This window comes from Ambystoma mexicanum, chromosome 6p (assembly GCF_040938575.1).
Source record: "Ambystoma mexicanum isolate Mex_15411 chromosome 6p, UKY_AmexF1_1, whole genome shotgun sequence".
Classification (NCBI taxonomy): Eukaryota; Metazoa; Chordata; class Amphibia; order Caudata; family Ambystomatidae; genus Ambystoma; species Ambystoma mexicanum.
In genome coordinates this window covers 696,744,489-697,897,921 of record NC_090935.1, presented here as the reverse complement: position 1 = coordinate 697,897,921, position 1,153,433 = coordinate 696,744,489, and positions in this window count along the sequence as shown.

Genomic DNA, 1,153,433 nt, shown 5'->3' with positions numbered 1-1,153,433 from the left:
GGCGGGTGGGGGTGCAAGGGGACATGAGTGGGGGCCTGCTGGCAGGTGTCCCTCAGTGCTGGTGGGTGGGGGTGTAAGGGGACATGAGTGGGGCATGAGTGGGGGCCTGCTGGCAGGTGCCCTGCACTGCTGGGGGTGGGGGTGCAAGGGGACATGAGTGGGGCCCTGATGGCAAGTGCCCTGCACTGCTGGTGGGTGGGGGTGTAATGGGACATGAGTGGGGGCCTGCTGGCAGGTGCCCTGTACTGCTGGGGAGTGGGTGTGCAAGGGGACATGAGTGGGGGCCTGATGGCAGGTGACCCTCAGTGCTGGGGGGTGGGTGTGCAAGGGGACATGAGTGGGACATGAGTGGGGCCAGCTGGCAGGTGCCCTGCACTGCTGGATGGTGGGGGTGCAAGGGGACATGAGTGGGGGCCTGTTGGCAGGTGCCCCTCAGTGCTGGGGGGTGGGTGTGCATGGATACATGAGTGGGACATGAGTGGGGGCCTGCTGGCAGGTGCCCTGCACTGCTGGGGGGTGGGGGTGCAAGGAGACATGAGTGGGGGCCTGTTGGTAGGTGCCCCTCAGTGCTGGGGGTTGGGTGTGCAAGGAGACATGAGTGGGGGGCCTGCAGGCAGGTGCCCTGCACTGCTGGGGGTTGGGGGTGAAAGGGGACATGAGTGGGGGCCTGTTGGCAGGTGCCCCTCAGTGCTGGGGGGTGGGTGTGCAAGGGGACATGAGTGGGGGGCCTGCGGGCAGGTGCCCTGCACTGCTGGGGGGTGGGGGTGCAAGGGGACATGAGTAGGGGCCTGCTGGCAGGTGCCCTGCACTGCTGGGGGGTGGGGGTGCAATGGGACATGAGTGGGGGGGCTGCTGGCAGGTGCCCTGCACTGCTGGGGGGTGGGGGTGCAAGGGGACATGAGTGGGGGCCTGCTGGCAGGTGCTCTGCACTGCTGGTGGGTGGGGGTGCAATGGGACATAAGTGGGGGCCTGCTGGCAGGTGCCCTGCACTGCTGGGGGGTGGGTGTGCAAGGGGACATGAGTGGGGGCCTGATGGCAGGTGCCCTTCAGTGCTGGGGGGTGGGGGTGCAAGGGGACATGAATGGGACATGAGTGGGGGCCTGCTGGCAGGTGCCCTGCACTGCTGGGGTTGGGGGTGCAAGGGGACATGAGTGGGGGCCTGCTGGCAGGTGCCCTGCACTGTTGGGGGTGGCGGTGCAAGGGGACATGAGTGGGGGCCTGCTGGCAGGTACCTTGCACTGCTGGCGGGTGGGGGTGCAAGGGGACATGAGTGGGGGCCTGCTGGCAGGTGTCCCTGAGTGCTGGGGGGTGGGGGTTCAAGGGGACATGAGTGGGGCATGAGTGGGGGCCTGCTGGCAGGTGCCCTACACTGCTGGGGGTGGGGGTGCAAGGGGACATGAGTGGGGCCCTGTTGGCAGGTGCCCTGCACTGCTGGTGGATGGGGGTGCAATGGGACATGAGTGGGGGCCTGCTGGCAGGTGCCCTGTACTGCTGGGGAGTGGGTGTGCAAGGGGACATGAGTGGGGGCCTGATGGCAGGTGACCCTCAGTGCTGGGGGGTGGGGGTGCAAGGGGACATGAGTGGGACATGAGTGGGGCCAGCTGGCAGGTGCCCTGCACTGCTGGAGGGTGGGGGTGCAAGGGGACATGAGTGGGGGCCTGTTGGCAGGTGCCCCTCAGTGCTGGGGTTGGGTGTGCATGGAGACATGAGTGGGACATGAGTGGGGGCCTGCTGGCAGGTGCCCTGCACTGCTGGGGGGTAGGGGTGCAAGGAGACATGAGTGGGGGCCTGTTGGTAGGTGCCCCTCAGTGCTGGGGGTTGGGTGTGCAAGGGGACATGAGTGGGGGGCCTGCAGGAAGGTGCCCTGCACTGCTGGGGGTTGGGGGTACAAGGGGACATGAGTGGGGGCCTGTTGGCAGGTGCCCCTCAGTGCTGGGGGGTGGGTGTGCAAGGGGACATGAGTGGGGGGCCTGCGGGCAGGTGCCCTGCACTGCTGGGGGCTGGGGGTGCAAGGGGACATGAGTTGGGGCCTGCTGGCAGGTGCCCTGCACTGCTGGGGGGTGGGGGTGCAATGGGACATGAGTGGGGGGCCTGCTGGCAGGTGCTCTGCACTGCTGGGGGGTGGGGGTGCAAGGGGACATGAGTGGGGGCCTGCTGGCAGGTGCTCTGCACTGCTGGTGGGTGGGGGTGCAATGGTACATGAGTGGGGGCCTGCTGGCAGGTGCCCTGCACTGCTGGGGGGTGGGTGTGCAAGGGGACATGAGTGTGGGCCTGATGGCAGGTGCCCCTCAGTGCTGAGGGGTGGGGGTGCAAGGGGACATGAGTGGGACATGAGTGGGGGGCCTGCTGGCAGGTGCCCTGCACTGCTGGGGGTTGTGGGTCAAGGGGACATGAGTGGGGGCCTGTTGGCAGGTGCCCCTCAGCGCTGGGGGGTGGGTGTGCAAGGGGACATGATTTCGGGGCCTGCGGGAAGGTGCACTGTACTGCTGGGGGTTGGGGGTGCAAGGGGACATGGGTGGGGGCCTGTTGGCAGGTGCCCTGCACTGCTGGGGGGTGGGGATGCAATGAGACATGAGTGGGGGCCTGCTGGCAGGTGCCCTGCACTGCTGGGGGGTGGGTGTGCAAGGGGACATGAGTGGGAGCCTGCTGGCAGGTGCCTCTCAGTGCTGGGGGATGGGGTGCAAGGGGACATGAGTGGGGGCCTGCTGGCAGGTGCCCCTCAGTGCTGGGGAGTGGGGGTGCAAGGGGACATGAGTGGGACATGAGTGGGACCGTGCTGGCTGGTGTTCTGCACTGCTGGGGGTGGGGGTGCAAGGGGACATGAGTGGGGGCCTGTTGGCAGGTGCCCCTCAGTGCTGGGGGTGGGTGTGCAAGGGGACATGAGTGGGGGGCCTGCTGGCAGGTGCCCTGCACTGCTGGGGGTTGGGGTGCAAGGGGACATCAGTGGGGGCCTGTTGGCAGGTGCCCTGCACTGCTGGTGGGTGGGGGTGCAATGGGACATGAGTGGGGGCCTGCTGGCAGGTGCCCTGCACTGCTGGGGGGTGGGTGTGCAAGGGGACATGAGTGGGGGCCTGATGGCAGGTGCCCTTCAGTGCTGGGGGGTGGGGGTGCAAGGGGATATGAGTGGGACATGAGTGGGGGCCTGCTGGCAGGTGCCCTGCACTGCTGGGGGGTGGGGGTGCAAGGGGACATGAGTGGGGGGCCTGCTGGCAGGTGCCCTGCACTGCTGGGGGTTGGGGTGCAAGGGACATCAGTGGGGGCCTGTTGGCAGGTGCCCTGCACTGCTGGTGGGTGGGGGTGCAATGGGACATGAGTGGGGGCCTGCTGGCAGGTGCCCTGTACTGCTGGGGAGTGGGTGTGCAAGGGGACATGAGGGGGGCCTGATGGCAGGTGACCCTCAGTGCTGGGGGGTGGGGGTGCAAGGGGACATGAGTGGGCCATGAGTGGGGCCAGCTGGCAGGTGCCCGGCACTGTTGGAGGGTGGGGGTGCAAGGGGACATGAGTGGGGGCCTGTGCTGGGGGGTGGGTGTGCAAGGGGACATGAGTGGGGGGCCTGCAGGCAGGTGCCCTGCACTGCTGGGGGTTGGGGGTGCAAGGGGACATGAGTGGGGGTCTGTTGGCAGGTGCCCCTCAGTGCTGGGGGGTGGGTGTGCAAGGGTACATGAGTGGGGGCCTACTGGCAGGTGTCCCTCAGTGCTGGGGGGTGGGGGGCAAGGGGACATGAGTGGGACACGAGTGGGGGCCTGCTGGCAGGTGCCCTGCACTGCTGGTGGGTGGGGGTGCAATGGGACATGAGTGGGGGCCTGATGGCAGGTGCCCCTCGGTGCTGGGGGGTGGGGGTGCAAGGGGATATGAGTGGGACATGAGTGGGGGCCTGCTGGCAGGTGCCCTGCACTGCTGGGGGCTGGGGGTCAAGGGGACATGGGTGGGGGCCTGTTGGCAGGTGCCCCTCAGTGCTGGGGGGTGGGTGTGCAAGGGGACATGAGTGGGGGGCCTGCTGGCAGGTGCCCTGCACTGCTGGGGGCTGGGGGTCAAGGGGACATGGGTGGGGGCCTGTTGGCAGGTGCCCCTCAGTGCTGGGGGGTGGGTGTGCAAGGGGACATGAGTGGGGGGCCTGCGGGCAGGTGCACTGCACTGCTGGGGGGTGGGGGTGCAAGGGGACATGAGTGGGGGCCTGTTGGCAGGTGCCCTGCACTGCTGGGGGGTGGGGTGCAATGGGACATGAGTGGGGGCCTGCTGGCAGGTGCCCTGCACTGCTGGGGGGTGGAGTGCAGGGGACATGAGTGGGAGCCTGCTGGCAGGTGCCTCTCAGTGCTGGGGGTGGGGGTGCAAGAGGACATGAGTGGGAGATGAGTGGGGGCCTGCTGGCAGGAGCCCTGCACTGCTGGGGGTGGGTTTGCAAGGGGACATGAGTGGGGGCCTGCTGGCAGGTACCTTGCACTGCTGGGGGGTGGGGGTGCAAGGGGACATTAGTGGGGGCCTGCTGGCAGGTGCCCCTCAGTGCTGGGGAGTGGGGGTGCAAGGGGCCATGAGTGGGACATGAGTGGGGCCCTGCTGGCAGGCGTCCTGCACTGCTGGGGGGTGGAGGTGCAAGGGGACATGAGTGGGGGGCCTGTTGGCAGGTGCCCTGCACTGCTGGGGGTTGGGGGTGCAAGGGGACATGAGTGGGGGCCTGTTGGCAGGTGCCCTGCACTGCTGGTGGGTGGGGGTGCAATGGGAAATGAGTGGGGGCCTGCTGGCAGGTGCCCTGCACTGCTGGGGGGTGGGTGTGCAAGGGGACATGAGTGGGGGCCTGATGGCAGGTGCCCTTCAGTGCTGGGGGGTGGGGGTGTAAGGGGACATGAATGGGACATGAGTGGGGGCCTGCTGGCAGGTGCCCTGCACTCTTGGGGGTGGCGGTGCAAGGGGACATGAGTGGGGGCCTGCTGGCAGGTGCCTTGCACTGCTGGCGGGTGGGGGTGCAAGGGGACATGAGTGGGGGCCTGCTGGCAGGTGTCCCTCAGTGCTGGGGGGTGGGGGTGCAAGGGGACATGAGTGGGGCATGAGTGGGGGCCTGCTGGCAGGTGCCCTGCACTGCTGGGGGTGGGGGTGCAAGGGGACATGAGTGGGGCCCTGTTGGCAAGTGCCCTGCACTGCTGGTGGGTGGGGGTGCAATGGGACATGAGTGGGGGCCTGCTGGAAGGTGCCCTGTACTGCTGGGGAGTGGGTGTGCAAGGGGACATGAGTGGGGGCCTGATGGCAGGTGACCCTCAGTGCTGGGGGGTGGGTGTGCAAGGGGACATGAGTGGGACATGAGTGGGGCCAGCTGGCAGGTGCCCTGGACTGCTGGAGGGTGGGGGTGCAAGGGGACATGAGTGGGGGCCTGTTGGCAGGTGCCCCTCAGTGCTGGGGGGTGGGTGTGCATGGAGACATGAGTGGGACATGAGTGGGGGCCTGCTGGCAGGTGCCCTGCACTGCTGGGGGGTGGGGGTGCAAGGAGACATGAGTGGGGGCCTGTTGGTAGGTGCCCCTCAGTGCTGGGGGTTGGGTGTGCAAGGAGACATGAGTGGGGGGCCTGCAGGCAGGTGCCCTGCACTGCTGGGGGTTGGGGGTGAAAGGGGACATGAGTGGGGGCCTGTTGGCAGGTGCCCCTCAGTGCTGGGGGGTGGGTGTGCAAGGGGACATGAGTGGGGGGCCTGCGGGCAGGTGCCCTGCATTGCTGGGGGGTGGGGGTGCAAGGGGACATGAGTTGGGGCCTGCTGGCAGGTGCCCTGCACTGCTGGGGGGTGGGGGTGCAATGGGACATGAGTGGGGGGGCTGCTGGCAGGTGCCCTGCACTGCTGGGGGGTGGGGGTGCAAGGGGACATGAGTGGGGGCCTGCTGGCAGGTGCTCTGCACTGCTGGTGGGTGGGGGTGCAATGGTACATGAGTGGGGGCCTGCTGGCAGGTGCCCTGCACTGCTGGGGGGTGGGTGTGCAAGGGGATATGAGTGTGGGCCTGATGGCAGGTGCCCCTCAGTGCTGAGGGGTGGGGGTGCAAGGGGACATGAGTGGGACATGAGTGGGGGGCATGCTGGCAGGTGCCCTGCACTGCTGGGGGTTGTGGGTCAAGGGGACATGAGTGGGGGCCTGTTGGCAGGTGCCCCTCAGCGCTGGGGGGTGGGTGTGCAAGGGGACATGAGTGGGGGGCCTGCGGGAAGGTGCACTGCACTGCTGGGGGTTGGGGGTGCAAGGGGACATGGGTGGGGGCCTGTTGGCAGGTGCCCTGCACTGCTGGGGGGTGGGGATGCAATGAGACATGAGTGGGGGCCTGCTGGCAGGTGCCCTGCACTTCTGGGGGGTGGGTGTGCAAGGGGACATGAGTGGGGGCCTGCTGGCAGGTGCCCCTCAATGCTGGGGAGTGGGGGTGCAAGGGGACATGAGTGGGACATGAGTGGGACCCTGCTGGCAGGTGTTCTGCACTGCTGGGGGTGGGGGTGCAAGGGGACATGAGTGGGGGCCTGTTGGCAGGTGCCCTGCACTGCTGGGGGTTGGGGGTGCAAGGGGACATGAGTGGGGGCCTGTTGGCAGGTGCCCTGCACTGCTGGTGGGTGGGGGTGCAATGGGAAATGAGTGGGGGCCTGCTGGCAGGTGCCCTGCACTGCTGGGGGGTGGGTGTGCAAGGGGACATGAGTGGGGGCCTGATGGCAGGTGCCCTTCAGTGCTGGGGGGTGGGGGTGCAAGGGGACATGAATGGGACATGAGTGGGGGCCTGCTGGCAGGTGCCCTGCACTCTTGGGGGTGGCGGTGCAAGGGGACATGAGTGGGGGCCTGCTGGCAGGTGCCTTGCACTGCTGGCGGGTGGGGGTGCAAGGGGACATGAGTGGGGGCCTGCTGGCAGGTGTCCCTCAGTGCTGGGGGGTGGGGGTGCAAGGGGACATGAGTGGGGCATGAGTGGGGGCCTGCTGGCAGGTGCCCTGCACTGCTGGGGGTGGGGGTGCAAGGGGACATGAGTGGGGCCCTGTTGGCAAGTGCCCTGCACTGCTGGTGGGTGGGGGTGCAATGGGACATGAGTGGGGGCCTGCTGGAAGGTGCCCTGTACTGCTGGGGAGTGGGTGTGCAAGGGGACATGAGTGGGGGCCTGATGGCAGGTGACCCTCAGTGCTGGGGGGTGGGTGTGCAAGGGGACATGAGTGGGACATGAGTGGGGCCAGCTGGCAGGTGCCCTGCACTGCTGGAGGGTGGGGGTGCAAGGGGACATGAGTGGGGGCCTGTTGGCAGGTGCCCCTCAGTGCTGGGGGGTGGGTGTGCATGGAGACATGAGTGGGACATGAGTGGGGGCCTGCTGGCAGGTGCCCTGCACTGCTGGGGGGTGGGGGTGCAAGGAGACATGAGTGGGGGCCTGTTGGTAGGTGCCCCTCAGTGCTGGGGGTTGGGTGTGCAAGGAGACATGAGTGGGGGGCCTGCAGGCAGGTGCCCTGCACTGCTGGGGGTTGGGGGTGAAAGGGGACATGAGTGGGGGCCTGTTGGCAGGTGCCCCTCAGTGCTGGGGGGTGGGTGTGCAAGGGGACATGAGTGGGGGGCCTGCGGGCAGGTGCCCTGCATTGCTGGGGGGTGGGGGTGCAAGGGGACATGAGTTGGGGCCTGCTGGCAGGTGCCCTGCACTGCTGGGGGGTGGGGGTGCAATGGGACATGAGTGGGGGGGCTGCTGGCAGGTGCCCTGCACTGCTGGGGGGTGGGGGTGCAAGGGGACATGAGTGGGGGCCTGCTGGCAGGTGCTCTGCACTGCTGGTGGGTGGGGGTGCAATGGTACATGAGTGGGGGCCTGCTGGCAGGTGCCCTGCACTGCTGGGGGGTGGGTGTGCAAGGGGACATGAGTGTGGGCCTGATGGCAGGTGCCCCTCAGTGCTGAGGGGTGGGGTGCAAGGGGACATGAGTGGGACATGAGTGGGGGGCCTGCTGGCAGGTGCCCTGCACTGCTGGGGGTTGTGGGTCAAGGGGACATGAGTGGGGGCCTGTTGGCAGGTGCCCCTCAGCGCTGGGGGGTGGGTGTGCAAGGGGACATGAGTGGGGGGCCTGCGGGAAGGTGCACTGCACTGCTGGGGGTTGGGGGTGCAAGGGGACATGGGTGGGGGCCTGTTGGCAGGTGCCCTGCACTGCTGGGGGGTGGGGATGCAATGAGACATGAGTGGGGGCCTGCTGGCAGGTGCCCTGCACTGCTGGGGGGTGGGTGTGCAAGGGGACATGAGTGGGGGCCTGCTGGCAGGTGCCCCTCAGTGCTGGGGAGTGGGGGTGCAAGGGGACATGAGTGGGACATGAGTGGGACCCTGCTGGCAGGTGTTCTGCACTGCTGGGGGTGGGGGTGCAAGGGGACATGAGTGGGGGCCTGTTGGCAGGTGCCCCTCAGTGCTGGGGGTGGGTGTGCAAGGGGACATGAGTGGGGGGCCTGCTGGCAGGTGCCCTGCACTGCTGGGGGTTGGGGTGCAAGTGGACATCAGTGGGGGCCTGTTGGCAGGTGCCCTGCACTGCTGGTGGGTGGGGGTGCAATGGGACATGAGTGGGGGCCTGCTGGCAGGTGCCCTGCACTGCTGGGGGGTGGGTGTGCAAGGGGACATGTGTGGGGGCCTAATGGCAGGTGCCCTTCAGTGCTGGGGGGTGGGGGTGCAAGGGGACATGAGTGGGACATGAGTGGGGGCCTGCTGGCAGGTGCCCTGCACTGCTGGGGGGTGGGGGTGCAAGGGGACATGAGTGGGGGCCTGCTGGCAGGTGACCTGCACTGTTGGGGGGTGGCGGTGCAAGGGGACATGAGTGGGGGCCTGCTGGCAGGTGCCTTGCACTGCTGGGGGGTGGGGGTGCAAGGGGACATGAGTGGGGTCCTGCTGGCAGGTGTCCCTCAGTGCTGGGGGTGTGGGGGTGCAAGGGGACATGAGTGGGGGTCTGCTGGCAGGTGCCCCTCAGTGCTGGGGGGTGGGTGTGCAAGGGGACATGGGTGGGGGCCTGTTGGCAGGTGCCCCTCAGTGCTGGGGGGTGGGTGTGCAAGGGGACATGAGTGGGTGGCCTGCGGGCAGGTGCACTGCACTGCTGGGGGGTGGGGGTGCAAGGGGACATGAGTGGGGGCCTGTTGGCAGGTGCCCTGCACTGCTGGTGGGTGGGGGTGCAATGGGACATGAGTGGGGGCCTACTGGCAGATGCCCTGTACTGCTGGGGAGTGGATGTGCAAGGGGACATGAGTGGGGGCCTGATGGCAGGTGCCCTGCACTGCTGGAGGGTGGAGGTGCAAGGGGACATGAATGGGGGCCTGTGCTGGGGGGTGGGTGTGCATGGAGACATGAGTGGGACAAGAGTGGGGGTCTGCTGGCAGGTGCCCTGCACTGCTGGGGGGTGGGGGTGCAAGGGGACATGAGTGGGGGCCTGATGGCAGGTGCCCCTCAGTGCTGAGGGGTGGGGGTGCAAGGGGACATGAGTGGGACATGAGTGGGGGGCATGCTGGCAGGTGCCCTGCACTGCTGGGGGTTGTGGGTCAAGGAGACATGAGTGGGGGCCTGTTGGCAGGTGCCCCTCAGCGCTGGGGGGTGGGTGTGCAAGGGGACATGAGTGGGGGGCCTGCGGGAAGGTGCACTGCACTGCTGGGGGTTGGGGGTGCAAGGGGACATGGGTGGGGGCCTGTTGGCAGGTGCCCTGCACTGCTGGGGGGTGGGGATGCAATGAGACATGAGTGGGGGCCTGCTGGCAGGTGCCCTGCACTGCTGGGGGGTGGGTGTGCAAGGGGACATGAGTGGGGGCCTGCTGGCAGGTGCCCCTCAATGCTGGGGAGTGGGGGTGCAAGGGGACATGAGTGGGACATGAGTGGGACCCTGCTGGCAGGTGTTCTGCACTGCTGGGGGTGGGGGTGCAAGGGGACATGAGTGGGGGCCTGTTGGCAGGTGCCCTGCACTGCTGGGGGTTGGGGGTGCAAGGGGACATGAGTGGGGGCCTGTTGGCAGGTGCCCTGCACTGCTGGTGGGTGGGGGTGCAATGGGAAATGAGTGGGGGCCTGCTGGCAGGTGCCCTGCACTGCTGGGGGGTGGGTGTGCAAGGGGACATGAGTGGGGGCCTGATGGCAGGTGCCCTTCAGTGCTGGGGGGTGGGGGTGCAAGGGGACATGAATGGGACATGAGTGGGGGCCTGCTGGCAGGTGCCCTGCACTCTTGGGGGTGGCGGTGCAAGGGGACATGAGTGGGGGCCTGCTGGCAGGTGCCTTGCACTGCTGGCGGGTGGGGGTGCAAGGGGACATGAGTGGGGGCCTGCTGGCAGGTGTCCCTCAGTGCTGGGGGTGGGGGTGCAAGGGGACATGAGTGGGGCATGAGTGGGGGCCTGCTGGCAGGTGCCCTGCACTGCTGGGGTTGGGGGTGCAAGGGGACATGAGTGGGGCCCTGTTGGCAAGTGCCCTGCACTGCTGGTGGGTGGGGGTGCAATGGGACATGAGTGGGGGCCTGCTGGAAGGTGCCCTGTACTGCTGGGGAGTGGGTGTGCAAGGGGACATGAGTGGGGGCCTGATGGCAGGTGACCCTCAGTGCTGGGGGGTGGGTGTGCAAGGGGACATGAGTGGGACATGAGTGGGGCCAGCTGGCAGGTGCCCTGCACTGCTGGAGGGTGGGGGTGCAAGGGGACATGAGTGGGGGCCTGTTGGCAGGTGCCCCTCAGTGCTGGGGGGTGGGTGTGCATGGAGACATGAGTGGGACATGAGTGGGGGCCTGCTGGCAGGTGCCCTGCACTGCTGGGGGGTGGGGGTGCAAGGAGACATGAGTGGGGGCCTGTTGGTAGGTGCCCCTCAGTGCTGGGGGTTGGGTGTGCAAGGAGACATGAGTGGGGGGCCTGCAGGCAGGTGCCCTGCACTGCTGGGGGTTGGGGGTGAAAGGGGACATGAGTGGGGGCCTGTTGGCAGGTGCCCCTCAGTGCTGGGGGGTGGGTGTGCAAGGGGACATGAGTGGGGGGCCTGCGGGCAGGTGCCCTGCATTGCTGGGGGGTGGGGGTGCAAGGGGACATGAGTTGGGGCCTGCTGGCAGGTGCCCTGCACTGCTGGGGGGTGGGGGTGCAATGGGACATGAGTGGGGGGGCTGCTGGCAGGTGCCCTGCACTGCTGGGGGGTGGGGGTGCAAGGGGACATGAGTGGGGGCCTGCTGGCAGGTGCTCTGCACTGCTGGTGGGTGGGGGTGCAATGGTACATGAGTGGGGGCCTGCTGGCAGGTGCCCTGCACTGCTGGGGGGTGGGTGTGCAAGGGGACATGAGTGTGGGCCTGATGGCAGGTGCCCCTCAGTGCTGAGGGGTGGGGTGCAAGGGGACATGAGTGGGACATGAGTGGGGGGCCTGCTGGCAGGTGCCCTGCACTGCTGGGGGTTGTGGGTCAAGGGGACATGAGTGGGGGCCTGTTGGCAGGTGCCCCTCAGCGCTGGGGGGTGGGTGTGCAAGGGGACATGAGTGGGGGGCCTGCGGGAAGGTGCACTGCACTGCTGGGGGTTGGGGGTGCAAGGGGACATGGGTGGGGGCCTGTTGGCAGGTGCCCTGCACTGCTGGGGGGTGGGGATGCAATGAGACATGAGTGGGGGCCTGCTGGCAGGTGCCCTGCACTGCTGGGGGGTGGGTGTGCAAGGGGACATGAGTGGGGGCCTGCTGGCAGGTGCCCCTCAGTGCTGGGGGGTGGGGTGCAAGGGGACATGAGTGGGACACAAGTGGGGGCCTGCTGCCAGGTGCCCTGCACTGCTGGTGGGTGGGGTGCAATGGGACATGAGTGGGGGCCTGCTGGCAGGTGCCCTGCACTGCTTGGGGGTGGGTGTGCAAGGGGACATGAGTGGGGGCCTGATGGCAGGTGCCCTTCAGTGCTGGGGGGTGGGGGTGCAAGGGGACATGAATGGGACATGAGTGGGGGCCTGCTGGCAGGTGCCCTGCACTGCTGGGGGGTGGGGGTGCAAGGGGACATGAGTGGGGGCCTGCTGGCAGGTGCCCTGCACTGTTGGGGGGTGGCGGTGCAAGGGGACATGAGTGGGGGCCTGCTGGCAGGTGCCTTGCACTGCTGGCGGGTGGGGGTGCAAGGGGACATGAGTGAAGGCCTGCTGGCAGGTGTCCCTCAGTGCTGGGAGGTGGGGGTGCAAGGGGACATGAGTGGGGCATGAGTGGGGGCCTGCTGGCAGGTGCCCTGCACTGCTGGTGGGTGGGGGTGCAAGGGGACATGAGTGGGGGCCTGTTGGTAGGTGCCCCTCAGTGCTGGGGGGTGGGTGTGCAAGGGGACATGAGTGGGGGGCCTGCAGGCAGGTGCCCTGCACTGCTGGGGGTTGGGGGTGCAAGGGGACATGAGTGGGGGCCTGTTGGCAGGTGCCCCTCAGTGCTGGGGGGGTGGGTGTGCAAGGGGACATGAGTGGGGGGCCTGCGGGCAGGTGCCCTGCACTGCTGGGGGGTGGGGGTGCAAGGGGACATGAGTGGGGGCCTGTTGGCAGGTGCCCTGCACTGCTGGGGGGTGGGGGTGTAATGGGACATGAGTGGGGGGCCTGCTGGCAGGTGCCCTGCACTGCTGGGGGGTGGGGGTACAAGGGGACATGAGTGGGGGCCTGATGGCAGGTGCCCTTCAGTGCTGGGGGGTGGGGGTGCAAGGGGACATGAATGGGACATGAGTGGGGGCCTGCTGGCAGGTGCCCTGCACTGCTGGGGGGTGGGGGTGCAAGGGGACATGAGTGGGGGCCTGCTGGCACGTGCCCTGCACTGTTGGGGGGTGGCGGTGCAAGAGGACATGAGTGGGGGCCTGCTGGCAGGTGCCTTGCACTGCTGCCGGGTGGGGGTGCAAGGGGACATGAGTGAAGGCCTGCTGGCAGGTGTCCCTCAGTGCTGGGAGGTGGGGGTGCAAGGGGACATGAGTGGGGCATGAGTGGGGGCCTGCTGGCAGGTGCCCTGCACTGCTGGGGGGTGGGGGTGCAAGGGGACATGAGTGGGGGCCTGTTTGCAGGTGCCCTGCACTGCTGGTGGGTGGGGGTGCAATGGGACATGTGTGGGGGCCTGCTGGCAGGTGCCCTGTACTGCTGGGGAGTGGGTGTGCAAGGGGACATGAGTGGGGGCCTGTTGGCAGGTGCCCCTCAGTGCTGGGGGGTGGGTGTGCATGGAGACATGAGTGGGACATGAGTGGGGGCCTGCTGGCAGGTGCCCTGCACTGCTGGGGGGTGGGGGTGCAATGGGACATGAGTGGGGGGCCTGCTGGCAGGTGCCCTGCACTGCTGGGGGGTGGGGGTGCAAGGGGACATGAGTGGGGGTCTGATGGCAGGTGCCCTTCAGTGCTGGGGGGTGGGGGTGCAAGGGGACATGAATGGGACATGAGTGGGGGCCTGCTGGCAGGTGCCCTGCATCTGCTGGGGGGTGGGGGTGCAAGGGGACATGAGTGGGGGCCTGCTGGCAGGTGCCCTGCACTGTTGGGGGGTGGCGGTGCAAGGGGACATGAGTGGGGGCCTGCTGGCAGGTGCCTTCCACTGCTGGCGGGTGGGGGTGCAAGGGGACATGAGTGAAGGCCTGCTGGCAGGTGTCCCTCAGTGCTGGGAGGTGGGGGTGCAAGGGGACATGAGTGGGGCATGAGTGGGGGCCTGCTGGCAGGTGCCCTGCACTGCTGGGGGTGCAAGGGGACATGAGTGGGGGCCTCTTCGCAGGTGCCCTGCACTGCTGGTGGGTGGGGGTGCAATGGGACATGTGTGGGGGCCTGCTGGCAGGTGCCCTGTACTGCTGGGGAGTGGGTGTGCAAGGGGACATGAGTGGGGGCCTGTTGGCAGGTGCCCCTCCGTGCTGGGGGGTGGGTGTGCATGGAGACATGAGTGGGACATGAGTGGGGGCCTGCTGGCAGGTGCCCTGCACTGCTGGGGTGTGGGGGTGCAAGGGGACATGAGTGGGGGCCTGTTGGTAGGTGCCCCTCAGTGCTGGGGGGTGGGTGTGCAAGGGGACATGAGTGGGGGGCCTGCAGGCAGGTGCCCTGCACTGCTGGGGGTTGGGGGTGCAAGGGGACATGAGTGGGGGCCTGTTGGCAGGTGCCCCTCAGTGCTGGGGGGTGGGTGTGCAAGGGGACATGAGTGGGGGGCCTGCGGGCAGGTGCCCTGCACTGCTGGGGGGTGGGGGTGCAAGGGGACATGAGTGGGGGCCTGTTGGCAGGTGCCCTGCACTGCTGGGGGGTGGGGGTGCAATGGGACATGAGTGGGGGGCCTGCTGGCAGGTGCCCTGCACTGCTGGGGGGTGGGGGTGCAATGGTACATGAGTGGGGGCCTGCTGGCAGGTGCCCTGCACTGCTGGGGGGTGGGTGTGCAAGGGGACATGAGTGTGGGCCTGATGGCAGGTGCCCCTCAGTGCTGAGGGGTGGGGGTGCAAGGGGACATGAGTGGGACATGAGTGGGGGCCAGCTGGCAGGTGCCCTGCACTGCCTGGGGGTGGGGGTGCAAGGAGACATGAGTGGGGGCCTGTTGGCAGGTGCCCCTCAGTGCTGGGGGGTGGGTGTGCAAGGAGACATGAGTGAGACATGAGTGGGAGCCTGCTGGCAGGTGCCCTGCACTTCTGGGTGGTGAGGGTGCAAGGGGACATGAGTGGGGGCCTGTTGGCAGGTGCCCCTCAGTGCTGGGGGGTGGGTGTGCAAGGGGACATGAGTGGGGGGCCTGCTGGCAGGTGCCCTGCACTGCTGGGGGTTGGGAGTCAAGGGAACATGAGTGGGGGCCTGTTGGCAGGTGCCCCTCAGTGCTGGGGGGTGGGTGTGCAAGGAGACATGAGTGGGGGGCCTGCGGGCAGGTGCACTGCACTGCTGGGGTTTGGGGGTGCAAGGGGACATGAGTGGGGGCCTGTTGGCAGGTGCCCTGGACTGCTGGGCGATGGGGGTGCAATGGGACATGAGTGGGGGCCTGTTGGCAGGTGCCCTGCACTGCTGGGGGGTGGGTGTGCAAGGGGACATGAGTGGGAGCCTGCTGGAAGTCGCCTCTCAGTGATGGGGGTGGGGGTGCAAGGTGACATGAGTGGGAGATGAGTGGGGGCCTGCTGACAGGAGCCCTGCACTGCTGGGGGGTGGGTGTGCAAGGGGACATGAGTGGGGGCCTGCTGGCAGGTACCTTGCACTGCTGGGGGTGCGGGTGCAAGGGGACATGATGGGGGCCTGCTGGCAGGCGCCCCTCAGTGCTGGGGAGTGGGGGTGCAAGGGGACATGAGTGGGACATGTGTGGGGGTCCTGCTGGCAGGTGCCCTGCACTGCTGGGGGTTGGGGGTGCAAGGGGACATGAGTGGGGGCCTGTTGGCAGGTGCCCTGCACTGCTGGTGGGTGGGGGTGCAACGGGACATGAGTGGGGGCCTGTTGGCAGGTGCCCCTCAGTGCTGGGAGATGGGTGTGCAAAGAGACATGAGTGGGACATGAGTGGGGGCCTGCTGGCAGATGCCCTGCACTGCTGGGGGTGGGGGTGCAAGGGGACATGAGTGGGGGCATGCTGGCAGGTGCCCTGCACTGCTGGGGGGTGGGGGTGCAAGGGGTCATGAGTGGGGACCTGCTGACAGGTGCCCCTCAGTGCTGGGGGGTGGGGGTACAAGGGGAAATGAGTGGGGGCCTACTGGCAGGTGCCCTGCACTGCTGGGGGGTGGGGGTGCAAGGGGACATGAGTGGGGGCCTGCTCCCAAGTTCCTCCTCAGTGCCTGGGGGGTGGGGATGCAAGGGGACATGAGTCGGACATGAGTGGGGGCCTGCTGGCAGGTGCCCTGCACTGCTGGGGGGTGGGTGTGCAAGGGGACATGAGTGGGGGGCCTGCTGGCAGGTGCCCTGCACTGCTGGGGGTTCGGAGTCAAGGGAACATGAGTGGGGGTCTGTTGGCAGGTGCCCCTCAGTGCTGGGGGGTGGGTGTGCAAGGGGACATGAGTGGGGGGCCTGCGGGCAGGTGCACTGCACTGCTGGGGTTTGGGGGTGCAAGGGGACATGAGTGGGGGCCTGTTGGCAGGTGCCCTGGACTGCTGGGGGATGGGGGTGCAATGGGACATGAGTGGGGGCCTGCTGGCAGGTGCCCTGGACTGCTGGGGGATGTGGGTGCAATGGGACATGATTGGGGGCCTGCTGGCAGGTGCCCTGCACTGCTGGGGGGTGGGTGTGCAAGGGGACTTGAGTGGGAGCCTGCTGGAAGTCGCCTCTCAGTGATGGGGGTGGGGGTGCAAGGGGACATGAGTGGGAGATGAGTGGGGGCCTGCTGGCAGGAGCCCTGCACTGCTGGGGGGTGGGTGTGCAAGGGGACATGAGTGGGGGCCTGCTGGCAGGTACCTTGCACTGCTGGGGGTGGGGGTAAAAGGGGACATGAGTGGGGGCCTGCTGGCAGGCGCCCCTCAGTGCTGGGGAGTGGGGGTGCAAGGGGACATGAGTGGGACATGTGTGGGGGTCCTGCTGGCAGGTGCCCTGCACTGCTGGGGGTTAGGGGTGCAAGGGGACATGAGTGGGGGCCTGTTGGCAGGTGCCCTGCACTGCTGGTGGGTGGGGGTGCAACGGGACATGAGTGGGGGCCTGTTGGCAGGTGCCCCTCAGTGCTGGGAGATGGGTGTGCAAGGAGACATGAGTGGGACATGAGTGGGGGCCTGCTGGCAGATGCCCTGCACTGCTGGGGGGTGGGGGTGCAAGGGGACATGAGTGGGGGCATGCTGGCAGGTGCCCTGCACTGCTGGGGGGTGGGGGTGCAAGGGGTCATGAGTGGGGGCCTGCTGACAGGTGCCCCTCAGTGCTGGGGGGTGGGGGTACAAGGGGAAATGAGTGGGGGCCTACTGGCAGGTGCCCTGCACTGCTGGGGGGTGGGGGTGCAAGGGGACATGAGTGGGGGCCTGCTGCCAAGTTCCCCCTCAGTGCCTGGGGGGTGGGGATGCAAGGGGACATGAGTCGGACATGAGTGGGGGCCTGCTGGCAGATGCCCTGCACTGCTGGGGGGTGGGGGTGCAAGGGGACATGAGTGGGGGCATGCTGGCAGGTGCCCTGCACTGCTGGGGGGTGGGGGTGCAAGGGGACATGAGTGGGGGCCTGTTGGCTGGTGCCCCTCAGTGCTGGGGGGTGGGTGTGCAAGGGACATGAATGGGACATGAGTGGGGGCCTGCTGGCAGGTGCCTGCACTGCTGGGGGGTGGGGGTGCAAGGGGACATGAGTGGGGGCCTGTTAGCAGGTTCCTCTCAGAACTGGGGGGTGGGTGTGCAAGGGGACATGAGTGGGGGACCTGCTGGCAGGTGCCCTGCACTGCTGGGGGGTGGGTGTGCAAGGGGACATGAGTGGGGGCCTGTTGGCAGGTGCCCTTCACTGCTGGGGGGGTGGGGGTGCAAAGGGGACATGAGTGGGGGCCTGCTGGCAGGTGCCCTGCACTGCTGGGGGTGGGGGTACAAGGAGACATGAGTGGGGGCCTGTTGGCAGATGCCCCGCAGAGCTGGGGGATGAGTGTGCAAGGGGACATGAGTGGGACATGAGTGGGGGCCTGCTGGCAGGTGCCCTGCACTGCTGGGGGGTGGGTGTAGAAGGGGACATAAATAGGGGACTGTTTGCAGGTACCCTGCACTACTGGGGGGTGGGGGTGCAAGGGGACATGAGTGGGGGCCTGCTGGCAGGTGCCCTGCACTGTTGGGGGGTGGGGGTGCAAGGGGACATGAGTGAGACATGAGTTGGGGCCTGCTGGCAGGTGCCCTGCACTGCTGGGGGTGGGGGTGCAAGGGGTCATGAGTGGGGGCTTGCTGGCAGGTGCCCCTCAGTGCTGGGGGGTGGGGGTGCAAGGGGAAATGAGTGGGGGCCTTCTGGCAGGTGCCTTGCACTGCTGGGGGGTGGGGGTGCAAGGGGACATGAGTGGGGGCCTGCTGGCAGGTGTCCTTCAGTGCAGGGGGTGGGGTGCAAGGGGACATGAGTGGGACATGAGTGGGAGCCTGCTGGCAGGTGCCCTGCACTGCTGGTGCGTGGGGGTGCAATGGGACATGAGTGGGGGCCTGCTGGCAGGTGCCCTGCACTGCTTTGGGGGGTGTGCAAGGGGACATGAGTGGGGGCCTGATGGCAGGTGCCCCTCAGTGCCTGGGGGTGGGGGTGCAAGGGGACATGAGTGGGACATGAGTGGGGGCCATCTGGCAGGTGCCCTGCATTGCTTGGGGGTGGGGGTGCAACGGGACATGAGTGGGGGCCTGTTGGCAGGTGCCCCTCAGTGCTGGGGGTGGGTGTGCAAGGAGATATGAGTGGGACATGAGTGGGGGCCTGCTGGCAGGTGCCCTGCACTGCTGGGGGGTGGGGGTGCAAGGGGACATGAGTGGCGGCCTGTTGGCAGGTGCCCCTCATTGCTGGGGGGTGGGTGTGCAAGGGGACATGAGTGTTGGGCCTGCGGGCAGGTGCACTGCACTGCTGGGGGGGTGCAAGGGGACATGAGTGGGGGCCTGTTGGCAGGTGCCCTGCACTGCTGGGGGGTGGGGGTGCAATGAGACATGAGTGGGGGCCTGCTGGCAGGTGCCCTGCACTGCTGGGGGGTGGGTGTGCAAGGGGACATGAGTGGGAGCTTGCTGGCAGGTGCCTCTCAGTGCTGGGGGTGGGGGTGCAAGAGGACATGAGTGGGAGATGAGTGGGGGCCTGCTGGCAGGAGCCCTGCACTGCTGGGGGGTGGGTGTGCAAGGGGACATGAGTGGGGGCCTGCTGGCAGGTACCTTGCACTGCTGGGGGGTGGGGGTCCAAGGGGACATGAGTGGGACATGAGTGGGGGCCATCTGGCAGGTGCCCTGCAATGCTTGGGGGTGGGGGTGCAACGGGACATGAGTGGGGGCCTGTTGGCAGGTGCCCCTCAGTGCTGGGGGTGGGTGTGCAAGGAGACATGAGTGGGACATGAGTCGGGGCCTGCTGGCAGCTGCCCTGCACTGCTGGGGGGTGGGGGTGCAAGGGGACATGAGTGGGGGCCTGTTGGCAGGTGCCCCTCAGTGCTGGGGGTGGGTGTGCAAGGGGACATGAGTGGGGGGCCTGCTGGCAGGTGCCCTGCACTGCTGGGGGTTGGGGGTCAAGGGGACATGAGTGGGGGCCTGTTGGCAGGTGCCCCTCAGTGCTGGGTGTGGGTGTCAAGGGGACATGAGTGGGGGGCCTGCGGGAAGGTGCACTGCACTGCTGGGGGGTGGGGGTGCAAGGGGACATAAGTGGGGGCCTGTTGGCAGGTGCCCTGTACTGCTGGGGGTGGGGATGCAATGAGACATGAGTGGGGGCCTGCTGGCAGGTGCCCTGCACTGCTGGGGGGTGGGTGTGCAAGGGGACATGAGTGGGAGCCTGCTGGCAGGTGCCTCTCAGTGCTGGGGGTTGGGGTGCAAGAGGACATGAGTGGGAGATGAGTGGGGGCCTGCTGGCAGGTGCCCTGCACTGCTGGGGGGTGGGTGTGCAAGGGGACATGAGTGGGGGCTGCTGGCAGGTACCTTGCACTGCTGGGGGGTGGGGGTGCAAGGGGACATGAGTGGGGGCCTGCTGGCAGGTGCCCCTCAGTGCTGGGGAGTGGGGGTGCAAGGGGACATGAGTGGGACAAGAGTGGGGCCCTGCTGGCAGGTGTTCTGCACTGCTGGGGGTGGGGGTGCAAGGGGACATGAGTGGGGGCCTGTTGGCAGGTGCCCCTCAGTGCTGGGGGTGGGTGTGCAAGGGGACATGAGTGGGGGGCCTGCTGGCAGGTGCCCTGCACTGCTGGGGGCTGGGGTGCAAGGGGACATCAGTGGGGGCCTGTTGGCAGGTGCCCTGCACTGCTGGTGGGTGGGGGTGCAATGGGACATGAGTGGGGGCCTGCTGGCAGGTGCCCTGCACTGCTGGGGGGTGGGTGTGCAAGGGGACATGAGTGGGGGCCTGATGGCAGGTGCCCTTCAGTGCTGGGGGTGGGGGTGCAAGGGGACATGAGTGGGACATGAGTGGGTGCCTGCTGGCAGGTGCCCTGCTCTGCTGGGGGGTGGGGGTGCAAGGGGATATGAGTGGGGGCCTGCTGGCAGGTGCCCTGCACTGTTGGGGGGTGGCGGTGCAAGGGGACATGAGTGGGGGCCTACTGGCAGGTGCCTTGCACTGTTGGGGGGTGGGGGTGCAAGGGGACATGAGTGGGGACCTGCTGGCAGGTGTCCCTCAGTGCTGGGGGGTGGGGGTGCAAGAGGACATGAGTGGGGGACTGCTGGCAGGTGCCCTGCACTGCTGGGGGGTGGGGGTGCAAGGGGACATGAGTGGGGGCCTGTTGGCAGGTGCCCTGCACTGCTGGTGGGTGGGGGTGCAATGGGACATGAGTGGGGGCCTGCTGGCAGATGCCCTGTACTGCTGGGGAGTGGGTGTGCAAGGGGACATGAGTGGGGGCCTGATGGCAGGTGCCCTGCACTGCTGGAGGGTGGGGGTGCAAGGGGACATGAGTGGGGGCCTGTGTTGGGGGGTGGGTGTGCATGGAGACATGAGTGGGACATGAGTGGGGGTCTGCTGGCAGGTGCCCCTCAGTGCTGGGGGGTGGGTGTGCAAGGGGACATGAGTGGGGACCTGCTGGCAGGTGTCCCTCAGTGCTGGGGGGTGGGGTGCAAGAGGACATGAGTGGGGCATGAGTGGGGGCCTGCTGGCAGGTGCCCTGCACTGCTGGGGGGTGGGGGTGCAAGGGGACATGAGTGGGGGCCTGTTGGCAGGTGCCCTGCACTGCTGGTGAGTGGGGGTGCAATGGGACATGAGTGGGGGCCTGCTGGCAGGTGCCCTGTACTGCTGGGGAGTGGGTGTGCAAGGGGACATGAGGGGGGGGCCTGATGGCAGGTGACCCTCAGTGCTGGGGGTGGGTGTGCAAGGAGACATGAGTGGGACATGAGTCGGGGCCATCTGGCAGGTGCCCTGCAATGCTTGGGGGTGGGGGTGCAACGGGACATGAGTGGGGGCCTGTTGGCAGGTGCCCCTCAGTGCTGGGGGTGGGTGTGCAAGGAGACATGAGTGGGACATGAGTCGGGGCCTGCTGGCAGCTGCCCTGCACTGCTGGGGGGTGGGGGTGCAAGGGGACATGAGTGGGGGCCTGTTGGCAGGTGCCCCTCAGTGCTGGGGGGTGGGGTGCAAGAGGACATGAGTGGGGCATGAGTGGGGGCCTGCTGGCAGGTGCCCTGCACTGCTGGGGGGTGGGGGTGCAAGGGGACATGAGTGGGGGCCTGTTGGCAGGTGCCCTGCACTGCTGGTGAGTGGGGGTGCAATGGGACATGAGTGGGGGCCTGCTGGCAGGTGCCCTGTACTGCTGGGGAGTGGGTGTGCAAGGGGACATGAGGGGGGGGCCTGATGGCAGGTGACCCTCAGTGCTGGGGGTGGGTGTGCAAGGAGACATGAGTGGGACATGAGTCGGGGCCATCTGGCAGGTGCCCTGCAATGCTTGGGGGTGGGGGTGCAACGGGACATGAGTGGGGGCCTGTTGGCAGGTGCCCCTCAGTGCTGGGGGTGGGTGTGCAAGGAGACATGAGTGGGACATGAGTCGGGGCCTGCTGGCAGCTGCCCTGCACTGCTGGGGGTTGGGGGTCAAGGGGACATGAGTGGGGGCCTGTTGGCAGGTGCCCCTCAGTGCTGGGGGTGGGTGTCAAGGGGACATGAGTGGGGGGCCTGCGGGAAGGTGCACTGCACTGCTGGGGGTTGGGGGTGCAAGGGGACATAAGTGGGGGCCTGTTGGCAGGTGCCCTGTACTGCTGGGGGTGGGGATGCAATGAGACATGAGTGGGGGCCTGCTGGCAGGTGCCCTGCACTGCTGGGGGGTGGGTGTGCAAGGGGACATGAGTGGGAGCCTGCTGGCAGGTGCCTCTCAGTGCTGGGGGTTGGGGTGCAAGAGGACATGAGTGGGAGATGAGTGGGGGCCTGCTGGCAGGAGCCCTGCACTGCTGGGGGGTGGGTGTGCAAGGGGACATGAGTGGGGGCTGCTGGCAGGTACCTTGCACTGCTGGGGGGTGGGGGTGCAAGGGGACATGAGTGGGGGCCTGCTGGCAGGTGCCCCTCAGTGCTGGGGAGTGGGGGTGCAAGGGGACATGAGTGGGACAAGAGTGGGGCCCTGCTGGCAGGTGTTCTGCACTGCTGGGGGTGGGGGTGCAAGGGGACATGAGTGGGGGCCTGTTGGCAGGTGCCCCTCAGTGCTGGGGGTGGGTGTGCAAGGGGACATGAGTGGGGGGCCTGCTGGCAGGTGCCCTGCACTGCTGGGGGCTGGGGTGCAAGGGGACATCAGTGGGGGCCTGTTGGCAGGTGCCCTGCACTGCTGGTGGGTGGGGGTGCAATGGGACATGAGTGGGGGCCTGCTGGCAGGTGCCCTGCACTGCTGGGGGGTGGGTGTGCAAGGGGACATGAGTGGGGGCCTGATGGCAGGTGCCCTTCAGTGCTGGGGGTGGGGGTGCAAGGGGACATGAGTGGGACATGAGTGGGTGCCTGCTGGCAGATGCCCTGCTCTGCTGGGGGGTGGGGGTGCAAGGGGATATGAGTGGGGGCCTGCTGGCAGGTGCCCTGCACTGTTGGGGGGTGGCGGTGCAAGGGGACATGAGTGGGGGCCTGCTGGCAGGTGCCTTGCACTGTTGGGGGGTGGGGGTGCAAGGGGACATGAGTGGGGACCTGCTGGCAGGTGTCCCTCAGTGCTGGGGGGTGGGGGTGCAAGAGGACATGAGTGGGGGACTGCTGGCAGGTGCCCTGCACTGCTGGGGGGTGGGGGTGCAAGGGGACATGAGTGGGGGCCTGTTGGCAGGTGCCCTGCACTGCTGGTGGGTGGGGGTGCAATGGGACATGAGTGGGGGCCTGCTGGCAGATGCCCTGTACTGCTGGGGAGTGGGTGTGCAAGGGGACATGAGTGGGGGCCTGATGGCAGGTGCCCTGCACTGCTGGAGGGTGGGGGTGCAAGGGGACATGAGTGGGGGCCTGTGTTGGGGGGTGGGTGTGCATGGAGACATGAGTGGGACATGAGTGGGGGTCTGCTGGCAGGTGCCCCTCAGTGCTGGGGGGTGGGTGTGCAAGGGGACATGAGTGGGGACCTGCTGGCAGGTGTCCCTCAGTGCTGGGGGGTGGGGTGCAAGAGGACATGAGTGGGGCATGAGTGGGGGCCTGCTGGCAGGTGCCCTGCACTGCTGGGGGGTGGGGGTGCAAGGGGACATGAGTGGGGGCCTGTTGGCAGGTGCCCTGCACTGCTGGTGAGTGGGGGTGCAATGGGACATGAGTGGGGGCCTGCTGGCAGGTGCCCTGTACTGCTGGGGAGTGGGTGTGCAAGGGGACATGAGGGGGGGGGCCTGATGGCAGGTGACCCTCAGTGCTGGGGGGAGGGGGTGCAAGGGGACATGAGTGGGCCATGAGTGGGGCCAGCTGGCAGGTGCCCGGCACTGTTGGAGGGTGGGGGTGCAAGGGGACATGAGTGGGGGCCTGTGCTGGGGGGTGGGTGTGCAAGGGGACATGAGTGGGGGGCCTGCAGGCAGGTGCCCTGCACTGCTGGGGGTTGGGGGTGCAAGGGGACATGAGTGGGGGTCTGTTGGCAGGTGCCCCTCAGTGCTGGGGGGTGGGTGTGCAATGGGACATGAGTGGGGGCCTACTGGCAGGTGTCCCTCAGTGCTGGGGGGTGGGGGGCAAGGGGACATGAGTGGGACACGAGTGGGGGCCTGCTGGCAGGTGCCCTGCACTGCTGGTGGGTGGGGGTGCAATGGGAAATGAGTGGGGGCCTGATGGCAGGTGCCCCTCAGTGCTGGGGGGTGGGGGTGCAAGGGGACATGAGTGGGACATGAGTGGGGGCCTGCTGGCAGGTGCCCTGCACTGCTGGGGGCTGGGGGTCAAGAGGACATGGGTGGGGGCCTGTTGGCAGGTGCCCCTCAGTGCTGGGGGTGGGTGTGCAAGGGGAAATGAGTGGGGGGCCTGCTGGCAGGTGCCCTGCACTGCTGGGGGCTGGGGGTCAAGGGGACATGGGTGGGGGCCTGTTGGCAGGTGCCCCTCAGTGCTGGGGGGTGGGTGTGCAAGGGGACATGAGTGGGGGGCCTGCGGGCAGGTGCACTGCACTGCTGGGGGGTGGGGGTGCAAGGGGACATGAGTGGGGGCCTGTTGGCAGGTGCCCTGCACTGCTGGGGGGTGGGGTGCAATGGGACATGAGTGGGGGCCTGCTGGCAGGTGCCCTGCACTGCTGGGGGGTGGAGTGCAAGGGGACATGAGTGGGAGCCTGCTGGCAGGTGCCTCTCAGTGCTGGGGGTGGGGGTGCAAGAGGACATGAGTCGGAGATGAGTGGGGGCCTGCTGGCAGGAGCCCTGCACTGCTGGGGGTGGGTGTGCAAGGGGACATGAGTGGGGGCCTGCTGGCAGGTACCTTGCACTGCTGGGGGGTGGGGGTGCAAGGGGACATTAGTGGGGGCCTGCTGGCAGGTGCCCCTCAGTGCTGGGGAGTGGGGGTGCAAGGGGCCATGGTTGGGACATGAGTGGGGCCCTGCTGGCAGGTGTCCTGCACTGCTGGGGGGTAGAGGTGCAAGGGGACATGAGTGGGGGCCTGTTGGCAGGTGCCCCTCAGTGCTGGGGGTGGGTGTGCAAGGGCACATGAGTGGGGGGCCTGTTGGCAGGTGCCCTGCACTGCTGGGGTTTGGGGGTGCAAGGGGACATGAGTGGGGGCCTGTTGGCAGGTGCCCTGCACTGCTGGTGGCTGGGGGTGCAATGGGACATGAGTGGGGGCCTGCTGGCAGGTGCCCTCTACTGCTGGGGGGTGGGTGTGCAAGGGGACATGAGTGGGGGCCTGATGGCAGGTGCCCTTCAGTGCTGGGGGGTGGGGGTGCAAGGGGAAATGAATGGGACATGAGTGGGGGCCTGCTGGCAGGTGCCCTGCACTGCTGGGGGGTGGGGGTGCAAGGGGACATGAGTGGGGGCCTGCTGGCAGGTGCCCTGCACTGTTGGGGGTGGCGGTGCAAGGGGACATGAGTGGGGGCCTGCTGGCAGGTACCTTGCACTGCTGGCGGGTGGGGGTGCAAGGGGACATGAGTGGGGGCCTGCTGGCAGGTGTCCCTGAGTGCTGGGTGGTGGGGGTGCAAGGGGACATGAGTGGGGCATGAGTGGGGGCCTGCTGGCAGGTGCCCTACACTGCTGGGGGTGGGGGTGCAAGGGGACATGAGTGGGGCCCTGTTGGCAGGTGCCCTGCACTGCTGGTGGGTGGGGGTGCAATGGGACATGAGTGGGGGCCTGCTGGCAGGTGCCCTGTACTGCTGGGGAGTGGGTGTGCAAGGGGACATGAGTGGGGGCCTGATGGCAGGTGACCCTCAGTGCTGGGGGGTGGGGGTGCAAGGGGACATGAGTGGGACATGAGTGGGGCCAGCTGGCAGGTGCCCTGCACTGCTGGAGGGTGGGGGTGCAAGGGGACATGAGTGGGGGCCTGTTGGCAGGTGCCCCTCAGTGCTGGGGGGTGGGTGTGCATGGAGACATGAGTGGGACATGAGTGGGGGCCTGCTGGCAGGTGCCCTGCACTGCTGGGGGGTGGGGGTGCAAGGAGACATGAGTGGGGGCCTGTTGGTAGGTGCCCCTCAGTGCTGGGGGTTGGGTGTGCAAGGGGACATGAGTGGGGGGCCTGCAGGCAGGTGCCCTGCACTGCTGGGGGTTGGGGGTGCAAGGGGACATGAGTGGGGGCCTGTTGGCAGGTGCCCCTCAGTGCTGGGGGGTGGGTGTGCAAGGGGACATGAGTGGGGGGCCTGCGGGCAGGTGCCCTGCACTGCTGGGGGCTGGGGGTGCAAGGGGACATGAGTTGGGGCCTGCTGGCAGGTGCCCTGCACTGCTGGGGGTGGGGGTGCAATGGGACATGAGTGGGGGGCCTGCTGGCAGGTGCTCTGCACTGCTGGGGGGTGGGGGTGCAAGGGGACATGAGTGGGGGCCTGCTGGCAGGTGCTCTGCACTGCTGGTGGGTGGGGGTGCAATGGTACATGAGTGGGGGCCTGCTGGCAGGTGCCCTGCACTGCTGGGGGGTGGGTGTGCAAGGGGACATGAGTGTGGGCCTGATGGCAGGTGCCCCTCAGTGCTGAGGGGTGGGGTGCAAGGGGACATGAGTGGGGGGCCTGCTGGCAGGTGCCCTGCACTGCTGGGGGTTGTGGGTCAAGGGGACATGAGTGGGGGCCTGTTGGCAGGTGCCCCTCAGCGCTGGGGGGTGGGTGTGCAAGGGGACATGATTTCGGGGCCTGCGGGAAGGTGCACTGTACTGCTGGGGGTTGGGGGTGCAAGGGGACATGGGTGGGGGCCTGTTGGCAGGTGCCCTGCACTGCTGGGGGGTGGGGATGCAATGAGACATGAGTGGGGGCCTTCTGGCAGGTGCCCTGCACTGCTGGGGGGTGGGTGTGCAAGGGGACATGAGTGGGAGCCTGCTGGCAGGTGCCTCTCAGTGCTGGGGGATGGGGTGCAAGGGGACATGAGTGGGGGCCTGCTGGCAGGTGCCCCTCAGTGCTGGGGAGTGGGGGTGCAAGGGGACATGAGTGGGACATGAGTGGGACCCTGCTGGCAGGTGTTCTGCACTGCTGGGGGTGGGGGTGCAAGGGGACATGAGTGGGGGCCTGTTGGCAGGTGCCCCTCAGTGCTGGGGGTGGGTGTGCAAGGGGACATGAGTGGGGGGCCTGCTGGCAGGTGCCCTGCACTGCTGGGGCTGGGTGTGCAAGGGGACATGAGTGGGGGCCTGATGGCAGGTGCCCTTCAGTGCTGGGGGGTGGGGGTGCAAGGGGACATGAGTGGGACATGAGTGGGGGCCTGCTGGCAGGTGCCCTGCACTGCTGGGGGGTGGGGGTGCAAGGGGACATGAGTGGGGGGCCTGCTGGCAGGTGCCCTGCACTGCTGGGGGTTGGGGTGCAAGGGACATCAGTGGGGGCCTGTTGGCAGGTGCCCTGCACTGCTGGTGGGTGGGGGTGCAATGGGACATGAGTGGGGGCCTGCTGGCAGGTGCCCTGCACTGCTGGTGAGTGGGGGTGCAATGGGACATGAGTGGGGGCCTGCTGGCAGGTGCCCTGTACTGCTGGGGAGTGGGTGTGCAAGGGGACATGAGGGGGGGCCTGATGGCAGGTGACCCTCAGTGCTGGGGGGTGGGGGTGCAAGGGGACATGAGTGGGCCATGAGTGGGGCCAGCTCGCAGGTGCCCGGCACTGTTGGAGGGTGGGGGTGCAAGGGGACATGAGTGGGGGCCTGTGCTGGGGGGTGGGTGTGCAAGGGGACATGAGTGGGGGGCCTGCAGGCAGGTGCCCTGCACTGCTGGGGGTTGGGGGTGCAAGGGGACATGAGTGGGGATCTGTTGGCAGGTGCCCCTCAGTGCTGGGGGGTGGGTGTGCAAGGGGACATGAGTGGGGGCCTACTGGCAGGTGTCCCTCAGTGCTGGGGGGTGGGGGGCAAGGGGACATGAGTGGGACACGAGTGGGGGCCTGCTGGCAGGTGCCCTGCACTGCTGGTGGGTGGGGGTGCAATGGGACATGAGTGGGGGCCTGATGGCAGGTGCCCCTCGGTGCTGGGGGGTGGGGGTGCAAGGGGACATGAGTGGGACATGAGTGGGGGCCTGCTGGCGGGTGCCCTGCACTGCTGGGGGCTGGGGGTCAAGGGGACATGGGTGGGGGCCTGTTGGCAGGTGCCCCTCAGTGCTGGGGGGTGGGTGTGCAAGGGGACATGAGTGGGGGGCCTTCTGGCAGGTGCCCTGCACTGCTGGGGGCTGGGGGTCAAGGGGACATGGGTGGGGGCCTGTTGGCAGGTGCCCCTCAGTGCTGGGGGGTGGGTGTGCAAGGGGACATGAGTGGGGGGCCTGCGGGCAGGTGCACTGCACTGCTGGGGGGTGGGGGTGCAAGGGGACATGAGTGGGGGCCTGTTGGCAGGTGCCCTGCACTGCTGGGGGGTGGGGTGCAATGGGACATGAGTGGGGGCCTGCTGGCAGGTGCCCTGCACTGCTGGGGGGTGGAGTGCAGGGGACATGAGTGGGAGCCTGCTGGCAGGTGCCTCTCAGTGCTGGGGGTGGGGGTGCAAGAGGACATGAGTGGGAGATGAGTGGGGGCCTGCTGGCAGGAGCCCTGCACTGCTGGGGGTGGGTGTGCAAGGGGACATAAGTGAGGGCCTGCTGGCAGGTACCTTGCACTGCTGGGGGGTGGGGGTGCAAGGGGACATTAGTGGGGGCCTGCTGGCAGGTGCCCCTCAGTGCTGGGGAGTGGGGGTGCAAGGGGCCATGAGTGGGACATGAGTGGGGCCCTGCTGGCAGGCGTCCTGCACTGCTGGGGGGTGGAGGTGCAAGGGGACATGAGTGGGGGGCCTGTTGGCAGGTGCCCTGCACTGCTGGGGGTTGGGGGTGCAAGGGGACATGAGTGGGGGCCTGTTGGCAGGTGCCCTGCACTGCTGGTGGGTGGGGGTGCAATGGGAAATGAGTGGGGGCCTGCTGGCAGGTGCCCTGCACTGCTGGGGGGTGGGTGTGCAAGGGGACATGAGTGGGGGCCTGATGGCAGGTGCCCTTCAGTGCTGGGGGGTGGGGGTGCAAGGGGACATGAATGGGACATGAGTGGGGGCCTGCTGGAAGGTGCCCTGCACTCTTGGGGGTGGCGGTGCAAGGGGACATGAGTGGGGGCCTGCTGGCAGGTGCCTTGCACTGCTGGCGGGTGGGGGTGCAAGGGGACATGAGTGGGGGCCTGCTGGCAGGTGTCCCTCAGTGCTGGTGGGTGGGGGTGTAAGGGGACATGAGTGGGGCATGAGTGGGGGCCTGCTGGCAGGTGCCCTGCACTGCTGGGGGTGGGGGTGCAAGGGGACATGAGTGGGGCCCTGATGGCAAGTGCCCTGCACTGCTGGTGGGTGGGGGTGTAATGGGACATGAGTGGGGGCCTGCTGGCAGGTGCCCTGTACTGCTGGGGAGTGGGTGTGCAAGGGGACATGAGTGGGGGCCTGATGGCAGGTGACCCTCAGTGCTGGGGGGTGGGTGTGCAAGGGGACATGAGTGGGACATGAGTGGGGCCAGCTGGCAGGTGCCCTGCACTGCTGGATGGTGGGGGTGCAAGGGGACATGAGTGGGGGCCTGTTGGCAGGTGCCCCTCAGTGCTGGGGGGTGGGTGTGCATGGATACATGAGTGGGACATGAGTGGGGGCCTGCTGGCAGGTGCCCTGCACTGCTGGGGGGTGGGGGTGCAAGGAGACATGAGTGGGGGCCTGTTGGTAGGTGCCCCTCAGTGCTGGGGGTTGGGTGTGCAAGGAGACATGAGTGGGGGGCCTGCAGGCAGGTGCCCTGCACTGCTGGGGGTTGGGGGTGAAAGGGGACATGAGTGGGGGCCTGTTGGCAGGTGCCCCTCAGTGCTGGGGGGTGGGTGTGCAAGGGGACATGAGTGGGGGGCCTGCGGGCAGGTGCCCTGCACTGCTGGGGGGTGGGGGTGCAAGGGGACATGAGTAGGGGCCTGCTGGCAGGTGCCCTGCACTGCTGGGGGGTGGGGGTGCAATGGGACATGAGTGGGGGGGCTGCTGGCAGGTGCCCTGCACTGCTGGGGGGTGGGGGTGCAAGGGGACATGAGTGGGGGCCTGCTGGCAGGTGCTCTGCACTGCTGGTGGGTGGGGGTGCAATGGGACATAAGTGGGGGCCTGCTGGCAGGTGCCCTGCACTGCTGGGGGGTGGGTGTGCAAGGGGACATGAGTGGGGGCCTGATGGCAGGTGCCCTTCAGTGCTGGGGGGTGGGGGTGCAAGGGGACATGAATGGGACATGAGTGGGGGCCTGCTGGCAGGTGCCCTGCACTGCTGGGGTTGGGGGTGCAAGGGGACATGAGTGGGGGCCTGCTGGCAGGTGCCCTGCACTGTTGGGGGTGGCGGTGCAAGGGGACATGAGTGGGGGCCTGCTGGCAGGTACCTTGCACTGCTGGCGGGTGGGGGTGCAAGGGGACATGAGTGGGGGCCTGCTGGCAGGTGTCCCTGAGTGCTGGGGGGTGGGGGTTCAAGGGGACATGAGTGGGGCATGAGTGGGGGCCTGCTGGCAGGTGCCCTACACTGCTGGGGGTGGGGGTGCAAGGGGACATGAGTGGGGCCCTGTTGGCAGGTGCCCTGCACTGCTGGTGGATGGGGGTGCAATGGGACATGAGTGGGGGCCTGCTGGCAGGTGCCCTGTACTGCTGGGGAGTGGGTGTGCAAGGGGACATGAGTGGGGGCCTGATGGCAGGTGACCCTCAGTGCTGGGGGGTGGGGGTGCAAGGGGACATGAGTGGGACATGAGTGGGGCCAGCTGGCAGGTGCCCTGCACTGCTGGAGGGTGGGGGTGCAAGGGGACATGAGTGGGGGCCTGTTGGCAGGTGCCCCTCAGTGCTGGGGTTGGGTGTGCATGGAGACATGAGTGGGACATGAGTGGGGGCCTGCTGGCAGGTGCCCTGCACTGCTGGGGGGTAGGGGTGCAAGGAGACATGAGTGGGGGCCTGTTGGTAGGTGCCCCTCAGTGCTGGGGGTTGGGTGTGCAAGGGGACATGAGTGGGGGGCCTGCAGGAAGGTGCCCTGCACTGCTGGGGGTTGGGGGTACAAGGGGACATGAGTGGGGGCCTGTTGGCAGGTGCCCCTCAGTGCTGGGGGGTGGGTGTGCAAGGGGACATGAGTGGGGGGCCTGCGGGCAGGTGCCCTGCACTGCTGGGGGCTGGGGGTGCAAGGGGACATGAGTTGGGGCCTGCTGGCAGGTGCCCTGCACTGCTGGGGGGTGGGGGTGCAATGGGACATGAGTGGGGGGCCTGCTGGCAGGTGCTCTGCACTGCTGGGGGGTGGGGGTGCAAGGGGACATGAGTGGGGGCCTGCTGGCAGGTGCTCTGCACTGCTGGTGGGTGGGGGTGCAATGGTACATGAGTGGGGGCCTGCTGGCAGGTGCCCTGCACTGCTGGGGGGTGGGTGTGCAAGGGGACATGAGTGTGGGCCTGATGGCAGGTGCCCCTCAGTGCTGAGGGGTGGGGGTGCAAGGGGACATGAGTGGGACATGAGTGGGGGGCCTGCTGGCAGGTGCCCTGCACTGCTGGGGGTTGTGGGTCAAGGGGACATGAGTGGGGGCCTGTTGGCAGGTGCCCCTCAGCGCTGGGGGGTGGGTGTGCAAGGGGACATGATTTCGGGGCCTGCGGGAAGGTGCACTGTACTGCTGGGGGTTGGGGGTGCAAGGGGACATGGGTGGGGGCCTGTTGGCAGGTGCCCTGCACTGCTGGGGGGTGGGGATGCAATGAGACATGAGTGGGGGCCTGCTGGCAGGTGCCCTGCACTGCTGGGGGGTGGGTGTGCAAGGGGACATGAGTGGGAGCCTGCTGGCAGGTGCCTCTCAGTGCTGGGGGATGGGGTGCAAGGGGACATGAGTGGGGGCCTGCTGGCAGGTGCCCCTCAGTGCTGGGGAGTGGGGGTGCAAGGGGACATGAGTGGGACATGAGTGGGACCGTGCTGGCTGGTGTTCTGCACTGCTGGGGGTGGGGGTGCAAGGGGACATGAGTGGGGGCCTGTTGGCAGGTGCCCCTCAGTGCTGGGGGTGGGTGTGCAAGGGGACATGAGTGGGGGGCCTGCTGGCAGGTGCCCTGCACTGCTGGGGGTTGGGGTGCAAGGGGACATCAGTGGGGGCCTGTTGGCAGGTGCCCTGCACTGCTGGTGGGTGGGGGTGCAATGGGACATGAGTGGGGGCCTGCTGGCAGGTGCCCTGCACTGCTGGGGGGTGGGTGTGCAAGGGGACATGAGTGGGGGCCTGATGGCAGGTGCCCTTCAGTGCTGGGGGGTGGGGGTGCAAGGGGATATGAGTGGGACATGAGTGGGGGCCTGCTGGCAGGTGCCCTGCACTGCTGGGGGGTGGGGGTGCAAGGGGACATGAGTGGGGGGCCTGCTGGCAGGTGCCCTGCACTGCTGGGGGTTGGGGTGCAAGGGACATCAGTGGGGGCCTGTTGGCAGGTGCCCTGCACTGCTGGTGGGTGGGGGTGCAATGGGACATGAGTGGGGGCCTGCTGGCAGGTGCCCTGTACTGCTGGGGAGTGGGTGTGCAAGGGGACATGAGGGGGGCCTGATGGCAGGTGACCCTCAGTGCTGGGGGGTGGGGGTGCAAGGGGACATGAGTGGGCCATGAGTGGGGCCAGCTGGCAGGTGCCCGGCACTGTTGGAGGGTGGGGGTGCAAGGGGACATGAGTGGGGGCCTGTGCTGGGGGGTGGGTGTGCAAGGGGACATGAGTGGGGGGCCTGCAGGCAGGTGCCCTGCACTGCTGGGGGTTGGGGGTGCAAGGGGACATGAGTGGGGGTCTGTTGGCAGGTGCCCCTCAGTGCTGGGGGGTGGGTGTGCAAGGGTACATGAGTGGGGGCCTACTGGCAGGTGTCCCTCAGTGCTGGGGGGTGGGGGGCAAGGGGACATGAGTGGGACACGAGTGGGGGCCTGCTGGCAGGTGCCCTGCACTGCTGGTGGGTGGGGGTGCAATGGGACATGAGTGGGGGCCTGATGGCAGGTGCCCCTCGGTGCTGGGGGGTGGGGGTGCAAGGGGATATGAGTGGGACATGAGTGGGGGCCTGCTGGCAGGTGCCCTGCACTGCTGGGGGCTGGGGGTCAAGGGGACATGGGTGGGGGCCTGTTGGCAGGTGCCCCTCAGTGCTGGGGGGTGGGTGTGCAAGGGGACATGAGTGGGGGGCCTGCTGGCAGGTGCCCTGCACTGCTGGGGGCTGGGGGTCAAGGGGACATGGGTGGGGGCCTGTTGGCAGGTGCCCCTCAGTGCTGGGGGGTGGGTGTGCAAGGGGACATGAGTGGGGGGCCTGCGGGCAGGTGCACTGCACTGCTGGGGGGTGGGGGTGCAAGGGGACATGAGTGGGGGCCTGTTGGCAGGTGCCCTGCACTGCTGGGGGGTGGGGTGCAATGGGACATGAGTGGGGGCCTGCTGGCAGGTGCCCTGCACTGCTGGGGGGTGGAGTGCAGGGGACATGAGTGGGAGCCTGCTGGCAGGTGCCTCTCAGTGCTGGGGGTGGGGGTGCAAGAGGACATGAGTGGGAGATGAGTGGGGGCCTGCTGGCAGGAGCCCTGCACTGCTGGGGGTGGGTTTGCAAGGGGACATGTGTGGGGGCCTGCTGGCAGGTACCTTGCACTGCTGGGGGGTGGGGGTGCAAGGGGACATTAGTGGGGGCCTGCTGGCAGGTGCCCCTCAGTGCTGGGGAGTGGGGGTGCAAGGGGCCATGAGTGGGACATGAGTGGGGCCCTGCTGGCAGGCGTCCTGCACTGCTGGGGGGTGGAGGTGCAAGGGGACATGAGTGGGGGGCCTGTTGGCAGGTGCCCTGCACTGCTGGGGGTTGGGGGTGCAAGGGGACATGAGTGGGGGCCTGTTGGCAGGTGCCCTGCACTGCTGGTGGGTGGGGGTGCAATGGGAAATGAGTGGGGGCCTGCTGGCAGGTGCCCTGCACTGCTGGGGGGTGGGTGTGCAAGGGGACATGAGTGGGGGCCTGATGGCAGGTGCCCTTCAGTGCTGGGGGGTGGGGGTGTAAGGGGACATGAATGGGACATGAGTGGGGGCCTGCTGGCAGGTGCCCTGCACTCTTGGGGGTGGCGGTGCAAGGGGACATGAGTGGGGGCCTGCTGGCAGGTGCCTTGCACTGCTGGCGGGTGGGGGTGCAAGGGGACATGAGTGGGGGCCTGCTGGCAGGTGTCCCTCAGTGCTGGGGGGTGGGGGTGCAAGGGGACATGAGTGGGGCATGAGTGGGGGCCTGCTGGCAGGTGCCCTGCACTGCTGGGGGTGGGGGTGCAAGGGGACATGAGTGGGGCCCTGTTGGCAAGTGCCCTGCACTGCTGGTGGGTGGGGGTGCAATGGGACATGAGTGGGGGCCTGCTGGAAGGTGCCCTGTACTGCTGGGGAGTGGGTGTGCAAGGGGACATGAGTGGGGGCCTGATGGCAGGTGACCCTCAGTGCTGGGGGGTGGGTGTGCAAGGGGACATGAGTGGGACATGAGTGGGGCCAGCTGGCAGGTGCCCTGGACTGCTGGAGGGTGGGGGTGCAAGGGGACATGAGTGGGGGCCTGTTGGCAGGTGCCCCTCAGTGCTGGGGGGTGGGTGTGCATGGAGACATGAGTGGGACATGAGTGGGGGCCTGCTGGCAGGTGCCCTGCACTGCTGGGGGGTGGGGGTGCAAGGAGACATGAGTGGGGGCCTGTTGGTAGGTGCCCCTCAGTGCTGGGGGTTGGGTGTGCAAGGAGACATGAGTGGGGGGCCTGCAGGCAGGTGCCCTGCACTGCTGGGGGTTGGGGGTGAAAGGGGACATGAGTGGGGGCCTGTTGGCAGGTGCCCCTCAGTGCTGGGGGGTGGGTGTGCAAGGGGACATGAGTGGGGGGCCTGCGGGCAGGTGCCCTGCATTGCTGGGGGGTGGGGGTGCAAGGGGACATGAGTTGGGGCCTGCTGGCAGGTGCCCTGCACTGCTGGGGGGTGGGGGTGCAATGGGACATGAGTGGGGGGGCTGCTGGCAGGTGCCCTGCACTGCTGGGGGGTGGGGGTGCAAGGGGACATGAGTGGGGGCCTGCTGGCAGGTGCTCTGCACTGCTGGTGGGTGGGGGTGCAATGGTACATGAGTGGGGGCCTGCTGGCAGGTGCCCTGCACTGCTGGGGGGTGGGTGTGCAAGGGGATATGAGTGTGGGCCTGATGGCAGGTGCCCCTCAGTGCTGAGGGGTGGGGGTGCAAGGGGACATGAGTGGGACATGAGTGGGGGGCATGCTGGCAGGTGCCCTGCACTGCTGGGGGTTGTGGGTCAAGGGGACATGAGTGGGGGCCTGTTGGCAGGTGCCCCTCAGCGCTGGGGGGTGGGTGTGCAAGGGGACATGAGTGGGGGGCCTGCGGGAAGGTGCACTGCACTGCTGGGGGTTGGGGGTGCAAGGGGACATGGGTGGGGGCCTGTTGGCAGGTGCCCTGCACTGCTGGGGGGTGGGGATGCAATGAGACATGAGTGGGGGCCTGCTGGCAGGTGCCCTGCACTTCTGGGGGGTGGGTGTGCAAGGGGACATGAGTGGGGGCCTGCTGGCAGGTGCCCCTCAATGCTGGGGAGTGGGGGTGCAAGGGGACATGAGTGGGACATGAGTGGGACCCTGCTGGCAGGTGTTCTGCACTGCTGGGGGTGGGGGTGCAAGGGGACATGAGTGGGGGCCTGTTGGCAGGTGCCCTGCACTGCTGGGGGTTGGGGGTGCAAGGGGACATGAGTGGGGGCCTGTTGGCAGGTGCCCTGCACTGCTGGTGGGTGGGGGTGCAATGGGAAATGAGTGGGGGCCTGCTGGCAGGTGCCCTGCACTGCTGGGGGGTGGGTGTGCAAGGGGACATGAGTGGGGGCCTGATGGCAGGTGCCCTTCAGTGCTGGGGGGTGGGGGTGCAAGGGGACATGAATGGGACATGAGTGGGGGCCTGCTGGCAGGTGCCCTGCACTCTTGGGGGTGGCGGTGCAAGGGGACATGAGTGGGGGCCTGCTGGCAGGTGCCTTGCACTGCTGGCGGGTGGGGGTGCAAGGGGACATGAGTGGGGGCCTGCTGGCAGGTGTCCCTCAGTGCTGGGGGGTGGGGGTGCAAGGGGACATGAGTGGGGCATGAGTGGGGGCCTGCTGGCAGGTGCCCTGCACTGCTGGGGGTGGGGGTGCAAGGGGACATGAGTGGGGCCCTGTTGGCAAGTGCCCTGCACTGCTGGTGGGTGGGGGTGCAATGGGACATGAGTGGGGGCCTGCTGGAAGGTGCCCTGTACTGCTGGGGAGTGGGTGTGCAAGGGGACATGAGTGGGGGCCTGATGGCAGGTGACCCTCAGTGCTGGGGGGTGGGTGTGCAAGGGGACATGAGTGGGACATGAGTGGGGCCAGCTGGCAGGTGCCCTGCACTGCTGGAGGGTGGGGGTGCAAGGGGACATGAGTGGGGGCCTGTTGGCAGGTGCCCCTCAGTGCTGGGGGGTGGGTGTGCATGGAGACATGAGTGGGACATGAGTGGGGGCCTGCTGGCAGGTGCCCTGCACTGCTGGGGGGTGGGGGTGCAAGGAGACATGAGTGGGGGCCTGTTGGTAGGTGCCCCTCAGTGCTGGGGGTTGGGTGTGCAAGGAGACATGAGTGGGGGGCCTGCAGGCAGGTGCCCTGCACTGCTGGGGGTTGGGGGTGAAAGGGGACATGAGTGGGGGCCTGTTGGCAGGTGCCCCTCAGTGCTGGGGGGTGGGTGTGCAAGGGGACATGAGTGGGGGGCCTGCGGGCAGGTGCCCTGCATTGCTGGGGGGTGGGGGTGCAAGGGGACATGAGTTGGGGCCTGCTGGCAGGTGCCCTGCACTGCTGGGGGGTGGGGGTGCAATGGGACATGAGTGGGGGGGCTGCTGGCAGGTGCCCTGCACTGCTGGGGGGTGGGGGTGCAAGGGGACATGAGTGGGGGCCTGCTGGCAGGTGCTCTGCACTGCTGGTGGGTGGGGGTGCAATGGTACATGAGTGGGGGCCTGCTGGCAGGTGCCCTGCACTGCTGGGGGGTGGGTGTGCAAGGGGACATGAGTGTGGGCCTGATGGCAGGTGCCCCTCAGTGCTGAGGGGTGGGGTGCAAGGGGACATGAGTGGGACATGAGTGGGGGGCCTGCTGGCAGGTGCCCTGCACTGCTGGGGGTTGTGGGTCAAGGGGACATGAGTGGGGGCCTGTTGGCAGGTGCCCCTCAGCGCTGGGGGGTGGGTGTGCAAGGGGACATGAGTGGGGGGCCTGCGGGAAGGTGCACTGCACTGCTGGGGGTTGGGGGTGCAAGGGGACATGGGTGGGGGCCTGTTGGCAGGTGCCCTGCACTGCTGGGGGGTGGGGATGCAATGAGACATGAGTGGGGGCCTGCTGGCAGGTGCCCTGCACTGCTGGGGGGTGGGTGTGCAAGGGGACATGAGTGGGGGCCTGCTGGCAGGTGCCCCTCAGTGCTGGGGAGTGGGGGTGCAAGGGGACATGAGTGGGACATGAGTGGGACCCTGCTGGCAGGTGTTCTGCACTGCTGGGGGTGGGGGTGCAAGGGGACATGAGTGGGGGCCTGTTGGCAGGTGCCCCTCAGTGCTGGGGGTGGGTGTGCAAGGGGACATGAGTGGGGGGCCTGCTGGCAGGTGCCCTGCACTGCTGGGGGTTGGGGTGCAAGTGGACATCAGTGGGGGCCTGTTGGCAGGTGCCCTGCACTGCTGGTGGGTGGGGGTGCAATGGGACATGAGTGGGGGCCTGCTGGCAGGTGCCCTGCACTGCTGGGGGGTGGGTGTGCAAGGGGACATGTGTGGGGGCCTAATGGCAGGTGCCCTTCAGTGCTGGGGGGTGGGGGTGCAAGGGGACATGAGTGGGACATGAGTGGGGGCCTGCTGGCAGGTGCCCTGCACTGCTGGGGGGTGGGGGTGCAAGGGGACATGAGTGGGGGCCTGCTGGCAGGTGACCTGCACTGTTGGGGGGTGGCGGTGCAAGGGGACATGAGTGGGGGCCTGCTGGCAGGTGCCTTGCACTGCTGGGGGGTGGGGGTGCAAGGGGACATGAGTGGGGTCCTGCTGGCAGGTGTCCCTCAGTGCTGGGGGTGTGGGGGTGCAAGGGGACATGAGTGGGGGTCTGCTGGCAGGTGCCCCTCAGTGCTGGGGGGTGGGTGTGCAAGGGGACATGGGTGGGGGCCTGTTGGCAGGTGCCCCTCAGTGCTGGGGGGTGGGTGTGCAAGGGGACATGAGTGGGTGGCCTGCGGGCAGGTGCACTGCACTGCTGGGGGGTGGGGGTGCAAGGGGACATGAGTGGGGGCCTGTTGGCAGGTGCCCTGCACTGCTGGTGGGTGGGGGTGCAATGGGACATGAGTGGGGGCCTACTGGCAGATGCCCTGTACTGCTGGGGAGTGGATGTGCAAGGGGACATGAGTGGGGGCCTGATGGCAGGTGCCCTGCACTGCTGGAGGGTGGAGGTGCAAGGGGACATGAATGGGGGCCTGTGCTGGGGGGTGGGTGTGCATGGAGACATGAGTGGGACAAGAGTGGGGGTCTGCTGGCAGGTGCCCTGCACTGCTGGGGGGTGGGGGTGCAAGGGGACATGAGTGGGGGCCTGATGGCAGGTGCCCCTCAGTGCTGAGGGGTGGGGGTGCAAGGGGACATGAGTGGGACATGAGTGGGGGGCATGCTGGCAGGTGCCCTGCACTGCTGGGGGTTGTGGGTCAAGGAGACATGAGTGGGGGCCTGTTGGCAGGTGCCCCTCAGCGCTGGGGGGTGGGTGTGCAAGGGGACATGAGTGGGGGGCCTGCGGGAAGGTGCACTGCACTGCTGGGGGTTGGGGGTGCAAGGGGACATGGGTGGGGGCCTGTTGGCAGGTGCCCTGCACTGCTGGGGGGTGGGGATGCAATGAGACATGAGTGGGGGCCTGCTGGCAGGTGCCCTGCACTGCTGGGGGGTGGGTGTGCAAGGGGACATGAGTGGGGGCCTGCTGGCAGGTGCCCCTCAATGCTGGGGAGTGGGGGTGCAAGGGGACATGAGTGGGACATGAGTGGGACCCTGCTGGCAGGTGTTCTGCACTGCTGGGGGTGGGGGTGCAAGGGGACATGAGTGGGGGCCTGTTGGCAGGTGCCCTGCACTGCTGGGGGTTGGGGGTGCAAGGGGACATGAGTGGGGGCCTGTTGGCAGGTGCCCTGCACTGCTGGTGGGTGGGGGTGCAATGGGAAATGAGTGGGGGCCTGCTGGCAGGTGCCCTGCACTGCTGGGGGGTGGGTGTGCAAGGGGACATGAGTGGGGGCCTGATGGCAGGTGCCCTTCAGTGCTGGGGGGTGGGGGTGCAAGGGGACATGAATGGGACATGAGTGGGGGCCTGCTGGCAGGTGCCCTGCACTCTTGGGGGTGGCGGTGCAAGGGGACATGAGTGGGGGCCTGCTGGCAGGTGCCTTGCACTGCTGGCGGGTGGGGGTGCAAGGGGACATGAGTGGGGGCCTGCTGGCAGGTGTCCCTCAGTGCTGGGGGTGGGGGTGCAAGGGGACATGAGTGGGGCATGAGTGGGGGCCTGCTGGCAGGTGCCCTGCACTGCTGGGGTTGGGGGTGCAAGGGGACATGAGTGGGGCCCTGTTGGCAAGTGCCCTGCACTGCTGGTGGGTGGGGGTGCAATGGGACATGAGTGGGGGCCTGCTGGAAGGTGCCCTGTACTGCTGGGGAGTGGGTGTGCAAGGGGACATGAGTGGGGGCCTGATGGCAGGTGACCCTCAGTGCTGGGGGGTGGGTGTGCAAGGGGACATGAGTGGGACATGAGTGGGGCCAGCTGGCAGGTGCCCTGCACTGCTGGAGGGTGGGGGTGCAAGGGGACATGAGTGGGGGCCTGTTGGCAGGTGCCCCTCAGTGCTGGGGGGTGGGTGTGCATGGAGACATGAGTGGGACATGAGTGGGGGCCTGCTGGCAGGTGCCCTGCACTGCTGGGGGGTGGGGGTGCAAGGAGACATGAGTGGGGGCCTGTTGGTAGGTGCCCCTCAGTGCTGGGGGTTGGGTGTGCAAGGAGACATGAGTGGGGGGCCTGCAGGCAGGTGCCCTGCACTGCTGGGGGTTGGGGGTGAAAGGGGACATGAGTGGGGGCCTGTTGGCAGGTGCCCCTCAGTGCTGGGGGGTGGGTGTGCAAGGGGACATGAGTGGGGGGCCTGCGGGCAGGTGCCCTGCATTGCTGGGGGGTGGGGGTGCAAGGGGACATGAGTTGGGGCCTGCTGGCAGGTGCCCTGCACTGCTGGGGGGTGGGGGTGCAATGGGACATGAGTGGGGGGCTGCTGGCAGGTGCCCTGCACTGCTGGGGGGTGGGGGTGCAAGGGGACATGAGTGGGGGCCTGCTGGCAGGTGCTCTGCACTGCTGGTGGGTGGGGGTGCAATGGTACATGAGTGGGGGCCTGCTGGCAGGTGCCCTGCACTGCTGGGGGGTGGGTGTGCAAGGGGACATGAGTGTGGGCCTGATGGCAGGTGCCCCTCAGTGCTGAGGGGTGGGGTGCAAGGGGACATGAGTGGGACATGAGTGGGGGGCCTGCTGGCAGGTGCCCTGCACTGCTGGGGGTTGTGGGTCAAGGGGACATGAGTGGGGGCCTGTTGGCAGGTGCCCCTCAGCGCTGGGGGGTGGGTGTGCAAGGGGACATGAGTGGGGGGCCTGCGGGAAGGTGCACTGCACTGCTGGGGGTTGGGGGTGCAAGGGGACATGGGTGGGGGCCTGTTGGCAGGTGCCCTGCACTGCTGGGGGGTGGGGATGCAATGAGACATGAGTGGGGGCCTGCTGGCAGGTGCCCTGCACTGCTGGGGGGTGGGTGTGCAAGGGGACATGAGTGGGGGCCTGCTGGCAGGTGCCCCTCAGTGCTGGGGAGTGGGGGTGCAAGGGGACATGAGTGGGACATGAGTGGGACCCTGCTGGCAGGTGTTCTGCACTGCTGGGGGTGGGGGTGCAAGGGGACATGAGTGGGGGCCTGTTGGCAGGTGCCCCTCAGTGCTGGGGGTGGGTGTGCAAGGGGACATGAGTGGGGGGCCTGCTGGCAGGTGCCCTGCACTGCTGGGGGTTGGGGTGCAAGGGGACATCAGTGGGGGCCTGTTGGCAGGTGCCCTGCACTGCTGGTGGGTGGGGGTGCAATGGGACATGAGTGGGGGCCTGCTGGCAGGTGCCCTGCACTGCTGGGGGGTGGGTGTGCAAGGGGACATGAGTGGGGGCCTAATGGCAGGTGCCCTTCAGTGCTGGGGGGTGGGGGTGCAAGGGGACATGAGTGGGACATGAGTGGGGGCCTGCTGGCAGGTGCCCTGCACTGCTGGGGGGTGGGGGTGCAAGGGGACATGAGTGGGGGCCTGCTGGCAGGTGACCTGCACTGTTGGGGGGTGGCGGTGCAAGGGGACATGAGTGGGGGCCTGCTGGCAGGTGCCTTGCACTGCTGGGGGGTGGGGGTGCAAGGGGACATGAGTGGAGTCCTGCTGGCAGGTGTCCCTCAGTGCTGGGGGTGTGGGGGTGCAAGGGGACATGAGTGGGGGTCTGCTGGCAGGTGCCCCTCAGTGCTGGGGGGTGGGTGTGCAAGGGGACATGGGTGGGGGCCTGTTGGCAGGTGCCCCTCAGTGCTGGGGGGTGGGTGTGCAAGGGGACATGAGTGGGTGGCCTGCGGGCAGGTGCACTGCACTGCTGGGGGGTGGGGGTGCAAGGGGACATGAGTGGGGGCCTGTTGGCAGGTGCCCTGCACTGCTGGTGGGTGGGGGTGCAATGGGACATGAGTGGGGGCCTACTGGCAGATGCCCTGTACTGCTGGGGAGTGGATGTGCAAGGGGACATGAGTGGGGGCCTGATGGCAGGTGCCCTGCACTGCTGGAGGGTGGAGGTGCAAGGGGACATGAGTGGGGGCCTGTGCTGGGGGGTGGGTGTGCATGGAGACATGAGTGGGACAAGAGTGGGGGTCTGCTGGCAGGTTCCCTGCACTGCTGGGGGGTGGGGGTGCAAGGGGACATGAGTGGGGGCCTGTTGGCAGGTGCCCCTCAGTGCTGGGGGGTGGGTGTGCAAGGGGACATGAGTGGGGGCCTGCTGGCAGGTGTCCCTCAGTGCTGGGGGTGGGGTGCAAGGGGACATGAGTGGGGCATGAGTGGGGGCCTGCTGGCAGGTGCCCTGCACTGCTGAGGGGTGGGGGTGCAAGGGGACATGAGTGGGGGCCTGTTGGCAGGTGCCCTGCACTGCTGGTGGGTGGGGGTGCAATGGGACATGTTGGGGGCCTGCTGGCAGGTGCCCTGTACTGCTGGGGAGTGGGTGTGCAAGGGGACATGAGGGGGGCCTGATGGCAGGTGACCCTCAGTGCTGGGGAGTGGGGGTGCAAGGGGACATGAGTGGGACATGAGTGGGGCCAGCTGGCAGGTGCCCTGCACTGTTGGAGGGTGGGGGTGCAAGGGGACATGAGTGGGGGCCTGTGCTGGGTGGTGGGTGTGCAAGGGGACATGAGTGGGGGGCCTGCAGGCAGGTGCCCTGCACTGCTGGGGGTTGGGGGGTGCAAGGGGACATGAGTGGGGGCCTGTTGGCAGGTGCCCCTCAGTGGTGGGGGTGGGTGTGCAAGGGGACATGAGTGGGGCCTATTGGCAGGTGTCCCTCAGTGCTGGGGGGTGGGGTGCAAGGGGAAATGAGTGGGACACGAGTGGGGGCCTGCTGGCAGGTGCCCTGCACTGCTGGTGGGTGGGGGTGCAATGGGACATGAGTGGGGGCCTGCTGGCAGGTACCCTGCACTGCTTGGGGGTGGGTGTGCAAGGGGACATGAGTGGGGGCCTGATGGCAGGTGCCCCTCAGTGCTGGGGGGTGGGGGTGCAAGGGGACATGAGTGGGACATGAGTGGGGGCCATCTGGCAGGTGCCCTGTACTGCTTGGGGGTGGGGGTGCAACGGGACATGAGTGGGGGCCTGTTGGCAGGTGCCCCTCAGTGCTGGGGGGTGGGTGTGCAAGGAGACATGAGTGGGACATGAGTGGGGGCCTGCTGGCAGGTGCCCTGCACTGCTGGGGGGTGGGGGTGCAAAGGGACATGAGTGGGGGCCTGCTGGCAGGTGTCCCTCAGTACTGGGGGCTGTGGTGCAAGGGGACATGAGTGGGACATGAGTGGGAGCCTGCTGGCAGGTGCCCTGCACTGCTGGTGGGTGGGGGTGCAATGGGACATGAGTGGGGGCCTGTTGGCAGGTGCCTTGCACTGCTTGGGGTGGGTGTGCAAGGGAACATGAGTGGGGACCTGATGGCAGGTGCCCCTCAGTGCTGGGGGGTGGGGGTACAAGGGGACATGAGTGGGACATGAGTGGGGGCCATCTGGCAGGTGCCCTGCACTGCTTGGGGGAGGGGTGCAAGGGGACATGAGTGGGGGCCTGTTGGCAGCTGCCCCTCAGTGCTGGGGGGGCCCTGCACTACTGGGGGGTGGATGTGCAAGGGGACATGAGTGGGGGGCCTGCTGGCAGGTGCCCTGCACTGCTGGGGGTTGGAGGTCAAGGGGACATGGGTGGGGGCTTGTTGGCAGGTGCCCCTCAGTGCTGGGGGGTGGGTGTGCAAGGGGACATGAGTGGGGGGCCTGCGGGCAGGTGCACTGCACTGCTGGGGGGTGGGGGTGCAAGGGGACATGAGTGGGGGCCTTTTGGAAGGTGCCCTGCACTGCTGGGGGGTGGGGTGCAATGGGACATGAGTGGGGGCCTGCTGTCAGGTGCCCTGCACTGCTGGGGGATGGAGTGCAGGGGACATGAGTGGGAGCCTGCTGGCAGGTGCCTCTCAGTGCTGGGGGTGGGGGTGCAAGAGGACATGAGTGGGAGATGAGTGGGGGCCTGCTGGCAGGAGCCCTGCACTGCTGGGGGTGGGTGTGCAAGGGGACATGAGTGGGGGCCTGCTGGCAGGTACCTTGCACTGCTGGAGGGTGGGGGTGCAAGGGGACATTAGTGGGGGCCTGCTGGCAGGTGCCCCTCAGTGCTGGGGAGTGGGGGTGCAAGGGGCCATGAGTGGGACATGAGTGGGGCCCTGCTGGCAGGCGTCCTGCACTGCTGGGGGGTGGAGGTGCAAGGGGACATGAGTGGGGGCCTGTTGGCAGGTGCCCTGCACTGCTGGGGGTTGGGGGTGCAAGGGGACATGAGTGGGGGCCTGTTGGCAGGTGCCCTGCACTGCTGGTGGGAGGGGGTGCAATGGAAAATGAGTGGGGGCCTGCTGGCAGGTGCCCTGCACTGCTGGGGGGTGGGTGTGCAAGGGGACATGAGTGGGGGCCTGATGGCAGGTGCCCTTCAGTGCTGGGGGGTGGGGGTGCAAGGGGACATGAATGGGACATGAGTGGGGGCCTGCTGGCAGGTGCCCTGCACTCTTGGGGGTGGCGGTGCAAGGGGACATGAGTGGGGGCCTGCTGGCAGGTGCCTTGCACTGCTGGCGGGTGGGGGTGCAAGGGGACATGAGTGGGGGCCTGCTGGCAGGTGTCCCTCAGTGCTGGGGGGTGGGGGTGCAAGGGGACATGAGTGGGGCATGAGTGGGGGCCTGCTGGCAGGTGCCCTGCACTGCTGGGGGTGGGGGTGCAAGGGGACATGAGTGGGGCCCTGTTGGCAAGTGCCCTGCACTGCTGGTGGGTGGGGGTGCAATGGACATGAGTGGGGGCCTGCTGGAAGGTGCCCTGTACTGCTGGGGAGTGGTTGTGCAAGAGGACATGAGTGGGGGCCTGATGGCAGGTGACCCTCAGTGCTGGGGGGTGGGTGTGCAAGGGGACATGAGTGGGACATGAGTGGGGCCAGCTGGCAGGTGCCCTGCACTGCTGGAGGTTGGGGGTGCAAGGGGACATGAGTGGGGGCCTGTTGGCAGGTGCCCCTCAGTGCTGGGGGGTGGGTGTGCATGGAGACATGAGTGGGACATGAGTGGGGGCCTGCTGGCAGGTGCCCTGCACTGCTGGGGGGTGGGGGTGCAAGGAGACATGAGTGGGGGCCTGTTGGTAGGTGCCCCTCAGTGCTGGGGGTTTGGTGTGCAAGGAGACATGAGTGGGGGGCCTGCAGGCAGGTGCCCTGCACTGCTGGGATTTGGGGGTGAAAGGGGACATGAGTGGGGGCCTGTTGGCAGGTGCCCCTCAGTGCTGGGGGGTGGGTGTGCAAGGGGACATGAGTGGGGGGCCTGCGGGCAGGTGCCCTGCACTGCTGGGGGGTGGGCGTGCAAGGGGACATGAGTTGGGGCCTGCTGGCAGGTGCCCTGCACTGCTGGGGGGTGGGGGTGCAATGCGACATGAGTGGGGGGGCTGCTGGCAGGTGCCCTGCACTGCTGGGGGGTGGGGGTGCAAGGGGACATGAGTGGGGGCCTGCTGGCAGGTGCTCTGCACTGCTGGTGGGTGGGGGTGCAATGGTACATGAGTGGGGGCCTGCTGGCAGGTGCCCTGCACTGCTGGGGGGTGGGTGTGCAAGGGGACATGAGTGTGGGCCTGATGGCAGGTGCCCCTCAGTGCTGAGGGGTGGGGGTGCAAGGGGACATGAGTGGGACATGAGTGGGGGGCCTGCTGGCAGGTGCCCTGCACTGCTGGGGGTTGTGGGTCAAGGGGACATGAGTGGGGGCCTGTTGGCAGGTGCCCCTCAGCGCTGGGGGGTGGGTGTGCAAGGGGACATGAGTGGGGGGCCTGCGGGAAGGTACACTGCACTGCTGGGGGTTGGGGGTGCAAGGGGACATGGGTGGGGGCCTGTTGGCAGGTGCCCTGCACTGCTGGGGGGTGGGGATGCAATGAGACATGAGTGGGGGCCTGCTGGCAGGTGCCCTGCACTGCTGGGGGGTGGGTGTGCAAGGGGACATGAGTGGGGGCCTGCTGGCAGGTGCCCCTCAGTGCTGGGGAGTGGGGGTGCAAGGGGGCATGAGTGGGACATGAGTGGGACCCTGCTGGCAGGTGTTCTGCACTGCTGGGGGTGGGGGTGCAAGGGGACATGAGTGGGGGCCTGTTGGCAGGTGCCCCTCAGTGCTGGGGGTGGGTGTGCAAGGGGACATGAGTGGGGGGCCTGCTGGCAGGTGCCCTGCACTGCTGGGGGTTGGGGTGCAAGGGGACATCAGTGGGGGCCTGTTGGCAGGTGCCCTGCACTGCTGGTGGGTGGGGGTGCAATGGGACATGAGTGGGGGCCTGCTGGCAGGTGCCCTGCACTGCTGGGGGGTGGGTGTGCAAGGGGACATGAGTGGGGGCCTAATGGCAGGTGCCCTTCAGTGCTGGGGGGTGGGGGTGCAAGGGGACATGAGTGGGACATGAGTGGGGGCCTGCTGGCAGGTGCCCTTCAGTGCTGGGGGGTGGGGGTGCAAGGGGACATGAGTGGGGGCCTGCTGGCAGGCGACCTGCACTGTTGGGGGGTGGCGGTGCAAGGGGACATGAGTGGGGGCCTGCTGGCAGGTGCCTTGCACTGCTGGGGGGTGGGGGTGCAAGGGGACATGAGTGGGGTCCTGCTGGCAGGTGTCCCTCAGTGCTGGGGGGGTGGGGGTGCAAGGGGACATGAGTGGGGGTCTGCTGGCAGGTGCCCCTCAGTGCTGGGGGGTGGGTGTGCAAGGGGACATGGGTGGGGGCCTGTTGGCAGGTGCCCCTCAGTGCTGGGGGGTGGGTGTGCAAGGGGACATGAGTGGGGGGCCTGCGGGCAGGTGCACTGCACTGCTGGGGGGTGGGGGTGCAAGGGGACATGAGTGGGGGCCTGTTGGCAGGTGCCCTGCACTGCTGGTGGGTGGGGGTGCAATGGGACATGAGTGGGGGCCTACTGGCAGATGCCCTGTACTGCTGGGGAGTGGATGTGCAAGGGGACATGAGTGGGGGCCTGATGGCAGGTGCCCTGCACTGCTGGAGGGTGGAGGTGCAAGGGGACATGAGTGGGGGCCTGTGCTGGGGGGTGGGTGTGCATGGAGACATGAGTGGGACATGAGTGGGGGTCTGCTGGCAGGTGCCCTGCACTGCTGGGGGGTGGGGGTGCAAGGGGACATGAGTGGGGGCCTGTTGGCAGGTGCCCCTCAGTGCTGGGGGGTGGGTGTGCAAGGGGACATGAGTGGGGGCCTGCTGGCAGGTGTCCCTCAGTGCTGGGGGGTGGGGGGCAAGGGGACATGAGTGGGACACGAGTGGGGGCCTGCTGGCAGGTGCCCTGCACTGCTGGTGGGTGGGGGTGCAATGGGACATGAGTGGGGGCCTGATGGCAGGTGCCCCTCGGTGCTGGGGGGTGGGGGTGCAAGGGGACATGAGTGGGACATGAGTGGGGGCCTGCTGGCAGGTGCCCTGCACTGCTGGGGGCTGGGGGTCAAGGGGACATGGGTGGGGGCCTGTTGGCAGGTGCCCCTCAGTGCTGGGGGGTGGGTGTGCAAGGGGACATGAGTGGGGGGCCTGCTGGCTGGTGCCCTGCACTGCTGGGGGCTGGGGGTCAAGGGGACATGGGTGGGGGCCTGTTGGCAGGTGCCCCTCAGTGCTGGGGGGTGGGTGTGCAAGGGGACATGAGTGGGGGGCCTGCGGGCAGGTGCACTGCACTGCTGGGGGGTGGGGGTGCAAGGGGACATGAGTGGGGGCCTGTTGGCAGGTGCCCTGCACTGCTGGGGGGTGGGGTGCAATGGGACATGAGTGGGGGCCTGCTGGCAGGTGCCCTGCGCTGCTGGGGGGTGGAGTGCAGGGGACATGAGTGGGAGCCTGCTGGCAGGTGCCTCTCAGTGCTGGGGGTGGGGGTGCAAGAGGACATGAGTGGGAGATGAGTGGGGGCCTGCTGGCAGGAGCCCTGCACTGCTGGGGGTGGGTGTGCAAGGGGACATGAGTGGGGGCCTGCTGGCAGGTACATAACACTGCTGGGGGGTGGGGGTGCAAGGGGACATTAGTGGGGGCCTGCTGGCAGGTGCCCCTCAGTGCTGGGGAGTGGGGGTGCAAGGGGCCATGAGTGGGACATGAGTGGGGCCCTGCTGGCAGGCGTCCTGCACTGCTGGGGGGTGGAGGTGCAAGGGGACATGAGTGGGGGGCCTGTTGGCAGGTGCCCTGCACTGCTGGGGGTTGGGGGTGCAAGGGGACATGAGTGGGGGCCTGTTGGCAGGTGCCCTGCACTGCTGGTGGGTGGGGGTGCAATGGGAAATGAGTGGGGGCCTGCTGGCAGGTGCCCTGCACTGCTGGGGGGTGGGTGTGCAAGGGGACATGAGTGGGGGCCTGATGGCAGGTGCCCTTCAGTGCTGGGGGGTGGGGGTGCAAGGGGACATGAATGGGACATGAGTGGGGGCCTGCCTGCAGGTGCCCTGCACTCTTGGGGGTGGCGGTGCAAGGGGACATGAGTGGGGGCCTGCTGGCAGGTGCCTTGCACTGCTGGCGGGTGGGGGTGCAAGGGGACATGAGTGGGGGCCTGCTGGCAGGTGTCCCTCAGTGCTGGGGGGTGGGGGTGCAAGGGGACATGAGTGGGGCATGAGTGGGGGCCTGCTGGCAGGTGCCCTGCACTGCTGGGGGTGGGGGTGCAAGGGGACATGAGTGGGGCCCTGTTGGCAAGTGCCCTGCACTGCTGGTGGGTGGGGGTGCAATGGGACATGAGTGGGGGCCTGCTGGCAGGTGCCCTGTACTGCTGGGGAGTGGGTGTGCAAGGGGACATGAGTGGGGGCCTGATGGCAGGTGACCCTCAGTGCTGGGGGGTGGGTGTGCAAGGGGACATGAGTGGGACATGAGTGGGGCCAGCTGGCAGGTGCCCTGCACTGCTGGAGGGTGGGGGTGCAAGGGGACATGAGTGGGGGCCTGTTGGCAGGTGCCCCTCAGTGCTGGGGGGTGGGTGTGCATGGAGACATGAGTGGGACATGAGTGGGGGCCTGCTGGCAGGTGCCCTGCACTGCTGGGGGGTGGGGGTGCAAGGAGACATGAGTGGGGGCCTGTTGGTAGGTGCCCCTCAGTGCTGGGGGTTGGTTGTGCAAGGAGACATGAGTGGGGGGCCTGGAGGCAGGTGCCCTGCACTGCTGGGGGTTGGGGGTGAAAGGGGACATGAGTGGGGGCCTGTTGGCAGGTGCCCCTCAGTGCTGGGGGGTGGGTGTGCAAGGGGACATGAGTGGGGGGCCTGCGGGCAGGTGCCCTGTACTGCTGGGGGGTGGGGGTGCAAGGGGACATGAGTTGGGGCCTGCTGGCAGGTGCCCTGCACTGCTGGGGGGTGGGGGTGCAATGGGACATGAGTGGGGGGGCTGCTGGCAGGTGCCCTGCACTGCTGGGGGGTGGGGGTGCAAGGGGACATGAGTGGGGGCCTGCTGGCAGGTGCTCTGCACTGCTGGTGGGTGGGGGTGCACTGGGACATGAGTGGGGGCCTGCTGGCAGGTGCCCTGCACTGCTGGGGGGTGGGTGTGCAAGGGGACATGAGTGGGGGCCTGATGGCAGGTGCCCTTCAGTGCTGGGGGGTGGGGGTGCAAGGGGACATGAGTGGGGGCCTGCTGGCAGGTGCCCTGCACTGCTGGGGGCTGGGGGTCAAGGGGACATGGGTGGGGGCCTGTTGGCAGGTGCCCCTCAGTGCTGGGGGGTGGGTGTGCAAGGGGACATGAGTGGGGGGCCTGCTGGCAGGTGCCCTGCACTGCTGGGGGCTGGGGGTCAAGGGGACATGGGTGGGGGCCTGTTGGCAGGTGCCCCTCAGTGCTGGGGGGTGGGTGTGCAAGGGGACATGAGTGGGGGGCCTGCGGGCAGGTGCACTGCACTGCTGGGGGGTGGGGGTGCAAGGGGACATGAGTGGGGGCCTGTTGGCAGGTGCCCTGCACTGCTGGGGGGTGGGGTGCAATGGGACATGAGTGGGGGCCTGCTGGCAGGTGCCCTGCGCTGCTGGGGGGTGGAGTGCAGGGGACATGAGTGGGAGCCTGCTGGCAGGTGCCTCTCAGTGCTGGGGGTGGGGGTGCAAGAGGACATGAGTGGGAGATGAGTGGGGGCCTGCTGGCAGGAGCCCTGCACTGCTGGGGGTGGGTGTGCAAGGGGACATGAGTGGGGGCCTGCTGGCAGGTACCTTACACTGCTGGGGGGTGGGGGTGCAAGGGGACATTAGTGGGGGCCTGCTGGCAGGTGCCCCTCAGTGCTGGGGAGTGGGGGTGCAAGGGGCCATGAGTGGGACATGAGTGGGGCCCTGCTGGCAGGCGTCCTGCACTGCTGGGGGGTGGAGGTGCAAGGGGACATGAGTGGGGGGCCTGTTGGCAGGTGCCCTGCACTGCTGGGGGTTGGGGGTGCAAGGGGACATGAGTGGGGGCCTGTTGGCAGGTGCCCTGCACTGCTGGTGGGTGGGGGTGCAATGGGAAATGAGTGGGGGCCTGCTGGCAGGTGCCCTGCACTGCTGGGGGGTGGGTGTGCAAGGGGACATGAGTGGGGGCCTGATGGCAGGTGCCCTTCAGTGCTGGGGGGTGGGGGTGCAAGGGGACATGAATGGGACATGAGTGGGGGCCTGCTGGCAGGTGCCCTGCACTCTTGGGGGTGGCGGTGCAAGGGGACATGAGTGGGGGCCTGCTGGCAGGTGCCTTGCACTGCTGGCGGGTGGGGGTGCAAGGGGACATGAGTGGGGGCCTGCTGGCAGGTGTCCCTCAGTGCTGGGGGGTGGGGGTGCAAGGGGACATGAGTGGGGCATGAGTGGGGGCCTGCTGGCAGGTGCCCTGCACTGCTGGGGGTGGGGGTGCAAGGGGACATGAGTGGGGCCCTGTTGGCAAGTGCCCTGCACTGCTGGTGGGTGGGGGTGCAATGGGACATGAGTGGGGGCCTGCTGGCAGGTGCCCTGTACTGCTGGGGAGTGGGTGTGCAAGGGGACATGAGTGGGGGCCTGATGGCAGGTGACCCTCAGTGCTGGGGGGTGGGTGTGCAAGGGGACATGAGTGGGACATGAGTGGGGCCAGCTGGCAGGTGCCCTGCACTGCTGGAGGGTGGGGGTGCAAGGGGACATGAGTGGGGGCCTGTTGGCAGGTGCCCCTCAGTGCTGGGGGGTGGGTGTGCATGGAGACATGAGTGGGACATGAGTGGGGGCCTGCTGGCAGGTGCCCTGCACTGCTGGGGGGTGGGGGTGCAAGGAGACATGAGTGGGGGCCTGTTGGTAGGTGCCCCTCAGTGCTGGGGGTTGGTTGTGCAAGGAGACATGAGTGGGGGGCCTGGATCAGGTGCCCTGCACTGCTGGGGGTTGGGGGTGAAAGGGGACATGAGTGGGGGCCTGTTGGCAGGTGCCCCTCAGTGCTGGGGGGTGGGTGTGCAAGGGGACATGAGTGGGGGCCTGCGGGCAGGTGCCCTGTACTGCTGGGGGGTGGGGGTGCAAGGGGACATGAGTTGGGGCCTGCTGGCAGGTGCCCTGCACTGCTGGGGGGTGGGGGTGCAATGGGACATGAGTGGGGGGGGCTGCTGGCAGGTGCCCTGCACTGCTGGGGGGTGGGGGTGCAAGGGGACATGAGTGGGGCCTGCTGGCAGGTGCTCTGCACTGCTGGTGGGTGGGGGTGCACTGGGACATGAGTGGGGGCCTGCTGGCAGGTGCCCTGCACTGCTGGGGGGTGGGTGTGCAAGGGGACATGAGTGGGGGCCTGATGGCAGGTGCCCTTCAGTGCTGGGGGGTGGGGGTGCAAGGGGACATGAATGGGACATGAGTGGGGGCCTGCTGGCAGGTGCCCTGCACTGCTGGGGGGTGGGGGTGCAAGGGGACATGAGTGGGGGCCTGCTGGCAGGTGCCCTGCACTGTTGGGGGTGGCGGTGCAAGGGGACATAAGTGGGGGCCTGCTGGCAGGTACCTTGCACTGCTGGCGGGTGGGGGTGCAAGGGGACATGAGTGGGGGCCTGCTGGCAGGTGTCCCTGAGTGCTGGGGGGTGGGGGTGCAAGGGGACATGAGTGGGGCATGAGTGGGGGCCTGCTGGCAGGTGCCCTACACTGCTGGGGGTGGGGGTGCAAGGGGACATGAGTGGGGCCCTGTTGGCAGGTGCCCTGCACTGCTGGTGGGTGGGGGTGAAATGGGACATGAGTGGGGGCCTGCTGGCAGGTGCCCTGTACTGCTGGGGAGTGGGTGTGCAAGGGGACATGAGTGGGGGCCTGATGGCAGGTGACCCATAGTGCTGGGGGGTGGGGTGCAAGGGGACATGAGTGGGACATGAGTGGGGCCAGCTGGCAGGTGCCCTGCACTGCTGGAGGGTGGGGGTGCAAGGGGACATGAGTGGGGGCCTGTTGGCAGGTGCCCCTCAGTGCTGGGGGGTGGGTGTGCATGGAGACATGAGTGGGACATGAGTGGGGGCCTGCTGGCAGGTGCCCTGCACTGCTGGGGGGTGGGGGTGCAAGGAGACATGGGTGGGGGCCTGTTGGTAGGTGCCCCTCAGTGCTGGGGGTTGGGTGTGCAAGGGGACATGAGTGGGCGGCCTGCAGGCAGGTGCCCTGCACTGCTGGGGGTTGGGGGTGCAAGGGGACATGAGTGGGGGCCTGTTGGCAGGTGCCCCTCAGTGCTGGGGGGTGGGTGTGCAAGGGGACATGAGTGGGGGGCCTGCGGGCAGGTGCCCTGCACTGCTGGGGGCTGGGGGTGCAAGGGGACATGAGTTGGGGCCTGCTGGCAGGTGCCCTGCACTGCTGGGGGGTGGGGGTGCAATGGGACATGAGTGGGGGCCTGCTGGCAGGTGCTCTGCACTGCTGGGGGGTGGGGGTGCAAGGGGACATGAGTGGGGGCCTGCTGGCAGGTGCTCTGCACTGCTGGTGGGTGGGGGTGCAATGGTACATGAGTGGGGGCCTGCTGGCAGGTGCCCTGCACTGCTGGGGGGTGGGTGTGCAAGGGGACATGAGTGTGGGCCTGATGGCAGGTGCCCTCAGTGCTGAGGGGTGGGGGTGCAAGGGGACATGAGTGGGACATGAGTGGGGGGCCTGCTGGCAGGTGCCCTGCACTGCTGGGGGTTGTGGGTCAAGGGGACATGAGTGGGGCCTGTTGGCAGGTGCCCCTCAGCGCTGGGGGGTGGGTGTGCAAGGGGACATGATTTCGGGGCCTGCGGGAAGGTGCACTGTACTGCTGGGGGTTGGGGGTGCAAGGGGACATGGGTGGGGGCCTGTTGGCAGGTGCCCTGCACTGCTGGGGGGTGGGGATGCAATGAGACATGAGTGGGGGCCTGCTGGCAGGTGCCCTGCACTGCTGGGGGGTGGGTGTGCAAGGGGACATGAGTGGGAGCCTGCTGGCAGGTGCCTCTCAGTGCTGGGGGATGGGGTGCAAGGGGACATGAGTGGGGGCCTGCGGGCAGGTGCCCCTCAGTGCTGGGGAGTGGGGGTGCAAGGGGACATGAGTGGGACATGAGTGGGACCGTGCTGGCTGGTGTTCTGCACTGCTGGGGGTGGGGGTGCAAGGGGACATGAGTGGGGGCCTGTTGGCAGGTGCCCCTCAGTGCTGGGGGTGGGTGTGCAAGGGGACATGAGTGGGGGGCCTGCTGGCAGGTGCCCTGCACTGCTGGGGGTTGGGGTGCAAGGGGACATCAGTGGGGGCCTGTTGGCAGGTGCCCTGCACTGCTGGTGGGTGGGAGTGCAATGGGACATGAGTGGGGGCCTGCTGGCAGGTGCCCTGCACTGCTGGGGGGTGGGTGTGCAAGGGGACATGAGTGGGGGCCTGATGGCAGGTGCCCTTCAGTGCTGGGGGGTGGGGGTGCAAGGGGACATGAGTGGGACATGAGTGGGGGCCTGCTGGCAGGTGCCCTGCACTGCTGGGGGGTGGGGGTGCAAGGGGACATGAGTGGGGGGCCTGCTGGTCGGTGCCCTGCACTGCTGGGGGTTGGGGTGCAAGGGACATCAGTGGGGGCCTGTTGGCAGGTGTCCTGCACTGCTGGTGGGTGGGGGTGCAATGGGACATGAGTGGGGGCCTGCTGGCAGGTGCCCTGCACTGCTGGTGAGTGGGGGTGCAATGGGACATGAGTGGGGGCCTGCTGGCAGGTGCCCTGTACTGCTGGGGAGTGGGTGTGCAAGGGGACATGAGGGGGGCCTGATGGCAGGTGACCCTCAGTGCTGGGGGGTGGGGGTGCAAGGGGACATGAGTGGGCCATGAGTGGGGCCAGCTGGCAGGTGCCCGGCACTGTTGGAGGGTGGGGGTGCAAGGGGACATGAGTGGGGGCCTGTGCTGGGCGGTGGGTGTGCAAGGGGACATGAGTGGGGGGCCTGCAGGCAGGTGCCCTGCACTGCTGGGGGTTGGGGGTGCAAGGGGACATGAGTGGGGGTCTGTTGGCAGGTGCCCCTCAGTGCTGGGGGGTGGGTGTGCAAGGGTACATGAGTGGGGGCCTACTGGCAGGTGTCCCTCAGTGCTGGGGGGTGGGGGGCAAGGGGACATGAGTGGGACACGAGTGGGGGCCTGCTGGCAGGTGCCCTGCACTGCTGGTGGGTGGGGGTGCAATGGGACATGAGTGGGGGCCTGATGGCAGGTGCCCCTCGGTGCTGGGGGGTGGGGGTGAAAGGGGACATGAGTGGGACATGAGTGGGGGCCTGCTGGCAGGTGCCCTGCACTGCTGGGGGCTGGGGGTCAAGGGGACATGGGTGGGGGCCTGTTGGCAGGTGCCCCTCAGTGCTGGGGGGTGGGTGTGCAAGGGGACATGAGTGGGGGGCCTGCTGGCAGGTGCCCTGCACTGCTGGGGGCTGGGGGTCAAGGGGACATGGGTGGGGGCCTGTTGGCAGGTGCCCCTCAGTGCTGGGGGGTGGGTGTGCAAGGGGACATGAGTGGGGGGCCTGCGGGCAGGTGCACTGCACTGCTGGGGGTGGGGGTGCAAGGGGACATGAGTGGGGGCCTGTTGGCAGGTGCCCTGCACTGCTGGGGGGTGGGGTGCAATGGGACATGAGTGGGGGCCTGCTGGCAGGTGCCCTGCACTGCTGGGGGGTGGAGTGCAGGGGACATGAGTGGGAGCCTGCTGGCAGGTGCCTCTCAGTGCTGGGGGTGGGGGTGCAAGAGGACATGAGTGGGAGATGAGTGGGAGCCTGCTGGCAGGAGCCCTGCACTGCTGGGGGTGGGTGTGCAAGGGGACATGAGTGGGGGCCTGCTGGCAGGTACCTTGCACTGCTGGGGGGTGGGGGTGCAAGGGGACATTAGTGGGGGCCTGCTGGCAGGTGCCCCTCAGTGCTGGGGAGTGGGGGTGCAAGGGGCCATGAGTGGGACATGAGTGGGGCCCTGCTGGCAGGCGTCCTGCACTGCTGGGGGGTGGAGGTGCAAGGGGACATGAGTGGGGGGCCTGTTGGCAGGTGCCCTGCACTGCTGGGGGTTGGGGGTGCAAGGGGACATGAGTGGGGGCCTGTTGGCAGGTGCCCTGCACTGCTGGTGGGTGGGGGTGCAATGGGAAATGAGTGGGGGCCTGCTGGCAGGTGCCCTGCACTGCTGGGGGGTGGGTGTGCAAGGGGACATGAGTGGGGGCCTGATGGCAGGTGCCCTTCAGTGCTGGGGGGTGGGGGTGCAAGGGGACATGAATGGGACATGAGTGGGGGCCTGCTGGCAGGTGCCCTGCACTCTTGGGGGTGGCGGTGCAAGGGGACATGAGTGGGGGCCTGCTGGCAGGTGCCTTGCACTGCTGGCGGGTGGGGGTGCAAGGGGACATGAGTGGGGGCCTGCTGGCAGGTGTCCCTCAGTGCTGGGGGGTGGGGGTGCAAGGGGACATGAGTGGGGCATGAGTGGGGGCCTGCTGGCAGGTGCCCTGCACTGCTGGGGGTGGGGGTGCAAGGGGACATGAGTGGGGCCCTGTTGGCAAGTGCCCTGCACTGCTGGTGGGTGGGGGTGCAATGGGACATGAGTGGGGGCCTGCTGGAAGGTGCCCTGTACTGCTGGGGAGTGGGTGTGCAAGGGGACATGAGTGGGGGCCTGATGGCAGGTGACCCTCAGTGCTGGGGGGTGGGTGTGCAAGGGGACATGAGTGGGACATGAGTGGGGCCAGCTGGCAGGTGCCCTGCACTGCTGGAGGGTGGGGGTGCAAGGGGACATGAGTGGGGGCCTGTTGGCAGGTGCCCCTCAGTGCTGGGGGGTGGGTGTGCATGGAGACATGAGTGGGACATGAGTGGGGGCCTGCTGGCAGGTGCCCTGCACTGCTGGGGGGTGGGGGTGCAAGGGGACATGAGTGGGGGCCTGTTGGTAGGTGCCCCTCAGTGCTGGGGGTTGGGTGTGCAAGGAGACATGAGTGGGGGGCCTGCAGGCAGGTGCCCTGCACTGCTGGGGGTTGGGGGTGAAAGGGGACATGAGTGGGGGCCTGTTGGCAGGTGCTCTCAGTGCTGGGGGGTGGGTGTGCAAGGGGACATGAGTGGGGGGCCTGCGGGCAGGTGCCCTGCACTGCTGGGGGGTGGGTGTGCAAGGGGACATGAGTGGGGGGCCTGCGGGCAGGTGCCCTGCACTGCTGGGGGGTGTGGGTGCAAGGGGACATGAGTTGGGGCCTGCTGGCAGGTGCCCTGCACTGCTGGGGGGTGGGGGTGCAATGGGACATGAGTGGGGGCCTGCTGGCAGGTGCCCTGCACTGCTGGGGGGTGGGTGTGCAAGGGGACATGAGTGTGGGCCTGATGGCAGGTGCCCCTCAGTGCTGAGGGGTGGGGGTGCAAGGGGACATGAGTGGGACATGAGTGGGGGGCCTGCTGGCAGGTGCCCTGCACTGCTGGGGGTTGTGGGTCAAGGGGACATGAGTGGGGGCCTGTTGGCAGGTGCCCCTCAGCGCTGGGGGGTGGGTGTGCAAGGGGACATGAGTGGGGGGCCTGCGGGAAGGTGCACTGCACTGCTGGGGGTTGGGGGTGCAAGGGGACATGGGTGGGGGCCTGTTGGCAGGTGCCCTGCACTGCTGGGGGGTGGGGATGCAATGAGACATGAGTGGGGGCCTGCTGGCAGGTGCCCTGCACTGCTGGGGGGTGGGTGTGCAAGGGGACATGAGTGGGGGCCTGCTGGCAGGTGCCCCTCAGTGCTGGGGAGTGGGGGTGCAAGGGGACATGAGTGGGACATGATTGGGACCCTGCTGGCAGGTGTTCTGCACTGCTGGGGGTGGGGGTGCAAGGGGACATGAGTGGGGGCCTGTTGGCAGGTGCCCCTCAGTGCTGGGGGTGGGTGTGCAAGGGGACATGAGTGGGGGGCCTGCTGGCAGGTGCCCTGCACTGCTGGGGGTTGGGGTGCAAGGGGACATCAGTGGGGGCCTGTTGGCAGGTGCCCTGCACTGCTGGTGGGTGGGTCGTGCAATGGGACATGAGTGGGGGCCTGCTGGCAGGTGCCCTGCACTGCTGGGGGGTGGGTGTGCAAGGGGACATGAGTGGGGGCCTAATGGCAGGTGCCCTTCAGTGCTGGGGGGTGGGGGTGCAAGGGGACATGAGTGGGACATGAGTGGGGGCCTGCTGGCAGGTGCCCTGCACTGCTGGGGGGTGGGGGTGCAAGGGGACATGAGTGGGGGCCTGCTGGCAGGTGACCTGCACTGTTGGGGGTCGGCGGTGCAAGGGGACATGAGTGGGGGCCTGCTGGCAGGTGCCTTGCACTGCTGGGGGGTGGGGGTGCAAGGGGACATGAGTGGGGTCCTGCTGGCAGGTGTCCCTCAGTGCTGGGGGGGTGGGGGTGCAAGGGGACATGAGTGGGGGTCTGCTGGCAGGTGCCCCTCAGTGCTGGGGGGTGGGTGTGCAAGGGGACATGGGTGGGGGCCTGTTGGCAGGTGCCCCTCAGTGCTGGGGGGTGGGTGTGCAAGGGGACATGAGTGGGGGGCCTGCGGGCAGGTGCACTGCACTGCTGGGGGGTGGGGGTGCAAGGGGACATGATTGGGGGCCTGTTGGCAGGTGCCCTGCACTGCTGGTGGGTGGGGGTGCAATGGGACATGAGTGGGGGCCTACTGGCAGATGCCCTGTACTGCTGGGGAGTGGATGTGCAAGGGGACATGAGTGGGGGCCTGATGGCAGGTGCCCTGCACTGCTGGAGGTGGAGGTGCAAGAGGACATGAGTGGGGGCCTGTGCTGGGGGGTGGGTGTGCATGGAGACATGAGTGGGACATGAGTGGGGGTCTGCTGGCAGGTGCCCTGCACTGCTGGGGGGTGGGGGTGCAAGGGGACATGAGTGGGGGCCTGTTGGCAGGTGCCCCTCAGTGCTGGGGGGTGGGTGTGCAAGGGGACATGAGTGGGGGCCTGCTGGCAGGTGTCCCTCAGTGCTGGGGGTGGGGTGCAAGGGGACATGAGTGGGGCATGAGTGGGGGCCTGCTGGCAGGTGCCCTGCACTGCTGAGGGGTGGGGGTGCAAGGGGACATGAGTGGGGGCCTGTTGGCAGGTGCCCTGCACTGCTGGTGGGTGGGGGTGCAATGGGACATGTGTGGGGGCCTGCTGGCAGGTGCCCTGTACTGCTGGGGAGTGGGTGTGCAAGGGGACATGAGGGGGGGCCTGATGGCAGGTGACCCTCAGTGCTGGGGGGTGGGGGTGCAAGGGGACATGAGTGGGGGCCTGTTGGCAGGTGCCCTGCACTGCTGGTGGGTGGGGGTGCAATGGGACATGTGTGGGGGCCTGCTGGCAGGTGCCCTGCACTGTTGGAGGGTGGGGGTGCAAGGGGACATGAGTGGGGGCCTGTGCTGGGTGGTGGGTGTGCAAGGGGACATGAGTGGGGGGCCTGCAGGCAGGTGCCCTGCACTGCTGGGGGTTGGGGGTGCAAGGGGACATGAGTGGGGGCCTGTTGGCAGGTGCCCCTCAGTGCTGGGGGTGGGTGTGCAAGGGGACATGAGTGGGGCCTATTGGCAGGTGTCCCTCAGTGCTGGGGGGTGGGGTGCAAGGGGACATGAGTGGGACACGAGTGGGGGCCTGCTGGCAGGTGCCCTGCACTGCTGGTGGGTGGGGGTGCAATGGGACATGAGTGGGGGCCTGCTGGCAGGTACCCTGCACTGCTTGGGGGTGGGTGTGCAAGGGGACATGAGTGGGGGCCTGATGGCAGGTGCCCCTCAGTGCTGGGGGGTGGGGGTGCAAGGGGACATGAGTGGGACATGAGTGGGGGCCATCTGGCAGGTGCCCTGTACTGCTTGGGGGTGGGGGTGCAACGGGACATGAGTGGTGGCCTGTTGGCAGGTGCCCCTCAGTGCTGGGGGGTGGGTGTGCAAGGAGACATGAGTGGGACATGAGTGGGGGCCTGCTGGCAGGTGCCCTGCACTGCTGGGGGGTGGGGTTGCAAAGGGACATGAGTGGGGGCCTGCTGGCAGGTGTCCCTCAGTACTGGGGGCTGTGGTGCAAGGGGACATGAGTGGGACATGAGTGGGAGCCTGCTGGCAGGTGCCCTGCACTGCTGGTGGGTGGGGGTGCAATGGGACATGAGTGGGGGCCTGTTGGCAGGTGCCTTGCACTGCTTGGGGGTGGGTGTGCAAGGGAACATGAGTGGGACGTGATGGCAGGTGCCCCTCAGTGCTGGGGGGTGGGGGTACAAGGGGACATGAGTGGGACATGAGTGGGGGCCATCTGGCAGGTGTCCTGCACTGCTTGGGGGAGGGGTGCAACGGGACATGAGTGGGGGCCTGTTGGCAGGTGCCCCTCAGTGCTGGGGGGTGGGTGTGCAAGGAGACATGAGTGGGACATGAGTAGGGGGCCTGCTGGCATGTGCCCTGAACTGCTGGGGGGTGGGGGTGCAAGGGGACATGAGTGGGGGCCTGTTGGCAGCTGCCCCTCAGTGCTGGGGGGAGCCCTGCACTACTGGGGGGTGGGTGTGCAAGGGGACATGAGTGGGGGGCCTGCTGGCAGGTGCCCTGCACTGCTGGGGGTTGGAGGTCAAGGGGACATGGGTGGGGGCCTGTTGGCAGGTGCCCCTCAGTGCTGGGGGGTGGGTGTGCAAGGGGACATGAGTGGGGGGCCTGCGGGCAGGTGCACTGCACTGCTGGGGGGTGGGGGTGCAAGGGGACATGAGTGGGGGCCTTTTGGAAGGTGCCCTGCACTGCTGGGGGGTGGGGTGCAATGGGACATGAGTGGGGGCCTGCTGGCAGGTGCCCTGCACTGCTGGGGGGTGGAGTGCAAGGGGACATGAGTGGGAGCCTGCTGGCAGGTGCCTCTCAGTGCTGGGGGTGCAAGAGGACATGAGTGGGAGATGAGTGGGGGCCTGCTGGCAGGAGCCCTGCACTGCTGGGGGTGGGTGTGCAAGGGGACATGAGTGGGGGCCTGCTGGCAGGTACCTTGCACTGCTGGGGGGTGGGGGTGCAAGGGGACATTAGTGGGGGCCTGCTGGCAGGTGCCCCTCAGTGCTGGGGAGTGGGGGTGCAAGGGGCCATGAGTGGGACATGAGTGGGGCCCTGCTGGCAGGCGTCCTGCACTGCTGGGGGGTGGAGGTGCAAGGGGACATGAGTGGGGGGCCTGTTGGCAGGTGCCCTGCACTGCTGGGGGTTGGGGGTGCAAGGGGACATGAGTGGGGGCCTGTTGGCAGGTGCCCTGCACTGCTGGTGGGTGGGGGTGCAATGGAAAATGAGTGGGGGCCTGCTGGCAGGTGCCCTGCACTGCTGGGGGGTGGGTGTGCAAGGGGACATGAGTGGGGGCCTGATGGCAGGTGCCCTTCAGTGCTGGGGGGTGGGGGTGCAAGGGGACATGAATGGGACATGAGTGGGGGCCTGCTGGCAGGTGCCCTGCACTCTTGGGGGTGGCGGTGCAAGGGGACATGAGTGGGGGCCTGCTGGCAGGTGCCTTGCACTGCTGGCGGGTGGGGGTGCAAGGGGACATGAGTGGGGGCCTGCTGGTAGGTGTCCCTCAGTGCTGGGGGGTGGGGGTGCAAGGGGACATGAGTGGGGCATGAGTGGGGGCCTGCTGGCAGGTGCCCTGCACTGCTGGGGGTGGGGGTGCAAGGGGACATGAGTGGGGCCCTGTTGGCAAGTGCCCTGCACTGCTGGTGGGTGGGGGTGCAATGGGACATGAGTGGGGGCCTGCTGGAAGGTGCCCTGTACTGCTGGGGAGTGGGTGTGCAAGGGGACATGAGTGGGGGCCTGATGGCAGGTGACCCTCAGTGCTGGGGGGTGGGTGTGCAAGGGGACATGAGTGGGACATGAGTGGGGCCAGCTGGCAGGTGCCCTGCACTGCTGGAGGGTGGGGGTGCAAGGGGACATGAGTGGGGGCCTGTTGGCAGGTGCCCCTCAGTGCTGGGGGGTGGGTGTGCATGGAGACATGAGTGGGACATGAGTGGGGGCCTGTTGGCAGGTGCCCTGCACTGCTGGGGGTGGGGGTGCAAGGAGACATGAGTGGGGGCCTGTTGGTAGGTGCCCCTCAGTGCTGGGGGTTGGGTGTGCAAGGAGACATGAGTGGGGGGCCTGCAGGCAGGTGCCCTGCACTGCTGGGGGATGGGGGTGAAAAGGGACATGAGTGGGGGCCTGTTGGCAGGTGCCCCTCAGTGCTGGGGGGTGGGTGTGCAAGGGGACATGAGTGGGGGGCCTGCGGGCAGGTGCCCTGCACTGCTGGGGGGTGGGGGTGCAAGGGGACATGAGTTGGGGCCTGCTGGCAGGTGCCCTGCACTGCTGGGGGGTGGAGGTGCAATGCGACATGAGTGGGGGGGCTGCTGGCAGGTGCCCTGCACTGCTGGGGGGTGGGGGTGCAAGGGGACATGAGTGGGGGCCTGCTGGCAGGTGCTCTGCACTGCTGGTGGGTGGGGGTGCAATGGTACATGAGTGGGGGCCTGCTGGCAGGTGCCCTGCACTGCTGGGGGGTGGGTGTGCAAGGGGACATGAGTGTGGGCCTGATGGCAGGTGCCCCTCAGTGCTGAGGGGTGGGGGTGCAAGGGGACATGAGTGGGACATGAGTGGGGGGCCTGCTGGCAGGTGCCCTGCACTGCTGGGGGTTGTGGGTCAAGGGGACATGAGTGGGGGCCTGTTGGCAGGTGCCCCTCAGCGCTGGGGGGTGGGTGTGCAAGGGGACATGAGTGGGGGGCCTGCGGGAAGGTGCACTGCACTGCTGGGGGTTGGGGGTGCAAGGGGACATGGGTGGGGGCCTGTTGGCAGGTGCCCTGCACTGCTGGGGGGTGGGGATGCAATGAGACATGAGTGGGGGCCTGCTGGCAGGTGCCCTGCACTGCTGGGGGGTGGGTGTGCAAGGGGACATGAGTGGGGGCCTGCTGGCAGGTGCCCCTCAGTGCTGGGGAGTGGGGGTGCAAGGGGACATGAGTGGGACATGAGTGGGACCCTGCTGGCAGGTGTTCTGCACTGCTGGGGGTGGGGGTGCAAGGGGACATGAGTGGGGGCCTGTTGGCAGGTGCCCCTCAGTGCTGGGGGTGGGTGTGCAAGGGGACATGAGTGGGGGGGCCTGCTGGCAGGTGCCCTGCACTGCTGGGGGTTGGGGTGCAAGGGGACATCAGTGGGGGCCTGTTGGCAGGTGCCCTGCACTGCTGGTGGGTGGGGGTGCAATGGGACATGAGAGGGGGCCTGCTGGCAGGTGCCCTGCACTGCTGGGGGGTGGGTGTGCAAGGGGACATGAGTGGGGGCCTAATGGCAGGTGCCCTTCAGTGCTGGGGGGTGGGGGTGCAAGGGGACATGAGTGGGACATGAGTGGGGGCCTGCTGGCAGGTGCCCTGCACTGCTGGGGGGTGGGGGTGCAAGGGGACATGAGTGGGGGCCTGCTGGCAGGTGACCTGCACTGTTGGGGGGTGGCGGTGCAAGGGGACATGAGTGGGGGCCTGCTGGCAGGTGCCTTGCACTGCTGGGGGGTGGGGGTGCAAGGGGACATGAGTGGGGTCCTGCTGGCAGGTGTCCCTCAGTGCTGGGGGGGTGGGGGTGCAAGGGGACATGAGTGGGGGTCTGCTGGCAGGTGCCCCTCAGTGCTGGGGGGTGGGTGTGCAAGGGGACATGGGTGGGGGCCTGTTGGCAGGTGCCCCTCAGTGCTGGGGGGTGGGTGTGCAAGGGGACATGAGTGGGGGGCCTGCGGGCAGGTGCACTGCACTGCTGGGGGGTGGGGGTGCAAGGGGACATGAGTGGGGGCCTGTTGGCAGGTGCCCTGCACTGCTGGTGGGTGGGGGTGCAATGGGACATGAGTGGGGGCCTACTGGCAGATGCCCTGTACTGCTGGGGAGTGGATGTGCAAGGGGACATGAGTGGGGGCCTGATGGCAGGTGCCCTGCACTGCTGGAGGGTGGAGGTGCAAGGGGACATGAGTGGGGGCCTGTGCTGGGGGGTGGGTGTGCATGGAGACATGAGTGGGACATGAGTGGGGGTCTGCTGGCAGGTGCCCTGCACTGCTGGGGGGTGGGGGTGCAAGGGGACATGAGTGGGGGCCGGTTGGCAGGTGCCCCTCAGTGCTGGGGGGTGGGTGTGCAAGGGGACATGAGTGGGGGCCTGCTGGCAGGTGTCCCTCAGTGCTGGGGGTGGGGTGCAAGGGGACATGAGTGGGGCATGAGTGGGGGCCTGCTGGCAGGAGCCCTGCACTGCTGAGGGGTGGGGGTGCAAGGGGACATGAGTGGGGGCCTGTTGGCAGGTGCCCTGCACTGCTGGTGGGTGGGGGTGCAAAGGGACATGAGTGGGGGGCCTGCGGGCAGGTGCCCTGCACTGCTGGGGGGTGGGGGTGCAAGGGGACATGAGTTGGGGCCTGCTGGCAGGTGCCCTGCACTGCTGGGGGGTGGGGGTGCAAGGGGACATGAGTGGGGGCCTGCAGGCAGGTGCTCTGCACTGCTGGTGGGTGGGGGTGCAATGGTACATGAGTGGGGGCCTGCTGGCAGGAGCCCTGCACTGCTGGGGGGTGGGTGTGCAAGGGGACATGAGTGTGGGCCTGATGGCAGGTGCCCCTCAGTGCTGAGGGGTGGGGGTGCAAGGGGACATGAGTGGGACATGAGTGGGGGGCCTGCTGGCAGGTGCCCTGCACTGCTGGGGGTTGTGGGTCAAGGGGACATGAGTGGGGGCCTGTTGGCAGGTGCCCCTCAGCGCTGGGGGGGTGGGTGTGCAAGGGGACATGAGTGGGGGGCCTGCGGGAAGGTGCACTGCACTGCTGGGGGTTGGGGGTGCAAGGGGACATGGGTGGGGGCCTGTTGGCAGGTGCCCTGCACTGCTGGGGGATGGGGATGCAATGAGACATGAGTGGGGGCCTGCTGGCAGGTGCCCGGCACTGCTGGGGGGTGGGTGTGCAAGGGGACATGAGTGGGGGCCTGCTGGCAGGTGCCCCTCAGTGCTGGGGAGTGGGGGTGCAAGGGGACATGAGTGGGACATGAGTGGGACCTGCTGGCAGGTGTTCTGCACTGCTGGGGGTGGGGGTGCAAGGGGACATGAGTGGGGGCCTGTTGGCAGGTGCCCCTCAGTGCTGGGGGTGGGTGTGCATGGGGACATGAGTGGGGGGCCTGCTGGCAGGTGCCCTGCACTGCTGGGGGTTGGGGTGCAAGGGGACATCAGTGGGGGCCTGTTGGCAGGTGCCCTGCACTGCTGGTGGGTGGGGGTGCAATGGGACATGAGAGGGGGCCTGCTGGCAGGTGCCCTGCACTGCTGGGGGGTGGGTGTGCAAGGGGACATGAGTGGGGGCCTAATGGCAGGTGCCCTTCAGTGCTGGGGGGTGGGGGTGCAAGGGGACATGAGTGGGACATGAGTGGGGGCCTGCTGTGCAGGTGCCCTGCACTGCTGGGGGGTGGGGGTGCAAGGGGACATGAGTGGGGGCCTGCTGGCAAGTGACCTGCACTGTTGGGGGGTGGCGGTGCAAGGGGACATGAGTGGGGGCCTGCTGGCAGGTGCCTTGCACTGCTGGGGGGTGGGGGTGCAAGGGGACATGAGTGGGGTCCTGCTGGCAGGTGTCCCTCAGTGCTGGGGGGGTGGGGGTGCAAGGGGACATGAGTGGGGGTCTGCTGGCAGGTGCCCCTCAGTGCTGGGGGGTGGGTGTGCAAGGGGACATGGGTGGGGGCCTGTTGGCAGGTGCCCCTCAGTGCTGGGGGGTGGGAGTGCAAGGGGACATGAGTGGGGGGCCTGCGGGCAGGTGCACTGCACTGCTGGGGGGTGGGGGTGCAAGGGGACATGAGTGGGGGCCTGTTGGCAGGTGCCCTGCACTGCTGGTGGGTGGGGGTGCAATGGGACATGAGTGGGGGCTTACTGGCAGATGCCCTGTACTGCTGGGGAGTGGATGTGCAAGGGGACATGAGTGGGGGCCTGATGGCAGGTGCCCTGCACTGCTGGCGGGTGGAGGTGCAAGGGGACATGAGTGGGGGCCTGTGCTGGGGGGTGGGTGTGCATGGAGACATGAGTGGGACATGACTGGGGGTCTGCTGGCAGGTGCCCTGCACTGCTGGGGGGTGGGGGTGCAAGGGGACATGAGTGGGGGCCTGCTGGCAGGTGCTCTGCACTGCTGGTGGGTGGGGGTGCAATGGTACATGAGTGGGGGCCTGCTGGCAGGTGCCCTGCACTGCTGGGGGGTGGGTGTGCAAGGGGACATGAGTGTGGGCCTGATGGCAGGTGCCCCTCAGTGCTGAGGGGTGGGGGTGCAAGGGGACATGAGTGGGACATGAGTGGGGGGCCTGCTGGCAGGTGCCCTGCACTGCTGGGGGTTGTGGGTCAAGGGGACATGAGTGGGGGCCTGTTGGCAGGTGCCCCTCAGCGCTGGGGGGTGGGTGTGCAAGGGGACATGAGTGGGGGGCCTGCGGGAAGGTGCACTGCACTGCTGGGGGTTGGGGGTGCAAGGGGACATGGGTGGGGGCCTGTTGGCAGGTGCCCTGCACTGCTGGGGGGTGGGGATGCAATGAGACATGAGTGGGGGCCTGCTGGCAGGTGCCCTGCACTGCTGGGGGGTGGGTGTGCAAGGGGACATGAGTGGGGGCCTGCTGGCAGGTGCCCCTCAGTGCTGGGGAGTGGGGGTGCAAGGGGACATGAGTGGGACATGAGTGGGACCCTGCTGGCAGGTGTTCTGCACTGCTGGGGGTGGGGGTGCAAGGGGACATGAGTGGGGGCCTGTTGGCAGGTGCCCCTCAGTGCTGGGGGTGGGTGTGCAAGGGGACATGAGTGGGGGGGCCTGCTGGCAGGTGCCCTGCACTGCTGGGGGTTGGGGTGCAAGGGGACATCAGTGGGGGCCTGTTGGCAGGTGCCCTGCACTGCTGGTGGGTGGGGGTGCAATGGGACATGAGAGGGGGCCTGCTGGCAGGTGCCCTGCACTGCTGGGGGGTGGGTGTGCAAGGGGACATGAGTGGGGGCCTAATGGCAGGTGCCCTTCAGTGCTGGGGGGTGGGGGTGCAAGTGGACATGAGTGGGACATGAGTGGGGGCCTGCTGGCAGGTGCCCTGCACTGCTGGGGGGTGGGGGTGCAAGGGGACATGAGTGGGGGCCTGCTGGCAGGTGACCTGCACTGTTGGGGGGTGGCGGTGCAAGGGGACATGAGTGGGGGCCTGCTGGCAGGTGCCTTGCACTGCTGGGGGGTGGGGGTGCAAGGGGACATGAGTGGGGTCCTGCTGGCAGGTGTCCCTCAGTGCTGGGGGGGTGGGGGTGCAAGGGGACATGAGTGGGGGTCTGCTGGCAGGTGCCCCTCAGTGCTGGGGGGTGGGTGTGCAAGGGGACATGGGTGGGGGCCTGTTGGCAGGTGCCCCTCAGTGCTGGGGGGTGGGTGTGCAAGGGGACATGAGTGGGGGGCCTGCGGGCAGGTGCACTGCACTGCTGGGGGGTGGGGGTGCAAGGGGACATGAGTGGGGGCCTGTTGGCAGGTGCCCTGCACTGCTGGTGGGTGGGGGTGCAATGGGACATGAGTGGGGGCCTACTGGCAGATGCCCTGTACTGCTGGGGAGTGGATGTGCAAGGGGACATGAGTGGGGGCCTGATGGCAGGTGCCCTGCACTGCTGGAGGGTGGAGGTGCAAGGGGACATGAGTGGGGGCCTGTGCTGGGGGGTGGGTGTGCATGGAGACATGAGTGGGACATGAGTGGGGGTCTGCTGGCAGGTGCCCTGCACTGCTGGGGGGTGGGGGTGCAAGGGGACATGAGTGGGGGCCGGTTGGCAGGTGCCCCTCAGTGCTGGGGGGTGGGTGTGCAAGGGGACATGAGTGGGGGCCTGCTGGCAGGTGTCCCTCAGTGCTGGGGGTGGGGTGCAAGGGGACATGAGTGGGGCATGAGTGGGGGCCTGCTGGCAGGAGCCCTGCACTGCTGAGGGGTGGGGGTGCAAGGGGACATGAGTGGGGGCCTGTTGGCAGGTGCCCTGCACTGCTGGTGGGTGGGGGTGCAAAGGGACATGAGTGGGGGGCCTGCGGGCAGGTGCCCTGCACTGCTGGGGGGTGGGGGTGCAAGGGGACATGAGTTGGGGCCTGCTGGCAGGTGCCCTGCACTGCTGGGGGGTGGGGGTGTAAGGGGACATGAGTGGGGGCCTGCAGGCAGGTGCTCTGCACTGCTGGTGTGTGGGGGTGCAATGGTACATGAGTGGGGGCCTGCTGGCAGGAGCCCTGCACTGCTGGGGGGTGGGTGTGCAAGGGGACATGAGTGTGGGCCTGATGGCAGGTGCCCCTCAGTGCTGAGGGGTGGGGGTGCAAGGGGACATGAGTGGGACATGAGTGGGGGGCCTGCTGGCAGGTGCCCTGCACTGCTGGGGGTTGTGGGTCAAGGGGACATGAGTGGGGGCCTGTTGGCAGGTGCCCCTCAGCGCTGGGGGGGTGGGTGTGCAAGGGGACATGAGTGGGGGGCCTGCGGGAAGGTGCACTGCACTGCTGGGGGTTGGGGGTGCAAGGGGACATGGGTGGGGGCCTGTTGGCAGGTGCCCTGCACTGCTGGGGGATGGGGATGCAATGAGACATGAGTGGGGGCCTGCTGGCAGGTGCCCTGCACTGCTGGGGGGTGGGTGTGCAAGGGGACATGAGTGGGGGCCTGCTGGCAGGTGCCCCTCAGTGCTGGGGAGTGGGGGTGCAAGGGGACATGAGTGGGACATGAGTGGGACCTGCTGGCAGGTGTTCTGCACTGCTGGGGGTGGGGGTGCAAGGGGACATGAGTGGGGGCCTGTTGGCAGGTGCCCCTCAGTGCTGGGGGTGGGTGTGCATGGGGACATGAGTGGGGGGCCTGCTGGCAGGTGCCCTGCACTGCTGGGGGTTGGGGTGCAAGGGGACATAAGTGGGGGCCTGTTGGCAGGTGCCCTGCACTGCTGGTGGGTGGGGGTGCAATGGGACATGAGAGGGGGCCTGCTGGCAGGTGCCCTGCACTGCTGGGGGGTGGGTGTGCAAGGGGACATGAGTGGGGGCCTAATGGCAGGTGCCCTTCAGTGCTGGGGGGTGGGGGTGCAAGGGGACATGAGTGGGACATGAGTGGGGGCCTGCTGGCAGGTGCCCTGCACTGCTGGGGGGTGGGGGTGCAAGGGGACATGAGTGGGGGCCTGCTGGCAAGTGACCTGCACTGTTGGGGGGTGGCGGTGCAAGGGGACATGAGTGGGGGCCTGCTGGCAGGTGCCTTGCACTGCTGGGGGGTGGGGGTGCAAGGGGACATGAGTGGGGTCCTGCTGGCAGGTGTCCCTCAGTGCTGGGGGGGTGGGGGTGCAAGGGGACATGAGTGGGGGTCTGCTGGCAGGTGCCCCTCAGTGCTGGGGGGTGGGTGTGCAAGGGGACATGGGTGGGGGCCTGTTGGCAGGTGCCCCTCAGTGCTGGGGGGTGGGTGTGCAAGGGGACATGAGTGGGGGGCCTGCGGGCAGGTGCACTGCACTGCTGGGGGGTGGGGGTGCAAGGGGACATGAGTGGGGGCCTGTTGGCAGGTGCCCTGCACTGCTGGTGGGTGGGGGTGCAATGGGACATGAGTGGGGGCCTACTGGCAGATGCCCTGTACTGCTGGGGAGTGGATGTGCAAGGGGACATGAGTGGGGGCCTGATGGCAGGTGCCCTGCACTGCTGGCGGGTGGAGGTGCAAGGGGACATGAGTGGGGGCCTGTGCTGGGGGGTGGGTGTGCATGGAGACATGAGTGGGACATGACTGGGGGTCTGCTGGCAGGTGCCCTGCACTGCTGGGGGGTGGGGGTGCAAGGGGACATGAGTGCGGGCCTGTTGGCAGGTGCCCCTCAGTGCTGGGGGGTGGGTGTGCAAGGGGACATGAGTGGGGGCCTGCTGGCAGGTGTCCCTCAGTGCTGGGGGTGGGGTGCAAGGGGACATGAGTGGGGCATGAGTGGGGGCCTGCTGGCAGGTGCCCTGCACTGCTGAGGGGTGGGGGTGCAAGGGGACATGAGTGGGGGCCTGTTGGCAGGTGCCCTGCACTGCTGGTGGGTGGGGGTGCAATGGGACATGTGTGGGGGCCTGCTGGCAGGTGCCCTGTACTGCTGGGGAGTGGGTGTGCAAGGGGACATGAGGGGGGGCCTGATGGCAGGTGACCCTCAGTGCTGGGGGGTGGGGGTGCAAGGGGACATGAGTGGGACATGAGTGGGGCCAGCTGGCAGGTGCCCTGCACTGTTGGAGGGTGGGGGTGCAAGGGGACATGAGTGGGGGCCTGTGCTGGGTGGTGGGTGTGCAAGGGGACATGAGTGGGGGGCCTGCAGGCAGGTGCCCTGCACTGCTGGGGGTTGGGGGTGCAAGGGGACATGAGTGGGGGCCTGTTGGCAGGTGCCCCTCAGTGCTGGGGGTGGGTGTGCAAGGGGACATGAGTGGGGCCTATTGGCAGGTGTCCCTCAGTGCTGGGGGGTGGGGGTGCAAGGGGACATGAGTGGGACACGAGTGGGGGCCTGCTGGCAGGTGCCCTGCACTGCTGGTGGGTGGGGGTGCAATGGGACATAAGTGGGGGCCTGCTGGCAGGTACCCTGCACTGCTTGGGGGTGGGTGTGCAAGGGGACATGAGTGGGGGCCTGATGGCAGGTGCCCCTCAGTGCTGGGGGGTGGGGGTGCAAGGGGACATGAGTGGGACATGAGTGGGGCCATCTGGCAGGTGCCCTGTACTGCTTGGGGGTGGGGGTGCAACGGGACATGAGTGGGGGCCTGTTGGCAGGAGCCCCTCAGTGCTGGGGGGTGGGTGTGCAAGGAGACATGAGTGGGACATGAGTGGGGGCCTGCTGGCAGGTGCCCTGCACTGCTGGGGGGTGGGGGTGCAAAGGGACATGAGTGGGGGCCTGCTGGCAGGTGTCCCTCAGTACTGGGGGCTGTGGTGCAAGGGACATGAGTGGGACATGAGTGGGAGCCTGCTGGCAGGTGCCCTGCACTGCTGGTGGGTGGGGTGCAATGGGACATGAGTGGGGGCCTGTTGGCAGGTGCCTTGCACTGCTTGGGGGTGGGTGTGCAAGGGAACATGAGTGGGACCTGATGGCAGGTGCCCCTCAGTGCTGGGGGGTGGGGGTACAAGGGGACATGAGTGGGACATGAGTGGGGGCCATCTGGCAGGTGCCCTGCACTGCTTGGGGAGGGGTGCAACGGGACATGAGTGGGGGCCTGTTGGCAGGTGCCCCTCAGTGCTGGGGGGTGGGTGTGCAAGGAGACATCAGTGGGACATGAGTAGGGGGCCTGCTGGCATGTGCCCTGAACTGCTGGGGGGTGGGGGTGCAAGGGGACATGAGTGGGGGCCTGTTGGCAGCTGCCCCTCAGTGCTGGGGGGAGCCCTGCACTACTGGGGGGTGGGTGTGCAAGGGGACATGAGTGGGGGGCCTGCTGGCAGGTGCCCTGCACTGCTGGGGGTTGGGGGTCAAGGGGACATGGGTGGGGGCCTGTTGGCAGGTGCCCCTCAGTGCTGGGGGGTGCGTGTGCAAGGGAAGATGAGTGGGGGCCTGCGGGCAGGTGCACTGCACTGCTGGGGGGTGGGGGTGCAAGGGGACATGAGTGGGGGGCTTTTGGAAGGTGCCCTGCACTGCTGGGGGGTGGGGTGCAATGGGACATGAGTGGGGGCCTGCTGGCATGTGCCCTGCACTGCTGGGGGGTGGAGTGCAAGGGGACATGAGTGGGAGCCTGCTGGCAGGTGCCTCCCAGTGCTGGGGAGTGGGGGTGCAAGGGGACATGAGTGGGACATGAGTGGGGCACTGCTGCAGGTGTCCTGCACTGCTGGGGGGTGGAGGTGCAAGGGGACATGAGTGGGGGCCTGTTGGCAGGTGCCCTGCACTGCTGGGGGGTGGGGTGCAATGGGACATGAGTGGGGGTGCTGGGGGGTGGGGGTGCAAGGGGACATGAGTGGGGCATGAGTGGGGGCCTGCTGGCAGGTGCCCTGCACTGCTGGGGGGTGGGTGTGCAATGGGACATGAGTGGGGGCCTGATGGCAGGTGACCCTCAGTGCTGGGGGGTGGGGGTGCAAGGGGACATGAGTGGGACATGAGTGGGGCCAGCTGGCAGGTGCCCTGCACTGCTGGGGGGTGGGTGTGCAATGGGACATGAGTGGGGGCCTGATGGCAGGTGACCCTCAGTGCTGGGGGGTGGCTGTGCAAGGGGACATGAGTGGGACATGAGTGGGGCCAGCTGGCAGGTGCCCTGTACTGCTGGAGGGTGGGGGTGCAAGGGGACATGAGTGGGGGCCTGTTGGCAGGTGCCCCTCAGTGCTGGGGGGTGGGTGTGCATGGAGACATGAGTGGGACATGAGTGGGGGCCTTTTGGCAGGTGCCCTGCACTGCTGGGGGGTGGGGTGCAATGGGACATGAGTGGGGGCCTGCTGGCAGGTGCCCTGCACTGCTGGGGGGTGGAGTGCAAGGAGACATGAGTGGGAGCCTGCTGGCAGGTGCCTCTCAGTGCTGGGGGTGGGGGTGCAAGAGGACATGAGTGGGAGATGAGCGGGGGCCTGCTGGCAGGAGCCCTGCACTACTGGGGGGTGGGTGTGCAAGGGGACATGAGTGGGGGCCTGCTGGCAGGTACCTTGCACTGCTGGGGGGTAGGGGTGCAAGGGGACATTAGTGGGGGCCTGCTGGCAGGTGCCCCTCAGTGCTGGGGAGTGGGGGTGCAAGGGGACATGAGTGGGACATGAGTGGGGCCCTGCTGGCAGGTGTCCTGCACTGCTGGGGGGTGGAGGTGCAAGGAGACATGAGTGGGGGGCCTGTTGGCAGGTGCCCTGCACTGCTGGGGGTTGGAGGTGAAAGGGGACATGAGTGGGGGCCTGTTGGCAGGTGCCCCTCAGTGCTGGGGGTGGGTGTGCAAGGGGACATGAGTGGGGGGCCTGTTGGCAGGTGCCCTGCACTGCTGGGGGTTGGGGGTGCAAGGGGACATGAGTGGGGGCCTGTTGGCAGGTGCCCTGCACTGCTGGTGGGTGGGGGTGCAATGGGACATGAGTGGGGGCCTGCTGGCAGGTGCCCTGCACTGCTGGGGGGTGGGTGTGCAAGGGGAAATGAGTGGGGGCCTGATGGCAGGTGCCCTTCAGTGCTGGGGGGTGGGGGTGCAAGGGGACATGAATGGGACATGAATGGGGGCCTGCTGGCAGGTGCCCTGCACTGTTGGGGGGTGGCGGTGCAAGGGGACATGAGTGGGGGCCTGCTGGCAGGTGCCTTGCACTGCAGGCGGGTGGGGGTGCAAGGGGACATGGTTGGGGGCCTGCTGGCAGGTGTCCCTCAGTGCTGGGGGGTGGGGGTGCAAGGGGACATGAGTGGGGCATGAGTGGGGGCCTGCTGGCAGGTGCCCTGCACTGCTGGGGGGGGTGTGCAATGGGACATGAGTGGGGGCCTGATGGCAGGTGACCCACAGTGCTGGGGGGTGGGGGTGCAAGGGGACATGAGTGGGACATGAGTGGGGTCATCTGGCAGGTGCCCTGTACTGCTGGAGGGTGGGGGTGCAAGGGGACATGAGTGGGGGCCTGTTGGCAGGTGCCCCTCAGTGCTGGGGGGTGGGTGTGCATGGAGACATGAGTGGGACATGAGTGGGGGCCTGCTGGCAGGTGCCCTGCACTGCTGGGGGGTGGGGGTGCAAGGAGACATGAGTGGGGGCCTGTTGATAGGTGCCCCTCGGTGCTGGGGGGTGGGTGTGCAAGGGGACATGAGTGGGGGGCCTGCAGGCAGGTGCCCTGCACTGTTGGGGGTTGGGGGCGCAAGGGGACATGAATGGGGGCCTGTTGGCAGGTGCCCCTCAGTGCTGGGGGGTGGGTGTGCAAGGGGACATGAGTGGGGGGCCTGCGGGCAGGTGCCCTGCAATGCTGGGGGGTGGGGGTGCAAGGGGACATGAGTGGGGGCCTGTTGGCAGGTGCCCTGCACTGCTGGGGGGTGGTGGTGCAATGGGACATGAGTGGGGGGCCTGCTGGCAGGTGCCCTGCACTGCGGGGGGTGGGGGTGCAAGGGGACATGAGTGGGGGCCTGCTGGCAGGTGCCCTGCACTGCTGGTGGGTGGGAGTGCAATGGTACATGAGTGGGGGCCTGCTGGCAGGTGCCCTGCACTGCTGGGGGGTGGGTGTGCAAGGGGACTTGAGTGTGGGCCTGATGGAAGGTGCCCCTCAGTGCTGAGGGGTGGGGGTGCAAGGGGACATGAGTGGGACATGAGTGGGGGCCAGCTAGCAGGTGCCCTGCACTGCTTGGGGTGGAGGTACAAGGGGACATGAGTGGGGGCCTGTTGGCAGGTGCCCCTCAGTGCTGGGGGGTGGGTGTGCAAGGAGACATGAGTGAGACATGAGTGGGGGCCTGCTGGCAGGTGCCCTGCACTGCTGGGGGGTGGGGGTGCAAGGGGACATGAGTGGGGGCCTGTTGGCAGGTGCCCCTCAGTGCTGGGGGGTGGGTGTGCAAGGGGACATGAGTGGGGGGCCTGCTGGCAGGTGCCCTGCACTGCTGGGGGTTGGGAGTCAAGGGAACATGTGTGGGGGCCTGTTGGCAGGTGCCCCTCAGTGCTGGGGGTGGGTGTGCAAGGGGACATGAGTGGGGGGCCTGCGGGCAGGTGCACTGCACTGCTGGGATTTGGGGGTGCAAGGGGACATGAGTGGGGGCCTGTTGGCAGGTGCCCTGGACTGCTGGGGCATGGGGGTGCAATGGGACATGAGTGGGGGCCTGCTGGCAGGTGCCCTGCACTGCTGGGGGGTGGGTGTGCAAGGGGACATGAGTGGGGGCCTGCTGGCAGGTACCTTGCACTGCTGGGGGTGGGGGTACAAGGGGACATGAGTGGGGGCCTGCTGGCAGGTGCCCCTCAGTGCTGGGGAGTGGGGGTGCAAGGGGACATGAGTGGGACATGCGTGGGGGTCCTGCTGGTAGGTGCCCTGCACTGCTGGGGGTTGGGGGTGCAAGGGGACATGAGTGGGGGCCTGTTGGCAGGTGCCCTGCACTGCTGGTGGGTGGGGGTGCAACGGGACATGAGTGGGGGCCTGTTGGCAGGTGCCCCTCAGTGCTGGGAGATGGGTGTGCAAGGAGACATGAGTGGGACATGAGTGGGGGCCTGCTGGCAGATGCCCTGCACTGCTGGGAGGTGGGGGTGCAAGGGGACATGAGTGGGGGCATGCTGGCAGGTGCCCAGCACTGCTGGGGGTGGGGGTGCAAGGGGGAATGAGTGGGCGCCTGCTGACAGGTGCCCCTCAGTGCTGGGGGGTGGGGATACAAGGGGAAATGAGTGGGGGCCTACTGGCAGGTGCCCTGCACTGCTGGGGGGTGGGTGTGCAAGGGGACATGAGTTGGGGCCTGCTGCCAAGTTCCCCGACAGTGCCTGGGGGGTGGGGATGCAAGGGGACATGAATCGGACATGAGTGGGGGCCTGCTGGCAGGTGCCCTGCACTGCTGGGGGGTGGGGGTGCAAGGGGACATGAGTGGGGGCCTGTTGGCAGGTGCCCCTCAGTGCTGGGGGGTCGGTGTGCAAGGGACATGAATGGGACATGAGTGGGGGCCTGCTGGCAGGTGCCTGCACTGCTGGGGGGTGGGGGTGCAAGGGGACATGAGTGGGGGCCTGTTAGCAGGTGCCCCTCAGAACTGGGAAGTGGGTGTGCAAGGGGACATGAGTGGGGGACCTGCTGGCAGGTGCCCTGCACTGCTGGGGGGTTGGTGTGCAAGGGGTCATGAGTGGGCGCCTGCTGACAGGTGCCCCTCAGTGCTGGGGGGTGGGGATACAAGGGGAAATGAGTGGGGGCCTACTGGCAGGTGCCCTGCACTGCTGGGGGGTGGGTGTGCAAGGGGACATGAGTTGGGGCCTGCTGCCAAGTTCCCCGACAGTGCCTGGGGGGTGGGTGTGCAAGGGACATGAATGGGACATGAGTGGGGGCCTGCTGGCAGGTGCCGTGCACTGCTGGGGGTGGGTGTAGAAGGGGACATGAGTAGGGGCCTGTTTGCAGGTACCCTGCACTACTGGGGGGTGGGGGTGCAAGGGGACATGAGTGAGACATGAGTGGGGGACTGCTGGCAGGTGCCCTGCACTGCTGGGGGTGGGGGTGCAAGGGGTCATGAGTGGGGGCTTGCTGGCAGGTGCCCCTCAGTGCTGGGGGGTGGGGGTGCAAGGGGAAATGAGTGGGGGCCTTCTGGCAGGTGCCTTGCACTGCTGGGGGGTGGGGGTGCAAGGGGACATGAGTGGGGGCCTGCTGGCAGGTGCCCCTCAGTGCCTGGGGGGTGGGGGTGCAAGGGGACATGAGTCGGACATGAGTGGGGCCTGGTGGCAGGTGCCCTGCACTGCTGGGGTTTGGGGGTGCAAAGGGACATGAGTGGGGGCCTGTTGGCAGGTGCCCCTCAGTGCTGGGGGGTGGGTGTGCAAGGGGACATGAGTGGGGGGCCTGCTGCCAGGTGCCCTGCACTGCTGGGGGTGGGGGTGCAATGGGACATGAGTGGGGGCCTGCTGGCAGGTGCCCCTCAGTGCTGGGGGTGGGGGTGCAAGGGGACATGAGTGGGGGCCATCTGGCAGGTGCCCTGCACTGCTGGGGGGTGGGGGTGCAAGGGGACATGAGTGGGGGCCTGCTGGCAGGTGCCCCTCAGTGCTGGGGGGTGGGGGTGCAAGGGGACATGAGTGGGACATGAGTGGGGGCCTGCTGGAAGGTGCCCTGCACTGCTGGGGGGTGGGGGTGCAAGGGGACATGAGTGGGGGCCTGTTGGCAGGTGCCCCTCAGTGCTGGGGGGTGGGGGTGCAAGGGGACATGAGTAGGGGCCTGTTGGCAGGTGCCCCTCAGTGCTGGGGGGTGGGTGTGCAAGGGGACATGAGTGGGGGACCTGCTGGCAGGTGCCCTGCACTGCTGGGGTGTGGGTGTGCAAGGGGACATGAGTGGTGGCCTGTTAGTAGGTGCCCTGCACTGCTGGGGGGTGGGGGTGCAAGGGGACATGAGTGGGGGCCTGCTGGCAGATGCCCTTCACTGCTGGGGGTGGGAGTGCAAGGGGACATGAGTGGGGGCCTGTTGGCAGGTGCCCACAGAGCTGGGGGGTGAGTGTGCAAGGGGACATGAGTGGGACATGAGTGGGTGCCTGCTGGCAGGTGCCCTGCACTGCTGGGGGGTTGGTTGCAAGGGGACATGAGTAGGGGCCTGTTGGCAGGTGTCCTGCACTGCTGGGGGTGAGGGTGCAAGGGGACATGAGTGGGGTCCTGTTGGCAGGTGCCCTTCAGTGCTGGGGGGTGGGGGTGCAAGGGGACATGAGTGAGACATGAGTGGGGCCTGTTGGCAGGTGCCCTGCACTGCTGGGCCACGGGGGTGCAAGGGGACATGAGTGGGGGCCTGCTGGCAGGTGCCCTGCACTGCTGGGGGGTGGGGATGAAAGGGGTCATGAGTGGGGGCCTACTGGCAGGTGCCCCTCAGTGCTGGGGGGTGGGGTGCAAGGGGAAATGAGTGGGGTCCTGCTGGCAGGTGCCCTGCACTGCTGGGGGGTGGGGGTGCAAGGGGACATGAGTGGGGGCCTGCTAGCAGGTGCCCCTCAGTGCCTGGGGGTGCAAGGGGACATGAGTCGGACATGAGTGGGGGCCTTCTGGCAGGAGCCCTGCACTGCTGGGGGGTCGGAGTGCAAGGGGACATGAGAGGGGACATGTTGGCAGGTGCCCCTCAGTGCTGGGGGGTGGGTGTGCAAGGGGACATGAGTGGGGGGCCTGCTGCCAGATGCCCTGCACTGCTGGGGGGTGGGGGTGCAAGGGGTCATGAGTGGGGGCCTGTTGGCAGGTGCCCTGCACTTCTGGGGCATGGGCGTGCAAGGGGACACGAGTGGAGGCCTGCTGGCAGGTGCCCCTCTGTGCTGGGGGGTGAGGGTGCAAGGGGACATGAGTGGGGGGCCTGCTGCCAGATGCCCTGCACTGCTGGGGGGTGGGGGTGCAAGGGGTCATGAGTGGGAGCCTGCTGGAAGTTGCCTCTCAGTGATGGGGGTGGGGGTGCAAGGGGACATGAGTGGGAGATGAGTGGGGGCCTGCTGGCAGGAGCCCTGCACTACTGGGGGGTGGGTGTGCAAGGGGACATGAGTGGGGGCCTGCTGGCAGGTACCTTGCACTGCTAGGTGTGGGGGTGCAAGGGGACATGAGTGGGGGCCTGCTGGCAGGTGCCCCTCAGTGCTGGGGGGTGGGGGTGCAAGGGGAAATGAGTGGGGGCCTTCTGGCAGGTGCCTTGCACTGCTGGGGGGTGGGGGTGCAAGTGGACATGAGTGGGGGCCTGCTGGCAGGTGCCCCTCAGTGCCTGGGGGTGGGGGTGCAAGTGGACATGAGTGGGGGGCCTGCTGCCAGATGCCCTGCACTGCTGGGGGGTGGGGGTGCAAGGGGTCATGAGTGGGGGCCTGCTGGCAGGTGCCCTGCACCTCTGGGGCATGGGGGTGCAATGGGACATGAGTGGGGGCCTCCTGGCAGGTGCCCTGCACTGCTGGGGGTGGGTGTGCAAGGGGACATGAGTGGGAGCCTGCTGGAAGTTGCCTCTCAGTGATGGGGGTGGGGGTGCAAGGGGACATGAGTGGGAGATGAGTGGGGGCCTGCTGGCAGGAGCCCTGCACTGCTGGGGGGTGGGTGTGCAAGGGGACATGAGTGGGGGCCTGCTGGCAGGTACCTTGCACTGCTGGGTGTGGGGGTGCAAGGGGACATGAGTGGGGGCCTGCTGGCAGGTGCCCCTCAGTGCTGGGGAGTGGGGGTGCAAGGGGACATGAGTGGGACATGCGTGGGGGTCCTGCTGGCAGGTGCCCTGCACTGCTGGGGGTTGGGGGTGCAAGGGGACATGAGTGGGGGCCTGTTGGCAGGTGCCCTGCACTGCTGGTGGGTGGGGGTGCAACGGGACATGAATGGGGGCCTGTTGGCAGGTGCCCCTCAGTGCTGGGAGATGGGTGTGCAAGGAGACATGAGTGGGACATGAGTGGGGGCCTGCTGGCAGATGCCCTGCACTGCTGGGAGGTGGGTGTGCAAGGGGACATGAGTGGGGCCATGCTGGCAGGTGCCCAGCACTGCTGGGGGGTGGGGGTGCAAGGGGTCATGAGTGGGGGCCTGCTGACAGGTGCCCCTCAGTGCTGGGGGGTGGGGGTACAAGGGGAAATGAGTGGGGGCCTACTGGCAGGTGCCCTGCACTGCTGGGGATTGGGTGTGCAAGGGGACATGAGTTGGGGCATGCTCCCAAGTTCCCCGACAGTGCCTGGGGGGTGGGGATGCAAGGGGACATGAGTCGGACATGAGTTGGGGCCTGCTGGCAGGTGCCCCGCACTGCTGGGGGGTGGGGGTGCAAGGGGACATGAGTGGGGGCCTGTTGGCAGGTGCCCCTCAGTGCTGGGGGGTGGGTGTGCAAGGGACATGAATGGGACATGAGTGGGGGCCTGCTGGCAGGTGCCTGCACTGCTGGGGGGTGGGGGTGCAAGGGGACATGAGTGGGGGCCTGTTAGCAGGTGCCCCTCAGAACTGGGGGTGGGTGTGCAAGGGGACATGAGTGGGGGACCTGCTGGCAGGTGCCCTGCACTGCTGGGGGGTGGGTGTGCAAGGGGACATGAGTGGGGGCCTGTTGGCAGGTGCCCTGCACTGCTGGGGGGTGGGGGTGCAAAGGGGACATGAGTGGGGGCCTGCTGGCAGGTGCCCTGCACTGCTGGGGGTGGGGGTGCAAGGGGACATGAGTGGGGGCCTGTTGGCAGGTGCCCCGCAGAGCTGGGGGATGACTGTGCAAGGGGACATGAGTGGGACATGAGTGGGGGCCTGCTGGCAGGTGCCCTGCACTGCTGGGGGGTGGGTGTAGAAGGGGACATGAGTAGGGGCCTGTTTGCAGGTACCCTGCACTACTGGGGGGTGGGGGTGCAAGGGGACATGAGTGGGGGCCTGCTGGCAGGTGCCCTGCACTGCTGGGGGGTGGGGGTGCAAGGGGACATGAGTGAGTCATGAGTGGGGGACTGCTGGCAGGTGCCCTGCACTGCTGGGGGTGGGGGTGCAAGGGGTCATGAGTGGGGGCTTGCTGGCAGGTGCCCCTCAGTGCTGGGGGGTGGGGGTGCAAGGGGAAATGAGTGGGGGCCTTCTGGCAGGTGCCTTGCACTGCTGGGGGGTGGGGGTGCAAGGGGACATGAGTGGGGGCCTGCTGGCAGGTGCCCCTCAGTGCCTGGGGGTGGGGGTGCAAGTGGACATGAGTCGGACATGAGTGGGGCCTGCTGGCAGGTGCCCTGCACTGCTGGGGTGTGGGGGTGCAATGGGACATGAGTGGGGGCCTGTTGGCAGGTGCCCCTCAGTGCTGGGGGGGTGGGTGTGCAAGGGGACATGAGTGGGGGGCCTGCTGCCAGGTGCCCTGCACTGCTGGAGGGTGGGGTTGCAATGGGACATGTGTGGGGGCCTGCTGGCAAGTGCCCTGCACTGCTGGGGGGTGTGTGTGCAAGGGGACATGAGTGGGGGCCTGCTGGCAGGTGCCCCTCAGTGCTGGGAGTGGGGGTTCAAGGGGACATGAGTGGGGGCCATCTGGCAGGTGCCCTGCACTGCTGGGGGGTGGGGGTGCAAGGGGACATGAGTGGGGGCCTGCTGGCAGGTGCCCCTCAGTGCTGGGGTGTGGGGGTGCAAGGGGACATGAGTGGGACATGAGTGGGGGCCTGCTGGAAGGTGCTCTGCACGGCTGGGGGGTGGGGGTGCAAGGGGACATGAGTGGGGGCCTGTTGGCAGGTGCCCCTCAGTGCTGGGGGGTTGGGGTGCAAGGGGACATGAGTAGGGGCCTGTTGGCAGGTGCCCCTCAGTGCTGGGGGGTGGGTTTGCAAGGGGACATGAGTGGGGGACCTGCTGGCAGGTGCCCTGCACTGCTGGGGTGTGGGTGTGCAAGGGGACATGAGTGGTGGCCTGTTGGTAGGTGCCCTGCACTGCTGGGGGGTGGGGGTGCAAGGGGACATGAGAGGGGGCCTGCTGGCAGGTGCCCTTCACTGCTGGGGGTGGGAGTGCAAGGGGACATGAGTGGGGGCCTGTTGGCAGGTGCCCACAGAGCTGGGGGGTGAGTGTGCAAGGGGACATGAGTGGGACATGAGTGGGTGCCTGCTGGCAGGTGCCCTGCACTGCTGGGGGGTTGGTGTGCAAGGGGACATGAGTAGGGGCCTGTTGGCAGGTGCCCTGCACTGCTGGGGGTGAGGGTGCAAGGGGACATGAGTGGGGTCCTGTTGGTAGGTGCCCCTCAGTGCTGGGGGTGGGGGTGCAAGGGGACATGAGTGAGACATGAGTGAGGCCTGTTGGCGGTGCCCTGCACTGCTGGGCCGCGGAGGTGCAAGGGGACATGAGTGGGGGCCTGCTGGCAGGTGCCCTGCACTGCTGGGGGGTGGGGGTGAAAGGGGTCATGAGTGGGGGCCTACTCGCAGGTGCCCCTCAGTGCTGGGGGGTGGGGGTGCAAGGGGAAATGAGTGGGGTCCTGCTGGCAGGTGCCCTGCACTGCTGGGGGGTGGGGGTGCAAGGGGACATGAGTGGGGGCCTGCTAGCAGGTGCCCCTCAGTGCCTGGGGGTGCAAGGGGACATGAGTCGGACATGAGTGGGGGCCTTCTGGCAGGAGCCCTGCACTGCTGGGGGGTCGGAGTGCAAGGGGACATGAGAGGGGACATGTTGGGTGGTGCCCCTCAGTGCTGGGGGGTGGGTGTGCAAGGGGACATGAGTGGGGGCCTGCTGCCAGATGCCCTGCACTGCTGGGGTGTGGGGGTGCAAGTGGTCATGAGTGGGGGCCTGTTGGCAGGTGCCCTGCACTTCCGGGGCATGGGTGTGCAAGGGGACACGAGTGGGGGCCTGCTGGCAGGTGCCCCTCAGTGCTGGGGATGAGGGTGCAGGAGGACATGAGTGGGACATGAGTGGTGGCCTGCTGGCAGGTGCCGTGCACTGCTGTGGGGTGGGGGTGCAAGGGGACATGAGTGGGGGCCTGCTGACAGGTGCCCCTCAGTGCTGGGGTTGGGGGTGCAAGGGGACATGAGTGGGACATGAGTGGGGGCCTGCTGGCAGGTGCCTTGCACTGCTGGGGGGTGGGGGTGCAAGGGGACATGAGAGGGGGCCTGCTGGCAGGTGCCCCTCAGTGCTGGGGAGTGGGGGTGCAAGGGGACATGAGTGGGACATGCGTGGGGGTCCTGCTGGCAGGTGCCCTGCACTGCTGGGGGTTGGGGGTGCAAGGGGACATGAGTGGGGGCCTGTTGGCAGGTGCCCTGCACTGCTGGTGGGTGGGGGTGCAACGGGACATGAGTGGGGGCCTGTTGGCAGGTGCCCCTCAGTGCTGGGAGATGGGTGTGCAAGGAGACATGAGTGGGACATGAGTGGGGGCCTGCTGGCAGATGCCCTGCACTGCTGGGAGGTGGGGGTGCAAGGGGACATGAGTGGGGCCATGCTGGCAGGTGCCCAGCACTGCTGGGGGGTGGGGGTGCAAGGGGTCATGAGTGGGGGCCTGCTGACAGGTGCCCCTCAGTGCTGGGGGGTGGGGGTACAAGGGGAAATGAGTGGGGGCCTACTGGCAGGTGCCCTGCACTGCTGGGGATTGGGTGTGCAAGGGGACATGAGTTGGGGCCTGCTCCCAAGTTCCCCGACAGTGCCTGGGGGGTGGGGATGCAAGGGGACATGAGTCGGACATGAGTGGGGGCCTGCTGGCAGGTGCCCCGCACTGCTGGGGGGTGGGGGTGCAAGGGGACATGAGTGGGGGCCTGTTGGCAGGTGCCCCTCAGTGCTGGGGGGTGGGTGTGCAAGGGACATGAATGGGACATGAGTGGGGGCCTGCTGGCAGGTGCCTGCACTGCTGGGGGGTGGGGGTGCAAGGGGACATGAGTGGGGGCCTGTTGGCAGGTGCCCTGCACTGCTGGGGGGTGGGGGTGCAAAGGGGACATGAGTGGGGGCCTGCTGGCAGGTGCCCTGCACTGCTGGGGGTGGGGGTGCAAGGGGACATGAGTGGGGGCCTGTTGGCAGGTGCCCCGCAGAACTGGGGGTGGGTGTGCAAGGGGACATGAGTGGGGGCCTGTTGGCAGGTGCCCTGCACTGCTGGGGGGTGGGGGTGCAAAGGGGACATGAGTGGGGGCCTGCTGGCAGGTGCCCTGCACTGCTGGGGGTGGGGGTGCAAGGGGACATGAGTGGGGGCCTGTTGGCAGGTGCCCCGCAGAGCTGGGGGATGACTGTGCAAGGGGACATGAGTGGGGGCCTGCTGGCAGGTGCCCTGCACTGCTGGGGGGTGGGTGTAGAAGGGGACATGAGTAGGGGCCTGTTTGCAGGTACCCTGCACTACTGGGGGGTGGGGGTGCAAGGGGACATGAGTGGGGGCCTGCTGGCAGGTGCCCTGCACTGCTGGGGGGGGGGATGGGGGTGCAAGGGGACATGAGTGAGACATGAGTGGGGGACTGCTGGCAGGTGCCCTGCACTGCTGGGGGTGGGGGTGCAAGGGGTCATGAGTGGGGGCTTGCTGGCAGGTGCCCCTCAGTGCTGGGGGGTGGGGGTGCAAGAGGAAATGAGAGGGGGCCTTCTGGCAGGTGCCTTGCACTGCTGGGGGGGGGGATGGGGGTGCAAGGGGACATGAGTGAGACATGAGTGGGGGACTGCTGGCAGGTGCCCTGCACTGCTGGGGGTGGGGGTGCAAGGGGACATGAGTGGGGGCCTGCTGGCAAGTGCCCCTCAGTGCCTGGGGGTGGGGGTGCAAGTGGACATGAGTCGGACATGAGTGGGGCCTGCTGGCAGGTGCCCTGCACTGCTGGGGTGTGGGGGTGCAATGGGACATGAGTGGGGGCCTGTTGGCAGGTGCCCCTCAGTGCTGGGGGGGTGGGTGTGCAAGGGGACATGAGTGGGGGGCCTGCTGCCAGGTGCCCTGCACTGCTGGAGGGTGGGGTTGCAATGGGACATGTGTGGGGGCCTGCTGGCAAGTGCCCTGCACTGCTGGGGGGTGTGTGTGCAAGGGGACATGAGTGGGGGCCTGCTGGCAGGTGCCCCTTAGTGCTGGGAGTGGGGGTGCAAGGGGACATGAGTGGGGGCCATCTGGCAGGTGCCCTGCACTGCTGGGGGGTGGGGGTGCAAGGGGACATGAGTGGGGGCCTGCTGGCAGGTGCCCCTCAGTGCTGGGGGGTGGGGGTGCAAGGGGACATGAGTGGGACATGAGTGGGGGCCTGCTGGAAGGTGCCCTGCACTGCTGGGGGGTGGGGGTGCAAGGGGACATGAGTGGGGGCCTGTTGGCAGGTGCCCCTCAGTGCTGGGGGGTTGGGGTGCAAGGGGACATGAGTAGGGGCCTGTTGGCAGGTGCCCCTCAGTGCTGGGGGGTGGGTTTGCAAGGCGACATGAGTGGCGGACCTGCTGGCAGGTGCCCTGCACTGCTGGGGTGTGGGTGTGCAAGGGGACATGAGTGGTAGGCCTGTTGGTAGGTGCCCTGCACTGCTGGGGGGTGGGGGTGCAAGGGGACATGAGTGGGGGCCTGCTGGCAGGTGCCCTTCACTGCTGGGGGTGGGAGTGCAAGGGGACATGAGTGGGGGCCTGTTAGCAGGTGCCCACAGAGCTGGGGGGTGAGTGTGCAAGGGGACATGAGTGGGACATGAGTGGGGGCCTGCTGGCAGGTGCCTTGCACTGCTGGGGGGTGGGGGTGCAAGGGGACATGAGTGGGGGCATGCTGGCAGGTGTCCCTCAGTGCAGGGGGTGGGGTGCAAGGGGACATGAGTGGGACATGAGTATGAGCCTGCTGGCAGGTGCCCTGCACTGCTGGTGCGTGGGGGTGCAATGGGACATAAGTGGGGGCCTGCTGGCAGGTGCCCTGCACTGCTTGGGGGGTGGTGTGCAAGGGGACATGAGTGGGGGCCTGAATGGCAGGTGCCCCTCAGTGCTGGGCGGTCAGGGTGCAAGGGGACATGTGTGGGACATGAGTGGGGGCCATCTGGCAGGTGCCCTGCATTGCTTGGGGGTGGGGGTGCAACGGGACATGAGTGGGGGCCTGTTGGCAGGTGCCCCTCAGTGCTGGGTGTGGGTGTGCAAGGAGAAATGAGTGGGACATGAGTGGGGGCCTGCTGGCAGGTGCCCTGCACTGCTGGGGGGTGGGGGTGCAAGGGGACATGAGTGGGGTCCTGTTGGCAGGTGCCCCTCAGTGCTGGGGGGTGGGTGTGCAAGGGGACATGAGTGGGGGGCCTGCTGGCAGGTGCCCTGCACTGCTGGGGGTTGGGGTCAAGGGGACATGAGTGGGGGCCTGTTGGCAGGTGCCCCTCAGTGCTGGGGGGTGGGTGTGCAAGGGGACATGAGTGGGGGGCCTGTTGGCAGGTGCCCTGCCCTGCTGGGGGGTGGGGGTGCAATGAGACATGAGTGGGGGCCTGCTGGCAGGTGCCCTGCACTGCTGGGGGGTGGGTGTGCAAGGGGACATGAGTGGGAGCCTGCTGGCAGGTGCCTCTCAGTGCTGGGGGTGGGGGTGCAAGAGGACATGAGTGGGAGATGAGTGGGGGCCTGCTGGCAGGAGCCCTGCACTTCTGGGGGGTGGGTGTGCAAGGGGACATGAGTGGGGGCCTGCTGGCAGGTACCTTGCACTGCTGGGGGGTGGGGGTGCAAGGGGACATGAGTGGGACATGAGTGGGGGCCATCTGGCAGGTGCCCTGCATTGCTTGGGGGTGGGGGTGCAACGGGACATGAGTGGGGGCCTGTTGGCAGGTGCCCCTCAGTGCTGGGGGTGGGTGTGCAAGGAGACATGAGTGGGATATGAGTGGGGGCCTGCTGGCAGGTGCCCTGCACTGCTGGGGGGTGGGGGTGCAAGGGGACATGAGTGGGGGCCTGTTGGCAGGTGCCCCTCAGTGCTGGGGGGTGGGTGTGCAATGGGACATGAGTGGGGGACCTGCTGGCATGTGCCCTGCACTGCTGGGGTTTGGGGGTCAAGGGGACATAAGTGGGGGCCTGTTGGCAGGTGCCCCTCAGTGCTGGGGGGTGGGTGTGCAAGGGGACATGAGTGGGGGGCCTGCGGGCAGGTGCACTGCACTCCTGGGGGGTGGGGATGCAAGGGGACATGAGTGGGGGCCTGTTGGCAGGTGCCCTGCACTGCTGGGGGGTGGGGGTGCAATGAGACATGAGTGGGGGCCTGCTGGCAGGTGCCCTGCACTGCTGGGGGGTGGGTGTGCAAGGGGACATGAGTGGGAGCCTGCTGGCAGGTGCCTCTCAGTGATGGGGGTGGGGGTGCAAGAGGACATGAGTGGGAGATGAGTGGGGGCCTGCTGGCAGGAGCCCTGCACTGCTGGGGGGTGGGTGTGCAAGGGGACATGAGTGGGGGCCTGCTGGCAGGTACCTTGCACTGCTGGGGGGTGGGGGTGCAAGGGGACATGAGTGGGGGCCTGCAGGCAGGTGCCCCTCAGTGCTGGGGAGTGGGGGTGCAAGGGGACATGAGTGGGACATGAGTAGGGCCCTGCTGGCAGGTGTTCTGCACTGCTGGGGGGTGGGGGTGCAAGGGGTCATGAGTGGGGGCCTGTTGGCAGGTGCCCTGCACTTCTGGGGCATGGGCGTGCAAGGGGACACGAGTGGGGGCCTGCTGGTAGGTGCCCCTCTGTGCTGGGGGGTGAGGGTGCAAGGGGACATGAGTGGGGGGCCTGCTGCCAGATGCCCTGCACTGCTGGGGGGTGGGGGTGCAAGGGGTCATGAGTGGGGGCCTGCTGGCAGGTGCCCTGCACCTCTGGGGCATGGGGGTGCAATGGGACATGAGTGGGGGCCTCCTGGCAGGTGCCCTGCACTGCTGGGGGTGGGTGTGCAAGGGGACATGAGTGGGAGCCTGCTGGAAGTCGCCTCTCAGTGATGGGGGTGGGGGTGCAAGGGGACATGAGTGGGAGATGAGTGGGGGCCTGCTGGCAGGAGCCCTGCACTGCTGGGGGGTGGGTGTGCAAGGGGACATGAGTGGGGGCCTGCTGGCAGGTACCTTGCACTGCTGGGTGTGGGGGTGCAAGGGGACATGAGTGGGGGCCTGCTGGCAGGTGCCCCTCAGTGCTGGGGAGTGGGGGTGCAAGGGAACATGAGTGGGACATGCGTGGGGGTCGTGCTGGCAGGTGCCCTGCACTGCTGGGGGTTGGGGGTGCAAGGGGACATGAGTGGGGGCCTGTTGGCAGGTGCCCTGCACTGCTGGTGGGTGGGGGTGCAACGGGACATGAGTGGGGGCCTGCTGGCAGGTGCCCTGCACTGCTGGTGGGTGGGAGTGCAATGGTACATGAGTGGGGGCCTGCTGGCAGGTGCCCTGCACTGCTGGGGGGTGGGTGTGCAAGGGGACTTGAGTGTGGGCCTGATGGAAGGTGCCCCTCAGTGCTGAGGGGTGGGGGTGCAAGGGGACATGAGTGGGACATGAGTGGGGGCCAGCTAGCAGGTGCCCTGCACTGCTTGGGGTGGGGGTACAAGGGGACATGAGTGGGGGCCTGTTGGCAGGTGCCCCTCAGTGCTGGGGGGTGGGTGTGCAAGGAGACATGAGTGAGACATGAGTGGGGGCCTGCTGGCAGGTGCCCTGCACTGCTGGGGGGTGGGGGTGCAAGGGGACATGAGTGGGGGCCTGTTGGCAGGTGCCCCTCAGTGCTGGGGGGTGGGTGTGCAAGGGGACATGAGTGGGGGGCCTGCTGGCAGGTGCCCTGCACTGCTGGGGGTTGGGAGTCAAGGGAACATGTGTGGGGGCCTGTTGGCCGGTGCCCCTCAGTGCTGGGGGTGGGTGTGCAAGGGGACATGAGTGGGGGGCCTGCGGGCAGGTGCACTGCACTGCTGGGATTTGGGGGTGCAAGGGGACATGAGTGGGGGCCTGTTGGCAGGTGCCCTGGACTGCTGGGGCATGGGGGTGCAATGGGACATGAGTGGGGGCCTGCTGGCAGGTGCCCTGCACTGCTGGGGGGTGTGTGTGCAAGGGGACATGAGTGGGGGCCTGCTGGCAGGTACCTTGCACTGCTGGGGGTGGGGGTACAAGGGGACATGAGTGGGGGCCTGCTGGCAGGTGCCCCTCAGTGCTGGGGAGTGGGGGTGCAAGGGGACATGAGTGGGACATGCGTGGGGGTCCTGCTGGTAGGTGCCCTGCACTGCTGGGGGTGGGGGGTGCAAGGGGACATGAGTGGGGGCCTGTTGGCAGGTGCCCTGCACTGCTGGTGGGTGGGGGTGCAACGGGACATGAGTGGGGGCCTGTTGGCAGGTGCCCCTCAGTGCTGGGAGATGGGTGTGCAAGGAGACATGAGTGGGACATGAGTGGGGGCCTGCTGGCAGATGCCCTGCACTGCTGGGAGGTGGGGGTGCAAGGGGACATGAGTGGGGGCATGCTGGCAGGTGCCCAGCACTGCTGGGGGTGGGGGTGCAAGGGGGCATGAGTGGGCGCCTGCTGACAGGTGCCCCTCAGTGCTGGGGGGTGGGGATACAAGGGGAAATGAGTGGGGGCCTACTGGCAGGTGCCCTGCACTGCTGGGGGGTGGGTGTGCAAGGGGACATGAGTTGGGGCCTGCTGCCAAGTTCCCCGACAGTGCCTGGGGGGTGGGGATGCAAGGGGACATGAATCGGACATGAGTGGGGGCCTGCTAGCAGGTGCCCTGCACTGCTGGGGGGTGGGGGTGCAAGGGGACATGAGTGGGGGCCTGTTGGCAGGTGCCCCTCAGTGCTGGGGGGTCGGTGTGCAAGGGACATGAATGGGACATGAGTGGGGGCCTGCTGGCAGGTTCCTGCACTGCTGGGGGGTGGGGGTGCAAGGGGACATGAGTGGGGGCCTGTTAGCAGGTGCCCCTCAGAACTGGGGAGTGGGTGTGCAAGGGGACATGAGTGGGGGACCTGCTGGCAGGTGCCCTGCACTGCTGGGGGGTTGGTGTGCAAGGGGTCATGAGTGGGCGCCTGCTGACAGGTGCCCCTCAGTGCTGGGGGGTGGGGATACAAGGGGAAATGAGTGGGGGCCTACTGGCAGGTGCCCTGCACTGCTGGGGGGTGGGTGTGCAAGGGGACATGAGTTGGGGCCTGCTGCCAAGTTCCCCGACAGTGCCTGGGGGGTGGGTGTGCAAGGGACATGAATGGGACATGAGTGGGGGCCTGCTGGCAGGTGCCGTGCACTGCTGGGGGTGGGTGTAGAAGGGGACATGAGTAGGGGCCTGTTTGCAGGTACCCTGCACTACTGGGGGGTGGGGGTGCAAGGGGACATGAGTGAGACATGAGTGGGGGACTGCTGGCAGGTGCCCTGCACTGCTGGGGGTGGGGGTGCAAGGGGTCATGAGTGGGGGCTTGCTGGCAGGTGCCCCTCAGTGCTGGGGGGTGGGGGTGCAAGGGGAAATGAGTGGGGGCCTTCTGGCAGGTGCCTTGCACTGCTGGGGGGTGGGGGTGCAAGGGGACATGAGTGGGGGCCTGCTGGCAGGTGCCCCTCAGTGCCTGGGGGGTGGGGGTGCAAGGGGACATGAGTCGGACATGAGTGGGGCCTGGTGGCAGGTGCCCTGCACTGCTGGGGTTTGGGGGTGCAAAGGGACATGAGTGGGGGCCTGTTGGCAGGTGCCCCTCAGTGCTGGGGGGTGGGTGTGCAAGGGGACATGAGTGGGGGGCCTGCTGCCAGGTGCCCTGCACTGCTGGGGGTGGGGGTGCAATGGGACATGAGTGGGGGCCTGCTGGCAGGTGCCCCTCAGTGCTGGGGGTGGGGGTGCAAGGGGACATGAGTGGGGGCCATCTGGCAGGTGCCCTGCACTGCTGGGGGGTGGGGGTGCAAGGGGACATGAGTGGGGGCCTGCTGGCAGGTGCCCCTCAGTGCTGGGGGGTGGGGGTGCAAGGGGACATGAGTGGGACATGAGTGGGGGCCTGCTGGAAGGTGCCCTGCACTGCTGGGGGGTGGGTGTGCAAGGGGACATGAGTTGGGGCCTGCTGCCAAGTTCCCCGACAGTGCCTGGGGGGTGGGTGTGCAAGGGACATGAATGGGACATGAGTGGGGGCCTGCTGGCAGGTGCCGTGCACTGCTGGGGGTGGGTGTAGAAGGGGACATGAGTAGGGGCCTGTTTGCAGGTACCCTGCACTACTGGGGGGTGGGGGTGCAAGGGGACATGAGTGAGACATGAGTGGGGGACTGCTGGCAGGTGCCCTGCACTGCTGGGGGTGGGGGTGCAAGGGGTCATGAGTGGGGGCTTGCTGGCAGGTGCCCCTCAGTGCTGGGGGGTGGGGGTGCAAGGGGAAATGAGTGGGGGCCTTCTGGCAGGTGCCTTGCACTGCTGGGGGGTGGGGGTGCAAGGGGACATGAGTGGGGGCCTGCTGGCAGGTGCCCCTCAGTGCCTGGGGGGTGGGGGTGCAAGGGGACATGAGTCGGACATGAGTGGGGCCTGGTGGCAGGTGCCCTGCACTGCTGGGGTTTGGGGGTGCAAAGGGACATGAGTGGGGGCCTGTTGGCAGGTGCCCCTCAGTGCTGGGGGGTGGGTGTGCAAGGGGACATGAGTGGGGGGCCTGCTGCCAGGTGCCCTGCACTGCTGGGGGTGGGGGTGCAATGGGACATGAGTGGGGGCCTGCTGGCAGGTGCCCCTCAGTGCTGGGGGTGGGGGTGCAAGGGGACATGAGTGGGGGCCATCTGTCAGGTGCCCTGCACTGCTGGGGGGTGGGGGTGCAAGGGGACATGAGTGGGGGCCTGCTGGCAGGTGCCCCTCAGTGCTGGGGGGTGGGGGTGCAAGGGGACATGAGTGGGACATGAGTGGGGGCCTGCTGGAAGGTGCCCTGCACTGCTGGGGGGTGGGGGTGCAAGGGGACATGAGTGGGGGCCTGTTGGCAGGTGCCCCTCAGTGCTGGGGGGTGGGGGTGCAAGGGGACATGAGTAGGGGCCTGTTGGCAGGTGCCCCTCAGTGCTGGGGGGTGGGTGTGCAAGGGGACATGAGTGGGGGACCTGCTGGCAGGTGCCCTGCACTGCTGGGGTGTGGGTGTGCAAGGGGACATGAGTGGTGGCCTGTTAGTAGGTGCCCTGCACTGCTGGGGGGTGGGGGTGCAAGGGGACATGAGTGGGGGCCTGCTGGCAGATGCCCTTCACTGCTGGGGGTGGGAGTGCAAGGGGACATGAGTGGGGGCCTGTTGGCAGGTGCCCACAGAGCTGGGGGGTGAGTGTGCAAGGGGACATGAGTGGGACATGAGTGGGTGCCTGCTGGCAGGTGCCCTGCACTGCTGGGGGGTTGGTTGCAAGGGGGCATGAGTAGGGGCCTGTTGGCAGGTGTCCTGCACTGCTGGGGGTGAGGGTGCAAGGGGACATGAGTGGGGTCCTGTTGGCAGGTGCCCTTCAGTGCTGGGGGGTGGGGGTGCAAGGGGACATGAGTGAGACATGAGTGGGGCCTGTTGGCAGGTGCCCTGCACTGCTGGGCCACGGGGGTGCAAGGGGACATGAGTGGGGGCCTGCTGGCAGGTGCCCTGCACTGCTGGGGGGTGGGGATGAAAGGGGTCATGAGTGGGGGCCTACTGGCAGGTGCCCCTCAGTGCTGGGGGGTGGGGGTGCAAGGGGAAATGAGTGGGGTCCTGCTTGCAGGTGCCCTGCACTGCTGGGGGGTGGGGGTGCAAGGGGACATGAGTGGGGGCCTGCTAGCAGGTGCCCCTCAGTGCCTGGGGGTGCAAGGGGACATGAGTCGGACATGAGTGGGGGCCTTCTGGCAGGAGCCCTGCACTGCTGGGGGGTCGGAGTGCAAGGGGACATGAGAGGGGACATGTTGGCAGGTGCCCCTCAGTGCTGGGGGGTGGGTGTGCAAGGGGACATGAGTGGGGGGCCTGCTGCCAGATGCCCTGCACTGCTGGGGGGTGGGGGTGCAAGGGGTCATGAGTGGGGGCCTGTTGGCAGGTGCCCTGCACTTCTGGGGCATGGGCGTGCAAGGGGACACGAGTGGGGGCCTGCTGGCAGGTGCCCCTCTGTGCTGGGGGGTGAGGGTGCAAGGGGACATGAGTGGGGGGCCTGCTGCCAGATGCCCTGCACTGCTGGGGGGTGGGGGTGCAAGGGGTCATGAGTGGGAGCCTGCTGGAAGTTGCCTCTCAGTGATGGGGGTGGGGGTGCAAGGGGACATGAGTGGGAGATGAGTGGGGGCCTGCTGGCAGGAGCCCTGCACTGCTGGGGGGTGGGTGTGCAAGGGGACATGAGTGGGGGCCTGCTGGCAGGTACCTTGCACTGCTGGGTGTGGGGGTGCAAGGGGACATGAGTGGGGGCCTGCTGGCAGGTGCCCCTCAGTGCTGGGGGGTGGGGGTGCAAGGGGAAATGAGTGGGGGCCTTCTGGCAGGTGCCTTGCACTGCTGGGGGGTGGGGGTGCAAGTGGACATGAGTGGGGGCCTGCTGGCAGGTGCCCCTCAGTGCCTGGGGGTGGGGGTGCAAGTGGACATGAGTGGGGGGCCTGCTGCCAGATGCCCTGCACTGCTGGGGGGTGGGGGTGCAAGGGGTCATGAGTGGGGGCCTGCTGGCAGGTGCCCTGCACCTCTGGGGCATGGGGGTGCAATGGGACATGAGTGGGGGCCTCCTGGCAGGTGCCCTGCACTGCTGGGGGTGGGTGTGCAAGGGGACATGAGTGGGAGCCTGCTGGAAGTTGCCTCTCAGTGATGGGGGTGGGGGTGCAAGGGGACATGAGTGGGAGATGAGTGGGGGCCTGCTGGCAGGAGCCCTGCACTGCTGGGGGGTGGGTGTGCAAGGGGACATGAGTGGGGGCCTGCTGGCAGGTACCTTGCACTGCTGGGTGTGGGGGTGCAAGGGGACATGAGTGGGGGCCTGCTGGCAGGTGCCCCTCAGTGCTGGGGAGTGGGGGTGCAAGGGGACATGAGTGGGACATGCGTGGGGGTCCTGCTGGCAGGTGCCCTGCACTGCTGGGGGTTGGGGGTGCAAGGGGACATGAGTGGGGGCCTGTTGGCAGGTGCCCTGCACTGCTGGTGGGTGGGGGTGCAACGGGACATGAATGGGGGCCTGTTGGCAGGTGCCCCTCAGTGCTGGGAGATGGGTGTGCAAGGAGACATGAGTGGGACATGAGTGGGGGCCTGCTGGCAGATGCCCTGCACTGCTGGGAGGTGGGGGTGCAAGGGGACATGAGTGGGGCCATGCTGGCAGGTGCCCAGCACTGCTGGGGGGTGGGGGTGCAAGGGGTCATGAGTGGGGGCCTGCTGACAGGTGCCCCTCAGTGCTGGGGGGTGGGGGTACAAGGGGAAATGAGTGGGGGCCTACTGGCAGGTGCCCTGCACTGCTGGGGATTGGGTGTGCAAGGGGACATGAGTTGGGGCATGCTCCCAAGTTCCCCGACAGTGCCTGGGGGGTGGGGATGCAAGGGGACATGAGTCGGACATGAGTGGGGGCCTGCTGGCAGGTGCCCCGCACTGCTGGGGGGTGGGGGTGCAAGGGGACATGAGTGGGGGCCTGTTGGCAGGTGCCCCTCAGTGCTGGGGGGTGGGTGTGCAAGGGACATGAATGGGACATGAGTGGGGGCCTGCTGGCAGGTGCCCCGCACTGCTGGGGGGTGGGGGTGCAAGGGGACATGAGTGGGGGCCTGTTAGCAGGTGCCCCTCAGAACTGGGGGTGGGTGTGCAAGGGGACATGAGTGGGGGACCTGCTGGCAGGTGCCCTGCACTGCTGGGGGGTGGGTGTGCAAGGGGACATGAGTGGGGGCCTGTTGGCAGGTGCCCTGCACTGCTGGGGGGTGGGGGTGCAAAGGGGACATGAGTGGGGGCCTGCTGGCAGGTGCCCTGCACTGCTGGGGGTGGGGGTGCAAGGGGACATGAGTGGGGGCCTGTTGGCAGGTGCCCCGCAGAGCTGGGGGATGACTGTGCAAGGGGACATGAGTGGGACATGAGTGGGGGCCTGCTGGCAGGTGCCCTACACTGCTGGGGGGTGGGTGTAGAAGGGGACATGAGTAGGGGCCTGTTTGCAGGTACCCTGCACTACTGGGGGGTGGGGGTGCAAGGGGACATGAGTGGGGGGCTGCTGGCAGGTGCCCTGCACTGCTGGGGGGTGGGGGTGCAAGGGGACATGAGTGAGTCATGAGTGGGGGACTGCTGGCAGGTGCCCTGCACTGCTGGGGGTGGGGGTGCAAGGGGTCATGAGTGGGGGCTTGCTGGCAGGTGCCCCTCAGTGCTGGGGGGTGGGGGTGCAAGGGGAAATGAGTGGGGGCCTTCTGGCAGGTGCCTTGCACTGCTGGGGGGTGGGGGTGCAAGGGGACATGAGTGGGGGCCTGCTGGCAGGTGCCCCTCAGTGCCTGGGGATGGGGGTGCAAGTGGACATGAGTCGGACATGAGTGGGGCCTGCTGGCAGGTGCCCTGCACTGCTGGGGTGTGGGGGTGCAATGGGACATGAGTGGGGGCCTGTTGGCAGGTGCCCCTCAGTGCTGGGGGGGTGGGTGTGCAAGGGGACATGAGTGGGGGGCCTGCTGCCAGGTGCCCTGCACTGCTGGAGGGTGGGGTTGCAATGGGACATGTGTGGGGGCCTGCTGGCAAGTGCCCTGCACTGCTGGGGGGTGTGTGTGCAAGGGGACATGAGTGGGGGCCTGCTGGCAGGTGCCCCTCAGTGCTGGGAGTGGGGGTGCAAGGGGACATGAGTGGGGGCCATCTGGCAGGTGCCCTGCACTGCTGGGGGGTGGGGGTGCAAGGGGACATGAGTGGGGGCCTGCTGGCAGGTGCCCCTCAGTGCTGGGGGGTGGGGGTGCAAGGGGACATGAGTGGGACATGAGTGGGGGCCTGCTGGAAGGTGCTCTGCACGGCTGGGGGGTGGGGGTGCAAGGGGACATGAGTGGGGGCCTGTTGGCAGGTGCCCCTCAGTGCTGGGGGGTTGGGGTGCAAGGGGACATGAGTAGGGGCCTGTTGGCAGGTGCCCCTCAGTGCTGGGGGGTGGGTTTGCAAGGGGACATGAGTGGGGGACCTGCTGGCAGGTGCCCTGCACTGCTGGGGTGTGGGTGTGCAAGGGGACATGAGTGGTGGCCTGTTGGTAGGTGCCCTGCACTGCTGGGGGGTGGGGGTGCAAGGGGACATGAGAGGGGGCCTGCTGGCAGGTGCCCTTCACTGCTGGTGGTGGGAGTGCAAGGGGACATGAGTGGGGGCCTGTTGGCAGGTGCCCACAGAGCTGGGGGGTGAGTGTGCAAGGGGACATGAGTGGGACATGAGTGGGTGCCTGCTGGCAGGTGCCCTGCACTGCTGGGGGGTTGGTGTGCAAGGGGACATGAGTAGGGGCCTGTTGGCAGGTGCCCTGCACTGCTGGGGGTGAGGGTGCAAGGGGACATGAGTGGGGTCCTGTTGGTAGGTGCCCCTCAGTGCTGGGGGTGGGGGTGCAAGGGGACATGAGTGAGACATGAGTGAGGCCTGTTGGCGGTGCCCTGCACTGCTGGGCCGCGGAGGTGCAAGGGGACATGAGTGGGGGCCTGCTGGCAGGTGCCCTGCACTGCTGGGGGGTGGGGGTGAAAGGGGTCATGAGTGGGGGCCTACTCGCAGGTGCCCCTCAGTGCTGGGGGGTGGGGGTGCAAGGGGAAATGAGTGGGGTCCTGCTGGCAGGTGCCCTGCACTGCTGGGGGGTGGGGGTGCAAGGGGACATGAGTGGGGGCCTGCTAGCAGGTGCCCCTCAGTGCCTGGGGGTGCAAGGGGACATGAGTCGGACATGAGTGGGGGCCTTCTGGCAGGAGCCCTGCACTGCTGGGGGGTCGGAGTGCAAGGGGACATGAGAGGGGACATGTTGGGTGGTGCCCCTCAGTGCTGGGGGGTGGGTGTGCAAGGGGACATGAGTGGGGGCCTGCTGCCAGATGCCCTGCACTGCTGGGGTGTGGGGGTGCAAGTGGTCATGAGTGGGGGCCTGTTGGCAGGTGCCCTGCACTTCCGGGGCATGGGTGTGCAAGGGGACACGAGTGGGGGCCTGCTGGCAGGTGCCCCTCAGTGCTGGGGGTGAGGGTGCAGGAGGACATGAGTGGGACATGAGTGGTGGCCTGCTGGCAGGTGCCGTGCACTGCTGTGGGGTGGGGGTGCAAGGGGACATGAGTGGGGGCCTGCTGACAGGTGCCCCTCAGTGCTGGGGTTGGGGGTGCAAGGGGACATGAGTGGGACATGAGTGGGGGCCTGCTGGCAGGTGCCTTGCACTGCTGGGGGGTGGGGGTGCAAGGGGACATGAGTGGGGGCCTGCTGGCAGGTGCCCCTCAGTGCTGGGGAGTGGGGGTGCAAGGGGACATGAGTGGGACATGCGTGGGGGTCCTGCTGGCAGGTGCCCTGCACTGCTGGGGGTTGGGGGTGCAAGGGGACATGAGTGGGGGCCTGTTGGCAGGTGCCCTGCACTGCTGGTGGGTGGGGGTGCAACGGGACATGAGTGGGGGCCTGTTGGCAGGTGCCCCTCAGTGCTGGGAGATGGGTGTGCAAGGAGACATGAGTGGGACATGAGTGGGGGCCTGCTGGCAGATGCCCTGCACTGCTGGGAGGTGGGGGTGCAAGGGGACATGAGTGGGGCCATGCTGGCAGGTGCCCAGCACTGCTGGGGGGTGGGGGTGCAAGGGGTCATGAGTGGGGGCCTGCTGACAGGTGCCCCTCAGTGCTGGGGGGTGGGGGTACAAGGGGAAATGAGTGGGGGCCTACTGGCAGGTGCCCTGCACTGCTGGGGATTGGGTGTGCAAGGGGACATGAGTTGGGGCCTGCTCCCAAGTTCCCCGACAGTGCCTGGGGGGTGGGGATGCAAGGGGACATGAGTCGGACATGAGTGGGGGCCTGCTGGCAGGTGCCCCGCACTGCTGGGGGGTGGGGGTGCAAGGGGACATGAGTGGGGGCCTGTTGGCAGGTGCCCCTCAGAACTGGGGGTGGGTGTGCAAGGGGACATGAGTGGGGGCCTGTTAGCAGGTGCCCCTCAGAACTGGGGGTGGGTGTGCAAGGGGACATGAGTGGGGGCCTGTTGGCAGGTGCCCTGCACTGCTGGGGGGTGGGGGTGCAAAGGGGACATGAGTGGGGGCCTGCTGGCAGGTGCCCTGCACTGCTGGGGGTGGGGGTGCAAGGGGACATGAGTGGGGGCCTGTTGGCAGGTGCCCCGCAGAACTGGGGGTGGGTGTGCAAGGGGACATGAGTGGGGGCCTGTTGGCAGGTGCCCTGCACTGCTGGAGGGTGGGGGTGCAAAGGGGACATGAGTGGGGGCCTGCTGGCAGGTGCCCTGCACTGCTGGGGGTGGGGGTGCAAGGGGACATGAGTGGGGGCCTGTTGGCAGGTGCCCCGCAGAGCTGGGGGATGACTGTGCAAGGGGACATGAGTGGGACATGAGTGGGGGCCTGCTGGCAGGTGCCCTGCACTGCTGGGGGGTGGGTGTAGAAGGGGACATGAGTAGGGGCCTGTTTGCAGGTACCCTGCACTACTGGGGGGTGGGGGTGCAAGGGGACATGAGTGGGGGCCTGCTGGCAGGTGCCCTGCACTGCTGGGGGGGGGGTGGGGGTGCAAGGGGACATGAGTGAGACATGAGTGGGGGACTGCTGGCAGGTGCCCTGCACTGCTGGGGGTGGGGGTGCAAGGGGTCATGAGTGGGGGCTTGCTGGCAGGTGCCCCTCAGTGCTGGGGGGTGGGGGTGCAAGAGGAAATGAGAGGGGGCCTTCTGGCAGGTGCCTTGCACTGCTGGGGGGTGGGGGTGCAAGGGGACATGAGTGGGGGCCTGCTGGCAAGTGCCCCTCAGTGCCTGGGGGTGGGGGTGCAAGTGGACATGAGTCGGACATGAGTGGGGCCTGCTGGCAGGTGCCCTGCACTGCTGGGGTGTGGGGGTGCAATGGGACATGAGTGGGGGCCTGTTGGCAGGTGCCCCTCAGTGCTGGGGGGGTGGGTGTGCAAGGGGACATGAGTGGGGGGCCTGCTGCCAGGTGCCCTGCACTGCTGGAGGGTGGGGTTGCAATGGGACATGTGTGGGGGCCTGCTGGCAAGTGCCCTGCACTGCTGGGGGGTGTGTGTGCAAGGGGACATGAGTGGGGGCCTGCTGGCAGGTGCCCCTCAGTGCTGGGAGTGGGGGTGCAAGGGGACATGAGTGGGGGCCATCTGGCAGGTGCCCTGCACTGCTGGGGGGTGGGGGTGCAAGGGGACATGAGTGGGGGCCTGCTGGCAGGTGCCCCTCAGTGCTGGGGGGTGGGGGTGCAAGGGGACATGAGTGGGACATGAGTGGGGGCCTGCTGGAAGGTGCCCTGCACTGCTGGGGGGTGGGGGTGCAAGAGGACATGAGTGGGGGCCTGTTGGCAGGTGCCCCTCAGTGCTGGGGGGTTGGGGTGCAAGGGGACATGAGTAGGGGCCTGTTGGCAGGTGCCCCTCAGTGCTGGGGGGTGGGTTTGCAAGGCGACATGAGTGGCGGACCTGCTGGCAGGTGCCCTGCACTGCTGGGGTGTGGGTGTGCAAGGGGACATGAGTGGTAGGCCTGTTGGTAGGTGCCCTGCACTGCTGGGGGGTGGGGGTGCAAGGGGACATGAGTGGGGGCCTGCTGACAGGTGCCCTTCACTGCTGGGGGTGGGAGTGCAAGGGGACATGAGTGGGGGCCTGTTAGCAGGTGCCCACAGAGCTGGGGGGTGAGTGTGCAAGGGGACATGAGTGGGACATGAGTGGGGGCCTGCTGGCAGGTGCCTTGCACTGCTGGGGGGTGGGGGTGCAAGGGGACATGAGTGGGGGCATGCTGGCAGGTGTCCCTCAGTGCAGGGGGTGGGGTGCAAGGGGACATGAGTGGGACATGAGTATGAGCCTGCTGGCAGGTGCCCTGCACTGCTGGTGCGTGGGGGTGCAATGGGACATAAGTGGGGGCCTGCTGGCAGGTGCCCTGCACTGCTTGGGGGGTGGTGTGCAAGGGGACATGAGTGGGGGCCTGAATGGCAGGTGCCCCTCAGTGCTGGGGGGTCAGGGTGCAAGGGGACATGTGTGGGACATGAGTGGGGGCCATCTGGCAGGTGCCCTGCATTGCTTGGGGGTGGGGGTGCAACGGGACATGAGTGGGGGCCTGTTGGCAGGTGCCCCTCAGTGCTGGGTGTGGGTGTGCAAGGAGAAATGAGTGGGACATGAGTGGGGGCCTGCTGGCAGGTGCCCTGCACTGCTGGGGGGTGGGTGTGCAAGGGGACATGAGTGGGGGGCCTGCTGGCAGGTGCCCTGCACTGCTGGGGGTTGGGGTCAAGGGGACATGAGTGGGGGCCTGTTGGCAGGTGCCCCTCAGTGCTGGGGGGTGGGTGTGCAAGGGGACATGAGTGGGGGGCCTGTTGGCAGGTGCCCTGCCCTGCTGGGGGGTGGGGGTGCAATGAGACATGAGTGGGGGCCTGCTGGCAGGTGCCCTGCACTGCTGGGGGGTGGGTGTGCAAGGGGACATGAGTGGGAGCCTGCTGGCAGGTGCCTCTCAGTGCTGGGGGTGGGGGTGCAAGAGGACATGAGTGGGAGATGAGTGGGGGCCTGCTGGCAGGAGCCCTGCACTTCTGGGGGGTGGGTGTGCAAGGGGACATGAGTGGGGGCCTGCTGGCAGGTACCTTGCACTGCTGGGGGGTGGGGGTGCAAGGGGACATGAGTGGGACATGAGTGGGGGCCATCTGGCAGGTGCCCTGCATTGCTTGGGGGTGGGGGTGCAACGGGACATGAGTGGGGGCCTGTTGGCAGGTGCCCCTCAGTGCTGGGGGTGGGTGTGCAAGGAGACATGAGTGGGATATGAGTGGGGGCCTGCTGGCAGGTGCCCTGCACTGCTGGGGGGTGGGGGTGCAAGGGGACATGAGTGGGGGCCTGTTGGCAGGTGCCCCTCAGTGCTGGGGGGTGGGTGTGCAATGGGACATGAGTGGGGGACCTGCTGGCATGTGCCCTGCACTGCTGGGGTTTGGGGGTCAAGGGGACATGAGTGGGGGCCTGTTGGCAGGTGCCCCTCAGTGCTGGGGGGTGGGTGTGCAAGGGGACATGAGTGGGGGGCCTGCGGGCAGGTGCACTGCACTCCTGGGGGGTGGGGATGCAAGGGGACATGAGTGGGGGCCTGTTGGCAGGTGCCCTGCACTGCTGGGGGGTGGGGGTGCAATGAGACATGAGTGGGGGCCTGCTGGCAGGTGCCCTGCACTGCTGGGGGGTGGGTGTGCAAGGGGACATGAGTGGGAGCCTGCTGGCAGGTGCCTCTCAGTGCTGGGGGTGGGGGTGCAAGAGGACATGAGTGGGAGATGAGTGGGGGCCTGCTGGCAGGAGCCCTGCACTGCTGGGGGGTGGGTGTGCAAGGGGACATGAGTGGGGGCCTGCTGGCAGGTACCTTGCACTGCTGGGGGGTGGGGGTGCAAGGGGACATGAGTGGGGGCCTGCAGGCAGGTGCCCCTCAGTGCTGGGGAGTGGGGGTGCAAGGGGACATGAGTGGGACATGAGTAGGGCCCTGCTGGCAGGTGTTCTGCACTGCTGGGGGGTGGGGGTGCAAGGGGTCATGAGTGGGGGCCTGTTGGCAGGTGCCCTGCACTTCTGGGGCATGGGCGTGCAAGGGGACACGAGTGGGGGCCTGCTGGTAGGTGCCCCTCTGTGCTGGGGGGTGAGGGTGCAAGGGGACATGAGTGGGGGGCCTGCTGCCAGATGCCCTGCACTGCTGGGGGGTGGGGGTGCAAGGGGTCATGAGTGGGGGCCTGCTGGCAGGTGCCCTGCACCTCTGGGGCATGGGGGTGCAATGGGACATGAGTGGGGGCCTCCTGGCAGGTGCCCTGCACTGCTGGGGGTGGGTGTGCAAGGGGACATGAGTGGGAGCCTGCTGGAAGTCGCCTCTCAGTGATGGGGGTGGGGGTGCAAGGGGACATGAGTGGGAGATGAGTGGGGGCCTGCTGGCAGGAGCCCTGCACTGCTGGGGGGGGGGTGTGCAAGGGGACATGAGTGGGGGCCTGCTGGCAGGTACCTTGCACTGCTGGGTGTGGGGGTGCAAGGGGACATGAGTGGGGGCCTGCTGGCAGGTGCCCCTCAGTGCTGGGGAGTGGGGGTGCAAGGGAACATGAGTGGGACATGCGTGGGGGTCGTGCTGGCAGGTGCCCTGCACTGCTGGGGGTTGGGGGTGCAAGGGGACATGAGTGGGGGCCTGTTGGCAGGTGCCCTGCACTGCTGGTGGGTGGGGGTGCAACGGGACATGAGTGGGGGCCTGTTGGCAGGTGCCCCTCAGTGCTGGGAGATGGGTGTGCAAGGAGACATGAGTGGGACATGAGTGGGGGCCTGCTGGCAGATGCCCTGCACTGCTGGGGGTGGGGGTGCAAGGGGACATGAGTGGGGGCCTGTTGGCAGGTGCCCCGCAGAGCTGGGGGATGACTGTGCAAGGGATCATGAGTGGGACATGAGTGGGGGCCTGCTGGCAGGTGCCCTGCACTGCTGGGGGGTGGGTGTAGAAGGGGACATGAGTAGGGGCCTGTTTGCAGGTACCCTGCACTACTGGGGGGTGGGGGTGCAAGGGGACATGAGTGGGGGCCTGCTGGCAGGTGCCCTGCACTGCTGGGGGGTGGGGGTGCAAGGGGACATGAGTGAGACATGAGTGGAGGACTGCTGGCAGGTGCCCTGCACTGCTGGGGGTGGGGGTGCAAGGGGTCATGAGTGGGGGCTTGCTGGCAGGTGCCCCTCAGTGCTGGGGGGTGGGGGTGCAAGTGGACATGAGTCGGACATGAGTGGGGCCTGCTGGCAGGTGCCCTGCACTGCTGGGGTGTGGGGGTGCAATGGGACATGAGTGGGGGCCTGTTGGCAGGTGCCCCTCAGTGCTGGGGGGTTGGGTGTGCAAGGGGACATGAGTGGGGGGCCTGCTGCCAGGTGCCCTGCACTGCTGGAGGGTGGGGTTGCAATGGGACATGTGTGGGGGCCTGCTGGCAAGTGCCCTGCACTGCTGGGGGGTGTGTGTGCAAGGGGACATGAGTGGGGGCCTGCTGGCAGGTGCCCCTCAGTGCTGGGAGTGGGGGTGCAAGGGGACATGAGTGGGGGCCATCTGGCAGGGGCCCTGCACTGCTGGGGGGTGGGGGTGCAAGGGGACATGAGTGGGGGCCTGCTGGCAGGTGCCCCTCAGTGCTGGGGGGTGGGGGTGCAAGGGGACATGAGTGGGACATGAGTGGGGGCCTGCTGGAAGGTGCCCTGCACTGCTGGGGGGTGGGGGTGCAAGGGGACATGAGTGGGGGCCTGTTGGCAGGTGCCCCTCAGTGCTGGGGGGTTGGGGTGCAAGGGGACATGAGTAGGGGCCTGTTGGCAGGTGCCCCTCAGTGCTGGGGGGTGGGTTTGCAAGGGGACATGAGTGGGGGACCTGCTGGCAGGTGCCCTGCACTGCTGGGGTGTGGGTGTGCAAGGGGACATGAGTGGTGGCCTGTTGGTAGGTGCCCTGCACTGCTGGGGGGTGGGGGTGAAGGGGACATGAGAGGGGGCCTGCTGGCAGGTGCCCTTCACTGCTGGGGGTGGGAGTGCAAGGGGACATGAGTGGGGGCCTGTTGGCAGGTGCCCACAGAGCTGGGGGGTGAGTGTGCAAGGGGACATGAGTGGGACATGAGTGGGTGCCTGCTGGCAGGTGCCCTGCACTGCTGGGGGGTTGGTGTGCAAGGGGACATGAGTAGGGGCCTGTTGGCAGGTGCCCTGCACTGCTGGGGGTGAGGGTGCAAGGGGACATGAGTGGGGTCCTGTTGGTAGGTGCCCCTCAGTGCTGGGGGGTGGGGGTGCAAGGGGACATGAGTGAGACATGAGTGAGGCCTGTTGGCGGTGCCCTGCACTGCTGGGCCGCGGGGGTGCAAGGGGACATGAGTGGGGGCCTGCTGGCAGGTGCCCTGCACTGCTGGGGGGTGGGGGTGAAAGGGGTCATGAGTGGGGGCCTACTCGCAGGTGCCCCTCAGTGCTGGGGGGTGGGGGTGCAAGGGGAAATGAGTGGGGTCCTGCTGGCAGGTGCCCTGCACTGCTGGGGGGTGGGGGTGCAAGGGGACATGAGTGGGGGCCTGCTAGCAGGTGCCCCTCAGTGCCTGGGGGTGCAAGGGGACATGAGTCGGACATGAGTGGGGGCCTTCTGGCAGGAGCCCTGCACTGCTGGGGGGTCGGAGTGCAAGGGGACATGAGAGGGGACATGTTGGGTGGTGCCCCTCAGTGCTGGGGGGTGGGTGTGCAAGGGGACATGAGTGGGGGCCTGCTGCCAGATGCCCTGCACTGCTGGGGTGTGGGGGTGCAAGTGGTCATGAGTGGGGGCCTGTTGGCAGGTGCCCTGCACTTCCGGGGCATGGGTGTGCAAGGGGACACGAGTGGGGGCCTGCTGGCAGGTGCCCCTCAGTGTTGGGGGTGAGGGTGCAGGAGGACATGAGTGGGACATGAGTGGTGGCCTGCTGGCAGGTGCCGTGCACTGCTGTGGGGTGGGGGTGCAAGGGGACATGAGTGGGGGCCTGCTGACAGGTGCCCCTCAGTGCTGGGGTTGGGGGTGCAAGGGGACATGAGTGGGACATGAGTGGGGGCCTGCTGGCAGGTGCCTTGCACTGCTGGGGGGTGGGGGTGCAAGGGGACATGAGTGGGACATGCGTGGGGGTCCTGCTGGCAGGTGCCCTGCACTGCTGGGTGTTGGGGGTGCAAGGGGACATGAGTGGGGGCCTGTTGGCAGGTGCCCTGCACTGCTGGTGGGTGGGGGTGCAACGGGACATGAGTGGGGGCCTGTTGGCAGGTGCCCCTCAGTGCTGGGAGATGGGTGTGCAAGGAGACATGAGTGGGACATGAGTGGGGGCCTGCTGGCAGATGCCCTGCACTGCTGGGAGGTGGGGGTGCAAGGGGACATGAGTGGGGCCATGCTGGCAGGTGCCCAGCACTGCTGGGGGGTGGGGGTGCAAGGGGTCATGAGTGGGGGCCTGCTGACAGGTGCCCCTCAGTGCTGGGGGTGGGGGTACAAGGGGAAATGAGTGGGGGCCTACTGGCAGGTGCCCTGCACTGCTGGGGATTGGGTGTGCAAGGGGACATGAGTTGGGGCCTGCTCCCAAGTTCCCCGACAGTGCCTGGGGGGTGGGGATGCAAGGGGACATGAGTCGGACATGAGTGGGGGCCTGTTGGCAGGTGCCCCTCAGTGCTGGGGGGTGGGTGTGCAAGGGACATGAATGGGACATGAGTGGGGGCCTGCTGGCAGGTGCCTGCACTGCTGGGGGGTGGGGGTGCAAGGGGACATGAGTGGGGCCTGTTAGCAGGTGCCCCTCAGAACTGGGGGTGGGTGTGCAAGGGGACATGAGTGGGGGACCTGCTGGCAGGTGCCCTGCACTGCTGGGGGGTGGGTGTGCAAGGGGACATGAGTGGGGGCCTGTTGGCAGGTGCCCTGCACTGCTGGGGGGTGGGGGTGCAAAGGGGACATGAGTGGGGGCCTGCTGGCAGGTGCCCTGCACTGCTGGGGGTGGGGGTGCAAGGGGACATGAGTGGGGGCCTGTTGACAGGTGCCCCGCAGAGCTGGGGGATGACTGTGCAAGGGGACATGAGTGGGACATGAGTGGGGGCCTGCTGGCAGGTGCCCTGCACTGCTGCGAGTGGGTGTAGAAGGGGACATGAGTAGGGGCCTGTTTGCAGGTACCCTGCACTACTGGGGGGTGGGGGTGCAAGGGGACATGAGTGGGGGCCTGCTGGCAGGTGCCCTGCACTGCTGGGGGGGTGGGGGTGCAAGGGGACATGAGTGAGACATGAGTGGGGGACTGCTGGCAGATGCCCTGCACTGCTGGGGGTGGGGGTGCAAGGGGTCATGAGTGGGGGCTTGCTGACAGGTGCCCCTCAGTGCTGGGGGGTGGGGGTGCAATGGGAAATGAGTGGGGGCCTTCTGGCAGGTGCCTTGCACTGCTGGGGGGTGGGGGTGCAAGGGGACATGAGTGGGGGACTGCTGGCAGGTGCCCCTCAGTGCCTGGGGGTGGGGGTGCAAGTGGACATGAGTCGGACATGAGTGGGGCCTGCTGGCAGGTGCCCTGTACTGCTGGGGTGTGGGGGTGCAATGGGACATGAGTGGGGGCCGGCCTGTTGGCAGGTGCCCCTCAGTGCTGGGGGGGTGGGTGTGCAAGGGGACATGAGTGGGGGGCCTGCTGCCAGGTGCCCTGCACTGCTGGAGGGTGGGGTTGCAATGGGACATGTGTGGGGGCCTGCTGGCAAGTGCCCTGCACTGCTGGGGGGTGTGTGTGCAAGGGGACATGAGTGGGGGCCTGCTGGCAGGTGCCCCTCAGTGCTGGGGGGTGGGGGTGCAAGGGGACATGAGTGGGACATGAGTGGGGGCCTGCTGGAAGGTGCCCTGCACTGCTGGGGGGTGGGGGTGCAAGGGGACATGAGTGGGGGCCTGTTGGCAGGTGCCCCTCAGTCCTGGGGGGTTGGGGTGCAAGGGGACATGAGTAGGGGCCTGTTGGCAGGTGCCCCTCAGTGCTGGGGGGTGGGTTTGCAAGGGGACATGAGTGGGGGACCTGCTGGCAGGTGCCCTGCACTGCTGGGGTGTGGGTGTGCAAGGGGACATGAGTGGTGGCCTGTTGGTAGGTGCCCTGCACTGCTGGGGGGTGGGGGTGCAAGGGGACATGAGAGGGGGCCTGCTGGCAGGTGCCCTTCACTGCTGGGGGTGGGAGTGCAAGGGGACATGAGTGGGGGCCTGTTGGCAGGTGCCCACAGAGCTGGGGGGTGAGTGTGCAAGGGGACATGAGTGGGACATGAGTGGGTGCCTGCTGGCAGGTGCCCTGCACTGCTGGGGGGTTGGTGTGCAAGGGGACATGAGTAGGGGCCTGTTGGCAGGTGCCCTGCACTGCTGGGGGTGAGGGTGCAAGGGGACATGAGTGGGGTCCTGTTGGTAGGTGACCCTCAGTGCTGGGGGGTGGGGGTGCAAGGGGACATGAGTGAGACATGAGTGAGGCCTGTTGGCGGTGCCCTGCACTGCTGGGCCGCGGGGGTGCAAGGGGACATGAGTGGGGGCCTGCTGGCAGGTGCCCTGCACTGCTGGGGGGTGGGGGTGAAAGGGGTCATGAGTGGGGGCGTACTCGCAGGTGCCCCTCAGTGCTGGGGGGTGGGGGTGCAAGGGGAAATGAGTGGGGTCCTGCTGGCAGGTGCCCTGCACTGCTGGGGGGTGGGGGTGCAAGGGGACATGAGTGGGGGCCTGCTAGCAGGTGCCCCTCAGTGCCTGGGGGTGCAAGGGGACATGAGTCGGACATGAGTGGGGGCCTTCTGGCAGGAGCCCTGCACTGCTGGGGGGTCGGAGTGCAAGGGGACATGAGAGGGGACATGTTGGGTGGTGCCCCTCAGTGCTGGGGGGTGGGTGTGCAAGGGGACATGAGTGGGGGCCTGCTGCCAGATGCCCTGCACTGCTGGGGTGTGGGGGTGCAAGTGGTCATGAGTGGGGGCCTGTTGGCAGGTGCCCTGCACTTCCGGGGCATGGGTGTGCAAGGGGACACGAGTGGGGGCCTGCTGGCAGGTGCCCCTCAGTGCTGGGGGTGAGGGTGCAGGAGGACATGAGTGGGACATGAGTGGTGGCCTGCTGGCAGGTGCCGTGCACTGCTGTGGGGTGTGGGTGCAAGGGGACATGAGTGGGGGCCTGCAGACAGGTGCCCCTCAGTGCTGGGGTTGGGGGTGCAAGGGGGACATGAGTGGGACATGAGTGGGGGCCTGCTGGCAGGTGCCTTGCACTGCTGGGGGGTGGGGGTGCAAGGGGACATGAGTGGGGGCCTGCTGGCAGGTGCCCCTCAGTGCTGGGGAGTGGGGGTGCAAGGGGACATGAGTGGGACATGCGTGGGGGTCCTGCTGGCAGGTGCCCTGCACTGCTGGGGGTTGGGGGTGCAAGGGGACATGAGTGGGGGCCTGTTGGCAGGTGCCCTGCACTGCTGGTGGGTGGGGGTGCAACGGGACATGAGTGGGGGCCTGTTGGCAGGTGCCCCTCAGTGCTGGGAGATGGGTGTGCAAGGAGACATGAGTGGGACATGAGTGGGGGCCTGCTGGCAGATGCCCTGCACTGCTGGGAGGTGGGGGTGCAAGGGGACATGAGTGGGGCCATGCTGGCAGGTGCCCAGCACTGCTGGGGGGTGGGGGTGCAAGGGGCCATGAGTGGGGGCCTGCTGACAGGTGCCCCTCAGTGCTGGGGGGTGGGGGTACAAGGGGAAATGAGTGGGGGCCTACTGGCAGGTGCCCTGCACTGCTGGGGATTGGGTGTGCAAGGGGACATGAGTTGGGGCCTGCTCCCAAGTTCCCTGACAGTGCCTGGGGGGTGGGGATGCAAGGGGACATGAGTCGGACATGAGTGGGGGCCTGCCGGCAGGTGCCCCGCACTGCTGGGGGGTGGGGGTGCAAGGGGACATGAGTGGGGGCCTGTTGGCAGGTGCCCCTCAGTGCTGGGGGTGGGTGTGCAAGGGACATGAATGGGACATGAGTGGGGGCCTGCTGGCAGGTGCCTGCACTGCTGGGGGGTGGGGGTGCAAGGGGACATGAGTGGGGGCCTGTTAGCAGGTGCCCCTCAGAACTGGGGGTGGGTGTGCAAGGGGACATGAGTGGGGGACCTGCTGGCAGGTGCCCTGCACTGCTGGGGGGTGGGTGTGCAAGGGGACATGAGTGGGGGCCTGTTGGCAGGTGCCCTGCACTGCTGGGGGTGGGGGTGCAAAGGGGACATGAGTGGGGGCCTGCTGGCAGGTGCCCTGCACTGCTGGGGGTGGGGGTGCAAGGGGACATGAGTGGGGGCCTGTTGGCAGGTGCCCCGCAGAGCTGGGGGATGACTGTGCAAGGGGACATGAGTGGGGCATGAGTGGGGGCCTGCTGGCAGGTGCCCTGCACTGCTGGGGGTGGGTGTAGAAGGGGACATGAGTAGGGGCCTGTTTGCAGGTACCCTGCACTACTGGGGGGTGGGGGTGCAAGGGGACATGAGTGAGACATGAATGGGGGACTGCTGGCAGGTGCCCTGCACTGCTGGGGGTGGGGGTGCAAGGGGTCATGAGTGGGGGCTTGCTGGCAGGTGCCCCTCAGTGCTGGGGGGTGGGGGTGCAAGGGGAAATGAGTGGGGGCCTTCTGGCAGGTGCCTTGCACTGCTGGGGGGTGGGGGTGCAAGGGGACATGAGTGGGGGCCTGCTGGCAGGTGCCCCTCAGTGCCTGGGGGTGGGGGTGCAAGTGGACATGAGTCGGACATGAGTGGGGCCTGCTGGCAGGTGCCCTGCACTGCTGGGGTGTGGGGGTGCAATGGGACATGAGTGGGGGCCTGTTGGCAGGTGCCCCTCAGTGCTGGGGGGGTGGGTGTGCAAGGGGACATGAGTGGGGGGCCTGCTGCCAGGTGCCCTGCACTGCTGGAGGGTGGGGTTGCAATGGGACATGTGTGGGGGCCTGCTGGCAAGTGCCCTGCACTGCTGGGGGGTGTGTGTGCAAGGGGACATGAGTGGGGCCTGCTGGCAGGTGCCCCTCAGTGCTGGGAGTGGGGGTGCAAGGGGACATGAGTGGGGGCCATCTGGCAGGTGCCCTGCACTGCTGGGGGGTGGGTGTGCAAGGGGACATGAGTGGGGGCCTGCTGGCAGGTGCCCCTCAGTGCTGGGGGGTGGGGGTGCAAGGGGACATGAGTGGGACATGAGTGGGGGCCTGCTGGAAGGTGCCCTGCACTGCTGGGGGGTGGGGGTGCAAGGGGACATGAGTGGGGGCCTATTGGCAGGTGCCCCTCAGTGCTGGGGGGTTGGGGTGCAAGGGGACATGAGTAGGGGCCTGTTGGCAGGTGCCCCTCAGTGCTGGGGGGTGGGTTTGCAAGGGGACATGAGTGGGGGACCTGCTGGCAGGTGCCCTGCACTGCTGGGGTGTGGGTGTGCAAGGGGACATGAGTGGTAGGCCTGTTGGTAGGTGCCCTGCACTGCTGGGGGGTGGGGGTGCAAGGGGACATGAGTGGGGGCCTGCTGGCAGGTGCCCTTCACTGCTGGGGGTGGGAGTGCAAGGGGACATGAGTGGGGGCCTGTTGGCAGGTGCCCACAGAGCTGGGGGGTGAGTGTGCAAGGGGACATGAGTGGGACATGAGTGGGTGCCTGCTGGCAGGTGCCCTGCACTGCTGGGGGGTTGGTGTGCAAGGGGTCATGAGTAGGGGCCTGTTGGCAGGTGCCCTGCACTGCTGGGGGTGAGGGTGCAAGGGGACATGAGTGGGGTCCTGTTGGTAGGTGCCCCTCAGTGCTGGGGGGTGGGGGTGCAAGGGGACATGAGTGAGACATGAGTGAGGCCTGTTGGCGGTGCCCTGCACTGCTGGGCCGCGGGGGTGCAAGGGGACATGAGTGGGGGCCTGCTGGCAGGTGCCCTGCACTGCTGGGGGGTGGGGGTGAAAGGGGTCATGAGTGGGGGCCTACTCGCAGGTGCCCCTCAGTGCTGGGGGGTGGGGGTGCAAGGGGAAATGAGTGGGGTCCTGCTGGCAGGTGCCCTGCACTGCTGGGGGGTGGGGGTGCAAGGGGACATGAGTGGGGGCCTGCTAGCAGGTGCCCCTCAGTGCCTGGGGGTGCAAGGGGACATGAGTCGGACATGAGTGGGGGTCTTCTGACAGGAGCCCTGCACTGCTGGGGGGTCGGAGTGCAAGGGGACATGAGAGGGGACATGTTGGGTGGTACCCCTCAGTGCTGGGGGGTGGGTGTGCAAGGGGACATGAGTGGGGGCCTGCTGCCAGATGCCCTGCACTGCTGGGGTGTGGGGGTGCAAGTGGTCATGAGTGGGGGCCTGTTGGCAGGTGCCCTGCACTTCCGGGGCATGGGTGTGCAAGGGGACACGAGTGGGGGCCTGCTGGCAGGTGCCCCTCAGTGCTGGGGGTGAGGGTGCAGGAGGACATGAGTGGGACATGAGTGGTGGCCTGCTGGCAGGTGCCGTGCACTGCTGTGGGGTGGGGGTGCAAGGGGACATGAGTGGGGGCCTGCTGACAGGTGCCCCTCAGTGCTGGGGTTGGGGGTGCAAGGGGACATGAGTGGGACATGAGTGGGGGCCTGCTGGCAGGTGCCTTGCACTGCTGGGGGGTGGGGGTGCAAGGGGACATGAGTGGGGGCATGCTGGCAGGTGTCCCTCAGTGCAGGGGGTGGGGTGCAAGGGGACATGAGTGGGACATGAGTGGGAGCCTGCTGGCAGGTGCCCTGCACTGCTGGTGCGTGGGGGTGCAATGGGACATAAGTGGGGGCCTGCTGGCAGGTGCCCTGCACTGCTTGGGGGGTGGTGTGCAAGGGGACATGAGTGGGGGCCTGAATGGCAGGTGCCCCTCAGTGCTGGGGGGTTGGGGTGCAAGGGGACATGAGTGGGACATGAGTGGGGGCCATCTGGCAGGTGCCCTGCATTGCTTGGGGGTGGGGGTGCAACGGGACATGAGTGGGGGCCTGTTGGCAGGTGCCCCTCAGTGCTGGGTGTGGGTGTGCAAGGAGACATGAGTGGGACATGAGTGGGGGCCTGCTGGCAGGTGCCCTGCACGGCTGGGGGGTGGGGGTGCAAGGGGACATGAGTGGGGTCCTGTTGGCAGGTGCCCCTCAGTGCTGGGGGGTGGGTGTGCAAGGGGACATGAGTGGGGGGCCTGCTGGCAGGTGCCCTGCACTGCTGGGGGTTGGGGTCAAGGGGACATGAGTGGGGGCCTGTTGGCAGGTGCCCCTCAGTGCTGGGGGGTGGGTGTGCAAGGGGACATGAGTGGGGGCCTGTTGGCAGGTGCCCTGCCCTGCTGGGGGGTGGGGGTGCAATGAGACATGAGTGGGGGCCTGCTGGCAGGTGCCCTGCACTGCTGGGGGGTGGGTGTGCAAGGGGACATGAGTGGGAGCCTGCTGGCAGGTGCCTCTCAGTGCTGGGGGTGGGGGTGCAAGAGGACATGAGTGGGAGATGAGTGGGGGCCTGCTGGCAGGAGCCCTGCACTTCTGGGGGGTGGGTGTGCAAGGGGACTTGAGTGGGGGCCTGCTGGCAGGTACCTTGCACTGCTGGGGGGTGGGGGTGCAAGGGGACATGAGTGGGACATGAGTGGGGGCCACCTGGCAGGTGCCCTGCATTGCTTGGGGGTGGGGGTGCAACGGGACATGAGTGGGGGCCTGTTGGCAGTTGCCCCTCAGTGCTGGGGGTGGGTGTGCAAGGAGACATGAGTGGGACATGAGTGGGGGCCTGCTGGCAGGAGCCTTGCACTTCTGGGGGGTGGGTGTGCAAGGGGACATGAGTGGGGGCCTGCTGGCAGGTACCTTGCACTGCTGGGGGGTGGGGGTGCAAGGGGACATGAGTGGGACATGAGTGGGGACCATCTGGCAGGTGCCCTGTACTGCTGGGGGGTGGGGGTGCAAGGGGACATGAGTGGGGGCCTGTTGGCAGGTGCCCCTCAGTGCTGGGGAGTGGGTGTGCAAGGGGACATGAGTGGGGGACCTGCTGGCATGTGCCCTGCACTGCTGGGGGTTGGGGGTCAAGGGGATATGAGTGGGGGCCTGTTGGCAGGTGCCCCTCAGTGCTGGGGGGTGGGTGTGCAAGGGGACATGAGTGGGGGGCCTGCGGGCAGGTTCACTGCACTCCTGGGGGGTGGGGATGCAAGGGGACATGAGTGGGGGCCTGTTGGCAGGTGCCCTGCACTGCTGGTGGGTGGGGGTGCAATGAGACATGAGTGGGGGCCTGCTGGCAGGTGCCCTACACTGCTGGGGGGTGGGTGTGCAAGGGGACATGAGTGGGAGCCTGCTGGCAGGTGCCTCTCAGTGCTGGGGGTGGGGGTGCAAGAGGACATGAGTGGGAGATGAGTGGGGGCCTTCTGGCAGGAGCCCTGCACTGCTGGGGGGTGGGTGTGCAAGGGGACAATAGTGGGGGCCTGCTGGCAGGTACCTTGCACTGCTGGGGGGTGGGGGTGCAAGGGGACATGAGTGGGGGCCTGCAGGCAGGTGCCCCTCAGTGCTGGGGAGTGGGGGTGCAAGGGGACATGAGTGGGACATGAGTAGGGCCCTGCTGGCAGGTGTTCTGCACTGCTGGGGGGTGGGGGTGCAAGGGGTCATGAGTGGGGGCCTGTTGGCAGGTGCCATGCACTTCTGGGGCATGGGCGTGCAAGGGGACACGAGTGGGGGCCTGCTGGCAGGTGCCCCTCTGTGCTGGGGGGTGAGGGTGCAAGGGGACATGAGTGGGGGGCCTGCTGCCAGATGCCCTGCACTGCTGGGGGGTGGGGGTGCAAGGGGTCATGAGTGGGGGCCTGCTGGCAGGTGCCCTGCACCTCTGGGGCATGGGGGTGCAATGGGACATGAGTGGGGGCCTCCTGGCAGGTGCCCTGCACTGCTGGGGGTGGGTGTGCAAGGGGACATGAGTGGGAGCCTGCTGGAAGTCGCCTCTCAGTGATGGGGGTGGGGGTGCAAGGGGACATGAGTGGGAGATGAGTGGGGGCCTGCTGGCAGGAGCCCTGCACTGCTGGGGGCTGGGTGTGCAAGGGGACATGAGTGGGGGCCTGCTGGCAGGTACCTTGCACTGCTGGGTGTGGGGGTGCAAGGGGACATGAGTGGGGGCCTGCTGGCAGGTGCCCCTCAGTGCTGGGGAGTGGGGGTGCAAGGGGACATGAGTGGGACATGCGTGGGGGTCCTGCTGGCAGGTGCCCTGCACTGCTGGGGGTTGGGGGTGCAAGGGGACATGAGTGGGGGCCTGTTGGCAGGTGCCCTGCACTGCTGGTGGGTGGGGGTGCAACGGGACATGAGTGGGGGCCTGTTGGCAGGTGCCCCTCAGTGCTGGGAGATGGGTGTGCAAGGAGACATGAGTGGGACATGAGTGGGGGCCTGCTGGCAGATGCCCTGCACTGCTGGGAGGTGGGGGTGCAAGGGGACATGAGTGGGGCCATGCTGGCAGGTGCCCAGCACTGCTAGGGGGTGGGGGTGCAAGGGGTCATGAGTGGGGGCCTGCTGACAGGTGCCCCTCAGTGCTGGGGGGTGGGGGTACAAGGGGAAATGAGTGGGGGCCTACTGGCAGGTGCCCTGCACTGCTGGGGATTGGGTGTGCAAGGGGACATGAGTTGGGGCCTGCTCCCAAGTTCCCCAACAGTGCCTGGGGGGTGGGGATGCAAGGGGACATGAGTCGGACATGAGTGGGGGCCTGCTGGCAGGTGCCCCGCACTGCTGGGGGGTGGGGGTGCAAGGGGACATGAGTGGGGGCCTGTTGGCAGGTGCCCCTCAGTGCTGGGGGGTGGGTGTGCAAGGGACATGAATGGGACATGAGTGGGGGCCTGCTGGCAGGTGCCTGCACTGCTGGGGGGTGGGGGTGCAAGGGGACATGAGTGGGGGCCTGTTAGCAGGTGCCCCTCAGAACTGGGGGTGGGTGTGCAAGGGGACATGAGTGGCGGACCTGCTGGCAGGTGCCCTGCACTGCTGGGGGGTGGGTGTGCAAGGGGACATGAGTGGGGGCCTGTTGGCAGGTGCCCTGCACTGCTGGGGGGTGGGGGTGCAAAGGGGACATGAGTGGGGGCCTGCTGGCAGGTGCCCTGCACTGCTGGGGGTGGGGGTGCAAGGGGACATGAGTGGGGGCCTGTTGGCAGGTGCCCCGCAGAGCTGGGGGATGACTGTGCAAGGGGACATGAGTGGGACATGAGTGGGGGCCTGCTGGCAGGTGCCCTGCACTGCTGGGGGGTGTGTGTAGAAGGGGACATGAGTAGGGGCCTGTTTGCAGGTACCCTGCACTACTGGGGGTGGGGGTGCAAAGGGACATGAGTGGGGGCCTGCTGGCAGGTGCCCTGCACTGCTGGGGGGTGGGAGTGCAAGGGGACATGAGTGAGACATGAGTGGGGGACTGCTGGCAGGTGCCCTGCACTGCTGGGGGTGGGGGTGCAAGGGGTCATGAGTGATGGCTTGCTGGCAGGTGCCCCTCAGTGCTGGGGGGTGGGGGTGCAAGGGGAAATGAGTGGGGGCCTTCTGGCAGGTGCCTTGCACTGCTGGGGGGTGGGGGTGCAAGGGGACATGAGTGGGGGCCTGCTGGCAGGTGCCCCTCAGTGCCTGGGGGGTGGGGGTGCAAGTGGACATGAGTCGGACATGAGTGGGGCCTGCTGGCAGGTGCCCTGCACTGCTAGGGTGTGGGGGTGCAATGGGACATGAGTGGGGGCCTGCTGGCAAGTGCCCTGCACTGCTGGGGGGTGTGTGTGCAAGGGGACATGAGTGGGGGCCTGCTGGCAGGTGCCCCTCAGTGCTGGGAGTGGGGGTGCAAGGGGACATGAGTGGGGGCCATCTGGCAGGTGCCCTGCACTGCTGGGGGGTGGGGGTGCAAGGGGACATGAGTGGGGGCCTGCTGGCAGGTGCCCCTCAGTGCTGGGGGGTGGGGGTGCAAGGGGACATGAGTGGGACATGAGTGGGGGCCTGCTGGAAGGTGCCCTGCACTGCTGGGGGGTGGGGGTGCAAGGGGACATGAGTGGGGGCCTGTTGGCAGGTGCCCCTCAGTGCTGGGGGGTTGGGGTGCAAGGGGACATGAGTAGGGGCCTGTTGGCAGGTGCCCCTCAGTGCTGGGGGGTGGGTTTGCAAGGGGACATGAGTGTGGGACCTGCTGGCAGGTGCCCTGCACTGCTGGGGTGTGGGTGTGCAAGGGGACATGAGTGGTGGCCTGTTGGTAGGTGCCCTGCACTCCTGGGGGGTGGGGGTGCAAGGGGACATGAGTGGGGGCCTGCTGGCAGGTGCCCTTCACTGCTGGGGGTGGGAGTGCAAGGGGACATGAGTGGGGGCCTGTTGGCAGGTGCCCACAGAGCTGGGGGGTGAGTGTGCAAGGGGACATGAGTGGGACATGAGTGGGTGCCTGCTGGCAGGTGCCCTGCACTGCTGGGGGGTTGGTGTGCAAGGGGACATGAGTAGGGGCCTGTTGGCAGGTGCCCTGCACTGCTGGGGGTGAGGGTGCAAGGGGACATGAGTGGGGTCCTGTTGGTAGGTGCCTCTCAGTGCTGGGGGGTGGGGTGCAAGGGGACATGAGTGAGACATGAGTGAGGCCTGTTGGCGGTGCCCTGCACTGCTGGGCCGCGGGGGTGCAAGGGGACATGAGTGGGGGCCTGCTGGCAGGTGCCCTGCACTGCTGGGGGGTGGGGGTGAAAGGGGTCATGAGTGGGGGCCTACTCGCAGGTGCCCCTCAGTGCTGGGGGGTGGGGTGCAAGGGGAAATGAGTGGGGTCCTGCTGGCAGGTGCCCTGCACTGCTGGGGGGTGGGGGTGCAAGGGGACATGAGTGGGGGCCTGCTAGCAGGTGCCCCTCAGTGCCTGGGGGTACAAGGGGACATGAGTCGGACATGAGTGGGGGCCTTCTGGCAGGAGCCCTGCACTGCTGGGGGGTCGGAGTGCAAGGGGACATGAGAGGGGACATGTTGGGTGGTGCCCCTCAGTGCTGGGGGGTGGGTGTGCAAGGGGACATGAGTGGGGGCCTGCTGCCAGATGCCCTGCACTGCTGGGGTGTGGGGGTGCAAGTGGTCATGAGTGGGGGCCTGTTGGCAGGTGCCCTGCACTTCCGGGGCATGGGTGTGCAAGGGGACACGAGTGGGGGCCTGCTGGCAGGTGTCCCTCAGTGCTGGGGGTGAGGGTGCAGGAGGACATGAGTGGGACATGAGTGGTGGCCTGCTGGCAGGTGCCGTGCACTGCTGTGGGGTGGGGGTGCAAAGGGACATGAGTGGGGGCCTGCTGACAGGTGCCCCTCAGTGCTGGGGTTGGGGGTGCAAGGGGACATGAGTGGGACATGAGTGGGGGCCTACTGGCAGGTGCCTTGCACTGCTGGGGGGTGGGGGTGCAAGGGGACATGAGTGGGGGCATGCTGGCAGGTGTCCCTCAGTGCAGGGGGTGGGGTACAAGGGGACATGAGTGGGACATGAGTGGGAGCCTGCTGGCAGGTGCCCTGCACTGCTGGTGCGTGGGGGTGCAATGGGACATAAGTGGGGGCCTGCTGGCAGGTGCCCTGCACAGCTTGGGGGGTGGTGTGCAAGGGGACATGAGTGGGGGCCTGAATGGCAGGTGCCCCTCAGTGCTGGGGGGTCGGGGTGCAAGGGGACATGAGTGGGACATGAGTGGGGGCCATCTGGCAGGTGCCCTGCATTGCTTGGGGGTGGGGGTGCAACGGGACATGAGTGGGGGCCTGTTGGCAGGTGCCCCTCAGTGCTGGGTGTGGGGGTGCAAGGAGACATGAGTGGGACATGAGTGGGGGCCTGCTGGCAGGTGCCCTGCACTGCTGGGGGGTGGGGGTGCAAGGGGACATGAGTGGGGTCCTGTTGGCAGGTGCCCCTCAGTGCTGGGGGGTGGGTGTGCAAGGGGACATGAGTGGGAGGCCTGCTGGCAGGTGCCCTGCACTGCTGGGGGTTGGGGTCAAGGGGACATGAGTGGGGGCCTGTTGGCAGGTGCCCCTCAGTGCTGGGGGGTGGGTGTGCAAGGGGACATGAGTGGGGGGCCTGTTGGCAGGTGCCCTGTCCTGCTGGGGGGTGGGGGTGCAATGAGACATGAGTGGGGGCCTGCTGGCAGGTGCCCTGCACTGCTGGGGGGTGGGTGTGCAAGGGGACATGAGTGGGAGCCTGCTGGCAGGTGCCTCTCAGTGCTGGGGGTGGGGGTGCGAGATGACATGAGTGGGAGATGAGTGGGGGCCTGCTGGCAGGAGCCCTGCACTTCTGGGGGGCGGGTGTGCAAGGGGACATGAGTGGGGGCCTGCTGGCAGGTACCTTGCACTGCTGGGGGGTGGGGGTGCAAGGGGACATGAGTGGGACATGGTTGGGGCCATCTGGCAGGTGCCCTGCATTGCTTGGGGGTGGGGGTGCAACGGGACATGAGTGGGGGCCTGTTGGCAGGTGCCCCTCAGTGCTGGGGGTGGGTGTGCAAGGAGACATGAGTGGGACATGAGTGGGGGCCTGCTGGCAGGTGCCCTGCACTGCTGGGGGGTGGGGGTGCAAGGAGACATGAGTGGGGGCCTGTAGGCAGGTGCCCCTCAGTGCTGGGGGGTGGGTGTGCAAGGGGACATGAGTGGGGGACCTGCTGGCATGTGCCCTGCACTGCTGGGGGTTGGGGGTCAAGGGGACATGAGTGGGGGCCTGTTGGCAGGTGCCCCTCAGTGCTGGGGGGTGGGTGGGCAAGGGGACATGAGTGGGGGGCCTGCGGGCAGGTGCACTGCACTCCTGGGGGGTGAGGATGCAAGGGGACATGAGTGGGGGCCTGTTGGCAGGTGCCCTGCACTCCTGGGGGGTGGGGGTGCAATGAGACATGAGTGGGGGCCTGCTGGCAGGTGCCCTGCACTGCTAGGGGGTGGGTGTGCAAGGGGACATGAGTGGGAGCCTGCTGGCAGGTGCCTCTCAGTGCTGGGGGTGGGGGTGCAAGAGGACATGAGTGGGAGATGAGTGGGGGCCTGCTGGCAGGAGCCCTGCACTGCTGGGGGGTGGGTGTGCAAGGGGACATGAGTGGGGGCCTGCTGGCAGGTACCTTGCACTGCTGGGGGGTGGGGGTGCAAGGGGACATGAGTGGGGGCCTGCAGGCAGGTGCCCCTCAGTGCTGGGGGTGGGTGTGCAAGGGGACATGAGTGGGGGGCCTGCTGGCAGGTGCCCTGCACTGCTGGGGGTTGGGGTGCAAGGGGACATCAGTTGGGGCCTGTCGGCAGGTGCCCTGCACTGCTGGTGGGTGGGGGTGCAATGGGACATGAGTGGGGGCCTGCTGACAGGTGCCCTGCACTGCTGGGGGGTGGGTGTGCAAGGGGACATGAGTGGGGGCCTGATGGCAGGTGCCCTGCACTGCTGGTGGGTGGGGGTGCAATGGGACATGAGTGGGGGCCTGCTGACAGGTGCCCTGCACTGCTGGGGAGTGGGGGTGCAAGGGGACATGAGTGGGACATGAGTAGGGCCCTGCTGGCAGGTGTTCTGCACTGCTGGGGGGTGGGGGTGCAAGGGGACATGAGTGGGGGCCTGTTGGCAGGTGCCCCTCAGTGCTGGGGGTGGGTGTGCAAGGGGACATGAGTGGGGGGCCTGCTGGCAGGTGCCCTGCACTGCTGGGGGTTGGGGTGCAAGGGGACATCAGTTGGGGCCTGTTGGCAGGTGCCCTGCACTCCTGGGGGGTGGGGGTGCAAGGGGACATGAGTGGGGGCCTGCTGGCAGGTGCCCTTCACTGCTGGGGGTGGGAGTGCAAGGGGACATGAGTGGGGGCCTGTTGGCAGGTGCCCACAGAGCTGGGGGGTGAGTGTGCAAGGGGACATGAGTGGGACATGAGTGGGTGCCTGCTGGCAGGTGCCCTGCACTGCTGGGGGGTTGGTGTGCAAGGGGACATGAGTAGGGGCCTGTTGGCAGGTGCCCTGCACTGCTGGGGGTGAGGGTGCAAGGGGACATGAGTGGGGTCCTGTTGGTAGGTGCCCCTCAGTGCTGGGGGGTGGGGTGCAAGGGGACATGAGTGAGACATGAGTGAGGCCTGTTGGCGGTGCCCTGCACTGCTGGGCCGCGGGGGTGCAAGGGGACATGAGTGGGGGCCTGCTGGCAGGTGCCCTGCACTGCTGGGGGGTGGGGGTGAAAGGGGTCATGAGTGGGGGCCTACTCGCAGGTGCCCCTCAGTGCTGGGGGGTGGGGTGCAAGGGGAAATGAGTGGGGTCCTGCTGGCAGGTGCCCTGCACTGCTGGGGGGTGGGGGTGCAAGGGGACATGAGTGGGGGCCTGCTAGCAGGTGCCCCTCAGTGCCTGGGGGTACAAGGGGACATGAGTCGGACATGAGTGGGGGCCTTCTGGCAGGAGCCCTGCACTGCTGGGGGGTCGGAGTGCAAGGGGACATGAGAGGGGACATGTTGGGTGGTGCCCCTCAGTGCTGGGGGGTGGGTGTGCAAGGGGACATGAGTGGGGGCCTGCTGCCAGATGCCCTGCACTGCTAGGGTGTGGGGGTGCAAGTGGTCATGAGTGGGGGCCTGTTGGCAGGTGCCCTGCACTTCCGGGGCATGGGTGTGCAAGGGGACACGAGTGGGGGCCTGCTGGCAGGTGTCCCTCAGTGCTGGGGGTGAGGGTGCAAGGGGACATGAGTGGGACATGAGTGGGGGCTGGCCTGCTGGCAGGTGCCGTGCACTGCTGTGGGGTGGGGGTGCAAGGGGACATGAGTGGGGGCCTGCTGACAGGTGCCCCTCAGTGCTGGGGTTGGGGGTGCAAGGGGACATGAGTGGGACATGAGTGGGGGCCTACTGGCAGGTGCCTTGCACTGCTGGGGGGTGGGGGTGCAAGGGGACATGAGTGGGGGCATGCTGGCAGGTGTCCCTCAGTGCAGGGGGTGGGGTGCAAGGGGACATGAGTGGGACATGAGTGGGAGCCTGCTGGCAGGTGCCCTGCACTGCTGGTGCGTGGGGGTGCAATGGGACATAAGTGGGGGCCTGCTGGCAGGTGCCCTGCACAGCTTGGGGGGTGGTGTGCAAGGGGACATGAGTGGGGGCCTGAATGGCAGGTGCCCCTCAGTGCTGGGGGGTCGGGGTGCAAGGGGACATGAGTGGGACATGAGTGGGGGCCATCTGGCAGGTGCCCTGCATTGCTTGGGGGTGGGGGTGCAACGGGACATGAGTGGGGGCCTGTTGGCAGGTGCCCCTCAGTGCTGGGTGTGGGGGTGCAAGGAGACATGAGTGGGACATGAGTGGGGGCCTGCTGGCATGTGCCCTGCACTGCTGGGGGGTGGGGGTGCAAGGGGACATGAGTGGGGTCCTGTTGGCAGGTGCCCCTCAGTGCTGGGGGGTGGGTGTGCAAGGGGACATGAGTGGGAGGCCTGCTGGCAGGTGCCCTGCACTGCTGGGGGTTGGGGTCAAGGGGACATGAGTGGGGGCCTGTTGGCAGGTGCCCCTCAGTGCTGGGGGGTGGGTGTGCAAGGGGACATGAGTGGGGGGCCTGTTGGCAGGTGCCCTGTCCTGCTGGGGGGTGGGGGTGCAATGAGACATGAGTGGGGGCCTGCTGGCAGGTGCCCTGCACTGCTGGGGGGTGGGTGTGCAAGGGGACATGAGTGGGAGCCTGCTGGCAGGTGCCTCTCAGTGCTGGGGGTGGGGGTGCAAGAGGACATGAGTGGGAGATGAGTGGGGGCCTGCTGGCAGGAGCCCTGCACTTCTGGGGGGCGGGTGTGCAAGGGGACATGAGTGGGGGCCTGCTGGCAGGTACCTTGCACTGCTGGGGGGTGGGGGTGCAAGGGGACATGAGTGGGACATGGTTGGGGCCATCTGGCAGGTGCCCTGCATTGCTTGGGGGTGGGGGTGCAACGGGACATGAGTGGGGGCCTGTTGGCAGGTGCCCCTCAGTGCTGGGGGTGGGTGTGCAAGGAGACATGAGTGGGACATGAGTGGGGGCCTGCTGGCAGGTGCCCTGCACTGCTGGGGGGTGGGGGTGCAAGGAGACATGAGTGGGGGCCTGTAGGCAGGTGCCCCTCAGTGCTGGGGGGTGGGTGTGCAAGGGGACATGAGTGGGGGACCTGCTGGCATGTGCCCTGCACTGCTGGGGGTTGGGGGTCAAGGGGACATGAGTGGGGGCCTGTTGGCAGGTGCCCCTCAGTGCTGGGGGGTGGGTGTGCAAGGGGACATGAGTGGGGGGCCTGCGGGCAGGTGCACTGCACTCCTGGGGGGTGGGGATGCAAGGGGACATGAGTGGGGGCCTGTTGGCAGGTGCCCTGCACTGCTGGGGGGTGGGGGTGCAATGAGACATGAGTGGGGGCCTGCTGGCAGGTGCCCTGCACTGCTAGGGGGTGGGTGTGCAAGGGGACATGAGTGGGAGCCTGCTGGCAGGTGCCTCTCAGTGCTGGGGGTGGGGGTGCAAGAGGACATGAGTGGGAGATGAGTGGGGGCCTGCTGGCAGGAGCCCTGCACTGCTGGGGGGTGGGTGTGCAAGGGGACATGAGTGGGGGCCTGCTGGCAGGTACCTTGCACTGCTGGGGGGTGGGGGTGCAAGGGGACATGAGTGGGGGCCTGCAGGCAGGTGCCCCTCAGTGCTGGGGGTGGGTGTGCAAGGGGACATGAGTGGGGGGCCTGCTGGCAGGTGCCCTGCACTGCTGGGGGTTGGGGTGCAAGGGGACATCAGTTGGGGCCTGTTGGCAGGTGCCCTGCACTGCTGGTGGGTGGGGGTGCAATGGGACATGAGTGGGGGCCTGCTGACAGGTGCCCTGCACTGCTGGGGGGTGGGTGTGCAAGGGGACATGAGTGGGGGCCTGATGGCAGGTGCCCTGCACTGCTGGTGGGTGGGGGTGCAATGGGACATGAGTGGGGGCCTGCTGACAGGTGCCCTGCACTGCTGGGGAGTGGGGGTGCAAGGGGACATGAGTGGGACATGAGTAGGGCCCTGCTGGCAGGTGTTCTGCACTGCTGGGGGGTGGGGGTGCAAGGGGACATGAGTGGGGGCCTGTTGGCAGGTGCCCCTCAGTGCTGGGGGTGGGTGTGCAAGGGGACATGAGTGGGGGGCCTGCTGGCAGGTGCCCTGCACTGCTGGGGGTTGGGGTGCAAGGGGACATCAGTTGGGGCCTGTTGGCAGGTGCCCTGCACTGCTGGTGGGTGGGGGTGCAATGGGACATGAGTGGGGGCCTGCTGACAGGTGCCCTGCACTGCTGGGGGGTGGGTGTGCAAGGGGACATGAGTGGGGGCCTGATGGCAGGTGCCCTTCAGTGCTGGGGGGTGGGGGTGCAAGGGGACATGAGTGGGACATGAGTGGGGGCCTGCTGGCAGGTGCCCTGCACTGCTGGGGGGTGGGGGTGCAAGGGGACATGAGTGGGGGCCTGCTGGCAGGTGCCCTGCACTGTTGGGGGGTGGCAATGCAAGGGGACATGAGTGGGGGCCTGCTGGCAGGTGCCTTGCACTGCTGGGGGGTGGGGGTGCAAAGGGACATGAGCGGGGGCCTGCTGGCAGGTGTCCCTCAGTGCTGGGGGGTGGGGGTGCAAGGGGACATGAGTGGGGGCCTGCTGGCAGGTGCCCTGCACTGCTGGGGGGTGGGGTGCAAGGGAACATGAGTGGGGGCCTGTTGGCAGGTGCCCTGCACTGCTGGTGGGTGGGGGTGCAATGGGACATGAGTGGGGGCCTGCTGGCAGATGCCCTGTACTGCTGGGGAGTGGGTGTGCAAGGGGACATGAGTGGGGGCCTGATGGCAGGTGCCCTGCACTGCTGGAGGGTGGGGGTGCAAGGGGACATGAGTGGGGGCCTGTGCTGGGGGGTGGGTGTGCATGGAGACATGAGTGGGACATGAGTGGGGGCCTGTTGGCAGATGCCCTGCACTGCTGGTGGGTGGGGGTGCAATGGGACATGAGTGGGGGCCTGCTGACAGGTGCCCTGCACTGCTGGGGATGGGGGTGCAAGGGGACATGAGTGGGGGCATGCTGGCAGGTGTCCCTCAGTGCAGGGGGTGGGGTGCAAGGGGACATGAGTGGGACATGAGTGGGAGCCTGCTGGCAGGTGCCCTGCACTGCTGGTGCGTGGGGGTGCAATGGGACATGAGTGGGGGCCTGCTGGCAGGTGCCCTGCACTGCTTGGGGGGTGGTGTGCAAGGGGACATGAGTGGGGGCCTGATGGCAGGTGCCCCTCAGTGCTGGGGGGTCGGGGTGCAAGGGGACATGAGTGGGACATGAGTGGGGGCCATCTGGCAGGTGCCCTGCATTGCTTGGGGGTGGGGGTGCAACGGGACATGAGTGGGGGCCTGTTGGCAGGTGCCCCTCAGTGCTTGGTGTGGGTGTGCAAGGAGACATGAGTGGGATATGGTTGGGGGCCTGCTGGCGGGTGCCCTGCACTGCTGGGGGTGGGGGTGCAAGGGGACATGAGTGGGGGCCTGTTGGCAGGTGCCCCTCAGTGCTGGGGGGTGGGTGTGCAAGGGGACATGAGTGGGGGGCCTGCTGGCAGGTGCCTTGCACTGCTGGGGGGTGGGGGTGCAAAGGGACATGAGTGGGGGCCTGCTGGCAGGTGTCCCTCAGTGCTGGGGGGTGGGGGTGCAAGGGGACATGAGTGGGGGCCTGCTGGCAGGTGCCCTGCACTGCTGGTGGGTGGGGGTGCAATGGGACATGAGTGGGGGCCTGCTGGCAGATGCCCTGTACTGCTGGGGAGTGGGTGTGCAAGGGGACATGAGTGGGGGCCTGATGGCAGGTGCCCTGCACTGCTGGAGGGTGGGGGTGCAAGGGGACATGAGTGGGGGCCTGTGCTGGGGGGTGGGTGTGCATGGAGACATGAGTGGGACATGAGTGGGGGCCTGTTGGCAGGTGCCCTGCACTGCTGGTGGGTGGGGGTGCAATGGGACATGAGTGGGGGCCTGCTGACAGATGCCCTGCACTGCTGGGGGGTGGGGGTGCAAGGGGACATGAGTGGGGGCATGCTGGCAGGTGTCCCTCAGTGCAGGGGGTGGGGTGCAAGGGGACATGAGTGGGACATGAGTGGGAGCCTGCTGGCAGGTGCCCTGGACTGCTGGTGCGTGGGGGTGCAATGGGACATGAGTGGGGGCCTGCTGGCAGGTGCCCTGCACTGCTTGGGGGGTGGTGTGCAAGGGGACATGAGTGGGGGCCTGATGGCAGGTGCCCCTCAGTGCTGGGGGGTCGGGGTGCAAGGGGACATGAGTGGGACATGAGTGGGGGCCATCTGGCAGGTGCCCTGCATTGCTTGGGGGTGGGGGTGCAACGGGACATGAGTGGGGGCCTGTTGGCAGGTGCCCCTCAGTGCTTGGTGTGGGTGCGCAAGGAGACATGAGTGGGACATTAGTGGGGGCCTGCTGGCGGGTGCCCTGCACTGCTGGGGGTGGGGGTGCAAGGGGACATGAGTGGGGGAGTGGGAGCCTGTTGGCAGGTGCCCCTCAGTGCTGGGGGGTGGGTGTGCAAGGGGACATGAGTGGGGGGCCTGCTGGCAGGTGCCCTGCACTGCTGGGGGTTGTGGGTCAAGGGGACATGAGTGGGGGCCTTTTGGCAGGTGCCCCTCAGTGCTGGGGGGTGGGTGTGCAAGGGGACATGAGTGGGGGGCCTGCGGGCAGGTGCACTGCACTGCTGGGGGTGGGGGTGCAAGGGGACATGAGTGGGGGCCTGTTGGCAGGTGCCCTGCACTGCTGGGGGGTGGGGGTGCAATGAGACATGAGTGGGGGCCTGCTGGCAGGTGCCCTGCACTGCTGGGGGGTGGGTGTGCAAGGGGACATGAGTGTGAGCCTGCTGGCAGGTGCCTCTCAGTGCTGGGGGTGGGGGTGCAAGAGGACATGAGTGGGAGATGAGTGGGGGCCTGCTGGCAGGAGCCCTGCACTGCTGGGGGGTGGGTGTGCAAGGGGACATGAGTGGGGGGCCAGCACTGCTGGGGGGTGGGAGTGCAAGGGGACATGAGTGGGACATGAGTGGGGGCCATCTGGCAGGTGCCCTGCATTGCTTGGGGGTGGGGGTGCAACAGGACATGAGTGGGGGCCTGTTGGCAGGTGCCCCTCAGTGCTGGGGGTGGGTGTGCAAGGAGACATGAGTGGGACATGAGTGGGGGCCTGCTGGCAGGTGCCCTGCACTGCTGGGGGGTGGGGGTGCAAGGGGACATGAGTGGGGGCCTGTTGGCAGGTGCCCCTCAGTGCTGGGGGGTGGGTGTGCAAGGGGACATGAGTGGGGGACCTGCTGGCAGGTGCCCTGCACTGCTGGGGGTCAAGGGGACATGAGTGGGGGCCTGTTGGCAGGTGCACTGCACTGCTGGGGGGTGGGGGTGCAAGGGGACATGAGTGGGGGCCTGTTGGCAGGTGCCCTGCACTGCTGGGGGGGTGGGGGTGCAAGGAGACATGAGTGGGGGCCTGCTGGCAGGTGCCCTGCACTGCTGGGGGGTGGGTGTGCAAGGGGACATGAGTGGGAGCCTGCTGGCAGGTGCCTCTCAGTGCTGGGGGTGGGGGTGCAAGAGGACATGAGTGGGAGATGAGTGGGGGCCTGCTGGCAGGAGCCCTGCACTGCTGGGGGGTGGGTGTGCAAGGGGACATGAGTGGGGGCCTGCAGGCAGGTGCCCCTCAGTGCTGGGGAGTGGGGGTGCAAGGGGACATGAGTGGGACATGAGTGGGGCCCTGCTGGCAGGTGTTCTGCACTGCTGGGGGGTGGGGGTGCAAGAGGACATGAGTGGGGGCCTGTTGGCAGGTGCCCCTCAGTGCTGGGGGTGGGTGTGCAAGGGGACATGCGTGGGGGGGCCTGCTGGCAGGTGCCCTGCACTGCTGGGGGTTGGGGTGCAAGGGGACATCAGTGGGGGCCTGTTGGCAGGTGCCCTGCACTGCTGGTGGGTGGGGGTGCAATGGGACATGAGTGGGGGCCTGCTGACAGGTGCCCTGCACTGCTGGGGGTTGGGTGTGCAAGGGGACATGAGTGGGGACCTGATGGCAGGTGCCCTTCAGTGCTGGGGGTGCAAGGGGACATGAGTGGGACATGAGTGGGGGCCTGCTGGCAGGTGCCCTGCACTGCTGGGGGGTGGGGGTGCAAGGGGACATGAGTGGGGGCCTGCTGGCAGGTGCCCTGCACTGTTGGGGGGTGGCGATGCAAGGGGACATGAGTGATGGCCTGCTGGCAGGTGCCTTGCACTGCTGGGGGGTGGGGGTGCAAGGGGACATGAGTGGGGGCCTGCTGGCAGGTGTCCCTCAGTGCTGGGGGGTGGGGGTGCAAGAGGACATGAGTGGGGGCATGCTGGCAGGTGCCCTGCTCTGCTGGGGGGTGGGGGTGCAAGGGGACATGAGTGGGGGCCTATTGGCAGGTGCCCTGCACTGCTGGTGGGTGGGGGTGCAATGGGACATGAGTGGGGGCCTGCTGGCAGATGCCCTGTACTGCTGGGGAGTGGGTGTGCAAGGAGACATGAGTGGGGGCCTGATGGCAGGTGCCCTGCACTGCTGGAGGGTGGGGGTGCAAGGGGACATGAGTGGGGGCCTGTACTGGGGGGTGGGTGTGCATGGAGACATGAGTGGGACATGAGTGGGGGCCTGCTGGCAGGTGCCCTGCACTGCTGGGGGGTGGGGGTGCAAGGGGACATGAGTGGGGGCCTGTTGGCAGGTACCACTCAGTGCTGGGGGGTGGGTGTGCAAGGGGACATGAGTGGGGGCCTGCTGGCAGGTGTCCCTCAGTGCTGGGGGGTGGGGTGCAAGGGGACATGAGTGGGGCATGAGTGGGGGCCTGCTGGCAGGTACCCTGCACTGCTGGGGGGTGGGGGTGCAAGGGGACATGAGTGGGGGCCTGTTGGCAGGTGCCCTGCACTGCTGGTGGGTGGGGGTGCAATGGGACATGAGTGGGGGCCTGCTGGCAGGTGCCCTGTACTGCTGGGGAGTGGGTGTGCAAGGGGACATGAGTTGGGGCCTGCTCCCAAGTTCCCCAACAGTGCCTGGGGGGTGGGGATGCAAGGGGACATGAGTCGGACATGAGTGGGGGCCTGCTGGCAGGTGCCCCGCACTGCTGGGGGGTGGGGGTGCAAGGGGACATGAGTGGGGGCCTGTTGGCAGGTGCCCCTCAGTGCTGGGGGGTGGGTGTGCAAGGGACATGAATGGGACATGAGTGGGGGCCTGCTGGCAGGTGCCTGCACTGCTGGGGGGTGGGGGTGCAAGGGGACATGAGTGGGGGCCTGTTAGCAGGTGCCCCTCAGAACTGGGGGTGGGTGTGCAAGGGGACATGAGTGGCGGACCTGCTGGCAGGTGCCCTGCACTGCTGGGGGGTGGGTGTGCAAGGGGACATGAGTGGGGGCCTGTTGGCAGGTGCCCTGCACTGCTGGGGGGTGGGGGTGCAAAGGGGACATGAGTGGGGGCCTGCTGGCAGGTGCCCTGCACTGCTGGGGGTGGGGGTGCAAGGGGACATGAGTGGGGGCCTGTTGGCAGGTGCCCCGCAGAGCTGGGGGATGTCTGTGCAAGGGGACATGAGTGGGACATGAGTGGGGGCCTGCTGGCAGGTGCCCTGCACTGCTGGGGGGTGTGTGTAGAAGGGGACATGAGTAGGGGCCTGTTTGCAGGTACCCTGCACTACTGGGGGGTGGGGGTGCAAGGGGACATGAGTGGGGGCCTGCTGGCAGGTGCCCTGCACTGCTGGGGGGTGGGAGTGCAAGGGGACATGAGTGAGACATGAGTGGGGGACTGCTGGCAGGTGCCCTGCACTGCTGGGGGTGGGGGTGCAAGGGGTCATGAGTGGGGGCTTGCTGGCAGGTGCCCCTCAGTGCTGGGGGGTGGGGGTGCAAGGGGAAATGAGTGGGGGCCTTCTGGCAGGTGCCTTGCACTGCTGGGGGGTGGGGGTGCAAGGGGACATGAGTGGGGGCCTGCTGGCAGGTGCCCCTCAGTGCCTGGGGGGTGGGGGTGCAAGTGGACATGAGTCGGACATGAGTGGGGCCTGCTGGCAGGTGCCCTGCACTGCTGGGGTGTGGGGGTGCAATGGGACATGAGTGGGGGCCTGTTGGCAGGTGCCCCTCAGTGCTGAGGGGGTGGGTGTGCAAGGGGACATGTGTGGGGGGCCTGCTGCCAGGTGCCCTGCACTGCTGGAGGGTGGGGTTGCAATGGGACATGTGTGGGGGCCTGCTGGCAAGTGCCCTGCACTGCTGGGGGGTGTGTGTGCAAGGGGACATGAGTGGGGGCCTGCTGGCAGGTGCCCCTCAGTGCTGGGAGTGGGGGTGCAAGGGGACATGAGTGGGGGCCATCTGGCAGGTGCCCTGCACTGCTGGGGGGTGGGGGTGCAATGGGACATGAGTGGGGGCCTGCTGGCAGGTGCCCCTCAGTGCTGGGGGGTGGGGGTGCAAGGGGACATGAGTGGGACATGAGTGGGGGCCTGCTGGAAGGTGCCCTGCACTGCTGGGGGGTGGGGGTGCAAGGGGACATGAGTGGGGGCCTGTTGGCAGGTGCCCCTCAGTGCTGGGGGGTTGGGGTGCAAGGGGACATGAGTAGGGGCCTGTTGGCAGGTGCCCCTCAGTGCTGGGGGGTGGGTTTGCAAGGGGACATGAGTGGAGGACCTGCTGGCAGGTGCCCTGCACTGCTGGGGTGTGGGTGTGCAAGGGGACATGAGTGGTGGCCTGTTGGTAGGTGCCCTGCACTCCTGGGGGGTGGGGGTGCAAGGGGACATGAGTGGGGGCCTGCTGGCAGGTGCCCTTCACTGCTGGGGGTGGGAGTGCAAGGGGACATGAGTGGGGGCCTGTTGGCAGGTGCCCACAGAGCTCGGGGGTGAGTGTGCAAGGGGACATGAGTGGGACATGAGTGGGTGCCTGCTGGCAGGTGCCCTGCACTGCTGGGGGGTTGGTGTGCAAGGGGACATGAGTAGGGGCCTGTTGGCAGGTGTCCTGCACTGCTGGGGGTGAGGGTGCAAGGGGACATGAGTGGGGTCCTGTTGGTAGGTGCCCCTCAGTGCTGGGGGGTGGGGTGCAAAGGGACATGAGTGAGACATGAGTGAGGCCTGTTGGCGGTGCCCTGCACTGCTGGGCCGCGGGGGTGCAAGGGGACATGAGTGGGGGCCTGCTGGCAGGTGCCCTGCACTGCTGGGGGGTGGGGGTGAAAGGGGTCATGAGTGGGGGCCTACTCGCAGGTGCCCCTCAGTGCTGGGGGGTGGGGGTGCAAGGGGAAATGAGTGGGGTCCTGCTGGCAGGTGCCCTGCACTGCTGGGGGGTGGGGGTGCAAGGGGACATGAGTGGGGGCCTGCTAGCAGGTGCCCCTCAGTGCCTGGGGGTGCAAGGGGACATGAGTCGGACATGAGTGGGGGCCTTCTGGCAGGAGCCCTGCACTGCTGGGGGGTCGGAGTGCAAGGGGACATGAGAGGGGACATGTTGGGTGGTGCCCCTCAGTGCTGGGGGGTGGGTGTGCAAGGGGACATGAGTGGGGGCCTGCTGCCAGATGCCCTGCACTGCTGGGGTGTGGGGGTGCAAGTGGTCATGAGTGGGGGCCTGTTGGCAGGTGCCCTGCACTTCCGGGGCATGGGTGTGCAAGGGGACACGAGTGGGGGCCTGCTGGCAGGTGTCCCTCAGTGCTGGGGGTGAGGGTGCAGGAGGACATGAGTGGGACATGAGTGGTGGCCTGCTGGCAGGTGCCGTGCACTGCTGTGGGGTGGGGGTGCAAGGGGACATGAGTGGGGGCCTGCTGACAGGTGCCCCTCAGTGCTGGGGTTGGGGGTGCAAGGGGACATGAGTGGGACATGAGTGGGGGCCTACTGGCAGGTGCCTTGCACTGCTGGGGGGTGGGGGTGCAAGGGGACATGAGTGGGGGCATGCTGGCAGGTGTCCCTCAGTGCAGGGGGTGGGGTGCAAGGGGACATGAGTGGGACATGAGTGGGAGCCTGCTGGCAGGTGCCCTGCACTGCTGGTGCGTGGGGGTGCAATGGGACATAAGTGGGGGCCTGCTGGCAGGTGCCCTGCACAGCTTGGGGGGTGGTGTGCAAGGGGACATGAGTGGGGGCCTGAATGGCAGGTGCCCCTCAGTGCTGGGGGGTCGGGGTGCAAGGGGACATGAGTGGGACATGAGTGGGGGCCATCTGGCAGGTGCCCTGCATTGCTTGGGGTTGGGGGTGCAACGGGACATGAGTGGGGGCCTGTTGGCAGGTGCCCCTCAGTGCTGGGTGTGGGGGTGCAAGGAGACATGAGTGGGACATGAGTGGGGGCCTGCTGGCAGGTGCCCTGCACTGCTGGGGGGTGGGGGTGCAAGGGGACATGAGTGGGGTCCTGTTGGCAGGTGCCCCTCAGTGCTGGGGGGTGGGTGTGCAAGGGGACATGAGTGGGAGGCCTGCTGGCAGGTGCCCTGCACTGCTGGGGGTTGGGGTCAAGGGGACATGAGTGGGGGCCTGTTGGCAGGTGCCCCTCAGTGCTGGGGGGTGGGTGTGCAAGGGGACATGAGTGGGGGCCTGTTGGCAGGTGCCCTGTCCTGCTGGGGGGTGGGGGTGCAATGAGACATGAGTGGGGGCCTGCTGGCAGGTGCCCTGCACTGCTGGGGGGTGGGTGTGCAAGGGGACATGAGTGGGAGCCTGCTGGCAGGTGCCTCTCAGTGCTGGGGGTGGGGGTGCAAGAGGACATGAGTGGGAGATGAGTGGGGGCCTGCTGGCAGGAGCCCTGCACTTCTGGGGGGCGGGTGTGCAAGGGGACATGAGTGGGGGCCTGCTGGCAGGTACCTTGCACTGCTGGGGGGTGGGGGTGCAAGGGGACATGAGTGGGACATGGTTGGGGCCATCTGGCAGGTGCCCTGCATTGCTTGGGGGTGGGGGTGCAACGGGACATGAGTGGGGGCCTGTTGGCAGGTGCCCCTCAGTGCTGGGGGTGGGTGTGCAAGGAGACATGAGTGGGACATGAGTGGGGGCCTGCTGGCAGGTGCCCTGCACTGCTGGGGGGTGGGGGTGCAAGGAGACATGAGTGGGGGCCTGTAGGCAGGTGCCCCTCAGTGCTGGGGGGTGGGTGTGCAAGGGGACATGAGTGGGGGACCTGCTGGCATGTGCCCTGCACTGCTGGGGGTTGGGGGTCAAGGGGACATGAGTGGGGGCCTGTTGGCAGGTGCCCCTCAGTGCTGGGGGGTGGGTGTGCAAGGGGACATGAGTGGGGGGCCTGCCGGCAGGTGCACTGCACTCCTGGGGGGTGGGGATGCAAGGGGACATGAGTGGGGGCCTGTTGGCAGGTGCCCTGCACTGCTGGGGGGTGGGGGTGCAATGAGACATGAGTGGGGGCCTGCTGGCAGGTGCCCTGCACTGCTAGGGGGTGGGTGTGCAAGGGGACATGAGTGGGAGCCTGCTGGCAGGTGCCTCTCAGTGCTGGGGGTGGGGGTGCAAGAGGACATGAGTGGGAAATGAGTGGGGGCCTGCTGGCAGGAGCCCTGCACTGCTGGGGGGTGGGTGTGCAAGGGGACATGAGTGGGGGCCTGCTGGCAGGTACCTTGCACTGCTGGGGGGTGGGGGTGCAAGGGGACATGAGTGGGGGCCTGCAGGCAGGTGCCCCTCAGTGCTGGGGGTGGGTGTGCAAGGGGACATGAGTGGGGGGCCTGCTGGCAGGTACCCTGCACTGCTGGGGGTTGGGGTGCAAGGGGACATCAGTTGGGGCCTGTTGGCAGGTGCCCTGCACTGCTGGTGGGTGGGGGTGCAATGGGACATGAGTGGGGGCCTGCTGACAGGTGCCCTGCACTGCTGGGGGGTGGGTGTGCAAGGGGACATGAGTGGGGGCCTGATGGCAGGTGCCCTGCACTGCTGGTGGGTGGGGGTGCAATGGGACATGAGTGGGGGCCTGCTGACAGGTGCCCTGCACTGCTGGGGAGTGGGGGTGCAAGGGGACATGAGTGGGACATGAGTAGGGCCCTGCTGGCAGGTGTTCTGCACTGCTGGGGGGTGGGGGTGCAAGGGGACATGAGTGGGGGCCTGTTGGCAGGTGCCCCTCAGTGCTGGGGGTGGGTGTGCAAGGGGACATGAGTGGGGGGCCTGCTGGCAGGTGCCCTGCACTGCTGGGGGTTGGGGTGCAAGGGGACATCAGTTGGGGCCTGTTGGCAGGTGCCCTGCACTGCTGGTGGGTGGGGGTGCAATGGGACATGAGTGGGGGCCTGCTGACAGGTGCCCTGCACTGCTGGGGGGTGGGTGTGCAAGGGGACATGAGTGGGGGCCTGATGGCAGGTGCCCTTCAGTGCTGGGGGGTGGGGGTGCAAGGGGACATGAGTGGGACATGAGTGGGGGCCTGCTGGCAGGTGCCCTGCACTGCTGGGGGGTGGGGGTGCAAGGGGACATGAGTGGGGGCCTGCTGGCAGGTGCCCTGCACTGTTGGGGGGTGGCGTTGCAAGGGGACATGAGTGGGGGCCTGCTGGCAGGTGCCTTGCACTGCTGGGGGGTGGGGGTGCAAAGGGACATGAGCGGGGGCCTGCTGGCAGGTGTCCCTCAGTGCTGGGGGGTGGGGGTGCAAGGGGACATGAGTGGGGGCCTGCTGGCAGGTGCCCTGCACTGCTGGGGGGTGGGGTGCAAGGGAACATGAGTGGGGGCCTGTTGGCAGGTGCCCTGCACTGCTGGTGGGTGGGGGTGCAATGGGACATGAGTGGGGGCCTGCTGGCAGATGCCCTGTACTGCTGGGGAGTGGGTGTGCAAGGGGACATGAGTGGGGGCCTGATGGCAGGTTCCCTGCACTGCTGGAGGGTGGGGGTGCAAGGGGACATGAGTGGGGGCCTGTGCTGGGGGGTGGGTGTGCATGGAGACATGAGTGGGACATGAGTGGGGGCCTGTTGGCAGGTGCCCTGCACTGCTGGTGGGTGGGGGTGCAATGGGACATGAGTGGGGGCCTGCTGACAGGTGCCCTGCACTGCTGGGGATGGGGGTGCAAGGGGACATGAGTGGGGGCATGCTGGCAGGTGTCCCTCAGTGCAGGAGGTGGGGTGCAAGGGGACATGAGTGGGACATGAGTGGGAGCCTGCTGGCAGGTGCCCTGCACTGCTGGTGCGTGGGGGTGCAATGGGACATGAGTGGGGGCCTGCTGGCAGGTGCCCTGCACTGCTTGGGGGGTGGTGTGCAAGGGGACATGAGTGGGGGCCTGATGGCAGGTGCCCCTCAGTGCTGGGGGGTCGGGGTGCAAGGGGACATGAGTGGGACATGAGTGGGGGCCATCTGGCAGGTGCCCTGCATTGCTTGGGGGTGGGGGTGCAACGGGACATGAGTGGGGGCCTGTTGGCAGGTGCCCCTCAGTGCTTGGTGTGGGTGTGCAAGGAGACATGAGTGGGACATGAGTGGGGGCCTGCTGGCGGGTGCCCTGCACTGCTGGGGGTGGGGGTGCAAGGGGACATGAGTGGGGGCCTGTTGGCAGGTGCCCCTCAGTGCTGGGGGGTGGGTGTGCAAGGGGACATGAGTGGGGGGCCTGCTGGCAGGTGCCCTGCACTGTTGGGGGGTGGCGATGCAAGGGGACATGAGTGGGGGCCTGCTGGCAGGTGCCTTGCACTGCTGGGGGGTGGGGGTGCAAAGGGACATGAGTGGGGGCCTGCTGGCAGGTGTCCCTCAGTGCTGGGGGGTGGGGGTGCAAGGGGACATGAGTGGGGGCCTGCTGGCAGGTGCCCTGTACTGCTGGGGAGTGGGTGTGCAAGGGGACATGAGTGGGGGCCTGATGGCAGGTGCCCTGCACTGCTGGGGAGTGGGTGTGCAAGGGGACATGAGTGGGGGCCTGATGGCAGGTGCCCTGCACTGCTGGAGGGTGGGGGTGCAAGGGGACATGAGTGGGGGCCTGTGCTGGGGGGTGGGTGTGCATGGAGACATGAGTGGGGGCCTGCTGACAGGTGCCCTGCACTGCTGGGGGGTGGGGGTGCAAGGGGACATGAGTGGGGGCATGCTGGCAGGTGTCCCTCAGTGCAGGGGGTGGGGTGCAAGGGGACATGAGTGGGACATGAGTGGGAGCCTGCTGGCAGGTGCCCTGGACTGCTGGTGCGTGGGGGTGCAATGGGACATGAGTGGGGGCCTGCTGGCAGGTGCCCTGCACTGCTTGGGGGGTGGTGTGCAAGGGGACATGAGTGGGGGCCTGATGGCAGGTGCCCCTCAGTGCTGGGGGGTCGGGGTGCAAGGGGACATGAGTGGGACATGAGTGGGGGCCATCTGGCAGGTGCCCTGCATTGCTTGGGGGTGGGGGTGCAACGGGACATGAGTGGGGGCCTGTTGGCAGGTGCCCCTCAGTGCTTGGTGTGGGTGCGCAAGGAGACATGAGTGGGACATTAGTGGGGGCCTGCTGGCGGGTGCCCTGCACTGCTGGGGGTGGGGGTGCAAGGGGACATGAGTGGGGGAGTGGGGGCCTGTTGGCAGGTGCCCCTCAGTGCTGGGGGGTGGGTGTGCAAGGGGACATGAGTGGGGGGCCTGCTGGCAGGTGCCCTGCACTGCTGGGGGTTGTGGGTCAAGGGGACATGAGTGGGGGCCTTTTGGCAGGTGCCCCTCAGTGCTGGGGGGTGGGTGTGCAAGGGGACATGAGTGGGGGGCCTGCGGGCAGGTGCACTGCACTGCTGGGGGTGGGGGTGCAAGGGGACATGAGTGGGGGCCTGTTGGCAGGTGCCCTGCACTGCTGGGGGGTGGGGGTGCAATGAGACATGAGTGGGGGCCTGCTGGCAGGTGCCCTGCACTGCTGGGGGGTGGGTGTGCAAGGGGACATGAGTGTGAGCCTGCTGGCAGGTGCCTCTCAGTGCTGGGGGTGGGGGTGCAAGAGGACATGAGTGGGAGATGAGTGGGGGCCTGCTGGCAGGAGCCCTGCACTGCTGGGGGGTGGGTGTGCAAGGGGACATGAGTGGGGGGCCAGCACTGCTGGGGGGTAGGAGTGCAAGGGGACATGAGTGGGACATGAGTGGGGGCCATCTGGCAGGTGCCCTGCATTGCTTGGGGGTGGGGGTGCAACAGGACATGAGTGGGGGCCTGTTGGCAGGTGCCCCTCAGTGCTGGGGGTGGGTGTGCAAGGAGACATGAGTGGGACATGAGTGGGGGCCTGCTGGCAGGTGCCCTGCACTGCTGGGGGGTGGGGGTGCAAGGGGACATGAGTGGGGGCCTGTTGGCAGGTGCCCCTCAGTGCTGGGGGGTGGGTGTGCAAGGGGACATGAGTGGGGGACCTGCTGGCAGGTGCCCTGCACTGCTGGGGGTCAAGGGGACATGAGTGGGGGCCTGTTGGCAGGTGCACTGCACTGCTGGGGGGTGGGGGTGCAAGGGGACATGAGTGGGGGCCTGTTGGCAGGTGCCCTGCACTGCTGGGGGGGTGGGGGTGCAAGGAGACATGAGTGGGGGCCTGCTGGCAGGTGCCCTGCACTGCTGGGGGGTGGGTGTGCAAGGGGACATGAGTGGGAGCCTGCTGGCAGGTGCCTCTCAGTGCTGGGGGTGGGGGTGCAAGAGGACATGAGTGGGAGATGAGTGGGGGCCTGCTGGCAGGAGCCCTGCACTGCTGGGGGGTGGGTGTGCAAGGGGACATGAGTGGGGGCGTGCTGGGGAGTGGGGGTGCAAGGGGACATGAGTGGGACATGAGTGGGGCCCTGCTGGCAGGTGTTCTGCACTGCTGGGGGGTGGGGGTGCAAGGGGACATGAGTGGGGCCTGTTGGCAGGTGCCCCTCAGTGCTGGGGGTGGGTGTGCAAGGGGACATGCGTGGGGGGCCTGCTGGCAGGTGCCCTGCACTGCTGGGGGTTGGGGTGCAAGGGGACATCAGTGGGGGCCTGTTGGCAGGTGCCCTGCACTGCTGGTGGGTGGGGGTGCAATGGGACATGAGTGGGGGCCTGCTGACAGGTGCCCTGCACTGCTGGGGGGTGGGTGTGCAAGGGGACATGAGTGGGGGCCTGATGGCAGGTGCCCTTCAGTGCTGGGGGTGCAAGGGGACATGAGTGGGACATGAGTGGGGGCCTGCTGGCAGGTGCCCTGCACTGCTGGGGGGTGGGGGTGCAAGGGGACATGAGTGGGGGCCTGCTGGCAGGTGCCCTGCACTGTTGGGGTGTGGCGATGCAAGGGGACATGAGTGGGGGCCTGCTGGCAGGTGCCTTGCACTGCTGGGGGGTGGGGGTGCAAGGGGACATGAGTGGGGGCCTGCTGGCAGGTGTCCCTCAGTGCTGGGGGGTGGGGGTGCAAGGGGACATGAGTGGGGGCATGCTGGCAGGTGCCCTGCTCTGCTGGGGGGTGGGGGTGCAAGGGGACATGAGTGGGGGCCTGTTGGCAGGTACCCTGCACTGCTGGTGGGTGGGGGTTCAATGGGACATGAGTGGGGGCCTGCTGGCAGATGCCCTGTACTGCTGGGGAGTGGGTGTGCAAGGAGACATGAGTGGGGGCCTGATGGCAGGTGCCCTGCACTGCTGGAGGGTGGGGGTGCAAGGGGACATGAGTGGGGGCCTGTACTGGGGGGTGGGTGTGCATGGAGACATGAGTGGGACATGAGTGGGGGCCTGCTGGCAGGTGCCCTGCACTGCTGGGGGGTGGGGGTGCAAGGGGACATGAGTGGGGGCCTGTTGGCAGGTACCACTCAGTGCTGGGGGGTGGGTGTGCAAGGGGACATGAGTGGGGGCCTGCTGGCAGGTGTCCCTCAGTGCTGGGGGGTGGGGTGCAAGGGGACATGAGTGGGGCATGAGTGGGGGCCTGCTGGCAGGTACCCTGCACTGCTGGGGGGTGGGGGTGCAAGGGGACATGAGTGGGGGCCTGTTGGCAGGTGCCCTGCACTGCTGGTGGGTGGGGGTGCAATGGGACATGAGTGGGGGCCTGCTGGCAGGTGCCCTGTACTGCTGGGGAGTGGGTGTGCAAGGGGACATGAGTGGGGGCCTGATGGCAGGAGTCCCTCAGTGCTGGGGGGTGGGGGAGCAAGGGGACATGAGTGGGGGCCTGCTGGCAGGTGCCTTGCACTGCTGGGGGGTGTGGGTGCAAGGGGACATGAGTGGGGGCCTGCTGGCAGGTGTCCCTCAGTGCTGGGGGGTGGGGGCGCAAGGGGACATGAGTGGGGGCATGCTGGCAGGTGCCCTGCTCTGCTGGGGGGTGGGGGTGCAAGGGGACATGAGTGGGGGCCTGTTGGCAGGTGCCCTGCACTGCTGGTGGGTGGGGGTGCAATGGGACATGAGTGGGGGCCTGCTGGCAGATGCCCTGTACTGCTGGGGAGTGGGTGTGCAAGGAGACATGAGTGGGGGCCTGATGGCAGGTGCCCTGCACTGCTGGAGGGTGGGGGTGCAAGGGGACATGAGTGGGGGCCTGTGCTGGGGGGTGGGTGTGCATGGAGACATGAGTGGGACATGAGTGGGGGCCTGCTGGCAGGTGCCCTGCACTGCTGGGGGGTGGGGGTGCAAGGGGACATGAGTGGGGGCCTGTTGGCAGGTGCCACTCAGTGCTGGGGGGTGGGTGTGCAAGGGGACATGAGTGGGGGCCTGCTGGCAGGTGTCCCTCAGTGCTGGGGGGTGGGGTGCAAGGGGACATGAGTGGGGCATGAGTGGGGGCCTGCTGGCAGGTGCCCTGCACTGCTGGGGGGTGGGGGTGCAAGGGGACATGAGTGGGGCCTGTTGGCAGGTGCCCTGCACTGCTGGTGGGTGGGGGTGCAATGGGACATGAGTGGGGGCCTGCTGGCCGGTGCCCTGTACTGCTGGGGAGTGGGTGTGCAAGGGGACATGAGTGGGGGCCTGATGGCAGGAGTCCCTCAGTGCTGGGGGGTGGGGGTGCAAGGGGACATGAGTGGGACATGAGTGGGGCAAGCTGGCAGGTGCCCTGCACTGCTGGAGGGTGGGGGTGCAAGGGGACATGAGTGGGGGCCTGTGCTGGGGGTGGGTGTGCAAGGGGACATGAGTGGGTGACTGCAGGCAGGTGCCCTGCACTGCTGGGGGTTGGGGGTGCAAGGGGACATGAGTGGGGGCCTGTTGGCAGGTGCCCCTCAGTGCTGGGGGGTGGGTGTGCAAGGGGAAATGAGTGGGGGCCTGCTGGCAGGTGTCCCTCAGTGCTGGGGGTGGGGTGCAAGGGGACATGAGTGGGACATGAGTGGGGGCCTGCTGGCAGGTGCCCTGCACTGCTGGTGGGTGGGGGTGCAATGGGACATGAGTGGGGGCCTGCTGGCAGGTGCCCTGCTCTGCTTGGGGTGGGTGTGCAAGGGGACATGAGTGGGGCCAGTTGGCAGGTGCCCTGCACTGCTGGGCCGCGGGGGTGCAAGGGGACATGAGTGGGGGCCTGCTGGCAGGTGCCCTGCACTGCTGGGGGGTGGGGGTGAAAGGGGTCATGAGTGGGGGCCTACTGGCAGGTGCCCCTCAGTGCTGGGGGGTGGGGGTGCAAGGGGAAATGAGTGGGGTCCTGCTGGCAGGTGCCCTGCACTGCTGGGGGGTGGGGGTGCAAGGGGACATGAGTGGGGGCCTGCTAGCAGGTGCCCCTCAGTGCCTGGGGGTGCAAGGGGACATGAGTCGGACATGAGTGGGGGCCTTCTGGCGGGAGCCCTGCACTGCTAGGGGGTCGGAGTGCAAGGGGACATGAGAGGGGACATGTTGGCAGGTGCCCCTCAGTGGTGGGGGGTGGGTGTGCAAGGGGACATGAGTGGGGGGCCTGCTGCCAGATGCCCTGCACTGCTGGGGTGTGGGGGTGCAAGGGGTCATGAGTGGCGGCCTGTTGGCAGGTGCCCTGCACTTCTGGGGAATGGGTGTGCAAGGGGACACGAGTGGGGGCCTGCTGGCAGGTGCCCCTCAGTGCTGGGGGTGAGGGTGCAAGAGGACATGAGTGGGACATGAGTGGTGGCCTGCTGGCAGGTGCCTTGCACTGCTGTGGGGTGGGGGTGCAAGGGGACATGAGTGGGGGCCTGCTGACAGGTGCCCCTAAGTGCTGGGGTTGGGGGTGCAAGGTGACATGAGTGGGACATGAGTGGGGGCCTGCTGGCAGGTGCCTTGCACTGCTGGGGGGTGGGGGTGCAAGGGGACATGAGTGGGGGCCTGCTGGCAGGTGCCCTGCACTGCTTGGGGGGTGGTGTGCAAGGGGACATGAGTGGGGGCCTGATGGCAGGAGTCCCTCAGTGCTGGGGGGTGGGGGTGCAAGGGGACATGAGTGGGACATGAGTGGGGCAAGCTGGCAGGTGCCCTGCACTGCTGGAGGGTGGGGGTGCAAGGGGACATGAGTGGGGGCCTGTGCTGGGGGTGGGTGTGCAAGGGGACATGAGTGGGTGACTGCAGGCAGGTGCCCTGCACTGCTGGGGGTTGGGGGTGCAAGGGGACATGAGTGGGGGCCTGTTGGCAGGTGCCCCTCAGTGCTGGGGGGTGGGTGTGCAAGGGGAAATGAGTGGGGGCCTGCTGGCAGGTGTCCCTCAGTGCTGGGGGTGGGGTGCAAGGGGACATGAGTGGGACATGAGTGGGGGCCTGCTGGCAGGTGCCCTGCACTGCTGGTGGGTGGGGGTGCAATGGGACATGAGTGGGGGCCTGCTGGCAGGTGCCCTGCTCTGCTTGGGGTGGGTGTGCAAGGGGACATGAGTGGGGCCAGTTGGCAGGTGCCCTGCACTGCTGGGCCGCGGGGGTGCAAGGGGACATGAGTGGGGGCCTGCTGGCAGGTGCCCTGCACTGCTGGGGGGTGGGGGTGAAAGGGGTCATGAGTGGGGGCCTACTGGCAGGTGCCCCTCAGTGCTGGGGGGTGGGGGTGCAAGGGGAAATGAGTGGGGTCCTGCTGGCAGGTGCCCTGCACTGCTGGGGGGTGGGGGTGCAAGGGGACATGAGTGGGGGCCTGCTAGCAGGTGCCCCTCAGTGCCTGGGGGTGCAAGGGGACATGAGTCGGACATGAGTGGGGGCCTTCTGGCGGGAGCCCTGCACTGCTAGGGGGTCGGAGTGCAAGGGGACATGAGAGGGGACATGTTGGCAGGTGCCCCTCAGTGGTGGGGGGTGGGTGTGCAAGGGGACATGAGTGGGGGGCCTGCTGCCAGATGCCCTGCACTGCTGGGGTGTGGGGGTGCAAGGGGTCATGAGTGGCGGCCTGTTGGCAGGTGCCCTGCACTTCTGGGGAATGGGTGTGCAAGGGGACACGAGTGGGGGCCTGCTGGCAGGTGCCCCTCAGTGCTGGGGGTGAGGGTGCAAGAGGACATGAGTGGGACATGAGTGGTGGCCTGCTGGCAGGTGCCTTGCACTGCTGTGGGGTGGGGGTGCAAGGGGACATGAGTGGGGGCCTGCTGACAGGTGCCCCTAAGTGCTGGGGTTGGGGGTGCAAGGTGACATGAGTGGGACATGAGTGGGGGCCTGCTGGCAGGTGCCTTGCACTGCTGGGGGGTGGGGGTGCAAGGGGACATGAGTGGGGGCCTGCTGGCAGGTGCCCTGCACTGCTTGGGGGGTGGTGTGCAAGGGGACATGAGTGGGGGCCTGATGGCAGGTGCCCCTCAGTGCTGGGGGGTCGGGGTGCAAGGGGACATGAGTGTGGGCCATCTGGCAGGTGCCCTGCATTGCTTGGGGGTGGGGGTGCAACGGGACATGAGTGGGGGCCTGTTGGCAGGTGCCCCTCTGTGCTGGGGGTGAGGGTGCAAGAGGACATGAGTGGTGGACTGCTGGCAGGTGCCTTGCACTGCTGTGGGGTGGGGGTGCAAGGGGACATGAGTGGGGGCCTGCTGGCAGGTGCCCCTCAGTGCTGGGGTTGGGGGTGCAAGGGGACATGAGTGGGACATGAGTGGGGGCCTGCTGGCAGGTGCCTTGCACTGCTGGGGGGTGGGGGTGCAACGGGACATGAGTGGGGGCATGCTGGCAGGTGTCCCTCAGTGCAGGGGGTGGGGTGCAAGGGGACATGAGTGGGACATGAGTGGGAGCCTGCTGGCAGGTGCCCTGCACTGCTTGGGGGGTGGTGTGCAAGGGGACATGAGTGGGGGCCTGATGGCAGGTGCCCCTCAGTGCTGGGGGGTCGGGGTGCAAGGGGACATGAGTGGGACATGAGTGGGGGCCATCTGGCAGGTGCCCTGCATTGCTTGGGGGTGGGGGTGCAACGGGACATGAGTGGGGGCCTGTTGGCAGGTGCCCCTCAGTGCTGGGTGTGGGTGTGCAAGGAGACAGAGTGGGACATGAGTGGGGGCCGGGGGCCTGCTGGCAGGTGCCCTGCACTGCTGGGGGGTGGGGGTGCAAGGGAACATGAGTGGGGGCCTGTTGGCAGGTGCCCCTCAGTGCTGGGGGGTGGGTGTGCAAGGGGAAATGAGTGGGGGACCTGCTGGCAGGTGCCCTGCACTGCTGGGGGTTGGGGGTCAAGGGGACATGAGTGGGGGCCTGTTGGCAGGTGCCCCTCAGTGCTGGGGGGTGGGTGTGCAAGGGGACATGAGTGGGCGCCTGTTGGCAGGTGCACTGCACTGCTGGGGGTGGGCGTGCAAGGGGACATGAGTGGGGGCCTGTTGGCAGGTGCCCTGCACTGCTGGGGGGTGGGGGTGCAATGAGACATGAGTGGGGGCCTGCTGGCAGGTGCCCTGCACTGCTGGGGGGTGGGTGTGCAAGGGGACATGAGTGGGAGCCTGCTGGCAGGTGCCTCTCAGTGCTGGGGGTGGGGGTGCAAGAGGACATGAGTGGGAGGTGAGTGGGGTCCTGCTGGCAGGAGCCCTGCACTGCTGGGGGGTGGGTGTGCAAGGGGACATGAGTGGGGGCCTGCTGGCAGGTACCTTGCACTGCTGGGGGGTGGGGGTGCAAGGGGACATGAGTGGGACATGAGTGGGGGCCATCTAGCAGGTGCCCTGAATTGCTTGGGGGTGGGGGTGCAACGGGACATGAGTGGAGGCCTGTTGGCAGGTGCCCCTCAGTGCTGGGGGTGGGTGTGCAAGGAGACATGAGTGGGACATGAGTGGGGGCCTGCTGGCAGGTGCCCTGCACTGCTGGGGGTGGGGGTGCAAGGGGACATGAGTGGGGGCCTGTTGGCAGGTGTCCCTCAGTGCTGGGGGGTGGGTGTGCAAGGGGACATGAGTGGGGGACCTGCTGGCAGGTGCCCTGCACTGCTGGGGGTTGGGGGTCAAGGGGACATGAGTGGGGGCCTGTTGGCAGGTGCCCCTCAGTCCTGGGGGGTGGGTGTGCAAGGGGACATGAGTGGGGGGCCTGCAGGCAGGTGCACTGCACTGCTGGGGGGTGGGGGTGCAAGGGGACATGAGTGGGCGCCTGTTGGCAGGTGCGCTGCACTGCTGGGGGTTGGGGGTGCAATGAGACATGAGTGGGGGCCGGCTGGAAGGTACCCTGCACTGCTGGGGGGTGGGTGTGCAAGGGGACATGAGTGGGAGCCTGCTGGCAGGTGCCTCTCAGTGCTGGGGGTGGGGGTGCAAGAAGACATGAGTGGGAGATGAGTGGGGGCCTGTTGGCAGGTGCCCTGCACTGCTGGTGGGTGGGGGTGCAATGGGACATGAGTGGGGGCCTGTTGGCAGGTGCCGTGTACTGCTGGGGAGTGGGTGTGCAGGGGGACATGAGTTGGGGCCTGATGGCAGGTGACCCTCAGTGCTGGGGGTGGGGGTGCAAGGGGACATGAGTGGGACATGAGTGGGGCCAGCTGGCAGGTGCCCTGCACTGCTGGAGGGTGGGGGTGCAAGGGGACATGAGTGGGGGCCTGTTGGCAGGTACCCCTCAGTGCTGGGGGGTGGGTGTGCATGGAGACATGAGTGGGCCATGAGTGGGGGCCTGCTGGCAGGTGCCCTGCACTGCTGGGGGGTGGGGGTGCAAGGGGACATGAGTGGGGGCCGGTTGGCAGGTGGCCCTCAGTGCTGGGGGGTGGGTGTGCAAGGGGACATGAGTGGGGGGCCTGCAGGCAGGTGCCCTGCACTGCTGGGGGTTGGGGGTGCAAGGGGACATGAGTGGGGGCCTGTTGGCAGGTGCCCCTCAGTGCTGGGGGGTGGGTGTGCAAGGGGACATGAGTGGGGGGGCTGCGGGCAGGTACCCTGCACTGCTGGGGGGTGGGAGTGCAAGGGGACATGAGTGGGGGCCTGTTGGCAGGTGCCCTGCACTGCTGAGGGGTGGGGGTGCAATGGGACATGAGTGGGGGCCTGCTGGCTGGTGCTCCTCAGTGCTGGGGTTGGGGGGTGCAAGGGGACATGAGTGGGACATGAGTGGGGGCCTGCTGGCAGGTGCCCTGCACTGCTGGGGGGTGGGGGTGCTAGGGGACATGAGTGGGGGCCTGCTGGCAGGTGCCCTGCACTGCTGGTGGGTGGGGGTGCAATGGTACATGAGTGGGGGCCTGGTGGCAGGTGCCCTGCACTGCTGGGGGGTGGGGTTGCAAGGGGACATGAGTGTGGGCCTGATGGCAGGTGCCCCTCAGTGCTGGGGGTGGGTGTGCAAGGGGACATGAGTGGGGGGCCTGCTGGCAGGTGCCCTGCACTGCTGGGGGTTGGGGGTGCAGGTGCAAGGGGACATGAGTGGGGGCCTGTTGGCAGGTGCCCTGCACTGCTGGTGGGTGGGGGTGCAATGGGACATGAGTGGGGGCCTGCTGGCAGGTGCCCTGCACTGCTGGGGGGTGGGTGTGCAAGGGACATGAGTGGGGGCCTTATGGCAGGCACCCTTCATTGCTGGGGGTTGGGGGTGCAAGGGGACATGAGTGGGACATGAGTGGGGGCCTGATGGCAGGTTCCCCTGCACTGCTGGGGGGTGGGGGTGCAAGGGGATATGAGTGGGGGCCTGCTGGCAGGTGCCCTGCACTGTTGGGGGGTGGCGGTGCAAGGGGACATGAGTGGGGGCCTGCTGGCAGGTGCCTTGCACTGCTGGGGGGTGGGGGTGCAAGGGGACATGAGTGGGGGCCTGCTGGCAGGTGTCCCTCAGTGCTGGGGGATGGGGGTGCAAGGGGACATGAGTGGGGCATGAGTGGGGGCATGCTGGCAGGTGCCCTGCACTGCTGGGGGTTGGGGGTGCAAGGGGACATGAGTGGGGGCCTGTTGGCAGGTGCCCCTCAGTGCTGGGGGGTGGGTGTGCAGGGGGACATGAGTGGGGGGGCTGCGGGCAGGTGCCCTGCACTGCTGGGGGGTGGGAGTGCAAGGGGACATGAGTGGGGGCCTGTTGGCAGGTGCCCTGCACTGCTGGGGGGTGGGGGTGCAATGGGACATGAGTGGGGGCCTGCTGGCAGGTGCCCCTCAGTGCTGGGGTTGGGGGTGCAAGGGGACATGAGTGGGACATGAGTGGGGGCCTGCTGGCAGGTGCCCTGCACTGCTGGGGGGTGGGGGTGCTAGGGGACATGAGTGGGGGCCTGCTGGCAGGTGCCCTGCACTGCTGGTGGGTGGGGGTGCAATGGTAGATGAGTGGGGGCCTGCTGGCAGGTGCCCTGCACTGCTGGGGGGTGGGGGTGCAAGGGGACATGAGTGGGGGCCTGCTGGCAGGTACCTTGCACTGCTGGGGTGTGGGGGTGCAAGGGGACATGAGTGGGGGCCTGCCGGCAGGTGCCTCTCAGTGCTGGGGGTGGGGGTGCAAGAGGACATGAGTGGGAGATCAGTGGGGGCCTGCTGGCAGGAGCCCTGCACTGCTGGGGGTGGGTGTGCAAGGGGACATGAGTGGGGGCCTGCTGGCAGGTGCCTTGCACTGCTGGGGTGTGGGGGTGCAAGGGGACATGAGTGGGGGCCTGCTGGCAGGTGCCCCTCAGTGCTGGGGAGTTGGGGTTCAAGGGGACATGAGTGCGACATGAGTGGGGCCCTGCTGGCAGGTGTCCTGCACTGCTGGGGGGTGGGGGTACAAGGGGACATGAGTGGGGGCCTGTTGGCAAGTGTCCCTCAGTGCTGGGGGTGGGTGTGCAAGGGGACATGAGTGGGGGGCCTGCTGGCAGGTGCCCTGCACTGCTGGGGGTTGGGGGTGCAGGTGCAAGGGGACATGAGTGGGGGCCTGTTGGCAGGTGCCCTGCACTGCTGGTGGGTGGGGGTGCAATGGGACATGAGTGGGGGCCTGCTGGCAGGTGCCCTGCACTGCTGGGGGGTGGGTGTGCAAGGGACATGAGTGGGGGCCTTATGGCAGGCGCCCTTCAGTGCTGGGGGGTGGGGGTGCAAGGGGACATGAGTGGGACATGAGTGGGGGCCTGCTGGCAGGTTCCCCTGCACTGCTGGGGGGTGGGGGTGCAAGGGGATATGAATGGGGGCCTGCTGGCAGGTGCCCTGCACTGTTGGGAGGTGGCGGTGCAAGGGGACATGAGTGGGGGCCTGCTGGCAGGTGCCTTGCACTGCTGGGGGGTGGGGGTGCAAGGGGACATGAGTGGGGGCCTGCTGGCAGGTGTCCCTCAGTGCTGGGGGGTGGGGATGCAAGGGGACATGAGTGGGGCATGAGTGGGGGCATGCTGGCAGGTGCCCTGGACTGCTGGGGGGTAGGGGTACAAGGGGACATGAGTGGGGGCCTGTTGGCAGGTGCCCTGCACTGCTGGTGGGTGGGGGTGCAATGGGACATGAGTGGGGGCCTGTTGGCAGATGCCCTGTACTGCTGGGGAGTGGGTGTGCAAGGGGACATGAGTTGGGGCCTGATGGCAGGTGACCCTCAGTGCTGGGGGGTGGGGGTGCAAGGGGACATGAGTGGGACATGAGTGGGGCCAGCTGGCAGGTGCCCTGCACTGCTGGAGGGTGGGGGTGCAAGGGGACATGAGTGGGGGCCTGTTGGCAGGTGCCCCTCAGTGCTGGGGGTTGGGTGTGCATGGAGACATGAGTGGGCCATGAGTGGGGGCCTGCGGGCAGGTGCCCTGCACTGCTGGGGGGTGGGGGTGCAAGGGGACATGAGTGGGGGACTGTTGGCAGGTGCCCCTCAGTGCTGGGGGGTGGGTGTGCAAGGGGACATGAGTGGGGGGCCTGCAGGCAGGTGCCCTGCACTGCTGGGGGTTGGGGGTGCAAGGGGACATGAGTGGGGGCCAGTTGGCAGGTGCCCCTCAGTGCTGGGGGGTGGGTGTGCAAGGGGACATGAGTGGGGGGGCTGCGGGCAGGTGCCCTGCACTGCTGGGGGGTAGGAGTGCAAGGGGACATGAGTGGGGGCCTGTTGGCAGGTGCCCTGCACTGCTGGGGGGTGGGGGTGCAATGGGACATGAGTGGGGGCCTGCTGGCAGGTGCCCCTCAGTGCTGGGGTTGGGGGTGCAAGGGGACATGAGTGGGACATGAGTGGGGGCCTGCTGGCAGGTGTCCTGCACTGCTGGGGGGTGGGGGTGCTAGGGGACATGAGTGGGGGCCTGCTGGCAGGTGCCCTGCACTGCTGGTGGGTGGGGGTGCAATGGTACATGAGTGGGGGCCTGCTGGCAGGTGCCCTGCACTGCTGGGGGTTGGGGTTGCAAGGGGACATGAGTGTGGGCCTGATGGCAGGTGCCCCTCAGTGCTGGGGGGTGGGGGTGCAAGGGGACATGAGTGGGACATGAGTGGGGGCCAGCTGGCAGGTGCCCTGCACTGCTTGGGGGTGGGGGTGCAAGGGGATATGAGTGGGGGCCTGTTGGCAGGTGCCCCTCAGTGCTGGGGGGTGTGTGTGCAAGGAGACATGAGTGAGACATGAGTGGGGGCCTGCTGGCAGGTGCCCTGCACTGCTCGGGGGTGGGGGTGCAAGGGGACATGAGTTGGGGCCTGTTGGCAGGTGCCCCTCAGTGCTGTGGGTGGATGTGCAAGGAGACATGAGTGGGGGGCCTGCTGGCAGGTGCCCTGCACTGCTGGGGGTTGGGAGTCAAGGGAACATGAGTGGGGGCCTGTTGGCAGGTGCCCCTCAGTGCTGGGGGGTGGGTGTGCAAGGGGACATGAGTGGGGGGCCTGCGGGCAGGTGCACTGCACTGCTGGGGTGTGGGGGTGCAAGGGGACATGAGTGGGGGCCTGTTGGCAGTTGCCCTGGACTGCTTGGGGGTGGGGGTGCAATGGGACATGAGTGGGGGCCTGCTGGCAGGTGCCCTGCACTGCTGAGGGGTGGGTGTGCAAGGGGACATGAGTGGGAGCCTGCTGTAAGGTGCCTCTCAGTGATGGGGGTGGGGGTGCAAGGGGACATGAGTGGGACATGAGTGGGGGGCCTGCTGGCAGGTGCCCTGCACTGCTGGGGGTTGGGGGTGCAAGGAGACATGAGTGGGGGCCTGTTGGCAGATGCCCTGCACTGCTGGTGGGTGGGGGTGCAATGGGACATGAGTGGGGGCCTGCTGGCAGGTGCCCTGCACTGCTGGGGGGTGGGTGTGCAAGGGGACATGAGTGGGGGCCTGATGGCAGGTGCCATTCAGTGCTGGGGGGTGGGGGTGCAAGGGGACATGAGTGGGACATGAGTGGGGGCCTGCTGGCAGGTGCCCTGCACTGCTGGGGGGTGGGGGTGCAAGGGGACATGAGTGGGGGCCTGCTGGCAGGAGCCCTGCACTGTTGTGGGGTGGCGGTGCAAGGGGACATGAGTGGGGGCCTGCTGGCAGGTGCCTTGCACTGCTGGGGGGTGGGGGTGTAAGGGGACATGAGTGGGGGCCTGCTGGCAGGTGTCCCTCAGTGCTGGGGGTGGGGGTGCAAGGGGACATGCGTGGGGGCCTGCTGGCAGGTGTCCCTCAGTGCTGGGGGTGGGTGTGCAAGGGGACATGAGTGGGGGCCTGCTGGCAGGTACCTTGCACTGCTGGGGGGTGGGGGTGCACGGGGACATGAGTGGGGGCCTGCTGGCAGGTGCCCCTCAGTGCTGGGTAGTGGGGGTGCAAGGTGACATGAGTGCGACATGAGTGGGGCCCTGCTGGCAGGTGTCCTGCACTGCTGGGGGGTGGGGGTACAAGGGGACCTGCCAACAGGCCCCCACTCATGTCCCCTTGCACCTTGAGGGTCACCTGCCATCAGGCACTGCTGGGGGGTGGGGCTGCAAGGGGACATGAGTGGGGGCATGTTGGCAGGTGCCCTGCACTGCTGGGGGGTGGGGGGTGCAATGGGACATGAGTGGGGACCTGCTGGCAAGTGCCCTGCACTGCTGGGGGATGGGTGTGCAAGGGGACATGAGTGGGAGCCTGCTGGCAGGTGCCTCTCTGTGCTGGGGGTGGGGGTGCCAGGGGACCTGAGTGGGACATGAGTGGGGGCCTGTTGGCAGGAGCCCTGCACTGCTGGGGGGTGGGGGTGCAAGGGGACATGAGTGGGGGCCTGCTGGCAGGTACCTTGCACTGCTGGGGATGGGGGTGCAAGGGGACATGAGTGGGGGCCCGTTGGCAGGTGCCCCTCAGTGCTGGGGGTGGGTGTGCAAGGGGACATGAGTGGGGGGTCTGCTGGCAGGTGCCCTGCACTGCTGGGGGTTGGGTGTGCAAGGGGACATGAGTGGGGGCCTGTTGGCAGGTGCCCTGCACTGCTGGTGGGTGGGGGTGCAATGGGACATGAGTGGGGGGCTGCTGGCAGGTGCTCCTCAGTGCTGGGGGGTGGGTGTGCAAGGGGACATGAGTGGGACATGAGTGGGGGCCTGCTTGCAGCTGCCCTGCACTGCTGGGGGGTGGGGGAGCAAGGGAACATGAGTGAGGGCCTGTTGGCAGGTGCCCCTCAGTGCTGTGGGGTGATTGTGCAAGAGGACATGAGTGGGGGGCCTGCTAGCAGGTGCCCTGCACTGCTGGGGGGTGGGGGTGCAAGGGACATGTGTGGGGGCCTGTTGGCAGGTGCCCTGCACTGCTGGGGGGTGGGGGTGCAATGGGACATGAGTGGGGGGCTGCTGGCAGGTGCCCTGCACTGCCGGGGGGTGGGTGTGCAAGGGGACATGAGTGGGGGCCTGCTGGCAGGTGCCCTGCACTGCTGGGGGTTGGGTGTGCAAGGGGACATGAGTGGGAGCCTGTTGGCAGGTGCCCTGCACTGCTCGGCGTGGGGTGCAAGGGGACATGATTGGGGGCCTGCTGGCAGGTGCCCTCCACTGCTGGGGGGGTAGGGGTGCAAGGGGACATGAGTGGGACATAAGTGGGAGCCTGTTGGCAGGTGCCCTGCACTGCTGGGTGGTGGGGGTGCAAGGGGACATGAGTGGGGGCCTGCTGGCAGGTGCCCTTCACTGCTGGGGGGTGGGAGTGCAAGGGGACATGAGTGGGGTCCTGCTGGCAGGTGCCCCTCAGTTCTGAGGGTTGGGGGTCCAAGGGGACATGAGTGGGACATGAGTGGGGGCCTGCTGGCAGGTGCCCTGCACTGCTAGGGGGTGGGGGTCCAAGAGGACATGAGTGGGACATAAGTGGGGGCCTGTTGGCAGGTGCCCTGCACTGCTGGGGGGTGGGGGTGCAAGGGGACATGAGTGGGGGCCTGCTGACAGGTGCCCTGCACTGCTGGGGTTGGGGGTGCAAGGGGACATGAGTGGGGGCCTGCTGGCAGGTACCCTGCACTGCTGGGGTTGGGGTGCAAGGGGACATGAGTGGGGTCCTGATGGCAGGTGACACTCAGTGCTGGGGGGTGGGAGTGGAGGGGGTCATGCATTGGTGATCAGTAGTGCAAGGTGACATGTGGCTTGGCTGGGGGGCATGCCCATGGTGGATGGGCTGCCTGCGGTACATGACCAGGGGTGCAGGGTAGTCCCCTGTGGTGTGGTCTGCCTGCAGGGGCCATGGAGGGTGGAGAGCAAACACCCGCAATACATGTACCCCGCTCGCCCAAGGCCAATCGCGTGTGAAACTTCACGCGAACCACACGAATACACACACCCCACTCGCACAGGGCCTATCACGTGTGAAACTTCCCGCAACCCCAGATTTACACGCACCCCGCTCGCCCAAGGCCAATCGCGTGTGAAACTTCCTGCGCGCCCCCGAAATACACGCACATGCTATTTTTGACACAGCGGGTGTTCGTGTTTCTCATGTACCCCTTTGTAAGTCATTTGTCCTAGAGGGCCACAGTATGGGACAATCATCAGAGCTGTATAAACGTGCTTTTTGTTAGCGCACATTTTGGCGCACATTTTTTTCATGTGCAGGGACGCTACCGCCTGCCTTCGTGTGGCGTACGTGTTTAGGCCTGTGCACGTCTTCGCCGGTGCGCTGGTTTGCCCTATTCGATTCCATGAATACGTGTTGTAGGTGAGCATGTGGGCGTTCCGCGCACTTGCCTCCTGTACTTCCCCCGAGACGTCCACATTTTCAAGCGTTGTTCCCCATTCCGCGTGTCACGCCCTGTGGTACGCCTACTTTTGTTATGTGCGCCGTGCTATGTGTGCTTTCGCTGTGGCCGTAGCGCACGCCGTTAGATGACCTGTGCGCCGGCGTGCGCCACGCAGATTTTCAGCGCACATCCCACATTTTACTCGCATGAATCGATGTGCGCGGGTTTGCTGCTATTTTCGCACTTGCACTGCGATTCGCACGGTTTCGCACGCTTGAGCGGGAATTTTCAGCACACATTAATTCCATGAATCAAGTCATTTGTATTGTGGTGTATGGTTAGATATTTGCTTCAATGGTTGTGTTATGGAGCCGTATTTATGAGTTGTATTTATTATAATATATTTACTGTTTGATTTTTTGTGATTGGATATATTTTTTTCATGACGTGGGTAATTGGAGCAGATATTCGTTTTCAATTTTTGTTATAAAAGAAAAGATCATGTTAGTATAGGTAGTTTATAAAGACATATTACATTGCATAATAGACATTTCTGCTTTATTTCGACCCTGATATTTAGTAGTTTAAAAGCCAGTGTACTGTGCAATTTGCTCAGTTTCTGTGTTTGTTGCTTAAATCATTGGGTCTGTGGGAAAAATAAAATCCATGTTGGATTAAAAAAAAACTTTTCTTCTTATGGTATAGTACATTTTTTTTGTTTGTTTTTAGTGTTTACTTGTTGTTTTTGGCTAATGTTCTATCTGTTGGTTGTAGCAGTTTGTTAGATACATGATGTCGAATTGTAACTGATTATAGTTTTTTATTTATATTATTAACTTTGCTAATATACCAGTGGGTTGTTGCAGATTCTTGGGGCAGTTAGATACATGTTGGCGTATTCTAACTGTTTATTTCTTCTTATAATTTAGTGGTGTGGATTTATCTGTTTGGTTGTTGCAGAATTTTGGGGCAGTTAGACACCTGTTGGCGTTTTCTAACTGCTTATTATTTTGTTATATTTTAGTGGTGTTGATTTATTTGTTTGGATGTTGTAAAATCTTGGGGCAGTTAGATACCTATTGGCGTATGCTAACTGTTTATTTCTTTTTATAATTTAGTGGTGTTGATTTATCTGTTTGGTTGTTGCAGAATTTTGAGGCAGTTAGGTTCCTGTTGGCGTATTGTAACTGTTTATAGTTTTCTAATTGAAGTTTTATTAATGTTTATGCACAGATTAGTTATTAAATTTTGGTTTTAAGAATATTAAATAAGAGTTTATAAGATGTGCTGGTAATCTTTGCTTTAGAGTAATGGTATTCTCATTGCATTCAAACCACCCAGAATTCTTTTTTATATATGCAGTGTAGTGACCTGCATTGGTTGTGGCTCCTGCATGGTAGATTATACCTACTGCTGTGAAGGTTTTCTTAACAAGTGATACTTGACCATGTGTGAATCCAGTCAGCTTGAAGTTGTTTTTGGTGCCATCTGCATTGTAACATAGAAGCATTAGTATTAAGTATTTACTATGTGTTTGTATTTGTAAGGTGGAGCGATTCTCTGAATTGCAGGTAGTACATAATCTGCCATGGTTTGCATTTTGTACAAGTTGCTGAAATGGAACAAATTCACAGTTAGGTATGGATACATACACACAGTGTTAATTAGGGATTTGTTCCTGTGCCACATTGTTGCAGAGAGTGCATGTATGTTTCCACATGTATGATGAAAGATTTCATTTATAGGTATATTTTTGTTTTCCAGTACTTGTAGTAAGTACATTCGAAATTCTTGGGGATCTTCTTGTGAGTTTATAGTGAATTTCACCATTCCAGCACAGTAGTCCAATTCTTGTCTTATTCCATGAACACTGTAAGTGTTGTGAGGATTGTTGGTTGCATTTCTATGAAGGATTAACATTTACAAATACAATTGGTCAGTATTGTGCAAGTACATTTTGTAAATAATTGGTGGAAATTTAATTAAAATATGTATTGCTATATTTGCGTAGCAATTTACACCAGTTACATTTGAAAATTTGAATGAACCAGATAGTTCTGTGTCCAAGTCATTTCTTCGGAATGTGTGTTGCTTCTTTGAAGAAGTATCTGAGTTACTCTGAGTGGTACATTCTTCTTTGGTTGTAGTAATTGATGAAGTATTAGGTTCTTTTACTCTCTTTGGAGGATTTGCAGTGAGATGCTGTTGCATTTCTGTTTGAAGTAGTTTTGTTTTATAACGTTTTGCTTTTTGTGGAACAGTATAGGTTTTTAGATGGGGTGTACAGTGAACATAGACTATTGTATTCTAAAATACAAGGAATATCAGCGTTTAATTTACTTGCATCAAAGTTGACTAGAAATAGACCGTAAAGTGTACTTAAGCATGATAGTGCTACATAGCTCATGCCTTCTTTAAAGACTGTGTTCCCAATATCTATCAATGCTTTATCTATGGTAAGACCGTGTGATATGTGATTGGTGACTGCGTATGCTAGAGTTAGAGAAAATTGCTTTCTCCGTACATACATGTCTTTGAAAAGAAGGAATCGAGCTGTTGAGCGTCCTATTCTTTTTACTTCTGATAGTTTGTCAAAGAGAATATTTACAAACTGAATGTTGTTGTCACGTGGGTATGTTTGAAAGCCAACAACTGTACCAGGTGTTCCATTAACTAGTCCTTGCTCCACGTCAAGGTTACGTTTAAGCATTACTCTACAGTTTAAAGATAATTTTAATATTTTCTCCAAACCAACTCTGTTGGAGATAGAGTTTTCTAAGGCATGTAATCTTGTTGTGGCTTGTTGACACATGCGTATAGTCAAGCCAGGTCATACCACGTACGTCGATTTTGTCTGTGGAGCAAATTTCAATTATTGGTTGCATTTCTTTTTTCAACATTGTTTCATTCAATTTTGAACAACTTTGAAGAGTTGCCATCAAGGACATACAAGTGACATATTTGTGTGCTAATTGTTCCATGACATCAGTAGCACATGATTTATGGCCATAAAGTGCATGGATGTGCAGGGTTTTTAATATTGCTTGTGCTTCTTGAGATAGTACACCAACTCTAATACTTTTTAAAATGTTGGCGTAGGTGAGGTCTGCAGACTGGCACATGTTTTCTGTTAATTCTCTGTATTGAAAATGTTGCCAAAGGTTAAAATTTCCTATGCTGCCAACAGTTTTACGGCAAAGTTTGTTTCCTAAGGTTGACCTTTCACTGGTGTCAATTGAAGAAGATCTCCGAAAACAATAATGTGTTTTCCTCCAAAGAGCTCTTTGTAATTTGTTTTGAGTACTTCTTGTGATATGAGGTGAATCAAAGCCAATATGAGATTGGAGACCATGCTCACCTCATCTATTAGCAGCATTGTCATTTGTTTTAACATTCTGCGTAACACCTTTGCAGCTTCTGTAGAAAGTTTGTAATATTCTAATTTGTTTTGGTGTTCTACTGGAAGGAGTAGTAATCAGTGTAAAGTGACACTGCCTATGTTGTACGTAGCTAAACCTGTGGGGCAGTTACAACAGCTAACAGTTTGTTGTTTTTCAATTGTTGAAAGAATTTACTGATGATTTTGATTAAGAATGTTTTGCCTGAACCAGCTTCACCACTGACATATAGTAGTATATGTTTGTAATTTTAGCAGGTACATTCTTTATTTTCATGTTGTACACCACGTGCAATTTCTTTTGTTACTTCTTGAAAAATTGTATGCTGCTCTTTGTTTAGTTTTGAGAGTAGTACAATTAAGTCTTTTGTATCTTCTTCATAGTGACACATTGTGTTTTCTACTTCTGTCATAGCTAATTCTGCCTCATTTGCTATTAGTGGCTGTCCTTGGTTCTTGGCTTCCTGTTTCAGAAAGTTGACTACTATCAGGAGTGTCTTTATCTAGTTGAGCCTGGAGTTCTTCTTCGTGTTGCTGTTCATTGTGCAACATTGTTTTGTACTGTGTAAAGTTTACATTGGTTATATTGCTTTCATTTGCTTTGAAAGCATCTTCATAAGAGTCATAGAGGCCTAGTATCTCTTCTTCTTTTCTCCATGGTTTAAAAAGTCTTAGCAGGGACATGTAATATAGTGCTTTATGTTGGGGAGTTTTTAATGACAATTTTATATGATTAATTATGTTTCTTTTGGTAAGTTTCACTAAGCTGCCTTCACAATTTGTCACTCTGTATCTAACTTTGTTTTCATCGGGTTTCATATTATTTTTGTATGTGAAGTTTTGGCTATGTGGTATAGACACATGGTTTCCAAAGTGCTACTTCTGTTTGGGTAGTACGTGTCCAGTGAATTATTTTTCAAAATGTCTTGGCTATTGGGATCATTTTTGGCTATTGTGCCTATGTCATTGTATGATTCGAGAACTCTTTTTCTAGATTTAGCAGGACCAAGACTTAGCCATAATATATTTTCAGATTTTCCATATAAAGCAGTACTGGTTAAACGATCTGCAGCTTCATAGCAGCAACATTCTCAATGGGAGAGCATTTTTATACCTAAGCTGTACAATTTCTGAGACAGTGTTTTGTCCAATGATAGGTCATTCCAGAGGTCTTGCAGCTCTGTTTTTTCTGCTTTGGTTAAGTAGGCTGTAACATACTGTGCAACTGCAGTGTATCTGTCTGCAATGTATTGCACATCTATGTTTGCATTCCATAAGAGGGCAATGATTGCATTGTAATCATTGATATATTTAGCTTCTTCTGTTCTTTTTATGTAATATGTGTTCTTAGGTGATTTACCTTTAACATTATGTCTAACTGAAGACATGAAGTTGTTCACCTCAACTGTTTCTGTAACTGGTCTAGGGAAACCAAAGCGTAATTTGGTGTAGTATTTCCCTTTGTTTTTGTATTTGCGACGACAATATTTCCCACATTTGTGTCTTTGAAATTGTACAATTTGTGCATGAAGATCACTATTTGTTGCTTCTGATGGAATTTCACAAGTGACATATTTTTCAATAAACTGTAAAACGGTGGAATCATTGTCTTGACCACATTTAGGAGCATCTTTAATCCATAAAAGCGTGTGGATCTGTGGTGCTCCTCTGTCTTGGTATTCTTTTCTCCAAAAGAAGTTTTGCACTTCTCCAAGGGGTAGAACAGTTTTATTACAAATAAAGTGTGGCATAGCAATGAAGCGATGATGGAAATATCTTGAAACATTAACAGGATCTAGAGAGCAAAGTTCTCAAGGTGTTAGTATATCTATGTTTGTTTTGTTTTTGTTTGTTATGCGTAGGAAATCATGTAAATCTTCCCATGCATATTGTGCACAACTTAATGTAACAAACCAAGTGGGCGGGCCAAGGTTTCTTATCATACAACGTACATCTCTTTGACGTCTGAACTAGTACTCTTTAGTACCACGCATGTTTGCTAGCAGATTTGTTATGCTTGATTGTAGAACCTCATCTATTTCTTGTCCTTTTTGTAGTAATTGCATACCTAACATATTTTGAAATTGGCTACCTGATTTTAATGTGTGTGTAACTCTGTAGCATAGAGTTGCTAGTTCACTTTCAAAGAGTAGGTGGAATATGTATTCCACATTTTGTCTAAATCTGGGATCTTCAGAATACATTCATAACGAGTGGTATTCTGATGCTGTTATCTGAATGGGTCTATCATTGTACCTTCCTCCTTTTCCAGTAGGAAAGAGTAGAGGAAAAGCATGTGCTTCTATAGTTTTTTCCCAAATGCTGATTAGTGATCCTTTGGTTTGTCGCATATGGTCCGTTTCTGGTGCATCATCTATGGTGTCACTAGAGTGTAATGGATGAATTGTATAATGATCTAAAATATTGGATAGTGTAGCAGGATCTAGAAGTTCAAATTGACCCCTTTCTGGTGACTCTTGAATTATTTTAGTGTTTTCCTTCAAGTTTTCTTCAATATTAATTTCTTTGTAGTATTCATTATTGTCTCTTAGATATTTCAAGGCTTGTCTAACTTTATGTAAGTCTATGAGTTTTTGCCAAATTCCTTTGTAGGTACACCATTTACTAAGACAATTGAAGATTGCTCTATTTGACGTTATAGTCCCAGAGTGTTCACATTTTCTTTCAGATATGATATGATATGAAATGGCATCTATAACGCGCCTATTCAGAAGTGTTTCAAGGCGCGACGAGGCAAGGGAGTGGGAATACAGTGGAAGACAGACAACGATCCTACTAGGCCAGGTGTCATTCAGATCACGCAAGTGCAAGGGTAGGGAGAAAGGGAAGAGTGCCAGGGCGGAGGGAAATGGGGAAAGTGCAGTACATGGGAAAGAAGAATAAATATGATAAATAAAAACGGCCTGATGGTGGCAAGTGCAAGGTAAGAGCAGACATAAGTGCTGGTAGGGGGACTGTAGGGATACAGAACCAGTCCCTAAGTGCAGGGGTTTGCCAGGGAGGCAGGGCAGGTGTGCAAAAGGCGGGACCTGGCCCCAAGATCAGAAAGGTTGGCCAGGTAACCAGAGCAGATTCGGCAGGGAATTTCAGCAGGGGAGAGAGGCAGAGAAAGCAGAAGCAAAGAGGAAGGTTTTGAGGTGTTTCCGGAACCAGAGATGGTTTTCCTCAAGTTTCAGGGAGGCAGGAAGGCTGTTCCAGAGGGAGGCCCCTGCCGAAGAGAAAGATCGTCCACCAACTCGTTGGAGGCAGATGAGTGAAGAGTCTGAGAAGGAAGGTATTTAGGAAGAGAGAGTTGAAGGCAATGCGTCCCCAGGCCCCAGAAGGCCTTGTGGATAATGCAGAGGGGTTTGAACTTAATCCTTGCAGCCACTGGGAGCCAGTGTAGAGATTTCAGTCCTGGAGAAATACAATCCCTGGGCTTGAGGCCAAGGACAAGTCTCGCAGTCCTGTTTTGGATAAGTTGTAGAGGGCGGAGAGTAGAGGCAGGCAGATTTAGATAGAGGCTGTTGCAATAGTCCATCTTAGAGAGAACCAGGGCTCTGGAGACGGTGAGCTTCTGGGGGAAGGAGAGGAGAGGAGAGGAAGAATACCTCTGAGGAGGTGCAGCTGGTAGTGTGACTTCTTAGAGACGTCGGAGATATGATATTATATGATATGGCATTTGTAACGCGCCTATACACAAGTGTTTCAAGGCGCGACGAGGCAGGGAGGGGTAACAAGGGGAAGACAGACAACGATCCTACTAGGCCAGGTGTCATTTAGATTGTGCAAGTGCAGGGGTAGGGGGAGGGAAAAGTGCAAGGGGAAGGGGAGGGGGGAAGTGCAATACAGGGTAAGTAGAATAAAAAATAAATATTAGGGCCAGCTGGTGGCAAGTGCAAGGTAAGTGCAGACAAGTGCTGGGGAGGGGGGCTGTAGGGATACAGAGACAATCCCGCAGTGCAGGGGTTGCCAGGGAGGCAGTGCAAGTGGAGAGTGGCTGGGCCAAGGACCGAGGTCGGAGAGAGTGGGCCAGTTGCAGATTCAGTGCAGTTTCAGTGAAGAATTTAGCAGGGGAGAGGGACAGAGAAAGCAGAAGCAAAGAGGAAGGTTTTGAGGTGCTTCCGGAACCGGAGATGGTTCTCCTCAACTTTCAGGGAGGCAGGAAGGCTGTTCCAGAGGGAGGCACCTGCCGCGGAGAGAGATCTACCCCCCAGCTCGTTGCTTCAAGAAGCGGCTGACCCTGAGGGAGTTGGAGACAGATGAGCGAAGGGCTCAGGAAGGAAGATATTTAGGAAGAGAGATTTGAAGGTATTTAGGCCCCAGGCACCAGAAGTCCTTGTGGACAATGCAGAGGGTTTTGAACTTAATCCTCGCAGCCACTGGGAGCCAGTGTAGAGATTTCAGTCCTGGAGAGATACGGTCCATGGGTTTGAGGCCAAGGACAAGTCTCGCAGTCCTGTTCTGGATGAGTTGCAGAGGGCGGAGAGTGGAGGCAGGCAGGTTAAGATAGAGGCTGTTACAGTAGTCCAGCTTTGAGAGAACCACTGCTCGGGAGACAGTGAGCTTCTGGGGTAAGAAGAGGAAGGGAAGAATACCTCTGAGGAGGTGCAGCTGGTAGTGTGACTTCTTAGAGACATCAGATACATGAGGAGAGAAGGAGAGTGTGGAGTCGAAGATGACCCCAAGGTTTTTTGCCTTGCAGGTAGGAGCAGGAAGAGGGCCGAGAGAGGCTGGCCAGAGAGCTGCAGGGAAGGAGGGAGTGGGTGTGCCAATGAGTAGAATCTCAGTCTTACTGGCATTAAGGCAGAGGTCATTGGCGGCAGACCATTCCTGGAAAGCAGACAGACCGTCAGAGATGAGGGAAGGAGAGGAGGAGGCCGAGGGTAGCCTGAAAATGAGCTGGGTATCATCCACATAGCACTGAAAGTTGGGGCAGAGAGCGACGATGCGGGTGGCAAGGAGTGCCAGATACTGGTTGAAAAACCAGGGAGAGAGATTAGATCCCTGGGGGACACCACAGGTAGAGAAAAAGATGTCAGAGAGGACGGACCCGAGTTGGACCTGGGAGGGTCGATTGGAAAGGAAAGAGGTCAGCCATGCCAGAGCCTGACCAGTGATACCCAGGTTATCACGGAGACGGTTGAGCAGGATGGCATGGTTGACAGTGTCAAAGGCTGAAGAGATATCGAGCAGAATGAGAACACATGGAGTGTTGGAGTCGAGGTTCAAGAGCAGGTCCTCACGGATGTTTAGGAGAGCAGTTTCCATGCTTCTGGCAGCTCTGAAGCCAGATTGATGGTCCTGAAGACTACCAACAGATTCAGCATGGAGGTTAAGCTGGGAGATGGCCAGTTTCTCCAGGAGCTTGCCCAGGAAGGGAGTGATGGAGATTGGGCGATAGTTAGTCAGACAGGAGGGGTCAGAAGAGGGTTTCTTAAGAAGAGGGTGCACAAGGGAGTGCTTAAGGGGGGATGGGAAGACTCCAGAGGCAAAGGAGTGGTTGCAAAAGTCAGCCAGGGCAGGAGCCAGGGAGTCGATTTGGTCCTTGATAGTTTTGGAGGAACAGGGGTGAACCTGTTTAGGCGAGACATTCATTGATCGGACTTGTCTGGAAACCTAGTCAGCAGAGAAAAGGGGAAAGGCAGAGAAGGATGGAGGAGGGGTGGCTGCAGAAGGGCCGGAGGAAGAGCCGGGAAGAGAGGGAGGGAGGTGATAGGAGGAGAGTGAGGACAGGATGTCCTGAGTTTTAGAGATGAAGTGAGAGGCCAGTGCAGTGCAGAGGGCCTGGGAGGGGACAGGAGAGGTGGAGACTGCAGCAGGGTTGGCAAGCTCCTTGCAGATTTTAAAGAGTTCGGCCAAATTGTTAGAAGCCACAGAGATGCGGACTTGGATAAGGGCTCTCTTCTTGGTGAGAACGGAGAGACGGTATTGCCTTTGGAGCAGGCGGCAGGCCAGTTTGTCAGAGGATGAACATGAAGCACGCCATTTCCTCTCTGCCACCCTGCACTTGCGTTTTAGGGTGACGAGATCCGAGTCATACCAGGAGTTACATTTGGCTTTGGGCTTCAGGCGGATTCTCATGACAGGGGCAAGGATATCAAGTGTATCAGATATAGCAGAGTGGAGCGTGGAGAGGGCTGTGTCAGGATGGGAGTCAGCTGAAGGGGGAGGGGGGCGAGAAGGTGGCAGCGAAAGCCTCAACTGACACGCGCTTCATGGGTCGGATGACCGAGAAGGTGGGTGGCAGTGATGAGTGTGGCTTTTCCTGTGGGGTAGGGAGGGTGAGGTGTGAGGATAGGAGAAAGTGATCACTCCAGGAGAGAGGAGTGGAGAGAGGGACGGAGAGGGGAAGGTCAGAAGAGATCAGAGCATCAAGAGTGTGCCCTGCAGAATGAGTAGGCCCAGATGGGAGAATAGAGAGTAAGAGAGAGTCACAGAGGTCACGAAAGAGTCCAGAGGGGGGACATGAGGCATCCAGGTGGATGTTGAAGTCATCAATAAAGAGGAGTTGAGTGGTTGAGGACAGGAGTGAGGAGGAGAGGTCAGCCCACTCAGAGAGGAAGGAGGAAATTTGACCAGGTGGCCGATAGATGTGAGGAGAGAAGGAGAGTGTGGAGTCGAAGATGACCCCAAGGTTTTTAGTCTTGCAGGTTGGAACAGCAAGAGGGCCAAGAGAGGCCGGCCAGAGAGCTGAAGGGAATTAGGGAGAGGGTGTGCTGATGAGTAGAATCTCAGTCTTACTGGCATTAAGTCAGAGGTAATTGGTGGCACACCACTCCTGGATAGCAGACAGACAGTCAGAGATGAGGGAAGGAGAGGAGGAGGCAGAGGGTAGCCTGAAAATGAGCTTGGTATCATCTGCATAGCACTGAAAATTGGGGCAGAGAGCGGCGATGCAGTGGGCAAGGAGTGCCAGGTATTGGTTGAACAGCCAAGGAGAAAGGTTAGAACCCTGGGGGACGCCACAGGTAGAGAAAAAGATATCGGAGAGGAAGGACCCAAGTTGGACCTGGGAGGGTCAGTCAGAGAGGAAAGAAGTCAGCCACGCCAGAGCCTGTTCAGTGATACCCAGGTTATCACAGAGACGGTTGAGCAGGATTGCGTGGTTGACAGTGTCAAAGGCAGAAGAGAGATCAAGCAAGATAAGGACACACAGGGTGTTTGAGTGAAGGTTGGAGAGAAGGTCTTCACGGATGTTCAGGAGAGCAGTTTCCGTGCTTCTGGCAGCCCTGAAGCCAGACTGATGGTCATGAAGACAACCAACACATTTGGTGTGGAGATTAAGATGGGAGATGGCCAGTTTCTCCAGGAGCATGCCCAGGAAGGGAGTGATGGAGATTGGGCGATAGTTAGCCGGGCAGGAGGGGTCAGAAGAGGGTTTCTTAAGAAGAGGGTGCACAAGGGAGTGCTTCAGGGGGGATGGGAAGACTCCAGTGGCGAAGGAGTGATTGCTTAAATCAGCCAGGGCAGGAGCCAGGGAGTCAATGTGGTCCTTGATAGTTTTGGAGGAACAGGGGTGAACCTGTTTTGACGAGACTTTCATAGATCGGACTAGTCGAGAAACCTTGTCTGCAGAAAAAGGAAGAGAGGGAGGGGGGGTGGCAGCAGAAGGGCCAGAGGAAGAGCAGGGAATAGAGGGAGGGAGTTGAGAGGAGGAGAGTGTGGACAGGATGTCCTGAGTTTTGTAAATGAACTGAGAAGCCAGTGGCGTGCAGAAGGCCTGGGAAGGGACATGAGAGGTAGAGACTGCAGCAGGATTGTCCAGTTGCTTGCAGATTTTAAAGAGTTCAGCCGAGTTGTTAGATGCCACAGAGATCCGGGCTTGGATATGGGCTATCTTCTTGGTGAGAGCGGAGAGCGGTTGCAGCAGGCAGAAGGCCATTTTGTCAGAGGATGAACATGAAGCACGCCATTTCCTCTCGGCCACCCTGCACTTGCGTTTTAGGGTGACGAGATTGGAGTCATACCAGGATTTACACTTGGCTTTGGGCTTCAGGCGGATTCTCGTGACAGGGGCAAGGATATCAAGAGTATCAGATATAGCAGAGTGGAGCATGGAGAAGGCTCTGTAAGGGTGGGAGTCAGCCAAAGGAGGAGGGGGTGAGAAGGTGGCGGCAAAAGCCTCAACTGACATGTGCTTCATGGGTCGGATGACCACGAAGGTGGGTGGCAGTGATGAAGGTGGCTTGGCCTGAGGGGTAGGAAGGGTGAGGTGGGAGGATAGGGGAAAGTGATCACTCCAGGAGAGAGGAGTGGAGAGGGGGACAGAGAGGGGAAGGTCAGAGGAGATCAGAGCATCAAGAGTGTGCCCTGCAGAATGAGTCAGTCCGGAAGGGAGAATGGTTAGTGAAAGAGAGTCCCAGAGGTCACAAAAGTGTCCAGAGGGGGGACAGGAGGCATCCAAGTGGATGCTGAAGTCTGCAAGAAGGAGGAGTTGAGTGGTTGAGGCCAAGAGAGAGGAGGAGAGGTCCTCCCACTCGGAGAGGAAGTAGGAAATCTGACCAGGTGGTCAATAGATAGTAGCCTCGGTAAGGGAATGGCTAGGAGAGAGAGAGGGCCGGCAGTCAAGTCATTCAAAAGAGGAGTAGGTCTGCATAGGAGTGACAGAGGCAGGAATCACTCAGGGAAGATAAGGGCAACACCCCCACCAGAGCGGTTGGGCCTGGGCACAGAGAGGATCTTGTAGCCGTCAGGTAGAAGCATGTCAAAACTGTTGACAGAGCTGGTCGTGAACCATGTCTCAGTGAGACCGAGGACATCGAGGTCAAGTTCTTCAAGAAGGCGGCAGATATCAGGGGAATGTTTGACAGCAGAACGATAGTTGAGAGTAGCAATGTGGAGAAGGTTACCATGCTTGAAGGACTTCCGGGGAGGGGTACAGATCAGGGGTATGCCCTGCGGAGGTGTAGAAGGAGCCTGAGAGGGGCAGAGAGGGAGGGGAAAGGCAAGGTAGCCGAGGAAAGGGGAGGGGGGAGAGCAGGAGAAGAAAGGAAGTTGATGAGGTGTGGGAAGCATCTATCAAAGAGGTGAAGGTTGGCCTGGGGACCTTGGACCAAGTCGGTCCCATTAGAGTAAACATTAATGATGACCTTGGAGGAGTGGAAGGAGGCCAAGAGGACATTCCAATGGGTGCCACCATTAATGGGAGAAGAGGAGAAAGGAGCGAGCACAGAGACCATATGAAGGGTCCATAGGTCAGGTGAAGGCATGACAAAGAGGATGTCGGTGAGAGTTTCCTTGGAGGAGACACTGGTGTAGGTGTCAGCGATAGGGAGGCCTGGATTGGAGAACAGGATGTCCTTTTTAAACTTTTTCCTACCAGATTTAGTGAGGAGAGCAGGATAGGCAATATAGAAGCAATTAGAGAAGATAGGAGAGATAGAGAGCACCGTAGAGTAGGGAGAGGAGAGGCGGGGGGAGAGATTGGAAGACACAGGTGAAAGCAGGCGACAAGATAGTGAATGGCAATCAAGTAGCGCAGTAGGACAGACTCTCAGGGTTAAAGAGCTCCAATGCTCAAACTAATCTAATGGTAAATAAACAACTTTGCCACAAATGCCTTTCACTAATTCAGAGGGAGGTAATTTTGCTGTTTTTGGTTGAAGGCGTATTATTGCTTGACATGGGTGCACTGTTTGAATTATAATGCTCTCATATAAATTGAGTTGTTGCAGGGGTTTTGGTGGTGGGAATAATTCCAAGTTATTTGTGATAGCACGTGAAGGAGTTTGGTTGTTGTTAAGTTTTGTAGTGCAGTAAGTGCAAAGTATTAAGGGGTCATTTATCTCATATTTGTTTTCTGCTATACGGTACAGAGCTAATTCAAACCATTTGGACTCTTCATTGTCTTTTATTTTGTATGTTACGTCTACAGTTTTTGTACTACTTCTATAAAAAGTTCTTCCGGCAACACACACACACATGGTTTGGTATTTGAGCGGATGTACTTTTAAATTTTAGTATTTCTTTTTTGTATGTGTGTAGTAGAAGTCTGCCATTTGTACAATTGTTGCTAGTTTGTTGTAAAGCTATTGCATTTTGTAAGTGCCTTTCACTTCCAAATTATTTTCTCTGGCTATGCTCTATTTCTTCAAGTAGATCTTTGGCTGTACCATGTAGAAGATTGTATTTAAATTGGCTAGTGCTAAAGCAGGACTTTTAGCATAGCACAGTTTATATACTAGATTTCTTATAGTTGAATGATGTGTTGGTATCATTTTGATATGATGGAAGGTGCTTTTGCAAATAGGTCCTGAAATGCATGCTAATGAATGTCCTTGTAGTCCTGTGTGTTTGCGCACTGGACAGGTATCCATATTTTGTAGTAGTTTCATTTTGATTTTGTCTTTGCCCCTCACATACTGATTGAGGAACTGGCGTAAACATTTGAAAGAATTTTTGGCAATGTTACACATTGACATGCACAGCCATTTGTATACTGGACATTTTGGTTCAGTTGAATGGAGAGGTGATACTGAATTTTCTGCGGACATTTTGTAAGCAGTATTTCTTGTTCCATAATGGTATTATTACGTTTGCATAGCCTCTTCCACTGCTATGTATGGCAATTATGTTTGTTTGCTTTTGTTTGTATTCTTCTTCATTGAAATATGGTTCTGTGCTGGTGGTGTGACTCCATTCACCTCCACAGATATTTAAGAAGTTATTTTTGTTGACATTCCGTTTATTTAGAGTCTTTTTTGTAATTTAGTAGTTAGTTATGTTAGTGGTTTCATTCTGTTTAACACTAAAATAAATAACTTCCTTTTGAAAAGGATTGCACTGTCTATCAAAGCTTCTAAATTTATTTTTCTACGGTAATTTTAAGGGTTGTGCATGATTTCTGTCCTGTTTTTATAAGATTTTGAAGGACTCTGTGGCGGAACTTTTTTTTCCAATATACTTTTTTTGGTATGGTTACTTGCCACTACATCAAGATTTATAGGAGCAGTGTTAGCAGTAGTGGTAGCTGAATTGTTGTAAATTACTTTTTGTTTTGTTTTACATTTTGAAAGAGGAGAGAAAGTTTTTGTACTGGAAGCTTGTTTTGTTTTGCTTAATGACGCTATTAGATCTTTTGTTTTAACTTTTTGTACACTTTTTTTTTAGATGGATGCTTATTTTGGACACTTTTATTTCCATTTGCTCTACTTCTGCGTTGCTTTCTACTGACTTGGTTCTTGGTAGGCATTCTTTGGGGTCTGTTGAAAAAAAAAAGAAGGTATGGATTGGGCTGTTCTGCAATGTATGTGTGCTGTGTGCATGAGTGCGTGAGTGTGAAGGTAAAGATGTATGTGGTGGTGTGTGATTGTGCATTGGGCAGCTACAACTAGTTGGGAAGGCTATTCTTGTATTTGTGTGTTACTATACTTGGGTTCAGATGACAGTGCAAAGTAAGCTAGTGGTGAGCAGAAGTACTAATACTAAATCTAATGGTATAGAATTAAAACAGTTTTTGTTCTGTAATACTAACATTCTAGATGCTGAGTTATGTTATTTGTGTATCGAAAAACAGGGATTTGTGTGCTATTCTTCCTGTTAATCCCTGTTTAACAAATGGGATTTGTGGGCAGAATGGTGTACACATCTCTCTTTTTTGGCACACAAATTCAATGAATCAACTGCACAGAGAGTTTGAGTAACAGTAAGAATATTATGGTAGTATTGTACTTACTTTTTTTGTTTGGAATGAGCAGGTTTCTTCTGAGTTGTTGTTTGTACTTCAGATGTTGCTGTTTTTCAGGAGAGTGGTCTTCACTGCAATTGTAAAAGAAAGAAGTTAGTAATTTTGTGTGTTTATAGCATTGATGTTAATTTAGATGTTTATTTGCATGTTTTTGTAGTAGTATTCTTGTTTGATGTGTGAATGCAGTTTCCTTTGACTATGTGCAGGCTTTATATTTAACTTACAATATGTTACTTCAATATGAAACTCACTTGGTTTTTTAAGTCTGTGTTATTGAATGTTAGGAGATAGAAGAAATAATTATGTACTTATTTTGCAATTTTTGTAAGGTAAATGGTAGAAATTGAATAGAGAAGCATGGTATGTATGCATTTGTGAAGGTATGGGTAATAAAGTAGAAGAATTTGATTTATAGGCTGTGGTGTTATTTCAGCTGGGAGCTTTTCAATGATACTGTCTATCTGTGTGAGTGTATGAAGATGCATAATCTTATTCTGAATGTGTGTAATTTTATAATGCACTACTAAGTGTTTTTCTATAATTATACTGTTATTTCTCCCATCTTTTAATATTATAATTTTTTAGATAGCTGTGTGTGTAACAAAAAATAGATAGCAGACAGGTTTGGAAGTGAGAGTTGATTATAGCAGATGGGAAAAATGACAATAAGTTTGTTTATATGTTATACAGGTTAAGTGGCAGTTACTCTGTTTATATGCATTCATAAGAGTTGTTCATGTACTGTGCAGAAAATATGCATACCTGTAGTTTGTATTCTTGCATGTGGATGAGTGATCAACAGTACATTTGAAGTGCTGAACTCTGATGATGGAGTTAGATGTAGAGGTATTGGATGTTATTGGTGGATGGTTGTGTGACTGCTTAGCTGTATCCAATGAAGGAATGGCACAGAGAAGGAAGTGGAAAGGGTAAAAGGGCTGTCCAAGGTGTCTGTCAAGCATCTGCAAAAAAAACCCCCAAAAAACTGCTCTTTTCAGAGCCAACCATAAAGGGGAAATGGGGCACGCTATTTAAATTTAAATACACCACACTCAGATTTTCGATATGTCCTCGGACATGGCGGTAGTCCACGAACATCGCATATTACATACAGGGATTTTGGGGTGGAAAGGCATGCAAATGAGAATGAGTAAAGCAAGGGATTGGTCCGTAAAGTTTACTGGGTGTGTTGTGTAAGGAGAGAGCTTGTCAGAAAGTAATTTCTCTGAGAGAAGAACAGATGGCCATGGCTGTGTATTTCAGAAATCAGATTATATGGATTTTGGGAGACTCATGGATACATTGGTTGGAGGTGCATTTCTGGACACTGTGGAGTAGCTTCAGATCTTGGATTCCCTCATGTGGAAGTGCACTGGCATGGAGTGCGTGGAATGAAGTGGCATGACTTGGTACCTCTCTGTGCTAGTTTGGAGACAAATCATCATCCAGACATAATTATAATTCATTGTGGAGGGAGCAGTTTAGGATATGTGTCTGGAATTTATTTGCAATTTGCAATGAAAGAAGGACTTGGGAAGGTCATGGACATGTTTCCGAATTCCCAAGTAATTTTTTCTCGTATTGTGCAGAGACAAATGGGCTGCGTTCTTCTTCATTTGGTCCACAAATGGGAAAAGCGAGGCGCAATGTAAATAAGGCTGTTTGTGCCTTCCTAAGAGATGTTGCCATGTCCTCTTTTCACAATGAAAATATTATGTTTCGTATCACATACATTTTTCGCAGAGATGGAGTTCATCTTACTTATGCTGGCAATCAGCTATTTCTGCGTAATGTGCAAAATGCATTATGACCTTTTATGGAATTACAGCCATCCATTTTGCAGTAGGAGTTGACCGTTTGAAGTTTTTCAAACACAAACACCACCAAACGGCTCTTTTCAGAGCCACCACTTCCTCCCAGAGAAAAGTGCAATGGTTATGATAGGGCAGCACCGCAAAATTTTAGATGTCCGCAAACTGTCTGCGGACTTCTAAAAAATGCACAGGGCCCTGCACTATTTATTTCTCACTTCTATTTTTAGACTGTGAAAGGCGGCTCTGAAAAGAGCCTTATTTTGTGTTGGATTTTTGCTGTTTTATATATTTTCTGTTTTTTACACACAATACACTAGGAGAGGAGGGGAATGGAGGGTAAGTAAGGGTCACCAACTACGGGGATAAGAAAGGGCAGGTGGAGAGATGAGGATGTATGGTGGGCCTTATTTAGGTATTGGGGAGACCTTCTCATGCTCCCTGACCGTAGTCTCGAAAGCACTCCGAAGACTCTCCCCCCTGCAGAGTACTGCGTTGCAGTACATACACATTATTGTGACCCTCGAAAATTAAGGGTCAAAAGAATCATGAATGGACTGTGAGGCAGCTGGAGGGATGCGTTGTCCCACAGGAGTGTCTCTTGTGGTGACAGGAGTGGAAACGGAGGATGTGGTAGAGGAACTCAACCTACTACATTGATCACAAGGTACAACCTTTTGAACGGCCCCACCGTGGAACGACCTTAGGTGTCACTTCATAGATGTCGTACCAAAGCTGTACGAACCAGGCCTCCCACTACTCAGCACCCTGTGGCACTGATTGCAGGTGACCTTGTTTGCATGCGCTTTTGGCACTCCACCCTGAATGGTAAACAATTGTCACACCCAAGACTCACGGCGAGTGCTGGTAGTAGGGACTTCCACTACCTCATCATCTTCATCCTCTTCATCCTCCTCTACATCCTCATGCCTGTTCCACTCTTCAGGCCTTTGGGGAGGTGGTGGTGGTGGAGGGGTTGGTGGGGTGGCGCTGAGGCAGATGTAGCACCAGGTGGAACAACAGCAGCCATGGATGCCATTAGGTTTTAGCAAAGGCAGCACAGCAAAAGCAGGTAATCTCAATAGTAGGAAGACAGAAAAAAGATCAGCTCTGGGTTGGGGCCTTTTATAGGGGTTTTGGTGCACGCTGCGTGGACAGCCCTGCTGTCCGTGGACAGATCAAACACCCCAAAAAGGCTTAAAAAGTTCCAAAAGTATGTAGAAAGTCAGGGTCATTGTCCGGGACATGTGCTATGGTGAATATTTACTGTAAAATACTTTGGATTGCCCAAAAAAGTACTTTTAAAATGTTTGCGTTTCAGAACACTGTCCGCAATTTAGGACACATGCTCAGTGTGGGTGCGGTCACATGATGATGATGCGAACACGTCTGCGAAGGGAACCTGTGTCCACAGGACACCAAATGCACATGAACGGTCGTGCGTATGCGTGCGGATGTCCTACGGTCAGTGTTCGGGTCCTCAAACTAATTAAAAGTGCGACACAAGTAATACAGACAGTTATGGACAGGTGCAATGTTCATAGGACTTAAGGGTGTGGTGCGCATGTGCGTAGATTTTCTACAGACAGTACGGACAGGTATAGTGTCCTTAGGACACCTCCATTTTGGGTTAATTGCAAACACTTCGGACACCCAATGTGTTCTAAGAACAGTTCCATGTTGCTTGCAGACTGTACGGACAGATAAATTGTCCTTAGGACACCTCCATTTTGGTTAATTACAGACATTCCGGACACCGATTGTGTTCTAAGAACAGTTCCATGTTGCTTGTGGACATTACGGACAGGTATGGTGTCCTTAGGACACCTCCATTTTGGTTACTTGCGGACATTCCGGACACCAAAAGTGTTCTAAGAACAGTTCTATCTTGCTTGCGGACAGTGCAGACAGGTATAGTGTCCTTAGGACAGCTCCATTTGGGTTAAATGCAGAGATTCCGAACACCTAGTGTGTTCTAAGAATAGTTTCATCTTGCCTGCGGACAGTACGGACAGCTATAGTGTCCTCAGGACATCCCCATTTTGGTTAATTACGGATATTCCGGACACCCACGCTGTCGGCAGACACTCCGACTACCTTCTAAAAAAAAATAAGACACAAAGGACTAAATTAAAACACACATTTGTTTTTCTTATATACAGATATAAAATTTATGAAAGAGACTGGGAAGCAGAAACTGACACAAACATAGGAATTAGGGATTTCGAGAGGATGGATGGGAGGGGATGAAGGGATGTATCTCTCATCAAAACGTTTTTCTTGGTGTTGAGGGTTTGGGGATAGTTGACTTGGACATGGAGAGGGGAAACAGCTGCATGTGGGACAATGATATTTAATTTTATTCTTTTATATAGTCCTCCATAAAATGGTTCAAAATATTTAAATTTTCCATAAGCATGTCCATTTTTTGTTGCATACGCTGCAGAGTATTTTCTAATGTCTCTTTTGGTGTATTATTTTCAATGTTTCTATGGTCTGTTAAAAATATATATATATATATGTTAAGTACACATAAAGTAATGGTTATTAATTTTCTTATATAAGAAGTGTCTACCATTAGTATCACTGTCTTCAGACATTTCCTCACGTGGGAAATGTTCCTCAAGCCATTCCAAAGTACTGGACATTTCTGTGTAAAAAATAATATATTACTTTTAGTGTACCAAATACAGAAAGTTTAGAAAAATATAAGAAACATGAAGTGTACTTACTAGTTTCTGGTAAGTTGTGTTCTTACTGTTGTGTAGGTCTGCTGTTGCTCTTAGCTGTGCAGTTTCTGTCAGGTAATTATGTTGGAGGCATATCTTTTTTGTTTTGGTATATTGCATTTTAGTACATATGGTATTTAAATGGATGGTTGATGTGTTACATATATAGGTTCCATTTCTTATTTATTATTACATATAATGTGTTTATGTGCTGTCAATGTTTATATAGCATAATAGAACAATCTAAGAAACCCCCTGAGTTTTTGGGTAGTGTTGATGTTGTCCGCGTCCGTCCGATGTCATTCCCACAGTCTGCGGACATCAAAATCACTAGCAGGGGGTTAAGCATGTTGTATGTATATAAAGTAAGGGAATCCTAGTAAACGTCTATCAAATTCACACTATGTATATGTGTATTCAGGAAAAAAAACTTTGATAAAGTGATGTCATCAATGACTTTTGTGATGTCATCTTTGATGTCCTGGGTGTTAGTCTTAGCAATACACGGTGGTGGCGCGAGTTATGGTTACATAGCTTACCATAACTGGCGAATTTCATCGGTTTTTCGGTTTTACTTGGAACCATAGCGCCCCTTTAAAAAAGTTTTTTTACTGAAGTTCATAGGTTTTTAGTAGCGCAACTTTTTACTGAATATATATATATATATATATATATATATATATATATATATATACATATATATATTACACGGCTCACGGTAGTGGCTGTGTAGTTATGGTTAAGTTGCTAAACCCATAGGAAGAACACTTTTTGGGAGGCTTATAACTTCGCTCCCCCTTGAAGAATGAACACCTAACTTTGCAAAGAGAGTATATGTCCCACTCTGAATTCTTTGCAAAGTTTGGTGAGGTTTGGTCTGGGGGGGCAAAGTTATAGGGGGGGCCCAAAATGTCTTTTTATCCCATAGACTGAATGGGGAAACAACTTTGCTCACGCCTACAGCCCAAACCGTTGGACGGATTTTCACTAAATTTGCAGCAGGAGCAGCAGCTTAGTCCCGAAAACGTTCTTTTGTAAATTTTGTGAAAATCCGTCCAGTATTTTTTTTTAAACTATCAAAAAGTAGGTCACAAAAAATGTGTGATATCTATGTCCGCTCCATGGTCGCACTTCCCTGTTCACTCCGTGGACAGGACACTGATTGGTTAATTGGCTTGCGTCATGTCCATGGACATGCAACGTGTTCACTGATTGGATGGTGAGGAGCGTGAAGTGCATCACATTTTTGGAAACACCCCCCATCTTGGATTTGCGGACAGCTGCCAGTGTCCGCGGACATCGCAGTAAAAACATATTAAAAAACACAACATTGCACTTGCCAAACTTATCAAATAATCTCTGGGGAGGTGAGGGGTGATGAGGATGGGATGGGATATGGCTGCAAGAAGCAAAATAAATGGGTGTTTTTGGCGCGAAAGTCCGCAAAAAGTTTGGATATTTGCGAACAGTCCTGTAAAGTTCGCAAACACCTCAGCATTACAGGGTTGGTGAAATGCAGTTCTTGGTTGGCTTATAACTTTGGCACCACTTAATGGAACTGCATGTATATGTCTGACCTGATTCTGAGTGAGTAGGCAAAGTTTGGAGGGATTCTGTCATGAGTGGGCAAAATTAGAGGGGGGGTCCCAAAATAATGTAAAGGCTTATAAATGGGGTGCCATTTGACGAATCTACACTTAATTTGGGAAACTGATAATACATTTAGATATTAATGTTTTTGCGAAGTTGGTGGGATTTTGTGAAGCGGGGAACAATTAGAGGGGGTCCCAAAATATTGTAAAGGCTTATAAATGTGGTGCCATTTGACAAATCTACACAAAGATCTGCAAAAAGATTATAGATCTAGATATGGATGTTTTCGTAAAGTCTGAATGGATTTTGTCAAGTGGGGGCTAGGTTACATGATGATTATATGTGCATACATTTGACACTTTTGAAAAAAATAAAACATGGGTGGATTTCCAGGAAACTTGCATTGACAAGGACCTACAAGCATGGTTTTGCAAATGTGCCAGTGTTTTATTATTTGACAAGTGTCATTATGTAGCTACAAAAAATAGCGGTATGCCTTTAGTGACTGAAGGGTAGCCTGTGGCCATGGGCAGTGGCCAGATTGTCTGGGTCATGGAATAAGGTCATGATCCAGACAATCTGGCTACTGGCCATGACCACAAGGGACAAAACATAGGATTAAACTGGCCATGTCCACCTGGGACTGGCTTTGTGGTAAAGTTATTCGAAATTAGGATAGATCTGAAAGGGAAGAAAAATGTGCTCGTGGTAATATGGTCATAGGGTTCTCTTTTTGCCTTCTGCAGGCTGCCATGGAAAGTGAAGAGGGGCCCTGTATGGAACCCTTGCCTTCCCTTTCCATGGTGGCCATCTTGGAAAATGATTTTCCTTCCTAAACCTTTTTTAGCACCCCGGGTTCCCGCTTTGGGAACCTAAGGTGCAAATGGCCTTCATCCCCCATTTCAGGGGATGGAATGGGGGGATAATGGTCCAGAGACCTCGCTATCCACCCTCACTTTGCTTGGGCTGATAACTTGTGCTGCTAGGCCGGTATCCACCATTCCTGTCCCTAGAACAGAGGATGAATGCCACACTATTCCCATTAGCAAAGCACAAAATGCAAATGGAAATGTTGGAAAATCTTATTGAGTCTATGTACCTTACTGAGAAATATTAAGTAGATGGAGTCTATACATGTTTTTTTAGTTCTATTTTTTAACTGTGAAAAGTGGTTCCTAAAGGAATATGTCTTTTGTTGTTTTTGGATGTATTTTTATTGGCAGGAGAGCTGAGACGAAAGGTGGGGAGGGAAATGAGGGAAGAGGAACCAAACACTAATATGGAGGGATAGGTGGGCAAGGTAAAATGGTGCGCGTGTGTTATTTCTAAGGTAGGGGGCAGTGTTTCTCATGCTCCTTGATTACAGCAGTGGTGGTGGCTCTGGGAGAGGAGGGATTGCATTAGCTGATGCCATTTTAAGATACATAGCAGTTTTGCTAAAAGTATGTTCTGTTTACTTGATTGATAATGGATAATGAGTAGGAATAGGTGTTGGAGCTGTACAAAGGAAATTTTGAAGTTGAAAGTTCCTAGATCAGTAGAAAATGCAGTTCTGAACTGTCCGCAAATCAGAGATCTTATCGTGAAGTGCAGACTGGTTCTCGGACACGTTATCATGCCGCGCGCCAGAGTATGGTCATGTGGCACTGTCTGTAAGGTCCGCTATGAAATCAAATGTACATCGACGTCTACGGCTGCAAAACTAGTTGAAATAGTTGCAAACAGTGTATGGAAGTGTTAAGAATGATTCCAGAAGGTGGGAAATGAGTTTTAAGGTGACACTTTGTAAATTGGAAACAAATATTGCTATATTGGGTAAGTATGATATTAGTACGTTGAAATAGCATGCACTGGTAAAAACCTATGAAATTCACTGAAAAAACTTTGTTAAAGGGGCATTATGGTTAAGTTGCACTAATAAAAACCTATGAAATTCAATTTGTATTTGTATTTGTTTATTTATAACGCGCAAGCCATCAGGCCCGGGGGCATCAGGGTGCAATTTGTACAGGGTTGCAAGAAAAGAACATACATACAGGAGAATAGATTGCATTCAGAGGTTTAACAATACTAGCATAATAACAAACTTACTAATTACATATATTACAATATATATATTACTATGCATATATATTACATGGTTACAGTGCCCCTAGGATCCGCAGAGGATGTATCCCAGGGTGAGCTAAAATAGTTGGCATAGGTAGCAGGCCGGAAATGGCGTCGGGGGACAAGCGGGCTGAGTAAGTAGGACATATGGCTGTCTATTGCTGGCCAAAGAGCAGATGTCGAACATGTCTATTGCTGGCCAAAGAGCCAAGATTTGGTTTTAGTCTTGAAGGTGTTGAAGGAGTCTTCGGCTCTGATAATAGCGGGGAGGGTTTTCCATAGTTTAGAGGCTAGGACAGGGAAGCTAATGCCTCCAGCTTTTTGCAGCTTAAACCTAGGGATTGTTAGACAATGATTCTGTGCAGTTCTTAGTGATCGGGCAGTGGAGTGGCCCGAAAGCCGACTGCAGAGATAGATCGGGGCCTTGTTGGCTAGGCATTTGTGCGTGAGGGCAAGGGTTTTAAGGGAAATTCTCTGCTTCACAGGTAACCACTAAAGGCTAGTTCTGGCTTCTGAGATGTGGTGGTTGCGAGGGATGTTCATGGCCGCTCGAATTGCATTGTTCCGGGTGGTTTGGAGTTTGGATAGGTTCTCTTGGCTGGTGCCTAGGTATAGAGCACTGCAGTAATCAATTTTAGCCATGATAAGTGTTCTCGTAAGTGTGACGCTATTGTGGGTGGTGAGGAATGGTCTGCTAGCTGAGATGAGTTTGCACGTGTAGGCAGAGGCAGACCTGACTGCATTCGTTTGTCTCGACAAGGATAGGGTGGAGTCCAGGTAGAAGCCTAGTGTTTTGGTGTCTTTCGAGTTGCTGTCTATGGTGAATGACTGATAAGAAGGCCCGAGTTTGCTCAGGCATTGTGAGGTACCCAGGATAAGGAGCTCCGTCTTATCGTCGTTCAGACATAGCTGGTGCTGGGCCATCCAAGCTTGGATGACCAGGTAGACGTCATTGAGGGCCTTGGTGTCAGCAAGATAGTCACCTGAAATGGGAATGAGTATCTGGGTGTCGTCCGCATAGTTGGTGTAGGAGACACCCCGATAATCAAGCACATCAAAGAGTGGTTTCGTAAAGATATTGTAAAGTGTAGGTGACACGCAAGAACCCTGAGGTATGCCGCAATGAATAGGGGTAGGGATCTGCGGCAGCGGAAGGTGCAAATACCCTCATGGACCTGTTGCTCAAGAAGGATTTGATCCAGGCCGCTGCTGAGGGTGAGAAGTTGGCAGCAGAGTGGAAGTGCCTGCAAAGGATCTGGTGGTTAACCAAATCAAATGCGGCGGAAAGGTTGAGGAGTAATAGCATTGCTAGTTTGCCCTTGTCCTTCAGTACTTCGATCTGAGTTTTTAGGTCTAGTAGAGCCGTTTCGGTCCCATGTCTGGGCCGAAATCCGGATTGTCGGAGACCTAACAGATTGTTTGATTCAAGGTAGTTTTGGATCTGCAGGTAAGCTGCACGGTCCAGTATCTTAAGCAGAAATGGTACTGCAGTAATAGGTCAGAAGTTCGTAGGTATGCTTTAGTCTAGAGACGTTTTTTTTAGTAGCGGGATCACCCAAGCGTCCTTAAGGTTGCCCGGGACAATACCTGTTTTAAAGGAGGAGTTAATGAAGGCTGTAATGAATGGGGCTAAGTCATGGGCGGAGTCCTTAATGATGGGAGCTGGGCACGGGTCACCTTGGCAGTTGGATGGTTTCATCCTGAGGATGATGTTTTCAACCTCGGTGACAGAGAGTGGTGCGAAGGTGAAGGGTTTAATGTTGGCAGTGTTGTAAAGTTTGGGTCTGGTAGGGGAGAGTGAGCGGTTGTCGCACTTCAGACAGTCCTGCTTTTCTTTAATTTTAGATTGAAGCATATAGATTTTGTTTAGGAGGGCTGCTTGGATGTTAGCACACCATTTGCTGTCTTTTGTGCAAGTGTCTGGCGGGGAGACTGGGGTTTCGAGCTCTTTTAGGACTTTGGAGTTCCTTGGAGTTAGAATCGGCTTGCATGATACGATTGTTCAGCGATTCTTTTGTAGCAGTGTTGATGGTGTCTTTATAAGTGAGGGATGCGAGGAGGAAGCCATCTTTATGCTCATCAGATGGGTGGCTTTTCCAACTGTTTTCCGCACAGCGTTTGGCTTTGCGGAGGATTCTTAGCTGTGGAGTGAACCAGGAGTTATGATGTGCTCGTGGTTTCGCCTTCCTAGGTTTGATTGGTGCTATCGAGTCAATAGCCGTGAGCATCGTTTGGTTGTAAGTGTCTGCTAGGGAGGTGGTATCATAGCAAGAGTTGGTCGCCGCATTAAGAGAGGGGAGTAACAGTGGGAGGAGTTGTTCTCTTGTTATATTTTTTTTGTTGCGGTGGGGAGTGCTAGGGCTATTGGTGTTGGGGCTCGCGGGGTAGCTTCAATGTTAAATGTAATGATGTGATGGTCAGACCATAAGCATGGGGAGTTATTGAGGACCTGGATGTTGCAATTGGAGCCGGCTAACCAATCGATGGTCCTGCCTTTGATATGGGTCAGTTCTTGGATGTACAAGGTGACGCCAAGGTCTATAAGAGCATTCTCCAGATCAGTTGCTACAGGATCTTTTGGGTCACCACGACCTAGATTAAGATCGCCTAAGATTATTGTTTCGGAGTTGTTTTTTGTTTTGTCAAGAAGGAGAGTGGAAATTTCACTGACAAAGGTGGGTGCCGGACCTGGGGGCCTGTAGATAAGGTGAAGGGTGGCCGTTTGGTTAGGTGTTAGTAGTAATTTGATTGTCAGCAGTTCAGCTGATTCGAGTTTGGAGTCGGATACCACTTTTAGGTCAAGGGAGTTTTTATGTATGAAGGCCATGCCGCCACCTCTAGTATGTGCAGAGGAGCGGTCACAGCGTGTAAGGCAATAGTCAGGCAGTAAGGCCAGGCATAGAGAAGGGCCAGAGGAGGCATGTAGCCAGGTTTCGGATATGGCAATGAAGTCAAGGTCGGCAGTGGTGATAAGGTCGGCTATGTCGAGAGCGTGTGCTGTAAGAGATCTAGCATTGATAAGGGCACCCTTGAACACAGGCAGTTTGACCCCTGTGGTCTTAGTAGTTTTGCCATTGGCGGTGGGCGAAGGTGGGCTAGGTAGTGTGTGTATGGTATGCTTAGTGGTGTTGGTGCGGGAAGGACGAATGCAGAATCTGGTGCCTAGTCTCTTATTCCTGAGAATAAGGGGGCAGGGTTGGTTGGGCGTTGGTTTTGTGGCAAAATGTTTAAGCCAATGAGCTGGGTCATTAAGGTAACGGTTGATCTGGTTGCTAGGGTGGTGAGCGCCACCGGTAGTTGCTGAGGGGGTCGTTAAAGGTGTCATAGTCGTGGTGGGTGACGCTGGGTCAAGTAGGTTTGGGCAGGCCAGGTTATTAACCTCAAGGGTAGGAGTGGTTGACCTGGGTGGTTGAATGAATAGGACAGTGTGTGTGGCTAGCTTGTAGTGCAGTAGAAGGCGCACGCTGACGTGCATGATGGTGGTGCAAGCTGCCTTTATAGGTTCCCTAAGAGCTTGTTGACAGGGACAAGATAGGGTCTCCTGAATGGGACTGGTATGACAATGGCAGTGAGTGAAAATGCTAAAGTATGGCTAGAAGCCTGGGCACCTAGATAGGGTTAACACAATAGCTGGAATGCACAGGTCTGGGTAGCCCTAGAATTGAGTAATCACAGGCTGAAGCTCTAGGCGGTGGCACACTCCTAGATTTGATGTGACCCAAATCAGGCACGGCACAATACAATTTGAAATGGTCAGTATACGACCTTGAGGCACAACACAAATTGAAATGGTCTGTAAGCGACCTTAAGGCACAACACAATTAGAACTGGTCTGTAAGCGACCTTAAGGCACAACACAAATTGAGGTGGTCTGTAAGGGACCTTAAGGCACAACACAAATTGAGGTGGTCTGCAAGCGACCTTACGGCACAACACAATTTGAAATGGTCTGTAAGCGACCTTGAGGCACAACACAATTGAGATGGTGTGTAGGCGACCTTAAGGCACAACACAGTTAGAGTGTAGACTCCCGCAGCCTGGACATGTGCTGATTCGGGTTGAGGACGTGAGCTTGTTAAGCAAGGTAAGCAAGCAAATGTGCAGAGAGCGCAAGTTAGAGTGGTCAGTGGGCTAAATAGTGTGCAAAAGCGGTTACAGCACCAGGAGGCAGGACTGCAATCAAGGTATGGTGACTGTATAGAGTGCCGTAGCAATTGTAAGGAGTTCAATATGTATAGCATGCTAAGACTACCAGAGGACAGGCACAATAGCAAGGTCCACATATATAAATGCAGATGGCACTAGTCTAGAATCTATATTCTCGGGCAGCAGCACAGGGCATTAACCATGGAAGAACACAGCATGGCATGGTAGCAACTGCTGCAGCCACCTAAGTTCGAGAGACAGACATGGAGATGGTTTCGAGAGTCAAACATTGGATGCAGTGCCCCGTAGCGGGAGGTGCTAGGTGCAATCAAGTGATCAGATGATCATAGGAATGAGCAATCAAGTACAAACAGGTTGACGAGCAGCATAAAGTCACGGTTAGTGAAATAGACTGTGGCAAGTCTAAAGTACAAATGATGGGTTTGATGTATGGGACGGTGATAGTCAGCGTAATGATAGTGGAATGCGGGAGGAATACTGAAGGCTGGCTAACCTGTTGAATTCAGGGCGAAGGTGCACGAGGAGTGCTGTGCTAGAGCTTGCATGTGAGGGCAGGGGGACAATGAAACAACTTTGTTAAGGGGACGTTATGGTTAAGTTGCACTAATAAAATCTTTGAAATTCACTGAAAAACTTTGTTAAAGGGATGTTATTGTTATGTTTGACTAATAAAAACCTATGAAATTCAAAGAAAAAATGTTGTTAAAGGGACGTTGTGGTTTCAAGTAAAATCGAAAAACCCCAGAAATTTGCCAGTTATGGGCCCTCATTACAACCTTGGCGGAGGACCATGGTGCTATTAGCACCATGGTCCATGCCGCTAAGGTTGCAATTCCGCCATGGTAGATGGCGGAATTACCGCCCCATTCCAAGGTGAGTGGGGCGGTAATTCCCCATTCACCAATGGCCCCTTCCCCATTCCCATTTTTGCCCCATAGGGCATAATGGGAATGGGGAAAGGCGATAATTACGGCACCGTAAATTACGGTGCCGTAATTATCGCCAAGGTCCCTTTGCGGCATGGCTTTTAACGGCTGCAAAAAGCAGCCGTTAAAAGCCACCCCGCAAAGGGAACCTTGTAATCAGGCGTTAAGGGTCGGCGCCGTTTACGGCGCCGTAAACCCCTTAACGCCTGAGTCGGAATGAGGGCCATGGTTAGCTAAGCAACCATAACTCGTGCCAGCACCATGCACTGCTAAGACTAACACCCAGGAAATCAAAGACACAGTGTGTAAGAGTTTTTGGGGAGGGTGGGAGAGTATGAGATAGTTTAAATGTTGTATTTTTTTATGTGCTAGACCCTCTTGTTGTGTTCGATTTGTCTGCGGACAACATGGCTGTTCTGAAATGTTCTAAATAAACTAAATGAGGGGGTGTTCTGAGGACGCAATATGTGTCCATTTTGTTCACAAGCAAGCTGAAACTCTTCTAAGAACACTCATGGTGTCCTGAAATGTACGTAAATAAAGAAAATGGGGGTGTCCTGAGGACGCTGTCCGTATTGTTCGCTGGCAAGTTGAATGCATTCTAAAAACACTTGCGGTGTCCTGAAATGTTCGTAAATAAACAAAATGGGGTGTCCTGAGGACGCTCTCCGTATTGTTCGCTGGCAAGTTGAATGTGTTTTAAGAACACGCGCGGTGTCCTGAAATGTTCGCAAATAAACAAAATGGGAGTGTCCTGAGGACGTTGTCCGTATTGTTCTCTGGCAAGTTGAATGTGTTCTAAGAACACTCGCGGTGTCCTGAAATGTTCGTAAATTAACAAAATGGGGGTGTCCTGAGGACGTTGTCCGTATTGTTCACTGGCAAGTTGAATGTGTTCTAAGAACACTTGCAGTGTCCTGAAATGTTCGTAAATAAACAAAATGGGTGTGTTCGGAGGACGCTGTCTGTATTGTTTGCTGTCAAGTTGAATGTGTTCTAAGAACACTCCCGGTGTCCTGAAATGTTCGTAAATAAACAAAATGGGTGTGTCCCGAGGACACTGTCAGTATTGTTCGCTGGCAAGTTGAAAGTGTTCTGAGAACACTTGCGGTATCCTGAAATATTTGTAAATAAACAAAATGGGGGTGTCCTGAGGACGCTGTCAGTATTGTTCGCTGGCAAGCTGAATGTGTTCTAAGAACCCTTGCGGTGTCCTGAAATGTTCGTAAATAAACAAAATGGGGGTGTCCTGAGGACGGTGTCTGTATTGTTCGCTGGCAAGTTGAAAGTGTTCTAAGAACACTCATTATGTCCGCGGACATTAAATGTTCCCATAAGCCATAGTTAAAATGTTTGACTCTATGGGTGTGATATGCTACAGTGGGTGTGGCCAGGGCATAGAGTCATGGGTGCATGGCCATGGCCATGCACCCAAGACTCTATGCCCTGGCCACACCCACCGCAGTATATCACACTCATAGTGGCTTATAACTTTGGGATCCAAAAACAAATTTATAAGGAACAAAGTTATAAGCCTCTATGGGTGTGTTATGCTGCGATGGCTGTACTTATAATATACTTACTGTTTGGTTTAGTAACTGGAGTACATGTATTTTTTGTTCATTTCTGTGATCAAAGAAAAGATCATGTTAGTATTGGTATTTTGTAATGACTTAATAATCAACATTTTATTTACCCTCATATTTAGTAGATTACAAACCAGACCACTGTGCAATTTGCTCAATTACTTTGTTTGTTGCTAAAATCATTGGGTCTGTGGGAGAAAAAAAATCCATGTTGGATTAAAAAAAAAAAACGTTTTCAGTTATGCTACAGTTTATTTGTTTGTTTGTTTTCAGTGGTCACTTGTTTCTGGCTAATGCTGTATACATTGGCTTGTTGCAGTTTTATGGAGCAGTAACATATTTATTTGTTTGGATATTGTAAAATTTTTGAGCAGTTAGATACCAGTAGGAGTATTCTAACTGTCTATTTGTTGATATATTTTAGTGGTATTGATTTATCTGTTTGGATATTGTTAAATTTTGGGACAGTTAGATACCAATTGGCGTATTCTAACTGTCTATTTTTGATATAATTTAGTGGTATTGATTTATCAGTTTGGATATTGTTAAATTTTGGGTTAGTTAGATACCAGTTGGTGTATTCTAACTATCTATTTTTTGCTCTGATTTAGTGGTATTCATTTATCTGATTAGTTGTTGTAGAATCTTTGGGCAGTTAGATACCTTTTGGAATATTCCAACAGTTTATATTGTTTTACTACAAGTTTACATGAGGTTTAAGTACAGTTTAGTTAATACATTTTGGTTTTAAGAACATTAAATAAGCGTTTGAAAGATTTTCTGGTAATCTCTGCTTTAGAGTAATGGTACTATCATTACATTCAAACCATCTACATGTCTTTTTTCTATATGCGGTGTAGTGACCTGAATTGGTTGTGGCGCCTGCGTTTTAGATTATACCTATTGTTGTGAAGGTTTTCTTACCAAGTGATACGTGACCATGTGTGAATCCAGTCAGCTTGCAGTTGTTTTTGGTACCATCTGCATTGTAACATAGAAGCATTAGTATTACGTATTTGCTATGTGTTTGTATTAGTAAGGTGGAGCGATTATCCGAATTGCAGGTAGTACATAATCTACCATGGTTTGCATTTTGCACAAGATGCTGAAATGGAATTAATTCACAATTAGGTATTGATATATATACAAAGCGTTCATTGGGGATTTGCTCTTGTGTCACATTGTTGCAGAGAGTGCATGTATGTTTCCACATGTATGAAATCTGGAAGATTTCATTTATAGGTATGTTTTTATTTTCCAGAACTTGTAGTAAGTACATTAGAAATTCTTGTGGATCTTCCTGTGAGTTTATAGTGAATTTCACCATTCCAGCACAGTAGTCCAATTGTTGTCTTATTCCATAAACACTATACGTGTTATCAGGATTGTTTGTTGCATTTCTGTGAAGTACTAACATTTGCAAACACAATTGTTCTGTACTGTGTAAGTAAATGTTGTCAACTATTGGTGGCAATTGAAATAGAATATTCATTGCTACATGTGCGTAGCAACTTACTCCAACTATATTTGAGAGTTTAAATGGACCAGATAGTTCTGTATCTGATTGATTTTTTTTTTTAGTTTATCTTCCTTCTTTGACAAAGTACCTGGTTTACTTTCCCTAATGGGTTCTTTTATGTTTGTGGTACTTGATGAAGTTTTAGTTTATTTTACTTTCTTTCGAGGATTTGCAGTGACATCCTGATGCATTTCTGTTTGATTTAGTTTTCTTTTACAACGTTTTACTTTTTGTGGTAAAGAATATGTGTTTAGATGGGAGGTGTATAGTGAGCGAAATCTATTGTATTCTAAAATGCAAGGAATATCAGCGTTTACTTTACTTGCATCAAAGTTGATTAGAAATAGACTAACTGAAGACATGAGGTTGTTCACTTGACTTGTATTTGTAACTGGTCTAGGGAAACCAAATCGGCATTTGGTGTAGTATTTCCCTTTGTTTTTGTATTTGCGACGACAATATTTGCAACATTTGTGTCTTTAAAATTGTAAAATTTGTGCATGAAGTTCACTATTTGTGGATTCTGATGGAATTTCACAAGTGACATATTTTTCAATAAACTGTAAAACAGTGGCATCACTGTCTTGACCAAATTTAGGAGCATTCATAATCCATAAAGGCATGTGGATATGTGGTGCTCCTCTGGCTTGGTATTCTTTTCTCCAAAAGAAGTGTTGCACTTCTCCAAGGGGAGGAACAGTTTTATTACAAATTAAATGTAGCATAGCATTGAAGCGATGGGTGAAAATATCTTGAAACATTAACAGGATCCAGAGAACAAAGTTCTCCAGGTGTTAGTATATCTATGTTTGTTTTGTTTTTGTTTGATATGCATAGGAAATCATGTAAATCTTCCCATGCATATTCTGCACAACTTACTGTAACAAACCAAGTGGGTGGGCCAAGGTTTCTGATCATACAACGTACATCTCCATGACATTGAAACCAGTACTCTTTAGTACCACGCATATTTGCTAATAGATTTGTAATATTTGATTGTAAAACCTCATCTTTTTGTTGCACTTTTTGTAATAATTGTGTAGCTGTCATATTTTGAAAGTGTGCTCCTGATTTTAATATGTGTGCAACTCCGTAACATAAAGTTGCTAGTTCACTTTCAAAGAGTAGGTGGAATATGTATTCCACATTTTGTCTAAATCTGGGATCTTCAGAATACATCCGTAGTGAGCGGTATTCTGATGCTGATATTTGAATAGGTCTATCATCGTACCTTCCTCCTTTGCCAGTAGGAAAGACTAGAGGAAAAGCACATTCTTCTATACTTTTCTCCCATATGCTGATTGGTGATCCTTTTGTTTGACGCATTTGGTACGTTTCCAGTGCATCTTCTATGGTGTCATTAGAGGGCAATGGATGAATTGTATAATGGTCTAAAGTATTTGATATTGTAGCAGGATCTAGGAGCTCAAATTGACCAGCATCTTGTGTCTCTTGAATTATTTCAGTTGTATCCTTCAAGTTTTCTTCAATATTAATTTCTTTGTAATATTCATTATTCTCTTTAAGATATTGCAATGCTTCTCTAACTGTATGTAAATCTACCAGCTGTTGCCAATTTTTTTTGTCTTTTGTAGGTACTCCATTTACTAAGATAATTAAAGATTGCTGCATTGGTTGTTGCACTCCTAGAGTATGCACATTTTCTTTTAGATCTAATGGTAAATACACTACTTTTCCACGAATACCTTTCACTAATTCAGAGGGAGGTAATTTTGCCATTTTTGGTTGAAATGGGTGCACTGTTTGAATTATGATGCTCTCATATAAATTAAGTTGTTGTAGGGGTTTTGGTAGTGGATATAATTCCAAATTATTTGTGAGAGCATGTGAAGGAGTTTGATTGTTGTCAAGTTTTGTAATACAGTAACTGCAAAGTATTAAGGGGGCAGTTATTTCGTATTTGTTTTCTGCTATAGGGTAGAGAGCTAATTCAAACCATTTAGAATCTTCATTGTCTTCTATTTTGTATGATAGGTCTACAGTTTTTGTGTTACTTTTAACAAATGTTCTGCGGCAATATGCACACACATGATTTGGTACTTCAGCTGATGTACTTTTAAATTTTAGTATTTATTTTTTGTATGTGTGTAGTAAAAGGTTGCATTGTGTAGAATTGTTGCTAATTTGGTTTACAGATATTTCATTCTCATTCTGTAAGTGGCTTTCACGTCCAAAATATGTTTTCTGGATATAATCGATTTCTTCAAGTAGATCTTTTGCTGTACCATGTAGAATGTTATTTAAATTGGCTAGTGCTAAAGCAGGACTTTTAGCAGAGTACAGTTTATAAACTAGATTTCTTATAGTTGAATGATGTGTGGATATCCTTTTGATATCATGGAAGGTGGTTTTGCAAGTAGGTCCTGTAATGCAGGCCAATGAATGTCCTTGTAGTCCTGTGTACTTGAGCACTGGACAGGTATCCATATTTTGCAGTAGTTTAATTTTGATTTTGTCTTTGCTTTTCAAGTATTGATTGAGGAATTGGCGTAAAGACTTGAAACATTTTTGGGGAATGTTACACATTGACGTGCATGGCCATTTGTACACTAGACGTTCTGTCTCAATTGAATGGAGAGGTAATTCAAATTTTTCAGGGCATATTTTTGTAAGGAGTACTTCTTGTTCCATTATGGTATTATTAACTTTTTCATAACCTCGACCACTGATATGTACGGCAGTTGTATTTGTTTGCTTTTGTTTGTATGCTTCTTCATTAAAGTATGGTTCTGTGCTTGCAGTGTGACTCCATTCCCCTCCGCAGCTACTTAAGAAGTTCTTTCTGTTGACATTTCATTTATTGAGAAGTCTTTTTTGTAATTTAGTCATTAGTTTTGTTAGTGGTTTCATTTTGTTTAACACTAAAATAAATAACTTTCTTTTGAGAAGAACTGCACTGTCTATCAACACTTCTTAGATTGATTTCCTACGATAGGTTTTAAGAGTTGAACCTGGTTTCTCCCCCGTTTTTATAAGATTTTGAAGGACTCTTTGGGGCCAATTCATGGAACAAATGTGCGCCGAAAATCCCAGCACAAGCAGGCGCAAGGAGGCACAAGCGGGAGAAAGCAAGTGCACGCGCACGCGTGCGATTCAAGGAAGGCACTGCATGTGTATACCACTGGTTGTGCGCCAAATCCGTGCATGGCGCATGCTGGCGCACACGTCTCCAAACAGCGTGCGCTAAGCGCACAGCGAAAGCGCACATAGCGAAGTGCACACAACAAAAGTGGGCGGAACAGTGATCGTAACACGCAGAATGGGAAATAACACGTGAAAAAGAAGGCGTAACTCGGGAAGTACTGCAAGGAACTAAACGGAACGCCCACACGCACGCGAACAACCCGTATTCATGGATTCAAATACGGGAAACCCGCACACGGCAAAAGACGGGCACAGGCGTCAATGCGAACGCACACGAAGGCAGGCGGAAGCGTCCCTGCGCACAGCATAAAAGTGCACGCAAACAACAAACACGTACATACAGCTACGATGAATGCCCCATTTGTCGCAGCACTGATTGTGGGACACCGCAGGAGGAGGAGAATAACCAAGGCACGCTTTTTTTCACCACGGACAAGCCTTTTTGGGATGCCTGATGACCAGGGCTATGGCAGGTATAGGTTTCCACCCCATATCATCCTAGACCAGGTCAGGGATTGGGAAGATGATGTAACATCCCCCACCCTCTGCTCCCAAGCATTGAGCCCCTTGGAGAAGGTGCTCAATGTCCTGCATTTTTTGGCCACTGGGTCTTTTCAGCGGGCTAATGCTATAGTGGGGGGGGTCTCACAGGCCACGCAGTCACGCTGCCTACACAAGGTATTGGTAAACCACAAGCACTGGCATTCCATCAATGTACAGGTGGAATGCGATGCAAAGGGAATCATCACCTCTGTCTATACAAACTTCCCTGGCTCAACCCATGACAGTTTCATATACAGAATGTCCGCCCTGAGCCGGGCCCTGGAAGCTGGGCAGAATGGCGACACATGGCTCCTAGGTGAGTACAAATGCCCGTGCACATGCATGCATGTCACACACACACACAAATACACAAACCCCAATAATCACAACCATTATCACCTCTCCAGGGGACAGTGCCTACCCTCTGAGCAACCACATGATGACGCCAATCCGGAACCCCACCACACCACTCCAGGTAAGATACAATGCGGCCCATATTGCAAACAGGGCCATAGTGGAGCGCACATTCGGAGTGCTCAAGTCACGCTTCCGCTCCCTTGACCGCTCTGGTGGGCAGCTACTCTATGCACCCCCAGTAGTGTGCAGGATCATTGTGGCAGCATGTGTCCTGCACAATGTTGCAACACGGCAGGGCGTACCGGTGGACATGGTGGTGCCCCCACATCCCCAACCACAGGCGCAGGCGCTGCCCATGGGAGGGGATAGGGCACGTGGCGAGGAAGCCCGGACCCAGCTTGTGGCCAGATTTTTCACCTAAACTCCCAACCCTGCGGAGTGCACACAGGTCTGGCACATACCAGTTGACAATCGATGATGACAAAGAGACAGTCAACTGTCATAACCTTACCATCCTGAGATTGTTGCCATGGAATTGCCACATTGTGTGCATCCCTAGCTACTTAAACACAAGCATTCCTGTGTGACCAAAAGGCACACATGGAATGTGTGCATCACACAGACCTGTAAAACAGGACATTACTATCACTGGTATGTCACTCAAACCCTCCCAAACCACAACATGACATGGCAAGCAATAGCCATACACCAACACAGTACCAAAAAGGTACACATTGCCATGTGAAAAATGTAAATGGGCATCAGACAATGATGCCTGACATGGAATCAGATGAAATGACTGACCAACAACCTCCCACCAAAAATAAGTTATACCCAAATGCATTCCAAAAGTTGTATTTTAAACATAACAATGAATGCCTGTCCACATGCACAATGTGCATTGCAAAATCAACACTGCAGCTACTGTGTGCCGTGTCCACCTCCTGCAACACACTGTTCAGCGCACAGCACAGTGAACAGCCATTGTGTGTGATGCACACCCTGAGCATCACTTCTAAGCGACAAACTACATAAAAAAACAAAAATAGGCATGTACAGGATCCACAAATGGTCATAGAACATGTGCTGCAGGGACACAGTGGGCACCAGAAGGCAAACAGAGTGTACACATGGACATGGAAGGGTGGTTGTACATGTAGTGGATCATAGTGCGAGTGTGTGGGTCAGTAGGGACATGCACTCAACATATGCATGTGAAATGAAGTGACCATCAGTGTCCTCTACACATCACATGTGAACATTCACCATGTGTATACCCCAGCATGTAAAATCCCAACTATCCTCTCACACCTGACAGGTAAACGCAACACATGAACAGGCATTGATCAGCAGAATACATCATGTAAATAGGAAAGCACAATTACAATTTCAGGGTGCCCATCACACTGCAGGCAAGGCAACTATCAACAACAAAACACCCCCCCTCCCTCACAAATCACCACGACCCACTGAACAACTGCATCTGGGTTATTCATCCGACATCCTTGAATTCCACCTGGCCACAGGATCACCCTTCCCCTTTGTCACCATCTTCCACCTTGTGTGTAAAATGTTGCCAGCACCATCAGAGTCCACCTAGATTTTCAAAAGCACAAAATCCAACAGAACTCAAAGCAGGACAACACAGAAGCCAAGCAAATAGCCTGCAGGCAGTAAAACAAACCAGAACAGCCTCCAGTAGATGACTTGAAGTAGCAGTACACCACAAAGGCCAAGTACTACCACAATGATGTTAACAACCGAGGTAGCACAGTAAAACAATGTCACAACAGGATCTGAACCATGTGTAGCACATAACATAGAATGATGCACACAAACGGATGTCTACTGTCACAGCTCCCATGTACAGGTACAGGAGTGGCACGAAACAACCACCCCCATCGTGGTCTGGGTGCCTGCAAGGTCTAACTCACACAGGCCTCTGAGACCCTGGTGGAAAAGGAGGGTCAGGGATATGCAGTCGGGACAGGCATTGGCATACTGGATAACCGGAATGAGGGGCAGGAGAGGGGAGTAGGATTGACACAGGAAAGTAGGAAATGCACCAAAATGTAGCACACACATTAACACTGTATGGGAGCGAGGGGTCCTCAGGCCCCCTCGCATTGTACGTTCCTCAGTACAAGGCTTGGACCACGTGCCTCCGGTAGTGGGATTGCCCCTTGCCCTTATGTAAAGTTAACCACGGTTGACTGCTACATAGATGGGACTACTGAGCAAGACACAGGGCATCCATCTTTTGTGCCCCTTTTCGACTCCATCTTGGGTAAACAGACCTCACTGCGATAGTACAGCAATGCTCAGCTCCCCTTCCACCGCAGCAGCCAAGGACAGAGACACACACAAGGCGCTCAGGCAGCTGGCTGGCCCCCACCCTTGCACTCCCCCTGCAAAGGGAAGCTCTGCGCTTCCATTCTCACGCTGAAGCTGGAGAAAGTTGCAACAATCAATATGCTACAGTTTTCTTCCTCTGAGATCACTGTTCGTCTGAGAACCGGAATGTGAACCAGGATGAGCTAAGCACATTCTCCTCGATTCGTCCTCATAAACGTGCAAGCCACTCACCCCCATTAGAACCATTTATTGCCACCCTGACCCTGCACCCCCTGTAAGGTATTTCTTTCAAGTGCCAGACCCTCGCCTGTGCTGCGAAATCCACCCAATACACTCCTTACTAACCGTAAGCATTTTTACTACTATGTATGCTTTTACTTGCACTAATGAGTTTGAAACCTAGGAGAAGATGCGAAACACAGCCTGATTCTTCTACATGCACAATAAGGTCAAAGCCTTCAATTAAAGCCACGAATGACCCAATTATACTGACAATAATCATTGTGTGTGACTTATGTAGAAATGTGACAAGTAGCATAAAATGTTTTAAATTATTTGTTATTTAGTGTGTAACATATTAGCTTAGGTAGTGACCACAGTGACCAGACCCTGACCTGCATGGAGCACAAGATGTTTGACGTCCGTCAGCTACTCAGCCAACCAGGGGGAAGAGATGCTACCCACACCTACAGCACCACACCATCTGGCCAATCGGGTCCATTTAGCATTTTTTGTTAGAGTTACTTTAACTAATATAAATACAAGTATGATGTAATGAGATTTGGGAGAGTTTTTTGGGTTATTTCCTAGCTGGAGAAATAAACCTTCCTTTGAACTCTTGCAGCCAGGTCTCAGTGCCTCTTTCCCAGACAAGTGGTTGTGTCTGCTATTTTATTTTTTCTCTCACACGTAGTAAGCTGGGGAAAGGCACCTACATTTTTGGTGACCCCGGCTGCGAGATCCAGGGTGTCCCCAAGCAGAACCATCGCCTCCGTGGTTGACCAGACTGTGCACACCAAGAAGAAAGGGTCAAGGGTTCCCGGTTGACCCGATCGAAAAAGCTGCTTGTCAAGGCAGGCCACGGCTTGGTTGGGGGACAGACCTGAGCGAGTACCTGACTGAACACGTGGAGTCCCAGTTGCAAAGACCCCAAAGGAAGGTAAGGGGAAATACGGGAAGAAGGGAATTAGCAACAAAGGAAAGGTAGCGAAGAATAGGGTCTGTGTGAGTGACAGTGAGGCTTTTCTGATCTATCCTTTATATGGCCATTAGGTGTTGTAAGAAGTGAGAAGAAGAAGAAAAGTGGTATCCTAGCCTGTAGGGGTAGAAAGCGGCGCCGCGTAGCATTTGTCCCGACCAAGTGCAGAATAGAGATAAAGAGAAAAATAGTAGGCATCTCGTGTAGGCTCGGAGTAGTTTTTAGAATATTCTTTTTCCGTGGAAGTAAGAAATCTTGAGACATAATAAAGGTGAAAGAGGTGGGGAGTGAATGCGAAATAGTAGGTAGAATAGGTAAGAAGAAAAAACAGGGACAGTAACGGGAATAGGGAAAGAACAAACGCGCGCAGGCAGTGCATGTGTATGTTGCATGATTATATGTTTGTTGGTCTGCTTTTATGTATATGTCTTGTTGAACACGCTAAAGTATTTTAATACAAGTAATTTGTGATTGATATAAGGTAAAGCAGAAGAAATAAACTGTGAGAGGTGATCAGGTAACACCTCTCAGGAAACTAATGTGACATATGGTAATTATGAGCATTGATAAAGAACGTATTATTTTCACATATTGTAACTGACATACCAAGTTAGAGGTGGGAAGAGATTCAAAGGTACTAGAATACACAAGACAGGAAAAGAAACATTGCCATGGGGGGAGTAACACCACTAGCACATATTTGCCAGCACCTTCCACTTTATAGCGACAGGATACAGAAGTATCAAGATCAGTGGATCACTGAGATAAAGGGACACAGGATCACACCAATTTTTCCAGAAGGAGGAACATTTGACAAAAGAGTGTTGGACCTAGTATCAACACATTTGTTAGCGCGATATAAAGGGAAACAATTACGGAATCGGAGAGAAGTGTGAGATTTATGGCGAATGTTTGAGGAAGTTGCCCCCACGGCAGAGGTAGGTACAAGCCGAATGACAGAAAAGCAGAAAACCTGAAGAAGTAGGCGGGACACCAAAAGGGGAATGCTCAACAACTACAACCGAAAACGAAGTAACAAAAATCTATCCCTTAATGACTAGGCAAGTGGTAGGGTTTAGTGAACCCCTGTATATACCACCCACCGCCACTGCCCAAGGCGGGGCAACAGCCCCCGAACCTCCACCATATGACAAAGGAGGCCTGTATGGCCCCACGAGTGCGCCTCCTGTGGACATAGCATGTTTAACAGGTGATTTGAACCGTCAGCTAGCACACGCACAAATGGAAATAACACGGTTAAGAGCTTTATGTGACAAAGGGCAAATGCTGCCAGGGGGAGGGGAGGTACCCCTGCTGTCACTGGCAGATCTCACACCTCCGATCGGGGCAGCAAGCAATGCAACCCCAGCAGCCTCGGTATCAGGGCAGTCTATAGTATTGCAAGGGACGTCATCGCAGCAGAGGCAAGAACAAGAGTGGCAGTCAGGACAGTTCCTGTTCCAATTGAATAACAAGCCAGTGAGGATTATACGCCCAAATACACCGGAGAGTCAACAAAGTGGAGATCAGGGTGAAAGACAAGGAAGTGAACCCAAAGAAAACTGGGAGGATAATAACGAGCTAGAGTCAGAAATAGAAGAAATATGGGACGATTTAGATGAATACGAAGAGGCAGCTGTCGCAGAGGGTTCCCCACTGCCAAACCGCCATTACCCAGACACATTATCACCACCATTATGGCAAGGTAGATTAAGACAACGAACAGGGAGGATAGTAAACAAACTGGTAAGTAAAACGAAAAATGGGAAGACAAGCAGAACGGGAAAGAAACAGAAACTACAAATGCCACTGATACATAAAGGAGCAGGTAGGCCAAACTACATTCCGTGGGCCCAAATGGACAAAACCAACTTGTTAAAACTCCTCCCCCCGCTGATGGGAGGGGCAGGTAAGTGGATACATGTATTTGAGAAAAACACGGCAGGTGTGACGTTAGCTATAGGTGATGTAAAAAGTGTATTAGTTTCAGCAATCAGGGATCAAGCAGACACAATCTGGGAAAGGGCAGGGTTCCCGGGAGTAACGATGAGCTGTGACCGACACGATGGATCACCATTTAACAATGTTCGAGCACAAGTGTGGGATGCATTGCGGCGTGCATTTCCAGACGTTCCAGATTTACATGCAGTGATGCAGTGCACGATGGAGGAGAACGAGGATCCTGCGAAATTCATTTTGCGAGTGCAAGACTTATGGAGAAGCGAAACTGGTACGGCATGGAATCAATCAACAGCTTTATTCTATTTTATCATTAAAAAGGGGTTGCTGAAAGAGGTACAGAAGGCCTTGGACAAAATAGCTGGGATCGAAGCCAAAGGGTGGCCTGAAATTCAGAGCATAATTGTACACCACTGGAGGAGGATCAAAGAGAAGGAAAAGGAGGTCACGCAAAAGAGGCTGGCTGACGAAGCAAAATTAGTACAGACGAAATTAGTGAAGGTCGCCGCCATTACTGCCAGTGCAACAGCAGACAGAGGAAATGGAGGAGAGGAAAACGCAGGAGGAAGGCCCGTTGGGATAGCAGCGCAGTGGGTTGGAGAGGACCAAGGACAGTGGAACGGAGAGGAACGGTCATGCCAAGAATCGCAGTGGCAGAACAGGCCGGCCCAAGGAAGAGGTGCGTACCGCGGGCAAAGGGGAGGATACGGAGGAATGGGAAACAGAGGGTATGGTGGGCAAGGACCAAGGGGAGGACAACAGGGGTCGTGTTGGAATTGTGGAAGGGGGACATTATTCACGAGATTGTAGAAAGCGACCATCAGGGTATATTCAACAGCAACAACAACAGCCCATGAACAATGAACAGGGGTGGGGCTGCCCACACCCAGGTAGCCCTTGTGGAGCTCTAATGGGGCGGGGGGGACAACAGGATCAATACCGCTATGACCCCCAAATGCAACAGAGACAGCCAGCCCCACAACAGCAGCAACTGCAGCAGCAGCCACAACAGCAAAAAGCACTGCAGCCCATGGCGAGACAAAACACAGTAGGGAACATAAACAATAACCCTTTTGCAGCGGCCGCAAACGGTGCCCCTGCACCATTCCGCGGCGTAACGGTTGTGGGTGACAATGTTTTTTCAATGCCAGGTCAGCAAAGATACCAACACTAGGACAGCCCACAGGGAGCACTTGCGTGTCCAGTCCTATCCACCACACAAAGTGCAAATGAGGAACCACTAGTGGCGGCAGAGATAGGAAACAAGCAGTTTATCTTTATGGTAGACTCTGGAGCAGAAAAATCATGCCTCACAGAAGGGTGGTTTCAGCTCTCGGGAAGAAATTTGGAGACGCAGGGGTTCTCTGGGGCTATTTTAAAAGTTCCTTATACAAAAGATCTTGATGTAACAGTGGGGGGAAAAACAGTGCGTGCACCCTTATTGTATTACCAAGACGCGCCAATCAATTTGATGGGAAAAGACTTGCTCAGTAAGTTAAACATGACCATAGCCTTTACTGAAAGAGGAATAGTGTGCTCGACGCCAGGGGTATGCCCCGTTTGGGCACTCTTGATAATAAGCACGATTACAAAGGAAGTTGCAGTAAGAGGGATTCCCATTGACATGGACATGTTCGTCTATGGAATACAGGTATTAGCCTGAAATAACACAAAAAGAGTGGGGAATACCATCCGACTTTATATTCCGCCCAATCACACCAACAGATGTAGTGCCAGGCACAATTATGTCTATAGACATTGAGGCAGTTCAAGTTTCCAACAAACGCATTGTGGTCATAGGCCTGGACACGCAAAGATGCGAGTGGAGAAGTGTGCTATGTATAAAGCCAAACATAATGCTAAAAGATGTAACTGATGAAGAATTGTTTACTGATTACGAAAGGGATGGAGAAATAATAATGGAAATAAGCATACCATGTGACATTATGATCCAATACAGAGAAATACACAACCCACTCATGGCTAACATAAAGCCCCCACCGACAATATTTGAAGAAGACATGGCCAGGGTAGTACCTGAAATTTGGACTACAGGGCCACACGATGTGGGATTGTTGCATGAGGTGATTCCCATAAAGATAAAACTGAAGCCAGGTGCCCTCCCACCCAAAGGGAAACAAAACCCAATAACCAAAGAAGCAGATGAAGGTATTAGAGAAACATTGAATGCACTCCTAAGCCAAGGTATTTTAGTGTCATCAACTTCCCCATGCAATACAGGGATTTTTCTGATTAAGAAAGCAAAAGGAGGGGCGTGGAGAATGGTCCAGGACCTCCGCCCACTCAATGACGTCATCCAAAAAGATTTCCCTTTAGTGCCTAAACCGTCATCAATATTGTGCTGTATACCAAAAGAGGCAACTTGCTTCACTGTCATTGATCTGAAAAATGCCTTTTTCTCTGTGCCACTCGCACCAGAGTCGCAGTACCTTACAGCTTTTACATTAGGAAACAGCAGATATGAACATCGCAGACTCCCACAGGGGTATTGCGAGAGCCCAAGCATTTTTAACAGAGTACTACGAGAAGACATTGGCAACATAGATGTAGGGAGCACCATTATACAGTACGTAGACGATTTACTCGTCTGCAGCAAAACAGAAGAAGAGTGTAGAGAAGACTTGATAACACTGCTTAACGTATTGGCTAACAAGGGATACAAGGTGGACAAAGGAAAGTTACAATACTGCCTTGCGGACGTTGTGTATCTTGGCCAGCAGATATCTAAAGATGGAAAAAGAATACTACCAGACAGAGCAGCGGCCATTCCACACATTATTTTACCAAAAACGGTGAAGGACATGCAGAAATTTCTTGGCATATGTAACTGCTGCTGAGCGTGGATCCTCGATTATGCAGCATACACACGGCCAATGCTACAAGCACTGAAAGAAGCACAAAAGAACAGAGCCCCAATAAAATGGAAACAGGAGACAATTGCCCAATTCTCTCGATTAAAATACCTTATTTCAGACGCCCCAGTCCTTGCAAATCCAGATTATGAAAGGGAATTTTTCCTGTTTTCACACATCAATGGAACATTAATGACAGCAGTATTGACACAAAAGACATCGCTAGGCCACAAACCATTGGCCTACTACAGTGGAATATTAGACCCAGTAATGCAGGGACATTTCACTTGCGAGCAGACCCTTGCTGCAGCGGCCTTCGCCATTGAGAAAAGTGCCAAAATCGTAATGGGATGTTCAGTGACGCTATATGCGGAACACTCGTTATTTGCTATCTTGGAAAGATCAAAATCTACCCTCACAACACAGAGAGCCTCTGCTTATCAAATAATAATATCAAGTCCAAATACACATGTGGTCAGATGCAAGACAGTGAACCCAGCCACATTCATTGCAACTGAGGATTTACAGGAACACGATTGTAGCACATATGAGGGAGAGGGCGATGACATTCCCAAAGCAAGCGAAAACGCCCTTACAGAAGGAGAAATTTATTTTATAGACGGGTCAACATCCATAAACTCAGAGACAGGAGAGAAACATGTGGGGATGGCGGTAGTGCGCATGGAAGAAGACACATGTGAAGTGATTGTTCAAAAACGCCTCCCCTCACACTACTCTGCACAAGCAGCCGAACTGACTGCACTAATCAGCGTGTTACACACAGTCAATGATAGTGCCAATAAAATATATTCAGACTCAGCTTATGTCACCACCACAGTTCACTCAGGGCTATCACGTTAGCGAAGGAGAGGGTTCAGAAGAGCAGACTGTACAACATGCCACATTGCTAAATGAACTAATAGAAGCTTTAGCAGAACCATCGGTAGTAGCAGTGGTTAAATGCCAAGCCCATACCAATAACACAGACGCCGTCTCATTGGGGAGCGCGGCAGCCGACGCAGCAGCAAAGGAGGCCTCCTACTTCAATAACACACCAACATTAGAGTACATTGTAAAAACAACCACAGCAGAACAACCAGCAGAAGCATACAATAACACGCCCATAGCACAGTTGATAGAACTCCAGAGAAGGGCCCCACCAGAAGAGCAGGAGTTGTGGGGCAAACGAGGGTTTAAGCAATCAGCCACAGATCTCATTTGGAGACAGGAAACGACAGGCAAGGTAGTGATGCCCGTAGAATTATTAGAAGCAGCATTCCAACAACTGCATTTCTCAGCTCATGTTGCAAATCAACACATTGCCTCAGATATTGGACCATGTCAGAGCCGTACATCAGAAATCACACCATCATTCCGTCTTTCACAGCAACAGTGTGGAAAACACTATCTACGGTATGATTTGCAACAAGCACATGTTCATTAATGATTAGAAACATAGTACACAATGCATAGCAATGAATGTACACATGAATCATTAAACACCCCATCTAGCAAAAGAAGAACAGTGGACAATTACACCCCAATCATCCCCACTAGAGGTGTTAACACAAGTTCCACAGCAGCAGACATGCCACAGATATAACAGTCCATTGCCCTTGTGTAATAGGCTGTTACACCGAACCATCCTTGCGAGCCCATGGATAAGGGAAGCAGGAGTGGCATATGCAAGTCAATTTCCCAAGCAGCAAACACATACACAAGACAAGCTTGAAGGGCCTAGCTGGAACAGAGAGTGGATGCTTCCAAAAGCCACAAAGCACCACACTGTCACATGAAAGCACAATAAACAAGCAATTTTAAACTATATTAACTAATAACACTAACTATGAAAAACCTACATTACCTATTTAAACTAACTATCAAACAGAAACTTAACTAACTAAACTAAAATAAAAATAAAAAATGGCCAAATACGATCTGGGGGTGGGAGGCACCCAGGAGGGGGGAGGTACAGGGTGCTGCTCAAGACCCACATGCGATGAAGCTGAGGAAACAAAAAACTCCATGGGCTCAACGCCTGCACAGCCCGACCTATGTGGGAGATAGATTGTCGTTCGAGTCTGGCTCTTTGTCATGATGCCTACCCCCGGAGCACCAGGCCAGGCCCAGCACCCCCGGGAGCAGGCATCACGTCCCCGGGTAAAAGCCCAGTGGCCCTTTATAGGGGCTCTTTGGACTCTGTCCTGGCGCCGTTGGCGCCAGGCTCATGTTGGACTTCAGTCCTGGCGCCATAGGCGCCATGCTCATAAAGGGAAGTGTTTGGTGCACTTACCTGAAGCAGACCATGCTGCACACTCACCTGATGCAGACCATGCTGCATGAAGTACCAAGACAAATGAGGCTTAGGAGGGACTATTTTTCTAAAGGAACTATTTTGTTACTTGGGTGGGGCTGTGGAAGAATACTCACCTGGAACTTCTTCCAAGGCTATTTAAGCCACACCCGGACAGCCACACGTGCTTTGTGTTGTTCTGCATCCCAGCAGCTGAACGCTCACCGTGTCTGCTCCTGCACCTGGACTCCAGCCACCCCGGCCTCGAACCTGGAACACCTGTAAGGGAATAAGAGAAGAGAAAGGTGAAAACCAAGAACTATTTCAACCTTCTTACCTGCATCCGGAATCTTCACGCCAGCATTCCTGAAGGAAGACTTCCATTTAAAAGCACTGCGTTGCTCGCTGCAGCACCGCGCTTCACTCACCTGTTCCCGAGACGCCGCCTGGCTCCATCGCGGCTCTCAGTGCCGGTCGCCACATCTCTGCACCGCACCTAAGGGAGAGAAGAAGAGACAAAAGGTGAGCAAGGGAACACAAGAGGAAAGCCGGATTTTCAGCCATATTACTTACCGGCTATTCTTGGTGAGCCATTCCACATCTCGGGTCGGCGCCACATCTCTGGCAGGTACCGCACCCCGGCCCCTACGGGGAAAGGACAAAAGACATTACTGGGGAATTATAAAGACATTTAGAGGGGTCGCCCTCATCACTGACTCACCTGATTTTACCCCGGCAATTTAACCCCTCAACGCATCGCCTTTGTTCTGTACCTGAAATAAAGGACAGAAAAAGACAACATAAAAGGAGGCTCACACTTGAACTTTTGCATCTTCATACTTACGGCGTATCGCTCAGTAAAGTCAAGTGGATTTGCCAGCGCCATTCTGAAAACCAGTGAAGTAACTCGACGAACGCGCGCTCCTGCACCAGAAGCAGGATGGAGAGTTCATCCTTCCAAACCATAAGGTGAGCTTAAACCGGGGGTTTTGGAGGAGGTCAGAGGAGAACGAAGGGGTAAAGGGGGGAGCAAGCACATTATTCAGCAGACAGTTAATCCCCTTTCTCATCTGCAGAAGGATATTCCTACGGGCCAGAAAAGCAAGATTTGGGGGGTCCAGTTCAATCGGTGGTCCGAATTCTGCGCATCACGCTTGAAGAGGCCACAGCAACCCAGACCAGACCAGCGCCTCCGTGGGAGCCAGGTGAGCGTTACAGAACGCAAAGCCTTCCTACAAATTCCCACCCAGGCGCTATGGAAACTTCCGAGACTGACCAGTTGGCCCAACTACTGGGGGAATTACGGGCCGAAGTACACGCCGCTCGTCAAGAGACTAATGCTCTTAGGAGGGAAGTGATTGTAACAAAGGAAAGAGCTGATGACCTGGCTAGACAGCTTTTGCAAGGTCAAGCTGGACAAACTCCTTTACCCGGTTCCGGAGGGAACCCCGCTCCTGTGCCTTCCAGTAACACGGTGCAGATTAATCTACCTGGAAACATGCCGCTGGCCCCACCCGAACACTTTGCTGGGGACCCCAAACGATTCGCCGTATTCATGAATCAGTGTCGTTTGCATTTCCTGTGCAGACCTGGGGCCTTCCCTAATGACCAGACCAAGGTAGCCTTTGTATTGTCATATCTCAGCGGCAGTGCTGCCGATTGGTCAGTTCCAATGGTAACTCAAGATGACCCGATTCTTCGTGATTTTCAAAGACTTCGAGCAAGCATGGAAAGGTTATTTGCTCGTCACTCCCAGGGGCAGGCTCTAGATGACAAACTTCGATCTCTGCGACAGGGCAATCAAGACCTCCTTTCCTACATTGCAACCTTTAATAGACTAATTGTTGAAACTGGGTGGCCACAGGATAAAAGAGTCACGTTATTTTATCGAGGTCTACGCGGAGAACTTAAAGATGTCCTGGCCCAAGTTGTAAATCTGCCCCAAGAGTGCTCTGAATATATAGACTTAATGGTCCAATTGGATCACAGACTGCAAAACAGAAAAGCAGATCGGTCCAAGTTTGAGACCCGGGTATTAGTCAAGACCCACGCTAACCTCAAGGGGGCTGAAGCCTCAGAGCCAATGCAAATCGGAGGAGTTAAAGGACCTTTAACGCAAAAGGGAACGTGAAAGAAGATGACAGATGCACTTATGACTTTATTGTGGATCCTCTGGACACTTTCTACGAGATTGCCCGGCAAGGCCGCCCAGGAAGGTGGTAGGAGCCACTGAAAAAATCCATGAAACCTCTGTATCGGGAAACGACCCTGCCCGACAAGCGTAGGGGTCTGCTTGCCGAGCTTGAAAACGAACTCTCAGACCTCGCATTTCTCTGTGCCAATGGTCCTCGCAGATCCGGAACAGCCTAAGCGGTTGCATGCAATAAAGGCATACATCGATAGTGGGGCTATAGGAAACTACGTGGATCGTGATTTGGTCTCCAGGATTAATCTCCCCCTGCGTCCTAAAACCAGCAAAGATGTCATCACCACAGTCGATGGAACCGAAATTGCCTCGGGACCGGGAACACATTCCACAGCTGAGGTAACACTTGTAGGTCCGGACGGCCATCGGGAGGCAGTTGTGTTTGATGTAATCAAGGCTCCACAGTTTCAGGTTATACTCAGAATCCCTTGATTAGAGACACATAATCCTCGAATTGATTGGCGAGCGAAGAGAATAACCTTTCCAGAGTGTGCACGAACCTGCTACCCAGAAAATCTGAAGGTCAGTCTAGCATCAGTAACCTCTGTCTCCATGCAACTATCTCCGGAATACCAAGACTTCCAGGACGTCTTCCAAAAGGAACAGGCCAACACGTTACCTCCTCACAGATCGTACGGTTGCCAAATCGATCTGGTGCCCGGTGCACAACTCCCTTGTAGCAGGATTTATGCCCTTATTGAGCCGGAGAATCTGCATTTGAGACAATATTTCGATCAATACCTAGCCAATGGTTTCATTCGCCCGTCAGAGTCTCCAGCATCCTCGGCTTTGTTCTTCATGCCAAAAAAAGAAGGCGACCTTAGAACTTGTATCGATTACCGCGCATTGAACCAGATAACTGTTAAAAATCGTTACACTCTGCATTTGATCCCTGAACTCCTTGACCAGGTGAAGGACGCTTGCATATACACCAAGTTAGATCTCCGGGGGGCTTATCATCTGGTACGAGTTAAAGAAGGCGACGAATGGAAAACGGCCTTCCGTACAAAATATGGACTATTCAAATACCAAGTGATGCCTTTCGGGTTGTGCAACGCGCCTGCTGCTTTCCAATTCTTCATGAACGATGTCCTTCGGGAACTCATCGACGTCTGTGTTGTCGTGTATATCGATGACATTCTGGTGTACTCCTCTTCGGAATTTGATCACAGAAAACATGTCAGGGCCGTCCTTGAGAAATTGCGCCAGCACAAACTGTTTGCAAAGCTAGAAAAATGCGTTTTCCATACCACCGAGGTTGAATTTCTTGGATTCATCCTGACACCTAAAGGGGTCTGAATGGACTCACGGAAAGTGGATGCCATCCTCAAATGGCCATCACCTAGTTCGGTGAAAGGTGTCAAAAGCATGCTTGGTTTTGCCAATTTTTATTGCAGGTTTATCCCAGAATTTTCACGGGTGGTGCAACCCATCACTGCACTCTTGCGGAAGAATAAACATTTTGAATGGACCGAGGAAGCTGAACAGGCCTTTCAGGAATTAAAAGATAAATTTACGTCCGCACCTATTTTGAAACATCCGCGTCCTGATCTCCCATATATAGTCGAAACCAATGCATCCAGCTTAGCCATGGGAGCTGTCCTGTCTCAGAGAGACCCCGAAACCAACCAACTGCACCCCGTAGCATTTTGGTCCAGAAAGTTCTCGCCGCCGGAGATAAATTATGCAATCACTGATAAGGAATTATTAGCCATTAAGTCCGCCTTTAAGGCTTGGAGGCATTATCTTCTTGGCACCAGGCATACCATCACCGTGATCACTGATCACCGAAATTTACAATATTTAAAAACTGCCAAGGCTCAGTCTTCACGACAGCTCCAATGGGCTTTATTCTTTGCTGAGTTTGATTTTGTAATCACCTACCGTCCTGGCTGTAAGAATGGCAAAGCGGACGCGCTATCCGAATTGGAATGGGAGAAATTGACACAAACTCAGAACCTGTGCCGATAATTCCTGAACAAAGAATCTTGGGGATAACCACTTTATAAACCCTTGAAGACATTCAAGCACGGGTAAAACTATTCCTGGACTCTTTAGCCTTGCAGGATTGGATCAAAAGGGGGTCTGCCTTTTCAATCAACGATGGCTTACCTTACTTCCAAGGACGTTTATTTTTGCCAGAAAAGGAATTGCAAGAACTGGTTATTTCCCGTCATCACGATACTCTGATGGAAGAACATCCTGGTATTGCCAAAACAGAGGAAAAAATTAAACTACAATTCTGGTGGCCGTCCTGGCGAAAGGATGTTAAATCTTTCGTGATGTCCTGTGGAGTTTGCGCCCAAAGCAAAGGTCAAAAAACAAAATCCGCCGGTCTTCTTCAACCCTTAGACATTCCACCAGCACCTTGGCACACCTTGTCACTAGATTTTATCACGGACCTGCCCTCTTGTAATGGATACGATAGTATTCTGGTTGTGGTGGATTTATTTTCCAAGATGGCCCATTTTATTCCGTTGAAAGGATTACCTTCAGCTTTTGTTCTTGCCAAGGAATTCCTCGAAAATGTCATCCGTCTGCATGGATTCCCATCCATACTAATCTCCGATCGGGGAAGCCAGTTCATTTCTCGTTTTTGGAAAATTTGTTGTCAACTGGCACAAATCGACGTAAGACTCTCAACCAGTCACCGCCCACAGACCGATGGTCAGACGGAGAGAACGAACCAGACCCTTGAACAATAACTTCGATGTATGTTGCACCAATCGGAGGGTAATTGGAAGGACATTTATGGGTGGCTGAATATGCATACAATAACTCGATACACTCTGGAACTGGTCAGAGCCCCTTTTATACCCTATATGGACATCACCCTCGTACTTCAGACCTGGACTCACCCTTGAGCCTCGAAATGCCCGCAGTCGACCATTTGCATTCTACGATTACTCAAGCCTTCAAGTATGCAACTGCACACTTACAACATGCGAAAGAGAAATACAAAAAGAATGCGGATCTGCATCGCAAGGAGGCGCCTCATGCCAAATAGGGGATCAAGTATGGTTGGCTACCAAACACTTATCACTCAAGGGACCTCAGACTTTTAATCCAAGGTATTTAGGCCCTTACTCGATCAAAGCTATAATTAACCCAGTGGCAATCAAGCTAGATCTACCAGCTAACATGCGGATTCATCCCGTCTTTCATGTGTCGCCTTTGAAACCAGTGCAACCAGGAACCAGATTAGTAAAGCCACCAGAACCAATCCAGATAGATGGGGAGCCTGAATTCGAGGTGAAGAACATTTTGGACTCTAAGATCTCAAAATCAAAACTTTTCTATCTAATTGATTTGAAGGGGTACGGGCCTCAGGAAAGATCTTGGGAACCCAGCGTCCACGTACATGCACCTCGGGTAGTAAAAAGGTTCCATCGGAATTTCCCAAACAAACCGAAACCTCCTGGGGAAAAGGCCTTGGGAGGGGCCTTGGGGGGGAGTGCTGTCATGATGCCTACCCCCGGAGCACCAGGCCAGGCCCAGCACCCCCGGGAGCAGGCATCACGCCCCCGGGTAAAAGCCCAGCGGCCCTTTATAGGGGCTCTTTGGACTCTGTCCTGGCGCCGTTGGCGCCAGGCTCATGTTGGACTTCAGTCCTGGCGACATAGGCGCCAGGCTCATAAAGGGAAGTGTTTGGTGCACTTACCTGAAGCAGACCATGCTGCACACTCACCTGATGCAGACCATGCTGCATGAAGAACCAAGCCAAATGAGGCTTAGGAGGGACTATTTTTCTAAAGGAACTATTTTGTTACTTGGGTGGGGCTGTGGAAGAATACCCACCTGGAACTTCTTCCAAGGCTATTTAAGCCACACCCGGACTGCCACACGTGCTTTGCGTTGTTCTGCATCCCAGCAGCTGAACGCTCACCGTGTCTGCTCCTGCACCTGGACTCCAGCCACGCCGGCCTCGAACCTGGAACACCTGTAAGGGAATAAGAGAAGAGAAAGGTGAAAACCAAGAACTATTTCAACCTTCTTACCTGCATCCGGAATCTTCACGCCAGCATTCCTGAAGGAAGACTTCCATTTAAAAGCACCGCGTTGCTCGCTGCAGCACCGCGCTTCACTCACCTGTTCCCGAGACGCCGCCTGGCTCCATCGCGGCTCTCAGTGCCGGTCGCCACATCTCTGCACCCCACCTAAGGGAGAGAAGAAGAGACAAAAGGTGAGCAAGGGAACACAAGAGGAAAGCCGGATTTTCAGCCATATTACTTACCGGCTATTCTTGGTGAGCCATTCCACATCTCGGGTCGGCGCCACATCTCTGGCAGGTACCGCACCCCGGCCCCTATGGGCAAAGGACAAAAGACATTACTGGGGAATTATAAAGACATTTAGAGGGGACGCCCTCATCACTGACTCACCTGATTTTACCCCGGCAATTTAACCCCTCAACGCATCGCCTTTGTTCTGTACCTGAAATAAAGGACAGAAAAAGACAACATAAAAGGAGGCTCACACTTGAACTTTTGCATCTTCATACTTACGGCGTATCGCTCAGTAAAGTCAAGTGGATTTGCCAGCGCCATTCTGAAAACCAGTGAAGTAACTGGACAAACGCGCGCCCCTGCACCAGAAGCAGGATGGAGAGTTCATCCTTCCAAACCATAAGGTGAGCTTAAACCGGGGGTTTTGGAGGAGGTCAGAGGAGAACGAAGAAGGATAGGGGGGAGCAAGCACATTATTCAGCAGACAGTTAATCCCCTTTCTCATCTGCAGAAGGATATTCCTACGGGCCAGACAAGCAAGATTTGGGGGGTCCAGTTCAATCGGTGGTCCGAATTCTGCGCATCACGCTTGAAGAGGCCACAGCAACCCAGACCAGACCAGCGCCTCCGTGGGAGCCAGGTGAGCATTACAGAACGCGAAGCCTTCCTACAAATTCCCACCCAGGCGCTATGGAAACTTCCGAGACTGACCAGTTGGCCCAACTACTGGGGGAATTACGGGCCGAAGTACACGCCGCTCGTCAAGAGACTAATGCTCTCAGGAGGGAAGTGATTGTAACAAAGGAAAGAGCTGATGACCTGGCTAGACAGCTTTTGCAAGGTCAAGCTGGACAAACTCCTTTACCCGGTTCTGGAAGGAACCCCGCTCCTGTGCCTTCCAGTAACCCGGTGCAGATTAATCTACCTGGAAACATGCCGCTGGCCCCACCAGAACGCTGTGCTGGGGACCCCAAACGATTCGCCGTATTCATGAATCAGTGTCGTTTGCATTTCCTGTGCAGACCTGGGGCCTTCCCTAATGACCAGACCAAGGTAGCCTTTGTATTGACAAATCTCAGCAGCAGTGCTGCCGATTGGTCAGTTCCACTGGTAACTCAAGATGACCCGATTCTTCGTGATTTTCAAAGATTTCAAGCAAGCATGGAAAGGTTATTTGCTTGTCACTCCCAGGGGCAGGCTCTAGATGACGAACCTCTATCTCTGCGACAGGGCAATCAAGACCTCCTTTCCTACATTGCAACCTTTAATAAACTAATTGTGGAAACTGGGTGGCCACAGGATAAAAGAATCATGTTATTTTATCAAGGTCTACGTGGAGAACTTAAAGATGTCCTGGCCCAAGTTGTAAATCCGGCCCAAGAGCGCTCTGAATATATAGACTTAGTGGTCCAATTGGATCACAGAATGCAAAACAGAAAAGCAGATCGGTCCAAGTTTGAGACCCGGGTGTTAGTAAAGACCCACGCTAACCTCAAGGGGGCTGAAGCCTCAGAGCCAATGCAAATCAGAGGAGTTAAAGGACCTTTAACGCAAAAGGGAACGTGAAAGAAGACGACAGATGCACTTATGTCTTTATTGTGGATCCTCTGGACACTTTCTACGAGATTGCCCAGCAAGGCCGCCCAGGAAGGTGGTAGGAGCCGCTGAAAAAATACATTAAACCTCTGTATCGGGAAACGACCCTGCCCGACAAGCGTAGGGGTCCGCTTGCCGAGCTTGAAAACGAACTCTCAGACCTCGCATTTCTCTGTGCCAATGGTCCTCGTAGATCCGCAACAGCCTAAGCGGTTGCATGCAATAAAGGCATACATCGATAGTGGGGCTATAGGAAACTACGTGGATCGTGATTTGGTCTCCAGGATTAATCTCCCCCTGCGTCCTAAAACCAGCAAAGTTGTCATCACCACAGTCGATGGAACCGAAATTGCCTCGGGACCGGGAACACATTCCACAGCTGAGGTAACACTTGTAGGTCCGGACGTCCATCGGGAGGCAGTTGTGTTTGATGTAATCAATGCTCCACAGTTTCAGGTTATACTTGGAATCCCTTGGTTAGAGACACATAATCCTCGAATTGATTGGCGAGCGAAGAGAATAACCTTTCCAGAGTGTGCACGAACCTGCTACCCAGAAAATCTGAAGGTCAGTCTAGCATCAGTAACCTCTGTCTCCATGCAACTATCTCCGGAATACCAAGACTTCCAGGACGCCTTCCAAAAGGAACAGGCCAACACGTTACCTCCTCACAGATCGTACGATTGCCAAATCGATCTGGTGCCCGGTGCACAACTCCCTTGTAGCAGGATTTATGCCCTTACTGTGCCGGAGAATCTGCATTTGAGACAATATTTAGATCAGTACCTATCCAATGGTTTCATTCGCCCGTCACAGTCTCCGGCATCCTCGGCTTTGTTCTTCGTGCCAAAAAAAGAAGGCGACCTTAGAACTTGTATCGATTACCGCGCATTGAACCAGATAACTGTTAAAAATCGTTACCCTCTGCCTTTGATCCCTGAACTCCTTGACCAGGTGAAGGACGCTTGCATATACACCAAGTTAGATCTCCGGGGGCTTATCATCTGGTATGAGTTAAAGAAGGCGACGAATGGAAAACGGCCTTCCGTACAAAATATGGACTATTCGAATACCAGGTGATGCCTTTCGGGTTGTGCAACGCGCCTGCTGCCTTCCAATTCTTCATGAACGATGTCCTTCGGGAACTCATCGACGTCTGTGTTGTCGTGTATATCGATGACATTCTGGTGTACTCCTCTTCGGAATTTGATCACACAAAACATGTCAGGGCCGTCCTTGAGAAATTGCGCCAACACAAACTGTTTGCAAAGCTGGAAAAATGCGTTTTCCATACCACCGAGGTTGAATTTCTTGGATTCATCCTGACACCTAAAGGGGTCCGAATGGACTCACGGAAAGTGGATGCCATCCTCAAATGGCCATCACCTAGTTCGGTGAAAGGTGTCAAAAGCATGCTTGGTTTTGCCAATTTTTATCGCAGGTTTATCCCAGAATTTTCACGGGTGGTGAAACCCATCACTGCACTCTTGCGGAAGAATAAACATTTTGAATGGACCGAGGAAGCTGAACAGGCCTTTCAGGAATTAAAAGATAAATTTACGTCCGCACCTATTTTGAAACATCCGCGTCCTGATCTCCCATGTATAGTCGAAACCGATGCATCCAGCTTAGTCATGGGAGCTGTCCTGTCTCAGAGAGACCCCGAAACCAACCAACTGCACCCCGTAGCATTTTGGTCCAGAAAGTTCTCGCCGCCGGAGATAAATTATGCAATCACTGATAAGGAATTATTAGCCATTAAGTCCGCCTTTAAGGCTTGGCGGCATTATCTTCTTGGCGCCAGGCATACCATCACCGTGATCACTGATCACCGAAATTTACAATATTTAAAAACTGCCAAGGCTCGGTCCTCACGACAGCTCCAATGGGTTTTATTCTTTGCTGAGTTCGATTTTGTAATCACCTACCGTCCTGGCTGTAAGAATGGCAAAGCGGACGCGCTATCCGAATTGGAATGGGAGAAATGGACACAAACTCAGAACCTGTGCCGATAATTCCCGAACAAAGAATCTTGGGGATAACCACTTTACAAACCCTTGAAGACATTCAAGCACGGGTAAAACTATTCCTGGACTTTTCAGCCTTGCAGGATTGGATCAAAAGGGGGTCTGCCTTTTCAATCAACGATGGCTTACCTTACTTCCAAGGACGTTTATTTTTGCCAGAAAAGGAATTGCAAGAACTGGTTATTTCCCGTCATCACGATACTCTGATGGAAGGACATCCTGGCATTGCCAAAACAGAGGAAAAAATTAAACTACAATTCTGGTGGCCGTCCTGGCGAAAGGATATTAAATCTTTCGTGATGTCCTGTGGAGTTTGCACCCAAAACAAAGGTCAAAAAACAAAATCCGCCGGTCTTCTTCAATCCTTAGACATTCCACCAGCACCTTGGCACACCTTGTCACTAGATTTTATCACGGACCTGCCCTCTTGTAATGGATATGATACTATTCTGGTTGTGGTGGATTTATTTTCCAAGATGGCCCATTTTATTCCGTTGAAAGGATTACCTTCAGCTTTTGTTCTTGCCAAGGAATTCCTCGAAAATGTCATCCGTCTGCATAGATTCCCATCCATACTAATCTCCGATCGGGGAAGCCAGTTCATTTCTCGTTTTTGGAAAAAGTGTTGTCAACTGGCACAAATCGGCGTAAGACTCTCAACCAGTCACCACCCACAGACCGATGGTCAGACAGAGAGAACGAACCAGACCCTTGAACAATATCTTCGATGTATGTTGCACCAATCGGAGGGTACTTGGAAGGACATTTATGGGTGGCTGAATATGCATACAATAACTCGATACACTCTGGAACTGGTCAGAGCCCCTTTTATACCCTATATGGACATCACCCTCGTACTTCAGACCTGGACTCACCTTTGAGCCTCGAAATGCCCGCAGTCGACCATTTGCATTCTACGATTACTCAAGGCTTCAAGGATGCTACTGCACACTTACAACATGCGAAAGAGAAATACAAAAAGAATGCGGATCTGCATCGCAAGGAGGCGCCTCCATACCAAATAGGGGATCAAGTATGGTTGGCTACCAAACATTTATCACTCAAGGGACCTTGGACTTTTAATCCAAGGTATTTAGGCCCTTACTCGATCAAAGCTATAATTAACCCAGTGGCAGTCAAGCTAGATCTACCAGCTAACATGCGGATTCATCCCGTCTTTCATGTGTCGCTTTTGAAACCAGTGCAACCAGGAACCAGATTAGTAAAGCCACCAGAACCAATCCAGATAGATGGGGAGCCTGAATTCGAGGTGAAGAACATTTTGGACTCTAAGATCTCAAAATCAAAACTTTTCTATCTAATTGATTGGAAGGGGTACGGGCCTCAGGAAAGATCTTGGGAACCCAGCGACCACGTACATGCACCTCGGCTAGTAAAAAGGTTCCATCGGAACTTCCCAAACAAACCGAAACCTCCCTCGGAAAAGGCCTTGGGAGGGGCCTTGGGGGGGAGTGCTGTCATGATGCCTACCCCCGGAGCACCAGGCCAGGCCCAGCACCCCCGGAAGCAGGCATCACGCCCCCGGGTAAAAGCCCAGCAGCCCTTTATAGGGACTCTTTGGACTCTGCCCTGGCGCCGTTGGTGCCAGGCTCATGTTGGACTTCAGTCCTGGCGCCATAGGCGCCAGGCTCATAAAGGGAAGTGTTTGGTGCACTTACCTGAAGCAGACCATGCTGCACACTCACCTGATGCAGACCATGCTGCATGAAGAACCAAGCCAAATGAGGCTTAGGAGGGACTATTTTTCTAAAGGAACTATTTTGTTACTTGGGTGGGGCTGTGGAAGAATATTCACCTGGAACTTCTTCCAAGGCTATTTAAGCCACACCCGGACAGCCACACGTGCTTCGCGTTGTTCTGCATCCCAGCAGCTGAACGCTCACTGTGTCTGCTCCTGCACCTGGACTCCAGCCACGCCCGCCTCAAACTTGGAACACCTGTAAGGCAATAAGAGAAGAGAAAGGTGAAAACCAAGAACTATTTCAACCTTGTTACCTGCATCCGGAATCTTCACGCCAGCATTCCTGAAGGAAGACTTCCATTTAAAAGCACCGCATTGCTCGCTGCAGCACCATGCTTCACTCACCTGTTCCCGAGACGCCGCCCGGCTCCATCGCGGCTCTCAGTGCCGGTCGCCACATCTCTGCACCGCACCTAAGGGAGAGAAGAAGAGACAAAAGGTGAGCAAGGGAACACAAGAGGAAAGCCGGATTTTCAGCCATATTACTTACCGGCAATTCTTGGTGAGCCATTCCACATCTCAGGTCGGCGCCACATCTCGGGCAGGTACCGCACCCCAGCCCCTATGGGGAAAGGACAAAAGACATTACTGGGGAATTATAAAGACATTTAGAGGGGTCGCCCTCATCACTGACTCACCTGATTTTACCCCGGCAATTTAACCCCTCAACGCATCGCCTTTGTTCTGTACCTGAAATAAAGGACAGAAAAAGACAACATAAAAGGAGGCTCACACTTGAACTTTTGCCTCTTCATACTTACGGCGTATCGCTCAGTAAAGTCAAGTGGATTTGCCAGCGCCATTCTGAAAACCAGTGGAGTAACTGGACGAACGCGCGCCCCTGCACCAGAAGCAGGATGGAGAGTTCATCCTTCCAAACCATAAGGTGAGCTTAAACCGGGGGTTTTGGAGGAGGTAAGAGGAGAAGGAAGGGGGAAAAGGGGGAGCAAGCACATTATTCAGCAGACAGTTAATCCCCTTTCTCATCTGCAGAAGGATATTCCTACGGGCCAGACAAGCAAGATTTGGGGGGTCAAGTTCAATCGGTGGTCCGAATTCTGCGCATCACGCTTGAAGAGGCCACAGAAACCCAGACCAGCGCCTCCATGGGAGCCAGGTGAGCGTTACACTCTTCCTGTAAAGGACGACGTGGCACAGGAACATGACCAGGCCTAGCTGCAGCTTAGCCCTCGCGGGCAGCAAGTCTGCCGGACGGGTGAGCCTGGTTCTGTGTGGCGATGACACGTAGGTCTGCATGCAGAACCTCCCGTGATACACCTGCTTCCTCTTGCAAGGTAGCATGCATAACACAGAGTTCCTCCTGCAAGGCCTGGCTAGACAACCGCTGCACCTCCCGACAAGCATGTAGCTCAGCCGAGATGGTATGTTCAAGCTGTGCAAACCTCTCCTCTCCCCACTCCCTCTGGGACATCAGAAGGACACCCAGAGTGGATTTGAGGGAAGCATACTCCTCCCTCAGGGCCTCCATGTGTGCCTCTGCATGAGCAGCAATTGATTCACGCAGAGACAACATTTCAGCCTGGCGTGCCCTGTCTGAGGCCGCCATGCCCAGCCTGAGTGAGTGGGCCATGGACCGTGCCGCCTGCTGCTGGAGATGCACCTGCCTAGCATGGGAGAGCACAGATCAGGCCACACGCTCCATGCTCTCAGCGATGTTCTCCATTGCTGCCCCCTGGCGTTCGGAATTGGCAGTCATGTCTTGCTCCCACTCAGTATACAGTGGTTGCGCGCAGCGACCGCGTTGCTGGGCTTGACCCCTGCGGGACCCAAGGACCGGGTTAACTTGTTGTGTTGGCACCGCCTGCGGCTGCACAACTACATGCCCCCATCGACGTGATTTTCCCAGTCACATCAGTGACTGGTGTGGAGGGTGACCCTGCGTCCCAATCCACCACAAGCGGAGGTTCCAAGACTGTCTAACCCCCCAGTGCAGGTGTCGCGGACAGAGGAGTGTCCACATCAGAATCACTCACCCCTGACATATGGACCTGATGCTCATCCAACTCGACATGGTCGTCAGAGTGTTCATCAGGGCTGGATTCATAGGCAGCCAGAGACAAGATGGACTGTAGCACTTGGGGGTTTTCGTGGCCTACCACCCCACAACCCCCACTTGTGCTGGGTTGATGTAGTGATAACAACCCTGTGCCTGGCATGACAACACCATCCTCTGGCTCCATTGCGTCATCACCTGAAAAATAGAGAGGAAAAAGGTCACTACACATGTTAGAAGCACACTACACACACACACACACTGACACCAAACACATCAGGCAGGCATGTGACACACAAAATAGAACCTGGCATGCATGCTGAGTAAACTTGAAATTGCTTCTGTAATTAGACCTGTGGAAAGGTGGCAGATTGCACTGAAGTGGGTCTATGCAGTGCAGCAAATATGTATGTTACTCACTATCTACATGTACAAGGACTTCATGATGTGTGTCAGAAAATGTGAAGGCAGTGCCAGGTCAACTTCAGGTATCACGTGCAATGTGCATTCAATGGGTAGCATATCTAGAAGCAAACCACCCCTCCCCCCAAGTGCAAAAGCAGGGATGCCTAACATGGTGTCAAAAGGCTGACCATAGAACTGTGTATTGACAGTAAGCAGGACACATGATCAAACCTTTGGAGTACACCCACGTGTGAAGAAGACACTACACCAGTTGGACAGAGTCATTGGCCATTAAACAGGCTGAGGCCTGTGACCCACACAGATTGTCAGACCCTAAACATGTGTGCAATGCAGTACTGAGCCACAGTTGACATGGGAAGGCAGATGAAATGCTTGCAATTTGGGTCATCATGGACTTCTGTAACAGTGATCATCCAGTCATGGACACATATGGGCATGCGTGAAATGCACATGGAGCATGAATGGGCACTCATGTCCCTGCAGGGCATCTGTCCTCTGCAGTCTAAGCGAGACACCCTGCACCAAGTACTAAGGATGTACCTCAATGGATATGTCTGGCAGATTGGCCGCTGGATGTTAAAATGTACACAGGAGGCATGACCAGGGAAGTAACCAAGGGCAATATTGTAGCAGACCAGTGCTAAAATGGAATTGGGGTGCAGAGCAGGGGGTCGAGGGGCAAGGGAGCATGCCTTCATTGGCTACCCCCTTGCAGGCAGAGGACACATGCACGTCAGTCATGCTATGCATAGTTCCTGGGCTGAGAGGAAGGTCACCCCACGCTAAATGCAGAATTGCCAGTGAGCTGGAACATGGACCAGAGGGGCATACTGGTAACCAGCATGTGACTAGGGTGCAAAAGTGGTGATGTGGACAGTCCCCGTCTGCTCCACATGTCCACCATCCAGCAGAGTAGACATGCATCAGGGAAGCATTGCATTACTCACACATCATAACCATGTACACGTGACATGTAGTGGCAGTCATGCACAAGACATCACCCAAGTAAAACACACACGTCCTCGACAAACACGCATCAGCACTCACTGGACTGGGCATCAAAGTCCGGCATCTCTCCCACTCCTTTGACCAATTCAGATGGTATGAACTCCGCAACGAGTGACTCATGCGGAGTGAGGTCTTCCTCCTCCGGTGCAGGCCCACCGCCAGTCAACCAGAGTCAAGTTGTAATTTGAGGCACGCTTAGCCTTAGTGCTGCATTTGAGGTCATTCCAATGCTTTTTGCACTCTTGCGCCGTGCGCACCTCATGGCCAAATGCACTCACATGTTCCGCAACTTGCTTCCAGTGGGTATCACGGTGGGCAGCCGTAGTCTGACAATTAGCACCCACTAGCATGTCACGGCGGTGTTTCTGCACGTATTCCATGAGGAAGTCCAGTTCCTGTTTGCAGAAAGGCTTCTTCCTCAACGTGCAGGAGGTCGTGGCTGTGTGTGGGGCCCCAGCCTGTGCTGCAGGTGCAACCTTCCTGCTCTTGGATTGTGGCACAGACCCTGGCTGGCTAATGCCGCCCTGACCAGTATTGCCAGTGGGTTCGGTGGATTGAGCCAAGGGAGTGGCAGGTGGAGGGACGACCAAAGGCCTGACTTGTGTCAGTGGCATCTGGGTGCCCTCTAATGGACCCTGCACAGCAACATCCGCTGTGTTAGGGTCATTGACCGCAACTGTCCTGGTTGGCAGACTCACAACCGGGGTGTTGTTGGGTGCATCTGCCCTTGCACTTGCCAACACCCAGCTGTTCGGGGCAGCATATGACATAACTGCCCCAGGGGCACATGTCTTGGTCAGGGCAGCCCTGCGTGCCCCTACGGTTTCCCTCCTGGCCTGTTGGAAATCTTCCAAGGGCTCTTCAAGTGCCAACGTAGCCTGTGCTGGCAGACCCTGAGCCTGGGTGTTGGTGCCCACAGCTGCAGCTACCACTACCCTTGGGCCTGTGGCAGTCGATGAAACGGACTGCCAGGTCACACGGGCACCAGTGCCAGATGCAGAAGCTGCATCTCCCGGAACCACAGGGGGTGGTGGCATGACTGCACCGGTACATGGCACAACATTGTGCTCAAGTGGCGCAACCCTGCCTCTTCTCCCTCTGCGGCCACCCTGGACACCCTGGAGTCCCCCTACTCCCTGGCCAACCCGGCCATGTCCCCGACCACGCCCGCCATGAGCAGTACGCCCAGCTGAGGCGTCCCTACATTTGGTGGCCTCCCAACCATGGCACAGATGTAGTAGTGCCGGCACAGATGGAGTAGTGCCAATGGGAGGTGTACACCACAATTGACCTGGGCAATTGGGGTGAAGGGGGTGGGATGCAAGATGTTAACAGCCCCCCTGCACCTGCAAGGCTGTATGTGACCCCGGTGATGTAGTGACAGGTCACGCTATGCTCAGGCACCCCAAAACTGCAGTAAAACTGTGCACGCAACCGTGCAGCCTACGTGCGTGGAATCAACCTCCCGCAGTACGCAGTGGCACCCAGTAACACGAAAAATGCGTACGATACACAAGGGCACCCGCAGTGGGAAAAATAGCGTGCGCTACTCACCGTCTGACTAGCGCGATGCAGAAAAACACGCGTAGCCAATACCCCCGCCAAAAGAAGAGATACATCCTTGATAGCTGTGAAGTCGTGATGGCGCGCAAAACAACCCGAAGCAGGAACACACGTCAGTCTCCACGAAAGGCACGTACAGTGAACTGCTGGCCCTGCTCACCTTTAACCCATGCTGAGGGAAACGCCCGCATGCGTCACTTACGTGGCTGTGCCCTTTCCTCGGATTACACGCATTCACACACGGACGTGCAGTTTTTTCACGCGTGCTGAACCACTATGCCCACGTCACAAGGGAAACGTCCGCGCGCGTAACGTCAGAGAAGCGCTTACGCACTAAGGGCCTTTGGTCCAATGAAAACGCGTATGTGTGCTGACGCGCTTACACCCTAAGGGCCTTTTCTCCAATTACACACGGACGTGCAATTTTTTACGTGCCAAATCACCCCGTATCAAGCTGGCCACATGAAAACACACGGAAGAGCATGCTCCTGCCCAGAAGGCCGAAATACTGCCCCCCAGGGCCCCGAGCATGCTCCCACCTGCAATCTGCTGCTGCCTGACTGCCTGCTGCCCACGTGCCCTGCCATTTGCTGCCTGCAGGTCAGCCAGATGCGCAGTTGCTTTGACCACCCCTGCTGGAACCGAAGACTCCCGACTGGGATTCCATCGCTCCACAGCCCAGCCCCAGGACCCAGTTTCCCACCCATTCCTGCCTCTGGGGTTGCCAGGTCCAGCACAACATCATCTGGCAGCACTGGAAACCCCCAGCCATAGAGGCAGAGGGCCACCAGCTTCAGTGACAGGGAAGTTGGTGTCCTGGTGGAGCAAGTCCTGGGTCAGTATGATGCCCTCTTTGGAAGTTTGCGCACCGACACTGAAGGACGGATCAGGATCTGGATGGACATCGTGACTGCCATCAACGCGGAGGGGGTGGCAGTACGCGACTTACATCATGTCAAGAAGCGCTGGGAGAACTGTATAAGGAGCTGTGCGAGGAACTCGCCCCGATACTGCTGTCCATGTGGGAAGAGGCTACTGAAAAAGGAACACTACCACCATCCATGAGAGAGGTTATAATAACGGTACTCCCCAAGCCTAGACGTCCCCCCAACGAAATGTCCTCATACAGACCCCTATCCCTTATCAATTGTGATGCAAAAATATTCGCCAAGATCCTGGCCAACAGACTTCTGCCGCACATGCCAGTATTGGTCCATCCTGACCAATGCGGGTTCATCCCCACCAGATCCACAGCACTAAACTTGCGCAGGCTGTTTGGGGTGATGGCCCAAATCAAACCAGAGGCCCAGGCGGTAGCCGTGTCACTAGATGCCGAAAAGGCGTTTGATTCCGTGTCATGGACATACCTATTCAAGGTGCTTGGTAAATTCGGATTGGGCCCTGGCTATGTGAACTATGTCAGGGTACTATACACTAACTCGGGGGCCAGGGTGTTGACTAACCACACGTTGTCGGAATGGTTTGAGTTGAAGAGGGGCACTAGGCAGGGCTGCCCGTTCTCCCCTATATTGTTTGCTCTCACCATGGAACCAGCTGCGGCGGCAATCAGGGAACATCAGGAACAGAGGGGCATACGGATGGCGGGCCTTGTTCAATCTATATCCCTATATGCCGATGACACCCTATTGTATGTTAGAGAGCCTGACACACACCTTGGCCCAGTGATGGAGGAAATACATAAATTTGCATTACATTCAGGATACAAGACTAACCGAGCTAAATCTGAGATCTTCCCCCTTACCCCTGCCACCAAATGCCCGAATAACACACTAGGACTAAAGTGGTCCCCGGATAAGATCAGATACTTAGGGGTTATGGTGTCTGGAGATAGGACATCATTATACCTGAACAACCATGAACCTCTGCTGACTGCTATAGCCACTAAGCTCCGCTTCTGGGCCAAACTCCCCATATCCCTAATAGGCCGGGTAGCCATATTGAAAATGATCGTTCTCCCCAAGCTATTATATGTCTTCGCTAACATCCCGATCTGGCCTGGGAGGAAATTTTTCGATACCCTTAGGTCACTTGTGGTGGAGTTTGTGTGGAGTGGAGGGACGCCTAGAATGAAGTGGGAAAAAATGGTAGAGCCGTACAGTAGGGGGGGCATTGCGGCACCCGATTTTGAACTATATTATTTGGTTGCACAGGCCCAATTTGTTAAGCATTGGTTTGACGAGCACGACACCTCACCCCACATATGCCTTGAGAAACATGCTGCGCGCCCGACCGACATAAGGTCAGTCATCTTTAAAACTAAACACAGGGACAACTGCCCGTTTGATCCTGTCAGCACGACAGCTCAGGCGTGGTTCAAAATTTTCCGTAGACTTGGGGTGGAGACGCCTTATTATGCTGAGGCCCCCTTCTGGAATTTCCCGGGCATAACACCCACATACGACCCGGGTATACAGAACAAATGGGACCCGGATAAAGAATTTAAAATCAGGGACATATTCCCCAACGGGAAGTTTATAACACTGGAGGAATTCAGGACAGGGATGGGGAGAGATCAGCTGATGATCCTACAGTTTCACAGAATGAGATTGGCCTTTAAGACCCGTTGGCCGACGTTTCCAGATGAGCCCCCCCCACACCCATGTCTGTTGGCCCTTTCAACCCAGGCTGAAACTAGCGTGTCGGGGTTGTATGGGGCCGTACAGTCCAACGCCCCGATATCGAATGCGACAAAAGCCTCCTGGGAGACAGATCTGGGTGAGGATATAACGGACAGACAGTGGGAAAGATACTGTGAAATGACCAAGAAAGTGTCAATGAATGCCGGCCTCCGACAGATTCAATTTAAGATGTTGAACAAATTACACTACACCCCTCAGAAGGTGGCGAGATTCACGAATAATGGGGCGGGTACGTGTCCAAAATGTGGGACAGACCAAGCCGATTCAATACATATGTACTGGAACTGTCCCTATGTGCTTGCTTTTTGGGGAGAGGTTGCACATATCCTTGAGGAGGTGACTCAGATACCGGCAGACCTCACTCCGCGGAAATATTTGTTTGGGGACATTGGCAAACAAACGGAGGTGACAAGGAGACTCTTCAATATAACATGTGCAGTGGCCAAGAAGTGTATATTGAAAAAATGGAAGAGTAAACAGGCACCGGTTGTGGGCCACTTCCTCAGGGAACTGATGTATGTGAATGAATGCGAAGAATATTACATATTAACCACCCCGAATCCAAGCAAACCAAAGGACATATGGGCCCTGTTCAGAATATATCTGAGTGAGGTCAACTCGGACAGTGACAGCCTGGCAGGGCCGAGCGCTCCACATAATCAGTAATATGCTGCTCATGTTGTACGGTAACCCAATAGTCTGTTGATGTTTTCATCTATGTGTAATATCAGTTGTTGTTGCAATGTCATGTACCACAATCATTAAATAAAGTTTTAAAAAAAAAAAAAGAAGCGCTGGGAGGACTTCAGGTCCAGGACCCTAAACAAGGCCCGGCGCCTCGCGAAGGCAGCGGATGCCGAGGGGCGCCGCGGCCAGCTGTCGGACCACCAAATGAGGGTCCTGGAACGCATATGCCCAGCGCTCTACGTCCAGACCCTTGAGAGGCAGACCTGTCTGGAGTCTAGTGGTAAGTGTACATGCAGAGTGATTGGACGCTGTGCGCGTCGTGGTGTGCCAGTAGTGTGCAGGTCGCATATGTGTTTTTGTAGGGCCATGTAGGGATGTGTATGAACATGGGTGTGAGGCTGCCACATGTGTGTCCTCTCATGTGTGAGACACATTGATGGTGTATGTGTTGGTAAGCATGATGGACAAATGCAGGTGTGGGAGCACACATGTTTGAATTTCTGTGTATGTGTATTGGCATGGTTGTGGCATGGATGGTGGTTCCTAATGCATGTATCTGCACTGTGTACATGTGCATGTGTGTGTATTTGACAAGTGTGCAACTGTGATGCAACATGGATGCATGTGACACTGAAGAAGGCTGAATGGCAGATCTGACATGTATGGCGATCTCATCACTGCAACGGTTGGAGGAGATGTAGACATGTATGTAAGTGTGGTGGCGTGTGTGCATGTCTACTGCACTCCCTGTGTTTCATGTGATGTCTGGCTCACCTTTGGATGCTCATGCTGTTGTATGTGTATGGATGGTGCTGTCTGTTGTGATGTTGTGATATGGCTGTGGAATTGCTAATGTGTGTGAGTTGAAATGACATGTGTGTTGGGGATTGTGATGCCATGTCTGAAGTTTGACACTGCCACTCATGTGCAACTGTCATGTGTGTATCAATCCATTGTACAGTGCCCTGATGCCTGTGTCCTATCTCTCCCTGTCTGCAGCGTCAACTGATGAAGAGGGCGGAGAGGTTGCTGTGGAGCACAGCGGCAGGGATCGCACCGCCAGCCGGAGACGCAAGGCCCGGCTCCCCTCCCAGGTGTCATCTCGTCAGGGAGTGAGGAGTCCGCTGCCGTGTCCCAGGCCACAGCTGCCGAGGGTAGGTCCAAGAGGCGGAGGTCGGAGTTGGACTCCTCGGCAGCAGAAGGGGCAGCCGAGACCCCACAGGGTCCGATGGAGGAAGATGGCACAGAGTCTGATGCAGGGTTTGGTGGAGGAGGAGGCCGTGCAAGGGGCAGACACAGGGTCTGGAGGTGGGGATTTCACTGGTGCTAGTGGTGCAGTGCAGGGGCAGGGTCAGGAGGCAGCACAGGCCACCGCGGAGGTGCCTGAGTGTAATCCTGTCCCCGATCCTGTGACTGCATCATCCTGCACCAGCAGGGATGCCTACGTCCAGACCCGTTTTCAGGGAGGGGATCCGCTTACAACAACTGGCCTTCCTCTCCCTGCGGACGTGGCTATCCGGGACCGGGTTGAGCCTGTCCTGAGTGGGATGGCGTTGCGTCAACGGGGCATGCGAGGTGACCTGCAGTGTTTTCTTGAGGACACTGCATGTCATCTCGAATGCCTCGTTGACCGCGTTGACCTACTGGGACGGGTCACCAGGGCCGGATTCTTCTGTTTGCTGGACCTTGTCCTGACCCCCTCCTCACCTGAACCCCCTATGCGCCAGTCGTCCTCCATGCCATCTTCCCACCCATGTATCACCTGGGTACCCTGTGGAGCTGCCTCTGACCCTGCGGCCAGGCTGGTGGAGGACACATCCCTGCCACAGTCGGGAGTCGGACGTCCAGCAGGGGTGGCCACCTCAACAACTGCATCCCAGCCGGAGGAGAATGTGCAGGCAGCAAGAGCCAGGGCACAGGCAGAGGCACAGCAGCAGCAGCAACAAGGTGGGAGCCATGATGGCTCGGGGCCTTCAGCATCGGAGGGGCAGGCATCGGCCAGAGGGCAGGAGGACCTAGGACTGGAAGTGTCTTCCATGTGGCAGCGGTTAAGCCATGCTATAGATGTGGATTGACAGCGGGCAGAAGAGGCACGGCTCACAATGGTCAGGGTGGAAAACTCCATGCGTAGGGCTCTGAGGCGGGCCGAGTGCCTCGAGGCAATTCGCAGGGACCTGGAGGTCCACATGTCATCGTCCCTGCGAACCCTCGGGCCATGGAAGAGGACTGCCTCCGGGACATCGAGCAGGAGTTCGATGATGCCCTGGCCCGGGAAATCGGGACGTGAGCCGTCGGACTAGCCCGCTGCCATTGTAAATAGTTTTTAGAGTTAGGTTTCCTTTTCCTTTTATTTGTGGTCAATGGACAATGCCACACACATTTGTATATAGTTTTATTTGTATCTAGTTTGTTAGGTAGGTTTCATTTGTTTGGTTGGGCTCATGGACCCTTTACATAGTTGGACAATGGATTGATTTGATTTATTTTTTGGATTTTGCACATGGATTCATGGATTTTTCTTTTGGACAATGGATTGTGAATAGTTTGATCCTGGATTAATTAGAATATGTTTTTTCATCATGGACATGGAGTAATGGATTTTTTTGGGAACAATGTATTGTAAATAGTTGGACTATGGAATAATTTGAATTTTTGTCTTCATTATGAACATGAAGAAATTGATTTTTTACCTTTCCTTTAGATTTGCGTTTGGATTGGTTATAATTTTCATTCACTCATCTTTTGCACATGCTTTTCTTTTCATGTTTGCTATTTTTGTATGATTTCATTTCATTTATTTATGTTTGTACATAATACATATTCATATTTTATTTCCATGTGTGGGATTCACTCATTGGGTTGATGCATGTGAAAATGTGTGTTTACACAATCAATGCCAACCAGTGTATCTGTGTGACGGACATGTGTTGATGTACATAGCTGACTTTAGGTTTGTGTCTTGAGATAGGCATGTCAGTGTGGGGTGGATTCGGAAATCATTGCGTCTCAAGAATGGGGTGGCGTGATGTGGTTTTTTGGTGTAGAAGCGGCCCATGATTGTGCTTCTTTATTTTGTGTAGGGGGGATAAGAGTGGGGGCCTGCTGGCAGGTGCCCCTCACTGCTGGGGGGGGTACAGGGGGACATGAGTGGGACATGAGTGGGTGCCTGCTGGAAGGTGCCCCTCACTGCTGAGGGGTGGGGGTGCAGGGGGACATGAGTGGGACATGAGTGGGGGCCTGCTGGCAGGTGCCCCTCACTGCTGGGGGGTGGGGGTGCAGGAGGGCATGAGTGGGACATGAATGGAGGCCTGCTGGCAGGTGCCCGTCACTGCTGAGGGGTGGGGGTGCAGGGGGACATGAGTGGGACATGAGCTGGTGATCACTAATAGAAGGTGACATGTGTGCTGGCTGGGGGGCATGCCCAGGGGTGCAGGGTAGTCCCCTGTGTTGTGGGTTGCCTGCAGGGGCCGTGGATGGGGTAGAGGGCACACCTGGGAGGACCCACACTGCCAATTCACATGTGGGACTCCCCGTGCACCCCACTAGATACACGTACCCGCTCTGACAGCGAAATCGTTTGTGAAACTTCACACGAACCCCAGTAATACAAGTACCCCACTCGCACAGGGCCAATCGCGTGTGAAACTTCCCGCGAACCCCAGTAATACACGTACCCCACTCGCACAGGGCCAATCGCATGTGAAAATTCCAGCGAACCCCAGTAATACACGTACCCCACTCGCACAGGCCCTTTCGTGTATGAAACTTCCAGCGAACCCCAGTAATACACGTACCCCACTCGCACAGGCCCTTTCGCTTGTCAAACTTCCCGCAAACCCCAGTAATACATGTACCCCACCCTCATAGGGCCAATCGCGTGTGAAAATTCCTGAGAACCCCAGTAATACACATACCCCACTCGCACAGGGCCAATTGCATGTGAAACTTCCTGCGAACCCCAGTAATACACATACCCCACTCGCACAGGGCCAATCGCGTGTGAAACTTCCCGCGAACCCCAGTGATACACATACCCCACTCACACAGGCCCTTTCGCATGTGAAACTTCCCGCGAACCCCAGTAATACACGTACCCCACTCACACAGGACCAATCGCGTGTGAAACTTCCTGCGAACCCCAGTGATACACGTACCCCACTTGCACAGGCCCTTTCGTGTGTGAAACTTCCAGCGAACCCCAGTAACACACGTACCCCACTCGCACAGGCCCTTTCGCGTGTGAAACTTCCCGTGAACCCCAGTAATACACGTACCCCACTCCCACAGGGCCAATCTCTTGTGAAACTTCCCGCGAACCCCAGTAATACATGTACCCCACTCGCAAAGGCCCTTTCACGTGTGAAACTTCCCATGAACCCCTGTAATACACGTACCCCACGCGCACAGGCCCTTTCGCGTGTGAAACTTCCAGCGAACCCCAGTAATACACGTACCCCACACGCACAGGGCCAATTGCGTGCAAAACTTCCCACGAATCCCAGTAATACACATACCCCACTCGCACAGGGCCAATCGCGTGTGAAAATTCCCGCGAACCCCAGTAATACATGTACCCCAATCACACAGGCCCAATCGTGTGTGAAACTTCCCGCAAACCCCAGTAATACACATACCCCGCTTGCTGTGTGCTGTGTGGCAGCCATGTATACTGGTACAGGGTTAGCGCAGCCCTTTGCGCTTGATTGGGGATTTTGATGGCTTTTCCCTGCGTGAGGGGTGTTTTTGGGGGCGTAACTGGCGCTGCTGCAGGGTCGCTGCGCCACTGTGTGCCACGGCTGGATTTGGTAGCTAAAATCCATGAATACGCTGTGCGCGGAAATGGATTTTAGTGCACGCGGCTGGCACAGAGATTCGCACGTGCACACTGTACGCCAGCCGTGTGCACCACTTGTGCGCTAAATTCTATGAATTACCACCTTTGACGGAACATTTTGGCTAAAATACTCTTCATGGTATGCTTACTTTGCACTATATCAAGATTTATAGAAACAGTTTTATCTGTAGTGATAGCTGATTTTTTGTTAATTTTTTCTGGTTTGTTTTACATTTTGATAGAGGAGGCAAAGTTTTTGTACTTGAAACTTCTTTTGTTTCACTAAATGACTCTATTAGCTGTTTTGTTTCAACTTTTTTTTAACAAATTCTGCTAGAGATGGATGCTCATGTTGGACACTTTTTTTTCATTTGCTCTACTTCTGCGTTGCTTTCCACGGACTTGATTTTTGGTAGGCATTCTTTGGGGTCTGTTGAAAAAAATAAACAAGGTATGGGTTGGGGTGTTCTGCAATGTATGTGTGCTGTGTGTATGAGTGTATGAGTAAGATGATGAAGATGTATGTAATGGTGTGTAATTGTGCATTGGGCAACTACAACTAGTAGGGATGGGTATTCTTGAATTAATGTGCTACTGAACTTGGGATCAGATGACAAAAAAAAGTAAGCTAGTGGTGTGGGGAAGTTTAAATAGTAAATCTAATGCTATACAATTAAAACAGTTGTTTGTTCTATAATATCAAAATTCTAGCAGCTGAGTTGGGTCATTTGTGTGTCGAAAAATAGGAATTTGTGGGCCATTCTGGATGCAAATCGCTGTTTAAGAAATGGGGATTTTTGGAGAGAATGGTGCACAATTTCAATTTTTAGGCACAGAAATAGCATGCATTAACTTTGCAGTTTGTTTGAGTAATAATACAAATATTATGGTGTATTCAACTTACTTTTTTTCTATAATGAGCAGGTTACTTCTTAGTTGTTCTTTGTACTTCAAAATCGGCTGTTTCTTTTCAGGAGAATGGTCTTCACTGCAATTGTAAAAGAAATATATTAGTAATTTTGTTTATATATACCACTGTTTTTAATGTAGTCATTGACACAGAAAGCTGTGGAGTAGCTGTAGATCTTGGATTCCCACATGTGAAAGTGGACTGGCATGGAGTACGTGGAATGAAGTGGTTGGACTTGCTACCTCTCTGTGCTACTTTGGAGACAGAGCAACATCCAGACATAATTGTAATTCATTGTGGAGGGAACAGTTTAGGACATGTGTCTGGAATTTCTTTGCAATTTGCAATGAAAGAAGGACTTGGAAAGGTCATGGACATGTTCCCAAATTCTCAAGTCATTTTTTCATGGATTGCGCAGAGAAAAATGTGGCTTTGTTCTTCTTCATTTGGCCCACAAATGGAGAAAGCAAGGCACAATGTCAATAAGGCTGTTTGTGCCTTTCTAAGAGATTTTGGCATGTCCTCTTTTCACAATGAAAATATTATGTTTCGTAGTACATACATGTTTCGCAGAGATGGAGTACATCTAACTTATGCTGGCAATCAAATTTTTCTAAGAAATATACAAAATGCATTGCGACCTATTTTAGAATTACAGCATCCATTTTGAAGTAGGTGTTGTGTATTTATAATTTTTCAAACACAAGCACCACCAAAAGGCTCTTTTCTGAGCCACCACTTCTTCCCAGAGAAAATTGCAATGGTTATGAAACGGCAGCACCCATTAGAATTACAGCATCCATTTTGAAGGAGGTGTTGTGTATTTATAATTTTTCAAACACAAACACCACCAAAAGGCTCTTTTCTGAGCCACCACTTCTTCCCAGAGAAAATTGCAATGGTTATGAAACGGCAGCACCCCAAGATTTTAGATGTCCGCGGACTGTCCTAAGGACCATTCTCATGAATGGTTAATAACTGCCACACCCAAGATTCACGCCGAGTGTGGGTAGTAGGGATTTCCACTACCTCATTCTCATCATCCTCTTCTTCCTCCTCTGCATCCTCACTCCTGTTCCCCTCTTCAGACCTTTGGGGAGGTGGTGGTGGTGGAGGGGGTGGGGGTGGTGCTGAAGCAGGTGCAGCACCAGGTGGCAGTAGTGCAGCCATGGATGCCATCAGGATGAAGATGTCAATCTGCAGGTGGCAGTAAAAATCGCTGTGCTCTGAAGAATAGCCAGAAACACAAAGAGAATAAGCTCTAGGGCGTGGTCTTTTATAGGGTGCTTGTACGCAGTTCACGGACAGGCACGTTGTACGTGGACAGATCAAACACAAAAAAAGGTTTAAAAAGTTTCAGAAAGTATGTAGAAACTCATGATTAGTATGTGGGACTTGTGCAATGCTGAGTTTTTATTGAAAAATATTGTGGATTGCTTGAAAATGTACTTTTAACTTGTTTGGGGACACGAACAGTGTCCGCATTTTAGAACACGGGATCAGCATGGGCCGCAGTCACATGATCGATTCGCGAACATGTCCGCGAAGGGAGTGGCTGTCCGCAGGACACCAAATGCACGGACATTGGTTTGCACATATGCGTTGATGTTCTACAAACAATGTTCGGGTCCTGAATTAATTGAAAGTGCGTCACATGTCAAACGAACAGTTACAGTTTCAACTTGCTTGCGAACAATACGGACAGACATAGCGTCCTCAGAACACCTCCATTTTGTTTATTTATGCACATTTAAGGACACCACATGTGTTCTTAGAACAGTTTCAACTTGATTGCGAATAATACGGACGGGCATAGCATCCTCAGGACACCCCTATTTTGTTTATTTACGAATATTTCAGGACACCGCGTGTGTTCTTAGAACAGCTTCAACTTACTTGCGAATAGTACGGACAGGTATAGTGTTCTTCAGGACACCTCCATTTTCGTTTCTTTACAAACATTTCAGGACACCGCGTGTGTTCTTAGAACAGTTTCATCTTGCTAGCGAACAGTACAGACAGGTATAGTGTTCTTCAGGGCATCTCCATTTTTGTTTCTTTACGGACATTCAGGACACCCACGCTGTCCGCGGACGCCTAAATTGCTTTTTTTTTAAAACATGAAATTAGTTACAACACAATATAAACATTTAACTTTATTTGACATATATTAACAATTTATGACAGAGAAGGTGAGGCAGAAACGGAGAAAAAAAACAGGAGAATCAGGGGTATCAACAGGATTTGTATCAGGTGAAGAAGGCATGGAAGTCTCATCAAAACGTTTTGGTTCATGGAGAGGGCTTGGGGATAATTGACTTGGATATGGTGAGGGGGGACAGGTACATGTGGGACAATGGTACAAGGTTTTTGGTTTAAAATAATCTTCCACAAAAGTTTTTAAATTATTAAAATTGGTCAACAATAAATCCATTTTTTCTTGTATGCTGTGAAGAGTGTTATCCATAACAGCTTCTACTGAAGTATGTTCTATTTTGGTATGCTCTGTACAAAAGAAAATATATATGTTAAATGTATATAAAATAATAATAATTAAATGGTTTATATTGTAAAGTGTCTACCATTAGTTTCACTATCTTCTGACATTTCCTCATGTGGGAAATGCTAATCTAGCCACTCCAGAGTACTAGACATTTCTGTGAGAAAAAGAAAAAACATAATATCATTTTTTTTAAATCTAAAACAGAAAGTTTATACATATATGAGTAAAATGCAGTACACTTACTATTTCAGGTAAGGTATGTTCTGAGTAGTCTGTAGGTGTACTATTGTTCTTGGTTGGAGCGTTACATATATGGGTTACACTTTTTATGTATTACTTCATATAATGTGCATGTGTGCTGGTTTGTGAATTTGTAAAATGTTCATATGTTATGGTATAACAATCAAACATACCCCTCAGAGTTTTTAGGTAGTGGTACTGTTGTCCGAACATCTCTGCGGACATAAAAACAGTTTGCGGACATCAAAATAAGTAGAGAAGGTTCAGTATGTTCAATTTTACATGTTATTATTATTAAGTTGTGCTACTAAATACCTATGAAATTCAGTGAAAAAACTTTGTTAAAGATACATTATGGTTAAGTTGCGCTACTAAAAACCTATGAAATTCAGTGAAAAAAAATCAGTGATGTCATCAATGACATTTGTGATGTCATCTTTGATGTTGTGGGTGTTAGTCTTAGTAGTGCACGTGGTGGCACGAGTTACGGTTGCTTAGCTTACCATAACTGGCAAATTTCAGGGGTTTTTCGGTTTTACTTGGAACCATAACATCCCTTTATCAAAGTTTTTTCACTGAATTTCGTAGGTTTTTAGTAGCGCAACTTAACCATAACGTCCCGTTAACAAAGTTTTTTTCACTGAATATATATATACCCATAGGAAGAGCACTTTTTGGGTGGCTTATAACTTCACTCCCCCTGACGAATCATCACTACACTTTGCAAAAAAAGTATATGGCTCTAAATTATTTTGCAAAGTTTAGTGAGGTTTGGTGCAGGGGGGACAAAGTTATAAGGGGGTCCCAAAATTTTTTTTTTTTCCCATAGAGTGAATGGGGAAAACACTTTGCTCATGCCTACAGCTCAAACCACTGGACGGATTTTCACCAAATTTGTGGCAGGAGCAGTGGCTTGGTCCCAAAAGCGTGCTTTTGTAAATTTGGTGGAAATCTGTCCAGTTGTTTTTTTAAAACGACTAAAAAGTAGGTCTCAAAAAATGAGTGATATCTATGTCTATGCGGACACATTTCCCTGTTCGTTCTCGGACAGGACACTGATTGGCTAATCGGCTTGCATCATGTCCATGGACATACCACATGTGCACTGATTGGCTGGAATGAAGCGTGAGGTGCGTCATATTGTTTTAATACGCCCACCATCTTGGATCCGCGGACAGTTCCGGCGACGAATGGGGAAAAAATATAACTTTGGGGAGTGTGTTGGTGTGTAAGAGTGCTTGGGGAGGGTGGAGGGGTAAGAGATGGGTCAAATGCTGTATTTGTTTAGGTGGCAGGCGCCCCGATGTGTTCGTCATGTCCACGGACACTGCAGCTGTCCACGGACATAAAAAATGCAGTAGTCCATATAGCACAGTTAAAATGTTTGATTCTATGGGTGTGATATGCTGTGGTGGTTGTGGCCAGGGCCTAGAGTCTTGGGTGCATGGCCGAAGGCAGTAGGCTGTAGGCCATGCACCCAAGACTCTAGGCCCTGGCCATAACCACTGCAGCATAACACACCCATAGAATCAAACATCTATCAAATATCCGCAAATCTACAGTTTGTGTACTGTTTGATTTGTATAGTTTGTATGTGAATTGGCTACATCATGTAATTAAGATTGTAGCATTTGGTAACAAGCACAGCAGTATAACATATCCATGGAAGTAAACATTTTGGATTGTGGTGCATGGTTAGATGTTTGCTTCAATGGTTGTGTTATGGAGCAGTATTTGTGAGTTGAATTATAATATACTTACTGTTTGATTTTTTGTGATTGGATATATTTTTTTCATGACTTGGGTAACTGGAGCAGATATTCTTTTTCAATGTCTGTGATAAAAGAAAAGATCATGTTAGCATAGGTAGTTTATAAAGAGTTATTGCATTGCATAATAGACATTTCTGCATTATTTCGACCCTCATATTTAGTAAATTACAAACCAGTGTACTGTGCAATTTGCTCAGTTTCTGTGTATGTTTATTAAATCATTGGGTCTGTGGGAAAAAATCCATGTTGGATTAAAAAAAACGTTTTTTGTTACGGTACAGTACATTCTTTTTTTGTTTTCAGTGTTTATTTGATGTTAATGGCTTATGTTCTATCTGTTGGCTTGTTGCAGATTGTTAGATACCTGTTGGCCAATTCCAACTGGTTATAGTTTTATATTTATATTTTCAAGTTGCTGATCTATCTTTTTGGATGTTGCAGATTTATGGGGCAGTTAGATACCTGTTGGCGTATTCTAACTGTTTATTTCATCTTGTATTTTAGTGGTATTGATATATCTGTTTGGTTGTTGCAGAATCATGGGGCAGTTAGATATCTGTTGGCGTATTCTAACTGTTTATTTCTTCTTATAATTTAGTGGTATTGATTTATCTGTTTTGTTGTTGCAGAATCTTGGGGAAGTTGGATACCTATTGGTGTATTCTAACTGTTTATAGTTTTTTAATTGAAGTTTTATTAATGTTTATGCACAGATCAGTTATAAAATTTTGGTTTTAAAAATATTAAATAAGCGTTTATAAGATATGCTGGTCATCTCTGCTTTAGATTAATGGTACTATCATTACATTCAAACCATAAACAATTCTTTTTTATATATGCAGTGTAGAGACCTGCATTGGTTGTGGCTCCTGCGTGGTAGATTATACCGATTGTTGTGAAGGTTTTCTTACCAAGTTTCTTTACTTGACCATGTGTGAATCCAGTCAGCTTGCAGTTGTTTTTGGTAGCATCTGCATTGTTACGGCAAAGCATTAGTATTACGTATTTACTATGTGTTTGTATTTGTAAGGTGGAGCGATTATCTGAATTGCAGGTAGTACATAATCTGCAATGGTTTGCATTTTGTACAAGTTGCTGAAATGGAATGGATTCACAGTTAGTTATGGATACATACACAGAGCATTCTTTAGGGATTTATTCCTGTGCCACATTGTGGCAAAGAGTGCATGTATGTTTCCACATGTATGAAATCTGGAAGATTTCATTTATAAGTATATTTTTGTTCTCCAGTACTTGTAGTACATACATTAGAAATTATTGTGGATCTTCTTGTGAGTTTATAGTGAATGTCACCATTCCAGCACATTAGTCCAATTCTTGTCTTATTCCATGAACAGTGTATGCGTTGTCAGGATTGTTGCTTGCATTTCTATGAAGGACTAACATTTGCAAACATAATTGGTCTGTATTGTGTAGGTAAATGTTGTTAACAATTGGTGGCAATTGGAATAGAATATTTATTTCTACATTTGCATAGCAATTTACACCAGTTATATTTGAAAATTTGAATGGACCAGATGGTTCTGTGTCCAAGTCATTTCTTCAGAATGTGTGTTGCTTCTTTAAAGAAGTACCTGAGTTACTTTGAGTAGTAGATTCTTCTTTGGTTGTAGTAATTGATGAAGTATTAGTTCTTTTACTCTATTTGGAGGAGTTGCAGTGAGATCTTGTTGCATTTCTGTTTGAAGTGGTTTTCTTTTACAACGCTCTGCTTTTTGAGGAACATTATAGGTTTTAAGATGGAGGTGTACAGTTAACATAGTCTATTCTATTATAAAATGCAAGGAATATCAGCGTTTACTTTACTTGCATCAAAGTTGATTAGAAATAGACCGTCGAGTGTACGTAAGGGTGATAGTGCTATGTAGCTCATGCCTTCTTTAAAGACTGTGTTCCCAATATCTATCAATGCTTTATCTAGGGTAAGTCCTTGAGATTTTTGAATGGTGACTGCATATGCTAGAGTTAGAGAACATTGCTCTTTGCGTACATACATGTCTTTGAAAAGAAGGAATCAAGCTGTTGAGTGCCCTATCCTTTTTACTTCTGATAGTTTGTCAAAGAGAATATTGACGAACTGAATGTTGTTGTCACGTGGGCATGTTTGAACGTCAAGAACTATACCAAGTGCTCCATTAACGAGTCCTTGCTCCACATCAAGTTTACACAACAAGCTGTGTCAGAGATAGAGTTTTCTAAGGTATTTAGTCTTGTTGTGGCTTGTTGACACATGGGTAGTGTCATACTATGTACGTCCAGGTTGTCTGTGGAGCAAATTTCAATTATTGGTTGCATTTCCTTTTTCAACATTGTTGCATTGAATGTTGAACAGCTTGCAAGAGTTGGCATCAAGGACATACAATTGACATTTTTTTGTGCTAATTTTTCCATGACATCAGTAGCACATGGTTTATGGCCATACAGTGCATGGATGTGCTGGGTTTTTAATATTGATTGTGCTTCTTGAGGTAGTACACCAACTCTAATACTTTTTAAAAAGGTTGGTGTATGTGAGGTCTGCAGACTGGCACATGTTTTTCTTTAATTCTCTGTATTGGAAATGTTGCCAAAGGGTGACATTTCCTATGCTGCCAACAGTTTTACGGCAGAGTTTGTGTCCTAAGGTTTTAAAAATAGGTTCACCTTTCACTGGTGTCAATTGAAGAAGATCTCTGAAAACAATAGTGTGTTTTCCTCCAAAGAGCTCTGTAGTTTGTTTTGAGCATTTTTTGTAATCTGAGGTGAATCAAAGCCAACATTAGGTTGGAGACCATGCTCACTTCATCTGTTAGTAGCATTTTCATTTGTTTTAACACTCTGCGTAGTTCCATTGCAGCTTCTGTAGAAAGTTTGTAATATTCTAATTTGTTTTGATGTTCTACTGGAAGGAGTAGTATTTGGTGTAAAGTGGCACTGCCTATGTTGTAGGCAGCTAAACCTGTGGGGGCAGTTACAAAAGCTGGCAGTTTGTTGTTTGTCAATTGTTGAAGGAACTTGATTTTGATTTAGAATGTTTTGCCTGACCAGCTTAACCACTGATGTATAGTAATATAGGTTTGAAATTTTGGCAGGTACATTCTTTATTTTCATGTTGTACACCATGTGCAATTTCTTTTGTTACTTATTGATAAATGCTACCCTGCTCATTGTTCAGTTGTGATTGCAGTACAGTTAAGACTTCTGTATCTTCTTCATAGTGACACATGGTGTTTTCTACTTCTGTCATAGCTAATTCTGCCTCATTTGCTATTAGTGGCTGTCCCAGTGGTTCTTGGCTTCCAGTTATAGAAGGTTGCCAACTGTCAGGAGTGCTTTTATCTAGTTGAGCCTGGAGTTCTTCTTTGTGTTGCTGTTCAGTGTGCCACATTGTTTTGTACGGTGTAAAGTTTACATTGATTATAGTGCTTTAATTTGCTTTGAAGGCTTCTTCACAGGCGTCATAGATATCAAGTAACTCTTCTACTTTTCTCCATGGTTTAAAAAGTTGTAGCAGGGACATGTAATATAGTTCTTTATGTTGAGGAGTTTTTAATGACAATTTGATATGATTAATTAAGCTTTGTTTGGTACGTTTCACTTAGCTGCCTTCACAATTTGACACTCTATATCTACCTTTATTTTCATCTGGTTTTATATTATTTTTGTATGTGAAGTTTTGGGCTATGTGTTATAGACACATGGTTTCCAAAGTGGTACTCCTGTTTGTGTAGTATGTGTCTAGTAAATTGTTTTTACAAAATGTCTTGGCTGTTGGGATCATTTTTGGCTATTGTTTCTATGTTGTCGTATGATTTGAGAACTATTTTTCTAGATTTAGCAGCACCAAGACTTAGCTATACTATATTTTCAGATTTTCCATACAAAGCAGTACCGGTTAAATGATCTGCAGCTTCATAGTAGCCACTTTCACTATGAGAGAGCATTTTTATGCCTAAGCTGTACAATTTCTGAGACAGTCTTTTGTCTGATGATAGGTCATCCCAGAGGTCTTGAAGCTCTGTTTTTTCTGCTTTGGTTAAGTAGGCTGTAACATATCGTGCAACTGCAGTGCAATTGTCTGCAATGTATTGCACATCTTTGTTTGAATTCCATAAGAGGGCAATGATTGCATTGCAATCATTGATATATTTTGCTTCTTCTGTTCTTTTTATGTAATATGTGTTCTTAGGTGATTTACCTTTAACACTATGTCTAACTGAAGACATGAAGTTGTTTACTTGACCTGTTGCTGTTTCTGGTCTAGGGAAACAAAAGCGGCATTTGGTGTAGTATTTCCCTTAGTTTTTGTATTTGCGACGACAATTTTTCCCACATGTGTGTCTTTGAAATTGTAAAATGTGTGCATGAAGATCGCTATTTTTTGCTTCTGATGGAATTTCACAAGTGGCATATTTATCGATAAACTGTAAAACAGTGGCATCACTGTCTTGACCAAATTTAGGAGCATCTTTAATCCATAAAAGCATGTGGATATGTGGTGCTCCTCTGGCTACGTATTCTTTTCTCCAAAAGAAGTGTTGCTCTTCTCAGAGTGGAGGAACAGTTTTATTCCAAATAAAGTGTAGCATAGCAATGAAACGATGATGGAAATATCTTGAAACATTAACAGGATCTAGAGAGCAAAGTTCTCCAGGTGTTGGTATATCTGTGTTTTTTTTTGTTTGTTTTTGTTTGATAGGCATAGGAAACCATGTAAATCTTCCCATGCATATTCTGCACAACTTAACGTAACAAACCAAGTGGGTGAGCCAAGGTTTCTTATGATACAACGTACATTTCTGTCATGTCAGAATCAGTACTCTTTAGTACCATGCATGTTTGCTAACAGATTTGTAATGCTTGATTGTAAAGCCTCATCTTTTTCTTGCACTTTTTGTAATAATTGCGTACCTGAAATATTCTGAAAATGGGTACCTGATTTCAATGTGTGTGCAACTCCGTAGCTAGTTCACTTTCAAAGAGTAGGTGGAATATGTATTCCACATTTTGTCTAAATCTGGGATCTTCATAATACATTCATAACAAGCGTTATTCTGAAGCTTTTATCTGAGTGGGTCTATCATCGTACCTTCCTCCTTTACCAGTAGGAAAGAGTAGAGGAAAAGCATGTGGTTCTATTCTTTTTTCCCATATGCTTATTGGTGATCCTTTGGTTTGTCGCATTTGGTATGTTTCTAGTGAATCATCTATGGTTACTTTAGAGTGTAATGGATTAATTGTATAATGGGCTAAAATATTGGATACTGTAGCAGGATCTAGAAGTTCAAATTGACCAGTGTCTGGTGACTCTTGAATTATTTCAGTTGTTTCCCTTAGGTTTTCTTCAATATTCATTTCTTTGTAGTATTCATTGCTGTCGTTTAGGTATTGCGAGGCTTGTCTAACTTTATGTAAGTCTACGAGTTGTTGCCAAAATGTTTTGTCTTTTGTAGTACACCACTTACTAAGACAATTAAAGATTGCTCTATTGGAGGTTACACTCCTAGAGTGTGTACAATTTCTTTCAGATCTAATGGTAAATAAACTACTTTGCCACAAATGCCTTTCACTAATTCTGAAGGATGTCATTTTGCTGTTTTTGGTTGAAGGCGTATTATTGCTTGAAATTGATGCACTGTTTGAATAATGATGCTTGTTGCAAGGGTTTTGGTAGTGGGTATAATTCTCAGTTATTTGTGATAGCACGTGAAGGAGTTTGGTTATTGTCAAGTTTTGCAGTGCAGTAAGTGCAAAGTATTAAGGTGTCATTTATTTCGTTTTGTTTATGTCTACAGTTTTTGTGATACTTTTATAAAAAGTTATGCAGCAACACACACACACATGGTTTGGTATTTCAGCGGATGTACTTTTAAATTTTAGTATTTCTTTTTTGTATGTGTGTAGTAGAAGGTTGCCATTTGTAGAATTGTTCCTAGTCTGTTGTAAAGCTATTGAATTTGTAATTGTCTTTCAGTTCCAAAATATTTTTTCTGGATATGCTCTATTTCTTCGAGTAGATCTTTGGCTGTACCATGTAGCAGATTGTTATTTAAATTGTCTAATGCTAAAGCCGGACTTTTAGCATACTACAGTTTATGGACTACATTTCTTATAGTTGAATGATGTGTTGATATCAATTTGATATAAAAAGGAGGTGCTTTTGCAATTTGGTCCTGAAAGGCAGGCTAATGAATGTCCTTGTCGTCCTGTGTGTTTGCGCACTGGACAGGTTTACATATTTTGTAGAAGTTTCATTTTGAATTTGTCTTTGCCTTTTACATATTGAATGAGGATCTGGCATAAAGATTTGAAAGATTTTTTGTCAATGTTACATATTTGGCCATTTGTACACTGGACCTTTTGGTTCAGTCTAATGGAGAGGTGATACTGAGATTTCTGGGGATATTTTTGTGAGCAGCATTTCTTGTTCCATAATGGTATTATTACGTCATTCATACCCTCGTTCGCTGCTATGTATGGCAATTGTGTTTGTTTGCTTTTGTGTGTATGCTTCTTCATTGAAATATGGTTCTGTGCTCGTGGTGTGACTCGATTCACCTCCACAGATATTTAAGAGGTTATTTTAATTGACATTCCATTTTTTGAGAAGTCTTTTTTGTAATTTAGTAGTTAGTTTTGTTAGTGGTTTCATTCAGTTTAACACTAACATAAATAACTTCCTTTTGAGAAGGATTGCACTGTCTATGAGAGCTTCTAAGATTCATTTTCTACGGTAAGGGTTGTGCATGATTTCTCTCCTGTTTTTATACGATTCTGAAGGACACTGTGGCAGAACATGTTTTTGTAAAATACTTTTTTTGGTATGGTTACTTGCCACCACATCAGGATTTATAGGAGCAGTGTTAGTTAGCAGTAGTGGTAGCTGAATTCTTGTTAATCACTTTCTATTTCGTTTTACATTTTGAAAGAGGAGACAACGTTTTTGTACTGGAAGCTTTTTTTTGTTTCGCTTAATGACTCTATTAGATCTTTTGTTTGAGCTTTTTGTACAAATTCTGCTAGAGATGGATTCTTATTTTGGACACTTTTATTTTCATTTGCTCTACTTCTGCGTTGATTTCTACGGACTTGCTTTTTGGTAGGCATTTTTTGGGGTTGGTTGAGCTGTTCTGCAATGTATGTGTGCTGTGTTCATGAGTGTCTGAGTATGATGGTAAGGATTTATGTGGTGGTGTGTGATTGTGCATTGGGCAGCTACAACTAGTTGGGAAGTCTATTCTTGTTTTTGTGTGTTACCATACTGGGGTTCAAATGACAGTAGAAAGTAAGCTAGTGGTGAGTAGAAGCACTAATACTAAATCTAATGGTATAGGATTAAAACAGTTCTTTGTTCTGCAATACTAACATTCTAGGGACTGATTTATGGAATTTGTGCACTGAATAACAGGGATTTGTGTGCCAATCTGCCTACAAATCCCTGTTTAACAAATGGGGATTTGTGGGCAGAATGGTGCACAAATCCCCATTTTTCGGTGCACAAATTCCATGAATCAACCCCAGTAACAGTAAGAATATATTGGTAGTATTGTACTTACTTTATTCGTTTGGAATGAGCAGGATTTTTTTGAGTTGTTGTTTGTACTTCAGATGCTGTTGCTTTTCAGGAGAATGGTTTTCACTGCAATTGTAAAAGAAAGAAAGTTAGTAATTTTGTGTGTTTATAGCACTGATGTTAATTTAGATGTTGATTTTTATGTTTTTGTGGTATTATTGGTGTTTGATAACTGAACACAGTGTGTGCATGCAGTTTCCGTTGATTATGTGCAGCCTTTATATTTTACTGACAATATGTTAGTTCAACATGCTTTGCAAATGAGTAGAATACTAAGTGTATGAAACTCACTTGGTTTCTTAAGGCTGTGTTATTGCATATTAGGAGATAGAAGAAATGATGATATGCTTGTTTTACAATTTTTGTAAGGTAAATTGCAGAAACTGTAGAGAAAAGCATAGAATGTATGCGTTTGTGAAGGTGTGGGTAATAAAGCAGAAGAAAGTGATGTACAGACAGTGGTGTTATTTCCGCTGGGAGCTTTTCAATGATAGTGTCTATCTGTGTGAGTGTATATAGATGCATGAGCTTATCCTGGCTGTGTGTAATTTTATAATACACTACTAAGTGTTTTTCTACAATTATACTGTTATTTCTCCCAACGTTTAATATTATAATTTTTTAGATAGTTATGTGTGTGAAAAAATAATTTAGATAGCAGACAGGTTTGGAAGTGACAGTTGATTATAGCAGATGGGAAACATAATAGTAAGTTAATTGTATATGTTATACAGGTTAAGTGGCAGTTACTCTGTGTATATGCATTTATAAGAGTTGTACATGTACTCTGCATAAAATATGAATACCTGTGGTTTGTATTCATGCATTTGGATATGCATGCAGCTGTAAGTAGAAATATTGGAGACTTGTACAGTAGTTTTTGTAGTAGGAGCTTTCCAATGATATGAGACGTGTACTCAGAGTGATAAACAGTACATTTGAAGTGCTGAACTCTGATGATGGATTTAGATGTAGAGGTCTTGGATGTGATTGGTGGATGGTTGTGTGACTGCTTAGCAGTATCCAATGAGGGAATGGCACAGAGAGTGCAGTGGAAAGGGTAGAAGGGCTGTCTAAGAGTTACGTGCTCCACGGACACCGCGGCTGTCCGCAGACTGGACGTGCCACACCCGGGGTTTTCCATCAAATCCAGCATGAAAAGGGGACTGTGGCATGTGGCAAACAATTTTGATGTTAAAGGAGTGGAGGTGGTGTGGAGCACTGTGCCTGATTGCAATGTACAGGAAATTGTACAAGTTTGTGAAGATATGGGCAGGATGAACAGTCCCCATGTGGTAGTTTTGCACTGTGGTACTTTCTATTTGGGCTATGTCAGTGCCCCTACTTTGTTGGCAGAATTGGAACACTTGGTTCAAGCAGTAATGAACATCCTTCCAAATGCCAAAGTTATTTTTTTCTGGATTAGTACCTAGGGCAATATGGGACAATAGTTCTGTTTTTTGTCTACAGAAAAAAAATGCTGGGTGTGCAATCAACCGAGGCATGTGTGCTTTCATGCTTAGAGCTGGTATGTTCTTCTGTAATAATGAGAATACTGAGGGCATACCTCAGTATTAGGGAGTTGCACATAGTACAGATGATTGTATAGTGTCGTTAAATATGGGAGACATGAGTAATTGTATATTTTAGTGTCAAATTATATTTTAAAGGGGTAGGGAGGAATGCGCGCATGGTGATTTGTGTTGTTTGTCTTGTCTGAGGGTTGTTTACCAAGGTCGAAGGTTCAGCACTAACGGGTACCTTGTGTATAATAGTGCACTTGGCAGTATTGTGTATAGGTGTAAGCAAAAGGGGCGGAAGAGAATCAGCTCCTACCTTTACTAACATAGGGAGGTGAGCCCATGGAGAGTGCCATTGTCTACTAACCTGGAGTGAGTGGTCAGGCCTGAGGAGAGGGCCAGTGTGTTGAGTGAGAGTGTATTGGTGGGCCTATGGAGAAGGCCAGAGTGAATGGGAAAAATAAAAGGGAGATGAGTGATTGAGGATGAGTGTGTGTATTACAGAGAGAAGCGCATATAAATAAGCGAGGGAGGCGTAGTCTGGAGAGTTAAGGAGATACGGGGAGGGTGACCAAAAGACAGGAAATAATGGCCTATCTAGATAGCGTCCTTAACCACACGTGTAAGAAATGACCCCAGTATTGCAATAAAGTATTGAAGTATAATTTTCTGTGGGACCAGGATACTTCAGGTCAGTGCTTCCATATGTGGCCCGGGGAAGGAATGTACAACAGCACAATGATAGAAAACATGTTTTCATTCTTGTTAACAAAATACAAGGACACAAAGTTAAAAAGTAGGTGGAATATATTGGGATTCTGGAAGCTATACGAGGAAACAAATGGGGAACAGATGAAGAAGGAGGTTGAAGGGACGAAGGAGGAGAACAGACTAAGTTCTCTGCCTCCATCCTATGGTGTCTATCCGACATTACGTTCCGTGACGGGATATGCAAACCTGCAGCAGGAAAGCCCAGAGGAAGAGAAAGAGACAATAGAGAAAAAGAAGGATAGGGACACTTGGTGGGATGAGGAACACAGAAGGTGGAGAGAAAATACTTAGCAGACATTGGGAAAAACACACATCAACTTGTGGGCAAATTATTCAATGAAGCAGAGAGGGCAATAGAAGATGAGGTACGGAGAAAAAATAAACAGGACAAAGTGGAATGGTTGTCGGGGAGAAAACAATTCAGACTGGACGATGAGGAAGAAGAAGGGGGAGAGGAGCTGGCAGCAGGAGGAGACAGGTGTAGTGCAGCCACTGAACAGGAAGAGATAGGGGGCGATTGTAGAAATGGTGAGGGTGATGAATGGACACCCGAAGAGGACAGGAGAAAGGGGAGAATGCAAAGAAGGTGGCATGACAGCATGGATCATGGGAGGGACTGGTCAATCTCCTTTCGTAGTAGGGAGTGGAATGTGAAAATAGGGCTGGCTCAGGCCACAAAAGGGTGACGGGGATAGGGCCCAGGGCAAAACAAATGCGCTGTTACAAAAGGGAAAGAAGACACACATTACATGCCATGGCAGACTATGGATCGAGAAAACCTCATAGGCGGTCTAACCTCCCTCATAGCAGGAGCCAGCAAATGGATACCGGCGCTCGAGATAAACACATTTCTGGTGACATTGGCAATAGGGGATATGAAACGTTTATTCCCTGCCATAAGAGGAGAGCGAGGACACAATATGGGAACAGGTGGGGTGCAGGGGGGTGGAATTAAGCACTAATGCATACTATGAGGCTCTGTTCAACAACTGTCGAGCACATGTGTGGAAGGTCCTGAGAAGCATGTACCTAGATAGTTATGACTTGTGAACAGTGATGACATGTAAGGTAAAAGCATACCAGGACCCCTCAGGATATATAAAACAGGTTCTGGATCTCTGGATGCAAGAAACACAAAGGAACTTGGATGAGTGCCTACCCTTGTTCTACCACATATTGGTCAAGAGATTGCCGGCCCAGGTTCAGACATCACTAGACAAGATTGTGGGAATAGAACAAAGGGATGGCCAGAAATACAGGCAACAATAGTACACTACAGTAAGCAAAAGCAGAACAAATGTCAGGCGGCAGAGAATGCTGCAAAGGCAGAAAACAAACCAGGACAAAGGGAATTGGCATGATATACAATGGAAGGGGCAATGCTTGTGCTTGACGCTGCTGCAGTAGCACCTGCCCAACAGGGAGGGTTCCCCACAGGGAACGAACTACAGCAGGAGAGTTATGTGTGGCCACAGTATATCCCATAATGGGGATCATCGCAGCAGGGGAATTACATGCATTGGTGGAAGAGGAGGAGGAAACAGGGGGCCAGCATATGGGGGTTTCGGACCATGATTTATATGAAGGAACATGGGGCACTTTGTACGCACATGCCTATTCAGACAACAAGCTCAGCCACAAGCTACACATTTTCCGCAATAGCACTTGTCTTGGCACCCCAGAATATGTATTGTATAGGTAGCTGCATTCTAAACTACACATGTTTTGTATTTGATTGTGTGTTTGTGTGTATGCTCATCTCTGTGTTTACATTATACTTAAGTATGATGGTTTATGTCTTATTTGCAACACTTCATTCTACACTCTGCAAAACAGTTATTTCTACCTTTCATATTCAGTGTGTATCAATGAGTGTAGATAGCTCAGAGAAATACGTGTTTACCACTAGTTATTGTGTTCCTTCTGTTCCCAACACATTCAATTATATGTGTTTACCCAGCAGTTTTCAACTAAGATTTCTTTTGTATATTTGATTCGTTTAGAATGTGTTTTGGTTCTTTGTCATGTAGGTTGTATTAAAATATGTCTGCTATAAAAGACCACGATATAAGCCTATGTGTAGGTTGGTGGACATTTGAAGATGGCATGGTAGTAGATGTAGTCTACTCTGTATAATGATCACAGTGTATCAGGCACACATTTTGTTTCTTTTACCTGAGCATGTGTGTTCCTGGTCAAATCACTTTTCTGCATAGGGTTCAACTTCCCATATTGAGGTAATCAAAAGTGATTCTCTTAAGTTGGCAACACAAAACAAACACACTCAATCATGCATCTAGGCTTTACCTGGCGATTGGGTCAGCACTTACCAATGATCACAGCGCTTTTGAGGCTGCCGCTGCCATATGATGACTGAACACGGTGTATGAGACTTAACTTGCTATAACATGAGATTACGTGGGATATGATATTGCACAGTCACTATTTAGCATACAATGGCTTTACCTGGCATGTGAGGTTTTAATACATATAAAATGGCAGTGGCTGGCCAGAAGTGGTAGCATTGGCGTAAGAAATCAGTGCACCCAATGTGTAATGCTTCTGCTGGATGTCTCCCTGGCATATCACTTCTGCACCAAATACATATTGGAACTGCACCATAGTTAACACGTGGCTGAAGAATACATTCTTTTGTGTTTGTTTTAGTACCATTGGTTATTTTATTAATCATGCACTTATTGTAGGGTTTTTAATACCTTTTGCAACGTCACTTCCTCTGATCTTGCCAGGGCACGAGGCCAGGTGACATCACTACCTGTGGTGCTGTGAGGGTCAAAGGTCATGTGATAACACTTTCTGCGGTGGCATGGAATAATTGATGTCCCTTCCGCTATACTTGGCGTTTTGTTAAATTTACATCCCTGAGAATAATACACCAATATGGCTGTATGTATCTGCTCTTATTATTTCTTTGAGAAGTGAGAGTTTCCTGGCAGAGGAGGCGAGTCAATTCATACTAATATCAATGCACAATACTGCATCCATCTAGCAAATGTGATTTCTTCCGGGGAATCTGAGCAACACCAGAAACACATAGGCAGATTATTGGGCAAGGCAGTGGTTTGGTTATTCTGTTTGCCATTCAAATCAAAAGTATTAAAATTGGTTTATTCTACTCACAAATGGAGTTGGACATTGAATAATACTCATCAAACAATGGAGGGAATCTTTCCAGGTAAGCTCATTTTTAGGTTCTGTGGACTTTGCGCAAAGGGGACCTTTTACCTTTGTACTTTTGCGGAGCCAGGTCCCCTTTTCATAATTTTCCATATTTACTTACATAGGTTTTGTGTAAAAAGGTGACATACTCACTTTTATGTCACCCTTTTGCACTCTGCCACAGGAATCCACAGCATTTGCACCAGCATAAAAATACATGTTGGCTCAGATGCTGGCGTATGTGCATGGCAGAGAGGAAGCGTGAGGTGAAATTGAAACCTACGATCTGCCCTTCCTCTCTGAAATTAAAATAACTTCAAATGAGCCATAATGTAAATTCCATGCGTAAAAAAAAGTCATGCAGTAGAATTAAATATATGTTATGGCGCATTGAAAATGAGCACCCAGGTGTCTTAAGAAGTTGACAGAAAGCTATCCCTCTACCATGATAAACCTCCAAACCTCAGTGTGCAGTCAACACAACAGAGCAATGTATTGATCCAAGGCTACACCAACTCCCTTCAATTATGATGTCATACTTCGATAGCTAGCTTAATGGCATTTCTAAAATATATTTTCTATCTGGAGCCAATGCTATTCATGCAAGTAAAGATGAGATAATATAGTGTGTATAGTTATTTTAGTAAGCATCAACTTTTTCCCCAACTTTCTTTGACTAGTCAAATTAAGACCTCTCGAGGCAGCTTTCAATGTATCCTATAATTGGATTTGATATGTTTATATGTAATTCAATGGACATTACTTTAATTACCTTCCTTAAAAAGGTTCTGAAATTTATCACTCTATACATAAAATGTAAGAACAGAATACATGCGGAATACCTTTCATTACATTTTGTAAGAAATAGTTTTTGAAGGTCATCAGCAAACTTGCAAATTAGAAAATCGCAGATAAGCGGTGTTCACACGTACCTTCGCCTGTTGGCATAAATAGCTCAGACTAAATGTTACATCCAGTTGTCAGATAAATCTGTTAAAATGCCTTTTCTTGAAATCCACTTTTTCATGTACAGCTGGAAGTAAAGCTGCATTTTATTAACATTTTCTCATTTCAACTGACTGCATGATTCTGTGTGAGGTGCAAAAATGGGGAGCTCAAATTAAGCCCCGAAGATAGAGCCGAGGAAATTTAGTATGGTGCACACTTCAGGCTCCCTCCATTAGCCTCGCAGATCGTTTGAAAAAAAATACCATTGAAGACACTGGTGAATTAATCTGGCCCGTGGTAAATCAAGACCCGTGTTTGAAACAGACAGGGCAAGCTGGATGACATTGGGAGGCCATTCTGGATTCTTGAACCCTGTAAAGGCAAACCTACACATATGTACGTGCTATTGTTTGAAACAGAACCCCTTTATTTTCCACACTACCTCTATCTAGATAACTGTGCATTGTTTGGCTGGAACTGGCTCCAGTATTTACCAATTAAAACGCAAGGCACTCAGTTGAATAGCATCATCAAGTACTGACATTCAAAGCTACATTTAAGCTGATGTTAAGCTTCAGGAATGCCCCTCGCTATAAGAGTAGCAGTTACCCTCTCCCTTGCCATGCATAAAGCTGTGAGCGTTGAAGACAGATCATGTCATTATTAAATACCACCTGCCACCTAAACAATACATGTCCTTGTTGATTTTGCAAAATCTTAGATGAAGCATCATCCTACATTAAGCAAATGCAAGCTATCGCTCCACTCATCAATTATTGTCGATGCAGTTGAAAATCAGAGGATGATTGTAGCTTCACCTATCTGCTCTGTTATATATATAGTATATCACTGAAAACACTTTGTTAAAGGAATGTTATGTTTAAGTTGCGCTAACAGAAACCCATGAAATTCAGAGAAAAAAACGTTGTTAAAGGGACATTTGTGATGTCATATTGGATTTCCTGGGTGTTAGTTAGTCTTAGCAGTGCATGGTGGCGGCGTGAGTTATGGTTGCTTAGCTTACCATAACTGGCGAATGTCAACTTTATTTCTCCGTTTTACTTCTAACCACAAAGTCCCTTTAACACAGTTATTTCCCTGAATTCAAAGGGTTCTTGTTAGTTTAACCAAAACGTCTCTATAACAAAGTTTTTTCAGTGAATTTCATGGGTTTTTGTAAGTACAATTAAACCATAACATCCCATTAACAAAGTTTTTTCAGTGAATTTCATAGGTTTTTGCTAGTGCACGTTTACTCTGCTACAAGTCCCTTATAATTTACCCCCCCCCCCCAATGTGGCAGTTATGCAGTCCGTGAACAGCGCATAGGTCTGCGGACGTCGTCGGCATTTGCAAGGCTCAAAATCACAGGGGAGACCCAATTTATACCTATCAACCAACAAACAGATGTACCTAAAATAACAACAAATGTTTACAACATTCAAGTATATCTTTTTGTACAAATGCTCATATTTAAAATACGTTTTTTAAAATGATATGAAACACATTGCAGTGGAATGCCCACATCACAAATCATAAATGTACACATTATATAATCTCCTCAGTACATCTCTGGATACAGATTAAGAAACAGCAGATACTTACTGAACAAGACATTCTCACTTAATAGTAAGTTTGGCAAGCCCACTAGCATGGTTGAAAGAGAACTTCCCAAGAGATGAACTGAGCGACGATAACATCTAAAATGGTATGCAATACATATTTTACTGTCAACAAATAATACACTTTGTATACACCGTACTAAAATAAGTATTTCTATTTCTCTTACAGTTCATAGTGTTCATGATGAAAGCAAGCCTGTTTCATCATTTACAGTCCCTAGAATCAGAAAGAGAAGTTATATCCCTAAATGTAAATACTCAAATCAAGAACTTGTCAACACAATTGCATAAAGTATGTAATGATATCAATGAACTTGTGCAATATGTCAAAAACCACCTGATAAAAAATGTTCCCTATCTCTGTCCCACTTGCACCTGTACCCCTTGTCCCCAGCAATCATCCCATCCAATTCTGAATATTTTATTCGAAGACGATTTGATGAAACCTCAGTCCCTTCTTCCCCTCATGATTTTTCAACACAGTTTCCTAATTCTCCCATTTATGTTTCACATTCCGATACCCATCCCTTTCATAAATAAATATATTTTTGTACTATAAATGTTTTCTTTATTGTTGTGTGCTATTCCCTTGATTTTAAAAAAGTCTCATCATAAGTCCGTGGACCATGCGCCTGTACGGGTGTCTGCACAGGCGTGATGTCCGGACATGTACGTTTTGATGTGGTGCACTTTTAATTAATCTGCGAACACTGCGTCTGTTCTATGGACATCCAGCACTGAAATGTCCCTCCTGTAGGGTGTCCGGGGACATACGTCAGGGCTGCGGATGACCAGGGACATCATCATGTTACCACGCCCGTGCGGAGTGACGGTGCAATCCACAGACGTTCAGATTATCCAACAGCAACCGGCCGGTAGCACTGGCAGGGTTACCGCTAGGCAAGTAATGAGGCCCATTGTCTTTTCACGCCAGCAAATTTCATGCAGTGCAGCATTCATCACCTGCTCATGTACATCAGCACTGTGTCACTTTTCCATAAAATAGACCTGTACAGCATTTTGAAATGACACTTAGTGTTTCACAGTTTAATATCTTCGCAACTCATGAATACTTCCCAACATTACCCATTACAATGTATAGATGTTTCTTAAGTCTTTCTTTATTCCTTTGCATTATGTCAGTTCCAATTGACTTCACTCATTATAAAATTGTAAGACAAGTCCCAGAATGCAAAGCAAAAATCACAAGTAAAGTTCACAATTCGAAACTTTGACATGTATTCCAAATAAACATATGAAATGTTTTGCTTTTCTAAATAGTTTTTGGAAGCCTTTTTAAGAAAGGTAAAAAATGCTTATCTGCATTTCCAGCTGCAGTGTGTCACTTTTTCATAAAACAAAGCAAATGCACGGAAATGTGATTTGTACACCATGTATAATTAGTTCTCATTATGCACCAGTGTAATATATTTACAGTACAGGCATACTTCCTAACAGAACCCATTCCAATCCTCAGCTCCTTATGCAGTCCTACTTTTTTCTCTACATTCTGAGGCTTGTACTCCAACATTTATAATGGTAAACGTAGAACTACAAGTCCCATAATGCAAACAAAAACTCTTTGACTATATAATGCATCATGTTGGCAAGTATTCATTTACTCCAAAAGCATGCAACTTATACACCCCAATTGCCATTTAAAGTGTACTACACATTTTTTCCATTAACTTTTCTTTGCTTTTACAAATTGTTACAGAGCTTCTGCAAATGCACATACACATTTATCAATGCTCCTACATGCAACCATGTTTAACCATCCACCAATTTTGTTAACTTTTTCCCCACCACTCCTTCCATTACAAATATAACCCTTACTTCCTAAAAAGTATTTCACCATTACCACATAGGGCCACTAACTTTCTTTTAAAATTACAGGAAAGAAACACATCACTGCAATCAATAACTGAAAAACGAATACTCTTCGCATCTGCCAAAGTAAGTACATAAATGGATCAGATATATTTATGCTAATATAGCAGCACAGTGCCAATACATATATTACTCCGGACTACTTTTTTCAAATCAACATTTCTTTCACTCTAGCTAAGTATATTCCACCATGCACACTCCTACTATTCCCATCTACATACCACCATTGCAACACCCACTGTGATCCTCAAAACAGCACAATAACCTTATAGATTCCATCGCACTACCACAACCTACATCACCACATAGTCCTCCACCTATAAAACAATTTATAGAAATCCTTAAAAAAAAGAGCTAGTAACCCCATTCAACAAAACTAATCCAACCATGAGTAAAGAAGGTAAGTCTCCTCTTGCAAAAACAAAAAGTTAAAAATGATGTACAAAGAAAAGCGCACCTACTAACAAATGTAATCCTCTATCTGCCAGTGTTAACTTTCTCTTCCTCACCCATCATGGGTGGCACCCGCTGGGAGGTCCTTCTTCATCATCAATGTCTACCACAATGGTACCATCATGGTACAGGGTCCTCAGGGTCCTCAACCCAACATTCTACTATTCAATAGGCTCCTCCCCTGCCTTATCAACCACCATTCTGCTTCTGCACCAGCTTCATCATCCCTGGCTCCCTTTGCCTGCTGTGCCCATCTTGGCTCCCTTGCCGCCTCCTAACCACCCGTCTACGCTCACCATAGCCTCATTGCCATCACCTCCCACACTGACAAGCCCATCAGCCACTTCCTCCTTGGTGAACCTGCCACCCACTAATACCATATGTGGGGCTCCCTTGCCTCCTGCGGCGCCTGTCGAACTGGCTCCCTTCTCAACCACGGGACCATAGTGGCTGAGAAGGGAGCCGGCTCCCTTGCCGGCCTTGACTCTTCTGCTCCTTTTCACCTCTCTCCTTCAGGCACTCTTGCCACTTATGTGTGGGACCATTGTCATCTGCCCCCCTCATAGGTCTTTCACAATTGACACGCTTAATACTCGCTCAATTGTCAAACACTCCTCCGACATCTGCAAACTCCTTGAGCTCCTGGATCTTGATTTTCTTGCCCTCACTGAAGCCTGGTTCAAGGATAGCTCTGTCACAGGTTTTAATACATTTCTCCCAGAAGGCTACAAGATACTCTCTCTGCCTAGACCAAACAGACAAAGTGGGGGAGAGGCAATTATCTTCTCTGAGTGGATCCCTGTGTCTGTCATTCCCACTCAGGCCTACTCATCCTTTGAGTGCCTGGTCTGCAAGCTCTCCCTCTCTCCTAGCTCTTAACTCCTGCTGGCCACCTTCCATCGGTCACCTGGTCAGACCTACCCCTTCCTTTCAGAATGGGCTGACCTGGACTCCTATCTTCTCTCCTCTTCTCAACTCCTCCTACTGGGTGATATCAACATCCATCTCGACTCACCTGACTCCTCAGGACCTTTCTGCACTATTTTCCTCTCTCTCTCTCTCTCTCTTTCTATCTTACCTTCTGGACCAATGCACATCGCTGGCCACCTCTTGGATGCTTTCATCTCAACTGACCTCCCTCTATCTATCCATCTCACTACTTCTCTCTCCTGTGCTGATCACTCTCTTCTCTCTTCTCACTTGAAGCTCTCGTCTCCTCCTGCATTGGAAGCCTAGCACTGCCCCCCATCTACAAGGTCATCCAACCCATGAAAAGAGTGTCATTAGTTGCCTTTGCCTCTACCTACTCTGCTCCTTCTACTCCTGCAGCAGACTCCCACCCTGGCACAGCCCTCCCTAACCTTAATTTCTCAGTTTCCAACACACTTGATATTCTTGCCCCTGTCATGAGGGTACAATTGAAGCCTACCAAAAGTGACTCCGAACTGGCTGCCCTTAAACAGAAGTGCAGGTCATCCAAACGGAAATGGGATTCCTTGGGTGCACACTCTAACAAACTGGCCTGCCGCCTAGACTCTGCATCTGCTCCAATAAAAGCGTCTTTATTCAAGCCTGCATCTCTGCAGCATCCAATAAAACGGCCAAACTTGTCAAAGTCTGCAAGGAACTAGCCAACCCTACCGCAGCTCCCACCACCATTGCATACACTGATGCCCTCTGATCGGCCCTGCCTGCACACTTCACCTCAAAAACACAGACTATCCTAGCCGCTCTCTCTTCTGCACCAACATATCTTGTACCACCCTTGGCCACCCCCGCCCCTCCCCTTCTTCTCTTTCCTCTCTCCGCTGTCACACCTGAGGAGATCACTAGACAAGTCCGGTCTCTGAAAGCCTCCTCCAAACAGGTGGACCCCTACCCCTCCAAAACCATCAAGGACAACATTGACTTTCTCTCCCAAGCCTTGGCTGACCTCTGCAACCTCTCCTTCACCACTGGAGTTTTCCACACTTCTTTTAAGCACTCCTTTGTGCATCCTTTCCTCAAAAAACCTTCTGCTGACTCTTCCATTCTGGCAAACTATCACCCAATCTCTACCACTTCTTTCCTGGGCAAACTCCCGTAGATTTTGGTTCTTTCTAAGCTTACCCTCCATACTGGATCGGTTGGTTGCTTCCGTGACTTTAGAGCATCCAGAGGTACGGAAACTGCTCTTCTGAGCACCTGTCAAGATCTCTCAAATCTTTATTCTAATTCAACCTCTGTCCTCATTCTAGTCAACCTCTCCTCTGCTTTCGATACAGTGAACCACAACACCCTGATTGAACGTCACTCTGATACCCTGGGCATCACTGATCAGGCCTTGGCGTGGCTAACCTCCTTTCTCTATGACCGCCCATCCCAGGTGGAATTGGGGTCCTTCCTCTTCCCTATAACTCTTTCTACGTGCTTTGTCACGCAGGGATCTAATCTATTGCCCTGGTTTTTCAAAGGCTACATGGCCCCCTGACCCGTATAATAGCCACCTACACCCCCAACTTTCAGTGTTATGTGGATGACACCCAGCTCTCCTTAAGCCTATCCTCGGCCTCCACCCCTTCCTCACTCATACCTTATTGTCCGCAATTCAGTCGTGGTGTGCTGAGAATTACCTCTGCCTCAATCCCAGTAAGACAGAGATTTCCTCATTAAGACCACTGCTCCTGCTTTCCCTCTTCCTCTCTGGCCGGCCCCCATTGGCCCTGAGTCTCCACCAACTAACAAGGCAAAAATTCTGGGGGTCGTCTTCGACTCCACTCTCTACTTCTCGTCTCACTTCGTGGACATCTCTAAAAAATCCCATTAACAACTGCACCTCCTCAAAGGTATTGTACCTTTTCTCATCCTTCCCCAGAGGCTCACCATCTCCAGAGCCCTGGTCCTCTCTAGGCTGGACTATTGCAACAGCCTCTTTCTCAGCCTGCCCTCTTCTACCATCTGTCCTCTTCACTCATCCAGACCAGAACCGCAAGACTTATCCTTGGCCTCAAGTCCAGGGACTGCATCTCTGCAGCACTGAAATCCTTTGACTGGCTCCCTGTGGCCACAAGGATTAAGTTCAAGGCCCTTTGCATTGTCCACAAGGCTTTGTGGCACCTGGGCACACCCTATCTGCAATGCTCTCTTCCTAAATCTCACCTGCCCGAGCCACCTGCTCATCTTCCTCCAAACTCTCTGTGGGTGAGTCACTTCTCTAAGCAGAGATTTCAGGGGACATCTCTATCCACTGCAGGTGCCTCTCTCTGGAACAGCCTTCCTGCCTCCCTCTGTCTTGAGCCGGATCTCCTTCAGTTTTGGAGACTTTCCTCTTCTCCTCCTCCTTCTCTCTCCCTCTCTCCTGCTAACCATCTCTTTCTCTTCTCTCACTCTCTCTGCTCAGTTTCGCTGACTGGCTGCATGGTGTACCCTCAGAGCCTCACATATCCCAAGCTCTCCTCGCCAGTCTCCTGCACATGTCCCCAGGCCTTGCACTTGCCGCAGCACTACTGCACTTTTGATTTTGACCCGTGAGAATCATGAGTATGGTATTTAACCTATGTTCTGACAGGACTGGGCACACTTGGCCCCAATTGCCCCCCGGCCCCCAAGCACCTCCTTTCTGTTTGCCTGCATAATCTGAATGTGCCATGCCTAGTAAGATCATTGCTCTTGTCTTCCCTATGAATTCCCCTCCCTTGCATAGTTGCTCTTCGAAACACTTGTGTATAAGCACATAGTAAATAAACTATCAATCAATCAGCCAATGTCTGGAAAATGCTGTGTTAGAGACTCTTCTAAGATTATAGAATAGTTGGGTGTTATTACGGAAACTTTACTTTCAATGCATTTTACCACCTGGTTCATGTTTTCTATAGTCCTAGCATAAGTGCAAAGTTAGCACTAGAGCAAAAATGTATTCAAAGAATATTGTTGTTTGTCTGCATTAGGGCAATATTTGCTTTAGTGCTAATTGTACTTGCACCAATGCAACGGTTCTGCAATATGTTATACCACCATAGGAGCAAATTCAGAAAATAAAAGTAGACATGCATAAGTGTGTATGCCGATGGGTACACCTTAACAGCAGCCAAATCACAAAAATGCATGTTCAAAAATATTCTGGAGCTCAGTCACTTAACATTATCCTTGACAACGTTTGATGGTTGTGCTTAAAATGGTGCAACTTCCCCCTGTGAAAGTTATGCTGATTCAACAAAAAGCACAAATCCTATTCATGAAAATATGTATGTTTGTCTGATGAGTTTACGACTAGGCACATTTGTTGCCATGCCGTGATACATCAGCCAACACGTTCACAAAAAAAAAATGCTTTAAAGTAGGGGAAAAGAACACAATTGATAAATATGACAAAACTAGCACCAAACAATCAAAACAAAATATTCAATAAGTACATTGCAGAAAGCACGGCACGCGTTAAGCGCAGTTGTTGAATAAGTAAATCCTGCCTTGTGGCCATTGCACTGCAACAGACGAACACCATGTTCCTGCACAAAGCACCCTGGCACAGAATACATGTGGGGGTTTCTCACAATGAAGAGTCTGGTCAGAAAAACAGATTCAGCATGCACACCTTCTAGAGAAACACACAGACACACATCCACAGGTGAATTGTAACAACCACACAGTAAATAGTAAGAACATTGCTTCAAACAAACACACTGCTTGGCCCAGAAAAGGTTCCATTGTGAGTTGCTCCCATAGCCCAGGAATTGAAGGCTGCAATAATAGCAGCAGCATCTGGACCCCTGAAGAGGAGGCCACCCAGAGGGAAGGCATCTCAACCCAGGGCCTTTCACATTGGTGTGCCAGACCTGAAGATTTCAAAGAGATATTGCTTCCCTCCCCATGTCATACTTTACATGTTGCAGGATCTTGAACAAGACCTGTATGCCACCACAGGTCATTCGCACGGCATCAAGGCAATGCCACAATACTAGCAGCCTTGCATCTCTTGACCACTGGGATTTCTAGGGAACGACTGGAATAACATCATCCATTTCACAAACCAGCCTGTTGCCCTGCTTCCACCGGGTTGTTTAATGCATCACCGTTTGCCTCCAGCAGCATATCACTATGCCAAAATAAGTGAAGGAAATGACGCAGGTGGCACAGGATGTCTATGCTCTGTGAGGTTTCCCTGGGTGTTGGGTGTGGTGAACTACAGCTACATTGCACACATGAAGACCACAGGTTCTTAATAATGTGCACCACATCAGGCACCATTACACTCCGTCAGTGTTGATCTTACATGTGATGCCCAGGGACAGATTACAAATATCCGTGACAACATTTCATGGCATTTACCAGTGTCAGCACAGTTGCAGGTGTGTGATTACCTTGACAAGTGGCATGTTAGGCGTGGTATGTTAGTGAGTAATGAAACATCTTCTCATCAACAAAAACACACATCAATTCCTAATGCATGTGGATGTTCTGCCAAACCACAGGCCGCTTGGGAAGAAGCCTCAGTGTGCAAACACACACACACCCACCATTATGCTTGGTACACTAATCTACCTGTTTAAGTTCTAATGTGAGGGTGAATGAGCCAACCTCATAACAAACCAAGCAAGGTTGCCCATTTCCCCACAGGTGATGTTGGGTGACTTTTCCGTCCATCGCCACCCTCTGATGGCCTTCGCCCATGTCCCTGCAGTGGGTTATACCAGCACACAGAGCAAGCAGGAGCATCATCATGCAGAGTTTGGCACCCTGAAGTCGCGCGCCAGGTGCCTTGACCCCTTGGGTTGGTGTTTTGTACAAGCCAGAAGTGTGAAACCTATTCTGGTCTGTTTTGTTTTGCATTACACTGCAATGTTCAGGGCCAAATGCACTGACCCGTTTCCTAATCTCAGGCCCCGACGACCTGTACATTCACTAGCAGCAATAGCACATGGTGGCATTACATTGATGCTACGCTAGTCAGTGTTCAGATTTCACAACCTACTCTGGTGAGAGGTTCTGAGAAACCAATCTAAACGTGCAACCAGATTCCACTTAAATCGTTGACCAAACCATACAAGAAGTGGTTTACAGTTAAAAAGTATGTTAAAACAGAGCTTCACACAAGTAAGTACACAAATATAGTCTTTATTAAACCAAGACATCTTCACCGGTCTCAAACATGTGCACATCCAAAGTTTGGTAACACTAAAATGGTTTACCTACATCTTTAACAATCAACATACTTAGATATACGTATATTCATTGTAAGGGGCAACGGTGAGGGGGAAAGAGTTAGAAGTCAATCCACCGACCTCAAAATGGCTAATAAACGCTAACATGCAAAATACACGTTTCTGAAGTCTGTCCCCACCTTTTTCAGAGATTTGTTCTGTCACAGACAGTTGGCCTAATGATGCAGATTTCTCCGGCTATAGGGAATGTATACTATCAGTCCCCAGGCGACCATACAGATGGCTTTCGGACCCGTCCCCTTCACCTATGTTACTATAGGTTAGCTACTTTTGATGTAAGTTCGGACTCACTGTCAAATATAAGTGAATAGGGATATTATTATGATTATTATAACTGGTTTTTTAGAATGCACTTAATACCCAGAGGTTTTGAAGCGTGACTCGGCGATGGAACCTGTGTTGGTCCGCTTCCTGTTGCTTCCAAGGCGAGGACATTGCCCCTGAGCTAGTCCCCCGAAGATAAAGGTGCTTAAAGAGATATAATAATTCTAGACTCCCAGACTTGGATGTGCGATCGGAACAGAACGGTGGTGGGGGGATTGGAAAAGGATGGAGTCTAGGGCCTGGCCCCAGAAAAAGGTGGAGGTGTGTAAAAGAAAACAACAAAAAAACAGGCGTTTGAGTGTGGGAACCCAAAAAACAAAGCACATGAAGCTGAGTGGGCAGCATGAGGAGAGAGCATGTGGTGAGTGACATTGAGGAAGAGCAGGCGACATAAACATGTGCTTTAATGTCTATGATCGGCTACATCAGTGACTAGATTATCAATGGTTGACATGCAAACTGAAACTGGACAATAGTATCGAGCAACTACACTCAGGGATTATTTCAAGCACCTTTACCTCCAACCATCTCACCACTCCTCACCTTGCAGCATATCTTGCTGCGTTCTAGAGTTTATTTTCAAACAGGAAGGTGTGGTGCAGCATCAGCCAGAAGGTTCAAGCAGGCAACCAAATCTCCTCTTGTATATTGGAAGCACTATTCCATGTTCTGTAATGCTCCTCAATGACATTTTAATGTATGAAGGCTAGCATGGGTAGGGGTCAACTGAGTTGTTGCCACTAAAGAAAGCAAACACAAAAGCACTTTAATATTATAAAATCTGTACTGCAGCTGTTACAGTATACTGATTATAAATGTTGCAGTGGGTTTAGAAAATACAAGCAACCCCATCAACATTTGATGTAAGAGTTCAATAGGACTTTTTTGTTAAGAACAACACCTGCCAGAGTACCATCAAGTAGCTATCACACGAAGTTCATCTCCATGCTCGGTATGCACATTAAGATAATGAAAATGATTTTATATTGTGTAAGCACATGAACTGAAACAACATGCATATTTAGTTCCATGTGAGATCATTGCTATTATCTTAATTTGCATCTCGACACTGCATTGGTTTATGGCTCTGTACTTGAGGTGAACATCAGGGGATGCATACTAGTTGGCGCTGTGGCATGCATCACGTGTTATCTGAAATGGTCTATTCTACAGTGCAAAGCTTAAGAGAAGAAGATGAAGTCAAATGGCTGTCCATAGGAAAATATTTGAATCAATGGAAATTAACATTTCTTTGGAGGTTAATGAAGGCTTTCTGAGTCTCCATTTGCACTGAAAGAGTGGAACTGAGACCAAAGCAGTGACACAATGAAAATGAATGCACATTTTAAGTATGTCCCTTCATATGTCCCTGGCATCCAACAACTCGGCCGAACTCGTTAAAATCTTTTTAGGAGCTGGCCAACCCTGCTGCAGTCTCTACCTCTCCTGTCCCCTCCCAGGCCCTCTGCACTGCACTGGCCTCTCACTTCATCTCTAAAACTCAGGACATACTGTCCTCACTCTCCTCCTATCAACTCCCTCCCTCTCTTCCCGGCTCTTCCTCTGGCCCTGCTGCAGCCACCCCTCCTCCCTCCTTCTCTGCCTTTCCCCTTTTTTCTGCTGACGAGGTTTCTATACAAGTCCGATCTATGAAAGTCTCTTCTAAACAGGTTCACCCCTGTTCCTCCAAAACTATCAAGGACCACAGCGACTCCCTGGCTCCTGCCCTGGCTGACTTTTGCAACCACTCCTTCGCCTCTGGAGTCTTCCCATCCCCCCTCAAGCACTCCCTTGTGCACCCTCTCCTCAAGAAACCCTGTTCCGACCCCTCCTGCCCGACTAACTATCGCCCAATCTCCATCACTCCCTTCCTGGGCAAGCTCCTGGAGAAACTGGCCATCTCCCAGCTTAACCTCCATGCTGAATCTGTTGGTAGTCTTCATGACCATCAATCTGGCTTCAGAGCTGCGAGAAGCATGGAAACTGCTCTCCTGAACATCCGTGAGGACCTGCTCTTGAACCTCGACTCCAACACTCGGTGTGTTCTCATTCTGCTTGATCTCTCTTCTGCCTTTGACACTGTCAACCATGCCATCCTGCTCAACCGTCTCCGTGATAACCTGGGTATCACTGGTCAGGCGCTGGTGTGGCTGACCTCTTTCCTTTCAAATCGACCCTCCCAGGTCCAACTGGGGTCCTTCCTCTCTGACATCTTTTTCTCCACCTGTGGTGTCCCCCAGGGATCTAATCTCTCTCCCTGGCTGTTTAACCAGTATCTGGGACTCCTCGCCCACCGCATCGCCGCTCTCTGCCCCAACTTCCAGTGCTATGCGGACGATACCCAGCTCATTTTCAGGCTACCCTCGGCCTCCTCCTCTCCTTCCCTCATCTCTGTCTGTCTGTCTGCTATCCAGGAATGGTGTGCCGCCAATGACCTTTGCCTTAATGCCAGTAAGACTCAGATCCTACTCATCGGCACACCCACTCCCTCCTTCCCTGCAGCTCTCTGGCCAGCCTCCCTTGGCCCCCCTCCTGCTCCTACCTGCAAGGCAAAAACCCTCGGGGTCATCTTCGACTCCACACTCTCCTTCTCTCCTCATATATCTGACGTCTCCAAGAAGTCACACTACCAGCTGCACTTCCTCAGAGGTATTCTTCCCTTCCTCTGCTTCCCCCAGAAGCTCACTGTCTCCTGAGCCCTGGTTCTCTCAAAGCTGGACTACTGTAACAGCCTCTATCTTAATCTGCCTGCCTCCACTCTCCGCCCTCTGCAACTCATCCAGAACAGAACTGCGAGACTTGTCCTTGGCCTCAAGCCCAGGGACCGTATCTCTCCAGGACTGAAATCTCTACACTGGCTCCCAGTGGCTGCGAGGATTAAGTTCAAAACCCTCTGCATTGTCCACAAGGCCTTCTGGGGCCTGGGGCCTAAATACCTTCAACTCTCTCTTCCTAAATATCTTCCTTCCCGAGACCTTCGCTCATCCGTCTCCAACTCCCTCAGGGTCAGCTGCTTCTCGAAGCAACGAGCTGGGGGTAGATCTCTCTCCGTGGCAGGGGCCTCCCTCTGGAACAGCCTTCCTGCCTCCCTGAAACTTGAGGAGAACCATCTCCGGTTCCGGAAGCACCTCAAAACCTTCCTCTTTGCTTCTGCTTTCTCGCTCCCTCTCCCCTGCTAGATTCTTCGCTGAAACTGCACTAAATCTGCAACTGGGCCACTCTCAGCGACCTCGGTCCTGGGCCCAGCCACTCTCCACTTGCACTGCCTCCCTGGCAACCCCTGCACTGCGGGACTGTCTCTGTATCCCTACAGCACCCCCTCCCAGCACTTGACTGCACTTACCTTGCACTTGCCACCAGCTGGCCCTATTTATTTATTTTTATTCTACTTACTTTGTACTGCACTTCCCCCCTCCCCTTCCCCTTGCACTTCTTCCCTTCCCCCTACCCCTGCACTTGCGCGATCTGAATGACTCCTGGCCTAGTAGGATCGTTGTCTGTCTTCCCCTTGTTCCCCCCTCCCTGCCTCGTCGCGCCTTGAAACACTTGTGTATCGGCGCGTTACAAATGCCATATCATATCATATCATATCATATCATATCATATCATATCATGAATAATCTTGGATAAGGATCAAACAAAATGGATCCAATACAATCTCACTAGCCATTTTAAATGGCTCAGTTTTCTCCTTTTGTTTGAAAAATATCTCTATGCAATTAATACATTCACAGACCCATATCAAACTGCCCCAAGACACAGAGAAAATTAACTCTTCTTGAGTATGGGACGAAACAGTAAAGAGACAGTCTGTATGGTGCAGAAACGTAACGTCAACATAGAAGAAGACGTTTTTAGGACACTGAGAAAGTGCTCCTTCTTCAAGCTTTTTTCTTATTCAAGATCGGTGCCTCATGATTGTGGAGATTTCCCTGAGAAGACCTTCTTTGCTTTCAGACAACCAGACAATCTGAAAGAAATGATATCTAGCAATCTACATAGAAATTGGACAGAAAATGGAACCATGTCATGTGAAAACAAAAGATGACTAACCTCTCTGCATATTGACATTTCAGATGAAACCAAGATACACCTCAAGGGGTAGGACTACCAAATTCTGAGGAATTTCACATTTTATTCAAGCAAAATTGTATGTTTGGTTATGGGCACAAAATGCCCCGAATGCGGCTTTAATGTAAGCGAAATTGGTCAACAACTGCATGCGTGCATGAACTGTGAGTATCAAAGGACAGCCAAGTTGGTGAGAATTCTTCCGATGCAAATCATAGACTTGAGGCTCTTAAAATTGCTACAATCTGGGCTAATATCAGGACTGGCAAAGCCAGGAAGACAGATACATTCAAACATATGCACATTTTCGATTTACAAACTTCCCCTCTTCCTCCCCTTAGAACTGCAGCTATTATAACATTCAGACCTGGCACTTTCTATCAATTTTCAAAAACCATTCAATGACATTTCATTGCCCTGCATCGGCCCTCAAGCCTGTGTGAGGCAATTACCCATTACCAGTCTCATTCCAGCCGAGCTCTATCAGGCATACAAAATACCCAGTCTCACAAGCTTCCCAGAAGTCTGTAGAGCAAATTGGGATGCACATGCAGTGTTACAGCCAGGCAAAAGGGTAGAGGTTGAGAAAAACCTATTAGCACACATTATTTTGAGAGCAGATTGAAGTTTGCACAGCAGAAGGAGCATATATTGTTTTTCGATATGTTTGACACATATAGGATAATCACATATAGCAACACAGAAAGAGAAACACATGTATTACTGTTGTGGTTGCAGTAGGTATAGATAAGGCAATATTATAGGCCCTGTGGTTAGTCGTTGTATTCAAAGGTATGTTCCGAAGTAAGGCGTGAGGGAAGAGATGAGTCAGGTGGAAGAAGGAGTGAGAAAGTTGCTGTGGTGGAAGTGAGGTTAGTGTGTTACGATGGCAAAAATGTCAATATTTGATGTTGAGGACTAGTACATTATGGGATTTACACCCGTTTTATTCTAATCTATAGAGACCATACACAATTTACAATAAAGTATCCGTTGACTTTTTGGGCAATGACTAATTCCATGTATAGTTCGGGAATAATACAAATTTCACAATTGTATTAAAAAATCTATCAAACACATTAAAATACAAGTCCAATTGCTCATACAGTTCTTAGTAGTGCCAATTTCACATACCTTCTAAAAACAAACACTTGAAAAAATGTATACAAGTGACTTATTCCATAGTCTAACCAACCTAGTACACAGTTTCGAAGGGGCGGTAAGGGGGGACTTTAAATTAATAAATGATCCTCCCTCTTCTCATGCTCAACATGTTTCAGTTCTTCAGCCCAGTAGTGGCAAACTTTCTTAAGGAGTTTTTTCTTTGCGTCACTTCTAACCATGTTTCTGCTAACTTGATACCATTAAGGACTCCTCCTCTTTAACTCTAAGCCAACAAAAAAGGATATTATTAGCATCAAATGCTACTCTGTATAGTAGGAGGGGTTGTAAAATTCCTTCCACTTGCCTCATTGCCCTCACTCGTTGTAATTACCTGTGAGGGGGTCTCTGGCATATACTGTGGATCCAGACTTCAACAGCTATAATCTCACATCATATCTCCACCTAATATACACAATGGGGAAATTAAGCTAATAAGTAGGTGACTCTACTAGCAGTAGTACAGTCTACAGGCCCCAGCTACAATCCCTCAGTCAGTGTACCTGTGGGGGCATGTAGCGGTGCCTCAAATGTGAGTGGTATATCTCCTTTTCTATCAGTCTCCTTTGGAGCAGGTATATCTCCTCTTTGCTGGTACTTTAGCCTTTTGTGGATTCTAGACAGAGAGGGCTCGTGTGAGTAAACATATCTAGTGGTACTGAAGAAAACGGGTGAAAAATGAAATAGAGGGAGACCCCCTAGTGAAATGCTTCATCATGAAAAAGCATAAGCTCGATGATTTTTGGCGGACTGTTTTACAACAAATCCATGGAATTAATACAAGAGCCAGAGAGAAGATGCTGATTCCAAGATAACAAGAACTCATCCTTAGTACTAAAAGTGACAGCAGAGGCCTCAATGAAGAGAATGAGTGGAACAAAATTTTAAAAACTTGTGTATCTATAACCAAAACTATTAGCCGGGGACGATGGATGATTCACCTAGTAGAAGCGAGACTGCTACGTTTGGGGATGGCATATCCACTATACGTGGCCTCCATCATGACCATCTTTATTAGACATTGTACAGTATAACTCAGACATGACAATGAATCCAGCAGGGAGTAGGTGTGTCCCACCCCTCACTAAGTCTAGTCCTCACAGGTTTCCCACTTCCGCGATCAAGCAATATTTTTAGTGACGCCCATATTAAGAACCCAGGGTTGGCATAGGATACAGGTATCTTGCATACATTAACTGTGGGATAGAATAGAAATTGACCGCAGGCATAGAAACAAGATCTCAGAGTCTGCAGAGGACTCAGCTATCCAGCATGCATGAGAGTGGGCCATGAGAGAATGACCATGGGCATAGGAACTAGATCTCAGAGTCTGCAGAGGACTCAGTTATCCAGCATGCATAAAAGCAGGCCATGATAGCTGGACCTACTCAAAGAAGGCCGCAGCACCTGCCTTAAGACCATAGAGAACTGTTTGAAATAGAACATGTACCACCAGCTAGAAGTAGTGTACCTCCAACACAGCAGAGCACAAGAACTCTGTGTTAGGAGCGAGGCGAGCGAAATGTAAAAGCTAGCGGGATTCAACACCGCCAGTTATTTTTATTTTATCTTTTTATAATGCGCTGGAGCCTGCGGGCATAAGGGCGTAAAAAGATTAACTAGTGTAAACAGATTGTAGAGAAGAGAGCAATCTATTTGAACAGAATCATCTTTAAAGGCTTCCTGAAAATATGCAGATCTGGAATCATTGTCAATTCTACTGGTAGTTTATTCCACATCACTGCAGTCACTACAGGAAATAAGCAGCCATTACCCCTAGCTGTTTTAGCATGGGGACAGCTGAGAAGAATCATATCGTTTTATCTGTTAGTCCTCGCCGAATACTTCAAGTGAATGCTGTCTTGAATATAGACTGGGGCTGAGCCGTACAAGCATTTATGGGTGATAGTACTAAACTTATAAGCGATTCTCACATCAATGGCTAACCAATGGAGCCCTCTTCTGTGCTCATTGACAGAGGTGTTTCTAGGAATGTCTTTAACAATGTGAACTGCATCGTTTTGCAGCACCTGCATCCTATGGATGCTTCTTTTATTAGCCCCTGCTGGAATGGCATTTCAGTAGTCCATCTTAGGCATAAGTAGTCCACGCTCAGTTTTGCTCTTGATTGACTAGATCCGAATACGAGGAACCCGGTCTTAGAACCATTTATACATAAGCCATTTTCCAGCATTCATGCACTAATTGACTTGTACACGTGGGAGATCTCCTCTGCGTCTCCACTGTAGTCACACCTAATTCCATGACGAGCTGGGTATCATCAGCATAGTTGGTAAAGAGGATGCCCAGCTCGTCTAGGAGTTTGCATAACGGGCGACAAAACACATTAAACAATGCAGGGGACAAGCAGGCCCCCTCAGGAATGCCCTACTTTGTATATATTGTGGTTCAGAGCGTTCCCCTCCCCAGTGGACTTTCAACTTCCTATTTTCAAGGAATGAGTTAATCCATTGAATAACTGGCTTTGAGCAATGTCCCACTTCTCCAAGCCTTTTTAGTAAGAGATCGTGGTTCACCAAGTCAAAGGCTGCTGATAAATCTGAAAGAATCAGCAGCCCCCCACTTGCTGTTATCCACAATGTCCAGCATCCCTCTCTAGATGTCCAACAAGGCACTTTCAGATGTGATAGGCTCTGAACCCCAATTTTTTACCATGGAGTACCTTATTCTTCTCCAAATAATCCTGTAACTGCCTGGTTCCTACTTTATCAATGATCTTGAGCAAAATTGGTATGTTAGTGGTTGGTCTCAGGCTGTCATAATTTCGAGGGTCTTGCCCTGGCTTTTTTACTAATCGGCTAAACACCACCCCTTTGCAACATTCACGAACCTCCCTATGCTTGAAAGTCGCTTTCGTAAAATGTACCAGGAAAGGCGCAAAGATTTCCATTTTTTCCAGTATAATCTTAACTGGAAAGATATCTCCTGGGCTGGGCAAGTTGTAGGCCTCATTCTCTTTAGTATAAGAACCATACCAGGATAATCTATTTTCTGGAATACAAAGTCTGGTCCAGCAGTGTTTTCAATGTGCCTCTTTTCTCCTTGCTGATGAAGCCCCTCAGTTGTAACATAATTTTCTGAAATTCTGGCTTGTGCCAGCTGTATCGTTGTTGCAAATGCTTTGTGCACCGCAGAACAGTCTTCTTGGTTGGAACAAAAGGATTGAGTTGAGCTTTTGGCTTTTCCAGTCCCCTAAATAATTCAAAAAGTTTTTTGTGCAATTTATTTATTCACTATCTTAGTGTCATAATAGTTTAACTTGGATTCACACATTTCTTTCCTAAATATCTTATCCAAGGCTTTCCAGGAGACTTTAATATCTGTAGTTTGGAGTGATAATGGTATTTTAACAGCCACCTTTAAGTCAAACTATCTTAACAGGACACTGCAGACTCCGATAGAGGTTATACCTAATTCATCTGGTACCGCTGTTCGTTGGACACCAAATCATATTGAAGCCCTTAACCTTAATCTATGGTCAAAGCTCACTCAAACCACATATGATTGGAAAATTGCCACCTTTAATACAGTGGCTGTCATGTCCCTTGTAAGGTCAGTGGTAGATAAATCGGGGAAACGGTCTGCCAGTTATGTCACTGTTGTTCGGCATACTCATTGCTATAACTTAGATTTGGCATTGGCCAAAACTATCATGAATAAAGACTTTAAGAGACTCAGATTATCTAATCTTGATGTGACTACCAAATCCGGTCTCATTAGAAAGACCAAACAAGTGTACAAAAATCTATGTACATCAGTTAAGCATCGGCTTTTACAACAGGATGCCGAACTAATGCTTCAGGTCCTCATTAAGTCGAATGTGGGTGCATTTTGGTCCATTGTCAATGGACAAGGCATTTACCCGACTGCTGCCCTATGAAATCCGATCTTGGAACAAGTCTTGTTGGACTTTTATACCAATAGATTTGCCCTTAAACCATCTCAGGGGGATGATAACTTCACAGACTCTATACCAAAATGCCCACCCTTAATTGGGTGCCCTCCATTGAGATTGATATTGTCTTGGGCCTAATTAAAAAATGTAAAAGATCTAGAGCACCAGGCCGTAATGTGCTAACCAATAACACATTCAAGTCTGACCCAAATTTATGTGCCAATCTCTTGTGTCTTGAGTTTAGAGACATTCTTCAATCTGGAATCTGCCCAAATTCATGGTCATTAGCAAATGTCATACCGATCTTTAAATGTGGAAGTAGGTCAGATCCAAAAAATGATCGCCCAATTGCCTTAATAGACGCAGAATGCATAATCTTTTCTGCCCTACTTCTTTCTCATCTCAAGGATTGGGAAATAAATGGTCATCCTTTGTGCCCTTTTCAAACTGGTTTACACAAATTCCATTCCACTAACATCAACGGAATTGTGGTCAAATGCATTCAGGATGCCACCTGGAGTAGGGACAGGGGCCCTATTTTCGTGGCCTCTGTGAACCTCTCAGCAGCCTTTGATTGCGTTGAGCGCGAAAGGCTGCGGCACAAGCTAGCATTTTGGGGCCTACCAAGGGGCCTACTAAGGGCCTCACCACAAGTCTGGCGGTAACCCTTAAATGCGGCGGTAGCGCTATTACTGCCACATTTAAGGGTCCACCAGATCATGGGCTTGGGGTATTTGCCCCTAGCTCTGAGCTGGAGGCAAATCCAGTGCAATTTTGCTGATTTTAGGTGCTATTACCACACCACTGGCGCTAATACCGCCAGGTGGTAATAGCGTGAAACTTCCCCATTGGGCCCAATGGGGAATGGGGAATTCCTGAATGGGCCCAATGAAGAATGGGAACCAATCTTTCCGCCAAACCCGTGATCCGGCGCTAATAGTGCCAGGGGGTTTTGCGGTAGGCTAATAGCCCCAGCGGTAATACCGCCGGGGTTGGCAGCCAACTCGTGATGAGGCCCTGTCTTTTGGAGGGGATTTACAATAATTCTGGTGTTAGAATACACTTAAACCAAAAGGGCAATATGTCAGCTATTGTTCGTACTTACTGTGGGGTTAGACAGGGGTGTGTCTTAGCTCCGTGGGTGTTCAATCAGCACTTCTCTGATGCAGCTGAACATTTTCATAAGGAGGGCTTATTAGCTCCAAGACTGGGCTCCGCTAAGATTGTATGGTTGGCTTATGCGGATGACTTTTTGCTATTTGACTCAACTAAGGTGGGGCTCCAGCGCCTCTTGGATGTCTTTGCCATCTATGCCAATATAAATAGCTTGACTATCAATCCCTCCAAAACCAAAATCTTTGCACTATCTAAAGGATTTCATAAGAAAATAAGCCTTTCTTGGAATCTGTAGGGAGCCAGGGTGCCCACTGCTAACAGCTTTATCTATCTGGGCTACTATGTTGGTGCAAGTAGGAGCTCAAGAGGGCAGTTGGATGTGCTTCTGAACAAAGCTAAGGCACTGGAAAATCAGATCTTTAAAATCGACCGCAAATTCGGCCGATTTTCTATTAAACTAGCCCTCCTCTTCTTTGAAGGAAAAATAGCTCCCAACTTGACATACGGCTTGGAATTATGTACGGTGCTAACTGTCTCTAAACTTGATACAATCGAAGGTGCCATTTGGAGACAGGTCCTTTTCCTACCGAATTTGGTCCCTTTGGCTGCAATTCGGTATGAATTGGGTTATGTCTCCTTAAAGTCTCTTGTTCATTGGAGGATGCTTATGCTTTATGCAAAACCTAAGGTCCCACTACCTAACACCTTATATGAACTTGTTGGAAAGAATATTGAATATTCTGGTTTTCTAACCAATTTCTGCAACTCGTGTGACACTATTCTCCATAACACTGACTGCGATCTAGAAAAACTAAACACCAACCCAATGCAAACTAAAAAGAAATCACTGGACTATGATTGGTGCCTCACCATTGACTGTTTTCATTCATATAATTCCATGAACCATTTATGATATGATATGATATGATATGATATGATAGTTTATTTATATAGCGCCTATACACAATGTGTTTCAAAGCGCTTCAAGGAGGGAGGGGACATAGGAAAATACAGTTACATTCAGCAAGAGTCCTTGAAACAATACAGAATGTGAAAATAACTATCATAATAGGCCTGTCGACATTTCTGATTGTGCACGTGCATAGACAAGTAAGGCAAGAGGTAATGGATAGGAAGAAGAACAAAGCAAGCAGTAACATTACTATGTCTGACGACAATTTACGCAGTGCAGGTGGTAACAAGGGGCGGGGTGGGAGGGGGGGCAAGGGGAAGGAGGGGGGAAGGAGAACAAGGCACGCTACTGAGCAAAAATGTCGGTGACAAATTTGAAAAGCAGGGGACGGGGAGGAGGGAGAGAACAAGGGGGAGGAGGGGAGACAGACAAGCTGCTATCAAGAGTCACGGAACAAATGATAGGAGTAAGTGCTAGGAGGGGGAAGTCGGAGAGGAGGGAGAATAAGAAGGGGGGGAGTAGGAAGGTAATGGAAGAGGATGGAAGTGAGGAGGAGGGAAGGAGGCAGGAAGGGGGGGTGGAGCGCAGAGCAAAAGAGGGGGGAGAAGCAGGGTGGGGGCACACAGACACTCAGGGGGGGCAGTGGGGCACACAGACACTCAGGGGGGACAGGGGGGGCACATAGACACTCAGGGGGGGCAGGGGGGCACACAGACTCACGGGGAGGCACACAGACACTCACGGGGAGGGAGGGGGGCACACAGACACTCACAGGGGGGCACACAGACACTCACGGGGAGGCAGGGGGCACATAGACACTCACGGGGGGCAGGGGGGGCACACAGACACTCAGGGGGGGCACACAGACACTCAGGGGGGGCAGGGGGGCACACAGACACTCGCGGGGAGGCACACAGACAACTCACGGGGAGGCAGGGGGCACACAGACACTCAGGGGGGGTCATGGGGGCACACAGACACTCAAGGGGGGGCAGGGGGGCACACAGACACTCAGGGGGGGCAGGGGGGCACACAGACACTCAGGGGGGCAGGGGGGCACACAGAAACTCACGGGGAGGCACACAGACACTCACGGGGAGGCAGGGGGCACACAGACACTCAGGGGGGTAGGGGGGGCACACAGACACTCAGGGGGGCAGGGGGGCACACAGACACTCAGGGGGGAAGGGGGGCACACAGACACTCACGGGGGGCCCTGCGATCCAGCGTACCGCGGTGGACAGCAGTAGACAGGGCCTTTGTTGTGGGCCTTCGGTAGTGTGGCTGGCTCCCGCCTCCCGGTTGCTGCCATTGGCTAAAGGGGGCCAAGGCAACCAATGGGAGAGGGAGGCAGGAGCTGGCCCAGAAAAAGAAAGCACAAAAGACAAATACAGCATCAACAACGTGCAAACGGCCATCTTGGAAAGGCCTTCTGGCAGCAGGCACGAATAGGGCATAGCACATATGAATCCCAAGTGGGATGTGCCCTGAGCGCAACAAGCAGATGGAAGAAAGCAGTGTGCACGCACGGCCGAAAAGTGCATTTCCAGTCATTTTAGACGGTCGCTCGCAGCATCAGCAATAAATGTCAAAGTGTCTTTTTCCATACACCCAGCCATGCGCAGCAATGATTGCAGTCCGGCGCAGGTGGAAAAAGCTGGGGAGCAGAGGGAAAGGGGCTCCATCCGGGTCAGGAGATAGGCAGAGATTGGAAGTGGATGGTGGAAGGGCCTCGTTCTGAGGCTTCGGTAGTGTGGCCGGCTCCACACTACCGAAGGCTCAGAACGAGGCCCTTCCACCATTTATCACATGAACATAAGAAAAGAGGGGCTCTCTCTCAGATTCTCACCATTTTCCCAAACAGAATCCATCGATCCTCACTGTTAACATTGCGCTGGAACATCCTTCCTACTTTGGAAATTAAACTGCGTAGAAAACAAATCAAGGTGGAAGATAGTCTTTGTAGATTTTGCCAGTCAGTCCCTGAAACGACCAAACACCTTGTGCTATTCTGTATACAACTTAACATTCTAAGAGGGTCTTGTCTGAGTGCACTGAAGGCTTTGTATTTGGGTCTACATGTTGATCTGGTATGGCAACGTTGTCTATGTATTTAAAATACGCGAGAGGGATTGGCATTGTCCGGCTTCATTCGAAATCTTCAATTGGATTGCTCTAGATAAACAGGGTAATTCATAGAATTTCGCAGAAAAGTGTTGCAAGCGGCTGGCGCAGAGTGTCCGCGTGCGATTGTCTGCGCCTGGCTCGTGCGCCAAAACCGATTTCCGCGCACAGCGTATTCATGGATTTTAGGCTCCCAAACCAGCCGTGGCGCAGAGTATCGCAGCGACCCTGCAGCAGCGCCAGTAACGCCCCCAAGAACGCCCTCGCGCAAGGAAAAGCCATCAAAATCGCTAAATCATCGCAAAGGGCTGCGCTAACCCTGGACCAGTTGATAGGGCTGCCAAACAAGGAACGCAAAGCGGGTAACGTGCATATCAGGTGTACGCGGGAAGTTTTACATGCGATTAGCCAGGGTACGTGTATGACAGGGGTACGCGTGAAGTTAAACACGCGATTAGCCAGGGTACGTGTATTACAGAGGTGCGCTGGGAATAATCACTCGCGATTTGGCTGGGTACGTGTATTACAGGGGTGCGCGGGAATTATCACACGCGATTTGGCTGGGTACGTGTATTACAGGGGTGCGCAGGAATAATCACACGCGATTAGGCTGGGTGGGTCCTCACAGGTGTACCCTGTACACCCTCCACGGCCCCTGCAGGCAGCCCACAAAACAGGGGACTACCCTGCACACCTGCTCATGTCTCCCACCACCCCCACCCCCCCAGCAGTGTGGGGCACCCTCCACCAGGCCCCCACCCATGTCTCCCATCACCCCCACCCCCCAGCCACCATGGGCAGCCTCCACCAGGCCCCCACTCATGTCTCCCACCACCCCCACCCCCCCAGCAGTGCAGGGGCAGCCTCCACCAGCCCCCCACCCATGTCTACCACCACCCCCACCCCCCAGCCACCATGGGCATCCCCCACCAGGCCCCCACCCATGTCTCCCATCACCCCCACCCCCCAGCCACCATGGGCAGCCTCCACCAGGCCCCCACTCATGTCTCCCACCACCCCCACCCCCCCAGCAGTGTGGGGCATCCCCCACCAGGCCCCCACCCATGTCTCCCACCACCCCCACCCCCCAGCCACCATGGGTAGCCTCCACCAGGCCCTCACTCATGTCTCCCACCTCCCCCACCCCCCCAGCAGTGCAGGGGCAGCCTCCACCAGGCCCCCACCCATGTCTCCCACCACTCCCACCCCCAGCCGCCACCATGGGCAGCCTCCACCAGGCCCCCACTAATGTCTCCCACCACCCCCACCCCCCAGCAGTGCAGGGGCAGCACCACCAGGCCCCCACTCATGTCCAACTCATTTCTCCCACCACCCCCACCCCGCCAGCCACCATGGGCATCCCCCACCGGGCCCCCACTCATGTCTCCCACCACCCCCACCCCCAGCCACCATGGGCAGCCTCCAGCAGGCCCCCACTCATGTCTCACAACACCCCCACCCCCCCAGCAGTGCAGGGGCATCCCCCACCAGGCCACCACCCATGTCTACCCAGCCACCATGGGCAGCCTCCACCAGGCCCCCACTCATGTCTCCCACCACAAACACCCCCCCAGCCACCATGGGCATCCCCCACCAGGCCCCCACTCATGTCTCCCACCCACCCCCACCCCCCAGCCACCATGGGCAGCCCCCACCAGGCCCCCACTCATGTCTCCCACCACCCCCACTCCCCAGCCACCATGGGCATCCCCCACCAGGCCCCCACTCATGTCTCCCACCACCCCCACCCCCCAGCCACCATGGGCAGCCCCCACCAGGCCCCCACCCATGTCTCCCACCACCCCCACCCCCCAGCCACCATGGGCAGCCTCCACCAGGCCCCCACTCATGTCTCCCACCACCCTCACCCCCCAGCAGTGCAGGGGCAGCACCACCAGGCCCCCACTCATGTCCAACTCATGTCTCCCACCACCCCCAACCCCCCAGCCACCATGGGCATCCCCCACCAGGCCCCCACTCATGTCTCCCACCACCCCCACCCCCCAGCAGTGCAGGGGCATCCCCCACCAGGCCCCCACCCATGTCTCCCACCCCCACCCCCCCAGCAGTGCAGGGGCAGCCTCCACCAGGCCCCCACCCATGCCTCCCACCACCCCCACCCCCCAGCCACCATGGGCATCCCCCACCAGGCCCCCACTCATGTCTCCCACCACCCCCACCCACCAGCCACCATGGGCATCCCTACTGGGGCCCCCACTCATGTCTCCCACCACCCCCACCCCCCAAACACCATGGGCAGCCTCCACCAGACCCCCACTCATGTCTCCCACCACCCCCACCCCCCAGCCACCATGGGCATCCCCCACCAGGCCCCCACCCATGTCTCCCACCACCCCCACCCCCCAGCCACCATGGGCAGCCTCCACCAGGCCCCCACTCATGTCTCCCACCACCACCCCCACCCCCCCAGCAGTGCAGGGGCATCCCGCACCAGGCCCCCACCCATGTCTCCCATCCCCCCACCCCCCCAGCAGTGCAGGGGCTGCCTCCACCAGGCCCCCACCCATGTCTACCACAACCCCCACCCCCCAGCCACCATGGGCAGCCTCCACCAGGCCCCCACTCATGTCTCCCACCACCCCCACCCCCCAGCAGTGCAGGGGCATCCCCCACCAGGCCCCCAGCCATGTCTCCCTCCCCCCACCCCTCCAGCAGTGCAGGGGCAGCCTCCACCAGACCCCACCCACGTCTCCCACCACCCCCACCCCCAGCCACCATGGGCAGCCTCCACCAGGCCCCCACTCATGTCTCCCACCACCCCCACCCCCCAGCCACCATTGGCATCCCCCACCAGGCCCCCACCCATGTCTCCCACCACCCCCACCCCCCAGCCACCATGGGCAGCCTCCACCAGGCCCCCACTCATGTCTCCCACCCCCCACCCCCCCAGCAGTGCAGGGGCATCCCCCACCAGGCCCCCACCCATGTCTCCCACACCCCCCAAACCCCCAGCAGTGCAGGGGCAGCCTCCACCAGGCCCCCACCCATGTCTCCCACCACCCCCACCCCCCAGCCACCATGGGCAGCCTCCACCAGGCCCCCATTCATGTCTCCCACCACCCCCACCCCCCAGCCACCATGGGCATCCCCCACCAGGCCCCCACCCATGTCTCCCACCACCCCCACCCCCCAGCCAGCCACCATGGGCAGCCTACACCAGGCCCCCACTCATGTCTCCCACCACCCCCACCCCCCCAGCAGTGCAGGGCCATCCCCCACCAGGCCCACACCCATGTCTCCCAATCCCCCCCCACCCCCCCAGCAGTGCAGGGGCAGCCTCCACCAGGCCCCCACCCATGTCTCCCACCACCCCCACCCCCCAGCCACCATGGGCAGCCTCCACCAGGCCCCCACTCATGTTTCGAACCACCCCCACCCCCCAGCAGTGCAGGGGCAGCCTCCATCAGGCCCCCACCCATGTCTCCCATCACCCCCACCCCCCAGCCACCATGGGCAGCCCACACCAGGCCCCCACTCATGCCTCCCACCACCCCCACCTCCCCAGCCACCATGGGCATCCCCCACCAGGACCCCACGCATGTCTCCCACCACCCCCACCCCCCAGCCACCATGGGCAGCCTCCACCAGGCCCCCACTCATGTCTCCCACCACCCCCACCCCCCAGCAGTGCAGGGGCATCCCCCACCAGGCCCCTACCCATGTCTCCCACCACCCCCACCCCCCAGCCACCATGGGCAGCCTCCACCAGGCCCCCACTCATGTCTCCCACCACCCCCAACCCCCAGCCACCATGGGCATCCCCCACCAGGCCCCCACCCATGTCTCCCACCACCCCCACCCCCCCCCAGCCACCATGGGCAGCCTCCACCAGGCCCCCACTCATGTCTCCCCCCACCCCCACTCCCCCAGCAGTGCAGGGGCAGCCTCCACCAGGCCCCCATCCATGTCTTCCACCACCCCCACCCCCCAGCCACCATGGGCAGCCTCCACCAGGCCCCCACTCATGTCTCCCACCACCCCCACCCCCCAGCAGTGCAGGGGCAGCACCACCAGGCCCCCACTCATGTCCAACTCATGTCGCCCACCACCCCCACCCCCCAGCCACCATGGGCAGCCTCCACCAGGCCCCCACTCATGTCTCCCACCACCACCCCCCCAGCAGTGCAGGGGCATCCCCCACCAGGTCCCCACCAATGTCTCCCAGCCCCCACCCCCCCAGCAGTGCAGGGGCAGCCTCCACCAGGCCCCCACCCATGTCTCCCACCACCCCACCCCCCAGCCACCATGGGCAGCCTCCATCAGGCCCCCACTCATGTCTCCCACCACCCCCACCCCCCCCAGCAGTGCAGGGGCATCCCCCACCAGGCCCCCACCCATGTCTCCCACCACCCCCACCCCCCAGCCACCATGGGCAGCCTCCACCAGGCCCCCACTCATGTCTCCAACCCCCCACCCCCCAGCAGTGCAGGGGCTGCCTCCACCAGGCCCCCACCCATGTCTCCCACCACCCCCACCCCCCAGCCACCATGGGCAGCCTCCACCAGGCCCCCACTCATGTCTCCCACCACCCCCACCCCCCCAGCCACCATGGGCATCCCCCACCAGGCCCCCACTCATGTCTCCCACCACCCCCACCCCCCAGCCACTATGGGCAGCCTCCACCAGGCCCCCACTCATGTCTCCCACTACCCCCACCCCCCCCAGCAGTGCAGGGGCATCCCCCACCAGGCCACCACCCATGTCTCCCACCACCCCCACCCCCCAGCCACCATGGGCAGCCTCCACCAGGCCCCCACTCATGTCTCCCACCACCCCCACCCCCCCAGCCACCATGGGCATCCCCCACCAGGCCCCCACTCATGTCTCCCACCCACCCCCACCCCCAGCCACCATGGGCAGCCCCCACTAGGCCCCCACTCATGTCTCCCACCACCCCCACCCCCCAGCCACCATGGGCATCCCCCACCAGGCACCCACTCATGTCGTCCACCACCCCCACCCCCCAGCCACCATGGGCAGCCCCCACCAGGCCCCCACCCATGTCTCCCACCACCCCCACCCCCCAGCCACCATGGGCAGCATCCACCAGGCCCCCACTCATGTCTCCCACCACCCTCACCCCCCAGCAGTGCAGGGGCAGCCTCCACCAGGCCCCCACCAATGTCTCCCACCACCCCCACCCCCCAGCCACCATGGGCAGCCCCCACCAGGCCCTCACTCATGTCTCCCACCCCCACCCACCCAGCCACCATGGGCATCCCCCACCAGGCCCCCACTCATGTCTCCCACCACCCCCACCCCCCAGCAGTGCAGGGGCATCCCCCACCAGGCCCCCACCCATGTCGATCCACCACCCCCACCCCCCAGCCACCATGGGCAGCCTCCACCAGGCCCCCACTCATGTCTCCCACCACCCCCACCCCCCAGCCACCATGGGCATCCCCCACCAGGCCCCCACCCATGTCTCCCACCACCCCCACCCCCCCAACCACCATGGGCAGCCTCCACCAGGCCCCCACTCATGTCTGCCACCACCCCCACCCCCCCAGCAGTGCAGGGGCATCCCCCACCAGGCCCCCACCTATGTCAAGAAACCCCCCCACCCCCCCAGCAGTGCAGGGGCAGCACCACCAGGCCCCCACTCATGTCCAAGTCATGTCTCCCACCACCCCCACCCCCCAGCCACCATGGGCAGCCTCCACCAGGCCCCCACTCATGTCTCCCACCACCCCCACCCCCCCAGTAATGCAGGGGCATCCCCCACCCATGTCTCCCACCCCCCACCCCGCCAGCAGTGCAGGGGCAGCCTCCACCAGGCCCCCACCCATGTCTCCCACCACCCCCACCCCCCAGCCACCATATGCAGCCTCCACCAGGCCCCCACTCATGTCTCCCACCACCCCCAACCCCCAGCAGTGCAGGGGCAGCACCACCAGGCCCCCACTCATGTCCAACTCATGTCTCCCACCACCCCCACCCCCCAGCCACCATGGGCAGCCTCCACCAGGCCCCCACTCATGTCTCCCTCCCCCCTACACCCCCAGCAGTGCAGGGGCATCCCCCACCAGGCCACCACCCATGTCTCCCACGACCCCCACCCCCCAGCCACCATGGGCAGCCTCCACCAGGCCCCCACTCATATCTCCCACCACCCCCACCCCCCCAGCAGTGCAGGGGCATCCCCCACCAGGCCCCCACCCATGTCTCCCACCACCCCCACCCCTCCAGCAGTGCAGGGGCAGCCTCCACCAGGCCCCCACCCATGTCTCCCACCACCCCCACCCCCCAGCCACCATGGGCATCCCCCACCAGGCCCCCACTCATGTCTCCCACCACCCCCACCCCCCAGCAGTGCAGGGGCAGCACCACCAGGCCCCCACCCATGTCTCCCACCACCCCCACCCCCCAGCCACCATGGGCAGCCCCCACCAGGCTCCCACCCATGTCCCCCTGCCCACAGGCCCTGACAATCCTCAAGCATGGGCCTCATGGCCAGCCACCACAGCCCAAAGACACAACCAAGTATTACATGCACCCATGATACTACTCCAATGGAAACAATGTAAATCAACACATGTGTCTCACACACACACAATGGTTGCAAGTGAACCTGAAAACCCATATCATGACATGCATGAAAACAATGAGATGAAACCACACATTGAAGAATTCAAAAATCCAAATAATGTATTAATAACAACAGTAATGGCAATCAAAATGGAAACAAAATACACAAGTAAACAAAAAACTAAATTAAGCTGGCTGTCCCTTTTCAAATTAAAATCAATAAATGATAATCCTAAAAAATGTCTTCCAAAGTTCAAGTCCATAAAAAGGAAATGAAGGGAAAAAAGAAAATGAAAACCATTGCTCCATGGAAAAAAATATCCATAGTAAAAAAAATATCCAAATCCAAAGTCCAACTATGTACAAAGTATTCAGGGTCCATCATCCCAACAGAAGAAATGAAACCTACCAAAAAACCTATCTAAAATGGAAATATATACAAAAGGTGGAGCAGTGTCCGTCGACTCCAAATAAAAATAAACTATAAAGGAAACCTATCACTAAATAACTATATACAATGGCGGCGGGCCAGTCCAGCGGCTCACTTAGTGGTGTTCCGGGCCAGGGCATCATCGAACTCCTCGTCTATGTCCCGGAGGCGGTCCTGTTCCATGGCCCCGAGCGTCCGCAGAGACGCCGACATGTTCACCTCCAACTCCCTGCGGATTGCCTCGAGGCACTCGGCCCACCTCAGGGCCCTCCGCATGGAGTTCTCCGCCCTGACCATCGTGAACCCCGCCTCTTCCGCCCGCTGCCGCTCCGCATCTATGGCGTGGCCCAACCGCTGCCACACGGAAGACAATTCCCGTCCAGGGTCCTCCTGCCTTCCGGCCGATGCCTGCCCCTCCGATGTTGAAGGCCCCGAGCTATCATGGCTCCCACCTACAGCCTCCTGCTGCTGCAGCTGCTGCCGTCCATGTGCCCTGTCCGATGATGCCTGCACATCCTCCTCCAGCTGGGGTGCAGTTGTTGATGTGGCCACCCCTGCTGGACGTCCGACTCCCGACTGTGGCAGGGATCTGTTGTCCACCAGCCTGGCCGCACGGTCGGAGGCAGCTCCACAGGGCACCCAGGTGACACATGGGTGGGAAGATGGCATGGAGGATGACTAGGGCATAGGGGGTTCCGTGGAGGAGGGGGTCGGAACAAGGTCCAGGAAACAGAGGAATCCAGCCCTGGTGAGCTGTCCCAGTGGGTCAACACAGTCAAAGAGCCATGCAAGAAGACGTGCAGACTCATCATGAAAAGACTGCAGGTCAGCTCGCATGGCCCGTTGACGCAACGCCACCCCACCCTGGACAGGCTCAACCTGGTGCAGGATAGCCACATCCGCAGGGAGAGGAAGGCCAGGTGTTGTAAGCCAATCCCCTCCCTGAGAACGGGTCTGGAGGTAGGCATCCCCGCTGGTGCAAGATGATGCAGTGACAGGAGCAGGGACAGGATTGCACACAGGCACCTCCGCGGTGGTCTGTGCTGCCTCCTGTCCCAGATCCTGCACTGCACCACTAGCACCAGTGGAATCCCCACCTCCAGACTCCGCCTCTGTCGCTTGCACAGCCTCCTCCTCCTCCAAACCCCCCACCAACCTGGATGACTCTGTGCCATCTTCCTCCGTTGGGCCCTGTGGGGTCCCAGCTGCCCCTTCTGCTGCCGAGGAGTCCAACTCCAACCTCCACCTCTTGGACCTCCCCTCGGCACCTGCGGCCTGGGACACGGCACCGGACTCCTCACTCCCCGACGAGATCAGAACCTGGGAGGGGATCCGGGCCTTGCGTCTCCGGCTGGTGGTGCTCCACAGCACCTTCTCCGCCCTCTTCATCAGTTGACGCTGCAGACAGGGAGAAAGAAAACACAGGCATCAGGGCACTGTCCAATGGACTCATACACACATGACAGTCATACATGAGTGGCATTGGTAAACCTCAGACATGGCATCACAATCCCCAACACACATGTCATTTCAACTTGCACACATGAGCCATACCACAGGCATATTGCAACAGTCAGCACCATCCATTCACATACAACAGCATGAGCAGCCAAAGGTCCTCCACACATCACATGCAACATAGGGAGTACACTACACATGCACACACACCACCAAACTTGCATGCATGTGTACACCTCCGCCAACTGTCGCAGTGTTCCGATCGACATCCATGTCACACCTGACAATCATTCCTCCACATCCTGTGCCATGCAAGCCCACACACACAAGCACCATCCATGTGTCACACATGAGACCCCTCGCATGTGTCACCCTCACGGCCCTGTACACCCCCCCATACTTGCCCACATAAAAATACATGTTCAAACTGCACACTCCTGACACACCATACGCACAGCTTACAATCAGTATGCATGTACACTTACCGCTCGACTCCAGACGGGTCTGCCTCTCAAGGACCTGGACGTGGAGCGCTGGGGATATGCGTTCCAGGACCCTCACCTGATCTTCCGACAAGTGGCCCCGGCGCCCCTTAGCATCCGATGCCTTCAGGAGGTGCCGGGCCTTGTTGAGGGTCCTGGACCTGAAGCCCTCCCAGCGCTTCCTGACACTTTCGTAGTCGCGGACTGCCACCTCCTCCGCGTTGATGGCAGTCACGATGTCCATCCAGATCCGAGTCCGTCCTTCCTTGGCGCGCAACCTTCCAAAGAGGGCATCATACTGCCCCAGGAAATGCTCCACCAGGACACCAACTTCGGTGGCAGTGAAGCTGGTGACCCTCTGCCTCCTTGGCCGGGGGTTGCCACTGGTGCCAGATGTTGCAGTGCCCGACATGGCAACCCCAGAAGCAGGAGTGGGTGGGCAACTGGGTCCTGGGGCTGGGCTGTGGGGCGATGGAAAAGCAGTCGGGAGTCTTCGGTTCCAGCAGGGGTGGTCACAGCAACAGCACCCCTGGCTGATGTGCAGGCAGCAAATGGCAGGGCACGTGGGCAGCAGGCAGTCAGGCAGCAGCAGATGGCAGGTGGGAGCGTGCTCAGGGCTCTGGAGGGCAGTAATTCGGCCTTCTGGGCAGGAGCGTGGTCTTCCGTTGTGAACGCGTGGCCAGCTTGATACGGAGTGATTTTGCACGTGAAAATCCAGCACATCTGCGTGTAATTCGAGGAAAGGCCCTTAGCGCGTAAGCGCGTCAGCACACGTCTGTACATTCATTGGCCCAAAGGCCACCAGCGTATGCAGGTCTATGAAGTCACGTGCACGTTGAATATGGCACACGTTTGAAATGTTGCGTGTTAAAAAAATGAAAGACACGTCCGAGTGTCAAATTGTGTAATTGGTGGAAATAGCGCGTACACGCGGAAGTGACAAAGCGTGTAATTGGTGGAAAGAGCGCGTACACGCGGAAGAGACAAAGCGTGTAAATGGTGGAAATAGCGCGTACACGCGGAAGTGACAAAGCGTGTAATTGGTGGAAATAGCGCGTACTCGCGGAAGTGACAAAGTGTGTAATTGGTGGAAATGGCCCTAGCGCGTACACGCGGAAGTGACGCTGGACGTGTGGGCCTGCATAAAAGGTACGTGTAGAACACCATTTCCTTGTACGTGCTTTTCGTGGAGAGCGAGTGGGTGAAATCTGTACTTCTTGTCGGTTCACACGCGATTTACTTTATGGCGTTTCAAGTTCGTACTCCCTGTTACCTCTGACAGCTTTTTCTCTTTTTCTGGTTTTCCTGGGCCTGTTCCCTCAAACAGTGTTCCCTTCTACTGTTGTCCTGTCTCCTCAGACAGCGTACAATTCTTCTTTTGGCGGGGGTGTTGCCAACCAAACGTGCTTCTTTTTCACGCTCTTTTTCCTGGCAGACGGTGAGTCACGCACGTATCTAACATCTGTGCTTGCCCCGTGTGTAGCCTACCCCTTCAGAGGTCATTCTAGGCTGCGTGTGACACGCATACGTTCATTCTTGTGTTACTGGGTGCCACAGCGTAGTGCAGGTTTTTTTTCCGCACACGTAGTCTAGGAGGGGTTGCATGCACGTCATCTCCCTTTTTTGGGCTTCTTGTGCGTTGCGTGACCCGTCATCTTTCCCCAGGGGTCACATTCAGCCTTGCTAGAGCACTAGGGTACAATTACCATCTGGTACCCAACCCCTTTGACCCCCAATTGCCCAGGACAATAGTTTACAGCCACTCCCATACGCACATTAACATCAGTGCCATGGTTGGGAGGCGAGGAATCCATAAGGGTGGCAAAGGTGGACGAGCCACAAGTGGTGGCCGTGGTGGATCCGGTAGGGGACGTGGTCGTTACTTGCAGGGTGACCCTGTCCCCCCATGTGTGGAGGACCAGTCAAGGGCACCCATAATTCCCCCCCCCCGGTTGAGGCTGATGTGGCTGACACCATCCATGCTCAGCCCTTGTTGGACCAGCCCATTGTGGCACCAGACCTGGCTGACTCCATGGCTGACTTCCAGGTCAGCAGGCCTATGACACGTGCACTGGTGCACGTTGATGTCATCAGGCCACGTGGATCAGGGGCAGCAAGGTCATCTGCTGCCCCAAGTAGGCAGGGTGGAGAGGCTGCAGGGGCAGCTGCGGCTCCATCCACCCCAGCTCTCACACACCCAGCCAGGACAGTGTCGGTCCTAGTCCATCCTACTGACTTTCCCCCTGACACCATTACACTTCAGCCAATGCCTGCACCAACTCCCATGCTGAGTGTGCAATCCCACACTCCTGATACAGAGTCCACCAGGGCTCCTGCCCCTAGTGTCCAGAGCGGCGCAGGACACTCAGGATCACCACCACCTTCCAAGCGGAAGAGGAAGAGTGCTCGTCCGGCACAGGCTGATGCCCCAGACACGGCTACACAGTTCGGGCCGTCGAGGAAGCCCAGCTTCACGGATGCCGAACTGAATGCACTTGTCGAGTATGTGTCCGCACATGATAATGAGATGGTCATTGTTGCAGGATCCAAGACCACACCTGCACAACGCCAGGCACACTGGCAGACCGTTGCAGACATCGTAAGTGCCCTTGGAATTGTGAAGCGCACAGCCAATGATTGCTATAAGCGCTGGAATGACCTAAAGCGCAGGGAAAAGAATAAGCTGGCCTCAAGTCATGCCGCAACTCTAGTGACTGGAGGTGGGTCTCCAGTAGAAGACATGGAACTCACTCCACATGAGTCAGTCGCTGGGACCTACGTCACGGAGGAACAGCTCCAAGGCGTGGGAGATCTGCCTGATGATGAGGCATTGTCCGGTGAGTGCACATGCATGTGTGTGTCATCCATGTGCATGGTGTGTGTGTGAGGGCTTCTGTTTGTGTGCCAGGTGAGGGTGTGTGCGCCTGAGTCGTTTGGGTCACCCATGTGCTTCATGCAATACATTCTGCGCAGCAGCATTTGGCCATAGCAGTATCCCTTCTGCCAACAGTAGACATCTAGCCCAACAGCACGCCAGTTGCCCTTGAAGTGTCACCTTGCCACAACATTGTTGCTTATTTTTCTCTGTTCATTCAGGCAGATTGTTTGCATTCCACCACTTTTACTAGGGATTTCTCAGTCCTCTAGTCACATGTCTGACATGGCTATGGTAAAGTGGAGTGACTTTGTTACCTGGATATAATTTGTTCACACATGTCCCTGTGCAATCGGACCATTTTGGACTGGCAGCTCCAGGTGAAAAATCAGACCTGTTTGAATTAGAAAAGCTATTACATGAGGGAACTGGACTGAATGAATAAGTGCTGCCCTCCTCTCCATCTTCACTCAATAGCAATGGTACATGCCATCTGTGTGATGGCATGTGTATTTCACCTGGCAATCACAGGCATGTGTGATGCCACTGCCAGGCAGCATGCAGAAAATGTGTTCATCTTCCATCTTGGTGTCATCAGTGTGTGCCATTTGCCTGCCCTTCATACGCAGTGAGGGTGCATGCATGGGAGGGTTTTAGTCATGTGGGACATGTGTCAATCAAGTACTGGTTCTGTTGCTTCTCAGCCCTCATTGTGTGCCATGGTGCTAATGCCTGTTTCCATTTGTTTGCTTTTATGTCTTTGCAGGGGAAGACGCACCTGATACTGCTGGGGTTGTGGAGATGGTGCAGACCCAGGAGGGGTCCGAGGGCCGACCGACCACCAGTGAGAGACGTGGTGTGGTGGTTGGTGAGAACCCACAACTGCTGCAGGTCGTGCTCTCAAGGGGTGTCTCTGGCTGCACCTCCCCCGAGCTGTACTCAGGTGTTGATTCGGATGATGAGGTCTACGTGCCGTCGCAGGTGAGTGTTCCTGGGAGGGATTCTGTTCTGTCCCACCCACCTGCACCAGGGTCAGAACCCTCAATGGGGATGTCAGTGTTGGCAGCTACGCCTTTGGTGGTTACGGATGCAGGGTCACACTCCGCGACATCTGATCCTGTTCCTGGGCCAGCAGATCAGAGGGGGAATGCAGTCCTGCAGCCTCAGGCAGTGCCGGCACAGCAAGGCGCAGTTCGCCTTGCCCCAGACAGGTGTGGTGCCCACCGACGTGGTGGTCATACGCCACCTGGCAATAACGCATGGGAGCAATCCATTTACGGTATGGCAACCCAACAGGCAGCATCATCAGAGATGATGGCTCAGGCCATGGATAGGGTGGCCACTTCCATTGTCCCCCCCGAAAGGCTGATGGAGTGACTACAGCAGGCAACCGACTCCATCTGCCAGTCACACAGGGTGGACATGTTGGCGTCCAACAGGGACAGGCGGGCGACACTGGCGACTCTGCAGGAAGCCATCTCCATAGAGTCCCAGGGCCACAGGGAAGCCCTGAGGCTGGAGCTCCTTCACCTCAGGACGACTCTTGTTGAGCTTGAGGCTTCAACAAACCGAAGGACAGAACAGCAGCTGGAGCGTCTCACCCGTACGCTCACAGCTGAGATGCAGGCAACTAGGGCGGAGGTCCGGGCATCCCGTGAGTTGTTGCATGGGGACCTCCGCACACTCATCCTCCAGAACCAGACCTACCACACCCGCATGCATGCAGCCATGGAGAAACAGACTAGGGCCTTGCGTGGGGTGCCTCCCATAGTGCAACCACCTCCGGATGCAGCTGCACAGGTTGATAATAGCGACAGCAGTGATACTCCCACAATAGGGTAGCCGTGTGGGCCATGAGCCCATGGAGGTGTTTTTTTTTCGCAAGATCCACACAGGTGGGTTTTGGTGTGCACCCTGTCCTCGGACCTCCTGGGTGGCCTTCCCAACCCCCCCGGGTCCATTAATGGCCATTTTTGATTTTTTTTCTTTTTTTTTATCTTTATTTTTATTTTTTTTGGGACAATGTGTTGCCTTCTGTGGCTCCTGTGGGCATACGCTGCATTGTGGCTGGGCACATGCAGGCTTGTCATGTATTTGGTTCAGATGCTTGGGTTTTTGTCATACACACCCCTCCTGCTTCCCGTTTCCATGGGCTTGCAAAGGGTGTGCCCAAGTGACATTGACGTACATGGTGACATTGGACTCCCACTACATGTGTGGGTAGTCTAGTCAATACTGTGTATACATTCCTAGTGCATATTGCTGTTGTGTTGTACACTGCATGTTGCATTGATGTGTAACTCATCATCCGTGTCTACCTCCTAATTTGCAGGTCCTTTCCTCATGTCTACACAAGGCCCTCTACTTTGGAGATGGGGTCCATGTTGGCAGCAGTGCACCTACAACTCTACATGGCGGCAACACTGTACAGTTGGAAGTGGTGGGAGTGCAGGCATTTCCAGGTGGTGAGACTACTAATTCCTTACATTCGTAATGTCATGTTAATGGTAGTTTTGAGGGTCAGTAGCTGATAAGTGTTATTGCTAAATACCTGCTCAAGTATGTTGTTGGTCCCGCATTACTGTGAGCATTTCAGGTGTCGCGAGTTTCAATTAGGGACACTGTACATTGTGACACTTGTGTCATGTTGTGGGGATTACTTTGTTTACCTGCACATAGCATGACATGGCACGGTGTGTCGTGTGGCGGTGCTGGGGATGGGTTGGGTGACATGGCACTGTCCTCATGTTGCATTTTGCAAGTGGGTATTCATTTTAGCTGCATGAATGTGTTTTTTCACGAAACTGCATTGGTGGTGTCTGTGTAGGTAGGGATGCACACATTGTAACACTTCCAGGTGAACAATCTCAGGCTAATATGGTTTTGACGGTCGATTCTCCAGACATTCAGGATCAGTGTCAGGTTGAGTCATCATTGATTGTCAGATGGTATGTGCCAGGGTAGTGTGCACTCCACAGGGGTGTGATTTCTATGTGAAGTAATTAGCCACTAGCTGTGTACGGGCTGCCTCCCCCTGTGCCCTTTCCCCTCCCATGCGCAGCAGCCGTGCATGTGGTTGGGGATGTGGGGCCACCACCATGTCCACGGCCAGGCCCCGGCGTGTTGCAATGTTGTGCAGGACACATGCTGCCACTATGAATCTGCACACTACTGGGGGAGCGTATAACAGCTGCCCGCCAGAACGGTCAAGGGAGCGAAAGCGTGACTTAAGCACTCCGAATGTGCGCTCCACTATGCCCCGGGTTGCAATGTGGGCTGTGTTATATCTTACCTTGGGTGGCGTGGTGGGGTTCCGAATTGGCGTCATCATGTGGGGGCTGAGAGGGTAGGCACTGTCCCCTGTGGAGGTGGTGATTGGTATCATTGGTGGGGTTGTGACCTTGCTCAGTATCTGACATGCATGCATGTGCATTGGCATTCATACTCACCAAGCAGCCATGTATCGCCATGCCGCCCAGCTTCTAGGTCTCGGCTTAGGGTGGACATTCGGTAAATGAAGCTGTCGTGGGTGGACCCGGGATAGTTGGCATATACTGAGGTGATGATTCCCTTGGCATTACATACTACCTGCACGTTGATGGAATGCCAGTGCTTGCGGTTCCTATAGATGTGCTCAGATGCCCTGGGGGGACGTAGAACCACATGGGTGCAGTCGATGGCACTTAGCACTTTGGGGAATCGTGCCACACCGTAAAAATCCAGGGCGGCAGCATGCCTTTCTGCAGGTGTTCTGGGCAGGTATATGTGCCTGCGGACTGATGGGCGTGCAGTCATGATGTTCAAGACCTGGTGTAGGCAGCGTGACTGCATGGCCTGTGACACCCCACCCACTATGGCACTTGTCCGCTGAAATGATCCAGTGGCTAAGAAGTGCAGTGCATTGAGGACCTTCTCCAGGGGGCTGAGTGCTTGGGAGCACAGGGTGGGTGATGTGAGGTCATCCTCCCACTCACTCACCAGGTCCAGTATTATGTGTGGTGGAAACCTGTACCTCCCATACACCTGGTCATCAGGCATCCCGAAAAGGCTGGTTCTGGGTATGAATATTCTGGCCCTGACTATCCTCCTCCTCCTCCTTTGGTAGCCCACGGCCACTGCTGCTAGGAACTGTATATTCATCCTGGCGTCTGAGCTTGTTATTTTTTTTGCGCGCAAATGTATGCGTCGCGGGTCGACGTATGCCTGCTTCCTACTGGTGTAAGTGTTTCTTTGCGCGTGTTGTAGGCGAGCGTGTGAAACTTCCCGCGCACCCCTGAAATCCAGTACCCAGGACAATAGCGTGTGGAAATTCCCGCGCACCCCGGTATACACGTGCGCTGATGTACTCGCGTGTGAAACTTCCCGCGCACGCCTGAAATCCAGTACCCAGCCCAATAGTGCGTGGAAATTCCCGCGCACCCCGGTATACACGTGCGCTGATGTACTCGCGTGTGAAACTTCCAGCGCACCCCTGAAATCCAGTACCCAGGCCAATAGCGTGTGGAAATTCCCGCGCACCCCGGTATACACGTGCGCTGATGTACTCGCGTGTGAAACTTCCCGCGCACCCCTGAAATCCAGTACCCAGCCCAATAGCGTGTGGAAATTCCCACGCAACCAGGTATACACGTGCGCTGATGTACTCGCGTGTGAAACTTCCCGCGCACACCTGAAATCCAGTACCCAGCCCAATAGCGTGTGGAAATTCCCGCGCACCCCGGTATACATGTGCGCTGATGTACTCGCATGTGTAAGTGCCCGCGCACCCCTGAAATACACGTACATAGGCCAAATGCGTGTACGCGCACTTTTGTCCAATTACACGCGATGACACTCTGACGTGCAGTCTTTCCACGTGTGCTCCGTCATCACGTGCTGTGAGGGAAACACCCGTGCGGGTCACGTCACAGACCCGCTTACGCGCTGAAGGCCTTTGGTTCAATAGAATCACGTATGCGTGCTGACGCGCTTACGCGCTAAGGGCCTTTCCTCGAATTTCACGCTGACGTGCAGGATTTTCACGTGCCAAATCACTCCGTATCAAGCTGGCCACGCGAAAACACACGGAAGACCACGCTCCTGCCCAGACGGCCGAATTACTGCCCCTTAGTGCCCCGAGCAGCCTCCCACGTGCCATCTGCTGCTGCTGCCTGCCTGCTGCCACCGTGCCCTGCCATTTGGTGCCTGCACATCAGCCATCTGCAGGGGTCCAGTTGCTGTGTCCACCCCTGCTGGAACAGAAGACTCCCGACTGGGATAACATCGCTCCACAGCCCAGCCCCAGGACCCAGTTGCCCACCCACTCCTGCCTCTGGGGTTGCCATGTCGGGCACTTCCACATCTGGCACCAGTGGCAACCCCAGGCCAGAGGGGCAGAGGGGCACCAGCTTCACTGCCACCGAAGTTGGTGTCCAGGTGGAGCATGTCCTGGGGCAGTATGATGCCCTCTTTGGATCGTCCTGCGCCAGCAAGGAAGGACGGGAGAGGATCTGGGCTGACTGTGTGGTTATCATCAACGCGGAGGGGGTGGCAACCCACGACGTCCAGAAGATCAAGAAGCGCTGGGAGGACTTGAGGTCCAGGACCCTCGTGAAGGCCCGGCGCCTCGTGGAGGGGGGCCGGGGCTGCATGAGTTCCATCCAGATGAGGGTCCTGGAACGCGTACGCCCAGCGCTCCACGGCCAGATCCTTGAGAGGGAGACCCGTCTGGAGTTGAGCGGTAAGTGTCCAAGCATTGCTGTGTGAGACAGGGCATGTTGCGGTGTGCTGGTTGTCTGATACTTGCCTGTATGTGTGACATAGGCCATGTATGCATGTATGTGTGCAGGGGCATCATGGTAATGCATGTGCGACCAGTGATGTGTGAACCACATGGTTGTTGCATGTGTTTAAATGCGAAATGGGGAGCCCTATGCAGATTTTACACATGAGAGCATGCTAGTCTCTATTGCTGGACATGGGTGGGGGTGAGGGATGGGTGCTGATGCCAGGTACATATATGGTAGCCATGTCTGTGTGCCTGACCTGCGTGTCTGTGACTTGTGAATGCCATGGATGCATGACACATGTGTGTGACAATGCACAGATTCACTGATGCAGCCTAGTTACCCTTGTATCGGCTGTGTTTGGGGTGTATGAGGCCAGATGGATGTGACTGAGGTGAAGTGTGTGCATGTGATAGGCATGACCCATGATGCATGTGAGTTCCATATCATTGTATGTTTCAAGAGTCCATTGGACATGTATGGAAATGTCCATGGCATGCACCATGCCTGTTACTGTGTGTGTTTTGCCTGGACTGACCCATGTGTTGTGGAGGGACATGATGGAAGTGTACTTTGACAGTGGTACTCATCTGCTATTGCTTCCTGTCTAGGGGACCATTGAACAGTACCCTGATGCTTGTGTTCTATGTTTCCCTCTATGCAGCGGCTAGTGAAGAAGTGGGCGGAGATAGCGCTGTGGAGCAAGGCGGCGGGGATGCCCCCACGGCTGCAGCGGAAGGGGTGGGTGAGCCCCCACAGGGGCCTGCTACGGCGGAAGACGGTGAGGAGCCATCCAGGTTGGTGGTTTCCAAAGAGGAGGAGGAGGCCGCCACTGAGGCACACATGGGGCCGGGTGGGGGCATCCCTGCTGGTGCAAGTGGTGCAGTCCAGGGGCAGGGGCAGGAGGCAGCACAGGTCGCCGTGGAGGGGCCTGTGCATGTCGCTGTCCCTGACCCTGTGAGTGCACCACCATGCACCAGCAGGGATGCCCCATCCCAGGCCCGTCCGCAGGTAGAGGGGATGTCCATGTCACCTGACTCCCCTCCACCTGCGGACGAGGGGACCCGTGTCCGTATGGAGAAGGTCCTGATTGGGGTCGCGATGCGCGCGGGTGCAATTCGTGATGATGTGCGTGCTTCCCGGGAGGAGCACGCACATCATCACGAAGAGCACCGTGCCGACGTGGCCCAATTGGGATCTTCCATGTTCGGGGGTTTCCTGCATGTGTCGGCCAATCTGGCGGCCCTCTCCTCCTCTGTGGAGGCTATACGCCGGTCGTTCTCCTTGCCATCTTCCGGCCCAGATGCCAACAGGGCCCCCTGTGGACCTGCCCTGACCAATGCAGCCAGCTCGGTGGGGATCCCATCCCTGCCACAGTCGGGAGTCGGAGGTCCAGCAGGGGTGGACACCACAGCAACTGTACCCCAGCAGATGGAGGATGTGCCGGCATCATCAGGCAGGGCACGTGCACAACGGCGTCGGTGGATTCCATCAGCCTGGATGCCGTCGTGCTGGCAGAGGCAGTTGCGTCGGAGGCAGCAGCAGAGTCAACGTGGGAGGCATCATGGCTCGGGGCCATCAACATCGGAGGGACAGGCATCGGCCGGAGGGCAGGAGGACCCAGGACAGGAAGTGTCTTCCGTGTGGCTGCGGTTGGGCCAGCAGATAGGTGCGGAGCGGCGGCGGGAGGAAGAGGCATGGCTCACGATGGTCAGAGTGGAGAACTCCATGCGGAGGGCCCTGAGGCGGGCTGAGTGCCTCGAGGCAATCCGCAGGGGGTTGGAGGAGCAGATGGCGTCGTCCCTGTGGACCCTCGGGCCATGGAACAGGACCGCCTCCGGGACATAGACGAGGAGTTTGATGATGCCCTGGCCTGGAACACCACGGAGTGAGCCGCTGGACTTGCCCACCGCCTTTGTATATAGTTCTTTAGTTTTAGGTTTCCTTTGTTTCTTCTTATGATTTGGAGTCGACGGACACTGCTCTACTTTTTGTATATAGTTGGATTTTAGTTAGGGTATTTTGTAGGTTTCCTTTGTTCAGTTGTGCTCATGGACCCTTGGATGTTTTGTACATAGTTCTTCATTGGATTGTTTTATTTTTTTATTTTTGATTTATTCTCCATGGAGCAATGGTCTTTGCATTTATTTTTCTCTTTCGGATTGATTTTATTTTTAATGTGACTTTGAACAACATTTTTTTGGATTTGTAGTTTTGATTTTTTTGGACGGACATGCAGTTTATCTTTTTTTCATTGCCATTGTAGTTTGTTTCATTTCATTTGCATTCAATTTTTTTTAATATAATTTTGTTTTCATACTTCACTGTGTGGTATCATCTCAATGGTTTTATGCATGTCATGTTGGGTGTTTTCCCATTCATTTGCAACCATTGTGTGTGACGGACATGGGTTCATTTGCTTTATGAACATTGGGGGTGTCACATGTAATTTCCATTTCCATGTGGGTGAATGGGTTACTTGGTAGGGTCTTTTGGCTGTGGAGGCTGACCATAACGCACATGATTGGGGATTGTGAGGACCTGGGTGCAGGGGAACATGAGTGGGGGCCTGGTGGGGGATGCCCATGGTGGCTGGGGGGTGGGGGTGTTGGGAGACATGAGTGGGGCCTGGTGGAGGGTGCCCCTGGATGCTGGGGGTGGGGGTGGGTGGGAGACATGAGTGGGGGCCTGGTGGGGGCTGCCCATGGTGGCTGGGGGTGGGGGTGGGTGGGAGACATGAGTGGGGGCCTGGTGGGGGCTGCCCATGGTGGCTGGGGGGTGGGGGTGGGTGGGAGACATGAGTGGGGGCCTGGTGGGGGATGCCCATGGTGGCTGGGGGGGTGGGGGTGGTGGGAGACATGAGTTGGACATGAGTGGGGGCCTGGTGGTGCTGCCCCTGCACTGCTGGGGGGTGGGGGTGGTGGGAGACATGAGTGGGGGCCTGGTGGGGGCTGCCCATGGTGGCTGGGGGTGGGGGTGGTGGTGGGAGACATGGGTGGGGGCCTTATGGTGCTGCCCCTGCACTGATGAGGGGTGGGGGTGGTGGGAGACATGAGTGGGGGCCTGGTGGGGGCTGCCCATGGTGGCTGGGGGGGTGGGGGTGGTGGGAGACATGGGTGGTGGCCTGGTGGGGGATGCCCATGGTGGCTGGGGGGTGGGGTGGTTTTTGACATGAGTGGGGGCCTGGTGGAGGGTGCCCCTGGATGCTGGGGGGTGGGGGTGGTGGGAGATATGAGTGGGGGCCTGGTGGGGGCTGCCCATGGTGGCTGGGAGGGTGGGGGTGGTGGGAGACATGAGTGGGGGCCTGGTGGGGGATGCCCATGGTGGCTGGGGGGTGGGGGTGGTGGGAGACATGAGTGGGGGCCTGGTGGGGGATGCCCATGGTGGCTGGGGGGATGGGGGTGGTGGGAGACATGAGTTGGACATGAGTGGGGGCCTGGTGGTGCTGCCCCTGCACTGCTGGGGGGTGGGGTGGTGGGAGACATGAGTGGGGGCCTGGTGGGGGATGCCCCTGATGGCTGGGGGGTGGGGGTGGTGGGAGACATGAGTGGGGGCCTGGTGGTGCTGCCCCTGCACTGCTGGGGGGTGGGGGTGGTGGGAGACATGAGTGGGGGCCTGGTGGGGGCTGCCCATGGTGGCTGGGGGCTGGGGGTGGTGGGAGACATGGGTGGGGGCCTGGTGGTGCTGCCCCTGCACTGCTGGGGGGTGGGGGTTGTGGGAGACATGAGTGGGTGCCTGATGGTGCTGCCCCTGCACTGCTGGGGGGTGGGGGTGGTGGGAGACATGAGTGGGGGCCTGGTGGGGGATTCCCATGGTGGCTGGGGGGGTGGGGGGTGGTGGGAGACATGAGTTGGACATGAGTGGGGGCCTGGTGGTGCTGCCCCTGCACTGCTGGGGGGTGGGGGTGGTGGGAGACATGAGTGGGGGCCTGGTGGGGGATGCCCATGGGGGGTGGGGGTGGTGGGAGACATGAGTTGGACATGAGTGGGGGCCTGATGGTGCTGCCCCTACACTGCTGGGGGGTGGGGGTGGTGGGAGACATGAGTGGGGGCCTGGTGGGGGCTGCCCATGGTGGCTGGGGGGTGGGGGTGGGTGGGAGACATGAGTGGGGGCCTGGTGGGGGATGCCCATGGTGGCTGGGGGGGTGGGGGTGGTGGAAGACATGAGTTGGACATGAGTGGGGGCCTGGTGGTGCTGCCCCTGCACTGCTGGGGGGTGGGGGTGGTGGGAGACATGAGTGGGGGCCTGATGGTGCTGCCCCTGCACTGCTGGGGGGTGGGGGTGGTGGGAGACATGATTGGGGGCCTGGTGGGGGATGCCCATGGTGGCTGGGGGGGTTGGGGGTGGTGGGAGACATGATTGGACATGAGTGGGGGCCTGGTGGTGCTGCCCCTGCACTGCTGGGGGGTGGGGGTGATGGGAGACATGAGTGGGGGCCTGGTGGGGGATGCCCATGGTGGCTGGGGGGTGGGGGTGGTGGGAGACATGAGTGGGGGCCTGGTGGAGGGTGCCCCTGGATGCTGGGGGGTGGGGGTGGGTGGGAGACATGAGTGGGGGCCTGGTGGGGGCTGCCCATGGTGGCTGGGGGGGTGGGGGTGGTGGGAGACATGAGTGGGGGCCTGGTGGGGGATGCCCATGGTGGCTGGGGGGTGGGGGTGGTGGGAGTCATGAGTGGGGGCCTGGTGGGGGATGCCCATGGTGGCTGGGGGGTGGGGGTGGTGGGAGACATGGGTGGGGGCCTGGTGGTGCTGCCCCTGCACTGCTGGGGGGTGGGAGACATGAGTGGGGGCCTGGTGGGGGATGCCCATGGTGGCTGGGCGGGTGGGGGTGGTGGGAGACCTGAGTTGGACATGAGTGGGGGCCTGGTGGTGCTGCCCCTGCACTGCTGGGGGGTGGGGGTGGTGGGAGACATGAGTGGGGGCCTGGTGGGGGATGCCCATGGTGGCTGGGGGGGTGGTGGTGGTGGGAGACATGAGTTGGACATGAGTCGAGGCCTGGTGGTGCTGCCCCTGCACTGCTGGGGGGTGGGGGTGGTGGGAGACATGAATGGGGGCCTGGTGGGGGATGCCCATGGTGGCATGGGCGGTGGGGGTGGCTTTAGACATGGGTGGGGGCCTGGTGGTGCTGCCCCTGCACTCCTGGGGGGTGGGGTGGTGGGAGACATGAGTGGGGGCCTGATGGGGGATGCCCATGGTGGCTGGGGGGTGGGGGAGGTGGGAGACATGGGTGGGGGCCTGGTGGTGCTGCCCCTGCACTGCTGGGGGGTGGGGGTGGTGGTCAACATGAGTGGGGGCCTGGCGGGGGCTGCCCATGGTGGCTGGGGGGTGGGGGTGGTGGGAGACATGGGTGGGGGCCTGGTGGTGCTGCCCCTGCACTGCTGGGGGGAGGGGGTGGTGGGAGACATGAGTGGAGGCCTGGTGGGGGATGCCAATGGTGGATGGGGGGTGGGGGTGGTGGGAGACATGAGTTGGACATGAGTGGGGGCCTGGTGGTGCTGCCTCTGCACTGCTGGGGGGTGTGGGTGGTGGGGGACATGAGTGGGTGCCTGGTGGGGGATGCCCATGGTGGCTGGGTGGTGGGGGTGATAGGGGCCATATGTGGGGGCCTGGTGGTGCTGCCCCTGCACTGCTGGGGGGTGGGAGACATGAGTGGGGGCCTGGTGGGGGGTGCCCATGGTGGCTGGGGGGGGGTGGGGGTGGTGGGAGACATGAGTTGGACATGAGTGGGGGCCTGGTGGTGCTGCCCTGCACTGCTGGGGTTGGGGGTGGTGGGAGACATGAGTGGGGGCCTGGTGGGGGATGCCCATGGTGGCTGGGGGTGTGGGGGTGGTGGGAGACATGAGTTGGACATGAGTGGGGGCCTGGTGGTGCTGCCCCTGCACTGCTGGGGGGTGGGGGTGATAGGGGCCATAAGTGGGGGCCTGGTGGTGCTGCCCCTGCACTGCTGGGGGGTGGGAGACATGAGTGGGGGCCTGGTGGGGGATGCGCATGGTGGCTGGGGGGTGATGGTGGTGGGAGACATGAGTTGGACATGAGTGGGGGCCTGGTGGTGCTGCCCCTGCACTGCTGGGGGGTGGGGGTGGTGGGAGACATGAGTGGGGGCCTGGTGGGGGATGCCCATGGTGGCTGGGGGGGTGGGGGCGGTGGGAGACATGGGTGGTGGCCTGGTGGAGGGTGCCCCACACTGCTGGGGGGGTGGGGGTGGTGGGAGACATGAGTGGGGGCCTGGTGGGGGCTGCCCATGGTGGCTGGGGGGTGGGGGTGGGTGGGAGACATGAGTGGGGGTCTGGTGGGGGATGCCCATGGTGGCTGGGGGGGAGGGGGTGGTGGGAGACATGAGTTGGACATGAGTGGGGGCCTGATGGTGCTGCCCCTGCACTGCTGGGGTGTGGGGGTGGTGGGAGACATGAGTGGGGGCCTGGTTTGGGATGCCCATGGTGGCTGGGGGGTGGGGGTGGTGGGAGACATGAGTGGGGGCTGCCCATGGTGGCTGGGGGCTGGGGGTGGGTGGGAGACATGAGTGGGGGCCTGGTGGGGGATGCCCATGGTGGCTGGGGGGTGGGGGTGGTGGGAGACATGAGTTGGACATGAGTGGGGGCCTGGTGGTGGTGCCCCTGCACTGCTGGGGGGTGGGGGTGGTGGGAGACATGAGTGGGGGCCTGGTGAGGGATGCCCATGGTGGCTGGGGGGGGGTGGCGTGGTGCGAGACATGAGTTGGACATGAGTGGGGGCCTGGTGGTGCTGCCCCTGCACTGCTGGGGGGTGGGGGTGGTGGGAGACATGAGTTGGACATGAGTGGGGGCCTGGTGGTGCTGCCCCTGCACTGCTGTGGGGTGGGGGTGGTGGGAGACATGAGTGGGGGCCTGGTGGGGGATGCCCATGGTGGCTGGGGGGTGGGGGTGATAGGGGCCATAAGTGGGGGCCTGGTGGAGGCTGCCCCTGCAATGCTGGGGGGTGGGGGTGGTGGGAGACATGAGTGGGGGCCTGGTGGAGGCTGCCCATGGTGGCTGGGGGGTGGGGTGGTGGGAGACATGGGTGGGGGCCTGGTGGAGGCTGCCCCTGCACTGCTGGGGGGTGGGGGCTGGGAGACATTGGTGGGGGCCTGGTGGGGGATGCCCCTGCACTGCTGGGGGGGTGGTGGTAGTGGGAGACATGAGTGGGGGCCTGGTGGAGGCTGCCCATGGTGGCTGGGGGGTGGGGGTGGTGGGAGACATGAGTTGGACATGAGTGGGGGCCTGGTGGTGCTGCCCCTGCACTGCTGGGGGGTGGGGGTGGTGGGAGACATAAGTGGGGGCCTGGTGGAGGCTGCCCTTGGTGGCTGGGGGGTGGGGGTGGTGGGAGACATGGGTGGGGGCCTGGTGGAGGCTGCCCCTGCACTGCTGGGGGAGTGGGGGTGGTGGGAGACATGAGTGGGGGCCTGGTGGGGGATGCCCATGGTGGCTGGGGGGTGGGGTGGTGGGAGACATGAGTGGGGGCCTGGTGGAGGGTGCCCCTGGATGCTGGGGGGGGTGGGGGTGGTGGGAGACATGAGTTGGACATGAGTGGGGGCCTGGTGGTGCTGCCCCTGCACTGCTGGGGGGTGGGGGTGGTGGGAGACATGAGTGGGGGCCTGGTGGGATCTTCACTCTGTGCTCTCCTACCTTGGAATTTACCTGCATGTGCGAGCAATCTTATATAGTAAATAGTATTTGTCATGGCGTTGTGTGTGCAGGAATCTGCAAAAAGCAGATTCTTTGATAAATAAGCAGTGTCTATCTTACAGCTCTGTTTTTCTTAGAATTTAGCTACTGCGCTTTATTAGTGCTTACCTTTCCCTTCATGTAGGGGTGGCTATAGTCATGTTGTCAGGACAAACAGTATGGGCAGACTCCAAGGTCGGGTGTAGTCATTATTGCTGCTCTTACCACCATGCCATTGCTGTGGGGCCTGCTCAAGGCAATCAAGCTCCCTATCCTCTCGATGACCTCCATGTGGACCTCAATCACTGCATCTGTCACAGGAGTTAGCTTTGCCACTGTAAATGTTGGCTTCCAGAGCCGGAGATCTGGCAGACAGGGTTTTTTTTTTCCTGTGCCATTATGTTGGCACAACTTTTGGGACTGTTTGCCAGCAGGAAATGGGTGATTTAGGGTGCATTCAGTTTTTAAAGATGGCCACTGTCAAGCTTCCCATTCGGGCAATGATGCTGTTTCCGTATTTACGCAATACTGGCACCAGTAACACACGGCTGGTATGGTAGTGAAAATGGCATTACCACCATTAGTTTGCTGTTATTACCGCATGATGGCCATTGAGGCCGGTAATACTACCAACCGGTATTACTGTTTCCGGTATGAGTGAGTGCGTTCACCTGATGATTCGAAATACAGCAATAAATGCAGTCACCCTGCTGGTAAGGGTAGTACTGCCAGACCGGTACTACCGTCGTTTTACCAGCAACCTCATAATGAGGCCCAATGTTTCATCAGTTTCCAACAAGACATCGTTTTTCATCAACATTGTTGTATTTCTTTCCTGTCTTCCTCCCTGACAAGGTATGCTGAGTGCTTATCCATTACTGATCTGCAGCTCCTGTCTTCATTTACAGTGGTGGATTATAGTTAGTTATATAATTGATTTGTTTATTTATTTGAAGTATCTATTTGTTATAGAACCTGGATTGGATATTTTTTTTGGGAATGGTTGAGATATTGCTGTTTGGGTTGCTACTGCCTCACATTCATACCCCTTCTGAGAGTTTAGCCTATCCTTGGCCGCCATTACCACGCCATTACCACAAAAGGCGTACGAGGTATATATTTAAGCCCTGCCTATTTTGCCATCATGGTGGGGGTCATTGTTGGTTTGTAGAAGTGTGGAGGCTGAGTAAGCAGTTTAGCCGTAGCTCATCCTTATACTCCTGCAGAGAAGAAGTCATGTTGTCCCAATCTCTGATGTGGTCAGTGTTGATTCAAAATATACAGGCTTAGGAAACCATTGGGCCTGATTTACAAAAGAGTTCAAAAACTCTTTGTGAATCAGGTCCTATGTTTTTTCATATGGGTGGAAGTGTACGGCAATTTTTTAAGACAGGAAATCACCCAGGTCACATTAAACCTAAATGGCTCAGTGGGAGTCAAGCTAACAGATATTTGCCCTGGTCTGCTTGGCACTAGAAAGAAACACCGCTTTAAAAGCATGCGCAGCAACATTCTGCTTCGTGGTACATTTAAGGGTTCAACATAAATTGATATTCAGAACTAGATGACCCTTAATTCCATGCGCAGAATCCACTGGGAAGCCCTTGGGAGAAAGCAAGCTAGGTTATTGATTAAAGCATAGTCATGGGAACCCGAGGCGAAGACTTTTTACTTCTCGCTGAATGACTGTTAAACACATTAACTAGCACATTTCAGAGGTTGAACTGAAGATGAACTCTACCAGAAGAGCAGTTATATTCATAAAGTGATTAAACATGACCATAAGCCAGCGTGCTGTTATTAAGTATTGCAAATTACAGGCACGACACACATTGTGTTTCAATACGGCACTGAATTAATTTGCGCCTGATGCCTAGAACTTGTTCGCTCAACATTTTGCAAACCACACGCCTGAGGGCCATCGTGTTAGCAGCCTGTGCTAATGCTGGTTGTGCTGGCGTCGGCCACCTCTGAATCAACTAGCGTCCAAGCAGGAGCCTTCGCAGCATACTGGAAATGCTGCGAAGAATAACACATCTGTCAGGCTCGTAGCATTGCAGTGCTGGCTACATTCTGTAATACGTTGCCACTGTATGTCGAATATCAGCCCACTTATCAATTCTGAGATAGCGAGTTTTATTTTCAATGGATGAGCCGCCCGTGATAGATGAGCATCTTACCGCTGGCCCCTTTTTCACCACAATACATTCATAATGAAAACATTAAGATAAATACGCAGAATGGTCAACCCTACTTAAAGGTAATCTTTGAAGGGGCTGTATTGGGTTACCCAAATCAACCCGGAAGGAAGCCATACGAATGGTGCTAGGCTTGATCTCTCTTAGTACTTTAGCCAAAAACTAAGAGATCCATGTTCCATGTGAAAATCATGGAGGCCAAGGGACCTACTACTAAGTAGTAGTTTGTATCTTAAAGATAAGTGCTTAAAGCGAACACACGCAATTAGGGAGATGGAAGATGGCAGCAATTAGACTGAAATAGGCTGGGAACAGCGAATGCGAATCGGTGGCTATGGCAATAAAGACATTGCTGGACAAGGCTAATACATGGGACAGGATTAAAACAATAGACTATCTGAGTGGGAAAACCACATTGAATATACTAGTCAGCACTTTCCTACAAAGATACCTGGTGCATACATAAAATATACTATGGATCTGCTCCCCTCGTATATGATTACAGGGGCTTGGGATAAAGTACCAGTACAGGATACGCTAGCCAGAATGTGTCAAGGTAGTATAGAAACTACTAGACACTTACTTGTGTAGTGGAATTAAAAGACACGGCACACTCCAGACCAGGCCTCTTTTCACTGGTAAGGGATGTGGCTCACAATAAAATGCTAATAAGACAGCCAACCCGTCTCACACCCCCCTTAACGTACACCATGTGTCACAATGGACCATGACCCAGGCCGGTGTGTGATAATAGAATATTTATTTATTTTTAAATTCAAATGAAATTCAAACAGACTTAATATCGGGCAGCAATCACTAATGATGTGATAATTTACATAGAAAAAGCATAGGGTACACTTAATTTACTTTCTAACATCAGACACATCAATGCAGAATTGAATAAAAGCAAGATTACTTTTCGGATAGTATTTTCAAATAGCACCACAGTTAGGCATTCCCCCTGCAACGCTCCATCAAACCCCTGTTAACCAGGTTTTGTGTGGGTGGAGAGGAGTCAGGTATACTAGGCAAAAATCAGAATGAAAATCCGACCTACCACCCCTGAATGTGAGGCAAAAATCGGATTGATCTCCCTTGAAAAATTAGCAAAATGGCACTCGGAATTACTGAATGGTTAGTTTCCATGTGCATTTGAATGGATAAGACAAGAATGTGTGTGGCTGTACTTAAGAAGCACGAAAACTGACAAGCTACAAGGCAAAGTACTGACCAACAGGCATACAGTTTAGAAAATCGACTTTGAGAAGGAAAAACAGTGCAGCAAGCATCACACGTGGCAAAATTGCAATTTCTCAGTTTTTACGTGTTTAAAATAGGCTATCAAGTTCAGAAATGTACTAAAAAGAATTGCAAATCGGCTTTTAGTGAAGAGGTACAAAGGCACATAACAGGTATGATACTAAGTGAAAGGATGACTCTGGATGGGTGACAGTATGGGATTCTTGATAGGGGGAGAAAGTCGGATTGTATAATGAAATCAGTTACACAGGCAAAATCGGTTATAAAAAGAAAATGACAGGTTCTGTTAAGACTATATTTTAGTGGCTAGATTATTGAAGAAAGACACTGCCCGCTAGAGGGTGAATTTGCAATGTTAACCCATTCACGCCATTTGCCTCTTTATATGGGAATTAATTAGTTTATTCCAAATAGTACTTAGGACTTATACAACAGACTGAAAGGATTTGGAAAGAATTGTGCTAACACATGGAGATTAACACAGATTTTCCTAAGGACAGGATACACAGAGGATTCTGACAATTGAAGAATTTACTAGAGTATTTATAGGATTTCTATGGGATTGGACATAATACAAGCTAACAAAGCACTGGATGTTGCTTTTTGGTTACTGGAGAAGGGCGATACTTACATAAAGCATTTGAATGGATAGTTTTGACAGCCAGCCGGGCCACTGGATGACGGGACAAGGATCTGGTCACTTGGGCAACAGCTGGTCTCTCCTGTAGGGACACAGTGGGGGCAACCGGGGTCTGGTCACAGTAGACCGCTGGGTGCATCAGCTGGGCAAAGCAGGTTGGGTCACTGGATCATCCCAAAAGGGGTCCACAGTCTTTCCCCCTTTTTCCCTGAATTATTGGGATTTTTGTAGGGTTTAATTCTGGATAAGTGGTTCTGCCTGGATTGGAGGTTCTGCCTGCATAAGAGGTTCTGCCTGGCTCTGGAGTCTGGAATCTTGCAGGGTGAATGTTGAATGTCTGGATCTCTGGATTTTGTGGGTTGGATTTTTGAATGTCCTGAATTTTGAATGTCCTCACTTTCTTTGAGCTTCCTCCTCTTATAGGCACGTTGACATCAGAGGATTTTTACTATGTGGACAGAACTAGGATGGACATACCTCTAGAATGGGATAGGTCTGTCTGTGGATGTTGCTGCCTCCCTGTAAGCAGATTGGACTCAGGGAAGTGACATCAGCTTTAGGGTGTGTGTTTTATGATGTGCATTGTTATACCACAGTTACTTTTGCCAAAACCAGTTATGAAACAAAACATACATATTTACAATTGTTACCCTCCTGGAAATTATATAGGCAGATTCCATATTTTACGAGGAATCTACCATTCCAACTCCCAAGTTTGTACGATGCATTTTTATCCTTCTGACAATCTTTTGCAATTTCTATGAAAAATGTTTCCTCTAAAAATCTACAAATGGAGACACAGAAGCTTATCAATGTCAGACTTGCATTTAAGTTTCATAACGGTACCATGTATGCTTTCCCCAGGAATGCCATTTTAATGTGGTTTGCATTCTCCACATGCTAGGAAGATCCACATCATCTTATTTCAATGGTGCTAAAATTACATGGGAACTGTCAAAATTTCACATTACTGAGTTATCAGATTACGGAAATAAATGTCTTAATATAAAAGTCTTTTGAATGAAGTGGGCTGGCCTGGTTCCCAAAGGTGGGCAGTCTTTTCAACCCCCCAGCCACATGTCCTTCAATAGTCAACCTTGCACAGAGGTTGCCATGGATTTTCCTTTGAAGTCCTTAGTTTGAATACAGAGGATTTTCATGCTTCTGAGGGAAACACATGGGTTGGAGTCCCCCTTTGATCTTAAGAGCATCCCTTCCATGCAGTCTGAGGCACCCTGTAATTATCACACTTGGCAGTCCACAGAACCGGGTCCCTGCCCAGACAATAGGAAATCACAGGGAGGTGCGAGATTTGGGCCTTTGAGCCAAACTGATCTAACAGGAATGCCGGCCTCAGTAAGGCTTAAGTCTTTTTATGAATAAAATAAAATGCACAGAGTGAAATATACTTATATTATTGGAGCCTTTCTTCCCCCAAAGTACAGTCATCTTTCTGTGCATTCTACAGTATTCTTTCCCATTTAGCTTCAGCCATGTCCTTTTATTTCTCTGCAAGGCAAAGTAACACAGATTCATTTTATTTTTATCCATTTAACAACATGCGATTTTCCTTGCATTTTACTGTCTGAAAGCTTCCAGAGATCTAGGTTCTTTGAAACTGACATAAGCAAAGGGAGAGAGAGAGCTTCTTGTGAAGAGTTGTGCCTGTGTTAAATTGTTGCAACAAAAAAAAGCTTGCTGTATGGTCTGAAACAAATTTCTCCGCTCTTTCACAGATTTTGCTTCACACACAATGCCTTTTAGGTAGGAATGACCCTCATCTGATGGGGTTCATTCTGAAGATAGATGGGCATGGCTGTGTTTAACTGGAACCAAACTGTGTAATGTTGAAAAATGAAAATATCACCAGTGCAATGGCCTTTTAAACACTGAACATTTTATTTTTTTTTGTTGGAAGATTTGAGCTTGCAGCATAGCAGTGCTGAGTCACGCTGCCTTTGAATTCTTTTTTTGGTGCACATTAAGAAAATAAATGCAGCCCTTCTCGGGGTGTTCTGTGTTCCATCTCACCCCATATGTGCTCAGCAGAGCTAGCATAGCCATAATTTTTGTAACTGCTAAAAACGCAGTTTTGATGCAAGGGAATATCTGCTCAGCAGACGCAGCGCAGCCATTATTCTTGTAACTGCTGAAAATGCAGTTTGGTGATGCAGGGGAGTTCTGCTGGGCTGGGCTGGTAGATGTACTCCACAGAATTCCCCCACCTGCTTTCCCAGGACTTCTTGTTGAGGGAGAGTAGGGCAAAGTGGGGTTCATCGAGTGGAGTTCTTCTTTCATCGGGGAGCGGCACGTCAAGATCTTCCTTTTGTCTTTCATTGGAGAGTGTGGAGCGACACCCCCTTTCCTTCCTTCCCTTTCCAGGTCCCCAGGGATGTCATCATCAGACTAGGAGGGAATGGGATTAGTACTCTAATAGGAGATAGATAAAAACAGGTTTTGAATCTTTCACTGACAGTCTTCCCAGAAGTTTGACATCAATGGGACATAGCATATCTCTAGATTTATCAGGGTACTTGAATAATATAAGCAAACAAATCACTTATATATGCAAAGACAGGATTTAACTTTTACACCATAGTTTTATTACATATTTCCGCAATAACAGTGAAGAAAAGTACCCCCTGTTAGATAGATATACCTATGGACCTTCCTTTTCCCCTTCTGCCTTTTCTTTTTTTTTTTTCATTCTCCAGATGTCTCCTCTATTTGATTGTCCTTTGGCTCCTCACTCAGTTGCAAAGTGTGTCTGGGGTGACAACTTTTTAACTGATTAATGTGGACCCCTTTCTCTTCTGACAGCTCTCCTTTGAGGATGCGGATTTTGTAGGTGACAGGTGAAATTTCAAAGGGACCGTGCCAGGAAGGAAGAAATGTCCGCTCCTTAGTCTGGTTCCACTGAAAATTGTACAAGTAGACTCTGTCTCCTACTTGGTATTCCTTTTTGGTTGTTTTTAAATCATCTTGGGTTTGCATCCTCTCTGCCGATTTCTCCAGATTCCGCTGAGCATGCGCAAAGGCATCCTGAAGGTGTTTTTTGAGATTCTCAACATATTCATGTGTTGTGGAGGTGTTTATCAGTGTCTGCTCTTGTGTTCTATAGAGCAGATGCTGAGGTAGCACCATCATTCGTCCAGTCATTAGCTCAAATGGAGACATTTTGGTCGCATAAGAAAATATAGATCTGATGGCCATCAGGACAAGCGTAATCAGATGTCCCAACTGGGCCCAGAATCTGCCACAAACCTTTTTAGAATGCTCACAATGGTTTCATTGCACCTCTCAACTCCCCCACTAGAGGTTTGGCGGTAGACAATATGAACTTTCCTTTTTACCCCATGTATCTCCCACATCTTAGTCATCACTTTGCTGTTGTGAAAGACCAAAGAAATATCGAGACTTAGTACCACAAAATGAAATACAACAATCACGGGTCGAAAAGATACAGGTATATTTTATTCTGTACAGTTACAAAGCAAATAGATAGCTACCTTGCTCCCACAACCTCACAGTGTGTACCAGCAGACGCAGTGGGGCTCATCACGAGTTTGGCAGTAACCCTTAAATCCGGCAGTCACGCTATTACTGCCGGATTTAAGGGTCCACCAAATCAGGGCTTTGGCGGATTTCTCCCCAGCGCTGAGCTGCCGGGAAATCCGCTGAAAATTCCCGCTATTACCACCGGCAGCAAATCCGCCGGTGGTAACAGCGTGAAAATTCCCCATTAAGCCCAATGGGGAATGGGGCATTCCCGAATGGGCTCAGTGGGGAATGGGGAATTCCATTACCGCCAAACCCGTGATCCGGCACTAATGGCACCGGGGTTTTGGTGATAGGGCTAATGCCGCTGGCGTTACCGCCCAACTCGTGATGAGGCCCAGTTAGCGGTGAGAGTGCTGGACATCTTAACACAGGTTCTATTATACAGTTCCAAATCATTTTCCATTCCCTCTCCAAACTAATAATATACATGCTAGGTTTCGTGCCCAGTTCACACAACAAAATAATACAATATTGTACACCGGATTTTGCATGTCCACGATGTTACAATGATGGCGTTGATTCTCTGATCCATGGTAAGCCTTATTTCAAGAATCGCCACAATGCAGTTCAGCAAAAGCACACGATGTGGGTTTGTTCTACATTCTCTCGTTGTTTATATGAGGATGAGGCTTGTGAGAGCAGACGACACTTGGATTGCAGTTCATACGAGTCAAAAGGTATCTTTGAATAGGACAAACAGTCTGCTCTCGGTCAGCCTAAACATTAACAAAACTAAAAGGTTGTTTGGCTCAGCTGCAAGTTGAAAACACAGTCCACCATGTTAGAACACAAAACAAGAGTTGAAATCAAAATGGTGGATGATTCTTAACTAAGCGGCGAAGTAGATCAAATAGCAAAAACTTTCAGGCGCGGTTTTCCGTGTAACGCGAATGGGCTTAGGCGAATATTCATAACAAAGCGGTATTATAGAAATACACTTTAACAGTTGAAGTGACTTCCTTGGTCTGACTCAATCCTTTAGGGAAGGCCAAATCGCGAGAAGATGTGGATGATCATCATGTCAGCTGCTGTTTCTGCCTTGCAATTTGGGGCCGGGAGACATTCCACCCATTTGGTGAACATGCATGTTACTGTTAACATGTATTTGTTCCCACTAGAGGAGTGAATCACGGGCCTGATGAAATCTACTTGTAAATCTGACCATGGCAGTGTCATCCCCCTCTTCTGGAGGGGAGCGCAGTGTGTGAGTGAACTTGGCTGAAATTGTGCACACAAGACACCCCTTCAAATATTGGTCGAGGTCCTGCCCCATCTGTGGCCAGTATGCAACCTCCCACAAGATTTCTAGAGTAGTATGAAACCTCCAATGACCGGCTGTGGCCGCGTCATGGCTGTGCCTCGGCATCAGGCTCCTGAATGACATAGGAACCACCCACTGGTCACATCCAGAGATGGATCTTCTTACCAACAAACCTTCTTGGATTCAGAATATTTTGGGACACTTCATCAACATCCTTAGATCCTCTTCCCCAATGTAATTGGTTTCAGTCAGAGGAAAGTACTCTGGGTCCTCAATGTGTTGGTAACATTTCCCAAAAATCATATCCCCTTTTTGTTCCATGTTTAAATCAGCATCTGGGGTCTCCTTACTCCACAGGGCAGTTGAGAGTTAATTGTGAGCATTTGTCTGGGACCTGGTGACAGCAGTGACCTGGATTTCCCACAACAGGGACTAGATCTCAAGGAGAGCCTCCTGGATGGCTCAGTTTTGTCCAACTGATCAGCCAGGTCGTTTCCAGTTTTGACTGGCCCCTCTATTCTGGAATGACCCTTAATCTTTTTCCAATAGATGGTCATCCCATTAGAGGTGACCAGATCATCAATACTTTATGAGATCTTTCCATGTTTAAGTGGTTTGTTATTAGCACACAGCATGCCTCTAGTTCCCCAGTTGATCATGTGCTCCACGAACCCGTTCCGGACATAATCTGAATCAGAGATTATGACCAGTTTGGGGAGTCGGTGTTGCATGGCAATGAGGATAGTCTGGTAAACTGCCATCAACTCCGCTACCTGACTACTGCGGGGATCGATTTTGTACCCAGCAGAGGGTTCAAGGCATCATTCACCCAGGCATTCCCAACGCCGGCCATCAGTTCCTTTTCCCCATTGTTGTCAACATGGTAGGAGCACCCATCCACATAAATTGTGGGCATCCCCTCGCACTTGTCTTCTTTATAGACATTGGTACGCCTCTATGTTGTCCTGGGTTTTGAGACTTTCATACTCGAGACAGTTTTCTCTGGCACAATCATGCAAGACAGCCAGATCTTGAGCGAAGGGTCTCTTCTTGTTTTGGTCATATCTTACCTCCACAGGAAAGCCTTGTATAATTCTGAAATTACTTACATTTCCTGACTGCATTCTGTCCCTTTTAAGGTATTGCAAAGGCTGGTGTGGAGTCTCCCCTATGATGTGCTCCCCCTGGATGAACGGGCAGTCATTTTTCAATGTCCACACCATTGCCAGGAGTGCCTTCTCACAATCATTGAATTCTTCCTCCACAGAGGATAAAGTCTTACTTGCATAGGAGATGACCTTATTGATGTTGTCATGCATTTGGTATAATACTGCTGTCAAGCATGTATTCGAGAGCCCCAGTCTCCAAGAAAAACTCCTTTTTTTTGACAGGGTAAGCTAGACAAGGTGCTTGTGAAAGACTTCTTTTGAGTTGTTTTTCTGCCTCAGCTTGTTCGGGACCCCACTACCACTTGGCCACCCCTTCAACAGATGGACCGGGGTTCTTGTGACCTCTGCGTAATCCTCAATGAACTTCCTACAATAATTAGTTAGTCCAAGGAGGCTTCCTAACTCATACAGAGTTGTGGGGTCTTTCAGTTTTAGTACTGCTTCCACTTTCTTCACCAGGTGACAGAGACCCTCATGTCCCAAGAAGTTGACATGGGTCATACACCACTGTGCCTTCTGGAAGGACAGTTTTTCTCTGACAACCCTTAATTGGGTCATAACATAGCAAATTTCTGCTATGTGTTCCTCCACAGTTGAGCTTTTAATCAAGAAATCATCCACATAGGCCAGATTACCCCTTTTCACCCAAGTCCGGTAGGGACTTTTGCAGGAAGATGTTGAATTTGTTGCGAGAGTTTACGTATCCAAATGGAATCTGGGTCCATGTGTACTGCTGCCCCACAAAGGTAAAGACCAGCTTGTATTGGTCTTCCCTACTGATGGGCACGGTCCAGTATCAATTTGTCAGGTTAATGGCGGTGTACACCTTTGGCCCCTGGATCTGTGCCAGCCTTTGGGCACTGTAGGGAAGTGTCATGGGTATCAGGCAGGTAGTTGGGGCAAGCTGGGTGGAGGCTTGGTAGTCCTGGCATAGGCACACAAAGAACCCATAACAAATCCCTCCTTTCATTCCTTCCTAATGTTTGTAGTAACTTCCTGGTCACCCCTTCCTTTTGCCAAACAGGAAGTGCATGATAACTCATGAGCTCTCTAGTGTTTGGGTGTGGCTGGCTATATAAGCCACACCCAAGATTCCTCCAGTGCTTCGTGTTGCTTACTGTGAGCTGTATCAGCAACACACTTGTCATGCCCTGGATTAGCCATCATCTGCTTACCTGCTCCGGATCATCCTGCTTCTGCTTACCTGCTCCGGATCATACTTCTTCTGCTTACCTGCTCTGGATCATTCAGCTTCAGCTTAACTGGTTCTTACTCCATGCCGCAGCTATCTCCAGTCAAGCGGGGACTTCTACACCGGCACCTTTAAGAACAAAGAAGAACAGCGTTTAACACGCGCACATCAGTAATGCTGCGCCAACTCACAAATCTTCCCGCAACGCTGCAATCAGGTTAGTTGCACGAGCGTACAAACCCCTGTAAGAAAGAAGAGACATTATTCATTGCGCTCGCTCCAATAATGCGGACACTTATTTCACTGCGCTCTCTCTCTCTCTATGCGGTGCATAATTACCAAAAGCCTCCGTGCAAATTTACCTAACCACCAAGTCTCCAGTAGCCCTGAACCCATATTCGAGGCGCTAATACCACATAATTGCTCCTGCAAGGGAAAGGGAGAGACATTACCAGGCGTGCTCGAATTGAAGGTGCTGCGCAAACCTACCAGCAGCTAGCTTCTACACGCAGCGCTACTCACCTACAAAAATACCGGTAAAGACAATACAGACAATTTTGGACACTCAACATTCTCCGCGCAACGTTCACTTGTGGGAAGGACTTTCTAGCCAGTGAAGAAACTGGCGCCTTGAACTCTCTGCCTTGCTTTTTGGCATCTGGACTCAGCCTACAGACATTGACACCAATCACATGAGTGAATTGCGCCCCTGCAAATGCAGGATGGAGTGCACACCCTATGAAAGATCAAGGTAAGCCCATAGGGGGACATCACAGCACACAGTAAAGAGAAGGAAAGGGCCCAGGGGAATCGGCTGAAGTCAGGTCTGAGTGTACACCTTGTATTTGACAGGTATTCCTCCGGGTGAAACAAGGGAAGTGAAGACTCAGGATCAAGGGAGGCTCGTCTGTCGCTCCTGCAGAGACACAGGTGAGTGTGACAGGAAGAGGCCAGCAGGACATGTGGACCTGTTTCATCAGCTCTGTAGTGTCAGCGCTAAGTCTCCATTGGCCATTTAGTTTTAAAATCCCCAGCACCGGATTATTAGCGGTGCTGTGGACTGGCCAAATTATCCTACGGGACTCTAGGTTTTTGATAATTTCTGTCAGGGACTCCATAGACGCGACAGGCAAACAATATTGCTTCACGAATACAGGAGTCATCCCAGGGTCCATGGGAATTGAGGGAGTATGTATCTCAGTGTGACCACAGTCATATGAGCCACAGCAAAGATATCTTGAAAATCTAAGAACACCTGTTTCAACTTTTGCTCCTCAGTCTCACAGGCATCAGCGAGGTTGACCTGCTCTTAAACCATCTGCTTGAAGCCTGGCAAGACTTTGGGTTTTGCGATCTCAGCGGCCTCCTCCAGTTGTTTGGAGAGGTCTCTGGTTATGGTGTTGATCTGGATAAAGGGTTTCAGGGAGGAGAGACAGGGAGGAGGAGAGACAGTCATTGCGGACCTTGAAGATCACCTCATCCTTCCTGATGTCACAGGTCACCTCTTCGCCCCCGTAAGGGCAGGAAGAGTACACCAGGATATTCCCCCCTTGCCGGGTGAAGATCTTTTCTGGCGGTATGTCATTGTCATTGTCATATTGGGGATTGGTTAAATCAGTTCATTTCCTAGATCCATGGAAAAATGCTGGTCCTCAACCACCATTCCTATAATGGTGCCAGCACCCAGAGTGTTACTCGTAAGGTTGCTGTTATCCACCACTATTGGAATGGTTTTGTTTTCTACATTAACTAATGGTGTTGGGTTTACCCCCAACCCCTGCTGATGGACATGGGCATTGGGGTGTACATATGCGTCTGCTTTTTGCAGTTTCTGTCCTCTTTTAATTTTTAAGTCAAGTGGGAATTGTCGGGTCCGTCCTTGGAGGATGACCTCCTCTCCAATTTGAACTTCAACCGCATAAGTCAGCAATAGAGCTAACCGAAATGCCTTTTCAGAATTATCAAATCCCATTGGATTGCTCCCCAGTCGGGACCAGGCCTTGTAATTTATAAGGTCCAAATTAATTGCAAACCGATTGAGAATGTCACTGCCTAAATAGAAAGCAGCAGGGTCATCTCACACAACCCAACTATTATGCACTATCTTTTATCGCCTATGGACATTTTGAGCATGCACCTGCAAGGAAGGTGATGTTTGGAAAAATGATGGTCATCAACCGCCATTCCAATAATGATGCCAGCATCCAGAGCGATACTCCTGAGGTTTCTGTTATCCACCACTATTGGAATGGTGTTGTTTTCTACATTAACAAATGGTGTTGTGTTTAACCCCAACCCCTGCTGTTGGAGATGGGCATTGAGGTGTGCATATGGGTCTGGATTTTGCAGTTTCTGTCTTCTTTTCATTTTTAAGCTAAGTGTGAATTGTCGGGTCCGTCCTGGGATGATGACCTTCTCTCCAATTTGAACTTCAACCACATACAGCAGCATTTGAGCAGACCGAAATGCCTTTTCAGAATCATCAAATCCCATTGGATTGCTCCCCAGTCGGGACCAGGCCTTGTATTTTATAATGCCCAAATTAATTGCATACCGATTGAGAATGTCACTGCCCAAATAGAATGCAGCAAGGACATCTCGCACGACCCACCAATTATGCACTATGCTTTTATTACCTATGGACATTTTGAGCATATATCTGCAAGGCAGGAGATGTTTGGAATTGGGAGTTTCCGGGCCCATTTTCCACTTATCAATCAATTAAAATGTAGGAATGGTTGGATCTTTTGGGAGTTTCCTGAACATGGCTTCGTTGATAAAGCTCTTTCTGTTGTTCAAGCACACACTGGCGAGAACAGGTTCCTTCCCCTCATTTAACTGAATAGGGAGGAACAACTGTTCTCTTCTTTTCTGAATGTCAGCCAAGCTTTGAGCTGTGTTTTCATCACTTTTGACTATAGAATTTGCATTTTCCGATTTAGAATTGGTATACAATTGCAAAGTATTTCCTTACAGTGTGGAAAGCCACTTGAAACTGGAAGGAAAGTTGATTTTCAGGAATGGGGAGGAGTTCCCATCACCAGTTTGGTGTCCTACACCAATGATTGTAATGTCATGTATTTTATTATTTCGGAAATAAAAATAAATTTGATAACATTTTTGTTCAACTATGTGGCATGTGCCATTTAAACTAACGTTTTTGACACTTTGTTTTAATTTTATTGGTCGCTTAGTCTGTGTCCAGAGGACCTTATTTACACAGTCTATAAGGGGAGACAACCTCCGGGGGAGGTCATTACCTAATAGACATGGGGTCCCCTGTGAAGTCACGACTATGACTGGGTGCTTCACCTTATGTTTTTATTTCCATATCTGCAGTCCCCTCGACAGGAATTTCATTCCGGTTGAAGTTCTGGAGTTTTTACAGGAAGAGGGGTGAGAGGGCTCTGGTGTCTCTCCCCCTTCCTAAATTTTGCTGCTCAAAGGCCCTTTTTGACAGAAGAGTGGCTTCAGATCCAGTGTCCACTAGTGCTGAAAATGCACATTGCCCTTGCACTCAGACGGGGGCATAGAATATACCTTCTTTCTCCTCCAATGGGCAAAGGTAATTGGCATTTTGGGCAAGCTAGGTGCTCAATTTCTTTATTTTGGCCTCTGAAATTGTGGAATTTTTGACAGTTTTCTGTGCCAGAGAATGGGAATCTGTAACAAAAATTTGTAATCCTGAAATATCATTGTTCCGGGGTGTCAGACCCTTGGTTTGCAGGGTTCTGAGCTGCCATGTTCATCTGAGGGTTCTGCGGAGCCCTCAACATACAAAGTGCTGTGGACTGGACACATTATCCCGCAGGGTTTTGATAATTTCTGTCAGGGACACCATAGACGCGAGAAGCAAGCGATATTCCTTCATGAATACATGAGCCATCCCAAGGTCTATGGGAATTGAGGTAGTGTATGTATCTCGGTGCATCTACAGTCATACGAGTCCACACCAAAGATAACTTGAAAATCCAAGAACACCTATGTCAACTTTTGCTTTTGTTCCTTAGTCTCACAGGCATCAGCGAATTTGACCCGCTCATCAACCATCTGCCTGAAGCCTGGAAAGACTTCGGGTTTCACAATCTCAGTGGCCTCTTCCGGTTGTGAGGAGAGGCCTCTGGATAGGGTGTTGACCTAGACAGAGGGTTTCAGGGAGGAGAGACAGTCATTGCAGACCTGGAAGATCACCTCATCCTTCCTGATGTCACAGGTCACCTCTTCGCCGTCGTAAGGGCAGAAAGAGTTACACCAGGAAATTCCCCCCTTGCCGGGTGAAGAGCCTTTCTGGTGGTATGTCATCGTCATTGTCATAGCAGTCATTGGGGATTGGTCCTATTGGTTAATTTCCCAAATCCATGGAAAAATGATGGTCATCAACCGCCATTCCAATAATGGTGCCTGCACCCAGAGTGATACTCCTAAGGTTGCTGTTATCCACCACTATTGGAATGGTGTTGTTTTCTACATTAACTAATGGTGTTGGGTTTACCCCAACCCCTGCTGTTGGAGATGGGCATCGGGGTGTACATATGTGTCTGGATTTTGCAGTTTCTGTCCTCTTTTAATTTTTAAGTCAAATGGGAATTGTCGGGTCCATCCTGGGATTGTGACCTCCTCTCCAATTTGAAATTCTTCTGCATACGGCAGCAATTGAGCTGACCGAAATGCCATTTCAGAATCATCAAATCCCATTGGATTGCCCCGCAGTCATGACCAGGCCTTGTAATTTATAATGTTCACATTAATTGCATACCGATTGAGAATGTCACTGCCTAAATAGAATGCAGCAGGGATATCTCTCACAACCCAACAATTATGCACTATGCTTTTATCACCTATGGAAATTTTGAGCATGCACCTGCTAGGCAGGAGATGTTTGCAATTGGGAGTTTCCAAGTCCATTTCCCACTTATCAATCAATTTAAATGTAGCAATGGTTGGATCTTTTGGAAGTTTCATGAACATGGCTTCGTTGATGATGCTCTTTCCGTTGTTCAAGCACACTCTGGCGAGAATAGGCTCCTTCCCCTCATTAAACTGAATAGGGGGGAACAACTGTTATCTTCTTTTCTGAATGTCAGCTATGCTTTGAGCTGGTTTTTCATCACTTTTGACTATAGAATTTGGATTTTCAGATTGGGAATTGGTATAAAATGTCAAAGTATTTCCTTCAAGTGTGCATTGCCACTTGAAACTGGAAGGAAGGTGGATTTTCAGGAATGGCAAGGAGTTCCAATCACCAGTTTTGTGTCCTACAGCCATGACTGTAATGTCAGGAATTTGATTATTTGATTATTTTGGAAATTAAATGTGATCAGATTTGTGTTCAACTATGTGGTATGTGCCATTTAAACTAAAATGTTTGACACTTTGTTTTAATTTTATTGGTCGGTTAGTTTGAGTCCAGAGGACCTTATTTACACTGTCTATCAGGGGGGACAACCTCCAGAGGAGATCATTACCTAATAGACATGGGGTCCCCTCTGGAGTCACGACTATGATCAGGTGCTTCACCTTATGTCGCCCAATTTAAATTTCCTGATCTGCAGTCCCCTTGATGGGACATTCATTCCTGTCAAAGTTCTGGAGTTGTCCATGAAGAGGGATGAGAGGGATCTGTTGTCTTTTCTGCTTCCTGAATTTAGCTGCTCAAAGGCCCTTTTTGACAGAAGACTGTCTTGGGATCCAGTGTCCACCAGTGCTGAAAATGCACATTGCCCTGGCACTCGGATGAGGGTGTAGAATCTACCCTCTTTCTCCTCCAATGAGCAAAGGTAATGGGCATTTTAAGTAAACTGGGTGCTCAATTTCTTTATTTTGGACTCTGACACTGTGGAATTTTGGACAGTTTTCTGTCCCGGAGTCTTGGAATCTGTAACAAAAATTGAGCATCCTGAAATAGGTTGCATTTCAGATTCTCATTTTTTCCCTTTGCTCTGTGCTGTTCCATTTTACCTGGTGGCAGTCACAAGAACGAGTTTGTGGGGAGGATCCCTCCATCAATATTTTGTTCTCTGGATGACAATTCTGGGGTTCAAGGATGGGTGATTCTGAATCAGTCCCCACCCCTAACCAGTCTAAGTACTGGTCTCTTGGGACCCATTTTTGTTTGGGAGGAATTCCCCCGTCACTGAAGGATAATATTTTCTTCCCAAACTGGAGGACACTGAGCTCCTCCACAAAATGGGTCTTTTTGGTTTCTTTGTTTCTCCTACCTATCCTCTGTTCCCAGGGTTTCACATTTTTGGGGGTAAGAGATTTGAGTTCCGGTTCTGGGGTGTCCAGGGGCATTTCAAGGGGGAGGAAGAAAGCTTCCTATAGGGCCTTGCAGCCCCCTTCCTCCCGTGCCTCCTCCTCTGGAACCAGTGGGATGTCAAGGTTCTCTCCCCATCATTGTTCCAGGGTGCCAGACACATGGTTTGCAGGGTTCTGAGCCACCATGTTCATCTGAGGGTTCTGCTGAGCCCTCAACATGCGACTCAGATGCTGAGTGAGGTTCTGGACCTGGCGCTCCAGTTGGGATCAAGGACGTCATTTCACCAAGATGCCAGGGTTAGCGGAAGTGACATCACATGGCCCTTGACCTCTGATGATATCACAGGAAGTGATGTCATGTGACTCCACCCCGAAGTGATATCGCGGGAAGAGATGGAACACGACCGGTCACCCCTTGACAAAACAGGATGTGGCGTCACATAGCATTGTTCCTAAGTACACTACGAAAAATATGGCTACAAAATCACTATAATGTGATTTACATTTCATACAAGAATGGATTGCCATATGTATCGTGAGGATCAGTGTGCATAGACCCATATCACCAAATTACTGTGCATGCAAGCAGACGTCCATGGCCAAATGATAATGATGTGTTATCATATAGCACTTACGCTTAACCGCTTTATATAGAAAGAATACACATCCAATATCACCGAACCTGTGTTGGTACTCATTTATCGACCTCAGAAGGTTGAAAGACTGAGTTGAGGTGTTTAAGAACACACTAAACCAGCAACTCACCCCCTGAAGTGTGCCTTAAATAAACCTTTAAATAGTCTAGCAATTATTGTATAGAATTCCAGAAAGACACATTATTTGGTATTCCTATTCTTTCTTATTTACGGTCAGTGATGAAAGTGTTAGACTTGTGGCACCCCTGTTCTTTTTTTCATTTTTTTAAGATGCTTGAAGAAGAAAGCCAGTCACCAATTAAGTAAAGAGCCAAATGGTGCTGGCCAAAGCCCAGGAACTTGCACTACAAAAATAAAAAAAACCTTTAAATGATGTCCCTGGTTGGGCTATCTGCTCCGGCTGGTACAGGGGTCTTTGCTCAAACCTAGGTTGATCTCGGATGGGTAACTATCCCTTCTCCCAGAATACCCTTGGTACTGGGAATTCCCTTAGTAACCCTCCACCCTTAGCATCTCCTCTCCTGGATTGGGTTGTCTGGACTCCTGAAAGAGGGGAGAGAAAGGAATGTCGTCCTGGAGGTTGGGGTTTGAAAGGTACCGTGAGAAGAAACTTAACCCAGGATTTCGAGGATCACTGCCCTCCGGAGGGAAGTTGGGAGGTAAGTTTCCAGTGGCAGTACTCACCTGGTTGGTTCCCCCCCCTTGGGCCGGGGAGAGTCCACACGTACTCCAAGATAGGTCTATTGCCCTTATATCTAGGACAGATATAATTTGCAGAGTTAGAGGTCTCATTGGTGGGGTTACCTGCCTGACTACAACCTGCTGCTGATTGATCAGTGGGCCTTCTTTGCCTCTGATTGGGCTGGTTTTAGGAAGGTGTGTTTTTAGGACTCCCCATTCCTAGGCCAAAATGGGGGCAACCTTCAGCACTTCCACTTTAGCAGTGGCGGGGTTGTTGGTTGGTTTGGGGTTTTTAGTTGGGTTTTTGCTTTCTGCAGGTTTTTGGACCTCATAGATCTGGATAGCCTGCTCTATTGCCCTGTCCTTGGTCCTGTTGTCAATTTGGGAGCACATAACGTAGGTGGTTATAATTTCTCGAGTGTTCGTGCGCACCCGCCTGGTAGTTTGCGCTAAGGTGCGTTTTAGCTACTACACAAATTATATTGGGGCCTGATCCTCTCCTCACTGCAGATTGTAGGCCGCATTGCGAGCCTCCTGGGAGTTTCTGTGGGCAGAAAAGTGCTTCAAGATGGACACCTTATGGGTGGACCACCTTGAATGGTTTTGGTCTTCCAGTCCAGCAAAGAAACTGGAGTACTCCGGAGAGAACATCCATTTGGCATAGTCTATGTAATTCTGGCTATTTTTGATGTTAAAAGAGTCCATCATCTGTTCATATAACTCCAGATGCTCCCAGACAGAATATTTTTTTTTGTGATATAGGGTCATGAAATTCCTAATAGCCTTAATCTGCCTAATGGGGTCTTTCACCAGAGATCTCTTTTGTTCATAAGCCTTCTTTTGCCGCTTCACCTGAGTCCATTCGCCCTCAGACTCAGAGCCGCTACTATTTGAGGTCCCCTTGTTATATCCTATGCACTTCCTGATTCTTTGAGCTTGTGAGTTTGTGAGTTGCTCTCAGAATGGTGGGACCTAGTTCCTTCTCCCCTATTGTACCTTGGCCTCTCTGGGTTACTCCCCTTGGACTTTCTCTTTCGCACATGAGTTGCTCCTCATAGCAGTCTTCCTGACCAGATATTTTGGCCATAACATTTTGAAATCGGTATGTTGGGCGGTGAAATCTCTGATGGGCAGTGGCCTGCCTGTTCAATCATGCTGGTCCTACTAGAGTTTGGCTGCCCATGATCCCCGTTTCTTGTGAACAGCAGTACCTGGTGTATACAAGGCAGTAAATGGCTTGGAGGTCCCTAGTACAGAGGGCATCACGCTGTGATCAGGTGTGGACCTGTCCCTCACTACTTGTTCAGGGTACCTCAAGTTTTGATTTCTCCTAGCATACCCTTTTTCTAACAGCTCCAGTTGCTCCCTCTCAGCCCCTATTTCCTGACAATAGGCTAAGGACTGAGCCTTTTGCTCTGCTATCAGGGCTTGACTTACGTCTATTACCTGCTCCTGAACTGCCACCCAGCTCTGAAGTCCCCTGTTCTCATCACAGAGGGCCTCATTGTCTTTTTGTGCTGCGTGTGTGGCCTGGGAATACTAAGGCAATTTCTGTTGCAGGAGTTGAACCTCCATTTTCTGCTCATTTTGAGCCTATAAGGCCTGCTCTGAATCAAGTTCCCTTTGTCTCCTATGTTCCATTCATTTTTTGTATTCTTCTTTTATGTCAGTCAGTCCCTGAAGGTCTGACTGCCTTCTTTGCAGATCGGTTTTTAATTTGCATACTTCCTGGTGTAGGGCATCTTTTTCCTGATACAGGGTGCCAACCTGTTCGGTCAGATCATCCCGTTGTTGCCTTATGGCACCTAGCTTCTGGCGCTCTTCATCAAATGTTGATTGAAAGTGGAGTTCTTTAATAATTAATGTATTACTTTCCTCTTCCAACTCTTTGATCTGATTTTGTAACATGACTATTTGTTGTGAGCAGGCCCTGCTGTATTTTAGTTGTTGATTCAGTTTCTGTTGACTCTCTTCTAGAGTCAAACTATTTCTGACACTCCACTTTTAATGCATCTAATTTGGCCTCTTGGGCTGAATAGTTTTATTGTTGTTCAGCCAAGTCCTCTTTTAACTTTTTGATAGTAGTATTCTACCTCAGAATCTTGGCTCTTTTGCAACTTCCCTTCTACTAGTTTTAGTTCGGTCTGGATTTGGTTTAAGAGCTCAATTGGCTTCGCGCAAGAGTTCTATTTTCTTCATATTTTTCCACAATAACCCCCACGTGGAGATATATGTAGGCTGTGAGTCGGACCATTTTAATCTGCTCCTCTTTAATACTCAGAGTCATGCAGAACTCCATCAAGGCTTGATGCAACAGGCCATCGACCTGCCACACATCCATGTTCAGAACCAAGTACATCAACAGCCCCTTTTTTAGATATAGGGCAAGGAGAACGAGGAGGGGGAAGAGGAAGACAAACAGAAGAACCATTGAAGAGACAGAAACAGAGAAGAGTCTAGTTCTTAACCTATCCTCAAGAACACTGACAGAGAAAAAGATCAACACCCTACACAAGGGACTGAGTTGTGTGCCCACCTATAGTAGCACCCTCTTCGACATCAGGATAGAGTTATTCAAACTGGCAAGAAAAATGAAGTTGAAAGTGTTTTTCAATGAATTAGATGAATCTGATACAACACACAGAAAGGAAGATGGACTAAAGGAATTTAGGGGCAAAAGTGGGTTCCTTCCACCTATCAGGGTTACCTTTATTAAGATTTTTTTAAAAAAAACAGTTAAAGATCTAGAGAGAGTGAACCTTAAGAAAAAGGGATACAATAACATGAAACCCCACGAGTAAGAACTCATGAAGAAGCTATATGGAGATGAAAGTCTAAGTATAGTTCAGCAGACAAAGGAGGAGCTTTGGTCATATTGGACACAAAGGATTACGATGAGCAATGTATGAGACAGTTGAGTGACACTAACGTGTATGTCAAATTGGACTTAGATCCAACTTCCACAATTAAACAAAATTTAGAGGAGTTACTCATGAAAGCCGAAGACTTCAGCTGGATCAACCATCATACACGCAAATTTCTAACTAACAATTATCCCTGCATTTCACATTTTTATACTCTGCCTAAAGTACATAAAGACCTGCCGTAATACAGCACGTCCTCCACTGATGGTCTGATGCACCACTAACTCTTCTTCATCCTCCTACTCCTCTGCATCTGGTGCATCCTCACCTGTACATGGACAGAAAAATACATATTGAGCCATGTGCAACTAGACACAAATGCACATTTATATCAAAGTGCACTAAACAACCAATGGCAGGGCACGCAGGCATCACACATTGTGAATTCACACACATTGAGCTGTAAGCAACAGATGCATGACATTTGCTGACCAGTGTTCCCCTACACCTCACTCTCCCGGTCATGTCCATGCCATCAGTGGACACGTTGACATACCAAAGCAGCTTAAACGCACTATGATGGGTCAATGCAACTGTCATGTCACCACACATACCAGGAAAAAGAACCACACATGTGACATTTCAATGCTGAAGGACATTAAATGACAACAGTCATCCACCAAATTGAACTCATGACACACAAACAAGGATTGGGAGAGAAAACTGGAGACATTGCGGTCCTGGGGGAAGGTAAGGAAAGGGAAAATGCCTCAGAGTAGGTGCAGTTGAAACTGGGCCTTCTAGGCAAGGTCTGTAACGTGAAGAGAGGATTTGATGAAGACTACAAGGTCCATTGACCCAGAAGAGGGTGAGGGAAGTGTGCCCATGGACTGTGGCCAGTGTGTGGGAGGGAAACAATGAGCAGGGGTCACAATGAGTAGGTTCTCTGTGTCACTGGCATTAAGGCAGGGACTGGAACCAGTAAACCGTGCCTGGATAGTAAATTGGCAGTAATGCATGAGAGGGGTTGAGGGGGAGGCAAGGTGTGAGGCTTCTTTGAGAGCTGAGTGTCATCTGCATTCCAGTGGCATGTCCCTGCTGTGTAGCACCTGCTACAACCATGGTGGGGGGGATGCTGTGTATGTACAAATGTCGAACATATACAACATATCCTGAGACACGGTATTTGGACATGGTGATGAAGGTCATTCAATGTCCATGAGAGGCATGTAAGTGCAACAATCAATCCCCACAGCATTGTCTCCGGCATAGATGTTCTTGTTTGCAATGCAATCCTGTATATGCACATCATAACAACAATGCTGGGCGAAAACCTCATGCACATGCATGGTCAGACTGTGAAACAGCACTGCCACAGATACCTATCACAAACACATGTTGCAACAAAGCCATCGTGCCACATCTGGGTGTGCGATGCAGCTGGCACGTCTCACCTTACCAGTTGAAGGTGCCTATTCCCCGATACAATATCCAAAACTCAGAGAAATTGACAAACCCCAGTACGGAATGAGACCAGGAGATAGATTGCAAGTAGAACAAAGTTTATGCAAGATAAATTGTGCAAGCAGAGAACTCTGCTGCCCAGAGAGCGCTCTGCCAAACATTACACAGGCAGCACATTATAAGGGACAAAATCATCATTGATGACATCATGTTACAAGCAGACATTTCTACAATATAATTGGGTTGAGTCAGCAGTACTGTATGGAAGTGTAGGCACAGACCACGTAAGATTGGTTGTTGCTTGGGTGTCACTCCCGCAGCACATGGGTCAGCTGGGCTCATCTCTGTGAGGTGAAGGTCAGGCCAACAAAAATTACACTTTCCCTGGCTAACTGATCTACACAAACAGGATCTGAGAACATGAGACAAATGACTATCATAAAGTCTGGTAGCAATGCAGGTGCTTCCCAGAGTTCATAGACAGACAAGTTATAGTTATACATTCTACCCTCTGCATCCCGGTACCCATAAACCTAGAGTCTCTGACCCAGGTGCCCATCTTGTTGGTTTTGATCTACCTAATGCCTCATGATACAAATAGACAAGTGTTAAGATTAGAAGGAATATATGGGTGTCTGGGGTTGCGGCTCTTGGGGGGTGTTTATTGTTTGGCAACTATGGGAGGTCAGATGTGTATTTGTGTCAAAGAAAAGAGGGGAATGGCCCTGGAGGACTGCAGCTTGGCAGGGTGGGGTCAGAAGGGGCCCTGACCCCTTAGTTGAAATGGATGGGCACTCAGACCGGTGCCTGTTCTGGTCTGGGACGGCGCTTAAGGTTGCAACAATGAAATGGCCGAACTTCTATGAGAACAGGGTTTGTGCGTAGCTGGCAGGAGGCAGTGAGGTGGGTGCCTGGACCGTTGGTGGGCTGTGCAGGGCAGAGGGAGAGACAAGGTTTTGGAGATCAATTTCAGGCCTAGTAAAAGATGGTGTCTGGCGGGTTACCTAAAATGGAGTCTTTGCTCTTCAATAAGGCTTGGTTACATGCTTTCCTTGTTACTAATTAGTAGATGATTAACACAGATTACAGTTGGGGAAGAAGGGAGGTCTCACCCTTCAGCACAATTGAGATTCATACACACGGGAGTGGTGAGAAGGCCAAAAAAGACCACCTCTCCCCTACACTCCCCCCTTTCGTTACTCCTAATGTAGTGAATACCCTCCTCCAGCAGATCTACATTGTCCTGCCCTTTTTACCGCTTCATCACATGTGGGTGTACCTTTTATTGGCATCAATGCGTGGCACTCATTTCTTAAACTTTCCCCATGCCATGCATATTCTTCAGTAGAACATATCATATAAATGCAAACTCCATCCCTGCTAGGTCAGCCCACACCTCCTCGTGGTTTTCTAAATCTTGGGGCTGTTTGATGATTGTAAGCCATAAAGTATCCACTGTATCCACTGTGTTGTAGATGGCCACCATGCGATATTTATGTTCATCCCTTTCGCCTGTTTGTACTTGGGCTTTCCAAGTATCATGAGGTATTTTCCCATTTCTATTTGGATTGCCCACAGTCACCATCATCATTGCACTATTATGAATCGCCTCTACACAGCATCGTACTCCCAGCTGGTAGACACAGAAGATCAACAGGAGGAAGACGCTAAGGGGGACCAGTAACTTCATTGCAGTCCCGAGACATGATGGTACCCAGTCGAATGCTGCACTGAACCAGTCACTAGATTGAACCCCACCTTCTTCTTTCATCCGCACTCCGAGTTCATGCACTGCTGAGATTACATGAGAGAGTGTTCCATTTTCAGCACCCGGACAAGGCACAAATGTGCAACATGCACTCCCGATTTTTCAGCAAACACCAACTTCCATAGCCGTGAGAAGTTCGAGCATGTAAAGATTTTGCATCGTAATTTGTCGAAGTGCTCTTAGTTCTACCTTAATGACATTGAATGCTTCTTCTGTGTCATTGGCTAATTGGATCACCTCCCAGAGGATAATCTGCAGCCGTTTGGTGCTTGCTCGTGCCTGGATGCTGGGGATAAGTGAGGCAAAAAATGTCTCTGCTAAGTTGAAGAGTTTATAGTGATCAGGTATTTGTGACAAGAGGTTTGAAGTGTCTTTTGAGAGGTAATTGGATGCTCTCTTTCTGCGGGACACTTGATCTTGCAGCTTGTCTTCTGATAACACGTCAAAGTTCGGGGGCTCTTCACTTAAAGGTTTGGGTGCCAGTTGCCGTGGATTGGGCATCCCTTCCCGATTGATTTGCTTCTCTGGAATCACCAGTAGTGCAGAGTGCATCGTTGCCAGAGCACATTGGCCCCTCCATGATGATGGGAGGTGCAAGTTAGCCTGTTTGTCACACACCCAATAGTGGTCCAACAAAGCTGCAGTTCCTTTTCGCATGTCAGGTATTATGAGAGTTCTGTTGCAGCATATATTGGAACCAATGGCTACTCTCCCTTGCCCCTGGAAGCACAGTTTATATTTTTCTTTATGCTGGATCTTGATTGGTTTTTAGAGAGCTGTGACCCATGTTAGTTTAGTGATGTGTTGAGATCATACGTGGGCACATGTTTCCTCCATCCATTGCATTCTTTTTCCGATAGGCCATGTAGCGATTCTGCCTTGTAGGCGTCCCTGACGCATGAGGTATCAGTGAACACACATAACAGCTACCGTTTGTGGCCTGTTGCCCTGTGGCACTCATATCAGATTACCACTTGTTAGACTGGTCCGGATGACAAAGATCCTCTACCTTATGCAACCCCAACCCGTGATATGCATTGTATTTGTATTGCTTTGTTTGCTGCTTCCGTCTGTGTATTAACTTATTTTTACCATTAGTTAGTGACCTTTTGTACCATTTACCATCAACACTCAGGGTTTGGTGTGCACTGAAAGCATGTGAGCTATACATCAGAAAAAGACCCATATCTGATATCACATTGGTACCATTACCAAGCTCCTAGTATTGAGGGCTGTGAAGTGCTTCTGAAGTGTCATTAGGAGACATAGTATACATATTTTTAACATTTGAGGTAGGATATCTGGTTGTATATCAGTCACTTGGTGGTACTGTAAACATTACTGGAGTGTATAAAGAATCATCATATACATAATTACATTTTCACTTTCATTCATTACAAGTGGGCCAGAATCTGTTGGCATCTTTGTACGTTTTTTTTGTTATCTACTAATGTTTAAGGATTAATTATGGTCCCCTATTAGTTTCACACAATCCCATATTAGTTTGCTCCCTTCTTCTATTAGTTCCCCCCAAACCCTCTTCTTTTATTTCTCCCACAATAAAAGAAATACTCAAGTAAAGATCCAAAACAGTAATATTGTAGAGAACACAATGGCCATAAAATAAAGGCCACAGTCATATGATTCTGCCCTAGTGGCACTTATATTAGAGACAGTGAGAGAGAGAGAGAGAGAGAGAGAGAGAGAGAGAGAAGAGAGAGAGAGAGAGAGAGAGAGAGAGAGAGAGAGAGAGAGAGAGAGAGAGAGAGAGAGAGAGAGAGAGAGAGATGAGTTGAGGTAAGAAAGAAGCATCATAAGTAATACATTATTTTTTACACAGTACATTTGAACACATATATTTCTCTTAATCACTATATCACTGTTTCTCAGGTATCTCTATGCCACTATGCCTTTTTATCAAGTATTTATTAAGGAGTTGCTGCCTCACGTTCATTTTGCTCAAGTGTTCCTGGTGCTACACTGTCATGGGATTTTCTTACAGGTGGATCCAGTATTTCAGGCCCTTTACCTTCTCTGCCAAAGTTGTGCAATATATTAACTCATAAGGGCCATTAAATCTTGGACTGTTCCACCTGCATACAAAGCTGCGGACATATACTAGTTCTCCAGACATTAAAAGACTTGTTGGGCTTTCTGCTGAGGGCGTTGAACTATCTGTTTCAATTTCTCTAGTGAATGGTGGGCTGTTTGCTTTGAAATCACTGGTACTGCCCTTGTGAGCTGTGTGAGGTATTCCTTGAATTCATCTCCCAGCACTGTGGAATTTCTATGGGCATCAGACATTCTTCTTACCGGGGACAAGGGCATTTGCATTCGTCGCCCAGTTACTATTTCATGGGGGGACAAATGGTGGTCCTTACTGGGTTGAGTACGCAGTTGGAATAAGGCCAGTGGGAGGCAATACACCCAATTCTTTTTGAGAGTGTAGCAAAGTTTTGATAACCTACTTTTAAGGAGGCTGTTTATTTTATCTACAACCCTATTTGCTTGCAGGTGATAAATCAAACACATTTTATGCTTTATACCCAATAATGTAGTCACTTCTTCGAAAAGATCATTCACAAAAGGTGTCCCATTGTTGGAGTGTATGACATTGCATATGCTCCACCGTGGGAACGCTTCTCTTACTAAAAACATAGCTGTGGAGACCACCAGGGGGCACAGGCAAGATAGAAGCCTGATCGCTTGCCTCCCCTTGGACCTGCATATAATGGCAGATTCATAGTACATTGCCCAACTCGCAAGCAGACCCAAAGCGCCAAAATGCAGCAGTCCGGGACTAGCTTTCATCCGATTCGTTCATGAAGGAAATCAGAGCCATATTCCCAAAGAATGAGAAGCAAGTCGACCGGTTCTCGAGGCTCGAGCGCCATTGCATGGTGTAACCACGCGTCCTCTCCAAATCACACATGGCCACTTAACGGTAGCAGTGACAGTGGAGTGTGTGGCACCATTATCCGTCAGCCCTGAACTGTATATCGACCCAGCTGTGTGGGGTCACAATTACCCACCCCTAAGGAAGAAGACAATGGTCAGCTGTCGGATTCCTGTAATGCCAAGTGGGTCGGACTCAAGAGCGAGCCCGCACCGTTGCTTGACTAAGTAAGGAGGCGCGCAGTGAGATACTGAGAAACGGCTCCGGTGACAACAGTCTAGACAACAGCAACAGTACACCGTTAAGGAGCGGGAAGGAGGGGGGAACACTGTTTAGTGCAACCAAAGTGCTTGGGGTGCTCCCCACTCCACCCCCCTGCTACAAACTAAAAATAGACTGTAACAGGCGGCCCAGATAACACCTGAGAGGGCACACTCGCACGCGAGGGGTAAGCAAGGTTTTTTTCACTGCCCACATCCACGCAGAGGACACTGCTCATGGCCGCAACTCAAAGGGAACCCAGACCACAGCATGATTGAAGCAGTGCACCATAAGAGCATGGAGCAGAGCTCCTGAACATTTCAGTTGGTTCGCACAACCTCCCTAAAAATTACAGGACTGGTGGTTCAGAACGAGGAGACAGCATTGCCAGGAAAGCTCTAAAACATGATATCAAAGGCACAATATCACTGCAGCAGCTAAAGAGGGATCCCCCTCCCTGCAAATGGCCTTCCCTAGCATAAACGCGATGCAGAAGCAGCACCTCTAGCAATTTGAGAGTAGCCTGGAGGACCTGTTTACCCCCTGGGAATATTCCAACTACAGAGAAACTTGAACTTGCCAAGACAAAAGCATAGGAGAATCTTGCACATTCTTTCCACAGAAGGTAAACAGCGCCAGAGACACAAGCTACCAGATACTTAGATCTAATACAGCACAGTCTTGCGCACTAAAGGAGGGGTCCTGCCAGAGAAAAGATAATTGTTATATCATCCCTGTAGAGGGGTCTGCTTGGAAGCCAGAGGACTCCCCCATAAGCAGCCCCAGCAGGGGGAGAACAGTACTCTCTGTCCCCCCCTGCCCCTGTTGCACAACTCACAAACAAAGACTGGGGCACGCCGACTCCCCCTCCACCTGCACAAACAGAATAAAACAAAGCACTGAACTGTCAGCATTCAGGAACTGGGCCCCCAACAGCCCTTGAAATTATCAATGGTGACCAGAAAGCTACTGTTAAGGTTCCTCCTGGTTCCACAGTGAAACGGCACCCACACAGCCACTCCACCTACCACCCTACTGAAGAAAGTCAAACATAAAAGACCACAGAAAGGATACAAACGCAACCTAGTGCATATGCAGATAGAATTAGACCACACCACTGCCTCAAGATTACAAAAGTTCCATAGAGGAAGCATCAATATGGCAACGTCCCAATCTCAAGAGGTATCACCCACTCCAGGCACAGACCACGAAGCCTCCACGAAAGCGGACATACGCCTCCTACTTGACGAAATCCGCTCTCTCAGCAACAATATGACGTCCACAGTCAATGTTCTCCAAGAGAGAGTACACAAAATAGAAGACAAAGTGGAAGCCCTGGAGAACAACCAGCAGTCCTCAGACATTATGGAAATGAAACTAGAAGGCCGGCTGCAAGACCTGGAGCAAAGGAATTTTGACCTAGAAGCAAAGGTCAATGACCTAGAATACAGAGAGAGAAGGACAAACATTTGTAGTCAAGGCCTTAAAGAGATCCCAAATGAGACCCAGGCAAACATTGAAAGAAGGTTGAATGCATTGGTAAATTCACTCTTCTCATCACCTCCAAGCCCCAAGCTCGAATTTGACTGGATGCACCGCGTAGGCGGCCTATGATCAAGACTGTCAAAGTGCCATTACAACAGGCACAAAGCAGAAATTGTGGGGCTGGCAAGAGAGTGTGATGTCATAGAGTTTGAAGACTGCAGGGCCAAGATATTCTATGATCTGTCAGCCACCACATTAGCTCAAAGACGAGCCTGCCGCCCCCTAACATCATGGCTGAGTGAACACAACACCAGATACAGATGGCGCTATACCTTTGTGCTCACGTTCAACTATGCCAATGAAGAATACAGAGTCGTCTCAGGGCTAAGAAGCGGCTAATATCCTGCGTACACTGAGATGGAAGGAGGGCTCAGTGGATGCAGAAGGAATGCCATCCTCATCAGAACCAGTGCGAAGACCATTAGGACCCTGGCCACAGAGGGCCAGATCCAAGGGTACGAGGACATTCAAGAGATTGCACCTCGCCTAAAGAGCAATGATGATGCCATGGAAGGAACCTGGACAAAAAAAAAGTGCCAGAGATACTGGCAAAGTTTGCATGGAGGTTGGGAAGACATGGATACAAATTCCAAATATGGAAGAGTGACAAAGTAACACCTTAACTCAGTGATGTCCCTCTCTGGGCACCAACATGCGCTACCTGCTGGGCAGTAACCAGTGTGGTCATGATGTATTCCGACCTGTTATTAGTTGCACAGTTTCACGGTTGACATTACTGGGTTCAAAGGGAGACTCATGTTGTGTGGCCCTATGTTACATACTAGGGCATCTCCGAAGATGAAGAAATGTTTTCTTTTTCTTGCTCTACTTTAACAAGGGGAGGGGGGTTGCCGAGACTCAAGCATTAATGAGGGAATAGAGGACAAGAAGCTGATGGAGGGTGGCACCTTTCAATGAACACACATCGGCAACCGAGCTCCAAACCCAAACTATGTAGAATCAGACATACACTATCTGGCAGGGTGGGCTCGCCAAAAACACAAAACCCAACAAGAGCCGATTGCGGTTTGGCACACCCAACCGAACATGTAGCTTGGCACACCCAACCAAACACAATAGACAGCGCGCATGACACAACATTACAATGGCAGTTGATACTATACGCATGGGTTCTCTGAACCCACAGAAAAGGTTGATGTTGGTGAAAATATTCCAACAATCTAAGTTGGACTTGTTGTTCATACAGGAAACCGAGCACAAGAGTAAAGGGGAATTCCTGCTGCGGGTAGTCAAGTGGGAAGAGCACTATGGGCCTCAGGACCAGACAAAAGGGTGGAGTCGGGATCATGTACAACAGCTTCCTTGACCTAAGAGTGTCCCAGACTCATAGAGATCCGACGGGGAGATTCATAATCATCCATGGGACCATTAGAATAAAGGAAATCACACTATGCTCTGCATACGCCCCCAAAACACAACAACTAGCCTTTTGCAGATACCTCTTCACACAATTAGACAACTAAAGGTCGGCCTACTAATCTGTGGCAGTGACTTCAAGTTAGTCATGAACCCAACACTGTACTAGAAATCCTACAGAGGGGGCAGTTCCTCCCCGGGACAGAGTGTCCTTCCGAAATCTGATTAGGGAATGTTTGTTTATAGATGCTTGGAGAGTTCAACACTCACAGATAAAATCACACACATTTTTCTCCCCCCCCCACACAACACTTTCTCCCACATAGATAATGTTTTTCTGGAGGGAGACCTTGAACAGCACCTGAAGAGCGCCATAATAAAGCCATTAGGGTGGTCGGACCACAACAAGTTTGTGGTGGGACTGGACCTGGGACCCAGCCAGCAGATAGACAGGCGCTGGATATCTAATGACACACTCTTCAGAGATAGGCACTTTAGATAATCCCTAGATACAGAAATAAGGGAATTCCGTAAAAGAAATGATGCAGGAGATCTCCCTCGCTCCATCATATGAGAAGCAGCAAAGGCCACGATAAGAGGACTCATAATAGCTGAAGGGGTATCAGTCAAACGAGTCAGGCAGCTTAGAGAAGCCCATCTGAAAAAAACAATACGTGTAAAAGAATTGGCCCAAGTAAACGACACGGAAAACGCCACCGAAACTCTGGCAGAAATAAGGGTACTCAGGCAGGAGCTCAAAGAAATTTGGCAAGGGAAAGCATTGGTACATCTATGGTTTGTTAAGCAAATATTTTATGAGAAAGGAGACAAGGCTCACACATTACTAGCCACCAGATTAAGAAAACAAAGAGCGAAAGGGCAGTATACAAGATAAACTCCTCATCAGGGACTCCCGTTACCAACCCTAAATAGATAACAGCCAGTTTCACCTAATTCTATATACAACCATGCACCTTAGACTGCAGTCCCTTCCCTCAGAGTATAATGGAATTCATGGCCCCAAGTTACATTCCCTTCGATTCAACCCTCAGATTGCAACAAGCTCAATGCACCCATCACAGCGGAAGAAGTAGACCACGTGATCTCCAACCTAAAAGCAGGCTTTGCGCCGGGTAAGAATGGCTTCACCCCGACTTACTATAAAAGGCTGAAAGGTGCTCTTGCCCTGTTCCTAGCCATTCTGTTTAATGAGATTTTGCCAATGGGACAAGCCCCTCCCTCTTTCATCAAAGCCAGAATAATTGCAATACCTAAAGAAGGGAGAGACAAACTAGAATGTGGCTCATACAGGCCCATTTCACTTCTGAACGTAGATGCAAAAATATATGCAAGTATTCTGGCCAACAGAATGAGCGTAGTTCTGCCTCACCTGATCCATAGTGATCAGGTGGGATACGTGAAGGATGGACAGGGCACAGACAATATCCGCAAAATTCTTGACCTAATGGCATCAATCGAACCAGGGGATGTCGCTCCTACACTCGTCCCGGTTGATGCAGAAAAAAGGCTTGGGCGAGTGGAGTGGCACTTTATGACCCAGGTCCTAGAAAAGGCGGGCCTCGGAACCGGGTGGATTCAAGGGGCACAAGCATTGTACAAAAAAACCAGTCCAAGAATAGTGGTCAATGGCATAGCATCCCCTCCAGTTCGAGCTATCAAGAGGAACCAGGCAGGGTTGCCCCCTTTCACCACTGATTTTCGTCCTAGTTATGGAATCCCTGGCCCAGATTATTCAAAATGAAACAACAATACACGGCCTTCGAAAGGTTGGGAAAGAATACAAACTAGCCTTGTTTGCGGACGATGTCCTGGTTTCCATAACTCACCCCTCACAGTCCATCTCAGAACTCCTGGCCAGAATGGCGGAATATGGCACACTCTCAGGTTTCAGCATTAATCAAAGAAAAACTGTTGGCTGGCCATTAAAAGAAGGGGGTGTTCCTTTAGAATCGGACCTGGAGAACTGGGGCCTAAAGGTAGCAAGCATTCACATTAAATACCCTGGTATAACCATAACAAAACATCTGAATGATTTGTAACTGACAAATTACAAACCGCTTTGGTCAAAAATCAAACGTGACACAGAGAACTGGATGAGATTAAATCTTTCATGGGCAGGCAGGTTCACTGCTGTAAAGATGAAGGTGTTGCCCCATCTCCTATTTTTGTTCCAGTCACTCCCAACCACCCTGCCAGACTTATTCTTTTCTGAAGTCAAGAGTACCTTGCTCGCATTCTTGTGGGAAAAAAAACGGCTGTGGATCACATATAGCATGCTTATTCTCACTAGAGTGAAAGGCAGCCTGGCATGCCATGACTTCCAGGAATACTACAGAGCAGCTCAGCTCTGAGTACTCGTGTATCATATTCTAGAAGCCAAAAACAAACAATGGCTCCACCTGGAAAATGGGTATTTCACCTCAGTCACCCTGGAAGAATGGCTCTGGGCCCCCCAAAAATCAATCCTGCGCAAAGCACTGGAACACCCAGTCCTGGGAGTTCTGTGGTCAATATGGAAGAAAGGTAACCCAAGCTTGTCTGGAATCACAATCTGACTGTCACCCCATAGTTGTATCTTGGCTCCCCGATTAGAGACCTTGTCATAGACCCAATTCGCTTTCAAGCTCAATACGAAGAAGAGCGTTTCAGAGCGGTCCAGATGTGGAAAGAGGGAGTCCTCCTTTCCAGGGAGGAACTGGAGGAGGTGCAGCAGGGCCTCAAAATTAAACAACTTCCCTACTTACAACTGAAAGGGGTCCTTACAGACCCATGATGGAGAACCCAACTACAGCACCCCCTGACCCCTCTTGAGAACATACTAAACACACAGCCAGGAACGAAGGGCTGATCACCAGAATGTACCGAGCCTTAATAGAGAGAGGTCACCTGCCAATCCCCTGCAACCAAGTACAATGGGAAAAAGCTCTGGGATGGGAAAGCAATCAAGAAGGGTGGGCAGCGATATACAGAGCGGTATGAAAATCGTCCATAGTGGTCCAATATAAAATGCATAATTGTAGGATACTCACACAATGGTACCTCACTCTGCATCACCTAGCCAAAATGTACATCGGTTTCAGTCCATATTGTTGGAGGGGGTGCACTAAAGTCAGTACATACTGGCACCAGTGGTGGGACTTCCCCAGTGCAAAGACCTACTGGAAAGAGATATTATGTTGGATAAGGGAAATAGAAGGCATTAATAGGGAAATTACCCCACTCCTGGTCCTGTGCGGTGTGGAGAAGATTGAAGAACCATACCTGGTGCTCCCCAATATGCCCAGAAACCTGCTCCTAGCAGCACAAGCCTGCATGACCATAAAATGGAAAGGAGAAACATTGCCCTCAAAAAAGGACTGGCTGCACAAGGTCAAAGACATTTATGAGATGGAGAGCCTGACAGCAGCCCTTATGGAAATTCAAATGCACATTGACATGCAATAGCTCCCCTTCTTAGAATACTGGGAATCAAACGGTACAGCTTCATCTACCCACCTACCGAGCAAACTCTCACAGAGTTAAGTACGAACGTCCACCATGAAAGTGGGACATACCCACACTACGCCTTTGACACCACAGAACCCCTGCAAACGAACTTACGTACTAAGCTAGAGACGAAAGCGATCTGTGTGTGAGAAAGGCATGCGGCAATGACCTGATGCCACTCCATCGTTGAAAAATCAGTAACTGTTTAGATATCCTCATCATTGGATGGATTTCTTGAGTCATGAGGGGTGGGGGGAAGGGTTTTTATTGTTTTGCTTTGAAGAACAAAAATGCAAAACTGTTTTAATTGTGTGTGTGCCTTACCTCGTGTGAGAACGTATTGTTTGTCAATTGTTTACCTTCAATCTCAATAAAAAATATATTTTAAAAAAAAGAAAACGTAGCTGCACGTTTCTCGTCTGTGTGGGCACAGGGTCCAGTCTCCACCCAGCAGGAAAAGGGGCAAATCACTACGATCAAGTATTTAGCCCCATTGCACCTTTCTCCCATGTCTGCGTAATCAATGAAAGGTCTGATGGGGCGGGGCAATGTCCTGAGAGTCATACCAGAACTGAATGTTTGACATGTTATACACTCAATTGCTAATTTATTAAGGTTTTCTTGGAGGTTCGGGATGAACCAATCCTCCTGGATGTCTGCCACAATGTGTTGTTTTGATCGGTGAGTGGGAAGGTGTAAATGTTGGAATGCTATTTGCAATATTTCTACTGGCATTACTACTTTTCCTGTTGTGTCCTGTCTCCATAGGAGGTCTGTGGGTGAGTGGGTGCAGCCCCGTTTTGCCCATAGTTCTTATTCTGACTGGGGTGCTTTCTTTTGTAGCTCTATTATTTGCGCTGTTGGTAGAGAGTTATATCCACTGTCTTTAGGCTCTTCCGTTCATTCTTTTATTACACATTCTGTTCCTAAGTCTTTCTGGCAGTATGCTGCTTGTTTTTCAGCGTTTTGCCCATAGTTCTTATTCTGACTGGGGTGATTTCTTTTGGAGCTCTATTATTTGCGCTGTTGGGAGAGAGTTATACCCACTGTCGTAAGGCTCTTCCCTTCATTCTTTTATTACACATTCTGTTCCTAAGTCTTTCTGGCAGTATCCTGCTTGTTTTTCAGCAGCATTTGCTGCCGCTTTTTCTAGTAATACTTCGTCTTTGTTATTAGTATGGGCTTGGAATTGTACTATGCTACTATTGACGGCTCAGCAAGTGCTTCGATTAATTCATTTAGCAATCCTGCATGTTGCACTGTTGACCCATCTGCTCTACTGAACCTCTTCTCCTCCGTCTGGATAGTCCAGCATGTACTGTGGTGGTTACATATGCTGAATTTGTGTATATCGTCACTGCACATCCTTTTGCTGCATGGAGTGCTTCAATTAATGCTACCAATTCTGCTTCTTGAGCTGAATAATGCATGGGCAATCTATTCTGGATCAACACCTCATACTCTCCTTCCTCCAATCTTTCTTCTAATGCACCAACATGCTTTTTACCACTTTTTGGACAAATAGACGCTGAACCATCTACAAAATATATTTCTCCTTCACTCAAGGGAATTACACTTGCTTTGTGAATGTCGTCTCCTTCTCCCTCATAAGTGACACGATCATGCATTTGCATATCCTCCAATGTACATGGCTCTGTGAGGAATATGGCTGGGTTCACTGTTTTCCAGCGTATCACATGAACGTTTGGGCTTGAGACGATAATCTCATAGGTAGTGGCCCTTTATGTGGTGAGTGTGGACTTCGATCGTTCAAGTATGGCAAACAGAGAATGTTCAACAAATCATATGATACAGCATCCCATCACAATTGTGGAACTTATTTCAATTGCGAAGGCAGCTGCTACAAGAGCCTGTTCGCAAGTGAAATGGCCCTGAATCGAGGGTGCCGCTGTTGTAAGCTAGTGGTTTATGCCCCAATGATGTCTTTTGCATCTGTACTGCGGTCATGAGTGTTCAGTTTGAATGTGAGAACAAGAACAAACTTCTTCTTTTTTATTTTTTATTTTTATTTAAGGTGAATCATATTGGTTATACATTTTTGACAACCTTTGATCACCATAATCTCCATATTTACAAACTAATACAAAACATATATAAAATATCCGAATAAAACAGGGAGAAGACATTATTTTAGTTCTTCTTTTACTCTTCAAGTTGTTTTTTTATAATTATTAAAAGTTTGACCAAGGCCAAGGTTATAGTTGTCTTCTCTCCCGCTAACAGAATTTTCCACCAGTCTTCTCTGGTTCTATGACCGTACTTGGTAATCACTTCCTGCATTAATTTTCTTCTTTGTTTGTCCAAGGTCTTACAGTCCATTACTAGATGTTCTGTTGTTTCCTGTGAGTCTTCAGCCTTGCACAATCGACAAATCAATGAGTTACCATCTAATTTGCCCCAGTTTTTTGTCGTCTTATTCTCAAACAAGTTCAAACGAAAACGAAAAAAATGATCTCTAAAGAAGAAATGTGGGAAGATCAACGGATATTTTGGTAGAGTGTTCAATTTCCTGCACTCATCTATTGGTCTTCCGTAGGTTTTATATTTCTGTCTTTCGGCCTGTGTCTGGATCCAATCCTGGATAAACAGTTTCTTCTTGGTTTTGTCTGGATTTTCGACCAGGGATTGCGGCGATTCTTCAATGTTAGCCAGGAGCGACTTGCATTTCATCTCCCATTTTAGTAAGGCAGGCTCGTTTTGTTCCTTTAAGGCTTTTTTTAGGCATACAAAGCCCCCTTTTACTTCCTCCTGGATGCATTTCCTAAAGAAGGACAGTGTTTTCCATTCTGCTATTGCCTTTAGTGAAGTAAGGCCAAGTTCCATCCTTACTGCCTGGATTGGGGTACTTGCAGGTATGTTCAATGTTCGTTTCCAGAAGGCACCTTCTATTTTTGTCCAATTTGCTGGATCAAAATTAAGGTATCTTTCCGCTCCATAGGTTATAATAGCTGAAACTTTGGCACGGTAAAATATAATCAATGGAAGCATCGAAAAACCTCCATACTTGTTAAGTAGAATCTTTGCTTGGCCTGCCAGGGACCGTGCTTTCCTTACGAGACTCTCCTGCCTTGGTGTTTCTACAATACTTGTCTTAAGACAGACTCCCAAGTAAGTTATAGCTGCCACCACTGCAATCTTTGTACCATTCAAGTTCCAGGCATATTGTTTTGTTTTTCCTTGCCGACATCCTAATGGGAGAACGAATGATTTTTTCGGGTTGATGACTAATCTGTTTTTCTCAATGTATGTTTGTAGAGCAGCCAATTGTCTTTGAAGCCCAATCGGGGTTTGATCAATGAGCAGCAAATCATCAGCGTATAACAATCTCTTAATAATTTGGTGTGGCAAGGACGGGTGCTGTGCATATCAGTTCTTCTAATGTTGTAAAAGCAGTATGCATTTCAGGTGGCCATGTTATTGTTGTGTTTAATTCAGGTGCTTTCTATAATCCTTTTAATAGGGGTCGTGTGTAAGCAGCATAATCTAAGATCCATGCTCTGCAATAATTACATATGCCAAGGAACCTTTGCATGTCTTTCACTGTGTGATGTCTGGCTGTTGCCCGTACCCAGGCTGCTCTTTCAGGAATTATCCTCTTACCATCTTTGGATATTAATTTGCCCAGATACAACACCTTAGACAAACAGCATTGAAGTTTGTTCTTATCTACCTTGTACCCCTTGTGGGCCAGTAATGTTAACAAGGTAACTGAGTCTTTCCTGTCTGTTTCCTCCCCTTCACTCCACACCAGGAGGTCATCAACATATTGAATGATGGTGCTTTGAACATGAATATTTCCGAGGTCTTGCAATATTCTATTGAAAATAATTGAAGAAGCTCGAGAACTTTTTGTGCAGTCACTCTTGGACCTCTGCGACTTGATAGAGCATAAAAGTGTTACAGTGTTTCACCGGTGGGAGCAGAGAACGGAGACATAGAGTTCCCCCACCCTGTTTGCAAAAAGTGAAAAAGGGTCTCTGCGCCCATCTATTACTGCGCCACAGTGAAGTTCAGGTATCAACCAAAAACAGTTTTTCTTAAATCATTTTATATTTATTGATAGCCCATAAGGATGACACGTGTTTCGGCACCCTAAGTGTGCCTTTTTCAAATCTGGGCATTAAGGGTCGCTTGATAAACTATATACAAGATAGCAGAATTTAAATAAAATTACAAAGCAATTTTTGTGATGTATGGATGAAACAGATTCCCCGGGGTTCCCAAAAGACCAAATGTATATCAATCATATTATCCAGCATATGACCAGAACAGATCAGCATTATGATTCCGAGAAAGCATGTGTAAATCCATCAAAACACAAAAACATAGAATATACCATCATGGTGCCCAAACGTAGTGACGGGACATGAGCAATCACCGTAGGAGAGGAAGGGGAGGGAGGGAAACATCATTGGTAGAACAGGGAAAAAATAACACAAAAGGCCTAAAGATTAGTTTATATTTCACTTGCTAGTTAAATTTAAAATAAATCTGTCTCCAGATAGGGCTTACCTATCGTGGGAAATGCATGCACTGGTCTCGTATTATTAGCGAGAGTCCCATCAGCCTCATAAGCGCTGCGAGCACTTCAACAAGAAAAAAAGAACACAGTGGGGGAATATGTTAATTTCCCCTGCTTGATACCGTATCAAAGTTTTACTTTTTATGTTAGAGTTTTATTTCTATCAGGATTTGGGTATCTGACAATCCTCCTGTTTTTAAATTTTTTTTTAAATTAATTGTTCATACTAAAGTGCCCGACCTGGAGATGTTGTATTTAAATCTTAACTAGGTTATGTTTTGTCCAGGTTGCTAATAGCAGCAGAAACTCCAGAATAAGGATTAAACTTGGTCATTAAAAGAGACGTATATTCATAAAGCATGCATGTCCTGTATTCCTCATTCAGGTGGATGAGCGTTCATGTAGTAAATGAACACCAGGACTTTGAATGAGTGTTCCATGCGTATGTATATCACAGCGTCCACAAAACAAAGCGGCATGTGTAACCCCACCTGTTTAGCTGCGGACCTGTTTGTGATTGGGAGGCTATTTGGGTGGGCTTCCGCTGCCTATCAGTGCTTTCCTTAACAATCTGGTTTCCTGCTTCACGCGTCGGGTTCTACTAAGAGCCCTTTACGGCAGCCGCGGAGCGTATATGTAGTGTTGCCTAAGCAACTGCGTTGTCCTTCTTTCACCTTTGTCTCAATAAGTCTGTCGGCCATGTTTTGGGATAAAAGCTCAGTGAGAGTTTAAATTGCGTTAAGTCACAATCTTTTCTTTACCATTTGAGCATACACTTGTCTATTTGGTATTTAAAGGAAAAAAGGGGGGCGGGTGAACCATTGGTGCACGGGTGAGAAGAGGGCTCCTGTAATTTTACTGCCAGTGCCACATGTATTTAGGAAGACATACTCCCAGGGATACATGGGAAGTGTAGTTTTCCACCGAGGGGGAGACAAATCAAGCCGATATCAAACCGTGTATCTGATTCTAGATATGTACTCTAAGTCTAGTTAACATTTATTTGTGCTCCTTTCTGAGGTTTATTATCCCCTTATTTCATAGCTAATTTATTTAATTATGGACATTATGTTTGTTGTCCTACTAGTCATTGCTCCATGCCTTGTGGGAGATGTAGTGTCATATATATAAATACAGGCAAGGTTAATACCCTATTTTAAGTAAAAAAATCTTGAGATGCAGGTCATGTGTATGTATATTAATGCAACTATAACCATGGGGTAGTTGTATTCTCATATGTACATTACAGTTGGTGCAAAATCAGTTAGAAAATTCCATTTCACAGTTCAAAAAATGTTTACAGAAAATTGGACATTTCATTGTCCGTGTTCAAACCAGTTTCTCTACATCTAAAATAGTTCATGAGTTTAGCTTCTTCCTGACAAAGTCGCAATCCTTGATTTCCCCCCCTGCGTCCCAGGGTCACCTTCTTGAGTCCAATAAAATTAACATTTTGCTTGAGTTCCATCTGATGATTCCTCTACCAGTGTTCAGCTAGTGGCATATTTCTGTCTTGGCTTCCGATAGCGGCTAAGTGTTCCCGAATCCTGGTACGGAGTTCTCGAATTGTACTTCCAATGTACATTTTCCCGCAGGTGCATATGATAGCATATATCATGTATGACAATTGATCTGTTCTCTTATTTGCATCTGAATTCCATTCTTGTTTTTGAAGTTATCTGTCATAGTAACTGCATGTTTACACATGGAGCACATTCCACATTTCCTGAAACCTGGTTGAGATTCCTGAAGCCAGGTACCTGGCGTTTCTTTGTTGTCATCAGGTAATAATGAAGGGCTAAGGCTCCGCTTCAGAGTTCTTGCCCTTCTGTAAACTAATTAAGGATAGTCATTGATAAATGGTCCTAGATGAGGATCCAGTTTAAACAGATCCCAATGTCTTTTAGGGGTTTTCCTAATCACATGGTTGTTAGCACAGTAGGTTGTAATAAAATGGACCTTATTTTCTAGGGTTGGTCTGTCTTGCTGGCTAAGTGTTTGTAACCTAGGTGTCTGTTTCGCTTTATTGTAGGCTGTTAGAATGCTTGTTCTAGAGTAGCCTCTGGCTTCAAATATTGTAGACAAAGTTTCACCTTCTTTCTTGAAACTCCTTTGATCGTAACAGTTCCTCCTTGCTCTAATATACTCCCCTTTGGGGATGTTCCGAATCATGGGTTCATAGTGGCAACTGGTGGCATGTAATGTTGAATTTACTTCTGTACTCTTCCAGTAAGTTCTGGTTTCGAGATGGTCTCCTGATACATAGATTGTCAAATCCAAAAAGTTAATCTCTGTACTGCTGCATTCTCCTGAAAATTCAATACCTATGTCATTATTGTTGATTTCTTGCCTGAACAGTTCCAGTTCTTGTGGTGTGCCTTTCCATATGAACAGGACATCGTCAATATAACGGGTCCATTTTACAACATGTTGACTGTATGTTTCCTTAGTATAAATTTGTAAGTCCTCGAACATGCCCATCACCAGGTTTGCTAAGGCTGGTGCATACTTCACACCCATGGCTACTCCACCTTTTTGCTTGAAGAAGGTGTTATTAAACGTAAAAATACTGTTGTCCAATGTAGCCATGAGCATTTTTTTAAGCATACAAGATGATTTAAGAAAAACTGGTTTTGGTTGATACCTGAACTTCACTGTGGCGCAGTAATAGATGGGCACAGAAACCCTTTTTCTTTTGAAAATACTCTGGCCTTTGCAATACCTCTGGGGCAATCGACAATGTTTGTATCTTTTCCCCCCTAGGATGAAGGCTGTCAGGTATTGAGTGTCCGGATCGAGGGGCACTGAGAAAAAGGCATTTTTCAGGTCCACCACGGTAAAGAATGTGGTCTGTTTTGGGATGCTACACAAGATGGACGCCGGGTTTGCGAGGGCGCAGGTCCTGCACCATACGCCACAACCCCTTTCGTTTTTTTTTTAATTGGGTAAATCGTGGTACTGCATGGGGAATCTGAGGGGACAATGATGCCCTGGTGTAATAGTGCATATATAGTGTCTTTTATGCCCCCTTCTGCTTCTCTTGATAGGGGATACTGTCTGATCCTGGGCAACACTGCTCATGTTTTAATCTTTATTTTTATTAGGGTCACTTCCTTCAATAACTCTACATCATGGGGGTTTGCCCCCTGCAGATCCAGAGACAAAATGTTGGCAGGCAATATCTCGGGGGTCGCTACTGGCCGGAACACAAAATCACAGGGCACTCTCCAATCCTTAGGTTTAATCTCTGGCACCACATTTGCTAACACCTGTATGCCATTAACAAACATTTCTGCATTGGTTGGTACCCCTCGGACAGCTGTCTTGTTTGCTATTGTTTGTATGAGAAGCATCACTCGCATGGAGCACATGCCTGGGGGGGAGCATGCTGCCCATCGGTCTGTAATTCGTTGGTCATGTTTAGTCTGCTTAGTAAGTCTCATCCCAGTAAATTCACAGGTGAGTTCTCATGATACATTAGGGGTGCTCGTTCTGTCCTTCCTCCTATTTTGACATCTATCTCTTCTGTGTAAGGAACCGTGACCAAAGCCCCAGAGAATCCCTGCGTTTTGAGATTTTTGCCAGATAACAGAAAATCACCGTAACATAAACATGATTTCGCTGCCCCTGAGTCTATCATAAAGATGAACTGTTTGTTTCCTATCTCTGCCCCCACCAGTAGTTCCTTGTCTGGACGTAAGGTAGTGGTTACGACGGGACACGCAATTGCTCTCTGCAGGCTGTCCTAATCTTTTTGGTTGTTCGTTCCTGGACAGGATAAAACATTTTCACTTAGCACACATGTTCCTTGATAAGGGGCTGGGCCGCCGTTAGCTGGGGTGGCAAATGGATGTGCATATATGTGTGCAAAGCGATTTTGCTGAGTTGGATGGGTCTGTAAGCAATGCGGTGGGTGTCTGGGTGTAGTGTACCCCGATGTGGGCCTATTGTCGGGCTCACCATCCTGTTCAAAAAGGGCCCATGGGGAGTCCATACATGCTACCTGACTGTGGGTGCCCATACTGCTGTTCGCTGCTGTACCTCTGAGTGTTTTCGTAAGCGGTTACAGGTCAGATACGACATTCCCTTGCAAAGTGTCCCCACATCCCACATGACCAGCATGGACCAGGTCCACCCCGCCTTGGTCCTTGCCCTCCATATGCAGATCCACCCCCTCCTCCTTGCTGTGCTCGATACACACCTCTTCCTCTTTTTGTTCTTCCCTGCCATTGAGGTCCCATGCACCTTCCTCGCCACCCCATTTCTCCTGACTGTTGTCTGCCCATGTAGCTGCCATCCTAGCCTGTAGTACTAGTGGTCCCTCCTCTTCTTCTCCCTGCTGTTTTAAGGGCAGTGCAGCAGTTACCGCCGTGACCTACACTAACTTACTATGTACCAGCTTTGCTTCATCAGCTAATCTCAGCTGAGCTATTTCTTTTTCCCTTTCTTTGATCCTCCTGCAGTGGTGTACTATAATGCTTTATATTTCTGACCACCCCTCGGCTTCTATCCGAGAAATGTTATCAAGGGCCTACGGTACCTCCTTTGGGAGGCCTCTCTTAATGATAAAATAGAAGAAGGAGGTGGACCGGTGCCAGGCTGTGCCCGTCTCCGCCTGCTACAGCTCCTGCACCTGAAGAATGAACTGCACAGCATCTTCCTCATACCCCCTGGTACTTTGTATTATCAAGTGTAAATCTGGGGTGTTAGGGAAGTGCCTCTGCAGTACATCCCATACTCGTGTCCACAAATGGTTGAAGGACGCCCCATCAAGCATGTAATTTCCCATAGTCACTGCTGGAAACCCCACCTTCATCCACACTGCATCTGCTTGATTTCCCACCGCAGAAATTTATGTCCCCAGTTGCTAATGGCACTCCCACTGTATTCTTTTCAAATGCATACATCCATTTTCCCGCGCCCCCTGAAAGTGGTGGAAGTGCTTTGACGGGATTGCTCTTGTCCATCAGTGGCCAAGGTATATAATGATGTCGTCCCACTCCCTTGTGGATGAGGGTCATCTGTAATTTTGATCTCACCTTCCCCTTACTCACCTTTACTCCTTTCTTCATTGCCAATGGCATTCTTCCTAACCCGTTTCGGAGCCATCCCTCCCATCCTTCCTCTGTTGCGTTATTTGTGGAGTAGCCCATTGTATTTTCTGCACACCTCCCACTGCCCCTTCATCGGCCTCTTCAAAGTCACTCCAGCATTCCTGATCCCTTTCATATCATATCCTACACTTTCTACTTCACCTTCTCATTCCACCCATGCTGCTTTTATTGGGGTGCTCTCTATTCTAAAAAGGAAATCCCTGGATTTCCATTCATCTTCTGGTACTGCAACGGTGCTTGTTGTACTTGACAGAACATATGGAGGCGGTGGTACAGTGACCAGAGTTACGGGGCACACTGGCCCCAGGTACATACACTGGTTCCACGTACCACTCTGCGGGTCTTGTAAGCAATGGGCATATTTTCTTTGGTTCTTCCCTTTCCTTCCCATTATCACCTCCATCATTTGGTACGTCTGAGTGCTCTATTCCTTTTTCTTGTTTATTTGTAAGGGGTGTTTCCTCAAACATCCTCCACAAATCTAGCACCTCTCGTCAACTTTGAAGCTATTTCCCTCTGTACTTTGCCATAAAATATGTCGCAACATGGTCCAATATCCTTTTATCAAAAGACCTTCCTTCTGGCCAGGTATGAGGTGACCCTCCCCCCTTTATTTCAGCTTCCCACTGCCCATGATATTTCTTTATTCAATCACTATACAAGGAGAGATGCTTGCAAATGTGTGTAAGCGCTGTATCAAGGGCCATATTTGTCCAAAGACCTTTTTCCCTCTGTTTTATCTCCTCTCTACCATGACACTTCAACCTTTAATGTATCAATCACAGTTTTCAATCGTTTACTTAATAACATTACTTATGCATTTTCATGTCAGTTACAAAAAACATAAACCAGGGAACATTTCCACAGGACAAACCAACTATGTCATCGGTAACACAAAACAAATAACATGAAACACCCTAAAATAACCCCATATGCCCCATAATCCCCTTTTTACACAACCTTGGTTTTCTTTTCCCACACTCAACACTCACATCACCCATGCCCCTCCTGGGCCTACCTCCACAAAAGTTATAGAACAGTAGAGAAAATAAAATAATTTCTGAGCCTACTGAATATACGAGGCTCCTACTTTGTTCCTTTTCCTCACTTATTTCCAGCACTGGTCGGGAAAGTGCTTCGCAGCGCCGCCTTCCATAGCCTTTCGGAGCTAGGTTCCTGTATCTCCTCTTATTTCCTCACTTTACTCCTTTGTATAAAAACCTAATGGCCGTGAAAAGAGAACAAGTGTTTCGTTTTGAACAATCACTTTATCCAGTCACACTCAACCCAATCCTTGCGAGTTCCCATTAAACCATCTGCTTCACACCTTCCCTTTCCCCTCCTTTACTCCCACTTGCAATTAATACTCACATGCCTGTGGTATTTTGAGAGTCTCCGTTCGCGGTCTATCCACAAGTGGGGGCCTCCCCGTCGTGGCCCCGCCCGGCGAGCAGTTTGGTATTTGGAAAGCCGGGACCCACAAAATGATATTCGCTGCGTACACATTTTTGTTTGAGTCTGGTCACCCGTAGGTGGGGGTCGGCCTTTCGGGGAAGCCCTGGATCTCGCTGCAGTACGGGGACATCAATGAATATCACGTTGGATGGTTACCAAATGAAGGTGTCCATTCCCCGACATGATATCCAAAACTCTGAAAAATGAACACACCCCAGTAGGGAATGAGACCAGGAGATAGATTGAAAGTAGAACAAAGTTTATATAAGATAAATTGTGCACACAGAGAACTCTGCTGCCCACATAGTGCTCTGCCAACCATTACACAGGCAGCACATTAAAGGGAAAACAACACCACTGATGACATCTTGTTACAAGTTGTTAGGGAGAATTCTCTGTTCAGGCTGAATTTCCTAACCTAGTGAGTCCCCCAGCAGCTTTGCTGGATTTTTGGGGTTTATTTTTTCTCCTGCCAGGAGTGAGACTCTTTTACCCTCACTCCTGGACATGATTTGAGAGTGTTTTCTGTGACTTGTTATGTGCTTATGGGCTAGGGGGTAATTTCCCCCATAGGCCATCATTGGTTTTTGGAATGTGTGTTACACAGCACCCTCAGTGCAGTAACACAGGGGTGTCAGAGAGACCCCCAAACATAGACTCCACACCCTGGGACTGACTACTGTCTCCCTGGGTCAGTAAAGTTACCATTAACTTTACTAGTCTAAACTTAGGAACTTAACCAGTACAAACCATCTTACTGTGGAAGTACTGGTAGGGGCAATTAGATTGCCCCTGGGTCTGTTGTCGAGGGGGTACTGTCCCGTCCCCCCTCGCCGAGTTCTGGCTGGTGGCAGTGGATACCACGGAAATATTCCACCGGAATATTTCCCAATGGGATTTCCCATTGTTTTTAATGCACCACTTTTTGGTGCAATGTTAAAGATACCGCCGGGTTATTTAATTAATATAAATTCACCGGTTGGGATTTTTCGCCAGAACTCGCCACCAAAATGGCGTCTAGGTTCACTTCAGTAACCCTGAACCCGAGTCGAGCCTTTGTTCCACTTTTGGCGGGCTTCTGCACAGAAGCCCTCCAAAGTGGTGCCATTCTGTCTGGGTAGCACAGAGGGTGTGGGAGGGGGTTTAGGCACCCTGGACTGAGTTGCCTTGCCAACTCATGTCGCACTCTAGTGTGATTGGCCCAAGTGGTGAGCCACCCCGCTCACCACTTAGCATGTTTGAGTGACAGCTAGGCTGCATGAATGGGGGTTTGCTGCATAAAAGCAGGGTTTTTGGGACAGGTTCTTCAGAAGTCGCCACAGGACCTAAGAAGCCGAAGAGGGAGAAGCTGAGCCGACCTGCCAAGACGACACCACCGGTGGAGCCCTGCGGAACCGTCTCACCACTTTTCCCGACGACAGAGGAGATCTCCCGCCGGAGAGTCTTCTTCCCTTAACTGGTGGGGACAACCAGTTGCTGCCTTCTTTTCGCCGTCCCGAAGCATCTCGTGGCCGCCTTGCCTGTGCCAAGCACTCCGGCAATCGGGATACCACTTTTTACCTCAACCGCGAAAGAGGGGTAAAATCCTTTGTGTGCGGAAAACTCCACGGCTGGCCTCATCCCTGGTAGTGCAACGACCTTCAGCTTTCCTCCACGTCGAGATCACCTCTTCCTCTGGACGACGCCGCGACTTGCACCCACTACCAGGAACGACTACCACCGCTGGAGGATCCTTTCCACTTTTAAAGGTACTGTGTTCCGCCTGGCCTCCCTTGCCACCGATTGTACGGGGTAGATTTAGTCCTCGGCTCTCGACCCTGGGTAGGCCTGGGACACCCTAACTAAACTTTTCGGAAACGTAGTAAAACCTTTTCTACTCACCTGTAAAGACTTGAGACAGTGTGTGATCTTGGGCATATTTTCGCCTGGCTCCCTCTAAAGCGGCCCAAACTAATTTTCCTTGTTCCACCATTGTCTGCCTTTGCTAACCTTATGTGAAAAGTGTTTTATCTTACTGCTCTATTTATTTCTGCCTTTTCCCTCCCTTTTTTAATAACTTGTTGGAGTACCATCTAACGTTAAGCGCTCACCTCTGGTTGGAAATAAGTGGTGTTAACTTAGAACTGTCCAACAAATGATTAGGGATGTACATATGAGTAATAGTAACTGTGTTTTGACTTTCTTACCTTTTCTCTGTGCTAGTTTAATTTATGAGTGTGTCTTTAATAAATAAGTTTATACTTTTACACCTAGCTCTGGTCAGTGTTTGTTTGTACTACTGTGCCTCTGTACCTATTGCGTATCCTCTGTATACTGCCTAACTCTTCTTGAGGGAAGTCTGACTGCTCAGCCACAGCTACCACAGTGAATCTGTGTGGTGCAGACTGCTATCAAGTGGGTTTACTGCCAACACCTGTAGTCTTAAATCTTTTGCAGTGGTCCCAGAGGGAACTGCACAGGTTTCTGCCTAACACTGGTGTACAGCGGTGGGATTTGTATTGAGTATACACTTTAGAGTACTTTTGAGATACCTTAGTGCAACTAACCACAAAGCTTAAGCACAAGAAAGAAAGAGTCATTTTTAACCTGTCTACTATGGAAAGTTATAGTCAAGAGTCCCTTGCTACAAAAACTGCTGATTGTCTAAGACTTCTCTGTAAGCATAAGAATCTCATGACTAAAGGAAAGAAAATGGAGCTAATAGAAAGGTTGTTAGAAAACCAAAGTCTGGATGATGGTTCAGAGGAACCTATCACTCCAGCAAATGTAGAGAACAGCAATGAAATTGATATTGAACAAAATATTGATGATCTTGGGTCAGAACCAGAAGAGGAGGATGAAACTGTTGTAGATAGTCCCTCTAGGCCTCTGTCTGCTCTACCAGCTGTACCTACTGGACCTTTGCCAGGTCCCACATTTAGTCCTCAATACTTTGAACTAGAGAAAATGAAACTTGAATTAGAGTACAAGAAACTTAATTCTCAAACTGACAAGGAACTAAGGCTGAGGGAAATGGAGCTCAAGTATGAGCTAGAAATGAAGAAATTGTCTGTTGAGAATGCTTCTCTCTCTGGCTCCTCTAGAAGTTCCAGTCCTAAAAGACCCCGGATGCCTAAGGAATTGATTGGTATGTATGAGCCTAAATTGGATGTGTTGGATTGGTTGTCTCAGTTTGAATATAATCATGGGCTCCAGAATATCACAGGAAATGCTTTACTTACCTGGTTGTTCTCTAGGCTTCCCCCTGTTGCGACTGAGGTGGTAATGGAGTTGGGGGAGGAGGATAGGCAAGAGTATGAAAGTGTGAAACTAGCTTTAATAGCTAGGTTTGGGAAGACCCCTTCCCAGTATCTTAGGAGGTTTAGAAGCCTCAAAAAGCATGATGGTACCCCTTGGGCTACCTGGGTGTGTGAAGGGTTGAAAAACTTAGAGGGATGGATTAAGGGTTACAAAGTGAACACTTATGAAGGAATGAGGAATCTTGTAATGTTGGAGTCAATCTATGATGCCTGCTCTCCTGAGCTCAGACAGCACTTGGCTGATTCACAGGAATTAGATCCTAGGAAACTAGCTAAGGCTGCTGACTTGTGGGTTGCCAACAGGGCTACTCACAAGGATTCTGGGGCAACTCAGAAGAAGGATGAGGGAAGACAGCCTAGGAAAGACTCCAAAGAGAATTCTAATAATTCTAATTCCAAAGAGGGCCCCAAACCAAACCATAAGGGTAAGCCACCTGGAAAACCACAGCAGAGTAGTATACCTTCTGGTGCTAAACCAGAAGGAGGTCAGACCAAGCCTCCATTCCAAAGGACCTTTGGGGCCTGTTATGTTTGTAAGGCTGCTGACCATGTGAAAGGAGATCCCAGATGTAAGGGTAAACCTTCAGGGGTCCAGCTTGTCTCCTTAGCCTTCGCTCCAGAGGAGGAAGTCACTATGGCAAGTGGAAACTTTCTACTACTGGCTGATGAACCCACTGAAATCTCAGCCAGTGTTTCTTTAGTCTCTCTGGGGTTGTGGGAACAACATAATTTAGATGTGTATAATTCTATCCCAGATAATACTAAATAGTATTATAAGGACAGTGTCCATGTGAATAGTCAGGAAACTCCTGCCATCAGGGACACTGGGGCCAGCATAACTGTGGTGGATGAATCATTTTTCAAGTCAGAGGATGTTGCTAAGGCACCCAAATGCCTCACCAAGTTAGCTGGAGGGCCTGTGCAGATGTGTCCCCAGTTACCAGTTCTCATCCAGTGTAATGATATGGCTGTAAAAATACCTGTCAGTATACAATGTGAGGTGCCAGGAAGGGTTCTGTTGGGAAATGACCTGAAAGCTCTTGGAGTTGTGTCACATACCCCCAGACCTCCTAGTAAAAGGTTACAGGAGCTCACCAAACCTGCAAGAGAGAAAACCCTGCGAGGTTTATCTCAGGAGATGATGACAGAAATCACTCCTCTCCCACTGGAGCAACTTACTGCAGTAACTACCAGATCAGGAGCAAAGGGGCAACCCAAGACTCCTAGAAGAAAACCTACAGCAAGCACTCCAGTGCTTCCAACAAGGACTTCCCCGAGGTTGTCCAAAGTTACACCTGTAACTCCACCTCCAGCTGAGGCTGAGAGGGAGGTACAACCCTGTGTGGTTGAACTAGACTCTGAAGAAGAGCTAGTAGGAGGCCCAGAACTTATTGGAGACCTGGACCCGGCTGACCATCCTGAACTGCAGTCTTTACTGGCAGAAGGTGGACCCAGCAGGACAGCTTTCCGTAAGGGACAACGAGAATGTCCAACTCTGGAGGGTCTCCGCCAGCAGGCAGCTTCTCAGGCTGATGGGCAAGAGCCTGGGAAGTATAGGTTACACTGGGAAGATGGCCTCTTCTACAGTGAACCAACTGAATATGAACCTGGAGCCTACCAACGCCTGGTAGTGCCCCAAGAGAACAGACAACAGTTCTTGCAACTAGCCCACGAGATTCCTTTGGCTGGTCACTTGAGTTTCAAGAAGACCAAGGAAAGGCTCTCCCTCTACTTTTATTGGCCAAAGATGGGGGCTGAAGTGGATAGATATTGCAGGAGCTGCCATACCTGCCAGACTTCTGGTAAGGTTGGTTCCAAGAATGTGGCACCTTTAGTGCCCCTCCCAGTTGTGGGAGTCCCATTTGAGAGGGTAGGGATTGACATTGTTGGTCCCCTTGATCCCCCAACCTCCTCGGGCAACAGGTTTATCCTTGTTGTAGTAGACCATGCTACTAGGTACCCTGAGGCAATTCCTATGAGGACTGTTACAGCTCAGGCTGTGGCTAAGGCTCTCCTTGGTATCTTTACCAGGGTTGGGTTTCCTAAGGAGGTGATCTCTGACAGGGGATCAAACTTTATGTCCAACTACATGAAAGCCATGTGGAAAACCTGCGGAGTCACCTACAAGTTCTCAACCGCCTACCACCCTCAGACAAACGGGTTGGTAGAAAGGTTTAACAGAACCATGAAGAGCATGATAGGTGCTTTAGAGGAACCCCTTAAGAAGAAGTGGGACCTTCTACTGCCATGCCTTCTCTTTGCTTATAGAGAAGTCCCTCAGGAGGGAGTAGGTTATTCTCCCTTTGAACTTCTCTATGGCCATCCAGTCAGAGGCCCTTTGGCCCTAATTAAGGAGGGGCTGGAGAGTGCTCCTTCACCCAAGCCAGTCAGAGTGACTGACTATGTGATAGGTCTCCGTAGGAGAATGTCACAAATGATGGCAGAAGCAAGTGACAACTTGAAAGCTGGCCAAGCTCTGATCAAACATTGGCATGATCAGAAGGCTAACCTGGTTGAGTTCACTCAAGACCAGCTAGTTCTAGTTATGCTTCCAACAAGGCAGAGGGCCTTGCAAGACAAATGGATGGGACCCTTCAAGGTTGTGGGAAAACTTGGAGAGGTCAACTATCTGGTGGATCTGGGCAACCCCAGGGAAGCTCCCAGAGTCTTCCACACCAACCGCCTCAAAGCCTATGTCTCTAGACCAGAAGTAGGAGCATTGCTTCTAGCTTCATCAGAAGAGGAGGAGGAGAGTGAAGCTCTACCTGACCTCCTGAGAGGCTTACCTTTGGACGAAAAGGTTGAAGGAGTTAATCTCTCTTCAGATCTGACCCCTGAGCAACAGGAAGAGTGCAAAGCTATGTTAAATCAGTTTGCCTCCCTGTTCTCACTTTCACCAGGCTTGACCCCTTGGGGACAGCATGAGATACTCACTGGTGACTGTCTGCCAGTCAAAAGCAGAGGGTATAGAATGTCAGAACATGTCAGAACCCACATCAAAGGTGAGGTCAAGAAGATGCTTGATCTCGGGGTAATAGAGCCCTCTACTAGTCCATGGTCCAGCCCAGTGGTGTTAGTACCAAAGGCAGGATCCAAAGAGTTGAGATTCTGTGTGGACTATAGAGCTCTTAATGCAGTCACCAAGACTGATGCCCACCCTTTGCCAAGGACAGATGAGTTGGTGGATAAACTTGGTGCAGCCAAGTACCTCAGCACACTGGACCTTACGTCAGGCTATTGGCAAATAGCCCTGACCGACCATGCCAAGGAGAAAACTGCATTTTCTACCCCAGTTGGCCTATACCAATTCAAGGTTATGCCTTTTGGACTGAAAAATGCACCTGCAACATTCCAAAGGATGGTGAACCAAGTTCTAGCTGGGATGGAGGACTTCTGCATGGCATACTTGGATGACATTGCAGTCTTCAGCCACTCCTGGGAGGAACATGTGACCCACTTAGGACATGTTTTGCAGGCTCTTGAGCAGGCCAATCTAACCATAAAGGCAAGCAAATGCCAAATTGGTCAGAGTAAAGTGGTCTACCTTGGGCATGAGGTAGGAGGTGGAGAAATAAGGCCTTTGCTCAGCAAGATTGAAGCTGTGCAAAATTGGACAACACCTACTACTCAGACCCAGGTGAGAGCCTTCTTAGGCCTCACTGGGTACTACAGGAATTTCATTGAGAACTATGGGGCCATAGCTTCTCCTCTGAATGTGATCTCCTCTCCAAAATTCCCTAAGAAGGTCATATGGAATGAGGAATGCAATCAGGCCTTTGAAAACCTGAAGAAAGATCTCTGCCAAGCTCCAGTACTCAGAGCTCCTGACTACCACCAAACTTTCACTGTACAAACTGATGCTTCCAATGTCGGTATAGGTGCAGTTCTTAGCCAACTGGATGAGAAGGGTAGGGAACACCCCATTTGCTTCATCAGTAGAAAACTGAAGGATCCTGAAACAAGGTGGGCAACAATCGAAAGAGAATGCTTTGCTATTGTGTGGGCACTGAAGAAGTTTAGACCATACTTGTATGGATCTACTTTTGTCATTCAGACTGACCACCAACCCTTGACATGGTTAATGCAAATGAAAGGGGAAAATCCAAAACTATTGAGATGGTCAATCTGCCTCCAAGGGTTTGATTTCACCATTGAGCACAGGTCAGGGTGTCACCATCAAAATGCTGATGGACTCTCTAGGATGTATGTCATGGACTAGAGGTATGAGGTTCATCCAGGAGTGGATTAAATCCTCCTGTCCCTTAGTCTGGGGGGGGGCGAGTGTTAGGGAGAATTCTCTGTTCAGGCTGAATTTCCTAACCTAGTGAGTCCCCCAGCAGCTTTGCTGGATTTTTGGGGTTTATTTTTTCTCCTGCCAGGAGTGAGACTCTTTTACCCTCACTCCTGGACATGATTTGAGAGTGTTTTCTGTGACTTGTTATGTGCTTATGTGCTAGGGGGTAATTTTCCCCATAGGCCATCATTGGTTTTTGGAATGTGTGTTACACAGCACCCTCAGTGCAGTAACACAGGGGTGTCATAGAGACCCCCAAACATAGACTCCACACCCTGGGACTGACTACTGTCTCCCTGGGTCAGTAAAGTTACCATTAACTTTACTAGTCTAAACTTAGGAACTTAACCAGTACAAACCATCTTACTGTGGAAGTACTGGTAGGGGCAATTAGATTGCCCCTGGGTCTGTTGGCGAGGGGGTACTGTCCCGTCCCCCCTCGCCGAGTTCTGGCTGGTGGCAGTGGATACCACGGAAATATTCCACCGGAATATTTCCCAATGGGATTTCCCATTGTTTTTAATGCACCACTTTTTGGTGCAATGTTAAAGATCCCGCCGGGTTATTTAATTAATATAAATTCACCGGTTGGGATTTTTCGCCAGAACTCGCCACCAAAATGGCGTCTAGGTTCACTTCAGTAACCCTGAACCCGAGTCGAGCCTTTGTTCCACTTTTGGCGGGCTTCTGCACAGAAGCCCTCCAAAGTGGTGCCATACTGTCTGGGTGGTGTGGGAGGGGGTTTAGGCACCCTGGACTGAGTTGCCTTGCCAACTCATGTCGCACTCTAGTGTGATTGGCCCAAGTGGTGAGCCACCCCGCTCACCACTTAGCATATTTGAGTGACAGCTAGGCTGCATGAATGGGGGTTTGCTGCATAAAAGCAGGGTTTTTGGGACTGGTTCTTCAGAAGTCGCCACAGGACCTAAGAAGCCGAAGAGGGAGAAGCTGAGCCGACCTGCCAAGACGACACCACCGGTGGAGCCCTGCGGAACCGTCTCACCACTTTTCCCGACGACAGAGGAGATCTCCCGCCGGAGAGTCTTCTTCCCTTAACTGGTGGGGACAACCAGTTGCTGCCTTCTTTTCGCCGTCCCGAAGCATCACGTGGCCGCCTTGCCTGTGCCAAGCACTCCGGCAATCGGGATACCACTTTTTACCTCAACCGCGAAAGAGGGGTAAAATCCTTTGTGTGCGGAAAACTCCACGGCTGGCCTCATCCCTGGTAGTGCAACGACCTTCAGCTTTCCTCCACGTCAAGATCACCTCTTCCTCTGGATGACGCCGCGACTTGCACCCACTACCAGGAACGACTACCACCGCTGGAGGATCCTTTCCACTTTTAAAGGTACTGTGTTCCGCCTGGCCTCCCTTGCCACCGATTGTACGGGGTAGATTTAGTCCTCGGCTCTCGACCCTGGGTAGGCCTGGGACACCCTAACTAAACTTTTCGGAAACGTAGTAAAACCTTTTCTACTCACCTGTAAAGACTTGAGACAGTGTGTGATCTTGGGCATATTTTTGCCTGGCTCCCTCTAAAGCGGCCCGAACTAATTTTCCTTGTTCCACCATTGTCTGCCTTTGCTAACCTTATGTGAAAAGTGTTTTATCTTACTGCTCTCTTTATTTCTGCCTTTTCCCTCCCTTTTTTCATAACTTGTTGGAGTACCATCTAACGTTAAGCGCTCACCTCTGGTTGGAAATAAGTGGTGTTAACTTAGAACTGTCCAACAAATGATTAGGGATGTACATATGAGTAATAGTAACTGTGTTTTGACTTTCTTACCTTTTCTCTGTGCTAGTGTAATTTATGAGTGTGTCTTTAATAAATAAGTTTATACTTTTACACCTAGCTCTGGTCAGTGTTTGTTTGTACTACTGTGCCTCTGTACCTATTGCGTATCCTCTGTATACTGCCTAACTCTTCTTGAGGGAAGTCTGACTGCTCAGCCACAGCTACCACAGTGAATCTGTGTGGTGCAGACTGCTACCAAGTGGGTTTACTGCCAACACCTGTAGTCTTAAATCTTTTGCAGTGGTCCCAGAGGGAACTGCACAGGTTTCTGCCTAACACAAGTACATAAATCTACAATATAATTGGATTGCGTCGGCAGTACTGTATGGAAGCTTAGGCGCCGACCATATAAGATTGGTTGTTGCTTGGGTGTCACTCCCGCAGCATGTGGGTCAGCTAGGCTCATCTCCATGAGGCGAAGGTCAGGCCAGCAAAAATGACACTTTCCCTGGCTAATGGATCTTCACAAACAGGATCTGAGAACATGAGACAAATGACGATCATAAAGTCTGGCAGGAATGTGGGTGCTTCCCAGAGTTTATAGACAAGTTATAGGCATACATTCTAACCTCTGCACCCCGTTACCCATCAACCTAGATTCCCCGACCCAGGTGCCCACCTTGTGGGTTTTGATCTACCTAATGCCTCATAATACGAATAGATTAGAAGAAATATATGAGTGTCTGCGGTTGGGGCACTTGGGGGTGTTTTTCGTTGGCCCACTACGGGAGATCAGATGTGTATCTGTATCAAAGAGCAGAGGGGCATGGATCTGGTGGACTACAGCTTGGCAGTGTGGGCGTCACAAGGGGCATGAGCAGGTTAGTGGAGATGGATGGGCACTCAGGCGGGGGTATGTTCTGGTCTCACATGGCACAGTGAGCTCATCTGTTCTGGGATGGCGGTAAAGGTTTCAACAATGAATTGCTGAACTTCCGGGAGAACATGGTTTGTGCGAAGCTGGCAGGAGGCAGTGGGGTGGGGCCCTGGTCCGGTGCTGTGAGGCGCAGGGCAGAGGGAGAGACAAGCTTTTAGAGATCATTTTCAGGTCTAGTAAAAGATGGTGTCTGGCGGATTACCTGAAATTGAGTCTCTGCTCTTCAGTAAGGCTTGTTTACATGCTTCCCAGAGAACTGGATAGTCCCAGCCCCTATGATGAGTAGCAACTACCCTGGAGATGGATGGGGATGCAGATTTGTATTAATACATCCATAATCAAAATGACTCAGGTAGTTGGCAAAAGGAAGACTGTTTTAATATCAATTATCTAAGACAGGGAGCATAACGAACATCAACAAACTCACTTGATCCTCTTACTCAAACATTATTAGTAAAAACTGAGATCTTATAAGAAAGACTTGTCATCAATGATTTTAACTTATGTATATACTAACGTCATCCTACGTGGCAAACTACAAAAAACTACGAGTATGGGCGATTGGCTCTGAGTGAACATCTAAGTATACAATCCATACTAGTCTAAAAAGTGTGACTATGTGATTGATTACTTAACATCAGGTGGGGCAACCAAGCTTTCCCCTAAAAATGACCACTATGAATGTCACTAAATACACAACATCCCATTGGTTTACACAAATATAGGACCCCTAATTACATTGGTTTACACAAATATAGGACCCCTAATTACATGGTTATCTACAATTGGTTGATACTCTGACCTTCGTCATTACTTTTACATCTACATCTAGCAGCATGCAGGTTGGCCATCCAGGTGCTGGTGAGCTTGCCTTAGCTATTGCTTCCCACCAATTACCTTATCAATCCATCATCACCTCAGTGGTCTGCTGTCAATTAAGCTTTGAAGCTCGGCCTTGAGCTTGCTCTTAGCTCTGAGAAATGTAGGGAGTGAGAAGCACAGTCTGTCCTTGTGCGTAGGTGTGACCATTTCGTTCATCAAATTTCATACTTCCAAGTGACTAGACACCAAGGAATCAAGCCTTTTGGTGCATTTAATACTATTATTTTTAATAGACTTCTGATGCCTTCCTTGTGTTCATGCCTTCTGAACAGGAGTTTTGTTCTTTCACACCATTTTGTATCCAATGTCAGTTTACTCCAGTTTGATAAGACCTTGGCTTCTTGGCTCACCTAGCCTTGTCTGCTGAGATTCACTTTGTAATTCAATTAGCTTTTTAACTGTGACACATGAAACATGAGGCCTTCTTGCTACTGTCCAGCACTGTTGTAATGCGTAGTGGAAACATCCACCCTTCACTTGTCCATATGCATATATATATATCTATTCACTATAAAGCCAGCCTTAAGATTACTTTGTCTGATTGTGTTTCTTTTGCATCTGTACACGTGTAAAATGACTCAATGTCTTCATCTGTTTCTGTGGCATATGCTTCTTCACCTTGATCCCAAGATGTCACTTATCCTTGATACTTTCTTGATGCCTTATAGAATATCTGCATCCGCTGGTTTCTGCAACTCTTCTGAGTATGTTATCTCAGGTCTGCATGACGTATACTGGCGTTTGTTAGCGATGTTACCAATCGTCCTTGCCATTTATTGGTTCTGCTTCTTCATGGATTTCATTCAAATGGTCATCATATTTTCTTGTATGTAGGTATGGTTTTCTCAAAGGGTACCTTGCCTTGCAGATTCTCTTAGGTATTGGTACTTTCACTGGTACTAGACAAAGTCCATACCGTGCCCTTTGTTGATTCAAATGTTCTGTACATGTCACATACTTTGGTTTCCAGCATACAGGTAAAAGGGGCAGAACGGTTGAGGTAGGGGTACTTGGCTCCTCCTCTACACTCCTCCTCTGGGCGATTTATGTACCACTCTCCCATCATCCTTCACATCCAGGCATCCTCTTCTGAAGAAATGCTTCTTTGAAATCCATATCTTTATGCCTCCCTTCAAGCATCTAGCTGATTTAACATGCTCATCTTTGTTCTATTTCATAAGACTACATTCTCCGCTTGGACTGTAATTAATCCATCTTCCCACATACTTCTTGTGATTCTTTGAATACAGGAACTTCGTCACCTCAGGTGCATGGATACTGGCCTTCACAAAGTCTCTGATTTCCTCATCTGTCAAGTCTCCAGCTTTCCATCCTGATTCAACATTGATCATGATCTTCATCCCTATGGCTTTCTTTGCTGTCTTCTTGCATTGTGAGATTATTATCTTGGTCACACAGAATCCAAGCAACACCAACATGATCAAGGCTCCAAGAAACTTGAACATGTCTGCCATCCATTGTGGATCCTAAGAAAAGAGCGATCCAAACCAGCTGTCATCAGCAATGTCTTCTACTTCCACTATCATCTGACCATGGAGTTTCGTCAGCTTGTCTATGGCCTCTGTCAAGGTGCTATTCTCTTCATCATGAGAAGATATAAATGTACAATATGATTCACCGATTTTTGTGCAAACACTTACATCCATTGCTGTAATCATGTCCAAAGAATATCTGTTCTGAAGAGTCATCAGTCTTATGGCTCTCATCTCTTCTCTGATAGCATTGAATCTCTTTGTAGTTGTGTTAATTGTCTGCAGCAATTCCCATCTGGTGATTTGAAGCCATTTTGTATTTGCTCCAACCTGGATTCTCGGCATGAAGATCAACATGAACACTGACGAGGTCTGAATGAACAGCCTGTGTTCGTGAGGATTAGAGTCAAAAGCTTCTATTGATTTGGCTGAGAAATAGTTCTCTCTCTTCATCCTCTTTATTAGTTCCACAAATCTCTTCATCCTCAGGTGAGCATTTGCCTATGTAAAACTGTCGAGGCTCAGATCACTCTTTGGAATAACCCATGCTGGAACATGGACATTTACCAATGTGCATATCCCGCCCCAATCCTTGGGTAACTTCATGTATGCCTTGGATTTACAAGCCCAATAATGATCCATGATCACTGCTGTCCCAATGTTCATTCCTGGCGCTTTGGACATTCTCCCACAGTTCTGTTTCTCTTCAACTTTTCTTGTGCCATTGTTTCTGAAACACAGTTTTGCACTCTCCAAAGGCAATATCTGCAAGGGTCGTCCTCTGTCTTTGACCCATGTCAGTAGCTTAGCAAGTTTGACCATAGAGGCTTCCACAACATCCGTAAAAACTCAATAGTTGGTTGATAGTCATCCATTTTCACCCAGTCTCTGCAGATCACTACACCTTCTTCCCAGCCATCTGGTGATAGCACAGTTCCCCAAATCTGCATCTGGCCTCTATTCTTCCATCAACTAATATCTTCTGCAATTTTTACAGGAACTTCCAGTTTTTTATTTACTTCCTATCTGATTCCAGTTCCTTTTACCCAAGGGTTTTTGTATCTGATCACATGATTCTTAGCATGGGCTCTGTTTCTTGTCTTTGTGTCTTGAATATAGATATCTTCATGGGATCTGTCCAGTTAGTTGCCCATTTGAGGTAGGCTGTTCGACCCATGAACTGGCCTATCGTACTGCAGAATGCTAGATGTAATATCCAGTGTGCAGTCAGAACATATATTTCAATGGCTATAAAGATCTTAAATGTCCCCATACTATATGGCAGGAGTGAACATACAAATCGTTCCTCCTTCAAAGTACTTCTTCCTACTTCTTTCAATTGCAGAGCACCATATGTTATTTCCCAGGTGAACTGTGCTGTCCAGGTAATCATTTAATTCAAAATCATCATATTTAGTGCTTCTTTTAGGTATCATCTTATTCATATGACCTTCTATGATCATAACATTAAGTATGTTATCATAGCTCCTTCTGACTGGGTCAATTACAGAAACATCGATCAGTGCTCCCTGAGTAGCAGAAAGTTTGGCAAGTTTCATCCTCTCAACATACATTTAGGCATGAAAATGTCTCGAAAAATATCTATGTGTGGCTGTCTTTTATGGATCATCTTTGGGTCTTTTATCACAGGAACAGGTGTGCTTTCATGCATTACTTGTATAGGCTCACCATCTAACAACCTCTTGTCCTGCCTGTCTTGCCAAGCCTGTTTCTTGTGTCCAAACAGAGTTTCTAAGGCACTTTTTGCATGTTAATGATTATTAGTGACACTTATCTCAAGCGCAGGCAATTTGTCATCTTTCTTTGGGAAAGGAATGACTACATTGGGTCTTGCCTGCCTAGCAGTTGCCACGATTACACCTTCCTTCTGTTCTGGAAGATTCACAGGCGTCCTAGCTTCATGTACATCAAGGTAGTACGATGTCTGTACTGTAAGTGAAAGCAATATGATTATGAACACAATGCAAGCGTAAATAACACAAAGGTATGTCAATTTACAGCATCTAATGTGTAGACAAAGTGGACATCTTTCTGCATCTGGCATTATTATATTACTACTGATACTACCCATTTTTATTGCCTAAGGAAGGAAAAAGTAATCTTTAATGCATCAGCATTATGTACTGATTCTGGAAGCTGCTGTCTTGACTCAGCAATTTTCGTCCTTGATCTGGTGTCTGCTTTCTGGATGACAAGAACAAACTCTTGATGTCTTCCTGCGACCAGTATTTAACCAGATGAAATGTGAATGCCTCTCCAGCAGGAAGAAAACAGCTCTCAGTTTGGCTAGACAAGTTCAACAACACACACTAGTAACCAGTCTACTCCTCGAATCTGCTGTAAACCAGACAACATGACAAATTTCTTTCAGCATGAAACAAAAGTTTTGTCTGACCTGTAACCTCTCGATTTGTCCTTTGAAGGAAAGTTTCACTCTGATCTCAGTTCTTGCAGAATAGGCATTCACTTGCAGTATGATGCCTCTCAAGATTTCATTTAGGGCTGCACTGTCTCTCGGATCCCTTAGGAACGTGGGCACATCAGTGTGTCTTCCAACAAGATGTGGGTACTCCTCAATCAGACGATGGACACACCTACTAGTCTATGAGCAACATCAGCGGCTAGGGGCATTCGTCCTTTCCCCACTATACTCTGGCAATTGCAGAATCTGTTCGATAATTGCTGTGAGAAACCTTCTTACTATTGGACCATTCTTAGGATCTTGCAGAAAAGTATAAATACTAGTAGTTCTCCCCACAATAGCCTGATACGTACGCAGAATTCAGAGAAAAACTTCAAATATGATTCTTGAGACGTTGTCATTGGGAATCACCATGGGCAGATCCAAACAGGAACTCAGTAAGGAATGAATCGGGGTATTGCACCCACTTCCAATTATCAAAAATGAACTCAGAATTTGGCATATTACTCTTCTTATCAAGGCTTAGAGCATGCCTCAGTCCAAAGTTAATAATGCGCTTGTGGCTTTTAAGAACAAAAGGTTTTTCTTTCACCCTGAAAGGACAGCACAGAGGGTTTGCATCAGCTTCCCTTAACCCTTTCAGAGATGGCTAAAAGAGTGTCCCGAACCAAGTCTCAGTCCAATGAAATCTTTTCTTTTTACTCGACATCCTCTGCGTCCTTCTTCCTCATCATAAACCTTGTCTGCATTTGCTGAGGTTCTTCCCCTATGCTTGGTTCTGTAGGGTGTATGGGCAGAGGGGTTTATCCAGTATAAACTTTGATGTTGCCTGGGAAAGTCCAAGCCTTTCACTCTGACTGCAGATGGTGTGCCTTCTTCCACAATGAAAGGGCAGTTATATCTTGGCTCATGCCAGTTCCTTGTGAAGTTACGGATTAGGACTGCATCTCCAGGGAATAATTTGGGTAATATAGTTTTTGAACACTACTTGTTGAATCATCTCCTTCTGGGTTCTGAACTGCCCCACACCTTTTTCGCCGTAGCTGACCTGACATGACAGAGATGCTTGAAGTCATGCACATAAGATACTCATGTAGCTCCATTCCTAAATGTTCTGCAGTTGGCTGAGCATCACTTCTAACTCTAGATGGAGGCGTGAGGGGTGTCCTCATCTGTCTCTCTGTCACTATCTCATGGGGGGGTGAGATGGAGGACTTCTGCATGGCATACTTGGATGACATTGCAGTCTTCAGCCACTCCTGGGAGGAACATGTGACCCACTTAGGACATGTTTTGCAGGCTCTTGAGCAGGCCAATCTAACCATAAAGGCAAGCAAATGCCAAATTGGACAGAGTAAAGTGGTCTACCTTGGGCATGAGGTAGGAGGTGGAGAAATAAGGCCTTTGCTCAGCAAGATTGAAGCTGTGCAAAATTGGACAACACCTACTACTCAGACCCAGGTGAGAGCCTTCTTAGGCCTCACTGGGTACTACAGGAATTTCATTGAGAACTATGGGGCCATAGCTTCTCCTCTGAATGTGATCTCCTCTCCAAAATTCCCTAAGAAGGTCAAATGGAATGAGGAATGCAATCAGGCCTTTGAAAACCTGAAGAAAGATCTCTGCCAAGCTCCAGTACTCAGAGCTCCTGACTACCACCAAACTTTCACTGTACAAACTGATGCTTCCAATGTCGGTATAGGTGCAGTTCTTAGCCAACTGGATGAGAAGGGTAGGGAACACCCCATTTGCTTCATCAGTAGAAAACTGAAGGATCCTGAAACAAGGTGGGCAACAATCGAAAGAGAATGCTTTGCTATTGTGTGGGCACTGAAGAAGTTTAGACCATACTTGTATGGATCTACTTTTGTCATTCAGACTGACCACCAACCCTTGACATGGTTAATGCAAATGAAAGGGGAAAATCCAAAACTATTGAGATGGTCAATCTGCCTCCAAGGGTTTGATTTCACCATTGAGCACAGGTCAGGGTGTCACCATCAAAATGCTGATGGACTCTCTAGGATGTATGTCATGGACTAGAGGTATGAGGTTCATCCAGGAGTGGATTAAATCCTCCTGTCCCTTAGTCTGGGGGGGGTGAGTGTTAGGGAGAATTCTCTGTTCAGGCTGAATTTCCTAACCTAGTGAGTCCCCCAGCAGCTTTGCTGGATTTTTGGGGTTTATTTTTTCTCCTGCCAGGAGTGAGACTCTTTTACCCTCACTCCTGGACATGATTTGAGAGTGTTTTCTGTGACTTGTTATGTGCTTATGGGCTAGGGGGTAATTTTCCCCATAGGCCATCATTGGTTTTTGGAATGTGTGTTACACAGCACCCTCAGTGCAGTAACACAGGGGTGTCATAGAGACCCCCAAACATAGACTCCACACCCTGGGACTGACTACTGTCTCCCTGGGTCAGTAAAGTTACCATTAACTTTACTAGTCTAAACTTAGGAACTTAACCAGTACAAACCATCTTACTGTGGAAGTACTGGTAGGGGCAATTAGATTGCCCCTGGGTCTGTTGTCGAGGGGGTACTGTCCCGTCCCCCCTCGCCGAGTTCTGGCTGGTGGCAGTGGATACCACGGAAATATTCCACCGGAATATTTCCCAATGGGATTTCCCATTGTTTTTAATGCACCACTTTTTGGTGCAATGTTAAAGATACCGCCGGGTTATTTAATTAATATAAATTCACCGGTTGGGATTTTTCGCCAGAACTCGCCACCAAAATGGCGTCTAGGTTCACTTCAGTAACCCTGAACCCGAGTCGAGCCTTTGTTCCACTTTTGGCGGGCTTCTGCACAGAAGCCCTCCAAAGTGGTGCCATTCTGTCTGGGTGGTGTGGGAGGGGGTTTAGGCACCCTGGACTGAGTTGCCTTGCCAACTCATGTCGCACTCTAGTGTGATTGGCCAAAGTGGTGAGCCACCCCGCTCACCACTTAGCATATTTGAGTGACAGCTAGGCTGCATGAATGGGGGTTTGCTGCATAAAAGCAGGGTTTTTGGGACTGGTTCTTCAGAAGTCGCCACAGGACCTAAGAAGCCGAAGAGGGAGAAGCTGAGCCGACCTGCCAAGACGACACCACCGGTGGAGCCCTGCGGAACCGTCTCACCACTTTTCCCGACGACAGAGGAGATCTCCCGCCGGAGAGTCTTCTTCCCTTAACTGGTGGGGACAACCAGTTGCTGCCTTCTTTTCGCCGTCCCGAAGCATCTCGTGGCCGCCTTGCCTGTGCCAAGCACTCCGGCAATCGGGATACCACTTTTTACCTCAACCGCGAAAGAGGGGTAAAATCCTTTGTGTGCGGAAAACTCCACGGCTGGCCTCATCCCTGGTAGTGCAACGACCTTCAGCTTTCCTCCACGTCAAGATCACCTCTTCCTCTGGACGACGCCGCGACTTGCACCCACTACCAGGAACGACTACCACCGCTGGAGGATCCTTTCCACTTTTAAAGGTACTGTGTTCCGCCTGGCCTCCCTTGCCACCGATTGTACGGGGTAGATTTAGTCCTCGGCTCTCGACCCTGGGTAGGCCTGGGACACCCTAACTAAACTTTTCGGAAACGTAGTAAAACCTTTTCTACTCACCTGTAAAGACTTGAGACAGTGTGTGATCTTGGGCATATTTTTGCCTGGCTCCCTCTAAAGCGGCCCGAACTAATTTTCCTTGTTCCACCATTGTCTGCCTTTGCTAACCTTATGTGAAAAGTGTTTTATCTTACTGCTCTCTTTATTTCTGCCTTTTCCCTCCCTTTTTTCATAACTTGTTGGAGTACCATCTAGCGTTAAGCGCTCACCTCTGGTTGGAAATAAGTGGTGTTAACTTAGAACTGTCCAACAAATGATTAGGGATGTACATATGAGTAATAGTAACTGTGTTTTGACTTTCTTACCTTTTCTCTGTGCTAGTGTAATTTATGAGTGTGTCTTTAATAAATAAGTTTATACTTTTACACCTAGCTCTGGTCAGTGTTTGTTTGTACTACTGTGCCTCTGTACCTATTGCGTATCCTCTGTATACTGCCTAACTCTTCTTGAGGGAAGTCTGACTGCTCAGCCACAGCTACCACAGTGAATCTGTGTGGTGCAGACTGCTACCAAGTGGGTTTACTGCCAACACCTGTAGTCTTAAATCTTTTGCAGTGGTCCCAGAGGGAACTGCACAGGTTTCTGCCTAACACAAGTACATAAATCTACAATATAATTGGATTGCGTCGGCAGTACTGTATGGAAGCTTAGGCGCCGACCATATAAGATTGGTTGTTGCTTGGGTGTCACTCCCGCAGCATGTGGGTCAGCTAGGCTCATCTCCATGAGGCGAAGGTCAGGCCAGCAAAAATGACACTTTCCCTGGCTAATGGATCTTCACAAACAGGATCTGAGAACATGAGACAAATGACGATCATAAAGTCTGGCAGGAATGTGGGTGCTTCCCAGAGTTTATAGACAAGTTATAGGCATACATTCTAACCTCTGCACCCCGTTACCCATCAACCTAGATTCCCCGACCCAGGTGCCCACCTTGTGGGTTTTGATCTACCTAATGCCTCATAATACGAATAGATTAGAAGAAATATATGAGTGTCTGCGGTTGGGGCACTTGGGGGTGTTTTTCGTTGGCCCACTACGGGAGATCAGATGTGTATCTGTATCAAAGAGCAGAGGGGCATGGATCTGGTGGACTACAGCTTGGCAGTGTGGGCGTCACAAGGGGCATGAGCAGGTTAGTGGAGATGGATGGGCACTCAGGCGGGGGTATGTTCTGGTCTCACATGGCACAGTGAGCTCATCTGTTCTGGGATGGCGCTAAAGGTTTCAACAATGAATTGCTGAACTTCCGGGAGAACATGGTTTGTGCGAAGCTGGCAGGAGGCAGTGGGGTGGGGCCCTGGTCCGGTGCTGTGAGGCGCAGGGCAGAGGGAGAGACAAGCTTTTAGAGATCATTTTCAGGTCTAGTAAAAGATGGTGTCTGGCGGATTACCTGAAATTGAGTCTCTGCTCTTCAGTAAGGCTTGTTTACATGCTTCCCAGAGAACTGGATAGTCCCAGCCCCTATGATGAGTAGCAACTACCCTGGAGATGGATGGGGATGCAGATTTGTATTAATACATCCATAATCAAAATGGCTCAGGTAGTTGGCAAAAGGAAGACTGTTTTAATATCAATTATCTAAGACAGGGAGCATAACGAACATCAACAAACTCACTTGATCCTCTTACTCAAACATTATTAGTAAAAACTGAGATCTTATAAGAAAAACTTGTCATCAATGATTTTAACTTATGTATATACTAACGTCATCCTACGTGGCAAACTACAAAAAACTACGAGTATGGGCGATTGGCTCTGAGTGAACATCTAAGTATACAATCCATACCAGTCTAAAAAGTGTGACTATGTGATTGATTACTTAACATCAGGTGGGGCAACCAAGCTTTCCCCTAAAAATGACCACTATGAATGTCACTAAATACACAACATCCCATTGGTTTACACAAATATAGGACCCCTAATTACATTGGTTTACACAAATATAGGACCCCTAATTACATGGTTATCTACAATTGGTTGATACTCTGACCTTCGTCATTACTTTTACATCTACATCTAGCAGCATGCAGGTTGGCCATCCAGGTGCTGGTGAGCTTGCCTTAGCTATTGCTTCCCACCAATTACCTTATCAATCCATCATCACCTCAGTGGTCTGCTGTCAATTAAGCTTTGAAGCTCGGCCTTGAGCTTGCTCTTAGCTCTGAGAAATGTAGGGAGTGAGAAGCACAGTCTGTCCTTGTGCGTAGGTGTGACCATTTCGTTCATCAAATTTCATACTTCCATGTGACTAGACACCAAGGAATCAAGCCTTTTGGTGCATTTAATACTATTATTTTTAATAGACTTCTGATGCCTTCCTTGTGTTCATGCCTTCTGAACAGGAGTTTTGTTCTTTCACACCATTTTGTATCCAATGTCAGTTTACTCCAGTTTGATAAGACCTTGGCTTCTTGGCTCACCTAGCCTTGTCTGCTGAGATTCACTTTGTAATTCAATTAGCTTTTTAACTGTGACACATGAAACATGAGGCCTTCTTGCTACTGTCCAGCACTGTTGTAATGCGTAGTGGAAACATCCACCCTTCACTTGTCCATATGCATATATATATATCTATTCACTATAAAGCCAGCCTTAAGATTACTTTGTCTGATTGTGTTTCTTTTGCATCTGTACACGTGTAAAATGACTCAATGTCTTCATCTGTTTCTGTGGCATATGCTTCTTCACCTTGATCCCAAGATGTCACTTATCCTTGATACTTTCTTGATGCCTTATAGAATATCTGCATCCGCTGGTTTCTGCAACTCTTCTGAGTATGTTATCTCAGCTCTGCATGACGTATACTGGCGTTTGTTAGCGATGTTACCAATCGTCCTTGCCATTTATTGGTTCTGCTTCTTCATGGATTTCATTCAAATGGTCATCATATTTTCTTGTATGTAGGTATGGTTTTCTCAAAGGGTACCTTGCCTTGCAGATTCTCTTAGGTATTGGTACTTTCACTGGTACTAGACAAAGTCCATACCGTGCCCTTTGTTGATTCAAATGTTCTGTACATGTCACATACTTTGGTTTCCAGCATACAGGTAAAAGGGGCAGAACGGTTGAGGTAGGGGTACTTGGCTCCTCCTCTACACTCCTCCTCTGGGCGATTTATGTACCACTCTCCCATCATCCTTCACATCCAGGCATCCTCTTCTGAAGAAATGCTTCTTTGAAATCCATATCTTTATGCCTCCCTTCAAGCATCTAGCTGATTTAACATGCTCATCTTTGTTCTATTTCATAAGACTACATTCTCCGCTTGGACTGTAATTAATCCATCTTCCCACATACTTCTTGTGATTCTTTGAATACAGGAACTTCGTCACCTCAGGTGCATGGATACTGGCCTTCACAAAGTCTCTGATTTCCTCATCTGTCAAGTCTCCAGCTTTCCATCCTGATTCAACATTGATCATGATCTTCATCCCTATGGCTTTCTTTGCTGTCTTCTTGCATTGTGAGATTATTATCTTGGTCACACAGAATCCAAGCAACACCAACATGATCAAGGCTCCAAGAAACTTGAACATGTCTGCCATCCATTGTGGATCCTAAGAAAAGAGCGATCCAAACCAGCTGTCATCAGCAATGTCTTCTACTTCCACTATCATCTGACCATGGAGTTTCGTCAGCTTGTCTATGGCCTCTGTCAAGGTGCTATTCTCTTCATCATGAGAAGATATAAATGTACAATATGATTCACCGATTTTTGTGCAAACACTTACATCCATTGCTGTAATCATGTCCAAAGAATATCTGTTCTGAAGAGTCATCAGTCTTATGGCTCTCATCTCTTCTCTGATAGCATTGAATCTCTTTGTAGTTGTGTTAATTGTCTGCAGCAATTCCCATCTGGTGATTTGAAGCCATTTTGTATTTGCTCCAACCTGGATTCTCGGCATGAAGATCAACATGAACACTGACGAGGTCTGAATGAACAGCCTGTGTTCGTGAGGATTAGAGTCAAAAGCTTCTATTGATTTGGCTGAGAAATAGTTCTCTCTCTTCATCCTCTTTATTAGTTCCACAAATCTCTTCATCCTCAGGTGAGCATTTGCCTATGTAAAACTGTCGAGGCTCAGATCACTCTTTGGAATAACCCATGCTGGAACATGGACATTTACCAATGTGCATATCCCACCCCAATCCTTGGGTAACTTCATGTATGCCTTGGATATACAAGCCCAATAATGATCCATGATCACTGCTGTCCCAATGTTCATTCCTGGCGCTTTGGACATTCTCCCACAGTTCTGTTTCTCTTCAACTTTTCTTGTGCCATTGTTTCTGAAACACAGTTTTGCACTCTCCAAAGGCAATATCTGCAAGGGTCGTCCTCTGTCTTTGACCCATGTCAGTAGCTTAGCAAGTTTGACCATAGAGGCTTCCACAACATCCGTAAAAACTCAATAGTTGGTTGATAGTCATCCATTTTCACCCAGTCTCTGCAGATCACTACACCTTCTTCCCAGCCATCTGGTGATAGCACAGTTCCCCAAATCTGCATCTGGCCTCTATTCTTCCATCAACTAATATCTTCTGCAATTTTTACAGGAACTTCCAGTTTTTTATTTACTTCCTATCTGATTCCAGTTCCTTTTACCCAAGGGTTTTTGTATCTGATCACATGATTCTTAGCATGGGCTCTGTTTCTTGTCTTTGTGTCTTGAATATAGATATCTTCATGGGATCTGTCCAGTTAGTTGCCCATTTGAGGTAGGCTGTTCGACCCATGAACTGGCCTATCGTACTGCAGAATGCTAGATGTAATATCCAGTGTGCAGTCAGAACATATATTTCAATGGCTATAAAGATCTTAAATGTCCCCATATTATATGGCAGGAGTGAACATACAAATCGTTCCTCCTTCAAAGTACTTCTTCCTACTTCTTTCAATTGCAGAGCACCATATGTTATTTCCCAGGTGAACTGTGCTGTCCAGGTAATCATTTAATTCAAAATCATCATATTTAGTGCTTCTTTTAGGTATCATCTTATTCATATGACCTTCTATGATCATAACATTAAGTATGTTATCATAGCTCCTTCTGACTGGGTCAATTACAGAAACATCGATCAGTGCTCCCTGAGTAGCAGAAAGTTTGGCAAGTTTCATCCTCTCAAAATACATTTAGGCATGAAAATGTCTCGAAAAATATCTATGTGTGGCTGTCTTTTATGGATCATCTTTGGGTCTTTTATCACAGGAACAGGTGTGCTTTCATGCATTACTTGTATAGGCTCACCATCTAACAACCTCTTGTCCTGCCTGTCTTGCCAAGCCTGTTTCTTGTGTCCAAACAGAGTTTCTAAGGCACTTTTTGCATGTTAATGATTATTAGTGACACTTATCTCAAGCGCAGGCAATTTGTCATCTTTCTTTGGGAAAGGAATGACTACATTGGGTCTTGGCTGCCTAGCAGTTGCCACGATTACACCTTCCTTCTGTTCTGGAAGATTCACAGGCGTCCTAGCTTCATGTACATCAAGGTAGTACGATGTCCGTACTGTAAGTGAAAGCAATATGATTATGAACACAATGCAAGCGTAAATAACACAAAGGTATGTCAATTTACAGCATCTAATTTGTAGACAAAGTGGACATCTTTCTGCATCTGGCATTATTATATTACTACTGATACTACCCATTTTTATTGCCTAAGGAAGGAAAAAGTAATCTTTAATGCATCAGCATTATGTACTGATTCTGGAAGCTGCTGTCTTGACTCAGCAATTTTCGTCCTTGATCTGGTGTCTGCTTTCTGGATGACAAGAACAAACTCTTGATGTCTTCCTGCGACCAGTATTTAACCAGATGAAATGTGAATGCCTCTCCAGCAGGAAGAAAACAGCTCTCAGTTTGGCTAGACAAGTTCAACAACACACACTAGTAACCAGTCTACTCCTCGAATCTGCTTTAAACCAGACAACATGACAAATTTCTTTCAGCATGAAACAAAAGTTTTGTCTGACCTGTAACCTCTCGATTTGTCCTTTGAAGGAAAGTTTCACTCTGATCTCAGTTCTTGCAGAATAGGCATTCACTTGCAGTATGATGCCTCTCAAGATTTCATTTAGGGCTGCACTGTCTCTCGGATCCCTTAGGAACGTGGGCACATCAGTGTGTCTTCCAACAAGATGTGGGTACTCCTCAATCAGACGATGGACACACCTACTAGTCTATGAGCAACATCAGCGGCTAGGGGCATTCGTCCTTTCCCCACTATACTCTGGCAATTGCAGAATCTGTTCGATAATTGCTGTGAGAAACCTTCTTACTATTGGACCATTCTTAGGATCTTGCAGAAAAGTATAAATACTAGTAGTTCTCCCCACAATAGCCTGATATGTACGCAGAATTCAGAGAAAAACTTCAAATATGATTCTTGAGACGTTGTCATTGGGAATCACCATGGGCAGATCCAAACAGGAACTCAGTAAGGAATGAATCGGGGTATTGCACCCACTTCCAATTATCAAAAATGAACTCAGAATTTGGCATATTACTCTTCTTATCAAGGCTTAGAGCATGCCTCAGTCCAAAGTTAATAATGCGCTTGTGGCTTTTAAGAACAAAAGGTTTTTCTTTCACCCTGAAAGGACAGCACAGAGGATTTGCATCAGCTTCCCTTAACCCTTTCAGAGATGGCTAAAAGAGTGTCCCGAACCAAGTCTCAGTCCAATGAAATCTTTTCCTTTTATCGACATCCTCTGCGTCCTTCTTCCTCATCATAAACCTTGTCTGCATTTGCTGAGGTTCTTCCCCTATGCTTGGTTCTGTAGGGTGTATGGGCAGAGGGGTTTATCCAGTATAAACTTTGATGTTGCCTGGGAAAGTCCAAGCCTTTCACTCTGACTGCAGATGGTGTGCCTTCTTCCACAATGAAAGGGCAGTTATATCTTGGCTCATGCCAGTTCCTTGTGAAGTTACGGATTAGGACTGCATCTCCAGGGAATAATTTGGGTAATATAGTTTTTGAACACTACTTGTTGAATCATCTCCTTCTGGGTTCTGAACTGCCCCACACCTTTTTCGCCGTAGCTGACCTGACATGACAGAGATGCTTGAAGTCATGCACATAAGATACTCATGTAGCTCCATTCCTAAATGTTCTGCAGTTGGCTGAGCATCACTTCTAACTCTAGATGGAGGCGTGAGGGGTGTCCTCATCTGTCTCTCTGTCACTATCTCATGGGGGGGTGAGATGGAGGACTTCTGCATGGCATACTTGGATGACATTGCAGTCTTCAGCCACTCCTGGGAGGAACATGTGACCCACTTAGGACATGTTTTGCAGGCTCTTGAGCAGGCCAATCTAACCATAAAGGCAAGCAAATGCCAAATTGGTCAGAGTAAAGTGGTCTACCTTGGGCATGAGGTAGGAGGTGGAGAAATAAGGCCTTTGCTCAGCAAGATTGAAGCTGTGCAAAATTGGACAACACCTACTACTCAGACCCAGGTGAGAGCCTTCTTAGGCCTCACTGGGTACTACAGGAATTTCATTGAGAACTATGGGGCCATAGCTTCTCCTCTGAATGTGATCTCCTCTCCAAAATTCCCTAAGAAGGTCAAATGGAATGAGGGATGCAATCAGGCCTTTGAAAACCCGAAGAAAGATCTCTGCCAAGCTCCAGTACTCAGAGCTCCTGACTACCACCAAACTTTCACTGTACAAACTGATGCTTCCAATGTCGGTATAGGTGCAGTTCTTAGCCAACTGGATGAGAAGGGTAGGGAACACCCCATTTGCTTCATCAGTAGAAAACTGAAGGATCCTGAAACAAGGTGGGCAACAATCGAAAGAGAATGCTTTGCTATTGTGTGGGCACTGAAGAAGTTTAGACCATACTTGTATGGATCTACTTTTGTCATTCAGACTGACCACCAACCCTTGACATGGTTAATGCAAATGAAAGGGGAAAATCCAAAACTATTGAGATGGTCAATCTGCCTCCAAGGGTTTGATTTCACCATTGAGCACAGGTCAGGGTGTCACCATCAAAATGCTGATGGACTCTCTAGGATGTATGTCATGGACTAGAGGTATGAGGTTCATCCAGGAGTGGATTAAATCCTCCTGTCCCTTAGTCTGGGGGGGGGCGAGTGTTAGGGAGAATTCTCTGTTCAGGCTGAATTTCCTAACCTAGTGAGTCCTCCAGCAGCTTTGCTGGATTTTTGGGGTTTATTTTTTCTCCTGCCAGGAGTGAGACTCTTTTACCCTCACTCCTGGACATGATTTGAGAGTGTTTTCTGTGACTTGTTATGTGCTTATGGGCTAGGGGGTAATTTTCCCCATAGGCCATCATTGGTTTTTGGAATGTGTGTTACACAGCACCCTCAGTGCAGTAACACAGGGGTGTCATAGAGACCCCCAAACATAGACTCCACACCCTGGGACTGACTACTGTCTCCCTGGGTCAGTAAAGTTACCCTTAACTTTACTAGTCTAAACTTAGGAACTTAACCAGTACAAACCATCTTACTGTGGAAGTACTGGTAGGGGCAATTAGATTGCCCCTGGGTCTGTTGTCGAGGGGGTACTGTCCCGTCCCCCCTCGCCGAGTTCTGGATGGTGGCAGTGGATACCACGGAAATATTCCACCGGAATATTTCCCAATGGGATTTCCCATTGTTTTTAATGCACCACTTTTTGGTGCAATGTTAAAGATACCGCCGGGTTATTTAATTAATATAAATTCACCGGTTGGGATTTTTCGCCAGAACTCGCCACCAAAATGGCGTCTAGGTTCACTTCAGTAACCCTGAACCCGAGTCGAGCCTTTGTTCCACTTTTGGCGGGCTTCTGCACAGAAGCCCTCCAAAGTGGTGCCATTCTGTCTGGGTGGTGTGGGAGGGGGTTTAGGCACCCTGGACTGAGTTGCCTTGCCAACTCATGTCGCACTCTAGTGTGATTGGCCCAAGTGGTGAGCCACCCCGCTCACCACTTAGCATATTTGAGTGACAGCTAGGCTGCATGAATGGGGGTTTGCTGCATAAAAGCAGGGTTTTTGGGACTGGTTCTTCAGAAGTCGCCACAGGACCTAAGAAGCCGAAGAGGGAGAAGCTGAGCCGACCTGCCAAGACGACACCACCGGTGGAGCCCTGCGGAACGGTCTCACCACTTTTCCCGACGACAGAGGAGATCTCCCGCCGGAGAGTCTTCTTCCCTTAACTGGTGGGGACAACCAGTTGCTGCCTTCTTTTCGCCGTCCCGAAGCATCTCGTGGCCGCCTTGCCTGTGCCAAGCACTCCGGCAATCGGGATACCACTTTTTACCTCAACCGCGAAAGAGGGGTAAAATCCTTTGTGTGCGGAAAACTCCACGGCTGGCCTCATCCCTGGTAGTGCAACGACCTTCAGCTTTCCTCCACGTCAAGATCACCTCTTCCTCTGGACGACGCCGCGACTTGCACCCACTACCAGGAACGACTACCACCGCTGGAGGATCCTTTCCACTTTTAAAGGTACTGTGTTCCGCCTGGCCTCCCTTGCCACCGATTGTACGGGGTAGATTTAGTCCTCGGCTCTCGACCCTGGGTAGGCCTGGGACACCCTAACTAAACTTTTCGGAAACGTAGTAAAACCTTTTCTACTCACCTGTAAAGACTTGAGACAGTGTGTGATCTTGGGCATATTTTTGCCTGGCTCCCTCTAAAGCGGCCCGAACTAATTTTCCTTGTTCCACCATTGTCTGCCTTTGCTAACCTTATGTGAAAAGTGTTTTACTTACTGCTCTCTTTATTTCTGCCTTTTCCCTCCCTTTTTTCATAACTTGTTGGAGTACCATCTAACGTTAAGCGCTCACCTCTGGTTGGAAATAAGTGGTGTTAACTTAGAACTGTCCAACAAATGATTAGGGATGTACATATGAGTAATAGTAACTGTGTTTTGACTTTCTTACCTTTTCTCTGTGCTAGTGTAATTTATGAGTGTGTCTTTAATAAATAAGTTTATACTTTTACACCTAGCTCTGGTCAGTGTTTGTTTGTACTACTGTGCCTCTGTACCTATTGCGTATCCTCTGTATACTGCCTAACTCTTCTTGAGGGAAGTCTGACTGCTCAGCCACAGCTACCACAGTGAATCTGTGTGGTGCAGACTGCTACCAAGTGGGTTTACTGCCAACACCTGTAGTCTTAAATCTTTTGCAGTGGTCCCAGAGGGAACTGCACAGGTTTCTGCCTAACACAAGTACATAAATCTACAATATAATTGGATTGCGTCGGCAGTACTGTATGGAAGCTTAGGCGCCGACCATATAAGATTGGTTGTTGCTTGGGTGTCACTCCCGCAGCATGTGGGTCAGCTAGGCTCATCTCCATGAGGCGAAGGTCAGGCCAGCAAAAATGACACTTTCCCTGGCTAATGGATCTTCACAAACAGGATCTGAGAACATGAGACAAATGACGATCATAAAGTCTGGCAGGAATGTGGGTGCTTCCCAGAGTTTATAGACAAGTTATAGGCATACATTCTAACCTCTGCACCCCGTTACCCATCAACCTAGATTCCCCGACCCAGGTGCCCACCTTGTGGGTTTTGATCTACCTAATGCCTCATAATACGAATAGATTAGAAGAAATATATGAGTGTCTGCGGTTGGGGCACTTGGGGGTGTTTTTCGTTGGCCCACTACGGGAGATCAGATGTGTATCTGTATCAAAGAGCAGAGGGGCATGGATCTGGTGGACTACAGCTTGGCAGTGTGGGCGTCACAAGGGGCATGAGCAGGTTAGTGGAGATGGATGGGCACTCAGGCGGGGGTATGTTCTGGTCTCACATGGCACAGTGAGCTCATCTGTTCTGGGATGGCGCTAAAGGTTTCAACAATGAATTGCTGAACTTCCGGGAGAACATGGTTTGTGCGAAGCTGGCAGGAGGCAGTGGGGTGGGGCCCTGGTCCGGTGCTGTGAGGCGCAGGGCAGAGGGAGAGACAAGCTTTTAGAGATCATTTTCAGGTCTAGTAAAAGATGGTGTCTGGCGGATTACCTGAAATTGAGTCTCTGCTCTTCAGTAAGGCTTGTTTACATGCTTCCCAGAGAACTGGATAGTCCCAGCCCCTATGATGAGTAGCAACTACCCTGGAGATGGATGGGGATGCAGATTTGTATTAATACATCCATAATCAAAATGACTCAGGTAGTTGGCAAAAGGAAGACTGTTTTAATATCAATTATCTAAGACAGGGAGCATAACGAACATCAACAAACTCACTTGATCCTCTTACTCAAAAACTGAGATCTTATAAGAAAAACTTGTCATCAATGATTTTAACTTATGTATATACTAATGTCATCCTACGTGGCAAACTACAAAAAACTACGAGTATGGGCGATTGGCTCTGAGTGAACATCTAAGTATACAATCCATACTAGTCTAAAAAGTGTGACTATGTGATTGATTACTTAACATCAGGTGGGGCAACCAAGCTTTCCCCTAAAAATGACCACTATGAATGTCACTAAATACACAACATCCCATTGGTTTACACAAATATAGGACCCCTAATTACATTGGTTTACACAAATATAGGACCCCTAATTACATGGTTATCTACAATTGGTTGATACTCTGACCTTCGTCATTACTTTTACATCTACATCTAGCAGCATGCAGGTTGGCCATCCAGGTGCTGGTGAGCTTGCCTTAGCTATTGCTTCCCACCAATTACCTTATCAATCCATCATCACCTCAGTGGTCTGCTGTCAATTAAGCTTTGAAGCTCGGCCTTGAGCTTGCTCTTAGCTCTGAGAAATGTAGGGAGTGAGAAGCACAGTCTGTCCTTGTGCGTAGGTGTGACCATTTCGTTCATCAAATTTCATACTTCCATGTGACTAGACACCAAGGAATCAAGCCTTTTGGTGCATTTAATACTATTATTTTTAATAGACTTCTGATGCCTTCCTTGTGTTCATGCCTTCTGAACAGGAGTTTTGTTCTTTCACACCATTTTGTATCCAATGTCAGTTTACTCCAGTTTGATAAGACCTTGGCTTCTTGGCTCACCTAGCCTTGTCTGCTGAGATTCAATTTGTAATTCAATTAGCTTTTTAACTGTGACACATGAAACATGAGGCCTTCTTGCTACTGTCCAGCACTGTTGTAATGCGTAGTGGAAACATCCACCCTTCACTTGTCCATATGCATATATATATATATCTATTCACTATAAAGCCAGCCTTAAGATTACTTTGTCTGATTGTGTTTCTTTTGCATCTGTACACGTGTAAAATGACTCAATGTCTTCATCTGTTTCTGTGGCATATGCTTCTTCACCTTGATCCCAAGATGTCACTTATCCTTGATACTTTCTTGATGCCTTATAGAATATCTGCATCCGCTGGTTTCTGCAACTCTTCTGAGTATGTTATCTCAGCTCTGCATGACGTATACTGGCGTTTGTTAGCGATGTTACCAATCGTCCTTGCCATTTATTGGTTCTGCTTCTTCATGGATTTCATTCAAATGGTCATCATATTTTCTTGTATGTAGGTATGGTTTTCTCAAAGGGTACCTTGCCTTGCAGATTCTCTTAGGTATTGGTACTTTCACTGGTACTAGACAAAGTCCATACCGTGCCCTTTGTTGATTCAAATGTTCTGTACATGTCACATACTTTGGTTTCCAGCATACAGGTAAAAGGGGCAGAACGGTTGAGGTAGGGGTACTTGGCTCCTCCTCTACACTCCTCCTCTGGGCGATTTATGTACCACTCTCCCATCATCCTTCACATCCAGGCATCCTCTTCTGAAGAAATGCTTCTTTGAAATCCATATCTTTATGCCTCCCTTCAAGCATCTAGCTGATTTAACATGCTCATCTTTGTTCTATTTCATAAGACTACATTCTCCGCTTGGACTGTAATTAATCCATCTTCCCACATACTTCTTGTGATTCTTTGAATACAGGAACTTCGTCACCTCAGGTGCATGGATACTGGCCTTCACAAAGTCTCTGATTTCCTCATCTGTCAAGTCTCCAGCTTTCCATCCTGATTCAACATTGATCATGATCTTCATCCCTATGGCTTTCTTTGCTGTCTTCTTGCATTGTGAGATTATTATCTTGGTCACACAGAATCCAAGCAACACCAACATGATCAAGGCTCCAAGAAACTTGAACATGTCTGCCATCCATTGTGGATCCTAAGAAAAGAGCGATCCAAACCAGCTGTCATCAGCAATGTCTTCTACTTCCACTATCATCTGACCATGGAGTTTCGTCAGCTTGTCTATGGCCTCTGTCAAGGTGCTATTCTCTTCATCATGAGAAGATATAAATGTACAATATGATTCACCGATTTTTGTGCAAACACTTACATCCATTGCTGTAATCATGTCCAAAGAATATCTGTTCTGAAGAGTCATCAGTCTTATGGCTCTCATCTCTTCTCTGATAGCATTGAATCTCTTTGTAGTTGTGTTAATTGTCTGCAGCAATTCCCATCTGGTGATTTGAAGCCATTTTGTATTTGCTCCAACCTGGATTCTCGGCATGAAGATCAACATGAACACTGACGAGGTCTGAATGAACAGCCTGTGTTCGTGAGGATTAGAGTCAAAAGCTTCTATTGATTTGGCTGAGAAATAGTTCTCTCTCTTCATCCTCTTTATTAGTTCCACAAATCTCTTCATCCTCAGGTGAGCATTTGCCTATGTAAAACTGTCGAGGCTCAGATCACTCTTTGGAATAACCCATGCTGGAACATGGACATTTACCAATGTGCATATCCCGCCCCAATCCTTGGGTAACTTCATGTATGCCTTGGATTTACAAGCCCAATAATGATCCATGATCACTGCTGTCCCAATGTTCATTCCTGGCGCTTTGGACATTCTCCCACAGTTCTGTTTCTCTTCAACTTTTCTTGTGCCATTGTTTCTGAAACACAGTTTTGCACTCTCCAAAGGCAATATCTGCAAGGGTCGTCCTCTGTCTTTGACCCATGTCAGTAGCTTAGCAAGTTTGACCATAGAGGCTTCCACAACATCCGTAAAAACTCAATAGTTGGTTGATAGTCATCCATTTTCACCCAGTCTCTGCAGATCACTACACCTTCTTCCCAGCCATCTGGTGATAGCACAGTTCCCCAAATCTGCATCTGGCCTCTATTCTTCCATCAACTAATATCTTCTGCAATTTTTACAGGAACTTCCAGTTTTTTATTTACTTCCTATCTGATTCCAGTTCCTTTTACCCAAGGGTTTTTGTATCTGATCACATGATTCTTAGCATGGGCTCTGTTTCTTGTCTTTGTGTCTTGAATATAGATATCTTCATGGGATCTGTCCAGTTAGTTGCCCATTTGAGGTAGGCTGTTCGACCCATGAACTGGCCTATCGTACTGCAGAATGCTAGATGTAATATCCAGTGTGCAGTCAGAACATATATTTCAATGGCTATAAAGATCTTAAATGTCCCCATACTATATGGCAGAAGTGAACATACAAATCGTTCCTCCTTCATAATGTACTTCTTCCTACTTCTTTCAATTGCAGAGCACCATATGTTATTTCCCAGGTGAACTGTGCTGTCCAGGTAATCATTTAATTCAAAATCATCATATTTAGTGCTTCTTTTAGGTATCATCTTATTCATATGACCTTCTATGATCATAACATTAAGTATGTTATCATAGCTCCTTCTGACTGGGTCAATTACAGAAACATCGATCAGTGCTCCCTGAGTAGCAGAAAGTTTGGCAAGTTTCATCCTCTCAAAATACATTTAGGCATGAAAATGTCTCGAAAAATATCTATGTGTGGCTGTCTTTTATGGATCATCTTTGGGTCTTTTATCACAGGAACAGGTGTGCTTTCATGCATTACTTGTATAGGCTCACCATCTAACAACCTCTTGTCCTGCCTGTCTTGCCAAGCCTGTTTCTTGTGTCCAAACAGAGTTTCTAAGGCACTTTTTGCATGTTAATGATTTTTAGTGACACTTATCTCAAGCGCAGGCAATTTGTCATCTTTCTTTGGGAAAGGAATGACTACATTGGGTCTTGGCTGCCTAGCAGTTGCCACGATTACACCTTCCTTCTGTTCTGGAAGATTCACAGGCGTCCTAGCTTCATGTACATCAAGGTAGTACGATGTCCGTACTGTAAGTGAAAGCAATATGATTATGAACACAATGCAAGCGTAAATAACACAAAGGTATGTCAATTTACAGCATCTAATTTGTAGACAAAGTGGACATCTTTCTGCATCTGACATTATTATATTACTACTGATACTACCCATTTGTATTGCCTAAGGAAGGAAAAAGTAATCTTTAATGCATCAGCATTATGTACTGATTCTGGAAGCTGCTGTCTTGACTCAGCAATTTTCGTCCTTGATCTGGTGTCTGCTTTCTGGATGACAAGAACAAACTCTTGATGTCTTCCTGCGACCAGTATTTAACCAGATGAAATGTGAATGCCTCTCCAGCAGGAAGAAAACAGCTCTCAGTTTGGCTAGACAAGTTCAACAACACACACTAGTAACCAGTCTACTCCTCGAATCTGCTTTAAACCAGACAACATGACAAATTTCTTTCAGCATGAAACAAAAGTTTTGTCTGACCTGTAACCTCTCGATTTGTCCTTTGAAGGAAAGTTTCACTCTGATCTCAGTTCTTGCAGAATAGGCATTCACTTGCAGTATGATGCCTCTCAAGATTTCATTTAGGGCTGCACTGTCTCTCGGATCCCTTAGGAACGTGGGCACATCAGTGTGTCTTCCAACAAGATGTGGGTACTCCTCAATCAGACGATGGACACACCTACTAGTCTATGAGCAACATCAGCGGCTAGGGGCATTCGTCCTTTCCCCACTATACTCTGGCAATTGCAGAATCTGTTCGATAATTGCTGTGAGAAACCTTCTTACTATTGGACCATTCTTAGGATCTTGCAGAAAAGTATAAATACTAGTAGTTCTCCCCACAATAGCCTGATACGTACGCAGAATTCAGAGAAAAACTTCAAATATGATTCTTGAGACGTTGTCATTGGGAATCACCATGGGCAGATCCAAACAGGAACTCAGTAAGGAATGAATCGGGGTATTGCACCCACTTCCAATTATCAAAAATGAACTCAGAATTTGGCATATTACTCTTCTTATCAAGGCTTAGAGCATGCCTCAGTCCAAAGTTAATAATGCGCTTGTGGCTTTTAAGAACAAAAGGTTTTTCTTTCACCCTGAAAGGACAGCACAGAGGGTTTGCATCAGCTTCCCTTAACCCTTTCAGAGATGGCTAAAAGAGTGTCCCGAACCAAGTCTCAGTCCAATGAAATCTTTTCTTTTTACTCGACATCCTCTGCGTCCTTCTTCCTCATCATAAACCTTGTCTGCATTTGCTGAGGTTCTTCCCCTATGCTTGGTTCTGTAGGGTGTATGGGCAGAGGGGTTTATCCAGTATAAACTTTGATGTTGCCTGGGAAAGTCCAAGCCTTTCACTCTGACTGCAGATGGTGTGCCTTCTTCCACAATGAAAGGGCAGTTATATCTTGGCTCATGCCAGTTCCTTGTGAAGTTACGGATTAGGACTGCATCTCCAGGGAATAATTTGGGTAATATAGTTTTTGAACACTACTTGTTGAATCATCTCCTTCTGGGTTCTGAACTGCCCCACACCTTTTTCGCCGTAGCTGACCTGACATGACAGAGATGCTTGAAGTCATGCACATAAGATACTCATGTAGCTTTCCTAAATGTTCTGCAGTTGGCTGAGCATCACTTCTAACTCTAGATGGAGGCGTGAGGGGTGTCCTCATCTGTCTCTCTGTCACTATCTCATGGGGGGGTGAGATGGTGGTCTGAACCTGGTTGGTTCCTCAATGCATATAATGCCAGTTGTAGTCAATGCAACCACCCTTTCGTCAAGGTAAGCATCAACTTGGCAATTCTTTCTTTAAGCAAGCCGTTGAGCCGTTCACAGATCCTATTTCCTTGTTGATGACAGGCCGAAGAGAACTTGTGCTTTATATCAAGCAACAAGCTAATCTGTTCAAATGTTTGATTCTAAAATGCGGTCCATTGTCTCATCTCATTACTTCACATACTCCCCATCTGGGAATTACTTCCTACACTAAGAATTTGGCTGCACAGGTAGAGTCTGGGTGTGTACACGGACCAGCCTCAATCCATCTTGATACAGGCCAAACTACAACAATCATGTATCTATACCCATACATACTTGCAGCATGCCAACATAATCGATAGGCAAATGCTGAAAGGGGCTAGTAGGTCTCGGAATAACTCCCTTAACTGTGCGCAGTGTATGCCCAGCCATATATTTTTGACAAACAATGCAGTTCATTACATATAATGCAACATGATCTAACAAAATTGGTACAAACCAATCCACTGCAATAGTTGCAGCGAGGTTCTCTCTAGTTGTGTGCGCAGGTTAGTGTAGTTGTTCCAGTGCCACCCTTAATAAGGCTACAGGCATTACCTGTTTACCAGTTGCCACATTCAGGTGAGCTTAAAGAACACCCTCTTCATGTCGACAAATCATTTTCATCTTGAGGTTCTTCCCCCTGAATTTCCATCAACTGCATTCTAGACGAATCACTATATTTTTCAGTCACATTCATCATTATAACCATTTTCTCATTTACATTAGGCGTTTCAAAGGTCATCACATTTTCTGAACGTGCAGCGAGTTTTGCTTCATCTTCTGCTGCTTGGTTTATGCGTGAGATAATGTCTGCCCTTTTAGTATGTGCTGCGCATTTAACATCTGTGTTGGCTACTGGCAGTGCAGTGCCTTAATAAGCCTGTCCAATAAGGCAGTGTGCTGCACTGGCATACCATCCGCTCAGTGGAAGCCCCTCCTTTTCCAACGTGCTAACCCTGCGTGCACCGTTGACGTCACATAGGCAGATTCCCTGTACATTATTACTTCCTGGTCTGCATGATTCTCGATTGCGAAAATCAGCACCACTAGCTCTGCAGCCTGTGCTGAATAATGAGACGGGAGTCGTGCACTTACCAATATTTGGAACTCCCCATTTGCTGTGTGTTTTACCACAGCGGCACCTGTGTATCTCTGTCCATCATTTTGATCGATTCTTGATGAACCGTCATTAAAAACAATTTCTCCACCTGTGAAGGCATTTTCTTTTATCGTTGGGATTTCTTCATAAAACTATTTATAATTTGCACAGTCATGCACAGACTCATCTTCTGCCAGAGGTTCAGCTACAAACATGGCAGGATTCACTACTATTTCATAGGCAGAAGTCCTTTGAGGAGTCAATGTGCCTTTGGGTGTCTCTAGAATGGCAAATAGTGCATGCTCAACAAACAAGTTAAGAAAGCATCCCATCACTATGCTTACAGCTCTCTCTATGGCGAACGTGGTAGCTGCCAGCGATTTTTTTGCACGGAAAGTGACCTCTCATTACTGGGTCTAAAATCCCGCTGTAAAATGCAAGGGGCCTGTACCCCAATGTGGCTTTCTTTGTAAGGATTGCTATCATAACGGTGCCATCTATATGCGAAAATAAAAAGAATTCCTCAGCATAATTAGGAATCCCTAAAACTGGAGTTGTGAAAACTGCTTTTTTAAACTTGTCAAACCCTTCTTCCATTTCCTCAGTCCAGACAATTTATTCCTGCATTACCTGTGCTTTCGTCAAAGCCTTTAATAAAGGCCTTATATATGAACTGTAGTGAAAGACCCATGCTCTGACATAATTACACAATCCCAGAAATCTCTGTATGTGCTTTATCGTGTGTGGCTTTTTAGTTTTCAAAATAGCCTCAGCTCTCTCAGAGGTAACCTTCTTTCCTTCATCTGAAATCAATTGGCCTATATATAACACTATGGTTGACAATACTGTAACTTCTCTTTGTCAACCTTATATCCTTTGCCAGCAAGTGTAATCATTAGCTGAACAGAATCGTGTGTGCATACTTCCTCTGAAGTGCCGCATACTAAAAGGTCATCTGTGTATTGCAACACAACACTTCCTAAATTGATTTTGCTTAAGTCCATCTGAAGGACTCTATTGGAAATCGATGGAGACTCGCAATACCCTTGAGGCAATCTCATACTTTTGTACTTAGTCTGTCTGAACATGAATGACATCAGATCCTGCAAATCTTTGTGCAATGGGATTGATAAAAACACATTTTTCTAATCAATAACAGTGAAATATCATGCTTCAACAAGTATACTACATAAGATTGTAGCTGGATTACAATCTGGTTTATCAGCCTAAAATCTTGAATTAATCTCCAAGACCCCCCTTATATTTTTTGATAGGGTACACTGTGGTATTACACAGTGACTCTGATGTCACTAAAATACCCCGATTCATCATGGCGGAAAACTTCTTAAAAATACCTTTATCTTCCTCTCGAGACATGGGATACTGTCGTACTTGAGGTAAAATTGCTCCTGGTTCCAATTTAATCTTCACCTCTCCAACCCCCTTTAACAGGCCTACGTCACAGGGACCTGTGGTACATAATGAAACTAGCACTTTTGCCATGTCTTCATCAAAATACTCAGGACGTTTTTATGCCTCCATCATTTTCTGAGGAACCTCTCATTTGATTGCTCTCACCCAATAAGTAATACTCATATCAAATATCACTTTGTCATCAGAATGATGATCTCCAAATAGTTTGTCATCAGTCAATCTGTAACCTTCCCTGATGGCAATTACTGCACACCATGGTCTGCCTATATCATTATTTCCATCAAGCAAAGCCATTTCACCTCACACTATGGCTACTTGCAGCTCTAAGGGAAAAACATGTCCCTCTTCTTCATGCATAGGTATTTTTGGTTTAAACAGAGATTCATCAGGTATTCTCATTGTTCTGCCTACTAGGCCTGGTAGCCATGTTAATAAAATGTGTACTCCAAATTGAAAAAAACTTTGGTTCTATAGGTATTGCTCTCATGGCTATCTGTACTGAAAATACCATAATAAATTTGCTCACGTTTAAATAATGCATTCCTGGTGTTGAACACACTATGCGTTCATCAGTAAATGAGATTTTCATATTCAACTTCGTCATTAGATCTCAACCCAATATATTGACATGTGTATGCCTTGAATATAGCAAAGGCACCTTCCTGTCACATTCTCCTATAGAGACTGGTAATTCTTCAGTAAAAGGTGCTCTAGTTGTAGCTCCTGAAAAACCTTGAGTATTCAAGGCATTGCCAGACATTGAAAGCTTTCCCTCTCATATACATGAGCGCATTGCAATCGTGTCTACTAAAAATGAAAAACCTTTTCCTCCTATATTGACATCTACCGTCGGTTTCTCATGAGGTTTGGTTTCACAGATAGTACTGAACACATCAAGGCTCCCAGTGAGCTGTCCTAGTGTGGGTACAGCCTCATTCCATTACCTGTAAAACAATTCCCTTCATCGACAGTGACACCCCCTACTCTAGGAGTCATTAACTGTCCTGTACTTATACTCGGCTGAATCTGCATGGGCGAATGCTGTGACTGCCCTTGTGGCAGATTGACTGCTACCTGCTGTGTTTGCAAGCCTTGCTGCACTCTCGGCGCTTGCTGTTGCTGCATCGTTTGATTCTGAGCAGTGCCATCACCACTCTGCTGTGAATACGCAGGTGGGTTTGAAGTTCACCCTCTTAAAAACTGCCAGTTTTGCCCCGAACCCTTGACTTCTGCACATACGAGAAAAATGCCCTGTCATTCTACATGTCCAACATATAGGTGGTCTCCTAATATGTCCATCCTGCATGTTTTGACCATCATTCTGCATATTTTGAAACCCACCTTGATTGTTCTGGAAGTTTCCCTGATTATTCTGCAATTCCCTTGATTGCTCTGAAAACCTCTTCCTCGAAATCCTCCCCTTCCTTGCGGAGTGAATCCTTTATTACCCTGATGAAACTGCCTTTGGTTATTCAGCTGCAGCATATTCGTCATCTGTTGTGAATTCAATCCGTCTGCACTAGTCAACATCGCTCCTTCAATGGCATATTTAGACAGTTTCTTCTGTACTAATTTTGCCTCTTCGCTTTTCCTAGCATCATCTTGCGTCTCTTTTCCTGTAAGAGTCTATAAAATAATATGCAATGATCAGCTGAATCTCCGACCATGGTTTGGATTCTATACCCACTAATTTCTTGAGCTGCTTCGGTACAGGGTCTGACAGCCCTTGGCACAATATATGATAGAACACAAGCATAGATTTTCACCAAGATTTGCGTGTCTCCAAGGGCCAATGTTCCTGAAAATTCTGAATGTAAACAAGCGGATCATCTCTGTCCTGCATCTTTTTCATCATTATAGCTCCCTTATCGGAAGTGTCTGGATACAGTACTCTAAATGCTTTCCAGACTGCCGCCCTGCAAATATTGAATCCAACGTGAGCAGTGTTAAATGTAGTAACGCCAGCATATTTCTAACTCGTGTATCCACTTCCCAGAGCCAGAAGTTAAACTCGGTAGTTTACACCTTAAGTTATCCTTATCCATATGGGGCCACGGTATATACTGTGATCTGGCCCCTCCTTTTTCCAATAAGGGAAACTGTAAAGCCCCAAACTTATTCTCATCTGTCATCATTTGTCTGTCCACCGCAGGGACAATATTCCCACATCACCTTTTCCTTGCTCGCGATCTTGATCTGCTCACATAAGCAGCGACTCCCCCCTCTCACCATGGAATTGGCCTTTAGGTTGGTCAGATTGTGCCAATGGTTCTGACCCCCTAGATACAGGTGTGTTTAAATCTGACCTTCTGACTTCTTTCTCCATTGAGAAACATCCCTCAGGACAACATACGTTCCCTCTCTCTTCCACATCTATGTCTTTGTCTCATATCTCTTGTGCCAAATCGTGCAACTTCTCTCCTCCTCATCTCTTTACAGAGTCAGTCTGTCTAAAGACAGCTCCTTATGCTTTGTACTACATGAGGTTCCCTCAGTGTCATACAAATGAGTGCTGTCAAGTCGATCATTTTTTTCCCCTTCCCCTTTGACTCTTTCCAAGCTCTCATTTCATGATATACTTTATTGATCACTTCGCCAATGCACCTAGAGTCAAACTCAACTTCTAAATTTACTCTAGATGGGCCTGGTAATGACTCATATTCTCTGAAGAACTCCTCTATGTCCTTCTATGCTACTTCTGTTTCAGGATCCCTTATCTCTTTTTCCAGGCGATCGAGATCACGTGCTTTCTGCTTTCTTTTACTTGCCATACTGTCGTCAAACTCTCTTTGTTTTCTTGCTTCATATCCCTTCTCTAGTTTGTCCTGCGTATCTCCTCATCCTTTCATCTCTGTATTCTCTTATCACTTAACTTCTGTTCCTCCTCTTCTAGTCTTTTTCATTCTATCCTTTCCTGCTCATCGACTGCTCTCTGTCTGTTATCACGTTTTCTTTGCTCTTCTGCTCTCTCTTGTTTTCTTGACTGCTCCTCTTGATATAACTGCTCTCGTCCTGACGATCCTTTCTCTTTGCTCCTTCGTCTTTCAATTGTTCCTCTCTTTCTTTAACTTTTTTGTCTTGCTCATCTTGATCATCCCTTTGAAATATGTCGTCATATGCTGCAGGACTGCCTTTGATAGTGATCCTTCTTGGGGCCACGGCATAAACATTTTGTCGGCGGTTCCTTTAACCCATTCTGCACTGTACTGTCTAAGCTCGGATGCATGTTTCGGCAACTGCTTGCAGAGATGCATAAGTGGAGTAATATCCTCCATTGTCGACTTGTCGATTGTTAACCTGTTTGACACTCGCTTGATTTTAATTACAGATTTAAAAGTACGTTCCAGAAAAATAACACAATATGAGTGAGCACCAATCGTCGCAAGCTCCAAACCCATTAATCACAATTTTTACTTTAATCTTGCTAAAAAAACAACCATCAGGTTTAATTTACAAATGATACATTTTTTCCGTTTATGATGTCATCATCTTCAAAACCACATAAAACAGACAAACTCGACCAGTCACATAAACCTTCTACGATTTTCTCTTTAAGACTCGTCTTGCCCTCTAAAGTACTTTATACAGAGTGTAGATTAACCTCTTTAGATTCGTCTTTAATCAAATCCGTTTTCTACGTCATCCGCTACGGGAGTCTAAGTTCAAATTTCTTCTGTTACGTTTGTAAAAAAAAGCAGACCAGGGCGTATTCTCCTATAGTGGGCTCTGTCACGATATTCTATTGCTTAGCCACACTCAAGTCAATATCTCATTCCTCATATATATAACACTCCTTATTCTTAAGTTATGTTTCATCGTGCCACCCTCCGTTACTCGCTTCTTTCTTTACTCATCACCCATACTTTTGCCAACTCACTCAGTTTTTACTTAGTGCTATCATTTTCGTCTTCTGTCTCTCAGGATCGTACATCATTTTGACTGCCTCTTCAATTTTCCGTCCGTTCAGCTTCTCATAGAAGTGGGAGGGGATTCTATTGAAACTAGGGGACTCGTCACACCCAGTTTGCAAGCTTTTTTTCAAATTACACTAACCACTATCTACAGGGAGCTTCACGTCCTTTCAGCCGAATGGCAAAGATCGTCCGATATTTCTAGGACTCTAAAATGTACTCATGTCGATGGCTCTGAACCATCCTCTTCTACCAGGTGAAATGGATAGTCCCAGCCCCTTTGATGAGTAGCAATTCCCCTGGAGATGGATGTGGATATAGATTTGTATTCATACATCAATACTCTAAACGACTCAGGTAGTTGGCAAAAGGAAAACTGTTTTAATGTCAATTATCTAAAACAGGGAGTATAACGAACATCAACAAACTCGATCGATCCTCTTACTCAAACATTCTTAGTAAAAGCTGAGATCTTATAAGGAAAACTCATCATCAATGACGTTAACCTACATATGTACTAATGTCATCCTACGTGGCAAACTGCAAAAACCTACGAGTATGGGTGATTGGCTCTGAACATCTAAGTATACGATCCATACTAGTCTAAAACGTGTGACTATGGTATTTGAATGTGATGTATATAGAGGTCAACCCCAGAAGCATTTACTGCTAGATAACTGGTTTGCATCTGTGTATGTACAGTGTCATGTTAATGTTCATTTATGAGTAATTTGAACACATTTGTGTCTTGTTCCTTTGCTTTTCTTTTTTTTACTAACATGTCTGCCAAATAACAGGCAGACGTTGCCCCAAAAAAACTAAAAAAAAACTAAAAAATACTATGTGGAATCGAATCCGCACCCTCTTGATTTTGGCTAAATAAATAAGCTAGAACTCACTCTACATGTGTTTTTTGCTCCCTTCTCAATTGAGCTAAATTATACAGCTCCACTGATACTAAGCATGTTAAATGTTAAAATCTTTGCAGAAAATGTGTATGTAAAGTAACGCAAACCTTTGTGGTAGGACACCACCCTCCTTTTCCAATCCTTGGCTCACCCAGCCTCGTCTGCTGACATTCCCTTTGTAATTCAATTTGCTTTTTAACTGCGATATACGAAAAATGAGGCCTTCTTGCTAGTTTCCAGAACTGCTATAATGCGTAGTGGAAACATCCAGCCTTCACTTGTCCATATGCGTATATATATTGGTGCTTGCCACAATCTATTCACTATAAAGCCAGCCTTAAGATTACTTTGTCTGCTTGTTTTTCTTTTGCATCTGTACACAGATGTCTCCATCTGTTTCTGTGGCATACGCTTCTTCACCTTGATCCTAAGATGTCACTTATCCTTGATATTTTCTTGATGCCTTATTGAAAATCTGCATTCTCTGGTTTCTGCATCTCTTCTGAGTATGTCATCTCAGCGCTGCATGACGTATACTGGCGATGGTTAGTGATGTTACCATTCATCTTTGCCATTTATTGGCTCTGCTTCTTCAGGGATTTCATTCAAATGGTCATAATATGTTCTTATATGTAGGTATGGTTTTCTCAATGGGCACCTTGACTCCCAGATTCTCTTAGGTATTGGTACTTTCACATATTCTGCCATTGGTTGATTCAACTGTTCTGTATATGTCACATACTCTGGTTTCCAACATACTGGTAAAAGGCGCACAATGAATGAGGTAGGGGTACTTGGCTCCTCCTCAACACCTTGTTAGTAATTAGTTGGTGATTAACACAGATTACAGTTGGGGGAAGACGGTACGTCTCCCCCTTCAGCACAAGTGTGATCTGTGCATGCAGGAGTGGTGAGAGGGGCGGAAAAGACCACCCTCCCCGAACACACTTAATTGACACAGGAGTGTGGAGCTGTGCATGTATCCAGTTCACAGACAGGTGCAGCTTCACAGCACAATGATGGAAGTGAAGAGGCATGTGCCTGTCTAGTATCAACTGATGGACACATTCAGACCTTTGACGCCAGACAATGGCCTTAAAATGTAATTAGCCGGACACGTTCAAACAGCCACCATGCACATGCATAGAATGGAATGCAGTCATTCACACCCATTGCCATTCATGAGGTACATTACCTGCCAGATGTGCTGTCTACCACCATGTGATTTTCACGTTGCAAGGATGCCAACCTCTGTATGACAACCCAACAACAGCTTTTGTTCACCATACAGTGGATGGTGTAACCCCTTACTACACTAATTGATACAAGCAACTACATCATGCCTGTAACTCAGGGCTCTGGTTTTTGGGCACTTATGCACCTTCACTTTGGGCACACTACAAGGAGTAGCGAGAGCACGCTCAGATATGCATCATCACAAGGCATCCCATTGGAGCAGGTGACAAATGGAACATGCAACTCAGCATGACATGATGTGATAGTTCAACATTGATTATATGCACCTGTATAACAGTGAAGTGACATGCCACAAGAATGCACCACACAACAGTACATGTAGGTGTCTAATAGTGCCCATGTGCCAGGGGAGTACCCTGTTGGTGATGTGTACTGTCACACAGACATGTGCCACACATGTAGGCCGCACAAGCTACTCCCAGTATGATGGCCATGCGACATGAGTCTTTACATCAGAAAACATGCATTACCCAGGGATGTCATACAACTGCAGACTGATGTGCCACTACCCTAAACAGTGGTTCATGCACGACTGACAAAACATACGATGCACAATTACAGCCGCTCACCAAATGTGTCCTCATAATTCTTCAGGCCTCCCATGCCTTGCACCTGTCAAGGAGAATTAATTTGATTGTGACCTCTTCATGCAGTGCCAGCTGCTCGTCCCCTGGTGGCCCCCCTCCAGTTGCCAGTGTAGAGACCAGGTTGACATTGAGCTTGAGCTTGGTGTGACGGTTGAGATCATTCCAGTGCTGCTGAGCCTGTTCCGCTGTGTGCATCTCTAACCCATAGGCGTTGATCTGTTCTGTGTCATGCTGTCAATGCACCAAACATTATCCAGGAGTATGGGCGCTCCGCGTATATAGGCACATGTCATGTAGTCAATGAGGATCTAGCACTCATCATTAGTGAAGTTCTTCCTCCTCTATGGGCCAGTGTCCTGTGCCGTGTCTTGGGGTTGAGCCTCTTCCTACCGTGCAGGGCATCCATTCTTGCTCCGCGTGGTACGGGATGTTGGTGCTGCCTCTTTCTGGCTGGGACCACGTTGGCATTCAGGTGCCGGGCAACCTTTGGACTGGCATCTGCAATGTCCTCCTGGGGCTGGAGCAGATGTCTGAGCAAGGATGGTCTCGCATGATCAACGAGAGGCAGAACAAGGGCACACCGCTGTCCGATATAATCAGTAAATGTTCAGAAAGTCATTAATGTGTTTGCAAATAATTTCAAAGAGGTTTCAACATTCACTCACCATTTAACAGTCACCAACCTCGGGATGTATGCCAAATCAATGACACATGGTTCTGGGTTCTGGGAGATTCCGTCTCACGTATATTGCTTGTGTGCTCACTTTCAGTTTCACCCTGTATCCATTCTGTAATAGAAGGACACTCTTAAATATAGAGAAGTCTAAATCTAACTGCTTATTCCAGTAAGTGGTTATTTGTTATTGTGACATGATGTGGGACCACCTTTGGGTGAGGTACAGTTCTTGCGATTCCACTAAATAAACAAACACACTCACCTCATTGAAATGCCATGCGCATTCGGGATAAATGGTGCATGCAGGCTGTTGTTCAATTGGAAACACTCTGTTTCTGTATCGGCCAGTATTGGTAACACTGTAAGAATATATGGGTATCTTAGTAAATCCCTTCATAGTGCGTGTTATGATGTGCTAACTCCGCTGTAATTGCCAGTGTTACCTGCAGCAAACGAGCTGGTCTACGTGTCAGACTTCTGTCTTTTATCTGCGTCTAATTCCCCTAGTGTTCGCCACTCCGAGTTGCTAAGCGACTCACGCTGTGGTTTCACACAGATTGTTTCAGTTCACTGTCCAATAGTGTTCATGCCCCTGTGGATACATACATATATCTATTTAAGTCGGGTAATGGATTTGATCCATGGTATGCCTCTAAGTTTGGATTATCGATGATCTTACCTGCGATATCCACACAGTATTCTAGTGTCGGGTTCTGTCTCTTCTGGTGTCTGCTTCGTTCTGTGGTCGCTGTATCAGCATTGCCTAGTGAATGGTGGACTAGTTTGTCTTATATAAGCTCTGAGCAGTGTTTCTTTGTATCTATTGCTCCGCCATCTTGGGTGTATTATTCACTAAGTTTAAATAGATGCTGGCTCAAGTTACCATTTCATTTATCAGTTATGGCGATATTTAACAGATTTTCCATATGCCTATCTGCCTCAATCTCCTATATTAATGTATCCCCCTCATTGTTATCATCCATTATTTTTGTGTTATACCATATATGGATTGTTTGCTCATGACATGTGTTCTTATATACTCAATCATCTCTTGCATCAAATGAATAACCAATTGCTTATTGGCTATCATTCTTTTCATATACAGTACGTACATTGTTAATACGTGACATGTTTTGTTGACTATTCAGCTAATCATAATCAATGTTACTTCGTTCTATCACAAAGGTTATCTTAATAAGACAGTCTATTACTTCCCGTATTGTTACACCATTTAAACAATGCACATATATTTCACTGCGGGCAGCATTACATTTTACATACAGTATTAACATTCACTATTATTCATATTAATCCCAGATGCCTGTGGAAATGTCTCTATACATATGTAGAGTCTTAGATGTAACTTCAATTAGTTTAGATAATTAAAGATTTAGTGAATGACTACTGAGGGACAGACCTTTCCAATTTCATGATATTTATGTTCCCCATTCATAAGAAACAATTTAGATCCCATTCATGGTTCATCCCATGTGGGTACATGCTGTCCAGTTTTCGAGGATTATGAATTGAATCTGGGCAATTGAATGTTTCAGTTCCTTGAAGTGTTGTGCTACTGGTGACTTTACTGATTGTTGTCTAATGTTTGATTTCTGTTCCCCCACCTCATTTTTCTTTCCTGCCAGTAAGTCCAACATAGTAAAGTCCGCATGGGCATTTAATACCCTACACAAGGTTCATGGTGTCACACGTAGATGTGTGGGTTAGCGCTATTTTATGTCCCTGGCGTGGGTGATGGATGTAATTCCCCTTGATCACATTATTGCAGCAATTACAGTTATTGCATGGAATTGTTCCCTTGAAGATCTTCTTGTTTGATTTCAAATGACCAAAGTCAGATTTGATTAGGTGATCCCATATGGATCTGCTCTTACTGTATGTGAATAATGGTGGGTTAGGGAATATAGCTGACAACTTTGGATCCAAGTCAGCATAGACCGACAATGGGGTGCCAAAAGGGTTGGTGCTCTGTGTTCCGACCCATTCAATTGTGTCTGATGACAATTACCAAGACCGTGATGGCTGACTTCACCAAAAAAAAACTACTATCAGGACAACCTAGATAACAAGGCAAGAATGGCTGTCTGGCTCCTACAGAATGACAGATCAATCACTATCAAACCGGCAGACAAAAGTGGGGGCATTGTCGTTATGCACACTACGAACTACGATGAAGAGTGCCTAAACCTACTCGGTAACCGGGCAGCCTACAAGACTCTCAATCATGACCCTACCAAGGACCTACAGGATGAGATTAGATGCCTCACACGACATGCCACCAACCAAGGATGGATCTGTGAAGATGAGCGGATGTTCTTAAACGAGTTGCATTCTCGGGTGCCTGTGTTCTACATTTTACCCAAAATGCACAACAATGCGACTAAACTGCCAGAGAGATCAATAGTCTCAGCATGCAATTCACTACTGAAACCATTGTCGGTCTATTCTGACTTCTTGTTAAAACCTTTTGTCAATAAAATGGCATCCTATCTGAAGGACACAACCCGCACCATCCTCTTATTAAATAAGATCAAAATGAGAGAAGACAGTTTGCTAGCCACCATGGATGTCGAGGCACTCCATACTTCAATTCCTCAGCAGGAAGGCCTCAAGGCAATCAGAAGAGTCCTTGATCTCAGAAGAAACACTTATTCCACACCCACTGACTACATTTTAGAATGTACAAGGCTTGCCATGGCAGAAAATGTTTTCCCATTTAAAAACCCAATTTACAAACAAATGAAAGGGGTTAGCATGGGGGCTAACTTTGCCCTAGACATCGCCAATTTATTCATGGCCCAGTACGAAATCGACAAGATCTTCTCCAACGAGAATCCTTTTAAACCACACATTGCGATTTGGAAGCGATATATAGACAATGGGCATCATTACACGGTAGGCGGTAGGGGTTTACCGGTACCGGTAAGGGCACCGGTACCGGTAAACCCTACCGCCTTGCTACGAGTTCCCTTTGCGGGACCCGACTTTAATGGCTGGTTTTACCAGCCGTTAAAGTTGGGTGCCGCAAAGGGACCTCGGAGCTAATTACGGTACTGCAGTTTGCAGTACCGTAATTAGCACCTTCCCCATTCCCATTATGCCGAATGGGGGCAAAAATGGGAATGGGGAAGAGCCTTGGTGAATGGGGAATTACTGCCCCCACTCACCTTGGAGTATGGCGGTAATTCCGCCATCCACCAAGGCGGAAACGGTAAAATACCGGCGGCAACCATGGCGCTAATATCGCCATGGTTACCGCCTACCGTGTAATGGGGCCCAATGTCATCCTGATTTGGAATGGCTCATCTCAAGACCTGTCTTCATTTCACCACTGGTTAAATCAACGGAATCCACACATCAAATTCACTATACAGTGGGACCACCACAGTATTGACTTCCCGGACCTTCACATTTACAGAACAGGGGATCGACTCAAGACAGAACTTTTCGGAAAACCATCGGACAGAAATAGCTTGCTTCATTTTAACAGCTATCACTCGGTTGGCCTCAAATATAACCTTCCATATGGCCAATTTCTGCACATTAGGAGAAATTGCACTTACCCGGAAAAATTTACAACACATGCCCAGGACCTTTAGATGAGACTAGCCCAAAGAGGATATACAATGAAAAGCTATCAGAGATGCAAAGAAAAGAGCAGCTCACACTCCCAGAGAGGTCTGCCTAGAAATCAAATTGAAAAACAATCTAGACCGCCTGGTCTGTGTCACCACATTTAGTGCTTTAAGTGACTTAATACAAAAAACCATCAAAAGAAACTGGCATATGGTGAAAAACCCGGGTTCCCTACAAAAAACACCTTGTTTTGCATTCAAAAAGAACAATAACCTAAGGGAATCATTGGTACATACTTTCACGGAACTCACTAGATCTACCAATACGATGTGCGACCTCCCGCCAGTGCAAGGTCCTTTCAAGTATGGCCACTGTGTAGCCTGTACGCTCGCCACACAAAAACAAGTTTTTGAGTACAAGAATATTAAATGGACACTGAGAGATCACATTAATTGCAACACCAGAGGTGTCATTTACATCATTGAATGCCTGTGTTGCCTCCTCTATGTAGGCAAGACCATTATGGCGATCAAAATGAGAATTTCAGAGCCCCTAGTCGATCACTTCATCCTGAAACAACATAAAGACACAGACCTTAAATGGTTTATACTACAGAAACTTAAACCCACCCTGAGAGGTGCGGACATGAATAAATCACTGACGCAGGTAGAGCAAAAATGTTTACACAATTTAAATACTGTGAAGGAGGGACTGAGCATCTCTGTGGAATGGAAATCCTTTTTATGATACTATAAATTAGAGCGCACCCTCGGTCCACTACCATCAAGGGTACCTTTAGGTGTGTGGTAACACCATGACAGTAACCGTTGTCTCTTCTTTATGTAAAAGGAGACATTTCTCATCACCATGATGTACTGTACTTTCATGCATTCATATGTTAATGGAACCAATACTGTTTACCACTATGTACTGCATCTTTTTCCATTCATGTGTTAATAGAGACATTGTGCTTGTAAGTGCTGATGATTATCTAATTGTCTTAACCAATTTGCTCCTCTCTCCACTATGATGTAACACACGTATTAACACTTGCGTGTCATTGGAGACATTTTGTTCTTTCAACAATGGATAATCCAAGGGGAACATGATGTGGGGCAATAATCAGTGATCACCATGTACCCTGCACTGACCCCGTAGGAGCTCCTCGCCTATGCCAGGTACCCATCAACGTGGTGTTTCCCCACTTCACCCTACCATTCAGTGTACACTATAACCGACTATGCTGATACGGCGTAGTTTCGCCGCACCCGCAGCAGGCCATCAAGCTGGTTGCTGCGCTGCCTGGCCACGCCCATTTCCTGGTTCTCAGTCACATTTGGCACTGCCCGTAGCCCTTAAACAGCTCTCCTGAGCATAGTTTACCTTTCACTTAACCCAGCCCCATTAGCTTTCCAATATTTTCATTATTGGGAATGATACGGTAGACCACAGGTCCGTCCGCGGCATTGCCATGGCAACGTCATATCAACAACTGTTTCTAGGACCCGACATTTCACCAATGAGGTCCACCATACCCCATAATTGATTTATATCACCCAGAGATGAACTGGGCATGATCTTGCCCAACCTCTACACAGAGTGCCGCCTTGGCAGTTCAAAATGGCCACCGCTATTTAATAAGCGGTGTTCATAGTTACGGCATCCACCGCTAGGAGACTCTGGCGATTGCAGTGCGGATTCATTCCGTGTAGAGAGGTAAGCTCTCTGAGTGATCTGCTCAATTCGCTCTTCGACCCTCCACTTTCCTTTACTTACGATCAATGTGCTCACTCTGTTTAACTTCCAGAAACCACCACTCAGGGTTTCCTGTATTCCTGACCACGGCCCGCATCATCTCACAGCATTACACAGCTGTTAATCAAGACCAGATCTGACAGCACAAAGGTAATAAAGCGCCTCATCATTCATGGCCAGCAGTGACTAGCGACACTGGGGAGTCCAATCTAGATTTGGTTCTGAATGTTTGCTCATTCTTGCAGGCCACCTACCAGCAGTGTACTCACTGCTGCCAGTAGAAAGGTAAGCAGCGGACCATACTGTAAATATAGATGCACATATATTTGATTCTGTTCATTTATACGTAGTCATTTCCTACATTAGGACCAACGTCCCTTGACCAGCGATTTATAGTTAGCGACACCTGACTGATCCAGAATCACGTTTTCTCAGCTTTGGAAGTCACGGTAAGCCCTACCTGTTGTAACTAGACAGAGATTACTAGTTATCACATTCAATGTGTTTCCTCAAATCTTATTGATATCCCACCGACCCTGATAGAACCTTACCTCACTGTGCCCTATTTGTTTCCGACAGCACATGCAGAACACCAGACGTCCCAGTCTCCTTGTGTCCTGACGAAGGTCCACTTAAGAAAGGCTGGCACTCCTGCCACAGAAGGACCGAAACACTGTGGTGTAGACATTGACTTTAGAGTCACAGTGGGGCAAAACACTCACCTCTCTCTGTATAACTGTGTTGACTTGTGCTATATGTTGTATGTGTTCAAAAGTTCTGACTCCTGTCATGCTATACCTTGACAGTAGGATTTGTAGTATGTCCAATAATCGTACCTAACTCCAAGCAATGCATCTTGGAAAATTACCTCTTGTAAACTTACATTACCGTTGAAATGCAAAAATGGTGTTCTGTGTTTTATCTGTCAGTAGACAATCCAATGTGATTGTTTTGAACTCTAATGAACATTTTGAAACAATTGAGGTGTGTGATAATTATTGATCTGTCCAATTTGTTTTCACATGCGCCAAAAGTGTTTCACTGACCCTTTCAATTATGTCTGATGACAATAATACCTGAAGTATTGATTGTAAGAGCTCTGAAGAAAATGACAATTTGTCACTCCAGTCCCATCAGTGCAATCCATAAATTAACCTTGTCAGTTCTGGTACTGATTCTAACTACATACCTACGTAACTAACAACAATGTATGAGATACATAATATATTCGAGGTCTGGGGTTCAGAAGCAACTCGAACCGTTGTGAGAAGGCTGTTCAGGTGCTTCATAACAGCTGACATACAAATCTGGCTGGTGACGCAGAATCACATCTGCATGGCACATTAGAGGAGAGTACAAAGCGCACACTACGTATTACGTGTCTGACATGTAAACACTGCAACATGATCAGGTTTGCCGCAGTCTCCATGGAAGTTTATGTGCCCCAGCTTAGTAAGCCAGGAAATAAGTGCAAGGTGGCTTCCAAGAAGGTGAGTTCATAACACATACCCAGGTCTGCGATTGACAACAACGTCTGGAGTCTGCTGTTGAGCAGGTATCTGGTGCAGTGCTCTACAGTGCATGTGTGTTGTGCATGTGCCTGCATGTTAGTAGTGACACCCTTATGTTTTCAGCATGTGTGTTTCAGCGATCGACAGTGGCATGTAGGCCCCAGACAATGCTCCCCATGTGTGAGGCGTGACATCTGTGGGTTGGACATGCGCTGGTATTTGCTTCTGCGATAGAGACAGCAGGCTCAGGAGGTGCTGGTGATGGTGGCTAGGGCTGAGGTGGCGCTGCGTCATGCGAGGAGGTGGGCTGCCATCATGGAGGCCACTTGAAGGTCGGTGCGGGCTGCCCAACTGCAAATGCTGTCCACTCTGTAAGCCCTCCAGGAAACAATAGAGACCCACCTGAGGGAGGAGGATGTGGCGTGTGATTCAGCCCTGGTTCACAGGTTGGTAGACATTGGTGATTAGGACTAGCCCGCTGCCTTGGTATGTTGTTATTTAGGTATAGGTTTCATTTTTTCTTTTTTACTTTTGCCGCAGACTTTTATTTGATTTGATTTGATTTAAATGTTTATATAGCGCCAAATCGACCATGGGCCTCACAAAAAACAAAACAATTGAAGACATGCAGAAGGGCGAACTCAAGTTATAGTGTTGGCTGGAAGATTTTTGATCTAGGTCTAGGTTGAAGAGATGAGGCTTGATTCCTTTTTTAAATTCTATGATAGACCCGGCCTGTCGTAGATGGATGGGGATTTTGTTCCAAACCAATAGAGCCTGTATATCAAATGTGGTGCCTTCAAAGCATGAGAGCTTAAATCTGGGTTGGAAGAGCTTACTGGAGTCAAGAGAACTCAAATTGCACTCTAGACTGCGAAAGATCAATCAATTGTAAAGATAAATAGGTGCCTCAGAATTGCAGGACGTAAAGGTAAGGGTGAGTAGTTTATATGAGACATGCTGCTTTACAGGAAGCCAGTGTAATTCCCATCGAGTCTCAGATATATCGTCTCTACAAACGAGTCCAAAAACGGCACTGACTGTATTGCACTGTGTGGCCTGTAGAGCGTGAAGGTTAGCCTTAGATGTTCATGCAAGGAAACGGTTACCGTAGTCCAGACGTGAGTTCACAAATGCAGTTGCAGGAAGAGACCTATTTTGCAATTAAATATAGGGGTGGATGTGGTTGAGTGATTTTGAGATGTAACCACATAAAGGGCCTCATTACGACCCTGGCGGAACGGGTTAAACAGCGCCGTAAAAGGTGACGGCGCCGTTCAACCCGTTCCGCCAAATTACGAGGTCCCCTCGCTGGACACGGTAAGCATGCCTGGGAAAACCAGGTGTGCTTACCGGGTCCCGCAAGGGGAAGAGGGAACAAACAAAGGGCCATCTCGTTATGGCCCGTTGTTTGCTCCCTCTCCCATTCCCATTCAGCACTATGGGGGCTGAAATGGGAATGGGGAAGGACCGTGTCCGGGTCCTTGAGGGAGGAATTACCGGGCCATCTGAACTCGGAATGGCCCTGTAAGTCCTCAATCCGAGGACCCGGACACGGATGCGATTTCGGCGGCAGCCATGCCGCCAATAGTGGCATTGCTACCGGCCAAACTCGTAATGAGGGCCAAGGATTTTACCCGCAAAACCAGAGGTTTCATGGATCATTCTGCATCAAGAGTTATGAGTTATGCCCGGCGTCTTTACTGTTTTCGCCACCTTGATTTTATTAGTGGCTATGTATCATAGTCAGAGTCAAGGTTCTTAAGCTTGTGCCTTGTGACGATGATGAGCAATTTGGGTTTTCTCTGCATTAAATGCAAGTGAATTTGTCGCAATCCACACTTGGATGGTGTGATAGATGGAATTGATAGCCATGGAGTCACTAGTATGGCATCCTGAAAGTTCAATTATGGCCTCGGTGTCATCTGCAGAGTTGGTAAACTGGACTCCCAGGTCTTCAAGTAAAGTCAAAAAGGCGGTGGTATATACATTAAACAGGGTGGGGGAGATACATGAGCCCTGTGGAACTCTGCAGGATATGAGGTTGGGTATGGGGATAGCGTTACCCACTGCTACACAAGCATGTCTGGAGGCAAGAAAAGATTTGATCCATTGGTCAGCCAATGAGGAGTAGCGCACCTGGTCTACCTGTCTTTTAATGAGTAGAGTGTGATCAATTAGGTCACACGCCAAAGAGATGTCAAGCAGCATCAGAAGTGCTGGTTTGCCTTTATCCACAATGTTGGCAATGTTAGACCTGAGATCCAAGAGCACTGTTTCCATGCCATACTTGGCCCGGACACCTGATTGCTTGTGATTGAGAAGATGATTGCTTTCCAGGAGGTTCTGCAATTGAAGATAGGCCACCCGGTCAAGTATTCTCAATAAGAAAGGCCAGTTTGTAATGGGACAATAATTTTTTGGATAACTGGGGTCCAGAGTGCTTTGTTTTAAGAGAGGGGTCACCCAGGATTTTTTAAGGTTCCTGGGAATGTTGGCTTCCTCGAAGGACAGGTAAAGAAGACAAGTCACCCATGGTGTCAGGGTCTTAATAAGGTCTTTAAAAAGCTAGATGGGCAGCAGTTTTCAAGAATGGAGGTGGGTTTCATATGAGCTACAATATAGCAGATTTGGCCTTAGGAAGATGGCTTGAAGTGAATAGGCATCCGGATGGAGCCCTTCTTTGGCGACTTTGCTGATGGGTAAGGAGGATGGATCTGTCTGGTAATGCCTAATGAAAGAGTATGGGCTTGCAAATCAATAGATTATCTGTGCCTTTTTGAATTGAACTAATTGTGTATTGGCTGACACCACTCTGCATCCTTCTTTAAGGTGGATGTGATGGGGCTTCTCGTGCCTCGGGCCGCCCTGTACTGGCATCCGTGCGCATGCATGCAATAAGACTCATACACACACGTCTGTACGTTCCAGGGTCCCGGCGGCAACTGCCACACGGACCATCTATATTTCCAACGCACATGCATGGCCAGAACGAGGCTCGCGCATGCGCACATCAATCGAAGACATAACATCCCTTTTTTTCTTTAAACAAAACAGTGCAATAACTTACAACTAAACCATACTCAGAAAATAGTATGAACGTGCAACAGTGGATCATTAGCCGGGAACAGTCACCTGTTCAGTCTCCAGACTCTAGGACGTAGTCCTTGAGTCGAACAGGTATAGCGCGGCCTTGTCACGCGGGGTACCTCCGTTCCACATGCGGGATGGGTGGTGGGGTCCCGACTGCTGTCGTCTGATCCATGGGTGGGTCATCTTCAGGGAGTTCATCATCATCCTCCGGTCGTGCAGGCGCTGCGGGGTCGACATTACGGAGCCGATTGTCAATTTTTTGGAAAAAGGATTGGTTGCGGGTGATAGTTCCTCTTGCATTCACCACAGTGATCATGGACCCCTTAACATGGGTGACGGCCCACGGTTGTGGTTCGTAGGGCAATGACAGCTTTCCTTCTGGCCTGCAGTTGCGTACCAGCACTGAGTCTCCTACCACTATCTCCTTGTCTTGCATTCTTCTCCTTTCGGTCTCCTTAGCGTTGTGCGCTTCTCGATCTTCCCTCACTCTGTCATTGTCTATAACACCCGGCTCATGCCCTTCCACTTCGGGGAGGAGCCCTCTCAGGCAGCGCCCAAACAGAGCCTCTGCTGGAGCCACTCCGGTGGACTGGTGGGGTGTTGTTCGGTACTCTCTGAGAAACTCGAAATGAGTCCTCTTTAGTTCCCCTCCACTGTTCGCCGCTATGCAGAATACCTTGTTGAGCGTCCTCATGAGCCTTTCGGCCTCTCCATTTGCCCAGGGCCAGAGTGGCAACACTTTCCGGTGCCGTATTCCCTTTTCCCTCAGATATTGAGCAAATAGGTTCCCAGTGAAAGGCGGCCCATTGTCCGAGCAGAAGATTTCAGGGAGGCCATGCGTGGCGAACATTTTTTCTAAGGCCAGGATGGTATGGTCGCTGGCTGTTGAGTCCACGAGTTCCATCTCTGGGTACCTCGACCACTGATCAGCTACCACTAAAAAGTACATACCCCTTCCGGTGGACCCAAAATCTGCGTGGGCTGTACTCCAAGGCTTCTCACTCCATTCCATTGACTTAATCGGCAGTGCCCTTTCTAGGGGGCTCGCTGCTTGGCACGACAAACATCTTTTCACATATAACTCAACCAGGCCCTCCAAATCAGGGAACCATAATTTTGGTTGCAGCCTCGCCTTTGTCTTTGCCATGCCCTGATGTCCGGTGTGTGCCAGCTACAGGACTCGAGACCTCAGTGACATAGGTACTACAATGTGCCGCCCTCTTAACAGCAGACCATCCTCTGAGATTGAGAGTTCATCACAAACCTTCCATAACGCCTGAAGGTCCCTCTGGGCTCTGTTTTCTCTCCTTGTATTGTTTTGCAGGATGTCTCTCCACTCCCCACTCCGAATTGCAGTTTGGATGATCTTGAACACCTCGTCGTTCGCCGACTGTTGTGCCACTACAATTCGGTCCAATCCCACTGGCATGGCACATTCCACAATATTGTGGATAAAGTCTTGGCATTCTACTACTTCTCCCTGGCCATGTTTCCTTTTCTCGTTGGGGTGTCGGGACAAATAGTCCGCAGGATTGTTTGTTCCTGGCCGGTACACTAACTTGACCCCATATTCAAAGAGGGTGAGCATCCACCGCTCAATTCTGGGAGGTGCTTTAGACGACACGCCTGCAAGGATTGGAAGAAGAGGCTTGTAATCCGTTATGACAGTTTACGGGTTTCCCAAGAATATACAACCTAAAATGCCTGCAACCCCACAGGATGGCCAGGGCTTCCCTCTCAATCTGTGAGTAGCGTCTTTGAGTTTCTGTGAGGGCTTTGCTTGCATATGTGATGGGTAACATTTCGCCTATCCCATCTACTTGCATTAAGACAGCCCCTAGGCCTACGGGACTTGCGTCCACGACAATCTCAAATTCGGCTGAGGGGTCAAAATACGCCACTGTGTCCTGATCGGACAGCGCCTTCTTGATGGAATTGAGCGCTTCTTGTTCTCTCGTGTCCCAGACCCAAGCAGCGTCATTTTTCGTGAGGGCCCGAAGGGGTTCAGAGAGGGATGCCAGCCCCTTGATGAATCGGCCGCAATAATTAACCATCCCCAGAAAGCTGCAGACTTCTGTTGGCGACTAGGGGCTTGCGGCCTCGTGGATGTCTCTGACTTTCTCTGGATACAGGGATACACCATTCTCATGAAACACAAATCCAAAGAACCCAATGCGGTCCTTGAAGAACTCGCATTTCTCCCGATGCAAGGTGAGTCCAAGGTATTTGAGTCTCTGCAAGGTCGCCTCTAGACACTTCATGTGCTCGGCATGTGATGTGGCGAAAACCAGAATATCGTCACTCATATTTATTACTCCCCTTAGATCCGCCAGAGCGCCCCTGATGGCATTCTGAAAGACCTCTGCGGCAGAGGATATCCCAAAGCTGAGGCGTTTGAATTGGTACAGACACTCGTGCGTGGTAAAGGTGGTAATGTACATCGAGCCTGCATGCAGTTCTAGTTGGTGATACCCTGCCCTTAGATCCAGTTTGGAGAATATCCTGGCCCCCTGGAGTTCGCTGATGATGTCATCTATAGTGGGGGTCCGGTGGCGTTCCCGCTTGATGGCTGCATTGGGCAGCCGCATGTCCACACAGATGCGTACCTTGCATGGTTGTTTAGGTTTGGGCACCACCACGTTTGGCGAGAACAAAGGAGTCGGCCCCTCCACCCTTTCGATAATGTCCATACTGATTAGCGCTTTGAGCTCGTCTTCCACCTGGGACCTAAGGTGAAACGGGATTCGTCTGTGCTTCAGCGCCGTAGGGCGGATCGTATCATCTATGTGTAGTCGCACTGGATCCGCTTTCAGTTGGCCAATCCCCCGAAAGGTACTCTCAAACCTCTCCAGAGGTGACTCAACGTCCCTTTGGTAGATCGCAAGTGCAAAGTAAACCTGGTCCAATGCTTCCGAGGCCGCACAAATCAACAGCGACCGTGGGCTGACATCAGTGATGAAAAACCTTGCTTTTATCACCTTGTCCCCTCGGGCTACAGGAGCTACAAACACCCCTTTGATGGGTAGGGGATCATCACCACCGAATGTGAAAATTTTTGCTCTTGATTTGTCCAACGGAGGGGGACCTGGTATGGCCTCATAATGTTCAGTGGCCAGCACACACACCAAGGCTCCTGTGTCTATTAGTACCTGTGTAGGGACCCCTTGAATGTCTACAACGCATGTTGGTTGTCTGCGTTTCTTGGTTCCGGTGGCCAAGTTTGAGATGAAAAAAACTTCTTCATCCTCCTCCTCTTCTTCTGCGATGTTAAGTCTTTGGACATCCTGTTCGACGGCAGCGACACTGCGCTGTCTCCTCAACCTGCTGATCAGCCTAGCGGGCCCTCTCTACGTGGCAACCGGGGCAGCAGCTCTGCATATCCTGGCATAGTGTCCTGGCGTGTTGCATCTTCCACAGACTCTCGTCTTAGCTGGACAATCTTCCGAATGCGGCAAGTCATACCCACAATACTAACAAATGGCGGGCTACCTTGCGGTGTTGTTGATTCCTGCCTCTTCTGACTCCACCTGGGCTTCGTCTGGGGTTGTTTCCCAACAGCAAAAGCATCCTCATGCTTGCCTGGGCGTGTGGCCACCTCCATTTTAGCTCCTCTACTTTCGGCGAGTTCGTACACCCTTCCACTGTCCAAAATCTGCGCCAGCGACATGCCAGGCTCCATCAGGACCTGCCTCCTCAGCTTGCCTGAACTGCAACCCTGAATCAGTTGATGGCGGATCATTAACTCTGCATCCGTCCATCTGCACGTGGTGGCTAGCTGTCTCAAATGTGCCCAAAACTGATCTAACGACTCATCCTCATGCTGCTTCTCCCCGCACATGACAAACCTGTCAAAGTCAACGTTGGATAAGGGGATGAAATGATCCTTCAGCGCGGTTTTGACAGCATCATAGTTCACTACGGGTAAGGAGAGAGATTTGTAAATGCGCAGTACCTCTGTGCCCGCTGAGTATAGCAGCGTGGCCACTTTGGCATCATCGTCTGTCTCCCCTGTGGCAGTGAAAAACATGTCAAGTTTCTTGATCCATAGAAGCCATCTCGGACCCAGGTTTGACGGTGGACCTGAGGTGTCAAATTCTTGCATTGGTTGTAGGGATCCATGCTGCCTTCTCACCACTCTCGCCAACGCCGGGGCGTCTCCATCGCTGTCCGTCATGTTCACAGGTCGCACAGGCACCTCAGTCTGTGTTAGAGGCCGCAAACCTGGCTGCACTCAGATTCGATGTACCTGACCTCTTGGGTCAAGTTGCTGTGATGATGTTTGCTCCTCTCCCACAACCTGTTGGCTCTGGTAAAAGTGCAATCCTCCCTCATAAGGAAAATTGCAGGGTGTCCAAAAATTAAGGGGTTGTTTACCTCAATGTTTAGGCAGCGCACGAGCACCCTCGCGGGCCGCAACCGCCTTCAACATCCAAAACAAAATGGCCACCATCACTCGTGTGAGATTTGTAATGCACGTGAAGAAGAAATACCCATCACGACACGTTTACACGTGCTGAGTGTTTCTCTCCCCGTGTCCCGCCTCATCGCCAATGTGATGGGGCTTCCCATGCCTCGAGCCGCCCTGTACTGGCATCCGTGCGCATGCATGCAATAAGACTCATACACACAGGTCCGTTCGTTCCAGGGTCCTGGTGGCAACTGCCACACGGACCGTATTTATTTCCAACGCGCATGCGTGGCCAGAACGAGGCTCGCGCATGCGCACATCAGCCGAAGACATAACAGTGGAGACTACCTCAGGCTTGCTTTCGGATTCCTTAAGAATAGCAAACAGTTCCCAGGAGTTCGATTTAGCAGAAGAGATACTAGAGCTGTAATTGTCAGACTTGGCCTTTATAATTGCTAAGGAAATTCTATAAGCTGAAAGATGCAAGGGATTGACATTTTTTCTCCATTCTCTTTCAGACTTACGTTTTTCTTGTCTGAGAGAGATGATGGATTCATCAAACCAGGGGTTGGCAATGGTTTTTAATTTTACTAGACACGATTTTTCTGGCATGAGATCATTAACAATTTGGTTGATAGTACTCGATACATGACCAGCCAAGTCATCAGAGTGAGTAAAAAGATGCACAGGTTTTAGTTTATGCAATAAACATGAGGAAAGAAATTGGGAAATGTCTTGCAAGGGAACATTGACAGTGTGTTTTTGGATTGAAGTCAACAGGATTGGGCAAGAGGCAGCTAAAAGTTACTGTGCAATGATCTGACCAGAGACATTGAATAACTTCTTGGTTGGATATGGCGGCACAGTGGGTCAGAACGCGATCCAATTTGTGGCCTGCTATATGTGTCGAAGTCGAAACATGCTAGGTAAATCCAAGGGAGCTAAGGGCAGCTTGAAAGAGCTGGCACTACTGTCTTTTTCATCAAGTATAAGCACTGGGGTATTGACCTTAGATATGTTATTTACCAAGCTAATGGGTTCTTCCTCAAAGTTAGGAGCAATCGGAAGGTGCAAATTAATGTCAAAGAGTAATTATCATGAAACTTGATTTTAGCAAAAAGGCTTTCACATCCGTCTAGCGCCTTGTGGGGATTAATGTGCTGGTTAAGCGGATTGGAGGCAAGCATAGCTACTCCTCGCCTTTGGGGTGCAGATGATCTGCTTTAAACATGGAGTACCCAGGGGGGAGAGCAAGGGTAGCGAAACTGGTGGTTTTGGTGCTGAGCCAAGAGTCAGTAATAGCCACAAAGTCACATCTGGTTCTAATAATAGCATCCGTAACCTCCACACCATGCTTCAGCAATGAGCGGGTGTTGAGGAGAGAGATGCAAATATCGGTTGTACCAAGGGCTTCCTCGTTGTGTATATTGTGATTGTGGAATCTTTCATTGCATGCTGCCATGTCAACAGTCGGTGGTATCGAGGAGCTGATATTGTGGCAAAATAGTATTGTCACAGGGAAAGAGAAGTACTTGATAATGCAGGGGCGAAGGATGCTGCGGCCACAAGTCGGACACAAGCCGGCACTACCCGGCTGGTTGCTCTCATGAATGTAATGCAAACATGTAGTGCAAAAGACTACAGAAAGACAGGAAATTGTAGTCCAATTAAGGAAGAAAATAGGGTTATTTTTCCCTCGTTTCCTCCCGAGGTGTGCAGTACAAAACTATTTAAGCAGGCACAATTAGAATAATTAGCAAACTACAAGTTTTCAAATCTAAATGAAATGAAAGCGGGTGTGTGTGCGAACAACTAAACAAGTTTAAAATTCTAAAATGAGGCAGGCGTTCATACATACAATAGCAGTGAAATAGTAAATGAACGCAAATAAAAGGGGAAGCTAACTGAGTTCATTATGTCAGCCCCACAATGGTGGGGATTTGCATTATTAGAATAAATGGCTAAACTGATATAGTAGGAAGTGGTTGGGTCTAAGGGTTCAACTACAACTGAACGGTGTTGAATCATGTCAGGCCCATGTGGCTCCAGGAGAAGAGACATGATCCCCTTGGCCACCCAACCGTCTACCCGGATAGCCAGGCAGGGGACTTTATCACAGAGAGGGGATATAGCGGCAATAAGCTTTCAAGTCCAGATTACCTCCGTTATTTTTTTTTCCAAGTAAAAACAGTTCAATTGTTCACTGAGCTCCTCGGAAGGTGGAATGTTGGGAAAGCAGGATTGCTTAGAGAGTCCACAAACTCTTGATGACTTTCCTTCCCCGTTTTTCATGTATATAGTTCTTTATGTATAGTGTTCATTTCATTTTTCCTCATAACCCCAAACTTCTTTGACCTTCCTTCCCAATTGTTCTTGGATATAGTTTTCTTTAATACCGGTGTTTCATGGTTACATTCCATGCTTCATGAAGTTCATTTGTGTGTCTGCATCTTTGATTGTTGACATTTCACTCAGCGCATCTCTACATTGCTGGTCATGTGTATTGTCGTGTGGCTGTCTGTGTGATGTTGTTGCTGTGATTGCTTTGGGTGCAGGAATGCACATGTGTCTGACATGTGAGGGCAGGTCCATCAGATGACTGCAGACTGCACTGGATGTTTTAATTTTGCTTTACATGGGCAGAATCACTGTGTGTTTAGCGTCAGTGTGTGAGTGTAGTTGGGGATGAGGGGTCTGGTGTGTGTGAGATGCTGTGTATGATTTCAGTCAGACCTTCCAGGATTTTGCGGCATGAAATGGCAAATTTTGCAGCACAACACTTTATTTATTGCAGCATTTTTTAGGGACATTTTGTATTAACTGGAGGGTTTAAGATTGCCACATTGCAGGAAAAAGGCATAGTGCAAGGCTACAAGAGAGCCAGGGATCATTATTATGTATATTTTTCATTCATTTACTAGGAAGAGTCCCAGATGTCTCTGGCTTGGCAGAACAGTGTTTGATTTGGCTACATTTCTGGTTAATGTTCATGCCTATTTAATAGTATTAACTAAATTGATCATTATCAATTGTAATGCTGAAAATATTCCCCTTCTATGTTCTCCAATCCCCCAAACACCCACACACATCTCTCACCAACACACATCTCACCAACTCTCCATCACAACTTGCATTCCTTAACCTCTCACTCTGTCATACAAATACTCACGTGCTATGTCACACTGTCAAGTCACAATTTGCACTGCCCAGCCCCTGCCACACTCCAAATCATACTCCCAACTCACACCTTACACTCTACAATTCCTCCCGCAATATACAGTCCTTCATTATTTTGTGCTGCTTCTGCATCTTGCATCCTTTCTCCCATTCTATCGCACTCTTCCCTCATCCTTTTTCCCAATCTGCAGCTCACTGCCTCTTTCGTAATGTACTGTCCTCGTAACGGATAAAATGCACACACACATTCCAAACTCCTTTGAACAATCTCCCATATGACAGAATTCGGTCCCCCAAGGGCGTTCACTTACAGCGCTTTGAGGCAATACCAATGGAAAAAGGTGCTATACATAGGCCATATTAAGACATTACATTACATGTTTCTATATCAAGGGAGACAATGAGGGTGGTTGTTATATCTAACAGTACTATTGTCCATTTCACTTGGACCCATCACAGACCAGCATACATTTCTTTTAAGTCCTGCATCACCTGTAAGTATTTTAAGGAGAGACCTGTTATGTAAAATTAGGTGCACTATAAATTGCACACTGGATGGGGTGTTTCTGAGTGTGCCCTCTGATAACACTACATAGGTAATGGCAACTCTGAGATACGATAAGGAAGGAAAAGTGGGGAAAAAGATGGGCAGTTATCAGAGGATTTACATGAGCTACTTGATTCTATACTGTATTGTTTGTAGGCTACCTAAGATAAGGGGGACGGATAAATATACAATGCTGAACCAGTAAAGATACAGTTAGATCCGTTGAAGAGGTTGCCCTGCACTCCCCAATACTCCTTGAAGCCTGAGGCAGAGGCCTGTATCACTCCAGTCATTGAATTATCATTGAGCCAAGGAACTATAGTTCCGACGTGTAGCCTGTGTAATACACAGCTTCTTTCTCAGGTCTTATTGACTGGAACATCCTTTCTGTGTATTTGAAGTTAAGAACGGCCAAAGTAAACAGTCTTCACGACTTAATGTATAACCAAATGCTAAAACTCCAAATGGGAAGTGACACATCGTTCTTGAACAAGTGTTTTGGAATTTTGGAGGAGTAAAATGAAGGGACTCTCCTGTCCATCCATGACAGGTTTAATACTTGTTATATGAGATACACCTACAAATTGTATAGTGAGTTCCCTATAGAGCTTATTAAAAGGGGTACACCTCCAAATTATTTAATTTGTTGCCCTCACAAAAGATTTATGAAGTCATTTATGTGAATTAGATCTAATTTGATTCACACCGAGAGAAAATGGAGGGCTTCCTGTTCATCCTCTGACAAACTGGCCTGTCGCCTGCTACAAAGGCAATACCGACTCTCTGTCCTCACCAAGAAGAGAGTCCACATTCAAGCTTGTGTTTCTACGGCATCTAACAACTCGGCCGAATTCTTTAAAATCTGCAAGGAGCTGGCCAACCCTGCTGCAGTCTCTACCCCTCCTGTTGCCTCCCAGGATCTTTGCAATGCCCTTGCCTCTCACCCAGGACATCCTGTCCATCCTCTCCACCCCCACCCCTCCTCTGCCTTCTCCATCTGTGCTTGCTGACCCTCCTTTAGCCAGCCCCCACTATCCTTCTTGAACTTTCCTCTTTTCTCCCCTGTCAAGGTCGTTAGACAAGTCCGATCTATGAAACCCTCATCAAAACAGGTTCATCCCTGTTCCTTTAAAACCATCAAGGACCACATTGACACCCTCGCACTGTCCCTTGCTGATTTTTGCAACCACTCCTTTATCTCAGGATCCTTCCCCTCTCCTCTGAAACATTCCATTCTGCATCCTCTTCTCAAGAATCCCACAGCTGATCCTTCTTGTCCAGGTAACTATCACCCAATTTCCATTACTCCCTTTCTGGGCAAACTCCTAGAAAAGTTGGCCATCTCTCAACTTAACCTTCATTCCAACTCTCCATGACCACCAGTCTGTCTTCAGAGCTGCCCGAAGCACGGAAACTGCTCTCCTGAACATCCGTGAAGATCTGCTCTCCTACCTTGACTCTAACATTCCTTCTGTCATCATCCTCCTCAATCTCTCTTCTGCCTTCGACACGGTCAACCATACCATCCTGCTCAATCATCTCCATGAAAACCTGGGTATCACTGATCAGGCTCTGGCCTTGCTGACCTCTTTCCTCTCTGATCAACCCTCCCAGGCCCAACTTGGGTCCTTCCTATCATCTATCTTCCTCTCTACCTGTGGTGTTCCCCAGGGGTCTAACCTCTTGCCCTGGCTTTTCAACCAATACCTGGCAACTCTTGCTCACTGCATTGCCATTTTCTGCTCACATTTCCAGTTCTATGTTGATGACCCTCAACTCATTTTCAGGCTAAACTCAGCCGCCTCCTCTCCCTCTCTCATCTCTGATTGTCTAACTGCCATTCAAGATTGGTGTGCCGCCAATGATCTTTGTCTGAATGCCAGCATGACAGAGATCCTCCTCATCGGCACACCTTCACCATCCTTTCCCCTCACTCTGTGGCCGGCCTCCCTTTGCCCTCCTCCTACCCCCACCTGCGAGGCTAAGAACCTCGAGATCATCTTTGACTCCACCCTTCTCCGCCCACATCTCTGAGGTCTCTAAAATGTCTAACTTCCTACTGCACCTCCTCAGAGGTGCTCTGCCTTTCCTCTCCTTCCCCCAGAAGCTCATGGTATCCCAACCTCTGGTTCTCTCTAGGTTGGACTATTGTAACAGCCACTTTCTAAATCTACCTGCCTCTACTCTCTGCCCTCTACAACTAATCCAGAACAAGACTGCAAGACTTGTCCTTGGCCTCAAGCCCTGGGATCGTATCTCTCCAGCTCTGAAATCTCTGCATTGGCTCCCAGTGGATGCAAGTATTACATTTAAAACCCTCTGCATTGTCCACAAGGCTTTCTGGGGCCTGGGTCCAAAATACCTTCAGCTATCCCTCCGCAAATACCTCCCCTCTCGAGCTCTTCACTCCTTTACCTCTAACTCTCTCACGGTCAGTCGTTTTTCAGAGAAATGAGCTGGGGGTAGATCTCTGTCTTCGGCTGGGGCCTCCCTCTGGAACAGCCTCCCTGAGGAGAACCATCTCCGGTTCCGGAAGCACCTCAAGACCTTCCTCTTTTCTTCTGCCTTCGCTCCCCCTCTCCCCTGCTGATCTATTCTCTCTTGGCACCATGCACCTGACCACAATCTGTCCCCCGGGCCCAGGTACCTACTCACCCTGCCACCCTCCTGCACTGCCTCCGGGCCACCCCTTGCACTGTGGTCTGTATCTGTACCCATACAGTCCACCTTTTTCTTCCTGCACTGATCAGACCTACCCTGTCTGCTGCCTTAAACCTAGCACTTGCAAATCGCTGGCTGCACTACCACTGTTTGTTGCCTTCTCCCCCTTCCATGCACTTTTCCCCTCTCACTCGCATTTGCGCGTTCTCAATGTCACCGGGCCTAGTAAGATCAATGTTTTGTTCTCCCCTGTGCCCCTCCCTTGCCTTGTCGCGATCTGAAACACTGGTGTATGAGCACGATAGGAATAAAATATCAATATCAATATCACTCAGGAGATTTTAAAGATTAGAGGGCAAGTAGATAGCCCCCTATGCAGATATTGCTTGAAGATCAATGAATCTTGTTGACTGTTGTTGTTTGCAAGAAGTACGGTTACAGTTCTTTGCTGACTATGTGGACGAGGAGCAGTTTCTTAACTGTTATTTTTTGGCAGCATAGTTTAATGGGCTGCCCGAACACATTGTTGATTAGAGCAGTGACCTTTTATTGCAGATATTGAAGATGTGCAACTTTTAGGATATTGGCTGGTTTGATGCATATACATTATTTATTGCTAAAGGACAATTTGACCAATCCTTGTTTTTTAATTGGAAAACGTGGAAAAATAGTAATCAAATTGGTAATCAAGATAATGTTGTTGTGTTGTTTTCTGGTAATATGTGTTGTAAAAGGTTTGAAATAAACCAATGCAAATAAAAAAAAAAGATATTCGCTTCATGGAAAAAGACAGTTTACAAGATCATTGAGCCCCAGAAAGAGACACTGATGCAAGCGTTCAGTCAGTTAATGCTGGCAATGGATCACAGTATATCAAGAAATAGTCATACCACTTAAGGAATATACACGTCTAAATACTGAAGAACCAATACAATGGACACCAGAGGTTAAAGATGCTTTTACCAAGTTTAAGTTGCAATTAACAGAAGTGTTTGCTCCAGGGCTGCACGAGTACAAGAAGGGATTTACTGTGTATTGTCATTAGTGAAATCCGATTGCCCTGTCTGTTGTTACTCAGAGACACATGATTCACCATAGACACATAGCCTGTTATACCAGGATTTGGATCCTGTTGCGGATGGGATGCCGCCCTGCTCACGATCAGTGGTGGTTGCTGCGCTGGTGGTGGAACAGAGTGAGAATGTCGTTTTGGGGTCACCTTTGGAGGTGACTATTTCACACACCATAGTATCACTATTATTGAAGATTCAGACCCAGTATATATCTGTGTCAATAGCCAGTAAATATGCTTTTATTGAACTCATCAAACATTACCTTGACTAAATGTTCTGTTCTGAATCCAACATCTTTGTTGCTTACCCTACAGGAGGGAGAGCCACAAAACTCCACCACTCATGACAGGGTGTCAGTAATTGACTGTCTGGTGAAGCCCCACACAAAGCGCTCTGATGTGCCACTGCCTGACTCAGACCTCAAGTCTTTTGTGGATGAGTTGCGTTTTAGAAATTTAAAAGGGCAGGTGGTCACAGGGTGTGTAGTATGTGCCAAAGAGGAGGTGGTTGAGAGTGGAAAATTACCCCAAGCTACGTCAGCAGAGGTGGCTGAATTAGTTGCCCTTATGAGGACTTGTTGATTGGAAGCTCAGCGGTCAGTTCATATTTAAACAGATTCATGGTGCGCGTTTGGCTTAGCACACAACTTTGGGCAGGTCTGGAAGCAGAGTTGATTCATGATCTCAAAAGGCACACGTATACAAAATAATCAATGTGTTATTACTTTTGGATGCTATAATACTGGTTGACCCGATTGAGATTGTCAAATGTGCAGCATATCAGGCATTGAATGACCCTGATACCGTAGGTAATGATTTTGCCAATTGAACAGGAATGCTGGCAGCTACATTAGAAGAAATTGATTCATAGATTCTGCCAGGTGAACCAGTACAGGAAGTAACTCTATGTAAAAAACTACATACAGGAGAATGACCCATCCAATGAAAAGGGCAATTGGATTAAAAAGGGCTGCCGGTTGAATGAGGACTCTGTGCCGAGATAAAAAGAGCCATTTAGTGACCCCAAAAAATACTGTTACCACACATTGTCAGGATGTATCATGGACAGGTACATGTCGGAAGAGATTGGATGACCATGCCAGTGGGACGTTCGTGGTTTGCACCTGAATTCACCACTATGGACAATGGCACAGGAATACTGTCAACAATGTGTTATTTGTCTACAGAATAACATGGGGAAAAGTGTGTCAATCAGACCAGTGGTATACCCTCCTCTGTATGGCCCATTTGTAGCATTGCAATTGTATTTCCTTTAATTGCCAAAGGTCAATCAGTGGCACTATTCACTTGTGGTAGAGTGAATAGAGAGATGCATTGGGGTCCTGAAGAACAAACTAGTAAAATGATATCAGGAAACATGGTTGAAGTGGCATGAGGCCCTCTCCCTGGTTTTATTTTGTATGAGAAGTAGTCCAAACAGGAAAACGGGGCTCGCCCCTTATGAACTCCTTCATGGTTGACCTATGACACTACCTGTATCCCCATCATTGAAAACTGAACCTAATAACTTGCAGCTGTCAGATGACCGATTACTGGAGTCTAAAGGGCCCAAAGATGGACCAACGGGGGCAATTATCAGTCAATAATATATTTCTCTGCTCTTTGTGGTTTAACAACATCAAATCCGTTTTCTCTGCTTTTTGTGTAAGATTTGAATCAAGCTCACATAGGTGGTGTTGTGTCATTACAGACAGGGAGCACATGTTAAGCTGGGGTAGAGCTCATGTGCTTAGAGTTTCAAAGAAGTGCCAATCGTGAGGGCCACTATGGTCAGTAGGGCAGTCAGCTTGATGGCGAAGATGCTGGTGACTGGATGTGCAGTTAAAAACGGGTGGGCCAATGTGGTGTTGAAGAGTAGTTTGATGAGGCTTGCAGGGTCGGTTTGTCTGTGGATGAAGATCAGCAACAAAGACGCTGGCGGTTTGAAAACAAGTTTGAAGCGGCATTCAGTGAAATGTAGATCATTAAAGCCACCAAGGTCAGATGGGCAGCTAGTTCAAATGAGGAGATGCTGGTGACAGGAAATGCAGTTTGAGCCAGCTGGTTGATGCAGTGATCGAGGTCTTGGTTCGATGAGGCTCCAGGGTCTAGCTGACTGTTGAAGAAGAACGCAACACATATGCTGGTAGTACAAAGGCAGCTGGTGAAACAACATGCTTCAAGTTTGAGATGAGGCAATGATTGAATGAGCTGGTGTAGTGCATTGGTGAACTGGTTCGAGAGTGCAGTACAGCTGCTCAAAGATCAGTCGAGGGACAAAGGCAGCTATCGATGGCCCCAGTTGTTATGATGGGGTCGAACAGGCTTGAATCACAGCTCACATCAGTTTAACATCAAAAACAGAGATATCCTGGCTGTTTCGACTCTCAGTTTACTGTGAGTCCCAAACCAGGGACTCAAAGATAAGTGTAGTCCATGTTCTCAGTCTCCCAACACGGGGAGGATAGTGCACACTTTCAGGAATCCTTCACCACAATGAGGTCCTGGGAAGCAGTGTACCTAGCAGAGATGCAGGTATTGTTCCAGCTGCAGGCCCCCCCGAAAGTGGCCTGGGGATGGGTAGGGAGCAAAGTTGACCTGTGCCTTGGACACTCAATCTTCACCTTACTGGCAGAGAACTCTGGAAAGTCAACTCTCCCAAAAGATGTGTAATACATCTTTCACAGGTGTTTGCTAAAGAGTGTATCCAACAAGGAATGGACAACCTTTTCTTTTAAAACAAAGGTCCACAGGCCAACAGACTAAAGCAAGCCTGACCTAAGGGGTCAAATCCCTGTCCTTGAGATAAGTGGTCTTTGCCTTCTGATATCACAACAAAGTGCTTTGTTCTAAAGGAAGTGCAGGAGACAGGAAGGTAGAGAGAGAGATAGAAACAAGAAGGATGAATATTGCTTGAACTATGCTGAGCACCATATGTCTAAACTAACTCTATCCCCATTCCATCTCAATAGCATCAAATGCTCTTTTGGAGTGCAGCACCCTGTTGCAAGGTTGGGACTTTTGAGATGAGTGTGCACTTTGATCCCAGTTTCCCAGGACAAATCCTTCGGGGGGGGCTGTCCTGCTGGAAGAGGAGTTACCAGAACTCACAAATGAATCAATTAAGAGGCCCAGCCATTCAGTCTCTTCCCCTGCATTGGTAGGGCCAGTCTGTCTGACAAGAATACACACACTCCTTCCACAGCTGGCCTGGTTTCACAAAGCTGACACTTGTATGATATCTGACTGTTGAAACATCTTATAAGTATACAAATTACCATTAACCATACCCTAAACTCAGATATGCCTAGATGCTTCACTATTAAATTATTATTATTATTATTATTATTATTATTATTATTATTATTAACAATAATAATAATACTAATAATAATAATAATAAGAATCATAATAATAATAATAATAATAATAATAATAATAATAATAATAATAATAAGGTATTTGTGGAGCTTGAACAGCATAAGTGTTAAGAACATGTTAAGAACATGCTGAAGAAAGCAGAGAAAGAGGAAACAGGAAACAGGAAACAGGGAGGTAACAACAGTGGAGGCAGAGGGTGGGCAATTGGTAGCTAAGGATCTACAAGCAACAAGGAGAGGAAAGAGTGTGGAGCAGATCATCCAGTCTCAGGTAGGGTGGCAGTGGAGAGTGTGTGGTCATAAGTATTCATTTGGAGTCATTCTGTGAACTGCCACCAGAATAGTAATCGTTCATGACTTTGCGGAACAGAGATGCAGACTGAATGTGACTGTTTTGCAACGCATCTCACCTTTATATGAGTATGAACACATTCTGTAAACTGCTGTGAACTATATGTAAAATGTACACTAACTGTTGTTCGTCAAAGCAAGTATCCTGTAACAGCGCCACGATGCCCAAGGGCCAATGAGCACTTTAAAAATGCAAATAAATAAAATAAGATAAAAACAAGCAGCATTAGTGCTAATGTGACTTGGCTGCCATTGCATCAGTTAAATGAGCACCTGTAGCCCCATATTCTGCTCTGAGCCACGGGAGAGCAGACACTGCAAATCAGGATACTGATTCAACAGAAAGAGGTGTACACTGTGCTTTTGGCATGGAGTTTATGAAACGGAAATCTGATTAGCAGATGACCCGTTCTGAGATGGATTTACCCATATCATTGTATTAACTAATACACATAAAACACAGGGATTCCACACCTTTGTGTGGTGGCAATCCAACACAGGTAAGTTACTCTTTTTTGTTCACTTTTTCTTGAGAACAGTAGCCTTGTTCAGATTTCATGTTTTACTCTTATTTTTGGATTCATCTTTTTCGGTGCATCTTTCTCTGCAGAGATTTCACAGACAGTGAGTGGCACAGGTTCTTCTCTGCAGTCAATTTAGATGTTCTCTAGTCTTACATTAATTAAATTGATTATATCGATGCATAGCATTTCTCCTTTGAAACACATTAAGATCGCATACTTCAGTTCATTGTTTCAAGCCACGAGCATTGGCTGTCTGACATATCTTCTAATCTTCTAGCCATCGGTTTTCCAATTTCAGATGGAAATCACACTATTACTCTCAATCGGTTTTCCAATTTCAGATGGAAATCACACTATTGCTCTCAGCATACATGTAATCTTATCATGTCCTTGGTTTTAGAATGCATGCTGAATCCTTATTCTGGAACACAGTGTTCCATCGTATGTGGTTTACCTAGCACAACTGCTAGCTTATTTTAATGCGGCACATACTATTATCTATAGCTTCTCTACGCGTATTTGGTTTTGTACTCACCCTGCCCTGTTGAATGACCATGACGATCCGAAATGCATTGGCCAACCAACACAATCTGCCCACTGATTTTCGAAGAAGATGTAGCCATAGTATAATATGATGATTGATAATGTAACTGAGAGTTGTATATTTCTCTGAATACGTTTATGTAGTATTTACTACGATGGAGCAGTCAGTACTGTGGATGATTCCTTCAGTCTTGCTAGATTCTTTTATAACCATTTATGTGCAAAGATGGTTAATTGACTTGCCCCAAATATTGTTCTATTAGGCATATTGATTTGAACAAACAGGTGGTGCCCGTTCCCTCCACTTACTGATTCTGTGCATGTGGCTTTTAAACCTGCGTGTCACTGAAGAGCCAGAGCTGGGTATGTCAGTAGACTGGTTCAGAAAAGGAACATGGATGCACATTGCATTTGGCATGGGACGTTCATGAAAGGGCAGTCTTTCAAAAGCAGAATTACCTTTCTCATTTGATTTTAAAAAGTGTTGCTCCAAAAAAGATTACGAAATATTGTTGTAATATATATTAACAAAACCCAGGGATTTCACAATACCAGCACCAGGTGTCATTATGTCACAGTAATATACAAGAAGGCGTGTACTTTTTTTTATATAAACAAACCTACCCACGGATTGCTTTTATTTTAGTATTTACATCACTCTGAATTTTTGGAGGCTTATTTTAATGAACTGTCGTAGCCTGACCTTGGCCAACGCTACTTAAGATCAAGGGTTATGCTCTGTTCCTTTCTTTATTTTTACTTATGACTGAGCACATATGTGCCAAGTTGTGGTGCACGTTTGGACAGAGTGCATGGGATCCTTTGTGCCACTTTGTATTTCTTGTGGCACAGTTAAGGTGTGAAAACCTCACTTTACAAACCTCTCTATTACTTAACATATCGTATGTACGTTGATGTTGCTTGGTTTAATTTATTCTTTGATGCATAATTGATTCGTTTGTGCATAGTGGTATATGCAGGTGTTAATTGGCATCACTTTGTACATGTGAATCGTTGTACACAACATTCGTGATTCTTGTCATAAACAGATTAGCAGACATGAACATGTTTACTTACAATGAGACCTGCCTGCTGTGGGGAGAAATCAATCTGTCTATCCAGGCAGAAATCAGCGCCTGTTTGTCGACTCGATCATTGGGATACAAAGATATATAAGGCCAACCTGGTATTAGCCTTCTTAAGTGAGTGATAGAAAGGAATCTACTAAGGCATCAGAAAAACTGTTCAATTTGATTTTTTTGCTGTGTGAATAGTACAATATGTGACTCCCATTTGCTTCTGCGACTAATTTAGGATTCAAAGGAATGATATCAAGCATTTTACTACTTAATTAAACTTTTGCAATAGCTATCTCATGAATAAAATTCATAAATTATATTACACTGACTTCTAATGCATAAAAAAGAGAAGTATAAAAATCAGATAACTTGGCACATTAGCGAATGAAAAAAAAAAATCAATAGATATATGAAAGCCGATTTGTCAAAGCCAGCACGGGCGGTTTTGCAATTATGACCTTCCTTAGGGTGCAGCTGCAGAACCAGCTTTGGCCATGATAAATAGGCTGTAATAAATCTGTCTCCGATTTAATACATTTCTTGTCGTTTTGGTCTGTTCAAAGTCATCCATTTTTGCTTTTTGAGGTGCTGGACGTGTTCCTTAATTCTTAGATAACTGCTGATGAATCCAGATAGGTAACCAGGTTTTGTATACTATTTCTTATAAGAATATTTTTTAAATTCCACTCATGGTGGCTCATTAGTACGGAAGAGACCACCAACATTTGCCATTATGTTTGAAAAGTCCCCCCCCTGCCAATTTAATTGTTTCCACTATGAAATGGAAACACTGCACACAAAGAAAAAAAGTATCCAGTGATGGTACTGAATAAATAAAAAATAAAAAAACAGAGAAAACTGGTTTACCGAAACGAACATATCAAACACATGGTTAAAATGTACAAAAACAAATGGTTCAAATGTACATGGGGGTGGGGTAAAAGGGTAAAATGTGTGGGGGAAGAGGATGGGGACGGTTTCGAAGCACAGGGAGATGGGGTGTTTGTGGGGGGATTTTTATTTGTTTGGTTAAAAATGGTTTGGTAAAAAAAATATTTTCTAAAATTTCATTAGGAGAAATCACAGAGATTCCGAAAAAAATCCCATATGTCTTGATGTTTCTTGCATTTTTTGTAAATTGTATTGCAGAGTGTGCTGGGTGTTCCGCTGTTCCCTGCTGATTGTTGACAGTCTGTCTACTGCCTCTATTCTTGTGGAAGATGTGCTGCTTAAAACCTCCATTACCTCAGCACAGCAGGCACATAGTGAGCTGAGTGTTCCTGTGTTCCCTGCTGACCTGCTGATTGCCTACAGTCTGTCTACTGTATCTATTCTTGTAGAGGAAGTGCTGCTTAAAACCTCCATTACCTCCATGGAGGGGCATGGAGTGTGCTGAGAGTTCCGGTGTTCCGGGAGACTGGACACTGGAGAGCGAGATCTTTACCTTGGGACAAACAGGGAAGAGACAGCATTTCCGATATTTTCCCTGCAAACCTGCCAACAGCTAAAGAACAAGGTGAGCGGGAAGGGTTGAAATTGACAAAAGACTTAAAACACAGTAAGAGATCTAAGTCAGAGTCCTCATTTTGCACTGATGGGCCGGGGTGAAGAATTTAAGACGCAATTCTAAAGGACGCTTGCACCTGGGTGAATTACTCTAGAAGTGGTGTAGAATTCATAGGGCTAACCCAAGCATTGAAGAGAAAACTTGCTCCAAGGACGTGACGACTCCCCCTAGACTGCCCTATTAGACCTAAAATAAGGGGAGTGGTCTCTTGGAGGCGGAGACAGGGAAGACAAACTCGAGCTTACTGATGCAGAAATACTGACTGCAGTGGCCAAAACGGATTATACGCAGGATGAAGGGATAGAGACCTGACGTGTGATTTAGGCCCACCCAAACCACTAGACGAGAATAGATCAAAGCTGACTAGAGAACTGGACAGCAAAATAACTCTTAGCAATATAGAGGAAGAAGTCGACTTTGATATCTCAAGGGAGGAAGCAGCCATGGTGGTATGTGAGAGGGAGGCCAGAGCCCAGTGGCGGGAGGTTTACACAACTACGATTAACTGGAAGAGAAGCTCTCCTGTCACCCTGGACCACCCAACCTCTCAAGGTGAGAGGTTAATGAGTGGTTCTGCTCTCTGCCGAGGCGTGACCAACCTACTTAAGGCCCATAATGCCATGGGGTTCCCCCCTTTAACTGAGAGGCCAATGAGTGACATAGCAGTCACGAAAGATGAACTAAGCACAAAATCAAGCTGTCCAGCATATTGGGCGAATTATATTCCACAAGAAGGGGGAGGGGGTGGTATGCATGATCGTGAACTGGTGACAGCTCGTTTGGCCGAGGAACCCGAGGAAATACCAGAGAAGTGGACTTCGCCTGGTGCCCTAGTCAAACGCGAATCTATATATGCAAATCTAATGGCCATAAATAAAAAAAATCACCCCAAAGGGCAAATTCTTTGAAGGAGGTGTCAATTGAATTATCCTCTTCAATCTCCTCACTGGATGACTCTGTCTTCTCGCCACGCACCACCAAAGGCCACATTCCAATCCGTAATTCGACAGCTTTTAACTCTCAGTGCAATATGATATCTGCTTTAACAATGACACTATCTCTAGTCTTAAAGCTGTAGGAGACAATAAATGACAACTTTAAAGATCACTCCACTCTTCTGGCATTGATCAACTCGAAAGTGATATACAGAGAGGACTTATCATGTCTTTACAATCTAGAGTTGATCAGGAAGCTGAATGTCCCAGGCGGATCCAACTAAACCTAATAATATCGCTCTACACGGAAAGAGCGGAAAAAAAATGTTTGCTGGATTCTTTCTCCAGCTGCTACAAGTGAAGGCTTCTATACAAATTCAGAAGGGCAGGCGAGCATCCATGGGCCCTCACAAAGCTTCTCCTCATATGACCATGATTAGCAAGAAAATCTCTCTGTCAGAAAACAAAGCTCAGCGGATAGAAGAGACTCCAATTGGGAGTAGAACGAGTGCCACTCTGGGAAACTCAAAACTGGGGCTAAGTCCACCGAAGGGAGGTATGGAATCACGGGGCTTCTGTGACAAGCAGGTGGCTAAAACTGCTCTGGAATCAACAACAAGGGCTTCGAGCATAATAAATGACGGGGGCCCATCTAAAACCTTGGGCAAGTGCGAGGCAATGAAGCCTAGGGAGAGCACGCAAGATGCTTTCCCAAATCTTCCAGAGGAGAAAGAAATGTAAGAAGCTCGAAGAGGCAGACAAAGTGGAGTCAGTTCATCGCAAGACAAAAACATGATGATATTGAAGAAGAAAATAAGATCAAATAGCTCCAGGGTATTTTTAAGAAATCTGCCTATGCCTCCCACTCCTAGAAAAGAAAGGGGGAAGGGAAGAGCCGTTGCTCGGAGAGTGCAAATTAAGAGTGTTGAAACAAGGGAAGAAACTAAATCGGAGTGCTGCCCCTCTCCTCATGTAGAGACAGAGTCTAGCAGCAAAGTGGACGAGGACGTCAACCTATCCATATTCATGTGAGAAGAGGGCCCCTGGGTGGAGAAAGCTCCACCAAGATGGAGAAAGTGCCAACTAACAACGAGAGAAGAGGTCGACTATGGAGGTTTGGAATACTAGAAGTTTCTCTCACCTAGTGAGAGATAGGGACATAACCTCTGGAATCATGGACATTATCTGCCTGCAAGAAACCTGGTATCCTAGGGCTCAAATTCATGATGGATACAGTGTCTACATCAACCCAGCCCAATGTGGTAAGAGAGGGAGGTCCTCAGCAGGTTTGCTGACCCTGGTAAAAAATGTGAGGGGTCTTTGTCTGGTGGACTCAATATGCCCAAACCCTTAATTCAGGTTACCTGTCTAAGAGTGAGGGGGCCATCCCTAGTTCGATGGTCATGGATTCTAATTGTCAACATTTATTGGAACCCTGCAGGGATTGCAACAAACATATTTCTGCAGGCCAATACTGATGTTATTGACGAATGCCATAGCCGATACAATGTTGAGTATATGTTTCTCGGGGGACTTGAATGCTCCTTGCTTGTGTAAGAAAGGGATGAGGATTGATGAAGAAGAGGGCCCCGAGGGAAGTAGGAAGGAGAGAGCTTTAGCGTGTTTGGACATAATGAGAGACAAAGCTAATGTTAAAAGGACAATGTGAGGGAGATCGCCCGCCGGGGATAACCTGGTCTAACAGGGTGCACTCATTTATTTTGGATTATGTATTTGTATCTTCCTTTCTAGGCAAAAGAATAACATCACTGAGAATTATGCCAAAAAAATAGCGATCACGCTCTCTTAAGTCTCATGGAAGAGGTGGGATGGGAAGAAGAGGAAAAACAATGGCAATATGATATTGAAGCAACTAATGACACAGGCCATGTGATGTTAGAGCCCTACAAACTAACTTTGATAATGTAAAGGTTGGAGATGCAGTGGTTGACTCTGTGCCCCTGCTTCTAGAATTCATAGTCAAAAGGAAATAAAAAGGGCCCAAGAACAAAACCACATCCATAATTTTGCAGAAATAAACTGCCAAGGAAAACAAAATTATGCCATAGTAAGATTCGATCATTGGGCCGAAAAAAGGATGAACACTCTTGTTTGCTGATTAGAAACAGAAAGTAAACATTTAGAAATTGGCTGGCAGCCTGCATGGCAACATTGTTACAACAAGATGCAGAAGCTATGCTAATGACGCTGAAGAGAAGAGATGTAAGATCCATATGGCAATTGTTCAATAACCAAAACAAGGAGGTAGGCTCAGCCTTGACAATTATGGTGGCAGAAAATCAGTGGATCTCCCATTAAGAGAAATTATTTGCTAAGAGAGGAGGGGTTCACTATAGTCCTCAACCAGGTATGGGAAGGGGATAGCTCATACTGTTTGACAAGACAGACTTGGTGATGCTAATCAAGAAGGCGAGTTGGCCCGATGGCATTAGGAATATGATGCTAAAAGCTGCCACCGATGAGTAGGTGGCCTTCACGTCTGTCCTTTTCAAACAAATTATGAAGGTGGGGAGTGTGCCTATACGATGGTGGTCAACAGTGGTCGTACTGATCCACAAGGGAGGTGACTGGGCCAACCCGGCAAATTACCGACCTATTGCCCTCCTTGACGTATTGGGAAAGACTTTTCAAGCAGTCTATAAAATATTACCCCAGACAGACAGGGTTTATAACAGAGGTAGGAACTGATTTAAATGTGTTTCTGATAAATGTTCTCAAAGGAATAGCAATGGAAAAAGGGGTGCACATCTACATGGACTTTATGGACCTTAAAAAAGGCATTTGATAGCGTGGATAGACAATTGCCTTTGACCAAAAGGGAATCATGGAATTGTCCAACACACTTGCTAGCAGCGATTAGGTCACTGTACAGAGCCACTGATGTGAGAATCAGGCTTAGTGTGCAGGGACTTCTTTCAAGATCTATTTATACAGAGAGAGGGTTGAAACAAGGGTGCCGGCTGGCCCTTATACTCTTTAATCTATTCATATCTGACTTGCCCACACCGCAATATGCAGTTACTGCTTTCCCTCCTAAGTTAGGAGACCACAAGATTGGAAGACTGTTATTTGCGGATGATCTTGTCGTTTTGGATCAAACCCCAATAAGACTACAACAGAGCCTAGAGGCTTTGCCAAGATTTTATGGAAAAAAAATAGTCTTGAGATACACGCAGAAAAAAACAAAATCATGTTTTTTGGAGCAAGAGCTAGAAAAGGGAGTCCAACATTTAAATGGTGTTTGGAAAGGATCCAACACAAGTTTGGTCGTCTGTATACCTCGGGACATATATCAGCAGTAGGAGGGATGATGGACAGGGAGTACTGGCCTTAAATAAAAAAAGCAAATACACAGACATCACAGGTGATTGGGATCAATAGAAGATTGGTGAAATTCTCAATAAAGCCATTACTGACCTTCCATGAAGCCAAAGTTACTCCAGCACTAATTTATGACGAAGATGGTTCCCTCTTTACCCAGTATAAAGTGTGAGCTTCGCTGGAGGGTGCTTTCTGGAGGGAGATCTTGTAGCTTCCAAACTTGATAGAGACTTCTGTGAAAAGGTACGAGCTGGGACTGATCTTGATATATACGCGAGCACCGTCTGGAAGTCACTAGCACCGTTTCGGAAATGTATACTACAGACACCATCTCTGCCTATTAAAATTCTTAGTGCAGCATTGGGCACGTTGGGTCCCGATATCCTGGGACAGTGGAAGGGTTGCTGTAGGGCCACGCTAGAATCTCTAGACGCAAACCTCGAAATGTGGTAAGCAACCCAGATAAGATAAAAAAAATAATCTGTGAGCTGGATTGGATCTGTGCAATAGAAGACAGGAATACCCATTGATTGCAGTCAGCTCTTGAGAAAGAAGGTAAGGCTTATGATTGCCTGCTGAGATCTTTGCAGCTCTTTCCTTCGACTTGGTATCAGATACAGTTCCTTAGATTTCGCTTTAACTTGCACCCGACCTACCATAAAATGAATGTTGTGGAATAAAGATTGCCCACGCTGATAGCTCAGGAAGTCTTCATTCTATTAAAGACAAGGAGGCGAGCACTATGCTATTTCTTTCTTTATTTACTGCCATGTCAGCACTTTAAAACTTTCAGCTTTAATACTGAACATTTCTGTTTTTAGAAACAAAGTTTAGAAAACAAAATGCAGAAGTTTAAAGATCCTTTAGTCCATAGTCTTATTCATTTAATCTGCATCAGGGAACTACAAACCCCATGAGTCTTAGGTCTGAGGTAGTCCTGACCTTCCCCCTCTGCCCCTATCCGAGGGCAGCCCTCTCCATAAGAACCCCCCTTCTTTCTTTCTGCTGCCAACAGATAAGTGGCATGATTTATTGTTTCTTCAGTAGAAGAGCTAGATAAACTCTATATTGCCTGTATATGGGTATTAAATGCTTGGATATTTGTTGTAATACACTAGTAGTGCTTGTTGCCTATTTTCAACGGCTCCCGCAGGAAAACGAAACGCATTTACAATGATTTTGTAGTCGCCTCAGAACGCACTCGTGTTCTTACCGTGGGGCGTATCATTAGGGCAGCGCGAGCGCAGCGAGTTTCCCACACACCGCGGGTAAGAAGAGTGTTGTGAGCGAGCTGGGGCCGGAGTTGCATGCATATTTAGGCCACGTTAGATTACCGTGCCCCGCTCTCTCTCTTTCTGTATTTTGGCGCCGGCGAACACGGCGGCTGTTAGGACCCAGGGGAGCTGGAACCTTCCACAGTTCACAGCGTCCCCTCGGAATCCAGCTTCCGCGCGCATTTCGCACGAACAGAGAATGAAGGAAGTTGGTTTAATAGAGCTCCAGTCAGATTTTTTTTTTTTTTTAAAAGGGAAGCTGCTTTCACACACACGCTGCTAGCAAATATACAGCACATGTTAAAGAGTGTGCAAAAGCATTTCCAGCTGCTGACTTCCTCACAGTTGGCTGTGCCAACACCAAGGACATGGCTACATTTGGCACCCCCACTAATACTCCTTCCACTTCCCCAGAATGGAGCCAAGAAGAGTGGGTAGAAGTCCCTTCCCAACAAGATTCTGACTTATCATTAAGTTTTTAAAAAGTACTTGGAGACCCCTTGATTCAAGCTGTCTCACAGGGGGTGCAACCTATTACGAAAAGGCTGGAGACTCTATAAATGATTATGGCTAAGCAGCAGAAACAGCTTACAGCCAGGAAAAGACTGGCTAGCAGCCCGGAGGAGGGAACGTCGGCAGGACACCCACAGAAAGGGGTTGAAAAGAAGGGGTGTAAAGTAGCCCGGAAGAGCAAGCACTCTTTGACCCCCCTGTGTATCACTGAAAGGGTTAACACTGTTCCCCAATTGGAAGGTGACCCTGTCGCCTGGCTTAAAGAAGCCTTCCTGGCAAAGAAAAAAGAAAGTTAGGACAGACGCCCTGCCTCAGGGGTGTATAATCTAGGGGACGAAGACGAGGGCTATTCGCCCGACGATGAAGGGGGTGAGGAGGAGGAAGACATCGATAAAGATGTAGAAGAACCCCACAGCATCGACGATACAACAGACATGTTCGATCCAGAGGCCATTCGGCATCCCAAGTCATCGGATTGGGCACCGTTACCCAGAGTGGCAGCATACATGGCCCAGCACATTAGAAAACCCTTGGAACGGGAAGTAAGGTCACGAATGAGGTCGGAGTGCCCCAGACCAGAGCTGCCGGATAAGCTAGCAGATACTCCAGACCTAGACCCCAAGATGGTCACCTTTGTGACCAAAGCAGCTCGTGATATAAGGAAAGGAGCAGACCGTGCCTGGAGGGGGTGTCAGGACAAGCTCCTAGACATCTCAGGGCCTCTCACCAAGATCATGGATCTGGCGGAAAAATCAAAAGGTACCGGTATCCCAGTAGATGTGATGGTCCTAGGTAACTGGGCACAACAAGCGGTATGCCTCCTAGGCAACGCCAACTGTGCCATCTCTTCAGAAAGAAGAAGAGGAGTCCTGTTAAAAATAGATAACAAATTGAGTGATCTCGCCAGCTACGAGGCAGGTGAAGGCGCCAAAGGACTGTTGTTCGGCGAAGAGTTCTCTAAAGAAATGTCTCAATTCGTGGGCACATATACTGCTCTAGAGAGAGCGCAGAGTTCCATCAGGAAGATCTTCCCCAGGCGAGTTTTTGCCGGGACCGGACGACATAGGGGTCGCTCGTCCGGTCGCTATACCTTCCAGCAAAGACCCCAGGGACAATGATCAAATTACTGGGAGTCTAGACAGCAGGATACCTTCTTCCCTGCCAGGACAAGATTTCCAAGAGGGCGAAGAGGAAGAGGATCATACCGACAACCGGGGCAATCAGCGGGTGAGTACCGCAAGCTTGCGTGTGGGAGGGAGAACTCTCCACTACCTGAACGAATGGCAAGCCTTTTCAAGCAATGCTTGGGTATTGCAGGCAGTAGTGGGGCTGCGTTTAAAGTTTATAGGAACACCCGTGCAGACATCAGAACCTCACCCCATACACATGACGCAAGAGGAAGCAGCGCTCCTGCACTGCGAGCTCATGAAGTTAGAAAGCAAAGGCGCGATAGAACGTGAGTATCAACAGGGTCCCGGTTTCCTCAGCACCATGTTCCTAGTTCACAGAGGGGACAAAATAAGGCCCGTGATAAATTTGAAAGATCTAAACAGATGGGTGGTATACAACCATTTAAAGATGGAAGGGATTCATCTGCTTCGAGATCTGTTGCGTACCAGAGACTGGCTGGCCCGCCTAGATCTCAAGGATGCATACCTTACGATTCCGATAGCAGCAGCATTTCAGAAGTATCTACGCTTCCTATGGAACGGAGAAGTATGGCGTTTCTCCTGCCTCCCGTTCGGCCTGTCATTTGCTCTATGGGCTTTCACCAAGCTCATGAAACCAGTGGCAGCTGCCATCAGAGAGAGAGGAATTCATATTATTATCTATCTAGACAATATCCTCGTCTTTGGCCCAGACAAATTAACCTTGGCAAAGAGCGTCCAGTGGGTACTCACTTCGCTCGGTTTTTTAGTGAACCTGGAGAAATCTCAGCTGACTCCGGTCCAGAGAATAGAATTCCTGGGTTTCACAATAGATTCTGTGAAGGCATCTCTCGAACTCCCATTCAATTTTTTTTCCCGGGACCGCTTCATTATCGAGCTCTTCAGTGGCTCAAAATAAGAGATCTGCAAGGAGGCCTTCGCTACCACCAACTAGTAACTCTGGACCACAAAGCCCTCACAGAGCTCCATTGGTGGTTGCAGAATATTGAGGCTTGGAACGGTCACGCCATTTTCGGTGACGCCCCAGATCTGGTAATAGAATCAGATGCGAGCAGATCAGGTTGGGGAGCCAGGTGCGAGTACGTGCAGACAGGAGGCAAATGGTCAGAAGAAGAGTTACAGCTCCATATAAATTGCCTCGAGTTACTAGCGGGCTCTTTCGCAGTTCACGCTTTTACGAAAGACAGAGTAAAGTGCTGCGTTCTGCTCAAGATGGACAATATCTCCGCAGTAAGATATATAAACAAATTGGGCGGGACAAGGTCCAAAATGCTGGCAGAATTAGTGAAGAGCTTCTGGCATTACTGTCTCCAGAACAGAATATCCGTATCAGCAGAGTATTTGCCAGGAACTCTGAACGAAGTGGCAGACTGGAATTCACGTTATCTTGTGGACTCCAGTGATTGGAAGCTTCACCCCCTAGTCTTCCAACAATTGCAGGAACTCTGGGGGCTCCTGCACATAGATCTGTTTGCATCCAGACTGAACACTCAGACACCAGAATACTTCAGCTGGAGGATAGACCCGGATGCAGCGGGCACGGACGCCTTCCTGCAGTCATGGACAGGAGCAGTGCATTATGCCTTCCCGCCATTCATTATGATAACGAGAGCGCTAGCGAAAATTCGCAGGGATCACGTGGAGCTTGTGATGGTCCTACCCTTGTGGAAGGCTCAGCCTTGGTTTCCAGTAGCAATGGAACTTTCTACGGATTTTCCGAGGATAGTTCCCATTCTGCCTGACCTTCTTCTCAACCTATCATGGCAAGCTCATCCGCTCATAGCAGCCGGCACGCTGCAATTGATAGCCTGCAGAGTTTCAGGAAAAGATGGGAATTGCCGGGAATTTCACAGCTCGCTGCAGTGTGCATCAGGGATTCCTGGGGGCCTTCCACCCTTCGGAGCTATGGTACGGCATGGAACGGGTGGGCTACCTGGTGTTCGGACAACAGTGTGGATCCCGTTTCAGCCCCTGTAGTAGAGGTTCTCAACTTTTTAGCTTTTAAATTTCAAGAAGGCGGCACCTTCAGAACAGTGGGAATCTATATGTCCGCTATCTCAGCGGGTCATGAAAAAGTGGAAGGTAACATGGTGGGAGAGCACCCAGTGGTTGTGAGATTGCTAAGAGGAATGAAGCTCAGGAAGCCACCGGAACCCAAGCACAAGGTGTTATGGGATGTGAGAGACGTATTTCGTCAGATGGCCAGATAACGAGAATTTATCCCGATCTCAGCTATCAGGAAAACTAGCTATGCTGCTCTGCCTTACTTCCTGCAGGAGAGTTTCTGATGTCAAAGCGCTTGAAGTCGATAGGAAAATATTCTATCCAGACGGGGTATCATTTACCATTTCCAAGAGAACAAAGACAGATTCGAGAGTAATAGATTACCCATACTTCACAAGTAATAAGAAGCTTTGCGTGGCACAGTGTATTAAAGATTATGAAAAAGCAACAGCGCATCTTAGACCGTGAGGGGTGTCACAGCTGCTTATAGTGCGCAGGAAGCCTTATCATGCTGTAGCGCCTGCGACCATTCTAGATGGGTGAGAGAAATCATGCAATGGGCAGGAATTGAATTGTCACTTTTTGGGGCGCCCTCTGCTAAGGGAGCGATGGCTTCCAAAGCTTTTGCGACAGGGGTCTCTCTTCAGGACATTATGAAATCAGCAGATTGGTCTTCCTAATCAACCTTTAAGACATTCTATTTTAAGCCTGTTTCTGAGATTACGAATATGGTGGTAGGAAGCATTGAACAAGCATAATGCGAGCCTCCTGTCTTGTCATAGAATAAAGATTGCCCACGCTGATAGCTCAGGAAGTCTTCATTCTATTAAAGACAAGGAGGCGAGCATTATATCCCACCCGGAATGGCAAGATTATTGTCTGCATTGTTATATTTGTTATGATGTAACTCCTTTGCTCATTCCCACCCTCATGATTTACTCTCCATTATTTACAGGAGAAGAGCAAAAGACGGCCGGATGAAACAGTACTCAACAGTGGAAGGAAAACAGTTCAAGTTGGTCATATTGGACCGCAAAAGTTCTCAGTTTCAAGGGACAATTCTCTGTTCAATGATAATGGACGGTTTGGTTCGCAAAAATGAAGTTGTTCGAGTGGACAGACTGGATTCCGAGGGGACGCTGTGAACTGTGGAAGGTTCCAGCTCCCCTGGGTCCTAACAGCCGCCTTGTTCGCCGGCGCCAAAATACAGAAAGAGAGAGAGCGGGGCACGGTAGTCTAACGTGGCCTAAATATGCATGCAACTCCGGCCCCAGCTCGCTCACAACACTCTTCTTACCCGCGGTGTGTGGGAAACTCGCTGCGCTCGCGCTGCCCTAATGATCAAATATCCAAGCATTTAATACCCATATACAGGCAATATAGAGTTTATCTAGCTCTTCTACTGAAGAAACAATAAATCATGCCACTTATCTGTTGGCAGCAGAAAGAAAGAAGAAAGGACCTGGTCAGAGGGGTTCTTATGGAGAGGGCTGCCCTCGGATAGGGGCAGAGGGGAAAAGGTCAGGACTACCTCAGACCTAAGACTCATGGGGCTTGTAGTTCCCTGATGCAGATTAAACGAATAAGACTATGGACTAAAGGATCTTTAAACTTCTGCATTTTGTTTTCTAAACTTTGTTTCTAAAAACAGAAATGTTCAGTATTAAAGTTGAAAGTTTTAAAGTGCTGACATGGCAGTAAATAAAGAAAGAAATATCATAATGCGAGCCTCCTGTCTTGTCATAGAATGTAGATTTTGCCAGTCTGTGACTCAGGTAGGAACGCTATAGCATGTTACAGACAGTGCACTGTAGGGGTTTGACGGCAGTCAGAAATAGACATTTGGGAGAATAGATAAGGAAGAGGCAATGTTATGGGGCAGAGAAGTTTTGGAATCTCCTAATGGGTGGAGAGGAATTTTCTGCCATTTTTGTGCTGGTACAGTTTTTGAAAGGAATACTTAATTTGTAACAGAGGAGGGAGGTGTAGCGGAGGAATTAATTTATTGGGGGATAGAGAGGGTACTTGTGGAATTGTGAGATGAAGTGGGATTGTATTATTGTATGATGCATTGATAAAAAAATGTGCTATAAAGAATGAAATAAAAAAAAGAAATTGTATTGGAAAACAATGTATTGTATTTATGTATTCATTTATTGTTTGCTTGTTAGGTGCTTATACAATGAGAATATACTGTCTCAAAGCGCCCACAGGGCAAGGAGGAAGGGATGGTACATTACAACACAATATTAAGAGCTGAAGGGAAGATGAAGAAGGACAAACCTACTATGCCTTGTCAGTATTCAGAACGTGCAATTACAGAAGGGAAGAGGGAAGAGGGGGTAAGTGGGAGTCAGAGCTCGTGGGAGAGCCATGAAGGAAGTGCTAGGAATGTTGAGTGCTACACGGCCAGAACCACGGGAGGTGTAAGCGCGAGTCTCCTAAGCAGAGGGTGCAGATACGGGGACCAAAGTCCAGGTATCAGAAACTTCGACATGACAGAGCGCTAGCACAGGAGACTCAATATGTAACCAGCTAAACAAAAAGTTGTCGTACGTTGTCGCTATATTCTAATGGCAAAGATGTGTGTGATAGTTTGGTGTTTCAGTGCAAAAAGGTTATGTGACCAGCTAGACTGACAGACTACCCTAGAAACTAGGATGGAGGGAATTCAATAGGCAGGTTACCTTTATATCCTTACTAAATGTCTTCCAAATTTTATAAACTGTAACCAAAGGAGTCTTTGAAGTGCGATATCAAGGATACCTGCATATAACCACTGTGCTAGCTTAAGCAGATATTAGTGTAATGGAGGGTTACTTGCATATATCTTCCAGCGTTGTGGGTGGGCTTAACATTATAAGGCGTAAATGCTCTAAGAGTAACACCTGTGTTAACCTGCATGTGCTTTCTTATAGCTGAAATGTCAGGCTACCGGCATATTTAGGTACTATCCCATGGCTGTCCTTGCAGAAATTGTACGCGTATAAGCAGGCTTATAACAACAAACTATCATGTCTGGTACCAGGCCCCGCAGCAATGGCAAGCTATCCTGACTGCTATTTAAGCACAGTCGGGGCAATCCTAATACAACTTCTTGTTGCAATTGGCTGTCTCGCCACAAATGACTTTAGGCGTGCTTTGCCAGTTCTCTCAATGATCTCCAGAGTGCTGGCAATATCATCATAGAACAACCGTGCCACTGGAACAGGCTAACGAGATCATGCTACAGCCTCCTAGTCTGCCTAAAATCCTTCGGGTGTGTCCCATTTCCCACCCCCAAAGTCCTTCTAGTTGCACCGAATTTCCTACCATCAGCAATACATCTAACAATGTCACATTTCTGATCCCAAAATTCATTTTAGTGCCTCACATTATCAACCCCCATGATCCATCTAAGTGAGTCACATTTCTTACCCCCAAAAATCCATCTAGGTGCAACATATTTCCTACCCCAACAATCAAAAATTGAAGTAAGGTACACCACATTTCCTATCTCCCAACAATCAATCTAGTTGAACATTCTTATTGCATTTTTTGGCAGTCCCCTCAGATATTTGACATGAGAAGGGCTACCTATAAGAGACCACCAGGTGTGCAGCTGAAGTGTGTGTAAGGACGGGACCCCAGAGCATATGTTTCATGTCCTGATCGGATGTCCTGAACCCTTTTCATTGATAATGTGCAAGCTACCATTAGACTGTCCGGTAGCCTGAGCACACCAGTCTGTGTGAAGGAGGCATGGGGTTGATGTGTGATCATGTGCCACGAGTGGACTGAGGTTGAGTTAGCAGGGTGGGCCACCATGAAAGTGTCCAGTATCCACCTTTGGGTTTGTGTATGAGCAGAATCGGTGATTGATGTGTGTTAGGGAGGCTGCTGCAATAACAGCCAGCATCTGCTGCACACATGAATTGGTGGTGTTTTGTGACAATGAGGCTGGTGTTTGTGAAACGAGGCTATGGTGATGGAAAAGATGTGGGCAAGATGATTTCAGGTTGTAATAGGGAATGTTTTGAGGGCCTTTTTGAAAGAGAGGTGGTTATCAATGCAACAGATGTGGAGGGAGAGGAAGTGAGTTCCAGATGGCAGGAACTTGGATGTAGAAAGAGGATACTCCCAAACTGCTGAAGTTGTAATGGGGGATAACGAGGAGTAGAGCAGAGCCAGATCTGAGGTTCCCGGCGGGATGATGGTGTATGAGTTTATCCTGCAGGCATTCTGGTCAGTTTTTGTGGAGGGCACAGAGAGAGATGCAGATGGCTTTAAAGGTAGTCCGCCTACCAATAGGGAGCCAGTGTTGCACTCTGAGAGCAGGGTTGATATGTTCTCTAGGTAAAAGGCCAATGAGGAGACGGGCAGCAGCATTTTGGATTCTTTAGTATTTCCTGATCTGGAATTCAGGGGTGTCTAGAGAGAGGCAGTTTTCACAATCTATGTGGGAGAGGATAATGGCAAGGATATCAGAGATTTGGTGTGGGTAGGTGAGGTGCAGGAAGATTTGCCTGAGGATGCTTAGATGGAAGAAGCAGGTGCTGGAAACTGAGTTGATGTGTTGGGAGAGAGATAGGTTTGAGTCCAGCGTGCATTCAAGGTTTTGTTTACAGAGGTGAATGTTGCTGGGGTCGGGGAGGGAGCCCTAGGGAGTGTGGCCAGGAGATTGGTTGGGGAAGGAGAGCAGATTTGCTGCATATTTGGATTTCAATTTTGCCAGGGATGAGGAGGAGGGGGCTGGTTGTCATCTAGTGGTTGATGTCAGAAAGACAGGAGGAGAGGAGCGGGTAGGCAGAGGCTGGGAATTTTGGGTATTGAAGATGATCTGGGTGTCATCTTTGTAGTTTTATCAGATGAGGTTATGAGATCGGATGGGTGCAGTAGAGGGCTACGGTAGATATTGACGAGGAGGGTAGACAGGAAATCTCTGTGCAGACACTTTCAGAACTGGGCAAGAGAGGCAGGAGAAAGGTGGGAAGAGCATGATTTGCGAGTGATTTGAGATGAAGGAGGAGATCCATGGTAGAGCGAAGTCCTTGATTCCTTTGGAGTGATGCCTGTCTGTGAGTATGGTACGGTCAATGGTGTCGAAGGCAGAAGATTGGTCGAGCAGGATGAGCACTGCACATACTTCCACGTTTTCTGTTCTTTTTAAGTCATTCCAGGTCAGAACACAGGGATGATTCAGTTCCTCTGAGGTTTCTGAAGCCAGCTTGGGTTGGGTCAAAAGGTTGTTGGATTCTGTGAAGAGGCAGAGCTGTTTATATGCTGTGAAGCCCGGCCGCGTAAAGGGCGACTGCTGTGACTCCTGCTGTTTGACTATGCTGATGTCGGATTATTCCCTCCTGAATCCAATCACATTTCATCACAGCGTGTTCCCCTCGCGCCCCTTGCTTTGTGTAAGGCCGGCTGTTCGCGAGCGGGAGAACCGCTGCAACGCTGCAACGCGGGTTGAAGCCCTGCCCACTTTTGAGCTTCACCCATTCCAGGAAGTGAGGACTCAAAACAGGAGCCCAGCAACCCTTGCGGCGTGAAGCGCGGCCGCATAAAGGCCGACTGCTGTGACTCCTGCTGATTGGCTGTTTGCTGCTTTTCTACCGTCTGCCGACTGTAGGGCTCTTCTGAGGAGCTGTGTCACCTCAATTGCACAAAGAGCTAGTAAGTCAAGGAGCAGAGTCCCAGTCCGCTCCCTTGCTCTCCTCGTTTGATTGTGCTCCTTTTGGCCGCGGCAACGTAAACAATGACCCTACTGGCTGACGGCCCACTAACCCGGAAAAAGTCTTCACTGCAACGGCGCTCGACAAACCCTTGGTCCAGGATGAAAGCTGTCGCCGGGGCTAAGGTAAGCAAAACAACTGGTCACGCGCTTATGGCTGCAAATAGCTCATTAACACCAACAAGCCCAATAACAACAGGGGGCACCAGTTCTCTAACGCCCCCAGCATCGTCGTCCCTCGACGAGCGAGGCGTGCCAGCTGATGACTTAAATCCATCTGTGCTGCCTATTTTTTCATCGGAAGCCCCAGCAGCCCAGTTGGACAATTCTTGCTCACTAGGCATCCCTGCTATCTATCTCGAAGGCAATCCAGCTTCTAACGATGAACTTTCTGTAAGCACGCCTAACTGCGAAACTGACTTGTTAGCACACAGAGCATCCAACGTGGATCTGCTGAATTCACCCAGCGTTTCAGCCTCCATTCCGGTGCTTCGGTCTGACGCTAAAGCGTCTGTCACATCACGACCGATGAAATCGGTCTCTACGGCCCATGCGCCCTTGCAGAACATTAATTCTACAAATGTTGTTGATTTTTGGACAGAAAAAGGTCTCCCATCACACTTAGTGACTGACGAAGAACTGGTAAAAATCTCAAATCTAGGAGTGGAAAACCTCCCGACGAATAACTTGAGTTCCAAACAAGCTCTGAATAATAAACGTCTATCTACGCCTACTATGGCGTCGACCTCTCCTCTTACTGCCAATAACACTCTGCTACAGGAGAAAACCTCTAGTTGTTTCCCGGCTCAGCTGCGTTATCTACAGACTGGCTTGGTCAACGCCAAAAATGAATTGAGGCCCCCTGATAATATTCCATGTTCTATACTTACAACAAATCCAACTTGCTCTCTAATTGATCTCACCATATTAAAACCAGCAGGTCGAGTTACTTTAGGAGCAGCACTTGAATGTACTGAACCTGAGAACGACAGTGCTTTGGCTTGCCAAGCACCTGATGTTGGGCGACCCTCTATGTCGAGTATAAATGAACAGTTCATTGACGCCAATCCTTCAAGTACTCCTCAACTCTTAGCACCAAAATCCAATCCACTACCCACTCATCTCGATCGGAGTGCGATTGCTCGTGCTAGTCACCTGCAAAGAGTTGCTGAGCTCAAGGCAAAACGCACTTTCATCATACCTCTCTTGCACGAAAATCCAACGCTGAACGTGAGTACTGCGCACCCTATGCAACCTCAGTTCGGCGAAGAAGTTCATCCAATGAATTTTGTAAAAAAAAAGGTTCCACCTTTAATCCGCATTACAATCTGGACAATTCGGCCTGCTCTTCGTCACTCCATGATTTTGCACCTCAATCGTTTGGCATTTCATCTGAAGCGCTTTCTGAGATACATAACAATGTGCTAGCCACCTCTGCTGTTGCCTTAGCACTGTTCACAAACATTTTTGAATCACTGATTGGAACTATAAGTGATCAAGGTGCTGCCATTTCCAATTTAATGTCTAAAATTGAAAAATTAGAACACTTTTCAAGTTTTCTTCAAGTTCAAATGACAACTAATGCCGAAAATGCGGTGAGATGGCAAGACAGGCTGAGCGATTTAGCTGCACGGCATCACTGTCAAAATGATGCCTTAATGGAGGTCCTCCTGGACTGTGTGAAATGGATGCAAAAAAATACAACCATCCCCGCACGGGGCGCCCCAAAGACACGAGACATTTCACCTGGATCTCCTCATTCTCAACCTATAACTGCATCTGTGACATATCTTAATGAACCTTCACAGCATGGTCCACCACCGAGCCTGTTGGCTCCCTCTCATGATGCTCGAGATTCAAACCAGAATATGCAAGGTCCAGTCCCTCAAGCGAGCAGTCTCGCATTAAATGCAATTCCGCTTACAGGAAGCGCACCAGCTCAAACCTCCACGTCAGTGAATTCATTTAACATATTCAAAGGTCCGGCAAAAACAATTAATACAACCCTTGAAAGTAAACTGAAAAAGTTATCTGGAGAACAAGCACAGCAATCCAAAAAAAAATGTACTTCACCGAAACAAGTACAACAAAAGGTAAAAAGATTCATAAGAAACATAACAACTCCGAAGAAGACAAGCTTGTTCACTCGATCAACTCATACAACTACTGCGAAGAGCATTGCCAGCAATGCTCCGTTAAGATCGACAGGTGCCACACTGAGTCCTTCAAAGATCTCTGCAAAACGCCGGCGTATAGCATCCAATGACTCTTCCTCTGATAATGGCATTACTGATCCCTCTGTTGACTTATGCAATTTATCGACTTACTCAGCTGATCCTGAGAATTCCACCATTGTCTCTATTGAAGCCCAAGCTGCAAAATCAACTGGGTCTTCAACGATGAGGAATCTAGAGGCAAACAAAGCTTTGAGGATACCGCAAGCAAGACCCAACGATCGACAATTTTCTCCCATGACGAAAAGGCCTCCACAGCAAGCGCTAAGCTCGAGGTTAAATCCTAAACAAACGTCGAATCAGCTAAAATCACGTTTGCCTCTAGCTCAGCAAGTCCCCGGACCCGGATTCCTTGATACTTAAACATGCAAGTGGAAACTCTGTCTCCAAAACATCCACTCAGATGGCAACAAAGTCAATTTAAACAGAGGAAATATCCTAAAATTGCTTGCTTGTATTCCACCATTTCGAGCGATCTCATCAGATGATATTAAAATTGTGGAATATATCACTGAAACGTCTTCCGACCAAGTCCTTCTTCACATTTCTTCAACGGCTGTAAAAAACATGCTACTTCAAGCAAATGAAGATCTTTTGGTCTATGGTTTTGATCTTACTCTCGAGCCACCTGCCCCGAGATTCATTTCATCCTCTAAGACAAATCTTGACCATGAAGTAAGCCATGGAGCCGCCAAGCGAGCGGCCCTGCGTCAGTCTCTAGCTTCATCTCCCGATATTCTAGACGCTGCCACGCCTCAGTCATTTGAAAGAAGAGCTAACAATGCGAAAAGCTTTCCAAACGGACCACGTAAATAGCAATGACCTAACGCCAAACAACAAGAGCTAATTCAGCTGGCAAGAACCCAAAAGACCGGCCTTTTGCAGGTCTAATAACTCTTTTGGAAATCCAGAACTGGTGGACGTTGGTAGCCTCCATGAACCCAAATCCATTTGTGCAAAGCACTTTGATCAAACTTTCGCTGAGAGCCACTGTTTCTAATCTCTTAATAATAAATGGATATTGGATTCCCGCTATGATCTCATCAACATCTTTCATCCAGTCAGTACTGAATGAAATCGATCACACTTTTCTAGAACACGATAACGTTTCCGTACTCACCTGTGGAGACCTCAACTGTAGTTGGTTTAAATTCGATTTACTTACCAAGTCAAATGTTCGGTTGCCTGATCCCGAAGTCATTCCGAGAGGCCAAACTTGGGCTAAAGATCTCCTGGAACGCAACTGTCAGATGTTAAATGGAACAATTCAAGGCGACTCTCCTGCTAATCCGACGTGGCATAGCATGGCTCAAACAAATACTCTTGATTATATTTGGGCCTCGACTGATTTTCTTGAAAAAGCCATTTCTCTTAATGTGCAGCCGATGTCATCTAGCGATCATGATATGCTGCGACTTGTTTGGTGCGAAGAGTATTGCAACATGTCAGAAAAATACTTGCACCAACTACAATCAAATGCCGTAGGCAATCGATTGAGAACTAATGGATCTGCTATTGCCCATCTAAGCCACAGTCTAAACGTACTCCAGACAGTAGAGTACACGCCGCTGCTGATGGACCAAACTCAGACAATTTTCAACTCAAGAGTCTTCGGGTCATTGCCAAAACACCTATATAGCTCTGAAAGAGCAGCGGCAAAAAAACTATTAAGGAAAGATCTTAGGCAAATCAAAAGAGAGCTGAGTGACCCGCATTGCAAGGCAATGGAAGTCAAGAAGCGGCAGCAATTATACCGAAATTGGCTAAAATCACATCTAATCATCATCGGTCAAGGACGAGCAGAAACAATGCTAAAACTTCTGGTACAGAAAAATACACGTGAAATCTGGCCCACTTTAAATAAAGGCCGCTCGAAATCTACTCCAGCAATTTCAAATGAAATGTCAAAGGACAAATGGCGAGAATATTTCACTCTAATATATGAAAAACCTGTATTCAAAGTTCTCCCACCGTCCGATATGATAATTTCCAATTGGGACATTACACCTTCCTGTAAAGAAATTGAATTTGCAATCTCTAAGCTGAAAAATTCAAGAGCTGCTGGCACTGACCAAATATCGAATCTTATGCTCAAAAAGCATAGTGTACACTGGGCCAAATTTATCCACAAGCTGTTTTTTCAGATCAGAAATAGCAGGAAACTTCCCTCTTCTTGGTCAAAGGCAATTGTAGTTCCTATATACAAGAAGGGCTGTCGGGCCGATCCTGCGAATTATCGCCCGATCGCCCTTCTTGACAGTATTGGCAATATTTTGGGATCTTTCTTGCGCCAATAGTTGGTAAATTGGGCTCTCTCAACTGGAAAATGTGACTGTCGCCAGGTTTTACAAAAAACGTTGGAACCGATGTGAATCTTACAATCTTGTCACTCTTAAAACTATCAGCTTTGGAGGCGAAAAAAAGAATCTTCTTTGCATTTGTCGACCTTCGACAAGCTTTTGACGCCATCAACTGGACTAAACTATGGGCAAAACTACGCTTGTGTCATTGTCCAGATCATCTGTTAGATCCCATCATCGCCCTGCGTTCTAATACTTCGATTCAAATCAGAGTCAATTCACAAGGCAACCTCACAGATCCAATAAGAACATTTAAAGGCGTCAAACAAGGTTGTCCACTTGCAGCAGATATTTTTAAACTGTTCATAGCTGATTTACCGGAGTGGCTAAAGTCTGTCTATTGCTTTCCTCCTAAGCTTAACGGTTACTTTGTAAATCACCTGGTCTACGCTGACGACATAGTGTTGGTCGATCAAACACAGATTGGCCTCCAACATCTTCTTTCTCGCCTGCAGGAGTTTCTATCTGCTAATGAGCTGTGTTTAAATGCAGAGAAAACAAAAATCATGTGCATCGGACGATCCATGTCAAGGAAAGACAAGTCTTTCCAATGGCGCATAGAAAAAAAAGCACTAGACGTCGTCAAGTCAATCCGTTATCTAGGTGCAATGGTCAACGACTCGGTTTGTGAAGCTGCCTGGATTGGCGATTTGATGGCTAAAATAAAGATTTTGAGTCTTCAAGCTGTTAAAATCAACACTGACTACGGGAAATTCTCCATCACACCCGTTATAATGTTTTATCTCCAAAAAGTAATTCCAACAATCACCTTTGGCGGCAAAGCTGCCTTGAATATTAACTACAACATTTGGAGCCGATTGGAAGGAAAGTTTTGGAGACGTGTTTTGAACCTTCCGAATTACATCTCAATGTCAGCCCTGAGATACGAGCTAGCTTTGAATTCAACTTATATGACAATCGTCTGGAAATCTTTATCTACCCTGCGTAAGATACTACTTGGTTCCTCTATACTGGCATACAACATCTTCAAGCCGGGTAAAGATTCCACTGTCAATGTCCTTATTCATGCATGGAAGCTCAAACTAAATCTAATTATGGTTGAAGCAGGCATATCTGAAGAAGAGCTAATCCAGCGCCCACAACAAGCAAAAAAGAAGCTAGCAACATGGGACTGGATCACAACTTACAACAGCCGCTTAACCCTCAAATCTACCTTGCCTTCTTCCAGAAGTACGGTCAAATTACACTGCCAACCAAAATATCTCACAAATTGTCCATTGCGTCATCATAGGGCACAATTCCTAAGGCTACGATTGAACGCTCTAAACACCAATGAGATACTTTGGATGTGCAAGAACAAAGAAACAGTCAACAATAACTGCCGATTCTGTAAAACAACAGAAGTCGAGTCTCTAAAACATCTAGCAGCCATATGCCCTATGTTGACAGGTCTCTGCAAAGTGCATTTAAAGGAATTCAAACCACAATCCTATGTGTCAGATGATTGGTGGGACTATGCTGTAGTAGGTTTGATATAGAAGGTTTTGAAGGCTTTTGGGAAGATTTCTGAGGAGAGGGACTTGTTAAGGATTGACTGTGTGATGCTGCCTGCACAGGTTGTTGTTAGGATGTTCTTGAGGAGGGCAGAGATGCAGGGGTTTCCAGGAGAGCCTGATGGACGACTTTGTGCTAGGAGTGTAAGCAACTCCTGATGTGAGATGGGGGAGAAAGAGGAGAAGACTGTCACAGAGATGGAGGTGAGCCGGGGCCGGGTAGAGGAGGTATCAGTGCTATTTTAGAAAGGATGTCACAGTGTCTATCAATATTAATATTGTGAAAGTGTTCAGACAAGGCATCACATAGAGATTGAGATTACGGGGAAGGGTTGAACAACCTGGCATCTTTAATTTTGTAATGATTCTGTGAAATTGAGTATTTCGTTCTCGCAGATGCTTTTTTTAACTTACCCAAGTTCTGGCTGGTCGGCCATAGTCAGTCTTGCCAGACAGGATTTGTTTACAGGGATGTGGTTGGTTCTCCAAGTCCACTCCAGTGGCTGGGACCTGGTCTCTCAGAGGTGAATTTTGTTGGAGTAAGGGGGATGAGGGTGCTGGAGAGCCAGTGATTGAAGAGTTGAAGGGGTAAGGTCCTTTCTCGAGTGAGAGTGCTGGGAGTGAATTGAGGAGGGAATTCGCTAGAACCAGGTTAAATGTAACTTTATTCCAGAGTGTGGGATTGAATGGTTGGAGAGGTTAGGCTAGAGAGCTGGGAGAGCAAGGGGAGGGAGATCAGCAGGGAGAAGAAGATGGCAGAGTGATCTGTGACTATTAGGGGACAGTGGATATAAGATTTGTTGTGCTGAATATCGCATCTATGGTGTGTCCTGGGGTATGGGTGGGGAGGAATATTAGTTGTGTCAAGTTGGTTGATGGCTTCTAGATTATGCATGAGAGAGTGGGTCATGGGGTTGAGGGAGTGTCAAAACAGATATTGAAGTCTCCCAGTATGGGGAGCGAAGGATGCTCAATTAAAGTGGTTGACATCACTCAGGGAGTCTGCGACATTCCTGTTGTAGCCAGAGGTTCTGTATAGGAGTAGAACTCTGTGGGAGAGTAGGAATTTTACAAGCAATGTTTCACAATCAGTTCTGCAAGCTAATGTTACATTAGTAGGACAGTAATCTGGTGTTTGTCTAGAATGGTCAGCCCTCCTCCTTGTCTGTGTCTGTCCTGAACAATCAGGGTGTACCCAGGGGGGTAGGCCTTGTGTACAATAGGTTTGTAATTGTCTCCAAACCAGGTCTCTGTGATGTAGAGGATGCACAGGTTTTCCTCTGATATAAAGTCAAAGATGTTACATTTGTTTTTGAAGACAGCCTTGGCGTTGATGAGTATGTAAGATAGAAGGTTCGGTTTCTGGGGCGCAGGTATTCTGGGTAATGTCAGGGGTCAGTGAGAGAAGCATGGTGAGTGAGAAGGCTTAACTGGAGTAGGGGGGCAGCAGGGCCATCTTAAGCACTTTTGGGGCCCTGGGCATGGACATCTTTGGGGCCCCCCTCCACCAAAGGAATTAAGGGATTAAGAATACTGGTTGCACCCTCCCACCCGTCGCGCTCACGTCCTATAGGTTTATCTGCTGTCTCGCAGCATAATAAGCACGTTTACTCCCTTTAAGTCCCCTTGCCCTCTTCATTCTTGCTCTAATCAGGATGATAAACAAATAGCATTTGAAGACCAACATTAGCACTCTACAAAGGGGTTACTGTTCTAGTACACACAGAATACTTTTTATCAATAACATCTAGGAAGGTAGATGTAGTATTAATGCAGGACCTTATGTAAAAGGTACATTTAACCCATAATAGACAGAGAACTCACATTAGCTGCCTCAAAGAATGCAAAAGTGCTCATGCATAGATAGAGACCACCAATTTGAAGGAAGGAGAACGCTACACATACCGTGGCATGGATAGCAGCGGCAGATTAGAAGCTACCAGGAAGGTGTCTTTATCTAGACAGACTGAGATTAGAATTGGGAGGTTGATTTCAAATAGTGTTGCCATTAGATATCAAAGGAACAAATGCCTGTGGTGTGCGATATAAATATGCTCTCTATTAACACAGTGAAACCATGAATAAGGCTTTTGTGAAGATCATACCATGAGAAGGAAATCACTCGGAATCGCTGACAATTCTGAAAGGTTTAGGGACTGGCAATATTGAGAGGTTAGGCAATACAAGGTTAAATGAGATGCCAAGGATAACACATTGGTTAAGTGGTGAAGCTGGGATTTGTGCCAACTCTGCAATTTCTGCATTTGAACACTTTCTTTGCCAGTTCTTATCATGAACTAAAACAATCTCATTTTTTTTTTTTAAACAGACTTGGAAAGTGCACAAATCACATTACCAAACATAACCATTTTTAAACAAAATATTATAGAAGGGTGTTATGCAAAATGGGAATGATTCTAGCTTCATTCTCTCCATCATCAAGGGAAGTACATAAGAACCAGCATACCAATCGACATTTTCATTCATAAACGTGCATAAAAAACGTTTGACTTTTACCAAAGGGCAAACTGTTTTTGTGTCAAACAAGCAGACCTTAAAATATGCTTGCCTGAGGCCTGCAACATATGGTCCGCTCTCTTCTGTCTACTAACCCTTCCACCCAAATGGCCTACATAAGAAGAAAGATCAAGTAATGGGCTAAATGATACCAGCAGCATGCAAGAAGGCAAACCACAGCAATGTAAGATATATTAGCTGATTTGACCAGGATCACTGTATCGTCCGCTGGCAAATCCAGGATACAAACATTAATGCTGTCGTTCCATAGTCTTGAATTAGGATACTTATTCATCTCTTGCACAAACAGTTTATGCCATCATTGAAGGCAATTGTCTAGGTTTTACAACATCCCATCTGAACATACACATGTCAAGACCTTCACCATACTGATGATATGTCAGTTTTTATAGCAACCCCTATTTGGTACATTTACATTGCTGATAATAGCAGATGTTGTTCTGCAAAACCAAGTACATATGCAGGCAGGTTTATAAACTTCAGACGTAGGAAAGGCTCAGCCAGCCTTGCTGGAATGTGATATTCTAATTTTGCATATGAACACATATTTCTGCAATGGGTGCTTCACACATTGAGCTAACTTCTGAACATGGCACTCAATTTATCAATATGCATTTCACCATTTACCTATTGCACAATGATCAACATAATTCCCACAGGAAGGAAAGAATGCTAGAGTTGTGCCATAAGGAACACACAAACTATGTATACCACAGTGAACGCAGAAAGCAATAGATGATGAATTGATCAAGGCAGAATGCACTTGCCAAAACAGAAAGGCAATCGGTTTAGAGCCTCAGCAGCATGCCATAAAATATCCTGACGTGTGCTATTTAAGACTGGTGAACAATGGAATCTTACTTCTACAGATCAGCTAGCCTAGAAAGTGCCCCTTTTGCCCTCCCATAAAAACGTCTCTGGGTGGCAGGTCTGTTGTTTTAGGACAGGGGGCTCGAGGAGTGGGGAGGTGGTAGAGGAAAGGATGGGTGTTCAGAGCAGGCCATGAGAGCGGTAGGTGGGCAGATGGTGTTTTTGAGTTTTGAGGGAGAGGGCAATAGAGCTAGGACAGGGTTGGGGCTGGGTGGGAAGATTAAGGTGGAGAAGAGAGGGGGCAAGGATTGGGATCTTGAATGGAGCAGGGGAGAAGAAAGGGGGTGGAGGATCCAGGGGTGGCCAAGACCATAGCTTCTTCATGGAGTTTGCATGGCCACATGAGTGTGGATGAGAGTGGAGGGCTATTCAAATTGGTGTGTTGGCCAGTGTGTGTGTGTGTGCGTGTGTGTGTGTGTCTGTGTGTGTGTGTGTGTGTCTCGATGTTTTCATTTCTAGCGCAAAAGCATGCAGCTCTGATTTGGGAGGAGCAGGGTTTGCATCAAGGTTGGATGGGTGGGTAGTGCAGGTGGCTGGTTATGGGGGTAGGAGGATGTTTAACTCGGTGTGGTAAAGTGGGTAGAAGGGGTTGTGAGTATGGATGGGGAGAGGGTTTGGCTGGTCAAGGAAGAGGGGACAGGTTGGCTTAGTAGGTCATTAGTTAGGTTTCTGGAGCACCACCATCCCGCTCTGATCTTGACAGTGTGAGGAATGTTGTCTGGAGTTGGGAAAGATGCACCCAGATTCAAAACTCACTCTAGTGAAAGATGCATCTAGATTTAAAACTCACATTAATGGCAAATATATATCTGGATTCAGATCACACAGCAGTGGGAAAAATGAACCTAGATGTAAACCACACATCAGTGTGGGAATGCACATGGAAAAACACAAAGCAATGGGAATATGCACATTGTTTTAAAACACACAGGAGTGGGAAAATGCAGCTACATTTTAAGCATAAAGCAGTGGGAAAATGCACTTCAATTTAAAACAAACAGCAGAGGAAGAATGCACCCATATTTAAAACACACAGCCATGTGAGAATGCACCTAGATTGAAAACACACAGCCATGTGAGAATGCACCTAGATTGAAAACACACAGCCATGTGAGAATGCACCTAGATTGAAAACACACAGCAGTGTGAGAATGCACATATATTGAAAACACACAGCAGGTTGAGAATGCACATAGATTTAAAACACAGAGCAGTGGGAAATTGCACGATTTAAAACACCAGGTTTGGGAAAATGCACCTAGATTTAAAAAAAAACAGCTGTGGGAGAATGCATCTACATTTAAATCACACATCAGTGGGAAATGCACCTAGATTGGAAACATACAGCAGTGAGAGAATGCACCTAGATTTAAAACACACACAACAGTGGGAGAATGCACCTAGATTTAAAACACACAGCAGTGGGTAATTACACCTAGATTTAAAACACAGAGCCAGTGGGAAAATACACCCAGATTTAAATACACAGAAGTTGGAAAATGTACCGAGATTTAAAGCACACAGAATTGACAAAATGCTCCTAGATTTAAAACAGCAACTTTTGATCTGAGTAAGGGATTCGGATGACATTTCAAAGGTTATTAAGGACTCGCGCCCCCCAAGACTGCAAAGTTTTGTAAAGATTTGTTAAAAAATAAAAAATGTATTAAGAAGACAAAAACATTTTTTTTTCCAAAGTTGCGCCCTACCTCCCATTAATTTTCCCATAGACAAACAAACAATGTCAATATTTGCCAACAAGCACAGCCCTAACCGCTGGACAGATTTGGACCAGGTCCAAAATAACTCGGGCACAAAGCGTCCAAAAGCATGTTAGTTTGTGGTTTGGGGTTATTCTGTGCGGTAGTTATTTAAATATTTTTCAGAGAAGGGAGTGCCCCCTTCTCAAAAATAGATAGCTATATCTCAGGGATTAACCCAAAACTGTTTGGGGAGTGGGAGGAGCTGGCACAGATGAGGTTGACACTTGCTGAATGCCCGGGGCAGGAAAGCCTTTTCTTTCTGGTGTTATTCCCGATAACGGCTGCTATGAAGGACTACGGATAGCTGAGGGTATGTGTAGTGTATATGGGGTGCCAATCTGACCCTCATGCCCCCAAACAACACTCAACAACAAAGGCAGATAAACAATAGATATGCCTCACTCTAGGCCCATCACCACGATCCTCGATGTATCGCAGGTGTGAGAAGCGTTATTCTCTCAGACAACCATTCAGACCATACCCAATTGATGCTTTGGACTATATGGAAATGACATTGATCGAGAAAGTCAACTAACTGCAAAACCAGACATTAATGACATCCTCACTGACATCACAACATAGCCGCATTATACATGAAGTACAAATTCACCCATTCATGAAGTTACATGAACATGCACTAGTTTATTGCATATAGGCACAAAGCACGTGCTTATGACACACTTTGGTAGAGGACAGATGCTCAGAGTACCTAAACCTGTTGCAGTGCACTCTCAGCCCACGGGCAGCAAATACTGCAGCATGCATGATGATGGGGAAGCTTGCCAAAATATCTTTTCCAAAAGCTGCTGTTCTCCCTCGAGGTTTGGCTCCCTTTAATTTCTTCTGGTGAGGCAACTTATCACCTGTAAATCTCCTGATGGGACTCTGAAGAGACAAACGTGCCCCACCCTCTCCCAGCGGCCAAATAGGCGCTGGCTGCCTCATAAGCACTGCTGATCACTATTTCTTAAAGTAGAGCTTTTAAAGTGGGTCCAACTTACTATTAATGGCCTATTTAAGAGACCATTGCTGTGTTGAGAACTGCAAAGCACATGCAAAGCAGCAGTTAGCTGCCTAAAATATGTGACTTCATACAGCACAATTAAACATATTGCACAAAACCGTTTTAGCTATTTGCCTTATTTCCACATGTTTATATTTACCAAGCCAAAAAACGTTTGAGTAGAATGTAGCATTTCCATCAAATTATATATGAAGCATGCAAGTGAGCCATGAATATTTACCAAGGATGTGACAAGAGAGGTTGTCATCTCTGGAGACTGGAGGTGCTATTTTCTCTGGTTCTGGCCCTGTACTGTTTTTCGGGGCACAATTCGATATATGTGGGTGGACAGAGTCTGCCCACTTTTTTCGCTCAACTATTTGGCTACCAGGATTTTGTTCTGGCTGTCATGTTCCAAGTGCAGACATTTACCCACAAGGCAACAAACACTTGTTTTATATTGGGATTTTCTTTACCAGGGAATATTCGACAACAGATTGCTGGGTTTAAAAGGTGAGCACCTTTTATACTTTGCAAGCATATTTATTGGAACATTTCCTCGCTTGGGTTATTTTCCTGCTGGTTTTAACACACTAAGAAAACACATGGCATCTGCTTTTTTTTTTTTAAACTGTACATCTGTCAGTCCTTGAAAGTTTTGAACTCAGAGACAATTGCTTTGCCTTTTGCTGAATTGCATTCTGGTATTTGTAGTCTGCCAATCAAGGGGGGAGGAGGGCAGGGAATAATGGCACAATTGTACACTTCTTACCTAACTTAGTTCAATAAGTATTGATATATTTGAGTGACACTTTGGAATGTGTACTTTTCCAGTTATCATTATAAAGCAGAGTATTATTGAAAGTCAGACATGAGGATGAGGAGGGGAAATGATGAAAGGTCAAGTAAGTCATGATTTTTTCCCCCTTGATTTGGCAAGAGAGTTTGGAATCCTGGACACTAGTGCAGTTATTCACCCCTGATTGCGGTTGCTTTTCAGGACACAAGTAAAGGACACATGGGCTTTTTTGAGGGTGGCAAGCTTGCTCAATTATTTGGCTACCAGGATTTTATTCAGGCTGTCATGTTCCCAGTACAGACGCTTACCCACAAGTGATAGTTTCAAATTGGGATTTTCTTTACCAGGGAATATTCTACAACAGATTTCAGGGTTTAAAAGATGAGCACCTTTTTAAACTTTGACAGCATATTTATTGGAACATTTCCTCTCTTGGGTTATTTTTCTGGTGTTCATAACTTTAAAAAAAGTCCAATGCTATTTTGTCTTGCGCACTTTCTTCTAAGAGGAAGGACAAATGAACTACATTTGTTTACTTCACTTTAAGATATATGTTCACTTACTGTGCGTTTGTTCATGAGTGCCAGCTTTTGATTTTTGCTATGGATGCAGAAAGTACCTTGGCATAAGTAATTCTTGCATGCGGTCATTTTTCGCTGTTGCTTTGCTGCTTAAATGTAGTTAGTTGGGGTTGGGTGATGTATTATAACAGTCGCCAAGAGATCAGCCATAAAACAAGGGACTTGAAGCTAGTTACTAAACCAAAGTGTGTGGTCCATGGCAAATAATGTAATCTCACTGCACATTTCCTAAAAACATTCTCAAAGCCTGCACTTTTTTGTACATAAAAATGCCTGTCAAATGAGGATGAAATTAGTTTGTGATCAATGAACTTCTTTGAGTGATGGCTTGCAAGTGTTTTAAAATATAGAGTGACCATGCCCAGTAACCAGGGCCAAAGACCATGCTAATGGTCTGGGAGCGTTCTAAAAATCGATGGAATAAAAAAACTTGAAATTCATGGAAAAACTTTTGTTGCACGGATATTAAGGCGAGTAATACATTGTAAAAAAAACCTTGAAATTCAAGGACAATCTTTAGTTGCAGGGACGTTAAAGTGAGAACCTAAAGCAACAAAAGCCATGAAATTCAGCTAATGCCCTACCTTCAGCTAATGCCACCCCAACTTTGTGTCCTCTATTACGCAGCATATGACCACAATGATGACATCACAGATCACACCGCTGATGACATCACTAATTGCATGATAAGAGGCCACAATTAGGCATGTGTGTGTTCTTCACTTTCAAAGCGCTCCTGCGCATGTGAGAATCCCTTCCCTGCCGTGTATGCCAGCCCTGATCCCTCTTCCCTCCTGGCCCCTCCCCCAATTGGTACTTCTCCCCACCAGGCCTGACGACCAAGGCCCTCATAGTCCTCCCTTGACATTTCTGCCGGAGCCTAGGTAAGAGGCAGCTTGTTGTGGTGCATTCCCATTGAACTAGCATTGTGTGCATTTGTTTTGAAGGCCATATACATGATTAGGCATCTGTGTACTCCTCCATTTGCATAGCACTGAAATAGCTTTTGTGTGCATTTGTTTTGAAGATCATATTCGTGATTAAGCATCTGTGTGCTCTTCCATTTGCATAGCACTGAAATAGCTTTTGTGTGCATTTGTTTTGAAGGCCATATTCGTGAGTAAGCATCCATGTGCTCTTTCATTTGCATAGCACCGAAATAGCTTTTGTGTGCATTTGTTTTTTTTTAGGCCATAATCGTGATTAGACATCTGTGTGTTCTTCACTTTCAAAGCACTCCTGCGTACGTGAGAATCCCTTCCCCTGCCGTGTAGGCCAGCCCTGATACCTCTTCCCTCCTGCCCACTCCCCCGATTGGTCCTTCTCCCCGGCAGGCCCGAGGACCAAGGCCCACGAGGTCCTCCCTTGACATTTCTGCTGGAGCCAAAGTAAGAGGCAGCTTGTTGTGGCCATTCCCATTGAACTAGCATTGTGTGCATTTGTTTTGAAGGCCATATTCGTGTTTAGGCATCCGTGTGCTCTCCCATTTGTATAACACTGAAATAGCTTTTGTGTGCATTTGTTTTGAAGGCCATATTCGTTAGTAGGAATCTGTTTTCTCTTCGATTTACATAGCACTGAAATTGCTTTTGTGTGCATTTATTTTTTTTAGGCCATAATCGTGATTAGACATCTGTGTGTTCTTCACTTTCAAAGTGCTCCTGCGCACGTGAGAATCCCTTCCCCTGCCGTGTAGGCAAGCCCTGATCCCTCTTCCCTCCTGCTCCATCCCCCGATTGGTCCTATCCCTCCTTTTCACACCACCTCCCAGGGCAGCCCTCTATCCGTGCATCCCGGCGGCAAAGGGCCTTAGGCAAAGGGCGGCACCTGTAGTAGCAGCTCTATTGTTGGCATCTTCAGGTGTCAGCAGGGTAAGCCAGCCCCCCCCCCTCAAACTCTCTCCAAGATTAGCCACTGCATCCACCTCACAGTGGCTTCCACGTAATAAGGGCACCTCTGCCTAGCTAGCCCTGAATTAGAAGCACAAGACTGACCCATAGACCCACCACCACAGCCATCTAACAGTGGCTGCATTGTCTTCTCAACAGCAATTACGACAGGCTTAAAGCACCCTGACAAGACCCACGACAGGTAGGCTGCCGTCAACCAGCATCAACGGATAAGGTAGGAACAATCTATTCTATCCTCAACATATACTGACACCATCTTACAAACCCTTTGGACCTTACTGCATTGTGAAACGTAGCTATTTTAGGTTTTAAACTGCTTTGAAATTGCGTTTTGAAATTTAGGCCTCTCTCCCACTGTACAGGACCCTTCCAAGTGTGCCCCCAGTATTTTGTAAATGCACTGAACTGCTTAATCTGCATTTGGATTGCATTTGAAATTTCTTTTGAAATCGTATTTTGAAATGTATGCCTCTCTCACACTATACAGGACCCTCCAAGTGTGCCCCCTTTCTTTGAAAGTGCAATGAACTGCTTTAAACTGCTTTAAACTGCATTTGCAATCACATCTGAAGTAGCATTTGAAATTGCATTTCCAATTTAGGCCTCTCTCCCACTATACAGGACCCTTCCAAGTGTGCTGCCGGTATTTTGAAAGTGGACCGAACTGCTTAATCTGCTTTTGAACTGCATTTGAAATTTCTTTTGAAATCGTATTTTGAAACTTATGCCTCTCTCACACTATACTGGACCCTCCAAGTATGCCCCCGTCTTTGAAAGTGCAATTTACTGCTTAAACTGCTTTAAACTGCTTTAAACTGCTTTTGGAATCACATCTGATGTAGCTTTTGAAATTGCATTTCCAACTTAGGCCTCTCTCCCACTATACAGGACCCTTCCCAGTTTGCCCCCGGTATTTTGAAAGTGCACTGAACTGCTTAATCTACATTTGAACTGCATTTGAAATTTCTTTTGAAATCGTATTTTGAAACTTATGCCTCTCTCACACTATACAGGACCCTCCAAGTGTGCCCCCTGTCTTTAAAAGTGCACTGAACTGCTTTAAACTGCTTTAAACTGCATTTGAAATCACATCTGAAGTAGCTTTGAAATTGCATTTCCAACTTAGGCCTCTCTCCCACTATACAGGACCCTCCAAGTGTCCCCCCTGTCTTTGAGAGTGCACTGAACTGCTATAAACTGCATTTGGAATCACATCTGAAGTAGCTTTTGAAATTGCATTGTTAAACCATATTCGTATAATACTGCCTTGTTATGAATATTGGCCTAAGCCCATTTGATCAACTTCGCCGCCATTTTAAGAATAATCTGCCAAGTGTGCCGCCGGTATTTTGAAAGTGCACCAAACTACCTAATCTGCCATTTGAACTGCATTTGAAAACACCTTGAAATTGCATTTTGAAACTTAGGCCTCTCTCCCACTATACAGGACTCTTCCAAGTGTGCCCCCAGCTTTTGAAAGTGCACTGAACTGCTTTAAACTGCATTTGAATCACATCTGAAGTAGCATTTGAAATTGCATTTTGAAATTTAGGCCGCTCTCCCACTATACAGAACCCTTCCAAGTGTACCCCTGCATTTGAAAGTGCACTGAACTACTTTAAACTGCATTTGGAATCACATATGAAGTAGCTTTTGAAATTGCATTTCCAATTTAGGCCTCTCTCCCACTATAAAGGACCCTTCCATGTGTGCCCCCGGCTTTTTGAAAGTGCACTGAACTGCTTTAAACTGCTTTAAACTGCATTTGAAATCACATCTGAAGTAGCTTTGAAATTGCATTTCCAACTTAGGCCTCTCTCCCACTATACAGGACCCTCCAAGTGTCCCCCCTGTCTTTGAGAGTGCACTGAACTGCTATAAACTGCATTTGGAATCACATCTGAAATAGCTTTTGAAATTGCATTGTTAAACCATATTCGTATAATACTGCCTTGTTATGAATATTGGCCTAAGCCCATTTGATCAACTTCGCCGCCATTTTAAGAATAATCTGCCATTTTGATTTCCACTCCTGCTTTGTGTTCTAAAATGGTGGACTGTGTTTTCAACTTGCAGCCGAGCCGAACAACCTTTGGGTTTTGTTAATGTTTAGGCTGACCGAGAGCAGACTGTTTGTTCAATGCAAAGAAACCTTGAAACTCGAATGAACTGCAATCCAAGTGTTGTCTGCACTCACAAGCCTCATCCTCATATAAACAACAAGACAATGTAGAACAAACTCTGATCGTGTGTTTTTGCCGGACTGCATTGTAGCAACTCTTGGAACAAGGCTTACTGTGGATCAGAGAACCAACAGCATCATTGTAACTTCATGGACATGCAAACTTGTTTAATCCATTGCACAATATTGTAATATTTGACATGTGAACTGGGCACAAACACTAGCATGTAACTTATTAGCTTGGACAGGGGCTGGACAATGTTTTGCAAATTGTATAAAAGTATCAGTGTTAAGATGTCCAGCAATCTCACCCCTCACTGTGTTTGCTGATACACACTGCGAGGTGTTGGGAGCCAGATAGCTATCTGTTTGCTTTGAAACTGTACAGAATAAAAGATACTTGTATCTGTTCGACCCGTAATTGGCGTATTTCATTTCATGGTACTAAGCCTTGATATTTCGTTGGTCTTTCAGATGGCGCCCGAATATGGACCCTCAAGATTGATGTCTGGTTGCCGAAAAAAAAGACGCGGCTATCGAACTGGGATCGAAGAATGAGAAAAAGGGGGCCCCTTTGTATGAGACGCAATACCTCAACAGTACTGCATGATTCGATCCCTGAGCGGTGAGCATGCAGTTCGAGAGGGCATCTTGACGAGGGTTCCCTTATCGAGGCAGGCTATTTGCCGAAATCGCCAACCACAAGGATCCTTTGTAATCCAATCGGACCTCCTTTGAATTTTGTAATCAGGTGAGTTGGGCCCCGATTCCTAAGTATCCTGATATTTGATTGTAGATTTGCACTCGCGAGTTCAAACGACGCCAGGTAACACCAGTGATCTGACATGCCTGGGAAATAGTCTGCCTGTTTCAGGGGTTTTGCCCGCAGAGACAGACAATCTTTGGAATATGGCCGACCAGCTCCATCTGAGAGTTTGCCGGTGTGTACTATGTACTGTAAGTACGGTCTTGGCAGTATAGTATTCAACGATATTTGGCACAGACAAACTTGACATGCATCCAAATTTCAGTGGCCAATTTATTAAAATGTAAATGGTAGTTTTGAAATTGCCCGTATAGAGTATTTTGAGTCTTTACTGTTAAAGAAAAAGGCTAGACCTGCAGCATTTGATGTAATTACAAACTGGAGAAAGGAAGCTATGCAGCAACTTAAGAGTAAAGAGAAACACGCACATCGACATATGTGTAACTCTGAGAAAGCATTATTGTATGATCAACAGAAACAATCAGAATCTATTAGAAGTATGGATAGGGCTTTTCAACTTGGGGTACAGAAAATATATCCATCTCAGGATTTTCATACCTCAGATGAACTAATCGATAAACTCCTGAATGAGTGTAGGTCTGTTGCCACTTCACCTCCTCTAAATGTGACTCTCCCTGTTGTTTTATCTTTTCCCGATGTTGCACCTCCACCCTTTGTTGCTCCTGTCCCTCCTATTGTTTCTCCTCCTCCAGTTGTTGCTCCTCTTCCTGTTGTTGTTCCCCCTTCTGCATTTAAACCCTTACCAACAGTTGTTGTTCCCGTAATTCCATGTTTACCGCTAGTGGTAGTGTCTCCACTACCCCTTGTACAAGATTTATCTGAAATTTCTTTTCCAAGTGGTTCTGCTCCACTTGTAGTGATTGAAGGAGCGACTACTGATCCAAAAGTAGTGACTCGTAGTACATATCAAAGGCTAGAAAAAGAGACTTGTATGCATGGGCTAAGAAATGTATAGAAAGAGGTGAAAAATCAGCTGTCTTAACTTCAATTTCGGACCACGAAAGTATTCCCGAAAAGAACATTTTGATAGAGGGAATGGGAATGCATTTGGCTGAAATGTGGAGTGATTTGACGGAAATGGATGTCCCACAAGGGTTGAGGGATTTGAATGTTTTAGCTTACTCAAGAGACACTGCAGAGAAAGTACATGAGCATGCTGAGAGGGTTTTTGAGTTTAAGAGGGAGTTAGGTCGGTTACAGAACGATGATATGGATGGCGATAGAATGGACGCTTCGTATGTGCAGAAACAATTTCTTGCTTCTTGTAAACAAATGAGCGAAGAGACATGTATTTGCACAAGAGATGCGCTTAGATGGATTTCGGATGTTTCCATTTCTCCCATTGAATTATATGACACGTTTATTCAGTATGTTCCGGCAATGCAAAGGAAAGTGTTACAGGTAATGGTAGAGTACCTGCAGGATGAGTGTATGAAGAAAAAGGTTTGTTGTCCCGCAGATTTGATGGTTATTTATATGAGAGCATTTTCGCCCCGATACAGCTTTGACTACTTTGTTGCTAGATTTAGCTTTGCTGCTTAATGAACGTTCAGAATTGCCTACTTCTCAATTGCCCATAAGAGAAGTTCCTCCGACATTTTTTCCTAAAGTAGAAATTCCAGCTAATGCCGCAACAGGTGCAGCAGCCACTACTATTGAAGCTCATTATGTCTCACAATTTGTTCATGTCCCATTTTCTAGACAGGAAGTGAATGCCATTAGAGAGACGATTCCAGATATTAGGAAAAATCCAACAGGATTTTATAACGAAATTGAATCTGTCATGCATTTGTCAGTTTTCACGCTGGGTGATATAGATTTGTTGTTCCCTGTGATCCTATCTGCTGATTTATGTAAACAGATTAGATGATTTGGCAGGATTGGGTGACACATGGGTTAACTTGGTACAGATAGATGGAGAAAGGAAGACTGGTGAGAGACCGCAAGAGATGATATTGACACTGCCAGACAGAATAGTAACTAAATTGAAGACTTTGGATCCAGAGAGAAGAATAGTTTGGGACAAGCTTACAGCTTGCATCCAGGGGGAATCTGAGGGCGCTACCAAGTTTTTTAATCGGTTTGAACAAGTGTTTTCTGATTTTAGCAGTCAGGATTTGAGTACTGAGTTAGGAAAAAGGTTGTTTGTGGACACATTTGTGTGTGGATTGTTGCCTGGTATCCAAACACAAATTATGACTTCCAAAAGCACCTGGCAAGCAAAATCATAGTCTGAAGTATTACACATGGCTCAGTATTTTGAAAATAGAGTCAATACTGAGAAAGAGAGGATAGAAAAGAAGAAGGGAGACTTGAAGACAAAGTATTGTTGCAAGAAATAGTAGGAGGAACTGGAGGTGGGAATACACAGTTTAGAGGTAAGTTTGCACCACAGAGTAATACACAGATGGGTCCTGTACATATGAACCAATGTGCTTATTGCAGACAAGAAGGTCATTGGTGGGCACAATGCCTGATCTTTCAGCAGAGATCATATAACACATATGGTACTATGGGTAGATGATCCAGCGGCCATCCTGGGATAGGGGGTCCTGGTAGAAGTCAGTTCACTCAGAATCAACAGTCATTCTCACAAGATAATCAGCAGCATGGTGCAAATAATGGGAATATTTTTTTTAATCCTTCGACTGTCTATCTTTCTGAGGATATTGCATTTGATGATTTACTGTACCGTTAGGACAGCCCGAAGCAGAGTCTGGAACCAGAACCTATTCCCGTCGATCAGAAAGAGCCCTACCTAGAAATGAAGGTGGGGAATAGGAAGCATCTATTCTTGATAGATAGAGGAGCACAGAAGTGTTCTGTTGATCATTTGCGGGTTCCAGATATTCCACTGTCAGGCAGAACAACATTTCTGTAGGGTTCTCTGTTACGCCAGTGGTTAGTCCGGTTTCTCAGCTTGTACCGATTTCACTGGGGCCATTCACCGATTCATGTCCTTTGCTTTGACAATGAATTGTGGGGAAAATGTGTTGGGGTTGAATCTGTTGAAAGAATTGAATGCGTTCATTTATTGTTCTCCATATGGAGTGCATTTGACGATTTCACCTCAGCGAACTTCTGTTTCACAATTCTTGCCTATGCCTTTACCGACTGATTTGGATAAAGTTCCGGCATGCTTATGGGTGGTTGATGATAATGACGTTGATATTTAAAACATTTAACCTGTTAAAATTGTGTTGAAACCAGGTGTTAAACTACAGTACAAGATTTCAGTTGATGGTGAGCAAGCTTTAAAGAGTATCATTTCCGATTTTGTACATCGAGGAGTGATTGAAGTATTTGTAGGAAGTTTTTGTAATAGTCCAATTCTACCAGTGTATAGAAAGGGGATAATGTGATTCCTTTCTGTTTTATTATTGATTTACATGCTATCAAGAAGGTTGTTGCTCCACAATTTCCAATTGTGCCTGATGTGATTACAATATGAACAATGATTCCAGCTTCAGCTATGCATTTTAGTGTTGTGGATCTAAAGAATGCTTTCTTTAGTATTCCTGTACTTGTTGACAGTAGATACTTGTTCGCGTTCACCCTAGGTGGATGCTCGTTTACATTTACTCGTGTGCCGCAAGGGTACACCGAGAGTCCAAGCATTTACAGTAGAGCTTTGAAGGAACAGATTGATACACTTGAGTTACCTTCCACTTGTACGTTGTTGCAGTATGTTGAGGGTCTTCTTTTAGCTGCTGACGCAGAAGTTACTTGCAAGAAGGGCACTGTGTTGCTTCTTATTCATCTAGTGGAGCATGGGCATAAGGCTTCATTGAAAAAGTTTCAATATTGTCGACAGGAGGTCACCTATTTAGGCTATCTCCTGTCAAAGGAGGGGAGAAGACTGACACCTGAACGGATACAGATCATCTCTAGCATGTCTGTCACAAATACACAGAAAGAGGTCAGAGCCTTGATAGGCATGGCCTCGTACTGTAGACAATGGGTAGTTAACTTTTCATTCATGATAAAACCCATGTAGGCATTGACAAAGAAGGGCATTTCTTTGCCTTTATCGTGGAACATGGATTGCCAGAAAGCATTTGATTTGCTCAAGGCTGCGTTGTGTTCAGCATTGGTTTTGGGCACACCAAACTATGATAAGGCCTTTGTTTTGTATGTGCATGAATGTGATGGATGCGCTTTGGCTGTGTTAACGCAGGAACATGGAGGGAAGAATAGACTGTGAGGTTAATTTTTCCTCCACGCTTGACCATGTTGCATGCACTTTGCTGAGATGTCTGAGAGTTGTTAATGCTGCTGCTGCATCTGTAAAACAAAGTGAGGGTATTGATCTGGGTCACTCCTTAACCATGATGGTACCTCACTCTGTAGACGTTCTATTAAACAGAACGCAAACGCAACATCGCACAGCAGCATGATTGACAAGATACGAGCTGATTCTATTTGCACCGCATATCCAAATTAGGAGATTTTGCGCATTAAATCCGGACAAACTATTGCCTCTTCTGCAAGAAATTGCTTGCAGTGACAGGGTATCACATGACTGCCTCTATACCACAGAGCAAGAAACTAAAGGCAGGATTGACTTAAGTGATAGACCATGAAAACATCCACGAGGGGAGCTGTTTTGCGATGGCTCCTGCTTCAAACTTCCAGATGGTACATCCACTGCTGCCTATGCCATCACTACATTAAGCACTATTGTGGAAACCAAAAGTATTCTGCATAACTCTGTGCAGGCCGCAGAGATTACTGCATTGACACAAGCTTGTGAACTTTCCAAAGGGCTTAGTGTGAATATATTTACAGACAGTCAGTATGCCTTTAGGGTGGTTCACAACTTCGGTAGCTTATGGGCAGAGAGAGGTTTCTTGACCTTACATGGAACTAAGATACAACATGGCACTTTGATAGCTCGGCTACTCTCAGCACTTGTGCTTCCTACTCAACTAGCAATAATGAAGTGCGCAGCACACCAGAAAGTAACAGATGATGTGGTGAGAGGAAACACTTTTGCTGACAGGATAGCCAAACAGACTGCCACCGATTTGTGTTCCCAAATGTATGTAACGAGAGAAGTCACTACCACTTGTATAATAGACACAGGAATTGATTGCATAAAAGACATTCTGGCTGATGCTACTCCAGAAGAGCTTAAGAAAAGGGCTGGGGGTTTAGCAAGTCTAGCCGATGAAGGATGTTGGGTAGATAATGAACAACAAAGGTGGATGCCACCCGATGCTTATGTCACCGCTATGGTTATGATGGCTCATGGTCCAACTCATATATGTGCTAGAAACATTTGCAAACTGTTAGAACCTGTCTGAGTGAATGTAAATATCCCGAAAACTGCTGAGCGTTTGGTCCAAAATTGAATGGTATGCTTACAGCATAATGTGGGGAAGGTTACATCGACACAGAGGGGTAGTTTTTGTCCCCCCCCTGTGCCTTTTGAGGTTATACATTTCGATTTCATTGAAATGGAGCGTTGCCATAATTACAAATATGTTCTGGTAGTTATTTGTTCTTTCAGCAAATGGGTCAAAGCCTTCCCTTTAAAAGATGCCACAGCAATGACGACGGCAAAAACCATGCTGAAGGAATATTATCCTAGGTTTGGTTTGCCGAGTGTCATTTGGTCAGACAATGGTCCACATTTTGTCGATGCTGTTATCCTGCAAGTATGCGCAGGATTACCAATCGACAAACGGTTCCATTCGGCCAGGCAGGCTCAGAGTACCAGCCTGTAGAATGCCACAACGGTATATTGAAGAACTAATTGGCAAAGATTTGTGCCAGTAGCAATTTCAAATGGCCAGATGCTTTACTGATAGCTCTATTATCCATGCAGACAACCACACAAACAAAGGCTGGGCTCTCTCCCTATGAGATAATCATGGGGAGACCAGCACAATATTTGGAATATTCCCAAGCCTAAGCGGTTAAAAGATATAGAGCATTTGCTCATTTCTGAGTACTGTGACCAGTTAACTCAAAACTTGTATTTGATTTATCAACAGGTGCGAGAAGCCCTGCCAGTAAAATATGAGGGTCCAGGTCATCGACTCCGACCTGGCACATGGGTGCTTGTCAAGTCACTTGAAAGGGCCTCCTGTCTCGCACCTCACTGGAGAGGACCGTTCCAAGTCCTATTGGCCACACAGACCGCTGTACAAGTAGACGGAAAATGACACTGGATTCACACAACTCACATCAAGAAGATACCTTTTCCTCTGCCCCACGACGAAGGAGAAGAAAAGGAAATTGTTCACTCTGTTCCGCATCACAAATCTGTTCGAACCAACACTGAGGGTGTCCCGGAAATCCTTCCTGAGCCTGTGGGTCCTGGGGAGACTGCTGCTTTGCCTTCAAGTTCTTCTTCAGATCTTTCTGCACCAGTGAGCAATCTTGCTTCTGCTCCATCACTTCCTTCAGGAAGTGACAACACTCTGTTTGCAGATCACGCTGTATCTAGAGTCTTGAGGTACGATCTGCGTCCAAGGAACCAGACTTACAGCACAGCATCGGCTGTGCCCACAAGAAATCATCAATGAACCAGTCCCTTGTCATTAATTTGCTAAGAAATAAATAAGAGGCAGGGGTCAGAAAAGCTACCTTCAAGTAAGATAAGTCACATGGTCAGGGGCCACCAATGAATGAACTAAAAGAGCCTAACGGAGAGGCTTCTCAATGGACTCTGAGAACAATGTCCTTTCCTAAATCTACTCGTGCTTAACAAGGTATTGGTCTTGTGGTTGACAAAGAATCTGTTTATCAGAGATCATTGTCCCTGAGGACCCATTGTTTTCTTATCACAGTACTAGTCTGTTTAACAATTGTAGTTGCGCTTGGGTTGTGGTACATTGAAGGGGTGGGTCCACTTGAGACTTGGTTACCCATTGAAATTATCTCCACTGTGTCTCCTCCTTTTGTGCATCTGCACACTCTTCCTCCTCGAGACTCCCAACATAGAGAGGGTTATTACAATAACACTCTTTTATTGATCTTGAATGAAACCCATGCGATTCTAAACTGTACGAATTTCTGGGTGTTTTCACACTTGCCACAACACGGGGAAAAAGGGTTGGGCTGGTATATTCATCCTCATCCTTTAACTACTGCATGCTATGCCTCATTAAGGGCACTATTCTTTGGTCGTTGGGATGACAGTATTTCTGGGAACTTTGATTGGACTAATCTGAATGAGTTTGAAAAAAGAGTCCTAACACCTTTGGATGTCCCCTCTCTGAAAATAGGAGCAAACTCAATGTTGCTCCTATCAGCCTTCCCATAGACTCTCTAGACCTTCCCAATCACTGATTTCTTTTAAGATGGCTCCAGTAGGCAGCCGGGATGCGATGCGTCCTTCCTCTGCTATCAATCATAGCCCCAACTCTGTTTTCTTCTATATACAAAGGGATGGTTCTCAGCCGATGGGTACATTTGAGGGTTGTACCAAAATTGCAAATCTGACTAGTGAGGACAAGCCTTTGTATGTAGGAGATCCCATTTACTTTGTTTGTGGTGATGAAGCTTATCCTTGGTTACCTATGGATTGGAAGGTTACTTGCTATTTGGGTGTCTTGTTACCAGGGTTATATGTGGCTAGCACCTCTGAAGTCTCTAGAGCTCGTCCAAGGTGGGATTAGAATGGTGATACTCCTTCACAAGTCATGGGTGATGTAGCAAAATCCTTAGTGCCATTTCGGGGACAAATAATGAACTCTGAGGATATCAGAAGACAAGCAAGGGTACTGGAGAAAACCATCAACAGAACCACAGATATATTGTACAACATGTCGCTAGAGCAAAAGTCCATTAGATAAGTGGCCCTCCAAAATAGGATGGTGTTAGACATCATCCTAGCTGAGCGTGGTGGGGTATGTAAATTGGTTAGATCTGTGTGCTGTGTTTTTGTACCTGACTCCTCCCCTACCATATTCAAGGCAATACAAAATCTACATACCTTGAGTACGGAAGTAAATGTCCCCAAGGGAAACTGGGATCTTAGTGTTTGGTTCTGGGACTTGTTACATTTGTGGGGTTGGAAGCTCTTTGCAGTCCTAATGATACCTTGTGGTGTTCTACTGTTTTCTCTAAGTGCGCTCCCCTAATTTGAGACGGCATTGAAACTAGATTTGAACCTTTGAAACCATGTTAAAACTTGGGCCTCTCTCACACTAGACAGGACTCGAATCTCAGCGTGCTCTCCGGTAATATACTGCACTCTGAAACCTAGGCCCTCCTCCTCAATACAGGACCCTCAGGTCTTTCTCTCTCCTGTATCTAGGTGCACTGTGAGAAAGATTACTCTAGGTGTCCCCACCACCATCACTTAACCTAATCCTACCACAATTTGAGGTTGGAACCTCTCCTGCTATCCAGATACTCTAGCCTAGGTGCTCATTTGCTGCCTAGGTCTCCAGTCTAGGTGTTAATTGCTGCTGGCCACTTAGTGCCTTGAACCTACTTCCCGATATGTAGGCATCCATTTGGCTTTCATTACCATCAACCTCCTTCAAGCTAAACCCCCATCACCCAGGCGTCTCCAACCTGATACTTGATCACCCCTACCACCTGCGAATCCAAACCTTCTCCCAATAGATTACGGTCCCAATCTTGATCACAGACTGCCTTGTGCAACCAAACCTACCCTTTGCCGTCCAAGGATCAGAAATCTAACATTTCAATCAGCTTTAGTACGCGCCAAAACCCACATCGCCTTGGACTACATATACCCCACAACCAAGAACACAATCTCTCTGTAAACCGCCTATAAAATGTTTAACTCTCTACCTCCTGTTCCTTAGTTGTCTAGGTATTATCAGTAGCTGCTACTACCGAATCCTAGGAACCTGACACCCAAGAGATCCATCAAGCACCTAAGCCTATATCTAATACCATAATTACCCACAATTACCTGCACCATTAGCCCAATCTATACACCCACCCTCTAACGTACAATACACCCAGGACAACCCTCCCATTGTAAGAGGAACACCGTACCCAGCTAAATGAACTAAAACAAACACTCGGAAATCTCCAGACAGAACAACTTAAGAGGATTGGAAACATCTGACAGAACAAAGTCCCACTGAGCCAAGACCCATCTGACAGAATAAAGACACACCCTCGGAAACCAGCAGATGGAACTATTGAAGATTAAAATCAACAGTAGCCTAGCACAAGGTACCACAATTGGAAACTGCCCTATAAACCTAACACCCAGGCCAACTCCTCCAAACTAAGACCAAAATGACCGGACATAGAATTGGACACAGACAAAGAGAAAAGGAACACAGTGCAAATAACACAAATACAAAAGCTCCATCAGCCCCAGCAGAAGACACCTTAATACAGAACAGAAACTGCAAAACAATACTATTGACATAACAAACATCACAAAAGGAAAATCGTTATACCTTACACTGTACCTTGAACCAACTGAAGAACCTAGATACTCCAACGACACCAGCATTTCCAGATGGATAAAAAAAACACCAGAACAACGGAACAAAAGACGTGGGGACCAGAGAAGGGAATGGGATGGCGCCAACCCCCTTACTCCCTACATCATAAGAACAGATGGGCACTATCGATACCCGAACCAAATGACAAGAGATGAAGAAACAATAGAAGTCGGTGACCCAATTATCAATCTCATAGACCGATTCAATGACAAATCCACCTTCACAGAACCTCTACCACCCGGAGGCAACATAAAAGCACCCCGACTGAGCACACACAAACCAAAACCAGGAACGAAAAATAAACCAAAAAACACCACAAAGATCCACTGCAATCTTATCAACGCAAGATCAATGTTCAAACACGCCACAGAAATATACAACCTCCTAAGTGACAGAGGCATCAACATCCTTTTCGTAAATGAAACATGGCTAGATGACAATTACAAGATCACCCTCAATAACTGCCTGCCTGACACCTTCAAGTGAATCCAAGTAAACAGGAAAACAAAAAGAGGTGGTGGACTAGCAATCATCCACAAGGAACACCTTGAAATTAAAGCGGAAGACCCATTAAACATCAATGAATGTGAATCCCTAATCATATGTCTATCAACAAATCCCAGAATAAACCTGAAATTCATACTGATATACAGACCACCAACGTACGATGTGGCCTTCATAGACAACTTCATAGAAGTAATCACCAACCTAGCTATCGAGCATAACCAAATGATTATCCTCGAAGACTTCAACATCTGGTTTGATGAAGAAACCACAACCTCAAAAAAATCTCTTACCGGCCAACTAACAACAATGGAACTTCATCAGATGGTCAAAGGAGCAACCCACACGGCAGGACATACACTATGCGCAATCTTCCCCAACAGAAAACTAATTACCACAGCACCACCGATTCAGATCCTCTGTTGCGAACACCTCATTATCCTCTTCCTAATCACACTGCCCTCCCCAATAACCAGGAAACAAGAAACACTACCAATCATCCTGAAAAGAAACTGGAGAACCATAAAAAACTCCAACTTAACGGAAGGACTGGAGATCACCAAACCACAAACAATGACCATGGGCGAAGCTGACCAAGACACTAAAATAGATATACTTCACAACTGGATTGCCACAACAATCAACGAGATCGCAAAAGAAAAACTTTTCAGTCCATCCCGCAAAAGAGCAACGGCAAAATGGTTCACCCCACTACTAGGCGCCATGAAAAGGAAAAAACAAAAACTAGAACTTGAATGGATGGTCAATAAAGACTGCGGAAAAAAATTCAAACTTCAACAACATACCCGTTCATACAAAAAGGAAATACAAAAAGCAAAAGACAATACTACAACAACAGAATCCTCAAAGCACCAAACACCCAAAAATAACTGTTTAAAATCATAAACGAACTTAAAAACCCTCCTGGCTGCAACAACACCCCAATAACATTGAAGAAATTATGTAGTGACCTTGCAGACCACTTAAAAACTAAAATCAACACCATCCAACAGGGCATTCAAAACAGGCCATGCAACCACTACACTGAAGACACTGACCAATGCAAGGAACACCAGCACAAACTCCGAAACTTCCCGCACATATCAGTGGAAACTTTCATCAAACTCGTAAATTAAAGCAACAAATTTGGCTCCCCCGTGGATCCCTGCCCCCCTGACATCGACAAATCAATCCTTGCACAAGGAACACCAATGGAATACTATAGGAATGTCCTCAGCCAATCAATCTCGACAGGAAGAGTGCCTCAAGCCTTTAAATCAGCATAAATCAAACCACTCTTCAAGGATACAAAAGGAAACATAGAGAACCTCTCCAACTACAGACCCATCTCCAACATCCCCTACCCAGCTAAACTCCTGGAAACACACATATATAGAACAACCCGAGATTTCATAGAAGTACATCACCTATTAAACCAGGCACAAGTAGGCTTCAGACCGATGAGAGGAACAGAAATAGCACTTATTTCAATCGGGGATGATCTAAAGGCTAACACAGACTCAAACAACAGCACCGCTATGATACTTTTAGACCTCTATGCAACATTTTGACACAGTTAACCACAACATCCTCATAATGAGACTGGAATAATTTCTAGCCACTGACAACACCTTACTTTGGGTCAGATCCTTCCTAACAAAAAGAACAGAAACAATAGGGATGACACCCTATAAATCAAGCCCACGAGAATCATCATGCGTAGTCCCACAAGGATCATCCTTCTTGCCTCCACTATTTAACATTTACCTTTCACAACTAATTAAAATCATCAAAAGACATGGCCTGACCTGTTACAATTACGCTGACGACACACAAATAATCTACAAAATATAAGACTCACAAGAAGACAACACAACACTAGAGAACTGCCTTTGTGAAATATACAACTGGATGAACTTAAACTACATAAAACTCAACCCAGGCAAAACAGAAATAATGATCATCACAAAAAACGGAGAAAACAACCTCTATATCCCATGGCCAACCGAACTTGGCAAAACCCTAGCCCCATCATCGACTGTAAAAAACATGGGAGTCCGGATGGACAACAAACTCACGCTAGAGCCACAAGTAAATGCCCTAATCAAGAAATCATTCTTTCTCCTGCGATTGGTTAAAATTATCCTACCATTCGTCTCATTCACCAGCAAAACTACTGTCATCATCGCCCTCATCATGTCCAGACTAGGCTACGCCAACAGCTTATATCTAGGCTTGCCTCAACGACTCCTAAACAAACTCCAACACATACAAAATGCGGTGGCCAGACTGCTCCTTAAACTACCTAGAAGAGAACACATCTCACCAGCCCTGAAAACGCTACACTGCTTACCCATCAAACAGCGGATGAAGTTCAAATCAATGTGCATAAACCACAGAGCAGTCCACGATCAAGATGCAGTGTTCCTCAGAAGAAAACTAAACGTACATCACACAACAAGGCCACTCAGATCCAGTAGCAACATCCGCTTGGAACCCAAATCATACAACAAGAGGAAACTTGGAGGAGCCTCCTTTTCTCACCTCACCCCAAAAACCTGGAACAAACTACTAAAGAATATACGGAACACAAGAGATCACCTACAATTCAGGAAACTCCTCAAATCATGGCTCTTCACCCCATAACCAGAAAGAACTCCAATAAGGGCATGCACAGAGGACGAGGCCGAGTGAAGAACCCACCCAGACCCCCTAAATCATCAACCCTTAAAAATAAGGACATACAGATCTGTAACATATCCACTTCTCAATTATAAAACAAACCACATCAATCACACCATGAAACACCCCAGATCAATTGGGAGAGCAGGATATGACCCAGCAGTAGAACCTGGCATCCCTTGAAGGCAAAGGAAGCAATGGACCACCGAAGGTAATAGATGGAAGGAGCTGGGATTGATAATATAACTCGACTACCGAAGCGGGGATTATGCTCACCTCCTGGATGTACTAAGGTCAAACTTAGATAGAGGACAGCCTCAAACCTGAAACTAGACACTCAGGAAAGGGAAGAGAAGATTATACCACCAAGGCAACACTGACAGTAAATAGATAGCAAGGAGCTGGTTATGGATAATATAACACCACTATCGAACTAGGGGACACTGCTCACTGAACCTGGGGTAGTTAGCCAATTAATGTGCTAGAAGCAGCCACAGCATCACCACAGAAACTAGACAATCAGTAAACCAAGCGAAATAATATACCAACCCAATATGACAACCCGATACATAAACTAAACTACAGGGATTATGAGACATACAACCCACTAACCAAAACTTCAAATTTCTTCCTACTTAATTCACACAAAAACCCACACAACCACCTCTCTGACAGCAAACCACATAGACTTCACCACAACGCAACAACAATCAAAAAATAGATCGCAACAACAGCACGCGAGGACCTGCTTCGATCCTATATGCACAAACGAGGTCAGTGCACACTGAAAACCGAACTGAAGCTGCCAAGAGTCACCACCTCTCCCTTTCCTACGCCCTCTTCACCTACTAACCCACCCCCCACTTTCTTTCTTCACATATCCGCCTGAGTGCCTGGAGACCAACTCTGTTGGTGACGGTGCTCTATATAAATACCTTTAACATTAACATTAACGTTAACATGTATGAGAACACTGATAACATTAAAAATCACATCATTGATGTCATCGTTGCTGACAAAACTAATTCAATTGTATATAACTGATTCCATCAATAATGATGGAATTAGACATAACATAATTTATAAGTTAGATCATGAAAAAATTGATTACCTTGAAAACAATTTAGGCCATGGACTTGGCCATGACAAAGCCTGGGGTCATTGAGCAGCACCAAAGGCCATAGCTAGTGGTTGGTTAGTGTTAAGAAATACCAATGAGCATGGTTAAATGGCATGCCTAGTAGGCCATCACTGTTTTAAAATATATAGTGGGCAACGCTGAAAGCTGTGGTCAGTGCCTGTGGCTAAAAGTCATAGCTAGTGCCCATTAATATGTTAGAATACACAGTCGGCACAGCCAAAGGCAGTGGCCACTGGCTAGTGGCTGATTAGTGTATATAATATATAGTGGGCACAGCCAAAGGCCATAGCTAGTGGCTGGTTAGTGTTATATAATACAGAGTGGGCACGGCCGAAGGCCATCACTTATTGCATTTTATTTTAAAATATACAGTGGACATGGCCAAAGGATGCACATAGGTGAATGTCTATAGGTGTTAATGCCAGTTGCTGTTGTAATGAATTAGTGATGTCATCCGTGATGTGATCTGTGACGTCATCAGTGTGGTTATAGGCTGTGAAACAGGGGTGAAACGTTAAGGTGTCTTTAGCTGAATTTAAGGGGTTTTGTTGCATTAAGTTCTCACCTAACGTCCCTGCAACAAATGTATTTTCCTTTAATTTCAAAGGTTTTGTTACCATGTATTGCGCACCGTAATGTGCCTACAACTAAAGTTTTTTCCTTGAATTTCAAGGTTTTGTTATTCCATACATAATTAACATTAATAATACAGATGATTGGGCTAATGAAAACAATGTACCATGTGTAGAAACTAAAATCAAAAAAAATTGTGCAACCACATTTCCCCCATATAAACATGTTCTTAAAAAAAACCTTTGCATATGTACATCACTTTTAATAGTGTTTACATTTATATGTACTGTAGATGAATAGAAAGTTATTAACGTGTTACAGTAACTGTGCACAACAGCTGCACTCAATATATCGTAAAGTAAATTTGACAAGACTACTGGCCACACGTATATGTACATATGTTATTTTTAATAACAGTTTTATATCATCATCACTGCTGGTCATAGTCATTTTGAAATTCAGGATTGTGGAGGAAAAATAAAAACTAAAAAGTACTCTTTCACTTAATATAAAAACACTAAATGCACAAGACACACGAGAGAGGGGCTTTGGAGAGGGTTATGTGAAGAAACCAGAATGTATTTTCCGTATGCGCTGCTACGCCCAAGTGCAATGACAAGTTTGAGCCTAAATGATTGACCAATTGCCGAGTGAAGGAGGAGTCGAGCCTGAACATGGCTGTAGCCATGCAAGGCAAAGGCCGATTTCCCTTTGTAAATTGAGTTCACACGGCTATGCAGCATTGCTCGTTTTCAACAGCCAATCGGATCACGGGCTGTGCTCCCCCGTTTAGCCGTGTCAACAAACATCCCAATCACACACTGCAGTATATTGACATGGCCACGCCAATGCCGTATGAACAAACCTGTGCATGCACAATCACCCGATGCGATCTCAAGCTTCATCGATGTGGCTAGCTCTCTTCGCGCCTTTAGCACCAGCCAATCATATCACGTGCGTAGGTTGGGCGTCTAACCATGACTCCTGGCCGTGTCAACAGATGGACCAATCACGCGTTACAATGTATTAAAGCGGCTACGCCCATGCCGTGTGACAAAATCTGTTTCTTTGAAATCAGTCAATGAGACATCAAGCTTCTTCAACACAGCGATGCATATTCACGCCTGATGCACTAGCCAGTCATATCATGCGCTGCGGCTGTGCATCAACACGTGATTCCTATCCGCATCAACACATGGTCCAATCGTACCGTGTGTTGTATTGACACGGTTATGCCCCGCCATATGATGAAATCTGCACTTGCAAAAATTACCAATCAGAGTGTGCGGCAGTGTGTTGCCGAAAATAATCACTTCGCACACAAAAAGTATATATTCTTCATTGGTACTAGTGCTTGTTAGTGAATTGTTTGCCATGTAACTCCAAGCATATTTGGTACTTTAACCCTTTAATTGTTCCTACTTTTTACCCACTTTTACCCTTATTGTCTTTTCCCTTGTCTTGTAATTTGTTCAGTTTGTCTATTTTTTGTTTTTCTTTAATTATTTTTTTTTAAACGTTTTCATTTTTGTGGAATTATCTTTTTAGTGTTGTCATTTATTATGATTTTACATTTTAGAAAGCCACTGGTAATGAAAACTCTGGCAGAAAATTGGAGATATTTCAAAGTCAAAGAACACAGCTCTAAAAAGGAGACAGAGGATGTACAGTGCACATTGTGCATGGAAACTTTAAGACCTGGACTATCAAATGTGCTGTGCAAATTCCTGGAACATCTGTGATGATCAATCATCTGGTGAGAGCGCATTGGGATGATGTGGACACCAAAAATTGGAAATCGCACACACACTACAAACTGAAAATGCATGGGGCTCATGCATTATGTGCACGGAAATCAGCACCTCCTCCAGCACTTGCATCCACCAGTGGGACGACACTAACACTAAATGAAGCCTCAACTTCTGCAACAGTGTCAACTGCACCTGTTCCAATTTTACAGTCTCCCAATGTCTCAGTTGTGAGAGTCATGTGCGAACTATGCTACGAATGGGTAGCTGTGGGAGGTGCTACAACTGTGTATTGGGAGAAGTTAATAACTCAAAACCAGATTAATTTGCATCCTTAGTGGCAATTTTTTTCTCTGCTTTTTGGAAAACATTCAATAAATACATAGAAGAAAATACCCAAAAATATATGTTCCTTTTTATTTTAATTCCCATTGTTTTGTGTTTCATCCTTATGCGTTTTCCTTCCACATTCCACCTCCGTCTTTCCTTCCCCAAAAACGACCCTTTTCAGGGCCACCCTTTAAGTTACAAAAATAGATGAAATTGAACACAGACTGCAAACATATATTACAAAATCTATTATAATTTATATTATGCAGTTTGAGCGACTAAAATCCCCCCAAACTTTCACTTATAATTGTGATTATAATGCTGCCTTATAATGTTGCCAGATGGCCCTGTAGCCGTGGATATAAGCACTGCAGATGTTGCTCATTACAGCCGCGCCGGCATATTCCGGCATCTCATTGGCTGATGCTGTAGCAGTGGCTATAAATGATAAAATTAGGAAAAATACAAATCTGTGTGTATACTTATGTGCATTTTACATATATATATTATACTGATAATATGTCTTACCTAATACTTTTTACATGAGTCATCTTCTTTGTAGACTAAGCCTAATTCCGAAACAGAATAACATGTATTTCACAATAAGATAAAAAGAAGAGTGTTGATGTTTTTTTCAGAATGGTACTAATTTAATACTTAATGTATTATTAGTGCACAACCAATAAAGGTTGAATTCATTAATGATGTAACAGAGGGAAAAAAAAGTCTTGTTGGAGAAAAAAAAAGAACTCTATTCACTTCTTCAAAATATTTAACAATAAATACATACATACAAATTGAATACTTTCTCGCTTTCTACAAATATATCTATATGACAGCTTAAATAAACATTTTAACAATTGTATAAATGAACATTATGTGAAAAGAAGACCTACAAGAATAACAGTTTCAAAGAGAAGGGGTTATCTACAGTATAGTATAGATAAAATAAATGCTCTATGATTACCACACCTACACTAACCATGTAGGTAACTAAGAACTTGGTTTTGCATCAGAAAATTGTAAATAGAATTGCCCACAATATCAATAGTTAGTGCACCTATAAAGGCATTTTATGATGACACATTTGCAGATTAATGCAAACTTAACCAGGAAACTAAGACTTACAACCTAAATGTGTCTTTAATATTAGAAATAAATGTATGAAGACATGCCAACATTGTAACATTAGTTTGAATATAAATCTTTTTTAAAATGTAGTCATACCATTTTTTCAAATAATATGTAGACAACAAAAAACGTTTGTGTATGTGTGTAAACATATGAACATTTACCAAAAGCTACAGTCAGAACCTAAAAAATGTTGTTTCTGTTAGGCAGAATCATTTGCAGTACCCTTTGGGAACACCACGCACAATCAAGACTACAAGTGTAAGTACAAGTTCACCTTTGGTACAAGCCTGTACTACACAGTAAAGACTTATCTCAAGAGTAAAGTGAGCAGTAAGAGGTTATACAAAAAACAACAATTACTATGGTTCAAACAAACACTGATTCAAGGTGTCTGAGTAAAAGAATATACATTTATTTACACCATCACTTATAAAACAATTCACTATTATAAAGCAGCAGAAAATCACAATCTTAATATACTACAATAACCCCCAATCAATTCTGGACAAGTTAAGCTAAACATCAACAACACCAAGAAGTTATAGGCAGGGCAATATAGAAAAGACTACTACAACTAGGATGCAAGTCAATAATCCTGGGCCAATGTTAATGGTTCAGAGTCTTTGCAGAGGATCACACAGTTCAGAATAGTTCGCGATTAAGTCTTTGCCAAGAGTTCAAAACGAAGTTGGTCAGAAGAAAATGTATTCAAAGGAGAAGAGAAGGACAAGCTTTCAGATAGGCAAAATATTTTAAGCACTTTCACCACGGTCAGACGGAACGAACAAACGAACGACTGGATGTGTACAGTACCTTAAATGGAGAAGAATGCTGGAGCTGAGGCAGTTGTTCCTGGCAGTTCGTGCAGGCTCACAGTTCCTGAAGCTTCAGTCGTGGTGACGAGAAGGAGGATGTCTGGAGGGTCCTGCATTGCCCAGGGAAGAAGCCAGCAGCGGAGCAAAACATTTATTAAAAGGTGTGCTCCTTAAAACCCAAACAGGTTCCATTCCTCCTGGCTATCCGGTTCACTGCAGCGATGGACAGCAAATTCGACCAGGAGAGGGAGGCTGGTGTTTGGTGTTTAGCGAGCTAGTTGGATCCACCAAGCTAAAGGGAAGAAGATTCCTTGCAGATCTTCTCTGTCGTTGAAGTTTTGGGCAATTCGGACCTGCAGCAAGGCTTCACCGGGATGGCCAGTAGTTGCAGCAGTCCTCTTCCTTCAGCTCTTAGTTGGTTCTCTCGTTCCAGTGGCGACTCTGCCTTCCAGTCCCAGAGACTGGCTTTTTATGCACCAAATCCCCCATTCACACAGCCTGGCTGTCAATCACACAGCAGGGTGGCTGCCCTGGCAGGACAGCTACCTAGCCTATCAAACTAGAGTGTGACTTCAGCCTCAAACCCCTCCCTCACATCCTGTTCACGCAGATATTTAGGGGCATAATGAGTGCTTCTGTGCAGAAGCCCGCCAAAGGACGGTGAACAAAGGAACCAAACTTGGTTTGGCACGCAGAGTAAAACACGAGAAAGACCTTTACAAAAAGAAATGACGAATAAACCCGACCGGAACCAAATAAAATAAATGGGGTCCAGCGGGTTAGAGTTTGAGGCTACCACCATAGCCTCTAAAAGTACCAAGGCTATTTTCATGGTCCACGGTAGAATAAAAATGGTAGATACCACTGCCACTAACCAAATCTTAGAGAAAGGGGAACAAAATTATGTTCTATGAAAATCAGACAAAAAGGGATAACTATTAACCCTTCCAGTACTCTATGGGAAGATAGGGTGTACTGGGTCTGTAAATTTAAAAAGACTAGTAAAGTCAATGGCAACTTTACATGTTCTGTCAGTCCCAGAAAATGGAGTTTAAAGTGGGAAGTCTAAAAAGACAACCCTGTGTCACTGCACTAAAGGTGCTGGTTGACACACAGTAAAACGATGATGCCTATGGAGTGGGTGAGACTCCATAGTCCATGAACACAACAATGTGTAACACACAGCAAAAACACGTGTAAGAGTGGGAAAAAAGGCTCACACTCTTACCAGGTAGAACAATTAAACTCTAGAAATCCAGCAAAGCTGCTGAGGGACTCAACTCTGTGTGCATCCTGTGTTATGCCACATGCACACATGAGAAATTAATATTGACATTTCCAAATATACATTACATATGTCATTTTTAAAAACTGGAAATTATTAAACTTCTATTTACACAAATAGTTGTGAGTAGTGTGGAATTAATCTTTTTTAATTTGGTGTGCGTCCTTTTTGACCCCCTACACACCTAACACGCTAATTACACATTTTGTATAAACTATTATAAAAAACAAAAAGAAAACCATGATGTAATAACAAAATACATTGTATGACTTTTCCTAAAACATCCACACTGCAAATAGAAGACTTTTAAACATTGATCAAACTGACACTTAAAGTAAGCTATTTTCACTTTTTAATTGAATTTTAATACTTTTTGAAAACATTGTGTGTGTTCTTATTTCCACACACATACAAACAAGAGAAGTAAGAATCAATATATCTAAATAATTTGCTAAAACTGTTATTAGTAATTAGATGTCAATTAATTTACAAACATTGTACTTTATTGTTGTTGTATCTACATCCTACTGTTTACTTGTTCAATATGTAAACAGTCATGACCTTGAACACTACCTAACACTCAAAATAATGTACATGGAAACATTTGTGTAACCTATTAATTGTATTTATTTATGTATTTGTTTATTTAATGTATTTATTTGTGTTTGATTCCAAAATAATCTTAACAAAACATTTAAATCAAAACACATTGAACGTTTCAACTAAAACCATTTCAGCAATATCATTTTAATTTCATTTAGACTGAGATATGTAATCCATTCAAGAGGATCCATACAAACAAGTACACAAATACATTAACAAAATGAGATTTAAGTATTTTAAATACGGTTAAATACATTTATAAAATAAAATAAAAGAATAACATCACATGTTTTTTTAAAACAACTTTTATAAAGCGCACAAGCAGCCCAAAGGCATCGTGGCACTGTTACAAGCAGGCTTACTTAGTTACATGAAAAGAGCAGTGGGGAGGAAAAAGTGGCGACACAATGAGACAACCTGAGTGTGGTTTGTGGTTACAGTGAACCGGATAGCAGTGAGGTAACACAGAGTTAATGAAATGTATAATGAAGAGGGGCTGGGGGACTCTAGAGTGCCGAGGTTCAAAAAAGGCCAGGTGGTGAGAGTCTGTAGGTGAAGAAACTAGGGCCACTGATAGATGCGGGAAGGAGTGGTTTATTTGAAGCGCACAGTTTTTTGGGGTTTTCCGAAAGGACATGTGTGAGGTCTCTGCCCTGAGGGTATTAGGTAGGGCATTCCATAGTTTAGGAGCAATGTGGAGGGAAGCTGGCACCACCTGCTTTGGCCCTTTTTATAGTGGGGATGTAAAACTGGTTGGTATGACATGCACTCTTAGGTCTGGCAGAGGTGGCTCTGATGATTTTCTCAAACAGGTAAGGGGTGGGGCTGTGAGCAACAGCCACTTATGAGTTATGGCTAGCGTCTTGAAGGTGATCCTATCTTTTACGGGGAGCCAATGGGCTGTGCGTCCAGTATGTGGGATGTGCTCTCTTTTAGGGATGTTCAGTGTGGCTCTCAAAACATTATTGGTACGGTCACAGCATTCACTAAAATTACATTCACGAGAAACAACCTTACACCATTTAAAATACTGAGGCACCAAGACAGCAAGTCTTCATATTATTAAGACCATATCATTAAAAACCATATGTATACAAGAATTGTAATCATTACTGTTTAGATTAATTATCCACACATGTCAGAACCTTTATGCTGTCGGTCAGCAATAGCCAAATTAATCTAAATGGGCTTAAATTCACTCAGGTTTACCTATCTCTTCTTGAATGGGATACCGTACCGTCTACTGGTAAGAACTTTAGGATATGGCGCCAGATCCAATACAGAGCTATATATAGGCTCTGAGATTCTGAGTTTAAACAATAGTTCCAAAACGTTTCACTTCTGATCAAATCAGAGCTGTATACATATTCACCAATCAAAGTCATGTAAATGGGACCAAGTGCTCGGCATTCAGTGAAAACATGTTTTCGGAGTCCCAGTCATACCCGCTATTCTGCAAATTTGGCATTCTCTTTGTGCCTATGAAATCTTAAGTTAGGCATCCATATATACAAAAGAGGAAGTTGATTTATACGTAGCCTTAATATTAAAGTGTGGACCGCCAGACTTGGGGTATGACACAGGTAGCACTAAGGTCTTAGGTATCTATGAGTAACATTAGATACATATTGATAAGATTTCAACCTCGATAGATGGTCATAATTATTAGTCGATTTCATTGGTCAAACTTCTTGCTAAATTAGGTTTTAATGATTTCATACTTTGTGCCTAATTTAAAATTAGGTTGCCAATCTATAGTCTCATATGTCTTGTTATTCATGAGGGTAAACTCACCTCCACCCCATGCCCATTTAGTCCTGCTGTCTGACCCCACAACTGCAAGCAGCTGACATTTCCAGTTGGAATTATCCTTTAAGTGGAACTCACCTTGCCTAACACGCAATCGACCCCTCAAGGACACCAAGCCCAACTCAAGCCTAAGGTATCTGTCTCCAAAAGTATCCCTCAACTTTGTGCAGACACCTCAAATCTGTCATTACTAAAGCCTCAAGGACATACAAGACCATGGGGCAAAAGTTTTGGAGGTAGCGTGTAAGTATCCCTGCCACTGAATAGCCGGCAAACTTATTAATCATATTAGTCAGACATTGGGATTTGATAGTTTTTGCCTGTATGATATTAGTATAAACCAGACTAGAGCTCATATCAAGACCCAAGTAGGAATACTGATCAACCTACACTAAATGGTCTTGGGTTGTTTGTTCAACTGATAATTGTTGGCTGTGAACTGTTTGAAATAAATATGCTTGCATTCAAACAATTACCAGATGAAGAAACAACCCCAATCCCTGTTCACATTCAACCAAAATGCCCCGACCCCAGACCCGTCCCCTACTTACCTGTTTGCTCACCTCCATGTCCACTGCACCCCTGCGGCATCAGATCCATCCATCTAACGTGGGTCGGATCTGATGCCGCAGCGTCCCTTTTTCTTTTTTTTTTTGGGTCCCCCGCCTCCCATGTTCAGGAAGCAGAGGACACTCTCGCAACCCCCAAGGCCAGAAATACTGAACATAGGGAGTGGGGTGACCCCTCGCAAACTATGCTCCACATGTTCATTATGTTTTTATAATCGATCAAATGGTACTGGCCGAATTCGATCAAATGTAGCATTCGATCGATTGTAAATGATCTATCAGGCTAATACCCACTAAATCACACAGGCTTGTTGAAAAGGTGGATGGGGTGACTTTCTGGGCTGAAACCTGCATAACTTTGGTTTTGGCCAGATTGACCACCAAGTCATTTTCAGCCATGAAAGAGACCAGGGTTTCAAACATACTCTTTGCTCCAGTGCAAGTGTGATTGAAAATGACTAGGCCGTCTGCATACAATAGTCCGGGTATAGGAACAATCCCAATACTTGGACAACAAGCATCCACCTTGCCAAAAAACTGTGGGAAATTGTTATGTATAAATTGTACAATAGGACAGCAAAAACACACCCTTGTTTCACTCCCCTGTTGATCTGCACCCTGGCAGTCGTAGTGCCAGAGTCATCAACCCTAACTTTGAACCTGTGTTCTCATACAGACCCTTTAATTTGCACAGTAGCCAACTAGAAGATCCCAACTCCTCCATTTTAGCCTATAGCTTAGTTCGACTGACACAGTCAGAGGCTGCCCAAAAGACTATAAAGATGGCATAAAACACTGGTTCTACCTTGGCCGCTGACCTGCGAAACATTATATCCAACACCCTTGGTTATGCGTAGTTCAGCTTCCCAGATGATAGCCAGCTTGGGTGAAGTGTATTAGATGTTGTCCATCAACCCAAGCCTGCACATACCTTAGAACAATAGTTTAAAACATCTTGCCAGTGACGACGAAAAGGGAAAACAATGCATAGTTAGTCGGCAGCAGTCTATCTCCCTTCTTGTAAATGGGAAAGAGAATCGACTTCTGCCAGGAAACAGGTATTTCCTGCACATGGCAGACCTTCACAAATAGATTTTTCAAGAGACAAGCCCATCCACAAGGATCCTGTTTTACTACAATATTAGCAAGACCATTTGGGCCTGGGGCCCTATAACTCTTCAATGTCACTATCTTTACCTCAATACTCTCTATAGTAATTGGCAAGGGCCACCCTCCAGGAAAATATTCAGCCCTAGCATCATTTATATTTACTCCTGATTTATCACTAAGGTGAAGCCACCACTCTTTTTCCTTAATAGGATTTACTATTTGCTTCACGTTATCACCCTTGGCCCGGGACAGGATCTGCCAGATATTTCGACAATTTCTACTTTATAGTGTGCAAATCATACCCTGCCAATTACGATTTTTGGCCAAATAACACCAACAGTTCTGCTACAATCACTTTAGCCTGATGATAGGTCTCATGAAGTGAGCCACCAGCCCCAAGAAGCCTTCTCAACTTGCCCCTCATGTCTCTTTTAGCGCCACATATGGCAATATCAAATGTATTTGTGTGTTTAGCAACAAATGCCAAGTTGCCCAATGGGGCCCCCCCTGACGTCATCCCAAACAGCTTTAACCAGTCTTCAATCTCGTTCCCATTAGAAGATGCCAACCTGTTTTTATCCCTCTCAAAGGCTTGCATAAATAATTGGTTGACCTTGTAGACTCCCGCAGATGTGATTACCCGTGTGATTAGGGAGAGCCCCACTACAGCTTCGAGAGTGAACTTTGGCTTTACGGCAGTATCCTAAATTCATTTGTTTTCAACAAACAAGCATTATTTCCAAAGAAGTAATCAAGAGTCACTCTACTCTTACCCATGGCCCATATGTATTGCCCAGGTCTATCATCCTAAGTTCTACAATTTATCAGCGTAAGCTCCCAATTTCTCAAAACATTTACCCATTGTGAACCTTTATCATTACCCTTTTTTTGCAACATTTGGCAGTTTTTGACAACACTGTACTCCAGGTAATCAGTATAACGAGCATTGAAATCCCCACCCAAAGGTATCCACTCATCATGTGCATCAGCCCCGCAGGCCAAAACCTTGCCTAGTAAATCAAAGGTCCCATCCAGGGCTATATTATCGGAAATGAAATACACATTTATTATCAAGAGAAACCACTTCTCACCCTTATCACCCAAGGAGAACGATACAGCTTGTAATAAGCCAATAGATTCCACAAAGTCAATTTGCTGAGACTCTATGGCTTGGCTGAGACTCCATGGCTTGGCTGACACCGGGTGACACTGATTATGAGCCACACTGCAAATAGAAGATTTTTAAACATTGAACAAACTAACACTTAAAGTAAGCTATTTTCATTTTTATTGAATTGTAATACATTTTTAAAACATTGTGTGAATCCTTATTTCCACCACCTAAACACATGACAAGTAAGAAACAATATAAGTAAATCCTTCCCTTAGTAATTAAATGCCAGTTATTTTACAAACATTGTAGTTTATTGTTTATGTATCTATATACTACTGTTTACTTGTTTCATACGTAAATAGGCATGACCTTCTACACTCCATAACACTCAAAATAATGTACATGGAACCATTTATGTAATGTATTACTTATAGGGAACACTGTTACATATTAAAATATACACTGTTTTACACAATAAAACAGAAGTAGAAGAATGCAGAATGTTGTTTTATCTTTTAATTTATGTAATCTACAGAGTAGTACCTCTACATTTTTGTTGTACTGATTTTAAAATACATCCCAGTAACAATCCATCTTCTACTTGACATAAAACACTTATTACCCTATTCCTCTATTACAAAATTTTATTTTGCACATTTATATTCACAAAGTATATAAAACATGTATTTTGGTTCAAACAACATTAAATAAGCCTTTGTTAAACCGTTTGGCAATCTAGCTCGGTGTGTGACTATAGAGTCATTACAAACAAGTCAATCTATATGTGTACACACCCATGTTGTGAAATGTCCGCTGTGAATGGATTCCACCTCATGAAAAATAATTTCACATGTCTTAAAATATTTCTTACTAATAGAATCTTGACTATTTACAAATATAATGGCTGACATGTTCATTTTCCTACCATCTAAACTGTATCTTTGAAACATAACCAATGCATACTTATTGAAAATTGTAAATTACAACCACAGTCACTGCATTGCATATCATGGAATGTTTTAGTTAGAAGATCAGAACATTTTACACTTTTCTGATCAGGGATAGAAACATATAAACATCTTTAAGAAATATCCTGAGTAGTGTGATGTTTGTTACATGGTGGACTGATATGATTCCACTCATAATTAATTCTTACTTATCCATCTACATTGACCGGTGTCTGCATTAATACATCAAAAATAATAATTCTTGACTATCTTCATGTGTACTTTTTGAAATTGTTGATTTCTACTTGCAACGGCTATTACATTTCGGATTGACATTGACGGATTGACATTGCCGATTATGTACTGTGTGGTTTTCATCTACAGATCTTTTAAATAATGAAAGTTCCACACATAGCGGCTTGTCTGCTGTGGAAGCTATTTCTTCTATCAATGGTGTCATTTGAAGCAATATACACAAAGCTGCATTAGAATAGCATTGAACTCCTGTTTCATTTCTAAATCTGTAATGAGAGTATGTCAGAGTTGGATGTCTTTACAACCGTGGTAGATTTTGTTGTTTTGTAGTCGTAAAATGAATGATTTCAGTTGAATGCACTTTCACTGACTCCTTATGTTTCCTGGCTAAGTGCTTTCTAGGTGCAGTTATAAGGTTCAGTTGAGGAGCATACAGTACACAGAACCTATTATATTCTTTAGTCCAAGAAATGTCAACTGTCACTTTTCTTTCTTCACAGTTTATCATAAATAAACCTTCAATATGTTTAACACGTGACAGAGCTACACATGACATTCATTCTTTAAAAAGTGTTTGACCAATTTCAATAAGTTCTGCTTCTAAAGTCAACCCTTGTGATTTATGAATAATAACTGCACTGCACATGAAATTGTGCTCTCTTTACAAAGATGTCCTTAAAAAGCAAGAAATATGCACAGGTCTGAGATATCAAATGAGTTCTTCTACACGATTAAACTTCATTTCATCGGTAGACCCTCATGGAAAATATGGGACAAATGGAGCTGCAGACACCATTGATCGTGCCCTCACGTTCAATTCAGAACGTGCTCACCAGTCTGGTCTTCCTTATGCCATCTTCTTTTTATTCCGGAAATCAATGCTTTCCGCTTGCGTTGCAACCCATTTCTATTCTTCGGGGTAAGGCACAGTTGTAGATCCTCGCACTCTACAATCTGTCCTTTTTCTGCTTCCTCTGCCTTCCTCTGCCTTCTGCCTCTCATTTCTCCCTCCTAGCGGCCTCTCCCCCTCCTTTTCTCGCATTCGCAGACAGTTCTCCTGCTCTCTCCATCCTGCCTTCTAGCTACTCTACGGCGCTCTTGTCCCTCTTTTCCTGCCTCTCGCTTTGCTTACACTGCTGGCAACCATATTATATCTGCGTCCTGGCACTCTGTTTGCAAGTTCTGTTTCTGGTACTGGTTTCTCCTTCATACATTCTGGGATAATACTTCCTGGACTGCCAAAATCTCAACTTGGTTAAACAGTGTCTCCGTCCATCCTGCTGAAGAGTTTACAGCCCTCTTTCCAGATACTAATCAGGACCAGGCATATTGTCCTTCTCTTCACTTTGGACATCAGCAGGAAGGTTTTTTTGGCCTTCAGGCATTTTCCCTTTTGTTTTGGTCATCTCGGACTAGGATCTATTGCTTTGGCATGTATTGTGGCTTCCTATCAAGATTGTCCTTATCTCTTCAAGGATCGATGATCTACATGCAAGAAGGGAAGTACTCCATCACCAGACGACGCACCTTCCCTGCCAAGCAAGGAAGAGTCAGGTGAGGAAATGCAGCCCATTGGTGACAGTTTGCAATGCCCTAGCACTTTGGAGAACATGGCTACAACAGAACAAGTCCAGGCACTGGAGGCCCAGTGCCTGAAAACAGAAAATGCTCTGTTCAGGCAAATGGTTGCTAACCGAGAGGACTGACCTATGGACCTTCAGTCTATAGGACTCGCCTCTGGCAAATTTGATGGATTCCCAAGGAAGGGTAAAGAATTCATTGATGCTTGTATCCTGCATTTCAACTTCCGCCCCTATACTTATGCCTCAGAACAATCAGGGGTTAGGCTTAATGGTCACTAATATATTGGGACACGCCCTGGCTCGGGCTACCCCTTTGGTTACCATGGCCAGTCCGGTCCTGTAGGACTATCAGGCCTTCCTAGCCCTGCTTTAACAGATGTTTGAAAGGCTAGAGGTGACCTTCACAGCTTGTGGAAATTTGTTGCACATTCAGCAAGGATCTTCCGATATTCTGACCTACATAAGTAATTCCAAATGAGCTGCCACAGCGACAGGTTGGCCTGAAGGGGCCCAGTACTCCATTTTCAGAAGGGGACTGCATGGCGACTTGAAGTACGAGCTGGCCCAAATGTCATGTCCCGCCTCTCTCTCTAAATTGATGGATCTTTTTCTTCAGGTAGAGTTCCGACTGCAGGAAAGGAATATAGAATGGAAGAAACTACAAGGCAAGACCCACACTTCACCACAGCAGGTACCTCTTCCCTGCAGAGCACACAAACCCAGAAAGAGGAACCTATGCAGATAGGATCAGCTTGAAATCCTTTAATCCCCTCAGAGAGAAAACGAAGACGAGACCAAGGTCTCTGTTTGTACTGTGGCTCTAGTAACCACCTCCTTAGAGACTGTCCTGAGGTGCCACCCAGGAGATCGGGAAACCAAAGACCCCGATCCTAGAGTGGACCTCTGGTCGTGGTAGGAGAAAAGATCCTCAATGCACTTCATACACTTGTATGGCAACTACAGAAACATGTTTACTGGTGGTCCATTTGCTATTGCAGATCTCTGACGGATCTTTTGCAGCCCTAGCATTAATAGCCAGCTGAGCCACTGGTAACTTCATGGATGTAGTTTGGGCAATAAAGGAAGGTATCCCTCAGCAGATTCTTTGGGAATATCAGGTGGTCAAAGTGGTAGATGGCAAACACTTTATCTCAGGACCTATTACCCATAAATCAGTTCCTGTTTCTCTGTCGGTGTTTGATCAGAAAGAGACTCTCAGTTTTGACCTCATCAGGGCAGCAAATGTCCCTGTTATACTGGGCACACCCTGGCTCACAAGTTCCAACCCTCAAATTGATTGGACCAACAATACTCTTCTCTTTTGTTCCGATTATTAAGTTAATCATTGTCTGGCCGCCTCTATCAGGGATTCATCTATAGCCGAATGCTCTGTCACTTGATCTTCAACGACAGGGGTCCATGCCATACCAATACCTTATCAAGAGTTCAGTGAAGTCTTTCTGGATACGATTCCCAAAGAGCTATCTCTGCACTGCCGAGAAGACTGTGCCATTCCCCCTATTGCCAGAGGCATTGATTCCCTTTAGGCACATGTTTTCTTTAACTATCCCAGAGAGGAAAGCCTTGAAGGAATATCTAGAAGAGAATCTACAAAATTGACTAATTCGACCCTCCAGATCACCGACAGGAGCCCTCTTGTTCTTTATTCCCAAAAAATATTTCCTCGACTTAAGACCATGTATAGACTACAGAGGTGTTAACAATGTGACTCATCAGGGATATTCTGGAAGCTGTTCAGGGAGCCTCTGTGTTTTCTAAACTGGATCTAAGAGGAGCTTACCATCTTTTGTGCTTCCGCACTGGGGATGAATGGGAGACCACCATCAGGACACCATATGGCCATGTTGAATACCAGGTCATGTCATTTGGTCTGGTCAATGTTCCCTCAGTATTCTATTGATTCATGGACCGCATGTTCTTGGATCTCTTGCTTCAATCAGTGATTATTTACCTGGATGACATCCGGTATATTCCCGATCCAGGGAAGAACATCAATTACATCTGACTGAGATACAGGAGTGATTACAGAAGAACAGATTATTTGTCAAGCTTGAAAAGTGTGTCTTTGAACCATCCTCAGTGCCTAACATGGGTTTCATACTGTCAGAAGAAGTTATCGCGATAGACCTCTTCAGTGCTTAAGTGGCCAGCTCCTTCTTTTGTAAAGGCTGTCCAGTGTTTTTTAGGACTGGCCACTTTCTATGGAAGGGATAACCCGACTTCTCTGCCACTTCACATTATGACACTCCTCAAGAAGAATGCACCCTTTGTCTAGAATTTGGCTGCAGTGGAGGCCTTTGGTTTGCTTAAAAGAAGTTTATTTTCTGCCCCCATTCTAAGACAACTGGATCAAAGCCTCCTTTTCATAGTGGAAACCGATGCTTCGGCTGGGGCTCTTGGCACTGTCCTTAAACAGGAATTCAATGGAGAGTAACACCCCATCGCTTACCTCTCCAAAATATTTAACTCGAGCAAACTCAATTACTCCGTTATTGAGAAAGAACTCATGGCAATGAAGCAAGCATGCATAGATTGGAGACACTTGTTGCAGGGATCCACTTTACCCTTCACTATAAGAACAGATCACAGGAACCTCTGAGTCTTACAACAGATGAACTGTATCAAGGCAAGGCAAGCCAGGTGGCATACTTTTTCACACAATTTGCTTTCACTATAACCTATATTCTTGGATCAGAAAATACTATAGCGGATGGTCTATCCTGGAGTCTCTCACCCGAGCCCTCCGGCTCAGAGCCTGAACCCGTCTTCTCCAGGAATAGGTTTCTTGGTGTAGTCACTTCTTTTCTACAGGAGGTAAGAGAAGCCACCGCACAACTACAATGGCAAATGTTAAACAAAACCCTAACAGTAAAGGAAAGGTTACTTTTCCATCATGACCTACTAGTGATACCCAAAGACAGGCTTCACAGAAAGGTCATGTTGTGGTGTCATGAAGGAAAGATGGCAGGATACAGATGATTTGACGCTACTTTTGACCTCATCCATAGCTCCTTCTGGTGGCCCACCATTGGTACAGAGATAAGACCATAGATCAAGTCTTGTCCCATGTGCTCCCAATGCAAACACCACACTGGCAAACCCATTGGATACCCTACTCCTACGAGACCCTGCAGTCACTTCTCTACAGATTGTATGGTGGATCTTTCCCTGGCACATTTCAGCTAACATATTCTTCAAAGACATCTTTTGTATTCATGGAATCCCAGATTCTATTATCTCCGATAGAGTCACATCTGTATTTTTTAAAACACTATGTACCCTACCCGGAATAGAGTTGGCTCTTTCTTCAGGCTATCACCCACAAACTAATTGTCCGATGGAGAGGCTGAATTGTACCATTGAGCAGTATTTATGTTGCTTTATTAATCCCAGACAGAACAATTGGGTAAACCTCTTACCAACAGCAGAATTTGCCTATAATAACTCCATCCACACAGCTATTGGAATGAGCCTGTTCTACTGCACTTATGGCCTCCACAACGATTTCTGCCCAACACAGCTATACCTACCTCCTTTATCCCATCTTTAGACAGTCTTATGAAGGAAATTTCGCAAGGTCACAAGAATGCCTATTTCCACTTAAAGTAACGAAGAGAAGGTTACAAGCTTTATTCTGACAACCACCAAAGTCCAACCCCTGGATGGGAGATAAGCTCTAAGGTTTGGCTGTCTACCAAATCCCTACCCTGATGGATTTGACCATCAAACTGTCTCCTAGATTCATTGGACCTTTTAAAATACTTTCCAAGATCAACCTGGCTGCATGCTGGCTTGAATTGCCCCCTTCTTTACACAGACAGCAGCCTGTTTTTCACTCCTCCTTGTTGCAGACTTTCATTTCTGATGTTTAAGAGCGCAAAAAAAGACCCTATTCTCACCTGCAAAGGAACCAGATGAATATGAAGCATCTGAGACTCTAGATTTCACCTTGGAGGGCTTCAGAAATATGTTACATTTGAAAGGATATCCTTCTTCATAAAACACCTGGGAACCAGTATCACACATCAAGACACTTGATCTGCTGAAGAAGGTCTATCGCCTGCATCCAGGAAAGCCTGGGATGTCCTGATATAAGAGGGGGCAAACTGTCATCGGTAGACCCTCATGCAAACTATGGGATCAATGGAGCTGCAGATGCCATTGATCGCGCCCTCATGTTCTATTCAGAACGTACTTACTGCACTAGTCTTCCTTATGCTGTCTTCTCTTTTAATTCCGGAAATCAACGCTCCAACCTTGCATTGCAACCCGTCTCTGTTTTCCGGTGTAAGACTCTGTTGTAGAGCCTTGCGCTCTATGATCGGTACTTTTTCTGCTTGCTCACCCTTCTGCCTCCCATTGCTCCCTCCTAGTAGCCTCTCCCCTTCCTTCTCTTACAATTCAATGACAGTTCTCCTGCTCTCTCCCTGCTGCCTTTAGCTGTGCTATGGTGCTCCCATCCCTCTTTTCCTGCCTATCGCTGTGCTTACACCGCTCTGAACCATATTCTGTCTGCGTCCTTGCACTCTTGTGTGTTCTGTTTATGGTACTGGTTTCTCTTTTGTACTTACTGGAACACTACTTTCTGGACTCTCAACATCTCAACTTGGTTAAACAGTGTCTCTGTCCATCCTGCTGAAGAGCGTACAGCCCTATTAACAGATACTGACCAGGACCAGGCATATCGTTCCTTTCTTCAATTTGGACATCAGCAGGAATAAAGGTTTTTTGGCCTTCAGGCTTTTCCCCTCTTGTTTTGGTTATCTCGACGGGGGCCTAATGCTTTAGCTGTTTGCTAAACAGGTATGGTGGCTTCTTCTCGAGATCATCCTTACTTCTTGAAGGATCAACGATCTACTTGCAAGAAGGAAAGTACTCCATCACCAGATGACTCACCTGCCCTGTCAAGCGAGGAAGATTCAGGTGAGGAAATACAGCCCACTGGTGACAATTTACTTCAAAATGTTCAATATTTGTACTCTGACGAAAAGTGTGAAATGAAATCACTCTTTTCATCCCTCCAATGACTAGACCAGTTCCTACATTTAAGTTCCTCTTTAACATTACTTGTGCATTGCTGCACAGTATCAAAACTTCTTCTAGACCGGCTGTTTAAGAACTTGATTTTAGACAATTTTGCTCCCTTATCCAACTCTAATGGCATAACAGGACCATCTAAAACATCACACAATTTTATCTCCACAATATTTTGTGTCTCTGACAGTAGCATTGAAAAGTTACACTTGTTACACTCTGCATGTGTGCACATCAAAGAAAAACAAGAAAAGTGTATTTCCTGAAGAGTCAACATGACATCAGATGGACTGCAATATGCATGAAACATGTTAGAAATCAATTTTCCCTTTAAGACTGCTTTGACATTTTCCTCAAGAGCACCAATGCAAATACTCTAAGTCTGCAGATTACCTCATATTAATGGTAAGTTCCTGGAATTCAAAACAATTCAAAGATTCAAATTATCAATACTTCCTATCGTTTTTTGACTAGCCTTAGAATGCAGCTTTTTGAAAACTGGTTGACCTTTCACAGGAGTTAATTCTAACAAGTCTCCAAAAACAAGTGCGTGTTTACCTCCAAACAAAATGCTGTTGTCAGTTTTCAAAACCTCTTGCATTCACAAGTGGATGAAAGCTTGCATCGAGTTAGACACCATGCTTACTTCATGCAATCAAGGTATTTAATTTTCTAAGAACATTTCCTACTTCTTGTACTGCACTTGATACAAATCTTCCATATTCAAGTTTTTTGACATGCTCCACTGGTAGCATCAACAGTGAAAGTGAGCGTCCCCCACAATGGCATATAATACTCCCCAATGAGAGTCAATGATGGACACACCCCTGGAGGGAATCAGACCAAGACCAAGTGCGTTGAAAGTAAAATTCTTTTATCTAAATTGATATAGGGCATGCAAAGGACTCTGCAAACTCCGAGAGCACTCTGTACGACAATAGCAAGGACAGTCATATTTAATACAGATACACGTCATTCGCGAGATAAACTATAGGGGGCACATAGTCGTGGGGATTGGATGGCGATGACTAGCTACTATGTACGGTGTACGTGCGGTGCTCCATAATTGGCGGAGATCCACGTGGTAGCATCACGGAGTGCTTGGGTCAGGTGGGCTCATCAGGGTGGAGAGGTAGGGTACGAGCTGTCCATGCGGATACATGTCTACAATACCAACAATTTGCCCTTGTGGCCACTCGTACGCATTCATCACAAACTGCTATGTCAGGTTACCATATAAATCCTACAATACGTTAATCTAATGCTGGGGGGAATACTGGAAAACAGTATATAATGCGAGGCTTTCTTCATACATCACCAAAAAAGTTACCTTAGCAAAGGGCCCAGTCTCATGAGTCCAGGAGTCTTATCAGGGGGCACGGGTTAGGCTGCCTTTATTATTCTATTCTGTTAGATGTAGTGAGTCATAGTTTTACGGTATGTTAGCACAGGGGTGGGTAACTGTCTCCAAGGTCCGTTAGGCCTAAGGTGAACTGAAATACTATTGGGTCAGTGGGGGCACATAGCTGGCACCTCAAAGGTGGCGGGATTTGGGGCCTGGTGGCTCATAATTCTTCAAGGTTTGGTCATGGCGGTATACAGTGATTGTATGATGGCATCTGGTGTCGGGGGCATGAGGGGAGGTAAATACTTGGTGCGGGCCCAGGAGGAATGCGGGGAGGCGCAGCTGTAATGCTTCCAACAACAGAAAACTAGGGGCTTTCAAGCCCTGCTGAGCCTTGGGGGGAGGTGGGGAGTTGGGTGTGCACCTTTCCGGAAAGAGGGGGAGGTGGCCTTGTAACTTTTTGCGGGTCCCTGTTTACTGAACAGCATGAACATTATTATAGAGACGGGTTGATTAGACTTGGGGGCATTGTGTAAATCGCATATCCCTGTAACCCGTGTGTGCTCATGTTTTCAGGATCAAGAGAGTGAGAGAGAATTATCATTTACAAAACACAACGTTTTTCATTTTGTTGCTTGGAGCCCATGAGGAAAATGAACATAAAACGTGAGCCAGAACAAGGTTGGTGGGTGCATCAATCCCAGTGACAAATTACAGCATCATACTTCTGATCGAATGACAAGTTCAACTTAACATTCCAATCAACATCAGATGTGGTTCACTGCTTCAAATGGTTCACATATGTCACTTAGAATCATATCATACACAGGCTTTTTGTGCATTGCTTTCTTAACCGTTTTACGATAGCAGCACTCATGTGTCAGTAAAAGGTAGATTTGTGCGCATATACATTTCTCATCTTTACATGGAGATGTCTTGGGGTGAGCAAGAGTCATACCACTTTAACATGGCAATTGGCAATGCAGGTTTTAAACTTTTTTTGCAAATGGCTTAGCAGCATGAATAAGACTGGGAGGCACAGGGATTTTACTTGCAGGTTTATCATTTCACTCGGGGGGACAGGGTTGGGAGTCATGAAAGCTACATATCATGAACGTGGGGGTCTTTGGGGGGTTCAAAGTATGTTTCATAGGGACAACTTTGTACTTTTCCAGACCCCAACTAAAAGTCAGGTCACCGCCAGGGCAATGATGTATTGTGGAAGGTAAAGGATACAGTGTTTGTTCTGTTACTTGTTTGCATCTAGTTGCTCGTGGGAACGTGCCTTCAGCGAAGCTGCCATGGGGAGGAGGCTGGGTGGGAAGTGCAGGCTCGCTGTGCAGGTCAAATGGGGGTGAGCTTCAGCTTCTGCAGGCGGCCCGTTCTACAGAAGCCTGGGTTTAGTATACTCAAAATGGAGTCTAAATGCATCACAAAATGGAGTCCATGTTATGTTGCAAGGTGAGCCTTGCAGCCTCACGTGTCGCTCCGCAGCCATCCTGCATCTCGAGCCCAGGTGCATAGGTGGTGGCTGACGAGTCATAAGTCTTACGTAGGAGAGGATGTGGGGGAGGGGGGTCCTAAAGTCCTGTCCTCCCATACATTTCCCCCCTTTTGTTACTTAAGTAACGAACATTGTAACTTACCCAACCTCTGGCGTTCCTTTTCATTAGTTACTGCCTCGTCCCATGCTGGTGTCTCCTTAATTGGCATCCAGGCTCTACACACCCCCCGGAGACTCTCACCTGCCTGTGCATACTCGTCAGGTGTGCAGGTTATGTATATTCATCCCCCATCCCCTTCTAGGTCTACCCATACTTCCTGTACCACTCTCGTTGTTCCAGGGGCTCCTTTATTGTCGTGTGATACAGTCTATCCATTATATCCCCATCGTAGTACAAGGCCACCATTCTACATTTAGGTCCAGGATCCTCACCTGTTTGTACTTGTGCCTCCTGCATAGTTTGCGCTGTTCCTCTAGTGCTGCCCATTGTCACCATCATCATTGTACCATTACAGACTGTGTTTGTGCAGCACCGAAGACCTAGCTGGCACACACAAAAAATCAAGGGCAAAAATACGATGATGGGTATCAACATTTTGACAGTCATTCCGACCCAGGAAGGTACCCATGAAAAAATGTTGTCGAACCAAGTGCTCGGGTCCACTCCACCTTCCTTCTGTATCCGCTCTCCCAAGTTGTGCACCGCTGTGATAACGTGTGACAGTGTGCTATTGTCTGCATCTGCAGAAGGCAAGAATGTGCAGCATGCACTCCCGATTTTTCAGCAAACACCTCCATCCATCACTGTTAACAGGTCTAGGACATACCTGTTCTGCATTGTCATTAGCTGTAGGGCCCTTAGCTCCAACTTGATTACGTTGAATCCTTTTTCAGTGTCGTTGGCCAGTTGGATCAGCTCCCAGTGTGTTATTTGCAGCCATTTTGCATTGGCCCACGCTTGGATACTGGGGACGAGGGAGGCAAAGAAAGTTTCTGCAGAGTTGTATAGCCGGAACCTGTAAGGGATTTGCACCAAAAGTTCTGTGGAGGCTTTGGATATGTAGTTGGATGACCTTTGTTTTCTCAACATCAGGCTTTGGATGTTGTCCGCAGATAGGGCATACATTGGCGTTTCTTCTGTTGGTTGCATGTGCTCTGGAACTTGGACGGCTTGCACTCCCTTTCCCACTTCGATATGACTCTCTGAACCACCATCAGGGTGGAGTGCAGCGTTGCCAAAGAACATATGCCCCTCCAGGATTGTGGGAGGTGCAAGTATGCTTGTTTACCACAGACCAGGTAAATGCCCATAATGGCTGCTCTCCCTTTCTTCATATTCGGGATGATGAGTGTTTTGTTCCAGTTCTTGTTTGTGCACATGTTAGTTTTCCCTTCACCGAGGAAGCATAGTTCATATGGAATTTCTTTTTGCAGTTTGAAGGGCTTCTCCAGGGCTGTGACCCAGGTGAGCTTTGTGATATGCTCGGCCCATACCGGTGTGCATATTTTCTCGATCCATTGCAGTTTTTCTGCCACCAGTCCTCGTAGTGCTTCTGCTTTGCATGTTACTTGTTCTTCCTTCAATTTGTTTTCTGAAAACAGTGTTCCTTTAATTACCAAAAAAGGTTCTTTCAAACATATCACTCCTTTAGGTCTTGAGTAGCACGTTTTCTCGTTCTGCAGCATTTCAAAAGAGACTGTGTGTGCCTGGAAGGTGTTCTTTATTATGCATAAGATGAGATGAAGGAGACACTGGGTGTCTGCAAGAGGCAGTTCTTGGGGCAGGAGCACCTTAGGGGTACCTGAGGCGTGGGGTATCAAAGAGCATACATAGCAGCTCTTGTTGGTTGCCTGTTTGGCATTGGAACTCATGTCTGCGTACCATTTATTTGATTGGTGCGGGTGCCTGGGGTCTTCTATTGTGTCTAGCACCAGCCCGGAGTATTTGTCATATTTTCTCCTCCCAACCTCCCTCTTTCTCCTACTGCCTTTTGAGGTATATTCTCCCATACTTTAATGCCTGTTGCGTTGTACTTTGTTTACCGCCCCCCCGTTTCCCACTCGTCATATAGAGCTAGAAACCTTTCAGTCATTTCTGCATTGTCTCCCTTTATACTTGGTGGGGATTCATATTTTATAGGTGGGTGGGCTTTTGGGGTGACAGCGGTAGAGGTGGTATCATATAACCATGATAAAACAGAGGGGTTTCGATCATTTAACTCATAGACATTGAATTCGGAGGCGTTGTGGGCATCAATTGGGCGTGGAGTTACTGACCTATCGTTGGTATTATTCAAATGGTGTGCGCTATCATGATTGGTGTCATACCCCCATATGAGCTAGAAGCCATCCCATATGCCCTTGTTTGATCATGCTTGTCCCATTGATCATGTTGGTTCTGTTCTCTCCCCCCTCATTTATATCTATCGATATGAATGTAACTGCCCAGTATAAAACCAGGCCAAACATGAGTGTAAAAAATCTAACAACGCATACAAACAGGCCATGAATATCTACGCAGGTCAAAATGTACATTCTCATTTCTATCAGCCCTAACACTATTCGTAGCGGGAGCCCCGTCCATTGCCATGGTTTCTCATATATAGTAAAACATAAAAGCGTATTAAGCATCCAAAAAGGCATCCAAATACATTTACTTTAACATTTCTTACTTGTTCATTTGAAAGAAAAGAGGTGGTAGGGCCACGGGAGGGAGGAAGAGAGGGAGAGAGAGAGAATGAGAGAGAGAGAGAGAGAGAGAGAGAGAAAGAGAGAGGGAGAGAGAGAGAAAGAGAGAGACATTTCCGCAGTCAATTGTCAACATTATTTACAATCCAGTAGTAATTCATTTAGCACTTCTTACTTTTTATCACAGGCTACCGGTAGAACAGATACTTTTTTCTCTTTAATTATTACCTTTGTATTTCCTCCTCATCCACCCTCCAGTCTTGTCCCTGTATGACATTATCATATGCTTTTCAAACATCTGTTAAATTTATCCAATATCTCAGGTCTTTAACGTTCACAGCCGTCGGTGTGCAATACACTACCTTGTATGGGCCATGAAATCTTGGAGCATTCCACCTACATACAAAACTTCTCACGTAGACCATCTCCCCTGGCAGTAGTTGGCCTGTTGAATTTTCTGTGCTAGGGGTTGTTGTCTCACTTCCTTCTTGACTTGTGAATGGGGGCGCGATCTGTCTTGCTATCATGCGGGCTGCTTTTGAGAGTTTGTCAGATAGTCATTTAATTCTTCACCTAATACTGTAGCACTTCTGTGGGTGTCTGAATGCTTCCAGAGTGGAGAATTTGCCGTGTGAATGCGCCTTCCTGTTAGAATTTCATGGGGCGGCAGATGATGGTCCTTGCTGGGCTGATTTCTCAAACAAGGCCAGGGGCAAACAATGCACCCAATTTCTTTTCAGTGTAAAACATAGTTTTGACAATCTCCCCTTAAGGAGGCTGTTGATCTTCTCAACCATACCGTTACTTTGTGGGTGATAAATGTAACATAGCTTATGTTTTATACCTTGCAGGGCCATTACTTCCTTGAAGAGATCCTTTACAAAGTGTGTGACATTGTCGGAGCGAATTGTGCCACAAATTTCCCAGCACGGGTATACCTCCTCCACCAAGAACTTCGCAACACACTTGGCATCTGTGTGGGCACACGGCCCTGCTTCAACCCATCTTGAAAATGGGCACACTACCACAATCATGTAGCGTGACCCATTGCACCTTTCTCCCATGTCTGCATAGTCAATATTCAGTTATCTGAAGGGGCCTGATCGTTTGGGTAATGTTCCTCGCAGTGTCCTCAATGTCATTCCTGAATTATATATTTGGCAGGTTGTACATTCCATTGCAAGTTTGGAAAGTTTTTCCTGCAACCCTGGGATAAACCAATTCTCTTCTATCTCTGCAGCAATGTGCTGTTTTCTATTGTGGGCTGGGAAGTGAAGTTGTTGGAACACTATTTCTAGTAGCTTGCAGGGCATAACCACCTTACCTGTGTTGTTCTGGCACCATAGAAGGTCTGTGGGCGACTGGCTGCACCCTCTTTTCTCCCACAACTGTTTTTCCTCGTTTGTTGCCCCATCTTGTAGTTGTAATATTTGTGATACGGGTATTGTATTATACCCGACTAGGAGATCTTCCGCCACGTTTTTCTGTATCAAGTACTCACCTCTCCTTTCTTTCGTTAAGTAAGATGCCTCCTTGGTGGCGGCTTCCACTGCCGCATTCCCCAAAGAGACAAAATCAGTGTTGTTTGTATGGGTCGGCATTTAATTATAGCTACAATTGTAGGGTCTTTTAAGGCTTCTATCAATTCCTTGAGTAGTTCTGCGTGTTTGCGTGTTGCACGGGCGACCCATCTGCCCTGTGAAATCCCCTTCTCCCCCCATTGAGCCAATCCCCCGTGTACTGTGGTAGTCATGTAGGCTGAGTCTGTGTAAATTGTGACAGCACACCTCTTGGTGGCATGTAATGCTTCAATAAGTGCTACCAGTTTGGCAGCCTGTGCGGAATAATGGGCTGGTAATCGCTGCTGTACTAGCACTTCATATTCCTCTTCCTCTAGTCTTATAACAGCTATTCCCACGTGTTTTTCTCCTGTCTCAGAGTTTATTGATGCTGACCCATCTATGAAATATATTTCACCTTCAGCTAGTGCGTTTTCACTTACTGTGGGCGTGTCCTCCTCCTCTCCTCTGTACGTCGCAAAATCATGTGCTTGTATGTCTTCCACTGTGCATGCCTCTGTGATAAATGTTGCATGATTGACTGTTTTGCATCTCACTATGTGTATGTTAGCGCTGGACAGAATAATTTTATACGCTGTGGCTCTCTGAGTGGTTAGTGTGCTTTTTGATCTTTCCAATATGGCAAATAGGAAATGTTCCACGAACAGTGTCACGGAACATTCCATCATGATTGTTGCACTTTTCTCAATCGCGAATGCTGCGGCTGCGAGAGATTGTTAACAGGCGAAGTGTCCTTGCATTACTGCGTCCAACGTTCCACTGTAAAAGGCCAATGGTTTGTGCCCCAAGTATATTTTTAGTGTCAGTACTGCTGTCATGAGTGTCCCACTGCAATGTGAAAATAAATAAAACTTGCGCTCATAATCTGGGTTCGCGAGTACTGTTGCTGGTGATATTAGTTCCTTAAGTGTTGTGAAGGCTTCATCAGTCTCTACTGTCCATTGTATTTTTGTGTTTTCTCTTTGCGCTTCCTTGAGTCCCTGCAGTAATGACTTTGTGTGTGCTGCATACTCTAATATCCATGTGCGGCAGTAGTTACACATACTGAGGAATTTCTGCATTTCCTTCACTGTTTTTGGCCTGCTCACTGCTTTGATGGCAGCCACCCTGTCTGGTATGATTCGTTTACCATCCTTTATAATCAGTTGTCCCAAATACAACACTTCTTGTTGACAGTATTGTAGTTTTCCTTTATCTACTTTGTAACCCTTGTGGGCCAACAATGTCAAAGGTGTAATAGAATCTTTCCTGCACTCATCCTCATTTTCCCCACAAATCAGTAAATCATCCACGTACTGGATAATTGTGCTGTTTGTGACCACATTTTCCAGATCTTCGTGCAAAATCCTGTTGAATATACTTGAGCTTTCACAGTACCCCTGGGGCAGCCTACAGTGTTCGTACCTCTTTCCTCCCAATGTAAATTCTGTTAAGTATCATGATTCCTCAGCTAGTGGTACTGAGAAGAATGTGTTCTTCAAGTCGACCACAGTGAAACAATATTTTGGTGTACTGCATAGAATTGATGCAGGATTGGGAACCAATGGGAACTGATGTTGTATGATGTTATTGAGTGGGCGTAAATCTTGGATCATCCTCCAAGCCCCACCTTTTGCTTTTTTAATGGGGTAAATACATGTGTTGCATGGTGAACTTGATGGTACAATTATTCCTTGCGCTAGTAGGGCAGTGATTGTTTCTTTTATCCCTTGCTCTGCTTCCCTGGACAGGGGGTATTGCTTTACTCTGGGGAGTAAGGCTCCTTGTTTTAGTTTTATCTTAACAGGTGTTACCTCATGCAACAGTCCCACATTATGCGGGCCGGTGGTCCACAAGCCCCCCAGCACTGATTGCATGTCACTGTCAAAAAATAAAGGTGGCGGTCCTACCGCTGCCATCAGCTGTACTGGCACATGTCTTGTCTGTATCATGATGTCACAGGGGATTGCTAGCTCCATTATTATTTCCCCGTCACTCTCTGAATCAGTGAAGAGGTCTTCATCTGATAAATCACACAGCGCAATGTCAGCGTTGATACACAACACTGTGTGCCACCGGCAGCCATGTATGTCCATTCCAATGACTGCTATTCTCTGTACAAAGACCTGTACTGCGTGTAAGTCTAATGACATCACTGTCCCTGCCACAATCACTGGGCATGCTATGAGACATAAAACAAATTCTGCAGACACCCTCCATTCCTGGCGCTTCAGTCTGGGACCCCTCGTGCCAGTGTTTTCAACCCGTGAATGAACATGTCTGGATCTACTGGTATGCCGCGTACTTCTGGCGCTGTTGCTCCTGTGTGTACTACCAACATCAATCATAATGGGCAGATCCCGGGGGTCGAGCAATCTATTCACCTTTTGGTAAAAGAAATGGTCATCTTGAGCTTGCTGAGGAGGTCTCTCCGCAGCAAGTTAATTGGGGATTGTTCATAATACAACAGGGGAGCTCGTACTGTTTTTCCCCCCACAGTAACATCCATATCTTCTGTATAAGGAACTTTGACCACCGCCCCAGAGAACCCCTGCGTTTTCAATTTACGGTTAGATAGCGGAAACCTGCCTTCATGTAGGCATGATTTTTCAGCTCCTGAATCTACCATAAAAATGAATTGTTTGTTCCCTATGTTCGCCCCTTTCAATGGTTCCTCTGATGCATCGAGGGTTGTCGATAGTATTGGACACGCAAGTGCTCTCTGTGGGCTGCTCTATGCCGGGTGTCTCGTGGTACCCCCTTGGCTGAAAACATTTCCTGATACCATGGCCATCCCCCCAAAGGGTGCAGGTGCACCATTTGCGGTTGTGGTGAAGGGGTTGCTGTGGGTGTATGGCATGTGCTCACGGCACTGAGGGTGTTGCTGGACATTCTGTGCATGCTCCCTACGTTCTTCTTGGTTACTTTGATCTTTCTGTTCTTGTCCCCCTCCACCACCCATCTGTAGGCCGTATGGGCTTACCAGGTGGGGATGGCCATGCTGCTGATCATTTTGGTAATTGTTCATTGGCCTTCTTCTACATTCACGCGAGAAATGCCGCCATCTCCCACAATTCCAACAGTTTCCTTGTCCTCTCCTGGGCCCTGGTGGTCCCCCATACCTGCCATTCCCTCCGTATCCCGGGTCACCCACTCTGTTCCCTCCTTACCCACTTCTTCCTCCCTGGGAGCTCCGCACTTGCCACTGCTGTCCTCCGTACTGTTCTTGTCCATTCCACTGTGACTGCCCAATTTGCTGCCATTCTCCCTTGTATTGCTACCGACCCCTCCTTCTCCTCCACGTCTCTATCTGGAGGGAATGCAGCTACAGCTGCTGTGATCTTCACCAGTTTCATTTGTATTCATTTTTCCTCCTCTTCCAACCTTCTCTGTGCTATCTCCTTCTCCCTTTCCTTGATCCTTTTGCAGTGGTGTACTATTATACTTTGTGTTTCAGGCCAGCCTTTCGCTTCAATCCCGGCTATTTTATCAAGCGCTTTCTGAAATTCTTTTTTGAGCCCTCTCTTTATTATAAAGTAGAACAAAGATGTTGATTGATCCTAGGCCATACCCGTCTCTGCTCTCCACATCTCCTGCATCCGTAAAATGAAATCCATAGCATCTTTCCCGTCATTCAATGTACATTGCATGACTGATTGCAAATCTGCTGTGTCTGGGAAGGTGTCCCTCAATGCGTCCCAGATCCTGGCATGTACTGTATTAAAAGAGGCAACATCATGGCGGTCACAATCTAATGTTATCCCTGGGAATCCCGCCTTTGCCCAGACCCTGTCAGCTTGGTCACCTGGTGCAGACACAAACAAACATTTAACATCACCAACAGCTAATGGGACTCACGCTGTCTGCTTCGGGAATGCATATATCCATTTACTTGCTCCCCCCGATAGTGGGGGCAATAATTTCAATAAGTTGGCCTTATCCATCTGAGCCCAGGGAATGTAGTTTGGCCTCTCACCTCCTCTAGGTATCAGGGGTAGCTACTTTTTGTTCCTTTCCCAATACTCACATTTGCCCCTTTATTTCCCAAGGATGCCATTCTTACCACTCTATTCCTCAACCTCCCGGTCCATTCTTCTTCCATGGCCTTCCCCAACAGTGTTTTGTCGAACCTTACTGGCATCCTTCCTGTGGCCAGCCCCAATCTTCTTCCTTCCAACTCATCTTCCTCTATGTCATACCACAACTCCTCCATCCCTCCTGTGGCCATTCCCTCTTACCCTGGGTTCTCTCCAGGCGTGCGTTGTTCTAACTCTATTATTCTGGTTGGCTCTTCCTGTATTCGGAATAGTATCTTCCCCTATTTCCACCCTTCCTCTATGGACCTGTCAGGCGTCTGTACCCTCTGTGTTTGCTCTGTCTTAGATGTGGTTGATCCACTTTCATCACATATATCTCGTAGCCTAGACAGTTCACTTCGGGCCATTGAGAGTCGGGAATCTAAGTCTCCTGTTAACTTTTCAACATCTACTGTGGGAGTACTCACCTGTCCACTCATTCTAGGACACTCATTTGGCGGGGGTGCAGTTGATTGTGTGGCAACTGCGGGAGTAGGTGCGGACACATACATAGGATCACTATATCCCTCGGCCGGCACTGGCTTATTTAGCAGGGGATGCAACCGTGTTACCTCTATTGCCCCTTCCTTCCCTTTGCCCTCCCTTTCACTTTCTTGTATTGCCAGGGGAGAGGTAGCTTGTTCTTGCGCTACTTCCTTTCTTTCAATTGGGGGCACTTCTTCGAACAGCCTCCATAAATCTAATGTCTCTCTTCTGTTGTGGAACTGTTTCCTTTGTATTTTATAAACAAGCATGTGACCACCATGTCCAGCACGCTTTTATCAAATGACCCTCCTTGGGGCCATACACTTCCCCCTTTAGTTCCGTGACCCATTGGTCATGGTACTTGGTTATGCGTTCTGCGTAACCGGGTACATTTTTACAAATATGGGCCAGGGGTGTTTTGGCCCCCATGTTGTTCCCCTGTCTTCCACCCACTTGTGTCACCTTATGTAAGTCAGGGTGCCTTGTGCGTACACTAATAATGATATCAGTACTTAGATACTCATATATCTCTGTGACACACTGGGTACTTATTTTCAAAAGGTCATACTTACCATGACCACTTTTCACCAAATCCTAATACTATCAATGTATCACTTTGTCACCAAATTGAAGAGTGAGCATATCATATATTCAATACATGACGTCACTTTGACAAATGTTTTACTAACAACACACAACATCCACCTGCCTTTCATTCCTCCACCGTTTCTCATTCTAATGAACCCTTTCCCGCTGACCCATTACACCCTCTTCCCCTTGGAATGTCAGACCTTTTTCCCCTTTCAGGTTTAGAAAAAATTAGAAAGAAAAAGTGTTTTCTAATTTTTACACCAAGTCTTACTCCTCTAAGACTCTTACTTATATTGTCCCTTGTTTCACTTATTCCCAGTACTAGTCAATATAGCACTATGCGGTGCCACCTTCTACCTCGTAATCTTTTTAACTTAACCTAATGGCCATGTGCAGCAGAAAGAGGAAAGTATGGAATCAACAGTTAATTTAGCCCTAAGAGAACCCCCTTTAGCTCAGCTTAACCTCGTACACTTCTATCAATATCCGACTCCTTTTAATGTCACTCACACTTAATACTCACGTGTCCGTCTTGATCCGAGACTCTCAGGACTCGGTCCGTCCAGATGGAGCTGCCTCACACTCAATGGCCACACCCGGCTCCGGTGAGCGGTACTAAGGGTTCTTTGAAGTGGGACCCATACCCTCTCGCCCTACTGCGTGCACACGTCTAAGCGTACCAGTTGCCGTAGGCGGGCAGCTCTCTTGAGGGGGCACGCCGTGCATCACCGCTGTGGCTGGGGATGTCTAGTGCCCACACACCCCTGGAGGGAATGAGACCAAGACTAAGTGCGGTTGAAAGTAAAAGTCTATTATCTAAATCGATATAGGGCATGCAAAGGACTTTGCAAACTCCGAGAGCGCTCTGTCTGACAATAGCAAACACAGTCATATTTATTACAGATACACGTCATGCGCGAGATAAGCTATAGTGGGCACATAGTCGTGGGGATTGGATGGCGATGACTAGCTACTATGTACGGTGTAGGTGCGGTGCTCCATGATTGGCGGAGATCCACGTGGTAGCATCACAGAGTGCTTGGGTCAGCTAGGCTCATCAAAGTGGAGAGTCAGGGTACGATCTGTCCATGCAGATACATTTCTACAATACTAACAATTTGCCCTTATGGCCACTCGTACACAATCATCACAAACTGCTATGTCAGGTTACCATATAAATCCTACAAAACATAAATCTAATTCCAGGGGGGGGGACACAGGAAAACAGTATATAATGTGAGGCTTTCTTCATACATCACCACAAAAGTTACCTTAGCAAAGGACCCTGTCTCATGATTCCAGGTGTCTTAACAGGGGGCATGGGTTAGGCTGCCTTTATTATTCTATTCTGTTAAATGTAGTGAGTGATAGTTTTACGGTATGTTAGCACAGGGGTGGGTAACGGTCTCCATGGTCCGTTAGGCCTAAGGTGAACTGAAAGACTATTGGGTCAGTGGGGGTACATTGCTGGCACCTCAAAGGCAGCGGTATTCGGGGCCGGGTGGCTCATAATTCTTCTGGGCTTGGTCATGGTGGTACACAGTGATTATATGATGGCATCTGGTGTTGGGGGAGTGGGGGGAGGTAAATACTTGGTGCGGGCCCAGGAGGAATGCGGGGAGGTGCAGCTGTAACGCTTCCAACAACAGAAAACTAGGGGCCTTCAAGCCCTGCTGAGCCTTGGAAGGAGGAGGGGAGTTGGGTGTGCAGCTCTCTGGCAAGAGGGGGAGGTGGCCTTGTAACTTTTTGTGGGTCCCTGTTTACTGAGCAGCATGAACATTATTATAGAGATGGGTTGCTTAGACTTGGGGGCATTGTGTAAATTGCATATCCCTGTAGCCCACGTGTGCTCATGTTTTCAGGATCAAGAGAGTGAGAGAGAATTATCATTTACAACACACAACGTTTTTCATTCTGTTTCCTGGAGCCCATGAGGAAAATGAACATAAAACGTGAGGTAGAACAAGGTTGGTGGGTGCATCAATCCCAGTGACAAATTACAGCATCATACTTCTGATCCAATGACAAGTTCAACTTAACATTCCAATCAACATCAGATGTGGTTCACTGCTTAGAATCATATCATACACAGGCTTTTTGTGCATTGCTTTCTTAACTGTTTTACGATAGCAGCACTCATGGGTCATTAAAGGGTAGATTTGTGTGCATATACGTTTCTCATCTTTACACAGAGATGTCTTGGGGTGAGCAAGAGTCATACCACTTTCACCTGGCAATTGGCAATGCAGGTTTTAAACTTTTTTCGCAAATGGCTTAGCAGCATGAATAAGACTGGGAGGCACAGGGATTTGACATGCAGGTTTAACATTTCAATCGGGGGGACAGGGTTGGGGGGTCATGAACGCAACATATCATGAACGTGGAGGTCTATGGGGGATCAAGGTATCTTTCATAGGGACAACTTTGTACTTTTCCAGACCCCAACCAAAAGTCATGTCACCGCCAGGGCAATGATGTACTGCGGAAGGTAAAGGATACAGTGTTTGTTGTGTTACTTGTTCGCATCTAGTTGCTTGTGGGAACGTGCCTTCAGCGAAGCTGCCATGGGGAGGAGGCTGGGGGGGGGAGTGCAGGCTCACTGTGCATGATCAAGTGGGGGTGAGCTGCAGCTTCTGCAGGCAGCCCATTCTACTGAGACCTGAGTTTAGTATACTCAAAATGGAGTCTAAATGCATCACAAAATGGAGTCTATGTTATGTTCCAAGGTGAGCAGTGCAGCCTCACGTATCGATCTGCATCCATCCTGCATCCCAAGCCCAGGGCATAGGTGGCTGCCGACGAGTCATAAGTCTTACGTAGGAGAGGAATGTGGGGGAGAGGGGTCCTAAAGACCTTTCCTCCCATACAACAGTCAAAGTAATGTAATACATCCTACATTGAATGCTGCTAAACCTGTTGGAACAGTTACAATACATGACAAAGAGCAATCAGTTACATTTTTGATCATAGCTCTTATTGCATGAATTAAAAAAGATATACCTGTTCCTGCTAGTCCACTAGCATACAAGGTTTGTATTGGACACAAGAACATATGTATACTTGGCATGCTGTTAACCATGCAAAGACCTATCTTTGATGTTATAATAAACTTTGTTATGCTCTATATTAAGTTTACTAAATATGTCTTTATAATTTGCATCTGCACCTTTAGTTTGTTGCATTACACTTTCTACTACTTCCATGGCAAGCTCAACATCAGTTTGAATAACTGGTTCACCAAGCACATTTTGATTTCCTGTTATAGAATCTTGACTTCCCTTGGGAGTCTTTTTTTTCCAATTCCGCTGCCAAAGTTTCTTCTTGGCGTAGTTCTTTCAAAAGTAACTCCAAGTACTGCTCAAATTTTGGACATGTAATGAACCTTTTTTTTAGCAAATAAATGATTCTTCAATAGTTTAAAAACTTCCAAGCAAATCACTCTCTGCACGCCATGGGAAGAACAAATGCAACAGACAAAAATTAAATAATTCCTTATTCTCTGCAGTTTGGCAAGACAGTTTCATGTGGTTAATGAGACTTGCCTCTTAATGTCTCACTAGTCAAAATGCTATATGTGTAATGTACTGCCACTTCATAAAAACAAGGATTATCCAACTCTACTGATCGATGTGGATAAAATGTGCCACACAGGTTTGTTTTCAGAATCTCTGTACTGTCAGGTATTGTTCAGTTACCTGATGAATTTCACTCAAAGGCTGCAGCACTCAACTTCTAGAACTAGCTGGGTCAAGACATAATCAAAGTACATTAATGCTATCTCCATACAGTGGTAAACTAGTTAGCTGATCTGCAGTGTTATAGCTACCACACTCTCTATGTGAGAACATATTAAGACCAAAGCTTATGAGTTCTTACTAAGAATGTTATCTGTGGATAAATCTGCCCATACCTCAGCTGCTTTGCTCTTTTCAGCTTTAGTCATGTATGCTGTAACATAACGAGCAAAAGCTGTTGTATCATCAGCAATATACTGTACATAAATATTTACATTCCAAAGTTGGGCAATCACAGGATTGTAATGATCATTGAATTGAAATTCTTTATCTCTTTTTAAAGTATAGCTATTTCTTGGTGACTGCTTTGCCTTCCCAAATCTCAGTAATTTAGATATATTCCCCACTGTACTTAAAAAAAGGCAGGAAGGAATTGTTCTTTTTGGAACACATAAGGTCATTCACACTCGATTTAGATGTAGTATTAGACACTTCTCAAGTTTCTTTATTATATTATCTCAATGATGAAAGATTATAGACTTAAGAAAAACAGAAGCAAAATACAAATAAAAAGAATGCAGAAATTGAATACATCACAATAAGCGTTGTTTTAAAACTCCTCATCTCTGCCAAGCACTTTACTACAAACCCCAGGTTGGAAGAGAGACACTCGTCATTGGGAACAGGCTGAAGGAGCATGTCTACTTCTGTCAGTCCAGCCGAAGTCCAAAGGAGTGAGAGTGACTTGATGCTACTCTGTCTGTCTGATGTCTTTCACTCTAATGTCAAGCTAGTATTTTTCCAGAGAACTTCACTTTCAGAAAAGTTCCACAGCTGCTTGGCTGTTGCACCCATCGAACCTCACTGCTTTGTAAACAATTCCTGGTTTCTCATGAGAGATGACAAGCCTTGCCTTCATCTTCTTGTGGAATGCACACCAAACTTGGTCTGAACCAAAAACAAGTTATCTTTCCACCGCTTCAGCAAATGCACAATATGTTCAGAAATGGGCTTTTATTTGAGCTTGGAGTCAAATGTTCACTTGTGTTCCCAGAATGCTTTTCACCTAGACTCCATATTGGAATCAAAGAAATTAAATGTTTTAAATGCATTACAGTGACCTACAATTAACATGGCGTTGAACAAATGCCATCAAACTATTCACTCGACCAAGTGCTGTCACAGGCCTTGACAAGCCAAATCTGCACTTAGTGTAGTACTTGTCTTTACTTATATATTTTTTTCTGACAGTACTTACCAAATGAGTGCCTTTGAAATCTTTCCAGCTTCTTCTGCAGATCAGCATTCACATGCTGAGCAGGAATGGAACAACTAACATATATTTCTATGAACTCCATCACACAGCCATCACTTTCTTTCCCTAATGAGGAGCATCTGTAATCCACAACAACATATGTATATGTGGTGCCCCAGGTGCCTGGTACTCTTTCCATCAAAATAAATGTCACACAGTCCCTAGTGGACCATTTTCTTTATTACATAAACAGGGCTAAACATCTGTGATGAAAGAACCACAATATATTTACAGGGTCCATCGACAATGCTCCTGGCGTCATGTGTTCTATGTCATCTTTCTGTGGATTACTTTCACAAATCCACTGTGCAAGATAATCCCTGTTCATACTCAGTACAACATAAAGTCACAAACCAAGTTGGAGAGCCCAAGTTTACGATCATGCATCTAACCTCTGAGTCTCTCATATACCAATATTCCTTAGTTCCTAACATTGTAGCAAGAATATTGGTAATTTTACCATGTAAAACCTCATTTTTTTCTTTCACCTGTTGCAGCATCTCACCTGCAGAAAGATTTAGAATTGTAGTTCTGGTCTCAAATGTATGAACAACAGCATAACATAATGCTGAAAATTCACTTTTAAACAATAAGTGAAATATATATTCAACATTGGTGCGGAATTGGGTATCTTCAGAATACATTCTTGTACAACAATATTCTGAAGAAGAAATTTGGAACCTTCTGATCATCCAATCTGACACCTGTACCAGTAGGAAAAAGCATAGGGAAACAACAAGCTTCTAACGTCTTTTCCCAGACACTGATTGGGGTACCTTTCGTTGCTTTCATTTGATACAATTCTAAACTGTCACCCATGACTTCATGTGAGTTTAGAGGATGAATAGTGTAAAGTTCATACCTACTATTCCCTTCTGCAACAGATAGACATTGGAACTGACCTTCATTGTTTTTGTTTGTTGACTCAACATCAAGCATAGACAAATCGGGTATAGTCACAATGACTTCAGATAAATCTGTATGCTCCAAAGGAACACCAATGTGTTATTCACTTTTCCAATATCTATAAGCTGATGCCAAATGTTCTTATCATTAGTCGCAACATTATTTACTAAAACAAACAAAGAATCTGCAATGTCTCGCTTCACTCTTAGAGTGTTGACATGTTCTCCCAAATTGAGATGTAAATACACAACTTTGCCTCTTGCACCTTGCACTAATGAATTTGTAGGCACGTTTGACATCGTTTTTGCAATCTAACATTAACTTGAAAAGGATAAACAGTTTGCAATGCAATCACTTAAACATGTGCAATTCATGAAGCACAACAGGGGTATCAGGCACTCCCATAACATTCAAGAGACTTCTTGCAGGATTACTTGTTTGATTATAAAACCCAACACTGTGTCTACAAACATATAGTGCCTCACTTGTGTCAAATTGGTCATCTTTCCAAACATCTTCTACACTCTGTTTCATTTTCTCCTCAATGTACACTAGTTGCATTTGAGACTTAAAAAAAAGTGCATCAACAAGATTGGCAAACAGTGTCAGGCCTTTCAGTAGAAGACAACTCAAACATGTCAACACTTGTTTATACTGTAAAAAATTCAGATCCTTTGAAAGCATAGGTCAGCATTTCCACTTTCTGTAAGTGTTTTGTCTATGTACACATAATCTTTTAAATGTATTATATTTATCATTTGCATTGTTCAAACTAAAAATTCTACAGTTCTAGTTAAGAGTGTTTGATTTTAATATACAGAAGACATACTTGGTGTTTTGCACTCACATAATTTACCTAGAAGGTATCTCAATTACTATCATCTGCAGCCAGCATCCATATATGATAAAACTGACTGTCACATCTAGTTTTATTAAGACAAGCTATAGAGTAACTCAGAAGTCCTGTTTTTCACAATCTTCACAGTCATCTATTCTCTGTAGCATCTTGATCTGTCTTTTAACATTAATATTTTTGTGCAAAACTTGCATAAATCTCTTTAAGACTTTACAAGAAAACTTATCAATAATGTAAATTCAATTGTAAATCCACACCTCACTTTGCCTTTTAGTTTTTTTTTCTAGACTGCCCTAAACTTTCAATTTCTGTATTATCAGACCTTAGCATTCCTTCTTTTTTTTAGAAATCCCAGTTTTGGACTTCATAACAACATCCACTCTCATTATAGCAAAAGGAACATTCTTTCTTTGAATGTAACTCTCCTCATCAAAAAATCTTTCTGGTTGAGAAGTGTGTTTCAACTCTGTGGCAAACACACCACAATAGTACATAAACTGTTTCTATTTTTGTATGGAATGGTGCAGTCACCTACATTATTTTCTGGAGTTTATTCAACACAAAAATTAACAATTTTCATTTCATATGAAAAGCTTTTTGAATTATGTAATAGATATGTAATTATTAGCAAATAATTACATATGTAGATTTTGGTTTCAGACTTCTCCAAATATGTGTGAAATCTCAAGAGTGGTACATTTCCCTACATATATCTTTATTCAAATTGATAGTAGATATCCTATCTTTTCTTATAAAAATCTTAGTTTTTTTTACTTACTATTAACGTATTTGATACATTTTCTCTTTCATCACATTCAAAACATTCTGGGTTCCAATAATTTGTTCAGTTGACACATCTCCTACTTGAAATTGCACAATTTCCAAGAATTATCGATAACAGGTATTTTTGTTTCATCTACATAATTTTTATGTACAGATTTAAGAACACTACTTTGAAAAATATTATATTGGAAATGTTTACTTCCCTGCACACAATTCTTCCTTCTAGCACGTTGTTTTGTGAGAAAAATATATTTTGCACATCAAATGTCCTTGTTTCTTTTTCTATAGGTATGACTTGGCAAATCCCATAGCTGGTACATATCTTTCACTTCATATGTGCATCCATTATCATGAATTATTACGGTTGTGAAACACATGGTCACTATGATCTATATAATTAGCTCAGGTTTCATTCAGGCTTAGCCTCTTGAAAATGTATTGTGCCAACCACAAACGCAGAAAAAAGAGAAACTTAGTTGTCACCCATTGAAACCCTACTTTGCTCATTTTATTTATGCTAAATCCAACCATTTACACACTTTCTCCAATCATATAATGCTAATCTGCAAGAGGTATGACCGGCTATTAACCAAAAGGCATTTCTTCACCAGAAATTTGAATGAAGGGCCCACTCTACATTCATTGATCACTATAAACTGGAGGTGAAACGTGGGAATCTCAGTCATGAGCACAGTAAACATGGCATATATTAACATAACTTGTTAATTCACATTCATAAAGGTGTTGCAAGGTAATCTGTTATATATCTTTGCTTTGATGTAGCAACCTGCCATTCACGAATGTCTGGTGTGTCCTCAAATCATGAGGAAGGTGATTAGGGAGTAGAGTTGGAAAGGTAATGCTCTGCCACTCAGTTGCTCCACTAAGCTCTAGTTTTCATGGCTTACAAGCCTCTCCTTAATGACTCTAAGCCAGCTCCAGGCAGACAACATTGAGAACACTGCTGGTCACGTGACAGGGCCACTCACTTTCTCCTCTCACCACCTATTTACTCAGTCCTACTTACCCATCCTCATCAAAGGTCATGCAAAGACAAGGATCTCACCTTTTTCTACCTGTTCAGGTCTGATAGGGTCAATGACCAAATCCTCTATCCTGCATTTCACCTACAAACTAATTGTTACTACTGCTACTCAGAAGAAGCCATCACCATGTGTGTCCTCCCTCCATTACCCATCCCAACTCTCACTAGAGGTTGAATGGCCAAGTGCCCTGGGCAGGCACAGAAAGCTACCCTAGTGAACCTTATCCATATTCCCCTTGCCCCTACCCCAGAGAACATTTCTTTGGTAATACCGGGCATATTGTAGCCATAACTTCAGAGAACAATTCCTAAACCACTTCTCAAGAGAAGAAATATTCACTGGAAATGTACCTGTTGAAATTACCTTTCCCTGTAAGATGGTAGAATCCATGAATTACCACAAATAACAAAAAAAACATTTGTCAACATCATAACCAACCAAGATAGCATTGATCAGTTGCATTCCATCATAAGACTTCTTATATTTAAAGCTGCATTCAAATACTTCCACAAATCTGACATGAATGGAGCTACTAATATGTCCTTCCTTCTTTTTTCTATAGGTATGACCTGGAAAATCCCATAGTTGATTCATATCTTTCACTTCATATTTGCATGTTTTATCATGCATTCTTATGCTGTGAAACAAATGGTCACTATGATCTATGCAATTAGTTCATGTTTCATTCACACCAAGCATCTTGAAAATGTACCGTGCCAACCACCACAAATGCATCACAAACTGAGAAATGCAGTTGCCATACATTGAAACTATACTTTGCTCATTTTATTTACACTACATTTTATTTTACGTTAAGGCAATTTATTACACGCACTATCACCCAAAGGCATCTTGGCGTGAGGACAAAAGGAGAGGTATGGGCCATAGCAAGGACCCTAGAACAACCATGTATTCAGAGCTTTCCTGAACTGAAGATGATTTACTAGGGCTTTAAGGCCAAAAGGTATCTTATTCCAGAGTTAACTGACTGAATACGAGAATGCCCAACCACGTAGGTGAGAACTGCGTATCTTTGGGAAGGACACTAGCCCAGCATCTCCTGACCACAGAGATCTGCCAACTTATACTGCAGATATTTAGGTCCCTGTTTAAAGAAAGCATGGGGTACTAAGCAGAGGGACTGAATCCTTTGGCCCACTGGGAGCCAATGAAACACCCAAAGTACTGGGATTATATGAGCACCAGAAGGCGATGCAGTCGCCAAACTGGTTGGTAAATTCTGAAACAAAAGGAGATGGTGACCACCCAAAAAGAGGTTGCACCAAGTAGAGTGCATTGCAGTAGTCCAGTGGACTGGTAACCAAGGAGGATAGCACTAGGGGTTGCAAACCTTCCAGCAGAAAGGCAGGCCATGACGAAGAACCCTAAGAACGAAATGGCCAGTCTTGCAAACGGCATTAAGCTGCAGTGACATAGATAGCTCAGAAGAAAGAAAGAACCCAAGATTCTTAACCACCTTCACCTGAGTAGGACAGTCACAAGGTAGAAGGCCAGAAAGATAAGATAGATAAGAGAAGAGCCCACCGCCAGAACTTTTGTCTTGTCCCCATTCAGCTTCAGCCAATTTGCACTCATCCAATTTCCTACTGCCGCAAGACAGTCCCAAAATTTCATGGACACGGTGTCATGATCCTGGTCCAAACGGACCAGGATATGAGTGTCGTCGGCATAAGAGTAGCATTGAAACCCATAAGAACGGATGAGGCGAATCAGCAGCTGAATATAGATATTGAACAACATGGGGGATAAGGCCGAACCCTGAGGAACCCCACAATATAATCGGTGAAAAATACAGAGGTAGAGAAATAGATTGACCACGATCAGTAAGAAAAGAACAGAACCAAGCAAGGACTGGTCCTGAGATGCCTTCTTCCTGGAGGTGAGATACCAGGATGGCATGGTCAAAAGGTGTTGAATGCCGCTGACAGATCTAATAGTATCAGGGCTCCCACACTGCCCTGATCAGGTAACATAGTCAAATGATTGACTAGGGACACAAGCGCACTGTCAGTACCCCAGCCCGGGTGGAATCCCACCTGAAAGGGGTCAAAGAAAGAGGATGAATCCAAAAAAGAAGAAATCAGTGCAATCCTTCACGCACTTTCTCCAATCATATGAGGTTGATCTACAAGAGGTATGTCAGCCTATTAGACAAAAGGCATTCCTTCACCAGAAATTTGAAGGAAGGGCACATGATCTCTCTCCAAATTCATTTATCACTATAAACTTAAGGTGCAAAGTGGGCATCGCAGTTGTGAGCACAGTAAAAATGGCATAAATTAGCATGACTTGTTAATTCGCATTCATAAATTGCAGGATAATTTGTTACACATCTTTGCTTTGTTGTACAAACCTCCCATTCATGCATCTCTGATGTGTCCTCAATTCATGAGTAGGTGATGTGGGAGGAAAACAGGAAGGTGATACACTGCCACTGTGTTTCTCCATGCAGCTCCAGTGTTTACGCCTTAGAAGCCTCTACTTAAGAACTGTAGGCCAACTCTAGGGAGACACCATTGAGTAGGCTACTGGTCATGTCACCAGGCCCTGCCGCTCACTTGCTCCCCCCACCACCTATTAATCAGTCCTCCATAGGCATCCTTATCAAAGTACATGCATAGACAATGACCTCACCTGTTCAGGCCTGATAGGGTCAATGTCCTGATTTCCTATCTTGCATTTCACCTAAAAACTAATCACTACTACTGCTACTCAACAAAATACATCAGCCTGGTTGTCCTCCCTCCACTGCCCATCCCCACTCTCATTTGGGTTTGATTGGACAAATGCCCTGGGCAGCCCCAGAAAGCAACCCTAGCGAACCTCATCCATATTGCCATTGCCCGCAACCCAGTGAACATTTATTTAGTAATACCTGGCATACTGCGGCCATGACTTCAGAGTACAATTCCCAAACAACTTATAAATAGAAGAAATGTTCACTGTAAACTTACCAGTTGAACATTTCTTTCTCTTTAAGATGACAGAATCCATGAATTACAACAAATAAGGAAAATAACATATGGCAACATCATAACCAAGTTACCATTGATCGGTTGTACTCCATCATAATATTTGTCATATTTAAGACCAAATTGAAACACTTCCACAACTCTGACACAAAAGGAGTTACTAATGTTGCATCATAGGCACAAACTTGATATCCAACTTCAAAGCACAAACACAGCTTTAGTATTTTTCAAGGCGAGAGGTGTGCTGCTTGTTTGATGATAGGAATTACTATGCACCCATATCCATTTTTACATCTTCCCATGCCCGTTCATTGTGTAACAACATATGTGATCAAATAGCATGGAACCAAAATAGGTTCTTGCCTTTGAAAGCACACCATTTTCAAACGAATTGTGACAGGGCCAGATATGTTTGCATTGTATTATTTATAAATGACTACCACCATTTTAATTTGTCTACCACACAGTTTACACTAATATGCATGGACTGGTGCTGCACATTATAGTAAACATGATGTTCTACATACAAAGCAGTGATGGAATCTACTTTCAAATCTGTGACCAAAATGTTAAACTCAATTTCACATATCTTGTTGCTGAGGAAATAGTACATAGCTGAGCCTCTTAATTAAACAATTAGATGAGAGTGGAAGTGCTTCAGTACAAACAAATGTCCCATGTAGAGCTCTGCTCGTCGTGCTTGAATAATGTGGGATGGCATTGAACAGCTCATATAGTGTAAATAAGAAGAGCAAATTAGAGTTTCACTGGGTGGGCACAGAGTTTGTCAGGTGGTGATATATCTGTCATTGGCACAGTAAATATTTTTGATGATAAGCATGAATGAAACGTGAGCTAATCTTATATGCCACAGCAAACATTTCTTTAATACCCTAACAATTCATGATAAATCATGCACATATGAAGTGAAAGTAATGCATGAACCATGTGATTTTCAAGGTCATACCTTTATAAAAAGAGGCAAGCACATTTGATGGATTACTGCTGAAAAGCTGAAATACAAACTATGAAGCCTTAGCCACTATGAATTCACCTTCTTCACTTTGCTTCATTTTTTCTAGGAAACCCTTTACCTGGTGTCTTTTACCTGAAACACCAACATACTTTATAAATACCTTGAATACTGTTGCCATAACTTCAGAGCACAATTCCTAAATCACTTCTCAAGAGAAGAAATGTTCACTGCAAACTTACGAGTTGAAATGAACTGTCCAAGTAAACTGGCAGAATCCAGAAATCTCCACAGAAAAGCAAAGAACATTGGCAAACATCATAGTCAAGTTAGAATTCATCGGCCCTCATTACGACCCTTGCGGAATTCGGAAAACGATGGCGGAAATGCAATACCGCCATCGAATAGCGCTCGGTGCGACTATGACCCGTCACCGCAAAGTACGAAGCCATCAGCGACACCGTAGTGAACGCCAACGCTAACTGCACCAAGCACGCGCGCGCCATGCGAAACCGCAAACACCACCATGGCGCAAGGGTACGCCAATTCCGACCCTAGCGGACATGTACCTAACGCCATCAGGCATGGCGTAATGTACCATTCCGCCATGGTGAGAAGTACGGCATCGCGAATCAACCGTAAACGGCCCCACTGAGTGCCTGTACACCGCTCCCTGCCCACAAAGTACAACTCCCCGTAGGTGCAATGAAGTCACAATGCAACCATTGAAATGTACAAGTCACCCATGCATGGCAACGAACAAAAGAAACACAAGAGGGGCCAATGGGAGCTGCAGGGCACAGATGGCACGAATACAGAAGCCATCCCAATGGACATGACCACAGTCCTCCACCAAGAAACGCACGCAAACACAGGCACCTGTGACCAGCAATATTCCGAGAATCACATCATTCCACCAGTCCACCTGGCTGACCGGCATCTGTTACACAAAACCCAATCCCCCGCCCCTGAGCATGACAACATTCAAACTGTCATATAGGCAGCCCCCATCCCTGACCTCACGGGCTTAGTAGGCAAACGCGCCCAGTACAGTACCACGCAACTAAACCCCGAAGCTGGAACCCAATGCAGATCTCCTCACAATACATCGCCCCCCAAATAGGCATATGCCACATCACTTGCAAAGAAAAACGCTACACGGGCCAAATCAGAATAGAAATTTTATGCACATCAAAGTCACCAAGCCCATACAGCCATCAGGCCATGAACTCCAAAACACTAAGCACCATTGTGGGCTGCATCCGCAAGAAATGACCAGCCACTACTTGTGTGTCGCCCTGTTCCCCCATGGTACACAGAGCCACATTCACGTACGAAAAGGCAACATGGAAGCGCACAGAACCGCAGGGCCGTCCCAATGGGGAGGCACTAGTCCAGCTGAAAGGCCGAAATGTTGCTCCGAGCCACCAGTACTGCGTAAGGGCATGTGGGCCATTGGCGATCGTCCCATAAGATCGTAATGCTGCTCCACTGATTAACACGAAGCAGCAGGTGTCGGGAGTAAAAGCCATCTGCAGGAGTGGCATACAGATGGCAGTGGCAAAAGGGGAGGAGATACCTGTCAACCAAAAGAAAAGAAAAAGAACAGAATGGCCATCAGAACTACATTCCAACAACTCACTTCAATGATCACACGAAATCCACAGCCATATGCATGCTAGCCCACTCCAAAGGATCATCACCACCCCAAAACCACTTGCGACTCATAACCATCTATATCGAGGTGCAAACACCATCACAAACGAGTGTACCTGTGCATGCGTCTGTCAAAACAGAATCCATCAGATGGGAATGTTAACGTGCATGGACACAAGTGTCTGAGGGCGCGTCGAGACAGGGAGGGCTCAACAAGGCCAGATAGACGATGGTCCCACTATGGCAGCCCTGCATCACATAGCGTAGGGGAGGCGGATAGATCCCAAGAAGCCCTGTACATGGCAAACTCTGTATCAAATCACCTGCCCATGCATCCATTCATCATTCCCTCATCCCGGGATCAAAACGCCTGAATAATTACTCACATAACATTAGAAACATCCATTGAGTCTGTGCGTTATGCAGCCTGCAAAATCCACAGTGCCCCAGCCCGTAATTCCAGTGTTGTGAAGTAACATGTATTTGTGAACGGCCGGCCTCATCGCCCACGTAGCTATTGCGCATCCCAAACTATTCATATCAATCATTGCTTCCTCGCCATGGGCCCTGTCTCAAGGACATTGAACAATAGAACGTTATATTTGCAGTCAGACCTGTGGGCATCTCCTCGCCGCTAGCTGGAAACCGAAAGCGCCGCCCTTCGAATTCCTCATTTGCAACATCACGTCGAAAAGGCATCTGTGGCCGTTTGAAATCACTAATTATTCCATCGAGTGCGGCTGTGTGTGAAAATGGCAACTGCCTTCACCCACAAATGGGACGCCCCGCCCGTCGTTGCAACTCGGTACAGTGATGCATGAGGGCCCACCGTTACTCGAGTACTACGTTCCACTGACCCTTCACAAGTCTGTTCGCGACTGCACAGATAGTATGTGAAACAATGGGACCACAGCAGAATGAACATATCAACCAATCTTACACGGCCATCGGGTACAAATACATGATTGCAATAGCAAGATACCATTCCCCGAATTGCAGCGTTGTGCGCGGGACGTGCTCGGCCAAAGGGGAGAGCAGTTTGCACAGGTGGAATTAATCACCACAGGTGGAGGCCATACAGCCTGAAAACACATAAATTGCACAGCCAGTCTCCTCCCACAACCACACCGAAATGCTACCGGCAGGACTCGCGATGTTGGCCCTGGGGGACCTGATAGCACTGCAAGTGCTCCAACTCCAAGAAGAAGACGAACACCAACTACAACCAGCCGCACGGAGGAGACGCAGGAGGAGGAGGAGGCCAAGGCAGGGCCAGCAAGGCCCACCAGCACAGCCACTACCACCACGCAGGCAGCCCGCAATCCCACGCCTCCGAGCACATCCGTTCAACCTCACTGATGAGCAGATCCACACCCTCTACCGTCTGGACCGGGACACCATAGCCGCCATTGTGGACATGACACAGCCTGACCTTGTCAGCATGATAGATAGCCCAACCGCCATCCCACCCCTACTGAAGGTGGTGTCTGTACTCCACTTCCTGGCCACAGGCACCTACCAGCACACAGTCGGACAGTTGCATGGCATTTCTCAGCCACTGTTCTCACGGACACTATTGCAAGTGCTCGATGCCCTCCTGCAGCAAGCAGACAACTACATCTCTCTACCACGCTCGGAGCAGGAAATTACCAACACAAAAGTGGGATTCCATGCACTTGCCGGCATACCGGGTTGCATTGGTGCCATCGACTGCACCCATGTTGAATTGGTCGTCCCACATGCCATGGAGGCCCAGTACCGCAACCGAAAACAATTTCATTCCCTGAATGTACAAATGGTGTGTGACTCCAACAGGATCATTACACATTGTTGTGCCCGATTCCCTGGATCAACCCATGATTCTATGGTCTTGAGGAACTCTACAATACCACGCTACATGGAGCGACACGCAGGGAACAGATCCTGGCTACTCGGTGAGTCTCATTACATGCATGATTATGTGGGGTATGTGAATTGGCAATGACCTGGCAGGAAGGGGGGGGGGTGTGCGTACGTATCAATGGCATTCCACATCATACGTTTCTCGTCCACATACAGGTGATGCTGGATATCCACTGAAGAGATGGCTCCTCACACCAGTCCGGAACCCACGGGACCAGCATGAGGAGGACTACAACCATGCCCACTCACGTACCCGTGTAGTCATAGAACAGGCATTCGGCCTACTGAAGGCTCGTTTCCGCTGCCTCAGCAGGTCTGGCGGGGCACTCCTGTACCGCCATGAGAAGGTTGCAAAGATGGTCATGGCATGTGTCATGCTCCACAACATGTGCGTACGTAGAAATGTGCCCATGCCCCCTGACGCAGAACTGCAAGCACCTGATGATGGTCATGATGAGGGTGGGGATGTGGCAGCACCTCATGGAGTCTGCGAGGCACCGGAGGCCCGTGACATTCGTCAGCATCTCATTGATGTATGCTTCTAGCACTCACGCCTGGTGGCTGATACATGGACACGGGACTCGTGGCACTGCGTGTGTCTGGGACATGCACAATATGGACTGTACGCCTATGATGGCCTAGTACACAAAGATCAATGTCCACACATCTCATTGGTTGATCGTGCACTTTTTATGGCATATGTGATGTCATGTTGAACACCCTATCGACCCGCCACCCAAGTGAGCCCAACACACCCCCTCCACCCTCCTACCTCCCCCCCGAACACCAGTGTCCAAAGATGCTCATTGTCAGTGGGCTGTCGCTATTGCAAGCCCCCTCTGCGGGTATCAGGGGCACCCCTGCCTGTGGAGCGCAGGTTCCTTCCAGATCTACGTTGGGGGCTGCCCTGGACGGAACTTGCAACGGATGATGTGTCTGCCTGCTCACGTCCATGCATGTCCCTAAGGGTTTGCGAGAGCTCAGTGAGCACACGGCGCACTGCGGCAAGTTCGGCACATACGTCTTTGGACGTCGCATGCAGTTCCCCCCTCAGGCTCTCGGTGCTTCTCTCCATTTGGACTCTCAGGCTCTCGGTGCTACTCTCCATTTGGACTCTCAGGCTCTCGGTGCTACTCTCCATTTGGACTCTCAGGCTCTCGGTGCTACTCTCCATTTGTGCCCTTAGCGTCTCTGTACCTCTCTCCATTTCTGCCCTAAGTGTCTCAGTTGATGTTTCTATGTCTGCCTTAGTGCCCCCACATTCATCGGCATGGTCCTTGAGGAGTGTGGCCAGTTGCTGCTGTTGTACGATTAACTGGTCGAGGGACTGTTGCCTCTGCTGGGCCATGGCCATTTGCGGGGGTGTCACAGAGGGGCTGTTGTCCTCATGTTGCCTTGCCACAGGGCTTGTGGGGGATGGCCAGTCGTCGTCTTGTGGGTGCCCCTGCGTGGTATCTTCATGTTGTACGGGATGGGACAGACAGGGGGATTGGGACAGGTCATGGATGGATCTGACTTCGGCATCCCCGTTTTCTGTGTCCGAGCATGCTGCCATCAATGGGGTGTCACCTATGGTGCTGCTGCCACCAGAGGCAGTGCCTTCTGTGGCATCCATTGGGGGGACCTGTGGTGGTGGTGTTGTGGGCATGCTGGCTGCTGGGGTGCCTGTTGATGTTCCCTCCTTTGTGCTGCCACCTGATTTGTGCTGCTGCCGTGTCTTGATGCGTGCAGCTGAGGTGGAGGGTCTCTGGCCGTTGGTCTTGGCCCTCTTTGCAGGTGTGCTGGTAGGGGTGTCCTGTAGCTCGTCGTTTGGATCGGACCCTGTGGTGGAGTAAAGGAGGGCGAGGGTTATTGATGGGTCTGTGGGAATTGGAATGGCATTGTATCACATGCTTTGGGGTGGTACCTGAGGGTGATTTGGGTCGGGGCCTTGGAGGTGCTTTAATTTGTGTGTGGAGTGAGGGTGCAGTTGTTTGGCAGCCTGCAGTTAGGGTGTGCCTGCTGCACGTGTAGTGCGTGTATTAGGGGTTTTTAATTATTTATGTATTTATTGTGGGTTTTAACGTGCGCTATCAGGCCGATGTGTGTGGACGTTCTCCTGGACATGTGTTTCTGTTGCACTATGTGGACGCATGGTACTTCACATGGATGGACTGTGTGGATTTGGCATTGTTTTATCTGGCCCACCTACCTGAATCTTCGGATGTCTGCACTCCTTTCTCCATCCCTCCGACTCCCTCTATGCTCTCCATTCCGATGGTGGAGGCACAGATTTCTTCCCAGGGGGTCAACTTGATGGGTGATTCAGGACCTCCCCCGGTGGCTGTGGCAATGTTGCGGTTGGCAGAGAGTATGCTGCGGACGCGTATCCGCAGGTCGTCCCATCGCTTGCGGCATTGCTGTGGGGTGCGGGGTGCGGTCCCCACCGCACTTATCCGCTGTGCCACCAGAGCCCATATGGTCTTCTTGTTTGCAAGTGCCGTTCTGGTCATTTGCGTGGAGAAGACGACGGCAGCATTCTCCTGGAGGGTCTCTGTTAGCACGGTGAGTTCCTCACGGGAGAAGTGGACCTGCCGCTTGCGGTCGCACGCTTTCTTCGCTACTTTTCCCATTTTTCTTGGTTTCACTAGGGTGGGTGACGGGTTTGGGTGTGTTTCAGGGTAGTGATTTTAGTGGTTGTGTGGTTTTAGTGGTTTTATAGGTGTACGGCGGGATGTTTCCCGTTCCGGGCCCATGTTTTTACTTCCGTTTCCGTATATTTCCGGTCACCGTACTTTCCGGTGTGGTGCTCGTGCCCGATGGGTCGGAATGGGCCGCACTTTGCTCCTTCGTGCAATGGCGGAAACGCTATTTACGCTGTGGCGCTCCGGTCAGTCACTTTCCGCCAGGGTCGTAATGAGGGCCATCAGGTGCAGTGCCTCAGAAGAGTTATCACATTTAAAGCCACATTCAAACATTTCCACAACTCTAACACAGTAATTCCACCTTCCACCATCTTCGCTACACATGTGATCTTCCTCCATTTCTAATTCTAATATCTGAGGTGACAAGCAGTATTTTTTTCTAATACAGTACAATGAAAAACTACATGGAATGGCTTCAAATGTGTTAAAATACTACACTCTGTGTACTACGAAACTGTTCTTTAGAGACTACTTATCATACGCAAATACAATGAAATAACATCCCAAAACCTTTTTCTAAAATAACTAATCGCTCATAGCCACAGCTAGAGTTCATTGATTTATTTCCTTGCAGCGGTTACGATATGAAACTTCGGGGGGGGGGGTAAGTCACATATATTTATATACGTAATTGATATCTCTTAGAAAGGACTCTTTCAGGTACAAACAGCATACTTTTCTGCACATTTAGGCCTATAGCTTCGTGTATGGTTCAGTGACCTGCAGCTACGACACTCCTTAGTCGTTGCTACGATTAACCGTGCTTCTGAAATTGGCTATACTATACAGTTATTCATCTATGTTTAAAGAAAAATCCCCATATCTGTAAAAAAAAATATAAATAGTTAAAGAATATGCACACTTCCATAAAAAAAACATAATTAGTTAAAGAACATGTACACTTTAAGAAAAACAATTTAATACACATGTTTTTATAACCCTCATGTTTTGTATGCAGTGCATCACATACACTATATAGGATACAACATTTGAGCATACTAATCATTGGGTAATGGTGAAAAAAATCCAACTTGGATTGAAAAAAAATAAATAATAATATAAAAATGTATACAAACTACCACTACAATGAACAAACAGGGATATATAAACTGGTTGCGAATAAACAAACGACATTATACCATTAACGGTGGTTGCAGGACAGAGGTTGGGGAAGGTTAAGTAAACTTGGATAACTAGAGAGATCAGCGTTGGATAAGTAGAATTGAAGAACATGGGATAGAAAATAATCAAACAAGTAGAAACACTAGTACATTTTAAAAAAAATAATGTGTGGCGAAAAAGAAATGGAGAAAGTCCAATGCACCTTGTGCAAAAAGAACTTTTCTTGCCAGTTCTTCCCCAGCTAACTTTTGTACTATTTCCCTAACTTTTCTCTCTGAAATTCTTGAACAGGCTGTTATCTGAGTCTTCATGCTCTTCTTCCCCTCGTGTAGTCTTGTTTCTGCCTGTCTCACTCCACCAAAACTGCACTTCTTCATGTCTCTAAATCAATACGAACAGCTCTCCACTCTAATCTTTCTTCTATTTCATTCTTCTTGATCTATCTGCATTGTTTGACACTGTGGATCACTCCCTTCTTGTTTCCTCGCTTTCCACTTTTGGTATTTTGTGGTCTGCTCTGAAATGGTTTTGATCTTATCTTTTGCAATTGACGTATTCAGTTACTTGGGTTGGACACTCTTCTTCTTCACTTTCTCTTTATGGTGTCTCCCAAGGTTTAGTACTGAGCCCTCTTCTTTTTTTCTCTTTAAACCGCTCCTCTTTCTGCTCTTATCTCCTTTAACCTCTCCTTCCACCTTTGTGCTGATGACACCCAGATCTTTCACTATTTCTCTTCTATTGACTCTGTTCTACATTCTATTGTCTCTTAAATCTTCAGAACTGGATGTCTTCTCATTTCCTTCATCTCAATCCCTCTATTATTGTACAGCGCCTTTGGCGAAAAGGTGCTTTATACATTTATTGAAAAACAAATTACAACTTGGGTCATTGGGAGAAAAGCAACAACTTGGATTAAAAAAAACATACAATAATATAAAAAAGTATAAAATCTATCACAACAATAAATAAACAGGGCTATATAAACCGGGTGAGAATAAACAAAGGACATAATACTGAGTGGTTGCAGGACAAAAGATGGGGAAGGTCAAGTAAACTTGGAGAACATCAGAGAATAGCGTGGGATAAGTGAACTTGGAGAACAGGGAATATAACAGCAATATATCAACTGAGTAAGAGAAAACAGGGAAATTATACTAAGTAGTTGCAAAATAATTGATGAGGCAGGGTAAGTAAACTTAGACAGCAAGAGAATATAGGGTGATATTATTAAACCTGGAGACTTTGCTGTTGTGAGTGGCTTCAGCTTTACCTCCATTAAAAAAGCAAGGTACGCAAAAAACAATGAAACGTAAAGTCAAAGTGCATGAAACAAAATTAGCAAAGAAGTATTCATCATCTGCACCACCTTGTACAAATACTATCACAATTTTTTCCACCTATCAACACACAACCCCATGCAATCCATCCTGCACCCAAACTGTACAATTGTTTGGTAATATTTAAAACCTCTCAAAGCTGGATCAACGTTGGAGATGCCACAATGAACGGTTTGGACAATGCTATTTCAGAACAACAGGACCATTCCCAACGAAGGGTGCAGCATTAAAAACTAGACTGTGATGGCTGAAGATCAAAGGATGGGTTTGATACAAACAATAACACAGTAGTGCACAGCAGTGCAGAGGATAATGGTACAATGCCTAGGGAATAATACAGTAGGAGATGGTATGTTTGACTCAACTGCCAGGAGTCATTACAAAATAGTTTAGGTTTACAAAATAGTGTAGGTTCACAATCCATCGACACCCCATAAAATGACTACAGAAACGAAAACGTGTGCACACATGGATAAACTACATAGACCTGCACAAGATGTGGATAAACTAAAACTACAATAAAACACACAACAGCCTAACAATAAAGGTATACACACTACCACTACAATAAAAAAATGGGGATATATAAACTGGGTGAGAATAAACAAGGGATATATACTGGGTGGTTGCAGGACAGACAATGGGGAAGGTTAAGTAAACTTGGAGAACAAGAAACAATAGGGTGGGATAAGTAAACTTGGAAAACAAGGGATAGAAAACAATCACAGAGGTAGAAAAACTAGTACTATCATTGGTAGTAGTCTTTTTCACCCCACAAAAAATAACCTCCAAGAAGACCACTGCAGATAGTTCAAAATATGTCAAGATAAAAAGAACACTGTTTTAAAAATATATTGAGAAAATCCTACTTGTGCAAAAAGACACTAAGTTGTGAAAATTCAAATGTTCCATTTCAAAGTTTTCAAGCATCCCGTTTCAGTGAGACACCCCTGACAGTGAATGAACCCACAACTTCTGCAACATTGTCAATTCTACCTGTTCCAATTTTACTGCTCCCAATGTTTCAGTTATGAGAGTAATATGTTGCCTATGCCACAACTGGCTTCTCACGGAAGATGTCGCATCCGCCCATTGAGAAACCACTCTCTACAAACATGATGTACATTTCCATGTCTATTTCACTAACACAATAGAGGTACAGTAAAAGTATAAAAACTGTTACTATAATCATTGAACATACATATATAAACATGATCATTACAGGTCATGGCCATACAAGCATGTGGATGTGTGGTGCTCCTCTGGATTGATATTCTTTTCTCAAAAATGATTGTTCCACTTCTCTGAGTGAAGTGGTAGTTTTAATGCAGATGAAGTGTAACATGGCAATGAAGCGATGGTGAAAGTACCTTGTTACATTGACAAGGTGAAGAGAACAGAGTTTTAATGGTGTTTTTATATCTAGACCATTTTTATTTTGATTTGCAGTGTGGGAAAAGTTGTGCAAGTCATCTCATGAGTATTCTGCACAACTTAAAGTACAAACCATCTGGGTGGGCCTAGGTTGCTTATCATGCAACACACATAAGTGTGACTTCAGAACCAATATTCTTTTGTACCACGCATGGTTGACAAGAGATTTGTGACACTTGACTACAAAACGTCATCTTTGTCTTTTATCTTTTGAAGCAGTTGAGTAGCCGACATGTTTAAAACAGAACACCCTAGTGGGTGTTTCACAATTGTGATTGGTATGATATGATATGATATGGCATTTATAACGCGCCTATACACAAGTGTTTCAAGGCGTGATGAGGCAAGGGAGGGGGAACAGAGGGAAGACAGACAGCGATCCTACTAGGCCAGGTGTCATTCAGATCGCACAAGTGCAAGGGAAGGGGGAAAGTGCAGTACATGAGATAATAAATAACAAGATAAATAGAGAGTGGCCAACAGGTGGCAAGTGCAGGTTGAGTGCCGACATAAGCGCTGGTGGGGGGACTTTAGGGATGCAGAAAACAGTCCCTAGGTGCTGGGGTTGCCGGGGAGGCAGTGCTGGCGTGCAACTGGCAGGACTGGGCCCGAGATCAGATGGGTGGCCAGGTATAGTATCAGACAGGGCTTCAGCAGGGGAGAGGGGCAGAGAAAGCAGAAACAAAGAGGAAGGTTTTAAGGTGCTTCCGGAACCAATGAGGGTTCTCCTCAAGTGTTAGCTAGGCAGGTAGGCTGTTCCAGAGGGAGGACCCGGCCAAAGAGAGAGATCTACCACCAGCTCGTTGCTTCGAGAAGCGACTGACCCTCAGGGAGTTGGAGGCGGATGAGCGAAGAGCTCCAGAGGGAATATATTTAGGAAGAGAGTTGAAGGTATTGATGCCCCAGGCCCCGGAATGCCTTGGGGACGATGCATAGGGTTTTGAACTTAATCCTCGCAGCCATTGGGAGCCAGTGCAGAGATTTCAGTCCTCCAGAGATACGATCCCTGGGCTTGAGGCCAAAGACAAGTCTTGCAGTCCTGTTCTGGATGAGTTACAGAGGGTGGAGAGTGGAAGCGAGAAGATTTAGAAAGAGGATGTAGCAATAGTCCAGCCTAGAGAGAACCAGAGCTCTGGAGAAATTGAGCTTCTGGGGGAAGGAAACAAAGGAAATATTACCTCTGAGGAGGTGCAGCTGGTAGTGTGACTTCTTGGAGATGTCAGAGATGTGAAGAGAGAAAGAGAGTGTGGAGTCGAAGATGACACTGAGGTTTTTAGCCTTGCAGGTAGGAGCAGGGAGTGGGCCAAGAGAGACTGGCCAGAGAGCTACAGGAAAGGAGGGAGTGGGTGTGCCAATGAGGAGTATCTCAGTCTTACTGGCATTAAGGCAGAGGTCATTGGTGGCACAACACTCTTGGATATCAGACAGACAGTCAGAAATGAGGGACGGAGAAGAGGTGGCCGAAGGTAGCCTGAGAGCAAGCTGAGTGTCATCCGCATTGCACTGGAAGTTGGAGCAGAGAGCGGCAATGCGGTGGGCAAAGAGTGACTGGTATTGATTGAACAGCCAGGGAGAGAGGGTAGACCCCTGGGGGACATCACAGGTAGAAAAAAAGATAGCAGAGAGGAAGGACCCACGTTGGACCTGGGAGGGTCGGTCAAAGAGGAAGGAAGTCAGCCACACCAGGGCCTGACCAGTGATACCTAGGTTATAACAGAGACAATTTAACAGGATGCCATGGATCACAGTGTTAAGGGCAGAAGAGAGATCAAGCAAGATGAGGACACAGGGGGTGTTAGAGTCAAGGTTGGAGAGCAGGTCTTCATGGATGTTCATTAGAGCAGTTTCCATGCTTCTGGCAGCTCTGATGCCAGACTGATGGTCACAAAGACAACCAACAGATTCAGTGTGGAGATTAAGCTGGGAGATGGTCAGTTTCTCTTGGAGCTTGCCTAGGAAGGGAGTGATGGAGATACAGCAATAGTTAACCAGACAGGAGGGATTGGCAGAGGGTTTTTCAAGAAGAGGGTGCACAAGGGAGTGCTTTAGGGGGGATGGGAAGACTCCAGTGGTGAAGGAGTCATTGCAGAAGTCAGCCAGGGCAGGAGCCAGGGTGTCAATGTGGTCCTTGATGGTTTTGGAGGAACAGGGCTGAACCTGTTTTGAAGAGACTTTCATAGATCGGACTTGTCTAGAAACGTTGTTAGCAGAGAACAGGGGGAAGACAGAGAAGGAAGAAGGAGGGAGGAGAGGTGGCTGGAGAAGAGCCATAGGAGGAGTAGGGAGTAGAGGGTGGGAGGGGAGAGGGGCATAGTGAGAACAGGATGCCCTGAGTTTTAGAGATAAAGTGAGAAGCCAGTGTCGTGCAGAGGGCCTTGGAAGGGACAGGAGAGGTAGAGACTGCGGCAAGATTGGCCAATTCCTTGCAGATTTTAAAGAGTTCAGCCGAGTTGTTAGATGCCGCTGAGATGCAGGCATGGATATGAGCTCTCTTCTTGGTAAGGACAAAGAGTCGGTATTGCCTTTGGAGCAGGCAGCAGGCCAGTTTGTCAGAGGATGTACAAGAAGCATGCCATTTCCTCTCGGCTACCCTGCACTTGCGTTTTAGGGTGATGAGGTCTGACTCGTACCAGGAGTTGCACTTGGCTTTGGGCTTCAGGCGGATCGTCATGACGGGGGCAAGGATTTCAAGAATATCTGATATAGCAGAGTGGAGCGTGGTGAGGGCTGTGTCAGGGTGAGAGTCAGCCAGAGGGGGAGGGAGGGGTGGGAAAGCAGCGGTGAAAGCCTCAACTGATGCGCGCTTCATGGGTCGGATGACTGAGAAGGTGGGTGGCAGTGATGGAGGTGGCTTGGCCAGAGGGGTAGAGAGGGTGAGCTGGGAGGAAAGGAGAAAGTGATCACTCCAGGACAGAGGAGTGGTGAGAGAGACAGAAAGGGGAAGGTCTGAGGAGATCAGAACATCCAGAGTGTGCCCTGTAGAGTGAGTCGGGCCAGAGGATAGAATAGTGAGTGAGAGAGAGTCCAGAGGTTGCAAAAGAGTCCAGAGGGAGGACAGGAGGCATCCAGGTGGATGTTGAAGTCTCCAAGAAGGAGGAGTTGAGTGGTTGAAACAAGGAGGGAAGAGAAGTGGTCAGCCCATTCAGAGAGGAAGGGGGAAATATGACCAGGCAGCCAATAGATAGTAGCCACAGTAAGGAAATGACTAGGGGGGAGAGAGAGAGCCTGCAGATGAGGCATTCAAAAGAGCAGTAGGCCTGCGTAGGAATGACAGAGGCAGGTATCCACTTGGGGAAGATCAGGGCTATACCCCCTCCGGAGCGGTTGGACCTGGCCGAGGAGAGGATCTTGTAGCCATCGGGGAGGAGCATGTCAAAGCCGTGAACCATGTCTCAGTGAGGCCGAGGATATCTAGGTCAAGTTCTTCCAGATGTCCGAGAAGTGTTTGACAGATGAGCGAGAGTTAAGAGTGGCAATGTGGAGAAGGTTGCCATCCTTGAAGGACTTCCGCGGAGGGGTACAGATCAGAGGTACCCCCTGCGGAGGTGTGGAAGGAGTCCGAGGGGGGACAGAGCGGGAATGAGGGGGCAAGGTAGCCGAGGAGGAGGCAGCAGGGGGAAGCAAAGAGGCTGCGGAGGGGGGACAGGGGACAGCAGCAGAAGAAAGGAAATTGATGAGGCGCGGGAAGCGTATTTCAAAGAGGTGAAGGTTGGCTAGAGGGCCTTGGACCAAGATGGTCCCATTTGAATAAACATTAATGATGAGCTTAGAGGAATGGAAGGAGGCCGGAAGGGCATCTCACCAGGTGTCAACATTAATTGGAGAAGAAGAGCAAGGAGAGAGCACACAGACCATATGTAGGGTTCATAGGTCTGGGGAGGGAACGACAAAGAGGATGTCGGTGAGAGTTTCCTTGGAGGATGCACTGGTATAGGTGTCAGCGATAGGGAGGCCTGGGTTGGAGACCAGGATATCTAAACTTCTTCCTACCAGATTTAGTGAGGAGTGCAGGATAGCCAATAGAGAAGCAGTTAGAAAAGATAGGAGAGACAGAGAGCACCATAGAGAGTTAGGAGAGATAGAGAACACCTACGTTTGAGAATACTAAAAAGAGGGAGAAAGACCTGGGTTTCACAATGCAATTTTGGGTACTGATATAGTGCAAATTATGGAAAATCTGTGGGCTATACACACTGGTATAGCCCGCACATTGAATACAGCCCGCAAGTAGTCTTTAAATTACTTACGTGTTGTAGCTGCCGGCGCCCAAAGTTGCTGCGTTGGTCTGGGTGTAATGTCAGAACGGAAAGAGTTAACTTTCTGTTCCGAATTACAAATTGCAAGTGTGCAACGCAGCCCCACCCACTGATTGCAAGCCGTAAAAAATGATTTCCACTTTGGCTGTGTAAGGAAAGCGTTGCAAGGATTGTAAAAACGGCGAGAAAGAAAAGCTTCTGTTTTCTTTCTTGTGGAACGTGGCATTTTCTTTTTTCACCACAATGAAACTACAGGGAAGCTTGCGCTCACCTTCTCACATTGTTTAGAGCAGCATAGTATGATATGATATGGTATAAAATGGCATTTATAACGTGCCTATACACAAGTGTTACGAGGCGCGAGGATGCAAGGGAGGGGAACAAAGGGAACACAGACAACGATCTCACTAGTTTTGGTGATATTGAGATAGTGCAAGTGCAGGGGAGGGGGCAAGGGGACAACGTGCAATGGGGAAGGGGGCAGTGCAGTACATGGGAATGACAATAAACAAGTAGATAAATAAAGCAAATGTAAAAGTGCGGCCAGCTGGTGGCAAGTGTGAGGGTAAGTGCAGACATCAGGTGTCAAGTGCAGGTTGGGGGCTTTAGGGATACAGAAACAGTCCCCAAGTGTGGGGGAAGCCAGGGAGGCAATGCAAGGGTGCACCTTTTGGAGAAAGGGACCTGGGCCCACCATCAGAGGATAGCCAGGTGACCATTGCAGTGTCAGTTTCAACCAGGAGTTCAGCAGGGGAGAGGGGGAGAGAAAACAGAAGCAAAGAGGAAGGTTTTGAGGTGCTTCTGGAACTGGAGATGGTTCTCCTCAAGTTTCAGGGAGGCAGGGAGGCTGTTCCAGAGGGAGTTCCCAGCCGAAGGAAGAGATCTACCACCAACTTGTTGCTTGGAGAAGTGAATGACCCTGAGGGAGTTGGAGGCGGATGAGCGAAGGGCTTGAGAAAGAAGCTATTTAGGAAGAGAGAGTTGAAGGTATTGAGGCCCCAGTCCCCAGAATGACTTGTGGATAAAGCAGAGGGTTTTTAATGTAATCCTTGCAGCCACTGGGAGCCAGTGCAGAGATTTCAGTCCTGGATAGATACGATCCCTGTGATTGAGGCCAAGGACAAGTCTCGCAATCCTGTTATGGGTGAGTTGCAGAGGGCGGAGAGTAGAAGCAGGCAGATTTACAAAGAGGCTGTTGCAGTAGTCCGGCCTGGAGAGAACCAGAGCTCTGGAGACAGTGAGCTTCTGGGGGTAGGAGAGAAAATGAAGAATACTTCTGAGGAGGTGCAGCTGCTGATAGTGTGACTTCTTAGCGACATCAGCAATGTGAGGAGAGAAGGAGAGTGTGGAGTCGAAGATGACCTCGAGGTTTTTAGCCTCACAGGTGGGAGCTGATCAGAGAGTGACAGGAAAGGAGGGCGCAGGGACTGCCGATGTGCAGAATCTTGGTTTTACTGGCATAATCCTGTTATGGGTGAGTTGCAGAGGGCGGAGAGTAAAAGCAGGCAGATTTAGAAAGAGGCTGTTGCAGTAGTCCGGCCTGGAGAGAACCAGAGCTCCGGAGACAGTGAGCTTCTGAGGGTAGGAGAGAAAATGAAGAATACCTCTGAGTAGGTGCAACTGCTGATAGTCTGACTTCTTAGTGACATCAGCGATGTGAGGAGAGAAGAAGAGTGTGGAGTCGAAGATGACCTCGAGGTTTTTAACCTCACAGGTGGGAGCTGAACAGAGAGTGACAGGAAAGGAGGGCGCAGGGTCTGCCGATGTGGAGAATCTTGGTTTTACTGGCATTAAGGCAGAGATCATTGGCGGCACACCACTCCTGGATAGCAGACAGACAGTCGGAGATGAGAGAAGGGGAAGAAGTGGCAGAGGGGAGCCTGAAAATTAGTATGGAAATGATAATGGGAAAACACAGCAGGCAAATGTAAGTAGATTGCACGCTAAAGCAATTAATATGCAGAGTTAACTTGGTAATGTTTTGTTACTGTTTTTTAATGTAATTCGAAGCATATCTTTATGTTGGGGGAAAAACAAAAAAAACCTGAAATTACCTTAAATAAAACACTGGGCAGGCATACCCACAGCTGATTTCTGTTTAACATCATACTCCTCCCACCCAATCACCTCCCACCACCTTATAACAAAAAAACACAACCAAGTGAATGGCTGCAGCATTATAACTTCTACTTTGATGCTTCACTGTGGTCTTTGGTAGAAATGGCAGTGATATCATTTAGCATCCTTGAAAATAAAACCCTGGAAGAGTTGCTGAAAGAAGATACTGAAGGCATGGAGGAAATGGCAAAAAGACACAATAGTGTGTCTGATACAGATTTAAATGCCCTGGAGATCAATAGGCCAAGACCCAAATTGCTACCAAATTGGCAACTGACATCTTTAAAACCTGGCTGGCACAGTGCAAACTTTCCTTGCAATTTGAAGAACTTGAACGCCCAATGTTGAACAACTTGCTGCGGAAATTGTATGCAGAGGTTTGTAATTCCTCTTGCGCCGAATATCAACCTGGAAGCCTAATTTCAATCCATGCTGGCCTCAATAGGTATCTGAAAAACTCTCAATTTTCACGAAATGTGAACTTCATGCAAGGTGATGTGTTCCAGAGCGCCAACAATATTATTATTGACTTGACAAAGAAGGCAAGACGTGAGTGCAATGATCAAACAACGCACACACCATGCATTAGCAGAAACGATCTGCGCACAACAAAGAACAGTGGAATTTTCAATACAGACCATCCAATAACTTTGCTATACAAAGTATGGTACGATATACAACTGCATTTTGCACTACGAGGATGAGAAGGACAGCGTTCTCTACCAAGTAATGCTTTCTGTATTTGCAGAGACGAAACCAGCTGCAAATACCACCAATCCACACATGAGAAAAACCGAACTAGCCTTTGTGGTACAATGTATGAAGTTCCAGATGAGGAGGGCAGCCCAATTAAATAAAAAATAAAGTGATTTTAAATAAAAAATAAAAAATAAAAAATATATATATTAAAAAAATAAAAAATAATTGAAACTATATATACAGAAACTCCCACAGAATGCACTATGTTTCTTTGTCCTAGCCAAAAAGATGACAGTTGCTGAAAGTAAAGTAAACCCTATTTGGTACACATGTCGACCACTTGACAAAAACACACTGGGCTCAATGGTGCAAACAATCATCAAGAAAGCAAAGGTAAGCTGTATCTACACAAACCACTCCTTGCATGTGAAAACTGTGCAGACTTTATCCAATGCAGGCTTGGAAACACCTCAAATAATGTCTATTACCACCCACAAAAATGAGTCCTCATTTAAAAGCTACTAGAAACCACAGTGCTCTAAGAGAAGGGAATGGTCTGGACTTCTACACAATGTACGAAAGCCAAATGACAAAACTGCAACTTTGCATTCAAGAACAAAAGTGGACACAGATACACCTATAACAAGCAGAACAAGGCAATATCTGGCAGCAATAGAAAGCAGAGAAAAACAAACTACAATAACTTTACCAGATGAACGTCCAAGCAGATCATCAATGGCCAATACTGTAAGTGGTACCATATGCACTCCTACAGCCAACAAAAATAATAAATATCCTAAACTGTCCCAGAAAAGAAACAAAGAGGCTAAATAAAGGTTTCCAGATGTTCTCCCAAGCACATCATCTGGGCATAATTTGCTGTCTACTACCTGAACCCCAAATATAACCAGAAGTGGAGTCCCCAGTCTTGTTCCACATGGGCAATTTATCAATTGCACCCTTAATTTCTATGGCACCACACACTTAAACCTCAAATAGAAAAGTCTCCTTTGAAAACTGCATTTTCCAACCTATAAACCTTTTCCAAAAAATACTTGTCTTCAACATTTACATACCCTTTTGCAATTTTTTGTACTTTCATGAAACACGTACTGGCCGTTATGGTCCCTCATACCTTCTTAAATCGGTCTTCAGGGCACATAACGCCCAGTACGGCCCTCGCGGCATGTCTATAAAGCTGTATGATAGCCGGTTTTTATGTGTGTGCAACTCCATAAAATACAGTTGCTAGTTAACTTTCAAAGAGGAGGTGGAAAATGTATTAAAGATTTTGGTGTCGATTCATGGAATTAATGTGCGCCGAAAATTCCCGCGCAGAGGTGCCAAAATGTGCGATTTTCAGTAAAAGTGCAAAAATCGCAGTGCAAGTGCGAAAAAAGCAGGGAAACCAGCGCACATCGATTCATGGAAGGCCGTGCGTGAGAAAAATATCGGATGTGCGCTGAAAAAGTGCGCGGCACACGCCGGCGCACAGGATATCTAATGGCGTGCGCCACGGCCACAGCGAAATCGCACAGAGCGCGGCGCACACAACAAAAGTAGGCGGAACACGGGGCGTAACACTCGGAATGGGGAACAACTCGTCAAAATGTGGGCGTCACGGGGGAAGTACAGGAGGCAAGTGAGCGGAACGCCCACACGCTCGCCTACAACACGTATTCATGGAATCCAATAAAGCAAACCAGCGCACGGTCAAACCAGCGCACAGGCCCAAACACGTACGCCACAAGAAAGCAGGCGGTAGTGTCCCTGCCCCTGAAATAAATTTGCGCCAAAATGTGCACCAACAAAAAGCACCTATATACAGCTATGATGAATGTCACATACTGTGGCCCTCTAAAACAAATGACGTGCAAAGGGGTACGCGACAAACACGGACACCCGCTGTGTGAAAAATAGCATGTGCATGCATTCTGTGCTGCGCGGAAAGTCCCACACGCGAATAGCCTGGGTCCGTGTATTCCAGGGTGCGCGGGAAGTCCCACACGCGATTGGCCTGGTCACATGTATTCCGGGGTGCGCGGGAAGTTCCACACGCTAATCCTGCAGGGTACGTGTATTCCGGGATGCGTGTGAAGTTCCACACGCTAATTCTGCAGGGTACGTGGATTCCGGGGTGCGCGGGAAGTTCCACACGCTAATCCTGCAGGGTACGTGTATTCAGGGGTGCGCGTGAAGTTCCACACGCTAATTCTGCAGGGTACATGGATCCCGGGGTGCGCAGGAAGTCCCACATGCGAATTGGCCGGGTCCGTGTATTCCGGAGTGCGCGGGAAGTCCCACACGCGATTGGCCTGGGCACGTGTATTCCGGGGTGCGCAGGAAGTTCCACACGCTAATCCTGCAGGGTACGTGTATTCCGGGGTGCGTGTGAAGTTCCACACGCTAATTCTGCAGGGTACGTGTATTCCGGGGTGCGCGGGAAGTTCCACACGCCAATCCTGCAGGGTACGTGTATTCCGGGGTGCGCGTGAAGTTCCACACGGTAATTCTGCAGGGTGCGTGGATTCCGGGGTGCGCGGGAAGTTCCACACGCTAATCCTGCAGGGTACGTGTATTCCGGGTGCGCGGGAAGTTCCACACGCGATTTCAGCAGGGTACGTGTATTTCGGGGGTGCCGGGTAGTACTACACGTGAATTGACCGTGTGGGTCCTCCCAGGTGTTCCCTCTACACCCTCCACGGCCCCTGCAGGCATCCCACACCACAGGGGACTACCCTGCACCCCTGCTCATGTCCCGCAGGCAGCCCATCCACCATGGCCATGCCCCCCAGCCAACCCACATGTCACCTTGTACTACTGATCACCAACACATGTCCCTCTGCACCCCCACCCACCAGCATCCAGGGGCACCCTCCACCAGGCCCCCACACATGTCTCCCATCACCCCCACCCCCCAGCAGTGCAGGGCACCCTCCACCAGGCCCCCACTCATGTCCCCCGGCACCCCCACCCCCCAGCAGTCAGGGGAACCCTCCACCAAGCCCCCACTCATGTTTCCCATCACCCACACCCCCCAGCAGTGCAGGGCACCATCCACCAGGCCCCCACTCATGTCCCCCTGCACCCCCACCCCCAGCATCCAGGGGCACCCTCCACCAGACCCCCACTCATGTCCAACTCATGTCTCCCATCACCCCCACCCCCCAGCAGTGCAGGGCACCCTCCAGCAGGCCCCCACTCATTTCCAACTCATGTCTCCCAGCACCCCCACCCCCCAGCAGTCAGGGGCACCCTCCACCAGGCTCCCACACATGTCCCCCTACACCCCCACCCACCAGCATCCAGGGGCACCCTCCACCAGGCCCCCACTCATGTCCCCCTGCGCCCCCACTCCCTAGCATCCAGGGGCACCCTCCACCAGGCCCCCACTCATGTCCAACTCATGTCTCCCATCACCCCCACCCCCAGCAGTGCAGGGCACCCTCCACCAGGCCCCCACACACGTCTCCCATCACCCCCACCCCCCAGCAGTCAGGGGCACCCTCCACAAGGCCCCCACTCATGTCTCCCATCACCCCCACCCCCCAGCAGTGCAGGGCACCCTCCACCAGGCCCCCACTCATGTCCAACTCATGTCCCCCTGTACCCCCACTCCCCAGCATCCAGGGGCACCCTCCACCAGGCCCCCACTCATGTCTCCCATCACCCCCACCCCCAGCAGTGCAGGGCACCCTCCACCAGGCCCCCACTCATGTCCAACTCATGTCTCCCAGCACCTCCACCCCCCAGCAGTCAGGGGCACCCTCCACCAGGCCCCCACACATGTCCCCCTGCACCCCCACCCACCAGCATCCAGGGGCACCCTCCACCAGGCCCCCACTCATGTCCCCCTGCGCCCCCACTCCCTAGCATCCAGGGGCACCCTCCACCAGGCCCCCACTCATGTCCAACTCATGTCTCCCATCACCCCCACCCCCCAGCAGTGCAGGACACCCTCCACCAGGCCCCCACACACGTCTCCCATCACCCCCACCCCCCAGCAGTCAGGGGCACCCTCCACCAGGCCCCCACTCATGTCTCCCATCACCCCCACCCCCCAGCAGTGCATGGCACCCTCCACCAGGCCCCCACTCATGTCCAACTCATGTCCCCCTGTACCCCCACTCCCCAGCATCCAGGGGCACCCTCCACCAGGCCCCCACTCATGTCTCCCATCACCCCCACCACCAGCAGTGCAGGGCACCCTCCACCAGGCCCCCACTCATGTCCAACTCATGTCCCCCTGCACCCCACCCCCCAGCAGTCAGGGGCACCCTCCACCAGGCCCCCACTCATGTCTCCCATCACCCCCACCCCCCAGCATCCAGGGGCACCCTCCACCAGGCCCCCACTCATGTCTCCCATCACCCCCACACCCCAGCATCCAGGGGCACCCTCCACCAGGCCCCCACTCATGTCTCCCATCACCCCCACCCCCAGCAGTGCAGGGCACCCTCCACTAGACCCCCACTCATGTCTCCCATCACCCCCACCCCCCAGCAGTCAGTGGCACCCTCCACCAGGCCCCCACTCATGTCTCCATCACCCCCACCCCCCAGCAGTGCAGGGCACCCTCCACCAGGCCCCCACTCATGTCCCCCTGCACCTCACCCCCCAGCATCCAGGGGCACCCTCCACCAGGCCCCCACTCATGTCCAACTCATGTCTCCCATCACCCCCACCCCCCAGCAGTACAGGGCACCCTCCACCAGGCCCCCACTCATGTCCAACTCAAGCCTTGCAGCACCCCCACCCCCCAGCAGTCAGGGGCACCCTCCACCAGGCCCCCACACATGTCCCCCTGCACCCCCACCCACCAGCAGTGCAGGGCACCCTCCACCAGGCCCCCACTCATGTCCCCCTACACCCCCACCCCCCAGCATCCAGGGGCACCCTCCACCAGGCCCCCACTCATGTCCACCTCATGTCTCCCATCACCCCCACGTCCCAGCAGTACAGGGCACCCTCCACCAGGCCCCCACTCATGTCCAACTCATGTCTCCCAGCACCCCCACCCCCCAGCAGTCAGGGGCACCCTTCACCAGGCCCCCACACATGTCCCCCTGCACCCCCACCCACCAGCATCCAGGGGCACCCTCCGCCAGGCCCCCACTCATGTCCCCCTGCACCCTCACCCCCCAGCATCCAGGGGCACCCTCCACCAGGCCCCACTCATGTCCAACTCATGTCTCCCATCACCCCCACCCCACGGCAGTGCAGGGCACCCTCCACCAGGCCCCCACACATGTCTCCCATCACCCCCAACCCCCAGAAGTCAGGGGCACCCTCCACCAGGCCCCCACTCATGTCTCCCATCACCCCCACCCCCCAGCAGTGCAGGGCACCCTCCACCAGGCCCCCACTCATGTTCAACTCATGTCTCCCATCACCCCCACCCCCCAGCAGTCAGGGGCACCCTCCACCAGGCCCCCACTCATGTCGAAACCATGTCCCCCTGCACCCCCACCCCCCAGCAGTCATGGGTACCCTCCACCAGGCCCCCACTCATGTCTCCCATCACCCCACCCCCCAGCAGTCAGGGGCACCCTCCACCAGGCCCCCACTCATGTCTCCCATCACCCCCACCCCCCAGCAGTCAGGGGCACCCTCCACCAGGCCCCCACACATGTCCCCCTGCACCCCCACCCACCAGCATCCAGGGGCACCCTCCGCCAGGCCCCCACTCATGTCCCCCTGCACCCTCACCCCCCAGCATCCAGGGGCACCTCCACCAGGCCCCACTCATGTCCAACTCATGTCTCCCATCACCCCCACCCCACGGCAGTGCAGGGCACTCTCCACCAGGCCCCCACACATGTCTCCCATCACCCCCACCCCCCAGCAGTCAGGGGCACCCTCCACCAGGCCCCCACTCATGTCTCCCATCACCCCCACCCCCAGCAGTGCAGGGCACCCTCCACCAGGCCCCCACTCATGTCCAACTCATGTCTCCCATCACCCCCACCCCCCAGCAGTCATGGGTACCCTCCACCAGGCCCCCACTCATGTCTCCCATCACCCCACCCCAGCAGTCAGGGGCACCCTCCACCAGGCCCCCACTCATGTCTCCCATCACCCCCACCCCCCAGCAGTCAGGGGCACCCTCCACCAGGCCCTCACACATGTCCCCCTGCACCCCCACCCACCAGCATCCAGGGGCACCCTCCGCCAGGCCCCGACTCATGTCCCCCTGCACCCTCACCCCCCAGCATCCAGGGGCACCCTCCACCAGGCCCCACTCATGTCCAACTCATGTCTCCCAACACCCCCACCCCACGGCAGTGCAGGGCACCCTCCACCAGGCCCCCACACATGTCTCCCATCACCCCCACCCACCAGCAGTCAGGGGCACCCTCCACCAGGCCCCCACTCATGTCTCCCATCACCCCCACCCCCCAGCAGTGCAGGGCACCCTCCACCAGGCCCCCACTCATGTCCAACTCATGTCTCCCATCACCCCCACCCCCCAGCAGTCAGGGGCACCCTCCACCAGGCCCCCACTCATGTCCAAACCATGTCCCCCTGCACCCCCACCCCCCAGCAGTCATGGGTACCCTCCACCAGGCCCCCACTCATGTCTCCCATCACCCCACCCCCCAGCAGTCAGGGGCACCCTCCACCAGGCCCCCACTCATGTCTCCCATCACCCCCACCCCCCAGCAGTGCAGGGCACCCTCCACCACGCCCCCACTCATGTCCCCCTGCACCCCACCCCTCAGCATCCAGGGGCACCCTCCACCAGGCCCCCACTCATGTCCAACTCATGTCTCCCATCGCCCCCACACCCCAGCAGTGCAGGGCACCCTCCACCAGGCCCCCACACATGTCCAACTCATGTCTCCCAGCACCCCCACCCCCCAGCAGTGCAGGGCACCCTCCACCAGGCCCCCACACATGTCCCCCTGAACCCCCACCCACCAGCATCCAGGGGCACCCTCCACCAGGCCCCCACTCATGTCCAACTCATGTCTCCCATCACCCCCACCCCCCAGAAGAGCAGGGCACCCTCCACCAGGCCCCCACTCATGTCTCCCATCACCCCCACCCCCCAGCATCCAGGGGCACCCTCCACCAGGCTCCCACTCATGTCCAACTCATGTCTCCCATCACCCCCACCCCCCAGCAGTGCAGGGCACCCTCCACCAGGCCACCACTCATGTCCAACTCATGTCTCCCAGCACCCCCACCCCCCAGCAGTCAGGGGCACCCTCCACCAGGCCCCCACGCATGTCCCACTGCACCCCCACCCACCAGCATCCAGGGGCACCCTCCACCAGGCCCCCACACATGTCCAACTCATGTCGCCCATCACCCCCACCCCCCAGAAGAGCAGGGCACCCTCCACCAGGCCCCCACTCATGTCCCCCTGCACCCCCACCCCCCGGCATCCAGGGGCACCCTCCACCAGGCCCCCACTCATGTCCAACTCATGTCTCCCATCACCCCCACCCCCCAGCAGTGCAGGGCACCCTCCACCAGGCCCCCACTCTTGTCCAACTCATGTCTCCCAGCACCCCCACCCCCAGCAGTCAGGGGCACCCTCTACCAGGCCCCCACACATGTCCCCCTGCACCCCCACCCACCAGCATCCAGGGGCACCCTCCACCAGGCCACCACTCATGTCCAACTCATGTCTCCCAGCACCCCCACCCCCCAGCAGTCAGGGGCACCCTCCACCAGGCCCCCACGCATGTCCCACTGCACCCCCACCCACCAGCATCCAGGGGCACCCTCCACCAGGCCCCCACACATGTCCAACTCATGTCGCCCATCACCCCCACCCCCCAGAAGAGCAGGGCACCCTCCACCAGGCCCCCACTCATGTCCCCCTGCACCCCCACCCCCCGGCATCCAGGGGCACCCTCCACCAGGCCCCCACTCATGTCCAACTCATGTCTCCCATCACCCCCACCCCCCAGCAGTGCAGGGCACCCTCCACCAGGCCCCCACTCTTGTCCAACTCATGTCTCCCAGCACCCCCACCCCCAGCAGTCAGGGGCACCCTCTACCAGGCCCCCACACATGTCCCCCTGCACCCCCACCCACCAGCATCCAGGGGCACCCTCCACCAGTCCCCCACTCATGTCCCCCTGCACCCCCACCCCCCAGCATCCAGGGGCACCTTCCACCAGGCCCCCACTCATGTCCAACTCATGTCTCCCATCACCCCCACCCCCCAGCAGTGCAGGGCACCCTACACCAGGCCCCTACACATGTCTCCCATCATCCCCACCCCCCAGCAGTCAGGGGCACCTCCACCAGGCCCCCACTCATGCCTCCCATCACCCCACCCCCCAGCAGTGCAGGGCACCCTCCACCAGGCCCCCACTCATGTCCAACTCATGTCCCCCTGCACCCCCACCCCCCAGCATCTAGGGGCACCCTCCAACAGGCCCCCACTCATGTCTCCCATCACCCCCACCCCCCAGCAGTGCAGGGCACCCTCCACCAGGCCCCCACTCATGTCTCCCATCACCCCCACCCCCCAGCTGTGCAATTTGCCTGGGTATGTGTATTCCTGGGGTGCGCGGGTAGTCTCACATGCGATACCATCAGGGTACGTGTATTATGAGTCCACGTGAACTTCCACATGTGATACCAGCTGGCTACGTGTATTACGGGGTTCGCGGGAAGTTCCACACGCGATTGCCCTGGGTACATGTATTTCGGTGTGCGCGTGAAGTTCCACACGCGATTTGGCCTGTGAGAGTGGGGTATGTGTATTCCAGGGGTGGGCGGGAATATTTACTCGCGACTGGGCCTGGGAGAGCGTGTTACGTGTATTCCTGGGGTGGGCGGGAAGATTCACATGGTCACCTACAACGCGCCAAAAAATAAATGGTCCAATCCTGAAACACGTACGCCAGCATGAAGCAGCCGTACGACGACCCGCTCAGCATAAAAGTGCGCGCAAACAACAAACAAGCCCAGACGCCTGGATGAATATACCGTTCCTAGCAGCAGTGGCCGTGGGTTACCAAAGGAGGAGGAGGAGGATAGTGAGGGCCCGAATTTTCACTCCCAGAACCAGCCATTTTGGGATGCCTGATGACCAGGTGTATGGGAGGTACAGGTTTCTACCACACATAATACTGGACCTGGTCAGTGAGTGGGTGGATGACCTCACATCACCCACCCTGTGCTCCCAAGCACTCAGCCCCCTGGAGAAGGTCCTTAATGTACTGCACTTCTTGGCCACTGGATCATTTCAGCGGACAAGTGCCATAGTGGGTGGTGTGTCACAGGCCACGCAGTCACGCTGCCTACACCAGGTCTTGAACATCATCACTGCACGCCCATCAGTCCGCAGGCACATATACCTGCCCAGGGCACCTGCAGAAAGGCAGGCTGCCGCCCTGGATTTCTACGGTGTCGCACAATTCCCCAAAGTACTAGGTGCCATTGACAGCACCCATGTGGCACTACGTCCCCCCAGGGCATCTGAGCACATCTATGGGAAACGCAAACACTGGCATTCCATCAACGTGCAGGTAGTATGTAATGCCAAGGGAATCATCACCTCAGTATATGCCAACTATCCAGGGTCCACCCACGACAGCTTCATTTACCGAATGTCTACTCTAAGCCGGGACATAGAAGCTGGGCGGCATGGCGATACATGGCTGCTTGGTGAGTATGAATGCCACTGCACATGCATGCATGTCAGATGCAGAGTTATGTCACTACCCCACTAATGATACCCATCAGTTCCTCACCAGGGGACAGTGCCTACCCTCTGAGCACCCACATGATGACGCCAATTCGGAACCCCATCACGCCTCCCGAGGTAAGATTCAACACAGCCCATATTGCAACCCGGGGCATAGTGGAGCGCACATTCGGAGTGCTTAAGTCACGCTTTCGCTCCCTTGACCGTTCTGGCGGGCAGCTGTTATATGCGCCCCCAGTAGTGTGCAGGATCATAGTGGCAGCATGTGTCCTGCACAATGTTGCAACACTCGGGGGCCTGGCTGTGGACATGGTGGTGCAACCACATCCCCAACCACATGCACGCCCACTGCGCATGGGAGGGGAAAGGGCATGGGGTGAGGCAGCCCGTACGCAGCTGGTGGCTAATTACTTCACATAGAAATCACACCACTGTGGAGTGCACACAGCCCTGGCACATACCATCTGATAAGCAATGATGACTTGACCTGACAATTATGACGAACAAAGGGACAGTCAACTGTCAGAACCATAGCAGCCTGAGATTGTTCATGTGGAAGTGTCAGAATATGTGCATCCCTACCTACACAAACACCACCAATGCAGTGTCATCAAAAGACACACTTCCATGCAGCAGAAATGAATACCCACTTGCAAAATACTAAATGAGAACAGTGCCATGTCACCCAACCCCTCCCCGGCACGACCACACAACACACCATGGCATGTCATGCAATGTGAGAGCAAACAAATTAATCCCCACAACATGCCCCAAGTGTCACCAACTACAGTGTCCCTAATGGAAACTGGCCACACATTAAATGTTCACAGTAATGCAGGACCTACAACACACATTACCAAAAACTTACCAAGAATACCAATCAGCTACACAACCTCCAACCTACCTTAAACATGACATTACAGACTTAAAAAATTGGTAGTCTCACTACCTGATAATGCCAGCACTTCGAACACTTCCAAGTATACAGTGTTAGCGCCACGCAAGAGTGTAGGTGCACTGCTTACAACATGGACTCCAGTTCCAAGGTAGACCGCCTTGTGAAGACATGAGAAATGGACCTGCAAATTAGGAGGATGAGATGGATGCAGAGGCACATATCAATACACCATGCAGTGTACAATACAACAACAATATGCATTAGGAATGTATACACAGTATTGACTACAGACTGCCCACACATCAAATGGGAGTCCAACGTCACCATGTATGTCAATGTCACTTGGGCACACCCTTTGCAAGCCCATGAAAACGGGAAGCAGGAGGGGTGTGTGTCACACAAACCCAAGCATCTGACCCAAATTCATGACAAGCCTGCATGTGCCCAGCCACAATACAGCATATGCCCACGGGAGCCCCACAAGGCAACACACTGTCCAAAAAACAAAAATTAAAAATAAATAAATCAAAAATGGCCATTAATAGGCCCGGGGGGTGGGGGAGGCCACCCAGGAGGTCCAAGGACAGGGTGCACACCAAAACCCACCTGTGTGGATCTTGCGGAAAAAAAAAACGTCTTTGGGTCATAGCCTGCACTGCTCCCCTATTGTGAGATAATCACTGCTGTCGCTCTCCTCACCCTCTGCAGCTGCATCAGGAGGTGGTGGCACTATGGGAGGCAGCCCACGCAAAGCCCTAGTCTGGTCCTCCATGGCAGCAAGCATGCGGGTGTGGAAGGTCTCGTTCTGGAGGATAATTGTGCGTAGGTCCCCATGGAACAACTCACGGGATGCCCGGACCTCCGCCCTAGTTGCCTGCATCTCAGCTGAGAGCGTACATGTGAGACGCTCCAGCTGCTGTTCTGTCCTTCTGTTTGTTGAAGCCTCAAGCTCAACAAGAGTCGTCCTGAGGTGAAGGAGTTCCACCCTCAGGGCTTCCCTGTGGCCCTGGGACTCTATGGAAATGGCTACCGCAGAGTCGCCAGTGCCGCCCGCCTGTCCCTGTCGGACGCCAACATGTCCTCCCTGTGTGACTGGCAGATGGAGTCTGTTGCCTGCTGTAGTCGCTCCATCAGCCTTTCGGGGGGGGACAATGGAAGTGGCCACCCTATCCATGGCCTGAGCCATCATCTCTGATGATGCTGCCTGTTGGGTTGCCATACCGTATATGGATTGCTCCCATGCGGTATTGCCAGGTGGCGTACGGCCACCACGTCGGCGGGCACCACACCTGTCTGGGGCAAGGCGAACTGCGCCTTGCTGTGCCGGCACTGCCTGAGGCTGCAGGACTGCATTCCCCCTCTGATCTGCTGGCCCAGGAACAGGATCAGATGTTGCGGAGTGTGACCCTGCATCCGTAACCACCAAAGGCGTACCTGCCAACACTGACATCCCCATTGAGGGTTCTAACCCTGGTGCAGGTGGGTCAGACAGAACAGAATCCCTCCCAGGAACACTCACCTGCGACGGCACATAGGTCTCATCATCCGAATCGACACCTGAATACAGCTCGGGGGAGGTGCAGCCAGAGACACCCCTTGAGAGCACGACCTGCAGCAGTTGTGGGTTCTCACCCACCACCACATCACGTCCCTCACTGGTGGTCGGTATGGCCTGAGACCCCTTCTGGTTTTGCACCATCTCCACAATCCCAGCAGCATCAAGTGTGTCATCCCCTGCAAAGACATAAAAGAAAACAAATGGAAACAGGCATTAGAACTATGGGACACAATTAGGGCTGAGAAGCTACAGAAACAGTACTTGATTGACACATGTCCCACATGACTAAAACCCTCCCATGCATGCACCATCACTGCGTGTGAAGGGGAGGCAGATGGCACACATTGATGACACCAAGATGGAAGATGAACACATTTGCTGCATGCTGCCTAGCAGTGGCATCACACATTGGCTTGTGATTGGCAGGTCAAATACACATGCCATCACACAGATGGCATGTACCCTAGCCATAAAGTGAAGAGGGAGAGGAGGGCACCAATTGTTAATTCAGTCTAGTTTGCTCATGGAATTGAATATTTTCATTGAAATGGTTCAAATGTTTAACCTGGAGCTGCCAGTCCAAAATGGTCCTATAGCACAGGGACATGTCTAAACAAATCATATCCAGGAAACAAAGCCAGTCCACTGTACCATAGCCATGTCAGACATGTGACAATAGGACTGAGAAATGCCTAGTAAAAGTGGTGGTATGCAAACAATCTGCCTGAATAAACAGAGGAAAATAAGCAACAATGTTGTGGCAAGATGACACTTCAAGGGCAACTGGCGTGGTGTTGGGCTAGATGTCTAATGTTGGCAGAAGGGATACTGCTATACCCAAATGCTGGTGCGCAGAATGTATTGGATGAGGCACATGGGTGACCCAAACCACTCAGGCACACACACCCTCACCTGGCACCCAAACAGAAGCCCTCACACACACACCATGCACATGGATGACACACACATGCATGTGCACTCACCGGACAATGCCTCGTAATCTGCCAGTTCTCCCACGCCTTGGATCTGTTCCTCCGTGATGTCGGTCCCAGCAACATGCTCATGTGGAGTGAGTTCTATGTCCTCTGCTGGAGACCCACCTCCAGTCACTAGAGTAGCGGCATGACTTGAGGCCAGCTTATTCTTTGCCCTGTGCTTCAGGTCATTCCAGCGCTTGTAGCATTCAGTAGCTGTGCGCCTCACGATTCCAAGGGCACTTATGATATCCGCGATGGTCTGTCAGTGTGCCAGACGTTGTGCAGGTGTGGTCTTGGATCCTGCAACAATCACCATTTTGCGGTCATGTGCGGACACATACTCTACAAGTGCATTCAGTTCGGCCTCATTGAAGCTGGGCTTCCTTGACGGGCCGCACTGTGTAGCCGTGTCTGGGGCATCAGCCTCTACTGGACGAGCACTCTTCCTCTTCCGCTTGGAAGGTGGTGGGGATCCTGAGTGTCCTAGGCCGCTCTGGACACTAGGGTCAGGAGTCCCGGTGGACTCTGTACTAGGAGTGTGGGATTGCACACTCAGCATGGGAGTTGGTGCAGGCATTAGCTCAAGTGTGATGGTGTCAGGGGGAATGTCAGCAGGATGGACTTGGACCGACACTGTCCTGGCTGGGCATGTGAGAGGTGGGGTGGATGGAGCCGCAGCTGCCCCTGCAGGGTATGGTGTCCCTGACTGGTCCTCCACACATGGGGGGCTAGGGGCACCCTGCAAGTCACGGCCACCTCCCCTACCGGATCCACCACGGCCACCACTTGGGGCTCGGCAACCTTTGCCACCCTTACGGCTTGTTCGCCTCCCAGCCATGGCACTGATGTTATTGTGCGTATGGGAGTCGCTGTGAACTATTGTTCGGCGCTATTGGGGGTTAAAGGGGTTGGGTACCAGATGGTAATCGTCCCCAAGTGCTCTAACAAGGCTGTATGTCACCCCTGGGGAAAGATGACAGGTCACACAACGCACAGGCACCCCAAAAAAGGGAAGTAAGGTGCACGCAACACCTCCTAGACCACGTATGTGGAAAAATAAACCTGCACTACGCTGTGGCACCCAGAAACGCAAGAATGAACGTATGCGTGTCACACGCAGCCTAGAATGACCTCTGAAGGGGTATGCGACACAGGGGGCAAGCACAGATGTTAAATATGTGCGCGACTCACCGTCTGCCAGGAACAAAAGTGTGAAAAATATGCGCATGTGCGGTTGGCAACACCCCCGCCAAAAGAAGAATTGTACGCTGTCTGAGGAGACAGGACAACAGTAGAAGGGAACGCTGTTTGAGGAAACAGGCCCAGGAAAAAGAGGAAAAGAGAAAAAGCTGTCAGAGGTAACAGGGAGTACGAACTTGAAAGGCCGTGAAGTAAATCGCAGGTGAACCGACAAGAAGTACAGATTTCATCCACTCGCTCTCCACGAAAAGCACGTACAAGGAAATGGCGTTCTACACGTACCTTTTATACACACGTCACAGACGCGCATACGCGATGAGGCCATTTCCACCAATTACACGCTTTGACACTCGGACGTGTATCTTTTTTTTTACACGTGCCATTCTCTGCGCCCATGCGCGTGATGTCATAGATGCGCATGGGGGCCTTTGGGCCAATGAATTAACGTATGTGTGCTGACGCGCTTACGCGCTAAGGGTCTTTCCTCGAATTACACGCAGACGTGCAGGATTTTCACGTGCCAAATCACTCCGTATCAAGCTGGCCACGCGTAAGCACATGGAAGACCACGCACCTGCCCAGAAAGACGAATTACTGCCCCCCAGAGCCCCGAGCACGCTCCCATCTGCCATCTGCTGCTGCCTGACTGCCTGCTGCCCACGTGCCCTGCCATTTGCTGCCTGCACATCAGCCAGGGGTGCTGTTGCTGTGACCACCCCTGCTGGAACCGAAGACTCCCGACTGGGATTCCATCACTCCACAGCCCAGCCCCAGGACCCAGTTGCCCACCCACTCCTGCCTCTGGGGTTGTCATGTCAGGCACTGCAACATCTGGCACCACTGACAACCCCCGGCCAGAGAGGCAGAGGGGCACCAGCTTCACTGCCACCGAAGTTGGTGTCCTGGTGGAGCAAAAATCCTGGGGCAGTATGATGCCCTCTTCGGAAGTGTGCGCGCCGACAAGGAAGGATGGACTCGGATGTGGACGGACATCGTGACTACCATCAACGTGGAGGGGGTGGCAGTCCGCGACTTCCAACATGTCAAGAAGCGCTGGGAGGACTTCAGGTCCAGGACCCTCAACAAGGCCTGGCGTCTCTTGAAGGCAGCGGATGCTAAGGGGCGCCGGGGCCATTTGTCGGAAGATCAGATGAGGGTCCTGGAACGCATATCCCAGCGTTCCACGTCCAGGTCCTTGAGAGGCAGACCCGTCTGGAGTAGAGCGGTAAGTGTACATGCATCATGATTGTAAGCTGTGCGTGTGGTGATGTGCCAGTAGTGTGCAGGTTGCACATCTGTTTGTATGGGGCCGAGTATGGGTGGGGGTGTACAGGGCCGTGAGGCTAACACATGCGAGGGCTGTCATGTGTGAGACATGGATGGTGCTTGTGTGTGTAGGCTTGCATGCCAAATACAGTTGTGTGGGCACACATGTTTGGATGAATGTGTGTGTAAGTAGGCATGTTCGTGATGTCACGCATGTATGTTGTTTTCAGCTGCATGTATCAGCACTGTGTACATGTGCATGTGTGTGTATTTGACAAGGGTTTAACAGTGATGCAACATGGATGCATGTGACTGCGGGATGTGGAAGCCTGATTGGCAGGTGTGACATGGATGCCCATCTGAACACTGCAACAGTTGGCAGAGGTGTACACATGCATGCAAGTGTGGTGGTGTGCGTGCATGTGTAGTGCACTCCCTGTGTTGCATGTGATGTCTGGCTCACCTTTGCCTGCTCATGCTGTTGTATGTGTATGGATGGTGCTGGCAGTTGCGATATGGCTGTGGTATGGCTCATGTGTGCAAGTTGAAATGACACGTGTGTTGCCGATTGTGATGCCATGTCTGAGGTTTGCCAATGCCACTCATGTACAACTGTCATGTGTGTATGTGTCCATTGTACAGTGCCCTGATGCCTGTGTTTTATTTCTCCATATCTGCAGCGTCAACTGATGAAGAGGGTGGAGAAGGTGCTGTGGAGCACAGCGGCGGGGATCGCACCGCCAGCCGGAGACGCAAGGCCCGGCTCCCCTCCTAGGTTGTGATCTCGTCGGGGAGTGAGGAATCCGGTGCCACGTCCCAGGCCTAAGCACCCGGGGGGAGGTCCAAGAGGCAGAGGTCGGAGTTGGACTCCTCAGCAGCAGAAGGGGCAGCTGGGACCCCACAGGGCCCAACGGGGGAAGATGGCACAGAGTCATCCAGGTTGGTGGGGGGTTTGGTGGAGGAGGAGGCGGTGCAAGCAACAGAGACGGGGTCTGGAGGTGGGGATTCCACTGGTGCTAGTGGTGCAGTGCAGGACCAGGGACAGGAGGCAGCACAGGTCGCCGCGGAGGTGCCTGTGTGCAATCCTGTCCCTGATCCTGTCACTGCATCATCTTGCACCAGCAGGGATGCCTACGTCCAGACCCGTTTTCAGGCAGGAGATGAGCTCACGACAACTGGCCTTCCTCTGCCTGCGGACGTGGCTATCCGGGTCCGGATTGAGCCTGTCCTGACTGGTGTGGCGTTGCGTCAACGGGCCATGCGAGGTGACCTGCAGTCTTTTCATGAGGAGCCAGCACGTCATCTCGAATGGCTCGTTGACAGCATCGGCCTCCTGGGACAGGTCACCCAGGCCGGATTCCTCCGTTTGATGGGGCTTGCTCCGACACCCTCCTCAACTGAACCCCCTATGCGCCAGTCATCCTCCGTGCCATCTTCCTACCCATTAGTCACCTGGGTGCCCTGTGGAGCTGCCTCTGACGGTGCGGCCAGGCTGGTGGAGGAGGCATCCCTGCCACAGTCGGGAGTCGGACGTCCAGCAGGGGTGGCCACATCAACGACTGCACTCCAGCCAGCGGAGGATGTGCAGGCAGCAGGAGGCAGTGCACGGGCAGAGGCACAGCAGCAGCAGCAACGTGGTGGGAGCCATGATGGTTCGGGGCCTTCGACATCGGAGGGGCAGGCATTGGCCGGAGGGCAGGAGGACCCATGACGGGAAGTGTCTTCCGTGTGGCAGCGGTTGGGCCACACCATAGATGCGGAGCGGCAGCGGGCGGAAGAGGCACGGCTCACGATGGTCAGGGCGGAGAACTGAGGCAGGCCGAGTGCCTCGAGGCAATCCGCAGGGAGTTGGAGGTGAACATGTCGACGGCCCTGCGGACCCTCGGGGCCATGGAGGAGGACCGCCTCCGGGACATTGAGCAGGAGTTTGATGATGCCCTGGCCCGTAACATCCCGAAGTGAGCCGTCGGACTAGCCCGCTGCCCTTGTAAATAGTTCTGTAGTTAGTGTTAGGTTTCCTTTGGTTTTGCATTTTTTTTGGACCTTTTGGACAATGGCCCACATTTTTGTATATAGTTTTTTTATTAGGTAGTGTTATTAGATAGGTTTCATTTCTTCTGTTGGGATCATGGACCCTGGATTGTTTATCTGTATATAGTTGACTGTTGGATTTTCATTTTTTTTTGTGATTTACCCATGGAGCAATGGTTTTCGATTTTAATTTTCCATTGGATTTATTTTTTTGGATTGTGACTTTGGACACCTTTCCTTTGGATTATGATTTGTGGTTTTGCATTATTTCACGGACAAGCTGGTTTATTTTTATAAAAATTCCCATTATTGTTTGTTTATTTTTGATTCAATTTATGTTGCTTTTAATACATATTTTTTCTTCAAACTTCAATGTGTAGTATCATCTCATTGGTTTCATGCATATCATGATATGGGTTTTGACATTCACTGACACCCATTGGGTGTATGTGAGGGACATGCGTTCATTTCCAAACTTGCAATTGGGGTTCTATCATGTTATTGCTATTTCTAAGTGGGTGGATGCAATACTCGGGTGGGTGTTTGGGATTTGGAGGCTGACCATAAGGGCCAGGGATCTAGATTGTGATGACATGTTGGCTGGGGGACATGTGTGGGGGCCTGGTGGAGGGTGCCCCTGGATGCTGGGGGGTGGGGGTGCTGGGAGACATGTGTGGGGGCCTGGTGGAGGGTGCCCTGCACTGCTGGGGGATGGGGTTGCTGGGAGACATGAGTTGGACATGAGTGGGGGCCTGGTGGAGGGTGCCCCTGGATGCTGGGGGGTGGGGGTGCAGGGGGACATGTGTGGGGGCCTGGTGGAGGGTGCCCCTGACTGCTGGGGGTGGGGGTGCTGGGAGACATGTGTGGGGGCCTGGTGGAGGGTGCCCTGCACTGCTGGGGGGTGGGGGTGCTGGGAGACATGGTTGGACATGAGTGGGGGCCTGGTGGAGGGTGCCCCTGGATTCTGGGGGGTGGGGGTGCAGGGGGACATGTGTGGGGGCCTGGTGGAGGGTGCCCCTGACTGCTGGGGGTGGGGGTGCAGGGGGACATGAGTGGGGGCCTGGTGGAGGGAGCCCTGCACTGCTGGGGGTGGGGGTGGTGGGAGACATGAGTTGGACATGAGTGGGGGCCTGGTGGAAGGTTCCCCTGGATGCTGGGGGGTGGGGGTTCTGGGAGATATGAGTTGTACATGAGTGGGGGCCTCGTGGAGGGTGCCCCTGACTGCTGGGTGGTGGGGGTGATGGGAGACATGTGTGGGGGCCTGGTGGAGGGTGCCCCTGGATGCTGGGGGGTGGGAGTGCAGGGGGACAGAAGTGGGGGCCTGGTGGAGGGTGCCCCTGAATGCTGGGGGGTGGGGGTGCAGGGGGACATGAGTGGGGGCCTGGTGGAGGGTGCCCCTGGATGCTGGGGGGTGGGGGTGATGGGAGACATGAGTGGGGTCCTGGTGGAGGGTGCCCTGCACTGCTGGGGGGTGGGAGTGCTGGGAGACATGTGTGGGGGCCTGGTGGAGGGTGCCCTGCACTGCTGGGGGGTGGGGGTGCAGGAAGACATGTGTGGGGGCCTAGTGGAGGGTGCCCCTGACTGCTGGGGGTGGGGGTGCAGGGGGACATGAGTGGGGGCCTGGTGGAGGGGGCCCTGCACTGCTGGGGGTGGGGGTGCTGGGAGACATGAGTTGGACATGTGTGGGGGCCTGGTGGAGGGTGCCCTGCACTGCTGGGGGGTGGGAGTGCTGGGAGACATGTGTGGGGGCCTGGTGGAGGGTGCCCTGCACTGCTGGGGGGTGGGGGTGCAGGAAGACATGTGTGGGGGCCTAGTGGAGGGTGCCCCTGACTGCTGGGGGGTGGGGGTGCAGGGGGACATGAGTGGGGGCCTGGTGGAGGGGGCCCTGCACTGCTGGGGGTGGGGGTGCTGGGAGACATGAGTTGGACATGTGTGGGGGCCTGGTGGAGGGTGCCCCTGGATGCTGGGGGGTGGGGGTGCTGGGAGACATGAGTTGGACATGAGTGGGGGCCCGGTGGAGGGTGCCCCTGACTGCTGGGGGGTGGGGGTGATGGGAGACATGTGTGGGGGCCTGGATAAGGGTGCCCCAGGATGCTGGGGGGTGGGGGTGCAGGGATACATGTGTGGGGGCCTGGTGGAGGGTGCCCCGCACTGCTGGGGGGTGGGGGTGCTGGGAGACATTAGTTGGACATGAGTGGGGGCCTGGTGGAGGGTGCCCTGCACTGCTGGGGGGTGGGAGTGCTGGGAGACATGTGTGGGGGCCTGGTGGAGGGTGCCCTGCACTGCTGGGGGGTGGGGGTGCAGGAAGACATGTGTGGGGGCCTAGTGGAGGGTGCCCCTGACTGCTGGGGGGTGGGAGTGCAGGGGGACATGAGTGGGGGCCTGGTGGAGGGGGCCCTGCACTGCTGGGGGTGGGGGTGCTGGGAGACATGAGTTGGACATGTGTGGGGGCCTGGTGGAGGGTGCCCCTGGATGCTGGGGGGTGGGGGTGCAGGGAGACATGAGTTGGACATGAGTGGGGGCCCGGTGGAGGGTGCCCCTGACTGCTGGGGGGTGGGGGTGATGGGAGACATGTGTGGGGGCCTGGATAAGGGTGCCCCAGGATGCTGGGGGATGGGGGTGCAGGGATACATGTGTGGGGGCCTGGTGGAGGGTGCCCCGCACTGCTGGGGGGTGGGAGTGCTGGGAGACATTAGTTGGACATGAGTGGGGGCCTGGTGGAGGGTGCCCCTGGATGCTGGGGTGTGGGGGTGCTGGGAGACATGTGTGGGGGCCTGGTGGAGGGTGCCCCTGGATGCTGGGGGGTGGGGGTGCTGGGAGACATGAGTTGGACATGAGTGGGGGCCTGGTGGAGGGTGCCCCTGGATGCTGGGGGGTGGGGGTGCAGGGGGACATGTGTGGGGGCCTGGTGGAGGGTGCCCCTGACTGCTGGGGGGTGGGGGTGCAGGGGGACATGAGTGGGGGCATGGTGGAGGGTGCCCCTGGATGCTGGGGGGTGGGGTGTTGGGAGACATGAGTTGGACATGAGTGGGGGCCAGGTGGAGGGTGCCCCTGACAGCTGGGGGGTGGGGGTGATGGGAGACATTTGTGGGGGCCTGGTGGAGGGTGCCCCTGGATGCTGGGGGGTGGGGGTGCTGGGAGACATGTGTGGGGGCCTGGTGGAGGGTGCCCTGCACTGTTGGGGGGTGGGGGTGCTGGGAGACATGAGTTGGACATGAGTGGGGGCCTGGTGGAGTGTGCCCCTGGATGCCTGGGGGTGGGGGTGCAGGGGGACATGAGTTGGACATGAGTGGGGGCCTGGTGGAGGGTGCCCCTGACTGCTGGGGGGTGGGGGTGATGGGAGACATGTGTGGGGGCCTGGTGGAGGGTGCCCTGCACTGCTGGGGGGTGGGGGTGCTGGGAGACATGAGTTGGACATGAGAGGGGGCCTGGTGGAGGGTGCCCCTGGATGCTGGGGTGGGGGTGATGGGAGACATGAGTGGGGGCCTGGTGGAGGGTGCCCTGCACTGCTGGGGGGTGCGGGTGGTGAGAGACATGAGTTGGACATGAGTGGGGGCCTGGTGGAGGGTGCCCTGCAATGCTGGGGGGTGGGGGTGCTGGGAGACATGTGTGGGGGCCTGGTGGAGGGTGCCCTGCACTGCTGGGGGGTGGGGGTGCAGGGTTACATGAGTGGGGGCCTGGTGGAGGGTGCCCTGCACTGCTGGGGGTGGGGGTGCTGGGAGACATGAGTTGGACATGAGTGGGGGCCTGGTGGAGGGTGCCCCTGACTGCTGGGGGGTGGGGGTGATGGGAGACATGTGTGGGGGCCTGGTGGAGAGTGCCCCTGGATGCTGGGGGGTGGGGGTGCTGGGAGACATGTGTGGGGGCCTGGTGGAGGGTGCCCTGCACTGCTGGGGGGTGGGGGTGCATGGGGACATGAGTGGGGGCATGGTGGAGGGTGCCCCTGGATGCTGGGGGGTGGGGTGCTGGGAGACATGAGTTGGACATGAGTGGGGGCCAGGTGGAGGGTGCACCTGACAGCTGGGGGGTGGGAGTGATGGGAGACATTTGTGGGGGCCTGGTGGAGGGTGCCCCTGGATGCTGGGGGGTGGGGGTGCTGGGAGACATGTGTGGGGGCCTGGTGGAGGGTGCCCTGCACTGTTGGGGGGTGGGGGTGCTGGGAGACATGAGTTGGACATGTGTGGGGGCCTGGTGGAGGGTGCCCCTGGATGCTTGGGGGTGGGGGTGCAGGGGGACATGAGTTGGACATGAGTGGGGGCCTGGTGGAGGGTGCCCTGACTGCTGGGGGGTGGGGGTGATGGGAGACATGTGTGGGGGCCTGGTGGAGGGTGCCCTGCACTGCTGGGGGGTGGGGGTGCTGGGAGACATGAGTTGGACATGAGAGGGGGCCTGGTGGAGGGTGCCCCTGGATGCTGGGGTGGGGGTGATGGGAGACATGAGTGGGGGCCTGGTGGAGGGTGCCCTGCACTGCTGGGGGGTGCGGGTGGTGGGAGACATGAGTTGGACATGAGTGGGGGCCTGGTGGAGGGTGCCCTGCAATGCTGGGGGGTGGGGGTGCTGGGAGACATGTGTGGGGGCATGGTGGAGGGTGCCCCTGGATGCTGGGGGGTGGGGTGCTGGGAGACATGAGTTGGACATGAGTGGGGCCACTTGGAGGGTGACCCTGACAGCTGGGGGGTGGGGGTGATGGGATACATTTGTGGGGGCCTGGTGGAGGGTGCCCCTGGATGCTGGGGGGTGGGGGTGCTGGGAGACATGTGTGGGGGCCTGGTGGAGGGTGCCCTGCACTGTTGGGGGGTGGGGGTGCTGGGAGACATGAGTTGGACATGAGTGGGGGCCTGGTGGAGGGTGCCCCTGGATGCTTGGGGGTGGGGGTGCAGGGGGACATGAGTTGGACATGAGTGGGGGCCTGGTGGAGGGTGCCCCTGACTGCTGGGGGGTGGGAGTGATGGGAGACATGTGTGGGGGCCTGGTGGAGGGTGCCCTGCACTGCTGGGGGGTGGGGGTGCTGGGAGACATGAGTTGGACATGAGAGGGGGCCTGGTGGAGGGTGCCCCTGGATGCTGGGGTGGGGGTGATGGGAGACATGAGTGGGGGCCTGGTGGAGGGTGCCCTGCACTGCTGGGGGGTGTGGGTGGTGGGAGATATGAGTTGGACATGAGTGGGGGCCTGGTGGAGGGTGCCCTGCAATGCTGGGGGGTGGGGGTGCTGGGAGACATGTGTGGGGGCTTGGTGGAGGGTGCCCTGCACTGCTGGGGGGTGGGAGTGCAGGGTTACATGAGTGGGGGCCTGGTGGAGGGTCCCTGCACTGCTGGGGGTGGGGGTGCTGGGAGACATGAGTTGGACATGAGTGGGGGCCTGGTGGAGGGTGCCCCTGGATGCTGGGGGGTGGGGGTGCTGGGAGACATGAGTTTGAAATGAATGGGTGCCTGGTGGAGGGTGCCCCTGACTGCTGGGGGGTGGGGGTGATGGGAGACATGTGTGGGGGCCTGGTGGAGAGTGCCCCTGGATGCTGGGGGGTGGGGGTGCTGGGAGACATGTGTGGGGGCCTGGTGGAGGGTGCCCTGCACTGCTGGGGGTGGGGGTGCTGGGAGACATGAGTTGGACATGAGTGGGGGCCTGGTGGAGTGTGCCCCTGGATGCTGGGGTTTGGGGGTGCTGGGAGACATCTGTGGGGGCCTGGTGGAGGGTGCCCTGCACTGCTGGGGGGTGGGGGTGCTGGGAGACATGAGTTGGACATGAGTGGGGGCCTGGTGGAGGGTGCCCCTGGATGCTGGGGGGTGGGGGTGCAGGGGGACATGTGTGGGGGCCTGGTGGAGGGTGCCCCTGACTGCTGGGGGGTGGGGGTGCAGGGGGACATGAGTGGGGGCATGGTGGAGGGTGCCCCTGGATGCTGGGTGGTGGGGGTGCTGGGAGACATGAGTTGGACATGAGTGGGGGCCTGGTGGAGGGTGCCCCTGACTGCTGGGGGGTGGGGGTGATGGGAGACATGTGTGGGGGTGTGGTGGAGGGTGCCCCTGGATGCTGGGTGGTGGGGGTGCTGGGAGACATGTGTGGGGGGCTGGTGGAGGGTGCCCTGCACCGCTGGGGGGTGGGGGTGCTGGGAGACATGAATTGGACATGAGTGGGGGCCTGGTGGAGGGTGCCCCTGGATGCTGGGGGTGGGGGTGCAGGGGGACATGTGTGGGGGCCTGGTGGAGGGTGCCCCTGGATGCTGGGGGGTGAGGGTGCAGGGGGACATGAGTTGGAAATGAGTGAGGGCCTGGTGGAGGGTGCCCCTGACTGCTGGGGGGTGGGGTGATGGGAGACATGTGTGGGGGCCTGGAGGAGGGTGCCCTGCACTGCTGGGGAGTGGGGTGCTGGGAGACATGAGTTGGACATGAGTGGGGGCCTGGTGGAGGGTGCCCCTGGATGCTGGGGGTGGGGGTGCAGGGGGACATGTGTGGGGGCCTGGTGGAGGGTGCCCCTGGATGCCGGGGGGTGGGGGTGCAGGGGGACATGAGTGGGGGCCTGGTGGAGGGTGCCCCTGGATGCTGGGGGGTGAGGGTGCTGGGAGACATGAGTGGGGGCCTGGTCGAGGGTGCCCTGCACTGCTGGGGGTGGGGGTGCTGGGAGACATGAGTTGGACATGAGTGGGGGCCTGGTGGAGGGTGCCCCTGGATGCTGGGGGGTGGGGGTGCTGGGAGACATGAGTTGGAAATGAGTGGGGGCCTGGTGGAGGGTGCCCCTGACTGCTGGGGGGTGCGGGTAATGGGAGACATGTGTGGGGGCCTGGTGGAGAGTGCCCCTGGATGCTGGGGGGTGGGGGTGCTGGGAGACATGTGTGGGGGCCTGGTGGAGGGTGCCCTGCACTGCTGGGGGTGGGGGTGCTGGGAGACATGCGTTGGACATGAGTGGGGGCCTGGTGGAGTGTGCCCCTGGATGCTGGGGTGTGGGGGTGCTGGCAGACATGTGTGGGGGCCTGGTGGAGGGTGCCCTGCACTGCTGGGGGGTGGGGGTGCTGGGAGACATGAGTTGGACATGAGTGGGGGCCTGGAGGAGGGTGCCCCTGGATGCTGGGTGGTGGGGGTGCAGGGGACATGTGGGGGGCCTGGTGGAGGGTGCCCCTGACTGCTGGGGAGTGGGGGTGCAGGGGGACATGAGTGGGGGCATGGTGGAGGGTGCCCCTGGATGCTGGGGGTGGGGGTGCTGGGAGACATGAGTTGGACATGAGTGGGGGCCTGGTGAAGGGTGCCCCTGACTGCTGGGGGGTGGGGGTGATGGGAGACATGTGTGGGGGCCTGGTGGAGGGTGTCCCTGGATGCTGGGGGGTGGGGGTGCTGGGAGACATGTGTGGGGGCCTGGTGGAGGGTGCCCTGCACTGCTGGGGGGTGGGGGTGCTGGGAGACATGTGTTGGACATGAGTGGGGGCCTGGTGGAGGGTGCCCCTGGATGCTGGGGGGTGGGGGTGCAGGGGGACATGAGTTGGACATGAGTGGGGGCCTGGTGGGGGGTGCCCCAGACTGCTGGGGGGTGGGGGTGATGGAAGACATGTGTGGGGGCCTGGTAGAGGGTGCCCTGCACTGCTGGGGTGTGGGGGTGCTGGGAGACATGAGTTGGACATGAGTAGGGGCCTGGTGGAGGGTGCCCCTGGATGCTGGGGGTGGGGGTGCAGGGGGACATGTGTGGGGGCCTGGTGGAGGGTGCCCCTGGATGCCGGGTGGTGGGGGTGCAGGGGACATGAGTGGGGGCCTGGTGGAGGGTGCCCCTGGATGTTGGGGGGTGAGGGTGCTGGGAGACATGAGTTTCACATGAGTGGAGGCCTGGTGGAGGGTGCCCCTGACTGCTGGGGGGTGGGGGTGATGGGAGACATGTGTGGGGGCCTGGTGGAGGGTGCCCCTGGATGCTGGGGGGTGGGGGTGCAGGGGGCATGAGTGGGGGCCTGGTGGAGGGTGCCCCTGGATGCTGGGGGGTGGGGGTGATGGGAGACATGAGCGGGGGCCTGGTGGAGTGTGGCCTGCACTGCTGGGGGTGGGGGTGCTGGGAGACATGAGTTGGACATGAGTGGGGGCCTTGTGGAGGGTGCCCTGCAATGCTGGGGGGTGGGGGTGCTGGGAGACATGTGTGGGGGCCTGGTGGAGGGTGCCCTGCACTGCTGGGGGGTGGGGGTGCAGGGTTACATGAGTGGGGGCCTGGTGGAGGGTGCCCTGCACTGCTGGGGGTGGGGGTGCTGGGAGACATGAGTTGGACATGAGTGGGGGCCTGGTGGAGGGTGCCCCTGGATGCTGGGGGGTGGGGGTGCTGGGAGACATGAGTTTGAAATGAATGGGTGCCTGGTGGAGGGTGCCCCTGACTGCTGGGGGGTGGGGGTGATGGGAGACATGTGTGGGGGCCTGGTGGAGAGTGCCCCTGGATGCTGGGGGGTGGGGGTGCTGGGAGACATGTGTGGGGGCCTGGTGGAGGGTGCCCTGCACTGCTGGGGGTGGGGGTGCTGGGAGACATGAGTTGGACATGAGTGGGGGCCTGGTGGAGTGTGCCCCTGGATGCTGGGGTGTGGGGGTGCTGGGAGACATCTGTGGGGGCCTGGTGGAGGGTGCCCTGCACTGCTGGGGGGTGGGGGTGCTGGGAGACATGAGTTGGACATGAGTGGGGGCCTGGTGGAGGGTGCCCCTGGATGCTGGGGGGTGGGGGTGCAGGGGGACATGTGTGGGGGCCTGGTGGAGGGTGCCCCTGACTGCTGGGGGGTGGGGGTGCAGGGGGTAATGAGTGGGGGCATGGTGGAGGGTGCCCCTGGATGCTGGGTGGTGGGGGTGCTGGGAGACATGAGTTGGACATGAGTGGGGGCCTGGTGGAGGGTGCCCCTGACTGCTGGGGGGTGGGGGTGATGGGAGACATGTGTGGGGGCCTGGTGGAGGGTGCCCCTGGATGCTGGGGGGTGGGGGTGCTGGGAGACATGTGTGGGGGCCTGTTGGAGGGTGCCCTGCACCGCTGGGGGGTGGGGGTGCTGGGAGACATGAATTGGACATGAGTGGGGGCCTGGTGGAGGGTGCCCCTGGATGCTGGGGGTGGGGGTGCAGGGGGACATGTGTGGGGGCCTGGTGGAGGGTGCCCCTGGATGCTGGGGGGTGAGGGTGCAGGGGGACATGAATTGGAAATGAGTGAGGGCCTGGTGGAGGGTGCCCCTGACTGCTGGGGGGTGGGGTGATGGGAGACATGTGTGGGGGCCTGGATGAGGGTGCCCTGCACTGCTGGGGAGTGGGGTGCTGGGAGACATGAGTTGGACATGAGTGGGGGCCTGGTGGAGGGTGCCCTGCACTGCTGGGGGGTGGGGGTGCAGGGAGACATGTTTGGGGGCCTGGTGGAGGGTGCCCCTGACTGCTGGGGGGTGGGGGTGCAGGGGGACATGAGTGGGGGCCTGGTGGAGGGTGCCCCTGGATGCTGGTGGGTGGGGGTGCAGGGGGACATGAGTGGGGGCCTGGTGGAGGGTGCCCCTGACTGCTGGGGGGTGGGGGTGATGGGAGACATGAGTGGCGGCCTGGTGGAGGGTGCCCTGCACTGCTGGGGGGTGGGGGTGCTGGGAGACATGAGTTGGACATGAGTGGGGGCCTGGTGGAGGGTGACCCTGGATGCTGGGGGGTGGGAGTGCAGGGGGACATGAGTTGGACATGAGTGGGGGCCTGGTGGAGGGTGCCCCTGACTGCTGGGGGGTGGGGGTGCAGGGGGACATGAGTGGGGGCCTGGTGGAGGGTGCCCCTGCACTGCTGGGGGGTGGGGGTGCTGGGAGACATGAGTTGGACATGAGTGGGGGCCTGGTGGAGGGTGCCCCTGGATGTTGGGGTCTGGGGGTACAGGGGGACATGCGTTGGTGGGTAGTAGTGCAAGGTGACATGTGGGTTGGCTAGGGGGCACGGGCATGGTGGATGGGCTGCCTGTGGGACATGTGCAGGGTAGGCCCCTGTGGTGTGGGCCACCTGCAGGGGCTGTGGAAGGTGTAGAGGGTACACCTGGGAGGACCCACACGTGCAATTCACGTGTGGTGCTCCCCGCGCACCCCTGGAATACACGTACCCTGATGGAATCGCGTGTGATACTTCCTGCGCACCCCTGAAATACACGTACCCTGCTGCTTTTGCGTGTGATACTTCCCGCGCACCCCTGGAATACACGCACCCTGCTGCTTTTGCGTGTGATACTTCCCGCGCACCCCTGGAATACACGTACCCTGATGGAATCGCATGTCATACTTCCTGCGCACCCCTGAAATGCACGTACCCTGCTGTTTTTGCGTGTCATACTTCCCGCGCACCCCTGGAATACACGTGCCCTCATGGAATCGCATGTGTTACTTCTCACGCACCCCTGATGTACATGTACCCAGGACAATGGCGTGTGAAACTTCCCGAGAACCACTGAAATACACGTTCCCCGCTTGGCGTTTGCTGTTTGGCAGCCCTGTGAACTGGTCCACGGATAGCACAGCCCTTTGCGATGATTTGGGAATTTTGAAGGCTTTTCCTTGCGCGAGGGCGTTCTTGGGGGCGTAACTGGTGCTGCTGCAGGGTCGCTGCGCCACTCTGCGCCACGGCTGGTTTCGGAGGCTAAAATCCATGAATTCGCTGTGCGATGAAAAGGATTTTTTCGCATGCTGCTGGTGCAGTGTATCGCACGGGGACACTGTGCGCCAGCCGCGTGCGCCACTTTTGTGCAAATTTCTATGAATTACCCTCTTTGTCTGAATCTGTGGCCTTCTGAATACATTCTTAAAGAGCGATATTCTGATGCAATAATTTGTGTGGACCTTTCATCATATCTCCACCTTTTCCTGTGAGAAAGAGTAGAGGAAAAGAATGTGCTTCTATATTTTTTTTCTCATATGCTCATTGGTGATCCTTTGGCTTGATGCATTTGATATGTTTCTAGTACATCTCCAATGGTGTCTTTGGAGTGTAGTGGGTGAATTGCATACTGGTCTAAAATGTTGGCTGCAGTAACAGGATTCAGTGCCAGTAAATCTTGAATTATTTGGGTGATTTCTCTTAGGTTTTCCTCTATGTGTATATCTTTGTAGAATTCCTTTTTTTCTTTCAGAGATTGTAGGGCTTGTCTAACTGTGTTTAAGTTGACTAGATGTTGCCAAATATGTTTGTATTTTGTTGCTACACCATTAACTAGTACAATCAAAAATTCATTTGTTAGTTGTTGTACCCCTAGAGTTTGTACATTTTCTTTAAGATCTAATGGCAAATATACTACTTTGCCACGCATGTCCTTTAGTAACTCAGATGGCGGTCATTTGACTGTTTTCGATTGAACTAGTATTATAGCTTGACATGGGTGAACTATTTGGATTATAATGCTCTCATACAAGTTAAGTTGTCCGAGAGCCTTTGGAAGTGGAATATTTCTAAATTATTAGTGATTGCACGTGAAGGCAATTGCTTATTTGCAAGCTTTGTGTTGCAGTACGTGCAACAGATTGAGGGGTCACTTATTTTGTATTTATTTTCTTCTGCTAGATATACAGCTAATTGGAACCATTGGGATTCCTCATTGCCCCCTATTTTGTATACCATATCTACTATTGGTATGCTCTTTTAAAAAAATGTTCTGCAACAACATACACATACTTGGTCTAGTATTTCAGCAGATGTGTTTTGAAACGTAGCTATTTCTTTTTTGTATGTGTTTGCTAGAAGGTTGGTGTTTGTGAGGTTTCCAGTAATGTTTTCTAAAGTTTATGAATTTTCTAAGTCAACTTCAGTTCTGAAGTATTTACTTTGGATGTGCTCTATTTCCTTGAAGGAGTTTTTTTGGCTGCACCATGTAGGAGAATGTTATTTACATGTTGCAGTTCTAGAGCAGGAGTTCTTGCATAGTGTAGTCCATGCCCAAAAATCCATGTAGCGGAATGGGGTGTTGCTAACATTTTAATGTGTAGCCTGCACTAACATTTTAATGTGTAGCCCGTACGCAGTTCATAAAATGCAGGACAATGAATATCCTCGTAGTCCAGTGTGGCTAGGCACTGGACAAGCGTTCATATTTTGTAAAGTTTTCATTTTACTTGTATCTGTTAGTATCAATTGAGGAATCTTCGTAAAAATGTAAAGGATGTCGGCGTATGTTACACATTGAGCTGCATATCCATTTGTACACTGGACTGTTTGTTTCAGGTGAAAGAAAAATTTGGTTAAATGTTTGTTGGGGACATTTTTTCTATAATGGTTTCTTTTGCCATAATGGTGACTCCTATCTTTTCATACCCTCCGACATCACTGTCTATGACCATTGATTTTTTTTTATTCTTGTTTATAAGCTTCTTCATTGAAATATGGTTCTGTGCTGCTTGTGTTAATCCGTTCACCTTCATAGAAGATTGAAAAGGTATCTATATTCACATTGTGAATGTTTAGAATGACTTTTTGTAATGTATTAATTAATTTAGTTATTGGTTTTATTCCGTTTATAATCAATAGAAACACATTTCTCTTTAGTAGAAATGTGCTGTCAATTAGATCTTCGAGGATTAGACTCCTGTGGTAGTTTTTAAGCAGAGATCGTGACTTGACAGCTTTTGTTATAAGATTGGGAACTCTACGGCAGAATTTGTTTTGTAATATACATGTTTTGGATTGCTTTACGGCTACTTTAACACTTTAACACTGGTAGATATAATGTTAGATTTAATATTAGGGCTGCTTTTCTTTGCACATTTTATTTTACTTTTTATTTTCTTACCTTTTTTAGTCGTGCTGATTTAGTTTTGTTGAGTGAGGTTACTAGCTCTTTCATTTGAATGTTTTCTATGAATTGTATTGGAGCTGGATGACTGTAAGGCTTGCTTTTATTTTTTATCTTTTTTCTATTTCTTTTCTACTTAGTCGCTTTCAATGAAAAAACCTTAAACGGATGTTATGGTTACAAGTAAAACCGAAAAATCCAGAAATTCGGCAGTTATGGTGAGCTAAGCAACCACAAAATGAACCACCACCTTGCACTGCTAGGACTAACACTCAAGGTATTAAAGATGACATCAAAAATGCCATTGATGCATCACTGTGCATTTCTGTGTTTGTAATGCACAAACAAGCATAGATGCTCCCGAACATGTAAACTGTTTGTGGACATGTCCCGGACTGTTTGTGGACATCATGGATGAAAAATGCCTGCTTTTTTCACTTTTTAAGGCCATATCCTATCCCATCCTCATCACCTCTCACCTCCCAAGAGATTGTTTGATAAGTGTGAAACATGAAATGTTGTGTTTTTCAATGTGTTTTTACCGCGATGTTCGCAGACACAGGCAACTGTCTGCGAATGTCTGCAAAGCTTCATGAGGATTCGTTCAGGAGGGGGGCAAAGTTATAAGCTGCCCAAAAAGTGCACTTCCTGTTGGTTGAGTAACTTAACCATAACTACAGGGCCACTACTGCAGGCCCTGCAATATTTGTGAAAGAGTTGAAGAAAATATTTTCAAAAATATAGGCATACCCGAATTATGGGCCTGATTATGACCCTGGCGGTACGGTGCCAACGGTGCCAGTAAGCTTACCGGCATTATTGCCACCATACCGCCATACTACAAGTTGTGCTCGCAGGTCTCGCTCTGCCCGCCAAATCGTGGTTGCACCAGCACCGTTATGAACAGTGCTGGTATATCCAAACTCCCCATTCCCATTCAGCACTATGGGGCCGAATGGGGATGGGGAGCCCTTATTACCGGCAACCGCGAATGGGCAATAACCGGGTCCATAAAACTCGGCATGACCCGGTAATTGCCATTTGCGGGTGCCGGTAAAATCACAGGTTGTTACAGGCACGGCTACCGCCAAACCTGTAATGAGGCCCTATGTCTGGTTAGATGCAGATGTTGTTGCATCTGGAAATAGACATCTTGGAGAGTTTCACAGTGGTTGTTATTAACCAGAGATATGTACTCTCAGAGTTCAAGTGTACATCTGAAGTGTTCAACTGAGATGACAGGGTTAGGTGTACAGTTTTTGGATGTCATTGGTGGATAGATGTTTGCCTGTTTGGAATCAGCCAATGAGGGAGTGTTACAAAAATGAATGTGGAAAGGGTAGAAGGGCTGCCCCTGTGCTACATGGGTCCACAGACACAGCGGCAGTCCACAGATGGCACCTGCCACATCTGGGTCTTCTAAGGATGCCACGCATGAAAAGAGGACTGTGTGTATTAGCAATGAGGTGTTCTGATTGTGTTTTAAACGAAGACATGGTTGCAGGTGTTGTGTTTGTTGTGTGCTGGGAAAATTGCTGTGGCTATTTCTAGGAAGAAGATGAATGTTTGTATGGTGGGAGATTGTTCCATGAAGGTTATACTGAATCTTGTGGTATTTTTCCTAGTATTGGATAACAGGGAATGAAAGTTAGGTGGCATACTGTTTTGGGGTAAACTCAGTCTGTTTATTATCATTTTGTCAGAGTATGACTCAGTTTCAAAGGCCAGGTATTATTGTGGAGGAACCAGTTTGGGCCAACAATTTGTTTCTACAATGAATCGAAGGCAAATATGGAGATGTCCAAATGCATCGACATGGCGAGTTCTATGTGCTTTTTGATATGCTTCAGGGATAGGCTCTTTTCAGAATGAAAATATTATGTTGGTTGGTGCAAATAGTTAACAGAGCAATGGAGCAATGGAGTCCATTTAAATGATGTTGGCAGTGACATTTATATTTTCGAAAAATACTTTGAAAAAGTTCATATGAACAACTTCAATGGAAAAATGTGGAGTGTATAGTAAAGCATTTTTTAATAGGTGTAGGATATAAAAATGACAAAAACAAAGAGAAATTAAAAAACAAATAAAAAAGGCTCTTATGAGCCACCATTGTAGAATACATTGTTAAAATTAAGTGTAAACCTCCCAACCCATTTCAACTGGACTTTTTTCTGGTGGACACAGTAGTAGTCTGTGGACGGCATGTGCCACATCAGGGGCCTTTGAGGATTCCTGTCATGGTGTCCATGGACATCGGGAGAGTAGCCAATCAGGTTTCCTGGGTGTGGTGTACAAGAAGAGAGGTTAGCAGGAGTTTTGTTTGGTGCGAGCACTGAGTATGGTTATGGTTATGTCTTTGGGGAGCCAGGGTGTATGGATTTTGGTGGACTCTTGTATCCATTGGCTGAAAGTATATTCTGAGCACTGTGGATTGGCTAAACATCTTGTATTCAATTAATTTTAAGTTTAATGGTATGGAGTGCAAAGAATGAAGTGGGTGGGCTTCCTCCCATTTTGTAAGAATATGGTTCACTTGAAACACCCGGATATCATTTTTGATCATTGGGGAGGGAACAGTTTGGGCTATCAGAATTTCATTGCAGTTTGCAATGAAGGATACATTTTGAAAGTTGATGGAAATGTTTCCAAATTCAAAAGTTATCTTTTCTCAGATTGCCCAGAGACAAATGTGGAGGAGTTGAAATTTATTTTTTCCGCAAATGAAAAAAGCAACGCGCATTGTGAATAAAGCTGTATGTGCTTTTTTGCGGGATGTTGGCATGACATCTTTTCATAATGAAAACATTAAATTTGATATTGGCAACATTTTTCGAAGAGATGGATTGCATCTAACTGATGTGGGCAATCATATTTTTCTGGAAAATGTTCAACTGCATTGAAGCAGTTCTTGTGAAAGCATAAAGTATGGATTCACGGATTCGTTACAAGATGAATTAAAGAAAAATGAAAAAATAGCCCAAAAAATAAAAGCACTGTTTGTGAAAATTACTAAAAATAATTACGTTGTCTAAAATCTCGTTAGTTTAGAATATAAAACAAAATAGTCAAAAAAAAGAGCCATCATTTTTGCACAAACAGCTATTAAAATGATTTCCATTTCCCCACCTCAGGATTGGAATTTTCCTGTTGTGCACGGACTACCATACTGTCCGCGGACTATGCAGGATGCAAAGGGTCCTGGAGTTTTTTTTCAGTTCCATCTTTTAACTGTGAAAGGTGGCTCCAAAAGGAACCATTTGTTTTGTGGTTATTGTATTTAGTATTTTTTGGGGCGTTTTCTTATTTTTACTAGAGAGGCAAGTTAAGGTTAGGGAGGGAAGGGGGAAGGGGCCCCAACCAATGAGACGGAGGGGCAGGTGGACAGAGGACAATGTTGGACGGGCCTTACATTTTAGGTAGGTGGTAGAGTTTTTCTTTGCAGCACAAACATAGCACTGTGACCCTCAAAAGGTAAGGGTCAACAGCGTTCTGTAGGGCCTGCAAGGTGTCCACTTGGATCCTTTGTCCCGAAGGAGTATCCTTTGTCATAATAGGAGCAGTTGCGGAAGATGGGGTAGAGGGTGTCAACCTACTTCTGTCCTGAGAAAGGAATCACCTTTCTCAGAGCACCCGGGTGGTTGTATTTGGTGTGGTGGTGCATGGAGGTTGTCCTGTAGGAGTACAGCCCAGGTTTTCCGTTACTAAGTACAACCTTGCATTCAGTGCATCTTACCTTGGCTGACCAAGTCTTTGGTACAACCCAATAGTGGAGAAAAAAAACACACCCAGGACACATTCTGGGTGCTGGAGACAGGGACTACGTCTACCTTATCTTCATCTTCCTATTGATCCTCATCTGTTTCTCTGCAAATGTTTCCCTGCCAAGGCCCTCCAGATGGTGGTGGCTGGCGAGGAGGAATGGCCATAGCAGATGCCATGATAGACAGTTTCCAAGGTGGTTTGCAAAGCAGGTGTCACTCTTGATGCTCTCTCATGGGTAGCAAGTTTTAGAATGAGGAAAATTAATAGGTGGGACCCTTCAGAGGGGCCGTCTACGGACAGTTGTGCTGTCTGCGCACTACTGAGTCTCAAATAGGCCTTGAAATGTTGTAAAAAGATGCCAGATCAAGCAAGAATGGGTCTAGGAGCTCTGGAAGGGTAATCTGTCAATTTGAAACACCGTAGATTGGCCGAAAATGTAGTTTCAAACTGCCTGCGGTGATGGACACTGTCCGTGGACAGGCTATCATGCCGCACAGGTGCGTTCACATGATGATGCCCGAAGACTTCCAAGTCCATGACAGTCGTCCACGGACACCCACTATGCGGTAGACACAGGTCACATGTGCGTAAGTGTCCTTAGAACAGGCGCGCTGTCCACGGACTAAATAAAAGTGCTTCTTGAGAAACCTACATATCTGGACACCGTGCATGTCCGGGGGCCCCTCCATTGTGTGTGTGGACACCAGGACAGTTGTAGTGTCCGTCAACTATTAATGGGTGTTTTAAAAAAATTACATAACAATATACAAAGATATTTATAGTATAAAAGATACATTTATTTAGGAAAAGGATGGGGTATAGGAATAGGAAACATAAATGGGAGAATTAGGAATTTCTGTACAATAATGATCATCAGAGGAGGAAGGGAGTGAGGTTTCATCAAAGCCTCTTTCATTTAAATGTTGAGAATTTGATGAGGATGATTGCTGGGGCCAAGGGGGACAGTAGCAAGAAGGACAGTGAAATTAACATTTGTAATCACATGTTTTTTTACATAATTTAAAATTTCCTTAAAGTCATTACTGATTTCATCTAATTTTGCAGACAACACCATGATTTCATTAGGTGCAATTGTGGGTGGGGCTTATCTTTGTGATTCTTGGGAATTTGCATAATTACATTGGGTGTTGTTTCTTCGTGGAGACTATGTATAATAAGACAAAAGGAAATTGTTATTTCATTGAGATATGTACAAATGATATTATGTATTTATATTACAAGAGTTATTTTATGCCATTAGAGATGTTATAATCATTATTCTTTTCTTTTGGGAAGTTTTCTTCCAACCACTCAAGTGTGTTTTCCATTTCTGTAAAAATAAAAAAAGTGCTTTTTATTTCATTTATTTATTACATTTGATTACATGCCCAAACCCGCGGGTGCCACGGCGTAGGTTACATGATTACAGTTAAGCTTTCTGTTTACAAGTCACAGGATGTCAGTTGAAAAAAGGACAATGGCATGGTAGTTACAGATCAAAGATTGGATGACAACAGTGTGCAATTATGGGTAATCATCAAGACAAATGGTTGCAGACAGGGCTTAATAGACAATCGGGTTAGAATGTGTTAAATAGCCAGGTTTATTTGTAATTTCTTAAATTGAGTGTGGGATAGCTCATTGCTTAAGTTGGAGCGGAGTGAATTCCAGATTTTGGATGCTGCTACAGGGAAGTTGGACCCTCCTGTTCTTGAGTACTTAAATCGGGGGATGACTAAGTGAGTACTGGAGTTAGATCTAAGAGAGTAGATAGAGGGTAGGTAGAGGCGTTTTGGGTGATACATTTGTGAGTGGTGGTCAATGTTTTGTGTAGTATTCTGGCTTGTATGGGTAACCAGTGCATTTCTCTTCTGCTCTGTGATATGTGATCCGTTTTTTTATTCTTAGTGCTGCTCTTACAGATTTATTTTGCAGTAGTTGCAATTTAGCTAAGTTTTTCTTAGTGGTGCCTAGCAGGAGTATATTGCAATAGTCTAACTTAGACAGTATAACGGGTCTTGCTAATCTGATACATTTTTGAGGGGTGAGAAATTGTCGACTAAGTGAAATGAGTTTTGACGTGTAAGCGGTCGATGAGGCAAGTGAATTGACATGTTTTCTCATGATGAGACTTAAGTCTTGGTGTACCCTTAGGGTTTTGACTTGGTTTGAGATGGGAATGGTAGTACCATCTATTAATCAGGCTGGGTAACCTACAATGAGGATCTCAGTCTTTTCACCATTAAGGCATAAGCTGTTTGTTGCCATCTAGTTTTGGATGAGGGAGTAGATTCTGTTTATGAGATCCGAGTCCTGTTCTTGATTGCCTGTGATTGGGATGAGTATCTGTGTATCATCCACAAAGTTCATATAGATTACACCAATGGCATCTAATGCAGCAAAAGTAAGTTTTGTATAGGCATTATAAAGAATGAGGGAAAGGCACGATCCTTGTGGTACACCAATGGGGACTGATATAGGATCAGCTGCCTCCTCGCCAATGGCTACTCTGGACGTGCATTCAGATAAGAAGGATTTGAACCATGTGGTTGTGTCATGGGAAAAAGTAAGTTTTATGATAATGTTAGGCATAATATGTCATGGTCCACTAAGTCAAACGCTGCAGACAGGTTGAGTTGTAGGACGATGCCTGGGTTCACTGAGTCTCTGATGGCGTCCATCTGTTTTTTTAGCTCAAGTAGTGTTGTCTGTGTACTGTGTTTGGGTCGACAGCCAGATTGTCTGTCGCCTAATAGGTGATTGTTTTCTAGGCGTGTTTGAACTTGAGTGTAAGTAATTTTGTCAATTATTTTAAGGAGGAAGGGGACTGTATTGATGGGTCTGTAGTTAATGGGAATTGTAGGGTCCACAGTGTTTTATTTTTAGTAGGGGCGTGACCCAGGCTTCTTTGATGTCGGATGGGATGGAGTTGATACTGAATGATGCATTTATGAACTTGGTGATAATAGGTTCTAGCGGAGGAGCACAAGACTTGACTAATTTGGCGGGAAAACTGTCTCTTTTGCAATTAGATAGTTTGAGGGAGGTGATAGTCTTGGTCTGGGTGACTGGGGAGAAGCTGAACTGGGTTGCTAGCTCTTTGTTGTTAGTCAGGACGAAGGGGGCAGTCGCAGCAGTGTGGACCAGAAGTTTTCTTTTTGTTACAATTTTGCCTTGGAGGGACTTGATTTTAGTGGCTAAGGCATTCTGTAAGGTGGAAGAAATTGCCTTACTAGCAATAGCTGGGCTATGGGGAGGAATGGGTGTTTCCAATTCTTTAAGGATTGAGAACAGTTCTTTACTGTTGGATGCTGCAATGGTAATACATACATTGAAAGTGCTAGCTTTATGGGTAAATACTGCTTGTTTATGTTTTTGTGAGATTAGGTGGAGCTCTTTTATGGACTCATTGGACAGGATTTCTGTTGTTAGATGTTCAAGTGCTCTTTTGTTTCTTCTGAGTTCGATCAGTTCATCATTGAACCAGGAGTTGCTTAGTTTAGATCTAGGTAATTTAGACTTATGTGGAGCAACTTCGTCTATAGCAGTTTTCCAGCAGGAGTGGTAGAAAAGGGAAATGCTGTCAGGGTAGGAATTTGTTTTGGGCTGAGCATTGAGTGTTTTTTTAAGGACTGGGTTCAGGTTTTCTAGTGTGAGCTTAAGTGAATTTCTCAACAGGATAGGGATAGGTGGTGACGAGAGAGATTCTTGGGCTTTAGTTGTTAATATGTTGAGACATGCTAACAGGTGGTCTGACCAGGAGATTTTTTGGATGTCTTCAAGGGATACTTTAATATTCAGGGTTAATATCCGAACTAGGATTCTGCCTTTTATATGAGTGGGAACATTGAAAATTTGAGAGAACTGCATTTCTTCTTGTGCAGTATAGAAGGCTGTAGCTTTAAGATCATGGGCATCGTTGAAGCCCAAGTTGAAATGGCCTAATAGTATGAATTGTGTCTTGGGTTTAAGGAGAGGGGTAATTAGTAGGGGGATAACTTAATCCGGCTGACTTGAGGAGCTAGGTGTTCTGTAGACTATGAGGAAGTGTATTGTTGTTTTGGGGTCAGTAGATAGTTTAAGGGCTAGAAGCTCGTATCCATCTAATATATCTGTTTTGCAATGAATTGTAAGTTTTTTTTTGGCAATAATCGCTACTCAACCTCCCATACTGCCTTGGCGGTCTGTTCTGAGAATGGTGTAGTCTGGTGGGATGGCTAGAGTCAGCAATGGGCCTGAGGCTGGGTGTAGCCAGGTTTCGGTCATTCGTAGAACATCTAGTTGGTGTTCCAAAATGAGGTTGTGTACATTGATAGCATGTGCACCTAGGGAGCGCACATTTAGTAGGGCACCTTTCAAGTGTGTATTGGAGGGAGAGTTTTAAAGACTCGGAGTGGGGGGTGGAGCTGTGTAGTCTGTGTTAACAGGCTGGTCTTGGGAGTGGGGATACTGGAGTTTAGGTTGACGTGTGGTAGCTAAGGTGGTTGAATTATGGATTGGGGATTTACGTATCATATGTGGGTTGTTGTTAAAGGGATGATTGGATGGTAGGCTATTCAGTTTCCGATTTTCTGGTGTGTGCGAGTGGAGATACTAAGTCTCCTGGTGACCCCAGTATAGGACTTGTGAGTACAGGGATCTGAACTGGGGTTCTGGAACTTAGGCACGTCTGACGCATGGAACCTAGGCATGGGTAGGTAAGGTTAATAGTGGCGGATGGGCTGGGAGGGCTCACTAACATGGGGTGGCAGGAAGCGTTGGTGCATTCTAAGACTACTAAGCCTGAGAGGAGAGTTTGAAGAATGGTGTTTGCTTTGTTAACTGTGGCGAGGAAGGCTGCTATTTTTAGGCAGAAAGGGCGTGGAGAAAGGGAGTGGGTGATTTCTTGGGCAACACATACGAGCCAGGCCTATGCCTAGATAGATGTAGACACCTTTGGATCATATTAGGGTGCAGGTCGGACTGCTATCCTGAGGGAGGGACATGACTGGCTGGCCAGGAGATGTTTATGAAAACACTTATATGCAGGGCTATGAAGTAGAGTAGGCAGACCAAGCTAGTGGAATGTAACATTGTTAGGCAGAATTATATGCAGTACCCTTTGGGAACACCACACACAATTAAGACTACAAGTGACAATACAAACTCACCTTTGGTACAAGCCTGTACTACACAGTAAAGTGGTAGCAATGGCTGAGCAGCCAGACTTATCTCAAGAGTAAGTGAGCAGTATCAACAGTTACAGAAAGGACAGCAATTACTGTGATTCAAACAAACACTGACTCAAGGTTTCTGAGTAAACGAATATACATGTATTTACACATCAGTTGTAAAACATTTAACTAAAGTAAAGCAGTTGAAAAATCACACTCTTAATACACTATACCGCACCCAATAGATTCTGGACAAGTTAGGCTCAAAATGAAGTGTGAGCAAAATGGCACTCCAGCAATTTAAAAGGGAGGGAAAGACAAAGTTAGACAAGAATTGAGCACTACCAACAAGTAAGTAAGCAGGGCAATCTAGAGAAAGGAACTGCAGTGAGGAAATCAGATTATAGGGGCCTGGCTCAAAGTCAAGGGACCAAAGTCTTTGTTCAAGATCACACAGTTCAGGGTAGTTCGCGGTTAAGTCTTTGCCAAGAGTTCAGGATGAAGTTGGTCGGCAGAAAGGTTAGCTTAAAGAATGGAGAAGGACAAGCCCTCGGATTGGCAAAAGGTTTCAAACGCTTTCACCGCGGCTAAACGAAATGATCAACAGGATTTGAAAAGTACCTTAAATGAAGAAGAAGGCTGTAGCTGAGGCGAACGTTCCTGGCAGGTCCTGCAGGCTCACGGTTCCTGAAGCGACTGTTGGACTGACACGAAGTAGGAAGACTGGAGGGTCCTGCACTGCCCAGGGGAGAAACCAGCAGCAGAGCAAAGCAACAAATAAAAGGTGTGCTCCTTAAAACGCAAGCAGGGTCCGTTCCTCTGTGCTATCTGGTTCACTGTACCTCTGTAAAGCAAACTCGACCAGAGAAGGGAGGCCTGGCGAGCAGTTTGGTAAATTGGTTGTTCCCATCAGCTCAAGGGGAGAGAATTCCTTGCAGATATTCCCTGTCATTGGAGTATGAAGATTCAGACCTGCAGCAGGGCTTCACCAGGTGGTTCAGTTATGGTAGGGGTCCTCTTCTGTCAGCTCCTTTTCGGTTCTCTCGTTCCAGTGGTGACTCTGCCTTTTCAGCCCCAGAGACTTGCTTTTTATGCAGTTTTCCCCCATTCACACAGCCTGGCTGTCAATAACACAGCAGGGCGGCGGTTCCATCGGGATAGTCACCACAGCCAATCAGATCAGAGTGCGACATGGGTCTCCAAGGAGCCCCTGTGCAGGGAGACCTAAACCCCTCCCTCACATCCTGCCCCCACAGACATGCAGGCGCCTAAGGAGGGCTTCGGTGCAGAAGCCTGCGAAAGGACGGCGAACAAAGGAACCAAACTTGGTTTGGCGCGCAGGGTAAAACACGAGAAAGATTTTTGCAAAAAGAAATGGTGAGTAAACCCAGCCGGAACCGTTAAAAAAAAACATATATGGTCTAGCGGGTTTAAGTTTGAGGCTACCAAGATAGCCTAAAACTGTAACAGGGTTATTTAAAATAACTGCGGTAGGACAAATAGGGTAGTTACCACTGCCACCAGCCTTAATGAAAAGGGAGCAAAACAATGCTCCAAGAGAAACAGAGAAAAAGGGAAAGGGATACGTATTAACCCTTTCCACAACTCTATTTAAGATAGTTTGTACTGGGTCTGTGAGCTTTAAAAGAGACTAATAAAGTCAATGGTAACTTTACATGTTCTGGGAGACAGTAGTCAGCCCCTGAAAATGGAGTCAGAGTTGGGAAGTCGAAAAGACAACCCTGTGCCAATGCACTGAAGGTGCGTAACACACAGTAAAAAGATGATGCCTATGGAGTAGGTGAGGCTCCACAATCTATGAACACAAGAATATGTTAAACAGACACAGCTAAACACATGTAAGAGTGGGAAAAAGGCTCACACTCTTACCAGGAGAAAAAATAAACCCTATAAATCCAGCAAAGCTGCTGAGGGACTCAGTAGGTAAGGGAAAGTAGCCATTCTCGTGTATTCTCCCTAACAATCAATGTAGTACTGGCTACATGAGTTAAAACAGTAAGTAAATGGGGCATTGATTGATGTCACTGAGTAGGTCGAAGGTAAGGAACAATCCAAATGGGTTGGCAAATTGGGTGCACAGAAGTAATAATGCAAGCAAGTCAAAGTAGTAGTGTATAGCATTCCAATAAAAGGCTAGATGGACTCAACCAGCAAAAGTGTAAGTTCCATTAAAACAGCAAAATATGGGATTACGCAATATGCAAGAGTCCAAGCGTGAGGAAAATACGGTGGCCAGCAAGACACACATTTCATTAAAACAACAAAATATGAGGTTCAATTAAATGCAGATTTCAAAGCATAAGGTAAATACGGTGACCAGCAAGACACACATTTCAGTGAAACAGCAAAAAGTGGGGTTCAACCAAATGCAGAGTTCAAAGCATGAGGTAAATACGGTGAGCAGCAAGACACACATTTCAGTAAAACAGCACAATATGCGGTTCAACTAAATGCAGGTTTCAAAAAGTGCCTCAGTAGTACGGGATGCAGCTTGGCTAGTTAGTTGCAGCGTATATGATGTGAGGAGGAGCGCAGGGGGATGTGCAGTAAGATGCAAGAATTAGCGCATAATGACAAGAGGTGCCACTATCTGCTTATAAGAAATGTTTACATAGTGAATGGCAGTAATAGATAAATAAGTACAGTGTACCAATATATCAATATTTGTGTCCAAATTACAAAGTGTCACCTTAAAACTATGCCATTTCCCAACCTCTAGAATCATTTTTAACACTTCCATACACTTTTTGCAACTATTTCAACTGGTTTTGCATCCTTAGACATCTACGAACATCTGACTTCATTGCGGACCTTCCAGACAGTGCCACATGATCATACACTGGCGCGTGGCATGATGATATGTCTGAGAACCCATCCGCACTTCACGATAAGGTCCGTGCTTCGCAGACATTTCGGAACTGCATTTTTTACTAATCTAGGAACTTTCAACTTCAAAATTTCCCTTGCACAGCTCCCACACCTATTCCTACTCATTATCCATTAACAATTTCGTACACAGTACATACTATTAGTAAAACTGATATTTATCTTAAAAATGGCATCAGCTAATGCCATCCCTCCTACCAAGAGCCACCACCACTGCTGTAATCATGGAGCATGAGAAACACTGCCCCCTACCTTAGAAATAACAGACACGCAACATTTTCCCCTGTCCACCTGCCGATCCATATTAGTGTTTGGTGCCTCTTCTCTCATTTCCCTCACCACCTTTCGTTCTAAGCTGTCCTGCCAAAAAAATACATCCGAAAACAACAAAAGAAATGTTCCTTTAGGAACCACCTTTCACAGTTAAAAAATAGAACTAAAGAAAAACTTATAGACTCCATCTACTTCTCAGTAAAGTCCATATTCAATAAGATTTTCCAACATTTCCATTTGCATTTTGTGTTATGCTAATGGGAATATTGTGGAGTTCATCCACCGTTCCAGGGACTGGAACAATGGATACCGGCTGGGAAGCCCAAGTTATCAGACCAAGCGAAGCATGGGTGGATAACGAGGTCTCCGGACCATTAGCCCCCCATTCTAGCCCCTGTAATGGGGGATGAAGGCCATTAGCACCCTAAGTTCCCAAACCAGGAAAACGGGGTGCTAAAAAAGAGGATTTGTCTTCGTACACCATCCCATCCTCATCACCTCTCACCTCCCCAGAGATTATTTGATAAGTTCTAATATGTTTTTATTGCGATGTCCGCGCACACTAGCCAAAGTCCGTGAATCCAAGATGGCAGGCGTTTCCAAAAATCTGACGCACTTAATGCTTTTCACCATCCAATCAGTGGACGCGTGGGATGTCACGGACAGCACGTTACCTTCTAAGCCAATCAGAGTCCGGTCCATGGACCGAACAGGGAAATGAGCCCATGGACCGGACCCAAATATCACTCATTTTTTTGGACCCACTTTTTGGTCGATTTTTAAAAAAAACTACTGGACGGATTTCCACCAAATTTACAAAAGCATGCTTTCGGGACCAAGCCTCTGCTCCTGCCGCAAATTTGGTGAACATACTTCCAGCGGTTTGCTCTGTAGGCTTGAGCAAAGTTTTTCTCCATTCAGTCTACGGAAAAAAAAAATGTGGAAAAATGTGGTACCCCCTTATAACTTTACCCCCCACGAAACCTCACCAAACTAAGGATTCGTCCAGGGGGAGCAAAGCTATAAGATGCCCAAAAAGTGCTCTTCCTATGGGTTTAGCAACTTAACCATAACTACACGGCCGCTACCGCGGGCCGTGTAATATGTGTATATGACAGCCCGTGACATAAAAATAGCTGGTACTCCTTTCAGAACTCCAAGATGCCTGAAACACCTAGCAGATCATTTCTATTAAATGTACCAATATCTGCATTCCCAGGTCCAATCAACAACCATTCTTTTTGAAAGACCATTTTAGCGTTTGACTTGAAGCCATTCAAACTTGAGTTAACACAACTTGAATATCTATCAGATATGCTTTCTTCCTGTCATATTGGTGCCCTTCTCCGCTCTATCTAAATGAACAACATAATATAATCCAACCTAATGCATAACTTTCACTTTGTTATTGTAAGCAAACATCCGAATATGACGTGTTTTCTGTCAAAATACTTGCGCATTCGGATTCAGGTCAATGATATAGAGTTTCGTATGGTGTACGATAATGATAAACTCATTTTTGCAAACAAGGTTCCTTAGCAGGAACAGGTCTGCATCCACATTGTTCATTCCTTGTTGCATGGCGTGTTTCTGCATGGAACAAGGGGAATACCTCCATGGCTTTTTGTGAAGGTATTCCAAGACCCATGGACTGGATTGATTTCAGCAGCCTGTGCCTATTTTCCATGTGCCAACATAAAAACAGGCACAACACATGAGCGTTAAGGGTAATGCCCATTTCTGATCTTCGGAGTGCATATGAGTGCATGTTGGCCATCAGATCAGCCAAGATTCAGTCAGTGCATGCCATGAGTGGTAAAGACCTGGGATTCGCTCTGCAATGTACACTGTATTTTTCCATCCAAATGTTTATGATTTGATTTTTGTTTGGTGCTTGTTAGTGAAAATGCAATTTGTTGACCTAAGTTATGTTGGCATAGACAGCATTCAGGTGTTTTAATGGGTAATGGTGCAGGGGGATGTAGCAGTGAGGGGTAGACATGGGTAAAATTAGAGTGAAGGGGGGCCCCTATGTGGGATAAGTAGGGGAGGCGATCATTATCTGGACCTCAACTCATAAAAAGAACGTTTGGGATAATTACTACAGGTGCCAACATCTGGTGAATCACTGATCCCACTCTATGTGCAAAGACGGAAAAAAACATTGCCAGTAAGGGCCTGAACCATGAGGCAGTACATATGCTTTCACCACACTCAGGCCTCTTTGGCACGAATGCATGCCAGGGGCGGTGTGGTGTGTGCAGTGGGTTCCTAATAGTGTCATGTTTTCAACTGAAAAGATTCCGGACGCCGATCTGCACCTTTTTGTCACATGCCCACACTTACCACTAAAGTGTTAACATATCTTACTGTTTCAAATGTTTCTAGTGCAAAACAATGTATTTTGAAAATAGTGGACATTCTCTTGATTGTGCTCGGTTTTTGCAGTTTTCAAATGTTAAAAATTGTCAGTGCACATGGGCAGCCGATGATTTTATGTGCCGAGTAAGTGCCGAGTGAATGCATGCACCCTTAGATAGTGCACACATTTGAAACCTCGACATTAACGGTGACTTAGTATGCATTTTTAATGTTCAGCTCAGGAGAAAATTAGGTGTCGTAAACACTGAACTGAAGTGTAGAGGAGCCTATCCATCTGCTCGCATGCTTTTAAAAGCCATGTGGGTAAAAGAGACTTCTCAGAAAATATTTCATACTTAATCTCTGGCAGACGATTCATACCTGGAGAATCATCGCAATGCATGTTCAGAATGACTAATACAACTTCCTCATCACTAATCAATACTTCACAATGTATTTTATTACCCAATAAGCTCTGGTTGCATGCGCTAAAAGTATTTCTAATTTTTTAATAGTGCAATTTACATGTTTGCACATTACTATAAAAAACAGAAAATCAATTTCAGAAAGGAAAAGTCCCTTTAGCTTGGATGATGAATTAAATATGTTTGGAAATTCAATCATATCATGTATTGTTATTTTGAATGATCATAATTAACTTATATTATTAGCAAATGGATACATCATTAGATCTAAACCAAAACGAATTAAATTTAGTACAACTTGGCAACCATTGAAGAAGAGGTGTCTATGGCCGTGTGGGCAGTCTGTATGCTGACACACTACATATGTGGATCTGATTTTTCCATCCAAACAGATCACATAACTCTGAGGTGGCTTACAAATATGCACTGTGAGGACCCAAGCTGTTGTCCTGGGGGACATCCCTAAAGGGATCGGACATGGACCTCCAACACAACACTCTAATGCAGATGGACACATTAGATACTTTCACCTTGGGGATGAGCCATACCCTTATAAGGGTGAGTCTCAACGCTTGTTGCTGAGGGGTGTGTGAGGAATTGTCATCTGGAAAGGGTGTAGAAGCTTGGGCTTTTTTGATTTTAGTTAATAAAATGATGCAGGTAATTCCATCTCTGAAAAAGTTATTTACTAATCAGAATTCCCTTTCATATGCTCCACGCCAAAGCATAAAATGCACCCATGCCAAACTACATCAGCGCCCTTATTTACAGCACCTGCTCTCCAGTGGCACAGAGTAGGTTTAAAGGTCCCAGGTGCCCTCTCCGAGCTGCTGTGACAGCCAGTCACATCAGCACATGGGTTGTATTTAAGGTATGCACCCCTGTTCCCAAAACGACTTAACTACGAGGATATTGTCCTGGTGCCACATGAAACTGTAAATATAAGACATACATAGATTATGGTGTCCAGCATCTATCATAATTATCCAAGTCACATACAGTTTAAATCACAAATTGTCAGTCCTGTGAGCCCAGTTCAGCTGTGGAAGAGTTCTGTATATTCTCCTCAGACAGGTGGCCATTTCTGTTGTTAGCAAGACTATAGCCTTGGGGATTTCACCTCTTTGTTTCTTTATAAGGTCAGATACCAACCTCCTCAGAGAGAGACAATCACTCTGCAGAAAGGTTTCCTGGGCACAGAAATCAGAGGGCACACCCTTCCTCAAAAGGAGTGGCCTTACCTCAGGGTGCTTCATATCCTCTAGAGCAAATCATGTTGGGAGTGACATCAGAAGAGCATCGTCCACTCTGTTCAAGAGCAGGGACTGGACCCCTAAAGCAGTTTAACGTTAGTCCCATTCCCAGAGGACTTTTGTATTTTAAAAGAAGGCCCCACCTTTAGATTCTCTCAGATCATATAAGACTGCAGATTCCCTCTGAGAAACTCACTGGTCTTCCTTTGAGACAGTTGTGCTGTTCAAAGCCCTCACCCTGAGGTGCATAAGGAATCATCAAAGACAGAAGGAAGATTTGCTTCCTACCCATTTCCTGAGCACATCAGGAGTGACCTCTGTTGTGGAACAGTACCTACCACTGTGCACCAGAATCTGAGCTGGATGAGAAGTCGCTGCACATAACTATCCTTTCCTTGAGTCCCTCTGAGTAAGCCTCACAGCAACCAGAGGGCCAGACCAGCCAAAACTACCTGGACACAGAAAAGGTTGTTCAGTTTTCACTGCAACGCGAACAAGAGGGAAGTCGCTGGTGCTGGTTGCTGCACTCCCCCACCACTTCTAACTTGCTTGCTTCCACTTTGAACCACTGCATCCTGGCCTATCTAAACCTTGTCTCTTGCTCAACCTAAATCGACTGCTCAGAGTTGAACCAAAACACTGGAGAGAAACACGCCGACTCTAACCAGGGATTACAACCATGACTCAACCTAGCTAGCCCTTGAACTGCCACCTCATCAATCGCACATCAATGCTCCCAAGATCACCACTTCAATGACCATCATCCACTGACTTGAACCACTAGAACATCACTCATCAACCTCTTCTGGCCGCTAAATTCCGACTCAGATTGGCCAACCGCAAAAGCATTCCTGGGAACGACCAGACCTGCCTCCTTGAGAGTCTCCCTTCTACCACACAAAGCACCCACCTCCGCCCCTACTGAACTCCTGCTTGCTGCTGGGGCCCACCTGATCCAATGTGCCTGAACTGAACTTGCATCTACGTTCAACACTGGGTCTGACTTCATCAGCTCACAAAAAACTGAATCCAGGTACTATCAACTCTTACCTGCCCACTTGGACAATAGAAGCTGGTTAGGACACACACTTTCCTTGTTTCCTCGAAGATATCCTTTTTGTGGCATTTGTGATGTCATCTTTGATGTCATGGGTATTAGTCTTAGCAGTGCAAGGTGGTGGTGTGAGTTATGGTTGCTTAGATTACCGTAACTGACAAATTTCAAGGGTTTTTCGGTTTTACTTGCAACCATAACATGCCTTTAACGTTTTTTCATTGAATTTGATAGGTTTTTAGTAGCGCAACTTAACTATAACGTCCCTTTAACAAAGTTTTTTCACTGAATTACATGGGTTTTTACCAGTACACCCTTACTTTATGTACATATACCATACTTTATTTTTATTTATTTATTCATTTTTATTCTTGATAGTGCGTCAAATCGCCCACAAGCCTCACGGCCCACATAAAACAAAACAGAACAGACAATGAGAAGTGACAGAGATGAGAATCAGAGACAGAGAAAGAAGCACAGCACTAGGGAGTAGAAAAGAGAAAGGTCTATAAGTTATTTTTAAAGTCGGATAAGGAAGGGGAGCACATGAGGTGAAGTGGAATCAAGTTTCACCATGCTGGGGCAAGAACATCAAAGATGGTTTTTCCAGATTTTGGCAAGACGAAAGCGAGGCTGAGAAAGTCTTGCCTGTTCCACTGACCTGAGAGAGCGTCCTGGGGTATAGCGATGAATCCGTGCTGAGAGGTAACTGTGTGCAATGTCATTCAGGCATTTAAAAGTGAGTGTAAGTATCTTGAAAGATAAGAAGGCAGTGTAGTTTTTCCAGGCTTTGGTAAAGGACTGCCGACTAGGTAGACCAAGTACGGCACAACTGTGCCGATTTGAGTGGTCTGAAGAGCTACAATGTTGGAGGAAGATGTACCAGCCAGAAGGCTATTGCAGTAGTCTAGCCTTGAGTTAATAATGTCCGAGACCAGGGGGGACATGCAGTTTACAGATAGAAAAGGGTGTAATGAACAGAGCTATTTGTTTATCCAGATACATGTGGATCGGGTTTTGGCCACATGAGGATGCATAGAGAGTTTGGCGTCAATAGTGACCTCGAGCGTCTTGATGCTTTGAACAGCAGAAATGCAGACATTGGCTATACAAAATGAAGCATAGTCAGCAGGGAGGTTCTTTAGCATGTGACTGGAGGCAGCAATGAGAAGCTTGGTTTTATCAGCATTTAAGGCCATTGAATTGTGAGCCATCCAGGAGTGGATGATTGAGTAAATGGCCGAGATGGCCTTAGCATCAGTGGAGTAGGAACCAGTGAGCTCAAGTATGACCTGGCTGTCATCAGCGTAGTTGGTGTTCAAGACAATCAGGTCATCACACAACAGAAGAAGAGGGAGTATGTAAATGTTAAATAGGGTGGGAGAGAGAGAAGTTCCTTAAGGGACGCCTCGCGTCAGCAAAGATGGAATGGAAGAAGAATTATGAATGACTACTTGGGCGATGTGAGGGCCCAGGAAGGAGACTAACCATTGGATGGTTAACTCGGTACAGCCTACAAAAGATTGCAGCCTGGAGACCATGAGCTTGTGGTCGACTAAGTAGAATGCTGCAGAAAGGTCTAACAGCATTGGAAAAGCTTGGTGGCAGCGATAGATAATAGAGGACAGATTGGATTTTAAATCGAGAATGGCTGTTTCCGTGCCATGGCGGGTACGATAGCCTGATTGACGAGGTCCGAGTATGGTATTGTCTTCGATACATTTTTGTAACTGAAGGTATGCCTGTAAAAACTGGAGGGGGGGGGTCTGTACTTACGCTCTCTATATGGTAGAGGATAGGCACAGAGGACCCCAGCCAAGATTCTCTATTGTGGTAGCAATGGACAAGCAATCTAGGCCTAGCTTCTCAGGAGGTGATGCGGGCTGATTCTTAAGTACAGTGTAGTCCCCAAGCACCCACAAAGAAATGTCCGCACACTGTATCGGTTAAAACGCAGTCTTTATATAATTAATATTCAAGGTTATATACAATATCACGATAACGCACTTTGTGCTCAGAAAATCAACAATGGTAAATATATACAGTTCTATGTGGTACCACAATTACTATTAGATCTCTTTAAAGTGCATCAACTGTACGGTTAAATGGCACACAAATCAAGTCGTAAAGGAAACCAACAGTAGGGAAAAGAGGAAGGCAGTTCATACGAACAATTGGCAGAAATACTGGTCACTACCGCTAAACACAGCTCTGTGTGGAGATCCCCCACCTTGGCAACCTGTAGAATAAAGATACAAGCCCAGTCCATATATTATTCACAAGAGTCTTCCCAATAGTTCTGCAACCCCAAAGTACCTGGCGTTGTAGCGTTCCTCGGTGGGGAATCGACGGCCCTTCTTGAGGGCCCTCCCTTTAAGGCAGGAGTCACGGGTCGTAGAACGTCCGACTGAGAACAGGTGGAGCTACAACGGTGAAGTGGCAGCGTCGTTCCTAGCGGTGCTCATTGACAGGGAATCGTAAACGTCCTGCAAGGAAGAGGCGTGCGGGGCACCTCGGTGTCGATAGTTGTGGACCGCAAAGAGTTTGAAGAACTGTGGCCCAGCAAAGGTGTCGAGTCGTCGGTGTCTCTGTAGACTTTGGGTGGCGGGAAACCCACCGGCTGATGCTCCACGGTGCGTCGATGGCCAGGCCTTCTCCAGCAGGATACAGAGGCGACGATGCAGACAAGAGCGTCCTTGGATTCTAAAGTTCTTAGGCAAACGGGAGCCCGGCGGCTCCATTCGGCGACAGTGGTGGTCAACAGTGGTGGACAACAGTCCGGGCGCTTCTCCTTGGGATTCCGCAGCAGTCCCCGTCTCGGGTCGGCAGCCTGTCGAAATTCTGTCTACCCGGAAGCTTTGGCAAAGATCAGCTGGTGCACGATGGTCCCTCGTAGCTCGGGAAGAGGGCGCCTTACCAGGTCCTCTCTGGGTCAGTCCTTGGAGGCACAGCAGCTTTCAGATTGTGAAGGAGAGCAACAGCTATTCTTCTCGTCCAGCAGGGCTCCAAGGTCAAGCTTCTGTTACTCCAGTTACTTGTCGTAGTGGACTTCAGCTTCTGAACACTATTCCTAGCAGTGAGAGGTCCCCAGATATACTGTTGATCTCCCATTCACACCGCTGGGTCATACTCAAGCATCCAATCACGACTAAGGGCATTCATGCAGGCAGGCAGGCAGCCAAGCAGGCACGCAGTGCATTCAGGCCATTCACTTCTCTCCAGACACTCACAACAAGTTATGTGTATTGGGACAAATACCCAGCCATTCAACACTCCACACTGCATTCATACCGGTTTCGGGCAGGGCTGTCTCAGTCATTGTGTCAACCACCAGATACTAGAAACCCACAACATAGAATGCGTATTTGTCACACACTCCATTCACCCAGGTCCCACCCACAGGCGTACCCACAACATATGGTCATTGGGAAGGCTCCAGCCAGTCTGGTCAGCACTTCCCCACACTACCATATATGGAACTTCCACCGAACAGCCAGTCAGGGGGAAGGGACAGAGTCAGGGATTCCCGGGACTTCGGGAAGATCAAGGTAACAGGCGATGGAAGGCAAGAGGCCCTGGGGGCCATTTTGTCTCCATCAGGAATCTACCGATTCCAATGACAGGGCCTGGGCATCTCAAAATGGAGGACGCCCAGGGCACCAGTCAATTCAGCATGGAGCTGCCACCAGTCCATACCCTGCTCTGTGGGTAACGCACAGGTGCCCAAAAACATACACTAGGGGCACAGGGTTTCACCCCTACCCATGGGTGCCATACGGGTATCCCGTGGGTCTGTTCACCAAAACCAAAGGAGAGAGCTGCACCGCCAGGAGTCCCACATGAACTCCTGCGCGGAAAACACGACAGAACACATGATAAAAAGCAGTAAAGGACAAGGATACAGAGGCCCTGTCCCTCCAATGCATTTCCAGCATCACAATGCCACTCGGTCCCTTACAGTCAGTAAAAATGGAACATTGGTTATCGGCCGATAGTGCTTTGGTATGAGTGAATCGAGATTGGTTTTCTTAAGCAAGGGAGTGATCCACACCTCCTTCAGATCGGTGAGTACAAGACCCTCGAGAAAGGACTGGTTGATCAGGTTGGTAATTCACGGTCCGATGGTATCAAGACACTGGACCAGCAGCCTTGATTGACAAGCGTCACTCTTGCATGAGGTAAGTTTCATGACAATAATAATCTTGTTCACCTCTAATACATTGCCTAACACCTATTACCCATACTGAACCCCCTAGCACATGCTATTAGTCATAGGGTCCGCAGACTATGCGACTGTCCACGGACTTTGCAATATCCACACTGTCCAAAAGCTCAAGGGGTATCTTACAATCTTGTAACATACAACACACACACGAAACATGTTTAAAGAGCAGCACATACATGAATTACAAATATTAACTAGAAGTAAAAAGTGTATACTTAAGGAAAAAAAACAATGCAGTTCTATAGATGTACAGCATAATGGATCATACCAAAAACAAAAATAACCTATGCCTCCAGCAGAATTACCTCACTGCTGCTTTATACAGAAACTGCACAGCAAATATAAACAGCGCATCTACACACCACTAACAGCAAAACTGAAAAACAAACTGTAAGTACACTGCATTAATTCCTATAGCTATACACTATGTTTAGTAGGATACCCTAAAAAATATTGTATCGTTTTTTACACAGAAATGGCTAGCACCCTGGAGTCGCTTGAAGGAAACTTTCCCCGGGATGAAATGAGTGAAGACAGTGATACTACTGGTACACACTGCAGTTTCCAAAGTAAGCCAATTAATACAGATTGTTGCGATGTACCTAACACATTTTATTTTCTTTAACAGTACATACAGAAAATAACAACAATGCTCCAAAAACAGTACATCATGTAGTACTCCAGCAACATATGGAACAACAAACGGACACTATGGAAAATCCACCTTAGCACTTAGAAGAACAAATTGATCAATTATTAAACAATTTTCTTGATTTGAAAGAATTTGTACAAAGACATATCATGGCGAACATTAAATATCACTGCCCCACGTGCACCTGTACCCCTTCTCCCTGTCCCAGTCAACCATCCCCAAAAATTTCCCATCACCAAAAACATTACGATGAGACCTCAATCCCTTCATCCCTTACACCCTACCTCTAGAAAACCCCAATTCCCCTGTATATGTCTCCATTTCTGCATCCCCCTCTCTTTCATAATGTGTATATTTTTGTATCTAAAGGAAGTTATATGTATACTGTTACTGTATGTATCTGCTTTTTTTAAAAAAAAAAAGCCTGTTTGTAAGTCTGCGGACAGAGCGACTGTCTGGAATCTCTGCAATTAACCAAAATGGGGGTGTCCTAGAGACACTTAACCAGTTGGTACTGTCCGCAATCAAAATGGAGGTATCTGTAGAACACATAACCTGTCTGCATGTCCGCAAAGTTATGACACACCTTTAATTAGTTCAGGGACTATCGCCCTGTCTGGCAGACACCTGTCCGCATGTGCATTCCACCTTCGGGGGCCCTAAGAACAAGGCGTCTCTCTGGATTGTTCGTAATTAATCAAAATGGGGGTGCCCTACGGACACTTAACCTGTCCGGTCTGTCTGCAATCAAAATGGAGGTGTCCGTAGAACACCTGCCCTGTCTGCATGTCTGCAAAGTTGTGATGCACCTTTAATTAGTTTGGGGACACTAGCCCTGTGCAGCGGACACTTGTGCACATGCACATCCCACCCTCGAGGTCATACTAACATTGCGACTGTCTGGAACTGTCCGCTGCTTGTATATCACACTTTTAATTAGTTTGGGGACCCAAACCATGTCCGTAGAACACCTATACGCATACGTACAACCAATCCTGCACAATAGCTGTCCCATTTGCAAAAGTGTCCGAGACGTCATCATGTAACCCCTCCCACGCTCCAGCACAGGACCTTGACCGTGGACAGGTTTTGGGCCCCCATACACCGGAAAACCAATTTTATTAGCAATCCAAGATGTTCACCCTTGAAGAGGTCCCAAACTATGCCCCTACCGATCTGGATACTTTCTAGAACTTGTTGAGCCCTTTTTGGTTTTTGAAGTGTTAGTGGACGGCGCGGCTGTCCATGAAGTGCTCCGTAGCACCCCTATGAAAGGCCTCACCCGAGAGCTGCTCCTCATTTTGTCTTTCTGTCCAAGACAGAGCACTACTACAGATTGGTGTTTTTTGCAATCCTTGCTGGACCTGCTTTTGCTCCTGCCTTAATTCCTTTTGGATACTACCAGGAATTCTTTTGGCTCCATTGTGCTGACCAGGATCGTTCAGCTTTTGCTATTCAGATTGCTATCTTCCTCATTTCTGACAACTTTCCTGATGGCATCCATGGCTGCTCCTGCTGCTGTTGCTACTTCTGCCTCAGCACCACCCCCACCCCCCTCCACCTTCACTTTCCCAAGGGCCTGGAGAGGGAAACTTGCATGGAGATGTAGAGAGGGATGAAGAGGAAGATGATGATGAGGTAGTGGAAATCCCCACTACCTACTGCCAGCCAGAATGAGTCTTGGGTGTGGAGGCTCTTCACCACCATTGTAAGGGTACCCAAGGCACGTGCAAACAAGGTACACTGCACTGAGTGAAACATGGAGCTCAGTCGTTGCAAACCGGGTTCTTACAGCTACGTGACCACTTCCATGCAGCAACACCTGAGGTCTTACCACAAGGCAGCAATTTAGAGCGTTGTCCCCTTTGAACAAAGTAGTAGGTTGATTTCCTCTGCAACATACTCCCAATCTGCTCTTGCCACCACAATAGACACTCCTGTGGGGCAGCACATCCCTGAACCAACCTTGCAGGCCTTGCACAACACAGTAGACCCTTAACTTTCAAGGTTCACTACATTGTGTATGTACGGCAACATGGTACTCTGCAGGGGGGAACCATTTCAGAGTGCTTTCGAGGCTTCTTGTCCAGGAGCATGAGAAAGAGTGCCAACTACCCCAGTGAGGCCCACCCAACATCTTCCTCTCTCCAGTTGCCCTTTCTTATCCCAGTGGTTGGTGCCCCTCCCCTACCTTCCCATCCCTTCATTTCCTTATGTGTCATTTCTGAAAAACTCAAAAAAATACAAAACAACAAAAACCAAAAAAAAGGCTCTTTTCAGTCCACGAACATGCAACATTTTTGGGCTTGTGCGCCATCAAAAACATTGCACTCTTCGATGCGAGGAAGTGGTGGCTCTGAAAAGAGCCTTTTTGTGGTGTTTTTCTGTGTTTCGAAAAGTTCAAGTGGCCAACACCTATTGGAAAAATGGTTTCTGTACTTGCAAAAAGGGCTGCAATGCATTTTGTATTTTTTGCAGAAAACTCTGATTCCCAGCATCAGTAAGATGGACTCCATCTCTGCGAAAAATGTTTGTGCTACGAAACATAATATTTTCATTGCGGAAAGAGGACATGCCAACATCTCTCAAAACATTTTCAAACAGCCTTGTTGACATTGCGCCTAGCTTTCTCCATTTGCGGACCAAATGAAGAAGAACACAACCACATTTGTCTCTGCACAATACATAAAAAATGACTCAGGAGTTTGGAAATATGTCCATGACTTTCCCAAGTCCTTCTTTCATTGCAAACTGCAAGGAGATTCCAGTAATATGGCCTAAACTGTTCCCTTCACGATGAATAATAATAATGTCTGGATGACGGTGTGTCATCAAAGTGGCACAAAGAGGAACCAAATCCAGCCATTTCATTCTGCTCACTCCATACCAGTGCACATCCAAATGATGAAATCCAAGATGCGTAGCCACTAGCAATGTGCATGCACCTCCAACCAATGTATCCAGGAGTCGCCCAAAATCCAGACGCTTTGCCTCCTGAAAGACACAGTCATAGCCATCTGCTCCCCTTTCAGAAAACAGACCTTTTGCCAAAGTCTCTCCATACACATCACAGTCAGTAAACCTTATTGACCAATCCCCTGGATTCCATGCCTGCCAGCCTCAAAATCCCTGGATGTGACATGTGCGCTCCTGAGAATACTGCGGTGTCTGCAGACATATTGTGCAATCTGTGAGGATGTGGAAAGAAATTGCAAGGGTACCCCATTTCTCTTTGATTGTGGCTCTGAAAAGAGTCTTTTGTTTTTTTTCCACTTATTTTCCTCTGGATTTCTTTACATTATCCTGCGTAAAACATTCTTTATATTTTGAAATAACAAGGCATTTCCCAGTATGGATAACAAAATGCCACCTGCTTTGAAATAATGAACATTAACAGAATCAATATTCTCATTATTACAAGACAACATCCCAGCTCTAAACACGAAAACAGACATGCCTTTGTTAACCAAACACATTGCACCATTTTGCTGGGGACAAAAAACTTTACAATTGTCCCATACTACCCTAGGTAGCATTTCAGAAAAAAATAACCTTGGCACTTGAAAGAACCACCATCACTGCCTGAACCAATTTTTTAAGACCACTCAACAAAGTAGGAGCACTGATTATCCAAAATTGACAGAACCTCAATGGAATACCACTACATCTAGATTGTTCCAAATGCATGTTGGAGTCAGGCACAGGTGACCACAAAACCTCCACTCCTTCAAAATTGGCAGCCATATTTTTAGACTTAGCATACTTCTCTAAAACATTTACAAACAGACCTCTAACTACCAACACCCTCACTTTCTTCACCTCTGCCATCTTCACTACACACAGCCTCTCTTCCTACAAAGAACAACTTCAACACCTGATTGGCTAATCCCAGCAGTTCCCTTTCCATGCCAGACATGCTGAGAAGCCCTGGATGTAAAACACCATGTCCGCAAACTACCGCGGTGCCTGCAGACCCCGTAACACAGGGGCAGCCCTTTCTCCCTTTCCACATCACTCTCTGCACCACTCCCTCGTTGGCTACACATAAGCAGTCACACAACTATTCCCTAATAACATCCAAGAACTCAACATCTAATTCTGTCATCACAGGTCAGCACTTTCGATGTACTGTCCATCAGTCTGAGCACAAGTCTCCTGTGATTGCAAAGCACCTACATCAAAAACAACTGTAAAACTCTCCAGGATTTCTCCTTGCAGATTCATCCACATCTACATACATCAACCCAACCTACAAGTATGACTATTGTGTGTACAGTACATTTGCAACTCTTTTATAAATGCATATGAATAGTATATGGGCCACTTACTCTGCATAATCTGCAAAAAAAAGCATACTGTAATTTCTCCCATCTCCTATCATCAAGTTCACTTGCAAATCTGTCTGCCGTCCAAGTTTTCATTTAGCCATATAACTCATTGTAATGCGCAAACTGTTATTCTCTTATTTCCTAGTGTCATTTTCACAACCACTTCCCCCTTAACACACTATTATGAAATGACTAGAATGCACACAGAATAGGAAACCAGTTTGTATTTTACCAAAGCATTGCAAGTACATACATTGCATTCATTTCAAAAGAGTGCCTTCCACTTACCATTCTTGCAAAACCAAACACATGTGTATATTCAGAATAGTGCCATTAGAAATGTGGATAAATAAATCAAATAACTGAAAGGTTTCCTCCACTCATGTAGCAAGCATCTATGTGCAGAAAAATTAATGGAATTCCACACCCAAAAAAATTCTCCTTTTCAATCTGTACATCTTTCCAAGTTTTTTTCTCACCCTACTAAAACTTCCACTAATCCATTTCCACACAAAAAAACATACACTTTCAAAAGTGCACCTCGTTGGACACACTTATAAATACTCCACTAACCCCCATAGCAATGATGCTGATGCTCCAAAAGCCCCAATCAGATATAAAGCTGTGAAATGTAAAACATACAGTACCTCTTCCTGGAAAATAATCCTTCTGCAAATGTAACTAATCTATTCTTTAAGTGAAATTACTGTGCCATTAACACACATATGTACTCACTACCTTCTTTCGCAATTGCAGTGAAGACCACACTCCTCAAATACAGTGGCGTCTCAAGTACAAAACAGAACCCAGAAGAAACCTACTCTTTGCATCCAACAAAGAAAGTGCACTACTGTTGTATTGTTCTGACTGTTACTCAAACAGTATAATGTTCCTTTATTGTAGAACACACAATTGTATCAACACTACAACATTAGATTCAGTATTACTGATTGCACCTCAGCAGGTGCACACTTTGTTTTGTCATCTGAACACCAGTATAGTAACACACAGATACAAGTACAGCCTGCCCAACCTGAAGTGACAGCCCATTCTACAATAACACATCTCTACATGTATGCCTACCCTCATATTCATACACTCATGCATAGTGCACACATACATTGCACAACCACCCAACCGACACTTTCTTTTTTTGTTTCTCCAACAGACACCAAAGAATTCCAACCAAAAAGCAACTCTGTAGAAAGCAACATAGAAATAGAATAAATCAAACTAAAAGCATACAAAATAGGCATCCACCTCTCGTGGAATGTATACAAAAAGTTGAAACAGAACAGCTAATACAGTCACTAATCCAAACTAAAGCAGCTTGCAGGAAAGAAACGTTGATTCCTCTTTCAAAATGCAAAACTAAACAGAAAGGTATTAAGAAGACTGCAACTACCACTAGTACTAACACTGCACCTATACATCTTGATGTAGTCACAAGTGAGCATACCAAAAAAAAATATTTTACAAAAAATGTTCCACCACAGAGTCCTTCACAACCTTATAAAAACTGGGGACAAATCATGCTCAACCCTTAAAATCTACCGCAGAAAACTAATCCTGGAAGCTCTCATAGACAGTGCAATCCTTCTCAAAAGGAAATTATTTATATTAGTTTTAAACAAAATGAAACCACTAACAAAACTAATTACTAAACTACAACAAGGACTTCGCAACAGACGTAATATCAACAAAGATAGTTTTGCAAACATCTGTGCAGGTGAGCGGAGTCACACCACCAGCACAGAGCCATATTTCAATGAAGAAGCATGCAAACAAAAGCAAACAAACCCAATTGCCATACATAGCAGTGGATGAGGGTATGAAAAGGTTAACAATAACATCATGGAACATGAAACACTGCTCACAAAAATATTCCCAGCAAACTTAGCATCAACTCTCCATTCCACCCAACCAATACGTCCAGTCTACAAATGGCCATGCACATCAATGTGTAACATAAGTGAAAAATCTTTCACATCTTTACGTCAGTTTCTCAATCAGTATGTGAAAGGCAAAGACAAATTAAAAATGCAACTATTACAAACTACAGACTCCTGTCCAGTGCGCAAATACACAGGACTGTGAGGACATTCATTAGCCTTCATTTCTGGACCTACTTGCAAAAGCAACTTCAACCATATCAAAAGCATAGCAACACACCATTCAACTGTAAGAAATCTTGTTAATAAACTGTGCTAGGCAAAAAATCCTGCTTTAGCACTGAACCATTTAAAAAACATTCTTCTACATGCAACAGCCAAAGAACTATTCGAAGAAATAGAGCACATCCAAAGCAAATATTTTGGAAGTGAAACCTGCTTACAAAATGTTATATCTTTAGAGCAGAGTAGCAGCAACCTTACAGAGGTCAACCTTCTATTACACACATACAAAAAAAGAAATACTAAAGTTTAAAAGCACAATTGGTGAAGTACCAAACCATGTGTGTGCGTGTGTGTTGCCGCAGAACTTTTTATAAATAGAGCACAAAAACTGTAGACATAATCTACAAAATAAAAGATAATGAGGAATCCAAGTGGTTCCAGTTAGCTCTCTATCTTATAGCAGAAAACAAATACAAAATTACTGACACCTCAATACTTTGCAGATACTGCATTGCAAAACCTGACAACAACCAAATACCTTCACGTGCTATAACTAATAACTTGGAAATATTCCCATTGGCAAAACAACACCTTAACTTGTATGAGAGCATTGTAATTCAAACAGTGCACCCATTTCAAGTAATACTACACATTCAAGCAAAAACAGCAAAACTACCTCCCTCTAAATTACTGAAAGGCATTTGTGGCAAAGTAGTTTATTTGCCATTAGACCTCAAAGAAAATGTATACAATCTGGGAGTGCAACAACCAATAGATCAATATTTGATTATCCTAGTGAATGGCACACCTACAAAAGACAAAATAATTTGGCAGCAACTAGTGGACTTATATAAAGTTAGAGAAGCCCTGCAATATCTAAAAGACAACAATGAATACTACAAAGAAATAAACATTGAAGAAAATCTGAGGGAAACCACCAAAATAATTCAAGACTCATCAGGAACTGGCCAATTTCAACTTTTAGATCCTGCTATAGCATCCACTATTTTAGACCATTACACAATTCACCCACTGCACTCTAAAGACAACATAGATGATGCACTGGAAACTTACCAAAGGCGGCAAGCCAAAGGTCCTCCAATCAGCATATGGGAAAATAGTGTAGAAGCACAAGACTTTCCTCTACTCTTTCCTATTGGAAAAGGAGGAAGATACTATGAAAGACCCACACAAATAACAGCATCAGAATACCGCTCTTTACAAATGTATTCTGTAGACCCCTGATTCAGACAAAATATTGAATACATATTCCACCTTCTGTTTGAAAGTGAACTAACATCTCTATCCTATGCTGTTGCACACACATTGAAAACAGGTACCAATTTTCAAAATATGTCTACTATGCAATTACTACAAAAGGTGGAAGAAAAAGATGAAGTTTTACAGCCAAGTATTACAAATCTTTTTAACAAACATGTGTGGTACGAAAGAATACTGGTTCCGACGACACGCAGAAGTACGCTGTATGATACGAAAACCTTGCCCACCCACATGGTTTGTGACATTAACTTGTGCAGAGTATGCATGGGAAGACTTGCACAATTTCCTACACATAGCAAACAAAACAAAAAAAATATGGACATAAAAAAACCAAGACAACTCTGCTCTCTTGATTCTATGAACGTATCAAGATACTTCCATCATCGCTTTATTGTCGTGCTGCACATCATTTGTAATAAAACAATTCCTCCCCTGGAGAAGTGCAACACTTCTTTTGGAGAAAAGAATACCAAGCCAGAGGAGCACCACACATCTATTAAAGATGCTCCTAAATTTGGTCAGGACAGTAATGCCACTGTTTTTCAGTTCATTCACAAATATGTCACTTGTGAAATCCCTTCACAAACTACACATAATCACCAACAAGCACACATTTTACAATTTCAAAGACACAAGTGTGGCAAGTATTGTTGTTGCAAATATAAAAACAAAGGGAAATACTACACCAAATGCCGCTTTGGTTTCCCTAGACCAGTTTCAGCAACAGGACAAGTGAACAACTTCATGTCTTCAGTAAGACTATGGGCATCATTACGAGTCCGGCGCTAACTGCGGCAGTAAAACCGCCTGGTTACCGCTGGACTCGTATTACCATTCTGCCTCCGTGACTCCCAGAAATACCAGGGCATTACAACCCTGGTGTCCTGGGAATCCCGGAGGCGGAATGGTGTAAATCCCCATTCCCATTGAGTCCCATGGGACTCAATGGGAATGGGGAAGTGGAAACACCGACACCATCTCGTGATGGTGCTGGTGTTTCCACGTCCGCCTGCAGGCGGGAGGTGTTCAACCCACCAGGTCAGACCTGGCGGGAAGATCACCTCCCGCCTGCAGGACTCGGGATCGGGTGGTCCGGAATTAACAGTGGCGGTGGCCCATAGTGTCAAAGGCAAATCACCTAAGAACATATACTGCATAAAAAGAACAGAAGGATCAAAGTTTATCAATGACTACAATACAATCATTTCCCTTCTTTGGAATGCAGATACAGATGTGCAGTGCATTGCAGACAATTCCACTGCAGTTGCACAATATGTCACAGCCTACTTAACCAAAGCAGAGAAAACAGAGCTGAAAGACCTCTGGGACAACATATCATCGGAAAAAACGCTGTCACAGAAATTGTACAGCTTTGGCATAAATATGCTCTCCCATAGAGAATGTGGTTGCTACAAAGCCGCAGACCATTTAACCGACAATGCCTTTTATGGGAAATATGAAAACATAGTATAGCTAAGCCTTGGTCCTACTAATTCCAGAAAAAGAGTTCTCAAATCATATGAAGACATAGAAACAATAGCCAAAAATGATCCCAGCAGCCAGGACATTTTGAAAAAAACATACTAGACAGATACTACCCAAACAGGAGTACTGCTTTGGAAAACATGTGTCTATACCACATAGACCAAAACATCACATATAAAAATAATATTAAACCAGATGAGAAAAAAAGAAATATATAGTCAAAGGTCGTGAGGACAGCCTCATTAACCATATGAAACTATCATTAAAAACTCCTCTGTATTTCATGGCCCTACTGCAACTTTTAAACCATGGATAAAAGAAGACGATTTATTAGATACCCATGTCTCCTATGAAGATGCTTTCAAAGCAAATGAAAACCCTATAACAAATATAAATTGTACATAGTACAAAACCATGTTCGACAATGAACACCAACAAGAAGAAGAACTCCAGGCACAAATAAATATAGACGTTCCTGACAGCAGTCATCCTACTTTAACAGGAAACCAAGAACCACTTGGACAGCCACTCATAACAAATGAGGCAGAATTAGCCATGACTGAAGTAGAAAACTCCATGTGCCAGTATGAAGGATCTACAGAAGACATTTTTTTAAAAATGTTTAATTTTTATTTGTGTATGTTCCAAATTGGAACTTTACAAAGAGATGCATTTTGTGTACTAGGTGACTTCCCAAGGCGGGACCCTGGTCATGTTAACAATTTCATTGTCTGTTCAAGGATTTTCACTGTGGCTAAAAGCCAGGTTGTTCGTCACCGTCTACCAATCTACGCCACCGTTTCTCTTCCTCCCACTCACGTTCCTCAGTTAGCAGGTGGTAAAGGTACGTAGATCTGAGTTGCTGATTTTTTGGCCATGACAAGAGGAGATGTCGGATTGTTTCGGTTTCAAAGTCACATAGGCAGCACTTGCTGGTTGCCGAGAGACCCCTGATCAGACATATTTCATTTGTGTTCAGTAAATTTAACCTTGCTCTTAGCAGGGAGTTGCGTGCCGTCCTGCTAGGGAATTTGTTTAGATATCTCATGGGTTTGTTTAGTTTGCAGAAAGAATGAGGCAGTTGGTGGAGCAGTTTGTTTTTTTCCGCTGTGTCTTGTGTTAGTATCCAGTCTAGCTCTTTCAATGTCTTAATAACTCTGACTGGGTTGGAGATGAGGTCTTCTTCCGAGCAGGCGACGGTCAATAATAAAGCCTTATTGACGTTTTTCCATGTCGATAGTGTTTTTGCCTTTTCTGCTTGTATTTCTTTGTTTAGCAGACTGTAGATTTCTTGACTTCCTGCAGTGATGCATTTTCGGTATAGGAGTAGGGAGTTGATGTTGACTGTTGCCGTAAGTGATAGAATGCTGAGTTCTCGCCTTATTGCTGCGATGGCCGTAGATTTTGGCAAGGAGAGGACCAACTTCCAAAACTGACCTTCTAGTTTTGGCAAGACTTTTTTGTGAATCAATGGCATGGCCTCCGTGCCATAGGTGATTGATCGGACGACTTTCTTCTTATAGAATTTGATGACTGGGATTGCTGAGAATCTTTCAAATTTCCTATCTATCACCCTACCTTGGGCTGACAGCTGTTTTATTTAGTTTTGAAGGTTTTCGTGAATGGAGATTTCTTGTTTTGAACTGTCTATTATCACCCCGAGGTATTTGTACTCCTTTACTTTTTCAATCTCAGTGTCCTCTAGAAACCATTTGTGTTTTTCAGATTTCTTTTTGGACCCTCTTCCAGGATCATGATTTTGGTTTTCTCTTTGTTGATTTTCAGGTTGTTTTCTGAAGTGTAGAGGAGTAGGTTGTTTAACTGTCTTTGAAGTCCAATCTGGGTCTGATCGAATAGAATGAGGTCATCCGTGTACAGTAGGTGGCTGATTTTGACGGTGGCCAAAGTCAGGGGGAACGTTCGGGTGAGATCTCCAGTTCCCCCGTAGTCGGGTATATAGGCTAGAAACAGAGCTGGGGCTAAGGGGCAGCCTTGTTTCACCCCTCTTCCTGTTGGTATTTCTGCCGAAAGGTTTCCTAGTTGAGACAGTCGCACCCTGAGGGTGGTGTCCGAATGGAGGGCTATTATTGGCTGGAAGATCTCTTGAGGACAGTTCCACCCCTCCAGTTTTTCCCAGAGGCGAGACCTATCAACCAGGTCAAAGGCCTGGGAGAGGTCTGTGAAAGCCACAAAGGTTCGTGGCTTGCCCTCAAGTACTTTGCTTTTTAGGGTGCCTATTGTTAGTATGTTTGCTGATGTACCAATGTTTTTTTTTAAGCCCGTTTGGAAGATGTCGTTACAGGGTGCCGATTTAGCCCAGGTTTGAAATCTTTTGAAGAGTAAGCTCCCGAAAACTTTTCTGATGCAGTCCAAAAGGCCTATGGGGCGATAGTTTGAAGGATCGTTGATGTTGCCCTTCTTGTAAATCGGGACAATGGTGGCTTTTGTCCAAGAAGGCGGAATAGATTTCTGTGCCGCGCATCTCTTGAAGATTTCCTTAATGAGGATTGTCCATTCAACAGGTTTTTTTTTCAAGTCTATATTGAACAAACGTCTGGCCCGGCCACTCTGGAGTTTTTCAGCTTTTTGAGATGGTCTAAGATTTCATCCTGGTCTTCCAGTAAGAGCCAATCTGTGTTGTCAGGTATCTTTTTTTGTTCTCCCATGCAGTTTAGGATCAACTTTTTATTTGAGGGCTTTGATGTTTTTAGCAGAGACCAGAATTTCTTTGCTTTGTTCCCGCATATTGCCTTTAACATATTTTCTGAGTCCTGCTGGTGTAATTGAAACCTGTGGTTTTTTATCCAGTTTCGGTAGGTTTTCATGGCGTCCCTTAGTTCTTCTTTATTTGGTGAAGAATTCCCAAGCCTTCTTTTCATTCTTCGTAGCTCTCGTCGTTTTTCAACCAAGAGGGCGTCATATGCGTGTTTGGGGGCGTTGAAAGAGTTTGACAGTGCTTTGTTTTTCACCATATACTGGACTAGTAGAGGTACATAGTCAGGTTTTTCTTTGTTTTCAGGGCGCCCTCCGGGAGCGTACCTTTCTGTCTGTTTTCTGACTGAGTTGGCTGTTAGTTTCAGACGGTTTCCCCGGTTGTTTGGTTCAACCCTAAACTATTTGTGGTTGGCTGTTTGAAACTGTTGTGCCAAGATGTTGTTAACTGGTTGTGGTCGCTGTTTTTTGTTATAAGGACTTTAAAGTCCCTCACCTTTGTCAAAAATGGGTGCGAAACGAAGATATAGTCGATGGTAGCTCGGAGGGTTCCTTGCTCCCAAGTAGTGAGGCGGTCCTTTTTTGGGAAGGTTGTATCGAGGTTTAGTAGGTTTCTTGAAGCCATTACAGTCGACCATTGTTGACCTCTTTTAGCAGCTGGAGAAAGATTTGTTGTGGGTCCTGTTTTCTTAGAGAGAAAATGCAACATTGGGCATTCAGATCTCCCCAAATTATGATGAAGGGGACCTGATAGATAGATAGATTGAATGTCGTCTATGGTTTGTTCCATCATAGACAAATAGGTGTTTTGGTTTATGGCCGCTGGTTTCCAGTGTGTGTTTATGATTGCTATTTGAGACACCCTGGATTTCGAAGACTCTGCCTAGTCTATAAGACTTGTCTGATTTGATAGGTTTGATTGTAGCGTGTCCTTGATCTTCAGTCCTGTTCCCTGTCTGCAGGCTATAAGGAGGCCCGAGGTAGGGCGACCAAAAGGGCCTTTGTTGGCCAGAGCTAGGATGACTTCATACCCGTCCAGGACTGGTGTTTTACGTAGCCATGTCACTTGGAGGCAAATAGTGTCAAAAGAGGCAAAATGTGCATCTCTCAGTGACCTCAGGTGAAGGTGGCCTTGGGTGTTCCATGAGCAGAAGTGTAGCAGAGTTGATTTGTGGTTGGCTGTTGAGTCGTCGTTAACACTTTGGTGCCGACCTGCAAGTTGCTATTTCCTGGTTTGTGTCAGCGCCTTTGGAAGCCAGGCCCAGAGGCCCTGAAGTTTGTCCCTCGTTTAGGAGTTTTTGACGGGGGCCTTTCTTTATCTGCGGTTGATCTAGCGTGAGGTCTCCGCTGTTGTCGATTGGCTGAGTCATTTTTATTTCTGTTGTTATGGCTTGCTCTGGGCTTGTCGCTTTCGTCTAGATTGTTGTTTCTTTCCCTCAAACTTTGAACCAAAGGATGTTTGAGCTTACGTTCAGTGGTTTTTTCTCTTTTTTTGTAATCAATCCTATCCTTAGATGTAGCGTCGTAGTCGTTTCTTCGTTCATTCTTACTGATGAGTTTTCTTGTTTTTTTTTCCAGATAGTATTTTCAACCTGGGTGCTGTGTTGGCTTCTGTTTTGAGATTTCTGGCTTTGATTAGTCAATATGTAGCCCAGAGTTATAAGGTCCTCCTTCACTCGGGTTATTTCCATTTTCACGCTCGTTGAAGAGAAGCATAAATAGGCTTTTGCCTTTTGGTGAGAGTGGTATGGATCCACGATCTTCAATTCATCAGACTTGATACGACGAAGGGCTGAGATGAGGCTGAACAGGGTGAGGATTCCCCTTCTATTGAGGATTATGTCATCCCTGTTTTCGGCGTGTTGTTCCAGTTTTATAGATGACATTTTCAAGTGCCTTGTCGTCTTGTGGTACATCTCGGTACTGGATGTATAGTGCTTGTGGTGGTGGAGTGGCTCTTCTGTGTTTAGAATTCCACTCGAGCTACGCTGATTTCTGGCCTTCAAGTTGTGGTCTAGCCCGCGCACTCCACTCTTATGGTGTAAGGTTTGGGAGCGAGTAACCGTCTTTCTGCTGGACGAAGTTGGAGAATGCGGCCTGGTTGAGAACGATACTGTCCGCTACCTGGGGGATGTGGGAGATTGCCTTTTTGAGTTCTGGTGGAGCTTTGTCCATCGGTCTTCCAGGGTACAGAAAGGGGCTGAGGCTTTTTCTTCAGTACTTGGAGATTTGGTCTGGCGAGCACGTTTTTTGGGCGTCGCTGTGACTTGGGCCTTTTTAACAACAGGCCCCTGATCTGATGGCGAGGTTGAGTTATCAGAGTCAATATATTGAGAAATGTTCATCAAGTGATCCTCCGCGAAGAAGTCTTCTGTTGCTTTAGGTGAGGATTTGTTCCATTTAGGTTTATTCAGTTGAATAACAAGGGTTTGGTCTGGTCTACGGGTCGAGGGAACTTTTTTTTGGTGCAAGTAACAGTTTTTTGGTTTGTCTTTCCCATAGGTTTTTGAGCTTGGAGCAGGTTTTCTGTGTTGTCTTCCTTGGTTGCAGAAAATATTGGGTAAGCTTGATCTTTTGCCTCTGGGTTCGGTTTTTGGCGGGAAGGAGTAAGAGGGGGATCATCTATGATGTGGATGACGTCCCGCTGGTCTGCCCTGGTGTTTTCTTCCAGTTGAGTGAGCCGAGGGGCTAGGCTGGAAGTTGGTGATGGTAGTTTTGCGATGGGTCTTGTTTCAGGTATTAAGCCAGTGGGGGTTTCGTCTTGAACTTGAGGGTAGGGGTCCTCCATGCGCTTTTCGCCATTGGTGTTGTGCTTCGTGAGACGTTCGTCTAGGGCGGTGATGTAACCTTCCAAAAAGATTTGTTTTGTGTGCATCATTGCTTGTATGGTGGTGTGGTCTTTTAAGTTCTCGTTTATTGCTTCATAGAGTTTCGTAAAGGGTGCCAGGGCAATTGTTACAGCTGACATGATGGATAAAATGTCCAGCTTTTTTTTGATGGTGATTTGTTAGGTGTTCCAATTTGTTGGGAGCGTCTTTTGATGATGGTGTGGTTATGTAGCTCTCATTAATCAGTCTTCTGGCTGTGGGACCGCTTGTTGAGTCTAGTGACCCTCGCCGGTCCCGATCCAAAAACAACTTTTTGTTTGCACGGTCAGGAAGCTCTCCCTCTGGGATGAGCCAGTTTGACAGCCGGTTTTCAGTGCTAGGCAGATAGGGTTCTTGATGGGAATTTCAGGACTTCTGTCCCATTGAGGACCCTTTGGCCTCGCTCGATTCTTGGAGGTCGGGGAACGATGTAGGTAGTGGCTGGTCAGGTTGGGACATGTGATCCACCTGTTTTTCGTGCAGGTTGTTAACGTGGATTTGGCTTTGTTTGCCCCTTTGCTGAGGTTTCAGGACAGAAGTAGTTTGGCCCAGCTGGACTTCTATTTCCTCCTGGACCCTGTGGATCACTGGCGCAGAGCTTTCTATTTCCCTGATGGATGGGGTCAGAGGTGGAGTCCACGCTGGCCGGGAAAGGGGCTTGTTCAGAGGTTCGGGTACCGGGGAGCGCGGGGACATTCTTTGTGGTGCCTTGGGCGTCTTAGAAACTTTGTCATCCTTAGGAGGCGGGACTGGGGCCGAGTCCCTTTTTCTTGCTTTTAGTGGTGGTTGGCAAGTCATAAAAGCCTCAAGGATTTCAGCATCTGTGAGGTCTTCTTGTCGGCGTAGTGGTTAAGGCGCAAAAGCATTGACAAAGTCACTTACTAAACTTGCCACTAGTGGTTTAGTTGATTCTGGTTTCCAGGATTTTTTATTTGGTTTTTCTCCGGATTTTTTTGATGTAGTTGCCATCGAGGCTGTGTTTTTCTGTTGTTTGGGTTTTGTTTTCTCTTTCTGTTTTGAGTGGCACTTTTTCCCTTTTTCGGGTGAAGTGGTCTCACTCCACCAGCGTTTTTTTGATTTCAGCTGGGGTGCCACTGCGTGGTAGACGTCTGGGGAGCCTAATTCTTTTGTAGTGGACTGAGCCTGACCTCTGATGTCTGCTTGTAACTGGGGGAAGCCCCACCGAGAAAAGGCAAGCCTTTTTCCAGCAGTTCAGAGTGGACTTGAGCAACGGTCTGTATCTGGCTGTTTTTGGCAATGTGGTTTGACTCCTGTTTGCCATCCGTGTTTGAAGTAGATGTCACACGGTTTCCCCCCTTGTATGTAGTTTCCTTTTCTAGTGTTTGGACCGCGTCTGTGAAGCAGTTCAAGGTTGCGAGGGAGGGGGACGAAGCTTCCCTCCAGAATCTCTGCTCCGTCCTCTGCTCGGCAGCAGGGGGAGCCTCAATGTCTTCGTTGGAGACCGCCTCCATATCATCCAGGGACTGCGGGTTCACTTCCCAGCCTCTGGCAGGCTTCTCCCCTGCTCACAGATCTTGGTCCTGCCTCCGGAGGCCACCAAGGGCCGGAGCTGTGGTGAGGCTTTCCACGGTGGAGACGACAGGTGCGGAGGACGCAGCGTGAGATGCGTGCCCGAAGGTAGGAGGTCTCTTTCACCCTCAAGGTCGGTGATCCTTGGGTCCCTGCAGGAGGGAGGCCTCGTGGGGGGCGGAAAGTTAGTTTTGCCCCATCGCAGTGGTGTTAATACTGCGGGGGTGTAAGATGGATCTTTGCCTCTTTGAGGCAGGGTTTGTGCAGGTGATATCGGAGGCGGCCGATTTTGTAGATGTTTCTTTGTGACTAAGCGCAGATGCACACTTCTAAGTAAGCGGCCTTCCTCCTTACCCACAGTGTCGAGATCATTTTCCGAGATCAACGGGTTTACAGGATCTGGCGCCATGGCAGCCATGCACAGACTGCAGTAGACTGCACACTCGTAACCTTACTCCGTGGCCCGCTCCGTGGTGTGGTAAAGGTCTTGTAGTAAAACAGCAAGGCGGCTCCTCCTACGGGAGCAATGGAGACTGGAGAGAGACTTCAGTAGACTGCACACTTGTAGGCTCACTCCGCAGCCCACTCTGCGGTGTGGTGAAGGTCTTGTAGTGAAACAGCAAGGCGTCTCTTCCTACAGGAGCAATTGAGACTGGAGAGAGACTGCAGTAGACTGCACACTCGGACCCACACTCCGCGGCCCGCTCCGCAGTGTGGTGAAGGTCATGTAGTGAAACAGCAAGGCGGCTCCTCCTACAGGAGCAATGGAGACTGGAGAGAGACTGCAGTAGACTGCAAACTCGTAGCCACACTCCGACTTTGCAATACTCAAATCACAATAAAAAAATGAACAGCATAGCATTTTCCTAGAAGTAACTAAACAAATTGAACATGGTATGCAGGACGAAACGAAAACTTGTACCTGCCAAGGCTACAAACCTAGACTTCTATATGTAAGTGGTCAAGCTGGTTCACGGAAAACATTCTTAATAAAAATCATCAGCAAGTTCCTCCAACAATTGACAAACTACAAACTGTCAGCTGTGGTAATGCACCCACAGGTTTATATGCTTACAACATAGGTGGTGTCACTTTATACTGATTGCTACTCCTTCCAATAGAACACCAAAACAAATTAGACTACTACACACTTTCAGCATAAGCTGCAATGGAACTACGCAGAGTTTTGAAACAAATGAAAATGCTCATAATAGATGAGGTGAGCATGGTCTCCAACCTAATGTTGGTTTTGATTCACCTCAGATTACAAGAGGTTCTCAAAATGGACTACGAAGAACTCTTTGGAGGAAAACACGTTATTGTTTTCAGAGATCTTCTTCAATTAACACCGATGAAAGGTGAACCTATTTTTAAACCTTAGCGCACAAACTATGCCGTACAACTCTTGGCAGTATAGGAAATGTAAATGGTTGGCAACATTCCCAATACAAAGAACTAACTGAAAACATGTGTCAGTTTGCAGGCCTCATCTACACCAACATTTTGAAAAGTATTAGAATTGGTGTACTAAAGACGCACAATCTATATTAAATAGCAGACACATCCATGCACTCTACGGGCATAACTCATGTACTACTGATGTCATGGAGCAATTAGCACACATAAATGTAAACTGTATATCCTTGATGCCAACTCTTGCAAGCTGTGCACAATTCAATGAAATAATGCTGAAAAAAGAAATGCAACCAATAGTTCAAATTTACTCCACAGACAAACTGAACCTGCACGTTATGGCACTACCCATGTATGAACAAGCCACAACACAACTAAAAACCTTAGAAAACTCTATATCTAACACAGCTGGTTTAGAGAAAATATTAACATTTTCTTTAAACTGTAGAGTAATGCTAAAATGTAACCTTGATGTGGAGCAAGGACTAGTTAATAGAGCACTTGGTACAGTTGTTGGCTTTCAAACATACCCACGTGACAACAACATTCAGTTTGTCAATATTCACTTTGACAAACTTTCAGAAGTTAAAAGGATAGCACACTCAACAGCCCGATTCCTTCTTTTCAAGGACATGTATATACGCAGAGAACAATTTTCTCTATCTCGAACATACGCAGTCACCATTCATAAATCACAAGGTCTTTCCCTAGATCAAGCATTGAAAGATATTGGCAGCAAAGTGTTTAAAGAAGGCATGAACTACGTAGCACTGTCACACCTGAGTACATTTGAAGGACTATTTCTAGTCAATTTTGATGCAAGTAAAGTAAATGCTGATATTCCTTGTATTGTAGAGAACAATAGACAATGTGCACTCTATGCACCCTATCTCAAAATCTACCCTGTTCCTCAAAAAGTAAAACTTTGTAAAAGAAAACTAGTAGAGACTCCACTTATACAGGATCTCACAACAAAACCTCAAAAGAAATGAAAAAAACAGCTGGTACTTCATCAATTACCACAACCAAAGAAGGATCTACTGATAAGAAAAATGCATACCAAACTGCACAAACAAAACCAAGTACCTATTCAAAGAAAAAATGTGCACTTCCATCAAATGACTCTGACACAGAACTGTCTGGTCAATTCAAATTGGTGTACGTTTCTATGCAATTGTAGCAATTAATATTCTATTCCAATTGCCACCAATTGTTGAACACATTTACTTAGATGGGACAGACTAATTATGGTTGCAAACGTTAGTCCTTCACAGAAATGCAACAAACAATCCTGATGACATTCACAATGTTTCTGAAATAAGGCAGGAATTGGACTACTGTGCTGGAATGGTGAGATTCACTATAAACAACATATAAGATCCACAAGAATGTCTAATGTACTTACTACAAGTACCGGAAAACAAAAACATACCTATGAATGAAATCTTCCAGATTCCATACATTTGGAAACATACATGCACTTTCTGCAGCCATGTAATGCACAAACAAGTCCCTAATGAACGCTTTGTGTATGTATCCACACCTAACTATGAATCCATTCCATTTCAGCAGCTTGTACAAAATGCAAACCATGGCATATTATGTGCTACTTGCAATTCCGATAATCGTTCCACCTTACATATACAGTCACATAGCGAATACTTAATAGTAATGCTTTTGCGTTACAATGTATCAAAAACAACTGCAAGCTGACTGGATTCACACATGGACAAGTATCACTTGGCAAGAAAACCTTCACAACAGAAGGCATAATCTACCACGCAGGAGCCTAACCAATGCAGGTCACTATACTGCATACATTAAAAAGAAACGTGGGTGGTTTGAATGTGATACCTCCATTACTCTAAAGCAGAGATTACCAGCAAATCTTGTAAACGCTTACTTAATATTCTTAAAAACAAAGGTATTCACTAATCTGAGTATGAGTGTCTACAAAATGTCCTCAATAACCTTTAAATCCACAAACTAATAGAATAAGGCAACAGCTATCTAACAGTGAAAATATACATCCATCAAAAAGAGAAAATGTGCTTGAAAACATACCCTGCAGAAGTGAAAAATTGTAAACCGTTAGAATACGACAACTGGTATTTAAGTACAACCAGAATACTGCAATATATTTTTTTCGGAGGAAACCTTGCAACACTTATGTATAAAATACCCTCAAAAACTTCAAAACAATCAACAGTTAGAATACGGCATCAGGTATTCTAACTGCCCCAAAAACCTGCAACACTACTGAGCAATAACACAGTACTGACAAAAGATCAACAACCAAACAGATAACTGAATACTGCTAAAATGCAACAAGAAATAAACAATTAAAAAATGCCAACTGGTATCTAACTGCAACAATAGTACCACCACTTCCAAACCAAAAACCATACACCTTTTCAATCCCTCCTACTACAATCGACCACCGAAAAGACTGTACCATATTACAGCAAATAAACGTAGAAAGTTTTTTTTTTAATCCTGCATGGATTTTTTTTCTCTGCAGACCCATTAATTATACGAACAAACATAGGAACTGAGCACATTGCACAGTACACTGGTTTGAAGCATAGTACTTGTAAAGTGCTAACTATGAGGGTCCCCAAAGTACACAAATGTCTGCTATGCAATGCAATAACTAATTACAATCTACCTATCCTAAAATATGATCTTTTCTTTTATCACAGAGAATGAAAAAACTATTTCTGCTACATTTTCCCATACCATGCAAAGAACTGCATACAGCCTCAACAATGCAAACAGTAAGTATACATGATTGTAGTCACAACATTCAATGCATACCTGTATTATATTACGATAGTTATAGCCAACCATACAATATCATACAGCCAACATTCTGAACACAGTCCACCAAACCAACTACTAAACACATGTCCACTTTCCTACAATTACTACTACACTACTGGCAGCCAGTGAACAAACTCTTGAGATCATACCCCCTATTTAACCCACATACTGCTGTCAAAAGGTTTGCTTGCATGGGTGTGTTATGCTGCAGTGATTGTGGCCAGCGCCTATTGTCTTGGGTGCATGGGCTCCGGCCTCCGGCCATGCACCCAAGACTCTAGGCTCACGACTCTAGACACCACGATCACAGCAAAGCCTTCTTCCTCCTAAACAAATACAGTATTTGACCCATCTTTCACTCCCCCACCCTCTCCAGCCACTCTTCCACACCAACGCACTCCCCAAAATTGGATTTCCGCTCTGTTCGACGCCGCGCTGTCTGCAGATATCCGCAAATCCATTTTGGCAGATGCATCGGGAAAATGTGACGCACCTCACGCTTCAATCCAACCAATCAGTGAACATGTTATATGTCAGCGGACATGATGTTGCCTTTCTAGCCAATCAGAGTCCTGTCAACCGAGCGAACAGGGAAGTGAGTCCACGGAGCAGACCCAGATATCATACATTTTTTTTGTACCTACATTGTGGTCATTTAAACAAAAAAAAACTACTGGATGGATTTCCACCAAATTTACAGAACAACGCTTTCGGGACCAAGCCACCGCTCCTGCCGCAAATTTGGTGAAAATCTGTCCAGCGGTTTGGGCTGTAGGTGTGAGCAAAGTTTTTCTCAATTCAGTCAATGGAAGAAACAAAAACTTTGGAACCACCTAATAACTTTGCCCCCCCCTGGACGAAACCTCACCAAACTTTGAAACAGAGCAGGCCATATACTTTTTTTTGCAAAGTTTGATAAGGATGTGTCCAGGGAGAGCGAAGTTATAAGCCACCCAAAAAGTACTTTTCCTATGGGTTAAGCAATTTAACCATAACATGACGCCTGCTACTGCACGTTATTACCTATTTACCGCCACACTACGCCATCTGAAAGGTCATTGTTGCCTCACCTCAAACAAAGAAGTACTTCTGCATCGGTACTGGGGAATTATTGAACCTTTTTAAGAAGAAGGAAAACAGAAAATTGCTTGAAATTCATGGAAAAGCACTGTTTTATTGTGCATTTTCATTGTGCTGCCATTGTGTGAGCTTTTTAATACCTAAAGCTGCCTTGCTATTTTTAAAGCATGAGTTTTCCCACCATTTCACACTTATTTGAATGCTTTTCAGCACTTCAAAGATGGCTGGCATTGTTTCTTTGTTGTGAAGGCAAGCTGGCTGAGCTGTCTTTCCCTGTGCAGCACTCCCATTGGTTGCTGAGTGTTTCCGTCCAACCAGAGATCGGCAGGCTTTAGCCGGTTAACTCAGCAAAGGCACACTTTTAAGGCCTCTGTCTGTTCCCTTTCTTCTTCCTGAATGCTAATTGGGGTCCTCCATGCACCTTAACCATAATGATGATGCCATCTCACTCCTCTAAGAAATCCAGACTGCCTTGACATTGTAACCTGCGGAACTATGGGTTAGTTCCCTCCTGCTGAACTCACTCCTACCACCTTTGACTACCACTGTTCTTTCTGCTTGTTTCTCCCATGTTGTCATCTTGATGCACAGTGCTGTTTTGCTTTTTGCGTGAAAGTCAAATCTTGCTGTTTTTGCTTTTTGCATGATGGTCAAATCTTGCTGTTTTTGCGTGAAAGTCAAATTGTGTTGTTTTTGCGTGTAAGTCAAATCTTGCTGTTTTTGCTTTTTGCTTGAAAGTCAAATCTTGCTGTTTTTGTTTTTTGCTAGAAAGTCAGATGTTGCTGTTTTTGCTTTTTGCTAGAAAGTCAGATCTTGCTGTTTTTACTAGAAAGTCAAATCTTGCTGTTTTTGCGTGAAAGTCAAATCTTGCTGTTTTTGCTTTTCACGTGAAAGTCAAATCTTGCTGTTTTTGCTTTTTGCTTGAAAGTCAAATCTTGCTGTTTTTGCTTTTTGCGTGTAAGTCAAATCTTGCTGTTTTTGCTTTTTGCTTGAAAGTCAAATCTTGCTGTTTTTGCTTTTTGTTAGAATGTAAGATGTTGCTGTTTTTGCTTTTTGCTAGAAAGTCAGATCTTGCTGTTTTTACTAGAAGGTCAAATCTTGCTGTTTTTGCGTTTCACGTGAAAGTCAAATCTTGCTGTTTTTGCTTTTTGCTAGAAAGTCAGATGTTGCTGTTTTGGCTTTTTGCTAGAAAGTCAGATCTTGCTGTTTTTACTAGAAGGTCAAATCTTGCTGTTTTTGCCCAGTGACCTCACCACTCTCTTTTGTTCCACACCTACCTACCTTGGCACCCCCAGCTTCTCTTCCTTTTCCCCGCTTCAACTCCCATGGCACTTTCTGTTTCTCCTATCTTTTCCATCTGCTTTTCCATTGACTATCCTTCCCTTCTCACTAAGTCTGTCAGGAAGAGGTTCAAAAAGGATATCCTGGCCTCTAACCCTGGTCTTCCTATCAGCGACAGCTACTCCAATGCTTCCTCCAGAAAGTCCCTCACTGACATCCTCTTTGTCATTCTTTTGCTTGATCTATGGACTCTTCATATGATCTCTGTGCCCTGTCCTATATCCTCCTCTTCCATTAATGGTGGCGCTCACTGGGAAGTTCTCTAAAGTCATCATTAATGTCAACCTTAATGGCACTGTCATGGTCCAAAGCCCTCAGGCCAATCTCCTCCTCTTTGATAGGTGCTTCGCTCACCTCATCAATTTCATCTCATCTCCTGCTTTCCCCTCCTCTCCCCCCATGGCTACCTTGCCCTCTCTCTCCAACTCCTCTGCCCCTCCTAGAGCTCCTTCTCCTCTGCAGGTTGTACCTCTGATCTGTACCCCTCCCCCCGGAAGGTCTTTAAGGCTGACAACTTTCTTCATCTTGCCACTCTCTACTCTAGCTCTACTGTCAAAAACTCCTCTGAAATCTGCCACCTCCTTGAAAAACTAGACCTTGATGTCCTTGGTCTTACTGAGACATGGTTCACGGCCAGCTCTGTCATGAGCTTTGACACTCTCCTACCTGATGGCCACAAGATCCACTCTGCACCCATATCCTCCCGGTCTGGTGGTGGGGTAGCCCTGATTTTTCCTCAGAGGATTTCTGTCTCTATCATTCCCACTCAGACCTACTCCTCTTTTGAACAGCTTGTCTGTAGGCTCTCACTCTCTCCTAACCATTCCCTTACTGTGGTTACCATTATCGGCCTCCTGATCAAATCACCTAATTTCTCTCTGAGTGGGCGGTCCTCTGCTCCTCCTTCCAGGCCTCTACCACTCAACTCCTCCTCCTCACTGACCCCAATATCAATTTAGACTATCCTTGTTCCTCCTCTTTACTTTCCGTGACCTGGAGCAGTCAGTCAGAGTGGATGGAGGCCATCCAAGCTAGGGTTTGATCAGTAATGCACAGGTTGTCATAGAGATGATTGATCAGGATGGCGTGGTTCACCATGTTGAAAGCAGAGGAAAGGTCAAGGAGGATGAGGATAGAAGGAAGACTAGAGTCGAGATTAGCAAGCAGTGAACACAGAGAAAGAGGAGAAAGGAGGATGAGAGGGAGAGGCTTCCGGGGAGGGGCCGAGACAGGGAGAGGAAGAGGAGAGCGAGGACAGGATGTCCTGAGTTTTAATGGTGAAGTGAAAAGCCAGTGCTGTGCAAAGGGCCTGGGATGGAACAGGAGAAGTGGAGACTGCAGCCATATTGGCCAGCTCCTTGCAGATTTTGAAGAGTGCAGCTGTGTTGTTAGAGGTGAAGTACCTGAAGTACCTCTTTGCCTCGTTGCTCTGGACGTTTTGTGGATTTGTGCTGCACGCTTTTCACAACGGTATATATATATTACTGCATCTATACTGCTGAAGAACTTTGTATGAACTCTCTATATACATAATCACTGACAGTATCCCTTTCCTTTCACTTTAGTATGAAAAATAGCCGTTATACGGCTTTAACTTCTGAAGCCCCACCCCCTTGGGCAGGAAGCAGTTCAATTTGGGAGGCTGCGCGCACCAGCGCGTGCGCACCAGGCGACGTACCTGAGGTACCTCTTTGCCTCTTTGCCGCTGAGTCGCGGGGGAGCGGCACGGAGGTCCTTGGGATGCTCGCGCTTTGTGTTGTGATTAGGGAATGCAATTGTGATCACAAAAGCATACTCTGTTACAGCTGCTTGGGGTGATTCATTTTGTTCAAGAGAGAGGCATGTCTGCGCCTAATGGGCGCCCGTGTGTGGCCATTCCCATTTCCTCTACGCCGGTTCCCTGTAGAGCTACAAAAATGCCGAAAACAACAGACAAACAATTAAAAGACGCTGACATCCGTGCCTTTTATAAAGACAATCTGATAAGTTGCAGAGAAAATCATCCAAGGCCACGACTGCAACAACAGTGGACAAAAAGGTGGTCATGGACCCAAAATGTGACCGCATGCATCGGGGGGAGAGGTGTAAGTTGCCCTCTTCTTCTATTTCTGCTGTTAATGAATCGAATGAGTCGAGTGTATCTAATGTATGTAATGATGAACAAATGTCAATTAATCATCCATCTCTAAGCGACAGTGTCATGCTAAAAGCGCCCCCCCCCACTGCAAATTTGAATAATACAGAAAAATCTCAAGAGAAAAGTCTACAGGATGTTCCTGTAATTGACCTCGAGGATGAGGGGTTGGGGTTTTCGGGGCATACTTTACCCGATAATTTGTCAGCTTCACCAGTTTTTTTTTTAAACACCAGAGCCTAACTATACAAGCTCTCCTGTATCAGTGTCCTTTGTACAACCTACCCCAAGGAGACCTATATCAGCGACAGGGCAAACACATGTAGAGCAACCTGGCTTAAAAAATGAGAGATTGGTGGAAGCTACTTTGCAGGCTATGAATTTTGCTATACAAACTTTCGGTAAATTGTACGAAGCAATTGACATTAAATTAGAGAAACAGGCTGTTTTGATGTAACGCATGCATGTCTGGTAAAAGAACATTGGGATGGGTATTGCCACCAACTCTGATTCATCAGGCCTCTGTACAAAAAAAGACAGGGAAGTCAACAGTAGCGGTACAAACGTCTACAATAACACAAATATTGGAGTCTGTTCTTCCACACATTGAAGGCATTATTGTGGAAACTCCAGTAAATGCGGGAGACTCGCCTGACATTGAAACTGCAAGTAGGTCTGAAACTAATGTGACCAATCCTATAATTACCACGCTAAAAAAAAAGTCTATGCAATTTTTACATCTGATAAGGGTAAAACAAATACAAATGTGGCCAATGGTAAGCTACCCAAAAATCAGAGTGCGACTAAAATCGTAGCAAATTCTCGCTCAAAACAATTTTTAAGGCCATAACATTGCCAAAGAAAAGTATAACTGTGGCATCGCAAGCAATAAAAAAAAATACAAACAGCAGATGCAAGTTAAAACTATCCAGGATCATGCGTTATCTCAGCCCATAGACTATGCACCTCTTGAGGCATTGATGAAGGAAGTCAACCGTCATGATGCTGGAAATCCGCTGGATTTGAGCTTATAATAGAAAACAACACTACAAACCCATCCTCCGACAGTGCCCTATTACAATTAGTGAAACATACAGGGGGGTCAGCAGAGCGGGGCACACATGCTGAAATTCCAAAGGTTAGCACGTGCCATTGTAAATGTGCCCATGAACATCTTTAACTAAATCCTGTATGTTGGCAGGATCATCTTTCTCTGTTGAGTTGGAACACCAGAGGGTTCACTCACCTCCTTAATAATGACCCTAACCAGCTTGGAATGCATGTCTTAATTCTTCTACAAGAGACCTGGCTCATAGATCCTCCAGTGTGGAATGGTTTTGATATACATGTCAATGCTGCCTATAGACCTTCTTCGGGCAGACCTTCTTCCGGCCTACTTACAGCCATAAAAATTTGTAACGGAGTTTCATCAGAACTATGGGCTAGTCCAAATAAGCATATGCTCTTGGTGAAGGTTAAAGCTGAGGGAACTGGCTATGCAGTCCTTAACATCTATTGGAATGCGGCCGATATAGATGATAATGTTTTTTTTGATGACATAATAACATTACTTGATCTGGTTGCCATGGACAATGCAGTCTCCCACTTGATAGTGGCTGGTGACTTAAATATCAATCGCCACACCAAGAAAATTCGATCAAGTGGGGGCAGAGCATATAGATGGCATATGTTCAGTAAATCCCATCATTTATACATGTTAAATGGTATGTCTAAAGAAGATTCACCCCCGAGGGCAACCTGGCACAATGGCCAATTGGAATCAATTATTGATTACATTTTCGTGAGTGACAGTCTGCTCCCAAATGTCGAGAGTTTTGTGGTTAATGATGTTGAACAGAGTGATGACGGAATTCTAATAATGAAATGGAGGCAAAAAGATCTGAGAAAAGGTGTTCATATTGGTCAACAAAGTGGTGTTTTACTGGTGAATAAGCGTCTCAATAGACTATGATGGTCGGAGGTTAGCTTATATCGATTTAATCAATATCTGGTCAATTCGATACGGAAAAATCCTACTGATGTAGATAATATGGCCTTGCAATACAGCAACACAATGCAACTATTTCAGAACCCGCGAGTGAATTCTCAGTCAAAAAGTAAACATCGACATAGCTTTGACTTGGTTACAAAACTAAAAAAGGCTGAAAAACGGGCTGAATTGAGACAAGCTTATAGGTATCCCCTGGACATCAGAAGTCTACTTGTAAAGAAAATCAGGATGATATATACCAATTGGGCAAAATGTCATTGGGCAAAGATGTATCAAAATGATGGTGCTGTTATGTTATCTACTCTAGCAACAAAGAATACTGCAAAAATGTGGTCTATAATCAATTCTGCCACAGGGGCTTCACAAATTGCGGCCCAGGCAAATTCTGTGACCGAGAAATCCTGGGAACAGCATTTCCGTGAGCTATATTCAGTTCCTCAGGGTGCGGAATGTTCTGATGCGAATGTTTTGGATGACAACTTTGTGATTGAGTTTGATCAAGAAGATATATTTCTATTAATAAAAACAGCATCTAATTCTAAAGCAGCGGGACCGACCAGACGGTCTCTCAAACTATGCCTTAAAGCTTCACCCTGAGAGGTGGACATCGATATTGCATATCATCTTTTCGGCTGTTAATGCAGCCCAAGTTTTGCCAAAAACATGGACGGATTCTATCACTGTGCCCATATTCAAGAAGGGTGATCGCCAAGCACCTAGCAGCTATCGGACGATCTCCCTTCTTGATGTTTTTGGCAGACTGTTGTTGATTAAATGTAATGCTTCGACCATTCAAATGCAAATAGGAGACAGTAACCAATCGGGATTTGTAGCTGGTTTGGGAACAATGCTAAATATAATGTGCTTAAATTTGATTAAGAATCACTATGCTGAGTGAGGACAGCCTCTTTATCTAGAGTTTATTGATTTTAAGGCAGCGTTCAATTCTGTAGATCGAGCGCTGCTCTATAACAAGCTAGAAAAGCGCAATTGTCCAAAGTCCTTATTAATTCCTTTGATGTTATTGCATGTAGGGACAACAATGCAAGTATGACTAACCTACAAAGGCATACTCTCTGCACCTATTCCGACCATGAGAGGATTGAAACAGGGGTGCCCGTTGGCTTTGAGTCTGTTTAATTTTTTTATATCCAATATGGGAGATATTTTCACAAACAACTGTTGCGACCCCCCAAAATTGGTTAACAGTAAAGTCAGTTATCTTCTTTACGCAGATGACTTGGTATTATTGTCTCAAACGCCATCGGGTTTACAACAAATGTTAAATAAATTGAATCTGTACACATTGGAAAATCATTTACAAATAAATCCAACAAAATCACATATTTTAGTAGGTCATAACTCTTTCAAGCACAAAATAAAGAGCTATACATGGACAATCCAAGAGAAGGCACTTGAGGTGGTAGAACATTACAAATATTTGGGCCTCATTCTTACCCAGTCAGCTAAAATGAAGATTGACTACTGGGCACTATAATCTAAATTACAGACTTTGACTTCGCAAACTAAGATTCTAGTGGCCAGATTTGGAAAATTCTCGCTCAAACATGCATTTTCCTTCTATCAAATGAAGGTAATCCCTATATTATTATACGGAGTAGAAGCGGGAAAAGTACAAATGCAGCCACACTGGGATAAAAAATAGGCCAAATATTTGAGGCAAGTGCTTAAGCTGCCAAATTGGACTCCTCTTCCTATGATACGCTTTGAGTTGCGCTCATTGTCACTCTATGCGCAGGTTTTGTGGAAAATGTGTGCTTTTCTTAGGAAGTGCCTGTTAGGACTTAACACCACGAATGTATTAGGCATTGTAGCACAGTATCGGCTCTCCAATGTAACTGGATTTGCCAGAGATTGGTGTACATTATTATTTAACGAAATGGCTGATACTACAGTGAGTATTGAGACATTGGTGACAATCCAGATCTAGCAACAACCACAAAAATCTATGTATATGACTGGATTAGGAATCTAGCAGCTTGTCAGATGTATAAGGACTTTGACATCTCATTTTTTGGATCAAAAAAACACAGTGTGATGGCTGAATATCTAATTAAATGTCCATCTCTTCACATACGACGGCAATTTATGAGATTCAGATTTAATCTATGGCACACACGAGAGATATTGCAGAGGAGAAATCAAATTACACCAAACCAAAATTACTGTCGAAATTGTGCAGATAGGAAGAGGATGGAAGGTGCACACACAGAAATTTCGAGTAACTAATCACATATCCCAATTTAACAACAATTGAGGAGCTTTTAGGGTGCAGGGGAGGAAAAGTAGCCCTGGCACAGGGTCACTAAAGATACAAGAAGAGAGAAAAGAGGATCCAAAACGGAACCCTCCCGTCCCCTGCACACCTTAGGGTTGTGTCAGTATGACGCCTTGAAATTCAGTTTCATAGGGTAATAAGGTAGATATATATTCCAACAAATTTCAATTAATAGCACAATTTTAAATGAATACAGTGATGACATCCACTATAAAGAGTAAACAATTCTTTATTCCAAACGCAAAGACCAGGGAAGATTCAATTCATTTGATGGTGGCTGACGCATTTCGAGAAATGCATTCTCTTCATCAAGAGCCCACAACAATGAATCAATCACTGAAAATAGAGAAATATATACAATCAGGTTTTTAAGGACTTTCCAGTTACCTGCATCATACATTTGGTGTTACCGTTGAACTCATAAAATGTTACCAAAAAAAATGTGATTAACAAAGTATTCACAATGATATGATAAGAAAACAAAATGGGGTAACTGCAATGGGTCTAACTGACCAGCAACTATAGTTCAATTATATCCAGAGCCACAACCAATCGAAACGAGGGATGGCCGGTAATCCAAAAATAAATTAGAAATACAGTGTAAATCACAAGGGCATTGGTATACTGCCAAGAAAATATATAAGAATCGCTCACCAAGACTAGGGGAGTGCTGTGATCCAATGTGTAAAAAAGGCCGCTCAGTATGTGCGTGGAAATTACTCTGAATGGAATTCCATCGGGATTCATCCAGCGGTGAGCAAGGGAGTCAGTTGAACTATGGAGGATAAATAATAAGTGCATCGATGAGTGTTAAATGCCAAAAGCGTCACGTCGTCAAAATGGAAAAATAACTGGGCAAACACTCACCATTGAAAGATGCCAAACAGTCTCAAACAATGACCAATGATTAAGCGCAGCGATGCTCGAATGGCTCGCAGTCTGACTTCAAGAATTCTAGACACTCTGATGGCCGAGACTACAAAAGAAAAAGGCGGCCGCTAACAATTAGTGTCAGGGTGACACGTATGCAGAGAACACTGCCGAATCACAGCGAAAAACGCCTTGTGTTGTTAAATACTACTTACTTTGACTTGTGATCGGTGTGCCATCTGGAGATGTAACTCTTAATGCGGAGTGAATGAGGTCGCACAAGCCCGTCTAAAAAAGAAGACGTGCCCGGAGATTGTTGCTATGCGCGTAGCATGTCCTGGACTAAATTTGCTCCTAGCGAAATTATTTTGAAATGTTTTTATGGCATCCTCTGAGATGGATTTGAACACAATTTGGAAATTGGTGTTTACAAGTCCCAGATTGGCTGTAAAGGTTGCGATTGTGCACTTCCTTGAAGCCACAATACCACACTTTGAGCCAAAATAGCAAAAGCATCACTAAGTGGGAAGGAGATCATAGGTAATTAGGGACGTGAGTTCAGCCATTAGATGGTATTCACACAATTTGTTTGCTTTTAAAATGATCATTTTGGTTATGTTTTGTCCTTTGCTTTTATTTAATTTTGTGACATGTAGGTTCATGTTTGATTAAGATGCTTAAGTTGTGTAAATGCTTATGTTAAAATTGTGGCTGTTGTGATTTTCCTTCTATTCCTTTTGTTAAAGAGAAAAATTGCACAATTGGTATGATGTCTTGTAGATAAATGTTGTATTGTTTTTCTTTTTATTGCTGTTGTAAACATTTGAAAAATTGTTTCTAACAACTAACCAAATAAAAAAAAAAAGAGGCCGCACATACACAGACTTGGATGTAGGCTCTCTTCTTCAACAGGACAGAGAGTCTGTATTACCTTTGGAGCAGGTGTCAGGCCAGTTTGTCAGAGGCTGTGACTGATGCCTCCACCTCCGCTCAGCCACCAGAACACTTGTATTTAAGGGTGGCTAAGTCAGAGTCATACCAAGAGTTGCACTTGGAAGTGGGCTTCAAACGGATCCTCATGACAGGGACAATGACATCAAGAGCATTAAAGATAGAGAGATGCAGTTTAGAGAGTGCTGTGTCAGAGCGTGAGTCAGCCACAGGGTTAGGAGGAGGAGAAAAAGTAGCGCCAAAGGGCTCCATTCACACAAGCTTCAAGGGCCGGAAGACCAGGAAGGGGTATGCAGTATTTATAACAAATAAAAAAATAACTACAGTGTTTTCGATATTTTCATTATTTTATTTAAATGCACTATCCAAAAATTCTAGGACTGGAGTTAGTGTATACAATTACACCAGTCCTAAAATATGTTGGGGATGATGTTTGGTGCATTTTAAATAAAATAATGAAATATCAAAAACATTTTTATTTTTTCATTTGTTATAAACACATAGAACCCCAAGAAGGTGGGTGGCAGTGCCAGGGTCAGCTTCACCTGGGGGAAAGAGAGCGTCAGGTGGGAGGAGAGAAGAAAGTGGTCAGTCCAAGAGAGAGGAGTGGTGAGAGTGTTAGAGAGGGGGATTTCTGAACAGATGAGAAGATCCAGGGTTTGCCCCGCAGATTGTGTGATGCCAGAGGGTAAAATAGAAAGAGCCACAGAGATTGCGAAAGAGCCCAAAGGAGGGGCTAGTATCATCTAGGTGGATGTTGAGGTCTCTGAGGAGGAAAAGTTAAGAGGTAGAGGCAAGGAGAGAGGAGGAGAGAGGAGGCCCACTCAGAGAGGAAGAGCGCGACCTGGACAGGTGGCCTGTAAGTGGTGGCCAGAGTGAGAGAGTGGCCAGGAGAAATAGAGAGTGCACAGACCAAGCATTCGAAGGAGTAGTAGGCCTGCATCGGAATGACAGAGGCAGGGATCCACTCCGGGAAGATCGGGGCTACTCCACCTCCCGGATGGTTAGCTCTGGGTTCGGAGAGGATCTTGTAGCCATCAGGGAGGAGAGTGTCAAAACTCATGACAGAGCTGGCCGAGAACCATGTCTTGGTGAGACTGAGGACATCCAGATCAAGTTCTTCGAGGAGTTGGCAGAAGTCGGAGGAGTGTTTGATAGCAGAGTGAGGGTTGAGAGTAGCAACGTGGAGCAGATTGTCACATTTTAAAGACTTCTGTGGAGGGATACAGGCTTGCAGTATGCCCTACGGAGGTAGTAAAGGAGCCCGGGAGTGGGCAGAGGAGGAAGAAGGAGATGGCAGAGTAGATAGAGAGGATAAGGCAGGTGCCAGAGAGGTGACGGAAGACGGAGGTGGCAGAGGAGCCAGAAGGGGGAAGGTAGTAGTAGCAGGCAAAGGAAGGAAGTTGATAAGACACAGGAGATGCCTATTGGAAAGGAGGAGATTGGGCTTAGAGCCCTGGACCAAAACAGTGTCATCCCGATAGACATTAATGATGTTAAGTGGAGAGGAGGAAAAGGGGAGAGAACAGAGACCATAATAGGGGTTCATAGGCCTGTAGAGGGAAAGCCAAATAGGATGACGCTAAGGGCCTATCTAGAGGAACCGCCAGTGTAGGTATCAGCTATAGAGAGGCCACAGCTGGTAGATAGGATGTGCCTCTTGAACTTCTTCCTTCCAGACTTAGTAAACGGGATAGGAGATAGAGTAGCAGTTAGAGAAGATGGAAGAAACAGCGAGCACCATAGGTGGTGTGGAGGAGATAGGAGGGAGGAGAAGGGTCTGAGGGAAACAATTTGGTATGCGCAGGGGGGCGGCTCACAACAAAGGAAGGAACAGGAGTAGAACAAGTGACACACACCAGCGAATGGCACACCTTGCAGTGGAATCTAGGCCAGGATGGAGTCTATAGAGATGCAGTATCAGTGCCACAGTTATCAGAATGCAAAACACCCAGATTCAACTTTTCCAGAAGGATGTAGTGTAGTTGAAGTCTGGTTTATGTGGTAAGAACCTTTATAAGCTATTGCCTTAGAGAGGTTACAGGTATGTGGCAGCGTCAGTCGAACGTTTGTGAATGGTGGTGGGGAAAGTAATGAGAAGTGAAGGAATGTATTTGTGTTGGAGGCAGAGAAACTCTTTGACAAAAGGTTTTAGTTAGAGCATTTGGAGGGCAAAAGAGCCTTGGTTGGAGAGATTGCCTTTGAAAGGCTAGTAGGGCTGGGATGACGGCAGTCGAATGTTTGTGGATGGCACTGGAAAATAAATTGGGAAAGCTGTTAGTAATGAGAGTCACTTATAGAACTGTGATTTCTTTTATTCTTTGTATTTGTTTTACGTATTTTTGAAATAACACATTTGTTTTGATATGCAGCGATGGTTGTGGCTAGGACCTATACTCCTTGTACCTTGGTCATAAGGCGTAGATGGTAGGTTACACACCGAAGATGCAAGGGCCAGCCTACAGCCACTGCAGCATATTATTACCATAGATTAGACGTGTAGATTTGCATGTGTAGAAAATGACTGCCAATATACTTACGCCTTACTTTGTTCAGAATCCACATACAATTTTTAAATGGTTATCGTACTTGGCGGAAGTATCCCTTTTTCCATTTCTGTGATAAAAGAAACAGGTATGTTAGTCTTTGCATTTTTTGAAAATGTACTACATTGCTTAATAGATAGTTTACCTTTTTTTTACCCTCATATTTAGTTTACAAACCAGTGTACTGTGCATTGCACTCAGTTTCTGTGTTTGCTTTTCTAATCCTTGGGTCTGGGGAAAATAAATCCTTGTCGGATTAAAAAAAACCTTCATTTACTATGGTACTAACTACTTCCTTGTTCGCTTTGAGTGTTTCCTTCATCTTTCTGATTAATGTTATGTTTGTTGCCTTCCTGCCGATTTTAACCAACAGTTAGATACCTGTAGGCGTATTCTAACTGTGCATTTGTTCCTACAGTTTTGTGATATTCATTCATTTCTGTCGTTGTTATATCCTGTTTCCTTCATTTTTCCCATTAATGTTATGTTTGTTGCCTTACTGCCAATTTTAAACAACCGTTAGATACCTGTAGGCGTATTCTACCTGTGCATTTGTTCCCAACGATCTGTGATATTCATTTATTTGTGTCATTCTTACATCCTCTTGGGTAGTTAGATACCTGTTGGCATATTCTAAGGTTGCGGGTCAATTGGTCGAAAACATTTGGTCGACGGGACAACTGGTCCACACCATTTGGTCGAATGCCAAATGGTTGATTTTTTTTTTTTTTTACCCCTTTTTTGGGGTTTTTTGGGGGGGGTCCCCCCCCCAACCCCCTTTTTTTTCTTTTTTTTTTTTTCCCCACACGAAAACCCACAAAAAACATATATAAATAAAAAAGAAAAAATTCGACCATTTGGCATTCGTCCAAATGGTGTCGACCAAATTGCAGTCGACCAGTTTGTTGTCGACCAATTGACCGGACACCATATTCTAACTGTTTGTAGTCTTTCACATAATTTTTTTTTAAATCTTGAAATACACATTATTTCGTAAATGTTGGCTTTAAGAACATTAAATACACATTTGTAAGATTTTCTGGTAATCGCTGCTTTATAGTAATGGTGCTATCATTACATTCAAACCATCCACAATTCTGCAGTGTAGTGACCTGCATTGGTTGTAGCTCCTGCATGGTAGATTATACCTACTGTTGTAAAGGTTTTCTTTTCAAGTGACACTTGACCGTGTGTGAATCCAGTCAGTTTACATTTGTTTTTGGTGCCATCTGCATTATAACGTAGAAGCATAAGTATTATGTAGGGACTATGTGATTGTATCACAAGGTGGAACGAATTGCAAATAGTACATAATCTGCCATGGTTTGCATTTTGTACAAGTTGCTGAAATGGAATGCTCTCACTATTTGGTATGGAAACACACACAAATCACTCATTTGGGATTTCTTCCTGTATCACTTTGCTACAGAGAGTGTGTATGTTTCCACATGTAGGAAATCTGGAAGATTTCATTTATAGGTATGCTTTTGTTTTCCAATACTAATAGCATGTACATTCGAAATTCTTGTGGATCTTCTTGTGAGTTCATAGTGAATCTCACCATTCCAGCACAGTCGTCCACTTGTTGCCTTACTCCATGAACACTGTATGTGTTGTCAGGATTGCTTGTTGCATTTCTATGCAGCACTAACATTTGCAAACACAATTGGTCTGTACTGTGCAGGTAAATATTGTTAACAATTGGTGCCAATTGAAATAAAATATTAATTGCTACATTTATATAGCAACTTACCTCACTTTCATTTGCAAATTTGAATAGTCCAGCAAGTTCTGTATCTAAGTGCATTTTTCAGAATTTCTTTTGCTTCTTTGCTGACGTCCCTGGTTTACATTCCCTAATAGGTTCTTCTATGTTTGTGGTAATTGATGAAACTTTAGCTTCTTTTCTTTTCTTTGCTGTTGGATTCTTTTGCATTTAGTTTTATTTTACGATGTTTACTTTATCTGAAACAGGGTATTGTGTCAGATGGGGGTGTAAAGTGAACGCAATCGATTGTATTCTAGAATGCAAGGAATATCAGCTTTAAATTTACTTGCATCTAAGTTCATTAGCAATAGACCGTCAAGTGTACGTAAGCGTGCTAATGCTACGTAGCTCATGCCTTCCTTAAAGACTGTGTTTCCTATATCTATCAATGCTTTGTCTAGTGTAAGACCTTGGGATTTATGAATGGTAACTGCATATGCAAGAGTTAGAGAAAATTGCTCTCTACGTTCATACATGTCTTTGAAGAGAAGGAATCGAGTAATTGAGCGCCCTATACTTTTCACTTCTGAAACTTTATCAAAGCGAATATTGACAAACTGAATGTTGCTATCACGTGGGTATGATTGAAAGCCAACAACTGTGCCCAGTGCTCAATTAACTAGGCCTTGCTCTACGTCAAGGTTACGTTTAAGCATTACTCTACAATTTAAAGATAATTTCAATATTTTTTCCAACCCAGCTGGGTTGGAGATTGAATTTTCTAAACTATTTAGTCTTGTTGTGGCTTGCTCACATATGGGTACTGTCATACCATGTACGTCTAGTTTGTCTGTGGCGCTAATTTCCAGTATTGGTTGCATTTCTTTATTTAACATTGTTTCATTGGATTTGAAACAGCTTGCAAGAGTTGGCATTAAGGCCATACAATTGACATTTTTGTGCGCTATTTGTTCCATAACATCAGTTGCATATGCATTGTCGCCATAAAGTGCATGTATGTGCCGGTTTTTCAATACAACTTGTGCTTCTTGCGATAATACACCAACTATAATACTTTTTAAGATGTTGGCATAAGTGAGATCTGCAGATTGCCGCATGTTCTCAGTTAATTCTCTATATTGGAAATGTTGCCAAAGGTTAACATTATCTATGCTACCCACAGTCTTCCGGCAGAGTTTGTGGCGTAAGGTTTTAAAAATTGGTTCACCCTTCACTGGTGTCAATTGTAGAAGATCTCCGAAAACGATAATGTGTTTCCCTGCAAAGAGTTCTTAGTTGTTACTTTTAAATACTTCTTGCAATCTGAGATGAATCAAAGCCAAAATTAGGTTGGAGACCATGCTCAGATCATCTATTAGTAGTATTTTCATTTGTTTCAATACTCTGCGTAATTACATTGCAGCTTCTACAGAAAGTTTGTAGTAGTCTAATTTATTTTGATGCTCTACTGGAAGCAGTAGTAATCAGTGTAAAGTGACACTGCCTATTTTGTAGGCAGCTAAAGCTGTGGGGGCCGTTACAACAGCTGACAGTTTGTTGTTTGTCAATTGTTGAAGGAACTTGCTGATGATTTTGATTAAGAATGTTTTCCCTGATCCAGCTTCACCACTGACGTACAGCAGTATAGGTTTGTAATTTTGGCAGGTACATTCTTTATTTTTGTGTTGTACACCATGTACAATTTGTTTTGTTACGTCTTCAAAAATGGTGCGCTGATCGTTGTTAAGTTTTGCTTGTTGTACAGTTAAGTCTTTTGTATCTTCTTGATACTGATACATGGTGTTTTCTACTTCTGCTATAGCTACTTCAGCCTCATTTGCTTTTAGTGGTTGTCCTAGTGGTTCTTGACTTCCTGTTACAGAAGGTTGACTACTGTCGGAAGAGTCCTTATCTAGTTGGGCCTGAAGTTCTTCTTCCTGTTGCTGCTCATTGTGTAACATTGTTTTGTACTGCGTAAAGTTCACATCGGTGATAGCGCTTTAATTTGCTTTGAAAGCATCTTCATAGCAGTCATAGTTATCTAGTAAGTCTTCCTCTTTTCTCCATGGTTTGAAAAGTTGTAACAGAGACATGTGATATAGTTCTTTCTGTTGAGGAGTTTTTAATGACAATTTTGCATGATTAATTAAGCTTCATTTGGAAAGTTTCACTAAGTTCCCTTCACAATCGGTCACTCTATATCTACATTTGCTTTCATCAGGTTTTACATTATTTTTGCATGCAAGGTTTTGAGCTATGTGGTATAGACACATGCTTTCCAGAGTGCTACTCCTGTTCGGATAGTATGTGTCCAGTAAATTGTTTTTTAGAATGTCTTGGCTGTTAGGATCATTTCTGGCAATTGTTTCTATGTCCTCATATGATTTTAGCACTCTTTTTCTAGATTTTGCACGACCAAGACTGAGCCATACTATGTTGTCTGATTTTCCATACAAAGCAGTTCCGGTTAAACTCTCTGCTGCTTCATAGGCACCACATTCTCTATGAGAGAGCATTTTTATGCCTAGGCTGTACAATTTCTGTGATAATGTTTTGTCTGTTGCTAGGTCATCCCAGAGGTCTCGAAGCTCTGTTTTCTCTGCTTTGGTTAAAATAGGCTGTAACATACCGTGCAACAGCAGTTGAATTGTCTGCAATGTACTGCACATCTATTTTTGCATTCCATAAGAGGGCAATGATTGCATTGTAATCATTGATATAGTTTGATTCTTCCCTTCCTTTTATGTAATACGTGTTCTTAGGTGATTTACCTTTAATACTATTTTGAACTGAAGACATGAAGTTGTTTACTTCACCTGTTTCTGTAACTGGTCTAGGGAAACCAAAGCAGCATTTGGTATAGTATTTACCTTTGTTTTTGTATTTGCAGTGACAATATTTGCCACATTTGTGTCTTTGAAATTGTAAGGTCTGCCCATGCAGCTCACTATGTGTCTTTTGAGAAAGGATTTCACAAGCGACATATTTTTGGATAAACTGCAAAACAGTGCTGTCACTCTCGTGACCACATTTCGGTGCACCTTTGATCCATAACAACATGTGAATATGTGGTACTCCTCTCACTTGATATTCTTTTCTCCAAAAGAAGTGTTGCACTTCTCCAAGGGGAGGAACAGTTTTATTGCAAATAAAGTGTAGCATGGCAATGAAACGATGATGGAAATATCTTGACACATTAACTGGATCTAGAGAGTAACGTTCTCCAGGTGTTAATATATCTATGTTGTTTTTATTGCTGTTTGCTATGCGTAGGAACTCATGTAAATCATCCCATGCATATTCAGCACAACTTAGCGTAACAAACCAAGTCGGTGGTCCAAGGTTTCTGATCATACACCGCACGTCTCCGTGCCATTGGAACCAGTATTCCTATGTACCACGCATGTTTGCAAACAAATTTGTTATACTTGATTGTAAAACCTCATCTTTTTCCTGTACTTTTTGTATTAACTGCGTAGCTGACATATTTTGAAAGTGGGTACCAGATTTAAGAATGTGTGCAACTCTGTAACATAGTGTTGCTAATTCACTTTCATAGAGTAGGCGGAATATGTATTCCACATTTTGGGCCTCATCACGAGTTGGGCGGTAACGCCGGCGTTATTAGCGCCGGCGGTATTAGCCCTAATGCCAAACCACCTGGACGCTATTAGCGCCGGATCATGTGTTTGGCGGTAATGGAATTCCCCATTCCCCACTGAGCCCATTCGGGAATGCCCCATTCCCCATTGGGCTCAATGGGGAATTTTTGCGCTCGTACCGCTGGCGGATTTCCCGTCGGCGGTAATAGCCCAAATTTTCAGCGGATTTCCCCCAACTCAGAGCTGGGGAGAAATCCACCGAAGCCCCGATTTGGTTGACCCTTAAATCCAGCGGTAATAGTGCAACAGCCGGATTTAAGGGTCACCGCCAAACTCATGATGAGGCAGTTTGTCTAAATCTGGGTTCTTGCGAATACATTCGTAATGAACGGTATTCTGATGCCCCAATCTCAGTGGGTCTATCACTCTATCTTCCACCTTTGCCAGTAGGAAATAGCAGTGGAAAAGCATGTGCTTCTATACTTTTTTCCCATATACTCATTGGTGACCCTTTGGTTTGTGGCATTTGGTAAGTTTCTAGTGCATCATCTATGCTTTCATTGGAATGCAATGGACAAATTGTGTAATGGTCCAAAACAGTGGATACTGTAGCAGGATCCAGAAGTTTGAATTGTCCAGTTTCTGATGGCTCTTGAATTATTTCAATTGTTTCCCTTAAGCTTTCATCAATATTTATTTCCTTGTAGTACTCATTATTGTCTTTTAGATATTGCAATGCTTGTCTAACTTTGTGTAAGTCCACTAATTGTTGTCACATTTTTTTGTCCTTTTTTGGTACTCCATTTACCAAGACTATTAAAGAATGCTCTATTGACCGTTTCACTCCTAGAGTGTGTACATTTTCCATTAGATCTAATGACAAATAAACTATTTTGCCACAAATGCCTTTCACCTATTCAGAGGAAGGTAATTTTGCTGTTTTTGCATGAAGGCGTATAATTGCTTGAAATGGGTGAACTGTTTGAATTATTATGCTCTCATACAAATTGAGCTGTTGCAGGATTTTTGGTAATGGAAACAATTCCAAATTATTTGTAATAGCACGTGAAGGAGTGTGGTTGTTGTCTAATTTTGTCGTACAGTAACTGCAACATATTAGGCGTTCAGTTCGTTCATATTTGTTTTCTGCTAAAAGGTAGAGAGCTAATTCAAACCATTTACAATCTTCATTGTCTTCTATTTTGTATGCTATGTCCACATTTTTTGTGTTCCTATTGTAAATCGTTCTGCGGCAACACACACACACACATGGTTTGGTATTTCAGCTGATGACCTTTTAAATTTTACTATTTCTTTTCTCTATGTGTGTAATAGAAGGTTGCTATATGCAGAATTGTTGCTACTATGTTCTAAAACTGTTGCATTTTGTAAGTGGCTCTCACTTCCAAAATACTTTCTCTGAATACGGTCAATTTTTTCTTGTAAGTATTTGGGTGTACCATGCAGAAGAGTGGTATTTAAGTTGCCTAATTCTGAAGCTGGACTTTTTGCATAGTATATTTTATACACTAGATTTCTTACATTGGAATGATCTATTGATATCCTTTTGATATCATGGAAGGTGCTTTTGCAAATAGGCCCAGAAATACAGGCTAATGAATGGCCTTTTAGTTCTGTGTATTTCGACACTGGACAAATATCCATATTTTGCAGCACTTTCATTTTACTGTTCTCTTTACCTTTTACATATTGATTGAGGAACTGACGTAAAGATTTGAACGCTTTGTTTGGAATGGTACACATTGATGTGCATGGCCATTTGTATACTGGACGGTGTGGTTCTACTGAATCGAGAGGTAATTCTAAGTTTTCAGGGAATACATTTGTAAGCAGCGCTGCTCTATAACAAGCTAGAAAAGCGCAATTGTCCAAAGTCCTTATTAATTCCTTTGATGTTATTGCATGTAGGGACAACAATGCAAGTATGACTAACCTACAAAGGCATACTCTCTGCACCTATTCCGACCATGAGAGGATTGAAACAGGGGTGCCCGTTGGCTTTGAGTCTGTTTAATTTTTTTATATCCAATATGGGAGATATTTTCACAAACAACTGTTGCGACCCCCCAAAATTGGTTAACAGTAAAGTCAGTTATCTTCTTTACGCAGATGACTTGGTATTATTGTCTCAAACGCCATCGGGTTTACAACAAAAGTTAAATAAATTGAATCTGTACACATTGGAAAATCATTTACAAATAAATCCAACAAAATCACATATTTTAGTAGGTCATAACTCTTTCAAGCACAAAATAAAGAGCTATACATGGACAATCCAAGAGAAGGCACTTGAGGTGGTAGAACATTACAAATATTTGGGCCTCATTCTTACCCAGTCAGCTAAAATGAAGATTGACTACTGGGCACTACAATCTAAATTACAGACTTTGACTTCGCAAACTAAGATTCTAGTGGCCAGATTTGGAAAATTCTCGCTCAAACATGCATTTTCCTTCTATCAAATGAAGGTAATCCCTATATTATTATACGGAGTAGAAGCGGGAAAAGTACAAATGCAGCCACACTGGGATAAAAAATAGGCCAAATATTTGAGGCAAGTGCTTAAGCTGCCAAATTGGACTCCTCTTCCTATGATACGCTTTGAGTTGCGCTCATTGTCACTCTATGCGCAGGTTTTGTGGAAAATGTGTGCTTTTCTTAGGAAGTGCCTGTTAGGACTTAACACCACGAATGTATTAGGCATTGTAGCACAGTATCGGCTCTCCAATGTAACTGGATTTGCCAGAGATTGGTGTACATTATTATTTAACGAAATGGCTGATACTACAGTGAGTATTGAGACATTGGTGACAATCCAGATCTAGCAACAACCACAAAAATCTATGTATATGACTGGATTAGGAATCTAGCAGCTTGTCAGATGTATAAGGACTTTGACATCTCAGTTTTTGGATCAAAAAAACACAGTGTGATGGCTGAATATCTAATTAAATGTCCATCTCCCCACATACAACGGCAATTTATGAGATTCAGATTTACAGGCCGATTCATGGAATAATTAGCGCGGCGCAAGTGGGCAAAAACGTGCGAATCGCAGTGGAATAGCGAAAATCGCAGTGCAATTGCGAAAATCGCACGAAAAGCAGCGCACGTCGATTCATGGAAGGCCGTGCGCGAGAAAACCAGCGGATGTGCGATAAAAAAGTGCGCGGCGCACGTTGGCGCACAGGCCATCTAACAGCGTGCGCCAGGTCACAGCGAAAATCGCACAGGCCACAGCGAAATTCGCACATAGCGCGGCGCACGCAACAAAAGTAGGCGGAACACGGGCGTAACACTCGGAATGGGGAACAACTTGCCAAAACGTGGGCGTCACGGGGGAAGTACAGGGCACAAGTGCGCGGAACGCCCACACGCTCGCCTACAACACGTGTTCATGGAATAGAATAGGGCAAAAAAGCGCACGCTCAAACCAGCGCACAGGCACAAACACGACCGTCACAAGAAAGCAGGCGGTAGCGTCTCTGCGGCTGTAAGAAATGTGCGCCAAAAGGTGCGCCAACAAATAGCACCTATATACTGCCATGATGAATGTCCCATACTGTGGCCCTCCAGGAAAAATGACGTGCAAAGGGGTACCCACAAACACGGACACCCGCTGACAAAAAATACGTGTGCGTGTATACCGGGGTGCGCGGGAAGTCTAACACGCGATTTCAGCAGGGTACGTGCATCACAGGGGTTCGCGTGAAGTTATTCACGCGATCGGGCCTGGGGGAGCGGGCTACGTGTATTACAGGGGTTCGCGTGAAGTTCCTCACGCGATCGGGCCTGGGGTAGCGGGCTACGTGTATTACAGGGGTTCGCGTGAAGTTCCTCACGCGATCGGGCCTGGGGGAGCGGGCTATGTGTATTGCAGGGGTGCGCGGGAAGTTCCACACGCGAATAGCCTGGGGGCGCGTGTATTCCAGGGGGGCGCGTGAAGTTCCACACCCGAATAGCCTGGGCGCGTGTATTTCAGGGGTGCACGTGAAGTTCCACACGCGAATAGCCTGGGCGCGTGTATTTCAGGGGTGCGCGGGAAGTTCCACGCGCGAATAGCCTGGGCGCGTGTATTTCAGGGGTGCGCGGGAAGTTCCACACGCGAATAGGCTGGGCGCGTGTATTCCAGGGGTGCGCGGGAAGTTCCACACGCGAATAGCCTGGGGGCGCGTGTATTCCAGGGGTGCGCGTGAAGTTCCACACGCGAATAGCCTGGGCGCGTGTATTTCAGGGGTGCGCGGGAAGTTCCACACGCGAATAGCCTGGGCGCGTGTATTTCAGGGGTGCGCGGGAAGTTCCACACGCGAATAGCCTGGGGGCGCGTGTATTCCAGGGGTGCGCGTGAAGTTCCACACGCGAATAGCCTGGGCGCGTGTATTTCAGGGGTGCGCGGGAAGTTCCACACGCGAATAGGCTGGGCGCGTGTATTTCAGGGGTGCGCGGGAAGTTCCACACGCGAATAGCCTGGGGGCGCGTGTATTCCAGGGGTGCGTGTGAAGTTCCACACGCGAATAGCCTGGGCGCGTGTATTTCAGGGGTGCGCGGGAAGTTCCACACGCGAATAGCCTGGGCGCGTGTATTTCAGGGGTGCGCGGGAAGTTCCACACGCGAATAGCCTGGGCGCGCGTGTATTTCAGGGGTGCGCGGGAAGTTCCACACGCGAATAGCCTGGGCGCGTGTATTTCAGGGGTGCGCGGGAAGTTCCACACGCGAATAGCCTGGGCGCGTGTATTTCAGGGGTGCGCGGGAAGTTCCACATGCGAATAGCCTGGGCGCGTGTATTTCAGGGGTGCGCGGGAAGTTCCACACGCGAATAGCCTGGGGGCGCATGTATTTCAGGGGTGCGCGGGAAGTTCCACACGCAAATAGCCTGGGCGCGTGTATTTCAGGGGTGCGCGGGAAGTTCCACACGCAAATAGCCTGGGGGCGCATGTATTTCAGGGGTGCGCGGGAAGTTCCACACGCGAATAGCCTGGGCGCGTGTATATCAGGGGTGCGCGGGAAGTTCCACATGTGATTTGACAGTGTGGGTCCTCCCAGGTGTACCCTGTACACCCTCCACGGCCCCTGCAGGCAGCCCACACCACAGGGGACTACCCTGCATCCCTGGTCATGTCCCGCAGGCAGCCCACCCACCATGGGCATGCCCCCCAGCAAAGGCACATGTCTCCTTGAACTAATGAACACCAACTCATGTCCCCTTGCACCCCCACCCCCCAGCACTGTGGGGCACCTGCCAGCAGGCACCCACCCATGTCCAACTCATGTCCCCCACCACCCCCACCCCCCAGCACTGTGGGGCACCTGCCAGCAGGCCCCCACCCATGTCCAACTCATGTCTCCCACCACCCCCACCCCCCAGCCACCAGGGTCACCCTCCACCAGGCCCCCACTCATGTCTCCCACCACCCCCACCCCCCAGCCACCAGGGGCACCCTCCACCAGGCCCCCACTCATGTCTCCCATCACCCCCACACCCCAGCAGTGCAGGGTCACCCTCCACCAGGCCCCCACTCATGTCTCCCACCACCCCCACCCCCCAGCCACCAGGGGCACCCTCCACCAGGCCCCCACTCATGTCACCCACCACCCCCACACCCCAGCAGTGCAGGGTCACCCTCCAGCAGGCCCCCACTCATGTCTCCCACCACCCCCACCCCCCAGCCACCAGGGGCACCCTCCACCAGGCCCCCACTCATGTCTCCCACCACCCCCACACCCCAGCAGTGCAGGGTCACCCTCCACCAGGCCCCCACTCATGTCTCCCACCACCCCCACCCCCCAGCCACCAGGGTCACCCTCCACCAGGCCCCCAATCATGTCTCCCACCACCCCCACCCCGCAGCCACCAGGGGCACCCTCCACCAGGCCCCCACTCATGTCACCCACCACCCCCACCCCCCAGCCACCAGGGGCACCCTCCACCAGGCCCCCACTCATGTCTCCCACCACCCCCACACCCCAGCAGTGCAGGGTCACCCTCCACCAGGCCCCCACTCATGTCACCCACCACCCCCACACCCCAGCAGTGCAGGGGCACCCTCCACCAGGCCCCCACTCATGTCTCCCACCACCCCCACACCCCAGCAGTGCAGGGTCACCCTCCACCAGGCCCCCACTCATGTCACCCACCACCCCCACCCCCCAGCCACCAGGGGCACCCTCCACCAGGCCCCCACTCATGTCTCCCACCACCCCCACCCCCCAGCCACCAGGGGCACCCTCCACCAGGCCCCCACTCATGTCTCCCACCACCCCCAAACCCCAGCAGTGCAGGGTCACCCTCCACCAGGCCCCCACTCATGTCACCCACCACCCCCACACCCCAGCAGTGCAGGGTCACCGTCCACCAGGCCCCCACTCATGTCTCCCACCACCCCCACCCCCCAGCCACCAGGGTCACCCTCCACCAGGCCCCCACTCATGTCTCCCACCACCCCCACACCCCAGCAGTGCAGGGTCACCCTCCACCAGGCCCCCACTCATGTCACCCACCACCCCCACACCCCAGCAGTGCAGGGGCACCCTCCACCAGGCCCCCACTCATGTCTCCCACCACCCCCACACCCCAGCAGTGCAGGGTCACCCTCCACCAGGCCCCCACTCATGTCACCCACCACCCCCACCCCCCAGCCACCAGGGGCACCCTACACCAGGCCCCCACTCATGTCTCCCACCACCCCCACCCCCCAGCCACCAGGGGCACCCTCCACCAGGCCCCCACTCATGTCACCCACCACCCCCACACCCCAGCAGTGCAGGGTCACCCTCCACCAGGCCCCCACTCATGTCTCCCACCACCCCCACCCCCCAGCCACCAGGGTCACCCTCCACCAGGCCCCCACTCATGTCTCCCACCACCCCCACACCCCAGCAGTGCAGGGTCACCCTCCACCAGGCCCCCACTCATGTCACCCACCACCCCCACACCCCAGCAGTGCAGGGGCACCCTCCACCAGGCCCCCACTCATGTCTCCCACCACCCCCACACCCCAGCAGTGCAGGGTCACCCTCCACCAGGCCCACACTCATGTCACCCACCACCCCCCCCCCCAGCCACCAGGGGCACCCTCCACCAGGCCCCCACTCATGTCTCCCACCACCCCCACCCCCCAGCCACCAGGGGCACCCTCCACCAGGCCCCCACTCATGTCACCCACCACCCCCACACCCCAGCAGTGCAGGGTCACCCTCCACCAGGCCCCCACTCATGTCTCCCACCACCCCCCAGCCACCAGGGGCACCCTCCACCAGGCCCCCACTCATGTCTCCCACCACCCCCAAACCCCAGCAGTGCAGGGTCACCCTCCACCAGGCCCACACTCATGTCACCCACCACCCCCACCCCCACCCCCCAGCCACCAGGGGCACCCTCCACCAGGCCCCCACTCATGTCTCCCACCACCCCCACCCCCCAGCCACCAGGGGCACCCTCCACCAGGCCCCCACTCATGTCACCCACCACCCCCACACCCCAGCAGTGCAGGGTCACCCTCCACCAGGCCCCCACTCATGTCTCCCACCACCCCCAACCCCCAGCCACCAGGGGCACCCTCCACCAGGCCCCCACTCATGTCTCCCACCACCCCCAAACCCCAGCAGTGCAGGGTCACCCTCCACCAGGCCCACACTCATGTCACCCACCACCCCCACCCCCCAGCCACCAGGGGCACCCTCCACCAGGCCCCCACTCATGTCTCCCACCACCCCCACCCCCCAGCCACCAGGGGCACCCTCCACCAGGCCCCCACTCATGTCTCCCACCACCCCCAAACCCCAGCAGTGCAGGGTCACCCTCCACCAGGCCCCCACTCATGTCACCCACCACCCCCACCCCCCAGCCACCAGGGGCACCCTCCACCAGGCCCCCACTCATGTCTCCCACCACCCCCACCCCCCCAGCACTGTGGGGCACCTGCCAGCAGGCCCCCACCCATGTCCAATCCATGCCCCCCTGCACCTGGGTCCCAACATTCCCCAATCATGTCCGTAATGCCCATCCTCCCCTGCCAAAAGGCCCAACCAACTATCACACCCACCCACATATCAAAGGCAATTACATGTTACACCCCCAATTTAAATAATGCAATTGAACACATGTCTGTCACACACAATGGCTGCAAGTGAATGACAAAACACCCAACATGACATGCCTGAAAGCAATGAGATGATACGACACATTGAAGATTAAAAAAATAATATGTATTGAACAGCAAGTAGAATGGAAATGAAATAAGAAAAAACACAAAGCAAATCAAACAAAACAAGATGAATGTCCAAGAAAATAATCTGAAAAATTAAAATAAGCCAATGAAGAACCATGAAGAAGATCATCCTGGGTCCATGAGCCCAACCAAATTAAACCTAACTATGACTACTAACTAAAAACTGAACTATATACAAAAAAGTGGTGCATTGTCCAATTGCAACCAAAAAAAAATCAAAAAAACAAAGGAAACCTAACCCTAACTATACAACTATATACAAAGGCAGCGGGCTATTCGGACGGCTCACTGGTTGTTGTCATGGGCCAGGGCATCATCGAACTCCTGGTCAATGGCTTGGAGGCGGGCATGTTCCCTGGCCCCGAGGTCCCGCAGGGATAACGCAGTGTCAAGCTCAAACTCCCTGCGAAGACCCTCGAGGCACTCAGCCCGCCTCAGCGCCCTCCGCATGGAGTCCTCCGCCCTGACCATCGTGAGCCGTTCCTCCTCTGCCCGCTGCCGCTCCGCACCTATCCGCTGGCACAACCGCTCCCACACGGAAGCCACTCCCATTCCAGGGTTCTCCTGCCCTCCGGCCGATGCCTGCACCCCTGATGTTGATAGCCCCGAGCCATGATGCCTCCCACGTTGAGCCTGCTGCTGCCTCCGACGCAACTGCCTGTGCCAGCACGACGGCATCCAGGCTGATGGAAACCACCGACGCCGTCGTGCACGTGCCCTGCCCGATGATGCCGTCACATCCTCCATCTGCTGGGGTCCAGTTGCTCTGGTGTCCACCCCTGCTGGATCTCTGACTCCCGACTGTGGCAGGGATGGGATCCCCACCGAGCTGGCTGCATTGGTCGAGGCAGGTCCACAGGGGGCCCTGGTGGCATCTGGGCTGGAAGACGGCAAGGAGAACGACTGGTGGATAGCCTGCACAGAGGAGGAGAGGGCTGCCACATTGGCCAACACATGCAGGAAACCCCCGAACATGGCCGATCCCAATTGGGCCACGTCGGCACGGTGCACTTCGTGATGACGTGCGTGCTCCTCCCGGGAAGCACGCACGGCATCACGAATCACAGCCGTGCGCATCGCGACCCCAATCAGGACCTTCTCCGCACGGCCAGGGGTTCCCACGTCCGCAGGTGGAGGGGAGTCAGGTGACATGGACATCCCCTCTACCTGCGGACAGGCCTGGGACGGGGCATCCCTGCTGGTGCATGGTGGTGCACTCACAGGGTCAGGGACAGCGACATGCACAGGCCCCTCCACGGTGACCTGTGCTGCCTCCTGCCCCTGGCCCTGGACTGCACCACTTGCACCAGCAGGGATGCCCCCACCAGGCCCCATGTGTGCCCCAGTGGCGGCCTCCTCCTCCTCTGTGCAAACCACCAACCTGGATGGCTCCTCACCGTCTCCCACCGTAGCAGGCCCCAGTGGGGGCTCACCCACCTCTTCCGCTGCAGCCGTGGGGGCATCCCCGCCGCCTTGCTCCACAGCGCCGTCTCCGCCCTCTTCTTCACTAGCCGCTGCGTAGAGGGAGACAAAGAACACAAGCATCGGGCACTGTACAATGGTCCCCTAGACAGGAAGCAATAGCAGATGAGCACCACTGTCAAAGTACACTTCCATCATGTCCCTCCACAACACATGGGTCAGTCCAGGCAAAACACACACAGTAACAGGCATGGTGCATGCCATGGACATTTCCATGCATGTCCAATGGACTCTTGAAACATTCAATGATATGTAACTCACATGCATCATGGCTCATGCCCATCACATGCACACACTTCACCTCAGTCACATCCATCTGGCCCGAAACACACCAAACACAGCGGATACAAGGGTAATTTGGCTGCTTTACTGAATCTGTGCATTGTCACACACATGTGTCATGCATCCATGGCATGCACAAGTCACAGACACGCAGGTCAGGCACACAGACATGGCTACCATATATGTACCTGGCATCAGCACCCATCCCTCACCCCCACCCATGTCCAGGTACAGAGACTGGCATGCTCTCATGTTCAAAATCTGCATAGGGCTCCCCATGCGGCATTTCAACACATGCAACAACCATGTGCATCACACATCACTGGTCGCACATGCATTACCATGATGTCCCTGGACACATACATGCATACATGGCCTATGGCACACATACAGGCAAGTATCATAGAACCAGCACACCGCAACATGCCCTGTCTCACACAGTAGTGCATGGACACTTACCGCTCAACTCCAGACGGGCCTCCCTCTCAAGGATCTGGGCGTGGAGCGCTGGGCGTACGCATTCCAGGACCCTCATCTGGATGGAACTCATGCGGCCCCGGCCCCCCTCCACGAGGCGCCGGGCCTTCACAAGGGTCCTGGACCTCAAGTCCTCCCAGCGCTTCTTGATCTTCAGGACGTCGCGGGTTGCCACCCCCTCCGCGTTGATGGCAACCACACAGTCGGCCCAGATCCTCTGCCATCCTTCCTTGCTGGCGCGGGACGATCCAAAGAGGGCATCATACTGCCCCAGGACATGCTCCACCAGGACACCAACTTCGGTGACAGTGAAGCTGGTGCCCCTCTGCCCCTCTGGCCTGGGGTTGCCACTGGTGCCAGATGTGGAAGTGCCCGACATGGCAACCCCAGAGGCAGGTGTGGGTGGGCAACTGGGTCCTGGGGCTGGGCTGTGGAGCGATGTAATCCCAGTCGGGAGTCTTCAGTTCCAGCAGGGGTGGACACAGCAACTGGACCCCTGCAGATGGCTGATGTGCAGGCACCAAATGGCAGGGCACGGTGGCAGCAGGCAGGCAGGCAGGCAGCAGCAGATGGCACGTGGGAGGCTGCTCGGGGCACTGGGGGGCAGTAACTCGGCCTTCTGGGCAGGAGCGTGGTCTTCCGTGTGTTTTCGCGTGGCCAGCTTGATACGGAGTGATTTGGCACGTGAAAATCCTGCACGTCAGCGTGAAATCCGAGGAAAGGCCCTTAGCGCATAAGCGAGTCAGCACGCATACGCGATTCTATTGGACCAGAGTCCCTCAGCGCGTAAGCGCGTCTGTGACGTGACCCGCACGGGTGTTCCCCACTCAGCACGTGATGACGGGGCACACGTGGAGATACTGCACGTCAGAGTGTCATCGCGTGTAATTGGACAAAAGTGCGCATACACGCGATTGACATATGTACGTGTATTTAATGGGTGCGCGGGCACTTACACACGCAAGTACGTCAGCGAACCTGTATCCCGTGGTGCGTGTGAATTTCCACACGCTATTGGACTGGGAACTGGATTCCAGGGGTGCGCGGGTCACACGCTGTATCCCGTGGTGCGTGTGAATTTCCACACGCTATTGGACTGGGAACTGGATTCCAGGGGTGCGCGGGTCACACGCTGTATCCCGTGGTGCGTGTGAATTTCCACACGCTATTGGACTGGGAACTGGATTCCAGGGGTGCGCGGGTCACACGCTCGCCTAGAACACGCGCAAAGAATAAATTTGCGGACTTTAACAATAACAAGCTCAGACGGCAGGATGAACATACCGTTCCTAGCAGCAGTGGCAGTGGGCTACCAAAGGAGGAGGAGGAGGATAGTCAGGGCCAGAATATTCACACCCAGAACCAGCCTTTTCGGGATGCCTGATGACCAGGTGTATGGGAGGTACAGGTTTCCACCACACATCATACTGGACCTGGTGAGTGAGTGGGAGGATGACCTCACATCACCCACCCTGTGCTCCCAAGCACTCAGCCCCCTGGAGAAGGTCCTCAATGTACTGCACTTCTTAGCCACTGGATCATTTCAGCGGACAAGTGCCATAGTGGGTGGGGTGTCACAGGCCACTCAGTCACGCTGCCTACACCAGGTCTTGAACATCATCACTGCACGCCCATCAGTCCGCAGGCACATATACCTGCCCAGAACACCTGCAGAAAGGCATGCTGCCGCCCTGGATTTTTACGCTGTGGCACGATTCCCCAAAGTGCTAGGTGCCATCGACTGCACCCATGTGGCTCTACGTCCCCCCAGGGCATCTGAGCACATCTATAGGAACCGCAAGCACTGGCATTCCATCAACGTGCAGGTAGCATGTAATGCCAAGGGAATCATCACCTCAGTATATGCCAACTATCCCGGCTCCACCCACGACAGCTTCATTTACCGAATGTCCACCCTAAGCCGGGACCTAGAAGCTGGGCGGCATGGCGATACATGGCTGCTTGGTGAGTATGTATGCCACTGCACATGCATGCATGTTGGATACTGAGCAAGGTCACAACCCCACCAATGATACCAATCACCACCTCCACAGGGGACAGTGCCTACCCTCTCAGCCCCCACATGATGACGCCAATTCGGAACCCCACCACGCCACCCCAGGTAAGATATAACACAGCCCACATTACAACCAGGGGCATAGTGGAGCGCACATTCGGAGTGCTAAAGTCACGCTTTCGCTCCCTTGACCGTTCTGGCGGGCAGCTGTTATACGCTCCCCCAGTAGTGTGCAGGATCATAGTGGCAGCATGTGTCCTGCACAACGTTGCAACACGCCGGGGCCTGGCCGTGGACATGGTGGTGGCCCCACATCCCCAACCACATGCACAGCCGCTGCGCATGGGAGGGGAAAGGGCACGGGGGGAGGCAGCCCGTACACAGCTAGTGGCTAATTACTTCACATAGAAATCACACCCCTGTGGAGTGCACACTGCCCTGGCACATTCCATCTGACAATCAATGATGACTCAACCTGACACTGATCCTGAATGTCTGGAGAATGAACCGGGAATACCATGTCAGCCTGAGATTGTTCACCTGGAAGTGTCACAATGTGTGCATCCCTACCCACACAGACACCACCAATGCAGTTTTGTGAAGTTACACATTGAAGCAGCTAAAATGAATACCCACTTGCAAAATGCAACAAGAGGACCGTGCCATGTCAGCCAACCCAACCCCAGCACCGCCACACGACACACCGTGCCATGTCATGCTAATTGCAGGTAAACAAAGTAATCCCCACAACATGACATCAGTCTCACTATGTACAGTGGCACTATTAGAAACCTGCAACACCTGAAATGCTCACAGCAATGCCGGACCAACAACATACTTGAGCACGTAGTACCATTAACATGACATCACAAATGTTACATATTAGTAGTCTCACCACCTGGAAATGCCTGCACTCCCACCACTACCAACTGTGCAGTGTTGTCGCCATGTAGAGTTGTAGGTGCACTGCTGCCAACATGGTCCCCATCTCCAGACTAGAGGTCCTTGTGTGGACATGAGGAAGGGACCTGCAAATTGGGAGGTAGACACAGAAGAAGAGTTACACATCAATGCAACATGCAGTGTACAACACAACAGCAATATGCACTAGGAATGTATACACAGTATTGACTACAGACTGGCCACACAGCTCATGGGAGTCCAACGTCACTGTGTAATTCACTGTCACTTGGGCACACCCTTTGCAAGCCCATGGAAACGGGAAGCAGGAGGGGTGTGTGTGACTCAAACCCAAGCATCTGAACCAAATAAATTACAAGCCTGCATGTGCCCAGCCACAATGCAGAGTATGCCCACAGGAACCACGGAAGCCAACAGATCGTCCCAAAAAAATTGGGAATAAAAGAAATCAAAATAAAAATAAAAATAAGAAACAATCAAAAATGGCCATTGATGGGCCCGGGGGGGGTTGGGGAGGCCACCCAGGAGGTCCGAGGACAGGATGCACACCAGAACCCACCTGCGTGGATCCTGGGAAGATAAAACACCTCCATGGGCTCATGGCCCACACGGCTACCCTATTGTGGGAGTATTACTGCTGTCGCTATTATCACCCTGTGCAGCTGCATCCGGAGGTGGTTGCACTATGGGAGGCAGCCCACGCAAGGCCCTAGTCTGCTCCTCCATGGCTGCAAGCATGCGGGTGTGGTAGGTCTGGTTCTGGAGGATGAGTGTGCGGAGGTCCCCATGCAACAACTCACGGGATGCCCGGACCTCCGCCCTCGTTGCCTGCATCTCAGCTGAGAGCGTACGGGTGAGACGCTCCAGCTGCTGTTCTGTCCTTTGGTGTGTTGAAGCCTCAAGCTCAACAAGAGTCGTCCTGAGGTGAAGGAGCTCCTGCCTCAGGGCTTCCCTGTGGCCCTGGGACTCAATGGAGATGGCCTCCTGCAGAGTCGCCAGTGCCGCCCGCCTGTCCCTGTTGGACCCCAACATGTCCTCCCTGTGTGACTGGCAGATGGAGTCGGTTGCCTGCTCTAGTCGCTCCATCAGCCTTTCTGGGGGGACAATGGAAGTGGCCACCCTATCCATGGCCTGAGCCATCATCTCGGATGATGCAGCCTGTTGGGTTGCCATACCGTAAATGGATTGCTCCCATGCGGTATTGCCGGGTGGCTTACGGCCACCACGTCGGCGGGCACCACACCTGTCTGGGGCAAGGCGAACTGCGCCTTGCTGTGCCGGCACTGCCTGAGGCTGCAGGACTGCATTCCACCTCTGATCTGCTGGCCCAGGAACAGGATCAGATGTCGCGGAGTGTGACCCTGCATCCGTAACCACCGAAGGCGTAGCTGCCAACACTGACATCCCCATGGAGGGTCCTGACCCTGGTGCAGGTGGGTGAGACAGAACAGAATCCCTCCCTGGAACACTCACCTGCGATGGCACGTAGGTCTCATCCGAATCAACACCTGAGTACAGCTCGGGGGAGGTGCAGCCAGAGACACCCCTTGAGAGCACGACCTGCAGCACTTGTGGGTTCTCCCCCACCACCACACCACGTCCCTCACTGGTGGTTGGTCGGCCCTCGGACCCCTCCTGGGTCTGCACCATCTCCACAACCCCAGCAGTATCAGGTGCGTCTTCCCCTGCAAAGACATGAAAACAAAGAAATGGAAACAGGCATTAGCACCATGGCACACAATGAGGGCTGAGAAGCAAGAGAACCAGTACTTGATTGACACATGTCCCACATGACTAAAACCCTCCCATGCATGCACCCTCACTGCGTATGAAGTGCAGGCAAATGGCACACACTGATGACACCAAGATGGAAGATGAACACATTTTCTGCATGCTGCCTGGCAGTGGCATCACACATTGGCCTGTGATTGCCAGGTGAAACACACATGCCATCACACAGATGACATGTACCATTGCTATTGAGTGAAGATGGAGAGGAGGGCAGCACCTATTCATTCAGTCCAGTTCCCGCATGTAATTGCTTTTCTAATTCTAACAGGTCAGATTTTTCACCTGGAGCTGCCAGTCAGAAATGGTCCAATTGCACAGGGACATGTGTGTACAAATGATATCCAGGTAACAAAGTCACTCCACTTTACCATACCCATGTCAGACATGTGACTAGTGGACAGCAAAATGCCTAGTGAAAGTGGTGGAATGCAAACAAACTGACTGAATGAACAGTGAAAAATAAGCAAATATGTTGTGGCAAGGTGACACTTCAAGGGCAACTGGCGTGCAGTTGGGCTAGATGTCTACTGTTGGCAGAAGGGATACTGCTATGGCCAAATGCAGCTGCGCAGGAAGGATTGCATGAAGCACATGGCTGACCCATACGACTCAGGCTCACACACTCTCACCTGGCACACAAACAGAAGCCCTCACACACACACCATGCACATGGATGACACACACATGCATGTGCACTCACCGGACAATGCCTCGTAATCAGCCAGATCTCCCACGCCTTGGATCTGTTCCTCCGTGACGTAGGTCCCAGCGACTGACTCATGTGGGGTGAGTTCCATGTCTACTACTGGAGACCCACCTCCAGTCACTAGAGTTGCAGCATGACTTGAGGCCAGCTTACTCTTTGCCCTGCGCTTTAGGTCATTCCAGCGCTTATAGCAATCATTGGCTGTGCGCCTCACAATTCCAAGGGCACTTACGATGTCCGCAACGGTCTGCCAGTGTGCCTGGCGTTGTGCAGGTGTGGTCTTGGATCCTGCAACAATGACCATCTCGTTGTCATGTCCGGACACATACTCGACAAGTGCATTCAGTTCGTCATCCGTGAAGCTGGGCTTCCTGGACGGGCCGGACTGTGTAGCCGTGTCTGGGGCATCAGCCTGTGCCGGACGAGCACTCTTCCTCTTCCGCTTGGAAGGTGGTGGTGATCCTGAGTGTCCTGCGCCGCTCTGGACACTAGGGGCAGGAGCCCTGGTGGACTCTGTATCAGGAGTGTGGGATTGCACACTCAGCATGGGAGTTGGTGCAGGCATTGGCTCTAGTGTGATGGTGTCAGGGGGAATGTCAGCAGCATGGACTAGGACCGACACTGTCCGGGCTGGGTGTGTGAGGGCTGGGGTGGATGGAGCCGCAGCTGCCCCTGCAGCCTCTCCGCCCTGCCTCCTTGGTGCAGCAGATGACCTTGCTGCGCCAGATCCACGTGGCATGATGGCATCAACGTGCACCAGCGCACGTGTCGTAGCCCTGCTGACCTGGAAGTCAGCCATGGAGTCAGCCAGGTCTGGTGCCACAATGGGCTGGTCCAACAAGGGCTGAGCATGGATGGTGTCAGCCACATCAGCCTCAATGGGAGGGGGGGGAGGGGGGGATTATGAGTGCCCGTGACTGGTCCTCCACACATGGGGGGACAGGCTCACCCTGCAAGTTACGATCACGTCCCCTACCGGATCCACCACGGCCACCACTTGTGGCTCTTCCACCTTTGCCACCCTTACGGAATCCTCGCCTCCCAGCCATGGCACTGATGTTAATGTGCGTATGGGAGTGGATGTAGACTATTGTCCTGGGCAATTGGGGGTCAAAGGGGTTGGGTACCAGATGGTAATTGTACCCTAGTGCTCTAGCAAGGCTGAATGTAACCCCTGGGGAAAGATGACGGGTCACGCAACGCACAGGAGGCCCAAAAAAGGGAGATGACGTGCACGCAACCCCTCCTAGACCACGTGTGCAGAAAGAAAAACCTGCACTACGCTGTGGCACCCAGAAACACAAGAATGAACGTATGCGTGTCACACGCAGCCTAGAATGACCTCTGAAGGGGTAGGCTACACACGGGGCAAGCACAGATGTTAGATACGTGCGTGACTCACCGTCTGCCTGGTAAACGAGCGTGTAAAAGGAGCACGTTTGGTTGGCAACACCCCCGCCAAAAGAAGATTTGTACGCTGTCTGAGGAGACAGGACAACAGTAGAAGGGAACACTGTTTGAGGGAACAGGCCCAGGTAAACCAGTAAAAGCGAAAGAAGAGAAAAAGCTGTCAGAGGTAACAGGGAATACGAACTTGAAACGCCGTGAAGTAAATCGCGTGTGAAACGACAAGAAGTACAGAATTCACCCACTCGCTCTCCACGAAAAGCACGTACAAGGAAGTGGTGTTCTACGCGTACCTTTTATACAGGCCCACACGTCCAGCGTCACTTACGCGGCGTGTACGCGCTAGGGCCATTTCCACCAATTACACGCTTTGTCACTTCTGCGTGTAGAGACATTTCCTCCAATTACACGCTTTGTCACTTCTGCGTGTAGGGACATTTCCTCCAATTACACGCTTTGTCACTTCTGCGTGTAGGGACATTTCCTCCAATTACACGCTTTGTCACTTCTGCGTGTAGGGCCATTTCCACCAATCACACGCGATGAGACTCTGACGTGCAGTCTTTCCACGTGTGCTCTGTCATCACGTGCTGTGTGGGAAACACCCGTGCGGGTCACGTCACAGACGCGCTTACGCGCTGAGGGCCTTTGGTCCAATAGAATCGCGTATGCGTGCTGACGCGCTTACGCGCTAAGGGCCTTTCCTCGATTTTCACGCTGACGTGCAGGATTTTCACGTGCCAAATCACTCCGTACCAAGCTGGCCACGCGTAAGCACACGGAAGACCACGCTCCTGCCCAGAAGGCCGAACTACTGCCCACCAGAGCCCCGAGCACGCTCCCACCTACCATCTGCTGCTGCCTGACTGCCTGCTGCCCACGTGCACTGCCATTTGCTGCCTGCACATCAGCCAGGGGTGCTGTTGCTGTGACCACCCCTGCTGGTACCGAAGACTCCCGACTGGAATTCCATCGCTCCACAGCCCAGCCCCAGGACCCAGTTGCGCACCCACTCCTGCCTCTGGGGTTGTCATGTCGGGGCAAACACCATCTGTGACCACTGACAACCCCCGGCCAGAGAGGCAGAGGGGCACCAGCTTCAATGCCACCGAAGTTGGTGTCCTGGTGGAGCAAGTCCTGGGGCAGTATGATGCCCTCTTCGGAAGTTCCCGCGCCGACAAGGAAGGACGGACTCGGATCTGGACTGACATCGTGACTGCCATCAACGCGGAGGGGGTGGCAGTCCGGGACTTACAACATGTCAGGAAGCGCTTGGAGGACTTCAGGTCCAGGACCCTGAACAAGGCCCGGCGCCTCTTGAAGGCAGCGGATACCAAGGGGCGCCGGGGCCACTTGTCGGAAGAACAGATGGGGGTCCTGGAACGCATATCCCCAGCGCTCCACGTCCAGGTCCTGGAGAAGCAGACCCGTCTGGAGTCGAGCGGTGAGTGTACATGCATCCTGATTGTGAGCAGTGCGTGTGGTGATTATTCGGTATTGTGCAGGTTGCACATCTGTTTGTATGGGGTCGAGTATGGGTGGGGGTGTACATGGCCGTGGGGCTGACACATGCGAGGGCTGTAATGTGTGAGACATGGATGGTGCTTGTGTGTGTAGGCTTGCGTGGCAAATGCAGTTGTGCGTGCACACATGTTTGTATGTATGTGTATGTAAGTAGACATGTCCGTGATGTCACGCATGTATGTTGTATTGGGCTGCATGTATGAGCACTGTGTACATGTGCATGTGTGTGTATTTGACAAGGGTGCAACAGTGATGCAACATGGATGCATGTGACTGCGGTATGTGTAAGCCTGATTGGCAGATGTGACATGGATGCCCGTCTGAACAGTGCGACACTTGGCCGAGGTGTACACATGCATGCAAGTGTGGTGGTGTGTGTACATGTGTGGTGCACTTCCTGTGTTGCATGTGATGTCTGGGTCACCTTTGGCTGCTCATGCTGTTGTATGTGTATGGATGGTGGTGGCAGTTGCGATATGGCTGTGGTATGGCTCATGTGTGCGAGTTGCAATGACATGTGTGTTGGGGATTGTGATGACATGTCTGAGGTTTGCCAATGCCACTCATGTGCAACTGTCATGTGTGTATGTGTCCATTGTACAGTGCCCTGATGCCTGTGTTTTGTTTCTCCCTGTCTGCAGCGTCAACTGATGAAGAGGGCGGAGAAGGTGCTGTGGAGCACAGCGGCGGGGATCCGACCGCCAGCCGGAGACGCAAGGCCCGGCTCCCCTCCCGTGTTGTCTTCTCGTCGGGGAGTGAGGAGTCCGGTGCCGCGTCCCAGGCCGCAGCTGCCGGGGGGAGGTCCAAGAGGCGGAGGTTGGAGTTGGACTCCTCGGCAGCAGAAGGGGCAGCTGGGACCCCACAGGGCCCAACAGGGGAAGATGGCACGGAGTCATCCAGGTTGGTGGGGGGTCTGGTGGAGGAGGAGGCCGTGCAAGCACCAGAGACGGGGTCTGGAGGTGGGGATCCCACTGGTGCTAGTGGTGCAGTCCAGGACCAGGGACAGGAGGCAGCACAGGCCGCCGCGGAGGTGCCTGTGTGCAATCCTGTCCCCGATCCTGTCCCTGCATCATCTTGCACCAGCAGGGATGCCTACGTCCAGACCCGTTTCCAGGCAGGGGATGAGCTGACGTCAACTGGCCTTCCTCTGCCTGCGGACGTGGCTATCCAGGTCCGGGTTGAGCCTGTCCTGGCTGGTGTGGCGTTGCGTCAACGGGCCATGCGAGGTGACCTGCAGTCTTTTCATGGAGAGACTGCACGTCATCTCGAATGGCTCGTTGACCACGTCAGCCTGCTGGGACAGGTCACCCAGACCGGATTCCTCCGTCTGATGGGGCTTGTTCTGACCCCCTCCTCAACTGGACCCCCTACGCGCCAGTCGTCCTCTGTGCCATCTTCCCACCCATCAGTCACCTGGGTGCCCTGTGGAGCTGCCTCTGACAGTGCGGCCAGGCTGGTGGAGGAGGCATCCCTGCCACAGTCGGGAGTCGGACGTCCAGCAGGGGTGGCCACATCAACAACTGCACCCCAGCCGGCGGAGGATGTGCAGGCAGCAGGAGGCAGTGCACGGGCAGAGGCAGAGCAGCAGCAGCAACATGGTGGGAGCCATGAAGGCTCGGGGCCTTCGACATCGGAGGGGCAGGCATCGGCCGGAGGGCAGGAGGACCCAGGACAGAGAGTGTCTTCCGTGTGGCAGCGGTTGGGCCACGCCATAGGTGCGGAGCGGCGGCGGGCGGAAGAGGCGCGGCTCACAATGGTCAGGGCGGAGAACTCCATGCGGAGGGCCCTGAGGCGGGCCGAGTGCCTCGAGGCAATCCGCAGGGGGTTGGAGGAGGACACGGCGTCGTCCCTGCGGACCCTCGGGGCCATGGAACTGGACCGCCTCCGGGACATCGAACAGGAGTTCGATGATGCCCTGGCCCGGAACACCACGGAGTGAGCCGCTGGACATGCCCGCCGCCTTTGTATATAGTTCTTTAGTTTTAGGTTTCCTTTGTTTTTTCTTATGATTTGGAGTCGACGGACACTGCTCCACTTTTTGTATATAGTTGATATTTAGGTAGGTTTTTTAGGAGGTTTCCTTAGTTCAGTTGTGATGATGGACCCTTGTTATTTTTGTACATAGTTCTTTGTTGCATGGAGAGTTTTTACATTTCACTTTGGACAATATTTTATGGATTTGATTTTCTACTTTTGTGTTTTTATGCGGACATGCAGCTTATTTTTTCACATTTACATTGTAGTTATTTTTCTTTCATTAACATTTGTATTTTTGTCCAATACATTTTTTTTTCCATTGTTCACTGTGTGGTTTCATCTCATTGGTTTCATGCATGTCATGTTGTGTGTTTTCCCATTCAATTTGAAAATCTGTGTGTGACTCACATGGGTTCATTTGCTTCATGAACATTGGGGGTGTAACATGTGTTTTCATTTCCATTTGGGTGAATGGGTTACTTGGTAGGGCTTTTTGGCTGTGGAGGCTGACCATTACGCACATGATTGGGGATTGTGAGGACCTGGTGGGGGCTGCACATGGTGGCAGGGGGGTGGGGGTGGTGGGAGACATGAGTGGGGGCCTGGTGGGGGCTGCCCATGGTGGCAGGGGGGTGGGGGTGCAGGGGGACATGAGTGGGGGCCTGGTGGAGGGTGACCCTGCACTGCTGGGGGGTGGGGGTGCAGGGGGACATGAGTGGGGGCCTGGTGGAGGTTGACCCTGCACTGCTGGGGGGTGGGGGTGGTGGGAGACATGAGTGGGGGCCTGGTGGGGGCTGCCCATGGTGGCAGGGGGGTGGGGGTGCAGGGGGACATGAGTGGGGGCCTGGTGGAGGGTGACCCTGCACTGCTGGGGGGTGGGGGTACAGGGGGACATGAGTGGGGGCCTGGTGGAGGTTGACCCTGCACTGCTGGGGGGTGGGGGTGGTGGGAGACATGAGTGGGGGCCTGGTGGAGGGTGACCCTGCACTGCTGGGGGGTGGGGGTGGTGGGAGACATGAGTGGGGGCCTGGTGGAGGGTGACCCTGCACTGCTGGGGGGTGGGGGTGGTGGGAGACATGAGTGGGGGCCTGGTGGGGGCTGCCCATGGTGGCAGGGGGGTGGGGGTGCAGGGGGACATGGGTGGGGGCCTGGTGGAGGGTGACCCTGCACTGCTGGGGGGTGGGGGTGCAGGTGGACATGAGTGGGGGCCTGGTGGAGGTTGACCCTGCACTGCTGGGGGGTGGGGGTGGTGGGAGACATGAGTGGGGGCCTGGTGGAGGGTGACCCTGCACTGCTGGGGGGTGGGGGTGGTGGGAGACATGAGTGGGGGCCTGGTGGGGGCTGCCCATGGTGGCAGGGGGGGTGGGGGTGTAGGGGGACATGAGTGGGGGCCTGGTGGAGGGTGACCCTGCACTGCTGGGGGGTGGGGGTGCAGGGGGACATGAGTGGGGGCCTGGTGGAGGTTGACCCTGCACTGCTGGGGGGTGGGGGTGGTGGGAGACATGAGTGGGGGCCTGGTGGAGGGTGACCCTGCACTGCTGGGGGGTGGGGGTGGTGGGAGACATGAGTGGGGGCCTGGTGGGGGCTGCCCATGGTGGCAGGGGGGTGGGGGTGGTGGGAGACATGAGTGGGGGCTTGGTGGGGGCTGCCCATGGTGGCAGGGGGGTGGGGGTGGTGGGAGACATGAGTGGGGGCCTGGTGGAGGTTGACCCTGCACTGCTGGGGGGTGGGGGTGGTGGGAGACATGAGTGGGGGCCTGGTGGGGGCTGCCCATGGTGGCAGGGGGGTGGGGGTGGTGGGAGACATGAGTGGGGGCCTGGTGGAGGGTGCCCCTGCACTGCTGGGGGGTGGGGGTGGTGGGAGACATGAGTGGGGGCCTGGTGGGGGCTGCCCATGGTGGCAGGGGGGTGGGGGTGGTGGGAGACATGAGTGGGGGCCTGGTGGAGGGTGCCCCTGCACTGCTGGGGGGTGGGGGTGGTGGGAGACATGAGTGGGGGCCTGGTGGAGGGTGACCCTGCACTGCTGGGGGGTGTGGGTGCAGGGGGACATGAGTGGGGGCCTGGTGGAGGTTGACCCTGCACTGCTGGGGGGTGGGGGTGGTGGGAGACATGAGTGGGGGCCTGGTGGAGGGTGACCCTGCACTGCTGGGGGGTGGGGGTGGTGGGAGACATGAGTGGGGGCCTGGTGGGGGCTGCCCATGGTGGCAGGGGGGTGGGGGTGCAGGGGGACATGAGTGGGGGCCTGGTGGAGGGTGACCCTGCACTGCTGGGGGGTGGGGGTGCAGGGGGACATGAGTGGGGGCCTGGTGGAGGTTGACCCTGCACTGCTGGGGGGTGGGGGTGGTGGGAGACATGAGTGGGGGCCTGGTGGAGGGTGACCCTGCACTGCTGGGGGGTGGGGGTGGTGGGAGACATGAGTGGGGGCCTGGTGGAGGGTGACCCTGCACTGCTGGGGGGTGGGGGGTGGTGGGAGACATGAGTGGGGGCCTGGTGGGGGCTGCCCATGGTGGCAGGGGGGTGGGGGTGCAGGGGACATAAGTGGGGGCCTGGTGGCGGGTGACCCTGCACTGCTGGGGGGTGGGGGTGCAGGGGGACATGAGTGGGGGCCTGGTGGAGGGTGACCCTGCACTGCTGGGGGGTGGGGGTGGTGGGAGACATGAGTGGGGGCCTGGTGGGGGCTGCCCAGGGGGGTGGGGGTGCAGGGGGACATGAGTGGGGGCCTGGTGGAGGGTGACCATGCACTGCTGGGGGGTGGGGGTGCAGGGGGACATGAGTGGGGGCCTGGTGGGGGCTGCCCATGGTGGCAGGGGGGTGGGGGTGCAGGGGGACATGAGTGGGGGCCTGGTGGAGGGTGACCCTGCACTGCTGGGGGGTGGGGGTGCAGGGGGACATGAGTGGGGGCCTGGTGGAGGTTGACCCTGCACTGCTGGGGGGTGGGGGTGGTGGGAGACATGAGTGGGGGCCTGGTGGAGGGTGACCCTGCACTGCTGGGGGGTGGGGGTGGTGGGAGACATGAGTGGGGGCCTGGTGGAGGGTGACCCTGCACTGCTGGGGGGTGGGGGTGGTGGGAGACATGAGTGGGGGCCTGGTGGGGGCTGCCCATGGTGGCAGGGGGGTGGGGGTGCAGGGGGACATGAGTGGGGGCCTGGTGGAGGGTGCCCCTGCACTGCTGGGGGGTGGGGGTGGTGGGAGACATGAGTGGGGGCCTGGTGGAGGGTGACCCTGCACTGCTGGGGGCTGGGGGTGCAGGGGGACATGAGCAGGTGTGCAGGGTAGTCCCCTGTTTTGTGGGCTGCCTGCTGGGGCCGTGGAGGGTGTACAGGGAACACCTGTGAGGACCCACCCAGCCTAATTGCGTGTGATAATTCCCGCACACCCCTGTAATACACGTACCTGGCCAAATCGCATGTGAGAATTCCCGCGCACCCCTGTAATACACGTACCCAGCCGAATCGCGTGTAGAACTTCCCGTGTACCCTTGTAATACACGTACCCAGCAAAATCGCGTGTGATAATTCCCACGTACCCCTGTAATACACGTACCCTGGCCAATCGCGTGTAGAACTTCCCACGCACCCCTGTAATACACGTACCAAGCCAAATCGCGTCTGATCATTACCACGCACCCCTGTAATACACGTACCAGGCCAAATCGCGTGTGATCATTCCCGCGCACCCCTGTAATACACGTACCCAGCCGATTCGCGTGTAGAACTTCCCGTGTACCCCTGTAATACACGTACCCAGCCAAATTGCGTGTGTTATAATTCCCACGTACCCCTGTAATACACGTACCCTGGCTAATCGCGTGTATAACTTCACGCGTACCCCTGTATTACACGTGCCCTGGCTAATCGCATGTAAGACTTCCCGCGTACCCCTGTAATACACGTTCCCTGGACAATCGCGTGTTGAACTTCCCGCGTACCCCTGTAATACACGTTCCCTGGACAATCGCGTGTTGAACTTCCCGCGCACCCCTGAAATACACATACCCTGGCAGCCTGGCTAATCGCGTGTATAACTTCACGCGTACCCCTGATATGCACGTTACCCGCTTTGCGTTCCTTGTTTGGCAGCCCTGTAAACTGGTCCAGGGTTAGCGCAGCCCTTTGCGATGATTTAGCGATTTTGATGGCTTTTCCTTGCGCGAGGGCGTTCTTGGGGGCGTTACTGGCGCTGCTGCAGGGTCGCTGCGATACTCTGCGCCACGGCTGGTTTGGGAGCCTAAAATCCATGAATACGCTGTGCGCGGAAATCGGTTTTAGCGCACGTGCCTGGCGCAGACAATCGCTTGCGACACTTTTCTGCGAAATTCTATGAATTACCCTCTTAATCTATGGCACACACGAGAGATATTGCAGAGGAGAAATCAAATTACACCAAACCAAAATTACTGTCGACATTGTGCAGATAGGAAGAGGATGGAAGGTGCACACACAGAAATTTCGAGTAATTTTCAGTAACTAATCACATATCCCAATTTAACAACAATTGAGGAGCTTTTAGGGTGCAGGGGAGGAAAAGTAGCCCTGGCACAGGGTCACTAAAGATACAAGAAGAGAGAAAAGAGGATCCAAAACGGAACCCTCCCGTCCCCTGCACACCTTAGGGTTGTGTCAGTATGACGCCTTGAAATTCAGTTTTATAGGGTAATAAGGTAGATATATATTCCAACAAATTTCAATTAATAGCACAATTTTAAATGAATACAGTGATGACATCCACTATAAAGAGTAAACAATTCTTTATTCCAAACGCAAAGACCAGGGAAGATTCAATTCATTTGATGGTGGCTGACGCATTTCGAGAAATGCATTCTCTTCATCAAGAGCCCACAACAATGAATCAATCACTGAAAATAGAGAAATATATACAATCAGGTTTTTAAGGACTTTCCAGTTACCTGCATCATACATTTGGTGTTACCGTTGAACTCATAAAATGTTACCAAAAAAAATGTGATTAACAAAGTATTCACAATGATATGATAAGAAAACAAAATGGGGTAACTGCAATGGGTCTAACTGACCAGCAACTATAGTTCAATTATATCCAGAGCCACAACCAATCGAAACGAGGGATGGCCGGTAATCCAAAAATAAATTAGAAATACAGTGTAAATCACAAGGGCATTGGTATACTGCCAAGAAAATATATAAGAATCGCTCACCAAGACTAGGGGAGTGCTGTGATCCAATGTGTAAAAAAGGCCGCTCAGTATGTGCGTGGAAATTACTCTGAATGGAATTCCATCGGGATTCATCCAGCGGTGAGCAAGGGAGTCAGTTGAACTATGGAGGATAAATAATAAGTGCATCGATGAGTGTTAAATGCCAAAAGCGTCACGTCGTCAAAATGGAAAAATAACTGGGCAAACACTCACCATTGAAAGATGCCAAACAGTCTCAAACAATGACCAATGATTAAGCGCAGCGATGCTCGAATGGCTCGCAGTCTGACTTCAAGAATTCTAGACACTCTGATGGCCGAGACTACAAAAGAAAAAGGCGGCCGCTAACAATTAGTGTCAGGGTGACACGTATGCAGAGAACACTGCCGAATCACAGCGAAAAACGCCTTGTGTTGTTAAATACTACTTACTTTGACTTGTGATCGGTGTGCCATCTGGAGATGTAACTCTTAATGCGGAGTGAATGAGGTCGCACAAGCCCGTCTAAAAAAGAAGACGTGCCCGGAGATTGTTGCTATGCGCGTAGCATGTCCTGGACTAAATTTGCTCCTAGCGAAATTATTTTGAAATGTTTTTATGGCATCCTCTGAGATGGATTTGAACACAATTTGGAAATTGGTGTTTACAAGTCCCAGATTGGCTGTAAAGGTTGCGATTGTGCACTTCCTTGAAGCCACAATACCACACTTTGAGCCAAAATAGCAAAAGCATCAGTAAGTGGGAAGGAGATCATAGGTAATTAGGGACGTGAGTTCAGCCATTAGATGGTATTCACACAATTTGTTTGCTTTTAAAATGATCATTTTGGTTATGTTTTGTCCTTTGCTTTTATTTAATTTTGTGACATGTAGGTTCATGTTTGATTAAGATGCTTAAGTTGTGTAAATGCTCATGTTAAAATTGTGGCTGTTTCCTTCTATTCCTTTTGTTAAAGAGAAAAATTGCACAATTGGTATGATGTCTTGTAGACAAATGTTGTATTGTTTTTCTTTTTATTGCTGTTGTAAACATTTGAAAAATTGTTTCTAACAACTAACCAAATAAAAAAAAAAGAGGCCGCACATACACAGGCTTGGATGTAGGCTCTCTTCTTCAACAGGACAGAGAGTCTGTATTACCTTTGGAGCAGGTGTCAGGCCAGTTTGTCAGAGGCTGTGACTGATGCCTCCACCTCCGCTCAGCCACCCGACACTTGTATTTAAGGGTGGCTAGGTCAGAGTCATACCAAGAGTTGCACTTGGAAGTGGGCTTCAAACGGATCCTCATGACAGGGACAATGACATCAAGAGCATTAAAGATAGAGAGATGCAGTTTAGAGAGTGCTGTGTCAGAGCTTGAGTCAGCCACAGGGTTAGGAGGAGGAAAAAAAATAGCGCCAAAGGGCTCCATTCACACAAGCTTCAAGGGCCGGAAGACCAAGAAGGGGTATGCAGTATTTATAACAAATAAAAAAATAACTACAGTGTTTTCGATATTTTCATTATTTTATTTAAATGCACTATCCAAAAATATAAAGGCCTGGAGTTAGTGTATACAATTACACCAGTCCTAAAATATGTTGGGGATGATGTTTGGTGCATTTTAAATAAAATAATGAAATATCAAAAACAATTTTATTTTTTCATTTGTTATAAACACATAGAACCCCAAGAAGGTGGGTGGCAGTGCCAGGGTCAGCTTCACCTGGGGGAAAGAGAGTGTCAGGTGGGAGGAGAGAAGAAAGTGGTCAGTCCAAGAGAGAGGAGTGGTGAGAGTGTTAGAGAGGGGGATTTCTGAACAGATGAGAAGATCCAGGGTTTGCCCCGCAGATTGTGTGATGCCAGAGGGTAAAATAGAAAGAGCCACAGAGATTGCGAAAGAGCCCAAAGGAGGGGCTAGTATCATCTAGGTGGATGTTGAGGTCTCTGAGGAGGAAAAGTTAAGAGGTAGAGGCAAGGAGAGAGGAAGAGAGAGGAGGCCCACTCAGAGAGGAAGAGCGCGACCTGGACAGGTGGCCTGTAAGTGGTGGCCAGAGTGAGAGAGTGGCCAGGAGAAATAGAGAGTGCACAGACCAAGCATTCGAAGGAATAGTAGGCCTGCATCGGAATGACAGAGGCAGGGATCCACTCCGGGAAGATCGGGGCTACTCCACCTCCCGGATGGTTAGCTCTGGGTTCAGAGAGGATCTTGTAGCCATCAGGGAGGAGAGTGTCAAAACTCATGACAGAGCTGGCCGGGAACCATGTCTTGGTGAGACTGAGGACATCCAGATGAAGTTCTTCGAGGAGTTGGCAGAAGTCGGAGGAGTGTTTGATAGCAGAGTGAGGGTTGAGAGTAGCAACGTGGAGCAGATTGTCACATTTTAAAGACTTCTGTGAAGGGATACAGGCATGCAGTATGCCCTACGGAGGTAGTAGAGGAGCCCGGGAGTGGGCAGAGGAGGAAGAAGGAGATGGCAGAGTAGATAGAGAGGATGAGGCAGGTGCCAGAGAGGTGACGGAAGACGGAGGTGGCAGAGGAGCCAGAAGGGGGAAGGTAGTAGTAGCAGTAGTAGCAGGAAGGAAGTTGATAAGACACAGGAGATGCCTATTGGAAAGGAGGAGATTGGGCTTAGAGCCCTGGACCAAAACAGTGTCATCCAGATAGACATTAATGATGTTAAGTGTAGAGGAGGAAAAGGGGAGAGAACAGAGACCATAATAGGGGTTCATAGGCCTGTAGAGGGAAAGCCAAATAGGATGACGCTAAGGGCCTATCCAGAGGAACCGCCAGTGTAGGTATCAGCTATAGAGAGGCCACAGCTGGTAGATAGGATGTGCCTCTTGAACTTCTTCCTTCCAGACTTAGTAAACGGGATAGGAGATAGAGTAGCAGTTAGAGAAGATGGAAGAAACAGCGAGCACCATAGGTGGTGTGGAGGAGATAGGAGGGAGGAGAAGGGTCTGAGGGAAATAGAGATGCACACAATTTGGTATGCGCAGGGGGGCGGCTCACAACAAAGGAAGGAACAGGAGTAGAACAAGTGACACACACCAGCGAATGGCACACCTTGCAGTGGAATCTAGGCCAGGATGGAGTCTATAGAGATGCAGTATCAGTGCCACAGTTATCAGAATGCAAAACACCCAGATTCAACTTTTCCAGAAGGATGTAGTGTAGTTGAAGTCTGGTTTATGTGGTAAGAACCTTTATAAGCTATTGCCTTAGAGAGGTACAGGTCTGTGGCAGCGTCAGTCAAACGTTTGTGAATGGTGGTGGGGAAAGTAATGAGAAGTGAAGGAATGTATGTGTGTTGGAGGCAGAGAAACTCTTTGACAAAAGGTTTTAGTTAGAGCATTTGGAGGGCAAAAGAGCCTTGGTTGGAGAGATTGCCTTTGAAAGGCTAGTAGGGCTGGGATGACGGCAGTCGAATGTTTGTGGATGGCACTGGAAAATAAATTGGGAAAGCTGTTAGTAATGAGAGTCACTTATAGAACTGTGATTTCTTTTATGTTTTGTATTTGTTTTACGTATTTTTGAAATAACACATGGTTTTGATATGCAGCGATGGTTGTGGCTAGGACCTATACTCCTTGTACCTTGGTCATAAGGCGTAGATGGTAGGTTACACACCGAAGATGCAAGGGCCAGCCTACAGCCACTGCAGCATATTACTACCATAGATTAGACGTGTAGATTTGCATGTGTAGAAAATGACTGCCAATATACTTACTCCTTACTTTGTTCAGAATCCACATACAATTTTTAAATGGTTATCGTACTTGGCGGAAGTATCCCTTTTTCCATTTCTGTGATAAAAGAAACAGGTATGTTAGTCTTTGCATTTTTTGAAAATGTACTACATTGCTTAATAGATAGTTTACCTTTTTTTTACCCTCATATTTAGTTTACAAACCAGTGTACTGTGCATTGCACTCAGTTTCTGTGTTTGCTTTTCTAATCCTTGGGTCTGGGGAAAATAAATCCTTGTCGGATTAAAAAAAACCTTCATTTACTATGGTACTAACTACTTCCTTGTTCGCTTTGAGTGTTTCCTTCATCTTTCTGATTAATGTTATGTTTGTTGCCTTCCTGCCGATTTTAACCAACAGTTAGATACCTGTAGGCGTATTCTAACTGTGCATTTGTTACTACAGTTTTGTGATATTCATTCATTTCTGTCGTTGTTATATCCTGTTTCCTTCATTTTTCCCATTAATGTTATGTTTGTTGCCTTACTGCCAATTTTAAACAACCGTTAGATACCTGTAGGCGTATTCTACCTGTGCATTTGTTCCCAACGATCTGTGATATTCATTTATTTGTGTCATTCTTACATCCTCTTGGGTAGTTAGATACCTGTTGGCATATTCTAAGGTTGCGGGTCAATTGGTCGAAAACATTTGGTCGACGGGACAACTGGTCGACACCATTTGGTCGAATGCCAAATGGTCGAATTTTTTTATTTATTTTTTTTTTTACCCCTTTTTTGGGGTTTTTTGGGGGGTCCCCCCCCCAACCCCCTTTTTTTTCTTTTTTTTTTTTCCCCACACGAAAACCCACAAAAAACATATATAAATAAAAAAGAAAAAATTCGACCATTTGGCATTCGTCCAAATGGTGTCGACCAAATTGCAGTCGACCAGTTTGTTGTCGACCAATTGACCGGACACCATATTCTAACTGTTTGTAGTCTTTCACATAATTTTTTTTTAAATCTTGAAATACACATTATTTCGTAAATGTTGGCTTTAAGAACATTAAATACGCATTTGTAAGATTTTCTGGTAATCGCTGCTTTAGAGTAATGGTGCTATCATTACATTCAAACCATCCACAATTCTGCAGTGTAGTGACCTGCATTGGTTGTAGCTCCTGCATGGTAGATTATACCTACTGTTGTAAAGGTTTTCTTTTCAAGTGACACTTGACCGTGTGTGAATCCAGTCAGTTTACATTTGTTTTTGGTGCCATCTGCATTATAACGTAGAAGCATAAGTATTATGTAGGGACTATGTGATTGTATCACAAGGTGGAACGAATTGCAAATAGTACATAATCTGCCATGGTTTGCATTTTGTACAAGTTGCTGAAATGGAATGCTCTCACTATTTGGTATGGAAACACACACAAATCACTCATTTGGGATTTCTTCCTGTATCACTTTGCTACAGAGAGTGTGTATGTTTCCACATGTAGGAAATCTGGAAGATTTCATTTACAGGTATGCTTTTGTTTTCCAATACTAATAGCATGTACATTAGAAATTCTTGTGGATCTTCTTGTGAGTTCATAGTGAATCTCACCATTCCAGCACAGTCGTCCACTTGTTGCCTTACTCCATGAACACTGTATGTGTTGTCAGGATTGCTTGTTGCATTTCTATGCAGCACTAACATTTGCAAACACAATTGGTCTGTACTGTGCAGGTAAATATTGTTAACAATTGGTGCCAATTGAAATAAAATATTAATTGCTACATTTGCATAGCAACTTACCTCACTTTCATTTGCAAATTTGAATAGTCCAGCAAGTTCTGTATTTAAGTGCATTTTCCAGAATTTCTTTTGCTTCTTTGCTGACGTCCCTGGTTTACATTCCCTAATAGGTTCTTCTATGTTTGTGGTAATTGATGAAACTTTAGCTTCTTTTCTTTTCTTTGCTGTTGGATTCTGTTGCATTTAGTTTTATTTTACGATGTTTACTTTATCTGAAACAGGGTATTGTGTTAGATGAGGGGTGTAAAGTGAATGCAATCGATTGTATTCTAGAATGCAAGGAATATCAGCTTTAAATTTACTTGCATCTAAGTTCATTAGCAATAGACCGTCAAGTGTACGTAAGCGTGCTAATGCTACGTAGCTCATGCCTTCCTTAAAGACTGTGTTTCCTATATCTATCAATGCTTTGTCTAGTGTAAGACCTTGGGATTTATGAATGGTAACTGCATATGCAAGAGTTAGAGAAAATTGCTCTCTACGTTCATACATGTCTTTGAAGAGAAGGAATCGAGTAATTGAGCGCCCTATACTTTTCACTTCTGAAACTTTATCAAAGCGAATATTGACAAACTGAATGTTGCTATCACATGGGTATGATTGAAAGCCAACAACTGTGCCCAGTGCTCAATTAACTAGGCCTTGCTCTACGTCAAGGTTATGTTTAAGCATTACTCTACAATTTAAAGATAATTTCAATATTTTTTCCAACCCAGCTGGGTTGGAGATTGAATTTTCTAAACTATTTAGTCTTGTTGTGGCTTGCTCACACATGGGTACTGTCATACCATGTACGTCTAGTTTGTCGGTGGCGCTAATTTCCAGTATTGGTTGCATTTCTTTATTTAACATTGTTTCATTGGATTTGAAACAGCTTGCAAGAGTTGGCATTAAGGCCATACAATTGACATTTTTGTGCGCTATTTGTTCCATAACGTCAGTTGCATATGCATTGTCACCATAAAGTGCATGTATGTGCCGGTGTTTCAATACAACTTGTGCTTCTTGCTATAAAACACCAACTATAATACTTTTTAAGATGTTGGCATAAGTGAGATCTGCAGATTGCAGCATGTTCTCAGTTAATTCTCTATATTGGAAATGTTGCCAAAGGTTAACATTATCTATGCTACCCACAGTCTTCCGGCAGAGTTTGTGGCCTAAGGTTTTAAAAATTGGTTCACCTTTCACTGGTGTCAATTGTAGAAGATCTCCGAAAACGATAATGTGTTTCCCTGCAAAGAGTTCTTAGTTGTTACTTTTAAATACTTCTTGCAATCTGAGATGAATCAAAGCCAAAATTAGGTTGGAGACCATGCTCAGATCATCTATTAGTAGTATTTTCATTTGTTTCAATACTCTGCGTAATTACATTGCAGCTTCTACAGAAAGCTTGTAGTAGTCTAATTTATTTTGATGCTCTACTGGAAGCAGTAGTAATCAGTGTAAAGGTGACACTGCCTATGTTGTAGGCAGCCAAACCTGTGGGGGCCGTTACAACAGCTGACAGTTTGTTGTTTGTCAATTGTTGAAGGAACTTGCTGATGATTTTGATTAAGAATGTTTTCCCTGATCCAGCTTCACCACTGACGTACAGCAGTATAGGTTTGTAATTTTGGCAGGTACATTCTTTATTTTTGTGTTGTACACCATGTACAATTTGTTTTGTTACGTCTTCAAAAATGGTGCGCTGATCGTTGTTAAGTTTTGCTTGTTGTACAGTTAAGTCTTTTGTATCTTCTTGATACTGATACATGGTGTTTTCTACTTCTGCTATAGCTACTTCAGCCTCATTTGCTTTTAGTGGTTGTCCTAGTGGTTCTTGACTTCCTGTTACAGAAGGTTGACTACTGTCGGAAGAGTCCTTATCTAGTTGGGCCTGAAGTTCTTCTTCCTGTTGCTGCTCATTCTGTAACATTGTTTTGTACTGCGTAAAGTTCACATCGGTGATAGCGCTTTAATTTGCTTTGAAAGCATCTTCATAGCAGTCATAGTTATCTAGTAAGTCTTCCTCTTTTCTCCATGGTCTGAAAAGTTGTAACAGAGGCATGTAATATAGTTCTTTCTGTTGAGGAGTTTTTAATGACAATTTTGCATGATTAATTAAGCTTCATTTGGTAAGTTTCACTAAGCTCCCTTCACAATCGGTCACTCTATATCTACATTTGCTTTCATCAGGTTTTACATTATTTTTGCATGCAAAGTTTTGAGCTATGTGGTATAGACACATGCTTTCCAGAGTGCTACTCCTGTTCGGATAGTATGTGTCCAGTAAATTGTTTTTTAGAATGTCTTGGCTGTTAGGATCATTTCTGGCAATTGTTTCTATGTCCTCATATGATTTTAGCACTCTTTTTCTAGATTTTGCACGACCAAGACTGAGCCATACTATGTTGTCTGATTTTCCATACAAAGCAGTTCCGGTTAAACTCTGTGCTGCTTCATAGGCACCACATTCTCTATGAGAGAGCATTTTTATGCCTAGGCTGTACAATTTCTGTGATAATGTTTTGTTTGTTGCTAGGTCATCCCAGAGGTCTCGAAGCTCTGTTTTCTCTGCTTTGGTTAAAATAGGCTGTAACATACCGTGCAACAGCAGTTGAATTGTCTGCAATGTACTGCACATCTATTTTTGCATTCCATAAGAGGGCAATGATTGCATTTTAATCATTGATATAGTTTGATTCTTCCCTTCCTTTTATGTAATACGTGTTCTTAGGTGATTTACCTTTAACACTATTTTGAACTGAAGACATGAAGTTGTTTACTTCACCTGTTTCTGTAACTGGTCTAGGGAAACCAAAGCAGCATTTGGTATAGTATTTACCTTTGTTTTTGTATTTGCGGTGACAATATTTGCCACATTTGTGTCTTTGAAATTGTAAGGTCTGCCCATGCAGCTCACTATGTGTCTTTTGAGAAAGGATTTCACAAGCGACATATTTTTGGATAAACTGCAAAACAGTGCTGTCACTCTCGTGACCACATTTCGGTGCACCTTTGATCCATAACAACATGTGAATATGTGGTACTCCTCTCACTTGATATTCTTTTCTCCAAAAGAAGTGTTGCACTTCTCCAAGGGGAGGAACAGTTTTATTGCAAATAAAGTGTAGCATGGCAATGAAACGATGATGGAAATATCTTGACACATTAACTGGATCTAGAGAGTAAAGTTCTCCAGGTGTTAATATATCTATGTTGTTTTTATTGCTGTTTGCTATGCGTGGGAACTCATGTAAATCATCCCATGCATATTCAGCACAACTTAGCGTAACAAACTAAGTCGGTGGTCCAAGGTTTCTGATCATACACCGCACGTCTCCGTGCCATTGGAACCAGTATTCCTAAGTACCACGCATGTTTGCAAACAAATTTGTTATACTTGATTGTAAAACCTCATCTTTTTCCTGTACTTTTTGTATTAACTGCGTAGCTGACATATTTTGAAAGTGGGTACCAGATTTAAGAATGTGTGCAACTCTGTAACATAGTGTTGCTAATTCACTTTCATAGAGTAGGCGGAATATGTATTCCACATTTTGGGCCTCATCACGAGTTGGGCGGTAACGCCGGCGTTATTAGCGCCGGCGGTATTAGCCCTAACGCCAAACCACCTGGACGCTATTAGCGCCGGATCATGTGTTTGGCGGTAATGGAATTCCCCATTCCCCACTGAGCCCATTCGGGAATGCCCCATTCCCCATTGGGCTCAATGGGGAATTTTTGCGCTCGTACCGCTGGCGGATTTCCCGTCGGCGGTAATAGCCCAAATTTTCAGCGGATTTCCCCCATCTCAGAGCTGGGGAGAAATCCGCCGAAGCCCCGATTTGGTTGACCCTTAAATCCGGCGGCAATAGCGCAACCGCCGGATTTAAGGGTCACCGCCAAACTCATGATGAGGCAGTTTGTCTAAATCTGGGTTCTTGCGAATACATTCGTAATGAACGGTATTCTGATGCCCCAATCTCAGTGGGTCTATCACTCTATCTTCCACCTTTGCCAGTAGGAAATAGCAGTGGAAAAGCATGTGCTTCTATACTTTTTTCCCATATACTCATTGGTGACCCTTTGGTTTGTGGCATTTGGTAAGTTTCTAGTGCATCATCTATGCTTTCATTGGAATGCAATGGATGAATTGTGTAATGGTCCAAAACAATGGATACTGTAGCAGGATCTAGAAGTTTGAATTGTCCAGTTTCTGATGGCTCTTGAATTATTTCAATTGTTTCCCTTAAGCTTTCATCAATATTTATTTCCTTGTAGTACTCATTATTGTCTTTTAGATATTGCAATGCTTGTCTAACTTTGTGTAAGTCCACTAATTGTTGCCACATTTTTTTGTCCTTTTTTGGTACTCCATTTACCATGACTATTAAAGAATGCTCTATTGAACGTTTCACTCCTAGAGTGTGTACATTTTCCATTAGATCTAATGACAAATAAACTATTTTGCCACAAATGCCTTTCACCTATTCAGAGGAAGGTAATTTTGCTGTTTTTGCATGAAGGCGTATAATTGCTTGAAATGGGTGAACTGTTTGAATTATTATGCTCTCATACAAATTGAGCTGTTGCAGGATTTTTGGTAATGGAAACAATTCCAAATTATTTGTAATAGCACGTGAAGGAGTGTGGTTGTTGTCTAATTTTGTAGTACAGTAACTGCAACATATTAGGCGTTCAGTTCGTTCATATTTGTTTTATGCTAAAAGGTAGAGAGCTAATTCAAACCATTTACAATCTTCATTGTCTTCTATTTTGTATGCTATGTCCACATTTTTTGTGTTCCTATTGTAAATCGTTCTGTGGCAACACACACACACACATGGTTTGGTATTTCAGCCGATGACCTTTTAAATTTTACTATTTCTTTTCTCTATGTGTGTAATAGAAGGTTGCTATATGCAGAATTGTTGCTACTATGTTCTAAAACTGTTGCATTTTGTAAGTGGCTCTCACTTCCAAAATACTTTCTCTGAATACGGTCAATTTTTTCTTGTAAGTATTTGGGTGTACCATGCAGAAGAGTGGTATTTAAGTTGCCTAATTCTGAAGCTGGACTTCTTGCATAGTATATTTTATACACTAGATTTCTTACATTGGAATGATCTATTGATATCCTTTTGATATCATGGAAGGTGCTTTTGCAAATAGGCCCAGAAATACAGGCTAATGAATGACCTTTTAGTTCTGTGTATTTCCACACTGGACAAATATCCATATTTTGCAGCACTTTCATTTTACTTTTCTCTTTACCTTTTACATATTGATTGAGGAACTGACGAAAAGATTTGAACGCTTTGTTTGGAATGGTACACATTGATGTGCATGGCCATTTGTATACTGGACGGTGTGGTTCTACTGAATCGAGAGGTAATTCTAAGTTTTCAGGGAATACATTTGTAAGCAGCGCTTCTTGTTCCATGATGGTAGTATTGATTTTCTCATACCCTTGTCCACTGCTATGGAGGGTAATTGTGTTTGTTTGATTTTGTTTGTATGCTTCTTCATTAAAATATGGTTCTGTGGTTGTTGTGTGACTCCATTCACCACCAAAAACATGTAAGAAATTATTTTTGTTCACATTCTGTTTATTGCTGAGTTTCTTTTGTAGTTTAGTACTTAGTTTTGTTAGTGCTTTCATCCTATTTAACACTAATATAAACAACTTCCTTTTGAGAAGGTTTGCACTGTCCACGAGAGCTTGTAGGATTATCTTTCTACGGTAGGTGGGGGTGAGGATGATTTCAGTCCTCTTCTTAGTAGATTCTGAAGGACATTTTTGATAAAATACTTTTTCTACTATGCGTTCTTGTTACACTATCAGGATCATCAGGAGCATTGTTAGCTGTACTGGTAGTTGTTTTTTTGACATGTTTGTGTTTTGTGACACATTTTGATGGAGGAGGTAAAGTTTTGGTAGTTGAGACTTCCTTTGTTTTGCTAACCAACTGCATTAGATGGTTTGTTCCAACATTCTCTACGAACTCTACAACAGATGGATGCTTACATTGGGCACTTTTATTTGTATTTGCTCTACTTTTTTATTCCTTTCTACGGAGTTGCTTTTCAGTAGGCATTCTTTGGTGTCTGGTCTGTTGTCCAATGTCTGTGTGCTGTGTGCATGTGTGCCTGAGTCTGATGTGGAAGCTCTTTGTCATGGTGTGTCGATGTGCATTGGATTCTTGCAATGATTTGGTAAGGCTACTTTATTGTTTGTATACTACTACAATGTGCTTCAGATGAGAGTACAAAGTGGCCTACTTGTGACGAGAACCACTATTAATAAATGAAATGCAATAAACTTGCAACAGCAACTTCTTTTCGAAATCTAACCTTCTAAGGATTACGTATGTTATTTGAGTTCCAAACACACTGGGATTTCTGAGCCATTCTGCCTGTTATTCTTTGTTCAATAAATGGATATTTGTAGGTAGAATGGTATAGAAATCAATGTTTGCTTTGGCGCCCAAAATAAACAAATAACCCACACAGCCTCTTTGAGGAGTAGTTACAATATAAAGGTAGTACTGTACTAACTATTTTTTGCAAAATAACCTGGTTTCTTCAGATATGTGCTCTGCAGTGTAGATGCTGTTGATTCTCAGGAGAGTAGTCTTCACTGCGGTGCAAAAAAACAAAATCAATTACTTTGTGTGTTTACAGCAGTGATGATACTGCACACATTAATTGTGCTTCTTTCGTCACAGCATTCTACTTTCATATTTCAACCCAGTGCATGTGTGTATTTCACTTCACTCTGTGCAGTCTTTGCATGGTATTTGCAATATGGTACTTGAAAGTCCTTCAAAATTGCTAACAATTTTAAGTTTATGGAAATGCCTTGTTTTTTACACGGTGCACTATGTATAGGAGAGAGGTTTGTAAGCGATAGGGTGCAGTAGTAGATGGGGAAAAAAATTTCTACTTGCAAATTAAAAGCACAATGCCGAGAAATCGGGAGACCCTCAGAGGGAGATGTCACCACAGCAATTGGGAGCGCTTACTTTTCTCATATCATTACATTGCAAGTAGCATTACTGTAGCCCGTACACAGTACACAACTCCAACATTTTCACATACAAAAGTGAGTTGCGCCCTAAATAGGCATGCTTGCAACGTATGTATAGGTTATGCGGAAGACAGTAAGTAGTCATACTTTGTGTCAATGATAAATCGGACATCTTGCACTTAAAAGGGGGAGCGTTGGTATATATTGCCTATGCACATTTAGCGGCATAAATTTGTCTAAATTAAATCATAAGGGTTGCACATGTTCTCTGATTACAACATACATACCTGTATTCTATAGTCATGCATGTGCGCATGCATGGAGCTGTACGTAGAAATTTGCAATACTTGCACAGTAGCTTGTGAAGTAGGTGCTTTGCAATGATATGCGACTTCCATTCAGAATCATCGACAGTAATTTTGAAGTGTGCAATGTTGATTACGGAGTTAGAATTAGCAATGTTCAATGTGATTGGTGGATGGTTGTGTGACTGCTTAGTTGTGTCCAATGTGAGACTCGACTTGCTACGGCTGTGGAAAGGGTGGAAGGACTGGGTAAGAGTTACGTGCCGCACGTAGGGAATGATTTTCTGCAGGTAGGGCGTGTCACATACGGTTTCTACAGCAAATCCTGCATGGAAAGGGGACTTTAGGCAATGACGGTGCAAACACTGAAGATGGCAGAGGTGGAGAGGGTCAGGGTTTTGCTGCTTGGAGACATTTTGTGCATGGCTTACAACACTATGCTGAGAGTAGGCATGTGGCACACCATTTTGATGTGAGAGGAGTGGAGGTGGTGTGGAGCGCTGACACTGATGCCAATGCTGCAGCAATTTTGCAAGTTTGCAGAGACATGCGTACAATGACCACTCCTCATGTGGTAATTTTGCACTACGGTGCTTCCCATTTGGGATACGTGAGTTCACGTACTTTGTTGGCAGATTTGGCACAGTTGGTTGAAGCACTCATGACCATCTTCCCAACAACGAAAGTAATTTTTTCTGCTTTACTCCCTAGATTAAAATGGGACAACAATTCTGTTTTCTGTTGAGATCAAAGTATTGGGAGGTGTATCATCAATCGCGGCATGCGTGCATTCATGTTACGAGCTGGTATGTTTTTCTGCAGCCACGATAACATTGCTTCAAGCAATGCGGGTTATTTTGAAGCAGATGGTGTTGTGCTATCTTCTTTGGGAAATGCAATGTTCTTTTGCAACATAAGGCTTGCTTTAGAGAAGGTTCTGTAATGGTTGTAGGAGTAAAGCAAGGACAAAAAATACAAAAAAATAAATAAAATAACAGATATCTGTATGGTATCTGGCAAAATATCTTTTTAAACGGCTCTTTTCAGAACCCACCTTAAAGGGGGAAAGGAGGAATAACACTTTAATGTACCGTCGTCACGCTGTGATCCTATACATGTCCGCGAACATTCTGGTACTTTGCAGCCAGCGCATATCACCAACGGGGATTCAGGGGTGGAGACGCATGCAAATGAGAATGAGCGGAGCTAGGGATTGGTCCATAAAGTTCAGTAGGTATGTTCTGAATGGCGCACTTTAGTAAGACCGTCTTCTCCCTAACAGGAGACCACACAGCCATGGCTTTCCATGCTCGAAAACAGATTATCTGGAATTTGGGAGATTCATAGATACATTGGTTGAAGGTGCATGCAGATAGTTGCAGTTTATCTGCAGATCTCGGATTTCCTCATGTGGAAGTGCACTGGCATGGCATGCATGGAATGAGGTGGCTGGACTTGGTACCTCTCTGTGTTACTTTACTGACAGAGTGTCCGCCAGATATACTTATCAGTCATTGCGGAGGAAACATTTTAGGCCATGTCCCTGGAATTTCTTTGCAATTTACAATGAAGGAAGGACTTCCGAAGCTCATGGACATGTTTCCAAATTGTCAAATACTTTTTTCCCGTATTGCACAAAGACAAATATGTCTGCTTTCTTCGCTTTTAGTCCACAAATGAAGAAAGCGAGACGCAATGTGAATAAGGCTGTTTGTGCCTTTTTAAGAGATGTTGGCATGTCCTCCTTCCACAATGAAAACATTTTGTTTCGCAGCTCTTTCATTTTCCACAGAGATGGAGTCACCTCACATATGCTGGCAATCAGATTTTTCTTCGCAATGTACAAAATGCATTGCAACCTCTTTTGAATTCATACTAACCTATCTGACAATCCGTTTTCTCCAATCCACAGTTTTTGACCCACACAACACACCACCCAAAGGCTCTTTTCAGAGCCACCACTTACTCCCAGCGTACACTTCATTGTGTTTGCTCCGCTTGCACCCTCCCTTTTTTCCCCTACGACTGTCCAGAAACTTTTCCACCACTCCGCGGGGGTCTACGACCGTCACTTCATAGTTCTATCTTTAAACTGAGAAAGGTGCTCTGAAAAGAGCCTTTTCTGTAATTTTTGTTCTTTTCACGTTTATTGCTTCACAGCACACGACACACTAGGAGAAGAGGCCAAAGGAGGTTAAGGAAGGGACACCAGCCACAGGGATAAGAAAGGGCAAGTGATCAGAGAAAGATATAGGGTGAGCTTTATTAAGGTAAGGATCAGATCTTCTGGTGCTCTGTGACCGTAGCCTCAAAAGCACTTCGGAAACTCTCCCCCCTGTCACAATACTTACACATTATTGTCACCTTTGAAAGGTAAGGGACAACAGCATTGTGAATGGCATGAGAGGCAGCTAGAGGGAGGCGCTCCCCCACAGGAGTGTCTCTTGTGGTGGGAGGATCGGACACAGAGGATGCTGTGGAGGAACTCAATCGACTACGCTCTTCACATGGTAGCACCTTGCGAATCTCTGCAGTGTGGAACGAAGTGAGGTGTTGCTTCATGGTTGTCGTACCAAAGCTGTACGAACCAAGTCTCCCGTGACTCAGCACCACCTCGCACTGGTTACACTTCACCAGGTTTGCACGTGCTTTTGGTACGTTCCCATAAACGGAAAACAACTGCCACACCCATGACTCCCGGCGGACGCTCCTAGTGCCGAGTTCCTCCACTTCATTCTCTTCCTCCTCTTCTTCCTCGCTCTCTACATCCTCACCCATATATCTCTCTGCAGGCCCTTGGGGAGGTGGTGGTGGTGGCGGGTTTGGGGATGGTGCAGAGGCTAATGAACCAACAAAAGCCATGGAAGCCATACTGATTAGTTTCCTTTTGGTCACTACAGCAGTAAAGGCAGTACACCTCAATCTGATATAGCTAGAAGGAGAATGAAGATTCGCTCGTGGGTGTGGCCATTTGTAGGGGTGGAGGGGTGTACCTCGTGACAGTCTTCATCACTGCAAAGTGGTACAAAAATTGTACACACCAAGTCCTCAGGTCAGCTATTGTCTGGGATATGTTAAATTATATTTTTACACTCTACAATACTTTGCCTTGTGTCTACAAGTTCTTTTGGACTGTTGCAGAAGCACACAAACTGCGCAAAATTAGTCCACATGCTCAGCGTGGCTGCGGTCACATGATGATGTCCTGAACACATCCGCGCCAGAAATGGGAGTCCGCTGGGCAGCAAATGCAGAGTACCAAACGTGCGCATGCGAGCAAGTGTCCTACGGACAGTGTTCGGGTTCTCAAAATAATTCAAAGTGCGACACAAGTGATATGGACAGTTAGGGACAGGCGCGATGTTCGCTCTACTTACGGTTGTACTGCACATGTGCATACATGATATGTTCACTGTACGGACAGTTCCAGTGCCCTTCGGACAACTCCATTCTGTTTGCCTATGAACTTGCCAGCCACCGCTCCTGTTCTACGGATGGCACCATTTTGGCTGCGCCCGATAAGGACAGGTATACTGTCCTTTACACACTCCCATTTTGCACATTTACAGCCATCCCGGACATCTGGTGTGTTCTACGAAGATGTTTCATCATGTTTACAAGCGGTACGGCAAGGTATAATGTCCTTAGGACACCCCTTTCTGTTTATGTACGCACAACTTCAACAGATGGTGCGGTCAAACATCAAGTCCATCTTACTTGACATTAGTAACGGTAGGTGCACTGTCTTTACAGCACCCACATTCCATTCCTTATGGATAGGTCGAACAGGCGTGCTTTTCGCGAAAATTTTACGTCTTTTTAAAAACAACATTTTTTACTCACACTCTTTCACAACAACTACTGTATAAAAACATTCCAAACACACACACACACACATTTCACTCGAAAGAAATAGCGGGGGAAGCGGACACTGACACAAATATGGGGGAATTAGGATTCAACCCAGGCTGGTTATGAGGAGAAGATTTGTGAGTGGAAGAAGGGATAGATATTTCGTCAAAACGTCTATTTTCCTCTTGAAGGTTTGGGGAAGGTTCACTACGGAATGGAGAAGCGGGGAAGGTACAGGTGGGGCAATGGTAACAAACTTTTCCTCTCACAGTGATGTCAGTGATGTCATCAATGATGTTTGTGATGTCATCTTTGATGTCCTGGGTTTTAGTCTTAGCAATGCGCGTAGATGGTGAGAGTTATAGTTGCTTAGCTTACCACAATGGGGGAATGAGCAGTGTTTTTTGGTTTCACTGTGAAGTATAACATTCCTTTAAGAAAGTTTTTTTACTGAATGTACATATATATATATATATGGCAGGGAACGAAAACAAAGGGACTGAACATGTGATGTCGTCAGTGATGTCATCAGTGACATTTGAGATGACATCTTCTATGGTCTGGGTGTTAATGTTAGGAGTGCACAGTGGCGGTGGCAGGTTTGGGGGCTTAGGTTACCATAACTGTCGAATTTCAGGGGTTTTTCGGTTTTAATTTGAACCATAAAGGGAAGGTTGAAATTATTTTTTTAGTGAACTGCACAGGTTTTTGTAGGGCAACTTAACCATACCGTCCCCTCAACAAAGTTTTTTTTGTAGTGATATATATATATTCAGTAAAAAACTTTGTTAAAGGGACGTTATGGTTAAATTGCGCTACTAAAAACCTATCAAATTCAGTAAAAAAACTTTGTTAAAGGGACGTTATGGTTCCAAGTAAAACCGAAACCCCCCGGAATTCGCTAGTTATGGTAAGTTAAACAACCATAACTCACGCCACCACTGTGCACTGCTAAGACTAACACCCAGGACATCAAAGATGACATCACACATGTGATTGATCACATCACTGATGACATCACATGTCTGGCTCCCACTTTATTCCTTTACTGACATATCTAGGGTACATGGTTTTCTTCAGTAGCAGGCAGGAAATAACAATTGAAAAGGTACTATATTTGTAGAGTTATCCCTCAAGTATGTTTTTGCAGTAAATCTCTTAGGGTCCAGTCATATCATATGAAACATATACATAAGGGAAGACACAGGCTTGAAAGACAGCAATTGTTTCTGTGCATGAAGATAATCATTAGGGTTATCAGCACTTTCTGATAGTTCTTTTTTTATTACTATGCTTTCCCTGTATATATTCATATTTGTATACATTGTACTCACGCTACTTTCTTTAGGGTGCAGGCACATCATGTGATACATAGGGTAAGTTGCACCTTTGAAACAGAATAATCATTTCACTACAAAAAGATAATTAGTTAGGTTATGAACACTTTCTGCTACTGCTATTGTTTGTTTGCTTATTTCACTTTCCACGTATATACTCATATTTGTATGTGTTGTTATTTATTTGTGTTTTGTCTGTAGTAAGTAGGTTTTATTAGCTACTTATTACATGTGTAACAGTATGCAAAACTGTAATAAGAAAGTAGTTATCATTTCAGTATTGAATATCGCAAAATTATGTATATTACACTTCCATCATGTATGCTGCACACAATGCCTGTGTTTCTACATGAGTACATTAGTATTCTTGATAGAATTTATAATAGAATGTTTTTATATCAATGTATTGATTAATGCACTAAGTAGCTCATGATATTTATTCAAATGATCCTTGACAATTTTTTGTGAACATTATAATAGGAATGCATTGCACAGACTTTTTATGAAAAGTAAATGCACATGTGATGTCATCAGTGATGTCATCAATGACATTTGTGATGTCATCTTTGATATCCTAGTGTTAGTCTTAGCAGTGCACAGTGGTGGCGCGAGTTATGGTTGTTAAACTTACCATAACTAGCGAATTTCAGGGGTTTTTCGGTTTTACTTGGAACGTCCCTTTAACAAAGTTTTTTTGCTGAATTTGATAGGTTTTTAGTAGCGCAACTTAACCATAACGTCCCTTTAGCAAAGTTTTTTTACTGAATTTGATAGGTTTTTAGTAGCACAACTTAACCATAACGTCCTTTTAACAAAGTGTTTTTACTGAATTTGATAGGTTTTTAGTAGCGCAACTTAACCATAACGTCCCTTTAACAAAGTTTTTTTTACTGAATTTCATAGGTTTTTAGTAGCACAGCTTAACAATAATATCCCTGAATTTATGTACATGTAACATGGAACATACTGAACCCCCTCTACTGAATTTGATATCCGCAAACTCTTCTTATGTCCGCGGACAGGGGCGGACAACAGCAGCACTACCCAAAAAGTCTGGGGGGTATCTTTAATTGTTATATCATAACATATGAACACTGCACAAATTCACAAACCAGCACACATACACATTATATGTAATAATAAATAAGAAGTGTAACCCGTATATATAACACATCAACCATTCATTTAAATACAATATGTTCTAAAATGGAATATACCAAAAGAAGAAAGATAGGCTTCCAACATGTATACCTCACAGAAACTCCACAACTAAGAGCAACAGCAGATCTACAGACCAGTGAGAACACACCTTACCAGAAGCTAGTAAGTGTACTTCATTTTACTCATATATTTCTAAAATGTCTGTATTAGATACAAAAAAAGTGATATCATTTTTTTTTTCTCACAGAAATGTCTAGTACTCTGCAGTGGCTAGAGGAGCATTTCCCACGTGAGGAAACGTTTTGATGAGACTTCCATCCCTTCTTAACCTCATATGAATCCTCTTGAAACCCCCAATTCTCCTGTGTTTGTCTCGGTTTCTGCTTCACCTTCTCTGTCATAAATTTAAAATCCATATATAATAAAGTAAAAGTATTATATTGTGTCCTAATTCATTTCTTGTTTTTTTAAAAAAAGCGGTTGAGGTGTCCACGGACAGCGCGGGTGTCTGGAATGTCCATAGAGAAACGAAAATGGGGTCATCCTAAGGACACTATACCTGTCCGTACTGTTCGCATGCAAGTTGAAACTGTTATAAGAACACACCTGGTGTTCGGGATGTCCGCCATTAATCAAAATGGAGGTGTTCTAATACCTGTCCGTACTGTTGGCAGGCAAGCTGAAACTGTTCTAAGAACACATTCGGTGTCCGGGATGTCTGTAAAGAACACGCGGTGTCCTGAAATGTTCGTAAATAAACAAAATGGGAGTGTCCTGAGGATGCTAGACTTGTCCATGCTGTTCGTAGGCAGGTAGAAACTGTTCTAAGAACACATCAAGTGTCCCGGGATATTCGTAATCAAACTAACACACGCGGCGTCCTGAAATGTTCATAAATAAACAAAATGGGGGTGTCCTGAGGACGCTAGACCTGTCCGTGCTGTTCGTAGGCAGGTTGAAACTGTTCTAGGAACACATCAAGTGTCCCAGGATGTTCATAAATAAACAAAATGGGGGTGTCCACAGGACGCTATGCCTGTCCGTATTGTTCGCAGGCGAGTTGAAACTGTTCTAAGAACACAGGCAGTATCCTGAAATGTTTGTAAATAAACTAAATGGTTCAGAGTGACCCATATACTTTTTTTGCAAAGTTTGGTAAGGATTTGTCCAGGGAGAACGGGCGGTTTATAACTCCGCTCTCCCTGGACGAATCCTCACCAGACTTTATGTTTTGTCCAGGGGGGGAACAGTTATAGGGGGGTCCCAAAACATCTTTTTTTCCCATAGTCTGAATGGGGAAAAACTTTGCGCACGCCTACAGTCCAAACCGCTGGACGGATTTTCACCAGCTTGGTCCCGAAAGCATGCTTTTGTAAATTTGGTGACAATCCGTCCAGTGGTTTCCTTTAAAACGACCAAAAAGTATGTCTCAAAAAATGTGTGATATCTATGTCCGCTCCACGGTCACACTTCCCTGTTCGCTCCGCGGACAAGAAATCGATTGGCTAATCCGTAGCATCATTTCCACGGACATGTGACGTGTTCACTGATTGGTTGTGGAACAGCGTGCTCTAGATTCTTCCACTGCGCCCGCCATATTTTGTTTGTGTTTTGGTGTACGCGGACATCGCCGGTAACACATTTAAAACAAGACATCATTGCACTTGTTACACTTATATAATACTGTTTCGGAAGGTGAGCGTTAATGAGGCTGGGATGGGATGTGGCAGCAGGAACTCAAAAAGTGGTGTTTTATTGTCACCAAAGTCATACGGTAAATTGGAAGTTGATGCTCAATATACGGCAAAGAATTACTGCATCTGTATATAGAATAATATTGCAGTCAGACTGGCGTCCTAGAGTTTGAAATATGAAGCAGCCACCTGCACTGTTTGATGGAAACAGCGGTTTTGCAAATGTATGGAGTAGCGGTTCTCATGAATGGATTCTCATATGTTGTTGCAAAGTGAGAATGTATTTGCATTCTGAGTGAAGGTCACTTGCTTTGCTTTTTTGGGTGCGAGCTCAGTAGGCCCACGCATCCCACTAAACCCATAAGGGTCAATTATTTTTTGACCTTGATCGAAAGGGAAAATTAAGCAACAATGCAGGGAGTGAAAGTTTGCAAAAAAAGACCATTTGATAAGGTTATGTTTAAAAACATTTGTAAGGCACATGAAATATCAGTTCACACAGAATCTTTGGTGCAAATACATTGCTGTCTGACTTTATCCAAAACCAAAGGAGGCGGTAAATATCATGTAAGTTTAATTTTGACGACTCTACACCGGACTGAGTTTAAATTTGTTATTACCAGAACAAAAATGTTGACAATATAACTGAAGTATTATGTTTCTGTGCAGTTGTCATTTTCTTTCCCTTACGAAGAGTGCAGATTCTCCACTTTTGCAGGCTATGACTAGACTTACCCTTGTTCAACGCTAATATTTCTTCTTTAAAATGTCATGTTTGACCACATCACTTTGTGTATCACTTTGCACATTTTTTTGGTCTTATTTGAAATCACGAGATGTAATTTTTTGTTACTTGAACATTCATTTTGGCTTTGCAACTGAAGTACCATCTTTCTGTGTAGGTGACATTTTTTTTAACTTATGGAGAGTGCAGATTCTCTGTGTTTGTAGCCTGTCACTAGATTTACCCATGTTCAACACTAATATTTCGTTAAAATGTCATGTATGACCACTTCGATTTGTGTATTAGTTTCCACATTCTTTTTGTCTTTTTTAAAATTATTTGCTGAAGGCTGGGTATTGATGCGTACTTTCTCTTACGTTTTCTGACCAGCTACATCCTGCCTCACTGTGCTTGCCATGGATTCCAGATGCCGAGTGATGGCTTCTTTGGACGCCAGATGCAACTGATCGTGACCGCCTGCCTGTCCGTCACAATTTTGTGGGATGATCCCGCCAGCCCCCTTTGTCCATACGCTGAAGTGGCCATTAGGAGTAACATAACCTCTTTTATGGTGGTGTAGGCCGAAGCTCAGGCAACGTCTTGGAAATCACTGTGCGAACAAAGAGGTTGCTTTATCGAAAACGCATACTTTGTGTATGGGAAAAGAACAACGTGTGCCTCACCATTAACATTTTCGATGATGCAGATAGAAATAATGTTACAATTTGATTGAAAATGGGAATAGTCCGATGTCTCGGACAGTTTCTTGTGAAATAAAAGTACTTTACAAATTCTAAAATGTTAATGTTTTCTTTTAAAAACCAGTGTATTATTTCAAAATGTAACGTGCTACGTTGTAGGTTGCTGTATATTCATTTTCAGGTTCTGCGTCACGGCACGTAGTTTTGCTTTTTGCAGGCTGCCATGGAAAGTGAAGAGGGGTCATGTATGGCCACAGGCTGGCCGGATTATAATTAGAAATCCTATTTCTAAGTTATAATGGGGGTCCCAAAACATCTTTTTTTCCCATAGTCTGAATGGGGAAAAACTTTGCGCACGCCTACAGTCCAAACCGCTGGACGGATTTTCGCCAGCTTGGTCCCGAAAGCATGCTTTTGTCAATTTGGTGACAATCCGTCCAGTGGTTTCCTTTAAAACGACCAAAAAGTATGTCTCAAAAAATGTGTGATATCTATGTCCGCTCCGCGGTCACACTTCCCCGTTCGCTCCGCGGACACGAAATCGATTGGCTAATCCATAGCATCATTTCCACGGACATGTGACGTGTTCACTGATTGGTTGTGGAACAGCGTGAAGTGCGTTAGATTCTTCCACTGCGCCCGCCATATTTTGTTCGTGTTTTGGTGTACGCGGACATCGCCGGTAACACATTTAAAACAAGACACCATTGCACTTGTTACACTTATGAAATACTGTTTCGGAAGGTGAGCGTTAATGAGGCTGGGATGGGATGTGGCAGCAGGAACTCAAAAAGTGGTGTTTTATTGTCACCAAAGTCATACGGTAAATTGGAAGTTGATGCTCAATATACGGCAAAGAATTACTGCGTCTGTATTTTTAATAATGTATTTAGAATAATATTGCAGTCAGACTGGCGTCCTAGAGTTTGAAATATGAAGCAGCCACCTGCACTGTTTGATGGAAACAGCGGTTCTGCAAATGTATGAAGTAGCGGTTCTCATAACTGGATTCTCATATGTTGTTGCAAAGTGAGAATGTATTTGCATTCTGAGTGAAGGTCACTTGCTTTGCTTTTTTGGGGGCGAGCTCAGTAGGCCCACGCATCCCACTAAACCCATAAGGGTCAATTATTTTTTGACCTTGAGCGAAAGGGAAAATTAAGCAACAATGCAGGGAGTGAAAGTTTGCAAAAAAAGACCATTTGATAAGGTTATGTTTAAAAACATTTGTAAGGCACATGAAATATCAGTTCACACAGAATCTTTGGTGCAAATACATTGCTGTCTGACTTTATCCAAAACCAATGGAGGCGGTAAATATCATGTAAGTTTAATTTTGACGACTCTACACCGGACCGAGTTTAAATTTGTTATTACCAGAACAAAAATGTTGACAATATAACTGAAGTTTTATGTTTCTGTGCAGTTGTCATTTTTTTTCCCTTACTAAGAGTGCAGATTCTCCACTTTTGCAGGCTATGACTAGACTTACCCTTGTTCAACGCTAATATTTCTTCTTTAAAATGTCATGTTTCACCACATCTCTTTGTGTATCACTTTGCACATTTTTTTGGTCTTATTTGAAATCACGAGATGTAATTTTTTGTTACTTGAACATTCATTTTGGCTTTGCAACTGAAGTACCATCTTTCTGTGTAGTTGACATTTTTTTTAACTTATGGAGAGTGCAGATTCTCGGTGTTTGTAGCCTGTCACTAGATTTACCCATGGTCAACGCTAATATTTCGTTAAAATGTCATGTATGACCACTTCGATTTGTGTATTAGTTTCCACGTTCTTTTTGTCTTTTTTAAAATTATTTGCTGAAGGCTGGGTATTGATGCGTACTTTCTCTTACGTTTTCTGACCAGCTACATCCTGCCTCACTGTGCTTTCCATGGATTCCAGATGCCGAGTGATGGCTTCTTTGGACGCCAGATGCAACTGATCATGACCGGCTGCCTGTCCGTCACAATTTTGTGGGATGATACAGCCAGCCCCCTTTGTCCATACGCTGAAGTGGCCATTAGGAGTATCATAACATCTTTCATGGTGGTGTAGGCCGAAGCTCAGGCGACGTCTTGGAAATCACTGTGCGATCAAAGCGGTTGCTTTATCGAAAATGCATACTTTGTGTATGGGAAAAGAACAACGTGTGGCTCACCATTAACATTTTCGATGATGCAGATAGAAATAATGTTACAATTTGATTGAAAATGGGAATAGTCCGATTTCTCGGACAGTTTCTTGTGAAATAAAAGTACTTTACAAATTCTAAAATGTTAATGTTTTCTTTTAAAAACCAGTGTATTATTTCAAAATGTAACGTGCTACGTTGTAGGTTGCTGTATATTCATTTGCAGGTTCTGAGTCACGGCACGTAATTTTGCTTTTTGCAGGCTGCCATGGAAAGTGAAAAGGGGTCATTTATGGCCGCAGGCTGGCCGGATTATAATTAGAAATCCTATTTTTTAGTAGCACACGTTACTGCTTTGCAAATCTAGATTGTTAATGGCAAATCTTATTACGTCTATATCCTTTAATGAGAAATATAAAGTAGATGGAGTGTATGCCAATTTTTAAAAAAAATATGTTTACACTGTGAAAGGTGGTTCTTAAAGGAACATTTGCTTTGTTTACGAATGGCGTTTTTTTTTTGGTAGGACAGCTAATAAGGAAATTTGCAAACGGAAATGAGGAAAGAGGCACCAAACAGTAATATGTGGGGGGTAGATGGACGGCAGAAAATGTTGTGCGTTTGTTATTTGTAAGGTAGGGGCAGTGTTTCTCATGCTCCTTCATTACAGCAGTGGTGCTATTTCTTGGGGAGGAGGGACGGCCTTAGCTGATGTCGTTTTCAGATAACTAGAACTTTTGCTAACAGTATGTAATGTGTACTACATTGGTAATGGCTGACTACCAATACGTGTTGGAGCTGTGCAAGGAAAATGTTGAAGGTGGACATTCCTACATCAATATAAAATGTATTACCACGCTGTCCACGAGGAATACATCTTATTAAGTTTGATTCTCGGACACGTCACCGTGCTGTACGCCAGCATATGGTCATGTGGCATTCTCGGAAAGGTGTGTAATTAAGTCAGAAGTTACTTTACATTATGGTTATGTGCCACTACTAAAAAGCGATGACCTTAGCAAAAAAACGTTCTTAAAGGGACAGTATGGTTAAGTTGAGTTGCCCTACTAAAAATCTGTGAAATTCAGTAAAAAAAACTTTGTTAAAGGGACGTTATGATTAAGTTGCACTAATAAAAACCTAAGAAATTCAGTAAAAAAAACCGTTGTTAAAAGGACGTTATGGTTACAAGTAAAATCTAAAAACCCCTGGAATTCACCAGTTATGGTAAACTAAGCAACCATAACTCACGCCACCACCGTGCCCTGCTAAGACTAACACCCAGGACATCAATGAAAACATGAAAACACACAGACACCAGGTCAAAATATGCATTTAGACATGAAGAATATTACATTTACAGACGATTCATGCATGTAGAACATACCATAGGCAATGTACAAGCTGAATACAACACTAATAGTATTCATTCGTAGCTCACAGATATCAAAATGTAAGAGAAAGGGGTATCCATTTAATCTAAAATGGAAGCAGCAGTCAGCCTCTGTAAGACATGCAATCCTTAAAGACTTTCAGAGAGCAATATGCTGAATTAATAAAATAACAGATCCTTGAAGAGCTCCGACAGTGAAATGAAGGCCTCAGCCAAGTTTGCCAAGGAATTAGTTAGGTGTCTTCCCAGAACACCAGGTTCAGGCTGGCAGTGAAATCTGGTATAAAAAGGAATTAACAAGCATGAAATACAGATCTTAGCAGTGTCTCTCAAGGTTTTTTTTTATAAACTCAACTTGGCATGAAGCAAGGGAGAGATAGCAAAGAACAGGATTGCCAATCAGAATGCAGCAAGGCAATGGCTTCAGTGCCTGGCACTGTCACACTCTAGTTTCAAGAAAATGAAATCTAGTTAATGTATTTTTCTAGATAATTCTGCTGATCAGCAAATGGTGATGTCACAAATGGGTGGTGTAGGTGCTTGTTGCAGGAAGTGTATTTGACAAGTCAAAGGAGGACAATGTATTTCATCTATATACACATGTTTTGCCTGCCCACAATGTAGCTGATATGTATTTATATTAATTCTGTGGTTTATGGTTATAAAAAGTGATCTGATTGAAGGGGGAGTTGAGAACGTTTTCAGTAGTACATAACTTGCAGGACTGCTTTGTGGGATGCATTTAAAGGCCTCAAACAGAAGTCCTTTCACATGAACAGCTGGGTTTTAAACACAGAACCAAAAAACAGCTTGCCCTGTTTTTATTTTTCAAGTAAAATTGAATAGACATGTGTACCTGTCATTACCAAAGGAAAAGCACCATTTTAATTTCAAAAGAAGGAGGAATCAAAGATCCCTTTCATGTGGAAAACCAGATTTTTAAATAGTGACACAAAAACAGGCTTGCATAGGTTTGCGCAAATAAAAGCAGTTTAAATATGAAAATGTATCACTGCTCACATAAAAATGTCACAAAGAAATCCCTCACTGCCAGTTTGGATTTTTTATAATTACCAACTACAATAAAGTTTCCTGCTCAAGGTGTCAAAATCCAGTCTTCTCCAGACCTGCTGTCTATGAAGGCATTGACTGCAGGAGAAGTTCCCTTTGGCTGGAACATGACCAATATGTGTCAAAATGGGGGCAAACACTTCAAAGAGCAAACTTCCAACACAAAGAGACTGATAAAAGAAAATGTGGGTGCAGGCTGATTCAGTGAAAACAAACGGCCAGAAGGCAGGAGAAGGACAATTTTTCCCACATGAAGATTCACACTTATTTTAAAGGACTATTATCATTTAGGCCTTTTTCTCAGCAACCATAAGGCAGATTGATTTCATCTATGTACCATTTTTATAGTTAATTTTTAAGGGATTTTGGAGATATAAATTCATGGACCTATAATGGCTATCTAAGATACATTTCTGGCTGATCTGAATATGTTCAAAATGTGAGAGTTGGTGAGATTGTGGAGAATAGCAATATGGGTAATAACGTACACGTGCATAACTGTTATGCTTTTTATGTAAAGTGCAGAAACATGCCACATGGACGTGCTATATGGTAAAGACCTGGTAGTTTACTTATCTAATTCTCCATGATTAGCTAAATCAGAAAATATTAATATTATTTGGGTTGCTAGTAAAATTATGAAGTTGTTATACATAACTAGTTTTTGCCAAAAATGTGAAAGGAGAACACATGGTGATTACACATGGGAATTGCCATATGATGTTCCAGGCTCCTAAACCAATCCTGACATGGAGGCTGGGTTTGGAAGGAGAGAGAAGGGTAACTGTCCAATCCTAGTTGCAGGAATTATTCCACAAAATTGTAAAATTGGTTGTGTTATCACTGCTATATAAGGGGGACTGCACTAGGAGGAGTGGGGACAGACAACAGACAGGAGACAGACAGGGCTGATGAAACTTACCATCTGATAGCTGTAAGGAAGCACCAGAGGATGTTGCTGAGAGTGCATCTGGGTGGAGCTTTCTATTTCTAGAAAGGCCACAAAGCTGACTGGGTCCTATGGTGTAGAGCGGGAGGTCATCTTTGAGAGTGGAGTGACCAGACCCCTGCCTTATCTTTCCAATGCGTCCTGAGATGCAGCTGGCATTCGTGAATTTTTAACAGATGCTTTCTATGTAAGTAGAACTGAGCCCTGGGAAACCAAAAGGTGGGGGAGTCTGTGTGCCTTGAATCCTTTCCCTTTAAAGTGGGTGTTAGGGGGGAAAACTGTGTAGATCCTTAGCTTATTTAACTAAAAATATTAATTTAATGTATTCCCCATTTGACAGAACACTATGGGGTGAATTTGATTAAAATTCGAAATTAACAAAGCCCACTTCCCAATGTGCGCTGAAAACTATAGTTTAACATTTAATTGGGTAATCCATTTTGTCCTGCTGACCCCGACTTCTTTAAGGAAGAGGGGTGTCTTTGTTCTTAAAACAGTCCAACCTTTTTATAGAGATTCCCCAATGCAGGCCTGTGAGTGGACAAGGGTCTGAAAACCAAAATTCCCCAAATCATTCTAATGTTTCTGTCCGACTTTCCCAACACAGACCAAAGCAGGAGGGGTCTGAAAAACAAATTGCTAAATCACACTGTGTTTATTTCAAACCAAAAGTATGAGTAAAATCATAATTGCCATATGTCTTTGTACCAATCTTGAAATACTACTGCTGTCCTTTTAAGCCTTCAGGAAAATCAAAATCTCACAACACTACATGATAATTGCTTTCATTAGTGTTCGGTCTAAATATTTCTTGAAGTGAAATTTGCAGAACGTGAAGAATTGCGATTGTGTTCTTTTCAAATCACTTTTGTATTTTATTTATGCTGAGAGAATTTGATTGTGTTGTGCCACGGATAGTGTTTGACATTGTCCTGCTAATTTCTATTACTTTTATTTCAATAAATACCAATACATGTCCCATGCACTGGCCTGGTTCTTGGCTCACTGTTAGCTCAGGGGGAAGCATCCAAGGGGAATGATGTCTCTGAAATAGGGCTGAATAAAAGAATCTGATAAACAGTTTGTTGTGTCACACCTTGATTAAGAAGGAAGGAAATCCCTGTGATGAGGGTGGCCTCTCAGTAAACCGTTACAGCTTGTGATGCTGAATGTGGTGGGGTTGTGCGTTAATACATCTTTTGTTTCCTGAAAGATGCTCATTTAGTCTGTGGAAGTGTATTAGATTTATTTTTGAGAGTGTGTCTGGATGGCAGCTTCTTAACACCACATTGATCTTGATCCTATTAATTGATCTTTGCTCACAAGGGTTAGGCCTACGAATGCTGCCCTCTAAGACTTGAGATGTGTGAAAACTGAAATATTCTTTCTGGCCAGGGATCTGTGACCTTTGGCTCTCTAGATGTTTTGGACTGCAACTCCATGAGTCCAAGCAAGCACATTCAATGAAGAAGTATTATAAAGCATTTGTCCAACACATCTGGAGAGCAGCATGATGCATCCCCCTACTCTAACCTGCAGCAACACTCTTATATTAATTTTCAAATTATAAATCATAACTCCAGATAGGGATGTTTGATCATTCTTTGTAATTAACATGATTATCTACTCTGTATTTTTAAATACACACTTCCCCTCGAAAGAGTAAACTTTGATAGCTCAACCTAATTAACCCTAGGTGAGCCAAAGAAAGTTACATGATAGTTTGTTTTGCTGTGAAAGGTAAAACGATTCCCTAATCATAGGTGTGGGAAACCTCCTAAAACTGTTGAATGTCACCATCATAGTGATGCAGGAGTTGTGATTGGTAGCTTGAGACGTGTATGCCTTCAATGGGCTTTCATAGATGGAAGAAGCCTGATGTCTTTTATACATCATGATCAGCCATATCCATCTACTTATTGTTGTCTCTGTGTAAGGTGTAAGGTAGCCATTCTGAATAATCATGGTTACATGCGTTGATCATGCCATCCACGTATGCAATGTGTGCGGCAGACCTGGGCTTCGCGGGATACGTGCACATTCATAGAGTGCCACTTCTTCCTGTTGTGAAACGGTTGCTTTTTCACCTGGAGAGTCACTAGCAAAATGCTTGTAAAATCCAGGATTTCTACCTCATTTGAGATCCTGTTCATGCTGTAAAATCTGTATCTCGAAAGGCAATGCATTGTCATACATGTCTCTATATGGTACCCATTTTCTAGGTAATGTTGGAAAGGAATGCTGTCTGGGACATTACATGCCACATGTCCACAATGTGCCGGAAGGACCTTTGGCACAGAAATACAATAGGCATACAAACATTGGGGTGGGGAGTAGCTGTCGGCATCTGGAGTGATAGCTTTCCATGTCCTCTATTCTATGCTGCACACTTGATGTAATGTTTGATCTGTCTGGGCAATTCAATGTGAAAAACTAATGGCGTGCGCATACATGGTACCTGCGTTTCACAACCAACGATGTGCTTCCGGTCCCCTCTCTTACCACAGTTCTCCCTGCCTGGCACCTTGAACAGCAAAGTGTTGGTCCAGCAGTACAACCTCTACTTCCCAACAGGCTACATAAAGGTTTCTCTAGTGTGGTGGGTTTCAAGGGGGTTTTGGCTCCAGCATTTCCAGCTGATTCTTGGAATGTGTCAATTACAAGTTAGATCTGTCAGTCATAAATATGACTGTTTTAAATGTTTTTCCCCCCCAAAGGAATACTCTATTGTGTACCACCGTGCCATATTTACCTTAACACTTACCATCATGTGTAGCCAATGTATTCGACCGAATATTATGCAAAAGGTTGTACTGTGACATTGTAACTCATAATGTGAGTTCTGAAGAAAAACGGGTTTATTCACCCCACATCCTAAATACAGCAGGGTTTACACGTTTCAAATAGTTGCCCATGACAATCTGGTATTTTTCGGTGACCTGGATACATTTTGTTCCAAATGTTTCATCATAAGGCATCCTAAAATAGTTGTTTGGAACAATACAGTATCCGTAGTGCCTTTAGATTATTATGCGGTAATAGAGGCTTACGCTTTAATTCAATGCTTAGTGACTTCAACGACATCACCTCATTTACTATCTGTCATGCAGTGGGAGAAAGATATTTTTCATGTTTCATGTTCCCAAACCACGCTCTCAAATATTTTGCAGTTCGAACTATCAAATTATAGGTGACATTTCTGAAACACAAGAATTACCACTGTATACTAACCAAGATTTCATTGACAATAGAGAGTGAGCAGAGGTCGAAGGTGAGCGAGAGAGAGATTTAATAAGAGCGAAAGAGAGAGGGGAACATGGAAAGAGGACAACATAAAGATGCAATAGAAAGAGCGAGAGAGAGAGCACACAGGATGTTGGGATGTTCCTGAAACAAAGGGGGCATATCGAAGGAGGGGAAAACAAGAGAGGGACGGCTAGCAGAGGGAGCTATAGAAATGAACAGAGAGTGATGGAGAGGGATCCAGAGAGAGAAAGCACGGCGGAAGTTGGAGAAGGAAAGTAAGAAGCCAAGATAAATATTGCACAGAGTGATGCTATCAATCATATGTCTCACACAAGCCACACTCAATGTTTCCATTTTACTCTGCCTCCCCCAAAGCATCACTCAATTGCATGTGTGTTGTTTACTCACTTCAAGAGACACTGAATAATATCTCCCTCTTCCCTGAACCTCTGGTTCTTTCTCTAACAAATAGCACAAGGGGGTCCGTGTGTCACACACGTGCCCTCAGAGATTCCCTGCTTCTACACCTCATTCTCCGGCCACATGTTATCCAATGGCACGCAGTTTGTTCTCTCCCTTCAAGAACTGAAAATTAATGGTATATTCTGCTTTCCTTATTCTCTGCTACTTCCTTCAACAAATAATGTGAAGGCATGTTTCTCACAACTGCCTTAGGGATTCCCTCCTACTCCTAATCTTCCCAGTTCCAGTACTCTTATGAACTCTTATGTTTGATATTTTGCTACAAGTCTTTCCCTCGCATTGTGTTTGCCTGTTCACGCTTTCATTGAGCCCAGGCCTGGTCTCTCTCTGCCCTTGCATCCTTAACATGTGATTAGCCAGTGATAGGGTTCACCTGGAATTTGGGTGGGCTTCTATACTTGGCTTTCCACGTCCTACCTTTCCTCAGTGAATAGGATAATGTCTTCCTTTTTGCGAGGCTGGAAATGTTCCTCTATGTCTATGAGGGCTTTTAGCTCGTTGCAACTTGACAGCCTGCATCACTTCAAACTGGGTAAGGAACATGTGTATGGGTTATCTCAGGCCTGCAACATACTAAGGGATAATGGTCCTTATGTGTAACCATTGTACACCAAGGAATGAGAGCATGGCTCATCCAATCTTCCAGGTGGATTAACACTAATGCTAGTAATGTTAATCCGACACGTTGAGAAGCAGTCAGTAGGCCGGCAGATGATTGTCAGACGCTGTATTTCTCATATTACCCTTTCAAAGCCTGGCAGGTAACTTCCACATCCTATCATTCCTGCTGCTTTCTCCTACACATATCACATAAGTGTCTCAAATAAAAACTATCCTCTGGGAAACTCTCCTCCACCTTTTCTTCCATAGCATGAAACACAAGCTAAACACAGCTTTGTTCACATTACACATGTGCTGTATGCATCAATGTATAGTTTTCGTTTATTTTATTTATCCATAACCTTTGTACAACGCCCGAACCATGGGGTATCACAGCGTTTGGTACAGAGTACAGAATTAGGTCACTTGCAGACATCTTTCATACTTATTGAAAAGCCATGTCTTTACAAGTTTTGTAATACATCATATGATAGCTCATTTCTGGTGTCCATGGGGAGGGGGTTCCAGATGGTTGGTGCGGTGACCCCAACGCTGTAGCCTGCAGCCCTTTTACTTCTAAAGCGGGGAGTGACCAAGGAAATTGTGGCATTAGATCTGAGAACTCGACCTGGGGGTTTCTGGAATAGTGTGTCGTTGAGGTAAGTGGGTTCTACTTTATAAATGCATTTGTGCACAAGAGATAGAGTTTTAAACTCGATTTGTGCTTTGACTGGCAGCCAGTGTACCTCTCGTCTAATGGCAGAGATATGGTCAGACAGCGTAAGCCCAAGTGCTGCTTGCAGTGCTTTATTCTGCAGCAGCTGTAGTTTGGGTAGGTTAGTGGCTGAGGTGCCTATGAGGAGCATGTTGCAATAATGCAATTTTGATCAGATGAGAGCAGGTGCAAGTGGGAGGCAGTTGATCAGAGTGAGAAAATGTCTGCTCAGTGAAATGAGCCACAAGGAATAGGCCCTGGCAGATGCCAGTGCATGTATGCGTTTCGTCATGGTTAGCTCTGCTTCAAGGTGTACTCCCAAGGTTTGTACCTGTTTCAGGACAGGGATGGTGGTGTCATCTACACAGAGGGAGGAGAAGGAGTGGTCTAGGTCTTTTAGGCAATTGGGAGAGATGGCAATGAGGAGCTCGATTTTTAAGTCTAGTAATAGGAGAATGCCTAAGTGGCCTGAGTCCCTGATGAGGTCCATTTGGTGTTTAAGGTCCAGGAGTGCTGTTTCTGTGGAAGGTTTTGGACTGAAGCCTGATTGCCTCCGTCCAAGCAAATGATTTAGCTCTAGAAAATGCTAAAATTGTCTGTAGGCCATTCGGTTCAGTATCTTGAGAAGAAAGGGGACTGTTGTGATTGGCCGGTAGTTGGTCGCAATGGAGTGGTCGAGAGATTTTTTATTTTTGAGGAATGAAGTAAGGTTTGTACCTGTTTCAGGACAGGGATGGTGGTATCATCTACACAGAGGGATGATGAAGATTGGGCTAGGTATTTTAGGCAATTGGGAGAGATGGCAATTAGGAGCTCGAGTTTTAAGTCTATTAATAGGAGAACGCCTAAATGGCCTGAGTTCCTGATGAGGTCCATTTGGTGTTTAAGCTATTTAAGGAAATGTTTTATTTTGAGTAATGGTGTCATCCATGCTGATTTAATATTGGGTGGAACTTCATTGGTTAGGAAGGAAGCATAGACGAAGTTCATGATGATAAGTGCCAAAGTGGGTGCACATATTTTCAGTATATGGGCTGGGCAAGTGTCACCTTTGCAGTTGGATGGTTTAGTGCAAGGATGGTGGCAAGCACTTCCTCTTGTAGGACTTAGTTGAACTTGAAAAGAGAAATGCTGGAGGGGTGGGCCTTCGGGAGAGGTTTAAGGGTGATGAGGGTGGGTGATTTGGTGACCAGATTGGCTTTCTTGGTACTGATTTTCACCTGTAGAAAGTCATTCTGTGAGCTAGGGCGTCTTGTAGAGTGGTGCACCAAGTTTTGTCTGTGAGGGCGGTGGTGAGGTGGGCATTGGGGTAGGGGTACCTAGCTCTCTCAGGATAACAGAGAGTTCTTTGGTGTTCGAGCCTGCGTTATTGATGCTCTCATTAAACAAATTGGCTTTGGTGGTGATGAGAGCAGCCTTGTATTTGTGTACGGCCATGGCGAGGACGATACCGTTGCTAGGGTAGGGCTTCTTTTTGCAGAAATGTTCCAGAGCTCTTTTGTTCCTATGCAGGGAGATGGGGTCATCGTTGAATCAATTGTTGTCTTACTTTATTTAGGTATTTATGCCTGGCTAGAGTCGTGTTTTCAATGGTGATTTGTTTAGCAATATCATAGGTTTCAAGTTAGGGTAGGGGGGCCTGAATCCAGAGTAGCCATCAGGGTGGGCCTTAGAGCCTCATGCAACAATTTTCTGGTGTATCTGACAAGTATGGTACTCAGCTTGTGTATCAGGGATGTAATGGGGTGGAGGTGCCCAGTTTGAAAAGGATTAAGATGCAGCCTGACCATGGGATTTCATTGATGGCAGTGATGTCTGCAGTAACATTGGTTGTGAGAAGCCAATCAACACAGACTTTGGGGTGTGTAGGGTAGTCTATTAGTTGGGTGAAGTTCATGTCTTCTAGGGAAAGAGCTAGGGAAGTGTCTTTGTGGTCAGACATGTCTTTAAATTCCAAGTTAATGTCACCTTGGATAATGCATTTGGTGGCAGTTTCAGTCTGAGGATTTCATACCTAGGTGTGGTGGGGATGAGGCAGGCTCTAAGTTGCAGGGGGAATTTGGGAATAAGTGCCACTCCACTTCCAATGGCATTTAGACGGTCGGCCCTGAGGATGGTGTAATTGGGCAGAATGGCTAAGGAGAGGACAGGGCCAGAGGCGTCATGGAGCCAGGATTCTGTGGTGGCTAGGAAGCCAAGTTGGTGTTCCTGTATAAGGTCATGGATATCTGTAGCATGGTCTCCCTGTGATCGAACATTCAGCAGGGCACCTGTTAAGGCAGTTAGGTTGTTCAGACAATGGTTGTTGCAATTCCAATGTGGGCGGAGGTGAGTGGGGCTTAAAGGGGATCGGATGCGTGGAGGGACTACTGTATCCAAGCATTTGTTTGTTAGTGGAGAAATGTGGCTGATGGGCTGTTCTAGCTCTAAGTCTCGCCAGCCGAGAATCACCCAAGCAAGGCTGGGTTTCTCTTAGATGTGCAGGAGGATGGAAAGCTGGCTGGCTGTGGGGGCTGAGTTGAAGGGAGGGCAGGAATGGTGTAGGACAGGGAATTGAAGATGTACACGGGTAGGACGTAGGAGTAGTTGCTGTTAGCCAAGACCTTGCTAGTTTGATTACCTGTGATCAGACATATTACCTCCGCTGCAGCCTCTAGGGCATAGGTGGGGTGTGCAAAACACTATGTTGTCACTCATGGGTATAGGATTGGCAGGAAGACATTCAGTGAGAAGTGAGAAGATGACTGAGCATAATGGAACCCGTGTTTTGGTAGTAACCTCACTGGGAGTTAAAAACACGTGGGCAGGCCGATAGTATTAGGCTGCAGGTCCATCCTGAAGCCAATTTTTTAAGACACCTTTTTACATACAAACCAGCGGGACTGCTACGGGCACAGCCTTCGCCCCGAGCATGGCCATAATATTTATGGCTGAATATGAACAGATCCACGTTCTGAATAGCAACAACCCCTTTCACGACAAGATACATCACTGGTACCGCTATATAGATGACACCATCCTTATCTGGAAAGCTGACAAGCACACCTTGGACAATATCCTGACATGGCTGAAAAGACAAACACAGGAAATCAAGTTTGCAAGGACCAGCAGCAATGCAGAGATTAACTTCTTTGACCTCGTCATAAAACCATCAAACGGGGTCCTCGCGTGTTCTCTGTTTATCAAGGAAACAGACAGGAACACCATTTTACATTACAAAAGCAACCACCCAAAGAATCTTCAGGATAACCTTCCATATGAACAGTTTCTCCGCCTTTGCAGAAACTGCACAGAGATGACACAGTACCAAAAACATGCCAACATTCTGCAAGAAAATGACATGCAAGGGGGTACCCCAAAAAACTCCTCAGCCATACCAAAAAGAGAGCCAAGTATACACCAAGAGAATCCCTGCTGACACCCAAAAACTGAATCAGCGAAGAAGACGATGTCCACATTCGGTCCGACTACTGCCAAACTGAAAGGACTCATTAAAAAGTTTTGCCCTCTTGTTCAATTTAGCTTACTGAAAGAGAAACCTCCTAGAATGGCACTGAAATGCTATAAAAACATTAAGGACATGTTGACCAACGCAATAATGAGCAAGAAGAACACCAGATCCTTAACCTGGGACATGAGGGAAATTAAAGGTCATCACCCCTGTGGGATGTGCTCATGTTGCAGGTTTACCAGAAAAATTTCCTCCTTCCAGATTCAAGACAGGGTCTGGAACATCCAACACTTCTCTAATTGCAAAACGACTAATGTAATCTATGCAATAGAATGCCCTTGTGGACTAAGATACATTGGACAAACTAAAATAAATGTATACAAAAGAATAGGGGAGCACAGGTCTATTATTCGATGTAGAACTCTATCAGCCCCCCTGGTGTCACACTATGTTGAGTTTCAACATGGCCCTAACGATTTACTATGGTGGGTCCTTGACACAGTATCCACCTCCTCCAACACCACCAGTGCCCTCAACCACAAAGAGGCCTGGTGGATGGTCAAACTTAACTCGATAACTAATGGCTATGATGAGGCTACACCCAGCAGCACATACAGGTAGTAACCTGCCCCAGTGATCATCACCTTTGACCACGGGTCCAGCACTCCCGCCTACCCTTCCGATTAGACACTGCCCCGTTGCCCTTGTTTAAATATGCCATTCTATTCTGGGTATACAATCTTACACCACTTCTCTAATTGCCAGTCGCCTGGCATACTGTTTAGGAATAGCAGTATTTGCACAACAGCCCTAACAATTTTAAAAAACCACCAGTCCCAAAGCACACCGTCAGCCTCATTTTAAATGGGGTGGTGGAGCAAATGGAATTGTACATTCAAGGTGTTGTTTCTGTAAGCCTCCAATTCCTGTGCTTTCGTATTTTACTGCATTGACAAATTGACAAATTGGAGGAGTCGATCAACACAGAGATTAGAGCTCTGCCATTCTGACCTCCTCTTTCATATCTGTGCACTTTGTTTTATGACTTCATGAACTTTTCATGCAGGGGTAAAACAAGTTGATTTATACGGAATCTGCTTTGTTGTAGCACCTGCTAAATAGCTGGTGGGTTTCAGAGAAAATCCATTAATAAATCCAACCTGCAAAGGGTAATTTGCAGTTGGTAAATATGTTTTTAAAAAAGAAGAATATACGCGATAAGTCTACAGCTCAGTGGACTAATGCATCCACTATAGGGGCCTGTGTTTGAACTTGTGATCACAGGTAGGAATCCCAACATGTCCACTCAGCCGTTCATCCTTCCGAGGTTGATACAATGAGTATCATTAAGTTGGGTAGCAATAAATATCTGTTATATGTCAATAGCGCCAAGAGGCGCCTCTGCGGGTGAATGTGTGCTCTACAAAAACACCTGTTCTGTAATCTTATAGGCACGCTTTCCTGGTATTACTCTTCATATTTGCACTCCATGTTTAAGAATGAAAGAAATTACATCCAGGAGACCCACCAGCACCTAGGTCCTAATGTTGGTGGTTCCCTGCGTGCAATGTGCATTTAATGTAAAAGGACTCCCAGTGACATTGTCAGTATGAGCTTTTAGCAGACCACATAAACAGGGGTGGGAATAATTAGGAGGATCAATGAATATAAGTACTGTGCTGCCACCCTTTATTTCTAAAAGCACCATGACCAGTACACCTGCAAAAATGCTTAAAGATTTCTATGGTTCTAAGAAATGGGCCTCAAGTTGGATATGGTTGCCACACCAAAAAGTTTGGAAAGAGCTGATCTGTTAAGCACTGTGAGGACTTGCCACCTGGAATGGGTATAGGAGTCCTGGCTTTTTAAAAATGTTTATTGGCAAGTAAAATGATGCAGGTAATTCCATTTTAGGAAGGGAAATTGTTGATTAAATTTCCCTTTCATAAAACCCCATGCCAAAAAACATACTGTACTCCTGTGCACTGCTGCCTCAGTAACCTCATGGCAGCACCTGCCCTACAGTGGCAAAGAGCAGGTTCAGGTCACATGTGCCCTCTTGACAGCTGCAGTGACAACCAAGTCCCTGCAGTGCAGTGGCTCCATTTATAACTATGAGGATAATGTCCTGGTGGTACGGTAAACTGTAAATATAAGCCATTCCAGAGTTTAGGTATGGTGGACAGCATCTCTCATAGTTATCCCAGCCACATTAAATACATTTCACCCATGTGTCAGCCCTGTGGAAAAAGTTTAGCTGTGGAAGTGTTATGTGAATTTGTTCCAGACACGGCTTCCTCTGCCCGCTGGCAGGACTGTAGACTTGGGGGTTTGCCTCTCTTTGTTCCATTGTAACACCCTTCTGCAGGGACAGCAATCCACAGGAATAAGACTCACGCTCATGGGAGTACGAACAGCCAAGATTCCTTTCTTTTTAATGCTGACCAACTGTGAGGAGTGATTCAAGTGTGCTCGATGGTGAGCAAACCTTCTGGACCCTGCAAAGCTGCCTTAGGCTTACATTGTTCTATGAACTGCCATTTGCTGTTTGACTCCGCATCATTTTAAGAGCGTTATTTCCTCAGCTTGAACCAACAACTTACTGCTGCCTTGCATTGCTCAAGTCACCATTCAAAGCACCAGCTTCTTCATCTCAGCTCCTGTTAGTCAATCGACCCAACCCCAGTGTCTCCTAAACAATGATCTCTGAGCTTCCGCATTAAATTGACTCACATGCGCATTGTGGTACCAGATCAACTGCTGTCGAACCTCGACTGCCAATTGAACCTAGTGACCACCCGATCCGCACACAGCCCAAGTAAATGCTTTGAGAACACAGCTACCTTCCGTTCGATCCTGACCCGATGCAAGCTTGACGCTGGACGATCACAACGCTCACATCCTCGGATGGAAGAGAACCCACAAATGATGCCGAGTAGCCGGGTTCAATGCTGTTGTACCGCCAAGAAATTTTCAAAGGTATTACTGACTGATATCTGCCAATATGGTCCATCTTTTTGCCCTCTCTTTTTGAACATTGTGATCTTTTAATTGCCTTTTATCCCTGTCTCATTACCCTCAGGGCTGAACCTTTCTTATCTTTGCACATGCTGTGTTCCTTCTGCGTGGGTGGGTTTTAAAGTGTTTTCTACTTCTAATTAGTTAAAATTGCACACAGTGTGGTTGATTAAAGAATATTCGTTATAGAACCTTAATTGGACATTCCTTGTTGGACCGTTATATTTGACTGCTTGAGTTGCTACTGAACCACATTCACACCCCTCTTGAGAATATAGACTTTCCTCTGCCCACGTTACTAAAAAAGTCTCTTAACTGTGCCTGCTTTACCTTTATCATTGTATTGCCTCTTGGTTTTTAGAGGTCTGAGGGCTGAGTGGGTGTTTTACCCCATACTCATCCTTGTACTCCTGCAGGGCAGAAGTCAATTCGTATTTGTATTTGTATTTATTTATTTGTATTGCGCACCCTGCCAAGGGCATCAGGGCGCATGTTTGGAAAGATAGTTACAAAAAGTGTTACATAGATAGGTACAGATTGCATTTTAGTAGACATATTTACATAAAGGAATAAGAACATGCATCAGCAATAATACAAGGAATAGATATACAGTATATACAGTGAGTGGCCTGATAGCGGGTGACCACTGCATGAATTACAAGGCAGAGGCCAATGCATCCTGTTCGTGAAGCCACCGTTTAGTTTTGTTTTTGAAGGATTGGATGGCTGGGACATTCCTAAGATCATTGGGAAGGGAATTCCACAGCTTAGCAGCCAGAACTGGGAAACTTGCGCCTCTAGCTGTCTGAAGCTTGAAACTGGGGATGGTTAGTGTGTGCGCCTGAGTACATCTCAGTGGTCTGGAGGCTGTATGTTGTGTGAAGCGAGTGGACAGGTAAGAAGGTGCAGCGTTGTTTTGTGCCTTGTGTGTTAAAACAAGTGTTTTGAGTGAGATGCGAAGTGTAATGGGTAGCCAGTGTAGGTTGCGCCTGGTAGAGGAGATGTGTGAACGCATGGGGATGTTGAGAGCGGCCCTAATGGCGTTGTTCTGGGTGACCTGGAGTTTATCGAGGTTTCTTTGGCTGGTCCCTAGGTAAAAGGCGTTACAATAATCAATTTTGGACATGATGAGGATCCTGGCTAGGATCTGGCAGTTGTTCATTTTTAGGAAGGGGCGGCACGCTGTGATGAGTTTACATGTGTACGATGATGCTGAGACTACTGAGTTGGTTTGTCTATTGAGAGAGAGAGTGGAATCTAGGTAAATTCCAAGGGTTTTTGTGACGTTGGTGACTTCAATAACATTTCCATCAATAATGAAGGAGTTATATTTGGGGTCAAGTTTGATAAGTTTGGACTGAGAGCCTAGGATGAGTAACTCAGTTTTCTCATCGTTAAGATAGAGCCCGTGGTGTGCCATCCAGGCCTGGATGACTGAGTAGACTGAGTTGAGTGCGTTGACATTGGTTACATAGTCGCCAGTGTTAGGGATGAGTATCTGTGTGTCATCCACATAATTTGTGTACGAGACACCCAAATAGTCAAGAATATCAAAGAGCGGTTTAGTAAACACGTTGTACAGCATGGGCGGTACGCAAGAGCTTTGTGGAACTCCGCAAGGGACATGCGCTGGGTCGGCCGCAGCTGAGGACGAGAAGACCCTTATAGATCTATTTGCCAGGAAGGAGCTGATCCAGGAAGTAGCTGCGTCGGAGAAGTGAGCGGCTATCTTAAGGTGATGGCAGAGGATTTGGTGATCGACCAAATCGAATGCAGCAGAGAGGTCGATGAGGAGCAAAAGAGCTTGTTTGCCCTTGTCTTTCAGGTCCTCGATTTGGGTTTTCAAGTCAATCAGGGCAGTCTCAGTACCGTGTCTTGGACGGAAGCCAGATTGTCTAAGCCCTAATAGGTTGTTGGTATCAAGATAGTCCTGGATTTGAAGATAGGCTGCACGATCCAGGATTTTGAGTAGGTAAGGTACCGTGGTGATGGGCCTGTAGTTGGTGGGATTGCTGGGGTCAAGGTTAGATTTTTTAATTAGGGGATGACCCATGCATCTTTGAGGTTATCGGGTACTATACCCGATGTGAATGAGGACTGCCGCAGGACAGGCGTCACCTTGGCAGTTGGAAGGCTTAAGCTTCATGATTATGTTTTCAACTTCCTTGGTGGTAAGGTGTAAGAAGCTGAAAGGTTTGAATGCATGCTTCGGAGCGTGAGTATTGTAGGACTGGGGGTTGCCCTTTGAATCCGAGAGGTGGCTTTTTTTGCAGTTCATTTTGGCTTGGAGCAAGGCAATTTTGTTTAGTAGAGCTTTTTGAATATTGAAATATTGGAATCCAATGGAGCGACTGGGGACTCTAGTTCCTTAAGGATCTTAAAGAGTTCCTTGGTGTTAGATTGCGCTTATGTGATCCTGATGTTGTACACTTCTTTTTTGGCCGCTATGATAGCTTCTTTGTAAGTGAGGGAGGCAATTGTAAGGTTATTGTGTAGGTGAACTTTTCCAATGTGACTCAGCTTTTCTTTTGGCTTTACGCAATTCGCGTAGGTGAGGGGTAAACCATGAGTTGAGATGATTGCAGGGTTTTTGTTTGCGAAGTTTGAGTGAGGCAATAGTGTTGAGAGCTTTTAGCATGACACGGTTGTAAGTGTCAACTAAGGCAGTGGGGTCCGAGCAGGTGGAGGAGGCCGAATTCAGTAACGGGAGTATAAGGGGGATTAGTTTCTCGACCATAATATCCATCTTGTTTCGAGTATAGGTTGGCAGGCAATGTTAGGTTTGTCTGTGGGTGGGCTAGAATTGATGGAGAATATTATTTTATGGTGATCAAACCACGCACATGGTGTCACAGAAGTTACCTTTAGTGCACAGTTCATGTCTGAAACCCAGTCAAGGGTGCGACCCTTGATATGGGTGGGTACATTAACATGTTGGGTAAGGCCGAAGTCAGCCAAAACACTGGCTACGTCATTGGCTTTGGCATCATTTATGTCCTTGTAGCCTAAGTTGAGGTCACCAAGTATGATGATTTGTGATTTAGGCTTAATGCTAGAGGCTAAGATGGATGAGATGTCCTCAGAGAATGTGGAGATAGGACCGGGTGACCTATATATGAGATGCACTGACGCTGTGTGGTTGGGAGAAATTGGTAGTTTAATCAAACATATTTCAGCTGATGGCAGCTGCATTGTGTTGGTGGGTCTGAGATTGATGAACTCTTGCATATGAATGCTTGGTTTGCTTAGTGTCCCTGTCGCATCTAATAATAGAGAAGTTGTCAGGGATGGCTAGGGTCAGGGCAGGCCCTGAGGCCGCATGCAGCCAGGTTTCCGTGATAGCAAGAGAGTCAAGGTTTTCTGTCACAATGAAGTCTGCAATGTCTAAAGCGTGAGCAGGGACAGCACATGCATTAATAAGTGCACCTTTAAGATTGGTCACAGTGTTGGGATAATTAGCCGTGGTGGTTGCGACAATTATTGATGCCACAGGGGCAATGGTGTTTTTTGTTTTTTCCTTACTAGGGAAGTTCATGTGATAGGACCAGTGATGACATCTAGATGCTAATCTTTGGTTTCTAACTGACGTGTCACAGGGATTGCTCGAGAGGTTAGGCGATGTTGATCTAGTCAGGAGAGACAGTGTAGGTTTATGCGTAGCGGCATTCTGCCTGTATTAGACAGGGTGAGGTGACAGGCAGTTGAGGTAATGTAATTGTACAGGCGAGAGCCAAGCCTGGCATTCCTGATGCTAGTAGGGCAGGGTTGGTTGGGGGTAGGTCTGGTGGTGAAATGATGTAACCAGAAGGCTGGTGCATTTAGGCATGGATTGAGCGAAGTTGAGTTGCAAGAAGGAGGTGCGCCAGGTGGATTTGTAATCGTTGTGGGACACATAGTTGTGTGCAATGTAAAGGAAGTTGGTGTGTGGTGTTGAACAGTAGTGTAGTTGTGCTGTGGGCTTAATATGACCAGAATGGTGAGCAGTACGTAAGGGACGAGATGTAGGCTAGGCAGGTGTGTGATCTTTAAGGTACTAACGTACAAGGCTAAGTGATGCAGGTGTGGTCTGGGGACACAATACATTTTAGTAGATGACGTTGGCTAAGAATTTCAGTAGACTAACTGTGCAGGGTGCGGCAGATAATGCTCGGCAACCTAGCGTGACACAGTGAAATGCCTATTAACGACTAAGTGTAATTAGACATACGATGATCGGAGCAGGCATAATGGGCATTGGGTACTATCTAGCGCATTAGGTACAAGTGCCTTATACTAACCAGAGTAACAGGTAAGTAATGATCTACGTAGGCACAGGGATTGGGCCGTACATTACAGAGGACTGGCACTCAGAAGGTGCACTTGGGATGTACAGTGTTCAGAGTCATATGTATACAGCGTGCTAGTGGTCCATTTTACCAGCAGTACATAGAAAACATAAGTGAACGCTTTACAGGTAATGCATACAAGGCTAAGTGGCTAAGCATTGGTTAAAAAGCGGTAGATGTGGTACACAATATGTAGTAGGCGGCCAGCGTGAACAATGATAGAGGAGGCGGAGATATGCTGGATAGCCTTAAAGAGCAGTATGCCAACAACAATGGTGCAATTGAAATCAGGTCCAAGGCAGAACTTCACCTAGATTCGAGATGTGCTAGAGGGTCTTAATAAGCAGTATGCAAACAACAATGGTGCCATTGAAAACAGGTTGAAGGCAGAACTTCACCTAGATTCAAGATATGCTAGAAAGCCTTAAAATGTGGTAAGCCAACATCAATAGTACACCTAAGATCAGTGTGAAGTCACAGGATTGGCTGGCTTCACAATTGGCTGTATAAGCTGCAAATACAGTCGGGCATGCGCAAGTTTCAGCAGGGTAGTCGAGCACATGGGAGCAGAATCACAGTCATATCCAGTTTATATGAATACACTTACAAACAGATGTTGTTCAACGTGGTTAACCCATTGAGGCAGGCGCTGTGTTAGGAGTTGAAATAGGTAGCAGGTGTGATCTTTAGAGTATAATGCGTGCAGTGAGAGAGTCAGTAAGTCTGAATCTCGGTAGTAGCGGCACACGATATAAGTCAGTGTTAGTGCTGATAATGGGTAAAATGTTTCCTTACTGCAGGCAGTATTGTACCTGTTGATGGGATTCGCAGAGGGATCCACAGCTACCGGAGGAGAGGCAGGGTTTCTAGCCAACAGCCCAAAAGGCAAGGACAGGCTGGGACAGGGGAGTTAGCCTTCGTGCAGGCCTTAGTGCTCGGGCCGGCGATGCTTCAGGGCTTGGAAGATTGGCTGGATAAGAATGTAGATGCGCCAATCAGACGAGGCGGCAGGCAGAGGGTGCCTGTTTAGGAGGTCGATCAGCTGTTGGTGTCGAGTAGTGATGAGCGGCCATCTTGGAATGGCGACGCATGCATACGAAGAGTAGTACTCGGGCAAAGGCAACAGATAAACTCTGGATGGCGAACGTTGTAAGGCAAGAGGGGAAAGCTTGCTCAATGTTGCACAAAGCACATTAAAGTAGCGCTTGAAAATAAAGATGCGGTGACAACACAGAGAATGACGGTGAGCCCACAGGCTTACCTCTGCGTGGGGTGAGAAGCTCCTGCTTCTCACCCAGGCAACGATGCACTGCTCCAGCAGTGTTAGGGGGTCTTGCTCCCTTGATGTCTGATGGAACACAGGCTGGGACAGGGGAAGTAGCCTTCGTGCGGGCCTTAGTGCTCGGGCCGGCTACGCCTCCTGGCTTGGAGGATTGGCTGGATAAGAACGTAGATGCGCCAATCAGAAGAGGCGGCAGGCAGAGGGTGCCTGTTTAGGAGGTCGATCAGCTGTTGGTGTCGAGTAGTGATGAGCGGCCATCTTGGAATGGCGACGGCATGCAAACGAAGCGTAGTACTCGGGCAAAGGCAACAGATAAACTCTGGATGGCGAACGTTGTAAGGCAAGAGGGGAAAGCTTGCTCAATGTTGCACAAAGCACCTTAAAGTAGCGCTTGAATATAAAGATGCAGCGACAACACAGAGAATGACGGTGAGCCCGCTGGCTTACCTCTGCTTGGGGGGAGAAGCTCCTGCTTCTCACCCAGGCAACGATGCACAAGCACCAAAGAATTTTCAGTAATTTCCAGAATGTTCGATAAACTAAGAGCAATATTCACCAGATTTTCACCCAGTTCAGACTTTTCAGTCAGGATCACTTTGCACTCTGGACATCTGGAAATGTGTATTTCCTATTACAAGAATCGAACCACAATTCTTGGCATAAAGAGTGTGTTGGTTAAATTCATCATGTTTGAAATGATAGGTCTTGGCAGGTATTTTATGTGTTAGAAATCTGAAACTAAAGGGCACATTTGTAAACAACAGTCATGGATACATCAACATCTAAAATTGAATACACAGTGTTTACCTTTTTATTGTCAAGAAAAGGCAGAGATAGTAACACATTTAGCGTTTTTCGACTAGGTTGACAAAAACAAACATTAAGAATATACATGCGTGCATGTGGCTGAAAAATAATGTATATAACATTTTCAAATGGGTCCAGTTCCTAATTGATGTTCTTATTTTGCAACGGCGTGGAGAATTATAGAATATATCTTGAAAGGGTAGAAAAGACATGGGACATGATTTACAACGCGTTTTTCAATGTGGTATTCCCACTGAAAACACGTTTGTAAATCAGGTCCATGATGTTTTTACTTAATTGTCGATCCACGTGTATTGGACATTTTGTTCCTTTGGTTCATTCACATTAAAGGTTTTCTTTTGAAGCGAGCACAAAGTTCCTGGCAGGGAGACAATCTAATTTATCTTTCTCTTAGTTTTTCCATCAATCCAGCCTCTGTGAGAATTGTTTGACAATGAATTCTGAATTGAGTCAGCTTTGTGAAACATGTTTCTGCTGTTATCCTCACCTTTAAACGACAAAAGGGAACTCTGCAGCAGAATCCAGAAAACTGACTGCTTATTTTTGGCCCTTTTTTATGCTGAAATTGCCTCACGTTTTGAAAATACCATGCATTGTGTGCAAACGGAGGCATGACAAAGATGTTAGGCTTTGCAACCCCTCTAAACCAGTGAAGGCTTGCGCAAAATAAGCATTCATTCGCAGGCCTGCCCATTATGCGCTCGTCTTCATTCCGATATGCAGAGAACACCTAGGAGCTCGAGACATGAAAGAATGATTGTCTGCTGGCTTCAGGGATAGAAGCCTAGAAGAACCTCATTTGGGGAGCTGTCCTTAGTAGAGAGATGCAAGTCATTTGTTGTTGCAGCCAATAAGAGGCAGCAGGGTGGAAATGCCCATAGAAAGAAGTGAGTGTGTCTAATCCTCAAATGTCTTTCTATGGGACCTGCTGGAGGTGGGATTGAGCCAGAGATGTTCTAATCAACTTTGCTCCCTGTTACCTACCTCCTGTATCACGGTAGGACCATGAAAGGAGGAGCAGACGAAAGTACAATGTGCTGGACCTATGCAAGAGTATGGTAAGGTGAAAAAATAAGTGATCTGGACAGCCGAAGAAGCTTCTAGGGTCAGTGACGTATAATTATTTAGTACTGCCTTTTCAAAGCGTTACTGTAGTATTCCGTGACTCATGTGTAGAAACATGATGCAAAGGCTTTGGAGCTCGGGGCTAAAACGTCCGTTCAGTGTTCACTGCTGTCAACCTTCTAACAATTCAAGAAGATATGTATTTTCACATAGGACATGGCACATGCCTGAGAGACACTTAGCACATGGATGTCAGATCTTGGCCCTAAGTAGTGTGCACAGGCACACTCGCATACACCTCCCAATAAGGACGCCTGCACACCATGAAGATTAAACAGGAATTGTTTTATGTCTGCACTCTGCGCAGCCTTGCCAACTGGAGTCACATGGCCCATTTCTGTTGAGCGTGTCGGTGCCACCTGACACTCGGCACTACATTACAACATTATATCTACCTCTCTTCTGTTGCTGGGCTTCTCTCAATGTCAGACACCTCTATATTCCCTGGTGTATCCCGTCTCTTCTTGAGTGACATTCTCGCCATCCCTCCAGTCTTGGTTCCCTTCCTGTGCATGCTGGGTGCCCATATATTTGTTCTGCTGGGCAGGCTCCTTTAAAGTCATGTGGCTTGTTTCAGTAGTCCAGCAAGGTTTGCTATAACGACTTCTGCCTACTGTCCCATTTGCCTGGGCCCATAGCGGGGTGACTTTTATGTGGTGAACGCTCATATAGCATGCAAAGTCTCAAAAGTCGTGACTGGTGAACAGGGATTTTCTGACTTCTCTACCTTTGCAATGCTGTATGATGAGAAGATCCGATCTAGAGCTGGGATCCCTGCGGTGGCTGCAGTGGAATGCAGGATTGCAATCTTGGGGTACCTGGAGTACTCATCGAGCGCCACTAGTATGTAATCTCCGGTCCTGAGTGGAACAAAGAAGTTGATGGCCACTTCTTTCCACACCCCATCCAAGAGTGGTTTGATTTGCAGAGGCTCAGGGGATATCTTGGGGTTGGAGTCTGAGGCATATGTGTCACACACAGAGGGTGCTCTTAATGACTCATAACAGTAATGATTATTTATTTCCATTTGTGATAGCGTGATAATTATGATTTTACTTTTTTTATTTTCACTGCTCAGCCAGCTAGAAATTTGTTGCAGTGTGTGTCCTGATCACCACCTGCTCAGAGGCTGCTTCTGGTGAGGCACACGTGTAATTAGTGTGCCTATTATGCCTGCTACCTGAGCTGCAAGCTGGAGCGCCATGTGCGCAGCCTTGATGTTCACTGGGACAGGGACTAAGATCGGGGCAGCATTCACTTGATGGGAGTTGGGCTCTGTCAGCAGGAGCTATGACGCTGGTGTTCGCAGGTGCAGCCTCCTCTTCAACCTCGAGTGGTTCGCTTCCCGGTCATGTGCGTGCATTGTTGTCCACACAGGGTGCAGGGTTGCAGCGTGCTTGGGGTCAGCCAGCTTTTTCCTATGCTACTGGGCGCATCACATTGGGGATAGACCAGTGGGGGGGCTGCTCACGTGAGTCATGGTTCCCTCATCACCAATGTCGGGTCTTCGACCAAAATAAGGATGCCTGCACACCATGAAGATTAAACAGGAACTGGTTTAATTACGTGCTAGGCACGGCCTTGCCAACTGGGGTCACATGACCCATTTCTGTTGAGTGTGCCATTGTCACCTGACACTAGGCAATATATTACAATGGAGACCTGCTGCATCTTTGCAAAGATTAAGCGTCAAATGAAGAAGTCATGTTGTGCATGAACAGTGAAGGAAACCAGTTTGAATCAAACAACAGACATTGCTTGGCACGATACACTTAAAGAACCAATTGTCTAACACTAAACATCTGTTCCTCTCTCTAGATATCGCATCATCATATTGTGTTCTTTAATTAATAGCTTTGTGTAGATGATATCCAACAGCTGTGTAGGCAGAAAAAAAAGGCTGTTTTTCCCTAAGTCATGCCACTGCTGCGGTGGAAAATCACTGTTTGGATTTCGACAATCGTACTGACGATACACACCGCTTTATACAAATCGTATTGCCATGACTCTTCGAAAATAATGATCTATAGCAAGCCAGCCGGCAGCCGCCAGGGAGATGGACCCCCATTTACACCTCTAAACAAGGTGATACATTATTGATCTAAAAGTCTGCCTGCAACTATCTAGCAAGATCCTGTGTAGCTAATTTTATTTTAACTGGACTCTTCATCTTAGAATTCCAACTGCTCTGTTACAAAATTAAGCTGTTTCCTCAAACCTAAAATCACAAGTTGGTTTCTGTAATTTAATGTACATGGACTGATCATTACTTAATAACCTTCTCTGCCACACTAGATCTTCTCAGCCCTAAGACTAACAATATGGTACCCCCTCCTGACAAGAAGTAAGAAGGATATAACTGCTGAAAAACGTATCCCTCTTCTCCTTCTGGCTATCTCTGGATCAGAAAGTAACAATCCTGACTCCTTAGTAAATACTTTTAATGATGCTAGGATCAATGCACTAGACGCAATTGCTCCTGCCAAACTGCGCAAAGCTAAACAAGAAGCCCATTTAAATGCCTGGTTTACGCCCCACCTCAAACCTCTAAGATTACAAAAAAGAAAGCTCCAATCTATTTGGCGCCACTCACCTTCTGAAAACAACAGGAACAATCTAACTGAATTCGCCAAATTCTACAAAAAAGAAATAATCAAAACTAAGAAGAACACCTTCAATGACAGGATTGCGAAAGCAAACTCTAATACTAAAGAGCTTTTCGCAATCCTCCGTGAATGGGAATCCCCAATTCAACCGATAGACAAGGCCCCTAAAAACAAAGTATGGTGCACCAACATCCAAAATGCCCTATCGAACAAAAGCTCCTCTCTTCAATGCAAAATTGCAAAAGAAAAGGCCACACTGTCACCTTCAGATCAACAAACACCTCAACCTCAGGAGAATAGGACAACTACACCCTTCAGATTCAAGACTATCTCCATAATTGACACAGAAAAAATAATACTCTCCCTCAAACCCTCAAATTGCAAGGGCATCACCTGCCCAACACAAATAATAAAGGGCGCAGCTAGGGACCTAGCTCCCTTTAAGATTATAAACTCCTCCTTTAAATCCAACACGGTACCCACCAAACTCAAAGAATCCTGGGTCCTCCCATTACTTAAAAAACAAACCCTGGACCCCACTATCCCTACCAACTATAGACCGATTACCACCATGCCATTTTGACTTAAAATCCTAGATAAAGCTGCCTACATACAAATCCAGGACAACCTGGAAGCTAACCACCTGCTTGGCTCACGGCAATCTGGCTTCCGCCCACTCCATGGCATGGAAATAGCTCTGCTAGACCTCAAGACACGAATTGAGGAACTAAAGGACAATGGAAAAATAGCTTTGCTCCTCCTACTGGATTTGTCGGCAGCCTTCGCTTTGGTGGACCATGTAGTCTTATGCAACCACCTCAGATCGGCCGCCAACTTCACCGGAGATGCTATAGCTTGGGTCCAATCCTTCTTAGCGAATCGCACTATGCGAGTCTTCTCCACCTCCGACTCTGCTGACCCTATCAAAATAACCTGCAGTGTCCCAGAGGGATCTTGTGTCTCCCCTACCATGTACAACATCTCCACCAAGCCCTTGTTTGACAAGTTAAACAGACTGGGTGTCACCTACACAAACTATGCAGATGACACCCAGATTCTCATAGCCCTTTCGGGCAACTTCGAGGTAGACTCAGCCTTGGTGAACAAGATCTACACCCTCATTCAGGCATGGATGGCATCCCATGGCCTCTGCCTGAATGATGATAAAACGGGGATACTAATCCTAGGCTCTGAAGCTAACATCCAAAAACTAAGCCCAAACTGCACATCTTTTAACATTGATAACAATCCTATCAAGATGATGTCAGTGGTTAAAACCTTTGGATTCTATTTGGACTCCTCCCTCACTCTTAAGAAGCAAGTCAACTCCCTTCCCTCCTCTACCACTTACACTTGCAAACGCATCCGCGCATCCAGACCGTACCTCTCTAGTGCTAGCTGTATCACCATAGCCAATGCTCTCATCATGTCTAGATTAGACTATTGCACAGACAAAATTCAAAGACTGCAGAACAATGCCTTGAGAGCAGCATTAGACATCCCTTATAGAGAGCATATCACCAAATTCAGGAAAGAGGTTAACTGGCTGAAGATAACGTATAGAATCCTTCTCAAAACAGCTTACCTGACATCCAAATGCCTGAACAACCTAGCTCCCCCGTATCTAGTGGAAAAAATCACTAGGAAAACAATCACCCTCCCCACGACGTCTGCTAACACCTTCAAGCTAGAGACTCCTAGGTTTAAACATTCGACGGGGGGAGGAACCAGTTTTCCTGTCAAAGCTGCACAATGTTGGAACAAGTTACCACTTGACCTCAGACTTGAACAACCTTACCCTAAATTCAGACATAAGATACTTATATGGCTGCGCGCAAACAACACATAACCTGACTTACACCAAGCCCATCACACTTGGCCCATACCGAACCCTCTGCATCCGTGAACTACTCTGTACTCTAGGTAACTGAGCATGCTTTATCACCTACAAGGCCCTATATGATACATAGATATATGAGATTGATTTATAAACTTGATTATATATTTGTCTATATAGATACATATGCTAGAGTTCCCGAGATATGCACTGTACTTTTATATATTTTTGCCTATGTGTTGTATATACTTATGCCGAATACTGTAATGAAGCTTAAGATTTCTTGTGTATACTGTTGCTCCCGGCTACCTAAGGGTTTGGCGCGCATTACTAAATAAATAAACAAACAAACAATGTGTGCTATTTTATTTTGTGGGGACATAACTGTTACACATCATGCTCAATAAGATGGTTTACTGTATCAAACAATAAATTACATCATATGCATTTTGATGTTAGGTGCACACAGATTTCTGCAGTGCATCGACTGACTTAAGACCCTTTGAAATTACATTTGAACTATATATTAATTTACTTTAACTGTTTGAGGATAAGTGAAAAAATAAGGTTAGTGGTAGAACAAATGTAATTCTGGAGGGGAGTGTGTAGTAAAATCGAAAAAATAATAGATGCATGGCTTTGAATAAAACATTACAGCTATTATTGCTATGGCCAGACTTCCATAATTATTAAATATGTCTCTACCATTACACCCAGGGATAGACTTTCTGCAAATTAGCGTTAGTTCTTTCACCAAAAGGTGCAGATCAATCTCAACAGCTTGGCCATGTGCCCTTTGCACTAGAACACAAGCCACCAAAGGCCTTTTTAGCTAGTAGTTTGTGCATGGTTACTCACATTAGTGGCAGGACCCTGGCAGATTTTTCAAAGAATGCCATTTAAAGCTGACCAGAGGAATGCCAGTGGTAATGGTTTATTCAGAGACTTACATCTATCCTTTTTTTATGTAGCTATTAGTTGTAAGGCCGGACTCTTGCACTGGAGCACAGATAGGATGGAGATTGGATGAGAGGAGGCACTCAAATCCTATGGGTTTGTTTAGTTACCCAAAAAGCTAAACTGATGATGTTCATCATCAGATCTGGGGACTCCCTTTGTAGTATATACTACTGAAATTCAAAAAAACGTAGGCGGAGTGAAGCAGAGTGTTGGCAGTGTTGGAAACGCTGCTTTTGGATCCTATCTACCTCGTTCTACAAGGAAGTCCTTTTTTTTTTTTTTTTGCGACGCGGAGTGAAGCAGAGTGTTGGCAGTGTTGCCAGGGGTGCACAGGGCGCACGGGCACCCCCTCAGTCCAGTTGGAACTGGAAACCTTTATGACCACGCTGGAGCCCGGCCCTTCTGGGCTGAGTATGGGAGAAGTTTCGATCTTTCAAGGAGGAGGTGACGTAGCACACCCGCTAACGAGACAACAGAGGCGCATCCTGGCAGCCGGTGGAGGAGGGACCACTGAGCCACGGGCGCCCCCTATGGCAAGCAACGGCAAACATCGCAAAAGGGTAAGCGCCTCCACCCCTCCCACATCCCAAATAAGTACTGAACCCCTCTTTGACTGCTGCCCAACAAACTCCTCAAAAACTGTAATGAATGTACCTTCACTCATGCTAAGGCACGCAACTTATGGTCCGATCCCGGCGGGTGACCACTATAGGCACATAGTGCCAGATGGCTTTTCAGAAGGCGAGACTGATGTTGAAGTTGGCAGACGATTGCACAACAATGTGCTACAAACATACACAACTCACAGTCGAGAGAGCGAGGGCGTAGGCGAGCCCCCATGTGTTAAACCCCTACAAGTCCTGGCAGGTCTAGCAGTGGCAAATAACAAGAGGGGTCTAGCGGGGGGCCACAACACAGTGGAGGGGCGTGTGATCTACACCGTGGGAGCGCAAGTATGGTCCGCCGCCCGGCTCAGTTCCACGGCGAGCCCCGCGGACGCCAACGAAAATGACACAATCGCGCACAACCATATTGAAACTAAAACACTGTTGAATCCACAATGTGGAACCGGTCGCGACAGTGCGAACCCATTAAGGTACTTGCAAGTAGAAGCCAGCACCGCAAATAGAACGGACCGGTCCAGCTTGGCAAACTTTTTGGACCAAGTCTCTAGCCCTGGGACAAGCTCTAACCGGCGGAGCTCGATCGCCGTTGCGGACAAAGTCCTAAAAGACCTTATTGAAATTAACATCAGATTGGGAAGCCAACAGAGCTCTGAGAACACAGCTAAACCTCCATTGTCTGAAATTCATGAGCCCTCAAAAATAAACGAACAGGAGAGCTGTGCACCTAATCCCGTGAAGGTGAACGTTGTCTCCCTCCCCACCACCATACGAGGAAAAAATCAAAAGAGCAACCTGTGGGCGAATACACTGACGAAAAGGAAAAGAACCGACTCTATGAACGACGATGACAGCGATCAGCTGCCAGTTTCACAAAAAAGACATGCGGATGTAAGCGACTCAGCTCTCCAAATCATAGCCACACATGATGGTACCTCTTCTTTAGTCCTAGCTGGTTCCCCCCTGTTGTTTCGCGCTTAAAGAAATGTAAACTACACAGAAGGAAACACAAAGCGGATAAACTAAAGGTAAGCACTCGAGAAAAGGCTAGTGCTTCAACACAGTATTTGGTGGAGTGTCTATCGAGAGAAATCACAAGAGAGTTAAATACTCTGATAATGGCCGCACACACTACATCGATGCTGCCATATATGAAACTATATGAACAACTGAACGAGAACATCAAGGACCAATCCACGCTCCTGGCTATGCTAAACTCGAAAATGATAAACGTGGAACAAGAACTAAATTTAATGAAACAAGCGAAGCTAGATGAACACTTAAGAACTGAAGCAAACGTAAGGATAATAACGGAGCACACTAAGAACAGTGCGTCCGACAAACGACTATTCGCAGAAGTAGCTCGTGAAGCCATTGGACTACTAAAACTTCAGAAGTCACACACTTCCTGTAAGTGGCTAGCTCCAAAAGAGAATAAAGACCCCTGTGTAGCGATTGAGGAGGTGACACAGGTTGTTAACGCACCTAATCCAGACACTTGCTACACATCTCTAGACTCAGAGAACATCGGACAGAGTAACATGAAAGAGTCAAGGAGTGAAGAGAGTGGCGAAGAAAATGTACCCATGAAATGTAAACAAAAACTAAATCGACCCAACAATGTCACCTCCCTGAAAGACAAAGCTACAAGGAAAAGCGGTGAAGAGCCATTGAATGAGAGAAATGCTTCATTAGACTGTGCTTCTCGAAACCCGGAAGGTGACACGGAAATGAATCCATCTCAACTGCATGATGAGCATCATGGGCTTGCCAACCACCTAACACCTGAGCCCTCCATATTCTCTGGCGAAAGTCCTGACACACCTGCCTCCCAAGAGGTTCTTAGTATGGCCGCCCAGAACCAAAATTTAGCGAATCCACCAAATGAGAAGGATGAGAACGGCTCTGGAAGTGAACAAATGAACAATGTGGCCGTCATCGCCAAAGAAATGTTTTCCATCTTTTCAAAATCATTAGACTCCAATGCAGCTACCAAAGCGAGGGAGCCCACAATGGGTAAAAAATCGAAAAACACGAAGAAAAGAAAAACCCAAACAAGATCAAGTGTGCGCTCCTTTCTAAGGAATATAAAAGGCTTTTGCACAACAATACCTGACAAACAAAACGTCGGCGTCCCAATAAAGCCCATCTCTGGCAACGTGAAGACCCCCTCAACAATTGATAAACTAAACAGCCAGGAAGTAACCAAAGCTCAACAAATTGAAGGGTTGGGAACCACAAAGGACCCAGCCGGATCCCCGTCCACTGAAATTCAGAGTTCCTTAGAGGTTCTCCTTGACCTCTCAACGTACGAAGACAGCGAGGATGATCCAGAAGTCGAGAATGTTGTGTCCGAGGCGGCCCGAAATAAAGACTACGCACCACCAAGTGCTGCTACAAACATAGACCTCAGTTCAATACCGAGTAAAGAGAAATTGCTATCCTCGAAACACTATCAGCCTGATCACCTTATAAGCAAATCAGCCCCAAAATCCTGCCACATAACTGTGAAGAAATCAACAAACCAACCTAGATGCGTCACAATGGACATGCTGTGTCAAGCTGGAAGCAGGCCAACCTGTCCAGAAAACAGAGTCCCAGAGTGCATCACGCTAGAAACAAGAAGAGCCTCAATTATAGCCCTAAAGAAACGTGAATCGCTTGATATGCCTTGCACCTCTCGCAACACGGATCTCCTAAAATACGAGCCAAACCTCATAGCCCTGGAGGCTAAAATGACCTTAATGGATGCTGACATCTCTGAAATCTCCCTATCTTCCAGGAGTAAACCCGGAACTGAAATCCGGAAAAACAACAATCTCTTAGTCCAACGAATGTTGAAAGACCCATCACCACCCAAAAAGAGCCTCCATGATAAGTGCTCACTCGCGACTGAAAACACACGGTCCATTGCAAGACCTAATGTCGCTGGTGGGATAGATCATGGTAACCAATTGCGAATTAATAAGAAAATGGGGAAATACATGCTGCGATTGGAAAGAATTGTGAGAGAACAAGATGGTCTCCTCCTAAATAGGAAAAATGTGATGAGATTATTACATCACATTGCGCAACTGCGAACCATCACGTCCGACGACATTCAAATTGTGGAATTTGAAGATGAAAAAAATAACGACTGTGTGATTCTACACATAGCGTCTAAAATCATTTGCGACTTACTTCTGAATACCGGTGCCACAATGAATCTGATGGGGTTCGATATAAACGAGATTCAGACTCACAAAGAGTCGGAACATCTGCTGGATAAACAACTGCCATCAAGAGACAAAACCACATCAAGCAGCAATCCCGCATCACTAGCAGAAGACTCCTGCACAGAGATTAAACATGTCATCCTAAGGAGACTACCTGATGACGCTACCCTAAAGACACCGGACGAATCAACTGCAACAATAATGGGGCCTCTCAACTCTACAAGCGGGAGGAAACCCACTTCAGGACATGAAGATCTTGACTGGTCTTGGGTCGCCAAAACCATAAACAATCCCAAAAACAGTTAACGCCAAAAGTCAAATGCGTATGGCAAATTATGTATAGCGTCATGGAACACACGTGGGCATACGCATTTGTTTGAAGAAATCCCAAACGCCCTGAAAGACATAGATTTACTGTGTCTTCAGGAGACTTGGCTAACGGAACCTCCCATTGCAGATGGCTTTGAGATCGCCTTCAATACAGCCATTAAAGGAACCAAAGGACGTCCCATGTCAGGAATGGCAATTTTTGCAAAAATTGAAAGTGGAGTTCGCATACTGTCTGCAACCAATGTGTCTGCGTACCTACAGGTATGCAAAATACAATTGCCTGTGAGACCAACGAAGAAAGCAAATCTACTTATGTTGATAAACATATATTGGCAACACTTAGCTATAGACCTTGATCGATTTCTAGAAACCGTCTCAGAACTCATTTGTAACAGCAAAAGAAATGATAAAGATACGCACATCATTATATGTGGAGATCTTAACATAAACTGTATGATTGACAAAATCGATACTGCGCATGACAAGAAAGAAACAAATGTCCAATTAGCCGCTACGCGCTGGCGGTCGGAAATGAAGGCGTGGAACCTCCACATGCTGAATGGGCAAACAAAAGGAGACATTCCCGCCCAACCAACTTGGCGAAGAATCCACTCTAGCTCAATAATTGACTATATGTTTGCCGACGATTTACTGAGACGTGAAGTATCCCATCTAACCATCACCGAAATGGAGTTCAGTGATCACTGCATACTAAAGCTATACTTGAAGTCATACAAAAGCGGACGTGAAACCGCCTTGTCAAAATATCCCCTTGAAGTTGGACCGGGTCGTAATCGTCTGAGACTCAATGCGAACAAAGTGAGCGCACTGTGCAAAGCACTGGGAGAAAAAACAGAGAAAGAACAAATTGAATACACAACTCTACTAGAGACCTACAGAGAAAAGTGCTCCGGCAATGCTAAAGCAGACTTCAAACAGGTACATGCATGGGATGCAGAGCTTAATCTAAAGAAAAAAAATCTCCGAAAATCCTTAAGACTGCTCAAAAATAACAGAGTCAGCAGCAACCTAGACAAGGCAAAACAACTGAAACAGACTTACAAGAATTGGCTAATCAGTCATAAACACATAATGGTGCAAAGAGATGCCGAACACATGATGAAAGCGCTCGCAAACAGGAACACAAGCGACTTCTGGAGCTACTTGAATAATATCTCAACCCCTCAGGGTGCAATCACAAAATCCATGATCCCAGAAGATACATGGGTAAGCCACTATGCAGGGGCCTTCAATAACAACTCAATAAAGACCATAACAGCCCCATGTCAAGAGCAGGAATGGTCAGTTGTAATAAAGAAAGATGACATATACAACAACATTGTCTGACTGAGTACCTCAGGAGCACCTGGCCCAGACGGCCTAACCAATCAACACTTGAAACAATATCCAGACTTATGGGCAGAATTTTGTCACTCCCTGTTCAGATCAATACTACAGTCGCGAACTATACCTGCGTCTTGGAGAAGTGCCATTGTGGTACCGATCTTCAAAAAGGGCGACCGAACAGACCCCAAGAACTATAGGCCGATAGCCCTGCTTGACGTTATTGGGAAAATCTTTGCAACACAGCTTCAAATCCAACTACTCAAATGGATTAAAGACTCCAAAAGATACGACCCCCGTTAAACAGGATTCGTAAAAGGAGTCGGTTGTGGGCTGAACTTGACCATCCTGAACTTCCTGAAGATGGAAGCTATTCGCCAAAACAGGAAGATATATGTTGCATTCATCGGTCTGTCTAGCGCGTTCGACACTATTGATCGAGAGTTGTTATGGACAAAGTTGAAAAAATGGCTTTGCCCGGAAAACCTACTACAACCAATAAAAGAATTGCACTCTAACACAGAATTCAAAGTAAGGCTGGACTCTCGTGGAACACTGAGTCAGCCCATAAAAACAAATGAAGGTGTGAAACAAGGCTGCCCGTTGGCAGCCACACTGTTTGGCCTATTCCTGTCTGACATTGGAGAAAGCTTTGAAGCTGTCACATCATTTCCCCCAAAAATTAATGGTATGCCCGTAAGCTGGTTGTTATATGCAGATGATATTGCTATACTGGACCAAACCCCAATTGGGCTATCTAGGAAGCTTGCTGCACTAGAAGGTTACGTAAAAGAAAACAAATTGAAAATCAATCCTGCAAAGTCGGAAATAATAATCCTCCAAGATCTTACAAGAAACAACAAACGGAACCCCAAAACTACACCGAAATGGAGGCTGTGTAACGACAACTTGAGATGTGTGAAAAAGGCCAAATACTTAGGAGTCTGGTTTAACAGCAACATAAATGATGCCCCCTGGACGGAGAACATCATACAAAAATGCAAACAACTAGCATGCCAAGGGGTCATCATAAACAAAAAGTTCGGAAAATGTTCCTTATTACCAGTGTTAGCTCACTATAATCAAAAAGCCACTCCAACGCTCATTTATGGTGCGGAAAGCGCCCTAGGAGCCCCTGCTACCCTGTGGCCACAGCTGGAAAACCAATACTGGAGACGAGTCCTGCAAATACAGAAAGGAATCTCGAGTGCGTGCGTCAGATATGAGCTAAACCTTATCTCGCTGCAGGCACGAGTGTTATGGAACATGCTATCCATCTATCGGAAAATAATCATAGAAGACTGTACTCCGCAGTTTAAGATCTTACAGGAAGCGCTCAAAGGCAACTCCGAAACCGTGCTGTGCAGATGGGAAGCTGGCTGTAAAAATTAGCTAACGCAACTTGGCACGGACCAACTCACACTGCAAAACAACCCAACCCATGTTAAGAAAAAACTATGGGAACAGGACTGGTGTCTAACAGTGGACGCGCAAAATCGTCATAAACTTTTTGATGATGCACCCACTGAAGCCAAAGACCATAAAAAGTTGCTGCAATACTTGATAAAGACACCCAACGCTCGACACAGAATGACCTACATGAAATTTCGTTTAAACTTATTCAACACAAGAGTGAGTCAATCGACAAGCGCACGAAAATCAACAGCAATGCTTAAATGTCGCTTTTGCGATAAACAAAATGAGACTCTCAAACACCTCACACTGTATTGTAAAAGTCTAAAAGATCTTAGATCTGTTCACTTAGGAAGCCTGGTACTACAGTCTGACACATTATGTGGAGAGGACTTATGGCGCAAATTCCACAATCCAAGAGAAAAATAAATCTTTGGGTTAACAAACTTTCTACAAAAACTAGAAATACTACTCAAAGTTGGATAAGAAAGGCGACAAACAGTGGGCCCCAAGACGATGGTGTACCGGAGAAGTTGTGAGGCGAATTAGCCCCAAAGACCAGCTGCTCTTCGTTGCCTGCTGACACCACGGAACTCCCCACACTGTGGGCGGGTCATGGGAAATCTCTTTTCAAAAAGTTTTGTACAAACTAAATGAAATAAATAAATAATAAAAAAAAAATAATTAAAAAAAAAAACGTAATGATAACACACAAAAGATATTCTTTCAACTTGGTGACAATATTTAATGGTGCCTGGCGTGCCTTCATTGCATCTGACGTGGCAGAGTCAGAAGCTGATGCAATTTGTACTTCCCGTCCGTCATCAGGGCTAGCTGTATAAACAATACAAAAATATATGTTTACATATAATGCTTCACATGTCTATATGGCTAACTATTCATACCTGTCTGCCGGGGAAAACATGGATCATCAGTGGCTTATGCCTATCAATAGAAAAGTAGACACAATGCCTATCTTTGTCCAATGGACATTATTCTATACACAAAATGTCAGTTAAAAATCATCAAGAAAAAAACATGGAAAAAATAGAAAAAATACCTTCTACAGCATGTTTGGATTACTCAGTGTATAACCTCATTTAAAGGCTAAATAAATAAAACATAATGTAGAGAGAGTTGTCATGGTCCCCCCTTCTCAACAAGAAGACCATTCCTCCAAAGAAATATCAGCGTTAAAGAGCGAACGCAGTGCAGATTATAATGGGTATTACATGGCCACGGTAGTAGCCATGTAGTTATGGTTAAGTTGGTGTTTCCATAGGAAGAGCACTTTTTGGGTGGTTTATAACTTCGCTCTCCCTGGAAGAATCCTCACCAAACTTTGCAAAAAAAGTATGTGGGTCACTCTGAAAAGTTTGGTGAGGATTCGTCCAGGGGGGGCAAAGTTATAGGGGGGTCCCAAAACTTTTTTTTTTCCCATAGACATAATGGGAAAAAACTTTGCTCACGCCTACAGCCCAAACCGCTGGATGGATTTACACCAAATTTGCGGCAGGAGCGGCGGCTTGGCTTTATTTGGTGTAAATCCGTCCAGTAGTTTTTTAAAAATTGACAAAAATGTAAGTGAAAAAAATTAGTGATATCTGTGTTCGCTTCGCGGACACACTTCCCTGTTCGCTACTCGGACAGGACGGTGATTGGGCAAGCAGCGTGCGAGATGTCCGTGGACATCTGACATGCTCTCTCATTGGATGCGGTGAAAGCGTGCAGCGCGTCTGGCTTCAGAGACGCCCGCCATCTTTGTTCCTCGCCGCCTGCACAGTAAGTCTTGTGTCTGTCTCCTGTTCCTCCCACCCCGCTCATGCCCCGTGGGTCCTTCTTGTCCCCCCCACCCCTACTCATGCTCCGTGTCTCCTCTGTTCCTCCAGCCCCCCGCTCAAGCTATCGGCACACGGAGGCCAGCAGAGGGCCGAGGAGCGGGATCTGCCGCCTGCACACGAACGCTGTGTCGCTCTCTCCCACCCCCGCTCATGCCCCGTGTCCCTCTCTCCCCTTCCCCCACCCTCCGCTCATGCCCTGCGTGTCTTTCTCCCTCCCCCCCACCCCCGCTCATGCCCCGTGTGTCTCTCGCCCTCCCCCCCACCCCCGCTCATGCCCCGTGTGTCTCTCTCCCCTTCCCCCCAGCCCCCGCTCATGCCCCGTGTGTCTCTCTCCCCCCCACCCCCGCTCATTCCCTGTGTGTCTCTCTCCCTCCCCCCACCCCCGCTCATGCCCCGTGTGTCTCTCTCCTTCCCCCCCACCCCCGCTCATGCCCCGTGTGTCTCTCAATCCTCCCCCCACCCCCGCTCATGCCCTGCGTGTCTCTCTCCCTCCCACCCACCCGCGCTCATGCCCCTTGTGTCTCTCCCCCTCCCGCCCACCCCCGTTCATGCCCTGTGTCTCTCTCCCCTTCCCCCCACCCCTGCTCATGCCCCGTGTGTCTCTCTCCCTCCCCCCCGCCCCCGCTCATGCCCCGTGTGTCTCTCTCCTTCCCACCCACCCCCGATCCTGCCCCGTGTGTCTCTCTCCCTCACTCCCACCACCCCATCCCATGCCCCGTGTGTCTCTCTCCCTCCCCACCACCCCTACTCATGCCCCGTGTGTCTCTCTCCCTCCCCTCCACCCCCGCTCATGCCCCGTGATTCTCTCCCCTTCCCCCCACCCCCTGCTCATGCCCCGTGTGTCTCTCTCCCTCCCCCCACCCCCGCTCATGCCCCGTGTGTCTATCTCCCTCCTGCCCACCCCCCGCTCATGCCCCATGTGTCTCTCTCCCCTTCCCCCCACCCCCCACTCATGCCCCGTGTGTCTCTCTAACTCCCCCCACCCCGCTCATGCCCCGTGTGTCTCTCTCCCTCCCCCCCACCCCCACTCATGCCCCGTGTGTCTCTCCCCCTCCCGCCCACCCCCCGCTCATGCTCCGTGTGTCTCTCCCCTCCCGCCCACCCCCCGCTCATGCACCGTGTGTCTTTCCCCCTCCCGCCCACCCCCGTTCATGCCCCGTGTGTCTTTCCCCCTCCCTCCCACCCCCGCTCATGCCCCATGTGTCTCTCCACCTCCCGCGTACCCCCCGCTTATGACCCGCTCATGCCCCGTGTGTCTCTCTCCCTTCCCCCCACCCCCTGCTCATGCCCCGTGTGTCTCTCTCCCTTCCCCCCACCCCCTGCTCTTGCCCCGTGTGTCTCTCCAAATCTCCCGCCCACCCCTGCTCATGCCTTGTGTGTCTCTCTCCCTCCCGCCCACCCCCGTGCACGCCCCGTGTGTCTCTCGCCCTCCCCCCCACCCCCCGCTCATGCCCCGTGTGTCTCTCTCCCGCTCACCCCCCGCTCATGCCCTGTGTCTCTCTCCCTCCCCCCACCCCCCGCTCATACCCCGTGTGTCTCTCTCCCCCCCACTCCCGCTCATGCCCCGTGTGTCTCTCTCCCTTCCCCCCACCCCCCGCTCATGCCCCGTGTGTCTCTCTCTCTCCGCCCACCCCCCGCGCATGCCCCGTGTGTCTCTCTCCCTCCCGCCCACCCCTGCTCATGCCCCGTGTGTCTCTCTCCCTCCCGACCACGCCCCGCTTCATGCCCCGTGTGTCTCTCGCCCTCCACCACCCCCTGCTCATGCCCCGTGTGTCTCTCTCCCTTCCCCCCACCCCCCGCTCATGCCCCGTGTGTCTCTCCCCCTCCCGCCCACCCCTGCTCATGCCTTGTGTGTCTCTCTCCCTCCCGCCCACCCCCGCGCATGCCCCGTGTCTCTCTCGCCCACCCCCTCACCCCCCGCTCATGCCCCGTGTGTCTCTCTCCCTCCCGCTAACCCCCCGCTCATGCCCTGTGTGTCTCTCTCCCTCCCCTCACTCCCCGCTCATGCCCGTGTGTCTCTCTCCCCCCCACCCCTGTGCATGCCCCGTGTGTCTCTCTCCCTTCCCCCCACCCCCCGCTCATGCCCCATGTGTCTCTCTCCCTTCCCCCCGCCCATGCCCCGTGTGTCTCTCCCCCTCCCACACACCCCCTGCTCATGTCCCGTGTTTCTCTCTCCCTCCGCCCACCCCCCGCGCATGCCCCGTGTGTCTCTCTCCCTCCCGCCCACCCCCCGCTCATGCCCCGTGTGTCTCTCTCCCTCCTGACCACCCCCGCTTCATGCCCCATGTGTCTCTCGCCCTCCCCCACCCCCCGCTCATGCCCCGTGTGTCTCTCTCCCCTTCCCCTCACCCCCCGCTCATGCCCCGTGTCTGTCTCCTGTTCTCCTTACCCCCCGCTCATGCCACGTATCTGTCTCCTGTTCCCCTCATGTGCCGTGTCTGTCTCCTGTTGCCCCCCACACCCCCGCTCATGCCCCGTGTCTGTCTCCTGTTCTCCCCACCCCCCGCTCATGCCCCGTGTCTGTGTCCTGTTTCCCCCACCACCCGCTCATGCCCCGTGTCTATCTCCTGTTGCCCCCAGCCCCCCGCTCATGCCCCGTGTGTCTCTCTCCCGCTCACCCCCCGCTCATGCCCTGTGTGTCTCTCTCCCTCCCCCCACCCCCCGCTCATGCCCCGTGTGTCTCTCTCCCCCCACTCCCGCTCATGCCCCGTGTGTCTCTCTCCCTTCCCCCCACCCCCCGCTCATGCCCCGTGTGTCTCTCTCCCTTCCCCCCACCCCCCGCTCATGCCCCGTGTGTCTCTCCCCCTCCCGCCCACCCCCTGCTCATGTCCCGTGTGTCTCTCTCCCTCCGCCCACCCCCCGCGCATGCCCCGTGTGTCTCTCTCCCTCCCGCCCACCCCCGCTCATGCCCCGTGTGTCTCTCTCCCTCCCGACCACGCCCCGCTTCATGCCCCGTGTGTCTCTCGCCCTCCACCACCCCCTGCTCATGCCCCGTGTGTCTCTCTCCCTTCCCCCCACCTCCCGCTCATGCCCCGTGTGTCTCTCCCCCTCCCGCCCACCCCTGCTCATGCCTTGTGTGTCTCTCTCCCTCCCGCCCACCCCCGCGCATGCCCCGTGTCTCTCTCGCCCACCCCCTCACCCCCCGCTCATGCCCCGTGTGTCTCTCTCCCTCCCGCTCACCCCCCACTCATGCCCTGTGTGTCTCTCTCCCTCCCCTCACCCCCCGCTCATGCCCGTGTGTCTCTCTCCCCCCCACCCCTGTGCATGCCCCGTGTGTCTCTCTCCCTTCCCCCCACCCCCCGCTCATGCCCCGTGTGTCTCTCTCCCTTCCCCCCACCCCCGCTCATGCCCCGTGTGTCTCTCCCCCTCCCACACACCCCCTGCTCATGTCCCGTGTGTCTCTCTCCCTCCGCCCACCCCCCGCGCATGCCCCGTGTGTCTCTCTCCCTCCCGCCCACCCCCCGCTCATGCCCCGTGTGTCTCTCTCCCTCCCGACCACCCCCGCTTCATGCCCCATGTGTCTCTCGCCCTCCCCCACCCCCCGCTCATGCCCCGTGTGTCTCTCTCCCCTTCCACTCACCCCCGCTCATGCCCCGTGTCTGTCTCCTGTTCTCCTCACCCCCCGCTCATGCCACGTATCTGTCTCCTGTTCCCCTCATGTGCCGTGTCTGTCTCCTGTTGCCCCCCACCCCCCGCTCATGCCCTGTGTCTGTGTCCTGTTTCCCCCACCACCCGCTCATGCCCCGTGTCTATCTCCTGTTGCCCCCAGCCCCCCGCTCAAGCCCCGTGTCTGTCTCCTGTTCCCCCCACCCGCTCATGCTCGGTGTCTGTCTCCTGTTCCCCCCACCCGCTCATGCCCCGTGTCTCTCTCTTGTTGCCCCCACCCCCCCGCTCATGCCCCGTGTCTGTCTCCTGTTCTCCCCACCCCCCGCTCATGCCCCCTGTCTGTCTCCTGTTCCTTCCACCCCCTGCTCATGCCCGTGTCTGTCTCCTGTTGCGCCCCACTCCCCCGCTCATGCCCCGTGTCTGTTCTCCCCACCCCCCGCTCATGCCCTGTGTCTGTTGTTCCCCCCACCCCCCTCTCATGCCCAGTGTCTGTCTCCTGTTCCCCCCACCCCTCGCTCATGCCCTGTGTCTGTCTCCTGTTCCCCCACCCCACCGCTCATGCCCCGTGTCTGTCTTCTGTTCCCCCACCCCCGCTCATGCCCCGTGTCTGTCTCCTGTTCTCCCCACTCCCCGCTCATGCCCCATGTCTGTCTCCTGTTGCCCCCACCCATGACCCGTGTCTGTCTCCTGTCCCCCCCACTCCGTGCTCATGCCCCGTGTCTCTCTCCTGTTGCCCCCCACCCCCCCGCTCATGCCCCGTGTCTGTCTCCTGTTGCCCCCCACCCCCTGCTCATGCCCCGTGTCTGTCTCCTGTTCTCCCCACCCCCGCTCATGTCCCGTATCTGTCTCCTGTTCCCCCATCCCCCGCTCATGCCTCGTGTCTGTCTCCTGTTCTCCCTACCCCCCCACTCATGCCCCGTGTCTGTCTCATGTTCTCCCCACCCCCGCTCATGGCCCGTGTCTCTCTCCTGTTGGCCCCACCCCCCGCTCATGCCCCGTGTCTGTCTCCTGTTGCCCCCCACCCCCGCTCATGCCCCGTGTTTCCCTTGTGTTACCCCCCACCCCCCGCTCATGCCCCGTGTTTCCCTTGTGTTACCCCCTCCCGCCGCTCATGCCCTCTGTCTGCCTCGTGTTCCCCCACCCGCTGCTCATGCCCCGTGTCTCTCTCGTGTTCCCCCCACCACCGCTCATGCCCCTTGTTTCCTTCCTTTTCCCCCACCCCCTGCTCATGCCCCGTTTGTACCCTGTTCCCTCTCACCCCCCGCTCATGCCCATCTGTCTTCCCTGTTCCCCCGCTCATGCCCTGTTGTGTCCTTTATATACCCCGCCTTCCCTTTCCATGGTGGCCATCTTGGTAAAAGATTTTCCTTCCTACACCGTTTTTTTCCACCCGGCGTTCCCACTTTGAGGACATAAGCTGTTAGTGGTCTTCATCTATTGAAAAGGATGTTATGGTGACATTGCACCAATAAAAACCTTTAAAATTTAGTAAAAAAAAAATGTTACAGGGACGTTATGGTTAAGTTGCACTAATAAAAACCTATGAAATTCAATGAAAAAACTTTGTTAAGGGGACGTTATGGTTAAGCTGCGCTACTAAAAACCTATGAAATTCAGTGAAAAAACGTTGTCAAAGGGACATTATGGTTCCAAGTAAAACCGAAAAACCCTTGAAATTCGCCAGGTATGGTAAGCTAAGCAACCATAACTCATGCCACCACCGTGCACTGCTAAGACTAACACCCAGGACATCAAAGATGACATCACAAATGTCATTGATGATATCACTGTTGACATCACATGTCTGGCTCACTCTTTTTTCTTTTGCTGACATATCTAGGCCACATGGTTTTCTTCAGTAACAGTCAGAAACTAAAAATGTTATTTTATTTGTGGACGTATCCTTCAAGTAGGTTCTTACAGTAATTCCCTTAGAGTCCAGTCACATCATATAAAACATATACATACGGGAAGATACAAGCTTGAAAGACAGCAATCCTTTTTGTGCATAAAGATAATCAATAGACTTATGAGCACTTTCTGATAGTTCTGTTTTTTTTTTATGGCTGTACTTTCCCTGTATATGGTCATATTTGTATACATTGTACTCACACTACTTTCCTTAGGGTCCAATCACATCAAGTGATACATATACCTAGGGTAAATAGCAGCTTTGAAACAGAGCAATCATTTATTTGCATGAAAATAATCAGTTAAATTATTAACTGTTTCTGCTACTACTTGTGCTTTTTTGTTAATTTCACTTCCCCTGTATATACCCATATTGGTATGTGTTCTTGTGTCTTTGTGTTTTGTCTATAGTAATTCAATTATGTAATACATGTGTTTTATTAGCTACTTATTACATATGTCACAGTACACAAAAATCTATTAAGAAAACAATTATCATTTCATTATTCAACATATTAACATTACGAATATTATACCTTCATCTTGTACACTGCACACAATGTTATGTTTCTGTATGAGTAGTTTAGTATACTAGATAGAACCCCATAATAGAATGCTATTTATATCAATGCATCGTTCAATGCACTACTTAGGTATGATATTTATTGCAATGATCCTTGACACTTGTTTTGCAACATTATAATAAGAATCCCTTGTACACATATTTCATGAAAAGTACATACACATGTGATGTCATCAGTGATGTCATCAATGACATTTGTGATGTCATCTTTGATGTCCTGGGTGTTAGTCTTAGCAGTGCACGGTGGTGGCGCGAGTTATGGTTGCTTAGCTTACCATAACTGGCGAATTTCAAGGGTTTTTCGGTTTTACTTGGAACCATAACGTCCCTTTGACAAAGTGTTTTCACTGAATATATATATATATACATACCTGTATATTTGTGGGTAGAATTTCCGTACGTGTGACATCATCGCACCATGACAATGTCATCATGCATCCTATTAAACTCACCATTGCCAGACCGGCATTAATATAGACAGCTACATCATTTTATTGTAGCTACTATAATCAAATGTCTGTAAAACCTGGAAAGTTAAAATACACATGTCATATGTGCTTAGATGATGTATGGGAGGAAAGGTCTTTTAGGCCCCCTCCCCTCCATTCCTGTCCACGCGCACACAATGCTCATCCCACTGCTGCCCATGCGCCTGTGGCCAGAGGTGCCGGACAGCCTCGGAACAACACATATGGGTGCAACCTCCATAAGAGGGCTGAAGAGGGCTGATTACTGACTTCATTTTGTACTGAACCTCGGCTCCATTTTGTACATACTAAAGCAGGCATCACAGCAAAGCCAGCCTGCAGGCCTGCAGCTCTCCCCTGGAGCCGCGCACAGTTAGCCAGCTATTCCCCCACCTCCTCCCCTCTGGTATCCCTGCAGCTGCCCTGTTCTCACGGAAGACTGGACATGAACCATTACAAACTGAACAATGTATCTCTTGCCTTCCTTCTTACTTCACTGCCCTGTGAATGACCGGGCTAGAGCCTCGCCCTGGAAAAAATCTTTAATCTCCACAAACATGCCTCTTTACTTGCAGATGCTGCCCCATAAAATATATAACGTATATAACCCCCCAACCTCACACCCCTTTTGATGTGGCAGATGCATGCCCCCCGACTGTGTGCCACCCTGTTTCACCCACAACACTAATCCCATCCAAGACCATAAATTCTCTCCTGAGTTAACATGTAATGAAGCAGTCCCTATGAGATGTAACAGAGCAATCAACAAATAACCCATCTAAATTGATTGCAATAAACGTGCTATCATGATCCACATGCATGTGTTCTATAATACGGGTTACCTGTCTTCCAGTACCAGATACCTTTGTAGGTGTATTAGATGCTAGGCGCCTGATAAGTTATGATATAAAATGTATGGTCCACATGCTTAATTGTTTTTCTTAGGACTGTGTATACTCGCAAAGGTGTTGAAAAATTAGGAGACTCATGTATACAATATGAAAGGTGAGGCCATGAGGCTAATGTAAATAGAGCTATTCTGTAGCACAGTGACCATGGTATATGCGAAGACCTAGCCCACGATATAGGGCCTCATCACGACCTCGGCGGTAACCCTTAAATCCGGTGGTAGCGCTATTACCGCCGGATTTAAGGGTCCGCCAAATCAGAGCCTCGGCGGATTTCAACCCAGCTCTGAGCTGATGTGAAATCCACCGAGAATTCGCGCTCATACCGCCAGCGGGAAATCCGCCGGCAGTATGAGCGGGAAATTTCCCCATTGAGCTCAATGGGGAATGGGGCATTCCCGAATGGGATCAATGGGGAATGGGCACTACCAAGTCCGCCCAACTCGTGATCCCGCGCTATTAGCGCCGGGGGCTATGGCAGTCGTGCTAATAGCCCCCGCGCTAATACCACCAGCGTTACCGCCGAGGTCGTGATGAGGCCCATAATCAGAACCTGATTATTACTTGTTGTAAATGAAGCGACAATAAACATGTCTTAACCCTATTCCAATAGTTTACGTATAATCCCACTAATCGAACTGGGCCAAACTCGAATAGGCACATCGCCTTATCTCCCCTCTCCAGCAGCACCGCGCACAGTGCGCACTCAGCCACCACCATTCTCCCCCTCATGATGGTACTATGGGCAAAGGCCATTGTCTCACTGATGCCTTAATGTAACAAATGTAGCCTCTCACCCTTCTGCTGAGCCCGCACAGAGTGTTCACCCCCATGCCCCCTGATACAAGATGACCCCCATACCTTTTCCCCTTTCAGGGGCACATGACAAATGTATGTACATATAACATGAGAAATATATGATTCTCCCCCAACTGTCATGCTGTCAATGGTTGTATTTTATGGATGTTTTTATTATATGCTTTGAAGTAGTGTTTAGATTGGAGAGTTAGTATCCATCACCTTATCCGGAGCCACATAATCTTCACCTCACACTGACCAGCCCGGCTGAGGCACGTGATGTCCTCCTTCCCGCCAAGCAACTATCCAAGCATCTGTAGGTGGCGCCTATGAAGCTATACTGGACTTGTGGCTCATCCAATGAAATGTAATTTCTGTACCGTATACAATGTCGTCATCTATGATGCTGTAACCCTTTTTAAAGTAATGTCAGAGTAATGTTGGGCAGAGCGCTCTAAGAGTTTGCAGAGTTCTCTGCTTGCCCTATTTTGGTTTTTAGATAAACTTTACCTTTAACATCACCTGCACTTGGTAATGGTCCTATTCCCTCGTGGGGTGTGTCCATTATTGACTCTCATTGGGGAGTTTGAATTGCATTTTGGGGGACTGCTCACTTTCAATGACTGAACATGGTAGCGTTCAATCTAAACTAGATATCATAGTCCATATGAAATGGAAGTGAATCTGAAAGATTCTGCTAATTATTAACAACACTAGCTGCACTCTAAACAATTATTTACAATCATGTAAACCTGTAGCAGTGACTCTAAATTACAGTATGCAGACATGATAAGTATAGTCGTAAAAATGATGAAAGGTCATACCAATACAACACGAAAACAGCAAAAAGCCTCTCATCTCATGGTACACAAAAACAAGATGAGCACAATGATGACCTTTAGTTGGAATAGTGATACATTCATTAGGTTCACAGAGATTATATTTGAGAGAGACAAATAGACATCAAATGCCAAGCAGTTTCTTATCAGAGTGTTTACAATGTGTTGCTACTATGACCATCTAACAGCAATCTAACAACAATCACACATGTAAATGAAAATACATAGTGCATGTAATTTCTCTGGTAGATACCATGTACCGAATTAGTTTCGTATAATTTGTTTTTGAGACACAGTGGTTCCCTCTCACACAATCAACATTATGTTTAGTTACCCACCCATTCACATTGCCATGCTAAATCTAAAACATTTCCACCAACTACGTGCATCTTGTGCCCAAAGCATACCCCACACTGTCCAACAACACCCAACACTGAACTCTATGTTGTTACGGGCTGCATGGGGTTACATATAGTGTTTACTGACTTCATTGTCTGTGTAAAGATGTTTCTGGTGTAATGGAAATCTCTTATCAATGTGTATTCTCAGCAAGCTGATGTATAAGCAATATATGTGCACTCGTATCTGTTCCTTGCATTGATGTCCTGTCTAAAACAAGCAATGCAAACCCAATGGATTTACCTCATGTATTAGTATTAGAAAGGCATTTGTAAGGCAATTACTTCATATGCTCAGGTACTCACAACATTTAACGCTGTTCACATCTTATTGCTAGGTGGTACCCTTATGGTAGTGACTGGCAAATTACTATTTTACTCAAAAGCCCAAAAATGTGGCTTTGCCAATGTGCATTGTTTTCCGTTTGTCTCCTTAAGTGACAGAGTGTATATGCCCATATGTGTATGCCTTGCAGACTACACCTAGGAAATCAAACTGTACTTCACTGAGCTAGTCCTACAAGGCCATACCTACACATATTAAGGGGAGCATGGCGAGTAGTGAGCACTTTCAGCTCTACTTCTCATGCATACTTGCTAGTGGGGATCTCACCTAAATTCACTGTACCTTTGTGTGTGTGGAAACATTGCATGATTAAAACTGACAAGTACTGACTTTATAAACTCATGTAGTCTGAGTAATTATTAACAGTCATCTCATGCAACTTAATAGCATTTGTGTTGTCATGGGTGTTGTTTGGAAACTCTCATATGTATTGATTTATTTATTTTAGTGTGTTACATTTCATTTGAACTTTTCTCATCTTAAAGTTATCAACATGGCTTACTTCTAATAAATACATTCAAGACAAATAAAATTACTTACTTTTAGCTCAACCACACATAGTAAACATTAATCTTGCTTACATGCTTTTTCCTTGTTACTACACACTGTAAAACCAATAGTTCTTTCTCTAATGTATGTCTGCAAATCAAGTGACTGCTTCTTAATTAATTAAATATACTCTGATCTAGCTCCTTTGGCAGTGCTGGAATTGCAAATTGTTTACTGTGGGGTCCTATCAGTGAAAGAGTGGAAGGTAGGAGGATTGTCCGACCCTCCTAATGAGCATTTGTCTTTCAGATGATTGATCATGAAAACCTTTCCCAATGTAATATAATTGCAGAGTCCCAGGTATTTGAAAGTCGAGTATTCAAGGTTTTGGAGGTTCGCGAAAAGAAAAAAAAAGACTACTTTTTCATCTTGACTGGTGAAGAACAAAGGTCAAGTCATTATCTTAAAAACAACACTGAACTCGTCATAAAACAAGGGAGGAGGAATTGTACTAGGATGGACTGTGGGGCCGAATTTACTAGATAACTTCGTGATGATTCTATTTATTAACCCATAGACATTGATTCAACTGAAATGTTAACTACCAGTATATCAACTCATCTATATCAAGAGGTAGACTGAGGTTGGTTGCCTAAGCAGGAATCTACATTCGTTCCTCTGCTGCCTTCGAGTAGGGCAATTTTGTTACACCCTTTGCAAAATAAATATTCTGACAGGATGAAACTATAGAGTTTGTACAGCTCAACTTGGATTCTTTTCGCGGATGGTATAGGTTTTGAAATACGTGAGTTCATAACAACGTGTGTGCATTGTACTGTTACAAAGATGTGTTTTATTTTATTAACAGTTATTTGAACAGGTAGGAGATGCTTCCATGAGATCCACGGTGGCTCCAAGTGTGGCAAACGTATATGTTGATGTACTTGAAGAGACTCTTTTGCACCATGTAGGGAACATGTTTTCTTTCAAAATATATATCTATGAAACAAAGTTTTGATTACCTGGGAGGGTTCAATCATGGCTGAGTTAAAAGGTATTTGGTGGGTTAACACAAAAAAAACATGCATGTCATCCCGTTGTAGGAAAGAAAATCCTTTACCAACATGGCCACCATGAAAAGGGAAGGAGGGGAGCCTTTTTTTTAGCACCCCGGGTTGCTGCTTTGGGACCCTGGGGTGCAAATGGCCTTATGTACCCATTCCACGGGCAACACTGGGGAGTAAGGGCCTTGTGTGCACGTGAATGGCCACACTCGGAACATTAACTGGGCACACAGGCCGTAACCCCCGGTGTTGCCCATGGAACGGGTTCATAATGCCACAATAGAGACCAGGGTTGGGGACCTCACAGAAATTATATATGTTTTCCTCATGGCAGTGCTCGGCAGGAGAGTGAATCAAGTGGGCCAAGCCAAAGAGAGGGAGGAGAGGATCTGAGATCCCTTTAGCAGTTGTGAACAGTGTAAAGCAAGCCTGTGAAAAGGCCAGGGGAAGGGACGCATTCCCCCTGATGTTGTGAACTGCAAAGTACCCCTGAGAAAAGGCCTGGGGAAGGGAGTCATTTCACTGGCCTTGTGAAAATACTTAGAGCAAGATACCTGGAGAAGGGAGGCATTCTCCAGGAACCAAATGGTGAAGAAACAACTATGGACAATGAGAAACGTTGATGTGTGATTTGGAACTTTAATATGGAACATTGTCTTGTGCCTTGGAAAGGGACTGAGACCTGGGAAAGGGGAGTCATTTTCTCAGGTCAAGATCGAACCTAAGAATCTGTTTTTTACCCTTTTGAGATGGAATGAGAATTTGCCTGCACTTAGACATTTCAGCCTGGAACTTTGGGTAGAGATAGAGACATGGGGAAGGGAATAATTCCCTGAGGTAAATGTCCAGCTACAATTGGAACTGTTATCCAATATCCAGAAGAAGTGAGTCATTCTTCTGGACCAAGAAGTTCCTCTACCTCTTTAGTTTAATTACAAGTGTAAGGGACAGAAGCAGGGTTTTGACACAGGATGGTGGATTCTTGATTTACATGGACATCCTGCCTGAATCCTTAGTATTTTGGTTGAGATAGGGAAACCCTTCTTAGAGTTAGGGAGGGGTAGGTTTTTCTCCTTATTTTCTGGTTAAAGTTTATATCAACAACCATGCCACCTGTGTGTCATTTTCCTCCTTCTGCACCCTTACACCTCACTGAGGGATTATTATGCTTGTGAACCCAAGGCATATTTCTCTGTTCATTGATCTGCACTGTCAATTATTATAGATGCATGGTCAATGTGTTACTACATATGAATCTGCTTAACTGTGTTTGTATATAAGTGATCTAATATTGGAGTGTACTTCCAGCACATGGTTTTTTACATTATTATATTCTTCATTATTGATATGGTTACATTAGAATCATTTGCTTTAAAATATTAAGGTTCAAAACGTAATTCTCTTAAGTAATTTTTCTCAGTGAAAAGGGAGCAATTGAAACGTCCTAAAATAGAATAAGACCTACGTATCACACATATCTACTGACAGCAAATGTCCAGCACAAAGACTATTGGATGGCAGAAGGGCCATGGTAAGAACGTTTAAGGCCGGGGCATGTGAGACACTGTTGGGGGCCCTTTAAACCAAACCAAAGAAATTAAGGGACACAAAATATCTTCTCGGGCCCCCCTCATCACAATCACAATGCAGAGGCTGATATGCTGCCTAACAGTGATCAAAATAGGCAAGGGTACTCCCTTTCAGTCCCCTTACAAACTTCAGTATTTCTGTAACCAGAATGATAAACACATATCATTTCAAGGTCAATATTTGCAGTCCAAAACAAGAGTACTTGTGATATAGCAAAAGCACAGGACACTTTTAATCAATAAATGCCAGGAGCAAGGAATATCAGATCATAGTATAAATGCAGGACTGAGATTGTATGAAAATGATGCGCACAATCCAGAATAGACAGATTATTCAGATTAGCTGCCTCACAAAATGCAACAATGCTCAAGCATGGATACATGAGACCAATGGAAATCAAAAAGAAAGCTACACATACCATAGCATAGATAGTGGAGGAAGATTAGAAGCTACCAGGAAGGTGCCCATATCCAGATAGATCCAGATGAGCAGAGAGACACCACCCCAATGGACCCAATGGGGAATGGGGATTTACCGCCTTACCACTAATCGTCATCTGGCGCTAATAGCGTTGGACCGAGTAGAGATAACGCTAATTGCATTGGTAGTATTCCAGCGCAATTACCGCTGGGATACCTTTTGATGAGGGCATTAGAGTCTCCCTGCTAATTTAAGACATTGCAAAATTCATTACATAGGGCTTCATTACAGGTATATAATAGCGTTACTGGCACAGAAACTGGCAGAATTACCGCCTTATTCCGAGTACTGCCGGGATGCTTAATCCCCATTCCATGGAGTACCATAGGAATGGGGGTATATCCAGCTCTTAGTTGGAGGAAAATCCGGCCTCCCAAAAGGTAAACTTGGAGCCTGCCGGGGCAGCAATATGCTGGTAAAACAGAATTACCAGCACCTTAATACTGCATTGGCAAAGTCCTAATGAGGCCCATTGACTTGGGTTTCCCCAATTGTACATGTAATCAAGTAGATGCCCTCTCAAATCCCATTCAGTATAAAATAGCTGCCTTCTGTTATTTATTGCACCTGGAAAATAACCCAATAGATCTGTTTTTCCTATAAAGCAGATTCCTAATATACAAGTTTAGGACCGTACTAACTTGTTAATAATATATATATATATATATATATATATATATTCAGTGAAAAAACTTTGTTAAAGGGACGTTATGGTTCCAAGTAAAACCGAAAAACCCTTGAAATTCGTCAGTTTTGGTAAGCTAAGCAACCATAACTCGCGCCACCACCGTGCACTGCTAAGACTAACACCCAGTACATCAAAGATGACATCACAAATGTGATGTCATCTGATGACCTTTGGGTGGTGTTTGTACGTCAAAAATTATAAATGCTTAACACCTACTTCAAAATGGTTGTTGTAATTCCAAAAAAGGTCGCAATGCATTTTGTACATTTCTTAGAAAATCTGATTGCCAGCATAAGTAAGATGGACTCCATCTCTGCGAAAAATGTATGTACTACGAAACATAATATTTTCATTGTGAAAAGAGGACATGCCAACATCTCTTAGAAAGGCACAAACAGGCTTATTAACATTGCACCTTGCTTTTTACATTTGTGGACCAAATGAAGAAGAACGAAGCCACATTTGTCTCTGCGCAATTCGTGAAAATATCACTTGAGAATTAGGAAACATGTCCATAACCTTCCCAAGTCCTTCTTTCATAGCAAATTGCACAAAAATTCCAGTCACATGTCCTAAACTGTTCCCTCCACAATGAATTACAATTATGTCTGGATGTTGCTCTGTCTCCAAAGTAGCACAGAGAGGTAGCAAGTCCAACCACTTCATTCCACGTACTCCATGCCAGTGTACTTCCACATGTGGGAATCCAAGATCTACAGCTACTCCACAGCTTTCTGCATGCACCTTCAACCAATGTATCCACGAATCTCCCAAATCCAAACAATCTGTTTTCTGAAACACACAGCCATAGCTATCTTTTGTTCTCTCAGCAAAAAGAGTATCTGAGAAACTCTCCTGGCACAACACACCCACTAAACTTTCCTGACCAATCCCTTTCAGTGCTTATTCTCATTTGCATGACTTCTGAACCCAAAAATCCCCGGATGTAACTCCTGATGTCCGCGAACTACCGCCATGTCCGCGGACATATCGTAACATGAACAGCCCTTCTACCATTTCCACTTCACTCTCTCTGCCATTCCCTCATTGGATGTAGCTAAAAAATCACATGACCATGCACCAATCACATTCAAGACCTCTAGATCTAACTGCATCATCATAGATCAGCACTGCAAATGTACTGTGAATCTCTCTGAGTACAAGTGTCATATCATTGGCAAGCACCATCTACCAGAAATACTGTACAAGTCTCCAAGATTTCTACTTGCAGCTCCATGCATATTCATATGCATGAACACAAACTTCAGGTATGCATATTTTCTGTGCAGTAGATGAACATATTTTCAAACAGACTTTTAGCTTGTGTAATCTGTAAAATGAATTTACTGTATTTTTTTCAATATCACAAAATCAACTATCACTTATAAACCTTTATACTATTTACTTTCTTTATAAACACACACTCAAATCATGTTAAACAAACATTTTTTAAATGAAATATATAGACTAGATATATTCAAACAAAATTGCATGCAAGGACAATCTATGTTTAACTCTTTAAAAAAATATTTATACAATTTCATATTTTTTTGTTTTTTATTTATTTATTTACTTAATTACTTTAATTTAGACATGACATTGAGGCGCTATTACCTAGAACAGCTTAGAACTAACTACAGTTAGTCATTCAATACAATTTGTTCATTAAGAACATATCATATGTACTGAACTGATGCAATGTATCTTATGTAAATAAATTAGTTTAATGGTTTTAAAGAAGGCACTGAGGATTTCAATTAAAAAAATAAATATCTAAATTAAAAACAGCGCTATATACAAACAAAGTTACTAATTTGAAGCTTTTACAATTGCAGTGAAGACCAGTCTACTGAAAAGAAGCAGCCGAATTCGAAGAACAAAGAAGAACTAAGAAGTTACCTGTTAATTTAAGAAAAAAAGTAAGTAGAATATCACCATAATATTTGTATTTTTAATCAAACATACTATAACATTAATACAAGCTATTTTGGCGCCTAAAAATAGAGATTGTGTACCATTTTGTCCAAAAATCTCCATGTCTTAAACAGCGATTTACAGCCAGAATGGCCCACAAATTCCTATTTTTGGACACACAAATTACCCAACTGAACGGATACAATTTTCATATTATAGTACAAACAACTGTTTTAATTGTATTCATTAGATTTACTATTTGTACTTTTCCACACCACTAGCTTACTTTTTTTTGTCATCTGAACCCCAGTTTACTAACACATAAATTCAAGAATACCTATCCCTACTAGTAGTAGTTCCCAATGCACAATCACACACCATTACATACATCTTCATCATCTTACTCAAACACTCATGCACACAGCACACATACATTCCAGAACAGCCCAACCCATAACTTCTTTATTTTTTTCAACAAACCCTAAAGAATGCCTACCAAAAGTCAAGTCCGTAGAAAGCAACGCAAAAGTAGAGCAAATGAAAATAAAAGTGTTCAACATAAGCATCCATCTCTAGCAGAATTTGTAAAAAAAAGTTGAAACAAAACAGCTAATAAAATCATTTAGTGAAACACAAGAAGTTTCAAGTACAAAAACTTTGCCTCCTCTATCAAAATATAAAACAAACCAAAAAACAATTAACAGAAAATCAGCTATCACTACAGATAAAATTACTTCTTCAAATTTTAATATAGTGCAAAGTAAGCATACCAAGAAAATTATTTTAGCCAAAATGTACCATCACAAAGTCCTTCAAAATCTTATAAAAACAGGAGAAAAATCAGGTTCAATGCTTAAAACCTATCGTAGGAAATTAATCTTAGAAGCGTTGATGGACAGTGCAATTATTCTGAAAAGAAAGTTATTTATTGTACTGGTAAACAAAATGAAACCACTAACAAAACTAATAACTACATTACAAAAAAGACTTCTCGATAAGCGAAATGTCAACAGAAAGAACTTCTTAAGTATCTGCGGAGGTGAATGGAATCACACTACGAGCACAGAACCATATTTTAATGAAAAGCATACAAACAAAAGCAAACAAATACAATTGCCATACATAGCAGTGGTCGAGGTTATGAAAAAGTGAATAATACCATAATGGAACAAGAAGTACTCCTTACAAAAATATGCCCTGAAAACTTAGAATTACCCCTCCATTCAACTGAATCAGAACGTCTAGTGTACAAATGGCCATGCACGTCAATGTGTAACATTCCCAAACAATGTTTAAAATCTTTACGCCAATTCCTCAATAAACATGTAAAAAGCAAAGACAAAATCAAAATTAAATTACTGCAAAATATGGATACCTGTCCAGTGCGCAAGTACACAGGACTACAAGGACATTCATTGGCCTGCATTACAGGACCTACTTGTAAAACCACTTTCCATGATATCAAAAGGATATCAACACACCATTCAACTATAAGAAAGCTAGTCTATAAACTGTACTATGCTAAAAGTCCTGCTTTAGCACTAGCAAAGTTAAATAACATCCTTCTACATGCTACAGCAAAAGACCTACTTGAAGAAATTCACCATATCCAGAAAGAATATTTTGGAAGTGAAAGCCATTTACAGAATGAAATAGCTTTAAACCAATTAAGCAACAATTCTACACATGGCAACTTTTTGCTAAACACATACAAAAAAGAAATACTAAAATTTAAAAGTACATCAGCTGAAGTACCAAACCATGTATGTGTATGTTGCCGTAGAACTTTTTATAAAAGTAACACAAAAACTGTAGACCTATCATACAAAATAGAAAACAATGAAGATTCTAAATGATTTGAATTAGCTCTCTACCTTGTAGCAGAAAACAAATACGAAATAACTGAGCCCTTAATACTTTGCATTTACTGCACTACAAAACTTGACGACACCCAAACTCCTTCACGTACTATCACAAGTAATTTGGAATTATACCCAGTACCAAAACCCCTACAACAACTTAATTTATATGAGAGCATCATAATTCAAACAGTACACCCATTTCAAGCAATAATACGCCATCAACCAAAAACAGCAAAATTACCTCCCACTGAATTGGTAAAAGGCATTCGTGGAAAAGTAGTTTATTTACCATGAGCTCTAAAAGAAAATGTGCATACTCTAGGAGTGCAACGTCCAATGCAGCAATCTTTAATTATCTTAGTAAATGGAGTACCTACAAAAGACAAAAAAATATGGCAACAGCTGGTAGATTTATATAAAGTTAGACAAGCCTTCCAATATCTTAAAGAGAATAATGAATATTACAAAGAAATTAATATTGAAGAAAACTTGAAAGATACAACTGAAATAATTCAAGAAACACAAGAAGCTGGTCAAATTGAGCTACTAGATCCTGCTACAATATCAAATACTTTAGAGCATTATACAATTCATCCTTTGCACTGTAATGAAACTGTAGAAGATGTACTGGAAACTTACCAAATGCGTCAAACAAAAGGATCGCCAATCAGCATATTGGAAAAAAGTATAGAAGCACATGCTTTTCCTCTACTCTTTCCTACTGGCAAAGGAGGAAGGTATGATGATAGACCTATTCAAATATCAGCTTCAGAATATCGCTCATTACGGATGTATTCTGAAGATCCCAGATTTAGACAAAATGTGGAATACATATTCCACCTACTCTTTGAAAGTGAACTAGCAACTTTATGTTACGGAGTTGCACACATATTAAAATCAGGATCACACTTTAAAAATATGACAGCTACACAATTATTAGAAAAAGTGCAACAAAAGGATGAGGTTTTACAATCAAATATTACAAATCTATTAGCAAATATGCGTGGTACTAAAGAGTACTGGTTTTGACGTCATGGAGATGTATATTGTATGATCAGAAACCTTGGCCCACCCACTTGGTTTGTTACATTAAGTTGTGCAGAATATGCATGGGAAGATTTACATGATTTCCTACGCATATCAAATAAAAACAAAACAAACATAGATATACTAACACCTGGAGAACTTTGTCCTTTGGATCCTGTTAATGTTTCAAGATATTTTCACCATGGCTTCATTGCTATGCTACATTTTATTTGTAATAAAACTGTTCCTCCCCTTGGAGAAGTGCAACACTTCTTTTGGAGAAAAGAATACCAAGCCAGAGGAGCACCACATATCCACATGCTTTTATGGATTAAAGATGCTCCTAAATTTGGTCAAGACAGTGATGACACTGTTTTACAGTTTATTGAAAAATATGGCACTTGTGAAATTCCATCAGAAGCCACAAATAGTGATCTTCGTTCACAAATTTTACAATTTCAAAGACACAAATCTGGAAAATATTGTCGTCACAAATACAAAAACAAAGGGAAATACTACACCAAATGCCGATTTGGTTTCCCTAGACCAGTTACAAATGCAGGTCAAGAGAACAACCTCATGTCTTCAGTTAGACATAGTGTTAAAGGTAAGTCACCTAAAAATACATATTACATAAAAAGAAAAGAAGAAGAAAAATATATCAATGATTAAACATAGATGTGCAGTACATTGCAGACAATTCTACTGCAGTGGCACGATATGTCACAGCATACTTAACTAAAGCACTCAAGTACTCAAAACAGACTATGAAGAGCTCTTTGCAGGAAAATACATTATTGTTTTTGGAGATCTGCTTCAATTAACACCAGTAAAAGGTGAGCCTATTTTTAAAACATTAGGACACAAACTCTGCCGTAAAACTGTTGGCAGCATTGGAAATGTCAACTTTTGGCAACATTTCCAATACAGAGAATTAACAGAAAACATGCGGCAATCTGCAGATCTCACTTATGCCAACATTTTAAAAAGTATCAGAGTTGGTTTACTTTCTAAAGAAGCAGAAGCAATATTGAAAACCCGGCACATTAATGCACTTTATGGCGATAATGCATGTGCTACAGATGTTATGGAACAATTAGCCCACACAAATGTCAATTGTATGGCCTTAATGCCAACTCTTGCAAGCTGTTTCAAATTCAATGAAATCATGCTAAGTAAAGAAATGCAACCAATCATGGAAATTAGCGCCACAGACAAACTAGATGTACATGGTATGACACTACCCATGTGTGACCAAGCCACAACAAGACTAAATAGTTTATAAAAATCAATCTCAAATACAGCAGGCTTAGAAAAGATATTAAAATTATCCTTAAATTGCAGAGTAATGCTTAAACGTAACCTTGACGTGGACCAAGGACTAGTTAATGGAGCACTGGGTACAGTTGTTGGCTTTCAAACATACCCACGCAACAACAAAATTCAGTTTGTCAATATACTCTTTGACAAACTTTCAGAAGTAAAAAGGAAAGGACGCTCAACAGCTAGATTCCTTCTCTTCAAAGATATGTATGTACGCAGAGAACAATTTTCTCTAACTCTTGCATACACAGTCACGATTCATAAATCACAAGGTCTTACCCTAGACAAAGCAATGACAGATATTGGTAACACAGTCTTTAAAGAAGGCATGAGCTATGTAGCACTATCACGCTTACGTACACTTGACAGTCTATTTCTAATCAACTTTGATGCAAGTAAAATAAACGCTGTTATTCCTTGCATTTTAGAATACAATAGACTTCGCTCACTATACACCCCCCACCTAAACACATATTCTGTTCCACAAAAAGTAAAACGTTATAAAAGAAAAATAAATCAAATAGAAATGCAACAGGATGTCACTGCAAATCCTCCAAAGAGAGTAAAAGAAACGAATACTTCATCAAGTACCACAAGCAAAAAAGAATCAATTAGTGAAAGTAAACCAGTACTTCTTTAAAGAAGGAAGTCAAACTCCAAAAAAAGCAGTTAGATACAGAACTACCTGGACCATTTAAATTCTCAAATATATTTGGTGTAAGTTGCTACGCAAATGTAGCAATGAATATTCTATTTCAATTACCACCAATTGTTGACAACATTTACTTACACAGTACAGACCCATTGTGTTTGCAAATGTTAGTACTTCACAGAAATGCAGCAAACAATCCTGACAACACGTATAGTGTTTTTGGAATAAGACAACAATTGGATTACTTTGCTGGAATGGTGAAATTCACTATAAATTCACAGGAAGGTCCACAAGAATTTCTAATGTACTTACTACAAGTACTGGAAAACAAAAACATACCTATAAATGAAATCTTTCAGATTCATACATGTGGAAACATACATGCACTCTCTGCAACAATGTGACACAAGAAGAAATCCCCAATGAACGCTTCATATATATCAATACCTAATTGTGAATCCATTCCATTTCAGCGACTTGTACAAAATGCAAACCATGGTAGATTATGCTCTACCTGCAATTCAGATAATCGCTCCACGTTAGTAATACAAACACATAGTTAATACATAATACTAATGCTTCTACGTTACAATGCAGATGGTACCAAAAACAACTGCAAGCTGACTGGATTCACACATGGTCAAATATCACTTGGTAAGAAAACCTTCACAACAATAGGTATAATCTACCACGCAGGAGCTACAACCAATTCAGGGCACTAAACTGCATATATAAAAATGAAATGTGGATGGTTTGAATGTAATGATAGTACCATTACTCTAAAGCAGAGATTACCAGGAAATCTTACAAACGCTTATTTGATGTTCTTAAAACCAAAATTTGATAACTGAACTGTATTTAAACCCTAAGTAAATTTGTGTTAAAAAAGATAAACTGTTAGAATACTCCAAAAGCTATCTAACTGCTCAAAGATTCTACAACAACTAATCAGATAAATGAATACCACTAAATTAGACCAAAAAATACAGTTAGAATACGCCAATTGGTATCTAACTGTCCCAAAATTTAACAATATCCAAATAGATAAATCAATACCACTAAAATATATAAAAAAATAGACAGTTAGAATACGCCAATTGGTATTTAACTGCTCCAAAATGTTATAATATCAAAACAAATAAATAATATGTTACTGCTCCAAAAAAATACAACAAGCCAAAGTATAAAGCATTAGCCAGAAACAACAAGTGAACACTGAAAACAAACAAACAAATAAACTGTAGCATAACAGAAAAAGTTTTTTTTTTAATCCAACATGGATTTTTTTTTCTCCCACAGACCCAATGATTTTAGCAACAAATACAGAAACTGAGCAAATTGCACAGTACTCTGATTTGTAATCTACTAAATATGAGGGTCCAAAAAAAAAAAAGTATATTGATTATACAATGTAATAAGTCATTACAAAATACTAATACTAACATGTTATTTTCTTTTATCACAGAAATTAACAAGAAAAACATGGACTCCCGTTACTAGACCAAACAGTAAGTATACAATAATAAGGAGAACCATAGCAGCATATCACATCCATAGTATCTAATACCTTTGTTCCTTATACATTTGTTTTTCACCCAAAGTTATAAGCAAATATGAATGTGATATGCTGCGGTGGTTGTTGCCAGAGCATAGAGTCTTGGGTGCATGGCCAAATGGCCATGCACCCAAGACTCTATGCCCTGGCAACAACCACCGCAGCATATCACATCCATAGAGTCAAACATTTCAACTATGGTCTATGGAAACTTTTAATGTCCGCGGACATTATGAGTGTTCTTAGAACACTTTCAACTTGCCAGGGAACAATATGGACAGCGTTTTCAGGACACCCCCTACGAACATTTCAGAACAACGCAATAGTTCTTAGAACACTTTCAACTTGACAACGAACAATACGGACAGTGTCCTCAGGACACCCCCATTTTGTTTATTTGCGAACATTTCAGGACACTGCGAGTGTTCTTAGAACACATTCAACCTGCCAGCGAACAATACCGACTACGCCTTCAGGACACCCCCTACGAACATTCCAGGACACCGCAAGTGTTCTTAGAAACGTCTTCAGAACACCCCCATTTTGTTTATTTGCAAAAATTTCAGGACACCGCGAGTGTTCTTAGAACATATTCAACTTGACAACGAACAATACGGACAGTGTCCTCAGAACACCCCCATTTCGTTTATTTGCGAACATTTCAGGACACCATGAGTGTTCTAAGAACACATTCAACTTGACAGAGAACAATACGGACAGCGTCCTCAGGACACCCCCATTTTGTTTATTTGCGAACATTTCAGGACACTGCGAGTGTTCTTAGAACACATTCAACTTGCCAGCGAACAATACGGACTACGCCTTCAGGACACCCCCTACGAACATTCCAGGACACCGGGAGTGTTCTTAGAAACATCTTCAGAACACCCCCATTTTGTTTATTTGCGAACATTTCAGGACACCGCAAGTGTTCTTAGAACACATTCAACTTGACAGAGAACAATACGGACAGCGTCCTCAGGACACCCCCTACGAACATTCCCCGGACACCACAAGTGTTCTTAGAAGCGTCTTCAGAACACCACCATCTTGTTTATTTGCGAACATTTCAGGACACCGCGAGTGTTCTTAGAACACATTCAACTTGACAACGAACAATACGGACAGTGTCCTCAGAACACCCCCATTTCGTTTATTTGCGAACATTTCAGGACACCATGAGTGTTCTAAGAACACATTCAACTTGACAGAGAACAATACGGACAGCGTCCTCAGGACACCCCCATTTTGTATATTTGCGAACATTTCAGGACACCGCAAGTGTTCTTAGAACACATTCAACTTGACAGAGAACAATACGGATAGCGTCCTCAGGACACCCCCATTTTGTTTATTTGCGAACATTTCAGGACACCGCAAGTGTTCTTAGAACACATTCAACTTGTCAGCCACAACCCCATTCATATTTGCGAACATTTCAGGACACAGCGAGTGTTCGACAACGTCTTCAGAACACCCCCATTTTGTGTATTTGCGAACAATTCAGGACACCGCGAGTGTTCTTAGAACATATTCAACTTTGCCACATTTGTGTGTTTGAAATTGTGCAATTTGTGAATGAAGATCACTATTTGTTGCTTTTGATGGAATTTCACAAGTGACATATTTTTTGATAAACTGTAACACAGTGGCATCACTGTCTTAACCAAATTTAGGAGCATCTTTAATCCATAAAAGCATGTGGATAAGTGGTGCTCCTCTGGCTTGGTATTCTTTTTTCCAAAAGAAGTGTTGCACTTCTCCGAGGGGAGGAACAGTTTTATTACAAATAAAGTGTAGCATAGCAATGAAGCAGTGACGTAAATATATCATAATATCTTGAAACATTAACAGGATCTAGAGAGCAAAGTTCTCCAGGTGTTAGTATATCTATGTTTGTTTTGTTTTTGTTTGATATGCGTAGGAAATCATGTAGATCTTCCCATGCATATTCTGCACAACTTAATGTAACAAACCAAGTTGGTGGGCCAAGGTTTCTTATCATGCAACGTACATCTCTGTGACGTTGGAACCAGTACTCTTTCATACCACGCATGTTTGCTAACAGATTTGTATTGCTTGATTGTAAAACTTCAACTTTTTCTTGCACTTTTTGTAGTAATTGCGTAGCTGACATATTTTGAAAGTGGGTTCCTGATTTTAATGTGTGTGCAACTCCATAACATAAAGTTGCTAGTTCACTTTCAAAGAGTAGGTGGAATATGTATCCCACATTTTGTCTAAATCTGGGATCTTCAGAATACTTTCGTAATGAGCGGTATTCTGATGCTGTTATCTGAGTGGGTCTATCATCGTACCTTCCTCCTTTGCTAGTAGGAAAGAGTAAAGGAAAAGCATGTGCTTCTATACTTTTTCCCATATGCTGATTGGTGATCCTTTTGTTTGTCGCATTTGGTACGTTTCTAGTGCATCATCTATGGTGTCTTTAGAGTGTAATAGATGAATTGTATAATGGTCTAAAATATTGGATATTGTACCAGGATCTAGAAGTTCAAATTGACCAGTTTCTGGTGACTCTTGTATTATTTCAGTTGTTTCTCTTAAGTTTCCTCAACATTTATTTCTTTGTAATATTCATTATTGTCTTTTAGATATTGCAAGGCTTGTCTAACTTTATGTAAATCTTCCAGTTGTTGCCCATTTTTTTTTTGTCTTTTGTAGGTACACCATTTACTATGACAATTAAAGATTGTTCTATTGGACGTTGCACTCGCAGAGTGTGCACATTTTTTTTTAGATCTAATGGTAAATATACTACTTTGCCACAAATGCCTTTCACCTATTCAGAGGGAGATACTTTTGCTGTGTTTGGTTGAAGGTGTATTATTGCTTGGAATGTATGCACTGCTTGAATTATGATGGTCTCATATAAATTGAGTTGTTGCAGGGGTTTTGGTATTGCATTTTGTAAGTGGTTTTCACTTCCAAAATATGTACTCTGGATATGGTTGATTTCTTCGAGTAGGTCTTTGGCTGTACCACGTAGAAGATTGTTATTTAAATTGGCTAGTGCTAAAGCAGGACTTTTAGCATAGTACAGTCTATAGACTAGATGTTTTATAGTTGAATGATGTGCTGATATCATGTTGATATGATGGAAGCTGCTTTTGCAAATAGGTCCTGAAATGCAGTCCAATGAATGTCCTTGCAGTCCTGTGTATTTGCGACCTGGACAAGTATCTGTATTTTGCAGCAGTTTTATTTTGATTTTGTCTTTGCCTTTCACATATTGATTGAGGGACTGGCGTAAAGATTTGAAAGGTTTTTTTGCAATGTTACACATTGACATGCATGGCCATTTGTATACTGGATGTTCTGGTTCAGTCAAATGGAGAAATGATTCTGAGTTCTTTGGAGATCTTTTTATAAGCAGTATTTCTTGTTCCATTATGGTATTATTAAGTTTTTCATAACCTTGTCCACTGCTATAGATGGCAATTGTGTTTGTTTGATTTTGTTTATATGCTTCTTCATTCAAATATGGTTCTGTGCTTGTGGGTTGAATCCATTCACCTCCACAGATATTTAAGAAGTTATTTTTGTTGACATTCCGTTTATTGAGAAGCTTTTTTCGTAATTTAGTAGTATTTTTGTTTGTGGTTTCATTCTGTTTAACACTAAAATCAAAAAAATAATTCTTTTGAGAAGGATTGCACTGTCTATCAAAGCTTCTAAGATTAATTTTCTACGGTAGTTTTGAAGGGTTGTGCATGATTTGTTTCCTGATTTTATAAGATTCTGAAGGACTCTGTTGCGGAACATTTTTGTTAATATACTTTCTTTTGGTATGGTTACTTCCTGTTATATCAAGATTTATAGGAGCAGTTTTAGCAGTAGTGGTACCTGTATTTCTGTTAATCATTTTCGGTTTTAGCTGTTTTGTTTGACCTTTTTGTACAAACTCTGCTAGAGATGGATGCTTATTTTGGACATTTTTATTTTTATTTGCTCTATTTCTGCGTTGCTTTCTACGGACTTGCTTTCTGGTAGGCATTCTGTGGGGTCTGTTGAAACAAAAAAATAGAAGGCATGGGTTGGGCTGTTGTGCAATGTATGTGTGCTGCATGCATGAGTGTTTGAGTATGATTGTAAAGATGTATCTGGTGGTGTGTGATTGTGCATTGGGCAGCTACAATTAGTTGGGAAGTTTACTCTTCTATTTGTGTGTTACTATACTGCGGTACAGATGATAGTAAAAAGTGAGCTAGTGGTGAGGATAAGCACTAATAGTAAATCAAATGGTATAAAATTTAAACTATTCCTTGTTTTGTAATACTAATATTCTTGGGACTGAGTTATGTTATTTGTGCTCTGAAAAACAGAGATTTGTGTGCCATTATGCGTGCTAATCCCTGTTTATTAAATGGTGATTTGTGGGTAGAATGGTACACAAATGTTTGTTTTCTTAGTGCACAAATTACATGAATCACTCGCACAGTGTGTTTGAGTAATATATTTTAATAACACAATTATAAATATAACAAGTTAAATTATAACAGTAACAGTGGAAACAATTTAAAATTGAGAATCAGACCAAGAAAACAGTAAGCAGACCAATTAAAGTGAAGAGAAGAATGTGAGTAGTGCAGTAGAAATGAGAGGGAAGGGTGGGGAAGAGGAGTAGGAGGAGGGAAACAGATGGGGTTAAAGGTGAGAATGGGGGAGCGGGAAGGGTGGGAGATTATTAAGGTGATAAGGCAAGGGGGGAGGGTGAAGAAGGTGGGAGGGGTTTCATGTTGGGGAATGGAGAAGGAGAGATTTGAGTAAAGTTTAGAATGAGGAAAAGGTAGAAATAGAGTGGAGTGAGAGAATTAAGGAGTTCCAGTGCAGGGGGGTTAGGAGATGAAAGGAGCGGAAATGGGGTGTTGTATAAGGGGAAGGAGGAACAGTGAGAAAAAAGTAGCCAGCAGAGTGAAGAGAGTGGGAGTGTAGAAAGAGAAGAGAGAGGAGTGATAAGTAAGAGTAAGATTGTGGAGAGATTTAAAGATTAGGCAGAGAAAGTATGGTAGTATTGTACTTACACTTTTATTGTGGAATGAGCAGGTTTCTTTGTAGTTGGTGTTTGTAGTTCAGATGTTGTTGTTTTCCAGGAAAGTGGTCTTCACTGCAATTGTAAAAGAAAGAAGTTAGTAATTTTGTATGTTTATAGCAGTGATGTTAATTGAGAGATTCATATTTATGTTTTTGTAGTAGTATTCTTGTGTGATATCTGAACATAGTGTATGCATGCAGTTTCATTTGACTGTGTCCAGCTTTCATATTTCATTTACAATATGTTAGTTCAACATGCTTTGCAAATGAGTAGACCATTAAGTGTATGAAACTCACTTGTTTTTTTAAAGCTGTGTTATAGGATGTTAGGAGAAAGAAGAAATAATTATATATTTATTTTGCAATTTTTATAAGGTAAATGGCAGAAACTGTATACAAAAGCATGGAATGTATGCATTTGTGAAGGTGTGGGTAATAAAGCAGAAGTATGTGATTTACATGTGTTGGAGCTATTGCAGCTGGGAGCCATTCAATTATAGTGTGTGTGTGTGTGTGTGTGAGTGTATGAAGATGCATGACCTTTTACTGGCTGTGTATATTTTATAATACAGTACTAAGTGGTTTTCCACTATTGTATTGTTATTTCTCCCATCTTCTAATATTATACTTTTTTAGATAGGTATGTGTGTAAAAAAGAATAGATAGTAGACAGGTTTGGAAGTGACAGTTGATTATATCAGATGGGAAAAATGACAGTAAGTTCATTTTATAGGTTATACCATTTAAGTGGCAGTTACTCTGTTTATATACATTTATACAAGTTGTACATGTACTGTCCAGAAAATATGCATACCTGTAGTTTGTATTCATGCATGTGCATATGCATGCAGCTGCAATTAGAAATCTTGGAGACTTGTAGAGCAGTTTTTGTTGTAGGTGCTTTCCAATGATATGAGACTTGTACTCGGAGTGATCAACAGTACATTTGAAGTGTTGAACTGTGATGATGCAGTTAGATGTAGAGTTTGTGGATGTGATTGGTGGATGGCTGTGTGACTGGTTAGCTGTATCCAGTGAGGGAATACACAGAGAGTGAAGTGGAAATGGTAGAAGGACTGTCCAAGTTAGGATATGTCCGCGGACATCGCGTATTACATACAGGGATTTTGGGGTGGAGAGGCATGTAAATGAGAGCGAGAGAGTAATTGATTTGTTAGTAAAGTTTAGTGGATGTGTTCTTTAAGGAGAGAGTTTGTCAGAAAGTCTTTTTCCTGAGAGAAGAACAGTTAGCTATGGCTGTGTGTTTCAGAAAACAGATTGTGTGGATTTTGGGAGACTCATGGATACATTGGTTGGAGGTGCATGCACAACACTGTGGAGTAGCTGCAGATCTTGGATTCCCTCATGTGGAAGTGCACTGGCATGGAATATGTGGAATGAAGTGGCTAGACTTGCTACCTCTCTGTGCTAGTTTGCAGACAGAGCATCATCCAGACATAATTATAATTCATTGTGGAGGGAACTGTTTGGGACATGTGTCAGGAATTTCTTTGCAATTTGTGATGAAAGAAGGACTTGGGAAGGTCATGGACATGTTTCCAAATTCCCAGTAATATTGTCTCGTATTGCGCAGAGACAAATGTGGCTGCGTTCTTCTTCATTTGGTCCACAAATGGAGAAAGCGAGGCGCAATGTCAATAAGGCTGGTTGTGCCTTTCTAAGAGATGTTGGCATGTCCTCTTTTCACAATGAAAATATTATGTTGTGCTGGTAATCAGATTTTTCTGAGAAATGTACAAAATGCATTGTGTCCTTTTGTGCAATTACAGCCATCTTTTTTGCAGTAGGTGTTGATTATTTCAAGTTTTTCAAATACAAAAAAACACCACCAAAAGTCTCTTTTCAGAGCCACCACTTCCTCCCACAGAAAAGTGCAATAATTTTGATAGCGCTGCACCCCAACATTTTTGATGTTCGTGAACTGTCCGCGGACTTCTAAAAAATAAAATGCACAGGAGCCTGCTCAATTTATTTGCCACTACTATTTTTTGACTGTGAAAGGTGGCTCTGAAAAGAGCCTTTTTTTTGGTGATTTTTGTTGTTTTAAATTGTGTGTGTTTTTTTTATACACAACCCACTAGGAGAGGAGGGGAAAGGAGGGAAAGGGGGGACACCAACCACGGGGATAATAAAGGGTGGGTGGAGAGAGGAAAATGTAGGGTGGGCCTTACTTAGGTACTGGGCAGGTCTTCTCGTGCTCCGAGACCGTAGTCTCGAAGCACTTGAAACTCTCTCCCCCCTGCAGAGTACTGCATCGCAGTACATACACAAAACTGTGACCCTCAAAAGGTAAGGGTCATCAGTATTGTGAATGGCCTGTGAGGCAGCTGGAGGGATGCGCTCTCCCACAGGAGTGTCTCTTGTGGTGAGAGGAGCGGAAACGGAGGATGAAGTAGAGGAACTCAACCTGCTACACTGCTCGCAAGGTACAACCTTGCGAATGGACCTACCGTTGAACGACCTTAGGTGTCGCTTCATAGTAGTCGTACCAAAGCTGTACGAACCACGCCTCCCGCGACTCAGCACCATTTTGCACTCGTTGCAGGTGACGCGCCTTGGGAATGTTACCATGAATGGTAAATAGCTGCCACACCCAAGACTCACGGCGAGTGCTGGTAGTAGGGACTTCCAGTACCTCATCCTCGTCATCCTCTTCATCCTCCTCTGCATCCTCACCCCTGTTCCCCTCTTCAGGCCCTTAGGGAGGTGGTGGTGGTGGTAGAGGGGTGGGGGTGGTGCTGAGGCAGATGTAGCACCAGATGGCAGTAGAGGAGCCATGGATGGCATCAGGTTTCAGAAAAATCTGAAGATTGGCAGCAGAACACTAGCCAAAGTAGACAAGGGGCCTCATGGCCTCATTACGAGGAATGCCGGGAAGGCAAAAACGATGCCGGTGTGGTAATACCGGCATCGTTTACCGTCCCATTGTATTCCGACCCCCAAACCCGGTATTAGCAGCACACTAAACAACGGTGCCGCTAATAGCGGCATAAGCGTGTACAGGCGCCCCTTCAGGGAGCAAATACCGGCATGCCGGTAATGGGGGGTAATTCCAACCCATGCATACATGCAAATACCGGCATCGCGAAGCCGGTAATCACAGCCTGCACGATGCTGGCCATACAGGCATTGTGGACCAACCGCAAACAGCAAGCAGGATACAAGGCAGCTGCCACAGGTGCACACAATCCCCACAGGTGGAGTCAATGGAGGCTGTGCCAGTATAAACTGAGCACACCCACACACCACAACCCCCCCACAGGTGCATGCAATGTAGAGTGGCCCAGTACAAAAGGAGCACACCTACATACCACACCCCTTCCTACACCAAAATGCTACCACTAGCAGTTGCAATCATGGCGCTGGAGGACATGCCTATACTGCTACAACTACAGCAACAACAGCAACAACAGCAACAACTACAGCATCAAGAACAGGCTGCACAGAGGAGACGCAGGAGGAGAAGGAGGGTGAGACAGTCCCAGCAATTACCACCAGCACAACCACCAGTGCCTCGAAGGCAGCCACCAATCCCTCGCACCAGACCCAGCCCATTCAACCTAACCCCTGAGCAGATCCACACCCTGTACCGGTTGGACCGTGACACCATCACCACCATAGTGAACATGATACAGAACGACATTGCCAGCCACATAGAAATACGCACTGCGATCACCCCCCTACTACTAAAGGTCGTGTCTGTGCTACTCTTCCTGGCCACAGGCACCTTCCAACACACAGTGGGCCAGCTGCATGGCATTTCACAACCACTATTCTCACGCATGCTGAACCAAGTGCTGGATGCCCTCCTGAAGCACACAAGCCCCCATATATCCCTACCACGGACTGCCCAGGAGATAGCCGAAACCAAAGTAGGCTTCCATGCACTGGCAGGCATGCCCAATTGTTTTGGTGCCATCGACTGCACCCATGTGGAATTGGTAGTCCCCCATGCCATAGAGGCGGTGTACCGCAATCGCAAGCAATACCACTCCATCAATGTGCAAATGGTATGTGACTCCAGCAAGATCATCACACATTGCTGCACCCGATTTCCTGGATCCAAACATGATGCCATGGTACTGTGCAACTCCACGCTACCCGTCACATGGAGTGACATGCTGGACCACATGCCTGGCTGCTCAGTGAGTTGCACAACAGGGTCATGGCCATGCTGTGGGGTACTGATGTGTGCGGATGCAGAAGGGGGGTACTGCACCCGGGTGGGAAAGGAGGTGGGGAATAGTGCACCTGGGTGTGAAAGGGGGGGCGGTAGTGCACCTGGGTGGCACTAGCCAGTGAGTGGAGAATGCATGCAGAGCTAAACACTCCTCACCTGAACCAGCCAAACGGAGCACAACACATCACTGGGCCACATATAACAAATATTGCACCTGGATGACAACAAGTAAGAAGCACAACCAGGGCACCATGGTGATGGCAAGCAATGCATGACTGAATAGGATGGCAACAGTGGCAATGCGGCTAGTGTGACCATGCATAGTAAAGAATATACAGCATGATTTGGAGGCCAAACATTTTTGCAGTACCACAGCACATCTGACAGAGCATGCATGATTACACCCTGCATCATCTATTGAACCCCATCCAGTGTACCACACCTCATTACAGTATACATTGCATCCAGGTGACTATTTTGTAGACGTTCAGGGACATGTGCATGCCCACACCAAATAGCTGCTGCCATGACTGTGCTCCCTGAAGGTGGTGGCAGTTCAGAGTGACACACACCTATTTGTATCTTCTTGCAGGTGATGGAGGATATCCCTTGACGCCGTGGCTACTTACCCCTGTGCGGAACCCGCAGAACAGCCATGAAGAGGAGTACAATCGTGTGCACACTCGTACCCGTGTTGTGATTGAGCAGACCTTTGGCCTGTTGAAGGTTCAGTTACGCTGCCTAAGCAGGTCTGGTGGGGCTCCTATATAGGCGTGAGAAGGTGTCGAAGATCACCATGGCCTGTGTCATGCTGCACAACATGTGCGTCTGAAGGAATGTACCACTGCCACCTGACATTGACATGCATGGGCCGGGTGAGGATGAAGGGGATGGAGACGGAGGCGAAGGAGCCCCCCTTCCAGTACATGATGCACGGATGGCCATGCTGTACGCTAAGCACTAATTGACGAATACTTTTGAAACGCAGGGACCATAAATGTAATGTGCCTTTGACACACTGTCTGCATGTGGACATGCACACTTGTTTGGTTAGAATTGCCCCACTGTACACCATCACAGATGTCCAGCCAATGATTTTCTTTCACACAACGGGTGTATTTTCAAGACACGTGATAATGTGAACAAAATCCCCTCTCAACCCCCAGTGAACACCTCACCCACACTACAAACCCCAAAAATACCCAAGTAAACTCCCTCACCCACCCTACAAACCCCACAAATACCCAAGTAAACTCCCTCACCCACCCTACAAACCCCAAATGTCCCCATATGTCCAACAAACACTGTTCCCTTCACCAACGTACATTTTCAAAATATCATTGTCTGCCCACTCTATTTCTTAGCAATTTTGGGATCCGGGGGTGCCATGGTCAAGCGCTGTGCACTCCTCCGCGTCAACCGCACGGGGCTCGATTGGGCCGAGGTAGAAGGGGTTGTGGCAGTGGAGGTGTCGATGATCAGTCCCATGCCTGCCCCAGGGTTTGGGCACTGCGTTTGAGGTAGATTCGCAAGCAGGGCCTGTGTAAGTGCCCCCATACACTCCCTCATGGCACGTGTCGATGCCTCAACAGCAGCAGTGTTGGCTGCAATGGCTGTGGCAATGGCCCTCATGGAGTCATTCCCGTTGGATATTTGTTGGCGCATGAGTTCGATCATCGAAGGAGTCCTTGGCTGCAGGAGTACTGGTGGGCGGGGTAGTGGTAGGCAGGGTGGTGGTAGGCAGGGTGGTGGATGGCAGGGTGGTGGTAGGCAGGGTGGAGGATGGCACCTGCGCGGGGCCCACGTCCAGGGCACAGTCCTCCTCAAAGAGGGCCATGTCTGAGTCTCCAAGGTCTGAGTCGTGGAGGCAGGGGTCGTCCATGCTCTTGGCCTCTGTAGGGTGAGCTAGGCTAGTAATTGGGCTTGGGGTAGGTGTGCCGGACATGATGTCACCCTCATTCTCCACTTCTGTATCCACAACGTCCGCGGTGGCTGGCGGAGCGGGAATGGAAAAGCCTCCAAATGTTGTGGGTGGCTGCTGCTGTACTGTACCTGCAGGTGTCTCCTGCAGGGTTACTGCCCGGTGTGGCACACTACCTGTTGCTCTGGGCAGTTTCTTGGGCTGGGGAGTGGCAGTGGCCCTGGTCCCTTGCCGTGCAGTGGATGAACTTGCACCCCTGTCTTGCATTCCATCTTCCTCATCGGTGCCTGGTGGATAGAAGAGATGCAGGTAATCAGTGATGGTGTCACATGGCAGCTATGATGTATTGCGCTGCGATATGTTCATACATTCATGCATCAAATTATTTCTGGGGTGTGACATTTGGTGGCCGATTCATGGAACAAACGTGCGCCGAAAATCCATGCGCAAGCAGGCGCAAGGGAGCGCAAGCGTGAGAAACACAGCGCTCGCGTGCGATTCAAGGAAGACACTGCGCGTGCTTCCCGCTGTCCGTGCGCCCAATCCAGCCATGGGGCATGCAGGCATACACGGCGTGCGCTACGCGCACAGCAAAAGCGCACATAGCGCGGCGCACACAACCAAAGTGGGCGGAACAGTGGGCGTAACACGCGGAATGGGGAACAACGCGTGAAAAAGAAGGCGTTACTGGGGAAGTACTGCAGGGAACTACACGGAATGCCCACACGCACGCGAACAACCCGTATTCATGGATCCAAATACGGGAAACCCGCGCATGGCAAAAGACGCACACAGGCGTCAACGCGTCCGCCACACGAAGGCAGGCGGAAGCATCCCCGCGCACAGTACAAAAGTGCGCGCAAACAACAAACACGTATATACAGCTACGATGAATGCCCCATTTGTCGCAGCACTGATCGTGGGACACCGCAGGAGGAGGAGAATAGCCAGGGCACGCATTTTCGCACCACGGACAAGCCTTTTTGGGATGCCTGACGACCAGGTCTATGGCAGGTATAGGTTTCCACCCCACATCATCCTAGACCTGGTCAGGGAGTGGGAAGATGACCTTACATCCCCCACCCTTTGCTCCCAAGCATTGAGCCCCTTGGAGAAGGTGCTCAATGTCCTGCATTTTTTGGCCACTGGGTCATTTCAGCAGACTACTGCCATAGTGGGGGGGGGTCTCACAGGCCACGCAGTCACGCTGCCTACACCAGGTACTGGCAATCATGACAGCACGCCCCTCAGTCCGCAGGCACATATACATGCCCAGAACACCCGCAGAAAGGCAGGCCGTTGTCCTGGATTTTTTCAGGGTGGCACACTTCCCCAAAATGCTCGGGGCCATAGATTGCACCCATGTGGCCCTACGCCCACCTAGGGCCACTGAGCACATCTACCGAAACCGCAAGCACTGGCATTCCATCAATGTACAGGTGGTATGCGATGCAAAGGGAATCATCACCTCTGTCTATGCAAACTACCCTGGCTCCACCCATGACAGTTTCATATACAGAATGTCCGCCCTGAGCCGGGCCCTGGAAGCTGGGCAGCATGGCGACACATGGCTCCTAGGTGAGTACAAATGCCCTTGCACATGCATGCAAGTCACACACAGACAAATACCCAAACCCTAACAATCTCAACTATTATCACCTCCCCAGGGGACAGTGCCTACCCTCTGAGCAACCACATCATAACGCCAATCCGGAACCCCACCACACCACCCCAGGTAAGATACAACGCTGCCCATATTGCAACCAGGGCCATAGTGGAGCGCACATTCGGAGTGCTCAAGTCACGTTTCCGCTCCCTTGACCGCTCTGGTGGGCAACTACTCTATGCACCACCAGTAGTGTGCAGGATCATTGTGGCAGCATGTGTCCTGCACAATGTTGCAACACAACAGGGCGTCCCGGTGGACATGCTGGTGCCTCCACATCCCCAACCACAGGCACAGGCGCTGCCCATGGGAGGGGACAGGGCACGTGGCGAGGAAGCCCGGACCCAGCTTGTGGCCACATTTTTCACCTAAACTCCCACCCCTGCGGAGTGCACACAGGCCTGGCACATACCAGGTGACAATCGATTATGACAAAGAGACAGTCAACTGTCACAACCCTACCACCCTGAGATAGTTGCCATGGAAGTGCCACATCGTCTGCATCCCTAGCTACTTAAACACAAGCTATCCTGTGTGACCAAAAGGCACACATATGACATATGACATGATATGGCCTATACACAAGTATTTCAAGGTGCGATGAGGCAGGGAGTGGGGAACAAGGGAAGACAGACAACGGTACTACTAGGCCAGGTGTCATTTATATTGTGCAAGTGCACGGGTAGGGGGAAGGGAAAAGTGCAAGGGGAAGGTGAGGGGGGAGTGCAGTACAGGGGAAGTAGACCAAAAAACAAATATATAGGTCAGCTGGTGGCAACTGCAAAGGTAAGTGCAGACAAGTGCTGGGAAGGGGGGGCTGTAGGGATAGAGCGACAGTACCGCAGTGCAGGGGTTGCCAGGGAGGCAGTGCAAGTGGAGAGTGGCTGGGCCAGGGACCGAGGTCGGTGAGAGTGGCCCAGTTGCAGATCCAGTGCAGTTCCAGTGAAGAATTCTGCAAGGGAGAGTCAGAGAGAAAGCAGAAGCAAAGAGGAAGGTCCTGAGGTGCTTCCCGAACCGGAGATGGTTCCCCTCAAGTTCAAGTGAGGCAGGAAGGCTGTTCCAGAGGGAGGGCCCTGCCGCGGAGAGAGATCTACCCCCAGCTAGTTGCTCTGAGAAGTGGATGACCCTGACATGCAAGGTGTGCATCACACACACCTGCAAAACAGGCCATGGCCATCACTGTTATGTCACTCAAACCCTCCCAAACCACAACATGACATGGCAAGCAATACCCATACACCAACACAGTAACACTAAGGTACACATTACCATGTCCAAAATGTACAGTGGCATCAGACAATGATGCCTGACCTGGAATCAGATGAAATGACTGACCAACAACCTCCCACCCAAAATAAGTCATTTCCAAATGCATTACAAGAGTTGTAGACGTAACATAACAATGAATGCCTGTCTGCATGCACAAAAAGGCCACATACGACCCGGGGGGGAGGGGAGGCACCCAGGAGGGTGGAGGTACAGGGTGCTGCTCAACATCCACATGCGATGATGCTGAGCCAAAAAAAAAACCTCCCTGGGCTCAACGCCTGCACAGCCCGACCTATGTGGGAGATAGATGGTCGTCCGAGTCTGGCTCATCCTGTAAAGGAGGACATGGCACAGTAGCCTGGCCACGCCTAGCCGCAGCTTGCCCCTCGTCGGCAGCAAGTCTGCCAGACAGGTGAGCCTGGTTCTGTGTGGCGATGTGATGTAGGTCTGCATGCAGAACCTCAGGTGATACACGTGCTTCCTCTTGCAAGATAGCACGTGTAACACGGAGTTCCTCCTGCAAGGCCTGGCTGGACAACCGCTGCACCTCCCGGCAAGCCTGTAGCTCAGCCAAGATGGTACGCTCAAGCTGTGCAAACCTCTCCTCTGCCTGCTGCCTCTGGGACATCATAAGGACACCCAGAGTGGATCTGAGGGAAGCATACTCCTCCCTCAGGGCATCCATGTGTGCCTCTGCGTGAGCAGCAATTGCTTGACGCAGAGACGACATTTCAGCCTGACGTGCCCTGTCTGAGGCCGCCATGCCCAGCCTGAGCGAGCGGGCCATGGCCCGTTCCGCCTGCTGCTGGAGAAGCACCTGACTAGCAGGGGGGAGCACAGATCGGGCCACACGCTCCATGCTCTCAGCGATGTTCTCCATTGCTGCCCCCTGCCGTTCTGAATTGGCAGTCATGTCTTGCTCCCACTCAGTATACTGCGGTTGCGCGCGGCGACCGCGTTGCCGGGCTTGACCCCTGCGGGACCCAAGGACCGGGGGTCCTCGCTGTGTTGGCACCGCCCGCAGCTGCACGACTACATGCCCCCATCGACGTGATGCCCCAGGCACATCAGTGACTGGTGTGGAGGGTGACCCTGCGTCCCGATCCACCACGGGCGGAGGAACCAAGACTGTCTGATCCCTCAGTGCAGGTGTCGCAGACAGAGGAGTGTCCACATCAGAATCACTCACCCCTGACACATGGACTTGATGCTCATCCAACTCAACACGGACGTCAGAGTCGTCATCAAGACTGGACTCATAGGCAGCCAGAGACAAGATGGACTGTAGCACTTGGGGGTTTTCGTGGTCTACCACCCCACGACCCCCACTAGTGCCGGGTTGATGTAGTGGTAACAACCCTGTGTCTGGCATGACAACACCATCCTCCGCCTCCATTGCGTCATCACCTGAAAAATATAGAGAAAAAAGGTCACTACACATGTCAGAAGCACACAACACACACACACACCGACAGCAAACGCATCAGGCAGACATGTGACACACAGCATATAACCTGCCATGCATGCTGGGTCAACTTTGAATTGCTTCTGTGATCAGACCTGTTGAAAGGTGGCAGTTTCGATGGAGGTGGGTCTATGCAGTGCAGAAAATGTGTACGCCACTCACTACCTACATGTACAAGGACTCCATGGTGTGTGCCAGGAAATGTGAAGGCAGTGCAATGTCAAATTCAGACATCACGTGCAGTGTGCATTCAATGTGTACCATATCTAGCAGCCAAGCACCCCTCCACCCCAGTACCAAAGCAGGGATGCCTAGCATGGTATCAAAAGGCTGACCATACACTTGTGTATTGACAAGCAGTGTTGACTGGCATCAACAGCTGAATGTGATCCAAGTGACAACACTGCAAATGATGCAGGGACAGTAAGCAGGACACATGATGAAAACTCTGGATTCCGCCCATGTGTGAAGAAGACACAACAACAGTTGGACAGAGTCATTGGCCATTGAACAGGCTGAGGCCTGTGAGCCACACAGATTGTCAGACCCTAAACATGTGTGCAACGCAGGACTGAGCCACATTTGACATGGGAAGGCTGATGAGATGGCAGGCAATGTATGTAACCAAGGACGTGCACATGGAGCATGAATGGGCACTCATGTCCCTGCGGGAGATCTGACCTATGCACAGTACAACTGAGATACCCTGCATCAAGTACTAAGGCTGTACCACACGGCATATGTTTGGCAGATTCTACGCTGGAAGTTATCATCTACACAGGATGCATGAACAAGAAAGTACACATTGGCAAGATTGAAGAACACCAGTGCAAAGGTGGAACTGGGGTGCAGAGTGGCGGAGGAGGGGCAAGGGAGCATGCCTACATGGAGTCCCTGCATGCAGGCAGAGGAGACATGCATGACGGAAGCATTGCATTACTTACACATCAGAACCATGTACACGTCACATGTAGCGGCAATCATGCACAACACATCCCACAAGTGAAACACACACGTCCTCAACAAACACGCATCAACACTCACTGGACTGGGCATCAAAGTCCAGCATCTCTCCCACTCCTTCGACCAATTCAGGTGGTATGAACTCCGCAACGAGTGCCTCATGCGGAGTGAGCTCTTCCTCCTCTGGTGCAGGTCCACCGCCAGTCACCAGAGTCAAGTTGTAATTAGAGGCACGCTTAGCCTTAGTGCTGCGTTTGATGTCATTCCAACGCTTTTTGCACTCTTGCGCCGTGCGCACCTCATGGCCGAATGAATTGACATGTTCCGCAACATGCTTCCAGTGGGTGTCACGTTGGGCAGCCGTAGTCTGACTATTGGCACCCACTAGCATGTCACGGATGTGGCCCCGCACGTAGTCCACGAGGAAGTCCAGTTCCTGCTTACAGAAAGGCTTCTTCCTCGACGTGCAGGAGGTCGTGGCTGTGTGTGGGGTCCCAGCCTGTGCTGCAGGTGCCACCTTCCTCCTCTTGGACTGTGGCGCAGACCCTGGCTGGCTAATGCCGCCCTGACCAGTATGGCCAGTGGGTTCGGTGGATTGAGCCAAGGGAGTGGCAGGTGGAGGGATGACCAAAGGCCTGACTTGTGTCAGTGGCAGCTGGGTGCCCACTAATGGACCCTGCGCAGCAACACCAGCTGTGGCAGGGTCATTGACCGCAACGGTCCTGGTTGGCAGACTCACAACCGGGGTGCTGTTGGGTGCATCTGCCTCTGCACTTGCCAACACCCGGCTGTTCGGGGCAGCAGATGACATGACTGCCCCAGGGACACGTGTCTTGGTCTGAGCAGCCCGGCCTGCCCCTATGGTTACCCCCCTGGCCTGTTGGAGATCTACCAAGGGCTCTTCAAGTGCCAACGCAGCCTGCGCTGGCAGACCCCGAGCCTGGGTGGCGGTGTCCATAGCTGCACCTGCAGCTACCACTACCCTTCGACCCGTGGCAGTCGATGGAACGGACTGCCGGGTCACACGGGCACCAGAGCCAGATGCAGAAGCTGCATCCCCCGGAACCACAGGGGGTGGTGGCATGACTGCACCGACACATGGCACAACATTGTGCTCAAGTGGCGCACCCCTGCCTCTTCCACCTCTGTGGCCGCCCTGGACACCCTGGAGTCCCCCTACTCCCTGGTCACCACGGCCACGTCCCCGACCACGCCCGCCACGAGGAGGACGCCCAGCTGAGGCGCCCCTCACCTTTGGTGGCCTCCCAACCATGGCACAGATGTAGTAGTGCCGGCACAGATGGAGTGGTGCCAATGGGAGGTGTACACCACAATTGACCTGGGCAATTGGGGTGAAGGGGGTGGGAAGCAAGATGTTAACAGCCCCTCTGCACCTGCAAGGCTTTATGTGACCCCGGTGATGTAGTGACGGGTCACGCAACGCTCAGGCACCCCAAAACTGCAGTAAAACCATGCACGCAACCCTGCAGCCTACATGCGTGGATTCAACCTCCCACAGTACGCGGTGGCACCCAGTAACACGAATAACGCGTACGCGTGGGACACGCAGGCTACTATGACATCGGAAATGGGTGCGATACACAGGGGCACCCACAGTGGGAAAAAGAGCGTGTGCGACTCACCGTCTGACTAGCGTGATGCAGAAAAACACGCGTAGCCAATACCCCACCAAAAGAAGAGATACGTCCTTGATAGCTGTGAAGTTGTGATGGGGCGCGAAACAACAGGAAGCAGCAACACATGTCGGTCTCCACGAAAGGCACGTACAGCGAACTGCTGGGCCCGCTCACCTTTAACCCGTGCTGAGGGAAACGCACGCGCACGTCACATCACTTACGCGCATGGGCCCTTTCCCCGTATTACACACGGACGTGCAGTTTTTCACGCGCGCTGAAATGGCCATGCACGCCTGTGCGCGTCACGTCACAGGGGCGCTTGCGCTTGAGGGGCCTTCTGTCCAATGAAATTGCATATGCGTGCAGACGCGCTTACGCGCTAAGGGCCTTTCCTCGAATTACACGCTGACGTGCCGAATTTTCACGTGCCAAATCACTCCGTATCAAGCTGGCCACGCGTAAGCACACGGAAGACCACGCTCCTGCCCAGAAGGCCGAACTACTGCCCCCCAGAGCCCCGAGCACGCTCCCACCTGCCATCTGCTGCTGCCTGACTGCCTGCTGCCCACGTGCCCTGCCATTTGCTGCCTGCACATCAGCCAGGGGTGCTGTTGCTGTGACCACCCCTGCTGGAACCGAAGACTCCCGACTGGGATTCCATCGCTCCACAGCCCAGCCCCAGGACCCAGTTGCCCACCCACTCCTGCCTCTGGGGTTGTCATGTCGGGCACTGCAACATCTGGCACCACTGACAACCCCAGGCCGGAGAGGCAGAGGGACACCAGCTTCAGTGCCAGGGAAGTTGGTGTCCTGGTGGAGCAAGTCCTGGGGCAATATGATGCCCTCTTCGGAAGTTTCCGCGCCGACAAGGAAGGACGGACTCGGATCTGGACTGACATCATGACTGCCATCAACGCGGAGGGGGTGGCAGTGCGCGACTTCCAACATGTCAAGAAGCGCTGGGAGGACTTCAGGTCCAGGACCCTGAACAAGGCCCGGCGCCTCTTGAAGGCAGCGGATGCCAAGGGGCGCCAGGGCCACTTGTCGGAAGATCAAATGAGGGTCCTGGAACGCATATCCCCAGTGCTCCACGTCCAGGTCCTTGAGAGGCAGACCCGTCTGGAGTCGAGCGCTAAGTGTACATGCATCCTGATCGTGAGCTGTGCGTGTGGTGATGTTTCAGTAGTGTGCAGGTTGCACATCTGTTTGCATGGGGTCGAGTATGGGTGGGGGTGTACAGGGCCTTGGGGCTAACACATGCGAGGGCTGTAATGTGTGAGACATGGATGGTGCTTGTGTGTGTAGGCTTGCATGCCAAATGCAGTTGTGTGGGCACACATGTTTGGATGAATGTGTATGTAAGTAGACATGTCCGTGATGTCACGCATGTATGTTGTTTTCAGCTGCATGTATCCGCACTGTGTACATGTGCATCTGTGTGTATTTGACAAGGGTGCAACAGTGATGCAACATGGATGCATGTGACAGCGGGATGTGGAAGCCTGATTGGCAGATGTGACATGGATGCCCATCTGAACACTGCGACACTTGGCAGAGGTGTACACATGCATGCAAGTGTGGTGGTGTGTGTACATGTGTGGTGCACTTCCTGTGTTGCATGTGATGTCTGGCTCAGCTTTGCCTGCTCATGCTGTTGTATGTGTATGGATGGTGCTGGCAGTTGCGATATGGCTGTGGTATGGCTCATGTGTGCGAGTTGAAATGACATGTGTGTTGGGGATTGTGATGGCATGTCTGAGGTTTGTCAATGCCACTCATGTACAACTGTCATGTGTGTATGTGTCCATTGTACAGTGCCCTGATGGCTGTGTTTTATTTCTCCCTGTCTGCAGCGTCAACTGATGAAGAGGGCGGAGAAGGTGCTGTGGAGCACAGCGGCGGGGATCCCACCACCAGCCGGAGACGCAAGGCCCGGCTCCCCTCCCAGGTTGTCATCTCGTCGGGGAGTGAGGAGTCCGGTGCCGCGTCCCAGGCCGCAGCTGCCGGGGGGAGGTCCAAGAGGCGGAGGTTGGAGTTGGACTCCTCGGCAGCAGAAGGGGCAGCTGGGACCCCACAGGGCCCAATGGGGGAAGATGGCACGGAGTCATCCAAGTTGGTGGGGGGTTTGGTGGAGGAGGAGGCCATGCAAGCAACAGAGATGGGGTCTGGAGGTGGGGATCCCACTGGTGCTAGTGGTGCAGTGCAGGACCAGGGACAGGAGGCAGCACAGGCCGCCGCGGAGGTACCTGTGTGTAATCCTGTCCCTGATCCTGTCCCTGCATCATCTTGCACCAGCAGGGATGCCTACGTCCAGACCCGTTTTCAGGCAGGGGATGAGCAAACGACAACTGGCCTTCCTCTGCCTGCGGACGTGGCTATCCGGGTCCGGGTTGAGCCTGTCCTAACTGGTGTGGCGTTGCGTCAACGGGCCATGCGAGGTGACCTGCAGTCCTGCAGTCTTTTCATGAGGAGACTGCACGTCATCTCGAATGGCTCGTTGACCACGTCAGCCTACTGGGACAGGTCACCCAGGCCAGATTCCTCCATTTGATGGGGCTTGCTACGACCCCCTCCTCAACTGAAACCCCTACGCGCCAGTCGTCCTCCGTGCCATCTTCCCACCCATCAGTCACCTTGGTGCCCTGTGGAGCTGCCTCTGACGGTGCGGCCAGGCTGTTGGAGGAGGCATCCCTGCCACAGTCGGGAGTCGGACGTCCAGCAGGGGTGGCCACATCAACGACTGCACCCCAGCCGGCGGAGGATGTGCAGGCAGCAGGAGGCAGTGCACGGGCAGAGGCACAGCAGCAGCAGCAACGTGGTGGGAGCCATGAAGGCTCAGGGCCTTCAATATCGGAGGGGCAGGCATCGGCCGGAGGGCAGGAGGACCCAGGACAGAGAGTGTCTTCCGTGTGGCAGCGGTTGGGCCATGCCATAGATGCGGAGCGGCAGCGGGCGGAAGAGGCACGGCTCGCGATGGTAGGGGGGAGAACTCCATGCGGAGGGCCCTGAGGCGGGCCGAGTGCCTTGAGGCAATCCACAGGGGGTTGGAGGTGGACACGTCGATGGCCCTGCGGACCCTCGGGGCCATGGAGGAGGACCGCCTCCGGGACATTGAGCAGGAATTCGATGATGCCCTGGCCCGGGACATCCAAAAGTGAGCCGTCAGACTAGCCCGCTGCCCTTGTACATAGTTATGTAGTTAGTGTTAGGTTTCCTTTTGTTTTTTTATTTATTTTGGACCTTTTGGACATTGGCCACATTTTTGTATATAGTTTATTTTATTAGGTAGTGTTGTTAGATAGGTTTCATTTCTTTTGTTGGGATAATGGACCCTGGCTTGTTCGTCTGTACATAGTTCACTGTTGGATTTTATTTTTCTTTCACAATTTACCCATGGAGCAATGGCTTTCAATTATTATTTCCCATTGGATTTTCTTTTGTGGACAGTGACTTTGGACACCATTACCATTACCATTATTGGTTTTGCTTTTTTTCACGGACATGCTTCTTTTCTTTTTTGTACATTCCCATTTCTGTTTCTTTATTTTTGAATCTATTTATGTTTCCTTTAATACATATATTTTATCGAACTTCAATGTGTAGTATCATCTCATTGGTTTCATGCATATCATGATATGGGTTTTGAGATTCTCTGACACCCATTGGGTGTATGTGAGGGGCATGTGTTTCTTTCAAAACTTGCAATTGGTGTTCTGTCATGTAATTGCCATTTCTGAGTGGGTGGATGCAATACTCGGGTGGGTGTTTTGCATTTGGAGGCTGACCATAGGGACCAGGGATCTAGATTGTGATGACATGTTGGCTGGGGAACATGAGTTGGGGCCTGCTGGCAGGTGCCCCACAGTGCTGGGGGGTGGGGGTGATGGGGACATGAGTTGGACATGGGTGGGGGCCTGGTGGAGGCTGCCCCTGCACTGCTGGGGGGTGGGGGTGGTGGGGACATGAGTTGGACATGGGTGGGGGCCTGGTGGAGGGTGCCCCTGCACTGCTGGGGGGTGGGGGTGGTGGGGACATGAGTTGGACATGGGGGGGGCCTGGTGGAGGGTGCCCCTGCACTGCTGGGGGGTGGGGTGGTGGGGACATGAGTTGGACATGGGTGGGGGCCTGGTGGAGTGTGCCCCTGCACTGCTGGGGGGTGGTGGGGACATGAGTTGGACATGGGTGGGTGCCTGCTGGCAGGTGCCCCTGCACTGCTGGGGGGTGGGGGTGGTGGGAGACATGGGTGGGGGCCTGGTGGAGGGTGCCCCTGCACTGCTGGGGGGTGGGGGTGGTGGGAGACATGGGTAGGGGCCTGGTGGAGGGTGCCCCTGCACTGCTGGGGGATGGGGGTGGTGGGAGACATGGGTGGGGGCCTGCTGGCAGGTGCCCCACAGTGCTGGGGGGTGGGGGTGGTGGGGACATGAGTTGGACATGGGTGGGGCCTGGTGGAGGGTGCCCCTGCACTGCTCGGGGGTGGGGGTGGTGGGAGACATGGGTGGGGGCCTGGCAGAGGGTGCCCCACAGTGCTGGGGGGTGGGGGTGATGGGGACATGAGTTGTACATGGGTGGGGGCCTGGTGGAGGGTGCTCCTGCACTGCTGGGGGGTGGGGGTGGTGGGGACATGAGTTGGACATGGGTGGGGGCCTGCTGGCAGGTGCCCCTGCACTGCTGGGGGGTGGTGGGAGACATGGGTGGGGGCCTGGAGGAGGGTGCCCCTGCACTGCTGGGGGTGGGGGTGGTGGGAGACATGGGTGGGGGCCTGGTGGAGGGTGCCCCTGCACTGCTGGGGGGTGGGGGTGGTGGGAGACATGGGTGGAGGCCTGGTGGAGGGTGCCCCTGCACTTCTGGGGGGTGGGGGTGGTGGGAGACATGGGTGGGGGCCTGGTGGAGGGTGCCCCACAGTGCTGGGGGGTGGGGGTGATGGGGACATGAGTTGGACATGGGTGGGGGCCTGGTGGAGGCTGCCCCTGCACTGCTGGGGGGTGGGGGTGGTGGGGACATGAGTTGGACATGGTTGGGGCCTGCTGGCAGGTGACCCACAGTGCTGGGGGGTGGGGGTGGTGGGAGACATGGGTGGGGGCCTGGTGGAGGCTGCCCCTGCACTGATGGGGGGTGGGGGTGGTGGGGACATGAGTTGGACATGGGTGGGGGCCTGCTGGCAGGTGCCCCACAGTGCTGGGGGATGGGGGTGGTGGGGACATGAGTTGGACATGGGTGGGGGCCTGGTGGCAGGTGCCCCACAGTGCTGGGGGGTGGGGGTGGTGGGAGGGTGGTGGGAGATATGGGTGGGGGCCTGGTGGAGGGTGCCCCACAGTGCTGGGGGTGGGGGTGATGGGGACATGAGTTGGACATGGGTGGGGGCCTGGTGGTGGCTGCCCCTGCACTGCTGGGGGGTGGGGGTGGTGGGAGACATGGGTGGGGGCCTGGTGGAGGCTGCCCCTGCACTGATGGGGGGTGGGGGTGGTGGGGACATGAGTTGGACATGGGTGGGGGCCTGGTGGAGGGTGGCCCTGCACTGCTGGGGGTGGGGGTGGTGGGGACATGAGTTGGACATGGGTGGGGGCCTGCTGGCAGGTGCCCCACAGTGCTGGGGGGTGGGGGTGGTGGGGACATGAGTTGGACATGGGTGGGGGCCTGGTGGAGGGTGCCCCTGCACTGCTGGGGGGTGGGGGTGGTGGGGACATGAGTTGGACATGGTTGGGGGCCTGCTGGCAGGTGCCCCACAGTGCTGAGATGTGGTGGTGGTGGGGACTTGAGTTGGACATGGGTGGGGGCCTGGTGGAGGGTGCCCCTGCACTGCTGGGGGTTGGGGGTGGTGGGGACATGAGTTGGACATGGGTGGGGGCCTGGTGGAGGCTGCCCCTGCACTGCTGGGGGTGGGGGTGGTGGGAGACATGGGTGGGGGCCTGGTGGAGGGTGCCCCTGGTGGCTGGGGGTGCAGTGGGACATGCGTTGGTGGGCAGTAGTGCAAGTTGACATGTGGGTTGGCTGGGGGGCATGGCCATGGTGGATGGGGTGCTGCAGGACATGTGCAGGGTAGGCCCCTGTGGTGTGAGCCACCTGCAGGGGCCGTGGAGGGTGTAGAGGGAACACCTGGGGGGACCCACACGTGCAATTCACGTGTGGTGCTCCCCGCGCACCCCTGTAATACACGTACCCTGATGGAATCGCGTGAGGAACTTCCCGCGCACCCCTGAAATACGCGTACCCTGCTGATATCTGCAATTTGTCTGCAATGTATTGTATGTCTATGTTTACATTCCACAAGTGGGCAATGATTGCATTGCAATCAATGATGTACTTGGATGCTTGGTCCCTTTTAATGTAGTGTGTGTTTTTAGGGTATTTGCCTTTTACACTATGTATAAAAGAAGACATCAAGCTATTTACTTTTTGGAACTGGTCTAGAAAAGTCAAACACATATTTGGTATAGTATTTACCTTTGTTTTTATATCTACATCAGCAGTATTTGCCACACTTACATTTTTGGAAGTGTAAGATTTGTGTACATAGGTCACTGTCTGTGGTTTTGAAAGGATGTCGCAGGTTATGTATTTTTCAATAAACTGTAAAACAGTGGCGTCACTGTCATGGTCAAATTTGGGAGCATATTTTATCCACAAAAACATGTGGATGTGTGGTGCCCCTCTGGATTAATATTCTTTTCTCAAAAAGAAGTGTTGCTCTTCTCCGAGCGGAGGGGTAGATTTACTGCAGATGAAGTGCATCATGTCAATGGAGTGATGGTGAAAGTACCTTGCTACATTGACCGGGTCAAGAGAACAGGGTTCTCCTGGTGTTTTTATATTTATTCTATCTTTATTTTGGTTTGCTGTGCTTAAGAAGTTGTGCAAGTCATCTCATGTGTAATCTGTACAGCTGAAAGTAACATACCATGTGGGTGGGCCTAGGTTTCATAGCATACAATGCATCTTCAATGGTGTCTATGGAGTTTAGGGGGTGAATTGTATACTGGTGTACAATGTTGGCTGCAGTAACAGAATCTACACATTCTGATCGGAGGATAGTAAGGGGCAACACGCTGGTCTTGGAAACTAGACAGCGCAGAGCAACAGAGGTTTGAATCCCAGATTCTCACTTAGAAACTGAACTCAGGTATGGTATTAGATGTGTTATAAAAAACAATTTAAAAAATGCATTCAAATTGGTCAGTTGCTGGTGAATCTTGAATTATTTGGGTGGTTTCTTTTAAGTTTTCCTCTATGTTTAAATCTTTGTAGTATTAATTGTTTCTTTTAGATATCGTAGGACTTGTCTAACTTTGTTTAAGTCAACTGGTCATTGCCACATTTTTTTGTCTTTTGTTGGTACACAATTAACTAGTACAATCACAGATTCATCTATTCGTCATTGTGCTCCTAGAGGCAACTTAGCTGTTTTCAGTTGAAGGCATATTATAGCTCGAAATGGATTTACTATTTAGATTATAATGCTCTTATACAAGTTAAGTTGTTGTAGATGCTTTGGAAATGGGAATATTTCAAAGTTATTAATGATAGCACATGATGGCATTTGGTTATTGTCAAGTTTCGTGTTGCAGTATGTGCACATTATTGAGGGGTCCGTTATTTTGTATTTATTTTCTTCTGTTAGAAATGAAGCTCATTGAAGCCATTGGGATTACTCATTGTCCTCTATTTCATAGGCCATATCTACTGTTTTTGTGCCCTTTTTATAAAATATTCTGCGACAAGAGACATACTTGATCTGGTACTTCAGCAGATGTGTTTTGAAACATATCTATTTCTTTTTTTTAATGTTTTTGTTAGGAGGTTGGTGTGTGTAATGTTTTCTGAAATTACTGAATTGTCGAAGTCAACTCCAGTTCCAAAATACTTACTTTGGATGTGCTCTATTTTTTTAAGGAGTTCTTTAGCTGTTCCATGTAGGAGAATGTTATTTAAATTTGGCAGTTCTAGAGCAGGACATTTTGCATAGTATAATCTACTCACCAGATTACGTACAATGGAATGGTGTATTGCAAACAATTTTATGTGGTTGGAAGGTGCTTTTGCATGCAGTTTTTGTCACTCCGTCTCACCCGGTCCCCCACTCTTACTACCTCTAGCTGCGCCTAGTGGCTGAGCTGTCTCTCATTGTGTTTCACCCTGCTTTGCTTAAATTCAAATTTAGCTGCTCCCAGTGGCTGCTCTGTGTTTTATTGGGCCTCATTAGAAGTTTGGAGGCAGCCTTGCCAGTAAAACCAGCAAGATTCCACCAAACTTTAAACATTTCCAGTGCCTGCGAATGGGCAATTACTGGGTCATTTTGGCCCTGCCGGACCCGCTAATTGTCCATTTGCCGGCGCCGGAAGAGAATGCTCACCATTCCCATTTGAGCTCCAGAGGGCTCAATGGGAATGGGGAGGTCGGATGCACCAGCACCACTATAAATAGTGCTGGTGCATCTGACATGCTGTGCTCGCGGGTGCCGCTCTGCCCACCAGGTCCAATCGTAGTTCCCGGACTGGCAAACTTGTGATGAGGCCCATTGTGTTTCACCCTGCTTTGCTTAAATTTGAACTTTGCTGCACCTAGTTGCTACACTATGTTTCATTGTGTTTCACCCTGATTTGCTTAAATTCAAACTTGCTGTGCCTAGTGGCTGTATTGTGTTTCTTTGCATTTGACCCTGCTTTGATTAAATTTGAATTTAGCTGCGCCTAGTGTATGCACTGTGTTTCATTGTGTTTCACCCTGCTTTGCTTAAATTTGAATTTAGCTGTGCCTACTGGCTGCACTGTGTTTCATTTTGTTTCTGCCTGTTCTGCTTAAATTTGAAACTTAGCTGTGCCAAGTGATTGTGTTTCAGTCTGTCCTGTTGCTCCTGTCTTGTTCCGTCTCTTCTGGTTCACCCCCCTGGTGTTCTCTCCAAGTGTTTTCATCCCCCCTTCCGCTCCTCTGTCATTCCCCATCCACCCCCTCACTGTTCTCATCCCTCCTCCTCCACATCACACATAGCTCTCTCTGTCTCACCTATCTTCTCCAAATGCTTCACCATTGGTATTAGTATAATTGTTTGGTTTTATTTGACCAAATGTTACATTTGACCAAATGTGTCCAGTAACATTCGATCGAATTAAACCGACCAATTAGGCTAATACATACCAAACATGTGGAGCTCCCTATGTTTGGCACGTATTAGCCTTGGGGGTTTGCGGGGGTGTCCCCACTTCCTCAATATTGGAGGTGAGGGCCGAATAAATACATAAATAAATGAAACAACCCTGCAGTGCCAGATCTGACCCTCTTGGAGGGACAGATGTGACGCCGGAGGGCTGAAGTGGACCAGGCGGCGAGATAACAGGTAAGTGGGGTGTGGGGGGTGGGGCATGAAAACATTTTTTTTAAACCTGCAAAGCTGTGCCGCATGCAACATCATACGATCTGATGTTGCATGCGGTCAGCTTTTTTCCATTTATTTTTTTTGACCGATTTTCTTTCAGTCAAACATACCCAAACCTCACCATCGACTATCCATCACTTCTCACTAAGTCTGGCAGGAAGAAGTTAAAAAAAGATTTCCTGATCTCCAATCCCAGTATCCCTATTGCTGACACCTACACCAGCACTTCCTCCAGAAAGACCCTCATCAACATCATCTTTGACGGTCCTTCGCCAGACCTATCGACTCTTCATATGATGTCTGTGCTCTCTCCTTTCTCCTCTTCTTCCATTAATGGTGGCACCCACTGGGAGGCCCTCCTTGCTTCCTTCTACTCCTCTAGGGTCATCATGGTCCAAGACACTCAGGCCAACCTCCTCCTCTTTGATGGGTGTTTCCGGCGACTTATAAATTTCCTTTCCTCTTCTGCGGTGCCCTCGCGCTCCCTTCCTCAGCTTCCTTGCCTCCACCCTCTGCCACCCCCCTGGCACCCTTCACCTTCTCCTTGGCTAGCTTACCCTCTCCTCCTACTTCCTTCACCATCCCTCTGGCTCTTTCTTCGCCTCCACAGGGAGTACCTCTGATTTGTACCCCTCCCAAGAAGTCTTTCAAGGATGGTAACCTTCTCCACCTCGCCACTGTTAATTCACGGTCAGCAGTCAAACACTCCTCTGACATCTGCGGTCTCCTTGACGAACAGGACCTTGATGCCCTTGGTCTCACTGAGACATGGTTCACGGGCAGCTCTGTCACGAGCTTTGACACTCTCGTTCCTGATGGCTACAAGAACCTCTGCACACAGATCCAACTGCCCAGTGGGGTTGTAGCCTTGATCTTTCTGGAGTGGATCCCAGCCTCTATCATTCCTATGCAGGCCTGCTCCTCCTTTGAATGCCTGGTCTGTAGGCTTTCACTCTCTCCTGGCCACTCTCTCACAGTTGCTAATCTCTACCAGCCACCTGGACAGATCACCTCCTTCCTCTCTGTGTGGGCAGACCACTCTTCCTCCCTCCTGGGCTCAACCACTCAACTCCTCCTCCTTGGAGATTTCAAAATCCACCTGGATGCCTTCTGTCCCACCACAGGACTCTTTCGCGACCTTTGCAACTCTCTCTATCCTTCCCTCTGGCCCGACTCACTCTGCAGGGCACACTCTTGACATTCTGATCTCCTCAGACCTCCCCCTCTCTAACCCTTTCACCACTCTCTATCTTGGAGTGACCACATCCTCCTCTACTCTCATCTCTCTCTCACTACCCCGCAGGCCAATCCTAGCACCAAACTGCCACCCACCTTCTCAGTCATTCGAGCTATTAAGCGTGTGTCAGCTGAGGCATTCACTGCATCTATCTCTCCCCCTCCTGCACCTCAGGCTGACTCTCACCCTGATATAGCCCTCTCCATGCTCCACTCTGCTATCTGTGATACTCTTGATGTACTTGCCCGTGTCATGAGGATACACATGAAGCCTAAAATCAATTGCAACTAGTGGTTTGATTCTGACCTCATCACCCTTAAATGCAAGTGTATGGTGGCTGAGAGGAAATGGTTGGCATCTTGTACATCCTCTGACAAACTGGCCTGCCGCCTGCTCCAGAGGCAACACCGACTCTCTGGCTTTACCAAGAGTAGAGCTCACATCCAAGCCCGCATTTTGGCGGCATCTAACAACTCGGCAGAACACTTTAAAATCTGCAAGGAACTGTCCAATCCTTCTGCATTTTCTACCTCCCCTGTCGCTTCCCATGCCCTCTGTATGCCCCTGGCTTCTCACTTCATCTCTAAAACCGGGGGCATGCTGTCCACCCTCTCTGATTCTCCTGCATCACCCTCCACTCTCTCCTCTTCCTCTAGCCCCGTTGTGGCCACCCCTCCCTTCTCTGCTTTTCCTCTCTTCTCCCCTGATAAGTCTGATTTAGGAAAACCTCCTCTAAGCAGGATCTTCACTGTTCTTCCAAAACCATCAAGGACCACATTGACACCCGTACTCCAGCCTTGGCTGATGGCTGCAACCACTCATTCATCTCTGGAACCTACCCCTCCAACCTTAAGCACTCTCTGTGCACCATCTCCTTAAGAAACCCTCAGCCGACCCCTTCTTTCCAGCTATCACCTGATCGATATCACTCCTTTCCTGGGAAAATTCCTGGAAAAGTTGGCCATCTCCCAGCTTAATCTTCACACTGAATCTGTTGGTTGTCTCTGTGACCATCAGTCTGGCTTCAGAGAAGCCAGAAGCACAGAATCTGTTCCCCTGAACATCAATAAGGACCTGCTCTCCAACCTTGATTTTAACCTCCCCTCTGTCCTCATCCTACTGGAATTATCTTCTGCCTTTGGCACGGTCAACCACGCCATCCTGTTCAACCGGCTCTGTGAAAATCTGGGTATCACAGATCAAGCTTTGGCCTGGGTGACCTCTCTGACTGACCCTTCCAGGTCCAACTTGAGTCCTTCCTCTTCTCTATCTCTCTCTCCACCTGTGGTGTTCCCCCGCGGTGTAGCCTTTCTCCATGGTTGTTCAACCAATACCTGACACCTCTCGCCCTCCACATTGCTGCCCTCTGCCCCAACTTCCAGTGCTATGCGTATGACACCCAGCTCACCTTCAGGCTCCCCTCTGCTGCTCCTTCTCCTTCTCTCATCCCTGACTGTCTGTCTGCTATCTATGTGTGGTGTGCCACCATTGATCTCTGTCTGAATGTCAATGAGAGAGATCCTCCTCATCGGCACACCTGCACCCCCCTGCCACTCTCTGGCCCACGTCCCTTGGCCTTCTTCCTGCTCCAACCGGTGAGGGTAAGAACCTCAGGGTTATCTTTGACTAGACACTCTCCTTCTTCCATCAAATTACTGACATCTCTAAGAAATCAAACTAACAACTGCACCTCTTCAGAGGTATTCTTCATTTCCTCTCCTTACCCAAGAAGCTCACTCTCTCCTGATTTCTGGATCTCTCTAGGCTTGACTACTGTAACAGGCTTTTTTTAAATCTACCCTCCTTCACTCTCCGTCCTATCATCCAGAACAGGACTGTAAGAATTGTCCTTGGCCTCAAGCCCAGGGATCACATCCCTCCACCATTGAAATCTCTCCACTGGCTCCCAGTGGCTGCAAGGATCAAATTCAAGACCCTTTGCATTGTCCACAAGGCCTTCTGGGACCTGGGACCAAAATACCTCAAGCTTTCCCTTCAGAAGTATCTTTCTTCTGGAGCCCTTCACTCTTCCACCTCCAACCCCCTGAGGGTCAGTCACTTTTCTAAGCAACGATTTGGGGGCAGATCTCTCTCTTTGGCTGGCGCCTCCCTCTGGAACAGCCTTGCTGCCTCTCTGAAACTTTATCAGAACCATCTCTGGTTCCGGAAGCAGCTCCAGACTTTCCTCTGTGCTTCTGCCTTCTTTCTTCGACTTCTCTGCTGATCTCCGGTCTGATAATGAACTGGTTACCTGGCCACCCTCTGAATCACGGACCAAGGTCCCTGCCTTCCCAGTTGCACTGCCTCCTGGCAACCCTGTACTTGGGGGCTGTATCTACATCCATGCAGTCCCCTTCCTTGCTCTTATCCAACACTTGTTGGTTGCACTTATCCCCTGTACTGCCACCTGTTGGCCTCACTCTTTTTCTATGTCTTGATCCTATGTCCGAAACTTCTCCTCCTCCAATTCCCACTGGCACTTCTCCCCTTCCCCCTCCCTCGTTCTTGCGCGATCTCAATGTCACTTGACCTAGTAAAATCATTGTCTTGTCCTCCATTGTTGCCTTGTCACACCTTGAAACACTGGAGCTATAAATAAAATATCATATCATATCATATCATGCACAAGATTCCGTATAGCATAATGGTGTGTTGCTAACATTTTGATGTGGTGGAAGATGCTTTTGCAAGCAGTTCCCGAAATGCAGGCTGAAGAATATCCTTGCACACCAGCGTATCAAATCATGCTGTGGCCCTGTGATTTAACATGGTAGTGTTTCAGATATCGAAAATGATCCATTCACTTTTTTTTTCCCCATGTGAATTTCTCATGGGAATGTGGGGGGTGGGCAAATAACAAAATTAAAATAAATAAACAGTTAGGTTATTCTGAAGATGCCTTTTGACCTTTCATGGTATCTTCACTTCATGGGAACTTTTCTAAATGACCAAATAGTCAGATTCTTGTGACATCGTATTGTGGGAATGGGGAAAATAACCACAATAACATAGTCCCACTGTGCTTTTTAAAAATGCAAGATGAATATTGGTATTCTGTTTTTGCTAGCCAATGATTATAAGTGATACTCTGGTATTTAGAAGACGTTTCTAAATGTATGTCTTTCTTTTTGTGTTCTGATAGGAATTTTTCTTGGAAATGGGTCAACAGTGCAACAAAAAACAGTGCACTACTTATAAACATGAGACCTTCGGACAGTTTGGAATTTTCCTTTTCACCCTCCATCTTTACTTCATGGCTCGTTTTCAAATCATGGAGCAAGAATGTATCTCAGAAACCGGCAGTAGAAACATAACAAAGATATTCGACCTGCACTTTTTAAAAATGTAAATTGAAAAATAGTAGTCTTACACTTTTGCCTTGAGTTCCTACGTGGTACACTGGTCTAGAAAAGACACTCCAAGCTGCTCCAAGATGGCCACTGTTAGGGAGAGGACGTGAAGTGGATCTCTCCGTGCCCCACTGAAGCCCAAGATATATATATTTATATATATATGGCCGGAGCGCTCCTCTGAAGTAGTGAACAATGCAGGAAAGGGGTGGCTGAGACAAGCGCAGAGGGGGAAAGAAGAAAGTCTTTGGGACGGTGGTATGAAGCTCTGCAGAGCCCATCATGGAGGAGGCGTCTTGTGGCTGAACATTCCTCTGCTCCACACTGGAGGTGTTGTATGGTGGGTCGGCATAACGGCAGGTGGGTCCGCAAGTCCCCTCAGGTTAAAATGGCAGGCGGTGACAGCGGGAGCTGGATGGGAAACAGACCTGTAACATTGATCTGTAACATCTATCTGCTCTCTGGGGGATAGCATGGTGAAGTGCTGCAGGCTCTTTCAGCCTCTTTCCCTCCCCTTAGCACAGTGCACAAGGTAAGGCCTGTGGAGCGGCCGGCTTGAGCAGTCCAGCTCTCCTTCACCTGCCCCAGCCACCCAGTTGGGAGACATCAGCATTGGCACGCAGCAGTAGAGTACGGAGCTGTGGGCAGAGGACACACATGAAGAGAGGCAGCTCGAGGCTGCAGACCCCTGCAGTCTCAGAGGGAAAGGGGTGGAAGAGCAGGTTCCCCCATGTACACAGGGGGCAATTCAAGCAAAGGAGAAGGAGAGCATTGTGCACAAGGTTCCAGGACAATCATGGAGCACGGTCATAACAGCCCACAGGACCTCTGGGGAGAGGCTGGTGGCTGCAGAATGCCCCCAGGCAGTGAAGTTGAAGGTGAGTGCCTGGGCAGGAGAGGCATGGGCCATTTAGGCAATAAGAAAATACTGGCACAGCACTGGAAGGGTTTGGCATGGAAGCTACAAGGAAGAGGCCAGAGGCCGACGGTGGACTGGTTGATAAGCGTGCAAAGTGGAAAACACCACTGGGGAGGCTAAACACACCTCGTTCGCAGACCCAAATGCCTAAATCGACAGGAGGGGGACTACAGCAGGGCTGGTGACACATAGAACAAGGACATGGGGCCAAGAGCAGACTGGACTCAGCTGGGAAGCAACCCACAGGTGCAGGTGAAGATGGTATGGCTGCAAGTAGGGAAGAGTGGGTGAAACCAAAATCACCCCGTAAACTGGCGGGAAGGAGCAGGAGAGGCTGGGAGTGGGAATACGTCCAGGGGAAGGTTGATGGAGGAGGCGATGGGTGCTATGAGAAGCTGTGGGTGGAAAAGCGGGATCGCATTGCTCCTTGTGGACATGGGAAAGTTGGAATAGTACAGCAAGGAGACAATTGGTAGATATGCTAAACGGGGAGGTTTTTGGGAGGGGAGCTTCGACTGATCGCAGGAGGAGGAATGTGCTTGGAGGCAAAGGAGCGCTCTGGGGCAAGAAGATGGGGGCCTGAGGTGGGAGAGGAAGGCTTCTTGGGTTTCTGCATGAGGGTCTGGGATTGTAACAGGGTCATGTCTGGGGAACATGGTCTTCCGGTATCCAGCAGATTAGTAATTCGACCTGGGCTGTTGGGGGGGGGCAGGTGGAGGTGTAGAGATTTGGAGGGCAAGGGGTGGCAGGGGCACACAACTGGGTGTGGAAGGGGGAGAAGGAAGCAGGACAAAGCTCAGGGGCACAGGAGGGAGGAAGGGAAGTCATGGAAAGATGAATTCATGTTATAACATACAACGTTCGGAGTATGAACTCACCAGTCAAGCGGTAGAAGCTGGCAATGTATATAAAGGCGGAGAGGTTAGATTTGTTACTGCTACAGGAGACACATATTAGAAAACAGGACAGACTGGTGGGAGGCTACCACACTTTTCTCACGTCAATCAGGCACATGCAAAGGGGAAGACATGTGGGGTCATGGTGGTTTTTAGGGACTCCCTGGGGGTACAGGTAGGGGATGTTCTATGGGACAAGAAGGGGCAGTATCTGTTCATCAAAGCTCACATAGTAGGGCAGCTATACACAATGGCCTCCGTGTACTCTCCCAATAGTGGGCAGCTTGGATACATGAGAGATATTATCAGAAGGTTGGGAATATTTGCAGACAGGGGAAATCATCCTGGTGGGCGATTTTAATATGCCATGGGTTTCTACAGTGGATAGAAGTTTAGGAGGGGCGAGGTAAATGCTGAACCCATCAATGGCGTTAAGAAAGAGAGAGATGGCAGAGCCTCTTCCTCTGGGATTCATGGAGGGTCCCGAAGGGGGACGAGAGAAGGTATATATATTACTTGCATGTACACAACATGATTTCACACATTGATTACATATTTTTGACTCCCGGGAAACGTGGTCGAGGCGGAGGTGGGTCAGATTTCACAGTCGGATCATGCCCCTATACAAATTCAGTTGAATTGTCAAGGCGCAGGGGGGCAGATGTGGGGGTCGGGATGCCCCAATGATATTTTGGAAGACCCAGTAGTAGTTGAAGAGATAGGGGTAAGATCGAGCAGCATTTCAGAGACAATGACACGTCGGAGGTTAGCCAAGCAAAGTTCTAGAATGTCTTCAAAGCCGTAATGATGGAGGAACATATGACTTCAAATGCCAGGCAGGAGAAGCAATGGGACAGATTAGAAAAAGGAGCTTGAAGATCACTTGCATAAGGTCAGGCAGGCATTGGTGGAGAAGCAGACAAGAGTGTTAGGCAGGGAATATCAGCATATCCAGGGCCAGCTGGACCTACTTGGGACCTGTATGGTGGAGAAGGCCCTCTTACATGCAAAACAGAAATATTATGTGGGGGCAAACAAGGCAGGCTGCTTGCTGGCACTCCAGTTTAAGAGGAAGAGGGCCACACAAACAATACTGAAAGTTAGTTCAGAGTCGATGTAAATGATCACCGAAAAGAGGGCAATTATTGAAGCGTTCACGACATTTTATGAGCATTTTTTTTTTAAATTTCTTTATTTGCATTTTCATAGGAACAACAACAACAAACCAGACTGAAATCCCACACCCAGCCCTCCCCCCAATATGACACGAGATATTCCACAAACCCAGAGTCAGGCCAAAGTGCATAGGAGTAAACCACATAACGCGACCATACAGAGTTCATATACCCTTCCACGTCAGGTTTCTAAGCGCATGCATAGCGAGGCCGGGGGCTCAAGACAGCATAATCCCTCACCCCCCCGTAGTAGGCCAGCAGTTCAAAGTCACAATCCTGTCCCATGTTGCCCACAACAGGCGGCCCTCTCAGTGCGTTAACGGCAAAGCGGTGAGTGTCCGTGACGTAGTGGAGTCCAAACGCCCATCACCCCCTGAAGGAGATATGACGTATATGCATCCCACATCCCAGTGTCTCCCCAAGTGTTCGCCCTCATCACCCCCCACTTCAACTCAATATTGTTGCAGTACAAAATGTCACGAGACCATTGGGCAATCGTTGGAGCCGCAGCACTACCCCAGCCCATAGCGACCCTTCACTTGGCCAGAATCAGCAGAAGAGTAACCAACCTCCTAAGCCCCTTTGGTACTTGGGTAGTGTATCCCAACAAGCCCATCATCGGATCCGGAGGATATCGCTGGCCCGCAACCTGCCCTATCACATCAAACACCCCCCCCAGAACTGGCCCAGCGATGCACAGTCCCACGCCACGTGGAAAAACCCCGCTGGTTCATACCTGCACCTCCTGCAAGCTGCTGATCTGTGAGGAAAATAACGATGCAAACACCTCAGAGAATAATAGTATTGATGTAAAAATGTGTAATGTACAAACTTAAAATTGGTGTTAACAGCCCCCTTCCTCGTGCCTTCACAGCAGTATAGCCACGCTTCCTCCGAGATCTCTCTTCCCAGCAACCGTTCCCACTCTACTCGTGAAGCTGATACTGACCGCGATCTACCCTCTAACCAGGCCGCATAAAGCCGCCTGACCCTCGACCAAATCTTCCTTGATCCTGCTATTTAGCAACTGTGCCACCGGGGGCTGCTCGGGAAAGGTCGGAAAAAGCTGCTTCAACGTCACCTGGAGCCTGTAATGCGTGAAAACATCTAGCGCAGACAGAACGCCGCTGGCTCGCAGCTGATCCACGGTGAGAAACGTGCCGCCCAGGAACAAATCTGCAAACTTAACTAGACCGAGCCGTTTAGTCATGGCAACATAACTTGCCTCGGTAGTCACAGGCATACCAGGGATAAATATAACTGGGAGCTCCAGCGAGTGAAGTATACCGTTCGCGGGCACACGCTCCAACCAAGAGCAGGCCCTACCTGTTAACTCCACCATGGTGCGCGCCGCCCCGGAACGTCTCGGAGACAGTAGGATAACCGACCGGAGTAAAGCCGGGGACGCGATGGACCGTTCTAACTCCACGTGTCTATGCTCCTCCGCCAATCCGTTCCAATATCGCAAGTAACTGGCCCGAGCCAACCAATAATATAATTCAAATTCGGGCAACGCAAGGCCCCCACGCTATGAGTGTGTCCCACGCCACCCGTGCTTGCTTGCCGGCCCAGAGAAAGCAAGTCACCACCGATTTGAGGGCCTGAAAGAAACTCTTGGGCACCGGTATGGGAACATTAAGAAACACATACAAAAACCTGGGCAGAATGGCCATCTTGACCACAGAAACCCTCCCATATAAATTAAGCGGAAGGGAATCCCACCTCTGCATCGCTTCCTTAGATTGCTGAAGCACCGCCTCATAGTTATTACGGAACACCACCTCCCTGGATTGAGCCAACGTGACACCGAGATACTGAGTGCTGAGCATATCCCACTGAAACCCCCACTCATCCTGAAAGCGAACCTGCCGGTCCGTTAAAGGGAATATCACCGATTTACCTGGCTTTACCTTTAACCCTGAGAGCTCCCCAAATTGCTGGATATCTAACATGACCGGGTTTAAATTGACCTCGGGGCGGCGCAGAAACTAGACCATGTCATCCGCGTATAGCGAAATAACCACTTTATGGGAAAACAACTGAATCCCGCGATGAAGATGAAGCTCCCTGACCCTCTCAGCCCAAGGCTCTATGGCCAGCGCGGACAACAGAGGGGACAAAGGGCACCCCTGGCGCATGGCCCTTTGGAGCGGGATCCATGCAGTAACCTGCCCATTGACCCTCACCCTTGCCACCGGTTTATCATATAAAAGGGACACCATGGACAAAAAGGAGCTCCCAAGACCGGATCTGCGCAGGACCATAAATAAAAAGGGCCATTCAATAGAATCAAAGGCCTTAGTAGCATCCATCAGCCCGAACATCCGTCTCAAGCCAAATGAAGTCGAGCGCCCCGGAATAAAGCCCGCCTGATCTGCCCTGACCAACGTGGACGTGCAGCGACAAACGGGCCGCCAAGATCTTAGCCAAAATATTATTATCCAAATTTATCAAGGAGATCGGGCAATTAGAGGAACAATCCCCCTCAGGCTTCCCCGGTTTCAAGAGCACTACCACCAAAGCCTCTCTCAAGGACTCCAGTAGCTGACCCGTAAGTACGGCCTCTTGGTACATCCGTAGCAAATAGGGAGCTAATTTGTCCGCAAAGCATTTATAAAACTCGGAGGTGAACCCATCCGGGCCCGGGGACTTCCCATTGGGCAGTGACCGTATAGCCTCCCGCACCTCCTCCAACGACACCGGCCTACCCAACCACTCCCTCTGCTCCCCTGAGCACCAATACAAACCAATCTGGTCAAGAAACGCATCGATATCCGCCTGCGAGGCTCGGGACTGAGAGGCATACAGGCGGGTGTAAAACGTGTGGAACTCCTCAAGATCGCCTCATCCTCAAAGTGACTCACCCCATCCTCGTCCCTGATGACCACCACCCTGCCCCCCGGGGTATGCAGCTGCATAGCCCTAGATAACAGCCTACCCGGGGCTTGACCCTCACCGTATTTTCGAGGGGCCGACCTATCCCATAAGTACTGGACTTCCCGTTGGGCAAGGGCACGGAACTCCTGAAGACATCTCATTATCTCCCCCTGCTGGGCTCTGGAAGGAACAGGGGCAGCCTCCTGCAGCGCATGTATCTCCTCCTCCTTCTTCTCCAAATCCTTACGGATCTTTTTTAATATACCGGCTTCCTTGGAGATACACTCACCCGTATCACGCACTTAAACCCCTCCCACAGAGTACCGGCAGAGGACACTGACCCCTCGTTCACCTCGAAATAGTCGTCAAAGCTTTCCCCAGCTCCGCCCGAAAGACCACACCCTGAAGCTCGGTTCCCTTAAACCTCCACAGCAATCTCCCCCTGACCCGACCCCTCAACCGAACGTCCATGGAGACCGGGGCATGATCAGAGAGAGTGCGAGCTAGGGTCCAAACCCTCAGACACCAGAAAATAATCTAGTCGCGCGGCCGAATTGTGTGGTGAAGAATAATGAGTGTACTGGCACACCCCGGGGTTACGCACCCTCCAAACATCCGCCAATCCCCGGACCTGCTGCATACCCTGAATCTTAACCGAAGACCGACTGCGTGGATAAGGCTGGTGCCCAGTGCAGTCCAGAGAGGGGTCCAGTACCGCATTAAAATCCCCGGACCATAATACCTCCCCCGTGGGCTCATCCGCCAAGTGCCGCTCAATCCACTGCAGTGACTCAATCGTATCCTGGTTAGGGCCATAATAACTTATAAACGTGAACAGCTTCCCTTGAATAAGCCCCTGAAGTATAAGCGCCCTTCCCTCCCGATCTCTCAGTACCTTAACCAATCTAAATCCCACCGACCTATGCACTAGGATAGCCACCCCCCGAGAAAAATAGGAGTACGACGAAAAGTATCTGTGGCACCCCCAGCATTTACCAAACTTCTCTACTGAGTCCACCGTCAGGTGGGTTTCCTGGAGAAAGGCCACCTCCACCCGATGACGCCGCAAATACTGTAAAACCTTACGGCATTTCGACGAGCTGTTGAGACCTCTCACATTCCAGGATAAAAGCCTAAGCGACTCCATCACTGAACAACCAGAAGCCCATCATACCAACGGTCATCGACCCCGAGCAACATTGTTTATCCTGTGTCATAACCCTTTTAACCAACAGCCCAACACTCACCCAGCCCCCCACCCCTACCGACAACCCCTCAACCTGTCGGTGCCACCCCTGCACCCCGTCTCCCCAAATACCCCTCCAGCCCCCTCCCCCAGTGTGCCAGATACCCCAACCTTCAGGCACTCCCCACCTCCACAACATAAACAACCAGCTTTCGCGCAGAGGGAATCTACCATCCCGACCCCCCGGCACCCCACCGGTGAATCAATGACCCCTTCCACATCAACCAGCCTCACTGACCAGGCCCCTCCGGTAACATATTTAAGAAGGAAGCCGCCTCACCAGGGGACTGAAAGAACAAGGCCTTGCCCTCATGCTCCACCCGTAGCTTCGCCGGGAACAACATAGCATACTTAATATTTCTGGCTCTCAGCCGCCTTTTCACATCAAAAAAGGATTTCCGAACAACCTGAACCTTATCCGAAAAATCCAGAAAAAATCTGATAACATCCCCCTTATAAGACACAGTACCTTTCTCCCTTGCCTTCTGAAGAATAGTATCCCTGTCCCGATAGTTCAGGAGGCGGGCTATCAGCGGCCTTGGTGGGGCTCCCGGAACCGGCCTCCTTCCACTAGGTATCCTATGAGCTCTCTCCACCACACACACTGGAGATAAGCCTTCCGAGCCCAACGCCTCCCTCAAAATGTCTTCCACCAGGCTTTCCATATCCCTCCGGTCCACCGACCCCGCCAGGCCAACAATCCTCACGTTATGCCGCCTCGAACGAGACTCCGCAACTCAAAGTCCTCCTGTTTCTCCCGAAGTTCCTTCAGGGCTTTCCTCCCCTCCGCCCTTGCTCCGGACACTGAGTTTGCGGTATCTTCCACCCCAGAAATCCGCTCCTCCGCCTCATCCAGCCTCTCCCCATGCTCATCCAGCCGGACCTGCATATGATCAACTTTGCAGGTCAGGGTGTCCAACTTCCCATCGAGAGACTGAATCCCGGACTGTAGTTGCTGAAACATAGCCTTGATATCCTGAAGCGCGGAGGAGGGGTCTGTCCCAGCTGCCAGGGCATCCTGCTCCGAGGGGTCCATCCTCGCCCCTACAGGTTTAGCCTGAATAGGCGTTTCAAACTGAAGCTTGGCCTGATGTTTCCCGCTCTTCCTCGGTTTTGACATGGCTGACCAAGGGTGGGTAGGAAGGAAAGGCGAAGGTCCCGCAAACAAGAGTATGCCTGGAGCAGAGCACCCCCCCTCCACACCAACAGGCCTCTCCCGGGACCACCACTGCGCCGGCTGGGCCCCTCTGCCACCGGGCCTCCAGCCACCAAATGATAGAAGGCGGCTTCAGCACCACCAACAAGTGTCTTGCAGCCTACAGACACCAACTACAGTCCAAGCACACGGCGCACCCAGGACCACAGGGCAGTGCAAGACTCCCAGGCACAGGGAAGTTCCCAAGCCCCCCCAGCTCCGGGGGCCACCACGGCAGTCCGCTCCATGAACTTGCACAGAGCCCCTACTGTTCATCCGTGGAAAGGAATGCGCGGCCTCTTCCACAGCAGCATCTCTCCAAGCTCCTCCAAAACAATGCTCCCAGCCTTGGGGCACCAGCGATGATCCCAATCAGGGGCACTCCAGCAGCGCTGCGTCGTTACTCCTCCATCGCTGTCAGTAGGGACCGCCCCGCCAACAGCGCCACCCGGCAGGCCGTCCCCCGGGCCACTCTCGCCGCCGCCTCCACACTTCACCGCATTCGCAGTGCACCCGCTCGGGTGCTCAGGTGCTCCCCCGAGGCTCCTCACCACTGCATCAGGGCTCGGCGACCTCCCGCCAGCACAGGCCGAGGCCCCCACGCCACCGCCGGCGGTCCTCCTGTGCGGCAGGTCCACTTCTCTCAGGCCGCTCCGCCTCCATGCCATGCCAGAGCCCCAGGCTTCAATCCAAGGCTGTACTCCTTCTCACGGGCTCAATCTATGCCTGCGGGGGCCAAACTAATTCAAACGCCAACACACCGGAGTGAACAGCGAAAGGACTCGCTAATCCGCAGGATATCGTTCCGGATAGCCGGGGGTGCCGAGGAGCTTCACAGACCTACGGCTATCTTGGTCAGGCTCTCGAGAGCCCCCCTTTATGAGCAGCTTTACCCCTCGGACCGTCTGAAAGACATAGGACAGGAGGCCGACCTGGACAAGGTACAGCTGCCACAGTTAAATGGCTGGGAAAAGGGATGGCTTGGAAGGGGACATACATCAGGTGTGAGGATGTGATTAAGTCTCTCCCTCTTAAGAAAGCACCTGGGCCAGATGGTACATGGCCCTATTCTGTACAAAATGTAGGGTGAAGCTAGTACCATGATTAGCCCAGCTGTTTAACTAATTCAGGGAGATGGGGGCAGTCACAGGGTCTATGGCAGAGGCAAAAATGTTCCTTTTCCCTAAGCCATGTATGGACCTCACTAGATGTGGAGCAAAGAGGCCCATATCTCTAATGAACCTAGATGCCAACATGTACACAAAGATATTAGCTTTGAGGCTAGCCCCTCTAATGCCCAACCTAGTGCCTCCCAACCAAACAGGATTTGTCCCAGGGAGGCAGACCATTGATAACATCAGTTGAGTATGTCACATTATAGAGAAAATCAGGATTAAGCAGAAACCCACAGTCATCGTAGATTTGGATGCTGAATAGGCATTTGACCATGTAGAGTGGTCTTTTCTCATTAAAGTCCTCACGTATATGGGTGTCTGGCCAAAATGTCTACAGTGCATAAGGTCTAACTGCAGCTCTCCCTCAATACCCCTGGCATTTAACAGACAGTTGTCTCGGCATAGCCCCTTGCACAGAGCACGAAACAAGGGTGCCCATTATCCCCCTCCTTTATGCCCTGTTTCTAGAACCCTTCCTAATGAAAATTCATACGACATAAATGATATGTGGGGTTTGGCTTGGTAGGGAAGCCCACAAGATCATGGCATATGCAGACAACATGTTGTTGACCCTTACAGAACCGAAGATGTCCCTAAAGGTACTGAGGCAGAGTTGGAAGAATTTGGTAAAGTTGCTGGGTTGAAAGTGAACATAGAGAAGTCTGAAATATTGAATCTCTTGGTGGGGGTGGAGGAAAGAGACAAGGTTGTAGAGGAGCAGGTAGAAGCCATCATGCCATTTCCTGCCCCCTCACTGCTGTTATACTAGAACCACCGGAGGAGAGCAGTTGATCGGACCCCCTGCATTGTTCCGATACCGCATTGAGTATATGAGAGACGTTATGCACTTAGACAGCCATACAGAATGTACCCTCACACTGAAAGTGTGGAAGGATGTTGCATGGAAGAATGCTATATGGAAGGATGTTGCATGCAAAGATCTATCAGAATGCATCAATGAATATTGCAGACGATCGTTAAAATGAAATCTGATGAGAACAAAATAATATGATAAGGAAGATAAATGTACCTATGTTGAATTGATATGAAAATACTTAAGAGTAACAAATTAATTGAATCACTAAAAATAACATGTTCCTAAAGCTACAGTAATCATGGATCTGAAGAGGATGAAGTAACTTACTGACCAATAACTGTACATACTTAGTAATGAAAGGTAGAAAGAAAACATATAGAGGTTTTCTATAGAGTAATAAATAATGTGGCAAAGACAGCCATATTATGATAATGGACGGTGGCTCACATTGAATTTAACCAAGCTACCGCAGAAACGGGCTGAGGCTGTAGAATCAGGAGACACAGAAAAACAGCTCTGTCTGCAGAGCCGACGATAAATCCAGGTTGGCCCAGGGTGAAGATGCTATTTCGAGGGCACACAGGGGATGGACGATAGAAGAAGAAAACATTTGTGAGAGCCAAACTGTTGGCCAATTAAATGCATACAAAGCTCATGTGAGATAGAGTGTGCAATCCTCTCGAGGCCAAGAGGAGAAACAGGACCCTCCATATTTGAATCAAATAGTAGCAAATAGAAAGTTGAAATTGACAAACTTGTGGTCTCTTCATTTGTGACTCAGAACTCAAAAACAAAAACGTTTAATTAGAGCCTTAAGCTAAAATAGCAGTGTGCTCACACTCCCTTGAATGTTCCATAACAGTGAGCAGGCACAAGGTCAACAACAAATGGAAGATTTCGGCTTGTGGCCTACCGATGAGAGATGATGGACTAATTGGAAAAATGGGGAGTATTCTGTTGGGTTTCAAACACCTAAGATTATTTTCACGTACGTGCTGCTAAAGAGCTGGAAGTCCAAGGTTGGGATAGTATGCCATCCAATCAGTGGGGTTGGGGGACGACCTAACACACAATGTTGAAGATGGCAATCAACTTTTGTTTTGTCTGCTACAATCAGTACTATACATAGTAAGAGGTAGTTCAAGGTGTGCCCTATAGAAATTGGGTAGCCAATGATGGACTAATCCTTATATGTTCTATAAGCAGAATGATGTCATAGATGGTGAATATTGGGGTATAAGACCTCCATGCAATCAAGTTTCTTTGTGAGTGTGCGAGCATCATTCCGATGTCTGCCAGTTTACCCAGCTATAATAAATTGAAAATAAATTAGTACTTTGCCCTATTCCTTGTCTGTCTAATTATTTGGTCTGAGGTCATTATTGTAATTCCATCCAGCACAAAGGAGACGCTTCAAGGAACCAGAGCACATTTGGTAGCAGTGTAGTTGGTTGCTGTCGAGTTGACCTAGGCCAGATCCAGAGCCCCAGACGCTTGATTACCCCGCCATTAGCGAGAAGACAGCAGATTTTCTTGTGGAGAGAGACACGCAGAGTCACATGCAAGAATATATGGTTGGCACGTCCCCTTTTGAAATTGCTCTCCAGTCCTGGCAGATGCCCCATGAATGGTAGGCAAACTGGTCGGTTGAGGGAGGGTCAATGCCGGAGGACTCGAGCTGAGTCACAGATGTAAGTAGAAAAACAAACATGTCAAAAATAGGGGGAGGGATTGTGGTGTAAATAATAAAAAGAAACAGGATTTTTTGGGGGGAGGTTACAAAGAAAAGTAGATACCTTGATTCCTGGTCGGAAATGGACAGAAAGGTTCACACTAAATTCAAGAGTATTAAGGATTCCTGAAGCAAGGAATGCTGAAGAATTTTCTGGGGCAACAAGTTTAGTTCCTTTCACAGACAAATTACATATCTCTATAGGAGTGTACTCCGGAGACCCCCGGCCGGCCCATAGAGCCGAGGTTTGCTTCGAAGTACTTTAAGACAAGATAGATGCACCCTTGAGATGGATGGGGGTGCAGATTTATTACTCCAACACCAATCAATAAGGACAATTCAATGGTTTGGCAAAGGGAGTCCATTTAATGACAAGTACAAAAAACAGGCAGTCATGGAAATCAGCAGTGATGCGATCGTCCTTCTCACTTCAACTCAAACCTCGTCATAATTGACGTGTAACACTCAAAAGTTAACATGCAATCCTATTGATTAGGAAAAAATTACTGTAATATAGGTATTATATCTGTATATGGTAACGGAGTGAGGGGATTGGGTGAAACACTGTCAGGTGGGCATCTAAGCCCTACCTTTAAAAATGACTACTGTAGAGGTCACTAAAAGTGTGATGTCCCATTGGTTCTACTAACTATAGGACCCTCAGATTATTTGGTCCATTGTGATTGGGTTGGCACCAACCCCATGCATATTCTTCCACTTCGCTTAACAGCACCCAGAACAGTCGGGCAGGTGCAGGGTGCCCCCTAGTAACCCAGCCTTTTTCCAATTAAGATTACAATTGATCATCGCTTCAGCAACTATGTGTCAATTATTTCACTGTGGTTGGCCTCAAAACTGCATCTTCTGTCTGGAAAAGTTCTGATATGTCTGCCTGGGTGGATGCCAAGCGTTGGTGTGAACCCATGCTTCTTCTCTCTCGACTGGTCATGTGCTTCCCACACCGTGAATTTGTCTAGTTTCTCAATTTGTGTATTTGATTCTTATTTAGCTTGCCAACTGCCTATGCCTCCTAATCTTGACCTTTCAGAGACAGGATATTCTGTTCTTAAGTTTCAATTATATGTAGCTACTGTTCGTTCCTTCTTTTGGTATGACCTTGGCTCTCCTGGCACGAGTTACATCTGCCGAGTTTCGATTCAGCTGTCTCTTCTCGTTTTGTTAGAATATGAATCTCTGCTCATTCGGCCTTTAGTAACCTGAGTTGATTCTGCTTCCTTTCCAAAGTGGAATATACTTATACTAACGTACTTCATTTGAGGTAGATTTATGTATAATGTCACTTGCGGCACTATCCATCTACTTAGCATAGCAAGCCATACTGTTTTCTTAGCTTTCTTGCGGTTCCAAGCATATGTACAGGTGTAAACTGATCGAATGTGTTCATTTTGCTTACAGCTTAACTCTCTTAGGTTTTTTTATAGCATTCTCTCACTTTAAGTTTGCGATCTCTTTTTTCATGGCGTTTCGTCTCTTTGTGTCATTCTCGGGTGGTCATTTCTTCTATCTGTGAGTCCGTCCAGGTCCTCGTGATGTCACCATTCATCTTCCATTAAGACCTTTTTGGTTTCCTACGGGACTGTACTTAGGCACTCTTTATTTCGTCTCATTTGCTGGTAGGGTTTTCTTAATGGATACCTTACTATCCATGGTTTTCTGGGTATCGTTACTTCAATAGGCGTTTTTCTTCTGATAGGTACTGTGGCTCTCTACTGGTTTATTTGCTCATCATACATCACATATTTTGGTGTGAACGTTCATGGTACTTCAAAATGGGCGAATGGAGTGCAGGCTTTATTTGGGAACTCCTCTACACTCCCCATCTGAGCGATTCATCGACCACTTTCATCTCCGTTTTGGATTCATCTTACTCGGTTCTTCTGTATTTATCTTCACTCCATTGCCTGGGTACATTCCTTCTTCATCTTCTGGGTCTATACATGATGGTTTGAAGAAGTGTCTTTTTGGAGTCCATATTTTTATTACTTCTTTCAGGCTTCCTCCTGTTCTTACGTGTTTGCCTTTATTCCATGTCATTAGTTGACATTGTCCATGTGGGCTGCAGTAAACCCATCTTCCCACAAAATTTCTGTGCTTCCATGGATATAGAAACTTTGTCCATTCTGGTGCATGAATACTGGCCTTCACAAAGTCTCTTATTTCTTCATCAGTCAGGTCTTTGGGTTTCCATTCTGGCTTGACATCAATCATGATCTTCATCCCTATGGCTTTCTTCGCAGTCTTCTGGCACTGAGAGATTATTATCTTGATAACAAAAAATCCTAGTAATATCATCACTAACAGGGCTCCCAAGAACTTGAATGCATCCGCCATCCAATGTGGGACCCATGAGATCAGTGATCCATACCAACTGTCATCATCAACTTCATCAGTTTCATCAATCATCTGGTTCTGCAGATTTGTCAGCATACCTATGGCCTCTGTAAAGATTCTAGTCTCCTCATCGTGAGATGGTATAAATGTGCAACATGATTCTCCAATTTTTGCAAAAACTCCTCCATCAATAGCTGTGATCATGTCAAGGACATATCTGTTCTGGAGAGTCATCAGTCGGATGGCTCTTGTAACGCTCACCTGATTCCCACGGAGACGCTGACCAGGTCTGGGCTGCTGCGGCCTCTTCTAAGGTGATGCGCAGGACTCGGAACACCGACTGGGCCGGACCCCCAAACCTCGCCTGTCTGATGCGTAGGAAGATCTTTCTGTAGATGGGGAAAAGGATTTTAATCACCTGCGGAGTGATGAGTCGAACCCCTCCTTTCCCCTTTTACTCTCTCTTCAAACCACCTCTGAACCTTCCCATTAATTCTCACCTTAAGATTTTAAATGACGAGCTCTCCATCCTGCTTCTGGTGCAGGGGTGCGGTAGAATCCAGTTACTTCACTGGTTATCGGACGGGCATTCAGGTCCAGTTGCTTCACTGTTTTTTTGGATGAATAAGGCGCTTTCGTAAGTATATGACTTATCAAGTTCAAGGGTTGTTCTCCCTTCCTGTTTGGCCTTTATTTTCAATGGACTGCTTTTAGTCTTTTAGCGCAGGTGCAGAGCGAAGATTCCACGTAGAGAAGACAATTCGCTGTGGATAATTCAGGTGAGCTTATGTTGGGGTGGTTTTTCTAATGTCTGTATGGTCACCCACTAATGCGCGTGTTCCTTTTTCCCCATAGGGGCCGGGGCGCGGTCCTGCCAAAAGGCGTGTCGACCCGAGATGAGGAAGGATTCTCCCCCACCAATCGCCAGGTAAGCCTTCCGGCAAATCAGTTTTTTCCCAATGTTTTCTCTGGCTCACCTTTTGTTCTTCTCTTTTCCTTCCTAGGTGCTGGAATGCAGCGGAACGTGCGGATGGTCGTAGGAGTTCGGAATTCCTTGTGGACAGGTGAGTTGAGCGCAGCGTTGCAACGAGCAACGTGAGGAATCCAAAAATGATGTCTTTTCCTTTAGGATCGTCAGCGTGTTGGCTCCGGATCCCATGCAATATCAGGTAATTTCCTTTATTCACCTTCTCTTCCTCTCTTCTTCCTTTTAGGTGTTCCAGGACTGAAGCGGGCGTGGCTGGAGTCAGGATGCAGGAGCAGACACGGTGAGCGTCCAGCTGCTAGGAGCAGAGCAACGCGAAGCGTGAGCTGCTGTCTGGGCGTGGCTTAAATAGCCTCCAAAGAAGTCCCAGGAATGTATCCTTCCCCAACCAGGTATGTATCCTTCCCTGACCACGCCCGAATGGCAAAATAGTCCCACAGGTAAAGTAGTTCCTTTCAGGCCTCAAAGAGGTCTGGATCTGGCAGCATGGAGGTAAGTCCTCCAAAAGCACTCCCTTTATGAGCCTGGTGCGTACGGCGCCAGGACTGATGTCCAAAATGAGCCAGGCGCCAAAGGCGCCAGGACTGTGTCCAAAGGGCCCCTATTTGGGGTTGCTGGACCTTCCCTTGGGTACCTGATGTGTGCTTCCGGGGCTGCCGGTCTTGGACTGGCTCTCCGGGAGTATGCATCATGACAGCACTCCCCCCCAAGGCCCCTCCCAAGATCGTTCTCTCCAGGGGTCTCGGTTTGTTTGGGAAATTCCGGTGGAACCTTTTGACTAACCGAGGTGCGTGTACATGGTCACTAGGCTCCCAGGATCTTTCTTGAGGCCCGTATCCTTTCCAATCTATTAAATAGTACAATTTGGACTTTGACACCTTAGAATCCAAAATGTTCTTCTCCTCGAAATCAGGTTCTCCATTTATTCGGATAGGTTCTACTGGCTTGATTAGTCGGGTTCCAGGTTGCACCGGTTTCAAAAGTGATACATGAAAAACAGGATGAATACGCATATTAGCTGGTAGGTCGAGTTTGACGGCCACCGGGTTGATGATGGCCGTAACTGAGTAGGGCCCCACATATATTGGATTAAAGGTTCAAGGTCCCTTGAACGATAAGTGTCTGGTAGCTAACCATACTTGGTCTCCTACTTGGTATTGAGGTGCTTCACTTCGATGTAGATCAGCATTCTGCTAGTACTTTCTCTTGGCTTGTAGTAAATGCGCAGTTGCTTCCTTGAAGGCTTGAGTTATTGTAGAATGTAGATGGTTTACGGCAGGTATTTCGAGGCTTTGAGGTGAATCAAGTTCTGAGGTCCGAGGATGATGTCCATATATGTTATAAAAAGGGCTTTGTCCAGTTCCCGAGTGTATCAAATTATTGTATGCGTATTCAGCAATCCAAAGGATATCTTTCCAATTACTTTCGGATTGATGCAACATACACCGTAGATATTGTTCAAGGGTCTGATTTGTTCTCTCAGTTTGACCATCGGTCTGAGGATGGTGACTGGTCGACAATCTTACGTCAATCTGCGCCAGCTGACAGCACTTTCTCCAAAAATGTGAAATGAATTGGCTTCCTCGGTCAGAGACTAGTATGGATGGGAATCCATGTAAACGAACAATGTTTTCCAGAAATTCCCTAGCTAGGACTGATGCTGAAGGCAAGCCTTTTAATGGAATGAAGTGGGCCATTTTAGAAAATAAATCCACTATAACAAGGATAGAGTTATATCCACAGCAAGGAGGCAGGTCCGTAATAAAATCCAGTGACAAGGTGTGCCAAGGTGCTGGTGGAATGTCTAAAGGTTGAAGAAGAACAGCTGGTCTCCTCTTTTGTCCTTTGTTTTGGGCGCAAATACCACATGACATCACAAAAGATTTAATGTCCTTTCGCCAAGAGGGCCACCAGAATTGTCGTTTTACCTTTTCTTCCGTTTTGGCAATCCCTGGGTGTCCTAACGAGAAATAACTAGTTCTTGTAGTTCTTTGTGTGGCAAAAATAGGCGCCCTTGGAAGTAAGATAGGTCATCCTCATTAAAGTTAGCTCCCTTTAAAATCCAATATGGCAAGGCTGTAGGGTCCAGGAGTTGCTTAACTCTAGTTTGAATGTCCTCCAGAGTTTGTAAGGTAATCATACCCAGAATTTTCTGTTCGGGAATTATTGGTACTGTTTCTGCGCTTGTATCTATTTCACCCATTCCTATTCGGGAAAGGGCATCAGCTTTACCGTTCTTGCTGCCAGGACGATAGGTGATTACAAAATCGAATTCAGCAAAGAACAAAGCCCATCAGAGCTGACGTGATGACTGAGCTTTGGCAGTTTTCAAATATTGCAAGTTCCGGTGGTCTGTGATCACTGTGATGTTATGTCTAGCGCCAAGAAGATAGTGCCTCCAAGCCTTAAAAGCGGATTTAATGGCCAATAACTCCTTATCGGTGATTGCATAGTTAACTTCAGGTGCTGAGAATTTTCTGGACCAAAAGGCTACGGGGTGTAGTTGATTAGATTCGGGATCTCTTTGAGACAGAACAGCTCCCATGGCTAAACTGGATGCGTCAGTCTCAAGTATGTATGGAAGATCCGGGCGCGGGTGTTTCAGTACTGGTGCAGAGGTAAATTTGGCTTTCAGCTCCTGAAAAGCCTGTTCGGCTTCCCCAGACCATTCGAAGCGTTTATTTTTCTTCAAGAGTGCAGTGATGGGTTGAACGATCCGCGAAAATTATGGGATAAATCTGCTGTAAAAGTTGGCAAAGCCAAGCATGCTTTGTATGCCTTTCACAGAGCTAGGCGATGGCCATTGGAGGATGGCATCCACTTTTCGTGAATCCACTCGGACTCCTTTAGGTGTCAGGATGAAACCAAGAAACTCGACTTCTGTGGTATGGAAAACACATTTTTCAATTTTCGCAAATAGTTTGTGTTGGCGCAGTTTCTCGAGAACTGCCTTAACATGCCTTATATGTTCAGATTCCGAAGAGGAGTATATCAGAATGTCATCGATATATACGACAACACAAACATCTAGGAGTTCTCGAAGGACATCGTTCATGAAGTTTTGGAAGGCAGCAGGGGTGTTGCACAATCCGAAAGGCATTACTTGGTACTCGAATAGTCCATATTTGGTACGGAAGGCGGTCTTCCATTCGTCGCCTTCTTTTAGTCGCACCAGATGGTAAGCCCCCCCGGAGATCTAACTTGGTATATATGCAGGCCTCCTTTACTTGGTCAAGAAGTTCGGGGATCAGGGGCAGAGGGTAACGGTTTTTAACAGTTATCTGGTTCAATGCGAGATAGTCGATACAAGTTCTGAGGTCGCCTTCTTTTTTTGGCACGAAGAACAGGGCCGAGAATGCAGGAGACTTTGACGGGCGAATGAAACCATTGGCTAGGTACTGATCTAAATATTGTCGCAAATGAAGATTTTCAGGTTCCGTAAGAGCATAAATTCTGCTACACGGGGGTTGCGCACCCGGCATCAGATCGATTTGGCAATCATATGACCTGTGAGGGGGTAGCGTGTTGGCCTGTTCCTTCTGGAAGACGTCTTGAAACTCCATGTACTCCGGCGGTAGCTGTAAAGTGACAGGGGTTACTGTAGCCAGGCCTATCTTTGGATAACCGGTTTGTGCGCAATCAGGAAAGGTTATCCTCTTCGCTCGCCAATCAATTTGAGGATTGTGTGTTTCTAACCAAGGGATTCCTAGAATTACTTGAAACTGCGGGGCCTTGATTACGTCAAACACAACAGCCTCCCGATGCCCGTCCTGACCTACTGGTGTCACCTCTGCAGTGGAATGTGTTACTGGCCCAGAGGCAATTTTGGATCCATCGACTGTGTTGATGACTTCTTTAGTGGTTTTTGGACGAAGAGGGAGGTTGATCCTAGAAGCCAATTCATGATCCACATAGTTCCCAATAGCTCCACTGTCGATGTATGCCTTTATAGCATGCAACTGTCCAGGCTGTTCCGGATTCACAAGGATCATTGGCATGATGAAGTGCAAGGTCTGAGAGTCAGTTTTCAGGCTCGACAAGTGGACCTCTACGCTTGTCGGGCGTGGTCTTTTCCCGAATCCGGTTCCTTATGATTCTTATCCGCGGCTCCTACCGTTTTCTTGGGTGGCTTCACAGGGCAATCTCGTAATAAGTGTCCAGAAGCCCCACAATAAAGACACAATTGCATCTGTCTTCTTTCACGTTCCTTTTGAGATAACGGTCCTTTAACCCCTCCAATTTGCATAGGTTCGGTAACATCGGCATTCTTGGGGTTAATGTGGGTCTTGACTAACACGCGAGTCTCAAACTTGGACCGATCTGCTTTTCTATTTTGAAGCCTATGGTCTAATTGGACCACTAAGTCTATATATTCCATACAGTCTTGGGGTGGATTTACAACTTGGGCTAGAACATCTTTAAGTTCCCCACGTAGACCTTGATGAAATAACGTGATTCTCTTATCCTCTGGCCACCCAGTGTCCACTATCAACCTGTTGAAGGTTGCTATATAGGCTAATAGATCCTGGTTACCTTGCCGTAAGGACAGAAGTTCGTTGTCCAGGGCCTGTCCCTGAGAGTGCCGAGCAAATAATCTTTCCATGCGTGTTTGAAAACCTTGAAAGTCTCGGAGTATCGGGTCGTCTTGAGTGACTGGTGGAACCGACCAATCTGCAGCACAGCCGCTGAGATATGATAATACGAAGGCTACTTTGGTTTGGTCGTTAGGAAAGGCCCCCGGTCTGCAAAGGAAGTGTAATCGGCATTGATTCATGAATACAGCAAATCTTCTGGCGTCCCCCGCAAAACGTTCAGGTGGGGCCAATGGCATATTTCCCGGTAGATTAATTTGCACAGGGTTGCTTAAAACCATTGGGGCGGGAATACCCCCCGAACCTGGTAGAGGAGTTTGTCCAGCTTGACCTTGCAACAACTGCCTGGCAAGGTCATCAGTTCGTTCCTTAGATACAATTAGTTCTCTCCTGAGAGCGTTTGTCTCCTGGCGTGCGGAATGCACTGCGGCCCGTAATTCCCCCAATAGGTGGGCCAGCTGATCGGTTTCGGAAGTCTCCATAGCGTCGGGGTGGGAAATTTTAGGAAGGCTTCGCGTTCTGTAACGCTCACCTGACTCCCACGGAGACGCTGACCAGGTCTGGGCTGCTGCGGCCTCTTCTAAGGTGATGCGCAGGACTCGGAACACCGACTGGGCCGGACCCCCAAACCTCGCCTGTCTGATGCGTAGGAAGATCTTTCTGTAGATGGGGAAAAGGATTTTAATCACCTGCGGAGTGACGAGTCGAACTCCTCCTTTCCCCTTTTACTCTCTCTTCAAACCACCTCTGAACCTTCCCATTAATTCTCACCTTAAGATTTGAAATGACGAGCTCTCCATCCTGTTTCTGATGCAGGGGTGCGGTAGAATCCAGTTACTTCACTAGTTATCGGACGGGCATTCAGGTCCAGTTGCTTCACTGGTTTTTTGGATGAATAAGGCGCTTTCGTAAGTACATGACTTATCAAGTTCAAGGGTTGTTCTCCCTTCCTGTTTGGCCTTTATTTTCAATGGACTGCTTTTAGTCTTTTAGCTCAGGTGCACAGCGAAGATTCCACGTAGAGAAGACAATTCACTGTGAATAATTCAGGTGAGCTTATGTTGGGGTGGTTTTTCTAATGTCTGTATGTTCACCCACTAATGCGCGTGTTCCTTTTTCCCCATAGGGGCCGGGGCGCGGTACTGCCAAAAGGCGTGCCGACCCGAGATGAGGAAGGATTCTCCCCCGCCAATCGCCAGGTAAGTCTTCCGGCAAATCAGTTTTTTCCCAATGTTTTCTCTGGCTCACCTTTTGTTCTTCTCTTTTCCTTCCTAGGTGCTGGAATGCAGCGGAACGTGCGGATGGTCGTAGGAGTTCGGAATTCCTTGTGGACAGGTGAGTTGAGCGCAGCGCTGAAACGAGAAATGCGAGGAATCCAAAAATAATGTGTTTTCCTTTAGGATCGTCGGCGTGTTGGCTCCGGATCCCATGCAATATCAGGTAATGTCCTTTATTCACCTTCTCTTTCTCTCTTCTTCCTTTTAGGTGTTCCAGGACTGAAGCGGGCGTGGCTGGAGTCAGGATGCAGGAGCAGATACGGTGAGCGTCCAGCTGCTAGGAGCAGAGCAACGCAAAGCGTGAGCTGCTGTCTGGGCGTGGCTTAAATAGCCTCCAAAGAGGTCCCAGGTATGTATCCTTCCCCAACCAGGTATGTATCCTTCCCTGACCACGCCCGAGTGTCAAAATAGTCCCACAGGTAAAGTAGTTCCTTTCAGGCCTCAAAGAGGTCTGGATCTGGCAGCATGGTCTGCATCAGGTAAGTCCACCAAAAGCACTCCCTTTATGAGCCTGGCGCCAAAATGAGCCTGGCACCAAAGGTGCCAGGACTGTGTCCAAAGGGCCCCTATTTGGGGTTGCTGGACCTTCCCTTGGGTACCTGATGTGTGCTTCCGGGGCTGCCAGTCTTGGACTGGCTCTCCGGGAGTATGCATCATGACAGCTCTTAACTCTTCCTTGATTGCATTGGATCCTTTTATGGTCATGTTGATGGTCTGCAATGACTCCCATCTGGTTATCTGCAACCATTTAGTATTTACTCCAACTTGGATTCTCGGCATGAAGATCGTTGAGAACACTGATGAGGTGAGGCTGAACAGCCTATGTTCATATGGGATTGTATGAAAAGCTTCTTCTGATTTAGTAGAGAAGTAATTCTCTCTCTTCATTCGAGTTATCAGTTCCACAGATCTCTTCTTCCTCAGGTAAACATCTGCATTCGGGAAACTGTCAATATTCAGGTCACTTTTCGGGATCACTAACGCTGGAATGTGGACGTTCACTATTGTGCATATGCCTCCCCAGTCTCTTGGTAGTCTGATGTATGCTTTGGATCCGCATTCCCATTAAAGATCCATAATTACTGCAGTTCCGTGAACCATTCCTGGAGCATCAAACACTCGTCCACAGCTCTTATTCTCTCCCATCTTTATTGTGCCATTTTTCTGAAGCATAATTTTTTTCTAGTTTTCTAGTGGCACTATCTGTAAGGGGCCTCCTCTGTCTTCGACCCATGTCAGCAGTTTTGCAAGTTTTGGCCATAATGGCTTGCAGCCATTCTGCACAATGTCAACTGTTTCTTTGTAGAGTCCGGTGATCACCCATGCTCTGCAGATCACCACTCCTTTCTCCCATCCATCTGGTGAAAGCACTGTTCCCAAAATCTGCATTTGTGCTCTGTTTTTCCACTTTCAAGCTTCCTCTGAAGTTTTTCCTTGGACATTTAGTCTTGGTTTCACTTTCCATCTTATTCCTGCTCCTTTAACTCCAGACTTCTCGTACCTGATCACATGATTCCTAGTATGAGCTCTGTTTTTTGTCTTAATGTCTTGAACATAATCATCTTCTTCGGGATAGGCTGTTTCAGTTGCACATATTAGGGACGTGCACTTCCCATAAACTGACCTCTAGTTTTGCACATGGGTACGTGTGAAAGACAGTGTGCAGTCTGGACATCAATTTCTACAGCTACGAAGATCTTGGATTTCCCCATGCTGTATGGTAGGAGTGCACAAACAAAGCAGTCCCCTTCTGAATTTCGTCTTCCAACTTCTTTCATGTGCTGGTACCAAATGTTGTTTCCCGTTAAGTTAGTTGTCATCTCCATGCATGCTTTTCTTGATTCTTAGTGTTTTCCTGTAGTTGGCTAAAACTACATCCCAAATGCATCTGTATGGCTGTTTCTTGCTGAAGGATTCTCAGGTATCCCAGTCCATGGTGCAAGCTTCCTCATCTGTGCCATTTGAGTGGACAAGCGTCTGGCAGCTCTTCCTTGGTCCTCATGCATCTTTTTCCTTTTGGTTATAAATATCAATGTCAACCTCCCTGACACTGGTCCGGTGTATGGTTGTATTGTAGAACTGGTACTTGTCCCTTGTGTTGGGACATATATGTTTGGCAATACAGTCTCTGTGGTTTTGTTCTTCAGTTCCTCTTGTATTTTCCTTGCTTTGGCTATGACCGTCCATAATGAGTCTACTAACAGTTGTGTTCGTGCAGAGAGCTTCTCCGAGTTGGTTCTTGTTTTCTTAAGAGTTTCCGATATGGCTGCTTCTGTTGGCCTTTTTCCCAACTCTCCCTGTCTTTCCACACCCTCTGCTGTGGAGTTTCTTTGTGGTAAGTAGTCTCTTCTTCTCTGTTTTAGTTTGTGGTTTTGCAGTCATTGATACTAGGCCTGTTTCGTGTGCATTCAGTGTTTGCATGCATGTGGTTGTCTGTAACCTTTCTTCATTCATTTGTTGCCAACCCTGTCTCCGGCTTTTCTGTTTGGTTGTTACCGCAAGTGTGTGTGTCATTGATAATCACATCCATTTCAAGTTCATTCATTCCTCCATCAGACCTTCTAGGGACTGGAATTACTATGTAAGGTCTGGGTGCTTTTGTGGGTTTCATGCGTGCATCATTAGGTGGGTGCACTGGAATTGGAACGCTTTGTGCACCAATAAAAAATGCAGTTCTGATTGTTAATGATAGAAGAACAATGATGAATATGATACACAAATACATTATGCTCCTGTAAATCAGGCGGCAGCATTTACTTTCAGAGAAACGTGGTTGTCTCTCCTCCTGAGGGAGAACGAGATTGCTGCTCTGGATCCCCATCTCGATCATTCGCCAAATGTCTACATTTTTATTGTACTCCTTTAAACAATATCATCTTTCAGGTTCTTTGTTTAAGAGTGTTAGGTGCTCCACAAGTGCCCCCCTCTTGCAGGTGATAAATTGTCTCTTATTTCAGGATACAATTCCTTTGCTAGACTATGGGAAAAAATCAAATCAAATAACACCTCAGTACATCCTTTTACTGTGCATGTTCAAAGAAAGTAAGCTCCCAGTCCACTCCTCGGATTTCAGTCCTGAGGACATATTGCATGCTAATGAATATGAAGAAATAAGGACAAAATAACAACAAATGCAGTAAGTGAAGTGCTTGACACTGCTTCCTCGATCTGTTCCTCGGTGGAAGGCTTTTAGTATATCCTCAGATAGTTCTGCTGATGGATCGAGAGTTCTATTTGTAGAACGATTCCATGCAGGAGCATGCCCGTCTGTACAACATTAGCTGGAACTCTGATGAATGTGAGGACATCAACATTGATCAGTCTCCCCAGTAGCTCTGGAAAGTCAGTGAATAGACGAAAAAGGACATTGTGAGCTAATCTGCTGTCTTCTAGTGACAGGGACAACCGTCCTGTCTTGCTGAGTTTTTCAGGATTGTATGCTTTCTCTTCAATGTAAACAATGTCTGCACAGTCCGTTCGCATGGCGTGCAACTAAGATCACAATTTTATTTAGGAGTTGGCTTAGATGCTGTGTATTTACTGGATCTCGAAAAAATGTGAGTATGTCTGTTGTTCTTCTGACAAGAGTTGGACAGTCTTCGATTATACGAAAGAACAATGGGGGTCATTCCGAGGTTGGAGGTAAGGTAAAAACGATGGCGGTAATGGGCATCGCTTACCGCTACGGGCTATTCTGACCAACTAGACCGCTATTTACGGCATCGTAAATTAGGATGCCGTAAATAGCGGGCCAGGCACGCACAACACAACGTGCCGGTATTACCAGCATGCCGTAAACAGGAGCTGACCACAAGCCATGCGGACATGCAAATAACGGCCTACTGAAGCCCGAAAAGTACCTTACCGGCATGGAGTAAATACCGTCATCTCCGAGAAGGTGTTAAGAACCCTGAGCAGTGTTACCAAGAGCCACAGGTGCAAACAATCAGCACAGGTGGAGTCAATGGAGTCTGACACAGCACAAAAGGAGCACACCCACACACCTCACCCACTCCCTTACAAGATGATACCAATAGTAGTAGCATTACTGGATCTGGAGGCCCTGCATGCAAGGCAGTAACAACAACAACAACAACAACAACAACAACAACAACAAACACAACAACGACAACAACAACAACCACAGCCCCCATCACAGAGGAGACACAGGAGGAGAAGGAGGGTGAGACAGGCCCAGCATGCCCCACCAGTGCAGCCACTGTTACCACGCGGCACCCACCAATCCCTCGCATCAGAGCCACCGCCTTCAACCTAACACCAGAGCAGATCCACACCCTAACCAGCTTGACCGTGACACCATCACCACCATAGTGGACCTGATACATGACGACATAGTGAGCCTCATTGAAATACACACCGCCATCCCCCCTCTACTGAAGGTATTGTCTGTGCTCCACTTCCTTGCCACAGGCACCTACCAGCACACAATGTGGCACATGCATGGCATATCACAACCCTTATTTTCCCGGATACTGAACCAAGTGCTGGATGCCCTCCTCAAGCACACACGGGACTACATATCCCTACCACGGACTCCCCAGGAGATATTCAATACAAAAGTTGCCTTCCATGCACTGGCAGGCATGCCAAATTGTATAGGTGCCCTTGACTGCTCCCACGTGGAGTTGGTGGTCCCGCATGCCATGGAGGTGGCATATCGCAACCACAAGCAATACCACTCAATCAACGTGCAGATGGTATGCAACGCCAGCAAGATAATCACACATTGCTGTGCCCGATATCCAGGATCAACTCATGACTCTTTGGTCCTGCGGAACTCTATGCTACCACGCTATATGGAGCGACATGCTGGAAGACGTGCTGCAAGTAAGTCTCTTCGGAAGTGCTACTTGGTGAGTTGCCTGACTGGGCCATGGCAGTAGATATGAGTTGTGAGTTGGGTGGCTGCATACCCCACCTGTCTGGGAAGGGGGGATGCATACTCCACCTGGGTGGAAATGTTGACGCCGAACACTGTGCCCCAAAGCAAGTGAAACAGCACATGACTACCAAATCCCACAGTGATAAAGTAAGGCTGACATCCAACACTACATGAATAACAGGTAACCAGGCCACGTCCCACAACACACGCATCACTCTTCGGTGGCCCTCACACACCGTAAGGGCATCCTGCACTATGCACTGCATATGCACTATGTCGCTGCCTCCAGCATTTCACCACACAGGACAGTCATCCTTGGGAGTGCATTGAAGTGATCCTAACAGGGATACCACAGTTTGTCACTGGTTCCGCACAGCCATATGAGTGCTGCAAGTCACCATGGTACTGATCAGTGCAGAATGATGAATATGCTACTGACTACAGCCAACACTCCCTACTACCAAATCTCACAGAACACAACACATCAATGATTTTACTACAACACTGCTGCATGCATATACGATGCACGTGCAACAAGCTGTGAGTGAACACCATAAACCATCTTGAAGATGCTACCCCCGCCATTATTCCATTGCAAAGGACACATAGCGGGGCCAGAAATGGGGTCAATGCACTGAGGGACATGTGCGTATGGGCAGAAATAACCTGCTGCCATGTAAGACCAGTACAGTTGTCTGTTAGGAAAGATTTCATGATTGTATGTAATTTTCCCTCCATGTGTCAACCCCCTAAACTTTTTGCTGCTGTTTTACACCCTGATCTAGACTTTGCCAGAGAAGCGCAGCCTTCCGCCGCACACCTCTGGTCTTTCACTCAATTCTTATGGGGAAACTGACATGCCCTTAAGACAGTCAGTATGGGGAGACTTCTTTTCCCTGAGTCCTTTCCTCATGTTGCTGCTTTTCTGCAACATGAAACAATAGTGCACTGTAACTTACTTTACACGCTCTTGGGTCTCTGTCATTCCAAAGGCTCTAGAAACTCTTGCTGGAATTATTATGAACTGTGCAAGTATGTCATGGACAGGACTAGTGGCAGCTATCGTTTCTCTTGTGTTTTGAACCCTTTTTTGCCATGTAATCCGCGCTTACTGAGTTTTGAACAAATAAGTGGCCTGGCTCCAAAATGGCCATGCCACAAGGTTCTTTGTCCTGTCCTTTGGCCATCTTGCCCCTTCACCTTCCCCAGGTCGAGTAGACCTGGGTCAGTCCTTATTTGGTCATGACCTTTCCCACGAAACCCAAAGCTTTCGCAGGCTTTTGCATGCATTGTGTGTGTGCCTCCAGGATGTGGGCTGGGATGTCTGTTCCCAATACACATCCTGGGTGCCAGAGAGTCTGGAGTGTCATGAATGCCTGGGACCACCGTGGTCCGTGATTGGTCCACGTATGGAGTGAGTGTTTGTAAGCAGATCTCCCATTGGGTCCTCTCCGTTTAGGACAAAGGGAACTTTGGGTAAGAGGAGGCTGAAAACACCACTACCATGTCGATCTCCTGAGTTCACACCGAACGAGGGATAAGGAGCCAAGTATCCTGCAACAAGAAGCTGAGTCAAGGAACCGCTGGTGACCCGCTGAAGGTTTGGCACCCTGAACCGCTGTCGTCCTGCGACACCCCTCTGCATCTGATCGTCCCTGAAAGCCTGCAAAGGTGCTTCGACCCATTGGAATAGTGGGATCAACTATTCCTGGCACCTTCATCAAAACCCTGCAAGTAAGTCTCTTCGGAAGTGTCCCTGAGCCAACCAGTGGGCTGACCAGCTTACACAGAACATTTGCTCTGTCATCGGTGCCATTTCGGGGAAGCCCTCAAAACTTGGCCTACTGCTAGCTCTGTGTCCACGGCACTCTCACACCGAATATCGTACACTTGGCATTTCCAGGTCTGAAGTGAGATGTGTGCGCCCGGACCAGAGTAAACACAGTAGCCGTGTTGCCCTGCTGTGGTAACAACCTGTGCACGTTCTCTGCATTTGGGACACCCTTGCCCCTGCATCCTGCTACCGCAGAATCTACACGGTGTCGAGATGTCCTGATAATGGCATCTGACCCTACAGCAACGTGAACTGAACTGGCGAAGTCTGGGTCGGCCTGCTTCGGGGACCGGTGAGTAGTCCATGCCCCAACCGGTGGCCCCTAGTGCAGGAACCCACTTCTCTTCCACTGCTGTTGCGAATGGCGGATCTGTCCCGCACTCTCACCTTGCCTCTGCCCGCAAGTGGAGGTCGTCCTCGAGTAGTGGGGGACCTATTCTTCATCGCTTCATCCACCTTCCTGAACAGTCTGAAGCCCTTGAAGAGACCCTATTTTTGTCCATTGGCACAAACGTGTGCATGCACTATTGAGCATAAGGCTCCTCTCTTCGTAGGGCTCGGACTTCCTCCTAGTTAGGTGAAATTCTGATGTCGAACTGGGACTGATGATTATTTGCACTGCCTGTATTCCTCCCCATCTAGGTGGTCTACATATTACGTGCTCATAACTCCTTAGGCCTTTCGGTCTTGTATATATATTGTATTGATTGTGATGTGTTGGTTTACTTTAGAATTATTGTGATTCTTTGCTATGGTCAATGTTACAAAGCCCTTGTAATAAATGTGTCTATATTTTTAATATAACACCTGTCTGGAGTAATTTGTAAGTGTCCGTGCTTTGTGCGCTCATTGAGGTCTTTCAGTCACCCTCACCCCTCTTGAGACTTAGTCTTGACTGCCGCCATCGCTATCCTGATTGATCTGGCTTGTCCAGAGGTTACCCCTCCAGGTCCGAGTTCAGAAATCTATCTTAACATTGTCCCCCATTAATGATGAGCACTTACCTTCATTCCCCTCTCATGCAGGTGTTGGTGGCTATCCCTTGAACCCATGGCTCATGACCCCTGTCCGAAACTCATAGAACAGGCACGTGGAGGACTACAATCGTTCCAATTCCCGTACATGTGAGGTGATTGAGCAGACCTTTGGCCTGTTGAAGGCACAATATCATTGCCTCAGCCGGTCGGGTGGGGAACTCATCTACAGCAAGGAGAAGGTGGCCAAGATCACCATGTCATGTGTAATGCTGCACAATATGTGCATCTGTCAGAACATGCCCCTGCCCCCCTGACATGGAATTGCTACCACCAGATGATGAAGAAGGGGAGGAGGAGGAAGAACTGGCAGGACAGCATCAGGTTGCCGATGCACAGGAGGGACGTGCCGTGCAGCTATCATTAATTGAACAATTTTTCTGACACACAAGTCAGCAGAGGGTGTGAGAATGTCTGGACATTGGGCTTTGGGGGTGGGGATACATGTACACTATGCACTGTGCAATATTAAATGACACATGCGCAATGATGAATGTCCACTCTGGTTTTTTTAGATGAACAACCGGTGTATTTAAAGTGAAGATTTCAACATTTAAACAAACCCTCCACAACCCCCCCTCCCACCCACCAAAACTCCCAAACACACCTTCTCCCCCCTCACCCTCCCACCAAAACTCCCAAACACACCCTCACCCGCCTCCCTCTCCCACCAAACTCCCCAACACACCCTCACCCCCCTCCCCCTCCCACCACAACAACCCCACACTAGTCCAATAGGGTCCACATAGCCCACATGTGGATAGCAGTATTGTCACTGTGCGCTCCCAGAACCAGGGGGAGGCATGTCCTGGCCGCGCATCGTACAGAGCGACCGACGAAGCGGGCTGGTCTGGGTTGAGTTGCTACTTGAGGGGGTGTCCTCATGCTGGGACTGTTGTGCAGGATGTGCAGCCTCCAGAGGATCTGCTATCCGGCCAAGGACCTCACAGAGCAAGTTGGTGCTGTCCGTTATGACCTGGCCCAGTGCCCTTAGGTCATCCCGCCACTCCTCCCTGGCCTGCCGATTGTTCTGCATGAAGTCAGTGATCAGGCCTGTGAGCTGCTCAGCCCGTTGAGCATCAATTGATTGATATTTTATTTCTATCGTGCTCATACACAAGTGTTTCAGAGTGCGACAAGGCAAGGGAGGGGAACAGCGGAGAACAAAACAGCGATTTTCTAGGCCCAGTGACATTGAGAACGCGCAAGTGCATGGGAGAGGGGGGAGGGGAAAAGTGCATGGAAGGGGGAGAGGTGGAAAGTGCGAAGCAGAGGAGAAACAGATAAATAACAATAAATAAATAATAAAGGCAACAAACAGTGGTAATTCAGCCAGCAATTTGCATGTGCTAGGTTTAAGGCAGCAGACAGGGTAAGTCCGATAAGAGCAGGAAGAAAAGGGGGGGGCTGTATGGGTACAGATACAGACCCCAGTGCAAGGGGTGGCCCGGAGGCAGTGCGGGAGGGTGACAGGATGAACAGGTACCTGGGCCCAAAAGACAGAGGCTGGCCAGGTGCACGGTGCCAAGAGAGAACAGATCAGAAGGGGAGAGGGGGAGCAAAGGCAGAAGAAAAGAGGAAGGTCTTGAGGTGCTTTCGGGAACCAGAGATGGTTCTCCTAAAGTTTTAGAGTGGCAGGGAGGCTGTTACAGAGGGAGGCTCCAGCCGAAGACAGAGATCTACCCCCAGCTAATTTCTTAGAAAAACGACTGACCCTGAGTGAGTTGGAGGTAGAGGAGCGAAGAGCTTGAGAGTGGAGGTATTTGCGAAGGGATAGCTGAAGGTATTTTGGACCCAGGCCCCAGAAAGCCTTGTGGACAATGCAGAGGGTTTTGAATTTAATCCTTTCATCCACTGGGAGCCAGTGAAGAGATTTCAGAACTGGAGAGATACGATCCCAGGGCTTGAGGCCAAGGACAAGTCTTGCAGTCCTGTTCTGGATTAGTTGCAGAGGGCGGAGAGTAGAGGCAGGTAGATTTAGAAAGAGGCTGTTACAATTGTCCAAGCTAGAGAGAACCAGAGCTTGAGATACCATGAGCTTCTGGGGGAAGGAGAGGAAAAGCAGAGTACCTCTGAGGAGATGCAGTCAGAAATGTGACTTTTTAGAGACCTCAGTGATGTGGGCGGAGAAGGAAAGGGTGGAGTCAAAGATGACCCCAAGGTTCTTAGCCTCGCAGGTGGGGGAAGGAGGAGGGCCAAGGGAGGCCGGCCAGAGCGTGAGGGGAAAGGATGGTGAAGGTGTGCCGATGAGGAGGATCTCTGTCTTGCTGGAATTCAGACAAAGATCATTGGCGGCACACCAATCTTGAATGGCAGTTAGGCAATCAAAGATGAGAGAGGGAGAGGAGGTGGCAGAGGGCAGCCTGAAAATGAGTTGAGTGTCGTCAGTGTAGTACTGGAAATTTGACTAGAATATGGCAATGCAGTGAGCGAGAGTTGCCAGGTATTGGTTGAAAAGCCAGGGTGAAAGGTTAGACCCCTGGGGAACACCACAGGTAGAGAGGAAGATAGATGAAAGGAAGGACCCAAGTTGGACCTGGGAGGGTCAATCTGAGAGGAAAGAGGTCAGCCAGGCCAGAGCCTGATCAGTGATACCCAAGTTTTCACGGAGACGGTTGAGCAGGATCGTATGGTTGACCGTGTCCAAGGCAGAAGAGAGATCGAGGAGGATGAGGACAGAGGGAATGTTAGAGTCAAGGTTGGTGAGCAGATCTTCACGGATGTTTAGAAGAGCAGTTTCCGTGCTTCTGCCAGTTCTGATGCCTGACTGGTGGTCATGGAGACAGCCAACAGAATTGGAATGAAGTTTAAGATGAGAGATGGCCAACTTTTCCAGGAGTTTGCCAAGAAAGGGAGCAATGGAAATTGGGTGATAGTTAGCTGGACAAGATGGATCAGCTGTGGGTTTCTTGAGAAGAGGATGCACAAAGGAGTGCTTCAGAGGGTAGGGGAAGGATCCAGAGGCAAAGGAGTGGTTTAAAAAATCAGCAAAGGCCAAAGCGATGTTGTCAATGTGGTCCTTGATGGTTTTAGAGGAACAGGGATGAACCTGTTTTGAAGAGGCTTTCATAGATCGACGTGTCTAGCAACCTTGTCAGGGGTGAAAAGAGGAAAGGACAAGAAGGATGGTGGGAGGGTGGCTAAAGGAGGGTCAGCAAGCACAGATGTAGAGGAAGGAGGAGGAATGTGGGTGGAGAGGGTGGACAGGATGTTCTGGGTTTTTTAAATGAAGTAAGAGGCAAGGGCATTGCAAAGAGCCTGGGAGGCAACAGGAGGGGTAGAGACTGCAGCAGGGTTGGCCAGCTCCTTGCAGATTTTAAAGAGTTCGGCCGAGTTTTTAGATGCTGCAGAGACATGAGCTTGCATGTGGACTCTCTTCTTGGTGAGGACAGAGAGTCGGTATTGCCTTTGTAGCAGGCGACAGACCAGTTTGTCAGAGGATGAACAGGAAGTCCTCCATTTCGTCTACGCTGCCCTACACTTACGTTTAGGTGTAGCTAGGTCAGAGTCATACCAGGAATTGCACTTGGCTTTGGAATTCGAACGGATCCTCATGACAGGGGCAAGAACATCAAGCGTATCACAAATTGAAGAGTAGAGCAGAGACAGGGCTGTATCAGGATGAGAGACAGCCAAAGTTGGAGAGGGGGAGAAAGTGGCGGCAAAAGCCTCAACTAACAAACGCTTCATGGGCCGGCTGTCCAAGAAGGTAGGTGGCAGTGTTGGGTAGGCTTGGCTTGGGGGGAAGAGAGGGAGAGATGAGATGAGAGGAGGGAGTGATCGCTCCAGGAGAGAGGAGTGGTCAGAGGGATGGAGAGCGGGAGGTCAGAGGAGATCAAGACATCGAGTGTTCCCTGCAGAGTGAGTCAGGCCAGAGGGGAGGATGGACAGGGAGAAGGAGTCGCAGAGGTCACGGAAGAATACAGAGGAGGAGCAAGGAGAGTCTAAATGTATATTTAGGGCACTGAGGAGGAGGAGTTGAGTGGTAGAGGCCAGGAGGGAGGAGGAGAGGTCTGCCCACTCAGAGAGAAATGAGTGATTTGACCAGGAGGCCGGTAGATGGTAACCACAGTAAGAGAATGGGTAGGCGAGAGAGAAAGCCTACAGACAAGGCATTCAAAAGAGATGTAGGTCTGAGTGGGAATGATAGAGGCAGGAATCCACTCAGGAAAGATCAGGGTTACCCCCCCCCCCCACCGGACCGGAAGGATCTGGGTGCTGAGAGGATCTTGTAGCCATCAGGGAGGAGAGTGTCGAAGCTCGTAACAGAGCTGGCCGTGAACCATGTCTCAGTAAGACCAAGGACATCAAGGTCTAGTTCTTCAAGGAGGTGGCAGATGTCAGAGGAGTGTTTGATGGCAGAGCGAGAGTTGAGAGTGGCAATATGAAGAAGGTTGCCACCCTTAAAGACCTTCCGGGGTGGGGTACAGATCAGAAGTACGCCCTGCAGAGGAGAAAGAGCCCTAGGAGGGGCAGAGGAGGAGGAGGAGAGAGAGGGCAAGGTAGCCAAGGGGAGAGAGGAGGGGACAGCAGGAGATGAGAGGAAATTGAAGAGGCGAATGAAGAGCCTATCAAAGAGGAGGAGATTGCCGGAGGGCCTTGGACCATGACAGTGCCATTTAGGTAGACATTAATGATGACTTTAGAGGAGTCGAAGGAAGCCATGAGAACTTCCCAGCGAGTGCCACCATTAATGGGAGAGGAGGAGATAGGGCATAGCACAGAGACCATATGAGGAGTCCATAGATCTGGCGAAGGAACGACAAAGAGGATGTCGGTAAGGGTCTGTCTGGCGGAAGCATTGGAGTAGGTGTCGGGAATAGGAAGACCAGGATTAGAGGCCAAGATATCCTTTTTGAACTTCTTCCTACCAGACTTAGTGAGTAGGGAAGGATAGTCAATGGAGAAGCAGTTGGAGAAGATAGGAGAAACAGAAAGCGCCATTGGGGTGGAAGTAAGGAGAGGATGGAGATACTGGGGGGGGCTAAGGCAGGTAGGTGTGAGACAAAAGAGAGTGGTGAGGTCACTGGGCTGGCAAGTTACAGAGAAACACTATACAAGCAAAATACAGAGAATTTTGCACTGGGCAGCAAGATATGACTTTTAAGAGCAAAACAAAAACAGTAAGATTTGACTTTTAAGAGCAAAGCAAAAATAGAAAGATTTGACTTTTTCAATCTTGGAATCAGATGTTGGCAAAGGGTTTAGGAAGCACTGGGCAGCAAGATGACAACATGGGCGCAACAAGCAGAAAGAACAGTGATAGTCAAAGGCAGTAGAAGTGAGTCTATAAGGAGGAAACTAACCCATAGTTCTAGAGGTGGCAAAGTCAAGGCAGTCCTGATTTCTTAGAGGAGAGAGGTGGCCGCATCATTGTGGTTAAGGTGCAGGGAGGACCCCAATTAGCGTTCTGGAAGCGGACAGGGAGCAGACAGGGGCCTTGGAAGTGGGCCTTTGCTGAGAGGGCCGGCTGAAGCCTGCCGGTCCCTGATTGGATGGAAGAAAACACTCAGCAACCAATGGGAGTGCAGCACAGGGAGAGGTGATTTAGCACAGCCTGTCTACACAACAAAGAAATCCACGGCGGCCATCATGGAAGGACCAAAAACAGTCAAATAAGCAGCAATAGGAGGAAAAAACTGGTGCTTTCAAATTAGCAACACAGTTCCAGGTATTAAAAAGCTCAAAAAATGGCTGCACGATGAAAATGCCAAATAAAACAGTCCCTTCCAACAATATTATGTAAATTTCCTCTATTTTTCTTTTTCTTTTTTTTTTTTTTCATATTTCGATTTTTCAGGTTCAATAATTCCCCAGGAGGTGCAATAATGCACAGAAAGTGCACTACCTAATGTAATGGTCAGCAGCCAGGCACAAACTCCACATGTGCAGGAGAACAACAGGTGGCCAGGAGGGTGGAAACAGGACTTCACTCCCAGTGAGAAGCAGATGAAAGAAACCAGTTCCAGCCAGTGGGTCTTGCTGAGAGGGCCGGCTGAAGCCTGCCGGTCCCTGATTGGATGGAAGAAAATACTCAGCAACCAATGGGAGTGCAGCACAGGGAGAGGTGATTCAGCACAGCCTGTCTACACAACAAAGAAAACAACGGTGGCCGTCTTGGAAGGGCCAAAAACAGTCAAATAAGCAGCAATAGGAGGAAAAAACTAGTGCTTTCAAAATAGCAACGCAGCTCCAGGTATTAAAAAGCTCAAAAAATGGCTGCACAATGAAAATGCCAAATAAAACAATAAATCAATTGCTGATGTTGTGGCCCTGCTGGGGATCGGGCTCACATGTGTTTCTGGCACAGGACTGGCATGTCCCTGTGTAGCTCCGAGGCCAGATAGCTCAGGTGTGTCAGGTATCAGGGGTGTGTACGACTTCAAATGTGTCCTCCTCAGTTGCCCCATAGATGGAATTGGAGCTGTTGGCAACATCGAGGGGGGCCGTGGCTGCCACCTCCCCAGCCACACTCAATTCCACAGACCGCAGCGTAGGGCATGTGTCGGCCGCCAGTGCAGGGTGGGGTAGGGGTGGGGGTGGTGCACTCTCCACGGGCCTTGTTGGAGCCGGTGGTGTGCCTCTAGGTGTTCTCTTCCTCGCAGGGAGACGGTGGCCCCTGCCTTGGCCCCTGGAGGTGCTGGGCCGGTTGCTCTCCTGCTCCTCCCTGTCATGCTCACTGCCTGTGGGGGTGGAAGAGAGGGACGGCATGAGTGATGATTTGAGAGCCAGCATTTGTACATGGCTACAATAGCATATTCAGATATTTGTGGGTTATCGGCATTTGGGTGGGGAACGGCACATGATTCAATACTAGGGTGGTAAATACATTCATATGTCTGTGTCCCTCATGGTGGCTGGGTACTGTGCTGGCTCAAATGCACACTGTTTACATCAACTGCCCTGTGTGCCTCATGGAATGGGCCCCTTCGTGTGGCATGTGTCATATAGGTTACGGCCCCGCACCTGGCACTTGCCTGGGTCTCACTTGCTTCAACATGATTTATGGGGGGTGTGGCCGACCATGCCGTGACTCCTTCACCAGACCTAAGCAGTGACTTTCATAACATTTGCGTTGGCAGTATTGACTTTGGACACTCACCTCCATCAGCGGATGACGTTGCCCCGCACTCCATTTCTCCTCCCACCAATTTGATGGATTTGGGGCCTATCATGGCTGCACATGTCTCATCCCATGGCATCAGTTTCATGGGCTAACCTGGGCCTCCTCCAGTCTCCAAGGCCTGGCTTCTATTGGCAGAGAGGATGCTCCAAACCCTCAGCCGCAGGTCGTCCCACCTTTTTCTGTAATCCTTTGTGGTGCGGGGGTGTTGCCCACAGCGCTCACCTTCTGCGCCACTACAGCCCAGATGTCTTTTTTTTTATTGCCGCCACCCTCCGCATGTCGTTGCTGAAAACAGTGTCAGCATGCTTGTGGAGGGTATCCACTAGCATTTGGAGTTCGTCAGGGCTGAACCACTCCTTTCGGAGGCGGACAGCTCCCTTTTTTGGCGCTTTGGGCATTCCTCGTTGATATTGGTATCTTTCCGGTATGTCGAAAGTGTGCCAGGGGTCCTGTCTGGTGAGGATGGCAATGGATTGTGTTTTAAAGATGGCCACTGTGCTCCTTCCAGTTCCTGTGCGATGACGCTGTTTCCGGTTCCGTATTTTAACGGTGACCGTAAATAACGGTGACTGCTATTTACAGTCACCGATATTGCTGCATTGCTCTAAGGCGGTAGTGTTCGCTACAGTGCGGTTCATGCCGGTAGGGCGTTTTTCAGCCGTTTTTGTTGCATGCCGCTACATTCATTACCGGCATGGTGCAAAGCTTGTGTCCGCGAACTCGTAATAGTGCGCTTTTAGCGGTTTATTGCCAGCTCGGACACGCTATTTGCGCCATGCCGGTAATGGACGGTACTTACCTCCAATCTCGGAATGAGGGCCAATGTGTTGATAAGCTCATTTATTTCCATCTGTGTTTGAGACATTTGGTTCTGTCTTACTCTACTCAGGAAGTAAGAGTTATTGTTCGGCAATAACAGTGAGCAGTCTCTTTGTTATCTTTTCTTTTTCAGGATCTTGAAGAAAGTCAGTGACACTGGTGAGCCTTCCCACCAATGAAGGATATGATCTTAGCACTAGATTAAAATAAGTGATCACGTCTTTTGTGATGTTACTATTGTGGGACACCATAAGTGATTCAGAATAGGGTCTCAGTGTGGAATGAGTCGGGATATTGTAGTTGCTTCCAATGTAAGTATCATCGGTCACAATTTGGCATATTCTTTTTTCATCAAGGCTTAAGTGTGCCTCATTCCAAAGTTCAAAGTCAACAGACTATGTGGTGGCTTATAAGTGCAATTTATTTTTCACCCTGCAACTAGGATGCACAGAATGTCAGTTTTTATGTCCTTATCCCTGTTTTGCTTAGAGGAAGTGTCCAATTTAGGGCACAATTTGCAAAAAGTTCTTTGTCTTTGGTGGTCATGGATCCTTCTTCCTCGTCATGGATCTTGTCTGCACGTGCTGTGGTTCTACCCCGTTGTTTGTTGATTCCTCTCGTTGGGGTGCAGGCAGCGGGCCTTCTCCGATATAGGGTTTGATATCGCCGAGAAAAATCCAAGCTCTCCTACCCTGTAGTTTCACTGCAGATCGAGTGCAGTCCTCCACTGTAAAGGGACTGTTAAATCTTGGCTCGTCCCACTTTTTCCTTGTATGGTTCCTCACAAGGACGGTGTCTCCGGGGAAAAGAGATGGTATAAAAATTCCTTGAGCTGCGTCTGTAGTAGTATCTCCTTCTGTGTTCCGTGCTGCCCTGCACCCATTTTGTCGTCGCTGCAGCTTGTCTGAAATTACAGTAAGGCAAGATGTCATGCAGTCCAGATAGATATGTATTTCAGACCCTAAACTTTCTCCTGTTGATTGGGCATCACACCTAGCTCTATCTCAGGGTGTCAAGGGGGTTCTCATTCTTCTTCCTGTGGCTATCTTGTGCGGCATAAGATGATGGTCAGAACCGGGTTGGTTCCTAAGTGCATACAATGCCAAAGGAAGGCAGTGCAACCATCCCTTCTTTAGAGTAAGCTTCAACTTGGCTATCCATTCCTTTAATAAGCCAATGAGCTTCTCACAGATCCTGTTACCTTGCGGATGATACGCCGACGAGAACTTGTGCTTTATACCAAGCAGCAAGCTAATCTGTTCAAATGTCTCATTTACAAAATGAGCTCCGTTATCTGATCTCCTGACTTCACACACCCCCCACCTGAGGAACACTTACCTCACAAAAAATGAGGCCGCACAGGTAGAGTCTGGGTGTGTACAGGGACCTGCCTCAATCCATCTAGAGGATGGACACACCACAACAATGCAGTATCTGTACCCGTTACATTCTTGAATCATGTTGACTTAATCGACATGCAAATGCTGAAAAGGCACATTTGGCCTTGGGATGACTCCTCTCATTACTTTTAATGTGTGCCCAGCTGTGAATTGTTGGCATATTACAATTTACTATAAAACATGCAACGTGCTTGGCTAAATTCGGTATGAACCAGTCTTCTGCGAGTGTTACTGCTAAATCTTCTTTTGCCATATGTGCCGGATAATGTAACTGCTCCAGTGCTATTTTTAATAGGGCTACAGGCATCACCGGTTTACCAGTGCTTTCTTGTCACCACAAGCTGTCAGAGGGGTTTAGAAAACACCCTCAACGTTTCCAAAGTGTCTTTTCTTCCTGTGGTGTCTCCCCTTAGAGTTCTGTTGTCTGTGTTTCCCCCAAATTACTGTACCTTTCAGGTGCAGTTTGTACAACCATTATTCGCTCGTTGGCATGGATAACTTCCACTTTCATGATCGTTTCACTTTTGGATGCCATACACTTGGCTACTGTGTCTGCTGCTTGATTTCCGTGTGAGATAAAATCTGTCCCTTTTTTTGTGGGCAGCACATTTCACAACCGCTATGCCCACTGGGAGCTGTAGTGCCTTGATCAGCCTGTCCAGTAAGGCTGCGTGCTGTACTGGCATGCCGTCTGCTCGAAGGCAGCCCCTCCTTTTCCAGTGCGCTAAGCCTGCGTGCACTGTTGATGTCACATAGGCGGAGTCACTGTACGCCGTTACTTCCTGGTCTGCGTGATTCTCAATGGTGAGTATCAATGCAAATAATTCTGCAGCCTGTGCTGAATAGTGAGATGGTATTCATGCACTAATAAGTACTCAAAATTCTCCATTTGCTGTATGCTTCATCACAGCAACGCCTGTATATCTTTGTCCATCACTTTGATCGATCCTCGAAGAACCATCAATAAAGACAATCTCTCCTTCTGCCAAGGCATTTTCTTTCACCCTGGGAATTTCATCATAGAATTCTTCATAATTTGCACAGTCCTGTATTGGCTTTCCTTCAGTGACTGGCTCTGCTATAAACGTGGCTGGGTTCACTGAACTTACATCAGATTACTTTAATTGATGGATTTGATATGATCACTTCATAAACAGAAAATCTCTGAGATGTCAATGTGCCCTTTGGTTTTTCTAGGATGGCAAATAGTGAGTGTGCGACGTACAACGTCATGGAGCATCCCATCACAATGGTTGTAGCCTTCTCTATGGCGAATGCTGTGGCAGCTAAACTTTGTTCGCAAGGAAAATGACCTCTCATTACTGGGTCCAAATTCCCACTGTGGTATGACAGGGGCTTGTACCTCAATATGGTTCTTTGTGTGAGTACTGCCATCATAACTCTGACATTTGTGTGTGAAAACAGGTAAAGTTCCTCTGCATAATTGGGAATCCCTAGGACTGGTGCTGTGCAAATAGCTCTTTTGAGTTCAGCAAATCCATTCTCCACGGTCTCAGACCATTCAATCTTTTCTTTTGTTACTTGGGCCTTCTTTAGGGCTTGAAGTAAAGGCTTTGTGAATGAGCTATAGTCGAAGACCCATGCCCTAACATAGTTGTATAGGCCTAGAAAGCTCTGCATCTGTTTTATCGTGTGTGGCTTAGCTGTGTTCAGTATGGCTTCAGCCCTTTCTGGGGTCACTCTCTTTCCTTCATGTGAGATCAGCTGGCCTATGTACAGCATTTCCTGTTGACAATATTGTAACTTTTTCTTGTCAACCATATATCCTTCCTCAGCCAGTATAGTCAATAGCTGAACAGAATCGTACCTGCATTGCTCTTCTGTTGTGCTGCAAATTAAGATGTCATCCACCTATTGCAGGACAACACCTTTTAGTGCAATATTGCTCAAGTCCATCTGCAGGACTCCATTAAAAATAAATGGAGACTCACAATACCCCTGGGGTAGTCTCGTGCTTTTCAGGTGCATCTGTCTGAATGTAAATGATGTCAGATCTTGTGAGTCATGGTGCAACGGGATTGAGAAAAATGCATTTTTCAAGTCAATCACCATGAAATATTTTGCCTCAATGGGTATATTACATAGGATTGTAGCCGGGTTAGGGACTAGAAGGACTCGGCCTTAATAATATCATGTATTGGCCTTAGATCTTGGTTTAAACGCCAAGACCATCCCTTTGATTTTTTGATCGGATAAACCGCAGTATTGCATGATGATTCTGAAGTCACTAAGATGCCTTGCTCCATCATTGCAGAAATTGTCTTAAAAATCCCCTCATCGGCCTCTCTGGACATGGGATATTGTCGGACTTTTGGTAGAATTGCTCCTGGTTTCAATTTAATCTTCACTTCTCCAAACCCCTTCAAGAAGCCTACTTCATAGGGTCCTGTAGTCCATACTGAGACAGGCACCTGGGCCATGTCATCATCAAAATATTGAGGACGGTTTTGTGCCAACATCATTTGCTGAGGCACTTCTCTTTTGATCATTTTTACCCAAAAGGTGAGACTCACTTCCACCATTGTCTCTCCCATATCTGCATGTTCTTCAAACAGATCGTCATGGGTGACGTCAGTCAATCTATATCCTTCTTCATTGGCAATTACTGCACACCATTGTCGGCCCTCATCATCATACTCATCAATCAAGGCCATTCTCCCTCGTACTGCAACTGTGTGTATCATCAAGGGAAATACTTGTCCCGTTTCCTTGTGCATCGGTATTCTTGGTCTGAATAGGAATTCATCATGGGTTCTCATGATTCTGTCTTCAAGGCCTGGCAGTCCTGCCATAAGCACTCACATACCATATGCAAATATTTCTGGCTCTAATGGTATAGCCCTCATGGCTGTGTGTCCCGCGTATGCTCTGATAATTTCGTATACATTTGAATAGTGATTTCCTGGAGTTGAACATATTATGCCCTCCTCTGTGAACAAGGTTTTCATATTTAACTTTGTCATTAAATCTCAACCCAAAATGTTTACTGGAGTCTGACGTGAATATAGTAAAGGCGCATTTATTTCACATTCTCCTATGGAGACTGGAAGTGCATTTGTGAAGGGAACACGACTTGTAGCTCCAGTAAAACTCTGAGTATTTATGGCCTCGCTGGACAAAGAAAATTTGCCTTCATGTATGCACGAGTGTGTTGCACCCCCGTCAACTAGGAAGGAATATTCTTTATCCCCTATAATGACATTCACCCTAGGTTCCCTGTGAGGGTCTGGTGTCACTGATAGGATAGAACACATCAGGGTTCCCAGTGAGCTGTCATATTCCATTTACAAATTCGGCCCACTGTGTGCTGGTGGATTTCCCCCATTCCCATTGTTACTTCCCATTCCAGCTTTTGTGGTCTGCCCTGTGCTCATCGTCTGTGATAGTTGCATTGGCGCCTGTTAGGATTGTCCTTGTGGAAAATTCCCCATATTCTGAGGTTGCACACCTTGTTGCATTCCTGGCGATTGTTGTTGCACCTTGTGATTCTGTGCAACACTCTGCTGTAAAACTGCAGGTGGTTTTGCCATGCCTGCTCCTGTCCCTAGGCCATTCTGAACCATGCCTTGGTTTCTGCATGTGCGCGCTAAGTGCCCTGTCATTCCACACAACCAACAAACTGGCAGTGGTTGGATCATTTGCCCATTTGACATATCTTGATTGCCATTTTGCACATTCTGGAACCCTACTTGTATACTCTGGAAACCTCCCTGATTACTCTGCCATCCTCTTCCCCTAAATCCTCTTCCCCTGGGATAAAACCCAGTACTGCCCTGACTATTCTGCTGTGGGTTAGTCACCTGCTGCATGCTCAATTCAGTTGCGCTAGTTATCATGGCTCCCTCAAGAGCATATTTTGACAATTTCCTGAATACACTGCCCCAGGGGTACTGTGATTCCCCTTCAATTGTTAATAGCGTCCTCCAGATGGACTTGGGTAGTGTCCAACTCGAAAGTGCAATAATTCAGTATGTTGATGACATTTCGGTGTGCAGTAAGCAAGAAGAAAGATGTAGAGAAGACTCAGTTAAACTCATGTTCATACTCTCAGAGAAAGAATATAAGGTAGACAAGGACAAATTGTAATACTGTCAGGAATAAGTCTTATACTTAGGACAGTAGATCTCTCATGAAGGGAGAAAAGTGACACTTGAAAGAGCAGAAGCAATTATGAAAACCGTAACACCTAAAAAAAGAGGGAAATGCAGCAGTGTCTAAGCTTATGCAATTACTGCTGGGCCTGGAATTTTGACTGTAGCACAATCATTCAGCCACATTTAAAACGACTCAGGGAAGCACAAGAAGATAAGAGCACAATAACATGGACAGATGAGATGATTAAAGGGTTTGAATAATTTAAAAAGGCGATCAGTACAGCCCCTGCATTGGGGATCCCAGATTACAATGACAAATTTTATGTATTCTCCCATTCAATTGTTATGACAGCATTTCTCACACAGAAGATGACATTAGGACATGGACATAAACCATTGGCTTACTACATTTGGATTTTAGATGCAGTTCTGAAGGGACATTATCCCTGTTAGCAATCTTTAGCAATCTTTAGCTGCTGCTGCATAAACAAATGAAAAACGATTCAACTATAACTACGGGGTTCCATATAATGTCATTCGTCGAGCATGCATTATTTGCAATCTTAGAGAAGTCAGAGAGCACATTGACCGCAAAAAGTGCATTGCGGTATGAGGTGATTATTTATAACAGTGCAATGGAAATTGTCAGACGTAAGAAGTAAGACAGTGAATCCACCAATGTTTATAGCAGAACCAGTAAGAAAGGATAATTCTGCTGTTCATATTGCAGAAGTGAATGTCTGGTACAGTGTGTCTGTTGTTATAAAGAGTGTTTTCTCATTTCATGCCATGTCACCCATTCTGTCTTTGCTTTCTTCTCTCCACCCATCTTCCCATTGTCGACTTCATTTTGCCTGGCTTTCTTGCTTCCTTAAATGCACTTATGGTTGCTTACTGTTGGAAGAGTTATGTTCAATAATCATAGGTAGTGAAATGTAATTTCTTTTACCATATTGAAGTTTTATTTGCATTTTGATGGCAGGCAGGAAATATGATTAGGGCTTTGGATGAGTGCTTGAATTCTGATTGTGTTCACCCTTTAATTTCAATGTTTAAATGGTAAGTAATATTTTTGGTAAACTAGGAATGCATTTGTTGTATTAATTTCTTTTTGTTTCTCAGAGTTTTTCTGGTTACGACATATTGGTAATTTTCAATTCTTCCAGCCCTAACATGTGTCAGATATTTAAACAGCATTGGCATTCCATATGTTGAATCGCATAGATACTTTTCAATTTTTAGATTCTTCTTTTTAATGATGATTTTTTTCTTTTGAAGATTCAATGCTGATGCCTGCAAAGAAACCAAAAGGTAGCTAGAGAGACAACACTGATAACTACACAGAAGTACAGTTTATATTAATCATTCTTTTAAACATGTCATATATCTTCAGAAAAAATTGTTATATGCATTCTTGAATATAGTCAGTGCTGTACAGCGTGAAAGAGAAACTACAGATTCTTAGAAATAAGACATCAGATTGGCCTAAAAAATAAACCAGCCAAGTATTATGCACAAATAAAATACAAATAAAACGGGGAAATGCAAAAGAATCTGCTACTGTGAAAACAAATATACTTAGAAGTTAGTTTTAAAGCAAGAAACCTGCAAACAATTGTTGGCAAAAGAATGTATTCCCATCAAGTTTTTTTTTCTCCAATCTAAAGAAAGCCCATTTTCTTTGAGCTGATTAGAGAAAAGAAGGACATTGGGATATTTTAGCCACAAAATTTTCCATCTAAAAAGGAAAAGCTTTATTTTGGTTTTGAATCACTTGAAGTTGTTGAAATAGTTAACAGTGGCTACTGCAAAACTGTGTATCTATCAAGAAACGTACACCCACATTACTTTGTACAATCTTCAGTTTTGAATCTATCCATACTTCTTGTATCAAATGAGTTTTCTAATTAAGAACATAACTATCAGTAAACAGATGTAACATTTGAAATTACTGAATTGGATAGAGGCTTTAAAGTAAAAAGAAAAAGTGCCATAAATTAACACAGACATATGTCTACTTCCAACATTGAAGAAATGGCAGTGTTCATCCATGTGTAAAGTGTGAAAGAAATCTTGCACAATTTGTATGTCTTCCTCACTTCTTTTCATAAGATTGACAGTATCAAAAGGAAGATGACAATCCTGCAGAATGTGGATCAGTGTGAAATATGTGAAAGCATAACTACACAGCAAAATACTTTGGCAAGTCGTGCCAAAGGAACATGTAGTAGCAAGTTCCATCATATCTTCTCATGATTTTATATTTCTGAAAAACAACATTATTTGTGTCTTTCATTTCTCAGTGAATTCCTGACTTCTTTCATAAGGGTCATCACAAATCCTATGCTTTCAAAGGAAGTTACCCTTGAAAGGTTTGGCAAAGGAATGTCTGTATTTGACTCAGTTGCCTGAAAAAGTTTGCATGTCTTGCCTTTGCACTTTCCATAAGTGGCAAATACAGAAGGTGGATATTGTTAAGGAAGTGTATGATGTAAGAAGAGATACTTGGAAAGCACTGTATCTTGATTTTCTTGTGGAAGATAGTTTTGATCACAGTGAAGGACCAACAATGTGTAAGTATAGTTTCTGTAGTTGCAAGAATCATTCTATACCTTCCTTGTCAAGAGCTTGAATGTTAAGTCATGAGAAAACTGGTGTATTTGTCACTTGAGTTGAAAGTTACTGTTTTGATCTGTTTAGTTGCGTTGCACTTAGAATTTGAGTATTACATATCAGCTTCAGGATTCTCTGTTTGTCTTGCTGAATGGAGCAGCCACAAAAGACAAAACCATATGTGGTACTCAACAATCATGATACTCTTTTCTTTAAAAAAAAAGAAGTGCTCAACATTACCTTACAATGTAATTCATTACTGGAAATAATATGCCATTGAACTAAAACAAAACACAAAATGACAGTGAAGGACATATTAGATGGAAACAGGGCACAAAGTTCAGTCACTGTAATATGCAATATCGATGCTTTATTTGGGTTACATTTATAGATAAACTCCACAAGATCAACCCATCCATATTTTGAACGACCTAAAGTCACACAACCCAGTAGGAGTAGCCACGAATAGCAACATGGACCAAGCAGCCAAATGTCCTCTGTAGTAATGTTTTGAATATCTCTATTTATTTTAACGTAATTCAGAGTGAATGAAAATGTATGAAAAAGTAACAAAACTAACATTGTGACTGCCTCCATTTTTTTGGCAGCATAGAAGTTGTTACTCACCACTGCATGTTCCTGCGACCAGTGGAATCTGACAAACAAGTTTGAATTTGGTATTTGGAGCAGCGTAAGAACTTGGACATGCGCTCTGTAAAGTATATATTCTTATTGTAGATGAAGTTAGCGCGGTATCTAATCTGATGTTAACTTCTGCCCATTTCAAAATGCAAGATGTATTAAAGATTGACTGTGAAACTGATTTGATGAAAACATGCACTTAGTTTTAGTATCTTCCATAGCTAACTCCCATGAAAGGACAACCAGTCTTCCAGACTCTTCATTCCAAAGATGCTTGGAACTCCACTTACAGTTTAGGTAATGTAAACATTTGGAGTTATTTCCAGTACAATGATCCTACTGTCAACATGATGCAATCTGTAGACTCTGAATACGCAGACATGTTTAAACGTGTTTGAGGGGTGTTAAAAAAGATCTGCAAATGATACTAATTTGAAGCATGCACTGGCCCACACGTTATCCTGTATTTACAGGAGAAAACAATGATGGGCTCAATTTAAGTCCCTGGAGTTTAAATAAAGGTGCTAAAGACAGTTGTAAATGTGTTATATCTGTCTCCTCAGGACCTTTATTTTTGCTCATGGGTCATTTTTGTGTTTTTTTAAGATAGATGGGGAATGTGAGTTATGTTTCCGTCTCACCTTTCCCCTCTGCCTCCAAAAACCACGAGGACATCTTCATGCTGGTGTAAAACCAATGGATTCCTTTAGAACCTGCTTGATTTTTACACGAACTAACAACTGGTGGAATCTATAGGAATACACTGTAATGCTATCTATAACCTAAATGGCAGGCACTATTTACTGAATTTGCACCTCCAGGTTCAGAAGCAATGGCAGATGTGACTGCATATACACCTTTCCTTTTGACCTCAGAGCACAAATGTGACCTGTTTTCATATAAGTGTACATGAAACGGCTCCATTCCAAGACAATTTAAGCAAATAATTTAAGTAAGCCACAGATCAATTATTTATGTCAACCCTAGCAGAATGCGATCAATTTAAATTCACAGTGTTGAGCTTTGAAAATGCAACCATTATTGGCATGAACATTTTTGATATTTTAAATGGTTGCACTATTCCCTTAAAATGTAATAAACATGCAAATGCTATGTGATTCTGTTGAAAAGTCTATTTCTCAAACAGCTTGCATAGACACTGTTTTAAGACTTTGGCCTGATTTACAAAAAAGAAATGTAAATGGGAAAGTCCCATTGAAAATACTTGTGTAACTCAGGCCCTTTGCATCCAATGTCCAGTTATGTAAATTGTGTACTGTGGATTGCTTTAAAAACTCACCAATAAAATTGCAAAAGTAATTCAAAAGCAGTGTACACCTGGCAAGAAGCAGCACAATTTTATTCAGTGCCCAGGCGCAGCTGGGAAATCAAAATTCACACAGAATGCTGAACAGAACTGCACTGTCCAAAAAACACCCCAAAATAAAAAAGCTTTTATAATCATTTCAACTAATTAACATCAAAACACATTGACACATTCTGTCCATCCTTCGAACGAAGATAATTATAGCAAAAACGCCATTCCCCTATATCGGGCATACATTAGCCTGCAATGATTTGGTCTTGAAAATCTTACACTACCCTAGACACCCACCATGATGTGAGAGTCCAACCCACAATTCCCATATCATGAAGCCAAGGCATTGAAAGATTTGGGATGACTAGCAGATCTTTATTCATCTGCAGCCGATCATCCCCATCCGCTTCCCATGAGAATCCTACGGATCATGACACTGAAAGAGCCTTGAACTAAAGACAAGTTACTGTTTTAATGTTGCATTTTAAGAACACTTCAAACTGCTTCCCAGGCTGAGTTGTGCAAAGGGGCAATGGGAAACCACCATTGGCACCCTGAAACTGCAACCAGACCAGTTTCATAACTAATATGCCAAATTATTAAATGAGGTTATGTTCACTCTCTTTCCCCTGCACCTGTGAGCGTGGCTCTGTGACCTCAAAAGTATCTTAAATTGTTCAATCTTTCCCTTTTGTACGATCCTGGGAATGTGTACTTTTGCAATGTGCCTTCAGCCCCTGTAACTGCTAACCAAATTAAAATGTGTGAGTTCAGTTCTACTAACGGGGCATGCTTTGAGGAAGGACTGTTTGCAGCACCTCAACCTAATGTTAAACCCTGAATACTTACCTGTAACCTATCTTTGTAATTTATATTCTATCTACTTAAAATTCAGTTGTTCAGTGCATTCTCAAGTCTAACATATAAAATTATTTAACCAACAGTCAGTCCCCCCTCTTTAAGTGTGCTATTCCCGCAACGGATATGCACCTCTTTTCTACACTGATTTTGTATTTCCACCACATTATTCCCCCTTTTATTGAATTATCACTAACTACCTTTTTTCTTCCCCTCTTTTTCTGCTACCCTCTTTTTTTGGATCCCTATATTGTTTAATCTCGTCATATCATCTTCAGCTTCTTCAAACTCTCCAATGAGTCCCCTACCCATATACACCCATGTCCATCCTGAAGACATGAGATCCAACATTCCTCATAGTTTTCCCCAGGCTGTGTTGTAACCTGACCATCAAAATAATCACCTGCATTTCCCTCGTACCCTTCTCTTTTTTATTAACCCTATCAACATTCAGGGTCAGCATACATTTTCCTCTTCATATGTTAGTATGAAGCCTTAAAATCCTCTTGTCAATGCAGAAGGTGACGAGCATGAAGGCCAGCACAGGGACAGTCACTTTGAATACTCCTGAGAGCACAGTAGGCACCCAGACAAAAAGGGTGTCAGTTATATATCTCTTCTTGTCAGTTATATATTCTCTTATCAGCTTCTTGGTTTCACTTTCTTGGGCCATGCAATCATGTTGCACATAGTTATCTGTATAAACTTCCTCCCCGTCATCCACTCACTGCACAGACACACTTGTTCCTTGGAAAAGATCCCTAGTTTTGCAGAGGGATAGGTGCATTTAGCATCCTGCTTCCTTATATGATACAGCTTGGGGTAGGAAAAGCTTAGTTGCTCCTATTACATGTGGGATTAGTGAGCAATTGTAAAATGTTCTGCTTGCTCTTTCTCTTCACAACCGTAACATTTCATCACTCCAGACATTCCCAGATGTTAATTCCTGCCCCTTTTCAGTGTCATGATGGAACTCTTCCTCATTTAAAACACTTCTTTGGTTTCTCTTCACACTATTGTTCGAAGATACAACATGTCTTTCTTTAAAAAAGCATAATAACGATTTTAGTCTTATACCAATGCATACTATCATTATAATACTCCAAAATGTAGAAATCTTTTGTCATTTGTTTATAAAAAAACATTGGGCCTCATTATGAGTGTTGCGGTAAGGCAGCACGGTGCCGGTAGTGCTACCGGCGCTGTTGTTACCTCGCCGCAACATTACGAGTTCTGCTTGCGGGGGCCAGTCTGCACGCCTGGTCAGACCAGACGTACAGAGCAGCACCCTCAAGCAGTATCAGATGGCAGCAACGGCCCCGTTATTAATGGGGCCATTGCTACCATCATCCCCATTCCCATTGAGCCCTATGCGAGCTCAAATGGGAATGGGGACGTACTGGGTCCGGGTCCCGCAAATGGGAATTACCGGGCCCTCCAAGGTTGGAATGGCCCGGTAATTCCCATTTCACGGGACCCAGACCCGAATTTGGGGGTAGCTATGCCCTTAATAAGGGCATAGCTACCCCCAAACTCGTAATGAGGCCCATTGTCCTCAAAAATACCCCTTCCTTCTCCATTTGTTGGTCTTCTGTAAAGTCTTATTGATGAAAAGAAAGTTAATGAAAGTTGTGTTATACGTCCCATCATGTTACACTCTGCCCTCTTCTCCGGGGGAGCTGGTGCTCTTGTTCCTATGTACGTCGCTGATGTGGACCCATCCCCATGACCGATGACCTTGACCACTGTTGGTGTGGCATACGTCACAGTGTGTCGCCCAGTGCAGCATTCCTCCTTCCACTTCCAAACATGGTTTTTGATGCGGAATTTGTTGCCAGGATATAGAAGTACTGCTTGAGGACGGCCCCTTATTTGTTCATCTGGCTGCTCAGTTTGTGTCCTTGTGTTGCTCTGTTGAGCTATATGTTTAGTAGGTTTGGTGAGGTACATATAGAACTCTCCCCCAAGATTTTTGCAGAGGAGTTAGTGTCATAAATTGTTCATTCGGGAGATATTAGGTGTATGCATTCTCTGACCAGTAACACTTTCTGTGGAGTAAAGTTTTGATCTCCTCCAGGTGAATTGAATAAAGCAAAGCAAGCACAAGGCAAGCAATAGAGTCAAGACTTGCCAAGCGTAGACATTAGCTTAGCTAAGTGTTTTTTTTAATAAGCCATTCATTCTCTCTGCCATATCGCTGGCCTGAGGGTGGTAAATTGTACATAGTTTGTGCCTAATTCCTAAAAGTGCAGTTATTTCCCCAACCAAATCATTTGAACAACATATTTTTCGTTTTTACATGCTATGTACTTAAGATCCAATGGTTTAGTGCATTCTCAAGTCTAACACCTAACATTATTTAACCATCAGTGAGTCCCCATCCCCCTTTAGTGTGCTATTCCTGCAACTGATATATGTGCACCTCTTTTTCTGCACTGAGTTTGCATTTCCACCACACTTGAATGTAGATAATTGTTTGCTGAATGCAGTTTTTGTCAGTTGCCTACACAATAGTTCAATTGTGCACATTCTGGCAGAGTTTAACCTTATTAATGAGCCTCAGATTGATGTTAGATGTTTGTTTCATGATTGTTAACTACATGTTTGTGAAAAGAGATCAGGTTCCTGTGTGTTCTTCCAATACCAACAAAGTGCCCAATTCTTAAGGATTGTGTTTATGTGTTGCACTGGTTGATATAGGCTATACTGTCTTTAAGGGAGGCATGCCATATATGGTATTGTCTCATGCGAAGAAAATGTCAGGTTTATACTTATTTGCTTTTGAAGATTGGCAGCTGATTATGCATGTGTTGAAGGGTGCAATCAGCTTTTTATGCTGTATTCGCATCACTTTGGTTTGTTGCATATGCGTGCAAGAGCGGTCTGTCAAAGAAAAAGGGAGGCTTTAAACCAGGTTTTTCAAAATTAGAAAGTCCAATTACCTCCTAAAAATGGAAAGAAGACTTGGCATACTGTGAAAAAATCTAATATGACTTAAGTAATAAAATTGGCATGGAATGCTACATAAATTCATTACTTTGTTTTTTTTCTCCCTAGGACAAGCATGACGAAAACAATAACCATTATCTCACAACATACTCTATTTGGAGGCTTCACCACTCTGAAAAACACAATTGAGCAAATGAAGGTCACGTGTACACTGCATCTGCTATTAATACAGAATCAGAATGTGCATATTACTCTAAAAACACCCAAAAAGGTGTGTATTAATTTCTTCTTATAACTATCTTGATGGTGCTAGAAATGAAAATGTAACTGTGGATTCTTACAATGTATTGTCCTATGAGTATATTTATAATTACTCTGCTTGTCATTGTCAGATTATTTTAAAATAGTTTTTATGCTTATCAAGATATAATCTGTGCTCATCTCACTGTGGTTCTGCTTAACTCCAGACTTTAGTTAGGAAGTTGGAGAGTGAACTTTGCTCAAGGACATCATAATACTAGTAAACAAGTGAAATGGTGTTGTGCTACAATATCAACAGGTTGAGACATAAAGAGGTATGTTATTGTGTTAATGTTGCCTATTTGAGGATGCACACTATGTCAATTTGTATTAAAACCTTTTTATGTTTGTACCAATAACATTCTATAAATTTGCTTCTTTCAATTAGTGATGAAATAAGCTTGGATATCTGGATACTCACATTTGTCATAGTTCTATAGGCAAATGGTATGACAGCACAATGCACATTCTTCTTTTAGTAAAATATGCCATTTGTCAAACATTTGTTTCTCTAAAAATATATTGTGCATATAAGTATATGTACTGATGTTCCCTAGTGCTTTCGGGTTGTATTTCTTGGTTCCATAAACATAATTTCTGTTTATACGATGAGTATTATTTCTTTATCAAATATATACCATGCTATGTGCACATAACATAGCACAGTAATATAAATGAAGGTATTGAAAAAGTGAACATTCTTTTAAGAATATTTATTAGTACTGCCAGTTTTAAACAAGTACTAAATTATGGAATTGGAAGTGTGTAGGTGCCCAGTTGAGGATGCACAGGGATTTAGAAAGGAGAGAGTCAAAAATTAGATCAATATAGTTAACTAGAGAAACTGTATGTCATTACAAACTGTTATCTTCTATTCTGATATTTTATCATTTTATTCTATGAACATATGTATTTTTATGATTCGAGAAGCAATTTAATACTATAATTATTGAAGCAATTTGATACTGAAATTATTTTTAGTAAAATAATGTATTCATTATTTTTCTATACACTATGCACAATATGATGTTCTATATTATGTTTCAATGTTCTGGTATGCATTAGGACAGACTTCTTTCAGGGGTTTCTAGAAAGAGAAACTGATACCTCTGGCGACTAGGTAGCAACACCAGCCATGCTTTGATGAACTCAGGTCAAAGAGACATTTTGTTTTATCAGAGTGAATCAGCTGAATCAAGCTAATGTGGAGGAAGGTGGGAATTCTTATCTTAGAACACTTTATACCAAAAGGACAATTTAGAGGCGGGAAGGATTAAAACAAGAAACACACTAATTTCTTTTCATGTGGTGTTTTAATCCTGCACTATGCTGTTACCTTTACTAGATGTCAAGGAAGTTTCTAAAGGGCAGATTTGAACATGGCCTAGCAGCTCTGAAACCCCAATGGTACTAGAGTAGAAGGGGCAAGCAGCACCTTAAGCCACATGTAGTGAAACTTCATCAGATGACATGTGAGGTGTGGATATACATTGTTATTTGCCTATCTGTATGAGGGGCATTTTCATGGCCTTCTGAACAGAACGAATAACAGATTCTTATTTTCAAACTCTTTGGAAAAAGATAGCAAGCCCCTGTTAGGCAGAAGCAAAAACCACCTTTGGTATAAGTCTGCACTACACAGTTTTTGGGAGCAAGCTGAGCAGCCAGGCATATCTCAAGAGGGAACGTGAACAGTAAAAGGAAGTTGCACAGAGGACTTACAATCACAGTGGTTCAAGGAGGCACTTACACTCAATGTTTATTGGTAAAACACTTATTAATTTATTATACAGTCATTTAGAAAACAGTCCCTAGAAGGAGGCAACTTAATATCATACACAAATAGACTTCAATACCAAACCAATACGTTTCTGAGTAAATTAGGCTGCCCTGACATAGGAGCAAAATGCCATTTGAGTTACTTTAAATGGGAGTAAAAAGGCATAAATTAATAAAATAGACCACAAATACTTTCTTAGGCAGTGCAAATAGTTTCAGTGCACAAGAGGACTCAATTCAGTTCAATAGGCCTAGGCCGAAGTACATTGGGCTAGTGTCTTGGATAGGAAAGAGCAGTTCTTGTAGTAAACGGTAAAGTCTTTGCCAAAGTTCTCAGAAGTAGTTTGTACAAAAAAGAATCATATGTTAGGTCACAAGCTGATTAGGCCTGTAAATTGGAAAAGTTTCAAAAACTTTCACTGCGAGAGGTAAGTTCTCTCAATTGGGTTGGCACAGTACCTTAATATGAAGAAAGGTTGCAGCTGAAGATGTTGGTTCCTGGCAGTTCCTGCAGATATCGCTGTTCCTGAGCCTCAGTCATGGGGACAAGAGGGAGGACATCGGGGGACTCCTCCACTGCACAAGGACTGGTCAAACAAGCTGGCAAAATGGAAGATCTTCGGTTCGAGTAGCTGTCGTCAAGCACACAAGCTGGTGTCCTTCCTCCTGGTTATTCCTAACCAGCTCCGAGAATGGTATAAAGGTGGTTTATGAGTTGATTGGTCCCACCAACACAAAGAAAGAAGTCATCTTTGAAGGGGCTTCTCTGTTGAAATCACCTTGGCAATTTGGACCTGCAGCAAGGCTTCACTGGGCAAACCAATGGTCCAGGAGTTGCAGCAGTCGTTCTCTTCCAGCTCGTCTTCGGTTCTTTTGTTCCAGTGGTCGACTCTGCTACCCAGTCCAAGAGACAGTTTTCTCCCTTTCATTCCAGCCTAGCTGTCACTCACCCAGCAGGGTGGCTGTCCTTGCCGGACAATCAGCCAGCCAATCATGCCAGAGCTCATTTGAGTCTCCTAGGAGACTAAACACAGGGAGTTCTGGGCACCTCCCTCACTTCCTGCTCCACCCCAGACACTCAGGTGCCAGAGATGGTCTTCAGTCTTGAAGCCCGCCAAAGGTGTACGTACAAAGGGATCAAACCTGGTTTAGCATGCAGAGACAAACTCTAGAAGGACATTTCCAAAAAGAAATGGCGAAAAAAGAAGACCGGACCTGTTTTAACCAAGGGGCTTAAGGCGCCATCTTGAAAAACACATCTCCCGCCATTTTTAGCTACCGGTGTTTGCGGTTGGTAAAAATCATTATAGTTCGTTGTAAAACCACTGCCACCAGCCATTTCGATTGGAAAGATTGTGTGTGCTGGATCTAGGAATTTAAAAAGACTAGTAAAGTCAATTTAACCTTCATTTCTATGGGAAACAGGAGTTCATCCCAGAGAAGGTATTTAAACCTTTTGGAAGTCTAAAAGACATCCTTGTGTCACTGCACCGAGGGTGCTGTGTAACACACATGAAAATATGATGCATATGGAGTTATCTAAATCTCTTTAATCAAAGAAAACAAGAGTAAAACACACATCAAAATACATGAAAAAGTGGGGAAAAAGGCTCACACTCTTTCCAGGTAAAATAATCAAGTCCTCAAAATCCAGCAACTATGCTGGGGGTCTCTAAGGTGAAGGGAATTAGCATATTTATGAGAATTCTCCCTAACAGCCCCCTTGTAAAATAAATCTAGAAAACATTCAAGTTTACCCTTGTCATGAACATGTAGTTCACCCAATCCATATTGAATTGCCTGTGTTCCTTTAGTTTTGATTTTCCTATTAGACATGCAAGACCACCAGTCCCAGAGTGCAAAGGAGAACAATGGACTGAGTTACCGATTAACTCCTGACAATGCAAAGCTCAATTAGTTAAGCATGTATGTCAAATATTGAGGGCAAGACATTGCTGTCAAGATAAATGTGTCTTTGGGCCAGCTAACCACATTGTTTTTCCTCAAGAAGTCATCTGAATGAAGCATGCATGATTTAAACACTTGTACCTATGAGTTACAGATGTCGAGAGGATTACATTCAACTCCATTGCCAAAAATGTGGCTGCCGCAGACAAGCCACAGACTCCTAATAAGTCCAAAATCGACTCCACCTAGCAACTGCAGTCTAATACTATCAATACCCCATTAGCACCCACTGCCTCACAGCTCAACTGCTCCCTAGTGAATACTAGATCATCCCTTTCATCCACTGGACATTCTAGATCTTATCACTGATATCAACCTTGACTGTTTAGCCATTTCATAAACTTGGCTCCATGTCGCCTAAAGCCCAGCACTCTCCCTGGCTATCCTGGCTGGCTACACCATACTCCTCAAAGACAGACAGGATGCTAGAGGCCGAGGAGTAGGCAGAGGAGTAGCTATCATCGCAAGGGAGTCCCTACCTATCTGAGAAATCTTGAGGGCCACCCTACCATCTGGTGAACTTCGCTCTGACAAACTCTGCCTCTCAATCACCACCACCGTTATGACCCATCTGACATATTGCACCCCTGGCCCACCATCATCCTTTGAACAAGACTCCATCCACATCCTCTACACAAACATGAAACCTGCCTCCAAGATACTTCACCTTGGAGACCTAAATCTAAGCCTTAACGATAAGGACAACCTTAATGCAGCATCACTAGCTTGCTCCTGCAAGGTCCTTGGGTTCACATATTGCATACAGCATCACACTCATGCCAAAGTACACATGCTAGACTGGATTGCAGACATTAACTGCATCATTACAGTCACCTCCAACCTACCTTGCCCATGGACCGATGCAAAATCATTCTCTACTCCAAACCTACCAAGCCCAATGTTAGCCAGGTGCAAGCATATTTCGGTGGCCGGAAAGAAAAAACTCATTGGCTCCCTATTCGTGATTGCATTACTTTCTAAACACTGGCAATCACCCTTAGATGCCTCTCCAACTCTCCACCCACATACCTCTCCCAAAAACATAAAAAAACACAATCTGCAAAAGCAACTCACTCTGCTTATTTGCACCAAGTGGCCACCCCAAGATTCAAGCGAACTAGAGTGGGTAGTTTAAGCTTACCTGTCATCAACATCAAGAGCTGCAATATGTTACCTCCAGTAATCAGAGCAGTACAATCCTACTGGGCCTTTCAGAAACACATTAAGACACTGCTATTCTCCCAGATCCCTTCATCTGACTTATCAGCAATCCTGTTTACATGGTTTGACTCTTTTTCTCTTTTTTTTCTGGACCTGGTTTGACTAAATCTGTGACAGTCACATTGATGTCTGTAGGTTTAGTGCGCTTTATAAATGCATAAATAAATCTCTCATACTTATCAGAGACTCCTTTTACCACTTCACCGCTCATCGTTTTCACAGTATCTCATTAACATTGGCCTCTATCATCCTTATTACAGTCCATGGTTAGCTGTACCCAACATTCATCACCCTTGTCACATGCGCTCATTACCATTACTAGAGCATCTCTTTTGCTTGTCACAGTCTCTCATTACACCCTATATCCCTCATCCTCACCAAATTCTCTCAGTACCCCTATTTTTGCTTATCATTGTCACAGTATCCCTCAGACTCATCAAAGTGCATCATTACCTTTATCCTGCTATACCTTATCCTCATCACAGTCCTTCATTACACACAGCATGCCATGATCCTGTACACATTCCACAATAACCCTTTATTCAGAATCCCTCAACATTTCATTTTCACAGGCCCTTATTAACTCCCAGCACCATAGCATACCTCACTGTTGTCCCAGGCTTTCATTACCTCCAGCATCCTTCATCCATCACAGTCTCCAATTAGCTGCCTGGATCCCTTATCCTTGTTATAGTCACTCATTACCCCCACAACCCTCATCCTCAACACAATCCTGCATTACCCCTGAAACCTTAATCCTTGTCCCAGTTCCTCACTACCCCTGCAACACTCAGCTTTGTCAATGTTCCTCATTACCCACACAACCATCATTATAGTCACAGTCCAGCATTACCCCCACAAACCTCATTCCCATCACAGGCCCTCAATACACCCTCAAATCTCACCCATGGCATTCCCTCATTATCATACATCCCTCATGCCTAAACTTCCTCACAGTTCTTCATTTCCATTTCTGCTCACATCCTTATCGTGGCTTTCTATTATAATTTCTGTGTACATCGTTGTCCCGATACTTCATTAATATTACTGTGTGAATCCACACACTGGTCTCCCATTACCATTGCCAAGTGCTGTCCTATTTCAGCATTACAGCTCCCATTCTCCTACTGGCCATTTCGATACCCCCCCCCCTACATGACCCCATCTCTAATTACTATCTGCATCCTTATTGTGGCCCAAAGATCCATAGTCCCAAAGTTAGAGATACACCCAAATATCGATATATAGATAAGGCCATAGATACAAGTGCCCCTAAATAGATAAACAGATAGATGGATGGATGGATAGATAGATAGATAGATAGATAGATAGATAGATAGATAGATAGATAGATAGGTAGGTAGATAGATAGATAGATAGATAGATAGATAGATAGATAGATAGATAGATAGATAGATAGATAGATAGATAGATAGATAGATAGATAGATAGATAGATAGATAGATAATCATGTACATCTAATTATGGCGTGGTTAATGCATATAAAATATCAGAACCTTATCAGCCAACCTGCTCATATTACATTGATAAAAAGATATAGGAATCCATATTTTGTAACATATGCAGGCGCTGGAAATGTGTAATATTGCGATCAAGCACAATCATATAAGTAATCAGAAAAATCCTAGTGTGTAATATTACAAATAAGCTCAAACAAATAAACAAGCTCACTACACATAATGTTTAAAACTCCAAGCAAGCACAATCATGCAAATAAACTCCTGTAAGGTGTAATAGTACACACATAATAAATAAAAACCATTAAGAAAAACACTCGTAATGTGTAATACTAGGATGACCAACAAGCATACAATTATACGATTGATTATGGGTAGATAAATAGATAGGTAGCTAGCAAAGATAGATAGATAATATGAGAAAACATGCAGTTGATACCTCTATAACTTGCCAAAGCACACTAACAAACATCCCATGATGGCCTAAGGAACATTATCAGTAATGAAACATTAACATTTGTATCATTAATACATAATAATGATGGCGATCCAAAGTTTTTCACCATTACCTAGGCCAAAAAGTGGCTTCGTCATGTCTCAACTCGGTTATGTTATGTTAACAGATTTGGAATGCGCATGTTCGCCCTCAGACATCTTGGTGCAAAGTCAAAAAGCACGGGCAGGTGAACAGCTCTGCACTAAAAGAGTAGTGTCTGTAGAAGATGGTGGAAGGGAAGGTTTTTCTCAACACATCGCAAAGCGGGAGGGAGGGCATTAAACAGTTTACCGGCTGCAAAAAAGAAGACCCGGCCACCCATTCTAGTCAAACGGGACCTAGGAACTACAACATGATGGGAGGCGGAAGACCGTAATGCACATTGGGGAAAGTAGGGCTGAAATGTGTCCTGGAAATACTCAGCCCTTTGATGATAGTAGGCTTGGTGGACTAAGCACTATGTCTTAAACTTAATCCTCTCCGTCACCGGGAGCCCTTGAAGGGCACAGAGCACAGGGCTAATGTGGGCACCACAAGGGGTGGAGGTAGCCACTCGAGCGGTTAGGTTCTGTGATAGCTGTAGGCGATGAAGAAGAACCAAGTGTTGAGCCAGGTAGAGGGCAGTGCAATAATCAATGTAACTCATAACCATGGCCGAAACCACCTGAGGATGCAGCAAAGGAGGCAAGAGAGGCAACAATGAAAAAACGAGTGCATGGTCAGCACAAAGACCATACTTCAAATAGAACAGAGGTGGTAAGAACATGTTTTTGCTAGAACAAAGGAAAATAAATCTGTTTTGCAGCACTTTATTATAGGATGAGTGAAGGTTACATCATTGGTGGATTACAGTAGAACTGTGGCCTTTTTGTTGTTTTCCTGTTAACATATATTCTGTGGGGTGCTTCTTTGAAACTAATGTTGGTATTTAAATGTTTGTATTTAACCTTTTGAAACAAGAAACTGTGCATACATGTCCCATTGCTGTTCACGCAATTTTCATTGTCATACTATGCATATTAACATAAGTAAGGCCAAACAAAACGTTTTTTTTTTTTTTTTTAAATGGAACAACTTCAAAAATCGACTTTAAAGAAAAGGCATAATAATTGCGGGCTGTGGGACAAAAGAACTGTTTAGTGTACGGAGGTTATGAGGACAAATACTGTTTGTTATATATGCTATAATGTTCTAATGTTCTTTGACTTAGCCCTAGTGGTTTTACTATTCATACATTGATAATGAACATGTTATGAAGTTCCATTAGTTTAAAATACAAGAAAAGGAAAGGCCACCCTGCAAATCAATGTATATATGATGTACTTCTCAGAATAAATGACCCTTTAGCGTTCCATGAGAGTTTCAATTCTAAATAGATCGTATAGAAGGAAGTCATTGTGTTCAGCATGATGTTACAGCAACAGCAACTCTGAATGGTAAGCAATTGTGCAGTGATGGCTTAAAATACAATAAAATATTGCATTGTACTTTGTTTTGTTTTGACTTGCTCAAGTGCCAGAAGGCAGGGTTTACTCTCTAAAAACAGTACAAATAAAATGAAATACTTGTAAGAAATGGATGACTTACCACCGTTTGATCTATTGCACCCACTGCGCTCTGGGATGGAAATGTTGCTCGGCAATGAAGACACTTTAAAAGATTACACAGCTCCAGTGTTCCAGTAATAACTCAATAATCATCTACTCTCTGCGATAAAAGTGAAACATACCAATTTTGGTCGTGTTTGTGCTGCTCTGTGGTTCACATTACAGTGCAGTGCTTCCATTCTAGAATAAATGCTACTCAAGCAGGGGTTTGTCAGGGCAATTTACAGGTCACATCAAATGTATCAGAAAGTATATCATGGACTTTTGTATTGAAGACTCCAGTTGTGACCAGGACATGTTTTGAGTTAATTCATGTTAAAACATGCATCACTCTTTACATCAGTCTACTTTATTTTTGTATTCCATATCGTCAGATTTCATATAGTCAGGGTAAAAGGCTCGACAATAAGCATTAAAGGTAATCAATACTTTGTGCCCCATTGTATGTGAATTGCCAAAAGCCAGCACTTTTTCCTTTACAAATGAGCCCTCCCTAGGTTCAAATTTCTTCTCATGGTGATAGTGTGCTCTAAGCACAGGAATGCACTGCATTGTCATTTCTCTGAAGGCTCCGGTATTACGCACTCCTTCTCATGGCACACAGGAATTTCTTAATTCTTACGCTGCATGAAAATAGCGTGTTTAAGGTTTCTTTCTTATAACGAATTTGGAGATCTGACTCCTAGTTCCAAAATACACTGATGCCTTTTTCCAGGTTCCCGGGGTGTAAAAATAAGCTGTGGAGCCAAGGCATAAAGATTTTACATTTTTGCTTTTTGGCTGTGAATGATGTTCCTCCATGTGATCCTTAAAGCGACTCTTAATGCCATGAAAAGCAAGCCTAAGGAGAAGACAGTTAAACAGTGCCTTCAATGCATGCCTTGCTTTTTTCTGATATTTGAGGCATTGTTAAAATCCTCTTCAAATAATGCTGTTTTCTTTTAGTACCATGTTTTATATATGATGCCTGGAAGCACCTGTGTACAGATGCCATACAAATGTCCAATAAAATAAAAATACAAATCAAATATTCAACGAATAGTTGCCCAGAACACGTTCTATTTATGTATGGAACAGTGCTGAATGGATAAAAATCAGCTCAAACAGACATCCTTCCAGATAACAAACCAAAGATGTAGCAAACTGCCAATGAGGGGATGGGACAAACACATACAAGGCATATACAACAGAACCTCATATTTCCAGCACCATGGAAGGAGTAGGACGTTTTCCTGCTACACCCTAAGCATCTACAAATAATCCTGATTAAGGTGTTGTTCGGGCAGCAACAGCAAGAGCATCAAGCTGTCCTTCAGACACTGATGGAAGCCCACAAACCTTTCCTATATCCGTCCTGCAGTCAGAACCTCAGCCTGCACCCCAGCACTCCTGCTGACAGCCCATCAGCCTGAACACCGGCCCCCCACCCCACAGGCGACAGATAACCCTGCAATAAAGGTGGTGCTTGAGCACCAGACAGGGGGGCACACCTACCAATTGCGGAAATAAGGGATGTGGGCCGGGACACGCCCCTGGCAGGGAACAAGCAGGGAACAAGGGCGGACACGCTATATGGACACAAGGGAACCGGCCATGTAAAGGCAAGGGAGGCAAAATTGCAGGTATGCACACTTTATATGGGCCCCACAGGTGGGCCTCACCGCGTGGACCATATTTGAGGACATGGCCCGTGCGCCGTGGCTCCAAGGCAGTTTTCAAATCACCCCTTGGCCAGTGGGTAGGGGAATAAAGATGCAGAATGGAAGGGCGCTCCAAGAAGAGCCAATCCGATGGTAAGCTTTGGTGTCCCTGGTAAGTAACAAGCCTAGAGAGTGTCCACAATAGTGTTTGCGAAGGTTAACATCTGGCATGTGCGGTGCAAATGTCTCCCTTCCCACTAGTTCAGGGTGTCTTGTGTTTTTTTCTTTCTGGTGCTGGTCAACGGCAGACGAATAAACCCCCAGAGGTCAGCACAATTTGTGTTATTACTAATTGCAAACTATTTGCTGAGCAGGAGCAAGAGGCAATGTGGCACCACACGGGGGAGGGGATGAGCCCAGAGAGGGCAGGTCTGTTTGCTTCAATCATGTCTAATTATAAGGGTATGACATGGTTTAACCAGTCAGCTTTGTGAGAACCGAGAAGACGTGAAGTCCGAAGCAAAACTGCTTCCAATTGCATACATATTGTATTAGCAATATAAAAAGTACTCTCCTCTGTGAGCCAGTTTGTCAGCTCTCATCCATCATTTCTGCTCCGCTACGCTGTTTGATTTGTGCTTACCCAGCTGTAATAAACAACATAATGTCTTGACTGGTGTGCACCCCTTTTTGGACTACTACTTGTAACTTAATTATTAGAAGCCCTAGTGGACCCCCAATACAAAGCCGTAGCCGAGGGCTTCTGAAGCAGTGCTACTACTGGAATAGGGGAAAGGACAGTGGTATTGGCGATCAGTTGCATGCCGCTCACTGCCTTGATCTGACCACAATCTTCAGCCTCTTGGCAAAATGTGAATGATTCTCTTGGCCTGACAGGCATACTGTAACATTCACCCTCCTGTTGAATTTGTTAACAGTGCCCCATGTCTATGCAACAGGCACATTTCAGCACACTGTGACCTTAGTACATGGCATCACTCAGCAAGAATGCTGTCATAGGTGGTGTACACCACAATGATACTCATACACCACCACATTGCATTCCTCAATTACCATATGAAAACATTGGATCAGAGCTGAATTGTATGCTATAGTGGGCTTTCCCAACATGATTGAGCCTCTGTACATCACACCTTGTCTGACCCAGGTTGTATGTGAGGATAGTCTTTGATGCTGACCTGTTCTTCACTCTTCAAACAAGCGTAGGTCAGATAATCCAGCTCCACCTATTGCTCCATGCCACACTGGGCACAGCTTCTCGGTATGCACAGGAAACCACAAAACCTCAAAAGATCATGCCAACATCATGCACTTAGAAGGAATGTGGCCATACCCCCTCTCACTGTCCAAAAAGGGCACATGATGATCATGAGAGGAGAGCAAGGAAAGCAGATTGTATGTAGCCACCCACTGTTTACCTGTACTTCTTACATTGCTTTGCAACCAGTTGATTCAGTGAACATTCCAGTTTAGATGCATTACTGGATATCTAATGATGTACCTTGCATCATGTGTTTGTAACTGGCCAATAAGGAAATAACTGGCATGAGATGGCAGTACTAGCAGATAGAAGCACTCATCAAAAGTCTCTTTACTTTGCATCAACAATCTGTACATTGCAAGTAAATAACAAACACGTGGGGACATATTTAGAATATGAAAGCAGTTCCCTGGCCTATTTAATTTAGGCTGGGTGGCCGATTGACATATCAAGACAGCACTTGAGTCAAACTACATGTGTTTGCTCTGCATTCTGTCACTAGAATAGGTGTTACTCCAACAATCATTCCTGCATCACTCATCCAAGAAAGCAATGTCACTACTAACCAAGTAATCCTTCGATTTAAACCACTATATTACCATGTATGAAGTATGTCAGTGGGCGTCTGGTTTAGGAGGATGCAGGTTAATGTGGTTCAAGGAAATGGCAGTCACGCAGGACTAGGGGCCCGGGGGGGGGGGGCATCCAAAGTCTAGGGAAATCCAGGGATGGAGAAAGCCATGCCCAGTGCTGCCTGAGTCTGTGGGGAATATGCGGACCAGAATAATCTATTTTTTAATGTAGTATGTTTGAGTCAGTTATAGCTTATAGCATGGTAGGTAGGTTGAAAGTGACCTAGTGGTAGGTCTTATGAGGGTCATATTGTTTAGCATGGACGAGCATACTTTTCATCATGACCAATTCCACCTGATACTTACACAACAGTCTTATTTTAACTTGTTTTCTGTATCTCGGGAGGATAGCTCAGCGGCAACGTGCTCTCCTTGGAAGCAAGATGATGCAGAGCAACACAGGTTCAATCCCGGAGTCCGCACTTTGAAACCTCTGGGTAAAAAGCATGTTATAAATAACCTATCATATCATATATCTTGTACTCCTAGGCTCACAATGTGAAAACCAGGGTTACAAGTCAGAGAATGCCTGGAAAGCATGACTTGATGACCACTTACCAAATGGACTGTTGCAACATCTAGTGGCCATAATGGACATCCAAGGCTAAAAGGGCATCTCAGAATCTGAATGATCTGGCTGCTGGTCATGCCAGGCTTAGTTTATATGAGGATTGGGGAGGTTGCAGTCCTAGGGAAACATTCCAGGCTGAATGTGTATCTTTACATATAAGGAATATTGGGATACGCACATTGAAGCTTACTATACTATGTATCGGCTGGATAATAGTGATAAGGGGATAAACAACGTTCTTGCCCCTTGGAAAAGATGTGAGGATAAAGGGGGCAGATGTGCACTGTCATGCTGCCATGGGTGATAAGGGGATTTGCTTCAATAACTGGTGGTGCAGCATTAAATCAGATATGAAGACAGGTGTTTGGTGTTTGATCACACTTCATATTCCTTACTAAACCCACATGAATATCATCCTAGTTAAATCTCGGACTTTGCACTCCATAGTCATTATTGTACATCTTGTTCTTTTTCATACTTTATTTTAACTCCAAGATGTGAAGCTGGTTTTTCTTCATGTTTTTTATTTTTTTTTTATTTCAGGCCACTATTAGCTATATATATATGTTCAACATGGATTGATGCTCATGACAATGCAAGCATGCATCCATCCATTCGATGAAATTATATACGTATGTAAACTCTGTTTGTTGTCATGACATCACGGATGAATGCTATGAATAATAATATCTTCTAAATTAAATTGTGTGATTTTGAAATGAATTTGTAAATCACCTCCTAATTACACTTTGAAGGAGGTTTAGGCTCTTGCAGGGGAGTTGCTAGGTCTGGAAAAGACCCGGGCTAGGATGATGTCAGAACTGTTGGGACTGGGGGCTAGGTCGTCTTTTGGCTGTAGCTCCTGAGATTCTACCCGGGGCTACAACCAAAAGATCAGGGGCTATAGCCCCTTTAGCCCCCCCTAGCAACGCCCCTGGGCTCTTGTATGGTTGACTTATCAGTATTTTTGCCTGCATTTACTTATTTCATTTGAGGTTTGCCTCTCCTGCTGCAGGCATGCAAGCTTTGACTGCTGCGTAGTTCTTGGGAACTTCATCACCCAGGTATCTCAGGGCTCTTAAGCCCAACGTCAACACTGGCGCGTGCGTTAGACAGGCTGGTTTTCGTCGTTTCAGTAGATCTAGTTCCATGGGATTCATTCAGTTGTATTGACCTCACGGATGAATGTTGTGAATTATAACATCTTCTAAATTTAATTGTGTGACTTTGTGATAAATGTGTAAATTGCCTCCTGATTACACTTTGAAGGAGGTTTAGGCTCTTGTATGCCCGACTAATCAGTATTTTGTCTGAATTTAATGATTTCATTTCAATGTTGCCTCTCTTGTTGGATGCGGGCAAACTTTGACTGCTGCTTAGATTTTGGGAACTTTATCCCCAAGGTACCCCAGGGCTCTTAAGCTCGTTGGTAGTGCATCAGCCCTGGCCCGTTGGACAGGCCAGTTTTGGCCAATATAAAATATCTAGTTCCAGAGCATTAATTCAGCTTTGTTTGTTGTAGTAACTTCACGGATGAATGTTGTGAATTATAACATCTTCTAAATGTAATTGTGTGACTTTGTGATGAATTTCTTAAATCATCTCCTAATTACACTTTGATGGAGGTTTAGGCTCCTGTATGTCTGACTAATCAGAATGTTTGCCTGAATGTACTTATTTCATGTGAAAGTTGCCTCTCTTGTTGCACGCATTCAGGATTTGACTGTTGTGTTTTTCTTGGTAACCTCATCTCCCAGGTACCTCAGGACTTTTAAGCCCATTGGTGGCACGTGAGTACCAGCACGTTAGACAGGCCGGTTTTTACCTGTTCCTGCCAGGTGAGCTTTGCAGAGCTTTGCAACCGGCGTCCTTGGCACATACTGCACTACAGGTCCTGTGCTCATTCTACCCCGTATAATTAGGCATCAGGGTCACAGACATGACCCCCTTCTCCATCTGTTTGAGGGACTGTGCAATCATACCAAGGGTACCATGACTCATGATAAAGAGCCGTATCGCTCTATATATGCAGAGATAGAAGCTCGCTACCACCCGTCCATTGATCTTCCCTCTAACCCGCCTCTCTTACCATCTGCCAGTACAATCCCCACACCCAATATGACAACACATAACATAATTACACTCAAGGAGCCTGATATCTCCCTCACAGATGACACTGAAGCACAGGCCAAGAACCGAAGAGATAAACAAATAAAACGGATGCAACATGTACTACCTTCCTCTGATGCTGGAATAGACAAAGAGGGAACATTGATGGCGGATCCTGTGTTATACACCCCAGCTAAAACTTACACTATACCTGCAGGCATTGATATTATCAACAGTATAGTCCCTCAGGGCTCTTATCTTAGCATTTCTTTATTGAACACTTGATCACTTGTACAGCATGGAGTGGAAGAAGAAGACCATCTTGCCACATATAACTTAGATATACTCACCGTAATCGAAACCTGGCTTAATTAAACAACACCAACAGCAGCCTCACTAGCCCTCCCACCAGACTACCAATACTTTAGAGCTGATTCCATGAGTCAAAGGGGGAAAAGGGCAGCTCTGCTTAGGAAGAAACATTTGGATTGCCATACCATCAATACCATCAATACAAAAGTCTTCTGATAAAAATAAATTTACATCCAAGCTAAACCCACTTGATTCTTTCAATGACTTCACTGACCTGGCTCTCCACCTCTCATTTGTCATCAATTCCTCTGCAGAGTTTCTTGCCCCAGAACAAAATAAAAGGATAAAGACAGAGAACACCAAGAATTCATGATATGCTGACAACATCATCCAAGTAAAGTTAAGAAAAGAGCCCTAGAAAGGGTGTGGCGTAACACTTCTTGCCCCCACACTCTAATTCTTTACAAGAATTCGATGAAAGCATTCAAGCTTGCTGTTATGGAGGCCAACTCTAAGACTTATAATACAAGAATAAGCAACGCTAGATCTAGTTCCAGTGAACTATTTAAAATTCTTAATGAATTTGAGGGAAGAGTTACTGCTAATCCTACTAACATAAGAGACTGAGCATGGTGTCAGGAAATACAGAATACGTTTTCAGCTGAAATCACGGGCACCAGCAAGTTATTAATTATCTTCAACTCAGCATCATCAGCTAAAACGATGTTACTCACATGCTGCACACTCTACCCACCTCCCCAAATGATCTTTCGAAAATACAATTTGAATTCAAAACAATGCACAGAACCCAAAATACACAAGATCCTTTCCAATTTGAAACCTACATCCTGTCTGGGAAATATATGTCCTGCCAACATCCTTTAAGGGTCCCTGGATGTCTTGGTCTCATGGATTATTATTTTGGTTAATCTCTCATTTCAGGATGATTCAGTTCCACCCTCACTTAAGGAAGCTTGGATTACACCACTCCTGGGAAAGAGTACCCTGAATCCATCCCTGGCTAAAAGCTAGCATCCCATAACAAACATGGGATTCATAGAGAATAACAACATCCTGAGCTCCCGACAATCAGGCTTCAGAGCCAGTCACATGACTGCAATGGCCCTGCTGGATCTTAAGTTTAATTTGACAAGCATAGTGGAAGGAGGTCACCCTGCCCTACTGATGCTTGCTCAACACAAGGTCCTTACCCAAACATTCTCTGGATATACATGACTATATCCTTGAGAATGAGAATGAGATCCTATGCCTCAATGAACCATGGTTGCAACAGAGCAGTGGCCCTAGTATTCAGCAAGCTACACCACAAGGATACTAACTGCTAAACACAAACCGTCTAGAAGGAACAGGGGCTGGAGTTGCTATAATTAGCTGAGAAGAATTAGGAATTTTTTAATCACAAATTGAATGTGCAGGTTGTGAAGTCCTCTGCAATAAATAAAACAGAGACAGCAAACTCCTGCATTACTTTTTGTTTACTTTACATCAACATCCCCACATTTAATGTTTATCCATTCTTGATAACTCCAATCGTCCTAATACCTCAACTAGACTTTTAGGAAATGTTAACAGTTGGCAGGGAGACACCCAGGATAAAGAAGCTGAAAGGTTGGAAGAATATCTCACTAATGCAGGACTTAATATTCTAAACAACAAACCAGCACATACTGGAGGCCATGTACTTGATTGGGTGGCAACTCATAATAATGAAATCTGCGATTTTTCCACCAACCCATGCATCTGGTCCGACCATATTAAAATAGAATGTATCATTGTATTACCTTCACCCAAGGGGTTGTCCCGTGAACCACCAAAGAACATTTCTAACCAAAACTATAATAATCAAGGCAGGGGACCTGGAAATATGTATGCAAACCATCCTGATAGAAACCTCAGATTCAGATTCCCCAGGCTTATTAGCGGAATGTTGCAAACTCCGAATCTCCCAACTGAGAGAAGACGTTGCACCAATCAAAACAAGGATAATTAGAGAGCACCCAAACCAGCAAAAATGGTTTACGAAAAGATTTAAAAACTCTGAAACAGGACAAAAAGAAAGCAGAGCGAGTATGGGCTAAAGATCCCTCAGTTGAAAATAGAGACATATGGGAGATCATAGAAAGAAACTGTAAGAAAAGGACTCTTCAGGAAAAATGTACATATTGAGATCCCCAAATTGAACAAGCAGGACATTGCACTAAAAAGCTCTTCGAACTGTATAAATCTTGGGAGAAACCTGGTGCTCTTACCCAGGATATAAATCCCAACAGGGGCGATTGCAAGAATGTTCAAAAGTCTTTTCAAAATAAAGTCATTTTAGCCCGTGAAAAAATCCACAATGCACAAGGGGCCACAAAGACATCATTAAAATCAGAGAGACAGACCTATAAAGAGGAGGATTGTACCATGCCAAAGTTGAACTTTCTAGAGATAACTACGGCGGATACCTTGCTCATGCTGGATAACATCAGGCCCACCACGTGTATCGGCAACACTCTCCCTTCGAAAATCATCCTTAAGCATAGTAACATCTTTACCCCATTTTTCATATGTTTCATAAACGCTTCTTTTGCGCATAACATTGCACCTACTTCCATCAAGTAAGTAGTGGTTATCCCCGTTGCTAAAAAACCCGGGCTTAGTGAGAAGGATCCTTCAAACTTACGCCCAATAAAAAACACCCCTTTCCTCTTAAAGATACTAGATAAAGCAGCCACTAAACAGCTGCAGACCCATTTTGAAGCCACTTCAGTGTTTCACCATGAACAATCTGGTTTTCACCGGAATTATGCAACTGAAACTTCATTGCTGGATCTGCAAACACAAATGTTGAGTCGCTTGGACGAGGGGAAAACGGGCCTGCCCATTTTATTGTATTTCTCAGCGGCGTTCGATCTTCTTGATTACGCCAAACTATCAGAAACCCTAGCAAAAGTTGGAAACCGTTCAAAACATGCTGTGGCATGGATTGTTTCCTTTTTGGGTGAAATAACATCAAAGATATGTTGGGGAACCGCATGTTCAGATTCTATTGCCATTAAGTAAGGAGTACCACAGGGAGCATTCATTTCCCCAATACTATTTAATATCTATATATGACTCCTGTGTGATAAACTGGAAAGGATGTGTTTCCATTTTTACAAATTACGCAGACAATGGCACAACACTGGATCTGCTTAAACAGTTCTAAGACAGAGCTTATGGTCTTCGGATCGATGCAGGCTAGAAAAAAACTTGGCCCATCCTATACAAGCTTTACAATTGATTACTGCGATATAAAAGTGGTTGAAAGGGTAAAAATCCTGGGCCCATCTTCGAAGCCTCTTGTAATGCGGATGCTCATGTCAAATTCGTAACTAAAAATCTGCATTACCATCTAAAAATTCTATGACAGATCACTCCGTTAGTATCTCACAAAAACTGCAAGACCTTGGTCCGGGCCATAATTATGCCTCGCTTGAATTACTGCAATGCCTTACTGAGCCGCAGGCAAAGGGAACATCCAAAAGTTGCAGATAGTCCAGAATGATGTGGTCAGAATAATTTTCAACGCAACAAGAAGGGAGCACATCTCACAGTATTGGAAGAAGCTTCATTGGCTACCGATAGAAAAAATAATTCAATTCAAGACACTGAACCTTACTCATAAATGTGTGCATGGAGAGGCCCCACCATATCTGAAGCAAACAGTCAGGAAATGTGCACCAAGCAGGTCTCTGTGCTCTAATGCTTCACATCTCCTGATCATACCACAGAGCAAATGAGCTATAGGATTGGGCAGAGCCTCCTCTGCTGCTAAAACTGGAACAATCTCTCCTTCTCAATGCAAACAAATGCAAACTATGAGACTTTTAGGAAAAGCCTAAAACAACCCTGTTTTAGTATACCTGCCATTACAATTTATAGCTTATATGTTGTAAAATGCCTGTGTGCTATGGCGTGGTATACATAAATATATAAAATGCTTTTAGATCTCTCAGAGGCCTTTGATCTTGTTGGCCAGACTCTCCCTGTGGACAGATTAAAAGTCCTGCTGCTCTAACGTATCCGCACAATGGAACTCCTCTTTCCGGGCCCTTGAACCTATAGAGTGGCAAAAGAGAGTGTTCAATCCACAACAACCATCACCACTTGTGGTTGCTGCAGGGGTCATGTATTTCACCAACGCTGTTTAACATCTATATCAGGCCATTGCTCAACCTCCTAGATTGCTTGGGTGTCAAATATACCAACTATGCTGATGACACCCTGGTTGTCCTCAAATTGTCGTGCAATTAAATATATCACTCTGAGGCCCTGAATGTGGTGTATAATGACATCCAAGTCTGGAGGGACTCAATATCCCTGGCACTCAACAACGAGAAAACCAAGCTCCTCATTGCTGCCTCAGGGCCTCGTCTGAAGAAATTAGTGCCTGCTAATGAAGCTTTAGCATCGCAGGCAGTTAGATCAGCATGGCCAAATGTGTAAAGACTCTGGGCGTCCATCTGGATGCAGAACTATCTATGAAATCTCAGGTTTCTCACATTCGAGCCTGTTGTGGTTGTCATAAAGCTTCTGAACCAATTAAGGCACTTCCTATCCTTCAGTAATAGCTCACTTTCAGCTAGATTACTGTAAAAGCCTATTGATCAGAACCACGCAAACAAACATTAAATTCCTCCAAATTACTTAAAATAGCACAGTGCGCATCATCTATGGTCTTTACAAATGAGATTATAACGCAAACTCCTGAAGGGTCTTACACTAGCTCCCGGTCAAGCATAGGATCGCACACAAGCTCCTGTCACTATCTTACAAATGTTGGACTTCCAATGCTCCTGAATACCTCACAGATTGCCCAATGATGAATCAGTCAAGCCAGAATCTGTAGTCCAGCGATAACACAAATGGTGCAACCACGGTTTAAATTGGCCAAATTTGGTGGTGCCAGCTTTGATGTACAGGGACCTAAAGCATGAGATGCTCTATCGCTCACACTAAGAGCATACAGATCTTTGACAGAATTTAATACATCTGTTAAAACTCATTTGTTTAACCTCAAAACAGGTTGAGATGAACCCAATTTTATAACCCCCCACTGCTCTGACTCACCGATTCCCCATGTCTTTCTCCTGTCTACGTCTTTGATGGTTACTTGTGCGCCCTGAGGCCCATGGGCACGCCACACTTTACAAGAAATAAATAATAAGAAGAATAATATATATATATATATATATATATATATATATATATATATATATATATATATATATATAAATAACAACATCATTCATTTATCTGTGAGCGTTTGTGATATTGCATCACACTCTCGGAAAAGGATGAAGTGAAGTCTTTGAAATATATTGCAGCTTTACAGATTACATGGCTCCCCAGGAAATCATTTGTATTTATCTTTTATCCAAGCCTGTATGTGAACCTGATTTGTAGTTTAGCTCAGAGAGCAGTGCATTAGATGTCAAACTCCCCCACACATTGCAGTTTTCAAGGTCAAAGTCTAAATGGTACACTGTGCTAAGTGGGACAGTGGGCAGTGGAACTGAAGAGAAGAGAAAGAAAAAAGACAAACGGATAAATTAAAAAACATCCCAACCTTTCAGGGTTCTCTCAGGAAGGCAGGGGTTGGTGGGATAGTGTCAGTCTTGGTAGGTGTAACTCAGTATGTCAGGTTGGTCCCTTTGCGAGAACAGTGGTGGCAAAATGATCTATATATCAGGCATGTGCCACTAGAAGGCAGTAAGAAGGGAGGCACCAGTCATGTTAGGCTTTCAACTTGTGGAGCCGAGTGTGGTAAGTGTGTGTCAAATACCATATTGTTACATCACAATAATGAGGAAACCCCACCCTTTCTTCATGATTGTGATATAACACAATCCTTAGTTCAGAATATGTGTTTCTTCATTTGGGCCAGATTCTTTCTAGTCACAATCCATGCATACTTTCTATCACGGGGATACCAGCGAAAGGACACATCTGGATATCCATGCCACGTTGCACATCCAATCTCCAGAAAGTGACAGTGTTGCCTAGCCCAGTCTCCCTGGGTTAACCCATGATGATCTTTTGATAATGGTAAGAAGTATGTGCTGGCTCTAAAAAGGCTTAACACTGGTGTATCCTGTACAGGGAAGGTAGTTGTCTTACTTCCATTCTCCCCAGTATTCTCTGGCTTTTCTGGCTTCCCCTTAATGAAACTGAGCCTGGAAGCTTTCTGTTGTGCCTACAATTCTCTTTGAACAGCTGCATTCACCCCAACATTTGTCCGGGCTATTGAAATTCAGAGGCAATGCTGCAGCATCCATCTTTGAATATGGCATCAAGTGAATCTTGTAATTATTTCCAAACCTTTTTGATGCATTATTATTATTAACTGTTTGGTTTACAAATCCTTCAGGCTGTAGATAATCTTCCTCAGAGTCTCTAGAGGAAATAACGTGAACTCCCTATGCTATTGTTAATGGGTATCCTCGTCTTTTCACAAATGTTCTAGAATCACCTTCTTGATTTATTCAGTTGGTTTTCCATTGTGGCATAGAATGTATTATTCTTCTCTTAGAAGGGGGAGAATTAGTGGCTCTACCTCTCCTCTGCACATGTGGTACTCTGGCTAACTCTGTCTTAGTGATTGAAGAAAGGAGATGGGTTCTCACCCTTGTGGTACTTCTCTGAAACAGAAGTTGAAACATTTGGATTTACACATGGAGAAGTAATGGCCTCTCTTTGGCTTTCTTGTGACACTACTCTCTATTTATTTGGGCTATCTTAGATTATTGGTCATCACCCTAGTATCAAACCTTTTATAAACAATTGCCTCCAAAAGGCGATTTTTTGCAGAAAGATTGCCTGAGGGGCATTCAGTTGATGGGATCAGGTGGATGTTATGACCAGTACCATTGACAAATTTGTATTTTGGCATTTGAAAATCACAGGCAAGCTAGTTATGGGCTAGATTTCTTTATAAATGCCATCTCGACTGAGTACTAGCCATAGCTGACTTTTCTCACTCCCTGAACTATTGATCTCAAGTTTGGATTGTGATGTTTGAGAAAGCAGACTGTTCACCAGGATTTCTCTTCCTATGATTGTCAAAGCTTCAGCATTCCTCATCTGGTCGACTTGATACTGCTATGGTTCTGGTGGATGGAACTTGATGGTAAGGTCCAATTGTAGTTTAGGTTTCATAATGGGAAAAGTGGAACTACATGTCCCAGAATGCAAACAAAAAACTAGGAATACATAAACACCTATGGATTTTAATGCATCATGTTGACACGTATGCATTCACTGCCAACTTATTTAACTTACACACACCACGTGCTAAACATCTTTTCCATCTTGTGTTATTTCCTTTTACAAAACATGTACACACAGAGCTCCTATAAATGCACATATCACTTTCTTAACTTTCATGAAAATACTCCAACCTCACTCATTGCATCCCTTACACTGCCAACATTCACAATCTGCTCACACACATCTGTATACCACCACAGTATCTATATACAACACTTTACCTTACATATTAAGTACTCTTCTTTCCAAACCTCTACTATGTGACACCAAACACTGCTGCAACAACAATCCACCATTGCATTATCTCTCGGCCAGAGTTTCCCTATTCTTTAACAACACTGCAACACAATACAAATACATTACACCACAAACAGAACACTCCCTTTATTAAATTACCTGCACAATAATGGCCTAGATATGCACTGTTTCCTCACACACAAGTTTGCCTGTTCCTTCTAAGGTGTGAATCCCAACTACTTACACTCCAATCCTTCTAACAATATAGTTAACACACTTTAGTACACAACCCAAGATGCAACTTCATGAACTCTTTTTCCCAACAACTCCTCCTACCTTCATAAAGAACAACCTTGCTTACTAAAAGTAATTCACCATTATCACATATACCCACTAATTTACTTTTACAAATACAGGAAAGAAGAAGATTGCCGAAAACAGCTGCCCAGAAAAAGAATACCCTTCACATACAACAAAGTAAGTACATTGATGCACCATGTATATCTCTCTAATTGTAACACTATACTTCCACTATATTTTAACCTAGAGTATTCTTTTTGAATGAATATGTATTTCACTCTTACTCATTATATTGCACCATTCACACTCCTTCTATTCCCATCTAAACACCACCATTACAACACCCACTGTTTTCCTCAAAACATTATAATGTCCCTAGTTATTCAATTACACCACCATTCCCTTCTTCACTAACCCAAGCCCATCACACCTCTGCAGACTCTTACTCTTGCAACCTTCTCAACCAAACCTAGTATGCCACCTCACAATCAAACAACACACTTGTCATTTCTACAATCACACCTCCACACCCATGCACAATACATGCATATACATTCCACAACTTTCAAACCCAAACTTTGTTTTTTCCCAACAGACAAAACAACATGCCTACTAAAAAGCCACTCTATAGAAAGTATAGAAAACATTAAAACAAAAGAGCTAGCAACCTCATGCAACAAATCTAAACCAGCCACCACTAAAAAAGGTAAGGTTCCTCTTGCAAAAGCTAAAAGTAAAAAGCAGACCTACTTAGGAATCTAACAATGTATCTATCAATGTTAACGCAGCCACTGTAAAGCAATCCAAAACATTAGTTCTACAAAAAATGTTCCACCCTAAATTTCTTCACAATCTAATAAAAACAGTTGAAAAGTCACAATCTACCCTTCAAAACTACAGCAGGAGATTCATCCTTGAAGCTTTACTTGACAGCGCATGTCTACTATAGAAACATTGTTTATATTGATTTTACACAGAATGAAACCACTAACTAAATCAACCAATACATTTGAAAAAGTACTTCTAAGCATGAGCAATGTGAATAAAGACACCTTTTCAAACTTCTGTGAAGATGAATGAATTCACACAAGCAGACAGAACCATATTTCAATGAAGAGGCTTATAAACAAGAACAAAAAAAAAAAATTGCCATAGACAGTAATGGCTGAGGGTATGAAATGGTCGGAAACACCATTATGGCAAAAGAAACGCTTAAAGAAAATAATATCCACGTCAAACTTTCAACAAAATGTTCCTTTCGCCCAAACAACTATCCAGTGTATAAATGGACATGCAGCTCAATGAGTAACATATGCAAACATTTCTTTACATCTTTATGGCAATTCCTCAATCACTATGTGAAAGTAAAAGACCAAAGTAAAATGAAAACTTTGTCCAGTGCGCAGCCAAACTGAACTTCGAGGACATTCATTAGCCTGCATTTTAGGAACTGCATGCAAAAGCACCTGTCAGGAACCAACAAGTGGCTGGCAGCAGCAAGGGGGGCATTAATGCTATGAGCAATGTACCTCAGTGTAAAGACTTATGTAAAGGTCACTGGAGGGGGAGAAATGCATGTTTCAGGAGATTCCTTTGTGTAATCTGCAGGAAAGCAGCTTGGAACAAAGGAAAGACATCCATGGACAGTCAAATGAACAATAGACTACATTACCCAGAAGACCCGCATGAACACGGGCCTTGTGGAACGCCTAGGACCATGTCCAATGTTAGGCGCATGGGCACACCACGCCCGACAGCCCTGCTTGTGCTACGGAGCATCGGAGGAAGCAGACATGGAACTTGGGAGCTCCTGCAGGCTACCTACAGCGGGAATAGAAGGGTGTTTATAGTTTCACAGCATTGCGGTCTCAACGTTCTGATAGATGAACGTGTTACCACATAGGCCAGCAGACCGAGACCCGAGCACATATTAGCCATACACAACTGCAAGATAGAACCACACCATGGTTTAGAGACACGTGAAGCACATGTAGTTCAGAAAACTGCTACAGATTGCATATGAAGGAGGAACCCTGCTAATGTTCGCTTATGTTGTAATTTCGCTTTTGCTACGTGAAACTCACAGTGTCCTTTCTTTGTAGCGGAGCTCTGTTTCAACACAGATTAACACCCCTGGGGACAGCAGGTCGTGGGGGAGAGCCGCTCGAACCACAAACTCAAAGCTAAGTGCATTCTAATTGTAATACTGTTGTGAAGTGCATGCAATGATCTTTGTGCAACAGGATGTAATGTTGATCAGGTGCACGAGGCAGCACCAAGGTGTAATGTGCAACATGATGTAAGGTTGTTCAGGTGCAAGAGGCAGCACCAAGGTGTAATGTGCAACATGAAGTAATGTTGTTGTATGAAGTGCATGAGTCACCACCAATGTTATATTAGGTGCACCATAAGCAAACCGCAGTGAGAGTACGTACAGCAAAGTAAGTGTGGAAGAATGTGTGAGTGAGCAGAGATGCATGGGCAGAGATGACAGCACCTCACAAGAAAACAGTATAGAATACCTTCCCCCATCCATCCCATCCACAACTTTAACCTAACCCTCTACCCGGTTACCCTAACTTCCGCCTACCCATCCAATCCGTGGATCCTAACCCTCTTTCCCCGGTCCGTTGCGGTGGCCTGTGGTTACTCATAGCCTCCCAGGTGGCAAGACCCAACGGGGAGGCAGGTGTTCGTGCTACCTCCGTGCAAGACTAAGGGAATATGACAGCACCTTTCACCACTTAAAAATGTTAGAAACACACCATTCGGCTGTACGGAATCTTATGAATAGACTATACTGTGCAAAATATCCTGCTCTAGAACCACAAAATGTAAATAACATTTTCCTCAATGGAACAGCTAAAGAACTCCTTTGAGAAATAGAGCACATCCAAAGTAAATACTTTGAATTGAAGTTGCCTTAGAAAATCAGTATCTTCTGAAAACATTAGCAAACACCTCACAAACACAAACCTCCTAACAAACATATTCAAAAGAGCAATAGCTAATTTTCAAACACATATGCTGGAATACCAAACCAAGTATATGAATGTTGTCACAGATTTTTTTAGTAAAAAGAACTCAAGAATAATGGATATGGCATACCAAATAGAGGACAATGAGGAATCCCAGTGGTTCCAATTAGCTTTATATCTAACAGCAAAAAAATAAATACAAAATAACTTACCCCTCAACAGTTTGCACGTACTGCAACAGAAAGGTTTACTATAACCAAATTCCATCAAGTGCTATCACTAATAGTTTATAATACAAACAGGATACCAATTTTCTTCTATAACACGCATTCAAACCAAAAGCAGCCAAAATGTCTCCATCTGAGTTACTAAAGGGCATCCATTGCAAAGTAGGATATTTGCCATTAGATCTTAAAGAAAATGTAGAAACTCTGGGAGTACAACGGGCACTAGATCAGTCTTTGATTTTACTAGTTAATGGTGTACCAACAAAAGACAAAGAAATTTGGCAACCACTAGTTGACTACAGCACGTTTAGACAAGCCCTATAATATCTAAGACAAAACAATAAATATTTCACAGATATAAACATAGAAGAAAACTTAAAAGAAACCACCCAAATAATTCAAGATTCACCAACAACTGGCCATTTTGAATGTGTAGATCGTGTTACTGCAGCTAACATTTTAGATCATTATACAATTCACCCACCATATGCCAACGACACCAATATAGATGCATTAGAAAGATATCAAATGCATCAAGCCAAATGATCCCCAATGAGCATATCGGAAAAAAGTGTCGAAGCAAGTTCTTTTCCTCTACTCTTTCCTACAGGAAAAGAAGGAAGATATGATGAAAGGTACACACAAATTAGTGCATCAGAATATTGCGGTTTTAGAATGTTTTGTGAAGACCCCAGATCATATAAAATTTAGAACACATTTTCTACCTCCTGTTTGATAGGGAAAGAGCAACTCTATGTTATGGAGTTGCACACACATTAAAACAGGCTCTAATTTTTTAAACATGTCCTCTACCCAACTACTTAAAAAAATAAAAGACAAAGATAGAGGTTTGCAGTCAAGTATCACAAATCTCTTGGCAAACATGCATGGTACAAAAGAATATGTGTCCGAATGTCATGCTGATGTACGTTGTATGCTAAGGAACCTAGGCCCACCCACATGGTTTGTTACTTTAAATTGTGTAGAGCACACATGGGATGGCTTGCACGACTTCCTATGCACTGCAAACCAAAATAAACATGGAATGGGTATAAATAACACCAGGAGATGTCTGTTCTCTTGATCCTGTCAATGTATCAAGATACTTTTACCATTGCTTCATTGCCATGCTGCTCTTCATCTGCAATAAAACTACACCTCCGCTCAGAGAACTGAAACACTTCTTTTGGAGAAAAGAATATCAATCTAGAGTAGCACCACACATCCACTTGCTTTAGTCGATAAAACATGCTCCCAAATTTGGCCATGACAGTGATGCCACTGTTTTACAGTTTATTGAAAAATACATTGCTTGCGACATACCTTCAGAAACCACAAATAGCAACGTATGTACACAAATCTTACGCTTCCAAAACATAAGTGTGGCAAATACTGCCAAAGTAGATATAAAAACAAAGGTTAATACCATACCAAATGTCCCGTTGGCTTCCCTAGACCAGTTTGCAAAAAAGGAAATAGTAAATAGCTTGCTGTCTTCTGTTAGACACAGCTTAAAAGGCACATTCCCTAAACGTGCATACAACATTATAAGGGATGAAGCATCCAAGTACATCAATGTTTACAATGCAATCATTGCCCTCTTGTGGAATGCCACCAAAGCTGAGAAAACAGAGCTAAAAGACCTCTGGGATGACATATGATCTGACAAAACAGTATCATAAAAATGATACAGCTTGGGTATAAAAGTGGTCTCCCATAGAGAATTCAGGTGCTACTAAGCTGCAGACCATTTAACAGGTACAGTCTTAAATGAAAAATCTGAACACATTGTCTGGCTGAACCTTGGACCAGCTTAATCCCAAAAAAGAGTACTAAAATCCTACCAAGAGATAGAAAACATAGCCACAAATGACCCCAACAGCCAAGAAATATTTTTAAAAAAACAATTTAATTGACACATACTACCCATGCAGAAGTACTGCTTTGGAAAAATGTGTCTGTACGACATTGCTCAAAACTACACCTGCAAAAACAATATCCCACCAAGTAACACAACTGGCAAATATTCTGTTTAAACTTGTGAAGAAAGCCTAGTGAAACTTACCAAACCCAGTCAAATTAACCCTAGAAAGTTATCATTTAAATCTACACAACATAGAGAACTCTATTACATGACCCTATTCCAACTTTGTAAACCTTGGATAAATAAAAATAAATTGTTAGGTGACTATGTCTCATTTGAAGCTACATTCAAAGCAAATGAAAGCAATATAAAAAATGACAATTTCAAACAATACAAACAAATGTTGGACAATGGGGGTCATTACAAGTTGGCGGTAAGGGATACCAGGCACCGGTAAGGAGACGCTGCCGATAATCCCTTACCGCACAATTCCGAGGTCCCTTAGCGGGAACCGCAAGGGAAGTGTGGTCGGACCAGACGTCCTTTCCGGGTCCCGTTAGGGGACCAGAGCACGAATTACGGGCCTGCTAATAGCAGGCTTGTAATTAACGCCTTCCCCATTCCCATTGAGCCCTATGGGGGGTCAAATGGGAATGGGGAATGGCATTTGGAATGGGGACTTACCGGGTCCGCCTAGGGCGGAATGTCCCGGTAAGTCCCCACTCCACCAGAGCGGACCCGGACACGATTTTGGAGGCAGCCATGGCGCTAATAGCACACCTCAATTTTGTATGTGAAAATGTCAGAGTTCTGTACTCTGTACTTCCAACAGTAATGCTACTTGCAATGTGATCGTATGAGAATAGTAATCGCTCACGATTGTGGTGCTGACATGTCCTTCGGAGGGTCTCCCGATTTTGGACATCATGCTTTTCATTAAGAAGTACAAAATGTTTACCCATCTACTACTTTGCCCTATCGCTTACAAACCTCTCTCCTATGCATACTACACTTTGTAAAGAACAAGGCATTTGCAAACCCTTAAAAAATGTAGTTATTTTGAAGGACTTTCAAGTACCATATTGAAAGTAGTATGCAAAGACTGCAGAGAGAGAAGTTAAATGTACACATGGAGTGGGTTGAAATATGAAAGTTGAATCATCTCACGAAAGAAGTACAAGTAAGGTCTGCAGAATCATGTCGGCTGCAGGTTAGATTGTGAAAATAAGTTGCGGTAGCAAGTTATTGGCATTTCGGTTATTAATAATGGTTCTCATCACAAGTAGGGCACTTTGTACTCTCATCTACAGCACATTGTACTAGTATACAAACAGTAAAGTAGCCTTACCAAATGATAGTTAGAGGTCACTGTGCGGTGACACACCATGCCAGAGAGCTTGCCTATCACAATTATGCATACATGCACACAGCACACATACATTGGACAACAGACCAAAGTATACTTTTTTTTCTCAACAGACACCAAAGAATGCCTACTAAAAAGCAGCGCAGCTCCGTAGAAAGGAACGCCGAAAGTCTCAACTACCGAAACTGTACCTCCTCCATCAAAAAGTGTCACAAAACACAGAAATGTTGTCAAAAAAATGACTGCCAGTACAGCTAACAATGTTCCTAATAATCCTGATAGTGTAAGAAGAACGCATAGTAAAAAATGTATTTTAGCAAAAATGTTTCGTCACAGAGTCCTTCAGAATCTACTAAGAAGAGGACAAAAATCATCCTCACCCCTTAAAACGTACCGTAGAAAGTTAATTCTACAGGCACTCGTGGACAGTGCAATCCTTCTCAGAAGTAAGTTGTTAATATTAGTGTTAAAAATGATGAAAGCACTAACAAAACTAAGTACCAAACTACAAATGAAACTGCACAATAAAGGGAATGTGAACAACAATTATTTTTTGCATGTTTGTGGTGGTGAATGGAGTCACACAACAACACATTTTAATGAAGAAGCATACAAACAAAATCAAACAAACACAATTGCCATCCATAGCTGTGGACGAGGGTATGAGAAAATCAATACTACCATCATGGAACAAGAAATACTGCTTACAAAAGTATCTTCTGAAAACTCAAATTACCTCTTGATTCAGCAGAACCACACCGTCCAGTATACAAATGGTCGTGCACATCAATGTGTGCCATTCCAAACAAAGCTTTCAAACCTTTATGTCTGTTCCTCAATCAATATGTGAAAGGTAAAGACAAAAGTAAAATTAAAGTGCTGCAAAATATGAATATTTTTGTAGTGCAGAAGCACACAGAAGTAAAAGGACATTCATCAGGCTGCATTTCCAGGCCTATTTGCAAAAGTACCTTCCATGATATCAAAAGAATATCAGTACATCATTCCAAAGTAAGAAATTGAGTGTATAAAATATACTGTGCGAAAAGTCCAGCTTCAGAATTAGGCAATTTAAATACCACTCTTCTGCATGGTACACCCAAATACTTACAAGAAGAAATGGACCGTATTCAGAAAAAGTATTTTGTAAGTGAGAGCCACGTAGAAAATGCAACAGTTTTAGAGCATAGTAGCAACAATTCTGCACATAGCAACCTTCTATTACACACATACAGAAAATAAATACTAAAATGTAAAAGGTCATCGGCTGAAGTACCAAACCATGTGTGTGTATGTTGCCACAGAACGTTTTACAATAGAACACAAAAAATGTGGACATAGCATACAAAATAGAAAACAATGTAGACTCTAAATGGTTTGAACACCTAATATGTTGAAGTTACTGTACTGCAAAATTAGACAACAACCACACTCCTTCACATGCAATTACAAATAATTTGGAATTGTTTCCATTACCAAAAATTCTACAACAGCTCAATTTGTATGAGAGCATAATAATTCAAACAGTTCACCCATTTCAAGCAATTATACGCCTTCATCCAAAAATAGCACATTTACTTTCCTCTGATTTGGTGAAAGGCATTCATGGCAAAGTAGTTTACTTGCCATTAGATCTAACAAAAAATGTGCACACTCTAGGAGTGGAACGTTCAATACAGCATTCTTTAATAGTCTTGGTAAATGGAGTACCAACAAAGGACAAAAGAAATTGCCAACAATTAGTAGACTTACACAAAGTTACACAAGAATTGCAATATCTAAAAGACAACAATGAGTTCTCCAAGGAAATAAATATTGATGAAAGCTTAAGGCAAACAACTGAAATAATTCAAGAGCCATCAGAAACTGGACAATTCGAACTTCTGGATCCAGCTAGAGTATCCACTCTTTTGAACCATTACAGAATTCATCAATTGCATTCCAATGAAAGTATAGATGATGCACTAGAAACTTACCAAATGCGACAAACCAAAGGGTCACCAATGAGTATTTGGGAAAAAGTATAGAAGCACATGCTTTTCCACTGCTATTTCCTACTAGCAAAGGTGGGAGATACGATGATAGACCCACTCAAATTCGGGCATAAGAATACCGCTCATTACGAATGTATTTGCAAGATCCCAGATTTAGACAAAATGTGGAATACATATTCCACCTACTGTATGAAAGTGAATTAGCAACACTATGTTATGGAGTTGCACACCTTCTTAAATCTGGAACGCACTTTCAAAATATGTCAGCTACGCAGTTAATACAAAAAGTACAAGAAAAAGATGAGGTTTTACAATCAAGTATAACACATTTGTTTGCAAACATATGTGGTACAAAGGAATACTGGTTTAGACGGCACGGAGACGTGCGTTGCATGATCAGAAACCTTGGACCACCAACTTGGTTTGTTAAGCTAAGTTGTGGAGAATATGCATGGGAAGATTTACAATAGTTCCTACGCATAGCAAACAGCAACAAAAACAACATAGATATATTAACACCTGGATAACTTTGCTCTCTAGATCCAGTTAATGTCTCAAGATATTTCCATCATCATTTCATTGCAATGCTACACTTTATTTGCAATAAAACTGTTCCTCCCCTTGGAGAAGTGCAACACTTCTTTTGGAGAAAAGAATATCGAGCGAGAGGAGCACCACATATTCACATGCTGTTATGGATCAAAGGTGCACCGAAATTTGGGCACGACAGTGATAGCACTGTTTTGCAGTTTATCCAAAAATATGTCACACGTGAAATCCCTTCACAACAGACACATAGTGAGCTGCATTTGCAGATTTTACAATTTCAAAGACACAAATGTGGCAAATATTGTTGCTGTAAATACAAAAACAAAGATAAATACTACACCAAATGCTGCTTTGGTTTCCTTAGACCAGTTACAGAAACACGTGAAGTAAACAACTTCATGTCTTCAGTTCGACATAGTGTTAAAGGTAAATCACCTAAAAACACGTATTACATAAAAAAAAGGGAAGAATCAAAATATATCAATGACTACAATGCAATTGTTGCCCTAATATGGAATGCAAACATAGATGTGCAGTACAATGCAGACAATTCAACTGCTGCTGCACGATATGTTACAGCCTACTTAACAAAAGCAGATAAAACATAGCTTCAAGACCTCTGGGATGACCTAGCATGAGACAAAGCATAATCACAGAAATCGTACAGCCTAGGCATAAAAATGCTCTCTCATGGAGAATGTGGGGCCTATGAAGCAGCAGATTGTTTAACCGGCACTGCTTTGTATGGAAAATCAGACAACATAGTATGGCTCAGTCTTGGTCCTGCAAAATCTAGAAAAAGAGTGCTAAAATCATATGAGGACATAGAAACAATTGCCAGAAATGATCCCAACAGCCAAGACATTCTAAAAAACTATTTACTGGATACATACTATACGAACAGGAGTACCTACATGTGTCCTGCAGAAGCTGCAATGGAATTACGTAGAGTATTGAAACAAATGAAAATGCTACTAATAGATGAAGTGAGCATTGTCTCCAATCTAATGTTGGCTTTGATTCATCTCAGATTGCAAGAAGTACTTAAAAGTAATAACGAAGAACTCTTTGCAGGGAAACAGATTATCGTTTTCGGAGATCTTCTTCAAACACCAGTAACAGGTGAACCGATTTTAAAATCTTAGGCCACAAACTCTGCCGGAAAACAGTTGGTAGCATAGGTAATGTTAACCTTTGGCAACATTTCCAATACAGATAATTAACTGAGAACATGCAGCAATCTGCAGATCTCACTTATGCCAACATCTTAAAAAGTATTAGAGTTGGTGTATTATCGCAAGAAGCACAAGCTGTATTGAAAAAGCGGCATATACATGCACTTTATGGCGATAATGCATGTGCAACTGATGTTATGGAACAAATAGCGCACAAAAATGTCAATTGTATGGCCTTAATGCCAACTCTTGCAAGCTGTTTCAATTTCAATGAAACAATGTTAAAGAAAGAAATGCAAGCAATAATAGAAATTAGCGCCACAGACAAACTAGACCTACATGGTTGACAGTACGCATGTGTGAGCACGCCACAACAAGACTAAATAGTTTAGAAAATTCACTCTCCAACACAGCTGGTTTGGAAAAAGTATTGAAATTATCATTAAATTGTAGAGTAATGCTTAAACGTAACCTTGACGTACAGCAAGGGCTAGTTAATGGAGCAATGGGCACAGTTGTTGGCTTTCAATCATACCCACGTGATAGCAGCATTCAGTTTGTAAATATTCGCTTTGATAAAGTTTCAGAAGTGAAAAGGATAGGGTGCTCAATGGCTCGATTTCTTCTCTTCAAAAACATCTATGTACGTAGAGAGCAATTTTCTCTAACTATTGCATATGCAGTTACCATTCATAAATCCCAAGGTCTTACCCTAGAGAAAGCATTGATAGATATAGGAAAGACAGTGTTTAAGGAAGGCATGAGCTACGTAGCATTATCACGCTTAAGTACACTTGACGGTCTACTGCTAATAACCTTTGATTCAAGTAATTTCAAAGCTGATATTCATTGCTTTCTATTATACAATAGATTACATTCACTGCACACAAATACTAATTTCCCAATAGGACTGCTAAGAGCTTGCTGCCAGATCACAAGCTGGGGAATGATCACCATCGTCCCCAAATAGGTCTAAGTCAGTGTCGGTGGATTAAATCCACTCGAGAGAAGGGAATCCCTCGGGTAGGGAAAATCCTAGTCAACCGAACAAAGTCAGGATGGTTTAGGAATGAATTCAAAGATGGATTGAATCCTTAAAGTGGCAGAGAAGAAAAATCGTTGTTTCCAAATATAGCAGTTCAAATATTTCATAAAACGAGAAACTGAAGAATCTTCACAAAAATAATAATAATAAACCCATACTCTAAAAAATCTAACATGGGATGCTAAACGTCAACTACTGAGGTGACATGCGAAATAAACCACAAATATATAAAAACAGTATAGTGAGCATGGCGCCTTAGAACAGGTAGTTTTGATGTAAAACACATCTAGCTGAATTACAGATGATGTCCATCTTCATCAGGACGTAGCATTCCCGTATAAACTTTCTTGAAAATTCATCTGTGTCTTGGATTTACCTACACAAATGTTACAAATTACAGAGAGACACTAAAATGTATGTTCTCCAAACAGAAAATAATAATAAAAAGATATAACATCAGAACAACCATATATATAAATAGCACAATAGTTCATACATAATATCCGTACATAAAAACAAGTGATCTGAGGATCCCAAAGAAGGACCAATCCCCCAACATTGGGTTGGAACGTGCAAAGTGACTAGTAGGGGAGAAAATCTAGTTAGAGAAAATCTAATTGCCATAATCTCAGACCCTTTTGGGGTGGGCCCAGGAGCCTGGCAAAAGAGTCCAGGAAGTAGCGATCAGGCCACACCGAAAGAAATCTCAAATGAATTAGATCTGAATTAGAAATTAAACAAAAATCTGTAGGAACAAATGCACAGTTAGAATATGCCTACAGGTATCTAACTGTTGTTAAAAATGAGCAGGAAGGCAACAAACATAACATTGATCGGAAAAATGAAGAAAACACTGAAAGGAAAAAATGAAGTTGCATAAGAAATGAAGGTTTTTTTAATCCGACAAGGATTTTTTTCCCAGACCCAAGGATTAGAAGAGCAAACACAGAAACTGAGCGCAATGCACAGTACACTGATTTGTAAACTAAATATGAGGTTCCAAAAAAGAAGTTAACTGTCTGTTATGCAATGTGGTAAATGTGACAAAACTGCAAACATTAACACACCTTTTACTTTCATCACAGAAATGGAAAAAGTCATACTTCCCCCAAGTACGAAAACCAATTTAAAAAAAGTTTATGGATTTTGAACAAAGTAAGGAGTAAGTATATTGGTAGGCATTTTCTACACATGGGAATCTACTCGTTTAATCTATGGTAGTAATATGCTGCAGTGCCTGTAGGCTGCCCTTCCATCTGCGGTGAGTAACCTACCACCTACGCCTTACAACCAAGTTTCAAGGAGTACAGTTCCTATCCACAAGCATCGCTGCATATGTAAAACATGGTCCTTGTAAATTCGCTGCTTATAAATGTACTTTTCGGACCATCGTCTGCAGCCATGAAGTGAAGAAACTAGGGCATCAAAACAAAGACCACAATCCACCACATCCATATTAATTTGTAACTCCACTGCTTCAGTCTTGCATACATGGGCTTTAGCCATGCACCCAAGACTGCAGGATGTCCCCACAACCACCTAGGTGATGTGTGGTAGTGGGGGTTATTCTATAGGTGTGTTATCCTGCTGTACCTCTGCCCAGAGGCTTCCCTACTATGTGTATGTCTGTAGATCTTACATGGGATGGGTGTGCAGTGTCTTCCAAGTCTAGTACTTACCACTTTGTTCTTGGTTGCATGGCCTTCGGCCATGCACCCAAGACTGCACGCACTCCCCACAACTTGCCAATCAAAACGCAACACTACGGGTGTGTGCATGGGTTACACATGTGCCGATGGTTGTGGCCAGGGCCTACAGTCTTGTAAGTAAGGCCTTCGGCTTTTGGCCAACGGCCATGCATCCAAGACTCTAGGCACTGGCCACAACCACCGTAGCATGTGCCACCAATGGCGGCATACTAATGAATATAATGATAACCATTAGAAAAAATAATGCATTCATGGCATGTTGTCAATTTCAATGTTCCCTAACACCACACGTATCATTACAAATCTAACAGCTCCCTCGTGCACTGCACAGGCTGAAATACTGGCCTTGTTGGACCCCTCATTTTCTCTGCGTACAAGGAGGCCACAGGACATATGTCATAAAGTAGGTATAAGTGTACTATTGGGTGCATGGCCTTCGGCCCTGCACTCAAGAGTGCAGACTCTCCCCACAACCACCTCTTTGTTCTTGGGTGCATGGCCTTCGGCCATACACCCAACACTGCACGCACTCCCCACAACTTGCCAATGAAAATGCACCACAAGGGTGTATGCATGGTTGGCACAAGCGGCGGTGGTTGTGGCCAGGGCCTACAGTCTTGGAAGTAAGGCCATCCGCCTTCGGCCGACGGCCATGCATCCAAGACTCTAGACCCTGGCCATAACCACCGTAGCATGTGCCAACCATGGCAGCGTACTAATGAATATAATAATAGCAATTGGAAACAGTAATGTACATGTCCTTACAAATCTAACAACTCCCCTGTGCAATGCACGGGCTGAAATACTGGCCTTATTGGACCCCTCATTTTCTGTGAGTACAAGGAGGCCACAGAACATACGACATAAAGTAGGTATAAGTGTACTATTTGGTGCATGGCCTTCGGCTCTGCACCCAAGAGTGCAGGATCTCCCCACAACCACCTCTTTGTTGTTGGGTGCATGGCCTTCGGCCCCATGGTGGCTTACTAATGAATCTAATAATAGCCATTGGGAAAAATAATGCGCTCACGTCATGTTGTCAATTTCAATGTTGCCTACCTATACCCATGTGCTTTCAAGAGTTACACATTTCCTGTCCACTACATGGACTGAAGTGTTACAAATTTCCTGCCCACTATATGGACTGAAGTGCTATCGTTATTACCCCCCACATTTACTGTACGTACAAGGTGTCCATAGAAATTACATCATGACGACCGAAGAACAAATGCATAGATCACCCATTTCTTACTGTGTGAACCTTTCCCAATGCTCTGTGCCACAGCAAAATAGGGTAATGAAAAAAGCATGTGTACGCTGGTTGTTGCTCCGCTTTCCGCGGATCGAAGATGTTGGGCGCATCCAAACCATCTGACGCTGAACATGTCTCGCAGCAGCCAATGGTCAGAGACGTTGCCTGTACGCGTTCATGACGGCAGCCTCTTAGCCAATCGGTTTGTTGGAGCGAACATAGATATCACTAATTATTTCAGACCTACTATTTCATAATTTTAAATAAACCTATTACATGTATGTTGACAAAATTTACAAAAGCATGCTTTCTGGACCAAGCCCCTGTACCTGACCGCAGATTTCGTCACAATCCGTCCAACGGTTTCACCTGTAGCCGTGCGCAAAGGTGTTCCCCCATTCAGTCTATGGGAAAAAAAGATGTTTTGGGACCCCCCACCTATAACTCCGATACCCCTGGACGAATTCTCTCCAAACCTTACAAAGAAATTCAGAGTGGCTCATATACTTTCTTTGCAAAGTTTGGTGAGGATTCGTCCAGGGGGAGCGGAGTTATAAGCTGCCCAAAAAGTGCTCATCCTATGGAAACAGCAACGTAACCATAACTACATGGCCACTACCGTGGCCATGTAATATATTTATACCGTGGCCATGTAGTTATGGTTAAGTTGCTGTTTCCATAGGAAAAACACTTTTTGGGCGGCTTATAACTTCGCTCCCGCTGGACGAATCCTCACCACACTTTGCAAAAAAAGTATATGGCCCACTCTGAATTCGTTAGCATAGTTTGGTGAGGATTCGTCCAGGGGGGGAAAAGTTATAGGGGGAGTCCCAAAACTTTTGTTTTTTCCCATAGACAAAATGGGAAAAAACTACTGGACGGATTTACACCAAATTTGTGGCAGGAGCGGCGGCTTGGTCCCGAAAGCGTGCTTTGCTTTATTCGGTGTAAATCCGTCCAGTAGTTTTTTAAAAAAATGACAAAAATGTAAGTGAAAAAAATTAGTGATATCTGTGTTCGCTTTGCGGTCACACTTCCCTGTTCACTCCGCGGACAGGACGGTGAGTGGGCAAGCAACTCCGCGGACATCTGAGGTGCTCTCTCATTGGATGCGGTGAAAGCGTGCAGTGCGTCTGGCTTCAGAGACGCCCGACATCTTTGTTCCTCGCTTGAGAGGCTTTGTCAGCAGGAGCGGGATCTGCCACCTGCACAGTAAGTCCGCCCGTGTCTGTCTCCTGTACCTCCCACCCCCGCTCATGCCCCGTGTGTCCTTCTTGTCCCCCCCACCCCCACTCATGCTCCGTGTCTCCCCTGTTCCTCCAGCCCCCCCACTCACGCCATCGGCACACGGTGGCCAGCGGAGGACCGAGGAGCGGGGTCTGCCGCCTGCACACAAACGCGTGTGTCTTTCTCCCCCCCACCCCCGGCTCATGCCCCGTGTGTCTCTCTCCCCCACTCCTGCTCATGCCCCGTGTGTCTCTCCCCCTCCCGCCCACCTCCTGCTCATGCCCAGTATGTCTTTCCCCCTCCCGCCCACCCACCGCTCATGCCCCATGTGTCTCTCTCCCTCCCCCACCCCCCGCTCATGCCCCGTGTGTCTCTCTCCCCCACTCCTGCTCATGCCCCGTGTGTCTCTCCCCCTCCCGCCCACCTCCTGCTCATGCCCAGTATGTCTTTCCCCCTCCCGCCCACCCACCGCTCATGCCCCATGTGTCTCTCTCCCTCCCCCCCACCTCCGCTCATGCCCCGTGTGTCTCTCCCCCTCCCGCCCACCCCCTGCTCATGCCCCGTGTGTCTCTCCCCCTCACGCCCACCCCCCGCTCATGCCCCGTGTGTCTCTCCCCCTCCCGCCAACCTCCCGCTCATGCGCAGTGTGTCTCTCCCCCTCCCGTCGACCCCCGCTCATGCCCCGTGTGTCTCTCCCCCTCCCCCCACCCCCGCTCATGCCCCGTGTGTCTATCCCTCCCGCCGCCCACTCCCTGCTCATACCCCATGTCTCTATCTCTCCCGCCGCCCACCCCCGCTCATGCCCCATGTGTCTATCACTCCTGCCACCCACACCCTGCTCATGCCCCGTGTGTTTATCCCTCCCGCCGCCCACCCCCCGCTCATGCCCCGTGTGTCTATCCCTCCCACTGCCCACCCCCTGCTCATTTCCCGTGTGTCTCTCCCCCTCCCGCCCACCCCCCGCTCATGCCCCGTGTGTCTCTCTCCCTCCCGCTCATGCCCCGTGTCTCTATCCCTCCCACCGCCCACCCCTGCTCATGCCCCGTGTGTCTCTCCCCTCCCCCTACCCCCGCTCATGCCCTGTGTGTCTCTCCCCTCCCCCTCACCCCTGCTCATGCCCTGTGTGTCTCTCCCCTCCCCCCAGCCCCCGACCCCCCGCTCATGCCCCGTGTGTCTATCCCTCATGCCGCCCACCCCCCGCTCATGCCCCGTGTCTCTATCCCTCCTGCCAGCCACCCCCGCTCATGCCCCGTGTCTCTATCCCTCCCGTCGCCCACCCCCGCTCATGCCCCGTGTCTCTATCCCTCCTGCCGCCCACCCCCTGCTCATGCCCCGTGTGTCTCTCCCCTCCCCCCACCCCCGCTCATGCCCAGTGTGTCTCTCCCCTCCCCCCACCCCCCAACCCCCCGCTCATGCCCCGTGTGTCTATCCCTCCGCCGCCCACCCCCGCTAATGCCCCGTGTGTCTATCCCTAACGCCGCCCACCCCCTGCTCATGCCCCGTGTGTCTATTCCTCCCATCCTCCCGCCCACCCCCCGCTCATGCCCCTTGTGTCTATCCCTCCCGCCGCCCACCGCCCGCTCATGCCCCGTGTGTCTATCCCTCCAGCCGCCCACCCCCTGCTCATGCCCTGTGTCTCTATCCCTCCCCCCGCTCATGCCCCATGTCTCTATCCCTCCCCCGCTCATGCCCCGTGTCTCTATCCCTCCCGCCGCCCACCCCCCGCTCATGCCCCGTGTCTCTATCCCGACCGCAGCCCACCCCCCGCTCATGCCCTGTGTCTCTATCACTCCCGCTGCCCACCCCCGCTCATGACCCGTGTCTCTATCCCTCCCACCTCCCACCCCCCGCTCATGCCCCGTGTCTCTATCCCTTCCGCCGCCCAACCCCTGCTCATGCCCCGTGTCTCTATCCCTCCCACCCCCCGACCCCCGCTCATGCCCCGTGTGTCTATCCCTCATGCCCCGTGTGTCTATCCCCCCCGCCGCCCACCCCCAGCTCATGCCCCGTGTGTCTAGTCCTCCTGCCCACCCCCGCTCATGCCCCGTGTGTCTATCCCTCCCGCTGCCCACCCCCCGCTCATGCCCCGTCTGTCTATCCCTCCCACCACCCACCTCCCGCTAATGCCCCGTGTCTCTATCCCCCCGCTCATGCCCCATGTCTCTATCCCTCCCCCGCTCATGCCCCGTGTCTCTATCCCTCCCGCCGCCCACCCCCGCTCATGCCCCGTGTCTCTATCCCTCCCGCCGCCCATCCCCCGCTAATGCTCTGTGTCTCTATCCCTCCCGCCACCCACCCCCACTCATGCCCCGTGTCTCTATCCCTCCCGCCGCCCACCCCCCGCTCATGCCCTGTGTCTCTATCCCTCCCGCCACCTACCCCCGCCCATGCCCCGTGTCTCTATCCCTCCCGCCGCCCACCCCACGCTCATGCCCCGTGTGTCTATCCCTCCCCCCACTCATGGCCCATATCTCTATCCCTCCCGCCGCCCACACCCCGCTCAAGCCCCGTGTGTCTCTCCCCTCCCCCCACCCCCTGATCCCCCGCTCATGCCCCGTGTGTCTATCCCTCCCGCCGCCCACCCCCCGCTCATGCCCCATGTGTCTCTCTCCTCCCCCCCGCTCATGCCCTGTGTGTCTATCCCTCCCGCCACCCACCCCCCGCTCATGCCCCGTGTGTCTATACCTCACGCCCACCCCCCGCTCATGCCCCGTGTGTCTATCCCTCCCGCCCATCCCCCGCTCATGCCCCATGTGTCTATCCCTCCTGCCCACCCCCCACTCATGCCCCGTGTGTCTATCCCTCCCGCCGCCCACCCCCGTGTGTCTATCCCTCCAGCCGTCCACCCCCCGCGTGTCTATCCTTTCTGTCACCCAACCCACGCTCATGCCCCGTGTGTCTATCCCTCCCGCCGCCCACCCCCCGCTTATGCCCCGTGTGTCTATCCCTCCTACCGCCCACCCCCCCGCTCATGCCCCATATGTCTATCCCTCCCACTGCCCAGCCCCCGCTCATGCCCCGTGTCTCTATCCCTCCCACCGCCCACCCCTGCTCATGCCCCGTGTGTCTCTCCCCTCCCCCCACCCCCGCTCATGCCCTGTGTGTCTCTCCCCTCCCCCTCACCCCTGCTCATGCCCTGTGTGTCTCTCCCCTCCCCCAACCCCTGACCCCCCGCTCATGCCCTGTGTGTCTATCCCTCACGCCGCCCACCCCCCGCTCATGCCCCGTGTCTCTATCCCTCCCGCCAGCCACCCCCGCTCATGCCCCGTGTCTCTATCCCTCCCGCCGCCCAACCCCCGCTCATGCACCGTGTCTCTATCCCTCCCGCCGCCCACCCCCTGCTCATGCCCCGTGTGTCTATTCCTCCCGACCGCCGCCCACCCCCCACTCATGCCCTGTGTCTCTATCCCTCCCGCTGCCCACCCCCCGCTCATGCCCCGTGTCTCTATCCCTCCCGCCGCCCACACCCCGCTCAAGCCGCGTGTGTCTCTCCCCTCCCCCCACCCCCTGATCCCCCGCTCATGCCCCGTGTGTCTATCCCTCCCGCCGCCCACCCCCCGCTCATGCCCCATGTGTCTCTCTCCTCCCCCCCGCTCATGCCCTGTGTGTCTATCCCTCCCGCCACCCACCCCCCGCTCATGCCCCGTGTGTCTATACCTCACGCCCACCCCCCGCTCATGCCCCGTGTGTCTATCCCTCCCGCCCATCCCCCGCTCATGCCCCATGTGTCTATCCCTCCTGCCCACCCCCCACTCATGCCCCGTGTGTCTATCCCTCCCGCCGCGCACCCCCGTGTGTCTATCCTTCCTGTCACCCAACCCACGCTCATGCCCCTTGTGTCTATCCCTCCCGCCGCCCACCCCCCGCTTATGCCCCGTGTGTCTATCCCTCCTACCGCCCACCCCCCCGCTCATGCCCCATATGTCTATCCCTCCCACTGCCCAGCCCCCGCTCATGCCCCGTGTCTCTATCCCTCCCACCGCCCACCCCTGCTCATGCCCCGTGTGTCTCTCCCCTCCCCCCACCCCCGCTCATGCCCTGTGTGTCTCTCCCCTCCCCCTCACCCCTGCTCATGCCCTGTGTGTCTCTCCCCTCCCCCAACCCCTGACCCCCCGCTCATGCCCTGTGTGTCTATCCCTCACGCCGCCCACCCCCCGCTCATGCCCCGTGTCTCTATCCCTCCCGCCAGCCACCCCCGCTCATGCCCCGTGTCTCTATCCCTCCCGCCGCCCAACCCCCGCTCATGCACCGTGTCTCTATCCCTCCCGCCGCCCACCCCCTGCTCATGCCCCGTGTGTCTATTCCTCCCGACCGCCGCCCACCCCCCGCTCATGCCCTGTGTCTCTATCACTCCCGCTGCCCACCCCCGCTCATGACCCGTGTCTCTATCCCTCCCACCTCCCACCCCCGCTCATGCCCCGTGTCTCTATCCCTCCCACCGCCCAACCCCTGCTCATGCCCCGTGTCTCTATCCCTCCCGCCGTCCACCCCCCGCTCATGCCCTGTGTGTCTCTCCCCTACCCTCGCTCATGCCCCGTATGTCTCTCCCCTCTCCCCCACCCCCCGACCCACTGCTCATGCCCCGTGTGTCTATCCCTCATGCCCGTGTGTCTATCCCCCCGCTGCCCACCCCCCGCTCATGCCCCGTGTGTCTATCCCTCCCACCACCCACCCCCCGCTAATGCCCCGTGTCTCTATCCCCCCGCTCATGCCCCATGTCTCTATCCCTCCCCCGCTCATGCCCCTGTGTCAATCCCTCCCGGCGCCCACCCCCGCTCATGCCCCGCGTCTCTATCGCTCCCGCCGCCCATCCCCCGCTAATGCCCTGTGTCTCTATCCCTCCCGCCACCCACCACCCGCTCATGCCCTGTGTCTCTATCCCTCCCGCTGCCCACCCCCCGCTCATGCCCCGTGTCTCTATCCCCCCCGCCGCCCACCCCCCGCTCATGCCCCGTGTGTCTATCCCTCCCCCCACTCATGCCCCATATCTCTATCCCTCCCGCCGCCCACACCCCGCTCATGGCCCGAGTGTCTCACCCCTCCCCCCACCCCCTGATCCCCCGCTCATGCCCTGTGTGTCTATCCCTCCCGCCGCCCACCCCCCGCTCATGCCCCGTGTGTCTCTCCCCTCCCCCACCTTCCACTCATGCCCTGTGTGTCTATCCCTCCCCCCACTCATGCCCCATATCTCTATCCCTCCCGCCGCCCACACCCCGCTCATGGCCCGAGTGTCTCACCCCTCCCCCCACCCCCTGATCCCCCGCTCATGCCCTGTGTGTCTATCCCTCCCGCCGCCCACCCCCCGCTCATGCCCCGTGTGTCTCTCCCCTCCCCCACCTTCCACTCATGCCCTGTGTGTCTATCCCTCCCGCTGCCCACCCCCCGCTCATGCCCCGTGTGTCTATACCTCACGCCCACCCCACACTCATGCCCTGTGTGTCTATCCCTCCCGCCGCCCACCCCCCGCTCATGCCCCGTGTGTCTCTCCCCTCCCCCAACCCCCCGCTCATGCCCCGTGTGTCTATCCCTCCCGCCGCCCACCCCCCGCTAATGCCCCGTGTGTCTATCTCTCCCGGCGCCCAACCCCTGCTCATGCCCCGTGTGTCTATTCCTCCCGTCCTCCCGCCCACCCGCGCTCATGCCCCTTGTGTCTATCCCTCCCGCCGCCCACCCCCCGCTCATGCCCCGTGTGTCTATCCCTCCAGCTGTCCACCCCCTGCTCATGCCCCGTGTCTCTATCCCTCCCCCCGCTCATGCCCCATGTCTCTATCCCTCCCCCGCTCATGCCCCGTGTCTCTATCCCTCCCGCCGCCCACCCCCCGCTCATGCCCCGTGTCTCTATCCCGACCGCCGCCCACCCCCCGCTCATGCCCTGTGTCTCTATCACTCCCGCTGCCCACCCCCGCTCATGACCCGTGTCTCTATCCCTCCCACCTCCCACCCCCCGATCATGCCCGTGTCTCTATCCCTCCCACCGCCCAACCCCTGCTCATGCCCCGTGTCTCTATCCCTCCCGCCGTCCACCCCCCGCTCATGCCCTGTGTGTCTCTCCCCTACCCCCGCTCATGCCCCGTGTGTCTCTCCCCTCTCCCCCACCCCCCGACCCCCCGCTCATGCCCCGTGTGTCTATCCCTCATGCCCGTGTGTCTATCCCCCCCGCTGCCCACCCCCCGCTCATGCCCCGTGTGTCTATCCCTCCCACCACCCACCCCCCGCTAATGCCCCGTGTCTCTATCCCCCCGCTCATGCCCCATGTCTCTATCCCTCCCCCGCTCATGCCCCTGTGTCTATCCCTCCCGCCGCCCACCCCCGCTCATGCCCCGTGTCTCTATCGCTCCCGCCGCCCATCCCCCGCTAATGCCCTGTGTCTCTATCCCTCCCGCCACCCACCCCCCGCTCATGCCCTGTGTCTCTATCCCTCCCGCCGTCCACACCCCGCTCATGCCCCGTGTCTCTATCCCTCCCGCCGCCCACCCCCGTGTCTCTATCCCTCCCACCGTCCATCCCACGCTCATGCCCCGTGTGTCTATCCCTCCCCCCACTCATGCCCCATATCTCTATCCCTCCCGCCGCCCACACCCCGCTCATGCCCCGAGTGTCTCTCCCCTCCCCCCACCCCCTGATCCCCCGCTCATGCCCCGTGTGTCTATCCCTCCCGCCGCCCACCCCCCGCTCATGCCCCATGTGTCTCTCTCCTCCCCCCCGCTCATGCCCTGTGTGTCTATCCCTCCCGCCACCCACCCCCCGCTCATGCCCCGTGTGTCTATACCTCACGCCCACCCCCCGCTCATGCCCCGTGTGTCTATCCCTCCCGCCCATCCCCCGCTCATGCCCCATGTGTCTATCCCTCCTGCCCACCCCCCACTCATGCCCCATGTGTCTATCCCTCCCGCCGCCCACCCCCGTCTGTCTATCCCTTCAGCCGTCCACCCCCCGCGTGTCTATCCTTCCTGTCACCCAACCCACGCTCATGCCCCGTGTGTCTATCCCTCCCGCCGCCCACCCCCCGCTTATGCCCCGTGTGTCTATCCCTCCTACCGCCCACCCCCCCGCTCATGCCCCATATGTCTATCCCTCCCGCTGCCCAGCCCCCGCTCATGCCCCGTGTATCTATCCCTCCCACCGCCCACCCCTGCTCATGCCCCGTGTGTCTCTCCCCTCCCCCCACCCCCGCTCATGCCCTGTGTGTCTCTCCCCTCCCCCTCACCCCTGCTCATGCCATGTGTGTCTCTCCCCTCCCCCAACCCCTGACCCCCCGCTCATGCCCTGTGTGTCTATCCCTCACGCCGCCCACCCCCCGCTCATGCCCCGTGTCTCTATCCCTCCCGCCAGCCACCCCCGCTCATGCCCCGTGTCTCTATCCCTCCCGCCGCCCAACCCCCGCTCATGCACCGTGTCTCTATCCCTCCCGCCGCCCACCCCCTGCTCATGCCCCGTGTGTCTATTCCTCCCGACCGCCGCCCACCCCCCGCTCATGCCCTGTGTCTCTATCACTCCCGCTGCCCACCCCCGCTCATGACCCGTGTCTCTATCCCTCCCACCTCCCACCCCCCGCTCATGCCCCGTGTCTCTATCCCTCCCACCGCCCAACCCCTGCTCATGCCCCGTGTCTCTATCCCTCCCGCCGTCCACCCCCCGCTCATGCCCTGTGTGTCTCTCCCCTACCCTCGCTCATGCCCTGTGTGTCTCTCCCCTCTCCCCCACCCCCCGACCCCCTGCTCATGCCCCGTGTGTCTATCCCTCATGCCCGTGTGTCTATCCCCCCCGCTGCCCACCCCCCGCTCATGCCCCGTGTGTCTATCCCTCCCACCACCCACCCCCCGCTAATGCCCCGTGTCTCTATCCCCCCGCTCATGCCCCATGTCTCTATCCCTCCCCCGCTCATGCCCCTGTGTCAATCCCTCCCGCCGCCCACCCCCGCTCATGCCCCGCGTCTCTATCGCTCCCGCCGCCCATCCCCCGCTAATGCCCTGTGTCTCTATCCCTCCCACCACCCGCTCATGCCCTGTGTCTCTATCCCTCCCGCTGCCCACCCCCCGCTCATGCCCCGTGTCTCTATCCCTCCCGCCGCCCACCCCCCGCTCATGCCCCGTGTCTCTATCCCTCCCGCCGCCCACCCCCCGTGTCTCTATCCCTCCCGCCGTCCACCCCACGCTCATGCCCCGTGTGTCTATCCCTCCCCCCACTCATGCCCCATATCTCTATCCCTCCCGCCGCCCACACCCCGCTCATGGCCCGAATGTCTCACACCTCCCCCCACCCCCTGATCCCCCGCTCATGCCCTGTGTGTCTATCCCTCCCGCCGCCCACCCCCCGCTCATGCCCCGTGTGTCTCTCCCCTCCCCCACCTTCCACTCATGCCCTGTGTGTCTATCCCTCCCGCTGCCCACCCCCCGCTCATGCCCCGTGTGTCTATACCTCACGCCCACCCCACACTCATGCCCTGTGTGTCTATCCCTCCCGCCGCCCACCCCCCGCTCATGCCCCGTGTGTCTCTCCCCTCCCCCAACCCCCCGCTCATGCCCCGTGTGTCTATCCCTCCCGCCGCCCACCCCCCCGCTAATGCCCCGTGTGTCTATCTCTCCCGGCGCCCAACCCCTGCTCATGCCCCGTGTGTCTATTCCTCCCGTCCTCCCGCCCACCCCCGCTCATGCCCCTTGTGTCTATCCCTCCCGCCTCCCACCCCCCGCTCATGCCCCGTGTGTCTATCCCTCCAGCTGTCCACCCCCTGCTCATGCCCCGTGTCTCTATCCCTCCCCCCGCTCATGCCCCATGTCTCTATCCCTCCCCCGCTCATGCCCCGTGTCTCTATCCCTCCCGCCGCCCACCCCCCGCTCATGCCCCGTGTCTCTATCCCGACCGCCGCCCACCCCCCGCTCATGCCCTGTGTCTCTATCACTCTCGCTGCCCACCCCCGCTCATGACCCGTGTCTCTATCCCTCCCACCTCCCACCCCCCGATCATGCCCGTGTCTCTATCCCACCCACCGCCCAACCCCTGCTCATGCCCCGTGTCTCTATCCCTCCCGCCGTCCACCCCCCGCTCATGCCCTGTGTGTCTCTCCCCTACCCCCGCTCATGCCCCGTGTGTCTCTCCCCTCTCCCCCACCCCCCGACCCCCCGCTCATGCCCCGTGTGTCTATCCCTCATGCCCGTGTGTCTATCCCCCCCGCTGCCCACCCCCCGCTCATGCCCCGTGTGTCTATCCCTCCCACCACCCACCCCCGCTAATGCCCCGTGTCTCTATCCCCCCGCTCATGCCCCATGTCTCTATCCCTCCCCCGCTCATGCCCCTGTGTCTATCCCTCCCGCTGCCCACCCCCGCTCATGCCCCGTGTCTCCTTCGCTCCCGCCGCCCATCCCCCGCTAATGCCCTGTGTATCTATCACTCCCGCCACCCACCCCCCGCTCATGCCCTGTGTCTCTATCCCTCCCGCTGCCCACCCCCCGCTCATGCCCCGTGTCTCTATCCCTCCCGCCGCCCACACCCTGCTCATGCCCCGTGTCTCTATCCCTCCCGCCGCCCACCCCCGTGTCTCTATCCCTCCCACCGTCCACCCCACACTCATGCCCCGTGTGTCTATCCCTCCCCCCACTCATGCCCCATATCTCTATCCCTCCCGCCGCCCACACCCCGCTCATGCCCCGAGTGTCTCACCACTCCCCCCACCCCCCGATCCCCCGCTCATGCCCTGTGTGTCTATCCCTCCCGCCGCCCACCCCCTGCTCATGCCCCTTGTGTCTCTCCCCTCCCCCCACCTTCCGCTCATGCCCTGTGTGTCTATCCCTCCCGCCGCCCACCCCCCGCTCATGCCCCATGTGTCTATACCTCACGCCCACCCCCCACTCATGCCCCGTGTGTCTATCCCTCCCGCCCATCCTCTGCTCATGCCCCATGTGTCTATCCCTCCCACCCAACCCCCACTGATGCCCCATGTGTCTATCCCTCCCGCCACCCACCCCCTGTGTGTCTATCCCTCCTGCCGTCCACCCCCTGCGTTCCTATCCTTCCTGTCACCCACCCCACGCTCATGCCCTGTGTGTCTATCCCTCCCGCCGCCCACCCCCTGCTCATGCCCCGTGTGTCTATCCCTCCTACCGGCCACCCCCCGCTCATGCCCCATATGTCTATCCCTCCCGCTGCCCACCCCCCGCTCATGCCCCATGTGTCTATGCCTCCTGCCGCCCACCCGCCCGCTCATACCCTGTTTATCTATCCCTCCCCCCGCTCATGCCCCATGTCTCTATCCCTCTAACGCTCCTGCCCTGTGTCTCTATCCCTCCCGCCGCCCACCCCCTGCTCATGCCCCGTGTCTCTATCCCTCCCGCTGCCCAACCCCCGCTCATGCCCCGTGTCTCTATCACTCCCGCTGCCCGCCCCCGCTCATGCCCCGTGTCTCTATCCCCGCCCACCCCACGCTCATGCCCCATGTCTCTATCAATCCCGCCGCCCAACCCCTGCTCATGGCAAGTGTCTCTATCCCTCCGGCCGCCCACCCCCGCTCATGCCCCGTGTGTCTCTCCCCTCTGCCCCACCCCCGCTCATGACCCGTGTGTCTCTCCCCTCTCCCCCACCCCCCGACGCCCCGCTCATGCCCCATGTGTCTATCCCTCATGCCCTGTGTGTCTATCCCCCCCGCCGCCCACTCCCCGCTCATGCCCCGTGTGTCTAGTCCTACCGCCCACCCCCCGCTCATGCCCCGTGTGTCTATCCCTCTCGCTGCCCACCCCCCACTCATGCCCCATGTGTCTATCCCTCCCACCACCCACCCCCGCTCATGCCCCTTGTCTCTATCCCTCCCGCCGCCCACCCCCCGCTCATGCCCCGTGTCTCTATCCCCCCGCTCATGCCCCATGTCTCTATCCCTCCCGCCATCCACCCCCGCTCATGCCCCGTGTCTCTATCCCTCCCGCCGCCCACCCCCCGCTCATGCCCCGTGTCTCTATCCCTCCCGCCCCCCACCCCCTGCTCATGCCCCGTGTGTCTCTCCCCTCCCCCCACCCCCGCTCATGCCCAGTGTGTCTCTCCCCTCCCCCCAACCCATAACCCCCCGCTCATGCCCCATGTGTCTATCCCTCCCGCCGCCCACCCCCCGCTAATGCCCCATGTGTCTATCCCTCCAGCCGTCCACCCCCTGCTCATGCCCTGTGTCTCTATCCCTCCCCCCGCTCATGCCCCATGTCTCTATCCCTAACCCGCTCATGCTCAGTGTGTCTCTCCCCTCCCCCCAACCCCCAACCCCTGCTCATGCCCCGTGTGTCTATTCCTCCCAGCCTCCCGCCCACCCCCACTCATGCCCCTTGTGTCTATCCCTCCCGCCGCCCACCCCCCGCTCATGCCCCGTGTGTCTATCCCTCCAGCTGTCCACCCCCTGCTCATGCCCTGTGTCTCTATCCCTCCCCCCGCTCATGCCCCATGTCTCTATCCCTACCCCGCTCACGCTCAGTGTCTCTATCCCTCCCGAAGCCCTCCCCCTGCTCATGCCCCGTGTCTCTATCCCGACCGCCGCCCACCCCCGCTCATGACCTGTGTCTCTAATCCTCCCACCTCCCACCCCCCGCTCATGCCCTGTGTCCCTATCCCTCCCGCCGCCCAACCCCTGCTCATGCCCCGTGTCTCTATCCCTCCCCCTGTCCACCCCCCGCTCATGCCCCGTGTGTCTCTCCCCTACCCCCGCTCATGCCCCGTGTGTCTATCCCTCCCACTACCCACCCCCGCTAATGCCCTGTGTGTCTAGTCCTCCCGCCCACGCCCCGCTCATGCCCCGTGTGTCTATCCCTCTCGCTGCCCATCCCCCGCTCATGCCCCGTGTGTCTATCCCTCCCATCACCCATCCCCCACTAATGCCCCGTGTCTCTATCCCCCCGCTCATGCCCCATGTCTCTATCCCTCACCCGCTCATGCCCCTGTCTCTATCTCTCCCGCCACCCATCCCCCGCTCATGCCCTGTGTCTCTATCCCTCCCACCGCCCAGCCCCCGCTCATGCCCCGTGTCTCTATCCCTCCCGCCGCCCATCCCCCGTGTCTCTATCCCTCCCGCCGTCCACCCCACGCTCATGCACCGTGTGTCTATCCCTCCCCCACTCATGCCCCATATCTCTATCCCTCCTGCCGCCCACACCCCGCTCATGCTCCGAGTGTCTCACCCCCCCACCCCCCGATCCCCCGCTCATGCCCTGTGTGTCTATCCCTCCCGCCGCCCACCCCCCGCTCATGCCCCGTGTGTCTCTCCCCTCCCCCAACCCCCCGCTCATGCCTGTGTGTCTATCCCTCCCGCCGCCCACCCCCCGCTCATGCCCCGTGTGTCTATACCTCACGCCCACTCCCTGCTCATGCCCCGTGTGTCTATCCCTCCCGCCCATCCCCCGCTCATGCCCCATGTGTCTATCCCTACCACCCACCCCCCACTCATGCCCCATGTGTCTATCCCTCCTGCAACCCACCCCCCGTGTGTCTATCCCTCCAGCCGTCCACCCCCCGCGTGTCTATCCTTCCTGTCACCCACCCCACGCTCATGCCCCGTGTGTCTATCCCTCCCACCACCCACCCCCCCGCTCATGGCCCGTGTGTCTATCCCTCCTACCACCCACCCCCCGCTCATGCCCCATATGTCTATCCCTCCCCCTGCCCGCCCCCCGCTCATGCCCCGTGTGTCTATCCCTCCTGACGCCCACCCCCCGCTCATACCCTGTTTTTCTATCCCTCCCCCCGCTCATGCCCCATGTCTCTATCCCTCCCACGCTCATGCCCCATGTCTCTATCCCAACCCGCCACCCACCCCCGCTCATGCCCCGTGTCTCTATCCCTCCGGCCGCCCAACCCCTGCTCATGCCCCGTGTCTCCATCCCTCCGGCCGCCCACCCCCCGCTCATGCCCCTTGTGTCTCTCCCCTCCGCCCCACCCCCGCTCATGCGCCGTGTGTCTCTCCCCTCTCCCCCACCCCCCGACCCCCCGCTCATGCCCCATGTGTCTATCCCTCATGCCCCGTGTGTCTATCCCTGCCGCCCACCCCCCGCTCATGCCCCGTGTGTCTAGTCCTACCGCCCACCCCCCGCTCATGCCCCGTGTGTCTATCCCTCTCGCTGCCCACCCCCCACTCATGCCCCGTGTGTCTATCCCTCCCACCACCCACCCCCCGCTAATGCCCCGTGTCTCTATCCCCCCGCTCATGCCCCATGTCTCTATCCCTCCCGCCAGCCACCCCCGCTCATGCCCCGTGTCTCTATCCCTCCCGCCGCCCACCCCCCGCTCATGCCCCGTGTCTCTATCCCTCCCGCCCCCCACCCCCTGCTCATGCCCCATGTGTCTCTCCCCTCCCCCCACCCCCGCTCATGCCCAGGGCGTCTCTCCCCTCCCCCCAACCCCCAACCCCCCGCTCATGCCCCGTGTGTCTATCCCGCCCGCCGCCCACCCCCCGCTAATGCCCCATGTGTCTATCTCTCCCGACGCCCAATCCCTGCTCATGACCCGTGTGTCTATTCCTCCCGTCCTCCCGCCCACCCCCCACTCATGCCCCTTGTGTCTATCCCTCCCGCCGCCCACCCCCCGCTCATGCCCCGTGTGTCTATCCCTCCAGCCGTCCACCCCCTGCTCATGACCCGTGTCTCTATTCCTCCCACCTCCCACCCCCCGCTCATGCCCTGTGTCTCTATCCCTCCCGCCGCCCAACCCCTGCTCATGCCCCGTGTCTCTATCCCTCCCGCTGTCCATCCCCCGCTCGTGCCCCGTGTGTCTCTCCCCTACCACCGCTCATGCCCCGTGTGTCTATCCCTCCCACCCCCCGCTAATGCCCCGTGTGTCTAGTCCTCCCGCCCATGCCCCGCTCATGCCCCGTGTGTCTATCCCTCTCGCTGCCCATCCCCCTCTCATGCCCCGTGTGTCTATCCCTCCCACCACCCACCCCCAGCTAATGCCCCTGTCTCTATCCCTCCCGCCACCCATCCCCCGCTCATGCCCTGTGTCTCTATCCCTCCCGCCGCCCACCCCCCGCTCATGCCCCGTGTCTCTATCCCTCCCGCCGCCCACCCCCCGTGTCTCTATCCCTCCCGCCGTCCACCCCACGCTCATGCACCGTGTGTATATCCCTCCCCCACTCATGCCCCATATCTCTGTCCCTCCTGCCGCCCACACCCCGCTCATGCCCCGAGTGTCTCACCCCTCCCCCCACCCCCCGATCCTCCGCTCATGCCCTGTGTGTCTATCCCTCCCGCCGCCCAGCCATGCTCATGCCCCGTGTGTCTAGTCCTACCGCCCACCCCCCGCTCATGCCCTGTGTGCCTATCCCTCTCGCTGCCCACCCCCCACTCATGCCCCGTGTGTCTATCCCTCCCACCACCCACCCCCCGCTAATGCCCCGTGTCTCTATCCCCCCGCTCATGCCCCATGTCTCTATCCCTCCCCTGCTCATGCCCCGTGTCTCTATCCCTCCCGCCGCCCACCCCCGCTCATGCCCCGTGTCTCTGTCCCTCCCGCCGCCCATCCCCCGCTAATGCCCTGTGTCTCTATCCCTCCTGCCACCCACCCCCCGCTCATGCCCCGTGTCACTATCCCTCCCGCCGCCCACCCCCCGCTCATGCCCCGTGTCTCTATCCCTCCCGCCGCCCACCCACCGCTCATGCCCTGTGTCTCTATCCCTCCCGCCGCCCACCCCCCATGTCTCTATCCCTCCCGCCACCCACTCCACGCTCATGCCCGTGTGTCTATCCCTCCCCCCACTCATGCCCCATATCTCTATCCCTCCCGCCGCCCACACCCCGCTCATGCCCCGTGTGTCTCTCCCCTCCCCCCACCCCCGATCCCCCCTCGTGCCCCGTGTGTCTATCCCTCCTGCTGCCCACCCCCCGCTCATGCCCCGTGTGTCTCTCCCCTCCCCCCCACCCCCCACTCAAGCCCTGTGTGTCTATACCTCCCGCCGCACACCCCCCGCTCATGCCCCGTGTGTCTATACCTCACGCCCACCCCCGCTCATGCCCCATGTGTCTATCCCTCCTGCCCATCCCCCGCTCATGCCCCATGTGTCTATCCCTCCCGCACACCCCCCACTCATGCCCTGTGTGTCTATCCCTCGCGCCCACCCCCCGCTCATGCCCTGTGTGTCTATCCCTCCCTCCGCCCACCCCCCGCTCATGCCCCGTGTGTCTATCCCTCCCACCGTCCACCCACCGTGTGTCTATCCTTCCTGTCACCCACCCCACGCTCATGCCCCGTGTGTCTATCCCTCCTGTCGCCCACCCCCCTGCTCATGCCCCGTGTGTCTATCCCTCCTGCCGCCCAGCCTCCGCTCATGCCCCATATGTCTATCCCTCCCGCTGCCCACCCCCCGCTCATGCCCCGTGTGTCTATCCCTCCTACCGCCCACCCCCCTGCTCATGCCCTGTGTGTCTATCCCTCCCGCCGCCCACCCCTGCTCATGCCCCGTGTGTCTATCCCTCCCGCAGGCCACCCCCCGCTCATGCCCCGTGTGTCTATCCCTCCCTCCGCCCACCACCTTCTCATGCCCCGTGTCTCTATCCCTCCACCCGCTCATGCCCCGTGCCTCTATCCCTCCCGCCGCCCACGCCCCCTGTCTCTATCCCTCCCACCGCCCACCCCCCACTCATGCCCCGTGTGTCTATCCCTCCCGCCCACCTCCGCTCATGCCCCATGTGTCTATCCCTCCTGCCGCCCACCCCCACTCATGTCCCGTGGCTCTATCCCGCACCCCGCTCATGCCCCATGTCTCCATCCCTCCTGCCGCCCACCCCCGCTCATGCACCATGTCTTTATTCCTCCCGCCGACCACCCCCCGCTCATGCCCCGTGTCTCTATCCTTCATGCCACCCATCCCCCGCTCATGCCCCGTGTGTCTATCCCTCCCGCCGCCCACCCCCGCTCATGCCCCGTGTGTCTATCCCTCCCGCCACCCACCCCCCCGCTCATGCCCCGTCTGTCAATCCCTCCCACCGCCCACCCCCCCGCTCATGCCCCGTGTGTCTATCGCTCAAGCCGCCCACCCTCCGCTCATGCCCCGTGTCTCTATCTCTCCCTCCGCTCATGCCCTGTGTCTCTATCCCTCCTGCTGCCCACGCCCCGTGTCTCTATCCCTCCCACCGCCCACCCCCCGCTCATGCCCCGTGTCTCTATCCCTCCCGCTGCCCACCCCCCGCTCATGCCCCATGTGTCTCACCCCTCCCCCCACCCCCGCTCATGCCCAGTGTGTCTCTCCCCTCCCCCTCACTCCCCCGACCCCCCGCTCATCCCGTGTGTCTATCCCTCCCGCCGCCCACCCCCCGCTCATGCCCTGTGTGTCTATCCCTCCCACCCAACCCCCACTCATGCCCCGTGTGTATATCCCTCCCGCCCACCCCCCGCTCATGCCCCGTGTGTCTATCCCTCCCGCTGCCCACCCCCACTCATGCCCCCTGTCTCTCTCCCTCCCCTGTCCCGTGTCTCTATTCCTCCCGCCGCCCCCCGTCATGCCCCATGTCTCTATCCCTCCTGCCACCCACCCCCTGCTCATGCCCCGTGTGTCTATAGCTCCCGCCGCCCACCCCCCGCTCATGCCCCATGTGTCTATCCCTCCGCTGCCCACCCCCCGCTCATGCCCCATGTGTCTATCCCTCCCGCCGCCCACCTCCCCGCTCATGCCCCATGTGTCTATCCCTCCCGCCGCCCACCACCCGCTCATGCCCCGTGTGTCTATACCTCCCGCCGCCCAACCCCCTGCTCATGCCCCGTGTGTCTATCCCTCCCGCCGCCCATCCCCCGCTCATGCCCCGTGTGTCTATCCCTCCCGCTGCCCACCCCCCGCTCATGCCCCGTGTGTCTATCCCTCCCGCCGCCCACCCCCCGCTCATGCCCCATGTGTCTATCCCTCCCGCTGCCCACCCCCCGCTCATGCCCCGTGTGTCTATCCCTCCCGCCTCCCACCCCCCGCTCATGCCCCGTGTCTCTATCCCTCCCCCCGCTCATGCCCGTGTCTCTATCCCTCCCGCTGCCCACGCCCCGCTCATGCCCCATGTCTCTATCCCTCCTGCCACCCACCCCCCGCTCATGCCCCGCGTCTCTATCCCTCTCGCTGCCCACCCCCCGCTCATGCCCCGTGTCTCTATCCCTCCCTCCCGCCAACACTCCGTTCATTCCCCGTGTCTCTCTCCTGTTGCCCCCCACACCCCGACCCCCCGCTCATGCCCCATGTGTCTATCCCTCATGCCCCGTGTGTCTAACCTCCCCCGCCCACCACCCGCTCATGCCCCGTGTGTCTAGTCCTACCGCCCACCCCCGCTCATGCCCCATGTGTCTCACCCCTCCCCCCACCCCCGCTCATGCCCAGTGTGTCTCTCCCCTCCCCCTCACTCCCCCAACCCCCCGCTCATGCCCTGTGTGTCTATCCCTCCCGCCGCCCACCCCCCGCTCATGCCCTGTGTGTCTATCCCTCCCACCCAACCCCCACGCATGCCAGGTGTGTATATCCCTCCCGCCCACCCCCCGCTCATGCCCCGTGTGTCTATCCCTCCCGCTGCCCACCCCCACTCATGCCCCCTGTCTCTCTCCCTCCCCTGTCCCGTGTCTCTATCCCTCCCGCCGCCCCCCGTCATGCCCCATGTCTCTATCCCTCCTGCCACCCACCCCCCGCTCATGCCCCATGTGTCTATCCCTCTCGCTGCCCACCCCCCACTCATGCCCCGTGTGTCTATCCCTCCCACCACCCACCCCCCGCTAATGCCCCGTGTCTCTATCCCCCCGCTCATGCCCCATGTCTCTATCCCTCCCCTGCTCATGCCCCGTGTCTCTATCCCTCCCGCCGCCCACCCCCGCTCATGCCCCGTGTCTCTGTTCCTCCCGCCGCCCATCCCCCGCTAATGCCCTGTGTCTCTATCCCTCCCGCCACCCACCCCCCGCTCATGCCCCGTGTCACTATCCCTCCCGCTGCCCACCCCCAGCTCATGCCCCGTGTCTCTATCCCTCCCGCTGCCCACCCCCCGCTCATGCCCTGTGTCTCTATCCCTCCCGCCGCCCACCCCCGTGTCTCTATCCCTCCCGCCACCCACCCCACGCTCATGCCCCGTGTGTCTATCCCTCCCCCCACTCATGCCCCATATCTCTATCCCTCCCGCCGCCCACACCCCGCTCATGCCCCGTGTGTCTCTCCCCTCCCCCCACCCCCGATCCCCCGCTCATGCCCCGTGTGTCTATCCCTCCCGCCGCCCACCCCCCGCTCATGCCCGTGTGTCTCTCCCCTCCCCCCCACCCCCCACTCATGCCCTGTGTGTCTATACCTCCCGCCGCCCACCCCCCGCTCATGCTCCGAGTGTCTATACCTCACGCCCACCCCCCGCTCATGCCCTGTGTGTTTATCCCTCCCGCCCATCCCCCGCTCATGCCCCATGTGTCTATCCCTCCCGCCCACCCCCCACTCATGCCCTGTGTGTCTAGCCCTCGCGCCCACCCCCCGCTCATGCCCCATGTGTCTATCCCTCCCTCCGCCCACCCCCCGCTCATGCCCCGTGTGTCTAACCCTCCCACCGTCCACCCACCGTGTGTCTATCCTTCCTGTCACCCACCCCACCCTCATGCCCCGTGTGTCTATCCCTCCTGTCGCCCACCCCCCGCTCATGCCCCGTGTGTCTATCCCTCCTGCCGCCCACCCTCCGCTCATGCCCCATATGTCTATCCCTCCCGCTGCCCACCCCCCGCTCATGCCCCGTGTGTCTATCCCTCCTACCGCCCACCCCCCTGCTCATGCCCCGTGTGTCTATCCCTCCCGCCGCCCACCCCCCGCTCATGCCCCGTGTGTCTATCCCTCCCTCCGCCCACCACCTTCTCATGCCGCGTGTCTCTATCCCTCCACCCGCTCATGCCCCGTGCCTCTATTCCTCCCGCCGCCCACGACCCCTGTCTCTATCCCTCCCACCCCCCGCTCATGCCCCGTGTCTCTATCCCTCCCGCCGCCCACCTCCGCTCATGCCCCATGTGTCTATCCCTCCCGCCCACCTCCGATCATGCCCCATGTGTATATCCCTCCTGCCGCCCACCCCCACTCATGCCCCGTGGCTCTATCCCTCCCCCCGCTCATGCCCCATGTCTCTATCCCTCCTGCCGCCCACCCCCGCTCATGCACCATGTCTTTATTCCTCCCGCCGACCACCCCCCGCTCATACCCCGTGTCTCTATCCCTCATGCCACCCGCCCCCCGCTCATGCCCCGTGTGTCTATCCCTCCCGCCGCCCACCCCCCGCTCATGCCCCTTGTGTCTATCCCGACCGCCGCCCACCCCCCGCTCATGCCCCGTGTGTCTATCCCTCCCACCGCCCACCCCCCGCTCATGGCCCGTGGTTTGTCTCTCCCTCCCGCCGCCCACCCCCGCGCTCATGCCCCGTGTGTCTATCCCTCCCGCCGCCCACCCCCCGCTCATGCCCCGTGTGTCTATCCCTCCCGCCGCCCACCCCCCCGCTCATGCCCCGTGTGTCAATCCCTCCCACCGCCCACCCCCCAGCTCATGCCCCGTGTGTCTATCGCTCCCGCCGCCCACCCTCCACTCATGCCCCGTGTCTCTATCCCTCCCTCCGTTCATGCCCCGTGTCTCTTTCCCTCCCGACGCCCACGCCCCGTGTCTCTATCCCTCCCGCCGACCACCCCCGTTCATGTGCCGTGTGTCTATCCCTCCCGTCGCCCACCCGCTCATGCCCCCTGTCTCTATCCCTCCCACCGCCCCGCCCACCCCCCGCTCATGCCCCGTGTCTCTATCCCTCCCGCCGCCCACCTCCGCTCATGCCCCATGTGTCTATCCCTCCCGCCCACCTCCGCTCATGCCCCATGTGTCTATCCCTCCTGCCGCCCACCCCCACTCATGCCCCGTGGCTCTATCCCTCCCCCCGCTCATGCCCCATGTCTCTATCCCTCCTGCCGCCCACCCCCGCTCATGCACCATGTCTTTATTCCTCCCGCCGACCACCCCCCGCTCATACCCCGTGTCTCTATCCCTCATGCCACCCGCCCCCGGCTCATGCCCCGTGTGTCTATCCCTCCCGCCGCCCACCCCCCGCTCATGCCCCTTGTGTCTATCCCGACCGCCGCCCACCCCCCGCTCATGCCCCGTGTGTCTATCCCTCCCACCGCCCACCCCCCGCTCATGGCCCGTGGTTTGTCTCTCCCTCCCGCCGCCCACCCCCGCGCTCCTGCCCCGTGTGTCTATCCCTCCCGCCGCCCACCCCCCGCTCATGCCCCGTGTGTCTATCCCTCCCGCCGCCCACCCCCCCGCTCATGCCCCGTGTGTCAATCCCTCCCACCGCCCACCCCCCAGCTCATGCCCCGTGTGTCTATCGCTCCCGCCGCCCACCCTCCACTCATGCCCCGTGTCTCTATCCCTCCCTCCGTTCATGCCCCGTGTCTCTTTCCCTCCCGACGCCCACGCCCCGTGTCTCTATCCCTCCCGCCGACCACCCCCGTTCATGTGCCGTGTGTCTATCCCTCCCGTCGCCCACCCGCTCATGCCCCGTGTGTCTATCCCTCCCTCCGCCCACCCCCCGCTCATGCCCCATGTCTCTATCCCTCCACCCACTCATGCCCCGTGTCTCTATCCCTCCCGCTGCCCACGCCCCGTGTCTCTATCCCTCCCACCGCCCACCCCCCGCTCATGCCCTGTGTCTCTATCCCTCCCGCTGCCCACCCCCCGCTCATGCCCCATGTGTCTCTCCCCTCCCCCCACCCCCGCTCATGCCCCGTGTGTCTCTCCCCTCCCCCACACTCCCCCGACCCCCCGCTCATGCCCTGAGTGTCTATCCCTCCCGCCGCCCGCCCCCCGCTCATGCCCTGTGTGTCTATCCCTCCCACCCTACCCCCACTCATGCCCCGTGTGTCTATCCCTCCCGCTGCCCACCCCCACTCATGCCCCCTGTCTCTCTCCCTCCCCCCGCTCATGACCCGTGTCTCTATCCCTCCCGCCGCCCCCCCGTCATGCCCCGTGTCTCTATCCCTCCTGCCACCCACCCCCTGCTCATGCCCCGTGTGTCTATATCTCCCACCGCCCACCCCCCGCTCATGCCCCATGTGTCTATCCCTCCGCTGCCCACCCCCTGCTCATGCCCCATGTGTCTATGCGGGCCCGGCTGTGTACTCTGCGTGGCTGTGGTGCCTGCTTGAAGAACTCGCAGGACATTTATGTGCGGCCAGTTCGGCGTGGGCTGCCGCGCCGCGCCGAACTGACTCCTGCGCCGAACCGGCCGCCCCAAATCGTCCTGCGCTGAACCGGCCGTCCCGAAATGTCCTGCTCCGTGCCCCGTGTCTCTCTCCTGTTGCCCCCTGCCCCCGCTCATGCCCCGTGTCTGTCTCCTGTACCCCCCACCCCCCGCTCATGCCCCGTGTCTGTCTCCTGTTCCCCCCCACCCCCCCGCTCATGCACCGTGTCTGTCTCCTGTACCCCCCCGCTCATGCCCCGTGTCTCTCTCCTGTTGCCACCCACCCCCCCGCTCATGCCCAGTGTCTGTCTCATGTTCCCCCACCCCCCGCTCATGCACCGTGTCTGTCTCCTGTACCCCCCCGCTCATGCCCCGTGTCTCTCTCCTGTTGCCACCCACCCCCCCGCTCATGCCCAGTGTCTGTCTCCTGTTCCCCCCACCCCCCGCTCATGCCCCGTGTCTGTCTCCTGTTCCCCCACCTCCTGCTCATGCCCCATATCTGTCTCCTGTTCTCCCCACCCCCCGCTCATGCCCCGTGTCTCTCTCCTGTTGCTCCCCACCCCCTGGTCATGCCCCGTGTCTGTCTCCTGTACCCCCCCCTCCCCCTGCTCATGCCCCGTGTCTTCCTCCTGTTCCCTCCCACCCCCTGCTCATGCCCCGTGTCTTCCTCTTGTCACCCCCTCCTATGATGCCCCTTGGTGACCTCTTGTTCCCCCCACCCCCGCTCATGCCCCGTGTCTCCCTTCTTCCCCCCCACCCCCCGCTCATGCCCTGTCTTCCTTCCCCCCCACTCCCCGCTCATGCCCCATGGTCTTCCTTCTTCCCCCCCCACCCCCGCTCATGCCCCGAGTCTGCACTCTTGGAACAGGGCAGACACGGGGCATGAGCGTGGTTGGGGGCCCCACCTTGCCCTACCCTGCTCATGCCCCGTGTCTCCCTTCTTTCCCGCTCATGCCCCACGTCTCCCTTCTTTCCACCCCCTGCTCATGCCCGTGTCTCCCTCGTGTTACCCCCCCACTCATGCCACGTGTCTCTCTCCTGGTCTTCCCGACCCCCTGCCGATGCCCTGTTGTGTTCTCTTTATACACCCTGCCTTCCCTTTCCTTCATGTCCATCTTGGTAAAAGATTTTCCTTCCTACATCGGGACGCCTGCCTGCGGTGTCCTGGTTTGGGAAGAAAAATCTTTTTTTAGCACCCCGGGTTCCCACTTTGAGAACCTAGGATGCTAGTGGTCTTCCTCCATCGAAAAGGACATTATGGTTACGTTGCACTAATAAAAATCTATGAAATTCAGTTAAAAAAAATGTGTTAAAGTGACTTTATGGTTAAGTTGCACTAATAAAAACCTATGAAATTCAGTAAAAAAACGGTGTTAAAGGGACGTTATGGTTAAGTTGTGCAACTAAAAACCTATGAAATTCAGTAAAAAAACTTTGTTAAAGGGACGTTGTGGTTAAGTTGCGCTACTAAAAACCTATGAAATTCAATAAAAAAACTTTGTTAAAGGGACGTTATGGTTAAGTTGTGCTACTAAAAACCTATGAAATTCAGTGAATAAACTTTGTTAAAGGGACGTTATGGTTCAAAGTAAAACCAAAAAAAACCTGAAATTCGGCAGTTATGGTTAGATAAGCAACCATAACTCGCGCCACCGTGCACTGTTAACACTAACATCCAGGACATCAAAGATGACATCACAAATGTCATTGATGACAGGTAACTTGCATACCAGGCACCGGTCTCTGATTGCGGCCTTGTAGGGCACATTCCTCTTGGGTGAAAAACACATGTTTGCAACACTTTCAAGAACAATGAATAACAGTGTGGCGGGTGGGAGTGTCCTCATGGGAGCTTGGGCATAACTGGAAATTTCTTTGACCTTGTGGATCTGGGCCTAGTTTGTGTAATGCCGCATTTAGCACGCAAGCCTTCTCTTCTTCCTAGGATTACTAATATCTGTGCAAAATGGCAAAGCCACCCGTGCCTTGGGCCACACCACTAAAATGGTTATATTAACATGGGGTCCTGCTGGACGGGAAGGTGTCCCTTTCACTGGCCCACCTGCCCCCTGGCTCATCACAATAACTCAAATGCATCTCGCCTTACTTTAAAGCACCTGGGGGGGGCTGCCACCTTCCCAACACCAATTACTTGCCAGGAGGTTCTGGCTGCTTGTAAAAGGAGTACAACGTCCTCTCCTGTGGATCCTACTGCTCTTTGGATCATTCAGGCACTTCCGCCAACAGTAATTCCTCACTTTAATACCACTCTTTCACTATGGGTATGATTCTGGCATCCATTAAACGTGCACTAGTCACTCCTCTTCCGAAGAATCCTCATTTGAATGCAACTCTTGCTGCTAGCTATCGTCCCATTTGTCTCCCTCCATTTCTTATGAAATTGGAAGTGATAGTCACTACACAACTCTCTTTTTTTGGAATCCCATCACCTTTTACACTCTTTTCAGTCTGTTAGGCCTCTTAGGGGTACAGACTCATTCATGATCTCTATTCTTGATGATTTTGCTTTACTTCAAGACGAAGGGGAAGTCAGGGTTTTGATTCTTCTCAACCACTCCACTGCCATTGATACGATTGATTCTTCTTGATCGTCTTGAAAGGACAGCAATATCTGGTCTCCCACTCAAGTGGTTTGCATCTTTTCTCACAGGTTGTAACCAAACAGTGTGCCTCTTCACATTTCACTTGCCCCCTGTGGTGCTTTCCTGTGGAGCCCCAGGGTTCTTCTTTGTCCTCCCTCCTTTTTAATCTCTATCTTCAACCGTAGGCTAGATCTTATTTCTGATCACTGCGTGTTAGGCAGAATCCTGTGCAGTTCCCTTAGGGAACACTGCAAAAAGATTAAGACTACAGGAGTAAGCAGTAAACCCAATTGGTAAAAGTCTGCACCACCCAGATTTACCTGGTAGCTGTGGCTGAGCATTTAGACCTCTCTCAAGAAGAGTAGGGCAGTATATAGAGCATACACAATAGGGCTAAAAACACAGTAGAGCAAACAAACACTGACCAGAGCTTTGTATAAAATGTATATAATTATTTATTTAAAACACACTTTAGGCAATATACTAGAACTCTAAATCAAAAGCAAGTTAAAACACAGTCAGGTAAAGTATACTAACCTCCCTTAATAACTATTAGACAAGTCAGAATTAAAACCCCACGATTTGTAAAACAGATGTGAGTGCATAACCTGATGGCACTCCAATAGTTCAGTTAAAGGGAGAGAAAAAGACAGAGCATAGAAATAAAACAGGTCCCAACACTTTTTAGGAGTTCTCAGCAAGGGAGTAAAGGCAGTATAGACTGTAAAGCCAAAGTTCATAGGCCAGGCCCACTTTAAAGGGAGCAAAGCGAAATGTGCCCAGGATCACACGGTTTAAAATGCACTAAAAGTCTTTGCAGAATGTTCAAAAGAGGCTGGGTTGATTGAAGAAGGTAAAGTTAGAAGGTCAGAGGCCAACCCAGTTGGCAAGCCAAAGAATTTAAGGGTCACCTTGGGCTATCCGAAGAAAGGGAGGCCAGGCAGGGCACAGCACCTTAAAGAGAGAGGAAGCTCCAGCTGTGGCAGTTGTTCCTGGCAGTGGTTGCAGTTCATTGTTTCGACCAGGGGAAGAGAGGATCTCGTCGAGGAGGAAACATGGAGTTGTTGCACTGCACGGGAATGAAACCAGCCGCGGAGTTTGTCAATAAAAGGAGCGTTCCTTTTATTCACGGTCAAAGTGGTGAAGCTTGGCTATCCGGCCGTCGGGTTGCTTGGCACAGGCGATTCGACCAAGAGACGTCTTTGGAAGGTGAAAAAAGGGCGAACTGGTTGGTCCCACCAACTCAGAGGAAGAGGTGGTGAGGTTGTTGCAGCAGGGCTCCACTGGTGGTGTCGTCGTTGCAGATGGCTCAGCTTCTTCCCTCTTTGGATTGTTAGGTCCTGTGGCGACTACTGAAGTTCCAGTCCCAAAGGCCCTGCTTTTATGCAGAAAACCCCTCATTCATCAGCCTAGCTGTCAATCACACATGCTAAGTGGTGAGCCGGGCGGCTCACCACTGGGCCAATCAGAGTAGAGTGCGACTTGGGTTGCCAAGGCAACGCAGTCTAGGGTGCCAATTCCCCCCTTCAACCCTCCTGTGGAACCCAGACAGAGTGGCACCATTTGGAGGGCTTCTGTGGAGAAGCCTGCCAAAATAGTGGAACAAAGGGCTCGACTTTGGTCAGAGTTACAGAGACGAACACAACGCCATTTTAGAAAAGAGTTCTGGCAAAAAGACCCAACCGGCGATTTAATATTAAATGAATAAACCGGCGGTGTCTTTAACATTGCACCAAAAAGTGGTGCGTTTAAAATCAATGGGAAAATCCCATACGAAATATTCCGGGGGAATACTTCACGTGGTAACCACTGCCACCAGCCAGAAGCTTGACAAGGGGGGACTAGACAGTGCCCCCTTGAAAAGAGACCCGGGGACAATAAAATTAACCCCTTCCAGTACTTCCACAATATGATGGTTTGTACTGGTTCTGTTCACAACTTAATACTAGTAAAGTCAATGGTGACTTTACATGCCCTGGGAGACAGTAGTCAGTCCCAGGGTATGGAGTCTATGTTTGCGGGTCACTATGACACCCCTGTGTTACTGCACTGAGGGTACTGTGTAACAAATACACAAAAACAGATGATACCCTATGGAGTAAAAGACCCCATAGCCCAAAATCACACAAATAGTCAGAGACATCTCCCAAATCATGCCGAAGAGTGGGAGTAAAAGAGTCTCACTCTTAGCAGGAGAAAAAAACAAACCCCAAAAATCCAGCAAAGCTGCTGGGGGACTCGCTAGGTTTGGGAAATTAGCCTTATAAGAGAATTCTCCCTAACAATGCGTACACTTGCACACCTATGTGGACGATACTAGTTTCTTTTTTGCCTGAATTGTCCTTTTTTAGAACCTAATTCTAAATCTCAAAACTGTTTAGCTGGATTGGCAACTGGTTTGCCAAGAACTGGTTGAAGTCAAATGGTGAGAAAACAGAGGTTTTGATGGTCAGTGCCTATCCCACCAACACACCTTCGACAACTGTTTTTTTGCCAGATTCTCTCAGACAGCGCCCTAAACTTAATAATTCAGTCAAGAGTCTTGGCATTACATTTGTGCCATCTGGCTCCAGGGAAGCCCATGTTTTGTCAGTGTGTACATCAGACTTCCTCAAACTTAAGACTTTGAGGAAAGCTTTGCCTTTCCTTCCTTTGGAAATTCAGACCAGGGTGGTGACTGCATCTGTTAATGATTCCATGGACTAATACAATGAAATCTATTTGGGCCAAACAGCCTTGTTGATTTAGCATCTGCAGCTGTGTCAAAATGCAGTGGCTCTGTTGGCACTGGGAGTCATACGAATCTCCCACTCTTCCACCCTTTTACGACAGCTTCACTTGCTAAAGAGCCACATTCATTTTAGGATTTTGTGTATTGTGCATCGCTCATTTCATAATTCAGAGGCTGAATATCTACAGACAAAGTTGACCATTTATACTTCCACAAGGCAGCTGTGTTCTGCCTCACTTAATCTGCTGACGGTCCCTAGATTCCGCAGGACTCAGGCTGCTGGCTGATCTTTTTCAGTCCTCGCCCCAGAACTGTAGAAATCTCATACCCCTCAGCTTCGCGAGATCTTGCATCTCCTTGGCTTTTGCTGAGCTCTTAAAATGTATTTATTCTAAACACCCACAGGTGTCATATGGTGTTCGTGTTGGGTAGCTAACCGGTTTTTGTCTTTTAGCTCCTAGATGCCCTTGGGCATTAGTTAGTGCTTAAATAAATTCCATTATTAATAGTGATAATATTAATGCAGAATTGGCAAGATGAGGTTGAGAAGACCAAGATTGGTTCTAATGTTTATCTTCATATGTTGCTTGCATTGTCCAGATTTTTCGAATTACATGTTTTTGAACATTATTCAGTGGCTTACCACAACTGTACCATTTCTTTATGTCGTGAATTTCAGCATCTTTAAAACATCCGCAGTAAACCCTAAAAAAACATATATTTAGGTAGCCACAACTGCCCCTCATTTGTTAATGCACTTTGTGCCATTCAGATGTTGGTTTACAGAAACAACAGCGATGGCTAGTGGATTCACTGGACAGGTATGAGGTCAAATGGGTGGTTTCACAGTCAAGGGAACTGGTAGATCTGGAATGGCAAGAATATTTCTCCCAATCTGTTATCTCCCCCGACAGAAAACTGATGACAGGGAGCTTACAGAGTTGGCCCAAGGCTGCATGAATACCAAATGGCCAGAACAAGGAGGGGTGAGGCGGAATTGGCATGCTTAGCCCATGTGGGTTGGGCAGATGCATTTGTGGTGGGTGAAGCCCACCAACCATATCTGTCAAGTCTTTTAAACCTGCAGATTAGAGGCCTCTTTGCCCTCACTAGAGCTGCCACTCTACCTATATCTCTTATTGTCAAAAATGGAATGGTATATAAAGCTGAAAATGGTCTATCAGAAAGCTCAAATGCTGCCCTGTCATTTCTATTGGGGGATTTTGAACAAGAAATCACAACATAAACTACAGGTTATATTTATGGCGCCAGATAATGAACAAAATACATAGTCTCTGAGCATAGAGTGCATGAGTTTTTTAGTTTAATAATCTTCATTGAGATTATAAGAGGTTATGAACAATAAATGGTAATAACAATGCAGACAATAATGAAAAGTAGTGATTATCAAAATATAAACAAAGGCAATACGATGAAACAGTCAAGAAAACTGACAGCCAAATCGGTGAGACTATGGAAATAACTAGTGAGAAAAATTCATATGCACCAAAGTCTGCAAGCGAAACAAATTCATGAGTAGATGACGACAGGGGAACGGACAGGGGGACAAACAAAAGACAAACAAGAGCACAGAAGGAAGGAGGAAGGGGAAGAGACATATTAACATATGATACAAGGAATCATTGATTCCTAATATTGACAAAGTCTTATAATCAAAAATAAAGGAACAGACAAGGCACCTAGCACTGTACCTAGCACTGTAGCACATACAATGTAAATCAAGTATAAAAAGCTCAGGAACGATGAGAAGACATAATGAAGTAGTCAAGATAATGAACAAAATGAGCCCACTTGGCATTGTACTTGGGTATAGCATCAAGGTAAGTGGCCATACATAGTTCAATTCTTAGCACATGGCAGATGTTGTTCCACCAACCTATTATGTGAGTCCTTCCAATTGGGTTGGTAGTGATAAGCTTGAGAGCAAGAACAATGAGCAGATCATATAGCTTGTCAGAAGCATGTAAAATTATATCTTTGACAGTTAGGTTACCTAAGAAAACATTCAAGAAAGTTAGTGGAACATTAACAGTGGAGATTACATTAAGAAATGTCCATACCTCCTGCCAAAACTTAAATACAAATGGACAATCAAAAAACATGTTTGTAGATGGCAGAGGCACCACCACACGGCCAACATTTAGCAACTGCACCATCCATGGATTTTGATAATTTCATGGGGGCAATAAATGCTCTGTGAATGAAGAAATACAGATGTTGTGTTATGTTGGTGGAAGCAGAAACGCCCCTGATTCTATTATACAAAAGAGACCAGGAATGATCACCTCAGGCACAACCAAGGTGAAGTTCCCACTTCAAGTGCACATGCCTATCAGCAAACAAGGAAGTTAATACATTGTAAAAGTTGGATGCCCTGATATCGGGAACCATGATCAATAACAGAAGTCTAGCTGGAACAGGATTTAGAGTGCTGTTAGAGAAATGGTGCAGTGCATCAAAGCACGTATTTAACAGAATGGAGGGACCTTTAAGAATTTGCTGATTAAATCTAATGCCTTTGTTTAACCAGGATTTCAGAGCTCTATAATTACTAGTGATATATTTATTGTGCCAAAGAAACAGAGAAAGGTCCCTGGAAGGGGCCTTTGTGTGGGGAAAGAGAAATAATTTCAGAGCAGAAATAGAAGCATTAATGGGCTCAGAAAATGCTACCAGTAGTGACTAAAAACATAAGTAAGGTCAGCAATGTCCAAAGGATGTACCAAGTGTTTTTCTAACTTGCACCAGGAGGGAATATCTGAGGATTCAGGAGGAGCAAACCAGCAGCGGGATTGTGTAAGAAGAAATACAGAATGATATAGCTTGAAATCCGTATCCCTAATCCCCCACCCCTATTCACATGGGGCTTTTAGTTGGCAACTGCAATTCTCTAACACTTCCCTGGGCCCCATAGGAAATTGAGAAGAATTGAATTGACAGACTTGTAAAATGAAGGATACAAAGGGACCAGGAACAATTGCAAAAAGTATAAAACAATGGGCGACAGCATCATTTTAATGGTGTCAAGCTGACCCCACCAGGAAAGATAGAGAGGTGACCAAATCAAAGTTAATTCTTTAAGTATGTTGACCAACAACTGCATATTGAGTTTGATGGTATCACACACTGAAGGGGCAAAATGAAGACCAAGGTATTTAATTGAATCACTATACCATTTAAGTCCTGACATATCTAAGTCATATTTGATACAAAAGGACTTGAGGGGTAAAATCACAGATTTATTTTTATTGAGCTTATAGCCAAAAGCTAAGGAAAACTGATGAAGTCTGTTCAGTAAATGAGGGAGATGATGTTTGGGATTCTTAATACGGATAAGAATATCGTGAGCATATGCAGCAATTTTAATGTTGGATTTCCCACAAGAGACTCCGTGAATATTCTTATCAGATCTGATGAGTTCTAATAAAGTTTCTAGCAAAAGAATGTAAAGGATAGCAGAGAGAGGACATCCCTGTCGAGTTCCTCTGCGTAAAGAAAAGAAATGTGAGGGGTGGCATTTAATACAACTAGACGATTTGGGACAGGAATAAAGAAGTTTAATAAGGGAGATAAAATGCTCACCACAGCTATGCCATCAGAGATATTGAAACATAAAGCCCCAATTAACCCGATCAAAGGCCTTCTCTGCATCAAGCGCAATTGCTGCATAGCCCTGTTTATCTTTTTTATTCTTAGAAACTCCATACATGTCAAGCGTCAAGCATCAATCTAGCGTTTGCGGAAATGTTCTCGTCCTTTACATAGCCAACTTGATCAGGTTTAATCAGAGCAGGTAGAGAAGATTTGATTCTATTAGCGAGAATTTTTAGCAAAGATTGTGCTTTCAACATTAATGAGGGAGATTGGTCTGTAATTATTGAATTATTGAATTATTGGGAAGGGCAGGATCCCTATCAGCTTTGGGGAATAGAATCAGTGAAGCCTCAGAAAAGGAACCGAAAAAGGATTTATGGGAGACAAAGTACTAATATAACAAATTAAATCTTGGGGTAAGGGAGTGGGCATCTGGAATGAGGGCTTTTCCCTTACCCATCCCCTCAATGGCGCAAGTACTTTCAGGAAGTGAGATATCACCATCTAAGTGAGCAAGATCAATCTGGGGATATAAATGTCTACTATTACTGAAAAAGGAGTCGATGTTCACAGACGATACTTTAACTTCAGGAGTGTATAAATCACAATATAATTGCTTAAAACTGTTTAAAATTTCATCAGGATGAATAAGGGTGGTGCCAGATTTATCTTTTTTTTAAAAACCTTTATTTTAGTTGCACACAGGTAGGACGTATACACATCATGCATTAATTATGAGACATTCACAGTACAATCAGTTGCATTTTATATCATTCTAATATGAGAGATATATTATTATTTCCTTCTTGGTCTTAAGGTAAGAGGCTACCAAATTCCCAGCTTTGTTGGAGGTCTGGCATATATTTATTTTATATTTTATTAGTACACGACGAGGGCGCAATCAGAATGAAAGAGCCATTCTGATTGGCCCTCGCCGAGTCATTACCAGGCCGGGAATCCCTCTGTTGGGATTTCACGGCCTTTGGCAGCCCCTCAGCCAATGAGGAGGCTCGAAGCGGGGCCATCCCTGCTCTGAGCCTCCCTAAGGCTGAGAGGCTACCTTCGCCCCCTGCCGGGGACACGCTTAAGTTGTATTTTTTTATTTTTTTTAATTCTCTTCCCGAACTCCCACCCACCCGCCCCCCCAACTTACCTTCTTGTTCCTGCGTCCACAGCGGGGGATGAGGGAAGACTGCAGCCGTGTGGAGACTCGGAGCGGGGCCATCCCCACTCTGTGCCTCCAAACGGTTGGGGGCTTCCTTCATCCCCTGCCGGGGATGCAGGTACATTTTTGTTTTTTTTCCCTCTTCCCATGTCCCACAAACGCCCTCCCAACCCCACTTACCTTCTTTTTGATACTTTTTCGGAAGCGGACGCGCTGGGAACCCTTGTGTTCCCATCTCGTCCGCTCCCGATGGTCGCCATGGAAAGGGAAAACAGACTCTGTTTTCCCTTTCCATGGCGGCCATTTTCTTGGTCATTTCTTTTTTTTTCTGCCACGAAACGCTGCAGCCTTTCGGGACAGAAAAAAATGCTTTTAGTGCCCCGGTCACGCACATAATGCGGGCCGGGGTACTAATAGCAATATGACCCTCGCAGTAGGGGCAACACCGACTCATTACAACTTATTTTCTGCATTGGATAGTTGGAGATACAGATCATCAAGTTGTTTTTTATGCTGTTTCTTTTTTTTGCTAGAGTACTCAATTATATGGCCTCTAAGTGAAGCTTTAAAGGTGCCCCCCTTGGTGACAACAGAAGTGTCACAAGCCAGATTTCCAGCAAAGTATTGTTGTTGAAATGAATTTAGAGTTTGGATAAATTGCTGATCTTGCAGCAAATGGTTATTGAACCTCCATCTACACCACAGCTTTTTATTGTCAGCAAAGTTAAAGGTGGTGCAAACAGGGGCATGATCTGCAATGATGCTATTAAAGATAGTAGAGTTGGTGATGGTACCAGAGAGAGATTTAGAAGAAGAAATGTAATCTAGGCATGAGAGTGTCTCGTGAAGAGGTGAGTGAAAAGTATTTTCTAACTTGGTTGGATTAGAGAGTCTCCAAGAGTCAATTAGACCAGTTTCAGTGAGACAGCGCACAACTGATTTATGGGTTTTGGAGCTGTTGAACACACAATTAGTTTCCTGATCTAAAAATGGGTCCAATACCTGATTAACATCACCACACATGATAAAATGAGTGAGACCATGGTGCAGAATGATTTGTTCCATGGAAGCCCAAAAACCAGGGTCAGGTAGGGTCGGGCAATAGATGTTCAGAATGTGAATATGATCCAACCCACTCAGAAGTTTGACCCATGCCGATTAGTGTCTGCATCCTGGCCTAAGATCTTAAATGACATTATTTTGTTACTAAGTATAGCAACACCATTTTTCTTGCCTACAGCAGGACTTGCAATGACACATTTGACCCTAAAGCATTTAAATGTCATCACTTCTGCAGTTGAGAGGTGAGTTTCTTGTAAACAAACCACTGATACCTGAAATGTAGTGAGGCAGGATATAACCTTTTGATGCTTAATTGGATTATTGCATCCCTTAATGTTGCAAGTTACACATTTAAAAACCATAGCTACATGAGAACAAATGTAGGGGCAGAATATAGACCATTAACAAACACGGTTTATGAGCATACCAGAGTATAAAGTGCAGAACTTTAGCAACACGAATCAATGAAGTAAAAACAAGAGCAGGACGGCACTCAAACAGAGACGAAACATATATGGAAAACACACAAGGATAACGGGAAAGGAAAGGGAAGTCTGATGAAAGAATGCATATTAGGAGAAAAAAGAAGAGGAAAAAAGAAAAATGCATCCACAAGTGACAAAGAAAAAAACAAATATGCAGACTGGGACATGAGAAAAAAGGGAGAAAAAGTGATAGGGATAGGTGACGCCTACAGATCCATCAAAAGGAAAGAGAGAACCCATCGCAGGAGAAGGATGCCACAACTGCACCCAACCCACCAATTTTATAGCAGATAGTTAGTGGCGGCAATGTAAAGAACACACGCAGGTAAACTGGCAATAGCATCATGTTCCAGAAGAGGAAGGGTAGCGATGTATCCATGCCCGCTGTTTTGATGGAAAGAATTAAAGGATTTTAGATCAGCGGCATCATCGAAAATAGCGGTTCGTCTCTCATGGGTAACTTTGAAGGAGCAGGGTTGGTATGTACTTTATCTCACATTAAGTTGTTTCAAAGCAGGACGGAAGGATAAGAATATTTTTCTGCGTTGAGCGTGATCTTTGCGACATCTTGTGAAACATGTAGTTTGCTTCCATGCTAAGTAAGGGAGTGTTTCTCCTTGACTCTGGAAATTATGAGTTGAAGCTGAGTATATTCAAGCAAGTAAAATATGATTGTCTGAGGAGGGAGGTGGGGCACACTGAGTTTATTAGGGGGCCAATGTGATGCACGCTTTGTATATTGAATGATGTATCTGATGGTAGATGAAGCAGAGCAGGCAACAATTTTTGTAGAAACGCTATGGGGTCAGTACCTTTGCAACCCTCAGGCAGACCAGAGATGCGCATTTTACTGCACCTACTTCTGTTTTCCAACTCCTCATTGTGTTTTGGAAGGTCCTTGACTGTTTTTTTCTAGGAGCACAAACCTTGGAGAGACATCCTCAACAAAACTAACCCTCTTCTCCTTTTCATCCATTCAATTTTCAAGGCCCTTCCACCTATTATCCAATTGCAGACGTTTTTGATTAGTAGTTTCAATGAAAGGCTTCAGAGCTCTGATTTCTTGCACAATAGTCTCAATGGCTAAATCAGCAAGGGTGTGCAGAAGAGGTGAGTCACTCCTAGGCCTTTTCAGGTTGGTCGAGGAAGTGTTGATGTCCTTATTAACAATCAGCATTTTAGGATTATTATTACCGGTGGCCATATTAGCAAAAGGTACCAGATAGGAGTCAGCTAGATTGAGGATAGCTTAGTCAGAAAGGTGCAGGCTGAGACAAAAATAATGAAGTATTCCAAATAGAGGCCTGTGTGCTCAATACCGCAAAGGACAGCATTGCAAAATTGCTCATTATACAAAGGCAAGACCCAAAGTATCTGATGTAGGCCAAAAACAGAGATGAAGCTGAAATACCAGGATTCAGAATTGCTTCAGAATAGGTTTATGGTAATCAAAAAAGAAGAAAAAAATGGTTTTGTTATTTGATTTTCTCCATTGTTTCCCCTTTATTTTTATGTTTCTTTCCCTTCCATTCCTTGTTTCTTTAATTTTAGTTATTCAAATAGTAATCTCCTCTTCCTCAACCCTTCGGAATCCTTTCTCCTGCACCCTTCTTCCTCCGACCTTCTTGTTTTGTTCTTTCTTGCACCCCTTTTTAGGCAGGTGGAGAAATGAACATCAGAGAGCAGCAATAATCGTGAGAAGAACAAAATAGAAGAATTGAAATGACCCCCAAATGTTGAAATATGTCAAAACGTAGCTTATAAAGAGTCAGCAGTTGAAAGAGTGAAGTACAGCAAGCCTGCAATTGGTGGCGCTGTGATACTGAAGAAGGCTGACAAGGCCCGAGCCAGCCCGTCGCGTCCTGAACAATGCCGGATGTTACCTCATACGAGGCAGCTGCAGGCGCCTGATATGAGAGGGGAATGCGGAGAAGAGGATACGCCACAGAAAAGCAGGTAAGTGAAAAGAAATGCCATGTTAATGACAAGGTGGGTCGGAACAGCGGTATCAGGCGGCCATCGACTACGGCACCTAGCCACGCCCCAGCACATGGATTTTATGGTCTCTTTAGCTGCGAGTAAGGAAGTAATTATTGATGTTCCTGTTCTTTTACTCCTTGCTCTCACGGGACGTGAATTAGTTACCTTTAGAGAACGATAAATCTGTGATCATTTTATATAGTTTTAAGAGCTTTTATTCTCTGATGTATTATGTATTGTATTAATGCATTTTTTGGCTGTTTGTATTGATTATGAAATCATATATATTTGTTAGGTCTGTGGTTGGGTTGAATTTGCATCTGCTTTTTAAAGTATGCATGTTTTTTATCTTGAATATTTTGCCATCACTAAAGGACCAAACATCTGAAAGTGTAAATAAAATCATTCAATCAATAATGCCCGGTCCTCTTCTTCAAACATTTTCAATTGGCCCTCATTATAGGTTTGATGGTATCCCGCTGGTAAATGTGGTGGACACCCAAATGGTAATACTGTTACTGGCACCTGATCTGCCGGAATTACTGTCAGATTACAGATGCCGGCAAGGTTATGTTAATTCGGCAATATCCTCCTCGGTAGTGGCCTGCAGTCGCAGGGCATATTGGCATTATTACCCCGGCCCTTTGGACCAGGGTCCGCAGCCGAAAATAAAAAAGTTAAAAAATGTAACAAAATGGCCACCACGGACAGAAAACATAGTCCATTTTTCCTTTCCGTGGCAGCCATAGTAAACAAAGAAAATGGCCACCATGGAAGGGGAGAAGGAACTACATGTAGTCCCTTCTCCTGTTCCATGGCGGCCGAGGAAGTAACTTGAAAAAAAAGTAAACAAAATAAATGGCCGCCCATCGAATACCGAGAAGGGACTACACATAGTCCATTCTCCCTTTGCATGGCAGCCAATCTGGAACAAAAATGCTTTTGGAGATGGGAGCGAGCTGCATGCCATTGCGTGATCGGGATTACCATGCAGTAAGGTTCAGAATCCAGCCACCCACAGGTAGGTGTTGCTTTGTTTGTTTTGCACGCTGTGTATTAATCCCTATTCCATGAGGTGTTTTCTAGTTTTACAGACCCTGGTAGTGGTTGGAGGTAAATCAGGCCACCCCACCAGTAAACTTGTACTCTGCCGGTCTGGAAATGTGTCAGTAAATGGAATTACGGGTACAGTAATTCTGGACCAGCAGGGTCATAAAGAAGCCCATATGTATTTTACCTTAGACATACTGTAGTCTGGGTCACGTTCTTTATTACCCAACATATTTTGAAGGTATTCTGAACTACATAAAGCAATATTTCTGATGCATGGGTCAAGTTCTTTAAATGTTTGTGTTGTGTCTGTTTTTCTTTTTATTGGCTTTGTGGCTGAATGCTAAGGATGTGTGATGTCAGAGTGAAGATGTCATGAGTGGAATGTATGTGTGTATTGATGTTAGAATACTCAACCCTGTGTTGCCAATCTTGGTGAGATGAAGGGAGTGACCTATAGCATTTAGGCATGAGTAAATAATCTCATAATGTCACAATGTAACAAGCTTCTAGGAGGATAAAAGAAATTTATCAAGCATATTGTTGCAAGGGGCAACAAGGATTTCTGGGGACTAGTGGTGAATTGCTGCAGGAATAAACCAAGCTGTATATGGTAGTTCATTTAGATGGGTTGAGATACTTAAATGAGAAATGTTGAACTGTTTCAAAGGCTTTATAGATAAATAAATTGGGCCTCATTATAAGTTGAACAGTGCAGTACTATGTGCTGGTATTTACGCATTCTGGCATGTGACAGCACTGACCAACTATATGTTTCCTGCTGGGGCACCTGATTTACCTCCAGCTAAGTGCTAGAGGTAATTCAGGTGCCTTACCAGCAAGAATTGGCGTTATTACCGGCACCAGCATTACCAGTTCCCGGTAATACGGGCAAATCTCCACATGGAGTCCAATGGGACTCCGTGGAATAGGAATTAGCCACCGTTACTGGCAAATGTAATCGTGTGGTAATGCAGCCAGACTGATTGCTGTTAACGGTTATACAGTTTGGTGGTATCCCATCGGATTTACTGGCGGGATACCATCAAACTTGACATGAGACCAATTATATGATATGATAAGACATTTATAACCATATCATACAGAAATGCAACCAGCTCTGTTATTAAAAGTGAAAATGTATTGCATGTATTTTATGGGTGATGTGGCATATGCGGGGGATAGGAGTTTAAACAGACAGACATGTTTCAAAATGGGTATTAGGAATGTGAGTATTAGAATTGAAAATGGTTTTAGGTTGGTTTGCTATTGGTGGTAAGACACTCACTGCCTGATTCATGGATTATTTGTGCCCAAAAAAACGGGATTTGTGCGCCATTTTCCAGCAAATCCCCGTTTAACTAATGGGGATTTGCGTGCAGAATGGCGCACACATCCCGTTTTTTTTGGCGCAAATAATCCTTGAATCAGTCTTGGGGCCTCATTACAACTCAGGCGGTAAGGGTTTTACGGCGGCGTAAACAGCGCCGACCCTTACCGCCTGAGTACGAGGTCCCTTAGCGCCATGGAGGTTTTAACACCTGCTTTTAGCAGGTGTTAAAATCCATGGCGCTAAGGGACCATGGAGTTAATTACGCCACCGTAATTTACGGTGGCGTAATTAACGCTTTCCCCACTCCCATTATGCCCTATGGGGCAAAATGGGAATGGGGAAGAGTAAATGGGAAAATGGGGATTTACCGCCCCGCCAAGGTCGGAATGGGGCGGTAAATCCGCCAACCACCATGGCGTAAACGTAGTTTACGCCATGGTGGTAAAGTCACGGCCCAGGCGGTAACTTACTGCCTGGGTCGTAATGAGGCCTTGGTGAATACCAAACCATGGCGGTGATATGAATGGTTGTGCATGCTACTTCAATGCACAGCAATTAGTTGTGTTTGTTGTGATAGTTAGCAATGTGTATGGTAAGGATGACGCATTGCAGAAGTTATGTGAAATTTTATATGAACATTTATTGCTTAGGATGTATTTGCAGAAAAGCTGAGTGCCCACATGCTTTCAGATGTGATGTGAAGCACACACATAATACAAGATGTGATGTGAAGCTTGGCATGCACTCTCGGGCATAATATGAAGTGCAAGTGTATGTTTGTGATGGGATGGTATCCGTATTTTAAGGCACATGAAGTGTTGGGAGGAGATGTGGAGATGTGGTAGCCTGATAGAAGTGCACTTGTTTAATAAGAGGTGATGTGCTGTGAAGTTAGTGTAAGGTGGCAGTGGCATGTGCATGGATGTTATGTGTGCTTAAGGATGGCTTCTTACCAGTGGATGGTGATACGGCAATAGATTCGAGAATTTTAGGAATATGTTTCAAATCCCTATCATTAGGGTCATCTGGTGTGAGTGCAGTAGAGTGTATCTGTGTTGGCGAGTGTGTGCATGTGAGATTTACTTGGGAGTACAGGTTAGTGTATCTTTGTGTGTGAGTGCATAAGTGTCAGGTTTGCTTGTGCAAGTGTGGTTGGGAAAGAAGGGAGGTGTGTTGTGCTTGTCTTTCATTTTACTGGTTCTAAGGCTCTTTATTTTTCGATATTTCTTTTTTCTGGGCCTGTGTAGAAAAATAACAACATTCAAAATTCGAATCAAGGTGTGGCGCCATGAACATTAAAATCTTATGTCTCCATAAAAATGATTTTGGAACATATGAATACATTATAATGAAATAATAATTCCTAACAAGGCATTCAAAAGTGTAAAAATAAGTATAACAGGCCGACTTGAACATTATTTCCAAGGCAAGTTATAATGATAGACGAAATACATTCTCTTTGTAACAAGCTCATTTTTTAGACAAGGGATCTGTACAATGGAACTTCCTCTCAGTTTCAAGCCACAATAATAAACGTTCAAAAACGGGAATTATGTATGTTGCTGTTGGATATAGCTCATTAGGTTTTCCAATATGTTTTCCCTGAGCATCAAAAAAGAACAGAGTAAAAAGATCAAAAGGGTTGGTATGCAGTTTCTTGATTTGGTGGAAGACAGTTAGATAGCATTTTAAAGATACTAAATATGCATTTTACATGCTTTACAAAATAGAACATTCACACTACTGTACACACTACTGTACAATACAACCTAGAACCTGCATTGACTGTGTTGTTTCTGTGAGTGCATAGAATCAATGGCCTCCCAAGTCTCCTCCTCTGGGCAAGAAATTAAGTTGTTGTAGAGTAAAGGGTACAATTATCTCAGAAGGATATGAGATGAAGCAATTCATTCCAATAACGGTATTTGTTGTATGTTTGCTCAGAAATTTACATTCACGCTTTTCAACAACTCAAACATGACTGCCATACCTACCTGGAATGTGAAGTGCCAGAGGTTACTGTGAAAACACATTCTACACCAGTCCACTCCTGTGGACAAGAAACTAAAGGAGTGAACAGAAACAGAGTTATTTACCTCAGGTGTCTACTGAATGGGGCGATTCATTTTACTAGACAATAAAAAGACAGATATTAGTCACATGCTTGCTCGGAATCTGGACCCAATAGAACATTCATGCTACTGCACCTAAGCACCCATGACTGGAATATCATCAAGAAATGCAACATGCCCATGGGTACTGAGAAAACACTGGTCTCCTGTTTCCTCCTGTGGAGAAGAAATGAAATGAGCAAAGAGGAGACGAGGCATAGCTGAGGCATTGCACAATGAGCTTGGGTGCAGAGGTTGAGCAGAGTGAGTAAGATTGTGAGTAGACAAAGAACCAGTCAGCAAGGCACTAAGGAGCAAGGCCATTGAAAACTTTGTAGACAAGGATAAATCATTTGAAAAGGGTGCAGTTCTGCACTGAGAGCTAACTAGCAGGCTGTTGGTATGTAGAGGTAGGAGAGGATCTACGCAAGTTGTAGAAAGCACAGGTAACAACTTTGAGGGCTTTATCTAGAGGGAGAAAGGAGTAGAGAGGAAGGTCAAAGACTAGACACAAACAGCAGTCTAGTTGACAGAGCCAGATAATGGAGATTAAAGGTTTCATAGAGTAGTGAGCAATACATGGGCACATTTTATGAATGTTGAAACAGTTAATACAAGCAGCAGATGTGATGATAGTGATGAATTTTTGTAGTTGGAGGTTTCTATCGAAGAGTCCACAAGATTGTTCAAGCCTTGCATGACGGAACAGAAAGTTCAGACAGGAAGGGAATAGCAGACGCAAGTGTTTGATGGTATTGGAAGCCAGGAGAAATATGATTTTTGCTTTGTAATAGTTAAGCATGAGGCAGCACAGATCTATCTAGTAACTGATTGCAATGAGAAAGTTGGTTATCTGTTCAGAGATGGCTGCATAGAAGGAGAGAAAGGAAAACATTGTGTGGGTGTCGTCAGCAAAGAGAGCTGATAGTGAAATCCTAAGGATGAGTTACTTCTTTCTAGGTCTGAGGTAGAGGCGGTGATGAGCAGAGGCCCAAGAACTAATCCTGGTGGGATGCAGATAGTTTAGGATGAAATTATCATAACAAAATGGTCGCAAAGACCAAAAGTTCTAAAAATGCGACCACCAAAGGTTCGAACACCAAAAGTTTGATCCTTTGGTGGTAGCATTGTAAAAAAAAAAAGGGGTGTGTCCCGAAACCCAACCACATCATGAGCTCAGCATCGTTAGTACAGACTCATGAGCATGACCAGATAGCGTCCATTTTGTAGGAATAGAATTCGCCATTTTGATTAATTTTCGCTTCTTGCTTTCTGTTCAAACTGCTTTGCTGTAAGCGTATTCTATTCCGTTGTTGCTCATGTAATAGAGCAAGGCCACAAGATACATATTGAAACACAACGCAGGCAACCCAGACAGCAATGCCTGGTCTCCTCCCTCACAAGTCCTTGGAAGTAAGCAACAAGGCATTTAATCACTTCGTAGGTGCCAGCTAGTCTCGCTGATGCAGTAGAAATGGTAGGAACGAACAATTAAAGGCTTGAATTATGCTCCCTTTGATGGCCCCCCTTCACTGAGCCCTGTAGAGCAAGTTGACCCCTAGCACACGAATAGAAACTGAAAGATAGTGAGGCCTGGAATGTGTCTCAGCCCTGCACGCAGCTTGCTTGAAAGAACAAGGACAGTATGTTCCCTAAAACAAAGAATTGTTTCTGCAAGTCCGCAAATTTCAAACTGTTGCTGAATGAATGTCTGAAGGTGTCATATTCGTCACAATTGTCAATAATCAAATCTATTTCACACGAAGTACATTATGGGTGGTATGAATATGTAATTTCTGATAATAAGATGTTCGTTTTGTATATATGTAACTGTTGTAGAATGCTTGCTCTCTTGCATCCCTCGGGGTCTGGAGACACACGTTGCGGGACGTAAGACACAGTTGGCCAACTGAGACTATTTGCTTTGTAATAAACCCTAGATTTTGGGAATTGAACCTCATGTCTGGCGTATCAGTTTGGGTGTGATGATTGTGCCTTGTTTCCAAACGTGAGGGGTCCCGTAGGGGCCCCATTAAAATAGCGCCCGAGTAGGGACCCTCCCCCACTTGTTCGATCGTACACGTTGTAATATAAAGAAGGCGAGAGAAGAAAACGAAGCGAGGACGAGACGGTCGAGCCGGGATCAAGGGGTGTTCGGGGTGCCCCTGTGAAAGTGATGAGAGACTCCTTTGCAGATCTGTACACAGCTGATTCCTGATCGACGTGTCCAGCCAGAGAACAAGGAGGCGAGGGTCCCGAAACGAGGCAGAGTGAGCCAAGATACGCAGACAAAACGATTTTTGGTTGCGTCAGTATACGGACTAATTGCGTCTTGAAAGACGATTTGGTTGATAAGGTGAGTCATGCCCTGATTCCAAATAACCCTGATATTGGTTGAGAGTTGGTTTTCCAAAAATCAAACACCCAGGGTAAGGTTAATTAACTAAGGGTAAGGTTAAAAAATGCCTGAGGTATTGTCTTCCTGCCTAGTGGGATTTTTCCACTGCGGTAGACAATCTTTGGAAACTGGCCAGGTCGCGCCACCTATGGGGTCGCCGGCATATGAGATGTATGTGAAGTATGGTGTATGGGCGATAATGTTTTGTGAAATTTGGCATAGGCAAACCAGACATGAAGAATATTTACAATGGCCAAAACACGGGAGTTATGAGATTGCGAGGATAGATTATTTGGAAAAGGTATTGCTGCGAAAAAAGCATGCACTGCGGCATTTGACGTCATTAGAGACTGGAGGAAGGAAGCTATGCTTCGTTGGAAAAGCAGGGAACAAAAAAATGTGCACAGGCACAAGTCAAGAACAGAGAGAGTGAAGGAGCAGGATGAAAAGGAGTGGGATGATAATTTAAGAAAGTTAGAGAGATATGGTCAGTTGGGAGTAGACAAAATATATCCTCAACAAGAATTGCATTCATCAGATGAGCTAATAAATAAAATATTAACTGAGAAGAGACAAGAGCGCCCAAAAAGAGAGGCTAATGGAAATGCACCAGCGCCCATTGCTCAATACCCTTCAGTTGCCGAGCCCATCCCTACTGCTCAGATCCCAGTGCAGCTGCAGATCATACAGCAAGCAGAGCCACGGCCTGTAACACCAGCGCCGCAGCAGCCACTCCCCATTCCCGTTGTCCCATCCGCACCTCCCTCTCAAGACATTCCCCTTCCCCCTCCGCCCATTGAACTTGAATTAACTGTAATAAGAGTAAACGATACAGGGAGAGAGGGGACGGCACAAAGTGAGTGCACTAGAGTAACCTGTAGTGCGGTCAGCAAGGAGAGAAAATGGGAGTTGAAAGAACAGACAGAGATGTATATAGATGGAAATGATGAGACATCAATGCTGGATTCGATGTATGATTTCAGAAAGACTGGTGAAAAACAGGTACTGTTGGAATGCATGGGAGAATATTTAATGGAGAGATGGGATTTGAATGCGTTGGCACAATGCAGAGAGAGAGATGTAGAAATAAAGGAACATGTGGACAGGCTTTTTGAATTTAAAAATGAACTTGATGATGCATATGCTGAAATGTTTGCCATGCCAGGGTATAGGAATAAAGATAGAAGAAGGGATAGGAAAGAAGCGGTACCTTATGTGCAGCAGCGATTTTTTCCGCCGTCAAGACAGGCTAGTGAAAAAATGAAAATATGTACACGAGAGGCGCTAAAATGGATTACGGATCCTAGTGTTCCCACAATGGAAATGCACGAAATATTTGATCAATATACATTGCCAATGAAGAGAAAAGCACTGCAGGTGATGGTTGAATATTTGCAGGACAGAGATATAGAAAATAAACAAGCTAGCCCCCCCCAAATTGATGGCAATATATAAGAGAGCTATTGAACGAGGAACAGGAGAAACATCCTTATCACTTGATTTGGCAATAGTATTCCATATGAGGGAGGGAGGGGGAAAAGTAAGTGCAGTATTTCCGATGAGGGAAGTCCCACCTACTTTTGTGCCAAACGTAGAAATTCCTGCAACAGCGGATCAACCAGCACAGGTAACGGAAGCACATTATACAGCACAGTATGTACATGTCCCGTTCTCCAGACAAGAGGTGAATAATATAAAACAAATGATTCCTGATTTGTGGAAGAATCCGGCGGGATTCTCTAAGGAAATAGAGTCCTATTTGTGATCGTCCATTTTTACCATGAATGATATAGACTTAATATTCCCAGTAATTGTGCCAGCAGACATATGGAAGCAAATAAGAAAAGTGAATGATGAGGATGCCTATGGTGCCACATGGGAAAATCTAGCAATAGAGGATGAGAATAGAAAAGCAGGCGAGAAACGATCGCCAAATATGGCAGCGCTACCAGGAGGAATAATACAAAAACTGAAGGAAATAGTTCCAGAAAAAAGAATTGTATGGGACAAATTAACTGCATGTGTTCAAAGCAAAGATGAGTTATCCACAGATTATTTTAATAGATTTGAGGAAGTGTTTACAGATTTTAGTGGACAGGATGTGAGCACGGAGGCAGGTAAAATGATAAGTATGTGAGAGGATTAATACCTCCAATTCAAAACTTAATAATGACATCAGAAAGTGCATGGCAAGCAAAATCATTGAGTGAAGTATTGCATATGGCCCAGTATTATGAAAATAGGGTGAATACAGAGAAAGAGAAAGAGGCGATGGATAGGGCAAATTTGAAAATGAGGGTGTTACTTTAGCAGGTAGCGGGACATAATAGAAGAAGAGGAAATACACAAGGGAGGAGTAATTCTAACATGCATGGAGGGCCTCTGGGATTAAATCAGTGCGCATATTGTAGAGAAGAGGGTAATTGGCGAGCGCAATGTCCACACTTGCAAAATAGCAATGGGTATGGTCAGAGAAGACAGAACAGGGGACACCTGGGAACAAATGGACAGAGTAGAAATAATAATATGCAGCAACACCAGAATAATCAAGGAAATGGCACTCAGAATCAGAGCCAAGATCAGAGTCAGATTCCTTACAACCAAAATCAGAGTGAGCGAAATAAAGGCAGGAGCGGAAACATTTTTGACACACAACCCAATACATATTATTGTGGCGATTATACATCGGATGATGTGTTGTTTCCTCAATAGGACAGCCCAAGACAGGGATCAGAACCAGTGTCTATTCCCGTGAATCAAAAAGGACCCTACGTAGAAATGAAAGTCGGGAATAGAGAGCACAGCTTTCTCGTAGACACAGGTGTGCAGAAGTGCTCAATAGACCATCACTTAGTTCTGGAAATACCACTGTCAGGGCAAAGAAATATTTCAGTAGGGTTCGCAGGTATGCCAGTAATCAATCCAGTGTCCCAATCAGTACCAGTATCATTAGCTCCATTTACTGAATATTGTCCATTTCTCGTAACAGAAAATTGGGGGGAAAATCTTTTAGGATTAAACTTGTTGAAGAAACTGAGTGCAGTCATCCATTGCACTCCTGATGGAGTGTTCTTGACAATATCGCCACAGAATTTACCAGTATCTGAGTTCCTGTCCAAACTTTTGTCGGGGGAGTTGAGTGAAGTCCCAGCCTGTATATGGGCGATGAATGACAATAATGTGGGATGCTTGAAGATAGAACCAGTAAAAATTGTTTTGAAGGAAGGAGTAGCATTGCCACATATTCCTCAATACAAGATTTCAATGGGGGGAGAGACAGCATTGAAAAGTATTGTTGCAGATTTGGTAAAATTGAAGGTAATTGAAGAAATTACAGGTAGCACATGTAACAGCCCCATTCTCCCGGTCTATAAGAAAGGAGGGAATGAGATACCGTATCGTTTCATAATTGATCTGCGCGCATTGAACAAAGTGGTTGATCCTCAATTCCCATTGGGCCCAGAGGTCACCTCGATTTTGACAATGATATCTGCCTCGGCGGAATGTTTTAGCATGATTGACCTTAAAAATGCATTTTCAGCATCCCAGTACACAAAGATAGCAGATACTTGTTTGCTTTCACATTAGGAGGGTGGTCATTTACATTCACGCGCATTCCACAAGGCTATACAGAGAGTCCGAGTATTTATAGCAGGGCATTGAAAGAACAGTTAGATATGTTAAAACTACCGGCAGGTTGTGTATTGTTACAATATATAGATGATTTATTAATTGCTGCTGAAACAGAGGAGATTTGTAAAAAGAGTACTGTCTTGTTGTTGTCACACTTAGCAGAGCATGGCCATAAAGCAAGTTTGAAGAAATTCCAATATTCTCGAAAGGAGGTGGCTTATTTGGGCTACCTACTTTCGAGAGAGGGGAGAAGACTGACACCAGAAAGGATAGAAAGTATCTCTGGTATGCCTATTCCAAAAAACGCAAAAAGGAGTCAGAGCCATAATAGGCATGGCTTCCTATTGCCGGCAGTGTATAGAAAACTTTGCGATGATTGTGAAGCCAATGATGGCATTGACAAAAAAGGATGGTGTGATGCCTTTGCAATGGAATGAAGAATGCCAGAAAGCATTTGATCTGCTAACAACTGCATTGTGTTCCACCACAGTTTTGCGCACACCAAACTATGAAAACATTTTCAGATTTTTTGTGCATGAAAATGAAGGCTGCGTGTTGGCTGTTTTGACACAGGAACAAGGTGGAAGAAATAGACCATGCAGCTATTTTCTTCCGCTCTGGACCCTGTCGCTTGCGCGTTACCACGTTGTTTGCCAGCTGTTGCAGCAGCTGCTGCATCAGTGAAACAAACTGAAGGAATGGTGCTGGGGCACACTTTAATTTTAATGGTGCCACATGCCATAGACGTTCTATTGAGTAGAACGCAGACGCAACACCTCACGTCTGCTAGATTGACTAGATACAAAATTGTCCTATTTGCTCGACACATTCAAATTATGAGGTGTAGCACTTTGAATCCTGCAGAATTAGTGCCACTGCCCAATGAAGAATTAGGTGAGAATTAATCACCTCCCCATGATTATTTAATGGTTACTGAGGAAGAAACGAAAGGAAGAATTAATTTAACAGACACCCCACAGAAAGAGCCAGATGGAGAACTTTTTTGGGACGGCTCCTGTTTCAAATTACCTGATGGCACATCAACTGCTGCCTATGCCTTTAAGACACAAAAAAGTATTGTAGAAAGTAAAAGAATCCCCTACAACTCCGCACAAGCCGCAGAGATAATAGCATTAACCAGAGCATGTGAAATGTCTGAAAATTTGAGTGTAAACATATATACTGACAGCCAAAACGCCTTTGGGGTGGTACATAACTTTGGCCGACTCTGGGCTGAGAGGGGTTTCTTGATATCACATGGAACAGGATACAACATGGCCCTTTGATTGTATGATTGCTGTCTGCACTTACATGTCCAAAGCGCCTAGCAATAGTGAAATGCGAGGCGCATAAGAAAGTAACATGTAAAGTGGGAGAGGGAAACGCATTTGCAGACAGGATTGTGAAAATAATTGCCACTGATTTGAGTACCAAGATGTTAACAGTACAATCAGAAGTAGTGCCTTGTATGATAGAGAATGGAATTACCACTGTCAAAGAGATGCAGGCAGAAGCAACTGGTGAGGAAATACAAGAATGGCTCTGCAGAACTAGATCTAGAAGGTTGCTGGGTGAACAAGAAAAGTAGAAATTGGATGCTGCCCAACTCCTATGTAACTCCTATGTAACCGCAATGGTGACAATGGCCCACAGTCCCACACACATTTGTGCAAAGAAACTTAGCCACAGTATGGCAGAACACGCACATAAAGAAAAATGCAGAAAGACTGGTACAGAATTGCATAACGTGTCTGCAACACAATGTTAGAAAAGGAACAGCTACTCCAACAGGTAGCTTTGCCCCCCCCCCTCTATGCCATTCAAGATCATCCATTTTGATTTTATAGAGATGGAAAGGTGTCAGAACTTAAAATACGTCCTAGTGGTTGTGTGTGCATTCAGTAAGTGGGTAGAAGCATAACCATTGAAGGACTGTATTGCCATGAGCACTGCAAAAGTGATGTTAAAGGAGTAGTTTTCATGGTTTGTTTGCCCCGGGTCACATGGTCAGACAATGGCCCGCATTTTGTGGGCGCAGTGGTATTACAGCTTTGCGCAGGTCTCCAGATTGACAAACCATTCCATTGCGCCAGACATCCCATGAGTGCCGGCCTTATTGAGCGCCAAAACGGCATATTGAAAGCCAAAATTAGCAAAATCTGTGCGGGGAATAAGATACGTTGGACAGATGCATTGCCCCTAGCGTTATTGTGCATTCGCACATCTGTCCATGCAAGGACTGGGCTCTCCCCATATGAAATTGTAATGGGGAGACCTGCAAATGTTTGGTGTGCGCCGCAGCCAAGGCGATTAAATGAAATCAAGTACACTGTGCTTAGTACGTACTGTAAACTGTTAATACAGAAATTGTGTTTGATTCATCAGCAGGTGCAGGAGGCTCTTCCCATCAGATACACTGGTCCGGGGCATTCTCTGCAGCCAGGTGACTGGATCCTGGTGAAAAATTTCGAGGGGAAATCATCGCTTGCACCCAAGCGGCGTGGACCCTACCAGGTACTTTTGGCAACACAAACAGCAGTCTGAGTGGACGGTAGGAAGGCGTGGATACATGCCATGCATACGAAGAAAGTCCCATCGTCCTTGAAAGAACTGCCCGATCCAGACGACCAGAGAGAGGCAGCTGCTTCTGAAACGAAGGAAATTGTTGTCAGTTCTTTGCCGCACAATTTGTCTGATCCTGAAGCAAAGCCTGGAAAGATTGCTATAAAGGAGAAAGGGCTAAGAGTGCCCCAATGTTGCCCAGCAGAATCTGCATCACTGCTGGCAGACACGAAACCTGCATCGACACTTTGGTGCCCACCACTTATCGTTGCGCCGCAGGCTGACTCTGAGCCTGAGTCTGGAAGTGCACCCGCACTATTCATTGATCACACAGTACCAGGAGCAAGGCGGTATAATTTACGGCCTCGAAACAAGGAGTGATCAAATCTTCATTTTATTGATCTTTGTTGCTTCTGTTTCCCATCACGGATAAAGTGGTAACCGGAGGGCTAGGGGAGAGAGGCATGGGAGTTGTGCAAATCCAACAGCTCAGGAACGCGGCTCCCTGTGTGCTATCTTTGAAAATCCATGTGTAGATCACCCCTCACGGACAAGAGTGGCTCATATGGTATGAAGGCAATTGATAACTGCTCTGGAGTTCTTGCCAAATGTATAGCAATCCAGGCTGCTGAGAACTGGCAAAACACTTTGTTGACATTCCTGAACTTAATAACGTTCGAAGAAGTGCAATGGTAAGAGATATTCACAACGAACATTGTGGGTGAAGAAGGACCACGAGAGAAAAAATGCCTGCACCATCTTTTGCCCCCTCCTGCACTGCTGCTGATAATGAGTTAACTGTAGAGACTGTAAGGTTACAGAAAAAACATTGCCGAAAAAATTGTGTGCTGATCCTAACAATACTCATGTGTGTTATGAGTATATTAGCACCGATAATGACAGTACTGGTACTATGGTATTTAGAATAAATGCACCCATTAGAAGTGTTCTTACCTATTAGAAATATTTCTGCCACTGAAAGCCTGGTCCACATAATTTCCTATACTTTGTCCCCAATGGAAGAGAGACACAGGGAAGGATATGGAAATAACACATTACTCTTGATAATGAATATGACACACTCAGTTCTGAGAAAAAAAAACATTTTTGGGTGTGTGCTCACTTACCACAGCATGGTGGTAAAGGAATAGGTTGGTATGTGCAGCCATTGCCATTGAATTCTGCATGTTCGCATCCTTAAGTCCATTGTACTATGCGAAATGGAATAAGAGTGAAACGGGTCAATTAGATGAACAAATATGGATGAATTCGAGGAGGTGGTAATGAAACCTGTAGGTTGATCTATATTTAGCAAAGCAAGATTAATAAGACCAGCAGTTACACCCCAAGATAGATTATATGTGCCATATAAAACATCTGTAATCACGTTTCATATGAACCTAGAAGGAAATAAAGATACAGTGCCCCCCTCATATGCAGTAAATTACAGTCCACGCTCTGTTCCATTTTGCTTAAAGAAAAAAGGCTCCTATTCAGTAGGGACATACACCAGGTGTATGAACATTACAATCCTTGAGAGAGAGGAAGAACCAGTGTATCTAGGTGACCATGTCTATTTCATATGCGGAGAAAAAGCTTATCCCTGGTTGCCTAGAAATTGGGGAGGTACTTGTTACTTGGGGATTCTGTTTCCAGGGGTATTTCTTTCAAAAACAGCAGACATAGCCAAACTATCAAGATCAAGACCACAACGAGACGAGGAGGGAAGATTAATTGCAGAAGACATAGCAAAATCATTTATACAATTTTGGGGCCAAGCAATAAACTCCTATAATATAAGACAACTGTCCAGAATATTAGAGAAAACGATAAATGGGACAACAGACATATTATACAACATGACGTTGGAGGAAAAAGGGATTAGATTGATGACACTCCAAAATAGGATGGCTCTTGACATAATTTTGGCTGATCGTGGGGGAGTTTTCAAAATCGTTGGATCATCGTGTTGCATATTTGTAAGTGACTCATCACCTACGATTTTTGAAGCGATAAAAAAGTTACACGTTTTGAACTCTGACCTCCATCCCCCAGAAGGTAGTTGGGAATTAAACATAAGCTCCTGGTTTTGGGAAATATTACGCTCCTGGGGATTGAAACTAGTTGCAATCCTAGTAGCAGTGCTAGGAATATTTATGACATGTTGTTGTTGCATACACTGTTTACCAATAATTTGGACTGAAATAAGTGAGGAGTGCGTACATAAAGTACCACAAAAAAAAACCTCCTGGGTTGGATACTCAAATGAATCATGAAATGAAGACAGTGAAAGAATTCATGTCAATCAATATTGATGACAATGATGACGATAATAGTAGTATGCACAGTTCGGAATCGATACTTGGTCAGAAGAGGAGGCAATGTTTGGATGATGCGCTTGGCTTTCGGCCAAGAGGAAGGTTTGGAGTCTAGAAATTACTCTCCCATAGAATAGGCGATGTATTTTGTTGGCTGAAAACCAACCACATCATGAGTTCAGCATCATTAGTACAGACTCATGAGCATGACCAGACAGGGTCCATTTTGTAGGAATAGAATTCGCCATTTTGATTATTTTCGCTTCTTGCTTTCTGTTCAAACTGCTTTGCTGTAAGCGTATTCTATTCCATTGTTGCTCATGCAATAGAGCAAGGCCACAAGATACATGTTGAAACACAACGCAGGCAACCCAGAGAGCAATACCCAGTCTCCTCCCTCAGAAGTCCTTGGAAGTAAGCAACAAGGCATTTAATAACTACACAGGTGCCAGCTAGTCTAGCTGATGCGGTTGAAATGGTAGGAACGAACAATTAATGGCTTGAATTATGCTCTCTTTTATGGCCCCCCTTCACTGAGCCCTGTAGAGCGAGTTGACCCCTAGCACACGAATAGAAACAGAAACATAGTGAGGCCTGGAATGTGTCTCTCCCCTGCATGCAGTTTGCTTGAAAGAACAAGGGCAGTATGTTCCCTAAAACAAAGAATCGTGTCTGCAAGTCCGCAAATTGCAAACTGTTGCTAAATGAATATCTGAAGGTGTCATATTTGTCACAATTGTCAATCATCAAATATATTTCAAAGGAAGTACATTATGGGCGGTATTGAATATGTCATTTCTGATAATAAGATGTTTGTTTTGTATATATGTAACTGTTGTAGAATGCTTGCTCTCTTGCGTCCCTCGGGGTCTGGAGACACACGTTGCGGGACGTGAGACCCAGTTGGCCAACTGAGACTATTGGCTTTGAAATAAACCCTAGATTTTGGGAATTGAACCTCATGCCTGGCATATCAGTTCGTGTGTGGCGATTGTGCCTTGTTTCCACATGCGAGGGTCCCCTAGGGGCCACATCACGGCACCAGTTCCCGATCACCCAATCACGGAAATGAAAGAGAACTGGCGCTGCAGGAACCAGCATGAAGATGAAAGTAAGTGGGATTTGTTTATCTTGGGGGTGTGGGTGGGGTGTGCTGAGGGTGTGGGTGGGGGGGTGTTATGGGTGTGTTGTGCATTGTGTTTGTGAGAATGTATGTGTGTTCGCATGAGAAAGGTGCAAACATTTGGTAGTTTGCACCTTTCTCATGCAAACGATTTGTCCGCGGTAAATTCAGCTGTGGGTAAATCACTTGGATTCATGCAGACGGGGTCAGGTGTGGTGTCAGAGGTGTGTGAAATGCAGGAGATGTTAAAGGAGTAACCTTCCACAAAGGAGGTTATTCACGCAACAGCAGATTTGCAAAATCCTAGGTCCTGGGGAATGAGGAGGGCAGAAAAATTACTGCCAGTGTTGAAAGCACCACAGAGGTCTAAAACTATGAGTAGAAAAGAGAGGTTTGAGTTGTGAGCATCAAAGAGAACCCTGTAGACATGCATGATTGCAATCTCCATGAAGACATAACTGTGGAAGGCAGAATTTACAGTGTGTCCTTGCTCTTGAGCTAGATCTGAAATGTATAAAACACAAAAACAAACAGAAAATACCAATACCGATGGTGCTCCTTAATCATTATCATCAAGATACTTTGTGACGCAGTTTGAGGCAACCTGCTCAAAGACCTTTGGAAAATGGGGATGGACACAAACTGGGTGATAGTTTGCCGGTGCATTTGTATCAGGCAAGGATGTCTTAAAAAATGTAGGAGAGTTGCAGATTTGTAGGCGGCAGCAAAGAGACCAAGGGCCTCATTACGAGTTTGGAGGTAGCCATGCCCTTATTAAGGGCATGACTACCCCCAAACTCGAATCCGGGTCCAGGTTCCCTGAATGGGGAAATACCGGGCCATTCTGACCTTGGATGGCCCGGTATTTCCCCATTCAGGGAATCCAGACTGGGTCCATCCCCATTCCCATTTGAGCACCCATAGGGCTCAATGGGAATGGGGAGCATGCTAACAACAAGCCCGTTAATGACGGGTCCGTTGTTAGCATGCTAGGCCGCTCGCGGGACCCGCTAAGGACGTCTGGTAAAACCAGGCATCCTGAGCGGGTCCCGCGAGCAGTCTTCATAATAAGGCAGTAAGGGGTTAACGGCTCCAGCACCTTTACCGGTGCCCTTAACCCCTTACCGCCCGCCTCGTAATGAGGCCCCAACTCTGAGAGAGATTGAAGAGCTTAGAGAAATAAGAAGAGGTGATTTAGACTAAGGACCTGATTACGATGTTTGAGGTATTACCTACAGTATTACCTCCAAACTCGACTACCTTTACCATATCATGTAATTACCAGGTGGCCTGGTAGTTCCATGTTCTTAAATGACATGCAGACCTTTCTGCTCGTCCCCATTTTGGAGCACAATAGAGCTCTGTTGGGTCCAATATACACACATGCTATAATTACCACATCATTACAGCATGCAGCATTGCTTTTGTATGGTGATACATTCCATTTCACAAAAGCAGCCATTAATACGAATTTTAGTAACGAAACATTTTTGAAGATTTTGTTGAAGTGAGTAACCAACCAGTAATTGTAATTACCTGGTGTTTCTACACAACCAGCACACTCATAATCAGGCAGGCTTTCAGTCGTTCACTATTTGAGGAGCAAACATGATGATATAAGTGCAGATAGGTTGGCACTGTAAAGGATGGATTGTAAGTTAGTAGGCGAAGGTGGAGGAGAGGGATAGAGAAGAGCTGTTAGAGTTTCATGAATGGGTGAGATTGTATAGGAAAGTTTGTGAGTAAAGTAATTAACAGAAAAGGAGTATGCCCTTTTTTATTGTGATTTCATTTATAAAACCTTTCAAAAAACTTACAGCAATATTAAGTACTTACTATAGATACAGAAATGTAACAAAATAGTACAATAGAATACTATTTTTTACAATCTGTTATGACAAAAAAAGCATTTATGCAATAATTAATTTTACAAACGCTAATACATCAATGGACAGCACAGTCTGGCAGCCCGCTAGAATTCTAAACAGAAATTGATCAGATTGCAGACCGGTGTCCTGAATTACACCAATTACAGCAATAATGCTTCACTTTGAACAACCAAATGTTTAAGAGTCTCAATGCCGGCTTTACAAAACTGGCAAACTCTGTCTTTTCTTGCAACCCACTTCTTGCCCCTTTGACTTCATTAGTTCAAAATGAATTACCTTTATTATGAGAAAGAACTACCCATTGTTCCACAGCCTGGCAAGATCTATTAGCCATAATAAATTCAGCTTTCAGCCAGGGGAATTATGATTTTGCTAAATAATTGGAGTTTCTTCAACTCATTCAAAGATTGTAGTGACACAATACTGAGTTCCTGTATCATCAGACTAATGGGCACTCCTGTGGGTAGAGCCATCACTCTCCAACACAATGAAGCCTCAATTATCCCAGACATTGTTCTTGAAAGGTTTGAACAAAGATTGGAGTTTAGTCTACATTTTGCAGGGATTGTTGAGAAGTGTGACAGCTTTGAACTTTACAATGCATGGTATTTTGATTGTCTGCATCTCACAGGTGATCTAGGGTTGATGATGGAATGTTTGAATGTGAATGCAGGATAATGTTGGTCAAAGTGAGTGTAAAGTGCTTAATGAAATTCAGAGAAAGCACCATCAATAAAAGATGTACTGCAAGGTGAGAGAGGCAGGAAAGAGAGTCATTCTTGAATTTCCTCTGGAGAGGTCAAGATGTTAAAGTGAACACAGGAGTGATCGGAGAGAGTGTTGTTAATGGAAAGGTCAGTGGATGACAGTGAAATAGAAAGACAAGATCAAACGAATACCTATAATAGTGTGTATGCTGGTTTTGGGATGCTGTGCCCTTCTTCTGCTTGATTCCTTGCCTACAATTTCTGTTCCCTACAGACTTAGGTGCTTTTACTGAGCTCTGCAATCTGTATTCCCTCCCCTCTGCTTCTCTGCTCTTTTTCACTGTTTATTCTTTCTTCTCTCCTGCTCTCCCTTCATCCGTCTCCCTCTCTCCTCCCGCCCTCCCCTACTTTTATCTATGCACTTACTCTATCAGAATTGTCCCTGGACCTAGTATGAGAGCAACAATTGTTTGTCTCCCCCCCACTCCAGCCCTATCTGAAATGTCATCAGGCTTAGTAAGGTAGTGGCTTGTTTTGTTCCTCTCCCTCCTTTCTCCTCCCCTCTCCCTCACATCTTGTAAAATTCTGGCTCTAACAGAAATGTCATCAGGAGTAGTATGGTAGTCGCCTGTCTGTCTCTCACCTCCTTCCTATCTGTGTTTTAACTCTTGCACTATCTGAAATGTCGCCAGGCCGAGTTTGATAGTTAAATTCACATTCTTGTTGTTCCTGACCTGTAAGAATGTCCTTGTATTTTCCATTGTTTCCTCCCTTGCTTTGAAGTGCTTTGAAACACATTGTGTATAGGCACTATATAAATTAACTATCATATCATATATCATATAGTGTTTGATCAGTTAGAAATGAGCGACGTTCAAGGGGGGTTGCTGTGGATAGCAATGGGGATGTCAACAGGGGGAAACTCAAGTAGAAGGTTCAGGTCAGGGAACAAGAATTAAAGAGGACTAGGGGTTTGTTAAAGAGGCAGCAGAGTGAGAGCAATATAAGGCAAAAAAGTTTAATAGTGGCCTATTCAAAAGAGTACATTTTCCATTGGCATTCCAGACATTCATTATGGGAGTACGGTATGATGGTTCTCATTACGAGTTTGCCACTAATATGGCAGTAATTCTGTTCAGCGGAAATATCAACATATCACAAGTCGCCTTCAGCATGGCCATACCATTGGCTGTACCGGTAATTCCGTTCAGTGAAATTCCCACCATAAATGGGTTCCTTGCATTAATTCTGCTGAGAATCAGTGGAATTACCATTACAGCCATGACGAATGGCAGAATTAGCCTATGGGAATTCTGCCAAAAATGTGTAGAATTACTGCCTGGTGGAAAAAGCCTCTCTTTGAAAAGGGGAAGCTGATCAGTGGCCATTTTGATAAACACAATCCACTGAATATCTCAAGTTGCAGAAGCCATGCAAGGAAACATACTTCATCTGCCATGTCAGTGGAGAAATCGAAAAAGCTGTGTTGCAGAAAGGAGGCAGCATACGCCCAAATTCACGTAGGCAGAGATTTCAGTCCCTGGCAATGAGGTGGTGTCCAACGCTGATGCTTTGTAAGGGGCCAGCAGCAGGAAGACCACAGAGCAACCTAATTCCACCATTTGGTCAGACATCCGTGACAAGGTGGTGGCAGTGGGTACTGAACCAAGGGATGTGACAAACATGAAAACAAGTGTAATGATCTGAAAGTCAGGGTGCACAGTCTCCTTGTAATATGGCTCCATGGTCCACTGCACAGGAGTAGCACAAATAAACCACCTCCACCACAGTTTTGGTACCTGTGAGTAGGACATAGGGATCCACAACCCTGGCGGAGAAAGAGGGTTAGGGTCTTATTGGTTGGATATGATATGTTAGGTTATTTATAACGTGCTTAATACCCAGAGGTTTTTAAGCGTGGACCCGGGGATCAAACCGGTGGTGCTCTGTGTTAGGGGGAATTCTCAAGAATGTGCTAATTTCCCTTACCTTTTGAGACCCCCAGCAACTTTGCTGGATTTCTAGGATTTTATGTTTTACCTGCGAATGTTGTGAGCCTTCTTTCCCACTCTTCCATGTATTTTGATGTGTGTTTTACTTTTGTGTTCTTGTATTATGGAATTTTTAAACAACTCCATAGGCATCATCTTTTTCTGTGTGTAACACAACACCTTCAGTGCAGTGGCACAGGTATGTCTTTCAGACTTCCCAAGGTTTAAATATCTTCTCTGGCACTGACTACCGTCTCCCAGAGCATGTAAAGTTGAATTAACTTTACTAGTCTCTTTTAAATGTACAGACACAGCACACACTATCGTCCTATAGAGTGCTGGAGGGGTTGCCTAGCTTCCCCTGAGTTAAAACATTCATGTAACAGTCAAATGTTACCCTTTCCTACTTTAAATGGCTGCTGGCAGTGGTTTAGTTCAAACTACCATGACTTTTCCTGACCGCGAACAACGGTAGCTAAAAATCGGGTCAGCCATGTTTTTCAATATGGTGCCCAAGACCTATCTGTAAAAACAGACTCTGGTCAACCTTTTTCGCCATTTCTTTTAGGATAGGTCCTTCTTGTGTTTGTCTCTGTGCACCAAACCAGGTTTGGTCCCTTTGTTCGTTGGCCTTTGGTGAGCTTCAGTGCTGAAGCCCTCCTCTGGTGCCTGAGTGTCTGGGATGGACAGGATGTGAGCGAGGTGCCTGGAACTCCCTGTGCGTAGTCTCCTATGAGACCTGAATGCACTCTGGTGTGATTGGCCGGCTGGCTCTCCGGCCAGGACAGCCACCCTGCTGTATGATAGACAGCCAGGCTGAAATGAATGGGGGAAAACTATTTAAAAGCAGGTCTCTGAGACTTGGAAAGCAGAGTCAACCACTGGAACGAAAGATCTGAAGACGAGCTGAAGTAAGAGGACTGCTGCAACTCCTGGACGACCGGTGAAGCCCTGCTGCAGGTCCGAATTGCCTGAAACTCCATCGACAGAGAAGACCGTCAAGGTTAACTTCTTCCCTTGAGTTTGGTGGGAACAACCAACTCGCAAGCCACCTGGACACTGTCCCCATCCTGGTCGAATTTTCTTCAGAGTGCTGTTGAAAACCGGATAGGCAGGGGAAAGGAAACCAGCTTGTGGACTTTAAGGCACTCACAACTTAAACCGACATTTAGCCAAGCTTGTGGCCTCTTCCCTGGGCAGTGCAGGAACCTCCCAATGTCTTCCTTCTTGTCCCCACGACTGAAGCTCAGGAACAGTTAGATCTGCTTGAACTGACAGGAACAACTGCCTCAGCTACAGCTCTTCTTCACTTTGAAGGTACTGTGCAAACGTGGTCCGGATATCTTTTCGGTCACAGTGAAACTTTGTGAAACCTTTCCGACTTCGAAGGCTTGCCCTGCCCTAAACATCTGTCTAACTTTTCACCTGACCAAATTCTTCTAAGATCCGTGGCAAAAACTCAATCATTTACTACCAGAACTGTGGTATCATATACAAAGACTCTGAACCATTGACTTTGGCCCAGGCCTATGAACTAAATTTCTGGTTGTAGTTAACTGAAACCCTTTGCCCTGGATATGAAAGTATTTGTTGCTATTGATTCTTATAACCTTGTCTTTTTACCCCTTTTTAAAGTAACTGAAGTGCCATTTTGCTCTCACTTCAGGGGAGCTGAACTTGTTCAGTAACTTATTGGTTGTGTATTTATAGTATATTAGTATATGATATTGAGCTGCTCTTGCTAGTGTAATGTTTTCAAACTGACTGTAAATACCTTGAGTGTTTGTTTGAACCATTGTATTTGTTGGCCCTTTGTGTGACTTGTTCTACTGCTCACTCAACTCTTGAGATAAGTCTGGGTGTTCAGCCACTGCTACCACATAACTGTGTAGTACAGGCTCGTACCAAAGGTGAAATTGTACTGACACTTGTAGTCTTAATTGCATGTAGTGTTTCCAAAGGGTACTGCATGTGATTCTGCCTAAAACTCGGTGATGTCTTGCTTCCAAGGCGAGCATGTTGCGCGTGAGCTAACCTCCCGAGGATAGGTAAGGGGTAGTTACGTAACTGGGAAGTGGGTTAGGAAGAGGTTGTGGATAGGACCCAGGGTTTAGGGGAGGTTCTTCTTGGCTCTTGCACATACTCCTGGTGTGCATTTGGTCACTGGTGGTACATTACTGTTTAGTACAACATTCACAGACAACACACCACATTCACACTCACAGACCATTGTCATTGTTGGCCTGATAGTGGCCTATGCAACTCCTGCCCATCCATAGTACAGTAAACACAACGTTTCATTAGCATATAGCATTAAAGAAGACTACAGAACATGATATGGAATCAGAAAAGCACTTAGCTTCTGTTAGTTGTCTTACCGTGACAGAGTGTCTTTTGTTTTCTCCAACATGGGTCAATCCTCTCTTAGTTTGTGTAACGCTGCAAACAAGGCTTTTGTTAGTGTGCGTTAAAGTACACACTTTGCCATGTGCATCTGTTAACAGTTATGGTGAGTGTGTTAGGGTCATGCACTATGCAGTCTGCTATCCACGCCTGCAGCAACACATAGTCCTGCATTATGGGGTTGGAGGTGGTTAGCATAGTTAGTATGCAATAGTTTCCTTGGTCAGATATTTGTGGTCTATTACCCACACCAACTTGTACTTATCTCTCTTGTGGGTTGGGGCTGGCTTATCTGGTGGGCGTACCCTCCCAAATGTGTTACCAGCATTGTGAAACTTAACTGGCTTATGCTGAGGGTCTGGTGTGTCTCTCAGGTGGGGCATGGCCCTTTGCATTTGTTCTGTGGAGCAGAGACTAACTTGACTGACTGTGAAGGGTCCTAAATAGTGAGGCTGCAGTTTCTGTGGCCATTGCATATGTGTATAACGGTTATCTTTGTAAACAGACTTGCTTTTAAAAGAACAAATCAGCCACTTCCCCAACTGCGGGGACCCCCTTGCAGGGTATGAAGTGACCCATTTGGGTCAATGAGTCAATGATGACAAGTATGGATGTGAAGTTCTGTATCGGAGAGATCTACAACAAGGTCCATTGTAACAATGTACCACGCTTTGGGAGGGGTAGGCAAAGGTTGTAAAAGACCTGCAGGTTTTTGGTGGTCAGCCTTATTATGACTACAGGTCTCACAATTCGTTTTGTATTGTTTTAGGTCTTGCTGAGACTTGGTCAACAAAAATTGGTGTGGCACCAAGTCACCGTTTTTTTATGCCCAGGTGTCCTGCCATCATGACACCATTGTAGGGCATCAATGATCTGTGCAAGGGTAACTATTGGCTGTGGGCTGTCCGCTGACGTAAACTCTATTTGTTCTGGATAGCGTGAAAGGAAGTCTTCCTTTTGGTTATATGTGCCGGGTCTGTAGGTATTATAAAGTCAAAATCTGCAAAGTAGAGGACGATGGTAATTGCTTCGGGCTCAGTGTGTTAGCCGTTTTAATAAACTGCAAGTTGTGGTCATCAGTCATGGCAGTCACTGTGTGGCGAGCTCATAGAAGGTAGTGACGCCATCCATCAAATGTTGCCTTTACTGCTAATAATATACGATCGGCAATGGTAAAATAGGACTCTACCGGTAAGAGTTTACGGGAGTGGAAAGGCACGGGGTGCAGCAAGCCTGTCTGAGGGTGCCTCTGTAATACACTACCCCTAAACTGTGGTTGGAGGCATCAGGTTCCACTATGAATGGCTGCGCTAGGTCTGGATGGCGCAACAAAGGGACAGTAATAAAAGCTGCCTTTAACTGCTGGAAGCTGGTGTTTGCATTCGTGTCCCAGCAGAATGCCCTCCCCTTTCTGAGTAATCGGAATATTGGGGCCATCAATTCTGAGAAGCCTTCGATGAATCGCTGGTAAAAGTTGGCAAAACCTACAAATTATTAGATATCCTTTACCAATGTTGGTGGGGCCAGTCCAGAATGGCCAGGACCTTCCACCAAACCATTTGCACTCCCGTTGGTGTACAAAAAACTTAACAAAAATTTGACAGTCATGCAGTGAAATTCGCACTTCTCTAACCTTACATATAAGCGGTGTTCCCACAATCGATGTAGCACATCCTTGATGTTGCACACCTGGTCTTGCATATTCGGGGGAAAGATAAGGATGTCATTGATGTCGACATCCACGAACATGACGACCACAAAAGTGATGGGTGGAAGGTTTCGAATGAATCTAAACCACTGGCAATTGCTCTGGGCAACCTTCCACACCACCATTTTTTAGCCCGTCTGCGCCATTACAAAAGGGGACCAGCCATGTGCAAATCAGTCAGCATCTGCCACCACCGAAGGTAGCAGCCCAGCCCGAACTGCTAGGCCAGGTCCCCTCTGCACAGAAAACCAAGCAACCCCAGACATGTTTCGGCCTTGTTAGACCTCCTCAGTGATGTGCAGCCTTGTTCCCTGTGGCGCAGCGAGCAAGGGACCCACGTCTGGGCATACCCTCTCTCACAAGGAGAAACAAACTGACCACAAAAGTGATGGGTGGAAGGTTTCGAATGAATCTAAACCACTGGCAATTGCTCTGGGCAACCTTCCACACCACCGTTTTTTAGGCCGTCTGCACAATTACAAAAGGGGACCAGCCATGTGCAAATCAGTCAGCAGCTGCCGCCACTGAAGGTAGCAGCCCAGCCCGAACTGCTCGGCCAGGTCCCCTGTGCACAGAAAACCAAGCAACCCCAGACATGTTTCGGCCTTGTTGGACTTCCTCAGTGAGGTGCAGCCTGGTTCCCTGTGGCACAGCGAGCAAGGGACCCACGTCTGGGCATACCCTCTCTCACAAGGAGAAACAAACTGACCACAAAAGTGATGGGTGGAAGGTTTCGAATGAATCTAAACCACTGGCAATTGCTCTGGGCAACCTTCCACACCACCGTTTTTTAGCCCGTCTGCGCCATTACAAAAGGGGACCAGCCATGTGCAAATCAGTCAGCAGCTGCCGCCACCGAAGGTAGCAGCCCAGCCCGAACTGCTAGGCCAGGTCCCCTCTGCACAGAATACCAAGCAACCCCAGACATGTTTTGGCCTTGTTGGACCTCCTCAGTGAGGTGCAGCCTGGTTCCCTGTGGCGCAGCGAGCAAGGGACCCACGTCTGGGCATACCCTCTCTCACAAGGAGAAACAAACTGACCACAAAAGTGATGGGTGGAAGGTTTTCGAATGAATCTAAACCACTGGCAATCGCTCTGGGCAACCTTCCACACCACCGTTTTTTAGCCCGTCTTTCGACAGTCATGCAGTGAAATTCGCACTTCTCTAACCTTACATATAAGCGGTGTTCCCACAATCGATGTAGCACATCCTTGATGTGTCACACCTGGGCTTGCATATTCGGGGGAAAGATAAGGATGTCATTGATGTCGACATCAACGAACATGTCGAGGTACTCTTGCAAAACCTCATCCACGATGTGCTGGAAGGCAGCAGGTACGTTACAGAGACCGAATGCCATGACTTTGTCCTCATAAAGACCAAACTTGGTTGAGAAGGCCATCTTACATTTGTCTCCTTCACACTCCCGCACCAGATGGAAAGCACGCCAGAGGTCTAATTTAGTGTAGATAGAAGTGTTTCTTACCTGGTCCAGCAAAACCTGAGATAAGGGACAACGGGTACCTGTTCTTAATCGTTATAGGGTTAACGCTCCAGTAATCTGTACATGTTCTTAAGTCGAAGGTCTTCTTGGGGACAAAGAGGTGATGAGACTGGTGAGTTAGAATGCATTACAAATCCATTGTGATGGTTTCTACTGCATTGGTGCAGATGCTCAGTTTCAGCCTCGGTCAGTGGTAACACAGCTACAAAGCAAGACTGCCCTTGGGTCTAGATCGATACAATAATCAAATGGGCAATGTGAAGGTAGCGTCTTGGTGGCTTGTTTATTAAATACATCACAGTACTGCAGATACTTTGGGGATAGCGGCTCGTCAGTATCTACACTGTCTACTGTTTGCACAGAGACTATTATAAGAAACAGACAGGTACACAGGATCTTTTGTATGCATTGGTTCTGAAAGCACCCTGAGGTGAACACTATGTTTCCCTCAGTCCATGGGACTCCGAATATGAGGCCGAATTGCGGTGCTGGCGTGAGATCTAAGCTGATCTGCTCCTGGTACATGTCATCACACCGGAGTACAATCCCTTGAGTGCATTGCTTGTTTAGACCCAACGTCAGGGTTGTTCAGTCTACGGCTCTGTATTGCTCGCCAATAGTGCACGGACAGTAATTTATCACCAGTACAGCCACAGAGCCAATACTTTGAAGGCAGGTAGACAACGCAATGACTTACAACCACACGCACACTTAGAGAGTAAGTAGCACTTATACGGCTATTTATTCATAGTTAGGCATATATACAATACAAGCATAGATCAGATAAATCATAGGAAAAACAGTAAATTAGCAAGAATACATCACCATGGGCGTAACTTGACGAAACCTCATCTCGCCAGAAGCGGCTGAAAGACCCCGATAACAGCCAGGCCGAGAGCACAACAGCCCACAGGTATATCGGACCAGAGCGTCCCCCCTCCGACTGAGGTCTTTGTGCTTATCCCGTCTGACCGTTGAGGGTTTCCGCATATATGCCCTCCTCAACAAGGGGTGGCAACTTCTCGAACCTTCTGGCAATGCGCTTGCGCATTGATGGGTGACCGTTGGTTGCCAGCTGGGTCAACCAACAGTAACCTCAAGGACCAAAGCGCTTCCCTCTCCTAAACGCCCTGGAAAACAATTCCATAACTCATCTCAAAACCTTGGCGCAAGCATAGCAAACCAAAACAAACCTCGTTATCAGGTACCAGCCGGCACCTGCGGATCTTAGCTTTCCCAGCGCCGTGTCCTTGTTGAGAAGGCCTGCATTCCAAACCCATCAGCGAATAACGTTGAAAACATGTTGTTTCGCAAAGCAAGTGCAACTTTCCACTGAGGCATGGATAAATATCCATTATGGCTCTGAGTTCCCCCAGAATGCACTGCGCACCATCGCCATGTTTTAGCTCGAACACCACAATCCACCCTTGGATATTTACCTTCCATAGCCCAGTGGCAAAGGAGGCGGTCTTTGAAACCGCCGAAATATTAGAACCAAGTTGGGAATACATTGAATACAACAACAACAAGCTATTATGATAGCTAATATAATACAAATGCAAGCAAAAGCATAACACAGTGTACCTCCAATATCAGGAACCCATGAAAATAACCAATCCCACCAATTCCCAGTATGCTCTTGGGACACTTGAGAAATGAGATCCCTCAAACCTCGAATATGACTTTCAATGGATCATGAATGGTCACTTAGATTGAAACAACACATACCTTCAACTGCGTTACAACCTAAATTATGCTTCAGCAATAAGTAATCAACAGCAGCTCTGTTTTGAAAAGTAGCTTTCCTAATAACTTTGCTGTCAAGGAGTAACTCTTCTAAAGCTTGAGAAGTATGATTGAGTCCTTTTACTACTAAACATGCTAATTTGATCAAAGACTTGTACCCCCCAGCAGCTAAACCCCAAACTCCCACTAATGAAAGGGTTAATGCTAGAACCTCAGCTTCTGATAGCAAATGCACATGTGAATCACAATCGGGGGATAGATCCACAGATTCGAAAGTTGATCTTTTGCTTCGAGATATTGCTGGGTGTAAAGGAAACATCATTAGACCTAATCGAGTTAAGGCACATGGACCTCCAGAAATGTTAGCTGGAATATAAGTGTATGTGATGTTACCACATGAAAAGAGCCATCCTGTTGGAAGTTTCACATGATTCAGATGACTGGCAGATATCACGGTATGATTGCAAGGCATAGTATTATTCACACTAGTACATGTGCTTGGAACTAGTGAACACAATCGTTTCTCGAACACAGTTTGATTTTTCTGTTTGGTTAAATTTAGCTGTTGGCATTTGCCAATTTCTTTAGCATTGCAGGTCATAAAGTAGCACACATCGCCTTGAGTTATATTGTAGGTTATAATACGTGTCAAGTTTCTCCATTTGCGATCCGTTTCCTGGCAAAACCTGCAGTACTGATATCGGAATCTTGAACTAACGAATCATTGTGCGTGACGCCAAAAATGTGCTTTAGAACCGGAAATGTTGTCGGCACTGCAACTAAACATGTAGTCAGTAAAGCTTCAGCATTGGGCACATCGGTCAAGCAAAAGTGCGTAATGTTGAGTACCTGTTGTGCCAGGTATGTCCACATATTCTCCGTTTGGGAAATCATCGGGGAATATTTTTGCCGTCCTAAAGACGCCTCTTGCATAGCTGGCATTAATGTTGTTTGCACTTGCACCTGACGTGTTCGTCGCCTTCCATGAATCCATGTCGTTGGTCTGGCTGGCTTTTCGGCATCGGTATCGAGCTGCTTTCGGACATCATTGCTCCTCATCATCGGTCTCACATGGATCGGTGGCACAGATATGACATTTTTCATCCGGAGAATCATGCCGTTTGACTCTCCCAAATGGAGTCCATTTAGTTCCACAATTACGCTAGCCAGACACAGGATCTACAAGGCAAACCCAGAAAAGAGATATCAGTGTTGAAAATCACTCCCTTAGGTTACATTTGTCTGCGGGCACATACTGCCATTTGTCTTTACCAGGTTCCATTACTAAGACTACCTGGTCTTTGCCTGACGCAATAACATCTGCAGGCACTGGTGGACCACTTGGCCTTTTGACCCACACCTTTGCAACCGGTATCATGCTGTCTGAAGAGCCAAAACCACGATCCTCACGGGTAGTTAACACTGTGGGAGGCTCCCCCTTTTTAATCATGGACACCTTAACAGGGATGATAATTAGCTGAGCCACTCTATCACCCTTATGAATCGGTAACACTTGGTCCCCACTATTCATCAAGATGACTTTGATCTCGCCTTGGTAATCAGCATCAATGACCCCTCCCAGCACTTGAACTCCCTTCAATGCTAGTCCAGATCTAGGGGCAATCCATCCCATATGCTCTGGAGGAATTTGAACCCCAATCCCTGTTTCAATCACAACAATCCCTCTCGGGTCTAATCTGATTTCTTCATGAGAATGCAAGTCTACCCCTGCTGACTCGGGAGTCGCCCGATAGGGAGCTAAAGAGCCTGGGGTAATTTCCCAGTACAATAGAGTCTCTGTAAGTAGGTTAGGTTGAATCTGTAAAGCAGGAGTCATTAGTCGCAACAATGGAGTCTCATGATTGTTCACCGGTCTATTATTCAACACTTGCACCGCATCAAACACACGATCACGCCAACCTGCCAAATTGCCATCTCCAGATTTGCGTAACTGTTCCTTCAACAACCCATTCATTCTTTCAATTAACCCTGACGCTTCCGGGTGATAGGGCACGTGGTAGAGCCACTCTATACTCTTCTCCTGGCAATAGTCCTGAATTAATTTGCCTTTGAAGTGTGACCCGTTGTCACTTTGAATTTGCAAAGGCACTCCGTAATGCAACGTGATCTGATCTAGCAACTTAATGGTATTCAGTTGTGTGGCACGCTTGCATGGCAAAACCATCATGTATCCAGAGTAGGTATCCACAATGGTGCATGCATACTGACAACCTTTGCTGATTGGCAGAGGACCGATATAATCAATCTGCCAAATTTGACCTGGTAACTTTCCTCTTCGCAACATGCCGTGAACAATCTGAGGGATAGGCCTATGCTGTTGGTGTTGGCACACCGGACATTGCAAGATGACTGTTTTCACTACCTCTAAAGGAATACTAATTCCTCGAGCTTGTGCCCACCTGATAGTAGCCTTTTCTCCAAGGTGCCCACATTTCTGGTGAGCCCACTTGGCCAAACCCTCCAAATCGTCTCCCTGAACCTCCGCATCCACAGATGAAATCTTGGTGTGTTCATCTGCAACAGAATTAAACCAACATTCTAATGAATCTGTAGCACAATGCGCATCCACATGATACACCGTGACTTCACTTTGTGATAACATTTCCGCAATATCTTGCCTCAACTCTTTTCCCCACAACTCTTTTGAATGAATCTTCCACCCATTCCTTTGCCAGGTTGGCAGCCACACCGCCAACCCATTCGCCACTGACCATGAATCTGTGTACAAATGACATCGACCAGGGGTCTCTTGTTTCAATGCTTGTTAAACTGCGTAAAGCTCTACAAACTGACTGCTCTTCCCTTTCCCTGACGTCGTGAAAATCTTTTTTGTCTTGGGATTATATGACACCGCTTTCCAGTATCGCTCTGTTCCCACATATCGGGCTGAGCCATCGGTAAACCAGGCATGCTCTGTCTGCTCTACGGTCAAATCGCCATATGGTACTCCCCATTTCACGGGAGACTCGCGTTTCTCGAACACTTCCGGTAGTATGTAATCTGAGGGCGGTATGTTGGCTACTTGTTCATGTAATTTTGCAACCCCACCCTTTCCTGATTTGGCTCTGTCTTGAATGTACCATTTCCATTTAATTATGCTGGCTTCCTGGGCATGTCCTATTCTGTGTGTTTTAGGAGAACTCAACACCCATTGCATAATCGGTATTTCTGGCCTCATCAATGCATCATGGCCCACCGTCATTTGCTCAGTATCAACGAGGGCCCAGTAACATGCCAGCAACTGCTTCTCGAACAGAGTGTATGAGTTACCAGTATTGGGCAACTTACGACTCCAAAACCCCAATGGCACAAGTTTCCTGTCTTGCTTCTGCCACACACTCCAGTTAGCATAATTGTCTTGTACAGACACATTCAATTCCACTTCTCCTTCCTTTAATGGCCATAGATCGAGCACCTGCTGCACGGTGTCTTTCGCCAACTCAAATGCTTTCTGCTGCTCTTCCCCCCACTGAAACTCATATTTCTTTCATGTCACTTTGTAAAGGGGGGCCAGTATCTGCCCTAAATGGGGAATGTGCTGTCTCCAGAACCCAAACAGCCCTATGAACTGCTGAGCTTGCTTTTTGTTCATTGGAGTGGTAAACTCAAGTATTTTCTGTCGGGCCTTCGGCACCATTTCTCGATGCCCATTATGCCACTGAATCCCTAGGAATATCACTGTCTCAGCTGGGCCTTGAATCTTGTTCGGGTTAATCTCCCACTCTTCCTTCTTCAATCCCTCCATAATGACTTCTAACTGGTTTTGCACACTGCGCTCATCCTTGCCCTGAATCAAAATATCATCAATGTAGTGAGAGATTTGTATGTCAGGTTTACACGGTATCTTGTCTAAGTGCTCTGCCACCAGCCGGTGACAGATAGTCAGGCTATGTATGTACCCCATAGGTAACCTTGTGAAGGTGTACTGACGCCCGCTCCAAGAAAATGCAAACTGCTCTTGACACTCTTCAGCAATTGGCACAGAGAAAAATGCATTGGCTAAATCTACCACTGCATACCAAGTCCCCTCAAACTTTTGGACATTTTCAATCAAGATAATGGCATCTGGGACTGCGGGCACCAAGGGAGGAGTGTGTTTATTTAACTCGCGGTAATCCACCGTCATCCTCCAAGACCCATCCCCTTTTTTGACAGGCCAGAGGGGGTTGTTCCATGCGGTAGTGATAGGTCGTAACACACCCGCCTCTACATACTCTTTGATGGTGTCTGAAATTTCCTTATGCCCCCCAGGAATGCGGTATTGCTTCATTGCTACCCGCTTGGTCACCACAGGCACATGTACTGGGGGCATCTTCAATTTGCCTACTGTAATGGGTGTACAGGTCAATGCACTCACCCCAAACTGGTATGTTTTACCTCCAAGTCCCAAAGTCAACCCTTCCAGAATGTCAAAGCCAATTATGTACTCAGGTATCGGGACAATCAACACTTGGTATTTCTGCCTAGCCAAACTGCCTATTTTCATTTCCACTTCAGTTTGTACTGCGGGGGTCTCCTTCCCCCCCTAGGCCTGTAATAGTAAAGTGTCTGCCTTTGAATCATGTCGGATTTCCATGAATCAGAGAGGCCTCCGCCCCGGTGTCTATCAATGCTCGCACCCCATGCGTATTTCCTGGTCCCCAAAAAATCTTAACATTAACATGGGGCCGCCTATCCACTTTTATGCGAGCAGACGCTGCCGGAGCTTGGCCATAACCCTAGTCAAATTTTGAATGAGTGTAACCTGACTCTGCCTCTAGCATCGCACTCACCATCTTCCTCAAATCAGCATATGTCGGTTGGTACGGGGAAGGTGTCCCCATAGACCCCTCTTCCTGTTCTTCCTCAGGAGGGGCAGAAGGTGTGGTGTCCCTCTGTGGTTTAGTCAACACCTGTTTCTTAACCTGTCGGTAGCACTCCTTGGCTGCAACCCTCTCTTTCTGTATAGTTCGTACATGACCCTGGTTTCAATGCCATCAATTTCTTCCCGTGGCACACCATCTTTTAACAGGGCCAAAAACATGTCTTTTCTGGACACTCGTGAGTCTCTACTATCTTGCCTCCTGCCTTCAGTTCTTCTCTCACTATGCCCCTCTCTCTCCCGTGGCTTGTTATCACTCTTATCCCACTCCCCGAAATCTGCCAGTTGCCGAATGGCATCCACTACTTCATCTGTGGGTTTGCCCGTCATACCTACGAGCAAAGTCATAATGACACTTTTGTATGCGGGCGGTGCAGTTCTGATCACCATGTTTCTAGTTGAAACTGAGAGCGACACGGCCCCCATGTGTCCTGGAGCATCTATATGAATTGTCTCTTTCATAGCATGCTCTCTGACCTTTTGAATCGCCTCTTTCAAAGTATACCACTTTGTTTCCTCACTAGGCCAATCTGTGGTAATGGGGTACTTGCGGTTACATGCTTGGGCTGCTAAGTTCAAAAAAGACATTTGTGAAAGTTGGCCATTCTCATCAGGGGGCGGCCCTGCCCTTAAGACCTCCTGTACATTAGTGTCATTGGACAAAGGCAAAAAGCGCGGTGAGTCTGCAGCATCTACGAACAACCCTGCAGCTCCCCCGTCTAGCAATCTCACCATCCATGTCAATAAAGGTTCCCCTGACTTTTGCCTCAAACGAGTAATGATTTCTCCAACCTCCTGTTGAGTGTAATCTTCCAGCGTGGTTAAATCCACAACCCCGCCTTCAGGGTCCTGCGGGTGGGGCCCAGCACGGCGTCTTCTGACTGGCTTGGCTACCACTGCCTTTTGATTAATTTCTGCTTTATAATCTGACTCATTTGCCAAGCTACTCTCTGGGCTTGTTGAGTCAAAGATGTCTCCATCCCATTTATCGGGATCCCAATTTACATCTGCGGTAGCGATTACCGCTGCCACTTTTCTTTGGTTGACCCCTCCCCGTCTTTTTCTATACTTATATCGGGCTACTCGGACTGCTGCCCTTTCAGCCACAGCCTGATATTTGTCAGCTTTATCTTTGAAAAGTTTCATCTGAATTTGCTGCATTACGTAATCTGTTTCTCAGCAGCTAACTCTTTTTCCAGTCGCAAAATATTATCCTTCATTTCCACATTTTTCTGATGTATCTTTCGGTAGGCATGCAGGAGAACCCAACCCCGCCTGCCTAGCGCGGCACATTCCTTTCCCCTCTCTACTGAAATCTGTTGTAAACAAGACATTACTTCTGACGGATCAGCATCTCCAACTCCATCATCCCATGTTTCACACAGCCCCGCACCGCATGTCCATAACCGAGCCAACTTATCATATGGGCTTTTCGCCCACCCTGGAATCATCACATCGGGACATTCACCGCCAGCGGGAACTCCCTTTTTCTTGAACAAACTATTCATCATTGCAGTAATGTACAAAGCCTCTGTATATATATATATATATATATATATATATATATATATATATGTATATATATATATCAAAAAAGAAGAGGAAAATGAACCGCACTCTCCGCAGTCAAAATGCACAACAAATGCCCAATTTCCAAACGGAAAAAGCACAGCGCTCAACACTGAAAAGGTCATAAAAAAATATTTAATGTTGCACAAAGAAATTTGTTTAAAATAAACAAAAAATTACAAAATGTAGCTGGAACAGTAGCAAAAACAGAGGCAGGACGCCTGTAAAAACGGCCCGCACACAACGCGTTTCACACTCAACTGAGTGCTTGGTCACGTGAAAAAACAAGGGACTAAAACATCTTAATAGTGGTTTACCAATATAGTCCTTTAACTATGTCCATGAAACTCAAAGAAGTGCCTAGGCAGATGGTAAGGGCAGCGGCCATGATGGAATGAAGTGCTGTAATAAAACACCAACAATCAAACAGCACATAAACAATTGAAAGCGCTGAAAACAAAGTCATGGAAACAGCAAAATAAAAAGGCTCCAATATACATATTCCATGACAGGCAACACTGTAAATCCACTGTCAGTAGTAACAGCCAAGCAGTGTATATAGGAACACATAATTCCAAGTGGAGGCGCAATGTATTAAATAGCCACATGAAAAAACGCATAAGTCTTGATCCTCTTCAAAAAAGGCATAAATTTGTAATTCGATTTAACTGGAAATAAGGTGCAAATGCAAGATGTTATAGCAGCAAAAATAGAAGTGCAAAAATTGCAAAGTGCATACACAGGCAATAATGGCAACAAGGTAATGTGCGAATTATAGTGCAAATAATGCAGAGTGCATATATACATGATAATAGCAGCAAGGTAATGTGCAAAAATGCAGAGCCACAGTCACAGTAAAATTGCATATACAAAAGAAACTTTGAACATTCTGGCTGATGGAATAAAATGCGATTGCATACATTTGCAACAACATAATAAAGTACAAATACAATGGTTGAAAGATAAAAAAATACATAAGATAGTAGTCTGGCCCCATTAAGAGATGAAATAAAGTGCAAGTGCATAACAGTATAATACTGTGCAAACATGCCGGGCCTAAAATACAGAATGTCAGCATCATTAAAAACTATCTAACAGCCTTGATATTATGCAAATATACAGAAACCAGAGCAACAACAATAACATTGCATAAAGTGACAAAGTCCATGACTGACCAATGAAGACGAAAAGATGTAAAAACATTATGTATACCTAGGGATCAAGAATCTAACATGGGCTATAGGAATAGGGATAAACTACTATTTAGCCAATATCAAAAAATAGTACTTAATACTAATACAAAACTCAAAAACCATGATCCACTACAGCACTACTGACACAAGAAAGGCCGAGTTACATAGACAAAAGAAAGAAAAAAATAAAAGAAAAATAAACAAGGACAATAAAGAAACTCAAGTCCCTAAGGGTCGTGCTACAGCAAGAAAAAACATTGTTTTTATTTAGTTGAACATAAGCAATCTGGACACTAAAACACCGATAAAATAAGGTGTAAAGTAATACAGACAGGCCAAGGATATAATATATTGGGAGAGAAAATTACCAACAAAGGAAACCTACGCAAAGTCAACAAATGCTAAAGAAGAAATAACATAAACATAAACCATAACACCCAAATTTAGGTCCCCAAAAATGTATAAAGCTCCTCATCAAGATTATGTCCAAAGGGAAACTTGGTATCAAGATCCAAGATAAAACGTGTTTCCAATTGTCTCAATTTTAGGACACGGTCTCCACCCCTAGGATGGATGGGAATATGTGCAACCGCAAAAAATGCAAGCAAATTAACATCATTCTCATGCTCCTGTTGGAAGTGTTTGGCCATGGGGTACGCGGGATCCAAGTTTTTAATAGCCCTAAGATGCTGGAGAATTCTGAGCTTAAGCTTGCAGGTAGTACTCCCCACGTACCACTTCTTACATGGACACGAGAGGACATAAACAACAAAAGTAGTGTCACAGTTAATGGAATGGTTGATGATTTGATTGCATTTAGTGATCGGATGCAAGAAAGATTTACAAGGGATAGCATGCGCACAAGCTTTACATTTGGCACATTTGGTAAAACCAATAGGGGACACCGCCAACCAATTGGAAGAGGGAGGACTAGGAACAATGGGAGACAAAAAACTGGAGACAAGCTTGTCTTTGAGCGAAGGTACTCTTTTGTACGTAATGGTAGGACGTTTAGAGAGTAAAGGGCATAAATCTTTATCTAAGATCAACACGCGCCAGTGTCGTTCAATGATCTTACGGACACTGTGAGAAGCATTGTCAAAGGAAACAATGAGTCTGGGTTCATCGTCTGCTAAGGACTTATTAGCTTTAGTGCCATACAATAGTTTGTCCCTAGACAGTCCTCGGGCTTTAATGTAGGCCATTTCAATGATACGTTTGTTGTACCCTTGTTGCAAAAAATCAAGGGCCATGCAAGCACAATGGTGATCAAAAGATGCCAAATCAGTACAATTCCTACGGTAACGGATAAATTCACCGTACGGAATGCTTCTTTTACACGGTACTGGATGGCAGCTAGTAGCATGCAGTGGTAAACCAGTATTTGAGGGTTTCTTGTGTAAGACAGTGTGGAAGCCAGCTGTATCTAAAGTAACTACCACATCAAGGTAAATCACCTCGGTGGTGCTATGACATTCTGTAAAGCATAAATTGCTTACATTGGTATTAATGCTTCTCACAAACAACTGCCAATCAGTTTCGCTGCCCTTCCAAATAACAAAGATGTCGCCAATGTAACGCCACCATGCCACAATTTGAGTAGGGAAGCTAGATGCAATCAAATCGCATAGAAATGTAGCCTCCCACCAACCCATAGTCAAATTTGCATATGATGGCGCAAAGGTACTACCCATAGCAGTTCCCCTAACTTGTCGGTAATAGGCACCATCAAACAAAAAAACATTGTTAGTAAGGCAAAAAAGCAACATCTCCAGGATCATCAAACTATGTCCATGATAATTCAATGAACGTGTCTCCATGAAAAATTGACAGGCGTGTATTCCTACTTGATGGTCAATAGATGTATAAAGGGAAACAACATCAAGGGTAGCCAAAAGAAGGCCCTCTTCCCAGGGGGTGTCATTAATATGTTGTAGAAAATCCCTGGTGTCCTGCAAATAAGAAGGTAGAACAGAAACAAAAGAGAACAAAGTCTCGTCAATAAATTGAGCCAAATGTTCAAGAAGGGAACCACATAAAGTAACAATAGGTCTGCCGGGAGGGTGGATAAGAGATTTATGTGTTTTAGGTAAGAAATAAATGGTGGGAATAGTATAGCAAGAGGGAATAAGAAACTTAACAAAGTCCTCTTCCAAGAGTCCAATATCAACCCACTTGGCACAAAGAGCATGGAGTTCCAATTGAATATCAGGGAAAGGATTCTTGGCTAATTTGGTATAGCATAGCCGATCCCTTAATTGACGGTTGGCTTCGGTGACATAATGGACTCGGTCTTGGATCACAATGTTCGACCCCTTATCAGCTTGCTTGATAACAATATTAGGCAGTTGTTGAAGTTCGCCTATGGCCTTGAGTTGTGACGCAGTGAGATTGTATTTGCCTTTATCCGTGCTCATACGTAATTTTCTGAGATCACTAACATAGAGATCATAGAAAGCTTCCAAGCAGCCACCCAAAGGAAACTGGGGGTTAAATTTAGATTTATCCTTAAGTCTTGTGCGTACATCCCAGTTGGGGTTGATGTCAAAATCTGTAAGGTCAGCATTGATAGAATCGAACTGTGAATCTTCAAGACTAGCCAGATTCATAAGCACTGGAATATCCGAAATCTGAAGGTCAGTATGGCCAGTCCGAGGGACCGAGGGGGCAGAAGGCTATATATATATTTCTTCCTACACCGCAGTCACTTGCGCAGACACGCACACACACACAGAAAAGATTAACACAGTCCAGCACTCTCTGCCAAATGAAAACAACCTTTCGCTCGCAATGTAAGCAAAACCTTTCTGCGTTGAAACGGATTCTTTAATATTTGGAACAATTCATCACAAATATCCCATCCTCGTCGCCAAAATGTATTGCTCGCCAATAGTGCATGGACAGTAATTTATCACCAGTACAGCCGCAGAGCCAATACTTTGAACGCAGGTAGACAACGCAATGACTTACAACCACACGCACACTTAGAGAGTAAGTAGCACTTATACGGCTATTTATTCATAATTAGGCATATATACAATACAAGCATAGATCAGATAAATTATAGGAAAAACAGCAAGAATACATCACCATGGGCGTAACGTGACGAAACCCCATCTCGCCAGAAGCGGCTGAAAGACCCCGATAACAGCCAGGCCGACAGCAGAACAGCCCACAGGTATATCGGACCAGGGCGTCCCCCCTCCGACTGAGGTCTTTGTGCTTATCCCGTCTGACCGTTGAGGGTTTCCGCCTATATGCCCTCCTCAACAAGGGGTGGCAACTTCTCGAACCTGCTGGCAATGCGCTTGCGCATTGATGGGTGACCGTTGGTTGCCAGCTGGGTCAACCGACAGTAACCTCAAGGAGCAAAGCGCTTCCCTCTCCTAAACGCCCCGGAAAACAATTCCATAACTCATCTTAAAACCTTGGCGCAAGCATAGCAAACCAAAACAAACCTCGTTATCAGGTACCAGCCGGCACCTGCGGATCTTAGCTTTCCCAGCACCGTGTCCTTGGCTGAGAAGGCCTGCATTCTAAACCCATCAGCGAATAACGTTGAAAACATGTTGTTTCGCAAAGCAACATGTTTTCCACTGAGTGCAGCTTTCCACTGAGGCATGGATAAATATCCATTATGGCTCTGAGTTCCCCCAGAATGCACTGCGCACCAGCGCCATGTTTTAGCTCGAACGCCACAGGCTCTGACTGCTACGGCTATTGCTTCCCAGGATAACCCAATGTTCCTGTCATACGTTTCATCAATAAAATTGCCTGTTGCTCAGGAGTCCAGTAACAGGGACACATGGATACTCTGTCCCAAAAAACACAGGTGACTGAAACCCATGAAATGCAGTGCATTGTTGCCTACGCCTAATATCGGGGCCCCATCACCAACCATGCTCGACTGTGTGACCCCTACTACCGTCCAGCTGAGGTGTTTCCCCGGGTCTTTTTTGTTGTTGTCAGGCATTCCCACAGGAAGTGCCCTATTGTGAAGCAATAGATAAAGTGGCCGTCTTTCCACCTCCTCTCATTTTCCTCTTTGGTCAGGGGTCCGCTGACTGATCCGATCTGCATTGCTTACTCCTCAGACGGTTTGTTAGATGGTACTCGCTGTAAGCAGAAATGGTTGAGTATAAAAATGGGTCGGCCCTCTCCTGCTTCCTGTAACCCCACCTTTCGGCCCGTCAGTGGTCCAAGTATAATGCTAGGTCAATCATGGCAGAGCATTCAGTGGGTTGTGGGTTAATCTGTGCTATTAAGTCTTTTTGCCCATCACAGAGTCCCATGTAAAAGAGCGTCAATCTCTTTTCTCTATGCCAGTCGGCTTCTGCTACCGAACAGTTGAAATGAGTGACATAGGTAACTGGTTCCTTATTGCCTTGTCGGAGGTTTAACAGCTTTCTATCTGCGATCATGGATGCAGCCTGGTGGTTAAAGATCTTCCCAAACTCCTCCAGGAACCCCGCCCAGTCGTATAGTACCTTGTTGTCTTTCTGTACCAGCGGTGTTGTCCATCCAGCAGCATAACCGCTAAGGTATGAGATGATGACCACCTTCTGGGCTTGCATCACCCTGAATACCACTGGTTTGGTGAGGAAATTGAGCTAATATTGGATGATATTGCTGAGGATCACCTGCATATCGTTCTGGTGGTGCCAAGGGTACTACTGGCCCAGGAGTGACTTGAACCTGTACAGGGGCTTTAGACTTGCATGGGAGGTTGAGCTGGTAATGGTGCTGCCTGAGCGGCCATCCCGCGAACTTGGTTGGCTAAAGTCATGTAGTCACAGCCAACTCGGCTCAGACGTCCTGCAGGACCTATGCAATCTCTTTCATTATACAACTGGGTCGTACTACCCGAGCGCTGAATATACATCGGATTGCACTTCTGACACTGCTCCACAGTCCACTATGCAGGAGTAGCACAAACAAACTACCCCCACAATGGTTTTGGGACCTCTGAGTAGGACGTACACAGGGCTCCGCAACCCCAGTGGGGAAAGAGGGCTAGGGTCTTATTGGTTCGATAGGTAAGGGGTAATGGGGTAACAGAGTAACGGGGAAGAGGGTTAGGGAGAGGTTGTGGATGAGTACTGGGGTTTTGGGAAGGTGCTTCTTGGCTCTTGTGCATGCTCCTGGTGTGCAATTGGTCACTGGTGGTACAATCTTGTTTAGTACACCATTCACATAGAATACACCACATTCACACTCACACACCGTTGGCACTGTTGGTCTGCTAGTGGCCTATGCAGATCCTGCCCAACCCTAGCACAGTAAATATGTCTTCAGCATTTAGCATTGAGAAAGTCAACAGAACATTATATGTAATCAGAAAAGCACTTAGTTTGCGTTAGTTGGCCTAGCGTGATGGAGTGTCCCTTGTTTTCTCCTGCAGGTGTCAATCCTCTCTTAGTTCATGTAATTCAGCAAAATAGCATTTGTTCGTTTACGGTCAAGTATAGACTACCGTGTGCGACTGTGAACAGTTATGTTTAATGCGTTAGAGAAAAGCACTGCACAGGTCCTTATCTGCCCCTACAGGTACACAGAATCCTGCTGCATTATGGGGTTGGAGATGGTTTGCATCGTTAGTATGCCATAGTGCGCTTGGTTCCCCACACCCGCCGCACTTATCTCTCTTGTGGGCAAGGGCAGTCTATCTGGTGGGGCATGGCTGCCTGTGTGTTCCCCTATGCGCCCCAAATGTGTTAGTAGCGCTGGGGCACTTAACTGGATTAATGCAAGGGGTCAGTGTGTCTCTCCAGTGTCTCCCCACTGTCCCTCTGGTGGGGCATGGCCCTTCATGTTTATTCAGTGGAGTGGACCTCTCTGCCGAACTCTGCTCAGCTTGGATGCTTGAGTTCAAGCCCCCTGCGTGGCTCCCATGCCATGTCTGTCCTGTCATGCCCAGTATGGCCGCTGGGTTGTACTCCTTGGACCCAGTGTGCCTGGTTGTTGTAGTCCTGTATTAATCCTCCCTGCAGAATGGGCAGAGGAGGATTCTATAGGGCTGCATGTGTACAGTTTGTTTGACATAATGGCACAAAGCATGCGCCTTATCTTTACTCTTGCTTTTTTGCTGGCTTTTGTTTTGTTGTCCATGGCAACTCTCCTGCCTTTGAACGATACTTCGCACCATATGACTCCTGCCACTTCTGGCCCTGATAACTTGCCCAACACCACAGGAAGACAGCTGCCAAAGGAGGAGACACTGTGGCACCCTTGGTCCTTGGTTCATCACCATTATCCACCTGGCTGGACTAAAGTGTGTTGGAGCAGCAGTGTGCCAAAGCTGGTAGCCAATCTGAGACTGTTAAGTGCAATGTGCAGCATAAGGCTCACAGCAAAGAGCACAAGGCATCCACTGGTCATCAACATGATGACTATGTTGCTGGCACAATGCCACACATCAATGAGCAGGTCACCTGACACCTCACACCCAAGCACACTTGATGTGATGGCGTGAAAAGTACTGCATGTGTAACATATAAGTTTCCATTTGCAACCTGAATGGACCACTCTACAGTCCTTGGACATACAACATTACACCCACACAAACATGCAATGCTATGGGTCAGTAAGACATATGTAAGGCATATGTCAACCATCCACACACAAACAATCCTCATGAGGTGCTGTCGGGATACTGCACACTTCTGTGAAGGTCTACTCAATGAAACAATGCAACCAGCCTCACTGCCATATTCACCACACTGGCCACTACACAATACCTTCAGGGTCACACCACCTACTGCATTCAGTCAATCAACATGCATTCTCCAGTTGCATAGTATAAATGACGTCAAATGTGAAGCACCCAAACCTTGCCCCGTGAATGGTATTTTGTGGGTGGGCTAAGTACAACACTATAATGCAATGCAAAAACAACCCCTTATGCACATTGCATCTGATGGCATGCCATTCATCTCACCACATGGCAGTCGGGAGCAACAGTATGGCAGCAGGACTGCAGGCACCTCTTGCACAACTGCTACAGCACCAGCGTCACCCTCCAGCTACACCCCCAGGGATGCAGGCCAGAATTCTGGCAGGGGGAAGAAAGGCAGGAAGTCTGTTTCAGCCACCATTGCCCAGCCAACAACAGTAGTTGCGCCTACCACCACTGGTGACAGCAGTGCCAACTCCACCTCTGGCAGCTGTGAAGCTGTTGCCACCACCATCACCACTGTCACCAAGACCACAGCCATATGTGCCTCCACAACAACCACAGTGGTGACTACTGGCACAGCTGCCTCTGTGGCTCCAGCCACCGGTGTGCCGATACTCAGCTCAGTGACAACCGTGGCAGGGGACATTGAGGCAAACATCCCCTACACTCCTGCCTTCACTAGGGGACTGCCCCAATAGCTGCACTCTCCACCAACACATCTTTGCCCACATACATGGGGCAGCCTCTGCAGTGGCATAATGCTAAGGTGAGTGATTCTACTCATAATGCTGATGATAATGCAGATGGTGGGCCATATGTATCTTGGGGGAAATTGTGCCCAATGACCCACCATTTTCCCCACAACAACACTGGACGGGATATGACAGAGATTAAGCCAAATTGAGCAGAGCCAGGAACTCATGGAGCCCATCACACAGGAGCACCTGGGGGCACATACATGCCATGTGGGATGCCGCTTAGGGGGCATCGAGAAGGGTGTTAAGTCCATGTGGATTTATCTACTATCTGGACTCTCAACACAAAGCAAACAAAAGCTGATGAGGTAAAGAGCAATACTACTCAGCAGCAATTCTCAGATGTCCCTAATTTAGCAATATGGACAAAAGATCAGAAGATTTACCAATTGGGGATTGTATTGACTTCCATGAATAAATTGTTTTGTCCTGAAGATGGCCCATACATCGAATTGTGTAACTGCACTTGAGATGCTGCAGTACACACAATAGAGCCAAAACATATGTCGACCAGATAGGAAATAACAACTTGATTTTTCCTTTTTCCCTTTCGCAACACCAAATAATGTTTTGCCAGGAATGGAATGTAAATTATCTTTATACCCCATAGTAGGTTGTTTCACTTCTTTTTTGAAACCTAACGATAATCACTGTATACAAATGGCAAATGTACTCTAATGAATTGTAATGATATATGGTAAAAGGTTTTAAAGATCTATAATTATGTTTTAAGTGATCACGTGTCTATATAATGTTTTTTTTAACTGCAAAAAGTCAATAAAATTGTATAACTTGCAGAAAAAAAGAGTCTTGGTCAAAAAAAGTGTATTAGCTACTACATGTTAAGGTTATACGATCGAACTGCATGATGTTCATAAAGGGATCCGACCCCCGTTATCAAAAAATAGGGAGTACCCAATTTTCATTCTCAGTTCCATCTAGGCCATGCCCACTGAGAATTGCCTGCCCAACACCACATTGAGATGCTCCTGGATGAGATGTTCCGTTGTATGCGCATGTTGTGCAGCATTGCACAAATCATGACGAGTCTCACAACTTTAACAGTGCTATACATAGGTGCACCACCTGTTCATTGGAGGAACCTGAATCTTGCGCTTAGAAGTGCAAATGTGCACTCTTGTCCTGTTCCTTCTGTGTGCCTCTTTCAGTGTACTAGGGTTCATCACAGGTGTCACTACGGATAGCCTGAGTCACCTACAACACATTGAAAGTACAGCATTCAACATGACAGTTGGCTCACATTTGTTCTCAATCCAGTCATCATGTGTGTCTCTGTGCCATGTCATTGTCAGACTGCCTACTTACCTATGAGCCAGGTATTCTGTCTTCTGTGTTATGATATGATATATGATAAGTCAATTATAACGTGCCTGTACATAAGTGTTTCTAGGTGCGACAAGACAAGGGAGGGAAGACAGAGGGAGGGTAAGACAAATGATTTTACTAGGCCTTGTGTCATTCAGATCGTGCAAGTGTGAGTACAAGAAGTGCAAGGGTAAAGGGAGGGGGAAAGTTCAAGTGTGTGGGAAGGGGAAAAAATGGCAGCAATGCTCTGATTAAGTGCAGCCAGGGTAGTGCGCCTCTGGGTAGTGCAAGGAGAAAAAGGGACTGTAGGGTTACAGTTACAGCCCCTAAGTGTGTGTTAGGCCGGAGGCAGTGCAAGGTGACCGATCAAGAAAGAGCCTGTACCCAGTAAGACTCTGAGGGCAATCAAGCAACCAGATGGTACAGCAGACAGGTAGGTCAAGTAAGTCAGCAGGGGAGGGAGAGAGAGAAAGCAGAGGAGAAGAGGAACGTTTTGAACTGCTTCCAGAACATCAGATTGTCCGGCTCAAGTTTGAGAGGGGCAGGGAGGCCATTCCAGAGGGATACACCTGCAGAGGATAGAGATCTACCCTCACTCTCTGCCTCGAGAAGTGTCTAACCCTTAGAGAGTAGGAGGTAGGAGACTGAAGGGCTTGAGAAGGAAGCTATTTTGGGTGAGAGCGTTGGATGTAGTGTGGGTCCCGGCCCCAGGCAGCCCTGAGGAAAAAGCAAAGCGTCTGTGTGTTTTCTTGTAAGCTGGTAGGGTGCTGCACCTCAGTATCATGACTTTGCGCATGGTACCTGGGAATCGGGCTCAGCAGTGGCTGATGGTGAGTTCTGCATCACATGTCATCTGAATGTTCATGGAATTATCCTGTTTCTGGTTCCAATATGCCTGCTCCACTGCCTATGAGGAACTATACAGTGCCACTGATGGGCATGATTCATGAGCATATACAAGACTTGCTTCAGCACTTTGGAGAATTTTGGCTGGGATATCCTATGCAGTGTGGCTGCATGTTGCTTGGATGTTTGTTTGAGAAAGGTGTGGACCTTATGTTCTCTTCCTGAGTGGATTGCTTGCACCTGTGACTTTTTTTCCACAACTCCATTAATGTATCTCCACCTCTGAGGTGGAGGTGAATGACATTAAGTATGGCATAATCAACACTTATATTTGGCAGTAAATAGGCTGTATTTCACCCTGCAATTCTGTGGAATTGCCACTCCTTTTTTGGCGCTAATTCTGCTGGTGGAATAAGCACTTCTGGAATTACCACAGGTTTGCTTGGTGCTAACTCCGCCAGCAAAATTAGCACTGTTTTCTGTTCTTGCAATTTGGGGGTGTCGGAAAAGTGGTAGTAATGGAATGACCACCACTTTTTTTTTACCACACTTTCAATCTCGTAATGAGGCCCCATGTGTTATGCACTTTCCATGTCTATGTTTCTGTGACATTAACATGATCTTAATGTTCTTTTCTTTAGCACTAACTCCTCTACTGCCAGTAGCAGTGCTGTATGGAGTAGTGCCTTAAGGAGGCACTGTCGATGGATGACACCATGCAAAGGGAGAAGTGTTAGGTGGCATAACAAGATGCCCACTGTGTCTCTGTGTCTGTGGTTGCGTGGAGGTTCAGAGGAAGAATCCACTGCACAATAAGTGGGATGATCTCGAGAGGATCTCTGGGATCTCGGGAGTATAGCTCAAGGGCCAAATGCTCGCCTTGGAAGCAAGACGACACAGAACAACCCAGGTTCTATCCCCGGGTCCGCACTTAGAAACCTCTGGGTATTAAGCGCGTTATAAATAAGCTATCATCATATAAGTCACTCAACGACACCAATGAGTGGAAAAAGATGCAGGGGACATGACCTGCCTACGATCTTGGTGATGTAGCTAAGGTGCTGGAATTATATACTAATGCTCTAAAGCTCCTGGATACAGAAATAATTCACTTAACTGTGCATCCAGAAAAAAAAACACACACATGTCTCCTTGGCACCAAAGTGTGCCTGTTATGAGTAGCTCTACAAAAAGAACACTGGGTACTGGCTGCAAAGATACATCGGCGGGGTTAATAACAATCAGCACGGGTTCTTCTCTTTTGTTGTACCCACAAGGAAAAAGTGAAAAAGGAAGAATGCATACTTTCGACCATACGCTACCATACCTTGCACCCATCCCAGCATTGTCATATCACACTAGCAGTACTCCTCAGACTTTCTGGTCCTTCATACATTTAGCTGTGGTCCCTGTGCCTCTCCTCTCTTGACACCTTGCCTACTCTAATTTACTATTGAACCCCCATGACACCTCTCCCCTTGACAACAGTACCAATGATAGCTTTCCCAACGCTACCACTATCCTGAGCAACAAACACGGTCCCCAGTATTCTCTATAGCTCCTTGCTCCCCCTCCCTACGTTGCTTCTCATTGTAGCACCAATCCCTTGTCACTGCTGCTTGCTTGGAAGGAAGGGGGTCACAGGCAGCGGATTGGCTAACTACACATTGAGAGCATCACTGCTTCGGGTGATCAGGTCATTATTAGAAATGACAAAGGCTTCAGTATGAGTCTCACACACTCACTAAGAGGGGATTCGGGCAGTGATAGCTAGGGAGTTGAAGGCGAGTAAGATTATTATTGAACTAGTTTTGATGTTTCCAGCTGAATGTGTGCACTGTGCATACTGGCTGTTTTTATAATCTGCTTTGTACACTGTTTTATAATACAAAACTGAATGAAAATTAAAATTGAACACAATAAATTTCAAAACACTCTCCTTGTAAAATGGCCCACATTCTGTTCATACATTGGTGTGTTTCAAGCAGCAATGATTAAAAAGGGTAGCCTACCTCTCAATGTGAAGTACATTAATGATGCTCTTTGCCCACTGGAGATTCAAAGTTGATCACCCTAACTCAGCACTGCAAGGACATAATAAATGCATGTCTGGGAAGGCTGCAAATGCTTGAATACCATTGCACTCACTCATTCCAGAATTCCTCTACCGCACAAAGTCTGACCGTACATTCTCCCATCTATAACTCCAATCCCACATTTGAAAATCCCTTTGTTCATTTCTTTGTTTCTTTGTGGGATACTGGCAAAACTATAATGAGGGCCAATGAGTCACTGAGTATTAACCTGGTAAAAAAACTAAGATTTTAGAGAGCTGCTGTCTAGCTTTAAATCCAACTAGCAAATGTTATTAGTAAAACAATTAAAAAGGTTCCCAGTTATGTAAATTGACGTGCACAAACAAAATGTGTGCTAGAATAAAAATGCTTATGTTACGACACAAATACTTATATCTTATGAACCCTAAACTTGAGTTTTACTAAAAATACCCAGTTGACAATGAAGACATGTTTTTATCCCAGAAAAATCATCAGCTTCCAAAAGTAAAAAGTAAAATGTTCCCACTTCAAAGTCTTATCTTCATCCCTCTGTATCTTCATCCCTCTGTACAATGAGGTCATTCTTGCTGAGGGAATGGGATTTGACAGGCCAGAGGGCAGGAGAGCCCAGTTCACCGTGGACTAGTGAACCAGAAGGCAGGGTCCTGAATATATCCTCATAACAGCACACTGCACTTCGGCCTCACGCATGCCAAGGACGAGGAAGAGTTGCAGTCTGTGACATTCCAGTCATGATGTCTGTCTCGATTGTATGTACACTGGGACTGAAAGGAACACAACTCTTAAAAATGTGCATACATTTTGCAAATATTATTAGTTTGTGTTTTCAGGCGTATGATGCACCATCACTTAAGCAAACTATGTACAACTCCTGCTAGAGAAACCGATACATGTATAATGCTATCCATCAGAGAATGGAAACCACTGAGAACACAAGCCTACACTAGGTGAACACATGCTGGAGAACAAAAAAACAAAAACGTTGTTTATGTTGAATTTAAACATAGATTATTTACCCATGACTAGGGCAGTTTCGTACATACCAAACTTGTTTGTGTACTTTTTTTCTGAATACAACGAAGCCAATGAGCATATTCTGAAACAAATTGAGCTGAGCTATGCAGATATAGCAATTTTACTAATGATTAGTTATTACTAGTGTTCACGCAATTACTGTGAGAATTTCACACTTCAAAATAATTGGCACTATGAAATCGTTCCTTAATTACAAGTGATTTCCGGTTTCATACACCTCCCACGTCTTTTTTCCCGTCTTGTTCCCCTCACTCTAACCGCACACACTCTGTAGGTGTAACAAAGTATTGCTTTGCAATACCTGATAGTGTACACACCTGGGAAACGAAACTTTTAACTTAAGCCGCGGGCTTTATATAAGTTACACAGCACCATTTTAGTCCGCAACATTGTAATTATTTATAAATGTATCTGGATTAAAAGAAAAACAATGTATGGAATCTATTGTTACACGTTTGAAAACGGCAGAGTCAACCACCCGCTTACATGCAGTGGCAAGTACTGGACATAGGCACAATAATAATAATAATAATAATAATAATAAGTTGTTACTCATATAACACTTTCACCAAAAGGGTTGTACATATAACAGCAATCCTTTTAAACTTCCACAAATCATCCCTCTTGCCCCATCTGAGGTGTCAAGGAATAGTACTAATGCACAATCCTCTGTCATAAGTTGACAATTAAGGACGGGCTAGGAGGTTGTAGGTACTGAGACGAGGGAATATAGGACTAGGTGTAATGAAGATTACTGCTAAGCAATCCCATCATTACTCCTCTCTCTTTCTACTCTCTATCTTAATTTTAATGGGCCTCATTACGACCCAGGCGGTAAGTTACCGCCTGGGCCGTGACTTTACCACCATGGCGTAAACTACGTTTACGCCATGGTGGTTGGCGGACTTACCGCCCCATTCCGACCTTGGCGGGGCGGTAAGTCCCCAATCCCCATTTACCCTTCCCCATTCCCATTTTTGCCCCATAGGGCATAATGGGAGTGGGGAAGGCGTTAATTACGCCACCGTAAATTACGGTGGCGTAATTAACTCCATGGTCCCTTAGCGCCATGGATTTTAACACCTGCTAAAAGCAGGTGTTAAAAGCACCATGGCGCTAGGGGACCTCGTAATTGGCGGTAAACCCCTTACCGCCAGGGTCGTAATGAGGCCCAATGTGTGTTAAAACCATATAGGTCTGGCACATTAAAGAAATACACACCAAAGGATCATGTAAAAACTGTTTTATTACCCTACCCAATTAATATCAAAGGTTGAACTCATTGACGAACAGTATGTGTATAGGTTTGATCAGCCTGAGCCAGTTGATGGAACCAATAATGATGACTGCAGACGGCGGAGGTAGACCAGCTGACTCCATTACAAACGTGCTGGAATAATGCTCCTCTGGCCCCTCAAAAAGACATCCTTCCTGCTAGAAAAATGTCCCTGGTTCCACCACCCCCAATGGCGTGTGCAAACCTGCAATTGAGAAATCATTTATGCCAAGGTGATTTTATTCTCTAAACACTTGCTTCTTGAAAAAGAGGAGTCCTTGTGATTCGTTCCTGGGGATCCGCCTTTCAGAAGGAGTATATTCATTGTGTGCAAGTGATTGCATGTTAAGTAATTCAGAAGGTTATTCCTTACATTTAGTATTGCTAGTAGTGCCTTACCCCGTGATAGCAATTCAAGAGTAGATTATGTTAAGTGTTTGTAACGTTGTGTGCCTAATGTTATGGGGCCAGATAAACTATTTATGGTTGTGAAGTTACAAATCCAGAACTAATTTTACAAATAAAAACTTTAAGAATTGTTTTTAAACAAGAAATAGCAGTCAATGGGCCTCATTCCGACCCTGGCAATAGCCGTGCTTGTGGTCCGTTTTTTCGGCGCCCTGGAATGGGCAATTATCGGGGTATAACAACCCCAGTGGACCTGGTAATTGCCCACTCCAGGGAGCCGGAAGCAATTCTCATTTCCACAGGACTCAATGGGAATGGGGAAGCCGGATGCACCGGCACCATCCGTGCACTCACACTCAATGGTTGCTCACCTTTTTTCTGGTTCCTTCAGGTTCCTGCTGATGAAGCAAATGGAGTGCTCCCTACCTTTCTCATCCAGTTGACTAAGGACTGCACCTATACCTGTATTTGAAGCATCTGTCTGCACAATGAAGGTTTGGTTACAGTCAGGAGCTCTTAGGACTGGAGTTTGACAAAGGGCTTTCTTTAGGCATTCAAAGACTTGAGTGCACTCCTCATTCCACCTGACCTTTTTTGGGAATTTGGGAGAGGAGATCACATTCAAGGGAGAAGCTATGGTCCCGTAGTTCTCAGTGAAGTTCCTGTAGTTCCCAGTGAGGCCTAGGAAGGCTCTCACTTGGGTTTAAGTAGTAGGGGTGGCCCAGTTTTGTGCAGCTTTGACTTTGCTAGGCAATGGCCTGATTTCACCTCCTTCTACCTTATGTCCAAGGTAGACCACTTTACTCTGACCAATTTGACATTTACGGGCCTTTATGGTCAGATGGGCCTGCTCAAGAGCCTGAAAAAACATATCCTAAGTGGTTAACATGTTCTGTCCAAGGAGAAAAACAGAAACTTGCACTCCTCCTGTTGTTCAGGTGTCAAATTAGAAGAGAGATTAACTCCTTTTATGTTCTCATCTAAAGGCTGGCCTCTGAGTAGGTCAGGTAGAGGTTCACTCTCCTCCTCCTCTTTGGCTGAAGCTAGAAGCAAAGCTCCCACTTCTGGTCTTGAGACATAGGCCTTTAAACGGTTGGTGTGAAAGACTCTTGGAGCCTCCTTAGGATTGCCTAAGTCCACCACATAGTTGACCTCTCCAGGTTTTCCCACAACCTTGAAGGGTCCTATCCACTTGTCCTGTAAGGCCCTCTGCCTTGTAGGTACCATAACTAAAACTTGCTGGTCTTGAGTAAACTCAACCATGTTAGCCTTCTTGCCATGCCAATGTTTGACCAGAGACTGACCTGCTTTTAAGTTATCAGATGCTTCTGCCATCATGTGTGACATTCTCCTCCAGAGACCTATCACTCTCACTGGCTTGGGGGAAGGAGCACTCTCCAACCTCTCCTTAATTAGGGTCAAGGGGCCTCTAACTGGATGGTCATAAAGAAGTTCAAAGTAACTAAATCCAACTCCCTCTTGAGGGACTTCTCCATAAGCAAATAGAAGGCATGGCAGTAGAAGGTCCCACTTTCTCCTAAGGGGTTCCTCTAAAGCACCTATCATGCTCTTCATTTTCGGTTGCACCTCTCTACCAACCCATTTGTCTGAGGATGGTAGGCAGTTGAGAACTGGTAAGTTACTCCACAGTTCTTCCACATGGCCTGCATGTAGTGGGACATAAAATTGGATTCCCTGTCAGAGATAACTTCCTTAGGAAAACCTACTTTGGTAAAAATATCAAGTAGGGCCTTAGCAACAGCCTGAGCTGTAACATTCCTCATAGGTATAGCTTCAGGATACCTAATAGCATGGTCTACTACAACCAGGATAAACCTGTTTCCTGAAGATGTGGGAAGGTCTAAGGGACACACAATGTCGATTCCTACCCTCTCAAAAGGAACTCCCACCACTGGGAGAGGCACCAAGAGTGTCACATTCTTGGCTCCACTCTTGCCAGCGGTTTGGCAAGTGTGACAGCTCCTACAGGATCTATCTACATCAGACCCCAACTTAGGCCGGTATAAATATAAAGAGAGCCTTTCCTTGGTCTTCTTAAAACCTAATTGACCAGCCAAACGTATCTCATGGGCTAACTGTAGGAACTGGAGTCTGCTTTCAAGAGGCACTACAAGTCTTCTGTAGTCCCCTGGGATAGACACAGTTGGTTCACTGTAGAAGAGGCCATCTTCCCAGTATAACCTATGCTTCCCTGGCTCTGGCCTGTTGGCGAAGACCTTCAAGAGTAGGATACTCTCTTTGACCTCTGCTGAAGTCTGCCCTAGAGGGTCCACCTTCTGCCAGTAAAGACTGCAGCTCAGGATGGTCTGCAGGATCCAGATTTCCAACAGGAGCAAGGTCCTCTTCCAGCTCTGAATCCTCAGCAGCTGATTCAACCACACAAGGTTGTTCCACACACTCAGCCTCAGCTGGTGTAGGAGTCAAAGGTGTGACTTTGGACAGTCCTCTCGGGATGTCCTTGTTGGTAGCACAGGAGTGCTGGCTGGTTTCTTCCTGGAGGTTTAGTTTGCCTCTTTTTCTCCTTCTTCTTAGAAATTGCAGTCAGTAAGTCCTGTGGACTGGGAGTTATAGTTTCCTCTATAATCTCTTCTGGGGAGCCCCTTAAGGTACTCTCTCTGGCCTTCCGAGTCTGCTCCTGTTTCCTTTTGCTGGGAGGCCTGGGGGTGCTTTATACAACTCCAAGAGTGTTTAAGCCTTTCCCGTACAGGACTCTACCGGGCACTTCACAATGCACACTTATAGGTATCTTGCCAGTCATATCATTACACTGGATGAGAGCTGGTAACTGTGGAAGCATTTGGACAGGGCCTCCAGCAAGCTTGGTTAGGAACTTGGGTGCCTTATCAACATCCTCTTCCTAGAAAATGATTCATCAACTACAGTTATGCTGGCCCTAGTGTCTCAAATGGCAGGGGTCTCCTAACCATTGACAAGAACACTGTCTTTGTAATACTCTTTAGTATTGTCTGGAATAGAATTGTACACATCTAAATTCTGCTGTTCTCACAGATCCAGGGATACTAAAGAAACACTGGCTGAGACTTTCATGGGTTCCTCAGCCAGTAAGTGAAAGTTTCCACTTGCCATTGGTACTTCATCCACTGGGGAGATGGCTACAGAGACAGTGTGGACCGCTGAAGGTTTACCCTTACATCTGGGATCACCTTTCACATGGTCAGTTGACCCACAAGCATAACATTTACCAAAGGTTTTATGAATGGGGGGTTTGTTCTGACCTCCTTCTGGTTTGTCCCCAGAAGGTACACTAGCCAGATTTGGTTTCCATTGGGGCTTACCCTTGTTATGTTTGTGGCCCTCTTTTGGAGTGGAAGTATTTGAATTCTCTTTGGTATCTTTCTTGTGCTGCTTCCCCTCATCCTTCTTCTGTGTTACCCCTGGATCCTTGTTAGTAGCCCTGTTGGAAACCCACAAGTCAGAAGACCTTGCTAACTTATTTGGATCAATTTCCTTAGAGTCAGCCAAATGCTGTCTCAGTTCAGGAGACCAGGCATCATGAATAGATTCCAACATAAACAGATTTCTCATACCTTCATAGGTGTTCACTCTGTAACCCTTAACCCATCCATTTAAGTTTTTCAAACATTCAGTCACCCAGGTAGCCCAAGGGGTACCATCATGCTTTTTGAGGGTTCTAAACCTCTTAAGATACTGAGAAGGGCTCTTCCCAAATCTAGCTATCAAAGCTAGCTTCACAGTTTCATACTCCTTTCTGTCTATATCCCCCAACTCCATTACCACATCAGTTGCAACAGGGGGTAGCCTAGAAAAAAGCCAAGGAATCAAATGATTCCATGTAAAGTTTGGATCCCATGGTTACATTCAAAAGCAGCCAACCAACCCAAAATATCAATTTTAATCTCATACATACTTACTGCATCTTTGGCCATGCGAGGCCTCTTAGGACTGGAAGATCTAGTGGACTCTGGGAGAGTACCAGTTTCAAGAGACAACTTTTTCATGTCAAGTGCATGATTTAATTCCATTTCTCTGCATCTAAGCTCCTGATGCTTTCTTTCAGTTTGAGCTTGGATTCTTTCAAATTCTAACACCAGTCTCATCTTTTCAAGTGAGACAAATTCAGGGCATAGGTTTGGACCTGATGGTTTCCCTGTGGTCAAAGGTTGAGGCCTATGAGCAGGTAGAGGTAAGAAAGTGCCTACATTCCGAGACTCTTCTGCCTATCTAACTCATCACCAGTATTAGAGCTGGGCTTTGACATATTATCATCCTTATCAACATTTTCCACATTTGCTGCAGGTGTGGGATTTCAGACCCACTCCTCAGACTTTGGTATTCTAACAACTTTTCTATCAATTTAACCCTTTTGCCTTTTACAATGAGATTCCTAGCTTTACACATATCTCTCAATTGATCAACAGTTAAAGTCACTAAGGTCTCCTGTCTGTAGCTTTCCATATCAGTCAAGATAAAACAATTGCTTTACTAGTGTTGCTTTGCCTTTGGAGGATTACTTGAACAAAAGTAGCACTCTAAATGTAACAAGTATACTTTATCCTCTCCGCTGTACACCAGTGTTAGGCAGAATCACCTGCAGTACCCTTGGGGAACACTACAGGCAATTAGGACTACACGTGTAAGCACAATTTCACCTTTAGTACAAGCCAGTACTACACAGTAAAGTGTTAGCAGTGGCTGAGCAGCCAGACTTATCTCTAGAGTTTAAGTGAGCAGTAGTACAAGTTACACAAAAGACCAACCAATACAATGATTCAAGTAAAGACTTACTCAAGGTTTCTTGGTAAAAGAATATACATTTATTTACTCAGTCAGTTATAAAATATTACTCTAGCATAAGCAGCTCATTATCACACACTAATACACCACAACAATCCAATCGGTAAGTACATGAACAATTTTAGCTCCAAAAAGAAGTGGGAGCAAAATGGTACTTCAGTTACTTAATAAAGGAGGGAAAAGACAAGGTTATAAGAATAGACAGCCCAAGTACATTCATAGGCAGGGCAAAGGGTTTCATTTAAATACAGCCAGCAATTCTTCTCCATAGGCCTGGGCCAAAGTCAATGGTTCAGAGTTTTTTGTATAGGATAGCACAGTTCTGGTATATAACGGTTCAGTCTTTGCCACAGATTTTTAAAGGAAATGCTATGCGAAAAGTTTGACAAATGTTTAGGGAAGGACAAGCCTTCATAGTTGAGGAAAGTTTCACGCACTTTCTCGATGGCCGAAAAGATTTCCGGACTGCGTTTGCACAACACCTTGTCAATGAAGAAAGCTGTAGCTGAGGCAATTGTTCCTGGCAGTTCGTGCAGATCTCGCTGTTCCTGAGCTTCAGTCGTGGGGACAAGAATGAGGATGTCGGGAGGTTCTTGCACTGCCCAGGGAAGAGGCCAAAAGCTGTAGCAAGACATCGGTTTAAGGTGTGAGTGCCTTAAAGTCCACGAGCTGGTTTCCTTCCCTCTGGCTATCCGGTTTTCAACAGCACTCTGATGACAATTCGACCAGAATAGGACAGTGTCCAGGTGGCTTGCGAGGGCTTGTTCCCACCAAACTCAAGGGAAGGAGTTAACCTTGAAGGGCTTCTCTGTCATCAGAGTTTCAGGCAATTCAGACCTGCAGCAGCACTTCACTGGTCATCCAGGAGTTGCAACACTCCTCTTCCTTCCCCTCCTCTTTGGTTCTTTCGTTCCAGTGGTCCACTCTGCTTTCCAAGTCCCAGAGACTGCTTTTAAACAGTTTTCCCCCATTCATTCCAGCCTGGCTGTCACTCACACAGCAGGGTTGCTGTCCTTGTCGGCTAGCCAGCTGGCCAATCACACCAGAGTTCATACAGGTCTCCTAGGAGACTAAACACAGGGAGTGTTGGGCACCTCCCTCACATCCTATCCACCCTTGACACTCAGGCACCAGAGGAGGGCTTCAGCACTGAAGCCCGCCAAAGGCCAATGAACAAAGGGTCCAAACCTGGTTTTGCGCACAGAGACAAACACAAGAAGGACCTTGACTAAAAGAAATGGTGAAAAAAGATGACCGGAGTTTGTTTTTCTAGAGAGGTCTTGGACGCCATATTGAAAAACATGGCTGACCCGATTTTTAACTCCCGTTGTTAGTGGTAGGGAAAATCATGGTAGTTTGATCTAAACCACTGCCACCAGCCATTTAAAGTAAGAAAGGGTAACATTTTACTGTTACATGAGTGTTTTGACTGAGGGGAAGCTAGGCAACCCCTCCAGCACTCTATAGTAAGATAGTGTGTGCTGGGTCAGTAAATTTAAAGAGACTTGTAAAGGCAATTTAACTTTAAATGCCATGGGAGACAGTAGTCAGTCCCAGGGAAGGTATTTAAACCTTGGGGAGTCTGAAAGACACCCCCGTGCCACTGCACTGAAGGTGCTGTGTGACACACAGAAAAATGATGATGCCCATGGAGTTGTGTTAAAATTCCATAACCAAAGAACACAAAAGTAAAACACACATCAAAATACATGAAAGAGTGGGAAAAAAAGGCTCACACTCTTTCCAGGTAAACAATCAAATCCTAGAAATCCAGCAAAGTTTCTGGGGGTCTCAAAAGGTAAGGGGAATAGCACATTTTGAGAACTCTCCCTAACATGTCTGACCTGGCGGGTACACAGGCACCCGCAAGCACAACTTGTAATCTGCCAGTCCGGGAACTACGGTATCGGCAAGCTTACCGGTACAGTAGTTCCCAGACTTGCAGACTCGTAATGAGGCCCAATGTCTGTTACTGAGAGTGCTGCCATATTATGGCCAGAGAATATATGTGGTTTTTGCATAATACATTTGTATCCGTTTTTTGAGTAAGGTGAACATTGTATGATTGAAACATTGGGCTTAAAAAGTCATAGAATTATTTTTCAAATGAAAACCCTCAAATTATTTTAGGCAATAGAGTTAATTCTGTGTTTGTAAGTGAGTGGTTCACCTTTCTTTGGCCAGAGGACATATTTGTTACATGCATAAACAAGTTGTATAATTCATTTGAGGCAGGGGGAGACTATATTATAATTATATTTTGTGATTGGAACTCATTGCACATGTTGTATGTTTCCAGAGCTTGTTGCTGGCGAAGTTGCAAAGGATAAGTCTTAGCATTACTTTTATAAAATAAAAAAAGCTATATCTTTGAGGTGAGGAAGAGTACTCAATGATTTAAATGAGTTTATTGTGTGGCCAGACCAAATACATATAGCTTGCACTGAAAATGTTAATACTTCTTTAGAAGTACACAATGTTTATGTTATTTCTTTTTCTAGAGGAAATAGTTGATGCTAATGAATGTTCACATAGTTGCAAATAATGTGTTTAAGGAACAAGAGTACATTCAGTGTCTGCAACTGAGTGTGTCATACTTGTGTGCCCTGGCTAAATATTGCATGTAAAAAAGTATTCTTATTCTTTGAAAAAGAAAGATATTACATTAAGTGGATGTAGCTCAGTGCACAATGTTTTAGTGGCCAGGAAAAGCATGTGTTACTTGAGGAGTTGTGCAATCAAGGTCCCTAACTGTATGTCAGTATCTAGAATTGAATGCATGTTCTTTTTTTGAATGACAAAATTTATGTTGCCCATGTGGAAATGTCGACGATTTATTTAGAGGCAGGAGGAGATTACATTCAGCATTTTGAGATCAGTGGTCAAGAAAACATAATAATACATGATGGCAACATGTCTAGAGTACCAAAATGTTCAATTGCTGGGCTTTGTCGCTAGAGGCGTTCCCTCGCTGTCATTTTGTGTTGTGTGCACTTAGGAGGCGAGAATTGTGTGCTATAAGTTAAAGGCATATCTTGTTTAAAAGTACATGCTTATGCATAGCAGGTTGAGAAGGCAAAGGTTCAAGCCACTGTCTTTGTTTCTGTGGCAGAAGGGTGAGAAATGCAAAGTACCTGCACTGATGTGCTGAGAAAAAAACAGGTAGAGAAACATGATGAGCAGAAATGAACACCAGAAAGTGCAGTTGAGCATGAGCGGCCAGAAAAAAAGCATGTAGTGTAGAGTAGCGTGATGAGAACGAAGTCAAAATGCACAATGTATAGGAGATTTTGATTCAAGAGAAACATAATACAATGTAAAAGGGCGGGATTTGGGAAGGTCCTGGTCTCCACCATCCATATGCTTTGAGTCTCAGTATAACAATGATGATGAACATTGTGGTTCATCGGACTAGACAGCAGCAACACATGATTCTGGAAACTATTGATACCAAGGTGGAGGACAATGGGACAGCTTCAGGGATGGAAGGAAAAGAAAAAGCTATACCACCAGATTGAATGATTGGTTGTTTATTTATTATGCGCTTACACACAAGTGTTTCAAAGTGCAACCATGCATGTGAGGGGAAGACAATACAAGACAAGCAATATCACTAGGCATGGTACATTCAGATCATGCAGGTGCACAGAAAGGAAGTGCGTAGGGGTGGGCAATAGGGACCAAGGGTGCCAAGTCTCATCAGTACTTGGGTTAAAGTGCAGAAAGATACCACTATCATCGGTAGTAACCTAAGTGCAGTAGTGCTGTGGAAAGTGCAAGGCCAGGGGGCAAGTGCAGGAGACTGGCAAAGAGAGCTTGGGACCTGTGAGACTCTGAAGGTAAACCAGACAGCCAGTCAGTGAAACTGAGCAGAAGTAGAGAAGAGAGAGTGACAGAGTAGAAAGAGGTGGTTAGCAGGGAAGAGGGAGAGAGAATGAGGAGGGGAAGATGAAGGTCTTGAGGAGTTTCTGGAACTTAAGGAGATCCAGCTCAAGATGGAGAGAGGCAGTGAGGCTGCTCCAGAGGGAGGCACCTGCAGTGGATAAAGATCTCCCCCCAAGTCTCTGCTTGGAGAAGCGTTTCACCTGCAAAGAGTTGGAGGCAGGTGGGCGGTGGGCACGGGAAGGAGAGTATTTAGGAAGAGAGGATTGCAGAAAGAGCGGGCCCAGGCCCCAGAAAGTATTGAAGATTATGCAAATGGTCTTGAATGTAATCCTTGCTGCCATGAGGAGCCAGTGAAGGGATTCCAGCCTCGGAGAGATGCAATACCTGGGCTTGAGGCCAAGGATAAGTCTTGTGTTTCTGTTCTGAGTGAGTTGAAGTGGACGGAGGGTAGAAGAGGGAAGGTTGAAAAAGAGGCTGTTATAGTAGTCTAGCCTAGAGAGGACCAGGACTCAGGAGACAGTGAGCCTCTGGGGGAAAGTGAGAAAAGGAAGAATACATCTGAGGAGTGGAAGTTGGTTGTGAGACTTTTTAAAGATGTCCGAGATGTGATATGATAAGGAGCGAGCGGAGTCGAAGATGACCACCAGATTATTTGCCTCATTGGTAGGTGGAGGCGCACCAAGACTGAATTGTGGACAGACAGTCAGTTATGGGTGAGGAAGAGGAATAGGTCGAGAGTAGCCTGAAGGAGATCTGCATGTCACATGCATAACAGTCAACATTGGAGGTGAAGGTGGCTATCATATGAGCCAGGGGGGCCATGTGGCCATTGACAAACCAGGGATATAGGTTAGATCACTGGGGGACACTGCACGTCAGGAGAGTGATAGGTGAGAGAAAGGCCCCCAATTCTACCTGGGATGGGCTTTCAAAGTGAAAGGAGGATAGCCACGCCAGGGCCTGATCATTAGTGCTCAGATGATCACAGAATTATGCGATCAGGTTTTTGTGATTCACTATATCAAAGGCAGAGGAGAGGTCGAGTAGAATGAGGACAGAGGGAGAGTTGGGCTCAAGATTTGAGAACAGACTTTCACAGGTGTTTTCTGAAGAGCAGTTTCCGTGCCTCCGGATGTGCTTAAAGCCAGATTGCTGAGCATGGAAGCAACCAATGGATTCACTGTGGAGGGTAAGCTGAGAAATAGCCAACTTCTCCAATAATTTTCCCAGGAAAGGAGTGACAGAGATAGGGCAATAGTTTCCCAGAATGGAAGGGTCAGCAGAAGGTTTTTTGAGAAGAGGTTGGCCAAGTGAGTGCTTAAGAGCACTAGGGAAAACTCAGTGCTGAAGAGAGGTTGCAGAGGTCGGCCAAGGCTTGGGTGAGAGAGTGAATGTTGTCCTTGATGGTTTTGGGGGCACAGGGGTCAATCTGTTTGGAGGAGGCTTTCATAGACCAGGAGAGAAAAGAGAGAAGAATGTGAGTGTTTGCGGTGGCCATGGGCGGTACAGGAGATGTTGGTGCATGGGGTGGTAAGGTGGAGAGAGAGGATAGGATATCCTGTGTTTTTGAGGTGAAGTGTGCAGCTAGGGCCGAGCAGAGCGCCTGGGTGGATGCAGTGGTGAAGGAGGCTGCAGTAGGATTCGCTAGTTCCTTGCAGACTTTGAAGAGTTTGGCCGTGGTATTGGATGCCACAGAGATGCAGGCTTGAATAAAGACTCTTTTCTACGAGTGGATGCAGTATCTATACTGTCTTTGATCAGTTGTAGGCCAGTTTGTCAGAAGGTGCGCCTGAGGAATCCCATTTCCATTCAACTGCCCTGCACTTGCGTTTAAGGGTGGCCAGTTCAGAGTCATGCCAAGAGTTGCACTTTTTGGTTATCTTCAGTCGTACCCTCATCACATGGGCAAGAATATAAAGAGTGTTGGAAACGTAGAGGTTAAAGTTAGAGAGGGCTTTGTCCGTGTGGGAATCAGCTGCAGAAGTAGAAGGAGCAGAGTAGGTAGGGGCAAAGGCAGCTACTGACACTCTTTTCATTGGTCGGATGACCTTATATATGGGAGGCAGTGCTGGGTTTACCGATGCAAGAGGAGACAAGAGATTTAAGTGAGATGAGAGATGAGAGTGATCAGTCCAGGAGAGACAGATAGTGAGATGGATAGATAGAGGAATGTTGGTTGAGATGAGAGCATCCAAAGTGTGGCTAGTGGTGTGCATTGGGCCAGTGGGTAAGATGAAAAGAGAGAAAAAGAGAGAAAGAGAGAGAGAGAGAGAGAGAGAGAGAGAGAGAGAGAGAGAGAGAGAGAGCTGCAAAGATTGCAGAAAGGACCTGACTAATCAGGTGAGTCGAGATAGATGTTGAGATCACCCAGTAGGAGGAGTTGAGATGAGGAGGAAAGGAGAGAGGAAGCCAGGTCAGCCCATTCAGAAAGGAAGAGGGAGGGCTGACTAGGTGGCCAATAGAAGGTGGCCAGCAGGAGTGAGGAGCTGAGAGAGAGGGAGAGCCTGCAGACCAGGCACTCAAAGGATGAGTAGGCTTGAGTGGGAATGACAGACACAGGGATCCACTCAGGCAAGCATACAGTGTCTTTCAAAGACAATCTGTAGGATGTGAAGATGGAACACTCATCACCACATTCCCAGTTATATGTGCATAATAGGATATATCTTATCCTACCACAAATAAGCCAGTGTGGGTTATGTTGGTCAGCCAGGAGAAATAACTACATGATTTCGCTACCTGCACTCTGTGCAAAAAAAACCTGTTTGCTGAAGTAGGCATGCCAACTTGGTTACCAAGTATTTTTGATCCTACATGACTTGGCACTTGCACAGGAGCAGAATGAACACATACAGCCTCTACTTCAGCAACCCCTCAGCAGTCAATAACCATACAGAACATCGCTTGTACTGTCACCACTGAAAACATAGTTGAAGTGCCACTGAAAACATAATTCTGGAAGTGAAAATCCAGCTCTACTCCCACACGGATATTTCCAATAAACCCTTGATCAGTGTGATGAAATGTGCACCAAAATATCACAAATTGCATGACAAAATCTGAATTCTCAACACTAAACTGGCAGTAATGTTATCTATTGATCACTTGCCATAAGCTTCTCTTAAAATGCATGGCTTCGATCATCATTGTTCTTAGACACAGCTACCTTTCTAACAATGCTGTACAAGAGTTGAAGAATTATGTAATTGACACAAGAAGGTAGGAACTTGCCTGTGATTGCACACTGGGCAATCTTCCGTTCCCTTTCGAGCCAAGAGGGGTCTGGAACCTGAAGTAAACTACTGACTACAGGTGTGGGTGCAGTATAACTGTCTATCAGGACAACATTTGATAAGAGCCTGTGCTCCTGCTGTTTTGTTGTAAAGTCATGCTCCTAGGTGCAGGTACTACTATTTTAAAACCACATTAGTGTGCAGTAGCACCTTTGAGCGTTCTTATATGCAGAGTGGGATTACGATAATAAATTATCTCGGACCCAAATAGCCAGACAGACTCAAAGAGAAAGGAAAATACTACTTTATTTTCAGTTCAATAAAGTAGGGAAACCTGGCGAACACTAAATCATAGTCCACACATTCTCAATCATATTTCAATTACACAACCACTTTATACCTCGATGTCTGTTAGCTATGACATCATTCTATGTGGCAAATAATAAAACATATCGGATGGAGGGGTTGGTTAGGGGAACATATCTACTTATAGTTTCCATAAGTGTTAGTAACATCATTGGCTGCCAATCTTCTGGCATGAAAGCCTTGAACTTCCCTCTAACTACGTATAGTACAGATTGTAGTATCATAACAACAGCGGATTGGCCCCTGCAACAATGTATGCTCTCCATTGCATTGGCCTGCATGATTGGTTGGCATTCTCTCCCAACCTTGGACATTTGGTTCATTAGCAGCATGTAAGCAAAAGGAAACCCAGGTGCAGAGAACATCAGACTACTGCCCACTTGTCCAATTAGTCTACCATCTCTCATCAGCCAAGCCTTCAGCCAGGGCTTCTTCTTTGTGCTTCACCTTGCTGAATGTTCCCTTCCCGAGAACTTTAGGCGGACTTAGGGTACATTGTTATCTTCGTCTGGGACTAATTAATAGGAGTTAGGCAGAATTATATGCAGTACCCTTTGGGAACACCACACACAATTAAGACTACAAGCGACAGTACAAATTCGCCTTTGGTACAAGCCTGGTACTACACAATAAAGTGTTAGCGATGGCTGAGCAGCCAGAATTATCTCAAGAGTAAAGTGAGCAGTACCAATATTTACACAAAGGACAGCAATTACTATGATTCAAACAAACAATGACTCAAGGTTTCTGAGTAAAAGAATATACATTTATTTACACATCAGTTATAAAACATTTCACTATTATCAAGCAGTTGAAAAATCACAATCTTAATACACTATAGCTGTAAGTGATTTCAATCTGGCACACACCCAAGTCACGCCCAGCGTTTAGTGCACAACTGAAACTCTTATTTATTTTATCTATATGTTCAATATTCTGAACGATATACCATTCATATCACACCCTTCTCCTGAGACCCCTACCCCCCCCGTCACACTTAACCAGGAATCAGGCTAGTTTGCCTAGGTAAATGTTTATTTATGTATTTAGAATTTAATTTAATAGGTAAACAACAATCACCAATCGGGTGACAGAACACTGAATAATATCTTTAATACACTAGCAATCAAATAATGAGCACAAAAGCAAATGCAGCACAGAAAAGAATACTTTTGGTTTGGTTTGAAACAGATGGCCCTATGGTTAGGGGTTCTCCCTGCAACACCCCTCAACCCCGCAATAGGCAATTAAATAGATGTGAGGAGAGAGCAGGTATTCAGGAATAGCACAAATCAAACAGAATATCACTCCCACCTCCCCCCTTCAAACACAAGAGAAAAACAGATTTGACTTTTCAGCTGTCAGTATGGCTTTGAAATTGTCTTTGGAATTGACTGAGCAAAACACCATATGTGGTCAAAAATACTTTAATTATTATAAATTCCTATGGGAGCCGCTTTGAACAGTTGCACACAATCACAAACAATGATTTAGTAAAAAAAAAACATTTGAAATCTTAAAGTCCAAGTGGGAAGAAGTTTAAAGCTAATTCACACGTGTAAAAACCTTTCAGAATTTCAATTCGCAGCAAACTTTTCCTTGCGCGATTTTCACTATAACGGGCCAATAACACTGTTTTGCACTTGGTTCTGTGGATTGCTAAGGATGTTAGGTACAGTTAGGAGTTGAAATTCCACTTCTATCATAAAAACGGAGGGAGTTATAGAGGTTTTAGTAAAAGGCGTTTTTGCAAGATAGGCACGAGAATGGAAAACAGAAATTCAGATTTAGAAATGGCGTTCTATATCAAGGACTACAGAAAAGAGAAAGCCACACAGGAATCAGTCATTCACGGTCGCTCATAACAATTCATGTGTGATACTCTATTTTCTGTTTGGTTTGGGAAATACTTTTCTTAATCAGGTCAATAAGAAGTTAGGGTTTAATAACACAGATGAGAGAAGAGTCAGCGCAAAGATAGTTCTAGCAATACTATTCTTCTGAATTAAAGATGGGATGGGTTTGAGATTGGGATCATACAATGCAGATATATTATGGGTCACTGTTCTTCCTATTAATATTCACAGAATAAGTTAATAAATTGGACCGTCAGTTCTGGTCATTGATTGGGTCTGGTCTATCAAGGAAGGACAGCACATCAGGCGCAGGACTGGATCAGCTAGGCCGGTCTCTGAATTTTCACAGGATCTGCCCTTTTTGTTTGTGAGTATCTCAAATCAGCTGGATAGCGAGTTCCCCAGGCAAGTCTTATGGTAGCAAGCCAGAGATTTTCAGGATACTAGTTCAGAAGGCCTTCTCACACCACAGCGCTTCACTGGGTTGCAAGAATAAGTTAGAGAATTTAGGCGTTGCAGAAAGTCAATAGTTTTCTACTGCTGGCAAGAGTCTTGGCATCTGGATCTGGAAGGATGTTAAAGTTGGATGTAGAATGCTGGGTCAGAGTGCTTCACCGTAATCAGGAAAGTGAGTGAATCAGTGACTCCCTATGTGTTGTCAGCTGTCTCTATTTATCCTTTCAAATTACATCACAAAATGGGTGTATGGGCCGGCTTAACTAAGCATGCCTCTGTGAGCTGGGATTGGATCAAAACCTCATCTCCGCCTAGCATCTGAGCGATTGGATCAAGGCCGGATGATGTCACATTTTATGGTTTGCTTTACAGTCCTTAGAAACCACCCTTTAGCCACTGGCCTCAAAATCAGATTTTATACTAAATACATATTTCTACATTGGTCATCTTTACACAAATCACACAAAAATATTCCATATTTTATGTAGTAGCTGTTCCTCAAAACCCCGCAGCTTTGGAATCTTGTTTCATCTTTCTACATAATTTTGTCCTTTTCGCCATTAACACAATTTCCAAACTTTCTGCAACTTTCCGCAAATGTTTGTGTTTACCATAGGGATGTGTGTGTAAAGTTTCACAATTTTAGCATTAACACATTTCACATAAAACCACATATATTGCCATTCCTGTCCAGAATATGTTACATAGTTCTACCGCCTCTTAAAATGTGTGTCTTTAAAAATTGTTCTTTGTTCATGCTTAACAACAAATGGCGCTGCCCCTTTGTCTCTCCCTGCAGTCCAGGAGCAAACCACTCCCTTGGGAGTTCCTTCCAGGAGCAGTTTACAACCCCTTTCACACCTCGTTTCTTGGGCTGAAGGCTCTGCTATTGTTCATTCTCTTTCTGTAGACAAAAGTCTGGGCTAAACCACAATTATCATCTCCCTGTGAGTTTCTGCTGAGAGGATTTTCCCTCCCTTTGGAAGAAACCTGTTTTTCCACTTCCAAAGGGTTGCAGCTCAGCCAGGCTGATTTATTCGTAATTAAAAATCCAGCAGAAACCAAACTTGTTGCATCAAATCACATAAATACATTACTTTCTTAGCTTTAAATCCGTGGGATCAAAAACACAACTAAGATCTGTATTCCTTTAGCAACAATTATTTTATGTTTGCTAATCCAGCAGACTTTTAGTTTAAATACTTTGAAGTTTCATCAGGAGTTCATCTGACAGCTGTCATTCACAGTTAGCCCAGGGTACTGCACCCAGCTTTTGACAGGGGCTGTCAGTTTACAGACAATCCAGTTTTTCTGAAGACATGTTTTACTCTTTACACTTTACACTATATTCACCATGCTTCATTAGATTACATGAATTTTAGCACTATGCAAGATTTTAAATATTGAGAAGTGTTGTGCATAGGCATTTTGGTGTTTTTAGCAACAAAGCAAATGTCCTTTATAGGCACATGTTGGAGTTTCATTTGCAAAGCGCTGCTTCTCTTTCTGCACTCTGTTTGCTGGTCATGGAGCCCACTGGCACATTTTCTGTAGTGTGTGCTTTATCCCACCACACATGCACCATGGGTGGCAGGTTGTGCATCCATCTTTTTGTTGTGTTGCAGAACGCAGTTTTTGTAGGTTTTTTCCGCACACAAGGGTTTTGCCGCCATTGTTGCAGTTTCTTATGCCATAGCAATCAGAGGGATGCTGCATAGCACAGCAGAGTGGGTCAATACATCCCACACACCACACCCAATAGATTCTGGACAAGATAAGCTCAAAATGAAGTGTGAGCAAAATGGCACTCCAGTAATTTAAAAACGGAGAGAAAGACAAAGTTAGACAGCAGTTGAGCAGCACCACCAAGTAAGTGAGCAGGGCAATCTAGAAAAAGGAACTACAGTGAGGAAATCAAATCACGGAGCCTGGGCCAAAGTCAATGGACCAAAGTATTTGCAGAGGATTATACAGTTCGGGGTAGTTTGTGGTTAAGTCTTTGCCAAGAGTCCAGAACGAAGTTGGTCAGACGAAAAGTTACTTTAAAGAATAGAGAAGGACAAGCCCTCAGATTGGCGAAAGATTTCACACACTTTCACCGCGGTTGGACGAAACGAACAACAGGGTTAGCACAGTACTTTTAGAGGAGAAGAATGCTGTAGCTGAGGCAGACGTTCCTGGCAGGTTCTGCATGCTCACGGTTCCCGAAGCGACTGTCGGACTGACAAGTAGGAGGAAGACTGGAGGGTCCTGCACTGCCCAGGGAAGAAACAAGCAGTGGAAAAAAGTGACAAATAAAAGGTGCGCTCCTTAAAACCAAAGTAGGGTCCGATCCCCCTGGCTATCCGGTTCACTGCAGCTGTGTGCAGTAAATTTGACCAGAGGAGGGAGGCCTGGCTTGCAGTTTGGCAAACTGGTTGTTCCCACCAGCTCAAGGGGAGAAGATTCCTTGCAGATCTTCCCTGTCATTGAAGTTTGGAGATTCGGACCCGCAGCAGGGCTTCACCGAGAGGTTCAGTCATGGTAGTGGTCCTCTTCTGTCAGCTTCTCTTCGGTTCTCTTGATCCAGTGGCGACTCTGCCTTCTCAGTCCCAGAGACCTGCTTTTTATGCAGTTTTCCCCCATTCACACAGCCTGGCTGTCAATCACACAGCAGGGTGGCTGTCCTGGTGGGACAGTCACCTAGCCAATGAAACATGAGTGTGACTTGGGTTACCAAGGGAAACCATGGCAGGATTCTTAAAATCCCTCCCTCACATCCTGCCTACCTAGACTTTCAGGCGCTTAAGGAGGGCTTCTGTGCAGAAGCCCGCCAAAGGTCGGCAAACAAAGGGACCAAACCTGGTTTGGCACGCAGAGTAAAACACGAGAAAGACTTTTACAAAAATAAATGGTGACCCAGCCAGAACCAAATAAAAGTAAATGTGGTCCAGCGGATTTAAGTTCGAGGCTACTAAGGTAGCCTGAAACAATACCAAGGCTATTTAAAATAACCGCGGTAGGAAAAATAGGTTAGATACCACTGCCACCAGCCAAATCTTAATGAAAAGGGAACGAAACAATGTTCCATGAGAGACAGACAAAAAGGGATAACTATTATCTATGTAAGATAGTTTGTACTTGGTCTGTGGTTTTACAAAGACTAATAAAGTCAATGGCAACTTTACATGTTCTGAGAGACAGTAGCCAGTCGCAGAAAATGGAGTCTGAGTTGGGAAGTCTAAACAGACAACCATGTGTCACTGCACTGAAGGTGCTGTGTAACACATGGTAAAAGGATGATGCTTATGGAGTAGGTGAGGCTCCACAGTCTATGAACACAAACATGTTAAACATACACAGCAAAACACATGTAAGAGTGGGAAAAAAGGCTCACACTCTTACCAGGTGAAAAAAATTAATCCTAGAAATCCAGCAAAGCTGCTGAGGGACTCAGTAGGTAAGGGAAATTAGCCATTTTGGAGAATTCTCCCTAACAATAGGCCTTGTTTTCTGGTATTGCACCACATGTGAAGAGACCATGATGATGTCCAACTCGCCTATCTATTTAGTGCTAATTGATTCAATTATCTTGACTTTCTTCAGCCTCTGGAGATTTGGTTGCTCTGTCTGACATTTGCTTTTTCATTGCTTATTGTTCAATGTTTGGCATTCGCAAATGTTCACTCATTTACTTCATCTAAGAGAAATATGTCCTATAGTACTCATCCTCATTGACTCCCTTTGTACTCTGCAATTGCTACTTGCTGTAGGATCCTTGATTTTTGGCCACCAGCTATTCTTTGTTCATGCACAATTTAATTTCCAGCGTCAGTCAGCTCTGCAGCCCTGGCCTCCCTCCTTCAAGCTTCTTGCTTACTATTATTCAGAGCCGACATCCATCTTTTCAACATGGCTGCTGAATCTGTGTTATATTTTCTACTGCAGAAAGCTTCTATGTGACCAATCTACCTTGCGTTTCTGCATTATACATTTACTACACATCTGGTTCCTTAACTTCTTTGTATATATGGTTTCTTCAAACTTATATGTAGGCTTACTCTTGATTCTTTAGTTACATATTCATTCTTTAAGTATCCTCATATCGTTTGAGTGCATCAATGTGTCTTCTCCTAATGACATCACTTGAATCTATCAGATTTTCTTTACAGATCTTCAATGTTTAGCAGTGCCTGCAAATCTCCTGGCACCACGTCAGTTTGAGGGTACATTTGGTACAGTTGTTTGAGTGCATAACTTCTCTCATACACCTGCTGCAGTATTGGGATGCTACCTGTGTCATGAAAGTGTCTTCTTGTCCTTCATCCAATATGTCACAGGTGAGGGGGTAGGTTCGATCAATGATGTACATGTCTGCTCCTCTACATTCCCCCTCAGGTCGTCTCTTCGACCACCTCCTCCTCCTCAATTTCCCTCATGTTTCTTCCACAGAATTACTTCTTTGGGATCCATATCTTAGTCACCACACTTAGGTCATCTGCATTCTTTATGTGTTCATCCGCACTCCAGGTCATATGGCAGTACTCTGCCGTTGGCAGTTCGTTGACAGAACACCCAATGCCCGACATAATTTTTATGATACTTGGGATAATAAAACAGTGTTCCTGGTGTGCCATAGGGTGTTCTCTCAGGTGCTAGTGGTTTTTTAGGTCCGTGTGTTCTCGTCAGCCACATCATTCACATTGATCATTATCTTCAAACCAATTTCTTTCTTTGCTGTCTTTGCATGGTCCTATGATTATTCTCATAAGACAGAATCCCAACAACACTAACACTAGTATTGTTCCAAGTAGTTTGAAGGCATTTGCCAACCAGGTTGGAACCCATGAAAACAGGGAGGAAAACCAATTTTCATCCTCCGTCTCGTCAACTTCCTCCACCATCATCGTATGCAAGGTTGACAGCATAGTTATTGCTTCTGTCAGGTCAGGGTTCAATTTTCTTCATTGTGGGCAGGTGTGAATGTTGATCAGGAAGGCTCGATCTTGGCACATACACCTCCTTCCAATGCTGTAATAATGTCCAGGACATACCTGTTGTGGAGGGCCTTGAGCTGATGGCCCTTAGTGCTCTCTGATCGCTTTCAATTCTTTCATTGTCATGTTGATCATTTGTAAAAGCTCTGCCCTAGTGATTTGTAACCACTGGGCATTAGCTACAGCTTGAATTCATGTCTAGAATATAGCTGTAAATATCACTGCCGTTCTGCTGAACAATTTATGCTCATCTGGTATGGCATGATAGGCTTCTATTGATTTTGCCGAGAAGTAAATCTCTCTCTTTTGTCGAATAAGGTTAAGCAATCTTTTCTTTCGCTAGTGTGAATCTATTTTAGGAAAGGCTGTGATCTGCAGGTCACTTTTTGGTACTACTAAGGCTGCCATGTTCATCAGTACTAATGAACAAACTCCTCCCCATCATGGTGGCAACTTCATATATGCTCTTGATTTACAGGCCCAGTAGTGGTCCATCAGGACTGCTGTTCCTCCCTTCATTCCTGGTATGTCAAATACACAACCACACTAGAGGGTTTCTCCAACTTGTATCATGCCATTATTTCTGAAGCATAAGGAAGCTATTCTTCGCCGGTAGTATCTGTGATGGTCCCCCCTCATTGTCAAACCCATGATAACAACTTTGTAATCCTAGGCCATTGGTCCTTGAATTCTTTTTATGCATTCACCACATCTGCTTCTCATTGTCCTAACAATGCCATTGCCTTGAACATGATCAGCCCATTGGGCCATCCATAAGCAGTAAGGTCTATTTCTAAATACGTAGTTGACCTCTTTCCCAACATTATGTTATTTCTTTCCCTTTCTTATCCTTGCATTTTAATATCCGATTTTCCTCAAATCTAATTCCTGTTCCATTTATTCAAGGCTGCTTGTATTTTATTATTCAGATCATTGTCTCTTGCTTTGCTCTCAACTTCATCTCTTGTATATAATTGTTTTTCCTTTGGGATGTTGCTTTATTCACCCATACTAATGATCTAATTATGCTGTCTTACCTTGGAATTGTCCTCTGGTTAAGCAATGTGCAAGGTGTGTTAGACAGTGTGCCTTTTTTACTGGTACTTCTTTTGCTATTAATATTTTAGATGCTCACATAGCATAGGGGATAAGGGAACATATGTAACAGCTTTCAACTGACATTCTTCTCCCCACTTTCTTCATGTATTGATATGCATGTTATTCTTTAAATGGGCCGAATTATCATGATATGAATGTATATCTTCATTATCTTACCCGGCATCCCTTTCAAGTCTGATAATTTGTTTGGAAACATCAGGAAAAATATCACATGTTCATTTGTTGGGGATAAACTACATTTCTCAATTTCAGATACTTCAAATGTATTATAAAACAATATATCACGAAATGTGAAGAGCATAAGAAAATAAAGGAAACATGTAGTTATGAGAAATATTGCCATAGTATAAATATGCTACATTATCTCTTTTGAGGTAGCTGGTCTTCTTGCTAGCAATGTGTGTCTTATATAATGAAAAGTCCAGTTTTGTATTCAATTATCCACCTTCAATCACTTTCTCAAAATCTGTACTTTGATATAACAGGAACTGAATTATGATTGCAATAATAACTCTGCAAAAGATAGGACTGTTTTTAGGATTTCCCAAAACTACAACAACATCCACGTTTCGTCGCACTATACATACACAGCATGCAGACATGTGTGCAACATTTCAGGCAGCATAAAGTGTGTTGTGCAATCTTTGTGTCTTATTTTCATTGCATAGTCTGCTTTAAATTCAACTGAAAAAGTTCTGGAACCGCAGCAAGTCCATTTTTTTTCCTATTCCTATTAAACTTAGAAAATGTCAATTTGTTCCAGAAAGTTTTAGTCCACTGCTTGTTTGTCTTTGCCCTTGGTAGCCGATCTGGTAAGCATGCACGGAACTTCTTCTCTTGCTTCTCTGTCAGTGGTTGCCAGAGGAGTAGTGGTCTCTCCTTTGAGGAGCTTTACATCATTCAAATGTAGCCAAGCTCTAGTCCCTTGAAGTTTCACGGCAGTAGAAGTGACCTCCTCTACTAGATATGGTCCCTCAAAATGTGGCTTGTTCGAAGAACAAACAAAACTCTTTACTAGTACTTGGTCTCCTGGGTACAAACGAGAAACACTAGCAGTCATATTTTTTAAATAATCATGTATCTCATCCCCTAATGTTTTTACTACACTATGGGCATCAGTTTTTTTATTAAAGTGGGAAGAGCAAGTGGTACTCTCATGCTGCCGCCAGTCACCAACTCATGAGGCATTAGGTGGTGATCTGAGCCAGGCTGGTTTCTCAAAGTGAATAAAGCAAGTAGTAGGCAATGTAGCTATCCATTCTTCAGTGTAATGTTGATATTTGATTTGAGATGTCTGTTTAGCCTCTCACAGACACCATTCACCTGTGGGTGATCAGCAGAGGAAAACATCGGTTATATGCCTAATAGAAGAACTATCTGTTCAAACAATTCATTTCCAAAATGCAGCCCATTATCAGACCACAGGACATCGCACACACCCCATCTAAAAGACACCTCACACACAAGAAACTTGGCTGCTCAGTTGGCATTGAGGTGTGTACATGGACCTGCCTCGATCCATCTGGAAAAGGGGCATACTACCACTACCATGTAACTATAATTGTTGCATACTTGTAACATATTCACATAATCTATATGTAGATGCTGAAATGGGCCATTGGGACTAGGGATTGCTCTTCGCACTGTACGCAAGGTGCACCCTGCTGTACATTTATGTCACACAATTCAATTTACAATATGTTTTAAAACATTTTGTGTGAACTAGTCTTCTTTGATCATTGGAGCAAGACTCTCTGTGGTGGTGTGTGTGGTGTAGTGAAGCTGCTCCAATGCCATCTTCAATAATGTTAGAGGCATAACTGTCTTTCCAGTGCTCTCCTGTCTCCATATAGCCTCAGTGGAGGATAAAGAACACCCCGTCTCTTCCATAAATCCTGTTCTTCGTGTGGAGCTTGACCGTGCAGCTCAATTAACTGTATAATGGGTAATTAAAACCTTCCTGCATTAGCATATGTCGTTTAGATCCCTGCTTAGCATCCTATAATTCAATATCAGAAATATTTTAAAAAATATGCTGCTCTTTCAGCCTCTACTTTTGCGGCTTCTTTGCAGCGAGAAATCCTGTCTGCCCTTTAAGTATGAGCTGCACATTTCACCACTGCGATAATCAATGGAGCATTAGTATTTTAATGAACTTGCTCATTAGGGACGCATGTTGCACTGGAGTGCCATCTGCTCAGAGGAAACCCCTCCTTTTCCACCATGACAGTGCTGAGTGTACAGTTCTCGTCACGTAGGCAGAGTCAGAATATACTATCACTTACTCATCTTCAAATCTCTGAAGCGCTGCAATCAGTGTCACTAATTCTGCAGCCTGTGCTGGACAATGTGAAGGCAATCTTGCAATTGTCACTACTTTGAATTCACGATTCTTTTTTAACTTCGCTACCATCCCAATATTCCTTTCACCAGACGTTTGGTAAATTTTTGAAAAACCATCAGTAAAGAGAACTTCCGCTCCTCTGAGAGCATTTTCTATAACATGGGGAATGTCATCATAAAATTCAGTATACGTAGTGCAGTCATGTACATAGTCCTCCTTTTCTACTATCTTGGCTATAAATGTTGCTGCATTCACAATTCTACTTCTAACAATTTTGATTGCTGAATTTGAAATAATCACTTTGTATCCAGATGCACTTTATGTAGTCAATGAACTTTTGGGTTTCTACAAAATGCCAAATAAGGAATGCTTGACAAATAATGTTATTGAGCATCCTATTGTAATACTGGTAGCTTTTTCAATTGCGAAATCATCAGCAGCTAAATCTTGTTGGCAAGGATAATGTCCTTTCATTACTGGGTCTTGAATCCCACTATAATAGGCTTCTGATTTGTGCCCATGTCCAATGTGGTCTTCTGTGTGAGTACTACAGTCATCACTTCTCCATTTCAATGCGAGAATAAGTAAAACTCTTCATTATAGTCTGTTATTCCTAACACGTGGGCACATGGGCTGTGCAAATCACCCTCTCCAACTCTTCGAATCCTTCAGTCATATCATTTGTCCATATTATCTACTTTTGCCTATCTGTGCTTCCTTGAGTTGTTCTAAAAGTGGTTGAATATATGTACTGTAATCAAAACCACAGGCCCTACAATAATTACAGAAGTCTAAGAACTGTTGCACTTCTCTTACTGTTTCAGGTTTTGGAGCTTTCCTGATTGCTTCTACTCTTTCAGGTGTCACTTTTCACCCCTATTGAGGGATGAGCTTTCCTCTTACAATATTGTAGTTTTTCTTTGTCTATTTTGTATCCTTTTTTGCTAGTATTGTCATTAGTCGAAATGAGTCTTCCCTGCATCTTTCCTCTGTCTCACTGCACACTAATATATCAGCTACATACTGTATTATTGTGCTCTTGAGTTGTATTTTACCTAGGTCCATCTGAAGGACTCTATTAAAAATTGATGGGGACTCACATTACCCCTGAGATAGTCTTGTATGTTTCAGGTTCTGATTTCTATACAAAAACAAAGTCAAATCCTTTGAGTCTTCATGAAGAGGAAATGAGAAGAAAGCATTCTTTAAATCTATTACTGTAAAATAATTGGCTTCAGCTGGGATGTTACATAATATTGTAGCAGGGTTCGGAACCAAAGTAATCTCTGCTTCAATAATATTGTTTAAATGGCAGAGATCCTGAATTTCTTCACTGGGTACGCAGCCGTGTAATATGTATTCTCTTAAATTTGTTTGTGTTGAGATTGTAATGTAATGTAATTTCAATGTTTACTTCTTTTTCTGTTTCTGTCTTTTGATGCTTGAGTGCCATATCAAATTGTGTAAAGTACTTTGTGTACTATAAACGCAAATAAAAACAATACATAAAAAAGCCTGTATTTTGGGTGTATTCAAAGTTATAAAAAATAAAAGATAAACCCAAATTAAATCTTTTAAGAATACATGAATTTGTTTGCAGGTAGTAGCTAGAATCACTCTGACTGTGCACAATATGCTTCTATAACATTTTTTTTTTTAAATTGCCATGTTGAGTTATATGATTAGTGTTCTTTCCTAGTCAGTGCTATAAAACAGGATAATTGTAGTTCATGCTAAAAACATTAAAAGAAAGTGGTGAAGTGCAAAGTGCAGAGTGGGCCTGAATCCCAGCTTCATCTCTTAACGAATATGTGATCCTGGGCATCTCGGGTAATCTCATATTGACTAACCAGCCAAAATTGCCAGCCCCTACACATTTCAAAATAGTCAGGCCTTCAGAGTAATTTCTTTTTCACAGTGTGATCTTCAAAAAAGCCTCACTCATGGATTTATGTGCTACAGTGTTGTTTCATCTACAATAACAGGGAACATTGATATAATGCACAGCACAGACTCTTGTTTCTTAACTCTCTAATTGCAACACTGTCCAACTATGTCCCTCTTCTCATATCAGTATGTTTGGATAAAGACATGTTCTTGGTAGTTCCAGTCCTTATCCACTATCTATGATATGGTATGTGTAGCTTTATTTCTTTGCTTCCGATTGAGCACCTGTATCCATGCTTGAACACTTTTGCATTGTTTGAAGCAGCTCGTTGAGTCCTCTTTCTATCCTGGATTATATGCACCTTTGTCATACAATATGTGTCCTGCATTTGTACTATGGTCGGTATGCCTTCCCTGTGGCTGCAATTTAAAAAGGTGTTGGTACCTATGCTAGAACACAAGCACCCTTGTTGTGGAGTGTGAATGTTGTCCTTGAAACGCTGCTTGTTTATATTTCTGACAACAGCAATGGTACAATGGGTAATGGTCCCCACGCCTATTTTGATAACTGCGAGGTAAGAAGGATGCTACCCAGCCTAAAGTTCACCTAACCAACACAACTTGTGCTATCCACCTGCTAGCAGGTCCCGCTCCCCTCTCAAAGCAGCCCTCATTAATGCTAGATCCATCCCCGCCCACGCCCGCAAGATCAATGATCTGATCACTGGGCTAAACTTGGACCTACTAGCCATAACAGAGACCTGGCTCCACCAAGCTTCCGGCCCAGCCCTGGCTTCACTATTCTAAGCAGTGGCTGGTCTGATACCAGAGTAGGAGGGGGTGCCCTCATCTTCAGAGACACTCTTCCTATAAGACCCTTAACAACGCCCAGGGCGAACAACTTTCAAATGCTCTCCACCAAAATCACCTCCGCACTAACCAACTCATTCAATATCCACATTATCTACCACCCACCAGACTCTATTGGCTCCTACGAAGACCTCATATTATCTATAGTAAGCAGCATTAAGCCCACCTCTCGAACAATCATACTAGGGGACTTCAACCTCAGACTTAATGACCCAATAGACCATCATGCCACTGCCCTTGCTAAAACAGTCACTGATATGGGTTTTAAACACTGTGTTAGAGCCCCCACACATAACAAAGGCAGAACTCTGGACTGGGTAGCCGACCTTAATGCCCAGGTTCTCATCTCTGCCAACCCCCCATGTCCCTGGGTGGATCACCACATCCTCTCCCTCACCTTTATACCATCTAAGACCACCCAGCCTCCACCCAGTCTCTTCCACCTATGTGGGCATGTAGTGCCTGAATGATAACCAGAGAAACTAGCACCCCTTACCTCACACCCCTCTGCTTGGACCACATCACCTCCTCTGACCCCAACATACCAGCAGACCTCTATTCTGACACCTTGACCAAAGCAGTGAACACTCTAGCCCCACTGAACATGCAAAAAGCCAAATTTATCACCCACATCAATGCCTAGTTTCCACAGACCACCAGGCTCTAAGTACTAACAAACGACAAGTCAAAGCCACCTTGAAAAACACCACATAAGAACACTAGATCTGCTTACAAAAAGATTGCAAAATAATACAAACTTGCCATTGTAGCAGCTACATTTCAGCATATAATACCAGAATCAGCAATGCCACCTCCAATTCTCAGGAAATATTGCACATCTTTTGAGAACTGGAAACGCCCGCCGCCGCCTCTCTATCCACTGTCAAGAAAGACAAGCTTTGGTGCTCTAGCATCCAAATGGCCATGAAAGACAAAGTACACCTACTACAGGGGAAAATCTTATTGAAACAAAATTTCATCAAATCCAAGACACCTACCTTGTACTCCCCACCTCCCCTCTTAACCAGGCCACTCTGCATTCAATTTCAGAGAGATCTTGGTTGAAGAGACAGTAATTATTATTCACAAATTGAAACCATCGAGATGCAAAGGCGATATCTGCCCAGCACCTATTTGCAAAGACTGCTTGGACTCCCTAGCCTCCTTCTTCACCAGTTTCAGTAATGCCTCCTTCTCAGTGTACCACATCCCTACCAGCCTGGAAGAATCTTGGGTCCCCCCGCTACTGAAAAAAACAACCATTCTTGTTAAAGATCTTGGACAGGGCAGCTTACAACCAAATACAACCCTTCCTGGAATCCAACCACACACTAGGAAAGCGCCAATTGGGTTTCCGACCGGGACATGGAATGGAATCTGCAATATTAGACTTAAAAAATCAACTGGATAATTTCAGAGATGAAGGAAAGGCAGCCTTACTCCTTCTCCTTGACCTATCTGCTGCCTGCAATCTGGTTAACCATAAAACTCTGTGTCACCACCTCACAACAACAGCTAATTTCACCAAAAAAGGCATGACCTAGGTTGCATCATTCCTAGAAGGTAGATACAGGAGAGTCTTTTCTGACCTGGCGAATGCCCCACCTGAACCTATTTCTTGTGGTGTCCCGCAAGGCTTGTGTGTTTTCCCTACCCTCTATAACATTTTCACCAACCCCCTCTTTGGATGACTTTGGCATAGTATACAACAACTATGCCGACGATACTCAAATCCTCCTACTGCAGTCAGGGTCACAAGAAGAAGACACTACAATGACCAATGAAATATACCTTACTGTCTAGACCTGGATGGCCATGAACAACCTGTGCCTAAACAATGACAAGTCAGATATGTGGGCAGTGTGGTCACCGGCAATGCTGAACACCCCCCCTCTTACTCATCTTTCCTGATATTGATGGCATTACAATCCCAGTTTAAGACCCCATGAAAACTCTGGGAGTATGTCTTGATGCCAACCTCTCTCTGTCAAAACAAGTGAATGCTATCAGCTCATCAACAGCATACACGGCCAAACTCCTCAACGACGATTGGCTAGCTGTATGTCCATTACAAGCTCGATAAATGAAGCAAGACTTGACTATTGTAATGACCTTTTTTGCAGTAACTCCCTAGAAGAAGTAAGATGCAGATTATCCAAAGTAATGTACTATTCTCTGCACTACACATCTCCAAAAGAGACCATATCTAAGCAGCAAGATGAAGGGCGCACTGGCTCCTTATCCAGGAAAGTATTCATTTCAAAATCCTCACCATCACCCACAAATGCCTCCTAAACACAGCACCTGAATACTTATCCCAAACAATTGTTAAAGTCAACTCCTCCAGACTGGCCAGACCTTCCCACGCCCACTGAAATACACTGCCGAAATACAAACGTGCAAGAGGGGTGAGCTTCCCCAACATCGCAGCTTCTCAGTTGAACGCTCTTCCTCTGCCGGGCATTTAGGAAAAGTCTAAACACATGTCTCTTTGTCTAACCGACGACTACTGACTTTGAGAGTGACAAGGCCTGCTTCTTGTCCACTTCATGTCTTTCTTTTTTTCCATAATGTTAAGTGCTCACTGTATATGTATCATGTAACTGGTTCGCAACAGCACCTTGATGCCTTTGGGCTTAGGCGTTTTACAAATGCAAATAAATAAATAAATATCAAGCTGTGGGTTGAGATCTCGATGAGGGGGCATGACCAGATATTCTGGATCCCTTAATTCCTTTGGCTCAGTGGAGGAGGGCCCAAAGGTGTCCGTTCCCAGGGCTCCAAAGCTGATTCAGATGGCTCTGCCATTCGAGACTCCGTAGCATTGTCTCATAAATCCAACCATTCCAAGTTGGTAAATGTCTGATTCAACGCATATGCAGCTTGAATGGTTTCAATTAATTTCAAGCAATGGGGCAACTATTGTTCCACTTGCATTGAAGCTTTTCTGAACAATACACATATATTGATTTGCATCAATATTTGTCAAACCATGAGAGCTAGTAATTCAAACTACAGCAAGTTGGCACCAACTAGCAAGAGAAACTGAACGTTATTTCCACACTTTCTATTTCCTGTTTCCTTGTAGTTGTCTCTGGGTGGAGAGAGAGACAGAGAGAGAGAGAGAGAGAGAGAGAGAGAGAGAGAAAGGCAGACCAACAGAGAGGTGGGCTTTGTGTACTGCAGTTGGTACAAAGTTGTATTTTTTTGCAAAATAGCGAGAGGTGACGGAAAAAGGGGGAAGAAAAGGTTCAAGCTGCAAAGAAGGGTGGTTTACTCCCCTTCTCGAACCCAGGAGTCTCCAGTTCAGGAGCAACCTCTGCAGTACTCCATCTCAGTCTCCTTTTGCAGAAGCAGGATCAGCAGCCTCCACCAGCGACACATGTGCTACACCAATGGAACACTATAAGAACCCAAACATCACATGAGGTGTATTTAAAAAGGGGCATGGCGATATTTCAGAGCTGTCCCAGGCGAATCCCAGAACAGAACGCCCTAAAGGTGGGAAGCTCCATTTGTAGGGAGATTGTAGGCTGTTGAGGCACTTGGGTAGGAGATGTGATGTCAGTGTCACTGCAGGTGACTCATTTGCAGTTGTAGTGGTGGATTGTTGCTGTCATATGTTGATATCAAAAAGAGAAGTCTTGGGTGAGGGAGCAAGAAAGGCAGACAGGAAGGAGATAGGAGAGTGTAGGATAGGGATGGCCCTGGAAGCTTAGAGGAAGATTAGTTACATTTTCAAAGAGTTCCAAAATGAGGCAACATTGAGCCATCCAGTGCTGAAATTCAATGAGGCACTTTCTTATCTGTTCCAAGGTGGCTGGGGTGAAAGAGGGAAGAAGAACAATATTTGAGTGTCATCAGAATAAAGGTGATAGTGAAAGTCAAAGGATGAGATAGGTCATCCTAGGGCAGAGGTGTAGACATTAAGAGCAAAGGTACAAGGGCTGGTCCCTGGTATATGCTGACAGTAATAGACTTGTGGTCAAGGTTTGCGAGTTCCAAGAGATTTTAAAGGATAGTTCCAGGTAGTAGGCAATCCTAGCAAGAGCATATTTGTGAAACCCAAGGTCCCAGAGAGTGAAGAGGAGGGAGGAGAGTCAAAAGCAGCAGAGTAGTGCAAAAGGAAGAGAATAGAAGAGAGTTTGGAGTGGTGAACGTTAGAGAGAAGGGTGGGGACACATATGAGTGCTGTCTTCAAGGAGTAATTACTGTGGAAGTACTCTAGCAAGTAAGTTAGGTTTAAGCGACCTTTGAATAGATCCACAGTTAGCTGGCTTTGATTGTTATTGGCAGTGGGTTCCAGTGGAGTGGGGTGAGAAGAGAGAAAGAGCGTAAGAGAGTGGTCAGGTTGAGTGCAGAGGCAGATTGGAGGGAACGAGATGGTGAGAAAATTGAGATGCAATCAGATAGGTACTAAGGATCAAGATCATTGAATGCTTTTTAGACCAGGAGAAGGAACTTGAAAGGAATGTGCTTCTGCATTGAGAGCAAACCAGCATGTTGTCAGCAGGTACACTTAGGGGGGGATCTTCGTAGAGAGTAGCTTGTAAAGTTGAGGACTTTGTCTAGAGGGAGGAAGGAGTGCAGAGGAAGGCCAAGGAGTAGTCTTGAACTTTAGTCAGGTTTGTTGAACACGAGAGTGGAGAGACAAGTTTTTGTTGAGGAGGTTAATATGTGCAGCATAGGAAGTGACAGTAATGCATTGTTGCAATCATAGGTTTTTATCAAAGAGGACCCCAAGATTAGAAGTATTGGGTGAGGGACCAAGAAGGTCAGAAAGGAATGAGAAAGGAGAGGGTAGGGTATTAATGGCAAAGGATGCTCAAAGGAGAAGGGGCTTGGGGAGTAGAAAGTGGAGGTACCAATGTGTTAAAGTGGGAAATGGAGCGATCAGAGTGAGAAGGGTCACAGGAAAGGTCAGAGGAGGGTAGTGAATTAGAGAAAAACACAAGGCCAAAGAGTTCCCACCAGGCTGGGTAGACTTGTTAGTGGAGGGAGCAGAGAGAGTATTGAGAAAGGGGCGGAATTATAGTGAAGGCAGGGTGCAGACAGGGGGCTACAGAGGGCTTGGGAGGTTTAAGTCCCCCAGTGGGACAGTGGGGATGTCGGTAGACAGTGACTCAAGGGGAAGAGGAAGGGAAGAAGGAGTTGAGAGGACCACAGGCTCAATAGAGAGACTGAACAGAGGAGTTGAATAGTGCCATATTGAAAATAGTAAGAGTTGATGTCAGATAGGGAAGTGGTGCTGTGCTGAGGCCTTATTTTAAGGAATCCTGCACTGCCAACCTATCGAACAAGTCGGGGGAGTGGGTGAATGTAGAAGAGTCAGTGCAAAGAGCTGCCAATAAGGCAGAGTCATGGGGCGAGATCCAGTATTCTGTAATAGAAAGAAGGCAGGAAGTAATGTCCCTATTGGATCATTTCCAGTGTGCAACCAATTTTCTAGAATTCAGTATGACAATGGGTTTTTATTTGAACTGAATCTAACCAACAAACACTCCTATTTTTACGTGTGGCTCAAATTTGGGTTTGAAAAACTTGAAGTTAAGCTTCAGCTCACAATGTTTCAAATCGTTTGAGCTGATTTGGACCCCCATTGTTTAGGCTAGAATTTAATTTGAGCCAGTTCATCCAGCTTAAGACAATTCCTCACAGCTTAGTATCCTGAAATCTGACAGAATAGACTGGTCAGGAAATTATTTGTATATGCTGTCTGTTTTTTCTCTGTGTAAAGACTTGAAGGGGTATCTGTATGTCTGCACTCTATATCGTAGGGTAAAGGCAAAGAACACCCCAGTCAGGGCTCTCAATTTGGTAGCAATGAACGAGCAGTCAGGCTTCAGATTTCAGGAGGTAATGCAGGCAAAGTACAGTGAACCGCCAAACGCCTCCACAAACGGATGTCCACATACTATGTTAGGTGATAACACAGCTTCTTTAGCTTCTGGAATATATATATATATATATATACATTTAAAAAACACGTTGTACTTGAAAATACATATTCAAAGAATGGAACATATATACACTCTATGTGGTACTAGTAATAGATGCAGTAATAGATGCACTAATTGCAGACGTTTAGGCTCAAGTGAGGTGCATCAGCATAGAATAGGGAAGAAAGGCAGGTTAGTTGTGAACAGTGGCAGAATGCTTTCTTTAGACTAGATATACAATTCTGTGTGAAGATCCCCCCAACTGGGCAAGCTGTAATGGAAAGGTTAGGGAGAAACTTATCTTGACTTACAGCCCAATCCAATAATGTTCAATAACCTTCCGCTTTCCTTAACAGGTTCTACCACCCCACTGTCCCTGAGAGGCCACAGGAGAAAAGGATCCAAGATGAGATCTGGGACCCATGGAGGACTCCGGAGGCTAGAAGATTCACTTCCTCATCACAGTACCTTTGGAGCCTTGGAAAGCAAAGTGGCAATGTTTCTCGCTTCCACTCGACGATTCCCTCCTATGATGGACCCCCTTGGAAGAAGGAGCCACTGGGATGCTGATTCCAAGAAGAACAATGGAACCAAAGTCTTTCAGAAGTTCAGCAGTTTTGCTCTTTGTGGTGCTCCCCTTTGGTCAATGATTTTGCTGACTGTAGAAATCCTGTGAAGATGAAACTTCCTGTGGGCTCATTAAAGGCTACAAATCTGTTGCCCATTCACTCTGGCTGAGCCCAATCACGCAGAAGGGCATTCACGCAGGCATGCAGCCAATCAGGCTCACAGGAATTCAGGACATTCACTCCACCCAGACACCCATAACAAAGAATGTGGAGTGGGGTAAGTACCCAGCCTTTCAGACAACTACACTGCATTCACATCAGTTTTATTCAGGGCTGTCTCATTCATTGTGTCACACACACAGAAACCAGGCACCCATAACACAGAATGTGAGTTCACTTTAGACTCCATTCACACAGGTCTCACCCCTATGGTCCACCTATAGCGCAAAGCTCCTGGGAAGGCTCCAGTCAGTCTGACAGGAAACAGCCCCAGAGCCATATATGGTATTTCCACCCAACAGCCAGTCAGCAGGAAAGGGAACAGAGACATATATGGTGTTTCCACCCAACAGCTACTCAGGTGGAAGGCACAGAGCCAGTGCTTCTCATGACTTGTGAAAACAAGGTAAAAGGCAATAGAAACAAAGAGGCTACAGGCGCCATCTTGCTTCGGTCAGGAATCCACTAAATTCCTATGACATGGACTGGGTATCCCAAATGGAGGACACTTGGAGCTACTGCCAAGTCAGCATGTAGCTGTCAACAGCCTATGCACTGCTCTATGAGCAACACACAGGTGCCCAAATACACCTACCCATGGTGCCATAAGGGTATCCCATGGGTGTTGCTCACCAAAAGGAAAACATGAGGAGCTGAACTACCAGTGGCCCATGCTGGTCCTCAGTGGCATAAACCATAGAGAACACACACACAGAAGTGGGAGGACATGAACTAGGAGGTTGTGTCCCTCCATAAGTCTTTTTCAACATCACACTCTGGATACATAGATATATATCAGGTGGACACCGAAATAGGGAATATAAATATATATAAATGTCTCCCACCGTGCACATCTATGGTGTGAGGATGAAATGCTTGTTTGCATTAGAGGGAATAATAATGCATGGAATCCCATGGCCTACAGGATTTCTGTACAGTATTTGCACCTCAGAGGCAAACAAGAGAAATTATATGGTGGGGTGGTATGGCTTGAATGGAGGTGCACCTATTTGCACTCCATCTGATCAATGTGCAGGTACTCAAAATTGACCCCTTAATATGTTTAACATTTTATGTATTTATTTTATTTTATTGGGCATTTGTAAGGTGCTTATACATTGAGAAATTGTGTTTCAAAGCACCCACAGGGCAAGGGAAGGGAACAAGGGAACAGCAAGACAAAATAATATGATAACATTGATGAGCAAAATACAAAAGTGGTCCTACTAGGCCTTGTGAACATTTGGATCATGCAAGTACAGAGAGAGGGAAGGAAAATGGGAGAGGGGAAAGTGCTAGAGTATCCACAAAGGGCTGAAGATCCATAGAGACTTTTGCAAAGGCAACAGGTAAGTGCCAGGCAGTGCAGTGACCACTAGATGGAAGAGGGGTTACCAAGGGCCCAGGCCATCAATCACAATTACTTTGGAGTTTAGCAAGGTAGGTAGAGAGGGAAGGAGGATGAGAAGAGGACATTCTTGAGCTGCTTGCAGAACTTGAGGAGATCCATGTGAAGATAGAGAGAAAGTGGGAGACTGTTCCAAAGGATGGAGCCAGCCAGGAAAAGGGAGCAGCAACCCACTCTCTGCTTAGAGATGTGCTTGACAAGCAGATAGTTAGAGCCAGAGCAATAGTGTGATCTAGAAGGAGAGTATTTGGTGAGATCAAGTTGCAGATAGTGTGGTCCCTCGCCCCAGACATCCTTATAGGTGATGCAGAGGGATTTCAATTTGATCATTCATCAACTCAGAGCCAGTGGAAACATGTTAGGGCTAGAGAGATAAGGTCCCTGGGCATAAGGCCAAGGATAATTCTTGCAGCCCTGTTCTGCATTAGCTGGAGGGTGCGGAGAGTAGAAGGAGGTATATTTGGGAAGAGGATGTTACATTAGTCCAGTCTGGAGAGTACCAGAGCTCTGGAGGCATTAAGCTTCTGGGAATAAAGTGAGGAAAGGGAGGGAGCCCTTGAGTAGGTAGAGTTGAAAATGGGCCAAGATGTAAGGAATTAAAGAGAGAGAGGAGTCAAAGATAACTCCCAGGTTTCTGGTCACAGAGGAGGAGAGGGGGGCGAGCCCATTGAGAGAGGCCAGAGTGAGGGGAGAAAAGAGTGAACAGAAGTCCTGATAGGAAGAAGTCTTGCTGGCATTGAGACAGAGGTAATTGGAGGTACACGAATACTGGATAGTGTATGGGAGGATTGGTCAAGAGGCCCCCCTCCCCTGCAGCCCGTCCCCCTTGTGAAGTCCATGGCTCATCGCGGGTTCCCCCTGCCACCAGGGCCCAGGTGGTGGGTGGGCCACCGGCTGAAGACATTGACCAAACATGCTGTATTTAGCTAGGCCCTGGAAACCATTTTGTGAAATCAAGATGGTTTGAGCCCTGTGCACCACAGCGCGGCCCCCACCCTTGGAGAGTCTCACTTATCCCTGTGGCCGCAGCTCTCTGGCAGATCCGCTGAGAGCCCGTTCCCACGAACAGACGGACATGAGCTAGCGCTAGATGCAAAAATTGTAACATTCACCTTCCGCAGTGTATCACTGTTCTCAGTATGACCCGGCCAGCGGATCCGGGGTGGAAAAGAACTGTAAAATGGTCCCCTGACAAAAGCAGAGCCCCCAAAAACTAATGAGCAAACTACTTGTGATGAAACCCTTCTCTCCATGACCTTTCTGACTAAAAACCTGTAACCTCCATGAAGATGGCAGAATGTGTGCTTATATGACATTCGGGGTGAAGTACCCACATCACCGTAGCTATGCGCAAATGGTAAAAGTGTCCCGGGGTTTTCATGTTATATGTTTCGCCAAGAAGACTGCACCCCAAGGTCCCATGCCATAACTGAACTAATGCTGCTAGAGTGCAAAGGAAGACAAATACAGCCCTATTGGGAGCTCATGTAAGTGGTGCACGAAAATGCACAATATGTATGTCCAAGCTCAACATGTGTCACTGCCATCAGTCTTATTAGTGGGTTGTTCCTGCGTGCTCCACCAACCTTACTACTACATCGCTTACCGCACATGTATAGAAATGTAACAAAATGTTGTGGTTGTTAAATACTTAGCATATAGGTAACGCATTTGTAATGACCATGTGAAAGGTACTAACAATGTCAAAAACATACGCTTTGAAAAGACTCAATGAGTATTGTATATTATATGAATGTTTATGCCTCTTCCACTTAAATCTGCAACACACGAGGAAAATACCTTTGTGAGCATATGCAAGGCCATTCCCCCTTCCTCCCCATTGAAGCCTGCCAGACGAAAAAGCAGAGGCCTGTGCTGCTCTGCTCCACCTCCCCCAATTCGGCTGGAGCCGCTTCAAACATTCACATTCCCCCAGCAGCACCCAAGGCCACAGCCTGCCACCTGAATTATTTACAACCCAGCAGTAAACCCCGGCCTTAAACACAGATCCGAAGGCGCCGTTTCTTAGGCTCCACAACCCACCGGCTCACCTTAGGTTAATGGCCCCTGTAAAATTAGGACACCCAATATTATAGCAACACTACAGGAACACATTCATAATGACTTCTAACGAGACATGATAACTCGGACAGCCCGTCCCTTGCCCTGAGACCCAACCTCGCGACCTATGATACCCGGTCAACAGGACGATGGTAACATGTATTGATGTATCACCAAAAGACCCCACTCAAGGTGCATTCCTCCTGTGTTGCATTAACCTGTAGAATAACCTATTGGAAGATTTATCGGGGAAGATAATATTGCAATGTTGAATGACTGCGGTGTGAGTGGCCTTAGGGCAGAAAGCCAGGGAAGACGTTCATCACTGACACTGGTCACGGCTGGCACAACAACACCGTCCGGATGAACCCAGCTGCCCGGCCCAGTCCAGCCCACGAGGGTAACCAGTGACGTCCACCGACCACGGCAAACCACATCGCAGCAGCACCTATAGTTAGTCGTCGCCACCCAATCCCCACGAACTTGTGCCCCCTATAGCATGTAGGTTCTTATGACGTTTTTTGTAAATATATACGCCTGTCTTTGCTATTGTCAGACAGAGCACTCTCGGAGTTTGCAGAGTCCTTTGCATGCCCTATTCTGATTGATAAACTCCCATTTAAGCTCACCCGCACTTTGTCTTAGCCTTATTCCCATCTTGGGAGAGTCCATTATTGTCTCTCATTGTGGGGAGGATCGTGCTATCTGGGGGACGCTCGTCTTCAGTGGTGACCCCTACAGCGTGATGATTATTTTCTGCTAACATATATATATATATATCCCTACCGTCCCCTTTGGCACGAAAATCTCCGGTCGAAAAAGGATACGCACGGTGCGCCGGCTCCGGAAGGCTGCCCGCCAACGGCGACCGGTACGCTCAGAAGTGCGCACTCAACAGAGAGAGGGTACGGGATCCCCTTTGAGTACCGCTCGCCGGAGCCGGGGCTGACCGTTGAGCGTACGGCAACACTGCCTGGACGGACCCAGTTTCGGAGACTCTCGGTTCAAGACGGGCACGTGAGTATTAAGTGCGAGCGACCATAAAGGGAGTCGGGGAGGAAAAATATGTCAGGGAACGAGGTTGGTTGAAAGGGGACACTTTGGGACTACTAAGAACCACTCTAGACTTTCTTTACTTTTTCTTTGCATATGGCCATTAGGATTAAGAGGTGAAAAGAGATAAAGAGACGGGAACCTAGCTCCGCGAGGGGGTAGAAGGCGGCGCCGCATAGTGCTATCTTGACTAGTACTGGGAATATATGAAGAAGTGGAAAATGAGATAACGGTGTCTGGTAAAGGAAGAAACAGTGAATACATTAGTGACTGCTATTCTTTCTATTCTTCTCTCTGGGTTTACGGGGGGAAAAAAACAGGGTTAGTACAAAAAAAAAAAGATAATCTAAGTAGAAAGACGAGTTTATATCAAAACCAGAAGACAAATTCATATCAGATTAAGACGGAAAGGGACAGCTAGCAAGGGAGGAAAGGGATTACAAATTGAGCTGTGAATAGAGTGTTGCCTATGGGTGTGTAAGCATCATATGTGCCAGAACATATTTGTCACGATGAATGTGTAAAAGTGGTCATAAGTGCATAATTATGGTGTGGTTATGGTAAGTGTGACCAGAAGAAATTTTACAAGGAAGAGCGCAATGCAGTAAAGTGACTGTTTCCTTTTGATTCTTTGGGTAAATTTGCTGAAGATATTGATGGTGTACGAAGGGTGGTTTGCTTTTGTATGTGCCCCCTAAAGTATACAGAATAGAGGCTGTGCGCGGCCATTCTTGTTTTGTACAGGTGGCAGAAACACACGCAGGTCCCCACGCGCAGTGATACACAAATACTTAGATATATCTGGTGATACATCTATATAAAGATATATATAAATATACATCAGTATCGAGCAACCACGAACCATGGGGGCAGAAACACCATTAGCACATATTTGTAAGAATCTACCTGGGTACGCTGAACGCATTAAGAAATATCACGATCAGTGGATCACAGAGCTGAAGGGGGAAGGATTACCCCAAATATGGCCCGAAGGGGGATCATTTGACAAGAGTGTCCTAGATATGGTAGCTACATGCATTTGTTTGAAATACAAGGGGAAGAAGCTACATAATAGGAGAGAAATATTAGACCTATGGATTTGTTTGAAGAAGTACCGCCACCTAAGAAAAGGGAATTAGGTACTGATCTGCCATCTACCACTGACAATCCATTATTGATACCAAAAGACGACAAGGTGTTGCCAGAAAGGGAGTCACCGGTAGAGGTAACTAGGTTGTACCCAATACTAAATAAGCCAGTGCCCGCAGAAGGATACAGTGACCCAACATATGTACCCCCAACAACAGTCACTACGACTCAAGGGCCAACAGCACCCCCACCGTATGAGAATCATAGAGAGCGAGAGCAGGTAAGTACACCAATAGTGAACATAGAGAAACTAACTGAAGACCTAGAGTCCAGGCTCTCTATAGCAAAAGATGAGCTCTCGAGGATAAAAAGTATACGTGAACAGACTGCAATTAATGCTGCTAGGTCAGAGCTCACATCAAGAGCGCAGAGTCAAGAAGGGGGAGATATTGTTTAGGATATAAGAAGAACCGGCCCGAATAATTGAACTAGAGGAGAGGGAGGAGCGCACTGACGATGAGATAAGGACTACAGGAGGTAGAGAGGAGCTATTGTGTGATATAGGAGAAGACTTAGAGGAAAGTGAAAGATTAAGTATGGCAATGGGAGGAGAAAGTGAGGGGCTGGATGGCGCATGTTCAGGGAGAACCATGGAAGAAGAATGGGCAGGACGACTAAGGAATAGTTTGGGGAAAATGGCACCATTAGGAAAAAATGGAATGAAGGTGAGAGCAGACAAGACAACAAAGGGGAAGTTACAACTCCCACTAATACACAGAGGAGGAGGGAGGCCGAATTACATACCCTGGGCTCAGATGGATAAGGCCAATTTGTTAAAGTTATTGCCCCCGCTATCAGGAGGGGCAAGCAAGTGGGTATATGCATTCGAGAAACACACAGCCGGGGTACCTCTAGCAATAGGCGATGTGAAGAGTCTGCTAGTATCAGCAGTCGGGGATCAAGCTGACAGAGTATGGGTAAAGGCTGGCTTCCCGGGAGTAACTTTAGACTGCGATCGCCATGATGGCGCCTCTTTTAACACAGTACGTGCCAGGGTGTGGGACGCCTTAAGAGAGACGTTCCCAGACACCCCAGATTTGCAGTCAGTCATGCAATGTACAATGAACGACGGGGAAGATGCTATGGATTACATTTTTCGGGTCCAAGAGATGTGGAGAGCAGAAACGGGCACGCCCTGGTATCAATCAACATCATTATTCTACTTCATAATAAAGAGGGGGCTCCCTAAAGAGGTACAAAAAGCACTTGACAAAATCGCAGGTATTGAAGCAAAAGGATGGCCCGAAATACAGAGCATAATAGTTCACCACTGTAAACGAATAAAAGAGAGGGAAAAGGAGATAGTGCAGAAAAGATTGGCAAACGAGGCAAAATTAGTACAAACGAAGCTGGTGAAGGTCGCTGCAGCAGTAGCCGCGCTCCCACACAGCAGGGAGTATGGCAACAAATTGGGCAGGAGTAGGGCAACGACAGTGGAACGAGCAGGAGCAGAGTGGAGGTCCGCAATGGCAAGAGTGGGCCCCTCGAGGGGGACGAGGTGGGTACAGGGGTCATTGAGGGGGTGGACAAGAGTACGGGGGAATGGGAGGAAATGGATGGCAAGGTCCCAGAGGTGCGCAGGGAAGCTGTTGGAACTGCGGGAAGTGGGGGCACTTTTCCAGAGAGTGCAGGAGTAGAACAAATAAAGGATTTCAAGAGATAGAACACTATGGCTACCCTCACCCGGGAAGTCCATATGGTCTCCCAATGGGGCAACAACAAAGAGAACAAGAGCAGGGGTACCCAGAGCAAAGGCAAGTGCATCACTACAGAACACAGAATCACCCACAAAACAACGACACTATGCACTACACCCCAGGCAACCCTTTTGCAACGAATGCAAATGGAGCCCCAGCACCACCCCCCTATAGTGGTGTGTCAGTAGTTTCAGGAAGTGTGTTCAACCAGGGGGGGACAATGAGACAACCAACATAGGACAGCCCACAGAGAACACTTGCGTGTCCTGTTCTATCTACAACCTACGATGCAGCGGAGGAACCATTGGTAGGGGCGCAGATAGGAGACAAGCAGTTCATATTCATGGTGGATTCGGGAGCGGAGAAATCATGTATTCGGGAGGGCCGGTTTCCGTTATCTAACCGGAACTTAGAGACGCAGGGGTTCTCTGGGGCTGTAATTGAAGTTCCTTACACAGAAGATTTGGATGTGACAGTGGGGGGGAAAACGGTAAAGACACCCTTACTGTATTATGAACAATCGCCAATAAACCTGCTCGGAAGGGACCTTCTTAGCAAGCTTAACATGACAATATCATTTACAGAAAGAGGGATAGTGTGCGCGACACCAGGAATATGCCCATTACGTGTAATGCTGGTAGTGTAGGCTCGGACAACGGCACCGGAAATACGTGGCATGCCAGTGGACGAGAGAATGTTCATCGAAGGCTTAAAAACGCTGGCCCAAGTAGTCCCCGAGCTAAAAAAGTTGGAGTGGAAAATACCCGCAGAATTCATCTTCCGCCCAATAGTGCGCCCAGACATAGCACCAGGGTCAGTGGTATCCTTAGACCTGCATGCTGTCCAGGTATCAGCAAAAAGGATTGCAGTGATTGGGATGGACATAGATGGGTGTGAATGGCGCACTGTACTGTGCATCAACACTAATATTGCCCTACGGGACTTATCTGATGAGGATCTCTTTTCTGATGCGGAAAATGATGGCGAGATAATAATGGAAATAGCAATGCCCTGTGACATTTTGATTCAGACTAGACAAATTCCTGTCCAGTTGATGGCAGTGGTGTGAACGCCACCGTCCTTTTTTGACGATGACATGTGACTGGTGCCAAACAATTTGTGGACAACAGGCCCCCATGATGTAGGTTTATTGCATGGAGCGACACCAGTGGTAATAAAGCTCAAACAAGGGGCAATTTTGCCCCGAGTGAAACAATGTCCATTGTCCCGCGAAGCTGAGGAAGGGATAAAAGAGACAATAAATGCATTGTTAGCACAGGGGATAATAGTGCCTTCAAACTCCCCATGTAACACCTGTATCTACCCGATCAAAAAAGCAAAGGGAGGGGCTTAGAGGATGATCCAGGATTTACACCCCCTAAATGACGTCATACAGAAAGAGTTCCCTTTAGTCCCGAACCCTGCTTCAATATTATGCAGCATCCCAAAAACGGCATCACATTTCACAGTGGTTGATTTGAAAAATGCATTCTTCTCCATCCCCTTGGCAGAAGAAAGCAGATACCTGACAGCATTCACATTAGGGGGAAAGAGATACGAGCATTGCAGATTACCTCAGGGATACTGTGAAAGTCCAAGCATATTCAACCGCATACTACACGAAGACCTGTGTAATTTATCAGTTGAAAGCACGATCATTCAGTACGTGGACGATCTGCTCGTCTGCGCACAGAGTGAAGAGACGTGTAGGAAAGACTCAGTAATACTTTTGACGCTGCTGGCGAATAAAGAGTACAAGGTGGACAAGGGAAAGCTACAATACTGTCAGACGGAGGTGCTGTACCTGGGACAGCTGATATCAAGAGACGGGAAAAGAATAATCCCTGACAGAGTGGAAGCAATAAGGTCAGTGAGAGAACCCACAACAGTGAAGGAGATGCAGAAATTCTTGGGAATGTGTAGAGCATGGATATTAGATTATGCAGCCTACACCAGGCCATTACTGCAAGCACTCAAGGAGGCCCAGCAAGAGAACAGGAAAATAGAGTGGTCAGAAGAGATGAGTGGCTCGTTTAAGTCACTAAAAGAGCTGATTTCGAGTGCTCCAGTACTCACCAATCCTGATTATGAGCGCGAATTTTACCTGTTCTCACATTGTAAGGGAACCCTTATGACAGCTGTACTGACACAAAAGACTTCCCTAGGACACAAACCATTGGCTTACTATAGTGGCACATTGGATGCGGTGATGCAAGGCCACTTCGCGTGTGAGCAATCTCTCGCCGCCGCCGCGTTCGCCATTGAGAAAAGTGCCACAATAGTAATGGGGTGCCCTGTTACGTTGTTCGTGGAACACTCATTATTTGCAATACTTGAAAGATCAAAAAGTACACTGACCACACAGCGAGCAACTGCCTATGAAATAATATTGTCCAGCGCCAATATTCACGTGGTACGGTGGAGGACAGTAAACCCGGCAACATTCATCACAGAACCATGCACACTAGAGGACATGCAAGAACACAATTGTGCAACTTACACAGGAGAAAATGGGGAGGGCACGGTGGTGTGCGAAAATGTAGAAGCATTACATGCAGCTAAAGGATGTGCAGTAACAATATATACAGATTCAGCCTACATGACGACAACAGTACATGGAGGTCTAGCCAGGTGGGGGCGGAGAGGGTTTCGAAGGGCAGATGGGACTCCAGTGCAACATGCTGAATTACTGAAAGAATTGATTGAGGCCCTAAAAGATCCAACAGTGGTAGCAATAGTGAAGTGCCAAGCACATACGTCCAATACAGACGTTGTGTCTTTGGGGAACGCGGCAGCGGACGCTGCTGCCAAGGAAGCCTTATATTTTGAAAGACATGGAACAGGTGAGTACATATTACAGCACAAGACAAACGAAGAGCTCCCAGAAGGATACAGTGCCATGCCCATATCACAAATACTAGAGCTGCAGGAAGAGGCCAGTTGTGATGAAAAGATGGTGTGGGAAAAAAGGGGGTGCAGCCAATCGGCAACAGACTTATTATGGCGCCAAAATAACTCAGGAAAAGTAGTAATGCCCATCAAACGGTTAGAGATAGCATTTCAGCAATTACACTTTCCAGCGCACAACACTAAGCAACACATTGCAGCAGAGATACAAGAAGACTGGTTTGTGCCATGTCTCCAAGAGCACATATCTAGATTGACGATGGAGTGCACAATGTGCCAAATATATAACTCTGGAATGACGCTACGAACACTCAGGGGGACAATTCAAAAACCTATAGGGCCCTTCAGAGAACTGCACATTGATTACGTGGATATGGGGGAAAGGTGTAATGGGGCATGCTACATGATAGTGGTTGTATGCCCATTTTCGAGGTGGGTGGAAGGAGGCCCATGTGCGTGACCTGATGCTAAAAGCGCGGAATTCGCGACGTAATTCGCTCGGACAACGGCACTCATTTTGTGAACGAGCTCTTCAAAGAAGTGACCACGTTATTGGGAATAAAACATAAATTGTGCTCGATTTATCATCCTCAAAGTAATGGCGTTGTCGAAAAGATGAACGGACTGTTAATAGGGAGACTGTCTAAATTGTGTTTCTCGTTGAAGAAAAACTGGATCTACTGCTTACCCCTTGCACTGTTTGAGCTGAGGAATCAGCCGATCAAGGACCACCATCTGTCCCCGCACGAAATTGTGACAGCGAGACGGATGCACACTGCACATTCCCCACTACGCCAACACTCAGATGCACACAGAAGCGATATTTCTGAAGAGATGAGTTCCCAGAATACCTGAAGAAGCTAACTAGGGCAGCGCGTGCAATCTCAAAGCAGCTCTCACCACCATTCACAAGGGAAGAAGGAAACATGACGGTGTCCCATGCAGAACATGAAGTACAGGCACAATTAATGCCAGGAGAGTTCATTTACGTCCGGAGATTTGTGCGCTGGTGGAATGCCCCAAGGTTCCATGGGCCGAACGAAGTGGTATTTTGTACCCATGCAGCTGTAAAAGTAAAGGGGCTCAAATACTGGATACATTTGACAGATGTGCGAAAGGCATATAATAGTGTACAGGAAGAGGTAGATGGGGAGGCACAGACAACAGCAAACAACAGTAATGAAAATGATGAGTGAACGTGAACAAGTGAATGGAGGAGTGTAACTGACAGACAAAAATGTTAACGAAAGAAATTATATTACAGGTTATCGATCGAGATAAAAAAAAAAGGACGTTCAAGTGTAAATAACGATGTGAAAAATATGTATATTGTCTGCTCCCTTCTCTATACATTTCCGCCCTTCCCCCCTCCCCTACCCAACCCATCTCCCTTCCATGACCTCCTGGCACAAACTGTGCCAACAAAAATGTTTACATGCACGCACTTAATGCACTTTTATATCTCAAACAGGAACTACCATGGCAACAAACGGGCAGCCTGCAACGAATAGATTGATTAGATATAGAGAAGTTTTAGCTGAAAGATGTAGATATTCGTATGAGTGTGGGTTGTCTGTATGCATTACATTATTTTTTACAATACTGTTTGGCTTGGTTACTTATTGGTTTATAGCGTTCATCTCTATCGAGATGAACGAGGGGGGAGGGAATAACGGGATTAATGCGACAAATGAAACCACAACTGTAAATACTAAAGAAGGCGATTTTTTGGCATGGGACGGATCTAAACTTGTATGGGGTTATTACACGACACCACCCAATGTTGCTATCTCACCAAATGAAAGATTGCAGGAAAAATAGCGAAACAGCACAACTTCCCCGCCAAAAGCATCTAATTACAATGCCCATATTTTAAATGATCGTAACCCCTCTGTTATATCATGGTTGTACAACACCCCCAGCAGCGTGCCCACTCCCGCAACAGAAAACACACTGCTAGATAGTATGAAGAAAGAGAATGAAAAAATGACAGTGAGATATGAAGCATTATACAATGACTGGGGAAAGGGGGGAGAAGTGGAGAAAGGGGGGCCCACACTGTTCCTCGCCCATGAAGCTGGGAAATATCTTAGAAATAACAGAAGGAAAAGGGAGCCGGGAAGGAGAAAATATGACGAATATTACGGGTTGAGGCTGGACAAAATGGAAGACCCACGACACCCCCACCAGACAAATAAATGGTTTGCGGACATGAGTGCAACAGCTAAGCAAACAACAAATGAAAGCTGTTATGTCTGCTCCCTCATTCCCCATGCTACAGGTACACCCAAAGTACTGCTGCCTAAAGAGTTGCCTATTGTCGATGCCCAATGTCTCCTTCATCTCACGTTGTGTAGAATTAAGAACACCTTCCAGGCACATGAGGTAACTTTTAAAATGCTGCAGAATGAGAAGACATGTTATCCGAAAGTGGAAGGAGTGATATGTTTGGAAGAACCATTCTTCATAATACAAGGAACATTATTTTCAGAAAATAAGTGGAAAGATGAAGAGATAATGTGCAAGGCCGAAGCGCTGCGAGGTGTGGCACCAGAGAAACTGCAATGGATAGAAAAAACTTGCACACCAGTCTGGAAGGAGCACATCTCAAAATTGACTTGGGTAACGGCCATTGAAAAGCCCTTCAAGCTACAGAAAGAAATAAACTGTGAACTGTGTTTCAAGGGAGACGGGAAAATCATCATGGGGGTAAACAAAAATTGCAACAAGACCCTCACCATCCCAGATATGAGAAAGGGGACAGCGGCCCTCATGGAAACTTATTGGGTATGTGGAAACCAGGCATACCTGCACCTCCCACAATCCTGGGGTGGCAGCTGCTCATTGGCCACCCTACACTCCCCACTAATGATGATACCGGAAAGCCACATTGATGGGAGCAAGAAAATGCGAGAAAGACCTCAGCAGAATGAGGCACAGCCAACTGCAGAGTCACAAGTATATGTCCTGTCTTCCGGTAACAAGGAGGAGGTGCTGTCATGAAACAAACGATCATCGAACTACATATCAAAAGCATCATCAGAGCTACTGGCACAGATCCCGGATAGATATCGATTATTCAGCTCTGCAGAAACTTTCTTTGCCTCACTCATCCCTAGCATCCAGGCACGGGCAAATGCTAAATGGCTCCAAATTACACGCTGGGAGCTGATCCAGCTGGCGAATGACACTGAAGAAGGATTTAACGTAATAAAGGTGGAACTGCGAGCACTGCGGCTAATGACCATGCAAAATAGGTACGTCTTGGACCTGCTGACAGCAATGGACGGAGGTGTTTGCCGAAAAATTGGAAGTGCCTGCTGCACTTTCGTACCTTCCGAAGACGCAGATAATGGTTCCTTGTCCCATGTGATCGAAGCAGTACATAAGCTAGGAAAAAGAATGAAAATGGAAGGTGGAGCAGAAGAGAGCACATGGTTCGACAACATCTTCTCCTGGGTCCCATCATGGCTGGGAATGACTGTTACATTTTTGATGCCGGCAGTAGTGTTCCTCCTTTTTATTTTTTGTATGTGCCAGGTGGGTCTTCGATGTTGTGCTAACGCCGTACCAAATGGTGCAATGATGATGGTGACAATGGGCAACGCCCGCAGTACGATACAAAACATGCAGGAAGTACAGGTACAAACAGGAACAGATAACACGCCAAGATTCCAGATGGTGCCCCTATACCACAGCAGGGATGTAGTAGACAGGCTATGGCACACTACAATTAAAGAGCCCCGTGAACTTGAACGGTATGAGGAGGTGTGGGTGGACTTAGAAGTGGACAGTGGTTGTATATATCTGACCTGCACCCCGGACGAATATGCTAGAAGAGGAGAAAGCCTGCGAGGAGTGTGTAGGGCATGGATGCCCATAAAAGGCACCTCTGCATGGGATGAGGCTGTAGTTGAAGAGGATGAATGCAAGAGGTTGGAGGATTTACAGTATTCATTACTTAAGTAACGAAAGGGGGGAAATGTATGGGAGGATTGGTCCAAGAAGCCCCCCTCCCTGCAACCCCTCCCCCTTGTGAAGTCCATGGCTCGTCGGGGGTTCCCCCTGCCACCAGGGCCCAGGTGGTGGGTGGGCCACTGGCTGAAGACATTGACCAAACATGCTGTATTTAGCTAGGCCCTGGAAACCATTTTGTGAAATCAAGATGGTTTGAGCCCTGTGCACCACAGCGCGGCCCCCACCCTTGGAGAGTCTCACTTATCCCTGTGGCCGCAGCTCTCTGGCAGATCCGCTGAGAGCCCGTTCCCACGAACAGACGGACATGAGCTAGCGCTAGATGCAAACATTGTAACATTCACCTTCCGCAGTGTATCACTGTTCTCAGTATGACACGGCCAGCGGGGCCGGGGTGGAAAAGAACTGTAAAATGTTCCCCTGACAAAAGCAGAACCCCAAAAAACTAATGAGCAAACTACTTGTGATGAAACCCTTCTCTCCATGACCTTTCTGACTAAAAACCTGTAACCTCCATGAAGATGGCAGAATGTTTGCTTATATGACATTCGGGGTGAAGTACCCACATCCCCGTAGCTATGCGCAAATGGTAAAAGTGTCCCGGGGTTTTCATGTTATATGTTTCGCCGAGAAGACTGCACGCCAAGGTCCCATGCCATAACTGAACTAATGCTGCTAGAGTGCAGAGGAAGACAAATACAGCACTATTGGGAGCTCATGTAAGTGGTGCACGAAAATGGACAATATGTATGTCCAAGCTCACCATGTGTCACTGCCATCAGTCTTATTAGCGGGTTGTTCGCGCGTGCTCCACCAACCTTACTACTACCTCGCTTACCGCACATGTATAGAAATGTAACAAAATGTTGTGGTTGTTAAATACTTAGCATATAGGTAACGCATTTGAAATGGCCATGTGAAAGGCACTAACAATATCAAAAACATAAGCTTTGAAAAGACTCACTGAGTATTGTATATTGTATGAATGTTTATGCCTCTTCCACTTAAATCTGCAACACACGAGGAAAATACCTCTGTGAGCATATGCAAGGCCATTCCCCCTTCCTCCCCATTGAAGCCTGCCAGACGAAAAAGCAGAGGCCTGTGCTGCTCTGCTCCACCTCCCCCAATTCGGCTGGAGCCGCTTCAAACATTCACATTCCCCCCGCAGCACCCAAGGCCACGGCCTGCCACCTGAATTATTTACAACCCAGCAGTAAACCCCGGCCTTAAACACAGATCCGAAGGCGCCCTTTCTTAGGCTCCACGACCCACCGGCTCACCTTAGGTTAATGGCCCCTGTAAAATTAGGACACCCAATAGTATAGCAACACTACAGGAACCCATTCATAATGACTTCTAACGAGACATGATAACTCGGACAGCCCGTCCCTTGCCCTGAGACCCAACCTCGCGACCTATGATACCCGGTCAACAGGAAGATGGTAACCATGTATTGATGTATCACCAAAAGACCCCACTCTAGGTGCATTCCTCCTGTGTTGCATTAACCTGTAGAATAACCTATTGGAAGATTTATCAGGGAAGATAATATTGCAATGTTGAATGACTGTGGTGTGCGTGGCCTTAGGGCAGAAAGCCAGGGAAGACGTTCATCACTGACACTGGTCACGGCTGGCACAACAACACCGTCTGGATGAACCCAGCTGCCCGGCCCAGCCCAGCCCACGAGGGTAACCAGTGACGTCCACCGACCACGGCAAACCACATCGCAGCAGCACCTATAGTTAGTCGTCGCCACCCAATCTCCACGAACTTGTGCCCCCTATAGCATGTAGGTTCTTATGACGTTTTTTGTAAATATATACGCCTGTCTTTGCTATTGTCAGACAGAGCGCTCTCAGAGTTTGCAGAGTCCTTTGCATGCCCTATTCTGATTGATAAACTCCCATTTAAGCTCACCCGCACTTTGTTTTAGCCTTATTCCCATCTTGGGAGAGTCCATTATTGTCTCTCAGTGTGGGGAGGATCGTGCTATCTGGGGGACGCTCGCCTTCAATAGCTGACAGGCAATCAGGAATGATAGAGAAAGTCAGAAGAGATGCAGAGTGTAGTCTGAAGAAGAGTTGGGTGTCATCTGCATAACATTCGAAGTGCTGAGAAAAAGTGGAGATAATGTGAGAAATAGGGTTGAGATAGATGTTAAAGAACCAATGCGAAAGGATAGAGCCATGGGTAACACCACAGGTCGAGGGATGGTCTGTGAGGAAGGAGGCCATCCAGTCCAGTGCATGCTCTGAGATACCAAGGGTATTATGGAGCCGTGTTATGAGGATGGAGTGGTTAACCTTGTTGAAAGCAGTGGAGAGATCGAGTAGGGTGAGAACAGCAGGTCAGCTGGAGTCCAGAGATGTGAGCAATATTTCACGGGTGTTCAGGAGAGCAGTTTTCATGCCTCTGGATGCTTGGAATCCAGATTGCTGGGCATGCAGGCAACCAACAAGCACAGTGTGCTGGGTCAGTTGAAGGAAGACCAACTTCTCCAGAAGTTTCCCAAGGAAGCGAGTGAGAGAGTGGGAGAGATGGGGTTGTAGTTATCCATACACGAAGGGTCTGCGGAAGGCTTTTTCACAAGGGGGGGGCACAAGGGAGTGCTTGAGGGAAGAAGGGAAAGTCAGAGTGGCAAGAGAGTGATTACAGCGGTCTGAAAGTGCAAGGGCAAGGGAGTCGATATTGTCCTTAATAGTTCTGGAAGAACAGGGGAGACCTGTTTCGAGAAGACCTTCCTAGAACGGACATCTCTATTCACCTCGTCCGAAGTGATAGGAGAGAAGGAGAAACGAGTGGATTGGGAGGAGGAGGGGCCGAGGGTGGCAGGGTGATGGGGATAGGGGGAAGGAGGAAGAGAGCAAACTCATGATGTCCTGAGTTTTAGCAGTAAAGTGGGTGGCCAGTGCAGTGCAGAAGGCCTGGGAGAGAACATGTAAGTTTGCGACTGCAGATGGATTGGCTAGTTCCTTGTAGATTTTCAAGAGTTCAGATGTGTTGTTAGAAGCTCCAAACAGGCATGCCTGGAAGTGAGTCCTAATCTTGGAGTGAATGGAGAGAAGCTATTGCCTTTGGAGAAGGCGACAGGCCAGTTTATCAGAGGATGAGCTTGAGGTCTGCCACTTCCTTTCAGCAGCTCTACACTTGTGTTTCAGGGCTGCTAGATCAGAGTCATTCCAAGTGTTACACTTAGTGGCAGGTTTTAGATGAATCCTCATGATAGGGGCAAGAATATCGAGAGTATTAGTCATAGTGAGATATAGATTGTTGAGGGCAGAGTCAATAGTTGAGTCAGTAGTTGGAGGAGCGGGGATGAAGGTGGAAGCAAATCCAGCAACTGACACTTGTTTCATTGGACGAATGTCCACAAATGAGGCTGGCAGAGCTGGGGGAGGTTCAGTCAGAAGGCAGAGAGGTTCCAGGACGGATGAAAGGAAGGTGTGGTCAGACCAGGAGAGCAGGGTGGAGAGCGCGGTAGAGAGCAAGAAATCAGTGTGGATGAAAGCATCAAGAGTGTGTCCAGCTGAGTGGGTAGAGCCGGATGGGAGAATATAGAGGGCAAGAGAGGTGCAGAGGTCACGGAAGAGATGTAAGAGGTTTTGTCTTTTGGGGCAAATTCTGTATTTGGTGGTATTTTCTTACAGTGGTAATTTTTCTGTAATCTGGCGGCAAACTGGCCTTACCGTTAGGAGTAGTTCAGTATTATCCTTTTTTGGTGATATATAACATTAGCTTATGTTGGCAGTAATTTTAGCGAGTTCTTGTTTTGGTGGTATTTTGGAATTGCCTTATTATTTTTGGTATAGTGATGAGCATATTTTTTGTACTACCGCCCATGGTAAAACAAACCTGTCCTCTCTAATGGGATACCTCTTGGACGCCTGTAGAAAACTCCCTAGACCTATCACACTTTCAGGTAACATAGTGAGTTTATTCAGAATGCAACCTATTGCATGTGGCTTGTGTTACTAGCTTATTTACATACAGTAATCTATGTGTCTTATATGGCACTGCCTTCTTTTCCGCATGCAAAGAAGGACTCATTCACGTATATACCCTTCTATACTACTTTTGTGAATGTATACACACCCTTGTTACAACCGTACCCATGGTAACGTGGTAAAAATATTCTTTACCACAGTGGTATGACACTGTGGTTACCCAGTGACTTGTTCCCTCACACCGTGATCATGAGAGACATACAATTAAACTGAACAGAAAATGCACCAACTTTGCTTTTTTTGTGATTATTAGGATCTACACACCAGCAAATGAATGTTACATCTCATAATATTGTATTTACATGTATGCTTAACAGTAGCATGCATAACTTCATCCTCTAAAAGATAAACAAAGGAAAGAAAACAAGCACATTGCAATACGACAATTCTGATTAATTATTTAGGTTCTTTTTCTTTTTTTGTGTGCAATTGCAAATAGAAAGAAACAAAACAATTGGTTTGTGTTATGTTTCAGCCCTCTAGCTAATCTGATGTTTTCAGCCACCCATGTACTCCCCACTTAAAACATCACTCATCCAGACAGGCGAAGTTTAAAGCTCTTAAGGTCAGGGGCTTTATCAATGGAAACCTCCCTCGCGCAACTCCCGGGAACACAGCCTTGAACTTCCTCGGAATGCTTCAAAGCCAGACAGCTCTCCCCCTCTCTTGTCTTCAAGACTGCAGCCACGGATCTCCCATCCCTGGAAGTCACCATTCACATTCAAAAAGGAGATAGGGCCTTGGGCCTGTAGATAGTGGCAATGGTCAAAGATGTATGTAGATGTAGTCTATATACTCTTGACAAAATAGGTCACTTGCAAAATCCAGGCTAGCCCTTATTGCTTCAGAGCATTTACTTTGTGAGCAAGCATGCCAAACGAGAGGGATGCTGGACCTGTGTAGATGAAGAGACCTTTTGAAATTTTCTCCTTATTTACCCTTACCAGAAAAATGAAAACATTGGGGGGGGGGGGTGAGAAGAACTGGCCCACAATGGGCACTTACTTGGAACAGCAAAAGAAAAAGGAAAACAACTCTTGATGGCTTTACAGATGGAGCAGCTTGAAAGGGTTCATGAAGATACCATGCTGGCTTTAAACCAGGCTAGAAACCCTTTACAGTTTCAGACAGCACACTTCACATTGGTTCCCACAAGGAGTCATGGAAGAATATGATGAAGTGAAACTCGAGGATGATAACATAACTTCTGTGTATGGTAAGAACACATTACTGGGTCAGGCATAAATAGGTGACATTATTGCAAAAAGCCAGGACATTGGACAAATTAATGCTGGAATAAATGGAGAGGTGTGGTGAATGGAGGGAGAAACTTTGGAGTATGTTCCTATTCTCAAGCACTCTATAAATTGGGATTAAGCCCTGCTCAGAACTCATGTGAGCACATGCCCTGAGAGGGAACCAGAGACAAGCAACTGCTCCAGCAACACATGTTGAACCACAACACCACCACACATAGGTTTTCCAATAACCAGCATGATGGACGGTGAACTCACATGTGGCAAACACTGGCACTTTGTATTCCTCTCCAATGACCAGTCCTTTATGTAGCAGCATATGGGGATAGTAAACATACCAAACTGTTGGTTGATATGGAGGCAATGAAGAACCCCCTTAATGGTCAGGACAGGACACAATAGCAAAACTGTGGCAGTTGAGGGGAGGCCAACTGACTTGGTCATTTCAGAGCCAGTCATGTTAACTCTGGGTCTTGTATCACAAAAGCAGACATAACTGCTCAGTGCATCCATTCCAGCAAATCCTTTAGGGATGGACTTTCTGGGAAAGTGGGGCTGTTATACACAGAAGGGAGGAGGACGACTTTTGGGAAATATCCAACTATCAAACGCAGGTCCTCAAGTTCATGTCATTTAACATTTATAATATAGAGTCTTTTTAAGTGTTAGCTGTCAATGAAGACATATGCATGGTTAAGAGATATGCACAAAGATCGCTGGGTAATAGGTCTGAATTACAGCAAAATACGGGGTACCCGTAATTGAGTATCACTTTTCCTATTCACAGCCACAAGATAAAAGGGGATAATACCTGTGAAAAACAATGTCCTGAGACAAGGCATTCTTGTGCGCATTGAATCTCCATGTAAATACCCTTGTTTCCTATCAAGAACTGCCATTCCCCCCTCTACTGAAGGTGGTGACTGTGCTCCACTTCCTGGCCACAGACACCTACCAGCATACAGTGGGGCAGATGCATGGCATCTCACAACCAGTATCCTCATGCACGCTGAACCAGGTACTCGATGCCCTACTGAAGCATGCACGGGAACACATATTCCTGCCACGGACTGCCCAGGAGATCGCAAACACCAAAGTTGGCTTCTATTCACTGGCAGGCATCCCAAGTTGCATCAGGGCCATCGACTCTACCCATGTGGAATTGGTGGTCCCACATCACAATGAAGTAGTCTACCAAAACACAAAACAATTCCACTCCATCAAAGTGCAAATGGTATCTGACGCTAAGAAGATAATCACACATTGTTGTGCCCGATTTCCCGGATCAACCCATGATTCCATGGTCTTGCGTAACTCAAACATGCCACGCTACATGGAGCGACAAGCCGGACAACGTTCCTGGCTACTTGGTGAGTAGCAGGGCAAGCACATGGCAGTGTGATCTGGTGGGGAGAGATACATACTCCTACTGGGTGTTGACTGTCTGTAGGACAAATGGACATACAGATGTAGGCCAATGTACATCAGGGAAGGCCACAATGTCCTTGAGGAGAAGCCACATGCAATTATGAGCTGCACAACATTCCGAATATTGCACATCCATCCACATCCACATTGCACATCATGCCACCCACATACCACACAAATCAGCAACATGGCGTCAAGATGGTACTACAGAATCAGCACAGCACAACATCAAGACAGCAATGTGCACTTGAATGCATGCAAAGGTAACATCACTAGCCATACCATTGAACCACACACCTATAGCACCACTGAAGTGATGCCACACAGCATGGCAACATCAATGTCGGAATGGCAGTACACTAGCAGTGTGGTGCCAAATTTGCCTGGGCCCAGGGACACCTAAGACCTGGCCTCACCCAGGACATGTCATTTGCTGTCGGAGGAATGATTCGGGCATGTCCACTTGCAGGGTCAAGCTCACCTTCGCACATTGCAGTCACGCAGATCATCTGCATGCATGCTGGTAGTCGTTATTTTGATTCACAATGCAAAGTCGATTTGTGTGACACGTACAGGCCGCACCTGAGGTGAACGGAAAAAGGTACCCATTCTTCACCCCATACAGGCGATGCCGGCTATCCCCTGAAGAGGTGGCTCCTAACCCCTGTACGGAACCCACAGAACCGGCAGGAAGAGGACTACAATCGTGCACATACCCGTACCCACGTCGTGATAGAGCAGGCATTTGGCCTTTCGAAGACACAGCTCTGGTGCCTAAGCGGGCCGGGTGAGGCTCTCCTGTACGGCCATGACAAAGTGCCGAAGATAACCATGGCATGTGTAATGCAGCACAAAATGTGCATCAGACTGAATGTGTCTATGCCACCTGATATTGACATGCAACCACCAGATGAGGATGATGTTGATGGGGATGAGGATGGGTGAAATGGTCCGCCAGGACATGCAAGAGGTGATGGCCAGGAGGGACACGATGTGCGTCAGCATCTGATGTATCAAATGTTATGAGATACAAGGGAGAACTATTATGGATTGACATGGGTATTGTTGCCCTGATGTATGTGGTGAGTGCCACAAAGGACGCTGTCCCCAATGAAGTACACATACACAATGATGAAGACCAAGCCTGTGTTTCAAATTTTCAACAATGTATTGTGATCAAAATGTGAACAAAAAGTGCATGGCCCCAACTGCGCAAACACCCTATCCCCCCTCCCCCCACAACACTCCCAAAAACACCCTTTCCCCCCTCCCCCCAGATCACTCCCAAAAACACCCTTTCCCTCCTCCCCCCACAACACCCCCAAAAACACCCTTTTCCACCTCCCCCCACAACACCCGCATGCAAGGCTTATAGTGTGTAGGTGTCCTGCTCGACATGTGCCAGCAAGTTCTTGCTGCCCCTAATTCTCATGGCCTCCTCCGCCATTGGGTGGTTGGGATGGCGTGCGCCTCATGGTGCGCAGAGAGCGGCGCCGGGGGCTTGTTTGTCGGGAACTCGCAGAGGAGGAGGTGCCCGGTTGATCCTGTGGTGGGGGGGGGATATTGTCGCTCCATGGCGTCCGCAATACGTGTGACGGCCTGCCTAAGTTGGGCCATTTCCTCACAAATCCTGTTTGTGCAGGCCTCCATGGCCTCCCTTGTCTGGCTTGCATACAAACTAAGGTCATCCCTCAGACGGGCTGCCTCTGCCACATGTTGGCCAACCAGCGCAGTGATTTCAACCTGCCTCTGGCTGATGGTTACAAGGTCGTGTTGACTGGATCCAGCTGTTGAGGTGGCTGCTGCGCCCTGGTCCATGCCTCTGGCATCAGGTGAGGACACCTGAGGGCTCCATCGCCCTTCCACAGTCTCGTCGCCTGATTCTACATGGCTACCTGATCGTGATAATGGCCTTGGGCTTGGCTGAATGGACCGTGGTGGGCTGGGGGTCTGGCTTTGTTTCTGAACGTCAATTGCCTCCTCAACGTCCGAAAGCGGGGTGGTGGCTGCTGCCTCACCAGTGGAATTGGTGGCAGCAGAGTGCGGGCCCTCCGTGCTGGTTTCCAATGTGATGGGGTCCACTGCCTTGGGTGGAACAATTGCAGCAGCCGTGGATTCAGGCTGTGTAGAACTGGTGCTCTTGCTGCCTTTGCCCCTCTGCTGCTGTTCACTCCTCCCGGTTCCCCTTGAGGTGGTGGCGGTGTCCCCTCTGTCATGTGTCCTGGGCTTTTTCTTAGCTGGTGGAGCAGGTGTCACAGTGCCCGGTTCATCAGTGTCTGCCTATGACCCTGTAGGGGACAAAAATAGGGAATATCATTGTTTATGGTTCTACGTGCCTTATGCAGAATGTTTACGTCATGCCGCTCTATGCATTGGGGCCTCTTTATTTTTGATTCCGGTAATGGGGATGTCGGGTGGGTCATGCAAGAATGGGTCTGTGTTGCACGTGTATGTGGTGATGCGTGCATGTAGGTTTGTGGCTGGATTGATGGCCTGATTATGGACTCATATTTGGGGGGCCCATCACCCTTCACTGTGCATTGTTTGATGTATACACTCACCTCCATCTGATGAAGTGGGTGCACCATGCTCCATGTCTCCAACACCCTCGATCCATTCCACACCAATTGTGGCGGCGCAGGTCTCCTCCCACTCCCAGGGTTTTATAGGGGAATCAGCGCCACCTCCTGTGGCCATTGCCAGCTTGCGATTCACGGACAGGATGTTTCGTACACGGACCCGTAGGTCTCCCGCTGCATGTCATTTGTAAATACTACATTGGCATTTGCCGCAAGTGTCTGAGTACGCATGATCAGCTCCTCGTCGCTGAATTTTTCTTTTCGCTGGCGATCAGCGCCTTTCTTGACGGCCATGGGCATCTTCGCGCTATCCTGGATGATTTTGTGTTGGAGTCTTGTCGAAAGAGGTCCTGGATGCAGAGGATGGCAATGGATTGTGTTTTTGAAGATGGCCGCCGTGCTCCTTCCCGTTCCTGTGCGATGACGCTATTTACGGTTCCGCATTTTAACGGTCACCGCTAATAGTGTTGACCGCTATTTGCATGTAGAGTGAGGGCGGGGGTGCTATCTGCACTTTCGTCGAAGCCGGTAAGGGACTTTTTGGGGTCTTTAGTGGCATGGCGGTAGGGTCATTACCGGCATGGCGCTATGCTCGTGTCCGCGTACTCATAATGATACGCTATTAGCGCCCTCTTGCCAAGGCAGACACGTTAATAGTGCCATGCCAGTAAATGTTGATTTTTACCGCACAACGTGTAATGAGGCCCATTGTATTTTGCACACAACAACCAACAGTTTGAGGAAGCATCAACGCATCATGCTCAGCAGAAGGATCCAAATGTATGACACTAACAAGGGCATTCTTTTTAACTTAAAGGCAAGATATAAACATTTACACAGGCAGCAGGGATTTATTTGGGGTGAGTCATGATGTTGGAGTGTTGTGGAAGGAGAGATGCTTCTTGACATCAGCAAGCATGCCCTTTCATCACAACCACTATCCGGTACATCCTCTGGAGGCTTTATTGTTACCAGCTAAGTTTGCAGTGATCCAATGTCAAGCCCATGTAGGGGTGGGGGATTGGGGGTCCCAAGGGAACAATACTGCTGACCGCCTGGCAGAACATGTTGCTCAGGATGGAGAAGGAATTGGTTCGCCACATGTAACAGAAGGTGCAATGCTGATTTTGGTGCACAGGAATAGTAGACAGAGAGAGATTGAGGAACTCCCAGGAGATGGACATGATAATGAAACATCCATTTGCAAAGTAGGGAAGAGAGGAAATAAATAAATACAGAAATCAAATGTTATTGATGAGGAAGATATATGGCAGGATCAGACAGGCAGACCAGTTGTAACTACATTTGCCCAGGGGCACCTAGAGTGCCTGGCCATGGGCAAACCCATCTGGGAGAGAAAGAAATGCAAGAAAGTTTGAGTACATTTTGGTATGACCCAGAGATGGAAAATTTTGGAAGGGCTGGAACAGAACTGTCTCACTTATGGGCAGTTTAATCAGAAAATGCTGTTTGAGATAGCAGCACACTCACCCCATCCAGGACCATTATTTAATTTGAACATTGATGTTGTGCACATGCCAACCATGGCTATATACTGGTGATGGTGGATGTGGTCAGAGGGTGAGTGGAGGCATACCCTTGTATTCATGCTGATGACATCTTAATTACCCAGAGACTGTTGAGAGTCTTAATCTTATCTATATGTGAGGGTTTCCAGGTTCCATTGATAGTGGCTGTGGAGAACATTCTGCTATCAAAGTATTGGAAATATTGTTCAAAACCCTGGCTATCAAATAGAACGTGCATGTCCCTTACATGCTGTGATTGAACAGCAAAGTTGAGCAATAACATGGGGAGTTGAAGCTTATACTCTCAATAATACGTGACCATACAGGCTTGTCTTGACCCAAAGCACTCCCACTGGCACTGGTGTGTATGCTGGATCGACTAATAGAAACAAACACAATGTCCCTTGTACTGGGTGATGACATACTGTTGTCTTATTTAATATTACTAATACATTTTATGCGAAAACCAAATTCACAGGTAAAAGATTTCTTATCGCTCCCACCAGAGGACAAGGCGCACAAAAACAAGAAGTTGGTTCATTATGTTTCAAAGGCTTGCCCTGCAAGAATCTATAGCATTGCTGGAAAGGGCTATTATGTGTACTGCTCACAACCGACACATTGATAAAGTGTATAGGGCTTCCAACATGGGTCCATGCCTTGAATGCTAAGAAATTCCAGAATGTCCAAGTCAAAGTAGAAGAAGCTGATACTGATCTACAAACATTGCCCCTGCACAACAGTAAACCCATCCTTAAAGGACAGATCTCAACTGGAAAGAAGAGAAGGTACAACATAGGCCCCAGCATTGTTTGCCCACACCTGCAACCTGCTACCAACTGTGCCAGTTATTATGTGACCTGCTTTTAACATTTGGCTCCGTAGCTATCACTGGTCATGGACGGACAGGTTCCAAATATAGTCTTTCACAGTGGTGTTGTGAATTAGTTAGATAAGCTATGAATAGGTATTTTTGAAAGGTTACAATCTTAGGGGGACATTTGGTCTTCACTGGATTGGAACCAAGGTGGAATTGGTACTCGGAGGTTACAGGCCTTGATATATCTTGAGTGCATAGTCCCTAGAATTTAAAGGTACTCTGAGAGCTCCATTGAAGGATGGAAAAAGGTATTATGATCATTTGTTAATTCAGGGGTCGATTACATGATTGCCTCTGTGTCACAGATTTCAGCCTTATCTGTAATGTCCAAGTCACTTCCCACTACTGTCTCCTCCCCCTCCTCCTCACCTGATGAAATATCCTTGGGAAGCTTCTTTCTTCTTTCTTTAATGGAGGATTTCTTTTTCAGAAGATACGGTCTACCGCGGAATGACGCCACAATGGTTCTGGAAGTTTCCGGAAACCAGTGGGCCCGGATCCGTTATAGCCAACAGGGAAAAAGCCAAATAGGCAAAAAAAACTGGAACGTCTTGCCGAAGAAAGGAAATCCAGAAGTCACAGGAGATCGGTAAGTATTCACGAAGCTCCAGTAAGCAGGTAAATGCCAGTGTCAATAGGTGGGAATGGACTGAAGGAGAGCGCTACAGAGCCGTTGAGAGGGAGAAGCCAAATGCAGGCGGGGAGCTGAGGGAACCACGGCAGAAGGGAAGGAAAGCAGAGCGAGGAGAGAGAGAGAAAGAGAGAGAGCAAGGCAGGGAGGACACACCGAGCGAGCGCCCGGAAATCCGAACAAGAGAAGAGAAAAAGAGAAGGAACATTAGCAGGGGGCGAAGGGTGCCCAGAACAGAAAAGGAGGGGCTCAGCAGAGCCAAGAGAAATGATGAGCACAAAAACAGCAGGATAGCGAAAACCCAGTTGCAACACAGGGAGCCAGCTGCACCTGAACGCTAATATTGCTGGTGTCGGCCATCTTGAAAAAGACTAGACCGCAGCCTGGAATGACGGTCCCAATGTTTGACAAAAAAGGGGTGCATGACACTCTGAAAGGCAAAACGCAACATCTCTGGCATTTCGGTCAGACTTGTCATCGATGGGTGCGTGCCAGGTTGTCATTGTTGCACATTTTACATGCTAAACAAAAAAACTCAAACCATGTATTCTGCATGGATGTGCTGTTCATAGAGGGGTTCTAGTGACGTATCTCTGCCAAACAATGAATACAAAAGACGTACTCTCCAAATTGTTGCCAAAATAAATACTTTTTCAGAAAGTTTTAGCAGGGCTCAGGTAAATTGTGGCATGATCACACACAAGGGAAACATAACAGTTTTGTGTGGATAGACTGAGATTTAGTGACTCCTTATTTGGGTGTGAGGAAAGTCAATATGAAATTAAAAGAGCAGAACTCCTCCCTATGAGGATTGCACCAGCTTCACTGTAGAGAGCAGGGGACAGCCATTTTAAGGAGCAGGTGGAATGACACAATACATCCAAACAGCAAGAACAATAGAAACACTCCACACATGATGTATGAACTAAGCTCTTCTTCAGCAAGTTATCCATGTGCAATAGCATACCTCTAATGTGGGTTTGAAAGAGAGCAACGGGATCCCACTGGCATTATGCTAGTTCAGAGCCTAACATACATAACTGCCTGGCACAGAAGCATGTGTTAGTGTGTCTATCAGGAAATCACTCTGTAGTTCTGTACCAAAACACAGAGAACATAGGAACTGGATTCTCATACCAAATGTATTACCAATGTTATCAGGTACGTTTATATTTAAATCAAAGTGATATGTACAGCACGTTGTTGCTTCCTAGCTTCTGTGCTATTTCAAATCCCAAATATTAATACAAATACAAGAGTTTCAACATGGCACACAAGATCCAGAACTGGCTGTGTTTATTGAGGTCTCAATAGGCTGGAGATTGGATTTGATATTTATTATTTGCAATCAACATTCCAAATATCTTTTTTGTCAGACAGTTTTTGTCAATACACTTGGTCATTTGTAATACTCTTAATTATGCCAATAGTATACTACATCTACTGGGAGCATATATATCCAAAAACAGCACATGGTACGGAGACGGCCCTTCTCGACCTTCAGACTAAAATGCTTAGTATTCTAGACGAGGAAAACAGGGATGCTGATATTATTAGATCTCTCAGCAGCATTTGATTTGCTCGACCATTAAAAACTCTAAGAGGCTTTAGACAAATCAGGTAATTGTTCTCAAGGAGCCATAAACTGGGTTACATTCTTCCTCAAAGCGGAGGTCCAAGATCCGCTGGGGTGACTATTTCCCCATACTCAGACCAATAAATCATGGAGTACACAAGGGGGCCACCCTATCGCCCCTTTTGTTCAATCTCTATCTGCAGTGTCTATGTACCCTATTTACTAACATAGGGGTCTTCTTTACAAATTTCGCTGATGATACACAACTTGTCAGCGAACTGACCGGCTGTCATACCCCTGACAGTAACAATCTTGCTTGCATCTACAGCACCATCGAAGCCTAGATGATCACAAATTGGCTTTGTCTCAACGGAAGCAAGACTGAGCTCATGATCTTTGGATCACACCAGGCAAGAGCTAAACTAGACACAATTTACACCACCTTTAAGATCACAAATGTAAGGGTCCTTGGGAGCGGAAGCTCACGTAACATATCTGAAAAACAATTGCCGATACCACCAAAAGCTGCTCAGCTGCATCAGGCCATTATTGAGTAAACAAAACAGCATCATTATCGCCAGAGCCACAATCTTATCAAGACTGGACTATGGGAATGCACTACTTATGAGGACCAATAAAAAATGCATCAAACAATGTCAGGTCATACAGAACAATGCAGTAAGGACAATTACCAGAAAAGAAAGGGAAGAACATATCACAGAAAACAGAAAGTCCCTTCGTTGGTTAGCCCTGGAAGACAGGATCACCTTTAAAACAATGACCATTGTCCATCACTGTATCTTTGGATCTGCACCCGTATACCTAACAAACCAAATAACCACATACAAACCTTGCCACAGCTGTCCCGGGAGGATAGCTCAGCAGCAACGTGCTCACCTTGGAAACAAGATGACGCGGAGCAACGCAGGTTCGATCCCTGGGTCTGCGCTTAGGAACTTCTGGGTATTAAGCATGTTATAAATACACTACTAAGACATATTCCTGTAACAGTGCCTCGATGCCCCTAGGCTGTGTGAGCGCTTTAAAAATTCAAATAAATAAATAAATAAATAAATAAATAAAGATCCAAGGTGCAAGGGTTTGTAAAAGTAATTTAGTAACTTACTCCAAAAAAGCCAATGGACTTGGACGAGCCTTCCCAAACAAAGCGGCATCTAAGTGGGAGGAGCTCCCAAACAGCCTAGGTAGTTAGAGTTAGACTCTAACTACCTATTCTTTAGGAAGAAACTGAAGACACTGTTTTTCAAATAAAGGACCAGCATAAATGCTAATGTCCATGTAATGTAATCTACTCAGAACCAGTAATCTTACTCTACTGTCCCGTCACTTTTCTGTCGTCCTTGTCTTGATTTAATGCACCCTGCTGTCTGCGGGCTTCAGTGCTATATAAATATAAATAAATAAATAATTAAATAATTAAATGCATCTTTCGTGTTTCTCTGTAGAATTATTGCAACTTGGATGTTGTGTTAGCGTAGAATTTTAATTAGGGGGGTTTGCAGTTTCAATGGGCCTCATTACGAGTTTGGAGGTAACCATGCCATCACTACCTCCAAACTCATGTCCGGGTCAGGGTCCCGAAAAAAGGTAATTCCCATTTTTGGGACCCGGACCCAGTATGTCCCCATTCCTATTTGATCCCCCATAGGGCTCAATGGGAATGGGGAGGATGGTAACAACGGACCCATTAATGACGGGTCCGTTGTTAGCATCCTGGTCTGCTCGCAGGTGCCAGTATGCACGTCTGGCCAGACCAGACATGCATACCGCCACCCGCGAGCAAACTTGTAATGTGGCGGCCCGGTAAGAACGCTGCCGGTACCTTATCCGCACCGTTCATAGCACGGCCGCCAGGGTCGTAATGAGGCCCAATGTATGGGAACACTACACTTTTGGGATGTTTCCTCTTTGCATTGTATTTTTTCAAATGTGTTTTGAGTGTCAGAGGAGTTTCTGCTGAAGGGCCCATGCTACTAAGTCTTATTTTTAATTTTTATGAGTATATGGTCACGAGTCACTAATTAGTCTCCCAGGGCAAAGGGTACTCCTTAAACACGCCCTTTATTCCTGACAGTGATCGTATCACCATAATTTGGGTTGAGAGGGTGGGCAGTTGGCAGATAATATTTAGTTATGGCTTCACAAGCGGTGCAATCTTATTTCTCACATTAGTTGCCCAATACACATTTAGGTAGTGTGACAAATCCTTGGATGTCGTCCCTTCTCCTCTATGGGGAGATCCTTCACATGAGACAGGGATGTAAGGCTGCTACCCGATAGGCCCCATGGGGCTGGTTTTCAGTGGGTGGATCTCACAGGGTGGGACAACTATCCAGGGAAAATGCGGTATGACCAGCCTATACCACAACCTCCCTCATCCTCCTACCCTATACAGGGGAACATAGTTCCCCTCACTTCCATGTACTTGTCGAGGGTAGATAATTCAACCTTGTTGAGAAGTACTAAGATGAGGAAGAGTAGGGACTGCCTATGTGAGTCATATGTAAAGACTGGGACGAAGAAGAATCAATGTAACCAAGTTGAGAATGATAACATCAGTACCAAGATGAAGAAGAAGTGCAGAGGCAGAGTAATGTAGAACACACAGTGGAACGAAAATCAGCATTCTAGAAATATGGACAATATTCAAGAAGGGGGACCATAAAAAGGGAAGAGGACTGAAAATGCCATTCAGCCCTCCCTCGAGGAGCCGCAATCAGGTTGGTAGTGCGGCAAAGGGAACCCCAGGATACTGATACAAAAGGCGAGAAAGTGATGCCTTTGAAAAGGGTTGCAAGAGAAAGGGCCCTTCTCCTGACTGGAAGCAGGTTGCCGACACTAACGGAAGAGAAGGGAATGCATGGTGCACGTCAGAAAGATAGGCCAGTGGGGAGAAGCAGCTATGCAGATGGTGAAGCTGGAGCACGCCACGGGGAGAGTGTGAGGTGGAAGAGATTGAGTCCAGGGAACCACCGGAGCCCAAACGGAAGCTCCTTGGAGGTAGGGGCTTGCCTGGCCTAGCAGTTGGGGACAGAAGAAACAAGGGTAGAAATACCCTAGAGAACAAAGATAAGATGAGAGCCTGGGAAAGAGACGTTGAACATATTATTGCACCTAAAGTATGGTTCTGGGACCCCTAATTACAGAAATGAAAGTATAACAGTTAAATGGACAGTAGCAGTAACTGGCAATATAGCGAATCGGGTCTGCTATATAATCAGCAGAAAAGCCAAGGGAAAGGGGTCATTCCCCCTGGCATTGTGGACATTGTGAAAAGTCTGATAAAAACCAGGGGAAAGGGAGTGATTTCCTCTGGCATTGTGAGAAGCCTGAGCTGACAAGGCAGGGGTAGAGAACCATTACCCCTGGCATTGTGAGAAGTCTAAGGAAAGCCAGGAAAAAGGAGTTTTTACTCCTGGCATTGTCTACCATGAAGCAAAGCCAACAAATGCCATGGGAAGAGAGCCATTCCCCCGGCACTGTGAAAGTGCTGAGAGCAGGAGACCTGGATAGGGGAGACACTCTCCAGGGATCCAATAGTGAGGAAAACGATGTGCAATAAGGAATGTTGATGTTTGAGCTGAAACTTTATCTTTTGAGTTTGAACTGAGAACTTTACAACACAACTTCCTGGAACTTTGTTTTGTATCTCGGAAAGAAACTAAGACCTGGTGAAGAAAGTCATTTTCTCATGCAACGTTCTCACTAGCCAATTGGAACTATAACCTGTTGTCCTGAAGAAAGGAGACATTCTTCTGGACCAAGAAGCCCCACTTTAGTTTAGTTACAAGTGAGAGCAGCAGAAGTAGGTATTCTGACACATAAAGGTGGACCCCTTTTTTATTTACTTGGACATTCTGACTGAATCCTTAGTTCTTTAGTTGAGGTAGGGAAACCCCTTTTTAAGTTACAGAGAGTTAGGGTTCCTCTTTATTTTATCAATAGACGTTTATAACCAAAATAATGTCACCTGTGTGTCAGTCTCCTCTTTCTACACCCCTACAGTAGCCATTGGCGTACTTATGTTTTATTAAGCCATTCTGTTTTAGAGGCTTACTTGTATCAAGGAAACAATAAGGAAGGCATACATTGTATGTGGTGCACACTTGGGCTTTTTGTGAATCCATATTGGCGTCTTCTTTATTATTAATATTAGTATTACTGGGTATTTATTGAGCATGGACCTAACTTCGGGAAGCAACAGAGCACTTTACAATTATAGGGGGAAGGGCACAGTAAGGAAATCAGAGAAAAAAGGAGCAGGGAGCTAACAGGGGAGGGCGAAGGTGGGCAATTGGCAGAAATGGATCTACAAGCAACCAGGGGGAGACAGTGGGGAGCCGATCTCAGAGCCTCAGGTAGGGTGGGGATTGTAGGGTGTGTGGACCTAGTTGTTAAGGATTAGACATTCCTTGATGAGTAAGGTATTTAGCTCTTTCCTGAACTGTAGAAGTGATCGGGCAAGTCTGATGTTGATGGGGAGGGGGTTCCAAAGTCTTGAAAATAAGAAATAGTAGGCCTGTCTTCTGGTTCTTTCCTCCCTGCAGCGTCATAATTCAAGTCTTCACATTTCCTTACTTCTCGTGGATCACAGGCTTCTGGCGATGCTGAGTATCGAGGTAGCTTGAGGACTTCGGGACGACAGCCTTGTAGATGATGCAACAGTATTTGAAGATGATACAAGCTTGCAGTTTGGTGAGGGTCTGGGTTGTACTGATTTGGACCAGTTCCTAACCCTGAGAACACCAAACACCTGCCTGTGGGGGTGCCCCTGGTTGTTTGGGTGTTTTGTGGCTAATCTAATTGTCTTGGTGCCAAAATGTTTATCTTAAAGAATGGGATTGGCATGCTGAAAGTTGAGCAGGTTTGTTCTAGGATATTAGTGCCAAAAACCAAGGTATATGGTTTTGTGAGCCAGTCCGAACATATTGGTGGGCTTTATATCTCTTTTCTTTGTTCCACTTCAAATTTGAATGTTTGGGCAATGGGTGTCCTATATGCCGCACATTACTTCTGCACCTGCTTGTGTCAGACCTTCCATTGTGGTACCACATCCCAGTGTGTTTTACTGATGTTTACTGCTGTTTACTAATAGGTTCCCATGCCATTACTGAAAGCTGCCTCTGCATACAAGGGTGTTTAGCACCCCACCATCCCACCATACGTTTCCATCAGATCTGCTTGTTTGTGCATTCTTGGGTCACCCTTAGATAATATGGTTATACAGCCCTCACCAGATGGTTGTGCAGAAATCTCATTAGCCTGATGACACATATTAATGTGGATGTTCATTGCAATACAGGGAAACAACTCAGACATTGTAACCCCATTTGACAAATGTGCTCCAACAACCAAGAGTGACCAGAAAGATTATAGTATTTTGTACCTTCAACATGACTTGATGCATTTAGGAGTGTTTCACATTGCATCACATTCTAATGTTATTCTCACAGTGTTTCTCCTTGCAGATGTTGTTATCTTTCAAGCATCCCATCTTGTGCATGTTTCTTTTATGTAAACTAGCCACATGGCAGTCCATCCATCACCTTCCATCCCTGCACCCCTGCTTTAGGGGTCGCATGGTTTATAGTGTAATCCTCTACGTGCTTATGTACATATTTTGTACACTTTCAGAAGCAGGGCCTCACTCTGCAGGTCTGCCACCTTCTAATTGCATATCCCGATGGGCTTTACTACTTCTGAATGCCAAACATTCATGGGGTTTTGCAACACTGGCACTTATGGCATTGCATTCAATGGCTACCAGTGTTTGTTGTTAATGACATATATAACATCATATTATATAATAAAAGGCCAGATGCATGTTTGGCCAAAGTGTCCTGCCCGCTTTGCCTATTATCACCACTAGTGAGAGCTGTTGTCTTATGTATCAATAAGACTTTAAGTTCAGCTTCCAGATGAACAAAATGTGTATTTCATGTTATCACTGCTAGAGAGTACTGTTGCCTTACACATACAACAATATGAATTCAAGTTCATTTTCCAGGTGAACAGCATGTCAATTTCAACAATGAAAACATACAATTAGCTGCAGAAAAGGCCCAAGACAGGGGCACTACATTAACAGCAGACTTCAAGTTCCATACACTAAGAACATATCTATATAAAAAAATATATAAACAGAAATCCATTTGATTAAGCACTATTTCTCTAACAAAATACATAACTTTTTTTCTAATGTACATATGTACTATGTACTACGTAATTATTCATTGTAATATTTCTTGGTATGTATTATTGTATCAATAATACTATTCATGTTCAATGTTCTTTATTTTATGATCTCATGTCTACTTCAAATCATGCTGCATGTGAATTGTATTACTCTGACATCCCTCAACATTATTTATTTGAGTCCGACCCCCATAAGTGGAATCCAAGAAAATGAGGAACAGCTACAACAATTGGCTGTATGTACTATGTTGAACTTTCAACAGATTCTGTGACATTTTATTTGAGGTTACTACAAGCAAGAGCCTTTACAATTTATTTTCTATTAAATAAATTATGTTAAAATACACCACATACTATATTTACACTCTGAAATATGTCTTTCTTTACACACATTTCCACAGGCTTTTCCACAAGTTTCATATAAACAAAATGGGAGCACATTAAGATGCATTTCCACCGACCCTTTGTATGCTCAAAATATGTGGTTGACTGGCCTAGTGCACACAACTGGGCTGTTTGGAATGGTGAAATGTCGAACTGGAGAATGTGTGTTCAAATGTGATAGAGGCAAGAATGTGTGATCTTTCATTATATTTCAGTATCCATATGCATGAGTATCTCAGAGGAGAACCCTCTAGTTGCATTGTCTCTGCCCCCAAACCCATCCTCTCCAGAACACTCAATTGAGCATGTGAGTTTATTTTTTCTGAAGCCTGGTTCCATTACTTGCAACAGTTGTCAGGGGAGTATTTCTTCAAATATAATGGAAACTTCCCTGAGTAGACTGAGCTCAGTGTTGTATCTCTTTCACTGAGCATCTAGAAAACAATGTGTTTGCAGGTGAGGCCATGTGGGAGTTTAAGGACAGGTGTGCCTGTCAAACATCTGCATTAACAAGACAGCACATGTGAAAAGGGTGGTATGTCAGATGCTTTTAGGGCACTCAGAGACTTGATGTCTTACGTTCTAAAATTCATGGAAAAGAATTCTTTAAAAGAACCATATGCTTGTCAGAAGTCAAACTTCTACCCACACCTTCATCTAGAAACCAAGACACAGATGAACAGGGAAACGTGTCACTCTTGAGTCTGGAGCCTATGTCCCAATATTGCCAATTGATCTTTTCATTCTCCAGTGTCAGTAGCAAAGGTACCAATGATACCAAAATACTCATTAATGAACAAACAGTAAGGTGAAAAATGTAATTGATGAAATCATGGACCCATTTCCACGGTGTAACTACAGGATGGTGTTTGTCCTTAGAACACCCTGTGTAAAATGCAAATCGGTTTGCACTGTCTAAACCTGCAAGTTGGCAATTTGCCAGTGTGGAAAAAGAAAGAAAATATCACTAGGCTTGTGTCTGCTTTCGAAAGTTAGATTTTCCCATGCTAGGTGAATGTGATAACCATTGCTCCCCACTTCCTGCCGAAAGGCAGCTTCATTCTGCCTTCCTCTATTTTGTAGTGTAAATAGCTGTTGATGGGTGAGCCAGTACCTTCTTGTCTCCAGTAGACATCCTGTGGGAAAATGCTCACACCCTGTTCATATGCTAATGCCTGACAGCCTGTCCCTACCCTTGGAAGGACAGACCTTAAAATATGCATTGACAAAGCATGGCTGTTTTTGCCATGGTTCCATCATTTATCCTTGGCCACATCGATTTAAGGACATCAGCCAGAGACCCTTACCAAGCAAAGTGACCAGAGAAACAACAAAGTGAATATTGCAGTGTAATTGGAATACACACCCCTTCGTTTCACCTAACCCCGCTTTCTGTCACTGCCAGCATACAAATGTTCACAAACATGTAGCTCACACAACACCCTTTTAAACCTAAATGCTGCTGGTAGGGAGAATTCTCCAGAATGGCTAATTTCCCTTACCTACTGAGTCCCTCAGCAGCTTTGCTGGATTTCTGGGGTTCATTTTTTTTCACCTGCTAAGAGTGTGTGCCTTTTTTCCCACTCTTACATGTGTTTTGCTGTGTGTGTTTAACATGATCTTGTATCATAGACTGTGGAGCCTCACCTATTCCATAGGCATCATCTTTTTACTGTGTGTTACACAGCATCTTCAGTGCAGTGACACAGGGTTGTCTTTTTGACTTCCCAACTCCGACTCCATTTTCTGGGACTGACTACTGTCTCTCAGAACATGTAAAGTTGCCATTGACTTTATTAGTCTCTTTTAAAACTCACAGACCCAGTACAAACTATCTTAAATAGAGTGCTGGAAAGGGGTAATACTTATCCCTTTTTGTCTGTTTCTCCCTTTTCATTAAGGCTTGGCTGGTGGCAATGGTAACTACCCTATTTGTCCTACCGCGGTTATTTTAAATAACCATGGTATTCTTTTAAGCTATCTTGGTAGCCCCAAACCTAGACCTGGTAGACCATATACGTTTTTATATGGTTCCAGCTGGGTTTATTCACCATTTCTTTTTGTAAAGGTCTTTCTCGTGTCTTACTCTGCATGCCAAACCAGGTTTGGTACCTTTGTTCACCATCCTTTCACGGGCTTCTGCACAGAATCCCTCCTTAGGCGCCTGTATGCCTGGGGGGACAGGATATGAGGGAGGGGTTTAGGACTCCCTACACAGTGTCTCCTTGGAGACCCATGTTACACTCTGATCTGATTGGCTGTGGTGACTGTCCCGGCAGGACAGCCACCCTGCTGTGTGATTGACAGCCAGGCTCTGTGAACGGGGAAAACTGCTTAAAAAGCAGGTCTCTGGGGCTGGAAAGGCAGAGTCGCCACTGGAATGAGAGAAACAAAGAGGAGCTGACAGAAGAGGACCACTACCATGACTGAACCTCCCGGTGAAGCTCTGCTGCAGGTCAGAATCGTCATACTCCAATGACAGGGAAGATCTGCAAGGAATCTTCTCCCCTTGAGCTGGTGGGAACAAACAGTTTACCAAACTGCTTGCCAGGCCTTCCTTCTCTGGTCGAATTTTCTGTACAGAGCTACAGTGAACCGGATTGCCAGGAGGAACGGACCCTGCTTGCATTTTAAGGAACACACCTTTTATTTGTTGCTTTGCTCTGCTGATGGTTTCTTCCCTGGGCAGTGCAGGAGCCTCCAGTCTTCCTACTTCATGTCAGTCTGACAGTCTCTTCAGGAACCATGAGCCTGCAGGACCTGCCTGGAACGTCAGCCTCCGCTACAGCTTTCTTCTCCATTTAAGGTACTGTTCAAATTTGGTTGTTCATTTCGTCCAGCCGCAGTGAAAGTGTGTGGAACCTTTCACCAATCCGAGGGCTTGTCCTTTTCCATTCTTTAAACTAACTTTTCTGCCGACCAACTTCATTCTGAACTCTTGGCAAAGACTTAACCGCAAACTATCCTGAACTGTGTGATATTGATCAAAGTCTTTGGTCCCTTGACTTCGGGCCAGGCCCCTTTAATTTGTAGTTCCTTTTTCTAGATTGCCCTGCTTACTTACTTGTTGGTGCTGCTCAATTCTTGTCTAACCTTGTCTTGCCCTCCCTTTTAAATTGCTGCAGTGCCATTTTGCTCACGCTTCATTTTGAGCCTAACTTGTCCAGAATCCATTGGGCGTGGTATAGTGCATTAATAGTGTGATTTTTCAATTGATTGATAATAGTGAAAAGCTTTACAACTGATGTGTAAATAAATGTATATTCTTTTGCTCAGAAACCTTGAGACACTGTTTGTTTGAATCATAGTCATTGCTGTCCTTTGTGTTACTATTGATACTGCTCACTTGCTCTTGAGATAAGTCTGGCTGCTCAGCCATCGCTAACACTTTACTGTGTAGTATAGGCTTGTACCAAAGGTGAATTTGTACTGTCACTTGTAGTCCTAATTGTGTGTGGTGTTCCCAAAGGGTACTGCATATAATTCTGCCTAACAGCTGCACTTTAGAAATACACACTCTACCTTCTATCCTTTGTGCTCCTCATTAAATCATTCACATCCCCCTGTAGAGTTGCAGCATCACTCTAAAACCAAAGCGAGAGGTATTGACAGTGGCAATTAGAGCTAGTGAAATGGAACCTGTTTGCAAATGGACAGTGGGTGGAGTACAGGGTTGCAGGTTGTTTATGATGGACATCTACTTTCGACACCTTTAATGCTGAAACTGAAGTCATCACATGTATATTTCTAAACTATATTAGATAATACAACGTTCTGCAGTGCTAAATGAAAAGTGACCCACCCCTCACCCTTTTGTGCAGTTTGCCTATTAACATGTTGCCAGAAAACTTGACAAGGAAAAGAAAAATGGCATTATTCTTAAAGAAGCAGCCATCATCATCCATCTGTCTGGCAATTTTATTTCCCTGGTCCGTGAAAAGTACCACAGTTACTATTATAGAGATGGTCTCAGCATTTGCAGTGGTTGTGGTATAATAACGTGCATGTTGAAAAAGTATGAAGTATAGAAAGGATGTAGGTGGCACCTCTAGGCATTACTTTAGTAGGGTGTCAGTGCAGAGGCTTTCAGAAGTAGTTTTCTTAGGGACTGAGTGGATGGCCATAAAGCAGTTAGGTCTCTGTTAATCTTTTTTGTATTTGTATGTATTTGAAGAACATGGATTTCAATTTCAATAACAAATGACTCCCAATAACACATGTACAGATGGCTGAGGCATCCCCATGAAGGGTGCCGAACAATAGCAAAAAGAGGAATAGGAACAAGTGATGACCCAATTTATGAGGGTGAAAATAGGTTGGACATATGCAGGGGCAAAACAAAACAGAAAAAATACATACACGATAACAGGTGAGTTAAAAATACAACATTAACCTTTGGAAGCAAGTGTGTCAAATGAAATAGCAGCACTACATAATTATTCAAAATTATTAAGTATCATTGGGGGCAATGATGAGGTCAGGGAGGCAGAGTGAAGAAGAGCGCAGGTGGAGCTCTGTATCTCGTAAGTAAGTGAAGTTTAAGATGAGGTTCAAAAAGATCCAGTTGGACTGGCTTTGATTGTTATGGGCTGTGGGTTCCACTGGAGCAGGGCGAGTAGGGAGAAAGAGCAAAAGAGAGAAAGGGAAGAGGGAGTGTATGGAACAGTGAGGATGTGTGCAGAGGAGGATCGGAGAGAACAAGATGGTGGGTACACTGAGAGACAATCAGACAGGTATTGAGGAGCAGGACCATCGATAGCTTTGTAGACTAGAAGAAGGAACTTGAAAAGAGAGCAGTTGTGCATGGAGAACTAACCCACAGGTTGTTGGTAGGTAGACATGAGGGAGGATCCTGGTAGGTTGTTGAGCGTGCATGTAGCTAAGTTGATGATTTTGTCTAGAGGAAGGAAGGACTGGAGGGAAGAAGGAGAAGATACGAAGGCCAAGGAGTCGACTTGAGCAGTAGTCAAGTAGGATCAGCACAAGAGTCGAGATTGAAGTTTTTTTTCTGGCATGCATAATCCTCAATAAGTAAGACAGGCATCGTGGAAACATTAGTTGGCATATTAAAGACTTCTGTTTGCACTTTACAGACTGCAGACCACTGAATTAGTCAGTGGCATTTCTTCCCGTGATCTGAAATCTAACAGTTATTGGAACAGTATTTTTCTGCTATGTGCGCAATGTGAATCGGGTGATTTGTAGTCATAGTAGGGACAATCAATACAAATTGGCTAGTTGTTTGTAGAGTTTTTGGGAAATATTTTCCTGTTCCTCTTCACGTCGGAGCCATTTTGGAAGGACATTCCACACAAATGCATCCTGTCCAAATGTGTAAGGGTTGCTCGGGAGAAAACCTAAATAATACTCAGTCCCACACTCCCAGAAGGCTGATTCATGGGGCCTCATTGCAGATCACAACAGAGGTGCATCTCCACTATGGCCAATCCCTAACTTGGCCTGAAGTAACCATTTCAGTATACATGATTTCCCAGAACTATCTGTTCCTCATAGTTTCAGTGTTGAACATAGCAGTTGACCTGACCTGGTCCTCTAATAGCACCAAAACGCCCGGACCACTAAATATTAGAGGTAGCTGCTGCATCCTTGCGCACTTCTGTTTCAGTAGTTGACGTGATTGCTGATTGTGGGAACATTCTGGCACTTTACTAGAAAGTTAGAAGTCAATAAAGCCTGATAGTGTCCCCTCCACCTGATGTGCCTTAATATAGCTTGCCAAAATATAGCCAAAATGAAATCTCCAATCTCCAAGTTCCATCCGATAGCATAGTTGCTCCGGCTCATTTGTGAGCGCTTCTTTAACCTATGAATGGATTATTCTGATGTTTTTCATGGTTGTTTTGCAGTACTATAAATCAGCACCATCTTCCAACTGTATACTCACCCATGCTAGAGGCTGTAGGAGTGACTCAGGTAAGCACATTGGCAATCTCATAAGGGTCTAAAGTGCACTCAACCACATTCTCTTATTACAAACTCATCTCATGCTCAACACAACCAGGGACAAAGCATGAGGGCATTTCAGCGTACTTCCAAATGTGTGCTAGATTGTCTTTTAAGACCCCATTTGGTCTTTCAACTGCCACCTGATTACGGCAGATAGGACTAGTGGAAATTTTGCTGAATCTGTAGAGTGTATCAAAGTGTTTAAGACCTGGTTTGTGAAATGTGTTTGCTTGTCACTGTTCAATGTGACAGGCAATCCGAGGGAGAAAAATGTCTATTGATCACATTAAACAAAGACTTTCGCCCTTTTTATAATGTTGCCGGTAGGTCGCCTGTAGTACCACCAGCCTAAGGGCAACCTGCCGCAAGCCTACCTTACCATTTCTTCTGTCCGATATCCCAGTTATACCAGAATATTACAGGCCATAGGACTCCACAGGAATAGGAACACTGAAGCACCGGCAGCATTTGTAACGGTGCCAGTGTTGCAGTGAATTATCTGTGGACAGGAGCCTAAACTACCGTCAGGTTAGGCCTGTTGGTAATTCACTGCCCCTAACGGCAGACTCAGAGTATGCCGGACCACGAAAGGTGCCAGTAACCATTGTTACTGCCACTTTTTCTGTACCGGTATAATGGATGCCTTTGTGTTGACATTCCACCGAGATAATGTTCATCCAACTTGAAACAATGTCCACAAAATCAAGAACATATTGACATCCCTGGCATTTTTGGCATCTGGGAAAAATCAACATGTAAATTTACAAAGGAACAACATGCTGGTATTGTGCCCGTGTACCTGTTTTAATATTTCGCCATTGTGCTGTTGGCAAACACTGCACTGACACAATGACAAAGTTGCTGGGTCACAGAAGAAGAGTGCAGGGCATATCAGTCATGTTTCTCAGAATAAATATTTTCCCCCATTCCCACAGTGGTGTATGTGGGTAAAACAATGTAACAATGCCTTCACCAAAACAAAAAGACGTCTGAGGGGCATGTAAGATTATCAGAATAGAATGAGCACCCTGCCATTGTCAATGCATGTTTCTGTAGGTCCGAGGCAGCACTCTGTATTTTACAAACTTCTGCAAAGTTTGCTGCACTTCAATAAAGAGAACCAAATATAAATCTTGGGAGAAAGGAAACAGGGCATCTTACTCATTGTAACATCATTGATGGCATTTCTTCTGGTGATCTCATCTCAGTGGGGCTATTGGACAGCCCTTTTTACTACAGCATTTTATTAAGTTAAATACCATTTTATAGAGCATTCACTCAGAGTGTATGGGGGTCATTATGAGTTGGGCAGTAAGGGTTAACGGGCACCGGTAACAAGACCGTTACTGACCTATTCCGAGGTCCCTTAGCGGGTCCAGGCAGGAACGGCTGGTCTGAACAGCCATTCCCTGCGGGTACCGTTAAGGGAACTTGGAGCTAATAGCAGGCCCGCAATTTGCAGGCTCGTTATTAGCACCTTCACAATTTCCATTGAGCCCTATGGGGGCTCAAATGGGAATGGGAAATTGGTAAACTGAATGGGGCCATACCGGGTCTGCACAGGTCGGAATATCCCGATAAGTCCCCATTCTGCCAGACCGGACCCGGACCCGGGTTTGGAGGCAGCCATGGCGCTAACAGCGCCATGGCTACCTCCAAACCCGTAATGACCCCCTATGTTTTTTATTGGCATGCTCCAGTCGTTAAACATCCACTTTGTTTCCATAATTGTCCACATCATGGACAAGACCATGCAGATATCTGGAGTGTACAGATGCTAAGAATTGATTATAACCCACTTTCAGTTTGCTCTAGTTCCAAAAGTCAGATGGTAGTCATGCAGGGTGCCAGTACAGTGAGGCTCAACTCCTAACCTCAATAAATATACACTCTATAACAGATGTGTGCTAGTTGGTCACGCTTGTCCCAACAAGTTGTTACAAGTAAAGTTATCCAGTAATCTTTTTCAAAATTCTTGCTTTAATGTAGTACACTCTTAAGAAAATACAGTCAGCCCTTGTTTCAACATGAAGTCTTTTTCAAGGCATTTGTCACTGAGTGGTTGTCCCCTTATGCCATGGCAATTGGTTATGACTGCAATCAGAAATTCCTAATTTAGCGAGTGATTAATCCTGTGTGCTATTATTTCAGTATGCAATGCTGGTTACAGAGTGGATCAGAAAAGTATATAATCCTTAATTGGATAGGGTTCCCGGGAAACCTATCAAATTAAGAATTATATACTTTTCTGAGTATATAACTCCAGCTCATATTTGGAGTGTGTATAAGATGGTTGGTGCTTTACCTTTAGGCAATACACACACACACATTAGAGAGGGCAACCAATTTGCCTATTTGAGCAGAATAAACATTAAGGAGTTGTGGATTTTCAACAACATTTTAGGAAGATCGCAATGCATACCTGCCGGATAATATTCTGTCCTTTAACCTCTCACCATCTTCTGACCTGGAAAATGTTTTGACCTCTTGTGAGTCGGGTCCTGGGAAGAGTGATAACAAGGTGAGCCTTGTAGAGGCTAACAAGGCTTTTGTTGAAACAAGCATGTTTCCCTCCTTTGCTGAGAAGAATCTATTGGGCTCATTAGAAGGTGAAATTGAGGCATTTGTTCTATTATGCTCAAACATGGCTGAGGAACAGCGGTCTGTAAACAAGGGAGTTATTGGCTTATCTAACATTCTAAGAAGTGCAAAGGGCAAGTCTGCCCATGAAGCTGACCAAATAATGGCCTCTACTACCATCAGTGCCACATCCTCCCCATGGCAGGTGAACACACATAAAGACAGGGCCTATGTGGTGGCAGAGTCAGACAGTGTGACATCGCGGGCTATTTGTGCCAAACTGTCCATTTTAAATGGTCTCAATTCCCCCTGTCAGAAAATTAGATGACTCAAGAAGAAGGGAATAAACAAAGGGGGCACCAGCTGGGGCAACCAAAGTCAAATGAGGCTAACATTGGCCTTGCTAAGCAACAATGGCTGAGTAAGGGGGGCTCTGGAGAAAAAGCAGGTGTGCTTTAGAGGTCATATGGAAGGATGGGTAGCCAGATCTCTCGCTAAACCTGCTATGTAGCAAGCGATCTCTGTGTGGTCTCTCCGCCAGCCTTCTGAGATGATAGTGAGTGATAAGCTGCTGGCGGCTCAAATATTGGCAGATACTACTGGTTTGTCACGATGAGGGTTGTCTGCTGGGGCAATAAAACATATGCCTGCTAAACATGTGCATTTAAGTGGACAGGATTGGTCCTCAAGAAAGGCCACTCTGGCATCTCTTCTGTCTGCTATGGTTGGTAACCCAATACCCAGGCTATAGGAGCCGCAAATCTGGCCTCTCAACAGTGCTTGCAATCCCTGACCCCTGGCAAAAAGCTATCCTGGTCCGACCAGGTAGAACAATTAAGGCCTAAAGCCTGGGTCTCAGGAGGTGAGAAACTCGATTCAGCATGGTGTTCAGATTTACTGCATATCGAGTTCATGGAGACAAACCCCACAGAAAATAGTCCCTTTCTCAATCGATACTGGTTGCTTGAGCTACTGCATATGATATCAGATCTTGCCATACTATTGTTAAAGGATTTTGCCAAGCGGGATGGAGCTGCCAAAATTTAATATCTATGAAAATTGGGTGGTGGTTACTTTTGTGTCCTCATTTGTGGTGGGGCACATATGTAGTAATGCAAGGACTCTAAGGAAGATGGGCTTTGAAATTCTGTTTTTTGTACCAACCCCCCCAAGTGCATCAAGCAACTGGGAGACACAAGCCCAGTTGGTAACGAGGGGTTCCTGGAGGGGAAGACAATGCATGAGCTGCTGAGGTTGTGTGGGCAATGGGTCAAGATCCCCCAGGCACCGCAATGACATTTGCCAGTTGAAGAAGCCAATGTGATGCAACTACTTTCCTAGAACTCTAGGGGCCATAGTTCCTTCCTAGGCAATGTTCAAACTATGGAAATCGTGGCGCATGTTAGCTGCTTTTGGCTGCAGGAGACTTGGCTATGTGATACATTTGAACTAGATGGTTTTTCCTTAAGCTTTCAGTTGTCTGTGGCACCTATGAGAGGACGCCCACAAGGGGGCCTCTGCATTGGTGTCAGAGTGACAACCAATTTAACTGAGTTCTGCCCAAGTGAGGCCCACCCCAATTTCCTGGCAGCACAGATAAAGAATTTGGGAGTTGGCAATGAGCCCACACTGCTGGTTACTCTGTGATCCTCTGGGAGGTAGGCTGACGATGGAAATAATTGACATGGCTGTGAAAACTTTCAGAGCCTAGCTGATACACTGCCCTGGAGGAATTATTATTTCAAGTGGTGATTTCAATGTTGACTGTGTTAGTAAACCAAAAGCTGGGGATCGGTCAGAAATAATAAGTGGGCTCAGTGTAGGGCAATGGAGTGGTTGGGAGCTCCCGCCAAGTTTGAACTTAGACCCTTGGGCTCGAGAGATGGGTTGGACAAAATGACTTGGCACAATGGTACTGACAGCTGCCAAATTGATTTTATTTTTACAAATGACCGTCTTGCAAAGCATAACCCAGAGGTTGAAACGAGACCCTCCCTGGCAAGTGACCGTGCAATGTTGATATTGAAATTCCATATGATTTTGAATAGCTCTAGAGAGAGAGATTGGGATGTAACCCTGTTGCAAATCCACGGGGAAACAGGCTGCACTGGTCAGCTGGAATTATTGCACAGTTTGATGTCTCTCTTAAAAATAGTGGCCTTAATGAGGCTGGAATCTTATCATATTATAATAAAGATCTAGGAAATCTGTAGTCCCTTTTCTGCCCCCTTGAGCATAGGTGTACTCTGAAATGGAATGGTCCTTCAAATAGGACAAGCCGTTTTGACCTCACTATCACCAACAAGAAATGCAAGCAGAATGCAGTTTCGTGAAAGTTAAGGAGAAATTGTCATACGTTGGATGGCGACATGCATGAAGAGCTTGCAAGGCTCAGGGACAGGTACACAAATTGCTCTTGGTCCACAGGTTTTTAATGAATGACATTGGGTGGAGATATTTTAACCAATTGATAAGGATACATGAATCTAGGAAATGTTGGCACTGGCTCTGGAGGGATGAGCAGAAGGGGTTGGCAGAGGAGATTGTGGTGGTTTCAGAGGAACAATGGGCTGTTTTTATAGGCAGAATTTTCGAAAGTGGGGACACTGGGGTATGGGTTTCTAAATCTATGGCAATCTCATTGGTGAGTTTGCATATAAAAGAGGCAGACCTGGAGGCTGGCATAATTATGTCTAAACCCTCAAATGTGGTCGGTCCGAAGCGACTATCAAATATGGTACTGAATGCCAATCTTCAAATCTGGGTGCATATATTACGCCAACTCTTCCTGCAGATTTGTGGAACAGGATGTATCCCAAGATCATGGAAAGCATCCATTTTAATCCCTGTCTATAGGAAGGGAACTAGAGACATGCCCTCCAACTATAGATTGTTGGCAATCCTTGATTTGCCAACCTATTATTGGAGCTGCTGTCATCATGAGTGGAGGAGAAGGGCCTATTAAATGACCAACAAATGGCATTCAGGAAGCGTTGTCCAACTACTCATTTGATCTGGACCCTCCTGACCCTAATCTCAGACATCCAGTGCTATCCTGGGACATCACTGTATATATGTTTTGTTGACTATTCCGCTGCATTCGACGGTGTGGTTAGAGAAAAACTTTGGGCTACGCTTGAAATTTGACATATAGATTGCTCATTTTTTACATTTTCTTAAGGCACTTTGTAGTGAGACTGAAGTTAGGAGGGAAATTTGTTGTTGCGTCTTTCTACTAGGCAAGGATTGAAACAAGGGTGCTCATTGGCTCCATTGCTTTTTAATCTATATATTTCCCAACTCCCTCAGAGGTTGAGACGGGCCCAGAACCTTCCACAATTGTATGGTGGAGAGGCTCTCCCTTTTCTGTTTTATGCAGATGATGTTGTTATCTCGGTTCGTACTCAGATTGATCTCAAGCGATCTCTCTATGCACTTCATGGTTTTTCGAGCATTCTCTGCCTCAGTCAGAATAAGAACAAGACTACAGCTATGATGTGTGGCAGGGGGGGCCTAGTTGAGGGCCTAGGAGGGGATAATCTAGAGTGAATTATGGAACACAATTATCTGGGTATTCTTATTAGCTCAAATCTGTCCTTTGTCCAACTGGTGGCCGACATAACCCATAGGGTCTGATATAAGTGGCTTACCCTTAGGAAAATGATTGATGTACAGGAGGAAGAAACATTGAAGCAAACATTCTAGCATATAATACTGAAATTGTTCCAGCAATAATGTATGCATTAGAGGTCTTCCCCCCGAGATTGATGGCTCCTTTGAGTAGGCTTGAGGGGAAGATACATCTGTCGAGGTTGAACCTACTGCCTTGTGTCCCAGTGGAGGCAATTAGGTTTGAACTCGGCCTTCAATCCTTAACCTCACTTTGCTCAGTGGTGGGCTGTACATTTTGGACAAGGATACAATGTGACCTGGGGGAAAGGATGTTGTACTGGGACACTCAGTGAAACATTATTTGAGATTCTCCAAGAGTACATGGTTTAGGAATCTGGACTATAGCGTGAAAAGATACTTAGGTCAGATAGGAGTTGTCCCTAGTTCTGGAGTCATTGCTTGATTTTAGTCATAAAGCCTAAGTCGCTAATTGGGTTTTCCAAATAATCTCGTGTGCACATGTGTTGTGCAAAAAGACACATGCTCTACCATATTGGTTGTTGCATGTGTTAGCTGTCATCCAGATGAAAAATGAACATTAGTTTTAATAGGTTTTCTCTGGATGAACAGGTGCAGGTTGAACTTGTAAAAACAATGAAGACATTTTTCTTCAACGATGTTCTCTCTGAAGATAATTACAGGAAAGACCCCTGAATGTTTAGGCAGGGGGTCCTTAATCCGAACGAGTATAACCTGTGTGTTACGTGTTGTACACTAGGTATAGTCGTTCTCTAGCCGACCGGTTTCTGTGGAGCAAATAAGTGGGCCACATTCATCAGGGCTTCGCAGGGCATCTGGGTATGTGCCTGCTGGGAATCACTTCTGTATCTCTTCAAAAACACTCCCTGTAGAGGTGACAAGGAGGGAGGGGAGAGAGATTGGGCACAGGTAAATATCTAGTGCTATGTCCAAGGATTGTCTCAAAACACTACATTGGTATATATAATGAGGGGAGAAGGCTCAACGTCGGCCAGCACATTATAGAAACCCCAAGGTTTGCATTAAAAAGAAGGAAGAACTTACGTGACTCCCTCGTACATTCATACAAAGAAATAGAACCTAAACCAAACACACTGTGGGGACAGAACCCAGCAACTGGCCACACTCCTTGTGGCGCATGTAATGCCTGCTCCAGCACCAAGAGAACCACCTCCATTGACATAGGGTGGCATTTTCCGTGGATTCAAAAATCATTTACGAACTGCAACAGCAGCAACGTGATTTACATCATTACAAGTTCAACCTGCACCTGTTCATCCAAAGAAAACCTATTAAAACTAATGTTCATTTTTCATCTGGATGACAGCTAACACATGCAACAACCAATATGGTAGAGCATGTGTCTTTTTGCACAACACATGTGCACACGAGACTATTTGGAAAACCCAATTAGCGACTTAGGCTTTTTGGCAAACTCCTCCCCATTCGACATAACTGTGTCCTCCCCAGTGTGAAAACTATTTTGGACAATACACAGTTGAGATACCCATAAGTAGTCCCCTTTGATTTTGCTGAGTCCTTCTTACAGCCACGGGCTGTGGACTATAACTTGAAACTTTCGAGTACCTACACCATTTTGCCTGTTTTTGTTTGGCAGACATACCAAGAGTAAGATACCCCACTTACATCTGACCGCACCTTCACAATGGCCGAAGCAAGATGTTTGGCTTTTGCTGAAGAGATGGTAGATACCATCCTGGCAATCCCCTCGATTTTAGGAGATGATATATCCATACCAGCCCCAGGGATGGCGAATAATGAATGGAATGAGCTGGAGGTCCTGAAAAAACAATTGATAAGAACAGAACTGCATGGGGCAATAGTGACAGAATATCTACGAGCCCACGCAGCTCCCGTGGGACTGATCATACGGATAGAACCCAGAATATTCCTGGAACATATAGAGTTCAGGAAGGACTGGAGTTATATCTCTAATAAATGCACCAGGGACTGGCTGATATTAATCATCAGCACACCCAAATCTGTGTCCGAAAAACTAATGAAGGAGATAGAAGAGAAACAAGAGAACCTCAAATCTTCGAATGTCCTTGCCCAATATAAGAAAAGCCTGGAGGACCTAGAGGCCACAATGAAAGAATTTAGAGACTTTAATCTCAACAAAAAAGTTACCAAACTCAAAAAAGATCTGGCGGTCTATACACAAGAGAGAATCTATCCCTACATCACGGATGCATACTATGAGGACCTGAGTGCCAACAACACCTCCACGCCAGGCCAACAAGTAAACCAACACAACAGAAAAAGAATTTACAACAACCGAGCAAGACCTAACCAATGGGCATTCTCGAGTGGTAGTTCAGGGAGTGGATCAAACATCTCAGGATCTAGCAACTCACTTGGTGGAACAGCCCCAGCCAATATTGGCCCATCAAGACCTTTTTTTCAAAGAGGGCAAGGAAAAGCCAAGAACAAAGGGAGAGGCAATTGGCAACCGCAAGTACATTGGCAGAATCAATCAACTCGGGTCACCAGCAGCAAAGGTCGTGGACAAGGACAGGCAACAGCATCGAACGAATGAATCGATGCTCTGGAAGACGGCCACAGAAAGCCTAGTGATAAATCTCTCACAATATATGCTATCTCCAGATGAAGAAGATCTACTCGAGAAGGGACTTTCATTTGTGCCCACAGCCGAGCATGACCCTTTCCAAACTAGGATAGAAATTGCCCAACTCATCAGAAAAATCAGATTGAAAGAATATCTTGGGCAAATTACACTCTCAGAAGTGAAGAAGGCGACCACTCTGAGAGGAAACATTACACCAGAGTCCATCACGTTTGAGAAAGCACTCCTGAAGAAACTGGAGGAATTGGAGTCAGAAAGCATGCCGGGATTCAAAAATTTTTCCAAGAAGAATAAACAGGCACTTCTATCCCTATCCAACAATGACGCTATTACCATAAAACCAGCCGACAAAGGGGGTGCCACGGTAATAATGGACACGATGGCATACCACCAAATGGTGATGGAACTCTTACAAGATCATGCGAGCTACAGACAACTTGGATCGGACCCTACTGAAGCTATCAGACGGCAGATAGTACCCATTCTAGAGGAAGCCGTTGCTGAGGAACTTATCAGTAACAAAGAGTATGAATTCCTTAATCCTAAATATCCTAAAAAAACGGCTTTGTATGCACTACCCAAAATCCACAAAGGGAGGAATCCACCACCCGGCAGACCTATTGTATCCAGGATAGGCTCTATACTGGAACCACTGTCACAGTTTGTGGACTATTTTTTGAAACCAGAAGTTGTGAAAATGCGTTCATACCTCAAGGATACTACAGCCGTTCTAGAACTCATCAAGGACCGCCCTTTCGATCCTGCACACAACATCCTGGTGACACTGGACATCGAATCCCTCTACACTAAGATCCCCCAGATGGCCACACTCAGAGTCATTGAGCAAATACTACGAGAAAGAGACCCTCCCATGCAAACTCCAGTTACCCTAGTGATGCAACTGGCGGAGATTGCCTTGACCAAAAATGTCTTCATCTATGAGAACTCGTTCTATGAACAAGTTTCTGGGACGGCAATGGGAGCCACATTTGCCCCGAGTCTTGCGAACTTATACGTAGCCAACTTTGAAGAAGAAAGAATCTATAATCCAGCTAACCCATGGCTACCCAAATTGGAATTATGGTCTAGATACATCGACGATGTGTTACTCATCTTTAAAGGCACTGAACCTGAGCTTGTATCGTTCATGACATGGCTCAACAGTCAGAACCCCTTTCTCAATTTCTTAGAGACCCATAGCACAGAGTCTGTACATTTCCTAGATCTCACTCTTGAGATACGAAATGCAACAATCCACAGCACAGTGTTTAACAAACCCACGGACAGAAACTCACTACTCACCTACGGGAGCTTTCACCCTACCAGTTTGAAAAGGAACTTACCGTTTGGACAATTCCTTAGATATCGGAGAAATTGTTCAACATTACTAGATTACAATCGCCAATCAGCAGACCTCGCAACTAAACTCTACAATAGGGGGTATCCCAAACGTATAATTAAACAGGCACGCAAACGAGCCAGCAATATCCCACGCGAAGTCACTATGGAACATCATGCCAAGCCGAATGAAGCCAACAACATTATAACAGCAGTAATGAGCTTTTCTCCACTCATCAACAAGATCAAGAAAGAAATCGTGAAACTTTGGCCAATCCTCAACGTCGGCCAGCACATTATAGAAACCCCAAGGTTTGCATTAAAAAGAAGGAAGAACTTACGTGACTCCCTCGTACATTCATACAAAGAAATAGAACCCAAACCAAACACACTGTGGGGACAGAACCCAGCAACTGGCCACACTCCTTGTGGCGCATGTAATGCCTGCTCCAGCACCAAGAGAACCACCTCCATTGACATAGGGTGGCATTTTCCGTGGATTCAAAAATCATTTACGAACTGCAACAGCAGCAACGTGATTTACATCATTACATGCCCCTGCAATCAACGCTACGTAGGCATGACAACATGTCCTATTAAAACACGCCTTGCAGAACACAGATCATGCATCCGCACGAAGAAGATCACGGCACCTATGGTGGAACATTTCCTAGCCCAAAAACACACCCCGGCAGATTTCACTTGGACAATAATCGAAAAAATGGCCATCCCCACCAGAGGGGGGAATATACAGAACTTGCTGTTCAGACGGGAACAACTTTGGATTTTCCGTCTAAAGACCGACAAGTTTGGGCTGAATGAAGCAACACACTGGCAATCATTGGCAACCTTATGAGACAGTGGTTATCCCTCTAATTGTATGTTGTGATACAGTGTTGTGATTTGCGCTTCTCTGCTTCTCTTTACATTGTATTCCTTTGCTTTCGCTCGAGCTATGGGGTCATGTGAACTACTACCTTTGAACATACAACAATGAATCATACCTTCTCGGTGACCAGTGCCCCCCAGGCACAATGTCCATTGGATCCGCGACGCGCGTTGCCTGACTCTGCAATGGCCGCCGCCTCCTCCCAATGGGGCGGCCATGTTAGAGCCAGGCGCGCGCGCGCGGCACACAATGGAAATAAAAACAGTCTGCGAACGCCGCCCGCTGAGAAACTCATCTCTCGCGCGCGGGTTGTTACGCGAACAGAGACGAACGCTCCAAGGTAAGCGACCACCCCCTGCGGTTTGCCTCGGACTGCCATCCCCACCCCCTCCACCCTCCCCTTGAGCGTGGTGTCCTTTACTCAGACACGCGACTCAATGGGTAGATTCAGGATGTTTGCCAAACTATCAGTGACCACGCAGTGCGTGTCGCTGTAGACAGGATATACACTCAATTTGGTTAAAATAGATAGCAATTATTATGCTACCTGTTGCTTTTCCGAAACGATGCACTTAGGCATCATTATTGACAGTATTCATTGTCTTTTGGCCCACAGGTTCCGGGCCGTCTCACCCACCGTGCTAAGTTACCAGACCACACGGAGCGGGTAAGCCTTCTCCCCTCATTATATATACCAATGTAGTGTTTTGAGACAATCCTTGGACATAGCACTAGATATTTACCTGTGCCCAATCTCTCTCCCCTCCCTCCTTGTCACCTCTACAGGGAGTGTTTTTGAAGAGATACAGAAGTGATTCCCAGCAGGCACATACCCAGATGCCCTGCGAAGCCCTGATGAATGTGGCCCACTTATTTGCTCCACAGAAACCGGTCGGCTAGAGAACGACTATACCTAGTGTACAACACGTAACACACAGGTTATACTCGTTCGGATTAAGGACCCCCTGCCTAAACATTCAGGGGTCTTTCCTGTAATTATCTTCAGAGAGAACATCGTTGAAGAAATATTTCTTCATTGTTTTTACAAGTTCAACCTGCACCTGTTCATCCAGAGAAAACCTATTAAAACTAATGTTCATTTTTCATCTGGATGACAGCTAACACATGCAACAACCAATATGGTAGAGCATGTGTCTTTTTGCACAACACATGTGCACACGAGACTATTTGGAAAACCCAATTAGCGACTTAGGCTTTTTGGCAAACTCCTCCCCAGTCGACATAACTGTGTCCTCCCCAGTGTGAAAATTATTTTGGGCAATACACAGTTGAGATACCCATAAGTAGTCCCCTTTGATTTTTCTTGATTTTAGTCATGCCAAGTTCCGGAGAAATCGCAGTCCTTTGATACAGATTAGGCTTTCGCACATCTAGAGTCACTGCAGAAATTCACACATCAAGCCTTTGTCCTTGGAGCTCCGAAGACTTACTTAATAACACTCTGTGTCCCTGCACTCATTAGATTAATTCTTTCAATAAGGTTGCAGACTCTCCCGGTCTTGTAAATAACAGGGTTCTGGGAGGGCATTTCGTATAATAACAGAATTTGTAAATTGTGTTATAAAATGCGTAATCTGCTCAACCCAATGTGAAGCCATTATTAGCGTGCATGAGAGAGCAAGTGAGGTCTTGAAGAAATGAAATTGTGCTATTTGAATGTTTTATCTTTGCAAGTTTGTATTATGATAGTTACAATGTGTTGCAATTTCTTGTTTTTAAGGACCGTTGTGTATATTGAATAGTTTCGTTTTTGTACAGTGTTAAAGGCTACTATTGTAACCAAATGCACTATAAATAAAACATGCATACTTAACATACATTTTACAATGAGTGTCTCATAGACAGAACACATCAACAATATATATAAGATTGGGATTTTACATAAAATACCAAAACGGACTTTAGTAACATACGCAATGGCAGACGTCACAATAATATATCATGAAGTGCATCACCAGCAGGGCTTGGCAGACATGAAGCCGTGTTTCAAACAGGGCAATTTAATGTTGTCATTGGTTCATAAAATCTGTTAATATTTTGTAAGGCAATAAACAGACTAATGTTTAGTTTCCATTTCAACAATTACGGTGTTCGTCAATAAGTGACTGCAAGAATAGCTGGCACTTGTCAGTATGTTTCCGTTTCAGGAAAGCTGGAGCAAACCTATAATGTTCATGACAGCAGATGGTGAATGTGTTTATTTTGTAATCCGGTGTGATGGAAAGTGCATGTGCAATACCTGGTAATGATTGTTCTGCCTCAGAAGACCATTGTGAAGGTGCGTGTAATTCCTCTGCAAAGGATTTACGAGGGGAGCATATCTGTGGATGCACTGCTAGCAAGACCCTGCTATGCCTAGGAATGACTGCCTCCTAGTAACAATTGCAGGAGATGGCAGTTTCAAAATGTCAGCAAAACTGTTGTCTATTAAATGGTGAGCAATTGCAGAAATAATAATTGTGTACTCCCTTCTTGGAACAACTGTTACACTTGTTTAAAGGTTGTGTGCCCTTCCTTACTAAAACAGGTAAATATACAACAATATCATGTTTACATGCTTTATAAGAATGTGATGGAAAAAGGACGTCATCAACATATTGCACAAGGATTGAATTTTCAGAAAAAAACTGTTTCGTCTAAATATTTCTATGAATCTGATAAAATAGTTTAGAAATGTCAGTGTAGACTTAGGGTATGTGTGACTATTTATAATTAAATCTGAGATAGTTAAACATGGTGAGATTCATGGTGTATAGCGATAGAAAAGAAAACAGAGGAGATCAACATAAAAAAACACAAAGCCGAGGGCACAATCTAAGAGAGAATAATTCCAGGTTTTGGTACCACTGGGAAAGGGGGCAAATCTGCAGAATAATACATCTCAGAGGACCTTTACATTTTTCAACCATGTCCCACTGTAATAGTGTCCATCCTGTGAAGAAACCACTTATATGTATACATACGGTAAATTGGAAGTTGATGCTAAATATACGGCGAAGAATTACTGCGTCTGTGTTAAAATGTATTTCGAATACTATTGCAGTCATACCGGCGTCCTACAGTTTGAAATCTGAGGCAGCCACCTGCACTGTTTGATGGAAACAGGAGTTCTGTACATGTATGGGAGTAGCGGTCTCATGAATAGCTTCTCATATGTTGTTGCAAAGTGAGAATGTATTTGCATTCTGAGTGAAGGTCACTTGATGTGCTTTTTTGGTTGTGAGCTCGGTAGGCCCACGCATTCCACTAAACCCATAAGGGTCCATTGTTTTTTGACCTTGAGCAAAAGGCAAAATTAAGCCACAATGAAGGGTGTGAAAGTTTGCAAAAAAATACAATTTGATAAGGTTATGTTTTAAAAACGTTTGTAAGACACATGAAATATCAGTTCACACAGAATCTTTGGTGCAAGAACATTGCTATTTGACTTTATCTAAAACCAATGGTGGCGGTAAATATCATGAAAGTTTAATTTTGACGACTCTAAACCGGACCGAGTTGAAATGTATTACCAGATCAATAATTTGACACTACAACTGAAGTATTATCTCTCTGTGCAGTTGTCATTTTTTTTCACTTACGTTTGCAGGCTATGACTAGACTTAGTTCAACGCTACTATTTCTTCTTTAAAATGTCATGTTTGACCACATCGCTTTATGTCACTTTGCACGTTATTTTGGTCTTTTTTGAAATGCTGAGATGTAATTTTTTGTTACTTTTACATTAATTTTGGCTTGTAACGGAAGTAACATCTTTCTGTGTAGGTGTCATTTTTTTTAAAGTTATGGAGAGTGCAGATTCTCGACATTTGTAGCCTGTCACTAGATTTACCCATGTTCAACGCTAATATTTCCTTAAAATGTCATGTATGACCACTTCAATTTCTGTATTAGTTTCCACGTTCTTTTTTTCAGTTTTGAAATTGTTTTCTGAAGGCTGGGTATTGATACGTACTTTCTCTTACGTTTTCCGACCAGCAACATCCTGCCTCACTGTGCGTGTCATGGGTTCCAGATGCCGAGTGATGGCTTCTTTGGACGCCAGATGCAACTGATCGTGACTGGCTGCCTGTCGGTCAGAATTTTGTGGGATGATCGCACCGGCCCCTTTTGTCCGTACGGTGAAGTGGCCATTAGGAGTAACATAACATGTTTTATGGTGGTGTAGGCCAAAGGTCATGGCGATGTCTTGGAAATCACTGTGCGAACAAAGCAGTTGCTTTATTGAAAATGCATACTTTGTATATGGGAAAAGAACAACGTGTGACTCACCATTAACATTTTCGATGACGCACATAGAAACAATGTTACAATTTCATTGAAAATGGGCATAGTCCGATGGACTCGGACAGTTTCTTGTTAAATAAAACTACTTTACAAATTCTAAAATGTTAATGTTTTCTTTTAAAACCAGTGTATTATTTCAAAATGCAACGTGCTACGTTGTACGTCGCTGTATGTTCATTTTCAGGTTCTGCGTCACGGCACATAGTTTTACTTTCTGCAGGCTGCCATGGAAAGCGAACAGGGCCCATGTATCGAACAACCTCCTTCCCTTTCTATGGTGGCCATTTTGGAAAAGCATTATGACCAGAAATCCTATTTTTTAGTAGCACACATTACTGCTTTGCAAATCTATATTGTTAATGTCAAATGTTATTACGTCTATGTCCTTTACTGAGAAATATAAAGTAGATGGAGTGTATGCTATTTTTTTTTTAAATATGTTTACTCTGTGAAGGGTGGTTCTTAAAGGAACATTTACTTTGTTTATGGATGGCGTTTTTTGTTCGTAGGACAGCTAATAAGGAAATTTGCGAACGGAAATGAGGAAAGAGGCACCAAACAGTTATATGGGGGGGTAGGTGGACTGCTAAAAATGTTGTGTGTTTGTTATTTGTAAGGTAGGGGCAGTGTTTCTCATGCTCCTTTATTACAGCAGTGGTGCTCTTTCTTTGGGAAGGAGGGATGGCCTTAGCTGATGTCGTTTTGAAATAACTAGACCTTTTGATAAAAGTATGTAATGTATCATACACTGGTAATGGCTGACTACTAATATGTGTTGGAGCTGTGCAAGGGAAATGTTGAAGGTAGACGTTCCTACATCAATATAAAATGTATTTCCACACTGTCCACGAGGCATACATCTTATTGTTAAGTGTGTACGGATTCTCGGTTACGTCACCGTTCTGTAAACCAGCATATGGATATGTGCCATTCTCCGCAAGGTGTGTAATTAAGTCAGAAGTTACTTTACATTATGGTTACGTGACACTACTAAAAACCGATGACCTTTAGCAAAAAAACTTATTTGATATTTGTGATGTCATCATTGATATCCTTGGTTCTAGTCTTAGCAGGGCACGGTGGTGGTGCGAGTTATGGTTGCTTAGCTTACCATAACTGGTGAATTTCAGAGGATTTTAGATTTTACTTGTAACCATAACATCCTTTTAACAATGTTTTTGACTGAATTTCATAGGTTTTTATTAGTGCAACTTAACCATAAGGTCCCGTTAACTACGTTTTTTTTACTGAATATATATATATATATCAAACCATCAGATAAAGGCATGAACATCGTCCTCATGAATCGTGGAGATTATATTAAAGAGGCACATAGACAATTGTTGAATAAGGACTGTTATGCTAAATTGCTTGGTGATCCATCAGAAAAGATGAGTGACAAGCTAGGCCATCTTTTGCTGACCTGGAAGGAAAAAGATTTGCTGGATGAGGACATTTGTTCATACCTTCATCCTAGGTTCCCTGTGACTCCGACCATCTACTTCCTGCCGAAAATACATAAGAGTCTCGTTAGACCTCCTGGCAGACCAATTGTAACCCTATGCGGCGCTCTATTAGAACATACCTCTAGATTTATAGATGAGACCTTGGTGTCCTTTGTTACCACTCTGCCTTCTTATTTAAGGGGCACCAAGGACTTTCTGAGCCGCATAGATGGTATTCCATGGGAACCTACCTTCTTACTCACAACACTTGATGTTGTTTCACTTTACACGTCAATAAGACACAGCAATGGTCTAAAAGCTTGTGAATACTTTTTGCATACACGTTCCTTGAATTATCTCCAACACTCACAGATGATTTTAGAGATGATTTCACTTTGTCTTACTAATAATTGTTTTCTTTTTGACAAGCAGTACTACATGCAGCTCCAGGGGACTGCTATGGGTTCTACCTTAGCCCCCTCCTATGCAAATTTGCTTATGGGTTGATGGGAAAAGTTTGTAGTCTGGCATCCCAGGAACAATCATCATACATCCAAAATTGTCCTTTCGTTGAGGTATATTGATGATTTGTTTGTTATTTGGGAAGGGACCAGTGCAGATTGGTTGGATTTTGTTAACACTCTTAATACCAATGATTTGAATTTACAGTTCACCGAGAGCCACAGCAAGACCGCTATTACATACTTGGATATTCTTGTTACTGTGGCTCAAGGCGCACTTACCACCAGTCTTTATAGAAAACCCACAAGTTCTAACATCCCACTGCATGCCATGAGCAACCATCCTACCGCCCTTAAATGGAGCATCCCCTATGGTGAGTTCATCGGAATACGTAGAAACTGTTCAAAGATCGAAACTTTCGACTATGAATGTGCCTATATGGCCAATAAATTCAAACAACGGGGATACCCCAAGAAAATTCTGGAGAGGGCCTTTTTGAAAGCGAGAAGCATGGACCGTTCTCAGCTATTGCTGGCTGATTCTGTCGATCATACTAGGGCTAACACTAATGAAACACGACTCATTTTGACATTTGGAGCTAAAGCACATCACATCCGAAAAGTGATGCAGCGCCATTGGCACATCCTTAAATCTGATGAACATTTGAATACCATTCTAGGTGACCGTATTAACATCACTTTTAGGAGGTCTACCTCTTTTAAGGATGCATTGGTTCCTAGCTTTATGAGGCCAATCACCAATGTAGTGACCAATGGCTGGTTAAATACTAAATCTAATGGCTTCAGTAAATGTTCAAAATGTAAAGCATGCACATATGCGGTCAACAAGACCCATTACATTCATCCCATCTTGGGTCAACATCAAGATCACATCTAGAATTACATGCGACACGGATAATGTGGTCTATGTTTTGAGTTGCCCTTGCAATATGTGGTATGTCGGCAGTACTAAAAGTAAACTTAAGTTGAGAATTCTCCAGCATCTTCGAGCCATCAAAAACATTGATTCCAATTATCCTATGGCCTTACATTTTCAGTCCCATCAGGACAGCAAAATGGAAGGTTTTTCCTTCTTTGGGATTTGAACAGTTCTCAAATCACCCATAGGAGGTAATAGAGAGCTACTGCTGAGGCAATTGGAGGCAGAGTCCATTTTGGACCTCGAGACCAAGAAACCTAGGGGTCATAATCTTGACGAAGAGTTGTATACTTTTCTAGGGACCTAATAGGCATGCAATTTTCTGGTTACCAAGGCTCAACAATGGTTGGAGTCTAGGTGTTTTAGTATGTATCTTTTATGACCTCTCTAATATCCACTAAGGTTTCATAAGGTTTTCTCCTACCTCAGAACATCAGCAGTGTTTTTCTTTTGCCTTACTGTTTTTTTCACAGTTTTTTTGACAGTTTTTTTACAGGTTGTGATTTCATGTACTAGTGTTTGCTTGATTTGCACATTATTTCTAACATGTATTCTTGTAGGGTGAATTTACACTTTTCTATTTTTGCATGTTTGATTATTATATTGTGTCACACTATGTAGGAGGGACTCTATGTGTGCTTTTTCTTGGTCATATAACCTTGTCTCGCTTTTAATATCTTTATATAGGGGTGTGTTATATATTTTTCTTGCATTCTGGCGTTTTATTATAGATTTTTTAAGGTCTTTTTAAGCATGAATATATCATCTTATTATGGCTGCAGTACTACTCAGGGGACAGGAGGTTGGCCTCAATAATTGAGGTTTTTTAGGGATATAGCACTTTGCACTTTTTTTGTGGATATATTTGTTGAATTTTCTCCGGCCGTCCATGGTGGCTTGTTTTCTAGGGCCTATTAGTTTTTTGCTTTGCTTTAGGGAGTATGATAGATTTTAACCATTGAAACTTTATGTTATTTTAGATATTTAATGATTTTTCTGAATATTTAATTTAAATAGGCGTTTTGTTTCATACTACACACTCCTGGTCTATTGCTATTGAGACTGACAACTATAGTCATCATGGACGTAGAGCACTGTGCATAGGATTATTGCTGTTGAGATTTTCAGGCTTATTCCACATCTTCTCATAACTCTTTTTCCCCTTCCCTTTCCTGGTACCTCTTCCTTTTTACCCTTCCTTATCTTTCTTTTTATTTCCCCTGCTTTGTATTCATGCTGCTATGCACCTTGCACTTTATTAGTTACTCTTGCACTAGGCACTTTATTCTGTCCATATATACAGCCATTCATGACTTGAATTTTCCCGTTTTTTAACCCCATATATGCATGATGAAGTCCCTGAGTATATGTGTACATTGTGAGACTACTGACCATGAGATTTCATGCATTTAGCAAACGTATGGACCTAGCGCACTTTCTAAATTCAACTCGTGGGACTAATTATTGAGACGGTATGACTTAGCCGAGTATGCCAACAATAACGGCATTGGTTTTCTCTAATGGCCCATTATAAAGGTTTTTCATTTGACAGCAGCATTTGCTACTGGCTGTGGTCTTATCCATTGCATGTTTGTATTTTACACGCATTGTACACGCATAGTTTTCTGTCTCTTTTCTGAATTTCGCGGCTGTGCAGGCTATTTGTCAGTTTGAAATTGGTGATTGCTGATTGATATCATACAGTGTTGTGTTGTACTTTATTTATTTGATGGTACATCAAAGCACATGCTGCTATTTGCACATTCCAATATGGCCGCCGAGTGAATTATACATTGTATTTTTGTGTGTCTAGGCCCTCTCTATGCACTGTTACCATAGAGTTCAAGCGTTGCTTAAATGAGTCCTCCCTCTATGTTCTCCCTACTTACGTGATCAAGCGGTCGGAGGACCGCGAAACGCGTCGTTCTGCTCTTCAGGTTCATCTCTCTGATGCACTTTGATTAAATAAAGGACATTTGGTGCTAACTGTTTTTGCCGTCTGAGCCCTTCATTTTGCTGACGACTGGATTCTCCTGATTCAACTGCTTTGTGGAGTGCAATCCATTGGTTTTGCCCTGTTCCGGGCTGAACCTTCGTTTTGAAATATATATATATATATATATATATATATATATATATATATATATATATATATTCAATGAAAAAACATTGTTAAGAGACTTTATGGTTAAGTTCCACTAATAAAAACCTATGAAATTCAATGAAAAAACTTTGTTAAAGGGACGTTATGGTAAAACTGAAAAACCTCAGAAATGTGCCAGTTATGGTATGCTAAGCAACCATATCTCGCACCACCACTGTGCACTGCTAAGACTAACACCCATGACATCAAAGATGACATCACAAATGTCATTGACGACATCACCGATGACATCCCATATCTGGGCAATTTGTTTTTGTTCACTGACATATCTAGGCCAGGTGGTTTTGTTCACTGGCAGTCAGAATATTAACATTCAAAAGGTGATATAGATCTAGACATTAACCATGCCATATGTTCTTAAAGTACTTTCCTTAAGGTTTGGTCTCGGCTCATGGTGCACATACATGGGGCAATAAGCAGGCCTCAAACACACAGTTCATTTGTATACATGAAGATAAACTGTAATGTTATTAACATTTTCTGATGATGCTATTTCTTTCTTCCTTACTTTAGTTTCCCTGTATGTGCCACTTATGTGTATGCATTGTGGGTCTTCATATGTATTGTTTATACTAGCACACATGTGTAGCAAGTCTTGAATTGTTAGCTACTTATTAACAGGCTGATTCATGGAATTAATGTGCGCCGAAAATTTCGGCGCAAGCGTGCTAAAACGTGCGAAAACGTGCGATACGCAGTGAAAGAGTGAAAATCGCAGTGCAAGTGCGAAAATCGCAGGGAAACCAGCGCACATCGATTCATGGAAGTCCGTGCGCGAGAAAAATATTGGATGTGCGCTGAAAAAGTGTGCGGCGCACGCCGGCGCACATGTCATCTAACGGCGTGCGCCATGGCCACAGCGAAATCGCACATAGCGCGGCGCACATAACAAAAGTAGGCGGAACACGGGGCCTGACACGCGGAATGGGGAACAACTCGTGAAAATATGGGTGTCACGGGGGAAGTACAGGAGGCAAGTGCGCGGAACGCCCACACGCTCGCCCACAATATGTATTCATGGAATCGGATAGGGCAAACCAGCACACGGGCAAAGACGCGCACAGGCCCATACACGTCCGCCACACGAAAGCAGGTGGTAGCGTCCCTGTGCATGTAAAAAATGTGCGCCAAAATGTGCGCTAACAAAAAGCACGTATACACAGCTCTGATGAAAGTCCTATACTGTGGCCCTCTAGGACAAATGACGTGCAAACACGGACACCCGCTGTGTGAATAATAGCGTGTGTGTGTATTTCGTGGGTGCATGGGAAGTTTTACACGCGATCGGGCCTGGGGGAGCAGGGTACGTGTATTTCAGGGGCTCGCAGGAAGTTTAACACGCGATCGGGCCTGGGGGAGCGGGGTACGTGTATTTCAGGGGCTCGCGGGAATTTTTACACGCGATTGGTCTTGGTACGTGTATTTCAGGGGTGCGCATGAAGTTTTACACGCGATTGGCCTGGGTACGTGTATTTCAGGGGTGCATGCAAAGTTTTACACCCGATTGGCCTGGGTACGTGTATTTCAGGGGTGCGCGCAAAGTTTTACACATGATTGGCCTGGGTACGTGTATTTCAGGGGTGCGCGCAAAGTTTTACACGCGATTGGCCTGGGGGAGCGGGTACGTGTATTTCAGGGGCTTGCGGGTAGTTTTACACGTCATCGGGCCTGGGGGAGCGGGGTACATGTATTTCAGGGGTGCGCAGGCGTTTACACACGCGATCGGGTCTGGTGGAGCAGGGTACGTGCATTTCAGGGGCTCGCGGGTGGTTTTACACGCGATCGGGCCTGGGGGAGTAGGGTACCACTCACCGCCTGCCTTGCGTGTAGAAGAACGCGTAGCCAATACCCACCCGCTGTGAAGTAATAGCATGTGAACCCCAACGCCTGCAAAACACACGCACCGCACCCCACGAAAAGCACGTACAGAGCAATGGAAATCCACGTGGGATCTTCAAGCCCTGCCAGGGCAACGCCCGTGCGCGATACGTCACAGACGCGCTTACGGGCTAAGGGCCTTTGGTCCAATGGAATCGCGTATGTGTGCTGACGTGCTTACGCGCTACGTGCAGAATTTTCACGTGCCAAATCACTCCGTATCAAGCTGGCCACACGTAAGCACACGGAAGACCAGGCTCCTGCCCAAAAGGCCAAATTACTGCCCCCCAGACCCCTGAGCAGCCTCCCACGAGCCATCTGCTGCTGCCTGCCTGCTGCCACCGTGCCCTGCCATTTGGTGCCTTCACATCAGCCATCTGCAGGGGTCCAGTTGCTGTGTCCACCCCTGCTGGAACAGAAGACTCCCGACTGGGATACCATCGCTCCACAGCCCAGCCCCAGGACCCAGTTGCCCACCCACGCCTGCCTCGGGGGTCGCCATGTCGGGGCAAACACCATCTGAGACCACTGGCGACCCCCAGCCACAGGGGCAGAGGGCCACCAGCTTCAGTCAGAATGAAGTTGGTGTCCTGGTGGAGCATGTCCTGGGGCATTATGATGCCCTCTTCGGATCATCACGCGCCGACAAGGAAGAACGGGACAGGATCTGGACGGACATCGTGACTGCCATCAATGCGGAGGGGGTGGCAGTCCGACTATTACATCATGTCAAGAACCGCTGGGAGGACTTCAGGTCCAGGACCCTCAACAAGGCCCGGCGCCTCTTGAAGGCAGCGGATGCTAAGGGGCGCCGGGGCCACTTGTCGGAAGATCAGATGAGGGTCCTGCAACGCATATCCCCAGCGCTCCACGTCCAGGTCCTTGAGAGGCAGACCCATCTGGAGTCGAGCGGTAAGTGGCTAAGCATTGCTGTGTGAGACAGGGAATGTTGCAGTGTGCTGGTTGTCTGATACTTGCCTGTATGTGTGACATAGGCCATGTACGCGTGTGTGTGTGCAGGGACATCATGGTCATGCATGTGAGACCATAATGTGTGAAGCACACGGTTGGTGTATGTGTTTAAATGCTACATGGGGAGCCCTATGCGGAATGGACACATGAGAGCATGCCAGTCTCTGTTCCTGGACATGGGTGTGGGTGAGGGATGGGTGATGATGCCATGTACATGTATGGTGTCCATGTCTGTGTGTCTGACCTGCGTGTCTGTGACTTGTCAATGCCATGGATGCATGACACATGTCTGTGTCAATGTTCTGGTTCACTGATGCAGCCTAGCTATCCTTGCCTCCACTGTGTCTGGGGTGTACGAGTCCAGATGGATGAAAGTATGGTGAAGTGTGTGAATGTGATAGGCATGACCCATGATGCATGTGAGTTCAAAAGTCCCTTGGACATGTTTGCTTATGTCCATAGCATGCGCCATGCCTGTTACTGCATGTGTTTTGCCTGCACTGACCCATGTGTTGTGGAGGGACATGATGGAAGTGATCTTTGACAGTGCCACTCATCTGCTATTGCTTCCTGTCTAGGGGACCATTGTACAGTACCCTGATGCTTGTGTTCTATGTCTCCCTCTACACAGCGCAAAGTGAAGAAGAGGGCGGAGACGGCGCTGTGGAGCAAAGCGGCGGGGATGCTCCCACGGCTGCAGCGGAAGGGATGGGTGAGCCCCCACAGGGGCTTGCAACGGCGGAAGACGGTGTGGAGTCATCCAGGTTGGTGGTTTCCACAGAGGAGTTGGAGGCCGCTACTGAGCCGCACATGGGGCCTGGTGGGGGCATCCCTGCTGGTGCAAGTGGTGCAGTCCAGGGGCAGGGGCAGGAGGCAGCACAGGTCGCCGTGGAGGTGCCTGTGCATGTCACTGTCCCTGACACTGTGACTGCACCACCATGCACCAGCAGGGATGCCCCATCCCAGGCCCATCCGCAGGTAGGGGGGATGTCCATGTCATCTGACTCCCCTCCACCTGCGGACGAGGGGACCCCTGGCTGTATGGAGAAGGTCCTGATTGGGCACTCTGGCGACCCTCTCCTCCTCTGTGGAGGCTATGCGCCAGTCGTTCTCCATGCCGTCTTCCGACCCAGATGCCACCAGGGCCCCCTGTGGACCTGCCCCGACCAATGCAGCCACCTCGGTGGGGATCCCATCCCTGCCACAGTCGGGAGTCAGAGGTCCAGCAGGGGTGGACACACCAGCAACTGGAAACCAGCAGATGGAGGATGTGACGGCATCATCGGGCAGGGCCCGTGCACGACGGCGTTGGTGAATTCCATCAGCCTGGATGCCGTCGTGCTGGCACAGGCAGTTGCGTCGGAGGCAGTGGCAGGCTTGACGTGGGAGGCATCATGGCTCAGGGCCATCAACATCAGGGGTGCAGGCATCGGCCGGAGGGCAGGAGAACCCTGGAATTGGAGTGGCTTCCGTGTGGGAGCGGTTGGGCCAGCAGATAAGTGCGGAGCGGCAGCGGGCAGAGGAGGAACGGCTCACAATGGTCAGCGCGGAGAACTCCATGCGGAGGGTACTGAGGCGGGCTGAGTGCCTCGAGGGTCTTCGCAGGGAGTTGGGGCTGGACACTGCATTATCCCTGCGAGACCTCGGGGCCAGGGAACATGCCCGCCTCCAAGCCATTGAACAGGAGTGCAATGATGCCCTGGCCCATGACAACAACCAGTGAGCCGTCGGACTAGCCCGCTGCCCTTGTAAATAGTTATGTAGTTAGTGTTAGGTTTCTTTTGCTTATTTATTTTGGACCTTTTGGACAATGGACCACATTTTTGTATATAGTTTTTTTATTAGTTTTTTTATTAGGTAGTATTTTTAGATAGGTTTCATTTCTTCAGTTGGGATCATGGACCCTGGATTGTTTATCTGTATATAGTTGACTGTTGGATTTTAGTTTTTTTTTTGGATTTACCCATGGAGCAATGGTTTTCGGTTTTGTTTTTCCCTTGGATTTACTTTTTTGAACTGTGACTTTGGACACCTTTTCTTTGGATTATGATTTGTGGTTTTTCATTATTTTACAGACATGCTGCTTTTGGTTTTTGATTCCCATTGTCGTTTGTTCATTTTTAATTCCATTTATGTTGCTTTTAATACATTTTTTTCATCAAACTTCAATGTGTAGTATCATCTCATTGGTTTCATGCATATCATGATATGGGTTTTGACATTCACTTACACACATTGTGTGCATGTGAGGGACATGTGTTCATTTACATACTTGCCATTGGGGTTGTATCATGTAATTGGCATTTCTAAGTGGGTGGATGCAATACTTGGGTGGGTGTTTGGCATGTGGAGGCTGCCCATAAGCGCAAGGGATCTAAATTGTGATGACGTGTTGGCTGGGGGACATGTGTCAGGGCCTGCTGCCAGGTGCCCCGCAATGCTGGGGGGTGGGGGTGCAGGGGGACATGAGTGGGACATGAGTGGGGGCCTGCTGGCAGGTGCCCCGCAATGCTGGGGGGTGGGGGTGCAGGGGGACATGAGTGGGCCATGAGTGGGGGCCTGCTGGCAGGTGCCCCGCAATGCTGGGGGGTGGGGGTGCAGGGGGACATGAGTGGGACATGAGTGGGGGCCTGATGGCAGGTTCCCTGCAATGCTGGGGGGTGGGGTGCAAGGGGACATGAGTTGGTGATCAGTAGTGCAAGGAGAGATGTGCCTTTGCTGGGGGGCATGCCCATGTTGGGTGGGCTGCCTGCGGGACATGACCAGGGATGCAGGGTAGTCCCCTGTGGTGTGGGCTGCCTGCAGGGGCCGTGGAGGTTGTACAGGGAACACCTGGGAGGACCCACAATGCCAAATCACATGTAGGACTCCCCGGCACCCCCGAAATACACATACCCTGTTGAAATTGCGTGTGAAACTTCCCCCGCACCCCTCAGGTACACACACCCAGGCCAATCGCGTGTGAAAACACCTGCGCACCCCTGAAATGCACGTACCTAGGCAAATCGCATGTGAAAACACCCGCGCACCCCTGAAATACACGTACACAGGTCAGTCGCGTGTGAAAACACACGCTCACCTCTGAAATACACGTACCCAGGCCAGTCGCGTGTGAAAACACACACGCACCCCTGAAATATACGTACACAGTGTCACCCCTGAAATACACGTACACAGGCAAGTCGCGTGTGAAAACACACGCGCACCCCTGAAATACACGTACCCAGCCCAATCGCGTGTAAAACTTACCGCGCACCCCTGGAATACACGTACACTGCTCCCCCAGGCGCGATCGCGTGTAAGACTTCCCGCGCACCCCTGAAATACACATATCCAGGCCAATCACGTGTGAAAACAGCCGCGCACCCCTGAAATACACGTACCCAGGCAAATCGCATGTGAAAACACCCGCGCACCCCTGAAATACACGTACCCAGGCCAGTCGCGTGTGAAAACACACACGCACCCCTGAAATACACGTACCCAGCCCAGTCGCATGTGAAAACACACGCACACCCCTGAAATACACGTACCCAGGCCAGTCGCGTGTGAAAACACACACGCACCCCTGGAATACACGTACACCGCTCCCCCAGGCCCGATCGTGTGTAACACTTCCCGCGCACCCCTGAAATACACGTACCCAGGCCAATCGCGTGTGTAACTTCACGCGAACCCCAGTTATACATGTACCCGCTCGCACAGGCCCTTTCGCGTGTGTAAGTTACCGCGAAACCCATAATACACGTTCTCCGCTTGGCGTTTGCTGTTTGGCAGTCCGGTAAACTGGTTTTGGGTTGTCGCAGACCTTTGCGCTGGATTGGGGATTTTGATGCCTTTTCCTTGCGCAAGCGCGTTCTTGGGGGCGTAACTGGCGCTGCTGCAGGGTCGCTGCACCACTCTGCCCCACGGCTGGTTTTGGAGGCTAAAATCCATGAATACGCTGTGCGCTGAAATGGATTTTATTGCACGCGGCTGGCGCAGTCTATCGCACGGGAACACTGTGCGCCAGCCACCTGCGCCACTTTTGTGCGAATTTCCATGAATTACCCTGTAAATGTTTAACATTACTCAAAACTCTGATAACGTTGCATTAATTGTTTTACTATCCACAATTACAAGATTATAAAAATTGTACTTCTATGGTGCATGCTCTAGCCATTGCCTATGTTTATGTATGATTAGGTTCCTGTATTAACAACAAGACTCCAATATAATGGGCCTCATTACGAGTGTGCCGGTCCTGTAACAACGGTGCCAGTAAGCCTACCAGCAGCGTTGTTACCGGACCGGTACACTGAGAGTTTGCCTGCCGGAGTCACTGTGCCCGGCAGGTCTGCCCTGCCGGGCGCAGCGACCACAGTAAACAGACCGTAATGGAGGCACCAGCACCATTATTTACAGTGACGGTTTATCCGTGTTCCCCATTTCCTTTAAGTCCTATGGGACTCAAATGGGAATGGGGAGTACCATTTTTTCGGTGCCTGACTTCCCGGACGGGCGGGGTTACAAGTCAGATGCTGGAAAAATGTCTAATCTGGCTGCAGCCTGCCGGTTTTTCCGGCACTGCTACCGCCGGACTTGAAATGAGGCCTGTTAGATTCTGCCGATACATAATAGTGGGCGCCTGTTATAATTAGTGGAATGTTGTTTGAGAATGTTTATGTGTGAGGTGACAGCTGTATTCCACTGTTGCCAGTTGGGCGGAAAGATTACTGAAGTGACGTTTCGGGTAAACTGCCATGCGCCCCAAATCGCGACACCCACACTTGGCTCACGACATGCCAGTGACAGCTCTTCAAATGTGGACCACATCTCTTCTCATCATATTTCCGTAACACCAGCGTCTCTGCCACCTTTGTCTCAATCACTTTTGAACAGTCAACTGCACACACTTCGGACATACCTCTGGTTTTGTGGCATGCAGCACTGGTACTCTTAGGTGGTGCTCATTGAAATTGTCTTATACCATGTTTGCGTTCAATTTGTCATATGGCATGTTAGTGGGAGGAAATAGTTGGTGAATTTTTGAATGTTCATAACTTAGAATGCGGTTGATTTTGCCATTTAGTTTATTGTCAATTTGTGGAGATGTAATGTTATGTGTGCCTTCATGGAGCCATTAGAGGTGGCTTGAGTATATCTGGCATGTATGTAGACATGAGTAGATATATGTGTGTGCCATTAGTGGTGGCATTTAGCCTTTTGAGGTGGTATGGAGCCATTAGAAGTGGCTTGAGTATATTTGGCATGTATGTAGACATGCAGGTATACACATTCGGGTGTGCCATTAGAAGTGACATTTGTTCTAGTGGTGTCAAGGTATGACATCATAGGTTGCACATTGATTTCGGTTGTGTGCCTTATTTAGAGATAATTCATGATTTTTGAAGTTGGAAGTTATAACAATTTGTATTAGCAGTAATACATTCACCTCTTATATCCAAATCCAACATACATTTTTATACAGGTATAAATCTAGGGCGACTCTGCAGGCTTGGACATGGGAAATCGTTTATACTTATCAAAATGTATTCCCTTGTTGAATGCCTTATTCGCTGTTCTTGTTTCTCTGGAAAAAAATTGTGTGGGTTATTGTATAATTGGGAGTTGAGCAACTGTTAATGGGAAGAACACAACTTCTGTCTTGTTCGTGACACGTGAGAGTGATGAAGGCATTTTTTTTTGTTTTTGTTTTTTGGTGTTCATAAGGCATTATTATATAAGGTTGGATGTGGTGGGTGAGAGATAGATGAAGTGTTACTGTGAGGATATGTGGTTGGGGGCTGGTTCCCGGTTTAGCAGTTAACGTGGTAATGGCCTGCCATCGATGGATTGTAATAGTGAGGTGATAATAAATGGTGTGGATGAGTGGACGATGTTTTGTTTTACTGTTTATGGAAAGTTACATTTTGCTGACAATTGTGGTTGATTGGGTCGGATAGATGTATCTTTATTGCGTTGCGGTGGATGGATTTGGTGTGGCGTCGCATGGAGGTGGTCCCGTAGGAGTACTGTCCAGGTAGTCCGCGACTGAGTACAACGTTGCATTCACTGCATTTCACTTTGGTAGCTTAGCCTTTGGTACATTCATCAAATTTCAGACCTATGATTCTCTCTCGGTGCTAGAGGTAGGCACTTCCTCTACCTCATCTTCTTGGTCCTCTTCATTGTCTTTGGAAGTACTGCACTTTCTTTGTTGTATAGGTCCTCCAGCTGGTGGTGGATCTTGGGGAGGAGGGATGGCAATAGCTGATGCCATTTTTAAGAAAGCAGTTTTACTAATATTCTTCCAAGTGTGTACTTTGCTCTCAGAAAGGTTGTTGCTTTCTTATCAAGTAGTAGGCTATCTTCCTCCACCTCATTTTCTCAACAGTCCTCTGTATCTACTGCAACACAACACTTTGCAAGGTGAAGCAATTCTGAAGTGCTTTTGAAGTTGTAATCAAGGAGCATGAGAAACACTGCCCGTTACCATAGAAGCAACACACGCACAATATCTTCCCCTGTCCACGAGCCCCTCCGTATTAGTGCTTGGTGCCTCTTCCCTCCGTTCTCTCCCCACCTTACATTCTAACATCTCCTCCAAAAAAAGAAAATACATCTAAAAACAACAAAACAAAGGTTCCTTTAGGAACCACTTTTCACAGTTACAAAATAGAACTAAAACAAAAAAATCGTATAGACTGCATTAACTTTACATTTCTCAGTAAAGTACATAGACTCAATAAGATTTTCCAACATTTCCATTAGCATTTTGTGTTATGCTAATGGGAAAAATGTGGCGTTCATCCCCCGGTCCAGGGACTGGAATGGGGATAACAGCCCGGCAGCCCAAGTTATCGGCCTAATCGAAACGAGGGCTGATAATGAGGGCTCTGGACCGTTATACCCCCGTTCCAGCCCTTGAAATGGGGGATGAAGGCCATTAGCACCCTGTGTTCCCAAAGCGGGAACCCGGGTTGCCAAAAAAAAAAAGGATTTTTATTCCTACACCGGGACGCCTATGGCATCCTGCTGTTGGAAGGAAAATCCTTTTCCAAGATGGCTACCATGGAAAGGGAAGAGTGGGCTCCATACAGAGCCCCTCTTCCCTTTCCATGGCAGCCTGCAGAAGGCAAAGAGAGAACCCTACGTCTATATTACCATGAGCAAATTTTGTTCCCTTTCAAACCTATCCACTTTCAAACAACTTTACCATATATGAAACAGCATATTGCTGTTGAGTGTGTAAAGGGGATGAGTGCCTAAAGGGGATGAGTGCCTAAAGGGGATGAGTGGCGACGAGTGCGCAGAGGGGATGAGTGCGCGGTGGGGACGAGTGCGCAGAGGGGACGAGTGCGTATATGGCAGATGATTGTATAAGACCTGATGACTGTATAGGGTGGATGAATTGATTGAGTGGATAGAGTGGATGATCAAATAAGGGTACACTGAGGATGAGTGCACATAACGGATGAAGGCATAGAATAGGTGAGTATAGAGATAAATATATGTGCTTAAAGCGGATGAGTGCAGGGAGCAGATGAGTGCCTAGAGGGGATGAGTGCCTAGAGGGGATGAGTGCCGAGAGGGGATGAGTGCCTAGAGGGGATGAGCGCCTAGAGGGGATGAGTGCATAAAACAGGTGAATGTATAGTACATGTGAAGGGCAGACAAGAGCACATGCGTGGGGCTGACTGGAGCATGCAGAGCAGGAGGGACGAGCCACAATGCATGAGTGCGTGGAACAGACCACAGTGTATCGAGCAGACTGGGATGCATGAGTGGATAGGAGTGCATGGAACGGACTGGAGCGCATAGAACTGCGTGATGTATATAGTATGATTGAATACAGAGAACGCTTGAAAAACCATGCAACACACCATATCACATCACCACGCTTACTCTCTCCTTTACATCACCACTCAATTAGAACACAGAGATACTATGACACCATTCGGTATAACTGTTCTCATACCAACATCCGCCGCTCACTCCACATCATTCTAAGTAAACACTGCTGGTTACTCACCCCCCAGCCAGGCGTTCTCCTCAGGCCTAACGCAGCCACCTCCGCTCTGGATAAATCCTGCCAAAACGAACACATACTCCTGATCTCTCAACCACCACACCTACCGCTAAGAAGAAGCTATTACACTGATACCGCACAAGCTGCACACATACCCGGTGCCCACACGCACCTTTTTGACTCTCCCTACTCTCTCTACTGATCTGAACTTCGATTCCCAAGGGCGTTCAACCTACCAGCGCCTTCAGACCATACCAATGGTATATAAGGCGCTATATAAATGCAAAAAACCAATAACAATAACAATATAGTCGGCCCCAGGTGGAAATGGCCACTTTAACCCCATTTGTCATCCCTCGTGGTCATGGTGAGTAGCCAGATTGTCCGGGTCATGACCTTATGTCATGACCCGAACAATCTGGCCACTGCCCATGGCCACAGGCTATACCTCAGTCACCAAAGGTATATCACAATTTTTTGTACCTACATTATGACACTTGTCAAAAACTAAAACACTGGAACATTTTCAAAACCATGCTTTAAGGTCCTGTGTTGCTCTCTGGTGTTTTGCTTCCAAGAAAAACACATTGTCCCATAGCTATTATCCTAATACAAAATTCACATGCTCTTAGGGAACATCTAAAAATGGTCCATGATAGGTAAGGTGCATGGCACAATTCAATTTACATGACAACAGATGCCCTTATATATTGACAAGAGCAAAGGGACTCAAAAGAAACTCGTTTTGATGTGATATCAGTCCCAGAGATATAGGAAATGTTTGTAGGTACAGGGTACAAAATAGGGTTCTCTGTTACTTTGCCTACAGGTGATTTTTCAATTACAACAATGTTTTAATTTATTTTATTTTGGGGGTCCCGCTTCCAAGACACCCCTTTCCATATGCACATATGGAACATTTTGCTAATGTCTTTGTAGCATTCAAATTTCCAAAGTCCTGTTTGATGACAGTAATTGTATGGAATATTAGTTTCTAGGGCAGCATTTTGAAAACCATTCATGCCACCTCTCGTGCATTCACATCTCCTTGCTGCCCTTACACCCACCTGCATTTGCATCCCTGTCTCTGCCTCATACCTAAAAGCTCTGCAATCATAGATCCATAAACTTTGTTTAATTATTATCTTTCTTTTGATCCTGGCATGCCAGGCAGTGATTTGCAACTGTCACTAATTACGCTGGCTGTTTTGTTTGCCATCCTGTGCAAGTTATTTTCAATTGTTGTAATTCAGTTTTAGTCCATAGTGAAAGGCTGCAATGTTTCATGTATGGTCTCAGTGGGATTTTCAATGCCCAAGTCTTGGCCGAAGTCTACTTTCAAACAATCCAAACAGTGTCAGGCAAGTCAATCATATTTTGTTTACCGTTGATAATTTTAGCCCAATCAGTTTTTATATTTACAATATGTATTTCTGATATTAAATTATATTAGGCTTGTAACAATCCTGTACCTATGCAAGGCCTTTTTGAGGGGCAGTTTCTTTGTTCTGTAAGGCATGAACACAACTCTGCCAGCAAATCTACATGTATGAATTGATCAATATGTTCCCAAGATGGAGTTTTAGTTCTAATAAAATTTCAGGTACCTTTCTGGAATTTGGAAAATTCTTCAACAGACTTCCTTGCACGCCTGATGTCCATTGTGATGAATCCTGCCTGCAGAGTCTCACAAAGACCCTACCTAAAGTCTCCTCGCAGGTGACCAGGGGAAGGCAGCCACCACCTGATCCTAACCCTGGGGTGGTTTAAGACGGGAGGATCACCTGGTAGGAGAAGGACCCCAAGGGGATAGAAGGACTCATTGGGAGGGTCACAGCATTTGTCTTCCTCAGAGGGAGAGATTTCTGTGATGCCAGAATATGTGATGGCTTTATGTCAGAGTGAGATTTCCTTTCCCAAAGCTATCCAACTTGGTGGTTGTGAAAACTGTCATAATCAACATAGGAAACTGAATCAATAATTTATCAAGAGTAAGAATTCCCTTCACAAAATTGCCCACATTTATGATAGTGAAAACTCTTGTAATCAACAGGAGATTACCAGAGGTCGATATCAGAACCTTAATACCTTCATTTCTGATGAAACTAAGTTTCCTTTAACTTTGTACCAACCAATAAATCCTTATAAAACTCCTTCTGAAGATGTATTTAATGATAGAAGTGAAGTGAGTACATTTTAAAACAATATTCAGAATATACAAAGTAATGTGAACATTGGGGACTTAACGTTCCACAAGGCCCAAAGTACTGGGATAAGGAAGAGGGATTCCGAGCCACTTAACTGCATGGAGCAGTCAAGTGGTTCTAAAGACACACAACTCAGTGGTACTTTTGATTATATAAGACCCCGCTGGTTCATGCAATGAGAAGTAGAAGGTGGAGTCTAAGTAGAGACTCCACATTGCAGTGGCAGCAGAAGAAGAAGGAAAATGGAGATGCTAGAGCTGCTGCTATCTACAGGGCGGATGACTATAATGTCATGTAAAATGAGATGGAATGCTTTTGTCTGGGATTGACCATTCAACTACGCTGTTCCAAGTCTCCCTCAAACAACAAGGAAAGCTCCAATAGTCTATGTGGTCAAATAGATGAAATGTATGTCAATCATGTATGACAGTGGCTCTGCCAGATTGTAGCCCAAGATAGGGACGGTACAATAAAAGCAGATGGGATATAAGGTTCAGCTACCCCCTTCATGTCAATGCTCCCTCTGTAGAAGCCAATCCATCATTATAAAATTCAGTCAGGAACCTCAGGCAGCAAAGGTAGAGTCAGCATGTATTTCGACACAGCTGTGCAGAAAGTGAGAGGGAAACTGGCAAAGAATTCCCATCCCATCCCATAACAAAGAAATCCCAAGATTTTAGCAGGGAATTACACAATGACTATTATACAGAATTGTCTGAGGTTTTTAACTGTTTTTTAAAGTTCTGGTTGGTTTCCCATTTTGCTGGGCCATGGAATGTGATTTTGCTCCAAAGGATTGCTGTGCGTGATCATGATTTCTGATTTGTTTGGATTGAGATTAAGGATGTTGGTGCTCATCCATTTGTTTAAATGCATGAGGCTGTTGGTGAGGGTTTGGCCTTGTTCTGCAGTATAGATGATCTGTGTTTTTTCTGCATATTTGTAGCAGATGAGTCCATGTCTTTTGATGGGGTGATGAGTGGGGCCATGTAGAAATTTAAGATTTCTGGTGCGCAGAATGAGCCTTGTGGGACTATAAAGGTTGGTTTGCATGGGGCTTGAAGGGGATTGGCTTGGTTGTCTCTGTTCTTTCTGCTAGGAAGGAGTTTTCCCACAGCAAGGCTGAGTCATTAATCCCTATTTCCTGGACTATTTTGATGAAAGTGTTGTAGTGGACTGTGTCTAAGGCGTCTGTGAAGAGGCACAAATGAGACACAGAGGACTCATGGTTCTTGTTTATAAACCTTTTTTGAAACAAAAAGAGGTTGAAAAATACTGCACTATGCCTGCTCTATGAGGTTTTTCGCTACGTCAACCAAACACTAAGGGGTCTGTCCTTACTCAAGATGTACAAGCACAAATATGTGCTGTGTCTGAAATCCTATTCTGTCCCTCACACTCAAAAACTAACTCTAAGGTGCAAATGGTATTGTGTCTGCTTCTGAAAAGTGTACAAATGTTCCAATCCAACAAAAAGGTATAACTCCAACCAAAAGGTTCCAAATGACAATGTTCACAGTTCCAGGTCATAGCTTCCTTCCCCAAATTTCTTGTACTAATATGAAAAGTTCAAACAAAGAATAGTCAAGTTCCTTAGAACCTCAGAGTATCACTCTCTACTCTTGGCGTGTTCCCAGTTTTCGAGGGAATAGCTCTCTTCCCCATGTTTCTTTTCACCTTCAATATGATTCAAATTTTGAAGATTCTTCTTTCACTGCATTACAACTTGGATGTGGGTCCCAGACTCGCAGGTCACCTGGCATATTCCCTGGCAGGCTGTGCTTGCATATTTACAATAGTTCACTCACAATTTCAATGGCATGGATCTTCCTTGAGATTCTCCTTCTATTGTAACTTGAACAGACACTTGAGTGTGGAGGGTGTAATCTACTGCCAGGTCTTTCATGCAGTCTTTCATAGACTTCTCTTTAACTGGTGTCTCTCATGCTGCGGCATTACGTTACAAACATTCAGCTTCACCTGGTATACTCTCTTGCCATGACTTGACTATACTTTTCAAATATTCAGCTCATTTGCTTTAATCTCCTGCCAGGACTTTGAGCAGAGGTGAAGTGGTGAAAGAGTCGGGTTTGTGGTGGATGGGGAGTATTTTCTCTTTTCCTATTGAAAAGGGGGAGCATGTCCTTGGCTTTGCTGTGCAAACATACAAAAGCCCCAAAAAGACGCAAAGGATAAGTGGTGATAAAGTGGTGGTTTGCGGTGGTTCGCAGATGGTGGGCAAGAGGAGCAAATAAAAGGAACTGCCATACAAGTAAGACCACATTAAGCAGCTCACGCTGAGTTTATTCACATGCCAGCGTGCTCAAACTGTTACCAAATTCAAAGTGGGTAACGCGCATCTGTTAAATGCCAAGCAGCGATTAGTAAACCAAACAAAAAGATTGGAAACAAACTCAGAGAGAAAGTGGGAGCAGTTGGGCTGATTGTGTCTATCAGTAAAGCACAAGATAAGACTATTACATCACAGAGCAAAATCACTAAATATCTTAAACCTTCACTTAATTGTGCTATAGCGATCAGCCCTGTACCATCGTTAATGGAGGATACGCTGCCACAGGATATTGCAAATTCATCTGGGTTACCTCTGATTGACAATAACTCACTGCTAAATTTGGTCCTGGATCTCCAAGGGGAGGCTTCTGACCCCTCAGAGATAGCGCTGAGTAATGAGTTTGATCCAGATCTAGCGCTACCAGAAGATGGTGTATTGTGCACCTCCAAAAACCTTTTGTCTACACTGAATTTGGACTGCATTACAGTAGACGCTTATGTCTCTAGGCCACCCAGCCTTAATGAAACCTCTTCATCTTCAGACTCTTCGGAGGAGGAGGAGCGAAGCAAATCAGAAAATGCGAACGTATTGGAAGCCTTATATACAATCTGTGCAAAATTGGTGAGAGAACAGCAAACAATAAAGGAAGATATGCATATACTTGTAGATGCAGTGTTAGCCCATGCTGCTGATAGGGACCTGGTGACCTGGGCCAATTTAAGGTGAAACCTCTGCTTTCATCATCATATACAGTGTTGTGGACATACCTGCTTTACAAGTGGTGGACTTAGTCGAAGAAGTTGTTCCAGAAATGACTGGAAACCAACCATTGAAAATGTACCCAAAACAAAATGAAGCACACATCAAAATATCAACAAGAAAGTGAAGTAAATATAATGAAAAGAAAGAAAAAAGTTGCTACAGTAACACAGACATTAGCGTTATCAACTCCCGAAGATCTGGGATGTGTGGAGCTGGAAAACAGCTTTGAATTAGCCTCTGCACAGAGATAAGTAAGATAAGTGGATTGAGAACCGACAAGATATTGGGGCTCCCCTTGAAGAGCATATTAAAACTGCTTTAAGTACTAGTGATACAAGAAGAGAATACTAAACACGATTGTTGTCATCTGCTGCCTCTAAATGATATAAATTGTAGGGAACAAGGCATGCTCCAGATGATTAAAACTAGCACGGATAAATTTCTAGAGTGTATAGAAATGAAGAAATGTAAGGTCAGGAAGATCAAAGTGATGGATTTATACATGACTATTAATAGTCCTTTTTTTAATTGAACAAATATGCCAGAGCGTATACTTCGTCGACCTCAACTCATAGCAATGTGTTCAAATGACTTGGGGCTGGTAGAAATTCCCTTGACGGCAGGTGAAGCTAATTGGGCATGGATCCATATAGCTTCCCCAATTATCTATGAATTGATGATGCACTATGCCACTGAGTTTTTAGAGTTTGGCAATGGGTTTATGAAATTTGAGGAACCCTGGAAACTGGAAAGAAATGATAAAGAAATCCAAACATTGAAAAGGGACCAATCCTCACTGAGCTGCATACATAAAAAATTGCTAAAAGGGTGGTTGGGGTTATACATAAAGTCAATAGTAATCCAAATTATGAAGAATATGGAAATCAATGGGGAGAGGATTCGAAGGAGGTTGATTGACCAAGATCTAACTGTTTCTTGAGGGTTGGAGAGGGCCTGAAACATCTGCTGAATACGGAGATATTTGCCTCACAAGAAGCATGGTTGGTTGAAATTATATCTATTGATGGAAACCATTTGGTAGACCCGCCAGATGAAATTTAATGGGGAGACCTTACGGGGGATTGATTATAGGAGTTAGAAACAATTTGATGCTGAAAGAAGTTCCTGAAATATCAAACCTCCTTATTCTGACGGGGATAATTAAAATGAAGGCGATGGGTGCTGATCTACAGCTGCTGTTAATAGCCATTTATAATCCCACAGGTAATACAGCAACAATTGAAATCATAAAAAGTAGTGCCAATATTAGAAAGGATTGGTTGCAAGTTAACAAAGATGGCTTATAGATCATCATGGGGAATCTGAATTATCCAAGACCCTCCCATCCATAGAAGTTCTATACGAATAGATGTAAGGTTGAGGCCATAACTCCGGATGATAACAAACATCTTGATCATCTTGATTACTGGAATGGGTCAATAGAGTCTCAATGATTGAGAAATCAAAGAGCAAACATTGCACTATTCCTTATACCTGGAACAACGGTCACAGTTAGACACATTTTTAATGCCCATGGTCAATTTTTACAAAGATTACAGAAATTTTGCTGATTCCAATAAAGTGTAGTGACCATGTAATCACCAAACTAACTCTGGATTCTGAACAAACTGAGAATTGTACACTACACATAAACATTAAGGTGAACAGGACAGGTAATGAAATATCATGGTCAACTAAGAATATGTAGTTATTTAATTCCAGATTAGTCACAAAACTTTCAGTGGGTAGTAGTGTAATCCATGAGAATAATATCTCTATAAATACTACAATGAAGAAGCGTTGGAATATATGCAGGTTCTTGAGAAAAAGGCTAGATATGTAGGGAAAGAACATAAGCCCATAACGATGGTCCTATGACAGCTGGAAAGAAACAATTATATAATAAAGAATTGCACAGAATAAAAAAGTGGAAGCTGGATGTGGCATATGATTTCAAACTATTAAGGAGTACGCGCATGAAAAACAAAAAATATGATTAGAGAGTATACAACTACTTCAGACCCTTCTCCATGGTTTAACCTTTGTAGAGTTCTCAGTGAAAATGATTCACATGCATGTTGTAGTGTCCTCCAAACATCCCTCAGCTCAAGGGATAACATAAGGGAAAGCAGGCTTCTAGCTGTAAGTGACTGAGTCCTGGCCGCTGTACCTGTCCTGTCTAGGTTACCATCAAATATAAGATTCATGTCCCCCCCAGATTATGGGGACCCCGACAGACTCCATCAGGATAAAAGATACATCATCATAAAATTCAGGGGTATCAACATTGGGGCCATACGTGTTCACAAGAAGGCATTCACAGCCGGATAGTATACAATGAAGGATGACATACCTCCCCACAGGGTCAATGAGGCTCTTTTTCAATATGAATTTCACAGACCGATGCAGCAATGTCAACACTTCCCTAGACTGTGAGGAGTATGTGATGTAGAACCTATTTGGGCCCCAGGTGGGTGCTAGGCAGGATGCAAGATGACCGAGGGCATGCGCCTCTTGTAATAGGAGGACCTTTACCCCATGCATCTGTGCGTATGCAATGATCTTACGAGCCTTAGGGAAATTGCCTATTCCCCGGATATTCCACGGGATCATTTGAATAGCCATGCTAATGTCCTAGTGAACATCCCAGTCTGTGCGTGCATCTACTCGCCATTGGCTGTCGATATGAAGACAGCTCCGAGTGCTCACCACGTGCAGTGCCAAACACATTATGCCTTTTTGCAAAGTTCCCACATCCCACCCTACCCCCCTCACTGCGCACCCCATCCTACCAGTGTGACTGTCTCTCCCCCAACACTACCAAGGGTGAACCACCCCCAACTCGGTCCAGCCCTCACATCAGCCCAACAGGGACCGGGGTGCATCAGGAACAAAACAATGAACATTGCAATCGCAGTGAGGTGTGCCAATACCGTGCAGCCAACTTGTTTATGAACCATAGGATTCCGATACATTTCAAACAGGGTTTGCGGCCTACACCATTCAGGAGCCGAGAGGCCCCATTTTATGACTGCATATTGGAAGGAACCATGCGCAAGTGTAGGGTTACATTAGTATGGGGCCCTAAGGTGAAATCGACGGCCACCCGCATTATGTGCATGATGAGCGGGCATAACAACAAAGGCAGTGTAATCGTTCACAACGTAGGCGGCCAAGCAGCGTGGATGATACATAACAGTAACATGGTAGAGCGAAATATGACAGAGGTGCAAGATACATATAGAATGTACGGACTTGAATCAGAAGGATTGCATGTTTTACCATGGGAGCCCCAACCTGTTTAGTAATTTTCCATTAGATCGGCAGCAGGGGCATGCAATGGGATATGAGCCTCAATGAACTTCACCGCTTCAGCAGGCACAGTAAAGAAGTACAGTTTATTCTTAAAGGTGAATTTCAGGCAAGCTGGGAACAGTATGGCATAAGCGATGTTTCTTTCTCTAAGCATTTTCTTGACACTGACAAATTGTCGGCGCTCCTGCTGCCTGCCTGTGGAAAAGTCTGGAAATATTCTGATGATCTGAGCATCCAGTCTGAGCTCGCCCTTTTCTCGCGCCAGGTGGAGAATCTAATCTCTGTCTCTATAATTTAGGATTTTAGCTATAATCGGTCTTGGGAAGTCACAAGGCTTAGGACGGGGAGTCAGTGCCCTGTGGGCTCATTCAACTGCAAAGAAGGGGGATAAATCTGGACCGCCCAATAGTTCCATGAGCAAATTTTCGGTTGCCGGTTCGAGCCAGCCCTTGAGCGTGTTCTCCGGGACCCCAATAATGCATATATTGTTCCTTCGAGACCGTGATTCCAAGTCATCACACTTGGCTTTGACTATCCTCATGTCACGGGCTAGGGTGGATACGGTATCTTGCAGTGTGGCAATGCTGTCCTCATTAATGCTGATCCTGGTTTCCGCCGCAGTGATCCTAGAGCTGTGTTGGTCTAGCCTGGATCTGAGCGACGCCACATTGGCATTGATGTTGTCCAGTTTTTCGTGAAAGGAAGCAAAATTCTTGCCCATGGTTTCCATCATAGTTTCAAGGTCGGGGCCCGGGGGATCTATCTGGATATCCGTGTTGCCCTGGACGATAGTGGACGGTCCCTGTTCAGGCCTGGTGGTGGCTTTCGTGAATTTGTCCATGGCTCCGGTTTTGCTTGCGCCACAGGATCTATTGGACATCTTGAATTTGGATGCCCAACACGAGACAGTGGGTGGGAGCTGGACTCTCCCTGTGAGCGTTGCAAGTGTGGAGCCCTATGGTGTTGTGGCCCGGAGGCCAGCGTCCGCAGGCGTAGCAGCTCAAGTCCGGTGTGGGGGAAGTCCAATGTCTGAACCAAGAGTGGGGCTAGATGCGTAGTGAAAAGAACCAGAATGATGTGAAGAGACTATCCAGCATGCGTGCGTTAGCTAGAGCTGATGGTCGTTGGGCAGTTGTGCGGTGCACCTTCCCTATGGCTGCCACAGAGCAACCATCCTGTATGGAGTTGAAGCGGGCGGGGCGCAGACAGGGGGCACAGGGCGGGATAGCCGGATGCACAGCTGGTGGGTTAGGGAACCCTGCAGTGATGCCACCAGCCCAGGCCGCCGCCACCCAGGCCCGAGCTGTCAATGGTGGGCACGCTGGAGGGGATGAGATGGTGGTAAACTGTCCCAGAGAGAGACCCCCGGCAGCCCACTGTGAATGTAAGGCAGACTAGTGAGGGAGGGCTGTTGCTATGGACTGCCGTGTAGTTCCTTAAGGCCTGGTCTGCTCAGCAATTGTAGGACCTTACAAGTTCAGTGGGGCCAGGCAGGTTTAGGGAGCACTCCAGCCCCGACCAGTGTGAAGCCAGGGAGGGATTGTGCGGCAGCAGACCGGGCCTGCAGCAGGGTTCTGGGATTGCTGGCCAGAGCAGCCGTGGTTTTACCATGGGTGACTCCTCCTAACGCAAGTCCCGGCACTGCAGCTGCAGAAATCCAGCAGGTGGGCTCCACCACCAGAACCAACAGACCCCAGAAGGGCCAGCCACAGGATCAGCCCCCAGGGAGAGGCGGGGGCGGGCAGCCCAGAAGGAGCGGGGCCTCCGGGGAGCACACAATGCAGGCTGAAGAGAGCTTGGGGCTGGCCCAGAATCTAAAGCCGGAAAGGGGGCTGGGCCTGCGCCGCAGCCGCCGTCCACGGGTTAGGATGATGGAGGGCCAGGGGGACTCAGTCAATATATGGCTGCCAAGGGGGGGGGCGGCACCGGTCCATCGGGAAGCTCCAAAAGTCCAGGCCGGCCCCTGGGCAGACGGCGGGCCACCCTCGGCAGCACAGACAGAGATGGGGGGAGGCCAAGCCATCAAGCGCACCAGTGCAGGACCACCAAGGGGGCGGAGCGGCAACCGGGCCACAGCAGTGATGCAGAAGGTAGGTGTCCCAGAGGAGGAGCATCATCCCTGGCTGCAGCCGGGTAGCGCGATGCGCCCAGTACCCCCCAGTCTCTGAGGTCCTCCAATGGCGTTAGTGCGCCGCGGCAGCAAGGCCGCCCCGCTTTGGACAAATTCCGGTCAGCAGGCACCCGGTGTTGATATCTTCACGTGTACCGAGTTTCAGGGCCGTGGAGTCACAGGAGCTGCAACTACGGACGGACCTTCGCTGGTTATGCACGGAGCTGTAAAGCTAAGCAGCCATCTCGGGCTGCTCCACGGCGAGACCTCTGATGAAATTCATTTTAACATGCTTTTCTTCCTTTGTGATTTTTAGTGTGAAAGGTTTTTGTAACATGACACTTTAGTAGAAATGAAGTGAAAAAAAAGAATCTGCAGTCAGGACTTTACATTTTATCCATGAAATGATATTAGGCGATTGCTGGCTTATCAACCCTTTTTCATAGAGGTTGTTTCAATATTCACTTTCACTTTCAATGAAGGGATAGTTAACCCTTTCCCAAGAGTATTCACCTTAACTTTGCTTTCTCCTCTGATGAAATATGGGTGCAACAGCCCGTTTGTTGTATGCTCCACAAATATGTTAACTTCTTCATTGGCTTCTCTTTGTATGGTTTGCTTTATTTTTATGGAGTGGTTGCTTCTTGCATTCCTTAACTTCGGTTCAATTCAACTTGCTGGCTCAGCTTACATCATGTTAGCTGCTGTGCCTTGGTCATGCCCTTTTCTGAAGTGTGCAGTTACTGATGCCTTGTGTTCTTGCCAGCGAACCATCTGCACTGAGGCTTGTCTCCCTGCTGTTTCGGACACACCTCTTGATCGTTTTCCATGGCATACTAACCGTCAGCATGGTTCTCAGTGTCCACACAGGTCTCAGTGCAGCCAAGCATCTGCAAATCTCTCTCTGCTTTCCACCAGTAGTGGTTTTAAATTTCCTGGCATGATTACATAGTTTCTAAAGACTAGACCATTGCATTGGTTTGCCGGTCTTAGTCATCTTTACTGCTTTGTTGCTATTTCTCGTCTCTGTTTTTAACAGGCTGTTTGTTGTATGATGTTGAGGAATCTGATATTGGATCTTATTTGGGAGTGATCATTTCTGCTTCCTGTCTCTCCCTTGTCGCAGTTGTTAATATAGTGTTCTTTGTGGGGGAGTTGGGGAATAATTAAAGTAGATCTAGTAAGAGGTTGAGGGAGGGTGTTACAATATGCCATCAGGGCATGAGGAAGCATCTAGCATAACTGTCCAAACCAATTCTGCAACCATGACATTCCAACAAAGGAAGTTAATTCAATTTGAATCTTATGTAGATTGATTGGGGTTGGCTGCTGGGAAATAAATAGATATACCTTGATAAATTGGCTCTATTGCAAATACAACCTGTATATTCCTTGTACACAGGATAAAGGCCCAATTGATCGAAAGGTACCCTCCATTTTCTTATGGAGAGTTTATTTTTTGTTTTTACAGGGTTAGCAATCAATTCCTTTGTATCAGAGTCGATTCTATGAAGGAGCACCCATATCTTATTCTTAAACTTTTTTATCGAATACACAGACCCCAATTTCATAGCCAAATTCAAGTCCTCATAAAGAGAATTTGAGAGCGAGCAATTATTTTTGCATATATGCGTATTTGTTTCCATAACACTATGGGTTCCAAAGAAATTAGCCCTGATTCTTCAATAACAACTACAATTGGAATTGAAAGGACAAGCCCCAGCGTTTTCTTCCATTAATTCCTTGAACTGTGTTCAAATAGGGACCCATATCAACCAAGATGACATCTAAACCGTAAGTTATTGCAGGGACAATTTTAGCTATGTAGAATTGCCAGTCAGGCAGGAGGGAAAACTCACACACCCTCACATAAACTCTCCTTAGTTGGGCAAGCAAGGGCTGAGACATTGACCTTAGACATTCTTTAATTTCCTCTATTGGCATAGTGTTCGATAAAGTACAGCCCAACAAATGTAAAGAGTGAAGTTTTTCCAATCTGTAGTTCCAACTGAACAATACATAGATTCCTGCTTTCTTCTGTTCAAATTGACTACTGTCTTTGACTTTGACCCATTCAACAGGAGATTGTTGTCAATACCATTAGACAAAAACAAATATAGTTTTCTTTGGAGACCCATTGGAGTTTTATCGAACAAAAAGTTGTCTGCAAACGTAAACCAGTTTAACTTGGTTAATCCCATTTGTATTGGGTGTGTTATAGCAGATGACCATAACTTCCCAGTATCAGATATGTAGATATTAAAAAGTACTGTTGCATGGACAAAGCCGTGCTGCAACCCAAAGTGGGTTTCAATAGCTTTTGTGAGGTATTCCTTCTCAGTTTGCTTGATCTTGACAGATATGTCCATATGTAGAAGAGAATACATTTTTACCAAAAGAACCGGTACCTTCCAAGTTTTTGTTCCATAATTTGGTGCGATTGACATGATTGGAAAACATTGAAAGCTTTGAAGATTTGTGTCCAACTCCTGTTGCCAGAGAATAGTTTATGAGGGTTTCGAAAGTATTTTGCAGGCAGTCTGCTGGGGATCCTGCTTTGTCGCTTTGATTCAATAGGTTGGTAAACCTTTCTTATGAGATCTCCGAGAAGAAGTTTAGTCTTGTAGCTAATTCCAGAGTTTGGTTGTTGGTGTAATTGTTGTTTTTGTTCTTGGGCAAACTCTTGTTAACTTGCTGAATGTTTAGGTGTTGTTTAAGGGTTTGCAAGGTCAGCACACAGTTCCTAGGAGGGAGTGGGTATATTCTTTAGACTGCCATGTTTCTGACCATCTCTTTCTGGGTGTTGGTTGCTTTTGAGATGCATTTGTTGTAGTACAGATTTTTTGCTTTGAGGTTTTCTGTTATTTATATTGGTTCTATCTGCATCTGGTATTAACGTTTTTCTGTTGGTTGTAGTTTTTGCTACATGCCTGTTCCAGTTTCCAGTTTCCAGTTTGTTTTCTTCCTTGAGTTGGGGTGAGATCCATCTCACTGCCATTTTCTTTTGGGAAGGGGTGAAAAGCTTTGGTGTTTCTGTGATCCATTTTTGGAGTGTGTCATTTCTTTCTTCTAAGTGAAGTATCTCTAGGATAGCGCTCAGTGGTTTTGTGTAATTTAGTCTGGTTTTGAGGTCTATGGCGTTTAGGGATTTCCAGTTTCTTATCTGAGATATAATGATTGCTAGATGTTCGGATTTTATTTGTGTATTTGCATGGATCACAAAGAGTATTATAAGGTGGTGACACCAGCGAATGTGAATTGAGGGTGCAGGTGTGACCACACCATTTGCAGAAGTTGTTTTGTTGATAGTTGAAATGTTAGTGATTTAGCTGAGTTAATATTTTCTTCTTCAAACCATATTTGAAGTCTCCAAATATGATCAGCTGGTCATATGTTAAGGTAATGTTGGTTATGATGTCTACAAATGTTTCTGCAAAAGATGGGTTGTATGAGGGAAATCTGTAGATCAATAGGAATAGAAGATTGGTTTAGTGCTTCATAGCCGGGTAGAAGAGGATTGAGTCACAGGGCCTCATTACACGGTAGGCGGTGAGCCATGGCGCTATTAGCGCCATGGCTCATGCCGGTAAAATACCGGCACCGCCTTGGCGGAAAGGGGATTTACCGCCCCATTCCAAGGTTGGAGGGGCGGTAAATCCCCCATCCGCCATTGCCCTTCCCCATTCCCATTTCTGCCCCATAGGGCTCTATGGGAATGGGGAAGGCGCTAATTACGGCACCGCAATTTTGCGGTGCCGTAATTAGCTCCGAGGTCCCTTAGCGGGTTGGTTTTTAACGCCTGCAAAAAGCAGGCGTTAAAGCACCAACCCGCTAAGGGACCTCGTAGTAAGGCGGTAGGGATTTACCGGTACCGGTATTTTACCGGTACCGGTAAATCCCTACCGCCATCCGTGTAATGAGGCCCACAGTTTTGGATATTTTGTGATGTGTTCGTGTGATATTTTAGTGGTCTTTGTGTCCAACAGTAAGACCTCCTCCTTATTTTTACTTCTCTGTTTGCTTGTTTCAGTTTGAAGTTGTTGGTTAGGGATTTAAGTGTGACTAACTTGAATTCTTCACGTGTGAACAGTTCCCATATCTGGCCTAGATGTTACCTATTTTCTGAACTGTGTCTGCCCCCTATGAAGGTCTGTATGCCCCTGTTACTCAGAGAAATAAAGTTATCATGTAAGAACAAAAGAATACACAAACTTCCTGGGTGGCCCTTCTCCAATAACCCACAGAGATGTTTCCAAGGCAGTGCCAGGGTGTGGTGTGAGAGACCTGCAGCATATGTTGCCATCTCATCAGAGAATTTGTGCAACCATGATTGTCAAAGAAAAATATTTTTGCACTGAAACTTAATAGCAATGAGTGAAAGAATCAGAAATAGTTAATTGCAATGCAAAATAACGATGCAGTCATATTAGCCCGATCTGACAAACAAAACCAACCAAGATTCAATTAAATTTAAATGTGTTTTTTTCATCTGCAAGAAGTCTTCTAGATACATTTGTGGGTGTTACCCATCACATCACATTCTAATTTGGTTCTCACAATATGTGTCCTTGAATATCTTGCTCTCTTTTTAACATTTGGCATTGAGGGCTAGAGCCTTTCATTGCAATGTGGCTCATGGGCAAGGCCTGCTTTGTGACATAACAGAAATAATTAAACAGTCATAGCCTCATTACGGGTCCGGTGGTAACCCTGCCGGTGCTACCGGTGGGTTGCCACTGGACATGTCATAATTTACTGGCACGTGGCTTCCCAGTGTCACCGGGCTATTACAAGTCAAGCAGCCGGGGAAGTCAGGTGCCGGTACATTTATTAATCCCCATTCCCATAGAGTCCTATTGGACTTTATGGGAGTGGAGACACGGGAACACTGGCACCGTGAGCAATGGTGCCGGTGCTCCTGTGACAAGTCTGCCTACCGTCGATGCTGCGCCTGCTAGGGTCACACCTGTCGGGCAGAGCAGCCCAGGCAGGCATACTTGTATTTTGCCGGTCCGGAAACCAGGGTGACGGTGAGCTTATCGGCATCCTTGTTTCCAGACCAGCAAACTTGTAATGAAGCCCTATGGCAACACACAGTAAACCTTCACAGAAACACAGTCATCTATACTCTCAGAAGACCATAAAGAAAGATATACATACGCAAATTGTTCAGAAAGGTAATGAGCAGAAAGATGGAAAATAACTAGTATTAAAAATAAACTTATGATCACACCCATGATCATATTAGCTTTAGTTTAGAGTTTATAAAGCACATAGCTGCTGCAAACAATGAAAACACATACCGAACATTGCATAGACCCGAGAACAAAAATCAAAATATCTAACATAAAGTCAACCAACAAAGGGTATCCAGTTAAACAGTGACTTTTTATGAGTATAGGGCTTTATCTCGGCTGGGGCTTCGCTCTGGAAAGCCTTCCTGCCTCTCTGAAACATGGGAAGAACCATCTTCAGTTGCGGAATCATCTCAAGACCTCCCTCTTTGCTTCTGCCTTCTCTGTTCCTCTTCCCTGCTGATCTCTGTCTGTTACTGCACTTGGCACTTGTCTACCCTCGGACTTCGGGCCCTGATCCCTGCCCACCCAGCTGCATACCCGCACTGTTTCCCATACAGCAACCCCTGCACTTGGGTATGTATCTGAAACCCTACAGTCCCCTCACCTGCACTTATTGACACCTGCTGTCTGCGCTTAATTCTTGCACTTGCCACCTACTGGCCACACTACCTGCTTGTTTGTTCCCGTGTTCAGCACTTTCCACTCCTCCCCTGCCCCTTGCACTTCCCTCTTCCTTCTCCCCTGCACTTGCTTGTTATCAATGTCACTGGGTCTAGTAAGATCGTTGTCTTGTCCTCCCTTGTACACCTCCCTTGCCCCGTCGCCCCCTCAAGCACTTGTGTATGGGGGCGCTATAAATAAAATATCACATCATATCATATCATATCTTCTCTGCATTTTTACACTTTGACATCTAAAATAGTGAGGATCTGCTCTTTGGTAAAATGTCAGGGATGTCAGTTAGATTTAGCTCATTGACACATGGACTACTCATACTTACATGCCAAAGAGTAATTTACCATTCACTGAAAAAAATGTTTTGATCTAAAATAAATCCATATGGATTGGCAAATGAAGTGTGGGGGTCATTTTAAAGGTATGCAAATTGCTTGTGAAATTGCCTGATTTGCAGAGAGGAGTGTAATTGTGAAGAAGAAAACAAGGCAACATAGCCTTTACTCTGCACATTTAGGCTCTGTTTCACAAAAACAAAACACAAAATAACAGCCTCCTGCAAATTGCTCTTTACGTGTTGCCTTTATTCATTGATTCCTTTGGAATCGGTCTGCTATTTAGCAGGGTCAAATGTGAGGTGAATTTCACAGTAAACCATTAGGTTTACGCCTGCATGAAAATATATTGAGATATATAACCTTGCTCGCTTCCAAGATGGAGTGGAACTTTAAAATATGTTGTGGTATCCATCAGCATGCAAGAGCACCCATTGGAGGTACCCTGCATGCAATTCTACCTTTTGTAAAATGATCCTGTAATTCTGTTCATATGGACACCGAGAAGTATTCTTTTCAGCGCATTACAGACTCTAACACCAACAACTTAAATTTAAGATTTGGAAATGGGGACATAAATGCGAGGTGAAATTCATTTATGCCTCTATTTCCTGCTCCATCCTATTTCTGTTCTTGTCACGACCCGTGACCCAGAACCCCACTGGCATGGTCACATGCCAGTTACGGTTAGGACTCAGGGTTCATTTGGGGCCCCAAGAGCCTTACATTATCATCAGGGACTCTCCTTAATCAGTCCTGGTGCCTTTGGTGCCAGGCTCATATTTGGAATTGGGACTTGAGGGGACTACTTTTTGTGTGTAAGCCTGCAGCCAACATGGAGGCACCCACACAGTCTAGTCCCTAAGAACCAGACTGTGTGGTGCAGTGTTTAAGGTGTAGTAGCCTGGACTACTTTACCTGGACTACTTTACAGGGTAGGCTATATAAACCACACCCAAGCTACAGAACGTGCTTCGCCCTATTCTGCAGGCAGCGGCGTGACGCTCATCATGTTCAGAGACCAGGACCCGGCGTTCCTGGAATAGCGGACCTGCAGAGGAGATAAAAGAACATCATTAGCAGTCCCTGCTTACCTGCAACTTTCCATCCTTCGATCCCGGCTGCTCGCGGTCCCCCATCCCGTTGGCAGCATCTTCAGGACATCACGCACACACCGGAACAAAGCACCTGGAGGGAGAGAGAAAAAAGGACAACATTAAACAGGTTACTCATGGCAATCACAGCAGTAACCATAACCTCCTCACCTGGCTGGGCTCTGCGTCCATAATCCCGTCAGTAGCCTGATCCAAGCAGCGCACCCAGCGAAACTCTGCGCACCTAAGGGGTAAACAATCAGGGAAAGACATTAATAGCACGAAGGAAAAGCAAAGGCCTTCAGAGAGTGCTATAATCAGACTTAACTCCTTAAAGACACTTGAAAGGGTTGGCACCAGTGAAGTTAACTCGGTCGCTTCAACTCGCAGAAAACTACGTGCCCCTGCGCAGAAAGCAGGATGGAGAGCACGCCAGACATCATAACAAGGTGAGGAGGAGGCCATCAGGTCGAGTCCAAGGGGCTGGTGGGGAGGAAACGGAATCTGTTTCTAAGTCCAGTCCTCCTGTGATTTAGGCCTACCTGCCATAGAAGACATCATCCTGAATTGGGCACATCCGAGGGAATCCGGCAACCAGGGCATATAGGCTTCCCCGTGGATACCAGGTGAGCGTACGAGTTCTGATACAAAAGTGGAGCAGGGATTTGGTGTCAAGAAAACATCTCTCTCCATTGTTCTCACTGCCTCTGTCTTTTTTGAGCACTTTGCTTAATGTCTCCATCAGATTTTAGTGCAACCATGAAACACATGGCCTCCTATAGAATCCCACTAGGTGTACCACCTGGTCAAAACCAGGTGGATTTCGCTGGAATCAATTATTATACGCTGCCTGTCAAGCATATTGGCAGGCAGCATTAATTTTTCATGAGACAGACGTAAGAATGAAAAGAGTAAAAGTGAATTTTACCCACTTTTAGTATTTGCTTCTTGCTTTGCTGCATGATGTTTAAAAAAATTGAAGAGGGAGTTGGGATCCTAAAACCAGCCCCTCCATCAAGTTCATGACACGACGGAAGGCCAGAAAACAAAGCAATCACCCATTCTATTTCAGACAACTCTCAAATGCACAAATGATCGATAAATACACTGAGAGGTATCCTCTCAGCCAACCATACTGACCAGGGGTGGTAAAAATCTATCCATGCGTGAATGAAGAGCCACAGGCCATGGTCAGAGACACCTATATGGACAGCCTGGACTAAGCACCATGTTGCTGATGTCATTCGAGACACCTCAACAAAGCAGGGTTAGACATGAAGCACATGTGCAATCTGCACTTCGTGACACAAACACACACTCTAATACATGAAGAACATGAGCGTACAGTTCTATAGTTAGAGGACAGATACATATACATACTGTCATTGTTTTTATCATTTTTGCATTAGCCAAATGCAGCAGCGCAGACACCACAAGGCACAAGAGATCCGGAGCAAAGCTTGCAGATGCTTAATGTGAATAACCCTTTGGAACTGCAGGAGCACCTACAAGACCTGACAGAGCCAAGTATGACTAACCTATAGAGAATATAGTATAGCGTGGACAAAGTAAAAACCACATTATAAGGTTTAGGAAAATTATAGCAGGCCTCACATCACTGAGCAAGGTACGAGCTGAGCCGATTCAGGCTGAACAGAGAGCAAGACATGTGAGACAGGACCTGCAGCCAAGGTCAAGAGATATGGAGACATTCCATTCCTCAGACGACAAGAGGACTAGTTGCAGAAAAAAGAATTACATCCTCATAATCCGGAGCTGCATAGCTCAATTTTATGGTCTCTAAACACGTGATGCAGCTGAAGCAGACAATGGACAGTGATTGATGGTGAGAAAGGAGAGCCGATCCCAGGCAGTCAGACACAGACTGCAAGAAGTATGCAACAAGTATGCAACAAAGTATTGCAACAAGCAGGACATGGTTTCATAGGCAAAGGTGGTGTACAATACAGTTCACATCACCTTGAAAAGGTTCAAAGGGAGCTGAAAACTAGTTTGGGTCCCAGGCCTGGGGATGTCAGCTCTAGCCAATCACAGTTTAGTATCCTAGGGGTGGGTAGCAATGGGAAATAATCAATGGTCTGTCCATAGCTCTGCAACAATGTTATAGTTAGTCTAATGTTGATGGAACAGGCCAGCCAGACCATTGAGTGTAAGTATTGACCTATTTGAAAGGCAACTGTGGGTGTGAGGGAGGGTATTGAACATTGTGGAGTATTGTCAAAGTATTGTCCAGCATTGTCAAAGTGAGTATGGACCGGAGCAGAGGTAGATGTCCTTTTTATATGTTTAGGGCACATTCGGTTGTAGATGTAAACATTTCTGGTGAATAACCTAGACTATTGACTGGAGGGCACAGATGACAGAAGATATGTAAATAGTGGTTTTCCTGTGGGTTGTCCGTTCTGGCTCGGGTCATAGATGGGCCTATACCTATACTAGAACCAATAGACGTATATGCAGGCATAGAGTGTGAGAGAAGGGACAGACAGGTAAGACTGACTGGAGGCACGCAAGGGGAGATGGGGTTCACACAGATGCCCCTACTGGAGAGGGTACAACCTCAGTATATACCATGTAAAAATGTTGATAAGGAGAATGTGAAGTGCAGATTACCCTCATTAAGTGCAGGGGCTTGGAAATGGATTTACGAGATGTAAAGAATGACAGCGGGAAAAAGGTTCACAGTGGGGACATAAAGGGACTACTAGTGGCAATCCTCATAGACGCTAATGATGATGTATGAAAAAGGGCAGGGTTCCATGGAGTGACAACCCAAAACACGGTGCACAATGGTTCTCCGTTTGCAAACTGCAGAGCTGCCATATGTCAATCACTTAGGACGCAATACCCAGACACATCAGATATTGGGACAATTATGTCCCTGATGTGTCCAATCCTGTCGATCAACCAAACCCTGTGGAGGAACCTCACATAGGGGTGGCAATAGGTGACAAAAACCTTTCCTTTCTTGTTGGCAAAGGGGCAACTGCATCCTGCATTCAGGAAGGAACATTTAAGTTATCAGGCAATGCCATGAACACTCAAGGATTCTCTGGAGCTCGGGATGTGGTACCTTTCATAGGCGACATTTCACTTTCTATAGGAGATCACGATGTATCTCTGCCTTTACTTATCTCTTGACAGACACCTAAAAACATACTTGGACAGGAGATTATGAGTAGGCAAGGGAATAGTGTGCTTAAAACCAGGAATACACATGCTCAAATTAAGACAGATTGTTCAAGCTTATTGTGGACGCAAGGTGCAGATGGGGGTGCCAGTGGACGCAGAAATGTTCCAGTATTGGACTGACATTGCTATTGCATGGCTTCCAGTAATTGCACGGAAGCTGTGGAGGTTTCCAAACGAATACCTATTCAAGCCTGAGTTACCATTGGACGAAGTAGAGGGAACTATAGTGCCAATAGAAATAGAGGCAGTGGTATCAAGAGAGGACTGGATAGTGGTGCATGGGATGGATGACACCAGATGAGCATGGAGAGCAGTGATCACAGTGGCAGAGGGGTGCGGGTTGACCACAGTGACAGACAAAGAGTTATTCAGGGAAGAGAGGCTAGAGAAAGAGATGGTGTGCAAAATGAGTGTGACCAACTGGTTGGGGATACACTACAGGGAGTTACCACAGCAGATGGCAATGGTGCTAGAAGTGCCACCCCCATTCTGCGAAGAGGATCTGGCCAAGGTACCAAGCACCCTATGGACAACAAGTTCTTATGATGTGGGGCACATAAAGATCATAGGAGGAGTAAAAATTAAACTGAAGCCATGAGCAATTTCACCAGAGTGAAACATTACCCACTAACCAAGGAGGCAGATGAGGGCATTTATGAGACAATCACAGCACTAACAGAGAGAGGCATTCTTGTACCATCAGAGTCCCCATCCAACACCACTGTGTACCCAGTGAGGAAGGCAAAGGGGGGGTCATGGCTTTTTATAGAGTATGTAAGGCCTCTTCACCACATTGACGAAACAGAGTATTCTTTAGTTGCAAACCCAGCAACAATTTGTTGCAACATTCTGTCATTGATTAGAAGAATGCATTCTTTTCAGTATCACTACACTGCGACTCATAAGACATGACCAGCTTTATGTATAGAAACCAGAAGTAGAAACATACAAAACTTCCTCAAGGGTACTGTGAGCCACCATCTATTTTTAACAGAGTGATACATATGGACTTGGGCAACATCCAAATGGAGAGCACAGTGTTGTAATACGCAGAAGCAAGACAGAAGAACAGTGTGGACAAGACTCAGTGCACATGCTCACTGCATTAGCTGACAAGGGATACAAGGTGGACAAGGCCAAGTTACAATACTGTCATAAGGAAGCACTTTACATTGGACAATCTCACAGCATGAGCCACATATTACCCAGCACAGAGCAGAGACAATACGCAAAAAAACCTTATCCCACGACAGTGAGAGAAATGCAGCAAGTCTTAAGGGTTATGTAACTACAGCAGAGCATGGGTTTTTGACCATAGCACATACATGAGGCCTCTACTGGGTGCTCAGAAAGGACAAAAGACACTGGACCTCATTACGACCTTGGCAGTAGCCATGCCGCTATTGGCGGCATGGCTGCTGCCGAAATCGCGTCCGGGTCCACAGAATGAGGAATTACCGGGCCATTCCGAGTTCGGAAGGCCCGGTAATTCCTCCCTACAAGGACCCGGACCCGGTCCTTCCCCATTCCCATTTCAGCCCCCATAGGGCTGAGTGGGAATGGGAGAGGGAGCAAACAATGGGCCATTATGAGTTGGCCCGTTGTTTGCTCCCTCTTCCCCTCACAGGGCCCGGTAAGCACGCCTGGTTTGACCAGGTGTTTCTTCCTGGGTCCCGCGAGGGGACCTCGTAATGAGGTGGTATGGGGTAAATGGCGCAGGCACCTTTTACGATGCTGTTAACCCCATACCGCCAGGGTCGTAATGAGGCCCACTACTGACATGGACAACAGAGGTCACTGATGCATTTGATACGTTGAAGGAAGAAATATGAACAGCATCAGTGCTATGGATCCCAGATTACAAAAAGGAATTATTCCTGTTCTCACACACTGACGGTGTAGTGATGAAGGCAGCATTGACACAGAAGACAAGTGTAGGACACAAGCCAGTAGTTTACTACAGTGGGAAATTTGCCCAGTAATGAGAGAACAAGCTTTGGCAGCTGCTACATTTCCAGTGGGGAAGTCAGAAGCAATAACCATGGGGTACACTACCACTCTTTACATAGGGCACACCTTCTTTGCTATACTGCAGAAGCCAAAGAGCACACTGACATCACAAAGAGCATCAGGGCACAAAGTGATATTATCAAACGCTTCACTGAAGATATTGAGATACTGACGTGTAAACCTAGCAATTTTCCTATCAGATGTCCTACAAGAGGGTGACTATGTGCATGACAGTGCCGAAAAACATACAGGCATTCAGTGACAACCGCAAGGTAGTTGAAGATGCACTTGAGGGGGGAGATGTGCTATACATTGACATGTCTTCAACTATTGACCAGACAGATGGGTCAGACGTACAGGAACTGCAATAGTAAGGTTGAAGGAAGATGGGACGAGTGAGGTCAGAGTGGGATTGCCATCCCATTACTCAGCACAAGCAGCAGAACTAGTGGCCTTTTTACTAGCATTAGAGCACAGCAGAGACATGAAGTGACAGTATACTCTGACTCAGTTTATGTGACCTCAATAGTACACGCAGGACTGGCACGATGGATCAGAAGAGGATTCATATGGGCAGATGGGACATCAGTACAACATGCACTTTTATTGGGCAAACTGATTAAGTGATTGATTACCCAGCACGGATAGCCATAGTGAAGTGACAAGCATACACTAAAGGGGAAGATCCTATCTGAAGGGGGAATGAAGCAGCATACTTTGAAGCAAAATGTGCAACATATTTTGGAGAGCTACTAGAAATGGAGGCTGCATCAAATGCTGGTGAGTGCACCAGAATCATGGTACTAAAAGAAGGATACAGTCCACAGATAATGGAACTGCTGGAAGCGGTACTCCGGGAGGAAAAGGAGTTGAGGGTTAAGAGGAGATGTACAAGGTCTCCAGTAGATGCCCTATGACAACTCAATAACATGGGCAAAGTGGTCATGCCACTAGCATTACTGATAACTGCACTGACGCAATGTTACGCTCACCCGGACCCCACAGGGGTGTCGATCAGACCCGGACAGCTGCGGTCTCCATCAACGTGATGCATAGTGCAGAGATGACTGTCTGGACTGGCCCACCTAGTCTTGTCTGCTGGACCCGAAGAAGTATTCTCCTGCAAGTGGAGACAGGGATTAGCCACCTGTGGGTTTTAGTGATGGCCTCCAAACTGTTCTCGCTCTCCCCCACTAATCACCTCCGATATCCCCTTAGTAACCTCACCTTATGTTTGTAAAAGATGAGCTCTCCATCCTGCGTGTCTTGCAGGGGTGCGTAGATACCAGTTACTACACTGGTTTGAAGGCGTTGGGAGAGTTCCGGTAAGCATTGACTCTGAAGTTCCAGGCGGGATCGGTAAGTATCAAGTTCAAAGAGTTCAATGTGCCCGATGTTCACTCTTGTCCCCTTCCTTCCTTAAGTTGCAACTGAGTTCGTGAGAAGAAGGTCTCGTAGCTGCTGCTGGCGTTCAGGTAAGAGTCTGTGTTACCCAGCACTGTCCACTAACTATTGTATGCGTTAACGTGTTGTTTTTCTCCCTCTTTACAGATGCGGCTTATGAAGATATGGAGAATAATACCACCGGTGTTAAATCAGGTAAGTCTATGGTGGTAAGAGATATTTGTTGATTCCATTGGCTCACCTTGTTATTCTTGTGCCCCTAGGTGCCAGAGTACGGCGAAGAAATGATGGAGACAGTGCTGGATCCAAAGATGCTGTGAGAACTGGTGAGTATGGCGCCATGCTGGAGCTGGCGAAGCGACGCGTGCAGGACTGATGTACTTTCCAGGTCGGGAGATGAAATGGATCCGGAATCAGGTGAGAAATTTGAAATAAGTTTGTTTTCTAACCTTGACCTTTTCTTCCTCTTTATTCTAGGAGCTCCGGATTCGAGGCGAGCGTGGCAGGGACTGGATGCTGGCTGCAGGCACGCGGGCGTGGCAGAAGACTGGATGCTGGCTGCAGGCATGGTGAGAGTCACGCTGCTGGATGCAGAATAACACGAAGCATGTGCTGCTGTTCGGGCGTGGTTTAAATAGCCTCCAAAATAGTCCCAGGAAAGAAGTTCCCCAGGACCACACCCGAGTAAAAAATAGTCCCTGTAGTAAAATAGTCCCATCCAGGCCTCACTTTGGCTTGGATGTATTTGCAGCATGGTCTGCATGAGGTAAGTAATGTCTATGAGCCTGGTGGCGCCAGGACTGATTTTTATTATGAGCCTGGTGCCTACAGCGCCAGGACTGAACCCAGACAGCCCCTAGCTGAGGCTGCTGGGGTTTTTGTAAATGTCTGGATGCCTGCTCCTGGGGCTGGTGGGCTTGATCCGGATGCCCAGGGGTAGGCATCATGACACAGAATTGCACCATCCAACACACACAGGGAAAGAGGTTTTTGCTGCCTGCATTAGAGAAACATGGTTCTGTCCTAATTTGGTGGAATACATGGCTGAATTTGTCATTAACTGTTTGACATGTAAACAGTTTACAGCACGGCATACCTTGAGAGTTGTGAGAGGAGCCATATCTCGGTCATTGGGCCCATTCCAGCATTTACATGTCGACTACATTGACATGATCCAAGTGTGTCAAGGATACCGCTACATGATAGTGGTTGTATGCCCATACTCCAGTTGGATTGAGGCAGGCTCCTGCTGACATGTTGACATTCTCAGACCGGCCAAATTCTTGGTCAGAGAAGTCTTCCCAAGATATGGCATATGTGTGGTCCTGCGGTGTGACAATTTTCCTCACTTTGCCAATGAAATGTTCCAGCACATAACAACGTTGCTGGGCATTCAACATTAATTTTCCTGTGTGTACCACCCGCAAGTGAATGGAGTGTGTGGACACCTGAACGGCCTCCTGAAGGAGTTAATAGCCAAAACACAGCAGAGTACAAAGAAAAATTGGCGGCCGTGCTTACCTCTTTCTTTGTTTGCATTGCGCAATAAGCCTGGGTCCGACTACCATTTAACGCACCATGAGGTGTGACAGCATGGCGCATGCATCTCCCACTGGCTCCTCCCACAAGAGCACTGAAAGACTGTGAGAATAGTGCAGATGTGTTAGGGCAAGAAATGCATGAGTACATTACTTCCTTGATCGCTAGTGCCTCTTTTATCTCTTGCCTGATACAGCAATACCAAAGGGGGTCCAGAAGACGATGAGAGAGCAACTGTGACATCTCACCACCTGTCTCTGGATTTAAAAACACAGTGAATGTAAGGGATAGTGTACTTTTAAGAACCTTTGATAGGTGCTGGAATGTGCCATGATTTACAGGACCCCATACTGCAGAACAGGTGGCATGCCATGCTGTCAAATTAGAGGGGAGGTTGGTCTGGAACCACCTTGCGCACATCAAGACTTACAAAGCAGCAGCCTCATCTGGCAACGAGTTCAAAAAGGCCAATGTTCAGTAACTGGAAGAAATACAAGAAAACTTTGAACGTAAGTGGCCGAGTGGAGGACACCCAATTATTACTCACTCGTGGGCAGAACTAGAGACTGGACTGCTCATTGACTTGGAGTGAGGATACACTGTCTGCGTGTTATTTTATTCTCTACATACCTTCCATAAGCATGCTGATGTAACTGTTGATGCTTGTTCATGTTGCCCATTGCCCACCACCCAGATACTTTCTCAATCCAATTTGTCACACTGTAAGGAAACCCAGTAGATTCCGAGCATGATCCCCGGGAGTATACTATCTTGCGGTTATAGATTATTTGGCCCAAGCATACCCACAGCTCGAGCACAGCAATCCCCCTATCCTCAACATGCTGAGAGACCGATCAGTAAGGAAAGTGTGGGAAGAAGTGTTTGCATTTGCTCTAAGTGATTATTTGGTCTGCGGGGCATAGGAGTTACTTCCAACACTAAAACAATAACGCATTTCTTTGTGCATTACAGGCGGGCAACTCTATGGCCCTCATTACAAGTCCGGCGCTGGACCATGGTGCTATTAGCCATTTGCCCTTCCCAATTCCCATTTTTGCCCCATAGGGCATAATGGGAATGGGGAAAGGCGGTAAGAACGGTGCCGCAAATTGCGGCACCGTACTTAGCACCAAGGTCACTTTGCGGCATGGGTTTTAAGGCCTGCAAAAAGCAGGCGTTAAAACCCGGGACCTCTTAATCAGGCGTTAAGGGTTTAACGGCGCCGATGCCGCCGTTAAACCCTTAACGCCTGACTTGTAATGAGGGCCTATATCAAGGTTGCAGGAGAATCAGCAGCACAGGTAAAAATTACCGAAATATAAAAACATGTAATGGTTCTGTTGGCCCTACTTATTCCTAGCAGTGTTATTGTGTTTGTATTTTGGAAGATTTGATGCTTTGCTATGGCTGCCTCTGTAACCTCCACATTCCCCCCACCCAAGCAGGAGGAAGGACCGAGTCAGGTGGACAGGAGAGCACTGCCATTACGGTAAGCAGAGGTAAGTGCAGTGTTGACACAGACATGAAAGGGGTAGACATGTGTCTCACCGACACTGTTCGAGTGTCTAACAGAATGTGGTACAAACACATGACCAAAGTAGGTAAGGAACCCACCAGGGAGAGCTGTTATGTCTGTTCATTAATCCCCTATGCCATGAGTGCCTCCAAAACGTTCATAGCAATTGAAACACCAGCAGCAAGAGCGCAATGCCTAATGTACCTATTGATGGTAACCACTCAAGGAAGATTTGAAGAGAAGACAGAGACATTAAAATGTATGTCCAGACCAACGATCCTGTATGGAGATAATTACATAAAAACATTAGATATGATGAACAATTAATGGCAGCTGGATGAACCTATACAGTACATAACTAATGGGCCTGACAAAGGAGAAACAAAGACTATCACCAGGAAGGAATTGATGTGTTCCTGGAAGAGAGTAAAAGAAACAGGAGGAGAGCCTGGCTGCTGGGAGAGACCGTAGATACCAGTGTATTGCCAAGTGTTCACAGAAGATGGATGGAAGGATGGAGTGGTAGAGAACAAGGTACTGTCACAAGCACAATCACCAGTGAACAAGGTACAGGAAGCAAATGACAAGTGCCTGAAGGAAAGGGAGGCGAGTGTAAAGTTACTAACATGGGTTGGAAGGAAGCTAGACCAATGCCGATAGTACCCCTGAAGACACCAGCATTGTGCCATCAGAACAACAGTGAAGTTGAATTTGCAGAGAATGTTGGCTGCAGAATCATTGAAAAACATGCAGCTATAAAGGCAGGAACAGCAGTACTGATGGATCACTGCTGGGCCTCCAGATCAAATGCATTCAAGAAGCTGCCACCCGACTGGGGAGGAGTTGTCTCGTTGGTCCATATCAATATGCTATCTTCGGTCATGCCCTGCAAAGATGTGAAGCTCAATGAGTGCCCGAAGACACACAATAACAAAAGGAAGAAGGATGGATATGGTTTGGACGTGGCACAATTGTTCACTCCTGAATTATTCAGCCATGAAGCCAATTTAGCTGTGGCCAAATCCGCTCAAACTAAAACCCCCACCCACACCCATACACTCCCCCACCCACACCGTACTTACCTTTATGGCGTCTACTCATCTTCTGACCCTGCAGCATCAGATCTGTCCCTCCTACACAGGATGGATCCGATGCTGCAGGGTTCACTTTGCTTTTTTTTGTTCTTCCCATCCCCTGCCTCCAAACTACTGGATCGGGTGGACCCCCACTACCCGAAAAGCCATCACTACCAAACATGGGGAGCAAGGGACACCCCTGCATCCACTGCTACCCATGTTTGGAAGTGATTACCCAAATTGATAATTTCCAAATGATCGAATGGTACTGGTAGAATTCTGCCAAATTTATCATACGGTCAATTAGAAAGGATCAATTTTTGTACTACCAGGAAGAAGACGTTGGTGGTAGGGGTACCAACTGCCAAGAGAGAGGAGCAAGCTGAATTGAGCAGAGTAAAGAGAGGAGGCAATTACTTCTCAGAAGCATCATAGACAGAGTTAGATGAAGTTCCGGCAGAACACAGATTGTTCAGTAGGACACAAATGTTCTTCGCAGCAATAATACCATCTGAACAAGTATACACAAATGCTAAATGGCTGCAGATAACCCATCAGGAGTTGATGGTGACAATAAACTCCACAGTGAATGGGTTCAATGCAATTAAAGAAGCGCTCTGAGCAGTAAGGTTTGTGCCACTCCAGTGTACATACGTTATGGATCTGCCTACACCAATGGAAGTAGGAGTTTGCACACAAATTGGGAGATCCTGTTGCACGTTCATACATGCCAATGACGAAGACAATGGCACACTGTCAGAACAGTATTTCAACTATCCAAGATGCATGCCAAAATGGAGGAAGAAGCCAAGGGGACTGGGAAGGACCAGAGTTGGATAGCATACATATGTTCATGGATGCCATCAAGGCTGTCAGATGGACTAAAGGTGATAATGGGAGCACTAGTACTGTCACCAATATCAATGTGCGGGATAAAACTATGCATGGCAAGGTGCAAGAAGACGGCAGAGGAAGCTATTGCGATGCAGGTCCTGATGGATGTGAACATAGGAGGAACAAAGGATGAGATTGTGACAGAAAGAAACAAGATAAGAGCGAGAATTGTGACAAGTGAATTGTTCCTGCTTGGAACTGTATAGTTGGACAACCCATTCGATGCAAAGTACCATGAAGGGAAGTGGGTGTGCTGCAACCCCGAAGAAGTGTGCTGTTATATGAACTGGTCCTTCAATGATCACACAATCTACCATGGACACCTCAGAGGAATAACAAAGATATGGCAGCCAAGAGCAAAATGACTGTCATATAAGGATTTGGTTGACAAATGGAGCAGAGGGGGAACTGAAGAGGGAGTCAGGATCCTAGGACCACCCCCCCTCCCATAAAGTTCATGACAAGACAGATGGCCAGAAAACACTGCATCACCCATTCTATTTTGGACAAATCCCAAATGCACCAATGATCAATAAATACCCAGAGAGGTATCTTCTCAGCCAGCCATACAGACCAGGTCAGGCATGAATCTATTCATGCGTAAATGAAGAGCTGCAGGCCATAATTAGAGAAACCTATATGGGCAGCCTACACTAAGCACCAAGAAGCCATGTTGCTGATGTCGTTAGAGACACCATGACATAGCAGCTTCAGACATGAAACACACATGCAATCCACACTTCGTGACATAAACACACACTCGAATACATGAAGAACATAAGCGTACAGTTCTATAGTTAGACAACAGATACATATACATACTGTCATTGCTTTTATTTTTTTGCCATTAGCCAAATGCAACAATGCAGAAATCGCAAGGTACAAGAGCTGCTGAGCAAAGCTTACAGATGCTTAGCGCAAACAACCATATGCAACTGCAGGAGCACCTATAGGACCGGACATAGCCAAGTTGACTAACCTATGGAGAATATAGTATAGCGTGGACAAGGAGGAACCGCGTTATAAGGTTTAGGAAAATTACAGCAGGCCTCAGATCACTGAGCAAGGGACGAGCCGAGCCGATTCAGGCTGGACAGAGGCTGGACAGAGAGCAAGACGCATAAGTAACGGCTAACTATAATTTTATTCAAAGTGCATATAGTTTTTCTTAGACAGAGCTGAACGACATAAAGAAAATGCAGCGAATGACAGGAACACTTTCCCAAAAATGTGTTGAGGAATGCAGAATACACATTACCGCATCAAAAGGGCTGAGCAATTAAATAAATGTGAATCTCTATACAAAATATAATTACATATTCTTATTAAACAAAATGGAATAAACACTATTGTAGTGATTCTCTATATTAGTTTACAGAAGCATCCAGCTCATAGCAGTTTCTGTATTATACAAAAAGAGGTACAGTTCCATCAATGGAAAAAAACTGAAAATATAGGACTGACTATTCTAGAATGAGGTCCCTGACTGTCTGACTGCTATTAAGGCATGATGTTTTGCCAGTGATCTCTGCCTTAATGCCAGTAAGACTGAGATCCTTCTCATTGGGACCACAGCTCCCTCCTTCCCTCTTACCTTCTGGCCACACCCTATGGGTCCCCTCTCCTCATCCTCTTGTTAGGCAAAAAACCTTGGTGCCATCTTTGACTCCTCTCTCTCCTTCTCTCCTCACATCGCGGACCTTGCCAAGAAGGCCCATTATAAACTGCACTTCCTCATAGGCATTCTGCCTTTCCTCACCTTCCCCCAGAAATGCAATGTCTCCAGTGCTCTGGAGCTCTCTAGGCTGGACTACTGCAACAGCCTCTTCCTCAATCTTCCTTTATCCTCCCTTTGCCCCCTTCAACAAATCCAGAATAGGACTGCAAAAGTTATTCTTTGCCTCAAGCCCAGAGACCGCATCTCTCCAACCCTAAAATGTCTCCACTGTCTCCCGGCTGCTGCTAGTTCAAGAACCGCTGCATCATCCACAGGGATGTCATTTCACCAAAATGCCAGGGGTAGCGGAAGTGACATCAGACGACCCTTGACCTCTGATAACATCACAGGAAGTGATGTCATTTGACTCCACCATGAAGTGAAACCGCAGGAAGTGATGGAACATGACATTTCACCCCTTAACAAAACAGGAAGTGGCATCACATAGAATTGTTCCTAAGTACTATACGAAAAATATGGTTACGATATCACTATAATGTGATGTACATTTCATGCAAGAATGGATTGCCATATGTAGCTTTATTATCAGTGTGTGTAGACCCATGTTACCAAATTACTGTGAAGGCAGGCAGATGTCAAAGACCAAATGATAACGATGTGTTGTTATATAACAGTTATGCTTAAGCGCTTTACATAGAAATAATATACACCCAACCTGTGTTGGTACTCATTTATCAACCTCAGAAGGATGAAAGGCTGAGTTGAGGTGTTTAAGAACAGATTATATCAGTGACCCACCCCCTGAATTGTGCCTGAAATAAACCTTTAATGAGTGTAGCAATTATTGTATAGAATTCCAAAAAGACACATTATTTGGTATTCCTATTGTTTCTTATTTAGGGTCAGTGAGACTTGAGGCACCCCTGTTCTTTTTTTGTCTTTTTTTAAGAGGGCTGAAAAGAAAACCAGCCACTCCAGAAGTAAAGAGCCACATGGTGCTGGCCATAGGCCAGGACGTTGCATTACCAAAAAAATAATTAATAATAATAAATAATAACTTTTTTTAATATTTATTTTAGCGGTAGCAAGGGAGACCTCAGAGGTCACAAGGGAGACCCGAGAGGTTGCAAGGGAGACCTCAGAAGTCACAATTGCGACCTCTGTTAACCCCTAAATGATGTCCATGAGCATCCACAAGGCTTTCTGGGGCCTGTTACCATGCTGCATCCAACTCTCTCTCCATAAATACCTCCCTGCTAGAGCCCTTCAGTCTTCTAGCTCCAACGCTCTGCATATCAGACACTTTGAATCCCAGGACCTGGGGCCCTTTAAGATGAGGCAGCAATCCTTAGAGATGAAAGGGTATGTAGAACTTACTCATAAATCAATAAAGAAAACGATTCAGGAAGTTGGCAAAACTTAGGACTGTTTTATTAGCAATTATCTAAAACACGAAGTTACAACAGACAGCAACGGACATTGCACAGTACAATCTCAATGCATTTCATAAAAACAACATTCTTATACTAAAAATGTGTCACTACTGATGTCACACTATGTGGCAAACTACAAAAACCTACTTGGGGATGTGAAAGGCTTATAGGGAACATCTAGGTATACGTTCCATGCTGACGGGGTTGTGATTGGGTCTCTAAATCAGGTGGACAAGTAGGCCCTTCTTTAGTGCAAGGCTACGCAAAAAATAGGACTCTTTGGTTTGTGGCCCTCTATAATTGGTTGGCATGCTTGTACCCTTCTGGAATATTCCACTTCCTAGCAGCACACAAGCTCGTTACCCCAGAAGCCAGGAGGGTTGGCTTGGTCATGCCTCCATACCCAATTAGCCCAACATATACCTTCACTCCTGCGGTATGCCATTCAATTAGGCTTTGAACTTGGCCTCGTAGAAGCTAACTGTGCCTGAGAAAAAAAGGGAGTGTGGCATGGTCTTATCTTCTGATTTCGGTGTAGCTCGACCTAAAGTCTATTTTGATCTGATCATGTGACTGACAACCACCTTTTCGAGCTCTTCATTGCATATAATACTATTAAATGATGAACTCTTGACTCCTTCAGTGTTTTTCCATTCCACCTCAAACAGAAGTTTGTTTCTTTCTCACGTTCATGTAGCTTCTTGACAGACAACCAGGCTCATGGTGGCCTCGACTCCTGGTGCTGGGCCAGCCAGCCTTTTTTGAATTCTCCTTCATCATCAGCTATTTTCCAACTACACCACTTTCAAGCCCTTTCCATTCACGGGGTTCAAGTTTGCTAAAGTGCATTGTGGAGCATCCAGATTCTATGCATTCCTCTGTATTAACATTGGCGCATCGCTGCAATCTATTCACTATGTAGCCAGCCTCAGGATTACTTCGTCTACTAGTGTAAAATGACTTTGCATTTTCTTCAGTGTTTCTTTGAACAAGCTACTTCATTTTGATCCAGAAATGTTTCTTAACTTCAACACCACCTCTTTAGATCTTATAGAAAGCTTAGGTTCCTCTTTCATTTGTCGCTTTTCGGGGTGCATCAGTTCTGCTTCATATGACATCAAACAGTCTCCTTTCATGTTAATTTTCATACTTCTTCTGGGACTCTCTCCAGAAGACCATAATTTCTTTGTGAATGTGTATAAGGTTTTCTCAGTGGATACCTTGTCTCAAGAATTCTTTGCGGTATAGGCATCCTCACTGGTACTGCACGTGTCGCAATTTCTGCTTCCCAACATGTAGGCAACGCGGGGTGGAGCTTTTAGTAGGGGCATCTGGCTCTTCCTCTACAACTTCTCTAAGCAGAGAGAAGGGGATAGATTTCTCTCCGTCACAGGAGCCACCCTCTGGAATGGTCTCCCTGCCCCTCTCAAGTTTGAGCCAGATCTCCTTAAGTTCTTGAAGCTCATCAATACCCTCTTTTTCTCTTCTCCTTTCCCTCTCCTCCACCCCTGCAAACGCCCATGTCTGCCACTGTGATGGGCTTCCTGGTTCCCCTCTGAGTTCTACAGGGCCTGTCCACCTGCTTCCTCGCACTTAGCTTGTGGACCGTCACCCCCTGCACCACATGCATTCCCTGGCACTTGCCCACCTCACCTCCCTTTAGCACTTACCTAACCACTGTCTCCCTTTCCCACTTCTCTACCCCTCTTTCACTTGCACTCTCTACTCTTTGCCATGCACTCCGCTTACCACCCTAGCACTTCGCATTTCGTGCAAACCGGCACTGTCCCGCCTCCCCCTCGCACTTCTTGTTATTGTATTTGCACAATATGAATGTCACAAGGCCTAGTGCGACCATTACTGTTATCTTTCTCCCTTGTTCCCACCCCCCTTTTTCTCTTGTGGTGCCTTGAAACACCATTTGTTCTATAGGCGCCATTCAAATATCCAATACATTAAATAATGGATTCCTCTGGAACCCAGCTGCTTTTAGCAAGTGTAAATGGAGACAAATTCCACAGAAATCCATTTGTTTTGCACCTGCTTGAAAAACACCTGAAGCCATATTATAGAATGTGTGCTTATTATGACAGAGAGGAAAGCATGGTAGAGATAATAATTCCACTTTGTGTACATTCTCCACCTTGCAAGTATTTGAAAATGGGTTGGAGCAGAAAAAGAAGGTGGAAAAATGTATTACGCATTGTTTTTACATCTTCATTTTCTGCAGCGCTCACTGCAAATTGACCCCGAGAATTGTGATGAGTTGTGGGTCTGTGGCCCATTTAGAAAAATCCATGTAGTGGGAGGGCAGCTACTTTAGAACAGCATAAGTGCTAATGTCCCTGGTCCACTGCATACAATTAGCATATTATTTAAAATAACCCATCCAGAAACCTACAGAAGGTTAATTGCATGCAGGCGACCCTCATCGTTGTCCTACCTCTGAAATGGTCTCCCTGCTCCTCTCAGGCTAGAACAAGATCTCCTTAAGTCCTGCAAGCTCCTCAAGACCCACCTTTTCTCTTCTTCCTTCCCTCTCCCCCTCCCCTGCTAACGCCCCTGTCTGCAGCTGTGATGGGCTGCCTTTTTTCCCTCTGAGTTCGACAAGGCTCCACGCCTGCCCCGCCCGTGCACCTCCTTCCTCGCACTTAGCATGTGGAACTTCACCCCCTGCGCCCCATTTATTCCCTGGCACTTGCTCAGCTGGCCTGCCCCTAGCACACACCTAGCCACTGTGCCTTTTTCCCCCTCCTCTGCCCGCCTTTCACTTGCACTCTCTCCTATTTGCCCTGCACTCCCCTCCCCCCTTGCACTTTGCATTTCACGTAAACCAGCACTCCCCTCCCTCACACTTCTTGTTACTGCACTTGCATGATACAAATGTCACAAGGCCTAGTGGGACTCTTATTATTATCTTTCTCCCTTGTTCCTTTCCCTACTGTTTGTCTTGTGGCGCCTTGAAACACCATTTGTTGTATAGGTGCCTTACAAATATCCAATAAATAAAATAATGGATTCCTTTGGAATCCAGCTGCTTTTAGCAAGTGTAAATTGATGAGTGTGGGTCTGGGGTACGTGGATCATTGTGATGAGTTGTGGGCCTGGCACATCTAGAAGCAACCATGCAGGGGAGGCCAGTTACTTCAGAGCAGCATAAGTGCTAATGTCCTTGGTCCACTGCGTGCAATTAGCATATTATTTAAAACCGTCCAGAAACCTACAGAATGTTAATTGCATGCAAGGGACCCCCATCGTCAGCACTTAAGGGCGTTTACATTTTAACATTCAAAATGCAGAGGATAAAAGGAAAACGTAAAGAGAGATGAACTCGTTTTTAATCTTTCATTTTACTCTGCACCTTGGGAAAATATAAATACTACCTGCAAGTGATGCTTTCCAGGCAGCATTTATAAATGAATTCCTATGGAATCTATCTGGTCTTGAGTAAGTTCAAAACAGTGGCAGATTCCAAAGGAATCTATTCATTGCATGCCTGCATGATGGCATAGAATTACACACACTGACGAGACAGAGGCTGTCAGCCTCGCAGCATTCTGATCTCTGCTGTGTCCATCCCGCTTTGTCAATGCTGGAAAATTAAGGGAAGCAGTAAATCAAGACATACAGGCATTGCACCTTGCTTTAACTCCCTGATTTACCACTCTGCCCCATTTGAAGTAACCCCGCTACAGTTGCTTATTTTACAGGATTTATTTTCAGCCCACGGTTGACGTTGGGCTGGCTAAACCCATCCTATGTTTCATACTGGAACAGATGGTTTATCCGTTTTAAAATGGTTTTGGACAAAGGAAAAGAGATGTAAATATCACATGGTGTTGATGTCACAAATTTACCTCAGCACTTCAATGTATCTGACATGAAATGATTATATATTTTTTAAGGATTCTGTTTCGTAAAAAATGTAAGTGGACATTTTGTGAAGAAGATATACTTCCAGTATTCACAACAGACGTAATTATAGCACAGGGGTAGGGTTCCTATGCAGGGAAAGTGCTACCACTAGGCAAGGTTAGGTGCTTGCTTATGATCTGAAAATGTTAGAGCGAGTGGCAAATGCATAATTTTTCATTTGTCTTGGGCCAGGTTGTAGTCTAGGTTTCTATGCAAATAATGTACTTCAGTAGACACCCTCATTTACTGATGCTCACCCCAATTCACTACAGTAGGTACTAGAAGGAGGCAACATTTGGAAAAGTTTCTGAATCAAAATGTTGGATATATTGGTTATTACTTTAACATGTATTACTGCTGTATACAGTTTGAAACTGTTTATTAAAGCATTTTAAAAGGGAACTTTAAAAAAACAGAATTTTATATTTACTTGCATCACGCCACTCGAAATTTGGAAAATGGGAAGGTTACAGTTTACTTAAGTTCATTCACGAGAAGAGAGCGCCATCAATCAATCTTTCTTGGAAATGTTCTCAACTGTCCTGAAACCATTAAGTGACTGAAACATGCCACACAAAAAAAGAACATCACTTGGAAAAGCTCCATCTGATGCAAAGCGAAAAACAATATGAAGAGCTTCTGAAACACAACAACAAACAGCAGCAAAACTTGCTGATGAGAAGACAAGAGCAACTTTCTCTAGGGCATATGACATGCCAGAGAAAACTGAAGCAAGACTTGCTGACATGAGGACAAGAGCAACATCCTCCAAGGCACATGAGACACCAGAGCAAGCTGAAACAAGACTTGCCGACAAGAGGACAAGAACAACATCCTCCAGGGAACATGAGATACCACTCGATCAAGACACAGGCAATGCCGGGTACCCCAGCTACTGTATTTTAATGTATTCTCTCTCTTTCGTGAGGCAGTCAGGACTCTCAGCTGCATAGGTCAGACTCAGGACTTAGGTGTTGGCGTGAGTGTGGCATGCTGTGCCGTGCACAGGACCTCAGGTGACACGTGCACATGAGTGAGTGACTGGAACATCCATGGTGGCACGCCGTGCTGCCCCTAGCTGGAGCCTTGTGCCTCACAACAGAAGGATTCAAGGGTAGTTACTCTTAAATGTATGCTGTTCACAGAGTACTGCCAAATGCTTTCAAGATTGAAAAAGGTTGCAGTTGTGGTGGCATGATTGCGAATGTTGGGAGGTTTCCAGGAGATGGGACAGGTTACAGGAATTCGATATCATGGGTTGGCTAAAATTCCAAGGGAATTTGAACGACACACATTTTATACGTTTTATGGGATACTGTGTGTGTTTCAGTAGTATGAGGATTGGATGAGTAGATATAATATCATGGCCCCTACGTAGTATTTACCAGTAATAATCGGCAAATACAAAGTCCTCGATCAGCATGGCATTGCAGTACTAAGTATTTGAAAATTCTGTTTCGGAAGGCTGTATTATGCAGGTTTGTAAAGTGCCACTTTCTCCTGGCATGCAGCTTCTTGGTGCTGGACCCATAGCTGTAGGTCAAATGAAGAGCCAAGTCTTGATAAACTGCGACATGATAAATGGATGTCAATATTTGTGCTGTTCAGAGGGCATGTGTCCCAGCAGGTGCCAGGACTAAAGGGCAGGTGCCATTCACTCCTCTGTGTATTCTGTGATGGCAGCGAGATTGAAAGGGACTGCGATAGGTCTCGGTGGGTGGAGAGGCTTTTTGAAGGGATTGTGCTCACTTACCAGCTTCCTGAGTAAACAGCTCTCCCGAGCTGGGGAAGGTGATTGAGGCTCTTCAAGCACTGTGTGTTTATTTAATCTTGACTTGAAGTCAAGTCAGCCTCACACAGATCTACACAGAGCTGGCATGAATCCCGAGGTTGCTGTTAAATTGGGCCACACAGACACCAGTGCCTGCCCCTACTATACCAAGTCACAACATTATTTTAAAGCAGGGTTGTGCTGCTTCCTTGGACGATTCATGCTTTTCTGTTTGCCCAAGTGAGGTTATGGTGTCACCTCCCCACTCTCTGTAATGCTCTTAAGACAAATATGCCCCCCTCCTAGCAGCCCATCAAAAGCTGCAGGGCCCATAATTATGGCTTATCACTTTCTTTCATCTACCAGAGCTTTCAAATTGTGAGTGATTTATAAGTGTTGACCCATTTAAGAGACCATTTTTTTAACAAGATATTTGGTCCTATGTTAAGAAATGCAAAGGTTCATTTCTATTCTAAAAGCACACACAAACTACCAGTTATCTGCCTATAGCTACGCCCTCCTCCAGCCTACTTACAATATAGCATACGCAGTAGTTTTGAACAACATTATTTTCAGATGTTGATATTTAACACACCAAAAGCATTTATTTTTGATAGAATGCTATTTTTCATCACACCATATATCTTTGAACCTGATCATTCTGTCTGTGTCTGAAGGAAGAAAAAGCACTTCACATTAGAAGCAAATGATGAGTCTATTGAAAGCCCCAATGAACAATTCAAAGTGAACGTTTTCTTTGACACAACCTTTCAATCGGTAGAAGAGAGATTTTACTGAAATGCATCAAATTAGTTATTTGTTTGGCTTCATCTATAACATACACAGTTTGAATACTAAAGCAGAACATCAAATCTTACCACTGCATGAGGCTAGAGGACACCTTACAAAATGGGGACTCAAAGGCCATTGATGCATCAGATTTGTTCAATGAACTGTAAGTCATTGCAAGAAGTTCCAAATTGTTAATCACCACAAGATGTACTGAACTGTGTATATAATAATAATTTGGCAGAGAGTATACCCAACACATGTATTGCGCTCCAGATTGTTGTGACCCTACCTGTCTCAGTGGCAAATGGCAAACAATGCTTTCAAAAGGTAAAGTTGATCAAATGTTATATTCAATGTTCAATGATGCAAAAAACACTTTTTGGGCTAGAACCCCTATCATTGGAGCATGACATTGCTCAACATATCAATATCACAAACCTGTGAATATTAAAAAGCTACAAAAGTTAATGTCTAATGTATGTGCATTTTGCCTTGTTTTAAAACATCTAGTACAAAGAAACATGCAGGGCTAGATTTGTGTGTTTTATATGTCTGGGTTACCAAAGGCATCATGTATCATACATGATGGCGTTGGTGACTCAGACATATATGATTCATGGTTTATGTCAACAGGTGCCCCACCATTTCTGCTCCAGTGTTTCTTGGGGTTTTCGATGGATCTGGAGAGTCACTTACTGTTTTTCACTTTTTATAATGTGTTTTAAGACTACTAATAAGATACATATTGCAAATAATTGTTGATATACACATCACTCAGCAAGTATTGGGACACAATCGGTTTAATATTTTGTGTCAGGTAGTGATGTTTATGTGCTTAGAGGTGTCTTTTATGTATTACCAAAATAGTTGTCCTACTGTCTGTATTGTATTGTATTTATATCATTTACAGAAATGATTAGATCCACATGCCTCATTTTAAGGGGTAAAAACACAAGGGTTGGGGGGAACCCCCCTTAAAAAATGCATTTTTCCAATGCATTTTTTTCAATGGTTTTGCATTCGATGCTTTTGCAATCACTAGGAAATGGTGAGGATAGTGCAATGGGATCCATCCACAGCAGAAGACATGATCAATGTGTTAGGTGGAGGTAATGGGTTGGAGAAATCAGTAACAACATGGGGACGGTTGGTTGAGAAGGGTTAGAACCCAATGGGTTTGGTGGTGCAAACTCAAAGTGTAGTGAACTTCAGTCAAGGTGTTTCTGTTTTATATGCATATGCACTAAGCAGGAAAAGTGTTACACATTCACATTCCATGGCCCGGCTTAGTGTAGGGTGAATAGACTACTTAAACAGTCATTTGTAGCTTGCAGGGATAAATGGTCTAGGCATATTCACTGTTTAATGCATTAATACAAGTGTGTTGTTTTTTTCTTACTTTATATCATTGCATGTTCTAAAACATTATGTTTTGCCATGCTCAATATAACTTTTGCATTTTCCCATGAAAGACATCCTGTGCAAATTAACCACTTGTGTGCATATTGCTGCCTGCCCCTTTGCTGAGTGATGATCATGTGCATTTAGAGTAACATTCTAAATGTGCATTACAATGATAATCTGAACGTATGCATCTCTTGAAGAGGGATGAGCAAAATCACCCCCTATCCCCCCACCGATGAAGTGTATGATGTGGAAGAGGAACCAAAGATATTGTACCCGTCCATACTATTTTGCACCAATTCCCAGTGCTCGAATCATTGACAAGTACGCCAAAAGGTACCCACTCAGCCAACATTACAGGCCAGGGGTGGTAAAGACCATACCCAGAGTGGATGAAGACCCTCAGGTGGCAACTAAGTAGGCTTCAATCGACAGTATTGACTAAAGCGCCAAAAAGCCGCATTACTGACATTGTTAGAGACACCACGAATTAGCACAATAAAACATACACACACCGAGTATATGAAGAACACAGATGTGCAGCTCTATAGTTAGAGGACAGACACATGTACATACTGTCATTGCTTTATTATTTGGGCACCAGCTTAAACGCAGCTAGGCATAAACTGCAAGAAGAAAAAGATCCTGACTGAATGCTTGCAGATGCTTATGCAAATTAACCTTATGGAACTGCAGGAGCACCCATGGGACTTGACAGTCCAGTGTGACATATGGAGAATATAGAGTAGCACAAACTTACGGAAGCCGTGATATAGCTTAGGAAATCACAGCTGGCCACAGACCATCACCGAGAGCTAAGCTGAGCTGACTTCAGGCAGCATCGTAGAGCAAATATGTGAATCGAAGCTGACTGCCAAGGCCAGGGATATGAGTGACATTTCATGACCTGAACGACAGAAACACCAGCTACAGTAAGATGAATAATTCTCCAATTTTCCGAAGAATTCAGAGCTCAGAAGGGGCTCAAACACGGTCTCTAGACACGTGACATGCCAAGCCTGGATGATGAATCAAAACCGGCTCTGGGAAAAGCAATTTCATGCCACGAGACAGAAGCTTGCAACAAAGTCGTTACAGTTACAAGACAAGAGTTGCATGATATGAACTGCACTATCATAGACTATGGTGGTGCACACGAGTTACAATGCAGACACATAGTTATACTTATTACCTTGAAAAGGTACACCTCAAGCTTAGAACCATTTCAAATGCCAGGCCTGGGGGAGGCAGCTCTAGCCAAACACAGTTCAGGACGTTAGAGGTGGGTAGCAATGGGCAAGAACCAATGGTAATATTCTCACACTGCAACATTGTGTATTATTAGATAATTGGGGACGGGCCAGGCCAGCTACCTGACATGCGAGAGCCAGTGAAGTAACATGTTTAGGTGGACTATCACTCAATGCCCAATCCCAAGTGACGATTTATTTTCTGCAGAAGGATCCGAGTTGTAGCATCTGTCTGACATCAGGAAGGGACAAAACTGGCCTGCAAGCCAGGGAACACTGAGACGTACTCACACTCAGAATGTTCTTCTTTCATTGTACTGATCCCTGCTGGTTTTGGCTGTAATAAACTGCAGTTCAACTTCCTGTCTGTCTGTGCCTGCGTTTCTTTTGGGGAGGGAAGGTGTTGGTCCTTCCATGAGTTCTGAGTCTGCGAACTCCTAGTATCTCTCGAACCAACCTGGGAGTTTGTCCCAAAAAGCTGGTAGCCATACCTACAAACTACCGACCTATAACGACTGTTCCCTTTTTACTAAACATTCTGGACAAGGTTGCCTATGTACAAATACAGAAGCACCTGGAAGAACACAACCTCCTAGGATCTAGTCAATCTGGATTCCGGACCCAACATGGGACCGAAACTGCTCTTATTGACCTGAAAGCACAGATAGATCTGCTCAGAGACAATGGGCAAGCTGCCCTTCTCCTCCTCCTCGACCTATCTGCAGCATTTGATTTGGTCGATCATTCTGTCCTATGCTCACACCTCCACACTTCAGCTCACTTTTCCACTGAGGCCATTACCTGGATCACATCCGTCCTTAACGGCAAGACTATGAGGGTCTTCTCTCCCACGGCGGCAGCTGACCCTATACCCATCACCTGTGGTGTTCCTCAGGGGTCCTGTGTCTCCCCTACACTATACAACATATTTACCAAGTCCCTTTTCGATGATTTGGATCATCTTGGTATCATCTACACTAACTATGCAGATGATACTCAGATCCTCCTTCCGCTTTCTGGAGATTATGGAAAGGATTTGGCCTTGCTAAATAGGGTGCACATCATCATCCAGGCATGGATGGCCACTCACGGACTATGCCTGAATGATGATAAAACAGAGCTTATCATCTTAGGTATGACATTCAGTATAAAGAAACTTGGCCTTGCCTATAATTCCTTCATGATTGATGGGAACAGCATCAAAGTCGGACAGGAGGTCAAAACACTGGGATTCTACCTAGACTCCAATTTCTCCCTCGAAAGACAAGTGAGTTCTCTTGCATCTTCCAAGGCTTATATGTGTAAATTAATCCGTGCAGCCAAACCCTTCCTGTCGAACTCCAGCTGCCTTACACTTGCCAGAGCCCTCATTTTGTCTCGCCTCGACTACTGCAATGCCATGTATTTGGGATCCACCAAGGCCACCACCAGTAAATTGCAAACCCTCCAGAACAACGCTCTCAGAGCAGCTCTGGGCATTTCCAGAAGAGAGCACATTACAGGATTCAGCCAACAGAACAACTGGCTCTCCACTAGAGATAACATTCTCTTAAAAACAGCATCACTCACCAACAAGTCCATTAACAATGCTGCCCCAACCTACCTGATCAACAGATTCCACAGACAGTCCTCCTCAAGACCCATCAGAACTGCATACAAAGACTGTTTATCTATTCCCCACTACAAACGGGCCACCATAGGGGGCAACAGTTTCCCGGTAAAAGCTGCTAAACTCTGGAACTCTCTGCCTCCAAACCTTAGAGCAGACCTTCCCTATCAGAACTTCTGATCCAAGGTAGTCTCCTGGCTGAAACTGGAGACCCATTAAGATTATGAAGTGCCCAGCGCTCTCCGCACACGTTGTAACCACGTGTGCCTTCTTGCTTGCCGTATATTACGGCCCTATAACATTACTGCTAATTTGTATATAACACTATGTACCTTATTTTTGTATCATGTATTTTCCCTGTGTATTGTAACCAAGCTTCGAAAATTCTTGTAAATGCTGCGCCCTGATACCCCCTGGTACGTTCCCGCATTATAAATAATAAAAACAAACAAACAAACAAAACCCTCAATAGGACAGCCCACAGATGAACTTGATGTGTCCCATCCTGTTGATGACACCCAACCCTGCGGAGGAATCACGCATAGGAGTGGCGATAGGTGACACAACATTTTCCTTTCTTGTTGACACTGGGGTGACTAGGTCATGCATCAGGGAAGGAGTATTTAAGTTATCAGGAGATGCCATGATTACTCAAGGATTCACTAGGGCACGGGAAGTGGGTTTTTTCACTGATAACATCTCCTTATCTATAGGACATCACAGCTTATCACTACCTTTGCTTTACTCTCGACAGACACATGTAAACATATTGGGACAAGACACCATGAGCAGAACAAACATGAACATTTCATTCACAAACAAAGGCATAATATGCTCAACACTAGGCATATACATTCTGAATGCGAGACAGTCGTTCAGGCATATTGTAGATGCACAGTACAGAGGGCAGTGTCAGTGGACCCGGAAATGTTCCAGTATGGGACATACATTGCCATTGCCTGGATGCCAGGCATTGCACTGAAGGTGTGGTGAGTACCAAATGAATACCTGTTCAGGCCAGAGACACCGCTGGATGAACCAGAAGGAACAATAGTGTCCATTGAGATTGAGACAGAGTTGGGACGAGAGGGTAGGATTGCAGTGCATGCAGTGGATGACACAGGAAGGGCATGGAGAGCAATAATTGAAGTTGCAGAGGGTGCAGGCTCACAACAGTGACAGATGATGAGCTGTTCAGAGAAGAGAGACTGGAATTGGAGATGGTGCTTAAAATGAGTAGAACATTTTGCTTGCGAATCCACGATAGAGAGGTACCACCAAGAAAAGCAATGGCACTGGAGGTGCTGTACCCATTCTGGGATAAGGACATGGCCAAGGTACCAAATAGCTTATGGAGCACAATTCAGTATGACATGGCATGCAAAAACACCTTAGGGTGAGTGAAGATTAAACTGAAACCAGGAGCAGTTTTACCAAGAGTAAAGGAGTAGCCCCTAATTTAGGAGGCAGATGAGGGCATCTATGAGACGATCAAAGCCCTCATTGAGAGAGGCATTCTGGTGCCATTAGAATCTCCATGAAACACAGCAGTGTACCCCGTGTGCAAGGCCAATGGGGGATCACAGCATTTTATACAGGACCTAATGCCTCTTAACCATATTGTAGAAGCAGAGTATCCGGTAGCAGCAAACCCGGTGACACTTTTGTGTGGCATTCGAGCGGAAGCCACCTGTTTCACGGTCATTGACTTAAGTAATGCATTCTTCTCAGTACCATTGCACCCAGACTCACAGGACTTAACCAGCTTTATGTACCGAAGCCAGAAGTGGAAACATACTTGTTTGCCACAGGGGTACTGTGAATCATATCCATCTTTAACAGGGTGATACGGATGGATCTAAGCAACATATAGACAGAAAGCACTGTTTTGCCATATGTAGATGACATTTTGATTTGCAGCGAGGCAGAAAAGCAGTGCAGAGAGGACTCAGTAGACATGTTGACACTGTTAGCTGACGAAGGGTACAATGTAGTCAAGGCCAAACTACAGTATTGTCAGAAGGAGGTACTCTACATAGGACATGTGATATCTAAATATGGTGGACACTTTGCCATAAAGAGATCAGAGACAATACACAATACACCCCAACCCATGATGGGAAGGGAAATGCATCGATTTTTGTGGCTGTGCAATTACTGCAGAACATGGGTTTTTGATTACAGCTCAAGGAGCTGTGGGTAAAGAGAGGATGCTCAATTTCTCCGACAGAAGCCTTATGGCAACAGAAAAACACAGGCATGGTGGTTATGCCACTAGCATTGTTGAAAACAGCACTAGCACAATTGCATTACCCAGCACACATAAGGAAGGAGGTCATTGCTACATGCATTGGAGAAACGTGGTTTTTCCCAAACATGAATGAACATGCAGCTGAATTCATTAGTGTTTCCTTGACCTGTCAGCAAATCACAGCAGGTCACACCTTGAGAGTTGTGAGAGGAGCCACACCAAGACCTGTAGGGCCATTTCTACACCTCCACGTAGACTACATGGACATGATCGAAGTCTGTCAAGGGTACCGCTACATGATAGTTGGTGTTTGTCCAGTTTCCAGGTGGTTAGAGGCAGGGCCATGTTCCCATGCCGATGTGCTAAGAGCAGCAAAGTTTCTGGTCCCGGAGGTCTTCCAAGGTGAGGCATGTGTGAGGTCCCCCAGTCTGACAATGGTCCCCACTTCACCAATGAACTGTTCCAAAACATTACGGCCTTGCTAGGCATCAAGCACAAATTCACATGTTTGTTCCACCCACAAGCAAATGCATTGTGTGAACGCCTGAATGGACTCCTGAAGCAGTGCATTGACAGAATTCAGCAGACCACCAAGAAAAACTGGCGTCACTGTTTGCCTTTGGCACTCTTTGAATTGCGCAACAAGCCAGGGTGCCCCATGAGGTGGTGACAGGACAGCGCACGCATCTTCCCATGACTCCTCCTACAAGGGATTGAAAGATTGTGAGTACAGTGCAGATGTGTTAGGGCAAGACATGTATGCCTATATTACTTGATTGATATCTAGCGCTTCCTTTATCTCGCTCCAGATACAGAGGACCCAGGACAGGCCTGAAGACAATGAATATATTGACTGCAATGATACAGAACTAGAGCAAAGACAAAAAACCTCAGTGAAGGTGGCAGACACTGTGTTCCTCCTCAGTTTTCTGAGGCACTGGAATGCATCCAGATTCACAGGCACACACATAGTTGAGGCCTTCACAGATCGAGCAGTAAAGCTTGCAAGAAGGACGGTTTGGAACCATATCAAGGACATCAAGCCCTACAAAGCAGTGGTCTCACCTGGAAATGAAATGCAGAGATCGACAGGGTCAACTTTCAAAATCTCAATGATCAACAAGAGCAAATGGATCTCACAGAGTTAGGGGACCCAGGTCACCCAAAAGTTCGACAATCCCAAGTACCAGAAGTTGCAACTGGAATACTTGTGAAAGTGAGCATCCCTCACAAAGGTATTTAAAACTCTACAATGGGAGTCAATAATGGACACACCCCAGCAGGGAATGAGACCAAGACCAAGTGCGGGTGAAGTTATCAAAAGTTGTATCTAAATCAATCTAGGGCATGCAGAGGACTCTGCAAACTCTGAGAGCGCTCTGCTAGATAATAGAAAGACATTCATATTTATTACAAAAAAAAAAGTCATCTGTAAGGTGAGCTATACAGGGCACATAGTTGTGGTGATTGGGTGGTGAAGATTAGCTACTATGTATGGTATAGGGGTGGTGCTCCATGATTGGCAGAAATCCACGTGGTGCCAGCACGGGGTGCTAGGGTGAGCTGAGCTCATCGGGGTGGAGGATCAGGTCACAAGCTGTTCAAGTTGATACATCTCGGCTGCACTAACATTTTGCCCTTGTGGCCACACTTACACATTCATTCTAACTTCTACTTCAATCTGTCATACTTAATCTTACAAGTTGTTAATCTAACATCACAAAAGAAATATCATATAACTCTGGGTCTTCTCAATACATCATCATAAAAATCATTGTTAACAAAAGGTGCAGTATCATGAGTCCAGGTGTTTTATAAGGGGGCATGGGTGGGGTACCTTAATCATTCTACTAATTTACATGTAGTAAGAGACATTTTTATAGTATGTTAGTACAAGAGTGAATAACTGCCACCATGGCCAGTCGAGGTTGGGGTGAACTAAAATAACATTGGGCCAGGGGGGCACATAGCTGGTAAACTGGAGCAATGCGGTACATGGTGGTTTTATGATAGCATCAGGTGACAGGGGGCATGAGTGGGGAAAATACATTGTGAGGGTTCAGCAAGGAAGCAAGGAGGTGTATCTGTGTTATTCTAACGTCAATAAACCAAGGACCTTCAATCAACAGCTGGGCCTTGGAGGGAGGAAAGTGGGGGCTGAGTACATGGCTCTCCAGGAGAAGGGGAGATGGCCTTGTAATTTCTCGCGTGTCTACGTTACAGGGTTGCATGCTCATCATTATAAATGAAAAACGAAGTTATGCCAGTACAATTGCATGTGCATATATATATTACATGGCCACGGTAGTGGCCATGTAGTTATGGTTAAGTTGCTGTTTCCATAGGAAGAGCACTTTTTGGGTGCCTTATAACTTCGCTCTCCCTGGATGGATCCTCACCAAACTTTGCAAAAAAAGTAGTTGGGTCACTCTGAATTCGTTTGCAAAGTTTGGTGAGGATTCGTCCAGGGGGGGAAAAGTTATAGGGGGGATCCCAAAACTTTTTTTTTTCCCATAGACTGAATGGGAAAAAACTTTGCGCACGGCTACAGCCCGAACCGCTGGATGGATTTACACCAAATTTGCGGCAGGAGCGGCGGCCTGGTCCCAAAAGCGTGTAAATCTGTCCAGTAGTTTTTTTAAAAATTACCAAAATGTAAGGCAAAAAAATTAGTGATATCTGCGTTCGCTTCGCGGACGGACTTCCCTGTTCGCTCCGCGGACAGCACCCCGATTGGCCATGGGCTTACGTCATGTCCGCGGACATGCGACGTGTTCGCTGATTGGACGGCGAGGGGCGTGGAGCGCGTCAGATTTTCTGTGGCGCCCACCATCTTGTATTCGCAGTCGACCGTGTACAGCGCAATGAAACGTGGATAAAAAATTGTATTTAGTGCCGTGTGTTGGTGTGTAAGAGTGTTTGGGGAGGGTTGGGGAGTATGAGATACGTTCAATGCTTTGTTTTTTTATGTGCTAGACCTTTTTGTTGCGTTCGATTTGTCCGCAGAGAACACGGCTGTTCTGACATTTTGTAAATAAACTAAATGGTGGGCTGTTTAACGGAGTATGTGTCATTTTTGTTCTCAAGGAAGGTAAAAATGAGCTATGAACACTCGCGGTGTACTTAATTGTTCGTAAATATACAAACTGGGGGTGTCCTCAGGACGCTGTCCGTATTGTAATTTGTCTAGTTGAATGTGTTCTAAGAACACTCGCAGTGTCCCGAAATGGTTGCAATTACACAAAATGGGGGTGTTCTGAGAACGTTGTTTGTATTGTTCGTTGTCAGGGTGAAAGTGTTTTAAGAGCACTCCTTTTGTTCGCTAATAGTATAATTTCCTAGTGGCGTCAACCGACTTTTTGTCCACTAAAGAAACGATAAATCCGGCTGGTGTGCGTCGACATTGTGTGATAATCCTATGACCCGCGCTATTGACCTGGCTGACTTGCTTTTGCGACACTAAATCATATCTCCCGCCCCTAAGCCTTATATTATCAAAGCATTCATATTCCCCGCCTTTCTCTGTGACGTTACAGGGTGCGTAATGAAACGCGCCCAGTCGTCTACAGTACTACGCGACTTTACACAGAACCCGGAAGACAACACACATTATGTCATAACACAGCGCGCCACAATTCAGAATATGAAACTGTGATTTAAAAGCAAAGAGCAAGATTGTAAATGTTGTAAAGTACATTTATTTGACATCAAATGTTTAGAGAATATTCAGCAATTTGCATTTGTCTTTGTTGTCGATCCGCAAAAGTTCATGTTGAGACACGCGATGTTCCTTTGCGGTACAGAGAGTGTTAGATCAGGTTACAACTCAGTGCGCCACAATTCGAAATATGAAACTGTGGTTTAAAAGTAAACAGCAGGATTGTACATTTGGTAAAGTACATTTATTTCACATGAAATGTTTAGTGAATATTCAGCGATTTGCTATTGTCTCTGCTGTCGATCAGCAAAAGTTTATTTGGAGCCACGCGTTGTTCCTTTGCGGTAGGTAGGCTGTTGGTTTATGATAAAAGCAGTAAATAGTCTCTCTGATAATCGGAAGGTTGCTCCAACAACGAGCCATTAGACCACTGTATTGGTTGGTATGTTGTTTGTAGCCGCTAGTACTGCGTAAGGGCATATTGGTCCTTGGCGATTGTCCCATAAAATGGATTGGTCCTTGGCGATTGTCTCATAAAATGGTGAGGGCCATGAAGTTGCATATTTGGACTTGCACCTGGCAGTTGAAGACCCCATCCGCTTGAGTCTGTAAATCGTGACATAGACAAAACGGGGACACGTACCTGTTTTAAAAAACATAAATTAGTCTCACTAGCCGATCTTCATTAAAAATCATCATTTTATTTATTAGGGCGTGAAACTATTTGCTATCGAAGATAGTGCAACAGAGTATGTTAATAATAAAATAATAATATTTTCCCATTCATATAGCGCTAAGAACTGTGAGGTATGTAAGCGGTGCTTATTATTAACCACAGTGTGTGGTGCTCATTTATCGACCACGGAAGGATGAAAGGGTGAGTTTTGCCTTGCCGGGATTCGAACTTGCGTTAGCAAGCTGTGCACGGATGTCAAAGCGAGCGCTGTACTCGCTGTGCCACTTGACAGGCTACAGTGAAGTGGCACAGCGAGTAGAGAGCTTGACCGCCTTTAGACCGGTTAAATTATTTATATTAACCCACTCTGTGTCGTCTGCCTTTTTCAGAGCCCTCTAAACGACAGGGGATCAATTCGGTGGTGATAGTGCGCGGTAGAAAACATTATGCCACTTTCAACGAACAAGTTCAACTTCAGCGGTCTTTAATGCTACGCTATTGTAATTACATTTGGTATAAAGTAATCTAAAGGGTTACTTACAGTACAATTGCAATTTCCATTGTCTACGAGTGGTGCAGTCCCAAAATACAACTCTGCGTGTGCCAACGATCTTTCACATAGTGATATCATATGTAAAAGTGGTTTCGTTTCAGAAATTTCATTTTTATCTTCTCTTACGTTTTAGCAACACTCCTTCAAGAGAAGTCTTTCATCACAATCTCTGTCTGTCAAGGTCAAAACACAATAAAACCTTATAGTCTGCTTCGTGAGCCTTTCCGGGGCCCGATAAAAAAAATGGAAGCAGCTGACCTTCACTGTGAACGAGCATAAATTCTTACTTTGCAACATTCTGTGTAAAGCCATCTGTAGAAGTTGGTTTTTGCACGCCATGTTTGTATATTGTTTGCGTGATATTAAAAAAAGTTTGTTTAAAGGACGTTATGGTTCTAAGTACAGCCGAAAGACCCCTGAAAATAGCAAGTTATGATAAGCTATGAAAAATAACTCGCGCCAACACCATGCACTGCTAAGACTAACACCCAGGACATCAAAGATGACATCGCAAATGTCATTGATGAAATCACTGATGACATCACATGTGTATGTACTTTTCATGGAATTTGTGTACTAGGGATTTTTATTATAATGTTCCGAAAAAAGTGTCAAGGATATTGCAGTAAATATCATACCGTTATTAGTGCTTTGAACGATGCATTTATATCAATAAATAGCATTGTATTATGGGATTCTATGTAGTATACTGAGCTACTAATGGAGAAAGATAGCATTGTATGCAGAGTACAAGATAAAAGTATAATATTTGTAATGTTAATATGTAGAATAATGAAATGATAACTGTCCTGAAATGTTCGAAAATTCACAAAATGGCGGTGTTCTGAGAACGCTATTCGTATTGTGTGATTGCTTAGCTGTATGCAATGAGGGAATGGTACAGAGAGTAAAGTGGACACCGTCCGCGGACACCGCGGCTGTTCGTGGACAGGGTGGGGTAAATCCGGGTTTTTCCAGGAAATCCAACATGGAAAGAAGACTGTACGGATCAGCCAATCAGATGTCGAGGTTGTGGATTTGTGTTGAAAGAGACTGTGTGTGGTGAAGATGGCAGAAGTGGAGAAAGTCAGGGTGTTGGTGCTCGGAGATATGTTTGTGCATGGTTTACAGCAGTACGCTGAATGCAGGCATGTTGCAAAGAACTTTGATGTGAAAGGAGTGGAGGTGGTGTGGAGCACTGTGCCTGATTGCAATGTACAGGGAATTGTACAAGTTTGTGCGGATATGGCCACGATGAACAGTCCGCATGTGGTAGTTTTGCACTATGGTGCTTTCCATTTGGGCAACGTTAGTGCCCCTACTTTGTTGGCTGATTTGGAACGCTTGGTTCAAGCCGTAGTGAAGATCCTTCCAAATGCGAAAGTTATTTTTTCTGGATTACTACCTAGGGCAATATGGGACAATAGTTCAGTTTTTTGTCCTCAGCAAAACATTGCTAGGTGTGTCATCAACCGAGGCATGTGTGCCTTCATGCTTAGAGCTGGTATGTTCTTCTGTAACAATGAGAATATTGATGCCAGTAATGCTGTTAATTTTAAAGAAGATGGCTTTTGTTTATCTTTTACCGGAAATGCCTTTTTATTTTGGAATGTAAGGGTTGCTTTGGAGAATGTTATGTGAAGATTTTAGGACTAAAGTAAGAAAAAAAACAAGAAAAAAAATATAAAATAACAGGTGTCTGTCAAGCATCTGTAAAAAAAAAAAACGGCTCTTTTCAGAGCCAACTTCAAAGGGGAAATGGGTTACACTATTTAAATTTACATTCACCACGCTCAGATTTTCGATGTGTCTGCGGACATGGCGGTAGTCCGCGGACATGAAAATCACTACGAGGGGGTTAGTATGTTCTATGTTACATGTTAGGGATATTATGGTTAAGTTGTGCTACTAAAAACCTATGAAATTCAGTGAAAAAACTTTGTTAAAGGGACGTTATGGTTCCAAGTAAAACCGAAAAACGCTTGAAATTCGCCAGTTATGGTAACATAAGCAACCATAACTCACGCCACCGTGCACTGCTAACACTAACACCCAGGACATCAAAGATGACATCACAAATGTCATTGATGACATAACTGATGACATCACATGGCTGGCTCTCCCTTTTTATCCTTTACTGACATATCGAAGCCACATAGTTTTATACAGTAACAGTCAAGAAGTAAAAATTGAAAAGGTACTATATTTGTAGACTTGGGGTCCTGTCACATCATATGAAACATGAACATAGCGGAAGATACAGGCTTGAAAGAGAGCAATCCTTTCTGTGCATGAAGATAATCATTATGGTTATCAGCACTTTGTCATAGTTTTATTTTTATTACTCTACCTTCCCTCTATATGCTCATATTTGTATACATTATACTCACTCTCCATAGAGTGAATGGGAAAAATATTTTGCTCGCGTCTATAGCCCAAACCGCTGGACGGATTTCCACCAAATTTGGACCAGGAGCAGCGGCTTGGTCCCGAAAGCGTGCTTTTGCAAATTGGTGAAAATTCGTCCAGTAGTTTTTTTTTAAAATGACCAAAAAGTAGGTAAAAAAAAATTAGTGATATCTGTGTTCGGTTTGCGGATACACTTCCCTGTTCGATCCGGGGAAAGTGTCCTGATTGGCCAATCGTCTTGCGTGATGTTCGCGGACATGCAAAGTGTTCGCTGATTGGACGGCGTGGAGCGTGAAGCGCGTCAGATTTTTCGGTAGCGCCCACCATATTGGATTCGCGGACATCCCCGGACAGCGCGGTGAAACTTTGTTCAAAATGTAGAGTGTGTTGGTGTGTAGGAGTGTTTGGGGAGGGTGGGAGTGTGTGAGATAGGATGAAAGTTGTGTTTTTTATGTGTTAGACGTTCTTTTTGTGTTCGATTTGTTTGCGGACATCACGGGTGTTCTGAAATTTTCTAAATAAACTGACTAGGGGGTGTTCTAAGGAGTCAATATGTGTCCGTTTTGTTCGCAAGCAAAGTGAAACTGTTCTAAGAACACTCGCGGTGTCCGGGGAGTGTTCGTAGATGGTGTCCTGAGGACGCTGTCCGTATTGTTCTCTGTCAAGTTGAATGTGTTCTAAGAACACGCGCGGTGTCCTGAAATGTTCGCAAATAAACAAAATGGGGGTGTTCTGAAGACGCTTCTAAGAACACTCCTGGTGTCCGGGGACTGTTCGTAAGGGGTGTCCTGAGGACGCTGTCCGTATTGTTCTTTGTCAAGTTGAATGTGTCCTAAGAACACTCGCGGTGTCCTGAAATGTTCACAAATAAACAAGATGGGGGTGTTCTGAAGACGTTTTTGAGAACACTCCCGGTGTCCTGGAATGTTCGTAGGGGGTGTCCTGAGGACGCTGTCCGTATTGTTCGTTGTTAAGTTGAAAGTGTTCTAAGAACTATCGCGTTGTTCTGAAATGTTTGTAGGGGGTGTCCTGAAAACGGTGTCCGTATTGTTCGCTGGCAAGTTCAAAGTGTTCTAAGAACACTCACATTGTTCGCGGACATTAAAAGTTTCCCATAGATCATAGTTGAAATGTTTGACTCTATGGATGTGATATGCTGCGGTGGTTGTTGCCAGGGCATAGAGTCTTGGGTGCATGGCCATTTGGCCATGCACCCAAGACTCTATGCCCTGGCAACAACCACTGCAGCATATCACATTCATATTTGTTTATAACTTTGGGTGAAAAACAAATGTATAAGGAACAAAGGTATTAGATACTATGGATGTGATGTGCTGCTATGGTTGTCCTTATTATTGTATACTTACTGTTTGGTCTAGTAATGGGAGTCCATGTTTTTCTTCTTCATTTCTGTGATAAAAGAAAATAGCATGTTAGTATTAGTATTTTGTAATGACTTATTACATTGTATAAGCAATATACTTTTATTTTTTTTCGACCCTCATATTTAGTAGAGTACAAAACAGAGTACTGTGCAATTTGCTCAGTTTCTGTATTTGTTGCTAAAATCATTGGGTCTGTGGGAGAAAAAAAAATCCATGTTGGATTTAAAAAAAACCTTTTTCTGTTATGCTACAGTTTATTTGTTTGTTTGTTTTCAGTGTTCACTTGTTGTTTCTGGCTAATGCTTTATACTTTGCTTTGTTGTATTTTTTTTGGAACAGTAACAGATTCTTCATTTGTTTTGATATTATAAAATTTTGGAGCAGTTAGATACCAATTGGCGTATTCTAACTGTCTATTTTTTTAATATATTTTAGTGGTTTTCATTTACCTATTTGGATATTGTTAAATTTTGGGACAGTTAGATACCAATTGGCGTATTCTAACTGTGTATTTTTTGGCATAATTTAGTGGTATTCATTTATCTGATTAGTTGTTGTAGAATCTTTGAGCTGTTAGATAGCTTTTGGAGTATTCTAACAGTTTATATTATTTTAACACACATTTATAATTTTGGGACAGTTAGATACCAATTGGCGTATTCTAACTGTGTATTTTTTGGTCTAATTTAGTGGTATTTATTTATCTGATTAGTTGTTGTAGAATCTTTGAGCAGTTAGATAGCTTTTGGAGTATTCTAACAGTTTATATTTTTGTAACACAAATTTACTTAAAGGTTTAAATACAGTTTATTTATCAAATTTTGGTTTTAAGAACATCAAATAAGATTTGATTGTAATCTATGCTTTAGAGTAATGGTACTATCATTACATTCAAATCATCCACATTTCTTTTTTATGTATGCAGTGTAGTGCCCTGAATTGGTTTTGGCTCCTGCGTGGTAGATTAACCTATTGTTGTGAAGGTTTTCTTACCAAGTGATATTTGACCATGTGTGAATCCAGTCAGCTTGCAGTTGTTTTTGGTACCATCTGCATTGTAACGTAGAAGCATTAGTATTACGTATTTACTATGTGTTTGTATTACTAACGTGGAGCGATTATCTGAATTGCAGGTAGAGCATAATCTACCATGGTTTGCATTTTGTACAAGTTGCTGAAATGGAATGGATTCCCAATTTGGTATTGATATATATATGAAGCGTTCATTGGGGATTTCTTAATGTGTCACATTGATGCAGAGAGTGCATGTATGTTTCCACATGTATGAAATCTGAAATATTTCATTTATAGGTATGTTTTTGTTTTCCAGTACTTGTAGTAAGTACATTAGAAATTCTTGTGGATCTTCCTGTGAGTTTAAAGTGAATTTCACCATTCCAGCACAGTAGTCCAATTGTCGTCTTATTCCAAAAACACTATAAGTGTTGTCAGGATTGTTTGCTGCATTTCTGTGAAGTACTAACATTTGCAAACACAATGGGTCTGTACTGTGTGAGTAAATGTTGTCAACAATTGGTGGTAATTGAAATAGAATATTCATTGCTACATTTGCATAGCAACTTACACCAACTATATTTGAGAATTTAAATGGTCCAGGTAGTTCTGTATCTAACTGCTTTTTTTGGAGTTTGTCTTCCTTCTTTAAAGAAGTACCTGGTTTACTTTCTCTAATTGATTCTTTTTTGTTTGTGGTACTTGATGAAGTATTAGTTTCTTTTACTCTCTTTGGAGGATTTGCAGTGACGTCCTGTTGCATTTCAGTTTGATTTAGTTTTCTTTTACAACGTTTTAGTTTTTGTGGAACAGAATATGTGTTTAGATGGGAGTGTATAGTGAGCGAAGTCTATTATATTCTAAAATGCAAGGAATATCAGCGTTTACTTTACTTGCATCAAAGTTGATTAGAAATAGACCATCAAGTGTACGTAAGCGTGATAGTGCTACATAGCTCATGCCTTCTTTAAAGACTGTGTTACCAATATCTATCATTGCTTTGTCTAGGGTAAGACCTTGTGATTTATGAATTGTGACTGCGTATGCAAGAGTTAGAGAAAATTGTTCTCTGCGTACATACATATCTTTGAAGAGAAGGAATCTAGCTGTTGAGCATCCTATCCGTTTTACTTCTGAAAGTTTGTCAAAGAGTATATTGACAAACTGAATTTTGTTGTCACGTGGGTATGTTTGAAAGCCAACAACTGTACCCAGTGCTCCATTAACTAGTCATTGGTCCACGTCAAGGTTACGTTTAAGCATTACTCTGCAATTTAAGGATAATTTTAACATCTTTTCTAAGCCTGCTGTGTTTGAGATTGATTTTTCTAAATTATTTAGTCTTGTTGTGGCTTGGTCATACATGGGTAGTGTCATACCATGTACATCTAGTTTGTCTGTGGCGCTAATTTCCATTATTGGTTGCATTTCTTTACTTAGCATGATTTCATTGAATTTGAAACAGCTTGCAAGAGTTGGCATTAAGGCCATACGATTGACATTTTTGTGGGCAAATTGTTCCATAACATCTGTAGCACATGCATTATCGCCATAAAGTGCATTCATGTGCCGGGTTTTCAATGTTGCTTCTGCTTCTTTAGAAAGTATACCAACTCTCAAACTTTTAAAAATGTTGGCATAAGTTAGATCTGCAGATTGGCGCATGTTTTCTGTTAATTCTCTGTATTGGAAATGTTGCCAAAGGTTGACATTTCCAATGCTGCCAACAGTTTTACGGCAGAGTTTGTGCCCTAATGTTTTAAAAATAGGTTCACCTTTTACTGGTGTTAATTGAAGCAGATCTCCAAAAACAATAATGTGTTTTTCTGCAAAGAGCTCTTAATAGTCTATTTTGAGTACTTCTTGTAATCTGAGGTGAATCAAAGTAACATCAGGTTGGAGACCATGCTCACTTCATCTATTAGTAGCATTTTCATTTGTTTCAATACTCTGCGTAATTCCATTGCAGGTTCTGCAGAAAGTTTGTAATAGTCTAATTTGTTCTGGTGTTCTACTGGTAATAGTAGTAATCGGTGTAATGTAACACCACCTATGTTGTAGGCAGCTAAACCTGTGGGGACAGTGACAACAGCTGACAGTTTGTTGTTTGTCAATTGTTGAAGGAACTTACTAATGATTTTGATTAGGAATGTTTTTGCCAGAACCAGCTTCACCACTGACGTACAGTAGTATAGGTTTATAATTATGGCAGGAACATTCTTTATTTTCATGTTTTACACCATGTGCAATTTGTTTGGTTACTTCTTGAAAAATGCTACTTTGCTCATTGTTTAGTTTTGATTGTAGTATAGTTAAGTCTTCCTTATCTTCATACTGACACATGGTGTTTTCTACTTCTATCATAGCTAATTCTGCCTCATTTGTTATTAGTGGTTCTCCCAGTGGTTCTTGGCTTCCTGTTACAGAAGGTTGACTACTGTCAGGAGTATCCTTATCTAGTTGAGCTTGGAGTTCTTCTTCATGTTGCTGTTCATTGTGCAACATTGTTTTGTACTGTGTAAAGTTTACATCAGTTATAGTGCTTTCATTTGCTTTGAAAGCATCCTCATATGAGTCATAGTTATCTAGTAATTGTTCTTCTTTTCTCCATGGTTTGAAGAGTTGTAGCATGGACATGTAATATACTTCTTTATGTTGAGGAGTCTTCAATGACAATTTGATATGATTAATTCAATTTGGTTTAGTGAGTTTAACTAAGCTGCCTTCACAGTCTGTCACTCTATATTTACCTTTTTTTTCATCGGGTTTCATATTATTTTTGTATGTGTAGTTTTGGGCTATTTGGTATAGACACATGTTTTCCAAAGTATTACTTCTGTTTGGGTAGTATGTGTCCAATAAATTGTTTTTTAAAATGTCTTGGCTGTTGGGATCATGTTTGGCTATTGTTTCTATATCTTCATATGATCTTAGACCTCTTTTGCTAGATTTAGCTGGACCAAGACTTAGCCATACTATATTTTCATATTTACCATACAATGAAGTACCAGTTAAACGATCAGCTGCTTCATAAGATCCACATTCTCTATGGGTGAGCATTTTTATGCCCAAGCTGTATAATTTCTGAGATACTGTTTTATCTGATGACAGGTCATTCCAGCGGTCTTGGAGCTCTGTCTTTTCTGCTTTAGTTAAATATGCTGTGACATATCGTGCAACTGCAGTAGAATTGTCTGCAATGTACTGCACAATTATGTTTGCATTCCATAAGTGGGCAATGATTGCATTATAATCATTGATATATTTTTCTTCTTCTTTTCTTTTTATGTAATATGTATTTTTAGGTGACTTTCCTTTAACAGTATGTCTAACTGAAGACATGAGGTTGTTTACTTGACCTGTATTTGTAACTGGTCTAGGGAAACCAAATCGGCATTTGGTGTAGTATTTGCCTTTGTTTTTGTATTTGCGACGACAATATTTTCAACATTTGTGTCTTTGAAATTGTAAAATTTGTTCACAAAGATCACTATTTGTGGCTTCTGATGGAATTTGACAAGTGACACATTTTTCAATAAACTGTAAAACAGTGGCATCACTGTCTTGACCAAATTTAGGAGCATCTTTAATCCATAAAAGCATGTGGATATGTGGTGCTCCTCTGGCTTGGTATTCTTTTCTCCAAAAGAAGTGTTGCACTTCTCCAAGGGGAGGAACAGTTTTATTACAAATAAAATGTAGCATAGCAATGAAGCGATGGTGAAAATATCTTGAAACATTAAAAGGATCCAAAGAACAAAGTTCTCCAGGTGTTAGAATATCTATGTTTGTTTTGTTTTTATTTGATATGCGTAGGAGATCATGTAAATCTTCCCATGCATATTCTGCACAACTTAATGTAACAAACCAAGTGGGTGGGCCAAGGTTTCTGATCATACAACGTACATCTCCATGACGTCGAAACCAGTACTCTTTAGTACCACGCATATTTGCTAATAGTTTTGGAATATTTGATTGTAAAACCTCATCCTTTTGTTGCACTTTCTCTAATAATTGTATAGCTGTCATATTTTGAAAGTGTGATCCTGATTTTAATATGTGTTCAACTCCGTAACATAAAGTTGCTAGTTCACTTTCAAAGAGTAGGTGGAATATGTATTGCACATTTTGTCTAAATCTGGGATCTTCAGAATACATCCGTAATGAGCGGTATTCTGAAGCTGATATTTGAATAGGTCTATCATCATACCTTCCTCCTTTGCCAGTTGGAAAGAGTAGAGGAAAAGCACGTGCTTCTATACTTTTTTCCCCATATACTGATTGGCGATCCTTTTGTTTGACGCATTTGGTAAGTTTCCAGTACATCTTGTACGGTGTCATTACAGTGCAAAGGATTAATTGTATACTGGTCTAAAGTATTTGATATTGTAGCAGGATCTAGTAGCTCAAATTGACCAGCTTCTTGTGTTTCTTGAATTATTTCAGTTGTATCTTTCAAGTTTTCTTCAATATTAATTTCTTTGTAATATTCATTATTCTCTTTAAGATATTGGAAGGCTTGTCTAACTTTATATAAATCTACCAGCTGTTGCCATATTTTTTTGTCTTTTGTAGGTACTCCATTTACTAATATAATTAAAGAATGCTGCATTGGACGTTGCACTCCTAGAGTATGCACATTTCTTTTAGATTTAATGGTAAATAAACTACTTTTCCACGAATGCCTTTTACCAATTCAGAGGGAGGTAATTTTGCTGTTTTTGGTTGAAGGCGTATTATTGCTTGAAATGGGTGTACTGTTTGAATTATGATGCTCTCATATAAATTAAGTTGTTGTAGAGGTTTTGGTACTGGGTATAATTCCAAATTATTTGTGATAGAACGTGAAGGAGTTTGGTTGTTGTCAAGTTTTGTAGTGCAATAACCGCAAAGTATTAAGGGCTCAGTTATTTCATATTTGTTTTCTGCTAGAAGATAGAAAGCTAATTCAAACCATTTAGAATCTTCATTGTCTTCTATTTTGTATGATAGGTCCACAGTTTTTGTGTTACTTTTATAAAAAATTCTACGGCAACATACACATACATGGTTTGGCACTTCACCTGATATACTTTTAAATTTTAGTATTTCTTTTTTGTATGTGTTTAGCAAAAGTTTGCCATGTGTAGATATGTTGCTTAATTGGTTTAAAGCTATTTCATTCTGTAAATGGCTTTCACTTCCAAAATATTTTTTCTGTATATAGTGAATTTCTTCAAGTAGGTCTTTTGCTGTACCATGTAGAAGGATGTTATTTAACTTTGCTAGTGCTAAAGCAGGACCTTTAGCATAGTACAGTTTATAGACTAGATTTCTTATAGTTGAATGATGTGTTGATATCCTTTTGATATCATGGAAAGTGGTTTTACAAGTAGGTCCTGTAATGCAGGCCAATGAATGTCCTTGTAGTCCTGTGTACTTGCACACTGGACAGGTATCTATATTTTGCAGTAATTTAATTTTGATTTTGTCTTTGCTTTTTACATATTTATTGAGGAATTGGTGTAAAGATTTGAAACATTGTTTGGGAATGTTACACATTGACGTGCATGGCCATTTGTACACTAGACGTTCTGATTCAGTTGAATGGAGGGGTAATTCTAAGTTTTCAGGGCATATTTTTGTAAGGAGTACTTCTTGTTCCATTATGGTATTATTCACTTTTTCATAACCTCGACCACTGCTATTTATGGCAATTGTATTTGTTTGCTTTTGTTTGTACGCTTCTTCATTAAAATATGGTTCTGTGCTTGTAGTGTGTTTCCATTCACCCCCGCAGATACTTAAGAAGTTCTTTCTGTTGACATTTCGCTTATTGAGAAGTCTTTTTTGTAATTTAGTTATTAGTTTTGTTAGTGGTTTCATTTTGTTTAACAGTAAAATAAATAAATTTCTTTTGAGAAGAATTGCACTGTCCATCAATGCTTCTAAGATTAATTTCCTACGATAGGTTTTAAGCTTTGAACCTGATTTCTCTCCTGTTTTTATAAGATTTTGAAGGACTTTGTGACGGTATATTTTGGCTAAAATACTTTTCTTGGTATGCTTACTTTGCACTATATTAAAATTTGAAGAAGTAGTTTTATCTGTATTGATAGGTGATTTTCTGTTAATTGTTTTTTGTTTTGTTTTACATTTTGATAGTGGAAGCGAAGTTGTTGTACTTGAAACTTCTTGTGTTTCACTAAATGATTGTATTAGCTGTTTTGTTTCAACTTTTTTTTACAAATTCTGCTAGAGATGGATGCTTATGTTAGACACCTTTATTTTCATTTGCTCTAATTTTGCGTTGCTTTCTATGGAGTTGTCTTTTGGTAGGCATTCTTTAGGGTCTGTTGAAAAAAATAAAGAAGATATGGGTTGGGGTGTTCTGGAATGTATGTGTGCTGTGTGCATGAGTGTTTGAGTAAGATGATAAAGATGTATGTAATGGTGTGTGATTGTGCATTGGGAACTAAAACTAGTAGGGGTAGGTATTCTTGAATTTATGTGTCACTAAACTGGGGTTCAGATGACAAAAAAAAAGTAAGCTAGTGGTGTGGAAAAAGGACAAATAGTAAATGTAATGTATACAATTAAAACAGTTGTTTGTTCTATAATATGAAAATTGTAGTGGTTCAGTTGGCTAATTTGTGTGTCCAAAAATAGAAATTTGTGGGCCATTCTGGTTGTAAATCGCTGTTTACGACATAGACATTTTTGGACAAAATGGTACAAAATCTCTATTTTAAGAAACCAAAATAGCTGGTATTAATGTTATAGTATATTTGATTAATAATATAAATAATATGGTGATATTTTACTTACTTTTTTTTTTTAATTAACAGGTAAATTCTTAGTTTTTCTTTCTTCTTCGAATTCTGCTGCTTCTTTTCAGGAAACTGGTCTTCACTGCAACTGTGAAAGCTTCAAATTAGTAACTTTGTTTGTATATAGCACTGTTTTTAATTTGGATATTGATATTTTTAATTGAAATCCTCAGTGCCTTCTGTAAAACCATTAAACTAATTTATTTACATAAGATACATTGCATCAGTTCAGTGCATATAATATGTTCTTAATGAACAAATTGTATTGAATGACTAACTGTAGCAAAAATAAAATATCTTTACTATGTCTTGTGAAATTTATAATATATTAGTGAATACCACTATTTCTGTAAGTAAACTGTTCTAGGTAATAGCGCCTCAATGTCATGTCTAATTTAAAGTAATTAAGTAAATAAATAAATAAAAACAAAAAATATGAAATTGTATAAGTATTTTTATAAAGGTTTAAACATAGATTGTGTTTGCATGCAATTTTGTTTGAATATATCTAGTCTATATATTTCATTTAAAAAATGTTAGTTTAACATGATTTGAGTGTGTTTGTTTAAAGAAAGTAAAAAGTATAAAGATGTATAAGTGATAGTTGATTTTAGGAAATTGAAAAAAGTACAGTAAATTCATTTAACAGATTTTACAAGGTAAAAGTCTGTTTGAAAATGTGTTCATCTACCATAGCTCTCAACTCACACGCTTTTGGCGGGTGTCACACGCCTTGTAAAGGGCAGACTCACCCGCCAAGCCTCCTGCACGCCCATTCATTCCAATGGGCGTCTCACCCGCTAAAAACAAAATCGGGTGATTTCACCCGCCTGTAAAACAAAAATGGTTGAGAGCTATGTCATGTACTATATAGAAAATATGCATACCTGAAGTTTGTGTTCATGCATATGGATATGCATGGAGCTGCAAGTAGACATCTTGAAGACTTGTACAGTATTTGTGGTAGATGCTGCTTGCCAATGATATGACACTTGTACTCAGAGAGATTCAGAGTACATTTGCAGTGCTGATCTATGATGATGCAGTTAGATGTAGAGGTCTTGAATGTGATTGGTGCATGGTCATGTGATTTTTGAGGTACATCCAATGAGGGAATGGCAGAGAGAGATGCAAATGAGAATAAGCACTGAAAGGGATTGGTCAGGAAAGTTTGGTGGGTGTGTTGTGCCAGTAGAGATTTTCTGAGATACTCTTTTTACTGAGAGAACAAAAGATAGCTATGGCTGTGTGTTTCAGAAAACAGATTGGTTGGATTTTAGGAGATTCGTGGATACATTGGTTGAAGGTGCATGCAGAAAGCTGTGGAGTAGCTGTAGATCTTGGATTCCCACATGTGGAAGTACACTGGCATGGAGTATGTGGAATGAAGTGGTTGGATTTGCTACCTCTCTGTGCTACTTTGGAGACAGAGCAACATCCAGACATAATTGTAATTCATTGTGGAGGGAACAGTTTAGGGCACGTGACTGGATTTTTTTTGCAATTTGCTATGAAAGAAGGACTGAGGAAGGTTATGGACATGTTTCCTAATTCGCAAGTGATATTTTCACGGATTGCACAGAGACAAATGTGGCTTCGTTCTTCTTCATTTGGTCCACAAATGGAAAAGGCAAGGCGCAATGTTAATAAGGCTGTTTGTGGCTTTCTAAGAGATTTTGGCATGTCTTCTTTTCACAATGAAAATATTATGTTTTGTAGTACATACATTTTCCGCAGAGATGGAGTCCATCTTACTTATGCTGGCAATCAGATTTTTCTGAGAAATGTACAAAATGCATTGCAACCTTTTTTGGAATTAGAACAGCGATTTTGAAGTAGATGTTAAGCATTTACAATTTTTGACTTACAAACACCACCCAAAGGCTCTTTTCAGAGCCACCACTTCTTTCCAGAGAAAATTACAATGTTTGTGATGGAGTAGTAACCCAATTTTTTTAATGTTCGCGAACTGTTCGCAGACTTCTAAAAAATGCAAAGAGCTCTGCTTCATTTATTTTCACTTCTATTTTTTAACTGGGAAAGGCGGCTCTGAAAAGAGCCTTATTTTTTTTTTGATTTTTGTAATTTTGTATTTTTTTTGGTTTTTCAGATACGACACACTAGGAGAGGAGGGTAAAGGAGGGTAAAGGGGGGGACACCAACCACAGGGATAAGAAAGGGTGAGCTGAGAGAGGAAGATGTAGAGTGGGTTTTATTTGGGTAGTGAGCAGGTCTTCTCGTGCTCTGAGACGATAGTCTCAAAAGCACTCCGAAGTCGCTTCCCCCTGCAGACTACTGTGTGACAGTACATACATACAACTGTGACCCTCGAAAGGTAAGGGTCATCAGCATTCTGTATGGCCTGTGAGGCAGCTTGAGAAAGATGCTGTCCCACAGAGGTGGTCTTTGTGGTGACAGGATCAGAAACAGAGGATGAAGTAGAGGAAATCAACCTGCTACGTTCTTCGCATAGTACAACCCTGCGAATAGCCCCAGAGTGAAATGACCTCAGGTGTCGCTTCATAGTAGTGGTCCCAAAGCTGTAGTTACCGTGCTTCCCGCGACTGAGTATCATTTTGCACTCATTGCAGGTAACATGGTTCGCACGAGCCTTAGGACCATTCCCATGAATGGTAAATAACCGCCACACCCAAGACTCACGCCTAGTGCGGGTAGTAGGGATTTCCTCTATCTCATTCTCATCATCCTCTTCTTCCTCCTCCGCATCCTCAGTCATGTTCCCCTCTTCAGGCCCTTGGGGAGGTGGTGGTGGTGGAGGGGGTGGTGGTGGTGCTGAAGCAGGTGCAGCTCCAAGTGGCAGTTCAGCAGCCAAGGATGCCATGTCGATGATGGTGTAGTCTGCAGGTGGCAGCAAAAATCACTGTGTTCTGAAGAATAGCCAGAAACACAATGGGAATAAGCTCTTGGGCGTTGTTTTTTATAGGGGTGCTTGTGCGCGGTCCGTGGACATGCGCACTGTGCGCGGACAGATCGAACACAAAAAAAGGATCTGAAAGTTTCAAAAGGTATATAGAAACTCAAGATTGCTATGTGGGACTTGTGGCATGGTGAGATTTTATTGAAAAATATTATGGATTAACTGAAAATGTACTTTTAAATTGCTCGGGGACACGAACAGTGTCCGCATTTCAGGACACACGATGAGCGTGGGCGCGGTCATATGATCTGTTTGTGAACTAGTCTGCGAAGGAAGCGCCTGTCCGCAGGACACCAAGTGCACAGAGATTGGTTAGCGCATGCGCATTGATGTCCTACGGACACTGTTCGGGTTTTGAAGTAATTAAAAGTGCGTCACACGCGAAACGAATATTTCAGGACACCGCGTGTGTTCTTAGAACAGTTTAAACTTGGTAGCGAACAGTAAGGACAGATATAGTGTTCTTCAGGACACGTGTAATTTAGTTTATGTACGAACATTTCAGGACACCAATTGTGTTATGGTTCCAAGTAAAACCGAAAAACCCTTGAAATTCGCCAGTTATGGTAAACTAAGCAACCCTAACTCGCGCCACCACCGTGCACTGCTAAGCCTAACGCCCAGGACATCAAAGATGACATCACAAATTTAATTGATGACATCACTGATGACATCACATGTGCATTTACCTTTCATGAAAAGTCTGTACAAGGGATTCTTAGAGTAATGTTAATAAAAACAGTGTCAACGATTATTGGAATAAATATCAAGTGCTAATCAGTGCATTAAGCTATGCATTGATATAAATAGCATTCTATTATTAATTTTAATCCAGTATACTAAGATACTCATGTAGAAACATAGGCATTGTGTGCAGCATATATGATGGAGATGCAATATTCATAACCTTGCCATGTTGAATAGTGAAATGATAACTGTTTTCATATTAGAGTTTTGCGTACAGTGAAACTTGTGATAAGTAGGTAATAAAACCTACTTACTACATAATTGCATTATTATAGACAAATCACAAAGAGACAACACCACATACAAATATGAATATATACAAGGATATTGAAGTAAGAAAAAAAAACAGCAATAGTAGCAGAAAGTGTTCATAACCTAATTGATTACCTTTATGCAGAGAAATGATTGCTCTGTTTCAAATCTGTTACTTACCCTATCTATATATATCACATGATGTGTTTGTACCCTAAGGAAAATAGAGTGAGTACAACATATAAAAATATGAGCATATACAGGGAAAGTACAGTAATAAAAAAAAATCAAAACTATCCGAAAGTGCTGAGAAATCTACTGATAATTATAATGCACAAAAAGGATTGCTGTCTTTCAAGGTTGTGTCTTCCCCTATGTATGTTTCATATTATATGACTGGGCCATAAGGGAATTATTGTAAGAACATACTTGAAGGATAAGGCTATGAATATAGTACATTTACAATTTTTAGTTCCTGACTGTTACTGAAGAAAATCATGTGGCCTAGATATGTCAGGAAAGGAAAAAAGGGAGAGTCAGACATGTGATGTCATGTGATGAAAGTACAGCCATAAAAAAAAAAACATCAGAACTATCAGGAAGTGCTCATAAGTCTATTGATTATCTTTATGCACAAAAAGGATTGCTGTCTTTCAAGCTTGTGTCTTCCCGTATGTATATGTTTCATATGATGTGAATGGACTCTAAGGGAATTACTGTAAGAACCTACTTGAAGGATACGTCTACAAATAAAATAACATTTTTAGTTTCTGACTGTTACTGAAGAAATCCACGTGGCCTAGACATGTCAGCAAAAGAAACAAGAGCGAGCCAGACATGTGATGTCATCAGTGATGTCATCAATGACATTTGTGATGTCATTTTTGATGTCCTGGGTGTTAGACTTAGCAGTGCACGGTGGTGGCACGAGTTATGGTTGGTTAGCTTACCATAACTGCTGAATTTCAAGGGTTTTTCGGTTTTACTTGGAACCATAACGTCACTTTAACATAGTTTTTTCACTGAATTTCATAGGTTTTTAGTAGCAAAACTTAACAATAATGACTTTGACTTTCTGTACATGTAATATGAAACATACTGAACCTCTTCTACTGAACTTGATGTCCGCAAACTCTTTTAATGTCCGCGGACATGTTCGGAGAACAGTACCACTACCTAAAAACTCTGGGGGGTATGTTTGATTCTTATATCATAACATATGAACATTTAACACATTCAAAAAGCAGCACACATACACATTATATGTAGTAATACACAAGAAAAGTAACCCATATATGTAACACACTAACCATTCATTTAAATGCAATATGCTCTAAAATGGAATATACCACAAGAAGATAAATTGGCTTCCAACATAATTACCTCACAGACACTACAGAACTAAGAACAAGACCAGACCTACAGAGAACATATCTTACCTGAAATAGTAAGTGTACTTCATTTTACTCACATATTTATAAACTTTCTGTATTAGATTAAAAAAAAAATGATCTTTTTTTTTCTCACAGAAATGTCTAGTACGCTGGAAATAATAAAAAAATATGATTTTTTTTTCTCACAGAAATGTCTAGTATGCTGGAATGGCTAGAGGAGCATTTCCCACATCAGGAAATGTCACAAGATAGTGAAACTAATGGTAAACAATTTACAATATAAACCATTTAATGATTATTATTTCATATACATTTACATATATATATTTTTTTGTACAGAGCATACCAAAATAGAAAATATCTCTGAAGAAACTGTTATGGATAACACGCTTGACAGCATAAAAGAAAAAATGAATTTATTGTTGACCAATATTAATAATTTGAAAACTTTTGTTGAAGATCATTTTAAAACAAAATCCTCATACCATTGCCCCACATGTACTTGTACCCCCTCACCATATCCCGGTCAATTATCCCCAAACCCTCTCCATAACCCAAAATGTTTTGATGAGACGTTCATCCCTTCTTCACCTGATAACAATCATGTTGAAACCCCTAATTCTCCTGTTTTTGTTTCCGTTTCTGCCTCACTTTCTCTGTCACAAATTATTAATATATTTTAAATGTAGGTATCTGCGGACAGCGCGGGTGTTCTAAAATGTTTGTAAATAAACAAAAATGGAGGTGTCCTGAAGAACACTATACCTGTCCGTGGTGTTCGCTAGCAAGTTGAAACTGTTCTAAGAACACAATTGGTGTCCTGAAATGTTCGTAATTAAACAAAATGGAGGTGCCCTAAAGAACACTTTACCTGTCCGTACTGTTCGCTAGCAAGTTGAAACTGTTCTAAGAACACAATTTCTGTCCTGAAATGTTTGTAATTAAACAAAAATGGAGGTGTCCTAAAGAACACTATACCTGTCCGTACTGTTCGCTAGCAAGTTGAAACTGTTCTAAGAACACAATTGGCGTCCTGAAATGTTCGTAATTAAACAAAAATAGAGGTGTCCTAAAGAACACTATACCTGCCCGTACTGTTCGCTAGCAAGTTGAAACTGTTCTAAGAACACAAGCGGTGTCCTGAAATGTTCGTTTGACATGTGACGCACTTTTAATTACTTCAGGACCCGAACAGTGTCCGTAGAACATCAACGCGCATGCGCAAACCAATGTCCGTGCATTTGGTGTCCTGTGGACAGGCGCTTCCTTCGCAGATATGTTCGCGAAGGGATCGTGTGACCGCGCCAACGATAATCGCGTGTTCTGAATGTGGACACTGTTCGTGTTCCCGAACAATTTAAAAGTACATTTTCAAGTAATCCACAATATTTTTCAATAAAAACTCATCATGGCACAAGTCCCACATAGTAATCCTGAGTTTCTACATACCTTTTGAAACTTTTTGAACAATTTTTTGTGTTTGATCTGTCCGCGGACAGCGCGCATGTCCGTGGACCGCGTACAAGCACCCCTATAAAAGACCACGCCCTAGAGCTCATTCTCATTGTGTTTGTGACTATTCTTCAGAGCACTGTGATTTTTCCTGCCATTTGCAGATATCCATCATCAACCTGATGGCAACTATGGCTCCACTGCTGCCAGCCTGTGCTGTATCTGCCTCAGCACTACCTGAATAATGGAACAGGAGTGAGGATGCAGAGCAAGAAGAAGAGGATGACGAGAATGAGGTAGAGGAAATCCCTACTACCCCCACTAGGCATGAGTCATGGGTGTGGCGGTTGTTTACTATTCATGGGAATGGTCCTAAGGCTCGTGCGAACCGTGTCACCTGCAATGAGCGCAAAATGATACTCAGTCGTGGGAGGCACGGTTCATACAGCTTTGGGACCACGACCATGAAGCGACACCTGAGGTCATTTCACTCTGGGGCTATTCGCAAGGTTGTACCTTGCGAAGAACGTAGTAGGGTTGATTTCCTCTACTTCATCCTTCATTTCTGATCCTGTCACCACAAGGACCACCTCTGTGGGACAGCGTCTACCACAAGCTGCCTCACAGGCCATACAGAATTCTGAAGACAGTTACCTTTCGAGGGTCACAGTTGTATGTATGTACTGTGACACAGTACTCTGCAGGAGGGAGCGACTTTGGAGTGCTTTTTAGACTATTGAGAAGACCTGCTCACTACCCAAATAAAACCCACTCTACATCTTCCCCTCTCAGCTCGCCCTTTCTTATCCCTGTGGTTGATGTCCCCCCATTTACCCTCCTTTCCCCTCCTCTCCTAGTGTGTCGTGTATAAAAAAACAAAAAAAATACAAAATAACAAAAATAACAAAAAAATAAGGCTCTTTTCAGAGCCGCATTTCACAGTTAAAAAATAGAAGTGAAGATAAAATTGGGGTGGTACCCTATTATAAACATTGGGATTTTCTCTGGGAGGAAGTGGTGGCTCTGAAAAGAGCCTTTGGGAGGTGTTTGTATGTCAAAAATTATAAATACTTAACACCTACTTCAAAATGGATGCTGTAATTCTAAAAAAGGTCGCAATGCATTTTGAACATTTCTCAGAAAAATCTTATTGCCAGCATAAGTAAGATGGACTCCATCTCTGCGACATATTTATGTACTACGAAACATATTATTTTCATTGTGAAAAGAGGACATGCCAAAATCTCTTAGAAAGGCACAAACAGCCTTATTAACATTGCGTCTTGCTTTTTCCATTTGCGGACCAAATGAAGAAGAAGGAAGCCACATTTGTCTGTGCGCAATCCGTCAAAATATCACTTGAGAATTAGGAAACATGTCCATGACCTTCCCAAGTCCTTCTTTCATAGCAAATTGCAAATACATTCCAGTCACATGTCCTAAATTGTTCCCTCCACAATGAATTACAATTATGTCTGGATGTTGCTATGTCTCCAAAGTAGCACAGAGAGGCAGCAAGTCCAACCACTTCATTTGACGTACTCCATGCCAGTGTACTTCCACATGTGGAAATCCAAGATCTACAGCTTCTCCACAGCTTTCTGCATGCACCATCAAACAATGTATCCACTAATCTCCCAAAATCCAAACAATCTGTTTTCTGAAACACACAGCCATAGCTATCTGTTGTTCTCTCAGCAAAAAGAGTATCTGAGAAACTTTCTCCTGGCACAACACACCCACTAAACTTTCATGACCAATCCCTTTCAGTGCTCAATCTCATTTGCATGACTTCTGAACCAAAAAGTCCCCGGATGTAACTCCCGATGTCCGCGAACTACCGCCATGTCCGCGGACATATCGTAACATGAACAGCCCTTCTACCATTTCCACTTCACTCTCTGTGCCATTCCCTCATTGGATGTAGCTAAGAAATCGCATGACCATGCACCAATCACATTCAAGACCTCTACATCTAACTGCATCAACATAGTTCAGCACTGCAAATGTACTGTGAATCTCTGAGTACAAGTGTCATATCATTGTCAAGCACCATCTACAAGAAATACTTTACAAGTCTCCAAGATTTCTACTTGCAGCTCCATACACATCCATATGCATGAACACAAACTACAGGTATGCATATTTTCTGTACAGTAAATGAACACATTTCAAACTGACTTTTAGCTTGTGTAATCTGTAAAATGAATCTACTGTCTTTTTTCCAATTTCCTAATCAACTATCACTTATAAACCTTTATACCATTTACTTTCTTTATACACACACACTCAAATCATGTTAAACTAACATTTTTGAAATGAAATACATAGACTACATATATTCAAACAAAATTGCATGCATGCACACTCTTTTATTTATTTAATTACTTTAATTTAAGCATGACATAGAGGCACTATTACCTAGAACAGCTTAGTTACAGAAATAGTGGTATTCAGTGGTACATTATGAATTTCACAAGGTATAGTAAAGATATTTTGTTTGCTACAGTTAGTCATTGCAATACAATTTGTTCATTAAGAAAATATCATATGTATTGAACTGGTGCAACGTATCTTATGTAAATAAGATAGTTTTAATGGTTTTGAGGAAGGCGCTGAGGATTCAATTAAATAAATCAATGTCTAAATTAAAAACAGTGCTATATACAAACAAAATTACTAATTTGTTTCTTTTACAATTGTAGTGAAGACCATTCTCCTGAAAAGAAGCAGCCGAATTTGAAGAACAAAGAAGAACTAAGAAGTAACCTGTTAATTTTAGAAAAAAAGTAAGTAGAATATCACCATAATATTTGTATTATTACTCAAACACACTGTAAAGTTAATTCATGCTATTTCTGTGCCTAAAAATAGAGATTGTGCACCATTCTGTCCAAAAATCCCCATGTCTTAAACAGCGATTCACAGCGAGAATGGCCCACAAATTCCTATTTTTGTACACACAAATTACCCAACTCAACCGCTAGAATTTTGATATTATAGAACAAACAACTGTTTTAATTGTATACATTAGATTTACTATTTGTACTTCTCCACACCACTAGCTTACTCTTTTCTGTCATCTGAACCCCAGTTTAGTAGCACATAAATTCAAGAATACCCACTAGTTGTAGTTCCCAATGCACAAACACACACCACTACATACATCTTTATCATCTTACTCAAACACTCATGCACACAGCACACATACATTGCAGAACACCCCAACCCATACCATCTTTATTTTTTTCAACAGACCCTAAAGAATGTCTACCAAAAGTCAAGTCCGTAGAAAGCAACGCAGAAGTAGAGCAAATGAACATAAAAGTGTCCAACATAAGCATCCATCTCTAGCAGAATTTGTAAAAAAAGTTGAAACAAAACATTTAATACAGTCATTTAGTGAAACACAAGAAGTTTCATGTACAAAAACTTTGCCTCCTCTATCAAAAGGTAAAACAAACAAAAAACAATTAACAGAAAATCAGCTATCACTACAGATACAACTGCTTCTTTAAATTTTGATATAATGCAAAGTAAGCATACCAAGAACAGTATTTTAGCCAAAATGTACTGTCACAAAGTCCTTCGAAATCTTATAAAAACAGGAGATAAATCAGGTTCAATGCTTAAAAAATATTGTAGGAAATTAATCTTAGAAGCGTTGATAGACAGTGCAATTCTTCTCAAAAGAAAGTTATTTATTTTAGTGTTAAACAAAATGAAACCACTAACAAAACTAATAACTAAATTACAAAAAAGACTTCTCAATAAATGAAATGTGAACAGAAATAACTTCTTAAGTATATGCGGAGGTGAATGGAATCACACTACGAGCACAGAACCATACTTTAATGAAGAAGCGTACAAACAAAAGCAAACAAATACAATTTCCATACATAGCAGTGGTCGAGGTTATGAAAAAGTGAATAATACCATAATGGAACAAGAAGTACTCCTTACAAAAATATGCCCTGCAAATTTAGAATTACCCCTCCATTCAACTGAATCAGAACATCTAGTGTACAAAAGGCCATGCACATCTTCAAGTCTTTATGCCAATTCCTCAATCAATATGTAAAAAGCAAAGACAAAATCAAAATTATACTACTGCAAAATATGGATACCTGTCCAGTGCGCAAGTACACAGGACTACAAGGACATTCATTGGCCTGCATTACAGGACCTACTTGTAAAACCTTCTTCCATGATATCAAAAGGATATCAACACATCATTCAACTACAAGAAATCTAGTCTGTAAACTGTACTATGATAAAAGTCCTACTTTAGCACTAGCAAATGTAAATAACATTCTTCTACATGGTACAGCAAAAGACCTACTTGAAGAAATTGACTATATCCAGAAAAAATATTTTGGAAGTGAAAGCCACTTACAGAATGAAATAGCTTTAAACCAAATTAGCAACAATTCTACACATGGCAACCTTTTACTAAACACATACAAAAAAGAAATAATAAAATTTAAAAGCACATCAGCTGAAGTACCAAACCATGTGTGTGTATGTTGCCGCAGAACTTTTTATAAAAGTATCACAAAAACTGTAGACTTATCATACAAAATAGAAGACAATGAAGATTCTAAATTGTTTGAATTAGCTCTCTACCTTGTAGCAGAAAACAAATACAAATTAAATGACCCCTTAATAGTTTGCAATTACTGCACTACAAAACTTGACAACAACCAAACTCCTTCACGTGCGATCACAAATAATTTGGAATTATACCCACTACCAAAACCCCTACAACAACTTAATTTATATGAGAGTATCATAATTCAAACAGTGCACCCCTTTCAAGCAATAATACGCCTTCAACCAAAAACACAGCAAAATTACCTCCCTCTGAATTGGTAAAAGGCATTCTTGGAAAAGTAGTTTATTTACCATTAGATCTAAAAGAAAATATGCATGCTCTAGGAGTGCAACATCCAATGCAGCAATCTTTAATTATCTTAGAAAATGGAGTACCTACAAAAGACACAAAAAATGGCAGCAGCTGGTAGATTTACATAAAGTTAGACAAGCCTTGCAATATCTTAGAGAGAATAATGAACATTACAAAGAAATTAATATTGAAGAAAACGTGAAGGATGCAACTGAAATAATTCAAGAAACAAAAGAAACTGGTCAATTCGAACTCCTAGATCCTGCTACAATATCAAATACTTTAGACCATTATACAATTCATCCTTTGCACTCTAATGACACCATAGAAGATGCACTGGAAACATACCAAATGCGTCAAACAAAAGGATCACCAATCAGCATATGGGAAAAAAAGTATAGAAGCATGTGCTTTTCCTCTAATCTTTCCTACTGGCAAAGGAGGAAGGTACGATGATAGACCTATTCAAATATCAGCATCAGAATACCGCTCATTACGGATGTATTCTGAAGATCCCAGATTTAGACAAAATGTGGAATACATATTCCACCTACTCTTTGAAAGTGAACTAGCAACTTTATGTTACGGAGATGCACACATATTAAAATCAGGAGCACACTTTCAAAATATGACAGCTACACAATTATTAGAAAAAGTGCAACCAAAGGATGAGGTTTTACAATCAAATATTACAAATCTATTAGCAAATATGAGTGGTACTAAAGAGTACTGGTTTCGACGTCATGGAGATGTACGTTGTATGATAAGAAACCTTGGTTCACCAACTTGGTTTGTTACATTAAGTTGTGCAGAATATGCATGGGAAGATTTACATGATTTCCTACGCATATCAAACAAAAACAAAACAAACATAGATATACTAACACCTGGAGAACTTTGTTCTTTGGATCCTGTTAATGTTTCAAGATATTTTCACCATTGCTTCATTGCTATGCTACATTTTATTTGTAATAAAACTGTTCCTCCCCTTGGAGAAGTGCAACTCTTCTTTTGGAGAAAAGAATACCAAGCCAGAGGAGCATCACATATCCACATGCTTTTATGGATTAAAGATGCTCCTAAATTTGGTCAAGACAGTGATGCCACTGTTTTACAGTTTATTGAAAAATATGTCACTTGTGAAATTCCATCAGAAGCCACAAATAGTGATCTTCATGTACAAATTTTACAATTTCAAAGACACAAATGTGGAAAATATTGTCGTCGCAAATACAAAAACAAAGGGAAATACTACACCAAATGCCGATTTGGTTTCCCTAGACCAGTTACAAATACAGGTCAAGTGAACAACCTCATGTCTTCAGTTAGACATAGTGTTAAAGCTAAGTCACCTAAAAATACATATTACATAAAAAGAAAAGAAGAAGAAAAATATATCAATGATTATAATGCAATCATTGCCCACGTATGGAATGCAAACATAGATATGCAGTACATTGCAGACAATTCTACTGCAGTTGCACGATAACTCACAGCATACTTAACCAACGAAGAAAAGACAGAGCTCCAAGACCTCTGGGATGACCTGTCATCCAATAAAACAGTGTCTCAGAAATTATACAGCTTGGGCATAAAAATGCTCTCCCATAGAGAATGTTGATCATATGAAGCAGCCGATCGTTTAACTGGCACTGCATTGTATGGTAAATTTGAAAATATAGTATGGCTAAGTCTTGGTCCATCTAAAACTAGAAAAATACTTCTAAAATCATACAAAGATATAGAAACAATAGCCAAACGTGATCCCAACAGCCACGACATTTTAAACAACAATTTATTGGACACATACTACCCAAACAGAAGTAATACTTTGCAAACCATGTGTCTATACCACATAGCCCAAAACTACACATACAAAAATAATATAAAACCTGATGAAAAAAAGGTAAATACAGAGTGACAAACTGTGTATTTAATTAATCATATCAAATTATCATTAAAGACTCCTCAACATAAAGAAATATATTACATGTCCCTGCTACAACTCTCCAGACCATGGAGAAAAGAAGAAGACATACTAGATAACTATGACTCATATGAAGATGCTTTCAAAGCAAATGAAAGCACTATAACTGATGTAAACTTTACACAATACAAAACAATGTTGCACAATGAACAGCAACATGAAGAAGAACTCCAGGCCCAACTAGATAAGGACACTCCTGACAGTAGTCAACCTTCTGTAACAGGAAGCCAAGAACCACTGGTAGAACCACTAATAATAAATGAGGCAGAATTAGCTAGGATAGAGGTAGAAAACACCATGTGTCAGTATGAAGATAAAGAAGACTTAACTATACTACAATCAAAACTAAACAATGAACAACGTGGCATTTTTCAAGAAGTAACTAAACAAATCGCACATGGTGTACAACATGAAAATAAAGAATGTTCCTGCTATAATTATAACCTATATTACTGTACGTCAGTGGTGAAGCTGGTTCTTGCAAAACATTCCTAATCAAAATAATCAGTAAGTTCCTTCAACAATTGATAAACAACAAGCTGTCAGCTGTTGTCACTGGCCCCACAGGTTTAGCTGCCTAAAACATAGATGGTGTCACTTTACACCGATTACTACTATTGCCAGTAGAACACCAGGACAAATTAGACTATTACAAACATTCTGCAGAAGCTGCAATGGAACTACGCAGAGTATTGAAACAAATGAAAATGCTAATAATAGATGAAGTGAGCATGGTCTCCAACCTAATGTTGGCTTTGATTCACCTCAGATTACAAGAAGTACTCAAAACAAAGTATGAAGAGCTCTTTGCAGGAAGACACATTATTGTTTTAGGAGATCTTGTTCAATTGACACCAGTAAAAGGGGCGCCTATTTTTAAAACATTAGGACACAAACTCTGCCGTAAAACTGTTGGCAGCATTGGAAACGTCAACCTTTGGCAACATTTCCAATACAGAGAATTAACAGAAAACATGCGGCAATCTGCAGATCTCACTTATGCCAACATCTTAAAAAGTATCAGAGTTGGTATACTTTCTAAAGAAGCAGAAGCAATATTGAAAACCCGGCATATTAATACACTTTATGGCGATAATGCATGTGCTACAGATGTTATGGAACAATTAGCCCACAAAATGTCAATTGTATGGCATTAATGCCAACTCTTGCAAGCTGTTTCAAATTCAATGAAATAATGTTAAGTAAAGAAATGCAACCAATAATGGAAATTAGCGCCACAGACAAACTAGATGTACATGGTATGACACTACCCATGTGTGACCAAGCCACAACAAGACTAAATAGTTTAGAAAAATCAATCTCAAACACAGCAGGCTTAGAAAAGATATTACAATTATCCTTAAATTGCAGAGTAATGCTTAAACGTAACCTTGACGTGGACCAAGGACTAGTTAATGGAGCACTGGGTACAGTTGTTAGCTTTCAAACATACCAACGTGACAACAAAATTCAGTTGTCAATATACTTTTTGACAAACTTTCAGAAGTAAAAAGGATAGGACGCTCAACAGCTCGATTCCTTTTCTTCAAAGACATGTATGTATGCAGAGAACAATTTTCTCTAACTCTTGCATACACAGTTACGATTCATAAATCACAAGGTCTTACCCTAGACAAAGCAATGACAGATATTGGTAACAGTCTTTAAAGAAGGCATGAGCTACGTAGCACTATCACGCTTACGTACACTTGACGGTCTATATCTAAACAACTTTGATGCAAGTAAAATAAATGCTGATATTCCTTGCATTTTAGAATACAATAGACATCGCTCACTATACACCCCCCATCTAAACACATATTCTGTTCCACAAAAAGTAAAACATTATAAAAGAAAAATAAATCAAACAGAAATGCAACAGGATACCACTGCAAATCCTCCAAAGAGAGTAAAAGAAAGTAACACTTTATCAAGTACCACAAGCAAAAAAGAATCAATTAGGGAAAGTAAACCAGGTACTTCTTCAAAGAAGGAAGACAAACTCCAAAAAAAGCAGTCAGATACAGAGCTACCTGGTCCATTTAAACTCTCAAATGTAGTTGGTGTAAGTTGCTACGCAAATGTGGCAATGAGTATTCTATTTCAATTACCACCAATTGTTGACAACATTTACTTACACAGTACAGACCCATTGTGTATGCAAATGTTAGTACTTCACAGAAATGCAGCAAACAATCCTGACAACACGTATAGTGTTTATGGAATAAGACAACAATTGGACTACTTAGCTAGAATGGTGAAATTCACTATAAACTCACGGGAAGATCCACAAGAATGTCTAATGTATTTACTACAAGTACTGGAAAACAAAAATATACCTATAAATGAAATCTTCTAGATTTCATACATGTGGAAACATACATGCACTCTCTGCAACAATGTGACACAAGAAGAAATCCCCAATGAACGCTTTGTACAAAATGCAAACCATGGTAGATTATGTTCTACCTGCAATTCAGATAATCGCTCCACGTTACTAATACAAACACATAGTAAATACGTAATACTCATGCTTCTACGTTACAATGCAGATGGTACCAAAAACTACTGCAAGCTGACTGGATTCACACATGGTCAAATATCACTTGGTAAGAAAACCTTCACAACAGTAGGTATAATCTACCACGCAGGAGATACAACCAATTCAGGGCACTACACTGCATATATAAAAAAGAAATGTGGATGGTTTGAATGTAATGATAGTACCATTACTCTACAGCAGAGATTACCAGCAAATCTTACAAACACTTATTTAATGTTCTTAAAACCAATAACTAAACTGTACTTAAACCTTAAGTAAACTTGTAGTAAAAAAATATAAACTATTAGAATATTCCAAAAGCTATCTAACTGCCCAAAGATTGTACAACAACTAATCAGATAAATGAATACCACTAAATTAGAGCAAAACATAGACAGTTAGAATACGCCAATTGGTATCTAACTGTCCAAACATTTAACAATATCCAAACAGATAAATCAATACCACTAAAATATATCAATAAATAGACAGTTAGAATACGCCTACTGGTATCTAACTGCTCCAAAATATCATAATACATAATATCCAAACAAATAAATAATATGTTACTGCTCCAAAAAAAGGCAACAACCCAATGTGTAAAGCATTAGCCACAAGCAACAAGTGAACACTGAAAACAAACAAACAAATAAACTGTAGCATAACAGAAAAAGGGTTTTATTTTTTATCCAACATGGATTTTTTTTTCTCCCACAGACCCAATGATTTTAGCAACGAACACAGAAACTGAGGAAATTGCACAGTACTCTGGTCTGTAATCTACTAAATATGAGGGTCCAAAAAATAAAATAAATGTTGATTATACAATGTAATAAGTCATTACAAAATACTAATACTAACATGCTATTTTCTTTTATCACAGAAATTTAATAGAAATACATGTACTCCAGTTACTAAACCAAACAGTAAGTATATTATACACTTTATGCCATGGCCACAACCATCGCAGCATATCACACCCATAATATCTTATAACTTTGTTCCTTATGAATTTCTTTTTGACCCAAAGTTATAAGCAACTATAAGTGTGATATGCTGCGGTGGTTGTGGCCAGGGTATAGAGTGTTGGGTGCATGACCAAATGGGACCAAATGGTCATGCACCCAACACTCTATGCCCTGGCCACAACCACCAGAGCATATCACACCCATTGAGTCAAACATTTCAACTATGGCCTATGGGAACTTTTAATGTCCGCGGACATTACCAGTGTTCTTAGAACACTTTCAACGTGTCAGCGAACCATACGGACAGCGTCCTCAGAACACCCCCTACGAACATTTCAGGACACCATGAGTGTTCTTAGAACACTTTCAACTTGACAACGAACCATACGGACAGCGTCCTCAGAACACCCCCATTTGGTTTACTTGCGAACATTTCCGGACACCGCGAGTGTTCTTAGAACACATTCAAATTGCCATCGAACAATACGGACAGCGTCTTCAGGACACCCCCTATGAACATTTCAGGACACCATGAGTGTTCTTAGAACACATTCAACTTGACAAAGAACAATACGGACAGCGTCCTCAGAACCCTCCCATTTTCTTTATTTACGAACATTTTAGGACACCATGAGTGTTCTTCGAACACATTCAACTTGTCAACGAACAATACGGACAGCGTCCTGAGAACACCCCCATTTTGTTTATTTGCGAACATTTCAGGACACCACGAGTTTTCTTAGAACACATTCAACTTGACAAAGAACAATACGAACAGCGTCCTCAGAACACCCCCATTTTGTTTATTTACAAACATTTTAGGACACCGCAAGTGTTCTTAGAACACAGTCAACTTGACAAAGAACAATACGGACACCGCGTGTGTTCTTAGAACACTTTCAACTTGCCATTAAACAATAGGGACAGCGTCTTCATGACACCCCCTACGAACATTTCAGGACAACGCGTGAGTTCTTAGAACACACCCCCATTTTGTTTATTTGCGAACATTGCAGGACACCGCGAGAGTTCTTAGAACATTTTCAACTTGTCAATGAACAATACGGACAGCGTCTTCAGGACACCCCCTACGAACATTTCAAGACACCACGCGTGTTCTTAGAACACGTTCAAGTTACCATCGAACAATACGGACAGCGTCCTCAGAACACCCCCATTTTGTTTATTTGTGAACATTTCAGGACACTACGAGTGTTCTTAGAACACATTCAACTTGACAAAGAACAATACGGAGAGCGTCCTCAGAACACCCCATTTTGTTTATTTACGAACATTTTAGGACACCGCAAGTGTTCTTAGAACACATTCAACTTGACAAAGAACAATAGGGACACTGCGTGTGTTCTTAGAACACCTTCAACTTGCCAGCGAACAGTACGGACAGCGTCTTCAGGACACCCCCTACGAACATTTAAAGACAACGCGAGAGTTCTTAGAACACTTTCAACTTGACAACGAACAATACAGACAGCATCCTCAGAACACCCCCATTTTGTTTGTTTGCGAACATTTCAGGACACCGCAAGTGTTCTGAGAACACATTCAACTTGCCAGCGAACAATACGAACAGCGTCTTCAGGACACCTCCTACGAACATTTCAGGACACAGCAAGAGTTCTTAGAACATTTTCAACTTGACAACGAACAATACGGACAGCGTCTTCAGGACACCCCCTACGAACATTTTAGGACACCACGAGTGTTCTTAGAACACAATCAACTTGACAAAGAACAATACAGACAGACAGCGTCTTCAGGACACCCCCTACGAACATTTCAGGACAACGCGAGAGTTCTTAGAAGACTTTCAACTTGACAACGAACAATACGGACAGCATATTCAGAACACCCCCATTTTGTTTATTTGCGAACATTTCAGGACACCGCGAGTGTTCCTAGAACAAATTCAGCTTGCCACAGAACAATACGGACAGCATCCTCAGAACACCCCCATTTTGTTTATTTGCGAACATTTCAGGACACCGCAAGTGCTCTTAGAACAGTTTCCGCTTGCTTGTGAACAAAACGGACACATATTGAGTCCTCAGAACACCCCCATTCAGTTTATTTAGAACATTTCAGAACACCTGTGATGTCCGCAGACAAATCGAACACAAAAAGAACGTCTACCACATAAAAAAGCACAATATTTAACCTATCTCATACCCTCCCATCCTCCCCAAACACTCCTACACACCAACACACTCTAGTAAATACACATTTTGAACAAACTTTCACCGTGCTGTCCGCGGACGTCGGCGAATCCAAGATGGCGGGCGCTACCGAAAATCTGACGCGCTTCACGCTTCACACCATCCAATCAGCGAACACACCGGATGTCCGCGGAAATGACATCAGCCGCTCGACCAATCAGGACACTGTCCGCGGAGCGAACAGGGAAGTGTGTCTGCGGACAGATATCACAATTTTTTTTACCTACTTTTTGGCCATTTAAAAAAAACTACTGGACGGATTTTCACCAAATTTGCAAAAGCACACTTTCGGGACCAAGCTGCTGCTCCTGGTCCAAATTTGGTGAAAACCGTCCAGCGGTTTGGGCTGTAGGCGCGAGCAAAACATTTTTCCCATTCATTCTATGGGAAAAAAAAAGTTTTGGGACCCCCCCTATAACTTTGCCCCTCCTGGACGAATCCTCACAAAACTTTGCAAAAAATTCAGAGTGGGCCATATACTTTTTTTGCAAAGTTTGGTGAGGATTCGTCCAGGGGGAGCAAAGTTATAAGCCGCCCAAAAAGTGCTCTTCCTATGGAAACTGCAACTTAACCATAACTTAACCATAACTACATGGCCACTACCGTGGACATATATATATATATATATCTATATATCTATATATATATATATATATATATATATAGATATATATATATATATACACACAGTAGTTATGGTTAAGTTGCTATTTCCATAGGAAGAGCACTTTTTGGGTGGCTTATAACTTCGCTCTTCCTGGACGGATCCTCACCAAAAAAAAGTATATAGCCCACTCTGAATTCTTTTGCAAAGTTTGGTGAGGTTTGGTCCAGGGGGGGCAAAGTTATAGGGGGGGTCGCAAAACTTCTTTTTTTCCCATAGACTGAATGGGGAAAAACTTTGCTCATGGCTACAGCCCAAACCGCTGGACGGATTTTCACCAAATTTGCAGCAGGAGCAGTGGCTTGGTCCCAAAATCGTGCTTTTGTAAATTTGATGACAATCCATCCAGTAGTTTTTAAAAAAACGACCAAAAAGTAGGTCATACAAAAATAGTGATATCTATGTTCGGTCCGCTGACAGTGTCCTAATTGGCTAATCATCTTGCGTCATGTCCGCGGACATGCAGCGTGTCTGCTGATTGGATGGCGGTGAGCGTGAAGAGCGTCAGATTTTTTCTGAACGCCCGCCATCTTGCATTCGCAGACATCCGCAGACAGCGCAGTGAAACTTGGTGGAAATATATTATTTAGTCTGGCATGTAAGACTGTTTGGGGAGGGTGGAGGATTAAGAGATAGGTCAAATGTTGTATTTATTTAGGTGGCAGGTACCCCTTTTGTGTTCGTTCTGACCACGGACAGCAGCGCTGTCCTTAATGTCCGTACTTAATGAAAATGGGGTGTCCTTAGGACACGGTACCTGTCTGTATAGTTCGCATGCAAGTCGAAACTGTTCTAAGAATACATCAGGTGTCCTAGGATGTTCGTAAATAAACAAAATGGGGGTGTCCTGAGGACGCTATGCCTGTCCGTATTGTTCGTAGGCAAGTTGAAACTGTTCTAAGAACATACGTGGTGTCCTGAAATGTTCGTAAATAAATGAAATGGGGTGTCCTGAGGACACTATACCTGTCCGTACTGCACGTAGGCAAGTTTAAACTGTTCTAAGAACACATCAAGTGTCCTGGGATATCCGTAAATAAACAAAATGGGGGTGTCTGAGGACACTATGCCTGTCCGTATTGTTCATAGGCAAGTTGAAACTGTTCTAAGAACACATCAAGTGTCCTGGGATGTTCGTAAATAAACAAAATGGGGGTGTCCTGAGGACGCTATGCCTGTCCATATTGTTTGTAGGCAACATCCCAGAACATCAAGTGTTCTGGGATGTTCATAAATAAACAAAATGGGGGTGTGCGGAGGACGCTATGCCTGTCCGTATTGTTCGTAGGCAAGTTGAAATTGTTCTAAGAACACATCAAGTGTTCTGGGATGTTCGTAAATAAACAAAATGGGGGTGTCCTAAGGACGCTATGCCTGTCCGTATTGTTCGTAGGCAAGTTGAAACTGTTCTAAGAACACACGCGGTGTCCTGAAATGTTAATAAATAAATTAAATGGGTGTGTCCTGAGGACACTATACCTGTCCGTACTATTTGTGGGCAAGTTGAAACTGTTCTAAGAACATTCACATTGTCTGCGGACATCAAAAGTGTCCATATGGCACAGTTAAAATGTTTGATTCTATGGGTGTGATTTTTGGGTGTGATATGCTGCGGTGGTTGTGGCCAGGGCCTAGAGCCTTGGGTGCATGGCCGTGGGCCGTAGGCCATGCACCCAAGACTGTAGGCTCTGGCCACAACCACCGCAGCATATCAAACCCATAGTGGCTTATAACTTCAGCACCCAAGACCAAATTTATAAGCAACAAAGTTATAAGCTAGTATGGGTGTGATATGCTGTGTGTTTGTGGGCAGGGCCTATAGTCTTCTAAGAACACATCAAGTGTCGTGGGATTTTTGTAAATAAACAAAATAAGGGTGTCCTGAGGACACTATGCCTGTCCATATTGTTCGTAAGTAAGTTGAAACTGTTCTAAGAACACATGCAGTGTCCTAAAATGTTCATTAATAAACGAAATGGGAATGACCTAAGCATACTATACCTGTTTGTACTGTTCGTAGGCAAGTTGAAACTGTTGTAAGAACACTCATATTGTTTGCGGACATAAAAAGTGCCCATATGGGTGTGATCTATGGGTGTGATATGCTATGGTGGTTGTGGCCAGGGCCTAGAGTGTTCGGTGCATGGCCGTAGGCCGTAGTGGCTTATATGAACAATCAGCCTTATGGACTTGAGGCTATTTCATTGCCCTTACAAATGGCTTAGCAGCACGGATAAAGCTGGGTGACACACAGGCTTAACATTCATGTCTGACGCTTCAAACGGGGAACATGGTTGGGGTTTTTCACAACATATATTATAAATTCAGGGGTCTGTGAGGAGACAGGACATGTTTTATAGAGGCAGCTTTGTTTTTCTCAGACCCCTGCTTAAGGTCCGGTCATCGTCAGGTCAATGGTGTACTGCGGAAGGGATAAGATACAGTGTTTGTACTGTTACTTGTTCGCGCCTAGTCACTCGAGAACAGGTCTTCAGCTGAGTCACCATGGGGAGGAGGGTGAGGGGAGTGCTGGCTTACTGTGCAAGGTCGGGTGGGGGAGAGACGCAGCCCTGCAGGCCGCTTGTGCCACTGAGGCCTAGATTGTTGTACTCAAAATGGAGTCTAGGTGTATCACAAAATGGAGTCTGTTTCATGCTACAGGGTGAGCCGTGCAGTCTCATGCGTCGGCCTGCAGCCATCCCACATCCCGGGCCCAGGTGCATAGATGGCTGCTGGCGAGTCATAAGCCCCACGTAGGTGAGACATGTAGGTGGAGGGGGGTCCTAAAGACCTTTCCTCCCACACACTTGTCCAAATAGATAGCTAGAAACACTGACTGTTTGTTACTTTTGTTTCCCCACACTCAAGGCCACATGCATGTGGTAAACCCGGTCTATTTGTCATTTTCTTTTCTGCATACGCAGGTCCATGTGAATGTAGTAAGGGTTGTATGGATTGTCCTTCCAATATTACCTCCCATTGATCACCATAAAGCATTCTCCAACAAATGTGTGCACTATATAAGGAGACTTGGAAGATTCTGAGCTTGATACCCTGCATTTTATTTCCTTGTATTTATAGAATATTTGCCCAAGCATACCCACAACTTGAACACTGTGCATACCAGGTGCTGCCCACAAAAAGAGACCCCCCAGTAAGACAGGTCTGGGAGGAGATCTTTGCTTTTGCAATCAGCAATTATCTAGTTTGCAGAGCTTGAGAGTACTGAGAAATATTAAACTCTTAACTGCTTTTCTTCATGATTTCAGGCGGGCGACTTTATCATCTCATCAGCTTCAAGGATCCAGCAACGTAAGTGGTCATGTCAGAGACAATAAAACATATTATTGTCATGGTGTTTTTACTGATTCCCAGTGGCGTACTGGCAATTGTGTTCTGGTCAGTTTATACTGCTACGAGTATTACTGCTGTACCCTCTATAAACGTTAGCCCGACCATTGCAGGAAGGACAACCATGTCACCATGTCAGGTGGACGAGAAGACAATGCTGACAAGGTGAGGAGAGGTAAGCGCGGTGTCGATACAGACATGATGGGAGTTGACATGTATCTCACAGACACAGCACAAGTCAAAAACAACATGATATGATATGATAGGATATGGCATTTATAATGCGCCTATATACAAGTGTTTCAAGACGCGATGAGGCAAGGGAGGGGAAACAGAGGGAAGACAGATACAGCAATCCTACTAGGCCAGGTGACATTGAGATTGTGCAAGTGCAGGGGGGGAGGGAAAAAGTGCAAGGGGGATGGGGCGGAGCAGTGGAATACATAGGATAACAGTAAAATAAATAAAGACAATACATAATAAGTAAAAGTGCGGCCAACTGGTGCCAAGTGCAAGGGTAATTCCAGACATCAGGTGTCAATAGGTGATGTAGGGATACATAAACAGTCCCTTAGTGCTAGGGTTGCCAGGGGGGCAGTGAAGGTGTGCACACGCCTCCTGCCTCCTTCTCTCCCTCGGAGTATGACTAGTCACAGCACCCCTCTCCCTTGACATCGGGAGCCCTCGGGAATGCCAGCCAGCACATATGAAGAATTAAGGTAAGCCCTCTCTGGGCTTATTCCATCGCGCACACCAATGCTTTTTCCTTGTTCTAAATTTGTGCGCTGATGTCACCAAGCACCATAACTGTTGCGGACATAGAAGACAATGATTGTAATCCCAAGGATGACCTGCTTATTAAACCTCTTATAGGTCTACTCCCCCTCTGCCTAATGTGGTATGGCCATTCTAAGATGGTGACCCTCACTGCGTCAGCTGGAGCCCTTTGTCTTCCTTGTTGCTGATTGCCTGCGATTGGCCCCAGGTCCCTACATCTTAGCCTATGAGGTAGACGGCAGGCTTGGCTGGCCCGCCCTCCAAAGGCCCACTCCTGGCCCTGCATTCTCTACCCTCACTCCTCCTGCCTCCTTCTCTCCCTCAGAGTATGACCAGTCGCAACATCACTCTCCCTTGACATCAGGAGACCTCCGGAACGCCAGCCGGCACATATGAAAATTAAGGTAAGCCCTCCCTGGGCTTACTCCATTGCGCGCACCAGTGATTTTTCCTTGTTCTAAATTTGTGCTCTGAAATCACTGAGCACCATAACTGTTGCGGACATAGAAGACAATGCTTGTAATCCCAAGGATGATCTGCTTATTATACCTGTAACAGGTCTACTCGCCCTCTGCCTAATGTGGCATGGCCATTCCAAGATGGTGGCATGCACTTCGTCGGCTGGAGCCCTCAGTCTTCCTTGTTGCTGATTGCCTCCGATTGGCCCCCGGCCCCTACATTTTAGCCTATGGGGTAGCTGGCAGGCCACTCCTAAGGCCCTGTCTACCCCGGTCCATCGCGGTACACCAGTCGCTTGTATGTCTCCACGCCCCCACCACTCTGCTGCCCCCTGTATGCCCCCACAATCCCCCACCCCTCTGTTGCCCTTGTATGTCTCCACACCCCCCACCTCTCCACTGCCCCCTGTATGTATACACACACCCCTCCACCCCTCTGCTGCCCCCTGTATGTCTCCACACATCCCCCTCTCTGCTGGCCCTTGTGTGTCTCAACACCCCCCACCACTCCGCTGCCCCCTGTGTGTCTCCACACACCACCCACCCCTCTGCTGCCCCCTGTATATCTCCACACCCCTCACAGACCCCCTGCTAGTCACCTTACCTAACCACAGTCATGCACTTATTGGAATCGTATGAAGCAACATGTATGTATGTATGTTGTGTCTCCTAATGCACTTTTGTAACTAAGTAAGCCTTCTTAACAGCGCCACGAGGGCAGTTTGGCACTTTACAAATTCAAATAAATAAATAATAAAATAAAAAAACTGGCGAGGACGGGACTTGGGCTTCAGATCAGAGTGTAGCCGTGTAACCAGTGCTGTTTAAGATTCAGCCAGGGGATCAGCAGGGGAGAGGAGGAGAGAAAGCAGAAGGAAAAAGGAAGGTCTTGAGGTGCTTCCAGAACCAGAGATGGTTCTTCTCAAGATTCCGAGAGGCAGGGAGGCTGTTCCAGAGGGAGGCCCCAGCAGTAGAAAGAGATCAACCACCAACTCGCTCCATGGAGAATCGACTAACCCTGATGGAGTTGGAGGCGGATGAGCAAAGAGTTCGAGAAGGAAGATATACTGGGAGCCAATGCAGAGATTTAAGTCCTGGAAAGATACGATCACTGGGCTTGAGGCCGAGGACAAGTATCACAGTCCTGTTTTGGATGAGTTGCAGCGGAGGGAGAGTAGAGGCAGGCATATTTTGAAAAAAGGCTGTTGCAGTTGTCCAGCCTAGAGAGAACCAGAGATCTGTAGACAGTGAGCTTCTGTGGGAAGGAGAGGAAAGGAAGAATACCTCTGAGTAGGTGCAGCTGGTAGTGTGACTTCTTAGAGATGTCAGAGATGTGAGGAGAAAAGGAGAGTGTGGAGTCGAAGATGACCCTGAGGTTCTGATCCTCACAGGTGGGAGCAGGAAGAGGGCCAAGTGAGGCTGGCCAAAGAGTGACTGGAAAGGAGGGTGCAGGTGTGCCGTGGAGGAGAATGTCCATCCTACTGGCATGAAGGCAGAGATAATTGGTGGCACACCACTCCTGGATGGCGGACAGACAGTCAGAGATGAGAGAAGGAGAGGAGGTGGCAGAAGGGAGCCTGAAAATGAGTTGAGTGTCATCCGCACAGCACTGAAAGTTGGGGCAGAGAGCAGCAATGTGGTGGGCAAGAAGTGCCAGGCATTGGTTGTACAGCTACAGGGAGAGGTTAAACCCCTGGGGAACACCACAGGTAGAGATAGAGATAGAGGAGAGGAAAGACCCAAGATGGACCTTGGAGGGTCGACCAGAGACATGTGGTACAAACATATGTCCAAAGTAGTTAGGGAAACACCCGGGGATAGCTGCTATGTCTGCTCTTTAATCCCCTACACCATGAGTGCTTCTGAAACGTTCATTGTACTGAAATACCTGCAGCAAGAGCTCAGTGCATGATGTATCTCACAATGGTGCAGACACGAGGAAGATTCCAAGGAAAGACAGCACATTGAGATGGATGTCCAGAGCGACCTTCCGCTATGAAAATAATTACATAAAAACACTAGACATGATGAACAACTACAGGCAGTTAGATGTAGGATTGCAGTACACAACTAATGGCCGTGAGAAAGGAGAGATGAAAACAATAACACTGAAGGAATTGCCATGTCCCTGGACAAGAGTAAATGAGCTAGGAGGAGAACCAGGATGCTGTGAAAAACCACAGCTATTAGTGTATGGGCCTGTATACTCTAATGACGGCTGAGAACATGGAGTTGTGGGAAGCAAAACATTGACACTGGCACAATCAGCAGTAAACAAAGTGTGGGAAGAAAATGACAAGTGTCTGAAAGAATGGGATACAAGCGCTAATTTGCTGACATGGGTAGAGAATTAAGCTGGACTGAAGCCAATAATTCCCCTGAAGACGCCAGTCCTCTGCAATCAGAACACTGGCTAGGTAGAAGGTGGCGAAAATGTAGGATGCAAGGCAATTGAACAGATTCCAGCAATGAGAGCAGGAACAGCAATGCTGATGGACCACTATTGGGCATGTGGATCAGATTCCTTTGAGAAGCTGCCACCTGAATGGGGAGGAGTATGCTCCCTGGTGCGCATCAATATGCCATTGTTGGTGGTAACCAGAAAGGATGTGAAGCTTGATGGCTTCCCAAAGATGGACAATAACAGACAGAAGAAGAGGATGGTCAAGATAGCACCAACTGCACAGACAGAGAAGGTGGAGAAGCAGCGCAGATTGAGCAGTGTGAAGAGAGGGAGGAATTACTTCTCGGCAAAGTCAGAAGCAGCACTGGACGAAATAACACCAGAACACACACTATTTATCAGAACACAAATGTTCTTTACATCACTAATACCAGGACTACAAACATACTCAAATGTCAAATGGTTACAGATCACTTGTTGGGAGCTGATCACAACTATTAACTCAACAATGTATGGGTTCAATGCCATAAAACAGGAACTCAGAGCAATAAGATTGTTGGCACTCCAGAATAGATATGTTCTTGATCTCCTCACAACTATGGAAGGAGGGGTTAACCAAAGATAGGAAGTTCATGTTGGACATTCATTCCAGCTAACAATGAAAATAATGGAATTATCTCAGATGCAGTTGCACAATTGGGACAAATGCATGCAAAGCTGGAAGATGGGACAGGAAAAGACCAGAGCTGGCTAGCATACATATGGTCATGGATGCCATCATGTAATCAGATGTACTGAATATACTAGAGGGAACACTCATATTGGGAACAGCATTAGCATGTGGAATTAAAACATGCATTGGAAGGTGCAAGAAGATGACAGAAGAGGCAATCAGGATGCAGATCCTGACGGATGTGAACATAGGAGGAACAAAAGAGGAGATTGTTGCAGAACGGAACAAGTTGAGAGAGAGGATTTCACAGTGGGAATTATTTCCAGCTGGAGTGATAAAGCTGGACAACCCCCCGGATTTGAAGTTCTATGTAGGGAAGTGGGTTTGGTGCAACCCCGAAGGAGTATGCTGTAACATGCACTGGTTGTTCGATGACCACACAAACTATTATTGGCATCTCGAATAACAAAGATATGGCAGCCCAGAGCAGGAGGATGGCCATATAAGGATGTGGTTGACAAGTCGACCAGAGGGGGGAGTGAAGAGGGATGGGCAAAATGACCTCCTCCTCCCACACCAATGAAGTATATGAGGCGGAAGAGGGACTGATGATATTGTGACCGTTCATACTATTACGCACCAATTCCCAGCTCTCCAATTATTGACAAGAATGCCGAAAGTTACCAACTCGGCCAACTTTATAGACCAGGGGCAGTACAGACCCTACACAGAGTGGATGAAGATCCTCAGGCAGCAACTAAGGAGACTTCAATCGACAGTATTGACTAAGCCACGACTTAGCAGCGTTAGACATGAAGCACATGTGCCATCCACACAATAAAACAAAAACACCCGAGTACATGAAGAACACGGATGCCCAGCTGTATAGTTAGAGGACAGACACATATACATACTGTCATTGCTTTATTATTTGAGCACACGCTTAAATGCAGCAAAGCAGAAAACAAAAGAAGAAAGAGATCGTGCCTGAATGCTTGGAGATGCTTATATGCAAATTAACCTTACAGAACTGCAGGAGCACCCAGGGACCCTCACAGTCCAGTGTGACTAACATATGGAGTATATAGAGTAACAAGAATGTACAGAAGCCATGATATGGCTTAGGAAATCACAGCAGGCCACCGATACTCACTGAGAGCTAAGCTGAGCTGACTTCAGGCAGCACAGGAGATAAAACGTGTGAAATGAAGCTGACTGCAAAGGCCAGGGATACTAGTGACATTCCATTCCCTGAACAACAGTAACACCAGCTGCAGTAAAACAAATATTCTCCTATATTCAGAACAATTCAGAAATCAGAAGTGGCTCAAACACAGTCTCTAGATACATGACTTACCAAGTCTGGATGATTAATCGAAACTGGAGCTGGGAAGAGAAGCAATCTCACGCCACCAGACAGAAGCTTGCAACAAAGTTGGTACAGCATGAAGACAGGTGTTGCATGATATGAACGGCAGAGACTATGGTGGTGCACATAAGTTACAACGCAGACACATAGTTATACTTATTACCTTGAAAAGGTACACCTTGAGTTAAGAACGATTTCAGATCCCAAGCCTGGGAATGGCAGCTCTGGCCAATCACAGTTCTGAACCCTAGGGGCGGGTAGCAATGGGCAAGAACCAGTGTTAAGACCCTGACACTGCAACATTGTGTAGTATTAGATATTTGGGTATGTGCCAGGTCAGCCATCTGACATGCAAGAGCCAGTGAACTAACATGTCTAGGGTCCTCTATAGGTGGACTACCACTCAATCCCCAATCCCAGGCGATAATAGGTTTTCTGGAGAAGGGCCCAAGCTGTAGCATCTCTCTGATGTCAGTAAGGGACAAAACTGGCCTGCGAGCCAACACCAAAACATCCTTGTCATGCTTTTCTTTCCTTGTAATGATCCCTTATGGTTTTGTCTGTAATAAACCACAGTTCAACTTGCTGTCTGTCTGGGCTTGTGCTCCTTTTGGGGAGGGAAGGTGTTGGGCCTTCCATGAGTTCTGAGTCCGCAAAATTCTAGTAGCCCTCAAACCTAATTGGGAGTTTGTACCAATACTTTCATGTTTGCACTTGCCCTGCTCCTCAAAGAATTAGCTGTTAATATTATTTTGACATTTTCATTCTCGATAGAGGCATATACACAACCACACAAGGGGTTAAGGTTGGATTTTCTTGCTTAAATTATCAAGGTGCCCTTTAGGCCCCAAGAACATTTGCACCACTACTCTCTTTTATCAATGGTGCCAACCACAGGGTTTCTACAATGGCAGGAGGGCTTCACTGGAGTTGCATTGTATCAGACTTTAGAACAGTACACTGCTGTGGGGTGAGCAGGGTTCCATCCTTCAGGTCGTGCCTAAAAGCGACCATGCCTGGGTTCCTCCATAAACCCGCCGTTGCATCTTTCTGAAATAAATTAAATCTTTTCTGCCATTCATGGTCTACACAGGAGACAGCAAGTGATGGAAAATGGATCATGAGGGAAAGCCTCTCTTCATTAACCTTTGTTTATAGTAAAGGTCAACATCTTGGTTAATTGTGCTCATAAGTCATCTCAATTCAAAATCGATATCTCCACCTTACCCTGGAGAAGATGTACTTTGTGTAAGTAAAGGTCAACTAAATACATTGGCATCTGTTCAATGCTCTTTGCTTGGTTCGTAATCAAAAAACAATTTTCTTTTTAGTGGTGTGATACATGTTTTCTTTTAATGCTTGATAATAACTTGCTTTTATCTGTTGCAAACAATAATAAAAACACAGGTCTATTTGCTTAACACGGGGGGCCAAAATTAACATTTTCTGTGAGGGAGTGTAGCAAATCTTATGATGCAAACTTTGAGCCCGAAAATGTCATGGAAAGGACATCACATGGAGTGACATCACGGGAAGTGAGAACAAGTAGGTGGGTGAAACACTAGCTAGATCTGTTTGTGTCTGCTTCTATCCAAAACGGAAAAGGGATGCATTGCTCTGGCAATCTTTGCATACCACACATTGATGGACAGGTCAAGACTGTTTTGCAATTGACCGTTCCCCTTCTGTAATGGTAGAGACGGGCGAACCAATGATAAAAGGCGAGGTTTGCAAGAGCAATAAAAGAGGTTAATATTAACTCAAAGCCTTGCTTCCATCACTTTTCTTCTGATAAGAGGCTGCCTAAAAGCAGATGTTGTGCTATTCAAATCCCAGTAGCATTAAATTGCGTTACAGATTTGACTATGCTTTCCCCTCCAGAATTGCATTTCTTATGTACGTACCCTTATGTTTCACCTGTTCATAAAGAGGTAAACACACAGAAGAAATATCTAGACTATTGTGTGTAAGGCACCTCCGCTGAATGATGCACCTGCAGCAGCAATTTTTGAACAAGTTATAGGTCACACGTTTGAATATTTCATTAGCCAACAGCGCATGTAATCCTTCTGGTGCTAATAAAATGAATAACATTAAATTGGCTCATGCCCTCCTGTCTGGAGGGGCAGCAAACAGTTCCACCATGGCTTACACCCAGAGCCTCTGAAGGCGCAATTGGGAGCAGCAAGAAACTCCCACATATCGTGGATGCAAGGAGTGAGGGAAGAAAACTAAAGCACTGCATGGAAGGTAGGTTGAGGAATGCAGACCATATGGCCTAACCAGTGTGAGCCCTCTCACATCCCATGGGATGAGGCATACAACGCTGGACTCAATGAGCATCTCACATGGGTTATCACATGGGTCATCACAGGCTGCTATTGAAATCACTATATCGTCCTAATACTACAGAGAGAATGAAAAACATAATTCTACACTCTCTGTCAGGGAATTGCAAAACATGCCCAACTTTCCAATTCTGTGTTTTTAAATGTTTTGATTCAATATGTTTCCAAAAGAACATAATTGAGTCCCACCTGTAATACTTAACGTTTCTAACTTTGAGATTGTATTAATGAGAGCAATTGCCATCTGGCAAGGACATAGAAGCCATGGGTTTTGAATTAATTAATACCATGATGCAGGCAATGCCAACTCTGAAAAGGAAATCTCCTACTCAGATTTGCTTTTCATAAGCTCCATGCCAAATGCATAGTGTGTATGTGTGCCCTGCATCATCAGTGTCCTGATCTGCACCACCTGCTCTACCAGTGGCGTACAGCAGGTCTAGAGTACACAGGTTCCAATTTGTCAGCTGCACTGGTAGACAAGTATCTGCAACCCTGGGCTTCATTTAAGAAATGCACCCTATATCAAAACCCTGTGAGTATGTGTTAACTGTCCCGGTGGCAGATACATATTTAAATATAAACCATACCTGAGTAATAATATGGTGGATGGTATTTATCATAATTATTACAGCCATAACAATTTGATCTAACACACATGTATCAGCCCTGTTGTTAAATGGTAATTATATAGTGCCCCCTTAGTAGTTATGTTGGCCTAAGCCTGTTCGCGCTACACAGAAAATCGCGTTGCAAAGTTCCGATTTTTGGGTTAACTTCGCCACCATTTTAAGATTCATCTGCCATTTTGATTTCCACTCGTGTATTCTTTGTTCTAAAATGGTGGACTATGTTTTCAACTTGCAATCAAGCCTTTCCGACCTTTGAGTTCTGTTAATGTTTAGGCTGTCCAAGAACCGACTGTTTAAACTAGGCAAAGAGACCTTGCGCTTCATATGAACTGTCATCTAAGTGTTGCCTGCGCAAACAAGCCTCATACTTGTATAAACATTGGGAAAATGAAGAACAAACCTTGATTGTATGTTTTGACTGAACTGCATTGTAAAGGAATGTGCAACAAGGCTTACCGCGGGATCCGAGATCATACATCACCATTGTGCCTTCATGGAAATGCAAACCTGTGTAATCCTTTGCATGGTATTGTATAATCTGTATGTGAACTAGGCACAAACTCTAGACCACAAATTATTAGCATGAAGAGAGGCTGGACAATATTACATGGAATTGTATAAAGGCACGAATGTTTCGATGTCCGGCACTCTCTCACCTCTCCTTGTGAACTGATACACACTGCGAGGTGTTGGGAGCCAGATAGCTATCTCTTTTGCTTTGTAAACTGTAAAGTAATAAAAGATCTGTGAATCTTTTAGGCCGTGATTGGTGTATTTTCTTTGTGGTACTCAGCCTCGATATTTCTGTGTTCTTTCACTGTGAGCCCAGCTCAGTTGTGAAAGGATGGGAATTCTCCCCAGATAAGCTGTCCTTGCTACTGCTAGTGTTACTGTAGCCTTGGGGAATGTCTCTCTTTGTTCCTTTGTGAGGGCACGTAGGACTCTCATCAGAGAGACAGTCAGTCTACATGAAGATGCCCTGGGAACAAGTATCAAAGGTCACACCCATTCACAACAGGAATAGCCCAATACCAGAGCAGACTGGGCTAACATAGAGCCAACATATTTTTTTGCAATAGCTGCAAGAAAGTCATCCCAACATGGCCAACTGCAACTGACACAGAACACCACAATGGCCAATCATGTATGACTTTGGGACAACATAATAGTTTTAGAAAAGGTGAGTACTGAAGATGTTCAATATCTGATAAGTATAACTGAGGTGCTGCAAAACAATCTCTCTCATATTGGTGCTCATCTCTGGCTTAATTATTTTCCTCATTTTACATGATTAGTAAATTAAATAGGAGTAGTTGGGAGGTGTGGGCTCAGAAGGAGTCCTAAAGACTGAACCTTAATGGTTACAGTTCATAGACTGTTCAGCACACCACACATGTATGGGCCTTTCATTAGGCAGGGACAATACGTTTTTTTAACCTGAATGGTTAAGAATCACCCATCCACAGGAATCTGCACCTTGCAAGAAGAAAAAGGCTACACAACCTCATTGCAAATTCAAGAGGCATAGAGAAACAAGAAGTCAGAAACAAGAGGCCAAGAAAAAGAAGATGGTGGAACTTTCCTCCAATTGTAAAGAGCTCTCTCTGAATACACTAAGCCTGCACCCTTTCTCGTCATAATAGAGTCAAAGGCCTTTAGATATGCAGCAATCTGGTATGAGGCTACTGGTTTTGAAGATGGGTGCACCCTTTGATTCCTGTGCCCAGAGCAGCATCCTTTGGAGTGGCTGTCTTCTGGGGAGGGTGTTACCTGCACTCACAAAAGAAACAAAGACAGTCAACCCCCAATGCTACAGTATTACCAGCTAGTGGCAAGATCCAGCCTGTCTGGGGAAAATACACACATCCCTTCCAAAGCTGCGCTGGGCTGCCAGTGATGACATATGCGTGATATATTGATGTGCCTTGGATACAAATAAGAGTTGCTGGCCACCATATCCTAACTCAGTATGGCTTATATTTTCAGTTTAACATGCCACCTGGACAATATCCTTATAGTTATGTAGTTTTTGAAACAGGGGTGAATACCGAAAAATGCAGCCATTGTGCTGCAGATACTTGGATATCACTGCAGCTGTCAAGAGGGCACATGTACCCCTAAACATGCTCTGTGGCACTGGTGAGCAGGAGGTACAAACCAGGCTACTGATTTAGCTGTTCACAGGTGTACATTATGTTTTTGGCATGGAGCATTATGCAAGGGAAATCTGATAAGCAGATTTCCCTTTCAGAGAAGGAATTACCCACACCATTATACAATTTAATAAAAAAAGACAGGACTTCTACACTTTGCCAGATGGCAATTCCTTGCATGCCCTCAACCAAAAAGATAAAGACTCACCCTTCTAAGGGTACGGCTCATCCTCAAGGTGAACAAATCTAGTGAGGCCATATGCATTAAAGTGCTCAATCCCATGTTTGTGTTGTATGTCCATGTCCAATCCCCATGGCCCAGCACAACAACTTGGAGTTCAAATCCTGTGTAGAGACAATCCACTTCATAGGTCTGTTGATCATCCGGATGGTAGCATGACACCCAAAAATGTATGGATTCAACTACAGACCCCCCAGATGACAGCATGTGCCACCTTTTCAATTTTGGCCCAGTTGCGCTCTCACTGAGTCAAGCACCTATGGTATGGGCAAGGTTGCTTTAACCACCCTGAGTATAGTTGCACTAACATTGCAGCAAATCCAAACTCACAAGCATCTGTCTGTATCATGAACTGTTGCCCATAATCTCGGCTCTTCAGAACTAGGGCCTTCCACAAACCATTGCTGAAGCTCTGGAATTAGGTTTGGCAGGCAGAGGTCCAAGTGACCTGTTTTGGCATCTTCTTAGATGTCACATAATTGAATTGAAGAGTGAGTGTCCCATACCCCTTGATGCAAGACCTGTACTAAGGGATGAGGCCCAAAAAGGCCCTCACCTGAGTGTTGGTAGTTTAGCTATCCCAGTCCACCACCATCTGCACTTCATCGTGAAGAGGCTGTTTCTTACCTCCATTTACTTGATAACCCAGATAAGTGACAGTACCTTGTGTTATCTGGCACTTGGATGCCTTGATAGTCAATCCAGCTTATTGCATGGCTTGAAGAAGCTGTTTCAGGTGAGATAGATGGTATTCCCAAGTGTGGCTGAAGAAATCAATGTAATCAAGATAGGCAACGCTAATGTTCCCTAACCCAGCAAGCACTTGATTAACCATTCTCTGAAAGGTGCCAGGCGCATTCTTTAATCAAAGTTACATCACAGTAAATTGATAGTGTCCTTCTGCTGTGGATAATGTGGATCTCTTCTTCACTTTGTCAGTTAGGCTGACCTGCCAGTACCCTACAGTGAGGTCAAAGGTATTCATAAAGTTGAAAGCGTTTATTCTGTCAACAAGCTCATTTGTCCTAGTAGCGAAGTGTGCATCGGTTTTGGTGACAGAACTGAGTCCCCGGTAGTCCACACAAAAGCTGTCTTTGGTTTTTCCACTACTGGACTTTTTAGGGACCAGAACACTGGGCAAGTCCAGGTACTGTGAGAAAGCTCAATAAACCCCTAAATCCATTATTTTGCAGACTTCCTCCTTGATGCGGTCCCTCACCAAACGGGACATACAGTGATGTCTGTTCTTCACAGGCTTACTCTCTCAAATGTCTATATTGTATATTCAATGAAACAACTTTGTTAAAGGGACGTTATGGTTAAGTTGTGCTACTAAAAACCTATGAAATCAGTAAAAAAACATTGTTAAAAGGATGTTATGGTTACAAGTAAAATTGAAAAAACCCTGAAATTCGCCAGTTATGGTAAGCTAAGCAACCATAACTCGCACCACCACCGTGCACTGCTAGGACTAACACCCAGGACATCAGAGATGACATCACAAATATCATTGATGACATCACTGATACCGGCAAATAAGTTTGGATTTTTGAGCATCTTCTATACTTTAAACTGATCACCAATCACTTGGTGCATCCCCAGTTATCATAGCCAAATGTTGTAGCCTATAGTGTCGTTATTCTACTTAGCACCTGTGCCAAATAACAGTGCCTGGGTGTACTCCACATTCCATGTCTAAGTTCCCTTTTAACCATTACTCTATGACTATTATCATACTAAGGGTTGATTACAAAACCTCGGTATAGCCCCAAAACTCTCTGACCATTTGCTTGCAGGTTGGCGTTCTACGTTCTATTCTTAAATCTAAATTGTATTCTGTAATCCATTCCTGATGCCACTGGTCACTGTCCCGAAAAAAATCTCATTACATACCCAAACATGGCTTTTTTAAGAAAAATGTGCTGAACATGATTAGCTTGCACATTCCCGTAGTTTGCATCTTCATTCTCGTAAGGACAGCACTGCTACACCATTAATGTGATTCCCACTTATCATACGTCGAACTGTTGAAGCGATCAATCCCTCAAAGCTAATGTCAGGCCTTTTGGTATACCTTTGTAACTGTGGAAAATAAGGGTATGTAGGGGATTAACAGAATGGTTCTGGAGATGTAGCAGCTTTAACATTTTTACCCTAGGTTATATAAGTTGAATTTGATCTATATTCTTCAGAGTGGCGAGATGCTACAACCTCACTCAGAATGATTTACCAGCGACTGAGGAACAATACCATGTCACCCTGTGAAATCACCCCACCACTCTGGGTCTTGTCCCTACCCTGGTGATCCTCCCGCAGTTCACCACACCCAGAAAGCGTCTGCCCTCTCCTGGCCACCTGGGAAGAGACTCTTGGCAGGGTTTTAGTGGGGGATCCACTGGATTCTTCACATTACCTGCAGGGGTACTACAACATGGTGAGGATCTAGGCAGTGTTGTGGCTGGCAGAGTTGCAGGTCTTATTCCAGTGGCAATTCACCAAATGGTCCCTGGGGATGGTTAGGGGACAGAGCTTGTCTCTGCCTTGAAACACCTGTTGTGACCTCACAACTGGAGGACATTGGAAAGGGCCGCTCTGCCAACAGGTACCAATGCAATCTTCTTCAAGGGTTAAAGTGCAAAAGAATATTCAAAGAAGAGCTTGGAAACCCTTCCTTGTAAATGCAAAATCCCCCACACAATTGGACTAAAGCTATCCTGCTTTGAGGGTCCAATCTCTGTACTTAGAACAAGTGGACTTTGCCTTCTGCCATCACACCCAAAGTACATTGTGCTACAGGAAGTGCAGGAGCCCGGAAGGAATGATAGAGACAGAGAGAAACAAGTTTTGGAACCTTCCTTCAATTATAAAGAGTTGGCTACATTAACCTGCACACCCTTCCGTTCTTTATAGAATCAAAGGACTTTAGATACTGATCACCCAGGATGGTTGTACCCTTTGATTCCTGTGCCCAGACCATCTTCCTGTGGATTGGCTGTCTCTCTGGAGAGGTTGTTTCCTCCCCTCACAAAAGAAACAAAGAGGTAGCAGTCCTTCCAGCATTGGCAAATTCCAGTCGGTCTGGCAGGACAACATCCTTATAGTTATGTATGTTTTGGAACAGAGGTGTATACCTTAAGTGCAGCCCTTGTGCTGCAGAGATTTGGCTCTCACTGTAGCTGTCAAGAGGGTAACTGTGACCCCTCAAACTGCTCTGTGCCACTGGAGAGCAGGTGCTCCAGATCAGGCTATTGATGCAGCTGGGCACAATATGCTTTTGTGAATGTGGAGAGAGTGTGTTCTCGTGTCTGGATTCTGGGGACCGCACTGCAGTCTATCTTCACTTTCCGTTTGGAGGAGGTGAAATGTTTACTCTGCATTAATTGGAAATATTTTCTGTGGAGCGAGTAGCGGAATGAGTGTGGAGAGAGTGTGTTCTTGTGTTGCCATGGTATGGTGTGATGGGGAGTGGGATGCGCTGACTTACTGCCACATCCTGGGCAATTGATCTTCATGCCTACAGTGGCCACAATGGCGCATCAGGTACTGTGATTCCCCTAAAAGCAGGAACATAAAAGCCTCTTGGTTATTTTAAGCACACTGCTATCTTGGCATTGGGTTGTAGTGTGTCAGGAGTGTGTCCATTGCTTGCGCCATAGCCCTGAGTCTGATTACCAAGCGACAGCATATACGTATCACTTACACTGCTGTCTGCCCTTGTCCCATACCTAACCCTATGATGTCCTCACACAACAAAGTACACAAGCCTCTGGATATAACCTTAGAAGAGGAGGAGGCGATGAACTTGCCACCTCCCCTAGGGGATATGCCGGTGGGCCTAATCAAGTTAAAAGAATCCCTAAGGCGACCTCCCCTATCCTTAAGGGCACAATACCAACATTTTTTCAGGCCGGAAAACTGAATGAGAAGATACTCTGGCCCACGACGAGGCGAGTGTACCAATCAGGAGGGGGGCTATCGCAGGGCCCTACAAATTGTTATGACATTGATAACAACTCATTGCTAGATCTATGACTCCAGCTACATCAGACCTCCCAAGGAATAAGGGCGGTGCAGGTTTATTGCCAGTGCACAAGTTCTCAGTGCGGTTGAGAGCCTGGTACCCATGGTGCCCTCTGGCCGGTTTTCTGCTTCACCTAATTTAGTAATCGATTCAGAGGGAGCAGTACAAATCGAGGAATCTGTTTCAATGGAAGCCTCTCTTTTTAAACCAGCTTCTTATGCTGAACTACCCTCATCTATGGCATCCCTACAATGTGCAATGAAAATATGACTTAAATTCTGCGGGCATATCCACAAGAATACTTTATCATCTATGAATGTTGCCAACTCGATGTTGTGGAAGGAACAAGAACTGGTGGGTAATTTACCACCCGTAGACATCCAAATTAAACTGGAAGTCCCTCGCAACATTGAAACAAATGAAGTTAATACAGTGAACTCCGTAGTTTTTTTCTCAAGGAAACAGCACCGCCTGGTAAGACGTGCTGCCTCACGGAATCTGCCTTGTGAAGGGGAATCACCACTCCCTACTACGATCCCGCTGCAGAAGAATTAAAAAAAACACAGAAAAGGGCAGTTTGCGCTAAGAAACATTTAAGTAAAGGGATTGGCAGCCTCACCAGCTGGATTATACCAGGAAAATCCAGAGAGATCTCTATTTCTTGCACGGATAATCAGGAATCTGACTTCTCTCAAAATGAGGGTCACGCTGTGGCTAACTACTCCACACCTAACCAGAAAGCAAAGAGATCTGTACCTCCTGACCCAGTACCTATAGATTTGCCGGCAGGTAATGCCCTGCCTACCAACAGCCTCCCCAAAAGTAAAACGTGTATCATAAAGAACTTAAATCAGAAATGCTGGAAGAAGTGGTTAGCTATGCAGACTCCATTCAATTCCACAATTACGAGTTTTGCTTATGGACGACTTTGAATTTTTTTAACCCATGAAAGGGATTGACCCTAATGTTATGGCAATCCATTGTAAATACCCAGCCTCGGCTCAATTGCTCCGCAAACATCAGGACTCTCTGTTGACATTGAATGTAGAGATCGACGCAGACCCTGAGCAGGAGGACCCATCTCTATCAATTAAGATTAATGAGGGGAACAATAATGCAAGAAAACCAGTAACCAAGGCAGAAAATGATGTCCAGATGTCAGACATACAATCTATGTTAAAATGGCTTGCAGAGTCGTTAACTGCTGTTATCCATAAACAATGAGATCGCACTTTATTGTCCTGGAATACCCAGTGATTTACTCATTTCCTATCACCTACTCGTGATATATGATAATCATATATGTTTTTTCCTACAGGAAACGTAGATGACTGCCCCCATTGTGATGAATGGGTTCACTATACACCAATGATTAGGCAAAATGGGCCGCCAGGGATGACCATCCGGTGGGCTCATTATGGGGGTGACCCGTACATTGAAGTCCAACAAGATACTTACTACCCCTGGAGAATGTATTCTGGCAGTTTAAGTGACTTTCCCAGTAAAAGAGCATCGGGAGAAGTTACTGTTAGTCAATGTATAGAATCCTCCAGGGGCAGGTCAGAGAGAACAGCTCCAAGAAGAAATGCATGACCTATTTGTTAACTGGGCCAGCAGTTCAAATAATCATCACATTGTAATCGGATCTGCGTGAAAGACAGAATTAAAAAGTCAGCGTCCCAAAAGTCCAATATTTTTTATTTGTATTTCTCAGTTGTTCGCATACATATATGTGGGGTGAGACTCCCCACAAGCCCCCCACCTTACCCCTAATACATTTTTATTAACCCCCCCCACATATATATATATATATATATATATATATATATATATATATATATATATATATATATATATATATATATATATTACATGGCCACGGTAGTGGCCATGTAGTTATGGTTAAGTTGCTGTTTCCATAGGAAGAACACTTTTTGGGTGGCTTATAACTTCGCTCTCCCTGGACGGATCCTCACCAAACTTTGCAAAAAAAGTATTTGGGTCACTCTGAATATCTTTGCAGTTTGGTGAGGATTCGTCCAGGGGTGGCAAAGTTATAGGGGGGGTCCCAAAACTTTTTTTTTTCCCATAGACTGAATGGGAAATTTTTTTTGCTCGCGCCTACAGCCCAAACCGCTGGACGGCTTTCCACCAAATTTGGACCAGGAGCAGCGGCTTGGTCCCGAAAGCGTGCTTTTGCAAATTTGGTGAAAATCCGTCCAGTAGTTTTTTTTAAAATGACCAAAAAGTAGGTAAAAAAAAATTAGTGATATCTGTGTTCGGTTCGCGGACACACTTCCCTGTTCGCTCCGCGGACAGTGTCCTGATTGGCCAATAGTCTTGCATGATGTTCGCGGACATGCAACATGCAACGTGTTCGCTGATTGGACGGCGTGGAGCGTGAAGCGCGTCAGATTTTTCGGTAGCGCCCGCCATCTTGGATTGCGGACGTCCGCGGACAGCGCAGTGACACTTTGTTCAAAATGTGTATTTAGTAGAGTGTGTTGGTGTGTAGGAGTGTTTGGGGAGGGTGGGAGTGTATGAGATAGGATGTAAGTTGTGTTTTTTATGTGTTAGACGTTATTTTTGTGTTCAATTTGTTTGCGGACATCATGGGTGTTCTGAAATGTTCTTAATAAACTGACTGGGGGGTGTTCTAAGGACTCAATATGTGTCCGTTTTGTTCGCAAGCAAAGTGAAACTGTTCTAAGAACACTCGCGGTGTCCGGGGAGTGTTCGTAGGGGGTGTTCTGAGGACGCTGTCCGTATTGTTCTCTGTCAAGTTGAATGTGTTCTAAGAAGACCCGCGGTGTCCTGAAATGTTTGCAAATGAACAAAATGGGGGTGTTCTGAAGACGTTTTTGAGAACACTCCCGGTGTCCTGAAATGTTCGTAGGGGGTGTCCTGAGGACGCTGTCCGTATTGTTCTCTGTCAAGTTGAATGTGTTCTAAGAACACCCGCGGTGTCCTGAAATGTTCGCAAATAAACAAAATGGGGGTGTTCTGAAGATGCTTCTAAGAACACTTGCGGTATCCGGGGAGTGTTCGTAGGGGGTGCCCTGAGGACGCTGTACGTATTGTTCTCTGTCAAGTTGAATGTGTCCTAAGAACACTCCCGGTGTCCTGAAATGTTCGCAAATAAACAAAATGGGGGTGTTCTGAAGACGCTTCTAAGAACACTCGTGGTGTCCGGGGAGTGTTCGTAGGGGGTGTCCTGAGGACGCTGTCCGTATTGTTCTCTGTCAAGTTGAATGTGTCCTAAGAACACTCGCGGTGTCCTGAAATGTTCGCAAATAAACAAGATGGTGGTGTTCTGAAGACGCTTCTAAGAACACTCCCGGTGTCCTGGAATGTTCGTAGGGGATGTCCTGAGGACGCTGTCCGTATTGTTCTCTGTCAAGTTGAATGTGTCCTAAGAACACTCGCTGTGTCCTGAAATGTTCGTAAATAAACAAGATGGTGGTGTTCTGAAGACGCTTCTAAGAACACTCGCGGTGTCCGGGGAGTGTTCGTAGGGGGTGTCCTGAGGACGCTGTCCATATTGTTCTCTGTCAAGTTGAATATGTTCTAAGAACACCCGCGGTGTCCTGAAATGTTCGCAAATAAAAAAAATGGGGGTGTTCTGAAGACGTTTTTGAGAACACTCCCGGTGTCCTGGAATGTTCGTAGGGGGTGTCCTTAGGACGCTGTCCATATTGTTCGTTGTTAAGTTGAAAGTGTTCTAAGAACTATCGCGTTGTTCTGAAATGTTCGTAGGGGGTGTCCTGAAAATGGTGTCCGTATTGTTCGCTGGCAAGTTCAAAGTGTTCTAAGAACGCTCACATTGTTCGCGGACATTAAAAGTTTCCCATAGATCATAGTTGAAATGTTTGACTCTATGGATGTGATATGCTGCGGTGGTTGTTGCCAGGGCATAGAGTCTTGGGTGCATGGCCATTTGGCCATGCACCCAAGACTCTATGCCCTGGCAACAACCACCGCAGCATATCACATTCATATTTGCTTATAACTTTGGGTGAAAAACAAATATATAAGGAACAAAGGTATTAGATACTATGGATGTGATATGCTGCTATGGTTGTCCTTATTATTGTATACTTACTGTTTGTTCTAGTAATGGGAGTCCATGTTTTTCTTCTTCATTTCTGTGATAAAAGAAAATAGCATGTTAGTATTAGTATTTTGTAATGACTTATTACATTGTTTAAGCAATATACTTTTATTTTTTTTTCGACCCTCATATTTAGTAGAGTACACATCAGAGTACTGTGCAATTTGCTCAGTTTCTGTATTTGTTGCTAAAATCATTGGGTCTATGGGAGAAAAAAAAATCCATGTTGGATTAAAAAAAAACTTTTTCTGTTATGCTACAGTTTATTTGTTTGTTTGTTTTCAGTGTTCACTTGTTGTTTCTGGCTAATGCTTTGTTGTATTTTTTTGGAGCAGTAACAGCTTCTTCATTTGTTTTGATATTATAAAATTTTGCAGCAGGTAGATACCAATTGGCGTATTCTAACTGTCTATTTTTTTAATATATTTTAGTGGTTTTGATTTATCTATTTGGATATTGTTAAATTTTGGGACAGTTAGATACCAATTGGCGTATTCTAACTGTGTATTTTTTGGCCTACGTTAGTGGTATTGATTTATCTAATTAGTAGTTGTAGCATATTTTAGAGCTGTTAGATAGCTTTTTGAGTATTCTAACAGTTTATAATATTTTAACACAAATGTATAATTATGGGACAGTTAGATGCCAATTGGCGTATTCTAACTGTGTATTTTTTGGTCTAATTTAGTGGTATTCATTTATCTGATTAGTTGTTGTAGAATCTTTGAGCAGTTAGATAGCTTTTGGAGTATTCTAACAGTTTATATTTTTTTAACACAAATTTACTTAAAGGTTTAAATACAGTTTATTTATCAAATTTTGATTTTAAGAACATCAAATAAGCGTTTGTAAGATTTGCTGGTAATCTCTGCTTTAGAGTAATGGTACTATCATTACATTCAAACCATCCACATTTCTTTTTTATATATGCCGTGTAGTGCCCTGAATTGGTTGTGGCTCCTGCGTGGTAGATTATACCTATTGTTGTGAAGGTTTTCTTACCAAGTGATATTTGACTATATGTGAATCCAGTCAGCTTGCAGTTGTTTTTGGTACCATCTGCATTGTAACGTAGAAGCATTAGTATTACGTATTTACTATGTGTTTGTATTACTAACATGGAGCGATTATCTGAATTGCAGGTAGAGCATAATCTACCATGGTTTGCATTTTGTACAAGTTGCTGAAATGGAATGGATTCACAATTTGGTATTGATATATATATGAAGCGAATTAACAAGGGGGGTCCTGGGAGTCCCTCTGCCAGACATTAGTCCTGGTTACGAGAGACTTACCCAGAGTCTTTAGCTCACTATCTTCACAGAGAAGAAATATCCCAAACATATCAGTCTTTGTCCTGCCCTGGGGCAGTCCAGCACCGAAATGCTAGGCAATTCTCCTCTGAACAAGAGTACCAACAAAAACCCCAGAGACGTGTTTCGGTCTGGTTGGACCTCATCAGTAGGGTGGATCTGTGCCTCTCTAAGAGTAGTGAGCAAGGGGTCCTCGTCTGGATTACCCTAGTAACTTAGGGTGAGACCCAAAGTTACTTAAAAATGCAAACTAACAAGGGGGTCCTGGGAGTCCCTGTTAGGGAGAATTCTCTGTTTAGGCTGAATTTCCCTCCCTAGTGAGTCCCCCAGCAGCTTTGCTGGATTTCTGGGGTTTATTTTTTTCTCCTGCCAAGAGTGAGACTCTTTTTACCCTCACTCTTGGACATGTTGAACTGTGTTATCTTGGACAAACCTTGTGTTGAATGGGCTATGGGGTCTTTTACTCCATAGGGCCTCATGTATTTTTGTGATGTGGGTTACACAGCACCCTCTGTGCCGTGACCCAGGGGTGTCCTAGGGACTCCCCAACATAGACTCCATACCCTGGGACTGACTACTGTCTCCCAGGGCATGTAAAGTCACCAAAGACTTTGCTAGTCTTGAATCCTGAACAGAACCAGTACAAACCATCATATTGTGGACGTACTGGCTGGGGCAATTCGATTGCCCCAGGGTCTGTTAGTCGAGGGGGCACGTCTCCGTCCCCCCTGATCGAGTTTTGGCTGGTGGCAGTGGAAACTACGTTTTATATTCGACCGCGAATATTTTCCTATGGGATTTCCCATTGTTTTAGGCTAACACATTTAATTATTTATTTACGGTAGCCTTAAACATACCACCGGTTTATATATTTATTTTTATAACTCCGGTTGGGACTTTTTGCCAAAACTTGATTCTAAAATGGCGTTGGTGTTCGCCTCTGTAACTCTGACCCAAAGTGGAGCCCTTTGTTCCACTTTTGGCGGGCTTCTCCACAGAAGCCCTCCAAAGTGGTGCCACTCTGTCTGGGGTACTTAGGAGGGGTGGAGGGGGATTTAGGCACCCTGGACTGAGTTACCTTGGTAACTCAAGTTGCACTCCGTCCTGATTGGCCCAAGTGGTGAGCCGCCCGGCTCACCACTTAGCATGTTTGAGTGACAGCTAGGCTGGGTGAATGGGGGTTTGCTGCATAAAAGCAGGGCTTTGGGGACTGGAACTTCAGAAGTCGCCACAGGACCAAGAATCCGACGAGGGAAGAGCTGAGCCGACCTGCTTTGACGACACCACCCGGTGGAGCCCTGCTGAACCGTCTCACCACTTTTCCCGACGACCGAGGAGAACTCCTAACAGAGTGGCTCCTTCCCTTGACTGGTGGGGACAACCAGTTTTCGCCTTCTTTTCGCTTCTCGAGGTATCTCGTGGCCGCCTTGCCAGTGCCAAGCACCCCGGCAACCGGAACCCCACCACTTTTACCCCAAACCACGAAAGTCGGTACAACCCTTCAACCGGAGGACTCCGCGGCTGGTTTCTTCCCGGGCAGTGCAACGACCCTCTTCTTCTGCTCTTCAGCGAGAACTTCTTCTCCCCTGACCGACGTCGAGCCCTGCTGCCACTGCCTGGAACAACTGCCACCGCTGGAGGATCCTTTCCGCTTAAGGTACCGTGTTCCGCCTGGCTTCCCTTGCTACCGACTGTACGGGGTAGATTTAGCCCCCGGCTTTCGAACCTGGGAGTGCCTGGGACACCCTGGCTAAACTTTCTAAGCCACTCTACACTCTTTCTAACTCTTTGCAAGACTTTGAATCCCTAATAACAGTGTGATCTTGGGCACATTTTCGCTGCGGCTACTCTAAGAGTGGGCCCTGCCTAGTGACATTTGCTCACCTGTGCTTCTTTGAGCCTATTGCAAGTGTTCTGGATCTTAGAGTGGTGTGTTTAACCCATTTCTGTTTCTTTTTACCCCTTTCCTTAACCTACTAGAATGTCATCTAACGTTAAGCGCTCACCTCTGTTTTAATTATGTGGTGTTAACTTAGAGTTGTCTAGATAGGAGTAAGGGTTGAAACTGCTTTCATCATAACTGTGTTTGAAGTGTTTTTACCATACTTTGCTAGAGTGTTTTCAACTTATGTGTGTTTTATAAATAAATAACTATATACTATTGAAACCAAGCTCTGGTCAGTGTTTGCTTGTGCTATTGTGTCTGAGGACATATTGTGTATACTTTGCATACTGCCTAACTCTTCTTGAGGGAAGTCTGACTGCTCAGCCACAGCTACCAGGTAAATCTGGGTGGTACAGACTGCTACCAAGTGGGTTTACTGCTATACCTGTAGTCTTAAATCTTTTGCAGTGTTCCCCAAGGGAACTGCACAGGTTTCTGCCTAACACTGGTGTACAGCGGTGGGATTTGTATTGAGTATACATTTTATTGTGCTTTAGATACCTTAGTGCAACTAACCACAAAGCTTAGCACTGTAAAAGTAATCCTCTAACATGTCAGTTATAGAAAGCTATAGTCAAGAGTCCCTTGCAGCCAAAACTGCTGATTGTTTAAGAGTGCTCTGTAAACATAAGGATCTCCTGACTAAGGGCAAGAAAATGGAGCTGATTGAAAGATTGTTGGCTAACCAAAGTCTGGGTGATGGTTCAGAGGAACCTACCACTCCAGCAACTGTAGATGACAGTATTGAAGTTAACATGGAGCAAAATGTTGATGATTCTGAGGAAGAGTCAGAAGAGGAGGGTGAGGCTGTTGTAACTGTCCCCCCTAGGCCTCTGCCTGCTCTACCTGCTGTGCCTACTGGACCTTTACCAGGTCCCACATTTAGTCCTCAGTACTTTGAACTGGAGAAAATGAAGCTAGAATTGGAGTATAAGAAACTTAATGCTCAAACTGACAAAGAACTAAGGCTAAGGGAAATGGAGCTCAAGTATGACTTAGAAATGAAGAAATTATCTGTTGAGAATGTTTCTCTCTCTGGCTCCTCTAGAAGTTCCAGTCCTAAAAGACCCCGGATGCCTAAAGAATTGGTTGGTATGTATGAGCCTAAGTTGGATGTGTTGGATTGGTTGTCTCTGTTTGAATATAATCATGGGCTCCAGAACATCACAGGAAATGACTTACTCACCTGGTTGTTCTCTAGGCTCCCCCCTGTTGCAACTGATGTGGTAATGGAGATGGGGGAGGAGGATAGGAAGGACTATGAATGTGTGAAACTAGCTTTGATAGCTAGGTTTGGGAAGACCCCTTCCCAGTATCTTAAGAGGTTTAGGAACCTCAAAAAGCATGATGGTACCCCTTGGGCTACCTGGGTGAGTGAATGTTTGAAAAACTTAGAGGGATGGATTAAGGGTTACAAGGTGAACACTTATGAAGGTATGAAGAATTTGTTTATGTTGGAGACTATTTATGATGCCTGCTCTCCTGAGCTCAGACAACACTTGGCTGATTCCAGGGAATTGGATTCCCGGAAACTAGCTAAGGCTGCTGACTTGTGGGTTGCCAACAGGGCCACTCACAAGGATTCTGGGGTAACTCAGAAGAAGGATGGGGAGAAACAGTCTAAAAAGGACTCCAAAGAGAATTCTAATACTACAAATTCCAAAGAGGGCCCCAAACAAAACTATAAGGGTAAGCCACAAGGGAAACCAAATCAGGCTAGTGTACCTTCTGGTCCCAGACCAGAAGGAGGTCAGAACAAGCCTCCATTCCAGCGAGCCTTTGGCTCATGCTTTGTTTGTAAGGCTACTGACCATGTGAAAGGAGATCCCAGATGTAAGGGTAAACCTTCAGGGGTCCAGCTTGCCTCCTTAGCCTTCGCTCCAGAAGAGGAAGTACATATGGCAAGTGGAAACTTTCTATTACTAGCTGATGAACCCACTGGAGTCTCAGCTAGTGTTTCTTTAGTCTCTCTGGGGTTGTGGGAACAACAGAATTTAGATGTCTATAACTCTATCCCAGATAATACTAAAGAGTATTATAAGGACAGTGTCCAGGTGAATGGTCAGGAGACTCCTGCCATTAGGGACACTGGAGCCAGCATAACTGTGGTGGATGAATCATTTTTCAAGGCAGAGGATGTTGCTAAGGCACCCAAATGCCTCACCAAGTTAGCTGGTGGGCCTGTGCAGATGTGTCCCCAGTTACCAGTTCTCATCCAATGTAATGATATGGCTGTAAAAATACCTGTCAGTGTACAATGTGAAGTGCCAGGTAGGGTTCTGTTGGGTAATGACCTCAAAGCTCTTGGAGTTGTATCTCATACCCCCAGACCTCCTAGCAAAAGGTTCCAGGAACTCACAAAACCTGCAAGGGAGAAAACCCTGAGAGGGTTATCTCAGGAGATGATGACAGAAATCACTCCTCTACCACTGGAGCAACTTACTGCAGTAACTACCAGATCAGGAGCAAAGGGGCAACCCAAGACTCCTAGGAAAAAGCCAGCAGCAAGCACTCCAGTGCTTCCAACAAGGACTTCCCCTAGGTTGTCCAAAGTTACACCTGTAACTCCACCTCCAGCTGAGGCTGAGAGGGAGGTACAACCCTGTGTGGTTGAGCTAGACTCTGAGGAAGAGCTAGAAGGAGGCCCCAACCTTATTGGAGATTTGGACCCTGAGGACCATCCTGAGCTGCAGTCTTTACTGGCAGAAGGTGGGCCTAGCAGGGCAGCTTTTCGTAAGGGGCAAAGAGAATGTCCAACTCTGGAAGGTCTCCGCCACCAGGCAGCTTCTCAAGCTGATGGGCAAGAGCCTGGGAAGTATAGGTTGCACTGGGAAGATGGCCTCTTCTACAGTGAACCCACTGAGTCTGAACCTGGAGACTACAAACGCCTTGTAGTCCCACAAGAGAACAGACAACAGTTCTTACAACTAGCCCATGAGATACCTTTGGCTGGTCACTTGAGTTTCAAGAAGACCAAGGAAAGGCTCTCACTCTACTTTTATTGGCCAAAGATGGGGGCTGAAGTAGATAGATATTGTAAGAGCTGCCATACCTGCCAGACTTCTGGTAAGGTTGGTTCCAAGAATGTGGCACCTTTAGTGCCTCTCCCAGTTGTGGGAGTCCCATTTGAGAGGGTAGGGATTGACATTGTTGGTCCCCTTGATCCTCCAACCTCCTCAGGCAACAGGTTTATCCTTGTTGTAGTAGACCATGCTACTAGGTACCCTGAGGCAATTCCTATGAGGACTGTTACAGCTCCGGCTGTGGCTAAGGCCCTCCTTGGTATTTTTACCAGGGTTGGGTTTCCTAAGGAGGTAATCTCTGACAGGGGGTCAAACTTTATGTCCCACTACATGAAGGCCATGTGGAAAACCTGTGGAGTTACCTACAAGTTCTCAACCGCCTACCACCCTCAGACAAACGGGTTGGTTGAAAGGTTTAACAGAACCATGAAGAGCATGATAGGTGCTTTGGAAGAACCCCTTAAGAAAAAGTGGGACCTTCTACTGCCATGCCTTCTCTTTGCTTATAGAGAAGTCCCTCAGGAGGGAGTAGGTTATTCTCCCTTTGAGCTTCTCTATGGCCATCCAGTCAGAGGTCCATTGGCCCTGATTAAGGAGGGGTTGGAAGGTGCTCCTCCCCTCAAGCCAGTCAGAGTGACTGACTATGTGATAGGTCTCCGGAGGAGAATGTCACACATGATGGCAGAAGCAAGTGACAACTTGAAAGCTGGTCAAGCCCTGGTCAAACATTGGCACGACCAGAAGGCTAACATGGTTGAGTTTACTCAAGACCAGCTAGTTCTAGTTATGCTCCCAACAAGGCAGAGGGCCTTGCAAGACAAATGGATGGGACCCTTCAAGGTTGTGGGAAAACTTGGAGAGGTCAACTATCTGGTGGATCTGGGCAGACCCAGGGAAGCTCCTAGAGTCTTCCACACCAACCGACTAAAAGCATACATCTCCAGACCTGATGTAGGAGCCTTGCTTCTAGCTTCAGCTGCAGAGGAGGAAGAGAGTGAATCTCTCCCTGATCTCCTCAGAGGTGTACCTTTAGATGAGAAAGTTGAAGGAGTCAATCTCTCTTCAGACCTGACACCTGAGCAACAAGAGGAGTGCAAATCTATGTTAAATCAGTTTGCCTCCCTGTTCTCACTATCACCAGGCTTGACCCCTTGGGGCCAGCATGAGATACTCACTGGTGACTGTCTGCCAGTCAAAAGCAGAGGATACAGAATGTCAGAACATATCAGAGCCCACATCAAAGGAGAGGTCAAGAAGATGCTTGATCTCGGGGTAATAGAGCCCTCTACTAGTCCATGGTTTAGCCCAGTTGTGTTAGTACCAAAGGCAGGATCCAAAGACTTGAGATTCTGTGTAGACTATAGAGCTCTAAATGCAGTCACCAAGACTGATGCCCACCCTTTGCCCAGGACAGATGAGTTGGTGGATAAACTTGGTGCAGCCAAGTACCTCAGCACATTTGACCTGACGTCAGGCTATTGGCAAATAGCCCTGACAGACCATGCCAAGGAGAAAACTGCATTTTCAACCCCAGTTGGCTTGTACCAGTTTAAGGTCATGCCTTTTGGACTAAAAAATGCACCTGCCACATTCCAAAGGATGGTGAACCAGGTTCTGGCTGGGATGGAAGATTTCTGCATGGCATACTTGGATGACATTGCAGTCTTCAGCCACTCCTGGGAAGAACATGTGAACCACCTAGGACATGTGTTGCAGGCTCTGGAACAGGCCCATTTGACAATCAAAGCCAGTAAGTGCCAGATTGGTCAAAGTAAAGTGGTCTACCTTGGACATGAGGTAGGAGGTGGAGAAATAAGGCCTTTGCCCAGCAAGATTGAAGCTGTGCAAAATTGGACAACACCAACTACTCAAACCCAAGTGAGAGCTTTTCTAGGCCTCACTGGATATTACAGGAATTTCATTGAGAACTATGGGACCATAGCTTCTCCACTGAATGTAATCTCCTCTCCCAAATTCCCTAAAAAGGTAAAATGGAATGAGGAGTGCAATCAGGCCTTTGAAAAACTGAAGAGAGCTCTTTGCCAAGCTCCAGTATTGAGAGCTCCTGACTACCACCAACCTTTCATTGTACAAACTGATGCTTCCAATGTAGGTATAGGTGCAGTTCTAAGCCAACTGGATGAGAAGGGTAGGGAGCACCCCATTTGCTTCATCAGTAGGAAACTGAAGGATCCTGAGACAAGGTGGGCAACTATCGAAAGAGAATGCTTTGCTATTGTGTGGGCACTGAAGAAGTTTAGGCCATACTTGTATGGTTCTACTTTTGTTATTCAGACTGACCACCAACCCTTGAGATGGTTAATGCAAATGAAAAGGGGAAAATCCAAAACTATTGAGATGGTCAATCTGCCTGCAAGGGTTTGATTTCACCATTGAGCACAGGTCAGGGTGTCACCATCAAAATGCTGATGGACTCTCTAGGATGTATATCATCGACTAGAGGTATGAGGTTCATCCGGGAGTGGATTAAATCCTCCTGTCCCTTAGTCTGGGGGGGGCGAGTGTTAGGGAGAATTCTCTGTTTAGGCTGAATTTCCCTCCCTAGTGAGTCCCCCAGCAGCTTTGCTGGATTTCTGGGGTTTATTTTTTTCTCCTGCCAAGAGTGAGACTCTTTTTACCCTCACTCTTGGACATGTTGAACTGTGTTATCTTGGACAAACCTTGTGTTGAATGGGCTATGGGGTCTTTTACTCCATAGGGCCTCATGTATTTTTGTGATGTGGGTTACACAGCACCCTCTGTGCCGTGACCCAGGGGTGTCCTAGGGACTCCCCAACATAGACTCCATACCCTGGGACTGACTACTGTCTCCCAGGGCATGTAAAGTCACCAAAGACTTTGCTAGTCTTGAATCCTGAACAGAACCAGTACAAACCATCATATTGTGGACGTACTGGCTGGGGCAATTCGATTGCCCCAGGGTCTGTTAGTCGAGGGGGCACGTCTCCGTCCCCCCTGATCGAGTTTTGGCTGGTGGCAGTGGAAACTACGTTTTATATTCGACCGCGAATATTTTCCTATGGGATTTCCCATTGTTTTAGGCTAACACATTTAATTATTTATTTACGGTAGCCTTAAACATACCACCGGTTTATATATTTATTTTTATAACTCCGGTTGGGACTTTTTGCCAAAACTTGATTCTAAAATGGCGTTGGTGTTCGCCTCTGTAACTCTGACCCAAAGTGGAGCCCTTTGTTCCACTTTTGGCGGGCTTCTCCACAGAAGCCCTCCAAAGTGGTGCCACTCTGTCTGGGGTACTTAGGAGGGGTGGAGGGGGATTTAGGCACCCTGGACTGAGTTACCTTGGTAACTCAAGTCGCACTCCGTCCTGATTGGCCCAAGTGGTGAGCCGCCCGGCTCACCACTTAGCATGTTTGAGTGACAGCTAGGCTGGGTGAATGGGGGTTTGCTGCATAAAAGCAGGGCTTTGGGGACTGGAACTTCAGAAGTCGCCACAGGACCAAGAATCCGACGAGGGAAGAGCTGAGCCGACCTGCTTCGACGACACCACCCGGTGGAGCCCTGCTGAACCGTCTCACCACTTTTCCCGACGACCGAGGAGAACTCCTAACAGAGTGGCTCCTTCCCTTGACTGGTGGGGACAACCAGTTTTCGCCTTCTTTTCGCTTCTCGAGGTATCTCGTGGCCGCCTTGCCAGTGCCAAGCACCCCGGCAACCGGAACCCCACCACTTTTACCCCAAACCACGAAAGTCGGTACAACCCTTCAACCGGAGGACTCCGCGGCTGGTTTCTTCCCGGGCAGTGCAACGACCCTCTTCTTCTGCTCTTCAGCGAGAACTTCTTCTCCCCTGACCGACGTCGAGCCCTGCTGCCACTGCCTGGAACAACTGCCACCGCTGGAGGATCCTTTCCGCTTAAGGTACCGTGTTCCGCCTGGCTTCCCTTGCTACCGACTGTACGGGGTAGATTTAGCCCCCGGCTTTCGAACCTGGGAGTGCCTGGGACACCCTGGCTAAACTTTCTAAGCCACTCTACACTCTTTCTAACTCTTTGCAAGACTTTGAATCCCTAATAACAGTGTGATCTTGGGCACATTTTCGCTGCGGCTACTCTAAGAGTGGGCCCTGCCTAGTGACTTTTGCTCACCTGTGCTTCTTTGAGCCTATTGCAAGTGTTCTGGATCTTAGAGTGGTGTGTTTAACCCATTTCTGTTTCTTTTTACCCCTTTCCTTAACCTACTAGAATGTCATCTAACGTTAAGCGCTCACCTCTGTTTTAATTATGTGGTGTTAACTTAGAGTTGTCTAGATAGGAGTAAGGGTTGAAACTGCTTTCATCATAACTGTGTTTGAAGTGTTTTTACCATACTTTGCTAGAGTGTTTTCAACTTATGTGTGTTTTATAAATAAATAACTATATACTATTGAAACCAAGCTCTGGTCAGTGTTTGCTTGTGCTATTGTGTCTGAGGACATATTGTGTATACTTTGCATACTGCCTAACTCTTCTTGAGGGAAGTCTGACTGCTCAGCCACAGCTACCAGGTAAATCTGGGTGGTACAGACTGCTACCAAGTGGGTTTACTGCTATACCTGTAGTCTTAAATCTTTTGCAGTGTTCCCCAAGGGAACTGCACAGGTTTCTGCCTAACAGTCCCTCTGCCAGACATTAGTCCTGGTTACGAGAGACTTACCCAGAGTCTTTAGCTCACTATCTTTCACAGAGAAGAAATATCCCAAACATATCAGTCTTTGTCCTGCCCTGGGGCAGTCCAGCACCGAAATGCTAGGCAATTCTCCTCTGAACAAGAGTACCAACAGAAACCCCAGACACGTGTTTCGGTCTGGTTGGACCTCATCAGTAGGGTGGATCTGTGCCTCTCTAAGAGTAGTGAGCAAGGGGTCCAGGTCTGGATTCCCCTAGTAACTTAGGGTGAGACCCAAAGTTACTTAAAAATGCAAATTAACAAGGGGGGTCCTGGGAGTCCCTCTGCCAGACATTAGTCCTGGTTACAAGAGACTTACCCAGAGTCTTTAGCTCACTATCTTTCACAGAGAAGAAATATCCCAAACATATCATTCTTTGTCCTGCCCTGGGACAGTCCAGCACCGAAATGCTAGGCAATTCTCCTCTGAACAAGAGTACCAACAGAAACCCCAGACACGTGTTTCGGTCTGGTTGGACCTCATCTGTAGGGTGGATCTGTGCCTCTGTAAGAGTAGTGAGCAAGGGGTTTACTTTCTCTAATTGATTCTTTTTTGTTTGTGGTACTTGATGAAGTATTAGTTTCTTTTACTCTCTATGGAGGACGTCCTGTTGCATTTCTGTTTCATGTAGTTTTCTTTTACAACGTTTTAGTTTTTGTGGAACAGAATATGTGTTTAGATGGGGAGTGTATAGTGATCGAAGTCTATTATATTCTAAAATGCAAGGAATATCAGCGTTTACTTTACTTGCACCAAAGTTGATTAGAAATAGACCGTCAAGTGTACGTAAGCATGATAGTGCTACGTAGCTCATGCCTTCTTTAAAGACTGTGTTACCAATATCTATCATTGCTTTGTCTAGGGTAAGACCTTGTGATTTATGAATCGTGACTGCGTATGCAAGAGTTAGAGAAAATTGTTCTCTGCGTACATACATATCTTTGAAGAGAAGGAATCTAGCTGTTGAGCGTCCTATCTGTTTTACTTCTGAAAGTTTGTCAAAGAGTATATTAACAAAATGAATTTTGTTGTCACGTGGGTATGTTTGAAAGCCAACAACTGTACCCAGTGCTTCATTAACTAGTCCTTGGTCCACGTCAAGGTTACGTTTAAGCATTACTCTGCAATTTAAGGATAATTTTAACATCTTTTCTAAGCCTGCTGTGTTTGAGATTGATTTTTCTAAATTATTTAATAATAATAATAATAATAATAATAATTAGGCTTTTATATAGCGCTACAAACAAATTAACTACAAAATTTAGTCTTGTTGTGGCTTGGTCACACATGGGTAGTGTCATACCATGTACATCTAGTTTGTCTGTGGCGCTAATTTCCATTCTGGGTTGCATTTCTTTACTTAACATTATTTCATTGAATTTGAGACAGCTTGCAAGAGTTGGCATTAAGGCCATACAATTGACATTTTTGTGGGCTAATTGTTCCATAACATCTGTAGCACATGCATTATCGCCTTAAAGTGCATTAATGTGCCGGGTTTTCAATGTTGCTTCTGCTTCTTTAGAAAGTATACCAACTCTCAAACTTTTTAAAATGTTGGCATAAGTTAGATCTGCAGATTGGCGCATGTTTTCTGTTAATTCTCTGTATTGGAAATGTTGCCAAAGGTTGACATTTCCAATGCTGCCAACAGTTTTACGGCAGAGTTTGTGCCCTAATGTTTTAAAAATAGGTTCACCTTTTACTGGTGTTAATTGAAGCAGATCTCCAAAAACAATAATGTGTTTTCCTGCAAAGAGCTCTTCATAGTCTGTTCTGAGTAGTTCTTGTAATCTGAGGTGAATCAAAACTAACATCAGGTTGGAGACCATGCTCACTTCATCTATTAGTAGCATTTTCATTTGTTTCAATACTCTGCGTAATTCCATTGCAGCTTCTGCAGAAAAATTGGAGTAATCTAATTTGTTCTGGTGTTCTACTGGTAATAGTAGTATTGGTGTAATGTAACACCACCTATGTTGTAGGCAGCTAAACCTGTGGGGGCACTGACAACAGCTGACAGTTTGTTGTTTGTCAATTGTTGAAGGAACTTACTAATGATTTTGATTAGGAATGTTTTGCCAGAACCAGCTTCACCACTGACGTACAGTAGTATAGGTTTATAATTATGGCAGGAACTTATTTATTTTCATGTTTTACACCATGTGCAATTTGTTTTGTTACTTCTTGAAAAATGCTACTTTTCTCATTGTTTAGTTTTGATTGTAGTATAGTTAAGTCTTCCTTATCTTCATACTGACACATGGTGTTTTCTACTTCTATCATAGCTAATTCTGCCTCATTTGTTATTAGTGGTTCTCCCAGTGGTTCTTGGCTTCCTGTTACAGAAGGTTGACTACTGTCAAGAGTATCCTTATCTATTTGGGCTTGGAGTTCTTCTTCATGTTGCTGTTCATTGTGCAACATTGTTTTGTACTGTGTAAAGTTTACATCAGTTATAGTGCTTTCATTTGCTTTGAAAGCATCCTCATATGAGTCATAGTTATCTAGTAATTGTTCTTCTTTTCTCCATTTTCGTTTATTTACGAACATTTCAGGACACCAATTGTGTTCTTAGGACAGTTTTAAGTTGATAGCGAACATTACGGACAGATATAGTGTTCTTTAGAACACTTTAATTTTTGTTTCTTTACGAACATTTCAGGACACCACGTGTGTTCTTAGAACAGTTTCAACTTGCTAGCGAACAGTACGAACAGGTGTGGTGTTCTTCAGGACACCTCCATTTTCGTTTATGTACGAACATTTCAGAACACTCGCACTGTCCGCGGACACTTTTATTGTTTTTAAAAAAAAACGGAAACTATTCACAATAGAATATAAAAATTAAACTTTATTTAACATATATTAATAATTTATGACAGAGAAGGTGAGGCAGAAACAGAAACAAAAACAGGAGAATTTGGGGTTTCAACATGATTGGTATTAGGTGAAGAAGGGATGGAAGTCTCATCAAAACGTTTTGGATTATGGAGAGGGTTTGGGGATAATTGACTGGGATATGGTGAGGAGGGACAAGTACATGTGGGGCAATGGTACGAGGTTTTTGGTTTGAAATGATTTTCTACAAAAGTTTTTAAATTATTAAAATTAGCCAGCAATACACCCATTTTTTCTTCTATATTGTGAAGACTGTTATCCATAACAGGGTTTTCTGAAGTTTTTTTCTATTTTGGTATGCTCTGTACAAAAAAATAATATATATGTTAAATGTATATAACAAAATAATAAATAAATGGTTTATATTATAAAGTCTTTACCATTAGTTTCACTATCTTGTGACATTTCTTCATGTGGGAAATTGTCCTCTAGCCATTCCAGAGTACTAGACATTTCTGTGAGAAAAAAAAAAAATAATATCTTTTTTAATCTAATACAGAAAGTTTATAAATATATGAGTAAAATGAAGTACACTTACTATTTCTGGTAAGATAAGTCCTATGTATTCAGTGGGTCTGGTCTTGTTCTCAGTTCTGTTGCGTCTGTGAGGTAATTATGTTGGAAGCCAATTTATCTTCTTGTGGTATATTCCATTTCAGAACATATTGTATTTAAATGAATGGTTAGTGTGTTACATATATGGGTTACATTTCTTATGTATTACTATATATAATGTGTTTGTGTGCTGCTTTTTGAATTTGTTAAATGTTCCTATACTATGATATAACAATCAAACATACCCCACCCCCCCCCCCCACAGTTTTTAGGTAGTGGTACTGTTCTCCGAACATGTCCGCGAACATTAAATAAGTTCGCGGACATAAAGTTCATAAGAAGAGATCTAGTCAGTTCCATATGACATGTATATAAAGTCAAAGTCATTATTGTTAAGTTGTGCTACTAAAAAACTATGAAATTCAGTGAAAAAACTTTGTTAAAGGGACGTTATGGTTAAGGTGCGCTACTAAAAACCTAAGAAATTCAGTGAAAAAAACTTTGTTAAAGGGACGTTATGGTTAAGTTGCGCTACTAAAAACCTATGAAATTCAGTGAAAAAACTTTGTTAAAGGGACGTTATGGTTCCAAGCAAAACAGAAAAACCCTTGAAATTCACCAGTTATGGTAAGTTAAGCAACCGTAACTCGCGCCACCACCGTGCACTGCTAAGACTAACACCCAGGACATCAAAGATGACATCACAAATGTGTGAACCTTTTTTTCTTAGTCTTACATGTGTTTTTGGCTATGTGTTGTACATTGTTATGTGTTCATGGACTGTGGAGCCTCACCTACTCCATAGGCATCATCTTTTTAGTGTGTGTCACACAGCACCTTTCGTGCAGTGACACAGAGTTGTCTTTTTCAGACTTCCCACTCTGAACTCCATTTTCTGGCACTGGCTACTGTCTCCCAGAACATGTAAAGCTGCCATTGACTTTATTGGTCTTTTTAAATTCACAGACCCAGTACAAACTATCTTCCATAGAGTACTGGACAGGGTTAATAGTTATCCCTTTTTGTCTGTGTCTCATGGAACATTATTTCGTTCCCCTTTCATTAAGATTTGGCTGGTGGCAGTGGTATCTATAACTTTTTCCCTACCGCGGACTATGAAAATAGACCTGGTACTGTTTTAGGCTAAGTTAGTAGCCTCAAACTTTAAACCCGCTGGACCCCTTATATTTTATTTCGATTCCGGCTCAGTTTATTTGCCATTTCTTTTTGTAAAGGTCTTTTTCGTGTTTTACTCTGCGCGCCAAACCAGGTTTGGTTCCTTTGTTCGCTGTCCTTTGGCAGGCTTCTGCACAGAAGCCCTCCTTAGGCACCTGAATGTCTGAGGGGGACAAGATGTGAGGGAGGGGTTTGAGACTCCCTGCAAAGGGTCTCCTTGTAGACCCATGTTGCACTCTGTATGATTGGCTGTGGTGACTTTCCCGCCAGGACAGCCACACTGCTGTGTGACTGACAGCCAGGCTGTGTGAATGGGGGAAAACTGCATAAAAAGCAGGTCTCTTGGACTTGGAAGGCAGAGTCGCCACTGGATTGAGAAAACCGAAGAGAAGCTGAAAGAAGAGGACCACTACCACGACTGAACCTCCTGGTGAAGCCCTGCTGCAGGTCCGAATCTCCAAATTTCAACGACAGGGAAGATCTGCAAGGAATCTTCTCCCCTTGAGCTGGTGCGACCAACCAGTTCGCCAAACTTCAACCCAGGCCTCCCTCCTCTGGTTGAATTTGCTGTGCACAGCTACAGTGAACTGGATAGCTAGGAGGACCGGACCCTGCTTGTGTTTTAAGGAGGGCACCGTTTATTCAACGCTTTGCTCCTCTGCTGGTTTCTTCCCTGGGCAGTGCAGGACCCTCCAGTCTTCCTCCTTTGTGTCAGTCCGACAGTCACTTTAGGGACCGTGAGCCTGCAGGATCTGCCAGGAACGTGTGCCTCAGCTACAGCATTCTTCTACTCTAAAGGTATTGTGCTAACCCAGTTGTTTGTTCCGTCCGACCGCGCTGAAAGTGTTTGAAATCTTTCGCCAATCTGGGGGCTTGTCCTTCTCTACTCTTTAAAGTAACTTTTCTTCTGACCAACTTCGTTTCGAACGCTTGGCAAATACTTAACCGTGAACTACTCTGAACTGTGTGATCCTCTGCAAAGACTCTGGTCCATTGACTTTGGCTCAGGCCTCTTGATTTGATTTCCTCACCGTAGTAGCTTTTTCTAGATTGCCCAGATTACTTACTTGTTGGTGTTGCTTAATTGTGAATAACCTTGTCTTTCCCTCCATTTTTAAAATGCTCGAGTGACATTTTGCTCACAATTCATTTTGAGCTTAACTTGTCCAGAATCTATTGGGTGGTGTGTAGTATATTAAGAGTGTGATTTTCTGCTGCTTTACTTTAGTGAATTGTTTTACAAATGATGTGTAAATAAATGTATATTCTTTTACTCAGAAACCTTGAGTCAGTGTTTGCTTGAACCATAATAAATTGCTGTCCTTTGTGTAACTTCTGATACTGCTCACTTTACTCTTGGGATAAGTCTGGCTGTTCAGCCATCGCTACAACTTTACTGTGTAGTACAGGCTTGTACCACAGGTGAATTTGTACTGTTACGTGTAGTCTTAATTGTGTGTGGTGTTCCCAAAGGGTACTGCATATGCTTCTGCCTAACACTAACCATGCAGCTAATCGAATAATTTGGTCTGAGAGGACACATTTTAATGGTGGAGTAGCAACATCATATTTGATGACCACTAACTTAAACATTTTTGAGGAAATGTCTCTGGAAGGAATGGAGCTGTGGCTAAGTTCCTTTTCTAGTTCCCATGCTTCATCAAAGATACATTTGGCGATAAGTGAACACCAGATAGGAAATGTCTTTGATAGAAGCATCAGGGATGCTAAATGCAAATTAAGGGGTGACATCCGGAAAGCTAAGAAGGTTGCACAATCTTATCCGACTTTCTCCCTGGTATCTAGAACATTAAAAAAACAAGTATCACGCGTGGCTTAAACAAAGGAGACGTTCCTGCAGAGATACTCTATGGCAGCAAACAGTGACAACATTATGCAGTAGGAACACCGTAGTATCTGGTCACGTCTGGGGGAAGCTAAAGGAAGTAGGCAGCACTCTCTTGTCAATCCAATTACTCCACGTACCTGGAGTACATTTCTTATTTAAAAAAATCCCCTGACTGCACCTCTGAGCCTATGGTGATTGAGTTTAAGCCGGAGTGCTTGCATTTTACTGTAAAGGAAGATGATCTAGTACTTAAAATCAAGAACCTTAAATCCTCTAGGACACCGGAACTGGCTAGCTAACATAGTTCTTAAGAACAATCCCTATTTTCCTGTCTACTTAAAATACTCCTTGATAAAGTGCCCTCAGAGGGAAAAATTCCCTGTACATCGCAAACAGCAATTTTGATCCCAGTGCTTAAAAGTGGTGTTAAATCGGAGCCAGGTAATAACCGGCTATTATCTATGCTGGATTGCAATGGTAAACTCTTCATGTCATTCTTACTACAGGAAATGGAGGCTTGGGTTGATAAGGAGGGAATACTGGATAGATTTGGGAGTGGATTAGGTCTGATTATTCAACCTCTCGCAATTTATTAGTACTCTGACCTAACAAGACTCAACTGTATGCTTTATTCATTGATTTCAAAGCTGCGTTTGATACGGTGTGTAGGGAATGTCTCTGGTACAAAGTGAAGTGCTGTCTGTCTGTAATATTGTATTACCTTAAACTATTGCACAAGAACAACATTTTGCACCTTAAACTAGATGTACAGGGAATTTATCAACCAAAATTGTGGGGTAAAACAGGGGTGCATTACAGCACCACTATTATACAATTTATTTGTCTCTGACCTCCCAAAGTCCTTTACAACAGTTCAGAATTGTACCTTTAAAATTGGTTCAACTCATTGTACAGTGCTGGCTTATGCTGATGACGTAGTTATTCTAGACCAGATGTTTGATGGTATACAGTGATTGGCAGTAGCACTGTGGGCATATGTTGATATCAATGGCCTGACTATCAATCGGGACAAAACCCTTTTGTTGCTCTTTGTAGGCAAAAAGATCACCAGATTATTTTGTATGCCCAGGCCACTGAAGTCACTTATACTCCTTCATATAAATATCTGGGTGTTGAATTTGGTGGAGGATAAAATACCTGCATTCAGATGCGTATGAGGTAGGCGGCGCAGTTGACTGCTTTAATATGCCAATTTACAAGAAAAAATAAGTGGGTATTTGATATTGGGGGTGCTCGACAACTCTACATACAACGCCTGGTCCCCACTGTTTTATATATGGGCTGGAAGCCCTGTTAAGATTGATTTGAAACGGCTACAGCTAATCAAGGGAAGGTTTTGGTGGAAGCTACTGGGGCTTCACACCTGTGTACCTATGGCAATAATCAGGTCTGAACTGGGTATCCTTTCATTAAGATCATTGGTATTAAAAAGAAGATCATAATTATATGTTAAGATTCTCAATGTTCCATCTAATCCACTTTTCATTAGCATGGGCGATGAGGAACGCAGAAATCAAGAGAAATTGTGCCTTAGGAAGAGTATGGATGCCTTCTTCAATGATATAGGGTGGGCCCCTAAGTGGGGGAACGATTACCTTGGTATGAAGTTCTCTTACGGAGAATGGCATGGATCACTGGGAATGGCACGACATATTGTTCATTTGGGACGACTGAAAGGTTATGCATTGATATCAAGTGTATTATATATGTTCAAGAGACCCCAAAGTTATTTAAATCTTTGCCCTTCCCCTAGCTTCAGAAGATGTATCCTCCTATTAAGAATGAACCATTTACCAGTCTTATTTGTAGTGGGTGTGGGATGTTGTATCCTCGAAAATGAACATTTTTGAAGGATATTTCTTAGCAGAGAACAAAGGGAAACAGCAAAACACATTCTGACAGAGTGCCCCAGTATGGGAGACATTTTTGTAAACTATCTAGGCAGATTTGTCCACCAGTTGGAGGCAATTAAAGATCTTTCATTCTGGAGGCAATGTGTTAACACTTGCAATCAAAGTCTGCACATGTCCTTGTTTAGGATAAGGAATATAGTGGGAAAGCGCTGGAATGTAATCACTTAAAATGATGAGGTGAGCTTTTGAGTGTCGTGAAAGTGAGACCTTCAAATTTTTGCTTCATTTTGGGATCTGCTAGGGCCTTTTGGTACCCCGCCAATAGGAGTATGCATATACCTACTTCCTACATGAATTGTGGTACTTTGTATGGTTAAGGGTACCTCTGTGGAATTAATTGTATGCTCCGCTGTTTCAATGTATTATGTTTGTAGGCTCTGCACTTGGAATCAACTTGAATTTGAATTGAATTGAATTGAATTGAATTTAATGGAATTTTAGAGCTCTTTTGTGGGTACATACAACTTTCTTCCTTTATGTTTTTATGTTTACCACTTATTTGTGTTGTAAGTATATACTATGTTCATTTCTATGAATTATCTGTTATTGTATCATGAATATATCACATTAAATAAAATACATACAAATACGCTTTTGGCATGAAGCTTTATAAAAGAGAATTCTGACCAGCAGATTTCCCATTCAGATTTGAATTATAAACATCATTTTATTATTTAATGGAAATCAAAAACGCTGGAGTGTCTACAACTTTGCCAGTTGGAAATTACTTACATGAGAGGTGCACTTACCTTTCTTTTTAAGGTATCAATGATGTGGTTAAAACAAAAAAAAATGTGTGTGCCGTGGTTCAGCAAGACGTAGGTTGTCATTTCAGGGCAAAGAGCACATTAGCCTTTGGTTTAGGAAGGAGGAGAGACCACAGAGTGTGGCATCGCACAACTTATGTAGAAGTGATTCACCATCAGAGTGGTATACTGGCGTCCCAATGTCCTGACGCCAAAGTCCTGACTGTCACAGGCAAGAGAAACCAGACGATGAAACCTGTAACGGTTCTGTGATGAACGGAGAAGCCACCTCCCCCAATGAGTTCTCAACAGGAGAACAGGTTTGCGGCAGACAGAAGGAAGTGGGAGGAGGGTGATGAGGCACTGAGACCACCCACAAGGGACTGAACCTGAGAATACCCCACAAGGGGATGAAAGCAAGAAGAGAAGCAGAAGATCAGAGAGGCCCGACATTTCATTAGGGGCTACGTTTAAGACTACCCCATGAGGGTGTGAAATCCATAAGATAACCAGATGATCTGTGGGGGACAAATGGCATATAATGGGCTGAACTAAGGAACACCTCACAAGGAGGAGAATGCCATTCCATATCCAGATGGCCTGAAGGGCCAAATATTCTGCTCTGGGTTAACAGACATGAACGAGAGACTGAATATGCAATTTGAAGGAATAGAACGTATCAAAACTGTGGTTGTAA